The 1,079,255-nt window shown below is 43.7% G+C and overlaps 4 protein-coding genes, 1 long non-coding RNA gene and 1 pseudogene across 21 annotated transcripts in view; 4 read left to right on the forward strand and 2 right to left on the reverse strand.

The window, feature by feature from the left end:
- Positions 1–119,927, forward strand: part of ARHGEF12 (Rho guanine nucleotide exchange factor 12) — a 152,743-nt gene extending 32,816 nt beyond the window's left edge. The window contains exons 1-41 of one of the 7 annotated variants that reach the window (XM_008973396.4): positions 16,176–16,365; positions 37,044–37,067; positions 38,664–38,749; positions 40,318–40,374; positions 51,691–51,789; positions 52,723–52,772; positions 55,280–55,337; positions 58,971–59,149; positions 60,342–60,419; positions 60,614–60,733; positions 62,671–62,811; positions 68,209–68,283; positions 71,054–71,146; positions 72,632–72,742; positions 73,029–73,127; positions 76,334–76,376; positions 77,324–77,429; positions 77,869–78,006; positions 78,799–78,831; positions 79,158–79,272; positions 80,033–80,138; positions 82,431–82,643; positions 88,031–88,163; positions 88,634–88,669; positions 88,993–89,147; positions 90,087–90,233; positions 91,584–91,669; positions 96,176–96,301; positions 98,133–98,247; positions 100,200–100,300; positions 104,009–104,086; positions 105,519–105,594; positions 106,299–106,466; positions 107,620–107,707; positions 108,165–108,251; positions 108,391–108,470; positions 109,092–109,325; positions 110,887–111,357; positions 112,185–112,501; positions 115,358–115,427; positions 115,987–119,927. In XM_008973396.4, the coding sequence (XP_008971644.1) occupies positions 52,734–52,772; positions 55,280–55,337; positions 58,971–59,149; positions 60,342–60,419; positions 60,614–60,733; positions 62,671–62,811; positions 68,209–68,283; positions 71,054–71,146; positions 72,632–72,742; positions 73,029–73,127; positions 76,334–76,376; positions 77,324–77,429; positions 77,869–78,006; positions 78,799–78,831; positions 79,158–79,272; positions 80,033–80,138; positions 82,431–82,643; positions 88,031–88,163; positions 88,634–88,669; positions 88,993–89,147; positions 90,087–90,233; positions 91,584–91,669; positions 96,176–96,301; positions 98,133–98,247; positions 100,200–100,300; positions 104,009–104,086; positions 105,519–105,594; positions 106,299–106,466; positions 107,620–107,707; positions 108,165–108,251; positions 108,391–108,470; positions 109,092–109,325; positions 110,887–111,357; positions 112,185–112,501; positions 115,358–115,427; positions 115,987–115,997 (4,326 nt within the window). In that variant the 5' untranslated portion in view covers positions 16,176–16,365; positions 37,044–37,067; positions 38,664–38,749; ... (1 more) ...; positions 51,691–51,789; positions 52,723–52,733 and the 3' untranslated portion in view covers positions 115,998–119,927. Of the gene's footprint in view, positions 1–16,175; positions 16,366–19,361; positions 19,391–37,043; positions 37,068–38,663; positions 38,750–40,317; positions 40,375–51,690; positions 51,790–52,722; positions 52,773–55,279; positions 55,338–58,970; positions 59,150–60,341; positions 60,420–60,613; positions 60,734–62,670; positions 62,812–68,208; positions 68,284–71,053; positions 71,147–72,631; positions 72,743–73,028; positions 73,128–76,333; positions 76,377–77,323; positions 77,430–77,868; positions 78,007–78,798; positions 78,832–79,157; positions 79,273–80,032; positions 80,139–82,430; positions 82,644–88,030; positions 88,164–88,633; positions 88,670–88,992; positions 89,148–90,086; positions 90,234–91,583; positions 91,670–96,175; positions 96,302–98,132; positions 98,248–100,199; positions 100,301–104,008; positions 104,087–105,518; positions 105,595–106,298; positions 106,467–107,619; positions 107,708–108,164; positions 108,252–108,390; positions 108,471–109,091; positions 109,326–110,886; positions 111,358–112,184; positions 112,502–115,357; positions 115,428–115,986 lie in introns of those variants that run through there. The other 6 variants (XM_003819978.7, XM_034933897.3, XM_003819979.7 and 3 more) reach the window with 6 other exon arrangements.
- Positions 119,928–142,567: 22,640 nt separating this feature from the next.
- On the forward strand, positions 142,568–620,038 carry GRIK4 (glutamate ionotropic receptor kainate type subunit 4). 6 transcript variants are annotated; one of them, XM_057299272.2, is made up of 21 exons: positions 142,571–142,771; positions 284,530–284,637; positions 291,108–291,239; positions 435,275–435,439; positions 447,957–448,054; positions 452,333–452,498; positions 464,430–464,608; positions 469,357–469,410; positions 494,763–494,924; positions 506,846–506,998; positions 507,919–508,023; positions 531,741–531,848; positions 538,505–538,684; positions 573,175–573,288; positions 585,673–585,782; positions 589,586–589,759; positions 593,715–593,880; positions 595,245–595,470; positions 599,908–600,036; positions 615,133–615,251; positions 618,934–619,345. In XM_057299272.2, the coding sequence occupies exons 3-21, from the start codon at positions 291,158–291,160 to the stop codon at positions 619,288–619,290; spliced, it is 2,847 nt and encodes a 948-aa protein (XP_057155255.1). In that variant the 5' UTR covers positions 142,571–142,771; positions 284,530–284,637; positions 291,108–291,157; the 3' UTR covers positions 619,291–619,345. The 6 variants fall into 6 exon arrangements, with proteins under 6 accessions (XP_057155257.1, XP_057155255.1, XP_063464912.1 ...); XM_063608842.1 differs by having other exon boundaries at positions 506,900–506,998; positions 538,481–538,684; XM_057299271.2 differs by having other exon boundaries at positions 142,573–142,771; positions 538,481–538,684; positions 618,934–620,038.
- On the reverse strand, positions 249,502–251,125 carry LOC103786329 (elongin-C-like; annotated as a pseudogene).
- Positions 443,821–451,762, reverse strand: LOC112441203 (uncharacterized). Its single transcript, XR_004665277.1, has 3 exons — positions 451,702–451,762; positions 447,911–448,038; positions 443,821–444,059 (listed from the first exon to the last, which is right to left on the reverse strand). It is a non-coding gene; the product is annotated as an uncharacterized LOC112441203 (long non-coding RNA).
- A 41,598-nt stretch (positions 620,039–661,636) lies between the features above and the next one.
- On the forward strand, positions 661,637–832,378 carry LOC100980308 (tubulin-specific chaperone cofactor E-like protein). Of its 5 annotated transcripts, XM_034933906.3 has the most exons (32): positions 661,832–673,857; positions 674,048–674,155; positions 682,905–683,002; positions 683,246–683,395; positions 685,094–685,233; positions 691,108–691,289; positions 692,610–692,866; positions 695,904–696,030; positions 697,529–697,645; positions 744,184–744,248; positions 747,373–747,506; positions 750,667–750,954; positions 754,525–754,662; positions 755,006–755,171; positions 759,875–760,287; positions 766,873–767,443; positions 769,341–769,933; positions 771,223–771,796; positions 779,024–779,625; positions 787,150–787,711; positions 794,483–794,682; positions 799,434–799,817; positions 801,731–802,017; positions 803,843–804,123; positions 807,019–807,129; positions 808,323–808,525; positions 809,803–809,966; positions 810,426–810,674; positions 828,701–828,863; positions 829,949–830,036; positions 830,641–830,757; positions 831,585–832,378. In XM_034933906.3, exons 4-32 carry the CDS (start codon positions 683,263–683,265, stop codon positions 831,683–831,685), a joined length of 7,410 nt encoding a protein of 2,469 aa, XP_034789797.3. In that variant the 5' UTR covers positions 661,832–673,857; positions 674,048–674,155; positions 682,905–683,002; positions 683,246–683,262; the 3' UTR covers positions 831,686–832,378. The 5 variants fall into 5 exon arrangements, with proteins under 5 accessions (XP_057155258.2, XP_034789798.1, XP_003820023.1 ...); XM_057299275.2 differs by lacking the exons at positions 661,832–673,857; positions 674,048–674,155; positions 682,905–683,002 and adding an exon at positions 661,637–661,830; XM_034933907.3 differs by lacking the exons at positions 661,832–673,857; positions 682,905–683,002; positions 744,184–744,248; ... (20 more) ...; positions 830,641–830,757; positions 831,585–832,378 and adding exons at positions 661,637–661,830; positions 728,329–731,159.
- Positions 832,379–934,047: 101,669 nt separating this feature from the next.
- On the forward strand, positions 934,048–950,204 carry SC5D (sterol-C5-desaturase). 2 transcript variants are annotated; one of them, XM_003819972.6, is made up of 5 exons: positions 934,048–934,393; positions 944,935–945,154; positions 945,931–946,063; positions 947,957–948,057; positions 948,627–950,204. In XM_003819972.6, the coding sequence occupies exons 2-5, from the start codon at positions 944,945–944,947 to the stop codon at positions 949,080–949,082; spliced, it is 900 nt and encodes a 299-aa protein (XP_003820020.3). In that variant the 5' UTR covers positions 934,048–934,393; positions 944,935–944,944; the 3' UTR covers positions 949,083–950,204. The 2 variants fall into 2 exon arrangements, with proteins under 2 accessions (XP_003820020.3, XP_063464362.1); XM_063608292.1 differs by lacking the exon at positions 934,048–934,393 and adding an exon at positions 934,429–934,655.
- The last annotated feature ends 129,051 nt before the right edge of the window (positions 950,205–1,079,255 follow it).

Consider the following 1,079,255-nt stretch of genomic DNA (forward strand, 5'->3'; position numbering starts at 1 on the left):
TCCCCCAGGCTGGAGTGCAGTGGCATGATCTCAGCTCACTGTAGCCTCTGCCTCCAGGGTTCAAGTAATTCTCCCACCTCAGCCTCCCGAGTAGCTGGGACTACAGGCGCACACCAGCACAACTGGCTAATTTTTATATGTTTAGTAGAGACGGGGTTTCACCATGTTGGCCAGGCTGGTCTTGAACTCCTGACCTCAAGTAATCTGCCTGCCTTGGCCTCCCAAAGTGCTGGGATTACAGGCATGAGCCATCCCACTCGGCCAGATCTTTTGTTTTTAATTGAAAACTTATAATACATTTCAGAGATAAAGGAGAGCTATTTCAGAACTGGTGCTTATTGGTAAGTTTTAAAGAGTTAAAGTCAGTGAACTGGTGGTATAAGCCATTTAATCATTATGTTTATCATTTTATAGATACTAATCGGAGTAATGCAGTTTCAACAAAAGTAGTTTATTTTGGGGTATACAAGAATTTTAATTCTTTAAGCTAATTAATTCTAAATTTAAAAGAAGGAAAACACCTGAGAAGCTTGCGCTCTTAGTGTTACTACACAGAAGTCTCAATGTAGCTGCAACATCTGATTTTTAAATTTTCTTTTTTCGTCTTATACTTGGAATATTTCACAATAAAGTAAAAAGAAAATGATATACATCCATATACCTGCTACTTAGTGTTATCTTTTTGGGGGACGAGGCAAGCAAATAAAAATTAGAGATGAAGTCGAGGCTCTCCTGGGTATTTCCCCCTGATCCTGTTCTCTTCTGCCCCTTTCCAGAAGTAAACATCATAGTAAACTTGGTGTTTGTTGCTCCTATGCATGTTTTTATACTTTGGCTATATGTTATGTATCTTCAAACATTATGGAAATTTTTGCAGATTTTTAAACTTCCTAACATTTGAATTCATGTTCTATATTCAGCAATGTGTTTTATTAACAAAAATCAATAAAAATTACTAATTATAACTGTTACTATTAATAATGAATATTAATAAAACATTATGAATATGATATGAGGTAGGGATTGAGTTTTATTCTTCCATGTGGAGAATCAGTTGTCTTGCCCCATTCACTGTGCAGTCTGTCTTTTCCCTACTGATGGGTAGCACTATCCTTGTCATACATAATGTTTCCATTATTTGTAGGTTTGTTTCTGAGCTTTCTAATCTTTTCCCCTGGTTTGACTATTTCTGTACCGACACCAAACTGTTCAGATTACTTTAGCTTCATAAGCAAAGTAAATCTCCTTACCTTTTTTTTCTTCTTCAAAATTTTCATCGCTATTCTTAGCTTTTTCTTTTTCCATATGAATTTTGGGATCAGCTTGTCAGGTTCCCTTAAAAGTTTTATTTTTTTTTAACATTGTAATTGCATTGAATATTTAGTTTAGTTTGGAGAAAATAGGCATATTTATGATATTGTCTTCCTATACATGAACGTGGTTTTTCCTTAGAAATTCCAGATATTCCCTTATGGTCTTCAATAGTAATTTATAATTGTATCCAAAAGTCTTAAAACTTTTTTGGCTAAGCTTATTTCTAGGTACTTTATGATCTTCTCTGCTTTTAGAATGGTTGGTCAGTCTCTTTCTTTCCCTCTCCTCCTCCCTCACTTATTCTTTTCCTTCGTGTTTCTTCCTTCCCATCCCCCATTCCAATCTCCTTTCATTTTTTTTTCTCTCTCCTTCCCTCCCTTATCACCTTTTAATTTTATATTGTTTTGGCTGACAGTTCTATTTAAGGTAGTGTGTTATAGAGAAAAGTATATGGAACTTAGAGTCAAAATTGCTGGAAATGAGTCCCCGCTTCGTCCTTACAAGAATTATATGATAATTAAGTCAACTTTTCTGAGCCTAATTCTCCTAATCTATAAAAGGAGAATATTTACTTTTATACTGTCTACCTCACAGAATCAAGTGAGATATGTGCATGAGGTTTTTTCCTAATTAAAAATTCAGTGCTAAAAAGAGTTCTTTCTAGGGGAAAAAATGCCAATTTCCCCCAACTAAAAGTATAGACATTTATTAAAACTGTATCTTTAGGGCTGGGCGCAGTGGCTCATGCCTGTAATCCCAGCAATATGGGAGGCCGAGGCGGGCGGATCGCCTGAGGTTGGGAGTTTGAGACCAGCCTGACCAACATGGAGAAACCCTGTCTCTCCTAAAAATACAGAATTAGCTGGGTGTGCTGGCGCATGCCTGTAATCCCAGCTACTCGGGAGGCTGAGGCAGGAGAATTGCTTGAACCCGGGAGGTGGAGGTTGCTGTGAGCTGAGATCGTGCCACTGCACTACAGCCTGGTAACAAGAGCGAACCTCCGTCTCAAAAAACAAAAAACTGTCTTTAAAGAAGAATACCTTAATACATAAACTTATTATTTTGACTCTTAAAGATTATAACCCTTATACCCCACTTCCTAAAAAAGGATGTGAAATGGTTTATAGTAAAGGGCACGTGAACATACACTCACCTCAGTTAAAGATGTTAAAAATAGAAAATCAAGTTATTACAGTGAGATCAGTGCAAATATGATAATTATGAGGGCTAATACAGCCATTGTAATTAAGCCTCTCTGCTTTCAGGATTCTGTGGGAATAAGGTAAATATGATTTGGTTCTATTGTTGGATGTATTTCCTCCTTTGAGACAAACCTAATTTTACTCCCATTAAATTAAAAAAATACTGTTCACCAAGGTTTCAAGACAATATTGGGAACAATATCTGCTACAACAGTTTCATAAGTGAAAGAGCACTTTTTCAAATAGTTTTTTGAATGACCGTTACTAAAAATCTGAGGGGAAAGCAGAAAGCAGCACTCACCAAAACTGATTTCTTTGGAAAAACTAAACCAAGTTTATTTAGATAGCTTATGATCTAATTTGTCAGGCACTGAGCTGGTTTATAACCTAGAGCAGTGATGCTTTCAACATTTTTGTGTTAACACATATGAACTTTTGAATACTAAAATTTTTGGTAATATGCTGAAACTTCCAAGGGAACATTAGATAAAGTAATAGTAACTATAAGGTAACCACTAGTACAGTAAAAATGCCTTCTAGTTACAAATGAATCCAAAGCAATCTCTATTTTACTTAACACTATTAAGCACTGCAATCTGAGTTTGATTAGAACTGTTTACTCTCTGATCTCCTCTGATCTTTTTTTTTTAATTCAGGAACCAAAATATTTATATGTTCTAATATAGATATACCATCTTTAACATTGGCTTGAAATTATGTAATGCCTCTGGATTGTAGTTATTTGTGCTTCACTATACCCTGTCATATACTGGCCCAGTACAAAGTTCTTTCTGACAAGCCTTTCTACCAGTGTGTTATTAACTAGTTTGCTTTGTATAATGCAGTTCTGCTCTCAAATACATCTAGGCAAGTAACCAAAGGAATCCTAGGTTAACTTTCTGCATTTGAAAGATGTATTTATGGAAGACTGAAGCTTATTTTTTATATGGTAAGGCAGGTGCTCAGTTTTTATGGGACTTTTTTTCCCTATAATTTTTCAACTTTTTGTAAAAAGCAGACAGGATTTATGATAAGATAGGCCTGAGTTCAGATCCAGGCTCTACCATTTGTTAGCTGAACAAGCTTGGAAAAGTTATATAGCTTCTCTACCTTAGCTTTTGTCTCTTTATCCCCAATATCTCTTATCATGTCTACTTCATAGGACTTCAGATGTGAAGTTTTTAAAAATTATCAAACTGTAACTTATTGATAATTTTCTGCTTAAGGTCACTCTAACTGAGGAACCTACCCCTAGAATTAAAAATAAATGCACAAAATAAGCTATTAATAATAAATGTTGAAAAAAGCTATTCCGTATTACCAGTATAATCTAAACTGAAACAATATTTTTTTCTTAGAAGTAATTTTTTCTAAGTATAACAATGCTTTAAAATAACCATTATATAAAATTTCTGACATAGATAAAAATTAGAATAGCTTAATGAACCTTCACTGACCTGTTACCAGCTTTAGTAATAAAATACAGTTTAGATTAATCCTTTTCAACCATATAAGATATAAAGTGACAAGGCCAATCCTTTTCAACCATATAAGATATAAAGTGACAAGGCCCCTCCCCTCTCCCAGTTGTTTAATATGATTTACCTGAGGTAGCCACCATTAACTTCCTTTACACAAATGAAATCACCCCATAGGTGCTGTTTTGTAGCTTGACATTTTCATTTAACAATATACTTTTTAAAATATGTTTTATTTCCATGTGAGTACCTATGTTCTGTGGCTATACAACATTCTGTTCTCTACAATATTCTATATAATATTATGGCAGCAAAACACAAAATAGTGAAATGAGGGATGTTTGTTTTATCCACTGCTGTGTTCCCAACACCTAGAACAGTGCCTGCACATAATAGATGCTCAATACATATTTGGTGAATGAATTAACATCTAGTTAGGAAATGTATTTCTAACTTGGAAATGTATTTCTATTATTGGTACAATATTCTATTATATAATTGTATAATGATTTATTTAACTAGTAGAATAATGATGGATGGTAGGACTTTGGGTTTTTTTCACCTTTCTATGTTTTTTTCCCCCTTCTATGTTTTTTTCCCCCATATTCTCTTCAGGGAGCAACTATTATCTTGATAATGGTGGCAATTTAAGAAACTTACTTTGAGAAAATAATTAAAATATGAAAAATGGATTTTTTGTTTTTGTTTTTGAGACGGAGTTTCGCTCTTGTTGCCTGGGCTGGAGTGCAATGGCGCGATCTCGGCTCACCACAACCTCTGCCTCCAGGGTTCAAGTGATTCCCCTGCCTCAGCTTCCTGAGTAGCTGGGATTACAGGCATGCACCACCATGCCCAGCTAATTTTGTATTTTTAGTAGAGACAAGGTTTCTCCATGTTAGTCAGGTTGGGCTCGAACTCCCGACCTCAGGTGATCCGCCCGCCTTGGCCTCCCAAAGTGCTGGGATTACAGGCGTGAGCCACCGCACCCGGCCAAAAAATGTATTTTTATGGACACCCATAGCTAAATGTCTTTCCATCTAGTGGCTGGTTAACCAAGCATGGTTCCTGCTGTTTCCTTTCCCTATGATCATTTCAGAGTATAACCATTGTTTAGTGTAGGAGAGATGTTATGACTTCTAGATATGCTTTTTTTCATAAAAAGGAATTGCCTAGTTAGAAGTTTTTAAAGATATCTCACAGTTCAGCAGTTTTGACATTGCTGGGGAAATTTTATCCAGGGATACAGAAGAAACGTTCATTCATTTTTATTTAAGCACCTATAAAAAGTAGGGGGGTACTTCTGGCAATACAGTTGGGTTACTGTTTGTGGCTAAATATGTGTGTGAACATTATGACATTTGATGAAAACAGCTTCATTGAGCTACTGAGCTCTCCAGCTGATTTTTCTTCTTGGCCTTAAAGGTTTACAAGGCTAAGAATCAATCTCCTCTGGGGTAGACGGCCTTACGGATTTTAAATATGTGTTGTGATAAAAGTGATTTTACTCTAATACAGCATAGTACAAGTTAACTTCCAGTATGCAGAATTGACCTCGTGAATTTTAGTTTAATGATCTCAGTTCTCATGAACTTGCAAACATAGAAAAAAAATAAATATTTTTTAAAAACTTTTCTTTTTAAATTGTGAAAAACGTATATGATGGTTACAGCAAAGATTATGCTTTTATGACTAATTCATTACATTGAGTCATACATATTAATGATTCAAATTACTAACATAGCTCTATTAAATTAAATCTACCATACAATATACAGGTATTCTGTACTTTGAAATTTCATACATTTTTGGATATCAACTCTTAGAAGGGTATACTAGTAATTTGCTTTTACCCACAAAATCTTCAGATTTGTCAACAAAATGAACGAGATTGGTATTTTCACTTTAGTTTCTCAGTGAAAATAAAGAATGGGTAGATGAATGGTCCAAAGAGCTAAGAGAGAAGACTTAATTTAAACTCAAATAAACATGCCCAGAATGACCCTCTCTTTTTCTGCCCTTCCTCCTGCCACAGTTAGCCACTGTATGTCTCAGGTTTTAGGCAAAGTGAGTCTTCTTATCATGGAAACTGTGAACATTCATTAACAACTGGTTTTACTTTGAAACTTAAACAGCAAACACCAAAGAGTGAATTGTTGGTATAATCCATGGGAGTCTTGAGATTGACGTCAGAACACCAGTACAGCTGTATAAGCATTGGGAAGTATTTTTAACATCCCTGTTAGATCATCTTTTTGACCTTTCCTTTTATGTTTTCTCTTTTTCCATTAAATGGTTAAAAAAAAGAGCTTTACAATATTTTTTACCAACACTGTAATGATATTCTTAAAAAAAGCACCCGTACAATTATTTTCTTTGTTCCTTTCCCCTTTGCAACTTTCCTTTACCTGTAGTGTTCCAAGTTCTGATGGGGTGGCCTTTTTTTTTTTTTAAATAAAAAGTTTGTTTTTGAGAACAGGGCTAGATTTGCCGAAAATGAGAAGCTAGAAAATAACATATACCCCGTAGGCATGCTCAGAGTCCCCTATTATTAACATATTACATTTGTATGGTACATTTGTTACTGAACCAGTGTTAACATTAATATTAATTAAAGTCTGTAGTTTATTCAGATTTCCTTAGTTTTTACCTATTGTTCTTTTTCTTTCCTCAGAAACCACATTATATTTAGTTTGTCATGTTCCTTAGCCTCCTCTTGGCTGTGACAGTTTCTCAGATTTTTCTTGTTCTTGATGGTTTCGACAGTTCAAATTAGTACTGGTCAGGTTTCTTGTAGGATGCCCCTATATTAGAATTTGCTTGATGTTTTTCTTACGATTTGACTGGAGTATGGGTTGTTGGAAGGAAGATCACAGAGGTAAAGTGACATCTTCATCAACTCATGCCAAGGGTACTTACCGCTAACATGATATGTGACTATTGATGATGACCTTGATCACCAAAATAATGTTTATCAGATTTCTCCAGTGTAAAGTATTGGAATGTTCTGGTAGGCATATCCTAGTTAGGTTAATTGCTCTGGTAATTGCTTGGGCTTTAGTTATTAAATAAATCATCATATTGATATACTGCTCATTGAAATGTTAAATTTTTTTTTTACAAATAATGTGTTCAGAGTTGAGAATTAGATTTTTTAAATGTTCAGATTGTATTTTCAAATTGTATTTTTGAAATAAAGCTTTCCTTTCCTGTCAAATTCTAAAGATTTTGTTTATCTAAGGGAACAACTTAGGTTCCTATTTTAAGTAGGAAGTTAGAGAGGCTGGTCAGTTTATCTGCAATTTAAATTCTAGACACTGAGACTTATTTCCTTCATTTTATCTTTTAAAAAATAGACTGAGATATAATTTACATATAAAATTCACCATTATATTATTGTTAATTTTTATGGGCATAAGTATTTATATTTATGGATTACATGCAATATTTTGAGACAGGGATACAATGCATGATAATCACACTAAGGTAAATGGGGTATCCATTACCTCAAGCATTTATTCTTTCTTTATGTTACAAACATTCCAATTATACTCTTCTAGTTATTTTTAAATGTACAATAAATTATGGTTGACTGTAATCACCCTGTTCTATCAAATACTAGATCTTATTCTGTCGAACTATATTTTTGTATCCTTTAACAATCCCAACTTCCCCAACCCCCCACTACCCTTCCCAGCCTCTGGTAAACATCTTTCTATCTCCGTGAGTTCAGATGTTTTAATTTTTAGCTCCCACAAATGAATGAGAGCATGTGAAGTTTGTCTTTTGGTGTCTGGCCTATTTCACTTAACATAATGACCTTCAGTTCTATTTATATTGTGGCAAGTGACGGGATCTCATTGTTTTATATAGCTGAATAATACTCCATTGTGTATATGTACCGCATTTTCTTTATCCATTTGTCTGTTGATAGACACTTAGGTTGTTTCCAAATCTTGGCTATTGTGAATAGTGCATCAATAAAGATAGGAGTGCAGGCCTCTTTGATATACTGACTTCCTTAAGTTCACTCATTTTAAGTGTGTACTTCGATGAGCTTTGACAAGTGTGTATACTTTTTAACCACCACAACCAGCATAGTTAAGATATATAACATTTCCATCACCCCAAAAAATTGTCTCTGCTTTTTGTCACAATAGTTTTGCCTTTTCTACTTCATGTAAATGAAATCATGTACAGTATGTAATCTTTCTGTGTCTGTCTTCTCTCTTTTTTTTTTTTAAAGACAGTCTCTGTTTCCCAGGCTGGCTGGAGTACAGTGGCGCAAACACAGCTCACTTCAGGCTTAATATCCTGGGCTCAAGTGATCCTCCCACCTCATGCTCCCAAGTAGCTGAGACCACACAGGTGCACACCACCACACCTAGCTAATTTTTTAGTATTTTGTAGAGATGGGGTTTTGCTGTGTTGCCCAGGCTGGCCTCAAACTCCTGGGCTCAAGTGATCCTCCTGCCCTGACCCCTGCGAAGTGCTGGGATTACAGGCATGAGCCACTATGCCCAGCCTTTCTTCTCTTTTTTTAGGCTTAATACTTTTCAGATGCATCCAAATTGTTTCATATAATGGTAGTTTGTTCCTTTTTCTTACCATAATAGTATTACATTGTGTGAATAAATCAGTTTCTTTATCCATTGACCTGTTGGTGGAGGTTTGGATTGTTTCCAGTTTTTGGCTATTTTGAATACATCTGAACATTTTCCTGTAAGTTTTTGTGTGGCATATATTTTTCTTTCTCTTTGGTAAACATCTCAGAGTAGAATTGCTGAGTCATATGGTAAATATATATTAACTTTTAAAAAATTCTTTATTTTTTTAGAGATGGGGTCTCACTATGTTGTCCAGGCTGGTCTTGGATCAGCCTTGGTTAGGGATCCTCCCACCTCACCCTCCCAAAGTGCTGGGATTACAGGCATGAGCCACCACACCTGGCCTTGATTAACTTTATAAGAAACTGCCAAATTGTTTTCCAAAGTGCCTCTGTCATTTTACATTCCCACTAGAAATGTAGAAGAGTTTTACTTGTTCTACATCCTCATCAACACTTGGTAGTATCAGTCTTTTTAATTTTAGTCATTGTAGTGGGTGTGAATGGCATCTCACTCTACTTTTTATTTGCATTTCTCTAATGATGAATGATATTGAGGACTTTTCATTTGCTTATTGACCTTTTGTTCTCTTTTGTGAAGTGTCTGTTCAAGTCTTTTAAGAAGTTGGCTTGTCTTTGTCTTATTGAGAGGTAAGGTATGGGTCCTTTGTCAGTTACATTTAGAAAATGTTTTTCTTTCTGTTTGTGGCTTGTCCTTTTATTTCCTTAACAATGCCTTTCAAAGAGCATAAGTTATTAATTTTGATGAAGTTCAGTCTATCAACTTTTTATTTTGTATTCATGCTTCTTGGTCCCTATCTTAAATATCTTGACTTAACCCAAGGTTGCAGAAAATGTTCTCTTAATTTTTTCTAGAAGTTGTATAGTTTAGCTCTTATGTTTAGGCCTATGATTCATATCAAGTTAACATTTGTATATGGTGTGAGGTAAGGATTAAAGTTTGTGCGTGTTTTGGCATGTTTTCCAGCACCATTTGCAGAAAAGACTGTCCTTTTCCCATTGAATTGCTTTGGCATCTGTGTTAAAAACTTAATAGACTGTCTATGCATAGTTGTATTTATGGTTTCTTTATTATGTTCTGTTGATCAAAATGCCTGAACATATTGATTTATTTATTACCTTAGCTTTAAGTCTTTAAATAAGGTAATATAAGTCTTCCAATTTTGTTGTTTTCCTAAAAATTGTTTTGGCTCTTCTAGATCTTTGCATTTCCATATGAATGTTAGAGTCAGCATGTCAATTTCTATTTACAGAAAACAGGCCGAGATTTTGTGGTTGTGTTGAATCTGGATCAGAATGTGGAGAATTGACATCTTAAATTAGGTCTCCCAATCCACTGGCATAATCTTTCTCTCCATTAATTTAGTAGTCTTCTTTAATTTCTCTATAAACATTACATAGTTTTCAGCATACAGGGTTTGCACATGGTTTGTTAAGTTTATGTGTTTTGAGGTTATAAATAGCATTTAAAATTAATTTTTAATTCTTTAATAATATATAGAAATACAATTGATTTTTCTATGTTGATCTTACATACTGTTACTAAACTTGCTTTTTGGTGCTTTTTTTATATAGATCTCTGGAGTTTTCCATAATGTCATGTTATTAAAAAGTTTTACTTTCATTTAAAAGATGTAAGCCTTTTATATATTTATTTTCACTGTCTTACTCATTTGGCTGAAATGTTAAAAGAAGTGGTGAAAGCAGACATGTAGACATCTTTTCATTGTTCTCAATCTCATGGAAAACATTCAGTATTTTACCATTAAGTACGATTTTTTTTTTTTTTCCGTACTCTATCAGTTTGGGGAAGTTACCTTCTATTCCTAGCTTGTAAGAAATTTTATAATTAACAGATATTGAATTTAGTCATATGCTGTTTCTGTATCTGTTTAGATGATCATATGGCTTTTCTGTTTTCTTTCTTTTTTTTAATTTGCCAGGAGGTATTTTCATCTGAGGCTTTTCTTTCTTAGACTGGTGATACAGTGAATTACATTGATTTTTGAGTGTTAAACCTACCTGGCATTCTTAGGATAAACCCCATTTGGTTTATCCTAATGGTCTCTTTATTATGTATTATGTATTATTCTTTTTATTTATTGATAGATTTGGTTTACTAATATTTTGATGATTGTTCTTGTTCCTTTGTTCCTAAGGGATATTTGTGTTTAGTTTTCTTGTAATGTCATTGCCTTGTTTTGATACTGAGACAGTGTTGGCCTCAGAAAATTTTTTGGGAAGTGTCATGTGTTTTCACTTTCATTTGTCAGATGTAGAATTGTTATCTCTTCCTTTAAATGCTTGTGATAATTCACCAGTGAAGTGAGTTTTCTTTGTGGAAATGTTTTCAACCAGCAATTAAATTCACTGCCCCCTGAGAGTACCCACTATTCTGACTTCTAGTACCATAGACTAATCCTTAAACTTTTTTTGGATTAATTTTTTATTTAGAGAAAAATTGCATAAATAACACAGAAAATTCACGTAGAGTTCCCATATACCCTACACCTAGTTTTCCTGATTGCTGACATCTTACATTATTGTGGTATATCTGTGAAAACTAAGAAACCAACCTTAGTACATACTGTTAACTAAACTTCATACTTCATTTGGATTTTTCCAGCTTTTTCATTAATGGCCTCTTTCTGTTCTAGGATCAAATTTAGGATACCACATTGCTTGTAGTTTTCATGTTTCCCCAGTCTCTTGGTTTGTGACAGTTTCTCAGTTTTTCCTTGTTTGTCACGACCTTGCCATCCCCGAGGACTTTGTAGAATGTCCCCCAGTCTGCGTTTGCTGCTGTTTCTCAGTATTAGACTGGGTTATGCGTTTTTGGAAAGAATCCTCTTTTCCTCTCATCAGGGGTGCATGATGTCCACGTGGCATCACTGGTGATGTTAATCATGACCACTTGGTTAAGATAGTGTTTGCTAGGTTTCTTCACTATACTCTGTTTTTTGGAAACACATTACTAAGTCCAACCCACACTTTAGGAAGGGGGAGATATCTACATATATGGTTTGAAATTCTTCTGTAAGGAAGATTTGGATCTTTCCCCACATTTATCTGTTTATTCAGTCATTTATATCAGTATGGACTCATGTATGTTTATTTTATACTTTGAGTTCTAATGCTAGGTTTCTTTTCTTTTGCTTAAATTGTTCCAACTTTGGCTATTGGGAAGGTTTTCCAGTTACTGTTTATGTCCCTTTCATATGCCCCTATCCTTTTGTTTTTTGAACATCTCCTGACGTGGTACTAGAAGATGCTCCAGGCTCATCTTGTATTTTCTTTGCATCAGCTGTAGAATCAGCCATTTGAAGGAACTAGCATTCCTTTTATTTAGGAACCAAAATGTAGTTACTAGGTGTGCTCATTGCTATTGGAGTATCGTTGCTTTTAGGCCCTCTCAGGGGACAGAGCTAGGTAATATCTGTGTGAATACTAACCCATGTATACACATACATCTCTAATTGTTTCTATATGTATCAGTTGGCATATATGTTAAGTTAAACATGAGTTGATATTGATGTCTCTGATTATAATCCAGTACCACAAGGTTCACTCTAGTCCTCCTTTTTAATCTGTGACTTCCTTGTCTGACCATAAGAAACCTGGCTCCAGCCACCGCATTATCCATCCACTTATTTTTTCAACCTATGTACACATGAAAAGCAAATTTAGAATTATTACCCCATACCCCATGAGTACAGTATTTATGTACAGTTTCTTTTGTCATTAGCCTTACAATTTCAAGTCAAAACACCGTGTTCCAAAGTTTGTTAGGTTAGCTCCTTTTTCACCGCCCCTTCAGTGAAGTTATGTCATACATTTGTAATGCAGTTAGTTTCATTTGTCGCAATCCACATTTCATCTTGGGATCCTCTGACGTTTTGGTTGATGTTCGTGGTTGTTGTTTGGTTAACATTTGTTGAAGTTCACTCTTTGTACTGTGCCATTCTGTGGGTTCAGACAAATGCAATGGGTCATGTATTCACCACCCTAATGTACAGCGCAGATCCTGCACCCTAAATGTCCCCCTGTGCATCCCGTTTGTAGTACACTCTCCTCTCCTCTAGTCCCTAGCAACTACTAATTTATTTTCTGTGTCTCTACTTTTGCATTTTCCAGAGTGTTGGATAAATGGAATGATACAGTCTTTGGATTTTTCCATGTAGTAAAATACATGAAAAATCCAAAGATTGTATCGGGCTTCTTTCATGTAGTAAAATGTATTTAAGATTCATCCATGTTGTGTAAATTAATAGTTCATTTGTTTTAAAAATTGTTGTACTATTCCATTGTGTGGATGAATCATAATTTGTTTTTTCATTCCCCCATTAAAGGCCATTGTAGTTACTTTCAGTTTTTGGCATTAGGAGTAAAGCTGCTGTAAATGTCCATGGCCAGGTTTTTGCATGGATATAAGTTTTCAAGTCCCTTGTGTAAATACCTAAGAGTATGATTGTAGGTCGTATGGTAACTCTGTGTTTAACTTTTGACTGCTTTTGTTCTTTATAGAAATGGAGTTGTGCAGTATGTGCTCCTTTTTAATCTAGCATCTTTCTTTTGAATTGTTTATGACATTTATCTGTATATTTTGAGTGGTCATAATTCATTTGCATTATTGATTAATATTCTAATGTGTGAATAAACTACAGTTTTAAAAATCCATTCTACTGCAGATGGACATTTAGATAGCTCTAGTTTGGGACTGTTACTAACAGTGCTGTTTAGCAACCTTCACAGACATGTATTTTTGTGAACATACATATACATTTCTGCCTAGTTGTGGAATTCGCTGGTACAGCTTTAGCTGATTGTACCAAGTAATTTTCTGGAGTGATTGTACCAATTTATAGTCTGATCAGCGGATGTAGTTTCTAGGTGCTTAATGTCTTCATGAGTACTGTATGTATTCATTCATTCTATTTCTCTCTCTCTCTCATTGTGGTTTTAATTTACATTTCCTTAAAGTTGAGCACCTTTTTATATGTGCATTGGTTATTTGGATATTCAGAAAAATTAAGAAAATTGTAAATTTCTTCTGGGCTCTGAAAGCATTGGGGTTTGGAATAAGGGGTGGCTTCCATTAGAAAAGGCAGTAAGGGGGCCGGGCGAGGCGGTTCACGCCTGTAATCCCAGCACTTTGGGGGCCGAGGTGGGCAGATCACGAGGTCAGGAGATTGAGACCATCCTGGCTAACATGGTGAAACCCCATTTCTACTAAAAATACAAAAAATTAGCCAGGCGTGGTGGCGGGCGCCTGTGGTCCCAGCTGCTTGGGAGGCTGAGGCAGGGGAATGGCGCGAACCCAGGAGGTGGAGCTTGCAGTGAGCGGAGATCGCACCACTGCACTCCAGCCTGGGTGACAGAGCCAGACTCCGTCTCAAAAAAAAAAAGGGAAACAGTGCCTTTGGGGGAGAGCCAGGTGTTGGTGAAGGCAGCGTTTGGAGTGCATTCTGTGAAGAAGTTAAGAGTGTAGTGGTGTTTGGTTTCTTGTAGCAAGAGTCCTAGAGCAGTGGTCCCCAACTTTTTTGGCACCAGGGACTGGTTTTGTTGTAGACAGTTTTTCAATGGGACTGGGAGGGTGTTCGGGGGAGGGCAGTAGTGGGATGGTTTCAGGGTGATTCAAGCACATTACATTTATTCTCTACCTTATTTTCATTATTATTACATTGTAATGTATAATGAAATAATTATATACTCACCATAATGTAGAATCAGTGGGAACCCTGAGTTTGTTTTCTTGCAACTTGACGGTCCCATCTGTGGGTGATGGGAAACAATGACAGATCATCAAGCATTAGATTTTCATAAGGAGTGTGCAACCTAGATCCCTCTCATGTGCAGTTCGCTATAGGGTTCCTGCTCCTCTGAGCATCTAATGCTGCCACTGATCTGACAGAAGTGGGGCTCAGGTGGTAATGCGAGTGATGGGGAGCAGCTGTAAATACAGCTGAAGCTTCACTTGCTCACCTCCTGCTGTGTGGCCTGGTTCCTAACGGATCATGGACCAGTATTATCTGTGGCCCAGGAGTTGGAGACCCCTGTCCTAGAGTACACAGTGAAAAAGTTTGATAGAGAGGGGAACAGTGAAAGATTTTGTTAGATATGTCACATGATTAATGGATGACTAAAGTTTTGTTTGGTGATCTAGGATGATAGAGATGTTGAGACATGAAATTAGTTGGCTTCAAGTTCTAAGCTGTCCTGTCTGAGAAATTGCCTCATCAGCCAACACAGGCTTTGACATATGGGTAGCTTCGTGTTTCTTAGGATACTTGGGCTGGTCAGAAAGTGCCAAGCATCAGAGAAACTGAGACCTCGGTATAGGTGGAGGAAGTCTAATGATAGCCACAGTCAGTAGCCTAGTCTGATTTGTTTTTAGCAAATCTAGACTATTTTCTTAATCAGTAACTACTTCTTTAGTAACTACTTACAAGGCGACTGCCTTTGCCAAGGTATATGTTTTCTGAAAGCTGATTCTTCATAGATCACTAACTGTAGTTTTGAGGTTCTGTGATTTCCTTCAAAATTCACAGAACCTTGAGCTATAATTTATGTGGATAGAGTGATTACTGGGATTTAACTTAAAATTAGATGTATTCAAATGTTTTAAGGAATATGTTTTGTAAAACAACATGTTTTTCATTCGTTACTTATATATTGATCCCAGAAATTGTGTGCCTGCAAATTGTCAAGTTGGGTTGATGCTTCAGAAAAGGAAAGTAGAGGCTGAGTCTTCTTAGTATAGCAATGCATTTTTTAGAGCAGTGTTTGAGGCAAATTATTGTTTTAGCAAAATTACATGGCTTCTAGGGATTAGATTGCATGAGTTTGTCTCTTGTTCCTCCCTCATTCTACTGTAAGAGGCCAGGCTGCTAGTTAACAGAATGCCAGACATAATGCCTAGGGCATAGTTTGAGACCTGGGAAGATTCACAATAATCAAACACAAACAGACAGAGTAGCATGAAGAAATTTCAATCCTCCCAGTCTTGCTTACAGATTTAATTAGGCTTATTGGGGCAGAAAATATTTTTCCTCCCCCCATGTTTAAATCTGTTTCTCCTCTACTCCCACCTCCTGTCCCAGATTCTCTTTGAAGGGGTAATACTAGCAACAAAAGGGGATTTTTTTTTTTTTTTTTGGTAAATCCTAACTTATTTGGTTTATCTGGCTTTAGGAAAAGGAGCAGTAACAACAACCGAATTTTAAGGTATTTGAGGGACTCCATTTTTTGGCACTGTATTTGGGAAATTCCCAATTTAAAAATCATGCTGTACTCAAGAAGAAAATTAGGGTTTTTTTGTGGCTTTATAATTGGATCTTTTTTGCAAGTATTTTTAATTTTATGAGAGGTATTTGGCCCGTTCTGCTAGAGAATTATCAGCCAAATCCTTGCTTTCTTTATATTATATATATTTTCCTGAGTGATAGTCTAGGGAAATGTACATGGATGCTGTTCTCTGTCTTTCCATTAGCAGCGCAGTGTTGGGCTTCGAATGATGATGGTAGATGATTGGGGGTGGGAGAAGAGGTGGGGTTTCTTCTTATCATCCCTCTTGTGGTCAGTAAAATCATCTGACAAATGCCTTTCCAAGGATGTCGAATGTATATATAAAGAAAAAGCTTAGGATTGCTAAGGGAGTGGTATTTTGGTGAGGATTTCATTTTCTTCTACTCCATGGAAACGAGCCTTTTGAGCTTTTGCTTGTCTGCTGATTTGTCCGGTGATCCAGGTAATCTACTGCAGTCTTTGTTTTCTGGGTCGTGTATAAAATGGAGCAAAATGGTAGAAAAATAGCTTCAGTGAAAGGAATGTACCTGTAACAGGAATAAAATAAAAAAGAAAAGGATATTTTTACATTGTTCATTATTATTTCTCACAACAGCTTTTAGGATTTTTATCATGTTTTAAAAAACCTAATTTGACCTAAGGAAGAAAATTCCTAGTTTTGAAAACCCGTGCCTTAATTGCTTAGCTTTAGAACAAAGGTTTTTACATCCAGCATTGCAAGGATATCTTTATTCAAAAGAATAGGATGCAGCATTCTTATGTTACCTTTTTAGAACTGAATTGGCATAACCTCTCTTGAATCTTAGAGACTTTGACGTATTATTCTGTGAATTGTGATTTAATTATCTCATGCTTCAGGATGGTTGTTTCCCTTTGATACCCAAGAGACCATGGATGGGATATAGGGGGTGGGGATTAATATTACAGTGGGGGAAGGGAGTGTTTTTACAGAGTAACCTTCCTGTTTTTGCATTGGAAACTAAATTGAAATATATAATCATTGGAAAAGGTGGTATCCATGGCACCAAACAATCTTATCAACTTGAATTATTTTATCCTTTGTTCAGTTTGTGGTATTTTTGCTCTTGTCAGCTAAAATGTTGATTATAAATTTGAAGAAGCTGCCGAGTTGCTGTGATGGCACTGGAATTGCATTCTGCTTTCTTTTTCTTTCCAATTATAGCTGTAAATACAGGAACCAAGGGATGAATGTGAAAAGAAGTAATATAAAATGCTGAAGATATTTTTGGTTTTCTCTTGAAAGTATTTTTCATAGTGAGAATTATTTTCTTGTGGACAGAAAGAGCTAGGACCCTAATTTATGACATTAAAAAGCATTTAAGTGCTACAGACTTCTCTATTTAGGAAAGACAGACTGAAAACATGTTGAAGCGTACTATGGAGCTTTCAGTTAAGTTGATTATTTCCATCATGGTGATATGAGTTATCATACTGTTTGCCACATTTTGAAAGCTGTTTGACTCCTCAGAAGTATTAACAAATTAACAAATTCTTACTGAGCATTTACATTATGCTAGGTTCTTTAGATGTATATCAGGTTTATAGTCTAGTAAAGGATATAAAAAACTCATGCATATGATGTACCATTTTTGGTGCAAGCATATAAGTATTGCAGTGTTATATATTTTTGTACTGACATGTAGGTGTTTTACATAAGCTACTACATTTAATCCTCATAACAACCTAGTCACGAAATTATTGTCATTCTTGTTATCATATGCACATTAGTCCAAACAAGCAAACAAAAATTGTCATTCTCTTTTATAGATGAGAAAATTTACATTTTGAGAGATTAAGTGATTTACCATAAGTAACAAAGCCATGAAGTGATGAAGCCTGGGTCAGTCAGACTCTAAAGCTCTTTCCACTGTTTGTATATGAGTAGATTAAAGCATTTTATCATGATTATTTGACATCACAAATAGTGATACCATGAGTGAAAAGGAGATAGGGATCCTAATCTTTAATCTATGCCAAGAACTGAGTGATTGAGCAAATCATTTAACATCGTCTGTAAAGTGTGAGGGTTGGACTAGGCAACCTTGGTTCATGATTCTATTCAGTGTAAGAGATTTTCACATATGGTCTATGGAAACAATTCTCATTACTTTAGTGTTTTTATTATATTTAGTTTCCATTACTGATCCTTCATAATGTGCTGTACATGTTGGATTGTGTGTGGTGGGGGGGGAGGGTGATAGAGTGCATATCATCTTCTAACATATTACATAAAATATACATCTATTTATTAAGATTATTACTGTCTGTCATCTTCCTTCTTCCCTTCCCCCAAATATGTCACAAGGACCTAGACTAGAGCCTGGCTACATAGTATGCAGTTATAAACTAATTTTTTGAATGAATGAATAGGAATAATAGACTTGTATAGTACATTGGCAAAATATATAAGTAACTTCATAATTCTTAACACCAAAAGATTCCCTGGGGGCCAAAATTATTAATCTTTCTATTACAGTGATCCTTTAAGGAACTAAGTGTAAGAATCTTAAAAAGAAGAACACCTACGAAACAATCAAGTGTAGTCAAGTAATCTGAAGTTTGCTGGAATTCCCCCATACAAAATTATTGGTAGTATAGAACTTGCTAACCATAGGTTTGTTTACCCAGTGTTCTATTTGAAAGTAGTTTACTAAAGCATTCCATATAAGCAAAGAAAAAAAGCAGCAGAGTTTCTTTTTTGTTTATGTGTCACTGTATAGTCTCAAATGCTGTAAATTTACAGTGAGTAGAAAATATTCAGACCATTGAGTCTTTTGCTTAAAAGATATTTCGTAAGGTATAACATAACGTTTACTGGTAGTTTTGTTTCATTTAAACATTAGGCTTCTTGAGAGTTTTAACAGTTTTATTGAAATGTAATTGGTGTATAATAAACTGCCTATGGTTAGAGTATAATTTGATAGGTTTTGATGTATATACACGATTAGGAAACTATCACCACAATTGAGAAAATAAACATATTCACCCCAAAGGTTTCCTTGTGCATTTTCATAATTTCTCCCTCCCTCCACCCCTCCTCACCTATCCCCAGGTGTACCCATTGACTTGTCTTTGGTCCTTATAGAGTAGTTTGAATTTTCTTGCTTTCTTTCTTGTCATTATAGATTAATTTGCATGTCTTTTTGTAAGTGAACTCACATAGTTTGTGCTTTTCTTATGTGGTCTCTTTTACTCTGCATAATTATTTTGAGATTTGTCTGTATTCCTGTGTATCAGTAGTTCATTTCTTTTTATTGCTGAATGATATCCCATTGTGTGGATATACCACAGTTTATCCATTCAGCTGTTGATGGGCATTTGGGTTGTTTCAAGTTTTAGACTATTAGGAATAAGTTTGCTTTGGACATTCATGTACAAGTTTTTGTGTGTACATAAGCTTTCATCTCTTAGGTAAACACCCAGGAGTGGAATGGCTGGATTATATGGTAGGTATATATTTTAACTTTTTAAGAAATTGCCAAACTGTTTTTCCAGGTGGCTGTATTGTGTTACATTCCCATTAGCAACATTCCAGTTGCTGCACAACTTCATTAATAGTTGGTTTTTTCAGTCTTTTTAATTTTAGCCATTTTACTGTGTGTGTGATGGTATCATATTGTAGTTTTTATTTGCATTTCATCTGATGACTAAAAATGTTAAACATATTTTCATGTGCCTGTTTTATCATCCATATGTCTTTTGTGGATTGTCTGTTCAAATCTTGTTTTTAATTGAGCTTTTAATTATTGGGTTGTAAGAGTTCTTTATATGTTTGGGATATAAGTGCTTTTATTTTTATTTTATTTTATTTTGTTTAGCGACAGAGTTTTGCTCTTGTTTCCCAGGCTGGAGTTCAATGGTGCAATCTTGGCTCACTACAGCCTCCTCCTCCTGAGTTCAAGCAATTCTCCTGCCTCAGCCTCCCAAGTAGCTGGGATTACAGGTGGCCACCACCATGCCTGGCTAATTTATTTCTAGTTTTAGTTTTAGTAGAGATGGAGTTTCATCATGTTAGCCAGGCTGGTTTCGAACTCCTGACCTCAAGTAATCTGCCTGCCTCAGCCTCCCAAGGTGCTAGGATTATAGGCATGAGCCACCATGCCCGGCCATAAGTCCTTTTAGGTATATGATTTAGAAATACTTTCTCCCAGCCTGTGGCTTGTATTTTCATTTTTTAGCATCCTCTTTCTCTCTTTAATACTTTTATTGAGATATAATTCACATTTCCTTGAGCAAAAGTTTTAAAGTTTGAATTCTAATTTATCATTTTTTCTTTCGTAGATTGTGCTTTTGCTATATCTAAGAAATATTTGCCTAACCCAAGGTCACACCTCTTTGCTTCTAGTTTTATAGTTTTGGGTTTTACTTTTAGGTCTGTGATACATTTTCAGGTAGTCTTTTATTTTTAATTTTTGTGGGTACCTAGTAAGTGTATGTATTTATGGATTACATCAGATATTTTGATATAGGCATGCAATGTGTAATAATCACATCAGGGTGGATGGGGTATCTTTCATCTCAAGCATTTATCTTTTGTGTTACAAACAATCCAGTTGTACTCTTTTAGTTATTTTTAATGTACAGTTAAACTATTTTTTACTATAATCACCCTCCACTACCCTTCCCAGCCTCTGATAATCATCATTCTACTTTCTGTCTCCATGAGTTCAGTTGTTTTAATTTTTAGCTTCCACAAATGAGTGAGAACATGTGAAGTTTGTCTTTCTGTTGCTGGCTTATTTCACTTACCATAATGACTTCCATTTCCATCCATCTTGTTGCAAATGACAGGAACTCATTCTTTTTTATGGCTAAATAGTACTCCATTGTGTATATGTACCACATTTTCTTTATCCATTTGTTTGTTGATAGATACTTAGGTTGCTTCCAAATCTTGGCTATTGTGAATAATGCTGCAAAAAACATGGGAGTGCAGATAACCCTTCGATATCCAGGAGTGTCCTAAATCTAAGGATGTGTCATATTATTTTTTCTTTATTTTTTTCTCCTCCTGCTGTTCCGGGTCTCTACAGTGTCCCCTACTCCTTTGTTTTATTCGCACACCTGGGTAGTGCCTTTCCAATCAAAGGATAGTTGGGTCTGCATTTCAGGTCTGTGATCTTTATGTTTAGGGAAATCCGTTTCCTGGTCAAAGCCTACCAGACTTCCTTGGTATCACTCCAGAATTTAACAGATTTGGCAAGTATGTTTTTTAGTTAATGGTTTGAGATCATAATCATTTCCTTCATGCTCCTCCTGCCTTCTATTTTTGCTTTTAGTATTGAGGAATGCTAATGGAATAGATTTGCTTTTGCTCTCTCCCATCTTTACCTGGAATTGAACACATATTTATTGAAGGAATGAGTGGTTTGCAGGAATGTTGCCATTCAGGTGGAGACATGTTTCTCTTTAAATGTATAGCTGGCAAGTTGCCCATATGGCACATAGATATTAACTGAATTATCCACTGAGCTCTGGGATTAGAAGATACAGATTGTGTAGGATTGGGAGTTCTTTCTATTGGCTTATCTTTTCCTAAAACTATGTAACGGGATATGAATACCTTTCTACCTAAGTATCTTGTCATTATACTAGATCTAGTTTTCTGAGTCTCACTTGTGAAAGCTTTTGGTTAACTATTAATAAAAAACTGTACAAAGGGAAGATGATAATGGTTTCTCTTGTAAGGTGGTAGTCCAGGGGTTGAAAGCAAGGGTTCTAGTTAGACTGTGAGGTTTTGAATCTAAGCTCCCTCTTCTACTAGTTATATAACTTGTGTATGTTACTTAACTTCTCAGAACCTCACATTTCTCTTCAATAAAACAAGGCTAAACATTTTACTTACAGAATTATTGTTAAAATTAAATGAATTAATGCATAAAAAGTACTTAAAGCAGATACTGTAAGTATGCAAGTAAAGCTACTCAAGTTTTAGCTATTATTGTAACGATTTTAATTGTTAATTATTGTAACGATTTTAATTGTTAATTATTGTTCTTATAGATAATGGATGATGTGTTTGAAGCTATCACCTAGCACAATTTTTGACTACCAAATGTAGTTTGAGGCTTTTGAGTGTTTTTCACCTAACCATTCTTCCCAAATGAATATTTTTCAGGGAAGCTAACCCCAGGAAATGTGACACAATTTACTGTATTGTTCCTTACCTCTATAATGTATGTTTATTCTAGCTGGTTCATCTCTTCCTTATATACAAGTTCCACAGAATGATTTTTTTCTAATAAGAATTAAGAAACCTTTGTTCTGATGATGAGCTTATTTAAATTTGGGTTTAATTTGATAGAAAATTAAGCTGTTTCCTTAATGGGGAATCTGGCCAATCACCATCCTCCACCCTCCCAGGGTAGAATTTTTTCCAGGAATTAAATAGCTCTATCTAGCAGGGTCTTCCTGCCTTTGGCAGTAGAGCAGTACAAAGGCCACATTGAGCATAGCTGCTGGGGAAACCCTTTTTCCTTCTCTAGCCTATAAATGCTGTTCTGTCTCTGTGAAAAGCCCTGACATCAGCTCTTGGAAAAATCCAAATACTTGTGTTAGAACAAGGCTGAAACACTTGCCTGGGCAGAGACTAATGGCTGAACTATAGTTCTAAGTTTACCAGATTGCCTCTCAGTATTGTTATGCTTTAAAAAACAAAACAAAAACTGTAAGTTTCAGACATAATCTAGAGAAATTAGGATAGAAAGGACAACTTAATAGCGCCTCCCATTCTTTGCTAGTTTCTTCTTATTTTTCTCTTTTTTCTAAAAATCTACCTTCAACATAATGTGAAATTCTTGCTTGAGGAGTGAGGGAGAGAAATAATATATCAATATTATAAACTTTATGCAGTGTTTTCCACATATTAGATGCTGCATAAGTATTTGATGTTTGAGACAAAATAAACTGTAAACAGACTGTACTTAACTTCCTTAGTGTTCAAATTAGATCATGATGTAAAACTCTCCAGTGGTTTTCCATTATATTATGAATAAACTCTAAGCCTGTTTCTGTGGCTCACATTCTTACATTAGCTGGCCCCTGTCTACTTCTGTGGATCTCATTTTAGCACTACTTTCTACTCTCTTGGTCATTTTCTATGCTTAAGCCACAGTGGACTTTGTATTTCTCAAATACATTAATCTGCTTATCCTTTGTGACTCTTGTACTAGCTGTTTCCTTTACCTGTAATTCTGTGGCCCACATCTTCCCATGGCTGGCTCCTTCATTTAAGTCTCAGCTTAAATGCCTCTAAGGTCTTTTTTGAATAAACTAAATTAATGTATTTAGTCAAATAATATCTTTTTTTAATAGCACTTACCACGATTTGAGATTCTTTGGTACAATTATTTTTTTGTGGAGTTTATCTTCCTCCTGTGGAATGTAAGCTGCTTGAGAGCAAGGACCTTATCTGTTCATTAACGTAACCTCCAGTGTCTTGAACCTCCTGGCATAGGTTGGTGTTTGTGTAACTTTGTATGTACTTGGCTGCCTGTAACGGAAAACACAAGTCAAACTGACTTAAGCAGTAACGCATTTACTGGCTCACATAAAAAAGAAATCTAGACGTAGGCTTCAGAGATTTTTGATTTAGGGACGTAACTATGTCAAGGGCTCAGATGCTTTCCATCTTTACACTATTGCCATCAAAATCATCATCATCCTAAACTAGTCCTTAAAGATGAATGCGAAGTAGCTGTTAAGGCTGCTTGCTTCTTCACTCAGGTTCGGTGGGAGGGAGAGAAAGAAGTTTCACATCATTCTCTCAAGAATAAGGAAATACTTTCATAGATGCCACCAGTGAACTTTGTTTCTACTTTTATTGGCTTTTTTGGAACCAATTGCTTACCCAAGAATGGAATTACTGTTAGGCCAAAAAGGCCCATCACTGTTGCTACAGATGGGGTTGGCTTGACCTGAGTCATCTGGACTCTGAGAGGAATAGTAGATAACTAATAAAATCGGAGTTCTCTTAAAAGGAAGGCTGTGGTTTCTGGGGTAACTTATATCCTCTGTAGTTCTCAATAAAAATGTATGGAATGAGTGAATTCGTGTAGTAAAAATGTATTGAATTGTCAGGCGTATGCTCAGCACCATAATAGTTAAGTAGAATACAAAATCAAATAGAATGTGGTCCTTGCCTTCAAATAATTTAAAATCTAGTGAGAGAGCCAAATTAACGGAATATTAAAATTGTTTTAAAAATCAGTTGATTAAAATAATTTAATTTAAAAGATGAAAAAGAGAAAAGGGAAACAACAGATGAGACAAATAGCAAGATGATAGACTTAAATACATTAGTAATCACACTAAAGGTAAATGGTCCAAACACCCCAATTAAAATGTATAGACTATCAGATTAGATGAAACAGCAAAGCCCAACTGTATGCTACAAGAAACACACCTTAAAATTAAAAATACACATTGTTTAAAAGTAAAAGGATGGAAGAAGATGTGCCCTGCTAATCTACGTTAAAGGAAAACTAGACCACATTAATATCAGATAAAGGAGATTTAAGATTATAGAATATCAACAGGGATAAAAAAAGTAATTTCGTACTGATAAAAGGGTCAATTTAAAAAGAAGACATATCTAGGCATGTATACACCTAATGACAAAACATCAAAATTCATGTAACAAAAGCTGACATAACTGAAAGGACAAATAGACAAATCTACAAACATTGTCAGTTATTTTAGTATCTGTTTTTCAGTAATTGATCAAAGTAGATAAAGTAAGCAAGGATATAGAGTACTTAAACAATACTGTTGAACCAGCTTGATGTAATTACATTTTTGGAACATTCCAGCCAACAACCAAATACTTTTTTTTTTTTTCATGTTTGCAAGCAAACATGGGACATTTACCATGACAGACACAATTCTGGGCTGTGAAGTAAATTTCAATAAATTAAAAGGATTCAAGTCATACAAAGTATGTTTCCTGGTCACCATGGACTAAAATTAGAAATCAATAAAAGATCTCTGGAAAGTTTCCAAATATTGGAAAATAAATAACACAATTCTTAGTCAAAGTGGAAATAAAAAAGGAAATGGCCAAGTATTTTGTATTGGATGAAAATGAAAACACAACATATCAGAATTTGTTGGTTGCCATTAAAGCATTACATAAAAACTTATAGCATTAAACACCTATTAGAAAAGAGAGAAGGTCTAAAATCAATGACATCAACTTCTTTTTTTTTTTTTTAAGACAGGGTCTTACTCTGTTGCCCAGGCTCAAGGGCAGTGGTTTGATCACTACAGCCTCAACCTCCTGGGCTCAGGCTGTCCCCACCTTATCCTCCCAAGTAGCTGGGACTACAGGTGTGCCCCACTAATTTTTTTTAGTAGAGATGGGGTCTCACTGTGTTGCCCAGACTGGTCTCAAACTCCTGGGTTCAAGCAATCCTCCTGCCTCGGCCTCCCAAAGTACTGGGATTTCAGGTGTGAGCCACCGTACCTGACCAATTTCATTTTAAGAAACTAGAAAAAGAAGAGCAAATTAAAACCAAAGCAAGCAGAAGAAAAAAAAAAATAGAGATGAAAGCAGGAATCACTGAAGCAGAAAACAGGAAAACAGTAGCGAACATTAACCCCAAATCTGGTTCTTTTGAGAAAATTAATAAAATTATTAAACCTCTAGCCAGCTGATCAGGATGAAAAGAGAGAAGACACACATTACTAATATCATAAATGAAAGAGGTGACATCATTACAGATTCTTCAGATATTAAAAAAAAATAGGGGAGGCTGGGTGCTGTGGCTCATGCCTGTAATCCCAGCACTTTGGGAAGCCGAGGTGGGCAGATCACTTGAGGCAAGGAGTTCAAGACCAGCCTGGCCAACATGGTGAAACCCCATCTTTACTAAAAATACAAACATTAGCCGGCATTGTGGCGCGAACCTATAATCCCAGCTACCTGGGAGGCTGAGGGATGAGAATCGCTTGAGCCCAGGAGGTGGAGGTTGCAATGAGCTGAGATGGTGCCACTACACACCATCCTGCCCAACAGAGCAAGACTCTATCTCAAAAAAAAAAAAAAAAAAAAAAAGATAAGGGAGCATTATGAATAGCTTTATGGCAATAAATTTAACAATTTAGATGGAATGTGGTTGGTAATTTTATAAATTCCAACAATATATATACAATATGTAAATATATATTACATATACATAAAACAGGAAAATACATAAAATATATATGCACTCCGTGTGTATGTATGTGTGTGTAATGACCGGGTAGGGTTTATCCCAGGAGTGCAAGATTGGTTCACCTTACAAAAATCAGGCAATGTAAGTAAATGGATGGTAAATGGTGGTAACTATGTTTCTCACTGTCTCAAAGGAGCGAAGCAAGAGAGAAGACTGGAATGAACCTGATGGAATTAGATTAGAATTAGAGATATCAGTATGAACTCATGCTGAGCTTAATATAGATACAGATATATGGATAGCTACAGAAAGAATTATAGATATGTTGTATTAGTCTCTTCTCACACTGCTAATGAAGACATATCCGAGACTGGGTAATTTATAAAGGAAAGAGGTTTAATTGACTCACAGTTCCACATGGCTTGGGAGGCCTCACAATCATGGCAGAAGGCAAATGAGGAGCAAAGTCATGTCTTACATGGTAGCAGGCAAGGAGAGCTCGTGCAGGGGAACTCCCCTTTATATAACCATCAGATCTGGTGAGACTTATTCAATATCCCAAGAACAGCATGGGAAAAGACCCCCCCCCCCTTCATGATTCAATTACCTCCCACCAGGTCCCTCCCACACATGGGAATTATGGGAGCTACAATTCAAGATGAGATTTGGGTGGGGACACAGCCAAACCATATCATGTGTATGTATACCCCAGTTAGTATAACACATTCATTTCCCTGCTCTCTCTGCTGAGAGGGCCTAGAAGTGGTGACATCTCAGTAGCAGTGAGCGCACCCAGCTCCTGGATCTTGGTTACTAAATATCACTCTCCAATAAAATAGCTCCTTGGAGAAATGGTTGACTCTAAGGCTGCAATAGGGAAAATGCAAGTTGAACCTAGAGTGCCTTATAGTGCCACAAACAAGAAAGTGCTCAAACAGAAGGGTGAGAGCATGTCAGTGGCATAAACTGGAAGAATTTGAGCAAGAGAATAAATAACGTAGTATTGGATTAGAACTCAAAGTCTAAAATAAACATACATGAGCCCATACTGATAAAAATGATTACATAAATACATGGGTGAGAAAACACAAATCTTCCTTACAGGAAAATTTCAAATAGTATACATAGATTCCTATTCCTCCAGGAGATGGAGCTTAATTCTCTCAGATGCTAGTGTGGATTGGGCTTAGTGACTTCTTCAAAGAAAAAAATATGGCAAGGGAAAAATAATAACTTTACAGGGAGACGTCGAGCAACCACTCCCTTAACCAAATGACCAAAGTTAACATTACTAGTGTTAAGTCATATTGGTGTCATATATCCTCTGATGGGTGACAAAAAGAGTACTTCACCCCTGTGGTATTCCAAAAATAGACCCACGTATATATGGAAAACTGATTTTCAAAAGTGCAAAAGGCAATTCAGTTTCAACAAACAGTGCTGGAACAATTGGATTTCAATTGGATATCACACTCTATATAAAAATTATTACAAAATATATTGTAGACCTAAAAGTAAAATAGAAAGTCACTCAGCTCTTAGAAGAAAATGTAGGGGTAAATCTTTGTGATTTGGGGTTAGGCAAAGATTTCTTAGGTATGATACCATAAACATGGGCAGTGACCTAATTTCCAAATAAAGTCCCACAGGTATGGAAGTTAAGACTTCAGCATGTCTTTGGAGATAACACAATTCAACCTGCAACAAATATAATGGTTCCCAATTAGGACTGCTTTCATGTTTAATACAGAGAAACTGAGACTCTCTATATGCGTTTAGTGCTTTTCACGTACTACCTAAGAAATGCATCTTCCACATTTACATTTAGTCTTCCAATGTGTTGGTGTTGTCATTAACAAAATACAAATTCTCATAAAAATATTATGAATTGTAGCTTTGGGCATTTATTCAGTTTGTGGATAGTATAATAATTGCTATTATGTATATCCCTGGGTTTTGTTTGTGTGTTTGTTTTCTACTTTCAACAGAAATAGGGAGAGAGTCTCTCTCACCGATTTTGTGCCACACTTTGTCACTTGGGCATTAAAATAATTTTACCCTGGCCCTTTGTCTTACAAGGTCTGTTACCAAAACAAGCTTCTTCAGCTTCTGCTGCTGTTTCCATAAAGATTTGACATGAGTTCATGGGATTGATCTCGGGGACGAGTGTGTCCTCTCTTTTCTGTTTACCTAGTACCCACAGAAACTCCTGTCATTTCTAGTCCAAACTCCCACCTGGATTCCTTACTATAAATGAATTCATCCCAAGGAAGAAATCAAGGGGGAGTATAGAACTTGGGTTACAAGGATATTTGTTATAACATTCTTTATTATGCTGAAAAATTAGACCCAGCCTAAATATTTACAAAAGGGAACTTCTTAATTAAATAGCCATATCACAGGATACTTTGCAGTTATCAAGAATTATTTAGAACTATGTTTTTTAAATCTTTATCTGATTTGGAAGTTCAATATATAGAATTTGAATAAAAAACAAAGCAGCTCTGATATGTGGGAAGTCTAGAGCCCCATCTACACACTCCCGCTCTGTGAGGGACCTCTTTTAAACCTCTAGAATTTTATAGAGCACAGTTTAAAACCAGCACTGTAGTGAAATATTTAATATGTAAACATATGTTGATATTTTATGAGGTTAAAGTTATCAATATGTCCAGTATGCTTTAATTTTTATGAAAATAAATTTTAAACATTGTATACAGAAATCGATCTCTATTTTGGGAAAGAATGGGAATATATGCATAACAATGCTGGGTGTTGGGATTATGGGTGATTTTTGTTTACTATTTTGTCTTTAGTTTTTAAAAGTTTATACGTGTACTTCTTTGGACATAAAGAAAGTGAGACATTTCTTCATATTGAAAAGGCAGAGAGAACCATTGCTTTATAGGAAACTACAGTTTGGAAAAATGGCAGTCTCATTACTCAATCCCTTGAGAGAGGAATTATCTTGAAAATGTTATAAAAAATATTAGTAACAGATTTACTAGTGTCAGTGGTCTTGTGTGTTAAGTATATTAGGATAAGCCACATTTGTAACAGCTAACGGAGAAAACATAACTGAATGTCAGTGTTACACAGTGAACTTTGTAGAGCAGTGATTCCCAATTCTGAGATGTTGTAAGAGGAATGTCAGAATTCCTAAAACACTCATCCTCCAACCTTTCAAATTCAGTGCTGTGGTGAGCCATTGTTACTGATAAGGGTATATCCCACTTGTGATTTCTTTGTTTTGGGTCAAGAAAAGCTTTTGTAGAAGCCAGTGTAAAATGGCATGCATATAATTAATTTCCTCATCTTTTCCTCATAAAATCAGAGGTCCTTTTATCGATGGTGGTTTGAAAGTCTGGGGTATTCAGATTTGGCAGCAGAAAGTGTGTTTTTTTGTGTGTGTGTGATAAACTAAGTGGATTGCTAATTCTGATTGAGGAATTCGTAATGTTTGACACCAGAACCAGAGCACTTGTGAAAAGAAGTCTCTTTAGTACAAAACCAAAAATTTAATTACAGCATTTGTTATAACTATAGCCAATAAAATTATTTTTAATGAAAAAGAATTTCCGCAGAAGAAAATGCTTTCTATTAATGCAGAAGGTGTTATATAGAAGATTTAATTGTAATGATATTGGTTATGATCCGTTTTTTTAGTTTTATCTTTACCTGTATTTTATATTCGTGTAGCCTCTACATTTTACAAATTACCCATAATACATTTCTTATATAATTAAAAAAATTCTGAATACAAAACAGGAAATATGTTCAATCTTTATTCCATTAGAGTTCTACTTGGAAAGTATTAATATATAAGGTTTTTATTTCTCCATAAGAAATAGACCTATATAGTCAGGCACAGTGTCTCATGCCTGTAATCCCAGTGCTTTGGGAGGCTGAGGCTTGAGGATTGCTTGAGGCCAGGAGTTTGAGACCAACCTGGGCAACACAGCAAGACCTGGTCTCTACAAAAAAATTCTTAAAAAATTTAGCTGGGTGTGGTGGCATGCTCCTGTGGTCCTACCTACTTAGGAGGCTAAGGTGGGAGGATTCCCTTGAGCCCAGGAGTTGGAGGTTACAGTGACCTATGATTGTGCCACTGCACTCCAGCCTGAGTGAGAGCGTGAGACATTGTCTCCAAAAAAAAAAAAAAAAAAAAAAAGAAAGAAAAGAAAGATAAATAGATCTATGTCTAGTTAATTCGAGGAGATGGTACACATTTTTTAGAGCACATGAGAACGAAGTTTATACTTTTCTGATTTTCTGGGTTTCCTTGATGATTTTTTGGCAAATCCTTGTCTGTTTAGCTGTCTGGCATATGTATGACTGTGGTTGGGCTTCTTTGTACTCAACCAATGAATGCATACCAACTGTAACACCTGAAGGTAGGATCATGAATAAATACTCTGTGATTTGGGGTTAGTATAGTTTTGGTTGTTTTCCCTTCTCCTGAGATTTCAGAAATAAAAGATTCCTATTCCTGTGATTTTTTTTGGCACACAGTAAGACATATTTGATACATAAGATAAGTCATTATAATTAACTTGTCGAATCACTTTTTCTTGCTGCGGAATGATATTTTTATGAATGCCTTAGGTTTTTTCAATAAAAAATGCAACCAAACTGCAAATGTACTGTGATTTAAAGTGGTAATGTCAGAATTTAAATTTTGAGTAGTACTCTTTTTTTAAATCATAGAATGCTCTATGTTTATTCAAAAAAGTAAAATATTATTAGACAGTATTTTTTATTTTAATTTTGCATTTAAATAAAGTTCTCAAGCTCAGACTGAAAAGTAAACACTGTATGTTGGAGCTTGTCTCAACGACACTTAAAAGCTAAGACTTTCTACTTTTTCAGACGTACATTTGTATCTTTTGGCAAATGTGTAGAAAGCAGCCTGTCCTAACAAATTTTGTTCACCTGTTCTCACTTCAGTTTATAGATTGTTAAACATTCAATCATAATATATTTTATATACAATATTTATGTGAAAAATGCCCATCCTTGATTAAGAGGATTTTTTTCTACTCTTATTTTTATTATTTTTACCAGTATATTCTGAAGTAGAGAAATGTGAAATGAGATGAAGATTTAAATTCCTAGCAAACAGAATCATGCATTGCCCCTGTTTTATAAGTAATGAGATCATTTTGTAGAGTCCAGTTTATTTACATTTGTTAAATGACATTAATATCTCTTCCATAAGCATGAATTTGGTGGTTTGCATGGTGTTCACTGAGGTGAGGATACTTGTTTAAGTATTTTGAGGATCTCATACTTTCCTAGCAGTTCTTTTTACTTGGTTTTCTGAAGTGAATATAGTCTTTAAAAAAAAGTATAAGGTACTAGTAATCAGATACTCATGATCACAAACGAAAGTGGTGGAGAAACCTTTTAAGAAATATTCACAAAAGTGATAATTTTCCAGATTGTCAATGAGGAAATGAAAGTCTCTAATAAGCTGTCACATTAATTGTGAGCTACATTTCTCAGTCAGCAACAACTAATAGTCAATCTGTAATAGCTCCAGCAGAGGGAATGAAAGTAATTTAGAAAAAAGTTTACTATTTGATTTGTCAAAGTGTGTCCAGGAAGTAAGAGAGCCTAACCAAGGGGCTGTTGTGCATGTAAGCTCTTCAGTAAAAGTGGTGGTGTACTAAGCTATATTTAAGAAGGTAATTTGAGATTTTATATTACATGCTAGTGAATCATTTTTGGATTTTGCACCAGAACTGAGCTCTTTGGTCCCTGCCTGTCTGTGGTTTGTGTTGCAAGGTCCAGAGGCTTAAAACAAAGAACACCATGGGAAATTCTCCATGAGTCATTCTGTCAGCTGTAGCTTCTGTTTTATAGTCCTTCGGATATAACTAGTGTTTTAATGCCAGCTCTCCTAGCCACTTTTCATGCTTTGGTTCTATATGCTAATAAAAAAGTATGGCAGTATGGCTATTGTAGATAACGTTCAGACTTTTTTTTCTCCCAATTCCACAATTTTTAGTTCTTCTAATGGCTCTAAGCTAGACCAATTATAAATTGTAACTGGTGAAAAGATTTATGACTGTTTATTTTGTTGTTGTTGCGAGGTAAGCGAGTGGTCACTTAATACTTTTGGTTCTGTGAATCTTACTGTCCAGAGAACTAAAGATTGAATTAGCAGTTCAGCTGGAGTCAGCACTATGTGCTAAATCCCTATACTTAAGAGCTCTTATGTATTGCAGACAAATGTCCTCTTAGCTGTTTTGTTATTTTGTGAAAAATAATAATAATAGAGCAAGGCAGTTTAGATTCATATCAGTTTCAAATTTTAAGTACCGTGTTTTAAGCCATTCTAATTGTTTTGTAGAAACAGATAAATTAAAAACTTGATTTAAATCCAGCCCACAGGATGCCTTAATCACCTTTGATATTTTAAAGGAGATGAGGAAATAATGGACTTTTTTGCTAGTAAGTGGCAGGTATGGTCAACACAATTTCACTACATTTGAAAAAAATCACTTTCCCTGCTTGCCAGGAAAATTTAAAGTGCAGATTGTAACCTGGTCTTTTTTCTTACAGTGTAACGTCTGAGAAGTTCAAGTATTGACATGAATTTTCTATGATACCACTTGGTAAATTAAATCTGTGGTTTCATCACTGGCTTTGAATTATATATTTCTATGCATTTTACTTAGCTAAAAACTTATTTGAATATTTAGTCTTTAAATTTATTTTTTCTTTTCTCCTTATTTGAATACATATCACTAACATTCAGATTTTATTTTTGTTTTTCTTAATAGTAAATACATAAGTGGTTACTGCTTGCTAGGCAATGCTTCTTATTTTCTAATTTAATCCCCAAAACAAATTTGTGAGGTATAGGTAGATGTATTAGTAATTATGTTTTAGAGGAGATGCTTAAAGAGGTTAAGCAACTTGTTCAAGTTCAAATACCTGTTAAATTATGAAACTAGAATATTAACCCAGTTACATTTGTTTCTGAGGAGTCTTTTGCCCCCAAGGCCTTGAAATTTTAGGGAATTTTCATTTATAGCAATCAATAATACTATTCCCATCCCACCCTGTCCATTTCTGATTTTCAATAGTATAGTTTCTGCACTGATATTTACATCGTCTTACGATGGTTGAGCCTTAAAATTACCTGAATTGTTGTCTGATTTGCAGTTCTTTGTCTAGTAACTCTTCTCACTGGAGTGGGTTCCAATAAAATGGTGCTGTATTTCACTCATTTCAAGTTGCGGTGTTTTTTCCTCCTCATTTTAACATCACTAAAATCAGAGTGTATCTACTAATGGAATTCTTGATAATTCTAAATTTAATAGGTAACGTTGTTTGACTGCTAATAAAATCTTAACCACTATCCAATGTAAGAAAAATTTGTTTAACCATCTCCCCTTCATTTCAACCATTCCTTATTAAGAAGAACCAACTACAGTCTCAAATGCTCCTTTATAACTAAACCCAGGGAAGACGTATCTAACACCCTAGAGGAGAGAGAAAAGGGTATGAATTAAGGTTTGAGTGTGATATCAGCATTTCTTCTCATATGGCTTCAGAACACTTCTCACTGAAGTATTGTCAAAAGGCTCTTTGTGCACTGAAATCAATAAAAGAAAAAACAATTTCTAGCAGGCTATTTATTATAAGCAAATATGTGACGACACAAAACTTTCTGGTCCTTTGCAATTTTTTAAGTCCAAAAGAAATTCTTTTTAACAGTATTAAAGGACTATTCCAGTTATAAAATTGTGTGTTTGTGTATGCTTATTAGAATAATTAAACTTGGTTAAAATGTAAGTCTTACTCTAGTATACATTATTTATTGGGTAAGTGTTATTTAACTACCAAATCACATTTCCCTCTACACTGTAATAACACATTGGGAAGGGCCACCTAGGGCTTTAAAATTAGAACTCAGAATTTAACAAGGAAAAGGTATTCTGAGTTGAGTGAATAAATGTATTCTGAACATTTAAGGCCTTTGGTTAAGATTTCTAAAATGTAGCTGTGCTTAATATACAAAATCAAAAGTAAAGGCAGGCCAGGCGCGGTGGCTCACACCTGTAATCCCAGCACTTTGGGAGGCCAAGGCAGGCTGATCACTTGAGGTCGGGAGTTCGAGATCAGCCTGGCCAACATGGCGAAACCCCGTCTCTACTAAAAATACAAAAATTAGCTGGGCATGGTGGCACGCAGCTGTAACCCCAGCTACTTGGGAGGCTGAGGCAGGAGAAGTGTTTGAACCCGGGAGGTGGAGGTTACAGTGAGCTGAGATTTCACCACTGCACTCCAGCCTGGGTGACAAAGCGAGACTTAGTCGAAAAAAGAAAAGGAAAAAAAAAAAAGGCATCTAGCCACCATATCCCAGTGATTCAAATTCCTGATAATTCTTTGCTTTATTAATCTTCGTTCTTCATTTTGGAATTTGACTTTTTTGCTATCTATTAATAGAAAAACACACACACACACATATAAGTAAACACAGTATATTCATTGTTGACCAAGTGTCCAAGTTATCAATATGATATTTTCAAAAACCAGGCACAGTTTCATTAGGCACCTGTAACATTATGTCATAATCACATACAGCTGTTCTACATAAATATCTATCCAAAAGATATTGTCATGATTTCATGATTAGACTACACAGTGGACAGGGACTTAAAAATATAGGAGTTTTGTTCACCAGAATGTATTTCATCAGACTAATGGTTGAACTGATTGTTGCTTATGACCTGGCCACTTTTTAGCTTTCAGACCTGCCTTTCTGTAGCAGTTGATAGTATGGATTATCTGATCTTCCTTCCCTTCTGGGACAGGCTTTTCTCTTTTCTAATTCATTTTCTTAATCTCCTACCTCCATTCTCAATCATGCAGATGCTAGTTTCTCCCCCATATTTGAGCCTGAGCATTTTTTCAAGTTTCCTTGGTGTTTTACATTTCAGTGACCATCAGTAGGTTGATAACTCAAATCTGCAACTTTAGCCCCAGGCTTTCTTTGAGGTTCTAGCTTTCTATTTCCAGCTCTCTGATTACATCTGTCTCAATATTCAGCATATGGTAGGGATTTTGCAAAACTATGGGATTATCTTGGTGATTTTCCTAGCTGAAGCAGAGACAACTAATGAAATAGCCAAGAAGATTCTTGACATTGTTACTTATGCATATAAGCATATATATACACACATATGTACACATATATTTATTTGCTTTAGCAGATACTTTAAAGTAGAATTCAATGATTAGAGAAAAAATTATGATTTTAATATTATTTGAGACGTTCTTAATCTTACTTTATTGAATGTAGTAAGTAGATTATGATAAGCAAGTTGGACTGTGGGCGTGGTCCTTGTTCATTTTCTCATTCCGTTTTTGTCCCCATTTTTCCTCTCCTTTTTCATTACCTTGTAAGAGAAAATAGCTCAGGAAACTCGTTTACAATCAGTAGTCTGGGAACTTCCGGGATTCTTTACCAGCATCCCCCTGGGTGTTGCAGTCCCTGACGCAAGCAGCATTGTTTTAGGGTAGGAGTTTTTATAATGGCTGTGAGGTCGAGTGCCTAAGGTTGATAAATGGCAGTTGTTATCCTTTGCAGAAACTCAGCTGGAATCCTTTCTGTCAACTTGTATGTTCATCTGTAAATTAAGAAACATGTTCCCATTCCCTCCCTCTCCTACCTCAACAATTGTGGACAGACTGCTTAGGAACTCCTATTTCTGAAGATTTCATGGTCTTTTGTAAAGTCAGTTTGTTCTCTAGAGCAGTGTCATCTTGTCCCAGAACCCCCTTTACTTACTACCACTACTTCTTTGTAAGTTAACATGCTATCACTGATTAGGAAAGGTTTTAGATTCTTAGTCTTTTTCTATGGATCAATTTTGGTTTAAATAGGTGTCGAAGGGAATTGTAAGTCAGCTTGTATTTTGGAGGTTTTGTTTCTACCTCCATGCCAAATGAAATGTAGTCATTGAAGTATCATTGTATTATGTTTATTTCTGTCTTTACTAATAGGCTTTTTTAAAACCCTAGTTTTACTGATGTTCTTAATAAAGTGCGGTTCCTATTACTAAATAATCTTTACATAAAATGCCATAGGTTGAAATAATTTAAAAGACAGAAATCAAAATGTGGGATGATATTTGAGAAGACTTAGATTAGCATTTATATATAGCATCAAACGCTTATCAAGAAGCTTCCGGCAGTATTCATTTAAAAGAGAGAGAACCAGGAGGAAATGCTGTAGTTCTTTCAGCTTATAGGACCCCCCCAGAAAAACAAAACAGGAAAGTGCCCTTTGTTTTCTACTTTTGGAAGGTATTTTTTGTAACCGATAATAACTTTAATGTTAATTTTTTTCTAGATAATCTGTTATTAAATCTAAACCTAATAATTGAGGATCACGATGACATGGATCAATAGTGCAGTAATCAACACCCAGATATTTTGGGAAGTAGTGTGAAGTGATGGGAAGGAAGGAACTTTCCCTTCTAGGAAAACAGTGAGAATAATATTTTAGTAGCAAAATATTTCTTTTTGTCTTGATTTTTAAAAATCTATAAAATGGAAAGTGTATCTCTTCATAGAGATTTCTTTTTTTCAAGATTAAACGAGATAATACATGTGGAAATAATGCATAGCATTTGGTAAGCCCTTTATAAATTTAGCAATTGCTGTTATTATTGGGATTTTTAAAAAGAAAAGCTATATTCTAGGACAGCTGATGGTAAATGCACTGGCAATTTAAGATTTAACAAAGTAGTTAAGATACTTAAACATGGTGTTCAACTTCTTATTCCTCCAGCTTATTGATTCTTGCTATTGGAAAGTTACCATAAGATTTAAATCTCTTATTCTGGTTCAGTAGGATGAATAAATTTAGTAACAAAATCTTATAAGTAAAATAACTACATCTATCCTTATTTTTTCTTTGTTTCAGGTTTCCCCTCAAAAAACCTATAAGGTAAGTTTGCTCAATTACACTTCATACTCAAGTTTAGGTTATATTTTAATTATAAGCATCCCTTTGAAATTATGGTGGATTTTTGTGGTTTTTGAGAATGTGTATTCAAGTAATTCAAAATTTCAAAATGTTTTACAAATTTAAAATATAAAAGATGTTACTTTTTCTGGAAGACAGCATTGTTTTGATAATACTTCTAATATAAGCATTTAAAAATTTTGTTCAAAAGGATATTTAAGGTCACACTGAAGAGACTTAATTTTGAAGTCTATTTGTGACTGTTTTGAATTATGAGTAGCTTAGGAGGTGAAAATAGAATGCTAGTTTTTGATGTGTTTTATCACTTGTGTGACTATAATTGCCTTTAGTTAATGTACTTTGGTACTAGTTTAGTCTTAATTACTTTATTTTTTATTTTATTTTATTTTATTTTTTGAGATGGGATCTCACTCTGTTGCCCACGCTGGAGTGCAGTGGCGCGATCTCAGCTCACTGCAAGCACCGCCTCCCGGGTTCACACCATTCTCCTGCCTCAGCCTCCCGAGTAGCTGGGACTACAGGCGCCCGCCACCACGCCTGGCTAATTTTTTGTATTTTTAGTAGAGATGGAGTTTCACTGTGTTAGCCAGGATGGTCTGGATCTCCTGACCTCGTGATTCGCCCGCCTCAGCCTCCGAAAGTGCTGGGATTACAGGCGTAAGCCACTGCACCCAGCCTAGTCTTAATTACTTTAAGACAGTGAAGAAAAAAATCCAAAATGTTAAAATGTATCTATGCCTATATCCATGTCTATATATTTATTCATTTCCAGGTCTTAAATGCCTCTTCCTCAGTATTTTTGCTTTCAGCATTTCTTCTGTTATCTTATCATAAATATTATTTAAAATGTAGGTAGTATGTCATTCCTAATTATTATATTTTATCATTTTTAGTGTCAGCATAGTCCAGGATCCAATGCTAACCTTGGCATTTCAGTGAATATGTGTATGTGTACATATGTATTATTGTTATGGTCTTGTCACCCAACCATTATCTGATCAGTGTTATTGGCTAAGCCATAGAAGTAATAATAATAATAATGTCATTGGTCCTTAAAGTGGTTGGCTAAGACTTCTGTGGCTAGAACTACATCAGCAGGCTTAAAATGAGGCTTGCCTAAGGCTGCTTTTTAAATTTTAAACCGTTCTCATGCATGCTCTATTTATGCAGTGATTTTGAACTTGATCATAGTATATGTAGAGTTGGAGAATGGGTTTAATTCCTTTTAGGCACTGTGTTTTTTTTGTCTGTTAAATGGAAATGATAGTATTGACCTGTGAAAACCATACAAAAAAAATGTAAGCAGTTACTTCTAAGAATAAAAGAGACTTTAATGCTGAATACTATTTTTAATTATTTTAAGCAGTTTTTATAATCAAGTAAATAGACTGTGTATAACCAAAACTTATTGAAAAATGTAAATTAGAGAGGCTTATGGTGCTGTGTAAAGTAAACTGATTTCCTGGTTTCTCTTGTAAGATCCACTTTTGGAATTTTAAATTTTTTATTCTAATGATTTTCTTGCACTAAGCATTTGATTACTTTGCTTTAATTTAGGCATGGAAGTATTTTGAACCGAGAGTCACCAACAGATAAGAAGCAGAAAGTTGAGCGCATTGCATCACATGATTTTGACCCCACAGGTAAAACACTATTCATTCTTAAGAGTATTGAGAGTAGTGAAGTTCAGAATAATAGAGCTTAAGCTACCCGAAACACTCAGGAATAGTTGTTTGATCTGTTTTAGGACTCTCACATTCCTCCAATTATATCATAATAAAGCCTTTGCATTTAGCAGGAATGCAAGCATTTTTAACTTCCAACACTGTACATTCCACTACAGAAGTATCATTGTAGAGTATATTGTATCTTTAAATAGTGATAATAATAGAAATGGTTATATAATAATTGGAGATTTGGTCAGATCAAGAACTCAGTGTTAAGTTGAATCATGGTATAAGCAGTAATATGTCATAAAACCAAGGCTCTAACAACTCGACACTTGTGTAGTCATCTAAAAATTCAATTGTGATTATGGTGAATTGGAGTTTTAGATAAATCAGTTTCACAAATTAATGATGGTCTCATTTTAGAGTAAACAAATGAATAGAAATCCCTTTCTCTTCAGTCAAAAAGTATTCTGAACTTAAAGAGCTGTCTTTCAACCTAAGCAGTGTCGATCTTTCCTGGGGTTGTCACCTTAACAGACTTTCAGATTGATCTCCTTTTAAAACATCTAGGCTTTTTCCTTTTGCTTTCTCCTTGTAAGCTTACTCCATATTTGATTCATAGAAAGTGCTTGGTAATCTTGCTTTTTTCATTTGAAACTGATATATATTTTTTGTGCACATACTATTTTATTCAGTTGCATGTCCCTTTGACAAGAGACGAAGTAAATCCCGCTATCTCAGATACATAAAAATAATGTATCTATTTTTAGGTATTTTTACTTAGAAATATAATTTTAAATATTTAATAGAGAATAGTATGTTTTATTTATCTAAGACATTTCATACTTTATTAGTATAAACTCCTTTATTTTGAAAAAAATATTATAAATATTATCTAGGAAGCACATAGATAATCATTTTCTGCATTTTGGGTAGTAGGTAAAATGAAATTCCAATCATCAATTTAGGAGGCTTTGGTGGTGGGACTATGTATTATGTCACTTACAGATCTCCATGAAGAGAGAATTTTCCATTCTGATGCCTAATTTTGTAGTCATGGGGCTCAGAGGCTTTCATTTACATGATTAGGTATTGTCTTGCCAATAAGGTCAAAAGTTTCTGCCCTATGTTCAGAAAAATATAATCTTGTTAGGTTTATTTTGTATCTACATCTGTGCTGTGCCCATCTCCAAAGACAGATTTAAGCAAAGATGTATACAATGCTTCATAATGAGATCATTATAGCTTTTAGTGCTTTTGTCATCTCTACAATTATCAGGTGATATATTTTGTATACTATTCATGTGTTGTTTTGTTTGAACATATTTTTATTGCGCTGTCTTTTCTTCGATAAATCTTTAAAATATGTCATTACCTGTGCTGTTTGTGACTATTCTAAGTGCTGTCATCTGTTATGTTCATACTTTGTGTTTGCACGATTTAACTTGATCATGATTCATTCTTTTTTCCCCATGAATTTTTCCCCTTACATTGTCTCCATATTTTCTATATCTCTCTCCTTTTCTCCCGCTCTTGTGCAGATAGCTCCTCCAAGAAGACAAAGTCTAGTTCAGAGGAGAGTAGATCCGAGATATATGGTAAGCTAATGTAGCTAATTCAGCCTTGCCCTTTGGAGCTTGCTTCATGGTGTTCCTTTTCTGTTCTTTTTTTCCTTTCTTTCTTTCTTTTTAAATAACTGCAGCCTTTCTTGTGTCTGCTGTGCATGGCATGATCTACTGCAGGGAAAGGGAGCCTGGGGTTTTAACGTGGCTGTGATGTGGAAGCTTAAGGTTGCTAGAAACTAACATTGTAGATTAAGAGTAGGCCACATTGCCCATCTTCTCCCGTCTTGTTTATGGTAGGAAGGTGATTATCTCTAATATGTTTGGGTCAGGTTCCTCCAAATAACATGAATGGGCTTTGAATTCTTGTCATCTTCTTCCCACATCTCATTTGCAGAGTTTGGATTATGAAGAATTTGAGGAATTAAGTCTTTTCCTCTAAGTATAATACTGGTGTAATTTAGACGTATTAGCAGTTCTTTGGAATTTTTATTTCATTTTTTGTTTGTCTATTTTTAATTGCCTCGTCATGTGGAAAAGTCATTCTTGTATAATTTATCCACGATGGCAAAAATACGTAAGTATTTTATCTTCATAGCTTGAAGAATTTGTGCCTTTGAGAAGTTTCTCTGAAGCTTAATCGGAATGGGAAAATTTCAGAATGGTACCTTTTAAATAATCTTAACAAAGAGCAAGTTTAACCTGAGTGGTCAACTTTTGCAGCAGATGATTGAAATGCTAATATTTCTAGACTGTGTCCTGTCTTCCAAAGATACAATAACCATGTTTGTGAAGTTCATACCTATTTTTCCTTTTCCTTTGCAGTTTTATTTGCCCTCTTTCCTTCTTTTGGAGTCTGATTAGGGTTTTGTTTTGGGTTTTTTTTTTTTTTGGTTTTTGGTTTTTTGAGAAAAGTGAATAGGAGAGGAATTACCTGGAGCTAAGATTTTAAAAATAATTTCTGAAAGACTGATAAATTATTTCTTTCTTTAGGAAGATTCCAAATTTGGCCTCAAAGGGAAATCAGGTCATCTTTAATAGAGCCACAAATCTATAGAGCAGAAGCTCCCCCAGGTGTAGATAGATGTTTCCTAGCTTGATATATAGGAGAGGAAAAAATACAGGAATTGCCCTCCCCTTTTTAAGACATTTGATAATTCACATCTGCTGGCACTTGAGCCCATATCAGATACTTTTTAGTATTATGAAAGCTCAGTGTTTGGTTCTAAACCAGTTAATTCTTCTATGTTAGATATATACACATAGTTCTTTACTTGGGTTTTTGTGACCAGTGCTTTTTCTGTGTATACCTTTTACAGTAGTTCAGCAGTAAATGTATACTGTGCCTTGTGACACATCAAGTTTACGCTTTTTCTTCCTTCCAGAGTATTTTGGCTACTGATAAGTAAGAACTACCTAATTCCTGGAGACTATATTTCTGTTCTATATAAAGAGCTTTCTATAGTTTATCCTCTCCTTAGGAACATGAACATTATCTTTATAGCTCTATTCTTTTTCGGTAGCCTTTGCAGTGTTCTATTTCGTCTTCCTCTCCATTTTCCTAGATCTGCGATGTGTATTTAGAAGCTTGTTGTATGCTTTGGATGAAGACTAACAATTTAGGAACCTCTGACTAGAAATACTATACTAATATTTTTCTTAGCAGTGATAGAAACATTAATACTAGTTCAGGCATGCCATTGGCTTGGTAGTGATAGAAACATTTTAAGTGGTAATTGGGAAGTAAGGTGTGGCTTCTCTGTGTGTTTGTTTTTTGAGAACCCTTGAAATACCTTTTTTGGAAGGAACTGAGTCCACAAGTCCTCAAAAAGCACTCATCGGAGGGATGAGTTGATTAGAACAGAATTAGCATGCTAACGTAAATCTCTTTGACATTACAAATATTTTATCACCTGTGTGAATAGACGTCTTTAGATTACGTACCGTTAGCATAGATGAAAAAGTCTCTTTGGGGATTCAGAAAAGCTTGAAACTACTGAGTAGAATCATAGCAACTGGTGACATTCTGCTTTAGTGTAGGGTCTTATTATAAGCCCACTTCAAACTTTAGAGATTATACATTGCTTTCTCGGGGTAAAATTCATTAGCTGAGTACTTAACAAAAATGCTAGTTACTCACATATTATTTACTTTAAACTTTCTTGGCTTTTTTTTTTTTTTTTTTTTTGAGACAAGATCTCGCAGTGTGGCCCAGGATGGAGTATAATGGCGGGATCATGACTCACTGCAGCCTCAACCTCCTGGGCTCAAGTGATCCTCCTACCTAAGACTCCAAAGTAGCTGGGACTACAGGTGCACACCACTGCACCCAGCTGTTTTGTTTGTTTGTTTGTTTTTTTAATAGAGATGAGGTTGTTGAAGGAATGATTTGCCAGGGGAAAAAAAAAAAAGAAAGAAATAGTAGAGACAAAGTCTCGCCATGTTGCCCAGGCTGATCTCTGTCTCCTGAGCTCAAGCAGTCCTCCCTCCTTGGCCTCCCAAAATGCTGGGATTAAAGGCATAAGCCACCGCACCTGGCTTCTTAGCCATTTTTAGAGCTACTTTGTGAACTAGATTTACTTTGTGCATCTTAAAAGGAAACCAAGTGTTTGCTTTGTATTTTCTTTTTTTGTTACATTTCTGCCCAGTGCGGTCAGTTGGTTATTCATTCCATTTCCCCTTATTTGTCCCTTTCTACCTGTTAGAGTCTATTAAACGTGTATGGATGCGTTTTCTGATCTACAATTTTAATAATACTTAATTTTATTAATACTTTTGTGGGTTACTGTAGGAAATGAGAGATTCAGCAAGGGAATTCTGAGTTAGACCATAGCTGCTGCTTAACCGCTGTCATGGTGTCTGAACAGATTCCTGCTAACAGTATGTGGTTCAAGAAAATAAGTTATGTCTTTTTAAAGCTGTCTTAGTGTGTTCAGGCCACTGTAACAAAATACCATAGACTGCTTGATTTAAGCAATAGAAACTTATTTTCTCACAGTTCTGGAGGTTAGAAGATCAAGATCAGGATGTCAGTGTGATCAGGTCAGAAGATTCCCTTGCTGGCTTGCAGATGGCTGCCTTCTTGCTGTTTGTCTCACATGGCCTTTCCTCCGTGTTTGCCAATGCCCTTTCTTTAGTTTCTATGATATTACATCAACCTGGTTCTTTATTCTTTGTAATTATTTTGTCTTTCTTTATTTGATTGTTTTTTCCCTCTTGTTTTATACATGTAGGCATGACCCAAGTTTCTGTCCCCAATCTTTCTTCCAGTCTCCAGTCTAAGTGTCCCATAAATTCAGAGTGACCAAACTGGAGTTCATCATTGTTCTCTACAGCTGGAAATCAGTCTTCCTCTTTATTTCCCTAATTCTTATAATGACACTGTCATTTTTCCACTCACCTAGTCTTATATTTCCTTAAAGTTATATTTGACTTCTCCATTTTCCGTCGTCCCCTGTGGTCAGCTATTTGCCAGGTCCCCTTGATTCTACCATCACAATATTTTTCATCCTTCAGTCTTTGGTTTCAACCCCACTGCCTTGTCCATCATTTTATTAGACTATTATAATAGATTCGTAACTTACTTTTATTTCAGTTTCACATTGATTCATTAACTTTTCTCCGTTCTGTATTCTGCCTTGACTTGTCAGATTAATATTACTAAAGTAAGAATTTGGTCATTCACTTGCTAAGAAAGTACAGGTAGTTATTAAGATAATGCCACAATTTGTTTCCAATTTATTCTACTCTGATTCTCCTTCAGCGTTTCATTTTCCAAAACATGTTTTGGCATTCTTCCTTTGCACATGCCATTTCTGTTGTCTTGAATGAATTACCACCTATAACTTAGAATCCTACTCATCTTTCAAGGCTTAATTCAAGTACTGCCTTTTCCTAGGATTGCCCAGCTACTTTTGTTGTTTCTGAATGTTGACATCTTGTTTTGTATTTAATTACTTATATTTATGTTTATCTTTACATCTCCCATAATGCTGAACATATTGGAGACACTCATTAAGTGAGTTTTGAATGAATGATTGTTGAGATTGACATAGGAAGTATTTTAGTAGAGAAAATGGATGGAATAAGATCTTCACTCATCCTAATTGAATCTTTCTTTCCTTCTGAAAAACTTTAAGATAGAAGAAAATGTAACTTGGAGACATTTTTCTGGTAGTGGTCTGAAAGAATGAAATCAGCATACTTGGAATTTAAGGCTCCTCTTGCTGGCAAGACTGTGCATTTAGAATCAAGAGGCTTCTTAATCAAAGGATTATCTGAGGTCTTACTCATAAAACATGTATGTCTGGCACCAGTTTAAAATGAGCTGTTTTTATGAGGTTGCACATGGCCCTTCTCCACTCCCTTCCCTGAAGCTAATTCTTAAGAGCTGAAACCTAGAGAAGTTTGGTCATGAAATAAAATAAAAGGTGAAGAAAGACTAATGTGCTTTCACTAAAGTCAATGTAATATGGAAGATTTAACAGGTTATCTTACATGTTTAACACTCCATTTTCATTAATATGCCCCACACTCTATTTTCATTATAGGAGTTATGGCCTTCTTTCAGGAACAGTTATAGAATGAAACTTCATTTTTTTTTCACTTTCAAAATATGATCATTGGTAATTATCTATTGAGTAAGAAGGAAGCAATCTTTTTATGTTGGTTTTAAGTGCCACATTGTAATAACAGAAAAAATATGTCTTTTGTTATGATAAGGAAATAAAAGAAATGGATAGTATTTATGTAAATTTGATATAACATCTTTACTTCACTGATGAGATGAAGCATGATATCAGGTTTATCAGCTTCTAGGCAAAATATGATTTTTAAGAGACAGGAAATGAAGTTTGTTTTGTAACTAGAGGAGTTATTTTGGGGTAGATGGAAAATCAAATTATTATAGTTGGAATTTTGCCAGGGCAGAAGGTTAATTAGCGTTCTTATAGAAATGTTCCTCTACTTTGCATAGTCTTCAAGGCTGTGATTTTTTTTCTAATTAGAAAGTGTTTATGTTTATTTAAAATTTCCTTCGTGTATAAAATTCAAATTTATTTAATAACTATTTAGTGAGCACCCATTACATGCCAGGCACTATACTAAGGCATAGAGATACAAAGATATAAGTGTCTGTACCTACTTTCTGGTTGCTCACAGTCTGGTACAAAAGAATTGCAATACATTTTGATAAGTGCAATGATAGAGATATGCACTCATTTACCATTACTCTATATGCACTTTAAAAAACAGCTGTGAAGAAATACTCATATGGCACCAAGAACAATGGGACGGAAGAAGTATTACTAGGACTAAGTCTTTTGTTTTTTTGAAAAACGTGTTTATTATTACTGTTATTTTTTGTAGAGAAGAGGTCTTGCTAAGTTGCCCAGGCTGTGCTCAAACTCCTGGCCTCAACCAGTCCTCTTGCCTTGGCCTCCCAAAACGTTGGGATTACAGGTGTGATCCACGGTGCCTGCCTGTTAGGATTACGTTTGAAGGAAGTTTAACTTTTTAAACCAGTCTCACTGGTTTTACTTTTTGAACACTCTGCCTGTGTCTATGCAAAGTGCTGACATATAGCACATATCAAAGTAATTAGGTGGCCTTACAGAACTCATATTCACAGATAGATACATTTGTATGGAAGTTATGATTAATAATCTTTATACCAGATGATAAAGGATTTAGCAACAAAACAAAACCTTGGACTATATGAGTTGTAAAAATCAGAAAAAGTAAAAATGATGAAAGCTGTTTTTTGGGTTTTTTTTTAATTAATGAAATTTGAAGATTGCTATTTTGGAGTTATGAATCTACTTTTATCTTTGGCTTTCTCTGTAACATACAGGGCCTATTTTCTGTACCATTTTCTGATTCTTAAACATTGTCATTTTTTTCTGCATTTGTTTTCAGTATTGTCCTGCCAGGATTTTATGTTCTTTGAGAACAGAAACTCCAAGTAGTCTTGGGTTCTTCACAGCACCTATGGACTGCAGTGTTAAATAACTAGTATGGACAGATGCTCAATGCAAATTTGCTAAAACAAACAAAAGAAGTAGGATTTTTGTGTGTGTATGTCAAAAAGGATAGTACAAAGATATGGTAATGTAGCCAGTATTGGTGATTTTAGTTCTACAGAGGGTGGAATTTTTCCCTCTGTGGTAGGTTAAAACAGCTTCTGGTCAACAAATAGAATATTTCTCTGAAGAAAAAGGGAAAACATTTCATTTGATTTTGAATGAGAGGGAACATAATAGATTTGAGCATTTGAAGGACTGGATTTCTGAATTTTGAATGGTAGGATGGCTTCGTTTTCAGTTAATTATTACCACAGATCTAAATTTATGCAGACACCACAGATAGACAGGACAGAATAGTATTGTTAATTTGAATTTTATAGATTCTGAATTGACTGTATGTGTAACACTTTTTGTATTGGTCTACTGATTTAAAGTACATGTTAAAGTACATCGATCTCACATTAGCAGGTAAATATAAAATAATAAATGTGGCTAATACAGTGGATTTGGGGAGAAGAAAAAATTGAATAGGATGTGTGCATAGTTCTTTTTCCTTTTCCTCTTTATTCTTTGTCCCTCATCTCCTTTTGCTGTAGAATTAAGAGGGAAGGTTATCAGACTGAGACTGTTATGAATTGGAGATAACAGATTTGCTGTATTCTGAAGTAATACTAATAGGTTTTCTTGATTCTTATTAATCTGTTAGGATTCTAGGCATATTTATAAAATTGACTGTGCATGGTGCTGTTTTTTTCTCTCCAATGACCTCCCTTTCTGAGCTTCCTTTCATCTCTAGACTTGTCTACTTGTCTGAATTTCATTAATTCATAAGCAATTTTTTTAAGTTTCCTTCTGTCCCAGAATACATGCAAGGTTCTGAGATAAGATTGTGATCAAGATACAGCCCCTGCACATTTGGAGCATAAAATCCAATGAAAGAATAAAAACAAATACAAATCAGTGTGAGTAAGGGTGATACAGTAGGAGTATACAGAGGGTGCAGTGGGAGTCTGTAAGAGGGGCACCTAACTTCAGTATACATATTTAGGAAAAGCTTATAAGAAGACGGATTCTTTTCTTAAGGACGTCCAGCTGTCTCTCATCTTCTAAAGCTACCTATAACAAGAAGCTCTGCCCTTTTAAATTTCCCTTCTGTCTTCCTTACCCATCCAAAACTACTTTCCTTGTTTGCTAAAAAACAAAACTTAGACATAAATCATAATTGATCCTCTTTTTTTTTTTTGAGATGGAGTCTTTGTCGCCAGGCTGGAGTGCAGTGGCGCGATCTCGGCTCACTGCATCCTCTGCCTCCTGGGTTCAAGCGATTCTCCTGCCTCAGCCTCCTGAGTAGCCTGGGACTACAGGCACGCGCCACCACGCACAGCTAGTTTTTGTATTTTTAGTAGGGACAGGGTTTCACCATGTTGGCCAGGATGGTCTCGATCTCTTGACTTCGTGATCCGCCCATCTCAGCCTCCCAAATGCGCCCAGCCAGAATTGATTCTCTTAAGGATCATTTGCATTAATTGATAGGAGTTTATTAACATAAAAGTACTTATAATTGTACTAGTAGCATGGATAGAGGAGAAAATCCAAGGTCAACCTCACCTTAATCATAATAAAATAATATTTAACGTGTATGAACCCTTAATATTTGTTAGACATTAAGCTAACTACTTTATATATTTTTTTATTCAAGTGAGGGGTGCAAACATAGCAAACTCCTTGACTCCAAATACCCGTTTCCCTCATGTTTTACAGGTGTCCTGTTCTCTGCAGGCATCTGAAAAAAGGTCTATTTAAGAAGCCCAGGTTGCTTAGCACTGCAGTCACCCATATTAGAAACCTTTAATTCATTAATTTTCAGCTTTTGTGAGGTGGGAGAATGGAGAAGCACGAATATAGTATGAAAAAACGTATTCAGTGTTATAATTGCCTTGATTTCTAAAGTCACAGTATCTAATTTATTTTGAAATTTCAAATAACTATAAGGGAGGTTGTGAAATATTTGTTTCCAAAAGCAAGCATGGATTTTAAAAGGTTCCCGTAAAATGCTGCTTAGTCTAATAATTTTTTTTTTTTTTTTTTTTTTTGAGATGGAGTCTCTCACTCTGTCGCCCAGGCTAGGCTGGAGTGCAGTGGTGCAGTCTCGGCTCACTGCAACCTCCAGCTCCCAGATTCAAGCAGTTCTCCTGCCTCAGCCTCCCAAGTAGCTGGGATTACAGGCACCCACCACCATGCCAGACTGATTTTGTTTTATCATGTTGGTCAGGCTGGTCTCACTCCTGACTTCATTCAGGTGATCCACCTGTCTCAGCCTACCAAAGTGCTGAGATTACAGGCATGAGCCACCATGCCTGGCCAGAATCTCTGATTCTATTTATTATATGCTAGAATTTATAAAGAATGCTTTTTTTAAACTTGATTTATATATTCATATCCTATTTTATAGGTGTCCTAATTACTTGAAGGAAGTAACACTGAACAGATAACAAAGGTTGAATTCTAATGTGTTATCACCTGACCTCATTACAATTTATTGTTTTGTGAGAGTGGTGAATATGTTATTTAGTATTTAGAAGTCTCTAGAATTTAGGGGTAACACATTTTTAAATGTTGAAAATCAACTTTATTGAGGTAAAATTTACATAAAATAAGATGCACTAATTGTAAGTGTATGGTTAGAAAATTTTGACAAATGACTATGCATGCTTATGTAAACATTATCTTAAGAAACAGAACATTTCCATCACTGCAGAAAGTTCCTTCATTTCATTTTGCAGTCATTCCCACTCCTCTTCCCTGCTTCTCCCCTAGGCAGTTGCTATTCTGCTTTTTGTTGTTTTAGTTTAGTTTTTCCTTTTCTATGTTGGAGTCATGTAGTGTTTACTTTCTTACATACTGGTTTCTTTTGCTTACCATGATGTTTTTATGATTCATCCATGTTTGTTGTATGAGTAGTCCTTTTCTTCCTTCCTAATACATTGTATGGACATACGACAGTTTGTTTATCCATTCATCCGTTGATAGACATTTGAGTTTCTAGTTTTGGGCTCTTATGAATAAAACTGCTGTGAACATTCGTGTATGTCTTTCTGTGGACACAAATTGTTCTTTCTCTTCAGAGTAAAATTAATGGATGATATGTAAATATATGCTTACCTTTATAAGAAATTTCCAAACAGTTTTCCAGAATGTTAGCACATTCCCACCAGCAATGTTATAATGTTCTAAGAGTTCTAGTTGCTCCACCTCTTTGCTACCACTTTTTATGATTAGCCAGACTAGTTGGTGTATAGTGGTATCTCATTGTGGTTTTAATTTGTATTTTCCTGACGACTGCAGCTGTTAAGCACCTTTACATGTGCTTATTGGCCATCGGTGTATCTTTGTAATGTGTTTATTTAAGTATTTTTCCCCCTTTAACATTTGTCTTCCATTATTGGCTGGAGAGTTGCATATAATCTGGATACAAATTCTTTATCAGATATCCATATTGTGAATATTTTCTCTGTGGTTTGCCTTTTCATTTTCTTTTTCTTTTTCTTTCTTTTTTTTTGTGACAGAGTCTCGCTCTGTCGCCCAGGCTGGACCCGCCTCCCAGGTTGGACCTGCCTCCCAGGTTCACGCCATTCTTCTGCCTCAGCCTCCCAAGTAGCTGGGACTATAGGCACCCGCCACCACGTTCGGCTAATTTTTGTTGTAGTAGAGACGGGGTTTCACAGTGTTAGCCAGGATGGTCTCGATCTCCTGACCTCATGATCCGCCCTTCTTGGCCTCCCAAAGTGCTGCGATTACAGGCGTGAGCCACCGTGCCCGGCCTGCCTTTTCATTTTCTTACCAGTGTCTTTAGAATAGCAAATGTTTTAAATTTTTGTCCAGTTTCCTAGGTTTTTTTTCATTTATGGTTTATAAACCCACCCTAAGGTCTTTTTTTAATGTTATAAAATATTTTGTTACATGTATTTTATCTGTTTTCTTTTTCTTTCTTTCTTCCTTTTTTGTTTTTTTAATACCCTAAGGTCTTGATGATTTCCTTTTGTGTTATCTTATGAGAAATTTTAGCTTATGTTTAGGCCCATGATCTGCTTTAATTTTTGTGTAGGTCATGAGTTCAAGGGTTAAGGTTCATGTTAAGCTACAGTAGGCTCATGTACTCATGATGTGTCATTATCAGCAAAAATAGATATGTATATACACTGTGTGTATATATATATAATTTGTTATATGTATATGTTTTCTATGAGCCATTGTACACACAGTCTATATATATTTTTTATTAACATATCTTTAGCATATTGTTTGGTTGGTAAATCAGACTTATATTTAAAAGATTGTGGCTTTTTGTATAAAAATCTTTAGAAAAAGTTTTTATTTTCTATTCATTATCTTTGTGTTGTTTTACCTGTTTTATATATTGACTTCAGTGAAATGCTTAGATCCTGCAAAGCTGAAAATATATGTTGTCTCTGGCTAACACAGAGTTCAAGATCTTCAGATCTGGTCTATGATAAAACAGCCTTGGGTACTAATCAGGGTTCTACCCTGGCAGGACATTTCTATTCCTCTGGCTGGGGCCCTCTTTCTCTCACCTTGCCCTGACAGTTTTCATTTGCTGTTTAGAAGAAACACAAATTCTCCCTTAGGAATCAGGTAAGTATATGAAAGAGATGAAGGAACTGGTTGAGCTCACAGATTCTTTATCTTTTCTATTTTTTTCTCTTTTCTGTTTCTGTTTTCTATAAGCCAGGGTTTTTCTTCCCCCTGAACTCTTCCTTTCTCTTCCCTTCTTTGGGGAATAACTTCAGGTACTCTGTAAGCACCTCCTTTCTTTTTACTGTTTTCCTGAGTATATTTTCTTGAGAGTAAGACTGGATTTCTGCAGAATTTTCCTTGAGATGCTCCTAGCCCCATGTCCTGAGATGGTTGATTTTTCTTGGGTTAAACACCAATTAGGGTACCAAAAACTCAGGGCAGTGGGGCAGGGGGAGAATTTTTTTACTACAGAGAAATAGCATGGATGTGAATGGGCTTTCCTTCTAGCTGTCTCATGTCTAATACTTAATATTTTGCAGTTTGCCATAGCTGTTTTTAATATTGGAGCAATTCTATTATACTCCGCCAGTGAGAAAACAGTATGTGTGACTCTGTGGTGTTCTTGTGTTTGCTTTGTTGATGGTGGTTAGTGTTCTTATTTTACCATGTGGATTTACATGTGCTACTTTTTGTTTCTCCAGATGGAACACAGTTTATTACTAATACATAATTATTGTCTTTTCCTTTCTCTGTTTTCTCTTCCTTCTTGTTTTACACTGTGGTTCTTGTGCAGGTCTTGTTCAGCGTTGCGTAATCATCCAGAAAGATGACAATGGATTTGGGCTGACGGTCAGTGGAGACAATCCAGTCTTCGTACAGTCTGTCAAAGAAGGCAAGGCATTTTAAAAAACAATTTATCACTCAGTAAACAGAGTAAGAATAGAAAAGCTTAAATAATGGCAATTGCCAAGAATAGAATAATTACATAGATTGCAGGTCATGTGGACTATTGTGCTAGATTCGTCTATCATGTCATAGTTACAGGAAGGAGTTTACTCCAGTTGATTTGTTTTTGTACTTGTTAGAAAGAAATCAGTTTTTATTTAGTTTTAGAAATCATGTGACTCCTTGGTCATGATACTTTATTGTCCACACAAAAGTTTCTGAAATTTCAGTTTTCCATGGCACCACTGATATTTTGGCAAAGACAGATTAAAGAGATAGCTATGGCTTCAGAAATACCATTTATTTTCCCAAAACAACAGTGATAATATTTTCTACTGCTGTTACCATATATTGAATACTTCCTTTATGTTGGGTGCTATAATTTTGAGGTAGACAATTTTTTTATCCCCATTTTATAGGTGATATTGAGGCTTAGAGTAAAGAAACATCAAATCAGTCCAAGGTCACACAACTAGTGAGTGGTAGAAGCAGCATTTGAATGTAAAGTCTGACTTTACAGCCTTTTTTTTTTTGGAGATGGAGTCTCCCTCTGTCACCAGACTGGAGTGCAGTGGCACAATCTAGGCTCACTGCAACCTCTGCCTCCTGGGTTAAAGCGATTCTCCTGCCTCAGCCTGCCGAGCAGCTGGGACTACAGGCACGTGCCACCACACCCAGTGAATTTTTGTATTTTTAGTAGAGACGGGGTTTTACCATGTTGGCCAGGATGGTCTCGATCTCTTGACCTCGTGATCCGCCCGCCTCGGCCTCCCAAAGGACAGCCCATGTTTTTAACCAGTTTGTTATACTGTCTCTCTGTCAGGAAGATGATCAGTAAATGCAAATGAATCACATTTTAAGCAATTAATTTCTCATACAGATGGAGCAGCCATGCGGGCTGGAGTACAGACAGGTGATCGAATCATCAAGGTAAGGAAAAGGCTATTATAGAATTTACGGTAGGATTAAAAAACAACATATATTGGTCATATTCTGATTTTTTTCACTTGGATTTTTATAAAAAGCATCATACTACTATGTATGATAGATCTGTTGACTATACAAACTTATTTCATTTGTTTTAAAATTAATATTACCCTTTACTGAAGGACGTAATAAAAGGATTGAAAACAATGGAGGAATATATGTTATTGAGTAGGAGAGTAATTCAGGGTTGGAAAGATCATTTCTGTCTAGATTAGTCTGTTATTAAGCAATTCTCATCAAAGTACAAGTTGAACATTTCTAATCTGACACCTGAAATGCTCCCAACTCTGCAAGTTTTTGAGTACCAACATGACACCATGAATGGAAAATTTCACACCTGACCTCATGTGATGGGTCACAGTCAAAAGTTGGTTTCACCAGGTACAGTAGCTTGAGCCTGTATTCCCAGCTACTCAGGAGGCTGAGGTGGGAGGATTGCTTGAGTGCAGGAGCTGAGACTGCAGTGCACTTTGATCATACCTGAGAATAGCCACAGCACTTCGACCTGGGCAATATAGTGAGACCCTGTCTTTACAAAACAATAAATAAAACCAAACCAAAACAAAAAACTTGGTTCCATGCACAAAAGTATTTAAAATGTATAAAACTACCTTCAGGCTATGTGTATAAGGTATATATGAAACATAAAAGGCTCATATCTAAACCTGGGTCTCATCCCCAAGATGTATCATTATGTATATACAAATATTCCAAACTTCAAAAAAATCCAAAACACTTCTTCTGGTACCAGGTATTTCAGATAAGCGATACCTGACCTGTATGCAAATAGAATTATAGTGGTAGATGTCTATCTGATTATTCTTCCAGATGAACTTTATAAAGATATAAGAATCACTAAAGAAAAAAATATGTTATATGTATGTGTATGTATGAGAAGAGATGTATATGACTCTAATCTAGATATAGACCTACCAGTGGAACACAACAGAGAGACTAGAAATAGATTTTGAATTCAGATCAGTAGAGAAAGAATGGGTTAGTCAGTAACTATTCTTTAAATAATTGACTAATTTGATTACTTAAAATCAAATTATTACATAAGAAAACATACCATGAAAAATAATTTGGAAGAAATATCTGAAACGTATCACAGACCAGATATCCTTAAATTTAAAGAACACTTTTAAATTATAAGAAAGGAATAAATATTCTAAAAGAAAAATGGGCAAAGAATTTTATCAGGCAGTTCCCTAAAGTAACTGAAATACATAACATATTAATGAGGATATGGCCAACCTCACTGATAACAAAGAAGAAGAAATTAAAATGATAGGTGAAAAATACATTTGGCTGTCAGAAAATTTAAAGATTGGTAGTACACATTTAGTATAGTTTGGGTATGGCAAAATGACTATTCTCATGAGTTCGTTGTGAGTATAAATTAGGTAAAACCTGTTTGGATGAAAGTCTGTGAATATGTATCAAAAGCCTTTAAGAAAGTATATAACATGTGACAAGCAATTTTGCTTTTAGGAACTTATCTGAGGAAATAAGTGTACAAATGTGAAGTCGTGTGTACAGGGAAATTTGTACTGGCTTTATTACATAACTGTGCATAAACTGAGGGACAGAGAAATAAATTATATTCCATTTGCAGCTTTTGAAAAGAATGGATTAGGTCAGTGTGTATCTTTATTGAAAGATAGCTGCCGTACAGTGAGAAAAAAGTTTTATTTTTTTTTCCAGGAAAAAGCCAGTTGTAATGTATAATGTTTATGTGTCTCTTTGGTGTGTGTATACTAGAAAAGTGTCTCCAAAATTAAATGTCATAGCTAACAGTAACTGTCTCATGGGGCAGGATGAGTATACTTGTACTTCTGTTTTTTACACTGATATATTTGTATTTTAGATAACTTGGATCAGAGAATTAATCAGAAGATTAATGTTAAATCCACATTTGATAGTTTTGCCTTGATTTGTTTGGTTTAATTCAGAATCGGGATAACATTTTCTACATTTAGCCGGTCTGAAAATTAATTTTCTTTTTGAAGATTAGATCATGGTTGAAAAACTAAAAGCAAATTGAATATTGTGGAAATACTTATTTTAAAAATTATTTTTTATTATTAATTTTGACAAATTGATGACTTGGTAATTAAAAGCAAAGAGATCTTTTCTATTTGTATGAGCCCTTCACTGTGAACAATTTGTAAATCTGTTTCATGTTATGTTTTGTCATTTGTCATGGTGAATAAGTTGTACTGTTTTGTATGTCAAGGCCTCGGTTTATGTTTAAGTTCATTTTGTTGCTGAATATGCCCTGTAGAATCGTGGTGTGAAAATGAATATTGAATCAAATACATAAATATTTTAATGTAATGTGATTACTATATTATATTGGTTATATTATGTATGATAATTCTTGAAGTCCTTTTATCCATTGTCTCAATAGAATGTATCTGACATACACTACTTTTGTTTTCTTACAGGTGAATGGAACTCTGGTGACTCACTCAAATCATCTGGAGGTGGTGAAGCTAATCAAATGTAGGTGAATGTTATTCTTAGTTTTAATTCTTTTCTGAAACCCTTAAAGTAAGGAGCAGCAAATTTCCTGTAATAGGCCAAATAGTAAATATTTAGGCTATGTGGACTATATAGTCTACTGCCGACTCTGTCATTGTATCATGAAAGCAGCCATAGACTATATGTAAGTGAATGGGTGTGGCTGAGCTTCAGTAAAACTTTATTTGCCAAAAGTCTGTGATCCTGGTTTAGCCCCTTGGCTGGAGTTTGCTGATCCCTGCATTGAAGGAAAATCTGAGGTGAAAACTCTTAGCTTACTAATAGCTATCTTTTGTCAACTCCATTTATATGGTTGATTATAATATTCCTGTCATTCTTGGTAATATTTGATACATATATTTGAAAGAAATGCATGAGTCGCCTGAGAGGAAGGAGGTTGAGAAGTCAGACATATGGCCTGATGAACTGAAATGGAACTTTAAAAATCATCTAGCACAATCACTTTCCCTCAGATAAGTAAATGATTATATAATCCAGAGTAGCGATCTTCTCTTGGAAATCTTTAGGGTTAAGAATTTGTGATCTTCAGGTTTGAGTGAATAGCCCATTTGGACTTAGTTCTCCGTGGAGAAACAGGCTTGAAGCAGTGGGAGTCTGCAGCTAACCTCCCGTCACTTGCAGGGTCAAAGGTGGATTCACGAACCTCGAGCTGGCAGTGAGTTATGGGGAAGCCAGGCCTCAGCCACTCACAGGGCCTCAGTTTTCCCATCTGCACAGGGAGAAGGGAAGGTTCAGTGGCCCTGTGAGCTTTGCTAGCAGGTGGTGATGGGGTGGGTCATCTGAATCTGAGTCAGGTGGAATCTTCCCCAACCCGGGCTTTGGTTTCATTTTGTTGTTATCCTTTAACCTTACCTGCTTTCCAAGAGAGATTTTTTGTTTTCTTGGGTTTTTTTTTGTTTGTTTGTTTGTTTTTAGGGTAGGGTCTTGTAGAATGCAGTGGTGCAATTATAGCTCACTACAGCCTCCAACTTCTGGGTTCAAGTGATCCTCCCACCTTGTTTTTTGTTTTTTGTTTTGTCTTGTTTTTTTGGTAGAGACAGGGTTTTGCTGTGTTCCCCAGGCTGCTGTCAAACTCCTGGGCTCACCCGTCTCAGCCTCCTAAAGCGCTGGGATTACAGGCACGAGCCACTATACCTGGCCAAGATTTTATATTTTCTAATTGCTTCACATACTGAATGGAAAATAGCATGACAGTTATAACAGAAGTAAAGAAAGTCACATGAGAGTCCACCACCTAAAATATAACCTCCTTTTTCTCTTTGTTCTGGCCTGGTTTGGGCCGTATGTATTTGTTATTGTATCTCTTAAAAAAAAAAAAAGAGAGAGAGAGACTGCTTGAACTGAATGAAAATTTTTTAAAAAAGGAATTAAAAAAAGAATTTATGATCTTCTGCATCAGATTATTCCACAGTAAAGTAGACTAGAAATAAGAGATAGTTGTTTGTGATCAAGCAGAATCACTACTGTTTTATTTAATTCTGTTTCTCTGTATTGGGTGGATGGACATCTTCAAAAGAAATTTAATAAACTAACTTTTTTCTTGGCCTTTTTACTGCTATGTTAAGCAACTATGAAATTTTTTAAACTTTTTCATCAGAGTACCAGTGCTCCAAATGGTCACTTTGATCAGCGTTCTTTAGTTTAAAAGAGTGCAGTGATCAAAATTAGATCCCCATACTTGAATAAACTTGACCACTTATTTAATGAGAATGTGATTTATAAATTGTTATGTGCTGCATAAATATGGTTTATGTTAATGAGTTTATGCCTGATGTCCATTGAGGTGTATAAAAACATTTCTTTAGCTTTCTAGGTTATATTTTTTGCTCATTCCAGTATAAATTTTACTTAAAAAATTAAATCCTGGGATTCTAGCAATAAATTACTTACCCAATAGTAAGGGCATAGCTAAAAACTTAAAGTAAAGCATAAAAACCTCTGCATATCCAAAACAGATGTAAATTTGACATCACATCTGTAAAGCCTGGGTGTATGTAACAGAGTTCCTGCATGTCCTACTTTCTAATGTGTATTCTGGATATAATAAAAGTGATATCAAATCAGAGCAGTTTAGAAACAGCTAAAGAAAGGAAGGGAAAAGCTAGGAAGCTATTATAAGCAAATACATAGGCAAGTGAGATATAATAGATGACTTTCTGATAGAGAGCAATAAGATTGAAGAGCCTTAGAAAGTGTTTATATGTAAAATTCCTCCAAATTATAACACTTGTGAGTATTATACATAGCAAAACTAGTTTTTAGAACACCAAAACACTGTGAAATAATTGATAATGATTTCCATGGGAGGGTTAAATTGGGAGACAAGTGTGAAATACATTTAAAAGTTCTATTGAAATATCTAAGAAAAAAGTTTTGCCATATCTATTACTGACTCTGATTATGGTGTTTTGTGTGTTTTTTTTTTTTTGAGACGAAGTCTTGTTCTGTCACCCAGGCTGGCGTGCAGTGGCGCAATCTCGGCTCACTGCAACCTCCGCCTCCCAGGTTCAAGTGATTCTCCTGCCTCAGCTTCCCTAGTAGCTGAGACTACAGGCATGTGCCACCACGCCCGGCTAATTTTTTGTATTTTTAGTAGAGACTGGGTTTCGCCATGTTAGCAAGGCTGGTCTTGATCTCCTGAACTCGTGATCTGCCCGCCTCAGCCTCCCAAAGTGCTGAGATTACAGGCATGAGCCACCATGCCTGGCCTGATTATGGTGATTTTTGCTGTCTAGATTCCCGCCCCCCGCAATATGTCTACTGAATTCCTGTCCATTCCTCCAAATATTTTCTACTAAAATTTACTACTTATTATTGATTGTGTTCTTCCCTGTTATTGTGGAATATTTTTTGGTCATACTCATTTTGTAAAGTTAATTTAAAATTGCATTTTATGTTCTAGCATATTCACTAAACCCTGCCTAGTTAGTGTCATCTTAAAATATGAAGATCTAGGCCAGGTGCTGTGTCTCACACCTCTAATCCTAGCACCTTGGGAGGCCAAGGCAGGCGGATCGCTTGAGCTCAGGAGTTTAAGACCAGCCTGGGCAACATGGCGAAACCCTATCTTTAAAAAAAAAAGCATTGCAGCTACTTGTGGGGGCTGAGGAGGGAGGATTGCTTGAACCCAGGAAGTCGAGGCTGCAGTGAGCTGAGATCGTGCCGCTGCACTCCAGCCTGGGTGACAAAGTGAGACCCTAATTAAAAAAAAAAAAGAAGATTTAAAAAATTTACATTTAAGAAATTAATTAAACATAGCCACTAATAGATGGTTGATTTTAACACTCCTCTAAATAAAGAAAATATATTCTTGGAGTTATAAATTTTATTTGCTTTTAAGTAATATCTGATCTTACTAGTAATTACTTGCTATCTGAAAACGGCATCATTCTTTTGGATTTTTAGGGCAGTCATAAAAGAGAAATGACAAATTAGTTTTTTTTTCTGTGGAGACATGATGTAGCAGATGATGGGACAGTCTTACATAACTGGATCTTTTAGAACTATCGAAGATTAAGTAGTAAAATGGTATAAAAAGTTTCTTGACAATGTTATTTTCCCTTCCCTTCCCTTTTTCCGTCTCCCCACCCCAAGCTGGTTCCTATGTAGCTCTCACTGTTCAGGGACGCCCACCTGGGTCGCCCCAGATTCCACTTGCCGACTCTGAAGTAGAGCCGTCAGTCATTGGACATATGTCTCCCATCATGACATCTCCTCATTCACCTGGAGCATCTGGGAATATGGAGAGAATCACTAGTCCTGTGCTCATGGGGGTAAGAATGGGGAAATTTCTTAGTTAAATGCTCAGTCTTATAAGGATGTGTTTACTTTATATGGAGAGTTTTCAAGTATTCGGCTGATGAACTAATTAAATTTAAGATTTTAGAAAATGATTTACTAATATAAAAATTACATAATAGGAATGATTAGAATATTGTCATAGCAGATTTAATTTAACAAGTATTAAACACCTGCCATATGTAAAACAATGTGCCACCCACAGAAATATAGTTAAGGTACTCTGTGTTCAAGATTATAGTCATCTTAGAATGTGTACTTTTAGGAGGGCGGGGATTTTTGTTTATTTTGTTTACTGTTATGTTTCCAGTACCTGAAATATTGCTTAGCATGTAGAAGGTGCTTAACAAAGCTTTGTTGATTGAGATTAAATCAAGAGTATACAAGTAACTATAATACAAGGCAGAATGTAGACATTATGAGGGCAAAAAAAATGCTAAGTTCTGTGAGGATTCAAAGGAGGGAGAAAGCACATAGAAGAAGAACAATAAATAGAAGGAGCCAAAAAAGCATCAAATATTGTGGAGAAGTAGCTAGGATTTTTGGTTGGTTGGTGCCTGTTAAGGATGTGCATAGTGGGAGATGAACTTGAAAATAGTAGGTTGACTATATATTTTGAAAAGTCACATCTCCCAAGCTAATATACATGTAACTAGATAAGCAGTAAGAATCCATTCAATGTTGTTTCTTTTTAAGCAAAAGAGTACATGATTATCCTAGGATTATAGGAAGACTAATTTGGTAAAATATTATAGGGTTGTGAAACAAGGAGGGATGATGGGTGATGAATTAGGGAGCTGTCTTCATATTTCAGGTAAGAGGTACTGGGAGTTTGAGCTATGCATGGGGATCGATAGTAAAGATCCAAATGAGGGAAAGTAAAAGATACTATTCTTATACTAAGACAACTTCATTTCTCCAATATCAATATTTAGTGTTCTCTTGAATCCAGTTTAGTAAAAATGAAATAGAAGGGCAGACATTTCCTTGTAGTTTCTTATAAGTGTCATGTCTGAAAGCCTGTCCACATAACCCAGAAGTAAATACCTAATAGGTATTGATAATTGGAGCCGAGGCAGAACTTTGTATGCCACATTTTCTCTGTTTATTTTAGCTTCATTTTGTCTATACTGGTTGTTGTTTGTTTTTTATCTTTTTCTTTTCTAGGAGGAAAACAATGTGGTTCATAACCAGAAAGTAGAAATTCTCAGAAAAATGTTACAGAAAGAACAGGAACGGCTACAGGTATTAAATGAGAAGTAGGGCTGTTTACAGGCCAATAAAAATGTGAGTGGGCATGGTTGAGTTGGTGTTTATCAGTCACAATCAAGCAGCATTGTAACCAATGCCATTAGTTATATTATTGATTAAGAATGGACTATTTCTGTATCTTTTTTACATAAGTAATTAATTCTGAAAATATTTTTATAACTTTTCAGTTATTGCAGGAAGATTACAACCGAACACCTGCCCAAAGATTGCTAAAAGAGATCCAAGAGGCCAAGAAACACATTCCTCAGCTGCAAGAGCAGTTATCCAAAGCCACAGGCTCTGCTCAGGTAGCATCACTATTACAAGTGCTACCCAACTTTTTGCAGGAGAATTTTCTTCTGGGAATGTGTCAGAGAATGTTGCAGTTGCCTTTTTTAAAGTTATTTTTCTAGCGTAGGACAACAGGATGTCCTGTTAAGGATGTTACAGAAGTAATGATTAACAAAAATAAATGTGGGCGTCTGATTGTTTGCTTGCTCATGAGATCACATTTCTTTGTTCCATAATAATTTAAAAAAGAATTGAGTGCTTTTGCTTTGATGTGACAAACTACTAAAATGTATTTAGATATATATATATTTATATTTTTTGTGGTTCATTCTGCCATCTTAAAACAGAATTGCAGTTGATATGTTTTTAAATAGGAATTTAAGAATTTAAAACAACAGGCATTGAGCTAAATATATGGACAAGCATTTTCTTATTTAATCTGCATAACATCTCTGAGGTTACTTATGGTTGTTTTCCTCCAGTTTACATATATACTTAGAGAGAGTTAGAGAGATTAAATGACTTGTCTGAGGTCATATAGCTGCAAAGTAATAGAACTGGAATTCAAACCCAGTCTGAGGATTTAAAAGCACATTCATACTCTTAATGACTATATTTTTATTGTAATTTAAAAATAGATTTCAGTAGAATTTGCTGTATAGTTATAAGCTATAGAGATAATGGTCTCATAAGAAAAAAAAAGCTCAGCATTTATATGTTAACCAGACTTACATTCTGTAATATTCAGATTTGGGATATGTAAAGCACCTTGTACTTCATCTTAAAGCAAAGTAGATAAATTGCCTATACATTTAAAATAGGTAAAAGCTGTTTTTTTGTCACTGTTCCCGAGTTAAATCTGAAGGGAAGGCTGCATATTCGCAAAAGAATTCTTTGAGATCATCTAGCCTAATCTGCTTACTTTCTGATTTAAAAAAATTATGTTATAATTGAGAAACCTAGGGTCTAAACTGGTTAAATCACCTATACAAGGCCATACAGTATGTAAGGTCCCCTGACATCCTGGTTTAGTGTACTTTTCATTCCATTGTTTTTTTCATTACCTTCAGTCCCAGTAGCGATGTCACATTTTGAGTGTTACATCTCAGTAATGTTGACAGTTTTATGTTATTACTAGGCAAATATAATATTCTTACCCTGTTTGGACAGCAATCTAAATGCTTATAACCTGGCCAGGCGCGGTGGCTCACACCTGTAATCCCAGCACTTTGGGAGGCCGAGGCGGGCAGATCATCTGAGGTCGGGAGTTTGAGACCATCCTGGCCAACATGGTGAAACTCCGACTCTACTAAAAATAAAAAAATTAGACAAGCTTGGTGGTGCATGCCTGTAATCCCAGCTACTCGGGAGGCTGAGGCAGGAGAATGGCTTGAACCATGGAGGCGGAGGTTGCAGTGAGCCGAGATCCTGCCACTACACTCCAGCCTGGGTGACAGAGCAAGACTCCATCTCAAATTAAATAAATAAATAAATGCTTATAACCTGATCTAAATGCTTATAATAATTTATGTTATAGCATTATGTCCTAGAATTGGCCATTGATTGACACTCTGAAGCATTGGAAGGTAGTTAACAAGAAACTATAGGGTAATAACCTTTATTAATGGGCAGACAATATAAATTATATAAATATAAATTATATAAATTAACAAACCATTTTATCTTTTTGCTATATTTAGAAGTTTGAACTTATATTCTTTTTACCAAAATATCACTTGCCCTGTCTTTAAGGTCATGACATTTTAGAATACTGGAATTAGTAGTTATTTATGGATTTTACTTGTAGAATTTTAAACATACTTGAGCATATCAGAATGTCCAACTTTTAGTAGTCTCCACGTAGATTGTAGTACCACTATTTCTTTATGCAGCAAGTAATGGAAGTTTTCTTTTATGTGTTTGTGTGCGTGTGTTTTTCTTTAATCTGTTTTAGGATGGAGCTGTAGTTACACCCTCCAGACCTTTAGGGGACACCCTAACAGTCAGTGAGGCAGAAACAGATCCTGGAGATGTACTGGGCAGGACTGACTGTAGCAGTGGAGATGTTTCTCGGCCCAGTAGTGACAATGCAGATGTAAGCATTCAGTTTTCTAAATCTTTTTTCTTCTGTATTCTTCTTTACAGCCCCTTTCTAGATTTGACTTTAAGTGATGTGAATTAGAGGTGTCTTAGCACTTTTTACCATCCCCATTTTTAATGTACCAATTTGATAAACAGAAATCTGGATACTGTTATATATAAGCTTTTAATTCCAGAGTTCACTTTTTCCCTTGAACACCCATTGCCAACTGTTTCTTTTACAGGGATGGAATTTCCCAGCAGGCATCTTGTTCGTGGGTAGAGAAGTTACTAATGCCAGTGCATTCTTACTGAACCGAGAGACCAACTGTTGATATCTTTAAGAGCATGTTAATATTCCATTTGTGGTCAGAGTGACTCAGTCTTGAATCATGGGGCACTTTGCCATTACCAAGAGGAAAAACCTTAGTCCTGTTAGATAGGCTTCAGTTAATAGCCCAGGTTTAGTAACAGCACTTTCTTGATTAACCCAGAAACTGCCAGATGAACATGACTATCTGTTAAGATGATAATAAAACATTTTAAGCTGAATATGATGTAACACCATAGACATATGAATACTTAAAAGCTAAGTTCAGTATTACTTACTCAGCAATACTTTGTAAATTGTATGCAGTGGTAGGAATAATGACTTAAATGTAGATCACCCTCTTTAAAAGTGATGAGGGAAGAAGTCTGAACGAATGTTTTGTAATTGTGGGTCATGAAATCAACTTTGTGGGTTGTATTTCTTTTTTAAAAAAAGAATAGGAAATACAGTGCTTTGCATATAGAAGAGGTGTCACTTCTTGGGACTTTTGTTACATATACACACATCTACTATTTAACAATGTGAAGTTTCTCTCTTATTGAAGGTTGTTGTTGGGGGATTGTTTTGTTTTGTTGTTTTTTAAAAAGGAAGCCGTGGTCTAAGCCATCATTCAGGCTATCTCTTGAGGCTTAGGCCCAATGACCCAGTTCCTCATGCAAAAAACAAACTGAGGATTTGTGGGTTTTTTGTTTTGTTTTGTTTTGTTTTTTAAGGTAGTGATAGGAGTCTTGTGATTGGGTTAGCTAAAGGTTTTAATGGAAAATTTCAATTTGGGCTCAAGGAAAAAATGGTAGTCGCTAATATTTGTTGGGTATATGTCCCATACACGGTGATAAGGTTTTATGTTCCTTAGTTAATTCTCAAAACAGCCTTATGAAGTAGTACTGTTGTTACTGTAACTTTACAAAAGAAAAAATTGAGGCCAAAGGGAGTTAACTAACTTTCCAAACTTATTCAGGCAATAGGTGATCTACTTCCACCTAGCTCCAAAATACCAGTAATCTAAATATAAACAAAAGCACTGAGGTTTGAAAATGCATAACATTTTGAGAGAGCAGTGAGAATTTTAGGGCAACCTGGCATATTAGGGTTATAGATGGAATGGCTAGAGATTATCTTAGAAGCCAAATCATGAATCCAGGTTATAAAGGGCTTCAACTTGTTCTAGCAGTACATACTGCTTTTGGGAATGCTTTTCGTACTCTTCTTTTTGTTTTAGTAATGCGTCTCCTCGCTGTTTTCATGTCTTGTCCCTACCATGAGTTGGGAAGTTCCTTGAGAGCAGAGGGACTGTCTTGTCTGACTTTATGTTTCCAAAGTGTAGCAAATTGTAGGCATTCAGAGCAAATGATACGAATGAGAAATTTGAATTTTATCTTGTATTTAGAGGAATGTTACAATAAAACATATGACTTAGAAATATAACCTTATAAAAGAGTGAATTGTTGGCTGGGCGCCGTGGATCACGCCTGTAATCCCAACACTTTGGGAGGCCAAGGCAGGCCAGTCACAAGGTCAGGAGTTCAAAACCAGCCTGGCCAACATAGTGAAACCCCGTCTCTACTAAAAATACAAAAAAAAAATTAACTGGGTGTGGTGGCACACGCCTGTAATCTCAGCTACTGCAGAGTCTGAGGCAGGAGAACTGCTTGAACCAGGGAGGCGGAGGTTGCAGTGAGCCAAGATCGCGCCATTGCACTCCAGCATGGGTGACAGAGCAAGACTCCATCTCAGGGGTGAGTAAAAAAAAAAAGAGTGAATTGTTTAGTATAGAAATAGGCATTCCAATCAATTAAGACTGTTTGACATGTAATTGATACTTAGTATTTGAATACATGAAATCAGTGAATAAAGTGGGCTTTATCTTGCATGCAGAAGAGAGACACCATCAGAAACATATCTGTGGAAAATGATTTGGTGTAAAGAGGGAGATCTGTAAGAAAAGAAGACTGCTTGGCTTAATAGGAACTTTAACAAATGTGTGCTGAATGGATAATAGTTAGCATTTATTCAATACCTACTTTGTGCCAGAGGTTGTACCCAATGCTTTACAGATACTCTTTTTTAACACTCATAATAATCTTAAAAAAGCAGTATCACCATTTCATAGATGAAGAAACTGAGGCCAAATAAATAAATGAATATTGTGGAAATCTGAGTGAGAAATGATAAAGTCCAAGCTAGGCTATCTTCTGAACACATAACACACAGGTTTAATTTCTACAAGTGTCTGAGGCTAAAGATGTGTTGCTTTTAGCTTATGGATTTCCATGTTTGTTTCAATTTTAAGTATGGAGGACCCGGTCTGCTTTTGTTGTTGTTTTAACAGTACTTTGAGTCGCTGTTTTACATTTTATCTTTTGAATCAGTGCTTTTAACTTTTTTCATTGTCTTCTCATTTTTATAAAATAATTTCCTGGTGGTGTTTGTGAAAGTTCCCTGCTTTTGCTTACCTTGGAGAAGGCTTTAAAGAATGCCCTGATACCCAGTTCTCACAAGAGAAGCAACTTGGTAACAAATCATCATGTGAAATTCAGAGCATCTATCATTTTGATTTTCAGTTTGTGAGTGATATTTTTGAAAAATTATTTATTTTGGAAAAATTTTAAACATATTCAGAAGTAAAGACTAACATAATCCTCCTCATGTCCCTGAGAACCTAGTCTCAGCAGTTTTGTTTGTACCCCCTATTCCTCACATCCTCCAAACACCAGATTAAAGTAAATCCAAGGCATTCGTTTATTAATATGTCTCTCTCTAAGAGATAAGAAGTTTTTAAAATATAGCTATAATATTCTTATTAAATCCTAAGAATTAATATTTTCTCAATACACAATTTTATTACCTTGTTTTATAATGATCTTTTTACAGTTTATTTGATTCAGGATCCAGTCAAGGCTTTCATATTGCCATTGGTTAATAAGTCATTTTAAGTCTTTATAATTTATAATAGTTTCCTTCTTTTTTTTCCTTGGCCATTTGTTGTTGTCGTTGTTGTTAAAGAAATTGAGTCAGATGTTCAGTAAAACAATCCATTTTCTAATTATATTTTCATGGTGTCATATGACATGTTCCTTTATCTAAATTTTCTTAAAACTCCTAGTTAAATCTACAAGTCTTGATCACATTAGGTTTGATAGTTGTTATTTGGAATAATTCATAGATGATACTATGTACATCTCATTATATTACATCAGGATGTGAATGGCTGTCTTACTGTGGTTGTAAGCTTAAGGTGTTTAGGTGATATCAACATGATTTCCTTCATTATAACGTCCCCTATCAAGCTTTTTTTTTTTTTTTTTGAGATGGAGTCTCGCTCTGTTGCCCAGGCTGGAGTGCAGTGACGCAATCTCAGCTCACTGCAACCTCCGCCTCCCGGGTTCGTGCCATTCTTCTGCCTCAGCCTTCCGAGTAGCTGGGACTACAGGTGTCTGCTACCATGCCCGGCTAATTTTTTTTGTATTTTTAATAGAGACAGGGTTTCACCGTGTTAGCCAGGATGGTCTCGATTTCCTGACCTTGTGATCCACCCGCCTCGGCCTCCCAAAGTGCTGGGATTACAGGTGTGATCCACCACTCCCGGCCCCCAAGCTTTTGTGAAATGTTTTCACATGCCATTTATGATCAAAATGCCTAGATCCATTGTTTAATTCAGAGTTTCAAAAGGATATTATTATAATTTTGTCAGTATTTCTGTATTTATTACATGGAGTTATGTTACAAAAAATGATTTCCCTTACTAGCTAATAGGTTACCCTAAAATACAGCTTATACAGAAAATGTAGGGTAAATACTTCTCTTGATTCTTTTCAGAAGAGTCTTTTCAGGAGAGATGATACTTTTACAAACTCCAAAGGTGACAAGTGGGAAGGGTATATGTGTGTAATATTTTGAACTCATAGATTTCAGTATGAGTTACTCTTTTCTTTTGTTGGTGGGAGCCCCCTCAAATTTTCTCCTGTATTCTTTTGACATGCCCCTCCAATATCTTTGATAGCTTTCTTGCTTTTTGTGACAGAATTATTCTAATCTTTTATATATCTTGTCCAAGACCTGAAAGTCATTCATTTCTCCAAGGTGGGGCATACATTTGAAAGTGCTGTTTTCTCTTGGTAACAGAAATATCTTGTGATACCACCAAGATATCTTGCTATATGCATAGGTAAAATGTATCTTCCCTATTGGCACTCGTTAGGTCTCTGGTTCCTCATTTTCATTGCTCTAAAGAATGTCTCCCGTTGCTTTGGGGTGTTCCTCATCTCCACAAAGTGAGTTTCTGTGTCTCATATAGTTTATATTTTATACAGAAGTTCTCAGTATTTGTGGACAGCATCTGTGGATTCAGCAAACCATGGATCAAAATATTCAGGGATAGAAATGCATCTGTACTGAATATGCACAGACTTTTTTCCTAGTCATTATCCCCTGGACAATACAGTATAACAACTATTTATACAGCATTTATGCTGTATTAGGTATTATAAGTAACCTAGAGATTATTTAAAATATATAGAAGATTTGCATATGCAAATACTATACCATTTTATATCAGGGACTTGAGCATCCATTCCCCCACAAACACTAAAGAACAACTGTATTAGCTATTATACAATACCATATAAATGTATTAAAATCCACCTTTCACATGAAGCGAGTAACAGAATAGTAGAAGCTTAATTGTACTCATAAGTAGGGCAAAATGCTTTTAGCTTGGATAGAAAGGATAGTTTGAGAAGGTAAGGATTAAGGAAGATAAATAGAGTTTGATTTTGACATAATGAGTTTGAGGTATGCAGTATATCTAGTTATTTGGTAGAAAAGTAACCTCCAGGCCTGGAGATTAGGTAAAATTGTTTTGTTGATTCTGTATTGTTTATCAATATAAAATTGAAAAGGTGAGAGAATAAGTGACTTGCCAAAGTAAGGAAACAGTAGCAGAACCAAGCATTTTATGAAAGATATTTAGTAGTTGTAAATACAAATATGAAATTCAGAACAATTTTTTTTTCACACTTTTTTCCCTCATCTCCTTTTGGTGTGCCTATTGAAATGAACTGAAGATTTTGTTTTTTTCATTAGAGTCCCAAGAGTGGCCCAAAAGAGAGAATTTATCTAGAGGAAAACCCAGAGAAAAGTGAAACAATTCAGGACACTGTGAGTATGAAATCCATGCAATGATAGTGCTGTCTTTGGCTTTCCTTATACTTAAAGTATGGTATAGACACATCTGATGTTTGCATATTTTATTTTTTATTTTTTGGAAAAAAAATTAAAATTTATTAAAGAAACTTAATAAAGATTTGAATAAGTCAAGAGATATTCCATGGTTTGTAAGTATTCTTAGGTTCCTTAGTATTTGTCGTGGTGGTAACATAAAATGTACTAGTTTAACCATTTTTAAGTGTATAGTGGCATTAAGTATATTCACATTGTTGTGCGACCATCACTGCCAACCATCTTCTCCAACTGCAACTTGGTACCCCGTAAACACTAAGTCTACATTTCCCCCTTCGCCCTAGCCCCTGGCAGCCACCATTCTACTTTCTGTCTCTATGAATTTGACTACTTTAGATACTCATGCAAAAAGAATGATACAATGTTTATCCGTTCATGACTGGCTTCTCTCACTTAGCATATGTCTTCAGCTTTCATCCGTGTTGTAGCATGTGTCAGAATTCCTGTCCTTTTTGAGACCAAATAATATTCCATGACATGTATATACACCACATTTTGTTTATCTGTCCGTTTGTCAGTGGGTACTTAGATTGCTTCCACTTTTTGCTATTGTGAATATGCTGCCTTGCCTTCAGTTTTTGTGGGTGTTCATCAAGAAGAAGAATTGTTTGATCTTACATATTCTTAATTGCATGCTTTTAAGCACTCTGATTTTATCTTCTAATTACATTTATTTACAGTTTTGTAGTAAAAGATACAACAGCATTTTGTCATCTTTTTATTGTCAGCAACATAAGGACTATTGAAAAATCAGAGACATCAAATCAGTTATAAAATCAAAATTGTCTGACTACTGCTGTAAACTAATTTATGTTGTTTCACCTAATTTCTTTTTTTTAATTTTTTAATTTTTCCTTTTTTTAGAGAGGGAGTTTCGCCATGTTGGCCAGGCTGTTCTCAAACTCCTGACCTCAGGTGATCCACCCGCCTCAGCCTCCCAAAGTGCTGGGATTATAGGCATGAGCCACAGTGCCCGGCCAGTTTCACCTGATTTTTTTTTGGAATGTTAAAGCCTTGAGGTTAAAGAAAATAGTAAGAGTTGTTAAAAGGCAGAATTGTGTTTAGGAGACTCAATATGTAGTGTTGCAACACTAGGAGGAAAAACTACAGGTACATATTATTCACTCAGTTTAAAACTTGCGGATCTGTTTATACAACTTCAGCTATAGCCACTATAACTGCTGTGCAAATGACTCTCAAATCATAGGCCTACCCTTCTTTGCTGAACTCCATCCAGATCTTGCAATGTTAAACTGCTGTTAGATTTAAGCCAAACTCATTTTTTTCCTATTTCTTCCAAAATTTTTATTCCCCAATCCTATATGGTCTTTAATTTTAGTACTTATGGTCTTCAGACATCCTGTATGTATGTATGTATTTATGTATGCATGTATTTGTGTATGTATATATGTATGAATGAGACAGAGTCTTACTCTGTTGCCCAAGCTGCAGTACAGAGGTTAACTGTAACCTCAAACTCCTGGGCTCAAACTATGTACCCACTTTGGCCTCCCAAGTAGCTAAGACTATAGACACACGCCACCACGCCTGGCTAATTTATTTTGGTTTTTTTAGAGATGGGTCTTGTTGTTTTTCCCAGGCTGGTTTCAAACTCCTGGCCTCAAGTGATCCTCCCTCCTTGACCTCCCAAAGTGCTGCGATTACAGGCCTGAGCTACCGTGCCCAGCACTCATGTTTATTATTTTATATATTAATGCCTCTGTACTGCCGTTTTTGTGCTGAATCCAACTTTGTGAGTTGACAAATGGAGGAGCTACTGCATGGGAAACTATCTGACAATCTACAATTTATTCTTAGAATTTTGTTATCTTTGTTTCTATAGCAGTGTTTGTGAGGTTACTTGATGATTTTAGAGCATTATATCAGTGATTTTTCAATCAAGAGTGATTATGCCTCCGTGGACATTTGACAAATGTCTGGAAACGTTTTTGATGTCTAGGACTGGGGGGCTGCAACTGGCATCTGGTGGGTGCATAGAGGTCAGGGATGCTGCTAAATGTCTTAGAATGCACGGGCTAGCCCCTACAGCCAAGAACTCTCTGGCGCAAAATGTCAACAGTGCCACAGTTGAGAAACCCTGCATTATACATTTATGAAAATTAATTAAAAATGAAAAAATAGAGTTCGATGATAGCCTTCAATTATGTATCATTAATGGAAATCTTGGGTTAGTACTTCTCAGGTATATTAACCTCTCTGCTAACTTTGTCTTACCATTTCTGCTCTTATTTTTCCTTTCTCCTATTGTCTTCATTCACTTTTTCTTTAATTTTTTAATTGTAACCATTTATGTAAGCCAACTTTATTTTTTTCTGTAAGAAGTTTTAAGTATGTATGAATTAATAAAAGAATGTACAGAAGTGTACAGAAAGTGTTAAAGTCAGATAACCAAGTGTATAGTGAGCAAAGGATATTTACTGTTTCCAAGGGGAGTGGTTTTTCCCCCCCAAAAAAAACTCGTTATTGTGGTCTTTTTCTCTGCCAGAGTGGTACATGGCCTTGAAAATTTGTGAACCCCTACTTTGAAAATAAAGTACTTCAAAGGAAATAAACAAAAAGAAATCTCACCATTTAAGTGAACCATGTCTTTTTGATGGGTTGGCTTTATTCTTTTTCTAAATTTGACCACCAGGTAATTTTTCTGTTTCTTTTCCCTGAATGTTGCCAGGACACTCAATCACTTGTCGGAAGTCCCTCAACCCGTATAGCACCTCATATTATTGGAGCAGAAGATGATGATTTTGGTACTGAACATGAACAGGTGATGACTTTTTTCTTTCTAAAAAATAAATTGTTACTTTCTGCAATATCTGATTTGTTGCAAAAATGAGCACGTTCTGGAGATTAAGATAACATTTGTAAGGATTTGAAGCTAAATCTTAGAACCAATAGCTCCTTGGGTTAATTGCTTATTTTAGCTTTGACCAACAGAAATGACCTTGCTTTTAAAGCCAGTGAGAGATCATTAATTTATGTTTAAGTACTTCATTTTATTGGGGTTGAGTGTGTTTCTTAAAATAGTATTTTTTAAAAAAATTTCAAATCCCAGTTCATTGGTGCTATAAAGGAATATGATTAGCTAGATTCTTGTCCTTGTATCCTGTGATCTTGCTAAATTCACTTATTATTTCTTGGTGCTTTTAAAAATAAGTCTTTTGGAGTTTTCTACATAGATAAATATGTTGTCTATAGTTTTTATTTCCTTATTTTCAAGCTGTTTATCTTTTATTTCTTGTTCTTGCCTTTATTGCACTGGCTAGGACTTCCACTATGAGGTTGAATCAGAGTGACAAGACATGCTTGCCTTATTCCTGCTATTAGGGAGAAAACACTCAGTCTTTCATCATTAAGTATGATGTTAGCTATAAGTATTTTTTAGAGGCTCTTTATAAGGTTAAGGGTTATTAGGTTAAGGAATACTCCTGGTTTGCTGAGAGTTTTTATCATCACTGGATGTTGAATTTTGTTGAATGAGATTATTATGTGGTTTTTCTGATTGTCTATTAATATGGTAAGTTATGTTGATTGATATTAGAATATTAAACTAGTCTCGCATTCCTGGAATGAACCTCAGTTGGTCATGATATGTTATCCCTTTTATATATTGTCGGTTTCAATTTGCCATATTTTACTGAGGATTTTTTACATCTTTGTTGATGAAGGATATTGGTGTGTTGTTTTTCTTTTTGTAATACCTTTGTCTGGTTTGATAGTTGGGGGTAATGCTGGTCTTTAGAATGATTTGGGAATATGAAAATTGTGATGCTAGTTTACATTATTATTGTTTTCTGTGTTCAGTATATTTAGGGATTATACAAATATTCTAGGATTTGTCTTACTTAAAATCATACAACTTCATTTCCCACCATTTCTGCAATTAGCCCAGAAGAAAAGGATAAACAGCTATTTTATGATTGGGCAAAAAGCCTTCCACTGCATTTCTAGAAATGTTAGACTGTTTTTTACATACTGATTTGTATACATCCGAGCTACTTGATAATCGTCTCCTAAATTTCCGTTCTCCCAAAGTGGTCTTTCTTCTAACCTATCCCCAAGAGGTGGTTAATGTTCACAGAAAGAGGTTCCATAGCTTCTATTGCTAATAAATTTTAGTGAAGTTTTTTAAATCTTGAATTTTTTATAGGGAGATCAAAGTGAAATTTGGATAGCTATGTTCAATTGAGCCTACTTTGCATTTAGTATTTGTATGTTGGAGTTACTGATGCATAATCATTTCTTCCTCTAGATCAATGGACAGTGCAGCTGTTTCCAGAGCATTGAATTACTAAAATCTCGCCCGGCTCATTTGGCTGTTTTCTTACACCATGTAGTTTCACAATTTGACCCTGCGACTTTGGTAATATATTTTACAATCTAGCAGATTCAGAGTTCTTCTGTTGATTCATGTGCCATAGAACTTTTCCTAGCTATACAACGAGTGGGCAGACTTCTTTCAGTTTTCCATATAAAGACAGATACAAAAGATAATTAAAACATTATTTTTAAAGACTTGGTTATATAGTAATAACTACATTGTTTATGGTGACCTACCTGTTCCAGACATTCCTACTCAATGATGACCTAGCAAATTACATTTTTCATGGTTCCTCATTTTGTCTTTTTCATTCCTTTCTCCACTACAGCTCTGTTATCTCTATTCAGACCTGTATAAACATACCAATTCCAAAGAAACTCGTCGCATCTTCCTTGAGTTTCATCAGTTCTTTCTAGATCGATCAGCAGTAAGTTGCCAAGTTAATGTTGTAATCTTTGCCTTAGTACATGGAATTATTGTCCTCCTGCTTCCTATCTTCCCTCCCATGTTTTTGGATTTTACTGTGCTTTCTCACACCTGTATTATATTTCAATTATTGATTACTCTAGACTTTTTTTTTTATCATTTCTAAAGTAGTTTAGGCATATGAATTCTCACAGTAGGTTTTAGGGGATTATATATATATATATATATATATATATATACACACACACACACACACATATATATATATACACACACACACATATTTGTGTTTTTTGCATGTGCATAATCAGAGTGAGGAAATGAAAAAGGGAATACATATATATTAAGACCCAAGGAATAATACTTGAATAACTGAACTCTGGGTGGCCTCTTTGAAGTTTGGAGGCATAATTTTAACTAAAAAGTGGCAGAAAAGATTTCACTTACACTGAAATAAATGATGATAATGTTATATTTTGTCATTAAAAGTGTTAATAAGGTTTTTAAAGTAGTAAGTTTTATTATTAGTCTTGTTATGGGTAAATAGCACCTAGCCCTTAATGCATACTGGATAATCATGCCGCAGGTCCCTAGTCCTTTCACATTTGCAGTCCCCTTAGATGACTGCTTCATGCTTTTTCCCTCCTAAAACCTCCATCACTTCCTTTCCTAGTCCTTTCTCAGCTGATAACCTTGACCTTATTGTTTCTCTGAGAAATTTAAAGTATATAGAAGAGAACTTCTACCAGATGTATCATCTGCCCTCATTATACCATACCATGTACTCTACTCTTTCTCCTGACTGTCCGTCTTTTTTTTTTTTTTGAGACAGAGTCTTGCTCTGTTGCCCAGGCTGGAGTACAGTGGCACAATTGCACCTCACTGGAAGCTCTGCCTCCTGAGCTCAAGTGATCCTCCTGCCTCAGCCTCCCAAGTAGCTGGGACTACAGGTGTACACCATCATGCCTGGCTAATTTTTGTATTTTGTAGAGCTGGGGTTTCGCCATGTTGCCCAGGCTGGTCTTGAACTCCTAGGCTCAAGCAATCTGCCTGCTTCATCCTCTTAAAGTGCTGCGATTACAGGCATGAGCCACTGCACCTGGCCTTGATTGTCCATCTTTTATCCAAGGCCAGCTCTGCTCCAGTTTACAGTGTATTTCCTTATACCTACTCAAAGATCTTACTCTAACAATTATCCTCCCTTCTCCTGCACCATCGGTTTTATATTTTCTACAGATAATCATTCACATTAGTGTGCAAATGTTGTTATTTTCCCTTTCTAAAAACAAACACACATTTTGGCTCTACTTCTCCCTCCAACTCCTGCCCCGTTTTCTTTGTATGCCTTTACAAAATTGTCTGTACACTTTCACATTCAATTACCTACTCAGTGACTTTCCTAACCAACCTACTTAAAATCTCAACCCTTTCACTTTGTCACTTTTTCTATTATTTTTGTCCATAGAACTTTTATTTAGTTAGTTAGTTTGTTTACACAGTCAGTCTTCTGTGCCTGCAGCTTCCACGGATTCAACTAACCATGGTTGAAAATATTCAAGGAAAAAAACAAAAGCCAATACCACAATAAAAAATGAAACAATTTTTAAAAAATATAGTATAACAACTATTTGCATAGCGTTTACATTGTATTAGGTATTATAATTAATCTAGAGATTTAAAGTATACAGCAAGATGTGCATAAGTTATATGCAAATACAGTGCCATTTTGTACAACGGACTTGAGAGTTCGCTGGTTTTAGTATCCATGGGGGTTCCTAGAACCGGTACCACATGTGGATATCAAGGGATGACTATATTTCTACTCTCCTACCCTGAATATAAGTTTTATTAGGCCAGATATTTTTGTTCCATTTGTTCGCTGCTGTGTCCCTAACACTGAACAGTTCCTGGGACATAGCGGGGTCACTTAAGTATGTGTTAAGTGAATTAGTGTTCTGATCCTACTCCCATTGTTTAAAATATTGTGTTATTTTTATTAAAATAATTTACTTTCCTAAAAAAATGACAATATATTGAAGCATGTTTGAATTTTGCATTTCTTAAGAGGGCACCAAGCTAAGTCAAAACTTTACATTTTGCTACACATGATCTATATATCAATATTAAAGTATAAGAAGAATCCTTACACTTTGATTAATTTGCTAATTATACTTTTATGCTACAGCTCACATTTATTTCATATAAACACCATCATACACAAATGAGCTTTTATTACTTTTTTGCACTTGAGCTAGAAATGCTTTTAAGAAAGTTGATTTGAGCTACTGCCTGTCAAAGAGAAAGTTTTAAAATCCATTTTACTTTTCTTCAAATGAATATAAAGAGATCTTACAATTTTTAGCAGTGACTTATTTTCAAATTTAAAACTTCGGATCTTATAGGATGTGTTTAAATTCTGAAATTGTATGACTTAAATAGGTATACAATACAAAATAAGCAGGAAGAGGTTAAGATATTTTCTCTTAATGCAAAATAATAAAGTATTCCCCTCCATTAGTTTGGGGGTGGGGGAAAACAACAGACTGGTAATTATTATGCAAATATTATGGGGAAAATCCTAGCTAGGAATAAGTAAATTCTAAGATAGTCACCTTATTTGATTCAGTAGCCAGAACTGTAGATGGTTGCTGGAGATTTAAAACTCCAAAAACTCAACATTGACATTCAATATTTTCTCACTGGGAGTGTGACATTGTGAGGGCTCTTAAACTTTACATAGGAAAACGATTAGGAATATTATTGGTCTTCAGAATGAGCATCTCAAATATAGGAAAGAAAAATCATGGCTATATGTGAGTACATTTTTCATATGATAATATACACATAATTTAGGTTTTACCTATATTGATCTAAATGACATATAACTGATTATATTGACCAATGATTCTAGGAAGCCAAAGCCAAAGCCAGTATATTCATTAAGTGTGTCACAGAAGCATTCAGTCATCTAGCTAAACGACTGTAGACTTTTCCTTTATAGCATGATCCTCGGGAAAAGGGCTCATTTTCAAGTTTAAACGATAGAATGTTCTGGAGTTGTGAAATGTGAATGAATAAATGAGCTTGTACTTGATTGTGCTTGTAGAGTGGGTATCCAAGTTGTATCCCCTTACTTTACAGAAGTACTTATGTACATCTTCAAATATCTTTAGCGTTGTTACACCTTTTGTTTGCATTTCATTTTAGCACCTGAAAGTTTCTGTTCCTGATGAAATGTCTGCAGATCTAGGTAAGCTTGGAGCACTAACATCCTGGAGAATTACATCTTAATAGATATGTAGCTCAGCTCATCTGTTCAGGTTTTATCTGTCACATGGTGACTAGTTGATCACCTGAATCACAACAGAAAGACAGTCTATAATACATTTAAAGAGTAAATGAGGCCGGGCCTAGTGGCTCACGCCTGTAATCCCAGCAGTTTGGAAGGCCAAGGTGGGTGGATTACCTGAGGTCAAGAGTTCGAGACCAGCCTTGCCAACATGGTGGAACCCTGTTTCTACTGAAAATACAAAAATGAGCTGGCATGATGGTGCATGCCTGTAATCCCAGCTACTTAGGAGGCTGAGGCAGGAGAATTGCTTGAACACAGGAGGCGGAGGTTGCAGTGAGCCGAGATTATGCCATTAACACTCCAGCCTGGGTGACAAGAGCAAAACTCTGTCTCAAAAAAAATAATAATATGGCTGGGCGCAGTGGCTCACGCCTGTAGTAATCCCAGCACTTTGGGAGGCCGAGGCGGGTGGATCACGAGGTCAGGAGATCGACCATCCTGGCTAACACAGTGAAACCTTGTCTCTACTAAAAAACAAAAAATTAGCTGGGCGTGGTGGCGGGCGCCTGTTGTCTCAGCTACTCAGGAGGCTGAGGCAGGAGAATGGCATGAACCCAGGAGGTGGAGCTTGCAGTGAGCTGAGATCGCGCCACTGCACTCCAGCCTGGGCAACAGAGCAAGACTCCATCTCAAATAATAATAATAATAATAATAATAATAATAATAATAATAATAATAAAAGAGTAAATGAAATCAGAATTCTGGGATGAAATATACAAACTGCCCTGAAGAACTTCCCTCTGGCATATTCTAAGTTAATTTGTACGAAGTAGCATTGCTATGTTGCCAATTGTATGTTGCCCAGAACATACCTTTAGATAACATAATTCCTTTCATTTATGAAGAAAAGAGAAGACCTGAGCTCATTCCTGAGGATCTGCATCGCCACTATATCCAAACTATGCAAGAAAGAGTCCATCCAGAAGTTCAAAGGCACTTAGAAGATTTTCGGTAAGCTTAGTGGTAGATAGAATTTCATATGATTATTCTAAATTAATTTTTTTAGTTAAGAAAAAGTTGCTCATTAAATACTTAGCTTAGCACTAGATAAACCGTATGGTCTTATTGTTATTAAAACATAATGAACATCTGGAGCCAAAGGGTTAGAGTGGAACTGAGAGTCCAGACTCTCCATTCCAGGCACTTGCAGGATCTGAGCTCAGTGCTGTGTCTATGCTAAGTGTGTTCCTTTAAGATATTGTATGTGTTCTTGGAGTCATTGCTTCTAGAATTTTTTCCTCTGGTATCCTAGATGACATGGACCCATAAGTGGAAAAGTGACATTTTTCCTGTTCCTAGAAACCATAGCTGTGAAGACTGTGATGAAGCGTCCCCACAATGAGGTAGTTTTTCTTTAGGCTACCTCAGGAAACTTCTCTATTCCCTTTAGGCAGAAACGTAGTATGGGACTGACCTTGGCTGAAAGCGAGCTGACTAAACTTGATGCAGAGCGAGACAAGGACCGATTGACTTTGGAGAAGGAGCGGACATGTGCAGAACAGATTGTTGCCAAAATTGAAGAAGTATTGTAAGTAATAGAAGTATATGTGGAAATGCCCTCTCTGCTGAGATACTAGTTATGCTTGAAGTACCCTTTGGGTAGGTTTAGAAAAACTGTCAGATTGTGTATGTGGAGCCGTTTATTTTGTCATAGTACTTGAGAAACTGGATTTTTTTTTTCTTTTTTCTGATACTTTTAGATAAATTTCTTGTGTTCCTTTTTCTGGGTGGTGGTAAATGGGTAACTCTAAAACTTCTAATCAGTGATCAAAAACAGGTTGATTACTTTCATTATTTTCAATTTATAGGCCTTGGAAATATTTCTTGCCATGAAGCATATACAGTTGGTGACATGAGGGTGAAACAGATAAGGTTCTTTAGGGGATCAGGGTTCTTTTGGTATTTTATTCTAGGGTGTGGCCCAAAGCATTTGGCTCTGTTCTGTTATTTCAGGTATCTGAGTTAATAACAATTTTTAAGGCCAGGCATGGTGGCGCACTCCTGTAATCCCAGCACTTTGGGAGGCCGAGCGGGCGGATTACGTAAGGCCAAGAGTTCGAGACCAAGCTGGCCAACATGGTGAAACCCCATCTCTACTAAAAACCCCAAAATTAGCCAGGCATGGTGGCACTCCTGTAATCCCAGCTACTCAGGAGGCTGAGGCACGAGAATCACTTGCGCCCAGGAGGCGGAGGTTGCAGTGAGCCAGGATCATGCCATTGCACTCCAGCCTGGGTGGCAGAGTGAGACTCTGTCTCAAAAAAATTAATTAATTAAACTTCCATATTTCATTTTTAAATTTTTTTTTCTTTTTTTTAAGGATGACTGCTCAGGCTGTAGAGGAAGATAAGAGGTAACATAACTGTTTTTTTTCCCCTCGAATTTTAAGAAAAAAAGAACTATGTTTTTTCCTTTCAGCCCTAAATTACAATTTATTTCTTTTAACTTACAAATACAGTTTGTGGTCTCTCTCTGGTGGCTTGTATGTTATTTGACTAATATTCTACTGTTGTCCTGAGTAGAATTCTCTTCTCTGTGCAATGACTAGTTAGTTCTTTAGTGTTTGTTTGATTTATTTCAATAATTCCAACCTTGGGGTTTTGGAAATCATTTGATGTCTTTATTCTACCAACCCTCCCTTCTCAGAAGTCTTAATTTACTTGGTCCTTTCTCCTCCAGCTCCACCATGCAGTATGTTATTCTCATGTATATGAAGCATTTGGGAGTAAAAGTGAAAGAGCCTCGAAATTTGGAGCACAAACGGGGTCGGATTGGATTTCTTCCCAAAATCAAGGTAAGACTGAAATAATGTAATAGCATGTTCAGGCCTTAGGGCTTCTTTACATTTGGTTGCAGTGTCTTCCATCATCTTAGTATTTACTTAATCAGCAAATTAATGCTAGTCATACAAACATTTATAAGATACTGTCTCTGTTCTCAAGAAACTCAAAATACAGTGAGAAATCCAGACATATAAACTATTATTAGACAATGTGAAAAGTGAAATTAGCAGTTTACAAAGAGTGCTATTTCTGATTCTGTTCATGCCTTATACTTTCCTTTTACTTTGCCTAAACTAAATACCCCCTGTGTTGCTACATAATCGTCATGAACATCTTTAGTGGCAGTAGAGTATTCTGTCAGTTTGTAATTATTTGTGTTTTTGTTTAGTGTTTACTAGATTGTAAAGCTGTATGAGTACAAGGACCTTCTTTATTATTGTATTTTCAACTGTTAGCAAAATGCTTAGTAAATATTTGTTGAATGGATGAATGAATTGTTTAGAATAAGTTCCTGGTAAATGTGCTATAAAACTACCCTTTGATTTTCCAAAGCTGTCAGTGATAAAGAGTTTGAAGAAAACATCTTGAGTTTGAGGTGTACACGGTACTGTGTGCGAACTTTTAATTAGTGCTCTGTGTGCATACACACGTGTACGGGTTTTCATTTACACTTAACAATTTCTTTGAACTAACCATTAACATTACACTATGAAAATCGCAAAAGAAATTTACTCTGTTACATATCTCTTATTTTTTGTACTTCAACTCTAGCAAAGTATGAAGAAAGATAAAGAAGGGGAAGAAAAAGGGAAGCGAAGAGGATTCCCCAGCATCCTGGGACCCCCACGGAGACCAAGCCGTCATGACAACAGTGCAAGTATGTTGAAGTTTGAAGTGCTGCATTTTCAGTACTCCAGGCCCTCTTCACATCAGAGGCTTCTTCAGCTAGAATGAATTTCTGGAGAAAGGAGTTGTTAAGATGATTTTACTGAATTCCCAATATGCCTTGTTTCCATTCAGTGTTATTTCTGAACTAAGTACCCCCTATGTTGCTACATAATTGTCATAAACATCTTTCGTGGGCTGGGCGTGGTGATTCATGCCTGTAATCCCAGCACTTTGGGAGGCTGAGGCGGGCGGATCACAAGTTCAGGAGATCGAGACCATCCTGGCTAACACAATGAAGCCTGTCTCTACTAAAAATACCAACAATTAGCCAGGCGTGGTGGCATGCGCCTGTAGTCCCAGCTACTCGGGAGGCTGAGGTAGGAGAATTGCTTGAACCTGGGAGGCAGAGGTTGTAGTGAGCCGAGACTGCACCACTGCACTCAAGCCTGGGTGACACTGGAGCGAGACTCTGCCTCAATAAAACAAAAAGAAAAGAAAAAAAAAAAAACGAAAACACACATCTTTAGTGGCAGTATTCTGTCAAATGTCCGTAACATAGTTTACTTACCTCTTCTGATTCTGTTTCCATTCAACTTGTGTTTGTTAAATTTAAAAAAAAAAAGTGTGTATAGATCTCTCCACCACACTGTTTAGTCTCTTTATACATATTTACTTAGTCTCCATATTTCTAAAATTTCTCCACCTCTCCATTGTACTTTATTTTCTGATTTCCCTTTCACCCCAGGCCCAATAAAGAGAGATAAGCTCACTTGAGATGGCTGCAGGAGAAATAGGGATGGTGGTACCATGGGGAGGGGTCATGTGATGGTTCTTATCTCAGGCAGTAGCACATTTGAAAATACTGAAGCCAGGTGCGGTGGCTCTTGATTGTAATTCCAGCACTTTGCAAGGCCAAGGCGGGAGGATCACTTGAGCCTGGGAGTTCGAGACCAGCCTGAGCTACATAGTGAGACCCTGCCTCTACAACAAGAACAGCCAAAATAAGCTGTGTATCATGGTGCATGTGTGTAGTCTGAGCTACCTGGGAGGCTGAGGTAGTATTGCTTTAGTCTGGGGAGTCCAGGCTGCTGTGAGCTATCATCTCGCCACTAAACTCCAGCCTGGGTGACAGAGTGAAACACTGTCTCAAAAAAAAAAAAAAAGATATTGGCATGGTAGAGTGGTGGGAGTAGGATTGTGATAGTGAGTGTCCCCCACAATGACGAGTTCTCCCTCAAATGCCATGAGTGCCTCTTGTTGAGAAACATTGAGAAGGTGTGAAATTTTTAGAGGAAGTTAAAGAGATGGAGGATTTCACAGATGCTAACTGTGAGTTCCAAGGTATACAAAAGAAGAATTTGAGGAATTAAGAGATTAGGGTATAAAAAGCTGTGTGAGGGTGTAGAATGCTCTGGATATTGAACACCTGAGTGGGAGTCTTTGGCTTCTTGTGGTGACTTTGTGAACAAGGATAATTAGCAGGATGGAGATTGGTCTGGATGGTCTTTGAGGTACATTATGATGATGAAGGTGTGAGTGTTGGGGGAGAACTGGGGTGGGAGCTTACTAAGAACTCACAAAAATAAAGACTTCATCTTCATTCTTACAAATGAACACAGCTCCATGTCTCTCAGCATTCCTCCTCCGTCTGTCCACCATTCCTCTCCTTCTTTTCTCATGACCCTTCTTCTTTCCCTACATCCTCCTCTTCCTCGCTTTCATCGTCCTGCCTCCTCCCTCCTCCATCTCCTCATCTTTCTGCTCTACCTTCCTCTCCCTTTCTCTCTTTTCTTCTTCCTTCCTTCATCTGTCTGTCTGTATGTTTCTCTGCATAACAATCCACTATATATATTTTTTAGGGTCTACCATGTTTCACACATTTTACCAGATTCTTTTACATTGTCCTTTTTTGCTTTTAGCTAATTTGCAATGCAGATGATTTTATTTATTTTATTTATTTATTTTTGAGACGGAGTCTTGCACTGTCACCCAGGCTGGAGTGCAGTGGCGCAATTTCGGCTCACTGCAACCTCCGCCTCCCGGGTTGAAGCGATTCTCCTGCCTCAGCCTTCCGAGTAGCTGGGATTACAGGCATGTGCCACCACGCCCAGCTAATTTTTGTATTTTTAATAGAGACGGGGTTTCACCATATTAGCCAGGATGGTCTCGATCTCCTGACCTCATGATTCGCCCACCTTGGCCTCCCAAAGTGTTGGGATTATAGGCTTGAGCCACCACACCCAGCCGCAATACAGATTATTAACCATCATTTTCTGATCAGTTGGCAGAGCCATGGAACTACAGAAGGCGCGCCACCCTAAGCACTTATCCACACCCTCATCTGTGAGTCCTGAACCTCAGGACTCTGCCAAGTTGCGCCAGAGTGGGTTAGCAAATGAAGGAACAGACGCTGGATACCTGCCTGCCAATTCCATGTCTTCTGTAGCTTCAGGGGCCTCTTTTTCCCAGGAAGGAGGGAAAGAGAATGATACAGGTGAGCTATTACTGTAGTTCAGCTTAACTAAGCATCAAGATTTTAAAACAAACACACTAACTGAAAAATAGAGTGGCAAGTTAATCAAGACTAAATCCCAGTTTAATTTAATTTTGAAATTTTAATATGCTACAACCAATAAGAAATCTATGCCGAATGATAACTTAAGTTCTCATTTGTCCAAAAAAATATTTATTAAGCTCTCTGTCAGGCATTAGCTTTGTCCCGGATGTTAACATGCAATAATTATACACAGATGCTTGCCTCATGCAGCTTTCTCTCTTGAGAGCGATAGTCACAAATATAAAAAATGCAAATTGTGCCAAGTCCAATCAAGGGAAGGTAAAGGGAGTATTGAGGGAACTGGTCAGTAGTTAGAGGCAGATGTGGGCATCTAAAGAAGACTTTTTAAAAATCTGAGATTAACTAGAGGTTTTATTTTTCAATGTTAATAGGAAGCCAGCTGAAAGAAAGGGTAGAATATGTGGGAGACAGTATATAAGTAGTAGAACAGAGTTGTGAGGAGAGAGGAGATGAGATGTAGAGTGTATGTAAAGGGTAAGACTATTTACTGAGAGTGAGAGTTCAGTGAGAAGAGCAAGGGAATTTGAAGAGTAAAGAAAGATATGAAGTAATCGTAGGTAATTGGGCAAGGAGCTTATTACCATGTCTTCATCCTTGTTTCGGAGGCGGTTCAATTTCTGGTGGTGACATGATCAAGAATGAGGCTCTGGGAGTGGTCCCTGAGGTGCCATAGAGGAGGCTACTAGGGATGAAGACGGCAAGGAACCAAGAAGCCAGGAGTTTGAATAGCTTAATGTTCATGGTTAGTGACGTCACCAAGTGTGATTTTTATCATGGAGAGGAAAACTGAGAGCCACCAGCCAAAGGTTTAGCATTGCTAGATGATTGATATGAGGAGGAAGAGAATGTGATAATATCCAGAGCATGAGAGCCTCAGTGGAGCAAGAGATTATACAGGAAGACAAGGCCGGGTGCAGTGGCTCATGCCTGTAATCCCAGCACTTTGGGAGGCTGAGGCGGGTGGATCACCTGAGATCAGGAGTTGGAGAGCAGCCTGGCCAACATGGTGAAACCCGGTCTCTACTAAAAATACAAAAATTGGCCAGGCATGGTGACATGCACCCGTAATCCCAGGTCCTCGGGAGGCTGAGGCAGGAGAATTGCTTGAATCCAGGAGGTGGGTGGAGGTTGCAGTGAGCCAAGATCGTGCCAATGCACTCCAGCCTGGGCAACAGCGAGACTCCATCTCAAAAAAAAAAAAAAAAAAAAAAAAAACGACAAGATAATGGTCCAAAAATCATATTGAGGAACAAGAAGGCCATCCATCTCATCTCTACCCTGACATACACCATATAAGACAGAAATATTAGTTTCTGTCTCAGAGGGCTGTAGCAGAAGAGGTAAGCTGCTGGGAATAGGCAGGTTTCTACATAAGGCCAAGAAGTACGGGTGACATTTGGAGAAAATTCTGGGGATTTTGTCAAATATGGAACTCTGAAGATGTTAGATTGAGTATATGCACGGATATTTCATGGCTCCTGTGACTTATTAAAATAAAAACATGGTAGGTGGCGGATGAACAGAAACCATAAAGAGAAAGAAAGTAGAGGAAGGGAATATGTTATCAGGAAATAAGAGATTTTAACAAATACTTGGGAGATTGAAAGCAGACAAGAGTGTAAAGAAGCCAGGCATGGTGGCTTACTCCTGTAATCCCAGAACTTTGGGAGGCTGAGGCAGGAGGATTGCTTGAGCCTAGAAATTCAGGACCAGCCAGGGCAACATGAAAAGACTGTCTCTACAAAAAATGAAGAAGTCAGCCAGTCATATGGCATGTGCCTGTAGTCCTAGCTAATCAAGAGGCTGAGGTGGGATGATCACTTGATCCTAGGAAGACAAGGCTGCAGTGAGCCATGTTCTTGCCACCGTTAATGCAGCCTGGATGACAGAATGAGACCCTATCTCAAGAAAAACAACAACAGAGAACCACAAGATAAAACCATAAAGGAAGCCAGAGCCCACAATTTGTTTAAACAGTCCAAGATAGAACCCAGTCTGCTCATTGGAACCCTGGAGAGACTTTGGGCTCAGAGTTAGCATATGTTATGCAGTGCAGGAATAAGAAAAAGAGCAAAAATGATGAACTAATTGCAGGTCTATAATCAAAATAGTTATATCAGCAGCTTCTAATCCCTGAATTACAGAGTATGAGCAGTCTCTGTCACTTGCAGACTAGAAGAAAAAAACAGTGCTCTTTTTAAAAATAATTCAGTGAATTGTGTAGGGAGAGTTAAGTCCCTCTGCAGTATTGATCGCTTGGAGTTCTGACATTTGGGAGTCCAAAGCCTGACACTAGGCATGCCGGCGACCCACTGTGCTCAGAGAGCTCTCAACTGAAACAGACCTATTACTATATAGCAGCAAAAGAAAGCCAAGTCAGCTACTCACTTTCATCATTAAACACGAACATCATTACTCACCCTTGTCAGAGTCAAGACGTAAGATAATATATAATGCCAAACATATCAGACAATGACATACAGAGAGAATACAGTTAAACAGAAAAATTTTCCCTACAAGAGAAAGATAATCTGATAATAGACAAGAACTTAAGAAAATACTTCTAAATTAGGTAGTATACTTGGGGACATTAAAGAAGTTATTATCTCTATAAAGCAAGAATAGGGAGCATTCAGAGACAAAATATTTTTAATACAACTATTAAACACAGTGACATCTGTTGTATTATCAATTTCTGTGTGATAAATTACCCCAAAACATAATGGCTTAACACAAAAAAAATTTATCTCGACTTTTTGCTGGATGAAGAACTCCAGAGCAGCTTAGCTGCGTGGGTCTCGGTTGGAGTCTGTCATAAAGTTGCAGTCAAGATATTAGCCAGTCATCAGAAAGCTTAACTGGGGCTGGGGAACCCATTTCTGTGCCCACTCAGGTGGCTGTTGGCAGGAGGCCTTAGCTCCTCACTCATGGCCTTGGCTCCTTGCCACATGGACTTTTCCATAGAGATACTTGAGTGTTCCATGAAATGGTAGCTGGCTTTTCCTGAGTATCCCAAAAAAGAGAGCGAAAAGGAAGCCCCAATGTCTTTTCTGACTTAGTCTCTATAGGTGCACTCTGTCACTTCTGCAAGTTAGAAACAAGTCACTAAATCTAGCCCATACTCAGGGAGGGAGGAATTAGGCTCCACCCCTGAGGGGAGGAATATCAAAAAATGTGTGGGTATATTTTCAGACCACCACAGCGATCAGAGTTTAAAGGAAAAAAAAGAAGTCCCTAAAATTAAAGTCAAGGAAATATTTTAGAGTGTACATCAGAAATATGAAAGGATAGAAATTTGAGAGAAAAGAATTATATAGGGAACCACTACAGAGAGCCAACATCTGTCTCTTTCACAAAAAGTCAGCTGAGGACATGGAGAAGAGATGGTTAAACAACAGGAGAAAGTTTCCCAGAGTTGAAAAAGAATACCCATCTTCAGGTGGAAAGGGCTCACTGAGAACCATCTATAGTGAATGCTTTTTTAAAAATCCATTCCTAACATGTCCTCTGAAATTGTAGTGCACCAGGGATAAGCTTTCAGAGGAAAAAAAATGGGGATTACACTGCATCACATTCCTCATCATAACACTGGGTGCTGAAATACAAAAGAGCCATGCCTTCAACTTTCTGAAGGAAAATGGTTTTGAACTTAGAATCCTGTATCCATCCAAGCTATTCATCAAGTATGAAGAACGAATAAAGACATTTTCAGATACACAAGGTCCACAGTTTAACTGGAATGTACCTTTCCCTTTAAAATCATTTGAGGATACACATTCTAGCAACATGAGAGGAAAAATTAAGAAAGAAAATGTCCTGGGATCCAGGAAACACTGGAAACACCCAGGAAAGTGGCAAAGGGCAGTTCTAAAATGATGGTTGTGTAACAGGCCAGGAGAGCCACTGCTCCAGATTGGAACACAAGAACATCACAGATAAGAAAATGGGGATTTTAGGCAGTGGATAGTATGAAGCAGCAGAGGAAATAGTTTGAGACTTGATAGAATTATATAACTTTGACAGCAATAAAAGAAAAGCGTTTAGAAATGTTAAGAAAAACAGAATTGTTCAGGAAAATGTCATGATTTAAACATGAAGCAAAATAAAAAGTGGCATGATCTTTAGCAATTGATGGTGTGTAAGAAAGACTTTAATAAATGTTCTATTTGAAGTGGCCCATGGATTGCATCATTGGACCGGTAGGAAAAAATATATAATCCTAACTAGTATACTTCTTAATCTGGCAGGAATGATGTATATATGTATGTAGTAGACGACAGTATATATATGTCATAAGCATTCTTTCTTGGTTTTCAGACTTTTAGAATAACCCTACCAGGCAAGCATGGAGTAGTTCATTATGGCTGCAGGTTAGAATATAAATGTAAAAAATTCTTTTAATGATGCAAGTAAAAATGTAGTTGAAAGAAATGGAAGGTAGAAGGAAGGAAATACAATTAGAGGGAGGATGTGGACACTGAATACCTAATCTGACACAGAAGAGAGTTGAGATACTAACTTTTTGATAGAACAAAAACATAGACATGTCATTTAAATTTAGGTAGTAACTAATAACCCAGCTAGTAATAATGATAAAACTATTAAACATTGGGAAGAAATGGGAGAAAAGTGAAAGTGGAAAGTGTAAGTCAACAAAATCCTCAGAGGGGAAAGAAATAGATATTAACTAAAGATAATAAATCATGAAAAAGAGGTTATTTGTAGTTGGACCACTGTAATAACTCACATTTGAAAACATGAAAAAGGATTGATACTGGGAGTAGAAAAGGATAAGATGGGAAAATGTTGTTCCTCATCATATACTCTTCTGCACTGTGTGAGTCCTTGCTATTTCTTACGTTAATTTTTAAGAAACAGTTTTAAAAATTATTTTTCTGACCAGGCATGGTGGCTCACACCTATAATCCTAGCATTTTGGGTGGCCAAGGCGAAAGGATTGCTTGAGCCCAGGAATTCAAGACTAGCCTGGGCAAAGTAGCAAAACCCTATCTCTACAAAAAAATTAAAAATGAGCCAGGTGTGTGTGGTGGCACGCAACTGTAGGCCCAGCTGCTTGGAAGGCTGAGATGGAAGGATCATATGAGGCTGAGATGGGAGGATCATGTGAGCCTGAGATGCCATAATTTTGTATATTAAATTTTTAGTTCTAGCGAACCTGCAGTTGTTTAAATAAGAATGTAGCTATGGATTAGGCTGAAGCTGTTCTGGGAACTAATTTTTTTTGGTGACCAGTGACTTTATTAAGTATTAACACTCTTCAAATGTCTGACTTTTGTCTACAGGATCAAAGCAAGTTGGAGAAACATCAGCACCTGGAGACACCTTAGATGGCACACCTCGTACTCTCAATACTGTCTTTGATTTCCCACCACCTCCATTAGACCAAGTGCAGGAGGAGGAATGTGAAGTAGAAAGGTAATTCAGTGATCTCTTAGAGAAGCTTAGGGCATTACTTAAAGTTTTTAAATTATATGCTATTCCTATACTTAGTAGCATTCTAGCACTGAAGCCTGGCATGGTGGTATGTACCTATAATGCCAGCTACTTGGGAGGCTGAGGCAGGAGAATCAATCACTTAAACTCAGGAGTTTGAGAACAGCCTGGGCAACGTAGTGAGCCCCCACTTCAAACTGTAAAAAATAAAATAAATAAATAAATAAATAAGTTGGGTGCATAAAAGAACTAAAACACCATTTCAGAACTTATAACTGAAATGTAGAAAGGTACTCAAATTTTCTTCAATTTATTTTATATTAAATTATTACAATATCCCAAAGAATTATTTATCAAGCTGTTGGAGTTTAACCTAGCTTTGAGTATCTTTGGTATAAATGTATGGATCACCATTTTGTTTTCATGTTACTCTTTACTTTCCATTGTTTTAGGGTGACAGAACATGGGACACCAAAGCCCTTTCGAAAGTAAGTAAATCTTAAGCAGCTTTCAATAAAGGCGCATTTTAAGAAACGTAACCTTTTTTCCTCTAAAGTTTCATTTTAAAGGAAAAGAAACCCTGTATACCAATCTGTTATGTAGTATAAAAGAAAGCTCTTAAGAAACACTGGTCATTCAAAAGCTGTATTTTGAAGTATGTATAAAACAGCCATTTGTAGGAGAGGATGAAATTTCAGTGCTAAGTCAGATTCAGGAATCTGATTAGAATTTATTGTAATATAAAGATTTGTGCTGTTTCTCATTGTCCACCTAAAGTCTTCAAATTGAATTCACTCTTTTTTCTTCATAGGTTTGACAGTGTAGCTTTTGGAGAAAGTCAAAGTGAGGATGAACAATTTGAAAATGACTTAGAGACAGATCCACCCAACTGGCAGCAGCTTGTTAGTCGAGAAGTGTTACTGGGACTAAAACCTTGTGAAATCAAAAGACAGGAAGTGATTAATGGTGAGTGTAATCAATTTGTTGTTGTTGTTTACAAATACTGAGTTTTGTCAGAGTGAATTAAGTCTCTCAGCCTTGGAGTTTGCTTCAAAGTTTGTCCTAGCCTTTTGTTTTAAACAAAGAGGAAATTAAACTGGACAGATAATCCTTGAACTCAAGAAAATGCAAATGTTTCTCTGATTCTTATTGATAATTTAAAAGGAAAATGTGTTAAGCCTTAAAGATATTTAAGATTCATAGCATTATAGATCTTAAAGTTGAAAAGTCATTGCAACAACTAAGTTATTTTTATGCATAGATTTTAAATGAGGAAGGTAAAGCCCAGGGAGATTGAATTCGTTAAGATCATACAGCTAATAACGTGTAAAGGAATAAATTTAGTTCCTGGTCTTTCTGTATCGAAGTGCAGTGTTCTTTATTTACCCTAGCATGTATGTGATAAATGTGTGGCATGGGTGCTGTACCCTTTACTATCCTTAGCATGTGATATGAATAAATATCTTGTCTCTGACAATACTGAGACATAATGAAATTATAAGCCTGACCCCAGAAGTGAGTGTTTATAGGCAAATTAGATAACCAAAAGTACTATTATTTCTTAAGAGGGCTCAAGTTAAAGGCTATATGATGTTGGGGCTTACAGTTTTCTTAATGATGTAGTTGTGATAGGTGGGTATTATTGTAAACAGCTGGATGTGTTTGGGAATACACTAAAAAAAATAGTTTTGAATGATATTTTTTATTTGTCAGTATTCAACTCTCAGAGCCAGTATGTAGGAAAATTTCTTGGAATCAGAATGACTTCAGAGATATTTCATCCTTTCTAAATGATAAATAATTTATTATATAATTCATTTGCTACTTCACTCCAACTAAAGACTATGATTGATCCCATGGAATTGTTCTAAGTAAGGCAACATTTCATATGTCTTTCCTGTTCAGAATTGTTCTACACTGAAAGAGCTCATGTTCGAACACTGAAGGTTCTTGATCAAGTGTTCTATCAGCGAGTATCCAGAGAAGGAATTCTGTCACCCTCAGAGCTACGGAAAATTTTTTCAAACTTGGAAGATATTCTTCAACTTCATAGTAAGAGAAATTAGCTCTGATCTTTGCCCCTAACATTTCCAATAGAGAAAAGATTGTGAGTTTAAAATTTTGTAAATGTACCCATGTTAGTATTCCTGAGATTATATGTGAGAATGTAACATAAATAAAGGAATGATTGGAACTTTGACTAGATCCTTTTCCTCACAATCAATCTTTCATGTACAATGTGTCAACATAGGGCTTCCAGTCTAAAGTCATTGCCTAAGGTGAAAAACATGAATAGTCAAATTCACCGTTGAAAATTTTCTATCAATTATAGTATATATATCTCTTTAAATATATATATCCAATATAATAATATACGTATAAATGTGTTTTGTAAATAGTAGTGTATGGTATATAATCACATGGTTTGGTAATTTTTAGGAATTGTTTTTATTTTTTTGAGATGGAGTCTCGCTCTGTTGCCCAAGCTGGAGTGCAGTGGTGCAGTCTTGGCTCACTGCAACCTCTGCCCCCTGGGTTCAAGGGATCCTCCCACCTCAGCCACCTGAGTAACTGGGATTACAGGCGTGCGCCACCACACCCAGCTAATTTTTGTATTTTTCGTAGAGATGGGTTTCACCATGTTGGCCAGGCTGGTCTCAAATTCCTGACCTCAAGTGATCCACCCGACTGCCTTGGCCTCCAAAGTGCTGGGATTATAGGTATGAGCCACTGCCCTGGCCTCAGGAATTGTTTTATTGTTTTGTTGCTTGGAACACTTGAATAAGTATATAAAAATTCTACCTTGTTGACATTTTATTGGTTGAAGTCATCTTGGACTTTTGTGGACAGTAATATGATGTTCCTCTCATTTATAGGTCACTATTTCTCTATGACCCTTAATTTTTTTATCTTTCTTTTTCATGTCATCACTAACTATCAACATCTGCTAACTAAATTGATGCCTTTTATTCCTTTGTGGATAATCTTGGGTTTCACAGGCATGCATTGACAAGTTCAGGCTTGATTACATCCATTGCCTGCACACTTACACATTTTGAGAGGATCAGTGAACAGAATTACTTGTACTGTTTAAATTCAAGTTCTTTTTGAGCATGATTATAGATGGAGTCTTGAGGTTCAATGAATATTTGATGCAACCACCGTGTATGTAATGTGCTAGTTTCCAAAAGTGTTTTTTGTTTAGCACCTGTTTTTCAGATAGAGCTTATAATATCCAGATGTGTAAGCACTATGTCCAGATTTATATTTAAGGAGATAAGAAGCAGCTGTACTACTGTGAAAATCGTCTTTATAAAAAAAAAAAATTAGCTACTCTGTACTACCAGTAATTCTGTCTACACTGAATGTGTTACTAACGTTTTTCTATCTTTTTATCTTTAGTTGGATTGAATGAACAAATGAAGGCTGTTCGAAAGAGAAATGAGACCTCTGTTATCGATCAGATTGGGGAAGATTTGCTGACATGGGTAAGGAAATTTTCTGTTTCTTTTTAATATTTTTATGGACACTTGATGGTTAGATTCAAGTTGAGTAACTAACCTTTCCAAATATGCAAACTCATCCATGTTGCAAAGTTAATGCAAAGCTGAGAAAGGTCAAGCAGTAGATTCCATTTCAAGAAACCACTTGTTTTGCTCATCTGTAAGAAGCAGACTCTTATCCATTAAAAGTCATACCATGAGATTGCAGTGATTCAGTCACATCTTCAGGCTCCACTGTAATCCTAGTTTTTTTGCAGTTACCTCTTCCACTGAAGTCTTGAACCCCTCGAAGTCACCTATGAGGGTTGGAATCAACTTCTTCCAAACTCCTGTTAATATTGATATTTTGACCTCCTCCTGTGAATTATGAATGTTCTTAATGGCATCTAGAATAATGAATCCTTTTCAGAAGGTATTCAGTTTGCTTTGCCCAGACCCATCAGAGGAATCACCTTATGAAATATATTTCTTAAATAATAAGACTTGAAAGTGAAAATTACTCCTTGGTCCATGAGCTGCAGAATGGATATTGTGTTAGCAGGCCTGCAAACAACATTGATCTCCTTGTACATCTCCATCAGAAGTCTTTAAGTGACCATGTGCATTGTCAATGGGCAGTAATATTTTAAAAGTAACTTTTTTTTTTTCTGAGCAGTAGGTCTTAACAGACGTGCTGTCATCTAGGCTTTGTTGTTTCATTTACAGAGCACAGACAGAGTAGATTTAGCATTATTCTTAAGGGTCCCAGGAATTTCAGAATGGTAAACAATCATTGGCTTCAACTTAAAGTCATTGGCCCCTAACAAGAGAGCTGGCCTTTCTTTTGACATGCTGAAGTCAGACATTGATTTCTCCTCTCTAGCTATGAAAGTTCTAGATGGCATCTTCTTCCAATAGAAGGCTATTTCATCTACATTGAATATCTGTTGTTTAGTGTAGCCACTGTAATCAATTATCTCAGGAACATCTTCTGGATAACTTACTATAGCTTCTACTGCTATATCAGCACTTACTGCATCACTTTGTACTTTTATTTTTATGGAGATGACTTCTTTTCTTAAATCTCATCAATTTACCCCTGCTACCTTCAAACTCTTCGTCTGCAGCTTCCTTACCTCTCAGCCTTCATAGAATTGAAGAGAATTAGGGGCTTGCTTTGTATTAGGCGTTGGCTTAAGGGAATATTGTGGCTGATTTCATCTTCTTTATACAGACCATTCAAACTTCCTCCATACCAGCAATAGGCTGTTTCACTTTCCTCTTGTTCATTTGTTCATTGGAGTAGCACTTTTATTTCCTTCAAGAATTTTTTCTTTGTGTTCACAAGTTGGCCATTTGGCGTAAGAGCCAAATCTCAGCTTTTGACATGCCTTCCTTACTAAACTTAATCATTTCTAGCTTTTAATTTCAAGTGAGAGATATGTGACTCCTCACTTGAACCCCTAAAGACCATTGCAGCGTTGTTAATTGGCCCAAATTCAATATTGTTGTGTCTAAGAATAAGGAGGCCCAAGGAAAGGGAAGAGAGTTGGGGGAATGGTCAGTTGGTGGGGCGGTCAGAACACACACAACATTTTTCCATTAGGTTTGCCACCATATGTGGGTGCAGTTCATGGTGCCCCAAAGCAATAAATAGTAACATCAAAGATCACTGATGACAGATCACCGTAACAGATAGAGTAAAATGAAAACAGCTTAAACTATTATGAGAACTACCAAAATGTGGCACAGAGACATGACATGAGCACATGGTTTTGGAAAAACGGCACCAACAGACTTGCTCAGGGTTGCCATCAACCTTCAATTTGTAAAAAATGGAGTATCTGCAAAGTACAATAAAAATATGAGGTATGCCTGTACCTGTAAAAAGTTGAGGAAAAGCAGAATGGTGGTTTGTAACTGTCACATACAAAGCGTTAATTTAGAAGAAGGCATTGGCCAGAAATCATAAAAGCAAAAATCATAAATAGGCCTTTAGATTTTACTCTTGCTGTTTAAATAAAATCGTTTTGGAAAGTATTTTTCCAGTATTGTTTCCTTAAGATCACTTTACATACACAGACAATCCTTGACTTACTATGGTTCCAACTTCGACAGTTTTTTTACTTTACAGTGGTGGGAAAGTAATACACATTCAATAGAAACCATACTTTGAATTTTGAATTTTAATCTTTTCCGGAGCTTGGCAATATGTGGTATGTTACTCTTGATGCTGGGCAGCAACAGTGAGCCACAGCTCCTGGTCAGCCATGTGATCACAGGGTAAACAACCACTCTACAGTGTACTGTACTGCTAGATGATTTTGCCCAGCTGTAGGCTAATGCAAGTGTTCTGAGCACATTTAAGGTCGGCTAGGCCAAGCTATGGTATTTGGTAGGTTCAGTGTATTAAATGCTTTCTCAACTTAAGATATTTTCAATTTTTGATGGTTTTATTAGGATATAACTTCATCAGAAATCAAGGAACATCTATACTTAAACTGCTTGTAAAACTACTGTAGAGGCCGGGCGCAGTGGCTCACGTCTATAATCCCTGCACTTTGGGAGGCCGAGGCAGGCAGATCACCTGAGGTCAGGAGTTTAAGACCAGCTTGACCAACATGGAGAAACCCCATCTCTACTAAAAATACAAAATTAGCCAGGCATGGTAGTGCATGTCTGTAATCCCAGTTACTCGGGAGGCTGAGGCAGGAGAATCGCTTGAACCTGGGAGGTGGAGGTTGCGGTGAGCTGAGATCGAGCCATTGCACTCCAGCCTGGGCAACAAGAGCGAAACTCAGTCTCAAAAAAAAAAAAAACCAAAAAAAACTACTGTAGAACTGCTTGAGTTTGGGGGCATTATTTTCTTTGGTAAACCCAGCTGCTTTTTGTAGTTGTGTGGTGCTTTGATTGACTAACATGCTAAAAATGCTGCCAGTCTCCTTGTTAAACATGTTAAATGTCATATTCATCATAGAGTAAGAATACAAAATTGGAGTGACCTATTAAAATATTGCTTTGTATGTGTCCTACTTGAAAAAATACTCTGAATTTATCTACAAATGTGCTACAGGTGGGCTTTTTACAAAATGCCTTTATGTACAAACTTTTGGGAATATGGCTTTAAATGGAAGATTATATGGAAAACATCTTCGTAAACCATAAAGCAATTATCTACAAGTATAGAGGCTGTATTAAAAAGCAATGTATTTGACTTCTACGAGCACCTACTAGTAAATCACTTTTTAGGTGTTTAACCATCAGAAATCTTAAAATCATGGCACATGCAAACTTAAATTTACAAATTAAAAAACATTAGTGAGAAGTATAATTTTTAGCAAAAGAATTCATAAGCTCATTGATCTCCCCCAAGCCAGCTCCAGCTGCTGCACAGGTGAAACAGCAGTGATTTAATTTTGTTTCAACCCAGAAAACTTACGGCCTGCCCATGGTCATAGTGGGTTTTATACTGAGTAAGAAGGAATGCTAGTATGCCAAGGATTTGCTTCCCAGAGTAGTAAGACAGTAGTTGTTGTAAAGGCTTCAGGGTGTAAGAAAATTAAATTTTAGGCCAGATGTAGTGGCTCATGCCCATAATCCCAGCACTTTGAGAGGCCAAGGCAGGTGGATCACTTGATGTCAGGAGTTCAAGACCGGCCTGGCCAACATGGTGAAACCCCATCTCTACTAAAAATACAAAAAAAATTAGCCAGGCGTGGTGGCACACGCCTGTAGTCCCAACTACTTGGGAGGCTGAGACAGGAGAATCACTCGAACCTGGGAGGCAGAGGTTGCAGTGAGCTGAGATTGCACCACTATACTCCAGCCTGGGCCACAGAATGAGACTGTCTGAAAAAAAAAGAAAATGAAAATTTAGTCTCAGTCTTCAGGCATTTTGTATCTTATATTCTCCAAATGTCAGCTTGTCTGTGTAATTTATAAGTAACGTAGGCTGAAAGGTAATAGGTTGTGATAGGCTACAAGCAAGAAAACATTGGGACTGGGCACGGTGGCTCACGCCTGTAATCCCAGCACTTTGGGGACACCAAGGTGGGCAGATCACCTGAGGTCAGGAGTTTGAGAACAGCCTGGCCAACATGGTGAAACCCCATCTCTACTAAAAATACAAAAATTAGCTGGGTGTGGTGGTGTGTGCCTGTAGTCCCAGTTACTTGGGAGGCAGAGGTGAGAATCTCATGAACCTCAGAGGCAGAAGTTGCAGTGAGCCAAGATCATGCCATTGTACTCCAGCCTGGGCGACAGAGCAACACTGTCTCAAAAAAAAAGAAAAAAAAAAAGAAGAAGAAAACATTGGAATATGATCAGAAAAGGTCTGGTTGTGTCAAGATCAGACCTTTTTAATGGAGAACCATTGATATTCCACATAGATATGCAGTTCTGTGTATTTTGTCACTTGAAATATTGAAAGGATTCTGGTTGTCTGTCACTTTGTCTGGCTTGTATAAGCTCAGTTTCCCATTCTCTTTTGTGTTCTTTGCATTCTTGGCACAGTTCAGCGGACCAGGAGAGGAGAAATTGAAACATGCTGCTGCTACCTTTTGCAGTAACCAACCTTTCGCCCTGGAAATGATCAAGTCTCGTCAGAAAAAGGATTCTCGATTTCAGACTTTTGTGCAAGTGAGTTGAGTGAGTCATGTAAGAAAAAAAATAAGGCAAGTTTTTATCAATTATCAGATAAACTGGGGGAATTCTGACTAAGACTTTTACAAAGATTACATCTGTGTTAACTTTTTTTTTTTGAGACAGGGTCTCGCTGTGTTGCCCAGGCTGGAGTGCAATGGCACAATCTCAGCTCACTGCAACCTCTGCCTCCTGGGTTCAAGCGATTCTCCTGCCTCAGCCTTCCTAGTAGTTAGGATTACAGGTACATGCCACCACGCCCTGCTAATTTTTTCTATTTTTAGTAGAGACGGGGTTTCACCATGTTGGCCAGGCTGGGCTCGAACACCTGACCTCAAGTGATCTGCCCACCTCGGCCTCCCGAAGGGATTACAGGTGTGAGCCACTGCACCTGGCCCACGTTAACATTTTTAAAAGCAATACATTATCTCTTAAATTCCTGGAAGGTATAAAAATGACTTTGGAATGGTGGAGAATAATAAAAAATATATGTCAGGATTAAAATACTTAATATAGAAATCCACATTGCCACGAGGCTTTTATCAGTAAACAACCGTATGCTCTACTAAGAGAATATTGTCAAAGCATGAGAATGGGTTTATCCAGGGAAAAACGTAACAGCAGCCACACTCATTGGGGTATATGAATTAAGGGTTGGTAAACTATGGCCGACAGACCATATCTAGTCTGTTACCTGTTTTTATAAAGTTTTATGTAAATACAAACATGGCCGCTTGACAGATTTCTCACAGTTGTTGTGGTGTGTGGGTATGGTTTAGCAGGTTCCTCCCCTGAGAGTTTGACCAGGCTGAGATCACAGCGTCAGCTGGAGCTGCAGTTTTCATCTGATGCTCGAGGTTCTCTTCTAAGCTCACTGGTTGTTAGCAGAGTTCATTTCTTTGTAAATGTATAACTGAGGTCCTACCTTGCTAGCTATTGGCTAGGAACCAGTTTCAACTCCTAGAGAACAGAGATATCTCTGCCATATGGCCCCATTAGGCAGTTTAGAGGTGGATGTTTGCTTTCTTCCAGGCCAGTAGGAATGTGGCTTTCTGACACAGATTTGTTTTAAAGGCTCCTCTAATGAAGTCAGGCCCAGCCAGGATAATTTCCTTTCTTATGATCTCAAAATCATGTGGTGGCAACCTAATCATAGGTGTGATATCCCATTGTAATCACAGATTCCAAAAATGTTCATACTCAAGGGCATAGGATTACACAGAGTATTTACACAAGAGGATGGGAACCTTGGAGGCCATATTAGAGTTCTTTACTACGCAGAGCCTTGTTCATTCACTTATGCCAAAACAGTAGAGCTGAATAGTTGTGAGAGAGACTATATGGCCTGCAAAGCCTAAAATATTTACTATCTGGCATTTTACTAAAAACTTTGCAGACCACTGGTATAGAGGAGCTGGCATACTCGACTGGTTATCCATTGTGCCTACTTGGAATGGCAGATAACAAATTAGCTAACCAATTTTGGTAGGAATGTCAATCATAGGAGAATGGACCTAGATTTTCTGAATAGGTGAAGATAAAACTGTTTCAACACAAGGAAGTGATACGTAGAGCTGCTTATGGATGCTTTCAGTCCTTCCTTAAACAGATAACAAGCCATTCATTTAGTGATAGAGGCTCCCTTCCCCCATTATGTGATTAAAGGAGAAAGCAGAAGTATATTGTGGCAATGATATATCTTGGCATTTTTTAAAGATCTTGATTTAATAACCAGAACTGTGATGCATTAAACCCTCACGGTGAATACATGGTACATGTATAAGTTCAAATAAGAATTACAGATTCACTTATTTCACTTTAATTTTAGGATGCTGAAAGTAATCCACTGTGTCGTCGTCTTCAACTGAAGGATATTATTCCCACTCAAATGCAAAGGCTTACTAAGTACCCACTTCTGTTGGATAATATTGCCAAATACACAGGTACAGCATTTTCACTGAAATAAAAAGCTTAAGAACAACAACAACAAAACACCCAATATCCTGCAAATAATATCTTACAGCGTCCTGAATGGAGTTGGATTTCCAAATAGTATGACAAGATTTTCTTTTTTTTTTTTCCTTTTTTGAGACAGGGTCTCACTCAGTCTTGCAGGCTGGAGTGCAGTGGCACAATCATAGTTTCCTGCAACCTCAAACTCCTCGGCTCAGGCATTCCTCCCACCGGACTACAGGGGTACACCACCACACTTGGCTTTTTTTTTTTTTTTTTTAGCAAGGGTCTCACTATGTTGCTCAGGCTGGTCTCAAACTCCTGGCCTCAAGCAGTCCTCCTACCTCCCAGAGTGCTGTGATTATAGGCATGAGTCACCATACCCAGCCAAGATTTTCTAACAAGATATGATCTCGTCTTCTTTGGGCTGTTTGATATAATGTACTCCATTAGTAGCTTTAGTACGGGGTATATCAAACTATGAATCATAGACCAAGTCATGCTCACTGTCTGTTTTTGTAAATAAAGTTTTATTGGAGCACAGCCGTGCTCGTCTGTTTATGTACTGTCCCTGATTGCTTTTACATTATAACAGCAGAGTCGAGTAGTTTTATCGGTGCCCATTTGGCCTGCAAAGTGTAAAATTATCTGGTTCAACCATCCTTGTTCTAGCCTGCATCATTTTTGCTTTGAAGAAGGTTCATCCTTGGCTGAAGAGATGTTTCATGGATATCTATCAATGACTTTTATTAAGCCAAATCAATGCGGTGTAATTCCAACTCTCCCGTTTTGAAACATGAAATGAATCTGTTTCTCAGCTGAGCTTTAGGTTCTTATAGTTAGCTCTCATTAATAATTTAATGCAACTGAAATCTTGTTTCTTGTGCCTGAGAATTTGAATGCATAAGCAGGAAATTTTAAATTATGGTACCTGGTAACAAAAGTGGTTTACACTCATACATATTAATTTTTACACTTTAATATATCTGCTCAGTGTAGTTAGACTGTGGTTTGGAGGATTATAATTTTGAATATTCTGATTTTGGTCTTCTTTGTATTATAGACATGACATAGCCTCAATACGTTTTGTCTTGTTTTGTTTTGTTTTGTTTTGTTTTTTTGAGATGGAGTCTCGCTCTGTCGCCCAGGCTGGAGTGAAGTGGCACAATCTCTGCTCACTGCAACCTCCACCTCCCGGGTTCAAGCAATTCCCCTGCCTCAGCCTCCCGAGTAGCTGGGATTACAGGCGCACGCCACCACACCTGGCTAATTTTTTTGTATTTTTAGTAGAAACAAGGTTTCACCATATTGGCCAGACTGGTCTTGAACTCCTGACCTCAGGCAGTCCGCCTGCCTTGGCCTCCCAAAGTGCTAGGATTACAGGCATGAGCCACCTTGCCTTGCCGCCTCAATACGTTTTGATAAATTTCATCTTCTTTTAATGTAATCTATTTTCTTTCTTTAAATATAATCTCAAATTCAAAGAAACTTGTTTTGGAATTATTTTGAATTGTGTTATTAAAAAATTTTGTTTAACAAGTTCACTGGACATAATTATGAAGGCTATGCACTGTGAAATTCTAAGGGGAGAAGGGATTTCCATTTATATTGTTTACAAAGTAAATGAGACCTGCCCTTCTGGAGTGTATAGTATAGTGGTCCTGGTACTTCATGTAAAGCATCTCTTCTTGGATTTCAGGTTCTGTACTGTGATTTCTTTTTAAAGATTAGAATTTATGTTTTAAAGTCCTGTTATAAGAAGTTTTACCTGTCCAAAGACTGCTTGAATTGAGACTCTGACAGAGGCTTTAAGCTGGTACAAAAATCTTCAAGGTCTTAATATGCTCTTAAAAGTATTGAAATGAAATGAAATCTCATTTACATATATTTTATGGTTTTTTGCTCAGTTCTTTTACATTTTGGATTTCTTTCCCATATTTAGAATGGCCAACAGAAAGGGAGAAGGTGAAGAAAGCTGCAGATCACTGTCGTCAGATCTTAAATTATGTAAATCAGGCCGTCAAGGAGGCAGAAAACAAGCAGGTAAAAAAGGAAAACAAGAAGGTACAGGATGACATTGGGAGAACATTAAATTAATATTACCTGGAATCTGTGAAATAGTTGTTAAAACTATCATTACCTAATGGACAGGGAGAACATTTGTTTACTGTTCGTATAGTAGGCAGGTCAAGATCAATCTGTGATAGAATATCGGAGTTGTATTTGACTTTTTGGAACACCTCAAGCTGCTTGTTTGCTCTTTCATTTATCTCTTCATTCAGCAGATGTTTATAGAACATCTACTGTATGCTGGGCATAGGGTACAGAGTAGTTGAGAAAATGAGTGCAATATCTGCCCACACTGAGCTTGTTTGCTAGGAGGATAGAAAGGCATTTAACAGGATTATAGTGCAAATATTTTGTATCAGTTGTGATAGCTACTATCAAGGATAATTTCAAGCTGCTACGATATATAACTATGGGGCCTAGCTTAGTTTGGGGATGTTAGGTGGTGCCTATTAGAGAAAATTTTCTTGAGGAATTGACACTTGAGCCCAGCTCTGAAGGATGAGTGGAAGTGAACCAAAACAATGTGAAGGGTGCAACCCTAGAGGTAGAGGCAATATATACCAAAGTCCTGACGGAAAAAGAAAGCATGGTCTGTTGGAAGAATTGAAAATTTACATGAGTGTGGATCATGCCTAAAAAGCAAAGTCAGAGTGGCATAAAATGAGGTAAAGTAGACCAAGGCCAACTCATAAAGGCCCTAGAGATCAGGTTAAAGATTTTGATTTTTCTTCTTAAGAGCAGTAGGAATTCAGCATAGACAAGTAAGAATATAGTGTTCAGATTTTCATTATATAAGTATCACCCCTACTGCTCTATGGAGAATGAGTTGAAGAAGGGTGGTGGATGAAAGATCCCATTTATTAACCTCTTGCAGCCATCTAGGATAGATGATGGCAGCTTAGAGAAGTTGGAGAAGTATTTAGAAGGTAAAATTGACAGGACTTGATGACTGATTTGAAGAAGGATTTGAAGGAAAAGTGATGTCAAGAATAAACCCCCAGGTTTCTGGATTGCATATTTGGATGGACAGGATGAGTGGAGAAGCCCCACGTTTGTGGGGAAGATGATGAGGTCACTCTGGGATATCAGGTAGACATACACAGTAAGCAGTTGGCTGTATGGGTCCACCTCTAAGAGGACCATGTTGAAGATAAAAATTCAAGATTGTGAGCATACAGGGGCTGATTGAATCCATGAACACGGATGTAGTTTCTTAGGAGCTGAGTAGGATTACAACTCTCTTGGTGAGGCTGTAGAAAAACTAGTACTTTCAGCTGTGCTGTTCAGAGTGTAAAATGATAAAACCCCAGAGGGTTATGTAGCAATATTTATCTAAATTAAAACTCTCTAGGTACCCTTATATCTACCTTTTGACTCAGCAGTTCTGTTCCTAGTGATTTGCTCAAGAGAAATGAACCATATTAGAGTTCTTTACTACACAGAGCCTGTTCATTTATGTATTATCTGTGGCTACTTTTGTTCCAAAACAGTGGAGCTGAATAACTGAGAGAGAGATTATATGGCCTGCAAAGCCTAACTGACATTTTACTAAAAACCTTGCAGACCCCTGGTATAGATGAGCTGGCATACTCAGGCTGGTTTATCCATTGTGCCTGCCGGGAATGGCACATAACAAATTAACTAACTAACTTTAGTAGGAACACCAATCATAAGCAAATGGACCTAGATTTTCTGAATAATAAAATATATCTTTATCTGAAGATAAAGATATACCCACAAACAGACTTAGACCAGAATGCTTATAGCAACTTTATTCATAATAGCGAAAAGCTAGAAACAGCCCAAGAATTTATCAACAGAATGGATAAACCAACTGTGGTATAGTTATAAAATAGAATGCCCTGAGTGATAAGAAAGGAATGTACCACTAAGGCACACAACATGGATGAATCTCACAAACATGCTGAGTGGAAAAAAAACAGATGCAAAAGAGTACATACCTATGATTCCATTTATATGAACTTCTAAGAGAGACCAAACTATTCTATGGTAGGAAGAAACCAGAAAACTGGTTGCCATTGGGGATGAGGAGGTAGAAATTAACTGGGAAGAAGTATGAGGAAACTTTCTGGGGTGATGGTAAAATTTTCTATCGTGATAGAAGTTTCGGTTACACAAATGTGTAAGCACTTGTCAAAATTCATGGAACACACACTTGAAATGTGTGCTCTATTGTTTGCAAATTTTACTTTTTTAAAAAGAACTGTATGGCTGTTTAAATGTTTAGAGGTAAAGTGTACTTATGTCTGTAATTTATTTTGAAATGCATCCAAAAAATAAGATGGACTGATGGATAGAGGGATGAATAAATAGATATATGATAAAACAAATAGAGCAAATGTTAATTGTAGAAGATAGACGGTAATATATAGGTGTTCACTATGCTCACTCAGACTTTTCCATGTATTTGGAAATGATTTTGAGGGGGAATGTACATACCCTTTGATCCAACAGTTCTGGAAATTTATCCTACAGATATCCTACACGGATGTACAAAGACATATATTTAAGTCCACTTTATTACAGTATTGTTTGTTACAGAAGAGTTGAAGTAACTTAAATGCCCATCAGTAAGGCGTAATGAAATAAATTATAGTTTATTTAGAGAGTTTTACATCCTGTAGTCATTTTTAAAAAAATGAAATAACTCTCTCTATGTGCTAATGTGGAACAGTCCCCAAGATATAAGTCATACACCACACACACACACACACACACACACACACACACACACACACACACACACACGTGTGGGAATACGTATATGAATGTATTCTACCATTTCAATGAGGAATACATATAGGAATACCAAAGGAATGCATATATGAATATATTATGCTACCATATCTTGTTTTAAAAAAGGACATATACACACAACATGCACAAAGACAAGCATACTTATATATACATATATAAATAAATACATATCTGTTTGCATAGAATTTTTCTCAAAAGCTACCCAAGAAATGGATATTAGTGATTGCTTCTTTAGGGAAAATTGAGGGGGGTGGGGCAATAGGACAAGGTTAGAGGGAGACTTTTTATTTTTTGCCTTATATAGCCATCTGAATTTTGTACTGTGTGCATGATTTACATATTCAGAAAATAAATGTAAGCTAATAAGAGACCAATGACTTTGAAAAGAAGATTGAGAAAGAAAAGTCAAAGAGGTAGGAGGAAAACTAGGAGAGTATATTATCACCAAAGCCACGGGAAGAGAGTGAGTTTTCAGTCCTGTCTAGCATTGCAAAGAGCTGAGTAAAATGGAGATTTTTTTTTTTTTTGAGATGGAGTCTTGCTGTGTCGCCCAGGCTGTAATGCAGTGGCGTGATCTCGGCTCACTGCAAGCTCCGCCTCCCAGGTTTGCACCATTCCCCTGCCTCAGCCTCCCAAGTAGCTGGGACCACAGGTGCCCGCCACCATGCCCGGCTAATTTTTTGTATTTTTAGTAGAGACGGGGTTTCACTGTGTTAGCCAGGATGGTCTTGATCTCCTAACCTCTTGATCCACCTGCCTCAGCCTCCCAAAGTGCTGAGATTACAGGTGTGAGCCACCACGCCTGGCCAAAATGGAGATTTTAAATGCCAAGTTGGATTCAGAAATAGAGAGGTCATTAATGACCAAAGCACTAACCTTGGTTCCACCCTGCCTAATTTTCAGCGCCTAGAAGATTATCAGCGTCGCCTTGATACCTCCAGCCTGAAGTTGTCAGAGTACCCAAATGTTGAAGAGCTCAGGGTGAGAGATGGTCTAATCATAATTTAAAAAATAAAATAAAATTTGCTAAAGACCTGGCAGGTAATTAACATCTCAATGGGAATATACGTCACCTGAAGGAGTTCTTGTATCGTAGATTATCTGTATTTATGATTTTTTTTGCTGCCTTTTAAATGCTTGATCTGTATGAAATTAGTCTTTCATTAGAGGAATATCTTGCATGAAACTGTAATATTACATGACAGCAATTGGCAGGAGACTAAGGGACACTAATTATTATAAAATTTAATTTTATTGTGTTCTGTAGTTTGTTTCAGACAGGGTCTCGCTCTGTTGCCCAGGCTGGAATGCAGTGGTGCAGTCTTGGCTCACTGCAGCCTTGGCCTCCTGGACTCAGGCAGTCCACCCACCTCAGCCTCCCTAGCAGCTAGGACTATAGGTATATGCCACCATACCCAGCTAATTCTGTGTTTTGTAAAGAGAAGGTCTCGCTGTGTTGTCAGGTTGGTCCAGATTTCCTGGGCTCAAGTGCTCCTTTCTCAGCCTCCCACAGTGCGGGGATTACAGGCATGAGCCACTATGCCCAGCCTGTGTTCTGTAGTTTAAATAAGGGTAGGACTGTTTGGTAACTTTCCAGATCATTTAATAACACAAGATAACATACTATTTTCTCATGAGGCTCTTCAGAAGCATAAAAGTTGGAACCATTATAGGAACGATAGTAAAATGTTTACTAATTGCCACTTCTAGTATGTGGGCTTATGTGTTAACTTTTTCGGATTTTAAGTGTTTTTGTACCATTTCACTAGGTGGTGGTTTTGGCAGATTTATTTGGTGGCTGTTAAAATAGACTTTTATGTCATATATTAATACTTCGTCAACAAGCACGTAAATGTGCTTATTCCCCTTAGCTTCCAAAGAATGAGAGTTTTCTAGAGCTGCTAATACTGAAAGATGATTCTCTTACTAATAAGTTGTTAATATTTAGACCAAGTCTGAGTAGTACCTGGACTTTTCATGAGTACTATTTGTTAGAACTTTCTTTGAAATTAGAGCCTTGGAACTCAGAAGCCACTTTCTTATAGACAAGCATATGTACCATGCTCATCCAGTTATTCATAGGAAAATTAAAGAATACGTTGAGAATCTAGTGGCTGAATGTTTGTAACTTGATCTTCATAATCTGTTATCATCTGTTTAGAGTAAGGTTTGAAGATAGTACTCCTGAATGTTCTTCTGCAAGATACATTTTCCTTTTTAGAAAATTGTATGCAGATTACTTTAATATGGCTTTTGTGCCATTTTCAAGAACTGACAAATAGCAATAATGATAGTTGAATGTAAATGGTGTATTTTATATTAAGAATTTCTTTAAAAGAGACTGTATTATATAGATAATCATGTTACTGAGTGCTTGGAAATTATTTGTGCATGATTTTCTTTATTTTGCCAGAATTTGGATTTAACAAAAAGGAAGATGATTCATGAAGGGCCACTGGTTTGGAAGGTGAATAGAGATAAAACTATTGGTAGGTCTGATATTGTCTTTTAGTTTTGGGGAGAGTGGCAAAAGGGAAGGAATAGGAAAGTTTCCTATGACAAAGGGAAGAGGAGAGAACCATTCTCTCAGCAGTTTGCAGTGCTACCTCGTGTTATTTGTACATTTGTAGATCTGCTTGTGTTATTTCATTATATGTAAGATGTGTTAAATATTCATTTAGGAATGTAGTGGAGAACTGATTTAGTCCTATTTCCATCATTCTTATAGTCTAGTGAGTCTTTGTATGCTTTGTAAGCTTTCTTTAGACCAGTACATCTTAAACTGTCTGTGATGAGGAACCGTTTTTGTTTTTTCAGAAACAAGGTCTTTCTATGTTGCCCAGGCTGGAGCACAGTGGCTAGTCACAGATGCAGTCATGGTGCACTGTTGCCTCGAACTCCTGGGCTTAAGGGATCCTCCTGCCTTAGCCTCCCTAGTAGCCGGGACTATAGACGCACAGCACCACACCCAGCTTGTTGTTTTTTATTTCCTATTGGTCACAGATTGACACTTCAGTGAAATACAATAAAAATGAATTACTGAAAATGAAATTTTAAAAGATAATATACAAGTCAATTTTTAAAATTTTGTAGCTTTAACAGAAATAGAATTCCTCTGTTGAATCATTATAAAGTTAATCAAACGCGTCTCCATTTCTGTACTTACCATTTTTTTCTGCACTTTTATTTCTAGATTTATACACATTGCTGCTGGAAGACATTCTTGTATTGTTACAAAAGCAGGATGATAGACTGGTTTTAAGGTGTCATAGTAAGATTCTGGCATCTACAGCTGATAGCAAACACACGTTTAGCCCTGTCATTAAGTTGAGTACAGTGTTGGTTCGACAAGTGGCAACAGGCAAGTATGTCCACTGAAGGATACTAATTTCCAGATTGATTGTGAAGTTGCATAAGATACTCGGTGCTGTTTAAATAACACAAGTGGCATAGAGTCTTGCTATTTTTATATTCTTAAGCAAATTACATGAAATTTACTGCTTAGAAAGAGACCTAAGAGTTTATACCCCAAAGTCATTAGGGTGTCTCGATTCTGTGAACAGTTTTCTGCATTTGAAAATTTTTATGCTATTACTTTGGTTCTTTATGTTCAAATCATTGATAGATCCCAATGAAAAGCCTTTCATTTAGGGTGGTATGTTTTTTGATTTGGTGAGAAAAAAATCAAAAACCGAAGAGATGGATGTAGTGTTGATTAAAAATCAAATTTGACTGGCAAGTTATATTTTAACTCTATTAACAACGGGGTCCCTTTTAAAACTTGTTAGTTTCATGGTGGCAAAATAAATTTGTGACCTCTTTTCTCCACTACTCACTGAATATTATTAACTAACAACTTAGCAAAAGTGCAGTTCAAAATAAATGCAAAACAGTAATAGCATTTAATCTGGTAATTTGGATTTATTTATTTTTTTTCTTTTGAGACGAGGGTCCCACCCTTTCACCCAGGCTGGAGTGCAGTGGTACAACCTTGGCACACTGCAACCTCCGCATCCCAGGCTCAAGCAATTCTTCAACCTCAGCCTCCTGAGTAGCTGGGACTACAGGCATGCACCACCATGACCTGGCTAATTTTTTTGTTTTATGTAGAGGCAGGGTTTCGCCATGCTGCCCAGGCTGGTCTCGAACTCCTGAGCTCAAAGCGGTCCACCTGCCTCGGCCTCCTAAAGTACTGGGATTACAGGTGTGAGCCACCGTGCCCGGCCAGTAATTTGGATTTTTGACATGCTTTTAGCAAAGTTTCTAGTAAATTATTGTGGAATTAGTGCTAATTCGTATAATCTTTGTTTTATTGAAGTACAATAAATATAGTACAATAAATATGTTAATATGGTAAGTTGCACAAATTTTAAGTGTACATCTTGATGAATTTTAAAGTAAATATATGTAACCTTTATCTAGTTTAAGGGGCAGACTATTTCAAGACCCTAAAAACATCCCTCATGGCCTCCCCAGGTCATAGTATTAGAGTAATCTTGTATTGTTTTTTCCAGATAACAAAGCTTTATTCGTCATTTCCATGTCAGACAATGGCGCTCAGATTTATGAACTGGTGGCACAGACAGTTTCTGAAAAGACTGTGTATGTATCAGATATGGCTACCTTGCTATAGCTAATATTTTCATTATCCCAAGCATAATATTCCATAAACTTAACTTTGTTTTTATAATGTATGGAAACCAAGCACTTCCTCTGTACTCTTTTAGAGACGTTCTACTATGAACTTGTTCTTTTTTAGATTGATGCCTTTTATTTTGATTCTATTCTGAAAGTTTATTTCCTAAAGAAAAAATTGTGCAAAATGTCAAGTGAAGTTTTTTTAATGTGTCCATAGATTTTTCTTAAGGTATAGTTTTGGACTCTCGCCTTAATAGTGTGTTGCCAAAATAAAGATATTCTCTGGCAGAGTGGGTTTTGTTGTTGTTGTTGTTGTTGGTTGATTTGGTTTTTGTTTAGTTTTGCTTTCTGAGTATATTTAAAGGATATTTCTTTTGTTGTTTCTTTTTTGTATTTTGGATTTCTTTCCAACTTTCTGAAGCTGGCAGGACCTAATCTGTCGGATGGCTGCATCAGTGAAGGAGCAATCCGCAAAGCCAATTCCATTACCACAGTCAACACCTGGCGAGTGAGTGTTCCTTTGCATTGTAGTAGGACTTATTTTATGTTTTGGGTTGGAAAAGACTAGGATAATTATTATGTTTTGTTGCGATGATGTTTAGATACCTCAGGAAGGTAAAAGATTGTTTTTTTTTTTTTCTCTACAGAGGAGATAATGATGAAGAAGATCCTTCAAAATTAAAAGAGGAGCAGCATGGCATTTCAGTCACTGGTTTGCAGAGTCCAGGTACACTCTTCTGAAGAGTTCAATGGAGAATGTGCTCTATTATCTGTTAAAATGCTGGCCGGATGCGGTGGCTCATGCCTATAATCCCAGTGCTTTGGGAGGTCGGGATAGGCATATCACCTGAGGCCAGGAGTTAGAGGCCAACCTGACCAACATGACAAAACCCTGTCTCTACTAAAAAATACAAAAATTAGCCGGGCATGGTGGTGGGTGCCTGTAATCCCAGCTACTTGGGAGGCTGAGGCAGGGAGAATTGCTTGAACCCAGGAGGCGGAGGTTACGGTGAGCCGAGATCGTGCCATTGCACTCCAGCCTGGGCAACAAGACCGAAACACCAAAAAAAAAAAAAAAGAAATACAATTAAATAAAATGCAAAGAAACTTTAATACTGTTTGGTTTATGCAGGTTCCAGCATCAGAGATTCAGTTTAACAAACTTTGCCTTTAAGCCTTCTGTGTGTCAGTATAACACTGTTCTGAGTGATGTGTATTTTGCTTAACAGATGATCTCTGTAGTTTATGGGTTTTTTTTTTTTTTTTTCTGATTCTTCCCTGAATGCTTCATGTTAAAAGTTAAAAGCTTTGTTTAGATATAGTCTACCTTTTCTATTCCATTGGACAGACAGAGATTTGGGATTAGAATCTACCTTAATATCGTCAAAACCTCAGTCTCATTCACTGAGTACCTCTGGGAAATCAGAGGTACGTGATCTGTTTGTGGCTGAGAGACAGTTTGCAAAGGAACAACATACAGATGGGACACTAAAGGAAGTTGGAGAAGATTATCAAATCGCAATCCCAGATTCACACCTGCCTGTCTCAGAAGAACGGTGGGCATTGGATGCACTAAGAAATTGTAAGTTTTATTCATAACTTATTACAGATACTTACTAAGTATGGCACTCATGTGCCATCCCTAAAGTATGTGGATTTATCAAACTCCACTTATTCTTCTAGTTCTATTGTGGAGATTATAGTATTCTCTACAGTGGCCCATGCCACAGACACACACACACATGCCACTCTGTTAGCTCCCCACCCCCCTGCCTGGTTCAGAATCACTGTTACAATGGGAGGATAGCATATCTCTCAGTTGTATTGAGGTGGGAAAAAGGCTGAGAACAATTTCTTTGGCTGGGGAGAACCATTTGAAATTTTTAAACCAGCGTATGACTAAAGGTATGAAAAAAGATTAATCTGGCTGAGAGCGGTGGAAGGATTTGAATGGAAAGAGGTATGGAATGGTGTACTTACTAAATAAGCTATTATAATAGTCTGGCCTGAGACTAAAAGAGTTTGGACTAGAATGTTATCAGAAGGAATAAGAAGAAACTGAGAAGTCATCAAATGCTTAAAATAATTGACTTCTTTGAATGTGAGGTCAAAGGAAAGGGAATATTTAGAGATAATTTCATTAATCTAGTCAGAAATAAGAGTCAGAAAAGGACTACCACTGCTTCCCCCACCTCCTTCCATTGTACTTTCTTTTTTCTTTCTTTTGATTTGGTAGAATTATAGGCTCAGTTTTAAAGCATGTCAAGATTAAGATAATGAATGACAAAACACTAAAAAGTGAGTAACTAGCAGGAAGTTAGAGTTTTAGGAGTGAAACTTTAGAGAGAGGTTAGGAAGAGATAGAGATGTGAGCATCAGAGCCATGAGACTTCCTGGCATCTCTCAGGAAGTGATTGTAGAGCAGAAGGACAGAGGATGAGAGACCTAAGTGGAACCTGTTGCCTAAAGAAACATGACAGACATTAAGCTGGTGATGAGAGCAGAGAATTGGTTATTTAAAACCTACAATATTTTTTATACCTTCTCCTGAATTAACAGTCTTAATAATTTCTGATGGTTGGAATAACATTGTCCCAATAACTCTATCATTGTCTGGGTGACCTCATGGCATACACTTGGCCCATTCAAAATTAAATTGGTTCTTATTTTCGGTAAATGTATGTATCTCATAAAATTAGAGGAAATAATATGCATATAGTGTCTGGATCTGGAAAAAGCAGAACTTTTTTTTAGCTTTTTCTGTCTAGCTTAACACAGCCTTTCAACATTCTTAAGAAGTACCTTTAGGGTATTATTCTAGTTATATAGAAGAAAAAATAGAGGCATGATATTGGTTATTCAGGAGTTCTAAATAGGAGTATCTCCCTATTCAGAATGCTTAGATCTTTTCAAGTTTAGTTTAACGTTAAATCTTCTCTAAAAGATGGTGCTTTATTTCATCTTCAAAATGGAAAATGATTGTATGAAATAAGATGATTGTATGAAATTAATAATTAACATTTTAATATGTCATTAAAAGATACTTTTTAAAGATCATTGGTAAGTCAGCTAATTTAATTCTTGCAGCCTGAGGTTATAGTTGTGAATATGTTTTTTTTCCCCCTCCTTCCTAAATCGTTTAGTGGGTTTGTTGAAGCAGTTGCTGGTGCAACAGCTAGGTTTGACTGAGAAGAGCGTTCAGGAAGACTGGCAACATTTCCCAAGATACAGAGCAGCCTCTCAGGGGCCGCAGACAGACAGTGTCATCCAGAACTCTGAAAATATTAAGGCCTATCATTCTGGTGAAGGACATATGCCCTTTAGAACTGGAACTGGTGACATTGCAACGTGTTACAGTCCACGGACTTCAACTGAATCTTTTGCTCCACGGGATTCAGTGGGACTGGCACCCCAGGATAGCCAGGCAAGTAACATTTTAGTAATGGACCACATGATTATGACCCCAGAGATGCCTACCATGGAGCCAGAAGGGGGTCTTGATGACAGTGGAGAGCACTTTTTTGATGCCCGTGAAGCACATAGTGATGAGAATCCATCAGAAGGTGATGGAGCAGTTAACAAGGAAGAGAAGGATGTTAATTTACGCATCTCAGGCAAGTATCTTTCACACTTAAACTTTGATTTTGATTTTGATCATTGTTAACTGTCCTGTATTTTGAAATGGATGTTGTATTGGTATCCAGGTGTGTGTGTGTGTGTGTTCACACATGTGCAATATTTATTCCTTCATTTGATAAATACTGAATCTACTCTGTACCAGACCTCATCATAGGTGCTGGGAGATATAGCAGTGAATAAAACACAGAAAAATCCCATCTTCTCATGAAGCTAGGGGAAAGAAGGATGGTAAATAAGTAAACAAATAAATAGACTTCAGGAAGTATTAGGAAGAAACATAAGTCAGACTGAGGGGATGGAGAGTAATGAAGGCAAACAGGGTGATCAGGGATTAGGACCTCCGATGAGGTAGCATTTGAGCAGAGACCTCAATGAAATGAGGGAATAAAGCCGGGTGGGTACCTGGGAGCATACTATTCCAGCAGAGAGCAGAGTGGGGCAGAGGCTTTGTGTCAAAGAGCAAGCTTTTTGTGGTGATCGAACACTGGATGAGGGAGACAATGGCAGGAGATGGGGCAAGAGAGGCGTTTGGCAGGGGAAGTGGTGGCAAGATCATTTAGGCACTGTAGTTTCCAGCTTTAAACTTTTGAAATGAAATTTTTTGGAAATTACCATGAAATTTTGCAGAGTTTAGCTTTCATCTGAAGTGAGGAAATTCTGATGTACCTGAAACTAAACTCAGGAATTAATGGCTTTTCCCTCTCTTAATAACTTTTCAAGTTGAAGTTGTCAGCACACTATGCTATTTCTGTTTTCTAATGGCAGCACTGGTCTTATCAAACTATTCTGTCTCTATCCATAGGAAACTATTTGATCCTTGATGGCTATGACCCAGTGCAGGAGAGTTCCACAGATGAGGAGGTTGCTTCCTCACTTACCCTGCAGCCCATGACAGGCATCCCTGCTGTGGAATCCACCCACCAGCAGCAACATTCTCCTCAGAATACTCACTCCGATGGGGCAATTTCACCATTCACCCCCGAATTTCTGGTCCAGCAGCGCTGGGGAGCTATGGAGTATTCCTGTTTTGAGATCCAGAGTCCCTCCTCTTGTGCAGATTCACAGAGCCAGATCATGGAGTACATTCATAAGATAGAGGCTGACCTTGAACACTTAAAGGTACCTCATACTTCCACATCCATAGGACTTGGTTGTAAGAAACATTTAGCAGAGGGGAAGAATAGGGTGATCAAAATGCTGATGTCAATAAACTTGTTCAGGTTCTAGATTTCTTTGACTATTATCCATGAATAGGCCTGGGTAAAAAGTTGAGATTGGCATTGTTTATCTTTTTGTTTCTTTCTTTTTTTTTTTTTTTTTTGAGACGGAGTCTCGCTCTGTCAACCAGGCTGGAGTGCAGTGGCGTGATCTCAGCTCACTGCAAGCTCTGCCTTCCAGGTTCACACCATTCTCCTGACTCAGCCTCCCAAGCAGCTGGGACTACAGGCACCCGCCCCCACGCCCAGCCAATTTTTTGTATTTTTAATAGAGACGGGGTTTCACCATGTTAGCCAGGATGGTCTCGATCTCCTGACCTCGTGATCCGCCTGCCTCGGCCTCCCAAAGTACTGGGATTACAGGCGTGAGCCACTGCGCCCAGTCGGCATTGTTTATCTTTTGACTATCACAAGAGCAGAAAAAGTTGTAGCTCTATGAACTGTGTGTTTGTATGGGTGTCTAAGTTTAAGAACCTAAAATGCTTCGGGTAGTTGGCTGGCCTCTGTCAGACATGAACAAGAAGATGAGATAGGTAGGGTTTATGTAGTTATGAATCTAGGCTGAGAAATGCTATGACTTTCTGTAGCCTATTATCTGTGACTCATTAGGTGACATTGGCAGCTTCCCAAATCCTATGACAGATAGAAATTGGCTTCAGTGGCTCCTGTAATCTAAAAACATGGTCACGAATGGGATTTTTGTAGATTGGTAATTGAAGATGTCACTATTGCAAAACTGACTTGTGTGGCGATTTCTAAGAGAAAGACCTATCTTAAAGTTTTCCATCAGAGGCCGGGCGCGGTGGCTCACGCCTGTAATCCCAGCACTTTGGGAGGCCAAGGCAGGCGGATCACGAGGTCAGGAGATCGAGACCATCCTTGCTAACATGGTGAAACCCCGTCTCTACTAAAAGCACAAAAAATCAGCCAGGTGTGGTGGTGGGCGCCTGTAGTCCCAGCTACTCAGGAGGCTGAGGCAGGAGAATGGCATGAACCTGGGAGGCGGAGCTTGCAGGGAGCTGAGATCACGCCACTGCACTCCAGCCTGGGTGACAGAGCGAGACTCCGTCTCAAAAAAAAAAAAAAAAAAAAGTTTGCCATCAGAAAACACAGCTTCCAGAGCCCAAACATTTTCCTCATGACATCATTTACACCAGAGACTTGAGGGGTAGATTTAAGTATCCTTAGCCTTTGAGTTAAAGACTGGTCTCCCTTAGTTTCTCTTTCACCTTCATATAATTGATTTTTCCCTCTTCATGTTACTTATTTTATGTAGTATCATTCTGTAGCTGATGAGATATCGACAAGCCCATTGAGGACAGGTCAGTTCTTACATACAATCATGTGTTGCTTAGCAATGGGGATATATTCTGAGAAATTCATCATTAGGCATTTTTGTCTTTGTGTGAACTTCACAGAGTGTACTTACACAAACCTAGATAGAATATATCTTTATTTACGTAGATTTTTTCATATGGAAAGCCAAATCTCTCAACACTATTACTGAATATTAGTCATTTCCCCTACCTGATCAGCAATGCCATTATTAAGTGCCACACACCAGGTTTCTACATGTGCTCCATAATAATCTTTTTTTTTTTTTGAGACAGTCTTGCTCTGTCACCCAGGCTGGAGTGCAGTGGCGCTATTTCGGCTCACTGCAACCTCTGCCTCCCAGGTTCAAGCGATTCTCCTGCCTTGGCCTCCCAAGGAGCTGGGACTACAGGCACCACCACCATGCCCAGATAAATTTTTTTTTTTTTTAATGGAGTCTCGGTCTGTCACCCGGGCTGGAGTGCAGTGGTGCAATCTCGGCTCACCGCAACCTCCGCCTCCCGGGTTCAAGCGATTCTCCTGCCTCAGCTTCCTGAGTAGCTGGGATTACAGGTGCCCGCCACCACGCCCAGCTAATTTTTTTCTATCTTTTAATTTATTTATGTATTTATATTTTTTGAGACGGAGTCTTGCTCTGTCGCCCAGGCTGGAGTGCAGTGGCATGATCTCTGCTCACTGCAAGCTCCACCTCCCAGGTTCACGCCATTCTCCTGCCTCAGCCTCCCCAGTAGCTGGGACTACAGGCGCCTACCACCATGCCCGGCTAATTTTTTTTTATTTTTAGTAGAGATGGGGTTTCACCATGTTAGCCTGGATGGTCTCTATCTCCTGACCTCGTGATCCGCCTGCCTCAGCCTCCCAAAGTGTTGGGATTACAGGCGTGAGCCACCGCGCCCAGTCCTGGCTAATTTTTATATTTTTAGTAGAGACAGGATTTCACCATGTTGGCCAGGCTGGTCTGGAACTCCTGACCTCAGGTGATCCACCTGCCTCGGCCTCCCAAAGTGCTGGGATTACAGGCGTGAGCCACCATGCCCCACCCATAATAATCTTAAGGGACCATCATCATGTATGCAGGCCGCCATGTCTTTATGTGCTGCATGACTATAGCTCATGCACATGATGACGGGACCATGTCCAGGGTGACTCCTGGGGGTGGGAGAATTGCATTTATGGTTACCACCTCTACTTTCTTTTTACATGGGAAAATACTAAGTTATTCCTTCAGTGGAGAAATTGGTAAAAGGAATGAAATTTACTTTTTTGTTCCCACTAATGAAATTTTTAATGATGAAGTTAATATTTTTGAAATTTGGGGCCTGTACCTGTAATGTAAAAAGGGCTTCTTTTCTGTTTTCAGAAGTTTTTGTTTTGTTTTGTTTCATGACGTTTGAATAAAAAACCTATGGGTTTTATTTCACAGAAGGTGGAGGAAAGTTACACCATTCTTTGCCAAAGGCTGGCTGGATCAGCCCTCACAGACAAGCACTCAGGTATGTAAAAGTTATGAGTTCCAGACTCTAGACTAATCATCCTACACTGAATGAAATGACTTATCATACTTTGAAGTGAAAACCTTCTGAGATTCCATTTCTCTTCTGTCTTTAAAGAACTGCCTGTTTCTAAACATCAGATATCAAGCGGAAGCTCATGCCTGCTGACTCTACTCTTCTCTAAGAGGAACTGCAGTTGTCAGTTCCCATACCATCCCCTCTTCTCTCTCTTTTCACCTTTTCAAAGCAGAAGGCAGAGCAGTGGGAAGCCTGGTAAATCACAGATTCGGTGTGAGGCTTACTGGTACTGCTGTGACTCCCTAGTGTGGAGGATTTGGCCTTATCGGATGTTGGTGCACTTGCCTCTGCTGACAGTGTGGCTGGTGTCTCCCCTGACTGCAGATGGATCTGTGTTCCGTGCAGCAGTTTATACTCATCTGCTTACATACTGATTCAGAAACAAAGATTGAACCACGCCCACAGATGTCATGGGTATTCTTTGCAATGTTAATATATTCTTTTTCTTAATATCATTTCCATGTATCTTTATTCTTCTCAGATAAAAGTTAGAGCCGCATGTCCTGGAGGTGACTGCTGGTTGTTGGATTTGGAGTATCGGCCATGTCTCACCAGATCCTGGCTCCAGTGTGGATGCAGAGAGAGTGTGACAGAGGATCTGCCTGTGAACCACCTGGGATTAGTCATGTCCCAAGGTGCCCAGAGTGGGACTAGTTCTTCACAGTGTGGCAGCTGCACTAATCTGTTTGTGAGGGAATATCCATTCCCTCACTCTACTCTCCTCACTATCGGAAATTCATTTTGATTCAGAATAAAAACCAAATGTATAGAGCTTTGGGTGTAGGATATGAAATTGTACTTAGATTTAAGAAAAAGAGAAAATCAGATGTATTTATTTGACTTCATTCCGTATTTGAAAGCACATTTTAATTTTTATTTGCCTTGTTTTGTTTTAATTGAGTAGTGAGAGTTTTAGCCCTTTGTCTTTAGTACACCCAAGAATCAACTGCTCCTGAAGCAAAGAGGTCAGGATGGAGTATGCAGAAGTTGGGTAGAGAGGTTAAGAAGAGGAGGAAGTGAGAAGGGGAAGGGAGGAGCACCTTGCTTCACTATACAGTATTCCAAGCTCTCTGCTGTCCAGTAGGCTGCTTCTCTGAGGGTCACCTCAAAGGTATGCTATGCCGTGTGGCTCTTACGTGCCCAGGTGGTGTGGTCAGAGAGTGGATGGGCTTCCTCCCGCCCTGAGGCAAGCACCTCTTCTCTGTAGCTGGGATCAACCACAATTAACAGGAATCCTCAACATACTAAATAGCAGGCACTTGAAAATGGGTGTGTTTTCTTCCATTGTCGTCTTTTCTATTGAGGGTTGGGATTTGGGTGGGAGAGGAAAGCAAATTTTATTTTCTTGACTATAAATTTGTTATTCTTGGTATCATTTCATTTTTATAATTATACATTAGACATTGGCACTTGTGTAAAACTGTCCCTGCAGATTGAGCAGGAAGTAAAAACAAATGGAAATGCTTCGGATAGTGGCAGGGGTGGGGGTTGCTAAGGAAGGGGTGGGATGGGAGTGGGTAAAGAGTTTGGGAAGGTTATCTAACTGAATCACTACTGAGTTGAATCATGGCTATCATTAGCCACAGGTACTGCTGATTATAAGGCCAGTAAAATTTTAGTACCTGGAGGTTTGACTCTAATTTTTGCACTGATGGTGCCAAAGGGCCCTGAGTCAAAAGGATAGCCAAGGGTGGAGTGGAGAAAGATATGGTGAAGGCAGAACTGCTCACACCAGCTCCAGAAGCACGTCCTCTGACTTCACTGCCGCAGCTCTTTCCACACGGGGCCGTGATTGACCCTAAAAATTGCAGACCAGCACATACACTGGACACTGCAGGCAAGGTGTTGGTAACTGCCTGCTCTAGGATGAATAGTAGCGTTGGCAGCACCCTACAGAGGGTAAGTTTCAGAATTGTAATTTGAGAACTCCTTCAATTATATTGACTTTCTTTGGTTTTCCTTGTGCATTAGGTATATATTTTTTGAAGTATTTTTGCCAACTAAAATGAAGTCTGTAAATTCTGTTAATAAACAAGGAGTTCATCCGTTGCTCACATCTTTCATTGGTGCCCTCTGAACTCTGTGAGTTGCTAGGATGTAATTTTAATGCTTCCCTGCAGTCCAAAGATGATTTTTTCACCACAAATGGTAAGGGATGCCCACCTACTTTTATAAACACCACTGCAACTTAACAAGTTTATTTATCTATGTCCAGATTTCTGTTTCTGTCCTAAACTGATCTGTGTTTTTAGGTGGATCAACTTGGATCTTTAGACCTCATCTATAAATTGAAATTATATTTTTAGTCATAAGCCAAGTACAATCTAACTCAGAATGGGATTAAAAATTTTAGAAGCAGAAGCTAATATATAAATGAAGTTTGGGATTTGGAACTTTCTGTATCTCTTAGGAGGAACAAGTAAAAACCAAATGGTTACATTGTGCTGCTAGAAATAATGTCATTCTCAATTAAAAGGGTTACACCTGTAGGCACTTGACACTAACACCATCTAGGGCAATTAGGAGAAAAGTAAATATAAAAACTTTCCTCTTAACGTCACACACTACAGGGTAATTATGGAATTCTCTAGCACTCAATTAAGAAGCTTGTAGGTTAGCAAAATTTCAGTTTCTCTAGTTCAGCCAGTATCTTGTCCTTAGTAATTATTTGCTTTCCTTGCAGTTCAATTTCTCCTTGGAACTCTAACAGGACTAACTGGAAAAATACTTTGACCATAGCTCTAGTACTTCCAAATAAATTCATATCTAGATTTTCAAACAAAGCCCCAAGATGAAGTCTAATTCTGAAAATATCTCACAATCTTACCAACCTAACTTCTCTTCTCCCTCCCAACTTGGCCTCCCACACGTTGCATTTCATTTTGGCCATTATAGTCACATCCGTTTGACTTTGGTTGTGACATCTTCCTTTCAGGATGATGGAATTAGATACAGTCTGTCTTTGAGTGAGACTGGTCACCATCAGAGGAGTTTTTTCTAAGTGACGTGACTAGAAGTTGAAATCTACTTCCCTGCTAAAGGGCACAGGGGTAGTGTACAAAGAAAGCCACCTTCCCAGAGCAAGCAGGCTGCATTTTAGCTATGGAAGTGACCTGCTGTGACACTGTGCTCTCTTCTGTGGGCTTAATGGTTCCTTTGCTATGAAGTGGCAAATTACATGTAGAGTGTCTCCTTCCTTTTCAAAGAACAGTTAATCAAGGCAAATCAGCAAGCCCCCAAAGTGCTGTAATTTAACATCATGATTACCACCTTCGAAGCTATATATTTTGCATACTTTAAAATCACCTAACTTGGACTGCTTGAATTACATTGGCTTTTAGAACCGAAATTGTAACTATGTATTGTATTTCATGGGAGGTATATTTTATGAGCTTTTTGGCTTTCTTTTTTCCCACAGCAACTGCCAATGAAGGATGAATCCCCTTTTTAAAAAGTTTTTGTTGTTGTTGTTTATTTGATTTTGAGTTAGGAGGGATAATAGAGAAGTCCATTTAAAAATTATTTTTAGAAGCTAAAGAAAGTAATTATGCTTCCTGTGAATTGTCTTTTACTGGCATCTTTGTTTTCCTCTTTGATGTTAGTAAATTTGGTGTAATACGTGGGGCTTCCATATTTCAAAGTGGAAGCTTTCTTCTCTGAAGTCGATATATGGTTTTGAATTACTAGAGCTTTGGTCAGTATTTCCTTCCCTATATGTCACAGAGGGCACCACTGAGAACTGCGTGCATAGGACCTCAAAATACAAAATTAGCAGGGCCTCACAGTCAGCTTCCTCATGGCTAGTTTTTCCCCCTTATATTACAATTTTTGTTTTATAAATCATTTTTTTCCTGATATTTCCACCACTTTTCAGAGTCATCTACAAAATTTTTCTTTCCTCAAGAAAAGAGTTCCTTTTGCCTTATTCCTTATGCCTTCCCCACTGGTATTGAGGGTTTTGATAATAAATTGGTAGGAAAAAAAAGTACCTCCTAGAAGGAATCCTTCCCCACCATTTCCAGGTGCCAACTGCTAAGCAGATATATTCCAAAAATGGTAACTGTCATGTGCACACTGTTGGTTATTTTTAATAAGCCTCTTCCTACTAGAACATTTTATTTTCCTTGTTCACCATACAATCATGTACTCTTTAACAGAAATTGCTTTTAAAAAATATCTGGAACTATCTTTAAAAAAACTTTATTAATAATCATGTATTTTTACTGATCACATTTTGAAATGCCTAAAAGACTTTATTGTTCTAATTATCCAGATGTACCTTTGTAAAATAGCTCTTTTATGAATTAGCTGATAAGGCTGTATGTTTCTGGAACAAAATATTGGTCATCTAAAAACTTTCTGTTTTCTGGGGTCTGGGAAAATAGAAAATAAGATTTCAAATATTAAATAAGCTTAAAGGAACCAAGCATGTGACTTTTTATTTGTATTCTGGTTGATTTGTCTTGTCCAAGTTATATTAGAAAAGTTGAGGAGTCGAGGAGCCTGTAATTAATTTTCCTGTCAGTGACTGTCAGACATCTTCCTGCTTATTAGAGCATCCCTAGCAACAAGGCTAAACCTTCATGACAGTGCTGGCAGGTGGGCTTGCCCTAGCATGTGGGGCAGGTTTGTTGTTTTTTTAACAGCTTTATTGAGATATTCACATATCATATAATTCATTCATTTAAAGTGTATAATCAGATGGGTTTTGGTATATTATTGATTTTTAATTGTGGTGAAATATATATATAACAAAATTTGCTATTGTAACTATTTTTAAGTATAAAGTTCAGTGAGGTAGGCCAGCTTTTATGACTCACCTGAAGATAACTTTGGTTTTAATCTTACCCTAAATGAAGCATATGCCTCTATTTTTCCTGTCCCCAGTGCTGGGCTTCTTCACATACCAACATTTCTGTGCTTTTACCAACAGCATTTTAGCTCAGAAGGCTCGCTTACTTTGGGCATTTGCTGTATTTTGGTTTTGAAATATACTTGTAATTTGACTTATTCTTGGGATAATATTTTAGTTTTCAGTCATTCAGGGGCACATTTGGCTGACGGAGCTAATAAGCGTAATAAAATGCTTAGTAGTTTATACCATCTTTTAGTTAAACATTTAAAAAATTAAGACTATTCAAATGTACTTTGCGGAAATTAACCTGTTTGTACACCTGGCTTTGTTTACAAACATATATCTATATCTATATATATAGCTATATATACAGATATATATCTGGTGGAACAAAGAAATACCCGTACCATTCCCACTTGCTCTTTGATAGCCACCTCCTAGGAATGGAGACAATAAAACTCTGTATTTGCATGTGAGCAGTTACTTCTATTTTTTACCGCCCTCTTTCAAGCTAAATGACTGGTTTACCAAAGGTTTAATACCAACTTCAAATATAAGAGGATCTATCCTGATTAAAAAGTTGCTTTTTAATTGAACTTGTTATCTCCTTGATGTTTTATGACAAATGTCATAAAGCATGACAGATAAGTAGCTGGATGTAGGTGTTTCCCATTTTCTCTATAATGTCAAGGATAATTCTTGTTACTAATTGGAAACACTTCCTCAACTTTAGCTGTCAGGGAATATGTTTGTTTTGCCACTTATTTTTACTAGTGAGACATCATCATTCCCTTAGCATCAGCAGAGGCCTTGGTTTGAGATCATTTAAGGTATGTAGAGCTCTCTTTCTAGATTTTCCCCCTCAATTGATTAGAGTGCTTTTGGACCGACCTGTAATTTAAGGCATTTTATTTTAAGGGATCTTTTTCTTTGTACGTGTGATCAGAGGGTTGTGGCTGCCTGAACACATGCTAATCAAAAACACTAATTAGGATACATTTTGGTAATCTTTTAAAAACTTTCAGGGAGGCATCTGTACAAAGACTTTTTTTCTGCTATCATTATTTTAAATATTAAAGGCAAATAGCATGACATAATGCAACACTTTTCAATCTTTTTGATCTCACAACCACTTTTTAAAAAATGTATATCTTTTTTTGTGTGTTGTTGTTGTTGTTGTTGTTTGAGACAGGGTCTTGCTCTGTCGCCCAGGCTGGAGTGCAGTGGCACTAACGTGGCTCATGCCGCCTCGACCTCCTAGACTCAAGTGACCCTCCCTCCTCAGCCTCCCAAGTATCTGGGACCAAAGGTGTGAACCACCAGGCCTGGCTAATTTTTTTTTATTTTTTGTAGAGATGACATTTCTCCATGCTGCCCAGGCTGGTTTCAAACTCCTGGGCTCAAGCAAGCCTCACCCTCCCAAAGTGGTGGGATTACAAGTATGAGCCACCACACCTGGCCAGGACCACTGGACACTCTTAAAAATGATGAAAGACTTCATGGAGAAGCTTGTATTCATGTGGATTATATCTGTCAATTGTTACTGTATTAGACATTTAAAAGAAAATAGAAATGAGGAAAATGAATTTATTTAAAAATAGTAAACCCAAATACATGTGAACATAAATCACATTTTTATGAAAAGATCACTGTTTTCCACAATTAAAAATTGAGGTTTATGTAGTTTTTGAGATCTCTTTAATGTCTGGCATAATAGAATACAGCTGGATTCTCATGTATGCTTCTGCACGATCTTTTGTGATTTTTTTTTCTTTTTTTTTTGAGACGGAGTCTTGCTCTGTCACCCAGGCTGGAGTGCAGTGGTGCCATCTCAGCTCAGTGCAACCTCCGCTGCCGGGGTTCAAGCGATTATCCTGCCTCCCGCATGAAATGGGGTTTTGCCATGTTGGCCAGGCTTGTCTCGAACTCCTGACCTCAGGTGAGCCACTGTGTCCGGCCCTGTTGTGGTATGTTGAAGTATATAAAGAAAATCCAGGTTCACACGGATACATATTTTTAAATGGAGAAATATTGGAATAGCCTTTTCAGATAATTATGGATATTCTTCTTTGATACTGTACAAAATTTGGCAAGTGATAGTTCCTTCAAAGATAGCTGCAGTGTGGAATCTGAAATCCTATCAAGGAAGTTTTTGTACTCTGTTAAACTAAAAATCCACTGATCCGTTTTACACTTTATTTATGTGAAGAGTGGTAACTTTTACCCATGCATGATTTTGTAATATCCTGTATTGGTCATTTGGAAAATACTGGTTTACTGAATTATGCAGTTCTTCCAAATATTGACACATTTCTTTATATAAATATCAAGTCACATTTGTTAATATCACAACTGATATCAGAAAAGTCCCATGGTAAATGCAAATTTCACAAAATTCTAATGTTTCCTTGGAATCTTGAATTTTATAATTGGCAACAAATACAGTTTTCCTTGAAATGACAGCCTCACTTTTTTTAATTTTTGAGTGAGAAGATACCTGCCAAATATTCAAGTCTGAATGGCGATTGCTTACCAGTCATTCTTTCATGTCAAAATGGTCTTCCTCCATTTAAAAAAAAAAAAAGTTGGGCGCGGTGGCTCACACTTGTAATCCCAGCACTTTGGGAGGCCAAGGCAGGCAGATTACGAGGTCAGGAGATCAAGACCATCCTGGCCAACATGTTGAAACCCCATCTCTACTAAAATACAAAAAATTAGCCGAGCATGGTGGCGTGCGCCTGTAGTCCCAGCTACTCAGGAGGCTGAGGCAGGGGAATTGCTTGAACTCGGGAGGTGGAGGTTGCAGTGAGCCAAGATCGCGCCACTGCACTCCAGCCTGGCAACAGAGTGAGACTCCATCTCAAAAAAAAAAAGTAGCTAGTACCTTTCCTTCAGCCACAACCATGGTACTTTGTTATGTGGCAGGGTTGCTTGATGCATACTTACCTTTTTTTCCCCACACAAAATATTAAAAAGATGTGTACTCAAGGGTTGAGATTTCATAAAATTATTAAAATTTACTGCTTCGTCAAGGACATTCTTAAGTGCAACTGGCAGTGTCTATTGCAAGTCAGCAGCAGTAACAGATACAGTGTTAATGAAATGTGGTACAACAACTTTGATTCCTGCCAAGTCACCAGCAGCTTCACCCTCTATTGATTTTGCACCATCAGTGCAATTGTCAACATGGTGAAAAGGTACGTGGTGTCTCAGTAGTTTTATGAAAAGTTTTGGGGTTTGGGTTTTTTTTGTTTTTGTTTTTGTTTTTTGCAGTCTGTCTCTGTTCTTGCTCTGTCATCCAGGCTGAAGTGCAGTGGTGCAGTTATAGCTCACTACAGCCTCAAACTCCTGGGCTCAAGGGATCCTGCCGCCCCACCTCACCCTCCTTAGTAGCTGGGACTACAGGTGCATGCTACCATGCCCGGATAATTTTTTAAAGATTATTTTTTGTAGAAATGGGGTCTTACTGTGTTGCTCAGGCTGGCCTCCCAACTCCTAGCTTCAAGCCATCGTCCTGCCTGAGCCTCCAAATGCCAGGATTACAGGCATGAGCCACCGCGCCCAGCCTATGACAATAGTTTTGACTCCCTGGGAGTCTTGGGCATCCCCAAAGGTTTGCAGACCACACTTTGAGAACTGTTGGTGTAGTGAAAAGAACCTGAACTTAGATGATCTGGATTCGATTTCAACTCTTCTACTTATTTGCTGTGTGGCCTTGAGTGCGCTACCCTTTCTGTTTCCATTTTCTTATCTATAAATTGAAGTAAATAATATCCAACCTAACAGTTGTGAGGATTAAATGAGAAATTACTAGGCATGAGGCTGGTATCTCCCCAACATTTTTCGTTTTTTATTTTCCATTTCAGGATTTTTTTGTTTCGTTTTTTATTTTTTGAGACGGAGTCTCGCTCTGTCGCCCAGGCTGGAGTGCAGTGGCGCGATCTCGGCTCACTGCAAGCTCCGCCTCCCGATTCACGCCATTCTCCTGCCTCAGCCTCCAGAGTAGCTGGGACTACAGGCGCCCGCTACCAAGCCCGACTAATATTTTGTATTTTTAGTGGAGACGGGGTTTCACCACGTTAGCCAGGATGTTCTCGATCTCCTGACCTCGTGATCCACCCGCCTTGGCTTCCCAAAGTGCTGAGATTATAGGCGTGAGCCACCGTGCCCGGCCCCATTTCAGGATCTTAAGTACCTAAAACAGGAGAGGAGAAAAATAGTCAAGAATATGTAAGTATCCCACTTGCTAATACAGCCATATTTCCTGTAATATTATGGTTTTGGTGTGTCTAAACCCTAGACTCTTAGGGGTGAGTATATGTGTGTTCTTTTTATTTTTTAGAGACAGGGTTTCTCTTTGTAGCCCAGGCTGGTGTGCAGTGGTGCTGTCATAGCTCACCGCAGCCTTGCACTTCTGGGCTTAAATAATCCTGCCTCTGTCTCCCAAGTAGCTGGGAATACAGGCACGTGCCACCATGTCTGGCTAACTTTTAAACTTTTTTTCGAGACAGGGTCTCACTATGTCACCCAGGCTGGTCTGGAACTTCTGTCCTCAAACGATTCTCCCATCTCAGCTTCCCAACATGCTGAAATTACAGGCGTGAGCCACTGCACCGAGCCCCATTAAAAAAAAAATAAGTTGCTGACCTCTGTAATAATATACTTAAACTTGATTGTTCTTTTAAGTGTAAAGAAAGAAAAAAATACCCTTTTGATTACATTTGCTTTAGTGAGAGCCTTGGTTTTAGAGAAACCTATGTATTGGACTTGTGATGTTTTGGGACTACTGTTGTAACGGGGTGAAGTGGAATGGTAGATGTTCCAGGAACTTTTCAGTGATTATGTACACCTGTAGTGGTTTTCATCTTGCTGCAAGCTCCCATATACAATGTGCTAATACTACTTGGGTTATCTTCCAGTTAAAGCTAGATCTTTGTAGTTTTGAAACATCTGTATTCAAATATATAAGCTGCTTACTTTCTTTTAAGTCTTAATGGAAATCTGAGTTATATTGTGGTTATTTAGTGAGAGTTTGTGTTTTGTCTTCCTAAAAATGCATCAATCACCACGTCCCCTGCACTGAAAAGCGTAAGTGATTTTCATACTCAAATCATAATAGCACTTTGAAACCTTTTCTGAAGAAACAGCCCCAGACATCATGGCCTAAAGTCTAGCATATGACAGGATTTCTGGGATTCCTCTCTGCCTTCCCCTCCTATGCATAGGGAGAGGGCCCGTACATACCGGGGAAGCAAGACCAAACTAAACTGAGTTCCTTCTAGTCTCTGTGCTGATATCAGCTGGTTATCTAACCTACAACAAGTCATTTACTTATCGAGGCTCAGTGTTCTCATCTTACACTGAGGAAGTTGGATGTCAGTTCTCTCCAAGGCCCCTTCAACTCTGAATGTTAAATTGATGGCACAGGAAAACAGACAGAGCTTGCCCACTGGCTTGCTTAGGTATTCTCAGGTAAGCTCTATCCTTTCCTGACCTTCTGTGTTGCTCCCAATTAGAGTGTTCTTTTATTTGCTCATTTTATTTTTGTGACAGGGTCTTGCTCTGTCACTGAGGCTAGAGTTCAGTGACACAAACATGGCTCACTGCAGACTCGACCTCCTGGGCTCAAGCCATCCTCCCACCTCAACCTCCTCAGTAGCTGGGACTGCAGGCACACGCCACCAGGCCAGTCTTCCCATCTCAGCCTCCTGAAGTGTTGGGATTACAGGTGTGAGCCACTGCACCCAACTAGAGTGTAATTTTAATGTCACCCACTGAAATCTGTCCCTGGAAAATTATTTTTCTCCTGTTCTTCTTTGAAGTATCTTTGACAGCTTACTTTAGTTTACTGTTACCTGCAGTCTGATAAAACAGTTTCATCTCTTCTTTCATCACGGTCTTACTGCCAGTTTACAACAACTTGGAGGCTTTTGTGGAAGAAAATCTGACTTTCCTGGTTCAGAGAAGACTTGCTGAGCATTGGCTGAGGAGAGACTGGAGGTCTTATCTCCACTTCAGCTCGTGTCCTGAGTGATGGCCTGTTCTGAAAGGCTTATGAAATTTGGAGACTTTGTAGAAGTTGAGTCCCCAGAATATAAGCTAACCAGATTGTATAGCAAGCAAATGCTCCACCAGAGAAACTGTTTCAGCCAGCGAGAATAAGTCCCAGATAACTTGGATGCTTTCATGCAATCAAATATTTACAAACCAACACTTCAAGTGACAGGAAAGGAGATTAGACAAAACTGTTTCTATGGCTTGCCACCTGAGAGTAAAAGACTCAAATCTTCTCTACTGTTTCTTTTTTTTTCTTTTGGAAATTGTCCTCTTTGGGATAAATCCTGGTTGAGTAGTCAGTGACATTTACCTGCAATACCTACAGAGCCTAATGTTTGCTTCTGGTGGGGGTATTGGCATTCTAATAGGAGTGTTCGAGGAGGGTTCTGTTTCCTTCCCTCCCTTCCTTTCCCCTCCCCTCCCCTCCCCTCCCTTCTCCTCTCCTCTCCTGACTGAGTCTCACTCTGTTGCCCAGGCTAGAGTGCAGTGGTACAATCTTGGCTAACTGCAACCTCTGCCTCCCAGGTTCAAGCAATTCTCCTGCCTAAGCCTCCTGAGTAGTTGGGACTACAGGCACATGCCACCATGCCCAGCTGATTTTTTATATTTTTAGTAGAGACTGGGTTTCATCATGTTGGCCAGGCTGGTCTCGAACTCCTGACCTCAAGCTATCTGCTTGCCTGGGCCCTCCCAAAGTGTTGGGATTACAGGCGTGAGCCATGGCGCCCAGCCGGTTCTGCGTCTTTAAACATGCGTTATGATTAACTTACATTCTCAACTCTTTTCTCCCTCTCTCTTCAAAGATGTACTGATCTAACATGCAATTAAGGCCGGGCATACCGAGACAGATTAAATGCAGGAATCTTTCTATCTTGGGCCAGAACAGCTTGGCGGCCGTGACTATAGAGTTGATTGATTAATTGGTTAACTTATTCCCAGCTTTGTTTCAGAAAGCTTTGCAGTGGAGCAGGGCGTTTGAAGATGGTTTAAGGAAAAAAAGGAATCATAGGCCTTAGGGAAAAGAAGGTGGATGTTAGGCTCGTTTGCAGTGTTTGTTACTTGATCCTATGATTTTTTTTCTTTCAAAATGTCTCTGATTTACCCCTTGCTCTGTTTCCACTGTAGCAGGTTATCTTGCGGCACAGCTCCATGTAACTAAAACACCTGCATAGATTGCTGCCTCCTCCGCTCTCCAGCCTGTCATGCATGACTACCCGCCAGGTTTGCTCCAGAACATTCCTTTCATTGTGCCACTTGCCTGCCCAAGAACCTGCAGTGGCTATGGTTACTACTGTATCGATTAAACTCCGCTTTGTTTCAGAGATGTTCATAATTTGGCCAGCTTCATTTCCCTCTACTGTCCATCGTGAGCCCTCTTCCCCAGTAAGGCTTAGGCTCCTCCAAGTCTCCCCACCTCACATTCTAGGCCGGGACTCCACCTTTGCTTTTCCCTTAGTCTGAAATGTACTTTGGAAACTTCCAAGATGAGTATTAAAAGTAATAGCTGGCCGGGCGCGATGACTCACGCCTGTAATCCCAGCACTTTGGGAGGCCAAGGCGGGCGGATCAAGAGGTCGGGAGATGGAGACCATCCTGGCCAACAGGGTGAAACCCCGTTTCTACTAAACTACAAAAAATTAGCTGTGCGTGGTGGCAGGCGCCTGTAGTCCCAGCAACTTGGGAGGCTGAGGCAGGGGAATCACTTGGACCCGGGAGGCAGAGGTTTAAGTGAGCTGAGATCGCACCATTGCACTCCAGCCTGGCGACAGAGCAAGACTCCATCTGAAAATAAATAAATAAATAAATAAATAAATAAATAAATAAATAAATAATGGCTGGCCAGACATGGTGGCTCATGCCTGTAATTCTAGCACTTTGGGAGGCTGAAGAGGGTGGATCGCTTGTCGCTTGAGCCCAAGAGTTCAAGACCAGCTTGGGCAACATGGTGAAACACCATCTTACAAACAATAGAAAAATTAGCTAGGTGAGGTGATGTGCGCCTGTAGTCGCAGCTACTTGGGAGGCTGAAGTGGGAGGATCACTTGAGCCCAGGAAGCGGAGGTTGCAGTGAGCCATGATCTGCACTCCAGCCCGGCAATCAAAATAAAATAAAAAATAAAAATATTAGCTACAACTTAATGAGTACAAACTATGTGTCAGGTGCTGTACACTACATACATGACTCCTGTCTTCACAAAAACCTCATAAGGTAAGTGGTTTTTCTCCATTTTTACAGAGCAGGTAACTGAAGCTAGTAGTGATTATGATGTTCCCAGTGGCACAGCTAGGATTCAAGATAAGGTCTGTCTTCCACCAAAGCTTGTCTTTTTTACCCGGCTGCAGAAATAGTTTCTGTACTTAAAGGTGTTTACAGCCTAATAGTGACAAGTACATGAATATTAGTTTTCTGCTTTTCTCCCTCCCTAAATTGCAGTTATCTACACTGGACTAAGGGGTAGAAATTCTGAGAAGTTTGCATTCCATTCAAGGTGTTTGATCTTGGGAATGACTTGAACATAACTAAACATTAAAGAGATTAACTCAGCAGCTGAATTATGCTAAAGTAGAATAAAGCAGGCAAAGGAGAGTTGGGAGGCAGGAAGGCTAGCAGAGTGATAATATCCGAACAAGAGGCTTACATTTGGTAAAGTAGGAACAGAAAGGGGAAAAATGGTGTAGTTGAGGTAGAAATTACAGATGTTAGCATGTAAGTTAATATGTAGCATACAGGAGAGGGAGGAGTTTAAAAAACAAGACTTTCTGTGAACCAGAGATTGATTAACAACTGGGAAAGCATAGAGCAGAGATAAGCTTTGAGGGGAAAATCAGTGTAATTTTGGCCATGTTGAGTTTTAGGTAGCAGTGTTGTCTCAACTTACAGATGTCTAGCAAGATGTGGCAAATACAGTTCCAGAGCTAAATCAAGTTGTCGTTCGTGTTGTTTCAGTTGGATTAAGGACATAATCCATAATTGTGTGCATAAAATCTGTGTCATAAAATCTCAGAATTGAAAGTACTTTAGAGTCTGTCAACTGATTGGGTAAACCAAATGTGGTATATTCATATAGGGGAATATTCTTTGCCCTTAAAAAAGGAATAAAGTACAGATAACAAGCGACATAATGAATCTTGAAAACTTTATGCTAGGTGGAGAAGGCGGTCCCCAATTGTATGGCTACATATTGTATGATTCCTTTATATGAAATATGTAGAATAGGAAAACTAATAGAAAGTAGATTAGTGTTTGCCAGGGACTGGGTAGAGGGGAGGGTGTTCATGGATATTTGGTAATGAAAAGATTTGGAATTTTTTCAGGGGGCGGTGGCAAAAATGTTCTGGAATTAGTGGCAATGGCTGTATGACCTTGCAAATATACTAAAAACCACTGAGTCGTACACTTTAAAATGGTGAATTTTATGGCATATGAATTATATATTTTTTAAATGGAAGAAAAAAAAGTACCTCAGAGATCACCTACTGTGTCCTCATACTGAGTGACCCAGTGCCTTTGTCCCTTCTCTACTCACACTGGAGATGGGGGAACATCTTCTATCTTAGGGAACTTATCTTTTTGCCCAATAACCCATTCTATTTTTTTGAGACTTCTAATTGGTGTATGTGGCATAGTGGGTAGGAAGCATGGTCTCTCGACATCAGAAAGTGCTGGCTTTGCCACTTACTGACTTGCGTGACATTGGGCAAGTGAATTTCGTTAAGCGTCAGTTAATAATAACTGAGTTAATAATAGTACCTTCCTCAGGGTTGCATTGACGAAAATGAAACAATGCACGTGGCGTGCCCAGCAGCTAGTAAATACTTTATATTCGGTCATAATTAGTCTTTTATTTCTTGCTTGCCCCTCACAATATAAAATACCTCATAAGAGGTCAGTTGCTACACTTTGGTTTGTCTGTTTGTTTTTGAAACAGAGTCTCGCTCTGTCACTCAGGCTGGAGCGCAGTGGCGAGATCTCAGCTCACTGCGACCTCCACCTCCTGGGTTCAAGCAATTCTCCTGCCTCAACCTCCCAAGTAGCTGGGACTACAGGCGTGCACCACCATATCTAGCTAATTTTTGTACTTTTAGTAGAGATGGGGTTTCGCCATATTGACCAAACTAGTCTTGAACTCCTGACCTCAAGCGATCCTCCAGCCTCAGCCTCCCAAAGTGCTGGGATTACCGGTCTGAGCCACCATGACTAGCCAGTTGCTACACTTTGTTTTTTGATTTCCTCATAGTCCAAAAAGTCTACCGCGTACAGGAACATATGGCAAGGACAGTTGGGATAAGCTGTGAAAATGTATGTTTTTTTTTTTTCTTTAAAGAATCTCAGTGGGATCTACTGATGCACTGACATTATGCCAACTTGCCAGCAATTTCGTTTTTCCCTTCAAGATGCCTGTGAACAGTGTGGCAAAAGAGATGAGGTGCCTTGGAGTCTTAACTGCACGATGGCCGGCAAGACACCAGGGAAGCTTCATGTTTTCCCTCCACCTTCAGAGATGCAGTGATACTGAGAGTTGAGAGCAGTTTTATTTAGCATCAGGCAGCTGGGCTGACCTTTCCCAGCACCCCCATGCTCTTTGGTAACTAAAGGGTAGAAAGAGAAAGACCATTTGTTAAGTATGTGAACGTAAGGAGGAGTCCCTTCCTAAATTCTTGCTGTAACCTCCAACTTCTTATCCTTGTTTTGGCTAAGATTAGACAAGTATTATGAAGTGATATGACACCAAAAGGCTAGACAGGAGAGGATTTATATAGATTCAATCATCTAGAAGATTTGGCAATTTTTTACAAGCCATTTGTTTTTTGTTTCTTGGTTGTTTTTTTTTTTGAGACAGAGTCTCGCTCTGTCGCCCAGGCTGGAGTGCAGTGGTGCGATTTCGGCTCCTGCAACCTCCGCCTCCCAGTTTAAAGTGATTCTCTTGCCTCAGCCTTCCAAGCAGCTGAGACTACAGGCGCCTGCCACCACCCCCGGCTGATTTTTGTATTTTTAGTAGAGGCCAGATTTCACCATATTGGCCAGGCTGGTCTCCAACTCCTGACCTCAAATGATCCACCCACCTCGGCTTCCCAAAGTACTGGGATTACAGGCGTGGGCCACAGCGCCCGGCCAAGCTACTTGTTTTATTAGGTGTCCAGTGCAGTCTTGATGTTAGCTGAAGATGTTTGGGTAATCTCTTGTGTCGCTTCATAAAACAGCATAATAAACCCAATAGTAGCAGCCTTCAATAGCTTTGCACCAAGGAAACGTTCCCTCCCACCTCTCATTCCCTCTGCTTCCTACTCCCCAATCCCTACCTCAAGCCACCTGCTGGGCAGCTGGAACCACGAATCACCAGCATTACTTCCAGAGGAATAAAACAGCCTACATCCCCCACCCCCCACCCCCCTCCCCGCCTGCTTTGTTTTTAGCTAGTTTGTTTGTTTTCGGATGTCAGTAATGTGAAGTATTTCCCCTAATCAATGTTTTAACCTTCTTGTTGATATTTATTCAGCTTGGTTGAATGTACTGTGTTAAAGCATCCATGAGCTCTATGGATGGGAGAGTAAATCTGAATTTCTGTCTTTTCTCTGGAGACATCATAATATTTCCTATTATCAGAGAATTGTTTTGCTAGGATATTAATGAGCAGTTTCTCTGCTGGAGTTATCATTGCTTCCCTCTTCCTTCAGCTCCCAAACAATTTTGAATTAACATGGAAACCAAGTTTAATTTCTTGACTCATCTCCTCTGGCTTTGAATTTCCTTTTCTGTTTCATGCTGTTGTCAATAATTTGGTGCTCCCATCTGTTCATTTCTGCTCACCCTGTTATTGATAATGTGATTAACCCCCTACTCCATTGCTATTTATTTAGTGATAAATTATTTCTGATCATGTGTGCTATATTTTCTTTACTCAGATCTAAGGTATAATTAGGGAAGAGAGCTGAACAAAAGAACCTTTTTTTCCCTTCTCTTACCATGGTGTTGGGTGAAACACGCTGTCCAGCAGGTCCCTGTCTTTTATAATGGAAGGAGAACGTGCTTTTATATGCAAATCCAGATGTGTGATGGTGGTTTGTTTACCTTACTTTGTGCTTAATGAGATTCTTCAGATATTGTTACGTTGAAGTACTGCTTCTATTTTTATTATCTAACATTTATTAAATGTCAACCATGTGCTCTGTTAAACAAAGAATAGCACGGTTCTGTCTGGACTCAGAGTCTAGATGCTTAGTTTCAGCCCTAGTGACTAAAACCTGTATAATGGACGGTGTATGTTATCCTGGGGAATGTTTTCCAAATATTGTATTTTAAAATGAGAAACAATTGGACCCTGCCCCTGGGAGAGACACATCTGAAACAAGGCACATGTATAAAACAAGGCGCAGAATAAGAGAGAGAAAGATACAGTTGAACTTACTTTAAAAGTAGGATTGATTTTTTTTACCTTAATTTTTACTCTTGAAATTTCAAGTGATAGGTTGAATTTTCCAGCTGTTTTGATTTCACCTATGTTTTCCATTCTACAAAGAATGTTTTGATCTTTTCATCTGGCCCAAGGCAAAGCTGGTGACTTGGCTCAGTTACAAGAAAAGAGCCTGGAACCTTACGGAGCAGGAATGTAGATTTTAGCTCATTTCAGTGGCACAGCTTGGTTTGGTGAATCACTTTGTACCGCGGATTCTTTATATCAGGATGGTGGTGGGGTTGTTAAAATATAACTAGTGGAAGGGGAATATTTTGATTTCAAATCAGAAAATACAACTTAAAGGCTCACAATTTACTACTAAATAGCTATTTTCAGCCAGGCATGGTGGCTTATACATGTAATCCCAGCACTTTGGGAGGTTGAGGCAGGCAGATCACTTGAGCCTAGGAGTTTGAGACCAGCCTGGGCTAGAAAGTGAGACTCTCATCTTTACAAAAAGTCAAAAAATTAGCTGGGTGTGGTGGCACACCCATGTGATCCAAGCTACATGGGAGGCTGAGGCAGGAGGATTGCTTAAGCCTAGGAGTTGAAGGCTGCAGTGAGCTATGATACTACCGCTGCACTCCAGCCTGGGCAGAGTGAGACCCTGTCTCAAAACAAACAAATAATATTAAAAATAAATACAAATTTTCTTATCTTTGAAACGAGGATAACACAACTCAGGGTTGAAATGAGAAATATGATGATGGCTGTGAAAGCACTTTGTAAACCATGAAGTGCTTTGCACGTTTATCCTCAGAATGCTTACTACTCATTAGTTCAGATTTATATATAAGCTCTACGTCCAAGGCCAGGTGCAGTGGCTCACGCCTGTAATCCCAGCCTTTTGGGAGGCCGAGGCAGGTGGATCGCTTGAGGTCAGGAGTTCGAGATCAGCCAGGCCAACATGGCGAAACCCCATCCCTAGTAAAAATATAAAAATTAGCTGGGTGTGGTGGCGGCTGCCTGTAATCCCAGCTACTGGGGAGGCTGAGGCAGGAGAATTGCTTGAACCCAGTAGGCAGAGGTTGCAGTGAGCCAAGATCATGCCACTGCCCTCCAGCCTGGGTGACAGAGCGAGACTCCATCTCAAAAAAAAAAAAAAAAAGATATGTATCCAAATGCATTTACTTGTGCATTCAGATTGATTTTGTTGTTAATGAGTAAGGTGCAGAGGCAACAGTGTTGAGCTGAGGACTGGAATTAGTGGGGGCCGCCACTAAGGGAGTGCACAGGGGAATGTTGCCTGTGTAGGTCTCACTGGAGTGAGCTGGTTCTTGGGGACTGGAACCACACCCAGCAAAAATCGAGGACAGTGCCTGCCACCTAGGAGCCACGGAGTAATTGTTCGCTAACTTCAACTGATGGTTGAAAACACAGTCCTGGGAGTAGCCTCCAGTATTTAATAAACCTTTTCTCCCTTCCCCCACCCACTTCTTTAGCCAACTACACCATAAAACAGACCCTTCTATGGCTACCAAAAATAAAAATCTTGTCTTTGGGGTTGGGAGAGATAGGAGTTACTTGGTTATTAACTGTATAGGTATTTGTATACAGGTATTTTCAGCTGGGTCTACCTCTTCAACTTTTGTTTTTCAGTTTAATTTCTCTATTCCTCTTTCCCAGCCAAATTTTTAAGTCAACCATACACCTCAACAGGGGGCCTAATTAATTAGCATTTTAAAAGCAGTGTACTCCCTCAGAAGGGTGGAGGGGGAGGGTAGCTTGGAGTCAGTTTGTATTCAGAAGAACAAGGTATTATTGTGTGTGCTGGATTTTTTTTTTTTTTTTTTTTGACACGGAGTCTAGCTCTGTCACCAGGCTGGAGTGCAGTGGCACAATCTCAGCTCACTACAACCATTGCCTCCCGGGTTCAAGTGATTCTCGTGCCTCAGCCTCCCGAGTAGCTGGGATTACAGGCACCCGCCACAACGCCCGGGTACTTTTTGTATTTTTAGCAGAGACAGAGTTTCACCATGTTGGTCAGTCAGGCTGGTCTCGAACTCCTGACCTCATGTGATCTGCCCACCTCAGCCTCCCAAAGTGCTGAGATTACAGCGTGAGCCACCGCACCCTGCCGTGTGTGCTGAAGTTTACCCAAATGCTTAATGCTGGAAAATGCTTGAAGAAAACCATCCTTCCTCTGGCAGGAGGTGCAGTCTGACATGGAGGCATAAAGCAATATATAGAGACACATTTTCATTTTTACTCTACTTACTGTTTTCATTCCTGAAAGTATACGCATGTGTGTGTTACAAGAAGTCATTTTAAAAAACAAACATGATGTTCATCTATTCAGATTGGTTTTATTTTGGAACTGTCTTCCTCTCATGTAAATGTATCCTTTTTAAAAAAGGCCATTAATGCTATTTACCTAGTAACACTTCAGTGTGTCAATAATATTACTTTTGTCAATAGAGCACTTAAGTAATTACTGCCTTTTCTGGTATTAAGTATCTTCGCTGCATTTAAAGAAAAGCACCCATACATCTAAAGAAAAAGGTCCAAAAACATAAGGCAAGTTTTTACTTTCAACAATAAGTGTTACATTTCTCCAAAGATCCAAATTTCCTTTTAGCCTTGGGCCAAGGAGACAGACTGAGAGAATCCAAGAATTTAGAGATGGAAGTTACCTCATTCAACCTCCTAATCTACTGCTGGAATACCCTCTAGGGCAGCCCTGGCAGATGGCCATCCATCTGCTTGTATACTTCCAGGGCTGGGGAGCTCATTATCTCCTGAGGCAACTCATAAATTCTTTCTTATTTGAGCTAAAAGTGGCCTCTCTGTAACTTCTTTTTTTTTTGAGACAGAGTCTCGCTCTGTTGGCCAGGCTGGAGTACAGTGGCACGATCTTGGCTCACTGCAACCTCTGCCTCCCGGGCTCAAGCAATTCTCCTGCCTCAGCCTCCCAAGTAGCTGGGATTACAGGTGCGTGCTACCATGCCCGGCTAATTTTTGTATTTTTAGTAAAGATGGGGTTTCACCATATTGGCCAGGCTGGTCTCGAACTCTTGATCTCAGGTAATCTACCCGCCTCGGTCTCCCAAAGTGCTGGGATTACAGGCATGAGCCACCGTGCCCGGCTGCCTCTCTGTAACTTCTATCCACTGGTCCTGGTTGTGGAGCAACGTAAGAAAGATCTTCAGTATTTGAAGATAGCTACTACATTTCCCTTTTGTCTTTTCCGAATTAAGATAACTGAATTGTTTTAAAATGAAGATTTTTGCCTGGAATCTGGAAGAACAAGATGGAAATGAGTGTATGTTAACTGTCGCTATAAAGGAAACCTTTGTTATAATTGCAGCTCACTGGTAAGGTATCTCTTCTAGTATTTCACACTCGGGCATAGCCTCCTATATAATACCCCTCTTGAAAGTAACCTATCCCTTACTGAGCTACGAAGAGTAAGAAGTCCCTCCTGGGTGAATAGAATCTTATACCTTTTGCTATTCCGAATTCCTTAAGAGAGCCCAAATTCCTAAGCATTGCTCTGAGATAAAATTTAAAGGTTTTCCTTTAGGAGGGAAAATTAAATGCATGAGAATATATTCTTTTTGACAGTAGAAACCATGGCCAGTTTTTCTTTCTGTACCCTATAGTGTCTAATACTATGCTGTACCTGGCAGACAGAAGCTGTACAATAAATTATTGCTCTATTGCATGATGCTAAGTTACATATATGATGAGAGATATATGTATCTATGAAGTACCTATATACAGAAATATGTATACACATATAGACACATATGCACATATGTATATGCACACACTTTTTTGCCTTTGAATGCCTTTATAATATCCCTGTGTTATTTCATAATAATTTATAGGAATATTTAATGCCAGTCTTCAGACAAAAGTATACTCTAGATAAATTGCAAACCCCAAACACCTGGGGCAATATGAAAACTGCCACCTTATTTTCGATATCCTGGGGTGGTTGCATTGAGAAGACAGATCCTTTTCTCTGTACCTTCCATTGCTAAGTGATTGTACTTTGCTCCCAGGTAGAAAATGCCACTCTGTTCCTCAGCCTCCGACCTCTTCCTCCTGTTTGAGTGGATTGTTTCTTCAGTTGCTCTTATTATTGGAAGTGGTGAAGAAAAACAGTAAAAGGATGGGGGAAAATACTGCGGCTTTAATACTTGCTTAACATTTTACACAGCTTGACTTTCATAGTGATCTTCGACCAGTGTCTTTTGTGCAGCCGGAAGCCCTGAGTTTTAGCCCAGTTTTGCTATTTCCTGACTGAGTGGTTTGTATCTATAATGTCGTGTAATGGAACCTACCTGGACCAACTATGAGAATCAAATGACGAAAGATGAATGTGAAAGTATAAAGCTTATCACAAGTAAAATCCCGCTTTTAGATGTAAGCATAGTACCCCTACTATGGTGGAACTGGTTAAAGCCTTTATTTGTGCAAATGAGCAGCAAGTCCCCTTTCCCAGACAGGCATGGCCATAGTGGAAGACTCCCGGCTACAATGCAGGTCTGTGGAAGATTCAGACTGAGAATTCTGAGTGCATACCCAAGCCTCTGTGTGCTAAAGGCCCTTGGCTCCAACTCTTGAGTTGCCAAAAGTCGCACGCCCCTTCCCCTGCCTCCATCCAGACTGTCAGACTAAACTATGACCGTGTAACTGAGTTAATTGCAAAATGCCATAAAGAACATACCTGATGTCAAGTGGACCAAAACTGTTAGAAGGAAAATGTAGTGCCTCTATAACATCTTTTACTTGACTACCAACGCTAAAGGGACCAGCCCTGGATTTGTCTGGTTTCCTATTTTGTCTTTGGTGCCTGGCACATAATAGGCACCAAAGATGTCTCGAAGAACTATTGTCACAGCAGCTTATCTCCTCTGCAGAATAGCAAGTGGAAACTGAGACACATGGTAGAAATGAATTATGTTCTCACATGAGGGATGGGAGCAGGGCTGCGGAATGAGAGGCAGGTTATATTCTGATTAAGGATGATCTAAATTTTTCTTTTAATTTCAATGCGAGCAGTATTCTTTACACCTAGACTAATAAATGAGACAAGAGACATTGCGGGGAGGGAGCTGTGTAATAATATAGTTGTCAAGTGGGGATGGGACCTTTTAACATTCGATGTAGTATTTGCAGCCAGCTACGTTAAACAGCATGCTGCCATGAGACTTGGGGACTATGTGAACCACACACACATATATGTTTGCTCTTTGCCAATACTTGCCCATAATATCACTGGGCAAAACCACTGCTTACTGCATCCTTTAAAGCATGAGTAAACATCGAGAACATTTCTCCTTCTAACTCACTTCTGCTTCAAAACTGGTTCTGTGAGACATCTGCTGTAAGAATGAACCATTTATCCTCCAAACAAGTGACAAGAAGAACACAGAATTTATTTTCTTTTAATCTGGAGTTTAAGTACTCCGATAGGATTGATGAATTTTAATAGTCTTGCAATATGATATATAATCAGGCCCTTGCTTCCTTCAACCTAAGTTCCTCAAATGTGAACCCCAACTTCAACTTAGGTTGTAAAGACTTTAAGCTTACCAAGGGCACAGTTTCATATTTGCCAGTTAGGATTTCATCTGACTCATCTGGACAAATGACAGGAGCAAATCCGATTTGCCAGAACTGTAGACCTCATTAACCCCTTCTCTCTATTGGTTTATCCATTCAACACATTTACTAAGAATCTCCTATGCCAAGCACTGTGTGGTTAATAGATTTTTTTTTTTTTTTTTTTTTTTGAGTTGGAGTTTCACTCTTGTTGCCCAGGCTGGAGTGCAATGGCACGATCTCAGCAACCTCTGCCTCCCCGGTTCAAGTGATTCTCCTGCCTCGGCCTCCTGAGTAGCTGGGACTACAGGTCCCATGCCACCACGCCCAGATAAGTTTGTATTTTTAGTAGAGACAGGGTTTCTCCACGTTGGCCAGGCTGGTCTCAAACTCTGACCTCAGGTGATCCACCCGCCTCGGCCTCCCAAAGTGCTGAGATTACAGGTGTGAGCCACTGCGCCCGGCCAGAGATTTTTTAAAAAGCCTATAGTCTAATTATGAACTTGAGATGAACCTTCAAGGGACCTTTGGAAAAGAAATGGTAGGTAAATTTAAGATCAAATATCTGATTTGCGGATATACCTGAGGCAAATACAAAGAAGGGAGAAGCTAAAATATAAATCCAGGAGAACAAGCTCACAGTCTATTAGTGAGAGCAGACATGAAACAAGTAAGTGACCATAAACTCTAACAAGTACAAGAGACATCCCGAGAAGGGAGTAATTACTTCTGTTGGGAAGGGACTAGATAGCCAGGTATGATAAACTTCTAGTAGAAGCGGTTCCTAAACAGAATTCTGAGCGGTTAATAGGAACTTGTGTATCAGTGTGTATGTGGGAGGTGGGGTGGGGACTCTGGGCAGAATTCAGTGTGTTAAAGGCACAGAGGTATGAAATGGGATGAGCAGAGAACTCAATGCTGCTTGGTACTGACTGAAGGTGAGATGGACAGAAATGGATGATGGGTGAGGTGGGGAAGTAAGCAGGGAACTTGTATGCTGTGCTAAGAAGTTTTGGACTCGAGGCTGGGTGCGGTGGTGCACGCCTGTAATCCCAGCACTTTGGGAGGCCGAGACGGGCAGATCACGAGGTCAAGAGTTGGAGACCAGCCTGGCCAACATGGTGAAACCCCATCTCTACTAAAAATACAAAAGTTAGCCGGGCGTGGTGGCGGGTGCCTGTAGTCCCAGATACTCAGGAGGCTGAGGCAGGAGAATCGCTTGAACCTGGGAGGCAGAGGTTGCAGTGAGCCGAGATTCCGCCACTGTACTCCACTCCAGCCTGGTGACAGAGGATTGACTCCGTCTTAAAAAAAAAAAAAAAGTTTTGGACTCAATATGAGGTCATGAAGGGGTTTTCAGCAAGGGTGTGAAGTGGTGAAGCTCGTTTTAGAGATATCACTCTGGCAGCCATTTGTAGACATATTGGAGGGAGCCAATTTAAAGGCAGGGAGATGAGCTAGAGGGCCGCTGCAATAGTTTCTAAGACATGGTGACATGATATGATATGTGCCACTCAGCAAGGTGACAACAAGTCACCTGCTCACCGTGTGCCTCAGCTGGCCCCATTTATGCAGAGGGATCATTATGAATGTGTGATGAACCTTCAAAGGGACCTTCGGAAAAGACATGGCAGGTACATTTAAGATCAAATATTCTTCTTAGTGGATATACCAGAGGCAGATAGATGGAAGAAACTAAAGATAAATCCAAGAGAACAAACTCCTTCCTGTGCGCTCCGACCACCATGGCGCCCAAGCACAATGAATCCTATCCGTCCTGCACAGCATAGCAGCTGGCTGTGAGGGATGTTTCAGATGAGAGGTTCTAGAGGTGGGAGCCCCATTTCCCAACCCTTCTGTTTTTTCATTCAAGGCAGCAGCCTCAGAGTAGATCAGCGGGGCCAGCCTCGTGGCCCTCTGACATTCTCCCCCTGTGGCTTCCAAAAAAGATCTGGACTTACCTTCCCACTCCTGGAGCTGAGCTTGAGAAGTCAGCTTGCCTGGAATTGAATTTTGATAGGTGATACTGAAATTCAGTAGTAAAAAAGGTGGAGAGCAAGTAGTAAGTATCCCAAAGAACTCAACATCTTGCAGCAAGGGGAGACAGGAGAGTGGGTGGGGGCAACCAGGCTGAGGCTAACAGCAGACTTCTGTACCGGCAGACTTCGCTGACATTGTTGTCCACCCTGTGACTGGTAGGGACTCCCTGCTTCTAGGGGCAGAGGCCTTCAGAAAGGAAAAGAAAGTCAGAACCATTCTTGCAAGAAGGGGAGAAACCAGGGCCCTCAGGAGGCCACAGCCAAGACTATCTCCAGAGCCATCAGCAAACTCTCTGACCTGCCAAAAGCTCCTCCCCGCTTCCCTGGTTAATAGGATGAGATCACCAGGCAAAAGAATATGATGAAGCATTTCACTTATATAGTATTTTTCTTTCCAAACACTTAATAAGCCTCTCTGGTCTCGCTGATCTTGCATTCTTCCCGTGAAAGGGGCCAGGGATCCATGCTTGGCATTTCAGAGTTTGCGCGGCTTGAGAGATCATCTAGTCTGCTTCCCTCACTTTTAGAGTTATGGGAACTGAAGTCCAGGGAAGTGAAATCGCTTGCTGGGATCACAGGGATGCCTCTCCCTCCTCCCAGCCCCGTACACTTTCTGCTAGGCTTATGCTGCTGTTCCGTCCATTTTGCACAAGAGAGAGGGGGTTCCACAGTGGGGGAATAGAGTTGGAATTAGAAATTAGTTTTGTGTGACTGGCTTACAAGTGGTCTTAAACCTTAACAGGTTTAACATCCTCTGTAAAATGGGACTAGTGTCACCTCAACACCTACCTTGCAAAGTTGATTATTGGGAATCACACTTGTGTAAGCGGTATAGTCTTGGCAAACAGTAGGTGCTAAATAATGTCTGGCTGGAGGAATGGAGCCCTGTTCGCATATGGCATTCATCCAGCCAGTGTGTGGAGCTGGGGGAGGGATAGGCACGACTCCTGAGGCCCAGATACTGCCTGAAGCAGGAGGCCCAGTATGCGCCCAGGCTAGCCAGCCAGCCCTCCTCGGGGAATGCAACGTCCAGAACAGTCTATAGTCCCGATAGTATGCCTCATGCGTGAGACCTGACCAAGGACGTCTGTGAACAAACCCTTCACAGAGAGCTTAATGAGATTGTGGGAGTGCTGGCGGTTGGGTGTGGGGATACAGGCCATTGAAGGTGAGAGGGCTGGTGTGATCAGTTTGGTGGTCTGCCCAAGACAGAGACCCTGCGGGTTGGATAAGCGGGAGCTAATAGGTTTGAGGGGGTCACGTGTCCCTTGCACTCCCTCTTCACCCAGCCTCCTCCTAAGGGCAACTCTGTTGTATTAGGATGAACCACACGGTGTACTGAAATGAACCGCGTGTCAGAAAGCGGGGTTGCCTCCTGGGTCCTGCCACTTGCTCCCCGTGTGTTCTTGGCCTGGTCCCTTCACCTCTCCTAGCCTCAGGATCTTCATGCGTAACATGAGATCCTCCCAAGATGTTGGTATGTATACAACAGTGCTCTGGAATGACTCCATGCAAGCTGTTGCTCTTCAGTCTCCTGAACAAGGTGCTCTTGTGTCTTCCCATGAAACCTCCACCTCTCTCCATCTTCCGCACCACTGAGGCCGCAGTCTCTTCTAACGGGGCACGCTCGTCCCCCGCGCTGTTTCCCGAATGCCACCAGGGGGCGCCCCTTGCTCGCTGAAGCCGCCGGGCTAATAACTCCTCGGGGCCGGGGCGGGCTGCCCCTTTGCGCAGGGCGGTGGAGTGTGCGGGCTGCGCCGGGTTCCCCACCTGAGGTCCGTACCTCGCAGAGCCCGCTTGGCCGCGCGCCCCTGGCCTCTGCCGGGCGCCGCTCCCCAGCCGGGCGCCTCCCGCTCGGCCCCGGGCCCCCGGGCAGCCGCAAGTTTGCCCCCGGCCGCGCGGACCCGCGCCCGCCCTGCCCGCCGCAGCCCCCGCCGTTCCCGCCGCCCCCGCCGCCCCCGCGCCTGGGCTCCCGGGCGACGCTCCGAGGGGCGCTGGGGGGCGCGTGCAGCTGCCCGCGGGGCTCCGGCCCAGCCCCGAAGGGGCGCCCCCCCGGCCGGCCGTGCGCGGGGCCGCAGCAGTTCCCCAGCTGCCCGCCGGGCGGCGCCCCGCGCCTCGCCGCGCTCCTCCCGCGCTCCCCGCGCCGGGCTCGCTCGCAGCCGGACACAGACTGCCTTCAGCTGCGGGCGGATCGGGCTGGAGCCGCCGCGGCTGCTGCGGAAGAGGAAAAACGGCCAACAGCAGCCCCGCGGCCGGCCCGGCAGCGCCCGGCCCCCGGCTCAGCCCCCAGAGTGCGGAGCCGACCAGGTAAGGGCAGCGGCCCCCCGCGGCGCCCCCGGCCCGCTCCCTGCGCTGCCCCCGCGCCCCCGAGTCCCCTCCGCGCGGGCCCTTCCCGCACCCGCACCCCGACTTCTGACGTCTCCGCCGCTCCTGCCCTCGGGGGCCGCGGCCCCGCACCCCTGCCCCGGCCCCCGCCCCCGCGCCCTCCTCCCCGCTCCCGCCTCCCGCCAGCCCGGTCCCTGGCACTTCGGTCCCTGCGTCTCCAGATTCGCCGCCGAACCCCCCACCGCTCTGCCCCCGTAGTTCCTCCAGTCTTCATCCCGGTCCGTCTCCCTCCCTCCGCATCCCTTCCCCGGGCTCGCGGTCCTCCCGCTCTGGTCCTCCCCCTCCCCGTGCAACTCCCAGCCCTGCCTCTGCCCCCTGCAGGGATGACAGCCCCTTCCCAGCCTGGCGCGTCTCCCTTACACCTCGTCACCCTCCGCTTCTCCCAGTGCCGCTGTTCCCTGGCTGCAGCCCCCCATCCCGGCTCAGCCTGGCATCCCACCAAGCCCCCTCCCCCTTTCCTCACTGCCATCTGCCTCGACTGCCCCCTGCCCCTGCACTGGACTCGGGCCACCACCACACCCCCCCACCCTGCACACCGCCTTGCTTGGGGGAACCAGCGTCCTATCAGAAATGATCCTCTTTCCCGGGGAGAATGGGGCTCCCACCCATCCCACCCTAGTTCATCCGAGTGGGAAGTGAGGGAGAAACTCTAGAGACCTGCAATGGGCGCGTGATGGGGGAGGGGGCTGGGGCGGAGGGGGAGGGGAGCTGATTTAGATTCTCTTCAGTGAGGACTGGCAGAGCTGTGCGCTCTGACCTGGCTGGGGTGGAGGGCGTGCAGGCGACAGCTGGGACAGGGGGTTCAAGGCACTGAGAGCACCTGTGTCTCTTTCCCTGGCTCCCTTGAGCTGAGCAAAGTGAGGGGAGGAGTTGGAGCCTGGGGAGAGTTGGCTGAGGGCCTTGGGGTGGTGGAGGAGGCGGCCGAGGGGGCTGGGCCCCGGGCGCCTCTGGCCCGTCTGCCTGGCAGTGGTGGGGCAATGCGGGCCGAGCCACTCCCGAGCTGGACCTTGGGCTGCGTGGCTCTTGGCATCTGTACTTGATGCTGCCATCTTCCTCTTGGTGCTGTTGTGTGGTGATGCCACGCGGTGCCACCTCCCTGCCTCCCTCCAGTGGCTCTCCTGGGCATGTCTCCCAAGGGTCTGGGTTGTCTGGGAAGAGGAGGGGAGCTCTGGGCACAGCTGGGCCCTTTTGCCAGGCAGTGGGCAGCTGTCAAGACCAGGCCAAGAGGTCTGAGGGCTGGTCAGGAGGACTGAGCCCTGCCAGGAACAAAGAACTACCTTCACTTTCACTCCCTATGGGTCACCTGGGTGGTAGTGACACTTCTAGGAGCACCGGGAAACTGCGGGCGTGGTATCTCCGGGGAGAGAGGCCGCCTGGGTTGGTAGTGGGCATCTGAGAGACAAATCCGGTCCTGCCTGACTCCCTGAGTGTCTGTGCTCGCGTGGTCAGGGGCGAGGGGCTTGTCGAGGTCCACTGTGTTCCGGTCCCACCAGGGATGGGAGCCCCTGGAATTCCACTGGGCGTCATCATGCTGGCTTTATTTGCTGAAGCTGCAGCTCAGGCTTCATCATTAATCAGGTTTATTATTTTTCTCACTGGCTGGATGTGTTCCTCAAGGTCACGACCCTTCGGAGAGTTAATCTAATATGCACACATTACAGTGTCTGGGTTTAATTTTCCATATTTTGTTCATTCCTTGTGGCCCGGACTTGCCCACCAGCCTCCCGCCTGCCTCACCAGCTCCACCCCTCTGTCCTCCTCTGGACCTGCCACCTGAAACCCAGAGGCAGCACTGGTCCCTCCGGGTGGGGAAGAGGTGGATGCTCGGGAGGGGAGGTTGAGAGGGGATCTTGGTTTTCTGTGTTTTTCCCATCCCCCTACCTGGGCATCTTGATCGGTGGCTGCTGTCTTCCCCAGCAATGAAAATTCTTCCGAGAGCCTGGTCGGCTTCGTGGTCTGATTTCCACTTTGGTTTTCCCTTAGGATGGAGAGGGAACTTTAGTACCGGGAGAGAGGCAGAGACTCTAGGAGAAAGTCCCAGCTGCAGGGAGTCAGGGCATCCAGGAGAGAGGAGCTCAGCTGCTTCTGAGGTGGTTCTCAGCCATCCAGAGATGGAAGGGAGGACAGGGGGACCGGCCCTGGGTTGGGGGAGAGACTGCTCAGAAGGCAAGAGGAGCAGCGAGGCGGAAGCTGGCCTTCGTGTGGCTGGCGAGGGTGGGCAGCGCCAAGCGTGTGTGGGAAGGATGCATCTCTTGGTGCTTCTGCATAGTACTAATCCCTTATGTGTGTATGGGGTTCTGCAGCATTCCAGATGCCTCTCAGAACAATTACTTCATTTGATCTCTACTACAGCCCTGCAAGCATCTGATCGCTCCTTACAGACAGCCTTATAAGGAGGCATTCATGACCCAATAGAAACTGAGGCTCAGAGAGGCTGGATGCCTCATCCAAGGCTCCACAGCTGGGTCCCAGGCCCCTGGACGCTCAGTCCAGTGCTGTTGGGCTTGTTGCTGTTGCTTTTTAAGGTCTCAGCTGTTCGGTTCTCAGAAAGCCCACCCTTGGTCCTGCCTGTTCCTCGGTTCATCCCCTTCGCCCTCTCCAGTGATGGCTCACCGTTTCCACCCCCACCCCAGGCCTGGTGGAGTCTTTGCTCTGTAGTCTCCTCAGCCTTAGACTGGCTGCCTGGGTGTCCCGCCACTCCCTAGACCCAACCAACCACCCCCTACCCCAAGTGGGCACTGCCTCTTGCCTCCTCCTTGTGGAAAGAACGGCTGGGTTCCCCCAGGCATGCAGCCGGGGCGCCTGGGGCACCCTTCTTCCCTCTCTTTGGTGCCTTAGGCCTCAGCCCACTCAGTTCTTCTGGGCACTTTGAGTGTCCACTCCGACCTTTGCTCTCCCACTGCCGTGGTCCCTACTTGGGCCTTTGGCTGTTCACCCTGAGTTACGGTCCTGAAAGCTTCCTTGCTGGGCCTCCAGCCTCAGTTTCCAGCCATCCTGCCACTGTGCCTGTCTTCTTACAGAGGGTAACGCTTCTTACAGGGGACGCTGTCTCAGCAGCCGTCAGTGGCAGTGCCTTCCAAGATGCCTTGGAGGTGAAGGCCCTCTGCACGCTGACCCCAACTTTATGTCACAACGTGGTGTCTGGCATGATCTTGTCCCGCCTCCCCCTGCCACCCAGCCCTGGCACTGTGTGTCCTCACCCTGGCCCTTTGCATTTCCTCCTCTTTTCCTCCCATCCATATATTGCCCAGCCTTCAAGGTGCTGCTGGAAGAGGAACCAGTTCCAGCTACCAAGTATCAGGCAGACCTGGGTTCCTGTCCTCGCATCACTCCCTGCATGACCTCGGACAAGTTGCCTCACCTCTCTGAGCCTCACTGCCCTCACCTGTAAAATGGGGACTCTGAGCCTCACTGGCCTCACCTGTAAAATGGGGATAAATCTCACCTGCTTCAGAGGGTTAGCAGCATGGAATGTGAGTGGGAGTGTGACTCGTCCAGTGTGAAGGGCACCTGCGTGGGTATGGAGGGCACATTCTCTGAGTGGCCTCCTTCTGCTCTCCCTCTGTATGGGCTGGCTGAGCCCCCTGCTCCTACCTGGTATTGGTAATCGTCTGTCCGTTTGTCTCCGCACCCAGACGGCAGATCCCTGGAGGAGCAAGGCCTTTGCCTGACACCTTTTCACATTCTCCAACTCCCAGCAGAGCGAGGCTGTTCTTCAACATCCTGTAAATCGGCCCTCTTCATAGTAAGGACATAAGATATAGTTGTTGCTTGATTATAACATTCTGTTACATAAAATAGGGTATGCCTTACATTTAGTAAATCCAATATGAACAAAAAACTTATGCCACAGTTGCAGGCTGGGTAAATTATGGGAAGGAAGGAAGGAATCAATGTAACATTGTATTGACTGCGTACTCCGTTTGTTTCGTTTGTTTCGCTCAGTCAGTCCAGCTACCCGGCGAGTTAGCTGTGGGCATCTCCTTTTTCACAGATGAGGAAGGGAGTCCCAGGAGGTCACACACTCTGTCCCACATCCCAGACTGGTGAGTGCGGTAGGACCCCAGCTTCTTCCCCTACACTTGGGCATCCTCTGCCTTAAAAAACAAGAGGGAGACACTTTTTGATTCATCACAGGTTTTCTTTAAACAACTGAGCACTCAAGTCATTTACACAGAGCCCAGCAGGGATGGGGCGGTTGTGGAGTCCCCTGTTTTGGGGGTGGGCAGGACCCTTCTCTCCCACAGGGTGATAGTTTGGGTAGCTAGCACACCAAGACACCTGGTCTCTGGGAACATGGCGTGTGTGTTGATTGCACCTGCCACCAGCATTCAGACCTGGCAGGAGCTGGCAGGGGTGTTCAGGAATGGGGGAAGGAAGACTCACAGTGAGGAGGCTGAGAAGGGGCTGTGCAGGCAGGATGAGGGGAGACAGGATGATCTGAGGATTGGGCGCTCGGGCACAGGATGAGGCAAGTGGGAGAAGAGTCCCGTGTGCAGCAGAAGGCTGGAGTCAGGGAGCAGCGGATTGTCACGGTAGACGGGGTGGGTAGAACTGCTGGAATCCAAGAGGACCCTGACCACCAAACAGAGAAGGCTCAGGTCAGTGCAGCAGGCTCGGGGGAGCCGGTGAAGATTCGTGGGCAGAGGAGTGCTGTGCAGAAGCGTGGGTTGAGGGCTGGGCCTGGGCGCTGGTGACAGTGAGGCGAAAGGGGGGTAAGCTTGAATGGCATTTCCAAGAACAGCAGAGCGCACTGACAGATTGGATGCAGCAGATGAAGGAGCCGGAAGTGTCAGAGATAACTTTGAGATTTCCAGTGCTGGAGACCAGGGGGAAGGGCGATGCGAGGGGAGTAGGGAAGCTGGAGGGGGAAGCAGGTCTGAGGGAAAGCTGACAGTGCGTGCCTGGATGCGCTGTGCCTGAGGAGGAGCCTGGAGCCATCGGGGCTCACCTTGGGCGGCGGCTGCTGCGTTCCTGGGCAGCAGCCACTGTCTAGTCTTGTGCAGGAACAGGCCTGGGGCACGTGCTGCCGGGGGCCAGCTTAAGGCATCTCGCGTGCCTCAGTCTCACCTCCCCAGCCTCCTGCCAGCCCTCGCCGCCCTCCCTCCACGGTACCCTCGTGTCTGATATTCACTGCCCTGGAAGTTCCTCCATCTGTGCCTGTCACCGCCGGGGACCGAGCGTGGAGCTGCCATCCACATGGGCAGGGCCTTGTCCGCTTTGTTCACTGAGCTATCCCTAGTGCTTGCATAGAACAGGTGTTAAGTCAATATTTGTCCCATTTAAGGGACCTCAACTCATGTTTAACAGACGCTTGTTACAGAGATAAATTCAGAGGCTGCGGAGGGTGAAGAGCAGCCAGAGGGGCTGAGTGGCCTTAGGCTTCCGGGAATGGGGTGTCCCAGGCTCCTTGGTGCGATCCTCTCCTGTCCTCAGTGTCCAGCCTCTTGGTGCCCGCTTGTGTTGTCAAAGTGAGGCTGGCATCGTTTGCCCCAGGGAGGCCATGGGCAGGCCCCCTGAGGCAAACGGTGCCCCCGCCTGTGCACCCCTGACTTCCGCCTAAAGTTGGAGAGCAGGGAGACCCAAGTGGTGAGGGTGACAGCTGTGCCGCGCTGCGGGGTGTCGGGAGAGAGGACGCAGACGCCTGAGTGCTGAGTCACAGTGGGCATCTCGAGAAGGGGACAGCTGGGAAATAGAAGGCCGGGCTAGGATTGCTGCCTCGATTTCCACCCTATAAACAAAGGCATAGAGTAAACTCTACTTCACGGAGTTCCCAGTTGAGTGTGATAGTCCTGTGAAGGCCCCCAGGAGGGAGTGGGAAGGGGCCGGCCTCTAGCACAGAGGAGTCGTAGTGGTGGCCTGGGAGCCTGACTGGGGAGTAGACATAGGTTTAGAATTGGAGTTTAAGGGCCAGAGTTAAAGAGGAAGATTTAATAGAATGAGAAATCAATAGCCCAGAGGAGGTTAAGTTGTGTAAGTGAGAGGCTGGTTGCAAGGCACACTTAATGAAAAAGAAAAGTTTAAGAAGGCGTGGAAGATAGGGCACATCTGGAGGCAGGGGAAGCCGGTATTGGCCGGTTTCTGCTCTCCCTGTTCTCCACCCTGGGGAGGCTGCTGAGAAGGGAGGTTGTGTTCTGGGAGTGAGTGAAGGGCATTTCCTGTGTCTCCCTCCCAACCTCCATTGCTCCCCCTGAGGCTGTGTGGTGTAGTGGTTGGCCTGGCCACTTCCAGATCAGATACATAGGACAAATCCCAGCTTTTCCAGTTCCAGCAGTGCAACTTTGGGCACAAAGCTATGCAAGCCCACCCTGGCCTCCATGACTCTCGGCAGCTGTGCTGAGCACCAGTCCGTGGCAGCAGTGGTTATTAGTAGTTATTATTGTGTTGCATCCTCATAGCGTCTCTCCTAGCCCAGTCCAGTTCCTAAGACTCTACGGAATAGTGTCTCTAGCAAGGCTGGTGAAAGGATGGGGATTTGGGAGGCAGCAAAGCTATATATATATTTTTTAATCAGAAAAGTCTATAGTGGGTTTAGTCCAAGCCCCAGAGAGACGAGGGGCCCAAAGCCCAGGGTGTTTAAGTCACTTGTCCAAGCAGTGTAACGGGAGTGGCAGAGCTGGAGCATAAGCCCAGGGCTCCAGGCTTCCCAGCCTGTGTCTTTTTAAAATTTTTTAAATATTTTGAGATGGAGTCTGGCTCTGTTGGCAGAGTGCAATGCGCGCGACCTTGGCTTACTGCAACCTCCGCCTCCCAGGTTCAAGTGATTCTCCTGCCTCAGCCTCCTGAGTAGCTGGAATTACAGGTGCCCAACACCAGCCCCGGCTAATTTTTTTGTATTTTTAGTAGATACCAGGTTTCACCATTGACCAGGCTGGTCTCAAACTCCTGACCTCAGGTGATCCGCCGGCCTCAGCCTCCAAAGTGCTGACATTATAGGCATGAGCCACTGTGCCTGGCTTAGCCTGTGTCTTTTGCTGGGTCTTGTGGCCCTGCATGCAGGAGCGAAAGGGCTGGAAAAGAGATGCTTCAACAAATTGTTTGGTCCAGTTGCAACATCCAAACAAAATCGGTCTAGAACTAAGCAGGCGGATGATTTTGATTCTTTAAGGCACTAGACCATGGGCTCTGTGGGGGCACGGATAGGGCCTTGTGCTTTTGTCTCTAACACTAGGCTGACACATAGCTGTGAATTCAACAATGATGATGACAATAATAATAGCTAATAAGTATTCAATGCTTATTATGTGCCAAGTACAATGCAAAGTGCTTTCCATGTATTATCTTAATCTTCCTAATAACTGCTATGAACTGAATGTTGGCGTTCCCCCAGAATTCATGTTGAAAGCTTAACCTCCAAGTGATAGTATTAGGAGGTGGGGCATTTGGGAGGTGATTAAGTCATGGAGCAGAGCCCTCACGAATGGGATTATGCCCTTAAAAAGAGAACCCGCAAAGCCCCCTCACCGCTCCCACCGTGTGAGCACACAGTGAGGAGGCCCATCTATGAACCCAAAAGCCCTCACCCGACACTGAATCTGCCAGCACCTTGATCTCGGGCTTCCCCGCCTCCAGAACTGTGAGAAACAAACTTCTATTGTTTACCAGCTACCCAGTTTATGGTATTTTGTTACAGCAGCCCAAATGCACTATGATAATAACCTTAAGTTTATTATACCCATTTTACAGATGAGGAAGCTGAGATTCAGAGTAGATGATTCATTATCCCAAAGTCCCATAGCTGGTAAGAAGCAGAGTTGAAATATGTACCCAGGCAGTGTGATTTCAAGCTCTAGTGGGAAATCCTTTGTGTGCATGCATGCATGCTTGTGGGTGCACAAGTGTATGTGAAATATGCACTAATCCCTCCCTAATTCCTAGATTCTACCTCTGGCTACCTCACTACTGGTTTTTTGTTGTTGTTGTTGTTGTTGTTGTTGTTGTTTTTTGAGACGGGGTCTCACTCTGTTGCCCAGGCTGGAGTGCAGAGGCATGATCTTGGCTCATTGCAACCTCCGCCTCCTGGGTTCAAGCGATTCTACTGCCTCAGCCTCCTGAGTAGCTGGGATTCTAGGTGCCCACCACCACACCTGGCTAATTTTTGTGTTTTCAGTAGAGACAGGGTTTCACCATGTTGGCCAGGCTGGTCTCAAACTCCCGGCCTCAGGTGATCCACCCGCCTCAGCCCCCCAAAGTGCTGGGATTACAGGCATGAGCCACTGCGCCCAGCCTACCTCACTACTGCTTCTATATTTCTGTTCCTCATCTCTTAGGCAAGGAGGCCAATGCTCATTTCCAGAACCGGCACCCTCAAGCCCCAGTCCCAGCCCGTCCAGCCATCAGCAGGCGCGGAGAATGAGTGGTGGCGCCTCTATGCATTTTGGAACTCTCCTTCCCTTGGCCTGATTTCTTCGATCCCTGAGTGAGAGGGTCACTGGCAGTATTGGGGAAGTGATTAAAGAGCCACCTCCTGAATCACGTGCCATTCTTTTCCACCATGGAGGCCATCCAGGGAAGGGCCCGGTGTGGAGGCAGGAAGAAGGCAGCGACATAAAGCATTGAGGAGACCCTCTCCTGAGCTGCTGAGTCTGAGCACTGATTAGTGCTGAGGTGAGACAGGACTTTAGGAGGTTAAAAGCAGTCCTGCCCCCACTGGACCAACCAGGGTTGTGTCCACTCACCACCTCCTCCAAGGGCCTGGCTGGCTGGCTGGCCTGGCTGCCCCAGGTTAATAGCCGAGGATTAGAAGGAGTGGAATCTGACTGGGGTCTTGGACTCTCAGCAACAGCAGCAGAATAGGGAGTCTCTTTGGAAGAAATCCGATGGTAGCATTGTTAGACTCATGGTCGTTATTGCTCCTGACAGCATCTCCCCTAGCCTAGTTCAGTTCCTAAGATGACAACAGAACAAGGTCCCTAGCATGGCTGGTGATGGGATGGAAACTGGAACATCTCTCTTTTTGGAGGCAGCAGAGGCATCTTCAGAATTAAAGAAGACAAAAGTGGGTTTGGGTGGGGCACGGGATATGCAGAAGACCCTGTAGAGTTATTTCCAGGTGGGAGGTCAGCACAACTCTGCCCTTATGCTGAAGTTGCAATGCCATTTTCTTTTTTTGTTTTGTTTTGTTTTGTTTTTCGTTTTTTTGAGACAGAGTTTCACTCTCACCCAGGCGAGAGTGCAGTGGCATGATTACAGCTCACTGTAGCTTGAACCTCCTGGGTTCAACTGATCCTCCCAATAGCTTGGGACTACAAGCATGCACCGCCATGCCTGGCGAATATTTTGATTTTTTGTGGAGATGGAATCTCACTGTGTTATCCAGACTGGACTCAAACTCCTGAGCTCAAGTGATCCCTCATCTTGGCCTCCAAAAGTGCTGGGATTACAGGTGTGCGCCACCACGCCCGGCCCACAATGCCACTTTCTGATGGTACTCACATGCCCAATGGCTTATTATGTTCTTGGTGATTTGTGTCCTCTCCCCAAAAGAGCTCACAGGGCCACAAACCTGAGAGACAGGAGGGCAGTTAAAATTATTGTCCCAGACTCTCAGAATTTCAGTAACTAGCCGAAAGCCACATAGTTATTTGATTGGAAAGTTGGATCAGTTCCCAGGACTCCTGCCCCTTGCCCAGGGCTGCATCTGCCACCCTGTGCCTTCCAGTTTGTGCGGTGGTAGAGGCAGTGGTCCCTGGGAACACCTGCTATTCCCAAGGTAGAGAATATCACACGGAAGAAAGCAGCACTTGTCAGGTAATGAGAACGCCTGTTGTATTGCTGGGAAAACTGAATGAAGTCCAGGGAGGTTAAATGAATCCTAGAATCTTATTCTTGAAGGAACTCGAGATCATTGCATTTGACATCCTACCTGAGCTTCTATTATCTCCCGCGGGTGGTTATCCTGCCTCGGCTGCTGCCGCCTTCTGCTCTTCTTCCTCTTTCTCCATTTTCCCCTTCTTCTGAAAGCTGACATCATTGAGCACTTACCACCTTCCAGGCACTGTTCTAGATGCTTTGTATGTATTAAGTTGATTCTCCAGCCAACCCTATGAAGTAGGTACTGTTGTCCCACTTTACACATGAGGAAATACATAACCACAGAGGTTATGTAGCTTGCCCAAGATGACACATGAGCCAAGTGATAGAGCCGGGATATGAACTAGGCAGCCTGGGCCGTGCTCTGGAGTGATCCTAAGGCAGGCCATCGCTGAGTTGGGCAGCTGTGAAACAAGGGAGCACATGAAAGCACCCAGTGCCTTGCCCGGCGTAGGGAATGTGCTCAGTCAATGCAAGTGACTTCTAAACATACCAGGAGGTTTTACCTTAGACTGAGCCAAATTGATTTCCCATGGGTCTTTTTTTTCTTTCTTTCTTTTTTGAGATGGAGTCTCGCTCGGTTGCCCAGGCTGGAGTGCTGTGGCGCGACCTCAGCTCACTGCAACCTCCACCTTCCGGGTTCGAGCGATTCTCCTGCCTCAGCCTCCTGAGTAGCTGGGTCTACAGGTGTGTACCACCACACCCGGCTAATTTTTGTATTTTTATAGAGACAGGGTTTCACCATGTTGGCCAGGCTGGTCTCGAACTCCTGACCTCAGGTGATCCGCCCGCCTTGGCCTCCCAAAGTGCTGGGATTACAGGTGTGAGCCACTGCGCCTGGCTCCCATGGGTCTTTGTTCTGCACCCTCCTTGGAACCCCATTCCAGCCTTCTGAATGTGAAGCTACCTAATGAACAAGAAGCAAAGCCAACTTTCAGTCTCCTTCTACCTCAGTTTCCAAGACCCTTCCCCAAACTGAAATCCCCTGGCCAGGAAGACAACAGCCTGGGGGCCTAGAGAAATGTCCAAGGCTGGGACCTGCCTTATGAGGGAGATAGATCCTTGGCCACAGGGCTGCGCTGAGGGTTGTCACACATCCGTTCTTTAGCACATGTTTCCAGAGTGCCTCCTATGTGCCAGGCACAGCCACAGAGCAGCACAGGTGGCCCCATCTCAAGGCTGGGCCCTTACAAAATGTGTGCACAGACACCTGCTGAATCTGTCAGATGCCAGATTGGTGGTGGGGTCCTGGGGACAGGAGCCTGAGGACTAGGAGAACTGTTGGTTCTCCGCTGCTCCTAGGAGGCTGGGTGGGGATGCAGACACCCCATCAGGGGGCCAAAATTTCAGCTGACCCAAATCTAAGAGCACAGAGTAGGCAACTGGATGGAGGAAGCTCACCAGTTTATTTGTGCTAAAATAGCATCAGCCGACTCTCCTTTGAAATGTAACGGTCCTGCCAGAGTCCAGAGTAAATAGGCCGGAACATGAGATCTGCCAGGTGGGGTGCAAATTGGCAGTAAACAAAGCAATCGGGCTGTCTGAGTAGCGGAAGTCAGCTGAGAAAGTGCATTTCTCCTGCACGGAGCTGTGGGGTGGCGGCTGCTGGGCTCTCTCTTCCCCTCAGCTCCTTTGGGGAGGGAAGTGGGAGGGGGGATGTCAAGAGCTTGACCCTGGGCTCTAGGGGTGGAGGAGGAGCCGACTTTTGTCCTGTATTCCTGGGCCAATAATGCTGCTACTTCTCTCGCTGCTTCTCCAGTTGCCATCCTGCGTTACTGCAGGTCCTCACACCAGCCCCTCCACGACAGGTCTTATTAGTCCCATTGGACAAGGGAGAACACAGATGTCCAGAGAACCTGAGACACCGACATAGGGTCACACAGCTGAACCTGGGCTTTGTGGTTCGGTGTTGCCCGGGTCTGCCTTCGTCTCTATAGCCACTGCTTCTCCGTGTGGCCAGTGCCTTTCTAAGGAACTTCCAGCTCCCAGCAGGGGAAGAACCTGAGCAGCCCAGCTGGGAGATGATCAGGGTGGGGCTGGTAGAGCAAGGTCAGGCCACCCTTGGATGCTTTGGGGAGGTCATCAGAGATCATCATCTGTCTCCCCACAAGGCACGGGTTCCATTGCACAGGGACTGTTTGCTTCTGCATTCTTTTTTTTTTTTTTTTCCTGAGACGGAGCCTTGCTCTGTCACCAGGCTGGAGTGCAGTGGCACGATCTCGGCGCACTGCAACCTCCGCCTCCCAGGTTCAAGTGATTCCCCTGCCTCAGCCTCCCGAGTAGCTGGGACTACAGGCGCACACCACCATGCCTGGCTAATTTTTTGTATTTTAATAGAGACAGGGTTTCATCATGTTAGCCAGGATGGTCTCGATCTCCTGACCTCATGATCCACCAGCCTTGACCTCCCAAAGTGCTGGGATTAGTGGCGTGAGCCACCGCGTCCGGCCGTTTCTGCATTCTTTCCCCAACAACCAGAACAGCACTGGGTGCTCAGTATGCGTTTAGTGGGTGAACGGCTGCTTTGGTGAGCCGCTTGTCTGCAGAGGCCCTGGACTCTGGAGCCCTAGACTAGCAATGAGCCTTGACTCTGGAAAGCTTGGATGGGCCGCCTTCGACTCGCAGATGTATGGGATTGAAAAGTCGATTGTGTGATCTCAAAACACATTTCCCCTGGTGGATGACAGGACTGGTTTCTCAGGTTAGTGTAGCCGGCGATGGAGCTGAACCAGTACAAAGAGTAACCCCAGGCCTACCTGGACCTTGGCCCCAGGCACTTTACCCCCTCCTCGAACCCAGATGAGCCTGGCATCAGTGGGTCAAGGGGGACTGTACTGGGGTGACTGGTAAGAGCAAAGGTGGCATTTGGGCTGACAGGGCTAACTTCTGGATCAGGCTGTGGGCACTGCAGCTGCCATGAGTCAGGAGGAGGCTCTGGGAACATGGATTGGACCTGGGGTGCTCCTTCAGACATACCCAGTGTGAGCTAGGGGCTGCCTGCATCCTGGGGGCATTTATCATCACGCGGAGCTAGTTACGTGGCAGGGCACTGGGCAGGTCAGGATTGGGTACTGTGGTGGCAGAGAGCCCTAGGAAGAGGTCGCCTTTGTGTGGGGATGACCGAGGTCCCTGCGGTCTGCAGGGTGAGCTGAGGTCCTATTCCACCTTCCGTCTTCTTGGCTCCTGGAGCCCATTGGGGGCTGCACCATGAATGCCCAGTGGCTCTGGACCTCCCTGGTCAAGGCTGCTGGACAGGCTTCCCCTTCTTACCCTTCTCAGTGGATCCGTGATGCCTGCAGTGCTGGGTCCAAAGAAGCCTGAGGCCAACTGTGGGCTCCCTGGGAAGGGGCGCTGGACTCCCTGGGAAGGGGCCCTGGGAAGGGGTGATATCTGACATGGCCACAGGGTACCATGGCTTTGTCAAGTCAGATTGAGTCCAGCCGTCTCATTTCACAAGTGAGGGCACTGAGGTTCAGAGAGGGAAGGAACTTGCCTGAGATCATGTGACTTGCAGAATCGGGGTTTGAAATGGGGTCCCCTGGCCGCTAGTGCCTTTGGTATCATACCTTTCATTAGACGGACTCACCAGGAGCCTCCCATCAAACCAGGGGAGCATGTGCCCTGCTCCCCACCTGACCTAATGCAGTGCCCATTCCAACCCCAGCTGCCAGCCAGCCCCATTCATACTGGGCAGGGCGTGGAAAGAGCTGTAGAAGCAGCCCTGTGCTCTGAGTGTTGTAACTCTGAGAGGCACATGGAGAAGAGATCAGCAGGGGTGTTACAGAAACCATAGCAGGCAGTCAACACACACTCATCAGACCCACACCGAGGTTAGCCGCGTGCTACGTCCCCGTGTCTAGGCTGGGGATGGGGGCAGAGTGGGACAAGCTGATGGTTCTCCTCTGAGCAATCCAAGGAAGCTTCCTGGAGGAAGTAGGGCTCTGGGGAGGAACGGCCTTAACTGGGGCACAGGGAGAGGCTGGTTTGATGTGTGGGAAGTAGCCTGGTGTGGTGAGGGGTGACCGGAGGGCTTGGACAGCTGGAGTTAGAGTCCCTCTCTCTACTCACTGTGCGGCGTTGGACAAGTTTGTTCATGTACCTGAAGCCTCTGTTTGCTCAGCAATAAAATGGGGACAATAAAAAACCTAATCTCACAGGGTTGGGGAAGAGCAAATAAGATACCACCTGTGAAAGGGCTTCTTAAGTCTGAAGGTGTTTTCAGTACGTACTGTGTGATTTTATTTATATAAAGTTCAAAAACAGGCGAAGTAATCTATGGTAATAGAAGCTGGGATAGCAGTTAGCCTTGGCAGGGGGCCTGAGAAAGGGCCTCTAGAATACTGATAATGCTCTATTTCGTGATCTGAGAGCTAGTTCTGTGGAAATTCCTTGAGCTGCACACTTATGTGCACTTCTCTTTCTTTTTTTCCTTCGAGGCAGGTCTCACTCTGTCGCCCAGGCTGGAGTGCGGTGGCATGATCTCCATCTCCTGGGCTCAGGGTGATTCTCCCACCCTGGCACCCACCCTCTCACCCCAGTAGCTGAGTCTACAGGCATGCACCACCATGCCCCACTAATTTTTTATATTTTTTCTTTCTAGAGACAGTGTTTCTCTATGTTGCCCCGGCTTGAACTTCTGGGCTCAAGCGATCCTCCCACCTCGGCCTCTCAAAGCCCTGGGATTACAGGTGTGAGCCGCTGTGCCCAGCCATGTGCACTTTTCTGTGTAAACAGTATACATCAATTCAAAAAGTTTGTTTTCAGGCCGGGCACAGTGGCTCATGCCTGTAATCCCAGCACGTTGGGAGGATGAGGTTGGTGGATCACTTGAGGTCAGGGGTTCAAGACCGGCCTGACCAACATGGTGAAACCCCATCTCCTCTAAAAATACAAAATTAACCAGGTGTGGTGGCACATGCCTGTAATCCAAGCTATTTGGGAGGCTGAGGCAGGAGAATCACTTGAACCTGGAAGGCGGAGGTTGCAGTGAGCCAGAGGTTGCAGTGAGCCAAGATTGCACCATTGCACTCCAGCCTGTGCAGCAAGAGTGAAACACCATCTCAAAAAAAAGAAAAAAAAAGTTCGTTTTTAAAGTGCTTATCACAGTCAGGTTATAAATGGCTAAAGGGCGGTCACTTGACAAAGTGTCCAAGAGGAAACCTGGAATGATGTTAATAAAAATAGTAGTTGAACACTTTAGGCAGAAGAAACATTTTCTCATTTAAACCTCAACAACTCACATTTTACAAGTGGGGAAACTGAGACTCAGTGAGGTTGCAGAAGTTGCCCAAAGTCACACAGCCAGCCCGTGGCAGAGGGTCTGACCAGAGCCAGCGCTCAGTCCTGGGGAACCTGGAGGATGCAAAGGCAGGTGGGGTTGCCCTGACCCCGCCTCGGCTTGCCGGGGCTTTGGCTTCTGGAGCTGCGTCATCTTGGTGGCTCTGCCCCTGCTGGGGTCCTGCCAGGCCTCAGCTTTCATGGAATGTGGAGAGCAGCCTCAGCTCCCTGTGGCCCCAGGGTGGAGATGCTTCCAGAGTGGGAGGAAGCAGGGGCGGGAGCTGGACAGCATCTGTCTGCAGGGTCTGCTGGGTGGGGACCCCGGAGCAGATGGTGTTTCACTCAGTTAAAACCCCTCAGGGCAGACCCCTGCCGGTGAGAGAGGGAGCATGGCAATGCTTATCCCAGCAGAGGAGGGGAGCAGGGAGCCGCTGCAAGTTCCCTCCTGCTTTCCTGGAGCCCGTGCTGGGGATTTATCTCCTCCCAGAGACCTAACTGCGCCCCAGACACTGGCACCTGCATCCTCCAGGGGTGGGCGGGGAGCTGGGAGGAAGACGGGCATTCAGGTGCTTTTGTTACCTTTGTGATGTGGCTGAGCCAGACAGCCTAGCTCACACTAAGCCACCCCTGGCGTGTGGCCTTGTCTGGTGAGAGAGAGGTGGCATTATGCTTGCATTTATATGCAGCTGGCAGAGCAGATACAGCCTCATTGTTGTCCAAGGTTTCCAATCAGGTGGGGAAAAAGAGGGCCTGGTGGTCCCACTCACGGGTGGAGGAAGAGGCTTCTTTACCGGCGGAACCAGCCTCACCTCCTCTGGGAGGCCTGCTCTGGTTAACCCCTTCAGCTACTTTATCCTGGCCCTCAGCAGGGACACATGCGCTGTGAATAGAGTGAGTTCATCAACAAAGAAGTCCTTTTATTTTATTTTATTTTTTTGAGACAGGGTCTCACTCTATTGCCCAGTGACGGGATTTGGGCTCACTGCAGCCTCGATCTCCCGGGCTCAGCCGGTCCTCCCACCTCAGCCTTTTGAGTAGCTGGGACCACAGGCATGGGCCACAATGCTCAGCTATTTTTTATTTTTGTATTTTTTGTACAAACGTGGTTTCACCATGTTGCCTAGGCTGTTCTTGAACTGCTGAGCTCAAGCAGTCTGCCTGCCTCAACCTCCCAAAGTGCTGGGACTACAGGTGCCCGCCACCACGCCCGGCTAATTTTTTGTATTCTTAATAGAGATGGGGTTTCACCGTGTTGGCCAGGATGGTCTTGATCTCCTGACCTCATGATCTGCCCGCCTTGGCCTCCCAAAGTGCTGGGATTACAGGCATGAGCCACCATGCCCGACCCTATAATTTTTTTTATATTAAGTCTGTCTGAAATATGTTGGTCCTGTCACCCCTGTTTGACTGGAGGCTGGCTGAGGGCAGGGACTATGGGGGACCCTTCTTTCCTCTGAGCCTGTCTTAGGGAACCCATCTGTATTAGTCTGTTTTCATGCTGCTGATAAAGACATACCAGAGACTGGGTAACTTATACAGGAAAAAGGGGTTAATGAAGTTACAGTTCCACGTGGCTGGGGAGGCCTCACAATCATGGCAGAAGGCAAAGAGGAGCAAGTCACATCTTACATGTATGGCAGCAGGCAAAGAGAGAGCTTGTGCAGGGAAACTGCCCCTCATAAAACCATCAGATCTTGTGAGACCCATGAGATCTATCATGAGATGCTAGCATGAGAACAACACGGGAAAGACCTGCCTCCATGATTCAATGACCTCCCACCAGTTTCCTCCCACGACACATGGGAACTGTGGGAGTTGCAATTCAAGATGAGATTTGGGTGGGGGCACAGCCAAACCACATCACCATCTATTGAGCATGTGCCCATCTACAGCACTTTAGTTTCCCAGGGTAGCTTTGGCTCCCTGCCTCAGGACCTTTGCACATGCTGTTCACTCTGCCTGCAACTCCTCCTTCCACCTCCTCTCCTTCTCTTGCTTCACTACTCCTTATCCATTCCTCTTCCAGGAAGCCCTTTCCTGACGCCTCCCTGAGCCTGCATAACCCCCCACCCCGACCCTCATGTGCTCTTGCAGCCCCAACCCTTGTTCCCTTTGGAGCACTCCCACCTTGCATTGTAACCTACAACTTACATTGTAGCACTGAGCTGTGGGAGGCCAGGCATCAAGTCACCACATCCACTTCTGTGCCACACTTTAACACAGTGTCTGGCTTACAGGAGGATCTTGCCAAATATTTGTTGAAAGAAGCAAAGCGATCGAGCACCAAAGAGAGGAGCAAGCCCAGCCGCTGTGCCCATCGACATTAGAGGGATTGCCCTTGGCTGTGACCTCCTCCACCTTAGTCTGAGCCCCTAGCAGTTACTACAGGGAGGAGCCTAGAGCCCAGCCTGGGCACCCGTGACCACGTCTGTTTTGCACAGCACTGGGTTCCTGACATCTGCACAGAGATGCAGCCTAATAGTGTCTCTTAGATGTGCTTGGATAGTCACACATGTAAGTCCCCTGTCGGGAGTGGTGGGGGAAGTGGGAAAAGTGCTGTCCGTCACTTATCCTTCTGTGAAGCAAGGTGGAGATGATTTCAATGTATCCCTTGACTCCTGATAGAGAGTAGCCTCTCTCGCAACCTACCTTTCCCACCTCAACCACCATCCCCGCTGTGTGCAAGTACACTTGCTTTTAGGTGCTTTCACATCCAGCATCTCATTTAATCTCTCCAACAACCCTGGGAGGCAGCTGCTGTTGACCTGTTTTATAGATGAGGAGACAGAAGTTCAGAGTGGTTAAACTGGCATGCCCCGAGTCACACAGTTGGTAAGCAGTAGAGCTAGGATCCTGTTCTCCTTTTTCTAGCATTATAGCTCCACTTGCCCTTCCTTCCTGGTGGCTCAGTGGCCTGCTTAGGAGTAAGGGTGCCCCAAGTGTGAGTCCTATGAGGCCCCATGTTCTTGCTTAATGCCTGAGAGTCCCTGACCTTGGAAATGCCTGTGTGCCAACCACAAGGTGCGGGTGTGGAGAAACGTCTGCCTTTGACAAATAGCCCTGTGGTCCCAGGACATGCAGGGCTAATTCAAGTGCAAACAGTGTATTAGTATTTATTACTCATGCTCCACTGCTAATAAAATTTGAGTTGAAAAAATAATGGTGAGCAAATGAATCGGTCGATGGCCTGTGGGGAGAGGCTCCAGGGGAAGGATATTTCATGGAGAAGAGTGACAGGAGCCCAAGCTATTGCAGGCTCTAGAAGATGGGTCCTTGCTGGGGTGTGGGTGGGGGTAGGGGGACTTATCCTGGGGGCAGCTCTGCACTCTGGTCCAGTTTGGTGAGTCTGCACAGTAAAATTTGTCAGAAAGCACATTTGCCAACGGAGGCAGCATCTCCAGGCTGAGGAGGTGGCTGTTGGCTGGGTGAATAGCTTTCAAATATCTATTTCAGTCATCTGTGCTTAAAATCCTTAATTTGGGAAGCCATTTCCTGCAAAGTCCCAAACCTGGGTTCCAGACGGAAGCCTCTGTCTTCGACAACTGCGTTACAGGGCGGACTGGGTTCTGCCATGCAGGGCTGAGCATGGGGTTCAGAGACCTAAGAAGGTTCTAAGTCTCTGAAAAACCAAGGGGCCTGCTACAGGTTCCGTGATGTAGGAAGACAGAGATGGCCCTGGGGTGTGGAGGGGATTCAGAGCTGGATGGCATTTTGGGATGAGGAGAACTCTGATTGTTAGACCCCGCTTCCCTACAGTGGACGGCACCTGTGTCCTACTGATGTCTCTGGAGCATCATCGGCTGGAGAAAATGCCGGTTCACAAAGAGGAGACCTGCTACGGTGTGACTTTGAGCAAGTCATTTTACTTCTTTGGACTTAGTTTCCTCCCTGCAGAGTGGGGGCGATGAGTACTTCCTGGTTCCCTTCATAGGCTCAGGAGCGGAAGGATGGAGCTGTCTAAGCAGAAGGGTGTGACAGCCCTTTAGATATTTGGAGACAGCTCTCATGCTTTCCTTGAGAGAGTGCTTTGCTTAAGACTAGACTTTTGGAGGGCTTAGAAAATGTGGGTGGATTTGCGATTCTTATGTGTAAATGCTACCCTACAACCTCTTTCATAATTCATCCATCAAGGCCAGAAAGATCAAGAGTGAAACTCAGAGCTTGTTGTGCCTGGTTCATGCATGTTTGTTTATGGAAGGAGAAATGACATTTTCCTTCCTCACATCCTCCTTTCATGTCGTCTGCCCCTGCCACAGGCACCTGCTCCATAGCGCTGCCCAAATAATCATTTAGACACCAGGAGTTTCCAATGCTCTGTACATGTGCTCTCCAGTGCTTACACCAGCCTTGGGGTGGGTGCCGGGATCATCCCATATTACTGGATCAGGAAACTGAGACTGGTGCAGTGAGGGATCTGCCCAAGGTCATGGTTACAACTGGACTCTGCCTGTTTCTTTTTTCTTTTTCTTTTTTTTTTTTTGACACTGAGTCTTGCTCTGTTGCTCAGGCTGGAGTGCAGTGGCGCAGTCTCGGCTCACTGGAACCTCTGCCTCCCAGGTTCAAGCAATTCTCTTGCCTCAGCTTCCCGAGTAGCTGGGACTACAGGTGCATGTCACCATGCCCAGCTAATTTTTGTATTTTTAGTAGAGATGGGGTTTCGCCATGTTGGCCAGGCTGGTCTCGGACTCCTGACCTCAGATGATCCACCCGCCTTGGTCTCCTAAGGTGCTGGGATTACAGGTGTGAGCCACCGTGCCCAGCTTGCCTGTTTCTCTTAGCACCCTGCAACCTCATGGTTGTGGCTCAAGGATGTCATACCAGTGATCTTTGGGTGTCCCTGTGGAGCAGATGGCATCCCTTCTTCTCCCCTTTACTCCCAAATGGAGACCCTCCCCCTGCTTCCACCTCTGGATGTGGGGCAGGTGGAAGGTCTCCATTCAGGAGCGCACCTGGCACGTGCACGATTGAACACGGAGCAAGACAGCCACAGCTGGAGCCGGATACCTGTGGCCACTCAGGCCCTGGGCTGCTGGCACAAGGGTGATTGCATGGTCCTGATTTGACCTCCTGAGTCCTTGGTTGCTCCTCCCTAGCCCCCAAAGTGACCTGGACTCGCTGCTTTGAACATCCATCCCCCAGCTCCATGCTAAGCTCTCTGCAGCCCTGTGGGCCCTACCCCGCCCCCAGCTTCCTTTGATCCGGCTGCCCTTGTGCCCGGGGGTCCGCCCTGGGTGTGGACCCAGGAGTCGGGTGGCCCTGTGGTATTGTCAGGGAATGTCCCAACAGCTTAGAGGCATTGAATCAAAGTCCTCTCAGAGGGGGAAAGGGTATTGTTTAGACATTTTGTGTAAATTAATAATATTGTAACTGTTAATTGAATGTCCATTGATTGCCTGTCAGAGGTTTGATTTAATCTGTCCTCCTCCCTCTGAGCCGGCTGGCTGTTTAAATAGTTTGCTCGCTTTGCCTCGTTTTTCTTGCTCTAGTGTGGACTCTTTCCCCTACCCCGCAAACCTTGGTTTCATTTCACTGGCTTCATAATTAGCATCTTCTGCTTTCTGGCACTGGCCTTGGCCTTCTTGCAGTTACTGGTCCCTCCCAAGTGGATTCCTGTGATTCATCCCTCAACCAGAGTTTTCTGAAGTATCTGGAGACTCGGGACAAAGACAGTCGGCCTGTCTTTGTCCCCTTTCTTTTGGGGTTTTAGATGCGTTGGGCTTCTCCTTGGAAGGGAGTGGGAAGGGCAGTGCCTGGAGACTTAGGGGATGAGCCCGGTAGGGCTGCTGGCTTCATTCACTCATTCATCCGTCTATTCACCAGGCCCTGTGTTCAGCACTAAGGGGACACATTCCTGAGTTCAGTACTTAGTGGTGGAGACAGAGAAGTAAACAGATGATGCAATGTGGTGTGATGTGCCAAGGTGGAGGCCAATGTAGGGGGGCGCAGAGACATGGAAGAAAACGGTAAAATCAGATGTGGCAGCATGGAAGGCTTCCTGGAGGAGGAGTAACCTGCACTGCAGTTGGAACTGCATTTCAATAAACAAGGAGGAATTAGTCTGGCAAAGGAAAGGACAAGAGCCTCCTAGCAGAGGGAAAAGCACATGTCACAGCTGGGTCAGAGGGGACTTCTAGAGCGAGAGATGGCAGAGAATAAGGTAAGGGTTAATAATATCTACAGAATGATAATATACTGCACACTCACTAAGCATTGGGCAGAGTTCTGAGGGCTTTCCTTGTATTATCTAGCTTAGTCCTTATAACAACCCTGCATACAGGTACTGCTAGCGCCCCTTTTAATAGCTAAGCCTAGAGATATGGGCACAGGCAGTCTGATTCAGGGGTGCTGGCTCTCCCATTGCCCCTGCTGCCTCACTGCTGCTGTCTGGCCCAAGGATGTTACACCAGGGTTGGGTCATTGGGGCATCTGCAGAGCTGGATTATGGAGGGTCTTATGTGTACGTTCAAAAGTTTTAACTTGGCTGGGTGTGGTGGCTCACACCTGTAATCCCAGCACTTTGGGAGGCCAAGGTGAGTGGATCACTTGAGGCTAGGAGTTCGAGACCAGCCTGGCCAACATGGTGAAACCCTGTCTCTACAAAAAATGCAAAACTTACCCGGGTGTGGTAGTGCGTGCCTGTAATCCCAGCTACTTGGGAGGCTAAGGCAGAGAATTGCTTGAATCCAGGAGGCAGAGGTTGCAATGAGCCAAGATTGTCCCACTGCACTCCAGCCTGGATGACAGAGCAAGACTGTGTCTCAAAACAAAAACAAAAACAAAAACGTTTTAACTTTATTCGGAAAGCAACTGAAAGCCACTGAAAAATTTTAAACAGAAATAGCTTGACCAGATTTATTTTCAAAAATAAAAATAACACTCTGGCTGTAACGTGGAGGATGGTGACCCTGACACAGGCTGGAGGCACGAAGGCACCTGCTGAGTCTGGCAGTGATCCTGCCAAAAGAGCCAGGCACCGGGGTACAGAGGGGAGTGTGGGCCCAGAAGCACGAAGGAGGTGGAATCGCAGGACACCTAGGGGCTGGTGGATGTGGGTGGTGGGTGGTGGATGGTGGGTGGTGGGTGGAAGGCAGGTGTTTACGTGAGGCTCAGATTCTTCATTCGGGGCAGTTTGGAGTCAATTACCAAGACACTGGAGATGGGAGGACCAGATTGCAGAAGAAGGTGACGGATTCAGTTCCATTTTAGACTGGTTGGCTTTGAAGTGACTGAGGGATATCTATGTGGAATTGAGTGCACACACCCAGAGCCCAGGATAGAGACAAGGGGTGGGGCTGGGGATTTTGAAATTAGGGCAAGTGGGGGGCACAGGGGCTTTAATGAGCTCCCCTTGAAAGAATGTTTAACGCGACCAAAGAGAAGCTGATGACGGAGCGCTGAGAACCATGCACGCTGGGGCCTGAGTCCCCAAAAGAGATCAGGAGGAACAGCCACGGGTAGCACAGCCAGGAGAGAGGTTGCTCAGAAACCCAGGTAGAATGGAGGATAGTCCATGGTGGAAAACGCTGTAGTAAGTACAGTAAGAGTCGAACAGTGTCTAGTGGATTTGGCCACTGGGAGGTCATTGGTGCTCTTCCTGGGTGTGGGAAGGAGGTGATTGCCATAGTAGAAGAGCATTGGACAGGTCCAGAGGGGACATGGGGACAGACAGATGGCCTCTGCAGCCCAGCTGAGGAGAGACCAGGAAAATCCCTGGGAGCAGAGGCAGAGGTTTGAGGGAGCACTTCCCAACGGGGGGCACTCAGCAGGGATGAAGAGGTTAGGGTGACCAACCATCCTGGTTTGCCCAGCTCTGCGGAACTTCCTGAGACACGAGACTTCAGTGCTAAACCCAGGATGATCCCGGGCAAACCTGATGGTTGGTTGCCCTAGGAGAGTTTACTCCCTGCAGTAAGCTGGCCGGTATTCAACAGCGGGCTCTCCTGGGGGAAGCCCTGACTTGTAGGGTTTGCTGATTTCCACGGTGTAAATACCATGGTCAATTTTAAGTTGCCAACGTGATGTCACTAAATGCGGAGCTGGGAAGAGGTGCGTACGGCCCACTCTTATGAGCCTGTCTGAGCAGGCTCCAGCACACCCGGGAGAGAGCCTGGTGGGTGGCAGATGGGGGCCCTGAGGAGGTGGGGGATCCAGGGAAGAACCTCCTGGGACCAGAGGGAAGAGGGAAGGGTGGGTTGCCTGCAGATCTTTGCAGGGAGGGTTGGGGAGGGCTTGGGGGCCTTGGTGGTCTCAAGGAAGGAAGAGAGGAGTGTGAAGGGGGAGGTAAGAGGGAGGGAGGGAAGAAGGAGTTTGGAAAAGCCTGCAAAAGGAGGGGGTAGGGAGCAGGCCAGGACCCCCACCCAGGATCCTGGAGCAGTGCTGAGGGCAGGGAGGTGACACTGTCCAGGCACCACACTTGTGGAACAGCCTAGAAGTGGGCATGTAGGAGGGAAGGAGCTGGCTAGGCGGGGTGTGTAGGGCAAGGTCACTAAAGGACAAAGGAGCAGGACAGCTTGGGATCCCGGTTCTACATCCCCCACCTCACAGGACTGTAGCGAGGGTTAAATGAGTTAAAATGCATGAAACACTTACTACCTGAGCACGGGCAGTGGGCTAACACATTAGTATTAATATAGCAGCAACTCAGTGAACGTTGCATTTTTTATGTGTGTATCTGTGCACATTTGCATTGCTGCACCTATTCCTACCTTGCTCCCATGTAACATGCAGTCCTTAAGATATGAAAGTGACACTGTGCCTGCCTTCAGTCAGCAGGCATCACTGTACTTTTTCCAGGGTAGGTATACACGTGCATGAATACAGTCCCAACACGCTTCACTGGTTCCTCCTGGCCATCTCGCTGCATGTATCTCATGCTGGGCCCAAGCCAGGGGTGGAAAAAGACGAGAAGATAGACACAGGTGAACTCTCATGTCAGGCTTAGGGGAGCAGTGGAAGATTATAAAGCCATCCTTGAAGTATTGTGTGTAGCACTAAGAAGGTGAGAGGTGCCAAAAATCAAGTCAGGCAGATGTTTTCACAAAGAACAGAAAGGTAGATTAAAAAGTATTCTAAAGCAATAAGTGTTAGGCTATTTTCCTGCAACAATTTGAAAGAGTGTGTGAAGCAGATGGTCGTGCAGCTCTGAGAACACAAAAGAGGAGCTCGCAGGGCCGGCAGCAGTTCCTGAAGGACAAGTTGGGCCCAAACCACCTCTTTTTCTCTGTTTCAAAAGCTTTCTGTGTCTATGTGTCTTAGTTGGGGGGTGTCTTATTAATTTCAGCGAGCCTTAAGCCAATGCCTGATGGTGTCTGTACAGAAAAGGTGAAAAGCTGTACATCGCCCTGGGCTGCAGACAGGTGGATGCGGAGCTGGTTGAACAATTGGACCTGGAACATTGATTACAGATCGGGGGGGCCTGGAGAGAGGTCACATTCATCTGTTTATTTATTCAGGTACTCGCTTAGTCACGTGACAGATATTAACCAAACCCTTCCTTTGGGTCTCTGGTGCCAGAGGGTGTCGTCCTTGGGCCTGTTCTGGTTGACGTATGTATTGATGGCTCAGGTGAGGAGGGAGAAGGTGGATTATCCAATTGAGATGAGGCTCGGCAGGGAAAGAAGCTACCCTACCGGATGAGTGGGGAGTGATCAATAGGAAGAACAATGGGCCCACACCAACAAGATGGAATTAACCACCAGCAAAGGAAGAGTCCTGCATCTAGAGTTCTAAAAAGTCAATTACATAAACAGAGCGTGGGAGGCCTGATTGGCAGAGGACTTGGAGGCAGGCTGACCACCAGCTCTGCCCGGCCCAGACGCCTGCTGAGGAGGCAGCCAGGGGTTGAGGCCTAGGGCGTGCTCCCCATGCTCTACCCTGTGAGCATGTGCTCTGGGTGCACTGTGCCCAGTGCGTAGGGCCTCACTCTGAGACACGTTGATAAAGTCCACAGTTCTTTCGGAAGAGAGCTGGCAAGAGGGCAAGGGAGCCGAGACCTGTTTCCTGGGAGGTGTCCTCAAAAGACAGAGGACTCAGGGTAACTGATTCAAAGGCTCCGAGGGCCACAGGAGAGCCTAGCTTATTTATCTTGCCGTTCCTTACTCTTTGCCCTCAACTAGTGGACATGCAGGATCCCTTGTCTCTTCCATGGTTGCATCGTCCTTTCTTGACCTGGTCCACAGTTTCTTTAGGAATGAGAGATTGGGAAGCATGAGAGCCTTGGGGTTGTGGTCAGAGGCGGAAACTCAGAGACGGAGATATTGAAACTCTGCAGAGGGCCTCAGCCTCTTAGGAAGCTTCAAAATCAAATCTACCATCCTTAACAGGGATGTCTCCTTCTCTTTATTGGGCATGAACAGAAGGCAGATAGATGGGTGTGTGCAAATGAGATCTCTGGGATCTTGCCAGGCAGCTTCGGTACTGCCTGGGGGAGTCCTACCTGGATGCCCACAGTGAAGGAAGCAAACACACATGTCTCCTGGAAGCTCCCTGAAACCCTGAGGCGGAATTAATCATTCCTTCTTCTTAGGCCTGCAGATGCTCTGCACCCGCCTATGTAGCGGGCGATCATGGTGCACTGTGGATGGGCACGCGCCTTCCTCCTTGCCGCGCTGTGCAGCTTCCTTTACCTACAGCTTCAGTCTTGGCCCAGTGCCACCTGCAAAGTAGATGCTCAGTAATGAATGAGAGGATCTGTTGTAGAATAAATATATGTTCTTCTGTGTACAGGTTGGAACACATACTTGTTTGTTCTTAAAAAAAAAAAGAAACCAACAAACAAACCTTGAGTGAGTTTTCCTTGTGGAGAGGATAGACCTAGAGTGGAGGGCAGGGAAGTGTCTCTATCCCACGACAAGAAAAACCACATGGCAAGTCCGTGATGTATGGCCATGGCCAAGGTTTAAATAAAAATCTTTTCTTAGTTATTTAGCCTTAATAAACAAAAGTGTGTCACAGCCACAGACTTTCTTATATTGCACTTTCTAACGAGGACGGAAGTCTTTCCTTAGGAATAGGAAGATGCTTGCTTTCCGGCCTGACCTGCTCACGGCCTCTGGAGCGGCACGCATCCCATCCCTCCCGCTGTGTGCTTGTCCCCAGGACGAGGCTGCTTTCCAAGACAGGGCCGCGCATCACTTGGGCGTCAGGGCAGTGGGAGAGGACCTGTTTCTGGAGATGGCACCTCCTCCTGGGGAAGAAAGAGGGGAGAACAGTAGTTGACTACAGGTGGGTAACTTCAGGGAACTCAAAAATGTCCAGGCGACCCCCAACCCCTGCTCCACCAAAGTGTCTGATTCCCTCCCCAGGGGGTGTACATTGTAAAAGGCCTCCTCTCCCAGCACAGGCACATCCAGCCATTCCAAATCCTTGAGACTTAACATTCCAAGCAGATTTCCCTTTCCTTTCTCCGTGAGTTAGAATCAATTTTCACATTAGTAATGAAATTGCATGTATTGCATTAGCCATTATCATTGGCTTCCTGGCCGCTTAGGGCTGGCTGGGCAGACTGCCTCGGGTCCCTTCTCTGCCTGAAGTGCAGAGACGGGCCAGGTTCTCAGGGTTGCTGCTGGTCTGAGATCTTGAAACTGGCAGCCCTCCTGGGTAACTACCTATCTGTCCTCAGAGGAGGAGGAGGTCAGGAAAAGGAAAGGGCTGGGTTTCTGCATTGGCAAACCAATGCAACATATTGACAAGGAAGTCTGTAGGGTGACTCTGCTGATGCCAGGCTGGGGGCTCAGGGCTCTAACTGTATTTCAGGAATGACTGGCATCTTCCCAAGGGAAGTGCCAGAGAGAAGGCCTAGTGTCCTTGCTGAGCCAGGGACCAGATTAGACATTTCTCCTCTCTTCACTCTCCAGGTTGGGAAATACTGTATGAGAGAAGAAAAGTGGTGCTGACCACCTGCCCCCAAAGCTTCTTGGGTGTACCCAAGGCCAGGGCCACCTCCAAAGCAAGTGAGAGGCACCCAGCCGAGACTGCAGCTGGGGGGAACTCTCTAAGGTTTGGGAGGCAGCACAGGGAACACTCTATTAGGGGAAGGTACCCCTTAAAGGGACCAGCTTGCTCCCTGTGGGAGGAGAGGACAGCCTCTTTGGTGATGCTGGGTGGTTTTGGGGGGCCTGTGGGACAGTCCTGGGCCTGTTGCCCAACTTGTGTTCCCTCTGTCCTCAAGAGCTTCTGAAGAACAGGTCTGGCGAAGAACAGGTCTGGCAAATCCCAGGGCAGACCCCCGAGGGTGAGCCGGGAGCATCTTTAACTACCAATGATAACGATCCCTTATGTTCGTATCCACTTCGTAATAGGTCACAAAAGGAACCACTTGTGAGAACATGATCTTATTTGCTTTTCACAACAACATGATGAAAATAAGCACTATTTTCCCCTTTGCAGATGGACTCCCAAGTTCAGTGCTCTTCCCAGGACACACAGCTGCCCCATGTGGCCATCTGCTGTGAAGGAAGCTGGCCAGGGAGTTAATTAGTATTTTAGGTTCAACAAATCTTATTTGATCTGGAGTTTAATTTGAGCGGCCATCAGCAAAGTTATTGCCATTACCAATATGTCTTTAAACTGGTTAAATATTTGAAGCCATGTCAGCATCTCCCAGCTGAACAGGGTCACCAAACACATAAGCAAAACGCCTCCACTGGGGGCTGGACGGTGGGTTTCTGCAAAGAAAATTTGTGCCAGGATGGCTTAATGGAGCTCCTGGAGGGCTAAATAGGCAGCCAGATAAAGGGAAACAGCAGCTATGATCTGTTTGGCTTTCAAAGGCCTTTTCAAGGTTACGCACCAAATGCAATGTTAAAATAATTGAGTTATCGCGGGGCTGGGGCTAGGACTTTGTCACAGTGGAGAAGCTGTTTGTGACAGGCAGCGAATCGTGGGAGTTACAGGACCAAGAAGGGAGTGTTTCCTGGGCTGGGGCTGGGCCTAGGTTTATTGAGCATGTATATAAATGACAAGAAAGGTGCTCACAAGATGACTGCCAGGTTTGCAGGAGGCTCTTCCAGGACTCTAGGGAGACACCATAGAAAGGCTTCACAGTCCTGGGCAAGCAGCCAGGTAAGAGGAGGGCAGCTTGGATGTGGGAAAGTGCATGGAGATGCTTTTAGGGATTAATCATTCAAACCACAGAGCGCAGGGTCTGAGCCATCTGACAGGTCTGGCAAAGGGACAGGGGCATATTACCAGGGTGTCTTCCTTAGGATCCTCATGGGAGCTTAAAACCTGGGGCTCGGCTGGGCGTGGCGGCTCATGCCTGTAATCCCAGCACTTTGGGAGGCTGAGGGGGGCGAATCGCTTGAGGTCAGGAGTTCGAGACCAGCCTGGCCAACATGGCAAAACCCTGTCTGTACTACAAAATTAGCCGGGCATGGTGGTGCGCACCTGTAATCCCAGCTACATGGGAGGCTGAGGCAGGAGAATCGCTTGAACCCAGGAGATGGAGGTTGCAGTGAGCCGAGATCGTGCCACTGCGCCCCAGTCTAGGCGACAGAGTGAGACTCCATCTCAAAAAATAAATAAATAAATAAATAAATAAAAAACAAACAACAAAAAACTGGGGCTCACTAACACCCAGGGGATCATTGGTAGAGTTGAGGGGTGGGAAGCCTCCTGAGTTATATGCAAAGATGTGAGTACAGTATAGGCACTTTTGGGTACAAGGACAATAGCTTGCATCAGATTTTCAAAGAGGACTTTGGACTCAAAAAATATCAAGAACAGCCAGGCACGGTGGCTCATGCCTGTAATCCCAGCACTTTGGGAAGCTGAGGGGAGGATCTCTTGAGCCTGGGAGTTGAAGAGCTATGATCACAAATCATTGCATTCCAGCCTGGGTGAGAGTGAGACCCGGTCTCTTAAAAACAAAACAAAGAACAGCTGTTTGTCTGCTACACGTGGCCCTCTCCAACCTGCCTCAGCCTCTCTCTCCAGCATATTTTTACCACATACTGCCCTGCAGCCTGGGGCCCTGCCCCTGGACTGAGGCGCAGCTACCGGAATGTGCTGTGCTAGTTCACACATCTGGGCCCTTGCCGGTGCAGCTCTGTCTTTACCTCCTTACCCACCTGCTGAACTCCTGCTCATCCTCTAAGACCCAGCTCAAGTCTTTGCTGATCCATCCCCTCAGAGCAGAGCTGATTGCCCCCTCCTTTGAGCCAGCATCAAACTTTGAACAGTTATATTGGAGCACTTATCATGGTGTGTTGAAACTATTTATGCCTGTGTCAGTTTCGCCCAGAAGATTAGGTACTTCTTAAGGGCAGGAGCTGTCCTATCTATTTCTGAGTAAGCCTTTTGAGTAAGTCTTCAATAACATTTGTCAGTTGACCTGGATAAGCTGTTGCAACCAAAAAGGCCATAACAGGTAGGTGTCAGGAAAAATACTCTTTTTTTTTTTCTGAGGTAGCGCCTTGCTCTGTTGTCCAGGGTGGAGTGCAGTGGTGTGACCATGGCTCACTGCAGCCTCGACCTCCTGGGCTCGAGTGATCTCTCATCTCAGCCTTTCAAGTAGCTGGGACTACAGGTGTGCCATCACGCCTGGCTAATTTTAGTATTTTTTTTGTAGAGACAAGGTTTTGCCATGTTGCTTAGGCTGGTCTTGAACAGGCTTAAGCAATCTGCCTGCCTTGATTTCCCAAAGTGTTGAGATTACAGGCATGAGCCACTGCGCCTGGCCAAAAAAATACCCTTGAGAAGATAAACGGAAAGGTATCCTATATTTTGGAAGATATCCCATGGATTAGAAGAATTAATATTGTCAAAATGTCTATACTACTCAAAGTGATTTACAGATTTAATGTAATCCATATCAAAATTCCAAAGGCATTTGTTTTTACAGAAAGAGAAAAAAAAAAACCCTAAAATTCATGTGGAGCCATAAAATACCTCAAATAGCCAAAACAGTCTTAAACAAAGTTGGAGACATCATACTTCCTGATTTCAAACTATATTACAAAGCTGTAGTAATTAAAACAATATGGTACTGGCATAAAAACACACATAGACCAATGGAACAGAATAGAGAGCCCAGAAATAAATCCACACATATGTGGTCAACTAATCTTCATCAGAGGCACAAGAATACACAGTGAAGAAGGACAGTCTCTTCAATAAATGGTGTTGGGAAAACTGGATATTCACATGCAAAAGAATGAAATTGGACCTATATCTTATGCCATACCTAAAAATTAACTGAAAATGGATTAATGACTTAAACATAATACCTGAAATCATAAAAATCCTAAAAGAAAACATAGGGAAAATGGTCCTTCACATTAGTCTTGCCAATGATTTTTTGGGTATGACGTCAAAAGCATATGCACCAAAAGCAAAAATAAACAAGTGGAACTACATCAAACGAGAAAGCTTCTGCACAGCCAAGGGAACAATCAACAAAATGAAAAGGCAACCTATGTCATGGGAAAAAATATTTGCAAGCCGTATATTTGATAAGGGATTAATATCCAAAATATATAAGGAACTCCTACAACTTCACAGCAAAATAACAACCCAATTAAAAAATGGGCAGAGGATCTGAATAGACATTTCTCCAAAGACACATAAATAACCAACAGGTATATGAAAAGATGCTCAACACTGCTAATCACCAGGGAAAAACACATGAAAACCACAATGAGATGACATTTCACAAGAGTTAGGATGGCCATAATAAAAAAAGACAAAAGATAACAAATACTGGTGAGGATGTGGAGAAAAGAAGACCTTTTTATGGCTGCTTTTCAGCAAAGGACTGTAAAGAGGAAACTGAAGACCTAGGGGAAGGGGAAACTGAGGCATGTTGAGCACAGCCTAGGCTCCCAGCATATGCTTTTTATGGTCCATTGTTACAACAACCCTGTGCTGCAGGGTTCCTGCTTTCTCTAGTTTGTGAATGGGGAAACTGAGGCAGGGAGCTTGCACAGCTGGCTGAAAGCCTCATAGCTGGTACAAGTGTACCCCCATACACTGTTGGTGGGAATGTAAATTGGTAGTCATTATGGAAAACAGTATGGGGTGGGAGGAGGGATAGGAGCAGAAAAAACTATTGAGTACTAGGCTTAGTACCTGGGTGATGAAATAATCTGTACATCAAACCCTGTGACATGTGTTTACCTGTATAATAAACCTGCACATGTACCCTGAACCTAAAAGTTAAAACAACAAAAACAAAAACAAAAAAACTAGGCCTGGGTGTGGTGGCTCAAGCCTGTAATCCCAGCACTTTTCTGAGGCAGGTGGATCACCTGAGGGTCAGGAGTTCGAAACTAGCCTGACCAACATGGCGAAACCCTGTCTCTACTAAAAATACAAAAAAATTAGCCGGGGATGGTGGTGTGTGCCTGTAATCCAGCTACTCGGGAGGCTGAGGCAGGAGAATTACTTGAACCTGGGAGGCGGATGTTGCAGTGAGCTGAGATCACGCCACTGCACTCCAGCCTAGGTGACAGAGTGAGACTCCATCTCAAAAGAAAAGAGAATGTATGTTCCTCAAAAAATTAAAAATAGAACTACCATACAAGCCAGCAATCCCACTTCTGGGTATTTATCCAAAGGGATTGAAATCAGGATCTTGAAGAGATATCTACATTCCCATGTGCATTGCAGCACTAGTCACAATAGCCAAGAGAGTGTTCCTCTTGGAAGAATGGAATCCAGAATATGTGGTCCACACATACAGTGAATATTATTCAGCCTTAATAAAGAAGAAGATCCTACCTTTGCAAAAACATGGATGAACCTGGAGGACAGTGTGCTAAATGAAATAAGCCAGGTACAGAAAGACAAATATTGTATGATCTCACTTACATGTGGAATCTAAAATAGCTCATAGAAGCAGAGGGTAGAATGATGGTTGTCAGGGGCTGGTGGGGAGGGGAAATGAGTTGTTGGTCAGAGGGCACAAAGCTTCAGCTATGCAAGGCGAGTCAGTTCTGGAGAGCGGCTGCGCTGCATAGTGCCCATAGCTAACAATACTGTGTTCTATACTTAGAATTTGCAGAGAGGATGGATCTGATAGTAAGCGTTCTTACCATACACATATGAAAATAATTATAAAGAGGGTGAGAGAAACTGTGGGAGCTGGGGATGTGTCTGTGGCCTTGGTGGTGATAGTAGTTTCACCAGTGTATACTTGTCCCCAAACTCATCAAGTTGTATACATTAAATATGTATGGTCTTTTACATGTCAATCATACCTTAACAAAGTGGTTAAATAATACTATTTTTATACTTTTTTTTTTGAGATGGAGTCTTGCTCTGTCACCCAGGCTAGAGTGCAGTGGCATGATCTCGGCTCACTGCATCCTCTGCCTCCAGGGTTCAAGCGATTCTCTAGTCTCAGCCTCCTGAGTAGCTGGGATTACAGGCATGTGCCACCACATCTGGCTAATTTTTCTATTTTTAGTAGAGCCGGGGTTTCACCATGTTGGCCAGGCTGGTCTTGAGCTCCTGACCTCAGGTGATCCACCTGCCTCGGCCTCCCAAAGTGCTGGGATTACAGGCTAAAGAGTACTATTTGTTTTCAACCTGGACATTTCAGCACAGCTGTTATTAGGAAGTTGTGTCCCTCCACCCCCTACCTTGTGATGTTTCCTAGGGTTGAGTTACCATGGGGACATGGAAAGGAGGTGTCTTGTGGGTCATCAGAGCTCTGGTCCTAATGTACATGTGAGAGGTTAAGGCTTGATAAGGAGGGTTAGAAAGAATCAACAGAGATTCTTCAGTGGATTCATTGAAGCCATATTTGTCCTTTTCCACTAAGGGACCATAAGATGAAACTGAAGACCTAGGGGCAAGGGGACCTGAGGCTTGTTGAGCACAGCCCAGACTCCCAGGGTGCGCTCAGTGTGGTCCATTGTCACAACAACCGTGTGCTGCAGGGTTCCCGCTTTGTCTAATTTGTGAATGGGGAAACTGAGGCAGGGAGCTTACGCAGCTGACTGAAGGCCTCACAGCTGGCCAGAGGCCAGCTGTGAACAAACCAGGGGACATACAGGCCTGGCCCACGGGGTCACTGGCCGGTTTCCTGTGGCTCTCTGCAGGGTTCCCACTGTTCAGCCACAGCTTTGAGCCCTTTTGTGCATCTCTTACTACACGTCCTTATGTAGTCAAACCAGAAATGGAGCTCTTTCCCTCAAAACTGCCTTATCTCTAGTCGTTAAGGGTGTTCATTTGGCTGAAACTATATTAAGTGAATTTAATTGAAGGTTATTTTCCTAAGATACATTTTTTTCTTGTTATAAAGTGATATGTGCTCATTGAAGAGAGTTTAAAAAATACAGTGAGGCAAATGTAAGAGGGTGGAAATTGCCAACAATCCTACCATGTAGCCCACTATCAATAACAATAGTAACTGGCATGGAATGAGTAATTGCCGTATTGTAGTAAGCACTATTCGAGGTGTTTTGACGTACGATTATTATTAACCATTCTTTTGTGTATGAGGAAAACAGACTCAGGGACGTTAAGTAACTTGGCAGAGGTCACACAGCGAGGAAGTGATGAGATTTTAATATGCACCATTTGACTCTAGGGCCCAGGCTCTTAACTACCTCTGTCTTGTGTGAAACAACAGTGGCAATGGATTTTGAATGAAAGGGAGGAGAACTGTTGATTGAGTTTCACCTGCCCTGGAATCCAGAAATCTTGATTATAATGGTCAGGTAGGGAGCACCAGTTTTAGGGATCTTTGGATAACAACACCTAGACATTCTTTAACTCAGGCTTGATAAAGACTGAGAAGGAGTTACTGAGAACTGTGGAGGCGTGTGCTGTGCACTGAGTGCTTTCCTGCATGTTTTCAGACAGAGCCAAGGGTGGCACCCAGGCTCCACCCTTCCCGCTCTGACCAGATGGCTTCACATCTCTCCTGACTTCTGCTTTGTGGGTTGGTGCCCCTCGGTGTGGCTGGGTACCCTCGGTTTCTCGCCTTCGTGTCTCTGTGGCCCATGACCAAAGAATGCGTGGTCTTTGTGGGTGGGTCAGGTGTTGGCCCTGAGGTACAGCCATTCTCTGTAGGGCCGCATCCTCCAAGGGGGAACCCCTGTGTGGAGGAGACAGGAGATTTTAGCAGCAGGGACCCTCCTTGCAAACCAGCCCTTGCAGCATTGGTGCTGCTGTTCCTGTTGAATTGGTTCGCCCCCAGTTGCTGTGGGTTTGCTCCTGCAGTCTCCCTTGCAGTCCTGGGTTAGTTCTCAGGACTGCACCTTGAGGGAGATGGGCCAAAATGAGATCTGGTCCGGAAAAGTGGTCAGGGGCATTTTTTCAGTTGGGAAAGATTCTCTCTGGAATGGCAAAGGACTTCTCAAGGGACCGCGCCTGCCTGTGTCCTTCTAGGTGGTGGAGACTGCACCTGCTGGGCTAGGGCGACATGGCTTCTGTGCCTGCCCCTGCAACAGCCTGATTCTTTCTCCCTAGAGATCCACCTAGAGGAAGGGGGATGCAGTCCGCATGGGAGTCCAGCACTGTGAGAGGGCTGCTCATAGCATGTCCCCATGGGAGTCTTGCCCCACAGAGTGTGTCCAAGGTGAAGGATGGAGTCTAGGGAACGTGCAGTATGTGGAGAGGACCTGGGACATGCTTCTGGCTCAGCTCCCTCATTAGCCTTGAGTTATTTAGTATGTCACTCCCCTTCCTGAGTCACAGATGCTCTGCCCAGCTCCTGAAGTCCCCTCCCACTGTGTGGCTACTAGGAGTAAGGATGGAATTTGTGGGGAACTTCAGGCCCAGAACTGGGCATGAAATGGAAATGCAAGATGATGATTCATAATCTTGCTAGAGAAACCAAATACGGCTTTGCTTCCTCTCTAATCCCAACAGGTTCTGGGGCTGAGCGCAGCTTAAGAACAGCAAGGTCGGGTGTTGGCATTGCCTGACTGTCCAGCTTAAGCCTCGTGCATGCAGAGCTCCATGTACCTCCCCGGCACCCTGCCCCTTGGGCTCTGGCAGTGCTTCCTCCACATTCTCCTGTCTTGTGTGCCTCAGTTCCTTTGCGTGGACAGTCCCTTGGACTTGAAGTCCCCTTCCCTCTCTTCCCTCCACTCATCCTCAGGAGCCAGCTCAGTGGCCATTCCTTCCACAGTGCCTCTCCTGGGAGCCTGTCCTGGACACACTCACCCTTCTCTCTGCCTCCAGGGTACCCTGGGCACTCCTCTATCGTGGCTCTTGGCATCTTAGATTTTGAGCTCCCAAAGGCCAGAGACCTTGCCTTGGGCATCTGTGGATGTCTCGCCCCTAGCACACAGTGACCTCAGCCGGTGGGCGAGTGGCTGCACGAGTGGAGTACAGAGGGAGGAGTGAATAGCGTGGTGAGATGGAGCTGGGCTCCTTTAGACTCTGGTCGGCGGTGACCACATGCTCACACAGGCATAAAATCTCACCGACACCTTCAAGGCAGCAGTCAGATAAGGGGAGGGAGGAAGGTGTTTGAGGGGTTGGCACCAGAGGAGCCAAGCAGGGAAGGCTTCTTGTTTCCAGACATTCAGGGATTTTTTTTTTGTCCTGACATAAACACTTGGTTTTTCCATGGAAACGTCTGACATGGGAAATCAGAAAATCTTTCTTAGGGAGGGACCAGACATTACATGAGCTTGTCATCATTATTTTTTAATTAAAAGACAGCAACTGCCTAGTGTTTGGTAAATTCAGGCCCCTCCCCATGGGTCTACTAATATGCTGAAATCTGGGTTTAATGTGCTGAATTTATTTTTTATAAGAATCTGTTACTGAACCTGCTCAGTGGAAAGAGCCCTGTTAGAGCTTTAAGAACTCATTAGCGGGATAAATATGCCAGGTGTGAGGGGAGTCTGCAGCCCAGGGCTGCTGGGTACCTGCCAGGGTGGGTGGGGCTGCCCGGCCTGTGACTCAGAGGGTGGCTGTGGGAGGGCACACATGGGAACTGCTGTCCACAGGGTGAAGGACGCTGGGAGAATGCATGCATGGGCAGCCTGCCTGAAGCCTGTGTGTGACAGTGATCACCTGTTACTGGCGCTGGTAGGTGACTCAGCCCGAATCAATTGCAGGCCTGCTGGACTCTGAGGCCCACGCTGTCTCCCTTGTGCTGCCTGGCACCCAGGGGCTCTCGAAGTATGAAAATAGACACCATGCATGACACGTGATAAGTACTGGGTACAGCAGGAGTAGCACCCAGTGCCATGGATGCTTAGTGAGGGGTCTTGAATTCTGATTTGGGGGTGGGGTAGGCAAGGATGCACAGGGGCCATGTGGGCAGAGGCTCACTTACGAAGTAGATTGTGCAAGTGGAGACGTAGGGCAAAGAGGCAAGGGGATTGCAAGCAGAGGGGATGGCCCTAGCAAAGGCATGGTGGCCTGGAGACAAGGGGTGTGGTCAGAGAAGTGCAGGGTGTCTTGCTCAGCTGGCCATCAGCTTGCAGGAGGAGTGGGAGGAGATGAGGCTACAGAGGCACCTCGGTCCCCACAGCCTTGCTGAGGGATTCAGACTTCCTCTTCTAAGCACTGGGTTTTAAGAGAGTGAATGGCCCGACATGATCCTTTTGACATTTTGGGAAGAGACCTCTGGTGGCAGCTGGGAGGATTTTGGAGAGGGAAGATTTCTGTGCCCTGTATGACAGTTCCAGAGCAAACACCCCAGAGCAGAGGCACATCTGTCTGTGGGGCTGCCTACCCCAGCTCCGAGACCCCTTCATTTTACACACAAAACCCTGAAGTCCCGAGAGGTGAAGTAATCCATCACACTCGCTCAGCAGAAGGGGCCGAATCTGCAGGGGAGAGAGGGCTGTCTTGCACAGGAGGGCACTTCTGCTCAGGGCACATGTTCCCTGTGAGAGTCTGAGACCATACGGTGCCTGTCTGACGTGTGGGCCTGGCTTGGCCTCAGGCAGGCTTGACCTAGCTCCAGGCAGGCCCAGGACACAGCACCTCGTGCATGACCAGGTCTCCTCTCTTCCTGGCTTTGTCATCCCAGGCAGCTGTGGTATGAAGGGGGCTCTGAAGGATGCCTGTTTCCTGGCTGTTTTTTTTTTCCCCGAGACAGAGTCTTGCCTTGTTGCCCAGGCTGGAGTGCAGTGGCGTGATCTCAGCTCACTGCAACCTCTGCTTCCTGGGTTCAAGCAATTCTACTGCCTCAGCCTCCCAAGTAGCTGGGATTACAGGCACACGCCACTACACCTGGCTAATTTTTGTATTTTTTTTTTAAGTAAAGTCGGGCTTTCACCGTGTTGGCCAGGCTGGTCTCAAACTCTTGACCTCATGATGCACCCACCTTGGACTCCCAAAGTGCTGGAATTATAGGCGTGAGCCACCGCGCCCGGCCTTGGCTGTTCTTTAATAGAAGGAACATGTCCCCGTGTGGTACCATTGTTGATGTGGACAGACACACACACTAACAAACAAGGAGTGAGCCCTTCATGGGGGGCTGCAGTGGCACCTGTGTGCAGGCCCCTTTCTTGTAAGAGGTGAGGGCAGAGACAGGATAGGGAGGGGCACAGCAGGCACCCCCTCCCGGAGCCTGGCTAGGGCGTGTGCAACAGTAAAACGCTGCTCAGCTCACAGCAGGGGCCTGGGACAAGACAAGCAGAGGCTGAGGGCGGGTCGTGGGCCCCTGGGAGATCTGGGGTGCAGAGAAGGAGTGGGAGAGGTGGGCAGCTGCTGCAGACAGGGGACACAATGGAATCCTCAAGGAGGACAGAGCCCCTAGGGACCAAGGAATCAACTGAACGGCCAGGCTGCTGCCAGTCTATGCAGCCCCTTTGTGGCCCTTAGAAAAAGGCTATGCTGGATGTTGAGATGTGAACCTGCGAGGTAGACGGCAGCCTCAGCCATTTTGCTATCAATAAATTACTCTTTATCATTTAAGGCAGTTTGAGTTGTGTTTTCTGTCACTTGCAAGGGGTTTGGTTCTAAGTGCAATGAAAAGCCATTAAAGGAATTTGAGCAGAGGGATCCCATGGTCTGATTTACATTTTAACAGGATTGCTGTGGCTGCCTGGTTGGGGGGAATGGGCGGCAGAGGGTCAGGAGTGGGAGTGGGAGGCTATTCAGGAGGCTGGTGCAGCGTCACAGGGGGAAGAAGGGGCTTACACCCAGGGGTGGTGGCAGAGCAGACAGATGCAATGGTGCCGGTGCCTTTGGACTTGGCGTCCCAGGTTGCTGCTGCCGCAGGGCTGAAAGGAAGAGGTGGATCAAGGATCTGGAGTGAGTGGGAGGAGGATGGGGCTGTTAGATGAGACTGAGTAAGAACAGGGGTTGGTGGGGGTGGGGTGAGTTGGGGGGTGGGGTGGGGTTCTCCTTTGAGCCGATGCTGATTAGACAACTCAGCAGAGAGATGGCGTCAGCAGTTGGATATCATCAGTCTCTTGGCAGGGTGAAGGGTCAGGGCTGGAGATGTAATCTGGGAGTCATCGGTGTTTAAGAGGAAAGGAAGAGGCAATGTAGGAGGGGATACAGATATTGAGGAGGGGCAGAGGATGGCGTTCTGGGGTATGCCAATGTTAGAGTCGGGCAGAGGCGGGGAGCCCTGCAGTGGACATGGAGGAGGAGTGGCCAGGGAGGAGGCAAGCCAGGGTGGATGTGGCGCCACAGACAGGACAGAGGCCAGGTGAGTCCTGAGGCCCCGGGAGTCACACGGGAGAAGCATACAGACATGAGTGGAGGGTTTGACAACAGTGAGGTGGTCACTGGCGACCTGGATAAGAAGCCAGACTGGGGTGGTTGGAGAGTGAGTGGGAGGAGAGGAACGGAGGAGTGGGCACAAACCGTTCTTTGAGGAGTGCTGTGCACAGGAGCAGGTGCACAGAGCAGTGGCTGGATGGGCATGCAGGGCTGAGTGGGGTCTTTCATTTGTAAGGGCAGGAGACAGCGGAGCATGCATGAGTGTACAGTGAAGGGCATGACCTAATGTGGGGGTATTCATGGATAACTCAGAACAGAAGGGTGACTTCCAGAATGAAGGCCTTGAGAAGGTCAGGGGCTGGGATTCACGAGACAAATGGTTTGGCCTCTTATGGGAGCAGGAACACTTCTCCCAACATACATGGAGGGAGGGCAGAGAACATGAGATGAGAGTGAGGGAAGCCGGTAGATTTGGTGGTGGGAAGTTAACGAGTTCCTGTTTGCTTTTGTATATGTATGTTTTCATCCCCGGTCCCTGGCTCATAACTCCCATAGCCCTTGTTACTCTAAACAGAATCTCTCTGTCTCTGACCTTCTCCTGCCCTCTTTTCACCTGCCCAAGGCAAGACTCTGATCTGACTATGGGTCATGAAACCTTTATTCCAGAGTGGGTCCTGCCCTCATACCCAGGAGGAAGGAATGCTGCAGAGAGAGGCCAAGAAGAATCTGAACAGGCAGGCCGTTCTGCATCCAGATCATACCCTTTTTGTCCAATTAAATTTTTACGTGGTTGTTGGCCGGGCGTGGTGGCTTGTGCCTGCAGTCCCAGCACTTTGGGAGGCTGAGGTGGGCAGATTGCTCGATACCAGGAGTTCAAGACTAGCCTGGCCAATGTGGCGAAACCCTGTCTCTACTGAAAATACAAAAATTAGCTGGGCGTGGTGGTGGGCGCCTTTAGTCCCAACTGCTCGGGAGGCTGAGGCAGGAGAATCGATTGAACCTGGGAGGCAGTGAGCCGAGATCACACCATTGCACTCCAGCCTGGGAAACAGAGTGAGACTCTGTAAAATAAATAAATAAATAAATAAAATAAATAAAATTTTATGTGGTTAACAATCACGTCTATCCAATGAAGTCTCCATAAAAGGCCCAGGAGGACCAGGTTCTGGGAGCTTCTGGATAGCTGAACACTTGGCGGTTCCTGGAGGGTGGTGCCTGGGGAGGGCGTATAAGCCCTGCGGCCCTTCCCCCATACCTCACCCTACGTATCTCTTCATCTGTATCATTTGTAATATCCTTTATAATAAACTGTAAACATAAGTAAGTGTTTCCCTGAGCTCTGTGAGCCACTCCAGCAAATTAGTCAAACTCAAAGAGTAGGTGGGTGGTGGGAATCTCAACTTGAAGCTGGGTGGCCAGAATTTCCCCCGGGGCCTGGACTTGCAACTGGTGTCTGGCTGTGGAGGGCAGTCTTGGGACTGAGCCCTCACCCAGTGGGATCTGAGTTTATCTCCAGGTAGACAGTGTTGGAGTTGAATTGGAGGATACCCCATTGGTGTCTGCTGCAGAGCTGATTGCTTGATGGTGGGGAGAACCCCCCACCCCACCCCCACACATTTGGTCACAGAAGTCTTCTGTGTTGGGGATTGTTGGGATGGAGCGCAGAGGAAAAACAATTTGAGGGCTTTCCCCAACACCTTGTTTTCTGATGGATGGAGAGACAAGGCAATGAGCTGAGGGTGTTGGGGAGGCTGAGGTGCAGGGAAAAGCATACCATGGCAGCCTGAGGGAATAAAGTGACAACTTTACTGCGTCTGTAGGGAGGGCACAGGACGCTGTTGAGGGCCTGGCTAGAGCTTGTGGTTGTAAGTTGAAAATGCAAGGAGTCAAACTGGCTTTGTGGTTTTCTACAGGAACGTTCAGTCGCTGGTGCAGGCATGGAGAGGGTGGATAGCTGGGTTTAGCTGGACTTGGGATTTAGCCAGGGGAGTAAAAAAGAAGGGAGAGGCCAGGCGTGGTGGCTCATGCCTGTAATCCCAGCACTTTGGGAGGCCAAGGCGGGTGGATCACCTGAGGTAAGGGGTTAGAGACCGGCCTGGCCAACATGGTGAAACCCTGTCTCTACTAAAAATACAAAAATTAGCTGGGCGTGGTGGCAGGTGCCTGTAATCCCAGCTACTCGGGAGGCTGAGGCAGGAGAATCACTGGAACCTGGGAGGCAGAGGTTGCAGTGAGCCAAGATCATGCCACTGCATTACAGCGTGGGGGACACAGCGAGACTCCGTCTCAAAAAAAGAAAAAAAAAAAAAAAAAGAAGGGAGGAAGGGACAAAGGATTGGGGTTATCTGCAAAGGAGAGATTAGAGTGGGCTGTAATCATGCATCTCCAGTTAACTTCTAGATAGAAAAGATGCTGGACATAAAGATTTGGGGCCATCGGCCCATAGACAGTAGGTAAAGGGTTTGGATGAACTTGCCCAGCCAGTGTGTGTGTGGAGTGACAAGGAACAGGGCCAGTGGTGAAACTCTGAGAGTCAGTGTTGGAGGGTCCAGGACAGGAGCCTTCTGAAGAGACAGGGGAGCAGGAGGAAACCAGGAGATGTGGCACTGGGGACACCCAGAGGAAGGAAGAGTGGGAGGAGGGGCCAACCCTGTCATATGCCACTAGGAAGTCACGGGAGGCTGGGATCTATCATTCCAAAGCCACTGTTGACCAAGGGGAGAACATTTTCAGAGGAGAAGTGGGGAGTGGGCTAGAGTGAAGAAGGAAAGGGAGGATGTGGAAAGAGAGGGGAACAAAAGGGATTTAAAGTCTCTGAACTTGCAGGAACTTGACCTGGTCCTGGAAAAATGAGAAACTGGTTCATTTTCCAAGAGGCTGTAGGGAAAAGAAGGTTTGACCTGAACTCAGGGGTTATATTTGGAACTCGCAAACTGCACTTGGCCTCCTCAGGGCCTGGAGCTGTGAGCAGAGAGCCCTATGGGCCTGGGGAGGGGAGGGGAAGTTAAAAGGGGTTAGGGAGCAGGCTGGGGGTGCGGACTGCAGCACTGCTGGATGCAGAGCAAGCCCAGGAGCTGTAAATTGCCTGCCTGTATGTCACTTGTGCCCTGAGATGTCTCTCTGCGGAGTAGAGTGTGCCCTCTCAATGCTGACAGAGTGGAGGGGGACAGAGGAGGACTGGGAAGGTCCAAGTCACAGTGTCAAGGTCAGGCTTTAAAACAGAGAAGCCTCCTGAGACTTGGCAGGATTTAAAAAAACAAAACAGAGAAGCCACTTTGGAGGCTGGTGCAGATGAGACTAAGATGGATTTGGGGACACTTATGGATGATGTTAAAGGTTCCACACCCCTACCCACTCACACCCCCACCCACTCACAGCCCCACCCACGGCATCTATAGTAGCCCTGTGCTGTAGGCACCCATAAGGCTGCATAAGTGAAAGGTAGATGAATAGATGAAGTTTCAAAACTGGAGTTGGGCCCAAATGGGACCAGCAAAAATATCTGTTAAGTCTACAGATGAGTTTCTGAGCCCAGGATATCATTGGCAGACAAGGTTTATGTTCTAAAACCGCCCCGGATAGATGCTGGTAGCAATTAACTATCTTTAGCTGTGAAAGCCCATGCAGCATCTCCTGGCATAGTAAGTGCAGGTGGGGTCAGGCCTCAGCATTGGATGACGATGTCTCCCAACCTTGCAGCCCCTGCATGGTCTCCTGCCTCCGCTTAGGTGTTTTCCTGCGACTTTCTCTCCACACTCCCCAAACTGGTGAGTGGTATGAAGTCAAGGGGAGAGGTTTGGCTTCCTTTTCCTTCCAGTCTCTCTCTGTCGCTCTCTTTTTTTCTTTTTCTTTTTTTTTTTTTTTGAGACAGGGGCTCGCCCTGTCGCCCAGGCTGGAGTTCAGTGGCGCGATCTCTGCTCATTGCAACCTCCGTCTCCCGGGTTCAAGCGATTCTCTTGCCTCAGCCTCCAGAGCAGCTGGGATTACAGACGCCCGCCACCATGCCTGGCTGATTTTTGTGTTTTTAGTAGAGACGGAGTTTCACCATGTTAGCCAGGCTGGTCTCGAACTCCTGGTCTCAAGTGATCTGCCTGCCTTGGCCTCCCAAAATGCTGGGATTACAGGCGTGAGCCACCGCGCCTGGCCCCTTCCAGTCTCTTGAGAGTCAGTTGGAGAGTCCGTGTGCATCTGTTCCCCTCTTTCCAAATGAGGAATGTCTGCCCCGCCTGGTGGGTGTGGTGAGGACGGCACTGGAGGAGGTAGGCAGAGGGAGACCGCAACCACGCTCCCACACAGGCATCCCGTAAAGGGTCCATGCGAGTCCACAGAAGCTGGTTGCCTTTGAAGCCTGTGAGGCATGAGAAGGCGCTCTGCAGCCCGAGACCACAGGCTGCTGCCCAGATGTCCTCCAGGCCCTGCACACGCAGGTCACCATGTTATCTATCCATCTTTCCCATGACTTCAGGCTTAACTCCTGCAAATGGAGACGGCATGCCCCAGAAAGCCCTGTGCTTTTTGCTGGCTGTCCAAAAGCAAAATCCAGCAAGTGGCTTCCTGTTTATGCATTAGGTCTGGGAGCTCTCATTACTGGCTGGTGAACCAGAAGCCACTGTGAGGCAGCAAGGGCCAGATGAGAAGTGGAAACGTGGCTCTGGAGCTGACACAGCAGGCATAGGTCTGGCTTTTGTTTCTCCAAGTCTGATTTGCATAGAGCTTGCTAAAAAAGCTTTCTACCGGGCTGCTTATGTACTCGCCGAGCCAACATTCACACACTTTCTCCTCTTCACTCAGTAAAATTTGCTCTGGGGCTGAGGCTGCCACCAGATGCACACAGCGGTCGTCCTCTCCCTCACGGTCTGCCTGCCTTTCCCGACCTACCCACTTCTGGGGAGTTTCTTATTTGGCAAATGGGACCGAGACACATCCAATGCCCAGGTGGTGAGGTGGAGGAGGGGCAGAGGGGAGGTCTGCCCTCCTTCTGCCCAGGGTCCTTTCGACTTCTCAGGAAAGCTGCGAGTGGCACAAAGTTTGCAAATTCCTTTTACTTCATCCTTGTCCTCAGAGGCCTTGGGGCTTCTTCCCACCGTCATTATTGATGTCCCTGCCACCAAGAATCATGGCCATGCTGGGGCCACGCGTCTTGGGAGCAACAGAAAATGCCTTGTCTTGGATGTGACAACTGGGGCAATGACCAGGTTGACACAGGCACTTCTCACCACAGACAGGTCATATTTCTAATGGTTTACTTACATGTTAGACTGTCGGCTACTTGAAACCAGTTCTTCTCATGGAAATGCATTTTCAGGAGGTGGCAGGGTTGCCATGCCAGCACACAGAGCGCTGTCTAATGTGGGTTAGAGGGAATGATCACCTGGTAGGGAGGGCAGGTTTAGGTCAAGGTTTACATTGAAGAGAAGATGGCGGGGAGTGCTGGTAAGCCTGGGGGAGGGAAGGATCAGTGTCCCCCGGCCCCTGTCATAGCGCGGTCCAGGAGGGAATTCATGCATGCATGCATTCACCCATGAGTCCTTTCTTTATCTCACACCCCATTTCCAGTTCCTCAGTCTTGTTTGTTCTGCCCTCAAAAATACCCCAAATCTAACCACTTGTCACCTTCTGCTCACTCCCATCCTCATCCAGACCACCCGTCCTCTCTCCACTCCCCCAGTCTGTTCTTCACATCACAGCCAGAGTAAAGCTTTTAAAATGTAAGTCAGATCAAGTCATTTCGTAAGGATAACTCCACATGCATCCTGGAGGCAGCACCTACCTGCCCTCCACCCCCGACCCCAGTCAGTGCCACTCACCTCCTGCCACTCCAGAGGGGTGCGTTTAGGGTTTCTTGGGTGCGCCTACGTTCTTTTGGATCAGCCTGGTTTCCTTTTGGCCCACCTGATCTCTCTAAGACCCCAGGGTCCTCAACATACTGGGTAACACCTGTCTTGGGAATGGGCTTAACCCGTCCTTTGCTTTAGGAGGAAAAAAAAAGCACCCTCCTGTCACCTCCTGCATATACACAAGAGGAACACGTTTTTAAAACTGTGCTCCATAGGTTCATAATTACAGTAATCCATCTCCTCTCCGTTCCTTCCTTAATTGTGACTGGCAGTCACGTCCCCGCCCTCTATGTCAGTTGAGCTCAACTCTGCGCGGGGCCTCTCATTCCTCCTCATTAGTCAGTCTCCTTCCCCTCGCCTTGTCACCCTTACCTGGGTTCTGGCCTCCCTCCTGACAGCGGGCAGCTGCTTGCCTCCCTTTCTTGGTGTGAGTTAACATCCCTCCTGAGCTGACCCGTCCAGTCTCCTCCTGCCCACAGAAGGCACCGACCTCTGACTCCTGCTGCAAACCTGGCCTGACTGAGGCTTCTGTTATCCTGACTCAGAGCAGGCAGCTTGTCCTTGGAGCCTGCTTGATGGCAGCATTCAGGGACCCAGGGCTGACTCTCTTTCTCTTGTGGCTCCATTAGTGCACCGGAGGACCGGATAGAATTCAGAAGGAGCCCCTCCCTTGCCTCTCCTGTCCCCCCTGAGGACTCTCGTGTTCAGCACACCATCCCTTCCCTCTGCCTGCAGTCTTTCTGCTGCACGCTCTAGGTCCGCTGCCTTGGGGGAAGAAAACGGTACCTCCTGCCATCCAGTCTCCTCACAGGCTGTGCCTGCCCTGGCTGCTGCTGTCCTGTCCACCGCAGCCTCTTCTCTTGACCACTTGTTTACAGTTTCCCAGCCTCTCCTGCTGTCTGGGTGATGGGAGTACTCAGCCAAGACAATCTGAATTAATTTTGCAAGTAAAATTTCATCAGACGACCTATCTAGCGCTTCCCTAAATCAAGACGTATTACATCTCGTGTGTGCCCTGAGCCCATTCATCATGTTAAGTCAGCCCCTGAAATACCAGCCAGGCTCAGGCTGAAAATGAGCAGCATTCTCGTCTGAATCTAGAAGGGGTCTTCTTTATCCCCAGATTTGCCACGAGAGAGGCTTCTGTCTGCTCTTTTGCTGGTGATAACATCAAGAAGTAATCGGGCCGGGCGCGGTGGCTCACGCCTGTAATCCCAGCACTTTGGGAGGCCGAGGCGGGCGGATCACAAGGTCAGGAGATCGAGACCATCTTGGCTAACACGGTGAAACTCCGTCTCTACTAAAAATACAAAAAAAATTAGCTGGGCGTGGTGGCGGGCACCTGTAGTCCCAGCTATTCGGGAGGCTGAGGCAGGAGAATGGCGTGAACCAGGGAGGCGGAGCTTGCAGTGAGCCGAGATTGCGCCACTACAGTCCAGCCTGGGCGACAGAGCGAGACTCCGTCTCAAAAAAAAAAAAAAAAAAAATCGACGGTGGTCCTTAGAGTCAGAGTCAAGGGACCTGAAACAGAATCTCTGTTTTGACACTTACTAGCTGTGCAACTTTGAGCAAGTTACTTAACCTCTCTGAGCCTCAGTTTTCTTATGTGTAAAATGGAAATAATATCTACTTGAGAGGGCTGTTATGAGGTTAAATGAGATAAAACACATGAAGTGTCAGTACTATAGTAGGTATTCTATAATGTCAGCTCCTTTTCCTATATGAAGTAAGTTAAAACCCTCAGGCTGTGCACGGTGGCTCACGCCTGTAATCCCAGCACTTTGGGAGGCCGAGGTGGGTGGATCACGACGTCAGGAGATTGAGACCATCCTGGCCAACATGGGGAAACCCTGTCTCTACGAAAAATTCAAAAAAATTAGCTGGGTGTGGTGGTGTGCGCCTGTAGTCCCAGCTACTCGGGAGGCTGAAGCAGGAGAATCGCTTGAACCCAGGATGCAGAGGTTACAGTGAGCTGGGATTGCGCCACTGAACTCCAGCCTGGGCGACAGAGCGAGACTCCGTCTCAAAAACCAAACCAAAACAAAACAAAAAAAACCCTCACAGATGTGTTCAGTTCTGACAGTTGTGCTGATGAAGGCACACACAAGAGACAGGCATTTATACACAACATAAATGATGGAAAATTAACAAAGTGAGTAGATTATATACAAGTGACAATTGCACGTATTTAGTTTATAGAGAGGGTTGGGGGGCATTTTAGGTTCACATTTAACGTGAGCGAGAGTTTTCCCCTTCTGGACATGGTATGGGTTGCATAGATTGGACCTTCTCTTGTGTCTTACTCTTTTTCTTGCTCTGGCTCATTACCAGTGAATGTTGGTTTTACCCAGACTGCTGAGATCCTTGATAAGGCCTCACCATGGTGATGCTGAAGGGCACTCATATTTTTGCTGTGTTTACTCTTCCCGTCACCTTCCCTGGCAGCAACTGACCAGAGCTATTTAGGACCAGGCCAAGGGAGATGGAGAAGCCTTCTCTGTTCTCAGCTGGGGGTTGGCTGCTGACAACTTAGATTAAGACCCTTTCTTGAGAAGCCCAGGAGTGGTGACCTTCGTGGCATAGCAAAGGCCTGCTGAGGCTACTAGGTGGCAATTCTGCCCTAAGCTTGGCCTCAAAGGAGCTGGGGAAGTGAGATCCATGGTTCCCCAGGACTAGCTTTGGAGGGGTCCCAGACTCCCTCGCTTCGGCTAATCTCTTGGCTGTGGATAAATGAGCTCGTGGGCACCAGCATCCTGGTGACAGCCATCCTTTGTTGGGTGCTCACCCATGCTGGGCACTGAGCAGAGTGGGCCAGACAGAACCTATTCCTGTCCACCAGGGGCTCCTAGTCCTGACCAGCTGGATGTTTCATTACACATTGGAATCTGTATTTCAGCTGGCATCTCAGGAGAATCTAACTTACCTCTTTCATCACCAAAACATTAAAAAACATTATTTTGGCCACTTTAATGAAATATTTCTATCCAAATGGACATAAGAAAAGTATGCAGGCCTTCCAAAACAACATGCACAGAACATGGTTTGATCATTTTTTCATTACTCAGGGTCATTATTATAAACACCAGCTACTACCTGTGCACTAATAGACACTTCCGGGGCAAGTAGGCGATTCTGTTTTCCCACACACCAAGTGGCCCAAGACTGCTGACTTCTTGAGTTCTTTATCACCTTTTTATGTTTTCCTCTTCATTTTGTCAGTTGCCTCTTACTTTTGCCAGAATGCCTGCCTCTTCTGTGTTCTGCGTTTAATGCATATTAACTGTATCTGCATTACACCAGCAGCGAGAGGAGACAGGCCTATTAGAGGGAGGCCTGAGAGGGTCTCTCTGGTTTGTTTTGAGGTCTTCTGGTTTCCTTCTGTATCTCAGGAGAAAGTTGAGTCCCTAGCAGTGACATTCCTGTACTCCTTGTGTTGGTGTGGCATTGTTTTGAATATATGCCCAGTTTTCCAAGCAGATTTTTTTTTTTTTTGAGACAGTCTCACTCTATTGCCCAGGCTGGAGTGCAGTGTTGCGATCTTGGATCACTGCAACCTCCACCTCCGGGTTCAAGGGATTCTCGTGCCTCAGCCTCCCAAGTAGCTGGGATTGCAGGTGTGCACCACCACGCCCGGCTAATTTTTTTTGGTATTTTTAGTAGAGATAGTGTTTCACCATGTTGGCCAGGCTGGTCTCAAACTCCCCACCACAGGTGATCCACCTGCCTTGGCCTCCCAAAGTGCTAGGATTACAGGAGTGAGCCACTGTGCCTGGCCTCCAAGCAGATTTTAAGGTCATGATAGACAGGGGACCTAGCCCCGCATTTGTTATGCTGGCCACACAGCAGTGCTCTGGGTGTAGCAGGGAGCCTACACAGTGTCCCCGTTGAATTCATCAATGAGTCTCCTTCACAGTGATATACGGAAGTAAATTGAATATAGTATGTATATGTGTGTATATGGTATAGCTAGACTTATATACAAGTCTGGGAAGAAAGAGTGTTTCCATCAGGCACACACAAGAGACAGTATGATAGTAAGAGTCAAATTGAGGTTCTAATTTCAGCTCCTCCATTCATTAGTTGAGTGGTCTTAGATCACTCGGTGCCTCAGTTTCCTCATCTATAGAATGGGATAATTATAGTGGCTACCTTATTGGGTTGTGAGGATTAAATGAGATCATGGCTTTTAAATTGCTTAGCACAGTATCTGGCACATAATAAGCATTCAGTGATGTTAATGACAATAATTAAAAAGCTTTAACATGTACTTCAGTGGAAGAGCAGTGGGGATGGTATGATCTCGTGGGGGATTTTCTGTGGGTCCTTTCTGTCTGCTAAGGATTTCATCTTCCTCCTTCCCCCCTTCCACGCCTCTGGGAAGATCTTTATTTGGCCTCAGCCTTAGATGGATATTAATGTGGAAATGTTAGGGCTGGAGATTTCCACAGCCTTTGAATAATAGACATTTGGAAAATTAAATATTTTTGTCAAGTGTGCCATAAATCTTGGCTGTTTAGGAAGGTGAGAAATTAAAATTGCAAGACAGCCAGGGAGGGAGTGAGCCTGTCTAGTCCCCTGGTGTGTGGTCTCCGGGTAAGGAGGGGTAGGGTGGGACTGGGAGGTGGGGCAGGAGCAGGCCCTGGGTTTAGGGGCAGCCAGGGGAGGGTGGGTTGCTGCGGGTCATCAGCCCGGCTGACTTGGAAATCCAGAAGGTTTTGATGGAGCGCTTCTCCCTCATGTTCTAGAAGATATTTCTGCATCAAGGCGCCTGCTATTGGGCTTTGAGCTTTCCTCTCCCTTCTCTCCTTCATGCTTTCGCCTCTCTTCCTGCACGCCCACCAGCAAGGCCTCTGCCTGGGAGGAAGCAACATGGCGCTGGTGACAGGCAGCACTGTAGGTCCCTTCTGCTGCTGGAGAGCCACGTGGGGACTAGGGGGGCCTACTCGGGGACTCCCCAGAGTTCCCTGCAGGCATACCCCCGCTCCAGCAATGGCAAAAGCCATGAGAGGGTCTCATATATAGAAAGGGTGTCCCAGGCCACACCTTCGGGGGCAGCCCATGTATGCCTAGGGGTCGGGAAACAGCAAAGAGAAGGCGATGTGGGTAAGGCCTCTTTACTACCACACGATTCTGTCTTCCAGAAGAACCTGGCCACCCCCACATCTCCTCCCTCTCCTCCAAACCCCAAGATGACCCAGAGGCTCAAAGCCACCTTCAGTCTTAGCTGTTTCTTTTTCCTGCCTTCTCCTCCAGTCATATATCTGGATCTGACTCCTGACTGCTGCACGCTACACAGCTGATGATGGGAGTGTGACTTGGTCAAAAGTTCTTTGTGGCCCACTTGAAAAGGGTGCCAAATAAAGCAAAGAATATCCAGGAGGGTATGGCCAAGGTGGTGAAGAGCCCCAGAAGGATGTCATGTTCTTCCTCTTATCATTCATTAGCTCAGCAATTAGGAAGCAGTTGTTAGAATGTGCCAGATGGGCTGACACTGAGGGCGTACACACAATAAGGGGAGGGAGAATCTGCTCACCATGGACCAGGCACTGTGCTAAGTCCTTTAAACCCATTGATTCACCTAAGCCCAACAGCCTTAAGATATTACCGTTATCCATTTTAATAAGGAAACTGTGATTCAGAGAAATTAAGTGACATGGCAGATGGAAGAGCTAAGAATCAAACTGACATTTTACTAACTCCAAAGCCGAGACTTTTAATCATTTGCCAATAAGGCCTTGTGAAAAAGTCAACAGGGACCCAGGCCTTGGCCCTAAGAAGCTCACAGTCTAGTGAAGGAGCAGATAAGTATATTTGGGAGGCTAACTTAGTCTCAGATGGATGGCAGGGAGCTGGGGAGGGCTTCCTGGAGGAGGTGATGCCTGAGCTGAGCGTAGAAGGATGTAAAGGAACCAACCAGAGGAAGAAGGGGAGTTAGGGTATTGTGAGGCTGGTGGGGGCTGGGGAAGAGCTTGCACACACAGAAGTAAGTGGGGGCTTGTGTTTGGGTCATGGCAAGCAGGCTGGAGCCAGGGTACAAGGGGAGAGAAGAAGCTGGAGACGTGACAGTGATCAGTTCATGGGGGGCCTTGTATACCAGGCTAAGGGTGCCAGGAAATGGCTGGGGAGATTTACACAAAAGGGAACAGGTTGAGATCCTCTGGTGGTGGTAGGGCAGTGTTAGTGAGAAATGTGTGCAGCTTGGACTAATTTGAGAGACTTTCTAGAAGGTAGAACCCACAGGACTTAGTGATGATTGGGCACGGGGGGTATCATATGTGGAAAAGGGAAGAGCCAGGTCAGGGGATCAGAATGGGCAGCCAGCCCTCTTCTGCAGGGTCCAGCTGCCTGGTGGCAGTGGGGGACCCCATTTTGGCCTTCTGCGGAAGCATGACGTCCAGTGGGCTGTGGATGTATGTGACTGCCGAGATGTCAGTCATGCAGGCTGGCACCCAACTTGCCCAGCTTCCGGAACGGGGATGGTGAAGTGTGTCTTTCCACTTCACCGTCTCCCTGGGTAAAACCCGGGAATGAGCTTCCTTCTTTTGTCAGTTGCAGAGGAAGTGGGCTCTTTCTCTATTAGACATACTCGCAGTGTCTAGTATCAGCCTCTTTGTCCATGTGGGATAGGGATTGCTTGGCCGGTAAGCACTGTGTTTGGGTGTACATCTCCTAGGATACTAGCATGTGGCCATTTGGAAGGCGGCTGCCTAGCAGCCCTCAGCCTAGCTTCAGGAGAGGAACTATGGGATCCAGCTTCTCTGGGCTCCAGAGAACAACTTCTGGGGCCTGGAAGAACCCTGTGCCCAGTGACAAGCTTGTAAAAAGAGAGAAACAATCCCTATATTTTTGGTCCCTGGGAAGGAAGTAGGGTGGACAGCAGCCTTAACTTTCTGGAGCAAAATGTGAACTTTTGAGAGCTGAAGACCAAAAGCGGGTTCAGCTTTTGAACTCGCTTTTTTTAAACCAACCTAGGCCAAAGGCTGGGAGAAGGCAGCAGCAGCCAGCCCTGGGTTACAGGTGGGATGGATGGGTGCTTTGCTCACGGTGCAGCTGGTCTCCCCGCAGCTGCTGGACCCCAGGAACTTCTGGAGCTCCCGTCCTTGGAGCCTCCTCTCAGGAAGTTAGATGTGGCACTCAGGGTTAGTGGGCTCTGAATTCCCCTCCACCCTTCCCCAGGTCATTCAGAAGCCTACCTCCTGAGCTACCCAGGGCTCTGGAATCTCCACCTGCTGTTTCACTGCTGTTTGCACCAGTTCTGACGCCTCCCACACCTGGGGTCGGTTGTGCCTCCGCGCCCGCTCTGAGCACAGTCACCGTCTGGGCCCCCTCTCCAGTGACACTCCAGGCCTAAACATTATTTTCCCATCGCGGAGGAGGTGTTCCCGGTGTGTCTCATGAATTTAACGCAAGCTGCCGGAGAGCCTTTGAAAGGTTAGGGGGTGGGTAGGGAGGCAGTTTATGTAGTGGGGAAGTTGGGGTGGGGGAGGCAATGTCCCGGAGGAGTGGCTGGTGGCCTGAGGAAGGGCCCGGGCGCGCAGGCGGCGGCTAGCGCTGGAGCCCCAGCCAGCTCCCTCTCCCCACGTGCGCGCTAGGCCTTGGTTACTCTGGCAACTCGCCCCGCTCAGACGGCACCAGGCAGCTGAATCCAGCCCCTTGTTACGGGGGAAAATGCTCTCATTGAAGCGCCGGAGCGCAGCTTCTGCCTTTTATTGCAAGCGGCGCCACCGGCTTCCATTTGTAAACTTATTAGTGTGCGCTCGCGGGGAGGGGGCTCGGGAATCCGGGCCCGGGCAACCGGCGCCGCATGCTAATCAGGGGGCGCCCGCGCCCGCTTTGCCCGTGGCCCTCCTTTCCCGATTCCCCGACGTTTCGGGAGGAGTGGGGTCGGAGCGCAGGGCTGGGAAGGGTCTTAGGATCCAGGAAGGAGACGGGTGCCTCCCAGAGAGGACCCCATCCCCTCCGAGGTCCGGGCGGCTCCCGGCCTCTCCCTGGGGTGCCGTAGCCCCCCTCGACCCGCCTTCCCGCAGCCGCAGTCGTTCGGGCCTGGAGGTGGCCGGGCATCGGTGCCGACGCCGCGAGGGCAGCGCCCGCGGCGGGAATGCTAATTCACCCTAAAGGGCACGGCCGCCGCCGCAGCAGGTAATTAGCTGGACCGCGGCGGAGCGCGCGGAGGTGGCTGCTGGCTGCAAGGACTGCGCCCAGCTCCCGCCTCGCCCCTCGAGGCTCCCGCGTGGGCCCGCGGGCAGTGCGTGGGCCACAGGAAGCGGGCTGATTGGACCCGGCTCAGGACTTCGCACAAGGGCAGCTCTTTGTTTACAGCTCCTCTCCCAGCTCCCCGCTTTCCTTTCGCCCACCGCCTCCCTTTTCCGGCGATCTGCTCCGCCGGCTGCGGCGGGGGGGTGGGGGTGGGGTGTCCTGTGTAGCCGCCCACCTCACGTCCCGGCCTTGTGCTCCCGCTGGGGACTGTTTGCGGTGAGTCTGTCGCACGCACGTCAGGGCCGAGGCAGTGATGCGGGGCAGCGTGGGAGGACGGGCTGCGGAGCCCGCGTCATCCTGCCCGTGGGGAGCGCTGTGCCTGCTCTCCTGCCAGCGCGCCCAGCTGCCCCGGCCGCCGCCACGCGGGACTGCCTGCCATGTCGCCACCGGCTGCTGACCTCATTAGGCCTCATGTCATGGAGGAGCCGGCGGTTAAAGGACTCTAAGAACCAGAGCTAAGTGGCTGCAAAGATACTGACAGCCTCCCTAGAAGCCCACTTTCCAGTGAGCTGCTGCATCCTCTCCTTTAATTAGCAGGAATGCGCTGGACAAGTTGTTACAACTGCAGGGAAAACGATAAAAGATGGCTTTGTATTAGTGTGGCAAATTTTATTAAACCGGGAGAAAGGGTAACTGAAACATGACAGCCGTGTGTGTAGTGCCTCCTGAATTTGTAATAACCCAATCTTGTTCTGAATCATCCCTGTGTTGGCTAAAGGAATATAAAGCGTTTTACAGATCCAATATTGTAGGAGGTACAACAGAACACAGCCGAGTGAGGAAGGACGACAGGTAGGAGAAGGGGGCCTCCAGCGCCCGGCAGCGCTCACGGTTAATGAGACCGGAGTAGAAATACAGGGTCTGGCTGCAGGCTTTGCCTCACTAATTACTCCTGCCCCCTGGCTCTTTTCTACATCTCAGTCTTTCCACTTATAATTCAGAGGTAATACCTGGCCACATGAGAAAACTTAACTAATAGCACGTTAGTTGCCAGGGAATGGACAAAACCATCTTTTCCTATAGAGAGTGAAAAGCAAGACAGGAAATCTAGGAGAAAGGGTTGAGACACACGTGGTTATTCTGGGCTTGGGGTGTGACTTTGGTATTAGGCTGGAAGGATAATGCTATGTTTCCTACCCCTTGAGCCGTGTTGAAAGTAGGCGTCATTATTTCTAGGATAAAAATCTGAGCCAGGCCCACAGAGGTTAAGTTTTATATCCAAGATACAGTAAATGGCAGCCTGGATTTGTACTTTGCACTTTAAAGCCTATTCTTTACCTATTACCCTAGGCCTCAGATTTTATTTGACAAATGAAAAGGCAAAATATTCTTCATTTGTAGAGGCCGTTTAGTGAACAGTTGTAGCTCTATGAGCTGTAAGGGATTTCCAGGGATCTTCTGATCTAGGCAAGATATTCTTTATTCTGCTTTTCAGAGGAAGTAACTGGAGTCCAGAGACGTTAGGCACCCCGTCCAGGGTCATCCAGCCAGGAAGTGACTGAGAAAGGAGGCCAGACTTCAAATTCCTTCTGACTGAGTAAGGTCTCAGGTGTCAGATAAGCCCATGCTGGTGTTAAAATAGACTATTTAAGGTGATTGCCAGCTAATCTACGGACGAAGTTGGGCCAACCTCTGATGTGGTTTGGACTCTCCAGATTTGGAATAAAGAAGGTGCTGAGCATATGTGGCACATACTGTTCCAACAACTTGTAAACCCTTTTTCGTCTTGAGGTTCAGTTTTCTGAGTGGGTAGTACAATAAAGTGGTTTCATTACTGGTGAGCAATTAATGGGTTGACATCAACTAAGAGGGAGATTCTAGGGACATATCACAAGATTTTTTTTCTTGTGTATATACCCCCAGTTTTTTTTTTTTTTTGAGACGGCGTCTCACTCTGTTGCCAGGCTGGAGTGCAGTGGTGCGATCTTGGCTCACTGCAAGCTCCACCTCCCGGGTTCAAGTGATTCCCCTGCCCCAGCCTCCCGAGTAGCTGGGACTACAGGCGTGTGCCATCACACCGGCTAATTTTTGTTTTTTGTATTTTAGTGGAGATGGGGTCTCACCATGTTGGCCAGGATGGTCTTGATGTCCTGACCTTGTGTTCCGCCCACCTCGGCCTCCTATTTTTTTTTTTTTTTTTTTTTTGAGACAAGGTCTTGCTGTGTTGGCCAAGCTGGAGTGTAGTTGCTATTCATAGGTGTGGTTGTGCTGCGCTGCTGCCTTGAACTCCTGGGCTCAAGTGATTCTCCTGCCTCAGTCTCCTCAGTAGCTGGGACCCCAGGTCATGCCATCACATCCAGCTTGTTTTTTGATGTTATTTTTTTAGAGATGCGATGTTGCTCTGTTGTTCCCCAGGCTAGAGTGCAGTGGTGCGATCATGGCTCACTGCAGCCTTGACCTTACAGGCTCCAGCAATCCTCCCACCTCAGCCTCCCAAATAGCTGGGAATGCAGGGGTGTGCCACTACGCCCAGCTAATTTTAATTTTTTGGTAGAAACGGGATCTCTCTGTATTGCCCAGGTTGGTCTTGAACTCCTAGGCTCAAGCAATCCTCCCACCTCGGCCTCCCAAAGTGCTGGGATTACAGGTGTGAGGCATCTCCCCAGCCTTGACGTTTATGATGTGTTAAATAGTGGAATTAAGACCCAGAGCTCTCAGCAGGATAAGAAAGGGATTCGAAAGGGGATTTCGTGTTAGTTAGCAGAGCAAAGGGTTTGGTACAGACACATGGACATGTGACTGAAGGCCTTGTGTGCTGGGACTCCAGAGGGAGACCACAGAGAGTGGCCAGCACTTGCTGAGCAGGGGAAGAGAGTGATGATGTCCATGAAAGAGACATCCCTGGCTACACTGGGAAGCCCACATTCCCTTCTCAGACACTTGTGGCTGGCCCTAGGTAGTGAGTGGGTATGGGATGTCAACAGGAGGTATGTCTTATGTGACAGTGTTGGACTTTTTAAAAGTCTTATGTTCTATTCCCCTTCTCCAAGGCAGGTACAGACCAAAAACATCCCATAAAGATAGTTGTCTAGCATAAAATCTACAGTAGGCCAGGCATGGTGGCTCATGCCTATAATCCCAACACTTTGGGAGGCCGAGGCAGGAGGATCACTTGAGTCTAAGAGTTCAAGACCTGCCTGGGAAACAGGAAGACCCTGCCTCTACAAAAAATAAAATAATTAGCTGGGCATGGTGGTGCCTGCCTAAAATCCCAGCTACTTGGGAGGTTGAGGCGGGAGGATTGCTTGAGCCCTGGAGTTTAAGGATGCTGTAAGCTATGATTGCACCACTGTACTCCAGCCTGGGCGACAGAACAAGTCCTTGCCTCAAAAACAAACAAACAAACAAACAAAACAAACAGCTCTCCAGCAAAGACTCACAACCTCTTAAGGGGATGCAGTCAAATGTTGCCTTATAATAAGACAGTTCCTCCTGGTATCCTGCCTGAGTTGAGTTCTTACTGCTTCCATTTTCTTCTGTTCTGTCCTCAGTGGAGATGGAGATGTACACCACCTTCTTTCCAGGTATTCTTTTCTTTTCTTTTTTTTTTTTTGAGACAGAGTCTTGCTCTGTTGCCCAGGCTGGAGTGCAGTGGCATAATCTTGGCTCACTGCAGCCTCTGCCTTCCAGGTCCAAGTGATTCCCCTGCTTCAGCCTCCCAGGTAGCTGGGACCATAAGTGCACACCACCATGCCTGGCTAATTTTTGTATTTTTAGTAGAGACAGGGTTTCACATGTCAGCCAGGCTGGTCTTGAACTCCTGGCCTCAAGTGATCCACCTACCTCGGCCTCCCAAAGTGCTGGGATTACAGGTGTAAGTCACCATGCCAGGCCTCCCGTTACTCTTTGGAGATGTGAAGGCTGACATTTAAGTCTCACCTCTCCTCTTGTGCAATCCTTCTTGCCAAAGATGGAGTTAGACCCTCAGAGAGGTTTCCTCCCCACCCAGCAGTAATTAACGTGCCCCTTTTCCCAGCATGGAGAGGAAATGAGCAAAGCCCTTCTGTTAAAAAAAGAAGACAAAAATATGTAATACAACCCCAGGCTCCAGTTTGGGTTTGCAAAGTGGAAAACAAAACAGAACCATTTTCCAGGTACTTTTATGTTAAGCCTCTCTAATGTGCCCCAAAATATTTTTCAAGTGATTCATCTACAATCCAATAAGAACAACGGCTGTTGCCATTTGGATGAAAGGAGCTGAGGAGCATTAGTGAGCGATTTGATTTTATGAAGGGGAAGTGGCACAGGTGTTTAGAGCCATTTGCTTGAGGCACCAAGATCTATGCCCAGGGCATCTGCAGCTCCAGGCGGGGCAACTGGCAGTGCTACAAGCTGGATAATAGACCTACCAGGCACGCCCCGCCCCATGGTTAATATGGGAAAGGGCTACTTGCAATGGAGGCTTTGAACTTGGGTGCATTGGTCCCCACCACTCAAGGATCTCTTTACGGTCTGCTAATTTAGAAAATTACTATGACCAATGATGATAATACTAATAATTCACATTCATAAGGGACTTTCTAGTTTATAAAGCTGCCTTCCATCCATTATCTGACTTGATCCTGATAACCACTCTTGGACTGGAACAGATACTATCATCCCCATTTTACAGGTCAGAAAACTAAGGCTTCAAGATGTTTACTGCTTTGTCCAAAATTAAGAAGCTCCCCTTCTCTCATGCCCCCATTTCTATATATGGGTATTCCCTTGTGAATGTCAGGGATTTTTTTGTTGTTGTTGAATTATAATTTGAGAGAGGGAAGAGTAGCTTCCCTAAAGAGTAGTGATGCGTAGAGTCACTTTGGGGAGAAGGGTAGGGTCATTAGCCAGGGAACAGGAGTGGCAAGAGGGACTCCACAGTGGCAGAGGAGAAATTCTGGACTCTGCTCTTGCAAATACAGACTTGGAGGAGGCTGGGTGTAGGGAACAGTGGTAGCCCCTATGTGGTGGGTGGGGAGCTAGGTAGGGTAAACTGGGAACCTGAGGGAGGGTCTAATCTCCCATACTCCCAAAGACCACATCTGCTAGATGTGTATGCCTCTTGTTCCTTTCCCATTTGTATTTCCAGGCTGTTGGAAAGTCTTATTTAATCATTCTAGTCTCATTAGTTGTGCTTTTTGGGATTAAGGCCAGGACCCATTTCCATAGCAAAGGAGTTACATAGAACTCTCCATAGCAGAGTTACATGAAAATGGTGTTGGCTGCTCCGGGAGCCCATCCTGTTGGTGGCAACAATAAAGAGTGAGAGACCGCCAGGGCAAGATGAAGCTTAGGTGACAGGGATCAAGGTCGAAAAGGCTGCAGCTTGTCTCATGTGGGGAACCTCACTCTACTGCCAACCACAGAGGATCAGGGGTTGGGGATTTTAAAAAGCAATTGTGATAATTACTCATAGTTTATAAGTCAAATCATATTTTAAAAGGCTTATAACAATATTCAGTATTTCTCTGTCCCACCCTTCCTGTCCCTCAACCTCCCTTTTTTGAAATAATGGCTTTCAACTGTTTAGCTGCTTTTTTCTGAGATTTCCACATCTCTATAGTTCTAAATATGTGTGCATTACTATATTTTAATGTATTGATTGCATACATTATCAGTTGACTTTCTGCTTTTGCTTTTTAAGAGGGTGGCTCACTCTGTCACCCAGGCTGGAGTGCAGTGGCACCATCGCGGTTCACTGTAGCCTCAACCTCCTGGGCTCAAGGGATCATCACCCCACCTCAGCCCCCCAAGTAGCTGGGACTACAGGTGCACCATCACACCTGGCTATTTTTTTGTTATTACTTGTAGAGACAGGTCTTGCTGTGTTGCCCAGGCTGGTCTCGAACTGCTGGGTTCAAGTGATCCTACCACCTTGGCCTGCCAAAGTGCTAGGATTACAGGTGTGAATAATGCCCAGCCAATTTTCTGTTTATGGTAATGAGGATTTAGTCTCTTATACTACCATCCCGTCTGACACCTTCCCCTCATATGTGGTATTTAAACTTTAGTTAAATGAATAGTCAGAATTTACATTATATCTATGTGAATATTATTTACAACTATTGTGAAACAGTTGTTTCCTTACCTCTCATTTTGTTCTGAAGTTGGTAACTGCCTTGTTTTATCATTTGCTTAGTTTTCTTTGTCCTTACCAATAGCCTCTCAGAATGATTTTCCGCAAGGTCACTCTCTCCAGGTGATCAGTCAGCCCCTGTGTCTTGGAGCCTTCACTCCTGGACACTTCTGTTCTTATGTCTGGACTGCTTGCCTTGTAGGCCTGGTGCCCGGCTGTTTTCCTGGGACTTCCCTTGGCCCCCTCCTCCCTAGACTCCTTTTGCCTTTCCCTGATTTACATTCCCTATTTCTGAGACCATGCATCTTCTTTCTTGGTTTACTCCATTGTTTTGATGGAGTGTGCTCTCCAGGAGTTTTCTCAGATTGAAAAGCTGTGCAGCAGCTGAGGACATGGTGACGACTGTCCTCTGCATGCCGCTGCACACCCTGCACTCTGGCTGGTTGCCTTCCACACCTGTGCACAGCAGTCTCTTTTCCCCCGGGCTGGATCTCCCGTTTTCTGTAGCTTACATGTTCCTTTTGCTTAGGTTAGTCCCTCATCTTGCTGGAAGATTTTGATTTTTTAGGAAAGCTGATTGGTGGCAGGACCCTCCTGCATGCTGCACTAGTAAGTGGCAGAATTGTGACTCAAACCCAGGTCTGCTGGTTTACATCAGGTGTTCCTCCTCCCCCAAGCTATGATTCTAACTCCTCCTCCTGTGGGGGCCCAGGAGCCGCACCCTCCCCTGGCTGTCACCACCCCTCATCCACCTGGCCTGGCCCACCCCCCTCATCTCTCCTCTTCTTCCTCTCTTGCCAGCCCCCATTGTGGATGTCTGTCTTTCTGACACCCTGCACCTTTGCCTAGACTACGTCTAGGGCCTGGGTTGCCAGGACAGAAGCCCCAGGTCTGTGAGGTGACCTGGGTTCTTTAAACTTTCCTGGGTGAACGACCTACTTGGTGGTGGGGAACATGTTGGGGATCATGAGGAGTGAGGCCATTACTGTGGCACAGCCCTGCTCATGGTCCTTTGATTGGCGGGAAGTCACCGGAGGCATCCTGTCTATGTCAGCTGGAGCTGCTATAACAGATCATTCTACCATAGACTGAGTGGCTTAAACAACACATATTTCTCACCATTCTGGAGGCAGGGAAGTCCACGATCAAGGTGCCAGCGGATCCAGGGTCTGAAGAAGGCACCCTTCCTGGATTGCAGATGTCCATCTTCCTGTTGTCTTCTCACATGGTGGAGAGCAGAGAGAGCAAGAGCAAGTTCTGTGTCTCTTCTTTGAGGGGCACGAGTCTCCTTCTTGAGGGCTCCACCCTCCTGATCTAGTCACATCCCAAAGCCTCCATCCCTTAATACTTCGTCACCTTGGGGGGTAAGACGTTCAACACCGGAATTTTGAGGGGTGACACAAACATTCAGCCCATAACACATCCCCACTACAATATGCCTGGTAGCGCTTGCGCAGAAAAATTTCCATCTGGATCGGGCAGGTCAGGGAGTAGAGCGTTGCGGAGAAGATCAGGTGGAAACTCACCTGAAGTCCCTTACAACTTGGAAGGCATGAGCATGTTGAGGTGGGGAATGGAGAGAGAGCATGCCTGTCTCCTTCACAGGCTGTCTTTGGGAAGATTTGCCTGGCCTGCTTTAAGGAGGCTGCCTCCTCCTGTCTGGGCTCTTTCTCTCCCTCCCGTCTTTACAATCATCACCTCCTAAAGCACTGCCTTTCTTGGGAAGTTTTCCAGGTAGAGTGGGAGCAAAATGGCAATTCATGCCAGAAGTCATGCATAAATAAAATCCACTGATAATTCCCAAGCCCTGCTTTAGCCATTAGCTTCAATCTTTCTTACCCACTAAACCCTCTCCCAGAACTGCTAAAGGGAACAGCACTGATGGATTTGTGTCTTTCCCCTTTTCATTTCCGCTGTTCCCTTCTTCTGATTGAGGAACAAATTAGTAATGAAATGACCCAACTAAGGCCATTAAATATTGTGCAAGAAGATTGGAAAGCCAGAGGCCTTGGTAATCTCTAAATTAGACCATTGGACCCAAAGCCGTTGAGAGGTAACCATACTCTATTCACTCATTCACTTCATTCATTCATTCATTCAGTAGTCTTTTATTGATCTAATACAGTTCTAGGCCCCGGAGTTATGAAATCACAGTGTCTTTTAATTTGAGGTATTTAAAATGTGTTTAAAGCGAAGTGTTCTCTTGTGGATTGTAGTTACCTCGAGGCCATGAGCCAGGTTGGTTTTGCCAGTTTGGTGTGGTGTCCTGGGTATTTCACTGCTTGGGTTGAAGGACAAGCGGTCTGCTAGAGTGAGCCCTGTAAATGTGTGTTGTTGATGATGGTGATGCTTGATCAATAAAGTTAATCCTGCCATTGTCATCAGGATATAAATCTTTAGTCATCTGTGTGGGCATTTCTCCTTGAACGTGATGCTAAAGATGTTTAATCAGACTCTTCACAGCTTCCAAGAGCTGGGCCATGATGAAAAAGACCTTGGCACGTGGCTGTTGAGGGGAAGCTGTTCCCATGATGAGGAGTCAGTCTGTTAGTCCTGGCCCCATACCCACTCCCCACCTGCGATCACCCCCGCCACTGCTGGGGACCCTTGGCCTCAGCTGTCCTTAGCTCTAGCTTGTGGGTCCTTGGAGGTCCAGCTCAAATTTGTCTCACTGGGTGGGAGAAAGAGGTACACAGGGGATGGAGAGACAGAGTTGGAGTACTTGGGACTCAGAATGGTCACTGAGCAGATAGACGAGGGCTGGCAAGACACATGGGGAAAACTAGAAACAGAGAGAGCAGTGGGGTGTGGCCTGGACTGGGAGTCAGCAGGTGCTGGTCCTGGCTTCTGTAGACAGTGTGTGGATGGGCCTGACTCAAGAGCCAGGTGAGCACAGAGCTCCAGGATTTGGGGCTCAGGGACCCTCTCCCAGCCCTTCTATCTGGAGGTGGCCTGGGCTTACAGCCAAGCCAGGCTCTCCTTGGGTCCTTCCACATCCCAGAGGCCCACACTGAGCTTGGCTGCAGCAAGGCTGATGGCAGGGCCTTCGGGCTCCTGCTGATTCATCTTGCTGACTCCAGGCTCGGGGCTGCTACCCAAGGAGGGCCTTAGAGTCCTGAGAGTATCTCCTGACCAATCAATCCTCTCTCCCCTGGGACCGACACCGGTGACTCAGGGATAGAGTGCACCCGATGAAAGGTAGTATTTGTTGTGTGTCTCTCTCCAGCCTTATCCATGAGCTCCTTAATAGCAAGTCACACACCTCCTCCCACGTGCCAGGTGCGTGGTGGGGCTCTGTCATGCTGGTTGAATTGAGCAGTGGTTGTGCTGTGTGATTATGCTGAATGTACGGGGGACTGTGCCGGGAGCAGCCATCCACGATCACGTCGCTGGGCTGGATGGTCCTCCTTGGTTTTAGGTCTTCTCCCAAAGAGGGAATGATGGAGGGATGATCATAACAATAATAGCCAAAATAGCAAACAAGTCACAGTACCAGAGGCTATGGTGACACCTTACGTATATGGTCTCTTAAATTCTCCCAACAGTCCTATGAGACGGGCACTGTTTTACTCCCTTTTTGCACATGAGGACACGGAAGCACCTGGCTCACTCTCCTTCATTCTTCAGGCCTCTGTTTGAATGTCTTCTCCTTTGGGAAGGCCAACATCCTCTACCTCCATAACATTGCATTTTTGATACTTCCTGGCTTTTGATGACTTGTGTCTCTTCCCTGATCTGTAAGGGCAGGGGCTACATCTGTCTTGCTCACTATTGAACCCGTGGTGCCAGGCACTCAGCTGCTATGGAGTAGATGCTCAATAAATGTGTTTGAATGAAGGAATGAACCAATTCTTACAGCATCACTTGGTGTCTACAGAAGCATTCCATCAGTCTGTGGGGAGGGGAGGCGCTTTCCTCTGTGTCTCCCTGCAGTGTCCAGTGAGCCAAGAGGTGTCCCAGAACCAGGCATCTCTGTTTAATAAGAATTCATTGAGCACCTACTATATGCCTGTCACTACACCGAGTGACAGGAAAGGGACCCCTGACCTCAAGGAATGTCTAACATTGAGGACATGGGAACTAAAGACTATATCTTCTGCAAAGAACTCCCTTCACTTGCATTTCTCCTAAAGCTGTGTCATGCTTTGAGAATGCATCCTGCGTAGCCTTCTAAGAGTTCTGGGAAGAGAAGAATGGGCTCCCTGCTCAGCAGGCTTCTCAGCTTCAGAGGACCCTGTTGTGCCCACCATGCCTGAGGTAGACTGGTGGAGGTGGTTCGGTTATGCACGTTCATGCTGGGATCCTTCGCTCCCTCCCTTTGAGGACACGAGCATTTTGGCGAATTCTGAAGAGCACACGTTTTCCACTTAGCTCAGTCTGTGGCGGGCTCATGGTGCCTTGGTGCTACTATCTTTCCATTTATCATCTCAGGCCTCCCTCCCCTTTCCCTGCCCAGCCTTTTTACCTGATTTAATTTTCACACCTTATTCAGTGGCTCCTCATGGAACTTGTCTGCATCGTTTTACTTCTCTTCCCTCTGGCCCACGGGTCCTCTCACCGTCTATCTTCCAGGCCTCCTCCACCCCACAGAACATTTTGCAAGAAATGCAAAGAGCTTTCTTTCCACTGTGCATCTGGGCAGGTGCTGGCCACCGCTGAATGGGGTGTGCTCCTTAGAGTGTGGGTGTGTGTTTGGGGTGTGTGCGTGGGTTTGGGGCATGTGCCTCACATACCTACCCAGGCACAAGTGTAGAACTGACTCCTGCTCTTGCCCCATTCTCCCTCCAGAAACCACAGGTCACTCTGACTTCCTGCTGGGCGTCCCTACAGATGTTGGCGGCCCCCTCCTCTCTTCTCCTTGTGCTTATGAACCAAGCAGCAGAAAGCCCCCTGGTGTTGGGGAGGGATCGCAAGGAGCGCTTGAGGACGATCCAAGGCCAGGCGTGGTAGCATGTGCCTGTAATCCCAGTGCTTTGGGACACCGAGGCAGGAGGATCACTCGAGCCCAGGAGTGCGAGGCTGCAGTGAGTTATGATCATACCACTAAATTCCTAGGCAACAGAGCAAGAGCCTGTCTCTGAAAAAAAAAAAATGCCATCCAGACGGCATCCTGCTGCATGCAGCTGGAAGATGCAGCCCCTTTTATTTTCTGGGAGGCAACCATAGGAAAACAAAGTGTGAGTGGCCATAATTTACTGGGCTCCTGGGTAAATTTGTATTTCATTCTGATTATTGAATGTGTCGCCTAATTGCAGCTATAAAAAGGAATAGTCCATCTTCCCCATGAAAGCCCGTTGCTGGCTGATTGTTGTTTAATTAGCTGATTCCAGTGGTCGAGGGGTGAGTTTGGAATTACAATTACAACTCCTATTATTTCAGGGAGATTGTTGAATTAATTAGTAGGACAATAGGATTCCTCATAGTTGACATCTTAAGAATCCACAATGATAACTTTAAAATTGGTTGCAAACATGAAAATAGGTGATAGATTTGTCTTCTCTGCCAGGTGACGCTAGACTTCAGGAAGACCCCCCATTTCTGCTCCACTCCTGGGCTTGGAGAAGAGTACAGCTGCTCTTGACTGGTGGGACCTTTTGCTGGCTAGGGGTGATGGGAGAAGCAAGAGAGGGATCCACACACCTGCGCTTAGCTTTCTATGACCTTGGCGGGTGGAGGCCAAAGGTAAGGTGGGATGAGAGAGAATAAAGACAGGAAGGAAAGGGCTCAGCCAAGAATGTGTAGTGTTTAATGCAATGTCGATGAAGAGCTCTGCTTACAGCTGTGATGGTCATGGGCAGCCACCCTAGACAGGGGCAGGTGGCAGTGCCCTCAGAGAGGGCCCAAGAGGTAACAAGGCCACGGTCATGCTAGGAGTTCTGGGAGCTGGATAGATCCCTGTAGAGGAGCCTGTGTTCCCAAGGCCCCTCTATGACCACCAGCCTGTGCTGGGCCCGGGACATGGCTGGCTAATGTTTGGTTCTGGGTGACCTCCAGCCTTCTGGTTAAGGTCTTGCCTTAGCTCCTGCCTGAGTCGGGGTGGGGAGCTGGAAGGACTCAGCTCCCTGTTCTCCTAAGCTTGCGCTTTCCTTCACTTTCTTGTCGTATTTCCCCTCTCCCCAGGAGTCACCAGAAGCATCTTCTCCGCTGGATATAAAAGAGAAATATTGCACTTTAGCTGGCTTCAGCAAGAGAGGTGATAATGAGAATATAAGAGAAACTGTTTATCCAGGTGGTTAATATTTGAATAATCCTGAAGGTCATATGGCATGTTTCTTTCAAGGAAAGATTCTGTCCTCACCTCGGTACATGTGTGGAGAGGCGGGGCAGGCACGGTGCTGTCCTGAACTTGCATCCTGTGGAGTTGCTGTGGTCTAGAGACACGTGGAGCATGGGGTGGAGGAGAGCCAGGTGGGTTTCTGAGGGGGTGAGTGGACTGTGGCCTGAGAGGGGTGTGTGGAGGGCAGAAGCCCCATGGGAAGAGTGGGATGATGGAGATCTCTTGGGTTAGAAGGGGCTTCTTCTGGTTCTGAAGGCAGTTGCCCAATAAAGGTGGATGGGAGCCCATTCCAGACACCACCTCGGGGGGTTCGTCTTTTCCTTTTTCTCCACTAGCCTCTTACCTGATCTTCCAGGGCTAGGTGTCCTCCAGGGGCCAAAGGGGCTGGGGAGTTTCTTGGAAGGCAGATCATTAAGATTTAATGGGACATTTCCTGCCAGGCAGAGGGATTGTAAAATGCAGCTAATTTAGAGAGCCAGGGGATCACAGAGTCATTTTGCCTTTCGTTGCCTTTCATTTGGCCTTTCAGGCCAGACATGAAATTATGCCAATCCCTGCCCTCCTGTCTTCAGTCCTCCCCAATTACACCACTGGGCAGCTGCTGAGCTGGCCCAGAGTATCTGCTGGACAGAGCCCTTCCCTGCTGGCGGCAGGGGCAGGTGGGTGTTTAGCTGGCTGAGGGCTTAGTGAGGAGAGTGGTGTTGGAGCAGCATCTACGCAGCCACAAGCCCTTGTGCAGTGCTCGGATTTCTCAGCTCGGCCCCAGGACCATAGCCACAGCCCAGACTTCCTTTCCTCCATCCCCTGTAGTGGCTTCTCAGAGCCTTGGTCTGGCACGGTCCTTTCCTTTCAGCGGAGTGAGTTGGACAGTTGAAGGAAGTGAGTTGGTAAAGGGGTAGTGGCAATTGTGTGTCTGTGTGTGTGCATGTGTGTGCATGCGTGAGACAGAGACACAGAGATGAACAGAGAGACAAAGGCAGGGAGATGAGGCAGCACCAGGGAGAAGGAGAGAAACACGACCAGAGGGCAGGGAAGTAGAAGGGCACCTGTTGCCTCCCCTGGGGCTGGGCTGTTTGGTTGAAGTTGATCTCAGCTGTGTGTCTTTACCCATAGGTGACAGGAAATGAGAACATGGAGGGATAGATGTGGGCACAGCCCAGGGAGAGGAAAGGGGAGGTGAGAAGTTACAACAGCAGTGGGATCCTTTGGGGCCCTTGGGCTGAGATGCTGGATCAGTGCTGCCCAAGAAGCTGGAGTTTAGAGCTGCTCCTAGGTGTGCAAGGGAAATAGCCATAGATGTGGACACCAAGAGGTTCTGCCACACACAACATGCATGACCTCTGTGAGGTCCCATAAAAATGAGGATACCATTGCAACCTTACACGTAACACAGCTGAAGCTTCTAGAACATACAGGGCATCCAGTAAGTCCATGTTCCACCTTCCCTCCCTTCCATAGAGGGGGATACACGGATGCTTAGTACAGTGCCAGACACACGCTTGGCACTCAGTACAACTTGGTGGAATTGGATTCCGAATCCCAACAGCCACTCAGCCACTGCCCCTCGGCCTTGGGAGCTGGAGTCAGGCAGAGCTGAGGGTTGGGCCCAGCTGGCCAGTGGTCTCCCCTCCTGGCGAACGCCCCGCCCGGCCCCTGGTTTCTGGTAACACCCTGCTATGTCGTCCCGCTTCCTCACTTGGCTCATCTCCACAAATACTCAGAGACGGAGGTGGGGAGGGTTGCAACTGTCTCCAGCCCCATGGGTGGCTGGGTTTGAGCCCTGACTCTGCTGCTAACCAGCTGTCAGAAGTTGCGGGTTAAGTAGCGGGGGTTGAGGCGGGAGTTCCTGCAGGCAGGACCATGCTTCTGCCACGTGGAAGCCATACACTATCCCTCTGTGAGTGCCCAGGAAGGCTTGGAGGCATACTCCTACCTGAATATGATAGTCCAGCCCAAGTGGCATTTATTGAGTATCCACTGTATGCCAGGCCCTGTCCCAGCACTGAGGATCCAGCTGTGAACAAGGCTGCATGATGGTGGAGTGGGGACAGCCAGCCATAAACAAGGATGATTGGGAAGTGACAGCACAAGACAAAATAACCCCCCCCCCTTTTTTTGGATGGATGAGGCGTGGGGGTGCGGAATGATGGGGGCGGGTGCTTTGTAGGGTGAACTGAGGAGGCCACACTTATATCAGCCCCTTTCAGAAGGAGCCAGCCACACGGAGTTCAGGGCAGAGCCTTCCAGGCAAGGGGAACAAGGCGGTAGCAAGGTGGGGACAGGGTGAGTGTCTTCGAGAGAATGGACAGATGGCCAGGGTGGACACAGGGGTGCGGAATGAGAGGAGGTCAGAGAAGCACGCTGGCCTTGTGTGCCAGGGAAGGAATTTGGATTTTATTCTAAAATAAGATGACTTTGGAGGAGTTTAAGCAGGGGAGTGACAGTCTGATTTATATTTGAAAAAGTTATTTTGACAGCTTATAAAGGATAAATCATAGGAGAGGAAGAGTTAAGCCATGAGTAGCTGTAGGTTGGGTGAGAACTGACAGAGGCTTGGACATAGTATGGCCTTGGAGGCAACAGACATGTGTGGGCGGGTCCCGATCTGTACAGTTTCAGGTTTTTATTAAGGTATGTTTTACACACAGTAAAATTCCCCATTTAGCATAAAGTTCCATGACTTTTGACAAAGTCCTGAGTTGTGTAACCACCACCACAATCAAGATATGGAACATCTCCGTCACCCGCCAAATTCCCCCACACCCCCGGCAGTCACCCTCCCTCCCCACCTCCCACCCTTGGCAACCACTGATCGTGTTCAGAATGTCATATAAATAGAATCACATAGTATATAGCTTTCTGATTCTGGCTTCTTCCACTTGGCATAATGTATTTGAGATTTATCCATGTTGCTGCATATGTGAGTAGTTCATTCCTTTTTATTGCTGGATAGTATTCCATTGTGCAGAAATGCCAGTTTGTTTATTCATTTACCCGTTGAAGGACGTTTGGATTGTTTTCAGTTTTTGACAATTTCAAATAAGGCTGTTCTACACATTTGAGTACAAGGGTTCTTCCTTTCTTTCTTTCTTTCTTTTTCTTTCTTTCTTTCTTTCCTTTCTTTATTTGTTTATTTTTTTTTTGAGACAGAGTCTCACTCTGTCACCCAGACTGGAGTGCAGTGGCGCGATCTTGGCTCACTGCAATCTCCACCTCCCGGGTTCAAGTGATTCTCCTGCCTCAGCCTCCTAAGTAGCTGGGATTACAGGTGCACACCACCATGCCTAGCTAATTTCTGTACTTTTAGTAGAAACAGGGTTTCTCCATGTTGGCCAGGCCGGTCTCAAACTTCTGACCTCAGTGATCTGTTCTTACCAAAGTGCTGGGATTACAGGTGTGAGCCACCATGCCTGGCCTCCTTTCTTTTTTTTTTAGAAACAGGGTTTTGCTCTGTCATCCAGGCTGGAGTGCAGTGGTACGATCATAGCTCCCTGCAACCTCTGCCTCCTAGGGTGTAGCGATCCTACTGCCTCAGCCTCCCCGGTAGCTGGGACTACAGGCATGAGCGACTGCACCCGGTTTTGAGTACAGACTTTGATGTGAACCTAAGTTTTCATTTCTCTAGGGTAAATACTTAGGTGTGGGTTCTATATGGTAAGTGTATGTTTAGCTTCCTAAGAAGCTGCCAACCTGATCTCTGTGGTGGCTGTGCCATTTTCCCTTCCTATCACCAACACATGAGAGTTCCAGTTGCTTTGCATCCTCACTAGTATTAACCTTAAAACAAATCTTAAAAATTTTGTTTCTCCGTTTTATGAGGCGTATGGTTGTATCTCATGGTAGTTTTAATTTGCATTTCCCTAGCGACTTAAGATGTGTCTTTTCATCTGTTTATTTGCCAACCCTGTATCTTTTCTTGGTGAAGTATCTTTCAGTCTTTTGTACATTTTTATATTGGTTGTTATTATTGCATTTTGAGAGTTCTTTATATATTCCAGATACAAGTCCTTTATCAGATGTGAGATTTGCAAATAATTTCTCCCAGTCTATGGCTTGTCTTTTCATTCTCTCTCTCTCTGTCTTCTTTAAATTACAAGACCAAGTATACTTATGAAAATAGAGCAAGGATTAAAACATATGTAATTCCTTGATCACAGACACTTCCTTTACTGTCATTTAGAGAACGGTTTCAGAAGACAGCCTCTTGGAGAATCTTAGTTTGATGGTCCAGATTTTGTAGTTTCTTGTTTTTAATTGTAGTAAAATACACATAACATAAAATTTATTATCTCAACCATTTTAAATGTACAGTTCAGCAGTGTTAAGTACCATCATGTTGTTGTGCAATCAGTCTCTAGAGCTCTTTCAATCTTGCAAAACTGAAACTCTGTACCCATTAAATAACAACTCCTCATTCCCTCTTCCCCTCAGTTCCTAGAGAACACCATTCTGTCTGTCTCTGTGAATTTGACTACTCTAGATACCTCATGTAAGTGGACTCATATAGCATTTGCCTTTTTGCGACAGGCTTATTTCAGTTATCATAATGTCCTCAAGGTTCATTCATGTTGTAACATGTGTCAGAATTTCCTTCCTTTTTTTTTTTTCTGAATAGTTCATCATGTACTGTTTTATTTCAGTGAGTGGAAGATTTTTCTTTTTTTCTTTTTTTTTTTGAGACGGAGTCTTGCTCTGTTGCCCAGGCTGGAGTGCAGTGGCGTGATCTCGGCTCACTGCAAGCTCCACCTCCCGGGTTCACGCCATTCTTCTGCCTCAGCCTCCCTAGTAGCTGGGACTACAGGTGCCCACCACCACGCCCGGCTAACTTTTTAATATTTTTAGTAGAGACGGGGTTTCACTGTGTTAGCCAGGATGGTCTCGATCTCCTGACCTCGTGATCTGCCTGCCTCGGCCTCCCAAAGTGCTGGGATTACAGGCGTGAGCCACCGCGCCCAGCCTGAATGGAAGATTTTTCACACTAAGAATAGTTTGTAGGCAGGCTTGAGAAGAACCTAACAGAAGTTTCTTCTACCATGAGCATCTATAGGGCCATTCAGATACCCAGGCCTGAAAAGTAATAACAATCTTTGTTTCTTTTTTTTTTTTTTAAATAGTATGTATATATATACATATACATTATACATATGTATATATGTGTATATATATAAAACTTGTATTTTAGGTTTAGGGGTACATGTGTAGGTTTGTTATATAGGTAAATTGCATGTCATGGGGGTTTGGTGGTCAGACTATTTCATCGCCGAGGTAATAAGTATAGTACCTGATAGGTAGTTTTTAGTCTTCTCCCTCCTCTCACCCCCTGCCCTCGAGTAGGCTTTGCTGTCTGTTGTTCCCTTCTTTGTGTCCATGTGTATTCAGCATTTATTAGGTTGGTGCAAAAGTAATTGCAGTTTTTGCCATTAGTAGTGTGTTAGCACCCACTTATAAGTAAGAACATGCAGTATTTAGTTTTCTGTTCTCATGTTAGTTTGCTTAGAATAATGGCCTCCAGCTCCATCCATGTTGCTGCAAAGGACATTACCTTGTTCTTTTTTTATGGCTGCATAGTATTCCATGGTGTATATGTACCACATTTTCTTTATCCAGTCTACCGTTGATGGGCATTTAGGTTGATTCCATGTCTTTGCTATTGTGAATAGTGCTTCAGTGAACATATGCATGCATGTATGTGTCTTTATGGTAGAAAAATGTATATTTCTTTGGGTATATACCCAAGAATGGGATTGCTGGGTCAAATGTTAATTCTAAGTTCCTGGAGAAATTGCCACACTGGTTTCCACAATGGCTGAATTAATTTACATTCCCACCAGCAGTGTATACGTGTTCCCTTTTCTCTGCAACCTCAGCAGCATCTGTTATTTTTTTACTTTTTAATGGCCATTCAGGCTGGTGTGAGATGATATCGCCTTGCGGTTTTGATTTGCATTTCTCTAATGATTCGTGATGTTGAGCATTTTTTCATGCTTGTTGGCCACATATATGTCTTCTTTTGAAAAGTGTCTGTTGATGTCCTTTGCCCACTTTTTAATGAGGTTGTTTGGTTTTTGCTTGTTAATTTAAGTTCCTTATAGATTCTGGATATTAGACCTTTGTTGGATACATAGTTTGCAAATATTTTCTTCCATTGTATAGGTTGTCTGTTTACTCTGTTGATAGTTTCTTTTGCTGTGCAGAAGCTCTTTAGTTTAAGTAGTTTCCATTTATCAATTTTTGTTTCTGTTGGAGTTGCTTTTGGTGTCTCCATCATGAAATCTTTGCCAATGCCTATGTCCAGAATGGTATTTCCTAGGTTATCTTCCAGGGTTTTTATAGTTTTAGGTTTTATATTTAAGTCCTTAATCCATCTTGAGTTGATTTTTGTATTTGGTGTAAGGACGAGGCTCTCTATTCTGTTCCATTGGTCTATGTTTCTGTTTTGTGTACCAGTACCATGCTGTTTTGTTTACTGTAACCATGTAGTGTAGTTTGAAGTCAGGTAACATGATGCCTCCAGCTTTGTTCTTTTTGCTTAGGATTGCTTTGGCTTTTCAAACACTTTTTTGGTTGCATATGAATTTTAAAACAGTTTTTCCTAGTTCTGTGAAGAATGTCATTGGTAGTTTGATAGGGATAGCATTGAATCTGTAGATTGCTTTGGGCAGTATGGCCATTTTAACAATATTGAGTCTTTCTATTCATGAACATGGAATGTTTTTCCATTTGTTTATGTCATCTCTGATATCTTTCAGCAGTGTTTTGTAATTCTTGTTGTAGGGATCTTTCACCTCCCTGGTTAGCTGTATTCCTAGGTATTTTATTCTTTTTGTGGCTATTGTGAATAGAATCGTACTCTTGATTTGGCTTTCAGCTTGGACGTTGTTGGTGTATATAAATGCTACTGATTTTGTACATTGATTTTGTATCCTGAAACTTTGCTGAAGTTGTTTAACAGCTCTAGGAGCTTTTGAGCAGAGACTGTGGGGATCCTTTCTCTTGTCTGATTGCTCTGGCTAAGACTTCTAGAACTATGTTAATAGGAGTGGTGAGAGTAGCCATCCTTGTCTTGTTCTAGTACTGCAGGGGAATGCTTCCAGCTTTTGCTCCATTCAGTATTATGTTGCCTGTGGTTTTGTTATAGATGACTGTATTAGGCCATTCTTGCATTGCTATAAAGAAATACTTGAGACTGGTAATTTATAAATAAAATAGATTTAATTGGCTCACAGATCTGCAGGCTTTACAGGAAGCATGGTGCTGGTATCTGCTCAGCTTCTAGGGAGGCCTCAGGAAGCTTACAATCATGGTGGAAGGTGAAGAGGGAGCAGGCAGTTACATGGTGAAAGTGGGAGTGAGTGAGATAGAGACAGAGACAGAGAGAGAGGTAAGGGGAGTTGCCATACACTTTTAAATGACCAGATCTCATGAGAACTCACTATTGTGAAGACAGCACCAAACCACAAGGGATCCACCCTCATGATCCAGTCACATTCCACCAGGCTCCACCTCCAACACTGGGGATTACATTTCAAGTGAGATTTGGGCAGGACAAATATCCAAACTGTATCAGTGGCTCATTAGTTTGAGGTATGTTCCTTCAGTGCATAGTGTGTTGAGGGTTGTTAACACGAAACGATGTTGAATTTTATGAAAAGCCTTTTCTGCATCTATTGAGATGATCATATGGTTTTTGTTTTTAGTTCTGTTTATGTGGTGAATTACATTTATTGATTTGAACCAACCTTGCATCCCAGGGATAAAGCCTACTTGATCATGGTAGATTAGCTTTTTGATGTGCTGCTGGATTTGGTTTGCTAGTATTTTGTTGAGGATTTTTGCATCTGTTAATGTGTTCATCCAGGATATTGGCCTGAAATTGTCTTTTTTTGTTGTGTCTGTGCCAGGTTTTGGTATCAGAATGATGCTGACCTCACAGAATGAGTTAGGGAGGAGTCCCTCCTCTTTAATTTTTTGGAATAGATTCAGTAAGACTTTCCGTCTTTTTTAAGGTTGAATAATATTCCATTGTATGTTTATACCCCACTTTGTTTATCCATGCATCTGTCAATGGACCCTTGGGTTGCTTCCACAACTTGGCTATTGTGAATAATGGTGCTGTGAACATGGGTACACACATATCTCTTTGAGACTATGCTTTAAATTCTTCTGAGTTCTTTTCATTCTCTCTCTCCCTCTCTCTCTCTCTCTCTTTTTTTTTTTTTTTTTGTGTGAGACAGAGTCTCACTCTGTAGCCCAGGCCGAGGTGCAGTGGCCCTATCTCAGCTCACTGCAACCTCTGCCTCCTGGTTCAAGCGATTCTGGTGCCTTAGCCTCCTGAGTAGCTGGGCTTACAGGTGTGAGCTACTGTGCCCTGCCCTTTCCATTCTCTTAACAGTGCCTTTCGAAGAATAGTAGTTAACTTTGATAAAGTCTAATTTATTATTTTTTCTTTTATAGATTGTACTTTTGGTATTGTATCTGAGTATTGCCTAATCCAAGATCACAAGTGTTTTCTTCTACTCTGATCTAGTTTGAGTTATTTTTGCATATGGTGAGAAGTATGGATTAAAGTTCTTTTTTTGTTTTTGTTTTTGTTTTGCAAATGGGTATCCAATCATTTTAGCACCATTTGTTGAAAAGTCTATCCTTCCTCTAGATATGTTTTTGAGATAAGGATTGACAAGATGTGATTTTGGATGTGGAACATGAAGGACGGGGAGGAACTAATGGTGACTGAGTTCTGGCTTGAGAAACTGGTTGGGTCAGGGTGCCATTTCTAAGATGGGAGAGTCTTGGGGAGAAGCACTTTTAGCAGTTGGGAATTCAGAGTTGTGTTTTAGAGATGCCCATGGGGCATAAGAGTGTCCAGGAGACAGCTGGACATATAAGTCTGGAGTTCAGGACAGAGGTAAGAGCTGGAGATAGGCATTTTGCAAAGCATTGGCATACACAGACAGGTGTGTGAGCTGACACTTGGACATGTGTTGAATACAGCCATGGAGCTGTAGTTGTAGCAGGAGCTCTGGGTGGAGTACATGGGGGAGTAGGGAAGAACCTTAGTGGGGAGGTCATGTGAGTGGGTCTTGAAGGATGAAGAGGAGTTTGCCAAGAGATAATCTAGGGGGTGGTTTTTCAGGGGAAGTACCAGAATATGCAAAGGTTTAGGGGCATGAAGTGTAGGGTGATGAGGAAATTGAAAAGAGTTTAGAGTAGCCGGCGGAAAGGTGCATGGGGAGGAGGACAGGCGATGAGGCTGGGAGAGAAAGCAGGGCCAGTTCAGGAAGGGCCTTCATTTAGGGAGTGCAGTTTGGACTTTCCCACATAGACACTGGGGAATTAATGAAAAGCCTGCTGTAAGGGAGCACCTATTGCTTCCTTCCTCAGAGACATGTTTTAGGTGGATCACCAGGGCCTTGGTGTGAATTAGAGGAGACAGGAAGATCAGCGAGGAGTTCTCCTTTACTGCCAGATGCCGAGTGTGTGGACTCAGCGGTGCTTGGGATGGGAAGTGAGAGGTGACAATGGGACATTCGGGTGACCTTGTCCTCCTGTTGTAGTCTCCCTTCCCTCTGTCCCACAGCAAGGGGACCCTTCCTCCGACCTGGAGAGTGTGTTTGTCCCTAGGGATCCCTGATTTGATCAAGCCCCAGGGTGCCGAGAAACCTCTCCCTGCTTTAGCCTCTCCATTCCTGATGTGTGGTTAGGATCGGGCCCTGCGGTCGCGCTGCCCCAGGCATAGTAGTGAGGGGAGGTCCAGATTCTGGCCTTCAGGGGACTGGTGTCAGGTCTGATGCCTCATCCATTGGCCTAATCAGACCCTGTCAGGAATACAGATGTGATGCTGTTTCTTCACTCTGTCTGAAATTGCTTTGTAATAACAGTAGGAGTTAGAGAGGCATTTTTATTGATTAAACAATCGAGGCGATTTGTCTTTACAAAACCGAAAATATAGAGGTGTCTCTTTCTCTCTCTGTATGCATTACACATGCTTATTTATTAGAGGCGGCAGTCTCTGCTTGTAATCAAGCTGATGTTTATGATGGGGCTGTTTTATAAAGCCAGGCAGAGATGATATAAGGGGAACTGGAATGAAAAGAAGCCCTAATATAATGACACCGACAATCGGGGTGAGAGGCCCCTGGGGAAGGCACCGTGGCCAGTGTGAGTACGTGATTGGAGGGAAACTTGGAGCTACTTTGACACGGAAAAAAATCTTATAATGTCACATGGAAGGGAGACCGTGAGCTTTGGATCAGATAGCTCAGGGTTTGAATCTTAGCTCTGCCATTTATTGCATGTGTCACCTGGGAAAAGTTACTTAAAATCTGTGACACTCAAAATAGGGATAATGGTATCTAATGAGATAGCATATGTAAATCGCTTGGCACAGTGTCAGACATATGTAGTTATTATTATCATGATGTCTCCAGAATGGAGTTCTAGGTAGGAATGGGCATGTTAAGGTGCTTGGACCAGTAACTTGTGAGGGGAGCAAGCCAGGAGCTCTTTAGGGTTGATTTTCAGGCCCAGCCCATTCATCCTAGACCGTTTGCAAGGCCAGCCTGGCCATGGCTCAGCCAGTGGTCAGCTACGCTTAGTCTTGGGGATTTTAGGCCTGCTGGACTACCTGGCCAGGTACCAGTCAGCTCGGGTGCTGAGTAAGTCTGTGGGGTGGCACAGTTACCAGAAGGCTAGTGAGCTGCCTTTTGAATTAGGTGGGAGGAGCAGGGCCTTGTTGGACAAGGATGCCACTGCCGGAGCAACTAGCTGCATTATTAAGAGATCTTTCTAATTCCATCCTGATATGGCATAATTATTCCAGCTCTGCAGGGCTCAGTATGAAAACCGCTGTCAGTCACTTGGCTGCCGGGATTTGTCAAACTGTATTCATGAATTTATCACTCCAGACTGTGAGCTGTGACACACTGACTGGGGGTGGGCTGCAAATTCAGGAGGGCAGGTGTGTGGGCGGCCAGAGGGGCACGAGACAGAGATGTCCAGAGCACCTGTCTCTGCTGGTGTGTGGCTGGGCTTGGCCCGCTCCTGGGGCCACCCGGAATCCAGGAGGAGGTGAAATAGCTTCTGGCCCTCTGGTTTCTCAGTACCCCAGTTCAAGATCTATTTGGGGGAGGCTTCTTGGAGTATGGTGTTCTTGAAGTGGGAGTTTTAGGAAGAGGTGATCATCCTGCCAGCCACCTCCTTTCCTTTTTGCCTGGCCACCAGTCACCCAGCACATACCTGGTACTTACTCTGTTCAGGCATAGAGGGAACAAGGCAGTGGGCCCTCTATGGTCTCAATGGGATGGGGAGACCGCAGGCACGACACAGGGTCTTTCCCTGGCTAATTTTTTAGTAGGTTTTCAGCAGGGACTTACTGCGATCCAGACTGGTCAGGAAAGCCTGACAGCAGAAGTGGGGTTTGTGGGAGGACTCAGTGAGGGGTGGTGGCCGCCGGGAGGCATCCCAGGAGGTCAAGGGTTTAAGTCAAAGGACCACACAGTTGGAATAATGAACGGAAGAGTTTGGCGGCAGGGGATAGTATAGGGCAGGGTTGTCAACATTTTGGGCCACACAATTCCTTGTTGCGGGGGTGCTCTCCTGTGTACTCTAGGGTGTTTGGCAGTCTCCCTGGCCTCTACCCACCAGATGCCAGTAGCATGCCCTGTAGCCCCCAATTTGTGATAACCAAGCACAATTCTAGACTCACTGCATGTCTCCTGGGTAGCCAAGGTGTCTCCCGTTGAGAACTGTCGGTATAGGGGGTAGAGCTAAGAGTGCAAATGTTGGCTGGGTCTGGAAAGTCTAGAAGAGCCTTGGCTTTCAGGTCAAGAAAGTTGGGACTTTATTCTAGAAATAATGAGGAGGCTTTATGAGCAGATGGTGCAGAGAGGCTGTGGTATCAGGACACTGCCAGGAAGTTTTGCTCAGGATGGAACTACCTTCTCTGCTAAGGGTTGGAAAAATCAGATGCCCTCTGGGCCTCAACTGAGTGGTGACATGCACCAAGCAGGCCAAGCTGAAGGCAGTAGTGGCTAAACAACTTGTAATAGGCTCAAGAATTTGCATTTCTAACACGTTTCTAGGTGACACTCATGCTCACACTGCTGGTCTGGGGACCACACCTTGAGAGCCGTTGCACTACATCGTTTTAATTTACTGCCTAGGCCAACCATAATGCAGTTGGCAGGCTGTAGGTATACAGCCCTTATTTCTTCCTAGGAGAAGTCAAAATCCTACCTTGGCCGCCATCTAAATGCCAAGGGCTTTTCTAGAGAGGGCTTGACAGATTGGATACACCTGCTTTTGACTCAAGATAAAGCTTGGGAACTCCTGCTAGCTCAGCCCTCGGAACCTCCACGGTGCTGGCCACCCGTGTCTCACTATAGCAGTCGAGTCTCTTGAATTAGATGCAACCCCTGCAGGACAGGGCTCAGGACGTTGGAAATCTGAACAAAATCCTTCAGCCAGCGGCCACCGTTTGCTCTGGGAGCATTCCTTTTGCATTCCTTGGCTCCTAAGGGAACCCAGAAAGCAAAGCGTAACCCTCCCCGAACCCTCAGGTCTCTCACCACCCCCTGCCTGCCCAGCATCTCCTATCATCACAATTCCCGGCCTCAGCAGGAGACAGGCACATTTGTCTCTTTTCATATATATTTAAAAGGTATTGATAGCCAAAAAGGCCAGAGGGACACACACAGTCCTGCTTGGGCAGCTGGCATTTTCACACTTCTTTATCCCTTCACTCCTAGAAGGCCAGAGCAGGAAAGGACCTCAAAGGTCATTGGACCCAATCCCCTGAGGCCCAGGGAGGGAGGTGAGGGTTGCAGGGTAACACAGCCAAAGAGAGGCAGAGGCAGCTTTCAGTGCTTTTGACCCATGCATCCTACTGGTTCAAGGACATAGCTGTGTCCAAGGCCAAGGTCTGGAGCTGGGAAGGAGGGTGTGTTTCAATGGGTTTTTCATCCATGGAGGATTCCTTTCATTGCCTTTTTCTTCTTTCTCTTTAGTGTTTCAACCAGAGCCTTCACCTTACCCCTGACCCTGCACCCTACTCATGACCCTGCACCTTGCCCCTGACACCCTGCCTTCACCTTGGCCTTACACCTTACCCCTGCCTCTGCTTCCTCTCATCTGGCCCCAGGAGGCCTCCACCTGCAGGCCTTAGCACTGAATTCATTCTGCCTGGGCAGAACATTTCCTCCCAGCCGCAGGCTTTGTCTGAATTGGAATGAAATCGTCTTGCAGAATCTGCTCTCTTACCTGGAACTAGCACTTGGCCTTACATGTTAGTCTGGTGGCCTGGGTCTGCAGCCCTAGATGAGTCCTAGTGATGCCTCCCTGCACCCTGACATCCAGGTGCCCCCGGCTGCTGGCGTAGCATTGTGATTATTGCTGTATTTCTAGGCTGAGCACAGTGCCTGGAATGTAATTGGCACTCGCTTCAATTGTAGAGTGAATAAATGGATGAATAAATATGCTTTGCTCATTCCCTTGATTTGGACTCAGGCCTCTTCTTTGGGAACCCCAAGGCTCACCATGTGGTGACTCAAGCATGACTCAGGGATTTTAGGCCCCTCAGAAGCAGCTTCTGCCACAGAGTCCTTGCCTCTAGGCCTTGGCTAGCCTTTCATTTGTGGAATACTTAGTATATGCCAGGCACCTTGCTAAGTGATTTATACAGATTGTTGATTCAGCAACCTCTGAGATGGGTACTGCTATCTCTGTCCTCCTGGCAGGTTAAATGAAGCTGTTGAGGGTTAAGGGACTTAACGAATCCCCGGCTTCCATCCTTCCCGGGGTTTCTGTAGGCCGACTCTCTCCTGAGGCCCAGGACACTCCCAAATGATGATGGTCATTGCCAAGAGGTGTTATGTTTAGTGGTTAAATCACAGGAGATCTGGCTGCTTCACCTGCTTCCTTCTCACACTGGAAGCGTAAATGGAGGCAAGTCACCATACTGCGCGATCCAGCCACATCTGAAAGAATAGGACCATGGTGTCTGAATTTATGGTCTCTGCTTCCCTTGCACATCTCCTCCCTTGACTGTGGGAGGTACCCAGGTGGTGTCTCCCACAGTCAAGGGAGGAGATGGACCTGGGCATGGCTGTGCACCTGGATGTCAGGAGGCAGGGAGGCATCACTAGGACTCATCTGGGGCTGGTGGATGCCCCTTGACCCTGCCTCCCAAGCCTGTATGTAGCTGGGCTGTGATGCTGGCAGATGGGCCTAGGCATGACTGTGCTACTGGTTGGCAGGGAAGCTGATGCCTTAATAGGGCACCATCCCATGGCTACCTTCTCGATCCAACTCCATCCCATGTTCACTCTTCCTCTTGGTGTCTTCCCACTAGCCATAGCACTAATAAGGTTAGAATTTAATGTAAAAGCGTGTTGTAAGGGTTAACTGTAGCATACACTCAGTGTGCACCCCAGCTGCCTTCTGCCTCCTCTGGTCTTTTTGCCTTCTTCCCTCTTCCCTCCACCACAGCCTCTTCTCAGAAGTTCCCCTAGTCAGTACTAGGGATGAACGCACCCAGCTTTTTCCTCTGTCTCTTTGTCCTAGACAGCTCTGTTGTGTGTTTGTCTATGGATTGATGCTCATAGACAAACATTTTGGGTACACGTGAAGTGCTGATGCTTGCATTTTTATAAAATAAGCTGCACAATGCCTAGTCCACGCCTCTTCCTCCTGCATCCCTCCTCCTCTTCTTGCATCCCTCCCTCCTCTTCTGTATTTGCATCGGCACAGGGACTGTTATTCCCACCGGCTGAATCAGGGGAGAGATCTTGGAAGAGTAATTAATTTGAGCAGATGTGTATCAGTGTCCTAGGAAATAAAAGATGTCAGTACAAACCACTCGTGCAGGCTCCGCTCAGGTCACAAAGCCCTAGAATGCGGGTGGACCTCTCTCTAGGAAAATCCAATAGGTGGAGGTCATTTACATCACAAAAGACCTTGCTTTACCGAAAAAGATTCGCTGCTGGGGTTTGAACCTTGAAATCAGAGATCTTTTGGTTTATTTAAGTGTTTTACAGGTCATTAAGTACTTGACAGAGAGGCTTTAGGGACTGGAAAACTTTATGTTCAAGCTTAAGAATCAGTGCCAATTACAGATCCTTCTGAAATGATGATGAAGCAGCCCAGAACTTGTGCGGAAGTCCATGGGGAAATGCCGTCTGACCTGCTAACGTGTGTGTGCACAGGCCTCTTCGGAGATGGCTGCCGTCCTACGATGGCCTGGCACCCCCTACATGATTGTGCCTGTTTTTCTTTAATGACGAACCCTGAGAACAAGAACGAAGCTTGCTGTGCTAGTTTCCCAATTGATTCTCTCCTCTGCTCGGTACTGCATTCCCTTGGGCTGGAAGATTTCCTAACTGAAAATCATAGTTCAATGCAAGGGGCTTTTGAGATTTTTTATCGAATGATGTTTCTCTTGTGGACTCCCTTTCTACTCCCCAAAGCTTGGATTTCCTGCCTTCTCTGGCTTCAGATCTCCCTCGGCACTTCCCACACCCTCCCTCTGAGTGCAGCATCTCACCTCAGCCTTCAGGGAGGAAGCAGAAGACATCAGACTGGAGCCCCTTTACACCCTGAACTCTGCAAGCCCGCCTGACCTCCCACTCACATGTGCCCCTCCTGCAACTCTGAGGGGCTGGCCGTCTGCATGTCTGCCTCCCAGCCCCTCACCTTCTCAGGGATCTCACCTTTGGATCATTCGCAGCAAGGCAGGGACGTGCTCTGTTCTCCGTCATCTTTGAAAAAGCTAGCTGGGTGTGGTGGTTCACACCTGTAATCCCAGCACTTTGGGAGGCCCAGGCGGGCAGATCACCTGAGGTCAGGAGTTCGAGACCAGCCTGCCCAACATGGCGAAATCCTGTCTCTACTAAAAATACAAAAAATCAGCTGGGCTGGTGGCGCACTCCTGTAATCCCACCTACTCAGGAGGCTGAGGTGGGAGAATCGCTTGAACCCGGGAGGCAGAGGTTGTGGTGAGCCAAGATCGCGCATTGCACTCCAGCCGGGGCAACAGAGCCTGACTCTGTCTCAAAAAAAAAAAAAAAAAAAAAAAAAAAAAGCCGCCTGCAGTTGTACCTCTTCTTCTGTTCCATTTCTGCTCCCTTTTGTAGCCAAACAACTCAGAAGAGTTGTGGGCATACACTTTCTCCACTTCACCTCCCGATCACTCTCCTGCCCACTTCAATCTGGCGGCTGCCCCACCAATCCACTCAACAGCTTGGGGAGGTCGCTAGTAGCTTCCATGTTGCCCAATCCTGTGGACACTCTGCTGTCCTCATATTGGTTCTCAGCGGCATTCGACACTTCCCTCCTCCCTCGAGATACTTTCTCCAGGCTCTGAACACTCCATTCCTCCTGCTTCCCCCATCTCAGGTCTGTCTTTCTCGTATCCCTTTCTGTTGACTCCCCCTTTACTCCTGTCTAAATGTCGGATGTCCCAAGCCTTGCCCCCCACTTCTCTAACTGTATATTCTCTCTGAGTGAACTCACCTATTGCCACACTTTCGATACCATCTATACAGTGATGACCTCCAACTTTCTCTCCTGAGTGCTGTTCTAGCAGTTCCATCTATCTATCTACTTGACTTTTTCATTTGAATATCCTCCATATATCCTAAACATGGAAAACCACTTTATTCCTCTTCCCAAATCTGTTTCTACCTCTTTCCCCATCTCAGTAAATGGCACAATTGTCCACCAGTTTACAAGACCGAAAGAATGGGAGTCATTCGTGATCTCTCTGTTCTCTCACTCTCCACATCCCATACCCCACCAAGTCCTGCCAATTTACCTCCAGCAGGTGCCTCAAATTTATACCCTTCTCTCTCTCCACTTGCCCTGCCACCCTTCAGTCCAGGCCACCACCATCTCTCTTCTGATCTAAGACAGTAGCCTCCTAATTGGCTTTTCTCCTTCCACTTCTCTTGTTCCTTGTTCTTCACACAGCACAGCATTTTAAAAACTATGCATTACAAATACATCATTTAAATTGTTTCATGCTACTCTTGTGCTTAAAAGCTTTCAGTAGCTATTCATTACCCTTAGAATAAAATCCTGCTAGGCGCAGTGGCTCATGCCTGTAATCCCAGTATTTTGGGAGGCCAAGGCCGGCAGATTGCTTGAACCTAGGAGTTGAAGACCAGCTTGGGCAACATGGTGAGACCCCGTCTCTTAAAAAATATATATACAAAAATTAGCCAGTGGCATTTACCTGTTGTCCCAGCTACTCAGGAGGCTGAGGTGGGAGGATCTCCTGAGCCTGGGAGGTTGAGGCTGCAGTGAGCTGTGTTTGCACCATTGCACTTCAGCCTGGGCAGCAGAGCACAACCCTGTCTAAATAAATAAATAAATAAATAAAATCCTAACTCTTTGCCATGCCTTATAAGGCCCTTGTAATGCCGTATAAGGTATGATCTGGCCCATCTAATTCTCCAGCCTCCTCTTGCACTGTCTCCTTGATCAGTTGCCTTCCTAACAGCTGTTTCCTCCCATCTTCCATGTCAGCAGAAGCCTGATTTTGTTCAGATATAGGGTACTTTTGTTCCATGAAAGAGGTGGTGGTATTTTCAGGGAAGGTGTGCCCTCCTGTGATTCACTGCAGTTGGGCCACGGTTAATCCAATTCACTCATAGCCGTACCATGACTCCATTGCCACTGATTGGGGTAAGTGGTGGGACTGAAGAGAATGTCTGCTGGTGGCTGTGGGAAAGATGGGCTGCCCTCATACGAGAGTGACTCGTGAAGAGGAGATGCCTGCATGCGTCCTTCCTGCTTTAGGGGTGTCGGAGGGTGAGGAGCCACCCCCAGCGAGGGAGACACTGTCCACATATCAAGGAAGGCAGATGGAAGGAGCAGGCCTCTAAAGCCACAGATGAGTTTCAGGATCAACCACAAAGTTGCCATCCTCCTCTTCAAAGGGATAATGAATGCCTTTATGGTTCCAGCCACATTTAGGAAGGCCGTCTGTTGCATGTGGCTGAGCACATCCTAACCAGTATCTTTCCTCCCGCTCGCTGTGTTCCACTCTCCCTGGCCTTGCAGCCCGTGGTCGTGCCGTGCCCTCTCCTGCCTCGGGAGGTGTGCGCACACCATTCCCTCTGTTTGGAGCACTCTTCGTCCTGCTTTTCACACATCCTTTAAGTTTCAGATTGTTTTCACATAAAGGTTTCTCTGCTGTATTATTTTCTTTATGTCTGCTTCTTGTTAGTTTCATCCACAGCCCCTAGCACATTTTGAAATTATTTTTTCGGTATACTTTTTTTCTTCCCCTCTAGACTGTAAGTTCCATAAAGGCAGAGACTGTATGTATTTTGCTCACCTTACAAGGTGCATGGCAGAGGGAAGGTGCTCACCACCTGTTTACTGACTGAGGGCGTGAATGGAGGAGTGGTGCTCATCTTCCTGACCTTATCCTCTGCTGCTTGATGACCTCTCACAGTTTCTACTTTAGCCACATGGAATGGTGGTTTCTAGAATGTTCTTTAGTCTCTGTCACTTTTTAGTCTTTGCATATGCATCTCAGTTTGCTGGAACAGCTCTCCTCCTTCACCCAGACACCTCCCACTCTTCTGTAGGTCTCAGCTGAGCTGCCACTTCTTCCTGGAAGCATCCCTCTGCTGACCGTGTGCCCTGGGGACACTGCTCTCAGCAGGCAGAGCACCTCCCAGTCTGCACTGTAGGCCCCTGATTGCTTTTGTATTTATTATTTCTATTTTTCGAGATGGAATCTTGCTCTGTTGCCTGGGCTGGAGTGCAGTGGCATGATCTCAGCTCACTGCAACTTCCACCTCCCGGGTTCAAGCGATTCTTGTGCCTCAGCCTCCTGAGTAGCTGGGATTACAGGCGTGCGCTACCGCGGTCAGCTAATTTTTGTATTTTTAGTAGAGACGGTGTTTCACCATGTTGGCCAGGCTGATCTCGAACTCTTGACCTCAATAATCCGCCCGTCTCGGCCTCCCAGAGTGCTGGGATTACAGGCACGGGCCACTGTGCCCGACCGGGATGGCTTTTTTAAATCACCGTATCCCTAACATGCAGCCTGTAGTAGGTGCTCAAAAAGTATTTGTTGAATTAATTCCTTTGATTAATATTTTTGAATGCCCACTGTGTGTCACACATTGTGTGAAGTGTTGAGGTTATAAAGATGAAAAAGAAATTGTCTCCATTTTTACATTCTAGAAAGGGAGACAGGTCTATTAACCAGTAAAAAAAAATGCAACGTGATGAGTGTGGGAAAAGAGGCTGTGGGAACACTGATGAGGGAACAATGAAATCTTCCAGGGAAGTAGAAGATGGGGTGTTAGGGAGCGCTTCAGAGAGAGACTGGAGAAAGACAGAGTGGGGTTCAAGCCAGCAAAATTATTTCCAAAGGGGAAGGATGGATGTCTGTGTCTAGGTGTGTATGTCTATGCCTTTATGTCTATGTGTCTACGTTGAAGTCTATATGTAAGTCTCTATGCCTAAGCCTCTGTCTCTCTATAAAGCATATGGAGAAGGGGCCACACTGGAGAAGTAAGGGAGAGTATGTGTAGGGAAAATGAGGGCAGAGGGTCTGAGAAGGGGCTTCAGCAGCTAGACTTGTTTTTGTTTTTTTTTTTTTAGACAGAGTGTCACTTTGTCGCCCAGGCTGAAGCGCAGTGGCGCCATATTGGCTCACTGCAACCTCCGCCTCCTAGGTTCAAGTGATTCTCCTGCCTCAGCCTGCCAAGTGGCTGGGATTACAGGTGCCCGCCACCACACCCAGCTAATTTTTGTATTTTTAGTAGAGACAGGGTTTTACCATGTTGGCCAGGCTAGTCTTGAACTCCTGACATCAAGTGATCCATCCGCCTCGGCCTCCCAAAGTGCTGAGATTACAGGTGTGAGCCACCGCGCCTGGCTGAGATTTGTGTTCCATCCAGTTCTCCCCTCACTTGGGGCTTCTATATATGTAAGCACTGGGGGCCTCAGGACCCCTGGCTTAGTCAACGGCTGCTCCCAGAGCTGGGAACATGACAGCTTCGTGCCAGGGCAGCCCCAGGTAGCTTTGTTCTTGGGCCCCTGGATGCCAGAGGCAGCTCCACTCACCTTGCGGGGCCGCTCCCTCTCCACCTGGGTTCCAATCTGGTTCTGCTCCTTACCTGCTGGGTGACGGGGCAAGTGCCTTCCCACCATGACGGGGAGATGATGTTTCCCGCAGAGGGTTCTGCGGCGGATGCAGTGAGATCATGTATGCAAAGCACCCCTCTTGGGGCTGCACACGGTGGGAGCTGGGCAGTTGCCAGTTCCCTCTCCTTCCTCTCCCTCCTTGGCTGACTACCCAACAGGTGAAGATCTGACTTGTTCTCTGACCGAGCCCCAGGAGCCCCCAGCTGAGCCCCGTGGCAGGCGGCAGAGTCTCAGTGTCACATAAAGGCAATTTCTCTAGCTGATTCTTTTTAAAGAACAAAAAGCAAATTGCCTCTCAGTCTTACTTGGCTGCCTCAGCCGTGCGCTTTGCCAGAGTGTTTGCATTCAGGGATCTGTGGGGGTCCTGAGGTGGTGGGCCGTGCGTGCTGCCTGTCCAGTGCAGCCCCCCGCTTTGTCTGATTTCCTAATACAGTGCAGCATTCGAATTTTTCTCTAAGCATCTGAAAGCGAAAGGGAAATTGTCACTGTGGATGAGTCCCTTTTAGTGACCTCTGTGAGATCTCCCCAAAGTTGTTCTCCAGCCCAATTAGAAACCTGCCTGACTTTCAGGAGCGGGAGTGCCTGCCGATGAAGACTCCTGTTCCGAGCCCTAATTACTGCTTGATGGAATGAATAAAGACGTCATGTTTTCTGCATTTTCCTTAGAGAGTTGCTGATGCGGTGAATGTTGGATGAAACGTCTCTTTCCTCAGAGAGATTAAAAACTAAGTGCCTCAGCGACAGAGCCAAGCGGCTGTTTTAACAACAGACTTCCCCTCCTGCGCTCCCTTGGCCTCGCAGTTGGAGCTGGTCTGGGCCCCTTCTGTTCTTTCCACTCTTCTGGAATCAAGGTGGAAGATGCCTTGACCATCGAATTTGACTGATTAAAAAAGAGACACAAGCATCTGTTGAGCCCTTGCTGTGCATCCGACTTTTTCCATCCATTCTCTCATTTCTTTCTCACAGCAGCGTTATGAAACGGCTTGCTGTGCCCCTTGTGCAGATGAGGAAACTGAGGCTCACAGAGTTAGTGTCTTGCCCAAGGTCATCTGGATAGCAGGTAGCAGAACGGTGGTTTGAATTCAGCCTCCAGTGCAGAGTTTGTGGTCTTTCTCCATCGGCTCCAGGGACATTTCCTGGCCTGCGTGGTGGAACCTGCCCACCCCGTGAGGAGCCAACCGGTTCTTTTCCTTGACAGAGAATGGCACGGTATAGTGGTTAACTCCCACCATATGACAAATCTCCCCAAAACTTAGTGGCTCAAGACAATGAACTTGACTGTTATTGATGGCTCTGTGTTTGGCTAGATGGCTTCTTTGGTCTTGGCCAGGTTGTCTGGGGCTGCAGGAACTGGGATGGCCTCCCTCAGTATCAGCTGTGGCAAGGACCACATGGCCTCTTATCTTCCAAGAGGCTCGCCCAGGCCTGACCTCTTCCTCACACATTCTCCATGTCCATGTAGATGTAGACATCCATTCTTCCTCTTTGAAAGTAACTGAGCTGGCTTGGACCCTGTCTATCTTGCAGAAGAGGGAAGCCTGATGCCTAAGTACTTTTTACATCCTCTGTTATTTCACGTCTGTTAATGTCCGGTTGGCCAAAGGAAGTCATATGTCCAAGTCCAGACTCAAGGGATGGATAATGGACTCCTTCTCTTGATGGGAGGGGCCAAGAAGCCCCATTTGAAGGGGTGTGCCTGCAGGAACGGGGAAGGCTTTGTGGTCATTCTGCGTTACTGCAAAGGGTAACACCCACTCTTCAAAGGCCATTTCACAGCTCCTGGTCCTGTAAACTAAGGGTGTGGAGAGGGGGCTTATTGAGCTTCCACATCTGGACGGGATATCACGAGGCTGTGCCAGACAGATGCCTCATTTTGTTTGTTTGATGCGTGTGTTGTTGTTTTTTAAACACGCAGAGAATGTGAAAACATAACTTCCCTTTTGAATTGATCCTTGTTCTCACAACTAGTCATTACCTTTCATGATTGTTATTAATATTTCCCTGGACCAGCTGCTGCAGATGAACCTGGAGTGCATGTTTGGAGTTGGTGGTGGGGAAGGTCCCTGTTCTGGGCTTGAGGCTCCAGGGATGGAGGAGGGGACATTGGTGCCCCATGCCTGCCCTCTTCTCAGGCTCACAGCATGCCCTGGTTTCTCCACCTGGACTTAACAGAGTTTCCGCCGTTATCTGGGAGATGAAGACCAGAGGGTTTTAGGCCCTTTGAAGGAAGGAACGGTTCAGAAGAATGAGTCAGTGATGGAGTCTCTAGATGTCTTGCCAGCTCCATCTCAGCTACTGTATTCTCAGCCCCCTAGCCTCCCTCTTGTGCTTTCAGGGATATAGTGCCCCGTTTTCAGTGCAGAAAGTGCTTTGATCAGAGGTTTGTGAAAACCAGTTTCAAGGCTGCCAGCTTTGGGTATTCCTGGGGTGTGGGCCTCAGTTCCAGGTTGCCCTGAAACTCTCCTTTCAGCAGGGAGAGAAAAGGCAGTAGGAGCTACAAACACCTTGGGCCTTGTCCCCCAGCTCAGCCTTCTTGGGTGACTCACCCGAGCAAGGAGCAAGTCAAACTCAGCACAGGGGAACCCCTGCCCCAGAGCCCGTGACATAAAGGTGAAAGAAAGGCTTTTGGTGCCTCTTGCAGCCAGAGTATGTTTGAACATTAGAGGCTGGTTTTAGGTTTGACGCTTTCTCATGTTGGCATGAGCACCTAGCATGGGGCCTGGCACATCAGAAAAGCTCTAGAAGCGACCTTGCCATCCGCCCACTCTGCAGGTGGCCGAAGCCCTTGGGTGGAAGGTTCCAGGGAGAGTAGTGCTGGCAGCCCTGATTCAGGTGTGTTTGGGGAAAGGGAAAGGTGAGACCTTCAGTGTGGGAGCCCCTAAGGCCTGCAGAAAAAATGAGACTCTTAAAGCTGCTCCTCCCACAGCGGGAGGGTACCTCCACCCACCAGGCTTCCGGCTTCTCAGCGTGTCTGATTCCTGGTGCACTGTCAGCCTTTATGGGTCCCATTAGGGCAAGAGAGTAAGAGGTTTTATGGGAGTTTTTCCCCCCTCTGTCTTAAAAAAAAAGAAAACTAGAGTTTTCCTGCGAATTAAACAAATGTCAAATCAGCTTTGGCTGCCTGAATGGCAGCCTTTCAGAGGCAGTGCCTGAGGCTAACTCAGGGAAATAGGGGTTCCTGCTCTCTGGGCCTCCCAGCAAAGCCCACCTGGTTTTTGTTCTGCTCTTTGAACAGAGGGCTGAGGAGGGATGTTGGTCTTTGTTTTCCTCCCACAGTCAGGACTGGAGGAGATCCTAGTCAGGAGTGCAGAGGCAGGGGTCTGGGGACCCTCTCCCCACCAGGAAGATCTTCAGGGGTTCTGGGAGTCCCTGGCATTACAGGCAGCATCACAAATATGCATGGAAAGTGAAATTGGAAGGGGTAAATCTGTAGCTTTGTTCTGATTCTCAAAGAGGTCAGTGACCTTCAAAAAGATTAAGAACTCATGAGAGGCTGGGCATGGTGGCTCATGCCTGTAATCCTAGCACTTTGGGAGGCTGAGGCAGGCAAATCACTTGAGGCCAGGAGTTTGAGACCAGCCTGGGCAACATACTGAGATCCCATCCCTACAAAAAATACAAAAAGGTGTGGTGGCATGCGCCTGTAGTTCCAGCTATTCAGGAGGCTGAGTGGGAGGATCACTTGAGCCTGGGGAGATGGAAGCTGTAGTGAGCCAGATTGTGCCACTGCACTCTAGCCTGGTGACAGAGTGAGACCTTGTCACAAACAAACAAGCAAAACTCATGAGAACTATTACAGCACCCACATTTTGGACAAGAAGAACTTGGTCCAGGGGCTGGGTGTGGTGGCTCACGTCTGTAATCCCAGCACTTTGGGAGGCCGAGGCAGGTAGATCACTTGAGGTCAGGAGTTTGAGACCAGCCTGGCAAATATGGTGAAACCTCATCTCTAGTAAAAATACAAAAATTAGCCAGGCTTTGTGGTGCACGCCTGTAATCCCAGCTACTGGGGAGGCTGAGGCAGGAGCATCACTGGAACTCGGGAGGTGGCGGTTGCAGTGAGCCGAGATTGCGCCACTGCACTCCAGCCTGGGCAACAGAGCGAGACTCCATCTCAAACGAAAACAAAAACAAACCCCAAAAGAACCTTGTCCAGGAAGGTCTACACAGGGCAAGTGACTTGATGATTCAATTCACATAGCACTTCAGTGGCTGTTTGTTTAAATATCAGGTCCCTCTGTTTAAGGCGGGGTGTGGGGGGGCGCAAAATTGAGGAGGGGAGGCTTTTTCTCATTTGCAAGCAGCTTGTCTCTTAATTGACTGGTTTTTTTTTGGTTTTGTTGTTGTTGTGTGTGTGGTTTTTTTTTTTTTTTTTTTAAGTTGGAATCACTCCCAGAAGTAAAGGGGCTGAGATGAGCAAAATAAATAAGGAATAAGCAGGCTCAACGTGTGGGGGAAGTATAAAATACAAAGTGACTGAGTTTGGGGTGAAACTGACTCAGAGCTGAATGGGAACAGAAGTGAGCTGTGCCCTCTGTGTTCCTGGTCCAGGCTGAATGAGAGGAAGAGAGCAGCATGAAGGATAAAGAAGCTGGGTGAGCTTCTTATATAGTTTTCTGGTACAGTGGGCTAAGCGGCTTCTTTTTAAATGGGGAACCCTAGGCTATCAGTGACCCCTCACTCCTACAGGTCTGGAGGATTGAAATGGAACCCTCACCTTCTGAGCCATTGATCCTCTCTCTTTGATTTTGCCAGAGTCCCTCTCCCCAGCTCAGTCCCAGCCAGGTACCCCGGGGCTGCCTTCCTCGGGCTCTCATCCTCCTCTTTCATCCAGCGGCTCCTTACAGTATAGTTCAGGAAGCCCCTGGGAGCCAGCTCCGTAGATTGCCCCCTCTTTCTTCTTTGTTGCTTTTGACAAGCTGTGGAGACCCCCCTTCTAGTTTCTCTAAAATGATAAAAAGGTTGAAAACATCTTTTTGCTATTCTCAACTGATAGAGTTTCTGTTCCTGGAGCCAATCTCCATTTAGTGGACAAACAGAGCCCTATAGGAATTGATTACCATCCTGCTGGCTCCCCAGGGGACTGTTCAGGGAGTGCCAGCCCCTCTCTGGGAATGGGTGGGTAGCCATATGAGGACCCACCTGAAGAGGAAGGAAGGAATTGGCCTGGCAGCTTCTAGAAATTCCCTCAGGCTCACCTCATTTCAATCCTTTTGGACAGGCATTGATAACCCATTTTGCAGATGAGTAAACCAAGGCACAGAGAAGTAAAAGAGCATGCTCCAGTGTTGACAGAGGAGGCTCTGAACACAGAACTGGCTGAGCCCGAAGCCCATAGTTCCGATTGAAGGCCTATCTGGGTATGAGGGTATCTGTCTCGCCTTAGTTTTCTGGCTGCATTTTCGTTAGTATCTTCTTCTTATTAGCATTTGAAACAGAGTCTCGCTCTGTCATCCAGGCTGGAGTGCAGTGGTGCAGTCATAGCTCACTGCAGCCTTGGACTCCTGGGCTCAGGCAATCCTCCCGTCTCAGCCTCCCCAGTAGCTGAGACTGCAGATGTGCACCACCAGGCCTGGCTAATTTTTTTATGTTTTGTAGAGATAAGGTCTCACTATGTTGCCTAGGTTGGTCTCGAACTCCTGGCCTCAAACAGTCTTCCTGCCTCAGCCTCCCAAAGTGTTGGGATTACAGGCATGAGCCACCATACCCGGCCAGTGTCTTATTAATATTAGAGTGCTAGATCTGACGATACAGGCCTGAAGGTAGGAGAGAAGGAGGAAGGTGGCAGAGGGATGATCTTCTGATGGGGAATCTCCAGAGCTGAGGTCACAAATGGGGAGACTGAGTCCCACTGGCAGATAGGTCATGTGCAGACATGCTGCTGTTTTGTTTGGCTTGGCAATGACTTTGAATGCCTGTGGGTAGGGCAGGCATTTTCCCATGGGCCACAGGCCCACCTCTCCCTGAGGCCACACACCTGCCAGGCTACACTTACTTTATTGGCTTGGTCGGCTCGAGAGTGCGAATCTGCACATCTCTCCCTGATTCTGCCTTCAGTGACATCAGGCTGGCAGCTTGAAATTGGCCATCTTGGGTGTATTCCACCATAGAAGTCAGCAAACACTACAAATCAGGGCTTTTTATTTCTGCAGTTCGTTGTTTATTTTTTCAGAGCCAGTTTACCTGCACAGTACTGCCTGTGGGCATTTTCTTTCAGCCCTCCTTTGAAAACTCTCTCCAGTTTGTACTAGGCATGATCATCCACCTTGCTTTATTTAAATCAGTCTCATTTACGCCTCACGACAAGCCTGCCCTGGAAGATGTCCCTGACCCCATCTTGAAAATAAAGAAACACATGCCGGGCATAGGGCCCAGGGCTTGGGTTCAAAGACAAGTCCTTTGCCTTCAAGCGTCATACCCCTTGATGGGGCTTAACTCCTTGGTTTTCATTTGGGGGGAAGGTTTGGCAATATCTGAGGACATTTTTGTTGCCACAAGTAGAGGGGGTGCTACTGGCACCTGGTGGGTGGAGGCAGGGGAAGCTGCTAACATCCTACAATGCACAGGGCAGCCCTGCCACAAAGAATGATCTGGCCCCCGGCTGGGTGCGGTGGCTCATGCCTATAACCCCAGCACTTTGGGAGGCCGAGGCAGGCGGATCACGAGGTCAGGAGATCGAGACCATCCTGGCTAACACGGTGAAACCCCGTCTCTACTAACAATACAAAAAAATTAGCCAGGCATGGTGGCGGGCACCTGTAGCCCCAGCTACTCGGGAGGCTGAGGCAGGAGAATGGCGTGAACCCAGGAGGCGAAGCTTGCAGTGAGCCGAGATCGTGCCACTGCACTCCAGCCTGGGCGACAGAGCGAGACTCTGTCTCAAAAAAAAAAAAAGAAAAAAAGAATGATCTGCCCCCTTCATTTGGAAGCTACTAACATCCTACAGTGCACAGGGCAGCCCTGCCACAAAGAATGATCTGGCCCCAGATGCCAGTAGTGTCAAGGTGTGGGAGCCCTCTCTTAGCAGGTGGTGCCCCGGGGCATCTCATTGCTTTTCCTATCTCAGGAAGGCATGAACTAAATAAAGGTAACACTCTTCTTGGTCAGGAACGGGGAAGCACCGTTTGGGCAAAGCTAACTGTGCTACCAAGGTGGCTTTCCAAATGGGCTGGCAGGCAGGTTTAAGACCTCACTGGGCTTGTGCTCAGACCTGGGAGGTTAAAGTCAGGTAGGAGAGGGTCACAGTCGTCGCCCAGCAGTGGGAACTGTGACCTGAAGACAAATACAGACGGGAGGATTTCATGAGAAAAGAGAACATGGGAGTGGTGAGAAACAGCAGAAGCCCTGTTCCAGGAAGGGGCCAGCCAGCCCCTGTTAGCGATAAGACAGAGCTGGAGAAAACAGAATCAAGATCCAGATAGATTTACAGGGCTGCATTGGTGGTTCCCAAATCTGCCTCTTTGTCAGAATCATCCAGAGAGCTTTAATAAGAGAAAACAATGTATATGGCCAGACCTTGCCTCAGACTTATTTGGAATGGCCAGAAGTGGGGCCTGGAAGTCTGATACATATATGTATTTGAGACAGGGTCTCACTCTGTTGCCCAGGCCAGAGTGCAGTGGTATGATCATGGCTCACTGCAGCCTCTACCTTTTGGGTTTAAGAAATTATCCTGTCTCAGCCTCCCGAGTAGCCGGGACCACTGGTGTGCACCACCGTACCTGCCTAATTTTTAATGTTGCCCAGGCTGGTCTTGAACTCCTGGGCTCAAGCAACCTCCCACCTTGACCTCCCAAAGTATTGAGATTACAGACGTGAGCCAGTGCGCACAGCACAGCCAAGTCTGAATTTTAAAAAACTTTCCAAGTGATACTGATGACTGGCCAAGTTAGGGACCCCTGGGAAAGATGAACATGTTACTTGTCAGTGACGGCTGTTAAATATCAAAACGAGTATTTGAGGGAGGCTAGGCACCAACATCACTCATGCAATAAAGTGTTTGAAGACTTGACACTGCTCTGCCCTTACAACAGTAGGTGGGCCAGTCTCCTGCCCTCTCCAAGTGTACAGAATAGAATTAGGCCCAGGGGACAAAATCTCTCTGAGCCTCATTTTCCTCATCAGTTAAATAAGACAAATACTACTTACAGCGTGGGGTCTTTGCGAGGATGACATCAAGAAGCAGTGTGACAGCCATCAGCAAGTTCCCAGCTTAGCGTCTGAGTGGGGTGGGTCCTCTGTAGCTGTTGTCCATGGTTTTTGCTGCAAGAGCTTCCTCTTTCAGTCCAAATTCTACGTGGGTTGTGGTTCTACCTTGTGTCAGGGACATTCCAGGCCCTGGAGGATATTGAAGTGAGGGAGTCCTTGTTTTCATCCTCAGAGAGCTTACAGCATAGCAGGGAGGTAGATGTGTAAAACCCCCTGCCCTTCAGCCACGCTGGGCACAGAGCGTGGAGAGGTGGCACAAGCTTGCCGTGGGCCTGGCGCAAGAGGGATCATGGGTCAGGGAAGCTGCTTAAATGGAATTCCAAAGGAAGTTACAGGGTTTTGGTAGGATGGAGAAAGTTCTTTAGTTGTGCCAGGTCAATGAGGCTGGTGGGCAGCAGAGAAAGACCGCACAGGCGGTGGCTGGGGAGAGGGTGTACCTGGGGTCTCTATGCCTTTTCTAATAGGCTTCTTGTTCTTGCCCTCTTTTTCTCTCTTTCCTCCCATCTCCCTTCCTGAGAAATGATACCCATCAGGTGCAGACACTTGAAAAAGTTCATCTGCTTGGTGCTTGATTTATCATTCAAACCTTCAGTAACTGATTTCCAGTCTCATAAAATATTAAATACATCCATTTATTGAATATCGCATTTTGATATGTTTTGACGCCTCATTTGCCACTGAAGTCAAGGACAGATTCACATTTTTCATGGCGTGGGGCCCAGATTTGTCCTCGTACAGTGTTGTATTAAATCCCCTCCCCAAGCCCCTCCTCCGCAGACCCACGCTCCTCAGCGTCTCACTTGAGCAGCCACCCTGACGGCCCAGTTGGCATGGACCATGGCAGGCCCAGGGCAGAATGGCCACATGTATCATCCCCAGGGAGAGTTATTTACATAGCACTGTAAACATTTGTGGAAGGAAAGCCAAGGTCTCTGCCAGACATCTCTAGATTCCGCGTCAGACAGTGGCCAAGCCAGGGGTAGAGCCCGAGGGGAGAAACTGTGTCCTCCCACAGGCCTGTGAGCACACTCATTCCGTCCATTCATCCGCTCATGCTGGCAACTGAGGTTTAAGAAGCACCTACTAAGTGTTAGATACTGAGCTAGGCCCTGGGGATTTTACGATGGAAAGCTGTTGTGCATGAGAGTGCCGCAGGTGTTGGGGGAGAAGTGTGTCGTTAGGAGCTGTGAGCATGGAGAGGAGGGCATGCAGTTCTCCCACGGAGGTGACTGGGAGTGATGGGGCTGTGGAAAGACTTTAGAGAAGGAACAGCCCTTGAGCTCAGGCTTCAGCTAAGAATGAGTTTGCAGATGGCCGAGGAGGATAAGGGCGTTCCAGTCAGGGAGTGCTGCTGGAGCAGTGGCATGGAGGGGAATCTGCATGTTTTGAGGCTGGGTGCTATTCTGTATGGCTGGGGATGGAGGGTTCCGGAGGGGCCTGTTAGGAGTTTAGGGTGGCCAGGAGGTAAGAGCAGGTCACAGAGGGCTTAGAAGCCACAAAGGTGATGGAATTTGGGTGGTCTCCTGGAGATGGCAAGGGAATGCCACAATTCATTGGATGAGAGGATGGTTTGGAGCAGGGCAAGACCAGAGGCAAGGATGCCAGTTGGGAGGCTCGGCTCAGTGGTCCAGGTGAGAAATGAGGAGGAGGAGGAGGACAGGCTTCGGGGAGACATTCAGGAAGTGGACTGCATGGTGGTGACCGGTTCAGTATTGGTGGGCCCTTAGGCTAGGTTTCCCCAAAAGTACACCCTGAGAAAATGACTTGTGTTGTAACGGGTTTGGTTGAGGGGTGATCATGGGAATCAGCAATGGCATAGTGAGGCAGGGAGGGGCACCTGTGTTTAGCACCACAGCACGTTGGTGTGCAGGAGGCCAGGAGAAGGCCTTCATGTAGAGAGCCCAGGTGCTTGCAGCTTGGGGAAGGGGCTGGGGCAGGGCCCTGTGGGCATCTGCACGGTGGGTGAGGGGAGGGAGGAGTCATGTCTGATTCCCAGGACCACACGTTGGGTGGAAATGCCATTCAGATAGAAAGAATTTGGGGGAGTGGCCATTTGGGGGCAGAAAGGGGATGACAAATTCAGCTTTACCATGTTGAGTTTGGGGTGCCTGTAAGCTGGCCACATGGAAGCACCCAGCAGGAAGTTGATTGATGGGATGTGGAATCCAGGAGAGGGGTGTGGGCGTGAGACACAGATTTGGGCATTATTTGGGTAGAGATGCAGCCAAAGCCACGGGCCCAGATTGTGTCACTTATAGTCACTTAAGAAGAGCAGAGAGCAGATGAGAGAGGAAAGAGCTGGGAAACACAGGAATTTATGGAACAATCTGGGGAAGAAAGCCTGGCAAGTCAACTGAGGAGCAACTGGAGAAGGTGGAGGGAAAAACGAGGGCAGGTGAGACCCTGGATTCCAGGGGGTGGTTGCCAGTTGGAAGAGATTGGAAAAGACAGTTGCTGCCGAGAGGAGTCAAATCAGGTGAGGGTGGAAAAGCTTTCGCTGGGCAATGAGGAGGTCATGGGGCTTTTGCAGGGAATGTTTTCAGTCGTGTGGTAGGAGCAGAAGCCAGAGAGGCAGCTGTACGAGGTTTTTGAGCAAGGAAGTGTCAAGGTCAAAGTGGCATTTTAGAAGATGATTCTGGAAAAGGTGTGTAAGGTCAGAGATAGGAGAGGCTGAGGTCAGGAGGCCAGCAATGAGGCTGCTGCAGGCTTCCAGCCAGCTGGGAGTCCAGCAGTGAGCTTAGAGAATGTGGGAGGCTTGCTTGAGCCCAGGAGTTTGAGACCAGCCTGGACAACGCAGTGAGACCCCATCTCTACAAAAAGTATAGGAAGAAAAGGAGAAATCTGGGAGGCGGAGTGCAAGGAATACTTGCTAAGACTCAAAATCGCTAGGCTAAGAGGACACATTTACAAAGGCTCTTGGGGCCAGCCCCACTGGCCACACTCTGTGTGTGTGTGTGTGTGTGTGTGTGTGTGTGTGTGTGTGTGTGCGCGCGCGCGCATGTGTATTTTTCAGGGCTAAATGCTGTCATCAGTAACACAGTCTCTGCCCCTACCCATACTGAGAGGTGACCTTGGTTGTGATCCTCACCCCTCTAGGGCTTTTTCCTCATTGGGGAGGAAGCAGTGACCCCCCTTCTAAGTTGTGAGACTCACAAGAATGATGTCTTTCAAAGCACTGTGTAGGTTGTGATGAAGCATATGGGTTTTTAACTACGGTGCAAACAACTGTCAGGGCTTGTGTCTCTGCAGGGCCCAGAAGGTGCCCCAGAAGCTGAACCTGCTACCTCCTGCCCTGCTCCTCTGCCTGCAGCCCCACCCTTCTGGAAGCGCCTGTGTCTCCTGACCTTGGATGCTCCTTCTTCAAGGTGGATAGGCCTGGCTGGCTGGCGGCCTGTGGACACAAAAGTGACCTGCCAGAAGGAGCCTTTTTTTCTTTCCTCTTCCATTCAGAGCTAGTCTGCAACCCACTGGCAGGGAGAGTGTTGAATCTGATTTGCTGAAATATAATAGCAGATTGATTTTGTAGCCACCAGCGCCTGTAACAAATTCCAAGTGAAGTTTGGATTGCACAATTGTGGGGTAATGACATTTTAATTGCATGTCATATTTAGTCTGGCTCAATCTGAAGCCTGGGGTGGAGGCCCAACCCTGCGTGCTCCCAGCGCCTCCCCTCCTGCTTCAGTTGGGCCTGTTTGGTCCCTCTCAGAGTTTTCTCTCTTTCCCCCAGCCCCTCCCACCTCGGGGATCTGGGTGCAGGCAGGTAGGGGTGAAGTCGAAGACAGTTCTGGGCTTGCATCTGTTTCAGACTTTTTTTTTTTTAGAGCTGTTTGTTTTTGCCATCTTGCCGTGTTGCCCAGGGTGGCCTCAAACTCCTGGGCTCCTCTGATCTTCCTGCCTCAGCCTCCCAAGTAGCTGGGACCATGGTCATGTGCCTCCGCTCCTGGCTGTTTAAGACTTTTTCCCCCTTTCCGCTTTCCCAAAGGTAGCTTTCCCTACCTTTGTTTTTCCCTCTCTGCTTTCCCTTTTCCCCCATCTTTGCAGTTTTTTTTTTTTTTTTTTTTGAGAGTTTTGCTCTGTCGCCCAGGCTGGAGGTCTCGGTTCACTGCAACCTCCGCCTCCCAGGTTCCAGCAATTCTCCTGCCTCAGCCTCCTGAGTAGCTGGGACTACAGGTGCGTGCCACCTGCCTGGCTAATTTTTGTATTTTTAGTACAGATGCGGTTTCACCATGTTGGCCAGGCTGGTCTCGAACTCCTGACCTCAGGTGATCCATCTGCCTCGGCCTCCCAAATTGCTGGGATTACAGGCATGAGCCATATGCCCAGCCTGCACATCTTAATGGACCTGCCTTCTACCCCTTTCTCCTTCTACTGCTTTTTCTTTCCTCTTCTACACTTGGTTTTCCTGTCCCTCCTTTCCTCGGCTCTCTCCACTAACCTGCTGTGTGATCTTGGACATGTCACTTCCCCTCTCTGAGCCCCAGTCCTCTCATTTATGAAATGCAGGGCTTAGACTGGTCTCTGTGAGCCTTTGATATGCATGCGATTCCTCCTTGTGTGCATCCCTCCTTCCCTCCCCATCTGCCTTCTCCTGTCTCTCGCTTCTTGGTTTCGCTTTGTTTTTATGGCGATGCTCGGAGCAGGAGTCTCTCATTCCACAATACAGGTGGAGGCCTGGACTGCCTATTATGATCCGTGAGCCTTCCACAGGAGAGTGACTCAGTGAGGAGCTGATTTGCTCCCTTCCCCCAGAACAGCCGAGTAATTGAAGAAAACATGAATGTTAATGGTGCATTTAGCATTTGGAAGTTAGAGGGGTGATTAATATGTTGTAAGTTGTATATTAACACCTTCACAGTGGCATAATGAAGACAAAATATACACTCAGAGATGAGATTGTTTATTCTTGTGTACAGCGCTCCTGGATGCCAACCCCCTAAGCCTCGGAACACGTGGCATGGCTGTGTGTTGCTGGGAGGGGGCGGCTGCAGGGATGGTGTCTGGCTTCGTGGTTTCTGCTGATGAGCTCTCTCACCTGTCCTGGGGCTGGCCCAGGCAGCCGGAGTGGAGGGTGGAGAGCACAGTGGGCTGGGGGCTTGGAGTCTGTGAGAGACCAGATGGTAGGGGACACTGTCATTCAGGAGTGGCATGCCCGGAAGACATTGCAGCATGTTCTTTGTGGTCTGCGGAGCTCACTCTAAGTTTTCAAAGGAACGACAGGATAGGAGAAGTGAAGGGAAGATGCAGGAAATAGGAAATGCTTGCAGTGTCTTGAGCTTCAGGAACTCTGGGATTTGCCCATTCTGCCCTAGGGAGGTCCCCCTCCCCAGCAAGGGGATTCTTGCTACAGGTTATGCCTAGTGAGTCACAAGCCTGGGTGCAAGCAAAGCATGTTGATTGGAAACTCTCTGACCAGGTTCTGTGTTGGTGCTCAGGCCTTTTACATGAGAACCACAGAGTCTCAGAATGTCAGCGCAGGAAGGGCCTTGAAAGAACGTCCGGCCCATGTCCTATCGTTTTCAACAGGAAACCAAGGCCCAGTGAGCGGACAAGACTTTGATTTGGATTGACAGCTCGAGGCAGAACCAGGAGAGGGTCAGCTCACCTTCGTTCAGCCTCTGGGACTCTAGATTGGGGTGCAGAGATCTAGGGACTCTGGCCCCTCGATGACTCCCTTGGCCCATTTGTCCAGGAGGCCACATAGGAACTCCACCCAGTAGCTCCAAAGTGTGGAATAGCGGATAGGATGTAGAGAGATTTGAATCCTAGCTCTGCTGATTACTGGTTGTGTGGCTGTGAGAAAGTGGTTTCATCTCTTTGGGCCTTAGTATCTCCATCTGTCAAAGAGGAACAATAATATTTAATATGCTGTATAATTGTAAGGATCACTTGCATCCTGAACACACACACTAAAAAATGATTAGCATTAACGTGTGCGTGTCTGCATGCATGCACGTGTGTGTGTGAAATACCAAGTACAGTTTCTGGCAAAAGACAAGGAAGGCGCTCAAAAAATGGTGATAATGGTGTATCATAATTGTTACTGTTATCATCATGATTTGCTTTCACGGCTGCAGCCTGCACACCCAGCTCTCATCTGTTCTTCAAGATTCATTTTAGTCACCCTTCCTCCGTGCATAATCCCTCACTGCCCACTACCCCAGTCTCAGTTCAGCACACTCCTCTGTGTGGTATAACCCTTCATCCATCTCTTGTTGTTGGAGTTTGCTTGTCTCTCTCCCCCATCTGCCTATAAGCTCAGTGGGGGCGGAGACTGTGCCTCCTCCCTTCCCCCTCAGCATTGGTGTTCCTGAAATGTTCATTGGACGGATGAGTGCTCTAATTCCAGGCCTGGTGAGCCCCACCTGGGATGAAGCCAGTGGGTGTGAACCTGCCAGCTTCTGATTTCTTAAGATGAATCCTGAGTTCTTTTGTGCAGTGCAGGGAGTGCTGTGCTTTTGGGTTGAGGGCACCCCCTCCTAGGGATAGAAAGTTGGTGACCCCTTACCTCCTTGCAGGGCCGATTGTAACTCAAGTCCTGCTGCTTCCACAAAGCCTTCCCTAGTAATTCCATCTTTTCTGTACTGCTCCTGTAATACTTAATTCATTCTTCTCCTGACATGCTTGTCATACTTTACCTTGTCCTGTATCACTTACTTATGTGATGTATCTCCTTTGCGATACACCTCGTATCTATCCCTGTGGGACAACTCGTCCGCCCGTGAACCACCATGGGTCCATCTATAGTAGACTTTACCATTGGTAGAGTTTAAATGGCACTTTGTTGAATGAATGAATGATAGATTTCCTACTATATTTGTAGTGTAGAAGCCTGTTCAGCTGTTATCTCATTGTAATGCTAGTTTTTCTCATTATCCATTCTACATTCCATGACAGCAAGGATTTTACTAAATACTTCTGTGTCCTCATAATACTGGGCAGATAATTTAATGGGTAATTAATTACTGATTGATTTCCTTAAATTTTCTATCCTATTAAGACTTTTGAGGCAAAAAAAAAAAATCTTATTAGCCTTGTTAAGGGGTGCCAGAATTGACTAAGCCTGAGTCCCTATGATGAAACGTATAGCATGTGGGATTCCCCATGACAGGTGGAAATCCAAAGGGTTTTTCTGATCATTTCCTGAAAGCCACTGATGACTTCACTGAAGGCAAAAGATCTCAGTTAAAGGGAATTATTAGACTTGACACTAGAAGTTGTCAGTGTAGCCCTCATTATCGGGCTACTTTGTGGTGGATGGAACTGGCTTTGGGGCTTTGTCTATGACAGGAGAGTTCTCCCTGCTGACTCTGGGTGGGTCAGACTGAGGCCATACCAGAGCTCTGAGCTTCCACCGTGTGTAGAGCCCTGAGCGGGGCAGGGAACACAGGGACAAAGAGAAGTGAGGTGGGTAGGGGAGGAGGGTCATGGGCACATGGTGCAAACCCGAGTGTGCGTGTGAGAAAAAAGCATTTCTAATCAGTGACCCTCGTATTAAGCAGGGTTCTGTGTGTGAGTGGTGGGGTTGCTGGGATAAAGAGCCATTTGAGGCTGGAGGGCTGGTCTCTGCCATTGGGGTCTTGGCTGGTGAGAATGAGGATGATTACTCATATCCATGTGTCGTTGTGACTCAGAGAGCTCGGGTTCTGGAGTTGGAGAGACCAAAGTTCACAGCTGAGCCCAGCTGCTGCTTAGCTGATTGGCCTTGGGTAAGTTCCTTACACTTTCTGTTTCTTCTTCTCTTGTGTGGGGTATCATAATAACTGCTTCCTGCTTCTCTGTGTCTTGTACAAGAAGACATGCCCCCACAGTGGGACTAGCACTCAGGTCTTGTCAATTCTTGTCCTGTGCTTTCTATACCCTTCAGCCGAGGGAAGGGGGCTGTCTGCTTAATTAGCTGATGTTGATAAGAGCTTTGGAGATACAAAGCTCTTGATAAGAGTTAATCCCCTTAATCTGTGTGGGGCTGATGTGTGCATGTGTTGTACAAGGCAAATATCACTGGGGGGATTGACCAGGAATGCAGGGCAGCACACGGAGTGTGCATGTGTTTGCGTGTGTGCATGTGTACACATTGTTCTTGCTCCCCTGAAAGGTGCTGCAGACATGATGTGCAGGGATTCATGCCTCAGACGGAGCTTGGAGGAGATGCCCTCCATGTTTTTCCGTCCCCAAAATGCTGTGATTCTATCCTTGATTGGAAGGTGGCTCCAGGTCCTGGGGCAAGGAAGCTCCTGAGCTCTGCAGGAGCGTCTGTGTGGTCCAAGGGAAGGATTTAAGAGCCCAGAGTCAGGTGCGGGGTGAGCTTTCTGCACACTGCCCTGCTCACTGTCTCAGGGTGCTGAGGCATTTAAAAATTGTCCTGATAATCCTTCTGGCAAAGTTGCCAGCCCTGCTATAGCCTAGAAAAGGGGAATCTGTGAACTCAAAGACATGCTGTTCTGTTTTGACTCAGCAATGGGCAATCTGTTTTCTCCCAGGAGTTTGGTTTTAACCTTAAGTTATCAATTGGTTCACCCTCCCCTCTGTTCCCTCCCCTCTGCATATGTAAGCTCAGCCTGCATCCTCTCTCGCTTCCTTCTGTGAACCTTCCCTGCGGGCAGTGATGGGGACAGGCCCTCAGTGCAGTGCCTGGCCTGCCCCCCATGTAGGCGTCGCTCCCCCAGAAGCAGACCCCAAGAGAAGACAGAAGTAAGTGCAAGTGGTTATGTGGTTGGTGGTCCTGGGAACCACACAGAAAGGGGATTATGGTTTTTTAAAAGTGCACTCATTTGCCTGATAGAAGAGTGGAGAAGTGAGACAGGGAAGGGAAAGAAGACCATAAAACTGTGGCCACCCGGGGCCCAATCCCACTGGGGCACAGTGGGAGAGTATGGCCACTAGCTAGGGTCTAGCACTTGGGGCCTGTCCCATGTGCATGGCCTGCATGAGCTCCAGAGACCAGAAAGTTCTTGGATGAGCCAGAGGTGCCTGCATCTGGAGGCCCCCGGATCAGCGAGTGTGAGAGAAGTGGACATGGCCCCACGGCTGCTCCTGGCCAATCTGAACTACTGCATCCTAGACCCAGGCTTGGCCATTGCAGTGAAGATATCTCCTGTGGCTGTAACCCCACTCAGATGTACATGCCAGCTACCCTAAGGTTCTAGGAGCATTTTTGCAATTTTTATTTCTTGAAGACACTGGCAGTGATCTGATTTATTAAAACTGTAAGTTGGCCGGGCACGGTGGCTCACATCTGTAATCCCAACACTTTGGGAGGCCAAGGCGGGTGGATCATGAGGTCAGGAGATCGAGACCATCCTGGCTAACATGGTGAAACCGCGTCTCTACTAAAAATACAAAAAATTATCCGGGTGTGGTGGCGGGCGCTTGTAGTCCCAGCTACTCGGGAGGCTGAGGCAGGAGAATGGTGTGAACCCGGGAGGCGGAGCTTGCAGTGAGCTGAGATCGCGCCACTGCATTCCAGCCTGGGCAACAAAGCAAGACTCAATCTCAAAACAAAACAAAACAAAAAACAAAACAAACAAACAAACAAAAACCGTAAGCAAATATGCATTCATTGTGGGTTTCGTTTGTGTCAGGCACCATGCTAGGTGCTTTTTCTGTGTATCTCATCTTGGTCCTTTTGATATCCCGTGAAGCAGGTGTTGTTATTCTTGTTTGCTATTTGAGGCAACTGAGGCAGAGAGTGGTTAAGTGAGTTTATGCAGCTTGTAGGAGGCCGATTGAGGCCCTGAACCTAGTACCATACCATCTTTCCTGGCTGCGCTCACCATCTGAGAGCTTGGTTCTGCCAAATGGCACTTCACAAAGCATTGAGCGGGTTGGGTGGGCTACTTCTGTGGGCCTCCTGTGTATAGACACCAAAAATAAGATTCAATCCAACTAAAAGCCTGTTAATTATGCCCCAAGAATATGGATTGAAGGGTACTTGGGCCTTGATGGATGGAAGCTGCCTTTAAGTCAGACTCTGAGGAATGTCGTAGCCCCTCACCCTTTGATGAATTTGTGTCTGCCTGGCAGGGCCTGGCAGCTGCCCGGGCTCTGGCTCTCTTCTCTATTCCAGGAAGCCCAGCCATGCCAGCTCTGGCTTGTCACTCTTTTTGTCCCAGGGAGCCCCTAGAGACCTCTCAGTAATGCATTCTACCTACTGGGCTTGGCTGGCACTCTTCTTGCCCCTAGGGCCTGGTACGTGACTTTGCCATCAGGCTTTGTGATTGCAGCTTGTGGGTCGGATCCCCAGGATCCTCTTTAACTGGGTGCTCAGTTTTCATTTTAATCTGACAACTGAAGAGCTCTGGAGTAGGAGCTAGGAGATCTTGATTTCAGTCCCACTCATTGCTTATGTGTCCCCCTACTTCTCTTCTCTGGGCCTAGCGTCCTCATCTGCTAAGTGATGGGATCTAGTATCCCTTCCAGGCCTGAAATCCCAGGAGTTAGGGAGAAGCAGGAATTGGGTTACAAAGAGGGCAGAGGGTTACCAGCTGATTTCAGAGGTTTGTCTCCTCCAGGACCCAGCTGTCTGCTGGCTGACAGGTCAAGCACCCGGGATCCATTACATTAGATCAATCTAAGAGACTTTGGATTCTGCCAGTCCTAGGCACTTCATAAAATCCCTGGCCTTACATCTTTGTTGGGGTGGGGATGGGGCAGAGGGAAGAACTTGGGAATTGGTGCATGGTGGGGATGGGGACGAGGGCTGTGGACTGAGCCATATTTGAGCCACGGAGTCTGGGCCAGCCCCAGGAGCAGAGGGGCCTGTAGAATGGGCCATGATGGATTGTGACCACTCAGCTTGTGGGTCAATAATCCCTTTACTAAGAGATCCGCAGGTGCACCTTAGCTGGAGCTCAGTCATAAAGGCAGCAGTGGAGAATGGAGCTTTCATAAGGGGTCCTGAGGAAGCGCCTGTTAGATTGCTCTTTCAAATTGGCCGTGACAGACATGTTCCTTAGGGAGCCATTATCTTCAGACGGAAGCTGGATACTTTGGTCTGGAAGATTTGACCCTAGGCTATTCAGCCAGGATGGATGGAATAGGAAGTTGGCCCTACAATGCCTCATGGCCAAAGTGCTTTGGCCATGGTGGCCAGGAAGGGATACAGAATGTTGAGAGGGGAGCAGAGGGACTGGAGATGGTCATGCACAAGGCACCAGACCCCTCCAAAGGTGTTGGAAAACCAAAGATCAGCACATGAAACCACGTCAAGACCTTGAGGGAGCACACAGATTTCAGATATGGGAGTGGGCTGCTCAGATTTTACAAGATAACCCTTTTGTCTCAGGCAATGAACCAGTCAGCTTTCCTTGCACCAAACAAGCTTATAATACACTACAGTTACCCGTACAAGTGATTCCAGTGCCCACTGTGCATCAAGCAGTTTTTATTGGGCTTTTGCCCTGGGGTTCCTTGAAGTTGCCACTGCTAAAGGGGACTTTTTAAAGAGGCCTAAAAACCTCTGCTAGAATGATCAAAGAGGGTTCCAGGATGGCAGTGGACAGGTGTGACTGGAGCAAAAAGTTCACTTAGGACAGGGGTTCTCCTGGGGAACCTTCTCGGGAGCCCCGTGAATGTTGGCAAAGTGTTACGTGTAAGAAGTGATGTGTGTTTCTCTGGGCAAGAGCGTAAAACCTTCAGCCAGAGTCTCAAAATGGTCTTTTGTCTTGCAAGAGGTTACGGTTAAGAACCGCAGTCAGCTCTATACAGCAGGGCTATGTCTGCTTTGCTTTCCATTGTTTTCTTAGTACCTAGCTTAGGTACCTGGCACTTAGTAGGTGGTTAATAAATAATGGTTGGATGAACAGCTGACTAAGAAGATTAATAGTTCATGACTGGGGAAAGCTTTTTTATTTTATTTTATTTTATTTTATTTTATTTTATTTTATCTTATTTATTTATTTATTTATTTATTTATTTATTTATTTATTTATTGAGGCAGGATCTAACTCTGTTGCCCAGGCTTGAGTGCAATGGCACGATCTCAGCTCACTGCAGCCTCAGCCTCGCAGGCCTAAGTGATCCTCCCATCTCAGCCTCCTGAGGAGCTAAGACCATAGACATGTGCCACTACACCTGGCTAATTTCGAAATTTTTTGTACAGACAGTGATATCATTTGGATCAGTGGGGCCTGGTTGTAGGTGATTGGATCATAGAGGTGGATTTCCCTCTTCGTGCTGTTCTTGTGATAGTCAATGAGTTCTTGTGAGATCTGGTCATTTAAAAGTGTGTAGCACCTCCCCCACTCTTCCTCCTGCTCCGGCTGTGTGAAGTGCTCACTCCTCCTTTGCCTTTGGCCATGACTGTAAGTTTTCCGAGGCCTCCCCAGAAGCAGATGCTGCTGTGCTTTCTGTACAGCTTGCAGAATTGTGAGCCAGTAACATCTCTTTTCATCATAAATTACCCAGTCTCAAATATTTCTTTATAGCAACGTGAGAATGGAATAATAATGAAAATTGGTATCGGGAGTGGGGTATTGCTATAAAGATACCTGAAAATGTGGAAGCAACTTTGGAACTGGGTAATAGGCAGAGGCTGAGAGAGTATGGAGGGCTCAGCAGAAGGCAGGAAGATTTGGAATTTCCTAGAGACTTTTTGAATGGTTGTGACCCAAATGCAGATAGTGATATGAACAGAGATAGCCAGGCTCTGGATGTGTCCAGATGGAGATGAGAAACTTATTGGAAACTGGAGTAAAAGGTCACTTTTACTATGTCTTAGCAAAGAGCCTGGCTTCCTAGTGTCCCTGTTCTAGGGATTTGTAGAACTTTGATCTTGAGAGTGATGATTTAGGGTATCTGGTGGAAGAAATTTTGAAGTAGCAAAGCATCAAAGATGTTACCTGACTGCTTCTAATTCCTATGCTCATATGTATGGGCAAATAAATGACTTAAAGCTGGAACTTATATTTAAAAGAGGAAAAGAGCATGAAACTGGAAAGTTTGCAGCCTGGTCGTGTGGTACAAAAGAAAAGCCCATTTTTAGGGGAGGAATTCAAGCAGGCTGTAGAAATTTGCATAAGTAAAAAGGGGCCAAGTGCTAATAGCCAAGACAGTAGGGAAAAGGCCTTGAGGCATTTCAGAGACCATCGTGGCAGCTTGTCCCATCGTAGGCCCAGAGGCCTAGGAGGACATAATGGTGTCGTGGGCCAGGCCCAGGGCCCTGCTGCCTTGCACAGCATCAGGACACTGTTCCATACAGCCCACACTCCAGCTCCAGCCGAGGCTCAAAGGGGCCCAGGTACAGCGTGGGCCACAGTTTCAGAGGGTACAAGTCATAAGCCTTGGTGGTTTCCATGTGGTGCTAAGCAGGCAGGTGCACAGAGTGCAAGAGTTGAGGCTTGGGAACCTCTGTCTAGATTTTGGAGGATGTATGGAAAAGCCTTTTGGTCTAGGGAGAAGCTTGCTGCAGGGGTGGAGCCCTCATGGAGAACCTCTACGAGGGCAGCAGTGCAAAGGGGAAGTATGGGGTTGGAGCCTCCACACGGGGCACTGCCTAGTGGAGCTGTGAGAAGAGGGTCACCATCCTCCACACCCCAGAATGGTAGATCCACCAGCAGCTTGTACCTTGTGCCTGAAAAAGCTGCAGGCACTCAACGCCAGCCCTTGAAATCCACTGTGGGGGCTGAACCCTGCAGAGCCACAAGAGGAGAGCTGCTTAAGGCCTTGGGAGCCCACCCCTTGCACTAATATGCCCTGGATGTGAGAAATGGAGTTAAAGGAGATTATTTTGGAGATTTAAGATTTAATGACTGCCCTGCTGGGTTTTGTACTTGCATGGGAGCTATAGTCCCTTTCTTTTGGCTTATTTCTCCCTTTTGGAATGGGAGTTTTTACCCAATGCCTATACCCCCATTGCATCTTGGAAGTAACTAACTTGTTTTTGATTTTACAGGCTCATAGGCAGAAGAGACTTCCTTTATCTCAAATGAGACTTTGGACTTTTGAGTTAATGCTGGAATGAGTTAAGACTTTGGGGGACTGTTTGGAAGGCATGATTATATTTTCCAATGTAAGAAGGACATGAGATTTAAGAGGGGCCAGGGGTGAAATGATATGATTTGAAGCTGTGTGTCCACCCAAAGCTCATGTGGAATTGTAATACCCGGTGTTGGAGGGGGATCCTGGTGGGAGGTGATTGGATTATGGAGGTGGATTTCCCTGTTGGTGCCGTTCTTGTGACAGTGAGTGAGTTCCCATGAGATCTGGTTGTTTAAAAGTGTGTGGCACCTCCCCTACTCTTCCTCTTGCTATGGCCATGTGAAGTGCTTGCTCCTCCTTTGCCTTTGGCCATGATTGTAAGTTTCCTGAGGCCTCCCTAGAAGCAGATGCTACTGTGCTTCCTGTACAGCCTGCAGAACTGTAAGCTAATTAAATCTCTTTTCATCATAAATTACCCAGTCTCTGCTATTTCTTTTTTTTTTAATACTGAAAAGAGTTAACAGTGTATTATAATTTATTTTATTTGACAATCTAGGAAGTTCGCAGCCACCAGCAGTTCTAGTGCAGTTTCAGTGTAATTGGGAGTTTGGGAATCTTGGTGGAGCTGTTAGCGTAGTGAACCTGTGTGTAAAATACGTGCATACTTTTGATAGCACATGTGAAGGTACCTCTCTAAAACTGGCCTCATTGGTTTCGTTCTCAGCAAAATTGACCTGGGCCACTCAACATGGCTTTATCATGCCTGATGTTAATGCATGTTCTCTTTTTACAATAAATTCATGACCATCAGATGATATCAATTTGACATACATGGCATCAGGGCCTTCACAGCCACCCTAATAGGTTTTCTCCTCGCCATCCATTTTGTTCTTATGAAATTCTACTTTGCTTCCTCAGGAACTTTAGTAGTTTCCCAGAGTTCTTTTTCTGCCCCAGCTCGAGACTCACTTGTCTCGAGCCACCACAGCCTAGTCCCCATGTACTGCCCCATAGCTACCATAACCCAGTCCCCATTTATGGCCACAGCCCCTATTCCAGGGCCACTCCCCCACCCTCAGCTGCCTCCCTGTCCTCAGGTATTTCTTTATAGCAATACAAGCACAGACTAATACAGATGGGGTCTCCCTATGTTGTTCAGGCTGGTCTCAAACTCCTGGGCTCAAGGGATCCTCCTGCCTTGGCCTCCCAAAGTGCTGGGATTACAGGCACGAACCACTACACCTGGCCCAGGAAAGCTTTTAATGTAGCTGTTCATAGCCTTGTGGAAAAGTTCTGGCTTAATTTTTTAAATAAATATTTATTAGTATTTTGCTCCAATCATGTCAGGTATTGTAGTATTATTACTAGTACTGCTACCACCCCCACTGTCACTATTATTTCCTCGACAACTATCAGACACTATTTATTGGGCATGCACGATGTGCCGGGCATTGTGCTCAACCCTTTGCAATACGATCTCATTCAATCCTTACAACCATCCAGTGAAGTAGATATCATTACCCGCCTCTTACTGTTGAGGCTCGGAGAGCAGTTAAGTCACTTCCCACGATCATGCAGCAACAAAGTGGAAACGCCCTAATTCTAACCCAAGTCAGCCTGACTCCAAAACCTATATCCTCAGCCATTATTTAATCTTCGGGGATGGGTGGTTCAGTGCTGAGAACAAAGACTCGTGTACCCTGGTCACAGCTTGTCACACACAAACCCCAAGCTCAAAGCCTCTGTGAAGTAAGAAAGGAACATGTTCATGCTGAGTCTTGGGTAAGGTCAGGAAGGCTGCTTGGGGTGGGCACGGTGAGTCTGCAGGGTCTGTGGATGATCTTGACAACCTTCTCCTTAGTTAAGCGTTTCACACAGTCCATTTTCTCCAATCAGCTGAGTGTTTGAAGGCCCGCAAGCCCCCCTGCTAGAGAGGATCAGGGAATCAGGCACTTGGAGCTGTCAGGGAGAAATATCTAAATCATTTGAACAGGTAATAATAGGATAGTGTAAGCTTGTTTAGTGCAAGGAAACTCGTAACAGAAACCCCCTCCCAGCTCATCAACTTGCAGCTAAGGGATTTTCTGTGAGGTAGACACAAAGAAGACTTCCCCAGAGCCCTGGCAGTGAGGCGAGGGAGGGTCTGGGCCATCAGGAGCCAGAAAGAGTGGTGGTCCTGGCATCCTCAGGGGCTTATGAAAGACTATGGGAGTTGGGTTAGTGTGCTTTCACCTTAGACTGGGAGTTCCAAGATGGAGTCTAGTCTTATCTCAGGCATGTACTAACTATGTAAACTTGCCAAGTCACAGTTCTTTGGGCCTTATTTTCTTCCTTTCTAAAGTGAAGGCACTTAATTGCATGATTTTAGTCAGTTTTGACATACTGTCATCCGTAGAGACTTCTCAGCTGCAGTGGCAGTACAAGGGGGTCTTTGTAATGATTAACATGGGTAGGGGGTATAGCTTGTGCTTGTCTTTATATATGTCATTTATTATTATTATTATTATTATTATTATTTTAATTTTTGTTTTTTTGAGACAGAGTCTCACTCTTTCGCCCAAGCTGGAGTCCAGTGGTGCAATCTCAGCTCATTGCAACCTCCACCTCCTGGGTTCAAGCGATTCTCCTGCCTCAGCCTCCCGAGTAGCTGTGACTACAGGCCCCCGCCACCACACCCAGTTAATTTTTGTATTTTTAGTAGAGACGGAGTTTTGTCATGTTGGCCAGGCTGATCTCAAACTCCTGACCTCAGGTGATCCACCCACCTCGGCCTCCCAAAGTGCTGGGATTACAGGCGTGAGGCACCACACCTGGCCTTATTATTATTTTTAACTGTGACAAATGTGCAACCACCACCAACACTGGGATGTGGTACATTTAATTTTCACAACAACCCCATGAACTAGGTACAATTACTACCCCCATTTTTCAGACACAGACAGGAGGCTTAGAGAGGGTAAGTGACTTGCCCCAGGTCACACTGCCTTTAGGGGGCAGAAGTGAGACACTTATCTGGGTAGTTTGACTTCAAAGCCATGCCTTTAACCACTGGGCAGACTTTTCTCATTTTTTTAAGCAAGACTCACAGCAAGAAATACTTTTCCAAGCCTAACCCTGATTGTCCACAGATATATGCATATCAAATGGAAATACTTTGTACTGCATGCCCTGATAGTTCTTATTTTCTTTGCTTTTGGCTTTCTCTTTTGGGAGTGTCATTATTGTATTAGTTTCCTGTGGCTGCGGTAACAAATGACCGGAAGCCAGGTGGCTTAAAACAGCAGACATTTATTCTTTCACAATTCTGGAGGCCAGAAGTCTGCAATCAAGTTGTCAGCAGGGCTGTGCTCCCGCCAAAGGCCCTAGGGAGAATGCGTTCTGTGCCTCTTGCAGCATCTGGTGGCTTTAGCTGGTCTTTGCTGCAGTCTCTGCCTCTGTGGTCACGCTGCCCCCTCCTCTTCTCTGTGTCTCTGTCCTACGGATACATGTGGTTTACTTAGGGCCCCCCTGAGAACCCAGTGTGCTCCTCCTCTCAAGATCCTTTGACTTAATCACATCTTTTGCCATGCAAGGTAACATCCAGAGGTTCTGGGAGTTAGGTCATGTGGGTCGCCTTTTAACCCACTACATTTATGGACTTGTGAATTTTTACAGATTCAGTGTATTTCAGTCAGTTCTCCTAACTATTCTTTTTGCATCTCAAATTGTCCCGTCTTTGGCCTGTGGGAACCCCTTGGAGCCAGCCCCTGTACTCTTTTAAATTTTATTTTATTTTTCAGACAGGGTCTTGCTCTGTTGCCCAGGCTGGAGTGCAGTGGTGTGATCATGGCTCACTGCACCCTCATTCTCCTGGGCTCAGGTGATCCTCCCCGCTCAGCCTCCAAGTAGCTGGGGCTACACTCAGCTAATTTTTTATTTTTATTTTTTTGTAGAGTATGGGGTCTTGTTATGTTGGCCAGGCTGGTCTTGGCCTCCTGGGCTCAAGTGATCCTCCCGCCTTGGACTCCCAAAGTACTGGGATTACAGGTGTGAACCACCGCACCCGGCCCCCTGTACTCTTTAGGCGTGACCCCATCGGTCTGTGAACAAGCCCATGCTCTCTGACACAAGATGTCACAGACTTGTGTATTCCTGACCCCCAACCAGGAATTCCTCCAAGTCACCCTGATTTCTTTCATAGGAAATGACATTTCTGTTATTTTCCATTCTCTTCTATTTCATTAAAGAAAAACACTGATTACAATCTACTAAATTGATTTCACGGACCTACTTATGGGTTGTGACCCATAGTTTGAAAATCACTGTCCTGGGCTATTTTGCCTTTCTTTACTTTCTTCATAAATTTAGGAAATTCCTTCCCATCAGAAAGTGAGGTACCCTCAAAGGCAGGGTCACGTGTTCATCCACTGGCTCCTCCATGGCGGCAGGATGGGGTCTGCACACATAGGGCCTGCACCATGCAGCCTGCATCCCATCCAGGGGCCCTCAGAGCTCCTGCTGCCCTCCGTGGCACCCTGCTTCTCTCTGGGCCCTCCCCGTTCCTCCTCCTCCTCCTCTTCCCCCTTACTCTTCTTCCTCCCCCTTCCCTCTTCCTCCTCCCTCTCCCTCTTCCTCCTCCCCTTTCCGCCCTGCCTCTCTCCGTCACTGCCTGGCCTTCATTTTGCCGTTCTAAGAGGCTAATGTGAAAATTGCTCACAGATGGCACAAACAATATGGAAAAGAGCCTCTCTCTTCATTAGAGTAACACAAGATAGTGTTTTTAAGTGATTAAACTGTTATAGCAATAATTACGTTGAAATCTAAACATCTCATCACACTGCTTTAACCTCTCACCAAGGGCTCTTGAGGCCCCCTTGGGGTTTGGCAGGGGCCACCCCAATAGAGAGCTCAAGAGCGGACTGTCTAGGCCTTGCTGGACCTTCCCCATGGGGCCCCATGGGGCAGAAATATCTGAGTAGTGTTGGGACCTCCATTGGCGCCCCCTCCCTGTAACCAGATGTAGAGGTCCTGGCCCCAAAGCTAGGCTCTAGCTGAATTTGTCTTTGGTGGCTATCCCATCCCCTTTGGCCTCCTCCTTGTCCCATAGCCACTCTCTACTCTGAGTAGCTGCAGGTGCTCCTAGAGGGCTGTCCTGCTTGCCCCTCCTTGCTGGCCACCCCTTGTTCTCTCAGCACCCTGCCCAGAGTCAGCTGGCACCGAGGGAAGAAAGTGGGTGAAGTCCTCTGCAAGACACAATTGCAAGACAGACACTTCATCTCTTACCCTGCCGCGGAGTCTGGGCATTCTCTAGAGCACCTTGGGAATTGCTCTCAACCTGTTCTTCCTCTTCCTCCATTAGTGTAGATCCTCATTTCTTTCTTCCAGGGCTGTGAAACAGCTCCCACCTCACCTCCTGCCCTTCAGCTTCTCTCCCTGCCTGCTGTTCCAGGAAAGGAAAGTATAGAAAGCTACACAGAAATAAAGACACCTTCATGTATTTGATTATCTTGGGGGGATGGGGTGCAGATTTAAGAGATTTAAGAGAGACCTAGAGAAGATGAAACGCACCTGGTATGAAAATTATAGACTAGCAATCATGCGCCTCATTTTAAATAAACATGTAAAAATAAGACTTAAGGCCGGGCGCGGTGGCTCACGCCTGTAATCTGAGCACTTTGGGAGGCTGAGGTAGGTGGATCACTTGAGGCCAGGAGTTAGAGGCCAACATGGTAAAACCCCGTCTCTACTAAAACTACAAAAATTAGCCGGGCATGGTGGCATGCACCTATAGTCCCAGCTACTCGGGAGGCTGAGGCGGGAGAATCGCTTGAACCAGGAGGTGGAGGTTGCAGTGAGCCAAGATTGCACCACTGTACTCCAGCCTGGGCGACAGAGCGACTTAAGTTTCCTATGGTGGTTGGTCAAGGCAGTAACAAAAGAGGGAAAGAAGGAAAAGAGGGAGGTCAGAGCAAAGGCAGCGGGGAATGGCAGATGAGCACCCGGCCAGAAAGGGGACACAGACAGAAGAAGCAGAAAGGAGGGAGAGCAGAGCCAGGGGAGGCGGAGAGAGAAGGGCCATGATGTGAAGCAGCAGCTGGCCACCTACTCACAGGCCCTCCTGAGCTTCATTTTGGTTTAGGGATTCTAAGTGTTGTTGCCTCTTCTCACATCTGAGATGCTGATTAGTCAGCTCTTCCGTGGCTCTTTCTCTGGATCTTTCTGTCTCTCCTTTCAGTGGGCATAGCTCATCTTTTCAGTGGAGGAAACATTTTGGTCTGGGTTTCGGTGGGCAGAAGTCATTGCTGGCTTTTGTGCTCTTCCCTTCTTACCCCTGGCTCCAAACAGAGTGCCAGGGTGTGGTGGAAACTCCACGTGTTTGGGGGGAGGGTGGGCAGCTGGCTGGGTGAATCAGAACTTCCAGGTGGCAGCGCTGTGTTAGAGGAAGGACTCATCGGGGTAGAGACAGCGGCAGATGGGGTGTGGGGAGGTGTCAGTGATGGCCACCCGTGCCCCACCTCAGGCTCTGATGAATGGAGGCTTCCCAGTCCCTCTTCTATTCAGATTCTACTTCTGATAAGGGACCTGACCAATATTTGAAGAAATATAAAAGGCCAACTTCATCTGCTGGGGTAGGATTACATCGAGGATGAAATTAAAGGCTTTTCATGGAAAGAGATCTCCAGGATAATTTGATGGAAGACTTTAATTATTTCAGACTCAAAGTGTCCCCCCGCCCCAACAAAAGATGCTTTAGAAAAAGGATTCATTGATTTGGGGAGTCACATAAAAATATTATGTACATGTATCTCTTTGAGTCCTTAGAGCTGCTATTGGTCTAGAGGGCTGTCAGCAGCCCAGGGGAGGGGGCTTCAGTGGGCCCTGCCCCTTTCCTGTGTGCTGGTGACAGATGACCCAAGTCTCTGCCACCAAGGGAATGGAAGAAAGGCCAGGGAAGGGGAAAATGGGTTTAAATGATTTAGATGCGACCTCAGAAAGAACTTGGAACCATTTTACCTGCTTTAACTGGCTCGGCACACTTTATTGGAGGGAAACTGATGCGCTTCCCTACCCTTAGACAAGAGAGTGGCATGTCTTATGTGTGTGGGGAGGTGAACTCTTCAAGAGGTTGTGCTGTCTCAAAGCCACACAGGGTGGCCCTAGGACCCAGGATCTTTTGGCCTTACCTTTGGTCCCCTGCCACACCAACACTGCTTCCAGGATGCACTCAAGTCTCAAGCTCATCTTGATCCGTGCTTTCCCCAGGGAACAGTAGGCTCCTAGGCATCCCGGAGCTCATTCCATCTGTTCCTCTGCCTGAACGCCCCATTTGGATCCAATCTCAAGGACTCCGCAGCTGCTGTGCACTCATCGCTCTGGACACACGATGTCTGGAAAACTCTCTTGCTGGACTTCTGTGCTTTCTCCCTTGATCAGGGCTCGTCAGGAGGATGGCACACTCACATATCAAGGGCTTTGTAGGGCAAACAGATGAAAACAATTGTCTTATGATCTACCCTAAAGAAACATGGCTTGATGTGATTGACAGAAAGCCAGCCCTAGTGATGGTAAACACTGATGGTCAGCACACCGGTTCCTTATGTGCCAACTGACTCCACGGAGGCCCGAAGGGCTTCTCCACTGCCCAAGGCCCTGGGCAGAGGCCACGTAGCAGGCGGGCCTGGCCCTGTTTGTGCTGATCTGTTCTTGAGAGCCCCGGGCTGTGTGTCTGGGGTTGCACAGCTCAGTGTCCCTCTGTGTCACCAGCCCACTTTACCTACTGTTGGGTCCCCAGGGCTCAGCACAGAGTAGGAATTTCATTAATGTTGGTTGATGATAAACATTATGGAGCCCAAGTTAATCCAGTTCTTCCTTCATTCACAAGAAATTATCAATCTCGCCATTTACTTACAAAACTGATTTTAGATGGGAACCTGCACTTTCCCGGTCTTCTCCAAAGGAGAAGCCACACAGCGCGGTGCAAGGAGAGCACCAGGCTAGGAGTGGAAACCTGGCTTCTGGTCCCAGCCCTGCTTTGCACTGGCCCTGTGAATGTGGGCACTTCCCCTCCCCAGAGTCTCTGCTTGCCTCTCTGCACGTGGCAGGTGGGGTTGTGCTAGCTCCTTCCAGTTCTGATATTTCCTCTCCCTCCCCTTCCCTGCTCAACCCTGTGCCTCCCAGAGCAACACCAGGCTGGGAGGTGGAATGAGCCCGGCAGTTCCTGGAGACAGTGGTTTCCTGGGGCCCAGGAGGCAGGCCCTGCTGGGGTGAAACTGTCAACATGGCTGCTGCCCCCTCCCTGAAGGGCCTAAGGGCAGGATGAGCTTGTGGCTTGGGGCCCTGGTGTAGCCCTGCTGGACCTCTGCACGAGGGCCTGGCTCAGTCTTGTGTGGAGTGCCTGAGCCAGATAAGCAGAGAGGGTCCCCAAAGAGCTGCTCCCATCTGGCTGCATCCTCCCCTTTTCCAGCATGAAATCATTCTTCAAGTCATAACATATTTCCTGAGGAATAAAGGTCAAGACAAACTTCAGAGTGAACTTCTGAACTCATATCACGGTGCTGCTAGCAATTTGCTGTGCTCCTAATTCCCCTGAGCCTCAGTTTCCTTATCTGTAAAATGGGCCTGAGAATGCTCACTATGAAGATGGTGAGAGGCAATGTATATGAAGCTCTTTGAAAGGCACAAAGGGCTGTATGAGTGTCAGCCTCCGGGGAGAGGAGGCAGCCTGTGCCAGGGTGCTAATGCTCTGCTGGTGGCAGAGGGTGTGCTCCCAGGAGGGGTGTTATCCAGATGGCTCAAACGGGGTGAGAAACTCGGAGGCGGGGTGAGAAACTCGGAGGCTCGGTGAGCTGTGAGGTAGAGGAGGCTGAGTGCACTCTGTCCCTGTCACCTGGCCCTTCATCTGACATCTCTGGCCCAGGCCACAGATTGGAGTGCTATTTTGTTCTATGCTTAGAGGAATCATCAATTTTGCCCCAGAAATATATCTTTAGCCATGGTCCCAGGAGCCCCCAGCCACCCCTGGCACTACTCCCTACCTCTTAGCTGCCCTTTCCCTTAGCGGAAACAAGGATGTGACTCTTGACCTGCTTATTTGTGTTCCCTGGGCCTCCCTGACCACCAAACACCCATCTGGGTAAAAACACACCTTGGAGATTGTAGATCCCCTGAAGCCAGGAGCTGTGCTCCCAAGGGCCCTCCTGACAACATGCGCCTTGTGCAGAGAGGGATGGCCATGGAAAGGTTGATGGTCATGATGACACAAGGGTTAGCAGTGCCTCCCTGGGGTCCTGGCCTGTTTCACTGATGGGTGGAGGAGGAGAAGGGACATTAGCTCCTAGGGGCCTGAGGAAGGCAATTTCTTGGGACCCAGGTGAGTCCAGAGGCCGTGGCTGTGGTTTCAGCTGTGGGGCAGAGGGACTTCTCCAGTGAGGGTGAGAAACCTCATGCTCAGTTCTCTGTTTTTTCTTATACCGTGAAAAATAAATGTGAAGTAAAGAGGGTTTCAGGGCAAGATACATCCTTCTTCCCTCCCTCCCTTCCTTCCTTTTTAAAATATTTATTAAGCAAGCAGTACTTGCCTTACGCTGTGCTAGGACACTCAGAGTGGAGAATGCGTCTGCTGCCCTCCTAGGAACTCGCAGTCTAGTCAGGGAGATGAAATCACCACCGAGCAAGGCGGCAGAAGGAGGCACGCGGCCGCTGATGGAGCGGCACAGCCATTCAGACCTGGGTGAGCTTTGGGAAGCCTGGTGTAGCCATGGAGGGTGTTGTGGAGGAGGTGGCCCAGAGATGGGCTTCAGAGGATGGGAAGAAGTTGGAGAGGTGGGGAAGGTGGAGGGAAGCATAATTGAGAACAAAACTGGTATAGGGCAGTGGTTGATGATCTGAGTTTGAATCCTGTCTATACCATGAAATATCCATGTGGCCTTGACAATTTCCCTTCCTGTGTGAGCTTCAGTTTCTTCATTTGAAAAATGAGGACAATAACAGTATCTATCTCCTAAGGTTGTTTGAGGGTTAAATGAAATAAAATGTGAACTACCTAGGGCCAAGGTTGTTCTGAGTACACGCATATTCAAAACACATTAGCTACTGTCGTTCCTGCCACTGCTGGTACGACTGCCTGACTTCTGCCTTCCAGTTGCTGCCACTCTGTCCTCCTGCCCTCCGTGCCTTGACCCTGCTCTGATGAGAAGGCACCTGAATCTCTCCTCTGGGCCACATGTGCACCTGGCTATGTGCTCAGGCTTCTGGCCAATCCCTGTCCCCAAGCAGAGGAAGCTAGAGCGCCTCCAGCAGGTGTGAATTGAACCCAACTTCCCTCCTGCTCTTTTCCGATTGTCCTGCTAGGCAGAAAGTTTCCCTGCCAGGCCCGCTGTTGTTTGTATTGACAGCACCAGCCACCTTTTCCTTCCAGCGGCTCCCCATGCTGGGCGGCTGGGGAGTTGGCCTTTTGCTAGGAGAGGGAGCTGTGATGCCCTCAGAGGCATCTGCCTACCCCCTCGGGAATCTGACATTTTGTCTGCACCAGGGCAGGGGCCTCTCTGCTGACTGGGCCTGTCCCAGCTGTCTTAGTGCTAATCCAGTTTCATTGCACTGGCAGTTGGGTTGGCAAAGCTTTGGTGCAGGATACCCAGCACCAAAATAAAAGGCACCTGGCATTTGTGTGTGGGGGAGAGAGGGGCACTGTGGACACCACGCAGGAGGCGTCCCTTCCCAGCCAGGGTCTAGGAGTCCTTCTGAGCTCCTTCTGCAAGTAAAGTGGCTGGAAGGGTTTCTTCTCTTCCTGCCTAGCCCAGCCCAGCTGCAGGCTACAGAGTCATCCTCTGCCTTGCCCTGTGTGGGGACCCTGAACCCCCTCTTACCTGTCAGCCTCTGGGGCAAGCAGAAGGCCCCATGGCCCAGTGCCAGAGCTAAGCCCCTTGGGAGCAGACAAACCAGGCCTCCCGTGACCTGCTCTTTAACTCAGACAAAAGACTGCCTGACCATTTTGTGGTGTGTTTCTGAAAGCAGAAAGAAACATGCTTGAACAAGAGCAGTGAATAAGAATCTCTTTGGGTTGCACGTGCTCCTGGCAGCCCACTGGGAAGAGGAGGCAGCCCAGGCTCTGCACTATCAACAGTTCTGCTGATGGTTCTTAGCAGCAGCCATCTCCAGCCTTTCCTGCTCTGCCAGGAAAAAGTGAAATGCAAAGAAAAGCAGACGCCTGCCTCCTCTTTTAAGGGTGTTGGGCCGAGCTCTGGGTGGCTGGACCCCCTCTCAGGAGCCAGGTAAGGGGGAACTCTCTTGGGAGAGGGCTTCTGTGACAGTCCATAAATCCATATTGTTTTGAGCACAAATGAACAAATGATTTAAAATTAGCGTAGTCTACTTCAAAACTACTTTTTTTGTTCCTTTTGTGCAACACCATTGGATGCGGATGTTGGACAGTGTGATGTGTTGGAAAGTTCGCTAACCAGGGTTCTAGAGTCCTGACTGGGTTCTAGAGTCTGGGTTTCTAGAGTCCTTGGGCAAGGCCCCTCCCTTGCTGGATCTATTTTTTCTTCTGTAAAATGAGAAAGTGTACCTGGGCGATCTCTGGGTTCTTGGAGAAGCACTCCAGCCGAGCGGTTAAGAATGGTGGGCTGCATAGTGCTGGTGGTCCTGGGTCTGGCTCTATCTCTGTCATTTACAAGCTGGGTCATGTCTCTCAGCCTCAGTTCTCTCATATGAGAATGGGAGTAATCATAGTGCCCGCCTTTCGGGGATATTGTGAGAATGAACAGAGATGCACACATAGCACTCAGCACGGTGTCCGGCTGCTACGCAGCACTCAGTACAGGTCTGCTGTTTTGTTTGCCTTCATTGTAATGATCATTGTCGTCATTTCATTGTATCTCCTAGTTCTGACAGTGTTGGCTCTGCAGCTCAATGGGGATTCCCAAGTACTTCTCAAGCATTTATTACTTGAGGATCTTGTCAGAAGGCAGATGCTGACCCTAGGGTCTGGGGTGGGACCTGAGTTTCGGCATTTCTCATGAGCTCCCTGGGGATATGGATGCTGTTGCCCACGGGCCACACTTTGAGTAGCCAGGATGTGACGCTACTAAAGCATCGATGCCCAGTGTAGGTGGTTGTGTCATCCAGGGCCAGGCCTCCGAGTCGATGGGAACCTCTTAGGGTCCAAGGAGAGAGTGACAAGCCTGGTAAACTCAGCAGCGTCCCCCTCCCTCTGCCCCCAGGACAGTAGGCAGCACAAACGTCTCACCCAGGAGTGAGAGGGGACAGAGGCCTTTGGGGGCAATGAGGTCAGGAGAGTCTTCCCAGCTGATTTCATGAAAGGATTTTAAAGATGACTCTTGCCTTGAACTCCTAATTTTCTCATAATTTAGGGCTGATTATTAGGATTGCCTCATGGGCTTGTCTCTCCAATTATGCTGAAAACCCTTTGAGGACAAAGGTCTTGTCTCAAATTACTGTTTACTCCAGAGCTCCTACGACACCACCGCTGGGCTTGTAGGAGGCACACAGGTTCCATCTGCTCCAGAGACCCCCAGCCTTGGAGCTTGGTGGGGTGGTGATGAGAACACCAACTTAGAGTCAGGTGATCCCAGGTTTGAAGTCCAGCATGATCATATACTGTTGAGCAGCAGTCAGGGGCAAGCTCCTTACCCCTTCCAAGCTTCCTCATCTGGAAATGAATGGCAGTACCCACTGCTGTGGACTGAATGTTTGTGTCCCCTTGAAATTCGTGTGTTGAATCCTAGCCCCCAGTGTGATAGTATTAAGAAGTGAGCCTTTGGGAGGTCATAGGCGTGGAGGCCTCATGAATGGGATGTGTGCCCTTATATAAGAGACCCCAGAGAGCTTGCTCTCTCTTTCCACCATGTGAAGATACAAGAAGCTGGCCATCTGCAACCTGGAAGACAGCCTTCACCAGAACCTGACCATGTCGCACCTTGATCTCAGAACTCTAGCCTTCAGAACGGTGAGAAATAAATTTCTATGGTTTATAAACCACCTCAAACTACGACATCCACCTCATAGATTTATAAGGCTGAATTGAGATAATGAGTAAAGAACGTAGTTCAGGGTGGGGTTCTGCTTCCATGCTCCGTGTCCCCTTCTCCTCCTCTCTTTCTTCTCCTTGTCCTGTATTGTCAGGCTGGACCCTGCTCACTTAGAACCCGAGGGTCTCACTGTGCTTCCCGTTTCCAGGTTAGCTCCAGGTATGAGAAATAGAAGTCTAACACTTGTCCCCGTTTGTCCCAGCCACCTTCTTCCTGCTCTTGCAGCTCCATTTATCTTGCTGAAAACTTGGCTCTTCCAGGAATAGCACTCAACTCACACCACCCAGCATGTCCTGGGAATGGGTAGAAGAGCACCCCCAGAACTGAGGGTTCCTGATTCTGAGGATCTCCTGCAACCCCTTGCACTACCACCAGCATCCCCCAGAGGCTTCTGTGTGCTCAGAGTTGATAAGCCCTTCTCCACCACTGGGGAGACTGGAGTGTGCTTCTCTGCTGTAGAGGAACACCCAGCTTGGGGCCATTGACACTATGACCTTGTTACTAGCTCACGTCTTAACCCACCTTGGAGTTCACAGGTCGTTTCCTTTGGCCCTCACAAATAAGCCATGAGGTGGGCTGGTTCTATCATCAGCCATTTAACAGATGAGGAAACTTAGAAGGCACATGGTTCACCCAGGCACACAGACAGATGATGGCACCTTGGTCATCTGATCCTAAGTTCAGTGCCCTTTGCCTTGGGTGGCAGCTGCCCACAGAGCCACCAGCGCCATGCAGAAGAGTAGAGTCAACCAAGAACATTATATGTTCAGTGACAGTGAGTTCAGAGTCTTCTTGGCCTGGAGCTTCGTTTAAGATGAAGTGCCATCGGCAAGGTAATTATCATTATGAGCATATTTAAAGTACTTAAATGGCCATGTCAGGCTTTCAGAGCCCTGTAAATCAGAGACACAGTGAGTACAGGGCCAGGCCTCATGGGACTCCCAGGCCTTCTCGATGGGGAGTGGAGAGAGCCATTTCCTGGGATAAAGAGGACTCTCTGCAGATGCTGGCCCCTCTTAATCGCTGCCCATGCCTTGTTCTGTGCGCGTGAGCACATGTGTGTGCTCGCATGCACCTGCTTTGAAAGCCTTTGACTTAGACATTGTCAGGACGTTGCTCTGTGTCTGAAGCTAGGCTGCCACATCTGCTATTGATGGTGTTTAATTAGGGACCGGGGAAGCTTTTAACTTTTATTGTTTATTAATAAAGATAAATTTGAAGCATCAAAAGTGTACTGAGTTGGCTTTTTTAAGTAAAGAGGGAAATGAAAGCCACAGGTCCCCTCAAATGAAAGGGGATGGGCTGTGTTAGCATTAGAAGGCCCCTGAGCAGGGAGAGGCTGGGAGGGGAAGGGAGAGTTTCTCTGTCTCCCTGCTGCTACTGTGGGGGTTTGCTGGGGAGAACCAAGCATAGGCAGAAGGGAAGCGTGGCTGGGCATGGAGATTTTTTGAGATAAGGGCCCTGCTTGCGGCACATCTCCCAGTGGGATGTGTGAAAGACGATTGCAAACCTCTGAGCTGATGCAAACTGAAGATCTGTGAGCACGGGGGTGGGAGAAGGGCTCTTGGGGAGAGAGAGCACAGCGATTAGTAGGACAGAACTTGGAGGTGGCCAAATGTAGGTTCAAATCTTGTTGTTTCCGCTTATGAGCAGTGTAACGTTAGAGCAGCGGCTGCACCTTTCTGAACCTCGTTTCTAAAATGGGGCTCTTTAGACCTGCCTTCCAGTGTGTGTGCAGATTAAGCACGATAATATATGTAAAGTGCTTGGCGTCCTGCCTGACAAGTTGTAAGCCGCCGAATAAATGGCAAGAGGGGGCCTCTGGTGCCCTGTGTTTCCTGACGCACTCTCTCTGTCACTCTAGCCTTGTTAGAGTGTTAGTTGTTGAACATGACAGCTAACGTGTACTGAGACCCTACTCAGTGCCAGGGCTATGTCTGAAGTTCTGCAGCAAACAGGAGGCGGAGCTGGCATTCAAACCCAGCTTTCCCCATTCCAAAGCTTCTCCCACACCACCCCGCCACCATCCCGTGGTGCCATTTCCCAGGTTGAAAGGCCTCTGCTTGTAACACAGAGTTCCCTCCTCCCCCAAGGGTTCTGCAGCTTCTGCCAGGGCCTCGCCTTGGCCTTTCTGGAAAGAGCCCTCCCAGACACCAAAGACTCTCCCAGCCTGCCGGCCTGCCTACCCCAGAGACTCTTCAGAGAGACTCTGTTCCTCTAGGGACCCACTCGGAATTGAGTCTGTCAGACGGGAGACTTGTTGCTCTGTCTGGAAACCCCAGTGATCTGGAGACAGCAGATTTGGGAACTGAAAAGAGACAGAGAATGGAGTCCGGAGACAGTGGGAGGTTCCTTGTGGGAGTTCTCAAGAGACCCTCGTGGGCAGGAGGGGGCGATTCACCTTGCCAGGGCTTCTCTCCCTCCTCTCTGCCAATCTTCGTGCCCAGCTCACGGAGTCGCCAAGCATGTGACCTGCCTGCTACTTGACTTGAGCAGGTGGCCAGACTGAGCATCCGTCATCTCTAGGGAAAGCGAGATGCGAACGTCCCCCTTGCACTTCAGTTGAGCTTCGCCTTGGCAGCTGGGGAGCAAAGCCTGCGAGAAGACAGACCAGGGAGGCCAGAGGACCTTGAGCAGCTATGGGGCTTGTTTCTTGCCTTCTTTCCGTTTTCCAGGCAGAGGAGATAGGAGGGCAGCTGAGTGTGGCCCAGGATTCCCAGCTGAAACTTCATATTACGGTCCCTGCAAAGGGTCGGGTTCCTTCTCTGCCTGCCATGAACTCTTGTCAGAGATCATCTTGGGTTAGAAACCAAGCACATCCCACCCCAACCCCTTCCCCACTCAGAAGGGGAGAGATGTTTGAATAATTCTTGGAAACATGCTGCAACCACCCAAGGTGCACTGAGTCAGCTATGCAAATTGAGAGGCGTAGGTCAGAGTCCTGTGTGTATTTTGAAGTTGCAAATTCCCTGGCAAGCCTTGCACTGCACCCTGAGTCCTGCGTGCCGCAGTCACCCAGGGCCTTCCTGACATTCAGGGAGCTCAGGGGTGTTGGAGAGTGCCCCCAGCCCCACCCCATAGCTCTCCTTGCTCCTGCTCCGGATGCCTGGTGATAGTTACTATTTTGAGTTAAAGCGATTCTGCTTTATTAAAAAGGAAGTCCCCCAGGGAGGGGTAGTACTGTTGAACCGCTATCAGTCATGGACAATTTAGTACCAATTAATTAATCGGATGCTTTCCTGTTGCCTGCAGAGTGAATGGGGTGTGATGAGTGTTTGGAAAGGGCATGAGGTCACCAGGTGATTCAGGAGAGATAGCAAAGGAGCAAGCCAAGGGCGTACAGGATAAGCATGCCCTGTGGTTGCCAGCTTATCTCATTTGTCTTAAAAATTATTTTAGTAAACATTTTCACAAAATTATATCAATCATCCCCAAAATGCACAAATCATAAGTGTATGGCTTTGAATTTTTAGGAAGTGTACACATCCTTATAGCCAGCACCTGGGCTGTGAAACAGTTACTAGTTGCTCCTCTCAGACCCCCAGCCAGCCACTGTGACCCCCAAGGCATCCGCTATCCTGACTTCCATAGATAACGTTTTGCCTCTTTTCAAACTCTGTGAGCGTGGACTTCTTCAATGCGTCTACCCTTTGCGTCTGGCTTTCCTTCGTTCAACGTTTCTGTTGGTGAGATTCACCCATGTTGTTAAAGTTTGTTCATTTTCATTGCTGTGTAGTGTTCCGTTGTGTGAATATACTACAGTTTATTCTATGGTTGGTGGACATTTGGATGTCTAGCTTTTGACTTTCATGAATAGTGATGCTTTAAATGTTCTTGGCCATATCTGTCTTCTTCTTTTATGTCTGAGGTTATGTGCTGTTCTCCTGGGAACCGTCTTCTGACCCCTACCCCAGGGGAGCATGAGTGCCCCTCCTTTACCCTCCCATGGCACTCTGTCATAATCCAGGAAAGATGAATAGTGATATTTTCAGTTCCTAGGCAAATGTCTGGCAGTGGTAGATGCTCAAAAGCATTAGTTGAGTGAAGGAACAAATTTTATGTCACAGTTTTGCCCAGGGCTTCTCTTGATATCTAAGAAGAGCAGTGTGGGGAGACTGTGTTGGGAGTCTTGGGGATCAGTTCGGATTCTTCCCTAGAAAGACTGCTACTCTTGGCCAGGCACGGTGGCTCACACCTGTAATCCCAGCACTTTGGGAGGCTCAGGCCGGTGGATCATGAGATCAGGAGGTCGAGACCATCCTGGCCAACATGGTGAAACCCTGTCTCCACTAAAAATACAAAAATTAGCCGGGTGTGGTGGCGTGCGCCTGTAATCCCAGCTACTTGGGAGGCTGAGACAGGAGAATCACCTGGGCCTGGGAGGTGGAGTTTGCAGTGAGCCAAGATCGTGCCATTGCACTCCAGCCTGGGAGACAGAGTGAGACTCCATCTCAAAAAAAAAAGAAAGAAAGGAAGAGTTCTACTCTCTGGGCTCTGGCCTCCACCTGGGTCCTGATGTCCCTGAGAATGGGCTGGAGGCCATGGCCATGGTCAGAGGTGTCTGTGAGTTTCCCAGGGTGCCCCCCAGTGACAAGCTGGTGCAAAACCAGCTTCTGCCTGCTTCGGGTCTCTGAGGACCTCAATGCCATGGGCCTCCCCAGACGTAGGCATTTGATGGCCAGCAGGAGGGAAGAGTCGTGAAGAATAGAAGAGAAGATGCAGGAAGAAAGAGAAGAGGAGGGAAGGAGGTGAGAGGGAGAGAGAGAGAGAACCATGAACACATATTTTTCCAGACGCCAGGTGGGGGTGGGGAGGAAGTCAGACAGGCAGGGAGCGGGTGTTCTCGAGGGAAGCAGGTGTCCTCATGTTGGAGTTGTATTGTTTGTACCAGCAAGTGACACAGTGGAAGCAGGAACATGAGCCTGTTGAAATCCAATGTCAGGGTGCCCTGGTGGGACAGGCTTGTTTTTTTTCCCCCCTGGCACTTGGCAAATCCCTTTCACAGGCAGATTGAGTGGCTTCCTGGTCTCTCCGGCTGAGCAGTGCTGATTGAACAGGTTATTCTTTCTTCATACACCTTTTGCTGAGCTGCATAACAAATGTGCTGTAAATTTCAGTGCTTTACAGAGCGCCTGGATACGTAAAGCAGGACTGCTTCCCCTAGTAAAGTGGAGGCTGCTCAGATTCCAGCAACAGCGAGCCATTTGGGGTGCAGTTGCTGTGTTTCCAAAGTAAATATTACTTCTTAGAGAAGATTCATACCCAGAATAATTATTTCTTGCGGCGATCTGAAGCTGAAGCTGGTTTAAATGTTCATTTGTCTCTGCCCAGGTTTTTTCCATAGTGGGGTGTGCCAGGGTGCTTAAAGCCGACACTGCAGAATGCCCCTTCTTTCTCCTGGGCCCCTTTGCCTACAGAACCATACCTCTCCCACCCCGACTTATCTTGTTCCTAGAGTGATGGCATCTAAGCCCTCACCTTATGCATATGTTTATTATTATTATTATTATTATTATTGAGAGGGAGTCTCGCTCTGTCATCCAGGCTGGAGTGCAATGGCGTGATCTCGGCTCACTAAAACCTCCGCCTCCCAGGTTCAAGTGATTCTCCTGTCTCAGCCTCCTGAGTACCTGGGATTACAGGCACCCACCACCACACCTAGCTAATTTTTGTATTTTTAGTAGAGTTGGGATTTCGCCACATTGGCCAGGCTGATCTCGAACTCCTGACCTCAGGTGTTCAGCCTGTGTTGGCCTCCCAAAGTGCTAGGATTACAGGCATGAGCCACCATACCTGGTCATGTTTTATTATTAATTTAACAATTATATAGCACTTACTATGTGCCAGGCACTCTTCTAAGCTCTTTGACAAATACTGACCCACTTAAAACTCTTAACACTCTACAGAGAGGTAGAGTTACTACCCCTTTGGAGATATGAATTAGTATCCCCATTTTCCAAATGTAGGAAACAAGGCACAGAGAGGTTAAGTAACCTGCATGGGATCACACAGCTAGTTGGTGGTGGAGCTAGAATTTGTCTTCAGAGTCCATGATGTTTATCCTCATGCTCTGCTACCTCTCAATGATTTCTTCTTCTTTTGCTTTTTTTTTTTTCTGAGACGGAGTCTCGTTGTGTCACCCAGGCTGGAGTGCAGTGGCATGATCTCGGCTCACTGCAAGCTCCGCCTCCTGGGTTCACACCATTCTCCTGCCTCAGCCTCTCGAGCAGCTGGGACTACAGGCACCCGCCACCATGCCCGGCTAATTTTTTGTATTTTTAGTGGAGACAGGGTTTCACCATGTTAGCCAGGATGGTCTGAATCTCCTGACCTCGTGATCTGCCCGTCTCGGCCTCCCAAAGTGCTGGGATTACAGGCGTGAGCCACCACGCCTGGCCCAGTGATATCTTCTAAAGCGGCACGGTGAGCAAGGGCCTGCCTTTTTCAGGGATTAGAACTATTTTTTCTGTGCCCTAATATCATTTCTATCCAAGGTGGCCCTTGACCTTACAAGAACAGGGGTCAGGCCTGGAGCAATAATCCCACGCCTGATCATGCCTGTAATCCCAGCACTTTGGGAGGCCAAGGCGGGCTGATCACCTGAGGTCAGGAGTTCGAAACCAGCCTGTCCAGCATGGTGAAACCCCTTCTGTACTAAAAATACAAAAAATTAGCTGGACATGGTGGTGGGCGCCTGTAATCGCCCACTCAGGAGTGGAGGCAGGAGAATTGCCTGAACCATGAAGCGGAGGTTGCAGTGAGCTGAGATCACGCCATTGCACTCCAGCCTGGGCAACAAGAGTGAAACTCCATCTCAAAAAATAAAAAATAAAAAATAAAAATAAAAGCAGAGGTCAGTGTCTGGCCAGTGGTCAAAGCCTACAAAGCACAAGCTTGCCCTAAGATTCAGCTGCATCAGGGGCGCCATGGACAGAGGTGGAAAGGTGAACTTGGAGCTTATCCTGGAACCATCTGAGCTCTGGATGGGAGAATCCCCGGGGCCTGCTTTTGTGCTCTTCATCTCGCTACACACACAGCACAGGTACTCTTGGCACCTTGGGCTCACTATCCCTTGCTTCCTGCCTTTTCCTTCCTCTAATCTCCTGGGGAAGTCATTCCCCTGTCCCGCAGTCTCTCCTCTTGGGGTCGGCCCCTGTCTCAGTAAGTGACTCCATCCTCTAGGCAGGTGCTTAGTCTGGAAGCCTGGAAGGCATCCTTGCTTTGCATTCCTCCATGACCCACATCTGATCCCCAGGTCCTGTCAATTCTACCTCCTAAAAAGCTCGCAAATGCAAACGTCTCTTCCTCTGCCACTTCTACCTTCCTCACGTCTATCTGTCTCCAGGACCTCTTCAGTGCCCACCCAATGGATGTCCCAGACTCCAGACCTAAACCCTCTAAAACTCTTTTCAAATTGCAGTCAGAGTGACCTTTCCATAAGAAATTCTGGTTATGTCATCCCTTTATGTAAAAATCTCAGTGGCTCTTTGGTACCCCTAGAATACAATCTAGACTTCCTAGCATGGCTGCTGTGGAGCCATCTTTGACCCGGATCCTATTCCCCCAGGGCAGCACCCCTCATTGCCTTTGGATCAGGAAAGATCCCTGTCTCCTGTCCCCTCCAGTTATGGGCTCATCCTCCTCCCATCCCTCTGCTTCCCATTTGTTGCCAGAAAGGGGTTGATCCGGACCCCAAGAGAGGGTTCTTGGACCTCATGCAAGAAAGAACTTGGGGCAAGTCCATAGAGTAGCGTGAAAGCAAGTTTATTAAGAAAGTAAAGGAACAACAGTTGTTGCCAGGAATTTACTTTGTTTACTGTCAGTATATTAGTAATCCTAGATCGCAGAATCACAATAGTAGTAACAGGGGTCATTTTTTCCCAACTTACTCTATGTTCAGGTGTGGAATTTCTGTCTCCCAAGAGGAAATGTGACTTCACTTTGGTGTCAATGGACAGAAAATTCTACCTGTGCCACATAGAAGTTTGGAATGTACTTAATAGCTGGTTTTTATACCTTGATTTCAAGGTGGAAAGAAATTGATTATGAATCTTTAATAAATTTAAATCTCTTAAACCAGTAGGTGCTTAATATTTTTTATTCAATTAATGCCCATTTGAATTTCATGGGTTCTATTAATTAAAAAAAAAATAAGACCCCAATCCATCACCATCAAATTGCCCTTGGACTTTTTCAAGGTATAATATGGGGTTTTATGCAAAATTCCAAGCTGCCACGTAACTTTCTTTTAACCATAACAAGGAGGGAGAACTGTTTCCTGCCTTCTTTACATGTTGTGCATTGTTGTGGTCCAGAAATGATAAACCTTTTTTTTTTTTCTTTTTGAGACACAGTCTCGCTCTGTCATTCAGGCTGGAGTGCTGTGGCGCGATCTCAGCTCACTGCAACCTCCATCTCCCTGGTTCCAGCAGTTCCCCTGCCTCAGCCTCCTGAGTAGCTGGGATTTCAGGCACATGCCACCATGCCCAGCTAATTTTTTTTGTATTTTTAGTGGAGATAGGGTTTCACCATGTTTGCTAGACTGGTCTTGAACTCCTGACCTCAGGCAATCTGCCCACCTTGGCCTCCCAAAGTGCTGGGATTACAGGCGTGAGCCACCGCGCCCGGCCCAGAAATGCTAAACCTTTTTAAAGATGGTGCAACTTTGTCCTTGGCTTGACTCTACAGGCTTTGAACTTCGTGGCATAGCCACTTTGCCATATCTGCAGGAGAGCTGTTCTATGTGAAACATCTCAGAGTTGCAAATATCACATGTGAATGATATGGCTACTTTAAGAAATGTCTGTATTGTATTTGAAGACTGTTTGCCATAAATCTGAAATTTGAATCTATGTATTTCAATTTGGTATGCTAAAAAGTCCTGAATTAGTATAAAGATTTTTTTTGTTATAATATTGTAATCTCGGTTCAAAAGTTAACTGAAAATGTAAAACCCAAGTGATTTCTATATAGTAAATTGAACTGTAAAAGTTAAAAAAAAAACAGCTAAAGGAATAAAGCTTGGCTACTCCATAGGCAGTGCAGCCCACATGGCTGAGTATATTTATAGTTGTTTCTTGATTATATGCTAAGCAAGGGGTGGATTATTCATGAGTTTTCTGGGAAAGGGGTGGGCAATTCCCAGAACTGAGGGTTCGTCCCCTTTTTAGACCATATAGGGTAACTTCCTGGTGTTGCCATGGCATTTGTAAACTGTCATGGCGCTGATGGGAGTGTCTTTTAACATGCTAATGCATTATAATAGGCATATAATGAGCAGTGAGGATGACCAGACGTCACTTTTGTTGCCATCTTGGTTTTGGTGAGTTTTGGCCAGCTCGTTTACCACACACCCTGTTTTATCAGCAAGGTCTTTGTGATCTGTATCTTGTGTTGACCTCCTATCTCATTCTGTGACTTAGAATGCCTAACTTCCTGGGAATGCAGCCCAGTAGGTCTCAGCCTCATTTTACCCAGCTCCTATTCAAGATGCAGTTGCTCTGTTTCAAACACTTCTGACGCTTTGGCTGATTCCAACATTGTTTGGGTCTCAAATGTTCTTTCTTCTGAGGAGTCTTCTCTGACCACCCCCGCTTCCCAAGCCTGGTTTGGGTGCTCTGTCCCGGTGTTCCCATGGCAACCAGGAAACATCCTCTGTGATCACACTGTCCACTTTGTATTGGGATTTGATGGCTACCTGTGTATTTTTCCCAACACACATTATCTGTCTTGCACACAGCTATGTCCCCAGTACGGAATACAGTGCTGAGTTATGGAAGACAGTTTTTAAAAAAGTTATTAGCCAGGTGTGGTGGTGTGTGTCTGTGGTCCTAGCTACTCAGGAGGCTGAGGCGGGAGGATGGCTTGAGCCCAGGAGGTCCAGGCTGCAGTGAGCCATGATCATGCCACTGCCCTCCACCCTGGGCAAGATGGAGTAAGACCTCCATCTGTAAGGGAAAAAACAAAACAAAACGGGTCACTGAGCCAGTACTATCACAAAACGAACATTGACGGAGCAGCTGGGAGATGCGGGTATTAGAACCTGTTCTTGGTTAAGTCATTTTCCCTCTCTGGGCCTTTTTTTTTTTTTTTTTTTTTTTTTTTGTATCTGTGAAGTAAGGAATCTATGCTAGGTGGTCCCCAAGCTCCCTTCCGGTTGTGAGGTCCTGGGACCCATCTTCTGAACCAAGGCTTCACTCTTCTCATCTCTCTTGACTTTCCAGGCTGTGAGGCCCCATCTTCTCCCTCTCCTTGGCACTCCTGTCCCTTCAGGATGTGCTGGGAAGCAGAGCCTGGCATCCTGCCTTCAGCGGGGCTCAGCCACGGCCAGCAGCGGCCTTGGGTTCTCCTTGCGTCCAGGATGAGAACTCCTTGAAATTCTCTGCCGTCCTCCTCCTCACCTCATCTGTTTGCTGTCAGAACATTGCAAATAGGAAGCTTCTCATGCTGCCTCTGTCTCTGAATTATTATAACATTCAATAGGGAGGCATTAAATCTACGTGCTCCTGAGGCTGCACTTCCCCCAGTAGAAATAGGAGATGCCTGGCCGCCATGGCCCCCTCCCAGAATACACCCAGCCTCCACTTGCACTGGGAGTGTTTAATCTTAACACCGTGACTGCTCACATGTTTCCCATACTCATTCAACACATTTACTGAGCACCCACTATGTATGGCAGGCATTGTTCTAGGTATTTAGGACCCATAAAGAACAAAGCAAACAAAATCCCTGCTCTCCAGGAGCTTGCTACTCTTTAGCAAGCGTATAGAGGGGAAACTCATATAAATAAGAAATATAATAAGTAAATTATATAATAAGCTACAAGGGGATAAGTGCTATGGAAAAAAGAAAAAAATAAAGCAGGGTAGCAAGGATGAAAGCCCCCTGAGAGTTAGAGATTTGAGTCAAGGCCTGGAAGAGGGTGAGGGAGTGTGTCAGCTATTTGGAGGAACGTGTTCTAGGTCCAGGGCCAAGCTCAAGCACAGGCCCCAAGGTGGGAATGTGCAGGGTGTGCCTGAGGCACCGTGGGACCCAGCGTTGCCTGTGGACTCTGCACATCAGGGTATCTGTCAGAGCACAATGCCTGGAGCATAGCAGGCCCACCACTGATATTGGGGGTTAGTCTACAGCCTGCTGGACCTGCAGCTGAATGGCCTGCGACTTGTCTGAACAGTGCCACTTGTTAAATCTACTCTGGTCCTGTGGGAGGAGCTGGCAGGACTAAGTCTGACAATACTGTTTGCAGCTTGGCTCATCGCTCATTAGCTTTGTGATCCTTGGCAAATTACTTAACCGCTCTGAGTTTCTGGCTCTTCATCTTTGAAGGAGGGCTCTGACCTGTGCCTCTTAGGGTTGTTGTAGGATTTGATGAAGTGACCGTGTGGAAGCAGCTAACTCAATGCATGTTGCAGCCAGGGTGTCTAATAACGTTAGTTCCAGTGCATCCCTTACCCTGGTCTTTGGGCAAGGTATTTATTTTCTCTGACCCTCAGTTTCCTCTTTCAGAAAACAGAGTATAATAGTCCCTGAGCTGCCTACTGCTTAGGCTTTAGTAATTATCAAGTCTAACAATGCAGATAATAGTACTTTATATATAGATGACAAGTTTCCAGGGGAGAGGGTCTGTGTGTGTGTGTGTGTGTGTGTGTGAGAGAGAGAGAGAGAGAGAGAGAGAGAAAGTGTGTGTATGTGTGATTCTGTGTATGTGTGTACAGTTCTGTGACACAGGGTTTTTTTTATTATTTAATAAATGTTTCAAGGACAAGGATACTGTATTTTTTACAAGATCTTATGCCTCGCACACATTAAGTGCTCAGTAAATCCTTGTTGAATGAATGAAAGAGCAGTGAGGAAAATGCTCTTTGCTAGATTAAATGTGTGGATCAGAAGCAGCAGAGCTGTTTGCTTCCAGGCAACGGGAATGTGGTACCCTTGTGAATTATATTTATTGATAACTTAACTATGTGCCAGCTACTGTGTGAAGTATTTGCATGCATTTCTCATTTGAAACTGCAAATAGCCCCATGAGGTAGGTACTATTATTATTCTTGTTTTACAGACAAGGCAGCTGAGGCTCAGAGGTTAATGTCTTGGTCACAGTAAGTGAGGGAGCTGGGATTGGAACTCAGCCTTCCAGAAGGAATACCTATGCCAGTTGCTCCAGAGGCTGCCTGGAATATCGCTGCCTCTTTCCGTGGCCTGATGTCTCAGGAGGAGGAGGAAGGATGTTCTTGCAGCCAGGCCAGGAGGAAAGTCCAAGGCTGTGAAGTCACTGCTCAGGTCACCAGTGAACCTTCCAGTAGAAGGGGAGAAGGCGAAGGGGTTGCCCTTCCTTGCCTGCAATAGACAATGAGGACGATCAAAGACAAGGATTGTTCTCTGCCCTGTACTTGAATTTGTCCTTTTCCTTTCGGTCTTAGAGCATGTTAAGAACTTGGTGGAACAAACCTGCACGTTGTGCACATGTACCCTAGAACTTAAAGTATAATAATAATTAAAAAAGAGGACAAAAAAGAAAAAAAAGAACTTGGTGGAGATATGAGAGCTTTGGGCCTTACGCTTCCTTCTTAGGTGCCTAAAACCTGAGGATGCATGTATGTATGTGTCTACGTATATGTACATGTATCAATGATGTGCATGTGTATGTACATATGTGTGTACGGTATGCCTTGTATATGTGTATGTCTGTGTGGATGTGTGATATGTATATGCATATATGGTGTGTAGTGTGTGTGTGTATGTGTATGTATGGTGGTTGTGTGTGTCTGTCCTTCAAGAGCAGCGTGAAGATCTGTTTCTCTGCAAAGCCCCCTCTGACCGTGCCTTGGCAGTGCTGAGAGGTCTCAGCCTGGGCCTCGTTCCTTGACTGTGTGACTGCGGTTCCCAGCCTGTGCTGGGTGACTGATGTCTCTGCCTGCCTCCCCTAACACAGTGAGCTCCTGGAAAGAATGTCTTGTGTCATATTAGTTTTCCTTTCACGTGCAACGGTATGTGGAATGGATGTTGAGTGTGTAGGTGAACAAATGAATGAACAAATGGATGGCCTCCATGCCACCACTGCCTACACTGACCTTGGTGAGCCCATCATCTACTCCTGATCACTCATGTCGGGGGCTTAATATCAAAGAGGCTGCCTTCCTATGGTTGGATCACCTGGATGGGACTTCAATGCCAGAAATCCTTGGCATCCACGTGGACATGGGGAACATCAGTGTCCCTGTGCATGGTTGGCGTAGGTGATCTCCCCGTGCTCTCAGATCTGTTGAGGGACTGGGCTGGGCAGCCAGCTGTGGTCTGGAAGCACCTTTCTTCTGTGGTTCCTGAGAGTTCCCTATCTGGCGCCCGCCTTCACGTTCCCTTGCCTGCTGGCTGGGTCGGCTGGAAAACGAAAGCATTGGGAAGTTGCTCTTCCCTGTGGTTAATGTGTTCCATGCCCGCTGTGTCCCCCTGCACTCAAGTTCCGGGCAATTACCCTCCTGCCGGGTTTTGTTGCTGAGCACAGCAGGTGGGCCTTGTTTGTAATTCACTTGCACCATTAACGCTGGGTTAGCACCAGAAGGGCGACTGATCCATTCAGTGCCCCCAGCCCCAGATGCCATTCCATAGCAGGGATGTTAGTTGACTTTGGGGGTCCAACTGATTCTCGATTAAGGCATTTGAGGCTTAATCCATTGGCTGTCACAAAGTACTCAAAATCATCCACACTAATGGAAAATCTGTACCTAAATACCAGTCTCCCCAAATCGTGGTGATTTGGCTTTGGACAATAATAGCAATAATCACAATAACAGCTGTCAAACATTGAGCACTTGCTATTTGCAGGCATACTACTAAGATCGCAGCTAATATTTGACAGCAACCTTAGGAATGTCTAGCATTTTCTCCACTTTATGAATGGGGAAACTGAGGTTTTGAGAGGTTAATCACTTGTCCCAAGTCACATGACTGGTAGGTAGCGGCACCCAGGCTCTGGGAGCTCTGTTTAAAACAGATGCAGAGCTTGTGCGGATAACCACTCCCTTGTACTGCCTCCTTCTGGGAGTTTTGTGAAGTTTTGTGAGTGGAGGGAGTGGGGGGACATCTCCAGCTTGCCGTCCTAATTATTTTTTTGCTAGCATTGATATTAAGATGAGTCACTGAGTAGGGGAAAGATGAATAGGATTAAAACATCCTCTGTAGGTTCACTTTTATTAATTAATCAATCATACACTTACTGAGCTCCAACTAGGTGGAAAACATTGTCCTAGGTGTTTTGAAGAAAACAAAGATAAATCATTCATCTGTTCAATAAATCTGAGAGATAGGGAGTCAGACATATCCTAGAACATAAGATGGGGGGTGAATTGGTAGGGCGCATTGGAAGAAGAATGCTAGGAACTAACCAACCACAGGGGTCTGATTTAGAAGAAAACCTTCCTTAATTCTCACTGCATGTTATCAAACCATTTTTCACATGTAACATCCCTGATCATTGAACAGCCTGGTGAAGTAGGCAGGGCAGGTAGTATGTCTCCTATTTTATGGGAAAGTAAGGCACAGAGAGATTCAAGGATCTGACCACAGTTACCCAGGGAACAAGTGGCAAAACCAGGTTTGAACACAGGCCTTCTGACTCCAAGTCCAGACCCTTTACTACAAAGATACTTCCATTAGAGCCTAACATTTGAGGATGGGCGGATCCAGACTCATCAGTGTGTCTGATGTCCCACATCCTACAGAGACTGGCTCTGGACCTGCCAGGGCTCTGCTTCCCTTGGAGAACCACCATACACTCCTACCCAACGCATAGCTGCTTGGAAATTTTCTTTTCCAGTTTGTGGGAAAATGTCTGTGCTCTGATGTTCCAGTGGAATCAGCCCAGTTTGCTTCAGGGTCAGTTTTCCCCACATTCACACTCCCCCCAACATGTTGCTAGGTGTCTGTTAACTTCTCCAGGCCATCGGGCACCCCTTGGTCCCATGGATTTTTTGAGAGCACAGCTCTGGTCCTGGCCCTGCCTTGCCCAGAAACTTTTAATGGCTATTTGTTGCCTGGAGGATAAAGTCCAAACTCCTTAATCATGGCATTTGGGGCCTTCCAGAATCTGACTGCAATACTTACCCATCTCTGAGCCCCTCAGGAACAATGGGCTCCTGCCAGATTTGGTTTTTTCACCATCCTTCGAACAGCCCTTGCTTGCTTTCCCCAGCACTTACCTGGAAGGTCTCTCCCCACCCGGCACATGCCTCGGGGCTCAGCGTGTGGCCCACATCTTCCAAGATTCTTGCTGCAACTGCAGGGGCGCAGGGACATTTTTCTGCCTGCCTTCCGGCACTGTTCCTTGTTTTGTGACAGAGGCCACCCTGACTTGTGAAAGCGGCTTCGCTGTGGCCGGGCATGCTGAGTTCCCGCAGCCTGTTTTACTCTTCACACAAGGACATCGTACTTCTCCAGGGAGCTTCTTGAGGGAAGGCACCACATCGGAGGGTCCCGGTGGCCGCCAGTGCCCAGCATGGAGCTGGGTGGGTCCCGAGCATGTGGGTATGCTGGCGCAGTGCCATAGAGCTGTGAGATCTGCCCATGTGGCAGCCCCCTGTTGGAGGAGGTACAGTACCCACAGCCTTTTTCCCTCTTCTGGCCACCGGAGCTGGGTTCTCGGGTGTATGTGCCCCCTCACCAAGGTCCCATCCTTGTTGAGAGCAGGGATGACCCACTTGCTTAGCTAGGGAGGTTGAGGATTTCCTCAAGGCTGTCCTGTGACTATAGAAGGGAGGGGGCTGAGCCTTCAGCCTCTGGACTTCTAAACCAGGGGCCGGAGACTAGCCTGGCTTTGCCTGTGGTTTCTGTGACATCTCTAGGCCACTGGCAGAGGGAAGGTGATGGGCCCTAGACGGGCTCTCTTCTGTAACCTGTGTCAAATGCAGATGCCCAGGGCAGCCTCTGGATGGGGTGCCCTCTGCATGCCTGACCCCCTTAGGAGACTGAACATAGTGGTTCCCCAGAGTTCCCCCTTCCCTGAGGGAGGGCCTGAGATCCAGCCAAGAACCAGAGCCAGGGATCTTTGAGGTGAGAATCATGGCTGTAGGCAGGTGAATACCAGCTGTGGAGGGGTGATCCTGGTTGGAGGAGTGCAGGTCTTGGGGTGAACTCCCAGGCTCAGCACTGAGCTCCAGCTTCTCTCTGGGCAGCCAGAGCATAGGCTGTGGAGGAATGTTCCAGAGAGGCCACCAGAGACCTAGGCAGGCCCAGCATTCACTGAACACTTGAACCTGGGCTTAGGTGTATTAGCCTCACTCTGCAGAGGGGGGATGCGGGCTAAGGGGGTTAAGGAACAGGCCCAGGTCTTGGAGCTAGGTATTGAGAGAGTCAGGATTCTTTATTGTGTTTGTAATTATTAACCAGACTTTTTAAGTGAAACAAACAAACAAACAAACAAAAAAACCAGTCTAATCTCTCAGTTAAAAATGCAAACAATAGAGAACACTTGAGAATGAAAAGCAAGTCTCCTTCCTTCTCCGACTGGAGTCCTGTATCCCCTCTCTGGGGGCAGCCAGTCAGCAGCCAGTTTCTCCTCCCTTGGCCCCCGAGGGAGCCTGGTGCCAGGGCCTTGCCCCAAGCAGATGGGAGTCAGTGCTAACTGGGCTGATGGAAGGGGAGGGGTGGCATGGGCCCTGCATGTGCCCTTAGGCAATTCCGAGAGACTATTCTGAGCTTGGATGACTCTAGTAGCATAGGTCTCCGAACCTTCAGCAGGACACCGCTCACGTTGCTGGGGACCTATCTAGCTCTGCTGCCCGCTGCGCCACACCCCTGGGAGGGCTGAGGGGGGCTGATTCTGGGTTTCTCCAAGGAATGCGCACATCCAGAGATAGCTCCTTTCTCACCTGCTCTGGCTAAGACTGAAGAAAAAAAAAAAGATAGGGCCTACTTTCTGACGATGGTGGATAAGACAACAAAAAGCGCTGATGTGCACCAGAAGTGGCCATGGACAGGACAGATGTAGTGGGGTCTCCACTTGGGCATGATGAAGCCAGGCCAAGGGACAGGAGCTCTGTGTCTGTGCCCAGCAGCTGTCAGCCTCAGGACTTCCTCTTTGTCACGAACAGCAGTTCCAGTGCTTTCCTCTGGCTTTGACCTGAGTACCGTCACCTGGGAGTCCAGCATAGCCCTCGCTGGCTTCAGGTGGTGGCATTGTGCCTGCATGGGTCATTACACAGCTGCCACCCATCCCACCCTCTTCTCCAGGCTGAGAAGCCCAGCTCTTCTCAGTCCTCCTTAGGGAAGGTTGCAGCACACACACCCTCACTCAAACACACAGACAGTCATCTGCAGGACTGCTCATCTCCTCCCAAACGCCCAGAGAGATGCCTAGCAGAGGAGAGAGGGTTATATTTATCTGGAGGTGATTAAAATGCTGTCCTTAAAAGTTGTTCTCTCCAAGTTGATCTTCTCTCCTGCTCATTTGATTCCTCTGTGGGCACCCCTTCTGCCAGGTGTCTCTGCTCTAAGTGTGCTATAGGCGGCTTCAGAACTGAGCTGTTTTGTTTCAAAGCCTTGGCTCATGTGGTCTTTGCCAGGAGCGCATGTCCCCCAGGGCCCAGCCTGGTGGCCTCAGATAAATGTCAGGGATATTTGTCACCATTCAGAGCCAGTCCTGCCCTTCCCATCCCACAGGTGGAAGCTCTGTGGGCCTCATCTTCCACCTCCCGTGGCTGGCAATGAGCTCTTCCTCCTCTCACCTCTGCCTACCTCCCTTTCAGTGTACTGGAGATGGGAGCTGCGGGCTCCTTGCCTTTTCTGTGAAGGATGCTGAGTCCAGTTCAGGGTTCATGGAGAAAATCAGCCCTCAATGCAGAGCCTTATCCTAGACCAAGGGGTGCAGAGGGAGAGGGGACAGGCTTTTGTACTTACGGATGCCACAGCTAATGAGGGAGACTGGAAATCAACAGAGTAGATATGCAGAAAAGAAGCTCTAGCTTTGTGGTTTCAGCAGACTCCCTGCGATTTCTGAAACTCACTGTGCCATATCCCATCCTAGGCCTCTGCCCTCCTCATGTGTTGTTTTCTCCATCCTGGTCTCTTCCCTGCTCTTCGCATCCCCCCTCCCAGACCTGGCTAACTCAAGTCAAACATTTCATCCTTAGGGAAGTCTTCCCTCCCTGCTGCACCCTGAACCATCCTGTTCTTTTCCTTCACAGTCTGTAATTATGGCATCAAGACACCTGAATATCTGATTAGTGTCTCTTAATGTCCCAGACTGTAAGCTCTATGAAGGCAGGGACTGTATATATCCCAGGGCCTGGAAAATTACCTGCCATGCAGTAGACACTCAGTAGTATTCACTGAATAAAGTATAAATGTATAGTGGCATTCGGTGTGTGTACATGCTTTGACCGGTCTTGGGTATGGGAACAACATAGATCCTTTGGCCGCAAAAGCACTTTACTCACCTGCAAAGTAATTCTACTTCCATGATCTCATTGAATCCTATTAACAACCCAGTAAGGAAGATGATACAAATGTCATTTCCCACCTTACAGCAGAGGAAATGGAAGCCCCAAGAGGTTATGTGATGGGTCCAAGGTCACGCAGCCCTCTACTTCCAATCTGCCGATTTTTCTCCTCTGCCAGAAGGACTGACTTCTTCAGGGAAAGCTTCGGGAATGGGGTTGATCTGGACCTGCACTCTGCAGGTCAGAGGGCTGTGGATTAATACCAGCAAGCAGGCATGGGAGGCCATCCCATTGGGGAAAGATGAGGATGCCATCAGAGTGTCTGTGTACAAGGGCTGGAAGGAAGCACTGAATGGGGTGGAGAGATGAAAGGCAGTTCCCATTTACTGACTGCATTATACCTGAGGTCTCTTGAAGCAACCTTTCCAGGGAGCTATTGTCTGCAGTTTTACAGTTGTGGAAATAAAGTTCTCAGAGATTAAGCAGCCAGCCCAAGGATGCATAGTGACAACTGGAATTGGAAGCCAGGGATGTCTTATCATGTCTCTGGGGAGGGGCCATTGTTTAGAGGTGCATTAGGGGTCTGAAATCTGTGTGAAATGTAGAGAGGAAACAAGACTTGTAATTCCTCATTCCTCTTGCTCCTTATTGCCTGAGCATTTGGCATGACTGTCTGTAGTCCTGTGGCCTGGTTCCTACCATGTACCCACAGTTGTAGTGCTCAGGGAACGTCCTTCCCTCAAGTCGGACCCGGGCTGGGTGGTCAGTGCCGCCACTGCTCTTCATTTTATTTAGGTGAGTCAGACCAGGTCCAGCTCCCAGAGTGAATGCTCATTACCCCTGGCTAACCTGCTGTATCCTAACTCATCACAGACTCCTGGGAGCATCTCCTCATGGGAATTCCTAAAGGCCAGGGACACCTGGGCTGATCTTTTGGCCAAAGGGTACTCCCAGGTGCATTCTTCTGTTGCTGGCCCCCTTATTCAGCAAGATGTGCAGGTGACCTGCTTGCATTTAGCTTGACTTATTCTCCAACATTATTATGATCATCATAATCACATTCCTACATTTCCTCAAGTGCCAACTGCGTGCTAGGTTCTGGGACATGCAGGGAAGGTGGGTGTAGTGAGTGATGGGTGAGAACAAGTTCCTGGAGCCAACGCCCAGTTCCTCCATTTCCCCGCTGAGTGACCTTGGCAAGTTACACAACCTCTCCGCCTTTGAGTTCCAGGTCTGCACGTGGGGAGGATGGCAGTTAGGATGGCAGTATCTGCTTCGCAGGGTTCTCCTGAGGAGTAAATGAGTCTGAAGTAGTACTTTGCATATAGTAAATATTCAGTAAAGATTATATTATCATAGAGTTCAGTTCTTACAACTGCAGAATTCCCAGAGCTTCTAAGAACCTTAGAGATCATCTAGTCTAATTCCCTCATTTTACAGAATGAGAGACTGCAGCTCAGAGAGTTGACTCCCAGAGCTGGTGAGCACCCAGGTTCCTGATTCCTGGGATAGTCTTGCATCCTGGCATCTCCCCATTTGTTGTCAGGGAGAGAGGATACCTAGAAAGTGCTGCCCAACTGCATTAGGCCACAAGGGTTGATTCTCCCTCAAGGAGGCCACAGAGGCTGGAGCAGACTCACTCCCCTGTCATGGCCACCCCCTACCCCTGCACACTCCATCCAGGCTGCTGGCTGCCACTTGGAGTTTCTCCCAGCCAGTGGGGGAGTCAGGACAGCAGAGAAGTTCACATCCATTTTTTTTTTGAGGAGCCTGGAGCATCAGGAAGAGTAATCAAGATCTTGTTGCCCACAGCGGGGAAAAAAGCTGTCATTAATCTGACTGCCCCTCTGATCCCCTCTATCCTTCCTGCCGCCCCACACCGACTGGTGGCTATCAGCCTCCTCTCTGACCCACCTCAGAAAATCACAATTAATGATGTAGTAGCCCTGTGAGGATGAGAGAGACCAGCGGAGGGACTGCTGACAAGTCAGGAGAGGAGAGGCTATTTGCACAACTGGGCCGATGGAGTCCAGACAGCATGTGCACAGCCAGAATACCATGAGCTGTCTGCAGGTGGTGCCTGTCTGTTCTTATGAACTGGCTGCTGCTCATGAATCAGCAAACATTTATTAAACTTCTAGTCAGTATGGACATAATAGCAGGTGTGGCAGGTGATACATGCCCCAAAGAGATGTTCCCCTGCTTTAAAAAATGCAAAGTGAAATAGCCATTCATTCATTCATTCATGCATGCATGCATTTGACAGTATTTATGTGTAGCTGCTGCATGCCAGACACTGTCCAAGGTGCTGAAGGTGAATAAGCATGTTAAAGCTCCTGCCCTCATGGGGCTTGTATTCAAAGTACAAGCATGGAACCAGGGGGCCAGTCTCTTTCCATTGAGAGAGATGTTAGAGGATCTTCTAGGTTGAGAAAATGGATCCAGTCTTGCAGTTGTAAAAAAGTGGAAATGAGTTTCCCCTTATGGGAAAAGAGGAGACACTGATTTTTGGTGTTAAGGTAAGGACACATCCTGGGCAGGTAAATGGTTAAGCAGAGGTGAGAACTTGGAAGCCTCAGCTCTGAGTGCAGTGCTCACAGTGCATCTTTGAGGCCTTTGGGGGACAGCATGTGAATAAATGGTGCCCCATGAGCTGCGGACAGTGAAGGCTGGAGGGTCAAAGGAGGAGAGCCTGCATGGGTAGAGAAATTGTACCTAGATTGTAAATTCCTCCTCTTCAGTGACACCAAATACCACTCACATGTAAATACTTGCAGTTGACAGAGTGTTTCCACATATGTTCTCTGATTGGACTCTTTTTTATTCCAGCAGATACTTTCTGAGTGCCTACTATGTGCCAGCCTGTGCTAGGCACTGAGGACACAGGTGGAAAAGCCCGAATTGCTCCCTGCTCTCCTGGCGCTCATCACCCCGGAGGTAGGCACTGCCATTCCCATGTTACTGGTGGAGGAAGAGGCAGGCTCTGAGGGGGGCAGCTGCTCAAGAGCATTCATTGTAAGGCCCAGAGCCAGATGGAGCCCAGCTTCTGTCTAGTCTGGGCCTTCCCTTCCCTCTGCACTCAGGATCAGCAAGGCTCCTACCTGTTGGGTGTCGAGAACAGGGTTGTCAAATAGATGGGGAATTTCTGTTTTTGAACTGTCTGTCTTCCAAACTACCTAAAGTACGGGAATGAGGCCCAGCTCTGTCTAGGTGGGGACTGTCAGAGACCATCTGAGGTTGGAAGCTGTACTGACATACCTGCTTTCAACCTAAATTCTGCCAACACTGCTGAATTCAACTGTAGTCAAAGCAGAGTCCTGGGATTTGTGATTGCATATGGTTAGACACATACTTCAATTTGAACCCAGCACTGCTGTTTTTGTTGCGTGAGCTTGGATAAGTTACTGAGCCTTTCTGAGCCTCAGCTTCCTCATTTGTGAAATGGAGATGCAATGCCATCTTACAGGGTGAGTGCATGGTCACGAAGAGTTAGTATTTATTATTATTATCATTATTATTATTATTTGAGACAGTATCTCGCTCTGTTGCCCAGGGTGAAATGCAGTGGTGTGATCTCTGCCCACTGCGACCTCTGTCTCCCGGTTCAAGTGATTCTCCTGCCTCAGCCTCCCGAGTAGCTGGGATTATAGGTGCCTGCCACCACACCCGGCTAACTTTTGTATTTTTAGTAGTGACCGGGTTTCACCATGTTGGCCAGGCTGGTCTCAAACTCCTGACCTCACGTGATCTGCCCGCCTTTGCCTCCCAAAGTGCTGGGATTACAGGTGTTAGCCACCACACCTGGCCAGTATTTATTATTGAGTGCTTACTCTGTGCAGCAGTGCATAGCATCTTATCATGCAATCCTTATAGCAATTCCACGAGGGGACTATTAACATCCCCATATTACGAATGAAGAAGTCAAGGTTTAGAGATGTTAGCTGATTTGCCCAAGGTGTGCAGCTAGTACATGGCAGTGTAGGACTCAGCCCCATGTTCTTACCTGTGGCAGCCAGACCAAGCCCCAGGCACAGAATCAGAGGGCAGCACACATTTGTTTCCCTCCCCTTCTCGGCATATATTACTGTGATTCCCCTTGGCCTGCATCTGCTGCATTATGTCTGCTTAGGTTGTTTGTTTTAACTACAGTGAATATACAAAATGCACACACCAAACTGGGAATTTATTTCATATTGGCCCCATCTGTTTATTTATTCATTCAGCCGGTATTATTGGAGCACCTACTATGTGCCAGATAGGGTGCTGGGTACTTGGTGCTCTCCAGACAGCATTGTTGTCATAGGTAGGATGTGTGTCCCAGTGAGGCATGTTAGGGTATGGTGGCAGCAGATGGGGAGGGGATCACAGAAGCCTCGAGGGGAGCTGATGAGCTGAACCTGGAAAACACAGCTTGCAGTCCATCAGGGGATGGGACTGCATTCCAAGCAGAAGCACATGCAGGGGGCAGAGGGCACAGTGAAAACACACAACTTTTGTAGAGGAGTGGGGCTTTGGCTCTGCTGGGGCATCAGGTGCCGTAGGGTACAGGGTAGGGACAGGTGAGCAAAGCCAGATCATGGGAGGGTTTATCCATTAGATTGAGGGGATTGCCCTGATCTCCTGTGCAATGGAGAGCTCCCTAAGACTTCAGGGCAGGAGTGTGTCATTATCAAGTTTGTATTTCTGTAAGAAGCCCCCGGCTGCTCTATGGAGAACCAAATGGAGAGAGAAAGACCAGAGGATGGGGGCCCAATGAAGATGGTATTGCAGAGATCCAGGTTGTTGCTGACAAATGTCTGTACTTGGACAGCCGGTGGTGGTGGAGAGAAAGGTGTGGTATTTAGGAGGCAGCGCTGTCAGGATCTGGGGACTTATTAAATGTGGGGGTGTGGGAACAGAGAAATCTAGGGTAACTCTCAGCCTTCTGGCTTGGGTGACTGGTGGATTGTGGTGTTACCTACTAAGAAGAAGAAGTAGGAGGAGGAGCAGGTGGCGGGCTTGGTGGAGACTATGCCTTCTCTTTAGGACAAGGTGTTTGTGGCATGCTGTGGGATCCCCAGGTAGAGATGTCATCAGGCAGATGTGCAGCCATAAGTCTGGGCTTGAGCTGTAGATGTCAATGCCACAACATGCAGGTGGAGGAGAATATACCATGGGCAGGGGAGAAACCCCCCATGGAGGGTAATGGTCGTGGAAAGAGCAACCTGGTGCTCTAACTTCAGGATAAGTTCTTTTTTTGCCCCTGATTATTAAAATATTTTGTGTTAATAAAGGATGCATTATTAGGTCCTAAGACTAGATTTATCTGAATGTTAAGCTGAAAAGAAGACCCCAAATGTCTTTGTGTTTTTTGGTGAAGAATCTGAAAGCTTCATCTTTCTGCTCGGTAGCAGTTAAGATAGAAAAGCTAGTGGAGTGAGAGACCTGGTTAGCCTTGGCTCTACCTCCAGACAGTTATGTGACCTTCAGCTAGGCATGTATCTTTTCTTGGGCACAGCTTCCTCATCTGTAATAGAGCTTGTTCTGCGGTTTAACTATGATAAAGACTGTGCAAAGATTTTTGCAAGCCACTGAGCCTTACAGACATGCAACATAGTGGCTCTTTTCATTCTTGTAAGATTTAAGAGGAAATTATTTCTCATCACTGTGTCTAGGGGGTCACAGAGCTGAGGCCCAAGAGCAGCCCAGGACCTGAGCCACTGTCCTGCTTAAATGTAGTCTCGGCCGGGTGCAGTGGCTCACGCCTGTAATCCCAGCACTTTGGGAGGCCGAGGCGGGTGGATCACCTGAGGTCAGGAGTTCGAGACCAGCCTGGTCATCATGGTGAAGTCCCATCTCCACTAAAAAATTAGCCAGGCTTGGTGATGGGCACCTGTAATCCCAGCTACCTGGGAGGCTGAGGCAGGAGAATTGTTTGAACCTGGGAGGTGGAGGTTGCAGTGAGCCAAGATCACGCCACTGCAGTCCAGCCTGAGCGACAGAGCAAGACTCTGTCTCAAAAATAAATGTAGTCTCCAGGATCCACCAGTCTTTGGGGCCATGAACAGCTTCACTCAGTTCCTCAGGCCTGCACGAACTGCGTGTAGTTCTGTCATCAAATAAAATTTACACAGGGTAATCTGACACCTATTTAGCAGTCTGCTTAATAATTATGGTGCAGCATGCTGATCAGGCATAAATGGAAGGCATTTGAGGTAAGTGATTGTATTTAGTAGTACTTTTATATAGCCTAACTGGATTATTACAGTTTTTTTCTCCTTGTTCCACTCAACAAATATTTATCCACTCAACAAATATTTATTAAGGCCGTATAATATACCAGGCACTGTTCTAGGCCCTGGGGATACAGTCCAAACAAGATTCCTGTCCTTGCCCCACCTCTATTGAGCTTAAATTCTAGTAGGGAGACAGAAAATCACTGAATAATCAACTTTATCCATAATAAGTAAGAATGTCTAGCTTCTCCTGAGACTGTGTTTGCTTTAATCTATCCCTGCACCAACACCCATGAATTAAAGAACAAAGATTCTGGGCCTGATTTGCCAACAGCAGAGTTGCCTTCACCCCCATCCTTTACTCTTTATCTTCCTCTGTCTTCGTCTAGCAGGCGATTGCTTGAGGCCTTCCATTCATTGAACAAATATGTGCTGTGCACCTATTATGTATAAATAGACTCTGGGGATGCAACAGGAACCTGGACACAGTCCTTGCCCTTAAGGAGCACATACTGATCCCAGGCCTAGACGCATAAAGGCAACAGCAGAGGCAGGAAAAGTGCTGCTCTCAGAGCCATGCCAGGGTGCTGATGGCTCACAGAGAGAGGCCCCATTCTGGCCATGGCAGGGGTGAGCAGAGGGGTGTTCTTTGGGCAGAAGGGATGCCCTGTGCACAGGAAGTGACAAGGCTTTGCGTGTGGATGAAATGTTGAGTGTGTTGGGGGAGGCGGAGTGTCCCTGAACAAAATTTTTTTCTGAGGCTTAACACACATAAGGAAAAGTGCACACCCCATAAGTTTACAGCTCAGTGATCTTTCACAAAGTGAACACACCTCTGCAAGCAACACTCAGCGTGAAAACCAGAGAACATCACCAGCACTGGCGAGTCCCCTCGTGTCCCCTGCCATTCTCTACCCTAACCATGAAACTGGGCTTCCAACAGCACAGAGTGGTTTGGTCTATTTTTACACTTTGTATAGACAGAATTATTCTGTCTCTAGAATGTGTAATCTTTTGTAATCTTTTTACACTTTATATAGACAGAATTATTCTGTCTCTAGAATGTGTAATCTTTTGTACCAGTCTTTTTTTTTTTGCTAAATCTTATGTTTTTGAGATTCATCCTTGCTGTTGCATGTGGTTGTCGATTATTCATTTTCATTTCTGTATAACATTCCACTGTGTGCATATATAATGTATTTCTCCATCGTGCTGCTGGACATTTGGGTGGTTTCCAGTTTGGGGAAACGAAACCACCAGAGTGCTGCTATAGACATTCTAGTGCATGTCTTTGCTAATCATATACATGCATTTCTGCTTGATAAATACCTAGGAATGGAGTTAGTGGGTCATTAGGCTAGATGTAAAGCTCTAGTAGACTAGTTTTCCAAAGTACTTATTTCAGTTTACACACCTACTACCACTGCATAAGAGTTCCAATTTGTCCACATCCTTGCTAACACTTAATGTTGTCTTTTTTTTTTTAAATCATTATAGTGAGTGTACAGTAGTTTAAAATTTCATTTTCCTGATGCTTAATGAGGCTGAACACCTTTTCAAATGTTTGTAAGCCATTTGGATATCTTCTTTAGTAAAGTGTCTGTTCAAGCCTTTGCCCATTTTCCTATTGGATTGTCTGTCTACGGGTTGGAGGATGAAACATTTTTTTTTTTTTTTTTTTTTTTTTTTGAGACGGAGTCTTGCTCTGTCCCCCAGGCTGCAGTCCAGTGGCACGATCTCGGCTCACTGCAAGCTCCACCTCCCCGGTTCATGCCGTTCTCCTGCCTCAGCCTCCCGAGCAGCTGGGACTATAGGCGCCCGCCACCACACCTGGCTAATTTTTTGTATTTTTAGTAGAGATGGGGTTTCACCCTGTTAGCCAGGATGGTCTCGATCTTCTGACTTCGTGATCCACCTGCCTTGGCCTCCCAAAGTGCTGGGATTACAGGCGTGAGTCACCGTGCCCAGCTGAAACATTTTAATACTACTCTCCCAATCCAGGCACCTGGGATTAGCATATCCAGGTGCTCATCAGCCACACCCTCACCCCAGTGAAGCCAGCAGAGCTGGCTGTCGGCAGAATCTGGGTCTCAGTGGGGGCCAAGGCACGTGCTGCCTTGGGGCGAGGCAGCCCCCTGCAAGGTTCTGGATTTGACATCAGAGGCCCACCCACCTCAGGAAGGAGGAGAGGGATTGGTAGAGGTTGGGGGTGGGGCTGGTTTTCAGCAGTAGTAGAGCAGATGTGGAAAGCAGCTGATAACCTGGGAGGTGTGTGTCTGCTCTCCATATTTGCTAGGAATGGACCGCTCCCATCTGGGCCAGGGAGGACCTGACATTTGTGTAGCACCTCATTTAGGCCAGACCCTGAGCATGGTGGCTTCTCCGATGTTACCTTGATTCTTCTTTAGTTCAACTCCACCAGGAGGGGTTGTTACAGCACTTTTACATGTGAGGACACTGAGCCGAGACACAGAGGGGCCCTTGTGAAGGCCACACAACTGGCAAGTGGAAGAGCTGGCCTGAACCCTGTTCCCTCTCACACCTCTCCTCAGTGTGCAGTGCCTGTGCTGCGTTTGGGGAAATGGAGTAACCCTCCCAACTCTCCCATCTCTTCCACTTCTGCTCACCCATGGCTCCAATTCCTTAAGGGCAGATGAGGGTTTTGTTTGTTTGAGACAAAGGCTCGCTCTGTCGTCCAGGCTAGAGTGCAATGGCGAATAGCGCAACCTCGGCTCACTGCAACCTCTGCCTCCTGTGTTCAAGTCTGTGACACAGGGTCCCGAGTAGCTGGAATTACAGGCATGCGCCACCATGCCCACCTAAATTTTGTATTTTTAGTAGAGACGGGGTTTCGCCATGTTGGCCAGGCTGGTCTCTAACTCCTGACCTCAAGTGATCCACCCACTTTGGCTTCCAAAGTGCTGGGATTACAGGCATGAGCCACTGTGCCTGGCTGAGAGCAGATGAGGTTCTTCATTTCTAATGACACGCCATGAATCATCCAACCACAGTTACAGCAACCTGCCCCATGTCGGTCACAGAGCTGAAGTTAGAACCTGAGCCTTCTTTGAGCCCGGAATGTAAGGAAGAAAGACAAAGGGGTCTCTCCGGCTCCTGGGTGTCACTGGGATGGTGGGGCAGCTGCCTAGCTGGAGCCTGGGACTCACGTGCCCTCAACCCCCTCTCTCGCAGAGTTATGTCATGCCCAGGCCAGCAGGGGGCTCCATGAGGATTCATAGAAGATGCCCCGCGTCTCGGCGCCTTTGGTGCTGCTTCCTGCGTGGCTCGTGATGGTTGCCTGCAGCCCGCACTCCTTGAGGATCGGTAAGTGTGGCCCAGCTTGGGGCATTGCCCCCACCCACTATCCCAGGTGTCCACAAGGGACATGAGAGTGCTGCACAGGACTTGGGGAAGCTGCCCAGCCCGTGCACTGTGCCCTCCCTGAGTGTGGCTGGGGTGAACATGCAGTGGTGGTGGTGGAGGCAGCTGACAGGTGACCACTCTGATCTGGTCAACCTGCTGAGCTCCCCGGCCACTAGAATAAAGATGCTGATAACTCCCTAGTGCAGTCAATGTAGGTTCAGCCTAGCAGGTTAAGAGGCAGCTGTCGGGGAAAAAGGAGGGTGAGGATGGCCATGGGGACTCCAAATCTAGGGCTGGAGATGGGAGAAGAGGGCCCTTCTTTCCTATGATCAGTCCAAGAAGGCTTCCTGGAGAGAGTGCTATGTCCACAACTTGGAAGAAGCCAGGAGTCTGCTGGGGTGGCCTGGCTGCTTGGAAGGGCCCTTGACATTGGGTCTGCTTGCTGTGGCCTGGCTCTGAGAGGGAGGGTAGGGTCATGTGAGTCTCTCCCTTGCCTTGTTGCTGTGGGACGCCCACTTTAGGTGTGGGCAGGCGGGCTTCCACCTGAGCCCTCAGCATCCCATCCCTGGAGGGGCGGGTCTGGGAAGTCAGGTGCCTCCTCCCTGCTGGGACTGAACAAGACTTGTCAACTGCAGGTTGAGGCTCTCTAGATCCTGGTTCCTGGGGACACAGCCAGCCACAGGGACAAGGACACAGTTCAGTCCGGCAGGCGCAGTGTGGTCATCTGATGGCCCAGCAACAGAGAACCCATGGAATTAGGACAGATGTGGGGTGTCGGGGATCAGGGGTGTCTATGTGTACATCGGGGGATGGGGATTAGTGTGGACAGGTGGGTGGGGCACAGCAGTGACAAACCCAGAAAGGTAGGTTGATGGCCACAAGACGACCCATCCAACAGCAGGGCCCCAAGGGTAGAGTTAAGTGACAGCCCTAGAGGAACTCAAATACCAGGCAGGTTACCCCAACGGATAACCACATGAGGCCCCTCTTCCCACACTGGGGGTGGGGTTGGGGGTGGGAGCAAAGGCAGGAATCTAGATCTTAAACCTGAGCCTGAAAGGGTTAGAGGCTGACTTAGAGCAAAGATGGCATGATGCTGAACCTCAGGGAGCTGACTTAAAGCTCCCAAATTCCTCCAATTGCATTCAGGTCGGTGTGCTGGTGATGGTCAGGAGGCCATGGTGTGGGCAGAGGTGGGCGAGCAGCCAAAACCTGGCTAGGCCAGGGGTCACAGGCCGGAAGCCCAGCCTGCAGGTCTGTGAGCTGCTTCGTTTTACCTTGTGGGCACAGTTTTTCATGCAAATGCAGAGGAGCTGATTGGAATCAGAAATGTGAACAGGTGACTCAGTTCTCCCCCTCACCCTGCCCTCGACACACTGCTCTGCATGCTTAAAAAAAAAGAAATTAAAAAACAAAATTTTCCCTCCCTCTTCTCCATTCATTTTTACAGAAACTTCAAAACCTACTTTAATTCTGCTTAGCAGCAATGCAAAACGGTTCATATCCTTAAGATGTTTAATTTGTAAGATGCCTATAGTTTTTCAGCATTTGCTGCAAGGTCTTCTCCCTCTCTAAATGAGTGAATAAAGTGGCAACCCATCAATTTCCATTTGTCGCTAATGGGAAGCGGAAAGGGATTGAGCCAGAATCAGCAGCACCTCATGGCCTCGCCTCTCCCGACACTTGTGCTCCGGGAGGGAAGCAGAAAGCGGAGCTGACAGGTCCCTCTTTTGGCTGCCACAACAGAGGGCTTCAAAGGCACCCCTCGTGCTCCCAAACCCATACTCTGAACAATGCTTGTTCAGCTCTGTCAAGACTGCTGGCCCTCAGTTTTGGTTCATGCTAGGCCACTTCCAGCCACTTTCCAGCCAGGGGCCCTGCTGGCTGGCAAGGTCAAACCGGGCCTAATCTCCTGCAGAGGCCAGGAAGCAGAGTTAAGCCAACAGAAAGGGAAGAAAAGAAAAACCCAAACAGCAGTGCCAGGACCCGTTCTTCCTGTCTCCTTGGTTAGCCTGAGTGCCAGGAGCTTTTTAAAATCTCCCAATCCTTATGGATGGAAAGTTGCTAATTACATGGACTCCAGAGGGGATGTGGAGTAGGGCAGGGATGGGAAGAGAAGTGGGTCAAGAAAACACAAGTAGCTGTGCTGAGCAGCAGGCAGCCTTGCACGCAGATGGGCTGGGCTGGCGTTAACTGTGCTGGGGTCTCTGGGGTCCTTGAGAGGCTTATGGGAAGGGAAGGGGCTGCTGCTCCTCTCGCCTTCCCAGGGGTCACTTTTCCTTGCATTTGAGTTTTTCTGGGGTTTTCCCCAACCCCAGCCTCAGAATGGGTGGCTCTCTGAATGGGGCTGCATGAAGAGACCAGGGATCTGAGAGATAAATCGCCCTGTTTGCTCCATCCTCAGCCCCACTTGTCTGCTGGTGACAATATGGATGTTTGGAAAGAGGTGGCCGAACCCATTACCCTGCCTTGTGATGGCTGTTTTTCATTCAAGTGAATGAAAAAATGTATCTCCTGCAGGGCAGGAGATACGGCCAAATTGTCTATTACAGTGTTTGGTGTTTACCCCTCGAATGAGGTTTTGGGTAAAAGAAAGGGATTTTATTTATGGCTGTGAGGCTGGCTGCATAAATTCCCCAAACTCTCACACATATGTCAACCCCTTCCATCATCTATCTTCTGAAAATGTGTTTGATTTTGCTTCAGTCCCTCTGGGTCCTCTGAGTGATAACTGTGGAGCTACAAGTTAATAAATGCCCTGAGAAGACCCCACCCCATCTTTGCACCCCCTTCATTACTGAAAGAGACCAGAAATCATTGTCATTCTTAGATCCAGAAGGGACTATAAGGATTCGTTATCTAACCTGCTCATCTTGCAAATGAGGAAACAGGGCCACAGCAGGCAGTGGTTTGGCCAAGGTCACCTGGCAAGTAGGGGCCTGGCTGGTGGCAGCTGGCACTGGTGCTGGCATCCTTGACTCCTCTTCCAGTGCTCTCTTCTCCATGCACCCATGGGCTCCCTTAGCTGCTGAGAAGCAGAATCACCTTCAATAGTATGTGAAGGTTATATTCTCCTACAGTTTCCTCCATTCCTGTTCAGAAAACATTTCAGACATTAGCAAATGTGTTACCCTTGCTCCTAACACCTTGAGACTCATTAAGTATTTGTTAACTGAATGAACGCTAGGCTCCAAGCCTACCTCTTGTTACTCCTTCCTCGGCTCTGTATTTTACCTACACTAAACCACTCCCTGTGAGCCAAATATACCAGGAGGATTTACTCCCAGCTTTACCCATTCCCCTGCTCTCCCTATAGTGCTCTTCCTCCCGTTTCATCTTCTCTGCCTGCAAAACAAATCCAGCTCCTCCTTCTACTCCTCTTCTTTTTCTTCGTCTTCCTCCTCCATCACCATGAGCTTAAATGGCTCTTCCTCTGCAAAGTCCTTTCCCGTTATCATCCTGTCCGTAAGAGGGAGAATTCATCTTTTTCCTACCATTCCCTCATTCCCCCAGCACATAACATCTGTTCCAGCACTTGCCGTGTTATATTCTAAAGATTATGGCATTTTCCCACTAGACTCTGAACTCCATGGGAGAGTGACCCCCAACAGAAGGGCCCAACACATGATGCAAAGAAGTATATGGGTGCAGTTTAATGAATGTGATGGATAGATGAATCCATGGTTCTTGCAAGACTGGGTTTTCCAATAACATGTTTGGTACCATTGTTTTAAATGGCACTGTCTTACCTATGCATAAAGAGGTAAACTTATTGGAGAAAGTAGAAGAGAAAGGAGAAAGAGGAAAAGGAGGAAATGTCCATCTGTCTGTCTTACTTAAAAGAGAATAGGAATGGGCTGAAGATCCTGGTTGGGTTCTAATGAAAGCTTTGGCAGTAATAATAAACTCAGTGACACAATTATTCATTCATTAATTAACTCAACAAATATTTATTGAATGCTATGTGCCAAGCACTGAGGATGCAGTGCTACACAATAATAATCAAAATAATAACTCCCATTCTTTGCCTGGCACTGGGCTAAGTATTCCCCATATCTCACCCAGTCTCGTTGGACCAAACAATCCCCTGTTATAGATGAAGAAATGGAGGCTCAGAGAGTTTAAATAACAAACCTAAGGTCACACAGCTAGTGAAATTTGAACCTGTCTCCAAAGCTGTCTCTTCCTGCTCTTCTAGAGCTGATGACCCCCTGGAAACATTTGGGATATCCCATTATCACAGCCATCACATTAAATACATTGTGTTCTGCTGGTAAGGAGTTGAAAGATGGAATCATCATGGCTAATATAGTTTCCTGCTCTTTTATGGACACTTTTTTTTTTTACCTCAAAAGCATTTCTTAAAGGGCAAAAAGTCTAGTTGAGAGATGAGGAAACTGAGGCAGGGGGATTTCAGGGCTCAGTCGAGGTGGCAAGGGAAGTTCTGCTCAGCATGGGTGTATTAGACACATCAGCAGGTTATTGCAGCAGTTGAATCTCTCTTGTTTAAGGTTTCCCTGTGTGGTAAAGCAGCAAGAGCTTGGATTTATTTTACACTCTGTCTTACGAGGACCCCCCAAGCACTTTATAACTGTAATTTTTTACTTAGTTGGTTTCCCCCCAATGAACTCCAATTCTGTACAGAGAATGTTCAACATAGAACATTGAAATGTTATAAAGATAAAGATAATAGGAGAATTGGGGGAGACAAGGGAAAACGAGAAAAAACACCAGTTTCTTATCCCGTTATGCTGTGTATTAAATATATCTAATCCACCGAGATTCAAGTATACCAGCTGAATTCTTTGCCTTGTAGAGGATTCACCATGGGTTTGTTTGAGCAGTGGGCTCCTCTGATCATGTTAGCACATGATTTGATTTATGAAATTTTGATCAGCATGCAACTTTTCATCTCGTTTCCAAATTGAGTCACCCATATAGACAATCAATTGGTCTTTCACATTAGTGACAAATAGAAATTGATGACTTTCTCCTTCATCTGTCACCTAGGGGGGGAATATAGAAGGATTTCTAGGACATAAATCTCTCCCCTGGTAAGCACCTTAGGGAGGCTGTGTCTTCCTTATTCATGTCTGTATTCCCAGAGTCTAGCACTGTGCTTGGCCCACAGTAGTGGGCTTAGTAAATGTTTGCTAAATGAATTCACTGTGGCAAGTTCTGAATTTTGAGCTGACCCGTCAGTTTGCAAACTTCTCTTCCCCCAGGAATTGGTCAAGGTTTAAAAATGCCAACCAATGTTATTGTCAGCCCATAAAATACAAAATTAGGAGAGTAAATATTTTACCAAAAGAAAAAAAAAGTCTGCATGTGTGTCTGCACACACTTGTGCTTATGTAAGGCTATCTCTCCTCTCCTCCTTGCTCCTCCCCTGCCACCAACACATTTTGGGGTGACTGAGGGAGGTGTGGCTGTAGTGAGAGAGATATTCAGGCTGGCATGCTGTGGTGTCATCTGTCTTCCCTTGGTCTTCAGGAGCACCACATAGGGTGGTTTTGGGATGTTTATTCTCTCTTTTGCCCTTTCCAAAACCCACTGTGCACTGTAACTTCATTTGTAATCTCTTCTACTGAGAGGTTAGAGATGAATTAGGCCTAGATATTCCATTTTACAGATAAGAAATCCCGGGGTCCCAAAACGTGAAATGAATTGGTGAATGCCCTTTTGGTGGTGCCAGGACTCCTGACTCCCAACCGCCCGGGTGACATCTGTGCCATGGTTTGTGGTGTATAGAGTGTTCTTACACACATGTTAATTCACTTTCCCCGGTGACCTGCAAAGCAGGTTGAAGTGAGCACATCTTGTGGAGAGGAGCCTGAGTCTCCCAGGTTTGTGACTTCCCCAAGCTTGCACAGAGGTGAGTGGTCAGGTCAGGAAGAGTGGTCTCATCAAAGGGGATGGACCGATAAGCATCTGAGGACAGCGTTGGGGCAGGGTCCTGAATAGCCTGCTGGCAGTGTGTTCTCGATGAGTGAGATCCGAATGCCACCAGGGGCCAGTGTGGCGATGCCTGGGGGCTCACAAAACGAGGCAGAGCTAAAGAGAAAAAGCACATAGGTAATGGCAGTGAGCGTTAGTAAGTGTTGCTTCTCTATTTTGTTTTCTTAAGCATATTGTGATCCATCATTGGTAAGGGTCCCACTGGTAGAAGTGTCAGACATGAAGGGATGGGGCTATTGTTCCATATCTGAAGTCTTAGGTAACAGAGCTGATTTCCATATCATTTTGGTATGTGGCTGCCTGTGTTCATTTGTGCTAGAATGGCCTGAGTATCTCCAGGTTTTCAACGAATATTATGGGCTGATGGTATCTATTCAGTTGGATCGAGCAGCGTGGCCAGTGGACCTGACTGGCAGTATTGGATTCAACAGGGGTGAATACCATATTGAAAGAGTGATGGTGATATTTCATGAGAATTTCAAAAGCCTGTCTCCAGCTCTGTGAAGTCATTTACAAAAAGTCTTGGGATGTGGAGTGAGTCACTAGCAAGCTCTATTTTGGTGGGGGGTGTTGGGAGTGGAAATTATGGAAAGAGGTTTTGATTCCATGTAAAAAAGTGTTTTCCAGGCAGATGGAATGGGCTTTTTTGGATACCAAGGTCCTCATACCCGGAGGGGGCCACACAGGTCGGACAGGGATTTCAACCTCAAATGTGGTATTGGACCTGTTACCTCTAAGACCCCCTTCAGTCTGGGATTTGGTGATACAATCTTTTCACCTTTGGTCTCTTCTCATCCTCTCATAGGGAGACATTTCATTATCATTGTGTCCTCATTAATAACCATTAACAAGAGCTTAGAATTGAGGCAACCAGCTGCCTAATTTAAGCCATGACCCCATTTGGCTCCAATCCTTTGGATAAGCCAGGTAGGACATAAGAACCCTGCTAATTCTTTTGTTCTGTTGATGTAGACCTGGGCTGTCTGGGTGCTTCCTTCCTCCCTGTGGCCACTGATGGCAGAGCTGGAGAAGCACAGGCAATGTGGAAGCTGCTGCTAGACCTCAGCCGAGTGCCTGCGTGGGCGGGACGCGTGCGTGTGCATCGCTGGAGCCAGCACATCCCACTCACAGCCTCGCGGCTCGTCAGCAGGCAAGACAGTGGTCACACTTAGCTCTCATTAGTCTGGATAAACAGGCACACGTTCCCTATCAGCTTTACGGGGGCTGGGGCTCGGCTCGGGGGGTAGTGTGGGCAGCAGGGTGCTGCAGACAGCTGTCAGGCTGTCCCATTGGTGTGTGTTTCCTCCCATTGAGCTGAGATATGGTACCTGGGCAGCTCGTGGTGGACCCAGCCAGCGAGGCCCATTAAACCCACACTGATGAGGGGTGTTGTGGAGAGGACACTGACCAGTCAGGTGCAGATGTGCACGCAGTGGCAAACACAGTCCTCTAGCTGGGCAGACAGTGCCACTGTGCTGGACTTGAGAGGCACTGTGACTCAGTCTAATGCTCAACCCTGACTGGGGGTCTCTGGAATTGAGACTCTATCTATCTGAGTATGACCCCTTTAGAAAAGGTTCATCATGTCTGTAGTCCCAGCTACTTGGGAGGCTGAGAGGGAAGAATCACTTGAGTCCAGGTGTTTGAGGCTGCAGTGAGCTATGGTAGCACCACTGCCCTCCATCCTGGGTGACAGAGTGAGACCCTGTCTCATAGATGGATAGATAGATAGATAGATAGATAGATAGATAGATAGATAGATAGATAAGTAGGTAGATAAGTACATAGGTAGGTAGATAGAGAGGTAGGTAGGTAGGTAAGCAGACAGACAGAGAAAGAGGTAGGCAGACAGAGAGATAGGTAGGCAGATGAAAGAAAGAAGAAAGAAAGAAAAAAAGAGAAAGAGAGAAAGAAAAAAGAAAGGAAGAAAGGAAGGAAGGAAAGAAAAGAATGAAAGAGAGAAAGAGAGGGAAAGAGGAAGAAAAGAAAGAAAAAGAAAGGAAGAAAAAGAAAAGAAAACAAAAAGGAAAGAAAAGAAATGAAAAGAAAGAGGCTTACCTCTCTGAAACCCTACCCCAGGGAAGACGTCAGCCCCAGCCCTTTAAGCTCCCATCACTCCCTGTGTTTCAGGTGGGGAATCAGCCTGAATGGGGTTGACTGGTCCTCTAGGGTAGTCCACAAGAGGGTCCCCCATGTCTCCCTCTCCTCTCAGTCTCTTCCACCTGGACTGACCCAGGTTCCTTCAGTGGCTTTTCATATGATTGAGGAATGGAGTCAGATGTGTTGTGGGGAAACACTGGAGTTGGCTCCCGGGAGGCTCTAGCACAGCGCACATATTAACACCAGGAGCGTGGGCTCTGGAACCAGACTGCTCGGATATGAATCTGAGCTCCACCCTTTACTAGTGTATGACTTTGGGCAAGAACATAATTTCTCAGTGTCTCCATTTCTTCATCTATAACATGGGCTAATAGTAGTCCCTGTTTTATGCTTTTATAAGAATTCAATAAGTTCCTGCATAGAAGCACTTAGGATGGTGTCAGGCATACAGTAAGTGCTATGAAAGTGACATCTGTAATTGATAATAGTACTACTGAGCCAGCCTGTTTCCATCTCTAGCCTTTGCCTGCCCGGATCACCCTTCCCCATTTCTCCACCAAATATTGTCTCTTCTCTTTTTTTAAACCCTGCTTTAAATTCACCTTGTTCTGGGAGATGAGAATCCCCACCTTGTCTAGGGAACTTTCCCTTCCAAAGCGTGGGTGTGTGTGTGTTCACACACTCATGTGTGGGTGGCACTCTTTCTGGGCACTTACCCCCCATTTCTGTGCAGCATTTTTTGAAACCTTATTTGAATTCCATCTACCCTGGGAGGCTAAGAGCATCCTGAGGAGAGAGCTCTGTCTTTCCTACCCTCTTAGCCTGGTGGACTCTTCACACAGGAGCAGTTGTCCCAGGTATTGACTGATGGAGCTGAATGATTCCCCCTTCTTAAAAACCTTCCTTAGCTGCTGTCCCTCTACAGTGGGCTCCTGATTTTTCTTCTTCCTTTTACAGCAAAGCTCTGCAAAAGAATTGCCTATTCAAGCTGTCTCTATTTCCTCTCCTCTCTCTCTTTCCCTATCAATAGGACCTTCTCCAACCAGACTTTCAGTCCCGGGCATTGATGCCCAGATTGCTAAATCCAGTGATCTGTCCCCAGGCCCCATCTTACTGGACTTAGCAGCAGCATTTCACATAGTCTTTTCCTCCTTCCTCCTTGAAACACTTTTTCACTTGGCTTCTAGACCACGCCCCATCTTGTTCTTGCCCTGTTTCTGGCTATTCCTTCTCAGTCTCCTTTGCTCGTTCCTCATCTCTTGATCTCTGAAGATGGATGTGCCTCAGGGCCCGGTCCTTAAACCTCTTCTCTCTGCATGCCCACTCCCTGGTGATCTCATGCAGTCTTAGGGCTTTAAAGCATCAATATGCTTATGACTCTAATCTCATCCGCAGCTCTGCCCCTCTCCAGAACTCCAGATTCATCCCCACTGGGATGTCTAACGGAAACTCAGATTTGGCATGTCCAAAATCGAGTTATTGATTTTCCCCTCCATGCCTTCTTCTCCTACTGTCTACTCATTTCATAAATGGTAATGCCATTCTATCTCTGTGGACATAGGCTCCAAACCTTGGAGTCATCCTTGGTCTCATCTTTCTCTGATACCCACATCCTGTCTATCAACAGTCCTGTTGGCTCTGCCTTCCAAGTATGTCCAGTACAACCCAACTGCATCTCACCACCTCAGCAGGTGCTTCCCTTTTCCAAGCCAGTATTATTTCTCCCTGGATTACTGCAAACCTTTCCTGTTAGTTTCCCTGCCTCTTTCTTGCCCTCTCACTTTTCATTCTCAAAATGGCAGCAAAAATGACTCTTTTAAGATGTAAATTGGATTGTGTCAGTCCACTGCTCCAGTCCTCTGCTGACTTCCCATGTCAGAATAAAAGATGAAGTCCTCACAGTGGCCCACAGGGCGGTCCATGAACTGCCCTTTATTCTGATGAATTTTATTGTCATTTCCTACCACCCTGCCTCTCACTCATGCCACACACCACCCCCAGCTCCACCAGCTTCTTTGCCTTTCCTCAAATGCACCAAGTGTGCTCCTGCCCCAGGGCCTTCGCACCTGCTGTGCCCTCTGCCTGGAACACTTTTCACCTGGATATCTGTGTGGTTCACTTTCTCATGCCATGCAGGTCATGCCCTGACCATCCTCTAGCCCTGCCTCTGCCCCTGACACTTTCTGTCCTTCTTCTCTGCTTCCTTTTTCTTTTTTTATTTTTATTATACTTTAAGTTCTGGGATACATGTGCAGAATGTGCAGGTTTGTTACATAGATATACATGTGCCATGGTGGTTTGCTGCACCCATCAATCCGCCGTCTACACTAGGCATTTCTCCTAATGCCATCCCTCCCCTTGTCCCCCACCCCTCGACAGGCCCCAGTGTCTGATGTTCCCCTTCCTGTGCCCATATGTTCTCATTGTTCAACTCCCACTTATGAGTGAGAACATGCGGTGTTTGGTTTTCTGTTCCTGTGTTAGTTTGCTGAGAATGATGGTTTCCAGCTTCATTCATGTCCCTGCAAAGGACATGAACTCATTCTTTTTTATGGCTACATAGTATTCCATGGTATATATGTGTCACATTTTCTTTATCCAGGCTATCACTGATGGGCATTTGGGTTGGTTCCAAGTCTTTGCTGTTGTGAATAGTGCTGCAGTAAACTTACGTGTCCATATGTCTTTAGAGTAGACTGATTTATAATCCTTTGGGTATATACCCAGTAATGGGATTACTGGGTCAAAAGGTATTTCTAGCTCTAGATCCTTGAGGAATCGCCACACTGTCTGCCACAATGGTTGAACTAATTTACACTCCCACCAACAGTGTAAAAGCATTACTATTTCTCCACATCCTCTCCAGCATCTGTTGTTTCCTGACTTTTTAATGATCGCCATTCTAACTGGTGTGAGATGATATCTCATTGTGGATTTGGATTTCTCATGGATATCTCATTTTGATTTGGATTTCTCTAATGGCCAGTGATGATGAGCTTTTTTTCATATGGTTGTTGGTGGTGTAAATATCTTCTTTTGCAATATGTCTGTTCATATCCTTTGCCCACTTTTTGATGGGGTTGTTTGTTTTTTTCTCGTAAATTTGTTTAAGTTCCTTGTAGATTCTGGATATTAGCCCTTGTCAGATGGATAGATTGCAAAAATTTTCTCCCATTCTGCATGTTGCCTGTTCTCTCTGATGAGTTTCTTTTGCTATGCAGAAGCTCTTTAGTTTAATTAGATCCCATTTGTCAATTTTGGCTTATGTTGCCATTGCTTTTGGTGTTTTAGTCATGAAGTCTTTGCGCATGCCTATGTCCTGAATGGTATTGCCTAGGTTTTCTTCTTATGGCTAGCCAGTTTTCCCAACACCATTTATTAAATACAGAATCCTTTCCTCATTGCTTGTTTTTGCCAGGTTTGTCAAAGATGAGATGGTTGTAGATGTATGTTGTATTTCTGAGGTCTCTGTTCTGTTCTATTGGTCTGTATATCTGTTTTGGCACCAGTACCATGCTGTTTTGGTTACTGTAGCCTTGTAGTATAGTTTGAAGTCACATAGTGTGATGCCTTCAGCTTTGTTCTTTTTGCTTAGGATCGTCTTGGCTATACGGGCTCTTTTTTGGTTCCATATGAAATTTAAGCCAGGCACAGTGGCTCACGCCTGTAATCCCAGCACTTTGGGCGGCTGAGGCAGGCGGATCACGAGTTCGGGAGTTTGAGACCAGCTTGGTCAACATGGTGAAACCCCGTCTCTACTAAAAATACAAAAATTAGCAAGGCATGATGTCAGGTGCCTGCAATCCCAGCTACTCAGGAGGCTGAGACAGGAGAATCACTTGACACTGGAAGGCGGAGGTTGCAGTGAGCCAGGATTGCACCACTGCACTCCAGCCTGGTCAACAAGAGTGAAACTCTGTCTTAAAAAAAAAAATAGAAAAAAGAAATTTAAAGTGTTTTTTCTAATTCTGTGAAGAGAGTCAATGGTAGCTTTGATGGGAATAGCATCGAATCTGTAAATTACTTTGGGCAGTATGGCCATTTTCATGGTATTCATTCCTCCTATCCATGAGCATGGAATGTTTTTCCGTTTGTGTCCTCTCTTATTTCCTTGAGCAGCAGTTTGTAGTTCTCCTTGAAGAGGTCCTTCACATCCCTCTAAAGTTGTATTCCTAGGTATTTTATTCTCTTTGTAGCAGTTGTGAATGCGAGTTTGCTCGTGATTTGGCTCTCTATTATTGGTGTTTAGGAATGCTTGTGATTTTTGCACATTGATTTTGTATCCTAAGACTTTGCTGAAGTTGCTTATCAGCTTAAGGAGTTTTTGGGCTGAGATGACAGGCTTTTCTAAATATATAATCATGTCATCTGCAAACAGAGATAATTTGATTTCCTCTCTTCCTATTTGAATATGCTTTACTTCTTTCTCTTGCCTGATTGCCCTGGCCAGAACTTCCAATACTATGTTGAATAGGAGTGGTGAGAGAGGGCATACCTGTCTTGTGCCAGTTTTCAAAGGGTATGCTCCCAGCTTTTGCCCAGTTGGTATGATATTGGCTGTGAGACCATCCTCTAGCCCCTCCTCTGCCCCTGACACTTTCTGTCCTTCTTCTCTGCTTTATTTTTCTATAACATTCATCATGATCTGACATATGGGTCCTATTGTTTATTGTCTGAGTCCTCCCATGGGGAAAAACCCTTTGTTTAGTTCTCTGCTGTTTCCCCAGCACTTAAGACTGAGTGCATGGTGTATAGTAGGTGTCCATTAAATATCTACTGAATGAATGAATGATGGAGACCCAAGGGAGGTCCCAAAGGAGCTTTACATTTGAAAGCTTTTGGAAGGCAGACATGGGCGGTCTCACGGACACAGAGGCAGCCCTTAACAAGTGCTGCTTGCCGAGGACTGTGCAGTGATGCTGCTGGCTCCCTGTCCCCATATTCTCTGATCCCTGCAGCCAAACCCCAGGTCCTGAGGCAAATCTTGTTCCTATTTGGAGGAAGCCTAAGCCAGCAGTTTAATGACTCAGCATCAACCTGAGTTTTGACTGTTGGTCTTACCTTGTCCCTCAGATCCAAACACCAGGCTCTTGGCATATAGTCCACCAGCGCTTGTGTTTCCCCTGCAGTGCCTAAGTCTTCTCATCAGGTCTGAGACTTCACTCTGATGCTCTGGCTGTGTCCAAGCTCCTCTGGGACTATGGTCAGACCTTTTTGTCTCAGTCTTGCAGGAGCCTGGAGACCGGAACCTGGACCTAGCATCTCAGCTGGGACTGCCCCTGGCCTCCAGCTCTTTCCTGAAACTGCCATTGTTGGTAGTTTCAGGAAACTGGAGGAGCCTTGACCAGTTCTGACTGTTTGCTTTTCCTTAGATTCACAAAATCTGCATGCTGGCAGGGCCCTCAAGTCACTCATTCCTCCTTTGAATCGTTCTGACCATTGGTTTTTCTATTGAGCCTGACTCTATCTCTCTGTGCCTACCGTTCTAGCTCTTTCTGTTCCTCGGGGCCATACAGAACAGGCCTGGTGCTCTTCCCTGTGATGGCCCCTCTGAGACCTGCAGCAATATCATTTCATGGCTCCCGGCATCTTCTTTCTTCCAGAGATGTACCATTAGTGCCTTTGATGGTTCCTTCCATCTCATGGATTGGATCCAATTCATCAACCTGGTCACCCTCCTCTAAATCAGTTTTCTTTTTTCTCCATCCTAATTAGGATGTTATCCCCCAAATCAGAAGCAGGCACTCTTTTCACCTGCTTTTCATCCACCATAGGTATCTGCTCCAGCCTGGTGGGGATCTGGCCTCTAGGTTCAGAGCCCCTTGTTGAACCCATTCCCACCCAGCCCTGGCTGGCCAGTCTTTGGGTTAAAGAGAGCCAATCTAGATCTCAACACGTGCCTATAAAACACATCCCCCTGCCCTGGTTCTTCATAGGTTGGGCTTTGCTTTCAGTAGCCAGAAGCAAGGCTGCTCTTTGAAACCACTGCAGCAGGTTGCCCAGTGTCTAAAGATCACTGCACTGAAGGGCCAGGTGCTGGGAGCTTCCCTAAGTGGAATCACCTCCTTGGCTTCCTCCAAGCTGTGTTGTTCCCATCCTTTCTAGCACATGGTCTTTCGAGCATGGAGTGACACAGGTGGGGGAGGGAATGCCAGTTATCTAGCAACAGTTATAAATTTCCCTTAGCGGCAGGGATCTAACAACATGAGACTTTGAGCTTTCAGCTCCCAGATGAAAGAACAGGGATTTTCCCAGCAATGACAGAAAAGGGAAACATATAGCCCTGGGGGCCCCCGCAGGAATCTCTGTTGTGGAGCTGCTCCAAGAGGGCACCAACCACAAGCCTGAGTAGAATTGCAATAGGTGGCCCCAGACCTCTGGGCAGCCACCCAGAAATCTCAGGCATGCAGCCTGGAGAAGAGGGAGAACTTTCCAGAGGCCACAGTTAAGGAATTTTCCTTGCACCTCCTGGAGCTGCTGGAGTTTCTGAAATTAAAAGGGCCTTTATCTGGAAATTATGGTTGAATGCCAGTTTCCCCTGTAGAGTCAATTTGGAAAGCCTAAAGCACTAAAGGAATTAAGTTTGCTAAATGGAAATAAGTGGAGTTGGTGGAGATGAAATTGGATGTATGTAAGTGAAATCATCTGTGGATTGCCCCCTTTGGCGCTTTCCCTTTATTTAACCAACCTCTTCTTCATCTGCCATAGGAATGATCTCCCAGAGAGCACGGTGGCCCCTGGGAGGGTCCCATAGGGGAGGCAGGGCCACCTTCTCTGGGAGAGTTGCTGCAGTTGGCTTATAGTTGCAGCCTGGGTGGGGCTCCCTTCTGGGTCTGCAGTTCATATTCAAGTCTTCATAGCCTAGTCTGGCCTGGATCCAAAATTTGTGTGCCTGAATCCCACTTACTAGCCAAGTGCTTGTAGGCAAATTACTCATCCATTCTCACACTCAATTTTCCATCTTTGGACTGGAGATAACAGAGCTTATCCTTAATTGTTGCATTAATTGAGAGGATACAGGTGAAGTAGCATGCACAGTGTGTGGCATATAAGAAATATCAGTTTCTATTTTTTTATTTCTCTAAAAAATAGTAGTTTGCTCAAGCAACTGGATGGCATCATAGGGTAGTGAGACAGGTGTGGGCTTTATTGATGTACAAACCTGCAATTGAATTGCAATTTCAGCATGTGATCTTGGGCAAATTATTTGGTCTCTGTTTCCTACTATGAAATGGGGATAATAATACTCACCTTATAGAATTGTTGAGGTTTACATGAGCTAATGTATGGAAAATAGGTAGGACAGTGCCTGACAGTAGAAAGCCCATAAATAATAGTTATTATCGATAGTTCTACCATAATTATTATTACTGTAGTTTTCCATTGCTGCCATGACAAATTTTCACAAACTTAGTGGCTTAAATAAGACAAAATTATGATCTTACAGCCTGTAGGTCAGAAGTCTTAACTGAGCTAAAGCTAAGATTTTAGTGGGGTTGCATTCCTGTCTGGAGGCTCTAGGAGAGAACCTGCTCATTTGGGTTGTTGACGGAATTACTTCCTTGTGGTTATAGGATGGGGGCGCCGCATTTTCTTGCTGGCTGTCAGCTGAGAGCCATTCCCAGCTTCTAGAGGCCACTGCATCTCCTGGCTCCATTTTCCTCTTCCTCCATTTTCAAGGCCAGTAATGGTGGATTGAGTCATTCTCGCCTCACAAGCTCACTGAGCTCAGCTGGGAAAGGTTCTCCAATCTTAAGGACTCATGAGATTCAATTGAATCTCCCAGGATAAGCCAGGATCATCTCCCTGCCTCAAGATCTGTAACCTTACTCACATTTGCAAAGCCCCTTTTGCCACGTGTCTTAGTCCATTTTGTGTTGCTATAAAAGAACACCCAAGCCTGGGTAATTTGTAAAGAAAAGAGGTTTATTTAGCTCATAGTTCTGCAGGCTGGGAAGCTCCAGGGCGTGGCCCTGGCTTCTGGTGAGAGCTTTCGTACTGCATCACAACATGGCAGAGAAGATCAAAAGGGGAGGCAGATATGTGCAAAGAGGGAAAAACCTGACGGGTGTCTTGACTTTCTAACAACCCACACTCTCTTGGGAAGGAATCCATTCCTGCAATAAATAGTCCTGTCGCTTGAGAGCAAGAACTCACTCACTGCAGAACAGCACCAAGCCATTCATGAGGAATCCACCCCCACAACCCAAACACCTCCTACTGGGCCCCACTTCCCAGCACTGCCACATTAGGGATAAAATTTCAACATGAGTTTGATGGGGACAAACAAACCATGTCCAAACCATAGCACCATGGAAGGTAATGCATTTGCAGGGACTGGGTTTTAGGATGTGGGCATCTTTGGGGGCCATTATTCTTTCTACAACAACTGTTCTTGTAATGTGGGAGGCTAAGCCGCTGGAAAGCCTTCTCATGAGCAGTTCCATGTGCAGGGACTGCACACTTGGAAACTGTCCATAGATTGATCCTTGGCCCAAGTTGCCTTACTCCTGTGATCATCAACCATTTTGCATAAGAACCAGGCATCCCAGAGCACCGAAGCTGATGTGTTTTTTTCGATGGACAGAGGGAACTGGGCATGTTGGCTCTTCCATTACTGCAACTGAGATTATGCCACCAGGGAAGAGACAGCTGGGAAGGGGCTGTGTAACAGGAAGTATTTTATCACGTTGATTTAGTAATCTCGCCACTCCTAACATGTCAGGGCACTAAAGGAGTAGCCTGGGAGCTGAGTGTGATCTGAGCCTGTGTCGTGTGGGCTCCGCTGGGCTCCGCTCAGAATGATGTGTTTATTTCCTGCCATGGGGTCTAGAGAGAATAACATCCTGCCACAGTCCCAGCAGACTCTCTCTTATTCTGCCTGCCATCCTTCCAGAAGGGCACAGATCTATGTGTGCTTTAAGAAGCAATGTGATGTAGGAGAGTACTGCTATGTGTGAAGAATGAGAACACTTAGGATCTGAAGCTGGTCCTGCCTGTTCCTCTGTTCTCTGGTACTTACTTAATACTGACAATGCCCTGTTTAGGGCTCAGCTCTATGGAAAATACAAAGAAATAGGATATTTTGTTGGTACATGTTCTAAATGTGGAAAGGCCAGACTCTCAGACATGAAGGAACTAGAGGGCGTTATGAAATAAGGAAGTATTAAGTGCTGAGACATCAGCTCTGGAGTTAGGCAGTGGTGACTGTGGTGGTCCAGGGACCGTGGGGACATTGCCATTTTGCGCTTCCTTTTCCCTGTTTGATATTTCTTTTGTTGCTGCCTAGAGCAGAGTAAGAGAGAGGGCAGTGGACCATCCCTTTAAGATACTGTACATCACAGGAGAGGGGATGACATTCATGTTTATTGAGCATCTACTGTGCCCATCACTTCCATAAGTTATATGATTAATTTTTATAACAACCTCCAGAGGTAGGTTTGGTAATGTCTGCTATTTGGGTGTGGAAACTGAGGTGTGGAGGGACCAAGGTCACCCATGCAGAACATGGAAGATGCTGGATTTGAGCCAGACTCCCTGGCGCCAACCCCATGCTCTATCCATTACACTAGACTCCTCCCTGCTGTGCTCCCCTCTGCAGAGACCCTGAGGCCTCTGGGCAGTGCCTGTGGCTCTGGAGGTGCAAGAGAAGGTAGGTGTGATTGAGGTCTGCCCAAGACCCATGGGACAACCTCAGTTTCTTTAGGGCAGACCCCATACCTCATCCCCCTTCTTGTCCCCACCTCTGCTGGTTTCCTTTTCAGACACTTGAGAGAGAGGAACTAACTTAAAATGGAACCACAGGGTCAGTGCTAAAGGCACCGTTAGGTTAAAATTGAGAGCTGAGGCTGTGGTGCTCAGAAGGGCCAAGTCTGCAGGCTGGCTTTATTAATAGTCGCTTATTTATTAGATTCTAAATGATGTTTAACCAGGAATAATATGGCAGTGATCTTTGATTACTTATGCGGCTAATAGCTGAACATTTATTATTATTGCTATTTATTCAGCCAGCTAAGTGTACCGGGTACTTCTCTTTCAGGAAAGCACGAAGGGAAGGGGCCAAAATAGAGGAGTGGCTTGGCTGGTGGTCCTATAGACCAGGCGAGGGGCTCCACTAGAAGGGTTTTTTTGTTTTGTTTTAGTTTTTGTTTTTGAGACGGAGTCTTGCTCTGTCATCCAGGCTGGAGTAAAGTGGCGTGATCTTGGCTCACTACAACCTCCACCCCCCGGGTTCAAGCAATTCTCCTGCCCCAGCCTCCCATGTAGCTGGGATTACAGGTGCATGCCACCACACCTGGTTAATTTTTTGTATTTTTAATAGAGACAGGGTTTCACCATCTTGGCCAGGCTGGTCTCGAACTCCCGACCTTGTAATCCACATGTCTCGGCCTCCCAAAGTGCTGGGATTACAGGTATGAGCCACCACGCCTGGCCCGGTTTTTGTTTTTGTTTTTAAAGAGCCAATCCTTAAAATAGAGGGAATAGGGGTGGGAGTGCAGAGAACACCCTAAAGGGAAAGAAGAGTTTGAGATAAGAGTTGGGACTTCTGGAGCTAGAAATATCTAGCTTTATAATAACAGCAGCATTTATTCAGTATTTATTATGTGCCAGGCAGTATGGTAAATGCTCTTCAAAATGATTAATCCTACCACCACCTCCATTTCACAGATGAAAAACCAGAGGCTCAGAGAAATTTATAACTTAGCTGGTGTTCAAATCCAAGCCCTGTCTGCCTCTGGAGAGACCACATGTCCCTTATACTGCCCTGCCCTCCGTCAGAGTCAGTGCCCTTCTTCTCTTTTGGTTAAGCTTAACTTTTTGAGTAAACAGCCCAAGAAAAGAATGGAAAACCTAGTGCCCCCGGAGCCCAGGAAAGAGTATGGAGAATGCAGCTCTTGGCTTCTCTGTTCTTTTCCCCAGTGTTTTGCAGCCCACTGGGAAGGAGCTGCCAGTGGTCCCTGGAGCATGGCCCATGCAGGGCCATCTAATACAGGCCTGGGGCAGGCCACTGCATGGCAGGCAGGGTGTCTGCCTAGAGTTGTGATGGTACAGGGAGCGGCTGGGCAGTGCCAGGCCCAGAGGCACCAAGATGGGAACCTGTAGTGTCTCCACCCTCTGGACACATGAAGAGAGCAGGGACCCTCCTGGCAGGGAGGACTTGTCTAACTGAACCTCCCCTGCCCACCTCAGACATGCTAACCCTTGGGCTCTCTCATGCCTCCCATCCTCACTCTTTCTCAGTTCTGTCTTTGCAGGAGGAAGCTCAAACTCCTTTTCAGGGCATGGGAAGCCTTCACAGGCAGGCTGCAGATGATCCAGGTGGCTTCATCTTTCAACATCGCTCCCCATCCCTATCCCTACCGTAAACACTCAATACCCATGAATTCTGTACTGCAGACGCTGGAGTCCCTAGAACATCCTTGCCTCTCACATCGCTGGGCCTTTGCTGTCTCCACTGCCTGGAATACTCTTCTTCTCACCTTGCCTGCCCAGCAGAATTTTATTCACCATTCAAGGCCTTGCTTATATATGACCTCCTCCTCTGAAGGCCCTTCTCTGATGGCCCTTTCTTGAGATAGAGTCTCACTCTGTCACCCAGGCTGGAGTGCAGTGGCGTGATCTTAGCTCATTGCAAGTGCCACCTCCCAGGCTCAAGTGATTCTCCTGCCTCAGCCTCCCAAGTAGCTGGGACTACAGGTGCGCTCCAGCATGCCTGGCTAATTTTTATATTTTTAGTAGAGATGGGGTTTTGCCGTGTTGGCCAGGCTGGTCTCAAGCTCCTGATCTCAGGTGATCAACCTGCCCCGGCCTCCCTAAGTGCTGGTATTACAGGCGTGAGCCACTGTGCCTGGCCCGATGGCCCTTTCTATCTCCTCTGAGAGTGGATCTTGCCCTCTCTGGGGCTCCAGTGCCACCATATGGGTGACTGCACCTCAGCCTCACCCCACATGGCGTGGTGACATGAGTTTCAGCATCAGTCTCTCAAGGCAAAGACTATGTCTCATTACCTCTGACTCCCTCGGCCTTGCTCATAGTAGGTGTTCAGTAAACATTAGTCAAGTGAATGTAGGAATGACTCATTCTTATCCTGGGCTGCTGTGGAAAAGGTGTTTGTTTCAATTGGGGCCACATACTCACTGGCTTGAAAATGGGGACATCAGGGCAGGAAACAGGGACTAAATGAGCTAAGTTATGCAACCTGAAATAGGACAGCAAAGCACCTGGAACATGCTGGATAGAGGCGAAGGGAGCTGGATATTTGTCTTTGAGTTTGGAAGAGAGGAGAAGGAGACCTTGGCCAATACCAAAGTAGGATTTCAGGGTCTCTCTCCAAGGACCCTCTTCTCCCTGTAACACTAACGTTGAGTCTCTGGCCTTTTCAGTTACGGCAAAATATATCATGGGCAGCCACTGACCTTTAGAAGGAGGACTGTGTGTGCTTGGCCCAGCATCACAGGGGCCCCTGCACTGCCTGGCCCTGATGCCCGACTCCACCCAAGGAAGACCACCCCACAAACAGAGTGGGCTGGCCTTGGGCCTTTTTGCCTTTTTACCCCATTCCTCAGTGCTCTTCCCTTCATCTCTAAGACACAGCCAGTGGCTGCCTGGGCTTTAGCCAGATGTCAGGAAACTCAAAGACAGGATCATCAAAAAGAAAGGGATCGGGGAGGAAGACTAGAGAGGGCCTGGGGGAAGGGGCCAGGGAGGATTGGTGACCAGGAAAGCTCAGGGTGCAGGAGGGAAGCGCAGGAGTGGGGTGAGTCCTGGGCTCTGAGACTGTGGAATTTGCAAGGCTCACATCAGCTCTCCAAGCCTCAGTTTTCTCCTACTGTGGCCTCTGAGGTCCTGCCCAGCCTGGGATTCCATGTTCCTGTGCGGTTCCTCTCTCTCAAGGCTGCAACAGGTGCTGCGCCTTTAGCCTCCCTCCTGTCCTTCTCCTCTGCTGTTTTCCCTCCCTCTCTTCATTTTGCCCCGCTAAGTATTTACTCTCCACCCTGGTCTAGATTATCCCCCTGGTTAAGTGCCAATTAGCTGCTGGCTGCCTGTTCACTCAGTTTGATGCATTCGGTGAGGCACAGAGGCCAAGGCCTGATTTTGGAGAGGGAGCGTAATGAGAACAGAGAACAGCGGCGGCCCACTTAGTTTGGATTTTAATAAAGTTTCCAGCTAACCTAAATCATCCCCGTCACAGGCAGCCCAGCAACCACTGAGTCCCCCAGGCTGGGAACAGGCAGGAAGGGGCAGAAATGGGCTGGAGGGGACAGAGATGGACAGAGCCCTGTTGAAGAGGAGGAGCTGTCTGTAGCCGAGGGTCCCCCTTGACAGCAGGGGCAGGGCCATCTCAGAAGTGCTGGGGTAAAGGCTCTCCAAGGGGAAGCATAATGCCTGCTCTTTCAGCAGCTGTTAATTAGTTGCAGATGATGAGATAATTCATAAAAATTAGCAATGATTTCCTTCATTGTGTTAATATCACTGGGCAATAAAACTGCTGTTAAGGATGACTTTTCTCAGCATCGAGGAGTGAGATGTCAAGATAAAAACAGCCCTCCCTGGAGGTGGAGGGAGGAAAGAAGAAAAACCGAGCTGCTGAGACAGTGACAGGGGCAGTGATTTCCAAGCTTTGGCTGGAATCGTCAGAAGGAAGTCAAATTGAAATGCAAATCCTGGTGTCTCTCAGAGCACAGGCTGGGAAGAAATGCATTTGGTGGTGTCACCTTGGCGGCCAATGGACAGGCAGACGGGTGGCGGGAGGGCTTCCCTGCTGCTGGCAGAAGGCAAGATGGCGGCAGCCAGAGGCCCAGCGAGGCTTCACTTGAGCAGGGAGTGGGTCTGGGTCCCCAGGAGAGTCCTTCAAAGAGGAGATACACTTGCTTATTTGGCCTGTAGCATGGTCTGGTCTTGACTCCCTCCATTTGCAACTCTTGATGCTTTTTCTTTCTCTCACCAAGTTATGCCCACACTGGCCTAGTATCAGTTTCTTGAGTGCACCAAGAGGCTTCCTGATTTAGGGCCATATCCATGCATGCTCTTGTCTCTGTCTAGACCACTATTTGCCCCCATCTTTTTTTTTTTTTTTTTTTTTCCCATCTGGCCAACTCCTATTTATCCTACAGGTAAAATGCCATTTCTGCATTTTGAACCATATTCCCAGTGCCCGACACAGTTTCCATCTTATACATGGGAAGTGGGTTGCATAGATATGTGGCCTCTTCCCTGCTTAAACCCTTCCCCATGCTCACACTGCCTATAGGATAGGATCCAAGCCCCTCCCTACCTCACCAGCCACCTCTCCATGGACCTTCTGAACTTTTCTCTGCTTGAGGATCCCTGAACATGACACACTTTTCCACCTCTGTCACTACACTTAGAAGGCTTTTGTTCCAAGTGTCTGCCTGGTGAATGCTTACTCGTTCTCTAAAACCCAGGTTAAGTGTCGTGTTCTCTGTGACATGCTCCCTGATACTGCTCCCCCTCTCTCTTGTTGCTTATACCCTCCTTGTGTGTCATCGTTCCTCAGAGATACCTTCATTGTAGCAGACTTACTCACTGGTCTTTCCTGGGCTTGCTGCCCTGGTTTAAGAGCATTGACTAACACAGAGTGGACACTCCATAAACTGTTGCATGAACCAATAGATGAATGAGTGTAAAGCTTAAAAAATGGCTTTAGGTACTATTTAATAATCCAGGCCAGAGATGATGTTGGCTTGGGGGGTAACAATGGAGATGGTGAGAAGTAAACATCTTTTTGAAGTTGAATTGACTAGTCTTGGTAGTAGGCTGGATGTGAATGATGAAGGAAAGCTCAAGAATGACCAAGTAGGTAGCCAAAGTATCATTTATTAAGAAGGGGAAGAAGGGAGGAGAGACCTTGGGGTAGGGGCGGGGAGATCAAGAATTCTATGTGGCACATGTTAAATGAGAAATGATTGTAAAACATCCAAGTATAGATGTCAGGGAGTCAGATGGACATAAGATATTAGAAGAAGAGGTCCCAGGCGGCGACATAAATGGAGAATCTTTGGCATTTAAGTGGTATTCAGAGCCATGGGACCAGGCCGTGTCCTAGGGAGAGAATGTCTGGAAGGTGGCATGGTGAGCCCAGGACTGAGCAACTTAAATATTTGCTCAAAAAAGAAATATTTGCAAAATAGACATTGTCTAGTGAATGCATAATGAACTGCAGGACTAAAGTATAGACCAGACTTAACCAGCCAAGACATTGTAACTGGCAGTAAAGAGTGGAAAGCTGTGAAGTTTGTGCCTAGGGGGCATATTGGTCAATGATGAGGCTATAGCCATAGAAAAGTAAAGAAGGGTCTTGACAGACCAGCAGGTTTTTAGATAAAGTCAGCACAAGCTCTGGAGTACCCATTCGCCAGGCTAGAAAATGTTATCCCTAGCAATGTGTTGGAAGATTCTGAACGCAGACTTGCAGGTAAGTACAGAACTTTTCCAGACCACTAACACTTTCTGGCAAGACTTTTTTTGTTTTTGTTTCTCTGGGAAGAAAGCAAAGTGAGGCTGGGTGTAATGGCTCACACCTGTAATCCCAACACTTTGGGAGGCTGAGGTGGGAGGATTGCTTGAGGCCAGGAGTTCGAGACCAGCCTGGGCAACATAGGGAGACCCTGGCTCTACAAAAAAATAAAATTAGTTGGGCGTAATGGTGCATGCTTGTAGTTCCAGCTATTTGGGAGGCTGAGGCAGGAGAATCACTTGAGCTTGGGAGATTGAGGCTGCAGTGAACTGAGATCTCACTACTGCACTCCCATCTGGGTGACAGAGCAAGAGCCAGTTTCTAAGAAATAAAAAAGGAAAGAAATCAAAGTGAAACAAATGGAATATGAATTTGATTTAACTGATGGTCGCTTGGCCCGTTCAGTTATTCATAGTATGGCCAAGCCATTGTAAGTCAGGGTTAAGAAGAAAATGGACATTATTTGATCCCTAACCTCTAAGAGTTTGTGGAGACAATACGAACACACATGAAAAGTGAATGACAGTGCAAGACCATTTAGTTACTTTAGCAAGGCAAAACATATTTAAGTGTTCAATGAATGATGCAGACTCTAAATATATGGTAAAGAGCCTAGGTACAGGAGAATTCACCCTTTCTTTACTGAAGTAGTCAAGGAAAGCTTTTCTGTGCTTACCTGACACGGTGATTCATCTTGGAGGAGTAAATAAAGATGCTTTTTTTTTTTGGAGACGGAGTCTCGCTCTGTCGCCCAGGCTGGAGTGCAGTGGCGCGATCTCAGCTCACTGCAAGCTCCGCCTCCCGGCTTCACGCCATTCTCCTGCCTCAGCCTCCCGAGTAGCTGGGACTACAGGCGCCCGCCACCACGCCCGGCTAATTTTTTGTATTTTTAGTAGAGACGGGGTTTCACCGTGGTCTCGATCTCCTGACCTCGTGATCCGCCTGCCTCAGCCTCCCAGAGTGCTGGGATTACAGGCATGAGCCACCACACCTGGCCATAAAGGTGCTTTTTAAGCTGTGAAGGAAGTCAGATGGAATGGAAGGGAACCTCTGAGTCAGTACTTCTGTGGAAGATGACATTTAAATCTGCTGCCATCTGTCGGTGAGTGTGGAAAGCAGCTTGGAGCTTAGTCTTCAGGTACTGGAAAGGAAAGGTGCCAAGAGGAACCAGGTGTTGACACCTCCCTCTCTGGAGGACGAGTGAGCTTTAGTCTAGTTCATTGTTGTTAAAAATATGACCCTCAGACCAGCAGCATTGACATCACCTAAGAGAGTGTGAAAATCCAAAATCTCCAGTCCTATCCCAGAGGTACTAAATCAGTGTCTGCATTTTCATCAAATCCCCAGGTGATTCTCATGTTCATTAAAGTTTGAGAAACATGGGTCTAACCCTTGTCATGTAGGGCTCTTCTGGGATACCTCCTGGGTCCGCCCGTACCCCTCACCTGCCAGAGATTCTGATTGGTGGGACTAGGATGGGACTTGGAAGTTAATATTTTTAATAGGTACCCCCAGATGATGCCATCAGACAACTGTTCAAAGCTCTGCTTTAGGCCGTTCTGTTGCTGTGCCCCACGTCCCTGGGGCAGGCCGGCTTTTTCTCCATGCACACACCTGGACCTAGGCATTCTTCTCTCTATCAAACTCATTTTTTTGAAGACCACCAACCCAATGGCATTTTCTTGGTCTTCCTCATCTCATCCCCCTTCACTTTTGCAGCAGTTGCAGTTCTGAAGCTTTTTGAAGCTCTCTCTTGATCTTGGTTTCCATTAGGCTATGGTCGTCTTTCTCAGTCCTTCTCTTATTGCTAACAACTCCTTTCTTGTCTCTTTTGCTGATGATTCTTCTTCCCTAAGCCCTTTGTGCCTCCCTCACCCTTTCTGGGCAATCTTGTGCCCTCCATGGAAGTAAACAACTTCCAAATCATCTGCAACCCTACCTCTCTCCAACTCCAGCTGTGCGCAGAGTTCAACATGTGTTGATCTACTCAGGGTGTAGATTTCAGCTGAGGGATGTTGGGTAAATTAATTTACTTTTGAGTCTCAGTATACCTTTAAAGTGGGATTAATTACATCTGATTCAAGGGATTATTTTGGACACCAAATGGGATAATGTATGTAAACTACGTGGCACATCGTAAGCGCATAATAAATGTTAGTTTCTTAAAAAAAAAAAAGCATGATACATCCATCAATCTGAACCCAATTCTTCATACCTATCCTATATTTTTAAAGTGTGACTTTACTCATACCCTGCCCTCTGCTTAGAATATCCATTTTTCTGTCTTTCAAGGCCAAACTCTGTTGCTGCCTCAACCGTGAAGTCTATTATCAACCCAATTCCAAATCAGCTTTCACACAAATACCTGTACTTCTTTAACTGTGCCTCTTATAGTACCTAAATCACTGTCTACCTTGTATTATAATTATTTAAGCACACGGTATCTTTCCTAAAAACTGAAAGTTCCTTTTAGGCCAGGCTCATGGCCTTACAATAGTTTTATTCCCCAGGGGGCCTCACACAGTGCCTGTGTACCATACCAGGGAAGCTCACAAGTCCTGCTGGTAGTGGATGGGCTGCATCACGTCTATATGTGAAGGCTTGCATGTTACTCTCCATTAAATATGCTAACAGAGGGGAGCAGTGATGTGGAGAATCCAAATAACAGGCTGTCTCAACGTTATTGCCGTTGGCTTTGGAAAGCATTTATGTATTTCTGCTTCAGATTTACCTTGCTGATTATGTTTTATCGGCATACATTAATATGAGCTTGCATTCCATGAGCATACACCACCTGGGAAACTGAAGGTGGTGATCCACGATAGGCAGAGCAGCGGGAAAAGCTAGTTTAGGGTTTTCAGTTGTCCAGGGATAATTCCCAAAGTGCGTTATTAACTCCAACATAAGTAACAGTGAGTTGGCTGTTGTGCTATTATTTCCCTCTTAGCATTCTCTGGTTAAAATCCTTTATAACAATTAGTCAAGGGCACACTAATCACCTGACATTGACATAAAATACTTCTGGTGATGGAGCAGAAGCACTGTTTTGAATTCATGCTAGACTATTATGATAATGATACCTTACATTTGTATGATTAGTAATTTATAAAGAGGTCTTATGTGTGTTATTTAATTTTGTCTGCTTGATGCTTATGTAAATAGAGTAGATGACATTATCCCATTTGACAGATATGGAAACCAAGGCTCAGGAGTGAAGCAGCTTCCCCAGGCTGTCTTAGCTGGATACAGGCAGAGTCAGGGACCATGCCTTGGTCTTTTCACTCTTGGGTTCTAGTGCTTTTTCCACTTTACCATACTGCTTTAATGAACCTCCAGCACTTTAAGATGTTTCTTAATCACTTGTAGAATTTCCAAGTGACTGTTTTTTGTTGTTTTCAATTTCTGGTAAGATTCTTTATTTTCATCTATTTTTTGTATTTTCTTTCCATTTTTTGGGAATACATTTATCACATTTAAAGTCTTTTTCTGTTAACTTGTCTGTTTAGATCACCTGTGAATCTATTTCTATTGTTTGTTGTTGTTGTTTTTTCCCTCTTAGATTTTGGCCATATGATCCTGTAGTTGGATCTGCCTAATAACTTTTTTATTGAATGCTCGACATTGTATAGGCTGTACCTGCTGTGATCCTCCTCAAGAGGTGTTTTACTCATTGCTAGGCAGAGTAAAACCAATGATCTTAATCCAGTTAAAGCCTGAACTGAGTCCCTGCCGGGTTGTGTTTTGGTCAGATTTAGTTTACCTCCGGCTCACTCCTTTCCCAGAGCAGAGCCACCATTAGTTGAGAGCCTCCTGTGTTTACTGGGTCCCCTCCCCAGCAGGTCCTCAATTCTAGTCTTGCTCTTCAGCGCCTCAGAATGGCCAGAAAACACTCTCTGCTTTATAGAGACTTTCGGCTGAGATTTTTTGGCCTTCTCCTCCATTCAGCTTCAGAATTCTGTAAATGACTTAAGGAGAAAATTGGGACCCTATATTTGAGGACCCTCAAGTCCTTAATTTTCTCTCTCTAGTCCTAAGGCTGCCAGAGCTCTGCTGGCTTCTTTGTCCCCCAGCAGCAGTCTTTGCTTCTTGCAAACCTGGGTTCTCAGCCTCTCATCCTGGGCCTAGAAATGACGTACCCTCCGGAAGTGATTACAGAATATCAGCTCACCTCTTCACACTTTCCCCCCTCAGTAACTGTATCCTCTCCCATCCTTCTTGCTCCAGCAGGTCAATGGTGCCTTGAAACAGATGATTGTTGTATTTCTTCTAGCATTTCTAGTTCTTAGTGGAAGCATTGATTGGCCACAAACTATCCCACCCTACCCCGAAGAGGAAGTCAGATGCTTACTATTAACACATAAAAACCACAGGATTACAAGAGCAGCTCTTAGCTGGGTGTCTTGGTAGTTGGCCCAGCCAACTAGGAGCAAACACTGTTTAAGGCATTCCCTTGAGTGTCTGGGCTGCCTCACCATGAAGAAGGCAGGGAAATGGATGGGAGTGTAACTGTGGGCCCAGGAAGAAGGCATTCACTGGGATGAGGAATGAGTGTTCAGCAAGCCTAGGAGGCCTCGATACTTCATCAGGTTTCTAATGATTTTGTCAGAGTGTTAATCCCATGGGTGAGTAGCAGCATTTTGATATCAGCAAACAGATTGTGTTTCAGCCCAGATAATCCAATATGGAGATCTGCATGAGAGCCGAAAATAGTTAATCACATTTTAATGGGGTTGAGAGAGGCTAGTCAAGGATGCTTTACATTGGAAATAGAGCGATGGGGGTCAGAAAGGGCGTGAGATGTAAGAGAGAGGTTGAACATGGGAATAGCCCATATATATGCCAGAATGGAGTGTACTTATGGATGTGGTATGGAAGAAAGAGAGGTTGTATGTGCAGAGAGCATTGTATGGATATTCCCTTCCATCACAGAAATCTTTCTGCACCAGGTCTTGGGAAAACAGAGATAAAGACCAAAGTCCTACCCTTCAGGACTTCACAGTCTGATGGTAGAGGCTGACAAGTAACCAGATGATCAATAACAATAGTCCTAGGTGCTAGGATGGAAGAAGGCCCCTGCTGCATTGGGAGCACCAAGCACAGTCAGGGCTTGGGTAAGCCACAGGGATGGGTGGAGGGCCTTCCAGGCAGAAGGAACAGGTTGAGGAATAGTGCTGCTACAATATCGAGATAACACGGACATAATTCTATGGAAACCGGAAGTTTCCATTGCGTCTGCCCTTACCCTCATCGAGCCTTCATAACCTCTTGCCTGGCAAGAGCCTCCTACCTACCTCCCTTCCCTCACTTCTTGAGCCTATTCTAAATGTTGAACCCATGCTTTTCTTCCCAAAATACAGACCTGGCCGTTGTTGACAGCCCAGGGATTTCTTAGGGTTTCTCTTATTTATGAAATACCAACTCCTTAGTGTGCAGTATCCCTTCCATGATCCAGCCATACCCACCCTCCTTTCCTTCATCATCTTCCTCCATTCCCTCCCAACCCTACACTGCACCCCTGTTCTAGAGTTCACTTGGCCACTCAGTATTCCTGTAGACAACCAGCACTTTCTTTGTCCCTTGGCTTTCTTGGTGGTGTTCCTTGTGCCTGAAATGTCCTTTCCTGCCATCTTCACCTGATGAAAAGTCTACCCTTTACCTCAGACCCAGATCACATATCACCTCCTTTCTGGAAACTTCCCTGATCCTCCCAGTCCAAATGAGTCATTTCTTTTCTGAGTTACCTGATAGTTTCCTCCTCTGTTAAAATAAATCACACTCTGCTCATCTCATAGCAGCTTTTGTCTCTGTCTGTTGGTTACTCCCACACCCCCGCCAGGGCAAACTCCCTGAAGGCAGGAGAACACCCTTTCATCTCCATGGTCTCCACCACAGCTCCTTTGGTGCCTTGTGCATTCCCGGTGCTCAATAAATATTTATTGATCGAATGAGTAAATGAGTATCGAATGGACTTTCCACGTGTTTTGCTCCAGGTGTCTCTTATTGTAATTAAAGTTTTTTTTTCTTAGTCAATTTCAGGCAAAAAGCAACATAAATTTTATGTGAGGTTTGAGAAGGACTGTAAAAGTGATTTATGGTTGGGTAGGAGATCTGTGCAAACAGGTTAGGAAAATGCTCAGAGTCAGCTTCTGCCTGCTCCCCTCGTCACTCCAGACCCTAAATGCTGAAGCATAGCTGCCCTGTCGTCCTGGTGCGTGAGTGGCTTTAGTGTCTGGTGTTGAAGTGCTGAATAAAAAATGCTCACTCCTGAGAGCATGGTAAGATGTTTATCGGTAGTGTTCACATAGAATGCCCTGCAGCTTGATGTTCGAGAATGATCTTTTGTGTGGGCTTGTGCTTCTAGGCACATCTCTATTGTCCAGCCACGTTCTCCCACTGCAATCCTTGGCAAAGCACACACGGGGCTGAAACCTGTGACCCTGCCTCCTGGTTTCACGCTCTCACCAGCTGAGCCCCCACACTGCAGCAAGAACTGGCTGCGCCAATCTCTTTTTATTCTAAGAGTGAAGTCAAGCATGGGCAGCCAGGCAGCTGGAGCCAGGGCCCTACCTGTCATGAATTGGAAGCCGGGTAACAGTAGTTGAACCTGCAGAGTGAGAACACCACCTGAGCAACCAAGATGGGTCCCAGAGGGGCCATTTCTCCCAAATGGGGACAGCAGCCCCGGGACCTGTGGCTTTGCTTTCTGATGACTTTGCACCAACAGCCAGGTGTCTTGTTCCTTACCCTCCTCACCAGCCAATGTTCCTAAGGCCCAGATTTAACTTTCTCTTATTTTAGTTTCAGGCCATTTCTTCTTTTAATGGTGTCCCAAGCTGCCTGAAATAATTCTTGCCCTTCTTTTATGTGGCTCTGTCTCGCATATTTATGGGAAGTTATCACGTCGTTGTAGGCCCTCGTTCTCTAGGTTCCACATATTATGTTCATTTAACCTCCCTTTATAGGTCAAGCCTTCTAATTCCTTTAATCATTTTTATTGCCTTTCTTTGCATTCAGTCTCCCTCCTTGGCTTCTTTTTAGAACAAGAAAGCCAAAATTCCGTAATGTGTTTCAAGAATGGTCTGAATAGGGGGGCAGTCAGGGACCCCTGTTCTGGGGAGTGTTTGCTGCTTTCTCTCTGATGACGCTGTTGCATGTTTCTCATTTTATCTCGGCATCTACTGTTTTCAATTCACCCACCCTAAACTTCGCCTTTTCTGGGAATGGTCTTATTCTCACTGTGGCCCACTCCTCAGGCCCGGGATGGAGGCTTGGGAGACATTGAGAGCTCAGAAGCTCAGAAGTTAAGGTTGGGAAGATTCAGGGTGGAAGGAGGAGGGAACCAATAGACACCAGGCCCCTGCGATGTGACCAGCCTTGTGCAAGACACTTCGATGTATGATTTCAGGGAACTCTCACAGAATCATGTGAGATGTAGATTATTGCCCCATCTTTGCAGTTAAGGAAACTGAGGCTCAGCATTGTTAAATAACTTTCTCAAGACCATATAGCTAATAAATGATAACACCTAGGATTTGGACATGGGCTGTGAGATGACCCCCAAAAGTATTTTTTCCACTCTATGCAGCCTCCTTTAAAGAAAGCAGGAGAGAGGGGTTTGCAGTGGGAGCAATGTAAGAGTAGCACTTAGGTGAGGGAATGTTTTCTTCATCCCCATTGAACCCAGGTCCTGGAGACCAGTGGCTTTCTTCTGGCATGGCCTGAAATTTTAAAACTCACTTGATTTTTTCCAAATGCCTCTCCCTTTATCCTGAACTTAGCTTATTTCCTGCCTTGTATGCAGTGGGGCTCATGTGCCTGCTGATCCCCTGCCAGTGGCCTTCAGGGGAGTATTTAGGAACTGCTGTACTGTTGCCCGTTCCCAAGCTGGATGGGGAGCATTCTCCAGTTTAGAGTGTGGGAATTTTCTCCACTGGTGGATGCTGCCCCAGTCCTTTGCTGCGCCTGATTAGGTCTCCGGTGAGCAATACCCTACTATGATGTGCATGTGGTTGGATTGCACTGAACACGGCCCCTCTATGGGTGATGTCCCTTCCATCTCTCCCTGTGCCCAGCCAGCCAGGGGAGGATGTGATGGCTGCTGGGCCCAACAAGGCAGAGTGGCCAAGTGTCAGTGGTACCTGGCATGACAGTTGTCTTCCATGGCACTTGCTTGGGTGTAGGAAGACATCTATCTCTGGGGAGGTGACCAGAGCCTGTGATGACCTGGGGCACGCCCAAGGAAAGCTGGCTCCAACCCTCCAGGGCATACTCAGCACCAGGAAGATTTTTAAGGCTCTGCTTCTCAGAATTAGCCCCACCGGGGCACAGTTACTCGTTTAAAACCTAAACCATTGTCTTTGTGCTGAGTGCTGGGGATACAGAGATGGGTGAGACATGGAGCTTGTGTTCAAGGAGCGAGCAGGCTGGTGGGGGAGGTGGTGCATAAACAGATCTTGACAATTCACGTGACCATGGCGGGGATAGAGATTTGCACTGTGGAGCCTGGGGGTGAGGCACCAAACAGCCCAGAACAGGAGCGGTGGAGGCAGAAGTGGTTTTTGAGAGACACATCCCTGGAGCTGAGTTAAAGTTGGCCGGATGAAGGGGAAGGATGCTCCGGAGGAGAGTTATGAGGAGAACAGACAGTCGGGAAGACGAGACTGGAGAGGAACCCAAACGATGGAGACCCGGTATGCCTTAGTAGGAAGCTTGAACTTTGTTTTGGAGAAACAGGCAACTCTTTTTTTTCTGAGACTGAGTCTCGCTCTTGTCGCCCAGGCCGGAGGGCAGTGGTACGACCTCAGCTCACTGCAACCTCTGCCTCCTGGGTTCAAGCAATTCTCCTGCCTCGGCCTCCTGAGTAGCTGGGATTACAGGCTCCCACCACCATGCCCAGCTAATTTTTGTATTTTTAGTAGAGATGGGTTTTCACCATGTTGGCCAGGCTGGTCTTGAACTCTGGATCTCAGGTGATCCACCCACCTTGGCCTCCCAAAGTGCTGGGATTACAGGCGTGAGCCACTGTGCCCAGCCCAGACAACTCTTAAAAGAGGGGTTTTACGTAAAGAGGCTGTCTTGGCAATTTACATTTTATGATTTTATTTTATTATTATTATTATTTTTTGAGACAGAGTCTCTCTCTGTTGTCCAGGCTGGAGTGCAGTGGTGCAATCTTGGCTTACTGCAACCCCTGCCTTCCAGGTTCAAGCGATTCTCCTGCCTCAGCCTCCTGAGCAGCTGGGATTATAGGCATGCACCACCATGCCTGGCTAATTTTTATATTTTTAGTAGAGATAGGGTTTCATCATGTTGGCCAGGCTGGTCTTGAACTCCTGACCTCAAGTGATTCACCTGGCGTGGCCTCCCAAAGTGCTGGGATTGCAGGCATGACCACCGTGCCAGGCTGGCAATTTATATTTTAGATACATCAGCCCAGCAGTAAGATGAAGGAAACAGCCTTAGAGAGAGACCAGTTAAGAGACTGTTGGAGTAGTCTGTCCATCCATCCATCCATCCGTCTATCAGTTAGTCCTTTCAATAAATATTTCTTGGGTACCTAGTATGTGTCAGATACTGGGAAAGTCCTGGGTATAGAGAGGTAGATAAGAAAGACAGTCTCTGCCCACCAAAGGTGACATAGAAAAGGTAAGGAGTCCTGGACCTCTCTTGTAGAGCAGATAGAGAAAGGAAGATAAAGTAAAAAGGCCTTTTGGAAGCCAGTTTATCAGGATTTGGCCATGGATTGGATGTGGGGTAGTGGGCATGAAGGAGGAGGCATAAATAGCTCCCATTTTCCACCTTGGAAAATGGCTGTAGTGGCTGAGCCGGGAGGGGCTCCTGCCAGCATCTTCAGCCCCTGAGTTAAGCACAGAAGCAGAGGAGAGCGGTGCATTTGCCGTGTAGATGCACCTCTGAGACAAGGGCATCACCTTTTCTGTCTTAAGACAGAAAATTGTCTTAGCACCATTTTCTGTCAGCCCAATTGCCTTTCATTCCCTCCTGTAGAAATCCAGGAGCTGCCTTGGGTGACTAGGTGGGCCACCAACCAAGGGAGACATTCAGCAGGGGGCAGATGGTGAGCTTGGGTGGACTGCAAGTGCCCATGGCATCTGGATGAGACGTCCAGTAGACAGCTGGATGCATAGGCCTAAAGCATGAAGGAGGGATCTGGGCTGGAGGAATTGCTTTGGCATTGTCAGCGACAGAAAGCACGAGAGCAGATGAAATTATTGGAGGAAGAGTGCAGTAGGGAAAAGAACCCTGGGCTAAATGTCAAGGTACCTTGGTCTGAGTCTTAGATTTGCCATTCATATCCTGCGACCTAAGACAGGCTTTTCCGCCTCTCAGCCTTGGAGGCCCTCATCTGTAGAATGAGATGATCAGAACAGATCAGTGGTCTCCAAACTTAGTTTTTAGTGGTTGAACCTTTTGTTCAAATAAAAGCACACACAGAATCCCAACAGCAAAAAGTGAGCTGCTCTAGGAGAAGAATGTCAAGAGATTGGAGGTTGAGCTCTGTTTCCCCACCCGCCCCCCAACCCAACCTCTCAACATTTCACTGCAGCCACTGAGGGTGCTCTGGGGGGCATAGTTTGGAAACCAGAAATGTGCCAGCTTCCTGAGGTCCCTGCCAGCTAGCGCCTACTTCTAGGAGCCTGGTTTACAGCCCAGCCTTGGGTGCAGGAGGTGAACACTGAGGCTTAGGTCTCCTGGGATGCAGCAGAGCTCCAGGGGGCCTGGGAGAAGAGGCTGTCTGGAGCCCACTTGACCTGCAAGTACCCGGGTTCATTTTTGTCTTTCAGTGGCCTGATTAATATCTAAGCCCTTTAATTTGCTTCCCTTTATAAAAAGAAGAAGACAGGCAAGCAACACAGGTCATAAAACACTGCAGCCCGTAACGCTTCCCATTGGCTCCCGCAGCTTTACTTCCTCCTAGATTATCATTCTTGGCTTCATCACAGGAACCTGATTATTTCCTTTTCCCCTTCAGAGCATTTAGGAAGGTATTAAAAAAAGAATCCTGAGCCTCAGCCTCAGCCAGTCCTGCTGCCTTCTCTCACTCCTTTCAAAGCCCTGTGCTACTTACAATTCACACTCTGAAAGAGGGGGAGCCAGGGATGCCCCCAGCCCTCTCCTCCTGCTGGAGGTCAGGGAGCCTTGGGACCCAGGAGCATGGGGGGGTGTTCATTCTCACGAGCTGGGCTGTTTCTTGCTGTGAGTTTGCCAGCTATAGGGCCACCCCAACATGGCTGTGAGTAGGCTGAGGGCCTTCAGCCGCCCATGGAGCCCAAGCTGTCTTCCAGCCCATCCTGGCATTGGGCAGCTCTCCCACCCAGGCCCTGGCCCTCCCTCTGGCCCAGGTGGCTGCCATGTCCTACCGTGAAGGGCCTTCTGTGGCTCGCCAAGGGATTGCTTTGAAGACACACATTTCATGCAGGCCCCCATGAGAAAGACAAACTCTATTTCCATAGAGGAGTGCCAGAAAGGTTTCTTTGCCCATATCAAGATGTTAGCATTTCAGCGCCAAGGACACTTGAGGCCACGCTTGTCAGAACTTTCATTTATGCAGAAGAAGAAGAGAGGTCAGCCTGCGGGGTCTGGCCTACCCACTGCCTCCCAGGCCTGGACGGCTGCCACGGGTGGGAGGCAGGGCTGGCCAGGGCTGTCTTTGCCTTGTTAGCGAGGCTGAGGTCCTGTTTTGAGCTGCAGCAGCAGTAGGCTGACACCCCTATGACCAAGGTGAGATGCAGTGTCATTAGCAGGGCCGCCTGGCTGGATATTGATTGGCCCTGCAGAGGCCTGGCAGATTGGCAGTTGGAGCTGCCATGCAGATAACTGAGCGCAGCCAAGGACTCAACTGAGTGCAGCCTCTGGAAGGAGCATTTGAAGGGACAAGACCAGAGTGGGCCTGGGGAACCTTGCACCCCTCACACAGAGGCCTGCTCCATGGACCAGTAGGAGGGCCCAGGCTCTCACATGCCTCCTCCCAGGGGCCTCGTGACCTTCTCTTCCTAGGAGAACCCCACTTCCAGGAGCAGGCCCCCAGCTCTCCCTCCTCTAGCAGAGGGATCTGGGCTGCCTGCCTCTGCAAGATGGATGGAGTAGGGACCCTGGGAGTGCCTCTGTCACTTGTCCTGTAAATGACAATAGAGCTAACAATATCTAATTGACTATTAAAGGAGAAAGCAGCCCTGTAGATGCTGCAGGCTAATTAACCCTGGGAGTGCAGAGCGAGAGGAAGAATCTGCAGGGGTTGCCCGTGAGCACATATGCACCGAAGTGTGTCTGTCCCAGTGGCAACCAGGGAAGAGATGTGTCCTGTACAGCAGACTTACGCTATCCACAGAGTCCTGTTTGGTGGATTGGGTGGGGCAGGGCCCACCCCAGCTCAAGAGTCCAGAACATCAGACTTGAAAAGAGCCTCAGCCTTTCCGGGAGAGCTTCCTAGGGGAGGTGAAGTCTGAGCTATGTTTTGAGCAAAATGGTTCTAGATAGAGGTGTCAGTGGGGGGGGGCATGTGGTAGAGGGGGCTGTGAAGCTTAAATCTGGGGGGGCCCAAGGTGAGAGAGCTGGGGTTGAAGAAGGGGACTCAGAGCCCTGAGTTCATCAGTGGCTTCCTTATATTTCCCTTTGGAAGAGAATAGAAGCAGCCAGAATGGGCTTGGGGTTGGGAAAGGGGGACCTGGAGGAAGCTGGTGCCACAGGCCAGGTGAGAGAGGATGAGGGTCTGGCCAAGGCAGCGGCAGCAGGGGTGGACAGGAGGGAGAGGTGGGAGCTGAGGGTGTCTCCCTCAACATGGTACCATTGCCCATGGGAGCGCCCCCTAGAGGGCCAGGGCTCTGCTCTTTGCACCCTCCTTGCCAACCAGCTTCCTAACTCTTAGGCTGTCAGAGCCCAGAACAGGTCCAGCCCCTTCATTTTCCAGAAGATAAACTGCACTGTGGGCAAAGATGTGACTGTTGTGGGGCAGCCCCATGTCTGGAACCCTGGCAGCCAGCCCCTTATTCACTGTCCTCGTTGCCACACCCCATGACGTTTGTTATGTTTCTTCTTATGAATGGATCTGCCTCTGCCTCCTCAGCTCATCCTTCAACCCCTTCGCTTCCCAGCTCTTTTCCTCTGCCTTCCTGACTGTATCACTCCAGTTCCACCCCAGGCTGCTCTGCCCTGCCTGTGGTTCAACATGAGTTAGGCAGTAGGTTCTGTTCTTGAAGGAGGGACCATGAGAGAGAGCCTTTGGTTGGCTGTGCTGATTCAGGGGAACAGTGGCAGACAGTCCTCAGCATCAACTAACCCCAAATCCTGAATGCCCCCTGTGTTGGAAGTGAGTTTGCTAAGTCTGACCTATAAGAGTTTATGGAGCTGGGCGCAGTGGCTCACGCCTGTAATCCCAGCATCCTGGGAGGCCGAGGCGGGAGGAACACCTGAGGTCAGGAGTTCAAGACCAGCCTGGTCAACATGGTGAAACCCCGTCTCTACTCAAATACAAAAATTAGCTTGGTACGGTGGCATGCGCCTGTAATCCTAGCTACTGGGGAGGCTGAGGCAGGAGAATTGCTTGAGCCCAAAAGGCAGAAGTTGCGGTGAGCCGAGATTGCACCATTGCACTCCAGTCTGGGCGACAGAGTGAGACTCTGTCTCCAAAAAAAAGAGTTTGTATTCCTTTAGCACAGTGGATGGCCAGAGGAAAGGTAGCTTCTGAGGCTCCAAATGAGCTAGCAATGGGCTGCAGAGCTCTGGTGGCTTTTATGAAGGCATGATCCAGGTGTGTTCGCCTCTGCATACTCCTAGGGCATGATTTATATGGGGGTGGTGTGGAGAGTTGGGGCTGTCAAGGCAGGTCTGGTCCTTTCTGGGGAAGGCTGGCAGTGGTGAAGGGAAGCCAGAGTGGCCTCGATGGAGGGTCACAGCTCCTGCACCTGCCGTGCCGTCTTCTCATATCACTAATGCACTGCTCCTTACCTCCTCCTGCTCATAGAAGAGGCCACTATCTCCCCCTTCCTGAGTCTCTGGGGGTGGGGTGGTGTGGTTTGGCCAGAGCTAAGGTGACATCAAGGCAGGGGGGCAGTGTGCCAAGAGGTGTCCCCCCTGGCTTTGTGTGGTGTGGCGTTTCTCCACTCAACCCTGTCCATTTTACAAGTGTTTTGAAAAAACCTACTTTACTCTGTCAAGATGAAACCTAGAGAGAGTATAACGTTTCTACATACATGATTTTTAAAATATATAATGTCCTAAATGTAATATAAAGGATGAATAAAAAGAAAATAACATAATAAAATTAATTTCAATGTATAAATATCTGGGCATCACTACACATAGCAGGGTGAAATATCCCGAGTTTCCAGAAAGCTCCACAGGGTCCCTGTTAAGAACTAATGGCTTTGCATTAAGAGAAGTTTGGGTCTGTCTTCAGCCACTGCTGGCTGTGTAACCTTGAGCAGGTGAGTTACCCTCTCTGAGCCCTGGGCTCCTCATAGGTAAATTGCACAGAACTATGGCTGCCCCTTGAGTGGATGAGAGGCATTAATGAGATGCAGTATCTTTAAGCTCTTTACACAGGGCACACTTTTCCCCTCCCACTACCATCTCTTAGTAATGTTCACAATACCCTTATGCCTCACCTTTGTTCTGTCCTTCATCATGCCATCACGATCTGCTGCCCCTTCCCCCTGGCGCTGTGGCTTCCTGTGCTGCCAGTTTGCAGCACAGTTCCTGCTGCCTCCCTGCCCTGGAGTTCTGCCCCCATCCTCTTTCCACTCCCAAGTCTCTGACTTTCCTGGGGCTTGTTTGGCTCCACCACCCAGCAGGGAGGCATAACACAGATCTTAGGAGCCCAGTTACCCCCACTCTAAGTGCAAACATTTTTCTCTATTTTTGGTGCATTAGATTAATCAGGAGAAGTGGGCTTTTGGATTTCGTTGGTCCCCTGTGAGGCCTAGCTCCAAGTAAGTGTCCTTCATAAATGTTTCATCACTCTCCCTGCCATAATTGTTAAAATGGGGATAAATTCTATCTGGATTCAGGGATGATCTCCCACCCGTGTCTGTTTGCCCCTGTGGCAGCTCCCCTACACACTGCATCTCTCGTGTCATATTTCCCGTTGCCACTGGATGGTGATAGGGCCAGCTGCTTCAGTCCATCACAGCTGCGTGTGAGCCTCTGGCCCAGGTGGCAAGGCGAGGCCAGCACACTGCCCACCTACCTGCCTTGATCTCTCTTGGTGGCTCGCGGTCCCAGCACTACTCCTCCAAAGCCTGGATCAAATTGTCTGCTTTAAGGAAAGATCAAACTAGCTCCTCCAGGGGTCCTGCTCTTGAGCATGGAGGGCTGGTGGTCACAGCCATGACTGTAACCTGCACAGCCCCATGACAAAGCAAGTCTTTAGTTCCATGGCCTGCAGTCTTTAGTTCATTCTACAAATAAATATTTATTTCCTGCTACGGACCAGGTACTGTTCTAGGCACTGAGCATAAATTGGTGAATTGAAACGAATAGGAATCCCTGCTTCATGAGGAATATAAACAGTAAGTCAGGTGTGTGTATGTGTGTGTGTGTGTGTGTGTGTGTGTGTGTGTGTGTGTACGTACCCATATAGTCTGTGACTGATAAGTATTAAAGAGAAAAATAAAGCAGGAAAGGCGATAGGGAATGTCCAAGGGTGTTAACATTGTAGACAGGGTGGGCATGGAAAACCTCCCTGAGAAAGTGACATGTGAGTAAAGACTTCAAGGAAATGAGAGAAGAGCTGCACACATGTTTGGGGAAGAAGATATTAGAGAGAGGGAACAGCATGTGCAAACGTGCAGGGACCCAGAGGCAGGAATGGGCCTGGCCAGCTCGGGGCATGCCCAGGGGGTCCATGTGGCCAGTTTATCAGCAAGGGCCGCAGCAGTAGGAGATAGTCAGAGATGTAGGTGTGAAGGTCAAACCACAGGGGTTCTTTAGGGTAAAATGGGAACCAAGTAGAACGTTTGAGCAAAGTAAGGCCATGATTGGACTTCAAATTTTTTACAGAAATAAACTTTATTGTGTATATTTGGGGTTTACAGCGTGTTAGGAGATGCGTAGAGATAGTAAAATGGTTACTACAGTGAAGCAGGTTAACATGCCCATGATCTCATAGTTGGTTATTTTGTGTGTGACAGGAGCTGCTAAAATCTACTTATTTAACAAAAACTCCTACTATAGTTACATGCCACATCATGATGTTTCCATCCACAAACGGCCACATATATGACAAAGTTCCTATAAGATTATATTACTACTTTTTTTTTTTTTGAGATGGAGTCTCGCCCTGTCGCCCAGGCTGGAGTGCAGTGGCATGATCTTGGCTCATTGCAACCTCCGCCTTTGCCTCCTGGGTTCAAGCGATTCTCCTGCCTCAGCCTCCTGAGTAGCTGGGATTACAGGCATGTGCCACCACACCTGGCTAATTTTTGTTTTTTTATTTTTTATTATTATTATTATTTTTTGAGAGAGAGTCTTGCTCTGTTGCCCAGGCTGGGGTGCAGTAGCATGATCTCGGCTCACTGCAACCTTCACCTCCTGAGTTCAAGCAATTCTCCTGCCTCAGCCTCCTGAGTAGCTGGGATTACAGGTGCACGCCACCATGTCTGGCTAATTTTTGTATTTTTAGTAGAGACGGGGTTTCACCATGTTAGCTAGACTGGTCTCAAACTCCTGACCTCGTGATCCGCCCACTTTGGCCTCCTAAAGTGTTAGGATTACAGGCGTGAGCCACTGCGCCTGGCCAATTTTTGTATTTTTAGTAGAGACGGGGTTTCACCATGTTGGCCAGGCTGGTGTCGAACTTCTGACCTCAGGTGATCCGTCCGCCTCGGCCTCCCAAAGTGCTTGGGATTACAGATGTGAGCCATCGCAGCCGGCCATATTACTGCATTTTTACTGTACCTTTTCTATATTTTGGTGTGTTTATATATACAGATACTTACCACTGTATTACAGTTGCCTCCAGTATTCAGTACAGTCACATGCTGTGTAGGCTTGTAGCCTAGGAGCAATACGCTGTTTCATGTGGCCTAGGTGTAGGAGGCTATACCATCTAGGTTTGTGTAAGTCACTCTGTGATGTTCACACAATGACTAAATCACCAAACAAAGCATTTCTCAGACCGTATCCCATTGTTAAGCAATACAGAACTGTACAATACGGTTTTATTAACTTTAATCTTCATTTTGTACACTAGATCTCTAAACTTGTTCTTCCTGTATCTCTGCTATTTTGTGTCCTTTGACCTGTATCTCTCCAATTCCTACCCCTCTACCATGCCCACTCATAGTAACCATTGCTTCCTTCTCTGTGAGTTTGAGCTCCTTTTCTAATATTCCACATTTAAGTGAGATCATGCAATATTTCTCTTTCTGTGTCTAGCTTATTTCACTTGGCATAATTTCCTCTATGTTCATTCAGGTTGTGGCAAATGGCAGGATCTCCTTTTTAAGGGTGAGTAGTATGCCATTGTGTACATATACCACATCTTCTTTATCCACTCATCCGTTGATGGACACTTAGGTTGTTTCTATATCTTGGCTGATGTGAATAATGCTGGAGTGAACATAGGAGTGTGGATATATTTACAAAGTGATTCCATCTCCTGTGTGTATATGCCCAGAAGAGGGATTGCTGCATCATATGGTAGTTCTATTTTTAATTTCTTTAGGAACCTCCATATTGTTTTCTGACTTAGATTTTAAAGGGATCACTCCAGTTGCTGCATTGAGAATAGGCTGAAGGGAGATCCATTTAGGAGGCTCTTGCAGTAATCCAGGTGAGAGAGGTTGCTGGCTTGTCCAGGATGCAGCAGTAAAGGTGGTGAGAAAGGTTGGAATTCTGGATAGATTTTGAAGGTAAAGCCAACAGAATTTCTTGATGGTCTGGATATGAGATGTGTATGTGTAAGAGAGACAGATCAAGGGTGATTCCAAGTTTTTTTTTTTTTTTTTTTGAGACGGAGCCTCACTCTGTTGCCAGGCTGGAGTGCAGTGGTGCGATACCGGCTCACTGCAATCTCTGCCTCCCAGGTTCAAGCAATTCTCTTGCCTCAGCCACCCGAGTAGCTGGGACTACAGGTGCACGCCACCACGCCTGGCTAATTTTTGTATTTTTAGTAGAGATGGGGTTTCACCATGTTGGCCAGGATGGCCTCGATCTCTTCACCTTGTGATCCGCCGGCCTCGGCCTCCCAAAGTGCTGGGATTACAGGCGTGAGCCACCACGCCTGGCGACTCCAAGGTTTTTACCTTGGTACCTACGAGGGTAGAGTTGGTATTTGCTGCAGTAGGGAAGGAGGTTGGGCTGGTTTAGGGGTAAGAGGTGTCTGAGCCGAATCTTGGTATGCCAAATGTGAGATGCCTGTTAGACAACCTGTGGAGATGCAGGGTGGCAGCCAGAATGTGAGTCTAGAGTTCAAGTGACAGGATTCTACTGGAAACATAAATTTGGGAGTAATCAATATGCAGATTGTACTTAAAGCCACGAGACTGGGTTTGTACAGACAGAGAAGAGGACAAGGACAGAGCTCGGGGGCGCTTTGAACTGAAGAGGTCAGAGGGATGCAGAGGAGCCCATAGAGGAGGATGAGAAGCAGCAACCAAGGGGCAGGAGGAAAGCTGGGTCAGCATGGTCTCCTGGAAGCCAAGGGAAGAAGTGATCAGTGTCACAAAGCTCTTGAGAGACCCAGGGAGACGAGGACTGACAGGTGGGCTCACTGCTCTGGAGATTTTTGTTTCACTTTGTTTTTAATGCTCCACATTAAAACAATATCCCATGGGTCATGGCCTGAGGATGTTTCTATCTGAGCAGAGCTTGAGGCTTCAGCCCTGCAGAAAGCAGGAAGGAAGATGTATTTGTATCGAAAAGAAAAAAGGAAGTTACCAGCACACTTTTAAGTTCACTGTCTTGTTTTATTTCCATAAGTCCTTTTAGGGGAGTATTTGTAGTGCTTTGCCCAATTTAAGATGAAGAAAATGAGGTGCAAAAAAGCAACATAGCTGCCTTTAGTTCAGAGGCTTTGAAATCAGTGTTGGTCAATAGAACTTTCTCGATGATGGCAATGTTCTGTATCTGCTTTGTCCAGCATTGAATCTGTGGGCTACCTGTGGCTACTGAGCACTTGAAATGTGACTTTTTGGCTAGTTTTTAAATTGCATTTGACTTAAATTCATCTAAATTTAAATATAAAGAGCCATCTGTGGCAAGTGGCTACCTTAATGGACAGAACAATTCTAAGTGGTCATATTTACACTAGATTTAAACCTGGGTGTTCTGATCCAAGGCCTGGGGTCTTTCAACCTACCCTCTGCTTCCCAAGAAGGTGGCATAATGTTCTCAAGGGGGCTGGGTTGGCTTGAGGTGATGAGTCTTGGAGGGTGGATTTGGAGAAGGAGATAATGTATGTGACCTAGGCGTGGTCTAAAGTTCTAGGGTTTATTAGCCAGTTTACAAGCTCTCTAAAGTCTCCTGAAGCCTGTTTCTTCCACTGTCAGCCCAACCCAGGCTGTAAGGTTGGGCTTACAGGAGTAAGGGTGAGGACCCAGGAGTAAGGGTGAGGACGGGAGGGTATATCTAGTATATGTACCACTTATAAATCCTACCGTCTGTCAATTTCCTTCGTGAAACTTCCCCTGTCCACTCAGCTGTATCTCCTGAGCAGCAAATCATTTAAATTCCTTTGAAATACTGTTACTTAAACTTGTTTTTGGACACTTAGATTGTACCTATTATTACCATTACTATTTCGGTTGTGTCTGTGTGCTGCTTTCTGAATCTCTTTATAAACTCCTGGAGGCAGGTGAATTATGTCCTGTTTCCTGTACATGGTAGGTACAGGATGGGGTGGTATAAAGAGCACTCGTCTTGATCGTCTTTGGTAGCACTAAAGCCAAGAATGATGCTTACAAAATTGTGGGACCTCAACAGATCTCTGTTTAATAACTGAATGGCTAAACTTAGAACCACATAGTTTTAGTTTAGATTTCTGAGTTTCCGTTCACTAGCTTTGTTGCCAAAGGCGAAAAACGAAACTCTTTGAAACCCAATTTGCTCATCTATCAATTTGTTCATCTATCAAAAGCAGTGTATTTCTTGTGTTCTCATGAGGGTCAAATGAGATAATAACCATAGAAGTTTTTGCACGGTGCCTGGCACATAGTAGGTGCTTATTTATTAAGTGTTAATGTTTCTTTACTTTTCTTATGATGATATATATGTGGTTTATTCTTCACTAGACTGTGGTCTTATGGCAAATGGGGATTGTATTTTACTCACTGTTGTCCTCCATAGCACTCACACAGTGCCCTGAGCATATTAGGTTCTTAGGAAGAGCTGTTGGATTTATTGCTTGCTGCATACCTCTGGTCGCAGCTCAGGAGATGCAGCTGAATGAGACATGACCCAGGGCCAACAGGGAACATTTGGGAGTGCCCAAGCTTAGAGCAGTCACAGCCTCTATCTCAGCTTCGAAGCCTGCATGTAATTTACAGTCTCATTCCTTCTGTTTCTCAAGTGGCCATTTAAATTCTTTAGATTGCAGGGCTGTCATAGATAATTCCTCTACTAGAATGTAAGCTCTGTGAGGATAGACATTTTTGCTTGCTGTTGTGTCTAGAACAGGGCTGGGGCATGGTATGTGGTCAGTAAATGTCAGATGAAGGAATGAACACAGGTGGGGCATGAGAAGCAATATTGTACAACATAACTCTGCAAACTTTTTTTTTTTTTTGTAAAGGACCAAAGAGTAGGTATTTTAGACTTGTATACTATAGTATCTCTGTTGAGATTATTAATCTCTGCCATTCTAGCTCAAATGGAGTCACAAACAACATATAAACAAATAAGCAGGGCTATGTTCCAAAAAATGTACTTTACAAAAACAGGTGGCATGTGGTTTTCCAGTTGTCCCAGAACCATTTGTTGAATAGACTGTTCTTTCCCCAGTGAATAGTCTTAGCACTCTTGCAAAGATTAATTGGCCATAGATGTTTCAGTTTTTTCTGGACTCTCAATTCTATTCCATTGACTGTATGACTATCCTATGCCAATAACACACTGTTTTGATTACTGTAGCTTTGTAGTTAGTTTTGAAATCAGGTACTGTGAATCCTCCAATTTTGTTTGTCTTTTTCAATGTTGTTTTGGCTGTTCATAGAGTCCCTTGCAATTGTATATGAGTTTGAGAATCAGCTTTTCCATTTCTTTCTTTTCTTTTTTTTTTTTTTTTGAGATGGAGTTTCACTGTTGTCTTGCAGGCTGGAGTGCAATGGCACAATCTCGGCTCACTACTGCCTCCTGGGTTCAAGCAATTTTTCTGCCTCAGCCTCCCAGGTAGCTGGGATTACAGGTGCCTGCCACCACACCCAGCTAATTTTTGTATTTTTAGTAGAGACAAGGTTTCACCATGTTGGCCAGGCTGGTCTCGAACTCCTGACCTCAGGTGATTTGCCCACCTTGGACTCCCAAATTGTTGGGATTACAGGTGTGAGCCACTGCACCTCGCCCAGCTTTTCCATTCCTATAAAAAGCCACTAGAATTTTGATAAGGATTGCATGGAATCTGTAGATCGCTTTGGGGAGTATCGCCATCAAAACAATATTAAGTCTTCCAATCCATGAATACGAAATGTCTTTTCATTTAATTGAGTCGTCTTTAATTTCTTTCAGCAATATTTTGTAGTTCTTAGTGTACAAGTCTTTTACCTCCTTAGTTAAATTTATTCCTAGGTATTTTGTTCTTTTTAACGCTATCGTAAATGGAAATATTTCTTAATTTCTTTTTCAGATTGTTCATTGCTGGTATCTAGAAACTCAACTGATTTTGGCACATTGATCTCATATCCCGCAAATTTGCAGAATTTGTTTATTAGCTCTAGTAGTGTTCGTGGATTCTCTGGGATTTTCTGGAGGCCCCAGCATCTCAGGCTCCTGTCTGACATTCTCCTTTAGCTCTGGTGAGGCTTCCAGGACATCCCACTCCGGCATATCACCCTAAACACTAGAAGACTGCTTTCCAGCATCGGGCCTGCTCTTGAGCTTTCTAGAGTTCCAGGGACCCTGGACAGCCACCATGACCAAGTCCATTGGATGTCAGCTCAGGAGAGACACAGGAACCTCTTCCTGCCTGTTTGCAGGAGTTTGATGGTCTGTCCTGAAGTCCATGGCTCTCCTAGGAAGGGGCTGTGGGTTCTAGGACTGACCCTGATCTCTGCCTGTAATTCTTTCTAACACATTTTCATCACCAACTCCACGCATAGCTGCCCTATGTAGAACAGATTCCTTGTCTTGTCTTTGTTTAGACCCAGTTTCTTCTGGACTCCTGGCTGATCCAGCCTGAGTGCTGTGTGGCCACCTCTTCCATTCCGACTGCGTTGGCATACCTGGGCTCTGTGAGTGTGAGTGTGCACGTGTGGGTGTGGCATGGGGGAGCATGTGTCTGCCCTGTGTCTCTCCCCTCCTGCAGGCCTGGAGTCCTTGCATGGAGCCCAGGGGTAAGTCATGTAGAGAATGGGATGGATGGCTGGACTTCCAGGTGATGGGCTGTTGGTGGGTGGTATGCTCTGACATTTTAGGGGCACAGGGGACCCCTTAAAGGACTGGGTTGATTTCTGGCCTAGAAAACGTTCGACCTATGGGGATCTTTATCACCTAAGACATATAGGTAGTCTGCTGCATGCAGTATCAAAGCAATACGTGAGGTTGAGAGAAGGGAGCATATGACCAAGACCAAGCTGTGAGTAGGGATGGCAACTGGTTCTCACCCCCTCTGTAGCTGCTGTCCCAGCAGGCTTCCTAATTTCAGGTCCCTAGTCTGCAGATGCACACTACTTGGTGGCTGTGTCTCCTGCACGTACTGTCTTTATTTGTTATGATCACCATATGAACGGACCAGGTGCTGACAGTGGTGCCATGGTGCTGTGACCTGATACCATGTCAGGCACCATGAAAAGAGCGAATAGCTACCAATCCTCTCGGACCTGGGCCAAGATTCTGCAGCACCTCAGAGCTCCTGGGACAACCACACAGAGCCTTTTTGTTTTCATCAACATTGAACCACCAGGCTTGAATGAGCTGCCAGGACAGGGCTGCTCAGGAGGATACGGCAGTGTGATGGCCATTTAGAGGCCTGGAGGCAAGAAGACAGAGAAAGTAATGAGACAAGAACCCTGGGAAGCCATGGAAGGGAGGCTAAGTACATGAGTCAGAACCACACACTGTGGGAGCTGGAGCCATCGATGTATCAGTGTATCACTTCACTGGCTGAGACTCACACTTGTGGCCGCCAGTCTGCCAGGCACAGCCAGTCTGCTGAGGGTGAACCATTGAGGGGAAGGTCTGAGGAAGCACCTGCCAGTGCGGGTAAAATCAATTCTGAACTCTGTCCCCCAGCAGATCCTGCACATTTGTGTGTCTACACATGGATCTATAAATCCATGTGGCTCTGTAACCTCAGAGTTGCCTTTTGATGACTGGCAAGGGTAAAGGGAGTAATCAAGAGGCTGGACTCCCAGGGCCTAACCAAACTGTTTCCAGTTGTCTATTACTCTATAACAAATCATCTGAAAATATAATTTAACACAGCAACAATCATTGATTTAGCTTACAAATCTTTACTTTGGGCAAGGCTCAGTAGGGAAGATTCGAAAGGCTAATCTGTGCTCCATGTAGCATCAGCTGAATGGGCAGCTAGACAGGGAGCTGGAGGACCCAAGATGGCACAGTTACATGGCTGGTAAGTTGGTGCTGGCTACAGGCTGGAGGTGCTGTCAGAACTGAGGGTCAGGGGTCTTTGTTCCTCTCCACATGGACTGCTGCATGTGGGCCCCTCTGCACGCTACTTGAGCTTCCTCACAACATGGTAGCTGAGTTCTAAGACTGAGCAACCCACAAGAACCATGCAGAAGCTGTTTTGCCTTTTTTGGCTGACCTAACGGAAGTCATATAGCATTATTTGCACCATAGTCACAAGCCCACCTAGGTTCAAGAGGAGGGATCATAGATGCCACCTCTTAAAGGGAGGAATGCCAGAGACACATCATAAGAATACCTGGGATGGGAGATAGTGTGGTGGGTGGTCATTTTAGGAAAACATAATACCATCTCCATATGAGCCATGGAGAAGGAATGGCCATATTTTGACATTACCACATACTTAGAACCCTGAGGGACTTGTAAAATGGCAGTGGGACAAGGATAAGATGCTGAAGAAGTGAATCTTGCCATGGGCACGTGGAAAGATCCTAACTGTAGCGCCTGATGTGTTTCTACCCTGGGTGTGGTGGTGGGGGCAGCAAAGCTTTTGATCTGCTTCCTTGATGTCTGTGAGAGACCATTTGTGAGAAAAACACATCCCCTCCCACCTCTAGCTCAGCTCCACAGAGGTCCCTAATGAATAATCCTCATCAGAGAGAGACCAGAAATAGCCTCCTACTTAACAGCCAGGCAGAGACGGGGCTGAGTGTGGGGCTCGGAGGTGCTAGCCCTGGCAGCTGGCAGGCTGGTCAGTATGGGTATTTTTCCTTTTGCATCTCTGGGCCTTGGAACAGAGCCACATCCAGGGAGATGCCCCCAGCCTGGTGCTCTCTAAGGGAACGTGAACGGGCTCCAGAGGAGAGAGGCAGCTGCTGGTTCCAGAAATGAAGCTGCCCCCCTAAAGGTTAATTACCCTCAGTCGGGCTGGGCCAGAACGCAGTTGCCGAGACCTGCTGTCTTCCTGATACTCTGCTCTCAGGCTGCACCAGCTGAAGTCTTTGCTTTGCGCAGGGCCCTGCTGCTGGGAGGCCAGGACTGCTGCACAGAGACACTTCTTTTCTGTCTCCCACCTCTTACCCCTTCCCGTGCTGTTGGAGGTTGGTTTTTGCTTGCAGGACTCCAGCAAGCCAGCTGGCTGCTTTCTGATGGGCCAGAGCATAAGCAAAGGCAGGGCAGTAACCTTTACCTGGTCTGGCCTGGAGACATTTATAAAACCCAAGAGCTTGGGGACAAACTGTATGGATGTGAGATGTATAAATAGCCCTCAGGAGAACCTGCCAGGTCAGGAGTCCGGAGTCCTTTCCAAGGCATATTTTTCAAAGGGAGGGCCAAGGATCACCTATTTAAAATCTTACCTGGAGACTCTATTAAAAATGTAGACTTCAGACCTACTAAATCTCAAATGTCTGAATCAGGCAACCCAGTGAGTCACAGGAATTCTAAAGTTTGAGACCCACTTCTTGTCCCTACCCTCATCTAGAATGCTCATTCTAGATCTAGTTTCTACCCCCAATCTCATGGCAGTTCCGCTTACCTCCGTTGAGCACCTGCTCTATGCCGTGTGTTGTGTTACATGTCGGAGACATGAGGATAAATAAGACATGGTACCTGACAGGGAGGGGATGATTGCTTTCAGAAGTCCCTGGACTAAGTTCTGTCATCTGAAAATAGGGGTTCAGTTCCCCAGCCCTTCTCCTTATCTTCTACTGCAGTTTTGGAGTTACTTCCTGAGGGATTCTCGCAAATGCTGACTAGCTTATAGAAAATAAAAGGTCAGTTTGATAGGAGTACTGGAGAATTGGTGCCATCTGGATTTGCAATGTGGGATTTTAATAATAACCCTAGTTTACTTTTATATGACACCTCTGACTGTCCCTGCAAATAGACTATTCTATAAGTGTTTGTTGCATACACTGTGTATGCTTTGGACAGCTGTTCACCCAGTTCCCAAAGCCTCTTCCTTTTTGAGGCTCTTTTAGGTTTTCTGATTATACCAAAGAGAGTCCCAGTTTTTCTGAACTAAAAAATCAGAGTAGTGTAGAAGACAGAGTCCTGGACAAGGAATAAAATGGCCGGGATGCTCTCGGCCACCTGTGAGACTCAGAGTGTACTGTTCTGTCTGTATTTTCCCACCTGCCACATTAATACATCACTGTCTGCATCATTGGGATCAAGTAGCTAACGCAGGCGAGGGTGCTTTGGAAACCAAGAAGCAGCCACGCACATACAAAGCATCGTGATTCATAACCAGAATGCTGTACCTTGGTTTCAGAGTGGCTTGTAGGTCCCAGTTGAACAGTAGTCAGCGCGAGACAAGGCAGAAACAAAACGAAATGACTGACACCACGTCAGATCTTAAGTCCTGGATCCACAAATACAGAAGGTTCCCTGTATTCCAATTAATCTTTCTAGTAACTCGGAGAAATAGGTAGGACAGACGTTATCTGTACAGTAAGGAGATTGAACTGGATATTTTCTGGGACCTGTTCCATTTTTACAATAGAGCAATTCTATAATTTGCCAGATGAGAAAGCTGAGATTAGCTGGGCCGAGTCACCGGGAGGTTAGGAGGTCTGACTGAGACCACATGGCTCATGCATGGCAGAAGTCAAGATACAGCTCGGACCTCCTGGTGGACCCCAGGGGTGGCTCTTCTGATCGACTGCACTGACTCACTCTGGCCCCTCTGTAACCAAGTGCATATAGGCTCTGAGTCTGGCCTGCTCTGTGGGCATAACGGCCCCCCATTCCAGCTGTGTGAGGCAGCAGTGGTGCGGGCTCTTTCTTCTGGGCACGTGACTCACAATAGAGAGTCTTTCTTCACAGATTGGAATGCGCCGTGCGGTTTTTCTGTGCAGGGGTCAAAGGCGATCCCTTTCTCCAGGGAAGAAAGCAGACCTCCTCCAGACTCTGTGCCCAGAGGGCCTGGGGCTTGACCTCGAGCCTTGCACATCGCCCTGCTCCTCTCTGAGCTGCTTTGCTACCTCAGGAAAGCAGAGTAAGCTGTTGCTGCATCACCATTTTAAATGTTAATGATTTGTATTATTTTAAAATCTGTTTGTGTGCCTGGAGGCCTCTTTGCCAGAGGCCCAGAAAGTAAGGAAGTGGGTAAATAAATTAACTGGGAGTCTTCAGCTGACTACAAAACTGTCATTCCCAGAAGGCAGTGCAGAACTGGAGCACCAGGCAGCCCGGCCAGCCTCGCTTGCCCCTGTGAGGTGGGGAGGGGGTGTGAGCAGCTACAGGGCCCTGCTCTCCCATTCCATCTCAGGGTGGGCCATGCAGGGTGGGCCATGCTGAGCTGTAGGAGACAGTGAGCTCCAAGTCAGTGTCTCTGATGAATCCTGCACCACAGCTTGTTATGTCAGGAAAGCGTGCCTTCCTCGAGAGACATCAAATACTAATGGCAGCAGTAGAGGCAGAGGGTAAATGAAAGCGAGTTATAAATGTTCCTTTTAAGGGCAACAGTGGGTGAGAGTAGAATGAGCATTTCAAGAGCAGAGCAAAGGCATTAAACCTTGGGTCTTAACTTTCTCAGTGGGCTCACCAAGGTGGGACGAGATGTTCCTCGCTTCATCTGCTGCCCCAAGTCAGAGACCTCCTGGTGCCCATCACCTGCCTCTGCCACAGCCCAAGGTGTGCAGAGAGAAGCAAATTCATCCTGGCGGGACCCATCCCTCTGGTCTGGGGATCACTGCTGAGTCACACCCTGGCGTGGGTCATGCTTCTCTTCAAGGGGTGTCTCTCAGGATAGCCCAAGTTCAGGAGGACAGGCTCTTTCAGAATCTAAAAGCAGAGACTCCCAAGGCAGAAAGGGGCCTCCAAGATCCTAACCAATCTCTTTTGAATCTGTAGCCACCTGGCAAAGCTATACCAAACAGATTGATCCTTAATATTTTCCAGAAAAGAACTTCCCAAAATGTCCATTGCAGGATGATCCATTAGAAAGAGGGAAGCTAATGTACCCTGAACCTGCAGAAGGCCTTTTGTGGCTGGAGAGGGCTGGAAATTTCTCCCCAGTGCCCTCAGGCCAGGACAGAAAGGCTTTAAAGCTGACATGTAGCCCAGAGGAGACAGGAGGTGGGTTCTGTATGGGATGAAAAGCTTGGAAGTCCTAGCAACTGAATCCTACCCATTCCGTGGTCTGAGTAGCTTCATTAAGAATCCAATTCATTCGTATATCCATGCACTCAGGAAATGATTATTATACACCTGCACTGTGCCATGCACTTTGTGAGGTGCTATGGATGCAATAATATGCAAAGCACACAAGGTCGCTGCTTCACGCAGCTTACACCCAGCAGGGAAATTAAATGGACATGTCAATAAATAGTGACTGTAAAGTAAGGTAAATACTCCACTAGCACACATACAGGCTGCTAAGGGAACCTGGGGTGCAGGGGCACCCAGCCTGCCCTTGGGGGTAGTGGAAGGCTTCTCAGAGGTGATGGAGAAGCCAGGTCCTGATGTCCAGCCATGCGGTGTGCTGGGGCGAGGGTTGGGAAGAGAGGGGGAAATGTGACAGAAAATGAGACTGGACAGGTAGGATTTAAGAGAGGAAAAGAAACCAGGCCTGCTGGCCTAGGAAGGACCTTAGCCAAGGCAGTCTGTAACCATTTTCAGTTCCTTCAGGAAAATCTCCCTCAAACTTCGTCATTTTTTGCCTTCCAGAGGCAGTGTCAACAGAGGTCACCCACCCTTCTGTGCTTTTCTTCTAAATTTATCCTCTGACCACGCATGGTGGCACATGTCTGGAATCCCAACACATTGGGAGGCCAGCGTTGGAGGATCACTTGAGCCCAGGAGTTCAAGAACAGCCTGGCCAACATAGTAAGACCCTGTCTCTTAAAAAAACAAAAAAAACAAACTTCTACTTAAATTCTGCCAGGGACAGGGAGCTCACTGCCGGGTCGTCAGTTTTTCCTAATGTTGAGTCCAAATCTCAGCCTTATCACTCCCTTCTGCTGGCTCCGGTTGGCCCTCCTGGGCCTAGAGAAGGAAGACTCCAGATTCTTCACGATGGCCCTTTATACACTTGAAGTTAGCAACCACATTACTTCCGATGAACAGCAGTGTTCTATTCTGCTGTTCATCGGTTGTTTGGATTCGGCCACCTGACATGCTAAGCGCACCCCCTCCCAGTTTTGTGCCCTCTTCTCTTCCTTAGAAGGAGTCTTTCCTGCCCCCTCAGTCCCTTCTTATGTGATTTGATTTTTACCCGTGTCACTAGCCTGGATCCCTTCTTTTGCTGGTCTGTTATTGTCCTTTTGAAAGGAATGACAACTGGTCACAGTTTCCTGCGTGAGCCTGGCTGGAGTGGGGATGAGAGAGGCAGTGCCCAACTTTGTCTGAGACACTCTGCTATTATTTACACAGCCCAAGGTTGCACTTTTTTATAAGCAGCAGTTTGTCACAGCTGGCTTATGTCAAGCGTGTGGTTCTAAAAACAAATGAAAAAACAAAGCTCATGTTTTCCTCTTTTAATAAACTTGTCCAAGTCAAGTGTCCCCCTGTTTATAGGTCTGCTGTATTTCTTGAATCCAAATATAAGACTTTACATTTTCCATCCAAGATTTCACTGGTTTGGTTTCTCTCAGTGTTCTATTCTGCTGTTCATCGGTTGTTTGGATTCGGCCACCTGACATGCTAAGCGCACCCCCTCCCAGTTTTGTGCCCTCTGCAGATTTTATCAGCATGCTCTGTGGGTTGTCATTCCTGGCACCTGAAGAGCCCCCCACAACCCAAGCAGGTAAACTCCATAAAGAGAGCAGGAGGAAGACAGAGGGGGGCCACCCTTGCGTCACTGACATTGGGCTCTTCAGTCATTGTCATGTTGTAATTGGCAAATGCAGAAAGCACCAGCATGTTTTGTGCTTAGAGCTCTTTACCAGGCGAGGTTTAATTGCAATGGGATTTATGACCGTAGCTTGTAGGAGGTAATAGATGTAGCTGTGTCTCTTTTATCTTCTCTGGCTACAGAGGATTTTTTAAGGGAGGAGGAAAGACAAGTGGGGCTGGAACTGGGAAACTCGGTGAGGTAGAGAGGTGGCTACAAGGGACTTGATGAGTCGCAGTTGCTAAGGTTGCCCTAAGAGATGTACAACATGAATATTCATAGTTCTGTTCACTTAGGTGACTGCTTTGCTAGCTTTATCTCTTCACAGCAGCTTTGGAAGATAGGGAAAGGAAGGCTCAATTCTCCATTTTACAGAGGGGGAAATTGAGTCGAGAGTGGATTTGCTGCGGATTCAAAGTCCCATTGAGAGTCATGAATAGAATTGGGGCTGGAATCAGGTCTTGTGCTCTGCTCTTCCTACCATAGAGCACCTGCTTCTCCAGCATTATTCACAGGATTTCATCCTGGCTCATCACTCATTCCTCTTCCATCATTATTTAAGAGATAATGTCTATGACAGCACATTGTAAACTAAAGTCTAAAGGTGCTATCCATAGTTGCTGTTGTTATGACTGAGGACTTAGCTGTGTCGAGACACCATGTGGATGCAAAAGTGTATGCTATGCTTTCCCAGCCTTTCAATAGCAGTGACTTTAATAATGTCGGGAATTCACCCAGTCTGGAGGCTCATCGTGACTTACAATCCACAGCTCCGGGGTTTTGGAGAAAGGAAAGTGCTAGTGCGTGTGACTATCGCAACCCAGAGTAAAGATGAGGGGCTTTCAGAAGGAAAGGACTAACCTTTTCCTTCCTGCCTTCCCTTTCTTAATCCACTCGCGCTATTTATTTTTTCTTTCAGCAGTTATTTATTGAACACCTACTGTGTGCCAGGCACTGAGCCATGTGCTATGAATCTAGTGGTACACGGGGAGAAGTGGTTTTTTGTTTCTTGGAACTTAAATCTCGTGGAGGTTAGGGAGAGGACACAGAAGATTAAGCACTTACTGAAAAGTATCAAATTTGTCCTAATGGAGGAAGTATGAAGTACATAGCAAGGCCCTGTGACCTGGTCTGGGAGTTAAGGATGGCTTCCTAGAGGAAATGACTCAAGCTGAGACTGGAGTTTAAATAAAAGGTAGATGTTACTCTAGATGAAGGGGACATGGAACAGTGCTTTTTCAGGGCCTGAGTCAAGAGAGAATATGATTCTTTTTGAAATGTAGGGAGAGGGGGAGGTGGGAACAGATGAGCCTGGAGAGGTAGGAAGCGGTCAGATCATAAAGGGTCTTAGGAGTCTTGTTAAGGAGGGTTCGGCTTTAGCCTAGTATAAGGGAAAGCTACTGGAGAGTTACAGGCAAGGAGGGACATGATCAGATTTCTATTTTGGAGAGACTCCTTTAGCTGCAGAGTGGCAAATGCATGGGAGGAAGCAGGTGTTTGGTGTGGGTCCTGCTGATTCTGAATTGCCTCTGGGCTTTGCATTGGAGGTGTCCACCCTGTAGGTAACTACCTTCATCCGTGGGACTGGAGCTCAAAAGACAGGTATAGGCTGGAAATAGGAATTCACTGTATCTCTGCTGGCACCGGGGCACTAATGCTCATCCTGGGCCAGGTGCTGGGATTCGGCTTATCTGTGAAGCAATAATTGAAGCCAAGGATATGTGTGATCAAGGGAGGGAGAAAGGGCCCTGGGGCACAGTCCCGAGGAGCCCCAACCTACGAGGGCAGGCAAGAAAGTCGACCCTGCAAATAATTCAGGAAAAGGAAGCCCTTTTGGAATCACAGACCTGTTTGAGCATCCGTTGTCGGAAAGCGGTGGGTCGTGTCTCATAAAAACAAAAAAACAAAGTAAAACGAAACAAAAGCAATTGGAAGCTCATGAAACCCCCTAGAGGTTGTTCTGTGAATGCAGATGAAGGACCCCTGGCCTAAAGTGTGTTCCACCCCTCCATGTTCCTTTCCTTTTCTTTCCTGTTTGTCTGATTCCAACGCTCCCTCTCTCTCCTCTTTCCCCTCCATGTTTCCTTTTCTAGACATTCGTTTTCCCCACCAACGCCTTCCCAGTCAGGTATGGAGAACGACATTTGCAAAAGGCTTGGGGATTCTCAAATTCCTGTGGCCCCAAACCTCTGGGAAGAAAACGTCCCGTGTTTGCAGCTTCATTTCACACCAGGCCACGTGGGCGCCACACCCGCTCCCTTTTGTGGGGCTGCTGTACTGGCGGCAAATGTTCCCACTTTTGAGATAGAACTGGGGAGACTGAAGCAGAAAATAGGACGCAGCCTCCTCTGGGTTCCAGCCTTAATTTAATTTAAATGAATTAAACATACTCTTCCTGAGCCCCTTCTTGGTGGAAAGCACAGTGGATTCCAGGTGGGGGAACTCACCCAAGCAAAGGCTCATCCTGAGCAGAGAGTGGGCTTCTGTGTAGTTCAGGAACTGGGCATGTGGGCAGTGGGGGAAGGCGGCTAACAGGCAGGCTGGAGCCTGACGTCAGCACTCCTAAATGCAGGGAGGGTACGGAGCCTCCACTGTTCTGTAGGCAATGGTGAGCTGGCTAAGGCTTCTGAACTGGGAGTGACTCTATCAGAGCTGAGAAGAAGGAACCAGAGCTTGATTTGCAGAAGTCCAGACCTGGATTTCTGTAGTTATAAAGCTCATTCACTACCTGACATGATTTTTTGGGGGGTGGGGGGGGGGGATGGAGTCTCACTCTGTTGCCCAGGTTGAAGTGCAGTGGCCTGATCTCAGCTCCCTGCAACTTTCACCTCCTGGGTTCAAGCAATCCTCCCCCCTCAGCCTCCCAAGTAGCTGGGATTACAGGCACCTGCCACTGTGCCCAGCTAATTTTTGTATTTTTAGTAGAGATGAGGTTTCACCATATTGGCCAGGCTGGTCTCAAACTCCTGACCTCAAGTGATCCACCCACCTTGGCCTCACAAAGTGCTGTGATTAGAGGTGTGAGCCACTACGTCTGGCTACGCTCTATGTGAATTGAGTGACTGCTATGTGCAGGCTCAGAGCTATGGTACAAAAGGTGCAAAGAAAACTAAGATGCAGTCTCTGCCTTCTAAGTGTTGGCAGCCTGGCTGGGGAAGCAGAAACTGAGTATAAATAGATGAGGAGGAATCCCAGGCCCCCAGCACCCCTGACCTGACATTCCCTCTGCACAGGAATCCTTCCAGCAGTGAGAGAAGAAGGAATTCTTCTCTCCCTGAAGTTTCCAGGAGAGACAGCCTTTTCCAGCTGCCACCGCTCTGCTCATCAGAGTGCTAAGGATGGATCCACAGGAGAGGGTGGTTCTGCAGCATGATTGTCCCTGAACTCCATTTATCAGCTCAGGGCCCTGGTAATAAAATCTATTTGCACAGCCATGGACTGAGAATTTAGCTCAGATGGTTAGAGAGGGCGTGCTTAGGGACTAGGATCCAAATCCTTTAAATATTTGCTGTGGGGATGTCTTCATACCCAAGAGGGGAAAGGATGCTGCGGCGGTGGCTTCTCGTCGCTCTGACAGGCAGTTTGGGGTCCAGCCAGGAGATTTTTCCTGCTGACGGAATGCCTGTAAATGGAGGCCAGGTGCCCTGTGCTCATCGCGGAACTGGTTGCCTTTGGTCACCTTAGTGTGAGCCTCAGGCTGGGGTCACCTGGCTAGGCTGTTGCAAGGTAGCTAATGGCTGGGACAGAGGAAGCAACTGCACACACCTGGGTGGTGGGCAACGCTGCAGGAACAGGCTTTCAGAAGAGCAGCTGCTGTGGGGCATCCTTTGGCAATGTTTACAGTATCACGAGGTGAGATGTTACTGCCCCCTGGGGCTTCTTCCCTACTTCTCCTGTCCCCTGAACCTGCTCACAGGCGGATGAGCATGCCCAGGATCTGGCAGTGCTTAGGGATTGGAGAAGGATGGGCCCACTATCTCCTTTGCCATCCTGCCAACACACATGTCCCAGCCTGCATAGAAAGACACCACAGGGCCAGGAAATCTGAGTCCTAAAAGTTTAAAAAAAAAAAAAAGCGATGGGAGAACTTGATTTGTGATGTTGGCTGTATCAGTTGACCTCTTTGGTCCTCATTTCCTTACTTACAAGAGGGGAAATAAGAATCCTCCTGCTTCCTGCATCACCAAGGTGAGGAGAGGAGGCTACATGGGATGAAGAAAGAGAGGGCTTGGGTGGGGAAAGCCTGCTGGGGGCGTGTGGGATTCTGATCAGGGAAGCCCAGCCACCCAGCCTGGGGTGCCCTTCCAGCTCTGGGCTTTGTCGGCAGGAATGTGCTCTCCCTGGAGCTGAGGCTCCACTGGCTTAGGCCTCCTGGAGGCTGAGCAGCTGGGGGATGGGGAGACCTCCCAGCAAGGCTGGGGTAGGAAATGGCCAGCCTGTACCTCCCTGCCCGCATCTCTAAGCTGAGGCGGCTGTCTGTGGCAAGAGGGCTTGAAAAGATTCCGAAAAGAATTAAGTCAGTGCCATGGTTTTCCCCTTAAGTGTCTGTCTAGACACAACACCTGATTCCAGGAAAGGATCATAAGTCCATTTGCTTGTTGCTTTGGGTGCTGAGAAGCCTGACTTCTCCCTCCTGCCATCTTCCCTCTCTTCCAGGGTCTTCCTCCCTCTCCTCACCAAGAGCAAAGACAGGACTCAGCCCTGGAGTCACAGGACTGCAGTCCTGTGACTGCCCCTGGAGTTCCTAATATGTCCCCTCAAGTCTGTAAGTCCATCAGGGACCTCCCAGCCACTTCCTCCTCTCCCTGTCTTTACCCAGGCTTTCTGGAAACAGCAGAAAAAGCTCCAACTCCCGGTAGCCTGAGGAGTGATGTGACCAGCGTCTCTGAGTCATGGAGGCATCCGTATTCAGGAGAGGATACTTGCCAGTTTCCATTTTCCCTGAGGACAGAGCAAGAAGAGATAGGCTTAGGCAGCCGCAAGTGGATTTAGGCTGGGTTAGACAAGAGCTTGGTGTCGCTGGATAATAATGTGGTTCCCTGCCACTCTCCTCTCTAGCATTCTAAGCCAGGGACACTTAACCTCCAGCTGCAAGTAGAGCCTTGCCCCGGCATGGGACCAATCCTGTCCCTGAGATGGAAGGAAGGAGGGAGAATCCAACATGTATTGAGCATTGTCTGTACGCTGAAGCTGAGCAAGGCACTTTCATATCCAAGTCACCTTAGGTGGGCAGGTGGATGTCCAGGGCTGTGGGTCTGCTGCCTGGGAGGGCCAGCCTGGCCGCTGTTGCCTGTGCCCAGGACCTGCCAGTACCAACCTTGGTCCTGCCTTGACTTAGCCTGGGTTCATACCTCAGGGATGCTTGGACCTTTAACCCTTTCCCGTCGTACTTGCCCGTTCAGTCCCTTGCTGACTACAATCAGAATGGTTTCAGGACTGGCTAAGCCCTGTTTTTAAGAACAAGAGTTATTAACCATAGAAATGGTTTGCTAAGAAAGAAGGTGGCCCTCCCCTTTCTAGAATAAGGTATAGAATCAGGCTTAAAGAAGTAAAACAACAGGTTTTGCGGTTTTTTTTTAGATACACATTTACTCTTTATTTTGGTAAGTTGCATAATTGAGTTTTTTTTAAAGTGTATAATGAATATTTTGAATTTTAAATAAACAAGATTTTAAAGAAATCCAACAAATCAGAGATCTCACATTCTTCTGCAGAGACACCATCAATAATTTCATAGCATTTTATGCATGCTTGGGTGAGTCCTTCATTAAAAATAGGCTTTTTAAAATAATAGGCTATAGCAACTTCTACAGCCACACATAAAGTGGTATTTCCTATAATCTGCTCTTAGAGGCAGGGAACTGAAGGCAGTGTGTGTGAGGGGTTAACCAGGTGGCTTCCTTCCAGAGATAACCTGGTAGAATATGAAGGTTTTAGAGTGAGACGGATCTAGATTCAAATCGGCTCTGATACTCACTGCCTGTGTGACCTTGGGCCAGCTACCTTCCCTTGGATTCTGAGTGCTCCTCTTCTGGTAAAGTCAGACTGTTGATGATACCAGCTTCCCAGTTGTTTTGAAGATGATCTGAGATACAGCCTGTGAGTCAGTCTCCTAGAGGCCTAGTGAGCTGCTCCCACAGATCGTCACTCCCTTCCTCTGACCCTTCCCCCTTTCCTTCAGGTCTCAGGAGTCCAGAGTCATTCATACATACTCTTTCTCCCACTGTAAAGAGGTATTTAATCTGAAATGAAATAGTTACATAAGCTTCTCTCCTGCCCAATATTCAAAACCAGAATTTATAAAATAGAAAGCTAAGCAACAATGACTAGCCTTATTCCAGAAGGATCCTTCTTTTTATGTATAGGTATTTGCTAAGGCACTTCTACCGCAGAGCATTTTTCTCTCCACATTAGCTGCTGCTGTTATCCATTTGACAGAGAAGCCGAGAAAAGAGGCTGAGAGCTAACGGCTTAAATGTTAGGAACCTTTGTTCCCTAAAGATCAATTCAAGAAAGAGATAAGGTAGATTAAAAAAAAAAAAAAGATTTGGGGAAACATTTCATTTGTAAAAATTCAAGCTGTTTCAGGAAATAACTTTTACTTAAAGCAAACTACACCTGGGATTGGGGAGCACTGCCCTGCCTTATACCTAGAATGTGGAGCAGGTTGTGTGTGTTGTGGGGGGAGGTGGTAAAGAAAGAGAAAGGAGGGGAGAGGGTGAGATTTCGAACTGAGAGCTCATTGGCATGACCATTAGAACAACTTCTGCTGGTCACAGTCACAGCGTATTAAGGTCTGCTGAGGCGGGATTGATCATGAAATTGATAAGCACTGCATTTTGTGTTTGATTCTGGTTTATTGTAGACTGTTTTCTGCAGACATCCTTTGATGTGCGTTTGGCTGTGAGCAAAGTAATATAGATTTTCCCATTGCATTCCGGGTCTCAAGGCTGACTCCCTTGTAGTCCAGCACCTTTGGGGTGGGGATAAGGAGCTATTTGGGATGGTACCTGGGCCTCCAGATGCCAGGCCTGGACCACGTGGGAGGTAGGAACTGATGGTGTTGATGTGTCCTGCTTTGGTTAAGATTAGCTCAGGACTGAAAGGAACTAAGCTTTCAGATGGGAGCTCCTGGTGCACAGCCATGGGTAGTTGGAGATCAGAGAAATTTGGGAGGGGAAGAAGGTGCTGGCACCAGGATAGGCAATTGTGATTTGATATTTATTCTGCAAGGGTGGGGGTTAGGGAGGAATAGGGAGGGAGGTATATTTAAGAGTTTAGCTATATTTTAAGAAGTTAAGGGTGCAACATGGCTTGGAGGGGGAAGATACTGGAATTTTTAAAATGAATTGAGAAGTCATTGCTCTGTCTCAGCGTGTGATGAAAAGGTTAGAGGAATGGAGGGTGAGGGTGGAGGGAAAAGGGAGAGAGATGAATGCAAAGACAGAAGAGAGAGGGACAAGAAGTTAAAGATGATTCTAGGTTCCAAAAGCTGGATGAGTTTGTTCATTCACGTATTCATTCATTCATTCATTCATTCATTCATCATTCATTCACCTAAGAGTAACTGAGCAGCACCAGTCAGGGTGCTACACACTGGAGGGAAAGACATGCTTTTCTGGAGGTAACTGTCTAATGAAGGGTTTATGGATACAAAAATGGGCAATTACAACATCTGTGGAAGCATGTTGGGTCCCTGGTTGGGAGCTACGGGGAGTGGTTCAAGACAGCATTTTGGAGCAGGCAATCTCTAAGCTGTCAGCTAGTCAACCAAATCAAATCCTTAGACCATAGAGGGAAAACAAATGTGGATGAGGCATCTGGTTGGCAAGCAGACATGATTGATGACCTTTGAGAGTGCAGTTTCAAGAGAATTAGAACCATGGCAAAGGCAATGTTTTAAAGTATTGTGCATTAATAGAAAATTCAAGGTGCAGTAAGGCCAGCAGGTCAGGAGACAATTGCCATTGAAGAGATAGTTTGTTCCTCACAGTTCCCAAGAGGAGGGGCCATGCCACGCCACAGGGAGCCACATGGGAGGTCCTGGGATCACTCAGGAGCAAGCAAGAACCTTTACTGTGGTTTCTGTGGGAAGAACCAGGTGAAGCAAGGCAAGCGGATTTAGGGTGGGCTTGTTTGAATAATTCCAGCAGCACTGGGGTATAGGTGCCACCCTAGTTGTGTGGTACCTGGCCCAGGGTGATTAGGGCAGGTGGCTGGTGGTCCGGAGTGGGAGACTCAGTAAAGGAAATAGTTGGGCTATAGGCTCTGGATTGGTTGGTTTGTTCTCAGAAAATGCCATTGTGTTCCTATCTCTAGGAACTGGCTAACCCTGGGAGGGGCAGTCTCTCCCGGGTCAGCAAGCCCCCAAGATGTCGAAGCATCAAAATACAGAAAATGAAAGACACAGTTAATACCAGCAGTTAAGGGAATCATCATTGATAACATTTATTGGACACTATGTGTGAGGCATGTTTTACATGTTTTAACTCACTTCTCATGGTGTCTTTTGGACTTAAGTACTACTTTACTGAGGAGGAATCTTAAGCTCAGAGAAGTTAAGTAATTTGAGGTAGGTTACACAGCTAGTCAGTGTCTGGGCCTGGGGTCCAGTGCAGCAGGCAAGCTCCCAGACTGGTAGTCTCAGCTCCGTGCTCTGCGGCTTCTGTAGTGGGTGCTGAGCAAGCCAGCACACAAAGGGTGTGGATCCCTCATTCAGCAATAGCAACTTTAATTAAAATTAAAAATTGCTTGTGTTTATATATGGCATTCTTCTTTCAAAAACTTCCAATTTGATTCTACTACTTCCACCATGATGGAGGTAATGGCGTTTTGGCAGTAGGATTAATTGAGGATCAGAAAGATTTTGGGGCCAGGCGCAGTGGCTCATGCCTGTAATCCCAGCACTTTGGGAGGCCGAGGCAGGTGGATCACTTGAGGTCAGGAGTTCTGACCAACATGGTAAAACCCCATCTCTACTAAAAATACAAATTTAGCTGGACGTGGTGGAGCATGCCTGTAATCCCAGCTACTTGGGAGGCTGAGGCAGGAGAATCACTTGAACCCAGGAAGCGGAGGTTGCAGTGAGCTGAGATCGTGCCATTGTACTCCAGCCTCCAGCCTGCGTGACAAAGCGAGACTCCATCTAAAAAAAAAAAAAGGATTTTGGGGCTTTTCCAAAGAGGCATCTTGATGCAGTCTGGAAGGCTGACTCCCGACTTGGGATCTTCTGAAAGGGACTGGAATTTCTTTCTCTAGGCAACACCAGCAGGCCCCCTGGCTAGACATTGCTCTTCCTTCATTTGCATGTATACCAAGTGTCCCCAGGTTTCAGGGAATCTTTTGCAAGCCCAGTTACTGTTCTTTCTATAAAGAAGTGGTGAAGAGCAGTCTGTGCTGGGGCCTTTGGAGCATGGAGTGAACCCAAATGAGATTCACTTGGTAATTGTGTTTTCCTTAATGAAGTTTAAAAGGGGTGGTAACTAACAGGGCTTTATCCTGACACCAGCCGTTCCTCATCCAGAAATGGTGCTTCTAGCAGAATCATATGTGAAGTTTAAAATGTTTTGCATATACTATCTCTATTCTCCCCATTTTTAATACTGTAAATATATTGTCAGATCATAATATATCCCTATTAACTCTCAATCTTGTTTAATGCTCATCATTGGTTTTATGTCAATGTCTCTCTAGTTATTTTGTTGTCTGAAATTCATTCTTTAGCAGATTCCTGAAGGAGGGCTCTTGGGAACAATATTCTCTCAGTTCTTACATGTTATGTTAATATAAGTGTGTGTTCTTCACACTTGAAGGTGATTTCCACCCACCACTCTTCCAGGCCTCATTCCCAGCCCCTGTGCTTTGCATTGACCCCTCCCCAAGAGAGTGGACAGCTGATCGGCCTCCCTTGAGCATCACCTGCCCTGAGAGGTATTCTAGTTATCCCCACTGGGAGGGTGACAAGCAACACCAGGACCCAGAAGCCCTGGATCTGCCATTAACCAGCTCTATGGCCTCGGGCAAATCCTTGAATCAAAGAAGGTTAAGACCCACAATTAGGAAACTGAGGTTTAGAGGAGAAAGTTGCTTGCCCAAGGTCACACAGATGTACCCAGATGGTAAATTCCAGGCCTTGGAACCAGACCTTCAGCCCAAGTGTTGATTTGCCCACATGAAGTCCCGTGTAAAGTTTCTCACATACCATGTTTGCCTCTAAAACAGGGCCAGTTAGTGTGCCTGGCCTTCCTCACAGTGGATAGGACATCTGAAAGTGCTTCATAAGCTGTGACGCTCTCAACCAGTGGTTCTTGGTAAGGGTAGCACCTGTTTTTTTTTTTAACACTTTAAAAATTGAGGTATAATTTACATATAGTGAAATTCACTTTTTATGAGTGTACGTTCTATGAGTGTTGACGAATGCATGCAAGCATGTAACCATCACCATAATCAAGATCTGGAACCATTGCAGTGCCCTGGAAACTCCCTTGTGCTCAGCCTCCTCTCCCTACCCCCTGCTCTTGGCAACCACTGATCTGTTTTCTGTCCTATGGTTTTGACTTTCCTAAAACGTCATATAAGTGGAATTAGTCAGTATGTAGCCTTTTCATCTGTTTTCTTTCAGTTAGCAATAATGCATTTTACAATCATCCATGTTGTTGCCTATATCACAAGTTTGTTTCTTTTTTTGTTTGTTTGTTTTTGAGAGACAAGGTCTTGCTCTGTTGCCCAGGCTGGAGTGCAGTGGCATGATCATAGCTCACTGTAACCATGAACTGCTGGGCTCAAGCAATCCTCCTTACTCAGCCTTCCAAGTAGCTGGGACTACAGGTGTAAGTCACAGCACCCAGCCTGTTCGTTTTTAATACTGGATAGTATTCCACTGTTCAAATGGACTACAATGTATCTATCCATTCACCAGTTAAAGGACATTTGAGTTGTATCCAGTTCCTGGTGACCATGAATAAGGCTGCTATTTCACAATAATATAAACTGAAGAGGCATTTTGTCAGTTTGTTAGGTCAACTTTGTGTTTTTACAATGATTGGAGAAGGAATGTTATTGGCATTGAATGTGCCCGGCCTGGTACTGGGTACCCTCAAGATTCAGGACAGTCCAACAGAATGAAGGCATTTCCTGCTTCCTCCAAGACTTTTACATGTTCTGCTGGACCTTCATGTAAGTGATAAACCTGTTTGTAAATGTCTAAGCCTAGAAACTAACTATATTTTATTTATTTGTAAATTCAGAGTAATTTTTGTCAAGGTTGAGTATGCATTGGATTTTCCATTAATGTAACTACTAAGTAAACTGACAAGACTATACTTTGTTTTGTTCTGAATTTTACCAAAATTGTGCACCATTTTGGAAAATCACATCACCCTCTTCACTCTTGCCAACTTGGCTTGTGGTATTTGTGTTGCCAACACAATACTCCTGTATTAGTCTGAATTTGTGGTTGCTGTGTTTATAGTGATTCTATATAAGGGTGCAAACATCTGACTCTTTCATTATGTCTTCTAGTTTAGTCTTGCTCAACTATTCACATAATACAATACTATTCTATTGCAAGTTTTCTTTTTATTATTCTTTATATAATTAGGGATTATGTGGATTTTTGAAAACAATTAGGTATGCAGTTACAAATAAATTTTATTTCAGAATAGAAAAGGGGCCTTACAAAATATCTGTTATAGAAAGGGAATTTTGATTTGAATAAGAGTTGAGAACCATTGCTCTTTACAAGAGTTAGCTGGTCTACATATCCAGCAGCATAGACAGGGCCCATGTCCTGAGTGAAAGGTTTAGGTTGGTGGCTGGTAATTTTAGGAAAATGTTCATGTTCCAGAACTTGCTATGGCACAGGGCTTAGTTCTGTTACCGAAACACCAGGGCTTTAGTCTTAGGTCCTGTTGTTCCCCACATAGAAAGCCAGTGACTGAGATGACTAGTGTTGCCAAGGAAGAAGGTTTTAATTGGGTGCTGTAGCCAAGGAGATGGTAGATCAGTCTCAAATCCATCTCCCTGACCAGCTAAAACTAGGGGTTTATACAGCAGGGAAGAAATGTAACAGTGTGTAAGAAAACAGGAACTAGGGAGGGGCAAGGAAGCAGTCATGAGGAATGAGGGGTCTGGCATCTCATTGCTTGGATGTGGTCATCTGGTGAGTTTCAATTCTTTGATTCTTTTCTTGAGAGCCCTGGGGGTCCTTTCTTGAGGAATAACTCAGATAAAACAAACTAAGTTGCAAGCTTTAGGACCAGAAGGGTCATTTTCTATGTTTATAAAAAAAAAAATCTATGGAACTATTGGGTCACTTTCTGTTCCCTTGGCCATATCCAGAGGCATTTGGAAATACATTTGGCAGGCAAATATTTATGGGCCACTTATTACATACCAGGTGTTATCCTTTTCCACAAAGAGAATTCTAGTGATGGTGGTGGTGGGGGGTATACAGACAGACAATATTTTTATATACAAATAAATGAATAAGATAATTTCAGGCACTGATGAGTGCTAAGGCAAAATAGGTAGCACTTAGGGTATTCAGGAAGGCTTCTCTGAGTTATACCTAATGGTGAGAAAGAGGCAGTGTTACAAAAACCTAGCAGAAAGACATTCCAACCACAGGGAACTGCAAGGACAAGTGCCCTGAGATGGGAAGCATTTGAACATGTTTTGGGGACAAAAGGATGACCAGAGGTCAGGAACATAGAGATTATAGAGAGAGTGGTGGAAATCAGAGAGGACAACATGGTCCCAATTATGTAGGGTCTTGTAAGCCATAGTGGAGGTTGGAATGTTATTGTTTGCAGTAGAAAGCCTTTGGGATCTGTTAAACATGGGGATGATATATCTGAGTTATGCTTTAGAGAGACCACTGTGGCTGCCCTGCAGGGAGAATAGAGGCAGAGAGACCAGTCAGGAAGCTCATGCAGAAGTCCAGAAGTGAGATGGTGGAGGCCTAGGCCAGGGTAAAAGCAGTGGTGATGGTAAAAAGCAATTGAATTAGAGATGTATGTTGGAGATAGAATACTCCACATCCGTTAATCATGTCCATTGGCCAGAGCCTATGGACATGATTAATTTTGGAATGTGGGGAAAAGAGACTGACTGCTAAGTTTTTGGCCTGAGCAATTGGGAAGGAGGTGGTGACATTTATTGAGATGGGAAAATTAATAGAGATGGTATATTTTAAGGGGGAAATTGGCTTATTTTGGCTAAGTTAAATTTGAGACATCTATTAGACACAGATCATGTCAACTAATAGTTGGGCATAGAAGTTGAGAGATGCAGGCTGGGGATAAACATTTGAAAGTCATCAACAGGAGAGCCTCTGGTAACATAGCGGCAGTGGTGGCAGCATGGTTTGTGGATCTTCCCAAATCCCCACATAAGACAGATGAAACAACAAAATAACAAAACCAAAAATCCATAGGCAACATTTACAATAAAACTAGGTGACGGGAGTATTTCCATGAACTTCCAAATACAATAGGGTGGGGAGAAACAATTAACAAATAAAAGACTTCTCTGTTATTTGTGTCCAAAAATGAAAAGCAGAAAGAAGCAAGGGGAAGACAGACCTGAGAACAGGAGAACCACAAACTAGCAACAGATTTTCACTGGAAAATGTGATGGGCCAATTTGAGGATAGGAACTGCAGTTGGGAGGGGTTTGGCCCACTTCAGTAGTAGGTATGTGCAACAAGTCCACCAGATGGAACAAAGGGGCGAGAGCAGCCTGGTTCCTGCATATTCTCTAGACTGACCTCTCAGGGCTTCCTTCCAGAGTTCCCACTGAAGAGAAACCACTGGGAATGGAATAGAAATTGAACAGGGTGAGGAAAATAAAGACTAAACAAAGAGAAAGTCCAGATAAAAGTTGGGGAGGGGAACAGAACCAGGAAATCTCAGAAAGGAAGCCACCAGAAATTTTTTAAACGCTATATCAAACAACAGAAATGGGAGCTCTGTGAAATTAGAAAGGATATATGAAAGAAACCTCATTCTAAAGGTTCAGGAAAACTTATTTTACATAGAAATGAAATGATTGGATCCAACTTTAATAAAAGTTACTGTAAGAAAGAGAGAATGAGATGAGTAACATCCTGCTGAGCATGAAAGCACACCAGAAACTCATGCTCAGAAAAGCAGAAAAAAAAAAAAACCTATGGCACACTGTTTCACGATGAGCTCAAAAGCATTTTAAAATGATAAAAGACGTGAAAGATAACATAAATCGGAAGTAGAAAAACTTAGAAATGGGATGCAGATTCAAGAAAGAATTAGAAATAGAAGGAAAAACATTATTTTATAAATGAAAATAAAACTATAAGGAGCACAAGAACCAATAAACACTATAAATAATGCTTATGAGAAACAAAAAGCACAAAGGGAGGAAAGTTTTAGAATCAAAAAGAAATTAAGAATGTGATAAATATGGTTTGAGAGAAAAATGACAAATATTGAAGATAGGCAATGAAGATCTAATATGTGAACAATAGGCATCCCTGTGAAGCAAAAACCAAAGTAACATCCTAAAAATTATAATTCAAAAAGCCTCATGAAATTAAACATATATAAATTTAAACTTGTATATTGAAAGAACACACTGTGCACCTCAGAATATTAACTCAGAAGAACCAAGACATATTTTAGTAATATAACTGGGTTTTAAAGAAAAAGAAAAAAAATACTTTGGACATCTAAGCTAAAAGTGACATATAGGAGAAAGAAAATGACATTGTCATTCTGACTTTTCTACAGTCATATGTTATGAGAGAAGAAAATGGAATAACATATTAAAGGTATTCAAAAAAGAAAATGTGAACATGAGCCAAGGATTTTATATTCAGTAAAATCGACCTTCAAGTGTGAAGAACACACACTTACATTAACGTAACATGTAAGAACTGAGACAATATCGTTCCCAAGAGCCCTCCTTCGGGAATCTGCTAAAGAATGAATTTCAGACAACAAAATAACTAGAGAGAGATTGACATAAAACCAATGATGAGCATTAAACAAGATTGAGAGTTAATAGGGATATATTATGATCTGACAATATAGATATAATATTAAAAATGGGGAGAATAGAGATGGTATATGCAAAACATTTTAAGCTTTTAAAAATATCTTTTCACAATTTTATTTTTAATTTTTGTGGGTACATAGTAGGTGTATATATTTATGAGGTACATGAGATACTTTGATACAGGCATACAATGTATAATAATTACATCATGGTAAATGGGGTGTTCATCCCCTCAAGCATTTATCCTTTGTGCTACAAGCAATCCAATTAAACTCTTTTAGTTATTTTTAAATGTACAATTAAATTATTATTGACTATAGTCACCCTGTTGTGCTAGCAAATACTAGGTCTTATTCATTCTTTTAAACTATTCTATTGCACCAATTAACTATCCCCACTTTCTCCCCACTTCCCCACTACCCTTCCTAGCCTCTGGTAACCATCCTTCTACTCTCTTTCTCCATGAGTTCAATTGTTTTGATTTTTAGATCCCACAAACAAGTGAGAACATGCAAAGTTTGTCTTTCTGTGCCTGGTTTATTACACTTAATATAATGGTCTCCAGTTCCATGTATTTTGTTGCAAATAATATTATCTCATTTTTTATGGCTGAATAGTACTCCATTGTGTATATGTACCACATTTTCTTTATCCATTCGTCTGTTGACGGACACTTAAGTTGCTTCCAAATCTTGGCTATTGTGAATAGAGTTGCAATAAACATGGGAGTGCAGATATCTCTTTGATACACTGATTTCCTTTCTTTTGGGTACATACCTAGCAGTGGATTCCTAGATTGTATGGTAACACTATTTTTAGTTTTTGAGGAATTTCCACACTGTTCTCCTTAGTGGTTATACTAATCTACATTCCCACCAGCAGTGTGTGAGGGTTCCCTTTTCTCCACATGCTTGCCAGCGTTTGTTATTGCCTGACTTTTGGATAAAAGTCGTTTCAACTGGGGTGAGATGATATCGTGCTGTAGTTCTAATTTGCATTTCTCTGATCATCAGTGATGTTGAGCACCTTTTCATGTGCCTGTTTGCCATTTGTACATCTTCTTTTGAGAAATGTGTATTCAGATCTTTTGCCCATTTCTTAATTGGATCATTGGACTTTTTCCTATAGAGTTGTTTGAGCTCCTTATATATTCTGGTAATTAATCTCTTGTCAGATGAGTAGTTTGCAGATATTTTCTTCTATTCTGCGGGTTATCTCTTCACTTTGCTGACTGTTTCCTTTGCTGTGCAGAAGCTTTTTAATTTGATGTGATCCTTATTTGTCAATTTTTTCTGTGTTTGCCTGTGCTTGTTGGGTATTACTCAAGAAATCTTTGCCCAGACCAGTGTCCTGGAGAGTTTCTCCGGTGTTTTCTTGTAGTAGTTTCATAGATTGAAGTCTTAGCTATGAGTCTTTAATCCATTTTGATTTTATTTTTATATATGGTAAGAGATATGGGTCTACTTTCATTCTTTTGCATATGGATATCTAGCTTTCCCAGCAACATTTATTGAAGAGACTGTCTTTTCCCCAGTGTACATTCTTGGCACCTTTGTTGAAAACGAGTTCACTAGGTGGGGCATGGTGTCTCATGCCTGTAATCCTAGCACTTCTGGAGGCTGAGGTGGGTGCACCACTTGAGCTCAGGAGTTCAGGACCGGTCTGGGCAATACGGCAAAACCCTGTCTCTATGAAATATTATACAAAAATTAGCCAGGTGTGGTGGTGTGTACCTGTAGTCGCAGCTACTCAGGAGGCTGAGATGGGAGGATCACTTTAGCCCAGGAGGCAGAGGTTACAGTGAGGTGCGATTGCGCCACTGCACTCCAGCCTGGGTGACAAAGTGAGACCCTGTCTCAAAGAACGAAAGAAAAAAAGAGTTCACTGTAGATGTATGGATTTTTGTCTGGGTTGTCAATTCTGTTTCATTGATCTATGTATCTGTTTTTATGCCAATACAATGACTTTTTGGTACTGTAGCTCTTTGAAGTCCAGTAATATGATCCCTCCAGTTTTGTTGTTTTTGCTCAGGATAACTTTGGCTATTCTGGGTCTTTTGTGGTTCCATATACATTTTAGTTTGTTTTTCTATTTCTGTGAAGAATGTAATTGATATTTTCATAGAGATTGCACTGCATCTGTAGATGCTGTGGGTAGTATGGACATTTTAAAATGATTGATTCTTCCAATCAATGAACATGAAATATCATTCCCTTTTTTGGTGTCCTCTTTAATTTCTTTCATCAGTGTTTTTTAGTTTTCATTGTAGAGGTCTTTCACCTCTTTAGTTAAATTAATTTATAGATATTTAACTTTATTTGTGGCTATTTTGAATGAAATTACTTTTTGATTTCTTTTTCAGGTTGTTCAGTGCTGGCATATAGAAATACTACGATTTTATGTGTGGATTTTGTATCCTGCAACTTTTCTGAACTTGTTTATCAGTTCTAATAGTTTTTTGGTGGAGTCTTCAGGTTTTTCCAAATGCAAGATCATATCATCTGCAAACAAGGATAATTTGATTCCTTTCTTTTTCAGTTTTGATGCTATTTCTTTCTTTCTCTTGTCTGATTGCTCTAGCTAGGACTTCCAGTACTATGTTGAATAAAAGTGGGGATGGTGGGCATCCTTGTGGTGTTCTGGATCTTAAAGGAAAGGCTTTCAGTTTTTCCCCCTTCAGCATGATACTTGCTGTGGGTCTGTCATATATGGCTTTTACTATGTTGAGGTATGTCTCTTCTATACCTGTTTTTTTTTTAGTTTTTTTTTTAAATCATGAAAGGATGTTGAATTTTATCAAATGCTTTTCAGCAACAATTGAAATGATCATATGGTTTTTGTCTGTCATTCTTTTGATATAATGTCACATTGGTTGATTGTCATATGTTGAACTCCCTTGCATCCCTGGGATAAATCCTACTTGATCATGATGAATGATCTTTTTAATATATTGTTAAATTTGGTTTGCTAGTTTTGTTGAGGATTTTTTGCATCAGTATTTATTAGTGATACTGGCCTGTAGTTTTCTATTTTTGATATGTCTTTGTCTGGTTTTGTTCTCAGGGTAATACTGGCCAAATAGAATGAGTTTGGAAGTATTCCCTTTTCCTGTTTTTTGGAATAGTTTGAGTAGAATTAGTATTAGTTCTTTAAATGTTTGGTAGAATTCAGCAGTAAAGCTATCAGGTCCCAGGATTTTCTTTACTGGGATACTTTATTATGGTTTCGATCTCATTACTTGTTATTGGTCTATTCAGGTTTTGGATTTCCTCCTGGTTCAATCTTGGAGGTTGTATCTAGGAATTTGTCTATTTCTTCTAGATTTTCCAATTTATTGGTATATAGTTGCTTATAGTAGCCACTAATGATCCTTTGAATTTCTGCAGTGTCAGTTGTAATGTCTCCTTTTTCACCTCTGATTTGTTTGTTTGGATCTTCTTTCTTTTTTTCCTAGTCTGGCTAAAGGTTTGTCATTTTAAAAAATGTTTTCAAAAAACCAACTCTCTGTTTCATTGATTTTTTTGTATTCTTTGTTTCAGTTCCATTTATGTGTGCTCTGATCTTTATTTCTATTAATTTTGGGTTCAGTTTGCTCTTGGTTTTCTAGTTCTTGTTTTTGTTTTGTTTTGTTTTGTTTTGTTTTGTTTTTTGTTTTTTTTCTGACAGAGTCTCACTCTGTTGCCCAGACTGCAGTGCAGTGGTGCATTCTTGGTTCACTGCAACCTGTGCCTCCTGGGTTCAAGCGATTCTCCTGCCTCAGCCTCCCAAGTAGCTGGGACTACAGGTGTGCACCACCACACCTGGCTAATTTTTGTATATTTTTTAGTAGAGACGGGGTTTCACCATATATTGGCTAGCCTGGTCTTTAACTCCTGACCTTGTGATCTGCCTGCCTTGGCCTCCCTAAGCTGGGATTACAGGTGTGAGCCACCATGCCCAGCCAACTTTTCTAGTTCTTTAAGATGCATCATTAGGTTATTTATTTGAAATTGTTTTTATTTTTTAATGAGGCACCTACAGGTATAAGCTTCCCTCTTAGTACTGTTTTCACTGTATTGATAGCTTTTAGTATGTTGTGTTTCCATTATCATTTGTTTAAATAAATTTTTTCATCATTCGGGAGCATATTGTTTATTTTCTGTGTGTTTATATAGTTCCCCAAATTCCTCTTGTTATTGATTTCTAGTTTTATTCCATTGTGGTCAGAGAATATGTTTCATATTATTTCAATTTCACTGAATGTTTTAAGGCTTGTTTTGTGACGTAGCATATGGTCTGTCCTTGAGAATGATCCACGTGCTGAGAAGAAGAATGTGTATTCTGCAGCCATTGGATGAAATGTTCTGTAAATATCTATTAGGTCTATTTATTCTACAGTGCATATTAAGTCCAGTGTTTCTTTGTTGATTTTCTTTTTGGAAGATCTGTCCGATGCTGAAAGTGGGGTGTTGAAATCTCCAGCTATTATTATATTGGGGTCTATCTCTCTCTTTAGCTCTAATAATATTTGCTTTATATAGCTGGGTGCTCAAGTGTTGGGTGCATATGTATTTACAATTGTTATATCCTTTTGTTGAATTGACCTCTTTATCATTATATAATGATATTCTATGTTTCTTCTTACAGATTTTGTCTTGAAATTTATTTTGTCTAATATATGTATAGCTACTTCTGCTCTTTTTTGGTTTCCATTGGCATGAAATATCAGTCTATGTGTATCTTTATAGGTGAAGTGTGTTTCTTGTAGGCAACAGATTATGTGGTCTTGTTATTTTGTGCATTCAAGCACTGTGTGTCTTTTTATTGGAGAATTTAGTCCATTTATATTCAATGTTATTATTGATAAGTAAGGAATTACTCCTGCCATTTTGTTATTTTTTTTCTGGTTGTTTTGTGATCTTCTTGTCCTTCTTGCCTTCCTTCCTGTCTTCCTTTTAGTGAAGGTGCTTTTCTCTGGTGATGTGATTTAATTTCTTGCTTTTTATTTTTTGTGTATCTGTTGTATTTTTTTGGGGGGGGAGCTTACCATAAGGTTTGCAAATACTATTTTATAACTCATTATTTTAAATTGATGACAACACTGAATGCATAAACAAACTAACAAGCAAGAAGAAAACTAATAAAAACTCTACATGTTAACTTTGACCCCCTGCTTTTTAATTTTTTGTTTCTCTTTATGTCATATTGTACTATGCCTTAAAAGTTGTTGTAGTTATGAATTTTTATTGGTTCATTGTTTAGTCTTTCTCCCTTTTTTTTTTTTTTTTTTGAGATGGAGTCTTGCTCTGTCACCCAGGCTAGAGTATGGTGGCATGATCTTGGCTCACTGCAACCTCCGCCTCCCGGGTTCAAATGATTCTCCTGCCTCAGCCTCCTGAGTAGCTGGGATTACAGGCACCCGCCACCGCACCTGGCTAATTTTTCTATTTTTAGTAGAGACGGGGTTTCATCATGTTGGCCAGACTGGTCTTGAACTCCTAACCTCATGATCCACCTGCCTCAGCTTCCCAAAGTGCTGGGATTACAGGCGTGAGCCACTGCGCCTGGCCCATTGTTTAGTCTTTCTACTTAAGAGTAGTTTACATCCCACAATTACAGGATTATAATATTCTGTGTTTTTCTGTGTGCTTACTATTGCCAGTCAGTTTTGCACCTTCCGATGATTTCTTATTGCTCATTAACGTTCTTTTCTTTCAGACTGAAGAACTACCTTTAGCATTTTTTGTAGGAGAGGTCTGATGATTGATGAAATTTGTCAGCTTTTGTTTGTCTGGGAAAGTTTTTATTTCTCCTTTATGCTTGAAGGATATTTTCACTGAATATATTATTCTAGGGTAAAAGTTTTTTTCCTTCAGTACTTTAAATATGTCATGCCATTCTCCTCTAACCTGTAAGGTTTCCACTGAAAAGTCTGCTGCCAGACATATTGGAGCTCAGTTGTATGTTATTTGTTTCTGTTCTCTTGCTGCTTTTAGGATCCTTTCTTTATTTCTGACTTTTGGGAGTTTGATTACTAAATGTCTTGAGGTAGTCTGGTTCAGGTTAAATTTGCTTTGTGTTCTATAACCTTCTTGTACTTGGATATTGATATCTTTCTCTAGGTTTGGGAAGTTCTCTGATATTATCCCTTTCAATAAACTTTCTACCCCTGTCTATTTCTCTACCTCATCTTTAAGGCCAATAACTCAGGTTTGCCCTTTTGAAGCTGCTTTCTAGATCTTGTAGGCATGTTTCATTCTTTTTTCTCCTCTGTCTGTGTATTTTCAAATAGCCTGTCTTCAGGCTCACTAATTCCTCCTTCTGGTTGATCAATTCTGCTGTTAAAAGACTCTGATGCATTCCTCAGTATATCAATTGCATTTTTCAAATGCAAAAAGAACCTAGGCCTGGACTCAGGGACCTCAAGAAGTATATAATTCCTGCTTGATTCTTTTTAATTATTTCAATCCCTTTGTTAAATTTATCTGATAGAATTCTGAAATCCTTTTCTTTATTATCTTGAATTTCTTTGAGTTTCCTCAACACAGCTATTTTGAATTCTCGTTTTGAAAGGTCACATATCTGTTTCTCTAGGATTGGTCCCTCGTGCCTTATTTAGTTCCTTTGCTGAGGTCGTGTTTTCCTGGCTGGTCTTGATGCTTGTAGATGTTTGTCAATGTTGGGCATTGAGGAGTTAGGTGTTTATTGTAGTCTTCACAATTTGGACTTCGCAATCTGTGTTATTCTTCTTGGGAAGACTTTCCGGGTATTCAAAGGGACTTGGGCCCCAAGCCTAGTAATACTGTGGCTCTTGTAGACTCACAGAGTTACCACCTTAGTGGTCTTGGGTAAGATCCGGAGGAATTATCTGGATTACTAGGCAGAGACTCTTGTTCTCTTCCCTTAGTTTCTCTCAAACAAATGGCATATTTCTCTCTCTGTGCTTAGCCACCTGGAGCTGGGGGTGGGGTGATGGAAGCACCCCTATGGCCACCACCACTCAAATTGCCCTGGGTCATGCCTGAAGCCAACACAGCACTGGGTCTCACCCAAGGCCCACTGTAACCAGTACCTGGTTACCACCTATGTTTGATCAAGGCCCTAGGGCTCTACAATCAGCAGGTAGCAAAGCCAGCCAGGTTTGCATCCTTTCTTTCAAGGCGACAAGTTCCCCCAGGCCCAAAGTGGGTCTATAGATACTGTCTGGGAGCCAGGGATTGGAGTAAAAAAAAAAACCTTAGAAATCTACCTGGTGTTCTATTCTTCTGTGGCTAAGCTGGCACAAAGTCCTTCCCACTCTTCCCTCTCCTTTCCACAGGCAGAGGAGCCTTTCCTCATGGCCTCCACCACCACTGGCCCATGGGGAGTTCTGCCAGACCACTGCTAATGTTCCCTTAAGGCCCAAGGACATCTCAGTCAGCTTGTGGTGAATACTGCCAAGTCTGGGACACAATCCTAAGGCCAGTTAGCTCCCTTCTGTCCCGGGGCAGGTCCAGAAATTCTGTCCAAGAGCCTAGGCCTGGACTCAGGGATCCCAAGAGCCTGTTTGGTGCTCTGTCCTCCTGTGGCCGAGCTAGTAACTGAAGCCAGGTACATCTTAGAGTCTCACCCAAGGCCCATGGTCTGTATTCCCTGGGTATCACTGTTGGTTATTCAGGGCCCAAGGACTCTTTAGTCAGCAGGTGATGAGTCCTGCCAGGACTGGGTCCTTCCCTTCAAGATAGCAGGTTCCCTTCTGGGCCACGGTGTGTCTAGAAATATCTGGGAGCCAGGGCCGGGAATGGGGACCTCATGACTCTGCCCAGAGTCCTATCCTACTGTGGCTGAGCTGGTAACTAAGATGCAAGACAAAGTTGTCTTTACTCTTCTGTCTTCTGTCCTCAAGCAGAAGGAAGGAGTCACTTTTGTTGCTGCCAGCTGTGCTGAGTGGGGTTGGGGGACCAAGCACTCCCTTGGTCACTTCGACTGGTGTCTACCTAGGTCACGCACTGCTCCAGTCCACTGGCTCTAAGCCCAACACAGCATCAGAACTAGCCTAAGACATTTTACACTGTTTTGGTAATCATAATTTACTGGTAGTGGTATTAGTATTGTTATTGTTATTCTGAGGCTGTTGGATGTATAATGTAGGATAAAGCAAATGAATAATTAGAATAATTATGGATCATTCTAATTCTAATTCTATTATTTCTGTGTTCTTGAGGACCAGAGTTCTCAGTTCAAAAGAATGGAAATACATAGTTGTATAGAAGAGGTAAGGTTGTAGATCTGGACTTGAATTTGAATTTTTAATTACATATATTCTCTCTCTCTCTCTCTCTCTCTCTCTCCCCCCACCCTGCCCACTGCTGTTCACTGAAAAAGGCCTAGAAAGTATGACCAAGAAATACAATGAGCCTCTTATCCCCAGATGTGGTTGTGATATACCATTTCCCATTGAAAGAAGGCAGGGCATCTTGGAGAAATGGCTGATCCCAGGTCTGGGCAGAAGATGTACAATATAAGCCTGGAATAGGTCATGTAAAAAGGACTTAGAAGCCAACTTAAGAGGATTCCCACTAGCCAAAGATGACAACTTGAGCTTTAATAAGGATAGTCGTTGCAATGGATTGGAACCGATGTTTAGACATGGTCTAGTATATTTATATTCATGAGTTCATAATGCCATTTTAAAAATTATCTAATTGGTTATCTTCTGAGGATGGCCGGGAACCACTTTATCTTGAAAACTGAGTAAATACAGGAAATGAGCACTTTTCTTGTCACTACTATTTGAATGTATTATTTGAATAACCAAATAATAAATGAGGGGCAGCATCTCTGCATAAAATTATTCTAGCTGATAAATGAAATCTAAATGATTTATGGATCCAAAGTCTAGACATTAGACATTGAGCACCAATAGCTGCTAATACTAAAAACAGAGCAAAAAGCAGGCATTATGTGTTCCTAATGAAGTGCATAGCTTTGGCTAAAAGAATTGAACTTGAGCCTGATCAAGCCTCAGAATCCAGCTGTCAAGTTCAAGAATACAGAGACAGTTCAACGTGTTGAACTGCACAGAAGTATGCAGGCCACAGAATCCAGACTGGGAGAAATTCCACTGGGCAAACGAACAAATAAATTGTAAGGAAAGGAAAGAGATGAAGGAGGAATCCGTAAATTAAAAGAGAGTTAGAAGACATAAAGTTTCAAAAACTAGGCAAGACTAGTGTCTAGGAATGCACTTGGGTGATAAATCATAAAAGAAAAAAAACCACAAGGAAGTGATTACTCTAAAAGTCAGGGAAGTTGTTACTTTTGGAGAGGAGGTAGAGGCTGCGGTTGGGATGAGGACATGGGGGGCTTTCTGGGTGGTTGGCAAATTTCTGTATCTTAACCTGCATAGTTATTATGAGGTGTTCACCTTATAATGACTCAGTAAACCATTTATATTGTGTGTGTGGTTTTCTGTATCTATGTTTTATTTTACAATAAACAGGTAAAAAAATCAAAACCAGAAAAAGTGATGAAAACATAAGCGGAATTTAAAGCCTTGGGAATGGATAATTTCATTTGGGAGAGAGGATAGATAGGGCAGACAGCCCAGGACTGAGCCTTGGGGGCACTCCAATGTTTGAACGTCTGGTAAGAAGAGGAGATTGAGAGGGAGCCACCATGGAGGCAAGAAAACAAAGTGGTAGCTATAAAGGAACAGATGAATGAGATATCAGGGAAGCTTAGAGAAGAAAGTATTTCAAGATGGAGTAAATGCTTTAACTGCTCAATGCTGCTTGCAGACTAGAGTGAGCATAGATTACCCATGGGCTTTGGTGCAAGGGAAGTGATTGGTAACTTCAGTAAGCACCGTCTCAGAGTGGTGGCGACAGCCTAGCAGAGTGGGTTCAGGTGAGAATGGGAAGTGAGATGGAGGCAATAGTTTCAAGGGAACCTTGAGTGATGCAAAGGAGAGGGCAAGCGATAGGTCAGGAAAGCCCTTGACTGTCTTAGTGCCAGGCACAATACAAGTCAGACTCAGCCCCAATGGCAGGGCACTCTGCTTGGAAGATGAGCTACATGGTGTGTTCTGCTGAAGTCCATCACCGTTCATCCCCCACCCCCTACCCACCCTGTCTCATGTGCTGCTCTGCCCAGTGCGTGATGCTGAAGATAGACCTGCAGCAGGGCAGGCAGCAGCCAGCTGCTGTTCTACATGCAGGGCAAGCAGGGCCTGAAGGGCAGGAGGCACCATGCTTGCGGGCAACAGCAGCCAACTGCTGAGACAGGATGCCAAGCAGATCAAAGCCGTCAGCTGGGATTTCTGATCCCCATCACCACCTGCCTTGGCAGTTGAGAGAATGTATTCTCCCTGTGTCTTGTTCATGCCTTCCCTCTGAAGCTCAGTCACAGCCATTTCTCATCCTGGTGAGTTGGGGGAGGAGGGGCTGGCACCTGAAGATGACGCAGGCCAGAGCTTTTGGAGACGCAGCCGGTAGGGAGCGGACTCTGACTTGTCGGCAGAGAGGAGCAGAGTAGCCTTTTGTTCATTCCGAGATCAGAGCCAAAAAGTTGAAGCAGAGAAGTTTCACAGCAGGGCTGGATACGCTCTTCAGAGCAGCCTGGCAATATAAAAAGAGCATTTGTAGCCCTCGGTCCACACCAGCCTGGTGTCCTCCCTTCTTAGTTGAGTTTCCAAGGCTCAATCGCCCCTCCTGTAGCCACCTGCCCTGCCCATGGGCAGAGGCATTCTAGTAGGTTGGCATGGTGTTAACCAGCCAGGCTTGATTTTCCTTATCTATATGGAAATAATAGTAGTGTCTGCTTGTAGAATTACTATCAGAAATGGGTTCCTATGCTTAAAATGCTTAGAGCAGTGCTTACCACACAAATGGGGCCAATCTTAGCTGATCTGGCCCCCTTGAGTTTCCCATGGGCTCTGCCTGCTTTCCTGCCCTCTGTGTCAGAAACTCAAGAGACATTCCCACAGGTCTGAGCCTGGGCCTCTTCCAGGCCTTGCTTCATGGACCAGAGCTCCCTTGGAGGTGAGAGTCTGTACATTAGGACTGCTCACTGCCCAATGAGGTTAGAGTTGCAGGGACCATGGAGATGATTTTCTAGGTGAGAAAACTGGGGCCCACAGGGAAGGAATCCTTTTCTACTGCTTCTAGAACTTTCTCTGTCATTCTGTGTTTCTCTGAGACAACATGTTTAGACATCTCTTATTTCAACATATACCTATCAGAGCAAAATTCTGCATTGCAATATGGGGCGCTTTGGAGTCCCAAGATCTAGGGGTGAGTGTGTGTCTCGGCCTTTCTGTCCTCAGGTGACGGTGCTCAGTGTCAGTATGCATATGCAGTTTCTAGCATTTGTGATAATTTACGCTGATCTGGTACAATCACACATCTGTCTAATATCCAGAGGGCGGGCCTAAACCAGAGGTGACTTTTGTGGCTCCAAACAGAGTCCACTAACAAGATCACACACAGACCAAACCCATTACCCTTGCCCTAGGACTGCACTCCAGCCAGCTGACCTCACATGCCCCAACCTCGTCCACCAGGGCAGCCCATCTGGTGGCCAAAGGCTGTGTTTGGGAAACACAGATGGCTGGTTTGCATTACACGGAACAGCTTGGGATGTGGACTACATGGACAATTGGCTGAACTTTTGCAGATTTAATCAGATGTTTGGCATCACATAGGTGTAGATTGACTCTCCTTCCCTTCTGAGCCTACTCTCCACTTCAAGAATTTTAATAAAATGCCTGAGCCTGGCTGTACTCTACAATCAACAACTGTTATACCTGAGCATAGCATGGGGTTGTAGTTAGGCTGCTGGGAAAGTCATATGCCGGCCATGCACCTGCTGTTGATGTGAAAACCAGCAGAAGCTAGACAATCACAGCGAGCCTTTTGCGGTGGCAGTAGCTCCCAGCCCCTCCTTCCCTCACCCCCGCATGAGTGGCAGAGCCTTCAGCTAGAGAAAGGATAGGGACTGAAGCATCCCCACAGGAACCTGCTGACCCCACATTACCCAGAGCTGTCCCGTGGCCCTGTCCCAGCTGGGACTCTGAGCATCATGCCCCATCATGCACTCCACCCATATAGGGCCCCAGCTGGCAGAGGGGAGGTGAACTGCCAGGAAGTGATCCAGCATTGCCTGGTAACCTGGGAGGAACTATCTCTGGCATCTGCCTGGGATCCTGTTCTCCCTGGTTTGGTCCAGAGGAGTTTACCCCAGTCTCTGTGCTCTCATGGAGCTGAGTGACTAGTGAGGAATGGGAGCATTGTCCCTTTGCTTCTCTTGCCCATCAGTCAATCCACCTCCCCTGAGTGCCTCAGTTAGTGTATCTGTAAAGTACAGTGGCCTCTCCCACCCTTCTCCTGGCCATGTATCTGCATAATGCTTTATTATGGGCCCTCTCCTGGGTCATTCTCACCTTACCATAGAGACGAGGCATGTTTATTTGGTTTTATTTGACGCAAGATCTGAGACTGCACTGAGTGTCCAACCCTACCTCACATTTCTGGGGTCTTCCGGCTGGACCAGGGACCTGAGGGAGGAGGGGCCTCAGTAAAGCTGTGGATAGTGTGTGTGAGGGGCAAGTTTCTGGCACCTGCTCCAGAACCCCACTGCTGTGCTGTCTCTCTCCCTCGTGTAATTGCTAGCACTGAGAATTTACCAGGTGTCGGGGGTCTTTCTGAGCCCCTGCATGCATTAACTCATTTACCACTCACAATATCCTCCACTTTACAGTTGAGGAATTAGAGACATAGAGAAAGAAGTTAAGAAACTGGCCTCAGTTTACACAGCTGAGAAGTGGCAGAACAGGCCGTGTGCTTTTTTTTTTTTTTTTTTTTTTTTGAGACGGAGTCTCACTGTCACCCAGGCTGGAGTGCAGCGGTGCGACCTTGACTTACTGCAACCTCCACCTCCCAGGTTCAAGTGATTCTCCTGCCTCAGCCTCCCAAGTAGCTGGGACTACAGGCATGCACCACCACGCCCAGCTAATTTTTGTATTTTTTAGTAGAGATGGGGTTTCACCATTTTAGCCAGGATGGTCTAGATCTCTTGACCTCGTGATCCGCCCGCCTCAGCCTCCCAAAGTGCTGGGATTACAGGCATGAGCCACCATGCCTGGCCCTGGCAGTGTGCTCTTAACCACACTGTGCAATGCTGCCTTTCTGCAAAAGTAGCAAATGTATAGATTTCCTTCCTCAGGTGGCCTTTTATTCATGTGAGTGCCCCACAGGGTATCTTAACTTTTCAGGTTAAATATAAAATGCCTTCTGTTTTCATTCATGGATATCAGTGTACATGCACGCATACATACACAGGCAAGCACAGACACACTCACATCAACCAATTGTCATTACCCTGCTCTTCATTCATTCATTCCGACCAGCAAAGCCCAGTGGGCCCCTGTGGCGTAAGATGTAGTCTCTGCCCTGGGGGAATTCTCTGGCTAAGAGGAGACATAGATCTGTGAATATGCAATGGCTCTAGGGTAGCTGCAGCAATATGGGGACACAGAGGAACAAATATGATCTGAGAATTTGGAGACTGGGCTCACATCTCAGGAATTAAGGAAAGGTTTGGTCAAATTTACAAAAGAAAAACAACCCCATAGTCCGGGCATGGTGGCTCATGCCTGTAATCCCAGCATTTTGAGAGGCTGAGGTTGGTGGATCACCTGAGGCCAGGAGTTCAAGACCAGCCTGGCCAACATGGGGAAACCCCATCTCTACTAAAAATACAAAAGTTAGCCGGGCATGTTGGTGTGTGCCTTTAGTCCCAGTCACTTGGGAGGCTGAGGCATGAGAATCGCTTGAACCTGGGAGGTGGAGGTTGCGGTGAGCCGAGTTTGTGCCAGTGTACTCCAGTCTGGGCCACAGAGCAAGACTCCGTTTCAAAAAAAAAAAAAAAGTGGGCAAAGGACACGGACACTTCAAAAGAAGATATACATGCAGCCAACAAGCAAATGAAAAAAAAAGCTCAATATCAGTGATCTTTAGAGAAATGCAAATCAAAACCACGAGATACCATCTCACACGTGTCAGAATGGCTATTATTATTATTATTATTTTTTTTTTTTTTTTGAGACGGAGTCTTGCTCTTTCGCCCAGGCCGGACTGCAGTGGCGCTAAGAATGGCTATTATTAAAAAGTCAAAAAATAGCAGATGCTGTCGAGGTTGCAGAGAAAAGGGAACACTTATATACCGTTAGTGGGAGTGTAAATTAGTTCAACCATTGTGGAAAGCAGTATGGCATTTCCTCAAAGAGCTAAAAGCAGAATTACCATTTTACTCAACAATCCCATTACTGGGTATATACCCAGAGAAATAGAAATCATTCTACCATAAAGACACATGCATGTGAATGTTCATTGTAGCACTATTCACTACAGCAAAGACATGGGATCACCCTAAATGCCCATCAATGACAGATTAGATAAAGAAAATGTGGTACATATACACCATGGAATACTGTGCAGCCATAAAAAGAATGAGATTGGCTGGGCATGGTGGCTCACACCTATAATCCCAGCACTTTGGGAGGCCAAGGCAGGTGGATCATGAGGTCAGGAGTTCGAGACCAGCCTGGCCAACATGGTGAAACCCCGTCTGTACTGAAAATACAAAAATTGTCAGGTGTGGTGGCAGGTGCCTGTAATCCCAGCTACTCGGGAGGCTGAGGTAGGAGAATTGCTTGAACCCAGGAGGCAGAGGCTGCAGTGAGCAGAGATCACGCCACTGCACTCCAGCCTGGGTGACAGAGCAAGACTCTGTCTCAGAGAAAAAAAAAAAAAAAGAATGAGATTATGTCTTTTGCAGGAACATGGATGGAACTGGAGGCCATTATGCTCAGCAAACAAATGCAGGAACAGAAAATCAAATACTGCATGTTCTTATTTTTAAGTGGGAGCTAAATGATGAGAAGTTATGAACACAAAGAAGGAAATATCAAACACAGGGGTCTACTTGAGGGTGGAAGGTAGGAGAAGGGAGAGGAGTGGAAAAGATAACTCTTGGGTACTGGGCTTAATACCTGGGTGATGAAGTAATCTGCACAACAAATCCCTGTTATGTGAGTTTACTTATGTAACGAGCCTTCATGTGTACCTCCAAACCTAGAATAAAAGTTTTTTTTAAAAAAGAAAAGTTTTTGTATAATAGAATCTTGGAATTAGCCATAAAGAAGACGTGGGTTCACATCCCAGCTCTGCCCATTACTGCTTGGGGAATTGTTGCAAAGATGGTGTGTTGAAGGATTTGGCACAAAGTTCAGCACATACAAAGTCTCATAGATGCTTTTTGAAAATTTTTTTCACTAACTTGCTTTGTTACCTTAAACAAGTCAGCTAACGCTGTTGGGCCTCAATTGTCTTATTTATAAAATGGGAGCAATAGTATCTGCCTTGAGTATCTTTAAAGCTGCTGGTAAAGAGAAAACTATTTACTGTGGGTGGAAGGGCTTTAATATGTGAACTTCAATCTTCATTGTAACGAGTAGCACAGCGAGGCTGGTGTGGGAGTCATGCAGAGGGAAGCCAGAGGGCCGTGACAGAATCAGTCCTCTAAGGTGTGCAGCTGAAAGATCCTAGAGATGGAGATGGAGCTAAATCCTGTATAATTCTCCCCGCACCCCCGTCTCTCTCATGAAGTGAGTGCAAAGCACTTTGCAGTGATAGAGTCTTTTAGAGATGCTTCCTAATAACAACCTACAAGCTGTCCAGGGGGAATGGGGCTGGCAGGAACATTAATGAGGCTGTTGGGTGTCTGTTAAAGCTCGGCTCCATCAGACTCTGCCGCAAACAGCTGCTGGGACTTGGGAATATCTGGAAACGGTGTGGGGCTCAGGCTTCTTTTTTCCCCCCGGGCCTGGACGCTGGGCACAGCAAGACCCACAACCCCACTGTCCCTGGCCCTTGTCAATCACGTTAGCCTTTTTGCTGTTCATATGTTTTACTTTGGGGTTTTAATTCGTACTAAATAGGCAGGAAGATGGAACTGAAAAGCTTGTTCTCTGGCTGCGTACAAGAAGGACAACAGGAGTAATGTTGACTGCCATTCACCCTATGCCAGGCCCTGGGCAAAGGGGGCAGTCGTGGTGTCCCAGCAACTGACTGGGCAGTCAGAGAATGGAGTGTTCCCTTTCTTGGAAGAGGAGTAAAGAGGAAGCAGGAGGAGACACGGGTAGGGTAGAAAGTGTGGGGCAGTGCAGGGAAGAAGGGGTGGCATTTGTATAAAAAGACTCACGAGGAGATTTATGTGGAAGTTAGGGCTGGAAAAAGCAACAGTTCTATGTAGAATATTAATGGAATCCATTTTCTTGCCATCTCCTGCAGGAACACTTTGGAAGTGCAAGGGGAAAAAATCGCTTTGCAGTAATAACTGTTATTTATATAAGAGAACAGCAATGAATATATCAAAATGTGAGGTTTCAAGGTAATAACTGGACCATCAGAATCATCATTATCCATTTAAAAGGCAATTTCTGGGCTTGGAAATTGATAGAAAAAAATGGCCCAATTCTACCACGGTGGCAAATAAATTTGTGTTTCATTTTTATGATTTGATTTTGTTCTGAACCTGATGGGACTTGATGACCGAGGGGAATTGAGTAGGGATGTAAACGGGAATGACCGTCCCAGCTCATCCTTGCTGATGTCCAAACATGACAGCTGGGGAGAGGCCTCCAGTTTTCATCCTGGTCACAGTTGGAGGGAAAACAGTGGAGACAGAGGAGGTGACTCCGGCCAGAGTCCACTGGACATCTTCTAGAACACTTACTCCTGGATCCTGTGATTCTGCCTCTCTCTCGCCTGCCAAGTTAACCAGCATGGGTGAACATTCCTCTGGCTTTTTTCTATTTATACTAAATCTATAAATTTTTTTTCTCTCCAAAGAATGGGGAACATTCCATACGTACTGCATAACAATGAGCACATTACACTGTATCGTGAACAGCTTTCCATATCAGTTCATATGCATCCATCTACTTCTTTTTAAAAGCTGTGTGCTTGTCCTCTAATGTACTATCATTGAACTAACCTTTCCCCTTTAGGTGGACATATGGGTTGTTTCCATCCCTGTGCCTGGGTCTTTGTACATTTGCAGGAGCATTTCTGGAGAGTAATTCCTAGAAATGGAAGATTTGGGTGAAAGGTATGAACATTTTAAAGCAGAATCAGTTGGGCATTGTTGACCTTGAGAAATGAGATTCAACAACGTTTGTCCTCTAGGTCGAATGGATTCTCATTATGTCAGACTACTGCACAAAACCCTGAAAGATCTTTTGGGAACTGGTGATTTTGCTTATTTAGGGGCCAGGATGAAGACTGAGAAAGAGACAGAGCTTGTTTTGGACTGTAGAACATTTAGCCTCACTCCCACCATCAGTGGGACTTGAGAGGTGTTCAGGAGGGTAGTGATAAGCCCCTTTGCAACCTCAGCTAGTGATAATAGCAGCTACCATAGAGCACTGACGATGCATTAGGCACCTGGGGCTTGCTGTCCAACCCAGCATTGTGATTCCAGCTCTGCTCTTAATGAGTTTGGGACTTGGGGATGTTTTTTTAACCTCTTCCTGGGTGAAATGGGACCATCACAAATACTTCACAGAGTCACTGTGAAAAGTAAATGTGATAGCTCTTGCAATATTACTTTGTAAAGAATAAGATGCTTCATAAATGTCAGTGTCTTTATTAATCATGTATTTGAGGTTGATTTAAAGCTGACCAAAGTATTCCTTCCCTTTCCTCCCCACTCCACCACAGTGCTCAGAGCCCTGGGACCTAAAGAAAAGAGATGTGTTCGTTTCCTCTTTGCTCTTTGACCTTGAGGAAGTTATTAAACCTCTCTAAGATGGAGCTTCCCTTTCTGAAAACTCAAGGGAGGTACAACTGTGTAAGAAGCTCAGCCCTGTCAGGATCAGCAGCTCTGCTGATTTTTTAGATACGCTGTGGGACAGGTAGGTGCATAGGTAGGTAGGTGGGACAGGTGGATAGGTCATGAGAGCAAGATGAGAAGAGCAAACTGCTCCTTCCTCCAGCCCCCTTTTCTGTCCTAGCCAGGAGGGGAGGGCTCTGTGCCCTCAGAGCCCAGGGTCAACGAATGTGGAGTGGTGACATAAAAAATGCCTTAGGAGAGGAACTGTCCTAGGTAGCAAGCGGGGAGGACCTTCTGCTTACCCAAAAGGGGGAATTAAGGCTCCATTTCTATTCAGCCACAATCCATTCCCAGAAATCAAGAAATATTCATGAGCTGCAAGCATTGGATGGCAATGTCTCTCTGTCATCATCAGGAATGACAGATTCCTCAGAGAAGAGGCAGAGCTCAGGTTTCCCATCTTCTCTAAGCACGTCACTCAGTAGGATTTCAAATACAGACAACTCTTGAATGAATGCAGTCACTACCCATGGAAGCAAAGGTTGGAGGATGGGAAAATTCAGCAGAATGTTTAAGACTATGGAGTTGGAATCCTGACTCCACCACTGGTAAGCTGTGCGACATTGTGCAAACCACATCCCCTTCTGAGCCAGGGACGATGGGCTTGCTCTAAGAATGAAATGAGATCATCCCTGGCTTTTTTTGAGTAAGCACTCAGTAATTGGTAGCTCTGTGAGGTATGGCATCCCTGAAATAACAGGTGCGTGCTGTCGCCAAACTCTCACAATTCAGGCCCACAAACTCAAGCCTTTCTCAGTATCAGCAGATCTACTGCCTTGATGTTCTAACAACCCCTAATGAGTATAGTATGATCATCAGTTAAATAAACAAACAATTAGTGAGTGAGCAGAAGGCTCTTCCTCAGCACATCCTATTAATCCACTGGTCTTTAGTTCACATTTGTTGGAAGCTGATTAACTGCACGTCCCAACAGGCACTGGGCGACTTCAGTTCTGAGCCAGACCTGCGCATCCCCAGCCTGTCTTGACTTGCCCCAGTCTCCTCCCCCGCTAGGGTGTGTGACAAACCGAGTCAGTGTTAGCAGTGATGAAAATGTCTGGAAGGAAGCCAGAAGTGATGGAAAAAGTCCAAAACCCCATAAACGGATTACCCTAGATGTAAAGTCAGGAGTGTTAAGGTAGTTTGAGGCTGATGAAAAGCTTAGACAGATAGCTAGGACTTTAGAAATTACTTTGGAGGTCTTCAGAACAATACGAGGTGAAGGAGGGAGAAGAGGCTGCCAGGGTTCCTTGTTCTATGCGCCGTTCCCATTTGTGGTATTTTCGCTTAGTGATTTATTTTGAGCACAGCTCAGTAGTACTGTTAATATTTTTGGTATTGTGGTTAATATTGTGAACATTATTGTCAAATAATTTTAATTAGAATTTTATCAAAGTGTCTAGAAGTCAGCTCAGGGCCTGGCACAAAATCTTTGTGTGTGCGTGGCTACGCACACATGCAAACCTATGCACACACACACCAGTTTTCAAGCCTCACCCTCTCCAAGTGTGCTCTTCAAACAAGATTCAGGGTGAGGGCCGTGATGAGTAAACTTGACTGTTTATAACCCAAGCCCATGATCCAGCAACTAAGTGGTTTAATTACGCTTATCACTGCCAGGCGCCTCTGTGGATTAATGTAGCTAATTCAATATCCTCTCTAAGAAGCGCCATTGGGGACTGTGATTCTGCTCTGAGGAGCAGCCTTCAGCCTCTCTGTTCACCACCAAGACCTTGGCTGGGGAGTTGGTGTTTGTCTCCCGAGGTGGTCTGTGAGAAGCTGGCCGACAGGTTAAACCCTCCTCTCTCCCTGCGTCCCTCCTCCTCTAGCACTTGGCTGTTGTGTCCATTGGAATCCTTCCCAGACTCTCCCTTCCACCTCCCATCTCCTTCCACCCCCTGCCAAGCACTTTTAATTTGCTTGGAATAATTGATTCTGTCTTCTTCTTGCACCTCATTTTTCCTCACTTTTATTTATCACCTTGAAACCTCTCCTTGATGTACGCAGGCCCCATGTCTGTGGGGAGATGAGAGTAGGGTGCTGTTGTGTAGCGGGTGGGTAAGGGGACAGCCTCTGCTACCAGACCCACAGTTTCCACTCTCCCCCAGGCACTGGTGACCTCATGGCTGTGTCTCCAAGTCTAGGAAGCACCTGGCACAGAGGAGAGTAATGAATAGCTGTAGAAGAGAGTGAGGAAGGAATGAAACGTGCCTGTGTTTTGCTGGCTCGGGCATTTGCACTTGGTTTTTCCCCACAATGGCAAATGGCCTCCCCCTACACCTCACACCTAGTGACCATTCACAGTGGCACTCAGCACCCAATCCCTCTGTAAAGCCCTCCCTGGTCACCATTTGCTCTTTGCATGAAAAAGATAAGGTTTCTATTAAAACCACAGGACAGCGAATTGCCCAGGGCCCTTCGGGAGTTGAAGGAGAGGCTAGGCAAGCGGCAGCCTTCCATCTGCCCAAGACTGTTAGGGAAATCTGCCTGTCGTTCCTGGGTAGCTTTTCTAAGGTCTCCTCAAAAATGGTGGTGCTACAGCCACAAAGCCAAGTCAAATGAATTAGAAGTGGGAACCCATTAACTTTTTGATCCAGGCTTTATGGCCATTTTTAAGTTATTTAACCTACTATCTCCTCCTCCTGCTGATTTGTGAGGATTAGACATTTGCTAAGGTGGGTACATTTAAGCAGGAACAAGAAAGCTCTGGTGGGTTTGGGATTTTGTAGGCAGAGTTGGATCCCTGCTTGGCCCTATAGTACTTTTTTTTTGCCCCAGGGGAGTTCTGCCAACATTCCCCCCACCCCACCCCACTCCCAACATCCTCCCAGTCTTCTGCTGATCTAACTGGGAAAAGACACAGATCACTCCAGGACTCCAAAGTAGATGATCTCTGGACACTGGTAGCTGTGGTGCCAGGCTAGAAAGAAGCCCCCTCCTCTCTTCTGTGGCTAGGGCACCATGGGCAGGTGTCGGGAGAGGGGGCCAGCAACAGGGCCCCGAGAGCCTCTATCTGCCCAGCTCACATAATGGTGTCGAGGAGCCACAGGGAAGCAAACAGTCCTACTTCTGTCCTTGTGCCACCCACTTTTGTGGAAGCCATTGGGCTGCTGGGCTCAGAGCAATCCGTAGAGCTTTCCAGGCAGGAAGAGAAGGTGCAAGACAGAGCAGAGGAACTCCCCAGAATGAATCACACCAAAAGGCCTGGGTTCATCCAGCTGAGAATTGAGGGTGTAACCAAGCACAATGAGCACAGCCTCTGAGAGGACAGACAGCAGGAAGATGGTAAATAATGCCAGCACTGCTTTGTGGCAGGGAGCTCTTTTGAAGGCCAGTTGTAGAGGAGGGGCCCCACAGCACAACCTTCAGCATCTCAGCCTTGGTGGGACTCCACAGAAGGACTGATGGGCTCAGCGGTGGGCGGGGGGAAGTTTCAGAATCATTTTAAAATTTACTTTTATGCTATTAATTTTTTGCTGACAGATTAGAAAGATAAATCAATCTGGCAGTGGGTCCTGAGTTTAGGGTTGTTTTCTATGTATGCAAGAACCATTTGTTAATGTGCTTTGTTAGCTGTGTGAGAGGGAGAGAAGGCAGGCCAGCAGCCTTGGGTAGAAAATCCAATTTTAGCACTGGAAGGAGCCTCAGAGGTCCTGGTATAGCCTCCTCATTTTACAGGTGAAGAAACAGAGGCAGAGAAGGAAAGTGACTTGCTGGAGTTCACAGGCTACTTTGTGGCAGAGTTGAGACAGGACCTGTGGCTCTTGACTCCCAGGCTGGCAATGGCAACCCTGAAAGAGGGGGTGTTAAGCCTGAGCTCCAAGTGTTTCTCATTTGGTCCCCGCACAGTAGTCAGTAAAACATGTTCACGGAATTGAAAAAAACAAATTGCCAAGACATAGTCTTGGTACACCCTAATCCTGCCCTGGTTATAAAAAAGGGATCTACAAACTAGAAATACTAGAAATCTCATTTTTTTGTTTTGTTTTTTTTTTTTTTGGAGGCTGGGGATGTAGAGTCTCGCTCCGTGGTCCAGGCTGGAGTGCAGTGGTGTGATCTGAGGTCACTGCTGCCTCCGCCTCCCGGATTCAAGTGATTCTCCTGCCTCGGCCTCCTGAGTAGCTGGAATTACAGGCATGTGCCACCGTGCTTGGTTAATTTTTTTGTATTTTTAGTAGAGAAGGGGTTTTGCCATGTTGGCCAGGCTGGTCTCAAACTCCTGACCTCAAGTGATCTGGCCACCTTGGCCTCCCCAAGTGCTGGGATTACAGGCGTGAGCTGCCATCCCCGGCCTGGAAACCTCTGTTTCTATCATTCTGTTACTCCCTCATCTAGAACACAGGCTCTCCAAAGTGAGGTACTCTGTGTTCCATTTAATTAATGTCATAATAATCTATTGATGAGCTATTTTGTAATGGATGCTGGACTGAGTATCTTGGACAGATGCTTCCATGGACTCTTCACCAAATCAGAAAGTAGGCATTGTTACCCTCATCACAGATGAGGAAGTGAAACTCAGATAAATTAAATTCAGATCACACAGTGGGTTAGTGATTGTGTCAGGATTTGAACCCAGATCTATAGGCTCCTGAGGAACACATGTGCAGTAAAGCCTTTTGCAACGTGAAAGTTAATTGCGGAGGGTTCCTGTCTGCACGCCTGCATCTAAGTTGACCTGTGTACAGGGGACACAGGGTGGGAAGACCCCAGTGTGAGAAGCGCAGTAGAGAGGGAGCGATTCTTTTCACCTTGGCATGGCCCCCCAGGCTTGCTCACCACCCAGACTCCCTACTTCAAGCACAATTAACAAGCTCTCTGTGGCCAGCTCAGAACCCGTGCCTGGCAGGGGCAGGCAGAGCCTTGCCAGTGGGAAGCATGTGGCAAGGAAGCTGCCAGGCAGAGGGCAGAGGAAGAGGCAGGAGGTGCCACAGTGCCATTCCAATATAAAAGAAAAGAAAAAGGAAAAACAAAAAAGCCTTAGCGGTTCTTGGCTCCAAATCCCAATTTGCATCTCATCTGGGAGTCATTTGCATAGGAAGTCCTATCGGTAGCTTTATGAAATAAAATAAATAAAATAAATGGCCGATAAGGCTGCCAAGCAGACTCCCATAAGCCTGTGCTCTGAGAGGGAAGTGATTGCTTTGTTGGGTTCTGCATAGAGTCCCCAGGAGCCCCTCCCTGCCAGGCTCTGGGTGGGTTTGGGGGAAGGGCAGGTTTCTGGGCCCAGGTTCTGGAGGAAGCAGACAAGTCAGACACACAGTCGGACAGCCACCTGGATGCAATAAAAGCAGACCGTGTTCCCACCAGGAAACGATTCTGCAGGTTTCTCTAGACCTTCTGTGCTGACTTGACGTCAGCAGCATCTTCGGTGAAGGGCCTGCTCCTTCCTCCCAAGCCCTGCTGGGCTTCCGGGCTGCCTCCTGTGCTCCCCTCAGCAGCAGTCCTCGGTGCTGAGTGGGAGGATGATCCTGGGAAGCTTCTCCCGGTGAAGGTTCCTGGGTCTCCTTGCCAAGGCTGCTGTGGTATGTCAGGAGGGGATCCCAGGAATCTGTACCACCAGCTTGCGGCTGGGGGGTGGGGAGACACCCTCTGAGGACCCTCTTCCAAGGTGTGAGCTGGAGGAGCTATTAATAGTAAGATGCCGGGTGTTCCCTGCAGGGTGACAGGGCGGCTGTGCACCCCACCAAGCCCTGACCAGCATCCTCCCACAACCTGTGAAGGGTCTCGTGCATCCTCCCACAACCTGTGAAGGGTCTCGTGCATCCTCCCACAACCTGTGAAGGGTCTCGTGCATCCTCCCACAACCTGTGAAGGGTCTCGTGCATCCTCCCACAACCTGTGAAGGGTCTCGTGCATCCTCCCACAACCTGTGAAGGGTCTCGTGCATCCTCCCACAACCTGTGAAGAAGAGATCACCAACTTCTCGTGACTAGTGAGGAACAGACACTCAGGGCAACCGGGGCCCGCCCAAGTCTGTCAGCCAGGGAGCAGGAGGTCTGATTTAAAATCTAGCTCTTCAGTCTCAAAAGGCTGCTGTTTTTAGGAAGAGATCCCTGCAAATGAAGCCACAACTCTACTTGCAGAGTTTTGAGGCAACTGGGTCAGAGCAGAATCTGTAACCTTGCTAGGGAAGCCACGTCAGCAGAGCCCCCCCGTGATCTGATACTGACATCTGGAGGGACAGAGCCACAGCCAGAGTCACACAGCCCGCCAAGGTGGGCAGGCCCCTGTCTAAGAGCTGTTACAAAAGCCATAGTGACCCCAGCTTGGGTGGGAAATGGAGAGATCCACCCCTTCCCTGAGCCCAGAGGGCCTTCTCACAGTCAAAGAGAGTTTAACAGTGTTGGCCTGATGCCCCTTAAACATCATCTAGTTTATGTTTTTTCATTCCTTTTAAAGTTTTCCCATTTTCATTAGTTGATTTTACTTTCCACCCTCCCTGCAGCTCTCAGGGAGGAGGGAGCACACAGCTTTTTAGACAGGTCAGGGTGGGGACCCAGTCTCCTGCCCCCCAGCCCAAAGCTGTCTACACTGGCCTCGCTCCTCTTTGGCTCGGCTCGAGGGCCACCTGTTGTCACTGTTTGCACAGCTGAGGCATGAAGCATAGCAGTGATTAGTGACCCACAGTGGGTTTCTAAGCCTGTTCACCCCCCTCCATAGTCAAGTCAGAGGAAGCTCCCTCCAAGCGAGGGACGGAGGCAGGAGAGCACAGCCGTGGGCCTAGGCCGGAAGATGGCCTGGAGGTGCCTCCTCGTGGGCCAGTCCCACCCTCTCCCTTGTGGCCTTCAAGGAAGTGGTCCTGAGGGAAGATGGTGCTCAGCTGGATGGGGACTCCCGAATGAGGCGTCACTGCTCACCTCATCATGTCCTTTACAGGAGAGCAGCTGAGCACGGATGGGTGGTTTGGAGAAAATGGGCAAGAAAGCTCTGGAGTTTTGCCCAACTTTATTCAGAGCAGAATAGAAACGCAGGTGAATTGGAAGAATTTGGTGCGGAGCCTGAGGGGCCTCCGGCTTAAGGCTGGGGAGCAGAGGCCAAAGCCTGGGCCAGCAGTTGAGCAATCAGACAACACAACTCTGTGTGTGTGTGTGTGCAGGGTGGCTAGGGGAAGACAAAGTGAATTAGGGTGGGAAAATCAAACAGGTCAGGAGAGACTAGAACCTAATTCTACCTTTGTCACTCATTGGCTGAGTGGCCTCAGACAAGCAATTTAAGTGACCTTCAGTTTCCTTTTCTGTAAAATTGGGATCATGCGTATCCCAACAAGTCCTATATAGATTTTAGGAGACTGTTTCCCTGATGGTGTTGAATTTGAATGAGAGACTACATACCCTATTTTCCTTTTCTGGCAAAACAGTCGTCATTTTCAATTCAACAAACATATGAGTAGTTATTCTACATCCAGCCCAATCTTAGGTGCTGTGGGGGAGACAACAGGTAAGAGATGATGCCGGCCCTTGTCTTTCAAAATTAGAGGCTTGAGAATAACGAAGACACCAGAATCTGTTTTTCCTTTTTGTTTTGTTTTTTAAACAGCTGTGCTGAGATGAATTTACATAACATATAATGCACCCATTTAAAGTGCACAGTGTAATGGTTTTTAATGTATTTTAATGTATTTAACCGTTAGGCAAGCTTCATCACAATCACTTTTCCAATTTTTTCAGCACCCCAAGAAGAAAGCCCATCCCCTTGAGCTATCACTCCTCACTGTCCCCATTCATCCCAGCCCCTGCCAACTGCTCATGTACTTTCTGTGTCTGTAGATTTGCGGATTTTGGACATTTCTCTTTTTTTTGAAGACGGAGTCTTGCTCTGTCACTCAGGCTGGAATGCAGTGGCGTGACTTGACTCATTGCAACCTCCACTTCCCGAGTTCAAGTGATTCTCCTGCCCCAGCCTCCCAAGTAGCTGGGATTACAGGCGCCCGCCACCGTGCCAAGCTAATTTTTGTATTTTTAGTAGATTGGCCAGGCTGTTCTTGAACTCTTGACCTCATCATCTGCCTGCCTCAGCCTCCCAAAGTGCTGGGATTATAGGCGTGAAGCACTGTGCCTGGCCCTTGGACATTTCATATAAATGGAATCAGACAATGTGTGGCCTTTTGTGTCTGGCATTCTTCACATGGCATAATGTGTTCAAGGCTCATCCGGGTTGTAGCGTGTGTCAATAATTCATTTCCTTTCATGGCTGAATAATATTCCATTGTATGGCTCTACCACATTTTATTTGTTAATCAGTTCATAGATATTTGGGTTTTTTCCACTCTTTGTCTATTATGAATGATGCTGCTGTGAACATTCATGTATATGTTTTTAGGTGGACACATGTTTTCGATTCTCTTGGATATATACCTAGGAGTAGAATTGCTAATCATATGGTAAATCTATATTTTATCCTTTGGGGAACTCCAGACTGCTCTCCAAAGTGGCTGCCCCGTTTTACATTCCCACCAGCAATGTATGAGGGTTCTAATTTCTCTGCATTCTGTCTCACATGGTTTTGATTTGTATTTCCCTAAGTCTAATGATGTTGAGGATCTTTTCATGTGCTTACTGACCATTTTTATATCATCTTTGGAGATCTGTCTGTTCAGATTTTTTGCCCCTTTTTAATTGGGTTATTTGTCTTTTTATTAAGTTGTAAGAGTTCTTTCTATATTCTAGGTATAACCCCTTATCATTTATATGATTTGCAAATATTTTCTGTCATTGGTAGGCTGTCTTTTTACTTTCTTCACAGTGTCCTTTGAAGGAAGACATCTGAATCCGAACTGCAAACGATGTCAGTGTTAATTACAATGAAACCTCATTAATTTGGACTCTGGTAATTTGGAATGGGTCAGGGCAGAGGTTCAAAGTTTATTCTTTCAACAGTTATTGAGACTGTCTATAGTCAAAGACTGTGCCAGGCCCTGGGGGTAGAGAGGTGAACAGAGCTGAGTCCTGCCTTTACAGCCACAGTGTGTGGTGAGGAGAACACAATTGCACCATGGGAGCCAAGGGCCTGAGTGCTAATGGCAGAGCCAGGTGCTCAGGGAGCCCTGGGGAAGGAAGAGCTAACTGTTTAAAAAGCATTTACTCGGTGGCTCACACCTATAATCCCAGCACTTTGGAGGCCGATGTGGGAGGATTGCTAGAGCCCAGGAGTTCAAGATGAGCCTGGGCAACCTAGTGAGACCTCATCTCTACAAAAAATTTGAAGAAAAATAAAATAGCCAGTCATGGCAGCACTTAGTCTTAGCTACTTGGGAGGCTGAGGTGGGAGGATCACTTGAGCCTGGGAGGCTGAGGCTGCAGTGAGTGGTGATCACACCACTGCACTCCACCCTGGGTGACAGAGGCAAGCAAGACCTTGTCTCAAAAAAATAAACACCAAAGATAATAAATAATAATAATAACAATAATTAAAAAAATTTACTATGCAAATCAACAATGAAAACTATTTAGGAGAAGAGCCTGCTTGTGAAGGTCCCTCAAGCCTTTATGGCTTTTATTTCCATGCTAACAGACAATGTGATTGGCCTTGCCCTCCTACCCTCCAGGGAGAGTTGGGGTGGATGCCTTCTGCTGCTCCTGGAAGAGTCTAGGACATTTTATCATCTCATGATAGCCTGGTAGGTAAACTGTTATTGTCACCATTTACAGATGAGGAAACTGTAACTTGGGGAGGTTAAGTGACTTGCCCAGAGTGACAATTACTAATTTTTGAGATTAGGATTAGGACAGAGGTGTTCTGTCTCCAGCATCATGAGACTCTGTTCTGTGTGTTGGACTCCAGACCTGACTGGATCCCAGCAGTGTAAGCTTGGTGTCCCTCATCAGGTAGGACTGATGCTATCTGCCCCAGGATGGTTGAGCACTTGGTCACCTGCACCACCCTAAACCAATATATGGCATTGCTGTTGCAACGTTGGTTTCTCCAGGCTACACCACCCTTAGGAATAATAGTCTGAAGGTATATTTTCATTTGTCAGACATGTGTGTGCCCACGCTATATAATATGCTCCTCCCCCTCCAGCAAGATGGCTGGGACCCCATGTCCTAGCCTGCTCTTGCCCCTCTGTGGATCCCAGGGGCTCTGTGCCCATCTCTAACTCTTGACCCTTAAGGCCTCTGTGGTGTCCTGATGGGGGTAAAATGTTCCCCAGTGCCCTGTGCCACATACTGCCCTACAGGGAAGGAAACTGGGCTGCCTTAAAAGCCTAGTATCCTAAAGAAAACCCCTCTCTTGTTTGTGGTTGTTCTTTATTGCATGCTCTCTAAGACTTGGCTCAAAGGGCTGAGGTCCATGAGCCATACTGGACTCCAAATTATTTCTCTTCCTGTCAACTCTTCATAACTCTTAAACTAAGTTTACCATCACTGCCTTTTGTCTCTTGTGCAAATGGACCCCAATAGTCTCATCCTGTGGATCTTCCATATTTTCCATTGATCTATAGGGGACACAGAGCTCAGATCCTGACACTGAGACTCCTGGGTGTTTTTATTATTTAAGAGGCAGGGAGTAAGTATAGGGGAGCATCCAGGCCCTGAGGCTGGGACACAGGTGGGGCTGTCCCTGGCAGCTTCTCTGCAGGCTTTTTGCAGCCTGGATAACTCATCTCTCTTTCAACCACCTCCCACTGTGCTGTGCACCTGCAGCCAGCCCAGCCAGCCCCTGCCCAGCTTGCCTCCTGCCTGAAGAACACAGGTCAGTGGAGCTGATTTTTCTGATCTTGAAGGAGGTGAAGGATTTCACCCTTGAGTGAATCAAGTGTGTGCTCATCAGTTTGATGGCCCGTGAGTGTCTTTTCTCACTGACACAGCAGCAGCATCGTGGAGCTGCCTCCTCACTGAGCAGGGTAAGAGACTCCCAGAGTTGGCCTGAGAGGTTTTGGAGGCACACACTTGGCCACTAGGAGCCACCAGCCCCACAGAGATACTGCTGGACTCCCTGAAAGCAGCCTCTAGGGAGATAAAAATGTCAAGGGCCACTGGGCAGCATAAGTGAGGTTGTGTCTGCTTGGCCAGGATACCTGCCTTGGGGCGTCCAGAAGGTGGTGTGGCCAATGGGAGTAGCATGGGCTTTTAGCCAAACCTCAGCTCTGTCTCTCTCTGGCTGTGTCTTTGGGCAAGTTCTCTGACTTCTCTGAGCCTCATGTGCCTTATCTGTGAAATGTGGGTGATAGTACTACCTGTCACACAGTGGGGTTGGGAGGCAAAAAGACTTAGAGTATGGAAAATAGCAAGGATGACATGTGGCCCAGGGAGGGCTCAGTAGCCATTAATATCTCTTTCTAGAGAATCTGTCCACCTCCACAGCTGTGAAAGGGAGAAGAGTTCCCAGGGTCTGGCAGAAAGCAGTGAAACCTCAATCTCTTCCAGACCCCTATATTTTATTTTTTTGGATTTCAAAATAGGGCTTGGGCTCTAGAAATACTGGTTTGCCGAATTGGGCATGGAGCCACCAGTTCTCCCTCAGTGATCAGGGGCCGTTACTAAGTCTCAGTTATCTGCGGAGGAGAGTTTGGATTGGGGGATTCCATGGGATTCCTTCCCTCTGGGCTTCGGAGGGCAGGATCACTCCGTTCCCACCCCGCACGGGGTGTGTTGGGAAAACATGAAGGGAACCTGAAGCTTCAGCTTCTCCACTGGAGCTGTCCTTGGCTCTGCCTCAGTGAGAGACTGCAAATGATTTACAGTCCATGGGATTGATGATGTAGAGACTGATGTCCAAGCTTCTTGGATTGGTTTTAGCTCCTAGCCCAGGAGTGGGCGTTAGGCTGAGATGCCAAGTGGGGATCACTTGGCCCCCAGGTGACCCCTCTGCATCCATTTCCCTGGGCATTCCTTAAGGCTCAGTGCAGCACAGTCCATGCCCCTCACACCACTCTGGAAGCAAGGTGGCACACGATCCCATGCAGCAGAACAGTGGGTGCAAGACCCTACACCCCTCTCTTTCACTCTGCTTCATTGCACCCATCCTGAGGACCTGGGGGGCCCCTGTGCCTAACATCTGTGATTCTGGAGTCTTTAGCAAATCAGTTGCTTTCTACGGATACCTCAGAGGGCCTCTTCATGCTCTGCCTCTACGTTTGTCTTTTCCCAAAGGCCCTAAGCCAGTAGGTTTCATAAACTTTTTTTTTCTTTTTTTCCAGCTCTAGAGTCTTGTAGGATGCTACTTGGTTTAGAGAAAAGTGTGCCATCAAATAAGTTTGGGAAATGCTGCATTTTATATATATTCACCTCTTACAGGCTCATAACCAGGGCTCCAGCATTGCCCACCTCCCGTGGCACCATTGCAGGTCAGCACTGTAACCGTGTCTCTGAGAAATCCCGTAGTAAAGGCCACTGCTTAGAATCATCTAAATGATTCTTGAAATTATTTAGGTGTTACACCTGGAACTTCTAATAACAAGAGGCTGACCATCTATTAATAATATATAGTCTATTCAGGACACTGGAGTGAAACATTACAGAAGACAAAGGGAGAGGGCAGCTAAAAATAATCACCAGCTGTTAATTGGTCTATAGTAGGCATCTATAAATGGGAGTGTCTTGGTGTCTTATCTACCAGCTTCTCAAGAGACACTGGTATTCCATGAAACATAGTCTGGGAAATGCTGTTCCTTGTGCAGTTTAGTCAGCACCTAATTGCCAGGCACTGTGCTAGGCACTGGGGATACAGTAGAGAATAAGACAAGCATGGCCTTGGCTTATATCCAAGACTAGCAGGGAAGGCAGGGATAAACACATAATAATAGATAAGTGATGTGTGTTACAAAAGACAGAGTCGAGGGTACTGTGGACAGGGATGGTGCATAGCACAGGGATATTACTTCGTCCAGGAGGCCACAAGATGGCCTTCCTGTGACACTGCTATTTATTTTGAAGCTTGATAGATGAGTAGTAGAAGTTAGCCAGGCAAGCAAGAGCTGGGGAGTGGAGAGCTTTCTGGGCAGAGGGAACAGTATGTGCAAATGGTCAGGGTCAGAGAGAAGCTTTTGGTTGCAAGTCACAGAAAACTAAACCGAAAGCAGCTAAAATGCCAAGTAAATGAATTGGCTTCCACAGTAGGAAGTCTAGAGGCAGGCAGGGGCCAGGGAGGCTGTCAGCATTGTTTGTCCTGGTGGCTCAGGGACATCAGATTCAGGCTTTCCAGTCTCTTCACTCCACTGTCCACAGCCTCAGCTTTCTCCCAAGATTGGCTTTCTCTCCAAGATTGGCTTCTCCCAAGATGGGATTCCCCTTGTATTGTATTGTGGGCTATCAGTAGCATTTTTTTTTTTCAAGTCTAATATGAGAGTAAGAACCGAAGTCTCTTCCCTCAAGTCTTAATGGGGCCAATCTGGCTCACTTAACCACCCTGAACTGATTATTGTCATGGGGGAGTGCCTGGCTCTGATTGACTTAGTCTGGGTCCTTAAAAGCAAAGCAAAACAAAACAAACCAAAATACTGGTAAGGGAAATGGGATTACTGTGATTGACTTAGACCCAGCGATTGGCAGAGTTTTTCCATGAAGGGCCAGATAGTAAATATTTTAGGCTTTGTGGGCCATATGGTCTCTGTTATGACTTCTTTTTTTCCTAGAATCTTTTTTTAAAATAAATTTTTTATTGTATATATTTGAGGCTTACAACATGATGTTAGGGGATACATATAGATAGTAAGATGGTTGCTATAGTGAAGCAGATTAACATGTCTGTTATCACACATACTTTTTATGACAAGAGCAGCTAAAATCTACTTATTTAACAAAAATCACTAATATAACACACTTTATATTAGAGATTTTTGTTAAATAAGTAGATTTTAATCCTCACATTGTACGTTAGGTCTCTAAACGTGTTCATCCTACATACCTGCCATTTTGTATTCTTAGACTTATGTCTCCCTATTCTTTCTTCTCCCCCTTATCCCCACCTGTGATGACCACTGTTTTATTCTCTGTGTATGTGAGTTCTTCTTTATAAAAATATTCTACATATAACTGAGATAATGCAATATTTGTCTCTCTGTCTAGCTTATTCACTTAGCATAATGTCCTCTAGGTCCGTCCATGTTGTAACAAATAGCAAGAGCTCCTTTTCTAAGGTTGAATAATATATATATACACACAATGGAATATTTTATATATATAAAAACATATATACATATATACATATATAAACATATGTACATATATACATATATAAACATATAAACATATATACATATATAAACATATAAACATATATAAACATATATACATATATAAACATATATACACATATAAACATATATACATATATAAACATATATACATATAAACATATATACATCATATATAAACATGTATATACATATATAAACATATATACATATATAAACACATACACATATAAACATATATATACATATATAAACATATATACATATATAAACATATATATACATATATATACTTTTTTATTATACTTTAAGTTCTGGGATACATGTGCAGAACGTGCAGGTTTGTTACATAGGTATACATGTGCCATGGTGGTTTGCTGCACCCATCAACCCGTCATCTACATTAGGTATTTCTCCTAATGCTATCCCTCACCTAGACTCCCAACCCCCGACAGGCCCTAGTGTCTGATGTTCACCTCCCTGTGCCCAACGTTCTCATTGTTCAACTCCCACTTATGAGTGAGAACATGCAGTGTTTGGTTTTCTGTTCCTGTGTTAGTTTGCTGAGAATAATGGTTTCCAGCTTCATCCATGTCCCTGCAAAGGACACGAACTCATTCTTTTTTTATGGCTACACAGTATTCTATGGTGTATATGTGCCACTTTTTTTTTTTATTCAGTCTGTCATTGATGGGCATTTGGGTTGGTTCCAAGTCCTTGCTATTGTGAATAGTGCTGCAATAAACATATGTGTGCACGTATCTTTAGAGTAGAATGATTTACAGTCTTTGGGTATATACCCAGTAATGGGGTTGCTGGGTCAAATGGTATTTCTAGCTCTAGATCCTTGAGGAATCGCCACACTGTCTTCCACAATGGTTGAACTAATTTAGACTCCCACCAACAGTGTAAAAACGTTCCTATTTCTCCACATCCTCTCCAGCATCTGTTGTTTCCTGACTTTTTAATGATCGTCATTCTAAGTAGCATGAGATGGTATCTCATTGTGGTTTTGATTTGAATTTCTCTAATGACCAGTGATGGTGAGCTTTTTTTCATGTGTTTGTTGGCCACATAAATGTCTTCTTTTGCAAAGAGTCTGTTCATATCCTTCGCCCACTTTTTGATGGGGTTGTTTGTTTTTTTCTTTTAAGTTTGTTTAAGTTCCTTGTAGATTCTGGATATTAGCCTTTTGTCAGATGGATAGATTGCAAAAATTTTCTCCCATTTTACAGATTCCCTGTTCACTCTGATGATAGTTTGTTTTGCTATGCAGAAGCTCTTTAGTTTAATTAGATCCCATTTGTCAATTTTGGCTTTTGTTGCCATTGCTTTTGGTGTTTTAGTCATGAAATCTTTGCCCATGCCTATGTCCTGCATGGTATTGCTTAGGTTTTCTTCTAGAGTTTTTATGGTTTCAGGTCTTACATTTAAGTGTTTAATTCATCTTGAGTTAATTTTTGTATAAGGTGTAAGGAAGGGGTCCAGTTTCAGTTTTCTGTATATGGCTAGCCAGTTTTCTCACCACCATTTGTTAAGTAGGGAATCCTTTTCCCATTGCTTGTTTTTGTCAGGTTTGTCAAAGATCAGATAGTTGTAGATGTGTGGCATGATTTCTGAGGCCTCTGTTCTGTTCCATTCGTCTATATATCTGTTTTAGTACCAGTACCATGCTATTTTGGTTACTTTAGCCTTGTAGCATAGTTTGAAGTCAGGTAGCATGATGCCTCCAGCTTTGTTCTTTTTGCATAGGATTGCCTTGGCTATACAGACTCTTTTTTGCTTTCATATTAAATTTAAAGTAATTTTTTCTAATTCTGTGAAGAAAGTCAATGGTGGCTTGATGTTAATAGCATTGAATCTATAAATTACTTTGGGTAGTATGGCCATTTTCATGATATTCTTCCTATCCATGAGCATGGAATGTTTTTCCGTTTGTGTCCTCTCTTATTTCCTTGAGCAGTGGTTTGTAGTTCTCCTTGAAGAGGTCCTTCACATCCCTTGTAAGTTGTATTCCTAGGTATTTTATTCTCTTTATAGCAATTGTGAATGGGAGTTTGCTCATGATTTGGCTCTCTGTTTGTCTATTATTGGTGTATAGGAATGCCTGTGATTTTTGCACATTGATTTTGTATCCTAAGACTTTGCTGAAGTTGCTTATCAGCTTAAGGAGTTTTTGGACTCAGACAATGGGGTTTTCTAAATACACAATCATGTCATCTGCAAACAGAAATAATTTGACTTCCTCTCTTCCTATTTGAATACCCTTTATTTCTTTCTCTTGCCTGAGTGCCCTGGCCAGAACTTCCAATACTGTGTTGAATAGGAGTGGTGAGAGAGGGCATCCTTGTCTTGTGCTGGTTTTCAAAGGGAATGCTTCCAGCTTTTGCCCATTCAGATATTGGCTGTGGGTTTGTCATAAGTAGCTCTTATTATTTTGAGATACGTTCCATCAATACCTAGTTTATTGAGTGTTTTTAGCATGATGGGGTATCGAATTTTATCAAAGGCCTTTTCTGTATCTATTGAGATAATCATGTGGTTTTTGTCATTGGTTCTGTTTATGTGTTGGATTACGTTTATTGATTTGCATATATTGAACCAGCCTTGCATCCCAGGGATGAAGCCAACTTGATCATGGTGGATAAGCTTCTTGATGTGCTGCTGGATTTGGTTCGTTAGTATTTTATTGAGGATTTTTGAATCGATGTTCATCAGGAATATTGGCCTGAAATTTTCTTTTTTTGTTGTTGTTGTGTCTCTACCAGATTTTGGTATCAGGATGATGCTGGGCTCATAAAATGAGTTAGGGAGGAGTCCCCCTTTTTCTATTGTTTGGAATAATTTCAGAAGGAATGGTACCAGCTCCTTTTTGTACCTCTGGTAGAATTCGGCTGTGAATCTGTCTTGTCCTGGGCTTTTTATGGTTGGTAGGCTATTAATTACTGCCTCAATTTTAGAACTTGTTATTGGTCTATTCAGGAATTCAACTTCTTCCTGGTTTAGTCTTGGGAGGGTTTATGTGTCCAGGAATTTATCCATTTTTTTCTAGATTTTCTAGTTTATTTGCATAGAGGTGTTTATAGTATTCTCTGATGGTAGTTCGTATTCTTTGGGATCAGTGGTGATCCCCCCTTTATCATTTTTTATTGTGTCTATTTGATTCTTCTGTCTTTTTCTTTATTAGTCTGGTTAGTGGTCTATCTATTTTGTTAGTCTTTTCAAAAAACCAGTTCCTGGATTCACTGATTTTTGGAAGGGTTTTTCATGCCTCTATCTCCTTCAGTTCTGCTCTGATCTTAGTTATTTCTTGTCTTCTGCTAGCTTTTGAATTTGTTTGCTCTTGCTTCTCTAGTTCTTTTAATTGTGATGTTAGGGTGTCAATTTTAGATCTTTCCTGCTTTCTCCTTTGGGCATTTTGTGCTATAAATTTCCCTCTAAACATTGCTTTAGCTTTGTCCCAGAGATTCTGGTACGTTGTGTCTTTGTTCTCATTGGTTTCAAAGAACTTATTTATTTCTGCCTTAATTTCATTATTTACCCAGTAGTCATTCAGGAGCAGGTTGTTCAGTTTCCATGTAGTTGTGCAGTTTTCAGTGAGTTTCTTAATTCTGAGTTCTAATTTGATTGCATTGTGGTCTGAGAGACTGTTATGATTTCCATTCTTTTGCATTTGCTGAGGAGTGTTTTACTTCCAATTATGTGGTCAATTTTAGAATAAGTGCTATGTGGTACTGAGAAGAATGTATATTCTGTTGATTTGGGGTAGAGAGTTCTGTAGGTGGCTGTTAGGTTCGCTTGGTCCAGAGTTGAGTTCAAGTCCTGAATATCCTTGTTAATTTTCTGTCTCATTGATCTGTCTAATATTGACAGTGGAGTGTCGAAGTCTCCCACTATTATTGTATGGGAGTCTAAGTCTCTTTGTGGGTCTCTAAGAACTTGCTTTATGAATCTGGGTGCTCCTGTATTGGGTGCATATATATTTAGATAGTTAGCTCTTCTTGTTGCATTGATCCCTTTACCATTATGTAATGTCCTTCTTTGTCTTTTTTGATCTTTGTTGGTTTAAAGTCTGTTTTATCAGAGACTAGGATTGCAACCCTGCTGTTTTTTTGCTTTCCATTTGCTTGGTAAAGCTTCCTCCATCCCTTTATTTTGAGCCCATGTGTGTCTTTGCATGTGAGATAGGTCTCCTGAATACAGCACACCAATAGGTCTTGACTCTTTATCCAATTTGCCAGTCTGTGCCTTTTAATTGGGGCATTTAGCCCATTTACATTTAAGGTTGATAATTGTTATGTGTGAATTTGATCCTGCCATTATGATGCTAGCTGGTTATTTTGCCCATTAGTTGATGCAGTTTCTTCATAGTGTTGATGGGCTTTACATTTTGGTTTGTTTTTGCAGTGGTTGATACCAGTTTTTTGTTTTTGTTTTCCTTTTTAGTGCTTCCTTCAGGAGCTCTTGTAAGGCAGGCCTGGTGGTGATAAAATCCCTCAGCATTTGTTTGTGTATAAGGATTTTATTTCTCTTTTACTTATGAAGCTTAGTTTGGCTGGATATGAAATTCTGGATTGAAAATTCTTTTCTTTAAGAATGTTGAATATTAGCCCCCACTCTCTTCTGGCTTGTAGGGTTTCTGCAGAGAGATCTGCTGTTAGTCTGATGGGCTTCCCTTTGTGGGTAACCCGACCTTTCTCTCTGGCTGCCCTTAACATTTTTTCCTTCATTTCAACCTTGGTAAATCTGACGATTATGTGTCTTGGGGTTGCTCTTCTCTAGGAGTATCTTTGTGGTGTTCTCTGTATTTCCTGAATTTGCATGTTGGCATGTCTTGCTAGGTTGGGGAACTTCTCCTGGATAATATCCTGATGTGTGTTTTCCAACTTGATTCCATTCTCCCCGTCACTTTCAGGTACACCAATCAAACGTAGGTTTTGTCTTTTCTTATAGTCCCATATTTCTTGGAGGCTTTGTTCATTCCTCTTCATTCTTTTTTTTCTAATCTTGTCTTCACACTTTATTTCATTAAGTTGATCTTTAATCTCTGATATCCTTTCTTCTGCTTGATCGGTTTGGCTATTGATCCTTGTGTATGCTTCACTAAGTTCTTGTGCTGTATTTTTCAGCTCCATCAGGTCATTTATGTTCTTCCCTAAACTGGTTATTCTAGTTAACAATTCCTCTAACCTTTTATCGAGGTTCTTAGCTTCCTTGCATTGGGTTAGAACATGCTCCTTTAGCTCAGAGGAGTTCGTTATTACCCACCTTCTGAAGCCTACTTCTGTCAATTCGTCAAATTCGTTCTCCGTCCGGTTTTGTTCCCTTGCTGACAAGGAGTTGTGACCCTTTGGAGGAGAAGCAGCATTCTGGTTTTTGGAATTTTCAGCCCTTTTGTGCTGGTTTTTCCTCATCTTCGTGGATTTATCTACCTTTGGTCTTTGCTGCTGGTGACCTTCAGATAGAGTTTTTGTGTGGTTGTCCTTTTTGTTGATGTTGATGTTGTTGCTTTCTGTTTGTTATTTTTCCTTCTAACAGTCAGGCCTCTCTTCTGCAAGTCTGCTGGAGGTCCATTCAAGACCCTGTTTGCCTGGGTATCACCAGCAGAGGCTGCAGAACAGCAAAGATTGCTGCCTGCTCCTTCCTCTGGAAGTTTCGTCATAGAGGGGCACCTGCCAGATGCCAGCTGGAGCTCTCCTGTATGAGGTGTCTGTCGACCCCTGCTGGGAGGTGTCTCCCCATCAGGAGGCACAGGGGTCAGGGACACACTTGAGAAGGCAGTCTGTCCCTTAACAGAGCTTGAGCACTGTGCTGGGAGATCCACTGCTCTCTTCAGAGCTGGCAGGCAGGAATGTTTAAGTCTGCTGAAGTTGCGCCCACAGCCGCCCCTTCCCCCAGGTGCTCTGTCCCAGGGAGATGGAAGTTTTATCTATAAGCTGCTGACTGGGGCTGCTACCTTTCTTTCAGAGATGCCTTGCCCAGAGAGGAGGAATCTAGAGAGGCAGTCTGGCTGCAGTGGCTTTGCAGCGCTGTGGTGTGCTCCACCCAGTCCAAATTTCCCAGCGACTTTGTTTACACTGTAAGGGGAAAACCGCCCACTCAAACCTCAGTAATGTCAAACGCCCCTCCCCCCACCAAGCCTGAGCATCCCAGGTCGACTTCAGACTGCTGTGCTGGCAGCGGGAATTTCAGGCCACTGGATCCTAGCTTGCTGGGCTCAGTGAGGGTGGGATCCACTGAGCAAGACCACTTGGCTCCCTGGCTTCAGCCCCCTTCTCAGGGGAGTGTACGGTTCTGTGTTGCTGGCATTCCAGGCACCACTGGGGTATGAAAGAAACTCCTGCAGCTAGCTTTGGTGTCTACTCAAATGGCTGCCCGGTTTCGTGCTTGAAACCCAGGGGCCTTGTGGTGTAGGAACCCGAGGGAATATCCTGGTCTGTGGGTTGCAAAGACCATGGGAAAAGTGTAGTATCTGGGCCAAATATCACCGTCCCTCACAGCACAGTCCCTCATGGCTTCCCTTGGCTAGGGGAGGTAGTTCTCTGACCCTTTGCACTTCCTGGGTGAGACGACACCCCACCCTGCTTCTGCTTGCCCTCTGTGGGCTGCACCCACTGTCTAACCAATCCCAATGAAATGAACCAGGTACCTCAGTTGGAAACACAGAAATAACCTGCCTTCTGTGTTGGTCTCGCTGGGAGCTGCAGACCGGAGCTGTTCATATTCAGCCATCTTGCCCAGGAATCCATATATTATATTTTCTTTATCCATTTGTCTGCCAATGGATATGTAGGTTGTTTCCATATCTTGGCTATTCTGATTAATAGTACAATGAGCATGGCAGTTGAAATATCTTTATAAGGTAGTGATTTCATCTTCTTTGGGTATATACCCAGAGGAGGGATTGTTGAGTTGTATGGTAGTTCTATTTTTTATTTCTTGGTGAACCTCCATACCATTTTCCATAAGGGCTGTTACCAATTCATGTTCCCACCAAACAGTGCACTAGAGGTCTCTTCTTCACACCCTTGCCAACACTTGTTATCTTTTGTCTATTTGATAATAGCCATTTTTACAATTGTGAAGTGAAATAGTGGTTTTAATTTGTATTTCCCTGAGGATAAGTGATCTTGAGCACTTTTTCATATATCTGTTGGCCATTTGTATGTATTCTTGGGAGAACCATCTGTTTGGTCCTTTGCCCATTTTTAAATTGGGTTATTTGTTTTTCTGCTATTAATTTATAAGAGTTTTAAAAATAAATTTTGGATGTCAACTTCTTATCAGATATGTGGTTTGCACATATTTTTTTTCCCAGTCTGTAGGTTGCCTTTTCATTTTGTTGTTTATTGTGCTGTACAGAAGCTTTGTAGTTTATGTAGTCCCATTTATTTATTTTTGCTTTTGTAGCCTGAGCTTTTGGTATGCTATCCAAAAAAATCATTGTTAAGGCCAGTGTCAAGGAGCTTTTTCTTTGTGATCTTTTCCAAGAGTCTTATGGTTTCAGGTCTTACATTTATGTCTTCTATGCATTTCGAGTTTATTTTTGTGTATGGTGTAAGATAAGGGTCCAATTTCATTCATTTGCATGTGGAAATCCAGTTTTTCAGCACCATTTATTAAAGAGACTATCATTTCCCCATTGTGTCCTCTTGGTGCCCTTGTCAAAAATCAGTTGACTGTTTATGTTTGGATTCATTTCTGGGTTCTCCATTCTGGTTCCATTGGTCTGTGTTTCTGTTTTTAGCCAGTACCATACTGTTTTGATTACTACAACTTTGTAATATAATCTTAAGTCAGGAAGTGTGATGCTTCCAACTTTCTTTTTCTTTCTCAGTACTGCTTTGGATATTCAGGGTTTTTTTTTTTTTTTTTTTTGTGATCCCATGGAAATTTTAGGGTTGTTTTTCTATTTCTATGAAGAATGTCATTGGAATTTTAATAGGGGCTTTATTAAACCCATGTATTGCTTTGGGTACTATGGGCATTTTAACAATATTATTCTTATTCATTAACATGGGATATCTTTCCATTTATTTGTTTATCTTCTTCAATTTCTCTCATCAACATCTTATAGCTTTTGGTGTAAAAATTTTTCACCTCCTTGGTTACATTTATTCCTAGATATTTTGTTTTTTGATGCTATCAATTTTTGTGGGATCATTTTCTTGATTTCTTTTTCAGCTAAGTCATTATTTGTACATAGAAATGCTGCTGATTTTTGTTTATTTTGTATACTGCAACTTTACTGAATTCATTTATTCTAACAGTTTTTTTTGTGGGTTAAATCTTTCGAGTTTTCTACATATAGGATCATGTCGTCTGTAAATAGAGATCATTTGAATTTGGATGCCTTTTTATTTTTATTTTTTCTTATCTGATTGCTCTGGCTAGCACTAGTACTTTTCATACTATACTGAATAGAAGTTGCATGGGCTTTCCTGCCTTGTACCAGATCTTAGTAGAAAAGCTTTCAGTTGTTCCCCATTGATTATGAGTTTAGCTATGGGTTTTTAATACATTGCCTTTATTGTATTGAGGAATTTTTCTTCTATACCTAAACTGTTAAGAGGTTTTATCAAGAAGGGATGCTGAACTTTGTTAAATGTTTTTCTGCACCAATTGAGATGATTGTGTGGCTTTTATCTTTCATTCTATTAATGTGATGTGTCATGCTGATTGAATTGCATATGTTAAACCAGCCTTGCATGCCAGGCATAAATCCAACTTGGTCATGATATATAATCTGATTAATGAGTTGTTAAATTCAGTTTGATTATATTTTATTGAGGATTTTTATATTAATGTTAATTAGAGATATTGGCCTGTAGTTTTCTTTTCTTGCAGTGTCTTTATCTGGCTTAAGTATCAAAAAGATGGTCTTGTAAAATGTATTTGGATGTATTCCCTCTAGCTCTATTTTTTGGAAGAGTTTAAGAAGCACTGGTAGTAATTCTTCCTTGAATGTTTGGTAGAATTCAGCTGTGATGCCATCTGGTCCTGGGCTTTTGTTTATTGGAAGGTTTTTAATTACTTCAGTTTCTTTATTTGCTATTGGTCTGTTCAAGCTTTCTGTTTCTTCCTGATTCAATCTTGGTAGGTTACATTTTTCTAGGAATTTTTTCATTTCCTCTAGGTTGTTCAGCCTCTAGGTTGACAAATAATTGTTCAAATTGTTCATAATAGTCTCTATGATTCTTTTGTTTCTGAGGCCACTACAACTTTTAAACTTTGCTGTTATAGCACAAAAGCAGCTATAGACAACACATAAACGAATGAACATGGCTGTGTTCCAATAAAACTTTATTTGTGATATTAATATTTTAATTTTATGTAATTGTATGTGTCATGAAATATTCTTTTGGCTTTTTCCCAAAACATTAATAATGTAAAGACAATTCTTAACTTGCAGACCACATCAAGCAAAGACATGCACACACATACAAACAAAAAACAGGTGGCAGGCTAGATTTAGCAGATCATAGTTTGCTGACCTCTGACTTACACTAATAAGAGCTCATTCCTGGAGCAGGGTTTCAGTCCCTAAATTATGTTGCTGTTGTATAATGAAGGAGACATGGAATGGATAGGAAGTCAACTTCAGTATGCTCTACTAACAGCTTGGTGTTTTTGAGGGTCTGCAAGAAGTGTAGTTTAGCTGGGACTGTGGACAGTGAGGCTTACAACATCTGTGTAGTGCTCCATGGTGGACAAAGCCTGCACCAACAGTTTCTGGGCAACACTTCTCCCTATCTGGGAACTGCCATGACTCCCTCCCAGCTTAACCAATATATAATTAATTCTTTAAAATAATGGCAATGGGCTGAGAAATATTTCTCTCACTTCCAGGTAACACCCAAACCCATACATTTCAGCAGGGCCTTCCTGCTCCCACTTTTGTTGCTAGACCCAGAGGAGTTCTGCAATTAGTCAGTTAGTCCGTAAGTAGTCATTGAAACACTTACTAGCTTTGCAGTCCCCATGGGTGCAATAGGGAAGCAAAGGAATTGAATGATCCTCCTATATAGTCAAGGCATGGCATACAAAACAAACACACACAAATCTTCCCAAATTCTACAGCACAGAGCTGCCTGGGTGACGGTGGCATGATAAAATGACCTTAACTCCCAGCATCTGTTTATGCCACATAGTGAAAGTTAATGAGGGCTGACCCTCAGCAAAACTGGGAAGTCACCCAAAGTTAAGCTTCTGGCTCCAGCCATCCTTTCTGAAAACACGTTACCTCTTTTAATGGCAAACTGTTTCTCAGTCCCATCACTGTATCAGGCCCTGTCTCTTCTCTGACCTTGCTCCATCCTTTATAAACAAAGATCTGCCATTGGCCAGTCCTACTTGAGGCCGGCTGACAAGGTATACTTTCTTTTGGATGAATTTCATTTATTTGTTCTCTTATGCTATGTATGCATTTAAGTATTTTGTGCCTAATTCTATATTTTATGCAGTGAGAGACTTTGACTCTGGGGAAGTGCCATGGTCTCAATGTTTGTGTCTGCCCTGCCCCTGCCAAACTCATGTATACTTAACCTCTAATGTGTTAGTATTAGGAGGTGAGGACTTTGGGGCATGATTAGGTCATGAAGGTAGAGCCCTTCTGGTGGGATTCGTATCCTATAAAGCAAGTCCCAGATAATTGCCTTGCTCTTTCTACCATGTGATTATACAGCTGGATGTGCTACCTATGAACCAGAAAGCAGGCCCTCACTGGACACTGCATCTGCCAGCACTCCATAACTGTGAGAAATGAATTTCTGTTGTTTATAAGTCACCTAGTTTATGGTATTTTGTTATAGCAGCCCAAATGGACTGTAACAGAAAATTGGTACCAAGAAGTGAGGGTGCTGCTCTAACAAATACCTAAAATGTGGAGTCAACTTTGGAACTGGGTAATGGGTAGAGGCTGGAAGAGTTTTGAGGTGCATACTAGAAAAAACTTACATTGCCAAGAACAGACTGTTAAGGGTGATCCTGATGAGGGCTCAAAAGAGGAGAACCACAGAGAAAACTTCAGTCTTTGTAGAGATTAGCTAAGTGGTCATGAACTGAATGTTGGTAGAAATATGGAAGATAGAGGCCATTCCAATGAAATTTCAGACAGAAATGAGGAATATGTTATTGGACAATGGAGGAGTGGAGGAGAGGACATCCTTCTTATAAAGTGGCAAAGAATGTGGCTGAATTGTGTTTGTGTTCTAATGTTGTAATATAGAAGGTCTAACTTGTGAGCAATGAAACTGGATATATGACTGAGGAAATTTCTAAGCAAAGTGTTGAAGATGTGGCTTGGCTTATGAGTGCTTATAGTGATATTCGAGAGGAAAGAAATGGAACAAGACGGAACTTACAATCAAAGGGAAAGGAGAATTTAAATATTTAGAAAATCCCCAGTCTATCTGTATTGTAAAGAATGAGAAAGTGTGTTGAGAGAGAACACTAAGGGTGTAAACAGGTAACTCTTTGATAGGGAGAGTGGTATGCTATCTCAATGGAATCCAGGACCTATTATACAAGACAATGGAAGAATGACCCCTAAGACATTTCAGGGATCATCATCACTTATCTCCATCACTATAGCTGCCCCAGGTGTGGCTCCAATGGGTGCAGGTATGTGGGGGCATAGCTGCCTTTACCTAGATTTCAAAGGATGCTCTTAAGAGCCATAGAGCTCAGGCAGAAAATTGCTGCAGGAGTGAGATCACCATGGAGAACCCCCACTTGGGCAATTGCCCAGTAGAACCACAGGGGTAGAACTACCCTCATGATCACAGATTGGTAGAAATGGCAGTGATTCTAGTCCAGAGGAGCTTCAAGCATGTGACTTCAACCTCTGAGGGCTATAGTGTGGGTTGTACCCAAAAAAGCCAAAAGGACAGGACTGCCCAAAGCCTTTGGGGCAGGACCACTCAGAGCCTTGCGGGCTCAGCCTCTGCCCCAGTGTGTCTAGAAGGCAGGAACTCTGCCCTAACAGGTCTAGCGGCCAGAGCCTTGAGTCAGAAGATTATTGTCTTAGTTCATTCCTACTGCTATTTAAAAAACAAACAAACAAACAAAAAACAAAAAAAACCTTAGAATGAGTAATATATAAAGAATATAAATTTATTATATTTCTCAGAGTTCCAGAGGCGGGGAAGTCCAAGATTACACAGCCAGTATATTAGATGTCTAATGAGGGCCTGTTTCATGCATGGCATTTTCTCATGGCATCCTCAAATAAAAATTAGATTTTCTTGAGCACCTACTGCATGCTAGGCTCTGTAGTAAGTAAGTATTGGGGATGACAAGAGGAGAACTACTGTATATTCCCCATCCTCTGTTATCATGCAGTGATTAAGAGCCAGGATGGGAATTAAGGCAGGAAACAGTGGCTTAGTGCCTTCAACTCAGGCTAAGGAGGTCAAAAAAGGAGATGGTCTACAAGCTTGAACTAGGCTGGTAGGTGAGAACAGGTGGTGTATGTGCGCGTGTGTGTGTGTGTTACATGGGAGAAATGAGAACATTTTATATTGTGGGGAGAAGGAGAGAAGGGAAGATGAAGTTTTGGGAGAGAGGGCATGGGAAGAAAGGGGAAGGAATGGGATCTAGCATGCTGCTGGAAGGATTGGCCTTACACAGGGGAGGGATACCTCTTCCCTGGGACAGAAGGGAAAGTGGGTCCAAGTGCTGGTGCATTCATTCATTCATTCATCTAGTCATCTAGTCACATCAACGCATTAAATATTTATTGAATCCTGTGATTGGCCAATATTACTATGCTAGGCAATGAGGATATAAAGTTGACAATAATAAATTCAATGCATATTTGTTGAGCATCTAGAGATTGAGTACTATTCCAACAATAATAGCAGTATTATTGAGGATTGATCATATGCCTGTTTTTGTTTGAAATTTTTCCATATTTTATTTAATCATCATAACAGTAGATGTTGATATTTTCACTTGTTTTTGATGGTCAAACTGGGACATAGAGATTAGGTAACCTGCACAAGCCCACATGGCTAAGAAGGAGCAGAGACAGGCTTTGTGTCTAGTCAGCCTGTGGTCTGAAGCCCACCCTTGTACCCATCAAATGTTCTGCCTCAAGAAGCTTGTCTAGCCCAGCTGGAGTAGACAGATACACAGACAAATAATTAAAATACAGCAGATGTCTTATTTCCGACAGTGTGGTTGACTAGATAATATGAAAACTCCTCTTCTATAATATACCAGGAAATGCTGGATAAAATGTAATAACAAACCTTTTTGAGAAGCTAGCTGAGCAAGAAGGAGCAACAGGAAAACCACCAGGGACCAAACACGGAGAGAAAGCTGAAAGCTGAAGTGGTAAGCGTGCGAATGGATGCAGTGGCAGCCTGGAGTGGGGAAGTGGGGGTGTTGCTCTTCAGGAAATTCCAGGGATTTGGATTTTATTGTTCAAGGAAAGATAGGAGGCAAGACCTTGGAACTGTGTTAGGCGAGAGTTAGAATTGAGAACCCCACATAAAGGCAGTGCTTTCAAGGCCATGCCCTTGGTGAAATGAGGACTGTAAAACAGCTGACTCATAGGTAGAGGGGATAACCTGGGCTCTGAGTTAGAAAAAATTGTCCCCTGGGACTTTATAACCACAGACTACTCTCAAAGGGTTTGAAGTTTAAACTTATACCCTCTGCTGGTCCAAGAATTACCAAGTTAAAACATTTGTATAGAAAGTGGTCACAGGCTGGTAATGCTCCTGAAGTTTCTGACAGAAGCAAAACAAAACCCTCAAGTGAACAAACCATCTACCTTGGCCACAAAGGATTCCCACAGAAAAAGCCCCACTGACAATGAGCTCGCAATCCAAAATTCAATAACAAAGAGGAAAGCAACCCCTGCAAATGAGTCAGCAGAAGCTACAAACATCAGGATTAGACCCTCAGAAGGTACAGCTAATTGTGTCACCAGACAGAGCTGATCACAGCACCATCTAATCATTTTTTCATGCTGGAAGGATGCTGAGTCTAGGAGAAAGAGCTCTGCCTGGAGGAGCCAGAGAAGGGCTCCCCAGGTCATGTTTGAGCAGATACTGAAGAATTGGTAGGAGTTTGCGAAAGGGAGTGCTAGGGAGGTGGCTTTAGGGTTAGAGAGTTGTGTATTAGGGTTCTTTAGAGAAACAGAACCAGCTCTGTGTGTGTGTGTGTGTGTGTGTGTGTGTGTGTGTGTGTGTGTGTGTATTTGTGTGTGTGGAGAGAGAGATTGAGACTGACTGATATTAAGGAATTGGCTCACATGGTTATGGAGACTGGCAAGTTCAATCTGCAGGGCAGGCCAGCAGGCTGGAGACCCAAGGAGGATTGCAGGTCAGGTCAAAAGGCAGAAGTCTGGAGACAGAATTCCTTTTTTGGGGGGACCTCAGTCTTTTTCTTCTCTTAAGTAAGTCCTTCAGCTGATTGGATAAGACCCAGTCACATTATGGAGAGCCATCTGCTTCACTCAAAGTCTACTGATTTAAATGTTAATCATATAAAAAATACCTTCATCTAGACTGGTGTTTGGCCAAACATTCAGGCACTGTAGCCTAACCCAGGTCCTTATAGTCTGCATTCTCTCTGTGAATAGGGAGGTGGGGTGATCTGTGGAGGGGAAAGATATCAGGGTGGCTGGGAGGCCGAGGGGAGTGGGGACTCTGAGCTGGTAATGGTTAAGTCCGTTGACAAGGCTGCTGGACCATTTGGGGGCCCAGCTGAGTGTGAGGGAGTGTGTGAATACACGCATGAACAAATAGAAACCTAAATGACAGCAGAGGGCCTACTGATGCGGCATGAGTGACACTCTACCACAGGGGTGAGAGACGAGATAAAGATGGGGCTAGGCGCAGAGAGGTGTGTGTGTGGTGTCAGATGTGTGGAGGCACCCAGCAATCCTTCCTTCCCTTCCCCTCGTCTGCCCTTGGCATCCCAGAGGGGCAGTTTATGTTTTCAGCACTTCTAACTTATGTGAGTTGGTGTTTAAGGAGGGCCTTGTAACATGGCTCCTTCTTGTCCACTGTCCTGGAAAACACCCTGGGCCTCTGTATTTCTTCTGCCTCTGGTCTGCTGGCAAGCCCAGAGCTCCGGCTGTTAAGAACCTGCCCTCCATTGAAGAATCTGGACTCATACACATGAAATGGCACACAAGCCATACAAGAGAGCCCCCCTAAGTGGTGAAATGTCTGATGACGGGGAGGAGGAGGAAGGACCTGAGAGACACAGCTGGGTTGGGCAGCAAGAGGACAGGGAATCAGGCAGCCTGGGTTCTGGTCCCGACTCTTCCCTTTATCACTGATGTGACTTGGGTAGAGTCCCTACCTCTCAGACCTTACAGGGCTATCTAGGATCTAACATGTTCATGAATATTGAAAGTGTTTTGGAAAGTATAAAACATGACCATAATGACAGGTACTATTTGGAAATGCTTACTACGTGCATGGAACAAAGAAAAAGAGAATTTACAGTGTACTGATTAGGATGGGGCAGGGATGAGATTTTTACAAATTATCCTAGCAGGAAGACCTTGACTAATACCCGTCATATTCAGAGCCTGTGGCCGGCACTTTCTTTGCAGTTTCTTATTTAAACCTGATGACAATCCGACAATCCTGATGAGAACTCTTGGTTCAGACCAATCAAATAACTTGCCTAAGGGAAAAAACTAAATGGTCTAGCTGAAATTGGAGTTTGTGAGAGCCAAGCTCATGGCTTCCTTACCACACGGTGCTACCTCTTGGGGTATTTGTGAGATACTTTTATTATTACCACTGGGGTCAGGCTGAGCCCTCTTTTGCCACCTGGTTGCCCCTAGAGCCTCCTCTGGCAGGCTGCATCCTGCAGTGGCTGATTGGGAAGCCTTCCCTGAGAAGGCATCTCTCAGTTTGACTAAGGACCTGGGTACCTACAACCTTCTTAAAAGTGTTAATAACACTTAATAAATGTGGTGGAGAAAGGTCAGCCTCCCAGTGTTGTGCCAATAAGAGATAAACCTGCCCAGAAACATCTGCTCTCTGTTATTGTTGTGCAGACGTGGCTGCAATGTCCTCTGATTAGTTCATGAATTAAGTGGAGGGAAGCAGTAAAACTGACTGCATGCTCACATCTCTACCGCACCTCTGGGACCGCATGGGCCAGAGTGCCAGGTGGGGAGAGCCAGCCCCAGGAGCTGGAGGAAGGGCTGTGTCTGCCTTTGCTCAGAGGGAAGCTGAGTTCCAGGCATTCTTTCCACCTGCTGGGCATTGGAGAGGAGGAGTTGGAGTTCCCCCTCTTTTTTGCCTGACCTCATTGGGAATCTCTGATTAGTAACCTTTGTAGAAGGGACACCCTCCATGTCTGCTGCAGTCTTTGTCCTGAAGGCAGGAGATCACTGGATGCTCTTAGAGGGGAATTAGGCTGTAATAACAATGTATTGCTTTGTAACAAGTTATCCCAAGACTTAGCTGGCTTAAAACAAGAACGATTTGTTGTCTCACACAGTCTCTGAGGGTCAGGAATGTGGGAGCTGCTTAGCGAGTGTTTCTGGCGCAGGGTCACTCTCAAGCTGTTGGGCTGAGGCTGCAGCCATCCCAAGGCTTGATTGGGGCTGGAAAGTCCACTCCCAAGCTCAGTCAAGGTGTTGTCGGGCCTCTCAGTTCCTTGGTTCCTGTTGGCTGGAGGCCTTAGCACCTGGCGGTGTGGGTCTCTCCATAGGCCTCTTCACAACAGGGCAGCCGGCTCTCCGCAGAGCAAGAGACAAGAGAGAGAAGAGTCCCCTTACATAGAAGTGGCAGTTTCAGAAGCAACATCCCATGATTTCTGCCATGTGCTGTTGGGCAAATCAACCCCCATTGTGTTCAGGGAGCTACAAGGGGGGTGTGAATACCAGGAGGCAGAGGTCATCAGGCATCCTTGGGGGCTGGCTATGACAAAGGCCTGGCAGGAACCTGTGCTGCTTGGGTGATGTAGGGAACTAGAAACTTCACCTGCGAGTCTTCCCTCCCATTCTAAAAACACCGACGCGGGTTTCTTCAAGGTTTATCTTTGAGATAAAGTCCAGATCCCTTTCAGTGGCTTACAAGGTGCTTCACAGCCCCCCAATACCTCTAACACATTTTCTGCTCTTTTCTCCAGTCACCCCCATTCCAGCTACACAAACAGTTTGGTGTCATTTCTCTGTGACCATGGACCTGCAATTTCCCTTCTCCAACCAGTAGATTTCTATCTTACAACTTGGTTTAGCCCATCTCCTCCTTTGTGAAACCTTCCTGGGCAACTTCCCAGAAAGATGGGGGCTCTCCCAGTGCCCCATAGTCACATTGTACCTCCGCTCCAGCTGCCATTCATGTCTTACTTGGGAAGTATTGAGTGAGTGCCCACTGTGTGCCCGGCACGGGGTTGGGGCTGGGGGCATAGCAGTAAACAAAACAGACACAATCCCTGTCCCGGCTGTAGTGGGAGCTGACAGACAGACAAAGAAGCCAAGAAATGTGGAATGTGTTGGGTGTTGATATACACTATGGACAAAAGGACAGAATAGGGCTGGGTGCAGTGGCTCACGCCTGTAATCCCAGAACTTTGGGAGGCCAAGGCGGGTGGATCACTTGAGGTCAGAAGTTCAAGACCAGCCTGGCCAACATGGTGAAACCCTGTCCTTACTAAAAATACAAAAAGGAGCCGGGCATGATGGCACGCATCTGTAATCCCAGCTATTTGGGAGGCTGAGGCAGGAAAATCGCTTGAACTTGGGAGGTTAAGGTTGCAATGAGTTGAGATAGCACCGCTGCACTCCAGCCTGGGTGACAGAGCCAGACTCCATCTCGGGAAAAAAAAAAAAAAAAAAAAAAGGACGAAATAAAATAGAGCAGGGTAAGGATGAGGTGGGGGTGCTGTTTCCTACCCTTTACTCAGGGAAGGCCTTGCTGCTCAGGTGACAAGGACCGGAGACCAGTACTAAGTGAGGCATTGAACTGGGAGGATATCTGGGGACAACATTCAATGCCTATCATGTTATAATTATTTGCTTTTGTTTCCACACAAGTCTGTAAGTTCCTCGAAGGCAGGGACCATGAATATATCAATTATGTCAATTTCACGTCCCCACTGCTTAGCATGGTAGAGGCCTGATGAATAAGGAATGTGCTTTTGGTGTGTAGGAGTTGAAAAGTGTCTTTGAGAGACAGGATCGGGACTCTAACAAACTTCCAGAGGCACTAGGATGCTGACTGGGGGAGAAACACGAGAGAAGATAAATTTGTTCTGTGGATTAAAGACTCGTTCCGTTTATATCCCTATGCCTTATAGACAAGGTGAGATGAAAATAAATTTAAATAAAGACTTTAGTTTGTATTTAATGATGTGGTTATTAGGCTGCATTTGGCAATGTGTCACCTGAGTTAAAACATAAAGTTTTAAAATCGGCTTTTTCAAACACTCATTTACCCTTTGGGTCTGCCAGCTCTAATGATAAATAAAGCAAAAGCTGACCTCATTACCAACAGATTCATGGAGTGGGCTAACATTTGGTAGATTACCCAGTTCTGGATGCTGAGAAATGAAGGCCATCAAATGACAAATTCTGATGGGGAATTGGGAGCTGAGGTCACATTTGCAGCCAAGTTCATTACACAGGGGCTGATGAGCCCCTCCTTCAAATCAGTGGGGCCTCAGCTCTTTCTGCATTCTTAGAACAGGGCAGCCTATGGATGCCTTTGTTTGGCTCAGGCAGCTCTGAAGTGCCAGACAATAAGGAGGCCAGGTGGGAGAAAGAGCTGACTCAGAACTGGTGTGAGGTGACTTTGTGAGTTCAGAGGCTGCAGAACTTCTCAGACTCATGGCGGGGCTCCACATCTCAGGCCCCCTGCTGTTCAGCCCCTGCTCTGAGAGCACCTTGACTGCTCTCCTGTCAGCTGGAGAGGTGAGCGCCGACTTAGTGGGACAGGTGCACCAGGACCTCAGTTGTGGGTTCATTCCTTCATGATTGAGGGGCAGGACTGCGAGAAAGATGTGATTGACTGGACATGATTTCCTGTCCTCTGAGAAGTCACATGGAGGTGTGAGTCCTGTGACAGACAGGGGACCGACCAACCATTCTTGGAGAAGGTAGTCCGCAGGCCTTCTGTGAGCCAGGGTGAAGGAAGGTGAAGAGAGAAGCCTCCATATCATGTCTGTCCTTACCCTGAGAGGCCAAGCAGAGTGAGCCGGTCAGGAGCTGGAGAAAGGGCAGCTGGTGGGTGGGTCCATTCAGAGGAAAGGGCATTTCAGGATGGCATCGCCTTTAAAGGGCAAGTACCCTGGTTGGGGGCATGGTGGAAGAAGAAGGTGAATTGGGCAAGGAATCAGTTGACTGCTAGCCAGGGGCAAGAAGGCCTGGGTGCCACATGTCAGCAACCAGACCATTCTGGAACAAGGGTGAGGCTACATTTCCAGCAGTGGGAGCCTGCACCCAGAAGTCACATAGACCTGGATTCAAAGTCGTGGTGAAATTGGTCAAGTGATTTAAGGACTCTATTTTCTTTATCATCATCTGCAAAATAATAATAATAATAATAATGCCCACCATATACGGCAGAAAATGTTGGTTTTTCCCTCTATACCTAAATCATGAGGCAGGAATCTTTCTCAAATCAAATCATTGCTTCTCACTCTCTCCTTGCCTGTTTTCTTTCTCTTAGCTAGGCAGGTAGTATTTCTACATCACTTAGCACATGAACGGTGATTTACTTTATAGAACATTCTACAAGCATTGTGATACACTAGACAGAGCGTTGGTAGAGCAGGAGATCTGGTTTTTAGCTTTAATTCCTCAACATGTCTGCTGTGTGACCTTGAGTTGGGGCAGCCTGTGGATGCCTTTGTTTGGCTCAGGCAGCTCTGAAGTGCCAGACAATGAGGAGGCAATTTTTCTGGACTTCAGAATACTCATCTGTGAAGTGGGAATAGTACTATTTTACTCTAATCTCCTAGATTATCATGAGATACAAATGAGACACATGTGTGAATGTGCTTTGTAAACTCTTTGGGCATTTTAAAATTATTTTTAATTTTGGTAAAATACACGTAAAACTACTGTTTTAACCAATTTTTAGTGTACAGTTCAGTAGTGTTAACTACATTCACATTGCTGTACAACCATCACCACTATCTATCTCCAGAACTCTTTTTGTCTTGCAAAACTGAAATTCTGTATTTATTAAACAATAACTCTCCATTCCTTCTCCTCCCAGCCCCTGGCAACAACCTTGGTACCTCACATAGTGAAATCATACAGTCTTTGTCTTTTTGTGTCTGGCTTATTTCGCTTAGCATAATGTTTACAAAGTTCATCCTTGTAGTATGTGTCAGAATTTCCTTCCTTTGTAAGGCTGAATCATATTCCGTTGTATGTATGTATTTTGTTGATCCATTCATTTGTGGCCGGACACGTGGGTTGCTTTCACCTTTTGGCTGTTGTGAATAAGGTTGCTATGAACATGGGTGTACAAGTATCAATTTGAGACCCCGCTTTCAATTATTTTGGATATATACCCACAAGTGGTATTGCTACATCATATGGTAATTCTATTTCTAATTTTTTGAGGCCTTACATTATCCGTTTTTTGTTTGTTTGTTTGTTTGTTTTTTGTTCTTTTTTTTTTGTTTTTTGAGACAGAGTCTCGCTCTGTTGCCCAGGCTGGAGTGCAGTGGCACGATCTCGGCTCACTGCAAGCTCCGCCTCCCAGGTTCACGCCATTCTCCTGCCTCAGCCTCCTGAGTAGCTGGGACTACAGGCGCCTGCCACCACGCCCGGCTAATTTTTTTTGTATTTTTAGTAGAGACGGGGTATCACCATGTTAGCCAGGATGGTCTCGGTCTCCTGACCTCGTGATCTGCCTGCCTCGGCCTCCCAAAGTGCTGGGATTACAGGCATGAGCCACTGCACCTGGCCACATTATCCGTTTTTATAGTGGCTGTACCATTTTACATTCCCACCAGCAAAGCACAAGGGTTCCAATTTCTCCACTTTTTATGTCCTTTCTTTCTTTCTTTTTTTTTTTTTTTTTTGGTTTGTTTGTTTCTGTTTCTTGGCTTTCTGTTTTTGTGTTTGTTTTTTTGGTAATAGTCATCCTAATGGGTGTGAGGTGAAAAGAAGACACAGTATTAGTCATCTATACAAGTAATTGATTTATTGATCTAATTATATTGAGGGACTGAAACAAAAATTGTGGGCATGGGGTCTGGCAATTTGTGGGGTTTTAAAAAAATTATTATTTTTTATTTTTTAGAGATAAATTCTTACTCTGTCACCCAGGCTGGAGTGCAGAGTTGCAACCTTGGCTCACTACAGCCTCAACTTCTTGGGCTCAAGCCATCCTCTCACCTCAGCCTCCTGAGTTGCTGGGACCACAGGCAAGCGCCACCATGCCCAGCTAACTTTTGTATTTTCTGTAGAGACAGGGGTCTCACTATATCGTCCATGCTGTTCTTGAACTCTTGAGCTTAAGCAGTCCTCCCACCTTGGCCTCCCAAAGTGCTGAGATTGCAGGCGTGAGCCACCGTGCCCTGCCCTGTCTGTGTCTTCACAAGCCCTCTAGGTGACTCTGATGGGCACTCAAGTTGGTGCAGAGGGATGCAAGCGGATGAAGCTGGCAGTGCGTGAGGGTGGTCTCTGGAGGCCTAGAATCAGGTTCAGGACTTTGGGCTCGGTTTAGAACCCTCCAGTGACTGTTAATCACACCTGGAATAAGACAGATTCTCACCATGGCCCTTGAGGCCATGTGACAACCTGTGTGTCTCTGCTCCCTGTGCCTCCCTGCACACGCCAGTGGCTGCCAAGCTCCCTCTTACCTTTCTCCTCCAACTTGGCATGTTCTTCCTCTCTCTCCTATGGCTTCTTCCTCCATAGGAGGATTCCTGATTCAGGTCGCAGCTCAGGTGGCGCTTCATTAGCGATATCCCTTCCCTGACCACCCCCCATCATTCTCTCATACTTCCTTATTTTCTTTCTCTTTGTAGTACTTTTTTGCTACCTGAAATTATCCTGCATTTATTTCCTTACATGTGTGCTGTCTGCCTCCTCAGCTAGAGCATAAGGTCCTCGAGTCTGGGTCTCTGTCCTGTCCATCAGTCTATTTCCAATGCTTGGAACCAAGCCTGGCACCTAGTAGATAGCCAGTATGACTTTTTTTTTTTTTTTTTTTTTTTGAGACGGAGTCTCGCTCTGTCGCCCAGGCTGGAATGCAGTGGCTCAGTCTCGGCTCACTGCAAGCTCCGCCTCCCGGGTTCACGCCTTTCTCCTGCCTCAGCCTCCTGAGTAGCTGGGACTACAGGCACCCACCACGATACCTGACTAATTTTTTGTATTTTTAGTAGAGACGGGGTTTCACCGTGTTAGCCAGGATGGTCTCGATCTCCTGACCTTGTGATCTGCCTGCCTTGGCCTCCCAAAGCGCTGGGATTACAGGCGTGAGCCACCGCGCCTGGCCGCCAGTATGACTTTTTTATTCAGCAGACACTGGGATGCTCTGAGGTTGTTCTGAATAGTGAAGCAGCCCCGTCAAAGGGTGCCTTCTGTGGAGATTCCTCCCGTGGCTATGTGTAGGGGGTGCTGAAGCAGGAGGGCTCTGAAATGAGGGAAACTAGGGACACCAAGAGTTGAGTTGTGACATGAAAACGGTCCACGCCAGTGGTTCTAAGCTGAGGGCAATTTCTCCCCCTCTCCCTCCTCCAGTGGACGTTTGGCAGTATCTGGAGGCATTCTTAGTTGTCACAACTGGGGAGGGTGCTACTGGCATCTACTGCATCCTCACAAGGCAGGAGGGCAAGTTTCTGCCTTCCGAAGAGTGCATGAGGCCTCTTTATAAGGGCCTTAATCACACTCACGAGGGAGGAGGCCTGGTGACCTAACTACCTCTTAAAATCCCCACAGCTTACTACCTTCACATTGGGGACCCCTGAAATTTGAAAAGAGACACATTCAAACCGTCACCCTAGCAATGCTGCTGAACTCCCTACAATGCAGAGAGCAGCCCCCACCACAGAGAATTACCCAGCCCCACGTCAGTAGTGCTGAATATTTCCAAGTCGGCAGAATAGGATTGTTCCCCTCTCTGTGCCTACGGTTGGGACTTTAAATCTCTTTGGCCACAGAGTGGGAAGACCACGAGAACGGGAGTTCCTCTGAGAATGTGCGTGCATCAAACTCTGCTTCTGTCTTTCTCTATTTTCTGCTTGGCGCTGCCTCCTGCTCTGTCTTGCTAATCCTGTATTTCTGTTCTCCCCCTTTCTTCCCTTCCTCCTCTTCTCTCCTGCCTTCCTCTTTCCTTCCTTCTCGCCTTCCCTGTTCCCTTCCCTCTTGTCTGTTTCCTCTTCTTCCTTTCTCCCTCTGCTCCCTCTCCCTTTGTCCCCCATTTAATAGCCCATTATGAATATTTGAAGTTTAGTAGGTTTATGGTCTCGGTTCTTAATTTTTAGAGTGGGTAATTGCGTGGGCTCCACTAAATGAAATTTACTAGCTCTTTCCTTCCATGGCATATGGCTTCGGAATAGGACTGCTTTTTATCCCCTGTGGTAAGTGATATTTCTTTCCCCTCATCCCTCTATGCATTTTGAATATTCTGACAACAGTCAACTAAGCATCTCTTTCAGGCAACAGCTCTTGAGGAAATTCATGCAGACAGCATGAGTTTATCCAGAAAATAATACCAAAGCAGGTTAGTTTCAAGGAAACAGGCGGGTTAGTGTCCAGGAAAAAAACGATGCATAATATGGGTTTTTGAGGGAGGACAGACCTGAGAGGTGTTTGTTTTGTGAAGTGCTTTAAAGTATGTTTGAGACTTCGGCAGACGACTAAGGAGGCAGTGTGTTACGGAGGTCCCAGCCTCAGGGAGGCTGAGGGGACAGGGAGCGAGGCAGGGTTTACACCCACATCCTAGATGTGGCCTCCACCAGGAGGTACTCCCCAGCATGTAGAACAGTGACTTGATATTAATACATATCTCTTCCCTTTCACCTTTGGAAAAGGGCAACAGACAAATGATGAGAGATTATCTGAATATTATTTGAAGGAATGATCACAGGAATATTTTGCTCTTGCCCCATTGTGGGGCCCTAGCTTGGACTCGGAACCCCCGTGTCCTCCTGGATAAATACTCCCTTCCCTGTACTGGCTCCTTCCCTGGGGGATGATGACAATGAATAAAAAGACCCATTACTTGCGCTTTGATCTGGGAAAAGAGACAGATAACTCCAAGGTGGAAACAATCGAAGTAATGGCCCTCCAGATTTTTCTACCCATATTCTTGCAAAGAACTCAAAGCCATTCTAATCTGTCATTTTCTCCTGCTTGCTTTTTTCCTTGGTGTGGTCAGACCTCTGGCTCCCTTGGTACTTGCCAGTTTTGATCGGAGGCCACAGGGTCCTGTGTTGTAGACTCTAGCAGGCATGATGCTCATTTATTCACAGCTTTGGCTAAAATGTAGAGATAAGACCCTCAGTGGTCCTATGGCTTAGGGTCACCCTGTCTAGAATCAGGGATGTAACATGATGGAGATTGACAGATGGGTCAGAAGACAGCATGGAGTGATGTTTGCCCAGGGGTGAGTGGATTCTTGAGATGGCACCTTCCAGCTGCCCCGCTGAGCTCGAGTTTCAGAGTCTGCCAGGCACCTAGCTTGTGATCTCTACCCTCCCTCCCCTGCCCCACCACCATCTCCCCAGTTCATCCATGAGTCTTTGAGAGCAGGGGACAGAACTACTTCATGTCTTCATGTCTTGTGTTCTCAACGGCATCTACCCTACTGGTGCCTGGCATAAGGTCGGCGCTCAGTAAATGCAAGTCAAATTGAATTATCCCGGACAATGAAGCTGATCTGGGCTAGGTCTCCCCTGGAGGTAACAGGCAGACCTTGCCTGGCATCTTTGTCTGCACTAGACCTATTAAGGCTCCCAGCAGCCCCCATCACTCCCGTCCCTTCTGCCTTCATTCCCACTCTGTCCCATAAGTCGTCCAGAAGGCTGTCACCGGCGGGCCATTAGACAAGACAAATGGGCAACTCCAGCCCACTGTTCCTTTCCTCCAGCCTGGCTGTTTGTGCAGTGAGCCATGAGACTGGATATCCCGGGCACTGAACTGCCACAGTCGTGCATCTGGGCTGGCCAGTGCTGGCTGGTTGAGCTTGCCCAGATGTAGCTGGGGGCTCTCCATGACTGCTTTCAAAAGAGAACACATGGGGACTATCTTCCTACCCAAAAGAAAACCTACAGGGAGGTGAGCCAGTCCACAGAGAGCAAGGAACTGTTTAAGGAGGCTAACTGGGAATATCAATCAGGTATCCAGAGACCTTACAAAGTGGCCATATACATAGGGCACTAACTGCAGATAGAATTGTCGGTGATGCCAGGGACTTTACTCATACATTTTGTTCCAGGGGTCATGTTCTTTAGCTAATTGTGGGATTGTGAAAGATGAAGGGATAGACCAAAAGGTGAACCTTGTGAAAGTCCAAGAGTTAGCTCATATCAGGGTCAAGTGCTTAACGTGCCTAACATTTGCCTGGCTCTGTGCTGAGTTGTATGGGGGTTACAGGATAAGAGGAGACTCAGCTCCTGCACTTGGGGTGTTTCCGGTTTACACAGCAGTCCCGTGACACAGGGAAATGGTTCTCTGCGGCGCCTGAGCAGCTTGGTTCTGTGCATGCCTCCGCGTCTCCATGCGCATCCTCCTGGTGGCTCTGTGCTCATCCCCAGCTAACCTGCCCTCCCGGCCCTTTTGGCACACACAGAGCCCCCACTCAGCGGGGTTGCCAAGCCCATCACACTTCACCTGCCCTGTCAGAGTGCTTCCTTCCAACCCATCTCCAGAGCAACTGCTTACTCAGGAGTGGCAGCTGCATTTCCCTTGCTCCCCAGTGCAACCTTCAAACATTCCCCCCATTCTTTCCCGATCCAAGTCCTCCCCTGCCTTGTGCCTGCCGTTCTCATGTAGGGCTTCTAGCCTTCCTCTCACCGCTGCCTTGCTCTGGCCCCATCATCATCAGTGTCCACGGGGCCATCCCGCTGGTGACCTCGGCCGCCACCCTTCCGGTGGCCTTCTCTCCCACTCCATGTCACCGTCACAGCTGCATTCTTGAGTCATGGCAGCCCTTGATCCTCTGCTTCTAAAACCATACATGTCCAAATCCCATGGTCTGAAAACAGCATCTTACCCAATCTCACCATCGCATTCCCCTGCTCCGCTCTTCTGCGTATCCTGGTATCCACATATTCCACAAATATGCAGCCTTTCCTTTCTGCTGGGGCTGACCCATTGGACAGCTTTTTCTGGGTGTTACTCCCTTTCCTGTCCAGTGGGAAAGGCCCAGTCCATCACCCTCGCCAGGTCCCAATAGCACCTTCACTCATTAGTCCCCAGTCCTGCCCACCCACCTGATCACCTCCTACTCTTAGTTGTGACATCTGCCTGCCTTGCTTCTGGCTGTGCCCTGAGGCTGCTTTCAGAAACACACCAACATCTCTTCATTTCAACTGGGTCCAAACAGAAATGCATTTACATATCAGAGCAACTATTCCAAGCCCTCCCCTGAAGCCACCTTCCTTATCTTTGTCAGTCTTGCTAGTGGAAGATGAAGATGAGACCTTTCCTCTTTTCTGAGAAAATAGACGCCATCCAGCTCAGCCTCTCTCAACACCCCCCACCTGCAGCAAATATTTATTTACAGCTGTATCTGTCAGCATCGGTTAGACCTGCATTACGCAGGGCTGTAGCCATTAGTATTGAGCCCCTGGAACGTGGCTCATCTGGGTGGAGATGTGCTTTAAATATAAAATGCACACTGGATTTTGAAGTTCTGGTATGAAAACAAGAATACGAAATACACAAATGATTTTTATATTGACTAGATATTAAAATCATAGTATTTGACTGGGTACAATGGCTCATGCCTGTCATCCCAGCACTTTGGGAGGCCGAGGCGGGAGGATTGCTTGAGGCCAGGAGTTCAAAACCAGCGTAGGCAACATAGTAGGACTCTTTTTTTTTTTAACAACACCAAAAAAAATACGAAAATTAGCCAGTCATGGTGGTGCTCACATGCGGTCCCAGCTATTCAGGGCTGAGACAGGAAGATCGCTTGAGCCCGGGAAGCCAAGGCTGCGGTGAGCCAAGATCGCACCACTGCACTCCAGCCTGGGCAGCAGAGTGAGACCCTGTCTCAAAAAAACAAAAACGGAAAAAACATAGTGTTTGTGAAATTTGGTTAAGGAAAATATTGAAATTAATTTTTTAATTTCACCTGTTTCTTTTGATGTTATTTTATTTTATTTTTTTATTTTATTTTATTTTATTTTATTTTTTGAGACAGAGTCTGGCTGTGTCACCCAGGCTGGAGTGCAGTGGCACAATCTCGGCTCGCTGCAACCTCTGCCTCCTGGGTTCAAGTGATTCTCCTGCCTCAGCCTCCCAGGTAGCTGGGATTACAGGCACTCCACCACGCCCAGCTAATTTTTGTATTTTTAGTGGAGATGGGGTTTCACTATGTTGGCCAGGCTGGTTTGGAACTCCTGGCCTCACGTGATCTGCCTGCCTTGGCCTCCCAAAGTGCTGGGATTACAGGTGTGAGCCACCACACCTGGCCTCTTTGGATGTTTTTAAATGTGGCTACTGGAAAATTTAAAATGACATATGTGCCTTGCATTATATTTCTTCTCTTTTTTCTTTTCTTTTCTTTTTCTTTTCTTTTCTTTTTTTTTTTTTTTTGAGATGGAGTCTCATTCTGTTGCCAGGCTGGAGTGCAGTGGCATGATCTCGGCTCACAGCAACCTCCGCCTCCCAGGTTCAAGCGATTCTCCTGCCTCAGCCTCCCTAGTAGCTGAGACTGCAGGCGCGCACCACCACGCCCAGCTAATTTTTTTTTTTTTTTTGTATTTTTAGTAGAGACGGGGTTTCACCATGTTGGCCAGGATGGTCTCAATCTCCTGACCTCGTGATCTGCCCACCTCGGCCTCCCAAAGTGCTGGGATTACAGGTGTGAGCCACCACATCCGGCTGCCTTGCATTATATTTCTGTGGCTCAGCTCTGAGTGGGAATATAGGCTGAGCCACGAAAACAAAGGGACCTGAAAATGTAGTAGCTCCAAGATCAAAGTGTTTTTCTCTCACACATAAACCTGGAGGTAAATAGTTGTGGTCCAAGGATAGAGGGTGGCGGGCGGCATTGCCGTCAGCAGCACGTGATCTCTATATGTTCTTGTATGTGTCATTACCAGCCAGCCAAAAAGGCCAGGAACATCCAGGGCAAGGAGATGAACTGGATGGTCCGGTCACTTTACTTCCATTTGCTAGTCCAGGTTTAGCCCATGGCCTCCTGAGTTCAGGGAGGCTGGTAAGTGTGGTTTGAGCTAGGTGGCCATGCGTCTGTGTCAAACATAGGGTGTCATATGAGTAAAAGGAAAAAAAGGAGAAGGCACCCAAGAAGGGGGAGCCGTCCCTTCTCTCACCCCAGATGAGCCTGCACCTGTGCACCAGGCTCCCTCCATCTGCCTTTTTGCAGGGCTTGCTTGAGAAAGCACTCCTTTCTGCTAACTTTCTCTTTCCCTTCCCACTGGCTCCTCTTCTGTGCCCTTCTTATCTTAATTTAAACACCCTTCCTTGGAGGGTGTGCTTCCCCCCACCGATTGTCCTAGTTATGCCCCCTCCCTTCTCAGATCGGCTGCTTGGCTCTCTCCATTCACTTCTCAGCCGCTCCTCCACCTGCTGCCATCTAAATGCTGCCTAACCTCTCCCCTGGAAGGGCTCTTGCTCAAGTCCCCGGTGACCTCCTACTTGCCCAGCCCTGTGGAGAATGCTCAGTCCTTGTTTTATCTGACTTCTGTTCTCCTTAGATCCTCTGGTCTAACCATTGCTTCTCAGTCTTTTTCCCTACACTCTCCCAAATGTTGAGTCCTCAGAGTTTTAGCCTGGTTCTTCCTCTCCTGTTACTCACCATCCTGTGCCAGATCCAAGTTGTCATTATCACCCTGACCCTGGGGACTCCCGGGTCTCCGTGTCTCCAGCCTGGATCATTATCTGGAGAGCCAGACCAGTGACTTTTTCTGTTGCTAAACAGTGCGCCCCAAACTTAATAAATACTACACCAAAATCATTATCTTTGCCCTTCTCCAAAAACAAAAAAAGAACAATCTTCCACTCTATCCCCCTGTATTCTTTATCTTGGTCACTGATGTCACTATCTAAATTGTCAGTGAAGCCAAGAGCCCTCTTACCTCATCCCAACCCCCACTGATTTTGGTTCTGCCCGGTTTATCTCACTAGAATCTGCCTCTTCTCTTTGATCCTCTTTCCCTGCCCCTCACTACCTGTCTCATTTCTCTTTCCTGGACTATTAAAATAACCCTCAAGCTGATCTTCCCAACTCGTATTTCTGTTCCCACTCCAGTGTATCTATGGGAGTGATCGCCCTAAAATGCAAATCTTATGACGTCATCGCCTGTCGGAAGCCCTCCTCTTGTCCCTCGGCACCTTCTGGACCTTCAGGCCTCCATCCCAGTTCACCAGTGAGACACACAGGTTCTTCATGCTCTTTTCCTCCCATCTGCCTTCCCTGCCAGGTGCTCAGGCCCCTCCCGCCGACTGAGCCAGTCGCCACACACTGGAACACACTTTGCTTCCTTGCTTCCCTGGGAAGCTCACTCCCCTCCTTCAAGGCTGACTCTTGTGTGAAGCCTGGCAGGTAGTAGTCACTTAGCACATGAGCGTTAGATAAATGCATGAGGCCTTCCCTAAAACTTGCCCCACCACCTGGAGTTTGGTTTCCCTTTATCTGTGCTTCCTTAGAATTTTGTGATTCTCTTTATGGAACCACTTCATTGTACAGTAAAGTCTGGCTCTGTCCTCTGACCCCAGGATGCCTTCCAGAGTCAAATGACCCCATCTTAGTCACCTGTGATTTCCCAGCACATGAACAGCTGGTTCACGGTGGGAGCATGGTAAGATTTTGTCATATCACTTACCGTATCGGGTTGTGGCTATTTGCTTGTATGACCATGTCCTTCTCTGGACACTTTGAAAGCAGAGATACATCTTATCCTTCTCTGCATACATAGTGCCTTGCTTAAGATAGGTGTTTAATAGGTATTTGATGAATTAATAAAGAAAGGAATGATTGAATGAGTGAATGCATTACCCATGTCAATTAGAAAGCGAATGATTAAGTACTAAATGAATGGTGCACACAATAAGTGCTTTGGAGGATTTGAGGAGGGTGAAAGTATGGGCTGGAGCAGTTCAGTGCTTACCTGGGGCACGGTGGGAATGGGGTATGAGAATGAGGGTTATTAGGTAGGATTTGGACATGGGTTTTAAAAAACAGCTGAGTACGTTCCAGGAAGAGACCACCTGAACAAAAAAACAGGGTAAAGCAACATGCTATATTCAGTGTTCAGCAAGGACAATCTAGATGTAGCTAAGTGGTCATAGAATTCAGTAGAAGGTGAGTCTGCAATGGCATGTTGGGGCCAGACTGTGGAGGGCCTGAGGGCCAGGCAGGTGCATCTGCAGTGGAGAGTAGCTAGGTTGGTGCAAGAGAGACTGGAGGCAGAAGACAGGGTAGACATATTGCAAAAGAAAGCAAGGAGTGGCGGCAGTGGGAACAGAAGGGGGGCAGTGGGTGGCAGTGGGTGGGAGGCAGATCCCTCAGCAGTCTTTAGTGGATGAGCAGATGGAGGGGCTGTATGGATAGGGAGAATGCAAGGCAGCTCTGCCAGGGATTTGCATGAGACCAACTAGTGCTATGAAGTGAAACTGGGAAGCCAGAAAGAGCCCCCAATTCAATAAAAAGATAATGGGTTACATTTGGGACACAGAATTTGGACATTTGGACATTTCTTACTAGTAGCCAGAAAAAGGAGTCTGATGTGTAGATGAGAAATTGGGGGTGGAGATAGGGGTTTTGGAGTTATCTGCATAGGGCTGATAGTCGAAAATTAATGTTTCTTAAGGGAGACATTGCACAATGAAGAGTGGCCTGTGGACTAAATCCAGGGTGTAAAATTGGGGGACACTTACATAGTGTCTAGCATTACATGGAAGAGGAAGGGGAGCGAGGGAAGAGGTTGGGGCATATGAGAGTTCTGGTTCTTCCATATCCATGTCAGCAATTGGTATGGTCAAGCTTTTTAATTTTAGCCATTCTAATAGATGTGTAGTAATATATCATTATGGTTTTAATTTGCATTTCCCCAGTGACTAATAACGTTGGACATATTTTCACGTGCTTACTTGCCACCTGTACAACTTCTTTGGTGAAATGTCTATTCGAATCTTTTGCCCAGTTTAAAAATTAGATTGTTGGTTTTCCTATTACTGAGCTTTGAAAGTTCTTTACATATTCTGGATACAAGTCCTTTATCCAGCATGTGCTTTGCATGTAATATTTTCTCCCCACCTATGGCTTGTCTTTCATTCCAATCTTTTGAAGAGCATACATTCTAAGTTTTGATGACGTCTACTTTACCAATTGTTTAATTTTATGGGTTGTGCTTTTGATGTCATACCTAAGAAATCTTTGCCTAACTCAAAGATTTTCTTCTAGTAGTTTTATAGTTTTAGGTTTTACCGTTGTGTCTATGGTCCATTTTTTTTGTTAATTTTTGCATATGGCATGAGTAAGGATTGGGATTTCTTTAACATATGGATATCCAAATGTTCCAGCACAGTTTGTGTAAAGACATTTTTTCCCCACTGTACCTTTGTTAAAATCAGTTTTCCACAAATGCACGGGTCAAAGTAGTAATTATGAAGGAAGGAATAGAAGTTGGCATAGAATCCCTCAAAAGCCAAGACAAGTTTGGCTCAAAGATTCATGAAGTTCTCCTGCTATCAGGCGAGGTCATTGCATTGGGGATGGGAAGAATTAAACCTCGAAAGTTGAAGACTAGATGAATGATGGGCGTACATTATAGGATGCATGGGTTTCTGTGAAAACACATTGTGGTGCACTTGCTCAGCCTCTGCGTTCAGGGAAGGCTTCCTGAAGGAGGGGATGTCTGAGCCGAGATAGTCAGTGAGCAAAGATGAGAGTGCAGAAGGAGGAGAGTGAGCAAAGGTGTGCAGGCATGCAGCAGCACCGTGTGTGTGTGTGTGTGCATGTGTGTGTGTGTAAGGGGTGCTATGAGTAGTTCACTGTTTCTAGAAGGTAGAGAGGGATGAGCAGGGAAGCACAATATAAGGTTTGACAGAGTCAAGTCAGATCTTGTGTGCCGTGCTGAGGAATTCCATTTATTTTGAGGATGGAAGCTTTTAAAGCAGGGCTTTACACTTCAAAGCGCACACTCTGGCAGCTAGGAGAGGGTGTGGTTGAGGAGTGCCAGATGGTGGTGGTTGTGCCAGCCTGGAGGCAGGAAAACCAGATAAGAGTTAAGAGGTTGCAGTTAAGTCGTTGAGATGAAAGGACCGAAGTAGGGTGGTGGTGTTAAGACTGCAAAGAAGTGGACTGGTTTGAGAAATTTTGAGGAAGTACAACCAAAAGCAATTGGAGACTGGTTATTGGAAGGTGCGGAATGGGGTGGAGGCACGATGCCTGGGTAGCTGGTGCTGCTATTAACTAAACGTAGGAATGTTAACAGGAAGAATCTAGGAGGGAAGAGGTGGGTTTACTTTGGGTCTTCCTAAATTTGAGATGCTCTGCAGATACGTTCATGGAGATGTCACCAGGCTGTTGGATATAAGTAAAGCATACCCATGGAGGCGGCTGTGAAATAGATCAATCAGGAAGCTCCTGGGAGGATGACAAGAAGAGGCCTCTGCAAAGACCTTGGATGCACCGTTGTTTAAAGGGGAGGCAGAAGAACATACCTGGAGGGAACAGTTAGAGCAGTGTGAGGAGAACCCTAGGAGAGTAGTTTCATGGAAGCCAAGGAGGTTGATTAAATGAGATAACATATATGCTGTTCTTAGGACAGCACCTGGCAGGTTGTAAGTCATATTGCCAGCTAGTGATATAGTTAGACAAAGAATCAAAAGTTCACCAGTTTTGCAAAAATGAATATTGATGTTGACTTGGCAGGTGCAGTTTGGGTGGAGTGGTGGGGACGGAAGGCAGAGTGCAGTGGGTCGAGGAGAACATGGCATGGGGTGAAGTCAGCAAATGTTGAGTAGTTATTTGAGAAGCCTGGCTTGCATTGAAAGTGACAGAGAAGGGAGAGCCAGAGGGCACAGCTGGTCAGGGTGGTCAGGGGAGGGTCTGCATAGGAGGGGCGGGCCTTGACTGTTAGCACAGGGGAGCCAGCAGGCCTCGGGAGAGGCTGAAGAAGAAGGAAGCCTGGTGAGGCAGAGTCCCAGGGGAAAGGAAGGAAGGCTGTGGGTTGTCTTGAGCCCTCGTTACCTGAGCTTGTTGGGAAGGTATGGGGCACAAAGTCAACCAGCTCACTGAGAGTGGCCTCAGTTTAACCAGTGTGTGAGCTGAGAGCCAGGGGCTGAGAGCAGGGTGATGGTTGGAGGTGAAGGGTGGTGTTAGGGGTCGGAGCCCAGCAATGGTTACAGGTGAAAGGTGATGTTAGGGGCTGAGAGTAGGGTGATGGTTTGAGGTGAAGGCAGTGGTTACAGGTGAAGGGTGGTGTTAGGGGCTGAGAGCAGGTGGATGGTTTGAGGGGAAGGGTAGTGTTAGGGGCTGAGAGCTGGGCAATGTTTAGAGGTGAGGGGAGGTGTTGGGGCTGAGAGCTGGGTGGTGGTTAGAGGGGAAGGGCAGTGTTAGGGCTGAGAGCCGGGTGATGGTTGGAGGAGAAGAGCGGTATTAGGGGCAGAGAGCCAGGCGGTGTTTAGGGGCTGAGAGCAGGTAGATGGTTTGAGGGGAAGGGTGGTGTTAGGGCTTAGAGCTGGGCGATGGTTACAGGCAAGGGGTGGTGTTAGGGCTGAGAGCCGGGTGATGGTTAGAGGTGAGGGGAGTTGTTAGGGCTGAGAGCCAGGCAATGGTTAGAGGTGAGGGGCGGTGTTAGGGCTGAGAGCCGGGCAATGGTTAGAGGTGAGGGGCGGGTGTTAGGGCTGAGAGCCAGGCAATGGTTAGAGGTGAGGGGCGGTGTTAGGGCTGAGAGCCGGGCAATGGTTAGAGGTGAGGGGCAGTGTTAGGGCTGAGAGCCAGGCAATGGTTAGAGGCAAGGGGCGGTGTTAGGGCTGAGAGCTGGGCAATGGTTAGAGGTGAGGGGCGGTGTTAGGGCTGAGAGCCGGGCAATGGTTAGAGGTGAGGGGCGGGTGTTAGGGCTGAGAGCCAGGCAATGGTTAGAGGTGAGGGGCGGTGTTAGGGCTGAGAGCCGGGCAATGGTTAGAGGTGAGGGGCAGTGTTAGGGCTGAGAGCCGGGCAATGGTTAGAGGCGAGGGGCGGTGTTAGGGCTGAGAGCTGGGCAATGGTTAGAGGTGAGGGGCGGTGTTAGGGCTGAGAGCCGGGCAATGGTTAGAGGTGAGGGGCGGGTGTTAGGGCTGAGAGCCAGGCAATGGTTAGAGGTGAGGGGCGGTGTTAGGGCTGAGAGCCAGGCAATGGTTAGAGGCGAGGGGCAGTGTTAGGGCTGAGAGCCAGGCAATGGTTAGAGGCGAGGGGCGGTGTTAGGGCTGAGAGCCAGGCGATGGTTAGAGGTGAGGGGCGGTGTTAGGGCTGAGAGCCGGGTGATGGTTAGAGGTGAGGGGAGTTGTTAGGGCTGAGAGCCGGGTGATGGTTACAGGTGAGGGAAAGGGTTGAGAGCCAGGCAATGGTTAGAGGTGAGGGGCGGGTGTTAGGGCTGAGAGCCAGGCGATGGTTAGAGGTGAGGGGCGGGTGTTAGGGCTGAGAGCCAGGCGATGGTTAGAGGTGAGGGGCGGGTGTTAGGGCTGAGAGCCAGGCGATGGTTAGAGGTGAGGGGCAGTGTTAGGGCTGAGAGCAAGGCAATGGTTAGAGGTGAGGGGCGGTGTTAGGGCTGAGAGCAAGGCAGTGGTTAGAGGTGAGGGGCGGTGTTAGGGCTGAGAGCCGGGTGATGGTTAGAGGTGAGGGGCAGTGTTAGGGCTGAGAGCAAGGCAGTGGTTAGAGGTGAGGGGCGGGTGTTAGGGCTGAGAGCCAGGCAATGGTTAGAGGTGAGGGGCGGTGTTAGGGCTGAGAGCCAGGCAATGGTTAGAGACGAGGGGCGGGTGTTAGGGCTGAGAGCCAGGCAATGGTTAGAGGCGAGGGGAGGTGTTAGGGCTGAGAGCCAGGCGATGGTTAGAGGTGAGGGGCGGGTGTTAGGGCTGAAAGCCAGGCAATGGTTAGAGGCGAGGGGCGGTGTTAGGGCTGAGAGCCAGGCAGTGGTTAGAGGTGAGGGAAGTTGTTAGGGTTGAGAGCCAGGCAATGGTTAGAGGCGAGGGGTGGTGTTAGGGCTGAGAGCCAGGCAGTGGTTAGAGGTGAGGGAAGTTGTTAGGGTTGAGAGCCATGCGATGGTTGGAGGGGAAGAGTGGTGTTAGGGGCTGAGAGTCAGGTGATGGTTTTGAGGGTAAGGGTGGTGTTAGGAATTTAGAGTCAGGTGATGGTTAGAGGTAAAGGGCGGTTTTAGGGGCTATGTTGTCTCCTCTCCAGAATTTCTATATTGAAGCCCTACCCCCTAAGACATCAGAATGTGACTCTATTTGGTGTTGAGGTAAGAAAGTTAAAACAAGGTTGTTAGGTTTGTCCCGAATCCAGTTGGACTTCTGTCTACATGAAGAGGAGCTCAGCACACAGGCATGCACAGAGGGAAGAAAGACCACGTATGGGTGCAGGGAGAAGGTGCCATCCGCACACCAAGGAGAGAGGTCTTGGAGGAAACCAGTCCTGCCCACACCTTGATCTTAGACTTCCAGCCTCCAGAATTGTGAGAAAAGGAATTTTGGTTGTTTAAGCCTTTCAGTCTGTGGTGCTTTGTAATGGCAGCCCCAGCTGATGCTAAGGGTCTGTGGTATGGGAGGAGCTGGCTGAGCAAGCTCCAAGGCCGGTAGCGGCCCAGCCTGGTGCCCCAGGTGGGGACGAAGGCATGAGTTGGCGGCGGGAGCGGCCTGCACAGTGGTGTGATTTCCTCCAGCAAGAGGGGTGACCAAGGACAAGGGGCTGAAGAGCGGGACACAGAGGACAGAGGTGCCAGATGAGTGATGGGGATGGGCTGTAGCTGGGCCTCCGAGAGTGAGCAGCCAGGGTCAGCTGGGGAGCAGAGCTAACGCACTCCCCAAGGTGCAAACCGTCACTTTTTCTTGTTAACACAGGGCTCTATCCGGCTGAGCCAAACGGCCACAGGCAGTGTTATAGATACTGCCTATAAAGACTCTCCAGTAAAACCTCTTTATTTTACCCCTTAAAAGGGTAAGAGTTACCGAAGTGCATGGAAATCTTCAGCAGCGAGGCTCTGGAAGAACTGAGGGATTAAGGAGGCTGCTTTTCCAACCTGAGGGGTCACTTCTGGGCTGCTGAGAATGTGTGGAGGGAGAGCCAGCCCCAGTCCAGTTTACCCAGGGAGCAGGAGGAGAGCAGCCAGCCCCGGGGGACCCTGGAGGCCTCTGGCGGGTCATCCACCCTGCGGATCCCTGTGTCTGGGGGCTGCTGTCCGTCCACTCATCGCCTAATGCTGACTGCACCATTGCCAGGCGCCACGTCTACTACTGGCTGTAGGGGATGAAAAGGCAAGCGGCCTTGAATTATTGATTCACTCAACAACCATTCATTAAGGGCCTACTGTGTGTCCAGAATTGTGCAGCTACAGAGATGAATCAGGTGTGGTCCTCACCCCAAAGGAGCTGAAAAGATAGACAGATCAGCATAATGAAAAAGTGGCTTGTGTCTAATGAAGGGTACAGGGGAATTTCTGTGGGAGTTCAAAGAAGGGAAAATTAATTTGGGATGGGGAGTTTGGGAAGATTCAAAGGAAAGAGGGATTACTCTGGCTTTTTTTAAGTACAGCCGTCTCTCAGTATCCACTGGGGATTGGTTCCAGGACCTCCCTCGGATACTAAAATTGGGGACACTCGAGTCCCTTGTGTAAAATGCGTAGTATTTGCATATAACTTATGCACATCCTCCCATATGCTTTAAATCATCTCTAGATTACTTCTTTACCTAATACAGTATAAGTGTTATGCAAATAGTTGCTATACTGTATTTTTGTTGGTGTTATTTTTATTATTGTATTGTTATTTTTTTTTTTTTTTCCTGAAAATTTTTTTTTTTTTCGAGACGGGGTCTCGCTCTGTTGCTCAGGCTGGAGTGCAGTGGCGCAATCTCAGCTCACTGCAAGCTCTGCCTCCCAGGTTCACGCCATTCTCCTGCTTCAGCCTCCCGAGTAGCTGGGACTACATGTGCCCGCCACAACGCCTGGCATATTTTTTGTATTTTTAGTAGAGACGGGGTTTCACCATGTTAGCCAAGATGGTCTCACTCTCCTGACCTCGTGATCCGCCCGCCTCGGCCTCCCAAAGTGCTGGGATTACAGGCGTGAGCCACCGTGCCCGGCCTTTTCCTGAATATTTTCAATCCACGGTTGCTTGAATCTGCAGATGCAGAACCCACAGATATGGAGGGTGGATTATACAAGCAGTTGAGGGAACTCACAGGTACAGATAGAAGGATAAATACCCCTCCAAGGCAGTGTGCAAGGAATAGCCTGTTTGAGTGGTGGGAGTTTCTCGGGAAATCCAAGGAGAAAGAGAGCACTGTGGCTAGGGGGTCAGAGAGGGCTTCCTGGAAGAGGCGCCTGAGGGAGAGAAGAGCCCTGGTAGGGAAAGGGAGAACAAGGGACAGGGACAGCATTGGCAAAGGCATGGAGGAGAGTTAATGGGCCAGTCCAGGACTGTACATGGAGGCTCTGTCACCTTGTTGGGGGTGGAGGGGATGCTGTGACCGTGGAGGTATGTGGAAGCCAGACAGGACAGAAGGGGCCTGAGGCCATGCCACAGACTCAACAGGGACAGCTCTTCAGAGAGTGGGGAGGTTCTGAGGACCTTGAGCGGGTCAGTGGCTGTATGCCCTCTCGGGGTCGTCATGGCCACACTGATTGGGGTGAGCTGGAAGGCACTGCAGCGGGGAGGAGTCCCCTCTAGCATTGACACAAGCATGGGGCAAGAATATGGAGAGGAGTTTAGGGGGCGGAGAAGGGCACAATCAAGGGGCTCCCCTTTTCTTGGCATGAGCCATAGAACTCAGAACTGGGCAGAGGGTGAAGTGCTTGGGGCTCATGGGGAGAAAGGCTCAATGGAAATGCAAGGGATCCCGGCTTCCTGGGCATGCCGGAGGCATCTTGAATCCACCTGGGTTGGAAGAGTCAGTGTGCACTGAGGCCCCATGGATGGAAAGAGCAGGAAGCCCCGGGTCTCTGAACACATCTCCCCATCTCAGCCCTGCCTTTGCTGTGGCCCCAGACCTCCCAGCCTCACTGTGGCTCGGGGCTTCTCTGCAGGGCAGTCCCCGGGGCTGGAGGATGTGCCGTATCATATTGTTCCTCATTAGGCAGCAGCTGGGGACTCGAGCGTCCCAGCCCAGCCAGGCAGCCAGGCCTGGGGGACGCAGTGCAGGCTATGAGCGTTCACTGCACGTTAAGTCTTGAGCAAGCTGCTCTCCTTCATCCATCTGGTCTCCACTCCTGGGACTCCTGAAGAAGCATGCTGTTTGGTAACTGCCTGTTGAGCACATGCTTCTCTGGTGTCCCAAGAGTGCCTGAGCCTCCACCTTGTCTTTCATGTCCACAGCTCTAGAGTCTGGGTACCTGTTGTCATCCTAGTTTTTCCGATCCTCATATGTTTTATGCCAGCCAACCACTGGTTGAGGCCGTTTCCAGCCAGATAGGAATCACTGTCGAAAACCTAATTAAAAGTGGTCCCTGAATCGCATGGGGGTTGGGAGGTAGAGAGGACAGGATTTTAGATGTTAGTGAGTTGGCAATGACCTGCCTAATAACTTTGAGCACAGAGTTCTGCATTAGCTGCTGTGGGCAGGGAAAGAGGAATGGGGTGAAGAGAGGACCTCATCCTCCCCTTAATATAAGATTCGCACGTTCCCTGTTTCCCACCTGCTCATTTTCCCTCTGTCTCAAGGTGTGTGCAGTGATGCTCTGTGAGCTGACTGTATGCTGTTACATGGCAGACTGGTGTCCAGGCTGCCATAGCAAAATACCACAGACTGGGTGGCTTACCCAGCAGAAATGTTTCGCAGTGTTCTGGAGGCTAGGAGTCCAAGATCATGGTGTCAGGCAATTCGCTTCCTGATAAGGACCCTTTCCCTGGTTTGCAGATAGCCATCTTGTTCTATCCTCACATGGCGGAGAGAAAAAGAGAGTGAGCTCTGCTGTCTCTTTTTTTTTTTGGAGATGGAGTCTTGCCCTGTTGTTGCCTAGGCTGGAGTGCAGTGGCACAATCTCGGCTCACTGCAACCTCTGCCTTCTGGTTTTCCTGCCTCAGTCTCCCGAGTAGCTGGGATTACAGGTGCCCGACACCACACTTGGCTATTTTTTGTATTTTTAGTAGAGATGGGGTTTCACCACCTTGGCCAGGATGGTCTCAAACTCCTGACCTCACGCAGGTAATCCACCTGCCTCAGACTCCCAAAGTGCTGGATTACAGGTGTGAGCCACTATGCCAGGTTTTGTTTTTGTTTTTGTTGTGTTTTGTTTTGTTTTTGAGACAATCTCACTCTGTCGACCAGGCTGGAATGCGGTGGCATGATCCTGTTGGCTCACTGCAACCTCCGCCTCCTGGGTTCAAGCAGTTCTCGTGCCTCATCCTCCCCAGTAGCTGGGATTACAGGCACACACCACCATTCCTGGGTAATTTTTTTGTATTTTTAGTAGAGACAGGATTTCACCATGTTGGCCAGGCTGGTGTTGAACTCCTGACATCAAGTGATCCGCCCGCCTCGGCCTCCCAAAGTTCTGGGATTACAGGCGTGAGGCACTGGTGTCTCTTCTTATAAGGACACTGATCCTATTAGATCAAGGTCCCATCCTAATGACCTTATTTAACCTTAGTTTTGTCCTACAGACCCTATTTTTTAAGGCAGTAATATTGGGGGTTAGAACTTCAGTATATGAATTTGGGGGGACCTGCTGAAGTCCACAGCACACTCTTGAATGTTTACTTTGCCAAAACAAAATGGGAATAGGTGGGACTGCTGGCTCCAGAGCAGACCCTTTGGTGTGTGCTGCCTCCTGTGGTGCAGGCGTAATTGTGGCCTTTGAACACTGATGAGGCAGAGGCAGGCCCAGCGTGACTCTGAAACATGAACACCTACATCAAAACATTCCCAGTCCCCAGGCCCACAGGGGACATGCTCATTTTCTGAGAGATTATTTTACTACTTTATTTATCTTACTACAAGTGGTTGTTAAATAGTTAGTAGGTTATAGATGGAAACATTGGTAACAGTGAGCTCATTTGGCCCAAAGGGAAGGATAGCTGCCTCCATGGTCTGAACACCATCTCACTGGGGTGGAGGGAGAACAGGGAGAAGGGAGGAGGGGGAGTTACCTGAGAGAGTTTTCAGAGGTCCAGGGGCAAGCCTGTTGCTATTGGTGTTTTAGGGTTCATTTACAGTCTGTAGATGGAGGCTTCCTTTACAGTCCCTGGAAGCCTCATGCACGCTCCCTAGCGCACCCCCTGCTTAGCAGCAAATCCTTGAGTTTTTATAAGAAGGAAGACAAGCTTGGTCAGGGTGCAAGGTCTGGAGTCAGGCTGACCTGGGCTCACCTCCCTCCTCTGTCATGCTTCAAACCTGTGAGAACGGGCAGATCATGACCTCTCTGACTTCCAATTCCTCATGTCCAAGTGAAGATAAAATATCCACCTCACGGACTTGTTGCAGAGATTAAGTGAGATAGAGTCCACTAAGTGGTTATGCTGACATTGTAGCTTAATGTAAAGCTTGTGTGTCATGGATCCAGTGTCTGTCCAACTCATGCTGGATGGCACTGCCAGTTCCTGATACTTTAGATGTCTCTTTTCCTTGTTCTACAGCTTGGCTAATTTTTTCCTATTTTATGTATTTATTTTGTGACAGAGTTTTGCTCTTGTTGCCCAGGCTGGAGTGCAATGGCATGACCTCGGCTCACTGCAACCTCCACCTCCCAGGTTCAAGCAATTCTCCTGCCTCAGCACCCCGAGTAGCTGGGATTACAAATGCCTGCCACCATGCCTGGCTTTTTTTTTTTTTTTTTTGTATTTTTATTAGAGACGAGGTTTCTCCATATTGGTCAGGTTGGTCTCAAACTCACGACCTCGGGTGATTCATCTGCCTCAGCCTCCCAAAGTGCTGGGATTACAGGTGTGAGTCACCGTGCCTGGCCCCTATTATATTTTTAATAGCAAAACATTTTTTCCCACATCAACTCTTAGGTGGAACCCCAACCCCTGAAATGGATGCAGGTGGAATTGTGATGGTGGGAGCTGGTATGTGGCTGGAGACCCCAGGCAGCCTCCCCTCCACTTCTTGGAGGAGCCCAGGGGCCTGCCAGGGAGGACCATTTGAGAAGCATCCCTCTAGGCTGCCCTGCTTCCTTTCTAGTTGCAAGGTCGTCATTCTCTTATGCCACAGTGTGACTGTCTCGGTTTCTGCTTTCTCAGTAGCCATCTCATTCTGGTCGTGCTTCCCGCAGGTGGGGGTGTGGGGGTGATTGAAATGTTCCCAGGCTCTTCAGTCACATTTATGGTGCTCTGGTCACTTCTGCGGGTGGCTAATCACCCCAGGTATGCGTGGACTTTGCTAGTTAATTCCCAGAAGTCCACTTGATTGCCTCGGACTTGGGATGTACCTCTGTCGCCCCATGCATGGCCAACCTGAGTAAATGACATTTAACTTTTATTATTCAGTGAAGTTATGCATGTAAATAAATCCACAAATCAAGGAAGAAATGCTTTGCAATATTCTGTGTCCTGATTTTGGGTTTGTGGGATGGATTACAGTGAGTGTGGAGCAATGCACAGAAAAGACAGCATAGAACCTGGATCTCTGCGTCCGCACAGACATTCAAGGGCCACGTGTCAGTGAAATGTATTCGGCTTGATTCCCTGTGTTGCTTTTCTGAATTCTCAACCTCTGAAAGATAAATATTTCTTTTAATATAATGGCTTTATTGAGATATAACTTGCATACCACATAATTCACTTTAAGTGTATAATTCAGTGGTTTCTTTTTGTATATTCACAGAGTAGCACAACTATTATCACAATTTTAGGAACATTTCATCACCCCCAAAAAGAACACCACACGCATTAGCAGACACCCCTCATTTCTCCCAACCCTAGGCAACCACAAATCTTTCTGCCTCTGTGGATTCAGCTATTCTGGACATTTCATATGCATGGAACTGTCCAATATGTATTTTTTTGTGTATGTCTGGCTTTTTTTTACTTAGCCTGATGGTGTGTTTGTTTTTTCAGATGGAGTCTCGCTCTGTCACCCAGGCTGGAGTGCAATGACACTATCTCAGCTCACTGCAACCTCCACTTCCCGGGTTCAAGTGATTCTCCTACCTCAGCCTCCCGAGTAGCTGGGATTACAGACGTCATGCCACCACACCTGGCTAATTTTTGTGTTTTTATTAGAGACAGGGTTTCACCATATTGGCCAGGCTGGTCTCAAACTCCTGACCTCAAGTGATCTGCTTGCCTCAGCCTTCCAAAGTGTTGGGATTACAGGCATGAGCCATGCGTCCAGCCACACTTAGCATAATGTTTTTAAGGTTCATTCCTATTGTAGCATGTATCAGTACCTGTTATTTTTTATTGTTGAGTAATATTCCATTGTATGGGTAAACCACATTTTTTAATCTATCAATCAATCTATGGACATTTGGGTTTCTTTTTGGCAATTATGAATAATGCTGCTATGTATATTTGTATACAAGTTTTTGTGTGATCTTCATTTTTGTAACATCTCCATCCAGAGAATTAAGAATCTCTATAGCTAGATTTATTGAGTGCCTACTGTGTGCAAGATTCTGTGTTGAGCCCATGCCATATCCTGTAATCTTCACAATAGCCCAAGGCTCTCTCCACTTCCTTAAAAGTGAGGCAACTGAGGTCCCAGAGCTGTGGAGGGCTGCAGCTGGGACTGGAAGCCAGTTGTCTGTGATACCATAACACTTATCCTTAACACTGCTCCCAGAAGTTGGGCAACTGTTGGTATTACACCACTGCAGTCGTCCACACTGAATAAGTCACACTGATTAAATCTGTGTGCCGCGCCACTTCCATACATTATCTTAGTGAATCCTCACACCAACCCTGTGAGGTTGTCCTACTCTTTCTAATGTTCAGTGAGGAAAAGAGGTTCAGAGAAACTAAGTAGCTCACTTTGGTGGCATGGCCCATCGGTGTCAGAGCCTGGGGAGCTAGCATTCAGCGGTGTCTGGCAGCTGCTCCTTGAGGCCACAGCCTTCCCTCACAGACCTGGCATCCTTTAACCCTCTCTTACCTCAGGGAGAGTTTCTCATATGTTCAGAATACCATTTCAAAGGACAGCCACTACCTGCCTCACTTTGCACAATGCCTGCTTGCCTGTGTGCATGGAGACAGGTATCCAAGTATCAGGATGCCTGGACCCGGGGACTTCGTGCAGACAGGACCCCTAGTGGCCTGCTCTGGTATTACAGGGTTCCTGAGGCGTGCAACCACATTAGAATTCACTTCTGCACCTGGCTACAAACCAAGACCCTTAAGCTTGGAGAGAACTTGTTCTGGGGGACGGTTCTGAGCATGGCAGGATGGAGAGGGACTTGGGGCGCTGCCAGGAAGAGGAAGGTGGCAGCAGGGGGAGGCTGGAGAAGGAGGAGGGTAACAGTAGCGGTGGAGTACCAATTGTCTCCATGTGGTTGCCTGCCCACAGCTGCTATCTTGGATGACCCCATGGAGTGCAGCAGAGGGGAGCGGCTCTCCATCACCCTGGCCAAGAACCGCATCAACCGTGCTCCTGAGAGGCTGGGCAAGGCCAAGGTCGAAGTGGACATCTTTGAGCTTCTCAGAGACAGCGAGTACGAGACTGCAGAAACCAGTACGTAGACTGGGCAGGGCTGCCTCTTCCCTTGCTGGCAGAGGATGGATGAGCAGTGGTGTGAGCTGCACCTATCAGTCACCAGGCCTCTGAGATATCTGATGTCGATATTTCCAGAGGAAGGAGAGGAACTTGAACCAGGAGGTCCTGTGAAGCTCTCAGCCTGGATGAGATTCCCAGGTTTTGTTGTGAATCACGTGTGGAGTAGAATTAAGACAGGATACCCATTCATTCATTCATCCACTCATTCATTGCTTCATATATTGATTCATTCACGTTCTGGACATTTTGTCCACAAGTTCCTGAATGAAATCTCGTGTGTGATAAGAGAGACGGCCAGCCCAAGGGTATCTTAGCCATTACACATCTGACTGCTTAGCTTGCTTCCTTATGCTAAGGGCGCTGTTGTGGGAGAAACTGGGACTTGGGATGGAATTTGACCACTCACTCTCTGGGTAGCCTCAGATAAGTCGCTAAGTCATCCTATCCTATCCAAACCTCAGTTTCTTCATCTTTAAAACAGGAATACTAGGCTCTATTTTGCAAATCTTGCAGGTTGTTAGGTTGTTGTGAGGTGTTTTTTTGTTCTTGTTTTTTTTGAGACAGGGTCTTGCTCTGTTGCCCAGGCTGGAGTGCAGTTGCAGAATCTCAGCTCACTGCAACCTCTGCCTCCCGCGTTCAAGTGATTCTCATGCCTCAGCCTCCCCAGTAGCTGAGATTACAGGGGTGTGCCACCATGCCTGGCTAATTTTTGTATTTTTAGGAGAGATGGGGTTTCGCCATGTTGGCCAGGTTGGTCTTGAACTCCTGACCCCAAGTGATCTGCCTACTTCAGCCTCCCAAAGTGCTGGGATTACAGGCATGAGCCACTGCGCCCAGCCTATTGTGAGATTTAAATTATTTTAAATATAGGAAAATCTGTGAATTGCAGTGTTTTACAGGCATACGTAGTAGGTCGCTCAAGTCACACATATGGAGCCCCTACTATGCGCTGGGTACTGCTTTTAATTCTCACCTAAGTGTTAAGTGTTATCACCTCCACTTTAGAAAAGAAACTGAGGCTCAAAGCCATTGAATCATTTGCCAGACCACAGAGCTAGTCAATGGCTGAGCTGGTCCTGGACCCTGTGTGCCCAGTGCAGTCCATGAGACCTCCCTACAGTCCTCCGGCCTGTTGTTTGTATTACCTTGACAACTTTACAAGACTAGGCCCAAGTTAGTGGGCTGGTGGCTTGTGGCTAAGCTGGAAATGGATCAGCTCCAGTTCAGAGGGCAGGAGAAGAGCCCCTCAAATCAGAGATAATAGTGTCTATTCCCTAAGACTTTGAAGAGTCCCCGTCTCCTCCCTTTCTAACCCGTTTCAACCTTTGACCACACTCAGTGGCAAAAATAAGTAAACAAAACAAAAGAACAACTTGCTCAAATACATCTGTTCTTCCATCTGAGGATCCAGCAAAGCTCCAGCCTGGGCTGTTAGGGTTGCAAGAAAATCAGTACATCCACACAGGCCCAAGCATCACATGTGGGGTGTTGTGACATCCAGAAAAGTTAAGAAGCGATGCAGGCAGTGGCTCTGGAGACTCCCCAGCCTTTCTCCCTCTCACAGCTTCCTTCATGCTCCTGTGGTGTTGGATCCAGGCTCTTCCCTCTCTCTTAGTTTGGGTTCCCTGGTTTATTCATCATGTACTTGTCCATAATGACTACCCAGACCTGATTTACTCTCTGTTTATTCATTCAGAGACGTTTATTGAGCGTTGACTCTATCTCAGGCATAATTCAGGATATCGGGCATTGGGAACAAAGCAGGAAATAAGATAGATGTGCTCCTGACCTCAGGTGGCTTTCAGTCTGTCTTTAGGGTGCACATCAGGGGCAGCTTCCCCCAGTGCCTCTTAATGTGCATCCCCAAGGTCTGGCTCTGATTGGATCAGCTCAACTTGCAGTGTGGCCAGTCTCACAAGCTGCAGGTGTTGGCCAGGCTGCCTAATAACTACTCTTGGAGAGAGGGTCTACTCCCGGTCCCTCCTGCTCCTATGACTGAGGGAGGGCCATACCATATAGAACAGGGCCATTGAGGCCAACAGGATCTGTAGGCACAGATTCCTCCCCAAGAAGGCATGGAGGAACAAGGGCCAAAATAGTCCCTCATTTATTCATTCAGTCAATAAGTGTTTAGTGAGTGCCTATTATATTTTATTCTAGGCCATGAGGATTCAGCAGGGCACAGACAAGAATCCTAGTTGTCATAGAGGTTAATTTCTAGTATAATGGAAGGAAGATTCAGATTTCCCAGTATCTTGCAAATGAAATCAGAAATGCCAGCAACAACTCCTTGTGAACCCCCAATCCAGTCCACAGTGTTTCCTTATCCAGGGGGCAGGTCTCAGACAAGGGTCCAGATTTCTAAATAGTTCAGTAGTCCATACTTTGAACAGCCAGCCCTTCTCTTCTCGGTTCTTCAGGGCTTCTCTGGCAGAAATGAGGGAGCCAAGATGTGCCCATCATGGATGGCATCATTAGCAGATATAAATTTCCTCTTTTAGTGACCCATGCAGCCTTAGTAAAGTCAATATATCTAAAATATTGAGCCAGATGAATCAGGGGAATAAAGGAAACAGGTATCTTTATTCCATCTTATAGAACTTTGGGCATCTTTTTAATGGGCTTCTTTTAGGCACCAGGTACTTTCTTAGCAAGTGACCCTCAGTTCAGTTTTTACATCTCAGTGTGTTTGAGGTACGATTAGCATTTGTTAGGAAGGGGGACTTCTGGATCTTCCCACTCCAAAGGCTTTTCACCTGAAGCCAGAGTGCCCCTCCGCAGTGGGTTTTAAACACTACCCAGGTAAAGTTCATTGAAAGATTCCAGCCCAGTTCTTTCCCTCCCAAAGTAAGGGGGCATGTGGGTTGTGGCTTAAGCACCTACCACCTGTTGGCTATTGCAGGGTGGGGCAGTGACTATATTTGGGGAAGGAAGGGAGGAGGGAGACAGGATCTCTGGGTGGAGGAGAGTCCACAGCTCTGTGATCCCTACTTTGGCGAGGCTGTGTGGTATAAACATTCAGAGCATGGGTTTTAGAACCAGACTGACCAGCATTAAATCCTGGGTCTCCCATGTATTAGCTGTGTGACGTAGACAGGCTGTTTAACCATTTTGTGCCTCTGTTTCCTCGTTTGTAAAATGGAAGTGATGGTAGCATTGCCTCATAGGGTCACTGGGAACGGTGTAGGTGAAACGCTCGGCACTGCACATAGCAGGCCTTCAGGAAGTGGCAGCTGTGGCTTTTGTTGTTGGCTTCATTCTCTCACCCCACATTTGAATGGGCTTCCTCCCAACTTATTACCAGCCTCCCCCTCTCTCTTGTTTCAAAGTTCAGCCCTACTTATGTGGCAGCACTGTCTCCAGGGCTGTTCTCGAGTGGCCTGCCTAATGTCAGCATCCATCGTAATTGGATATTCCCCTTCTTCCAGTTTTCTGGGCTTGATGCATCTGATAGTTCTGAGCCTTTTAAAGTTGTGGTGAGCCACCTCAAGCCAGCTGCTGCCCAATGCCAAAGGCCGTGGTTTGCCCTGGGCTAGTGGCCCAGGGCTAATTCGCATCATTAATTTAAAAAAATGTGAGTGGCTCTGGGGCCCTGGACAACTGCCCTAACCCTACACCTGTCACCCTGTGGCCAGGGACTCTGCTTCAGGGGGATGAAAGAGACCCTAGTGATGATATCTTTGATTGTAGGAAGCAGAGGCTCTGATTGAAGCTGGGGCTGTAGCACTCCAACAGGGCACAGTTGTGCCTTACTTTGAGTAACAGGGATTTCAGAAAGCTCCGTCCACATCACACTTAATGAATCCTATTCAGGGTGGGAGAGTCAGTTGAGGGAAGCAATGGTTATTTCAAGAATCAAAGATTATGAAGCGTAAAGAAGCTAACGATGCTGGAAGCCAGAGGTCAGCCCCCTCGTCTGATGGTTGAAAGCGAGGCTCTGAGATGGAAAGTATCACACGGGGCATTAATTAATAGCCAGCCTGGAAACTGGAAAGATATGAGGAGAAATCACCCCCTGTTCTCTTGGGTTCAAATAGACAGATTTTCATATAATGGGTTTATTTAAAGTGAGGGTCACTTGTAAAGCTTTCTCCAGCCTGCATCTGACATCCCCCACCTCTGCCCTTCCACCATTATCGCCCCAGGCTCTTGGTGTTTGACTTTCCAACTCCTTCTACACAGCCTACAGATCTAAAATAACAGAGATGGACAAGACCTATTAGGTCAGCTCCTGTCCCACCTGGCCCTTCCTTCTTTCCCTTCCGTGTCTTATCTGAAGCTGAGCCTTTCTTCTGCAGGGAGCTACCACAAGCTACCTCCTCTGTTCCTATAGATAAGCGTTTCTCCTGCGGCTAATGAATTAGAGCTTAACTAAGCGCCACCCTTTACCATTCAAACAACCCGAGGCTCCATCCCAGCTTGAGGTTTAATTTCCTGCAGACCCAGAAGCAGGGGCTTCCCTGTCAACCCCTCCCCTGTGCCTCAGTTTGTCTCTGTGAGGCCAAGCATGCTATCAGCTGTCCGCACAGTTTCCCCTTGAAACTAGAAGCGCCCTGGTTATCCGGGCCTCTTGTGGCTCCCGTGCCCGGTGCATAGTGTTCCAGCTCCACATGGCTGCACCTCCTGCACAGGCTTCCGAGCTTCTCACAGGCTCCACGAGCATGACCTCTGGTGATTCAGAGCTGCCTCTGAGAAGTGAGGGCTAGCATCCCTCCTTCAGTTCAGCAGAATCAGTTGAAGTTGGCTTAAGGAAAAAAAAGTAAGAAGCCAGAAGAGAAAGGCATACAAATAGTGATGAGTCATTCAGCAAACATTCCTTACTCCCCTTCTCGGAGCTACCCGCATCATAGGCATGTTGTGGGCTCAGCCATGCATTGAATTGCTGTACTTAGAAATCATCTGGTCCAACCCCTTCCTTTTACAGATGGGGAAACTGAGGTTCAAGATCTTCTCCAGGAAGAAGTTCAGATGTACACATCTGCAAAATGACACCATCTTAGGTGGCTCTCCAGGGAACGTGCCAATGAGTGGCACAGACAGGGGAGCAGGAGGTCAGAACTAGGAGGTAGGCAGAGCAGGCTATGGGGTCAGGTGAGGCCCCTGGCCAGACCTTAGAATGTTGGTTGATGAAGAGAGAGAAGAAGGCATCTAGGTAGATGGCATAATAGCATGAGCAAAGGCTTAAGGCAGGAAAAAAAATGGGATACATTGGGATGCAGTGACAGACAGTATGGCTGAAACAGAGTGTACATAGGGGCAGAGGAGAGATCCTGGCTTCAGTGTAGAGCAAGTTCTGGAGTTCAATGCACCAGGATTCTAATCCTGGCTCTACCAGCACCCTGGGCTTCTCTCCTATGCCTGACAGCCCTCCTCTGTAAAATGGGAATAAGAAGAGTTCTCACTTCATGAGGTTGTTGTGAAGATTAAATGAGATGGTGCTTAAATGTTACTTAGTAGTAGAATTCATATAGTGACTCCTCCCTCTCAGGGTTGTTGTAGAGATTCAGGTGGCACGTGTGCCTGGCACTTGGAAAGCCCCAGTAAATGGTATTGCTGCTTGCACAGTGGCTTGGGACCAGGTGAAGGCTTTGCGTGATACGCTGTTGGTGAGGAGAGGCGATGGCGGTCTTGAGTTCTTGGACGCCAGGGGGCCCGTCATGGGGCGTGGCACTCATGCCCTCACACACTTTCTTCCTTGGCTCAAGAGCCAGCAAGGCCAACCCATTTAGTCCCCTGTCTACTCCCAGAGAGTTCAGAATGGAATGCGTTCCTGACAGCTTTGGCACAAGAGAGGAGATGGTTCTTTGGAAGTGATGAGGCAATTGTTTGCTTTGCCCTGGGACGGCCAGGGCTTCACGTGTACTCTGTGCAGTATAAACAGGCTCAGAGGGAGACTGCACCCTCTGCTCCATTCAGGCTGCAGCATTGGGAAGTGCTTCCGCGTGAAGGACTCTGAGTTCTCCCAGCCCTCCCCAGTGCACATCTCTGTGAGCCCCGTGGGGCCAGGGTTGTTTGCCATCTGGGCCCAGAGAGCACTGAGCAGCTCCTCACTGTCAGGCAGGAGGACCTGGCCCCCTGGGTCCATCCAGGAAGCTGCTCCTTCCTGGAGGGGGGCTACAGTCAGTGGCACTTACCATTAGCTCCTCTGAACCATCTGCGACACAGCCTCACCCTCCCCTCCCTGAACTGCTCTCTGTCCGGAGGAGGGACCCTGTGAAGACGCAGGAAAGGGGAAAGGAGTAAGTTCCACGACGCCCCTCACCCCACCACCCCTGTCCAGCCTGGGCTTCTAAGGGGTCTCCAATCCATTGCCAGTGCTGACATTTTGAGAGGAAGAAGTCCCTCCATGGGGCCACTACACCCCATCATGGCCTTTTATTCCAGCAGCTGAGCCTTCCAACTCCTCTGCTGCCTGGGAGGAAGAGGTAAACGCATCTCCCTCCCTTCCTGTGCCTCCTGCAAACTGCTCAGAGGGCCGAGGCCTGCAGAATCAGCATGCAGGGGTTCCAGAGCTGAGACCCTTTATAAATGATTTCCATCTCTACTGAGCAGGGCACCCTTCATAGGGAACGGAAGACCAGTTCCCAGATCTCAGGAAATCCCCAGGCCGTAGCCACTGCTAAGACCCTAATTCAGTTCCACTGGACTCATTTGGGATCATTTCAGTTCAGTTGAGCAAACATCTAATGAGCAATTTCTTTTTGCCAGGGCTGAATAGACATGACCCCTGATCTCAAGGCCATTTATGATCCAGTGAGGGAGATGGACACATTGACACACGTGTATGAGAAGCTCAGAATGGCAGGCGCAGGCCCACAAACCCTTGAGGCCTGATGTGTGTAGAATCCAGATTGAGACATTGGGAAGGTTGAGGGGCTGGGCGTGGTGGCTCATGCCTGTAAATCCCATCACTTCGGGAGGCTGAAGTAGGAGGATTGCTTGAGGCCAAGAGTTCAAGACCAGCCTGGGCGATGTAGTGGGGCCCCATCTCTACAAAAAATAAAAAATTAGCCAAGAATGGTGGCATGCACCTGTAGTCCCAGCTACTCAGGAGGCTGAGGCAGGAGGATTGCTTGAGCCCAGGGGTTCAAGTCTGCAGTGAGCTATGATTGCTCCACTGCACTCCAGCCTGAGTGACAAAGTGAGACACTGTCTCAAAACAAACAAACAAACAAACAAACAAAAGAACGGTTGTGTGGTGCATGTACCATATGTAAAGTTGAATCTCCAGTAACCCCATACTCAAACAAATGCATGCTTATATTCAAATACTCACACATTGTAAATAGCTTTACATCTGTCTGTTGAGATCAGATTTTGCCAACAACTGAGTTTGATGAAAAACATCAAGTTTCAGAGCCTTTTGGACTTTGGAATTGGGAATAAGGAATTGTGGCCTTCTATAAGAATTTATTTTCAGGAGAAACTTTCCTCTCTTGGGAACCAACATCACCAGGCTGCTTGGGACAGAAGCTGGCCAGGAATTCAGAGAGCAAGGAAGCTGCGCTGTCTCCTAAAGGCGGCTGACTCAGAGCCACAGTGTGCTGTGAATATAGGGAGGGAGAGATGCCTTCTGGCCCAGGAGCAAGATCTGAGCTGGATGCTGAAGTATGAGTAGGAGTTTGCTAGGCAGAAGGGCAAGAGAAGCCTAGACCATGGTAGTCTGGAGATGCTAATGAATCCCTTCTCAGATAAATGTTTTTAAATGAATAAAAACCTTTTTATTAATGAAAAAGGATAGAAAATAAATAACAAAAATCCAATAAAATGGATAGGGTGACTATGGAAACCAGCTATATGGAAATGCAGTTATATGTTAATAGTGGTATACTAATATATATGCTTCTTCATTAATGTATTAAATAGCATCGAGCCTAATTACTACCATAATCTTGAAGTAATAATGAATATAACTGGTATTTGAAGATATCCTTAGCACTGTAGTGTCATATGAAAACTGTGGTGATTTCTGTGGGAAATAAAGTCACAGGTGCTATTAACACACTGTAGTTTGTTGCCTACATTCAAAATGGAAAGAAATGCTACATTTCACTTAGGGGTTAGAGAAAAGAATGATGTAATTCCCCCCACAAGTGTTCACAGACCCCTGACTTCTACCCACAGACCCCAGGCTACAGGTTAAGAACCCCTGATCTAGAGATAGCCATTTGGGAACAGGATCAGGCAGGAAAATATGTACAGAGTATGTTCTAGGTGAGCTGGCATGCAGCGGGAGATGGCACGGTGGGAGAAGGGGCTGCAAAGATAGGACTTAAGGAGACCAGAGTCACTCGAATTTTACTTGCTCATCAGAAGAATGTTTTTATTATAGCATTGTATTCTTTATAATATGTTATAAAAAGGAATACATGCTCATTATAGAAAGTAGTGAAATGAAAAAAGGGAAGACAATAACTCAGTGTTCCAGTGGCCAAGGCAATCTACAAACATGCCAGTTAATTGCCATTTGCTGGGGATGGCTGTGCGGTGCAGTGGTTAAGGGGCTGGTCTTTGGGGAAATGGGTGGAGCTGTTGAATCTTGACTCTGCTCTTTAATTTCTCTGTCTTGATTTTGTATCTGTAAAATGAGAATGACAGTAATAGTACCTATTTCCTCAGTTTGTTTTGGGAATTAAATATGTCAGTTCCCGTAAGAGTGCTTCGAACGGGCCATAGTTAACACTCAGTACATGTAGTCTTTAATAACATCTTCTCATAATCATTCCTCAGTGTATAAGTATTCTCTGTATTTGCTTAGTTGTAGCCTTCATATAGATATACATATAATTTTATATCCTGCTTCTGTCTCTTAGTATTATTACATAAATATTTTTAATACTATTATAAACTGTTCATAAGTATTTTAAATGCCTAAATAATATTCCATTTGGGCATACAGCCCACATTTTATATACTTATTCCCTTATGATTATACATTTAGTTTATTTCCAGTTTTGCATGGAAGGTGTTGAGTGGGCCTCAGTATGGTTCAGCAACTGTTTATAGGCCACGTAACTCTGAGTCAGGCCTTGTTCTAAGTATGGAGGACACAGACATAAATAAGACAGGTTCTCTGCCTTGGGGGAACACTCCGATCTACGTTTTAGGACTATAATTTGCCCCACCGTTTAAAGAATGGATTGGAAATGAAGAATCCTGGAGACAGAGAGACTCCCTTAGAAGGGCAGGTTATAAAGAGGGGTTGACCTGGAACCATGGCAGTAGACGTAGGAAGGAAGGGCTGGCAGAGAGTGAGCAGGTCAGATGGTCGCAACCTGGCCCTTGACCTGTAAAGCAGGAGAACAGCTTGAGTGAGGGAAGGCAAGAAAGAGGCCAGGATGACTGTGGCTTTGGGCTTGAGGAGATAAGAGGAGTAAAGTAGAGTGGGTAAGAGCACTGGCTTTGGTGCCATGTCGATCCCCAAGTTCAAGCCCAGTTCGACCTTATATTACCTGTGTGATCTTAAACAAGTTACTTAAACTTTCTAGGCCTCAGCTTCCCCAGCTGTAAAGTGGAGATAAAAATGAATTTTCCTCATAGAAGTGTGGAGATCCAACCAGATTGTGAAAAATATATAACAAATCTGATATGGTGGGGATAATAATAAAAGGGTCATGTAGCATGTCAGGTACCATTCTGGATGTTAAGTATTAATTCACTTTAATTCTCACAGCAACCTTATGAGAGAGGTGTTATTAGTATCTTATAGGTGAGAAAACAGGCCCAGAGGTTTGATAATTTGCTCAAGGTCTCGAAACTAGTAAGTGACAGAGACTCATACCCGGACAGCCATGCGTCAGACTCCAAGCTCTTACAGAACTGAGTGTGAGATGCCAGAGGGAAGGCCCTGTGGCAACGTCCAGCAGGTGGTTGGAACTTGACTTTGTGACCCAGCACATAGGTGAGAGTGCAGGGTCATCTGGGCAGAGACAAGGGTGGAGGCCGTAGGCAATGGTAAAATGGCCCAGGAAGAGTGAGTCAGGGGCAAAACCTGAATTTGGTGGGTGGGAGAAGGAAGAGGAGTCAGCAATGAGTGAAAGACTGACCAGAGAACTGGAGGAGAATCCAGATTGCACGGTGTTAGGAAATTCTAAAGAACAATGCAATCAGAACAACAAGTGCTGCAGAAAGAAAACAGGATGAGAAGGGATAACAGGTCATGGTGACCTTGGAGAAAGTGGATTCAGTAGACGAGGTGGGCGGGGGGACCTCCACTGTAAGAGGCTGAGAAGTGCTGGGTGTAGGAGTGGCTGGCTGCAAGGAGCAATGCAGACAAAGTAAGTGGCTGTGAGAGAGGAACATGAACCCTGGATGCGGGTCAGGAGACTTGAATCCAGATGCCAACTCTGGCCTTGATTAGGTGTGTGACCAGAGCGGAGGCACTTCACGTCTCTGGGGTGCTGTGTCCTTACCAGTAAAATCAGGAGATAAGACCCCACTCCCCCAAGGCAGTTGTAGGGATCTGAGGGGATGATGAACTTCAAGCACCTAGTGGGCTGTAAGAGTTAAGTTGGCTGAGGTCACATGAGATAACCCCCATGGAAGTAGCTTGGACTTTGAAGAGACTCTTCAAAGATGAAGCCTGATCATCACTACTTTGGCCAGACACTTAGTACTGATGAGTCCTCCAGTCAGCTGAGATTTTGGGATGTTGTGGGATGCCTGCCCAAGCCATAGGCTAAGAGAAGACTCCAAGATCTATAGTTCATATGGTAAATTGCAATGCTGGGATTTGAACCCTGGTGTTCTGCCTTGCTGCCTGTACCCCGTTCAGATGATCACCTGGCTGTATTGGACTCTAACCCAGAAGAAAGAGCGTCCATGTGGCAGGTGTGGCTTTGCAGCTGGCTCAGTAAGAAACCTTGTACTAGTCCCTTAACCTCAATTGCTAGGCCAGGGAAATTGCTCTGCCTGACTCCTAATACAAGTAGGAAGAAAATACATATGGAGTTAAGCCTTGAGTTTTGCAGACAAGGATGCAGTGGGGAACCTCGATTGCATTTTCTGAGGGGCGGCCCCTTGGCTCTGATACCACAGTGTGTGCACGGAGAATTCTTTCCTGTCCTCTCTCACTGTGTTTCCCTCTTTCTCCCATCCTTCCTTTCTCAGTCTCTAGCATTTTCAAATCTTAGATTCTCTCCCCCTCCTCTGTTTACACATCCCATTCCTTTACACATTCACACAGCAAATCTGAGCTGGGCTCCTACTCTCTAGAATGCATTGCGCCAGACACTGAAGAGATGAGAAGTGGGGATTGGGAGATAAATGTGGCTCAGTTCCTGTCTTCAAGAGGTTTGAAATCTAGTGAGAGGAGAGCACTAAACAACAAACCCAAATAGATACAGTGTCTTAGACTAGAGGTATGAACCCCAGGCCTTGGGAGCCCAAGGCAGTGTTAATTCCATCTAAAGGAGCCCAGTGGTGGGGTGCGGTGGCTCATGCCTGTAATCCCAGCACTTCGGGAGGCCAAGGCAGGTGGATCACTTGAGGTCAGGAGTTCAAGACCAGCCTGGCCAACATGGTGAAACCCCGTCGCTACTAAAAATACAAAAATTAGCCAGGCGTGGTGGTGGGTGCCTGTAATCCCAGTTACTCCTGAGGCAGGAGAATTGCTTGAACCTGGGAGGCAGAGGTTGCAGTGATCCGAGATCGCACCACTGCACTCCAATCTGGGTGACAGAGTGCGACTCCATCTCAATAAATAAATACATAAATAAGCCCAGGAAGGTCTAAGGAGAAGGTGGTGTCAGAACTGATCCCGGACAGGTGAGCGAGTGTTCAGTCCAGGAGGGAAAGGCCAGATGCCAGGCATGCTGGTCGGTCAGGACAGGACCTGCTCTACCTGGGGGAGGGAACGTGCCAGGCTTCAGGACGAAGTGAACGACGGGGGCATTGACAGATGAAACTTCTTTCTGCCTCTCGCTTTCTCTCTGCCTCTCATTTTCTTTCCCTTTTTCTTGCCTCCGCTCCTTTTGACTTTAGCCACCCCTGCTCTCTTCCTGTCTGCGTCATCCTCGCCCTCCTTCGTACCCCCGCCTGCCTGCCTGCCTTCCTTCTCCCAGACTCTCTTTATATTTGGGGGGACTAATGCAGCAGCTGTGCTGGGGCTCCCCCTACCCCCCTGCAGGCCAGGCCAGGCCGTGGGATGGAATCTGCAGGTTTGTTCCATTAGCCTCTGTCCTTCTGTGACAGTCCAGACAATTTATACACCCTGTTGGCTATGGCCGTATGTTGTCATAACCTGGGTCATTTCCTCATTTAATGCTGCCCATAAACTCCAATAAAACTGTCCTGGAGCCCAGTCTTCCAGGGGAGAAGGAGAGACTCTGGGTTTGGAAGGGTTGGAGCAGGGGCCTGGGCAGCGGGTGTGCAGAAGGTGAGGGGGCAGCGGGTGAAGAGGAGAGGACTGGGCCATGGCGCAAGCCTGACCTGATGAGTGCTTTGCTTCTTTCCCTGTCCCTGCCGCTGGCTGCAGTGTGTCAGATCCTCCCCAAGGGGGTGGTCGCTGTCCTCGGGCCATCGTCCAGCCCAGCCTCCAGCTCCATCATCAGCAACATCTGTGGAGAGAAGGAGGTGAGTGTGAGGCAGGGCTGGGGAATATCTGTGTGCTGGAGCCTGTGCCCAGGGTCCAAAGATACGGTTGATTCTTAAGGGCTGGAAGAGCCTGTCAAGGCTGGGTTGGTATCATTAATAACAACAACATAAATACAAATACAGAAGCAGTGGGCTTGCCCTGCTCCAGGATGTTTGCATGGAGGGGTCTCGGAGGAGGTGTTTGACAGCAGGAATCTGAAGCGGAGCTCCTCCCTGTCTTAGGGTCCCATGGCGGTGCCCCCAGCGGCCTCTTGGTGGTGGTGGGTAGAGGGAGAGGCTGGAGAGGCTGGTGGGCATGGCAGGCCAAGCGGGCAGACGTCTGAGCGTCCACTCTCGTGTCCATGTGAGCAGCTCCCTGGTTATCTGTTTACATATCGGGATTCTGGGGAAGAATGCCTTCGGGGAAGGCATTGCCACATTTTATTGCTAAAATAAAGTTTGAAAGCCTCTGTCATGTAAGTTCTCTAGAAAAGAGATTTTATCTTGCTTTCTTCCTCATTCACCAGTTCCAGTGTTTGCTTCTTCAAGCAGCACATTCTTCCTCAGATGTGACTCGAACTGGAGGCTCTCCAGTTTCAAAGTGTTGAGTCCATTTGCTCTAGTTCTGTTTCCATGGGAGAAAAAAAATGGTAGGGCACAAGTTTCAGAGTGACTGCCCCCCTCCCTATTCTGCCAACTCTCCCCCTCCTTTTTCCCCAGAGAAGACAAACTCAGAAATTCAGAGATTCTGTCTAGTCCTGGCATCTTTCCTGGTCCTTCCTGGATCCATCAATCCTTCCCCTTCAGATATATCCTCGGGAGACAGTGAGAAATTGGCCCCTTAGCCCCTGTCTGCCCCAAGGGCCTTCCAGCCAGGTCCTTAGGGGGCAGATGGAGCTTGGTGGTCAGGCATGAGGTCAGGAGCTGGGTGGGGGCGGGGGCAGGGACATGGGAGGAAGGCTCAGTCTCGCTTCTGCCCTAGAGGCCTGGAGGCTCAGCCTTCCAGAAGCTCTACTCTCAGGAGGACCCAGTTCTTAGAAACAGGAGGAGCACTTGCTGCAGGAGGGACTGGATGCCTCCTCAGTGAGCCGCTCCTGCCAGGGCAGGAGCAACAGACAGTCCTCTGCCCACCCCACGCCTGCTGGGAGTCTACCCCTCTGATGCCACCACTATCTCTTATGATCCAGGGCTCAGTGAGTCCCTGACGCTTTGGGCAGAAGAATATTTATCTTCCCGATTTTATGAGCCCACTCTCAGAATTGTGTGCACGTTTAAGTGCCGCGATCCTAGTCCTGGTCGCGTTGGTCCTGCTCCTCCAGTAGCTGGGCCTCTCTCTGTAGGCTGCACCCTTGAGCCTTCTTACATGGGCTGGGGCTGACAAATCCCCATCCTCCTCCCGGTCACATATCCTCAAATACAACTCTGAGGCCAGCCCAGGCCACAGAGGAGCTCTGTCCTACTAGGTCCCTCCCAGCCTCTCCCAGGCCATGGCCCAGGAAGTTAGACCTCACGTGTAATTTACATCTTTCTTGCGGCACTCTGAGAAACAGCTTAAATCTATGGCAGGTCATTATTGTAGCAGTGGCTCTGATCTTCACTAAGTGGGGCAGCCAAGACTTCAGCTCCCCATCTTCTCTCTTCTGCATCCTCTTTTTCTTTCCTCCTCTCTCCCTTCTCCCCCACCACACAGTCTTTGCTGTGTATCACATCCTCCCCCAAGCCCCACTCCAATATGGCCTCCTTTTGGGGTTCAGTGGCTATTTAATCTCAGCCAACACATCCCTTCACCCTGTCTGGCATTTCAGGCCAGAAGCCAAGCCCATGATCTGCAGCCAACTCCTCTGCCCCTGTGCCAGACCAGCCAGCCAGACTGCACTGCCCTGGGAGTGGCCAGACGCTTACCCACCTTTGTCTGGTTATGTTTCTTCTAGAGCAACCTTTCCTCTCTGCTCAGATTATGCAATTATTTTAATGTTTTATGAGGCTGAACTGCCTTATGCTGATTCTCCCCTGCTCCAGGGAAAAGCAATGGAGTTCTCACCCAGGAGTCCATTGCTTTAAATGCTGCTGACATCTCTGCAGCCCTTGTGGCTGGCTGCCTTCTGCCTTGCTGCTCCCCTCTCCATTCTGCTCACCTCTTCTTGTCCCCCACACACCTCCGTGATGGCTTCCTGGGATACATTTGCAATTGCACATTGAGTATAGATCGATCTTTGTCCCAGAGAGGGAACCATAGGACCAGGACTGGGCTGGGCTATCCCTGCCTAGACCCAGCAGAGCCCAGCGGGCTTCAAGGAGACTGTGCTGAAGGCTCCCCATCAGCTCCCCTTCCTCAACCCTCACCCCCTGTACGCACAACTCCAAGAGCTTTGCAGGAGCTCCTACATTTGGGGAGGAAGGAGAAAGAGCCTTGCCCAAGCACTTATTATACATTAGGTATTGAGCATTATATACCCTACACACAGGTTCACATTTTATCCTCCCAGAGCTCTAAGAAGCACCTGTGGTTATCTCCATTTTAATTATGTTTAGACAAGTTAAGTGGTTTACCTGAAAATCACACAGCAGAACCTGGATGCAAACCCAAGGCTGTAGACTCCAAAACCCATTTGTTCTTCACCTTCCTGAGTCCTTCCCATCCATCTCTAGGATCCGTGGATTCACGGTATCTCTAAGGGCTCCACAGCACTAGGGGGTGCTAAGGGGTTGTGCTCTATTGGGTTCACTGCTAATGGAATGTGGTAGGCTAGAGGGTTACACAGGGACGACCTTGGTCAGAGGTGTTCAAACATTCAAACCAGCCAGCCAGGCTACCCTGCCCCTGTCGGGCCTTCCCCTCTATCTTGCCCATTTGTGACCTTTTCCTTTCAAGGTCTGTTTGTTATTCACTTTAGACAGAGTGGATGGGATACAAAATACAAGCGGGAAGAAAGATCCCTTATGACACAGATCAATTTCACTCTTTAGAATTGCCTTTCATAACTCACCAGACTCTCCCCCATTCTGCATTTTTCAGTTTCTGCTGGAAAATATTGGTTGCCCTCTCCCTATGGTTTAAAGGCTAATCCTAGTTGAATTCAGAAGTTTTTTCCCTAGTTTCTGCTAAATCTTTATCCTTTTCCCACCTCAGTCTCAGAGGAGCTCTGGTCTCCAGCTGACTTCTCCCAAAAATTTAAAAGGATAAAGTAGGAGACTCCTACAGAGACCATCCCAACATCTTCGCAGACTCTTGGCAGGATAAGTTCTGGGCCAGAGCAGGCAGAGACAATTCTTCAGTCATTTCTGAATAATCCATTCTGGAAGCCAATCTACTCACCACCAGGAAGTTCTTCCTGCTGTCTACTATCGATCTTCCTTGCTTTAACATCTATACACACTGATATTCAGCTTCAGCTCGCTCGGCTCTGGACACCAGGGGTGAGAGTGGAAGAATAAAATCAAGGTGGATGGCAGATTATTACATTGTAACTTTCCTATTACCTACCAAATAGCCTAAGCCGCCAATAAAGCAGCCATCACAGCCTCTTAAGATCTTTTCCTGGGAGAAGAGAGGCAGAAGGCAGGACAGTGGGTCCTGGAAATGTCAGTAATAGATGCAGAGGGAAGCTGACACTGTCCTAATGAAGCCAAACCACGTATTTATTTACCTGGCTGTGTTCAGAGGTTCTCTAGATGGTTTCTCCGCCTGCAGGGCTTCCTTCCTCTGTGTGCGCATGTGTGTCTGTGCGGGAGCCCATCCCCGCCCCACTTCCTCTCCCTGGGCATTCCCCACTGAAGTTTGTTGGGAGCTGGTTACTATACACCTGTTGGCTGGGCTGGGCTGATGGGACTCTTCTCTTAGTCCCAGGGTAGCGATTTTTCTCTTTCTGCCATCTCTGCTCTGATGTATTAACTACAAATAAAATATTCTAAGGATTATGCTTTCAAGAGCCAACCGTCTCTCTGCCAGCAGCAGGCAGTTCCTCTAAGAATAAAGGTAGATTCTTTTGCCTTCTCAGGACCACAGACCCCAGCTTGCAGACCCACGGTACATTCATCCGGGTCTCTGGACAAATAGTTTTCTGTCCTGGGGCTGCTTCTTTGAAGCATCATCAGGGATGTCATCTCTCGTCTTCCTCCCACGGAGTGGGTGCCCTGGGAGCTCCTTCTCCCATTGGTGTCTGGCAAAGGTGTTACATAAAAGAACCCACCCTCCACAACCTCGGCTCACTCATCCCTCTTTCTTCCTTTTCACCCACGTGGATCCTCCCTGCTGTCCGTTTTTGCTCCTCTTGCCAGGTCCCTCACTTCAAAGTGGCCCCAGAGGAGTTCATCAAGTTCCAGTTCCAGAGATTCACAACCCTGAACCTCCACCCCAGCAACACCGACATCAGCGTGGCTGTAGCTGGGATCCTGAACTTCTTCAACTGCACCACCGCCTGCCTCATCTGTGCCAAAGCAGAATGTAAGTTTCCCCAGGCTGGCTCTGCCCCAGACAGTCCAGTCTTGTTGATTTTGGCCTGATTCCCTGTGCCCCTGGCTGGAGACCCTCCAGGAAGGGGAGGCTTCCTTCAGATCCACAGGGCTGATAACCAATGAGTTTGGGCATTCCCATGCTCATGTCTGTGTGTGTGTGTGTGTGTGTGTGTGTGTGTGTGTGTGTGTGTGTAAGAGAGAAAGAGAAAAAGAGAGAGAGAGAGAGATGGGGAGGGAGTCCATCCAGGAGTACTATTTGCCAGGACTCCCTGGGCATGAGTGGAACAGAGGGGAACTAGGTTACAAGGAGACTGGCCAACCGCCAAGCCTTTTTGCATCTGCAAACTCAATTCCCACATTCTCAGCTTCATTGTCAAGGAGATACAAAAAGAGAGAGAGGGAACATATAAAATTGGATGCATTTGTACTTGATGGGTTGAAGAACTTCTTCCCCTGGAGAGCAGGTTTTGCTGATGGAACAAGGTCCGAGGTCAATTCCTGATAAAGCATTTTTTAGCAAATGCAGGTTTTGGAAATGTGTTTTCTATGACTCTCAGTCAATTTGTGACATAAATTTAGTGTTTATGAGATTTAGCTAATTTAAGCCAGCACCTTCCAGCAAATCTGTGCATCTGTGTGCTCCCGGCAGCAGCTGTGCACCCACATGTGGTCAAACAGGTGCTGGCCACTGGCTACTGCTGGAGCCCAGTGCGTGAGCCCCAGGTACCTGTGTCCTGCGCAGCTCACCTGTCCAGGGCTTACCTGGGGTTTTTATGGGTTGCACTGCAGAGCGATTCCATCTTTATTAGGGCTCCTTTCTATGGCTTCTCAGAACTGCTCTGCCTTCTCAAGCCCTTCCTGCATCCTGGAATCCCCACAGTCTCCAAATACAAAAGCCACCTCTCTATTAAGAGTCAGAACCACCTACTTTCCCCGACCTCTGTGCCTGGCATGTGCTTTAATTCATTTATCCAATACAATTTTGTTGAATATTCAATCTGTGCTACCCAAGAAATCAAGGAACTGAGTTCCAACTCGGCTGTGACCACCCAGTGGGTTTGGAGGTGTTAGATCTCCCCATTTCAAAGTTGAGGAAGTTGAGACTCTAGGAGGTGAAATGACTTGCCCAAGGCCACACAACTTAAGCACCAGGGCCCAAACTCAAATACAGGCCTCCTCACTTCAAGTTGAAAGCTCTTCCAGAGCCCTGCAGTGGATGCAGAGAAAATAGGGCCCTTGCCACTGATCTGAGAAGGCCCAGAGTGGTTTATGCTAAGTGTCAAATGTGCAATGTGGCCAGTCGAGGAGAGTGTCCCTGAGTACAGGGTGCTAGATAGGCTTTGGGATGTGGGCAGGGCTTCAACTGGATCTCAAAGGATAAAAATGATTTAGAAAAGGAGGGAAAGAGATAGGTCATGCCAGATGAGGAGCAAGAGAGGGAGGCAGGGATCCTGATGCTGTGCCTAGGGGAAGTAGGTTGGAGCCTAGAGTCCATGCTGGATAAAGATGGAAAGAGAGGCTGGGGAAGGTAGCAGAGATCCTTGTAGCAGGCAAGGAACATGGACTTGGTCCTGTGTCATCTGCGAGCCCTTGAAGGTCACTCTCTAAGGAATGTCTTCTAAGGCGAGGCAGTTCTCATCATGGGTGTGCCCTTGTGGAACAACTGGTTTTGGGTCTGTGAAAAGGGCAAAGGAGTTGGGAACTGGAATTAGACCCAAGGAGCTGGGGACCCTCGGACGTGGAGAAAGAAAGTTGAACTCAAAGCCTTGTTCAACCGGCAGACCCTGAGTGGCACCAGCAAGTTGGGTGCATTCAAGAGCACTCCAGTCCATCACTCAGGCAGTCAACAGGCATCTTCGAGCATCTCCTGGGTGCTGGGCACCCTTACACTCTATGTACGGCATAAGAGAGCAACACGCAGCCTCTGTTCTCAAAGATGAAGCAGACTTGATGGAAAACTAAGCAGGGTCGATGGTCATGAAGCAATTAACACAGTAAAATCGGTGCGGTGGCTCACACCTGTAATCCCAACACTTTGGAAGGCCAAGGTGGGAAGATCACTTGACATCAGGAGTTTGAGACCAGTCTGGCCAATGTAGTAGAAACCCCGTCTCTACTGAATATGTAAAAATTAGACGGGCGTGGTGGTACGCGCCTGTAATCCCAGCTACTTGGGAGGCTGAGACATGAGAATCACTTGAACCCTGGAGGTGGAGGTTGCAGTGAGCCGAGATCATGCCACTGCACTCCAACCTGGGTGACAGGAGTGAAACCCTGTCTCAAAAAAAAAAAAAAAAAAGAAAGACAGTAAAATGATAATTGAGGTACACTGGAGTTCTCCAGCAGGGCTTCCATGAAAGGGGTTTGGCAAGAAATCAGTGAACATAGATTCTAACCCCCTCAGCTAGAGAAGAAGAAAGGGAGGCCCAGAAGGTAGCTTGGTTTGGCTAGAGTCTCATAATTAGTAAGTGGTAGAGCTTGGATTTGAATCCAGATTCTCTGAATCACAGTCCAGTGCACCATCGTCATTACACCTGTATTTATCAAATGGGTTTCCTCTGGATCTGTGATGACCAAAGCAGTAGCCACAAGCCACGTATGGCTATTCAAGTGTACGTATGAATTGATTAAAATTAAATAAACTTAGAAATCCAGTTCCTCAGTCTTGTTACATTTCAAGTGGTCAGTAGCCACGTGGCTGGTGGCTGCTGTGTTGGACAGCACAAGTGTGGAACATTCCCATCATGGAGGAAAGTTCTACAGGACAGCTCGGCTTTGATGATACGTGTTTTGTGGACCAGGAGTTTTATGGCAAAAAAATAATGTTTGGATAACCCTTCATTCTATTTCCTCCTAGTGGAGGAAGTTGACGGTACACATTAGCATGGACACACTCAGATGTCCTGTGGCCAAAACATGTATTTGCTTCATTTTCTTTCAAATAAGTTTGACCATGAGCCGAAAAAGAATGCTGATCTTACAGCCTGAAGGATGCTCCCACTTCAAGGAACACAGTGGGAAGCTCTGCATTCCACTGGGTGGTTTTCCTCCTGTGGTGCCCTTGGACCATCGAATGGTGTAACAGGCTCAAGGATTCTCCCCTAGAACTGACTGCCACACGCCCATTTTGGCAGGACTGAACTGGTGTACCCTGTGTACACAGCGGGGTTGTTAAGAGACAGAGGGTATCCGCAAATGTCTCCAGGCAAAGATGGTCCTGCAGTCTTCCTCAATGCTGGTACAATATCTCACCAACCTGACAGGAAGTTCTTTTTGTGTCTAGTCACAGTCTGGCTTGCTTTTAGGCTGAGACTTGTTTCCTCTGCTTCAGCTCTTGCTGGGCTTTTGGGAAACAGGTTGCTCAGATGTTTGCTAAGCATCTACTACACACTAAGCACTATGCTAATACTGTTGCCTCCCAGCCCAGGGCTCTTCCCATTAGAATTATGACATTCCTTGACATTCAAACAGTTCCGTGCAGATGGCAAAGCACTTTCACTTAACATTTCTCCATTTTACCTCCCTCCTCCCCGGTCATTCCAGAGCTGAGAAAACAGTGTCTTGGAGGTATTAAGGGACGCCAGGTCGCACAGCTGGTACGTGGCAAAGCTAAGACTTTATCTTAGTCCTCTGATCTTCAAGCTGGCTCTTCCCTCTCCATGACCCCCTTCCACCATCATGGTCTGCACAAACAGCCCTGGAGCAGTGGTTCGAGGGCGGGCTCTGCCTGGCAGGTGCAGTGTTCAGGGAAGGGCAGAGATCTCTCTGAACAACATGTGCCCTTGTTCCCTCGAGCAGGGGTGCAGGACAGCTAAGCACAGACAAGGTTCTGGAGCAGATGTGCCTGTCCAGGTGCAGTAGGGGACGGCCCACATCCCAGCGGACTTGGCAGGCACACAACACAGAGCTGCTGGAACTCACCTGCTGAGGCTGCTGAGGGACTCCAGTCCCCACCCTCCAGGGCCAGAGCAGGGAAGGTGGAGCAGAGCAGAAGTTCAAGGGCACAGAGGATTAAAAATCTAATCAAGGGATGAGAAAATGAGGGACCGAAGGGAAATGCAGCTCAGAGCTCTGAAGGAGACACTCTTCCATCTTCCTTATTAATGCAGGGCCGAGAGATACTGTGAGTAGAATTAGGAGCAGAATCTAATTCTATTTTCCAGCCATCAAAATTAGGCATAACGGAGATAATTCCATGGAGAATCATGCCACTTACTCTCTTCCTTCCCAAAAGTAGATTTTTAATAAGCAGGTTTTGGACCAAGTAGAGAGATATTGTATATTACATTATTTTTCTTTAATGGGAAAAAAAGAACATTTGCAAGTGCCTGTTTCTGATGAGGCTGGGGGAGGAGATGTGGTGAGCAGCCCAGGTGTGGTCCTCCTGGTCAGAGCTCACAGAGCCTGAGGGAGTTGGCTACTGGGGGGCTTCCAAGGAGAGTTGGGGCTCACCACTGTGGGTGCCCAGGGCCTGTTGGTCAGATCACCCAGCCCTGCCGCGGATCTACCTGTTGACCTCAGGCTGGGCCCGAAGCCACAGGTATAACATGCTGTGTATTTCCCTGCTATCTTCCTACATGTCTCAAATCTTATTTTTTTCCTTCTTTTTTTTTCTTTTTTTCTTTTTTTTTTTTTTTTTTGACAGGGTCTCACTCTGTTGGCCAGGCTGGAGTGCAGTGGCGCAATCTCAGCTCACTGCAACCTTCATCTCTCGGGTTCAAGTGATTCTTCTGCCTCAGTCTCCCAAGTAGCTGGGATTATAGGCATGCACCACCATGCCTGGCTAATTTTTTAATTTTTTTGTAGAGACAGGTTTCACCATGTTGGCCAGGCTGGTCTCGAACCCCTGACCTCAGGTGATCTGCCTGCCTTGGCCTCCCGAAGTGCTGGGATTACAGCTATGAGCCACTGTGCCTGGCCTTATTTTATTATTATTATTTTTTTAATGCTTGCTTTTATATTTCTTTCTGAGTTTTTTGTTTGCTTGTTTTTGTTTGTTTGTTTGTTTTTGAGACGGAGTCTTGCTCTGTTGCCCAGGCTGAAGTGCAATGGTGTGATCTCTGCTCACTGCAACCTCTGCTTCCTGGGTTCAAGCGATTCTCCTGCCTCAGCCTCCCGAGTAGCTGGGATTACAGATGTGAGCCACCATGCTCAGCTAACTTTTTGTATTTTTAGTAGAGACAGGGTTTCACCATGTTGGCCAGGCTGGTCTCAAACTGCTCACCTTAGGTCATCCGCCCACCTCAGCCTCCCAAAGTGCTGGGGTTACAGGCATGAACCACCTCGCCTGGCCTCTTTCTGAATATTTTAATGTCCTTTTTGTGGTTACATGGCCTGTGTCCCCACATCTTCTGCTACTTATTTTCTACCTGTGAGATCTTGGAAAAGTGACTTTACCCTCTACCTCTGTTGTCTCATGTATAAACAGTGAAACCTCGCTCCCGGGATGGCTGAGGGGATTCAATAGATGACACCTGGAGAGTGAGTAACACAGTGTCCACACCGAGGAAATGCTCGGCACACATGAGTTTTCCTTTCCTCCCTTACTCTGATCTCTTTCAAATGAGGCAAGGCCAGACCTGGGAGCAAGAGTCAGCTGAGGTCGGGCTCTGTCCTCCTACCAGCCTGTGATCACCAAACGTGGCCCAGGCTACTGGAGAGGAGCAGACTTGGATCTCGAGGCAGTCCCTGCCCTTGGGGAGGATGTGCTGTCAAAGAGAACGGCAGGATACCAGAGTCAGCCAAGCTGCACCACCACTTGGGAGCTGTGTGACACGGAGCAGGTCAATCTGCCTCTCTGAGCCTTAGTTTCCTGCCATGTAACAAGATGATAATAATGTCTATTGAGGTAATTGGATGGGAAAGTAACTGGGCCCAGAACACGATACCACATTTAATTACTGTTATTTTATTCTGCAACTCTGCTTGTGGCAGTGGGGGTGGAGGATGGGGAGTAGGCAGTGATACCCAAGGCCCTGGAAGAGTAACCAGGACGGTAGTGGGCCTTCCCTGTGCTGTCCCCCGGAGGCCCTGTGGGAGGCCTTTTGCTCATAATGATAAAAAATTAACCATGCAGCTCTGTGCTGATACCAGGAAGGTCACAGTCCTCCCATTACAGAGCACTTACTACGTGCCCAACACCATGCTAAGGGTTTTTATATTATCTCATTTAAATTTTAGATTCTCTTATTTAAACCGTATAACTCATGATAACCGTATAAGATGGGCTCTATCAACATTCTCATTATATGCAGAAGAAAAGAGAGATTATCTCCATCTTCAAGGTCACATGATTCCTGCTACCTTCTCTCCCAGCTTTCCTAAAGAAGACAGAGAAGTGAGGGACCATCTTTCCTACAGTATGGGAGGACCGAGACCATCCCATGTATCAGAGACCAGAATGTGGAATCAGATAACCTGGGTTTGGATCCTGGCCTGTCCCGGGACCTCTGACCATATGATCTCAGTCACTGAATTTCTCCCGCCCCAGCAATTCTGTCTTGACTCAGGGATAATAATACCCATCTCCCAGGGCAGTCAGGAGGATGAAATCAGTTGTGTATGTGAAGGAATTTAGGAAACACTGAAGGTTATTCTCAGAGCAGGGATGTCTACCAGGTCCCAGTAGCTGAGGCCCAAGCTGGAAACACATCCTGAAATCAGGAGGCTGATGGGAACACAGAGGCCGGGGTCTTCCGACACCCATTCTTGCCATTGTAGAAGGGACAGCCTCGATGGCCAAACACGGCCACCTACGGTCCACCTGTGAGCAAGAAGCCTCAGCTGGCTCCTCTCTCCCTCTCCTCTTGCCCTGCTGGCCTTCCCTGCCTGTTCCTGGAGCAAAGCTTAGGTGCGGGATGGGACAAATTTGGGATGCAGGTAAAATACATCATTCCAGAACTTGAACTTGTTCTGTGCCCCTTCCCCACCTGGGGACACCTTGGACCCTCATCTTGTCCCTCTGGTGAGGGTTCGCTCCATGGAACAGGTCCGACAACCGCACACCCTGAGGCATGGGCACCTGGCAGGGGGAAGGGGAAGGTTTAGGTTTAGGACACTATGTGCCATATTGAATTCATACTATCTCATTAAATCCTCACCACAATCCGCAAAGATCAATCTTATATGAACTGCTTCCCACAAGGTTAAAAAGTGCTGGTCCAGGACCAAGGCACTACTCCAGCCAGTAAAGAGGGAAGGAAGCTTGTTGAAAGAGGTGTTTATTTTTATAATATTTTTTGATACAAGGGTCCTCTGTGTCCCCTGCAGACCCATCGCTTAGGTCTTGGTGTCCTTGTCCTGCGGCTGTGTCCACCCCTGGCTGTGCCTTTCCCTACCTCGACATCCTCCTCCTACCCCTCTTGGCCCCTGCCTTCCAGTTCCAGAAGCCAGCCTCCCTTCTTCCTCCCAGAACAGCCTGCCTGCCGACTCTCTCATCGATCCGTCCCGCTGCATCCTGAGCAAGGCTAATAGGTTCCCTAGGCCCCTCTCAGCCTTAGACTTGGCAGGCAGGCAGGCAGGCCTGCTGCTGGGCCATGGTCTGGAAGGAGAGGAGGGCGGGGGTGGAAGTGGATGGGGTGTGGGGAAGAGAGCAGCTTTTAACCCCTGTGATGGCAGCTGCCTTTGGTGAATCCCTTAGTTCCATTAAACAGATAAAGGTGAGGAGAATGACAATTCGAAAATGCCAAACTGCCCTGAAAACTCTTAATACTCTCAATGTAACTAAACCACACTTTTCCTAATGTAAATTTCTTCCACTGCCTAGAATTAAAAAGTATCCTCTTCTGATTCATAAAATTAGAGGATCTCTGGGCTGGAAAGACATCAACGTTTTACTAGTTCGACTTTCCATCCACTGGTTTAATTCCCTCTATAGTGATCCTCAAGAGGGGCTTTGGTCTTTCCTTGACTACCTCCAGTGATGGGGAACTCACTACCTCATGGGCAGCCCACTGCATCATAAAGGAAGAGTTATTCCTTACATTGAGCTGGAGTCTGTCTCCCTGTGACTTCCACTCCCTCATGACTCCTGGGTTTAGTCCTTGAAGCTGCTAAGAGCTAGCCTGCCTCGTGACAGCCCTTCCTTCTCTCCCTCTGGCCAGGCACCCAAGTCAGCTGCTCCTCAAGTGACATGGCGACGGTTCCTGCCTGGCACTGCTGCTCCCCTGACTTGTTAGGATTTAGTTACTTTCTTCCCCCACAGTCTCTACATCAGTCCAATCCAGCAAGCACCATGCACCCTGCCTGCACTGGGGATATGCAGGGAAGTCTGAAATGGGCTCCCTACCTAACGCTGAAACCATTTATGCACATGCTGTATATTACAAATATATACACACACATCTATGCACATACACATACTTACGCATATACGTGCTCTCAAATACTTTCTATGGTTTAAAATCAAGGCTATCTTTGGCGGGTTGGATAATCCTGTAAGAGGTGGGAGACGTGAGAAGAGGGTGGAGGCTGGAGAATGGAGAGAAAGTTTCAGGGAGGAGATGGGGCAAAGGGTAGTTGGGGGGTGAGTGGGAAACAAGGTTTGTTAAGCCCCTTGTAGTTGCCATCTTCTTAATGACCCTGTAATGTAGTCACTCCCCTTATTCCACAGAAAAGGAAACTGAGGCACAGAGGGGTGGGGCTGTTACCATAGTAACCTGCCTGGCATTGCTGGGGTTGGCACTCATGTCCCCAGACTGGGTTCTTTGTGCTGAGCCAGGTGTGTCCAGGTTGGGAAATGGAACAACTGACTGATAGGCAATTCTGGGCGGGATGCGGACCTCCCAGAGGACTCGCCGCCGCCTCCTCTCTCCTGTCCCCACCCCGCGTCTCAGCACACAGAGCATGTTATATGGGATGGGGAATGATGCTGTTCTTTGTTTAAAGGACAGCAGAACTCTCCAAGGGGTAGCAGGCTGGGAATTGATTGGAATAGGTCCCCAGTTTATCTGACATCTGGGGGGCTCTCTTTCCCTGGGAGTTTCGTGCACCTGCCATTTGCAAAGGAATAAAGCATCCCCGGCGGCCTCTGCCAGGCAGCACCATGCTATGCATAACCCTGCTGTCATCTCCCAGCCTTCCCTGTCTCGTCCCACTGAATTTCATTGCCTGTCTGAAGAATCCCAGGGGATTTGGCCTCTTTCCCAGTCAGGCTCCAAATATTCTTCATGCTCCATTCTAGGACCTGGGGAGGTTGCCTTTGCCACCCCTTGCTTGTTCACCTCTCCAGCTGTGGGGCGCCCTCACCCACAGCCTGCCCAGGAGATAGCTGAGACTCCAGATGCACCAGCTCCGTGGCCTCCCTCCACCTCCTTGTTAAGAATGTCTTTTGGATCAGACACCCAGACCTTTGTCCAGGTAGGAGTTAGCTTTTCACATCATCTCTGAGGAAGAGGCGGTAAATACTCTCTCCACTTTACATATAGGACAAAATGAGGCTGCCCCCTAAAAAAAAAGTTTAAATTCAGGCTGCCAAACAAAACGGGGATGTGATTTGAACTTCATCATCAACTTAGCTGCGAGTGCCGGGACCCTAAACTCCTGAGGGCAGGGACTGTATGTGACCCGTCTTCTCTGCCTGGTGTCCTGTCTGCACAATGCCTGGCACTCAGGACATGCCAGAGAGTGTTGGTTGAACAGATGTGTCCTTGCCTGACTCTTCATCTGCCTTGCCGCGCCTGCCCTTGGAGCACTTCTGGGGATGGGTAAATACAGGAGAAACATGGAGACCGTACATCCCACTTCCCGGCGGCCTTTCTCATATGATCACAGTGAGTTCTCATCCTCCTTTGCCCATTCTACAGATGAAGAATGGAGCTTTGAAGAGGTTAGACAACTTCTCAAGGTCACTTAGCCAAGGAGGGCTGACCCTGAGCTTGAATCCAGAGCTTCGGGATCAGGATTGGCAGGGAGTAACCCGGCAACATCAGTGCCACTGTTGTGGGGGCCAATGGTGAGGGGCTGTGAGGGGCACAGATGGCGGCGGCAGAGAGTCTTTACAAGTCTCCATCGAAACCCTGTCAGGGAAGAGAGGAAAGGCCAGCGTTGTGGTTTGCACAGCTGGGCTGTTTCTGAAGCATCTTAATAAATAACAGGCCTTCCCAGGGCTTCTTCCCGACCTGCCACAGCCTCCAGCTCCCTAGAAAGCCTTCTCAAAACAGGTGACAGGAAGACGGGTTGGCAGCACCTTCCCAGAGCTCCTGTCTCTATCAGGCCAGTCCCTTGGGCTCCAACTCCACTACCCTCTCCTTCCTGTGAAGAAAAAAAAAAAAAGCACAGACACACAACCAGCATCAGCTTCCCTCTCCTAAGCCCTGAGACGCGTGTCTCTGGACCTTCCCAGGCACTGTGCCCACTGCCTCCAGCTGAGTTTGTCCTCAGAGGCAGCCTGGTCTCATGGAAAGAGGGTTGGATAGAAATCAGAAAACTGAGATCAGAATTCTGGTCCCAGCTGTGTCCCCGTGTCTCTGTTTGCTGAGTAAGTCATGTCACCAATCTGCAACGCGAGGAGGTGGATGGGAGGCTCTCCCTCCTTTTTGGCCTGGGCGGTGAGTAACCTATGCAGGAAAGTCTTCCGGGGTTGTAGTCAAGCCATCCCCGAGTTGAATATCCCATCAGCCAGTACAGAAACCAGCAGCACGGGGCCTTGGACTGGTTAGAAAGCCAACCCTTCCCTCGCCATCCCAGTGTGTGAGGCCAGTTACTCGTCCTTCCTACCTCCGATTCTCCTCTGTGCTGGGGATTATAATACTTTATGGGATTGTCGTGAGGACTTACATGAGATAAGCCATGTAAAATGTTTCGCACATTAACTGGAACACAATAAGCATTTGATAAATGTTGCCCTTATCATTGCTTTTGGGAGCAAACGCCTACGTGATGTCTTTTTCCATGGGAATTGAGACCACACTCTGCCTCCTGCACCCCCACATCACCCCCACCCCCCACATTTCCCTCCCCCACCCCATACACACATACCCTCTCCTGGCTGGCATGCCTTTCCAAAGACAAGGCAGAAATAAGACCCTCATGTCTCAGTGACATCATTCTGGAACCCCTCCTCCCACCAGGGCCCTAGGCATCAAATAGCTGGTGGGTGGGAGAGGAGGGAGTGAGGGAGGGCAGGGGTAGGTCCTTGGTGCACAGTCCCTTTTTTCTGTTTTGTTCTGGGCCCAGATTCTTGCCTGCTGGAGTGCAGTTCAAAGCCTGTTCCCTTATGATCATCATAATACTTTGTCTTAATGCAGCCACGAGGCTCTGAGGAGTTCAAAGCGTTTTGCTAGATCTGTTTTCTGGGCCTTGGGATCTTAAGGGAATTGCTCCTCCACCTCCAAAATGAAAACAAAGGCTCTTACAGAGCCCAGTGTAACATTTATGAGGGTTTACCGTGTCCGAGGCTTGGGCCTGAGCCCTTCACACGTGGCCTCTAGTAATCCTTGCCTTGGACCTGAGTGCTGGCTGCTGTGATAATTCTAACTTCTCAATTGAGGAAACTGAGGCCAAGACAACTGGCCACATGGAGAAGTCCATGAATTAGGGAAGCAGACTCAGGCCTGGTGGTCTCTGAACCCAGGTCTTGGTCTCTGTGCATCCTATCCGGCTTTTGAGGGTGGTGGGGAGGAGGGGGTATTCTCTTATTCCACCCAAGGGAGCTTCCGTCTCTACTGTAAAAGAACATTCTCGAGGGAGTCAGGGGAGGTGATGGACTCAGAAGTGTTCTTTTATTTTAGATGGGATCATTGAAGCCCAAAGAGGCTGAGAAACCTGCTCAGGTTATGATCTGTCTCCTTAATGCTGTCAATGGGGCCAGACCCCCCCACCCCACTTCCAGCCCACATCTCCCTGCCTTCCTGCTTCTGCCCAGGTGTCTCTAGAGGCAGCTCTGTGGACCCTCAGGGGCTTCATCCTCTCTCCCCTCCAGGCCTTTTAAACCTAGAGAAGCTGCTCCGGCAATTCCTTATCTCCAAGGACACGCTGTCCGTCCGCATGCTGGATGACACCCGGGACCCCACCCCGCTCCTCAAGGAGATCCGGGACGACAAGACCGCCACCATCATCATCCACGCCAACGCCTCCATGTCCCACACCATCCTCCTGAAGGTGGGAGCCTCCCTCTCTCCCCCACCCCCTGCTGAGCTCCACCCTCCCCCCTCCTTGCCTTGAGGGTCCTCCTGAGCTGAGGCTGACGGAGCCCCGGGCTGGACCTGAACTCTTACAAACCTCTCTCTGTGCTTCTGTTTTCAATGAGCGGTTCCCGAAAAATGAAAGAAGAAAGCAGGGTGAGGGTGATGTCGTTTTCAGCACTGGGGCAGCAGGGCAGTAGGCAACGGAGACACCTAGATGCTACCAAACTTAGACCCTGCTAAGGGCTCTGTGGAGAGGTCTGCGGGTTCCTAGGAGGGGCTAGGGTGGGGCACCCAAGGGGCTTGGGCAGAGGCCGTTTGCCAAATGGTATAGAAATGTTTCCGTAGTTTAACAACAGGACTGTCACACCAGTGTGTACTGCTGAATGCCAGCTCTGTCTTTAGTCCTGACACGGTGCACAACAGTTACACAGCACTTCTGTGTAGTCGATCTCCCAGCGTAGAGCTCTCAGCAATGACGCGAGGTAGGTATAATGTCTTCCCTCACAGAAGAAGGAACTGAGACTCTGGGAGATGAACAGATGTGTCCAAGGCCCAGCCCTGAGTGGAGCAGGGCTGAGCCTGCACAACCCTCTCTTATCTGCAAATCAGGTAGTGTCTCCTAAGCTCCTGGAGTTGGAGGGGCAGTGCCGGCCCCTGAGTCAGAACATGCACACTGGAAACCAGAACTCTGTGAGTGAGGCTGATCCAAGAGAGAGAGACGTCGGGAGCCTAGGGGCCCCACACAGGACAAACTGCTGGAAATAGCTGGGTAGCATCGGAGTCACCTGACGCCAGTTCCTGGGCTGGTGGCTGGGCTGGGCATGAACTTCGGAGAGAACGGGCCCCGTTTCCAGGCTCCTTGGCGGCTCCCCCAACCTCTCCAGGCGCACTGGCCTCTCCTAATGCCATTTTAATTGCACGTTTAAGCACAACCTGCCGTCTTCCACTGGGGGAGCGAGGCTCCTCGTTAACCTCTGCCAAGCTGTGAGGAGCCCGCAGACACTCAGATGATTGTCTCCCCTCCTTCCCTCCCTCCCTCCCAGCTGCCCCTCCTCAGCTCGTTTTTGACTCAGAGTTAATAAGAGATTTGAATGAGTTCTCTCAGTACTGAGGGCTGTCCCTTCAGCCCGTTGCTATAGTAATCTTCCAGAGCTCCAAAGCCATGTCTGTCTGTGTGCGTATACCCAACTCACATTATCTCTCTCTTTCTTTCTCTCTCTGTCTTTCTCTCTGACACACACACACACACACACACACGGAAACACAGCATTTTTCTCTTTTCTTCCTTTTCCTCTGTCTTCTCTTATGCCTAGAGCCATGATCAATGAAGTCATTAAGGGTAGAAAAGCTCCACCAAGTTTCACGAGAGGAGAGGGGCCCTCTTTAGGGAAGGCTGGGAGCAGGAAGTGAGAGCTTCAGCTTAGTAGATAGATGTCCCTCCATCACCCTTGTGGAAGGTAGCTCAGAATACACAGGTCCCCCTGTGGTAGCTGGAGCCCGCCTGAACAGCCCCCAGGTAGAAGCCTCTGGGGGCCAGCCTCGTGCCCTCCATAGCTCCCAGCATCTGATGTTGCACTATTATTTTTTTTTATTCGAACAGCATTACTAGTTCATTGTTGAAATTTTGGAACATATAGAACAGAAAGCACATAGAAGAAACTAAAAATTATTCACAATCCTATCACCCAGAGCTATTTAACCGCTGTTAAATTTTGATGTCTGTTTTTTTCTGCTTTACAGACACATTTTTCCCCCAAATTATTGTCATACTGCACAAACTTTTCTGTAAGCGCTTTTTGTCCACACTTAATTCTATGCCATGCATTTTCCCCATGTCATTAAACATTTTTCTAGAAATATTTTAATGGCTGCCTCATTTCCTATCATACAGATGTCCCATAATTTATTTAACCATCACTTTATTGTTGGAGATACAGGTTGTTTCAAATCTTTTGCTACAATAAATAATGCTGAGGTGCACATCTTTGTACATAAATCTTTATACACATTCATGAATATTTCCCCAGCATACATTTCTAGAAGTGGAATTACTGAGTTAAAGGTATGCATGCTTTTAAGGATTCTGATATGATTTGCCAGATTGCATTTTAGAAAGGCTGTAACAGTTTACACTTTCGCCAGCAGCATATAGGTGTCTTATAGCACCCTTGCCAATACTGGGTATGTTAATTAAAAACACTTTATAGGTGTGTGTGTGTGTGTGTGTGTGTGGCCATGCTTTTGAAGGAAGCTCTGCCTGTAGTGTAGTGATCATTATTAGCAAACGGTTCTGCTCGATGCCTCAGGGCTGTCTTTCCTGAGCTCACCTGTCAGCCCCAACTCCTGTGACATTGGAGCCACACTGATCAATGAGCAGCAAGGCTTCAGGAAAGCCTGTTCCCTTTGCCCATTTGCCTTACCAATGGCCCAGGCAGGCAGGCGTTCCATCAGGCCTGGCCTCTGTCCTCATGCTTCCCTGGGGCTCCGTACTCTTCCCTCCAGGAGGGCACAACAGGGCCTCTCAGGGCCTCAGCAAGGATGGGAAGCAGAGTGGGCAGGGAGCACACAGGGCCTCTGGGAGACTCAGTGTGCACGTGGGAGTCCAGCCCCTGGAGCTTGGCAACACTCTGCCATCTCTTGATTTCAGGAGGATTTGCAGAGTAATCCCTGATTTTATTGAGCGGCTGTTCCAGCAACGAACTCCATGTTTACCCAGAAATCAGGCCTTAAAAACCAAGGATCTCTTGTCTTTTATCTCTAGGACAGCAGATTTCACAAAGCGGGTTTTAGCTCCCCACTGTGACCCCGCCCGGACCCTCTGCCCCCAGCCCGTCGCTGTAAGCAGCGGGCTCGCTCTGTGGGTCGCATCCGTCTAGGCAGGGGTGAGATGCAGCAGCACTCTTACTTGGACAGTGTGATTGTGTGTGTGCAGTGGGGTGTAGGATGGGTTGGTCATCTTGCCACATCATCCTCTTGAAAGTGAAGGAGGAAATATAGCTTGGCCTGGAGGAAGAAGGAGCCTCACCAAAGAGGCTTTGAGCTCCCTTGTGCCCTGAGACTCCTGCCCCAGTCACTGAGCATTTGCCCTCCAGCTTCCCATTGGAACAACCATGATAGAGTTACCCTCAACCTGCTCCTCAGGGAGCCTGCAAGGGTTCCTATAAGAATCCTATAAGATTACAGGCGCGGTGCCTCACGCCTGTAATCCCAGCACTTTGGGAGGCCAAGGCAGGCAGATCACTTGAGGTCAAGAGTTCAAGACCAGCCTGGCCAATATGGCAAAATCCCATCTCTACTAAAAATACAAAAATTAGCCAGGTGTGGTGGTGGGTGCCTGTAATTTCAGCTACCTGGCAGCCTGAGGCAGGAGAATCACTTGAACCCAGGAGGCGGAGGTTGCAGTGAGCTATGATCGCGCCAATGCACTCCAGCCTGGGTGACAGAGTGAGACTCTGACTCAAAGAAAAAACAAACAAACAAAAAAAGAAGCTCACAAAATTATTTGAGTTCCTTGGGAGATGAACACTATGTAAGAGGAAAAATGTAATCATCCTTGGTCTGGTTTCTCCTCCATCCACCTCAATAGTCATGACAAAACGGGTCTCCCAGTGGCCCAGGGCTGCAGGATACATTATGAAAATCTAGCCGACTGTCAGGAGGGATGAGGGTCCCCAGAGAGAACGGGGCTCATTATTTTCCTGATCTACGTGTCAGTTTCTATAGCACCTGTCACACTCAAAGCCAGGCACACTGACGGGGAAGGTTGGCTAGGGGTATTTATGATGGGTACAAAGATCAGACAAAAGGGAGACTCTCCTGATGTAGCAGTTCTCAACTGTGGAGTGATGCCACACTGATGCGCTGTGATCAAGGGTGAGGCATGCCACAGGCAACTGATTCCTTACGACAAATAAAGGACCCAAGTTTGCAAATGAGTCACTTGTTTCCGACGTCACTGCAGATTCAAGAATACCCTTATGAGTCTGCCCTGCACTCTGACAGAGTGGAGTTCATTTGCATTGCTACAACCTACGGACTCTCTTATCTATGCCAGGGCCCCAAAGAGAGTTGTGTTTGTGGTTCCATCAATGTAACAGTCCTGAAGGGGGAGTATAGAGTTTGGATAAAAGCACTGAAATTAGGCTGCCTGGATTTGCTTTTATCTTTTCCATTAATGAGACATGTGATCTTGTGCAAGTCACTTAGCCTTTCGTTGTGTCAGTTTCCTCAGCTGTAAAATGGGGTTGGGGAGGAATAATAGCGCCAACCTCATAGAGTCATCCCATGTAGAATGCTTGAGAGTGCCTGACACATACTAAACAGTGGGTTAGTGTTAGCCATTGTTATTGTTAATAGCTGTGGAGATCATTATTGTAGTCTTTTTTATTATTTGCTTCATTTCCCTAAAAGTCATTTTGGTTTCAGTAATGTCTGGCTATATCCATGGGAGTATGTTGTGTACAAGAACACCAGCTACTACGCATGCCACTGCAGGGGTAGGGGGCCAGGCGGAGGTGGAGAGACCCCGCTCTTGAGACCAGAATTTCTGTGCTCCATCCTCTAAGATCAAGGGCAACATAAGAACTAATCAAGATGTTCTGTTCTGCCTGGTGCCAAGGGGCAGTGGGCCAGACAAATGGTAGACACTTGGAACCCCTACTGCTCATTTGCTTCAAGTGAGTTTTTGTTTTCTTCTCTAATCTCCTTCTCTTCGCCTTGCAGGCAGCCGAACTTGGGATGGTGTCAGCCTATTACACATACATCTTCACTAATCTGGTAAGATGTTCTCACAGCTCACCTCCTTGGAAGAGAGTGTTGTCAGTGGTCAGGATTGATGGATTATAAGGGAAAAAAGCCCAGGGGATGACGAGTACAGGAGATAGAAGCAGAGGAGCAGAAGCCAACCAGAGAGGCAGGGCGTCCTGGAAATTCTCATCCCAATAATTCTGAGCCACAGGAGAATGAGGATTTGGGGAATCTAATGCCTCCATTCAAATGCCGCTAGCTACATAAAGCGAATTCTGGGCTGTAGTGTGATGGACGAGCCTCCTCAGTAGGTCCAGTTACTGGCCTGCAGTCTAGTCTCTACATGGACTTAGGGATCAGGTGTCCTAAAAAGTCCTGTGAGGTTTAGGAGATGACAGCCCAGAGAGACAGGCTTGGACTCTGAGATCCTTGTTCTTTTCCAGCTGTCGGTGTCTATGAACAGTCCTTTCCAGGGGCTGCTGTGGGATTGTTAACCCTGTAGCATCTGACAGGCCTTTGTTCTCAGAGCTGAAACAGACCTTAGAGGAATTTAATGTGACCTTTCTTCTGGTATAGGGACTCCCACAACAGGCTTGTCAGGAAGCCGTTCAGCCTTCGCTTGAACTTGAGTAGAAGTGCCTAGTTTGCCACCACCATCCAAATACCTGTCCCATTGTTGGGCATCTTCATTGTAGTCTAGCGTGCACATAGATGAAAGCCACACATATTATATGCGCGTAGCTTAAGAAAACTTTTTCCAAGTAAGCACACCTGTGTAAGCAGCACACAGCTCCAGAAATAGAGCATTACCAGCACCCCAGAATCTCCCTCATGCCCCTCAAAACATAAAACAGATGAACTTGTTTCCTTTTTTTTTTTAACCTAACACTGCTGCTATAAATTAGAGCATTGATATGTAAAAAGGGAGAAAAGGATTAGACTACTCCCAGAGCAAAGCAAAAGCATTTGCTTAAAGTAAGGAGGCATCTGGGGGAGCCCGGGCAAGTTGGCAAAGGAGCAAAGAGAGATTAAAGTACAGTTGTGTTCCATTTTGGGAGCCTGGGAAATAGAAGGAGGAGAGGGAAAAGGCAGGCCAGTGCCAGCCTGCCAGAGAGGCTCCCTAAATTAGGCCGGCAACATGAGTAGAGGAGGAAGGAACTGGGCAACGAGGTGTCGCTGGGGTGATTTAGCAGATGGAAGGAAGCCATTCATTTGGAATATGAGTTCCCAGGACAGTAACCGGAATGAGGTGGAGTTGCTTGGCTTAGAGGTTTTTAAGACAGCATCCTCCACAGTGTACCACTATTTCCCATTCATAGAAATCATAAGAATGATGGTGATGATATTATCTAGTGGAAAAAGCACTGGCCTGTGAAGTCAGGAGGCCCAGAGTCAAGTCCTGACTCAGCCTTATGCTCACTGTGAGCCTTTGGTTGAGTCGCAGTGACTCTCTGAACCACAGTTTTCTCATTTTAAAAATGGGAACATATAGCAGCATGATTTATAGTCCTTTTCTCACTCATAGGTGGGAATTGAACAATGAGATCACATGGACACAGGAAGGGGAATATCACACTCTGGGGACTGTGGTGGGGTGGGGGGAGGGGGGAGGGATAGCATTGGGAGATATACCTAATGCTAGATGACGAGTTAGTGGGTGCAGCACACCAGCATGGCACATGTATACATATGTAACTAACCTGCGCAATGTGCACATGTACCCTAAAACTTAAAGTATAATAAAAAAAAAAATGGGAACATAAAACCTTACAAGTTTATTATGAGGATTAACTGGAATTCTGTAAGTAAAAATGTATTTTAAATAGCAAAGTACTATATGTTTCTAAGGCATTATATTTAGAAAAATATATAGCTCTATGATGCTTTCAGTTTTCAAAGAGCTTTTCTCCTTTTTGGGTGGGCATGGATGAGATCAGCTTTGGGAATTAACAGGACTCATGGAATTAACAGTTTGTAAGTTTGCAAGAGGAAATCATGATGAAAAGTAACTATGTAAATGATGCTGGTTGAATAATAGTCAAGAAAACGACAGCAGAGCCATTGCAAAAATCTGCCAGTAAGAGAATATTCTAGAAGCTTCTCATGAGTGTGTTGGCTTTCTAAAAGGGACAAACCTCTAATAGGAGTAAAGAAACTGTTTTTAGGACCACTGTTTCTGCCCAGTTGCAGTTGGTGTTTTGTTTGTTTGTTTGTTTGCTTTTTATTTTGTTTGTGTGTGTGTGTGTGTTTTGTTTTTGCTTTTTTTGAGACAGAATCTCGCTCTGTCACCCAGGCTGAAGTGCAGTAGTGCCATCTTGATTCACCTTCCAACCTCTGCCTCCCAGGTTCAAGCCATTTTCCTGCCTCCGCCTCCCAAGTAGCTGGGATTACAGGCACACGCCACCATGCCTCGCTAATTTTTGTATTTTTAGCAGAGATGGGGTTTCACAACATTGGCTAGGCTGCTCTCAAACTCCTGACTTCAGGTGATCTGCCTGCCTTGGCTTCCAAAAAGGCTGGGATTACAGGTGTGAGCCACTGCATCTGGCCCAGTTGGTGTTTTGGGCCATAGAGGGAGGGGCTTCATCCAGAGGGTAATGAGTTGTCTTCTGCATTCTCCAGTCCCTTCTCCCCAATACAGATGCCAGCTGGGTTTTCATTCTTATTTCTTCTTTCTCTGAATCCCTTGGGGATCTCCACCGTGTCTCATCACTCTGAATTCTGCTACAGTGATGCAGTAGGTCCTCAGATCAGCTTTTAGAGAACAAGCAGGGTGAACGGGAAAGGCATGGACGGACCTTGGCATTAGGTACTCATGACTCAAAACTTTTGTTTGACTAGCTACTGGCTGTGTGATCCTGTGCAGGTTACTTAACCTTTCTGAGCCCCGGGAACCTCTTCTATAAGTGGACACTAATAGTACCTGCCTCGGGAGATAATGTGCACATAGCAATGGACTCACAATACGAGTTTATTTAGGAGAAGGTGTTATTTTAAGAAGTCCAGCTTATGCCTCCCATGGGCTAAAATGAATGGAAGATGCTTATTTTGCTCCCCAGCCATGCATGGCCTGTGAAAGTGACTCCTAAAATGCCATTTTATTTATTTCCAGATAAGAAATAGGACTAGGTAGTATGGTTATTGTGTGTGACTGAACTGGCCATTGTAGGGTTTATTTGTGTCGGTAATTGCTGAGTAATTGATCAAATGCCCATACCTCACTCCCATCCAGGCATAAAGAAAAGTGATTGATTTAGGGCATCTGTAATAAATGAATTAGGTTGACTGCTGTGGATTCTGTCAGTTGATTACCCATCACAAGAATTGGGACAAAATTATCCATCACAAATCGAACTTCTAAACCATCAGTTCATTTGACCCTATAGAAACACAGTTTCTCTCTCTGTCAGGGTCCAGTCAGCAGAAGAGTGAGTGTTCTAACCCTGAGCCCTGGGTGACAGAGGTGACTGATGCAATAAGAGGAACTGAGCCAGAGAGAGCGGAGGCTGCTCGGGGGTCACACAGCCATCACAGGCGGAGCTGGAAGAAGCTGGGCAAGTCCAGGGAAGGGCCAGGTCTCTGGTGCAGGGGAAGCTGGGCTCAGTGACAGGGTGACAGTGAGGTGTCAAGCAATGGAGAGAGACACTTCTGCAGGAGGGGAGAGAGCAGCAGACAGGGACAGCCCCTCTCCAGAACAGAGGAGGAAGTCAGTGACAGGAAGTATGGAGATGAAGGCACACAGTCAGAGGAAACAGTGAACTGACATCTGGGCCTTTTATTTGTATTACCTATTTCAAAATGAGATCTGGGTGGTCGGAACTGATGTTGGAGACTTGATCAGTGAAACAGCATCATGCCCCTGCTTCTGGTTCTAGTGGGTCAGGAATCATTCCCCTCAGAGCACATCTCTGATCAACAGACGGCAATGGCACCTGGTTAAGGTGGGAGCCCTGGGGCAGAGGGTCAGCTTATGAGGTCCAAATCGTGAGAACTTGACAGGGAAATTGACAGCACTTGGCCAGAGGTCGGGCACGCAGAGAGCAACTATGAGGAAGTAAGTCCTGGCAGGTAGACTGAGGCAAGGGGTCAAGAGTCCAGGCCAAAGTGAACTGGACCGATTAAGGAGCAAATTAAGAGAAATAAAATTACTGTGCAGAGTCATAAAAGCATGCCAACACAGGGAACTAGTTTCTGCCCTCATCCAGAAATCAATCTGCCTGCCTGCCTGCCTTTGTTTGCAGTTTAGTGGCGTTAATTATATTCTTAGTGTTGTACAACCATCACCACTATATATTTCTAAAACTTCATCCAGCCAAACAGAAACTCTGTACCCATTAATCAGTAGCTCCCCATTCCCCGTCCCCATGGCCTGTGGTAACCTCCATGTTATTTTCTTCTCAATGAGTTTGCCTCATAGAAGTGGAATTATACAATATTTATCTTTTGTGTCGTTTATTTCACTCAGCATAATGTTTTCTAGGTTCATTCATGTTGTAGCATGTGTCAGAAATTGCATTTCTTTTTTTTAAGCTTTGTATTATTGTGGTGAAATATATGTGACATAACATTTGCCATTGTAACCATATTTAAGTACACTTTTCAGTGGCATGAAGTACATCCACATTGTTATGCAACCATCAATACCATCCACCTCCAGAACATTTTTCACCTTTTCAGAATGAAACTCTACCCATTAGAGGCAAACTCCCCATGCCTTTTTTCACCCAGCCCCTGGCAACCATCATTCTAATTTCTCTCTGTATGGATATGACTACTCTAGGTATTTCATGTAAGTGGAATCATATAATATTTGTCCTTTTGTGTTTGGCTCTGTTTACTTAGATTCATGTCTTTAGGGTTCATTCATATGTCAGAATTGCCTGCCTTTTTAAGGCCAAATAATATACTATGTGTGTGTAGACACACACACACCAGATTTTGTGTATCCGTTCATTCATCGATGGACACGTGGGTCGCCTCCACCTTTTGGCTCTTGTGAATAATGCTGGCATGAACATGGGTGTGCAAATGTCTGTTCAAGTCCCTGCTTTCAGTCCTTTTGTGTATATGCCTAAGAGTGGAATTGCTGGGTCATGTGGTAATTATCCGTTTATTTATTGAGAAACCACCAAACATTTTCCAGAATGACCACACCATTTTTCGTTCCTGTCAGCAATGTACAAAGGTCCCGGTTTCTCTGCAACCTTGACAATACTTGCTATTTTTCATTTTTAAAAATAATAGCCATCTCGATGGGTGTCAAGTAGTCAGATGTGTTTTTTATTTCTATTTGAAGTGTGCAAATTGGAAGAAGCAAGACCACATGACTGAAGTTGAGAGTCCTGGCGATTAAGAAGCTTTATAATGAGGGAAAGTAGCTGATGAATAAAAATTGCATCCTTACAATCAGTCAGAAGTGGTAAAAATCTCCAGTTCAGGAGCTTATGAGCTGGGACCTTTGGAGGTTCTCTGTCCTCATATGTAAAATGTGAATAATAATATCCATCTTTTAAAAATCTTGGTAAGATTTAAAAATTAGCAACTGATAACACTGTACCTGGTAGGTAATGCTAGCTGCTATAACAGATAAACCCCCAGATCTCATCGTTTCACACAATGGAAGTAAATTTCTTACTCAATTGAAGTTCCAAAAGGGTGTTTCTGGTGAGCAGCATTCCATAAGGTTATTCAAGGCCCCAGTCTTCTTCTAGTTTATAAATGTGTCCTCTTAGAGACCAGTGTTAGGAAAACAACATGGAAGATCATACATGGGAGGGTTTATGGGTCAGGCCTGGAAGTGACACGTATTATTTCAGCTCACAATTCCATTGGCTAGAATTCATCACATGGCCACACTCACTTGTAAGGGAAGCTGGGAAAGGTAGTCTAGCCATGTGCCCAGGGAGAAGAGGAAATGAGTTTAATGATCACAAAGCAATCTCTGCCACATTATTAAATTATCAATCATCATCACACATCTATTTCATGTATACTAAAAAACCAACTAGAATCCCAAGCCCTGGCTTGTCTTTTTAGAGGATAACTGATCCTAAAAGTGGAAATCAGCACTTAGTTATAAGGATGTCAGCTTCCCGTATTCTCTTACCCGAGGAGGGCATGCATAGGGCGGTTATAGATGCACTGTGCTTATTCCGCTCTTTACTCTGCAAGGGAGTCTCTGTCTTCCAGTCGGCCTCTGGGTTTGGTTGGGGGAAACCTTTGTTGTGCAAGACTGATGGAAGTTTGAATAAAAGACATAAAGAATTAAGGGCCTCTGGGCAACCAGTCTACCGTTGAGACAGCAGGGTGGTTGATGCCGTAAGAGAAGAGATGAAGGAGGAAGCTCAATTTGAGCTAATAAATCTGGAGGGATTATCCAGCTACTAATGAACCCAGAGAGATATGCAGTCACTGCCTAACAGAAAAGATAAAATCACCCTAATCTATTATCAGAGAGCATAGGTGGGCCCTGTGCCTATGGCAGGAGCTGCCATCTCAGCAGAGAGAAGTGTTGAGATTTAAGGGTAAAGGTCAAAAGTCAGGGACTGCCAATGAAAGATGGGAAATAATTGGGCACTGGAAGCAGGAGGCTGTGTGGTCTGCTGACCACTGAGCTGCTACGGCATTGCAGGTGGTGTGACTAGCTGGACTCCAGCGCCACCATTTCATTGCCATGCCCCAGGCAGGGCCAGAGCTCTCTGCTCTCGGCACCGCCGCTGTGCTGGAGGGTAGAATGCTATTTGTGGGGTGTCAACAGAGGCAGTGGGCACCCAGAGTTTTTCTTTTGGGGAATCTAGAGAGAAGGGACTGAGAGCTGGGTATGCCATGTTAGAAGACAGGGAGAAGGAGTACATCAGCAGGAGGCCTCATTATTATAGACGGCAAGGCCCTGGACTAGCAGTGAAGCAGCTATGGCTTCAAGTTCCAGTCCTACTACTAACTAGCTGGGTGTATGGCAATATCAATAGTTGATATTTACGTGAGTAAGTGCTAATAAGTGCTTCACAGTTATTTTCCCATTTAAACCTCACGACAACTCTAGCAGGAGACACAGTTTTATCCCTATTTTAGAGATGAGCAAGTTGAGACCCTCTTCACTCTACCGCCTGTATCTGGGTGAGCTATTTTACCTTGCTGGGCTTCGGTTTTTTATCTGAAAAATTGTGAGGTTGTATTAGGTGATCTCTAAGGGCCTTTTCAGCCTTGGACCTGTTTCATCCTATATGTGGTTTGGGGCATGTCAGTTCACAATGCCTTGGAATTGGGGATGTTCCCTGGAGTGAGGGGAGAATGCCCCACCAGGTTGGGGAGTTCGTGTGACTCGTGGAAGCAGTTTCTGTTCACCCGACAGCTCCTCAGATTCCCAAACTATAGTCAGGTCCAAGTGAGCCCTGCAGAAATAACCCCTCCGTGCCCCAGTCTCTATCTTGTTTTGGTAGAATGGATATATGCAGCCAATTTTCCTCCCCTGGGTTCGTTTTATTGTCAGTAGACCTGAGCCTATGTTTATTTTTCCAAAGGTTTATCAGAGAGATTAGCCATAAGTAATTTGAAATTGCTAAAATTATTACAGAAAGGGGACCCAGGGCAGACAGAGAGGGAAAAAATAATTGATTCCAGGAGGAAGTGAGAATGCACACAGCCCCACTCTTTCACTCCTTGCTTTGGCGAGTTGACGCTACTCATCTTTCAGGACTTACTTAAATGTCACTTCCTCAAGGAAGTCTTCCCTGACACCCCGCAAGGTTGAGTCTGCTGCCACACACTCTCCCGGCACCCTGTGTTCTGGTTTTTGTAGCATTCATCTCAAGTGGGAATCCATTTTTCTACGCTAACCTTTCCACCAGACTTTGAGCTTCATAAAAGCAAGATCAAATCACTCTTGTTCATCACCATAGATCCAGTGGCCTCCTGCATAGTAGGCACTCAATAAATATTGTATGAGTGAATGGAGCATTCCATAACATCTGGAGTTCTTGGGGTAGAAGGGCTGGCCAAGTAAGATAAGTCATCTCTTTAGATCCCACAGGAATTCAGTTCATCCCAACTAAGCCTCAGACACAAAGGAACCTATCTGCGTTTCAGCCGGGGAGAGCTGGGCCCTATTCCCTATTCCGCGGGACCCCCGGTACTTGCTTAGCCTACATGACAACTACTCCATCTGGAATACCCTTCCTCCCATTCTGAGCTGGACAGATTTGAAGTCAACGTTGTGCAGGACCATGTAGGGTGGTTTAGTTCAGGATCCAAGAGACACAATTTCAGGGGTTCTGCTGAGTGAGAGTGATGTCAAAACCTGAGGCCCAGGGTTGGCACCAAGAATGATCACTGAGGCAGGGGAGGGCAGAAGAGTGCAAGGACAGTCAGGCTGATTGTGCCAAGTGGTCTCTCTGTCACCTGGGACTGTTTCCTTCACTGGCCACACCATGCCTGCCCTGGTCAGCCTTGATCATGTGGTGTCTTCAGGCCAACACCTGGCAGCTGACTCATAGAACCAGAACCCAAGGGTCTTTGAAAGAAACCTCTCCTTCAGGTTATAAAGGCCATTATGAAGTGATCTAGTCCTGTACTCTGTCCCAATGGCTTGGCATATGAGGTTGGGTGAGCCTGATTACTGTGTTGACACTGAGGATAGAGAAAGGGTTTAATGGAAGCTGCCAGGGCCTCAGATCAGGGAGAACTTGAGTTCCTATCTGGGCCCTGCCGTACATTAGATGTACCTGTGGCAAGTTACTTAACCTGTTGGCCTGTCAGTTTTCCCTCTTGTAAAATGGAGATAATCATGCTTATCTCATAACATTGTTTTGTGAAGACCATGGGAAGTTTCTAATCCTGAGGGTTGTTAGTAAATATTATTTCCCTTCCCTCTCTTTTTTCTCACTTACCTGTCTTTATTTCCATCCTTAGACCTCAGTTTCCTGATTTACTGCCTCTAGCTTTCCAAAACTCTACAGCTGTTATCAGAAACATTTCAGTTGGCCTCTCACCTAGTTGAACTGTAATTCCCAGGATGCTTGAGCCTTTCAGTTCTTCACGGAAAATGCAACAGGCACACATGAACATATACACACACATCCCTATGCACACTTCTACACACACACACACACACACACACACGGCCAGAAGTTACAATCCATCAGCCAGACAACTTTCTAGTGCCAGAGCAATTGATTCCAAAGTGTAGTTTATTGTAAAATTATTAAAAGTATGCATATATTTCAGCTTTACTGAGCCTTTTAGGAGAACCACTCTGCATAATATAGTATACTTTGATGAATAAATATGTTTTTAGTGCAACTAGAAAAAAGAATGATGGAGTGAAATCTCCTTGTGTGTCAGTCTGAGCTGCCAAGGTACCACCCTACCCAATGCAAACCCTGAGAGGTGGCAGGTCTGGCGGTGACAGATGTCTCCTGGGCGTGCTTGGGCACAGCAGTTTCTTACAGAGATGCTATTGATCCAAACCTGTGTTTTCCAAAGCTGCTAACCCTCCTGTACCTATTCTCTGCACATGGTTGTTGGAAGATGGAAATATGTTCAGAAGGAGAAAAAACAGAGAGAATCACAAGGGGATTCAGGAGGCATTGACTGAAGATTTATTTTTTGCATTGTGGAAACTGTGGCTGACAGCTTGAAGTTCCTTGGCCCAAGTTATAGGATTATAAAATGATTAGCCAGCTATGATTAAGCAATTTGCATATGGAAAATGCTACCATCAACTACACTGATTCAGCAAACATCTATTAAGTGCCTGCTGTGTGGTGGGAGAAACAAGGACTAGGAGGATGTGGTCCAGCAGGATGTGAATTGAAGAGGTCTGCGTCTATTAATGTGAGGTGTGGCAGCCCAGAGGAGAGAGCGTGTAGTTCTTCTTTGGGAGTTTGGATGAGGGTTTACAGATATGGCTTCCCTTACTGAAGCATGGGTTAGAGATGGCAATTGGAGAGTGACATGTAGGCAGTGGTAAGTTATGGTTCCTTTTGTGCCTGGAGCAGGAGAGTGTGATGGAGAGAGGTGGACCCAGAGCCAGCCAAGGAAGTCTCAGGTGAGATGATGTCCTTCTGCTATGCACATTTGCCGGACTTTTCAGCATTGGAATTGGTGTCAGTAGGCCCAGGGTCTTGTCTTGGCTGTCCCACTGACTGTGTGATCTTGGACAAGCCCTTTCTTCTCTGGAGACAAGCTAGAAGGTCTCCAAAGACCTTTCAACTCTGAAATTCTATTGAGTTTATGGATTGGATGAATACATAATGAACAACCAGATGAATTCTCCTGGTGAATTTTTTCCAGATGAAATCGGCCACCCTCCTCTTCACGGTTTTCCAGTGTCCTCATCTGGCTGGCTCATCCCTGCAGTGCCCTCAGCTGTCCAGATCCCCCAGAGTGGGGGAGCACCCCTGTCTTCTGAGCTGTCTTGATCTCTCACCATCACCTTACCCAGAAGTACCTGTCCTGTGGCCTCACCTGCTCTGTAGAGCCCTGACAAATGACAGGGCAATCTGAAAATCCAGTTCGTGCCAAGGTGCTAATGTCCATGACAACATTAAATTCTTTTGGATTGTTGAGAGCATCTAACTAAATCTCATCCTTTTACAGTTGAGTAAACAGAACTGAAGAGGGAAAGTGACTTGGCCAGGCTCTCACAGTGAGTCAGGAGTAGAGAGAGGAGGTCTCCTCACTCACACAGTTCACACATTCCCTAGATCAGCATTAACTGAGCACTTACTGTGCTGTGTGTTGGGGATACAATGAAAAATAAAATTCTGATTTTCCAGGAGGTCAGACTAGAGGGGAAGAAGAACACAAGCAGATTATCATAAATCAGTGAGTTCAATAAAGTGATGAAGATATGCACAGGGTATTAGGGGGCCATCAAAGGAAGGCCTCCAGACTAGCCTGGCAGGTTCATCAAAAGCTTCCTGGAATAGGCCAATCCAAAGGGCCTTGGAGAATCAATGGGAGTTAGCCAGGTAGAGAAGGACATTCTAAGTGGGGGATACACACAGTTAATGGCTCATGCATCCCAGACAACATTTGCTTTTTAGCTAAGGCCTTAACCAAGGAAGCAGATTGCATGAGAAATTGTGGAGCTTGTAAGGAAGGTATTTTGGAGGTGGGGAGAACCTTTCAGAACTTTCATATTACTCCACACGGACAGCCAACTTACTATCCTATGTAAGGCAGGGGAAGAGGAAAGGCATATTCCCAAGTGGACCTGAGTTAGCACCTTTAGCTTGGTGGTGGCTTGTCACAAATGCCTGTCCCAGGCTAAATATCATAAAATCCCAGACCCAGGGATTACCACTTGGATAGCTGTCAATAGGTGTCCCTCTTCCAGGGAATGGGCCCTAGTGGCCTAAAAAGAGAATGGAAACCAGAGCGTCCCTAGGGCAGGAGCAGGGAGATTAGGCCAGTCCTAAAGGTGGCATAGCCTTCGTTCGCTTCCAGTGCCAGCTAGGAATAAGCATCTGAAAGGTGAACTTTATTCTGCCAACACTGGAGTGCATCCCTGTTCCTGACCCTGGAAGCCTTCTCACCCTGAGATCCAAGTCAGGAGAAACTCCCTCCTGGAGGAGGAATGCTGCAGGGAGGATGGCTGGGCAGCCCTTGAGGGGGCAGGGGATGTAGTAGGCACAGGTACAGACTGACTCTAAGATGCTACGTGCCATTGACGAACTACATCCAGAGCTCCAGGAGACCCCAGGTGGGCAGGGCTTACCTCCTATGCTCTGTTCACCTTTCTTTTTGTCAGCATTTATAGGTGGCCACTCTTTCCTCAGTACTTCTGACTTTCCCTCTCCTTATGCTAACAGTACCTAGCGCAGGCTCTGGTTCAGGGGGCATTTGAATCAAGCCACTGCCTTACTTGGCTGGTGGGTATGTGGCTGTTCACCCATTCCTGATGGGCTAGGGGAAGAGGAAAAAAAGGTATCAGAGAAGGGACCCTTCCCTTGGCAAGCTCAGGTGATCAGAAGAATCACCCCAAGCTGCATGGGAACTTTCCCCAAGAGTACCCCAATATTAGGCTGTTCTATTTGGGTCCCTTCATCTGCTCTTCACCCACAGCAAGAGTTGGTCTCAGCTGGGACTGATGAATCAGTATATCCAGGGGGGAAATGAGGCATTATTGTCAGTTATCCTAGAAGAATAGCCAGACACTGTACCCTGGGGATGCAGGATCACTAAAAATGAAAATTAACCAATTAGGTCTTTATCCCACCCAGAGCTAGGGTAGGGGAGGAGGAGCCAGCCCCTGGGCCTTTCAGTGAGATCTGGTTATCCAAGGTGAGGCAGGAGTTTCCAGATACCCTCAATTCCTAACCGAGGGGGACAGGGGGTGTGAGAACAGAATGGATATTGCCAGGAAGTCAATAGAAACTGAAGAAGCATTCAACAGGGGATGTTGAGACCCTGGTGGAGGTAAAGAAACTCTTCTTTGCTTCGGAGGAACCAATTATCAGACAACCCCTTTGCTGATGTTTGACAAATAGCATGACAGGGAAGATAAGTCCCACGGGGCTCCCAGAGCTGAGTTTGAGATACTTGTGTAGCATCCATTTAATAAAAATTGAAACGCATTGCTTGTATCTGCCCCCAACGCGCGCGCGCGCGCACACACACACACACACACATTTCTATGCCCATGTGCCTTGGTGAGTGGGTGCATCAGACTGTGCATATAAAATACATCAAACTGAAATAAGAACAAGACCCTGGAGACTACTGTGGTTCAATATCTCTGGACACATAATGGAAATGCTCCCCTTTGACTGCCCAGGCCTTCTATCTAATAGAGCTTTGGGAGAAAAGGAAGCTGCCTTGACCCTCTATCACAAAGTTGTTAAAGATTCAGAAGTCGCATTAATTTAATGAGAGATGCCTCGGCCTTCCTTCTGTCTACTGATCCAACAATTTCCAATTATTCACAATCAAGAGAGTCTAATAATAAAAATCTACCCATTTCCCAAAGCTGGTATTCTCAAAATAGGCGCTGCTGGCTCTTGAGTACCAGCAATGTACCAGATGCCATGCCCAGCACCTTCTACTCAAGATCTTTAACCCTCAAAATAACACTGCAAAGTGGGTGTTCCAATTCTACACAGTATGAAAGTGAGGCTCAGAGATGTTCAAGGGTCTTCACTCAATAAGTGGCAGATGTGAGAATCTGCTTTTTACCTCCCAGTCTACATCTTGTACTTGTCAAACTGATCTTTTTGGCTTTTCTGTGCTCTATTGGTTTCTATTGTTGTGTGACGAATTACCACAAAGTTAGCACCTTAAAACAGGAGCATTTATTAGTGCAAAGTCATATAGGTCAGAAGTCCAGCATGGCATGACTGGCTCTTTGCTCAGGCTGAAATCTAAGTGTCACCAACTACATTTTCATCTGGAGCACAAGGTCCCCCAGCAAGTTCATTCCTGTGGTTGGCAGAATCTACTTCCTTGTGGTTATAGGAATGAAATCTGTTTTCTTGCTGGCTCTTGGCTAGGGACAGCCTAGCCTCAAGAGACCATTCGTGGGTCCTTTCCCCATGACTGCTCCATCTCATCAACAGGGAACCTCCCTGTAGTCCAGTCTCTCTCTTAGTTCATATCTCCTTGGCTTCCTCTTCTGCAAACAGCCAGTGAAAACTCTTTGCTTTTAAAGGACTCTTAGGCCAGGCTCATCTGGATAATCTCCTTCTTTGAAGGCAACTGTGTCATATAGCGTAACCTAATTGCAGAGGTAAAATTCATCGTAGTCACAGTCCTGGGGAGTGTGTGTGTGTGTGTGTGATGTGTGTTTCTTGGGGGTCATCTTAGAATCCTGCCTACCACACATGCCAACTGTGTAAATTAGTTTATTTTCTTTTCCTTTCTCCTCTACCATCTGGTGAAATGGTATACAAGGAGAGATCTGGGGCCAGGGCACCAGGAGGAGAGTGCTGGAGACACTTGAGGCAGGAAATCCATACATCCCTTGATCATGCAAATGATAAACTCTGTGTTGTCTCTGCTGAAGCAAGGCAGAGCTCAGGGCAGGGCCCATCCCTTGCCTCCTGATGATGGCCTGTAAACCAGCCCCTGAGGGAAAACTGACAGCCAGGGCAAAGGGGGAAACCAAGGCCTCTGTCTTGAAACTGCTGTGGCTAGCAGGGAGGCTGGTGGCCCTGAGGAATTTGGGCCCTGCTGAGAAGAGTGTTTGAGATTTAATGAATGTTTGGAAAGCAGAAGGAGACTGAAAATAAAAGGCATTATGGCAAATCACATTATTATTATTATTATTATTATTATTATTATTATTACATTATAAGTGCTATTGTATTACAAGCACCATTAGGAGTAGCAATTGCTGTTATTATTAAGCAATCCAGCTTCTCCATCCTCAGCATCAGGCTTCACTCCGTGTCAAAGGCGTCAACAGCTCCGTAAATCACCATCTGGGGCTTCCCTCACATTCACAGCCCAGTGGCAAGCCTGATGCCTGCCCATCCCACTGAAGCCTCCAGCCATAGCTCATGTGGTAGACGCATCTCCTGTGAATTCCAAAGCTGGATTTTTATCTTGGCCAAGAGTTAAGATAGTCCTAAACCCATTCCTGATCATATTGCTCTCTTGCTTAAAACCCTTCAGTGGCTGTCTCCCCATTACCCTCAGGATAAAGTCTGAACTCCTTAACATAACTCCTGTGACCTCCTATTCCCTATCACCCACTGCACACCCCAGCCATACTGAATGACTTGCAGGTCCCTGAATCTGTTATAAGCTCTTGCTGTTCTGGGGCTCTGCACATGCTGTGGTTTCTCTGTTCGTGAAACTCCTCTTCCCACCTCTTTATCTGGCTGACTCCTGCTCAGCTTTCAGGTCTCAACTTGCAGTCAGCTCTCAGCTCAGGAATATCAGCAGCAATTCTGGTAGAAAAGACCACCTTATACGTGCCGCGCCGTGTAATTAACCACTCTTCAGGACTTACCTTCCACCTGCTACTAAGTTTAAGCATCTTGAGGACAGGCATGGAGTGTGCTTATCATTCTATTTCTAGTGCCCAACATGATGTGTGTTCTCAAAGAGACACTCATGTTTTTGTTGAATGAATGAAGGAATGAGTGAGACTAACTAAGATCTAAAAAGTGTCCAAGAGCTGAAAATCTGTTATGCATATCCCTGCCCCTCCCCCGCCCCCACTGTGGGAACCTATCTGAGAGCCTGGTGGCCTCTGGAACACAGCAGAGTCAGCAAGATGCTCAGTCCTTGTGGAGAACCCATTATTTGATCCTGCTGCCAATGTGGAGCACATAAATTAGTAAGGAGGCAGAGTCCACTGATTAACAGCATCGCTCATCTTCCTAAACAACTCCTTGTACCCCTGGTGGGATGGTGGAGCTGGGGGTGCCTGGGATCTCTACATGCCTGAGGCTAATGTGTTGGGACCTGGGAAAGGAGAGGTTTAGCAACTGATGTATAGACAGGAGGCCTGACCAGTGAATGCTGATCAGTGCCTGAAGAAGGAAGCAAGCCTGCAGAAAAGCGGTAGCTCACTGCAGCCTAAGGGGAGAGCCCGAGGTGTCCACTAGTTCTCATTGTCAACTTGACCTACTGAGGCTTCAGCTACACACTTAACCACACAGTTAATAACTACTTATTTAGCACCTAGAGACCCAGAACAGTGTTGTAAATAAAAAAATGAAGACAGACCCAGCTGCTGCTGAGGAGGTAAGAGGGCTTTCCACCTGGCCTCTGCCTTCCTCTTCCTGGAAGCATATGACTGAGGTCTCTGTAAAGGCAGTTCTACCCTGATGGGTGTTTGCAGGTGAACATGAATTAATTTAATGAATGTGTATTGAGCATTTGCTAAGCGCAAGTGTAGGATATAGTGAAGGGGATAGAGCATGAACAAGAAGGAATATGGTCTGCCTTTGAAGTCCTGTTTGTGGACTCATGTTGGGAAAGAAGAGCAGAGAAAGGACAGAGTTCCTGGGAGGAAGGGATGTGCATGTCCAGGTTATGGGGTAAATGAATAGGAAACATGCAGGGAGAAGAATCCAAAGCTGGGAGATTTAGGACCAAATCTCCTATTAAATAGAATTCATTGACAGGTGTGAATTAGCCTCCCAGCTGCTACTGTCTTCAAAGACCTACAACACAAAAAGCCATCTCCCAGCCTACACAGAGAGCACAGGCTTTGATGCAGATAAATAGACAGACGGGTACCGCAGTCAAGTGGGCTCAGGAGGGAAGGAGAGGATGTAAGGGTGCCCAGGAGATTTTGGACTTCTGGTGGCTCCAGGGCTTTCCTGCAAAAAGGCTAAGAGAGGACTTCTGAGACAAGGGTCTGGGGCCTGGCTTCTGTGATGCATTAGATCTAGCTATGAAGAAGAGCCTTGGGCAGGTGGGAGGACCCGGCTGCCAATGGGGTGAGATGAGGCACAGCCTGACAAGTGCTGCCTTCCTAAATGTTTTTAGTCAACAGCCTTGACTTCTTTCTATATGGGGTGCACCAGAGTGAACACTGATAATGTAAGTGCATTTATTTCAAATGGCATCTAGTCCTTGGAGAGGTAGCTTTGAACAAACTCGTGATAAAAAGCTCCAAGTGATGACAGGTATGCAGATGAGGTGTAAAGGGGGCATGATTGAGTGACCGCTTCTTCCAGGCTTGGGAGATGCAGGAGGTCAAGGTGGACACTGAGGAAAAGGTAGGCAGGAATCATAGCATGAAAAGCCTTGTGTGTCTAGCCAAGGGGTTTCTGTCCTGTATTCAATAAAGGAGTATTTGGTGAGGGGGACGTTCATGATCAAATTTGGAGTTTAGAAAGATCTCTCCAGCAATAATGTGGAGAAGGAAACTGGAGAAGTGCAAGACTAAAGGAGGAGAAACCAATGAGTCCGTAGTCTAGGACCAAGCTGGTGAGGATCTGATTTGAGGTAGAGATGATGGGGTGGAGGGAAGGGATCAGATTCAAGAGATATAAAGGAATTATAATGTCCTCAAATGACAATAAATGAGTGCATACCTGCTTACATGAATGAATGAATGAGATGTGGACAGTGAGAGCATGGAAGGGGAGGATGCATTCTAAATTCTAGCTTGATTGACAGGTGGATCATGTGACATTCACAAACAGGGAACCAAGGGAGGGAAGCAGATCCAAGTGGCAAGATAAGGAGTTCAAGTTAAAGAGCGATACGGTCTTAAGGATATCTTCCTCCTTTTCAGCTTCATAATAATATTTTAAGAAATTAGAATCGTTTAGTGTTTCAGGACTCCTGGGGTGAGAACATTTGAAGTTGTCAATCATTAACAATCACAGTGATGGAGTATGCTTTGACACCACCTCCTAGTGGCCTAGCCCAGTGCTGAGCACACAGTAGGGAAGATAGAATAATCACTGGTCTTATTTGCCAAGGACCTGGATCTTAATTCCATGTCTGTCTTAGGGGCAAGACATTTAACTCCTGGGCACCTCAGTTTGCTCTTCTACCACATGTGAAAATGAATAAAACCTGTTCTGTTCACTTCCAATTGTGGTCGGGAGACCCAAAAGCAGTGCATGAAAGTGCCCTGTAAGCTTCATTCAGCCACATCCGTGGAAGCAGTTGATGTTATTATACTCAGTAATAAATTGATATTTCATAAATCACTTTGATGTGGGTGACATGAGGCTGCCAGCTTCCTCTCCCAGGCAGTTAGGGTCCAGGGCTGAGCATGGAGCAGAGAGGATCAGAGGCTGAGGCTTGGGTGAAAGCAGGCAAGAGATGAGGGACTGCTTGAAACCCCACTGTTAAGGGGGTTAAGGATTTTAAACACCACTGTTAGGAAGCAGAGCCAGTTCTGGAGTGAAGAGGCTGCAAATAGGGCCAGTTATAACCCAAATGGGTGCAAGCGTTAACATTTGGAGAGATTTCAGAGGTCACAGAGGTGTTGGAGTGACACCTTTTATAGGTTGCGTGTGGCCCTGCTGGGAAGGGAGCTGTTAAGGTTCTTGGACTACCTGGGGCTGAGGGCTTTATGCAGACGCCGGAGACAGCCAGCCACCTTTGTGGCGTGATCTGGTGGGCTTCAGGAAGGCCTCCGCACACTGCCTTCCTCACTACCTGCTAATGATCCCTGAAAGTGCATGAAACATGCATTCCTTGAGCTATTCTATTATTACTTCTAATAATACTAATAAGGAGTCTGTATCATACTTCCAGTCTACACAGAGCTCTCCTATATATTATCTTTTTTGAGTCTCACAATGGCACAGTGAAGTCTTATTTCCCCCATTTTAAAATGAGGAAACTTTTATGATTAAAAAAGAGAAAAATAAATTAAAAGATTTTTTTTTTAAAGATTGGTTTTTGGAATGTGGGCTTTCAGAGAGGAACATCTAGGTCAAAATACCCACAGACAGTGTATGATTTAAAATGCGGTGACTCCAAACCCATACCCACTCTCTCCAGGACAGTTATTCTCCTAACCATTTAATTAAGCCCAAAAGGCAACTTTTGATTTCACTGATTTTTCTAGGTGCCAGGGACACAGCAGTGAGTGAGACAGTCTATTCTACCTTCCAGGAGTTCACAGGCCAGCGGGGAAGCATTTGAGGCTCAAATAATGATGACCGTGGAGAGATTTTACTAGGGGCGGCTGAGGCTGCTGGACAGCTCTCAGCAGAAGTTGGCCAAGTTCACCAAGCTGCATTCGACTGCCTGTTTCTCTGAGCCATCTTAGCCACACAAGCCTGCAGTTACACTGCATTGACTTCTAATTCCTTCCCACCTGCTGCACCCTGGTACTTGCTGTGACTCCTTTTCTGGGTTCTTCATGCTGAACAGATGCGATGTGAGGCAAACCTCAGCTCTCTCATGTTCTCAGTGAAGTGCTCAGTTTTGCCTGGCACACAGTTGGTGGTCAGTAAATTGTAGTAGTTATTATTAGAATTATTGCTTTCTTGTGATTATTCATGGTTGGAAGGTCTGGAACTTCAACTAAAGGCTTCTCTCTCAACACAAATAGCCAGACCAAGCAATTAGCATCTTATGGTGACTTTTTTTTTTTTTTTTCGAGACAGAGTCTCTGTTGCCCAGGCTGGAGTGCAGTGGCACCATCTTGGCTCACTGCGACTCTGCCTCCTGGGTTCAAGCGATTATCCTGCCTCAGACTCCCAAGTAGCTGGGACTACAGGCAGACGCCACACAACCACACCCAGCTAATTTTTGTATTTTTAGTAGAGATGGGGTTTCACCATATTGGCCAGGCTGGTCCCGGACTCCTGACTCCAGGTAATGCCCCTGCCTTGGCCTCGCAAAATGCTGGGATTATAGGCGTGAGCCACCGCGCCCGGCCTATGGTGACTTATTTAGCAAAACTTTTCCCATTTGACAAGTAGCTAAGAGTCACCTCTTGCCAAACAAAGAGGAAGAGAAAGAGGATGGCGAAGCCTCCAGGCCAGATCTTTCCTTTTGGCAGGGCCCAGCAGTTCAGGGGGACCAGGAAAAGGAAGGAGATTGGGGCAGTGCACCCACTTTGGTGACACCGGCAGCACGGAGGATGGATTGCACTTGGACAGAAGAGGACTCCCAGGCCATGAGTGCCTGTGTGCCAGGCACTTCTCATGGATTACCTGTGCAAGGTAGATGCTCTTACCCGCACTTTACAGGTGAACACATCGAAAGTTCAGAGATCCGCCTGAAATCAGCCAGCCAGTATGTGGCCAAATGAGGGTTTGAAACCAGGACTGTCTTATTTCAAAACTTGTGCTCTTTCTAATACATGTTACTGTTTCCTGATGAGATTGCCACATTGCACAATGTGGCACCAAGGGGCACCATTCACATGGTCATCAGTATAAATGGCACCTGGGAATTGAACAGCATAGTGGCTAGGTATCCCAAGATCAGAGGCATGATCTCCATTAAATAGCAGCTATTGCAGAGGAGAAATGACGAGGACCTAACCTGGAGGGGTTGGAAAGGAAGGGACAGCTTCGAGAGACATTTAAGAGATAGATTTGACAGAATTGGCAGTTGACTGGGTGTGGAGTTAAGAAATAAGGGAGTTGAGGCTGTCTCTGAAGTTTCTAGCTTAGGTGCCTGGGAGAATAGTAATGCCCTTATTGGTTAGGAAGGCAAAGGGGAAGGGGCTGTTGGGCAGAAAACATCACGGAATGCCACTTCCCCTGCTTACCCATTTGGCCTGGGTTGGGAGATGAACTTGATTTAAGGGCACCACCTGGACCTGTGCTTTGGTTTCTTGCTTTTCTACTTAAGGTCAAACTCAGAAACTTAATCTGGGCCATTAAAAGTTCTTGTGCTTTTAGCTCTAGTTGACTAACCTGGTCCTGTCCCCAGGATTGACTAAATCCAGCCCCCAGTGATGGGACTTGCCTGCTTGGCCCAGCTGAACATGTCCCCGGGGCCCTGATTCCCCTAGACCTCCCTTGCAGAAGCTGCCCACAGGGTCTGCCCAACCTTTCCCTTATCCCTCCATGTTCCCAGACACCAGACACTAAAGCTCTACATTTCTTGGCACTGGACCCTGTGTGGTATAAGGCATGGTCGGCCCCTTGCAGCCATGGTAATCTCACAGTTTCCCAGACCCTGTCTTCCTCTCTTCCTCCAACAAAACTACCTGAGCTCTAGGACCTCCACCTGTCTGGGGCCATGCCCAACTCAGCCCCCACTCAGAGCCTGTCCTTGCTCCCTGGCCCAGGCGATGAACAGGCTGTAGACCCATAAAGCTTCCTGCAGCTTGCAGTGAATGGATGCCTGTTTGTAAACCAGGACATTGGACATGGCACATCTGCTGCAGAAAGTGAGGGGCGCCCTTCCACGTAGCTCTCAAGCCATTATCCGTGAAGCATTCCTTCATCTCAGGGTAACATCTGTCCATATCCACTTGTGGCTCTTACCTGACCTTCAACTATAGCTATTTGGACCCTTACATACCGTTGTATACACAAAGATTTGCACACATGTATGCACGCATGCACACACACACACTTTTAAAAATGTTTTTCATGTGAAAGCCCAGTGATGATAAAGCAAGCTGTCAGGATTTAAAAAAAAAAATACAATAATGCAATTCACAGAGGACAGTCAGTGGTTAGCACAGCTTCTACTCATGTTTTTACACCTTCTGGAGGTGTGACAGGGTGTGCTTGGTGTTAGAGTTGGCCACAGTGAGACCCCAAGGCATTAAGATGTCTTCAATCAACTGTCCTCAAAACAGCGTTGACCAAACAGCTTTTAGGTACCAAGCACTCTCTAGATGCAGTGTGAACTTCAAAAATGAGGCAGACATATCTTTGCTTCCTGGAAACACACAGCCCCCTGTAGAGAGAGGCCACATGTGTGAACAAACAATGCAACATGGGGTCCATCACAAAGCCACCCACACTTGGAGTAGTGGAAGACCTGGTCCTGGTCTCTGCCCCACCACTTTGGCTTTACCAGGTCCCATTTGCTCTGTTCTTCACCCTCATTCCCTGGTTTGGGACAATGGGAGTTGATTCCTGTTGGGTGCAGGGACCCTCAGGATATCCCTTCCTGTGGTATTTATAAGAAGAGGATCAAGGTCCCCATGAGAACCTGTTCCACCCGAGGGACTGTTCCTTTCTGTCATTGTATGAAGGTTACAACCAGCCAGGCAGTGTGGCTGGGGCGGGGTTGGGGAGGCACAATGGGAGCCTAAGTGAGCCAGGTGTGCATTCTTAGGTAGGGCTCAAGATGGGTGGGCAGCGGAAACTGGGTGAACTTTAATCCCTTCCATTCCTGAAATGTGTTCGTTTTATGAAATATCTCTCTCCGCAAAATGTCTCCACCACTTGACTTTGGATTTCTAAGAAATGTTTCTCTGAATAGATGTAGAGTAGCATTTCCCAGATAGCGTTCTGAAGCACGCCACTGCCAGGCACTCGTGGATTTTGGAGGAGAAAAAAAAAACCCATAGTCCTGGTTTGTTCCATGGTCAGTGTGTTTGGGAAGTTCAGGGTTAAACAAAATTAAACCAGCTGCTTCACTGCTGGACTCTTTTCAGCCTTTAATATGCTAGTGATTATTATGAATCTTGAAAAGGCAGATATAATATGCATTGTTTTCCAGCCTTATCTGAGCATGGAACCTTGTCTTCATGAAATTTCTGTTGGTGTCACCTGGAAACCTAATGCCCTGAGGAACACACTTTGATAAATACTGGCACATAAGATGTTCATTGTTTGTAAACTAACGGTGGTCAGTTATTTCCCATATTCTTTTAGACAATAGTCTTCAATAGCAGCAGGAAAGTCTAAGTTTAGATAAAAAGGAGAATTTCCTCACTGTAAGGATTCTTAGATACTAGAACCTTAGAGTGTCATGGGAAATGGCAGTAAAAGAATGTGCCCCTCCCCCTTCCTTGTCCTTCCACAGGCTATCCCATGAGTCATTATAAATAGAATGAATTATCAAGGAAGCTTCTGGAATCTTTTTATCTTAAGGGGCCTTTGAAAGTTGCATAGAATTGTGGGACAAGAAGGTAGGAATAAAAAGGCAGGAAGACAGACTGGCTGACTTCTGGGTAGACTGTCTCTAAGTGTCTGTAATTAACTCATTCATTCTTACTCCGCCCAGAACATGCATTTGAAGGGAATACCTTTCTAACTTGTGGAACTGAAGAGGCAGAAAGCCAGAAGCTACCCCAGATTTCACAGTGGTCTTTCAGTAGCTGTCGTATTTGCCAAATAGGAGGCTAAGCTTTACATGCATCTTACTTGTTTCTTGACATAACCTATAAGGTTGCTAATATTGTTTCTTTTTAAAAAACAAGGATCTGAAGCCCAGAAGGTTACAGATCTTGCTGAAAGTCATACAGCCAGTATGGTAAGGAACCTGGATTTGAACACCAAAGCCTGAATCCACTATATCACCCCAGCTGCCACTGTGAATCTGTGGACATCCAGAGCCTCAGGGCTTCCTTAAAATGAGCCTTCATCCATCAGGCTATGTGTGTGGGGAGAGGATGGAGTTGGGCTGATGTGTCTGCCCACAATGATAAGGAAGCCAGGGAAGAGGACATTTTCCAGCCCCTGCCAACCATGCCCAGCCAGGCCCCTTGGTTTGCCCACAACAGTCTGGCTCTGCCCCAGTCACTGCACCCTTGCCAAATGCATCTTCTTCCATTAGCCATCTGCCCCCTTGTGCCTACCGATAGCCCACAGCACATGGGCAGCTGCCCTGTTAGAGAGATAGGAGATAATATCAGTGTAGGAATCAATACATTCTCTGGCATGTCCTTTTTCCCCTAATGGGAATGTGGCAGGATCCAAAATACACTTAAACCTTATCTAAATCCACTCTGTCAGGCATTGGTGGCTTCAAAGGAAGCTTGGTACCTCCAGTTTGCACGTGTAAGCTAATGAAGCCGGGCTCTGGGTAGGTGAGCTAAGGCCTGTAGCCTGAGGCCTTGGCAGTGTCTGGAGCTGTGTGGCAAGGATGCAAGGGCGGCGCCAGGGGCCTACAGCAGCTAAGTCTTCAGAAGAGGAGACTGCCTGGAGGAAAGCAATCTTTCTTCCTGGCCAGAAGGAAAGCCTAAGGCACTTGCCATCTGTCATGTCAGGCTGAGTGGCTGACGGGCTAGTCCTGGGGTCTGGAAGTCCTGTGTACCCCCAGGGTGTGGATCTGTGTGCGAGGCACTTGGAATGAACATGAAATGAATGTGATTTTTGTGTGAAAAGGTGGCCTGACGCACATTTGAAGGCATATTTCCGGGAGCGGAGATAAGTGAGCTGAATAATCTACACCCTCTTGACTGGTTTCGCTGTACAGGGCCCAGGGAGACCTTGGGGGCCAGGGCTCGGAGCTCAGAGGAGGACACTGCCCCTCTCTATAACACTAACTGGCCTCGGTGCACTCACACCTGCAGGCTAACACGTGGCCCCACCAGCGTTATTGCATGAGGACCATGGGTTGCAGGGAGAACTCCTTTGAGCTTCTAAATGTCACTGCCTTAGATGGGATTTCCCTGACTGTGTCAACTAAAGTAGCAGTCCCTCACCCCAAGTCCCATCCCCATAGCTATATGAAATGACGATGAATTTGTTTCCTTACTATCTGTCTCTTCCACTAACTGCAAGCTTCCTGAGGGCAGCAAGTGTGTCTCTCTCATCCATATCCTCCATGCCTAGAACCATGTCTGGCACATGATAAATGCTTAAATATTTATCAAGTGAATGAAAAAATTAGTGGTAAATGAAGGCACCACCCTACCCACAAACCTTCAGGTTGAGGTTCTTAGAAAGCAAACTTGGTTTTGGCATTCCTCCACTGACAGTTCCCCTGGGTCCCATCACACATAGGACAAAGGGCAGATTCCCAAGCCTGGCATCCTGACTCTTATGGTCTTGTCTCTGCTGACTGCCCCAGCTTCGTTTCTCACCATCCCTCTCCCAGGCCCCCTTGTATCCAGTGTGCTAACCCACACTTCAGGTGTATAAGACTTAGGGTCCTGCTGGAAATGCAAGCTCCTGGGCCTCAGCTCCTCAGATTTGGATTCAGGTAGTGTTAGGTGGGGTTCAGGAATCATCCTCTTTTTTTTTTTTTTTTTTTGAGGCAAAGCTTTGCTCTTCTTGCCCAGGCTGGAGTGCAATGGCACAATCTCGGCTCACTGCAACCTCTGCCTCCTGGATTCAAGCGATTCTCCTGCCTCACCCTCCTGAGTAGCTGGGATTACAGGAATGCACCACCACATCTGGCTAGTTTTGTATTTTTAGTAGAGATGGGGTTTCACCATGTTGGTCAGTCTGGTCTTGAACTCCTGACCTCAAGTGATCCATCCTTCTCGGCCTCCCAAAGTGCTGGGATTATGAGCGTGAGCCACTGCACCCGGCCCTATCATTTTTTAAAAAGGAACCTGGATGATGCTGACGGTAGAATCACACTTTAAGAGGTGATGTCTTCATCAAAGTACAAGCACACCATGGGCAGTTCACTGAAAGGGCCATGCACTTTCTCAGCTCTGCCCTTGTATACATGGGGATTTCTGGCTGGAGGAGCCTTTGACCACTCACAATTCTCCACCCAGAAAATGCCTATGTATCCTTCAAGACACAGCTCAAGCATCCCACCTCCTGTGGAAAAAACCCTGTGTGCCTAGTGCTGCCCCCACTAGGCACATGGCTTTTTTCTTTCTCTCTCTAGCTAGTGCATCTTGTATATAACTTGTGTAGAGATCATTCTGCTATTTTTTTTCTCCTCCATCCTCCACCATCACAGTGTTAACTCCCAGAAAAACTGCTCTCATTAACTCTGGACCCCTAGGTCCCAACAGAGTGTCTGGTGTTCACTGGATTAGAATGTGGTACCCAGATATGCTTTACCAAAGTCCATCCCTCACTTCACCCCTTCCTAACTATGTTCTTATTTCTGATGCTGGGTCTTTCCAGGAGTTCTCACTCCAGAGAATGGACAGCCTTGTGGATGATCGTGTCAACATCCTGGGATTTTCCATTTTCAACCAATCCCATGCTTTCTTCCAAGAGTTTGCCCAGAGCCTCAACCAGTCCTGGCAGGAGAACTGTGACCATGTGCCCTTCACTGGGCCTGCGGTAAGTACCCGCCAGAGCTCTTCCTGGTGCCCCTTGGCCTCTGCACATCGCCCCTCCATGGGCCAACCCCTGGGCAACACATCTTCTTGGAGTCCAGCCATCTCCTGCTCCAGTGCCAGCTCAGAAAGGGAGGTAGAGAGGTGTGGGAAGCGGTTGCAGGGTATGAGGTTTGGGAAGCAATGAGCTGTAGACAGCAGGGAGGGGGCTGTGTAGAGGCACTGGGTTGTCACTTAGTGATGTCTGCAAGTCCCCTGTGGCCAGACTCTCAATAATACAATTGCCGAGAGCTGCCTGAGTTTAGGATCCAAGAATCGGTTGGAAGGGCCTTTAAGCTGATCTGCTCCCTCATTTTTCAGATAAGGAAACTAAAGCCCAGACTGGAATGGGATGTGGAGTGGGGATGTGGGGGTCTTGTTCAGGGGCAAACATCGAGGCTGTTGCAGAGTGGAACTAGACCCCAGGACTCCTGGCTCCTGGTCTGGTGCTCTGTCCACCCCCTGGCCACTTCCTGTGTCACGGCTCATCCGGAGTGGCTCCCTTCTGCCCAGTCCCTCTGCTTCCTCTCTGCAGTTCTGGCCCCTTCCGGCATGTGTGACGGAAGCAAACCTTTCCATGGCCATTCTCCACTGAGTTGGATGTTCTTCTCCGTGGGGCAGGCCAAGAATATCTGCTTGTGTACGTTTGTTAAAAGGCAAGTTCTCAGGAGACTAGGATTATGTAGCTTTTTATGCCCTGTCCTAGCCCCATTATACACAATATTTTATTTTTAAAAGCCCCATGAGGCAGCCCTTGTGATGCTCACCCCAACTCCTGAGGCAGCTACTATCAGTATCTCCATTTTACAGATGATAAAACCAAAGCCCAGAAAGGTTAGGCAAATAGCCCAGGGTCACACAGCCAGTGAGCAGAGGACGAGGATCAGAACCCAGGCCATATGGCTTTACAGTTTATATTTTTAACCTCTGTTCCACTGTGCATCTCTCTAGGACTGTCATTTCCTTGCCACGCTGTACTGTAATTGAGCCTGGCTAGACGGAAGTACAGTGATGCATGCATAATGACATTTTGGTCAGCGATGGACAACTTATATGATGGTGGTCCCATAGATGATAATACCACATTTTTCTTGTCCCTTTTCTATGTTTGGGTATGTTTAGATATGCAAATACTTACCACTGTGTTGCTGTTGCCTACATTATTCAGTACAGTCACATACCGTACAGGTTTGTAGCCTAGGAGCACTACACTATACCATATAGCCTAGGAGTGTAGTAGGCTATAGCATCTAGATTTGTGTAAGCACACACTATGATGGTCACACAATGAAGAAATTGCCTGATGATGCATTTCTCATCATGTGTCCCCATTGTTAAGCAACACATGACTGTAGTTACTAGGTATTTGTTGAATGAATGAGTGAGTGAGTGAGTGAGTCAGGCGGAATGATGAGTTACAGATAGAAAGAAGTGGAAAAGCATTAGGTCTAGGAGATGGCAATGGAATTGGGTACACTCCTGGAGTGGGAAATTCTCTGGTGAGTTTTTAAAATAGCGATGCCTGTCTCTGATAAGACATGCCCAGAGGCAAAGGCATATCTAGACATCTACACACTTGGCATCTAATTAGTACTTGGCCAACACGGTGACCTTGGAGGCGGGCTGCGGAAGCCAGGGCCTGGACTTAAAGACCTTTCACAAAACTCTGTGCTTTTATGATCATGCAGCCTCGTGGACATCTCAGGAAGGAAGGAGTAGCTAAGGAGGTCAGAGCTCATGGAAAACTCAGGAAGCTTTGATCCAGGGAGTGGGACAGGAGGAGCGGGTTTGAGAAACAGTTTCATGCAGGTTTATGGAACCCATCCCAACAAGATATTTTAGACCTAAAAGAGGCAAAAATCCATGGGAAGGACTGGGAAGGGCAGCTTGAAGGAAGGAGTCATGTCCATTAAATGGTTTAAGGGACAGAGAGGGACATCTCAAAGCACAGTGTCATGTGCAGGATCAGACTCAACCCCTAGCAGCAATGCAAGCCCTGTTCTCCCAGCTGCGTCTGCTGTTCTTAAAGTTCTCATTCCAGTATTTTTATTTTTATTTATTTATTTATTTATTTATTTATTTATTTATTTATTTATTTTTGAGACGGAGTCTTGCTCTTTCGCCCAGGCTGGAGTGCAGTGGCGCAATCTCGGCTCACTGCAAGCTCCGCCTCCTGGGTTCACGCCATTCTCCTGCCTCAGCCTCCAGAGTAGCTGGGACTACAGGTGCCCGCCACCGTGCCTGGCTAATTTTTTGTATTTTTAGTAGAGATGGGGTTTCACCGTGTTAGCCAGGAGTGTCTCGATCTCCTGACTTCGTGATCCGCCCACCTCGGCCTCCCAAAGTGCTGGGATTACAGGCGTGAGCCATCATTCCAGTATTTTAATAGGTGCTGACAAACTTGAAAGGCTTGCAATACAATATCAAGAAAGGAGAAAAAAACATCTGTCTCTTTCCCTTCAACCCAAGCCTCACCACATTTGGCATCTGGCCTAGTGAAGTAAATGGTCCCAGGCTCTATTTCCTCATTCTCTCTAAGGGTATCTGCCTTTGCATTGATGCTCACATTGGCCATGAGCAGACAGACGAGGGTCCTTCGGTTCCTAGTGGGCTTCTTTGTAAGGATCCAGCACAAAGGCCAGGAGTACCTTTCACAGAGCTGTGGGTCAGCGCTGCCATGGTCAGACAGGCTGAAAAGGCCACTGGCCTTGGAGTCACAGAGCCTGGAGTCAAATACTGGCCTTGACATTTTCTCACCGTGTGATCTGAGGTAGTGACGTAAGCCCCGTGGGCCTCAGATTATTTTTCCATAACTGTAGGTGAATTATACCTGACCATCTTAGAGCATTATTGTGAAGACGGAATCAGATACGATTCTATTTCCAATTCACAATCATTCACTAAGTTAATATAACAACCTATATATGCCAGATGCTGGAATAGGCATTACTAAATATATCAGGTAGCTTTTGCTACGTAAATACTGTGTAACAGCCAACTCCTAAATCTCATGATACACAATAAATATGCATATACGATTCTATCTCCAATTCACAATCATTCACTAAGTTAATATAACAACCTATATATGCCAGATGCTGGAATAGGCATTATTAAATATATCAGGTAGCTTTTGCTATGTAAATAGCCAACTGCTAAATCTCATGATACACAATAAATATGCATACAATACACATTTATGTAGCCCGCGGACCTGTGGGTCAGCGAGGGAGCAGCTCGTCTAAGCTGGCTCAGTTGGGCAGCTCTGCTGCTCTGTCTGAGATCTCTCAGCATGCAAGGGTTGGCTAATCCAGACTGGGCCTACTTGGGGCCAGTACCTCTCACTCTTCCCCTGGACCAGCAGGCCAGGCCGGCATATTCTTATGGTGATGGCAGAAGGGCAGCAAAGCAAGTGGAAACACAAAGACCTCTTAGTCCTAGGCTCCCAGAAAGGCACACTCTCATTTTCTTGGCCAAAGAAAGGCACACACACAAACTCAGTGTTAGGGAGTGAGGAAATGTACTCTCCCTTTTAGAGGCAAAAAATGCAAAGGCACATGGTAAAAAGTCTGAATACCCGAATACAGAGTGTGTCTTAGACCATTTGTATTGCCATCAAGGAATACTCGAGGTTGGGTGATTTGTGAAGAAAATAGCTTTATTTGGTTCCTGGTTCTGCAAGCTGTACAAGAAGCATGGTGCCGGTATCTGTTTCTGATGAGGGCCTCAGGACGCTTCTTGGTGGAAGGCAAGGGGAGGGGGCGTATGCAGCTCACATGGCAAGAGAGAAAGCAAAAGAGAGAGGGGAAGAGGTGCCAGGCTCTTTTCAACAGCCAGTTCTTGTAGGAACTGGAGTGAAACTTCACTCACTCCTGTGAGAATGGCACAAAGCCATTTGTGAAGCATCCACCCCCTTTATCCAACCCACCCGGGTCACTGCCACATGAGACTTGGGACCAAACAAACCATGGCAGAGTGGGATGAAGGATTGGCTCCATCACGTAGTCACACAGTGAAGATCAAAGCCGCTGTTCTCCGGATGCGCCATGCAGGAGCAGCGTTCACCTCCACCTCTGGGAAGGTGACTCCTCGGCATATGTTACTCTCATCGAAGCGGAGGAAAGCCCCTGAGTTCTTCCTGCAGAGGTCGGGGAAGGCTTGCCCGAAAAGAGGGAAGCCAGTAGTTCACCGCTCTTCTGTGTGCAAAGCACCAGGCAGGGTCCACAGCATCCCAACGGTACAGGGGTCCCGTGCTGACTTGCTCAGTGGACTGGAGAGGGTGTCCTGTCCTGAGGATGCCGCCCAGGGCCGTTTAAAAGATAGAAACCCTGACCTCGTTTGTCTCCTTCCCAGTCCAATGTCAGACCTCCCAAGGCCTCAGCATCTTATGCTCCCCAAGAATGCTTGGGGGATATTCAGTGAGTGGGGGTGTTCTCTGAGGCTCTCTTGGTGCTGCTGGCGGAGAACAAGAGTAAAGATGGGCTGAGCTGCACCGGCTCAAGGCTGTCTCAGGGAACCATGCGAGGAGCATCCATGTGGGCCTCAGGCCTACAGCTGGTCCTTGTGCTGATCAGATTCTGCGTCTACTTTAGTCAGCTTTCTCTCAGCCAAGCCCCTTTGGTTTTCGTGCCAATACAATGGACAAGTGTTCTTTCTTGCTGAGGACGGCAGGGCGCCCACCCCACTGGGTTTCACCTCGGCACAGAGCTGAAGATTCCTGTAGCCCTTCCCATGAAATTATCCTGCCTTCTCCTATTTTCCTTCTCAGGGCATCCTCGTAACAGTTAAGAGTGGTCATGTAGCCCTTTTGGACAAGTGGGGAAACTGAGGCACGGAAGTGCTGGATGGCACATCAAGGGTCCTCTGAGGTCAGCACTCCAATATAACCTGGAGTAGAACATACATCTGTCTCCCAGTGCCAGAGAACCTTCCAGCTACTGTCTCTGTGGCCTCCGAGAGGGAAGGGAAGGTGTTGCGGACTCTCTCACCTCAGCGTGTGGAAAGGAAGCTCACGGCAGCGACAATAGCAACACACCTCTCTCAAGGCTTCTCACTTTAGCAACCAGCTTTTGAAAAGTGGTGCCTCTTCCTGTCTCTTTGGGGGCTGAGAAATTCACAGCACAAACAGCCCAGCTCTTTTATGTTCTGGGTAGCTGGAAGGCGAGAGGGAGTCAGTTCCAGGAAAAAAGCCTGGTTCTGTCCCCACCATCAAGCATTCTACAAAAGCTGCAGCTCCAGCCTCATGGGGACGTTCTCTCTTTCTCTCCCTCTTCTCCCCTTCTTTACCCTTTTCTCCCTAACCTTCTTTTCTGTTTCTCTCTCTCCACACGATGTTCCCTGCTCTTTCTTCACTCTTGGCACTTTCTTCTCTCCATTGCCTTTTTCTCCTGACTTGGGTAAGGGTCTGCCGCTCTTCCTCACCTTCCGGGTCAGGCCTTCGGCATTCTAAGTGGAGCTTTCTGGAGAGGGAGCCCCGTTCTAAGGGCACTGAGGGAGGAGTGGCTGAACTGAGAGGTAACCAGGAAAGCAAGATCAGTCCATGCCCCCAGGCCATACCTGCCAGGTGGCCGACAGGAGATGCAGATGTGCTTCTACCTGAGACAATGCAAGCAGAAGAAGGGATGTCACAAATGGAGACACACACCCGCTAGCTTCACACGCCATTCCCATTAATCACGCTGCAAAGAACAAAAATCCTGGAAAATCATTAAAATTACAGATGGCTAGATTAAGTAATTAGAATTTAGGCTAAAGCAGATGTTTGTAATTAAGTGTTTATTTCATTGAATAAAATCCAGATTGTAAGAACTATTCCATGAGATTTTAATGGTTCCTGTCCTGGTATTATATTGGGGGGTAGAGTTTAAGCTGCAGAAGTTCAGAGACAAATGGGCATCCGGGAGGATCCTGGGAATCCCGTCATCTGGGGCATGGAGAGAGATGAGGGTTACAGGTGTGTATTTAGGAGATATTCTTATTTTCATGTCATGGGAAGGGGAAGGAACTCAGCCACAGCTCCCTGAGTCAGAACTGATTCATCTTAATTTATACAGAGCCTTGCATTCCCCTAAACAATTTGCAAACAGCTCAAAAGAAAATAACAATGAAGAACCAAATGAAAATATAAAAACAAGAGAATCGAGGGTTCATTGCCAAGCAACGTTTTGGTGCCAAGAAAGAGGAGAGGATTTTAAATGAGGATTGAGCCATTTGGGGGATTTAATATTTAGAAGAGACAGGGACAGGAGAAGCAGAGACAAAAGCGAGAGGCGTGCACACACAGATGAGGAGTAGAGGCCATGGAAAGAGAGAAAGGAAAAGGAAATGTATTGAGAGAACAGAGAAGGGGTGGAAATGGGCGGGGGGGGGGGGGGTGTCTCCTTCCCCTGGTGAGCCCAGAAGTGGAGACATGGATGGAGGGCTTTTTGTTTTTGAGACGGAGTCTTGCTCGCCCAGGCTGGAGTGCAGTGGCACAATCTCGGCTCACTGCAACCTCTGCCTCCTGGGTTCAAGCAATTCTCCTGCCTCAGCCTCCCAAGTAGCTGGGACTACAGGCATGTGCCACCATGCCCAGCTATTTTTTTTTTTTTTGTATTTTTAGTAGAGATGGGGTTTCACCGTGTTGGCCAGGATGGTCTCGATCTCCTGACCTCGTGATCTGCTCGCCTCGGCTTCCCAAAGTGCTGAGATTATAGGCGTGAGCCACTGTGTCCGGCCAGGAGGGCTTTTGTAACAGAAACTGCTTCTCCCTGACTGTAGCCCCAAATGCTTTCCAGAGCTAAATGAGTAAGTAATAGCGGAGGGAAAAAACAATTAGGAGAGGGAGAAAGATGCTTTGGGATGGAGATCTAAAACAAGATGGAAAAATTGATGAGGCAGAGAGATGACAGGCTCGCACGCCATCAGAGGAGAAATTGGGTGAGGGCAGGAGATTGGTGACTGTGAGGAGATAGCTGCAGGCACAAGGGTTGGGAGGTGAATTCTCAGAGCAGTTTGAAGGATCCAGGTGAGAAGCGTGGGCAGATTGGCAGGAGCCTGCAGAAGACAGCGCCTGGTGATGGGTGGAGGAACCCGAGGAGACTGCAGCGGGGGAGAAGACGTTTGGGGTTTAGAAAGGGTCAGCTCTGACCAGCCCAGGCTGAACCACAGAGAGGAACTGTGAAGCCCAGAGCCTACAGGGGACACGTCAGTGGTTTCACCCCTCTGAAGGCCACACACAGGTGGAGAGGAGACCACAACCTTGAGGATTTTCCTTCTACCTGCTCCCTGTGCCCAGCATCCCTAGCTGGCATTAGTACTAGAAGCACTCGAAGAATCTTGAAGGCCATGGAATTAGAGATGCCAAAGAACATTGCCAACAGGCATGCACGGATCTCAGCATCCACATCATGTGCTAATAAGAGAGCATCAGCCAAGAAAACCATGTCCCAGACGGAGTGGGAATAGTGGCAACCATGTGGCAGGAACCAGCTGGGGGCCTGGTGGGAGGATGTGAGAAATGGCGTGGTGCTTCCTCTGCAAATCTGCCGTGATGACGGTCTCTTGGGGACCAGCACACAGCCTCACTGGAGGAAGAGGGGGCCTGGGGAGGGGGCCTGTAGACACTGAGGCCTGGTGCAACAATGCCTCTGAGAGGAAAGGGATCCCCAGGGCCTTGGTACCAGAGTACTCTCGGCAACAGAAACCCTGTATCAAAATGTCTTGTGAGAAAACGGAAATGTGTTATTGCGTGGCTTAGCAAGATTCCGGAGTGGTGAGGTTGGAGACCAAATCTTTTCCATCTCTGCTGTGTCCCCACTTGGTTACAGCTTCATGCTCAGGCTGGAGCTGGGCTGGCTGCAGCAGTCCAAGCATCCCAACCAGACACAGACATGTCCAGAGGAGAGAGGAGCATCCTCTTAGGAGACAGGAAACTTTCCTGAGAAGCAAGCCCCTCATTCCAGGCCTCAGTTCACGGCTCATTGTTTCAGTGGGGTCACTCACACTGTCCCAAATCACATATTGGCATGGGGACCTTGGACCACCCAGGATTCCCTGGGACCTGGGGCTGACTCAGCCTCCTCTGAAGCTCCTTACAGTTTGGGACAGGGAAGGATACCTAAATCAAATGGGAGGAAGAAGGGGAGAATGGGTGCTAGGTAGGCAGCCAGTGGCTAATGGCTGTTAACTGAGGGGCTAACGTGAGGACAAACAACCAGTCTTGCCAGGAGGCAAACTGGGTGATGGCCCCAACACAGGGCATTAGAGAAGCCTGCCCACCACCCCTTCCTGCCCCCACCCCGGTGCCAGAGTCCCACGCTCCCATCTGCTGCAGAGAAGGCAACAATGAAAGATTGCCCCAAGTTGTCCTGGGAGATGAGGCATAAGAATAAATCTGATAGAGCAATGACAACCTAGGCTTCTCGGAGGGAGGGAGGTGGAAGACAGTGCTGTGGAGAGGGGAGGAAGCCAGTCTGGACAAAGGGGTACCGGGCCTCCAGGCCTTGCTTTGTGACCTTGGGCAAGAGAAGAATGCCTTGTGCCTCAGTTTCTTCATTCGTGAAAGAAGACAGATGAGTGGGTTTTTTTTTTGGTTTTGTTTGTTTGTTTCTGAGATGGGGTCTTACTGTGTTGCCCAGGCTGGAGTGCAGTGGTGCAATCTTGGCTCACTGCAGCCGCCGCCTCCCAGGTTCAAGCGATTCTCCTGCCTCAGCCTCCCGAGTAGCTGGGATTACAGGCGCACACAACCACACCCAGTTGATTTTTGTATTTATACTAGAGATGGGGTTTCACCGTGTTGGCAAGGGTGGTCTCGAACCTCTGACCTCAAAGTGATCCACCTGCCTCGGCCTCCCAAAGGGTTGGGATTACAGGCATGAGCCACTGCACCCGGCCCGATGAGTTGTCTTCTAGAATTTCTTCCAGCTCAATCACTCCACGATTTTGGGAATCTGAGAATGGTGAGATTAACTGGGAGGCAAGGGAGAAGGTGGGACAGAAATTGGTTTATAGCATCATTTAAATAGCCAAACAGAAGGATCTAGAAGCCAGTTTCAGTTGGGGCAGCTAACTTCCCGTCAATTTGTCTAAGCCGGAAAGGGAGAATCTGCAGCATTAGTCTGTGGCATGTGAGAGGCCCATTAATAAAAGAGCCACATGTGCTCAGGGGAAAGCGAGTTACATGGAAGGACAAGGACGGTTGTAGGCTTGCAAAGGAGCATTCATTGCCATGCAGGGCGAATCAAATGAAGAAGGAGCTGAGGGCAAAGGGGAAGAGCAGGGAGGCAGAGAAGAGAGAGTGGAAGATGATGGATGGAGGGACTCAGGAGTGTGGCGGCTCAGCCCAGCTCATCCTAGCTCAGCAAGACTGCAGAGGTGTGCACTGTTCCCCATGGTGAGAATTGGGTGCCCTTTGTTGCTTAGTCTTCGGGTTCCAGGAGACTCTGGGACCAAGGGACAGACAGGAAGGGAGTTGGAGCAGGGGAGGCAGGAGACTCGATGGAGGCCGAGGGCAGTGGCCTGATCCAGTGTCTCTGTGGAGAGTGGGAAGGTGTTGAGGTCTATGGTACCTGCCAGATGGTAGTGGCTGAATAAAAGTGGGAATAAAGCAAAGAAGCAAGGCAAGGAGGAGAAGAAGCAGCAAGAGAGGGAGGGAGAGAGAGAGGGAGGAAGAAAGCATACACCAGCCAGGTAGTTTTGTGATGCAGGTGAACTTGGACTGGAACAGACAAACTTTGTTGACTGTTTTGCTCTGTAATTGCCTTTTAAAGAGATTATCCAGAGCTGGCTCACCCAGTTCCCCTCATAGGCCTCCTGGCCCAACATGCAGCAAAACTGGGTAGGAAATAAGCCCATCCACCCTGCCTGTAGCCCCCTGTCCTTACCACTCCCTGGAGCCTTACTTAGTTCAGTCAACACCGGCTTCCTGAGCACCTGCTAACATCTGTCTGGACCTGAGGGGGCACAGCCCCTGCCCTCAGGAATGCTGTCTTCTGACGCTGGCAGTTTGCAGAGCACTCTTACAGACTTGTGAGGCAGGGACTGCTGCTTCTCTTTTACAGATACAGAAATTGTTGCTCACTTGGAGGGATTCACATGCCTGGGATCACTCAGCACATAGTGAGGGGCTGGGATCTGGACTCTGGGCTTGGTGTTCATGCTTTTAAGCTCTTTCCTCGACACTTCACTGTCTCACACTGCTTACACTCTGCCTGGAGAGCTTGAAAAACCCCGAGACAGCATCCCTCCATCCAACCGTGGAGGGGCCAGTGTCCCAGGGCTGGCTAGGAGGGAGGCAGGCTGTAAGCAGTCGGTCCCCTGGAATGGTGGTCTCACAAGGGTGCTCTCACAAGGGTCTCATGTGGGACCCTCACAAGGATGCCATCAGTTGAAAGAGGAGGCTCGGAAGGGGCAATGTTGAGTCGCCAGTGATGGAATGTCGTGTTTCAGTGAAGGAACTTGCCTTATAATGGGACTCTGTGTGGACTTCTAGCCCTGTAACACCACTCCTCCCAGGAGGCCTCCACCTGCCTTCCTGGACCCCCTCAGGGCCTTGGCACAGTACTGAGTGTATAGTCAATTGCACTTGCTAGGGTTTTTTTGTTTGTTTGTTTGTTTTTTGCCAGGGACCCCGCATACATTAACATAGTGTGGTATCATCTCCTCCTTAGATGGCACGTTCCTCAAGGACAGGTGTCTTCTGTCTTTCCACTCCTACCACCTCCACCAAGATACTCAGCTTTCCCCTCCCCACAGGCTGCAAACATTGTATCCACTTATTGGGTAGTGGGCAAATTTCAGCCAGAAGTTAATTCAAGTCAAGCAAATGTCTTAGGGGCCAGCCACACGACAGGCCCCATAACAGATGCTGTGCAGAATATAGAGATTAAGGTCCTGTGTGTTCCCTGCCCTGAGAAGCTTGCATTTTAATAGGGAAGATGAAAATGTGGGCACACAACTGTGCTGACCTCTTCCCTGGCTTTCAGGCCCCGCATGGCATGACCCCTGCCATGTGAGTGATGGATTGCTTCCTCCAGCCCCGCCCCTCCTCTGCCCTCCTCTCCTTCTAGGAGTGGTCCAACTCTCCACCTTCTAGTCTTTGTTCCTGCAGTTCCACGCTCTGGAATGCCTTTCCCTCTTCTCAGCGACTCCCCATCCTTCAGTGCCCAGTTCCAATGCAGCATCCTCCATGAAAGACTTTCTTGATTGCCCAACCAGATGTTTCCCTCTTTGGAACCCTCCCCAGGAAGACCTTTGTGGACCTACCACACTCTGTCTCATGTTCCCCTTGTTTGTGCCCTGTCTCCTCCTACCTCCCTTCCCCATCCTGCTGTAATCACAGGAATAGGCTCCTACTCATCCTTGGGCTTTGAACTTACCATGTGCTTCATACCTACTCATCAAGTTGTACAGTACAAAGTGGACTAATATTAGGCACATTTAGGAAGAAACAATATCGTGGGGTCTTGTAGGAGGAAGTGACCTTCAACTGAGCCTTATAGAATGGGCAGATAGCGGGGCAGTGGCCAGGTTCCTTTCTCTTCTTGACATAAGCAGCCCTGCCCTCTTCTTGAGGATTCCTGGGAGTAATGGCAGTTGCTTGTTTCCCTGGAGCAGAGAGAAAAGGGTACACTTGAAATCATGTGGGGCCGAAAGGGCCAGCACAAGGCTTCAATCCCAGAGAATCCTTTGCCACCATTGTGTGTCTTGGGTGAACACCTGACTATTAGATGAAGTAGAGCTGGCCCAGAGACAGGACGTGGGCCAAGGGCGATGAAGATGCACTCTTATTTCCCTTTCTTTTGCTTTCTCTTTTCTTCCTCCATTCCTCTTATTTTCTCCCTCCCCTCCCTTTCTTCCTCTACACCTGTGACTCCCTCCCTCTGCCTGCTCCCCGGCCTCTCCCAGCTCTCCTCGGCCCTGCTGTTTGATGCTGTCTATGCTGTGGTGACTGCGGTTCAGGAACTGAACCGGAGCCAAGAGATCGGCGTGAAGCCCCTGTCTTGCGGCTCGGCCCAGATCTGGCAGCACGGCACCAGCCTCATGAACTACCTGCGCATGGTGAGGAGCGGCTGAGGCCCTGCAGGGCTGTGCCCAGGCTGGTGGGGTGGGACACTTGGTTCAAGGTACAAGAGTCCCTCAACTCCAGGCTTGCTCGAAATGTGTCTGTTATTACAGCCCCAGATAAATCAGTGATCTCTGGTGACCCCAGTTGAATGGATCATGAGCCACATTTGTTCCCTAAACCCCAATAACCACTGAGAATTCATGGAAGTTTGTTCAGAAGGCAACAGCCCTCGAGCCTTACACTATTAATGGGCCCCTGAATTCCAGACTTAGCACCTGGCCTCTCTGTTCAGCGGTGTTCTCAGCAAAGCTCCACACAGCTGGGAAAGGGTGGTGCTGCTGGAGACTGGCATCCCTCTGGGAGATGCAGGCTCAAGACTTCTAGCTTGGCTGGGTTTCCCATTGTTGTCCTCCCCAGCCATGCCTCCTCTGGTGGGTGAATGAGGATCTCTACCCTACACAGAAGACTTCTGTCAGAGAAGCCTGCTGCAGCACAGTGTCTTGGACTTTGCATTTAGAGTTAGGTGGAGAGTCATCCTGACTTCCTGTGGACCTGGGGGTGGGTGAGTGCCTGCCCAGAGAGGATGAATGCTTTGGACAGCCAAGGGCCTGGAGGAGGGGCCGAGGGGAATCTGAGCTCAAGTTAGCACCATGACTGGGTTGGTTTGTGCAGTTGGTATGGGGTTATTGGGGGAGCATTCGTCTCCTACTCCAGGCCAAGCCAAGTCTGAATTGTCTCCGCAGACATCACATTTGTCATCTCAAGATGCCTTGGCTGTGTGTGGGCAGGAGAAGGATCTTAACTGCTTTGCCTCTTCTGGGCATCCTTAAATAGCCTCTGTGTAGAAATCTTGCTTGGGGGCAAGTGTAACCTGGGGCCTGTTTGGTGCTGTAACTCACTCTCTCTTGGACAGGTAGAATTGGAAGGTCTTACCGGCCACATTGAATTCAACAGCAAAGGCCAGAGGTCCAACTACGCCTTGAAAATCTTACAGTTCACAAGGAATGGTTTTCGGCAGGTAAGCCTAGCTGCGCCGTGGTGATGGCAGGTCCTCCTCTCTGTTCCTTTCTCAGACCCCAGCCCATTTCATTGATGCCTCGGTGTTTTGGATGGCCTCCTGCTCCCAGTTATCCCCAACAGCAGCAGGCTGGATCCTGGGCAAGGCTCCTGACCTGCACCAGCCTCTCCCTGCCACCAGATCAGCCACTGTGGCTCAGGGACTGCACCCCCAGCAAAATACTAAGAAGGAGAGAACTGGGGTGAAAGGGGAGGCAAGGGTGTGTCATGTAAGGGGGGAATTCCCAGGGAGGATTTTACTCCCTGAGTCTGACCCTAATCCTGGAGCCCATTTAGACTCCAGGGAGCCTGCTGGCAAGGCAGAGACTGTATCACATGTAGGCCAAGGAAACCCTTCAGTGTTGCAGTGCATGGCTGAGTCTCTCCTGTCTGCCCTTCTCTGACCAACCCACAGCTCCCACCCCCATGCCAATGACACAGCTCCTCTTCTGGCCGCTCCCTGCCTGCTCGATCATTGCAGGGATGCCTTGTCCTTCATAGTTCCTTTCAGCTCCCTACTCCTTTGCTCATTCTCCGCCATTACCCTTTTTCCCCTTTTCTGAGATCTTCCTCCATCAGAAGAAACAGAGATCTGAAAGGGATCTGACTTTTGAAGTGTCTCTTGAAGATCTCCCACCCTCGCCATCACCCTAATATTCAACTCCCTATTATTTGGCTGACCCTTCTGCAGCCTTAGAAAAGGCTGGTAAGTAGGAAGCCGAGCACTAAATACAGCAAGAAGTGGGTACATTGAAAAGCTTCCTGACTGTCAGAGTGGCTGAACAAGGGAGCACACCACTGAAGGGTTGCACAATCACCTTTTCCAGGAGATTATGAAGAATCTTCATCATCATCACCACCACCATCACTGTCATCATCACCACCACCACCATCATCATCACCACCCCCACCATCATCATCACCACTACAACCACCACCACCATCATCATCACCACCACCACCATGATTACTACCACCACCACCACCATTACCACCACCATCACCACCACCACTACCATCACCACCACCATCACCCTACCACCATCACCACCACCAGCACCATAATCACCACCACCATCACCCTACCACCGTCACCACCACCACCACCATAATCACCACCACCACCACCATAATCACCATCACCACCACCATCATCATCATCACCACCACCACCATCACCACCATCATCATCACCACCACCACCACCATCATCATCATCACCACCACCACCACCATAATCACCATCACCACCACTACCAACACCACCACCACCACCATCACCATAATCACCATCACCATAATCACCATCACCACCACCACCACCACCATAATCACCATCACCACCACCACCACCATCATCATCACCACCACCACCATCACCACCACCACCATCACCACCATCATCACCACCACCATCATCACCACCATCACCACCACCATCACCATCATGATCACCACCATCACCATCATGATCACCACCATCACCACCACCACCACCACCACCACCACCAGCCTCATCGTCACAACCACCATTGTCATCATTATCACCACCAGTCATCACCACCACCGCCATTGTCATCATTATCATCACCACCACCAACATCATCATCACTACCACTGCGATTGTCATCATCATAGTAGCCTCCATTTATTAAGCTCTTACCATGAGCCGTATACCATGTTAAGTGTGTCATATATATTTTCTCTTTTAACCCTACAAAATAGATACTTTTTATTAGTCCCAATTTTATACTTGAAGAAACTGAGGCTCAGGGGGACTGACTGACTTATCCTTGAACAAACAGTAATGACAGAGCTGGTTTTGGACCCAGAGAGATCTACCTCTAAAGTCTAAGTTCTTAACCATTACAACAAATTATGCATCAGAATCACCTTGGAAATGCAATAAAAACACAGATTTTTAAACTCTACCTCACAAGAGTCTAGTTGGGTAGGCCTATGACAGGCCCCGGGAACTGATGCAGTTGTCAAGCCCCCAAGGTGATTCTAATGAAGCCCTACGGCCGCGGAGGCCCTGTCACGTCTGCCTCCTGCTTCTGGGTCCCAGCATCTGAGAGGCTCCAATCAGCCCTCCTTAGAGTCCAGTGGAGTTCTTTCTAGGAGATCATAATTATGCTGGGCCCTGAGGCCAGGTCACCCTTCTTGGAAGACGAGGCAGTAAAAGGAAAGAGTCTCAGACAGGAGCCCAGAGTCCTGCTGCTGACTCTCAGAAAGGCCTCGTATCTCTGGGGCAGAGCTGCATTGTCTGTAAGCAATAACAGCTACCATTTTGTATAATTTCTCAAATGAGAGCAGGGTTAGGTAGGCAGCCAGAAACTACGGGGATGGCGTTTCACAAAATGGTCATTTTATTCATCTAACAAGTCATATATTGAGCATGCACTGTGTATCAGGTACCATGCTGGGCCTGGGGGAAAGGAAGCTGAAAAAGATTCAGCCGCTGCACAGAGAGAGTGCTCACGGTCTGTCCAGGGAGCCTGACATAGAAAACCGTAAGTGCAAATGTGGGTTATTACACTCAGATCGTGCCCTCGGGCTCCTAATTCCCTGAATAGGTGAAGCTGCCAGCCTGTGGAGAAATTGTCAGGCAGACTTTTCTCTGAGCCCCAATGTGCTTGAGGGATGTGAAGTGAAGAACATTCATTCATTCTTTCAAGACATCTTTGTTGATTGCCTATTATGTGCCAGACTGTCTTCTAGGTATAAGTTTTTTAAGATGGAGAAAGTGGCTGCTTTTGTGGAGCCTGTATTCTAGTAGGGGACAGGCAGTGGGCAAACAAATATATATGTGACATAGTGTCAGGAGTGGTAAGCGGGAAAAGAAAATGGGGAAAGGAGAAGGGGTGGAGATGATTACAGTGGAAGAATAGTTAGGAGAACATGATGCTCACTCCACAGAAAGCCTGATCCCAGACTTTGAAACACTCCCCTTAGACCTCAGTCCTGCTTTGTGAGTGCTCTGGGGAAAGAGCCCACTTCCAGCACCCTCCATCAAGAGACACCTGCAGTGGCAGAGCTGGCTGGTAGCCCTGATCCCACTCTCCACTTGAAGGACAGCCGATTAGGCTCCAAGTACCTCTTCACCTTTATTCTGCTTCTCCAGCAGCCGCTGCTCAGGCTAGCTTGTGCTAGCCCCGAGGCCAGAGGACTGCCTGAGTCATTAAGAAACAGCGTCATCAGCCCCCAGGGCTCATCCTTCAGCCCCCAACCCAGGCCAGCAAGGGACCGTGCCCTGAGGCATCCTCCATAGTGGCTGCAGTTTCTTTGGCAGCAGCACACATAAGCGGTGCAGGGCAGGCTTCTCAAATGTAGACGTGCACCAGGATGACCGAGAGTGCTTCATAAAAGTTGGACATTCCCAGGCCTCACAGCTATAAATTCCAGTTTAGTAAAACTGGATGTATTCCAGGAATCTGCATAATTTTAACCAGCACCGAGATAGATGATTACAGTGCAGGTGGTCCACAGACTACCCTTTGACAAATACTGTCCTAGTAGAAGAGTGTTCGTGAACTGCAGCCTCTTCACAGAGATTTTTTTCTTGACCTCTCCACATCCTACCCCGATCTTTTTGAGCCAGTGTTGGATGGAATCTGCTTCAGAAATGACCATTAAAGAGGATGTGCTTTGACCTTCGGCTACTCTAAGGGACACAGACTCTTGATTGGACTTGTGAAGTGGATGGTGATCATTCTCTTTATGCCCTGCCCCCCCCCCTTTTTTTCAACAAATCTAGTGAGTGTCCTGCTGCTTCCCTGTCTGGTTTAGGTGCTGTGAGTACCAAGCAAAAACTGTGCGTGTTGTATCAGGGGCACAGATGTAGCTTCGCAGCTTTGGTCCCCAGGTCCCATCCCAATCACCGCCCGATCTTTGCCTCTTGACAGGTGTCCTTCCCCTGCTTATTACAAGATGAAGAAATGGTTTAGGGAGTGATAATTAATTGGGCCTCTCTTCCAGGTGGGAGGAATGTCAATATCTCTGCGTGAATATTCTCCCAATTCCATTCAAGGTGATGCTGGGCAGGGGAAGAGAAAGTGACAAGGAACAGGGGAAATAACATCTTTTGAGTACTCTTTGCATACCAGACACCACATGCACACTTTGCACAAATCACTTCCAATCTTGACGACAGCCCTTCAAGGCAGATAAACTCCCATTTCACCAATAAGAATACGGGAGCTCAGGGAGCAGAAGGAACTTGGTCCCGCTATTAGCAAGCACTTCAGACAGAGCTGGAATTTATGCTCAGGCTTGTCCAATGGCAAAGCCCGTGCTCTTGGATCCCCCACTCCTGGCTATTCCTCACTTTCCTGGAATCCCTAAAACCCCAAATCAAACCTCTTCAGCCAGGTCTGTTGGTCTGCTGCCACCTGCTGCAAACCAGGACAGTGCCTGGGTCCTGATGACCAGCTGGGCTGGGCGTTCCTTAAGAATGGCATCTTCTCATTGGGGCTTGGTTTTATTCTCTCTCTTCCTGTCTGGGTGAGTGACTATTAAAAGCTGGTTTTGATTATTTAGAAAGCCCCACGCAGCGACCTGGTGGGTTGTAATTGGTAAAACATCTGAACCAAATACCACATTCTCTGCCGGTGGCTGATTAAAGGATTATTACCATTTTAAAAATAGTCTATCAGAACTCAGGATTGTTTTCTACTATTTTAAAAATGAGTATTTTGATTCTATTCGGAGAGGGTTTTCAGTCTTGGGACTGACCTTGTGGAGCTTCTACTGGAGACTGCAGGGTCAGGGACAATTCCCTGTTGTGCCCTGTCAGTGACATTTCTGAACCTGGACCATCGCCCAGTTATTGGCTTATGGGCATAGAAGTTGACAGTATTGTTTCAGCTCCACCCTCCAGTTTTTGCGCATGCGAGATCTCCGCTGTCCATCTCATATCCTCCCTTTTCATGACACGGAAGATGGCCTGGACAGTATTAGGAAAGTATAGTCTCCCTTCCTGATTTGGGAGAAATCTTTGGAAGAGGCTGGGAAAGAAGGAAGCACAGCATTATAAGGCCCTTAATTTCCTTCGTTTAACTTGGTCTAAAGATCAGAGATTCTGAGCAGCCCCCAAGCAACTTTGTTAGTGCTGTAATAAGATGAGCGCATCTTTCATCTGAGGATTGGAAATGGCTTAACAGGCTCTAATTAAGCCTTTGAGGTTTGCTATTCCTAAAGATGCAGATCTAAACTTTTTCTGTTGGCTCACTGTGTATCACTACGTGGATACCTCAGTTTCATTTCTCTGAGCAATGAAGGTCGTAACCTCCCAGCGTTTGACCTGGGTGAACCCAAGAATTATCCAAACTAGAATTGCATGGTACAGTCTTGTCCTTGCCTGTGGTTACATAGAAAGCCGGCTCTACTGACATAGTAGCTAACATTTGTTGTCACCTACGTGATGTGCTGTGCAGAGTGGTGTAAGTATGTATTTAAAATTTTTCATCATTTCGTCAACCCTGCAGGAGAGCTATTCTGTCAGCTTGTAGGTGAAGGAATTGAGACACAGAGAGAGAAGAAGTCATGTATCTACATTCATACAGCCAGTAAGTGCCAGATTGAAGAACTGGGTCTGAGTACAAGTCCAAGTACAAGTACAAGGCAGAACTGGGTCTGCCTTCAAAGTCCAAGGTCTTTCTACTATGCAGAATTGTCCCAGACCATATTGGAAGGGACCTTCAAGCCTTTCATGGATTCCTCCAACCCAGTGTAAGAACGTTTCTCCATTGTTCCCCTGAAAGAGATGACCACCCAGCCTCTCCTTGAGCATGTCCTGGGCTGAGGAATTCACTGCCTCTCAAGGGACACATTCCAAATACTTCCAGGCACTGGGTCAAAATCTGCCTCCTAATTCTGCCATAATAGGAATAGTCTGCTTCCTCTTTCTTACCAGCTCTTCAAATATTTTTTAAAAGTTTGATTTTACTTCGTTCACTTATTCTTTCATGCCTGAATTTAGCATAGAATTTTTGAGCACCTTGTCTGTGTCAGGGGCCGGGAATGTAAGATTCATGAATCATGGTTCCCTCAAGAGCTCATAATCTTTTGGGGAAGGCAAAAACTGCAGCCAGATCTTACTGTACAGGGCTGGTGTTGTCATGCTCTTCCATTTTTTCCTTTCTCAGGCAGCGGTTCCCAACATGATGTGGCTGCCACATCTCTCACCACTAGTGCTTTTCGGTTCGTCTAGGTTGTCTGTTAAAACACAAGGCCCAGATTGAACACCACACTCCAGATGGGGCTGAACAGCACAGAGCTGAGAGCACTGGAGGATTATGAATTTCCTCAAACTGAACGCCAAATTTCTATTTGCCACATTAGCTTGCTTACTGGAATTTGTTTTCCAATTTTTTTATTCATTCTGAACTCTGGGCTTTGGAATCAATTAATTATTCCACTTGCCTTTCTCCCACCAGGTACACAGGGTTCTTTTCATGTGAACTTTTCTAGAAATTAGACCTGAGCCACACTTTCCTTAGACCATGGATTTATTTCACTCTGCTCCTACAGAGCTGGAGAAACTGGCCAGGCAATGAGGAGAGGGCCAGTAATAAGCCTTGTGAGCTGACAGCCAGACTTTTGTTTTCCAAAGCTTATATCAACCCAGCTTTCAAGGGGCTGGCTCTCTGGAATGATTTGAGTTCTAACCCAAGGAGGAGGATGGATGAGATGGCTTTCCTGAGTCACCCTTGCAAACCAAGAACTCAGGGATCCAGTGTCATCTTTAGAAGGCTCAGAGAATTCAACCCAACTCCTTGAAATTCCTGTAGGTCCCACCTTTTGCTAGGAGGTCAGGCTGCCTCTCTTTAATCTCCTCTCCTGACATCTTGCCTGACACAAGCCCACGCAGAGGCAGCTCTGCCCCTTTCCAGGGGAGTTGGGATCCTCCTGCGTTGGCAGCGGTGGAACTTGCTTTGCTGCACTCCTGAGTCATGTAAAGGCAGCTGCATTTCTTATCGTGGCCCTGTGCAGCTGAGAACTCTGGAAAATAGCTTCTGTTGCTCTGGTGGGAATTTTAGCAGACCTGCTTTCTGGTGGGAGCCACTCCTGTCCCCATATCTAGGCCCTTCCTCCATTTCAAAAGCAAACAAACCTAGAACAACAGAAAACCATCAAAGCGCCCTGCCTGTCAGATGACATTCTGCACTGACATTGCCTTCACATGGCATGGAAGAATAGTGAGGGGCATTTCATGCTCTCCATGGAGAGGTACCCCCGGCATCTGTGCCCTTGACCCCAGCCCCTCTTACTATGAGCTGACCCCATCATAGCTCCAGCCCCTTCTGTGCTAAGGAGAAGGGCTATTAAGGCTCAGACAGGTTGAGGGGGGTGGGAGGGGGAAGGTAGCTCTGAGAGTACTGTGATTGCTACTGTCTAATACATTTTCAATTTGAGGAAGGAATTTACCATAAATATGCAGATCCTTTGAAGCTGCTTCTGCCGGAGCCTGGCTCAGAGTGCTGGAGCCAGGTTTGATTGCTGGGAATCAGCAGCCTTGAGTGCCAGCTCTCCGTCTGGGGAACAGACCTCCGTGGGCCAGCTGAGGAGGCTGCTTGACAGGCGATTTCCCCCAGAACCAGTGGGAGTGACTTTGCCTTTGATGAGGAAACTTCAAGATGGCAGATCCGGGTGGAGGGAGCAGAAAAAGAGATGGGTGGCTGGGGGGCTGCTTTGAAGGTTACTGAGAAGTCACTTATTTCTTCTTTTTAATTAAGGAACCAGGAGAAGGGAAATTGGAATGAGGTTTAAAATAGTTGACAACATCTCATAGAATGTCAAAAATTCTTAAGAGTTGGAGGTCAGCGCCTCCGTCTTTCCTACCAGAGAACACATCAGTGAGAGTATCATTCCTGGGTGTAAAACCCCTTGGCAGCCCCCATTTGCGTTCAGGATGACAGGTGCTGGGTGCTGCATACCTTTGAGTCCCCTCGTCTGCACTGGCCCTTCCGACGCTCTGCCCCAGCAATACCAGATGCTGTGACGGTCAGGCATGCCAGGCTCTCTCACATGCCCGTGCCAGTGCACCCGTACCCACTCCCATTTCTCACCTGGCTACTCCTACTCACGTCTCCAAAACTCAGCTCAGTGAGGCTTCCCTAATCCCCAGCTCCTGCAAGCACCGGTCCAGTGCTCTGTTTATGTGCTCCCTCTACTGTAGCCTTTTCACACTATTATTCAGTGCTGGGGGCTCCCTGAGCCAGCTGAGAATGGTGCTCAGTGCAGGCTTGGAGAGCGAATACGGAGCGAACGAGGGACTGGTGTGTGCACAGCCCACCTCCCTGGGCCCTGGGGAGGTGTGCAGGGGGCACACAGATGTGCTGTCCAGGCCTAAGGAGCTCATAGCCAACAGGGACACCAGAGCCCTGGGGACCTGAGGATTTTGTCGTGAGAGTTCTCTAAAGCTACTGTTCACCAAGTTGTTCAAGAGAGATTTCCTATGACAAACCTCCCCGCTGACAACTGGAATTTGAAAATTGAAGCAGAAGGCCCCTCCAATCACTGATATCTTTCCCCTTTCCATTTCTTTCCATCCTCCAAGAACAGTGCTCCCCTACTTCACTAAAAGGCTCTGAAATACTTTCTCCTGTGAGTGAATCAGGCTCTCCTGTCCACCCCAGGGACAACGGTCAAGGGGCAGATGAGCTGGCTTTGGCAGGATGTAACCTGAAGGGCGTTTTCTCTCCTGCCTTCCTGGCCCACGTAAGTCTGGTTCTTTCTCCCAAAGCACAGGGACTTCCTGCTTATCAGCTTTGATGGAAAATTCACTGACTGCAGAAGCTTATTCACACATCAGCCGGCAAACAAATTAGAGCTACTTAAATTTTCAAGCTGGGGGCTGCTTTTGGGCAGAAGAGCACGGTTTTAAAGTGCTGCATTTTAAATGTATTTCTTATAATGTGCCCCATCACGCTTCTGCCTGAGATAAGTCTGGGGAAGTTTGCCAGTTCCCAGTGACTCTTTTCCGTGCCTCTTCAGCCAGCTCATGCCTGGAAGAGCTGGAAGAGGCGGACCTGCTAATTCGGTCTCAGGAAGCAGCCTGCGTCAGTCAGCTCTGATGGGAGGTGGGCCAGGCCACCGGCCAGAGGTGTGGGGTTTGCAGGCAGGCAGGCCTGGGGAAAGAACAAAGGTGGATCCAGGGAGGTGAGGGAGCCACATGCAGCAGCAGGCAGCGTGGGGCACTGGGAAGGGCATAAGGCTTCATGGTCAAAGGCTCAGGGAAGAGTCCCAGCTCTCCCAGTTTCTGTTCTAGCATTCTGTTTCTCAATTTCCTCCTCAGTCAAGCAGGGATGGTGATCATCATCATATCTGCTTTATCTGCATCATAAAATTATTGTGAGAGCAAAATGAAACATTGTTTATAGCTGTGCTTTGAGGATTCTACTATATTTGCAAATTTTAGTTCTGTCATCTCACACAGAGATGACTATCTATCTGTCTATCTTTGTGTGCCGTATTCCCGGAGTCTCGCTTCTAGGCTGGCTCAGGGCAGAGAGAAGAACAAAACGGGGGTGAGCGAGACGCCCAGGGCCAGGTCACTCTGGCTGTAACCACGCAAAGACCGGCCCATGCCAGCCAGGCGGGGCGCACACCAGCTGTACCAGGCTGGCCACTCAGGGCTTCAGGATGGCCTCCCCACAGCCTCTCCCTCTCCTGCCTCTCTCCTTCCTCCACCCCTGACCCCTCCTTTTGCCACTCTCTAATGTGGCAGCCTCACTGGTTCCACTTGGCAGTGGCTCTGGTTTTGTGTGAAGCTGAGGGAAGCAGAAGCTATGGTCCCACTCCTATGAGAATCCCAGCACCCCAAAGGCCTGCCCGACAGAGCGCTGCTCAGACAAGAGCTGCTGACACCCCCAAAACTAAAATTTCCCCATCCAGCCAGAGCACTGCAAGGCCCGGGCACATGCTAGCTGCCTGCTGTGAGCCAGCTTCCAGCTAGGGGCAGAGCCGGGCCATGCTCAGGCCATCGCAGAAAGCTCAGAAGTTGCATCCTCCCCTGCCCTCCAGCATGCTACTGACTTCAGTGTCCTGAGTTCCAGAAGGACGGCAAGTAACCGGCTTCCTTCCACCCAGGCGCTTCATTAAAACCGTGAGTTCAATTGGCATCTGCCACTCAGAGCGCAAAGTTGTGTTATTAATACAACCAGCTTTCCCAAGGTACTTCTCCACCTGGTGCGTTTAACAAATGAAGCCAGGCATGGCCTGCCTGTGTCATGTTCTTTGGCAGTAATTTTCTTGTAAGATGAAAAATCTCCAGCATGCCTGAGCTCTCTGATAAATTCTTTCCTCGGCAGCTAATTCAAAACACCTTCTAGCTTCCTGGAGGTGAGAGAGGGGTATGCAGATGAGTCCTCGTGTTGACTGATCCTGCCATGCACTCCGCACACGGCAATTTGAGGAAGGCCAATTTGATCATCCCCAAAAATGAAGTGAGTCTGAGATTTTCAACTGTGCAAGAAAAGAAGAGGAAGTTGGGGTGTAGGCAACATAAATTCTTCTTTTTTTTTTTTTTTTCTGAGACGGAGTTTCACTCTTGTTGCTCAGGCTGGAGTGCCGTGGCACAATCTTGGCTCACTGCAACCTGCACTTCCTGGGTTCAAGCGATTCTCTTGCCTCAAGCTCCTAAGTAGCTGAGATTACAGGCGCCTACCACCACGGCTGGCTAATTTTTGTATTTTAGTAGAGATGGGGTTTTGCCATGTTGGTCAGGCTGATCTCGAACTCCTGACCTCAGGTCACCTGCCTGCCTCGGCCTCCCGAAGTGCTGGGATTACAGACGTGAGCCACCACGCCTGGCCAGCAACAGAAATTCTTAAAATCACTTAGTACTTCTGTCCGAAAAGAAAGGAGATCTGAGCATCCTCACAGCTCGTCTCTGGAAATTTAACTTCAGAAACCATGAGCTAGGTGGGAAGTCTATTAAGTTCATACAAGCATCATACAGCGGTGGCATTTTTAGTCAGAGCTGACTAGGGTGGACTGAGCTCCACTCCTGCCCTATTATTTTCGCTGTCATTGGAATCTCTGAGAACAGCCAATGTGGTTTTATTCTCTTTGGCAAGAGGAGTGGTGAGGGCTAGACCAAATTCTGCTTCCTATGCCAGACGTTGGGGATTAGGGATGGAAGTCTGGGCAGGTCTTGGCACAAGCTACACATTTGAGAGCAGACAAGTACGGTTGATCCTCATTATTTGTGGATTCCATGTTTGCAAATTCAACTACTTGCTAAAATCTATTTGTAACCCCCAAATCAATACAGTGCTTTTGCAGACATGTACAGAGCAGCAAAAAATTGGAATCACTGATGTGCACATTCCCAGCTGAGGCTGAACAAGGCTGCACCGTGTCTTCTTGTTTCAGCTCTCATACTGTAAACAAGTGTCCTTCTCACAGTCCACTGCATGCCACATCTTGTCTATTTTTGTGCTTTTTCTTGGTAATGTTTCTGTTTAAAATGACCCCTAAGCATAGTGCTGAAGTGCTATCTAGTGTTCCTACCTACAAGAACAGTGATGTGCCTTCCAGAGAAAGCACGTGTGTTAGGTAAGCTGCATTCTGGCTGAGTGAGCGTGCTGTTGTTTAATGTTAACGCATCAACAACATATATTAAGCGAGGTGCCTGCAAACAGCAACACATGTAAAACAAAGTGATTGATTGATTGAAGAAAGCACCGTGACCAGAGGCTCACAGGAACCTAGCCCTGTATTTCCCATAGGAACAAAAATGGTTCGGTATTCCCTAATTCAGTGTTTGTGGCAACTTTATAGAACAGAACTACCATGAATAATGGAATCACCTGTAGTGAGTTTCAGCCAGGAGAGAAGACCAGGAATGAGCAAACGTATGAGTGGCTGAAGTTTTCCTACAGTGGCCCTTTCTCTGCGTTCACTGCCCCATACTCCTGCTCTCCTGTTTTCTCACAAAGAGCAAGGACTTCATCTCCTGTTGATGTCCTGCCTTTCTCCTGGTTCCCCTGATGCAGAAGTAGAATCCAGATCTTATATTCCTGCGGTCAAAAAGAATACTAAAGGGCTTCTAGACCAGCACTCTAATTGGCTGCTTGGATTCTTGCAAATGGATCATCATAGAGTCTGTTTGAATGCCTCCAGTGTCAAGGAACTCATCACCTACAGGAACAGTATATTCCATCTTGGAAAGCTCTCATTCTTGGAAAGTTCTTCTATCTATTGGGCAGAAATCTTCCTTTCTAAAGCCTCTTTCCTTTTTCCTTAGTTGTGTTTCTTGGGTTCACACATCTATTCCACCCTTCCTGTTTCTACCTTCATTTCGTTCAGCTCAGAGAGGGCTGTTTTGTGGCAGATTGGAGAGGAGCCTTCCTTGTATCCCTCACATCAGTGGCCACCTGCCTCACCTTCATGCCAGGGAAGCAGTGCTGCCCGTGGCCTCCTACCGTCACCTGTCTGAGACCTTCTGGGGTTGCCTGCTCAGGAAACTGCTCAGACGAGAGTTGCTGACACTCACAAAAGTAAAAAAGAATAAGCCCATCTCTCTCAGGCTCTGCCCCAAGCCACTTTGCAAATTTACATCTCTTTATAAATAAACCCAGCATTTTCAGGAATTCCTGTTTGAGCTGGAAGGGGCAAGCCTGTATCCTTCTTTTATAGGTAAGGTAACTAAAGATAAAAAGAAATGACTTGCCCAAAAGAACTTTGTAATTCATTTCAACAGATATTTATTGAGTACCCTGTATAGGCCAGGCACTGCCCTGGAAGCTGGGGCCACAAACGGGAATTTATTCATGCATCCAGCCAATATGTAGTAAGTGCCAATTTCATGCTAGGTATTGGGCATATGATAGTGAACAAGATGGAGTCTCTTCACTCTGGTACAGGAGAGGGGCGTGAAACAAATAATTACCTAAATATATGATTACAAACGTGATGAGTGCTACAAAGCAGTAGTTCAGGGCACTATGCACAAGTCTGTGATGTGGGTCTTGATGGAGACAAAAGACTGGGAGGGGCCTCCCTGAGGGGTGACATTCAGGCTGAAGCTTGGTGGGTGACTGGGAAACCCCAGGTGAAGGGGAGTGTGAGGATCCTGAGTGGAACCACCCAGAGGCGGTTGTGGTGGATGGCAGAGCTGGTTGGGAAGCCAGAACTCCCACTCTGCTTATTTCTCTGCCGCCTAGCCTCCCCTTCCTCAAGCTTTATTTACGTGTCCTCTTCTAAATATGTAACTCAGAATCAAAGACAAGGGATAGCAAAGGCCACCTTCAAGGATATGGGGTCTCAGGCAGGAACGCTTGTGGCAAATGCCAATGGATAAAGGATAAGGATTCGAATGTTTACTAAATGTTTAACTGTATAGTCCCAACCCAATAGAATTAATATCTATTAGTATTAGTATCTATATCTATCTAGTAGCATAGCAGACCTGCCTGGGTTTGAATCTGCATTAACTATGGAGCTTTGGGCAAGAAACCCAACCTGTCAGAGCCTCAGTTTTCTTATCTGTAAAACAGGGATGATGGCAGTATTTCCCTTGTGATGTGGTTGGGAAGATTAAATGAGATGACAAATATAAAGGCTTTAGTCCACTGCTTGGCATATGGTAAGTGTTCAAAAGTCTTAGCTTGTATAATTTTCTTATACCGTAGTTAGTCCTTCAGTTATAACAAGTGACCAGGACTAGGAGTTCACTGATGCAAAAGAATGTATTTATTGAGAACCAGTTATGTTCCAGGTACTCGGCTAAGGTCTGATGATAGAGTAGTGAACAGATAGGGTGTCCAGATCTCTTATGCCAGGCACTTGTACACTTCTTGAGCCTGACTTACATTTGGGTTGCAAGTCAGGATGCACATAAACATCCATCTATATGTAACTGAAACCAAAGCTTGTGAAACAAGGTACCCCTGCTATGTGCATTACACCCTGATCTATTCTAGGTATAGATTTGCTTTTTAAAATGCATGTCTTGACCCACTGAATTGATTTCATAACCCACTAATGGGTTGCAACCCACAGTTTAACAAAATACTGCCTTGGACCAACTGAGTTGCAGGCTTAATAAAGCCCAGTTAGAGTTCACTTGATATCGAGTTTTCCCAGCCTTCCCTGGACTTGTTTTTGATCTCTTACCCTTGGCATTTACCATTGCTTTCTTTTGATCCTGAATTTTCAGCATTATTCTGCACAAGCATGTATTTGATGGTTCCCTCTGCTACTAGAATGCAGCCTTTGGCCAACTTCAGCATCTCTCTTTGTTCCCCAGATCACCCACTCCAGGACTCGGTTGGGCTCTTGCTTACTCATGACTCAGTCTCCTCTGTGAATGAAACTTTTATGATTGGAGATATTAGATTTAAATGCAGTAAGCATTTACTCCCTCGTGCCAAGGTGTTCACCACGGAGGCTAATATTACAAACCTTTTTAGTTGGTTTTATTTCAAAGTACAGATCTATATAATATAAGAGACTTTGAAACTCTAACAATCTCAGTTTATTCCTGGGATCCCTGGCCATAGTGTTTTCACCTGAATGTCACTTTTCCTGCCCATATGTCAAAATCACTTCTGTGCACTCAAGAAGCCACAAATACATTATTAATACGCATCTTTCCTAGTAAGAACTTCAACTTAGTACCCTGAACCTGAGAGTAAAAAAAAAGAGTCATTGGTTATGGTTCATCTGACTTTGGATGTCCCTGGAGAACAAGGATCTGAAATAGAATAAAATAGAAAGAGCTTACTTTTTTTTTTTTTTTTTTTTTGAGATGGAGTTTTACTCTTGTTGGCCAGGCTGGAGTGCAATGGTACGATCTCAGCTCACTGCAACCTCTGACTCCTGGGTTCCAGTGATTCTCCTGCCTCAGCCTCCGGAGTAGTTATGATTACAGGCATGTGCCACCACGCCTGATTAATTTTCTGTTTTTAATAGAGATGGGGTTTCACCATGTTGGTCAGGCTGGTCTTGAACTCCTGACCTCAGGTAATCCGCCTGCCTTGGCCTACCAAAGTGCTGGGATTAGAGGTGTGAGTCACTGCACCCAGTCAGAGCTTGCATTTGAATAGGCCTTGAAACTTTTGTCATATCTGTAATTGCCTCAGATTACCCTAATAAGGGGAGAAGGGAAGGGGAGCTATTTTTATCTTATAGGTAGCAAAATCAACTTCCCAAGACCATGTAGTAAGTTGGAGGGTGGAACTTGAACCCAAATCTCCTGACTTCTGGCCGGCTGCATTCCCACCAAATACACAATGGTACCGTTAAATGGTACCATTATCTTATGTTCCCATGGCTTATTGTGGCTCGTCAAAGGCCATCACGTACATTATCTCAGTTGCTTATCAACAACAACAACGCTGTACTGTGGGTAGGCAGGTTCATTTATTTCCAGATGGAGAAGGTTCAGAGAGGTTAAATGCCTTACCGCAGCTCATATAGCTTATGCATGGGAGAGGAGGAAAAAAAATGTGGGTCCTCTTGTACCCCCTGAATCCCCTTGTGCCAAGCTAGCTCCTAAGCAACCACTCTGGGCCCTGGCCAGGATCACTCATATGGGCTCTTTGAAGTGACTCCCTTCAGGACTATATTTAGTAAACAAGTTCATGATGATCAGAGAGGAATTGAGAAGGCCCAGGCCTTAAGGTCAAGACAACATACACCTGTCCTAACTCAACCAGATGATATAGTAATAAATAGAACCTAAGTTCCAATCTCAGTTTAATCTCCTATTAACTGTGTGACCCTCAGCAAGTTGCTTGACATCTCTGAGTCTCACTTTCATTCATTCATTCATTTATTCAACAGAAACGTGTATGAAAGTGCCTACATTAAGCATTATTATTGTTGTCTGAAGTACCTCCATTAAGCCTACATTTCTCAGGTGGGAATAATAACAAGGTTGTTGTGCAGAATCAAGGAGATTTATGTAAGCAGAGCACATGGCTGAGTGCCCAGAATGCAAAGGTGATCAATAAGTGTTTGCAAAACCTGAGTCTGAAGCCGAAGGACTTACCCTGCCTTGGGGTTACGGTGGCCTCCCTAGAAGAAGCTGGATCCTGGCACCGCTGAGTGCAAAGAACAATCATCTAAATGTACATAAAATATTACATGTTATAGTGCTGCGTGCACACCCACAGATGCAGGCAAAGATGTGAGGAAATCCCTCGAGGCTTTAAAAATGAATCTCTTTTTACCTACTTGAGAGGGAACAAAGTGGCAAAATGACAGCCCTGTGTGATTCTAGGCAGGAGTGAGAGCTGTGAGCAGGCAGGATTGCCAGGGCTCCCCCTCAGCGGCAGGGCGTGCAAGTTCCAGGGATGACACCCAGGTGAGCCTGTGGGCCTCCAGGACTGGTCTATAGGAAAGGGCCTGAGGGCTCACTGACTGCAGCCTGGAAGGAATCCGAGCCACAGAAAGGGGAAAGGACTTGGCAAAGTTCATTTCATCCCTGCTTACACACCAGGCACTGTGCTATGCCCGTTCCCATCGCTGTCTTGACTCTGAAACAGAACAGCACAGTAGTTAGGAGCACATGCTTTGGGGATGCAGAAAGCATGGGTTTACATCCCCATCTTGGTACTTAGCAGCATGTGACTTTGGGGACATTCATGACCTAACCTTGCTAAGATTCAGGATGTTTAAAATCTGTAAGATGAGTACAAAAATAACTCCCTCTTAAAGATAGGCTGAAGGTTAAATGAGATTCTATATAGGCAATGTTCCTGGTGCATTCACTTAACTCGATTTTATTGAGCATCTGTGATAAGCTAGGCACTGTGCCAGGCTCTAGGGATAAAAGGGCAGTCAAAGCTGGCCATGATCCCTACTCTCATGAAGCTCATTATCTAGTAAGAAAGATAGGCCGTAAGCAATAGTCACATCGATGAATGTTTGGAAGGAAAAGAACGTGGTTCTGGGAGGAGTCCGACTTTGAGGGATTAGCAAGGAAAGTCTTCCAAGGAAGGGACCTTTGAGCTGAAGCCTGAGGGGATTAACAGATGTAAAGTAGATCAAGATTCAGCAAATTTTTTTCTATGAAGGTCCACGTGATAAATATTTAGACTTTGCAGGTCACATGGCTCTGAGCAAATCAGCTTTTGTAGATGAAAGCAGTCACAGTGCACAAATGAATGGGCGAGGCTACGTTCCAATAAAACTTTATTTCAGAAAATAGGGAGTGGGCTGGATTCCACCTGTAGTCCCGGGCTTGCCAACTCCTAAACTAGCTGAAAGGGGCTGGGGGGCAGGGGTTCATGTGGCAAGGAGAGTTCCAGGCAGGGAATGGCATGTGCAAAGGCTGTGGCGGGAAGGAGCCTGTTGCACTTGAACGCGGGAAGAAGGTAGGTGTGGCTGCAGCACAGGTAAAGCTGGACCGAAGAGCATGAGAAGAGGATGGAGAGTGGGCAAAGGACAGACCTCATGGGGCTTTGCAGGCCATAGTAAGAGTTTTGGTCTCTATCCTTAAGCCAACATGGGAAAGAATTGAAGGGTTTTAAGCAGGGACTGGTGTGTATGTGAGATTTGGTAGTGACGACTGGCTGCTGCTGTGTGAAGAACAGAACAGGGAGGCCCAGAGTGGATTCTAGTCCCAGGCAAGGTCAGTGGGGATTTTGATTAGGGTGGAGGCTGGGGAGGGGTGAGGCTCAAGGAAATTAACTGACTTGCTCAGGGTCACCCACCTGTGGTCATAGTGCCAGGTACTAATGGGGGGTCTCCTGATGCCAGGTGACACACTGCAGCCTCTGTCAGGAAGCCCCAGAGGACCCCTGTGGTCCTGGCCCCTGGGTGCAGGACTTTCTGCAGTGCATTGCCGCAGAAGTGACCAGCTTGCTTATATTGACCTGGGGTCACACGACAGACCAAATCCAAGTCCCTGACACTCATTCAGTTGTACAGTCATCTCCTTTCCAAAGGACTATGGGTAGCCCCTACTGATGCCACGGAACCATTCACTACAACCCTGTGGCCCCATCAGCCCCCTTGTCTAGGCTCTCCTTAAAATTCTTTCAAGCTTGGTCCCTGGCTGCTCTACCCAGGGGTCCTAGAAAGACAGAGGCTCAGAGACAGCAGTCGTAATAGGAGCAAGAAGTGATGGCTCACAGTGAGAAAAGAAACAGACACTACGAGAAAGCAGACAAATTAACTTATAAAAGCGCAGAACTGCAGGCAGTGGCCCTCCACATTTCAGTAACCCCAAGGGTAGCACTGTATCACGGCACAGTGTAATAACTGGCTTCGTAATGATAACACTGCATATTAAGGTAGACAGGCTCCCTGTTCAAGAGGACAGAGGAACATAATAATTCCTTTAGAAAGGAGTTTTGGAAACAATGGTTTTGAATAAATAATTAAACTCTCCCAAATTTTAATGCTTCAGGAGCAAGATCATTATTAATTTATATCCACCTGTGTCCCTTGGGGATGTTGGGTAAATGATACATTCTATGTACGTGCAAACACATCCCATATCGGTTATATTTACCTAAATTTTAATATTTGACTAAGCAGTCCTATCATAAAATGTTTCTTGTAATGGCATTAAGAATCTGTAGGTAGAAGGACTACACATTTGTTTTAAATATTGTGGAACCAATTAAGCAGCCATTGGCCTTGTCTGGAATCCTATTTTTTCTAATCACCAGCTGTGCGAGTTAGGTAAATTATTAACTTATCTGGACCCTGCTTTCCTTATGAATACAGTGGGGGTGGCAATGGGATTAGTATGCATCACCTTCTAATGCCCAGCACAGAGCCCATGTGAGTATGGCGGGCACCAGTCATGTGCTACAGCTGGCTTGCCCCAGCCTGCAAGAGTCCGTTGTACACATCCGTTCCCAGCTCTGTGCTTGGTGACATCATGTTGGCAGCTTTAAATCAGCCATAGCGGGTGTGTTTACACCACAGAAATTGGCAAATGCTACACATGAGGGTCTTTTTTTTCCCCCCCAGGAGAGCCAGTTTGTAAACATTTCCTAACTGAGCATGGGCAGGCACTGAAGCACTGTTAATCTCTGCACCCTAACCTTTCTCTATCATCCTGTTTGTCGTCTAAGTTGGTCTTTTTGCTCGGCTCTAATGCAGCCTGCCCTACTCCTAGAATTTCTGATTTAGTCATTCTGGGGTAGGGCCCAAGAATTTGCATTTGTTTTCAGTTTTAATTTTGTTTTTCAAATGTCCATCTCAGAGAAGAAGAGAATTTGCATTTCTAATGCTGATACTGTTGGTCTGGGAACTATACTTTGAGACACCGTCCTAATCTGCCTAATCAGCTAAAGCCCATAGTGTGAAGCCTTTCACAGAACACACAGGAGATCCCACCTTCTGCCTTGGGCAATGGTATTAAAAACTAATAAGGGTTGACACAGTACCTTGCACATACACCATCTCCCTTAATCTTAAGAACCCCTATGAGGTAATAATGACTATTTTAATCCCCATTTTATAGATGGGGGAAACAGGCTCAGAGGGATTCAGTAACTTACCCAAGTTCACGTAGCTCATCAGCAGAGAAGCCAGGTTAAACTCCTGTCCAACTTTGCGTTGCTGGTTCTGGTTGTGCAACGCCCAAGGATGAAGTCCAGCTCGAACTCTGCATTCCCAGGGTGCAGTGGCAGGGCCACATCAGCCCAGAGGGGTGCTTTTTTCTTATCTGCATTAAGATGCTGTTTGTAGGCTAGCAGCGGCCCTGTCCAAATCCATACCTTCTCCTCCTTCACTGCAACCCCTGGGGCCTCTAAACAGTGGAAAGGCAGAGCAGGTGCAAGAGACAGAAAGTATAGAGGGAGTCAAGGAGAGACATTATTTGAAGCAAAATCAAGCCTGCACATGTGGGCATGTGGAAGCGGCTTACAAAACAGCTGTTCCTACAGGAGGTTTGGGGGGCAGGTGTCAGCAGGGTGGAGCAAAGGGATTTGGCCGGAGGCAGAGCCACAGATTGTCAGTGATGAAAGAGCTATGTCTCCTGCCCACTCCTGGCACGTGTGTGGCTTCAAGGGTGCCCAGTGAGTGGGGCAATTAGCCTGTATCCCAGGGCGCATGGCTGTGAATCTCCCTTTCCCTCCCACTGCCTTTCTGCAATTAGATTGCACTGGGTAATAGCTGCCAAGCCGCTTTGTTGGATCTGATGAGTTTATTAATTTCTTGGGGGCTGATGGGAGGGTGGGTGGGGGATTCATTTCCTGACTGGAGCTTGGGGGCTAATTAGTCTCTTTGCCGTGTCCCCAGAGGAGGGAGGTGGGAAGGTGTGTTGCTCAGGCTGTTGGATCTGGCTCTGGGTGTATAGTTTCTACCCCTGGCTTTTACCTATCTCATGGCTTGGGTCAGACCAGGGAGCCTGGGGCCGGGGCTTCTTTTAGCAAGTGGTTAGTGAGGATTAGATCCCTTGAGAACAGTGGCAGTGGGAAAGTGGGTAGCGGGGAGCTGAGGTCTTACTGGCTCTGTTGGTATGAGGTTTAGGATGACAGAAAGGACTCTAAGGAGTTCAGTCCTGTTCCATACATCCCAGTGCTGACATCTAGCCCAATTGCTCTTTCTGTTCTTTCTGCTTAAATATAGCCCCTCCCAGCCTAGGAGACCATTGGGGGCCAATTCTATCCATTTTTCAGACAGGGAAACTGAGCCTCTTTGAGGACAATAATTTCACCTGGCTTTGTGGAGTGTCAAGGTCAAGGAGAAGAAAGCTATGTATTTGGACTTCTTAATGGAATGGCCCTAGAAGCCATTCCCCGGTTAACCTGGCCTGCTTAAGTGAAGGGCACATTCGTATCCCCACCCTAAGAGACAGCAGCAGAAACAAGAAAGATCACAGAATTAGGAGTCAGACAGATCTAGGTTCAAGCCCGTGCTACACCTGCCATCTGGGGAACCTTAGGCAAGCCATTAAACCTCTCTGAGCTTCAGTTTCTTCATAACTAAAACAGAAACACATGTAACTACTCGAAAGGGTTGATGGGAGAATTCAGAGATGATAGGCTTGACACATCTAACACATCAGGTGTCCAGTAACTGTTACCCTTTGCCCATTCATTTGGAAACCTAACAGCTCATCCCTCACCCATGCAGAGAGGAGGAGGAAGGGGAATCTCAGGCCATAACATGGCCTGGCTGGTCCCTTTAAGAGATAATAGGAGCTCCCAAGGCCAGAGGAGGGCTCAGAGAAAGAGAAAGTGCCTTCCGCCCATGCCTCACCAACAACAGCAATCTGCTGATAGACAATGGTTTTCCCTCGCTTCCAAGGCCAGGCCCAGAGCAAGGGCACAAGCATAAGTATAAGGCCGGCACCTGCTGTCCTGAGCCACACAGGCTGCTCATGGGGAAGACACATAGGTAAACAAGCATGTGCAATTGAATGGTGGAGGAGTCAGACAGGATGACCAGGCAGGCTTCCTCAGGAAGATTCATCTGGGCTTAAGAGTGCAGGGCTTAAAGCTCAGGCCTCTCAGCTGACAGGCTCTGTGACCTCAGGCAAGTTGGGTGGGCTCTTTTGTTTTGGCCTCAGTTTCCTTATCTGTAAAACGGGGCTTGTTGTATGGATGTGTATGAGGCCTTGCTTGTAAACTGAAAAGGAACATGAACACACACAGAACCACGCTGCCGTTGCAGAGGTGGGGACAGCTGCCCACCCTTTTCCAGGTGGCATTCTTGCAGGGCGTGGACGGGAGCATTTGGTCATCTCCCCTTTTCCACATGAAAGGCCCAACCGTAGAGACCATAAGACTCCTGCCTGGAACTGGAGGCCCACGAGAGCTCCCAGCTGATGGTCTGGGGTGGGCCTGGCTGGCCCTGCCATCCACACTCTCCACCTTCTCCAGACTGTGAAGGCAGGGAGCCACTCCCTCTCACTCTCAGTCCTCTGGCCCCATAGGGTGGGGGCGGCGAGAAAGGGTGCAACATGTCTTTATTGTTGCTGGAAATTCCGTAAAAGAACCCAGAGCCCAGTTCTGCGGAATAGAACCACATGGCATCTGTGGAACTTGTGTGGGTCTTCCAGGGAAGCTGCTGCTGCTGCCTGCAGAAGCCTGGCAGAGAAAGGTGTGTGCATTTCATTGCGTTTTTAGCCAGCCGTCTCTCCTGGCTGCCCACCTAAAAACACTCAGCAACAGCAGTGATTTGCCAGGGGCTCCAGCTAGTAGAGATATATTGGGATTTTATGTATATAGATATGTGTGTGTGTGTTTTTATATGTATAAAAAGAGTACTGGCCAGGTGCAGTGGCTCACGCCTGTAATCTCAGCACTTTGGGAGGCCAAGGCGGGAGGATTACTTGGGTCCAGGAGGTCAAGACCAGCCTGGGCAACATAATAAGACCCCATGTCTTATTAAAAAAATTAAAAGGAGAGATCCGTTGGGAAAAACAAGCAATCTAAAAACCCATTGCTGTTGAGTTTAGATTTAGGCAACTTACCAGAATGAAGAACTGAGTAAGTTGTGGATTTTTTTCACCTGGAGTTCTTTGAGACAATGAGACAGACAACAGTAATGTATTGTACATTTAAAAACTTGGTAAAAGAGTACATCTTGGCCAGGCGCGGTGGCTCATGCCTGTAATCCCAGCACTTTGGGAGGCCGAGGTGGGTGGATCTCGAGGCCAGGAGTTTTGAGACCAGCCTGGCCAAGATGGTGAAACCCCATCTCTACCAAAAATACAAAAATTAGCTGGGGATGGTGGCAGGCACCTGTAATCCCAGCTACTCAGGAGGCAGAGGTTGCAATGAGCCGAGATCGCACAACTGGACTCTAGCCTGGGTGACAGAACAAGACTCCTTCTCAAAAAAAAAAAAAAAAAGAGTACATCTCGTATTAAGTGTTCTTATCACAATAAAATAAAAACAAAATAAAGGAAACAAAACACAATAGAGAGAGTAAACAAAAGACAACGTGGAAGGAAAGCAGCATGTATTGAGTGCCAGGTTAAATACATTCTTACAATGACCCAATGAGGTTTCTATTATTATCCCCATTTTTTTAGATGAGAAAACATGCTCAGAGAGGTTCAGTCACTTTTCTAAGGTTTCACTGTTGAGATCTGTGTTCCTGGGTCTGGATAAATAATGGAACACCCACTGGCACATACATGAGAAGCTCCGAGAAGGCAGGACAAGCATTATCATCCCCATTTATACATGGGGAAACTGGGGTTCTGAAAGATGTGAATAACTTGCCTGAGTTCTCACAGCTAATAAATGAGTCCATCTAGACTAGACCTGTTTAGGTTCATTCATTCGTTCATTCATTCAGCCATCCAGCAAATGTTTATCAAAGGGCATAGTTCTCTCCAGTATAGCCTTCTGGTTCTTATTTTGGTAATCAGAAATGACTGAAGGCAGGCCGGATCAAAAGAGCTCCGCAGCCCATTCCTGCCTCAAAATAATGTGATTCCACATGTTCCGTTCCTTTCTGTGTGAGAGAACTTCACCAAACTGCATTCATTCCTGATTTATTTCTCCATTTTCCTCTCCCACCTCTCCCCCACATCTTTATTCCTTTCTTCCCTGACTGTTACAGCCCCCGTTTCCCTCAGCCCCCCAACCCTGGGAAACAGTCTCCCTTCTGCAGTTCAGCCCCCGGATCCATACTCCACACCCTTCCCTGCTCACATGCAGCCCAGCCAGAGGCAGAGGTCAGCCTCTTGGCTCCTTCCAGCTCTGGAGGCCACCATTTCTTCCCAGTCCTCTCCGTTGGTCTCCGCAGATCGGCCAGTGGCACGTGGCAGAGGGCCTCAGCATGGACAGCCGCCTCTATGCCTCCAACATCTCGGACACTCTCTTCAACACCACCCTGGTCGTCACCACCATCCTGGTAAGTGGGCTCTCCTAGGCTCCCAGCTGCAGCTCCCTGGGGTGCCTCCCCGGCTCTGAGCACTCACAGGCTGCCCCTTGAACAGAAGATGGGAGCTCTAATCACAGCACTGAGCCCAATTTATGACAGCGTAATTACACTCAAGTTGCTGTTTCATATGGAAATGATATTTGATGAGTTCCAGAGCAGGTGAGGGGAGGGTTGGGGTGGAGAGACACCACAGTTTGTGGATGCCTCTTGGAGGCACCCTGTCAGCTGGGGCAACTGTGCAGGAGGAAGGGAAGGGGACCTGTGACACAGAGCGGGCAGCTGGATCCAGACCCTGCGGACCCCTGCCCCTTCCCAGCAGCCCACCTTGCTGGGTGCCTGCTGTGTACAAAGCAGGACCCTCCCCCACCACATCCTGAAGCGGACATGGGAATGTCAGTGGGTTTACATGGCCTGTTTCTTCATTTCCAGGTGGTAAAAAGAGAGTTCTCAATCTGTAGGGCAAGAGGCCAGGTGCAGTGGCTCATGCCTGTAGTCCTAGCATTTTGGGAAGCTGAAGTGGGAAGATCACTTGAGGCCAGGAGTTTGAGACCAAGCTGGCCAACACGGCGAAACCCTGTCTCTACTAATTTAAAAATAGAAAAATTAGCCGGGCACGGTGGCACACGTCTGAAATTCCAGCTACTTGGGAGGCTGAGGCATGAGAATCACTTTAACCCAGGAGGCGGAGGTTGCAGTGAGCCGAGATCGTGCCACTGCACTCCAGCCTGGGTGACAGAGTGAGACTGTCTCAAAAAAAAAAAAAAAAAATACGGGGCAAGAGCCTATGTGCCCTTTTTTATTTGATTCTCCTCTATTCAGTAATTGCCAAGTTCACCCTCCCTTCCCTGTCCCCCTGCCATGTACCAGGTGCTGTACCCAGTCCTGGAGACCAAAGATTAGTAGGACTCAGCTCTGTTCTCTATCCTGAGGTTGTTAAGTTAGTAGATGGGATAAGTCAAGTGCATACATGGCCAAGGTATTATTTGTCTTCCCCTCTGAAGACCTTATGTTTAAAAGATTTGTCAATTAAACCAACTACATGTATTAAGCAGTAATTAGTTTGTTCCTCCCCTCCCCCTTTTAACTAATCTAAAGCACTTTTCCCTGCCTGGCCCAGCATCTTATTAGCAGGAGATAGCCAGTGGAACCTCAATGATATCATTGCAGCCCAAAGCAAAGAGGCGATGCATGAGTTCGCCTCCTCAGCCTTATCATTGCTAACTGTGCAAGGTCTGCAAATGTGTCCATGTCTTTTAGGCTTTTGGAGATAATAAAAAGAGTTCAAGGACCTCCATCACTACCTTTATGAACTCCTGGGGCCCAGGAGCCCTGGGCTGAAATGATTGATCTACTGTAAACAGAAAGAGATAAAAGCTGGAAAGACGCGCACACCTAGAACTGTGGGGTTTCAAGGAGAGAGAGGTCCCCTCCCATGGGGAGGTCAGCAAAGCCTTCAGGAAAGAAGGGGCATTGACGATGGGCTCTGAAAGACAGGGAATGAGTGGGGAGGAGAGGTCAATGAAGAAGGGCATTGTCAGGTGTTCAGGAAAAGCTGAAAGGTACAGGTTTTCCTGAGAAATAGACACTGGTAAGAAAGGGAAGAGGCATAAGCCAGAAAAGTGGGTTGGGTCCATAGAGCTTAGGAACTTGAATGCCAGGCTACTAAGTTTCCCTTCATTGTTAGGAGATGGGGTCACTGAACATTTTCATTCATTCATTTATTTATGTGATGACTGTTTATTGGGTGCTGCTATATGCTGGGCACTGTTGTAGGTGCTCAGAGTGCATCCATGAACCAAAAAGACAAGAATCCCTGCCTGTAAGGAGCTTACATTCCAGCAAGGAATGTGTGACAGACAGTAAAAAGCAATGTTGTCAATCAGTGAATTAGAAGGCGGCAAGGCTGAGGAAAAAGAGCTGGAGCTGGGAAGGGCCTGGGGTGCTGAGAGGGTTGGTGATGTTGATACCCAGTGGTCAGGGTGGCCTCTCTGAGAAAGGGAGCATTGAGCAGAGACCTGGTGGAGGTGAGGACACAGCGAAGTAGTTGCCAGGGGAGGGGTATTCTTGGCACAGGGAGCTGTCGAAGCAAGGACTGAGAGAGCAGTTCCAGCCCCCAGGGTTTCACCCACGCCCGTCTCTGCTCAGCCTTAGCTTATCTGAACCAGTGTGAAAATGCCAGAAAGATGAGAGGGTTGCGGTGTCGCTGTCCAGCAGAGAGCTGGGAACAGCCTGGCTGAGTCCACTTCGGGGGAGGGGGTGCAGCACCCAGTGTGATTGCTGGGACCTCCTTCCCGCTGTCTTCTTAGTCTCTAAAAATCTTCTGGATCTGTCCTCTTCTATCCATCCGCAAAGCCCCTGCCCTAATCCAGGATCGGAGCCCTTCTACTTCTTTCTCTGGAGCCGCTCCATACTCTGCTGGCAGGCTCCCTTCTTTCTCTGCCTGTCCCCCGACCCTCCTGTCAGCGTGGTCATTTGAAAATCAGAACTGGCCTGGCATTTCTTTCCTTACAATCCTTCAGCCACTGCCCAGGCCCTGCTGCCCGTTACCTTGGGACATAACCCTTGTAACCAGGCCCAGCCCACCTCACCCTCTCCTCCCCATGCAGCATGGGGTCTAGTGGATGGCTCAACACCTGCTCGCTGCATCCTGCCCCTCCCTGCCTTGGCACATGCTGTTCCTTATGCCTGGGTTACCCTTCCCTCTAATTTCTGTTTCCAGCTGGAAATGTCTGTGCATCCTTCAAGGCTCTGCTCAGATGTCACATCTCCCACGAAGCCTTCCCTGCTCTAACTCCTGTCCCCTCCTTGTCTCCAGCATTTTGCCCTGCCCCCTCCCGTTTCTCTTATTAGAGGTTGTTGTTTAAAGCTTTACCTCCCCTTCTAGGATGAGAGTTCCTCGAAGGTAGAGGGGCTGACACAAAGTAGGAGTTCAATAATTAGAATCTGAGTGAAGGAATTCCTTCCTACAGGGTAGGGGTGTCCCTTAAAAGCCAGCAAGACTTTGGGAGGGAGATGGGGAAGTGGCTGGGCTGTACCGCCGGCCCCTCAGAGCCGGGAATTACACCGTGCTTGGAGTTCTGGCACAGATCCACAGCTACGCCAAGTCCACAGGGTCCTGTTGCTAGTCTGGGAAAGTCACCCTGATTTGTGCATGTGTGCACGTGTGCTTATTCACATACGTGCACGTGCTCATGAGGGGTGGGGTGCAGGCAGGACACTGGTGTGTGAGGTGACATTTAACAACATGGTAAGTACAACTCAAACAACTATTAGCCTTGGTTCTTTTCTTGCGCGTGTGTGCCTGCAGTGGCTGATCCAATTCAATAGCTCTTACCAGGAATGACGATCTTAATTCAGTCCCTGGGTGACCATTTGTGGGTTTTCCCTGGCAAATGGTAATCCCGAATGATTTATCCCTTAAAACTCAGCACACATTCATGTTGTCTCCCTGCTCTGGTCAGGGCACACTTGGGGACATGTGGATGATTTATTGGTTAATGCCAGCAAACATATGGAATTGGCTGCCGCTCCCATTCCCTGAACACCTTTTCTGTATCAGACCCCATGTTCAGCGGTTTGCCGCATTCTCACCTCGCATTCACAGCACCCCTGCTCCAGGCTAGCACTCAACCCCCCAGCATTCTCCAAAGTGCCAGTGAGCCCTAACCATCCCCATCCTTGGGCTTTCCAACACGTCTCCAAGACCGGCCTTGTGTCTGTTCACTTTGAATATGTCAATAAGTTTTAAATTAACTTGAGAGTAGGGAGTATTTGGGGAGAAGCATTTGTGACACCCCTTGGGACAATCAAAGATACAATGGGACATTACCAGTCCTGAGATGGAAACCCCCAGCTATGCCCTGTCCAGGAAGCCATTTGTTTGCTTCTTACTCACATGATCGGCAAGTGCTTAATGCTGAGCCAGGTAGGGGAACCAAGCAGGTGACGAGTCTGTCCCAGGCCCCACTCCCATTCTACCTAGAGCAGGCGCAAATCGGAAAACATTGGAGGGCGATTGTGTGGGCCCTGGCATGAGAGCAGGGGAGTTCTGAGACGTGGGTTGGCACAGAAGGAGGCAGTGTGACTCTGTGGACAAAGATGACTAGGTGAGGTAGAAGATGGGGGAGTGTGTGGAGAGTTTGTGCAGGGAGAAGCCCTTGTGCTGAGGACGGCGTGTGTGGAAGGCAGGCTGACTGTTCCTATCTCATTGACGTGACAGTGGACTCATCCGGAATCAGAATCACGTCACCTTCCACTCAGAGCTCCCGCTCCTTGACACATGACCTTTGCCTTCTGGCTGCCCACTTCATCACGCCCACATCCTGCTCTCCCTCACAGTCCCTCCATGACTTTGGGTCTGTCTGGCCCTCCATCTTCCCCAGCCTAGAAGTCCCTCTCAGAATGAGCTCAGCCCATCAGGATTTCAGTGCTTTCCTCTCCGGGCTCCTAGAATCATGATGTGCAGGTTTCTCCATGCACACCTGTACCCAAGCCCGATTGTCCCTGCCACCCCTGCTCCCAGCTGCCTGTCTGCATCCAGCCTCCCCTCTGCAGCTGGGCCTTGGTAATCCCTGAGCCCAGCTCTCCTCTGTCCCTGTCGCATCCCCTGAGCGGCTCTGCTGAAAATCTTCCCACACACCAAGACTCAAGCCTATCTGCCCCACTTTCAGCACAACTCTGGGGCCAGCACGAGCTCCCTTCTCTCTGTGAACCCACCCACACCCTCTACCTCACCTCCAGGCTCAGGCCTCAACCTCACCCCGCCCCACCCTGCCTCCACCCTGCACTTCCTGGGCCCTTGCTCCACCAGCTAGCATGGTTCTTTCCTCCTCTTTTCTCCCCTTTTCCAGGGATTTTCCCTTCCTGCCTATAAATACACCCTGGACTGTCCCATCCTAAAACACCATCGCCTTCACCTTTCCTACACCCTGCTGCCCTTCAAGCTGCCCTCCAACGTAGGGAGTCACAGAATCACAGAATTGAGTGGGCCCCTGGGACCCCCAGCCCTGCTGTTTGCGGTGGGGAAGGAGCTTGGAGGAGAGGCGATCTGCCCTCTCTGTGCCTGCCGCCTTGCCTCCCTTAGCTCCTAACCTGTCAAAATGCTGAACAGCCCTCACTCCTGTGGCACTCGCTCAGTCCTCATCCTACGGAGTCCTGCTGCCCCCACCACGCCTGCCTTCAAAAGGTCGGCAGTGACACATGATCAACACGCTGGTTCCCAGCCCTGCTAGGTCTGTGAGAATGGTGGGAGTGGCTACATCCTCTATCTTCCAGTTTCCTCCTCCTTGACGCTAAGATCACGTTCCCCTGATTTTCAGCCTTCCTGGCTGCTTCTGTGTTGTCTTCTGTGATTGCCCTTCATTTCCCCACTCTCTAAGACCAGGTTCTCCCCAGGGCCTCTTCTTCTTCCTCTTCTGCCCTTTCTCAACTCTTCCCCTTGACGGTCTCACATATTCCCCAGCTTCAGCCTTGATCTCTGTACATGTCCAATCTCTGGCCCCTGTCTTACCCTTGCTCCACATTTTAAACACCCAGTGGGTCATTTCTGCCTGCGTAGCCTGCCAGCACCTCAGATTCAACCTGTTCCAAATCCTCCTCCCCTCCAGGCATTCGAGCCCATCATGACACCACCCTCTGTTAGTCATCCACCGGGCTCCAAGGCTCTGAGGACCCACACCCAACCAACCAGTTATCAGACCTGTTCCTTTCTGTGTCTCTTACATCCTTCTGGCTTTCTCCAATCCAACCTGCAGCCCAGAATTCAGGGTCTCATCTCAGGAGAGGGTCTGTCCTCACCCCTGGATGCTTCCTCTCCTACTACTTAGCATTCCTTACTCACAGCCTTGCGTCTTTAAAACGCTTGATGCTTCCCCCCTATACCTTGTGTAATGTGCAGCCACCACATCCTGGCATCTGAGTCCCATCCATCTACATTTCTCCTCCCATCTCGCCCCTGCTCACAACCTGTGCTCCGGCTACCCTGGAAGGTCCATCGTCCACTGAGCAGCCACTCAGGATCATGCCCTTGATTGTGCCTTCCCCTGGCCCATGCCTTTCATTCACAGCCCTTCCATCTCTCAGTGTTCTGCCTCCTCCAGAGCCCAGCTTGGATCCCACCTTCAGCTTGGAGCCTTCTCTGGACATCTCACTGGAGAGACCTGCCCTCTTCCCAATGCCCTCCTTGGACTGCAGTTGCTCATGTACCTGTTCTTACCTAGCCTGCTTATTGCAGACATCCTTATATCTCTGATAACGCCCAGCCATAGGTCTGCCTGGAATAAAGCAGGGGTAGAAAAAAAAAAGAGAGATAGATGGTGGGGTCAGATGATGACCTTAAACAAGTTGAAGCAGCTTGAGCCTGACTCTCCGTGCAGTGGGAACCACTGTGTGTTCCTGACAACAGAAGCACCTTGAAGGACAGCTTTAAGGAGCACATCAGGGAGAGGAGCTGGTCATCACCCCAAAGTAGCCCATTACCCACGTCAGTTTCCTCCTTCTGCCCCATGTCCTCCCCGACCCTCTGTGCCCCTGGCCCTCCCCATCACATGCGGGTGAGACACCAGGGCTAAGATGAAAATGACAGCTGCCCAGTTTTGCTGCAGGAAAACCCATATTTAATGCTGAAGGGGAACCACCAGGAGATGGAAGGCAATGACCGCTACGAGGGCTTCTGTGTGGACATGCTCAAGGAGCTGGCAGAGATCCTCCGATTCAACTACAAGATCCGCCTGGTTGGGGATGGTGTGTACGGCGTTCCCGAGGCCAACGGCACCTGGACGGGAATGGTCGGGGAGCTGATCGCTAGGGTAAGGAGAGGACAAGTGATCTGGGCCTGAGGGTGGGCTGGGAGGGATTGGAAGAGCATGAGGTTGTGCTGCACGCTCATGAACCCTCCATTTGTTCAGTCAATCATTCATGCATTTGTCATTTATTTGTCCACTCATTCTATAAATCTTTCCTGGACTGGCACAGACGTGCGGTGGTGGATAAGCCTGCAACGATCCCTATCCCGTGGCTTTCCCAGTCCAGAGCCTGTGACAAGTCATGGAGGCTCTGATTGATTAACACAGATTAGGGAGTTTGGGTTCCATTTTTGGTGCTTTTTGATTGTTCTGATTATTTTGTGGCTCATTAGCACTCCCTAGCAGAGCTTGAACAGGCCCTGGGAGAAGAGAATGCACCCACATCAGCTGGCTTGGATCCTTGAGAGACACTGCCAAGGGAGACGTGGCTAAATAACAGGGCAAAGGGATTGACTGGCAGAGGAGTTGGTCACAGCTACAGTTATTTTCTTACATCTTGTGTTATCTTTGGTTAGCGTTAATGTCCTTTTACAGACCGAGGGCCAAGGTGTGCTTGGACCTGCTGTAGATTTTCAGGGTGAATGTGGAGACGTGATTAACATTCAGGTGAGCATTGGAGAATGTCAGACATCTGTTAGGTTAGAGCAAGGGTATAGAAAGTTCTTCCAGGGGGAAATCTCTTGTTTTCTTTGTACACACTATTAACAACTGTAAAAATTAATTAAGTCATTGCAAATTCACCATCCATATTTCCATAACTGAGTTTTAATGATCAGGATAGGTGATGAGGACACAATGCAGAGAGCACAGACCTGGGTTCTTGATGTGCCCTTGATCCAACTCTTTTCCCCTCTGGGCTTTCAATGGTAGAAGGAGCTCCTGCAGCCTCCCAGCATGTGCTGATATGCAAGGTGTTTTACATGCATTATCTCTAATCCTCTTTAAACACACCTTTTAGCTGGTTGTTAGTCCCACTTTACAAATGAGCAATCGAGCCCAGAAAGCTTGAGTGACTTGTCGGGAGCTATACTGTTAGCATGAGGCAGGGCTCAGATTGGAACCCGGATCTTTTTCTTTATTGAATTAATATGCTTTAAGCCCTTCATATCAAACAAACTTGGAAATCAAATAAATTTTTAAAATCCTACTCTTCAATGATAAAAATACTATTTGAGGTATTAAATAAGCAGTCCTTGACAAGGGATTGGGAAAAGTCCTATGTAGATGAGAACTGTGGAAAAGGTGTTTAAGAACTGAGGAGGGAGGATACTTCAGGAGTTTGCCTGACAGAACATGGACGGCATCTGCAATGACCGAGCAGGGTAAAATGGCAAGCCTTGTTCTGGGAATTCTGAACGACCCAGGGCGACTGGAGTCCAGAGAGGGCTGGTTCAGAAGGGAGGCCTTGCTTGCAGAGGGGGGCTTGCAAACAGACGGCTGACAAGTCAACAGAAGGCTGCAGAAGGCCTAGGGAGCCCTGGACGACTGCCATGGGGGTGGGGATGGCAGGGTGAAGGCTTCAGCAGAAAGCCCTTTGCAGTCCTTGAGCCTCAGTTTTCGAGATTCAAGCCTGATGATGTACGTGCTTAAGTGGAAGAGGATTTGTGGCTTTCTCTACTTAATCTTTCAGACCCACTCCTGAAACATTCTTCTTATTTGGTTTCCACTGTGAAGGTGCAGCTCAGTAGTTAGACCATAGAAAGCCGAAATGCCAGGCCTTTTCTTTACCTTCTTACTGATGTCCTTGTTCACCTTGAGCTGATTTCTTTGGTCTCCTTGGGCTGCCTGATGACTGGTAGGGTGACTTCAGAGATGGCAGTGTCAGTGCACAGCCATCTCCTTGTTAGCCCCCTAATGAGCTGTGACATAGACTGGAGGACAAGGAGAGGAGTCTGGGACTCATAGACATGCAGCCACACACCGAGTGACTTGAACAGTCAGAATCTTAGAATTCACCCCAGATCTTTCAAGCAAAAATACTGCTGCTTTGGCCTCATTGAGACTTGGCTACTTGACATGAACTAATTCATTAACCCATTAATTCAATAAATATTTTTGAACATCTTCCACTGTTATAGACACTGGAGATACAATGGGGGACAAAATAAACACGGACACAGCCCTCACAGATCTTCTGGACTAGTGAGTGAGACGGAGATCAATGAATGATCGCATTCTTGTGTAATTTCAAGCTGTGATAAGTGCAGGGGAGGCAGAGTGGAAGGCATTGTAGGAGAACATCTAGAGGAGAGTAGGATGCACTGTGGGCGCACAATGGGGCTGTAGGGGGAAGGCTTCCCTTGGGATGTGTGCGCTGGCTTAGGGAGGATGGGTGGGAGTTTCCTGGGCAAGCAAAAGGTAGAAGGCTGAAGGCCGTTGGTGTGCCACTGGGGTTGGTCCTGGATGGGAGTTGATGACACTGGGACCCCACCATCCCCAGGTTTGAAGGATTGGGATGTTTTCCGGGATGTTCCCCTAGGATTGTGGTAGCCCTCAGGCCTGGATCCCTTCTTTGTGACCCCTTTCCCAAGCTGCACAGGAAAATTCCAGAGGCTGTAACAGCAAGCAGAGGCCCATGTGAGGCCCTTGGGGCTATTGAATGTGCTGGCTGAAAGAGACCTTAGAAGCCATTGCATCTAAATCTGTCCCTTATACAAATGAGGAAATGGTGGCCCAGGGAGGTTAGGTAACCTGATAAAGATCACACAGCTAGTAAGTTCAGAGCCAGCATTTAAGCCCTGGTCTGTCTGATCTCAGTACTCGTGATCTGAGAAAACACAAATCTTGATGTTAGACAGACCTAAGCTAAAATTTCAGTTCATTCATTTACTAGCTGTGTGTGCTTAAACACATTATTTTGTCCTTTCCACCCCTTCCCCCACAGCTCTAGTGTTCATCTGCAAAGGATTTTTTTGGTAAGGATTTAAAATAACACACACACACATACACACACAGAGAGAGAGAGAGAGAGATTGAGAATTTGGCATACAGGAAGTATGAGAGCTATCTTAGGCCAGGCTCCCTAGAAAACAGAGCCGAAGGTCAAATCTTGCATGCTAAATCAGGGAGTGCAAGTCCACAGACACAGAGGTGAGGGAAAGGGGAAGGTGGCAGGCAGGTGGGAAGAGTATGCAGAAGGGATGTGTTAGCTGCTGGTCATAGCTTTGTATTAAGCACAGATGACCGTTCAGCCTGCAGAGGCCCTATGAAATGATTGCCTCACTAAACAGTCCACCGCAAGGAGGGGGAAACTTGTATCTGTGAGTCCCATCTCTCACTGACTGAAGTTCATACCACAGGAAGTCACCTCCCCAACACTTCTAGGCTGTGCGCCCAGACCCTTTGGCCACCTTCAAAGAAGTTGGTTCCCAAGACACTGGTAACAGCACTCGAGGTGCAAAGCATAAAATGTGGGCTGATCTAGCAAGTGGGTGAGAGCTGTGACCCTCTCCTTGCCCGCAGCCTGGCCTGCAGCTGGATGCACCAGTGTTCTTGCATCACAGCAGCCCAAAGACGCCTCAGGGCTGGAGGCTCAAGGACAGGGTGCAAGGAGTGAGGTGAGGCAATACAAAGGTCAGCCAGAGCAGACACCATGGGCCGGGCCAGGCCAGCAGGCAGAGCACCACCAAGGCAGTGGCAGAACCTGCTGAGCCTCTCTCCAGTGAAGACTGGAACTTCCCTTTGTGGGTCAGTAGAATGCAGTTGGTGCTGGGTCATCTTCCTGGAGGGTTATTGGTAACAATGTGGGGAAATCCTCATGGGCATGCCCAAGCAAACATAAGGATGAGCTTTGGCCCCAGGAGTGATTATCTTAGGGACACCAGGCTGTCTCTCAATGCCCCTTTTCTTGTTCAAGAGGTATATGTTTGCTAGTACAAAGAATAAAATTAGGCCAATTGTCAACAGCTGAGAGTGAAAACCATTGTAACACATTGGGTAAGCCTAGGATTTCCTCTTGGGGGTCCAGGGATCCTGCCCAGACATTGGCCATCTTGCAGGCATGGCAGCTCTCCAGGGGCTCTCACTTATGCAGCACATGTGGAACTTGGGGAAGAAAGAGAATGTGTACAAGGATGAGGTGCCAGGGTGTGTATGGACAGGGCTGCCCAACAGTTTCCCCTGGACAACAAGCAAGGTATGTGTAATTGAAACTGCAGCAGAAGCAATGAAGGTTAATATAAAGGAGAACCTCCCCAACAAGGGGCTTGGGGTTGACCAAGGAATCTCTTTCTTTGGAGAGTTTGGGGAATATAGTGACTGCCTGTATGTCTGAGTGATATGAATTAAAGTGTAGAGGCCCAGGGTTATCTCCAGTGGAAGTTGTAGAGCCTCAGTCTTTTCACATTTGTTATCACCTGCTTACCCAAAACAGTGGGTGCTGTGGTTTGAATGTGTCCCTCCAAAGTTCACGTGTTGGAAGCTTAATCCGCAATGCAACAGTGTTGGGAGGTGGGGCCCAATAAGAGATGAATGGGTCGTGAGCACTCTCCCCTTAGGAATGGATTCATGTCATCATCGAGGAAGATTAGTTACTGGAAGAGCAGGTTGTTATAAAGTGAGTCAGGCCTCTGGTGCCTCTCTCTATCTTGTGCGCTCACTTCTGCCATGGCTGACCCTTACCGGGTGACAATGCCATGCTCTTGAACTTTCTTCCCAGCCTTCAGAACTGTGAGCCAAATAAATTTGTATTGTTTATAAATTGCTTAGTCTGTGGTATCCTGTTAACAACAGCGGAAAGCATACAGAGACCATGGGCTTAGACACACGGCCGTGTATTCATTGTGGAGGAGAATTCAAGCATATTTTCTGCATATGTGTGAAAATCATCAGAGCATGTCTTTTCCTGTAATCCCATTAAAAGGGGAAGTGTGGTTGGAGTGAAAGCAAGTGGATTCACACAAACTGGGCCAGTTGGGTGGCCTCTCACCCTGGGGCTGTGTCTGGGCAGTGGAGATGAGAAGGATGGTTGTTTGAGAGGCTCTCAGGTTTGAATTTGTTTTGCCTGGTCAGCTCCTTCGCAGCTAAGCCCACAGAAGGACTGAGTGGCAGTGATGTTGTATCTCACTGGAGGTGTGCTTGGCAGAGAGGAGACAGACTGGAGTAGCTTGAAGAAGCAGACGCCCCAGGACTAATCCCAGGGGCCCTCTGTATCATGCCAGTACATTTACATGGATGTATAAACAGTTTTGGTGAAACTGTTCAAGGCATTCATGTACAAAGATGTCTCTAGACTCAAGGAGGCCACTCTTTGATAGGGGCCCCGTTCGGGTAAGAGCAGGGTGAGGCGGACTATGATGGGGAAGTGCAGACAGAATACTGGAGAAGGGCTCTGAACTCTGCCTGTGACGTGTGGGGAAGGACCCTGTGGGAGGTGATGCTAGGCCTGAATCTTTAAGGATGAAGAGACATTGGCCATCAAAGAAGAGACATGGAGAGAGAAGAGCATGCCAGTGAGGAGAGAGTACAAGAGCCAAGTCATGGGGCCATGAAGGTGCAGGGATAGATTCCATTTCAGCAACCACACATAGGTGGGTCTCCCTGGAACAGAACATGGTGGTGAGGGAGTGTGGCCCGTGGGCAGCTGTCATTGATGAAGGGCCTGTTTGAGCTGCAGCATGAAACAAGTGGGCAGGAGGGCAACACTGGAGGCAGGGGAGCCGGGAAGAAGGCTTTCATTGTTGCAAGAGATGGTGAGAACCAAAAGTAGCTTGGGAGTTAGAAGAAGGTACAGATTCCAAAATTCTCTTTAAAGATAATAGGCTGGGCACAGTGGCTCACGCCTGTAATCCCAGCACTTTGGGAGGCCGAGGCGGGTGGATCACCTGAGGTCAGGAGTTCAAGACCAGCCTGGCCAACATGGTGAAACCCCGTCTCTACTAAAAATACAAAAATTAGCCAGGCGTGGTGGTGCATGCCTGTAATCCCAGCTACTCAGGAGGCTGAAGCAGGAGAATCACTTGAACCTGGGAGGCGGAGGTTGCAGTGAGCCGAGATCGTGCGCCATTGCACTCCAGCCTGGGTGACAGAGTGAGACTCCATCTCAAAAAAAAAGAAAAAAGGTTTTTCTCTTATACGGAGGTAGACATGCTTTTTGAAAAACAGATAAGGTTTTAAAAAACTAAAAATTATTTGTAATTCCACCACCTGGTAATACCCATGGCTAACACTTCTGTATCATGCCTTCTAATTTTTAAATGCATATATGTTTTACACAAGTTATTTTTGTAAAAATGGGATTATACTATATGCAGCGTTGTGTAACCCATTAAAAACTATTTATTTAATAGAGAAATCATCAGGACTAGGGGACCCAGTGGATGTGGAATGTGAGAGAGAGGGAGAATGTAGGATGATTCACCAGTTTCTGACTTGGACATACGGATGGTTGGTGGTGCCCAGCATTGAGGTGGAAAAACAGGTCTGGGAGGAGAGAGAGGATGCATTTAGCTTTGGAAATGGTAAGTTTGAGGTGCCTTTTGGACACCTACTTAGAGACGTTCAGCAGAGACTTGGCTAGAGTGGGCTTCAGCAGGCTGAAGGCGTAGACTGTAGGGTGAATGGATGGGTGGGTGCAACTGAAGATATGAGTAGGGAAGGAATCTTTCAGGGAAAAGAGCACATGTTCAAGAGGGAGGAAGGCGGGAGCCCGTGAAGGCTGCTGAAAGAGAATGGGTAAAGAGGTTTTCTGCCGCTTGAAAGGAACTACAGAAGAACATTTCCCAGGCTGAGCAATACGGGGGTCACCGGCAAATGCAGTTTCAGGGGGTGGCTGGATTGAGGTCCAATGGCAGTGATTGAATTGTGAACAAGAAGAGTGAGCAGAGGAGATGGAGACAGCGGCCGGGGAATACTCATTAAAGTCATGTAGCTTGTAAGGGAAAGCAAGGTAAAGGGTTGTAGCTAGAGGGAGCTGTGGAGCTGACAGATTGACTGTAAGTCAAGATGAAATCACTTAGGTAAGCAGCTGCTCAGAATTGAGAATGCTTTTCTTATGGATTGGGGAAATGCAGGGACGTTCATGTGGCTGGAGCAATATTGGAATTGGCAGTGTCAGTAAAAGGTAGGCGGGATGGAGGCTGGAGATGATGGAGCATTCAGAAAAGGGTTTTGGAGTTTTTGTCGAGATGCTAGTACTTCTTCCCACAGCTGGTATCTGGGAACCAGCGCAGTCAGGCAAGTATCTCTCTGGGCGTTGTCTTAACCCCTTGACATTTGGGCAGTGACTGAATGTCTATAAACTGCTTTCACAAGCATTAGCTCTTTCATCCTTTACAGCAGCACTGTGAAGTAGGTATTATTATCCCCATTTTAGAGCTAAGCAAACTGAGGTTTCAAAGAACAAAATGAACCACTGCCAGTTAGTGGCAGAGGTCTGGTGAAACTTAGGCACCTGAGACCAAGTCCATGGCAGCACACGGTCTTTCCCTGCAGGAATTACAGCCTCATCTCCCTGCAGCCACAATTGGCATTCACTTCTGAGATGTCCTTCCAGACAGAGGATGTGGAGGGTGCCCAGAATTTGATACCCAAGTTCAACTCTGGCCCATAAAGAGATTGCACTCCATCTGTAAAGTGACAGAACCAGACAGATGACTTCCAAGACCCCTTCTGCTTGGTAGGGAGGCATTCTTGGTCAAGTACTGAGCTGTAGTACCCTGGAAGGTACAACAGCTGCATTTTCCATCCTCAGGGCCCTGCTTGGGAGAGAGTAAAGCACATTTGGGAAGAGAGAGAGTCCCCCTCTAGGTTCACAGTTCAGAACAAAGTACCCCGTTGGCATTCAACTCCATGTTGGCGGAATGGCACATTTAAGTTCAAAGAGAAAAGGGCTTTGGAAGGCTTAGATTCAAGGCTCATAAGCCTTGGACATCAAATAACTCTTACCAATGACATTTTGATGAATTCAGTGTAAATGAAGCTGAAACGCCTCATTCCATTTTTTTCTCCTGGGTGCCCAGGAGAAAGGATTGTGGAGGGAGCTTCCCAGAGGCCTGGTGGGTCGGGCTGTTTGTGGCCTCAATTCACTGAGAAGGTTGTCCAGAGACATTTTGCTGAACTAAAAAAAAAAAAAAAAAATACAAGTGGTCCCCTGAGATTACTTTTCACCTTGAAGCCAGAGACTATTTTAACTACAAATAGGTCACAGAATTCTATTCAGCATTCTTTAAAATAAAGATACTGATCCAGGGGCCAAAGTGGAGTGTTCCACTCCTTCCCCATGTGACAGCCGAGCTCAGCGAGGGCTTTGCTTTACCTTCCCCATTAAGGCTTAGTTTCTGCATTTATGCAAATCTGAAAGAGATGAGCTTCTGTTATAATTCAACCATTCATTCATTCATCAAAGTGCCTGCTGTCTGACAAGCACTGCTTGGATATGAGGAATTGCCTGTAAGGAGTTCAGGATCTACTCAAAGAGACGGACAGGTAAACCAAGAATTACTGTACAGTGTGACACATGCTATATTAATAATAGTTATAATGATGGTAATAACAGCAGCTGACAGGTATGAAGTGCTTCCTATGGGCCAGGCACTGTTCTGAGCACTTGACTGTATTAACTCAAGCCTCACAATAACCGAATGTGGCAGGTGAGGTGGCAAAACAGTTAAGGAACCTGCTCAAAGTCCCATGAGTAGTGAGTGGCAGGGGTGGCTTTGACAGAAGTTGAGCGAGGTGTGGTACGGGAGCAGGGAAGAGCTCACCAAGGAAATGATGAGTGAGCAGAGCCCTGAGGATCAAGAAGGATCGCCTTGGCAGAAAAGGATATTATATTCTAGGTGAGGTGGACGGTGAGAAATGTACACTGCAGTGCCGTTGGTTCTGGACGACTGGAGCCAAGCATGAGAGGGGGTGGAGGAGAACAGGGCTGTAGGCAGGGGCCAGTCGTGATAGGGTTTATGTGTTTGGATCTTTATAAACTATGTCCAGAGCACTAGTGGGAGCTGTCTAAGAGCAGGTGGTTTGTTTGTTTTATTCAAAGAGGGGAGTGGCATAATTGCCTTTGGTTCCAGAAGGTTACTGTAGCAGATGAGAGGGGTATGGATTGGAGGTGGGAAGACCAGATGCAGGTTTACTCATTAGACAGCTGTCCAGTGATCAGGAGAATGGAATGGGGTCTGAATTAAGCAGTGACTGTGAGGATGCCCAAGAGAGGACTGTGGCTGTGTGGGGACTTCAGCATTTGAGTCTGGGACCCAGTGAGTGCAGGGAGCTCCCCTTTCCTGTAGACCTGCAAGCATGGGTTAAGGTCATCCTGCTTCTCAGGGGAGAAGGGATGGACTGTTTGACCCTGGGAAGGTCCTTTCTACAATGGCTCCTTGAAAGATGCATGCCACGTAGCGATCCCTGCATGCAACCCACTGAGACCTGGGAAGGGAGGAAATCCATCTTCTCCAGCTCATTATTCACAGACAGGTGTACTTGAAAATAAAGGGGCCAGCGCGCTGGACTGCACCTTAGCCACAAACATGTTCATGCACTCTCTCCACAACACTCTGCTTCATTGTGAGCTCCCAAAAGGTTCTTTTCTGTCAGTAGGAGTCCTTTCACTCACCTGAGAAAAGGGCAATAATGGCAGTTTCGTGACTGCAGCCGCCCTTTTTTTCTTCTGAGATGTCTGTATCGGCTGCCAGGCTGCGGCTGGGCTCTCCCGTCTCGTCTCCCTCTCTCCCTCTGATGGCCTCCCTCTCCTCCATTCGGGAGTGAGGTGCGCACACCCCAGAAGATTGCCGCTGGGCCTCTGGAGCCGCAGCTGCCAACCATGCGAGCCCAGCCAATGCCCTACGTGCGCTCGGTGGAGGGCTCTGCTGTGGCTTTCTGATTTGCTCTGTCCTCTGGCTTCCCTTGGCTTATAGGGGGTCTGAATGGGGATCTCATGTGCTCCAGACCCTTGCTCACATGTCTTCCTAGTTCAAAGCCGAGCCACCAGGAGGGAAGGGAGTAGAAGCAGGGTGCTATAACTCCTGACAAGGCCAGACACCATGTAGAAGCTCTACACTCATGAGTTAATTTGATCCTTACATGACCCATGAGACAGGAATTATTACTCTGTTCCACAGATGAGGGCACAGAGGCTTGGAGAGTTCCATAATTAATCCAAGCTCAGACACACAGCAAGTGGCCAGAGCCCAGACTCAGACCCCAATCTTGGGCTCTTCTCACTGCACCAAAGGGGCATGTGAGAACTGGTGTCTGGAACAAAGGATGACTTGGGTGGCATCGTCTTGTTCTCTGCATCAGCCTCCTAGAAGAATGGGGAGGAAGGAATAAGTTGGCCCAGGAGAATGGTAAACAAGGAGGTGGCTCTGAGTGGCCAGTTTGACAGGGACATTTGGCTGACACTTCTGTCCTCAACCCTCTTATCTGGAAACTGGGCTTCTTATGACCACCTCATTTTTCAGACTAAGAAAACAGAGCCCCAAGAAGCTAACGCCCAGGAGTGCTAGGAGTTGAAGTCAGGTCCTTTTCCTCTAGGAGCCTTTCAGCTAAAAAGGCAGACAGATGCGAGCAGAAGTTATTTTAATGAGGTCATACAGGATAAGTGCTGTATTAGACATAGCAAAGTACATCATAAATGACTAGGAAGGTAAGGGCAGAAATGACTTCTGAATCGGGACAACCAGATGGATTCCTAGTGGAAGTAAGACTGGCAACTCTTTGAAGGAAAGTACAATGTCTTATGCATCTTGACATCCTTATGCACCTAACACAGTGCCTGAAACACGGTGAAGTGGTAACATAGGTAATACTAGGAATCTCTAGTCTGAAAATCCAAAATCTGAAATGCTCCAGTGTCTGAAACTTTTTGAGCTTCGATGTGCTACCTCAAGTGGAAAATTCCACACCTATCCTCATGAAGGGTCATAGTCAAAAACAGTCAAAACTTTGTTTCATGAACAAAATTATTTAAAATATTGTATGAAATTACCTTCAGGCTACGTGTCTAAGGTGTATATGAAACAGAAATGAACTTCGTGTTTAGACTTGAGTCTCATTCCCAAGATACCTCATTATGTTTATGAAAATATTCCAAAATCTGAAAAAGTCGGAAATTCAAAACACTTCTGGTCTCAAGCATTTCAGATAAGGGGCGCTTGCATTCCCCTAGGGAGTGCTTCCTTCAGCAGGTTTGCATCAACCCAAGGCTTAGAAAGCCAGGCTTTCCGGCCAGGTGTGGTGGCTCACGCCTGTAATCCCAGCACTTTGGGAGGCCGAGGCGAGCGGATCACCTGAGGTCAGGAGTTTGAGACCAGACTGGCCAACATGGAGAAACCCCGTCTCTGATAAAAAATACAAAAATTAGCTGGGCATGGTGGCACATGTCTCTAATCCCAGCTACTCGGGAGGCTGAGGCAGGAGAATTGCTTGAACCCGGGAGGTGGAGGTTGCCGTGAGCCGAGATCACGCCATTGCACTCCAGCCTGGGCAACAAGAGCGAAACTCTGTCTCAAAAAAAAAAAAAAGAAAGAAAGAAAAAAGAAAGAAAAGAAAGCCAGGCTTTCCATTTATGAATCAATCAGCAGACAGTGATTTAACACCTATGTGCCAGTCACTGTGCTGGGGTGTGGGGTAAAGGAACAGATCAGGTTTGGTTCTGTCTCTGAAAGCTTACAGACCGGGCGGTAAAAGGCAAGGGGGGCACAGGCATGTAAGATAATAAAGTGTAGGTGTGAGTACAGGCTGGGAGCTCCAAGCAGGGCAGGACTAAGGAATGACATCGGAGCGCCACCCGTGAAGGTGCGCTGCTTAAATCCCTGTCTCTGGGAGAGCAGTCTCCAGGCCCAGAGACAGTCAGCCACAGATTTGAAACAGACTTCAGAATTTTCCCCGCCCATCCTCAGATCCCTGTGCTGGTTATTTTCCATGGAAGGAGTTGCTCGGGGGGATCTGGAAGGGTTTGGAGTTCAGTTAGGTTCAGTGTCTCCCTTAGCAGCTTCCTATTGGGAACTCCTTCAAACCCCATTGGGCATCTCAAAGCAGCCTGGGAAACTTGTCAGTTCTTGGGAATTATTTCCACCTTCCCCACTGAGCGCCAGCTGTTAAGGGGAGTGAAGGGTCTGCAAAGGAAATGAAAATGTATTAATTAAGGCATCTGAAAGCCTTCTAAGAGACTGGCTTGCTGTTAAGCAGAAGAGACAGGTGGTAGGGAGTCGATCTGGGTCAGAGACAGGAAAGGAAGCTACAGACAATGTGATCTTAATGTCTTCTAAGAATTCTCTAGTCTCGATTCCCCAGCCACACAGCAGAGATGAGGATGTTACCTGTGGGCTTGGCCAGACACCAGACTCTGGTCTGAGACCAGGGAGGCTTTCAGGAGCTCCAGTTCAGCATGCAGGGACCAAGCCTCTTCTGCCTTGCTCTCCTTCCCACCCAGACTGAGAAATCCAGCTTCTGATGATTCCCCAAGCCTGAGTCTCTGAGCTTGCCAAACTGGTTCTCTCACTCCCCTTCCCCTCAGGAGTAAGAATCCTATTCCTGAACCCGGGGTGACAACCCTATTGACCCATTCTGATGTACTTACCATCCTCAGCCAATGGTGCCTGCCTCTAGATGCATTGATTCCATATTGGTTGTGCCTTCAGCTTTTACTTTCATAGAGTTCACACAGTTTTTACTTTCATAGAGTTCACATCCTGTATACATAGAACCTCCATGTATGGTTTGTGCAGGTTAAGACACGGTGAAGGAGGAATGGGTGTGAAACCCAGCCCTCACTCTGCTCACCAAACACGTGCTCTGGGATTGGGGGGTATCTACTTGTCGATTTTTTTTCCTACAAAAATGCCTTTAGCTTGCCAAGGCATGTGCCCACTAAGTCTGCTCAGAGGGCCAATCTTTATAATTCATACAACGTCCCCAACTGTACTGGGAATGAGACCCAGTGTATAAGTTAGTATGAGATGTTAGCATGTGATATATACAAAAGGGAATCCTACGCAAAATGGTATGGGAGCACAGAGAAGGAGGGAAGCGTTTCAGCCGGAGGAAGCCAGGCAAGGCTTCAGAGCAGAGCTAATGAGAATTGTCGCCAGTGTTTATTGAATACCTACTACCTGCCAGGCATTTATCATGCATCATTTCCTCTCCACATAACAATCTTACGTGATAAATATTATTATTCATATTTCATAACCAAGATGCCAAGGTTGACTTTGGCTTAACAGAGAAGGCCAACTCAGGGTCGCACAGCTAACAAGTGATTGATCTGGAATTCAAAGCCAAACCTGTCTGACATCAAAGCCCACGGTCATTCTAACCACTGCAATGCCTCTCAGGGAAGTGCAGTCAAGTCAGACCTTGATAGACAAGTAGGAATCTGACAGGTGACAAGGAGGAGAGAGTTGCCGGCAGAGGGAACGGTGTGGGGTCCGAAATGTATGCCAAGTTTAAGGAACATGAAGAGTGCATTGTGTCCACATCACAGGCTGAAGAGAGGTCAGCAGCTTAAGGTGATGCTGAAGAGGCAAGCCTCAGCTGGGTGGTGACAATCACTTAGACCATGGGAAGGAGCTGGGACGCCATTTTAAAGAAAGTGGAGAGTAACTGGAGTTTTTAAAGAAGATGAGTAATATTAGATCTTTGGTGTAAACTTTAGAGCAGTGGTTCTCAAAGTATTGTCCTTGAACGAGTAGCATCAGCAACACCTGGGGCTTGTCAGAAATCCCAATTCTGGAGCCCCATCTAGACCTACTTAACCTGAAACTCTGGGGTGGGTCTCAACAATTTGCAACTTAACAGGCCCTCCAGGTGGTGCTGATTCGAGCTTAGGTTTGAGAACCACTGATTCCCAATGCTGCTTGAGTCTCAGCTGAGTGGATGGATGGCGTGGGAAAGAACTGGAAGCAGAGACCAGTGCAGAAGCTACTGAATAATTCAAAGGAAGGGTTGAATGATGGTAGGGGCAGTGAGAGTCAAGTGGTGGTGATGGATTCAACAGGCGTTTCAGAGGTAAAAGGGATGGGGCCTGGTTATTGAATGGGGAGACAACAGGGAAGGGAGGGAGAGGGAAGACTCCAGGCTGATTCATGGTCTCTGTTTGGGATGACGGATGGGGAAGTCATTAATGGCACACAGGGAAGTAGCTTTAGACGGCAGAGATAGGGAATTAGACATGGGTATAGGAAGTCAGTAGGTAGGGGGAGTGAGGAAGGCTGGCAAGAGGCAGCACTGGGCCTGAACCCCATTTGGAAGTTGTCAGCATACAGGTGGTAGTAAAATGGGAGGAATGTGCTCACCCCTGTCCTCACACTGCCTTCCATCCCGACTGGACACCTAGATACAAATCGCTGCTCTGCCAGCTATGAGCTGTGTGGACTTGGACAAGTCACCCAACGTTTCTCAACCCTGGTGTCTTCATCCTCAAAATGAAAATAATAGTACCCACCCCTGGATTACTATGAGAAATAAATGGAATATAATTCCTCTAGCGTGCCTGCACTTTGTGGACGCTCTGTGAGTGTTCGCTCTCTCCTCTCCTTCCCTCCCCACGTAGGGCTGTATTTTCACCTCCTCTTCTGGCCTGGAGCTCAGCTCCTCAGCCTCACCCACCTCGGTCCCCAAACACATGCCCATCTACATGCATGTCTGCCTGCTCCCCTGGGACATGCTCATCCAGGCCCCAGTCTTCCCTCTCCCAGGCCAGCCCGGGTTCATTCCTCTTGCCATGCAGACCACAGCAGCGTCATTCATCAACACAGAGTGCACATGTGTCCAGTCTTGATCCTAGTGGGGAGAGGCCCAGCAGACTTCCAAGGTTATATGTGCTGTTCCAACCTCCTCTGTTCTTGCCCTCAGATATTCACCCCAGGAGGTGGGGGTGTCTGAGCCCCCTCTTATTAGGTATCCAGGCAATGGCAGTGGTGGAGCACCCACTAGTCCTCTTGGGCTTAGAGAAATATAATTTTGAGTTGGAAGCCAGGGTCTCTTCCAGAACCATAAATTAGTATCTGAATCTTCATGGGCTACCATTTGCTCACATCTTCAATGAGCATAAACATTTCCTCTATGCCCTGCCTGGCACCAGCCACAATTTCACCAGTATCCCTTCCATCTGGAAGAACTAATCCAGAGTCTACATCTCTGCATCTCCCCTCAAGTGCCCCACACTCACTGGCCTCCTCTTGGTTCCTTGGACACAGCATGGTCAATTCCAGCATGTGGCCTTCACATTTGCGCCTTCTTCTTTCAAAAACCTGTCTCCCAAATCTCCAGTCTATTTCCATTTCATTATCTCTGTCTAAGCCTGGCGTCCCCTTTTCTGAGACGTGTTCTTTCTCTGCCACCCTGAAGGACCCCCATCCTCTCATTTAGTCACCTTCTACCACATTACCCTGTTTTATGATCTTCAAAGAAATTATTATTGTCTAAAACCACCTTGCTTATTATGGGACTATGTGTTTATTGACTGTCTCCGCTCACTAGAATGTAAGTTTCCTGGGGTCAGGAACTATAGCTGTCTTCTTTATCCCTCTATTGGCAGCATTCAGAACAGGCTCTGGCATATAGCACTCACTCAGCCACCAGGGGGTGGGTGGTTGGATGGATGCTGTAAAGGCATGTGGAAGAGAATTAACCATCCCAGCGCTGATGCCAAAGCACTTGGAGCCTGGATCAAACAGCCCAATGCTGGGGACCAGTTGTAGGTTTTCGGAAGATCCTTTTGCTAACAGGGAAAGCACAGCAGCAGTCCAGGTGTACCGGTGCGTTTAGCAGGTTGGGGCTGCAGGATGTGGCTGCCCTCCCACTTGCGTGCACTTCCTGTGATCCCTGCCTCCCGCTCCTGCCTCCACCCTCCTGGCTCCCACAGCTGGGCCTCCAGCTCACACCACTGCATGCGCGGCCCCACCTCACTTCCCAGGGCAGTATTATCTTGAGAAAGAAGAATTTAAGCATCCCTTGCCCTCCCTCCTCTCTCTATGGGGTGGGGAGGTCCAGGGGGAGTTGTCTGACTCTAGGATTGACCCTCCAGTCTCCAATTTTGTTCTCCAAGTTGCAGCGACTCCTTGCTTCATTCTTTAAGCTTTAAACCTAACTGGGTATCGGTGCAGCCCCTAACACCCACACATCTATGGTCCAACTGTCTTTAGGATAAATCTGCTCTATCAAGCTTGCAGGCTTTCTTTCCTGAAGTATGTGTTGGTGAGGTGTGGTGGCAGCAGGCTGGAGGTCACAGAGCAAGTGCCCACCCCACCCATCTGGACTTCGGAGCCACCTCACCCAGACTCCCAACACTGTGCTCAACTCCCGTGGCTCCCTATGTCACCTCCTGTGCCTGTTCCACAGATAGTACTAGCCTCATTACTGTGTGCCAGGAACAATACTTGCTTTACAAATGTTCTCCTATTTAATCTTAGGACAACATTACAAGGGCAAAAGTATATTGCCCCCATTTTATAGATCAGAAAACTGAGGCTCTGAAGTCAACTAACTTGTTCAAGATCACGTGGCTGGGAAGTGGTAGAATTAGGATTCAAATTCAGATGGGTCAGTGTGTTCTCCTGACTGCTGTGCAGAGCTGCCCCCAGCAGTTGCCACCTCTCACTTATAGGGTGGTACCTCAGTCACCCCATCCTGCTGCTTTTGCTCCCTGCCCTACCCCACAGCTAGGCCCTGCTCATCCCTTGCCTTCCTGTGAATAGATAGTCCTGCTTCAAAGAATTCCAAATGTGGCACCTCCTTCTATCTTCCCTCTGCCCTCTGGCCATCCCTCACCAGAAGGTCTTGTGGTGTGTTCAATGTGCGTACTGCCTGGCTTGGCCTCGTCAACTCACAGTTCCTGGCCAGAGTCATTATATGCTCTGGGGGGCTTATTTACAGATGATTTTTCTTGCCATCCTATAGCTTGTCAGGAGCAACTGACATCCTCCCATTTGTCAGCGTGAGAGCCAGGCCTGGCTCAGTTGTGCCGATGGCGGTGTTGGCAGCTACAGAGGCAGCCATCTGAGAGTCCTGTTGTATTACACCCCTTTCCAGAACCTATGGAATTATTCCTTATCTTATGCAGCCTTCAGATAGGCTGCCTCGCTTGATGCCAAACTCTGGCCCTAGCTGTGTCTGCATTTGCTCTTGAGGCAACAATACAAAGGCCTAGATCCTTAGAAATAGCAGCATGTAGTACGGTCGATGCATTTGGACTGCACTGAAAGGCATTGTTGACTCTTGCCAGACAGATCCCTATCCAGATCCAGGAGACACCCTGCACGGACCTGCCGTGTCCTAGGTGGCGGCAGAACAGTGGGACAGAGGCCTGGCTGGCTGTCAGAGGGTGGCAAACAGTGGGACACAGGCGGGAGATCAAAACAGATGCTAGGTGTGGCCGGTAAGTCCAGCAAGTGTGCAAGCTGGGGTTAGTCTAGCCAACAGGGAAGGGGAGTTACTAGGAGCAAATCAGATAGGAGGGCTCAGCCTTAGAAAAACTTACCAGGTGGGATGTTGCTGCCCAAAGCAGAGGCTGGATCTCTGGGGCTCGTGCACAAAGAATGGAGACAAGATGCCAGAATCAGGAACGGCTTAATAGAAGAATAGCAACGAACACTTACTGAGCACTTGCCCCATGCTAGGCCTGATCCATTCGCTCATTTTCTTTTTTTTTTTTTTTTGGAGACGGAGTCTCGCTCAGTCGCCCAGGCTGGAGTGCAGTGGTGCGATCTTGGCTCACTGCAAGCTCCGCCTCCCAGGTTCACACCATTCTCCTGCCTCAGCCTCCTGAGTAGCTGGGACTACAGGCACCCACCACCACCCCTGGCTAATTTTTTTGTATTTGTAGTAGAGACGGGGTTTCACTCTGTTAGCCGGGATGGTCTCGATCTCCTGACCTCATGATCCGCTCGGCTCAGCCTCCCAAAGTGCTGGGATCACAGGCATGAGCCACCATGCCCGGCCCCATTCGCTCATTTAATCCTCGGAATAAACCCATGAAGCAGAAACTGGTACCATTCATACTTTACTCATGAGAAAGCAAGTTCAGAGAGGCTAAGTAACCTGCCCAGAATCACACAGCTAGCCAGAGGCAGACTTAAACCCAGGACCCTCTGATGGCTCTCTGGCCTAGTGTCAGATTCTGGTGGGTAGTTCATCCACCCAGCACACTGTCAGGGCATCACTGTTGAATCTAGGACAGACTGGTCCCTCTCCCCTGGGCTTTAGGACCTCTCTAGGGTGATGGCTGGCAAGTCCTGGAGGGCGATTACAGCTCCCAGCAGGGAGGCAAGTCTTCCCCCTGGGCTTTGCCTGGTGTTCGCAGCAGGCAGAGTTGGCTCCTCTGGGAATTTCACAATCTGTTAAGCTGTTTGTGCCAGACGAGGAATCTAGACTCTTCTTCATCCAAATGAGAATGAAAATCCATGAAAACATCCAGATGTGCATTTTACCCCTTCTTGAATTAGAAGCCACCCAGATGTGTAAAGAGAGGTGCACAGGAGGTTGGCCAGGCCTGAGTGTGGCTCCCTTGCGTGTGTGAGGTCACCGCTGCAGCAGTCGGTACAGCGGCAGCAGCCCTGGCTCCCCTTCCAGGCTCCTCACCACAGAGTCAGCAGAGCGTTTAGTGGCAGGCTCAACAGTGGCCATTCTCCTACTTGGGAAAATCACTTAACTTAAAAAAATATATATTGAAATAGACATATAGAAAAGTGCACAAATCGTGACAGCTTAATGAATGATCACAAAGAGGACATCCCTGTGTGATCAATCACTGTCCAGATCAAGAAATATACCCTTAGCAGCATCCTGAAGACCCCCTTGTCCCCACCCACCTCTTTCCTGTTTCACTCTCTACACCTTTCGTCTGCCCAAAGGTAACCATCATTCCAAATTTAACACCACATAACTTCTTGAGTCTCATTCTCCTCATCTCTAAATAGGTTACTGCCAACCTTAGATGTTGCTGTGGGTCTCAAGAACAATCTGTGAAAAAACACTTTTGGGGTATGACTATTGATGGGCATATGAGCCATGTCAACAAGTGGGACACCTCTCAGAAAAAGACCAAATACACCTTTATCACCCAGGAAGAGTGGCCAGAGGTTCACAACAATGTCTTCAGCTCTCTTCCTCAAAAAATGGCAGGGATTCCTGAGAAAATGCCCTGCTGCCCTTTGCAGTGGTTTCAATGTGTGCACATACTGATAGGAAATGAGAAGGGGCCAGATGCTGTCCACTTTGTGGATCCAGTTGGTCACATCACTGCTCACTCCCTGGGGAGGTGGGGCAGTTCAGGGCTGGTCTCTGAGGCAGAGCTGGGGCCTCCATTCTGTCTAGCAGGAGCTGTAAGGGATGGGTGAAAAAGTGGGAACGGAGAAGGAGCACAGGGGAGGCCTCTAGAAGTTCTCTATGGCTGTGGGCAATGCTCACAGAAGTTGGTGGTACTTTATTTCACCCAACAAAAACAGTCCTAATAACAGGCCCATGAATCTCACCATTCCTAATTACAGGGCTGGCAAGTGGGAGGGAAAATGAAAGGAAGACAGCGCCATGAGCTAGTGGCACTGTCGGGCTCCTACAACAGCAGAAACCTGTCGCCTGGGCTTGCCCAGGCCAGCTTTACACAGGCCCCCGATCAGGCCTGGAACCCATAGCCTCGAAATAAGTGTAGGGCTGGCTAGGCCAGCACAAGCCCTTGCTCATTAGTTCAGGTCTGCAGGTTGGATCCCCATGTGGACCAGTTAGCTTTGCCCGTTGTCAGCGACCCAGAGCTTAACCAGCTGTTTTGGCAGCCAGCAGGGATGGGAGACAGGCAGAAGAGGGTGGACTCACTGGTGAAAATTCAGTGCCCCTTGTCCCATGGCCTATTGGTGACTGTATTGTGGGCCAGAGATTTTATCAATAAAGGGTGCATTTGGGTTAGAAATGAGCATATCGGCCAGGCGCAGTGGCTCATGCCTGTAATCCCAGTACTTTGGGAGACTGAGGCGGGTGATCACCTGAGGTCAGGAGTTCACGACCAGTCTGGCCAACATGGTGAAACCCCATCTCTACTAAAAATACAAAAAAAATTAGCCAGGTGTGGTGGTGTGCGCCTGTAATCCCAGCTACTCAGGAGGCTGAGGCAGGGGAATTGCTTGACCCCAGGAGGTGGAGGTTTCAGTGAGCCAAGATCACACCACTGTGCTCCAGCCTGGGCATCAGAGCGAGACTCCATCTCAAAAAAAGAAAAAAAGAAAAAGAAAGAAAAGAAATGAGCATATCTTCCTGAAAACTCAGATAGGATTCAATTTCTTTTCTTGATTCGACATGTAAATTGTTGGTCAATCTTCAGAAAGTCAGGTGTGATGGTGGTGGTAGTAGTGATGTGAGGAAGTGAAGCTTAGGCCTCTCTGGGCTTTGCCACATACCATAACCTGCCTGGACCTAAGCTCTCAGTTCCCTTTCTCTTTCACACCTCAACTATATAAACACTGACATCTATAATGCATATTAGTTTTTTAATCATGGGATTTCTTTTCACTCCCTTCAATACCTACATTGAATTTTCTGAAACAATAATTTTAAAAAATAAATAAAATTGAAGTGAATCCTTTAAGTTGCAACAAAATAATAAAGGCTGACACTTCTGGAACATTCCCTATGTTTCAGGCACTGTTCTAAGTGCTTTTTGTGTATTCATTAATTTAACCTCCCCAACATACCTACAAAGTATGTAATATTACTAACCCCATTTTCCAGATGAGGAAACTGAGGTACAAAGAGGTTAAGTAACTGGCCTAAGATTATGCAGTTAGTAAGTGGCTGAGCTGGCCCTAGAGGGTGTACCCTTAGTCAAAACATTCTACTACAAAATCGTTCCCTCAGTTGAGAGCCAAGGATAGAGAATAATGTTAACTGAGCTCCTCTTTCTTGGATTTGTCTATTCATTCATTCAATCATGACTTCATTCAACAAATATTTATGTAGTGCCTGGCACATGGCAGGTTCTGGACACTGGAGATGTATGATGACTAAGGCAGACAAAGGTCACTCCTTCCTGAAGATGGCACTCTAGACAATCAACAGGTAAACTGGTAAATAAACAAGACAATTTCAGGTCATGATTTCTGCTGTGAAGAAAATAAAGCAGTATAATGAGCCAGAGTGTCTCGAGGAGAGGGGCCCATTAAGTGGGCAAGTAGGGAAGGCTGCATTGATGGCATGGTGCTTGAGCTGAGGTCAGAACGGTGAGAAGCCAGCTGGGCCATGGCCAGGGCAGAGCATATGTGGAGGGGAAAGAGTAAACTCCAAGACCCCAAGGTGGAAAGTGAACTTGTCATGTTCAGAAATCAGGATGGGGGTTAGCATGACTAGCTAGACTGTGGTGAATGGGCTGCTGTATCACCAACGCCTGGTGGGCCACAGTAAGGAGTTGGGACTTTATTGTCTATGAACTTGGAAGTCTCTCGATTCTTTTCCTAGGTCCACATACACCCATGGTCTGAGGATAGCATTGAGAGTCCACAAAACTAGAAAGGAAGAATTGGCCGGGCACAGTGGCTCACACCTGTAATCCCAGCACTTTGGGAGGCCAAGGCAGGCTGATCACTTGAGGTCAGGAGTTCGAGACCAGCCTCGCCAACATGGCAAAACCCCATCTCTACTAAAAATACAGAAATTAGCTGGGTGTGATGGTGCGTGCCTGTAGTCCCAGGTACTCAGGAGGCTGAGGCAGGAGAACTGCTTGAACCTGAGAGGCAGAGGTTGCAGTGAACCCACATCACATCACTGCCCTCCAGCCTAGGTGACAGAGTGAGACTCTGTCTCAAAAAAAAAAAAAAGAAAGAAAGAAAGAAAGAAAGAAAGGAAAAATTAACATCTATATATTTTTCTAAGTTCAAACAGAAATGTAATATTTCCTTCAATTATGAATGTGGTCAACAAAGCTTCATGGTATTAACCACACCTGTGACTTTGTCACCAATGGTATTAATTTAGTGTTGCTGTTAGACACACTTCCAGCTCTTGTTATGTAAAGAGGCACAGATACCACTATAGCACAAAAAGTGTACACATATTTTGATAACTGAATTTCTATGTAGTCATTTTAAAATATTTTAAAATAAGAGGTTAACAGGTATCAGCAGACTGTTAAAGAGGTCCATGGCATAAAAAAATATTAAGAAGGCAGGCCAGGCACGGTGGCTCATGCCTGTAATCCTAGCACTTTGGGAGGCCGAGGCAGGCGGATCACCTGAGATCAGGAGTGTGAGAGACCAGCCTGGCCAACGTGGTGAAACCGTGTTTCTACTAAACATACAAAAATTAGCCGGGCATGGTGGTGCACAACTGTAATCCCAGCTACTCGGGAGGCTGAGGCAGGAGAATGGCTGGAACCTGGGAGGTGGAGCTGCAGTGAGCCGAGATCGCACCACTGCACTCCAGCCTGGGAGACAGAGCAAGACTCCGTCTTAAAAAAAAAAAAAAAAAAAAAAAAAAAAAGCTAGAAGGCGACACGGAGAAAAATGGCATCGTCTGCTTTAGCTTTCCCAAAGACCCCTCTGGCTGCAACGGGAAGAGGGGATTGTAAGAAGCAGGACCTCACATGAGCTCTGTTTACACAGGGAGTTGAATTTAACCCTCACCACAATCTTAAGAAGTATACATTATTTTGCCTATTTTAGAGATGAAGAAACTGAAGCTCAGATTTCTGGTAATTGCTCAGCTGGTGAATGGCAGAGTCGGGATTCAAACATGCATCTGCCTGACCCCAAAAAGCAAGAGGATTGAGGATTCGTGGGCCAGTGAATAGAAGCCTGTAACAAGAGGGTCAAGGGTAAATAGTATCTGCTTGGCCTCTTGAGTCAGCTTGGACCTCTGTGCCGCATAATTTCACCTGCAAATGAACTGCCAGCCCCTTCTTTCCTTAGCGCTGGTTCATTCCTAAAATCTGCCCTCCATAGGCCAATAACACAGCCCTGTGCCGAGCCAACTAAATATTTCATGGGGACTTTAATTTAACTCTAAAGAAATTCATCCAGCCCCGAGAGTAAGCTGTAACCTCGAGAAATAGCACCAGGGAGCACTTGGACCTGCGGATGACATTGCCACTTTCCCAGGAATGCTGATGCTCCACTGGGCCTCTGCCTCTTCAAGCATTGCTGTGGATAGGCCTGGCCCAGTGAGCAGGGATGATTTCTACAAACATGGGCTCGCACTGGTTAGCAAAGACGTGTGTGTGCGCGTGCGTGCACGCGTGTATGTGTGTGTGAGCGCGCGCGCGTGTGTGTGTGTGTGTTGGCACAGGTGAACAATTGGGCGCTATTTACTGTTCCTTTATTCCCTGATCTTTGTTCCTATATCCTGGTTCTGAAAGAAGGGAGAAGTGGCGGGGTTGGCATCCAGTCTCCCCAGTGGACAAGGACACCAAATATTTTGCAGGTGCCATGTGACCCCTAAGAGTTTCTCTTTGTCTCCAGCCCACGGCGGGTGGCGTGGGCAGACAGCCTGACTCATGTGGCAGGAGAGCAGATGTGTGTGTTCTCAGGCATGTGACGCTGAAGTCTAAGGGATGAGCCCTGCGGATGCTCGCGTGGGCCAGGAGTGGGAGTGAGCCTCCCTGGCTCCTTCTGATCCCATTGCCCTGCAGCTCGGTGACCCCAGTGAGTCCTGGCAGGTTCCCTGGGCATCTCAATAGGTGCGGGTGGGAGGGAGAAAGCCGCCCGCAGGTAAACTGATCAAAAGACAGGAAGTGAGCAGATAATCTAATTTGAAATGGGCTGAGATACAGATGTTATTCTGCTCAAATGCACAGCACAAAAGGACTGGGGCCTGGGGAGAATTGGGAAGCAGCTCCGTGGAGCCAGTCTTCTGGCCTCTGGCTCAGCCTGGGCCTGTCATCTCCATTCCTTCCCGGGCTGTAATTAACACCCCTCTGCTGACAGCTGCTTTAAGCCAGATTGGAGCATGGGGCCCTTCCTCTTCTGGTTGGGCGTCCCACATGACACTGTCCAAGGTGTTAGAGGGAACCCTGGCAAGGGGAGAAGGGCGCCCTCTAGTGGGGAACCTACGGCTTCAAGTCTTCCTTAGGTTGGAGGATGTCTGATCGCATCCACAGCATGACCTGAATCTGGTTCTAATGTTCCAGCCTCCTGACAAAAATCCCTCCTGCATACAGGCATCTGTCAGAAATCAGCCTGCTTCAGCTGCCAGCAAGAAGGGGCTCGAGGGCAGGCCACGTTTAGGGGGGGCCCCCTCCTTACCCACGCTGTTGGCTGCACTGGCTCTTCACTAGGGACTGACTGTGTGCCCTCTTGGGGAAAGTCACTGCGAACAGTGCAGTAATAAGAAAGCCAAGCGCACAGTCCTGAGAATGTGTACATGGGGGTCTGAAGCTAGCTTTCTTCATGTCCTAGCTGCGTGTATTTGAGCAAATGATGAACCTCTCTGGGTCTCAGCGTCTTTGTCTCCAAAACAGGGCTAATGGCAGTTTTGAAATGTTGTTTATGTTAAATTTTTTCAAAGATTTAATCCCTGCTTCAAGAAGTTTATCTAATGTGGAGATAAGATATGCACACAAATGTAAACAGCAGTAAGAGTAAGAGCTAACATTTATTGTGAGTTATCTGTGTCAGGCCTAAGCTTTGTGTGGGTTGCTTATTTAATTCCCACAGAAGCTCCATGGAGGTGGGAACTATCATTATCCCTACTTTATTGATGAAAAAACTGAGGCACAGAGAAGTTAAGGTCACGCAGCTCATAGGTGGCAGAGTTGGAGTGTGAGTCCAGGCATTCTGTACTAATACAAGGAAATTTATAGTATATGCCATGGTGGGTGGCACGAGCATTGCCTTCTCTCTTTGGCGACAGAGAAGGGAGGGCTTATGCCTGGGAAGATGATCAGAGAAGGTTTTATGAGGATGGTAAACTTTGAATAGACCTTGAAGAGTAGGTGGAGTTGATGTTTGGACTTTTGATGTGGAGTAAATATAACTGCAGAAAAGTACAAGGTGTGTTGAGAGCCAGCTGAGTTGGCCTGGCTGCAGGGGAGGGGCAGTGTCTGGGAGAGGAGTGATGGAGATGGGGCTGAACTTGCAGGAGTAGGCAGACCATGAGGGCCAGACTCCCACATGCTGGACTGCAGAGGAGTGGGAGTCGTGAATAATTTCTTAGGGAGGACAGGTATAGTTGCTGTGGTGCGTAAGTGAGTTTTGCTAGAAATATTGAGCACCCGCTTTATTCCAAGTAATGTGTTTTGTGCATTATATGTATTATTTCCTTTGTCCTCATAACATCTCTGAATTGGCAGTTATTATCCCCACTTTACAGATAAGAAAAATGAGCTGGGAGAGGATATCACAGCTATCTAAGGTCACACTGTTAGTAACTGGCAGGGCGAGGACTTGAACCCAGTTTGGCTTGGTGCCAGTGACCCAGGCAATGTAGTCACAGGTCAGAGCAGGTGGAGGGAAGCAGAGTTATGTCTTTGACCTTGGCCTTATTAGGAGGGCCCCTGCAGGGACTGGAGAGAATGGCAGGCTAGGAGGTTTGGCAACACAAGGACTTAGGCACCCCTTGGTTATTGTACCATGGAGGTCATGCTGACCTTGGCTGGAGTGATATTGGTGGAGTGATGGGATGGAAACCAGATTGCCTGGAGTGTGGTGATATACATGGCAAGGGAGTGAGGAGAAAAGTGCAGAGGGCCCTTTCTTGCCTCCCTTCAATCTTTTTCTTCACTAGAGCCGATTGAATGTGCTGCAGATTCAGCATGCGACTCTGAAGCCAAATTACGTGGGTTTGAATCCTGGCTCTGCCACTTACTTGCCGTGCAACCTTGGGCAAGTTACTTGACCTCTCTGTGCCTCAGTTTTCTCATCTGTGAAATAAGGATAATAATAGTAACCTATGTCATAGAGGTTTTGTGGATACTGAGTGAGGTGACATGTAAAGGGCTTAGTTCAGTGCCTGATACATAGGAAGAGATATGTGTTAGCTGTATTGATATTACAAGTCCAATACTGTAGGACATTCACTGTAGAAAATACTTCAGGACCTTCTGATTGCTGTCTGGTTTATTGCATCCTCTGCTACCTGCCTGCCTCTCCAGCCTCATCTTACAGCATGCTCCTGGCCCTGTGTGTTCTAGCCACTCTGGCCTTCCCACAGCCCCTGAAAAGCACCAAGCTCCCTCCTGCATCGGGGCCTTGACACATGTTGTACCTTCTGTGGGAATACTCACCCAGGCCTTCTCGCTGGTCCCTCCTGTTCAGGCAGCTGAGTCTCATCTGGGGAAAGCTCCTGTGGACCTTCCAGGCTCTGCCCAAGCCCTGTTCCACCTTCTCATGGTGACATATATAACCCCCCTATAAACACAGCACACGTGCAATTTTACAATTTTTTTTTTTTTTTTTTTTTTTTGCAATCTGATACTTGTTCGCCTCCTCTATTGGCTGTAAATTTTTTGCTGTCAGAGACTGTGCCTGTATTTGTTCACCATAGTATTCCAGCACCTTGCACACTGCCTGGTGCAGGGCAGAGAGTCAGTGGAGAGCTGCAAGGGTACACTGAGCATTAGAGAGGAGGAAACAGGCGGGGAGGGGGCATTGGGCTCTGCAGGCAGTCCCCGCCCACCCTGAAATCCCCCAGTGAGCTCAGCAGCCCCATGTTACTCTCGGCCCATATCCTCATCCAGAGCCAAATGTGCATTATCCCTCCCAGGAAAGCCAGGCTTGCTAGGCACAGAGCTGCTTCCTATCTGTGTGTTTACAGATAATGCCAGTCTCATTTTCACAGCCTCAGGCCTGGCCTTGCTTGGAATTCCATAAGCCTTTTCAATATACAGGGGATCTCCAGAGACAATTACCTTGGAATGAAGGTTTCCAGGAATGCTTATTCTGGGTAGCATTTTCTCATCCCAACTGTAGCCTCCCAAAGCTTTCCGGAGTTAAGTAACACAATTACAGAGTTAAATGACATTGAAGAATGGGAGGCACTCTGCAGCCCCAGCAGCAGGTGAAACAGGAGATGTGAAGCCTGACTTGTAAAGTTGTAGAAAGCTGCTGCCATGTAGAGGGGGCAGGGGCAGCTGGCCTCCTCAAGGGCAGAAAGCTGGGGTGAGGAGGTATACTGTAAAAAGGTCAGAGAAGAAAGATCTGGAAGCTGATCAGAGATAGAAGAGAGGATCTGAAAGAGGATTCAGAGGGAGCTGGAGAGGCCATTTAATTCATTCTCCCCAAAGGAGAATCATGTTTGGAGGAAGGGACTGGGGAGAATGACTGGCTTTCCAAGCTAGGTACTGGATTTTTCCCAGAGTTTTCCAAAGGACTGGACAGCATGAGGTCTGGGAGGCCTGGACCCCACAGAGGTCCACATAGACAGACGGTCACACCAGAGAAGCACATTGTGTCAACACAGCTGTGCATGTGCTCCAGGTCACCCGGGAAAGGCCGCAGGGGCCAGAGTGGGGGACGCGGTGACCAGTTAGGGCTGCACATACACAGAACAGGTCTGCCTGCCTCCAAACATGCCCACGACTCATCATAAGGTCTCCAGAAGCCCTTGCTAAGATGATCCTCATTGTCAAGTTCAGCAGCAGCATCATTGTCATCCCAACAGCAAACACTTACTGGCTACTTACTTCAAACCAGGCCCCATGCCCAGCATTTACAGACATGGCCTCATTCATCTTCTCAACAATTGTAGGAGCTAGGTACTCTTATTATCCCCGCGTTACAGATAAGCAAACTGAGGCTTAGAAAAAGTTGAATAAATGACTTGCCCAAGGTCATACAACAGGTAAGTGAGTGCGAGTCCAGGTAGTTCTAGGCCACACTGAAAACTAAGTTCAGTTACCCCCTCTACTGCCTTAATAGCCCCTTATTAATATGGCAGCGCTCTACAGTGTTATGATTTATAAGGCTCTTCCACAACCATCATCTCTTTTGACTCTCACATAATATTGATAGGCTGGTATTGCCCCATTTTACAGTGGAGAAAAATGAGTCCCAGAGAAGGGAAGTAAATTGCACATGGACATTTGGACGGCAAGGAGCAGAGGCACTGGCAGGTCTCCTGACCCGTCCCATCCTCCCATTAGCATGGCTGTATGTAAGGGAGGGCAGCCAGGCCAGGTGGAGGAGGCAGGCCTGAGGCTGCAAGAGGTCATAGCCAGGCGCGGTGGCTCACACCTGTAATCCCAGCACTTTGGGAGGCCAAGGCGGGTGGATCACGAGGTCAGGAGATCGAGACCATCCTGGCTAACACAGTGAAACCCCATCTCTACTAAAAATATAAAAAAATTAGTTGGGCATGGTGGCGGGCGCCTGTAGTCCCAGCTACTCGGGAGGCTGAGGCAGGAGAATGGTGTGAACCTGGGAGGCGGAGGTTGCAGTGAGCTGAGATCGTGCCACTGCACTCCAGGCTGGGTGACAGAGCGAGACTCCATCTCAAAAAAAAAAAAAAAAAAAAAAAGTCAGCGTCATGGTGCTAGGGCACTGCTGAGTGGGAGGGAGGGAATTTTGCCCGAAAGGGGGCAGCAGCTGTCTGAAAAAGAAGGGAGGGAGATGGGAAGGCTTTGCTGTCTTCGGATGCTCCCAGATCTGGTATTGCCGTTAGACCACTCCTCATGCCATTCTCAGGAAGCCCGGAGTGGGAGCAGGGGGCCCAGGCAGACGCAGACCACAGCCTTATTGTGAAGGCTCATCTTCCTCCCAGCCAGGCTCATGTCCCAGGAGAAGAGCAGTGGCCACGCCAAGCCTTCAGGCTTTGATAGAAATGGTGGCAGCTGTACGGCCCCTATTAATCTACAGGAGGCCAAAGAGAGTATGTTTTGGAAGTCACCTCCAGGCTGGCTCCCGCCTGCCCTCCCCTTGTAAACTCTACAAACATCCAGGAGATAAAAGAGGGGATCTCTCAGAGGCAGAACACAAAGCTCTTCAAAGAACACTTTCAGTCAAAAATAGGGAGAGGAGAGAGGTCTTTCTCTCGGAGGGAATGTATTTATATACCCCTGTGGGGGCGCACATCCGCCCCATGCCACAGCGGGGCACATGGGATGCGTGGAGCACTCTCTGCTTCCCTTCACCTGTCCTTTTCTTTCTCCGGAGACCTACCCTGTGGCTCTAATGTCCCAGCTTTTTCTGGTTTTCCATCCCCCCTGGGTTATGATTTTAGACCTGCCTTCCCCAGATGGCCCCTTCCTGAATTTCTTTCCCTAAAATCAAATGTCCCTGCTAGCTGCTGCTCTTCACTGACGAGTCTGGTCATCAGTTTCCTCCTCAGAGCGTTCAATACTGCTGACCGCCATCATCCACTTAAGCAAAGTGGGGACCGCTCATGTAAGCTCTGTCTCTTCTAGTCAGGCACATTAAAGCAGGGGATTTGACAGCTGGAAAGGAGCTTAGAGAGCCTCTGCTTGAACCCTTTCATTTTACAGTTGAGGACACTATTCCAGACGGTGGAATAATTTGCCTAAGGTCGTGATGAGGTTGTGGCCCACAAGTGACAAGAGTCAGGGCTGCTTTTTGGTTTAAAATGTTAAAACTTTGGGAGGCCAAGGCAGGTGGATCACCTGAGGTCAGGAGTTCGAGACCAGCCTGGCCAACATGGTGAAACCCCATCTCTACTAAAAATACAAAATTAGCCGGGTGTGGTGGTGCACACCTGTATTCCCAGCTACTTGGGAGGCTGAGAAAGGAGAATCACTCGAATGTGGGAGGTGGAGGTTGCAGTGAGCCAAGATCGCACCACTGCATTGCAGCCTGGGCAAGACAGAGCGAGACTCTGTCTCAAAAAAATAAAAATAATAAATAAATAAATATTGTATTTACTTTGAAGCACTCAGAATGTCAACCAAACAGCTGCAACCTTTTTGTTGTTGCAATTACAGAGTGGTACTCAGTTAACGGAACGACAGTTATCGTGTGTAAGCTTCATCGGAGTCAACTAAAGATGAATAAGCCACCACCCCCATACATAACTAATTTGTTCTGTGCACCAAGAACCTGCTTTAAATGTTTGTGCCAACTTACAACCCCATACTGTGCCAGGCAAGGTTAGTGGCCATTAAAAATACCAGCAGGACAGGGTTATCTAAAGACACATTCAGTAGTGTGTTAACTATACAAAAAAAAGACACTGTACAGTTAAAAAACAAATCCTACATAGCCTTACATTTTACTTATTTTCTTCAAAAAGGAATGGGTTGTGTATGGGGGGGGTGGGTGTTAAATGCTTGATAGACAAGAAAAAATGCTCTAGAACCAACTTCGTCATCATCATCCTGGTCTTCATCTTCTTCATGTTCCTCCTCCTCCTCCTCTTCATCTTCCTTGTTTTCCGCCTCTTCCTTTTTTTCCTTGCTTTTTTCAGCCCCGATAACTTGCTTTTCTGCTGCATCGGACTTTCTTTTAGCTCAGTTTGCAGCAATATCCTTTGGCATTTTTCCTCCAGCTTCACAGCCCTCTTTTCATATGGCCGCTAGTCATCTGCAGCCGTGTTAGTCCACGTCTTCCAGCTCCTCTGCAACATCACCAATGGACAGGCCAGGATGTTCTCCTTTGATTTGAGGGCAATATTCAGGAAAGAACAAGATGAAGGTCAAAGGAGGCCTCTTGGGTGCATTAGGATCTTTTAACTTTTTTTCTGTCTCCCGTTTAGGAGAGATACGGGTTTCATTTCTCTTTCATAACAGGTCTTTTCCACCTTTGCCCTGTCTGCAGATTTTCCCTTCTCTTTAGCAGACATGGCCTTCCAGCACTGAGTACTTCTGAGAAAACTTGGCAAAGCTGACTGAGACAGCTGAGTGCTGCTTCTCCTGCTCCTCCCAGCAAGTTTGCACAGACTGTGCACCTGATGAGATTTTGCCTGTCAGCTTCTTAGGGTCTTCTTTGCCTGTGTTTAGCTATTTGTTTTCAGCAAGGCACAGAGCTGCCCATTTCCCATCTGGTTCTCACTTGCCCTGGTGCTGTCTCGATGGAGCTCAGTGTACTTCAGTGGCTGTGAAAGCAGGAGCAGTCACCAAAAGCCAGGTCTTCTGATGTCCTGTTCCCTGCTCTTTCCGCTTGGGAGCATGCCCACCCCTCCCTGGCCTGGCCCCCACCTGCCCCCCAGGAGGCAGAGGAGCAGAAGGGCTTGGATGAGTTGTCATTGTACATGCCCCTCAGCCTCCCACACCAGTGATTCCTGGATGGAATCACAGTCCCAGCCCCCTATCTTACTAGTTTGGTTTCATGGCACATTATCTCTTCATCTGAAGGCTGCTTTATAGCATAATGTCTTTTTTTTGTTTTGTTTTTAAGATGGAGTCTCTCTCTGTTGCCCAGGCTGGAGTGCGGTGGCACGATCTCAGCTCACTGCAACCTCCATCTCCCGGGTTCAAGTGATTCTCCCTGTCTCAGCCTCCCGAGTAGCTGGGACTACAGACGTGCACCACCATGCCCAGCTAATTTTTGTATTTTTAATAGAGACAGAGTTTCACCGTGTTGGCCAGGCTGGTCTCGAACTCCTGACCTCAGGTGATCCACCCAGCTCAGCCTCCCGAAGTGCTGGGATTACAGGCATGAGCCACTGCGCCCAGCCATAATGTCTTTGACTAGGTAAAATAACGAATGCACATGTGATTGGAATAATCTGATCCCATGTGATTGTTGCTGATACCCCAGTGCCTTCGAGCTAAAGTAGGTAATTACTCCTCTATATTGAGAATATAATATTAAATGCAAGAAACGACCGCCACAAACCTTTCATGGCTTCTTTCAGCTTGTCACTGCCCTTTCCTGTCTCCTTCCCTGCCTCCCTTACCCCCAGCGTCCTCTTGACCGGGGACAAAGGAAAGAAAGACTGGGACTGGTGGGAATGTGCCAGCAATGTGTGCATGAAGCCGGTTCCCTGTTTGTAGGGAAGTGTCAGTGAGTGAGTAGACAGAAATGCTCTGTCCAGACGTGAGGCACAAGCTCTCCCTTGGCATGTGGTCATTCTCCCTGTGCCCTGGGAAGAACCCTGGTAGTGAGCTGCTGCCCATCTGCAGATGTGTCTCCACAGGGACATATGGAATTGTTTTGGCATAATGTCACAGTTGGCCAACTTTTATCGACTTGTGAAATGATTTCCAAATTTTAATCCAAAGTTTGCCCTTTGGGAGGAAAGCAGCGTGTGAGGAAAATAAACTTGAGGATAGAGTTGTTGACTTTGGTTAATTGATTTGGATTTTTTTTTTTTAAAGAACCAGAGAAAGGAATGGATGCCACGTTTACCTCATGCCCATTTCATCACTTTTAATTTTTCTAATCTTGCCATCTTTCCTCCAGTTTCTTCATTCCAGCCCATTTAACTCTTGTTTCCTCCCCTCAAGTTTCAGGTAGGGTTTGGCTACCAATTTGGTTCATTTCTGTTACCTGACACCTGTGCTCAAAAGCTGAATTCAAATCAGTGCCTCTGTTGTGGACGGGCTGAGGCTCTGAACGGCCCAAGCAACTGTCTAAAGAGTCCCCCAAATGAAGGCGCTAACAATCCTCTAATCAAACCTAACTTTGAACGCAAGTGTCGATTCACTTGCTAGCAGTCATCAGCACTGTCTTGGAGAAATACAGAATGGATCATTCACATTTTCTATTTTGTAGTGAAAATCCCCTTCATCTGCACCCTAGTTGCTTTTTAAGGATGACCTCACCGTATAAGGCTCCGAGTTTGTTAAGCTGTGCTGGATCGTGTGACTGCTTTATGGGGTGGAACCTGAATTGGTGATGGAGGATTGGGGTGGAGGTGGAGAAGAAACTGATCTTTGCCAATGGATTTATCCTTCCTGTACACAAATCATAATTCCCTTGTGTGTAAAATGAGGGCCAGCACATCTGTCTCCCCACTTTCTTTGCAGTGTTTGTACGTAGTCATTCAGAACTGATTAGCCTGTTTGTAGATTGTTGGACCACACTTCACTTTTCTTATTTCATCTTTTGCATCAACTGATCGACCAGCATTAGAAAATGTCAATCATTGTAGGCTCGTCTGAGATACAGCACCCAGGTCATAAAAACATGGCTCTTAACAATTAGTACAGTATAAGTTAGAATCATCAGGGCAGCTTTTTACAAATATAGATTCCTGGGTCCTACCACCAGAAAATCTGATCCAGGAAGTCTGGGATGAGACTCAGGAATTCACATTTTAATTGACCCAGCAGGTGATTCTGAGGTAGGTGGCCCCATAGACAGCATTTTGAGAACCACCATAGAGGATTGCTGGGAAGGACCCAGGCACTCTCCTTGATTTATGGATGAGGTTAAGGGAGCCTAGAGAAGTGAAGTGACTAGTCCAGGTTGGTTAGTTGGTTGTTAGTTAGAGTAGAGGATGCATTAGAACTGAGCACCAGTTCTGGGCTTTTCCCACTGCCCCATGTGTAGGAGAGCAGACTAATAGGAAACAGACTTGCTTTCCACAGGATTGATTTAAATTAGATACAAGGAAAAACTTCCTGACATAGAAGAGTATGAGGAAGTCTACATCTTTCCCAGAAGGGTTTAATTCAGGGCTAACTCTCATCAGATGTGGGCACTTGAGGTACAATTTGGAGGCAAGGGGAAAGGAAGGAAGCCTTTATTGAACAAATGCTGGTTGTTGTGCATTAAGGGGACCAGAAACTCTTCTTTGGGTCTGCTAATGACATCTGAAGTTTCACCTGGACAGCGACATAAGTGGCCAGTGATCCAGGAGGCCTGAATCCTAGCCAGCTGGGATGAGCTTTGTGATGTTGGGGCACTTGCTCAGTTTTCTGGTCTCTGCTTTCTCACTGTGGGACAAATGGGGTTGCATTAAGGTTTTTCAGATTTCTGTGGTTCCAGCATTTTTACTTTTCATTGTAGCCCCTTCAGCAAAGTTTCTTACACACCATAAGCAGTCAGTGGAGTTTTGTCAACTGAACAAAACAAACACTACTCAATATTGAGAATGGGCCAGGCGCGGTGGCTCATGCCTATAATCCCATCACTTTGGGAGGCGAGGGCGGGCAGATCACGGGGTCAGGAGTTTGAGACCAGCCTGGCCAGCATGGTGAAGCCCTGTGTCTACTAAAATTACAAAAATAAGCCAGGCATGGTGGCCCACGCCTGTAGTCCCAGCTACTCAGGAAGCTGAGGCAGGAGAATCGCTTGAACTCAGGAGGCAGAGGTTGCGGCGAGCCGAGATGGCACCACTGCACTCCAGCCTGGGCGACAGAGCGAGACCCTGTATCCAGAAAAAAAAAAAAAAGTATTGAGAACGCAGGAGCCCAATCTGCCAATTTCCTCCTCCCAAGCCCCTACCCTAGGACACTTTGAGACTGTCTCTGAACAGTCTGGTAGTGATACCCCCTGTTTTTAAAATTATTTATGTATTTAAAGGGATCTAACGACAAGTGAACATGAGTTATAGCTTCAATATCCATGTACTTTTATGAGTGATCATTCAGATCTGTATGCTGTGTTGACTTAGAGCCACTCCTCAAGCAAGAAGCCAGACCAGCATCACGTCTCCAATAGCAGTGACGGTTGCTGGTCGCAAGTCTCTGTGCCTCTTCTCCTATGGCCACCCCACTGACGGGCTGTCTCTGTTCCTTTCAGAAAGCAGATCTGGCTGTGGCAGGCCTCACCATTACAGCTGAACGGGAGAAGGTGATTGATTTCTCTAAGCCATTCATGACTCTGGGAATTAGCATTCTTTACCGCGTTCATATGGTAAGAGACTTATTTTATAAGCATTTATGTCATTAAAGTTATTTGCATGCAAACACTGAGTTATACGGGAATAATGAATGACTCATGGAAATATTTAGATTTCAAGACTTAAATGCAAATGTGCTGGGCTATTTTTTCTCCTATCATCTGCACGAACTTGCAAACTGAAGGGATGGAAAAGTCATGCTTGTGGGCTTTCCAGTAAAAATTACTTCTGCCTCTCTGAATAGCGATGACCAAGAATGGTCATTCAATACTTGGTGGATCCTGTGTTGGTGATTGGCCCCGTGGGTCACTTTGCTCCCTTGCCTGCAGCCCAGATAAGTCACCCTAGCATTTCTCAAGCACGTTGCCAACTTCCAAGTCTGTGTTCACTTCTAGTGTTGCATCTGGCGAGGGAATGTAGATTCCTTCTCTCTCGATGATCTGTCCTGGAGAATAAATGGTAGATAATTTAATGTCATTTATACCTGGCCTGCCCTTTTCTGCATTCCATGCCCCCATCAGAAAGACTCCTCTGGCTAGGTAGGCCAGGGTGAGTGTCACAGTGAGTTTGTGAGAACACACCAATAGGCAGCAGAGTACAGACACGACCTTCAAGTATACTGGCCGGTGGGAAGAGCAGAGGAAGAGTCACCCTGGCTGGGTCTCATCCATCAATGAATAATCATGACAGTGCCAGCAAATAGCTGACTTTGCTAGTTTATCTTGCTGGACCAGAAGAGCCTTCCTTTCCGCTTGTCAGCTGAACTGGCTCTAAGTGCAGAGCGTCATACAGATTTGCCCAATACACTAGTCATTTTCAGTGCCCATGATTCAGCTGCCATGGTACGCTCCAGAACAGAGCCTGTACCTCGAGGCTGCCCAACAGGGTAGAGACCAAGAGATCACCCAACATGCCTGCTGAAGAAGTAACCCCTTGCCAGGCCCCACATCCCAGCTCTAGAGAAAAGGAGATCGTCCACCTTTGCAGCTCCAGCCTATGCTCCCAACCCTGTGATGGGGGTTGTTGTTAAGGGTTGAATTGTGTCCCCCGCCACCAAAATATATGTTGAATTTCTAACCTCTAGGACCTGTGAATGTGACCTCATTTGGAAGTAGGGTCTTTGCAGATGTACTCAAGTGAAGGTGCGGCCATGCTAGATTAGGCTGGACCCTAATCCAATGTCTGACGTCCTTATAAAAAGAAGGGAATTTGAACACAGACACATAGAGGAGAATGCCATGGGAATTCGAAGGCAGAGATTGGAGTCATGCACTTACAAGCCAAGGGACACCAAGTATTGCTAGCAACCACCGAAAGCTAGAGGAGACAAGGAAGGATCCTCCTAGAGTCTGCAGAGAGAGCCTGGCCCCACCAATACCTCGATGTGGCCTTCCAGCCTCCAGAACTATGACATGATAAATTTCTGTTGTTTTAAGCCACCAGTTGTGGTACTTTTTTATGGCAGTCCTGGGAGATGAATAGAGCTGTGTCATTCTTATTTTAGAAATGAGGAAACTAAGTTGTAATCAGTTTAAAAACATGGGCAAGGCCACATGCTCATAAGTGAAAGAACAGGGTTCAAACCCAGGAATGATGTGTTTAAAGCCTGTGCTTTCTCCAGGACAGCAGCCTGCCACCCTCCTGTGTGTGGTCTTTGAATCACTTGCATAGGGCACTTTTGTGCACCCTTTTTCTCATTTGGTCCTCAAGATGGTTCTTTGGGGGAAAGGGGGCAGGTATGATAATTCCCAATTTATAGACATGGAAACTGAAGTCATGCTTGGAGCTAGTTGAGGGCTGAGCCTGGAACCCAGGCCCCTTAACTCCAGGAGGGTGTCTTGCCATCGTTACATCTGTTGGTACTCACTAGGCAGTCTTCCAGCCAGCACCATTTCTGGAGCTCCCCTCCCCCACATTGACCCCTGGAATCGGGGGACATCCAAAAGAAATGGAGGCACACAGCCTTTGTCCAAACTACCCTGCTGTGGCTTGCGGTAGCCACTCAACTAGGCTCTGGCCTTGGTGTCCAGATTCCTGGAGGGAACTAAAGCCTTCCTGGTGACTCAGTGGCCCATCAGGAACCAGATGGCAGAAGGTACCTGACCCCAAGTGTTTTTGCCACCAGGAAACACCTACTGCTAGGCTGCCCTCCCCACCTAGGGCACCACTGTCCTGAATACCAACTCTGGCCAGAAAGAAACCACAATTCTCCAATCCTCTGGACATCCCAAATTGGATTGTTGACTAAATGTTTCCTACCGCCTGAAAACCTATATGAGTTTCCCTGCATTCATTTCTGGGATGACAACTTTTCTGTGTCAACTTGGCTAGGTTATGTTGCTTAGATGCTTGGTCAGATACTAGTCAGGTGTTGCTGTGAAGGTATTTGTAGACAGGATTAGCAACTACAGTGAATTGACTTCCTAAAGGAGAGTACTCTTGATAACGTGGGTGGGCCTCATCCAATCAGTTGAAGGACATAAGAGCAAAACCTGAGGTTTCATGAAGAAGGAATTCTGCCTTAAGTCTATCACATAGAAATCCTGCCTGAGTTTCTAGCCCGCCTGCCTTTTGGACTTATTAGCCCCCACAATCCTGTGAGCCAATTTCTTACAATAACTTTCCCTGTCTCTCCCAATATCGCTATCTCTGTCTCTCTCTCCATACACACACACACACACACACCTAACTGTTGGGTGAGGATTCCTCTCCTCTTCTGGCCTCCACACTGAAGCGCCAGGATGCCACGTGGCTGCCTAGACCTGATTGATAACAGGGGGCCAAGCAAGAAATGAGTGCTGGGATTAACAGCTTACACTAAGCAGAACTGACAGTTTCTACATTTATTCAACAAATATTTATTGAGTGCATTCTGTGTGTGAGACACCATGCTTAGGAAGTACCAAAAAGTCAGCTGAGGGGAGAACAATCCCAAATTGACTAACCCAGGGGAGATGTGGTTAGAATAAGTCTGAGATGAACGTTATGTCTGAAACAGAGGAGGGCCTTAGGAAGATCTGCTGTGGCTAAAGGATGAACTGGTAGAGTCCACCCCAAGAGCCTAATTCTAAACTTACATAGAGACTCTATCTCTAATATCATAGTGTTAAGGTAATGAAATTAAATACTGGGTGTTCGTTGTTTTGCAATTTTTCTCTAATTGTTATCTGTGAGCAAAAATATGGGTAATTTAATCACATTTATGATCTATAAGGATCGAGAATGTCTATGTTAGTTCTATGTTTATGAGGTCACCTGACTGATGAGTTATTGTTACCAAAAAGTGAGCATCTGGTGGCAATCCAACCTGTGTGCGAATGTAAAAATAATTAACTTAGAGTGCCTAGTTAAGAATTATTGCTAAAGCCTCCAAAATAATAAGTAGTGGCAAGTATGCCTCTGAAGTCTAAAGAAATAATTTGTGACTTTCCAGTGATCCAAGATTATCTAGGCATTTTCATGAACACAGATCATCAACAGTTGATTGTGGGATATTTACCTTCTTCCTAACACCGGGTATAATCTCTGTTTCTGTTCAGGCATCCTTAGGACCAAAATAAGAATGTTTTGCTCTTTTTACCACCTACTCCCTGTTACTCACAGGCTGGCTGAGGAGTCTGGCTTTGGCATTCGTTACTGTTTTTCCATCCTGCTTTTTAAAAGTCACTCTCTCTCTGTCTCTCTCTCTCTCTCCTCCCCCCCGTCCCACCCTCCTTCCCTCCCTTCTTTCTCTCTCTGTCTCTCTCTCTCTCCCTCTTTTTGTCTTTCTCTTTCTTTCTCACCCAACTTAAATGTCCATGGTCCTTTTCTATTCTTATTCTACCAACTCTCCCTGGATAATCTCACTCCCTCCCAAATCTGTGAATCTAACCCTGGCTGCTCCCCTGAGTTCCAGTAGCGTAATTCTGACACATTTCTTCACATCTCCATCTGGATGTCTCACAGGCACCCCAAAAACTGTGTCACAAGCTGAATTCTGTGTGTTTCTGAGTCACACTTATGCCTCCTTCCCTGTGCCCCATATCAGGTAATGGAATTTCCATCCAGTAACCTGAGCCATCCTTAAGTTTTCTTACCTTACAAATTCTATTGGTCATCTCACCTCCCAAAGAGTTCTCAAATATACTGTGTATCCCCACTTGTGCCTTGGTTCAGGCTTTCCTAATCTCTACTGCCATTCCTGCAGCCTGTATCCTCCTTTAGGGCAAGGCATTTCTTGTCCATTACTGGATCCCCATCAAAAGGCCACAGTCATTATAAGCATTCACTAAGAAACAGCAGAGTGAGAACCATGGACTCTGGACCCAGACTGTCTGGGTTTATTCCCAGCTTTTACAGTTATTAGATGCATGTCACATACATCTCACCTTCTTCATTTGTAAAAATGGGTTGTCATGCAAAATTAAATGAGAATACATGTGTAATACACTCATAGCAGTGCCTGACATATACACAATAAAGTGTTAGCTATTATACTCAACAAATGTATATTAATTGTTCCTTCATAATCTATTTGCAGCCTGGGTGTTGGTTTAAAAAAAAAAGACAAATGTAATCATATCAACCTCCTTCTTGAAATCATTCACCAGCTGCCCATCACTCACAAAAAAAAGTTCAACTTTCCTACATCCAGGTCTTTGCCTGCAGGCACCTTTGCCCCTTGCTGCTCACTGCTCTTTTGTCAGGTCAGCCCCTTCCTGCCTCCTCATCTAGGTTCACGCTCATCTACCTGCCTCTCAGCCAGCTAACAAACTCTTTCCTGGCTTTCAATACCCAGCTCAAATGGCACTTGCTCTTCCACGCAGCTCCCCTAGATGGAGCTGCTTGCCCTCTGCCTATACTTCTATTACAACACTTTTAGGTTGCGTTATATTATTCTCTGTTTATCTATCTCTCCCTTTGTATCCTCCAATGGGAGGTACATTAAGGGAAAGGTACCCTCTTGTCAGACCATAGATTTTTATGATACGATTTTTGGTATGGAAAATGTGGTCATCCTAAACATGCAGTATTTACTTGACAGGAGGGAAGGAGGGCAGGCCATAAATCCAGTGATCCTGTGGGCAGTGAATGCTATGCTTTCCTTTGTGCTCCTGATTGGGCAGTACTGAGTCCCAGGAACCTGAGATTCTATTAGGGAACCCTACAGGGCCAGTATTCTAGGCAGCAGGACAAGTGACCCAAATATTTATTTTACCTTCTGGCCTTTACCCCTGTAGGTCTTGAGAACAAAAAGAAGTGGGATGCAGATGTTTCAGGCAGCCTAGATGCAGCCTCTGGCTCAGGTCTGGCTGTAGCTGCCTCCTGAACTCACTGCTCTCTCTCTCTCTCTCTCAATGCCTGCACATTCCACACACAACATAGCATCCACCTGAGAAAGTATCAGAATCCGTGGCTAGGGCAAGATGGACTTCTAGGCTATACATAGATGGTCCAGCCTTTAGCCTTTGTTGTCCCCTGATACTTCAAGGATGGGAGCCAAGTGGCAGAACATCTGAAGTTCAAGACTCTTGGTTTCCCTGGCACATCAGCTCATCTCCTTGTAATGATAAGTTTAGTATTTGGTATAGCAGTATAATTCCAAGGACATTTTGCAGCCAAGGGTTTTATGGTATTGATGCATACTTTGAGCTCTCAAATATCTGTGTGAATGGAGGGGAAAAGAACATGAAAAACAAAAACCATTTCTATTTGACGTTAGAGTATATCATGTAGTTTTCTGTCTCTTTTTTTCTGCAGCAGCAATTTACCTAATGATGTTTTGCTCAGATTAATATTAAAGTGAGTTTGTATTCCTCAAGCACACCCCGACTATTATAGCAAGGCATCATCAGGCTGCACCATAAGCCAATCTGGGATTAAGTGTTTGGCCCATAGAACCCCCATGTGAATAAATTTCATCTAAACAGTTCATTGTTGCTGGGTGCCGTGGCGCATGCCTGTAATCCCAGCCACGTTGGAGGCTGAGGCAGGAGTATCACCAGGGTTCGAGGCTGTAGTGAGCTATGACTGCACTGCAGCTTAGGCAACAGAGCAACACCCCATCTCTTAAAAAATTAAATAATTTAAAATAAAAACTCAGTATTGACATCTTCAAGGAGATTGGGTATATGTGTAAGATGGTGGTTTGTTGACTCACGTCTCCTAATTTATAGAGCACTTCCATGTACAGTCTCTGGTTTAACGGAACAGTGCCCGGAAGCAGGTAGTATGATTCTCATTTTACAGGACAAAATTCTGAAACTCTGTGAGCCCAGTTAGTGCAGAGGAAAGAGGAAAGGCAACACAATGTTGCAGGGGGCATTGAAACCAGGTTTTTGGTCTCCAAATCTCCATACATGTCCAACTACCTGTCTTTACGGTATCATAGGTGTATTTCTTTCAGTGTCAAGGCTATGCTTTAGATGATCTTTCAAGATCCTTTCCCATCTGAGGATACTATCTCTGATCCCAGAGAAGGTCCCAAGCCAGCTAGAATACCCAAGACTCCCTGGAAAATGTGAGCTTACCATTTTCCCTCCATATCAACTTGTTCCACCTTTGGTTAACAAATGGGAAAGTTTTATACTCTGTTCTTTTTCTCTTCTTAACTCTTAGCTAGAGTCTTCTTTCTCAAGAAAAAGAAAAATCAGACAGTGTTTAAAAAGTAAGGGAGAAATAGGCTGGGCACGGTGGCTCATGCCTGTAATCCCAGCATTTTGGGAGGCCGAGGCAGGCGGATTATGAGGTCAAGTGTTCGAGACCAGCCTGACCAACATGGTGAAACGCCATCTCTACTAAAAATACAAAAATTAGCCGGGCATGGTGGCACACGCCTGTAATCCCAACTACTCAGGAGGCTGAGACAGGAGAATCATTTGAACCCGGGAGGTGGAGGTTGTAGTGAGCCGAGACTGCAACATTGCACTCTAGCCTGGGCATCAGAGTGAGACTCTGTCTCAAAAAAAAAAAAAAAAAAGTGAGGGAGAAATAAATGCTGACATTAAATTAATGCACGACATTGCTGGATATATTACCAGCTTTTCAAGAAGGTCTGTTTCATTTCAGAAAGACTGTCTAGGAAAATGGAGAACAATGCTAAGTAAACCAGTGAATCATTTCTAATACTGCTTAATACTCTGTTCTAAGAAAATGGAAAATGAATAGAGTTCTGTTCCTTAAAGCTAAGTAACATGATAGCCCATATAATGGAAATATGGATCCCTGAATGTATAATAATATTAATATTGGTTATTTATTGAGTGCCTCTCTCTGAAGAAGCTCAAGGTGTGTTAACATTATTTTAGTAATTCTCACGGCCCCTCTTCATGTGGATTAAGGTGCTCCATTCATGGTGCTCCTTTCTATGGGAGAAGACAATGGCACCCAGAGAAGTTGAGTGGCTTGCCTAGCACCACCACTCAGCAAGTCCAGGTCAATGCCAGGATTAGAATGTAGGTCTCCTCACACCAGATTTTCAGCCAGTAAGTGAAAATAGATACACTAGCGTATGAGTTCTATGGGCAACAGACCCATCTAGGTGCTTTACGTGGATAAGAATTAATTACTTGCTTCCTTTTTTCCTCTTGGAGTCAGAGGTGGAAAGTGCATGCTAAACCAAAATATCAGCAGACAATCCATTGCAGACACACTGAGGGAGGCCATCCATGGGATCCTGCTGAGGGACAGGAAGAAATCACCTCCTCCTGCCTCTCCCAGAAGGAGTCTTGGAGCCACTGCGTTCTCTTACCTCTTCAGCCCTGGACAGTGTGTGATTGACCATTGGGCACTGCTGGGAGTTGACTATATCATAAGCAACCTTTCTATAAATTGCCATTTAGTTCTAAAGACTGTAGAAATGCACATGAAGGACCCTTTGTCCTTGGCTGTGCTGGGAGGGGATGGAGTTTGAGGAAAGCAGAGAGCTCGTATCATGCATTTGTGTAGGGAAATGGTGACTAAGCTGCAGAGCCCTAACACAGATCCAAGAGAACCTGCAACGTGTCTGGTCCACTCTGTCAATGACGTCTTTGGGTAGGCTGAGGTGGGATTGAGTTCTAAAGGTTGGAATCACTGGCTTTTAAGAGTCTTCCTTCCAGAAGAAAGCCTGGTATTGCCCTAAGTGCTTCTCTGGAGAGCCCTGGAGGAACTCTCATGATGCATATATTACAGCCGTAGAAACTCCAGGAGTTCTGAAAAGTGGCTGTAGCCAGATAGCATTATTCCCCAAAGCATCTTTAACATGTGTCACCATAAGAGAGAAAGTATAGTATTTCTTGTCCACTGAGGAAGGCATCAGTATAAAAGGAAGTTCCCGCCTTTGTAACACATCATCTCCCCACTCCCCCTTCACTCACGGCTACCATTAGACAGAAGGAGAGCGAACATACATACAGCTCTATGAGTTAACTCACTGAGTTCCCAAAACAACCCCACGAGGTAGGTTTTATTATTCCCTCCATGTTATACAGGAGGAAACAGAGACCTAGAGGTTACCCAACTTACCCAGGATTGCATGTCTTGTAAATGGTGGGGCCAGAATTCAATCTTGGGCAGTCTGGCTGCAGAGTCTGGGTTTTATTCACTACCTGTCCTGACTGCCTGGCTCCGGTGTCCCCATGAATCTGGCTTCAGACTCTGGGAAAGCAATTGCATTCTTCCGAGAATGTCATTTCTTCCAGTATATATAGAGTGAAGTATCAATGAGTCAACAGATTGTTTTTAAGGATAAGAGGAACTTTGGGCATGAAAGGGGGGTTTAATGCCACTTCACAGCTCTGTGGACAGCCCCACTACTATCATGCAAAGGACCTACACACACCAGGATTGTGGTCAGTTGATGACCAGCCCTTTGCATCTCTCCCTCCGTCTAAGAGCATCAGGGATGCTGATTGATGGTCAGTCTGATGCACAGTCCAAATGTCAAGGGAGCTAATTCTAATTTTGCTGCTGTCTAATTTTCAATTTCATCTGCAGAGCTTGACCTGTCTTCAACATTTGGGGCATAGACTGTATATAACCACCTATCTACTTCCAAAGTGATTGTATTCACCAGAAGGAACTGGCCCAACTCACAGTCAACAGAGACGTGTATAAATCAATACAAATGCCTATAAATACAGCAGAGTCACAATAAATGGTGATGGGTATAAATAAATAATGTTTAAGAGTACTCTAAGGGGGTGTGTAGGTTGAGAGTTTGCTGGCATTGGGGAGAAGGCGTGGGATTAATTAGGGAATTTATTGGAGTAAACAAAGATGCGAAGATGAAAAGGAGAGGAAGATGCAGTACAGCTGCCATTTGAATGAAGGAGAGTGTGGCATGCCTATGGCACAGCTTGATGAATGAGCACCAGAGAAATTGAAGCCATTGCCAATGATTTGAGCGAGGCACTTAACCTCCCTGGGTCCCAGTTCTTCCATCTGTCAGTATGGAAAATTGGGTATTGAAATCAAGAGAACATAGTGAAGCACTATTAGTTCTTCAAAAGAAAGGCATCACCGTCATACCTCCTTTGGGCTAAGGAAAATCAATTATTTGGAAGAAATGCCTATGGCATATGACACCTGATTTGCCCCAAGCGCCAGTGACTCACATGTCTTTTGGGAAGAAAGTGATCTAAACCATCCACATAGAAAAAAATGGTAGGCATTCAGAATCTTGCAAGACACATACTTCTCTTTGGCATCATAGAGACAGCATGGATTTAGCTTAAGCCAAGGCTGTATAAGCCCAGACTCAAATCTCAAATGATTGCCCATTCCTTGCTCTTCTGGTTGGCGTCAGTCAATCACAAGTAGAATCAGATGTTGCCTTGCCAACATGACTGATATGTTTCTGGGGGAGCTTTGTTTATGTCATGGTTTTTGTCTGTGTGATGTTCTCTGTTTTCTAACTTTGGTCTCTAGGAATTTTTCCCACAGCTGTGCATCATTCCTTATCACCCATAACCAAATATGGCAGCTTTAAATAGTGCTGTCATTTTCCTCAATTTCACTTGTGATATAATCAGGTATAGATTTCTGACATTGAGCATCTAATGGGTTTTCAGATTCAGAAAGCAACAGTAATAGATTTTTCAGTTGAGAGACAGATTGAAATAGTCATAAGTGACAGGGCACGTGGAATTCATGCACATTTGCTCAGAGAAACTTGGGGGTCAAAAAAGACCCCAGGAGTGGACCACACTAGTGATTTCTATTGCAGTAGGAGTATAGGCATGATCGGCTCCTTTACTGCTTCCGGACTCTGTATATGGATGCTACCCTCTCTGTGTCTTCCTGTGTCTGCCTCTGGCTCTTAGGATGATGAAGAAGACACAGTCAAGCCATGATGGACACAGGAATGATTAACTGGGGACTTGGATTCTGCTGCTCTGGAGTCCTTTGCCTTCTGTTAGAGGATTTATGTAATGACGGGATGAGCCAAGCTCAAATGATCTCCTCATTCTTCTGTTCCCTTCCCTAAGTTACTGGGTTTTGTCCCCCAGATTTTTCATTTTTCCAGTAATACCTGAGTGTTGTATGCAGACTGAGCATGGATCCACAGTGGGTCAGAGAACTTGCAATTGGTATCAAAGGGCAGTTCCGTGGTCTGAGCCAATACTGTGAAAGAAAAACAATTTCAGATAGATCACGTGAGAGGTCACTGTCATGCTGCTGAAAGGCCACAGTGCCCAAGAACAGCTGCCCTTTTTGGCAGAGGATGAGTATTTCCGTCCTCTCCGTGTACCCTCCAAAGAGGAAAGTAAAACTGCACCGCAGGCCCACCGGCTCCCTAAGAAGGAAGGGAAAAGCATCCAGAAGAGGAGCGGAAAATCACCCATGATGGGGGCTATGCAAATACAACAGGAGCGTGCAGAACTGTCTCCTCCCACCTGCCTCAGATGCAGCCGTGGAAACAGCTATTGCTACTTGGAGTTTCTCAGCTTCTTCTAGCTTCCCCTGGATAATGAAAGCTCAGAAGGCTGGTTGAGTTTAGCTCAGTATTGGCAAAGGGAGTTCCCTTTTGTGTTTCTGGGAACCCCAGTGTAAAAATGACATGCCTTGATAGTGACAGTAGGTTGCGCCATGACTGATACGATCTTGAGCTTAAACGCTTACCTGTTCATAGAACCCTGAGCTTAGTACTGATTTTCAGTCCTATCCATGGACTTCCTGGATTTCTGGCATCATAGAATCATAGCGTTTTCCATTTACAATAGTCCTTAGGGTGCATCTAGTCCAGTGGTTTTATAGTAAATGAAAGAAACCAGCCTGGGACAAGACAGGGTAGCAGCACGGAGCTGCAGAGAATATGCCCTGTCTCCAGTGGGCAGCCCACACTCAGCTTCAGCCAGTTGGGAACTTGGACTCAGTGGTGTCAGATCACCCCATTTTTTAAAAAGCCAGAAATCTAGATTTGTATGTGAAGTTACCTAATTATTTAACGCTGGCAACTAATACAAACTAGGTAGATGCTGCAGGATAAACAATTCAACTCTGTGGGCCGTATGCATCCATAAGCCACTGGTGTGTCACCTCGGATCTAGTCCCACTCCAACTGAGGCCAGAAAGCGGTGGGGACTTGCCTGAGACCACACGGCTAAAGACTTGGAGCAGATGACTTAACTCCATCCTTCTCATTCCATTTTGTTTTCCCGTGAAGAATGGCGGGGAGCTTGGTGCCCAGGATTCCATTCCTGGCTCCATTGTCTGGCTCACAGGACTCTGGCCAGACTCATCCCTGGCCTTGCAACGTGTTTTCCCACGGTGCAGTGGTGTGAGCCCTGGGCTTTGAGTCAGGAAACATGGGCTTGTTTGGGTCCCGGCTCTTCCATTTACGCACTGTGGAACCTCGGGCACATCTCTGACTGCCCTCGGCTTTGGCTTCTTCACTTGTAAAATGAGAATAATAATTTGTGCCTCCCAGGACTGTTTTGAGGTTGACGGGGGAAGGTCTCACTGTGTGAGATCACCCCGCAAACAAAACCCAGAGACTCCGGTTGTATTAGCATCCTGGTGAAAAAGATGTGAGTGTCTAAGAGGGATGCTGTGGTCGAATCCAGCAATGCAGACAGCAGCAGCTCAAAGGTGCTTCCTGAGTCCATCCTCCACCCCCAATGGAGGACACAGGGTGGTACTTCGGGGCACTGAGGGTTGTTCCTCTTTGCCAGCACAAAGCCTGCCTCACCCCAGGAAGTGGCATGGCCCCTGCTGCTGTTCTGTGTCACCTGCTGAGGTCAGGGCTGGGTCGTGTCATTTGCGCAGCCCGGCAACACCCTCATTCCCGGTGTCATTTAAACCAATCACCCAGAACCCAGAGAAATGGGAACTGGGGCCAGACCCACACTCACTACCTCCTCTGCCCCGCCCTGCCTGCCCCAAGGTCATGTTGACTGAATGTGTGCGGTGAATCTTGTTTTTCTCTCCATTTCCAGGGACGCAAACCCGGCTATTTCTCCTTCCTGGACCCATTTTCTCCGGGCGTCTGGCTCTTCATGCTTCTAGCCTATCTGGCCGTCAGCTGTGTCCTCTTCCTGGTGGCTCGGTACTCTCCTCTTCCCTTCCCTGTCCTTACACCGCCACCTCGTGTCCACCTCTGGGAACTGCTTGGGGAGGGGGTGGGGAGGAGGAGAGGGGAAGGAGGAGTTGGGAAGATCTTGGTGCCAAACTAGAGGGACAGGAGAAGGACTGGGGGCCTGAAATGCTCTCTGCCCAGCTGTCGACCTCATGCTGCCCATCCAAACATTCCCCACTGTGCACGACGCAGACAGGTGGCTTGGCTTCTGCACCTCTGCCTCCTGTCCCCTCCCACTTCTCCCCAGACCCCCACCTAAGCCCCTTGCTTGTGTAGGAGCCCTGGGAAGAGAGGAGGGGTGGGGTTGGCAGGAAGATGACTCTCATTAAGCACTGTGCATTTGGCTGCCCTGGCATCAGTCATTGCCACAAAGGATCTGCCACAAAGTGCCGAATGACAAGAAACAGAGCCTGCAAATCCGGACTGGGGGCACTGGGGGCTGCAGTGGAGCAGGCCAGGGAGAAGGCTTTCTCTGCAGACAGCCTGGGCCTGCCTCTGAAAACACAGCTGCCTTGTCGAATGGGAACCATGGAGGCTGGCGGCGGGCGGCAAGGAGACGGGATGGAGAGAGGCGTTTTCAAGAAGTGCGGAGTTGAGACGCATGGGCCAGACCAGGGAGTGGGGAGAATAAGCCCTGCCCTATCCCCAGGAAACCAGGGGCTGCCCTGGCCCTATGGAAAAACCCGAGGAGCAGCCCGAGGCTGTGGCCTCCCAAGACTGTGCACAGAAAAGGTAGTTTCGCTCCAGGCCACAGGCTGTTGGGCCAGCCTGAGCTGCAGGAGAGCCAGCTTAACCCTCCAGAAGTGGGATGAGCCCTGGTGGCTCCCAGGCCACTCACTCAGGTCTCTGGTGCTGCTAACCCTCCACTTACTGCAGTGGAGGCTCACAAAGGGCTGTTATGTGGGAGCAGAGAACTACTCAGGAGGAGCTTCTGGAAGCTGTCCGTGGCTCTGGTTTACAGGTGTCTCTTCAGTTGTTACCTTTGCCTCCAGGCCACAGTGGGAGGGCAGACAGTGTTAGAGTGCGCATCCCATCTCTGTGGGGTGGGTGGGGTCTTCCCCTAGGGCACCTTCATTCACTGGATTGATGGGGGCACTTGGGGATGGAGCTGCCGCATGGTGAGCCCTAGGGAACCACGGGCTACCTAACCCCTGAGGGCACTTCCCAGACTGCCAGAGAAGGGTTGCATCAACCTGTCTGCACATACCTCTTCTAGTGGAGACCAAGGTCCCCAAGATCAGGAAGGTCTTTGGGGCCCACAAGATGCAGCCAAAAAAAGACAGGCCTTGCTGACAACCTGGTCATTTTCAAACTGGCACAGTTTGCTGCTTGGGCACCACCAACCCCTCTCGGGCCTGTAGGCATGGCCACTGTTGAGTATCTGCTGTCAGTGACGGCCTGCAAGACGGGGAGCTAGCACGCTGTCTGACACCTCCCCTCTCCACTTTGCCACACTGCTGCCATGTTAGGAGTCTGTCTCTGTGAGCCCTGGTGCCACTGCTCTGTAATTCACACTTGCCCCTTGGATGTGAGCCCTTGCGTGTGGCATGCCACAACACTCAGGTCACCTCAAGGGCCCTGAAAAGTCTTGGGGTTTGGAGAGCAGATACATACAAGCCTGCTTCAGCATACCCACAGCAGCCTAGAGCTTTCAACCAGCCCTGTGGTGTTACACTGCCCCTCCTCCCTCCCCTCCACATCCAAACACACCCCCTCCAGCATCTAGCATCACAGAAAGGTTAACAGAAAATGTGCTAAAGGGCTAACCATACGGCCTCTCTCTCTCACTACACACACACACACACACACGCACACACACACAATACTGGAGTCTAGGGTATTCTGTCTTAAGGTAGTGATTTTCAAACATGGTTCTATGGACTGCAAAGGCTCCTGGGAGCAACCAGAGCCTTTGGGGGTGGAATGACAAAAGGCTGGGCAGCCAGAGCCCTGGGTCCCCAACTCCTCCTCATCCAGACCAGCTCTACTTTTATTTCTTATATATTGTACTTCGGGTAAGATTTTACAGGGAAAAAAAATGTCTGAAAACAACAGCTCTTAGGTAGCCATTCCCAAGAGAGCTGATCTTCAGAGTCCTGTAGGGAGCTTTTAGACATTTGAATTCCCAGGTCCCATGAGCTCAGAATCTCTAGGGGAAGGGCCTGAGAATCTGTATCTTTGAAGTTCTGCAGATCCCACCAATGGTCCGTAGGCTTGGGAGCCAACAAAGTGGGGCACCAGAGTGCCAGCCAGCTCCTCGGGACCCACACAGAGGGACAGAGCACATCTCACAGGTCAAAGGACCAACGCTGAGACGTTTGTGTTGTACTCAGGAAGGAGAGGTGCGGATGGAAATGGGAGGCAGCGACAGTGGGAACACTAAGTGCACATCAGGCCGAGTGCAGGATGGGAAAGAGCAGTGTGAAGATAACACCAAGCACACAGCACCCCGCCCTCCTGGGGGGTGCACACATGTGCATACAGTTTCTCTCGTCAGAGCTGGAAGGCTTTGCGTACAAGATGGGCCGGGGCTGCAAGCATCTCCCTGGCGGGCAGGGGAAGAGCAGGCATTCTGGGCATCAGAGGGGCCATTCAGAGAGACGCCAGTGGTGAGGCTGAGAGGGAAAGCAGGGGAGTGTCCCCGCCTCACCCCAAGGCACAGAGCTTAGAGCAGCCCTTCTCAGCCCCATGCGTGCATTACACTCACTGGGGAGCTTTAAACAAACACTGATGTCCAGGCCCCACCTGAGCCAATGAAACCAGAATCTTTGGGAGTGGAACTCAAGCAGCAGCATTCTTTTTGTTTTTTTGAAAGCGTCTGGGGAGGTCTGAAACAGAGACAGGGAGAGCCTGGCTTTAGACACCATCCAGGCCAGTGGCTCTCAGTGTGGACACTGGCCCGGTGGCACCAGCATCATCTGGAAACTTGGGAATTCTTAGGCCTCACCCCAGACTTACCAGTGCAGAAGCATTGAGGCTGGGCCCAGCCATCTGTGTCAGCACACTGGCTTGGTGGTTCTGAGGTAGGCTAAGGCTGGAGGGCCACTGCTGTAGGCTGAGGGTCTTCAAACCGTGGTTCTAAGGGACACTAGTATCTCTCTCATCACCCTGTCACTGGCAGTGACAGAACAAGCGGCTTCCCAGGCTGTCCACCTCTTGACACTCCTAGCCTCAGGGGCTCCACTTCATCTTTTTTTTTTTTTTTTTTTTTTTTTTTGAGACAGGGTCTCACTCTGTTTGTCCAGGCTGGAGTACAGTGGTGGGATCTTGGCTCACTGCAGCCTTTACCTCCCAGACTCAAGTGATTCTCCCACCTCATCCTCTTGAGTAGCTAGGATTACAGGCACACACCACCACACCTGGCTAATTTTTTTGTATTTTTTAGTAGAGACGGGTTTTCGCTGTGTTGCCCAGGCTGGTCTCGAACCCCTGTACTCAAGCAACCCGCCTGCCTCGGCCTCCCAAAGTGCTGGGATTACAGGCATGAGCCACCGGACCTGGCCATCCTCTATTTTGTATTTTGGAGTTCCACATCAGAATTTATTGGGGGTAAAAATGTCTCTTTGATTAAAAAAAACTTTGAGAACCATTAACCCAGTTCAACCCACTTTTTTTTTTTTTTTTTTTTTTTTTTTGGTTGCGAAACTCCAAAGGGAAGTGGCTTGCCCAAGGCCACAGGCCGGTCTCAGAGGTGAGACCAGCCAGGAGAGCTTGCCCGTGTCCCTTCACACCCCGCCTCCGTGGCACTAGTGTATGTTCCTTTTCTCCCACAGGTTGACGCCCTACGAGTGGTACAGCCCACACCCATGTGCCCAGGGCCGGTGCAACCTCCTGGTGAACCAGTACTCCCTGGGCAACAGCCTCTGGTTTCCGGTCGGGGGGTTCATGCAGCAGGGCTCCACCATCGCCCCTCGCGCCTTATCCACCCGCTGTGTCAGTGGCGTCTGGTAAGGCCCCAGGCAGAGGTGAACCAGGCCAGGTGGGGTGGGGACACAAAAGGGGCCCTCTGATAAGCCGGCTCTAGCTTCTAGAGCCCCAGAGCCTCTGCCTCTTACAGCAGACTCACGCAGGAAGCCGAGTGCTTTCTGCCAGCTCAGAAGCTTGGGGCAATGGATGGGGCCTGCTCTGTGCCATCTGGTCCCCTTCCCCTTACTCACTCTCTGGGGTCTGGATGCAGAGGGGAGCCAAGGAAGGAAGGGAGAGGAGGTGACAAAACAGCCTTGATGAATTTCAGCAAGGCAATGGTAACTTCCTGACCTGAAAATGACCTGAGGTTTGAGAAGGCATATGCAGATTTATGCAAATATAAGCCTGCTGGCAGGAAGTCCCTGCAGGAGGAAGCCAGCCTGGCTGCTACATCACACCCCCTCTACCAGCCTTCTGAGGCTTTGTGTCTCTGCCCCTGGCTCTGGGGGCTTGCTGGCCTGTTCACCTCAGCAAGTGTGGGAAAACGCAACTCTTGTCGTTCAGAGTTGAGCAAATGATTCAATGTGTGGGAAAGCTCTTTGAAAACTTGAAAGTGCTATGTAAACATATGGACTGATCATTGTTATTAGACCATTATGGGGGCAAAGGAAAGACAAAACAAATGTGTGTGTGTGTATATATATATATATATAGCCTAGAGAGGCAAGTTTGCAGAACACAAGTTTTTGATCCTCTCTTAAAAATCTGCTGTGGGTTTGGCTGTCATAGCGTACAGGACTTACGACCTTGGTTCTCTCCCTTCCTTCTCAGCCTGTTTAGCCAAAGGAAAAGGAAAGGTGATGTTTCCACCCTTGAGTACTGGTGCCCAGAGTGGGTGGTCTGGACGGAATTACTGGAGGAGCCACTGGGCTGTTAGGCAGGTGAAAACGCAGCTGAGATAGCCATGCCTTCCTGTCTGGGGTTTCCATTATCCCTGATAAACAACAAATGTAGCACGATTTAAACCTGGGCGAGATGCTCGCCTGTTACCAGATAGTTTGGAGAAGTCACTGAATGGATCACCATGGAGAACAGGAGCTCAGGTCTCCAGGAAGAGGGATGGACGATCTCAGCAAGGGGAGTCACGGAAGTCCCACCCACAACATCCGGGAACCTGGGCAGAAGCCCTGGGAGAGGAGCATCTGGGGATGCCGATCTGCTTCTCCCTGGCGCTTTTCCTTCTGGAGAGTGCCTGCTCCCACAGATGGATGCAGCTAGAACCCCATTGCCCACTTCATCCGCTTGTCAGCTCTACCCTTACCCCAGGAAATCCCTCCTCCAGGACCCAGCCATCCTGCAGGTTGCCCTGCCCTGAGGGGAGGACTCAGCGCTGCTTTAAATGGCTGGCCCCAGGTGGCTTGGTCACTGTTCCAGAGCTGTGTGAGAAGGGGCTCAGCGCAAATGCAAGCCACCGTGACAGGCCTGTGCCAGCCCCGACTCCAGGTGGTCACTGCGCTTCTCTCCCAGCACACTAACAGTTCCTAGTTCTTAAATCAGGGCCTCGGTTTGGTCCGTTCCATGGAGGAGTGGGAGGTCAGAAGACAGGGCCATCGTGGCCTACCTCGGCCTCCTCACCCAGAGCACGTGATAGAAAACACCATGTCGCTGGAGAGAATGCCAGTTTGACAACTGAAAATGCCCTTTGACACAGGAGCGAGGCTTCACTGACCCCTCCGGAAGCGGGCATCATTCCCTTTCTCAGCAGAGCCGATGGGTTTGCACTGAGCCGCTTGTGCCCTCTGACCAGTTTCCTTGTGACCAATGGCCTAAATAGCCACCTGGGGTGTAGCCAGAGTGTAGCCAACTCTGAAGTCATGTCCACACCCAGGGCTCATTAACCCCCAGCACACACCACCACAGCTAAGCAGCTGCAGAGTGCTGGCTTCCTCCTGGGGACTGCCCGCCCCAGGTCTCGGTTTAGGGATGGTCATGAGAGCACCTTCCGATAGGGCAGAAGAGCTGAGGCAGGAGCAGGGAAAGCAGACCTTGGGCATGGAGGGATACCTGCTACTTACAGGTCACAGATAGGGAAGGCAGAAGGAGGCAGCCAGGTGATTTTCATCCCATATTCAGTCTGATGGTCTCTCTATACATTTCTCTATATCTCACATCCCTCTAGTCCTTTACAGATTGCTGATCACTCATGACATATTACTTCATTTTATCTCACAACTCTCCAGCAATAGGCAGAGCAGGCATGATTATCCCCATATATTTATTAGACAAGTAAATGAGCTCAGAGAAGGCGAGTGGTTTTCCCCCATGTTCTCACAGTGGAACACAGCTAGAACCAAAACCCAGTTCGCTCGCGGTGGTCTGCCATGTAGACATGCCCATCGAGTCAGAGGATGCCCCTGTTGCTTCACTCCTGGGGAGGCAGCCAGCAAGTGTTCTTGGTCACAATGGCAAAAGGGGCAATGGGACCTGCTGCTCTTGAAAATCTACCCAGCAGCGGCAAGTTGCCAAGTTCTGTGTGTTAATCACTATGCATTCATCCTCAGTGTCTCTATGATGGATAAAGCCCCATGAACTCAGGCTCCACTGATTCAGAATTTGTGATTCTCCATCCCAAACTGTGCTTAGATCTATCTTTGAGCCCCTTGGGATTGGGATGTAGATCCATACTGTTGACCAGATGGGAGAAGGCTTGTTTAACCTACCAAAATGAACACACAGTTTTTAATGGACTTAGCATATATGCTGCCTGAGCTGCAAAATTATTCTAATTTTAAATGAGTTCTGTCTACTCAGTAAAACAATCTTCTAATTTGAAATAGCATGACCATTGTAAGAGTATTTTCTAATTCCAGCCTTTCAGCAGTTCAAAGGTGCTTTTCGCCAGGTAGTCTTTATTAGAGATGTTCTGTTGTTACAATTTACAGAACTGGTTTTAAAATACAAATTTATCAGCTGGCACAGGGGCTCACACCTATAATCCCAGTACCTGGGGAAGCTGAGGCAGGAAGACCACTTGAGCCTGGGAGTTCTAGGTTGCATTGAGCCCTGATTAAGCCACTGCATTCCAGCCTGGATGACAGAGCAAGACCCTGTCTCCAAAAAAAAAAGAATTTATCGGCCAGGTGTGGTGGCTCACGCCTGTAATCCCAGCACTTTGGGAGGCCAAGGCGGGTGGATCACAAGGTCAAGAGATAGAGACCATCCTGGCCAACACAGTGAAACCCCGTCTCTACTAAGAATACAAAAATTTGCTGGGCATGGTGGTGCATGCCTATAGTTTCAGCTACTCAGGAGGCCGAGGCAGGAGAATCACTTGAATCCACGAGGTGGAGGTTGCAGAGAGCAGAGATCGTGCCACTGCACTCCAGCCTGGCAACAGAGCAAGACTCCATCTCAAAAAAAAAAACAAAGAATGTATCACTGTGTTACTTGGCAGGTTGCTTCACTTCTCTGAGCCTCAATTTCCTCACCTGTAAAATTGGGATAAGAATTTTGCTTCCGTGAGCTCTAGGGATTAAGTGAGATAGTGGATGTAGCTCGTGGTAGCTGCTCACTGCCTGGCGATGCACATTTGAAGGTTGGCTTCAGCACGAGGAGGTGAGGAAGCCCTCCTGCTCTAGCTCTGAACAGAGCCCTTGGAGCTGGCACCCGCAGCTCATTCACTAGCTCATTTCTCACAGTCTCCAAAACTGTCTCATGTGCATGGACTACACCTCTTTTGAATAATAACCCAATAATCATCTCCTTTAGGAAATAAGAAAAACAAATCAACTGTCTTCTTCCAGGCAGTGCTCACAAACGCGATTCATTTCTGTTGACATCATATGCCCTGCCTCCTTTCTCTTCCCCTACTAAGCTGAAAGCTCTTTCATAAGAAAGATGCCTGGTCTCTCCCGTGTCACAGCAGGACTGGGGTCAGGGGCCAAGACTCCAGGGAGTGCCCAGGCAATGATGACTTCCTCGTCTTTTCCTACATAGGTGGGCATTCACGCTGATCATCATCTCATCCTACACGGCCAACCTGGCAGCCTTCCTGACCGTGCAGCGCATGGATGTGCCCATTGAGTCAGTGGATGACCTGGCTGACCAGACCGCCATTGAATATGGCACAATTCACGGAGGCTCCAGCATGACCTTCTTCCAAGTAAACCCCATTTGGTTGCTCACCAGCATCGGGAATTGGGCAGAATAAAGTTGAGATGTTTCTCTGCTGGAGATAAAAACATCTCTCCTCATCTCATTATCTCTTTTGAACATATAGTTTGGAGGTCCACATGGGGCTCATTTATCTGCTGCTCCACAAAATACACCTGGAATGAGGTCCCAAAAGAACTTTGCGTTAATATCAGCCGGTGCCAGAGTGGTGGTACTTGAGATGATTTTAGGTCTGATGTGGTGGAACTGTTTTTTAGTTGCCATAGTTTCATGTTTATATTAATGGCCATTAGAAAAAAAGTATATATATGCAGTGAATCAAACCTGTAGTTTTATTTATATTACTGCATAGAATGGGGTTAATGCATACATTTACATTTTTAAAGTGATTTAAATCGTATAGGTAGTATTTAGACAGAGCAAGATTCATACATGAATGACTGAAGTTTGAGGAACACCAGCTTAAGATGAACTGGCTTCACTGATTCCAGACTTGATAGGTATCAGATAGGGACCCTGTTGGCTTCTTTGAGTTTCCCTTGCAAGGCTCAGGAGAAAGCCCTGCCACAGCGATGTGTTCGCTGTCAAGCAAACTGATTGATCGCCAAGACTGACAGCCAGACCAGATGGAATAGTGGTTTTCATATGCCTCAAGCTCTCTTGGAAAGCAGGTTTCCCCTGGGGTTAAAAGATGTCTAACCAACCTAATATCCAAGAAGTTCATTTTCCCATGAAACAAGTCCAATGCCTTCAGCTTTCTGTTTTCCAGGCAAGTCTCCGTGCCTACTGGCACAGAGAACAGTGAAGTCATCATGCAAACACAGAGTTTGGATAGACCCCCAGAGTTCTCTGACTTGTTATTATTTGTAAAACAGCAGCCAGCATTGGATATGTGATTGATCAATTGGTTTAGGGTGGATGGAAAATAGGAAACTGCTTCTTCAAAGGGTATCTCTGTATAGTCCTAAATGAACCTAAGTTCACTGCCCCAAATTGAGGGACAATGAAGGTACCCAGCCAGAATTTCAGTTCTACCGGAAAATGGAGGTTGGCAGTAGAAGAGCTCTTGAGGGTAGATGAGGCAAAACCAATGACCAAATCAGGACCTTAGTGCGCTGTTGCTTCCTCATCTTTTTATAAAAGGTATCAAAGGCACAACTCCCTCCTCTGCCATTACACAGTGACAGTGAACATCTTGTGTTGAGAGACAGAAAGGGAAAAGGTTCTTGACTGTGATCAGCGGGTGGAGAAGCAGAAGGGCCGGCATCTTAAGTGCACTTTGATTCCCTCTCTTTTTAAGCCAACGTTTCCTTCCTCTTTTCCCAATCCTGCTTCCTTTTGTTCTTTTCCCAGAATTCCCGCTACCAGACCTACCAACGCATGTGGAATTACATGTATTCCAAGCAGCCCAGCGTGTTCGTGAAGAGCACAGAGGAGGGAATCGCCAGGGTGTTGAATTCCAACTACGCCTTCCTCCTGGAATCCACCATGAACGAGTACTATCGGCAGCGAAACTGCAACCTCACTCAGATTGGGGGCCTGCTGGACACCAAGGGCTATGGGATTGGCATGCCAGTCGGTATGCGGGAGAGGAACAGCCTCTTTGGGTAGCTTTGTCCAGACAGGGTCAGGGTAGCTCAAACCACTGAATACAGCATTGAATCCAGTACCCCCTATTGTTAGAACCAGTTTAACAGTGACTTTACGTGGGCATTCTAAAGTTTTTTTTTTTTTTTAAAGCAAACACACATATTTCCTTTAATCAACAACCAGTGCTCAATCCTTAATTATTAAAGAGCTAGTTGATTAGTTACTGATTGATTAATTGACTAATTTAAAGGGCTAATAGTAATTATTAAAGGGCATGTTAATGTCTTTGGTGTGTATTTAGGCCTTTTGTTCCTTTTCTCGCTTGCTTCTCCTTCGCCATTTCTCTGTTGATTGCTATCTCTACTAGCAGTGGGAAGAAGGATGAGATGGTAAAATTCAAATCAGTTAATTTTGCTATTTGTTAGCGTCGCCAGTGAAAAGTTTACTTCTAAAGGAGACGGCCATGATTAGATGGAATGGCTTTCAAATTATTTGTGGATTTCACTGATCCATCTATGGTAGGTCGGTGTGGGTCACTGAGAAGGGGCAGTAAGGCTCTGGTGTTCAGCCTGCTGACTGAGTGTCAGCCCGTCTTGTTGTATTAATAGGAGGATAGAGACGTTTGGCTTCCAGAAAGGTGTCCTAGCTGTGCTTTTTAAAAGGACATTCACACTTTGGACTTTGGGCCTTCCCCTGCTAACAGAACCTCCCCAAGAAGATGAAGAGAGAACATGTTTAGCTGCTGTGCTGATTGTGAAGGGGATCTGAATGCTCCTCCAGCCGCTTCTGACATGCACCCTTCCCCCTTCACACACACACCGTAGAGAGCCCGTGCTGTAGAGGGTTGTGCTGGTATGAGGGTGTTCTTGTAAAAGGCAACAGGGGAAGAAGCAGGAATCAAGGCCATCAGACTCTGGGAGAAAATTGGTATACGGTATGCTCATCTTTGTAGTTACAGTACACATCCCTGCTGTTGATCTTTACCTTAGCTCAAAACTCTGTAAACTGCAGGATTCACTCACACCTGTGGAGTGTAACGAGCACGGGCTGGGAGTCAGGCAGACCCCGGGATGTGTTCTGGTTACTGGCTGTGGTACCTTAGATGCATTCTTTAGCCTCAGTTATCTAATTCATAAAATTAGGTTTCTAATACCTACATTATGGGGTTGGGAGGATTAAACCTGATAATCTAGTTAGGTGCCTTACCTCAGTGTCTCACGCTGAGCCTACCTTGGGGTATATTAGTGTCCTTCTCATTTCTTCCATGGTTTCCTATGTTTTATTTATTTATTTATTTATTTATTTATTTATTTATTTATTTATTTTTGAGATGGAGCCTCACTCTGTAGCCCAGGCTGGAGTGCAGTGGCACTATCTAGGCTCACTGCAACCTCTGCCTCCCACTTCAAGTGATTCTCATACCTCAGCCTCCCGAGTAGCTGGGACTACAGACGTGCACTACCACACCCAGCTAATTTTTGTATTTTTGGTAGAGATGGGGTTTCACCGTGTTGGCCAGGCTGGTCTTGAACTCCTGACCTCAGGTGATCCACCCACCTAGGCCTCCCAAAGTGCTGGGATTACAGGCATGAGCCACTGCTACTTGACAAAAGCAAATGACTTAAATTCTGATCAGAAACAAAGAAAATGAACATAGGTAATAATATGGTTCATCCCTGAACTCTGTAAATTATGGCACTAGGAGTTCTGTGAACTGTGAACTGGAGGCTTCACTCTGGGTACTCAGAAACCTGCACACCCTCTATATGCTATTATATTTCATTGGTGTCCACTAATAATACAGATTATGGACACCTTTGAGAGATATACTCGCTGACATTTTGTTTCAAGATGGTAGCGTGAACTGCAAAATGAACTTAAGGCACACGTTGATGATACTCTAGCAAGTTAACAAATTTGAACTAAATTTCAAATGCTTCCAAAGTTTTCATGGAACAAAACTATGGAGAGTTGGGGTAAGATAGACCACAACTCTAGAAATTTTCATCAATAACCAAGGAAAAATGGAAGGAAATTCATTTGCTCTATATCTGACATGACACTGTTTTCACATGTTCTCTCACTTAATAGTCCCCCCTGCAAGATAGATGTGGTTATTCCCATCCTATAGAGGACAGAACTCAGATTCAGAGCAGAGAGATTACTTGTCCAAGGTCACAGAATAGGTAGAGAAGCTGGGTGTGAGCCTAGGATGCTTGTCTCCAGTCCAGTAATTCATTTACCAGACCATATTGCCAATGGGTCCTATCAGCTAGAAAGGACAGGATAGGTGGGAAGGTCTACTCTGAGCTAGCCCAGCTTCCCACGTGAGGCTGGAAAGAACATTACACAGTTCATTGATGAGTCAGGATTTAGGTCCAGCTGGGAGTATGCCCAGGAGATACAAGCATGTATATCATTCTTAAGTGGAATGTAAGAGCCTAACTATGGAATAAGCAATGTGGTTGGACCCAGGAAAATTAAGCGAGACAGAACAAGGAACAAGATGGAAAATTAATCAGGTGGCTTAGGAACTAAGTAGGTAACCAGGGAGTAAGCAGAATAGGCCTTTCATGTGGCCCCTGGTGTGTTCCGAGGTTGGGTTGAACATGCCTTGAAACTGCTTGAAATGCTTTGCTGGGCTAGACAGTTCTCTCTAAACCTGAAATGTTCATTAGTCTCACCACCTAACAACATCTGTTAGACAACTCGTTCATGTGTCCATTCACTGCAGATGTGTAATAAGTACTTACTGTACTTGAAGCTCTGCTGGTGTTTGCCCAAATCACTGACACACATCCAGTGCTGCAGGCTTGGGGTTTGGGCGTCCAAGCATAGTTGTGTCTATAGTAGGGAAGGTTCTACTGTGGAGCTGTGGACTGTCACAGTTGGAAGAGATCTGGGAGATGTTCTAGTTCCTTGCTTCTTAAAGTGTGGTCCACGGCCCAGCAGCACGGACATCACCTTGGGGCTTGTTGGAAATGCAGACTGTCAGGCCCCACCCCAGGCCTACTGAATCAGATTCTGCAGTTCAGCGAAATCCCCAGGTGATTGCAATGCACGTGAAAATTTGAAAAGCACTCATCTGTTTGTTCCAAGCTTCTGCCTGATCCTTCATGGTAGCCTTTCTCCTCTGGGGCATATGTCCACATCCAGCCTTCATGGAGTTTGGGCAAGGAAACTGGGCAGCTTAGTTGTTTTCCAGCCCCTTGGCAGCTTTTTCTTAATAATCTCAGGCCTCAGCCTGTGCTGGGACATTGAGCTTTCCATGGTTTCACTTAAGCCTGTATTTGTGATTAAATCTAAATTCTAGAACCAAAGCTCCTTGACAAAATTGCGTTAGAAAAATTAAAAAGAATGGTACTGAACAGAAAAAAGCCTTCTTTTGAGGAGGGAAGGAGGACTGGGAGAAACAGGGTGATGGACAGGCCAGTGGGTTCTCGTGCGCTCAGCAGGCAGTGCTGAGAGTGGGGAACACCTGGTGACCTGATTCTCACACTCTGGGGTGGCTCTTCTCTCATTGATTGGTGACTTCTCTGGTTCTCTGGATAAACAGTTGTCAGGTGTAATGTAGTGAGAGTTACGAGTGCCTAAGAAATTAATTCATTTATTTATTTTTGAAACGGAGTCCTCACATTCTGTTGCTGAGGCTGGAGTGCAGTGGTGCAATCTCAGCTCACTGCCCCTCCGTCTCCCAGGTTCAAGCAATTCTTCTGTCTCAGCCTCCTGAGCAGCTGGGGCTACAGGTGCGCACCATCACACCCAGCTAATTCTTGTATTTTTAGTAGAGATGGGGTTTCACCATATTGGCCAGGCTGGTCTTGAATTTCTTGCCTCAAGTGATCCGCCCATTTCAGCCTCCCAAAGTGCTGGGATTACAGGCGTGAGCCACCGTGCCTGGCTGTGAGAAATTAATTTAAATAAAGTAGAAATTGGACACACCTGACTAAAAGGTTTGTGTCAGAGAAACACAAACTTTGGCCTCCTGGAGGTGGATGGGATGCTTTGCAGCCAGCGTCCTGTGTGTCGGTGGGCAGGTTGTTTAACTTGGATAGACCATCTTTTTAATTTAGAAAGTGGTGGTGCCCGGCTGGGGAGGTGGATGGCACAACTGCCTGGAAAGCCGTTTCTTGACCCATCTTGGGGTGTTTGGCCATGGGCTGGACGTGCCAGTCAGCATGGAGAGAAGGGAAGCAGAAAAGCCTGAGAACACTGCGTGAAGCCAGAATGCCCCGCTCTCCCGGGGGAGCCCTAATGGAGTAGACAGCACTGGCCCCATGGGCTCGCCCCACCCGCTGCATCTGTCTGTCCCCTCTCGAGGTGAAAGCAGGCAGTGTGGCCAGGAGGTGTGCCGGGAAGGGGAGCAGAGTGACACCTAACAGGGCATTCATAACCTGTGTCCTGGGCTCTCCTGTAACCCCCGCAGGCTCGGTTTTCCGGGATGAGTTTGATCTGGCCATTCTCCAGCTGCAGGAGAACAACCGCCTGGAGATCCTGAAGCGCAAATGGTGGGAAGGAGGGAAGTGCCCCAAGGAGGAAGATCACAGAGCTAAAGGTAAGGACGTTCAGGGCCATCCTCCTCCTGCCCTAGAGGACCAAAGTAGCTTGTTTCTCGTGTTCAAATTCCAGGTACACATAATGACTTCTAGGACCCATTGAGAATGGCCTTGGAAGGAACCTAGGTATAAAGTGGGCTGGCAGGGGATCAGGTCTGTCCCAGGGTCTTGTGTATCGCAGGCACCCAGTGTCCACCCGGCTCCCAAGTCCTAGAGGCTCTGCCTCCATGATGTTTCTTGAACCCAGCTGCCTCTGACCCCTAGCACCATGGCTTCTACCCTGGCCCATCGTCTCACACCTGTGCAGTCACAGTCGCCTGGTTTCAGTTTCCCATTCTTGCGTCTCTACAGTATGTTCTCCGCTACTAGCCAGAGTGATCCTTTTTAAAAATGCAAACTCCGGCCGGGCGCAGTGGCTCACGCCTGTAATCCCAGCACTTTGGGAGGCTGAGGCGGATGGATCACGAGGTCAGGAGATCGAGACCATCCTGGCTAACACGGTGAAACCCCGTCTCTACTAAAAATACAAAAAAAATTAGCCGGGCGTAGTAGCGGGCGCCTGTAGTCCCAGCTACTCGGGAGGCTGAGGCAGGAGAATGGCGTGAACCCGGGAGGCGGAGCTTGCAGTGAGCCAAGACAGCGCCACTGCAGTCCAGCCTGGGTGAAAGAGCGAGACTCCGTCTCAAAATAAATAAATAAATAAATAAATAAAAATGCAAACTCGATGGCAGCATTCCCCCCACAAACCTCCCAATGGTTTCCCATCCCACTGGGAATAAAATTCAGGACCCTGTGTGATCTGTTCCCCCTCAGCCTTCCTCTCTTTTCTGTGGTCCCCAAGCCTCCCATCTGGCTCTTCCACCCCAGGGCCTGTGCACCTGTTCCCTCCTCCTGGCCTCCCCTCGAAGAGCTCTTCACTCCCACCCTACACATTTCTCTCCATCACCTTAACCCCACCTTATTTCCCTTCTCAGACCTCATCGCTACCTGATATTATATTTCTTATGTATTTGTTTACTTTCCACTTCCTCTACTAGAATGTAAGTTTCATGAGGGTAGGGTTGGTCATCACAGGGCTGCCCAAAGAGCTGGACATGTGGATATTTTCTTGAAAGGATGAGCAAATGTTAAATTAGGCTGAATAGAAAGCAGTCACTTACTGAGATGTATGGCTAAGAAGTGTTGACGGTCCCTGAGCACCCAGGATTTTCTGTAGGGGAACACTCACCCTAGTTTGCCCAGGATGGTATAGTCTTGTTTCTATCTATTGTAGATCAGTTAATGCCTATAAATTATTTCTAGACAGCGTTCATTCTCAAAGTGTCCTGGTTTAGACAATAAATCATATGGTCACGTACCATATCTACTACTCCATCTACTGCAGCCTTGTTAAAATATGCAACAGATTTACCTGTCCACGCTCTGCCCGAGGAAGACAGCTGAGGAGTAGAATGAGGGATATCATGTGCTTGTCTTTTCTGCTTAGCATGAATGATTGTCCCTGATGAGACAGTGAATGAATAACTATGTGATTCTCAATGTCTATACGTGGATCTCTATCTTGCAAGAAGAGGTCTCAAGAATATGGATATACGGAGCAAGTATTTTTTATAATTTAAAGGAAATGCTGCCCTCAGAGGAACTGAGTGAGGCCACACACTTCTTGGCTCTTCACTCCCCAAAGGCCAGAGCTGACCGTGGGGAAAGCAGTGGACATGAATGGACACAGGGCATGGGCAGACCTCATTTCAGTCTCGTCTCTACCAGTTGTGAGTCTGTGAGTTTCAGCACATTAGTTAGCAGCACTGAGCCCTCATTCCTTTATCTGTAAAATGAGTTCAGTAAGTAACACACTGTAGGGCTGCTGTGAAGGGAGAGTGAAAAAGCACAGAGCTTGGCTCATCCCTGGGCCCAGTGTATCACAGCTGTGACTGATCTGCACCCTAGCACCGTGCTCTGCTGCTCTCAGAACTTCAGGGCAGTCTGATTCCATCAGCTGCCTGCAGAGGAGTTACTTTCAAGGCTCAGCTAGCCATTCCATCAATAGGGATATGCTGAGTGACAGTGAGGTGTCCCAGCACATCACTTCACACTCCTGGGAATAAGAAAGCTCTACAGGCTTACCAGCAAGCATCTTAAGGTGACTTCTGGAAACAAAATTCACTTACTTGAAGTGGTTAACAAACAATTCCTGACACTTGCCAAATTACAGTTAAATACTGGGGGGTGAAGTGCGGAGATTACTTCTCCTTGTTCAGAGTAAAAGAAAATGGGGGGGATGCAGAAAAAAGTGTCAAGGCACTTTTGTGGATTGGATAGAATGAACTGGATTTTGAAGATGCCCAGGACCTGAATAGGTCGACACCGTGGGAGGAGGGCATTGCAGGCAGATACGCACCTTGAAGATGGATGTGGGGCAGGAGTCAGCACTGTGGGCAGGGCTGTGTGCAGGGGCGCCGGGTGGTCCATGTGGAACAGATAAGAATTCGCATTTGGGGAGTTGGGTTGTGTAATGGGTTTGTACTAGGGAAGGTGTGGGTAGCAAAATGCTCCTCCACTCCTTCCCCCAAAAGAAGACACATGGATTGGAAACATGTGACTGGACCTGGAATAGCTAAAATAAAGTTGGATGATTGTCAGCATATGTTAATGTTGCTCTATGATAACAATGAGTTAAAGGATGGTGGGAAAGAGCGCCGTCTCTCCTCCATCTGGAGGGAAACAGCAGTGGTATTGTGCTCTGGAGCTTTCTAAAGTGGAAATGGAGAGGTGAACCTGGGGCCTAGAGCAGAAGGACCTTCTGCTTATCAATCCGTCCTCTGATTGATAAGTGAAATAGAAGAAATGTCTAGGTATCTTTCTTCCTAGAAACGCTTGATCTCCCTCTCCCCTCACCACAGTGGGTTGAGGGCCTTCTGTGACTTTGGACAGAGCACTCAATGCACTATGCTGTAATCTTGGTCTCCTCTACTCAGTTGCTGGCACCTTAGACCCAGACCCAGTATCATTTGCTTCTGTGGTCCTAGCCTCCCCAACAGAGCCAGGCACATAGTAGTTACTCAGTGTTTGTGGGATGTGTGATGAAAACTGCTGCTAGCTGTCAGAAGCTACCAATTGTTGTGTTTTCCTGGGTCATGCTAACGTGACTCATGAGACTGTGCTTGGAGTTATTTCCCAAATAGCCTTCGCACCAGGAGCTGTCCGCTCACACTCAGTTGTTCCTCTGAACAGCTGACGGAAGGCGTGTGGTGGTGCAGAGGTGCTGGAGAAGAGGGAGGCTGGAGCCACACAGGAGTGGCCAGGGGCAGTGCAGGGACCCTCCAAAGGATCCTGTCATTGACCCATCAGGTCCAGGCCGCAAGCTCTGGTCAGTTCCAAGCCTCTCTTCTCTCCTCCTCCTTACTAGTCCGGGATTTCCTGCTTTCCTTTCATTTTTCAACCCTATTCCATTTGATCTCTTGAGCCTTTGTTTCCCCTTTAGACTTGCTACTGAGTTGATCACATCTTTACAGTTCCCCTTTTCCTCCCTGAACCCTAAATCCAGCCCCAGGACCTCTTGCTTTGTGTACTTAGTCATGTGTATTGATTTGCATCTCCTGCTCATTCTTGTGGAGGAGCAGAGGGCAGCCCCATTGGCAAGCTCTGGGAAGGGGATCCAGGATCTCGGTGCCTTGCAGTCTCCACTTACGGACCTTGAGTTAGACCATCTCTCCCATTCCAGATCTCGCCCAAAGTCCAAGGACCCTTTCTTTTGTTCATCCCTCCCCACCTACCTCTTAAGAATGGAGCTCATTAAATGTTTACCCTCCTGCGTATGTGTTTGTTCTACTGACAGTCACTAGGGTGGTTCTCTTCCCTGAGGCAGTTTTGATAGGTTTTGAATGGACATTGGGTCAAATGGACTTCACTCCATAGATGCCCTTGTGATCGTAGACACTCTGAAACATCTTTGAGCCTCAGTTTCCTTCTCTGGAAAATAGAGGTAATAATAGCATGGCCACCTCCCAGGGCTGTTGCGAACGTTGAATAAGATAAATCAAGCATTCGGCAAAGTGCCTGGCACAAAGTTTATGGCAACGAATTTTATTCCAAAATCTAGGCCTGAACGAGCAATTAAGGCACAATGAGAGGTTTAAGTAGTGTCCCCAAGCTGCGAATGTGCCCATTCATCCATTCTCCCTAAGGCTGAAGGGCTCTTCAAAAATCAACACTTAAGACATATATTTTCTGTCTGTTGACATTTTCCCCCCTATAGACAATAAGCAACTCAAGGACAGGGACTGTGTCTTATTAATTTTTGTGTCCCAATGCCCAGAACATCACCTGCCATCAGTATTTGATGAAACAATGAACAACAAATGAATAGATAAATGAACAAGTGAATGAGCAAGCATCTCAAAGTCCTCCTGACTTTGGAGGAGGAAAAGTCTGGAAAGCCTTATCTTATGATTGTTTCCTTTCAAACGGGTGCCCAGCACCCCAAGTGTTGCAATGGAAAGTATTCATGTAGTTCTTATTGCTGCCAACAAACAGCGTGGTAAACTGCTGTGTACCAGGCACTGTGCGAGGCTCTGAAATTACCAAAAGGAGTACAACCTGGCCTTGCCCTTAAGAGGTTTAGAAGCTAGAGAGAGACACAGATAGTTGCTGTAATGGTTGCAGTATGGGAGAGTTTTAATAGCGGTATAAAGAGAATGTCTGGAAGCCCGGAAGAGGAAGTGATGAATTCTGTGGAATGGTCAGGGAAGGCTTTAAGGGCACATGGCCTGGACCTGGAAGCATCCCTTAGGAATCGCTGCTTTAGGACTGTTGTGAGGCACAGGTGTTACACTGAGAACTTGGTTTGAATAGGTAGGATGAGGTTGGACTTAAGAGACTGTTGAAAACCGGGTAAAGGTACTTGGACTGCAACCAATCTGTCTCACGCTTTTTCACAGGAGGAACCAAAAGCAGAGGAGACTAAATGGGAGCTGCTGGGGATCTAGGACATTGTGTAAAGCAGCCTACTTGTTCAGAATTTCCTGGAAGTCTTCTGTTCTGTCCTAAAAATACATGTGAATTTTGCATCTTACTCTGTAATACAGGCATATTTATTTAATGTAAGAATTTTTTTTCCCACCCAAGCCCTAAGTAAAATCAGTGTCCCAGGAAGATGCCCCATCATCATGCCACAGCTTTGTCAGACTCCTCGGCACACCAACAGTGCCCTGGACTGGGTTTGGGAGCATTGGCAATAGCCGTCAAAGGTTCTGGGGTGAGATGTGGCACACGGAAAGCTGGTGTGGTGGGATGGAATTCTGATCTCTTGGCGGCATTCATGGTCCCAGGGGATAGTTACTGCCTCGAGAGAAATCAAGTCAAATTATTGGCTTTAAGTTCCAAAATAAGTTCTTAAAGCTCACAGCAGAGATAATGTCCTTGGAGAGCGAGGTTTTTGATTTGCCAGAGAAGTATTTTGGAATACAGAAGGTTAATTCCTAATAGGATCTGGTCAAAAAGTTAATGCTAGAAGTTAGAGTGAAAAAAAAGAGAAAGAAATAGAAGAACCAGGCCACCAAGTCTGCAAATCAGATAAAAGGATGCCCTGGCCAGGACAGGAGCTTCTGAGCAGAAAAGGACATGTTAAAATGTGGTTGGTCCCTGCCCTTCTGGGAGCCGGAGAGAGGCAGATATCACTCCCAGAATTAGCTGGATATTCCATGAGTTCTAAATAGATTTTTACTTGTGTAGGGGCTGTGGGTGGTACATGTGGAGCAGAGAAGAATTTCTGGAGAAATTCTTCTGGAGAGTTTGGCTGTGTAATGGGCTTGTACTGTGGTATGACGCATATTTCTGGAGTTTGGCAAACCCCAGAAATATGTGCCATGCCTTAGTGAAGTGGGGGACGTAAGAGGCGGCACGTAGGGACCCAAGGCAGAGGGCCCAGTGAAAGGCCTGAGTTTTCCTTAACTCCAGACAAAGATATTGGAAATCTAAGTGGACTACGGCATAAGACCAGACACCTATCCCCACCCCAATACAATGACACAACCGCAAACCTGAAATACATCCCGGGAAGAAGAGGGAATGGAGAAGACACTGGATTTAAGTGAATTTAAACATGAAATGACTGAAAATTCTCTATGTTTTTGGCCATGTGGTGGAAATGGAAGTTGGAGGTGGAATAGAAATATAAAGTTATAATTGTTGCAGTTGTTGGCCTTGGAAACAGTTCCGCATCCACAGAGGTCTAGATGGTTCCACAGTTTTTGGAAGACTGTGCTGACAGTAGAGTTCAGGATGGAGGGAGAAGGGAGGCAGAAAGGGAGATCAGGCTTCCAGGAAAGATGGAAAGAAGTGAACAGGAGGCCTCTCTCCACCACACTTTGGGACCAAATGTTCCCTGGCATGAAGGAGAGAACTGGACAGATGAAAGGGAAAATAAACAGTGGAAGTCATCCTGTCCAGGTCCCAAATGCATCCGAAGATTTCTGGGTGCTATCAGCCAGCCAGTGTTAACTTGTCTCTCTACGGTCATCCTTTGGAACAAGAGGCTGAGCTATATTAATAAGAGGCAATGTTTCAGAGTGGGGCTGTCTGGGAGATGCTATGCAAATCACTCTGAAAGCCAGGACTTCAGCTACTGTCCCAGCCATAGCTGCTAGTGCCAGTTTAATGTGGCGGCCCCATTTGTGCCATGGCTGGAGCCCAAGCAAACGTTACTCAGAGAGGCTAAGAGGCTTCTTGGCCAAGCGAAACTGCACGTGACCTCTTCTAAGCCAAGTAAGAAGCACTAGCCTGAAACGGGAGGTGCCATTGCTTGGTCTCTCTCTGATAAATTAGCTTCAAACTTACTATGGTATATAATTCATTGTTCAAGGGATTTGGAGAAACACAACCAACATGACCCAAAGATCTCTTCCCTTAAATCATTTTTTTTTTTTTGAGACAGATTCTCATCCTGTCGCCCAGGCTGGAGTGCAATGGCACAATCTTGACTCACGGCAACCTCCACCTCCTGGGTTCAAGCAATTCTCCTGCCTCAGCCTCCTGAGTAGCTGGGATTACAGGCGCGTGCCACCACGCCCAGCTAATTTTTGTATTTTTAGTAGAGATGGGATATTACCATGTTGGCCAGGCTGGTCTCGAACTCCTGACCTCAAGTGATCTGCCCCCCTTGGCCTCCCAAAGTGCCGGGATTACAGGCGTGAGCCACCATACCCGGGCTTTAAGTCTTTAAGTGTTCACCAAGAATCGAGACCTAGGAACATTTTTTTCCTGTGTCTCAGACTGAACAGAGGGCAGTAGTTTTCACCTGCTTTCCCAAGCAGCTCTAAATTTGTTTTTTAGAATTTGAATCAGTTGGCTTTCACGTGTGCCTAAAGGAAGGAGAGAAATATGGAATGGGCAGAGAGGGATAGAGGTGAAAGGAACTATGAGTGGGTCTGTTTTTCGGAGACCTCTGAAACTGAGTGGCTGCAGTTTTAATTAGAATGTACCAGACGACGCGCCAGTGCCTAACATAATCCTTTTCTACTTTGTTATCCTATTAAAATTCGAGAAATTTCAAAGAAAAGGAACTGGTGCTTACCCTACTTCTAATCCAATATTACAGCTCAAACATTACTGCCAAATTCCAGGGAAGAATCCTAACGATGTGGTGATGCCACCAATCCCGAGTCTTTTTGCCAGGTCTTGCTTGCCTCTGGTAAGAGCCACAATATTACCCCTTCGCTTCCTCGCCCCCTGTGACTCTCCCTGCCTGTAGCTGGGTGGCTGTCCACCTCCCTACCTCGCTAAAAAAATGAAACAGCAGATCCTGTGGAAAACTGGAGATTACAAAAAGGAACAGGCTCCATTCCAAGCTGTTTCATTTTCTTCTGCCTTTTCTTTTCAAAAAACACTTATTTATTTATTTTCTCATTTAACTGCTATAAAAAGAAAATATCACTAGCCACTCACAGATGCTGGCATCCCAATTCAAGGAGATTGGATTACTGAAGTCTTTGCAGAACAATTGCTAGACAAAAAGGTGGTCGGCGAACTCCAAGGAAATTAAATACCTTTATCTTGAAAAACATGAGCTCACAATGGGGCTTCAAAGGAACATAAATACACCACCAGGCTGTGAAAATCAGGGTTCCCTTTCAAGAATGGAAAAGAGGCCAGTGGCATTGACTCACAGAATCCTTGGAAAACAGGAAGTTTGCTGTCTGGCACGGTGGGAATGGAAGTGTGAGACATCTTAGCAAGAGTGGGGGTGAGTGATGGGAATGGAGGGGGCCCCGGGGATGCTTCCCTCTCTCTTTCTTCTCATGGGATCCAGCGTGGTTATCCTGGTTCTCTGGTTTCTCTGGAGAGAGCCAAGGCTGGAAACCTGAATGTGGGAATTTAGATAGTGTTTCAGAGAGATGCTGTGGAGGAAGCCTCTCTCTGATCAAATTAGATCTATTTTTGAGAGAGAGAAGCTCCAGAGGGATATCCAGAAACCATGATCAGAACAGAGGCAAATGGTGGCCCCATGAGTCTGCAACAAAGCAGGTCACAATTGTTAAGACTTCAGCTCACTGTTGTCTGGAAACTGGGCCAAGATTAAGCCAACAAATCATCGATTCAAACATGCGATGTCATGTTCTGAAGGACAGAAGGGGATTTTATAAGCTGAGCTGTAACTCACACGTAGACCCCCTCACCTCTGCCCTGTGTCCCTCTAGAGGTTCCCAGGAATGTGTTCAGTCATTAGGATGCCAGGATGAGTTCTGTAATCACCCCCCTGCAGCATGAGTGGATGCCGAGTGACTGGGAGAGGTGGTGTGGAGTAGACGGGAGGGGACTGGCATCAGTTTAGATCTGGGCACTTCCACTTGTCAGCCGTGGAACCTTGGGCAAGTTACCTAACTCCTCTGCACCTTGGTTTCCGTGTCAGGAAAAATGGAGGTAAGAGTAGTGCCCATTTCACAGGGTAACTGTAAGGATTGAGTTAAAACATTTAGCATGCTGACTTTGCTCATAGTAAACACTCATAAAGGTCAGCTTTATATTTATACAGAGCATTAGCTTTGGAATCAAATTGATCTAGAATTCACGTTAGTTATGAAAACATGAACAACCTAAGTTCTCTGAATTTCTTTAACTGTAAAGTGGGGACAATGGGCCTTCTCTATGGTGTTTTTAACAATAATTGAATGAGATAGCAAATGAAAAATGAGGCACTTGAGCTCATATTTTGATGGATTATAAGCAACCTCCCATAGCTCGTGTTTGGATAAATTGCAAAATTTATCAAATACCTCTCCCATCCCTCTTCTAGTTTGAGTTCCTTTTGCCTACTTTTCTCCCATTATTCTCTCCAGAATGTGCTAGGTCTAGTCACCAGATGCCTTGGTGAATACAAGAAGAATTGGCAAACTTACCATTTCAACATGATGAATCACTTTGAATTTTCTGGGAAGATCATATAGGTCAGTTTATATCAGGGCACATAAAGTTGCTATTTACAATAATAAGTCCCTGGAGATCAGACTATTTGATACACTTGCATGGCTATAAGTGAATATTGTTCTGAAAGTGCTTGAAAGCCATATGGTTCCAAGAATCCATGTTCTTGTCCAGTGCTCTTGATGAGCCAGTGTGGCACAGAGCTTCAGCACCTAGCATAGTGCCCAGCTCATGGAAGCTCCTCAGTCAAGATCTGTTGACCAATGTCAAAGAGCAAATACATTGTCTCTTGCTGGGATCTCGTGGCACTAGTCAGTCCTCTGTGCAAGTGGATTCTCTGCACCTGCCTCCATGGCTTTTGTGGCCTCTGCCTTTTTTCCCAGCCTTCCCTCACTTTTTGTTCAAAAGGAGCTTTCCCTCTGTATTTTAGTTGCAGATTTCCACAGTGGTTCGTGGAGATATGTGAGTGTTTTAAGGGCTAGGACATGAGTGTACCTGAATCCAAGAAGTGGTTATTAGCCAGACAGAACCAAAGGAAGAGCAAGTGGGTGGGTGGAGATTCACATCTCTTCACAGGTGCTCTCTTCCAGGGTGCCATTCCCCTTTGTAGTTCAAGAGACAAGGAACATTATTCATTTGCATTTGTGAACTATCATGTTGTGGGCAAAATATTTGCGGGCAATCTGCGGGTGACACCAAAGTTAGTATTTAGCCAACCAGGAGTTTGTGGGGAGAGCGTGATTCTATTTCAGTGAATACAACTGATTGCTGGGGCATAGCTGAGCCTCAGAGACTCAAGTGTCAGGAGAAAGTCCCAGTTTGTAAAGCCATCTGCCTGCATGGCTTATGTGTGGTCCCATCTGAAGAAAGGAAGGAAAGAGATGACTAGATGTCTTCCCAGTCCCCCTTGCCGTTGCTGAGGCATCTGTGAGTGCCGCGTGGGCCTTGTAGGCTGAAGGGAGTTCACATCAAGGGCCCCTTCTGATGAATGTCGATGTGCTGTGGAAGGCATTTGACTTCTAGAGAATGACTGATGACAGTGTTAAATGGAACTGCTGCACTCTCCGAACTCTCCCTTCCCACTCCCCGCTCCATCTGTTTTTCAACTCTGACTCTGCCAGCAATCTATTCTTGCTTCCTCTTTCCAATAACTTCCTCAAGGCACGAATGGTATACAAGCCTTGCTTCTATGAGGAGGAGGCCACTCAGCCAGAAATCAGGATGCTGGAGCCAACACCCATGATTAACATGCTGGCCATGAAATGCGAGAAGCTGGGAAAGAAAGACTATGGGGTGTTTCAGTGACTCATGGTTTCTACCAGCCTCCTGTTAAACCTCAACTCCCCTCAAAGCTTTCCCTGATCTAATAAAAATTATCCCAGTGCAGGCCACATGCCTGTGAATAACTCTCCCAATACCCACACCCAATACAGGCGGTCTATATTGTGAATTGCTCATGTCAATATTCAGTCCCCTTTAGCCATCACTCAGTACAGTCTGGGCCATCTTCCTCTGTGACCAGGCTGGAGCACTCAACCAGGGCGGAGCACTCAACCAGGGCTGTCATGTTTTACCGTTATTTCAAACCAAATTTAATTAAAAAGGAATACATATGGGTCCAGAGCTTTTGGTAATGCAGCCTTCTGCATCTGGAATGTCTTTATCCTCTTTCTTTCTGCTCATTCTTTCCACAAACATTTACTGAGCTCCTATAATGGGCCAGGTACCATGACCGTGAGGTTATAGAGTTGAACAAGGCATGGTTCTTCCCCTCAAAGAGCTCACAGTGTAGTGGGAAATCCAGATATATAAACTAATGTATTATTTTATGCATAATAGTGATAAACAAGGTATTATTAGTAAAACACAAAAGTAGTATACCTAAAAGTCAGGTAAGAGTAGAGAAGGCAGCCTGGAGGAAGTGACCTCCGAGCTAAGTCTTAAAGCAAAGGTTAAGGTTAGCCAGATGTGTGTCTGGGGAGTAGGGGTAGGTTCCAGGCAGAGGAATTAACAGGAGCAAAGGTATGGAAGGTAAGAGCAACGATGCTTTGTGCTGGGAACTATAAACAATTCTGTGTTACTTGAGGATGTGTCACAGTTAGATTTTGCGTTTCAGAAAGATCAGTGAGGCAACTGTGTAGTGTACAGAGTTGAGGAGGAAACAGCTACAGGCAGGGAAATAGTTTTAAAGGCTACTGCAATAGTCCAAGCAAGAGATGGTGGGTGCCTGAACTAGGGAAGTGGCAGGAGGAATAGGGAGAAGGGTAAGAAACTGAAAAATATTTAGGAGGCAAAATCAGCAGGACTTGGTAATAGCCAAGACATGGAGGAGAGGCAAGAGACCAAAGGTAGGAAAATGAGAAGAAAATGTGCCCCGGGCCAATCAAAGGAGATTGAGGAGAATGGAAGAGAGCAATGAGCAATGGCTTTATAAAAAGCCAAGATGGGAGTGTGACTGACAGTGTCAAGTGCTAACAAAGGTCATGCAAGATCAGGACTAGAAAATTTCCATTAGGCTAGAAACAAAATGTTCATTGGTGACCACAGCAAGGGTGGTTTTAGTGGTGCAAGACAAAATTGCATGGGGTGAAGATTGAATAGCAAGAACAAAAGTGTATTGAAAACAGAATTATTTTCTCCTTTAGATCTCATAGACAGAATTACTTGGAGCTTAAAAGCTTTTTGAGTGTCCAAATTATGTTTGAGGTCTGAATAAAAAGTACTGGCTTCAGAATGCAAAAAGGAAACTGCAAAATTAAATGAAGACATGTTTAATTAAATATCTCCAAAATGTAACATTGTTTCAACTTCATTAATCTTGAAATTTAATATTTGTAAAAACTTCATTACATGTAGAAACAATTTTTTGATTAGATTTTTAACTTTGCAACATTCTTTTGTATGTATGTGCAATGATTGCTGAGAAAGCACAGCCAGTTGTAAGTTAACTGTTTCTTGCCACTCAGTAATATCAGAAGCAAAAATTTTTAAATGCATTTAACATAAGATCTGGGTGCATTTTGTTCTACTTGCTTTTATGGGAGATGGGTCCTCCAAATGTAAGTGTTTTTAAGGGCTTTTAGAAGGTCTTAAAATAGTTCTGATGTAGACAACTCTCAAAAAGCTCAGCCATGGAAGGAGAGAGAAGTGTTGGATTAGACAGAGTTGGAGAGAGTAAGGAGAATTTCTTTGTCTTTAAGGAGGGAGAAACATGAGTACGTGAATATGCTGAGGGAGAGAGCCAGTGGAGAGAAGATTGGAGGAGGACCAGGGAGGGGACTGATAGGGAGGCAGGGGGCACAGCTGGAACACAGGTAGCAGAAGAAGACCTAAAGGGGAAAGAAAACCCCCTCTACAGAAACAAGAGGAATGAGAGACCCTCTGCAAGGGGGCCTTGTCCTGTTTTCTTTTGTTTTTGTTTTTGAGATGGAGTCTCACTCTGTTGCCCAGGCTGGAGTGCTGGGGCACGATGTCGGATCAAGTGGCAGCCTCCACCTCTTGGGTTCGAGTGATTCTCCTATCTCAGCCTTCCGAGTAGCTGGGATTACAGGTGTGAGCCACCATGCCCAGCTAATTTTTGCATTTTTAGTGGAGATGGGGTTTTATCATGATGGCCAGGCTGGTCTCGAACTCCTGACATCAAGTGATCTGCCTGCCTTGGCCTCCCAAAGGGCTAGGATTACAGGCATGCACCACTGCATCCAGCCCCTTTTCCTGTTTTCTATCTCGAGCACAACTATTGCCAAGTGATGGGGGCATCCTGTAGACTCTCAGCAGTCACTTGGGGACTCCAGTTACCTGAGCAGGTGGCCGTCCTTCATGTCACCATTGTCATTTCCCCATTCACGGGGGATGTCCACCCAGCCTCCCTCGACAGGGGCTGGCCAGAGAAGGTAATTCATCCGTGTTGCACAGATACACATCCTAATATTCCAGTTCTCACCACCCCTAAATCTGTGGGCTGAAGTATCTGCCTACAACCCCAGCCAGCTCCTTGGTACATTCCCTTTTAAGTGTCCCTTTTTCATCCCCTACTTCTTGTGGCTCTTGATGCTCCCAGAGTGAAAACTTTCTACCCAAATGGCCCAGGTTAGAGGGACAGGTGTTAACGTAAGATGTGGGTGCATTTTCTTCTACTTGCTTTTATGTGAGATTGGGCCTCCAAATATAGGTGTTTTAAGGGCTTTTTGCCCATTTAAGCACCTTCCCCCTGGAAGGTAGAATTGAGTTTTTAAATGATCCCCTATTTTTGATTGTTCAAAATACAGGATTCCCACATTCACACAGGTACTCAAGAGTTGACTGTGGTCCTGCAGATCAGAGTGTGTAGTTCATTTGGTGTGTTCATCATGTGAGTCCTCAGAGTCGTTCCAAGCAGATTTTCAGTTGTAGGCAGGGACAGCTACTGCACTGTGTTATTTTAAAAACAAAAGTCAGACATCCACTTAGGGCTTTGTGAAAGGAAACCCTGGGCATACTGAAATGGCCATAGAGCTATTTTTCCAGCTTTCCAAGGTGCAGAAGGTAGCGTCGATTTCTGATCTGGCCCTGTGACTCATCTCATAGTGCCGTGTGAAGCTGACTGCCCCTGACACTGACGAGGCTCCATGTTCTGTGAGGACATTACTGACTGAACATTCAGATGTGCAAGCATTCCTGAAAAACACGGGACACAAGAGACCCTCCTGGATGAAAGATGCCTTTTGATTTCTGATTGTGGCCCCAGTTGAATCAGGGTGTTTTGTGTTTGGGTTTCTCTAATGCCAAAAAAAAAAAAGCATTTAATTACATAGCTGAACTCAATGTTTGACACAGTGGAAATGAAACAGCCATATCATATCCTATAAGTATTTATTGACTATATACTGTGTGCCAGGTATCATGCTTTGCAATGAGGACATGACCAGAAACAATGTCTGACTCCCAGGAACTTACATACTTGCACAATGCTTCTAAAATTACCAATTTGTAAACTAATTTTAGGAATGACTAGAAAAGAATCACCTGTGAAACTTCTGTAAAAATACAGATTCCTGGGCCCCATGTCCAGAGATACTGATTGAGTAGGTCTGGGGTAAGGACTGGGAATCAATATTTTTAGTCAGCTTTCTAGGCAGTTCTGATGGCAGCTGGTTTGTGAACCACTCGTTTGGTGGGATAAAAAGTTTTACTTTCCAAATAAGTATTTTAGTAACATGTTGACAAAGATAGGTAAATATAACTTTTTCTATCCGTGGTTTGGTCAAAACAGTTGCTTTTATATCACATAAATACAATGTTAGGAAGATTGAGTAAAACTTTAATGAAACTATTAGAACTGACAGGTATTTTGGTGTCATGTCTCTCTCTATAAGCTGTCAGAGTTTGCCTGAGCCCTTTTCTTAAATGGTCCTCACCTCCCAGCCCCAGACACCCTTTGGTAGGCTTCTTGCCAGTGTCCTTGATTGATGGCAAGATTTCTCTCTTCCATTTTATTTCAACTATGCTGCATTTTTTCCAGATAAATAATTAAATATCTTCAAGGACTGGGTGTCTACATGTCAAGTAGATGCATGGGTGTCTACTTGAGCATCTACCATACTCAAGTTCTTGTTTGAATGATTTTAGTATTTTTGATAAAATGATTGTGTCTTCCTGATCTTTTACAATATTTTTCATTTGTTATCACTTTCTTACAGGCCTGGGAATGGAGAATATTGGTGGAATCTTTGTGGTTCTTATTTGTGGCTTAATCGTGGCCATTTTTATGGCTATGTTGGAGTTTTTATGGACTCTCAGACACTCAGAAGCAACTGAGGTAAACTTTCAAAGGGGCATGATCGATAGTGTTGGCAGATGGGGTGAAGTTCACAGGCTCATGCACATATAAGGTTATTTCAGACGCTTACCACAGGAAGTGCAGCGAAGAGAATCCCAGTGCCCAGCAGAGGGGATTTGGATCAATGCTTCATTACTTAGTAATTATTATGAACAACAAAGCCTTCTAGAACTATCATTTAAGATATAGTTGAGAAAAATAGGTGAAAGTACCAGGTTACTATGGAAACGACAACCTCAGCCCTTTCATTCTGAGTATGTTTTTGCCTTGCAGGGAAAGATCCTTAGAGATATCCCGACTCATGTGAACCCAAGAATTTTATCCCCCTTCTCGGGGATTTTGAATAAGTTCAATTCCCCAGCTGTGGCTTAGAGACAGGGTTAACATAAACTTTACCCAGGTTGAACAGTTTGAAAAGAAGGGAGAAGACTATGCCACTCTTCTTCCAACCCACCCCAGGGAAGATATATAAATCCTTACATGTTAATTGCATTATTAGATTTTTTTAAAAGTTACATTAGCCTCTATCTCAGTCTCCCAACTCTGAATCTTCCTAAAAACCTTTCCTAATTGGCACTGGGAAAATATCTCACAGCAGGACAAACAGTGCCCCTGGAAGTCTGTGGAGTCTGGCCTCACATGGGGCCTTAACACAACACTGCCTGCCAGTCCTGGTCCACTGTGCTCAGCCTCTTTCCTGTCTCCTTGTAAGACTTCCACGCCGTTGCCCATTCCTCAAGCCCCTCTGCTTCTGCATGTGTAGAGCTTCATTTTACTTCCCATCTCCCAAGAAATCAGGAGTGGCTAGCCCTGAATTAAAACCCCCACTAAACATCTCCCCACAGCTCAGCCACCCTGCAGCTGCAGCAGATACCCCAGTCCTCCTGCTGTCTCTTCCTTGATCCTGTCTTTCCTCAGCTGCTCCAGGATTATCCTCTTTTGCCCCTGTATTTTTTTCTGCCTGCTCTTTCTCCAGTCCACCATTATGAACGTGTCTGCCATATTTCAAAATAATAGGAAGATTACTGTTGCTCTTGCTCTATCCCTCTCCTCTTCCAAACCAAGGGGATCCAGCTGAGAGAATCTCAGTCTCTATCACCTCACTCCCGATTTGGTCCGAAACCCAGGGCAGCCTGGCTCCTCCCTACCCCTGCACCGAAAGGCCGATGCTTAAAGGTCTGACCCCTCCCAGTGGACCAAACCAAAGAGAATCTACTGGGCCTTATTGGACTTTGGTGTGTCCCTTGATGATGGGGATACTTTCTTTCAGAATCCCTCTTCCCTTGCCTTGCGTGGCACCCAGCTCTCTTGGTTCCCCTCCTGTTGCTGTCTCCAGCTTTACTGGCTTTTTCCTTTTGCCCACCCCTTAAAAGGTGGTCGTCTTATTTATTCCCTAAGACCTAGTTCAGGTGTTCCCTTCCTTGCGAATCCTTCCTCATTTCTCCTGCTGTCTCCCAGCAATTGGTCACCCTCCTTCTTCCTGACACCAGTGTAACCTATGCATGAACCACTTACACACCACGTTGCAGTTATTTTGGTATCAGCCCCCTACTAGAGATTGAGCTGCCTGAAGTAAAGACTGTGTCTTTTATCCCTGTGCTTGACATGCAGTAGACAGTCAATAAATCTACATTGTTATAGTATTGTCACATGTAATAGATTAGGCAGGTGGTACTGTTTTTATTGTAGTTATCACTAGAAGCACAGAGAGGTTAAGTGACTTGCCAAGAGTCTCTGCTATTTAGTTAACAATTGGGGGGGTGTGATGGGGGCCTATAATCCAAGTCAGGAAAACTAATGTAGGCCTTATTCCATTAAGTGACATCACGTTTCTGTAGCTGCCTCACATTTTGTTATTCTCCCCAAAGCTCACCCATGGTCTGGAAGTATATTGAAAAATTCAGCAAGTAGTTAGAGCAGCCCCAATAGCTAAAATAAAGAGTCAGTGCTATGTTAGCGATTTGGCTGTGGTAGAACAACTGTCCCATTGGTAGAATTGGACGAAAGAACATTAAAGAACTGAGGACTTCTGCTCCCATATGGTCTAGGAAAGTGTCCTTTCAACTCAGAGTAGAGCACTCAACAGAGCATGTACAGGCTTGGAGTTGATGGGTTTAGGTCCAAATTCAGAGTCAGCTATTAGTCAATTTTTGGCAACATACATAACTTCTCTGAGCCTCCATTTCCACATTTGTGAAATGGATATAATAATAATAGTAATAGTAGTAATGCAGGCCCATCGGCCAGGCACAGTGGCTCACGCCTGTAATCCTAGCACTTTGGGAGGCCGAGGCAGGTGAATCATGAGGTCAGCAGTTCAAGACCAGCCTGGCCAACATAGTAAAACCCCGTCTCTACTAAGAAATACAAAATTTAGCCGGGTGTGGTGGCACGTGCCTGTAATCCCAGCTTACTGGAGAGGCTGAGGCAGGAGAATCGCTTGAACCCAGGAGGTGGAGGTTGCAGTGAGCTGAGATTGTGCCACTGCACTCCAGCCTGGGCGACAGAGGAAGACTCTTGTCTAAAAAAAACCAAAACCAAACAAACAAACAAAAAAAATGCAGGCCCATCTATATTCTTTTTTTTTTTTTTTTTTGAGATAGAGTCTCAGTCTGTCGCCCAAGCTGGAATGGAGTGCAGTGGCAGGTATCTTGGCTCACTGCAACCTCCGCCTCCCAGGTTTACGTGATTTTCCCCACTCAGCCTCCCGAGTAGCTGAGATTACAGGCACACGCCACCACGCCCAGCTAATTTTTGTGGTTTTAGTAGAGACAGGGTTTCACCATGTTGGCCAGGCTGGTCCCGAACTCCTGACCTCAAGTGATCCGCCTACCTCGGCCCTCCAAAGTGCTGGGATTACAGGTGTGAGTCACTGTGCCCAGCCCTATCCTGTATTCTTCATCCACAGTTCTGACACCTAAAAAGCTTGGAGAGTTCCAAGTTCCTCGTAAGTTTAATGCAAATGCACCCAGTGGCGGCGTGGCTTGGCTGATGTTTGTGGCCTTTATCTCACACGGTGTGAGATGTTGCTACAGAAATATGAGTGGGTTTGAATTCAAGTCTGCCCCAGACCCACCGGGTGTGATACACACTATACTGTTTGTGCTTTGTATTACCCTCCTCTTGTTTTGGTTATCATGAGGATACATCCATCTCCTGCTATAACCAGTTGGCTAAAAGAAATAAGAATCCTTAGCCTAAGGAACAGAATGTTCATAGAGACATGGTGGCTTTTTCAAATACTTGAGAGACTGACATGTGGTGGAGGAATTATTTATTTAGTAGGCTTCAAGGTCCAAACTTAGCTGGGATCAATGAATGAAAATTTCAGGGACAGAAATTGTTAGCTCGGTAAAAGGAAGCAGCATTTAATGGAAATGTGCAAAAAAAAAAAAAAAAAGTGAGATCATTGTCTTTGAAGGTGTTCAAACAAAGATTGGAGACCAGCTGGTGGGGCTCTTGAATATTATGGTATGGAGGGTGTTTGAACATTAAATGGGAGTGGAGTGAGGAGATGGACTGAAAGGCTTTTATCATCTTCATACTTAAGATGACACGATTCTGTGACCGCTGCCCCCCTCATCCCTCCTCCCAGCGGACTGGCAGGGGGCCCACGGGGGCTGGTTGAGAGGCTGGGCCCTGACCTCGCTGTCTCCTCCAGGTGTCCGTCTGCCAGGAGATGGTGACCGAGCTGCGCAGCATTATCCTGTGTCAGGACAGTATCCACCCCCGCCGGCGGCGCGCCGCAGTCCCGCCGCCCCGGCCCCCCATCCCCGAGGAGCGCCGACCCCGGGGCACGGCGACGCTCAGCAACGGGAAGCTGTGCGGGGCAGGGGAGCCCGACCAGCTCGCGCAGAGACTGGCGCAGGAGGCCGCCCTGGTGGCCCGCGGCTGCACGCACATCCGCGTCTGCCCCGAGTGCCGCCGCTTCCAGGGCCTGCGGGCACGGCCGTCGCCCGCCCGCAGCGAGGAGAGCCTGGAGTGGGAGAAAACCACCAACAGCAGCGAGCCCGAGTAGTCCCGGAGGCCACAGGACGCGCAGAGGCCGGGCGGGGCGGGAGGGGAGGGGCGGGGCGGGCGCTGCTGTCAGCCGCCAGCCGGAACTTGTACAGCGTCGACACCTCTCCAGATTTCGGATCCAGTCACTTTTCAAAAAGATCAAGGAGCCTGACGCCCCAGCCAGAGACCGCGCCCGGTCAGGGAGCAGGGTCCACCCGGAAACGTTGCACCCAAAGGGCAAAGGACGGCCCTCCCTCCTGGGCACAAGGACCCATCTTCTCCCAGGGGGGTCTTTCCCTCTCGCCAAAATAACAAGAGTATAGGGTGGGGGGTCCCTACCCAGACCAGTCCAATGAATTGGTGGAATCATCAGTTGAATTTCCCCCTAGTCAGGGGCCAATGTACCCTCCGTCTAGTTCTTACAGAAAAAAAAAATTAAACAGGGAAGTTTTTCTTTTCTGGATTTGTATATTTTTGTTAGTGTTCTTTTCCCTTTTCTTTCCTCCTCTCCTTTTCTTCTTTGTCATCTTCTCAGTCCTGTTAATTTGTTTTGTGTTTTTTGGAGGGGGAGGCTGGGTTAGGGAATGGAAGCCTAAATAATCCCTATTTCTTCTTTTTCCTGAATTTTGGAATATTGCGTTACCAGTGCATCCGATTTCAGGTGCTTAACTCTCTGTATGGTGACTGAGGGGCCTGCAGGAGCACAGGAGAAGGGGTCTTGGGAAGAATCAGATGGAGAGTCTCAAATAAAAGTCCATTGCAGTAAACTTTGAGATGCCAAAAAGCAATTAACTCATCCTATACTCAGACCTTGAAACGCCTGGAATGTCAAGGGTTAATCTGTCTTTTCTTTCCCTTTCTCTTTCTGACTGTCACTATTATTGGGTTTGATTTGATCTTTTTGTGAATGTAGTCTCTGAAGACAGACAGGGGAGGAGAACAATGCACAAAGTATCCTAGGACTTCGTTTAAGGAGTGGAAAGAGCAGATAGAATTTTCCCATACCGTGGCCTTGGCTTCCGGTGGAACGTGCCGTTCACAGAGGCGGAAGGACTGGGCCACCCCGTTGGTATGGTGCATACTTTGTCAACTGCATCTCTTTTCAACCAAACTCAAATGAGTGGCTGCCTATGAAGCCAGACCCCCAAGACTATCATGGATTGGGTGGTTTCTTGCTACTTAGACGTGAGACCTGGGTGCAAGTGTATGTGTGTGTATGTGTGCGCGCGTGTGCGTGTGTGTATTTATTCAACAGAAAGACCTTAAGTATTCAAGAATTTGCTAGGTTCCTGGGAGAGAGGTGGAGTCTCCTAGTCAATACACGGGCCTGGGAACCAGGAACTCTTGAGTCGTAACCTCAGCTTGAGCAGTAGCCCTCCCACCTTGTATGACTTTAGGTAAAGCATTTAACTTCTCTTCCATCCACCAAATAGGAGTTACTGATGCTGTCCAGGTTACCAGGTGACTGCTAGTGACTGCTCTCCATGTGAGAAGTTTGCAGAGTCCAGAGCACACATCTGATGGGAGGGGCGAGGCTTTCTACAGCTGCTTGACCTTTGCTTGGCTTCACCAATTGGGAGTTTCACGCAGAGAGTTCTCATTGGCTGATGGAAAACAAATTCTATGCAATTTCTGATTGTAAACTTAGAAAATTCAGAGAGAAACAAACAGCCGCTACCAACCACCTCCACCTCCACCACCGCTGCCACCACCTTGAATGGAATTGTCCTCACTTTTGTTGCTGTTGCAAATGTACTAAAATAAAGACATCTTTGGAAGATGACGAGCTTAATTCATGTTTTTGCCATTTGGGTTGGTCGGCATCCTCTTTATGCCAGGACAATCAGTTAGGGCTGCCGTCCTGGGGGCCAAATGGTACCCTGATTATTCCTGTGAGGGATACTCGTTTTGTCCTCACCTGACCTCACTCATGAATTTGAATCCTTTATCTTTTTTCTCTTTAACCGTCAAATGACAACAAGCTGTGCGAGACACTTGTGTCTTTTTTTAAACCTTGCCTTGATCCTCGTGGAGAAACGTGGATTTGGTGGGAAGGGCACCCGAAGGCCAGCTGACAACAAACCCCAATGGTGCCACTCTGCTCCAACCTGCAGCTCCATCCTATGCTTCTCACAGACAACGTGGTTCCTACGGTCAGATCACATTTGGGGCGGGAAGGGTGGTTTTTTTAAAAAAACTCGTTTTTATGAGCAGGCTATCTTGATCAATAGCAAACTTTTTTTAATGGATTAGTGAAATAAATGTCCCCATGCATCATTTATAGTCTGTTTCTTTCTCCGTGTGGAATCAAGATAAGACTGCCAGCACTAGACGGTTTCTGTTAGCTGCTGAGACCAGGGCCGCACCTTGCTCAAGCTAGTGGGTGAATTTGCAACCAGCTAATACTCTTCCTTGGTTTGTTTCCACTTTTTATCTGTTGGTTGTTGGCTTTCTTTTCCATTCTGTATTTTCTATCTGACTCTGTATACTGTATAAAGCAGTTTTTTCTTGTCTGTTTATCTTTCTTCAACTGGAATATTTACAATAAAACAGAAACAAACCCTGAAATGTTAGTGATGGATGACAGCTGTTTGGGTTTAGAAAGTATGGTTCAGTGTGTCTAATATCCAGGTACTAGACTTGAAAAGCAAATAAAGTCATAAACCCACTTTTTGTCTTCCCCTCCACCTGCCCTCTCTGTCTCCTTCTCTCCACCTCCCTCTCTACTCCCCCACCCGCTTTGGCTCTTCGTTCAGATCCCAGAAAAGTCTAGGTGGCTTCTTTCAATTTTTAGTCCTAGGAGCCTGAGCCAATCCGCCCCCCCATCCCCAAAAGCGGATACATATGTTAATGAAGTTCAGGATTCCTAGGGTTTTGTCTTCCTAAATGCACTTTCACAGAATAGTCATCTATTGATACCTAGGGTAACTCTAGTCAGATATCACCCCAGATTCCACTGGGAGCTTGAAGATTACATCAATTAAAATATAATACTTTGCTTTATTTCTTTTAATTGCTTTGCAGGGCCCCAACCGTCACAAGATCTCACCTCAGAAACCAGTTAGAGTGTAAGTTGAGCACGGAGAGGGCCGAAAATCTTTTGGCTTCCTCTAATCCACTGCTCATATGAGAATATTCTTCCTGGGAACTTGCCAGCCAGCTCTCTTATTGGTTAGGTGAGACTGAAATATCATGATAACCAATCCACCTGGGGCCACTCTGTGAAAGTTTCTTAGTTTTGGATTCCAAGGAGTTTAATTTTCTTTTGGAATCCAAGGGGGAACTTCCCCATGTTGTAGGAGTCAAGTACACAAGGCCAGAAAAGGGCTGGGGCATTTCAGAAACACCAGATTGGTGGTTTGAGAGAAGCTTGAGAGACTCATTTGTGGCCCTCCCACCAATGGGGTGTTCACAGCAAGGTAAAACAGTCTGGAAATGATAAGGGAGATTTGAGTGCCTGACTAGTTGTCAGCTCTCTTGGGGTAATAACGAAGAGGCCTGTTTGGAAAATTCAGAGAAGGAATCCTTTCATAAAGATTTTGCTTATAGCTAATGCTTCCTATGGGGCCTTCTCAAAGAGAAATTAAAGCACCATGAGTAATTCCTTTGCCTTTCGGTGAATGGTGACTTTCTCCCCACAGGCAGGTCCCCACGGTGGCCAAACAGAGAGTGCCCTCAGGAACTGACAACCTGCCCATCCTAAGGTTTGCCTCAAAGGCTGGGGATAGCATGCTCTCCTAAGACTTTTCCCATAGGGGAAAAAGTTGTTACTGGGTGTGGCTTCCAAAGGAAAAAAAAAAACTCCGAATTTTAGAGCCTACATGGTCAACAAGCTTCTTGTAATTTGAGGGCAATCAAGCAAGAGAAATTCCGCCACTACCGTAAGAACATTATCATTCAAGTTTTATGAATTTCATACCAATTTCCAAATCTGGAGAATGAATTAAACAAATACGAATGTTACCATTCAACAAACAGCAGAACTAATGCTGAGATCAAGAAAGAAAGAAGTCTATGAAGGCAACGAAGTAAAAAATAAGCTCTCTACCAGAAGTGGCAGAAAATTGAGGCCCCAAGAAGGGTCATAAAAAAATTGAGCATATACTATAGCCGTAGGTTAACTAAGCATATGCATATAAATATTTCATTCACCAGGATTTACCAAAGCATGTCAGTGCATTGTGACTGATGGTGTAACAACTGGGGACTTGATCCTATTTACAAGTTAGACTAGATACAGATGATGGATGACAAATCCCTCCATCATCTGTATCTAGGGCAAAAGAGCCTCCTGTAGAAAATTAGCTGAAGATCCTGCCCACTCTTCAGTATTCCTTGTGCCCAATCAAATGTTGTCTCTTGGTTGTCAGGGAACACTGGCACTTTTCCATAGATTGGTGAGGGACTTGGAGAGGGTATTTACCTAGCACCCAGCACCGCATTAGATCTTGCCAGAAATAAGACATAGAAGCAGTGATCTATACTCTGCTTGAAGGAAAAAACTAACTTTACCTGTAAGAAACTGAAAAAAAAAATCACACAAAATATAACAATAAAAGTGCTACAGTGTGTGGTTTGGAATATTAACCATGTAGAAATTCAGAGGAGCTCAAGATTCTAAGTAGTTAAAAGAGCAAAGGAAGGCTGGGTGGAGGAAGCAGGACTGTTTGTGTGTTTGGGTTGTTAATTAATTTATTTTTTTGAGGTCTGGGAAATAAGATCTTGCTCATTGCCCTTGGAGTGAAATATGGTTAATTCATGTTGATGAATTCAGCACCCCTCTGATGAAAGATAGTTTGTTGTAGCTGTTGTTTTGTTTTCACCCAGTTTGTCCCTTTTTGAGGAATTCTGGCTCTCAAACGATGCTTCTTCCTGTTTGCTGCCAACACTAGAGATTCTCACCAATGTCTCATCCCTTGGCTTCTTTAAGTTGTATTAGTGGAATCAGCTGCAGATACAAACAGCCTAGCCCTACAGAATACAGAAAGGCTAACTGAAACAAGCAATGAAACTGTCTGAAGTGGATTGGGAGCTCTTTTTAGAAAGAAAAAGATCAAAGAGTTTTAAAATTGGGGGAAGGAGTAAGAACACAGTACTGAAGGTCTGGAGCCAGTGTAAAAATTAATACAGAACCAAACGTCCAAATTTCTGATGTACGGGAACATTTAGAACTGTCTTCCTTTTCAGTCCATTTAACCATCCTGTTACTCATAGCACAAGGAGTCTACTGGAAAGGTATTCTACTTGGATTGTTCCAATTAGCTTCTTAGTAGCTTTTGCATTAAAAATAATAAAATGTAACTTCCATTTCCATCATCTGTAATCCTACAGCACCGAGTGGGCTACAAAAGCATTTTAAATCACTAAGATTGGTCAAATGTGAAGGTCAACAGAGAGAAGTCACAAACAGGTGGACAGCACAGGCTGTCATTACCAGGAGACTGTGCCCTCAAGCTCAAGTGCTGACAGAACTTTAAAACCCGCTTACGGAGGATCAGATGAGAAACAGTTCAGTATAGAGAGACTTGAAGTCATTTTTCTTTGCTGATTTTTCCCTTCTTATATAAACTAAACTGGTGTGTATGTGTAGGAGTTTAGCACAGACATACAGGTTCCTGCCAGTGTGTGTGTGTGACATGTATGTGAGTGTGGGGTGGCATATGTGTGTGTGTGGTGTGTGGGTGTGTATATGTGTGTGGTGTGTGAATGTGTGGTGTGTGAGTGTATGAGTGTCAGGGTGTGTGTGGTGTGTGTATGAGTGTGGTGTAGGGTGTGGGGGGTATGTGGGTGTGTATATGTGTGTGTGTCATGTCTGAGAGCATGGGATGTGTATTTGTGTAGCAGTTTAGATCTACAGGTTCCTGTCATTGTATGTGTGCGTGTGGGGTCGGAGGTGTGGGGTGTGTGTGGGTGTATTTGTGTGGTGTGTGGGTATGTATATGTGTGTGTGTGTAGCAGTTTAACACAGACCTACAGCTTCCTCTCAGTGTGTGTGTGTGGGGTGGTGTGGGTATGTACATGTGTGTGTGATGTATGTGTGTAGCAGCTTAGCAGAGACCTATAGGTTCCTGTCAGTGTGGGTGTAGTGTGTGTGCACCAAGTGGGTGTGTATATGTAAGTGTGTAGTGTGTGTGTGTAAGAGTGTGTGGTGTGTGTGTAGCAGTTTAGCACAGACTTTCCGGCTCCTGTCAGCGTGTGTGTGTGGTGTGTGTGTTGTATGATGTGTGTGTGTGTGTGTGTGGCAGGTTCCTGTCCATCCTCCTAATGTCCCTTTCAAAAGACAGAAGACTCTTCCCATTATCGCTTCAGCCTTTCTCTGTGCTTCTAGGTAACACTGCTGGCTTTAGTCTTCTGGCTTTTGGAGGCTTAGTTCTCACTGAATGGTCTTTGATGTAATTTATTTCTAAGGTGAATGTATATGTAGATGCATGAGGTAAAAGGTGTTTTTCCCCATTCCCAGATGAGTGATAAGATGCCTGAGCTGACTTCTTAAAACCTATTGCCACTCTACCTCCATCAGCTGCAAAAGAAAGTTCCTCTAGCATTAGTAAGTGACTAGAAAAAATGTCGTGCCGATAGTGTGATAGAACACAGCCAGAAAGAACAAGAGCGGTGCAGGCCGGTTTTCACTTAAACTCCATTGTTATCATCAATAGCCTCATCATTTTAAGCAGAAAATCATTTTCAAAAAGCTCAGACAATGAAATTGTTAAAATTTGAGTGGTTGGATTGACCAATAAAGTACAGAATTCAGAAACAGTCTTACTCAGGTAGCCTATCTCTTGTTTTGAATAAAACAGCAAATTTGCTAAGGCTGTCATTATTTTCAGAGGATTCAAAGGTCTCCCCGATTGGGCCCCTGCTGATCTTTCAACCTTCTCCTGACACTTCTTACCTCCCTTCCAACCCACACGGCAGTCAAACCATATCCCCCACTCCCCCATACTGACCCTCCACATCCCATGTTCTGGGCCTTTGCTCTGGAAGTTCCTAGCTGCTGGGATGCCCTTCCCATTCATCTCTACACTGCCAAAGCCTACCCATATTTCAGATCTAGCTTAAATACCACCTCCCTTGTGAAGTCTTCATTGATCCCCATCACCAAGGGAGTAAGCAATAACCTCTCCCTCTCCTGAACATTCTCAATCTTTTTTTTTTTTTTGCGACCCTTATCACCTGCTACATTAAATTATATGTCACACATATGCTGGCCCCCTTACTCCCACCTACCACAGTGAGGTCTTTAAAGTATAGAGAAAATCCTTTTTTCACCTTTTATCTTTCACAGTGCGTAGGATTCCTGGCACATATTTGGTTCCCATGAATGAATGCATGAATGAATGAGGCAAATTCAACTGAGAGCAAATGCACATAAAAATGCAGCAGGTGTGAAACTGAGTGGCAGGATATGCTAATACACCTTTGATTTAAAGCAACCATGCAAAGAACTACTTAATAATTTATACCAGACAAAAATATGACTTCATTTACTTTACTGGGCACGAACCTAGTGGAGAGAGAGTTGATAATATATGTAGAGTGGTTCAGAGTTGGTTCCAAACGGTAGGTATGAGGGAATGTTTTCTTCCCACTGGCTGCATGCCTTCTATACAGGTTAGAAGAATTCAGGCTCCCAACTCCCAAGCCAGCTTTGAAAAAAATCAATCAGCCTTCTCCCTTCTCTCTTCATTATCCTCAAAAAGTGATCTGTGCTCCAAAATAAAATTACCAAAACTTGGTTACTGGGCTATCCATTTTCATATAAGTCCAGCAAGGTGGTGCTTGCTCAGAGCAGATGCAGTCTTCCTTACCAAAATAATCAAAATCAATCTACGTTTCCTCCTTAGTTGCCAGGAAAACAGACACATTTCCCCTTGGTGGTTTGCTTTTAAAATGTGAAACATCATCATGGTTTGAAGGGCAACAAATTATAGCTCTGGCATTTAGAGTGATTACCATATTGGGAAGTCTGGCCAGTTTTGACGAGTTTAGAAAAATGCTGCAATTTTTCTAAGTGTTAGTGTTTGGCTTAAAAAAAAAAAAAAAAAAAAAAAAGGGAGAGACACTGAGAGAAGGAACCAGTATTTCTCCAGGATCTCCTACCTGCCAAAAACATTTATTTATTTAATCCTTGTGATAGCCCCATGAATTAAATGTTATTTTCAGGAGAGAAAATGAAGATTTCTGAAAGTGAAAATGACATGCCCAGAGTGCCACAGTTAGTGAAAAAGCTTCAAGATGAAGGGCAAAGATTAGAGCTCTGTTCTCTCTGTTTCCATTTCCAGGATATCATTTATTGCATCACATCACCTGATCCCAGAAAGGATAAACCCCAGGCAAGGTTCCAAATATGCTTGATTTTTTAAGAGCTAGGACTCTTGCTTTTTGTTGTTGAAGCAGATAAATCACTTTGATTCTATAACTTTGTTCACCCCTCATCTTTTACATTAGTTTTTGAGACAACCTGCTTCCATAAATGCTCATAAATGATCAGTGATGCTAAAGATACAACTTAAGAGATGGCATTTGGCTGGTCGAGGTGGCTCACACCTATAATCCCAACACTTTGGGAGGCCAAGGTGGGCAGATTGCTTGAGTCTAGGAGTTCAAGACCAGCCTGGACAACATGGCGAAACCCTGTCACTACAAAAAAATACAAAAATTAGCCAGGCCTGGTGGTGTGCACCTGTAGTCCCAGCTACCTGGGGGGCTGTGGTGGGAGGATCACTTGAACCCAGGAGGCAGAGGTTGCAGTGAGCCAAGATCATGTCGCTGTACTCCAGCCTGGGTGACAGAGTAAGACTTTCTCTCCAAAAAAACAAAGAAAAATGATGGACTTTTACTACAAGAAGAGTTTTTATTAGGTTCTCTGACAATGTTTCTTATTATTAATAGCAATGAGGGTTTATGGTTTTAGCATAGCACACATCAACTAGCCAGGACAGTCATTTAGTTGACGTAAGCTACCAGCTGCTCTGATTTTTCTTCCAGAGAAAGAAAGCAATATTCAGTGAGCAGAGATAACAATCTAATTGAGGAAAATTGTACATAGGCCCTTAGAGATCTAGAAGTTTGCCACCCAGACTGGTAAACCAGAAGGACCCTCCCACAGTCAGTGCACCATTTTAGTTTATTCCCCTACCATTAGGACCATACCCAAGCCCTTGGGACCACAAAGGTAATCTATCAATTGAAATCCATAAACATTTATTAAATGCTACATTTGAATTGGTGGAGAGGGAGAGAGCTTTGTCGATACAGCTGAGAGGTATGAAGATGGATGAAGCCATGTGGAAAAGGTTGTAGACTTTTTCTTCTCTGTAGCCCCTAGAACTAATGGTGCATATTGCTGAGACAGAGAATAAAGATCAATGAAAGAAAGAACCTTTAAACAAAGCAACAAGCTCCTTATCACTGTAATATGTGAGTTAATGTTCTCAGAGTTACCTTAACAAATTAAGAATATCGAAGAAGATTATTTTATTTTGTGAGAGGTCAGACTAGGTGACTTGTTATAATAATAATCATATAAGAGTAGTATAATAACAATAGTAACTGCTACATTTTATTGAGTACTTAATAATTGCCAGATGAGGTGCTCTGTTTTATATATGCTATTTTAATATTCATAGCAGGTAGATATTATTTTCCTTATGTTACAGAAAAGAAAACTATGTCACTTGGTCAGCATCAATGTGGAAGTCAGTGGTGGAATTAGGATTTGAACACAGCTGCCTGGCTCAAAAGGTCTCTTTTTTAGTAAAAGTCCTTTTCAACCCACCCTTGACATCTTACGATTATCAGGCCATGGGGCCTGCCTTCAGACTAACATTCAAAAGAGGAGACAAAAGTACCAATATGCGCCATGTAAGAGAGGAGACAAACCATAGTGCAAGGGGGAAATAATATGTAAGACAAAAACATGATCTCATTGAAGAGATTGGAAACACAGAAAACAACAGAAGAGATTTCTTTAATAATGAAAGATATGACTACAAGAGGCATAACAGCAAATGAATCAACTAACAAACTTGATATTCAACAAGTATTTATTATATGGTCCAAAAAATGTTCCTTCAACACCTACTATGTCCACATTTCTGTCTTAGGCACTAAGGGATACAGAAAGCAAAGCCCAGTGGAAGGAAGTCACTTTCTGGATGACTCATTTGGCCCTGAATCTTAATTTGCTTTTTTGACATTTTTGTTATATGTCGTATTGGTACTTAATTTATACTTGAGTTTTTTTTCCACTAAATAAAGTAATAGTCATACATATAGAAAATTTAGAAAATCCAAAAAGTAGAAGAAACAAAATACCCCAATGCAGTACCTAAAAACACTATTAACATTTTTTCTTCTAGTCATTTTTATGTGTTTTTGAGTCATTGTGTTCTTACTGTAGGCTACTGCATTATTATCTTTCCATGTACATCAAGCTTATCCAACACGACTGTGAGCTACTGGAAGGCAGAAATTAGGGAGCACACTTCTCTAGAGCCCCTGGAGCACAGAGACACAAACTTTGCACAATGCTCTCAGTACAGCAGGTGCTGGAATAATGAATAGATTGATCACTCATTCACTTATCAATTAATAAATGAGTGAACACAAAAAATATAAAAACAAATTTCTTGCCCTTGAGGCATTTACAATCTGTTTTGAAAGTCAAGTCTATTTGTACAAAGCCTTCTAACCCAAGACAATGTGTGATTAAATGCTAAATAGTAGTTGTGAGATACTCTTTAGAAAGAAGTGGTATGTGGTGAGGAAAGATGGCCTGGGGCATGCCTGAAGAATCTGAGATTTTTTTTTTTGGGAACTCTCCAATAAGCCCCCAACAGAAATGGGTTAGTCGATCTCAAGCCAGTTCCCATTCTTCTACCCGGTGCCAAGCGGTCTCCCCATTGACTGTCTCAGAGGACCCACTGTATTCTACACAAGCAAAAGAAACCAGAGCTCCTATCTCTTCACAAGGGGAATTACCCAGCTAGGGTTTCCTCCCAGCTCTGGGACAAGGAGGGAATTCTAGGCTATATAGCCATGCTGCAGATATCTTTCTCCAGTGGGTAAACTTACTAGAAAAGGGTTTTAAAACATTTTATAGTTCTGTCTCTCTTTTAAGTTTAAGTCTGCTCAGGTGGAAGTGCTGAAACAGTACTCTCTACTGCCTAGTTATCTGATAATTGTGGTCTCAGGGCCCCCATTATACAACTTGTGTTGAAGCATATTGGAGCTGGGTAACTTGCCTTGGCTCTGCTGGGCAGCAAGAGAACAACACACGGGGGATCTGGGGGCTTTTCAGATGGCCTGTATTCAATTAATAGTGCACAGCTAATCAATAGGGGCATAGCAATCAGGTGGATGTAAGCAGGGATGGAGTTGAGGGATTTTTCAAGTAATCCTATTGGAGAATACCCTGAGCATAAAGAAATGTATAGTATCAAGCTGCATTTGGCATGCTCCAGCTAAGGCAGTGGCAGCCTGTCTGACGGGATGTCTGCTCCTTTAACAGCTCTTTTAATTCCAAATGAAATGAAAATTCCCTTCTTAGTAATCATTGAGGCTCCAATTTTATTTCTCATTATTAAACCATGAAGTTGGCCAAAACATTTAAATTATGCAAAATGGAGAGATTTATGAGCAAATTGGACACTAGGTGAAAATTCAAGCCTAATCGCTAAAGATTAAGAAAGACGCAATAACCACATTATTGGGGGAAAAAAGCAAATCTCAGAGTAAACAGGAAGAAATGTTCTTTCTTATTTTTCCCAAAGAATCAGCTCTTTAAAATTGAGTTTTTAGATGATAATTTCATGCTTGGTAATACCCACGTGATTTGAGAAATGTTGGAATAAGGCTTAAATGGTATTTTAGTCTCTATGTAGAGCCAGGGAAGTATGTCAGATTGGTAGCCCTCAGCAGCTGATAGCCTCCTATGGAGAAAGAACACTGTGCTGAGAACAGCATGAATTATTTCAGATCCTTCTTGCCCTAAAGACAGAACCCTGCTAGGTGGTCAGTGTGCAGGTCAGAGATTAAACTGGTTTGATCTTCAGTTCCTCCATTGAGACTACCATGCCAGAAGGAAAGCTGTTTCCAGCTAGCTGAGTGTCCACGGGTAAGGGACATGGCTGAGACCCCATTCAAATTCCTTATCAGAGGCTGCCTTCTTCCAGGAGAAGAATGCTGTTGCAGGGGCAAATTTGAAATGGTAGCTGAGAGATGAAAAGTTCCATAGTCAGCCACCCAAGCCAGCAGCCATTGGAGGCATTTTAATTCAAGATCAAAGCATGTCAAGGAGATCCATAATCCCATCTATAGGTCCTAAGTCTCTTTCAGTTGTGAGGAGAGACAGTTGCCTTAAGGGCAGGTGAGGACATCAATTGTCCCTGGGAACGCTCAGTGAAAAATCCATTCACTTTGAATTGAATACCATAGCTTGCCCTGAGGTGGATGTAAAGGTATGCACTGGCAGTCAGTTTTAATTACTGCAAGATTCTGCTGTCCTCAAATACAGCATTCCCCCATACACCTGCTGTGATACCTGAAATTGCCATCAATACAGTGATTTCTTTGTGTTAAGGAGGTATAATACTGAGTTCATCATTATAAGTCAGTCGTAGGCCTGGCATGGTGGCTCACACCTGTAATCCCAGCACTTTGGGAGGCTGAGGCTGGCAGATCACCTGAGGTCAGGAGTTTGAGACCAGCCTGACCAACATGGAGAAACTCCGTCTCTACTAAAAAAAATACCAAGTTAGCCGGGCATGGTGGCACATGCCTGTAATCCCAGCTACTCAGGAGGCTGAGGCAGAAGAATTGCTTGAACCTGGGAGGCAGAGGTTGCAGTGAGCCTAGATCCCACCATTGCACTCCAGCCTGGGCAACAAGAGTGAAACTCTGTCTCAAAAAAAAAAAAAAAAAAAAAGTCAGGTGCCACCCAAGAGCAGAGGTCAGGAATGCGACAAGGAAGAGGCCAGCTCCTGGAGGGTCACACAAGGCCTGGTGCCAGGAGATCCACAACCAAGGATCCTGGGGTCTGGGGGTGTGGAGGCACCAGCTACTGTGGAAACCTGGTCCCAAGACATAGGGGTGAAGTAGGGGGGCGGAGAAGCAAATGAATGTTTCTTTCGTGTCTATTGTGTTCCAGGCATAAACTAGCCACTTTTATATAAGTTATCATATTTAATCATCAAGATTAACTCTCTAAGGTAGTCTTGTTACCCTCATTTTAGAGCTGAAGCGTTGGAGGCTCAGGGAGTGTAAGGACTTTGTCCAAGTTCACAAACTTCTCCCAGCATGGATCTGAGCTCAAGTTTGCCAGAATTCAAAGATCCTGGTCTTTCTGGGACAACATGCTGGTTCCCTGGAAATAAAAGCAGCAGCAGCTCATTTCACAGCTGAGTCAGCCAAGATTCACCTTGCCACAGGGGCCTCTGTGGGAGATTCTAAGAACCCCCACAGTCTCATTTAATAAAATCTTCCAAGATTGCAATGGAGGTGGAATCTGTACATGAGAATGGGAGTCTGGATATGATAACCAGATTTCCATCCCCTCGAGACTCATCTTCCCCTTGGAGTCTTGTCACAAATCACTGTTGCCATCTTTGTTTAGGGGGCCACTTTTGCTCTTGCACAAATGAAACTCAAGTTGACTTAAAAATTTTCCTTAATTCCCTACAGCACAGCTGCAACAAAGCTGAAATGGTAAAGTAAGGCTAAACGAAAAGGCCCAGAGATAACAAAGGAAAATAAAAGCAGATTAAAAGGTAGCTAATTAATTGGGCTCAAGAGTTGTGACTGCTCTCCAAGGCATGGTCCATCCTCAGGGGCCCCTGCACAGGTTCCTGCCTGCCTAGCTTCTAGCCTGCCTCTGCAGCAGAGACCAAAGTTCCCATCCCATCCCACCGCAAGCAACTCGGAACATCTTAAAGCATGTTTATGTTCCTGCAAGTTCAGGCCATTGTCTAAAGCCAGGCTTCAAATTTCTAAGTAAATGCTTTCCCCATACCAACAAATGCCAATCTGGAATTATTTATTTTGGAGTAGCACCAAATTCATAACTCAATCCGAATAGGAAAAGGTTATGCAGCATAGGAAAAGAGAAAGAACTTTTTATGACTTGTCAAAATATGAATACCAGCAACTCATTTTTATTTTATTTTTAAAATTTATTTTAGAGACAGTGTTTCTGTCTGTCACCCAGGCTGGAGTGTAGTGGTGCCATCATAGCTCACAGTAGCCTCGATCTTCTGGACTCAAGCCATCCTCCCACCTCAGTCTCCCAAAGCGCTAGGATTACAGGCATGAGCCACCATGCCTGGCCTCATTTTTATTTTAAATATAAGTGCTCATTAGCTGGGTATGGTGGTGTGCCTCTGTAGTCCTAGCTACTTGGGAGGCTGAGGCAGGAGGATTGCTTAAGCCCAAGAATTTGAGGCTACAGTGAGCCATAATTGCACCACTGTACTCCAGCCTGGGTGACAGAGTGAGACCCTGTCTCAAAAAAAACCAGAACACTAAAAGGTGCTCAAAGCACTGGCGGTGATTGATTTCTTTTATCATAGTCATCGGGACCTAATTGAATAAATTCTTCTCATGAACTATCCACTTCCTTTAGAACAAGGTTATGTGCTCACAAAGCTACCAAGTCAGCTTTTGTCCAGAACCTGAAGACCTTCAAACGACGATGAAATAATACGTCACATCCATCAGGTAAGCAAAATAAATAAACAAAAATCTGATAGTACCAAAGCTGGTAAGGAGGTGGGATATAGGAAACTTTCATGTATCTACCTCTGGTAGGTGGTAAACTGGAGAACAATTTGGTAATATCTAGTAAAGGTAAAATGAGGAACATTCTATGACCCATCAATTTCATATCTTGGAATATACTCTAGAAAAATTCTCGCAAACTTTCACAAGTAGACATTGACAACAAATATTCACTGCAATAGTTGGTAACAGCAAAACAGACACAACCAAAACACCTGGAAGCAATTTAAAAAGTATATCAATAAAAAGATGGATTTTGAAATCTATGACTTAATCAATACAATGCAGCAACTCACAGTAGTAAAAGTGAATGGACCAGCTCTACATATTTCCATATGGATAAGTCTTTACAATACAAGATGGAGTGAAATTTCCTGTAGCTCAGGTGAACTAAGCTGTCGCTCAAGTTCAATCATTGACCAGGAAAAACACGTTCTCAACCGTATTTTCAAAGCAGTGTTTTTAATCATATGGACATGGCCTCAGGTATTCTATGAGGCTGAACTATTGATTTTATGCCAGCAAAGAAACTTTTCCTACAGGGTCTCATGATTTAGGTGCACCTGTAGTATATGGAGGGAATCACTTGTACTATCAACGATGGACTACAACAGGTACAAGCAGAAAACAACCCAAAAAGTATCTGCCAATCACAAGTGTATAAAAGCAGCAGTAACCCAGCTAAAGGAATGCAGGTAAGTAGTTTTAATGAGAATGTGTTAGTCAAAGGAAATCTGGAAGACAGTCTTCAAGAACTCAGATCGCACTGTTGCTACCAACACAGTAAAAGGCTTGAGAAGTGTTTTGTTTTTCTTTACTAAAGAAATCTAATCAAAGGATCAATAATCAGAGTTTTTACCCAAATGCTTTTTAGTCCTATGTGGCATTTGAAAGGAAGTCATCCAAACTAGAAAGTGCTTACAAGAAATCAGGGGGAAAAATCTTCCTAATTAAAGTGTAGATGTATATAGGCGGCTTGGCACAATGGAAAGTCAGAACTGAGTCAATTCTGCCTCTCCCACGTATGAGCTGGTAGTACTTTGGGCAACTCATTTAATGGTTCTCATCCCCAGTTTTTAAAAAAATAAAATAGAACTTCTTACAGTTTTGCTGGGAGGATTACAGAGGTAACACATGTAAAATACATATGTACAGGGCTTGGTAAATAAGAAGGGTCCAAGAAATGGTAGAGATTATAATGATGATGAAGATCAAGAGAAGAAGAAGAAGGGAGGAGGAGGAGGAGGAGGAGGAGGAAAAGGAGCCCTTTGCTTTTCTTTTTTTGAGACAGAGTTTTGCTTTTGTTGCCCAGGCTGGAGTGCAATGGTGTGATCTTGGCTCACTGCAGCCTCTACATCCTAGGTTCAGGCAATTCTTCTGCCTCAGCCTCCCAAGTAGTGGGGATTACAGGCACCCACCACCACACCTGGCTAATTTTTTTGTATTTTTAGTAGAGATGGGGTTTTGCCATGTTGTCCAGGCTGGTCTTGAACTCCTGACCTCAGGTGATCCGCTTGCCTCAGCCTCCCAAAGTGCTGGGATTATAGGAGTGAGCCACCACACCTGGCCAGAAGAGCCCTTTTCTAGGCTGCTATCAGCTACATCCTCCTTCAAATATTTGTGGTGCTAATGGGAAAGCAACAAAAAAATTATGCAAATGGATCAAAAGTCTAGAAAGCACTTAGTGGCAAAATGTAGTTTCTTGCACTTAGATGATAACTAGCCACTCTATTTTATTATTGTAATTTTTCTGGCTTTGATTTACCTTATTGTTTGCACGTTATTGATCAGCAGAGAGCTGACTATATGGACTACATTATACTGGACCCCTGCAGAATTATTCTTATGGAAGCACCCTTTGGTAAGATGTTATTAGCTGAGATGGAGCCCGGTGAAACTCACTAGCTCCATTGTAAAGACAGTTTTTGACAATGAGGTTCAGTGCATCGCATCTTACATTGTCCATTCCCAGGTCTCTGGGGAAAATGGCTATCAGACCTTAGAGCCAAAAATAGCTAAAAATATCTTGAGCAATTAATTTTATCCTATAGATACTGGGAACTGACAAGGTTCTTTTCCTTTTTTGAATCAATATCTGGAGAGCTAAATTTGAGATCTATTGGATAAGTGCGTTGTCATCACTGTGTGCATTTTTAACCCTGCTCTGGAGTTCTCTTTGTTCCTGTCCTTGTTTTTCTTCTCCTTTCACCCTATTTTTAGCTAAAAACACACACACATATATAGATACACAGATACATATACCTACACTACAACATAGTGCTCCAGACTAATCTATACAAGAAATTATGCGAAGTATTGTCACTCTGGGTGGTCTGAGAATAGATTAATACAGTGCTGACTAGTCAAAAGTTTTGTTTTTCCCATAAAACCTTCATATACACATTTAAATGCAGCTCTTAAAAAGGCAGTTAAGTTGTTAACTCTCATCTACATCCTAAATATGTGTTTTTCCCAATACATCATTTCTAATATACTGTTTTGCACCTCAGGAATTGAGGTATTAAAGTGCTGCTTGAGACATGCTGGGAAAATTCTGGAAAGTAACTTGCAAAAATAGAAACAGTTCAAGAAAGCAATTTTATGTTCCATTTTCCTGGTGGGATACTATCTGCGATGGGGCAGCACTGTTTATGTGTAAGCAAAAATCTACTCTGTATGCTGAAAGAAAGACAAAAGCAACTCCAATGTGAGACACTAAGCAGGAACACTCAGGAGATTATTTTCTGGGGCTGAGAGTCAAGGCCTTGCACTTTTTCAGTCATCGTCATCTTTATGCGTGAAGGACCATCATAACACTTTTTGCCTTCCTTTTGCTCTCTGGTGTGTCTGCTTTTATTTTTAAAATTATAGATATTAAGCCTCGCCATGGGTTCAAGGGCACAACTTAACTCACTCAAATTATGTCCCCTGTCCCTGACTAAGAGGAGTGCACATAATTCAGCATTATGACCCAGAGCGAGGTGAGGGGGCCTCAGCTCTGAGCCACGTGTGCTTCCCTCTTTTAGGAAAGGCACATTGACACGCCCCCACCCCCCCCAAATCCCCCCTGCACGGAGTGTTTTGCTTCATAACTCTTGGTAATTCTGTCAGTTTGCTTTTCGCAATTGTTTCTGGGCCAAATCCCGGTGAGGTGCTATGAAGATGGATGTGACTTCATGAGGAAAGAATGTGAATTTTTAGCCTAAAAGAAAGGTGAGGTAAGGTCCCTTCTTTCATGCTTTTGTTTTCCTCCAAATGCTGAACTGACTTTTTTTTTCCAGATGCATAATTAATGAAGAAGAAGGGAGGGCAGAGTCTTGTTAAGAAGTCTGTAGAGACATTTCTCAGGAGTTTGTAGGATTAGGATTAGCTGCCATGAAACAGGACACAGAAGTCCCCATTCTTCCCTGAAAAGGATAGAACACACGGCTTGTGCCTTATTCCCTTCAGGACATATCATTCCAATGAGAGCCAGATACAGCCTAGTGGTTAACACGCTGCCTCTGCACTCAGGCTCCTGGATTCAAATCCCAACTCTACCACTTTATAACATGTGCTTTCAACAAATTGCAGCGCTTTAACTTCACTAAGCCTAATTTTTTCAACTATAAAATGGGAATGACAATATGAGTACTTATTTCATAAGGTGGTTATAAGAATTTATTTTTTTTTAGAGCTAGGGTCCTACTCTGTCTCCTAGACTGGAGGGCAGTGGCACAATCATAGCTCACTGCAGCTTTGAATTCCTGGACTCAAGGAATCCTCCCACCTCAGCTTCCCTCCCAGGTAGCTGGGATTACAGGCATGCACCACCATGCCTTGCTAATTCTTTTTATTTTTGTAAATATGGAGTCTTGCTAAGTTGCCCAGGCTGGTCTTGCACTCCTGGCCTCAAGAAATCCTCCCACCTTGGTCTCCCAAAGTGACATGAGCCATTGCACCCAGTGTTTATACGGATTAAGTAGCATAATCTCTATAACACATTTAGGGCAGTACCCATGCATATTAAGCACCAAAAGATGTCAGCCATCATTATTTATAGGGTCAAAATCACTTTAAGTATGGTTGATCCACAAATTTTTAATTTTTATTTAAAACAATAAAAAATTTTTTTTCATTTTTCAATTACATAAATTATTTATTTAATGAAAAAATATTCTTCATGCTCCCACAAAATAGGGTCATTGTTACACATTTAGCATAAAGTGATTAAAAATTAGTATTTTTAAAATTATAGGTAGTGATGCATATTTTTTAAAGTAGCACCTATGTGTTTGAGAACTGTTGTTTATTCAGGGTTTGGTGCACAGGGGGATTTGCAGACCCCTTGTGAAGAACTCTCCAGGACCCTCTGAGCCTGAGTCCACATCTAGAGAAACCTTGCCTCCCTGCAATCCTGTGTCTGGTGGAGCAGTAGTCAGTTACTTGGTAAAAGGTGTCCATGACAAAGGGTTCCATGGCCAAATATGCTGCACAAAATATACTTAAGCCATTATTTTCTTTTGCAGAACTTGGCGGAGCATTTATAATGCAAATGTGTACAGTGACTCTCCAAGGGGGTGATATGGGATGGTGCTTTTCACAGACATTTTTGACAAGAGCTGTGGCATGTGTGCATGTATGTGTACATGTGTGTTTGTGTGTGTAAAGCACCTGTAGCAACTTGGGAACATGAAGGCTTGAAAACTCACCTTTCTTGGACCTCCTCTTCCTGCATGTCAGTAGCTTGCAAAGCTTCTCTGCTGCTTTAGTACTACTGTTTGCCAGCACTGCTGTCGGCCCTCATGCTACCCATTCCAGGTACTACAGAGCTGCCCCTCTTCTTAGGATACTATGATCCTTTGAATGAACTCTGCAAAGTATTGCTTCACTCTTTGAGATTACAAACTCTTTGGTGAAGAGAGTTGGAGAAAATTCCCAAGGTATGGCCCGGAGGGGTTTGATCCCTAACCTGTTGATATGGGTTGGCTGTGTCCCCGCCCAAATCTCATCTTGAGTTGTAGTTCCCATAATCCCCATGTGTCATGAGAGGGATCTGTTGGGAGGTAATTGAATCATGGGGACGGTTACCCCCATGCTTCTGTTCTTATGATAGTGAGTTCTCATGAGATCTGATGGTTTTATAAGGGGCTTTTCTCCTTTTGCTCAGCACTTCTCCTTCCTGCCATCATGTGAAGAAGGACATGTTTGCTTCCCCTTCCACCATAATTGTAAGTTTCCTGAGGCATCCCCAGCCATGCTGAACTGTAAGTCAATTAAACCTCTTTCCTTTATAAACTACCCAGTCTTGGGTATGTTTTTATTAGCAGCATGAGGACAGACTAATACACCTGTATAAGCTTTCCTCCCTTGCACACCACACTATGGTGACTCAAAAGGATCTGAGCACCTTGACTCTTATCTCCCTCCCAGGTAAATTCTCTACTCATTCCGGAAGCTGGGAAAATCTTTCCCCACTTATTTTTAGTGTGCTTTAATTTCAGTATCTTCTTACCCTGCTGGCAACAAGAATACCAACTTCTCATATAGTAAGGCTCCCAGTAACCTGTTCCAGAGTTTCTCAAGTGGACAAACTATTAACCTTTTTCCTATTTTTCATTAAAGACATATTTATAGAGTGCCTATCTGAGCTAGGTATCTATAGAGATAGAGATAAGTATATTTTGGAGGTGGACAGCATTTTGTAGAATCAAAAATGATTCCATCTTACTGGATTCTTTAGTAACTGGTGTGGAAAGTGATACTGTTTACTAAAATAGGGAAGATTAGATTGGGAAAGGAGGAAGGGAGGGGACTGAGATTTCTCTCTGGGGCATGTTAAATTTGAGATGCATATGGGCTATCTAAGTGGAAATATTTAATAGGCAGTTGGATATGCAAGTCTGGATATGCAAGTCTGGTGGCCCAGAGATGTCTGGGCTCCTTATTTAGAATTTACCAACATGAAGATGTCATTTAAATTAGGGCAATAAATGACATGACCTAAGGAGAAACTGGAGCAAGAAAAGAGAGAAGAAGCCTTAGAACTGAACCCTAAGCAACTCTAACATTTGGATGTAGGATACAGGAGGAAAACTAAAAAGGAGCAGTCAGTGTGAAAGAGGAAAACCAGAAGCAAATGATGTATAAGGGCCAAAAAGAAGGGAGGGGCTAAGTGAATCAAATGCTACTATGAATTTAAAGTGAACACAGCTAACTATCCATTGGCAAGCCTCGCAAGCATGGTTTCAGTGGAGAGTGGTAGAAAGAGAATCCAGATTGGAGTAAACTGAAGAGTGAATGGTGAGAGAGGAAGCAGAGTTAACATGTGCAGTGACTATTTTAAAGGAATTTTGCTGAGAGGGGAGCATAAAAATAGAGCAGTAGAGAAGAGGGTACAGCATGTGAAATCAATAAGGGAAATACTAGAGCATGCTGACACTGTGATGGGAATGATCTACTAGAGACAAGAGATGGTAACGCATGAAAAGAAGGGGGAAGTCAAACGGTGGAAAGAAAAACTCCAAACACAAATGGTGGAACTGGCCTTTGATAGGTGAAGGGACAGGCCCTTCATTTTAACAGGAGGAGAAAGGGGCTGAGTGCAGGTCGGCAAGGAGGAAGAAGATAAGTACATCACACTGATGGCATTTATTTTTCCTAATGTGCTCTGAAGTGAGCTCAGCAGGAAGATGAGGGACACGGGAAAGTGAGGAGACACAAAGTCATCTTAAGGAGTGAAGTAAATCAGTAAGATGAGCAAGCAGTACCAAGTACCCGTTTACAGTTGGAGATGAGGTTAAAGAGCAGCCAGTCAGCTCAGGTGTGTGATTCTCCCTGGCAGTGTTCAGCAACTCTGGTACTGGCACAGTTAGGTTTACCTCGGGGCTTGCCCTGCAAGATGGACAGAGAACAACAAGAGGGGACTAGAATTGGGGATATTTGCAAGGGAGTGTATGGACAGGGCCCCAGGTTCTGTAAATTCTTGAGTCTTGTCCTGCCATAGCCATATAACCAATTCTTCACTTCCTTTTCCCCACTATAATATTTGCTGTACATATATATCAAATATATACACATACACATACACATATACACACACGTAAGAGACAAGGACATTCTTTCTTTTGTGAGGCCTTTGCCTTAAACCTTCTCCTTGACAAATTCTGGGTCTAATGGGGTCACATATAAAAAAAGATACTTATAAAAGCTATAGTAGAAGAATGAATAAAGGATTTGGGAACATAATGGAAGGAGCAATTCAATTTTGTCTAGTAGGTGGGGCTGTCTTCACAGATAAATGGACGTATCGTGTCTTCTCAGATTTAAAGACAAGAGCTTTCATTTAGGTCTTGATGTTCAATAGAAACTCACTTAAGAAGATAGAAAGAATTTAATAGCTAACATTTATTTAATGTTTACTATGTGCCAAGCACTAAGAACTTTACATACTTTAGCCATTTAATCTATGAATAAGTTCTATTTTTATCCCTATTTTCCTGGCAAGGATTAGAGATGTTGATTACTTTTCTATAAAGTGGCCCACATGGGACTGAAACCCAGGTCTTCCTGATGTTGAAAGCCTGGAAGAGGGAACAGCACCAGCAAAGGCCCAAGGAATGTGAAAATGCATGAGATGTTCATGTAAGGGAGAACCTGGGGTGATGGGAGACAGCAGTAGGAAGGCAAAGAAAGAACAGAGGAGAATGGCAAGGGTGGGGGTAGAAGGAGCAGTGGAAGTTGAGCCAGGAAAGCCAGTTGTGCCCAGATTCCTGTCTTCAACTATGAGTGGGTCCAGTTATCTATTGTGGTACGAAAACTACTCCAAACTTAGTCTGCATAAAACAACCTTTTAGATGCTCATGAATGTGGTGGGTCAGGAATTCAGAGAGGACACAATGGGATGGTGTATCTCTGCTCTGTAATGTCTGGAGCCTCAGCTGGAAATACTCAAAGGCTGGGGGTGACTCAATGCTGAGGGCTGGAAACATACAAAGGCTAATTTTCTCATATGTCTGGTTGTTGACGTTAGCTGTTAGCTGAGACCTGAGCCAGGGTTGTTGGCCAGGGTTGTTGGAACACCTTTACAGGACCTCTCCATGTGACTACATGGGCTTCTTCATAGCGTGATGGCTGAGTTCTAAACACAAGTGTCCCCAAAAGTATAAGGCAGTGGTACATGGCATTTTACTTCACTGATTGATTCAGTCACAGAGGCCCATCCAGGTTCAAGAGGAGAAGACATAGACCCCACCACTCAATGGAAAGAGTATCAAAGAATGTGTGGACATGTTCTAAAAATCCCAGAGAATCAGTGAATAAGGTCATTAAATAGGGGAAGATCTTTAATGTAACGGAAAGCTGGTCATCCAGCACTGAAGTGACATCTATTATACAGCTTCCTCATGTAAAATGTATGGAAGAGTACGACTTGCTTTTCCAAAGTCCCTCCAGACCCTTTCTTTTTCTCATTTCCTTTTCTCTTTCAGTAGTCTACCTTACTTCCTTTGTTTACAACTTTATGTGAAAAGAGCTCAAAGGAGTCATATGCAAACATCTAGAAAATTTTAAGAGAAAAATAGCTATAAAATTCTAACAAACAAATAATGAAATAACATATAGTAGGAGAATTTTACATTGGAGAAAGTTACCTTCCCAGTGCCTCAGAAGGTAGCTGAATCTTTTGCACTAAAATTGTCTATAATATTTTTAATTACACCAGTGTTATTTCAAAATTGGTATAATTATTTAAAATGACATATTCACAGAGCTCAATGAAACCACCTGAGGTAGGCGAACAGCTAAACCTTCCAAGACAGATGGATACCTATGAGAAATATTTAATCTTAATGGCAAGCCAGGCTTACCTATGACAAATTCCCGGCTTGGAAACAATGCTTACTGTGACACAACTTTGTGAGCTAAATGTTTACAGACAATAGAGAACAACAGGATGTCCAAGCAACTGCATTATTGTGAGCCATCATTTAAAGCATTCTTATGAACACTTGATTAGATGCTTCCCTGCATCTTCAACTGGGCCTAAAAATTGTTATTTAAAATACAAATTAATAATATAATCGCTAGTTTAATTATGTTTCAATAGTATTCATTCATTTATTTTTATTTATTTATTTTTTTTTTTGAGATGGAGTCTCCCTCTGTTGCCCAGGCTAGAGTGCAGTGGCACGATCTCACCCACTGCAACCTCTGCCTCCCAGGTTCAAGCAATTCTCCTGCCTCAGCCTCCTGAGTAGCTGGGATTACAGGCACCCACCACCCCGCCTGACTAATTTTTGTATTTTTAGTAGAGACTGGGTTTCACTATGTTAGCCAGGCTGGTCTTGAACTCCTGACCTGAAGTGATCTGCCCACCTCGGCCTCCTAAAGTGCTTGGATTTCATTCATTCTTCACATATATATGTGTGTATATATATGTGTGTGTGTGTGTGTGTATATACATATGTGTATATATGTGTGTATATATACATATGTGTATATATGTGTATATATGTGTGTATATATGTGTGTGTATATGTGTATATATGTGTATATGTGTGTGTATATATATATGTGTATATATGTGTATATTTATGTGTATATATATAAAATGGTCATTGGTAAATATATATTATTATATATATTTATATTTATATATAAATATGTTATATATATTTACCAATGACCATATTAAAGTTTTCAGCTAGTTCTCAAACGTTATTAGCAAACTATAGATCTAGACATGTATAATAACATAGAAATATTCCTGTGTTAAATTATTAATCCTTACTTCCTAAAGAAAAGTACCTGAGTTGACATACAATTTATCTTTATAAATGAAACAAGTACATGAAAAGCTCAGAATAATATTTGTTTAGTTATTAAGCCCAAAATGCCCACTAAAATTCTCTCAATTTACTATATCTATTCTCACTATATTTCTTAAGCAGGGTCAGAAATTAGTAAAAATACTAAAAAGAAAAAAAAAGGAGAAGTGGAAATGAATTGACAACCTCTATTCCTAGCATGGAGAACTAGATAATATCAAGTAATCCTCCTTTTGAAGACAACTAAAAAAACTGGACAAATACTCTAAAATCTGATTGTAGGCATCAGATAAATAATAAGGCAATGAAAAGAGCCAAGATCCAAGGGAAGAGAGAAACCCAGAGAGGCACTGGTTCTGGTTACCTCTGATAGTGTCTGCTGATTCAAGAAGAGATAATTGAGACACTTATAAGCTGAGCAGTGCTTTTGACAGCCTCACAGGACTAGGAAAACAAAATCGAGACAAAAACTTGTCCAAAGCCCAAAAGGAAGGCCCTCTCCATGTCTTGGTTAGGTCTCTAAAGGGCTATTTCTTAGAAGGAAGGATGAACTAGAAGGAACTTAGCTCACAAATATTTTGAAGCCCAACTTGAAATAATCTGGAATCAGTTGGACTAAGATGTTTAGAGATTATTTGTTCTTCTAATTGCCTTCCCAAAGCAAATATAAATCCTTTTGGACCTCAAATTATTACTACGATCTTAACTTGCAATATCTTTCCTATCATCAAAATTAATCCAAGTGTGAAGAGATAAGAAAACATAAAAGAAAACCAAGAGAAGCAATGTATAATTGAATCAGACCTACAAGTATCCAAATAATAATATATGAGAAGCAAACCCTTAAAATAACTATGATTAAAATATTCAAAAAACATAAATGATTAAGAATTTTGGCAGAGAACTGTATATAAACTGTAAAATTAAAACATTAAGAATTGAATGGATAGGTTGTATAACAAAGTACAGACAGCTGAAGAGAGAATTAATACACTAGAAGGTAAGTTAGAAGAAAATATCCATACAAGATGATAGAGACACAAACAAATGGGAAAATTCTTAAGTGAGCATAAAAGACATGAGACATACAGAGAAAGTCTCATATACATGTAAACAGAGTCTCAGATTGAAAGAACAAGTGAGTTAGAGAATATTTGAAAATACTGTTGATAAGAATTTTTCAAAACTGATGATCTTTCAAAAGAAACAATGGAAACAGGCGCCCGCCACTATGCCCAGCTAATTTTTTTTTTTTATATATTTTTAGTAGAGACGGGGTTTCACCTGTGTTAGCCAGGATGATCTCGATCTCCTGACCTCATGATCCACCCGCCTCAGCCTCCCAAAGTGCTGGGATTACAGGCGTGAGCCACTGCGCCCGACCAAATGCTCAATTTTTAATAACAACAACAACAACTTACGAGACAAACAAAGATACGGGAAAATATGTCTCATTCAAAGGAATAAAATAAATTGACAGAAACCCAGACATCAAACTTACTAGAAAAATACTTTAAAACAACTTGTCTTAAATATGCTCAAAGACCTAAGGGAACATATGGGCAAAGACCTAAAGGAAATCATGAAAAACAATATATGAACAAAACAAGACTATCAACAAAGAGACAGAAATATAAAAAGGAACCAAAGAGAAATTCTGAAGCTGAAAAGTATAGTAACTAAAATGAAAAATTCACTACAGGGACTCAACAGCAGGCAAAAGAAAGAACTGGTGAACTTGAATTTAGGACAATTAAAATTCATGAGTGTGAGAATCAGTAAGAAAGAAGAATGAAGAAAAGTGAACAGAGCCTAAGGGACTGTGGGACACCACCAAGTGGACCAACATATGCATTATGGGAGACCCATAGAGAGAAGAGAGAAAGGGATAAAAATATTATTTAAAGAGATAATGGCCAGAAACTTCCCTAATATGATGAATGTTATGAATTTACAAATCTAAGAATCTCAATGGCCTTCAAATAAATTAAACACAACGAGACCCACACCAAGACACATTATAATCAAACTTTCAAAGGCTAAAGGCCAAAAAAAAAAAAAAAAAACAATTCTTGAAAGCACCAAGAAGTGACATCACATACAAGGGATCCTCAATAAGATTATCAGCTTTCTCATCAGAAACCTAGAAGGCAATAGGGTAGTATATTCAAAATGTAAAAACAACAACAACAACAAACCAACTACTGAGCATTCTATAACTGGCAAAACTGTCCTTTAAAAATGAGAGACAAAATTAGACATTCCTAGATAAACATAAGCTAAGAGAGTTCACTATCATTAAACCTTCCCTTAAAGAAATGCTAAAGGAAGTTCCTAAAACTCAGATAAGAAAATGCTAGATGGTAATTCAAAGCTGTATGAAGATATAAAGATCTCCAGTGAAGGTAAATACATGGGAAAATATAAAAGCCAGTATTAATGCAATCTTGTGTTGCAACTTCACTTTTTATTTTCTACAGGATTTAAAAGACAAATGCATAAAAATAATCATAAATCTATATTAATGGGTATAGGGATGTAATTTGTTATATCAGTAACAATCAGGGCAGAGCTGTAAAGGAGCAAAGTGTTTGTATGTGATCGAAGTTAGGTTGGTATCAATTTAAAACAGATTTATATAACTTTAGGATGTTATAGGTAATCCCAGTTATAACCACAGAGAAAATATCTATAGATTATAGACATCTATAGATTATAGACAAAAGGACGTGAAAAGGGAATCAAAATATGTCACTACCAAAAAATCAACTAAATAGAAGAGAAGGTGGTAATGGAGGTAATGAAAAACAAAAAGTTTAAGACATATGGAAAACAAATAACAAATGGCAAAATTAGTCCTTTTCTATCAGGAATTAACCTCCCAATTAAAAAAATATAGATTAGCAGAAGGGTTTTTTTTTTGAAAAAACAGAATCCAATGATACTCTCTACAAGACACCCCATCATAAGTTGAGAAACATCTGTATAAAAGAGTATTAGGAAGAGTTGTATACCAACAAAGTGGATAAGTGAGATGAAATGGACACTGTTATAGAAACATACAATCTACCAAGACTAAATCATGAAGCAATTACAATTTTGAATAGACCTATAATTAGAAAAGAGATTGAATTAATAATCAAAAACTTCCCAACAAAGAAAACCCCAGACCAGATGGAATCATTTAATTCTACAAAACATTTAAAGAACTACACCAATCCTTCTCAAACTCTTCTTAAAAATTGAAGAGGAAGGAATACTGCCTAACTCATTCTATGAGACCAGTTTATGTTAATACCAAAATTAGACAACGATACTACAAGAAAACACAAACCAATATTCCTTAGAAATATTGATGCAAAAACCCTCAACGAAATGTTAGCAAACCTAATTTAAAGTATATCACAACGATTATACACCAAGATCAGGGTGAATTTTTCCCCAGAAGGCAAAGATGGGTTAGAATATGAAAAATCAATGTAATTCTACCACATTAACAAAATAAAGGAAAAAAGACACACCGTTGTCTAAACTGATGCAGAAAAATAATCTGACAAAATTCAACACCATTCCATGATAAAACACTTAAAAAGAAAAACAGGAATAGAAGGAAACTACCTCAACATAATAAAGGCCATATGTGAAAAATCCACTGCTAATATCATATTCAATGGTGAAAGACTGAAAGCTTTTCTTCCAAGATTAACAACAAGACAAGGGGCCGGGTGTGGTGGCTCACGCCTGTAATCCCAGCACTTTGGGAAGCCAAGTCAGGAGTTTGACACCAGCCTGACTAACATGGCAAAACCCTGTATCTACTAAAAATACAAAAATTAGCTGGGCATGGTGGTGCATACCTGTAATCCCAGCTACTCAGGAGGCTGAGGCAGGAGAATCACTTGAATTTGGGAGGCGGAGGTTGCAGTGAGCCAAGACCGAGCCATTGCATTCCAGCATTCCAGCCTGGGCAAAAAGAGCAAAACTCCATCAAAAAAAAAAAAAAAAAAAAAAAAAAAAGATCAAGACAAGGATGCTCACTTTTGCCACTTTTATTTAACATAGAGTTGGAAGTACTAACCAGAGCTATTAGGTTAAAAAAGGAAGAAAGAAAAGGGCATCCAAATTATAAAGGAAGAAGTAAAAATTATCTGTTTCCAGATGACATGATCCCATATGTACAGAACCCTAAAGAACTCCTCCCAAAACTTTTAGAACTAAAAACAAACTCAGCAAAATTTCAGGACACAAAATCAAGATGCAAAAATCAGTTGCATTTCTATATACTAACAATGAACAATCAGAAAGTGAAATCAAGAAAATAATTTCCTTTATAATAATATCAAAAAGAGGCTGGGAGCAGTGGCTCACGCCTGTAATCCCAGCACTTTGGGAGGCCAAGGTGGTTGGATCACCTGAAGTCAGGGGTTCAAGACCAGCCTGGCCAACATGGTGAAACCCCATCTCTACTAAAAATACAAAAATTAGCTGGGCATGATGACAGTCGCCTGTAATCCTAGCTACTTGGGAGACTGAGGCAGGAGAATTGCTTGAACCCCAGAGGCAGAGGTTGCAGAGAGCCGAGATTGTGGCATTGCACTCTAGCCTAGGCGACTGAGCAAAACTCCATCTCAAAATAATAATAATAATAATATCAGAAAGAATAAAATACTTAGGAATAAACTTAACTGGGAGGCAAAATATTTTTACACTGAAAAACACAAAATGTTACTGAGAGAGATGAAAGAAGACACAAATAAATGGAAAGCTATTCTGTGTTCATGGATTGGAATACTTAACATTGTTAAGATGTCTATACTGTGAAAAGTGATCTACAGATTGAATAAAATTCCGATGACTTTTTTTGTAGAAATAGAAAAATCCATCCTAAAATTAATATGGAATCTCAAGGGATCCTTAATAGCCAAAACAATCTTGAAAAAGAAGAACAAGGTTAGAGGTCTCACACTTTCTAATTTGAAAACTTGTTACAAAGCTACAGTAACCAAAACAACATGGTAGTGGCATAAAGACAGACAAAGACCAATAGAATAGAACAGAGAGCTTGGAAAAAAAACCCTTGCATATATGGTCAATTAATTTTCAACAAGGGTGCCAAGACCATTCAATGGGGAGAGGGTAGTCTTCAACAAATGGTGCTGGAAAAACTGGATATCCACATGTAAAATAATGAAGTTGAACCCTTACTTTATACCCTATACAAAAACTAATTCAAAATGAATCAAACCTAAACATAAGAGGTAAAACCATAAGATTATTAGAAGAAAACATAGAAGAAAAGCTTCATGACATTGAATTTGACAGTGATTTTTCAGATCTGACACCAAAAGCATAGACAATAACAACAAAATAGGTAAAGTGAACATCATCAAAATTAAAAACTTTTATGCATTAAGGAAGACTATCAAGGGAGTGAAAACACAACAGAATGGAAAAAATATTTGCAAATCATATACTTAGAAGGCATGGATATCCAGGATATAAAAAGAACTACAATTCAGCAATTACAACAAAAACAAACAACTCAATCACAAAATGGGAAAAGGACTTGACGAGACATTCTCCAAAGATATACTGATAGTCACATGTAAAGATGCTCAAATCACTAGTCATTGAGGAAATGAAAATCAAAACCACAATGAGATACCATTTCACATCCATTACAATGGCTATTATAAAGGAGTGTTGGCTAAGGTGTAGAGAAACTGCAATCCTGCTGCATTGCTAATAGGAATGTAAAATGGTGTGGCCACTGTGGAAAACTGAATGGCAGTTCCTCAAAAGGTTCAACATAAAGTTACCATTTGACACAGCAATTCCACTTCTATGTATGGTTGGTCAGTTCAGGCTGCCGTAAGAAAACAGCACAGACTGCATGGATTAAACAACAGAAATTTATTTTCTCACAGTTCTGGAGGCAGGAAAGTCCAAGATCAAGTTTTTAGCAGGGATCTTCATGATTTGCAGACGGCCATGCTGTCCTCATATGCCCTTTCCTCTAAGAGTATACACAAGGGTAGGGAGAGTGCAAGAGCTAGCACAGCCCCTCTCTGGTATCTCTTTTCATAAGAACATTAATCCTATCAAATCAGGGCCCCACCCTTGTGACCTTATTTAACTTAATCAGTTCCTAAGAGGCCCATGTCCAAATATAGCCACAGTGATTAGCCATACTGGTTAGTTCAAATATATGCATTTTGGGGAAACACAAGCATTCATTCTATAACAAGGCATATATCCATGGAATTGAAAGCAGGGACTCAAACAGGCCTCTGCACCCCAATGTTCATAGAAGCATTATTCACAATAGTCAAAAGGTGGAAAAAACACAAATGTCCATGAACAGATGGAATAGGGAAACAAAATATAGTATATCTACACAATGAAATATTATTCAGCCTTAAAAATGAATGAGGCTGGGCGCGGTGGCTCACGCCTGTAATCCCAGCACTTTGGGAGGCCCAGGCAGGTGGATCACAAGGTCAGGAGTTCGAGACTAGCCTGGCCAACATGGTGAAACCCCATCTCTACTAAAAATACGAAAATTAGCTGGGTATGGTGGCTGGTGCCTGTAATCCCAGCTACTCAGGAGGCTGAGGCAGTGGAACCGCTTGAACCCAGGAGGCGGGGGTTGCAGTGAGCAGAGATTGCGCCACTGCACTCCAGCCTGGGTGACAGAGTGAGACTGTCTCAAAAAAAAAAAAAGAAAGAAATCCTGATACATGCTTTCACCTTTTGAATTAATCCATTCTCATGCTGCTGTGAAGAAATAACCAAGACTGGGTGGTTTATAAAGGAAAGAGGTTTAATTGACTCACAGTTCAGCATGGCTGGGGAGGCCTCAGGAAACTTACAATCATGGCGGATGGTGAAGGGGAAGCAAGGTACCTTCTTCACAAGATGGCAGGAAAGAGAAGTACAAGCAGGGGGAGTGCCAGATGCTTATAAAACCATCATATCTTGTGAGAACTCACTACGACAAGAAGAGCATGGGGGAAACCGCCCCATGATCCAATCACTTCCCACCCAGTTCCTCCCACCAGGTCCCTCCCACAACACATGAGGATTATGGGAACTACAATTCAAGATGAGATCTGAGTGGGGACACAGCCAAACCATATCGACTTTGAAGACATTATGCTAAGAGAAATGAGCAAGACACAAAAGGACAAATATTGTATGATTCTACTTAAATGAGATACCTAGAACAGGTGAATTCATAGGGTCAGAAAGTATATTAGAGGTTATCAGGGTGGGAGGGCAGGGGGATGAGGAGTTGTTATTTAATGGGTACAGAGTTTTTGTTTGGAGTGATGAAAAAGTTCTGGAAATTCAGAGGAGGGATAGCTGCACAACACTGTGAATGTACTTAATGCCACTGAACTGCACACTTAAAAATCTTTAAATGGTAGATTTTATGTTTTATACATTTTATCACTTAAAAATTAAAGTTGACAACCATAAGGTATATCTAAATGAATACTATTAAAGAAATATTAACACTATATTGTGCATTTTAAATATTTATGTTAAAATATATGACAGTAATCACATATAATTCAGGCAGAGGCAAATGGTGTTAAAAATCTGTACACGGCAAGACCCAGTCTCTACAAGAAATACAAAAATTTGCCAGGCATGGTGGCATGCACCTGTAGTCCCAGCTACTTGGGGGATTGAGGCGGGAGGATCACCTGAACCTGGGGAGGTCAAGGCTGCAGTGATCCCTGATGAAGCCACTGCACTCCAGCCTGGGCAAGAGAAGTGAGAACTTGTTTCAAAAAAAGAAAACCAACCAACCAACCAAACAAACAAAAATCCTTGCATTGCCTGAGAAAATGGCAATAGTGTTAAGAAATATTAATTTTTATTATGTTCAGGATGCATATTTTAATCTCTATATTGACCACAAAGAGAATAGTAAGGGTGTATATAACTTCCAAGCTAATAGAAGAGAAAATAGAATGAAAAATGCACTCAAATATTTAAAAGGAGAGAATTATGAACATGAAACAGGTAAAAAAAATATGAGTTAACTAGTAAACTGCTGGATTTAAACCTAAATATATCAATTTTTTTTTTTTAGATGGAGTCTTGCTCTGTTGCCCAGGCTAGAGTGCCGTGGCGTGATCTCAGCTCACTGCAAGCTCCGCCTCCCGGGTTCAGGCCACTCTCCTGCCTCAGCCTCCCAAGTAGCTGGGACCACAGGTGGCCGCCACTACGCCCGGCTAATTTTTTGTATTTTTAGTAGAGACGGGGTTTCTCCGTGTTAGCCAGGATGGTCTCGATCTCCTGACCTCGTGATCCGCCCACCTCAGCCTCCCAAAGTGCTGGGATTACAGGCGTAAGCCACTGCGCCAGGCCTCAGTATTTACATTAAATATAAATAGATAAAATTCTCAAATTAACAGACAAATAATAGGCTGGATTAAAATCCAATAACACGGGCTAGGCGCAGTGGCTCATGCCTATAATCCCAGCACTTTGGGAGGCCAAGGCGGGCAGATCACAAGGTCAAGAGATCAAGACCATCCTGGTGGAAATGGTGAAACCCTGTCTCTACTAAAAATACAAAAATTAGCTGGGCTTGGCAGCACGCACCTGTGATCCCAGCTACTTGGGAGGCTAAAGCAGAAGAATCACTTGAACTCAGGAGGCGAAGGTTGCAGTGAGCCGAGATCACGCCACTGCCCTCCAGCCTGGCGACACAGACTCCATCTCAAAAAAAAAAAAAAAGAAAAAGAAAAGAAAACAACAACAGCAACAAACCAATAACACTATGCTATTTATATATAGCTAAAATATAAGGTTATAGAAATAAAAAGATAGAAGATTTACCACAAGAAAGCTGATTAATATTAGGCAAAATAGTCTTTAAGGCTATTGTTAAAATATTACTGGAGATAAGTGGGATATACATAATGAGAGGAAGTCCAATTTACCAGACAGAGAATACAATTTTAATTTAATACAGTTTTTAGTATTATACCACCAAAACATAAATCAAAAGCTATCAGAACTATAAGGAAAAAAAGATTCATCCATAGACTTAGTAAGACATTTTAACACACCTCTCTCAGTAACTAATACAAGTAATCAATCTGCTTGTAACAATTGTTACAAAATCAATTTATAACAAAATACCAATAAGGATATAAATTGAACCACATAATTAACAGAAGTGATCTAATTGCTTATATAGAACACTGAACTTAACAACTGTAAAACACAAATTATTTTAAACATTCACAAAGAATGTATCCTCAACCAACAGGAAGGAGAAAGCCATCTGGGACATATATGCTCAACTGGTGGATGGGGAGCTAGAGAGAGAGAGGGACCTGTGCGCCATGGTCTTTATTGGGGTCATTACCCAAGCAGGTTTTCCCACAAGGCGTTCTAACTGATGGGTTTAAAGCAAGTTGGCAAGAGTTCCATGGGGTCACACTGTGACTGAGAGGGGCTACTGTGGCATATCTGTGCAGTCCTTGGGGGTTAAGGGGATCACAGGGGTGAGTGAAGTAGGTTGTATCTAACCATTCCATAGGGAGGTGGTTGTATAAGGCAGATAACTGGATCCACTGCATTAAGGAACTGTAAGGAAGTGGACAACTGGAAAGTGTGTCAAAGGTGACTATGTCCTGCTTCTGATATCTGGTATGAGAAAGCTAAATTTATATTTAAATGGATGTTGAAGTAACATAAAGTTATAGGAATTAACTATATTTCTAACTAATTCATGAGCCAAAGAAGAAATCACAAGTGAAAATATTTTGAACTAAATGAAAATGAAAATACAACGTCCAAATTTGTAGGGTGTAGCAAAAGTAGTGCCTAGAGGAAAATTTAGAAACTTGAATGCATATATTAGAAAGTAAGAAACATATAAAATCAATAATCTAAGCTTTCATATTAGGGAACTAGAAAAATAAGGGCAAGTTAAATCCAAACTAAAGAAATAAATAAAAATTAGAGCAGAAATCAATGAAATCTGAAACAAATCGGTAGAGAGAAATCAATAAACTCAAAAGATGGTTCTTTGAAAAGATTAATAAAATCAATAAGCCTCTAGCCAGGCTAAGACAAAAAGAGAGAAGACACAAATTACTAATATCAGAAATGAAACAGAAACATCACTACAGATCCCATAGACATGAAAAGGATAGTAAAGGAATATTATGAACAACTCTGTGCCCATAAATTTGATAAGCTAGAAAAAAATGGAACGATTTCTTGAAAGACACAATCAACCAAAGCTCATACAAGAAGAAGACAATCTGCATAGGCCTATATCTCTTAAACAAATTAAATCAATAATTAATATCCTTCTAAAACATAAAGCACCTAAGCCAGCATGGGTCCATTGATGAATTCCACCAAATGTTTAAGGAAGAAATTACACCAATTATCTATAATCTTTTAAGACAATAGAAACAGGTGAGTACTTTCTACCTCATTTTATGAGGCCAGCATTACCCTAATACCAAAACAACACAAGGACATTACAAGAAAAGAAAACCATAGAGCAATATCTCTCATGAACATATATGCAAAAGTCATTAACAAAATATTAGAAAATCCAACAATGTACAGAAAGAATTATATACTACACCAAATGGGATATATTTCAGGTTTGCAAGCCTGATTCAATACTAAAAACTCAATTAATGTTATCCATCACATCAATGAATTAAAAAAAATCAGAAAATGTTTAAAGTGGAATGATAATGAAAATGTACATATCAAAACTGTGACTCACAACTAATGCTGTACTTAGAGATGTACCGCTTTAAAGACTTTTTAGAAAATAAGAAAATTAGAAAAATAACAGTAAATGAAACCAAATAATAGCAGATATGGTAATATGGTAGTTAGTAATCACCTTTGGTTTTGGAACATTTGAAATGTGGCTAGACTAAATTGCTCTAAGTGTAAATTATACATGGAATTTTGAGAATTTAATATGAAAACAATAACAAAATATCTAAATAACATTTTGGATATACTGGGTTAATAAAATACATGATTAATATTAATTTAACTTTAAAAAATATTTTTAATGTGGCCACTAGAAAAAGTTAAACTACATATCTGACTTGACTTGTACTATATTTCTTTTGGACAACGCTGATCTAAAGCTAGGATTTACCAATTTTACTCTTGGGTATATTCCCAACAGAAATGTTTATATGTGCCCTAAATGACAAGCACAAGAATGTTCATAGCAGTGTTATGCATAATAACCAAAACCTGGAGACAACACAAATGTCCAGTGGTGGAATGGATAAATAAATAGAGTGTTACTATAAGATACATGTAGCAACAAAAATGAATAAACTATAGCTACATGGACCAAAATAGATGACTCTCATAATATTAAGTGAAAGAAATCATCTCGTTTGATTTCATTTATTTAAAAACGGGGAAACATAAGCTACACTATTAGAAGTCAGAATAGCAGTTAATTAACTTGGGGAGAATTGTGAATGTAGGTACTGGGGGAAGTCTTTGGGAAATTGGCAATGTTCTATGACTTAAATGGGAGGTTGTTACATGCTTACCTGTGAGAATTCATTGAGCTGTGCATTTATGTACACTATGTGCACTTTTCTGTATGTCTGTTATTCTTCACAATAAAAAAATTATGAGAGGTTAGTGAGGCTTCTAGCAATTTGTTGCAAGTGATTTTAATTAATGTAAGGTCTTCTTGAAAATTAAGCTTTTTGTGGCTGGTCTATTGCAAATTGCAAAAAAAACAAATTAAGAGTTGTTTTTTAAAGACCATATTCTGCCCAGTAAGGAAATACTGATTCTGTCTAAATAATTCTAGGTATGACTCCCCAGTTTAAAATTTTAAAAATCTTTGTCCTTTGCTTGGTCACTAGGCTTGGCATGACAGTACAGCTCCTGACAAATATGTCAATAATGTTGACAAAAATAAAATATAGAATCTGAGAATTGCAAAACTTAAAGGGGTCATCCATTCTATATTTTTTGACTTAGAATTTGTGTGTGTGTGTGTGTGTGTGTGTATGCATCTGATGAAATCTGGGACACTTCCTTTTAAAAATGCATACATGTGTAATATACACAATATATATAATTTCAGGTGGTTTGCCATGATAGTTTATCCAATCTCTGTTATTTGGTAGATAATGCTCTAGGCAGAAACAGTCCAAGAGGCAGAGCTGGTTAGTGGAAAAACCAGGAATGGTATTAAAGACACAGTCACCAAACCAGCCATTATTCTTTCAAGTGAAGCGGCTGCTTTTCTCTTCCCCTGTGTTCCCATCTGTGTACTGCTGTTGTTCACATTAAATTCTCATATAATTATGTCCTTATCCTCTTGTCTACTTGGGAAGAGCCTTCAGCTGTGAAGATAATTCCCTTATCTCCTTTCAAAAAATAACATCCTGTAAGTTGCCATGTATCACTGTTACCGTTCCAATTACATTGTAGAGACCATGCCTTATTTATCTTTGTTTTCCCCAGACCACCTAGCTAAGTACAAGGAACAAAACTCTTACAAAATAAGCAATTGTTAAATTAAAATGACATGCAAATATCTGGCTGAAACCTCATGACAGAACTATATCTCATAATACAGGGTCATTGTAAACTAAAATGCTGATTTCAGACTGACCTAATGTGAATATGGACTCTACCTTTTACTAGTTGTATGTTGCTGGGTGTATGACAACCTCAGTCTTAGTTGGTAAATCTGATAGCATTAAGCATACTTAATAAGATCATTGTGAAGACTGAGGGAAAAACAGTAATCTACATAAAATGTCTCAAGCAGCGTCTGGCATAGTAAAACCTTAGAAAGTAGCTATGATTTTTGTTATGGCATATTCGACTCTGAATTAAAGATCCAGTAGGAGAAACATAGACTGAGAATCTTAGAAGACTTCGAATCTTCTGATCCAGGAATTGTTCACATATTGTTTTAACAGATTCTGCCTTTGCTCAACCTATTCCAATGGCAGAGAATTAACTAGAACTGACTAAAGCAGCTCCAATTCTCCCGAAGTTCTTCCTTATTATTAGGTTGCACTGTATAAAATTGCCCTTTGTAAGTCAAAGTGATCGAATTATGAATATTTTTTTGGCTGGGCTTGGTGACTCATGCCTGTAATCCCAGCACTTTGGAAGGTCAAGGTGGAAGGATCGCTTGAGGCCAGGAGCTCAAGACCAGCCTGGGCAACATGGTGACATCCCATCTCTAGAAAGAAAAAAAAAGTTAGGGAGGCATGGTGGCACACACCTGTAGTCACAGCTACTTGGGAGACTTGAGAAGCAGGGATCACTTTAGCCCAGGAGTTTGAGACTGCAGTGAGCTATGATTGTGCCAGTGCACTCCAGCCTGGGCGACAGAGAAAGCCCCTGTCTAAAATGATAATTAATAATAATAATATCTAATAAAATGGCCACAAATCTGCCTGTTATTTTCTCTCAGTCTAGTTCAACGTCCATTCTCTCCTTTTCCTATATGATAGCCCTTTAGAAATAATGCGGAATCAATAGTGAACACGATAGACCTACTCCTGCCTTCATTGAGGCTTACATGCTCGCCGAAGAAACAACAAGGAAATAAGCTATTACGTATAATTTTCTGTCTCAAGGAAGTGAAAGAAGAACATTTGAAGTAAATGGCTTTGTGGAGGGAATTCCTATAGAATATATTATACAGGAAGGTTTGTGAGTATAGAGCAGTGCAGTTCAATAGAACTTTCTGTGATGATGAAAATATTCTGTATCTGCCCGGTCCAATATGATAGCCACTAGCCACATATGGTGATTGAGCACTTGAAATGTAACTAGTGTCAAGTGACTGAGGAAATGAAACTCAAATTTAACTTAATTTTAATTAATTTCAATTTAAATAGCCACATGTGGCTAGTGGCAACCAGATTGAACAGAGCAGATACAGAAGAGCAAATAGCAGTGATAAATGAGGCTGGAAAAGTCAGCAGGGTCCAGATCTGGAAAAATTTTGAGAAGTACATTAATAATAAGAGACTTTATCTTGAGACCCACAGAGAATCCTGAAAGGGTTCTAAGTTCCAGAGAATAACACAATCACATATGAGTTTTTGTGTTTGTTTGTTTGTTTGTTTGTTTGTTTGATACAGAGTCTCGCTCTGTCACCCAGGCTGGAGTGCAGTGGCACAATCTCGGCTCACTGCAACCTCCGCCTCCTGGGTTCAAGCGATTCTCCTGCCTCAGCCTCCCGAGTAGCTGGGATTACAGGCTTGCACCACCACGCCCAGCTAACTTTTGCATTTTTAGTAGAGACGGGCTTTCACCATATTGTCCAGGCTGGTCTCAAACTCCTGACCTCTTGATCCATCTGCCTTAGCCTCCCAAAGTGCTGAGATTACAGATGTAAGTTTTAGAAAGATAATTCTGGCTGTCTTGGGGAGAAAGATGGGAGGTGGGTAGAGACATTGATCTTGTCTTTAGAAGTTTCATCTATAAGGGGAAAGATGGGAAAAGAAGCAGAAAAATGACTGGAGGATACCTCAGAGATACAAAGAAGTGTATAATCGACCACACCCAGCCACATACAATACTCATATATGTATTTATATACGTTGCACATAGTATTTGTTAACAGTAATGACCCATATTTCTTGCTTTTTTCCTAGTTGCTCACAGGGCAACTAGCCTCTTAACCGTTTCTGGGTGTCCCCAAAGGTACCTGAGCTCAGAAGTAAGTCTGTCAACAGAGTATCCATGCAGCATCCACCTTGTACATTTTACTCCGCTCTTCTCATGGTCCTCACCACTGAGGCTACTTTTGACTGTGGCCATGCTGAGAGGTGACAGCGTGCTGGCAGTCCTCACAGCCCTTGCTCGCTCTCGGCGCCTCCTCTGCCTGGGCTCCCACTTTGGCGGCACTTGAGGAGCCCTTCAGCCCACCGCTGCACTGTGGGAGCCCCTTTCTGGGCTGGCCCAGGCCGGAGCTGGCTCCCTCAGCTTGCAGGGAGGTGTGGAGGGAGAGGCGCGAGCTGGAACTGGGGCTGCGCGCGGCGCTTGCGGGCCAGCTGGAGTTCCGGGTGGGCGTGGGCTTGGAGGGCCGCGCACTGGGAGCAGCCGGCCGGCCCTGCCGGCCCCTGGCAATGAGGGGCTTAGCACCCGGGCCAGCGGCTGCGGAGGGTGTACTGGGTCCCCCGGCAGTGCCAGCCCACCGGCGCTGCGCTCGTGTTCTCACGGGGCCTTAGCTGCCTTCCCGCGGGGCAGGGCTCGGGACCTGCAGCCCGCCGTGCCTGAGCCTCCCACCCCCTCCATGGGCTCCCGTGCGACCCGAGCCTCCCCGATGAGCGCCGCCCCCTGCTCCACGGCGCCCAGTCCCTTCCACCACCCAAGGGCTGAGGAGTGCGGGCGCACGGCGCGGGACTGGCAGGCAGCTCCACCTGCAGCCTGGGTGCGGGATCCACTGGGTGAAGCCAGTTGGGCTCTTGAGTCTGGTGGGGACGTGTAGAACTTTTATGTCTAGCTCAGGGATTGTAAATACACCAATCGGTACTCTGTATCTAGCTCAAGGTTTGCAAACACACCAATCAGCACCCTGTGTCTAGCTCAGGATTTGTGAATGCACCAATGGACACTCTGTATCTAGCTACTCTGGTGGGGCCTTGGAGAACCTTTATGTCTAGCTCAGGGATTGTAAATACACCAATCGGCACTCTGTATCTAGCTCAAGGTTTGCAAACACACCAATCAGCACCCTGTGTCTAGCTCAGGATTTGTGAATGCACCAATGGACACTCTGTATCTAGCTACTCTGGTGGGGCCTTGGAGAACCTTTATGTCTAGCTCAGGGATTGTAAATACACCAATCGGCACTCTGTATCTAGCTCAAGGTTTGTAAACACACCAATTAGCACCCTGTGTCTAGCTCAGGGTTTGTGAATGCACCAATCGAAACTCTGTATCTAGCTACTCTGGTGGGGACTTGAAGAACCTTTGTGTGGACACTCTGTATCTAGCTAATCTGGTGGGGAGGTGGAGAACCTTTTTGTCTAGCTCAGGGATTGTAAATGCACCAATCAGCGCCCTGTCAAAACAGACCACTCGGCTCTACCAATCAGCAGGATGCGGGTGGGGCCAGATAAGAGAATAAAAGCAGGCTGCCCGAGCCAGTATTGGCAACCTGCTCGGGTCCCTTTCCACACTGTGGAAGCTTTGTTCTTTTGCTCTTTTCAATAAATCTTAGTACTGCTCACTCTTTGGGTCCACACTGCTCTTATGAGCTGTAACACTTACCGCGAAGGTCTGCAGCTTCACTCCTGAGCTAGCGAGACCACTAACCCACCAGAAGGAAGAAACTCCGGACGCATCCGAACATCAGAAGGAAGAAACTCCAGACGCACCACCTTAAGAGCTGTAGCATTCACCGCGAGGGTCCGCGGCTTCATTCTTGAAGTCAGTGAGACCAAGAACCCACCAATTCAGGACACAATGCTAATGATCTCAGTGTTCCGAAAGCCAGTAATTCTTAAATTGCCAAGAAAGGCACTCTGTTCTCTGTGGAAGGGGGAGTAAAGCCCCTTCCTGAGTAACCTAAGATACAATTCTTGGCTAATCATCCCCTTTATACCCAGAGCAGTTTCTTTACCCATGACCTTCTGGCTTTTTTTTTTTCCTCTCTACCCTCTCTAACCCTACCTATGGGATATGATAAAACAAAATAGAATGACAAAAATAAGTCTCCAGGAACTGATGATGGTAAGCTGCTATTGGGTCTCTCCTAAATAATTTTGCTTCCCCCTTCCAGAAACCAATGCAGACATGCACATGCACATTACATCCCCCACCTGTTTTCTGGCACACACCACACGGAAGCACATACACTTTATGCACAAAGACATCTTCATCTCCTAGCACTTCAGGGGACATTCCCATACAAGGCTGAATTCACTTGGGGTTGAGCCAGCACCATGCCTATTCCATGTATGTTTCTGCAAAATAAATGGACGAAGGGGTACATAAGGAATCACAGCTCAACAGTCAGATATAGTAATACTATGCATGGAGTTGGAGCAATAGCGTGGCATAAAGTGAAGTGCATGGACCCTGGTGCCAGCCTGACCTGGATTCAAATCTCACCCTGGTCACATTTACTAACTGGGTGGTCTTGGGCAGATCACTTAAGCACTCTGAACTTGTTTTCAATTCTATAAATACCATCTCTTTGGAGGGCTGTAAAAATTAAAAATAGCACATGCACAGTGCCTGTACCTAGAAAGTGCTCAATAAATGAAAGCTGCTGTTACTACATTGGTGTTGGAAGCTCGGGATGCCACTTGTGAAGGGGGCACAGAAGAAAGGCCAGACTGCCACCATGCCCTGAGGGCTCATCTAGTATAGTTCCCTCATTTTATGGTTGAGGACACTGAAACCAGAGATAGGAAGAGACTTGGTCAAGGTCACACAGCAAATCAGTAACACAGCCAGGCCAAGATTCCAAGTGTTTCTGGAAAGGTTCAGCCCAATGCTCTTTTCTGCAGCCCCTATTGTCCTCTGATATGACAATGTGTACTCCTGTTCTGCCCCTGGGGATTGTCCCCTCAAATGGGTGGGCAAGAGAAAGAGCAGATGAGGTGTTTGTGGTAAAGCCTAGGCCAGTGCAGCCATCCCCGTCGCCATGGCAACCCCAGCGCCGTTGGGGAGGACCCGCTCCTCCGGCGCCCCCTCCCATTCACGCAGCGGACGTGACACGTGCGGCGAGGTCACGTGTTGTTGTTGGGCCGGGAAAGCTGCTTCCGGGTCAATGCAGGACACTGGGCTCAGGCGGCCAGAGTGGGGGACTAGGTGAAGCGGAGCCGGGCCGGGGCTGGCCGGGACCAGGCCCGAGGCTGAGCGGCGGCGACAGCGGTGGCCGGGAGGGGGGAGGAGAGGCGCAGCCGGAGGAGCCGCCGCAGCAGCTCCCCCGCCTCCCGGGCTGAGGGGTGAGTGGAGCCGGGCCCGCTGGCTCTGCCGGGCTCTCGAGGCCCGAGGCGCTCCCCTCCGGAGCCGAGGCGCGGAGCGTCTCTCCTGCAGGGTGCTGGGATAGGACACTCGGGGAAGGGTGAAAGCCACATGGGGCCTGTCTCGAGCAGCTGTGGGGATGGGAGACCTGCCCTGGGGCTAGAGGGAGGATGGGGCCTGCCTGGCCTGGGCTAGGGCGGAGCTGGGAGGGTCTTGGGCTGGGCTGGGCTGGGCTGGGCTGGGCTGGGGGGCTGGTCCCGGGTTGGAGGAGGGCGTGTTGGGGAGCCTGCCTGGGTTCCTGGGAGAATCTAGGCGTCTCACCTTGCCCCAGCATGGGGGATGGATAGATGCCTCCCAGCTGTTAGAAGAGGGAGACGTGTCTGGGACTGCTGGGGAAATAGGAAACTTGTCTCTGAACTACTGAATCCCAGAAAAGAGGACATGTCCCCAGGGAGGTTTGCTGGGGGAAGGACCGGCATGTCTAGGCCCTTGGGACATTAGGCCTGCTCTTACCAGGGGCTGATAAAAGGATGTGGTAATTGAATAAGGGCTTTTGGGAGAAAAGATTTGCACCAAGGTTGGGAGACTGAGAACGAGGGTGTTGGACTGACAGGAGGGTGCCTTGTCGTGGGATCTTGGGGGAAGTAAGGATCTGTGTGGAGCTTCTCTGTTGAGTTCTAGGTCCTCTAGTAGGAAGACATTCTGGGAATTGGTGAAGAGAGGAGATTTAATAGTCTTTTCTTGGGACACAGTGATTCCAGAAGTTGTAGTTGAGGAAAGTTGGTTGGAAGTGTTGAACTGTATACAGTCAGTGGAGAAAGGAGGAGCTCTACTGTGGAGGTTGCTAGGCTACAAAGAGCTTGTAGGCAACGCCTAGGGCTGTTGAGAGAAGTTGGCAGTGCTTTCAAGTCCAAATACAGGCTGAGCTGGGGCTTGTCCCTTGTTCATGTCATGCTGCTGTGGAGCTCTTAGTTTCCAGTAGTCTGTCTTGAGCAAAGAGTATGAATAGGTGCCGAGGACTAAGGAAAACATTCACCCTTTGGGTCCTGAGAAGCATTAGACCCAGATCTCTAGGGTGGTAGCTTTCAAACTTAAAAAAAAAAAAAATTATGCCCCACAGTAATAAGTATGTCTTACATTCAGATCTAGTACATACTTAGGTATGAAGGGAAACTTTCACAAAGCAGTATTTACCCTTATTATATGTGATATGTTCTGCTAATTTCTATTATATTCCACCCTCTTGCATTTAAAAAAAAATGCTGGCTGACATTTACTAAATTGATGATTTGTGGGTCACAACTTGCAGTTTGAAAAACACTGTTTCTGAAGCACATTTATTTGGTGTCAATCAGTGTCCTCTTTCTGTAAGCTTCTAAAGAGCAGGGATGATTCTAAGGAGATGGAATTTTTTTTTTTTTTGGCCGGGGGAGAGGGAGGAGGGCAGCTAGGTGCAATTGATTGCTTCGGTTTAGATGTTTATACCACGTAGCATATTTGACCTGTGTTTTCTGAAGTACCATAATCTTGATCTTTAATATCTCAATGTTGCCTGATCATTTGATTGATGAAATTTTGTGTATGCGTGTGTGTTTTAGTTTTCTTTATCCTTTGCTGTGTCTGAGAAATATGAGAGGCCTAGTTCCACTTAGTTGCTTTATCACAACATAGTTAAATAAATTTTATTTTACTGTTCCAGTGTTGTGAAGATACACTGATTTTCTTTTCTGCTATTTAAAAACATCCCAGATTCTTCTTACTGCAGTAATTATTATGATATACTTTTTGCTACATGATGAAAAATATATGAAAAATACACGATAAAATATATACCAAAGCCATAGACATGTATAAAAGCCTTACAGTCTACGGCTTTGGTATATAAACTTAATCATAAACCTAAGTATAACTTTCAATCAGTTAACATCTTAATTCCCCTTACAAAAATTTTAGGTGGGGTCCTTAGAAAAAATAGTATTAATTCATAATAAACATTAATGACTGTTGGTAAACAAAGTGAGAGTCCTTCATGTAATGTTAAATGTTGTAATGTTAAAGTCCTTTGAAAAGTTGTTACATAGCCTATTGCTGCAGGACATTGAGTGTCAAGGATGTTGTCTAATTTCAGTAAGTACACAGGGTATGTATTTAAGACCAGTTTAATAGCGTTTCTTTTTGTTGAGGATGAGTTCATATTATTTGTAACATAGAATTCAAAGACACGGTCATCAGGACAGAAGTACCCAAGTTAAAACTTCATCAGTGGGGTCACATTCTTGATCAAATGCTTTATGAAAACATTCTATCATCTTTGAACTTCGTGTGTTATAAATCTTTCTTGCCTTTAATTATTTATTAGGTACTGATAGAGGGGTTATGCTGGCATATATCAGCCATCCTTTAAAAATGACCTCTTAATCAGGGAAATATTTGTTTTAAAATATTTAGCTTTAATGAATGTTTAAAGAAGATTTTCTTTTGTGGTAGGTGCCTGGAACATTAAGGAAGATTCTTATTTATTTCATTTTTCTGGGAATCATGTGTACTTGTCAATAAACAGTTACGGAGAAGTGACCCTGAGTGATTGTGTGTGCTTTTTAATAGTTTTTGTTTCTTCTCTGATCCTTAGACTCTTAAGCATGTCCACGTGTAGCAGGCTCTTTTCTCCTTCTAATTTTTGCCTCCAAACTACTATGGTTTTGAAAATCAGATATTTATATTTGTTATATAATACTTTTTTTTTCCTTTTCTTAGTGTGTGAACTGTGTGACATGTATGTTGGCTACTTAGAGACCAGTTTACTTAGTCCTGGGCTGTGTTTTAAATAAGTGAACTCTTTATATATTTTGGGCCTGGCTAGCTGTATAAGAAGTAATATGAAACTGATAGTGATACAATTTGGGCTTAAAGGGTGAAGGAATCCTTATTTGCGATTGTTGCCTTTCTCCTACACGTGATTAGTTATTGAGATTTACTATTCCTCCCTTTTTCATGCCACCCATTCTGACTTACTTCTTTGGAATTAGAATGGTAATAACTGGACTGTTCCCATTGTCTTTTGCTTGCATAGCTTCATGAGAGAACTCTTCCAAAGGATATTGCTATGATTATTTCATTTCCCTCCTCAAAAACCATTAGCTGCTTTCCAGTACAGGCACTGAATAAAGCCCATAGTGTTTAGCTTGATATTTAGGGCCTTCTACAGACTTTCTCTACTTTTTTTCTGGCATCATCATTACACTCCTAAATGCAGTTCCTCTACCTGCCAAGGCCTCTGCTCATGTACCTTCCTTTGTGTGTAAAATTATCCCTGAAAGTCTGCATATAAAATGTTCCCTTTCTTCATGAAATCCTACTCACTCTCATTTCATTTCAGATGACCCCTCTTCTTTGAAGTCTTTGTTGCTTATGTTGTCTGTACTGCCTTTGCTGTGTTGCTTTGTATTATTTGTGCACCTTATTTTTATCCCTTTTAGATTATAAATGCGTAGTGAACAGGAGGCTCAAATATCCATGAAAAACTAGGACATCTAGCACAGGGTCTACCAGGGCATAGTTCATAGACCAAGTAGATCAGAATTGACTGAACATATGGTTAAAAATGCAGATCCGGCAAGGCATTGTGGCTCACACCTGTAATCCCAGCACTTTGGGAGGCCGAGGTAGGAGGATCGCTTGAATCCAGGAGTCAAAGCCAACCTGGGCAACGTAGGGAGACCCATCTCTACGAAAAATTTAAAAATTAGCCAGGCATAGTGGTACATGCCTGTAGTCCCAGCTACTTGAGAGGCTGAGGCTAGAGGATCACTTGAGCCTCAGAGGTTGAGGCTTCAGTGAGCTATGATTACACCATTGCACTCCAGCCTGGGCAAGAAGAGTGAGGCACTGTTTAAAAAAGTAAATAAATAAATAAAATAAAATAAAGCAGATCCCTGAATTCTGACCTAGACTTACTGAATCAGAATCTCTGGTGGAATCTAGGAATCTGCATTTTATCAAGCTGTCTGGATGATTCTTCCATACAGTAAAAGTTAAAAGTCACTGACCTAGCCTGATGCTTTAAATTACAGTAGGTACTCAAATAACTTTTCAGCAAGTGATGTTAATGAACTGAGCAATATCATAATTCAGCAAACTGGTTTAATTTTAGGACCTTGAAGTCAGCCTAGATTTGAGTCCTGGCTCTGTCACTAGCTCTGGGCCCGTAACCTCTCTGCTTCAGTTTTCTGATCTGCAAAATGGGATAATAGTACCCCTTATAAAAGTGTTGTGATAACTAAGTGAGATAATACATATAAAACAACACAGTACACAACACATAATAAACTTACAATAGATTTTATCTGCTGTCATGATGATGCCTAGCACAACAGTGGTCACCGCAGTAATAATAAAACATCATGAAGAGAGGTTCCAGATCAGTCATTGTTAATAAACAAATTGCTCATATGGTTTCAAGAACTAAGGCTTAAAATATTTTCTATTTTACATTAACAGATTGTGGCCCTATGTGGTGTTTAAAGTCATAAAGGTGTTTCCGCCTTCTTTAGAAGAATTGGTATCAAATTAGCATGTTAAGACTTTTCCCCTTCATCTCCCCACTGATGGAAGAATAAAGTGCAAACTTTTGAATGGTGGACCTTAGCCCCTTACCATCTGGCCCTACCAATTCTTTATTTTCTAGCCGTCTTCCCACATATACTCTACACCAATTACACTACATTTCTCACTTTATTTTGCATTTCTCACTCATTTGTGTTTGTGCAGATGCTTTCCCCTTCTTTTCATCTAGTATATTTCTGCTGCTGTCTTGTGAAACTCAGTTTTACATGTGACTGACCTCCTTAGTGAAGACAGTCACTCCCTCAGTGTTCTCAAAGTCCTTTGTCCATACTTCTTATATGTTACCTTTGTGTACATTTGTCTTTTTGGAGGGAAAAACGATTTAATCCTGGCATGTATTCCCACCTCTGCCAAAAGGCGAGGATGTTTGTTTATTTGACTCATATCAGCTCCTCCATTTGTCTGGACGTCTCAGCTTTCGCAATAATAACTAGTTTATTGACCACTTACTTCATGCCAGGTACTTAACTAGATGCTTCAAAAACTTTATTTCATGTAGTCTTCACAATAACTGTGAAATAGCTATTAATAGCTTCATTTTACAAGTGAGGAAGCAGGCATAGAGATAGATAAGTAACTTGTTCAAATTACACAGTAGTCATAAGTGAACTCAGAACTAACTGGAGACCATGCTTTTAATCACAGTGCTCTTCTAAAAATGAAATTTAAACAGGTAGCCCATTTCCCAAATTCAGGATCTTAAAACTGTGTGAAACTTTGATTAATCACTAATCATTCTTAGGAATGTGATCCATAACAAGTACTATTGTAAAAAGTTATTTAAAACTGTTCTTGGAATAATGCGTTTCCGGTGATTTTCAAAATTTTTCTTTCTTCTCATTCTGCCATTGGTGAGCTTCATTTTCATTTCACTGTCAGAAGGTGTTGCTTCATGTCTATTGATAATAAAATTCACTTTTCCATTTATCCAATGAATATTTTTTAATCATATGCCAGGCACTGCTCTGTACAAAACTGAATTGGACTGACAAATCCCTGCTTGTGTGGGACCTATTTTCTGCTGGAGAACAAACACTGAACTAACGGATTATGATAAGTGCTATAAAGAATGACAGAGGGTGAAGTGACTATGAGTGATGGTGGCAGTAGTGCTATTTTTGATGGGGTGGTCAGAAGCAGCCTCTTTGAGAGGGTGACATTTGTGTTTAAATTTGAGACTTAAACACTGAGATGAAGCAGCTCTGCCAAGAGACAGGAAAAGGGCAATCCTGCAAATGCAAAGGCCGTAGGGGGAAATCAGCTTGGCAAGTCTGAGAAATACAAAGCCACGGAGGCTGAGTAGTGGGCTAGGAAAGGAGTGGGAGGAAATGAGGTTAGAGATGTAAGCAGTGATCAGATTAAATGAATCCTTGGCAACTATGATGAAGAGATTGGATTTTATTCTGCATGTGAAGGGGAGCCATTGGAGAGTGTAAAGGACATGATTTGACTTAAATTTTGAAAAGATCACTTGGCTGCTTTGTGGAGAATGATTTGTACAAGAGTCAAGAGGGACCAGGGCGGAGGCTAATGCAGAGGTCCTGATGAGAAGTTGATGATGGCTTGAACAAGAATAAAGTAATAGAGATGGACAAAATTGGGCAAAATTGGGATATTTTGGATGTGGTATTGATAGGTCTTGCTGATTAGTTACACGGGGTATGAGAAGAAGAGAAAAGTCAAATATAACTTCCAAGATGGGAATGAGTGGAAGAGGAGCAGATTTGGAGAGGGAATTCAGAGTTCTGTTTTTGCCTTCCTGATCACACTATCCACTAAGGATACCACTATTCTGAATTTTGTGTTTTTTTCTCTGCCTTTTCTTTACAGTTTTTGCCACATATGTATGCGACCTTAAATGATAAGATGGCTAATTTCCATGTTTTAAAATTTTGTATAAATGGAATTATACTGTATATATTCTTGTGATTTTTTTTTACCCATTCAGCATTGTTTTATTTTTCTGCCCTGTGTGAACAAATCAACACTGTTTTTCAAAAGCCATTCATGTTGATGAGGAAGTAGGCATAATGAACTACCAATTGTTAATTTCCATTGCTGTGTAACATTTTATTTTATGAATATATTGTAATTTACCCAATTGCCTATTCTTAGATATAAGGGCTTCTTCACACTGCATTCCCCCCCACCACAATCCTCCCAGGATTTTTGCAGTTTTAAGCAATGCTGTTGTTATGGACATTCTTTTACTTATTGCCTGGTGCACACTACAAGTTCCTGTAGAGTTTATACTGAGAAGTGGAATTGCTAATCATAGAGTATGTGCATCTTCAACTTTACTAGACAGTAATAAATTATTTTCCAAGGTGTTTGTACCAGTTGATACTCCCACTGGCTACGTTGCCAGTTTCTATTCTTCTGCATTTTCTTCAACACTTGGTATTGTCAGAGTTTTTAAGTTTTGCTGATTTGCATAAAATGGTATCTCATTGAGATTTTAATTTTTGTCTCTGAAAATTATTGAACGTGAGCATCTTTTACATATGTTAAACATTTTTAATTTTATCTTTTATTAAGTACTTGTTTATGTCTTTTGTCCATTTTCCTATTAGGTTGTCTTCCTCCTTCTTACTGTTTTTAAGAGTTCTCTGTATTAGTTACACGTGTTGCAAGTATCTTTTTTCCAGTTTTTGGCTTGTCTTTTCATGTTTTTAATGTCTTTCGATGATCAAAAGTGTTTCTTTTTTCTTTTTTTTCTTTTTCTTTTTTTTTTTGAGACAGGGTCTTGCTCTGTTGCCAGGCTCGAGTGCAGTGGTATGATCTCTGCTCACTGCAACCTTCACCTCCTGGGCCCAAGTGATCCTCCCACCTCAACCTCCCAAGTATCTGGGACTACAGGCACATGCCACCATGCCCGACTGATTTTTTTGTGGAGATGGGGTCTTGCTATGTTGCCCAGGCTGGTCCTGAACTCCTGGGCTCAAGCGATCCTCCTGCCTTGGCCTCCCAAAGTCCTGGAATTACAGATGTAAGCCACCATGACTGGCCAAGTTTTCATTTGACTGCTCAACTTTATTTTTATGGGTTTTAAAAATGTTTTCTTTATGAAATATTTCCCTAAATCAAGATCATAAAGTTCTTTTCCTATTAGAAGAAATAACTTATTTTTTTCTCAAGGAGATAAAGTTTGCTTTCATATTTTATGGGGAGGTGAATTTTTTGGTAAGGATTCAATTTCATCTTTTCCCAGATTGTTATTCACTGTCCTAGCACCAATTATTGAATAGCTTAATGTTTTTCTAGTGATCTCTATGCTGCTTCCCTGCCATATTTACATGGGCATGTTTCTGGGCTCTGTTCTCTGTTTCACTGGTCTATTTTTCTTCCCCAGGGTTGTTTAACAGAATACAGTTGATTCTTGTTATTTACAGTACTTTTATGTGAAGTTGCCATGAACAGTGAATTAGTGAATATGGAAATTGTTACTCCTAGGGGAAATATAGGATTAGGTTCCTGCGAGCCTCTGATCATAACATTTTTGTCAAGTGATAAATAGATAATTTTGTTTTATATTAGTTTCTGTTTAAAGACATTTAATATGTATCATTGATTGGTTAACATTGAATTAACTGCAAACAGCCCTAAATTCATGCCTGAATAAAGTGATCTAATTGTGCATTTTCTCCATAAGGCATATTGCAGCTTCCTCGTGCTTCATGCTTTAGAAACACTAGATGGCATTTCAACACTACCCTTGGGGACCACTTAAATAGTGAAGTCACCAACAAAAAGCACAAAAATATGAAAAGCATGGCACTAGATAGATCATGGAAAGGACACTTGTTTATATTTTGAGAGCTGAAACAAGAAGGCATAGTGCCACCTTGTTCTACCTCAGCAGGAAACATACCCGTTGAACAACTCAAATTTTTTGTCACTTTGTGCTTATCTGCAAATGACCACGAAAATGCTGCAAGTATTGATTTTGTTGTAACAAGTACCTTTTGGCAAGTAGGGAAATTTGTAGATAGGGAATTTGTGAAGAATGAGACTCAACCTATGAAATACTGGGAGAGAGGTAGTTTTTTAGGAAACTTAGCATTAGCACTTTCCCCTCTCTGTCATATTTACACATATCTTTATAGCATTTTATTTTAAGAGAATAATGCTATGAATCTTTCTAATACTAAGTCTTCTAATAGATGCCATTATGTCAATAAAAAGGCTTTTTTTTGGGAATACCTTTATTATATTTATAATCATGTTATTCATAGGTAAATTGAAGGAAATAATTTTGGGAAAGAATCGCAACTCTTAAAATGTTGAAAACAAGTCTAAACTATTAAAACTTTTATTATATGAGAATTGTGAGGATCATATTTTCTCATAGGCATTATTAATAACAAGGCATAAGTTTTGTAAAGGCAAATGCCCTTTGGAGGTTGAAATTTAAATATTGGCTCTATTAGTCCCTCATTAGTGATGATTTTCCTCATGAACATTGATAAAGGATTCCAAGAAAAAGATAAATGAAGATTGTATACATCGTAAATTAGATCTCCCACTAAATGTATTTATTGAGACTTGCCTGTTTTTATCCCTCATGATTTAAGATCCTCAAGTGAATTATTTGCATTAATTTGATAAGTGCTGAGAGTAGGAGTCAGAAATGGTAGACCTCACCTATATTCATCTTTTTTATATAGCATACACTATATTCCTGTATTTTTCAAAAATGTTTATTTTGTAGTAAAATGTACATAACATAAAATTTATCATTTCAACCATTTTATAGTTTAGTGGCATTAAGTACATTCACATTGTTATGCAACCATCACCATCAATCAGCTTCAGAATTTCTTCTTTTTCCAAACTGAAGCTTTGTACCTATTAATTAATAACTCTCCACTCCCCGTGCCCTCTGGCTCCTGACAATCACCATTCTACAGTGTCAATGAACTTACCACTCTAGTTACCCCATGTAAGTGGAATCATACACGATTTGTTCTTTTGTGTCTAGCTTATTTCATTTAGCATCATGTCTTCAAGGTTCATATATGTTGTAGCATGTGTCAAATTTTTTTTTAAGGCTGATAGTATTCTATTGTATGTATCTGTCACATTCTGTTTATCCATTTATCTGCCTTTTGACTATTGTAAATAATACTACTGTGAACATTGGTGTACAAATAAGTTTTGACTCCTGCTTTTGATTCTTGGGTAGATACCCAGAAGGGGAATTGCTGGGTCATATAGTAATTCTGTGCTTAAGTTTTTGAGGAACAATCATATTTTCCACACCAGTTGTACCATTTGCATTCCTACCAGCAGTGCACATATATTAATATTGAGTTACTGAGCAGCACCTATTGTTCTGAAGTATGTTATAAATTATTAACTCTTGCATATGTGTTGTAAGGTACAGTAGGAGTACAAAAATCATATATTCAGTATGAAATCTTTTGTGGTTGTGTTTTTTGCTTGAATAACTTGTAGTGGCAAATATTTCTGACTGTGACATGATGGCACCTCTTTTGGAATCTCCGTGGAGTAGATACAATTATGTATTCTAGCCATAGCTATGAAGAATTTTTGTTTCTAAAGTACTTTGATTTCAGAGTTTATTAATAAATCTACTTTTCATATTACAGAAAATATATTTGGTATGCACAATCAGAAGTGATTAGAAAACCTACTGATTAGCACATTTATGGGGTGTCAATTATATGCAAGTTTCCAGTATATGGTAGATACAAACAAGCATTAGGATGTGGTTATTACTCTCAAGAGCTATACAGTTTGAAGTCACAAGACAAACACATGAAAGTTACATTGCAACACATGAAAAATAAGGGTATATTATTTAAAATGAAAAGATGAGATGCCAGTATGTGATTAATCGCCCACTGAGTATTTCAGGCTGGATTAACATGAGCTTAGCTCAAAGGAAACATCACTATAGGGAGAGGTATCTGAAAATGCTTCATCTCTAAAGTATATATTGAGTAGTGTGTTGAAGGATGCATAAAATTCAGATAGGTGGAGAGGTAAGGGCAAGCTCTTCCAATTAAGGAGGAATAGCATAAATGTCAGACATTTTTGCTGTGCCAAATCATTAATTGGCATTAATTTAGCATAGTCCTTGGACCTAAAAATTAGGTTATTTAACAAAAATTGCAAGTTAGTCCTCCAGCTCTATATTCCGTTCACGCTGCCATGTTCACTAAGTGATGATGGTAGTAGTAATAGGGGAAGCAGGAGAAGTAATAGTAAACTAATATTTATTAAGTGCTTTCTATGTGCCAGGCACTGTGCTAACCACCCTTTACCAATATTATCTCCATTCATTCTTCAGTAACCCTATGAGCTGGGAGTTACGGGCTACTACCCCTTCCTGTGAGTGAAGAGGGGTAGACTTAGAGAACTTAAGTAACTTGCCCACAGTCACACAGAGTAGTGGAATCAGTCAGGATTTACATACCCAGGGCGTTTAGTTTTAGAACCAGTACTTACTACCATTGGGCAGTATTGCCGTAGCACTAAATGTAGGAGGGGCTAGTGAAAAAAAAAACAAAAACAAATGTGGATTTTTTTTTTTAATGACCTGCAAACTTTTGCAACCTTTATGCATGATTGATGTTTCAACATTCTGGCAATCCCTGGTTATTAGCCAGGGTGGTTTGTAAACTGCTCTGGAAGGCTGTAGAGTGATGAACTAGTGGTCTGTTCCTAATGAGGCTTTTCCTTAACATGATGGCTCTGTAGCTGCTCAAGAGCACAGTTAATGGGGGTAATCTGTTCTGTAAACAGCTAAGTAATGACCTTAAACTTGTGTGTTCACAGCGGAAAGAAAACATGCATATATAATTTTCTTCTGATGAAACCTAATGTATTCAAGAAAAAGAATCTTGCTTTTTGGAAGGATGGAAAAATTGGGAATAATTTTTTCCCCTTTGATAATTAGACCTCTCAGTACTGTTGCTTAGTTTTTTGGTTCAGTTACTTTGATGTGGTTACAAGAGGAATTTTGGCTGTAATGGATTTCATACATTTTTATAAGTTATGTTTCCATGTCTTGTGTGTGATGTTGTGTACTGTTGACATGAAATACTCCTTTTTTGGTAAAGATGGATTGGCTTAACAGATTAGAGCTACAGAAAGTATGACTTAGCATGCTGGTAAGGCCACAAAAACCCAAGCAAGTTCCCCCAGTTTCATATCCTGTAAATAGAGATAAGTTAGTTTTTCTGTTTCAGAGAGTGGTTATGGAAAACTACTAGGCTTTAAAATGATTGTTAATCTCAGTGTGGGGACATTTGGTTTGGGGACATCAGTTCAAGAGTAAATGTATCTGATCCTGCTTTGAATAAATGCAACTTGAAAGCCTTGGAATTTTACCAGATCGAATCTGGGCCAAAAGAAAGGTAGGAGTAGATGTAAATTTGTTTGTAAAGGAGTTGGGGATGTGTGTGGTGGGGCAGAGTGAGGGTGGAGGGATGGGCAGGGTGGAAGTCTCCTTGGAAGCCCTTGGAGTAAAAGTCAGTGAATGTTAAACCTTTTTGGTTGTTTTTGTTGCTGAAAGTATATGCAAAGTGTTTTTGTCTTATATTTCAGAATGTCTAATTTAATAGGGATATAGACAGTTGGTTTAAACCAACATTTTTGGACGAGGAGAGGCTATGGAAGTGAAGAAAGAAGTGTTTAGAAATATCACACAAACAGGTACTTCAGTCTAAATAGTAGTATTGTCTTAATTTTTTTCCCTTCATATTTCTCATCAAAATTATGACATTCTGGGGCTAGTGTATTTGGATCAGAAATTTCAAGGGCTGTGTTTATGTATGGTGGACTACAAGCATGAGAGTCAGTCATAGTTGCTAATGTGCAGTTATTGATGAAAAAAGTTTGTGTCTTTGTTCAACATCTAAAGTGCCTTATATGCAACGTAGTTCTTTAGTAGAAAATATAGACAGCTCTGAGGCTGTACTTCTCACTGATAACATAGTCACAGTTTTAGATATATTTGTCACTAATACAATGAAATAAAGAAGTTTTGATAGGTATTTTAATGTTTGTAGTGCTTTTAAGGAGAAGCATAGTACTGTGATACAAGAAGAGGGTGGTAATGGCTGATTGATAGCATAATTAAAGGAATGATCAGGAGTCCAAATTCACATTTCATCTGGCAGTGTTGGATTTTTAAAAAACCTCCTACCAAGAAAGGTTGATGTGCCACATTACTACACTTGCGTATAGTGTAGTATACAGTTGAGCAGGAGACTTTGAGACATAGGGTGGTTCTTAGTAGGGTGTGAAATCGTGGTGGCATGGTGTGTTATGATAAGGGATTTATCAGCTACACTTATTTTGCTTTTAGAATGCTAAGAGTTAAGTTAGTGAATTGGCTAACTATAATTCTACAAAATAGTTTTAAAAGTTTATTAGAATTAGTTTATTTTCCTTTTCATCCAAAGAGAGCATCCACTTAGCTATATTACATAATGCTCAAGGGTAATAACTGAGATAGAATCACAGGTATAGATACTTCAGGATAAATGAAATTGGAAGTGCCATACAGAATGAGACCATCCAGCCTAATTACGCTGACTTGGTCAATGTCCCAGAAGTGTTTATATGGGAGAGATAGCTGTCATTCATGACTTTAGCTCCAAAAACTTACTAATGGAATACTTTATAAACCTTAAAAATGATTAGGTAGATATGCACTTCTTGACATGGAAAATTTTTCATGGACTATTTAGCAAAAAGGCAGGTTATAAAACTATATATCTAATCTTTGTGTAAAAATTATATATCTACATAGCATGGAAAAAATGATCTGGAAGGATACACACCATGAGGTGCATCCTCAGGCTTCATGTGCTTGTGAAATCTAAACCAAAGTCTCCTGGTGTGGATGTGGCTCTGTGCTTCAGATATGAAAAGCTTTTGATAATACTTACTCACATTATTAGCTTAGCTAATAAAAAGGGAAACTACATGGTAAGGTTACTGGTTTTGTTGTTGTTGTTTATTTATTTTCAATTGGAAATTGTAAAAAATTCAGAATGAATTTTTTTTTTTTTAGACGGAGTCTTGCTCTGTCACCCAGGCTGGAGTGCAGTGGCACGATCTCGACTCACTGCAACCTCTGCCTCCCGGGTTCAAGCGATTCTCCTGCCTCAGCCTCCCAAGTAGCTGGGACTACAGGCACGTGCCACCATAACCGGCTAATTTTTGTATTTTTAGTAGAGACAGAAACCATTTCGCCATGTTGACCAGGCTGGTCTCGAACTCCTGATCCCAGGTGATCCACCTGCCTCAGCCTCCCAAAGTTCTGGGATTACAGGCGTGAGCCACTGCTCCTGGCCGAACAATATATTTTTTAAAAGCAAATATTTAGAATAAAGCTCGTTAGTAGACCTTTATTCGTTGATTTATTTCATCTTTCCTGGAGGGAAAAATATGTAACATATACATATGCTTTTACAGAATAAATCAGTCTTTTGGGGGATACTCTTAGGCTGCAGATCAGAAAGACTGCTTTAGAAAACAAAACAAAAATTCCAGCTACTTAAAATGTATAAGAATCTGGCAGAGTTTGGATACAGTGGATAATTGTTCAAAAGAAGAAAGCTTTTTGGAGATGAGGTTAGAAGAAGAGTTCACAAAGTGAAAATTTAATGGGCTTAAAAAAAAAAACAAAAACAAAACTTGAAAAACTTGAGAAAGGTAGCAATCCTGAGAGGTTCTTTGAAGATAGCTGGGAGATTTTCCTCCTATGGCTTTGTTTTCTTAGTTTTTGCTGACCTCCCCCGACCCCCTGCAAATTCAGGCAATACATTTCTCTTTTGTCTTTTTTCAGAAAAAAAGAACAACTCTTTCTTAACCCTTATTTTTTTTCCACCAACTGTCCCACCTCGTCCACTTTCATTTAAGCCTCTCAAAGGTATGCTTGCTACTCTTTTCTCGGCTTATTTACTTAACTCCCTATTCTATGGATTCTGTTCCGTTAACTGTACTGGAAGTGCTTCTCCTAAGGTAAACAAACTCTTAGTTGCCCAGTCCTTTACTGATTTTTAAATTCTCATTTTTGACCTCTCTCTATTCTGCATAAAGATCAATAACCCTCATCCTTGCACTCTAGTCACTGTAATCTCTCAGCATTTTTCTTAGTTTTATCTTTGCAGGATAAAGTCTAGACCAAGAAAGTCATGACCTTACTGACCGCTGTCACCTCCACAGTTGAATCTCCTGCTTTCCCCCTCATCAGCACACATATTTTATGTTTTAGCAGTACAGCTGATAACCCTTGTTTCTGGTCTCTTGTGTTTGTTCACGTGCTGTTGTTTCTTGTACCTGGAATGCCATTCCCCACCCTGTCAACTAATCTTTATCTTTCAAAATGGCTCAGGATTCACCTACTTCCTTGATCACACTTCTGAAAGTTAATCACTTCTTACGTTGAATTCACTATTTCTTGTCTGGCTTATTTTAGATATGTGTTATCTCATGTATTTCCTTCTAGAGTGTGGATGCCCTGAGGGCAGAGTTTGGATTTTATTCCTTCTCACTTTCTTTAGTGCTTAGCATAGTGTTTGGCGTAGATTTAGCATCTGGTACACGCTTGTTGAACTGAACTAAATGAAACTAAGCTCTGTGAAGGCACGTATTTTAAAAATAAATGAATGGGGGAAATAAACCTAATTGGGAGAATTTGTTAAGGTATGAAAATGAAACGAGATGGCAGAGAAAACAATGTATTTGTTGTCTGCATTTTTACTAAACAATTGGTAAGGAAATTCTCATTCTCAGGTTGTCTTGTGAAGAAAACAATTACCCAAATGGATAGCAAATCACTAGAATGAAATGTCATCTGACCCAAGGAACCTAAAGGTGAAATTGTGGAGCCTTTGACAAATTGTTTACCTGAAGTTTTGTTTTCAAATAGTGGTAGCAAAATATTGGCAGTAGCTTTTAGAGTGTAGTTTTTTCTGCCCTTCTCTGATGAATAGATAGGATTGATTCGTTGTACAAATGGGTCCTTGTCAAATAACTGAAGGTAATTTTAAACTACTTGAGAGTATTTTCCTTTTCTCCATTTTTGTGAAAGCTATGAAAACTTCTTGAAGATTTAGCCCCATCCTAAATTAATGCACATTTGAATTATTGTGATTTCTTTTTCAAAAGCACAAATCAGTTCCCAACTATCTACTATTGTAGTAACTTGAAACCTGCAGAAATGGCTTCCTGCTTCAGGAAGCACCTCTCTTTCCTTTTTTAATCTCTACAGTCAGAGGTGACAGAGAGGCCTGAATCTCCCAGCCATCTTAAGGCATCACACCTCCTTAGCTTATGGCTCCAGAATCAGCAGAATTTGGGTCAAATTTGGGTAATTTGGATGAAAGATTTGGGTAACTTGTATTAACACATTTAACTTGGCTAGCAAAGGAAATGGAACTGTGCAAGCTGAGGGTATTCTTCCAGCCCTTTGGTACACCCCATAGTGGAGCTTTCGCTTTGCCCCTGTGAAAGCCATGGTAAAGAAGGGCAGAACGCTGCTGTGGCCTTGGCAGCCTGCTCACCTTCATCTCATTCCCTCCTGTTAGTTTCACTGCGGTTTGGTTCTCAGGCTTGGATATGCTTTGTTTCTGCTTGCTTTTTCTGTGCTGATGTTGTTTTACAAAATTATCTATTTCTGTTTAGCTATCTATTTTATTTCTCTTTTCTTCCTCACTCCCCAGTTTCTTCAAAATTAATATTTTATATTCTACATACACAAATTCCAATTTGGAATTTTAAAAATAGAAATATTATAATAATGAAGACATTAAAAAACCCTTTGACAAACTATTAGGTCATTTCCAGATATGTTACTTAAGAACATTTTACATTTCAAAAAGATGATGTATGTACATGGTGAATTCAAGTTGTTCAAAAGGGTAAACATTGGAAAGCAAACCTTTCCATTCGTATTCCTCATTTCTTCTCTCTGGAGTCAACTGTCGATACTACTTTTATTCATTTCTGTTTTATCCTTCCAGAGATAGTCTATGCATATACAAGCAGATAAATCTATTTTTATAAGATTTAAAATGTACGTTTTAGCACTCTGTGGGGTACATTTTATATCTTTTGGAATTAGCTAGTGAGGCTGGCAGTGTTCATACTTTATGAAGTATATTACTCTACGCTGTTTCTTTGTGAAATAAGTATTGACCTTGCATACTTATTATACAAAAGGATCTATCTTATATGTTTCCCAGTGTTAGTGGTCAGACATGGCCTACTTTCTGTTTTCAGTTGTGTTGAGCTTCTTACTAATTTTGACCTAACCCGTTTATTGGGAACATAAAGTACAAATTGTTTGCGTACTTAACCTCAGTAGTGGTTAAGGGTACTAAGGTGACTGGATGTTCTGTTCTGATTTTAATGTAATTGGCGAAAGTGTACTGAGCACCTTATCCTCCAACTCATACATTATTCTGACTTTTTCCAAGCACTTTACAAGAGTATATTATAGTCAGGATCTTGAGGCACAAACGAATTGAAATTTTCACAGGCCCACTTCACAACTTAGTAATGGAAGCAAGCAATATCACCAAAGATCCCTGGCTCTCTGGCTTTCAGCACCAATTCAGAACAGTTTTACAAATGCATTAGAACTCTGCTAACTATAGAGGTAGTCTGATGTAATTTGACACCCATTATTTCCAAAATGTCATAGATTACCCTCCCACCCCCCAAAAACCTTGTAAAGGCTCTAGTGAAAGATCTTTTTCCATCCTGTATTTCCTCATTTTTCAATCTGTTAGGTTTTCAGCCTTTTTTCCCACCGTTAGGTTTTCAGCCTTTTTTCCCACCTACTGTTCCTCCTCAGACTGCCCCAACAGATTTTGAGTAGAGTTACATTACCAATCCATTTCACAATCTTGATGTTCTAATTCAAAACCTATGTATTAATGTGTGCCCATCTGCATTCCTGGAAAGCTAATCCAATAGTGTATCCTGGAAAATGACCAATGAAGGTACTTGGTGTTGCTTTTCAGTCAAAAAAAAAAAAAAAAAGAAAAAGAAGTCTTAAAAAAAATCGTATTTGGAAGAGTTCTTACAGCATGGGACCATGAGGAAAAGCTTTTAAGTTCCCATGTTTGCTTGCTTACTAGCATTTTAACTTGAATACATCTTTCCTACCATCCCTTTGTTTCTCTGTATTTAAATTGTATATAAGATTATTGCCCTTGAATTGTGTAAGTTTGAGTTTAAGTGGTTCTGAAGGCTCCACACAAAAGGTGCTGCTTAAACTCAGTGACATTATTTTGACAGTGACAGTTCACCCTCTCCACACACTTTTTATTCTTTTGAACTGCTGATTGTATGAAAGAACAATGTAACTTCCCTTGGCTTTTTTGTTAAAAATTTCTAAAAATTCTGTTGGCATTCTGCTTGAGACAGGTTTTTTTGGTAATAGCTATAGTGCCTGTTGCTAGTGGCATAGCACCTGGTCTATGTTGTCTGCTGTTGGTGGTGAGGAGTTTACATTGAAAAAGAACTTTTCAACCTGAAGTTCCCAAAGCCCTAGCTGAACACAACACAGTTCAATTTTGACACACTCAGCATTGGAATAGAGGGCAGCCACTATATAGACACTTAACACTGTGTGGATAGAAAGAACAAAGTGTCTTGTACTAAAACAAACTCTATCTTTTAGCTTACAAATGGGAATCTTGAGCAAAGGGCAGCCCTCTATTTTCAAGGTCACTTTACTCATTATGATATTGATGCCATTTATCATGAAAATTTTTGTTCAGTGGATGGGCATGTGCTCAGTGAGCATCTCCTGTGTTCTAGGCATTTGTAAATTGATTCCACAAAGTCCAGTAGATCATGGTCCTGGTAGTAATCTAGGAAATGAGCCAAGTTTAACAACCACTTTCATATTCATACTTTTTTCAAATTCTTATTACAAACCTGAGAGGAAGGTTTAGACCATACATAAGTGAGAAAATTAAAGTAGGGAGAGATTAGATAATTAGCCTGTGGTTTACCCAGCTAGGGAAAGAGCTTAAATTTCCTATGTCCATGTGCTTTCTATTGTACTACAACTTCCTCTTAGAATTAACATTTATATATTTTAGAACTTTACGACGGCCCTTTAATCCAACTAGTGCATTTGTATATTTTAGGGCTCTACAGCAACCCTGTAATCCAGGTAGTAGAGATGTTAATACCTTATTTTATAGTTGAAGACACTTGAGATAACAGTGACTTGCCTGATGGCACAAAACTATTATGTAGTCAGAACTGGGTGGGGCGTAAACCTGCCCTTCATCCTGAATTCTCTGCCCTTCTCAGCACCTGAGAGGCTAGCGATTTTAATACTCGGCAACATTTATCAAACCGTTACCATGTATAATAAACTATGCCTGATGCTATGAATTGATACTGAAAGAAATAGGATTACACAGTTCCACTACCCTTTTTAATGTAATGGTAGAGATAGGATAACCACATAAGAAAAATACCTAACGTTCATTATAATTAAACAATATAAGCAAAAGTAAACCAGTAACTATAGTGAAGTAAATATGTCACCACTAATGGGAAGCAATTTGAAGCATTATCTGGCTAATATCAAACAGCCTTCTGAGAAGCTTTTCAGTGCTTGTTCCTGCTAGTTTCTTCTAGGAAAAAGTACGGGTGGTGATTTTTCAGCCTCTTCAGGGCTACTGGCTTCTTCCTTGTAATCTATAACCATGTTTGGGTCTTTCCTATTTTAAGATATAAAATCTTGACAGTTGCCCGGATTCACCACTCTCTTACCATCCCATCTTCCTTCTCCACTCCCAGCAAAACTTCTCAAAATATTGGCTAAACACTCTACTGTCTGGCTGTTTTCTTTCTTTTTCTTCATGACTCTGTTTCCTCTGCCTGTCCCTTAAATATCAGTGACTATTGTCTTATTGTCCTTATTCATAACATTTTATATATCGTAATGGTGTCCAAATCTTCATCTTTAGCTCATTTTTCTCATTCAACTCCAGATTGTTTCCCTGGATGTTTCACAGGCACTTCAAATTGAACACGTATAAAGTGGAATTCATCATTTTCTTCTGTAAAACTGGCTCTGTTCCTGCTTTCTTGTTAGTTAATGGTATCACCAGTCACCTGGTCACCTGAACTAGAAACCCTGGGAGTCATTTTTGACTTTACCTTCTCCCTCAGCCCCTGTAATTTCTGAATAGCTTGCTTTTTAACATGATTGTGAATCTGCCTCTGCTTTCTATTTATTCTACCACTGAATCACTTCAAGCTCTCACGATCTCCCTGCTGTGTCTTTGCAGTATCTTCCTAACTCTTCTCCCACCCTTCAGTCTTGTTTCCCTCATATTCATCAGCTCCATGATTCTCAGGATGAGTTTTCCCTAAAACTTCGTTGTTGTATTCCCTTCCTTAAAACCTTTCAGTTTTTTCCGTTTCCTGTAGGATAACATTAAACCTCCTAATGTGGTATACAAGATCTCCTCTGAGGCTCCTAGTTAGATGCTCCTGACAATGTCTACCATTGCCAGGCTGCTTTGGCAACATCAGATATTTTGTGCTTACTCATATATACCATAATACATTTTGACTACAGTTCCTTTTCTTATGATATCCCTTCTTCTCTGAGTACTCTAGAGCCTGTATATCCTTCTCCCTACTGATTATTTTAGTAAAAAAGCCTGATACCTAATAGTTGAAATTACACAGGTCAATTTTAGCTGCCTATATTTTGATTAATATGCATCATAGGCCAGCCCCTTAAGTAATGAGTTATCAGGTCGTTAGAAGTTAGCATGTTGTTTAATATTACCTGTTTTAATGTATGCATGAGTCCTTCTCAGTACTCATCTTCTCAGATGCTGGAATCATTCAATGTTTGGACCCTTAGCTGATGCTAAACAGAAAGGACTCTACCCAAACTCAGAACCAAAAGAGATGACATTTTGTATTATTTAGGATTAGGTCCAGTTATAGGTAACTAAAAAATTGAGAAGAACAATGGCTTAAGCAAAATAGGTTATTTATCTGTCATTGAAATTTCCAGAGATATGTACCAGTATGGCAGCTCAGTTACATGAAGTCCTCAGGGATGCAGAGCCCTTTCAGCAATTCGTCCCACTTTTCTTAGTGTATATTCCTTGGGTTCATTGTCTGGTGGCATCAGTTTTCTAGGCAACAGATGGGGGAAGGAACAAAGGAGGGCAAGTGGCACACTCTGGTCATCTTTTAAGGATGACTCCTAGAAGCTGCCACAGAATACTTGGTTTCTAGCCCATGAGCTAGAACTTAGCCAGCACTCATTCCCAAATACAGTTATCCAGTTAAAGGTTCTTTTACTATGGAAGAAGATAATGGATTTTAGGGACAGATATTAAAGGATTCATCCAAACTATTTAGCCTGATGTTCAATCTGTACCTTCTTTTTCAGACCTTTCTTCAATTACTTATCCACATGAATCCTATGTACCAGCCAAAAGCCTTCTCATTGCCCTTGGTTGGAAGTGATCAGCTCCTCTTCTAAATCTTGTAATAGTTTTCATCTGTATTGCAGATATATGCTCAACTGTTATTGCTGTCATTTGTCTGTATATGTAGCTTCCCTAAATTGTAAGCTGTCACCACAGTATATGTTTCTGGGGTCAGTAACTAAGTATCATATGTCTTGCAATGCCTAGTCTAGTACTTTATACATAATTGGTTTTCAATAAATACTTCTTATGTGAGTAAATACATACTTACATAATTTGATGATTTCTTGGTTTCTTGTAGCATTTTAAGAAAGAAAGATGGATCAACCTAGTGGAAGAAGTTTCATGCAAGTATTATGTGAAAAATATAGTCCTGAAAATTTTCCTTATCGCCGTGGCCCGGGGATGGGAGTCCATGTCCCAGCCACACCTCAGGGCTCTCCTATGAAAGGTAAGAAAGATGGGACCTAAAACACTTATTTAGTGGAGCTTACTTAGGATGTTAAATCACAGTGTTGCCTTGTTTGCAAATGATTTATTTTATTTTTAATTACAGTCAAATAGTCTTTCCCCCTTGTTATGATTTCAGTTTTCTAAAGAACGTAACAGGACTGGTTTTCCTCCAGATTGATTAAGAGATGTTTTAGTTGCATGTGTATGACAAGAATAATATTTGAGTGATAATATTTCAAATGCATATTCTTTTATGGAACATAGAGGGTACAAAACAGTACAGGACTGGCCTGTGCCCTCCAGGACCTCATAGCCTAATTGGTTTACAAGACATTCACATTTACAAAGGTAAATAAACACAAGACAATTTATGTTGAGCCAAATGAATGGTATAGTGACTTGGAAAGAAATTGAAAAGATAATTAATATGATCAAGAAATGATTCAAAGCTGTGAGATTTTAACTAGTTCTTCAAGAATGTAGAATTTGGTTAGAGATGAGACACATTCTAGGAGAGGGATTAGATGTGAGCGAAAATCTGTAACTAGAAGTGTGCAAGGTATATTTTTGCTTGTCTTTTAGCTTAATGTTGCCATTAAGAGTTCTTGGAAGTAGTTTTTTGTAATTGTGGGGGATTAATATTGAATCACTGTTTTAGTTCTTACTTTCAAAGGTTACTGTTTGCTGTTTCTAAATACAATAATTTTATCTCTACGTAACCTGGAATGGCAGAGAGAAGTGGATTTCTTACTTGGTAATTTTTTTTTTCCGGGATCCATTCCCACTGTGATAAATATGTTGCTGAAAGTAGCAAGTTGAAAACCATGTAATTTGAGGTCTCCATTAATAAAGTACTACCTTGATGAGTCCTTGTTTTATACCAAATGGGAAAAGAGTGGTTGCATTCTCATGTTTATCCTTTCTAGTAGAGATTGTAAGAGTGATTTTATTGACACATGTGTTTTTGAACCAGGCAGTAGTCAAAAAGTTGTTACCTCAGTTTGACCAAATTCAATGTTAATAGGTTAAGACTGAAACACTTTCTTCCATTACAGTTATATTTTTAAAGAAGGCTAATTTTCATAAGGGACAAATTCTGTAGAGATATGAAATGGAGATAATTGATAGACGAGAGAGAGATGTAGAGTTCTGAATGGATCCACTTAAGTGAAGAAGATTTCTTGAATGATATAAACTTAACAGAAGTGATTTAGTAGATTAATGGTTTGAGATGATTTTCAGAGGCACAAAAGATAAAGATACACATCAGATAGAGAGAAAAGAGCCATCCAGAATACTTTGGAACTAAATTTCAAAAAGAAAGAATTGAGGCCTATAAGAAAGTACTGGTAGTCCACACATGAATTTCATGGATCTCTTGTTCAGATGATAAGATGATAGCGTGGATGAGGGCTCTGTTGTTGGTGATTGAGATAAACAATCCTGCTATGAGTTAAAGCCTAGAGGACTTTTTTTGGTGGTATGGGTGCAGTACTTCTGAACTCCTCCTGGGCAATAACTGGCTGTCTCCTCTTAGGATTCAGTACCCTTTGGTCCCATTATATCCTGTATTTTCTAGATCCTTATGTAATTTCACACAGTTTGATTTTTGTTTCTTGACAATTCCTGGGGGCTGAACATATGTAGACAAGAATTTGGCTGATATAGAAAACATTTTGTGTCTCTCATCATTCAGATCGCCTCAACCTCCCAAGTGTACTAGTGTTGAACAGCTGTGGAATAACCTGTGCAGGAGATGAAAAAGAAATTGCTGCTTTCTGCGCTCATGTGTCGGAACTAGATCTTTCTGACAACAAACTCGAAGACTGGCATGAGGTGAAGTTTTTATATTGCTACATTTTAGTGAAAAGCAGCAATAACCATTGTGTCATTGTTTATGTTATTATATGTTCTGCTAAATTCTGTTCTCACTTGATGTCTGTATGACTTCTTGTTGTCTGTATATCTTATTGTCTGTATGTCTGTATATCAAGATAAATAAGGCCTATAATCCCAGTGCTAAGGAGGCTGAGGCAGGAGGATCACTTGAGCCCAGGAATTCAAGACCAGTCTGGGCAACATAGCAAGAACCCATCTTTAATTTAAAAAAAAAAAAAAAAAAGGCAAATAACTGACTCTATCTATGGTGATTTTTCGTTAGCTTTGTTATTGTTATTGTTGCTTTGTTATTGTTAGTTTGTTTTTCATTGTTCATTTGTTTTCATCAATCACTAAGGAAATTTAGGCATCAAGAGGTTGATTAGTCTTCGTCAGCTTAAACTGCTAACAGTGCATTAAATTTTCTACTGTTTCACTAATTTATACATCCTATGCTCATTCTCTACTTCTACTTCAATATTTATTACTGAAAATTGACATAAAATTGTTGAAACTGAGAATATATATAAATATATTTATTCTTGTTATTGAAATTTATTCAAATATTTTACAACTTTTCTTATATTATCAAATCCCTTGGGTGGTTTGACATAACTGATGTCTTGATCTCAGAGTAACTATAAACTACACACATAGTTTGTAAAAGTACACAAATACAGTTTTGTAACATTCTCTTATTATTATATGTAACATTACCTACCTGCTTATAACATTACCTGATAGAAGCTACCCTGAAGAAGAAGGTTAAAATGTTCTTCCTACTTGGTTCATTCTTCTGCCTTAATTTGGGCTCTTATTTTTTGATTTGACTTTAGGAAGATTTTCCTAATGGGTTTTCCTGGATCCGGCTTTATTCTGTTTCCGCTAAGCTGTCTTCCGTAGTGCTACCACAGACTCCTTTTAATATATGACTCATGATTATGACACTGTCCTGCATAAAGGCCTACAGTCACCTTTCTTTGCCTAGAAACTAAAGTCTGACTCTATAAGCATGACCCTTCATCATATGGCCCTTTTCTATTTCTAGAACTTTTTCTCCCTCTTTAGCCATATACTTTTACTTGCAGCTCATGATAAACTCAAAATAAAAAGCTTCCTTGCTTTTATTCATTCTGAACCCACTGCTCTCTTTCTTCTCTTGTCTACCTGGCCACTTCCTATTTATCCTTCAAGACTTGGCCCAAGTTGCTATTCCGTTGTGAAATTTTCCCTGGCTGTCTCACAGACAGAGTCAGATTATCCCAGAGCACCTACACTATACCACTGTGAAAGGATTTATCACAGTCTTGTATAATGACTTGCTTACTTGACAGTTTTCCTAATAGACTATGAGCTTATTCCAAGTGGAGATTTTTATCTTTTTTTTTATCATAAGCCCAGCATACCAAGTAGTCAAATATTTGTTGAGTGCGTTAATGATTAAATGATTATATCTTAAGGATTAATCAAGACCTCTTGTTCCAACTTTTCCTGTGATCTTAAGAAATTTACTTAATCCTTTAGAGCTTTAGTTTGCTTATCCATAAGGTAGGCTTGCCGATAAAATTAATCATTGAAACACTTAGTAGATATTGAATGCTATACAAATCCTAAGACAGATTTCTTGTTTAAGAAAAACCTATCCATAACCTAGTTTTGGTAAGCTTTTCTTACATTTCTCTATTTTATGCCCTTGTTTAATCTGGTAACTGTGTTCTTGGTTATATTTCCTACTTTTATTAGGATTTTAACCAAAATTCTTTGCAATGCATGTCGCCTATTTCTAAGTGATTTATTAACATATGCAAATTTATAGGGCTATTCTAAAAAATAATTTCTATTTGTATATATATTTATTTACTTATCTGAACAACTTGTATAGTTTACTGTTTAACAAATTACAGATTGTGCCTTCTTGGTCCTCTGCAACGTTTAACTGCCATGCATGCTTAATCTGCACTTCAAATTTGTTTCTTTGGAAATAAAAAATTTTACAAAGGTTTTGTGCTTGGACCATGTATATAAGCTTTTGCTATTGGTGGGAACAGTTTAATAGTGATGTAGTTGCTACCTCAGGAGGAAGATGTGTGTACTATGGATCAGTACACAGTGTGTACACTAAGTAATTCAGCATTTTTCCCTGCTTAGACAAAGGTCTATGTTAAATTTTTCTCAAGCCACATTGACATATATCCAGAGGGTCACATACTTATTTATACTGTATTTGTACTCAGTTTGTATATTCCTAAGTGCTCTATAGTCTGTTTTCAGGCAGTTTTCAAGTAAATATTTGTTGCTGCTGCTTTCAGGTATCCATTTTCTAATTTATTTTTGTTTTCATCATTCCTTTATATTTCCTCTTTATCCTTAACTGTAGTTGATCCCAGTCTTCTAGAGGATATATCAGAACATAGAAAAGGGAGAAATATGACAAAAGAATGTTGATTTTTAGGATTGATTAAACTTTTGGCCAGGCTACAAATGCTTCATAGGTCGCCTGTTTTAGGACATTACATTTCAACCCCATTATAACCCATATATCTGATTACCAAAAAGACAATTTGTCCTTAGCCATTAACGGAATTTATTTCAGCCAGTATTGATAGGGCAATGTGGAACCAGTTGTATAATTTTTCCCTTAGTTTTTTGGATGACCAAGAATATTATAGGTTATGAGTAACTTCTTTTGTAACTTAATTTGCTGGCTGCTATATATCCAGAGACTAAGATAAATATGGATGAGAAAAGTAATACTTCTGGGGAGGCAAAGATTTGTCTTCACCCTTCTAAAATTGGGCACCTATGTTTAAAAATAATGCATTTTTTTTAGCTTTTGACTTGAATTTTTGGCTGAGTAGATCTTTGTCTGACCTTTCCCAAGGTACCTTCTTTTTACTCCATTCCTTATCAAAACCATTTTATAAAAGAAATTAAACCTAGTGGTTCAGAGGAGGGAGGAAGTAGCCACTCAGGTAAGGTAGAGAATAGCTTAGGTACAGATGACAGATTGTTGTCTTAAAACCCTTTTCTCATTTTTCTTAAATCTTCAGTTTCTTCCTTTTTGGAAGCCAAAGTAAAGGGTCCCCTATTACATCATAGAATTGTAGAAACCTAAAATGTGATCTGAGTTCATCTCCATGTTTCTGCACATGAGCATACTCATTCCAGTTAGAGGAGTCTTTTTTATTTTTAGAATTTAAAAAAGAGAAGTCAATATACTGCCCTAGAAACTCATGGAATGTTTGTCGGCTTTTGGTACTGGGAAGTTTTTCTGTCATAAGTAAATTTATCTGTGTAATGAATATTATGTCTTCCTGAGTCTTATCAATTTGAGGTTACTCAAAAAAACCTTTTTTATTTTATCCCTTTAAAGAAAATATTCATTTATTTCTAACATTTGTTATTTTTCCTGCTTGAATGATTAAATTCTAGTCCAGTTTTATCTTTTAGGATATTCTAGGGTTAACAAGTCATTATTCTGAATATTAATTTTCACTGTACAGTAATGCTGATGCAGACCGTGATGAGTACATCATGTATCTGCTAGCCTCGGGAAATCTCCCAGAAATTGTTTCAAAACCCTTAAATTATCTATTTTTTAAAGCGTTTTCCTCTTTATTATAAAAATAAAATATGAGTGGTAGTAGTTAGCAAAGGGTTTATGTTTTTTTTTTATTTAACTGGGGTTGTCCTATAAGTTATTCTTCGTGCTTTAGTTGGAGCATAATTCCTGTCCCCCTCCAACCTCCACAAAGAGGTTAAGTATAGCTGGTAAGCATCTTCTGTATGAAAGTTCTTCGTATCGGTATTCAATCATAGAATGCAGTACAGATTGGTTCCTGCATGAACTATTTAGCTGTGTTTTGGTCACAGACTAAGCTCCAAATACTAGCCATATATTGTACAAATGTTTGGTACCATTTGATCACAAAAGGGATCAAGCAAGAGAATATGTGCACACTGGTGTAAATTCCTTACACTTTAAACAGAAGCCTAGTGTATTTTCTCTAAAAGGCAGCTCATTTCTTCATTTGTAAAATGAGGATAAAAATGGTACCCACTTTATAGGGTTAGTGTGTGGAATAAGTGAAATAGTGAATGCAGGGAACCTTTTCTTCTCACCCACTCTTCTGAAACTTCTTGGAATTAATCTACTTCTCACTGATTTTAGAGCTCCTGAACTCAATGTTTACACAGTAGATCTGATGTAAAGTACAGGTTACTTTTTCTTTCTACCCATGGTTCTCCCTCCTGGATACTCTTTTGGCATTACTTCTGGAGCTCTGAAAAGAAAGATATTCAGGTTGCAACCCTGAAGCTTGTCCCACCTATGAAGCTTCTGATTCAGTAATTATGGTGGAACCTTGGAATCAGCATATTTTAAATTCTGTCAGTGATTCCGATGGGTAGCTAAGGTTGAGATAATGGTTCATATTATGCTTATGTTCATAATAGTTACATTTATTAAATGATTTTTTGCCATTAAGTTATTCAATAAATAAGTGTCCACTATGCAGTAGTGAAGTAGGTAAGTACTATATCTGCTTTTATAGAGCTTACATGCTATTGGGGGGTACGTAGGGAAACAAGTTTCAAAAAAATGTGTCACTTGCTATGCTAAGCACTTTAATGTGTATCTCATTTAATCCTACCAACAGATGGGAACTATTTTCCCTATTTTACAAATGAGGAAACTGAGATTTGGAAAGATTAAGTCACTTGTCTGAAATCACACAGCTAGGAAGTGTTGGAACCTCGTTTGAACCCAGGCTTTTTGACTCTAAAACTAATCCTAACTACTCTTTTCTCCTTTTCTTATAGCTTTTACTTACCACATTGCCTGGTTGTTTGATGCTTAATACATTTGCTGGACATCTAGCATTTATTTCATACTTGTTTAAGCTGATCCTTCTCGCAGATTGTACCAACCAGTCTTCAGTTTTCTTTATTCATTTTTTCTGCTTATATTTATGATGTATAAATATGGTATATTGGAAAGAAAAATGGCTCTGAGTTTTAAATCCCAGACGTGACCTTTGTAACTGTAAGGCCTTAGTCAAATTATTAGTCAGCTTCCTCATTTATTAAAATGAAAGTAGTAGTATCTTGCAAGTTGTTTTGAGAATTTAATGAATAAACTATATCAAAGAGACTAGTACCATGCAGACCAAATAGCTAAGGTCAGTAATGCTCATTTTCTTTTTTTCCTTTTTGTCTACCAAGTTGCTAGCTAAATCGTTGATAATCTTGTTTTCCCTTTCATTATATAGTTATGGATTTTTTTTTGTTTTTGAGTAAACATATTTTAAAGTTTGGTACATCTTTGAACCAAATTGAAACTGTTTTCTAAGTGATTGTGATAATGTAGTCAAATTTAACACATGAATTGTTACCAGGTGAATTTTAACCTTTAATTAGCCTTAATATTTTGCCAAGAATGAGAGGAAGGAGATATTCGAAGAGGATTATATGAACTAATCTCAGCTCTTTAAGAAATGTCATCAAAACTGTCTTTTCTCCACTTATCAAAGAGAACGTCACATAGAGCAGAATCAGAAACCTTTCTAAAGGCAACATAGTAAATCTTCCTTTTTACCATTAAGTTCTGTTATGTACCAGTCAGTTATGCCACTATTTCACTGAAAGATTAAATTATTTGCCAAGGTTTGTTGAGATCACTTATGTCCCTCTGTGAGTACCGTCACTAAATAGGACTCCTTGATGTAAATGGCCCTTTGCCTGGAGACCCGCTCCTCTAGGCTTTCTTGAGCTTGATTGCTATTTAACAGCTCTGATTACTGCCTGATAATGCTTTTCTTTTTTTCTCCTTAGGTCAGTAAAATTGTGTCAAATGTTCCTCAGTTGGAGTTTCTAAACCTGAGTTCCAACCCTCTGAATTTGTCGGTTTTAGAAAGAACATGTGCTGGGTCCTTCTCTGGGGTTCGCAAACTTGTCCTCAACAACAGCAAAGCTTCTTGGGAGACGGTCCACACGATACTACAGGAGTTACCAGAGTAAGCCCAGAGAGCATGAGGGCGAGGGAGTTATGTTGCCATCTGTGTTAGTACATAGGAGTACTGCTGATCTCCCACCCAAGAAATACTAGAACTGCAGATTGAGTGGAGAAAGAGGTTAGAAAAACGAAGTTATTGGAATGAGAATGTGAGGGTAATCTAGTAGCATTTCCAGTGGAATACATGTTCAGTGTTGAGTAGCACCAAGACATGGGATATGTCATCTCTGGGCTAGAAAATACCCCTGAGAAGCACTTATCACTCTAAATCAACTCAGCCTTACTCTATTTGAATCTTCTGATATGAGAATTGAGCCTCAGCCCTTTTCTTTGGGAGGAAAAGTCATAGTATCACTAAAATGTGTTAACATTCAGATGATTAAGTGTCTAGCTGATCTGATGGGAAAATTGACCTAGTATTGTTTTCAAAAATTTAAGAAAGAAATTTTATTTTTGTCAATTAAAACATGCTTTATTATGTTTCGTTTGTCCCTATCTTTGTATTTACATGTAAGTGTGCAAAGGAAATTTAAAGAGGCTGTAGTTTCTTTGACTGTCTAAATATGGAAATTCTCAAAGCCCTTTAGAATCTTGTCCATCTTAATTTCACACTCTTCATCTTATTCCGTCTTAATTTCACACTCTAACTCTAATGAGATTGGTTTCCTCACTGCACCCAACACCCAGCATGGCAGAGAATGAGCTTTTAAGTGCTAGTTTCACTACTAACCATATGACCTTTGATAAGCTACTTAACTTGTTTGAGCTCAGTTTCCTTGTCTGTAAAATGGGCATAATTGCATTTACCTGCAGAAGTAGGACTAAAATCTATAATACACCTGGCATAGGGTCTGACACAGGGTAGGGATTCAATAAATGATAGTTATTATTTCTACTTCTAAACATTTGTTCATGTTGTTTCTGAAATTTTCTTCTATCTCCTTTCAACTTATGGAAGTCCTTCCCTCCTTCAAGGCCATGTATTCTTCCTGATTATTCTAAGTATAATTTTAATTTCATTCTTATGTGAATGGCTATTATACTTACAGTCAGTACTGCTTAATTTAGTACTTAATTATTTAAGCACAAAAGTAATTTCGCACTACCTTATATCATTCTTTGCTATTTCAGTGTATACTTTAGGTTTTGTCTTCCCAGCTATATTTTGAACTTCAGGAAGACATCTTGGTATTTTCTCCACAATTCCTAGCAGAGTCTCACATATAGTAGGCACTTACTTATTTATTGAATGAATGAAAATAGGTGTAAAGTAGAAATTAAACTGCTTTAAACAATGAAATATTTCCTTTTTTCTCTGCAGTTTGGAGGAGCTCTTCCTGTGCCTTAATGACTATGAAACAGTGTCTTGTCCTTCTATTTGCTGTCATTCTCTTAAGCTACTACATATAACAGACAATAACCTCCAAGACTGGACTGAAATACGAAAGTTAGGAGTTATGTTTCCTTCACTGGATACCCTCGTCCTGGCCAACAATCATTTGAATGCTATTGAGGAGCCTGATGATTCATTGGCCAGGTTGTTTCCTAATCTTCGATCCATCAGCCTCCACAAGTCAGGTGAGGTTCAGGCTTGTTCTTATTCTACATGCAAATTAACCTGAGCATATGCATGAAATACAATGAAAGTATATTTCTTTCAGTCACAGTTTTACCTTTTTTAGAGTGAATTTTCTATATGACATGCAGATGCCTATGATTGGCTAAATTTAAGACATTCATTTTCATAAATGATCTGATAAATACTAAGTGGCATAGCATTACATTGACAATTTATATTTTATACATTAAAGGGGTCATGCTATGAAAAAAGTGAAATGAAATTGATGCACTGGATATTAAAAGACACAGTAAAAATAGTACAAAGAATTACAAAATAGACCATTTTATCTGGACTTAGTTTAAGAAATCCCAACCTGCTGTCTTTTCAAATGCTGACTTTTTTAGTATCTGTATGTAATTGATTGTCAGTTTATTGCCATTTGATCCTGTGTATCACAGGAATGAATATATTTAGCTTATTTCTTTTTTTATTGATAAACTTTATTTTTTAGAACAGTTTAAGGTTTACATTAAAATTGAACAGAGAGTACAGAGAGTTTTCATATACCCCTTGTTCCCACATATATACAACTTCCCCCACTGTCAGTGTCCCATAGCAAAATGGTACATTTGTACATAGCAAATGGTACAAATGGTACATTTGTACCATTTCAGTCAATGAACCTATGTTGACTTATTGTTATCACTCAAGTCCATAATTTACCTTAGGGTTCACTATTGGTGGTGTAAATTCTACGGATTTTCACAAATGTGTAGTGACATGTATCCACCATTGTAGTAACATTCAGAATAGTTTCCCTGCCCTAAAAATCCTCTGTGCGCCACCTATTTACCCTCTCCAATCCTGGCAACCACTCATCTTTTTACTATCTGCATAGTTTTGCCTTTTCCAGAATGTCATCTAGTTGGAATCATACAGTATGTAGCCTTCTCAGATTAGCTTCTTTCACTTAGGAATATGCCTTTAAGTCCTCCATGCCTTTTCATGGCTTGATAGCTCATTTCTTTTTAGTGCTGAATACTATTCCATTTTCTGGATGTACTACAGTTTATTTTATCTACTCACCTACTTACTGAAGGACATCTTGGTTGCTTCCAAGTTTGGGCAGTTATGAATAAAGCTGCTGTAAACATCTGTATGCAAGTTTTTGTGTGGACATGAGTTTTCAGTTCATTTAGGTAAATAGTAAGGAGCATGACTGCTGGATCGTATGGTAAGATTATGATTAGTTTTATAAGAAACTGCCAAACTGTCTTCCAAAGTGGCTGTATCATTTTGCATTCCTACCAGCAGTTCAAGAGTTCCTCTTGCTCTACATCCTTACCAGAGTTTGATGTTCTCAGTGTTTTGGATTTTGACTATTCTAATAGGTATATTGGGGTATCTTGTTTTAATCTGCCATTCTCTAATGATGTATGATATTGAACATCTTTTCATATGCTTGTTTGCTATCAGTATGTCTTCTTTGGTGAGGTGTCTGTTCAGGTCTGTGGCCCATTTTGTAGCCAGATTGTTTTTTATTCCTTACTGTTAAGTTTTAAGGGTTCTTTGTGTATTTTGAATAACAGTTCTTTATGAGATATGTCTTCTGCAAATACATTCTCCCAGTCTGTGACTTTTTTTTCTCATTCTCTTGATGTTGTCTTTTAGCTTATTTCTGAAAACACCTACATAATTAGAAATAACTCTAACCTACAACTGAAAAAACATAAACTTAGTTTAATTTACCATAGAGGTTTTAAAAGTGGGAAATAAGTTTTAAAATCCAGTGTTTTGCATAAGGAAGCTGTTTATTTCACCTTGTCACCCCTTGAGCTAACTTTTCTTCCTCCTTGATGGAAATGCCATTCTAAGGGATGAGGATAGTTGTGACTTGGGGTAGTTACACACCAGAGACCTCATAAATTGCTCCTCTGTCTTTACCCTTGCTGAAGGTTGATAAAAATAGGATGGGACTATGTTGTTCTATGAAATAGGCTTGATGATGCATTGTAAAATTGACCAGCTTCATTATTATAGAAAAATTTTTCCTGTGTAGAAAACCTACCTGACTTAGAAGTCAAGTATTGACTTGGAGAATACATTTTCTTATAGCTATAAGAAGAGTTTCATTTTAGGACTAAAAATCTTAATTTGTTACATATTCTCCTTACTCAAAGGTTCAGGTTTTTTGTTTTTGTTTGTTTTAAATTTTAGATCCATCTCTCCTGTCACCAAATTGATAATACAGTCAACCCTCCATATTCATGGACTTCATCCATGCATTCAACCAACTGCAGATTGAAAATACATGGGGAAGAAGGGTAGTTGTGGCTGCACTGAACATGCACAGACTTTTTTCTTGTCATTATTCCCTAAACAATACAGTATCACAATTATTTACATTGTATTGGCTATTAAAAGTAACCTAGAGATAAAGTATACAGGAGGGTTTGTGTAAGTTATATGCAAATGCTATACTGTTTTATATAAGGGACTTGAGCATCTGTGGATTTTGGTATCTGTAGGAGGTCCTGGAACCAGTCCCCCATGGATAGGAGGGACAGCTGTATTTAGTTTCTGGTTCTGTTGACCTTGCCTCATTTTAGAATTTTTCAGGTAAAAATTTGAGTATGTTAGTATCAACTCTGATCGATAGTTTTATTCCATGAGTCTATATTTGAGTGAAATGAGTTGGTCACATAGCTTTCTTTAAATTACGTAATCATGGCATACATCCTGCTTATTGATGAAACTACCAGTGACCCCTCTTTATAAGTCACTTTGGTAGAAAATGAGTAGATGAGAGGATGTTAGACAATAACACTCTCTTTCTTAACCCCTGGATCACAGAGGTAGGAGAGGCTATGGGGAAGTTTTTGTGGTTTTAACTGTGTTCTACTCTTGCCTTGGATGAAGAAAACTTTCAGACCATTTAGTTTATGATCATTTTAATGTTTCAGAAGTTACTAATTGAGCTAATATTTTTGCTATGTTTCTCTTCTTATTTATGTGCATCTCTGGATTTACTTAAACAATATATTCTCAAATTAGGTTTGCAGTCCTGGGAAGACATTGATAAGCTAAATTCATTTCCCAAACTGGAAGAAGTGAGATTGTTAGGAATTCCTCTTCTGCAGCCATATACCACCGAGGAGCGAAGGAAATTGGTAATAGCCAGGTCTGTTGTCCTGATCATTTTGCTTTATTTTTGTGAGGCCTTATTGTTTCATTAAAGGAATAATGCACTGTTTAGTGGGAGTGCACTGTGAAATTATTCATCCTTTGAGCAGACTGTGCTTGAAGGAGCTGCCCCTGTAGCTCCAAATCCTGGATGAAAAGGAATGTGAGCAATATGATGAGGAAAACATGAGATGTAATTGGGCTGCTGACACCACTGAAAAATTTTTCTACAAATCTGTTTTTATGCTTTTCAATACTTAGAATATTTGAAGTCCTCTTTTGGGTCACAAAGTAAAAGTACATACAGTAGGGAATCATTTCTGTTCTTATTTTCTCTGTTAACATGTTGATCATTTAGATTGTAAATTCCTGAAACTTGGGCTGTTTCATTAGTGGAAAACTTAAGAGGGCAGCATCTGCATTTTCTTCTTGAATGTAGATTGACTTAAATATGACCACAATTATTATCTTCTGTCTGACTCCCCTTGCCTTTTGTGTCTCAGCCTCTGCCTCCACATACTCGGGAATTTCCCATGAGTATTTATTTTTGTATGACCCTTTAGCAGAAATAAGATTTAGGCTAAAATGCAAGGGCCATAGAGCTTTGCTTTTTTTCTCTTTGTATACTATACATAGCAGTTTTGAAAGGGGAACTGTAGGCTTTAAGGTTCTCTAAAGAAGAGTGGTTCTTTAAACAGGTTGTTGATCTTTGTGACAAGCTAATGCTTAGCAGATCCTTACTGCTTTGCAGTTGTTAACGTACACATTAATATCTTTCTGAAGAAATAAATGTGAGCATACTTTTCTTTGAAGAATACGTCTTGCAGTAGGTCTTGTGCTTTATTTTCTTTACACAATTCTTTTGCAAATATAATAAGTTAATTCTTGAATTATATAACCCAGTTTTACTGACTGCTCTGTAGACTGGGCTGTTTAATATGGTAGCCATTAGCTATGTGTGGCTATGAGTACTTGAAATATGTCTTGTCTGAATTGAAATGTGCTATAAGGGTAAAAGAAATACTGGATTTCAAATATTTTATATGACTAAAAATGTAAATTAGCTCATTTAAAAATATTGATTACATGTCGAAATGATTATATATTGTGGATACATTGGGTTAAGTGAAATATATTATTAAAATTAATTTCATGTGTTTAATTTTTATTTTTTAAAAATGCGGCCATTAAAGAATTTAAAATTACATATGTGGCTTCATTATATTAATGTAAGTTGGACAGTGCTGCCTAGAATCTTGTTGTGTAAGGGGAGGTATGATTATGAAAGTTCAGTGTCACATGAAAGTGAAACTCAATTTTTTTTGTCCTTTCGGTTTAGACCACTTTAGTTCATGTCAGTAGTTGTATACAAATGGAACTACATCAAATGTGTCCTTTCAAGAAAATAAGACTGGGCCACAAGCCAATTAGTTTCTTTCTAAAGCTAAATATATTAGTATCTTAAAAAATGTCTTTATTTTGGTTTTAACTTATAGATTGCCATCAGTTTCCAAACTTAATGGCAGCGTTGTTACTGATGGTGAACGAGAAGATTCTGAGAGATTTTTTATTCGTTACTATGTGGATGTTCCACAGGAAGAAGTGCCATTCAGGTAAAAAATTCCCCATTGGCCAAACACTTTAGAGGGTGGTGATGCCAGTTAAGAACTTTAGTGTTAGAGCAAAATCTAATCATTTGTTATTGGACCTTTCTTAGAGAACTTTGTTAATACGTTAAAAAAAAGGAAGAAACACAAGAGCAAACCTATTTTATCTCATTTTCCACAGTATATTTCTTTCAGCTTTGCACATGTATTAACACATGTATTAAGAATGATTGGGGGCCGGGCGCGGTGGCTCACACCTGTAATCCCAGCACTTTGGGAGGCCGAGGCGGGCGGATCACGAGGTCAGGAGATCGAGACCATCCTGGCTAACACGGTGAAACCCCGTCTCTACTAAAAATACAAAAAATTAGCCGGGCGTGGTAGCGGGCGCCTGTAGTCCCAGCTACTCGGGAGGCTGAGGCAGGAGAATGGCGTGAACCCGGGAGGCGGAGCTTGCAGTGAGCCGAGATCGCGCCACTGCACTCCAGCCTGGGCGACAGAGCGAGACTCCGTCTCAAAAAAAAAAAAAAAAAAAAAAAAAGAATGATTGGGTAAGTATTTGACAATTCCAGTAGTTCCTGCTGCATACTCCGTATCACTGATTCCTTTTTGATCTTTTTCTTTGGGGTACATTTTTACCTACCCCCCAAATTAGTCTGTTCATTCATGTTGGATCTACTTTTAGGATATACTAAGTTCTCCGGTTAGGAAGATTTGGCAAATGTGCAGTAAGTTCACAAAATATGAATATGAGAAAAGGACTGGAAAATTGACTCTTGAGGAAATATTAAAGGAATTAGTATGGTGAATATAAAGAGAAATGCTGAGGGCTAAATTAGTAAATATCTTTAAGTATATGAAGAGTTAATAAATATTGTCTAGTGAGGAACTAACTTTAATTCTGTAAATGTAAAAGGAAATGCAGCAGGTATGATATAGGCAAACATTCAAGAAAAAAAAATACCCCCCAAAACAGGTTTCTGGGTATTGATAACTAGAATCGGTTATTGGAAAAGTTATGTGCTTTTCTTCCTTACTGACTTTAAGGATAATATGAATACCCATTTGACTGGAGGAGTTTTAGACAAACAGCCTGAATGTGAGTCACATTAGTTGTTCTTTTGGCTACAGAAGTCTGTGGCTTCAATTTCATTCTGTGGTTCTAATTCATTCTTATTCAATGTGTCTATTTTCCCCCCAAAGTTCTCTATTGTTTGTAGATTTTAAGGGGGTTAATATTCTATAAGTCTCAATCAGTGTCATATAACAAGACTTTGTGGTATTATCAGTAGTGTTTTAAAGCCTAAGCATTTAAGAATTTCAGACAAATTAAGTGAGATTTTTAAGATAACTTTTAAAAACAATCTGAGAACAACTAGGTAGGGGAAAATAGATACTACTTTATCATTTAACACAACCTAGGTATATTAGGTTAAACCAGATGAAATTTTTTTTAGGTAAAAAATGCTATGGTATCTATGGTTTCATTTGGTTTAATCTAACATATTAATGGATTTGTTAGATTAATAAATATTAGAGCTTTGAGCATAAGTCTGTCATCAGAGTTTATTTAACTTCCAGTCTACTACAAAAGGTTTTTTGTATATAGACAGACACACACATACACACACATATATATATACATGTACATACATACATACATAAGTCCATACAGTCATCCATTGCTTAATGACAGGGACATGTTCTGAGAAATTTATCATTAGGTGATTTTATGTTGCAAACATCATAGAGTATACTTACACAAACCTAGGTGGTATAGCCTACTACACACCTAGGCTATATGGTACAGCCTATTACTCCTAGGCTATAAACCTGTACAGCATGTGACTATAATGAATGTTGTAACACAATGGTAAGTATTTGTGTATCTAAATACATCTAAACATAGAATAGGTACAGTGACAATATGGTATAAAAGATAAAAACTGCTACACCTGTCTAGGGTACTTACCACGAAAATCTTGCAGGACTGGAGTTTGCTGTGGAAGAGTCAGTGAGTGAGTGGTGAGTGAATGTGGAGGCCTAGGACATTACTGTACACTACTATAGACTTTATCAACACTGTACACTTAGGCTGTACTACATTTATACAATTTTTTTCTTTCTTTAATAGTAAATCAACCTTAGCTTAGTTTAACTTTTTTACTTTATAAGCTTTCTAATTTTTTAAAACGTTTTGACTCTTTTGTAATAACATTTACAATGTTATTATTATGTTTAAAATGCAAACATTGTACAGCTGTACCAAAGCATTTTGTTCATATCTTTATTCTATAAGCATTATTTTTAAAATTTTATTTTATTTTTCTACGTTTTAAATTTTTTTTTTAATTGAAAATGAAGCCACAAACACACACAAAACACTATCCTGATCCTGATGGTCAGGATCAATGTCACTATCTTCCATCTTCACATCTTTTCTCACTAGAAGGTCATCGGGGCAGTGACATATATGGAGTCTTTATCTCCTATGATAGTAGTGCCTTCCTCTGGACTACTTCCTGAAAGACCTGCCTGAGGCTGTTTTACAGTTAATTTCTTTTTTTTTATAAGTAGGAGTACACCTGAAATAATGATAAATAGTATAATAAATCCGTAAGCCAGTAACATGGTCATTGATTATCAAGTATTATGTACTGTACATAATTTTATGTGCTGTACATTTATACAGCAGTGTAGTAAGTTTGTTTATCCCAGCATCACTCAAGTGCTTGAGTTATATGTTGCGTTATGATGCTAAGATGTCACAGCTGCATTGTAATCTTATGGGACCCCTGTTGTATCTGTGGTCCATTGTTGACCAAAATGTCTTCATGTGGCACCTAACTGTACAGTGAGTTGTTTTCTGTCCCTGATGGTATAATTATCCTAAGTGCATTTATACGTCTGTACTAGTTGGTGTTCTTGAATGCGAGTCATAGAAACCAGCTTTGATTAACTTTAGTCAGGAAAGGAATTTATTGAAAGACTACTGGGAAAAGAAAATAATTGTTAGGTAGGATGGAGAACCAACTTTAGACAGGAACCAAGGGAGTCAAGGATAGATACAGTTTGAACTCTTGTTGTGCTTCATATATTGCTGCTGGCACTGTCATCTCTAGACACCACATGCTGGACTTTACCACTGGACACTTGCAGCTGCATCATTGGACTTTTTATTCCCTCATGAGTGCTGAAAATAATCTCTCACTGTCCTTTTTTTTCTCCATTTAAAAAATATTTACTAAGTACTTACCATGTGACTAGCAGTGTTGTTGGTGCAGTTAATAGAAGTGAACAAAGTTCCTACCTTCATGGAGCTCATATTCTAATGGGATTTCTCACTCACCTTTACTTCATTCCCCAAGAATCAAAAATCTGCATGGGACCAACTGGCTATGTTTAGGACATGTATTCATACCCCATCTCAAGATATAGGGAGGTGGATTATCTGCTCCATTTTAGCTTCTGCAGGTGGGGTAAAATCTTGTTTCCTCTGATCTTGGGACTTTCCCTCAAATAGGAACAATTCAGAAAAAAAAAAATAGTAAGTGTTACTGTCTTCTACTAGGACTCTTCAATATCTACGCATACATTTTCCCCATAGTTATATTTTTAAAAATTATTCTTATCTGCCCTAATGCATTCCTTGCACAAATGAAAATACATTTCTCTCTCCTTAAATGACATAACCTAAATCTTATGAATTGCTGCATCTAGTTCCCAGTCTTGGATGTTTGGGTGGTATTCATTTCTCCTTTATTTCCGTATCTTTAAATCTATTGATCCAGTTGTAAACTTAACTACCCTGGTATATACTGTTTACAGAATAATGGGAAAAATAGAGAAGAAAGAAAAGGAAAGTTAAAGTTCACAAGCAATTACATGAAACAGGAAAGAACAACATATAAATATGGACTGATGCACTCATTTTTCTACACTGGGGCTATAATTGTTATTTATGACTTCCCTCTTCCATTATTTGCCTTTTTTTCTTCGCTTGCAACTAACTTTGCCTGCACATAACTTTGTTGGACAGTGTTCTGTAACTGTTTGTTGGGGGAGAGGGGTGGATCTCAATCTTTTCTGGTAGAATCTACACTTTTGGAAGTTTTACTTGTATTTGGTTTTAGTAGTCTTAGATTAATCTACTTTTTACCACTAGTCCTGGTAATACCAGGAGATACCACCAGGGTTCCATCCACACTCATATATTACCCCTCTTGTATTTCTCCTTGACAGTCAAGATTACTTATCTTAGCTGACAAGCTCATTTTTAAGTGGGGCTTGTGGGTAGGGGATGATTTTTCCTAGTAATTTGTAGAACTTAAATTCAGTACTTGAAAGTCTCAGCTTCCAGTTGGAATAATTGTTGTAGCACTAGTGCAGACATGCCTCTCGGGTTCTAAAGCCGCTAAACCTAGAAATATGAAATAAGAGTTTTGCAAGTTAGTCACTAGATGTAATCATGAGCTGTATTGTGTTTTTCACATTTACCCTTGAGTTTGCAGACCTGTCTACTCTTACAAAGGATGACTGGTATCACTTTTGTTCTTCAAGACCCGTACTTAATGAAGAGTTAAATGGGAATATGATAAGTAGTCATCATCCAGTTTTTAGTGGTGGCAATGTCTTTCTGTTTCCTTTTAGGGAGGTGGTGTTGCTTTTGCTTTAGTGTTTTTGTTGAAACAGATTCACAGACCACCTATTTATTCTAATCCTAAAGATTCCAGGACCAATTAGCTATTGGAAAAGATTCATGCATTCAGACTATTTTACTTACTGTTCTGGCCTTGCTATTTATATAATTATGCCTACTTTCATATGCACTAGTGGTTCAATGCCACTGCTTGGTCTCTTCCATCCTTCATTAAATTGAAATGGCAACCTGATTTCAGTGTCTCCTATCTGCATCCCTGACCTATGAAGTGTTTTCAGATATATGGGTGCTCTACTTCCTAATATATTTTCAAGGTCTTGGAGTAGGAAATGTCTTCTGGGTCCTTTTAGGATTTGTAACGGAGAACAGGTAGAAGGACATGAGTGACACAATAATAATTATAATCTCCATTATCATACTTATTTTCTTTTTAATTTTTTTTTCTTTTGAGGCGGAGTCTCACTCTGTCGCCCAGGCTGGAGTGTAGTGGTGCAATCTCGGCTCATTGCAAGCTCTGCCTCCCGGGTTCACGCCATTCTGCTCAGCCTCCCAAGTAGCTGGGACTACAGGCACCTGCCACCACGCCCGGCTAATTTTTTTGTATTTTTAGTGGAGACGGGGTTTCACCATGTTAGCCAGGATGGTCTTGATCTCCTGACCTCGTGATCTGCCTGCCTCGGCCTCCCAAAGTGCTGGGATTATAGGTATGAGCCATTGCGCCCGGCCCATACTTATTTTCTATACGTTTTTCCATATAAATAACTAAAGCCTTGCAATTATTTTGGTGTTTTGTAATTAACCCTACTGAGCATGCTGTTATCTGAGCTAGTAGAGCAGAGTGAATGGGAATAAGTTTATTCTTGGAAGAAAATTCTCTCAGGCAGGGGGATTTTACTGCCTCTGCAAGCAAGAAAAGATCAGTTTCATTTGCCAGGGGAAGAGGGGCTACCCAGTTAGCAAGGGGGGCCTAAGTGAGAATTAGAGATTTAGGATACTCTTAACTCATCTCCTCAGAATCCTCCTGTATACCTCCATTCCAATTCTCCTTCTTTTTGTTTTCTAATCAATTCTGCAACATATATGTAATAGTCTCAATATGTATGCAAATTTAAGTGACTTATAATTCAGCAACCTAGAGCATCAAACCCTGTGCATTTGTGTTTCTGGTTACATCAGCTCTATTTTTGTAAAAGAAAAAAGATCATTTTATTAACAGTACCTGCATTTCAGTCTGTGCCTAAAGCCTAGTTTATGGGGATTTGACCTTAACATTTTCTGTATTTAAGCTATCTTGTATCCTTAGAATAGCAGATGCTCTACCTCATAGTTTTGAATTCTTCATGCCCCGCATATTGTTCTTTTCTCAACAGCACTCTCTAAATCACCGGCACAGCACAGCACTCTCTAAAACAGTCCATGTGACCACAGGTGATAATTGTTTCATTACTCCATGTCGAGGGCTTACAGAATCCCTTCAACACTAATATGATATTTACTGGCCTCTTCTAGGCCAGAAACCAATCCTAAATTACCCTTACTTACCTGAGGAACTATTGCCTATAATCCACTCCTTGGTACCAGTTTCTTAGTGCAAACAACAGAAATCAATTCTGGCCAACCAAAGTAGAAGAGGAATTTAGTAAAAGAATAATGAATACTGTGTGGCTTACATAATAGAAAAGATTAGAAAATTAAGTTTGAGCAGGATTGATGGGAAGCAGGGTACAGCCAAGGTTTCTGTATCTCACTATACAAACAATATGCTTCTGACACTGGTCATTTTACAGTCATTAGTAAGCTGCTGGACTTCATTGCCCTCAGACACTTAAAGCCGTGCTTTGACTTCTTTGCTGTTCTGTATCTTGTGAATAATCTCTGTTAGACCTTGTGTCCTCGCATTACTCCTTAAGAGTTAAAATCCCAGTTATAGTTAGACAGGCTTATATCAGCTTCCCATGTTCTAGCTTCCAAGGAATGGAGAAAGAGAATATCTACTCCTCTTCAGTTTGTATAGTAGGAAGTGGTTCCTGCATCTTACCTATCTTTGGTTTTCTACCAATCAGAAGGGCATTCAGATGCTGGACAGCCAAAGTTGGCATATATCTACTATAGTACCTGTTCCTTAGTAGTTGTTGATACAAGTCCCCTGTGGAATTACCCATTTACTCAGCAAATGTCTTTTGAGCCCTTGCAGTATGCCAGGAACTGTTAGGCTTTTAAAAAGGAACTATAATAGTATTCATGCTGATGGCCAGAGTGAGTGGCAAATAACAACAGAGGAGTTGCATTAAAATGTATTTGTTATGAAATAACGATATATAAACAGAGTATTAGTATTATACTTATCTCTTTCTCTTCCAAATTATATCCATAATCTCTCCCTAAAATGTCAATGAATAGCACATAGTACTGTGTATAGTTAGTAAAAGTTGGAATTTGACCCTCTACATCATTCAGTGTGTCATATAAAATTGAGCTTTAGTTTCCAGGTAGGATGGAGGTATCCATTTATTTAGAGAAAAACATTCCTTTTCATTTAATGAAATTTTTTTAAAAATCAGTGTTCAGCTCAATTTTCCTGTAAATTCTAACTTCCACTACAGCCTTCCTAGCTCGGTTCCCTGAGCTTTTCTTCCTCCTTTTATTTTCCTCTCGTGTCAGTTAAACATGAAATAGCTCTAATTAACTTTAACATAAAGTAAGAAAAGTTACCCAAAATGTCTTTGAGGTTATGAATAAAGAGCCGACATGATGAGCCGAATGTCCTTTATGGTAGCAAAGTTATTTTGTGTGTCAGTTGGATTATTTACACACATCTGTTTCTATGTGATTAGTCATTTTGGCAATAAAAGACTTTAAAGAGGATCCAGAGATTCACATACCTGTTTTCCTATCCCAGGATGAAATGCAAAATCTGAATCATTTGAATTTTTATGATGAAAAGAGTAAAATGTTTAGGAGACTGAAGGGAGACATACTTATTAAGAGCTTTATAATTTCTTACAGGTGCTCAATTATCCTTTTTATTGCCTTCTGATAGGTAGAGCTGGAAGTTTAGCTTCTCTGCTCTCGCTGCTTATGGCAATAATGGACTAACAAAAAACTGAGCAATCAGCCATATGTCTCATGTTTATTTACTTTGTGAAACAAGAGAAGAGGAAAAATCTCTGTTTTCTGATTCTTGGCCTTTGACCATCATACTGTTTGCTTTTCCAATCAATGGACTCTTTTCTTTTAAAGCCGTCATCTGTGCCATGTTTCTTAGTGGCTTATGTAGCAGTGGTGTGATATGCTGTTTCCAGATAAGTTCAGTGTGTACTGCAGGTAGCTGGAAAGATGTCCTTACTGGGCTGGTCATATTTCAGTTATTAGCCTCTCAGGCCTTACCAGGAGAACTTCTAGGAAATAACTCTAGATTCTAGCTGGGTTTCAAAGGACAGTTTAATTTATTTACTGAATACCTACTAAGGACCAAGAGGCACTTGGCTTCAAGCTAGAGATAAAGAGACAAAAACAGTAGTGTCTACTCTCAAGAAGCTAAGCTAGAGATATATTTCCTTTGCTGGGCCCTCTTCATGTTCCCAACCTCTAAAACTTGAGTTACCCCAGGACTTAGTCCTTGGACCTCTTCTCTTCTGTACTTATCCCCCACATACTTTTAGCCAGTCCCGAGGCTTTCAGTGCTTTCTGTATTCTGATAACTGCCAGATGTATACATGCAGCTGTGATCTGCCTCTAAATTCCAGACGGCGCTTTCCAGCTGCCTGCTTGATGCCTCTGCCTGGATGTTTAAACCTAGTGTGTCCAAAACTCAACTTTCGATACCCTCCCTTTTCCCTTACCCTGCCTCCCTCACCCCTAGCCCCCTGTGCCATAGCTACTGCTCTGCCAGTTTTTCTCCCTTTTTCAATTATTCCAGTTGCTCAGGGAAAAAACATTGGAGTCATTCTTGATTATTTTTCTCCCACACCCCACATCTAGTCTGTCTTTTTTTCTTTCAGTTCTACTTTCAAAACCTATGTATAGAATCTGACTACTGCTTCCTATCATTTTAGTCCAAATCCTTCATCATATCTTACTTGTGTTATTGTAGTAGCCTACTGACCAGTCTCCCTGAGTCCACCCTTGCTCCCTTAAGGCCCGTGCATCTCATAGCAGCCTGTTTCTAAGAACTCAAGTTGATTTTTAAAAAAACAACAGAGGCTGGGCGCAGTGGCTCATGCCTGTAATCCCACCACTTAGGGAGGCCAAGGCGTGCAGATCATCTGAGGTCGGGAGTTCAAGACCAGCCTGACCAACATGGAGAGACCCTGTCTCTACTAAAAATACAAAAAAAATTACTTAGGCATGGTGGTGCATACCTGTAATCCCAGCTACTCTGGAGGCTGAGGGAGGAGAATCACTTGAACCCGGGAGGCGGAGGTTGCAGTGAGCTGAGATCACACCACTGCACTCCAGCCTGGGTGACAGAGCAAGGCTCCGTCTCAAAAAAAAAAAACAGACAAAAAACAGAAACTGTCCTTACTGTTCCTGACACACTTCAAGCACACTCCCTCCTCAGGCCTTTGCACTTTGTTCCCTGTTCAGAATGCACCAGGCTACCTGCTTCATTCTCTCCCTCGCTGACACCTTATCCGAGATTCCTTCTCTCCTCACCCAGTCTAAAATCGCACACCTCTGTCTCCTATAATTCTCTTAACCTCCTTTTGTTAATATTTTTCTTGTCACTTATCAACACCTGAGTTACATTTCTTGTATATTGTCAGTCTCCCCCCATGGTACTGTAAGCTCTGTAGGAGTAGGGACTGTTTCTGTTTTGTACCTTGCCATCTCCCCAGTGCCTAGAGCGGTGCCTGGCAGTATAGCAACTGTTTAGTAAGATGATTGAATATTCGCTTTATACTCTGAGAACACTAAGGAGGACTTAGGTCTGCTGGAAGAGGGTACTTTCCTGGAAAATGATTGAGTTAATCTGGTGACGATGAGGGAAGAATATTCTAGACAGATGTGAGTACATGGGAAGTAAAGGTACAGAGGTATGAAATGTCTTTATGTGCAGTGAACTACAACAATTTGATATGACTAGTGAAAAGTAGTAAGTGGGAGCTGGGCACAGTGGCTCACTCCTGTAATCCCAGCACTTTGGGAGGCCGAGGTGGGTGGATCACTTGAAGTTAGGAGTTTGAGACCACCCTGGCCAACATGGTGAAACCCCATTTCTACTAAAAATACAAAAAATTAGTCAGGCGTGGTGGTGCATGCCTGTAGTCTCAGCTACTGGAGAGACTGAGGCAGGATAATCACTTGAACCTGGGAGGCAGAGGTTGTAGTGAGCCAAGATTGTGCCACTGCACTCCAGCCTGGGCGACAAAGCTAGACTGTCTGAAAAAAAAAAGTAGTTAATAACTGGGAAGTAATGATACATATTATGCTGGGAGGAAGGTAGGAAACAGGGCAGTCCGTGAAAGACTTTGGTATGCTGTGCTCGGACAGTAGGGCTTATTCTTATAGACAGTGGGAAACCATTGAAAGGTTTCAAGTTGGGAAGTTAAGTGGAGAGATTTTGGTTTGTATATAGAAGAAGAAGCTGAACAAATTTACAAGAAAAAATCAACCCCATCAAAAAGTGGGCAAAAGATATGAACAGACACTTCTCAAAAGAAGACATTTATGCAGCCAACAGACACATGAAAAAATGCTCATCATCACTGGCCATCAGAGAAATGCAAATCAAAACCACAATGAGATACCATCTCACACCAGTTAGAATGGCAATCATTAAAAAGTCAGGAAACAACAGGTGCTGGAGAGGATGTGGAGAAATAGGAACACTTTTCCACTGTTGGTGGGAGTGTAAACTAGTTCAACCATTGTGGAAGACAGTGTGGCGATTCCTCAAGGATCTAGAACTAGAAATACCATTTGACCCAGTGATCCCATTACTGGGTATATACCCAAAGGATTATAAATCATGCTGCTATAAAGACACATGCACACGTATGTTTATTGCAGCACTGTTCACAATAGCAAAGACTTGGAACCAATCCAAATGTCCATCAGTGATAGACTGGATTAAGAAAATGTGGCACATATACACCATGGAATACTATGCAGCCATAAAAAAGGATGAGTTCATGTCCTTTGTAGGGACTTGGATGAAGCTGGAAACCATCATTCTGAGCAAACTATCGCAAGGACAGAAAACCAAACACCGCATGTTCTCACTCATAAGTGGGAATTGAACAATCAGAACACTTGGACACAGGGCAGGGAACATCACACACGGGGGGCCTGTTGTGGGATTGGGGGAGGGGGGAGGGATAGCATTAGGAGAAATACCTAATATAAATGACAAGTTAATGGGTGCAGCACACCAACATGGCACATGTTTGCACGTTGTGCACATGTACCCTAGAACTTAAAGTATTTAAAAAAAAAAAAAGGCAGCTGAGAGAGACCCAGAGACTTAAAAACTGAGGCTAGTAAAGGAGGATATGTGTGGTGGAGGTTGCTTATGTCTTTTTAGAGAGATTATGTGTATTAAGACTGAATTTCACTCTAGAATTTGAGCTGGTACTCAGAAAACACATCGTGAAGTTGTACTTGTTGTCTGGTATTTATAGCCCTGATTTCTCTGAGGGTATAGAAATATCATTTAGAGAGAAAGAAACCTCCATGTTTGTGGGTCTGGCACATAGTAAAGTGTACATGTTTATTATTTTTGCCTTGCCCTTGATCAGATGTCTATCCACATTGCTTATATTTTTCAGTGTTCCCTTCATTTTGTGTTTACTTTCTCTCTCCATTTCCTCTGAGAGATTGAATCTAAATTGCTTCTTTAGTGCTTACCTAATACACAGTCTTCCTCTTTAATTTTAAAGAGAAAAAAAATGCAACTTTTAGAAGTCAGCATATCATGTATCTTTGGGAACTCAATGATTTCTTTTTGTTTTTGAGGGCAGTGGTAGGAAGTAAATGCATTGATTTAGGGTGCCTTTTCAGACTTTAAAATTTTGCTTATCATAAGGAGGAGTCTTAAGAAAATAGCTCCAGTGAACAATTATTTGATGGAAAGAGGAAGTACCATTGTCAGAGACAGTGGCAATGCCAGAAACAGGTTTTCTTAGAGGCTTTTCTTTGCCTTTTCTTTTCTTTGGTACCTTATTTTCTGTTTGTCCCAAGTAATCCCTAAACTATGTCCTGGGAAGTCCTTTATGATGGCAAGGATTACATTAGGAATTCCTCAAATGCTGATTTGATTGTCATTAGTGGTATGCTTTTTAAAATATGGAGAGTATGTTTTTCCCTGCTTAAGACTAATGGCTTTTCTAAATAGAGCAGATTGTATCTCCATGTTATTGTGAGAGCAGGCAGCAGCCTGTATTTGGACACCACCTCAATGAAGGCTTATTTTGTCTTGGATGCTGGAGAAATCTTAGTGTGCTGTGTCCGTTACCTCATATTCCTTCCAGACAGAGGACCTGCTGTTGTGAAGGAACATTTCTATACTGGACATGAGTCTCCTGGGGTTCTCCATATTGCCATGCTCCATCATCCTCTGACAAGGGCCGTGACACAGCACTCCTCACATTCAGCCGTGAGTCTGAGGAGAAACAAAAGGGGCATTCTCCTTCGTGCACCATGGAGAGCCTCTGAAATGTTAGCTTTCCCTGTTGCTTACAGCCTTTGTCATTCCAGTTACCTTGGACTTTATTTTGACTTCTTGCCACTTTCCCAGCCCAGCAGAAGACAAACTACCTTCCTAATCTTGATTGGAGTTATATACAAGTATTTGGATATACTTGCAAAGGAAAGAGAGTGTGAGAGCCAGTCCTCCCAAATCATGGGCTTGGAGGAAATTTTCTTTGCTGTCTGAACTTTTGTTTTGGCCAGGGCAAGGGGCCAGTTTTATCTTTTTCGTTTTTGTTTGCTTTTTGTCAGTAAAACAATACTAAGAAATACTGAGAGTAATAAAACATTCTTGTTCACACTGTTCAGAACTGATGATAGTTAATATTTTATTCTACTTTGAGTTTATTTTTCATTAAAAAGAAATAATATTATACATAAAATTGGAATAGCTTTTTTCTACTACTCTCAGTCCTATTTCTTACTCCAAGAAGTAACCACCAGCAGAAATTTGATTTGTATGCTTGATGTCTATTTTTCATATTTTATATCTCCATTAAAACATAAAGTAGCATTTTATGATTCTTCATTAGTATGAATTGCTATGTCTTCCCTCATACTGTGGCTTTTCAACCTGGTCTTTTCACCTCGTATTTTGTTGAAAAAAACTTTAAAATTTTAATGTCTGATTTGTCTATCCTTAACTCTATGGTTTATCCTTATTGCATCTTTTTAAAGAAACCTGTTTTCCCCCAAAGTTCACATAAGTTCCTAATTTTTTTCTAAAGGTGTTTTTATATTTATGACTTAAATCTACCTGGAATTACTTTTTATGTATAGTTTCAAATAGAGATCTGGCCCCATATGGATAATTGGTATTTATCACTGATCTTCAATGCCACATCTGTCATATGTCTTATTTTTTGTATGTATGCTTCTGTTTCAGGACCCTGTTCTATTCCATTGGTGTATTTGTCCATCCCTTGTACTATTACAACATTGGTAAATTACTTTATATTAAGTCTTAATTCCCAATAACAGTAAGTTTCCCTACCTTGTTGTTGCTTTTCAGATTGTATCAATTATTGTAGGCCCTTTTCTCTTCCATATGAATTTTAGGATCAGCTTATAAGTTCCATAAAAATCCTGTTGTAATTTGGATTTTGATTACATTGAATTTTATTTGCTTACTTGAAGAGAATTTACATTGTGATGCTATTGTATATTCCTATCTGTGAACATAGAATGTTTTTTTCATTTAACTCAGAATATTTTTTATTTCCTTCAGTAATGTTTTCTAATTTTCTTGCAAAGGCCTTTGCATTTTTGTTAAGTTTCTTTTTAGGTATCTTAAACATTTTGTTGCTATTTGAAGTGAAATCATTTTTTCTGTTATCATTTCTAATTGATTATTGTTGCTCTATAGAAATGTCTTTTTTTTATGGTGATTATGTATCTGTCAGTCTTACATATAGAGTAGTTAATCTTCATTTTCTTTTGGATTTCTATGTAGACAGTCATATCTATACATAATTTTTATACCTCTTTTTTTTCTTGGATATGACCTCCAGTATAATATTTAAAATGCGCAGTAAAAGAGGTCATCTTTATCTTTCTCCTCACTTGACAGGGAATGCATCTAAAGTTTCAATATGTAGATATGAATGCTGACTTTTGCTATAGGGTTCTGATAGGTTCAGGGAGTTTCTATCTCTATTTTTCTAAGAGTTTCTTTTATTACGAGTAGACATTGAATTTTGTAGAATGTTCTTTTTGCATTGAGATGAGCATATTTTCTTCTGTAAATTTTAATATGATACATTTTCAGGTATTGAACCATTTTTGCATTCCTGGTATATTCAACTTGGTTTGGAAATATTAAATTTTCTTTTTAAACATGTAGAATTTAATTTTATAATGTTATTTGGGATGTTTCCATCTATTTTCATATGTAAAATTGGTCTGTAATTTTTTGTGGTTCTTGTCTGGTTTTATGAAGGTTGTACTAGCTCCAAAATTGAATTGAGTTGGTGATTTCATATTTTTTCTACTAAGTAACTGTTTCATTCAGATTTAAAATTTAATAGTCATGATTTGGGGGTAGGTGTTTTAATTTTTGAATTGTTATATTTAATTTTCATTTGGATGGGCAATACTTCCACATGGAACCTGATTGGAAATTTTAAAAAGGTTGTATACCACAAAGTAAGTCTTCTTCCCATTTGGATCCTTAGTAGCTACTCAAGTATTTGGCCCCTAGGCAGCCACTGATACTATTTTCTTGTTATAGTTTCCATCGCTATTTTGTGCATAATTTTTGTACACAAGTGGTCACAAAACAATACATTCTGTACTCTATCTTGTCTTTTTCATTTAACCATAGATCTTCAATAGCATTCTGTGTTGAGGGTCTTTGTGATTTTAAAAATGTACTATATCAATATTCATCTCTTTTTATTCATAATAATGTCTGTTTCTGCCTTTCCATTTTTTCTTAATCAGCCCTGCTAATGACTATCTTTTAGTAGTGTACTTTGTTTAAAGTCAGATTGATTGAAGTATGTGACATAAATTTTACCCCTTTTAGTGTACATTCCTGAATTTTGACAAACACTACAGTCATAGAACCACCAATATAATCAGAATATAGAACAGTTCCATCATCCAAAAAAATCTCATACTCCTCAACCCTTCTCCCTGACTCCTACCCTCTGGCCACCACTGATCCGTTTTCTGTCCCTGCTGTTTTGATTTTTCCAGAATGTCGGATAAATGGAATCATGTATGTAGTCTCTTTTTAATTGAAATTTTTATTGAGATAATTGTAGATTCACATGCAGTTGCAAGAAAGAATACAGCAAGATCCCATGTACCCTTCACCTAGTTTCCCTCAATTGTAAAATTTTGCAGAACCACAGTACAGTATCACAACCAGAATCTTAATGTGGATATTGTCCAGTGATCTTACTGAGACTTCTCAAACTAAAACATACACACACACACTCACTTGTGTGAGAACTATAACATACACACAAGTGCATGTGTATGTTTTAAGTTCTGTGCATTTTATTGTGTGTGTCTGGAGGACCTCATTCAACATGAATTAAAGCTTACTGTATAGTCACAGTAATCAAGAGATTGTGATACTGGTCACAAACATACAGATCAATGGAACAGAAAAGAAAACCAGAAATACACCAAAACAAATATACTTTCCTGACTTCTGAAAAAGGTAGAAAAGCAATGCAATGGGGAAAAGACAGCTTTTTCAATGGACAGTGCTGAAGCAACTGGATCACTGTAGGCAAAAAAAATGAACCTCAACCTAAATCTGTTGAGAAAAGCTTAGTGTTGGGAGAAGCTGAGGCATCATGTTGAATGATTCCTCACACTTTATTCTTCAAGATTGTTTCAGCTATTTTAGGGCCTTTGCCTTTGCATATAAATTTTGGACTAATTTAGTCTCTGTCTGCAAGAAAACTTTGCTGGAGTTTTGACAGGAATTTTATTAAACTTATAGATGAGTTTGGGGAAGGTTAATATTTTTAGTATGTGAGACCTTCCAGTGCATGAATACAGTATGTCTCTCTGTCTAGACCTTCTCTGATTTCTTCCACTAGCATTTTGTAATTTTCAACGTACAAGTCCTATACATCTTTTATTAGATTTACACCTAAGTACAGTCATGTGTTGCTTAATGACAGGGATACATTCTGAGAAATGCATCATTAGGTGATTTTGTCATGTGAACATCATAAAGTGTACTTACATAAACTTAGATAGTATAGTCTACTACACACCTAGCTTAGATGGTACAGTTCATTTTCCTGTATGGGGTAGGATACGGATTAAGTGTTTTGTTTTGGCGTATGGGTGCCAGTTACTCCAGCAATATTCACTGGTAAGACTATCCTTTTTCTATTGAATTGATTTTATACCTTTGTCAGAAATAAACTAATCATATAGGTGGCCCGTATTTCTGTATTCTGTGTTTATTGACCCATGTCTGTGTCCTTTTGCCAGTACCACACCGTCTTGATTACTATAGCCTTATGGTAACTGTTCAATTAAGGTAGTGTGGGTCCTCCAACTTTGATCTTTTTCAGCATGATTTAAGCTGTTCTAATTCCTTGCCTTACATATAAATATTAGGATATGCTTGTTGAAGTCTATGAAACATTCTTCTGGGATTTTGATTAGGATTGTGTTGAATTTATAGAATAATTTGTCCAGAATTTACATCTTAATAATACTGAGTCTTCCTGTCCATGAACCCAGTATCTCTTTCCATTTATTTAAGCATTTTTTAAAAAAATGGTGTTGTGTATTTTCCACATAAGGATTCTGCACATATTTTGCTGCATTTTATTTAAGGATTTCATGTATCTTGGTCCTGTTATAAGTAGTACTGTTTTAAAATTTCAAATTCAGTTGTTCACTGCTAGGCATAGAATTACAATTGGTATTTGTAATTGACTTTGTACTCTACAGCCTTGCTAAATTTATTTATTAATTCTAGTAGATTTTTAATAAATTGTGGACAGTCATGTTTTCTGTTACTTAGCACAGTGTATGTCTTCTTTTCCAACCAGTATGACTTTTTACATTTTTGTTGTTTTTTGGACCTTATTACACTGACTTGGACCTCCAATATAGTATCAGAATAGGAGTAGTCATGGCAAACACCCTAGCCTTTTTCCCTGTTTAGGAAAAAATCATTCATTACACCACTAAAAGTGATGTTAGCTATAGGTTTTTTTGTTCATGACCTTTATTTGATTAAGGACATTTCCTTCTATTCCAAGTTTGCTGGAGCTTTTATCATGAATGGGTGCTGAATTTATTCAAATGCTTCTTCTGCATCTATTGAAAAGTCTATACCATTTTTCTTACTTGATGTATCAATATAGTGAATTATATTAATTGCCCTTTTAACCAGCCTTGAATTCCCAAGATAAATCCCACTTGGTTATGATGTAGTATCTTTTTTTATATGTTGGTGAATTTGATTTGCTAATATTTTGTTAAGGATTTTTGTGTTTATGCTTATAAGGGATATTGGTCTGTAATTTTCTTATAATGTCTTTGTCTTATTTTGATATCAGGGTAGTGCTGGCCTCATTTATGAGTGTTCTTTTTTTCTGGAAGAGTTTGTGTAGAACAGTGTTATTTTCTTCTAAAATATTTTGTAGAATTTATCAGTGAAGCCATCTGAGCCTGGTGTTTTCTTTGCTGGAGGTTTTAACTATGAATTAAATTTATTTAATGGACATATAGCATGATTCAAGTTATCTGTTTCTTCTTGAGTGAGCTTTAGTAGTTTGTATTTTTGAAGGAATTCATCCATTTAATTATGCTTGTTGAATTTATGGGCATAAAGTTTTTCATAGTATTTGCTTATCATAAGCCTTTAATGTCTATGTGGTCTGTGGTGATGTTCCCGCTTATAGTCCCAATATTGGCATCATCTTTTCTTAATCAGTCCAGCTAGAGGTTTATCAAATTTGCAAACCTTTTTAAAGAACCAGCTTCGGGTGTTATGAGTTTTCTCTGTTTTATTTTCTATATTTCATTGATTTCTGCTCATATCTTTATTTCTTCCTTCTTGTTGCTTTGGATTTAATTTGCTCATCTTTTTATAGTTTTTTTAAGCATAGATCATTGATTTGAGACTGTTCTTTTCTATTATAATATTTAATTCTATAAATTTTCCTTTAAGTGCTGCTTTAAATACATTCTGTAGTTGGGATTTGTTATATTTTAGTTTTCATTGAATTCAGATATTTTCTAATTTATCTTGTGACTTCCTCTTTGACTCATTGGGTTATTTACAAGTATGTTGTTTATTTTCCAGATATTTTCCTTATCTTTCCAGGGATTTTCGTCATCTTTCTGTTAATTATTTCCAGTATAATTTCATTATAGTTAGAGAACATACTTTGTACTATTTCAATTCTTTTAAAGTCTGTTGTGGTATATTTGAGGTACCTTTCTGGTTTAGAATATGGTCTTTCTTGGTCAGTATCTCATATGCAGTAGAAAAAAATGTGTATTCTGATATTGTTGGTGGGCATGTTTTATAAATACCAGGTCAGGTTGTTAATGTTATTCAGGTCTTTTATATCATTAACAGTTTTCTGTCTGCCGGTTTTATCAATTACTGAGAGGAGTATTGATTTCTCCAACAATAATTGTGAATTTGTTTATTTTTATTTGTTGTTCTACCAGTTTTTGCTTCATTATTTTTTGTGTACATATCTGTTTTTAGATGCATATGCATTTTGGATTGTTATGTCTTTCTGCTGGAGCTCGTCTCTCCCTGTCTAATGGTTTTGCATTTGCCTTTAAGCAGCTCCCCTAACTCCTGGTCCAGAACCAGCTCTTATAATGGAATTTGGAGAACCTGTCCTGCAGTAATTACAGAGCTAGTGCATATTCCTAGTCTTAAGCACCAAGTGATTTAATTCAATTCCTGGTGGTGGAGCTATCTTTTTATTCTTTTACTTATTAGAACCATTGCTCTACAAAGGTAGCCTTAGGCAGTGGATCTGCAGGAGTTTTCTTTTTTTCATCCTCATTTCATGCACAGCCTCTCATCACTCAATTCTACCCCTACTTCAAGCAGGGAACCTGTCTGTAGTTCCCCTGCCTCCCATGAAGCACATTCCATCTCCTTTGCCTTGTATGACCTGAACTCCTTACTGCTTCTGCTGCTCTAGATTTCTAGCCTGGAGGTCTTGTACTTTTAGTTCTATGATTTGTATTTCTGTTCAGTTTCTGGTCCATGGAGATGCTTATCATTTTTGAGACTGGCTATATCTTCTTAGATTTCAGCCTTTTACATTTTATCAATTTTTACTCTATGTTTGGAGCAAAAGTGCATCAAGTTGATAAATGTGGATTAAAGTCATTCTTTTAACTGCTGTATGGTATTCTATCATATGAATAGATCACAGTCTGTTTATCCATTACTAGATGATTTTTGATAGCACTTGAATTTAAGAAATAGTGAGTTGAACCATGACTTAAGCTCTGTTGAAAAACTAAATGGAAAATACTAAATTCACTTCAAGATACTTTGCTATATGTGTGAAAGGTGACATTAAATAATTCTGGAGGTAGGTGAAATGCAGATATTTGGGGAAGACAAGTGGGAAACATCTATGGCTTCAGGTATAGGAGAATGAGCTCTGTGATGGAACTCATAAAAAGAAAAGAGAGTCCAGGAGTGAATTTTTAGGACTCCCCAAGTGTAGGTGATAATAAGAGAAATGAGAACCCTTGAAGAGAGATTGAATGGGGACATTTGAAATGTAGGAATGAGAACATAATTTCTAGAACAGTATTTATTATTGCAGCAAACCACTAAGATGATGAAACTAAAACAGTGATAGGTAGTCTCAGAATAACACCTGAGTTCTAACCTCCACCCTTCCTTTCACTAGCTATGAGGCTTTGGGTTAACAAACTGGGTCTCAATTTTTACATCTGTAAAGTATGTAATAGATGGTTTCTAAGATTCCTCCTACCTATAAGATGTGATGCTTATGTGTTTTAATAAGTGGAATGTTGGTGACCTTGAGAAAACCTTGAGTAGGTTGTCAAGTCCCAGTTGTAGAATGTTAAGGAGGTTTCTTTGATGTCCCAGGATATGATGCCACATCAAAAGTGAGAAAGCATACTATAGCAAGAGACATTAGATAACAGCAGTCAGAAGATGTTTTGAATGTACTTTTGAATCCCTCCCAATGCCTTGGGAAACAAACTCAATAAATGTTTTTTTTTTTTTTTTTTTGAGACGGAGTCTCACTCTGTCAACCAGGCTGGAGTGCAGTGGTGCAATCTCAGCTCACTGCAACCTCCACCTCCCCAGTTCAAGCAATTCCCCTGCCTTAGCTTCCTGAGTAGGTGGGATTACAGGCGCACACCACCACGTCTGGCTATTTTTTTTGTATTTTTACTAGAGACAGGGTTTCACCATGTTGGCCAGACTGGTCACAAACTCTTGACCTCAGGCAGTCCACCCACCTTGACCTCTGAAAGTGCTGGGATTACAGGTGTGAGCCACCATGCTTGGCCGTATTTTTCTTTTAGTTAATTAAACTTCAAGATTTGGTTTAACCAAGTGAACCATCTGGGATTTTTCATGTTTTGTTTGTTACATTTCTTAAAGAGAGAGATGTATGTATTAGGGATTTATTTTGAAGTAATATAGCATTACCTAGCGTAAAGACTTCGGTTGATTCAATGTGTGTCTGCATTTGAGGAATAATAGATTAACAGAATTGTTAACTTGAGACTACTATGTAAGCTACCCATGAATACACCTCTAGACAGTTGTAAGGGATAAATAGAGTATTTCTGGGATATTTATGATCCCATTGTTGCGTAGCCACCTGCAGAAAATGTAAATCCCCTTATTTTTCTCTAGGATACTCCTAAAGATTGTGAATTTGGAGATTTGATGTCCAAATCTGAATGCTTTCTGCCATTGGAAAGTCCCTGATTCTAGACAAAGTTTCATTTTACAATTTCCTAAAAATTATGTAAAATATGTACTGTTTGTTTTATTTAGTTAGGATCGTTTATAAGGCTAATCAAACCTGAGAAAAAATTAATGTTTGTTTTAGGTTTTATAATAAATAGAAACACAGACTAAGACATATGGCAGGAACCTGTAGTCTTTTTCAAATAGTGTACCACATCTTCCTATTCTGGAGTACATGTGACTGAATTGTGATTGAGGAAATGCCCCCAGGTCTTGGGAATCAAGAGTGAGGATTGGCAAGATGGAGAAACAGGCATACCTCTTCTAAAAATGACCACCGTGCTACTAAAATCTGCTGTTATGTAACATTAGACAGGTGTGCCATGGACCAGGACCTGAGTGTATGAAGGCTTGCTTATTTGCACTGGGAGTAGAGCTAGCCTGGTTCCACCACAGATGGCTTCATTCTCTGTTCCCCTCTTTGTTAGTATCACCTTCAACCCCACACTGCTGGTAGCCTGATTTCTAACTGCTTATGATTCAAAGACCCCTAAGGTTGAAAGAAGCTTTTCTCTCAGTGGGTGTTTTTATTTAATAAGAAGGGGGAAGAAACACACCAGTTTGCTTGTGGGTGGTATTCTTCACAAGGTTGCAGCTAGCATTTGGTTTCCATTTATCACTCTCAGTTGCCCACGTGGTTATGCTGGCCTTTATGCTGTTTGTAGTAAATTTTGTTTTACTTGTGATTGGCCATTTTCTGTTAGAAGGTCATGGTGGAATGGACCAGAGAACTTCTGAACACAAATACGGCATACTTTACATTTTAGCATTTGATGATTGTAATACATCCTTATCGGTAATATTTTCCAAAGTAGGTTTATAACACTTTGCACACTTCAGAAGTGGGGCTTATGAATATTAAATACTTGTTAATGGCCAGATGAAGATACTGATTGGTAGAATATAAATCAAAATCATTAATTTCAGAGAATGCTTAGTCAGCAGAAACCATCTACCTCTTCAGAGTATACTTCAGGAAGACACTGGAACTAATGCTAAGAAAAGCTCAGGCATGCAATGCATGCAGTATAGTTCAGTTTGGATGGACTTTTGGATAATGAATAAAATATATAAGCTGAAAGACTAGGAGAGAATTGCTTTCTCAAATTTACTGGATATTTTGTAAAATCATGATTTCTTATATTTACTAATCTTTCCTGCTTAAAGATAAGTGGAAAATGAGAAAATTGGGAGAAAACAGATTATCTTGAAACCATGATTTTTATTTACGTAACTTTTAAGGGAACATATATGTATGTATGTATAGTAAATCACAACTCTAGTACTCTTTCTTCTTTTGTATTTAATAGTGAATATTTCTCAGAGCCCACATCCAAAGCCTAACCCATCTATAAAAGTCTGCTGGCCTTAAACATTGATTTTAAGATTTAAACAAGTGGAAAGGAAGGTGCAGAAAATGGTAATGGTGATGACACAAAATAAGATTGAAAAGTTATGAAGGAACCAGATCATGGAGGGCTTTTTATGCTTATTGTATTCGTTTTCTATTGCTGCTATAACACATTACTATAAACTTAATGGCTTAAAGCAATGCCTACTTAGTGTTTCACAGTCCTGTGGGACAGAAGTCTGGGCACAGTGTGACTCAGCTGGGTTCTCTGCTTAGGGTCTCACAAGGCCAAAATCAATGTGTCTGCAGGGCTGTTTTCTATCTCAGAGGCTCTGGAGGAGAATCTCTTTGCAGGTACAGTCAGAATGGTGGCAGAATTCTCTTCTTTCTTACACTTTTCATGTGTGCCATCTTCAAACCAGCAATGGTGTGTCAGGTTCTGGTGCTTTGAGTCTCTCTGACTTCCTCTTTTGCTGCTAGTTGGAAAAACTCTGTTTTTGAAGGCTCATATGATTAGATTAGGCCTACCCAGATATGGGAGCCAAAATTCTGCTTACCACAATCATGTTGAAGAGTTAGGACTTTATTTTGATGGGTATTAAGTGATTTTAAGTAGAGGAGTGATGTGATACAATTTGTACTTTATAACAAACCCTGTGGCTATCATAAAGACAAGGATTGTCTTGGGGCCACCCTGAGGTCATGGAAAGCCATTAGCTATTTTAAGAAGCCACCCTGTGGTCATGGAAAGCCATCAGCTATTTTAAGAAGAAAGGGATTTCATACAGTGAATAAAGTGCTTACAAAATCTGTGGAAGGGCTGGAGGAGCAGACTTAGGCCTCCTCTCTAGGATTGACTCTAGAGTAGTACCATGGAACTGGCCCACCAAGGGCACTGCTCACCTTTGTAAGGAATCAGGGAAAGGGAAAATCAGCAAGCTGCTGTCCCTGGTGCTGATCACACCACTTTAGCTGTGATATGGAGATCAGCAAGCTGCTGCTGGGGTCCTTGACTCTAGAAACAGACTGCTTGAACTGTGTGATCTAGTCATTTGGAAGCCTCTACCCAAACTGTTTCCATACTCTATCTACTAGATCTACTGCCTCTCTCCAGGGCTGTGACTGATAGAAGCTAAATCTCATTGGCAAGAGAGTGTGGGAAATGTATTTTTCAGCTTTTCAGTCTTGGTAGTACAGGAAGGCCTACCAGGAGGAGGTTGAAACAGATATTGAGAAAGCTCATCTAGTTTATGCAGCCACAAAAAATTGTAGCAATCTAGGTTATTAATTATAGTGGTCTGAATTTGTGAGGTGGGTGAACAAGAGAAATGCAGATAGATTCATGGGATACGTAGGAAGATAATGAGTGGGATGTGGTAATTGATTGAATGTGGTAATTGATTGAATTGATTGAATTGGAGAAGAGATAGGAGAGAAAGAAATAAGAATGACTGTTCACTTTCTGGCTAGGATAATTAGATAGTTTCCAGTGCCACTTACTGAGATACGAAAGACTAGAAGAGAACACAGTTGGGGAGTGGCAATTATTGTTGAACCTATTGATTTTGAGAAAACTGAGACTTCAGAGTGTCTGAATTTATAGGTCATTTAATTTTTAGATGTACCTGCCCATTTATGGAAGGTAGGCTAATTTCTGAATGTAGGTCATAATTTTGTTTACAAATATGTTTATGGTTGAGATTAATTCAATTGGCTATAATGTCAAGTATAAATGAGTCTAGGAGTATACAGTTGTTACTATGTTTTAGTTTTATATTTAGATTCAGGGCTTATCCCTAGTTCTTTAATCTCATTGTTGAGTAGTGGGGTTTTGTTTTTGTTTTTGTTTTTTACCAGAAGGACTCATGGTGCTCTGTTTCTTATTTCTCATTTTAGAATATCTGCTTGTTAAATTTATTTTTGAAAAAAAACTTGGTGCCTTAGTTCATTTTGTGTTGCTATAACAATACCACAGACTTGGTAATTTGTAAAGAAAATACATTTATTTCTCAGTTCCGCAGGCTAGAAAGTCCAATATCAGGGTGCCAGCATCTGGCTGTGGCTTTTCTACTGTATCATCCCATGATGAAAGGAGGAAGGACAAGAGAGCAAGAGAGGGCTGAACTCACTTTTACCAGGATAACTGGCGGACTCCCTCTATAACAGCGTTAATCTATTCATGAAGGCAGAGCCCTTGTGACCTAGTCACCTCTAAAAGGTGCCCCCTGTCAGCACTGTTGCACTGGGTATTAAGTTTCCAGCACATGAGCTTGGTGAGGGGGAGCACATTCAAACCAAAGCACTAGGTTAGGTATAATAATTTTGGGCCATTCTTTCTGATTCATTTATTTGGGTCTGTGGTGGTGGTGTTTTGCTCCTCAGTTTGTTTCTTTAGCTCTGCAGTCTCCATTTTCATCTCATTCTGCAGTTTATCATTTGTCTTTGAGCGCTGGTTTTTATATTCAAGTACTTATTAATTTCTAGACTTCTGAGTTTTGTGGAGTGTTTTCTTTTTCTTCAGTTGTGTTTTCTTTCAAATTGAGTTCTGCCTCTGTCTTTTACTTATTATGTGTTCCTCTCCTTTATTCTTTTTGCTGTGATATGCGCTCAGTTGCCATTTTGTGTCTCATCATCTTGCTTGTGCTTGAAGTGGTCACTTGTCTTCATGTCATCTCTTTGTTGAAATGTAGTATGAGTAAATTCTCTTTGTCCACTTTGACATTGTTTCTTTTGTTACTCCTAGGCAAAATTTGAGAGCTAGGGTATTACAATTTTACTTTTCCATAGTCTGAAGGTAAAACATCTCTAGAGTTGGGTTCAGTTCTTATTTGACCACTGGGTTCTGCTGTCTTTTCTGAGATTTTGTTAAATTTTCATAACCTAGTTTCAGTTATTTGAAGGCATATACTAGGATATGGGGTGGGGAAAAGATACCCCTAGACTTTGAATCATTTACCTTTTCAGTTTGGAGCCTTGGAAAATTTCAAGTCCTGGCAGCTTTGTCTTTGTTTGTTTTGCTTTGTTTTGTTTTATTTGCCTTTGCTAAAATCCTTACATCCTGAAGTCCCACCTAAGTAGATTTCAATCATATATATATATATATATATGTACGTGTATATATATATATATGTACGTGTATATATATATATGCATATATATGTACGTGTATATATATGCATATATATAATTATAATAATAATAATAATTATTTTTCTAAGACGGAGTCTCACTCTGTCACCCAGGCTGGAGTGCAGTGGCACAATCTCGGCTCACTGCAACTTCCACCTCCTGGGTTCAAGCGATTCTTCTGCCTCTGCCTCCTGAGTAGCTGGGACTACAGGCGCGCACCACCACCCCTGGCTAATTTTTTGTGTTTTTAGTAGAGACAGGGTTTCACCATGTTGACCAGGCTGGTCTTGAACTCCTGACCTCGTAATCTGCCCACCTTGGCCTCCCAAAGTGCTGGGATTACAGGCGTGAGCCACCGTGCCTGGCAATCTTATATTTTTTAATGGTTGTGTGTGCTTTAAAATAAGCTTCAGAGCAGCAGTAATATAATGTAAATATTTTATTTGTTTATGAACATAGAATTTACAAAGTGCTTACTCATTTGTTATTTTATTTGGTTCTTATGACTGTCTTATACAGTAGGAAGGGCAGAAATTATTCCTAATTTTACTGATGAGGAAATTGAGATCCAAAAAGACAGTGAGTTGCCAAGTCACACAGCTAATTATAAAATGGAGTCAAGACCCTGAAGACAGAGCCAGGGCTATTTTTACTATTCCCTGTTATTCCACTTATTGGAAATGATTACTTCCATCTCTAAGCACAGCAATCTTTTTTTTTTCTTTTTTCTTTTAAGAGGTGGGGTCTTGCTATGTTGTCCATGCTGGTCACACTCCTGGGCTCAAGTGATTCTTCCCCTTGGGCTTCCCAAGGTGCTAGGATTCTAGCTGTGAGCCACCACACCTGGCCACAGTGGTCTTACTGTATGTTTAATGCACCCACAAACCTTAGTATGACACTGATTTTTTTTTTTTTTGTATTTTACCCTCCATTTATTACAAAATCAGAAATAATAAAGAAACAAAACAATAAAGAACACCAGTGAAACAAAACTGAATACATAGGATCTAAAGAGAGTACAGGATGTTCTCTAAATAATTCAAATAGATTTTCTCCTTTCCTTTCCTTTCTTCTCCTTTCTTTTGCTTTCTCCTTTTCTTTCTTTTCTTCTCCTTTCTTATTGTTAAATTGAAGGAGCAAGAATTATCCTTTAGAAATTTCTGACAAATATAGCTTGCCTAAGCATTAGTTTACCTTAAACCTTTCTTGGCCATTTATAGGAAAATGTGGTATAGAAATAATTTATCTCACATTTTGGCATTAATGAACTTAATCCATGTGACAGGCATGAGGTCCCGTTTGTAAAATTATCTCATGTACATATGTGATTAGAATTATATTTCAAATGTATCTTCCATTGATTTCAGTTACTATATTTGTAAATCAATCACCAACGTTTACTTAAGGGACCAATGAATTCAAGAGTATAATCCTAGGCATAGTGTACATGACTGGTAAACATTCTTTCCCCTAAATTTATAGACCTCTTTCTTTTTTTTTTTTTCTTTCTTTTTTTTTTTTTTTTAATTATACTTTAAGTTTTAGGGTACATGTGCACATTGTGCAGGTTAGTTACATATGTATACATGTGCCATGCTGGTGCGCTGCACCCACTAACTCGTCATCTAGCATTAGGTATATCTCCCAATGCTATCCCTCCCACCTCCCCCCTCCCCACCACAGTCCCCAGAGTATGATATTCCCCTTCCTGTGTCCATGTGATCTAATTGTTCAATTCCCACCTATGAGTGAGAATATGCGGTGTTTGGTTTTTTGTTCTTGCGATAGTTTACTGAGAATGATGGTTTCCAATTTCATCCATGTCCCTACAAAGGATATGAACTCATCATTTTTTATGGCTGCATAGTATTCCATGGTGTATATGTGCCACATTTTCTTAATCCAGTCTATCATTGTTGGACATTTGGGTTGGTTCCAAGTCTTTGCTATTGTGAATAATGCCGCAATAAACATACGTGTGCATGTGTCTTTATAGCAGCATGATTTATAGTCATTTGGGTATATACCCAGTAATGGGATGGCTGGGTCAAATGGTATTTCTAGTTCTAGATCCCTGAGGAATCGCCACACTGACTTCCACAATGGTTGAACTAGTTTACAGTCCCACCAACAGTGTAAAAGTGTTCCTATTTCTCCACATCCTCTCCAGCACCTGTTGTTTCCTGACTTTTGAATGATTGCCATTCTAACTGGTGTGAGATGATATCTCATAGTGGTTTTGATTTGCATTTCTCTGATGGCCAGTGATGATGAGCATTTTTTCATGTGTTTTTTGGCTGCATAAATGTCTTCTTTTGAGAAGTGCCTGTTCATGTCCTTCGCCCACTTTTTGATGGGGTTGTTTGTTTTTTTCTTGTAAATTTGTTTGAGTTCACTGTAGATTCTGGATATTAGCCCTTTGTCAGATGAGTAGGTTGCGAAAATTTTCTCCCATGTTGTAGGTTGCCTATTCACTCTGATGGTAGTTTCTTTTGCTGTGCAGAAGCTCTTTAGTTTAATTAGATCCCATTTGTCAATTTTGGCTTTTGTTGCCATTGCTTTTGGTGTTTTGGACATGAAGTCCTTGCCCACGCCTATGTCCTGAATGGTAATGCCTAGGTTTTCTTCTAGGGTTTTTATGGTTTTAGGTCTAACGTTTAAATCTTTAATCCATCTTGAATTGATTTTTGTATAAGGTGTAAGGAAGGGATCCAGTTTCAGCTTTCTACATATGGCTAGCCAGTTTTCCCAGCACCATTTATTAAATAGGGAATCCTTTCCCCATTGCTTGTTTTTCTCAGGTTTGTCAAAGATCAGATAGTTGTAGGTAAGCGGCGTTATTTCTGAGGGCTCTGTTCTGTTCCATTGATCTATATTTCTGTTTTGGTACCAGTACCATGCTGTTTTGGTTACTGTAGCCTTGTAGTATAGTTTGAAGTCAGGTAGTGTGATGCCTCCAGCTTTGTTCTTTTGGCTTAGGATTGACTTGGCAATGCGGGCTCTCTTTTGGTTCCATATGAACTTTAAAGTAGTTTTTTCCAATTCTGTGAAGAAAGTCATTGGTAGCTTGATGGGGATGGCATTGAATCTGTAAATTACCTTGGGCAGTATGGCCATTTTCACGATATTGATTCTTCCTACCCATGAGCAAGGAATGTTCTTCCATTTGTTTGTATCCTCTTTTATTTCCTTGAGCAGTGGTTTGTAGTTCTCCTTGAAGAGGTGCTTCACATCCCTTGTAAGTTGGATTCCTAGGTATTTTATTCTCTTTGAAGCAATTGTGAATGGGAGTTCACTCATGATTTGGCTCTCTGTTTGTCTGTTGTTGGTGTATAAGAATGCTTGTGATTTTTGTACATTGATTTTGTATCCTGAGACTTTGCTGAAGTTGCTTATCAGCTTAAGGAGATTTTGGGCTGAGATGATGGGGTTTTCTAGATAAACAATCATGTCGTCTGCAAACAGGGACAATTTGACTTCCTCTTTTCCTAATTGAATACCCTTTATTTCCTTCTCCTGCCTGATTGCCCTGGCCAGAACTTCCAACACTATGTTGAATAGGAGCGGTGAGAGAGGGCATCCCTGTCTTGTGCCAGTTTTCAAAGGGAATGCTTCCAGTTTTTGCCCATTCAGTATGATATTGGCTGTGGGTTTGTCATAGATAGCTCTTATTATTTTGAAATATGTCCCATCAATACCTAATTTATTGAGAGTTTTTAGCATGAAGCGTTGTTGAATTTTGTCAAAGGCTTTTTCTGCATCTATTGAGATAATCATGTGGTTTTTGTCTTTGGCTCTGTTTATATGCTGGATTACATTTATTGATTTGCGTATGTTGAACCAGCCTTGCATCCCAGGGATGAAGCCCACTTGATCATGGTGGATAAGCTTTTTGATGTGCTGCTGGATTCGGTTTGCCAGTATTTTATTGAGGATTTTTGCATCAATGTTCATCAAGGATATTGGTCTAAAATTCTCTTTTTTGGTTGTGTCTCTGCCAGGCTTTGGTATCAGAATGATGCTGGCCTCATAAAATGAGTTAGGGAGGATTCCCTCTTTTTCTATTGATTGGAATAGTTTCAGAAGGAATGGTACCAGTTCCTCCTTGTACCTCTGGTAGAATTCGGCTGTGAATCCATCTGGTCCTGGACTCTTTTTGGTTGGTAAACTATTGATTATTGCCACAATTTCAGCTCCTGTTATTGGTCTATTCAGAGATTCAACTTCTTCCTGGTTTAGTCTTGGGAGAGTGTATGTGTCGAGGAATGTATCCGTTTCTTCTAGATTTTCTAGTTTATTTGCGTAGAGGTGTTTGTAGTATTCTCTGATGGTAGTTTGTATTTCTGTGGGATCGGTGGTGATATCCCCTTTATCATTTTTTATTGCGTCTATTTGATTCTTCTCTCTTTTTTTCTTTATTAGTCTTGCTAGCGGTCTATCATGACACTGATTTTAACTGAGTTAAAGCTGAAAGTGGTTTGGAGGAAGTAGGGGGATAATTTTATGTGACTTGTATTCTGATCCTTAATTAAAGTGACTTCGTTGTATCTTGGTTTTAATAAAACTAATATTAATTTTTTTCAGCATTTTTTCCCTTTCTGGTACGTAGGAAACTTGTAAGTGTCCTTGATAAAATCAGATCTAGATCCTCCAGGGCTGGCAGTGCAGACAAGATTTTCTCTATGAGAAACATGACTTTGTGGGCCCTATTCTCATCTCTGTAATTCACTTTCCTCTTGGTATCTTTTGCTTTGTATTCCTTCCTTGATCAAGAAACATGTATCCCTTACTTACCACTTTTTTCCAAGAATGTATTCTTAATTCTTCCATAAATTCTGTGTATTACACCTGAAATTAGATTGGAACATTCAAACAAGGCATCTCTGAAAGAGCTTGGTTAATTAGTAACAAAGAACTACATGTTTTTGTTTATAAGTTATGGCTTCTCCAGGCCTCAGAAACTGCTGGCCTCCTTCCATCTTTCCATCTATTCCCAAGGGGTACATGCCTAGATACCTGCCCTTCTTGATGATGACACCCAAGAAAGCAAGTTCTACAGAGAGATTGAACTTCTATTGTCTTTATAGTGTCTACTTTTCTAGGTTCCATTTTTTTCCTAAGCCTGTTCTTATGTAATAATTGATTAACAGTAGGCATAGTGACCATCTTCAGGAAAAATGATTCCCCAGTTTTACTGTGGCCTCCCTAGGGCACTCATATTAGATCACAGAGTCCATGGGAGTCATGTAATAGAATAAGATTTTTTAAAGATGTTGAGCCTAGTAATATTGTTTATCTGTAGTTGGGAAGAAGTCCACAGTACCTGTGCTAGTAGTTTAAGCTGACAGTGTTGTTGTTTTTAATCCTTCTAGGTATCATGAACTGATCACTAAATATGGGAAGTTGGAGCCTTTGGCAGAAGTGGACCTAAGACCCCAGAGCAGTGCAAAAGTAGAAGTCCACTTTAACGATCAGGTGGAAGAAATGAGCATTCGTCTGGACCAAACAGTGGCAGAACTAAAGAAACAGTTAAAAACTCTAGTACAATTACCCACAAGCAACATGCTTCTCTACTATTTTGACCATGAAGCACCCTTTGGCCCAGAGGAAATGAAGTACAGCTCTCGGGCATTGCATTCCTTTGGCATTAGGGATGGAGATAAAATTTACGTGGAATCCAAAACAAAATAACCTCTACCAGCCTTGTGAAAAACATACACATAAGGACTTGTTGCAGGGCATTTGTTTTTAATGTGGTTTTCTTTAGGAGGGAGAAGGTTGTTTTTGTTTTGTTTTGTTCTGTTTAGGTTTGGGAAGGATTTTGTATATTTTTCCCCCTGGAGTGAGTAGGGGGCCATTTTGGGGTGTTTTCTACCACAGATTGATTTGGCTCAGCCAGTGGAATTGGCCACATTTCCAGTGTATGTGCCCTCTCTAAGGAAAGATGACAAAGAAATCACCGACTTCTTACTGTGTTCACTGGGATTTGCCTGCCACTTGGTTATCATTACTGTTGGGTGAACTTGTGAAGATAACATGAACACTGTAGCCCCTTAGAAGGGTCTCATAGAGAATTTAAACAGGGTGACAAGGAATCTTCACAGGAAGGGCCAGAACTTCTCTCTCCCAGTTCTTCCTTCCGCTACCCTCCCTCCTTGGCTTTTTTGGTTCAGTTCTGTTTTTTTTTCATTTTGACGTGTGGTTTACCTAATAGTTTTGTTCTGTTCATAATTCTTATTTCTCAACCTGGGTGATTTTTTGTTCTTATTTCTCCCTTTTGAAATAATTGAAAGTGTTTTAAGCATTTTTCAACCTGATTCTAATCTCAGGTACGCAGTAAGAAGCTATAACTCTGTTAGAACCTCGAAGAAGAGTAGATGTAGAATGAAAACTCCAGGAAAACTTGCAGTTATTCTGGAAGCACCGGCAGAACAGTCTGATCTCTTTGTATGTTACTAACTCACTTTTAATGTCCCTGTACATTATGTCAGCCATTACTTTCATAACATGAAATATGTCAGATTCCAGAGTTCTTTTATTTTTGCTTATTGAATATATTTCCTCATATCTTTCTTTTTCATTACTTTAAACTATTGGGAATTGAGGCCTGACTTCATAAATAATTCAATAGAGTCCTGGATACGTGCACCAGGAGAGTTGAGAATTAGCTCATAAACTATCTGTGGTGTGTGTGGGGAATGAAGTTGGGGGATGTGGGGGAAGAGCTTATGACTTTCCCACCTGTGTCATCCATTGGAAGCCCTTGCTCTTGCACTTTGCATTAAAAGTGGGAAACATTAATCAAAGGGAGATTTTATTCCCAGGTTTTCCCTGGGACTTTGTGATGTCATAATTGAACAGTTCTTTTGTTTTACATTTCAATTTAGTTGCCTCATAGAAGTATAACTGCCCAATCTATGAGTAAAGTGTGTCAAAACTTTACAATTGCCTCCAAGTCATATTTTTTGCAGAAGCACATTTAAAGCACTTTTCTGTAAAAGCTAGTTCCTTACCTGCTTGGAAATCTTTTTGTTTGTTCTTCTATTCCTTTGTTAATCAGATGTAATCCGTTTCTTTAATGTGTGTTTTTCTCGGTCCACCGTGTTTACAGATGGGAGACTTGAGAGATACTTAGCATAACTGGGGCAGAAAGTGTGTAAGTGAAGTATTTTTCAAAGAATGCAGTTATTATCTGATTGCATTTGACCTTATGACCTTTGTTACATAATTCTACCCCTCCTACAAATTTAATTTTTTTATGAAATTTTTAGGTGACTTGTAAATTCTTCTTGTATGAGGAGTTGTGTTTATTAATGCTACTTTTTAAATTTTCCTGTGCCATGTGGCAGATGTTTATTCTCTTAATGCACTTCAGGTTTGCTATCTGTAAAGCCTTTGACCCAGGCCTACTGAGTCAAATCTACATTCAGTGTAACATTAAAGGTGGAAACCAAAGGGTTTGAGAAAGACGAATAAGGCCTATTCTCCTTCTGCTGCAGACTTTATCTTTCAAAATCATAAAAATGAGCAATGGAGATCCAGGCTGGGTATAGACAAGAATAATTATTTTGCAAACACATTTTCCTGACAGATTTTTGGAAGTAGGAAAAAAGTATGGCAACAGTGTCATGAAGATTGAAACTGTAGGTGCTTTGTGTATGTATGCATGAGTGCAGATGAGTTTGAGAGAGAAAAAGTGTAATTGAGCCCTTTGCTTTTGTCAGCCTGGGAAACAGATGAGTTCTTATTTTTTGAAGTTGTGTGACCCTGGACTGTCCCACAGCAGAAGGCAGAACAAACACTTATGTTATGCTTTAATCATAAGTGGAATGGTCACAATTAATAAGATATTTTATATATGGCAAAGTTTTATGAAATGCTTTTTTACTATTAGAGACCTGTTTCTTCTGTTATTACAGAACACAGTGTTTATCAACTGCGGACATAATTCTTTTATTATACAGTTGCATGTAAAGGGAGCTTCTCATTTAATTCAGCGGATGTGGGTATTTTTAGGGCATTGTAATTGATGGTTTTAATAATTGCTGAATAATTTTTGATTAAGAGAAAAATGTAATACAATTACTGGTCTGAGTTACAGAACAGAAGTTAATGAAAAAGGCTATTTGACCATGTGTACTTATAGATTCATTTGGGTGGCTGAGAAAAGATGCTGCTTTTGAAATAAAATTGGTGCTGTGTAGACACTTGTAACCAAAATTATTTTTATAACAGAACTAAAAGAAGGAGAGAAGAGGCCATGGACCTTTGAGTTTACATGTTATACCTAATTGATTGTCTGCAGCTTATCTGTATTTTAATATTGACTTTGTCCAGATTCAGTGAGAGCATAGTATTGACATTATGAGGCAAAATGCTGTCATAGCGAGTATTACTGATATGTTGCTACAGGCACAATGTATAGAACATACCTTTTCTAAAATAGGAATTATTTCCAGTTATGAAAAAGGAAAAGAGTAATAAAGAAAACCAAATCAAAACCAAGGGATCCTTTCTACATGTGGGTGAACGGCTGCTAAAGCCACAGTAGAAACCAATTTTTGAATTTGAATTGTTGAAATATCCTAGATTGCTTTAATGGAAAAAATCCAGAGTCACATATCTTTTTTATTATCAAGTTTTTGCAGCCTTTTGCCAGCATTGCCATAAATACGTAAGAAAGCAGCAGATAGTATAAACCCCTAGTTATTAAGACTTCTCAGTTAATATTAAGGCCAAAATATAACTTGAGCTAGGTATAACAGGGCTGAATGCTACAGTGTTGTTTTTAAAGATTTTGCTTATTTTTAAAGAAAGGAAAATTCAGTTCTAACCAGATGTTCCAGCTATGTTACTCAACCAGCAGTGGTAGGAGCAGAGAGCACTTGCACTAAGAGCTGATCACCATTTGAGGTGCGCGGCTTAACGCACATGTGAGTGTAGCTTGCTACATGAAAATGCTAGGCTCTAGGGCATGTAAAACATGAATACAGAATACTAGATTGTTCTAAGTAATGTCATTTCGGTTTGTGAATTTGATTTTTCCCTTCATTTCATGTCAGATTGAAAATGCAAACAAACTGCTCTCAAGAACACCCAGAAGCTATCAGTGTTACCAGATGTGTTGTGAACACTCTACTATTTTTCATAGGTGCTTCCTTGAAATATATGTCCATTGTAGTGGTGGAGAGGGACTGGACTCTCTCAGGCTCTTTACTTGCCAGTTGTCTCCCGCAGTTAATGGAAATATATATACATATATATATATTTTATTTAGAATATAATTTAAACATGAAGGTCTATTCTTTGCACTTTTTATTAATATATATATAGATAATCTTTAAAAAAATTAAAATTCAAGTCCATTTTATCTTTGTGTTCTGATTTTTTTTTTGGAGTGTGGGGTCAAGGTATGTGTTTATTTTTATATAGCTAAAAAGGTTCCTTGGTTCTGTGGTTGAGTTCTCTGGAGGATTGGCCCAAACTAGTAAAAGTCTGACCATTTTGACAAATTTAATTGGAATTTTGCCAGAGTTGAAAACTACAAAACAAAGATTCATAAGAAACGTGTTATGGCTTTTCTGTTAGCAAAATCTTATACTTCTGACATGCTGTTTATACTCCTTTTTTATCCTTTGAGGATAAACCCTCTCGAGATATTTGGCATCACCTTTTATGAGTAAGATTGAAAAATCTCATTTGTTGAAATTAAAATTTGCCAGTTCTTATTCAGGGGCTGCTTTTTTCCTTAGAAAAATAGTTTTTTATAAGTATTAGAATTTTGTACATTCGAACCCTGCTTGCTTATCAATAATTTCTTGGTAAGCCATTATGAATTAACCTTGCACCAAGGATTAAAGTCTAAGGACTGTACTTTATATCTGTATTTAAGAGACAGAGTCCATTCACTTCTCTTTCAATGCCTCAGAAATACATAAGTATCATGACCTGTTTAAGATTATTTCTGCCTGCTATTCAAATTTCAAAGAATTGTAATTTAAGCCTCTGTGCTACATTTTATTTAATTACTATTTAGTATGAGCTTCTTTTGAGTTCCTGCAAAGTAGACATGTATCAAGACATCCAATAACTATTGGACTGGAAAATGCTGTGACTTCCTCTAGTTATTAGAATGCATTTAAAACAAGAAGGTTGACTTCTGAAGTCACATTTCTCTTTCAGTTCTTCTCTGGAAAAGAAGTTCCTGTTTGGTCTTTACAACAACCCTACGAGGTCGACACTCTTATCTCCATTTTCTTACTAGTGAGGAAGTTGATGCACAGATAGGTTAAGTAATACCAAAAGTCACATGGCTGGTAAATGACAAGACCAGGATGCAAACCCAAGCAGTTTGGTTGCAGAACCCATGCACTGACAGCTGTACTGTAGTGCTGACTGCTAAAGTTCCCCAGCACACACCTTTATTGTTAGTCTTCCTTTTCATGGAAAAACTAAAATGACATGTCCTCAATATCCATTTACTAAATTGATTGGCTCTGTAACAGAATCACTGATGTGGCTGATAGCTCTAGATCCAGACTGGAATTTGCCCTCTGTTTTCCAGAATTGTGAAATTGTGGTTGGGACATACCTGTTGCCCTCCCTTCTCTGAAATGCCATATTGGACACAGGATGGGTGTTACAATAATAAATGAACAAGTAATGTGACCCAAAGAGACTGATGATTTATTTTTTAACCTCGGGACATTCTAGAGCCCTAAAACTGGTTTCAGCAGATAGCCAAAGGTGCGAGAGATCACTCAGTTCCAACTCAGACTTTTATCAAGGAGACATAATGTTCCAAGTGAACTTAAAATGGGTGTTTATTGAGGAAAAACAATAATCTAATGTTCCAGGAGCCATTATCAAAGGTTTTGTTATTGGAAAGGATGAGGCAGTCACGCTACTCTTCCTCCTTAAAATTCAAGAGAGAGCCTTGTAAAGAATATAAATACTACTTTAAAAATAGAGGAGACAGCTTTTCTGTTATGGTCTGCAAGATCTAGATCTGTCTAAAAAAAAAAAAAGACAATGCAATTTCATTTCATCAGATCATTCCGACTTGTCATCCTTGAATGCTTCTTAGTCACCTAAGTAACACAATTAAGGTGTTAAATAAATAAGAATGAGACTAGGGGAAGCAGACATCAAATAATACAGACTAAAGAGAAAAATGTTTTCTGAAATATTTGATACATTTGAGGGCAGATGTAAGCTTTATTCCATTGTTAGGGAATACAACTAGGACAATAGGAACTGTCTTGGTTGTGTTAAAATTTTGTTTGCTTTAAATTTAAATTTCATTTTGCCATTACCTCATGCATTTTGAGGATCCTGTTATGGACAACATTACCATTTTCAGGGAGAATGTAAGTATAGCCTTAGATGTAATCACCTTAATGAGCTAGATCTAGGAGGTTAGACATTATTCAATCAGTGGATAAGTGGTAGAAACATCTGCATTACAGAACTATCTGGACTCCATGGTAGATCATACAATGAAGCAAAGCAGTTGTAGAGGGCTTGTAAATTTATCAAAGACACCAATGTCACAGATTCTGTTGTCCAGGAAGCAGATGCTAAGGTGGAGTTGGGAGTGCAGAAAATTTGCTGGGGAGTAACACCTGTGAAGGAACAGGGGAAGAAGTAGAGTTGAGCAGGATGGACCATCAGACCATGCTACAGACCTAAATCAGTCAGCCCAATAGGATGCTCTGGAGCAAAGATTTTCCATTAGATAAGTCCTGCCTTGGCCAGAAATGGTCAGGGCCCTTTACCAATGCTTTTCTCAATCATTGATTTGGGAATGCTTCAAGAACATAATCTCAGCTTGAACACTGATAGAGATGCTAAAGGAGCCAATAGTTGGAAGCTGTCGGCTAACCGTACACCTTGTAGCTGGAAATCATCCCTTTTCTGAGGGTGGATCTGAGTTGTGCAACTTAGTGTCTGCCACGGTCCACTCCATGCAATGTGTAGATCCGATTTTCCATCCATGATCAACGGCAGCTCCTCTAGAGCTCTGGTGGGCCTCTCTATCTGAGAGGAAACTTAGAAGAGGGAGGCTAGGAAAATGGCCTAAAACCCCTGTCACTGCAGTTGATTTCAGAGTGACAACTGGTACCCACTCTCTCCCTCTTCCGCTGTCCATTGTAACCCCTTGGCTTTTGTCTCTCTGGTCTCAGTGGCTTACCTGGTGGTTTCACTCAAACCTTAATCAACCCTTACTTCCTTATAGTCTGAGTCCTTGGTAACAATATGCTGCTTGGACTAGGGTTGCTACACTTGTCCATCACAGTCCTAATTGGGTAAGGGAGTACCAAGAGGCACCAAAATTGGTCACCTGAGTTCCATATGTTATCCCTTGAACCCGATGTATAACAGTAGCCCTGCCTCCTCCTGCTGATCAGAGTCAACTACTCCTAATGAGATGATGGTTCATGTTCTTGCCTGCTAGTCTTTGCACACAAGGAGCCCAGTGTGTCCAGGCAGCATTACAGCCATAGCTTATCATTCAGCGGGACTCTTGCCATGTCCCCTGGTGAGAATGTACCCTCTTGAGGAACCAGGACTTCAAACTGCATAGGCCAGAGATGAGGGGTTGGGGAGCACAAAGTCCCCCAGTAATCACTGGGAGTAATGGCAAGTAGGGCCACTCCTGCCTTCACACCTTGGTTCCTGGATCCACGTAGTCTTATTACTGGGGACACGGCACCCTGCAAAGGTCTCCGACTCACCGTGTACACAGTATCCTGGAGAATAGCACCTCATCCTTGCACAATATTGTCTTCAAGGTGGTGCTTCACCTACTCCTTAAGCAATTTACTTCAATTCTCACCGAGGCTGGCATCTTCTGCTCATACTATCGCTACTCCAACCAGTGAATCCCATGGCCATGGGCTCACACCCACACTTCCTTTTCTATAAAGCAGGTTCCCTATCAGATGCTATTTTGATGGAATTCTATGCTTATGGATCAGGCATTCTGCAAGCCTCCCATTAGTGGTGCTGGCTGAGGCCCCTGGGCAAGAAAGGCATACTCATGTCCAGAATATGGCTCTATCCCTGTGGAAAGGAAGTGCTGACCCTTCCAGGATGAAAGGGGTCCAATGTGGTTATTTTGCCACCAAATGGCCAATTGGTCTCCCCAACAGTAACATACTGGGGTTTCAACCTTGGTCTCCATTATTAGCAGGTTGAACAGGTTGAACATGTCAGAGACCATGGTAGCTAGACCAGCCTTGCTAAATGGAAGTTCTTGCTATTTGTCCCATGCATAACCTCCAACCCTGCTGCTATTGCCACTTTATACACACGCCCATTGGACCAACACTGATGAAGACTGCTTAACATCACCTGGCCGAGTCATTTTGTTGACTTGGTTGTTTAGTTCCTCTTTTGTAGTGGATGTTTTCTGGTGGGTGATAATATATGACACAAAGATCTTCACACTTCATGTCCACCCTCATCTGTCTATCCAGGCCCCTTTGTCACTGATTTTCCCATCTTTTTCTTTCTGGGCCCTTGTCCAGCCAGCTACGTCATTCACCACTGCCTACGAGTTTGTACATATTCTAACCGCAGAACTCTTTCTCCTTTGACACAAAATGCATGACAAGATATATCACCCAAAGCGCCACACATTGAGAGGATGTTCTCTTATCATTGTCTTTCAAGGCCACTCGCATGAAGCTGTCATGTAGCCAGCCAGTGTCTGCTTTAGGCTTGCACACACACACCAATTGAGTCCATCCATGCACCAGGCTTAGGCTTCTTCCTCCTCCTTCATCTTGTCATATTCACCTTCCCACATATAGCCATATGTGTGATCTGGTTGGGGAGCAGGTACTGACACAACTATGTCAGGTGACATGGAGTCTGGACTACCTACTCAGGCATCTTACTCGTAACTGGTCCCAGATATGTCATTTCCATCTTATGCTAGATTGGGTCCACCTGAATTCATGACTTGATGGGTCCAACAAGACCTAGGTCTTCATGGGAAGTTCTGGATACATGACCACTGTCTCTTGGACAAATATTCCATCACACGGCCTAGTCCCATGAGAGAGCTGATTTTCAGGTGTGTAATTCTTTGCTGCAGATGGCATGACCTTGCTCCAGAACTCCAGGGGCCCGTGTGGTAGTTCTTCCACTGGGGTTTACAATAAACTCCACAGTTCATCTTTTTCCACCAAACACATCAAAGGACCTAATGAACGCATGACCCAAGCAGCAGAGCTGCTTGCATAGTAGCCTGGAGCTGCAATGGAATTCTTTTATGTTCTCAAACCAACACAAAACTGGCTTAATTTCATATCACCTGAGGCAATTTCTCTGAGTTTGGAAAATGTAGCCTGCAGAACCCGAAGAAGCTGACAAAGAACAAAGAATTTCTTTGTAGACAGGCTGCAAGATGCAGCAATTTGCCTTTTCCTTTGGGGGAGTTGTCCCAGCATGTTCCTGGCCGCTGGATTCCTTACAACTTTACTGAAATGGCATCCCTGAATCTTTGTAGGATTTATCTTCCACCTTCTGGAGCACCTGTGTGTTACCAAGGCATCTAGCGTGCTGGCCATCTCTTGCCCATGGTGCCCAGTCTGTTGATGTTGTCAATGCAGTGAATCAAGGTGATGTTCTGTAGTACCCAGATGGCTCAGATCTCTTTGCATTGTAATATGAAAGAAGGTGGGAGTCTTATAGCCCTGGGCCTAAGCTAGAAATATATATATATATATATATATATATAGCTGTCTGTTCCATAAGATGTGAACTATTTTTGACCCTCATACCTGATTCAAACAGGAAAACAAAATGCATTTGTGAAGTGAATGGCCACATATCACGTATCTGAAGCACAGCAGCTGTGATTCGTACTACCACTTGGTTGAACTTGGAGTGGTCCATAGCCATTCTCTAGGATCCATCCTGGCCAGTTCAATAAAGATATGGTAGAGTCCACCACCCCTTTTCTTTAAGAGTGACACTAATGTTTACCATTCTCCCCACAGCCCAGGATGCAATATTCTTTTATATTACTACTTTACCCAGAGTAGGGGCAGGGAGTGTCAGAGATTTCCATTTGCCTTCCTTACTATGATAGTTGTTACTCTATAGGCTAAAGACCCAATGTGCCAAGTATTAATACATCAATCCCAATTATACGCACTCACCGACCAGCTTCCCAATCCAACAAATGATAAGTCAGCTTGGTCTCTCCCCACACCTGATGTTCTCTCACAGCCAGATTCTCAAAGACATTCTAATTCATGTATGCCGCCATCTTGTGTATCTGGTTATGCCCAGATGGCATTTATACCAGCAGCAGTCTTGCCTCGAGAAGGATGGAGCATCAAATGTGGGTCAAAAGGGCTGAGATATAAATATCCTAGAGTGCATGGAAAAAGAAAGCAATTAGTATGCCGCTAGCAGTTTATTAAAACAGAGCCAACGATTTTGCTTCAAGACATTTAGGTTCACTACTGGACTAAAACCTTAATAAAGGCTGGACAAACAGAATCCTTCTCTAGGTGAATCTTTGATTTGAGCTTAATTTTATTGTAATATCTTGGGGCTGGGAAAATAACATCCAGGGGGTCTGCAGACCCTGTAAACCTACTGTAAGCTTTTCTAGGATTCCTTTTATTCCCTGAGCCCTATGTGTTCCCACTTTAACAGGGTCTTTGGGTATCATTATTAACTCAAACTCCTTCTATAACAGTCCTCAAAATATCTAGGCATTCTCCTTCCCTCAGTCTGTGGTCACTTGTGTAAATGGCCAAAGGTCTTTTTGGGGACAGATTGGGAAAATTACCATATTTGTCATGGTGTTGCAGGGTCCTTCCCTTTGGGGACCTGTTACCTTTTCAGTCTACAGATTCCAGATTTGAAAACTGACTCAGATCCAGAAACCAAGCAGGGACCATGGCTTTTTATTGGGACCACTGTTCTCCACCTTTCTCAACCATTCCTGCTTTTATTATTATTATTATTATTATTATTATTATTTTTGAGACAGAGTCTCGCTCTGTCGCCCAGGCTGGAGTCCAGTGGGGAGATCTCAGCTCACTGCAACCTCCACCTCCCAGGTTCAAGCAATTATCCTGCCTCAGCCTCCTGAGAAGCCGGGATTCCAGGCACACCACCATGCCCAGCTAATTTTTGTATTTTTAGTAGAGATAGGGTTTCACCACGTTGGCCAGGCTGGTCTTGAACTCCTGACCTCAGGTGATCTGCCTGCCTTGACCTCCCAAAGTGCTGGGATTACAGGTGTGAGCCACCGTGCCCGGCCCTTGCTCTTTTATATTATTATACAGAGGAAATCGTGCTTTCGTTGGCTGCCTATCTGCTTTGCCCCTTGGATACTGTGCTCTATTAAGCATGTCCTTGACTCTTTAAGAATCAGGCCCCTGGGCTGCCCCTCTGATCTTCTTGGTCATTATAAAAATTATGACTGCCCCCCAACATCCCTGGCTTCACACAGTAGAGTGATGTCACCTGGCTTGTATTTCTTCATGGACCCATCATCTCCGTTGCTGTCAGAGCCAAGTTCCATTATCACCTTTCCTGGCATTAGCCTTGGCTGGCATTAGGGAGCCACTACTGAGCTGCTTAGTGATGCTGGTGCCTCCCTCTGCAGTATATTCCTGCTGGCTTTGGTGGCTGGTGCGTCTGTCCTCTGGCCTTCCATGGAACATGATTGTCCAGTGGGCCTAGCAGAGTCACATAATGTATCTATTCCATCATGCAAACATCTGTGAGCCTTTTGGTCCCTTCTTCGGCCATCTGCCATGGTAATTCAGGCATTTGAACCTTGCTCAGTGTGAGCCATCGTTTTTTCCAGGCTTCTAGAAGCTTCTCTAGGAGTGCGTTTGCACCATCCCCTTGTGTTCTTGACACCACGTTGAAGTCTGTAGCTCTAGAGAGTGCCCCTAAGTCAACAAACTCTCTCTTGTTCTATCTTATGGCCCAGCCTCCTTGATAGAGCAGCCTCAGAATCCAGCCCCCTGGGTATGCCCTCCCCTCATCCCTACCAGTGTGTGCTGGCACTTTGCACCTGCAGCACCTTCGTAGGCACAGTCTCTTTAGACTCCTGTCAGGCCCAGCATGTGTCTGGCTGGGTTATGCGGCAGCTTAGCCCAGATTATAGGCCTGGCATTCAGGAGAGAAGGTGGGAGCAGCTTTTGAAGAGAGCAACTGTTGTCTTGTGGGGGAAAGTCCTCTCTACTGTCTTCCTGTGCTGGGAGAATTTTAACTCCTGATGGTGTGGAGTAGGATGTGTCTAAAGGATCAGAAGTTTTGAGAAATAAATCTTTGGAGGCATCTACCCAGATAGCCTCCAAATGAGGCTAGGTATATAAAATAGGTATATAAAATACCTGTATGTACATATGTGTGTACATGTGTATATGATAAATCATATGTATAATATATATGTATATATAATAAATTATATACACATATATATACACACACATATGTATGTTTTTCCCAGGTAGGCCTTGATATTGGCATAATAGAGCTGCTTCCCTTGAGTGCCTGACCAAGTCCTTGTCATTCAACAGGGCTCTCCAGAGCAAAAACTGCCCATTCGGGGAGTCCTGCTTTGAGTGGAAAGTGATACACTGTGTAGCCTGACCTTGCCTGGTCATTGGCGGAGGGCTGCCCCATGAAGATTGTGTCCTGGGTTTCAGCACTGGGGCTGAGCCTGAAGGCACTGAGGGCTGGAGGCTGTTGGCCAACTGTGCTTCTCACATCTCTGTTGTACAGGGGTCTGAGTGGCACATCTCCCAGTCTGCCATAGCCAATAACTGCATCATTTCAAAGTAGCTCCCATCTGACCATCTGTTCCACAGAAAAAGGTGTACAAAACCTAAGAAAACAACACAAAAACAAAATAAAACCCATTCTACTTGATTTTAGAGGACTGTATTTTTTTATTTTGTTTGAGCTGTCTTTCCTCTTGCCTATAAAACAGCATCAACTTCTGCCATTTTTTTTATAAAGCACAGTTATCTTGGGTAACTAGCTCCAACCCACCCCCACCGTACCCCACATCTAAATCTTGTCAAAATCTTTGCTCACCTCACACTTTCAACGAAATAAGTCCTCCTGCTGACACAGCATGAAAAGACATTTTTGTCATTTGTCAATCTGTGACCACTGGGTGTACACCAGAACACACACTCACTGACCAGCTTCCCAAAGTGATAAGCCAGCCTGGTGTCTCCCCACGCACCTGGTGTTCCCTTGCAGCCGGATTCTCAAAGGCATTCTAATTCGTGTATGCCACCATCTTGTGTATCTGGTTATGCCCAGATGGCATTTATCCGAGCAGCAGTCCTGTCTCGAGAAGGATGGAGCATCCAACATGGGTCAAAAGGGCTGTGATATAAATATCCTAGAATGCATGAAAAAGGAAGAAAGCAATTAGTATGCCACCAGCAGTTAATTAAAACACAGCCAGCGATTTTGCTTCAAGACATTTAGGTTGGCTACTGGACTAAAACCTAAGGCTAGACAAAGAGAATCCTTCTGTAATGAGTCTTTGATTTGAACTTAATTTTATTTTAAATAGGCACCCAAGAAACTAGCTTTTCTGTTATATAAATATACGCCATTCTAAGCACTCCTAGAATCCAAAGAAAAATAAATAAATGTGAGTCATTTGGAAAGAAGCAGTCATTTAACATCTGTAAGTAAATATGTGTGGAGGATTCATAATACCAGTGAGAGAATAAACAATGTGGGAAACCTACTGAATTATCACAGGTTTTTGGAAAAACACGGAGTAATTTAAACTGAAAAAATTTAGCTCGCCAAGCACTCTTGTCCATTTTAAGACAACATGCTTAAACCCAGAATTATATTTCTTTTGTACAGTTGGCATTTAAATGTCTGGTCAGAGAAAATTTGCAGCAATTTTTAAATTCCCATTGATGTACAGAAGAGTTTTTTTTCCTGCTACAGTCAAGTTACTTCTTTCTTAATAAATTCCATTTAAACATTTTGAATAGTAGATTTAGCTTATGCCTTAGCCAGTTTTGCTCATTCCACATCTACTGGATCCTTGGAAGCATCGAACCGAGCACGTTTTCCTCTTATTCACATGCCTTTTAAACTATTTACTTACTGCAAATTTTTTATCAGAAGGGGTTTATCTCCCCCTCTGCCTCCAGTGACCCTCACTGGGTGTTAGGGAAGGTTTCCAGGCCACAGTTTGAGATTTCCCTTGTGGAAGATCATGTCTAGCGCTAGGTCCCTTGTTAGATTTTGCCTGGAAAGTGCCCTGTCCTATCTCCTGCAGAGCGGTGCATCAGAGAGAAAAGAGAGGGCATAAAACCTAAAAAGTTTGGAAAAGTTTCTTTAAATACTTCATGCATACCTGTGAAAAAATAGAGTAGAGCCTATCTGTGGCGACTGTTGAAAACCAGAGGAACAAAAAAAGACTTTAATAGAAAACCAACTTCATTTAAATGTTGGAGGCAGCTGCTTTGTTTGGAGTTTTAATCCCATGCTGGTGGATGCTAATTCTGTAACATTATACAGTTGCCTTCTTTTGGGTACAAACGTAGAAGGGGGGTTTTCTTTTGTGTTTTTCAGTGCAAAGTGATTCTGATCAGAAAGGCCCAAGGTTTCAGCTCCAAGTACCTGACATTTCCATCTGAATCTACTTTTTTTTTCAAAGGGGAAAAAAAAAGGTCTAGTTTTTCAGGAAAAGAACCTCTCTACGCAATCCTGAAACTGATCTTTAGATTTACTTTTCCTTAATCAATAGAAAAAAACTTGATTGCAACTCAACACTTACCTGTCTCTAGTGCAGGACTAACTTAATTTTTGGTTTTAAGAGTACGAGATTCAGACATTATTTCAGGAATCAGAAATTATTGGCAACAAGTTGAGGAGAACTGACATGAATTCTTGTTTTACCTAATTTTTTCTGGCTTACCAAGATTTGGCTTAATATTTCTGACTCAGTTCCTCCAGCCTCTACAGAACAGGTTAGTGACATTTTTCATAAATACAAATATCTAAATGAATCCTCCTTACTTCTCTCTGAACCGGCTCCCTAAGGGCTGTAGTCTTAAACTTGCACGGCATCTGTCTCCGTTAAAGCTGTGTGTGATCTCTGCTAAACCTTTGTACCCTTTCCGGCAAAACTGTCTAATATTTAATATGTGCTTGAAATTACAACATATATACTTGACAACTAAAGATTTGCAATAAAACTCTCACAGGATAAATTCATTGCCTTTCCCGTGAAAATTTGGCTGAAGAATTGTGATAACTTCAAATGATAAGAGGAAGGTTTTTCTTTTTTAAGAATACTGTCAGGAGGAGACTTCGTGGTCTAGCCACATGCTTGGGTGATGTCTAACTTGAGTTTGCGTCCGTGTTCTCATCGCAGCTTTGCAGAGTGACACAGACAAAACATGCTCCTAATGGAGGGTAAAGCCACCGTGCAACCGATTGTAAACTAACACGAAAACAAGTTTCTCTTTGCTGTGTTCCTTCTTTAATTAACTTGCTGGAACTAATAATTGGTTGCTTGTGCGCTGGATTCTATTTTTATTGTGATTCCAACTCTGGATTGGTCCTTTTTTATTACTAATGTTTCTATCATTCATTTCACTGTGGGAAGTCAGTGAACAGAGTAGACTGGCCCTGAATCTGGTCAATACTTCAAAATGATGGATCGGCTCCATTCTGTGGAGAAGGTGATGGCAAACTCTAAATTCTCCTAGCTGTAGAACGCATTGTGTTTTAACCAACTTTTGTTTGATTCTGATGGAAAGCTGTAGTGAAAATTAGGAAATCCAGGTCTCACTGGGGTGTGGTTTCTGCTGCAGAGACACAACCCGGGACCTGCATGCATCTTTAGCGTTGGGTCCTAGTTTTCAGCACTTTATTTGATGCAGAGGGGATACCTTTCCTTTACGCATACCACTCTCACTGATTCTAAATAATTACTTGACAGTTTGAATTATCTCATTACACTTCCAGACTGGCTTCTTCTGGGCATCTAATTTGTTCATGAAGTGTTGAACTTCGGAGGACCTGCCAGCATTCAGGGGATTTCAGCCCGACTCAGCATTGTTGATGTGTTATGTGAATTTGTTCTATGACGGTTTTGATGATCTTGGGTTTCGCCACTAAACACACCTGGTGTTCTGTTTACTCTGGCAAGCTGGGGATTTTTTTTTTTCATTTTCTTTTTAAAATTCCAGGATGAATTATTCATCATTCCTTAGAATTTGGGTCTCTTTCATCTTCGCACTTGTACGGCACCAAGGTGAGTACTACAGAATTCCATAAAGCTCTCAGTTAGCATGCTCTTGAATTGATAAAGAGACACTTTTATTGGAACCATAATTGTATGGGCAGGTGCATGTGTGTCTACAGATACAAGAGAAAAATGTAATTAAATTCTATTATCAGGGGTAAAATTCGTTAACTTTAAATGAGGTTTACTTATATTCCCACTTTTTTCTTATTTAACTTCAAATACTATTTGTATGTACCAGCTTGCCCTGTGCTAGTGGAGTAGATCTTTAAAATTACGCAAAATTATTTCCATTAAAAGTAGATAAGATAGGTGTATGTGCACTTCATGTCTGATCACTGATTTCCATTAAGGCATTTAATTTGTGGTGGAGACTTTAAAGAATCTACTTATTTCGGCCAAAAACTAGGAAATTACAATAGCATTGATGTCAGTGGTTTGTGTATCGGTGACCTTTTACGTGGCCCCCAAATCTAAAACTTAAATAAGACAATTTTTCCCCTCAGTGATTCCTTCTTTTTCTCTGTGTAGCACTGCCCTGGGTAAGTGAAAGACCACATATGTTTTTTTCTACTGTTGTTTTGGATTTTAGACAAAGACGGGGCGGTCTACATAGATTTTAACTTTTTATGGCTAAAATTCTAAGGCACCTTTCTTTACCTTGCGAGTTTGTCTAGTTCAAGTGGCACATGAGTACAAGTCTGAGATTAACACGTCAAGCCCCTGTGCAGTGCTAATATTTTTCCAGAACTGGTGAATTTAAGCAGTTAAACCATAGTGTGAAACCCCACGGGAATGAAAGAGGGCCCGTGACTTCAACCTCCTACCCCAGCTCCAAGAAAGTACATTTTATTTGGTGGGAAAAAAAAAAATCCTGGAAACATAGCTATGTTTATTGTGAAATTCTCAGCTTAGGGCAAGCATGGATAGGGATATTCTTTCTTTTAGCAACTCTGATGTTATTGATAGGCCATGCTGCTAACAGTTTTATATATATATATAAAAATAATAATGGCTTCTGCAGTGTTAATTACCGTAGTTTAAACCTACGCCCTTGTGTTTAGCACCCTCTTTTTCATTTGACAAGTATTATTTACCATATTAGATATTCTTAATGTTTGTATCCTTCTTAAAATTAAAAATATTTAACAGTCCGTTCTTTCCTATTCAAAATTGTGAACTAATTAGGATCACCCACGAAGAGAAGAATCTTGCAAACTGCCTCACCTTTGCAGCAGAAGAGGAAGTTAGGGTCATTCTCCCTGGCCATGGTTTTCCGTCTCCTCCATGCGGTATTACGGGTTTTCCATTCCCTAGGCAGATTGGCCAATCAGTGCAGCCCAAAATACCAATTAATCTTTCCATACAAATGATGATAGTTCAGTGTGAATTTGAGCCCTCATTCACACTTGGGCACGACTCCTAAAAAGTTCCCCGTGAAGGATAAATCCATGTCAGGACATAATTTGTTACTGTTAACTTCAGAAATAAGTACCTGTGTATAATACTGTAGTAGAGATTATAAAGATTTTTTTTAATTAGTACTTCCAGGAATTTTTAATTTGTTACTATTATGTAAATAGAAATGTTAGAAGAGCCCTTTTCACCTGCTGGTTGTAACATTAAATACAGCTCACGGGCCCAGAGTGCCTATGACCCGACACAGCGCCTCCTACAGCCTCAAATTCGGGCGGCTTCTCAGCAACTTCTGGGGTTTGGACGATGCAGATACACGAATGACCAGATTAGTTTTGCTGCTCTCCTTGGATGAAAGCAAGAAATTAGCCCTCCGTTGAGGCATAACTCCTCTTGCTCCCTGCTTCAGAACTGGAGAGCTGGCTCTTGGCCTGGTGCAACAGGCCTGCTTTCTGGCCACTTTGCACTCCTCTCTTTTACATGAGCTGTTGTCTGTTCACCAAAAGCCTCCCAAAGGAGCAAAGACAGTCCTTGGCCGGTTGCTCCCCAGCCTATTGCTTCCATCGCACAGAGCAGGGACTTTCCCAAGGAGAAGGCCCGACACGAGAATGGGGGTATCGGCATCTCATAGCAGCAAGCAGGTACCTCAAGAAGTGTGGCCGATGCCCAGAATGGTCTTGCCCCTGCCCCCGAGAATGAGAAATTTAAAGAAAGGAAAAAAGGGAGAAAACGATAGTGTCCTATTGTCTTATATTCATTCAGGAGAAGAAAGGACAGAGGCAAAGAAAAGTAACACCCAAAATGTAGATTATTTCACAGATGCTATTGGACTTGATCCTCAGTGATGCAGACCCTAGGGAACTTGTCTCATTTCTCCCACAAAACTGAGCCACATCTTGCAACAGTATGGACGGGAAACCTGGGAGCAGCAAGCCAGGAGAGGAGGTGACCCTGTCACGGTGGGTTGCAGAGTGTGTTTGTGTGATGGCTCTCCAGTGACCAGGAGGACCAATCAGAGCCCTGCAATTCATTCTCTCCAAAGAGTTCTCAAGGACCCAACCCTCTGACCCCGGAGGATCTCATGTCTGTCTTTTGTAAAAAGGAGTTGGGCAAAGAGCCTCTTGCAGGGCCGCCCTCAATCAAGGTCATTCATTGAGGCCCTGCAATCAATGAGGCCTCAATCAAGGCCAATTACTACAAATCCTCTCCTCCCACTTTTGTCTCAGTTCCCACTGTTGTTTATTTCCTTCTGGGATCTGGGATTTTCTCCAATTGTGCGGCAAGAGGGAGGGAACTCCTTTCAGGAAAACACACGATAGTGGAATTCTTGAGCTAGAACAGGAGCTTCAAAACTGTGGCCATGCCAGACCTAGAGGCTGCCTCTCAGTATCCAGAAAGCTCAAGGTTTCCAGGGAAATTTCACAAATTTCCAGCCAGCTGTAGCCATAGATATCACCAAGATGCATGAAAGTGCAAGAACATGCACAAAGTGCTTTCTCCTATGGAGAAACAATGTCACTCCCATTTTCCCGTTTCCCAGAGGCAGAAGATACTGCGCTGTGTATGGCCTAGGTTTAGGATGAATGACAGGGCAGTATGACTTGCGTTCAGCTTGCAAGCCCTACTGAAAGAAGCTGGCTTCAGTAGGTAGGAGAGATGTAGCTTGCCAAACGGCAGAGGGAGCTGCCATCTATCTAACCATCATCTCTCTTGACAGCTCAGCCCAGGGAGCTCATGTATCCATTTTGGCAGAATGACACCAAAACCCCTAAAGTAGATGATGGAAGCTCATCTGAGATTAAGTTGGCCATCCCAGTTTTCTTCTTTGGCGTTCCTTACCGCACTGTCTATGTAAGTGGAGAAGCAGCCCATCTGTTGTTCTCTGGCCCTCCCTTTTGTTTGTCATTAAGAAAAGCATTTTAAGTATCCTCTTCCAGAGCTCTGGGAAGGGAGGATTTATTGGCAGCCAAAACGACAAGTTCTGAGATTTCATGAGCTGATAGGTTTTATGATTAAGAAAGTCAAAGATATTTAATGGCTAATGTTCATAGTGGAGGAGTATACAGGGCAATAAATTGCTTTTGTCGGTGATTAAACATAGAAGTGAAGCAGAAGCCCCAATGCCATGAATGTTATTTCTGCTACTCAACGAGATAAAAAGATACAATGAGCCACAGTAGGAGCAATATCATTTTTCTTTCCCTTCTGGGGGTGTGAAAAGTTTAGGCATCTGCTGTTCTTGGGCTTCCTACCAATTTGAAGCAGAGTCGGAACACAGTAGGGGGGTAATCAACTATTATATCAAAGTTGTTTGCAGAATTGGCCACCCTCAATATGGGTCTGTAGATAGGCCAGAGGGTCTCATCGCCCAACCCACACTAAGAAATGGTCCCATTTGTGATCAGAGCTCTCCTAGGCACCTGTGTTCTCAGGTTTTTGTTTTTGGTTTTTTGGATCATTGGGTTTGCTGCTAGCGAAACTGTTGCACATGAAGAGGAAGATTCAGAGCAGCCGAGCCTGGCTTTATTGTTGGCCTTAAAGAACTGGGTGAGGGATTATACCACACCCCTGGAGGAAGAATGCAACCCTAAGCATGTCCACCTCTGGCCATCTCTACGTCTGGGACCTCTCTCTTCCCCAACTTTTGATTTATGGCTCCGGGATGATTCCCGCTAGAAAAGAGTTCACTATTCCATTACCTGAACCTGCAGAAGCAGCGTCGCACAGGCACTCATTAGCAATGTCATTTCTCAGGTCCCACCCCACACCTACTGAGTCAGAAACTCTGGGAGGAGGAGCCAGTAACCTGTGTTTTAATGAGTCCTCCAAGTGGTTCTGATGCCCACAAAAGTTTGAGAACCACTGATCTCAACCATAGGATATAATCAAGACACATGTGAGTCATCACCAGCTTCCTCTGCCAGTCTGTGTGTTTTAATTACACCTATTGTTCCCTAGCAAACACTTCATTCTGACATCCTGAAACGCCTTTTATACTGTATTCACGGCAGGGCCTCCCTAGTCTGTGTTTGTAATAGCTGGTTTTAAGTTTTGGGTTGTGTTGACCTGATTTTGGCAATAAGGGAGTGAGGACTTCCGTGCTGGAAGCCCAGTTAAGCTAGTTTTTCTTCTCTATTGTACGGTGTGATATGGAGTCTGAAGAATTTTTTCTTGCCCTTGCAACAGGAGGTTCCTTAGCTTGAGGCAGATTTATTTGAGGGTAAATTGTTCCTTGCGTTTCTAACACTTTGAGTAGTGCAGTTTTCTTCAAGACTCTAGGATGTTCCCAATTACTGGAAGACAATAGGCTCTTAATGTCTCTTCCAAACCCAAAGCCTTGCTTCCAAACATGTAGACCTACCCTTGGCCCAGGCCTTGATAACTTGCCTCTGGGATCTGGGCCACTGTTAATGTCCATAATGTTACTGGTTAACAGAAACTTAACATATGATTGGAATGTATAGGAAAATTATCTCCAGGTTTTCTATATCCAAGAATTGCAGTTCCCATTACAGGCACCTCTGCTGCTGAAGCCATGTCAGCCACGGGGTTAAATCAGTTTATCTACCAACGTACAGAGCTGCAGATTCACGCAGAGGCTGAATTGTTTACAGGTCCCTTGTAAACTGAGGGTATATCTTGGCTTGTGATTTCCAGTAAGGTTTCCTATTTAATTGGTTTACTAAGCCATTTACAAATCATGAAGAAATCACCATAAGATAGTCATTTACATAAACAGTGTAAAGTAGTCATGCCTCCATTTTTATGCAGCGATTGTACCAGGACACTATCACACCACATGAGCTGGAATGGAACTGGGCATCTGTAGGTCTTAACCTTGTCCTTGCTCTGAGTGCAGGAGTGGTTGTGACATCAGTGGAGGTCTTTTAAATGTCTCACCCAAAGCAGAATATTTTCATCAGAGACTGGAGTTGGATGAAGGAGTATTTGATTTATCTTTCTCTGACACTCCTCTTTTGTCATAAAATAGGAAGCAAGGCCTAACATAGGGCACCTCAATTTTCAAATTTAACTTTACTTCCATGCTTATTTATTTTTCCTGCTTATTTTGTATTAGTGACCCTGAATCTGTCTTTAGTACCCATGTTACTCCCTGTCTGGCCCAGCACATACACGCATGCTACCCCCAGTACACACACACACACACACACCACCCCCAGTACACACACACCACACCCCAATATACATACACACACACCACCCTCAGTACACACACGTACACACCCACCCCAGTATACACACACATACACACCATGCCCAGTACACAAACATATACATCCCACCTCAGTAAGCACACACACCCCACCCCTAGTACATACATATATACACACCCACTCCAGTATGCACACACTGCCCACCCCAGTACACACACACTCCAATATACACACACACACATACACACCACCCCCAGTACACACACACACATCCCAGTATACACACACACCACATCCCCAGTATACACACACACTCCCCACCCCAGAATACACACACAAAGCCCACTCCAGTACACACACACTTACACACCTCACCCCAGGACACACACACACACCATCACCAGAACACACACACCCATACTCCTCACCCCAGTACATAAACACACACTCACGCACCTCACCCCAGTACACACACACCCTTCAGTACACACACATGCACATCTCACCTGCAGTACACACATACACACACACAGAAGCACAACTCAGGAGCATTTGATAAGTGTAATAGAGACAGGATAGGGAACATGAAAATGAGACTGATTATTACTCAGAAATGAAGCTGGTTACAAATCGAATGTGAAAGAAAACCAATGAGTTTGTCTGGAAGTAAACGAACCTTTTAGTCTGAGCAATGGAACCCGGTGTTTGGGGGTTCTAATTCAGTAGTTTAAAAGTTGTTTTCATTCATACAGTTAGGCGAATGTCTGTCTTGGTTTGTGACTCTGAAGTTGTTATGGTTTCAGATCCACTGTGCAAAATCTCTCTTATTTTCGTAGGTCAATAACAACGGAGTTGTTTCCTTCAATGTGCTAGTGAGCCAGTTCACGCCAGAATCCTTTCCCCTGACAGATGGGAGGGCCTTCATCGCCCCATTTTGGGCAGATGTGCACAATGGAATTCGAGGCGAGATCTATTACAGAGAGACCATGGACCCTGCCATCTTGAAAAGAGCCACCAAGGACATCAGGAAGTACTTCAAAGACATGGCAACCTTCTCTGCCACTTGGGTTTTCATTGTGACATGGGAGGAAGTCACGTTTTATGGAGGCAGCAGCACCACACCTGTAATAATTCAAATTTTCTCCTTTCCATTTCATAACCTGACATCTAATTCTTGTCCATCTTCGCTACCGCGAAGGAGTCTAATTATTAGAGCTAAGGAGTGTCAGTTCCCTTGAGTTAAACTAATGAGTCTTGCTACCCACTTTGCAGGAAACAGAGGGAACTATCACAGTTAACCAGCCCAGTCAGCTGTAATATTTCAGAAGATATGTCACCCCTATCACAAATCATCACTAATGCCTAAAAAAAACCCTCAAAAACTTTCCTGCTGTAAGTGACATTGCTGTTTTGCAGGAGAGTGATTGAGGCACTGAGACCCACTCCAGGCCACATGCTTAGGGACCCATCTAGGGACCCAAAGGTCCTTTTCTCTTGCCCGAGGTACAAGTGCCTCTCTCCATCCCTGATTTCCTCCCTCTCTCCCCAATAAAATTTGGTTGGAAGAGAAAAATAGCATTCCAAGTTTGGGCCCAAATGATCTGGCTCATTTTATTATGTTGTGACATCTTTTTTATTGTTACCAGGGCTGAAATTATTCATATTTGATGTTAATTAGAGTGGGCAGTGAAAGCGTTTCATGAATAAAGTTTCAACATCTGCTCTGAAATCCCAAATGAGCAGTCAAATAAAAGTCAGATAAGAAAGATTATCACTGCCATTATTGCAGAGATAATCAACTTTCTACATAAAGGGACAGAATGCAGTTTTCACAAAAGCCTGCAGCTTGTTTGGGTGACTTTGCCAGTGGAGAGTTTTGAAGTAGTAGACACATCTTCAACTGTATGATTTCTAGTAAGCAAAGACACTCAAAAAATCTGCCCTCCACTTACTTAGGATTATTTCCAATTCCATCTGTTTTCCAATTTCCTTGGCAACGAGTCAATTGTGGAGGGGTGGAACAAAAACGACTGAGTTAGAGAGAGGTGGAAAAGTGCTGGGTTTGCAGTTCACAGCTGCGACACCACGAACACATTATGTTTTAGCACCTTCTAGCCAGAGCATCAAGAAGCACTTTATCGCTAAGAGGTTCTGTAGAACAGAAAGACACAAGTTTAAACAGCGATGCATTGGCTAGAAATAACCTCTAAAGAAGCATACATTTCCCTCTGTCACGTTATAGATCGCTAACGACTCCTCGGGTGATGTTTTATGTCCTTTAAGCCTCATATCTTACAGCGTTAGAATGTGGGATGCCAGCAATCGACAAATTTTAGTGTCATGGGGTGGGGGGAAGAAATGCCTATCAAATGCTGACCACCAGTTTTTCAAAAAAACTTCCATTGGCAATAAAAATGGCAAGATAATTTAGATACTTTCTGGCTTATACTTTGGAGTAAATTTCTGAACTAGGTGAGAACTCTTTCTGTGAGGATGAATGAAGTAACATCTAAGTGCTTTGAGCTCCTTGGAGTAAAAAAAGATGATGTAGTTCTCTGGAGCTGCAAAAGTGTCCATCCATCCCCATCTTTGAAATTGGCCCCACCTCTTTCATCCCGTTATTCCATGTTTCCCCTTCTGTATAGAAACACATATGATCAGGCCAGCTAAACACTGGGCTTGAGAGGTCTTTCAAAGGCAAAAATTCTCATGCGAGGCCAACAGAAGGGAAGGAAAGGGGACATGTTTACTTCAAGGAAGGAAAACTAATATTTACTGAGGGTTTACTATGTGTCTGGTGCTGAAGGCTATTTTTGCATATCATTTAACCCTCCCCAAAATGTTCCCGGACAAGTACTGTCTCCAATTTCAAGGGAAGGGAACAGGCTGGGAGAGGCCAAGTATCTCGTTCAAGTGGCAGGAAAAAGAATAGGATTCAAATCTCCTAGGAGACAGAGCAGGGGTTCAAACCAAAGTCTTCCAACTCCAAATCCCAGACTCTTCTTTCTTCAGCTGCCTCCTCCGGGTATCGCTGAAGTCCTCAGAAGCAAAAAAGGTTTTTTATCCAGAAGAGTCTTGGAATGAATGTTGAAGAATTCTGTAGTGTGGGAATGTATAAGAGTGGGCTGAGGTGCGTGCGGGTGGCAGTCAGCCTCTGGGGTGTCACTGGGATGGCTGGTTGGTTTAGAGGTGACTTCGGGGGTTGGAAATGGATTGCTCTTGAGATCTGCTTGGACCAAAGATATTTCCAGCTTCACTGTGGGAGAAGGAATTCCCTTCTGAAGGAGAATCTTGGTCTGAAGGAGGCTCTAGCTTTAGTCCTTGTGTGACTTTGACTTTGCCCCTGTCCCTTGAACAAGAGCCTGCTGGTGACCTTACAGCAATCTTGAGCCTACTGCTCACTCATCTCTGTGTCCCACTTTCCTCTTCTGTTGAATGGGGCCAGAGACTGAAGGCGTATACCTGAGCAAGTCTATCACAAACGCCATCAGTCGTGGCCAGCACAGAGCATGGGAAGAAAAGTTCTTTACAAAAAGGGCTGTTCTTACTCATAGCTTGCCTCCCTTTCTGGGATCATCTAGAATGGGGAGATTTGGGGCTTCCAAGATCCTCTACCCCAGTTTGATTACACAGGATAAGGATTTGTGTCTTCCTCTGCATCAGACAGAGTGTCAGGCAGCTGGGAAAAGTGCTAGGTTTGAATAGAAAAAGATAATGCAGCCTCTCCTTTTAACTCTATTTCTATTAAATTTTTTGAAAACATGTGACAAGGGGTGAGGATTAGCAAGAGGAAAATATAAAGGACAGGGTTTGCTACAGCTTATTTCTGAAAACCGTTTACAAGTTTCATATGAATTTAAATAACATCTCTATCCTAAAAAGTTTAAAATGAAGACAGCATGGAATGGCAGTGCTCTGAGAGATGGACTGGGAACTCTGGCGCAAATCCCGTTTTCTGTTGCTGGGTCACTGTGAAATTTCCAGTAACTCACTTCCCGCAGTCCCTAGTTTTCTTAACTATAAGATAGGCGTGGGCCAATACGATCACCCGTCTTAGCGTTGGTCTGGGGTACAGATGAACGTTAACGATTTTCAGAATAAAGTGATGCACAAATGCTCAATTAGAGGGGTAACTTCTCCCCACAAAGTGCTTTTTAAAAATCACTTTCCCACTTCCATTTTTAAAAGGGGAGACATCTCATCAAGATTAATGTGTTTTTCCGGGAAGGGAGAGAGCGCAATCCGCATGGCCACTTTAATCACACGGACTGGTATCTGCTCCCTCTTCCAACCCGCTCTGCAAGGGGAACCGGTGGTTGCATCCTGGTCCCCGGCCGAGTCTTTCCTGTAGTTTATTCTCATGCTGCCATCTATAGGTGCTTTCATATTATCACACGCTTAGCCGGGCCTCTGAATTTTCTGTCTGGTAGAAGTCAGAGATGTAAGTGGGCGCTGAGTCAGACTCTGGGTTTATCTCAGGCAATTTCTCTTTTAGAAGCACAATCCCACATGTCTTGCTTTTCCCACCGGAGGCGAGAACAAATTCAGAGAGGAGTCAGAGCTGGAGGGCCTGGCTGCAGAGCAGCTCTGAGCTGCCTGTGGGTGGGGAGGGCGCAGGGTGAAGGGCGGACCTCCTTGGGGCCAGGACCTCCTGGGGAGTGCAAGTCATGAGACTGCGCATTCCCATCCTGTAGGTGAACACCTTCCAGGCCGTCCTGGTGTCCGATGGCTCCTATACATTCACCCTCTTCAATTATTACGAAATCAACTGGACCACGGGGACAGCGAGTGGCGGCGACCCCCTGACAGGTCTTGGTGGAGTGATGGCACAGGTAGGTGGCTCTCCACTTCATCCCCCACGTGTTTCCGTCGCTGCACTCTCTGCTTCTGTGGCTCAGCATCCTGGAGGGAATCCTGCCACCAGCTTTTAACTAGAGACGCAGGTCTGATCTCGCAGGTGGACTACGAGGCTAGTCCTGCCCATGTTTGGCACCCTGACTCGGCTATGAAATGAACTAGGCCGTCCTTTCTCACCTAGAATGCTGGCCCCAGTGACTCCAGGAAAAGACGGCTCTTGATTTTAGAGGTGCTGGATTTTAAAAATAAGGTAGTTGGGCCAGTTAACCCATGGGGAATTTTTGTACTCAAAAATCTTGTCTTCCTTTTGTGCTGCAGGCAGGATTTAATGGTGGAAACCTCACCAATTTCTTCAGCCTCCCGGGGTCAAGAACCCCCGAGATCGTGAATATCCAGGAGACCACAAACGTCAATGTTCCAGGCCGCTGGGCATTTAAAGTTGATGGAAAGGAAATTGACCCAGCCAATGGCTGCACCTCAAGGGGTAAAGCTTTTCCTCTGTCTGTGGCAAGGCAGGGTTTGTTTAGTGTAGATTGACAGGCAAGCTTTTAAGCCACGGGGGCGGACTCATTCCTGATGCCTTACTCTTTTGACATCTCTCCGCTGGGTAATGGAGATCAAGGTAATTTTAGCATGTGCATTCATCACATCAGAAGCTAAAACACTGCATTCACTACCTTGTGGCTTTGGAAGTCCTTTTCTGGAGTGTGCACACAGTTATCCGTTCTGAACAACTCCGAAATGGACCAAGATCTTGAGTGATTTCTGAGCCAGAGGGACAGAAGGCAGCCCTCCTGTTTAACATTATTTTCGTTGTTGTTGTTGCCATTTCCTCCCCCCGCCCTTTATGTTTTTCTTCTCATCCTTATTCTCACTCTGTCTTCTGCACTTTGTAGATCTACAGGAGTGGGTGCAGTTGGAGTATTGCCAAGTTCCTATGAGGGTAAATCAGTACTTCCTAGTATGATTAGAAAAAAAAGAAACAAAAATTCTCCTAAAATCTTCCCAGCATCAGCAAAACGTGCAGGAATTTGAGGAGAATCAAAGCTGACTTTAGGTATCTGTGAGTAAGCTGTAGTTGAACCTGGATGGATGTCCTTCACATTGGGCACCCAAAGTTTGGAGCCTTTTCTGAACTATCGAACCCCTTTAGATGTGCAAACTCACAGTGGACTTTCAGAGAAACATCCTGGTTTATGAATTCCTGCTTTTTTGTGTCCAAAAATATTTAGAAAACAGAATTTCTGATAATATTTCTACTTCCAGGAGTAGAAGCTACAGAAATTAGAAGAAGGAAATAATGCCTCTGTTCATTAGTTCATCCACCCACCCATCCACCCACCCATCTATCCAGCTACCCACCCACCCACCCATCTACCCACCCGCCCATCCACCCACCCATCCACCTACCCACCCGCCCATCCACCCACCCATCCATCCACCTACCCACCCACCCATCCATTCACCCTTCCGTCCACCTACCCACCCACCCATCCACCCACCCATCCACCCATCTACCCACCCACCCACCCACCCATCCATTCACCTGCTCATCCACCCATCCATTCACCTACCCACCCACCCATTCACCCACCCACCCATCCACCTACCCACCCACCCATCCACCCACCCATCCATCCACCTAGCCACCCACCCATTCACCCACCCATCCATTTATGCATCCACCCATTCACCCACCCATCCATCCACCTACCCACCCACCCATTCACTCACCCATCGATCCACCTACCCACCCACCCATCCACCCACCCATCCATCCACCTACCCTCCCACCCATTCACCCACCCATCCATCCACCTACCCACCCACCCATTCACTCACCCATCCACCTACCCACCCACCCATCCACCCACCCATCCATCCACCTACCCACCCACCCATTCACCCACCCATCTATTTATCCATCTACCCATTCACCCACTCATCCACCTACCCATCCATCCACCCATTCACCAACCTATCCATCCACCTACCCACCCACCCATTCACCCACTCATCCATTTATCCATCCACCCATTCACCCACTCATCCACCTACCCATCCATCCATTTATCCATCCACCCATTCACCCACCCATCCATCCACCTACTCACCCATCAACCTACTTACCCATCCACCAACCCATCCATCAAGTCATCCAGCCATTTAGCAAGCCATTGCATCTTTCTGAAAAACATTTTAAGAGCCCCATTGAAATGCCAGCCACTCTGTGAGGTGCTGGAGATAAAGCTGCTCTAGCTGCCCATGACATTACTATGGTAGAGGAGACAGAGCCATGGGAACAATGATGACACAGCATAAGACATATTATGATAGACACTTGTGTAGGGTACTGTGGAAACACAGAGGAAGACCGTGGGAAAAGTGTTTCCAGACCTCTAAGGAAGTTTTGGGTAGGAATGAGGAGGTGCCTTTATCCCCTCAGATAGAAGCTTGGACTGCTTGTCTTGGCAGCCCTGGGAGGCCTCGGGGTTCTTTCTTGGCTCAGCTTCAATTTGTTGTTGTTGTTGTTGTTGTTGTTTGTTTAGGAGACAGGGTCTCTCTCTGTCACCCAGACTGGCTAGAGAACAGTGTCGTGGTCATAGCTCACTGTAACTTTGAACTCCAAACTCCTGGGCTCAAGTAATCCTCTCACCTCAGTCTCCTGAGTAGCTGGGACTACAAGAACCACAACCATGTCAGCTAATTTTTATTTTTTGTAGAGATAGGGTCTCAGTATGTTGCCCAGGCTGGTCTCAAACTCCTGGTCTCAAGCCATCTTCCCATCTCAGCCTTCCAAAGCACTGGGATTAAAGGTGTGAGCCACTGCACCTGGGCTCAATGTGTTTAATATATAGAAAAGCCACATTCACATGGTCTGACACACCTGTGCCCTCTGCCCCTTTCCCTGTGCTGTGATTAGTGCCTTCGCTCTAAGGTAGGTCATGTGTGAAGATGGTCTGCCTGGACCCTTGCCTCTGTGGACTCTGTAAAGTCCCCCATGCTCAAAATAACAAATAAATGTTTTTCAGCTAAGCTGGTATTAACTGGATAGGAAATAATCTAGTTCCAGAGCTCATTAGGATTTGAGATTGTACCCTCCTCCCCTACAGAGTGTAAATACGGCATCACTTAAGGTCTGTGAGAGATACCAACTCAATACTACATTATCTCCCTCCCCTGTATAGCCTGGACCAGGGGCCTCAGAAGTTGCAGACTCTTACACAAATACCTCTTCCCTTTGTCCAGGCATCACAGAGATGACTGGCTATGGCCATACAACATGAGTGCCCAGTGACAGCCTCTCACCTGAGTCCTGGGAATGAAATGCTGTGATAACGGAAAACATTGGCTTGCAGAGCTGTGGAGTTGGTCAGATGCCAGCTGTGTACACAGTCTCCACTTTGACTTCATTCTTTTCCTCCTGAGTTATAGGTTTGGGTTTCATATACAGGATGAATTCAATATCCTTATATAGACTGCTATGCATTTTTATGTGCCTCTGGACATATATCAATCTAATGAGACTGGGATTTGGCCTGGGGTATAGCAGGGGAAGTGTTCTGTAGAGCTGGTTTATTATATCATCATTCCACAAACAAAATTATCTCAAAGAGTCTACCTTTTGGTCCAAACCTCCTCTATTCAAAGGCATTTTCCTCTCACTTATTGAAAGCCTGAAAAAGCAGGGCCTGGAAATGATGCTGAGTGGAGGCTGTCACAATACATACAGCCCTGAACTAGTGCCAAGGAGTGCTGAGGATTAGGACCTGTTTTCAGGGCTGATGCACATGACTTATTGGGAATGTGACTAAATCTATTCTCTCATTTTTCAACCCTATTCTCAACAGGTATAAAATGGAATTGCCTGTTGAAACATCATTGTTCCTGTTGGGCAGATAGAGTCAAGACTGTTACTGATACACCCGCACCCTCCACTTGGGTTAACCTTGCAGCCTTGTGCTATTCACTCGATAGTCAGTTTTATAAAAACTTGAGATGTTATTTACATTTCTTAATGCTGTGTCTTTGATACTTGCCTTTTCAGACATTCTCATTTTACAAGTGCTTCTACTTCTATCAACCTGTGTCAACTTTTTGATAACATCACTGTTCTCTGTGAGACAGGGATGAGAAATAGCAGTATCCACATTTTACAGGTTAGGAAAACAGACAGGTGGAAGTTGAATGAGTAGTCTTGGAAATGGATTGCAGATTTGTGACTGCTGCCCAGTTCTCTTGACCCCAATCCCCCAGCAAGGACTAGATCACAGTCCCCAGCCCAGACGTGTTTCTATCTCAATTAAAGGTTGATGTTAGCAACCAGGAAATTTCAAAGTTTTTTGGTGGGGAGGTCATTTATTTACAGAAATGATTTTAAAGACTGCATGTCTACCAAAGAAATAATAGTGTTTTTAAAATTATCACATCCCTTTAAACCATTCCCCTCCCCTTTCCTCATTCTCTTCCTGACCTAGAATTTGTCAAGAAGGTCTGTCCGGTGCATAGAGAGAGAGAAGTCCTGGACTTGGACAGGGCCCTAGAGTGGGAAAGAAGACAATTTGTGTAGGTGTAAATCCTGCCTAAGCAGCATCTGCAGGATTCATGAGCCTTTAAATGTGCAAGAAAGTGGTCAGTGCTTTCCAGAACCTTCCCAGGGAGTTTGGGATTTATACTCATGCATCTGACTCCTGATTAGTGCTATTGACCTTTTCCCGCACATACTGGGCCCCCAACAAATGTCTGTTGAATGAATGAACAAATTAGCAAGCAAACAGTGAGTGTTGCCGTGTAACCTGGGTAAACTGGGTCTTCCTTCGGAAGGAAAGGCAGGAAATGACTCCAAGTGTCATACCCTTTTCCGTGGATTCATGATAACGTGGTTTTCCTTGAATGTGAGTTTGCTCACCAGCCATGGAGATAATAATACCAAGAGCTTAGACGGGATTCAGACAGACTCCTCTTGGAATCCTGGCTTTACCACGGAGTTGCTGAGTGATCCTGGATGAATTACTTCACTTCTCTTAAGGCTCAGTTTCCTCATTTGTCAAATGAGGGTGACCATACCTCCCTAACAGGGTTCTTACATGGATTAAATGGTATAATGGAAATAAAGCATTTAGCCCAATGCCTGGCACAGAGGGGAAATGCTCAGTAAATGTTGGCTCTAATGTCATTATTCCCCAGGACAATTCCTTCGGCGAGGGGAGGTGTTTTGGGATGACTTGAACTGCACCGTCAAGTGCCGCTGTCTGGATTTCAACAATGAGATCTACTGCCAGGAGGCTTCCTGTAGCCCCTACGAGGTGTGCGAACCCAAAGGCAAATTCTTCTACTGCAGCGCTGTGGAGACCAGCACGTGCGTGGTGTTTGGGGAGCCACACTACCACACTTTTGACGGCTTCCTCTTCCACTTCCAAGGCTCCTGTGCCTACTTGCTGGCCCGACAGTGTTTGCAGACTTCCAGCCTCCCTTTCTTCAGTGTAGAGGCCAAGAATGAACACCGCGGAGGTTCAGCCGTCTCCTGGGTGAAGGAGCTCTCAGTGGAGGTGAATGGCTACAAGATTCTCATCCCCAAAGGAAGCTATGGAAAAGTCAAGGTGAGCCCCTCTCTATCCTTCACGGGGAAATGGAGAAGCTGGAGATTCTTCAGCCTAGGGAAGACTTCCCCAGATCTACTGGTTCTGCTGTTTGTCTCTGTACAGTGCCAAAGAGATGCACAGCTCTCCCCGCCTTGCAAATAGCTTGTAAAATACTTTACTGGGCCAAATTTTATGTGTACAAGAGCTATCCTAAGCTCTCTCCTCAACATGTCTATCTGCTTTTAAACTTAGAGTACATTTATATTCCTAGTTCCCTCATAAACACTGATAGGCACACACACTCACACAAACACACATACACACACACACACACACACACACAGTTCAGAAAAACTGGAAAGAGATAAGTTTCTCATGGTCCTGGCTTGCAATAATTGTAGCCACGTAGCCATGCCCTGGAGATGGTACAAACACAATACAAACCCCCAATTCACTACAGCCTTTGATTAATAATCCTCACCCCACCTCAGCCCCAATTCTGTTTGCTCAAGAGCTGCTGCTTCATTTTCAGAGAAACCTCCAAATGGATTGATGTCTCCAGAGGTACCACCTGTGCAGGCACCTGGATTGGCTTTGGTGACTTCCTTAGTGAGGCTTGGGTGGGAAAGTCCCATGAAAGCTCTGCCCAGACACCCCTCGAATAGAGTCCCCAACTCCCACCTAGAATAACAGAGAAGAACATGGGTATCTGCTGGCCAGTTTAGCATATGCAAATGATTCCTGTCACTGTCCACCTGGATTTCAAGCAGGGACATCAACAAAAGAGAGAAAGCAAAAAGCTACTAGCAATTACTCAATTTGTGCAGGCCCCAATTTTCATAATGTTAATCAAGACCTTGTTGCAACCGTGTATTTATTCAAGCAGTAATAACCAAGACCACAAGGGGTTGATTGCTGCAACCCAGTGCAATCCTTAATCCCCATGCATGGAGGTCATTACAGAGATTACAAACCAGAACTGATACCAATGCAGGGATTTATTTCTTTTTTAAAAAAATGTGTTGTAGTTTTAATTGATGTAGCATGTCCAACAAAAGGCAGGGCCAGGGAACTAATTCCACTCTTTCTGGCTCTGCCTTTCCCAGGTCTGTGCAGTTTATCAGTCTCATAATGAGGAAAGTGAGCTATTACTGTGGTTGAAATGCCAGTGTGCTTGCTATTTGGTTAGTCTCTGTAGGGACAACTCTGTATATCAAATCAAGGCTAAGAGTTTAGATATAGAAATTTGGAGATTTTCCCTTTTAAATTTATATTGTGCTGTTGAGCACTATACTTATCCTTGTAGATAGATGCTGGCATTTCAAGCTAGAAAAAAATTTCACTAGCTTCCCCCTACTTTCCTGTATTTGGGGATGATGTGTATATCAGTAGTTGAAAAAGAAGGCTTCATGCTTTATTCCTATTTTGTATTTTGATTAAAATTCTTTTTTATTCTCAGTCAGATTTTTTTTTAGAAGGAAAGGGACACCGTAATTTCTTTCAGGCCCAGCAGCTCTGCTAATTTTGCGTGACTCCGTTCCATCGTCCAAGCATAGGGCATGGATTCCTCAATTTTCTGTAGCGACAGGGCGATGTGGATGTGAATGTAAATGTTTCAGAAAGAAAAGGTTATGTGACTCCAACTGCAAGCTAACAATGCCTTCCTTTTCCTTTTGCCAAATGGTTTCCAAGCGTCTCTGAATACACCTGCCCTGCTGGGGAGACTGGCTTGATGGATGGCAGAGCCCCGACCCAGGGTGATGTGGGGACAGGCAGGGAGAGGGCTGGGAAGCAGGAAGGAGCCTGAGATGCTGGGAGGCAGCTGACTTCTTCAGCCATGCTGTGCCAGACCAGAAATGGCCACTAAGATATGTTCTTCCAAAACACAGACCCCCCTTCTCCAGCACTGTCTCCATATGCTGGGATTAGGAGCTGGGTTCTGTACATGGATTTTCCCCACTGAACTGTTCTCAAATAACAAAACAAACAGTTTAGGATTAGATATACCAGTAGGACCAAAGAAAGGCAGCATAAGTAAAAATCCATCTAGAAGAAGCGCCTCCTTCTAGCTAATACCAGTTCTCATCTTTCTTCCCCACGTGAACACGAGTAGTTTAGGGTGCTCCAGTGAACAGGGAGCCAAGGCCAACTAGCCTATGGTGATGAGCAGCTTGGACTCTAGGGCTGGACCTGTTCAAATTCCTATGCCACCACTGCCAGCTGAGTGGCCTGTTTGAGCTTCGTTTTCTTTGTGAGACAGGGCCCTCTAGGAGGCAGAGCTCCTGGGCTGTAGCTGGCCTTGGCGGCCTCTCCTCAGCACTGGGATACAGGCAGCAGGGAGAAGTGGAGAGAACCTGGCTTTGGAGCTCGACTAGGAGGGGTCAGGCTCTGTCACTTGCAAGTCACACCAGCCCCCATCCTCAATTTCCTCATCTATAAAAGGAGAAAATGATAAGGACCTCCTAAGGCTGTTATGAGAATTAAATAGAACAGCCACAGGGCAATGTCCAGTACAAAGCCTGGCACACAGTAGGTGCTCGGTGCATGCTGGCTCCCTGTGACCATTCCCATGGAACTTTCTTTCAGTTCCAAGACCTGTGCCTCCGTGACTCCACTTCTCTCCTCCTCCCGCTGCCCCTACCCACATCCTGGGAGAGGTACTGTGGAAGAGTGAAATGGCCAGAATGCAGGCAGAAGAAAAGCAAGCAAACAGGCGAGGCTTATCAGCTGTCTGCTAACCATAGGTTGAGGACAGGGTCAGAGGAATGAAGCAAGGAATTACACTTGGGGACAAGAGTTCTCTGGGATTTCCTGCTCTAAGCACTGTGGGACACAAGCACAATGACTCTATAGGGAGAGCGAAAGGGGGTGCAATGATCACTTATGCCAGAAAAAAAAAAGGTATCAACTGGAATATTACTGACACCCACAGTCACCCAGGTGTCAGGTCAGCCTGAGTGCGACAAGAACAGAGGCAGGGAAACTGGCGTCCTGGGGGTTGTGATGGTGGGGGGACTGTAGAAATATCCAGAACCAGCCTACCCCATGGCTTCTGCTTTGGGACACAATAAGACTTTGTCCCTTGCTAGCAGGAGCTTAAGTAAGAGCAGAGGAGCCCATTCAGCAGTTGACGTATTTGACATTCATAATTATACCAACATTGGGGAAGATTTCCCCTTCCACTTACCAGCACAGAACAATGGATAAGTGTTCAGCACTCTTACTAGCTGACCTTCCCTATAATATGGCTCTTCTCTCCCTTTTTTCTTAGGGTAGGAAAAGCCATATTATAGGCAAGGTCAGCTAGTAAGAGTTGGCTAACCCTCTACCTAGGAGACAAGAATAAATTAATCAACTCCTTGGTTTTTCTTTCTACTTCTAGCTCTCTGCAGGATGGTTTATTTCTCAAGCTTATTTTCTTATTCCCTTCCCCCATTGCTATGATCTAAATATTTGTGTCCCCTCAAAATTCATATGTTGAAATTCTAACTCCTAAGGTGATGGTATAAGGAGGTGGGACCTTGAGGAGGTGATTATGTCATGAGGGTGGAGCCCTTATGAATGGGATTAGTGCCCTTAGAAAGGAGGCCAGAGGGAGCTCATTTCTTCTTTCACCATATGTGAACACAGCTGGAAGGTGCCATTTATGAACCAGAAAGTGGGCTCTCGCCAGACAATGAATCTGCTAGCCCCCTGACCTTATACTTCCCAGCCTCCAGAACTGTGAGAAATAAATTTCAGTTGTTTATAAGCTACCCAGTTTATGGTATTTTGCTCTAGCAGCCCAAACAGACTAAAACAGAAGATTGGTACCAGGAGTGGGGTGCTGCTGTAATAAATACCTAAAAATGTGGTAGCAGTCTGGGCACGGTGTCTCACACCTATATTCCCAGCACTTTTGGAGGCCAAGGAGGGCAGATTGCTTGAGCTCAGGAGTTCAAGACCACCCTGGGCAGCATGGCAAAAGCCTGTCTCTCCAAAAAAAAAAAAAAAAATAGCCAAAATAGCCAGGTGTTGTGGCATGCACCTGTAGTCCCAGCTACTCAGGAGGCTGAGGTGGGAGGATCACTGGAGCCAGAGAGGTTGAGGCTGCAGTGAGCCACATTTGTGCCACTGCACTCCAGCCTGGGAGACAGAGCAAGACCCTGTTTCAAAAAAAAAAAAAAAATGGTAGCAGCTTTGGGTAATTGGTAGAGGCTGGAAGAGTTTTGAAGTACATTCTAGCAAAAGCCTACATTGTAGTGAATGGACCATTAAGGGTGATTCTGGTGAGGACCAACTACTAATCTATAGAGACAGAGAGCTGCATGTGGCGCCTGCCACGGTAAATTTTGGAAGGGATGCTCAGACCATCATCTCATCTCCTAGACAACTCAGAAAGTAGCAACAATGATGACAGGTAAGAGTGCCAGACAGTCTCATGTGCCAGAAATCAGTGTGGGTCCAGGACACCCTGGAAAGTTTATGTGCACTTATAGTCAAGCCCACCGAGGACTGTTCTAAGACAAGTCATTCCATTCCAGCCCATGAGCATGGATGTCCATAGGTGCTAGGCATAGTAAGTGTGAAAAAGAAAATTAATTCTCTCTCTTTGAGGCTTATCAAGCCACTTACTCACCCGTACTAGATGCCTGGGGCTCACTCTTGATTATTCCCTCATTTCTCATGCCCCATTGCAAAACCACCACGTCCAGCTGTGTGTGTTCTATAAGCTCATCCCTCCCTCTCATGTCTGCAGCTAGTTTAGGCTTTCATCCTCATCACCTCCCTGGACTCCTGCAGCAGTTGCCTGTCTGGCTTCTCTGTTTCTAATCTCAACTTCCTTCAATAATTTCTTCACGCTAGCCAGAAGGAGCTTTCTAAAACACAAATCTGGTGATGTCATTCCCTTGCTTAAAAGCCTTCAAGGGCTCTCCCTGCAGAATAGAAATCCAACTTTTGTTTTGTTTTTAACATGGCTTAAAAGGCCCTCCAAGACCTGTTCTCAACACAAAAGCCAGAGCAATTCTTTTAAAGCAGAAGTCAGATCGTGCGGACTTTTTGCTTTAAACACTCCCTGGGCTCTCCATCTTGCTCAGAGTCAAAGCCAAAGTCTTTACAATGGCTGACGGGCCCTGCTTGTTCTGGCTGCTCTTCTCACTCTGACGTCATCTATTGCTGCCCTCTCCTGCTGTCTCTCTCCAGCCACGTCCCCTACACCCCTTGTAATCCTGGGAGTGCCCAGGTATGCTCCCAACTTAGGGCTGCTGTTCCCTCCTCAAGAGCCGCTCTCACCCCAGATAACCACATGGATTGCTTCCTTATCTCAGATGTCTCCTTCCCAAGGAGGTCTTCCCTGACCATCCTATTTAAAATTAGAAACACTTTTCCTTAGCACTTTTTAGAAAAGTATTTCCTGCTCTTTATTTTTCTGCATTAACACTCATCTGACATGAGTTTTACTCATTTATTTTGCTTGTTGTTGGTCTCCCCAGCTAAAATGTAAGTTCCACGAGGCAGAGATTTCTGTTCATTTCACTTGCTGCTAATCCCCAACTCTTAGAACCGTGCCAGGTACACAGAAAGGCATAAATGCGTATTTGTAGAATGAATGGACCTTGCCTGTACCTCCAGCCTCATCTTCAGCCATCTCTTCCCTCTGTAGTCCAGTAACACCTCAGTGTCTGCCCCCCAACCCCACCCAACTGTTCCTCACCCTCCTGCCTCTGCTCTCTTGTCCTGGATTTCTCTGCCCTTCCCCCCACTCTTCCTTTGGCCACTTCTGTTTATCTTTAAAGAGCCAGGTTAGACTTAACTGCTTCTAAAAAACTTATGTGATTCCCCTATGCTGGATTCAATGTTCATTTACTGCTCTCCCATTTTATCCTCTATTGACTCACAGTTAAAGAGTATGCTGTAAGTATCGATGCATGTCCCTCTTCTTCAGCAGACTGAGGGCTCCTTGAGGGGCAGGGGCAATTATGTTTTTTAACCCTTTACATCTCAGTTCCTGACATAGTGCTTGGTACCTAGCAGGTGTTTAATTGTGTTGTTGTTGAATGGTTACATGACGTAGTTCTGATACAAGGGAGTTACAGAGTACAACACTTGGAGAATACTACATCAGGACAGCCTCAAAGCTAAATGGTGTCCAGCAGTGGACCCAGCACACACTCGAGCTGAGAGTGGGGTGAGGAGGACTAAAGGCAGGAAGGGGGTCCTGGAAAATGCATGACTTAAGCTGAGACTTAAAGAATGGATATTTAGAGGAATGTAGAGGAAAAGGGAGGTGACTGGTCTTTGAAGAAAAGATATGAAGCTAGCCAAGAGCCAGCCAGGAAATGTTGACAACCACACAGTCCCCAGAGGAGTCCGTAGTGGCACTCGGTATGCCACAGCAATCACAGCCCATATACACAGTGTGTGGGCTGGCCCACAAGCAGCTCTCTCCATTTTCCCCCTGGCCTTTGCCTTAATCAGAGGGAAGCCCACTGGCGCCTGGACCGTTTAGGTGGCCATTCTCTCTGGAGTGTTGAGTTGCTTTGCCTTCCTTTCCTGATCTCTGCTGGAACCCAGTGCCTGGGCACCTGCTCACCTGCCTTTCACTATTACTGTTGTTGGCAGGTTAATGACCTAGTGACTTCTTTGCCTGTCACCTTAGACTTGGGGACAGTGAAAATCTACCAGAGTGGCATATCTACTGCCGTGGAAACAGATTTTGGGCTCTTAGTGACTTTTGATGGCCAGCACTACGCCTCCATTTCCGTCCCAGGCTCCTATATAAACTCCACCTGTGGACTCTGTGGAAACTATAATAAAAACCCACTGGATGACTTCCTCCGCCCAGATGGCAGGCCGGCCATGTCTGTCCTGGATCTGGGAGAGAGCTGGCGTGTGTACCACACGGACTGGAAGTGCGACTCCGGCTGCGTTGACAACTGCACCCAGTGCGACGCTGCCACTGAAGCCCTCTACTTTGGCTCTGACTACTGCGGCTTCCTCAACAAGACAGACGGCCCTCTGTGGGAGTGTGGCACTGTCGTGGACCCCACTGCTTTTGTGCACAGCTGCGTATATGACCTGTGCAGTGTGAGGGACAATGGCACGCTCCTCTGCCAAGCCATCCAGGCCTATGCTCTTGTGTGCCAAGCCCTTGGCATTCCAATTGGAGACTGGCGAACCCAGACTGGGTGTGGTAAGCTGGCATCCCATCCCCATGACAGGTCTCTCTTGTGCAGGGGGCAGGGATAGGCTTTGGGGGCTCCTCCAAATGTCCTTGTTAAGACTTGTGACCCAAGAATGAGGGGGAGGTTGAAATTGCACAAATTACAAGGAACGAATTGTGAAAGGATCTTTACTTTTGCCCCCACCTAATACCACAACCAGGAAACAAGAACCCATTGATGAACATACATGGTCTGGAAACATGAAAGGCATGGCAGGAAGTCCCATAGCAGGGGACGGCAGCTCCAGAGTTGAGTGAGGAGGTGGGGTGTCCAGAGGTGGAGGTGGCTACTTTTGTGGCTGTTGAGTTGATGCAGCTGTGGGCCTGGTCATCAAAACTAGCCCTTGGGAAAATAGCTCACCTCCCACATGGAAGCTGTAGCAATTGTTCCTGGCACTTTCTTCTCCACTGTCAGACCCTTAAGGGTTTGTGCCCTGCTGCTGCTGCAGATGAGGAGTACAGCATATGAGTAAAGAAGCCCTTTCTCTTAAATATTAGGAGTGGTTAGGAAAAGCCCCAACTTTGAGGGAAATCCTGGCTCTTTTGAATTACACTTTTGGATTAAGCATTTTGTACCATTTAATTGTCTTAGTATTTTTTCCCTGTATCCCACTTAAAATTTATTTCTTTTTCTAGTTATACACAGTTTAAAAACAAATAGATTTCATTTCCTTCCTAGTCCTTGGTTTTCTCCATATGAGTAAATAGAAAATTGTAATCCATGCATTTGAGAGTGCTAGGGAGGTGAGAAGATTTAAAAGTTTCTTTAAGTTCCAAGGCTAGAGGGAGAATTCTTCCTATCAGTATAAGTTGGAGTCACATAAACCATAATGTATGAGGTTCAATTCTTAAGAGTTTTGGTCAAACTACAATACAAGCAACTGTATTCTTGCTGTGTGACTGACCAGCCTCTCTTATGATCAGAGCATCCATATTTGGATTCAAGTTGAGATTGAATATGGCTTCTCTTTGATCCTTATATAAGCCAAGAGCATCCAAATTACCTGACTAAAATGTTACAATGGCTACAGATATATATTTTCTAGTGGCACTACTTTCCCATCCTCTACATTTCGCTTTCTTTTCTCTCTCTTATTCTGGCTCAATGGACTGTATTTAATTCAGAGAGCTAGTTTGCTAGGCCCCTGAGCCCCTGCTTGTTGGATTCAACCAGACTCAAACGTTTATGTAGACCCAGATGTTATTAAAGCAAGAACCGAAGATTTCTAAGGCAAGAAGGGCCTTTAGAAGACATCTTACCTTTTCTCCTGGAGAAACAGCCACACAAATTCTTTGAATTCTTTAGAGGTAGCCAGGGCGCTTTCTTATTTTTAATATCCCAGGGAATTCATCCCCACAGCCTTCCTTGGTCACACTTAGGTATTTTAAGTGCCTCCCTGTTACAAATTTCACGTTTTCAAATTACTCCTCTAATGGTTCCATTTTTCATTTCTCCTGAAAATTGGATTTATTTCCTTCCAAGAATGGACCATGCTCTTTAAAATCAGATCAATTTATATGTCCATCGGTGGAAGGTCTTAAAAGATCTCGGTAGTGTGGATCATCAAATAATAAACCTATATTGGGTAATCAGTAGTCTAGAAAGGATGGCATCCTGAAAGTTTAATTTTAGTCAAGATGATCAAATTCCAATAGAAGTTCACAGTCCAATCACGCTGCTCAGTAGTTATTAGGAGGGTCATTGAGCTGGGTTTTACAGATACAACCTCAATTCTCTCTTCCCCGAGTGGCCGCTTGACCCTCACTCTAGGAACTAAATGATCCAGGAGGAGCGTTAAGATTCTGGCGGGTTAGCACTCCGGGTCCATTCACCTTGTTATCGGCTCTCTTCCTTTCCCCGCGTCAGTGTCCACAGTGCAGTGCCCGAGCTTCAGCCACTACTCCGTGTGCACAAGCAGCTGCCCCGACACGTGCTCCGACCTGACGGCCTCGCGGAACTGCGCCACGCCGTGCACGGAGGGCTGCGAGTGCAACCAGGGCTTCGTCCTCAGCACCAGCCAGTGCGTCCCTCTGCACAAGTGCGGCTGCGACTTCGACGGCCACTACTACACCATGGGGGAGTTCTTCTGGGCCACGGCCAACTGCACTGTGCGATGCCTGTGCGAGGAGGGCGGGGACGTCTACTGCTTCAACAAGACCTGCGGCCGCGGGGAGGTGTGCGCCGTGGAGGACGGCTACCAGGGCTGCTTCCCCAAGCGGGAGACCGTGTGCCTGCTCAGCCAGAACCAGGTGCTGCACACCTTTGACGGCGCCTCCTACGCCTTCCCCTCCGAGTTCTCCTACACCCTCCTGAAGACCTGCCCTGAGCGCCCAGAGTACTTGGAAATCGACATCAACAAGAAGAAGCCCGATGCAGGACCTGCTTGGCTGCGGGGACTTCGGATCCTGGTGGCCGACCAGGAGGTCAAGATAGGAGGCATCGGGGCTTCGGAAGTCAAGGTAAGGCTCCTTGCTCCTTTGGAGGGGTTCCTGGTACGTCCAGCCAGGAGGAGGAGCTCGCCATCCTCTTCAGGTTTGCCTTTCTGCCTCTGCCTATGAGTGGATTTTAGAAAGAAGATGGTTCCAAACGGGAGCGTTTTCTAATGATCTGCACCAAATAAGACTTATCAGGTGGAGAAATGGCATGCAGCTGGGATTTCTCCAATTAGATAGAGCAGGACTAGCTCTCCGGAATAGCAAATACTTACAGAACACTTACCATGTGCCAAGCACTATTCTAAGCCCCTTATAAGCAGTATCACACTTCGTCTTATAATCCTCATTTTACAGATGAGAAAGCTGAGGAGCAGAGAGGCTAAGTAACTTCCACAGGGACACCTAACCGTGAAGGGAGATTCACACCTGCCTGGCTGGCTCCAGAATCTGCACTCTTAACCCTTGCACCCTACTAACTCCCCTACCTATACATGCCAGTCTATGTGGGGTGATGTAAGGGGTGACTCCCACCCCTCTGACTTGCTCTGAAAAACCCATCATTAGGCACCCAGACTCATAGATCCTTAGCTCTAGAAGGAATCTTGAGAATTATCTAGTGCAACTCCTCATTTCACATGAAGACACTTACTAAAAGGGTAAGTGAAGGTCCCACAGCTAATTGTTGCAGAACTGGGATGCAACGTGCATTTTATGTCACCTGAAGTCTAGTTTGGAAAACAAAAGCCAACACAGTACTGCCCAAGGACATGATAAAATACACATCCACAAACTGGAAGGGATGTGTTTTTATTCTCATTGCCACATTGGCAGAGATTTATTTATTAATAGACTAGTAGAAAGTAGATAGAAGAATGGACAGCTAGATCATTAGAGATATGCTATGTGCCCTCGAGGAGCTGGGACACAGAAAAAGTAAGACTGGAAGAGAAAAGCAGCCAGAAAGGCAGGGAAGGAGGGGAGCTATTTTGAAAGGTACCAAAACAGAGATGCCAGGCAGCAGGAGGGAGCCACGTATCTAAGACGATTTTTGCTCACACTTCAGTTTAGTTTGTTTTGGGCTAGCTTTGGGTCCAGAACACACAAATAAACAGCAAATGGGTCTAATCAGGGGAATCCAAAAAGAAATAAATAAGCCCATGACAAATCGGTTGGTATCTGTGTGGGTTCCATCAGCTTCTTGACCTCTCTCAAAAGGCTAGCAGTAGGGCAGACCGTGTCTTTATCCCACAGCCTAGGAAATGGAAAGTGCTCTGTGTGTCTCTGGAATTGATAAGAATGACTTGATTTTTCAGTTGAATGGTCAGGAAGTGGAATTGCCTTTTTTCCATCCTTCGGGGAAGCTGGAAATTTATCGAAACAAAAACAGTACGACAGTGGAGTCCAAGGGCGTGGTGACTGTCCAGTACTCAGACATAGGTCTATTGTACATCCGGCTGTCCACCACATACTTCAATTGCACAGGGGGCTTGTGCGGCTTCTACAATGCCAACGCCAGTGACGAGTTCTGTCTCCCCAATGGCAAGTGCACGGACAACCTGGCAGTGTTCCTGGAAAGCTGGACAACTTTCGAGGAGATCTGCAATGGAGAGTGTGGGGACCTGCTGAAGGCCTGCAACAATGACTCGGAGCTGCTCAAGTTTTATCGAAGCCGCTCCAGGTGCGGCATCATCAACGACCCCTCCAACAGCTCCTTCCTGGAGTGCCATGGGGTGGTGAACGTCACTGCCTACTACCGCACCTGCCTTTTCCGCCTGTGCCAGAGTGGGGGCAATGAGTCAGAGCTCTGTGACTCTGTGGCCCGGTATGCAAGCGCCTGCAAGAATGCGGACGTGGAGGTGGGGCCCTGGCGGACCTATGACTTCTGCCGTAAGTTGGGGTTGGATTCTGGGAGAGGCTTTCTAGGTGGGAAATAGGTGCCATACTGGGCCTTACTCAGGACTTCCCTTCCAGGTGGGACTGAGCTCAAGGGTGATGTTAATTACTGTGTATACCTACCCTAGTCTGATGTGTTCTCCCAAAGACTCATCACCCCAAACCGGAGAGCCTCTCATCTTTACTTTTGTTCCTAACTGCACAGTACCTCCTCACTGTAGAACAATTAACCATCCTATTTGCATGTGGTTTTATCTAGCAGAGGGTAGAGGCACCATGTCAAAGGACTAGAAATCTTTGTGATGGCTCTGTAGGTGCCTTCTCCCTTGGCAAAGAAGAGCCCCATTCATTTTGACAGGAAGTGATCGGCTAGGGCACCTTTGGGGCATGGAGATTAGCATGCTCCCCAGGGCAAACCTGACAATGGGTATTAAGAGAGTCCTGTGTTGCTGGCTTTTAATTTTGTCCCGAGAGTATCTGACCCCTCTCAGCAATGCAGTGGCAAGTACTAGTAGTAATTAGAAAACTTGCTGGGAAGACCTGATACATAACACCCTTGATTATCGGGGAAGCCACAGGGAGAAGTAACATGGCAGAAGGCAGGACCCACTCGTGGAGCAAGAACTGCCTCATCTGGCCTTCAGCACACAACCCTCTCCCACCACAAAGGTGGGCCCCACACCATAGCCAAGGCCACCATTAAGATTCCATCCCCGGCCGGGCATGGTGGCTCACGCCTGGAATCCCAGCACTTTGGGAGGCCAAGGCAGGTGGATCACGAGGTCAGGAGATCGAGACCATCCTGGCTAACATGGGGAAACCCTGTCTCTACTAAAAATACAAAAAATTAGCCGGGCGTGGTGGCGGGCGTCTGTGGTCCCAACTATTTGGAAGGCTGAGACAGGAGAATCGCTTGTACCTGGGCTGCGGAGCTTGCAGTGAGCCCAGATTGCGCCACTGCGCTCCAGCCTGGGCGACAGAGCAAGACTCCATCTCAAAAAAAAAAAAAAAAAGGATTCATCCCTGACGGCTATTTATCTGTCCTCCGTTTTTAATTGGCAAAAGTATTTTTTAATTTGAAATAATTTTAGACTTACAGAAAAGTTGCAGGAATAAGACAGTCTACCATTCTCTCAGATTCCCTAATCGTTAACATTTTAACACATTTTCTTTCTAATTTTGTCTCTGAAAGTATACTCACTCTTTTTCTAAACCACTTGAGAGTAAGTTGCTGTCATTATGCCTGTTTGTACCTAAATATTTCAGTGTGTTTCCTAAGAATAAGAACATTTATATGACCATAACATAATCATTAAAATCAGGATATTGCCATTGATACAATACTATTATGTAATCTGAAGACCATGTTCATATTTTGTTAGTGGTTCCAATAATGTCTTTTACAGCCAAAACAAAAAACAAACCCTGGAATCCAATCCAGGATCACATGTTGCATCTTATTATGATGTCTCTATAGGCGCCTTTAATCTGGAGTAGGTCCTCAGTCTTTGACTTTCATTGTCTTAGCGTTCTTGAAGAGTACAGGCCAGTTATTTTGCAGACTGTTTCTCAGTTTGAGTTGGCTTATATTTCTTCCTGGTTACATTGAAATTATGCATTTTTGGCAGGAATACCACAAAAGCAATGATGTGTCTTCTCAATGTGTCATATCTGGAGGCCTCTGATGTTGGTTTGTCCCGTTACACTGAGCATGATAGATTCGATCGCTTGCTTAAGGTAGTGTCTGTCAGATTTCTCCATTGAAAGTTACTGTTTTTTTATTGTATAATTAATACATATTTTTCAGGGAAATACTTAAAATGTAGGTAGCTATTCTATTCCTTGAACTTGCGTACACTAGATTTAGCATCCAGTGATGATTTTTGTCTGAATCATTTATTACTGTTTGTGAAATGGCAATTTTTTTCTAATTCAATGGCTCCTTCATTTATTAGTTTGCATTCTACTGTAAAGAGATGTCCTTTTCACCCATTTGTTTATTTTTATTTGTTTAGATGACTCATGGATTCCTACTTAACCGATTGTATCTGTTATCATAATTTGTTTTATGCTCAAATTGTTCCATATACGGCCAGTGGGAGTCCCCTCCAGCAGTAGTTTCTGTTGACATTTGCTTCATCATTCGTTGCTTTCCACGAGGCACAATGCACTCCGGGCTCATCTTGTACTTTCTCTGCTCTAGCCTTGGATTAGCCATTTCTCCAAGGATCTCTGGTTCCTTCCAGCGGAGCGTAGTGTTGAGGAGACAGGATCTGGGTGTCAGGTGTGCCCGTTCTTCCTAGAGTGTCATTGATTCTAGCATTCCTTAGTGGAGAGAGTGAGGAAGTGCATGTATGTGCCTATACACACCCTCCATACACATTTTTATGTAGCTAGGTGTGTTGCTCTCTCTTTGTATCTGTTTCTGTCTCTATCTCACCATGAGTTCATACTGAACCTACAGTTTCAGTCCAATACCACAGAGTTTTCTAGTCTTCCTTTTTTAATGTTTTTTGAGACAGAGTCTCACTCTCTCACCCAGGCTGGAGTGCAGTGGCATGACCTCAGCTCACTGCAACCTCCACCCCCACCAGGTTCAAGCAATTCTTCTACCTCGGCCTCCCGAGTAACTGAGATTACAGGCGCCTGCCACTGCACCTGGCTAATTTTTTTTTTTTTTTTGTATTTTTAGTAGAGACGGGGGTTTCACCATCTTGGCCAGGCTGGTCTTGAACTCCTGACCTCGTGATCCACCCACTTTGGTGTCCTAAGGTGCTGGGATTACAGGCGTGAGCCACCACGCCCGGCCAGTTTTCCATTTTTTAGTTTCTTTTATCTGAGAGTGAGAAACCTGGCCCATTGTATTTCCTCCTAAGTTTGTTTATTTTCTTAGCTTCTTATTTTGAAATAATTTCAAAGCTACATAAGAGAACACCTGTATACTCATTGCCCAGATTAACCTATTAATAACATTTGTTCATTTGTTTTATCATTCCCTCCCTTTCCCTGTCTCTTCCTTCCTCCCTCCCTGCCCTTCATGTGAGAGTGAGTTGCAGACTTCATGCCTCATTACCCGTAAAACTTCAGTATGTATTTCCTTAGAGTAGGGGCATTTATATACATAACCACAGTACAGTTTTCAACCTTAGGAAATTTAACATTGATACAGTAATTTAACATCCATATTCCAATTTTGTCAGTTGACTGAGCAGTGTTCTTTACGGTTCTTTTGGGGTGCCAGGGTGGGGAACTCAGTACAGACCTAATTTAGAATCACACGTTGCATTTCATTGTCGTATCTCTTTAGTCTCCTTTAATCTGGAACAATGACTTAGTTTTCTTTGTCTTTTCTGATATGGGCATTTTTGAAGAACACAGCCTCCCTGCCTTTTGAAACAGAATGATCCTCCATAAACAGAATGACCCTCCATTGGGGTTGATGTTCCATCCTGAGGAGCTTCAGCTGTGCATCTCCACTCAGCCTCCCGGGCAGGTGCCATGTGGTTTTTCTCGTGGAATCACAGCACACACAGAAGCATGGTCTTGTCCAGCCTCCCTTCATTGGTGATGTGCATGTTGATTCCCTGGTCAAGGTGTTGTCAAATGTCTCTGCTGCAGAGTCACTGTGAGCTTTCCCTTGCAACTAATAAGCAACCCATGGGGAAATACTTTAAGAGTGTGCAAATATCCTGTCTGTCAGTCTATCTGTCTGTCTATCAGTCACCTTATCAATCTGGACATGGATGCCTGTTTTTTCCAGTGGTCTATATTTCATCTATATTTCATCTTCCATGTATTAATTATTTTTGGTGTTAAAATTGCTCTGGATTGGCCTGTAGCATCTCCTTCAAGCTGGCTCCTGTGTCCCTTCAGCATGCCTCTGTCATTTTTTTTTAGCACTTTCTTCCTTTTGGCATAACAGGGTGCTTCACGCTCATCTTTTAATCTTCCCTGCCCCATGCTGGAATCAGCTTGACTCCAAGAAGCCCTGGTGAGTGGGGAATGTTATTAGAAACCAAGATGTAAGGGAGGTGTCCCTGTTGCTGTTGGGGCATCTTTGCTTTGCCTCTAGGTCCTTTCAACAGACAGAGCTGAAAACCAACACCACACACACACACACACACGCACACATATCTTTTTAACTCTATGATTCCTGACCTTGGGAAATCCAAGGAGCATGTGGAGAGCTTAGTGGTTGTCATCTCAGAAGGGCAGTTGTGTCCCTGGTGAGCCCCCAGGGAGGGACTAATAGCAGATGCGGTGACTCCAAAGCTACCTACAGCAGGGGAGCCTCCACGGCTTCTGTTGGCCACCACATCCGGTGGGACCTTATCATACTTTCCCAAAGTCTTTTTTTTTTCATCCACCTCCCCATATCCTCTTTTGTCCTATCTCCAGCTTATCCAACACGATCTCTGTTTCTGCTCCCACATGGAGCCTCCCAGTTGTATTTCATTCATGCTACAGGATTGCCGAGTCTCCCCTATACCAAATCTGTTCTGTTGCCAGGCCATTTCAGTGCCGTCCTTTTAGACTGCTAACTCCTACCTGGCAGGGGATGTTTGAGTTATTTTTGTGCTGCACAGAGCACAGTTTGATAGCGTCGTGTGTGCCAAGTTAGCAGGGCGTGATGGTGATATTCCCTGTTTCCCTGCATGTGACAGCTACTGGGAAAAGCTTCTCACTATCCCTCATCTGGGCCAGCAGACCTGGAGGAAGCTCTTATCAGTGTCTTTTTTAGGGAAGATGTGGGCAGAAGCAGTCACATGGAACGTGGCTTTCTTGGGCTGAGGGCCGGGGCTCCTACTTGAGATGTCCCCCAGGATGTCTCATCTAGATCTTGTGCACATGGATCTGGCGAGAAGCACTGGATAGCACGCACTTGATTCATCAGGCCGCCGAGCACTAAGGGATTAATCTGGTCGGAGTCTTGCATGGTGGGGCTTGAACTGGACGACAGCTGTGAATCAGGAACACAATCTTCTTTGAACCTAGAGAGAGACAACTGCTGCCTCTGTGTTCAGATATTTTTAACTGGCCCTCCTGTTGGCAGAGCCAGGCTGCCCAATTAAATAATTTCACAGAGGCATTCCGGGGCCTAGGGGAAGTTTTATTACTCCACGTCTGTGTGTTCCAGACTTTCAGACAAATTCAGACAACACAATAAGTCATAAAGTGAGAGCCATTTAAATAAGTCATGTTATTTGCTATCACCATAAATCTGCAGTCAGTGTTAGAACATTCATAATTTAAAGACAAATGTGAAAATCTCTTTACACAGACATATATAATCAGTGCTGAACTAGCCTTCAACTCCAAAGCCGTGTGGTATTGTAGTCAATGGGAGTGGAGATAGTCCTTTAGCCCAGAGGAAAAAATGATTGGCTTTCAGTCCACAGTGCAGAACTGTTGTATCGGTACTTGTGGGCAGAACTATTATTGCCATGCAATTTATTTCTCTGTAATGCCCTCCGTGACCTTGGATTGTAAAACAGTATTAAGGAGTGATGGTATGTATACGAGCCAAAGAAAGTTTTAAAGGCGAGATCTTATTTTCCCAGAAGATGGTGGGGACTTCGCTGATCTTTAGATCGCACAGACTTGTAGGAGGCTTCTTCTGTGCTCCTGAGTTCTGTCCCTGCCTCTGGCAAATTGTGACCCATTAAAGTAATAGTGAGAAATAGGAAGTATGCCCACCACTACACGGTGAGTATCCCGTGCTGTTATCATTTTATGTGCTTTTTTTTTTTTTTCCTCCAGACGGAGTCTCGCTCTGTCACCCAGGCTGGAGTACAGTGGTGCAATCTCTGCTCACTGCAACTGCCACCTCCCAGGTTCGAGCGATTCTAGAGCCTCAGCCTCCCGAGTAGCTTAGATTACAGGTGTGCACCACCACGCCTGGCTAATTTTTTTTGTATTTTTAGTAGAGATGGGGTTTCACCATGTTGGCCAGGCTGTCTTGAACTCCTGACCTCAGGTGATCCACCCACCTCAGCCTCCCAAAGTGCTGGGATTTACAAGTGTGTGCTGTGCTTTTTGACCAAGAGACTTGATCTTTCAAGGAAGGCTTCTGGGAAGATGGGCAATTTGAAGTGAGACTTGAAGGATGGGTGGGACTTGGCTTTGTGGGTGGGGGGCTGTCCAGGAAGGGGAAAGCGCATGAGCAAAGGGGCTGCGGGGTGATGACCTCCTTTGCAGAGAATGATGAGGAGGTGGACAAGGCCAGAGGGCACCAGGAATAGAGAAATGAAAGACAAAGGGAGAGACTACAAGCCAATTTGCAGAGTGAAAATACCTACATATAGCCTGTCTGTGTAATAGAAGGAGGTGCAAAGAGGAGAAAGGCATACCATTGATGGAGACCCTCTTGATAGATTAGATTATTAACCCTCAAAACAACCGTGCTAGCTAAATGCGGTTCATACTTAATGAAAGAGGAAACAGAAGCTCTGAAGACATGAAATAACATCCCAGAGTTAAGTTAGCAGCATCCACAGGTCTCTGTGGTCCCAAAACATACAATGCTCCCTCTCCAGAGTCTTTGAGTCAGTGGACCCAGATTAAATCTCACTCTGGCACTTACTAGTTAGATTTATTTAAATCATTGAACTTCAGTTTCCTCACCTGTAAGATAAGAATGATAAGATTTACCTTACTTTCCGGGTTGTTGAGATAAGGTACCCAAAAGTGCCTAGGACAGTGCCTGGCATGTAGCAGGTGCTCAATTCTGGGTCTTAGACTCAAAATCTTCTATGTGGAAAGCTAGGTGCCCTAGCAGAGTGTGTGAATGAAGGGGTGCCACTGGGACTTGGATCTCCCAAATGAGGATGAGTACAGCTCACTGTACTGTGCAAATAAGACCACACACATATACAGAGGCACACACATGCAGTCACACACATGCATACTCACATGCACACACACGTGCACATGCACACTCACATGCATGCACAGATGTGTGCACACACAGGCATACATACACACATGCACTCACACACATGCATGCACACACATGCACTTGCACACACGCACGTGCACACACATATGCAGGCACAAATGCATGCATACACAAATGCATGCATGCACACACAAATGCATGCATGCACACACGCACATGCACTCACAAACACACATGCACTCATACACACATGCATGCACGCACACTTCTGTCTCTGACTTTTGTCCTTTTCTCAAACCCGTCTTCTCCTTGACCACCTGCAGCACTCGAGTGCCCAGAGAACAGCCACTTTGAGGAGTGCATCACATGTACAGAGACCTGTGAGACCCTTGCCCTGGGCCCCATCTGCGTGGATAGCTGCTCTGAGGGATGTCAGTGTGATGAGGGCTATGCTCTACTGGGCAGCCAGTGTGTCACGCGGAGTGAGTGTGGCTGCAACTTTGAGGGGCACCAACTTGCCACCAATGAGACCTTCTGGGTGGACCTGGACTGCCAGATCTTCTGCTATTGCAATGGCACAGACAACAGGGTCCACTGCGAGACCATTCCCTGCAAGGATGATGAGTACTGCATGGAGGAAGGTGGCCTGTACTACTGCCAAGCCCGCACCGACGCCTCCTGCATCGTCTCAGGCTACGGCCACTACCTCACCTTTGATGGCTTCCCCTTTGACTTCCAGACCAGCTGCCCACTCATCCTGTGCACCACAGGAAGCAGGCCGAGCTCAGACTCTTTCCCCAAGTTTGTTGTCACAGCCAAGAATGAGGACCGGGACCCGTCACTGGCCTTGTGGGTTAAGCAGGTGGACGTGACTGTGTTTGGCTACAGCATTGTGATCCACCGAGCTTACAAGCACACTGTGCTGGTGAGTAGTCACGAGGCCCCCTCAAAAGGGGAATCGTGGAGACGTCAGGATGGGGTCAGCAAGCCAGGCTGCAGCTGAATCAGGCAGGTCCGGAATCCAAAGAAAATCATAGTATATTAAAGCAGAGAGAGGCCCTAGAGATTTTCTGTCACTTCACCTTACAGAGAAGGAAACAGAGGCTCAGAGAAAAAAATGATTTGCCCAAGTCACATACACCAAGTTAGGAGGCAGAGCCAGCTCTGGAAGCAGTGCCTTTCATATGGCAGCAGAGCATGTTGGAGAGAGCACAGACCGAGGTTAGCATCCCTGCTTGGTGGCTGCTGTGTGACCTCAGGCAGTCACTTAACCTCCTAGCTTGGCCACTCCATCTGTAAAAGAAACGCCTACCTTGCACAGACTAGGCCTACCTAACTGATGCTATTGTCCTTGTCCACCCACTTCCCTTTTTTGAGATCAGGGTGATATTCACCTGTTCTGGCCTCCCTCCGTCTCTCCTGGTCCCTTTTGGCTCCCAAGGAATCTGTGACTTCATGAGTCTCACACGCATTTGGAGGACTCGGGGCTCTCCTACAATCCCTTTACTCACTTGGGCTTCAACTCCCTCTTTCTAAGCTTCCCACCCTTTTTACCCAAAGAGCACTTCCTTGACCACGAAGACAGGAGCAGCAGGGCTGAGGCTGAGGAGCTCTGTGCACTCCTCGTCTGGCCTGCAGACATCAGCTCCAGCCACAGGCCCAGCTATTCTTTCTCCAGGGTCCTGCTCTGTACATGACTTGAAATGCTAACAATCAAGCCAGCAGCCTCTGCTTTAGCATTTTAGGGAGCTGATTTAGGGTGCTTGCCTTCTTGACATTATTATCACAGGTCTGTGTCATAATTTTTCTATCTCTAAAGGGACTCCTTTTCATCTTGTATACATTCTCTTAAAAATTCTGAGCTATACTGAACTAAAAACTATCTAAACCTAACTAAAGAGTTCCCTGGGCAACTATACTGACTTCTTTTCCTGCCTCGGGATTTCCTCAACTTCCTTCTCTGACAAAGAGAGATTCCCAAGCCTCTTGAATTATCTTTCATGTTTATTGGAAATCTGCCTTTTTATCATCCAAGGGAGCAATTTCACTGTGTCGTCCTCTTCCCTTGCTTGCACACCACAAACCTAAATCCCAGTTGTTTTCCTCTCTGCTCCTCCTAACAGTTTATTCCAGTAGCCATTATTACATTCATCAGGCTGTATTTTTCGTGATCTTCATGTCTAAAGCGCTCTCACTTCTAATCATGGGCTTCTTAAGGGCAGGAACCATACATACCTAATTCATCTTTATGTTGAATGAATAGGCAGCCCCCTGCACCTAGTGACAGTGGAAACACTGGTCAAATGAATGAATGAGGCTGAGCACGGTGGCTCATGTCTGTAATCCCAGCATTTTGGGAGGCCAATGCAGGTGGATCACAAGGTCAAGAGTTCAAGACCAGCCTGGCCAAGATGGTGAAAGCCCGTCTCTATTAAAAATATAAAAATTAGCCAGCTGTGGTGGCAGACACCTGTAATCCCAGCTACTAGGGAGGCTGAGACAGAGAATTGCTTGAACCTGGGAGGCAGAGATTACAGTGAGGCAAGATTGCGCCATTGCACTCCAGCCTGGATGACAGAGCAAGACTCTGTCTCAAAAAAAAAAAAAAGAATGAATGAAATGACACAAATAACCGCTTTCTTCCAGGGTTGTCACAGTACTGCTTCAACAATCTGAGAGGTTATATTGCCACTGAGACAAGTTAGGAGTGTGTCAGAGGCTTGGCTTTTAGCCACATAAGATTTCTAGATATTTGGATAGTCAAAGCTACCCATTACAAAAACTTCCCTCTATCCATTTTCATCTTAATGTTAAAACAAATATATCGATCGTTTTGCCCACTTTGCTTGCATCATATTTGTCCTTTACTCTCTGTTGCCTTATGTGATATATTTCCACCCTTAGATTTAGGTGTTTTCATGCAGTTACTTATCTCCTTGATATTCGGTGCTCTTTGGCCTTTCTGCCTTTCACGTTTTTCTTTTCTTTTAAAATGTAATCTCTTCATGGGTCCTGTCTCATCTAGTTTATGATGAATTGTGTTTTCTGCCTTGTGTTACACACTCTCTGCATTTAGGTACCGTGACATCTGAGGCTACGCATGTTGGTTTCAGACATCCTCCCAGTTCTTTTCATGTATAGACTGTGGGGTCCTGGTGAGCACCTACTCTTCTTTCATGCTACCCTTCCGGCTCCTTCACAATAACCGACTCCCCACTGTCTCTAGGCATTTCCTTCCCTTTCCCTCTACTTTAGGGTTAAGCCCCCAGTGGGTTAGCTCTCCTTCCAGGCATGTGCTCTGCCCCAATCTCACGAGTTGCACTTATTGCTAAAGTCCCAAGCCTGGAGAACCACACAGCTGACTTCTTCCTCACAGAGAGGTGGAGAGGGGAGGCGTGAATTAGTTTATTAAGGGCTGCCATAATGAAATACCACAGACTGGGTGGCCTAAAACAACAGAAACTCGTTCTCTCACAGTTCTGGAGGCTGTAAGTCCAAAGTCAAGGTGGCGGCAGGTTCACACTCCCCGTGAGGTCCTCGGGAAGCACCACCCCCTGCCTCTCTCCTAGCTTCTGGCAGCTGTGGGCAATCCTCAATATTCCTCACCTTGTGGCAGCATAAACTCCAGTCTCTGCCTCCGCCTTTACATGGCCTCTTTCCCTCTGTGTCTCCTGTTTTCTCTGTGTCCAAATCTCCTTCTCCTTTTAAGTACACCGTTCATTGGAGTTAGCCCCACCTAATCCAGTGTGACCTCATATTAACTTGATTACATCTACAAAGCCCCTGTTTCCAAGTAAGTGCATTCACAGGTACTGGGGGTTAAGGCCTCAACATTTCTTTTGGGGGGACACAGTGTAACCCACAATAGGGGGTCACTGGAGACAATGAGCATCAAGGAGAAATGGATTAAAGAGGTGAGGGGACTCCTTGCTAGGGCACTTCTTTCTAAGCAAGTTGGAAACAGAGTATACAGCTTTCAAACTCTTGACAAGAAGACCAAGCTCAGGGCGCATTGAGGGTTCTTTTCTTCTGAGGTGTGGAGGCTAGATTTAACAGTTACTTCGGATTATTAAAATGCATTGCAGGATCTGCTTATTCAATGATTTGCATTTGTTTTCCCATGATGTTAGTATTAGTCACCATCTCTCCGTGAGCCTGAAGAATAATGGCCATCAGGATGACAGTGTGAAATGAAGTGCTGGGTAAAACACAGCCCACAGTGCAGGTCACTGCTGTGGCCCTTAGAAATGCAGGGTGATAAGAAAGTGCTTCCTTGGGACACAGGGTCCTTCTATGACTCTGACCTTTCCCTGCATTGAGCAGCACCACAGGACATGGAAAATCCACTAAGCCAAGAGAAGCTAGAAATAAATGTGCTATCTATAGACCAGACAGGGTAGGGGGGTGAGCTGCAGAAGGTGAGCCACTCCTGGGGGCACCGCCGTAGCCCATCTCAGCCATCCACAGCCAGAGCTCAACAGAGACTGCCTCGCTCCTGCCCCCACCCTCAGGCTTCATTGCAGCCAAGTCTGACATGGTTCAGGCCAACAGGGAGGTTTTCAGGGCTCTAATAGCCTGTGTCTTTATCACTCATTGCCAGTCAGGTGGCCATCAGAGAAGAGTGGGGTTTTGAGCATCACTCTGGCTTGGTTTAGTATCATGAGCTTGTATTGATGCCTATTCTCTACCAAGTCCTCGGGGTAGAAAAATGAATCAAACATGGCCTCTGTCCTAAGAGAGCTTAGAGTCTAGTGCAAGAGACAGACATTGGCAGTTAATGTCCATGTAACATGAAGTGCTGCAAAAATGTTGCTCATGGAGGGCGTGAGAGCACAGAGGAGGGGTTACCTAAATCAGCCAGGAGAACCTTAGGGAGAGCTTCCTGGAAGAGGAGACCCAGAGCTGAGGCCTGGAGGATTACACTTGCCAGGCCAGGAATGAGGTGAGGGTGTCTAGGAAAAGGAAATATTGGTGCAGACTCAGGGTGGGTAGTAAAGTGAGGGATGCAAGGAGACTTTGCCGCAGAAGACCTTGCTGGAGAACTAGGTCAAGGTCTGTTGTTTAAAGGAAAACTCTCTCCAAAAACTCTAATATGTGGTCTTATTTCCAATACTTAAATATTTGAAATACACTCTCCCCCACTCCTCCCATACCTTCTCATCGTCTTCTGCAACTTCCTCCTCCATCCATCAAGCCTGTTGCCATTCTAGCCTCTCTCTTTTCCTCTGACCTCCTGCCTCTGAGCTCCCTCTTTTCCTCCATTTCTCACTCACAGAGAGAGAGGCAGGGCAGTGGTGCCAGGGTGGAGGCAGCATGCGTGGGGTTTCTGAGACACAGAGAAGCCGAGCCTATCTGAGTCGAGGGTGTTCCTGTCTCAGGGCTCTCCTTGGCAATGGCAGAATTTGCAAGCCTTTTAGCTTCATCCAATTATATTGCCTCCCCAAGGCATTGCCTCCTGAGTGACATCAGGTAGCCAGGGATATAGAATGCAAGGTAACTTAGGAAGAAAAGCCAGCTGGCACCGATCGGTCTCTGAGTGCAAGGCTTTTACTTTATTCGCTGTGAGCTTTCAGGACAGATCAGAGTCTCCATGGCCTGATCTCACTCCTCCTCTCACCCTCTACGCACCCTGTCACTTAAATGACTGTCACTGCATCCTCTCCACCTCCTCCCTTCCAGGTACCGAGAGTGAGGCATCTCTTCTCCTCCCGTGGCCGCTCTCCCTGTGCCACCTCTTTGTTGCCTTCCCTGGAATCTTGGCCCTCTGTCATCTCCTCTCCCTTCTGTGTCTTTCTACAGGGTCCTTCTCTTCAACTCATAAACATGCTCATTCTCAAACAAGCCTTGCCCCCAGTTCCCTACTAGCTTCAATCCAATCTCTCTCCTCCCCTTTCTGGTCAGACTCCTTAAGAGCATCATCTCTGCTTCTGAATCTCCTGTTTGTTACTTTATTTGCTTTTTGCTTCTGCAACCCAAATTCTGGCCTCATCTTCCTACTTAAATTCTCTTAGTAAGATTGCTGATGTTTTTATTTTACAAAACGAATGGGTGTTTTGCAGGTTTTATCTCATTGGCCTCTTTGCCATGTGTGTATTGGATACAAGGCCCTTCACGATCCGGGCCCTCCCCACCTGTGCATTTTCATCTCCCACCACTCCCAAGCCACACTCTATGCCCCAGCAGCACTAAATTGCTGTAATTATTCATATTTATCAGGATATTTTTCCCTTATCTACCTGGGGCTTTGCTGGGGCTGAGCCCTTTACTTGGAATTCCCTTGTCTTCACTCCCGCTCCTTCTTGACTGGCCAACCCCTTCTCCTCCTTTGAGACCGGGTGTGGGCATTGTCTTCTGCAGGCAGCCCTGATCTTGTGCCCAGGCTGAGGCTGGTGCCTGTGCATCTGTTTACCTCTATCTTTGCTTTTATCACATGATATTGTTATCTGTCTGTGTACTCGCCTCTGCCACGTGCCTGGGAACTCCTAGGGAAAGGCCGTATGTGCTTTATTCCAGCCTTTAGCACAGTGCCTGGCACTCAGTGGTGCCAAATCAATGTCTACTGGATGAATGTATGAATTCTGCCTCAACGAATACTCACAGAAGAGCAGATAGTTGAGTTTTGAAGGGTGAACATTGCCCCAGGAAAAAGGTGGGGTCAAGGGCATCCCTGTTGTCTTAGGTGAGGTTCCCTAGAGCCTGGGAAAGTGAGGATAGCACCAGGGCAAGAGAGCTCAGCAGGGCTGTGGTCCAAGGTGCAGACCAGCTTTAGCCTGGACTACTGGGAGCCCTGGCACTTGACTCCCAGTGTCAGCCAGTCATTGGCCAAGGGCTACCCTTGAATTAGGGGGTCAGAATCTTCTGGGCAAAGTGGTTCCCATGGGGCCAAGGCCAGCTGTGAGTTATCATTAGCCCATAGACGCAGAGCCTGGGGTTAGGGGCCCTGGGTAGAGCATGGAAAGCATCCTTCACACTCACAGCACAGGAAATGGCAGGGTGGAATGTCACAGCTTGGTTCATTTAGGGAACTGCAAACTGTTTGATGTTGCTGGTGTGCAGGAAGCCAATGGGGTGGATCTGAGAGGCAGGGCCAGCTCCTAGAGAGCCCAGGGTGATGTGCTAAGCATATCAGACACTTTACTCAAGCCCTGGAGAGGGCTTTCAGTATTGGATTAACTGCTTTCAATTGCATTAAGATTATTGGCGTGGCGGTAGTGACTGAATGGAGGGACAATCCTGGGGCCAGGGGGACAAGGTAGGAGAGTACACTACAGTCAAGGTGAAAGGTGATAAGAGTCTGAACCAAGGGAGGAGCAGTGGCGTGGAAAGGGTTGTCAGCTAAGAGAGAGAGGAAGGAGGTTGGGGGAAGGGATTTCTGGTCAGAGAACAATCTTAAAACACCTGCTTCTCCCACAAGGCAAACCACTTCACCTGTGAGCCCTTGCTGCAGTGAGCAAGCTGGCTGTCTCTATCTTCCATCATGCACTAACCCGGCCACAGGCTATAGGATTTGGCTCCTCTGAATCAAAATAGTTCAAGGGCAGTGCAGTCCTGGAGTTTACTGTTAAGGGATTTCCCTCTTGTCTGAATTTAAAAATATGTGGGAGGAAACATATGTCAAGTGCCCCCTCCATGGGAGACATCGTGCTGGGTGCCTGGGGGGTAATGAGGGGAAGGTGGGCATAAAGATCAATAAAATGTGGTTCCTGCCCTCAAGTTGCCCATAATCTTGTAGGTGAGATGGAAGAGCGTACACCCAGCCATAACATAAGGCAGACTGTGATGTGTGCTGCAATACAGTGTATGCAGGCTTGATCCTGGCCAGCGGTAGAGAGGAATACAAGAGAAGTATAAATAACCTGCCCTGGTTACCCAGACAAGGGAGTAATTAATTCTGACCACGGGCTCAGAAAATCTTGACTTACAGAAGAGGTGACATTGGAGCAGGGTCTGGAGGATGAGAGGGATGTTGATGGGTGGAGAGTGGCATTTCAGACAGAGGGAACAGCAAAGTGAAGCCATCCTTCAAGAAAAAAGAAATCTCGAAGGAATTAATACACTGGGGCTTGCCTAAAATAAATTCCATGGTAGAGCTAGAAATAGAAACACAAGAGTTCTATGTTTTGCTAGTTCAGTCTAAACTTTAATTGAATTCTTATTACCTTTACATTACCTTGGAGAAAACAATTTGAACTCCTGGGGGAAATAATGCTATGTAAACAGAAGGCACTGAAATAAATAGGTATATTAGTGTACCAAGGATAGTCATTTGTGTCTGTTCAAATCCTAATCATAATAGTTGACTGACATAAACAACAGTACATGCAAAGACTACATTCAACCTGCTCAAACTTCCCTCTGGGACTTGTCTTTCAAGAGACTCATCGTTAGGAGAAGAGCTGGGAAATCTCTGGGCCAACTGTGTTTCTCCTCCTCATCTCTTCTCTTACAGGTCAACAGTGAACGGCTCTATCTGCCCCTGAAGCTGGGGCAAGGGAAGATAAATATCTTTTCCTTTGGCTTCCACGTGGTGGTGGAAACTGATTTTGGCCTGAAGGTTGTATATGACTGGAAGACCTTCCTGTCCATCACAGTCCCTCGGAGCATGCAGAACAGCACCTATGGTCTGTGTGGCCGCTACAACGGCAACCCTGATGATGACCTGGAGATGCCCATGGGTCTGCTTGCATCGAGTGTCAATGAGTTTGGGCAAAGCTGGGTGAAGAGGGACACCTTCTGCCAGGTGGGCTGTGGGGACCGCTGTCCATCCTGTGCCAAGGTGGAAGGTTTCTCCAAAGTGCAGCAGCTGTGCAGCCTGATCCCCAACCAGAACGCTGCCTTCTCCAAGTGTCACAGCAAAGTTAACCCCACCTTCTTCTATAAGAACTGCCTGTTTGACTCTTGCATCGATGGGGGCGCGGTGCAGACCGCCTGCAGCTGGCTGCAGAACTACGCCAGCACCTGCCAGACTCAGGGGATTACGGTGACTGGCTGGAGGAATTACACGTCCTGCAGTGAGTCCTTCTCGTTGTCCCTCCTTGTAGCTTCTCCTCTTTCTTGATTGCTCTGGGAAGGCCAGTCTTCCAACTCCCTAGAAGTCAGAGCAAATTGAGTAGCAATTTAAGGATATGCACTTTGGAACTGAGTTTGTTATCTGAATGAAGCATGACATGTAACCTCCTGGAGCCTCCACGTCCTTATTGGTAAAATGGAGTTAATATCACTTATTTCATGGGTTACCCTGAGGATGAAATAAGATCATGCATATAAATCACAGAGTATCACACGTGGCACTTGGATGCACAAAGTTCACAATAGAATGCTAACAAGAGATTAATGAAAGAAGGATTAGTTACTAAATTCTAGCACCTCATGGGCCCATCCTTGTGTTAATAATCCACATGCTTTGTCTAAGCATGTTATTCTATTTGATTCATATATGTCATGTTTCAGTCTTTGTGTTTATGAAACAGAGCAGAATATTAAGAGTACATTAGAGAAGGAACTAGAGCCCCTGGATTCTAGCTTTTACTCTGTCTTTAAGGATCTGTGTGACCTTGGGGCAATTCACTTTTCCTCCCTGGTTCTCAGTTTCCCCTTCCATAAAGCAGTGGTAATGCTGCCTTTACTGTTCATGCCTCAGAAATGTAAAGGGGATCCAATTAGGTAATTGAAAGCCAGGCACACTCTGTGCATGCCAAGCGGTATTGTTATATTAATGGCTTGCTCTGAGCCAAGACCCCATGCTAAACATTTTATCAATATACCTCATTTATTCTTCTCAATGACCCAATTAGTCAAGGAGCAACTGAGACTCAGAGGAATGAAGTAACTGCCTAAGGTCATATAATCTGAGTGGCAAAGTCAGGACTTGAGCTTCTAACCCAAAGCCCAGGCTCCCAACCCATATACTATACTGCTGGACTATGTGCTGGGATAATTTACCTGCATTTAGCACATAAGAATAGGAAAAACTTGTTGGGGGGTTGGGGGGGGGTCGGGAAACACTGTTGGTCTTTAGCTAACCTGCTTTGATCTATTTTCCTGTCTCAATCTCATTAACAATAGCATATTTCTTTAAAAAGCATATTCCTTTTAGAAGGTCTGTAGCTCTTTTAAAACTACAAATTGATCCTGAATGCATAGAGCTCTAACTAAGCGATACAGCAGGGTCCCCAGAGAATCAACTCCCATTTTCATCTGGAAAGGGAGATTCAGATGAAAAACCAGAAACAGCATTGTGGTTCAACACTCACACAGTCAGTTTACATTCCACACAACTGGATTCACGTAGATTGTAAGGGAAGGGTGGGAGGAGGATGAAGGCGGGGAACAGATGCCATCCCATTTCATCCAGGCTCAGTCCCTGAGTGGGTGAGGCCAGGCAGGGTGGGAAATGGTGCCAGTAGGGATGACAGTCCAGACAAACCGGCCTCTGATGACTTCAATAAAATAAATATGCCTATAAAAAAGCTCGGGTCTGGATAAATCCCCAGAGCTACTCTGGATTCATTGGGGTCATTCCAGTAGGACCAGAGGGCTTGTCTTCCTCTAAATCAGAAAACCAAGCTTTGGACGCAAAGGCCTAAACATGGTGCAGAATGGGGAAGCTGTTTTGGAAGGGAAAGCTCTGCTGTTTCCCCTTGAGACATGTTGTGGAGACTTCCCTCTTCACCTGCAGCCACGCCGTGCTGGGTGTACTGCTCTCAGGGTGGCTGGGGTGGGGACAGGCATGCCAAAAACCAATGTTTCCAACTGCAACAAACAGGGAAATGCACACAGGGGGCTAATGCCAGGAACTCTCACCTCAATTGATGGGTCTTAATTTTTGTCACTCATGGGAAGGAAAAGAAATTGAGTCAGCAAGGCCTCATAACCTTACCTGCAAGGAAGAAGGGCCCCCACTACAAAGCTTGGCTAGGGATAAAGAGTAAGAAGGTGATTTTTCTTGTCTTTCTCTCCCTTCTACCAGCAACCCTTTCCTCTCCCCTCCCAAATTTCTGTCCAAACATTGGTTACCTCCTCTCTACCCTGGCTCACCAGTAATGGGAGCTCCACTCATGGCACCCAGAGCCGAGTCTGCCCTGCCTCATCCTCAGTCTCAAGTCCTATCCCTTGCCTTCTACCAGCTTCCCACCAGCACGTTCCAGGCCAGTACGCCAGGGCCAACAGGTAACTTAGAATCGTTCCCATCACAAGGAGACTTAGATCTTCCCTACCATGGCATTTCAGGATAGAGGCAAAGATCCAAAAGTTAGAGCACCTGAGGAGATGGTGGTAATGAATGGCAAAAAGGAAAACTAAAATAGGAGAAAAAATATATGTTTTAAAGATGGTATGGGGGTCAGGCTGGGGGAGAGGGTGTGGTTGGAGGCAGCTTCCTTTTACATTTTGAATCTCAGAACCAGAGAAAAGCTTCAGGAGACTGAGTCCTAACTCAGCCATTCGACCTGAGAATAGGGTTGTTTGTAACTGTATCTGATGTGACTCCCCATCATGTGAGGGCAGGCCCCATCTCTCTCCACCTCTCATTCTACCAAAAATTAATCCAATCTAGCAATTGCTTGATAGGAGAAATGGTGCTTTAGGAGAAAAGGGGTTAACCTAGAACTGCCCATCAAATTTGTGCTTTACTGGTGACAAGGTAGAATGCTGGTGTTTTTCAATGATCTGACTGTTCTATCAATGGAATAATTTATTACTCAATTACCTTATTTGTAAACTCGTTGGAAAATCTTGTAACCTAAGTTGAACAAATAGGCTTACAGGGAGTAGGGAAGTTAAATTGTCTTAATTACTAGCCTCTCCTTAAAATTCATTAAGCTGAGTCTATCATTCTTTCAGTCCCTTAATTGGGGACTGTAATTAGATGGTATTAGATGGTGAGAGGAGAAAGAGAAGGAAATAAAAAAGGAATAAATGACAGTTCCTTAGCTCTCACTATGTGCCAGGTTCTAAGTGGGATCTGGGGACTCATGCATTTACTTCTCATGGCAACCCTGCCAGGTAGGTCCTACTCATAGTCCCATTTTTTAGAGGAAGAAACTGAAGCTCAGAGAAATGAAGTCACTTTCCCCAGGAAGGTGGCCTGGGTAAGTTGGAAAGTGGCTCCTAAGACAGTGCTCTCCCTTCTGTGCAATGCTACCTCTCTGAGCCTGGTCAACCAGTGCCTAACATGTGGCCAGTCAAAGTTGGTTGTCATCGTCATTTTCCGTTTTATTGGAGGCAGCTGCTGCTACTTCAGAGTGCTGGGTCCAAAGTCTGGTAATTAGGATTTGTCTTACATATTTCTCCATACATCTAATAAATTCCTGTTGAATAATTGTTTTAAAAAATCCTTCTATGACTACAACTGTTACTACTGTGAGTTGCAGAAGTTATTATCGAAGTACCAGGCACTATATCAGGAGCTTTACGAATTGTATCTCATTTTATTTTGATAACTACTTGATGAGGGAGATATTATGATCCCAATTTTATAGATGAGAAAACAGAGGTTTAGAGAGAGTAAGTAACCTGTCCATAGTGACACTGCTTAATGGCAGAGCGAGGCCTCAGATCCAGGTTGGTCTGATTCCAAAGCCCCCGTCCATTCTGTTGAGCTGAATTGCTTTTTAGGGGCTCCATTCATCCTGTCTACCAAGGCACAGATGCTGGGTATGGCAAGAGACAGATTCTTGACCACGGTACAAATCCAGGTGCAGAGCCCAGGTCATCACGCCACAGCTCTCAGTACATCATTTGGTGGGGAGAGAGAAGCAGCAGATGAGTTCTAGGAATCTGAAAGTTTGTTTTCCAAGAATCAGGTGTTTCTTAGCCATCTGTCATGTTCTCAGCACTGTTTTGGGTGGCATGGAAGAATCAGAGTGTGAAACGTGGTGTTTATCATCTAGTTGGAGAAATAGACCCATGTGAAATACTTAAAGAACAAACATCTCTAAATTGGTAATACCTCTTCCCAAATGTTACAATGTATCACAGACCTTCAGTCACTGTTAACACTGGCATATGAACAAGTTAAACAAATAAATAATAAAAATAAAACAAGTGAATACTGGCACATGAACAGAAAGACCAACCAACGGAAAGAAGAGAAAGTTCAGAAACAGGCCCAAACACTAAAGAGAAATTAGCGTATGGTAAAGCTGGCATTTCAAATTACTGGGAAAACATATTTGTTATTCAATGAGTAGTAAAAGGTCAAAGGGCAAACTAGCTGGGAAAAGCTAAATCCTTCCTTCATTTCGTACTCCAAAATAAAATCCGGGCAGAACAAAGATTAAACAGAAAAAAATTAAATCACAAAAATACTAGAAGAAAACAAAGGAGCGTTCTTGATAATCTTGCAGTGGAGAGAACATTTCAAAACAAATTACCCAAGGCTAAAAGGGAAACTTGACAAATTTCATTACATTAAAAATTTTACATCTTTACATGGCAAGGAGATAACAAACAACTTCAAAAAAAGTTTAAAAATTATTTAAAAATGAATACAAAGTCGAAAGACAAATGATAAATATTTTGTAACACATATGACATACCACAAAGGCCTATTTTAATTTTTTTTTTTTTGAGATGGAGTCTCGCTCTGTCACCAGGCTGGAGTACAGTGGCACAATCTCAGCTCACTGCAACCACTGCCTCCTGGGTTCAAGCAATTCTCCTGCCTCAGCCTCCCAAGTAGCTGGGACTAAAGGCGCATGCCACCATGCCCGGCTAATTTTTGTATTTTTAGTAGAGACAGGGTTTCACCATGTTGGCCAGGATGGTCTCAATCTCTTGACCTCATGATCCACCTGCCTCGGCCTCCCAAAGTGCTGGGATTCCAGGCGTGAGCCACTGTGCCTGGCCAGGCCTATTTTAATTTTTAAAGAACTTTTATAATTTAATAATAAAAATTTCAACAACATGAAATGTGAAAAGGATATGAAAATGCAGTTAACAAAAAAAGACATACGAATGGATTATAAACAAATGAGAACAAGAGGATCAACCTCACAAAGAAATGCAAACTAAATAAGGAGATGGCACATATAGCATTTTAACTTTGTTTCCAAGGATCAGACAATTTGGTGATAGACAATCAAGGAGAGTGTGGGAAAACAAACCTCCTCCAATAGCGCAGGTAGGAAGACAAATTGGCACAGTCTCTTTAGAAGCAACTTAGCGGCATTCATACCATTTCACCCAGTAATTCCACTTTCAGTAATTTATTCCACAGATGCCCTTACTCATGAGGGCAAAGGTATACGTACAGGGATGTTCACTGCAGCATCAGCATAAACACATAAAGTACAAGCAGCATGCAGCAGTGCAAAAGCAATAACTTGAGGCTAAATGGAATGAATATTGTCATAAAGAAAGAAATGAGCAGAAATGTGTATATATTATGCTCCCATTTATGCAAAAAATAATGGGCAAGGCATACATGTATGCTTATGTGCATACACACACACACAAATGGGTGCTTGTATATGCATAGAACACTTCTGGAAAAATCGACTATAGTTTGCTATCAGAGGTTGCCATTTCATCACGCTTTTTCTTGTATGGTTTGGATTTTCTACACTATGCAAGTATTATGTATTAAACTACAAATGTTTTTTAAAAACATATGGTATTGTGAGAGTGGTTATATGAATCAACACGTGTTAAAATTCATAGAACTGTGTACTCTAAAAGTAGGTGTTACCGCTATGTAATTTAAAAAATGAAATAACCCCCCATATAGATACTGTATACGGTATGGGGTAGAAGTTCCCACATAATGGTAGCTGTGCTTTTAGTATACGTTGATTGAGATAATAGCTTCTACGAAACTTTTTAAGCAAACCTATCTTTAATGATTGACTAATACTGAACACTTACATGCCAACCACTGTTCTGAGCACACAGACTCACTTAATCCTTTGCAACCAGCCATGAAGTGAATGCTATTGGTATCTGTATTTATAGATAAGAAAGCTGAAGCTCAGAGAGCCCGAGTGATGCTCTGGGTCTCTTATAGCTGGTTCCAGAGCCCACACCCTTCACCAGGACCCTACCTGCCTTCTATAGAAGCATCTAGATGCATTTGAAAAATGGCAGAACATAATTGACATGAGTCAGTTTGCACAGACATGTGCACATGCACACACCCATGCATGCCAGCACGTGTACTCATGCACACAAACACACACAGTGTACATTTGCCTTCTCAGAGATCATGGGGCTGAGGCATCTACTGATGATAAACTGCTGGCTTAGAAAAACGTTCTGTAGAAGCTCTGGGGTGTACAGGAGCTGACATTGGTCTAAGAGGGAGAACTATATAGGTAAGGTGGGACTCCCGCTGGCACTTGAAGAACCAGGAATTTGGATAGGCTGAGAGGATGAAGAAGGGCATGAATAAGAAAGATCAATGTGAATGAAGACCTAGAGGCAGGAGGAGTGTGGGTGCCCTGGGAGGTTATCAGGTGACATGTCTAACTGGAGATTCAGATGGGCGGTGGGTTTAGGTGGCAGGCCATAGAGGATCTCAATGGCCAGGCTGAGGTGAGGACGACCATGATGTGAGAAGCTCCAGCCACCTCCGTCTGCATGTTGGCCCTTTATTTAAGCAGGAACGAATCAGACCCAGGCTTTCTGTGAGCAAAGAGGGCAGTAATGAAGAAAGGCGGCAGACCTCCTGGCTCCTGCCTCTCCCCGTGCCTTTCATCTCCCTGAGTAGGTGAGCAATGGCCGTGAGAAAACCCTCCTCGGTGCCGTGTGATCGTGCGAGTCTTGACTTGTCTCTCTTGTTCCAGCTGTCACCTGCCCTCCAAACAGCCATTACGAGAGCTGCGTGAGTGTCTGCCAGCCCCGCTGCGCCGCCATCCGCCTGAAGAGTGACTGCAGCCACTACTGCGTGGAGGGCTGTCAGTGCGACGCTGGCTACGTCCTCAACGGCAAGAGCTGCATCCTGCCCCACAGCTGCGGCTGCTACTCCGATGGCAAATATTACGAGGTATGGGAGGCCAGCCCGGCCTTTTCCTCCTTGCCAATGATCAGATTCCTCTCCAACTCTAAGAGGTTGGTCAGATTGACCAATTTTCCCACTTCATTATGAAGAGCGTCGTGTTCATGGCAGGGGAATGGGATGGGGGGCAGAGAGGCTAAGCACACTGTTCAGGTGATGCTCTTGGGCACTGAGTGTCAGATTTGGAAAAGCACCTGAGTGTCTCCTTCCTCCCTCCTCCACAGTGGCAAGGTCTCCCGCACTCTGCCTCCCCTACTCACTCACATTTGTGTGTCTGTGTCGTGCCTTTCTCTGATTTTCTGTCCTGTAAATCTCAGTTTGAAAGCTTCAGATAGAGCTACAGTTTGGATATACGGTGGCTGTAAATCTGATATTTGTAGCTGTCTTAGCTAAGGACATTTGTAACTGGAAAATATGGAGCTGGAGGCTGAGTGGGGTGGACTTCCCTCTTCTGTCTGTTGAGGCTCCGTGAGGGTAGCTGTGGCTGCCATCTCCACGTGTGCCGTTTGTCACTGTGGTATCATCCCTGGAGTTTGGTCTGGACTGCTAATGTGGTGCCCCCACATCCCACCCTCTGCGGCGCCCTCAACAGGAGTTTAAACATAGAGTTAATGAAGATGCCCTTCGTAGATGTTTCTCAATAAAGCATATTAGTTCACGAAATCATTTCACTTTTTGGACTTTGTAATCTTTCCATAATACTAAGCTAGAATTCCATAATACTAAGCTAGAAAAGCTCTTGCCTAGACAAGGTATTTAGTTCATGGTTCGACCTCAAGCCCATTCTCTGTTTAAATGATATCAAAACCATGTGTTGGCAAGTTAGATGGTTAACAACTACAGATAATTGAGTATCTGCTGTTTGCAAAGCACTGTGCTGGTGGTATTGTGGGGGATGAGAAAGCACGTCCCCTGCCTTGAGGGTCTTAAAAATCTATTCAGAAGAGAGAAACAATGTACTTTAAAGAACAAGAGATCAGTTACAAAATAACCTATCAGCAAGTGAAAAATAATACCCTACAGAACTAATCAATTTTAAGTGAAAAAGAATAGTAGCATTTAAAATAAATCTAATTGAAATGTCTGAATTGGAAATCAGCTAGGCAAAAAATAAATAATATCTCCTTTTTTAAAGATGCATTGACTCATTCAAGTTGCCCTAACTTCGGGGATAAATAAAAGAAATGTGGACATTACCCTCAATTTCACTTTCAGTGGAGAATTTATTTAAATGCTATATTAGAAAGACAGGGAGGAAGTAAGGTAAAATAGTGAAACTAATCAAAGGAGACTTTTTGGGAAAGGGGGTGTTGAAATGAGCTCTTAGAAATGTTATTTGAAAGGAAAAGGCAGAACATGTGGAAAAAATTAATGAATTCTGTTTTCTCACAGTTGAGGAGAAGATATAACTAGGCTCAAAACTCAAAAAGCACTCTCTAAACTGTGTTCTCCAGCCCAGAGACTTACCAAAACCTATCCGTTTCTCAACTGTGCCATGCACCCTCGGCAGGCATCCTGAGTGTCAGTGTGGCATAATTCAATGAAACCTGGGTTCCATCCTAGCGGTACCACTGCTGGAGGTGTGACACTGAGCAAACGCTGTCATTTCTCTGAGCGTCTGTTTCCCTGTGAATGAGATGTGACTAATGATACCAACCCAGTAGGGCTGTTGCATAAATAATCTATGCTGGGTTCCTAGCCTAGTGCCTGGCATCGAGTCCTTCAATAATTGGTAGCTGCTATTGTTATTGTTGTTTTGTTATTCTCTTGAGAAACGTTTTGTAAACGAAAAATCCAGCCGTGTTAATGAAAGGATGCAAAGAAAAGCCCTTGGAACTCTCAGGAAAAGCATGGTCAGCTCTTGGCTGCTATTAGTACTACAGTGTAAACATTATGAGCAGTTTTTCATCAGAACCTCAGTGGATTTTGACAACAGCTTACATCCGGGAAGCAGCAAACTCAGAGAACAAAGAATCCACATCTACTTGCCACCATTCCAAAGTGCCTGGGGGCTTGTTCATAGAACAAATTTCTTTGGAAATGAATAGAGAATACGCCTGGCTATTAGCATGTAGAGTGATCACCCAGCTGTCATTGTCATGTATGATTCAAGTAAAGAAAGCAGCGTTGGGCCAGCCATTTTACCGTGATGCTAGTTTCAGGATCAGATTCTCTTGTGGATGAGTTATTTACCCTTTATCGTATCCACATACATCAAGTTATTTTTCTCTTTTCACCACTGTAATGTCTGACTTCTTATCAGAGAGAGGCCAAACCATCCACTCAGTTATTCTATAAATCTGATAAGAGAAATGAAGTCAATTTGTGAGGCTGTTGGCACCCAGAATATGTTACATAAGTCTGGAAGGAGAGTAGACTTAGTTCCAGGAATGACTTCACTTTGAGGATGAAAGAATCAGCAATAGCATCTTGAAGTGCACTGCAATCAGGAAACTTGTTCTGGAAGATCTCCTCTATCTATTTACCCTTGAATCTGAGTCATATCTGTAGTTGATATCCAGGGTTTTGATGTCTCTAGTTAAAGCAGAAAACTGACCAGATAGAAGCATAGGCCTTTTTGTGCTATTGAAAGATCTTTTCTGGATAACACTATTTTGGTAAGTCGATAATGCATTGAGTGCCCACATCTCTATGACACAGTCTATTTATTGGTACCACATCCCACTTGGACAATCATGACCAATTTCCAACAGTTTCCTGGAATTCTTAGTCTAGAGCAAGTGCAACATCAAGAATGCAAACTCTACCAAGCAGAGTCGTGCCTGCAGATTGCTGCCTGTTTTGGGAAAAAGTAGAAAATAACATTCTAGTTGTGGGACTCCTGGGAAAGAAATGAAAAGGAAAGAATAGCTGCCTCCAGTTGAGGATATGCTATGTTGTAGGTATTTTATATAATGTTGTATAATTTCTTCACCATCTGAAAGAGGATGAGCCATTCTACTCTTGTAATAGCAGCTTCTATTTATTGAGTGCCTATCTCATGCCGGGAAGTGTGTTTTATACATCTTATTTAATTTAATCCTCACAACTGCCCTGTAAGACATTATTTTTAATTTAATTTTATTATTATTACTTCCGAGACAGGGTCTCTCTCTGTTGCCCAGGCTGAAGTGCAGCGGCAGGATCACAACTCACTGCAGCCTCTACCTCACAGGCTTAAGCGATCCTCCCACCTCAGCCTCTGGAGTAGCTGGGACTACAGGCATGCACTACCATGCTGGTTGTTATTATCATTATTATTATTATTTTGAGACAGAGTTTTGCTCTGTCACCCAGGCTGGAGTGCAATGGCACGATCTAGGCTCACGGCAACCTCCGCCTCCCAGGTTCAAGCGATTCTCCTGCCTCAGCCTACCGAGTGGCTGGGACTATAGACATGTGCCACCACGCCTGGCGAATTTTTGTATTTTAAGTAGAGATGGGGTTTCACCGTGTTGGCCGGGCTCCTCTCAAACTCCTGACCTCCAGTGATCCACCCACCTCAGCCTCCCAAAGTGCTGGGATTACAGGCATGAGTCACTCCACCTGGCCTATTATTATTATTATTATTTTAAGTAGAGATGAGGTTTCACTGTGTTGCTCAGGCTTATCTGAAACTCCTGGGCTCAAGCAGTCCTTCCACCTCAACCTCCCAAAGTGCTGGGATTACAGGCATTAGCCACTGCACTCAACCACAAGATATTATTAATATCTCCAATTTAGAAATGAGCAAAGTGACACTGGGGAGGTGAGTAACGCTACTCAAGATGGCACAGGTGGGGATACAGGACTAGATTGAAACCCAGGTGGTCTGATCCCAAACGTTCCTTTCATGGACCCCAGGTGTTCTTTGGATCTTTCACATTCAGGACACGTGGGAATGAAGGTACTTCCATCAGAAGTAAATTGGAAGCAGACTAGACACAAGAAAGGGTGAGGATTGTGAAATGTGAAATGGTTAATCAGAAGTGTTGGTCATTGCTTTCTTACGACTGTTTAAGATTTGAAGGGCCAATTTATCATTCTTGAGTGAATTTTAATTTCATCTTTGAAGCAGAGTCTGTACTTGTTAGAAGTGTGATTCCTTGATGAATATTTTCTACCAAATATTCTTCCTCTTTACCTAGTTCCTCTAACAGCTGCACATTCAGGTTGACTGTGATTAGTTCTACAATCCAGCCACAAAGATTTCAGAGTTCTTGATTAAAACCAATCAAGTTATGGCCGGGGTGGTGGCTCATACCCGTAATCCAAGCAGTTTGGGAGGCTGAGGCAGGAGGATCACTCGAGCCTAGCAGTTCAAGAACATAGTGAGACTCCGTCTCTACAAAAAATACAAAAATTAGCTGGGTGTGGTGGCGTGTGCTTATAGTTCCAGCTACTAGGGAGGCTGAGATAGGAGAATCGCTTGAGTCCAGGCGTTCCGGGTTACTTACAGTGATCTGCGATTGCACTACTGCACTCCAGCCTGGGCAACAGAATGAGACCCTGTCTCTAAAAATAAATTAATAAGTAAGTAAATAAATGCGTGTCAAAACTGCGTATTGTTTGGCGTCTGAGTTGCACGGAACTGATGGAGCATTTGAGTTGAGGCCGTTTCCCCACTGCTGCCTCCTACAAATTCCAGCCCCATTAAAGATAGGCTAGCCAAGCCTGATAAAAGACGAGGGGGACTGGGCTTTCGGGTCCCCAGCCCTGACCACAGTCTGAATTTAATGCAAACGGCGCCTCTCTTCCAGCCCAAGCAGCTATTTTGGAACAGCGACTGCACGCGGCGCTGCCGCTGTTTCCGTCGCAACCTGATTCAGTGCGACCCGCGCCAATGCAAGTCAGACGAGGAGTGTGCGCTGCGCAACGGGGTGCGCGGCTGCTTCAGCACCAAGACCTCCTACTGCCTGGCGGCCGGCGGCGGCGTCTTCCGCACCTTCGACGGCGCCTTCCTGCGCTTCCCAGCCAACTGCGCCTTCGTGCTGTCCACCATCTGCCAGAAACTGCCCGACATCTCCTTCCAGCTTATCATCAACTTCGACAAGTGGTCGGCCCCCAACCTCACCATCATTTCGCCCGTCTACTTCTACATTAACGAAGAGCAGATTCTCATCAACGACCGGAACACGGTCAAGGTAACCAGCCTGGCGACCATTCTTAAGAAGGGGCCCGGAAACAAGGGGTTGGCTAGGGGACTGTGTAGGGTTCTCCCAGATAGCCAAGTTGTAGGATAGATTGTTGCTTCATGGTGTTCCACACACAGTGACCAGGTTTTAAAGAATCAAAGTATGAAGATGTTTTAAGCCTGAGAATGGACACCATTTGGTTCTTGGCTGATGATTCCAAAGGCAGGAGACTTGCAGGGTCTCAGAGCCAGGCAATGGCGTGGGCGCTAATAGAGCTTCAGGTGATAAATTGTTAGATAAATCAGTTTTTACCCTGATTGCTTTCCAAAAAGCATCTCATTTGTTTTTAACAGCCCTTAAGATTATTCTTGGCTCTGCCCTCTTGTAGTAAGACCCACCCTTCATCTTTGCCATCCTTTCTATAAGCTAAGAGAAAGCAAGCACTTGCCTAAAAAACACCAATCTGAGTAAAAACCTGACTCACACCCCCATTATCCGAGGGCCCCGTGATGACATGCTGAGGGGCAGGAAATGGGAGGCTGCTCTTGGTGGATTTCTCTTAGGTTGGCTCCTCCTTAGGCCCATTGCCTGGTTTCTTGTGTATCTTACACCTGTGTGTAAATAAATGTAAACCCCCCACCCACCCTCACAACAAACATGGCTCTCCGGCTTGAATTCCTCCCACCCCTTCCATTTAAGAAGAGCATCTGCTCAGATGCACTGTTGACGGTGACCCAGCCTCTCAGCTAGAGCAGGCTGCTGTGGCAGGTCGCCCGGAAGGATGGAGCCAGGCCCCAGCACTGTGAGCACAGAGAGGCAGGGACCCGGAGAGAGCCACATTAACAATTTTTGGAATTGAGTGTTATTGTGTGTATCTGTTTTCCACCTGCTCAGATAATCAGGCCTTGAGTGTATCTTTAATTGAAGAGTCATCAAATAGCCTAGTATCCAGCATCAGGCAAAAGAGCAGCAGTATTTTGTGAGCTTAAAATGAAGAATCTGAAATTTAATACCGGTTTTAACTTCAATGAAAGGTGCCACTGTTTTTAACATTCTCATTCCTTTCACAAATTGGCCCACATCAACACGACAGCCTTGGTCCAGAATCCAGGAGCTAGAAAACGAAAATGACCACCCAAGAGAGCAAAACTGACATTGTGGTTGAACAAAATACCCCAAGCTAGTCAAAACAGTAGAGACTCATTTTTGAAAAAGGTGCCTACTTTTTTATTTATTTTAAGGTATAAAAGCTACTAATAGCCTGGGGAGAATATTTTTATTTTGTAAGTACAGGAAAAGCAAGTTATATTCTGTCCCAAGGGCTAAGGAAAGAAAATGTTAGAAAGCAGAAAAATGACAAATGCAGAAAATAATGTGTGTATAGGTCCTCTGGGGGGACCTCCAGTTTGAACATTATAAGCAAGAAAACGATAAATATGGCAATGATGCCCAGATCCATTTTAACTGTGTTAGACTCTCCTTGGCGCAGGATTGGGATTTCATTTTCAGTCATTGGTTTATGCTGGGGAAAGTTTTAGACACAAATCCAGCCATTCATTGTGGGTTATACTTTTCTAAGGTTTCCTTATCTCTCACCTCCTCTCCCCTACTTCTGCTCCATAGTTTGCTTCCTTTGGGGCAACTACACAGTAAGATGAGTGAATGCCTTTAAACTCTAGGGCAGGGGCCAGCAAATCTGCTTGCTGCCTGTTTGTGTAAATAAAGCTTTGCTGGAACACAGTCACACTCATTTAGTTGTATATTGTCTATGCCTGCTGTCATGCTGCAGGGACAGAGTGGAGTCGTTGAGACAGAGATCACGGGGCCTGCGACACCCAAAATATTTTCCCTGGCCCTTTCCTGAACAAGTTTGCCAACACCTACTCTAAGCGTAATTATTTTCTTTTTTCCTCCTCCAATAGGTGAATGGCACACAAGTGAATGTTCCATTTATAACTGGTTTGGCAACCAAAATCTACAGCAGTGAGGGGTTTCTGGTGATTGACACCAGCCCAGACATCCAGATATACTACAATGGTTTCAACGTCATTAAAATCAGCATCAGCGAGAGGCTGCAGAACAAAGTGTGCGGTCTCTGTGGCAACTTCAACGGGGACCTAACAGATGATTACGTGACCTTGCGAGGGAAGCCGGTGGTAAGCAGCGTGGTGCTGGCCCAGAGCTGGAAAACCAATGGCCTGCAGAAGAGGTGAGGGTGTAGGAGTTCAAGCCACTAGACTTGGTGGCCCAAGTTCTCTCACGTCCATGGGTGGTGTGAATGAGGAATGCCTTTTCCTTAGCACTGCCCCTGCTCTCCTACAGAGATGAGCCAAAGCTCTTTGGAGTTTTGATGCTAAAAATGGGCACATCAGAGACCCCAGTAATTTCGTGAACTGCAGAGGAAGGAGTTGGGCTTAGATGATATAACTCTAATTTTCACGTCATCCAGCCCTTGGCTAAACAGAAGAGTGTGCCCAGGATGAGAACTCTGAGGCCTTGACCAGCTGCCCACATGGGACCTAGGCACCCCTGCTGGGTGTGGAATTAAGAGGTGACTGAGAAGAAGAAGGGCTATCTTTGACTCCCTTAGTGCTGGGTCTAATTGTGTGTCCTTGCCTCTTACAAGAAGGCTTGCTGTGGTTGTGTAGGCAGAAGTTGGTGGGAATCAGGAAAGCCTTTTTTAAAAACAGAAGTTACAAGGTTATTATCAGGCCCACCCCTGGCCAGCAGAGAGAGAGTGAGCTAAAGAAGTTATTCCAAAGGTTTTAAATTTAGGGCCCCTCAGGGCTGCTGAGTATGTGGATACCTTTCTGGATCTGTAGACATGCTTCTCTTTCTTGTTAGTTCTCCGCTTGTACAATGGCTCAATCACATTGCTTTACATGCTAAATATCAGCTAAATCCCCAGTCCTGGAAATCACACTTTAAGCCTCTTTGACCCTGCCCCAAGTGGACACTGAACAATGTATCATATATTAGACTATCCTGTGAATTATGGGACTCAGAGCTGTGAAAATTCTTGGGCAATATCTTGTCCAATCTCTTCCTTTCCTAGGTAAAACAGAGACTAAGACAGTGAATGACTTACATGAGGAGGCCCCATATATGGCAAAGCCAGGACTAGATTCTAGGATTCCTAATTTGGTGCTTACTCTAGAATACCATGCATCGACCTACAGATAGAAAAGAGAGAACTTTGGACATTACATTTAGAACACTACATTAAGCCATTGTAGTGTTTCCAAAGATAGGCAAGGTTCAGTTCCTCCTGAGGAATTATGATTCTGTTTGAATTTGGCCGGCCTCCCTCCCTCCTTCCCTCCCTCCTTCCCTCCCTCCTTCCCTCCCTCCTTCCCTCCCTCCTTCCCTCCCTCCTTCCCTCCCTCCTTCCCTCCCTCCTTCCCTTCCCTTCCCTTCCCTTCCCTCCCCTCCCCTCCCCCACTCCCCCTTCCCCTCCTCCTCCCCCCTCACCTCCCTTCCCCTCCTTTCCCCTCCCCTCCCCTCCCTTCCCCTCCCCTTCCTTTTTAAATAAACTATTATCAGCTGGACACCAACTTTCTTGTAATGTTTAGCTTTTGGTCCCTAATGGCTAAAGTGGAACTGGCTTAGAAAGCTTCCTTTCAAATCTTTAATTCCACGAGGTATCATTACTATTATCATTGTTATTGGTTATATCAATACCTGTTAATGGTTATTATATCAATCATATCAATCAATTATGTCAAAGTGTTCATGCTTACTATATCAATATCGGCCTTTCATGTGGCACTTTGGCCACTAATCCATCATTCCATTTTACCCTCACTGTATTTCAGTGATATAAACAACAGGAATTACCGTTTTACTTTCTTAGATGGATAGAATAGAGACTAGCAGTATCTTACTTGCCAAAGGTCACAAAGCTAGTGTTGGAATTGGCACAATGCACTAGCTTCAGGGGTAGCAAAACAGGTACAGATGCGATTTACCTTCCATTGGAGATCTCAGATGGTTGTTTTTGCTTCACTCAGTCTGACCAGACCTCTTGCCCCCAGCTGCAACGAGCTGCAGTTCTCACAGTATGCAGCCATGTGTGACAATGTGCACATCCAGAAGATGCAGGGTGATGGCTACTGCCTGAAGCTCACCGACATGAAGGGCTTCTTCCAGCCCTGCTATGGGCTTCTCGATCCCCTCCCATTCTACGAGTCCTGCTACCTGGACGGCTGCTACAACCACAAGAAGTTCCAGCTGTGCGGCTCCCTGGCCGCCTACGGGGAGGCCTGCCGCTCCTTCGGGATCCTTAGCACCGAGTGGATTGAGAAGGAGAATTGCTGTAAGAGAATTATTTTATTTCTGTGGATTCCATTTTCAGTGGAAAGAACAGCTTTGCTGGTAGCATTGCTTTTTCTAGGGATGACTGGTCCTCTCCAGATTTACTCATAGATCTGCTTCCAGGATTGGATAGTAGAGAGCTGTGAGCTGCAGCCGAGATTCAGTGACGGGCCCCTCCCGTGGAGCCTAACCCACCTATGGCTCCTGTCCAGTTATGGGATTTGGAAAACAAACGTGGGAAGATGGGGCTCTCTGGGTTGGAAGAGCCCTGGTTAGTGGCTTATGAGGTAGAGGGACACAGTGTGGGATTCCTGATGGATTTTAGTTCCCAAACTCAGCTCCACCTTGGCTCCTTTAACATGAGGCCGCCCTCTATCAGAAAGCGAAGGCACAGGGCAGGTGGAAGGCAGAGCTGGAACTGAGCTGGTTATGTCCACCTGGGCTCACAGGAAGCTGCAGTTCGATTGACTGTGGAGAGTACATATATTAGATCAGCTGGTAAAATAAAGATATACAGAATCTTGTGGGGTTTTTTCTGTAGTAAGAAAATTATTTTGATGTGTATTTCTATTATTCAATTTGTTCATTTTCTTACTGTGTTAATCAAATAGGAGAGCAATTATAGATGTATACAAACACATATAAATGTGCCGCAGACATACATGTGTGTCCATATACATAAATGGTCACTCTCACTAGTGTGGCCAATGGAATGTGTGTTTTGTACTCTGACCCACAACACCAACCCAGTGTGTATACAGGTACCACTGTGAAAATAGGCTGACTCCAAGATGATACACACACATTGGTAAATTCGCAGACCAAACCTGATCAAGTGTAGGAATACACTTAATTCAGAGCCTAAAAACAATGCAGTTAATTAAAATACATTTCAGTGATTTCAGAAACTGTGAACAAGCATATTCCTAGTCTCTGTTGGAAACTAACAGAAATATTTGTTATTAGTATTTTACTCTGCTCTGTTAATAAGAATACTCATGTTCTCACTCATAGGTGGGAATTGAACAGTGAGAACACATGGACACAGGAAGGGGAACATCACACTCTGGGGACTGTGGTGGGGTGGGGGGAGGGGGGAGGGATAGCATTAGGAGATATACCTAATGCTAAATGACGAGTTAATGGGTGCAGCACACCAGCATGGCACATGTATACATATGTAACTAACCTGCACATTGTGCACATGTACCCTAAAACTTAAAGTATAATAATAATAAGAAGAAGAATATGAATACTTTCAATGACTTTAAAAATTAACTGTTTTGAACTTTTCAAATTGTCAGGAATTTTAAAAAATACATATATCATTAAAAAAATACTCAAAGCTTCCCTCTATCTAAGGGCATGTCTTATTTGCCAGTTGGCAGATGGACCACCACGTTTGTAAATAAACGTGTCCTTCCTGTGGGCTGTAACCTCTGCACCATCTTTCTGTTGTTTGTCATTCTCGTACAGAGGTGGTGAATCATAACTTTCGCTTGGTGGCTATTATGTGCTTAGCACTGTGCTAGGTATTGGACATACTGGGCCAGTGAAAGGATCTTTATAAAAGGGAGCTTTTTGAAAATAAATGTATTTAACTTATGCTGATGTCTTTCTTTCAGTTGTCTTTCCAGAAATTAAGACAGGCTGATGTTGAGCCATCCATGCACTCCCACGTAATGTAATTAGTTACCTACCAGAGGGGCATGGCGGCTGATCAGAAGAGGTGTATGGAGCTGTGGGCAGCTTGGGATTTTTGTTTTGTTTTTAAATTCTTTTTTCCCTGTGTGTGTGGGTATGTGTGTCTGTGGTGAGAACATGAAACTCTACTCTGTTGGTAATTTTCAAGTGTACAGTGTATTGGTACTAACTATAGCCACTTTGATGTTCAGTAGATCTCTTGAATTTATTCCTCTTGTCTAAATGAAATTCTGCATCCTTTTAAAACTCTTTTTTAAAAAACTCTTGAAGCCAACTTGGCTCATGCTGGGATTGAACAGTTGTTTCTTTAGCACTGTCCATCATATAGTGTGATGAACAGGAGGAATATTCTGTCTTGATAGGCAGAGCGATTCTTTAAATAAAGAAATGAACATCTAAAAGAAAATGCTCCTAATTAGTGGTTCTCAGACCGAGGCGTTGACTATCTTGCAGGTGATCTCATCTGTTACAGAAATATTGTTCATAATAACATCGTGATGATACTCCACATAACATCTTTATTGTACTTATGATGTTTTGGCAAAACATCACCATGAATCTAAGTCAATGCTGGTGACTTGTGTGGAGGTTTTTCCTTTGTCTCTTTTTACAAAATCAAGTAGAAGATCATGGGGGAAAGTGGACCAAGAATCGGAAAGGACTAAGAAGCCCTGGTGTGGGAGACTCTCTGGGATCTTACTGGCCCTAATATGTTCATTATTGGCACGTATTTATTGTGCACAAACCATGAGGTGGTTGAGTGCTGGGATGTAGAGATAAATGATCTGGATGCTACTCTTTATATAAATATCAGTGCAAATCATTGTGCTATAGTGTAGTAGGTGCCTTAATCATGGTAAGATGACTGGGGTTAAGAGCATCTGTGCATTCAGTCTTCACCACTTACCTTCACTTTTGACCTTGGGCAAGTTTCAACTGTGAAATAGAGCTTATAATACTTAGCTTGAGGAGTATTTGTGAGGGTCAAAGAAGCTAATCCAGGCCCATAGCAAGCACCTATGTGCTAGCTATTGACATTATCTTCTGGAAGGTTGCCCTGTCTGTTAACTTGCAGCTGCCATCTGACCATTTCCAATGTGATTAAAGTGGCAAGTCTGGAGTGGAACCAAAAGCTACCGCATGTAGGTGTGAAAATCAAGTTGTGCATGTTTCTGTGTGTTTTTCTTTTTAGCAGGAGTGGTTGAAGATCCCTGTGTGGGGGCAGACTGTCCCAACCGAACTTGCGAGCTGGGCAACGGCAGGGAGCTGTGTGGCTGCATCGAGCCACCCCCCTATGGAAATAGTGAGTGACATGGGCCACCTCCCCACCCAGAAAGGCCCCATGGGAGATGCTGCTCTGGGGAACGACCTTGATGCATCCCACTTTGTGAAGCTTTCCCAAATAGTGAAGCTTTCAGGAGCACTTAAGCAGAACAAGGAAGCAATCTGACTGCTTCAAAGTATAGCTACATCCTTTTCTTCAATACATGATAACACACAAATTTGTACATGAATGGAACCAGCCAGTTCCATCTGAGGCCACATTCAACATCAGAAAGGTCCAAATTGATCTTTTAGATGCACAAGGAATAGGGTATTTTGATGCCAATATGAAATAATTAGGACGAATGTTATTTAAAGCCAGATTTATTTGACCCAAAGCTTTTTGGTCCTGAAGATATATACAACTGAAATGTCTGAAGCAAGCCATAAATAACTAGGACTCCAGGACTTGTTCCTAACTGTAGCTCCCTTGGTGTGGAAATGGCCTTGTCCACTGCCGAGCCTTCCTGGATGGCTGCTTGAGGCAGAACTGCTTTGCCTTCCATCTCTGCTCCCCTTCCTGAACCAAATAACGCAGAGGCAGTTGCTAAATTTAACAGCATTCGGGAATGAAAATCTGGTTGACCAAAGGCTCCTTAGGAGGGGACAAGGGCTTCACCTAAACAGATAAAATGTTTTTCTCTGTTTCTGTAGTGCTTATTAGCCAGTGTTTATATGCTCAAGAGAAAATGTCAATTGGTGCCTTGCCATGTCAAAAAGCAAGCTCCTAGTGCTCACCTGGGAATCGCTAGGGTTCTGCTGAGCTGAATCAGCAGGGGCTTCAGATGTGGTCTGGCCAGCACTGCTGTCCCTTGGAGGCATGTTCTTCAGCCAGGCCACAATGTGCCAGATTTGGCATGTTCAGTATGCAGCTTACAGAAAAGTAGCTGCCACCAGCAAGGTGGGGGAAGACCTGGGTTTGTAAAGAAAAGACAGAAGACACTTTATTAGCATTTTTATCCTTTTAAAAAGGCTCTGCTAATGCCCAGGTTACTGCTTTGAATGAATTCATATGCTCATTTGGTCTGATCAAAGCATAATTAGAAATGCTGCAGCCTTGGAGTGGAGATCATTTGCCTCTTCTAAAGGAGAATGGAAATGGGATGCTTTGCTCCCACTCCTGCAGCAAGACCGACTCCACTGATTTGCCTTTCGTAATAACTGTTCCCACAGACTCACATGACATTATCGATGCAGAGGTGACCTGCAAAGCAGCCCAAATGGAAGTGTCCATATCTAAATGCAAGCTCTTCCAGCTCGGTTTTGAGAGGGAGGGCGTGAGGATCAATGACAGACAGTGCACCGGCATCGAGGGGGAAGATTTTATCTCCTTTCAGATCAACAACACCAAAGGGAATTGTGGAAACATTGTGCAGGTGAGAAAAGCAGCAGGAAAGAGCACCTGGCAGAGGCAGCGACAGTTTCGAGTGTTTGCACATTTATTGTCCTGAAAACCAACTTCAGGGTGATCTGCTTAGAAATATGCTCCTTAGAAAACAGCAATAGGCATGTGCAACATGAAAGACAGCAAGAGCAGTCATCATTTGATGCTAAGTGATTGACGGAGTTGAAAGAGTGAGGTGTTTTTTCCTTGGTTTGGGATGCCTACTGTGGTTCTTTCTTCTGTATATGGACAGGATTGTGTCTTCTTTTCTGCTTCTATTGCTCTTTGAGGCAAATACATATAGGCTTAGCTATTTCAGGGGGTAAGGGAGTCCCAAACCTCATTTAACAGGTGGCTTCAGGCCGAGTGCTATGGCTCATGCCTGTAATCCCAGCACTTTGGGAGGCCAAGGCAGAAGGACTGCTAGAGGCCAGGAATTCAAGACCGGCCCAGGCAACATCGCAAGACCCTGTCTCTATTTTTAAAAAATCTAAAAATTAGCTGGGTGTGGTGACAGTGCCTGTAGTTGTGTCTACTTGGAAGGCTGACATGGGAGGATCATAAGCCCAGGAGTTCAAGGCTGCAGTGAGCTATGAATGTACCACGGCACTCCATCCTGGGTGATAGTGAGACCCTGTTGCTAAAAACAAAACAAAACAAAACAAAACAAAAAAACAGCTGGCTTCAGAAATATAGTGAGGTCCCAACTTTTAATGTCAGATTATCCAGTGTATAGGTTAGCAAAGTATCTTGTTTCTCTTCTTTTTCCATCTTGCTCTGTGTCTTCTATTCATGGCTCTATTCCTTAAAACTTTTACCAGAGGCTGAAAGGAGTAAGGAGGTGAAACTTGCACTTGTTCATGTTGGTCCTTGTAGGCATGTCTGGTAATGGATTTGGTGGAGAAGAGATTTTGAATTAAGCATTGAAAAAGAAGATTTCTATTACCCAGCAATGGCAATAGTTCATGCTATTCCTAGCTTGGGGTCCCACAGATAAGTGGGGTCTGGTAGTGGTTAGAATTCAGTAGTAGATGAAATCACCTTCCACGGGTATTCAAGGTTATCAGACTGAAGGGTGCTGCTGATATCTATTGTAATACTTTTTTTCCCTCAAGTAAATGCTAAGGCTAGCTCCATGCTGATTTATACTGGCCTCTAAATTATGTATGGAAGGAAGCCATTTCTCCACTTTCAGGGATATGGATTTGATATGCAAGCTACATACTCACTCCCAGATGTAACGATTTCTGACTTCCCCTTGTTCTGCAGTCCAATGGCACGCATATCATGTATAAAAACACACTCTGGATCGAAAGCGCCAACAACACTGGCAACATCATCACCAGGGACCGCACGATCAATGTGGAATTTTCATGTGCTTATGAGCTGGATATCAAGATCTCCTTGGATTCTGTTGTGAAGCCTATGCTAAGGTAAGGTGTCTCCTGGGCTGTGCACATTGCTTTTTCTATTCCTTGACAGTTAAGGTTAGCATAATCAAAATTGCTAGCGTTTGTCTTTGATGCCCTAGGAAAAACATAATTCACGTTTCTTGAGCCTAAATGCTTTCAACCAGCATTGTTCAGTAGAACTCTCTGTGACGATGGAAATATTCCATCTGTACTGTTTAATGTGGTGGCTACATGTGGCTGCTCAGCACTTGAAATGTGGCTCAGGGGGCTGCAGAATTGAATTTTTAATTTTATTTAATTTCATTTCATTTAAATGTAAACTGCCCCATGTGGCTAGCAGGTACTGTATTGGACAGCACAGCCTTAGACTTTGCTACTACGTGCTTTGCTTTCCCTCTGCATTCTCAGCCTGAAAAATGGTAGGTAATTGAATAGGTGACATTGTTTTGGGTTCCTGTCTCATAATTGTTTCCGTTTTAGTGTAATTAACCTGACAGTTCCAACCCAAGAAGGCAGCTTCATCACCAAGATGGCTCTCTACAAAAACGCCTCCTACAAACACCCTTACCGCCAGGGTGAAGTAGTGTTGACGACTCGAGATGTGCTGTATGTAGGGGTTTTTGTGGTTGGAGCTGACGCCACACATTTAATCCTAACACTCAACAAATGCTATGCCACACCCACCCGAGATAGCAATGATAAGCTCCGATATTTCATCATTGAAGGAGGGTGAGTAGCCTCTTTATAGACAACATTCTCAGAGCTTCAGGTATAATATTGTCCTCATCATTTTTTAAGGAAGGGAATGGAAACTGATATTTGTTGGCTGCCTACAAGGCCAGAATTTTGCATTTATTAATTCATCTAATTCTCAAGACAACCTATGAGGTAGATATTATAAGCCTCTTTTTACAGACAATCAAGTAACTTGCCTAAAGTCACATAGAAATATAGTGGTAGGTACCCCACGTCCATGTGGCATTAACTACAGATGCTTTATTCTCAAAGTGGGGATTCTGTGCTGTTTACTTTGAACTTCAATTTGGGAAGAATGTGGAGTTCTGCAAATGAAAGAATATAATGACAATAACCACAGGTTAATGAACAAGGCATCTATAAAAATAAAAAAGAAGTTAACCTAATAGCCTATAGACTCAACAAGTTTCCTTTTACTCACCACTGTATGCTTACCACTTAGTATATTTCCTGAAACACAGTGATTACACAACAAAAATTCTCGAATGAATGAATGAATGAATGAGAAGAAAAGACTGTAGACCAACCACAATAATTATCTTTATTAAAAACAAAATACTTTCTGGTTACATTAGACAGTTTACATTTATTGCAATAGATTTTATAACAATTCATTTTAACAGCTTTATTGCAAAGATAATTTATAATACAATTTACTTGCTTTAAGTGTAAAAATCAATGGTTTTTGGTAAATTTGCAGAGAATTGCAAATATCACCATAATCTAATTTTAGAACATTTTTGTCACTCCAATAGTTACTATTTATATGAATTTCTTTTAAAAATGTATTGATACATTTACATATTTATGGAATAGATGTGATATTTTGACACATGCATTGAATGTGTAGTGCTCAGATCAGGGAATTTAGGATATCTATCACCTTGAATATGTATCTTTCCTTTGTGTGGGGCATTTCAAATCTTCTCTTCTGGCTATTTTGAAATATACAATAAATTGTTGTTAACTATAGTCACCCTACTGTGCTATTGAACACTAGAACTTATTCCTTTTATCTAAATGCACGTTTGTAGCCATTAACCAACCTCTCTTCATCCCAGCTTCTTTCCCAGCCTCTGGTAACTATCAGTCTACTCTGTACTTCCATGAAATCAACTTTTTAAGCTCCCACATGTGAGTGAGAACCTGAGATATTTGTCTTTCCCTGCCTGGCTTATTTCACTTAACATAATGACTTCCAGTTCTGACCATGTTGTTGCAAATGATAGGATTTCATTTCTTTTTAAGGCTGAATAGTATTCCCTTGTGTATATATATCACATTTTCTTTATCCATTCATCCATTGATGTATACTTAAGTTGATTCCATATCTTGGCTATTGTGAATAGTGCTGCAATAAACATGGAAGTGTAGGTATTCTTTTGATATACTAATTTCCTTTCCTTTGGATAAATACCCAGTAGTGGCCTTGCTGGATCATGTGGGAGTTCTATTTTTAGTGGGGTTTTTTTGTTTTGTTTTGTTTTGTTTTGCATGTGTGTGTGCGCGTGAAACCTCTGTAGTGTTTCCCATAATGGCTGTACTCATTTCTATTCCCACCAGTAGTGTAGAAGAGTTCCCCTTTCTCCACATCCTCACTAGCATTTGTTACTTTTTGTCTTTTTAATAGTAGCCATTTTTACTGGCATGACATGATATCTCATTGTGGTTTTGATTTTTATTTCCCTGATAATTAGTAATGTTGAGCATTGTTTTTTCATATACCTGTTGGCCATTTGTATGCCTTCTTTTGAGAAATATTTGTGTAAATCCTTTGCCCAGTTTTTAAAGAAATTATTGTTTTCTTGCTGTTGAGTTGTTTGAGTTTCTTGCATATTCTGGATACTAATCCCCTGTTGGATGAATAGTTTGCAAATATTTTCTTTTATTCAACAGGTTGTCTCTTCATTTTGTTGATTGATTTCTTTGCTGTGTAGAGACTTTTTAGTTTAATATAGTCCCATTTGTCTATTTTTGCTTTGTCGCTTGGGCTTTTGAAATCTTACCCATAAAATATTTGCCTCAACTAATGATGAAGAATGTTCACTTTGTTTTCTTCTAGTAGCTTTATAGTTTCTGGTTGCACATTTAAATCTTTAATCCTCTTTGAGTTGATTTTTGTTTATGGTGAGACACAGGGGTATAATTTAATTCTTCTGCATATGGATATCCAGTTTTCTCAGCACCAGTTTTTGAAGAGAGCATTCTTTCCCCAATGTATGTTCTTGACATCTTTGTTGAAAATCAGTTGGCTGTAAATACATGGATTTATTTCTGAGTTCTGTTTTGTTACACTGCTCTATGTGTCTGTTTTTATACAATACCATGCTGTTCTGGCTACTATAGCTTCACACTATACTTAAAAGTCAGGCAGTGTGATGTCTCCAGCTTTGTTCTTTTTAGTGAGTATTGCTTGGGCTATTCAGGGTCTATTGTGGCTTTATACAAATTTTAGGATTTTTTTTCTATTTCTGTGAAGAATTTCATTGGTGTATTGATAGGGATTGCATTTGATCTGTGGGATTTTTGTGAGTAGTATGGTCACCTTAACAATTTTAATTCTCCCAATCCATAAGCATGAGATACCTTTCCATTTGTTTGTCCTCTTCAATTTCTTCCATCAGCGTTTTGTAATTTTCCTTGTAGAGATTTTCACTTGGTTAAATTTATTCCTAGATTTCTCATTTTTTTGTGGGTATTATAAATGAGATTGCCTTCTTGATTTATTTTGCTGCTAGTTCATTATTGGTGTATAAAAATGCTACTGATTTTTGCATGTTGTTTTTATGTCCGGCAACTTTACTGAATTTGTTTATCTGTTCTAAGAGTTTTTGATTGAATCTTTAGGTTTTTCTGTATATAAGATCATGTTATCTGCAAAGGGACAGTTTGACTTTCTGTTTCCCAGTTTGGATGTCTTTTATTTTTCTCTCTTGCTTGATTGAACTGGCTAGGACTTCTAGTACTATGTTAATAGGAATGATGACAGTGAGCACCCAGGAATTGTTCCAGTACTTTCAGCTTTTCTCCGTTCAGTATGATATTATCTGTGGGTTTGTCATATATGACCTTCATTATGTTGAGACATGTTCCTTCTGTGCCTAATTTTTTGAGAATTTTTATCATAAAGGGACATTGAATTTTATCAAATGCTTTTTGTGCATCTATTCAGATAATCATATGGTTTTTATTGTTCATTCTTTTTTTTATTTTATTTTATTATTATTATACTTTAAGTTTTAGGGTACATGTGCACAATGTGCAGGTTAGTTACATATGTATACATGTGCCATGCTGGTGTGCTGCACCCATTAACTCGTCATTTAGCATTAGGTGTATCTCCTAAAGCTATCCCTCCCCCCTCTCCCCAGCCCACAACAGTCCCCAGAGTGTGACGTTCCCCTTCCTGTGTCCATGTGTTCTCATTGTTCAATTCCCACCTATGAGTGAGAATATGCGGTGTTTGGTTTTTTGTTCTTGTGATAGTTTACTGAGAATGATGATTTCCAATTTCATCCATGTCCCTACAAAGGACATGAACTCATCATTTTTCATGGCTACATAGTATTCCATGGTGTATATGTGCCACATTTTCTTAATCCAGTCTATCATTGTTGGACATTTGGGTTGGTTCCAAGTCTTTGCTATTGTGAATAGTGCCGCAATAAACATACATGTGCATGTGTCTTTATAGCAGCATGATTTATAGTCCTTTGGGTATATACCCAGTAATGGGATGGCTGGGTCAAATGGTATTTCTAGTTCTAGATCCCTGAGGAATCGCCACACTGACTTCCGCAAGGGTTGAACTAGTTTACAGTCCCACCAACAGTGTAAAAGTGTTCCTATTTCTCCACATCCTCTCCAGCACCTGTTGTTTCCTGACTTTTTAATGATTGCCATTCTAACTGGTGTGAGATGGTATCTCATTGTGGTTTTGATTTGCATTTCTCTGATGGCCAGTGATGGTGAGCATTTTTTCATGTGTTTTTTGGCTGCATAAATGTCTTCTTTTGAGAAGTGTCTGTTCATGTCCTTCGCCCACTTTTTGATGGGGTTGTTTGTTTTTTTCTTGTAAATTTGTTTGAGTTCATTGTAGATTCTGGATACTAGCCCTTTGTCAGATGAGTAGGTTCCAAAAATTTTCTCCCATTTTGTAGGTTGCCTGTTCACTCTGATGGTAGTTTCTTTTGCTGTGCAGAAGCTCTTTAGTTTAATTAGATCCCATTTGTCAATTTTGGCTTTTGTTGCCATTGCTTTTGGTGTTTTAGACATGAAGTCCTTGCCCATGCCTATGTCCTGAATGGTAAAGCCTAGGTTTTCTTCTAGGGTTTTTATGGTTTTAGGTCTAATGTTTAAGTCTTTAATCCATCTTGAATTAATTTTTGTATAAGGTGTAAGGAAGGGATCCAGTTTCAGCTTTCTACATATGGCTAGCCAGTTTTCCCAGCACCATTTATTAAATAGGGAATCCTTTCCCCATTGCTTGTTTTTCTCAGGTTTGTCAAAGATCAGATAGTTGTAGATATGCGGCGTTATTTCTGAGGGCTCTGTTCTGTTCCATTGATCTATATCTCTGTTTTGGTACCAGTACCATGCTGTTTTGGTTACTGTAGCCTTGTAGTATAGTTTGAAGTCAGGTAGCGTGATGCCTCCAGCTTTGTTCTTTTGGCTTAGGATTGACTTGGTGATGCGGGCTCTTTTTTGGTTCCATATGAACTTTAAAGTAGTTTTTTCCAATTCTGTGAAGAAAGTCATTGGTAGCTTGATGGGGATGGCATTGAATCTGTAAATTACCTTGGGCAGTATGGCCATTTTCATGAGATTTATTCTTCCTACCCATGAGCATGGAATGTTCTTCCATTTGTTTGTATCCTCTTTTATTTCATTGAGCAGTGGTTTGTAGTTCTCCTTGAAGAGGTCCTTCACATCCCTTGTAAGTTGGATTCCTAGGTATTTTATTCTCTTTGAAGCAATTGTGAATGGGAGTTCACTCATGATTTGGCTCTCTGTTTGTCTGTTATTGGTGTATAAGAATGCTTATGATTTTTGTACATTGATTTTGTATCCTGAGACTTTGCTGAAGTTGCTTATCAGCTTAAGGAGATTTTGGGCTGAGACAATGGGGTTTTCTAGATATACAATCATGTCATCTGCAAACAGGGACAATTTGTCTTCCTCTTTTCCTAATTGAATACCCTTTATTTCCTTCTCCTGCCTAATTGCCCTGGCCAGAACTTCCAACACTATGTTGAATAGGAGTGGTGAGAGAGGGAATCCCTGTCTTGTGCCCGTTTTCAAAGGGAATGCTTCCAGTTTTTGCCCATTCAGTATGATATTGGCTGTGGGTTTGTCATAGATAGCTCTTATTATTTTGAGATATGTCCCATCAATACCTAATTTATTGAGAGTTTTTAGCATGAAGGGTTGTTGAATTTTGTCAAAGGCCTTTTCTGCATCTATTGAGATAATCATGTGATTTTTGTCTTTCGTTCTGTTTACATGCTGGATTACATTTATTGATTTACGTATATTGAACCAGCCTTGCATCCCAGGGATGAAGCCCACTTGATCATGGTGGATAAGCTTTTTGATGTGCTGCTGGATTTGGTTTGCCAGTATTTTATTGAGGATTTTTGCATCAATGTTCTTCAAGGATATTGGTCTAAAATTCTCTTTTTTGGTTGTGTCTCTGCCTGGCTTTGGTATCAGGATAATGCTGGCCTCATAAAATGAGTTAGGGAGGATTCCCTCTTTTTCTGTTGATTGGAATAGTTTCAGAAGGAATGGTACCAGTTCCTCCTTGTACCTCTGGTAGAATTCGGCTGTGAATCCATCTGGTCCTGGACTCTTTTTGGTTGGTAAGCTATTGATTATTTCCACAATTTCAGAGCCTGTTACTGATCTGTTCAGAGATCCAACTTCCTCCTGGTTTAGTCTTGGGAGGGTGTATGTGTCAAGGAATTTATCCATTTCTTCTAGATTTTCTAGTTTATTTGCGTAGAGCTGTTTGTAGTATTCTCTGATGGTAGTTTGTATTTCTGTGGGATCGATGGTGATATCCCCTTTATCATTTTTTATTGTGTCTATTTGATTCTTCTCTCTTTTCTTCTTTATTAGTCTTGCTAGCAGTCTATCAATTTTGTTGATCCTTTCAAAAAAACAGCTCCTGGATTCATTAATTTTTTGAAGGGTTTTTTTGTGTCTCTAATTCCTTCAGTTCTGCTCTGATTTTAGTTATTTCTTGCCTTCTGCAAGCTTTTGAATGTGTTTGCTCTTGCTTTTCTAGTTCTTTTAATTGCGATGTTAGGGTGTCAATTTTGGATCTTTCCTGCTTTCTCTTGTGGGCATTTAGTGCTATAAATTTCCCTCTACACACTGCTTTGAGTGTGTCCCAGAGATTCTGGTATGTTGTGTCTTTATTCTCGTGGGTTTCAAAGAACATCTTTATTTCTGCCTTCATTTCGTTGTGTACCATAGTCGTTCAGGAGCAGGTTGTTCAGTTTCCATGTAGTTGAGTGGTTTTGAGTGAGTTTCTTAATCCTGAGTTCTAGTTTGATTGCATTGTGGTCTGAGAGACAGTTTGTTATAATTTCTGTTCTTTTACATTTGCTGAGGAGAGCTTTACTTCCAACTATGTGGTCAATTTTGGAATAGGTGTGGTGTGGTGCTGAAAAGAATGTATATTCTGTTGATTTGGGGCGGAGAGTTCTGTAGATGTCTATTAGGTCCGCTTGGTGCAGAGCTGAGTTCAATTCCTAGGTATCCTTGTTAACTTTCTGTCTCGTTGATCTGTCTAATGTTGACGGGGTGTTAAAGTTTCCCATTATTATTGTGTGGGAGTCTAAGTCTCTTTGTAGGTCACTCAGGACTTGCTTTATGAATCTGGGTGCTCCTGTATTGGGTGCATATGTATTTAGGATAGTTAGCTCTTCTTGTTGAATTGATCCCTTTACCATTATGTAATGGCCTTCTTTGTCTCTTTTGATCTTTGTTGGTTTAAAGTCTGTTTTATCAGAGACTAGGATTGCAACCCCTGCCTTTTTTTTTTCCATTTGCTTGGTAGATCTTCCTCCATCCTTTTATTTTGAGCCTATGTGTGTCTCTGCATGTGAGATGGGTTTCCTGAATACAGCACACTGATGGGTCTTGGCTCTTTATCCAATTTGCCAGTGTGTGTCTTTTAATTGGAGTATTTAGTCCATTTACATTTAAAGTTAATATTGTTATGTGTGAATTTGATCCTGTCATTATGATGTTAGCTGGTGATTTTGCTCGTTAGTTGATGCAGTTTCTTCCTAGCCTCGATGGTCTTTACAATTTGGCATGTTTTTGCAGTGGCTGGTACTGGTTGTTCCTTTCCATGTTTAGTGCTTCCTTCAGGAGCTCTTTTAGGGCAGGCCTGGTGGTGACAAAATCTCTCAGCATTTGCTTGTCTGTAAAGTATTTTATTTCTCCTTCACTTATGAAGCTTAGTTTGGCTGGATATGAAATTCTGGGTTGAAAATTCTTTTCTTTAAGAATGTCAAATATTGGCCCCCACTCTCTTCTGGCTTGTAGAGTTTCTGCCGAGAGATCCGCTGTTAGTCTGATGGGCTTCCCTTTGTGGGTAACCTGACCTTTCTCTCTGGCTGCCCTTAACATTTTTTCCTTCATTTCAACTTTGGTGAATCTGACAATTATGTGTCTTGGAGTTGCTCTTCTCGAGGAGTATCTTTGTGGCGTTCTCTGTATTTCCTGAATCTGAATGTTGGCCTGCCTTGCTAGATTGGGGAAGTTCTCCTGGATAATATCCTGCAGAGTATTTTCCAACTTGGTTCCATTCTCCCCATCACTTTCAGGTACACCAATCAGACGTAGATTTGGTCTTTTCACATAGTCCCACATTTCTTGGAGGCTTTGTTCATTTCTTTTTCTTCTTTTTTCTCTAAACTTCCCTTCTTGCTTCATTTCATTCATTTCATCTTCCATCACTGATACCCTTTCTTCCAGTTGATCACATCAGCTCCTGAGGCTTCTGCATTCTTCACGTAGTTCTTGAGCCTTGGCTTTCAGCTCCATCAGCTCCTTTACACACTTCTCTGTATTGGTTATTCTAGTTATACATTCGTCTAAATTTTTTTCAAAGTTTTCAACTTCTTTGCCTTTGGTTTGAATTTCCTCCTGTAGCTCGGAGTAGTTTGATTGTCTGAAGCCTTCTTCTCTCAACTTGTCAAAGTCATTCTCTGTCCAGCTTTGTTCCATTGCTGGTGAGGAGCTGCATTCCTTTGGAGGAGGAGAGGCGCTCTGCTTTTTAGAGTTTCCAGTTTTTCTGCTCTGTTTTTTCCCCATCTTTGTGGTTTTATATACTTTTGGTCTTTGATGATGGTGATGTACAGATGGGTTTTTGGTGTGGATGTCCTTTCTGTTTGTTAGTTTTCCTTCTAACAGACAGGACCCTCAGCTGCAGGTCTATTGGAGTTTGCTAGAGGTCCACTCCAGACCCTGTTTGCCTGGGTACCAGCAGCGGTGGCTGCAGAACAGCAGATTTTCGTGAACCACAAATGCTGCTGTCTGATCGTTCCTCTGGAAGTTTTGTCTCAGAGGAGTACCCGGCCGTGTGAGGTGTCAGTCTGCCCCTACTGGAGGGTGCCTTCCAGTTAGGCTGCTTGGGGGTCAGGGGTCAGGGACCCACTTGAGGAGGCAGTCTGCCTGTTCTCAGATCTCCAGCTGCATGCTGGGAGAACCACTGCTCCCTTCAAAGCTGTCAGACAGGGACATTTAAGTCTGCAGTTGTTACTGCTGTCTTTTTGTTTGTCTGTGCCCTGCCCCCAGAGGTGGAGCCTACAGAGGCAGGCAGGCGTCCTTGAGCTGTGGTGGGCTCCACCCAGTTCGAGCTTCCCGGCTGCTTTGTTTACCTAAGCAAGCCTGGGCAATGGCGGGCGCCCCTCCCCCAGCCTTGCTGCCGCCTTGCAGTTTGATCTCAGACTGCTGTGCTACCAATCAGCGAGACTCCGTGGGCATAGGACCCTCTGAGCCATGTGCGGGATATAATCTCCTGGTGCACTGTTTTTTAAGCCCATCGGAAAAGCGCAGTATTGGGGTAGGAGTGACCCGATTTTCCAGGTGCCGTCTGTCACCCCTTTCTTTGACTAGGAAAGGGAACTCCCTGACCCCTTGTGCTTCCCGAGTGAGGCAATGCCTCGCCCTGCTTCGGCTCATGCACGGTGTGCTGCACCCACTGTCCTGCGCCCACTGTCTGGCACTCTCTAGTGAGATGAACCCAGTACCTCAGATGGAAATGCAGAAATCACCCGTCTTCTGCGTCGCTCACGCTGGGAGCTGTAGACTGGAGCTGTTCCTATTCAGCCATCTTGGCTCCCAACCGTTCTATTGTTCATTCTTATGTGATATATGACATTTATTGATTTGTATATATTGAAACATTCTTGCATCCCTGGAATAAATCCTGTTTGATCATGGTGTATTATCTTTTTGATGTGTTGTTAGATTCAGTTTGCTAGTATTTTCTTGAGGATTTTTGCATCTATGTTTAGATATTGGCTTGTAGTTAGTGTGTGTGTGTGTGTGTGTGTATGTGTGTGTGTGTGTGTGTGTGTGTGTGTGTGTGTGTGTGTGTGTGTGTGTGTGTGTGGTGTCCTGGTCTAGTTTTGATATCAGGGTAATGCTAGTCTTGTAGAATGAGCTAGGAAGAATCCCCAAATTCCTTCATCTTCAGTTTTTTTGAAATAGTTTAGGAAGCATTGGTATTAGTTCTTCTTTGTAAGTATGGTAGAATTTAGCAGTAAAGACAACTAGTCCTGGACTTTTCTTTGCTGAGAGACATTTTGTTCCTGATTCAATCTTGTTATTAGTTATTGGTCTGTTCAGGTTTTCTATTTCTTCCTGGTTCAACCTTGGTAGGTTGTATGTGTCCAAGAATCTATCCATTTTCTGTAGGTTTTACAAAGTGTATAGTTGTTCATAACAGTCTGTAATGATTCTTTGTATTTCTGTGGTATCAGTAGTATTATCTTCTTTTTTATTTCTGATTTTACTTGGGTTTTCTCTCTTTTCTCCCCTTAAGTTAGTCTAACTGGTGCTTTATCATTTTGTTATCTTTTAAAAAACCAAATTTACATTTCATTGATTCTTTGCTTGTTTTGATCTCTACTTTATTTAGCTCTGGCCTAATCTTTATTATATTTTTCCTTCTACTAATTTTGGATTTAATTTTCTACTTTTTTGATGTAGGTGTATATTGCAATAAATTTTCCTCTTAGCACTCTTTTTTGTTGTATCTCACATGTTTTGGTATGTTCTGTTTCCATTTTCACTTGTTTTTAAAAATGTTTTTTAAATCTCCTTCTTAATTTATTCATTGACCCAGTGCTTGTTCAGGAGCGTGTTGCCTAATTTCTAAGTATTTGTTCAGTGTCCAAAATTTCTCTTATTATTGATTTCTAGTTTTATTCCATTGTGGTCTGAGAAGATAGTCGATATGATTTCAATTTTTAAAAATTTGTCAGGACTTGGTTTTTGGCCTAACATACGGTCTATCTTGGAAAATATTCTGTGTACTAATGAGAAAAATGTGTACTCTGCAGCTGTTGGGTAAAATATTCTGTAAATGCCTGTTAAGTCCATTTGGTCTAAAGTGCAATTTAAGTAAATTTTTTTTGTTGATTTTCTTTCCAATGTTGAGAGTAGGGTGTTAAATTCCCCAATTTTCTTTACTTTGGAATTTATCTCTCCCTTTAGATCTAATAATATTTGCTTTACATATTTGGGTGCTGTGATGTTGGATGGATATATATTTAGAATTGTTGTATCCTCTTGCTGAATTTGTCCTTTCTTCATTATGTAATGATCTTCTTTGCCTCTTTTTACAGCCTTTGACTTAAAGTCTGTTATATCTGACACAAATATAGCTACTCCTGCTTGCTTTTGGTTTTGATTGTCACAAATTATCTTTTTCCATCCCATTACTTTCAGTCTATGTGTGTCTTTACAGGTGAAGTGAGTTTCTTGTAGGCAGCATATATTTGAGTTTTTTTTTTTTTTTTTTTAACTGTTCAACCAGTCTGTATCTTTTAAGTGGGGAATTTAATCTGCTTACATTCAAGGTTATTATTGATAAGTGAGAACTTATTCCTGTCATTTTGTTTATTGTTTTATGGTTGTTTGTGTACCCTTTGTTTCATTCTCTCTTATCATTTATTATTGTAGTTTGGTGGCTTTCTGTAGCAGTAACATTTGACTCCTTCTCTTTCGGTTTTGTGTGTATGATCTGCCATTGAGTTTACACTTTTGTGTGTTTTTATTATGTTATATATCAACCCTTCACTTCCAAATGTAGGACACACTTAAATGTTCTTGTAGGGCTGGCCTGGTGGTGAATTCCCTCAGTTTTTGCTTGTCTGGGAAATACTATTTTTCTTCATTTTTGAAGGATAGCTTTGCTGGGTATAGTATTCTTGATTAGCAGGTTTTTTTTATTTCAGCACTTTGAATATATCCTTGCATTCTCTCCTATCCTACAAGAGTTCTGCTGAGAGATCTGCTGTTGGTCTGATGGGGTTCTATTATATATAACTTGATGCTTTTCTTTCACTGTTTTTAGAATTCTGTCTTTGGCTTTTGTCACTTTGAGTGTAATATGCCTTGGAGAAGACAATTTTTCGGTTGAATCAGTTTGGGATCTTTGAGCTTCCTGTATGTAGATGTTTATATCTCTTGCAAGACTTGGGAAGTTTTCAGCTATTATTTCATTAAATAGGTTTTCTATGCCTTTGGACATCTTTTGCCCTTCTGGAACTCCCCAAATTGGTATATTTGGTCACTTTATAATGTCTTATATTTAACATAGGATTTCTTCTTTCTTTCTTATTCTTTTTTTTTTTTTTTTTTTTTTTTTTTTTTTTTTTGCCTGACTAGGTTATTTCAAAGACCTGTATTCAAGTTTTAAAATTCTTTATTCTGGCCAGGCACAGTGGCTCACACATGTAGTCCCAGCACTTTGGGAGGCCGAAGCGGGTGGATCATGAGGTCAGGAGATCGAGACCATCCTGGCTAACACAGTGAAACCCTGTCTCTACTAAAAATACAAAAAATTAGGCCTGGTGGCGTGTGTCTGTAGTCCTAGCTACTTGGGAGGCTGAGGCAGGAGAATCACTTGAACTCAGGAGGCAGAAGTTGCAGTGAGCTGAGATCTCACCACTGCACTCCAGCCTGGTGATAGAGCAAGACTCTGTCTCAAAAAAAATAATTCTTTATTCTGTTTGATCTAGCATATTGTTGAAGCTCTTGATTGTATTTTTTAATTTCATTCATTGAATTCTTCAGTTCCAAAATTTCTGTTTGGTTCTTTTTATCTGTCTCTTTGTTGAATTTCTCACTCAGATCATGAATTATTTTTCTGATTTCTTTGTATTGTTTATTTGTGTTTTCCTGTATCTCACTGAACTTCTTTAATATCATTATATTGAATTCTTTCTCAGGTATTTCATAGATTTCTTTTTTTGTTGGAATGTGTTGCTGGAGAATTATTATTATTATTATTATTATTTTATTTTTTGAAATGGAGTTTTGCTCTTGTTGCCCATGCTGGAGTGCAATGGCGCAATCTCAGTTCACCACAACCTCTGCCTCCCGGGTTCAAGTGATTCTCCTGCCTCAGCCTCCTGAGTAGCTGGGATTATAGGAATGTGCCACCATGCCCAGCTAATTTTTGTATTTTTAGTAGAGACAGGTTTCTCCATGTTGGTCAAGCTATCTCAAACTCACAACCTCAGGTGATCCACCCACCTTGGCCTCACAAAGTGCTGGGATTACAGGCGTGAGCCACCATGCCCAGTCACTGGAGAATTATTGTGTTCTTATTGTGTCCTTGCTTTTTTATGTTCTTATGTCTTTATGTTTGTTTCTGTGCATCTGGTATAATAGTTGCTTCTCCAATTTTATGGATTGGCTTTTGTAGGGAAAAACTCTATAGAGTTTTTCCTATAGATGTATCTATAGTGTTGGTTGGGTTTGACTTTGGCTTTGATTCGGAGTGGACACAGCAGTGTGGTCTCCATATGATTTCTTCAGCTGTAATCAGCATCAGTCATGTCTGTGAGTTAGTCAGTGACTTAGGCTATTAATGGAGGATATGGTGAGGCTTTGCTGGGGACAGGGATGCCAGATGGGCCAGTCCTTGGGTACCAGTGGTGGTGATAGCAGGCTAGGCATGCCAGCTTTTGGGCCCCTGGGTGGCATTAACAAGCACTCATGGTAGAAGGTCTGGGTGGGCCAATCCTTGGTCAGTGGTAGCAGTGGGCCGGGTGGGTGGGTCCTCAGGCCCTAAGTGGTGTGTGTGGCATCAGTGATGGCAGTAGCAGCAGTGGGCCAACTCTCAGGCCCCAGAGCTTCACATGGGAGTGCCAGTGGTGGTGGTGGTGGGCCAGTCCTCAGGTCCTCAGGTGGCACATTGGTGAGTTCTGGCAGTGGTGGCAGGCTGGGTGGGCCTGCCCTCAGGTTCCCAAAAGGCAAATTTTAAAGGCAAATGTAGTCGTTGGCAGTGGTGGACAGGGTAGGGCAATCCATAAGCCTCCAGATGATGTGCATGGGTGCTGGGAGTGGCAAGCAGGGCAGGCCTATCTTCAGATCCCTTGATGATGTGTGTGAGCACAGGGGTGGGCTGATCCCCAAGCCCCCGATGGTGCATGTGAGCACTGGCAGTGGGTGGGGCAGGTCTGTTGTCAGGCCCCCCTGATGGTACATGCAGCCATCGGTGTTAGTGGATGGGGCAGGTTGATCCCTAAATCCCCCCAACGACACACTTGGTTGCCAGTGGTGGTGGCAACACGTTGGTTAGGCCTGTCCTTAGACCCCTGGAAGATGTGTATGGGAGCCAGTGGTGACTGGTGGGTGAGTCAAACCCCAGATCCCTCGACAGGATACATGGGCACCAGTGGTGGTGGGTGGGGCAGGCCTGTCCTCAGGCCCCATGACAGCACCTGGTGGGCTGATCTTCAGGCCCCCTGAAGGTGTATATGGGTGTCTGGTGGCCCTGCTGCTGGGGAAGTGGCAGAGTTGCTGACAGTGGCAGCAGCTGCAGGCAGGTGGCTCTTGGGTTCTGGGGAGCTTGTGCGTCAGCCCCTTTTTCCTGGGGACAGCCTCCCTGGTGCACTGCATCACCTGTTCCCCAGGGTGTAGGACACTGTGTGGGTTAGAGTGCTTGGACCCACCTGCACCACTGAGTCCAGCCAGTGTTGTGAACCTGCATCCTTTTAAGTAGGCATGAGGGGTGGGTGTTAGCAGAGCTCCAGGGATGTGAAGAAGCAGGGGATGTTGGGTCCCAGGGCAAGATATAGTCTGACGGGGGCTGGGCTCGCAACATGGCACCATGCTGCAGCTGCTTGGGTCTGAGGGGCTGGAGGGTGTGCGATTCAGTGTGAACTCCTTCTCTGGAACAATACTGTTATGTGGAGTCTGGGTAGCTTCCTATACTAGTCTCAGGGCCCAAATGGCTCTCCCATGGCTAGCATTACGAAAGTCTGCAGTGGAATATGGACCACTGGGGATCTCTCATTTACCTTTTCCCATATTGGGAAGTTTCTCCTGGCTCCAAGCTGACCATAGCAGGGCCAACTGCTTTGTTTCCCTTTATTTTCATGCCTCGGAGATCCTCTGTCCCTCTTTTGTTGAATTCCAGTGTTCTTTCTTTGATGCTCTATTCAACTTGAGGCAGGAGAATCACTTGAACTCAGGAGGCAGAGGTTGCAGTGAGCTGAGATCTCACCACTGCACTCCAGCCTGGCGACAGAGCAAGACTCCATCTCAAAAAAAATAATTCTTTATTCTGTTTGATCTAGCATATTGTTGAAGCTCTTGATTGTATTTTTTAATTTCATTCATTGAATGAATTTAGTCTCACTCTATTGCCCAGGCTAGAGTGTGGTTGTATGATTATGGCTCAATGCAGTCTCAACGTCCTGGGCTCAAGTGATCCTCCCACCTCAGCCTCCTGAGTAGCTGGGACTACAGGCACACACCACCATGCCCAGCTAATTTTCTCTATTTTTCGTAGAGACTTGGTCTCCCTGTGTTGTTCAGGCTGGTCTTGAACTCTTAGGCTCAAGTGATCCTCCCATCTTCGCCTCCCAAAGTGCTAGGATTACAGGTGTGACCTACCATGCCAGCCAGCCTACAATAATTCTTAAAGCAGGTGAATGTATTAATCACAATTCTAAGTGGTAGAGACCCATTCAAACTAGTTTATGCAAAAACCAAAGCATTTAATGGTTACAACACCAAATCACAGGAGTGGATGTGACTTCAGAGATGATTAGATCCAGGGAGCCAGATGCTATCAACACTCTCCTCTTGCTTTATCCCTTGTCTCCTCCTCTTTGTCTCTCTCTCATTGACCTTGTTAGACACTGGCAATCCTAGACTCACATTCTTATAGCATTGTAACCAATGAGGAGAGAGCACTTCTAACTCCAGTGCAGGGAATCCCAGGCCTATCCTGGACCACTTGCTTATCCTTCATTTGGTGGGTAGGGTTATGCACCATTGCATTTGCCTGGCCCGGCCAGCACCCATCCCTGTGGTGGTCAGAGAGTGCTGTGGATACTGTAAGTAGCTTTATGGTTGAGGGAAAGAGGCATGGTTTCCCAAGAGAAGAAGGGTGTGGTTCTGGGAAGACAAACAATAGACATTCACTAGTTTGCAGACGAAACAGGCTCAGAGAGGCTAGGCACAGCGCTCACTCAAGGTCACACAACTATCAAGGATCAGAGAAGAAATCCTTTTAGGTTTCAAGACACACCGACTCCCTAAGTGACCAGGTGTGGTGAATGGCATGGGTTGCTGAGGTGTATTGTGGAATTTTCAGCAAAGACCTCACTAAGGTATTTGTATTTCTGAATTGATGTTTATCCTCCTCAAAGGGAAAGGGAGGGACGTGGTGACCACTTGGTGTCCTGCAGGCCTAGATGAGTGGGTGAGCATCACAATTATCCTTTTGTCCATGTTTCTTCCTCCTCTTTTTGTATTCCTTTCACAACATAAAAGGGTTAAGATATGAGACACTCTACAAATGCAAACCCAGATTATAGGGCTTATGTCTCCTTTGAAGGACGTGGTAGCATTTAGCATTTTAAAAATGGTATTTAATAGACTTGACCCAGAGAGGGAGAGTGAGCCGGAGAGCATGTTCATAAATCTCAGCTTACCCCAGTGTCTGTCTGAATAAACGTCTTCAAATTAAACTGTGGTTGGGTGGGAAGTGACTTCTTTATGTAGGTGAATCCATCAGTCCTCCTAACCTTTCTTGGAGGGATGTGGTTATGTTTTTTTCCAGTGCACTTAGGGAAACCAGATGTTCAATGCTTAATGAATGAGCTGCAAAATGGGTCCACTAAAGTATTTTGGGGTCAGTTGTTTCTCTCCAGCTGTGTGGAGGGCAGAGATAGCAGCAACTTCTACAAGTGGCTTGTAAGTCTGGGGACATGCAGGCCACTTCTGTTGTCTCTTCACGTGCTAGACAGAGGAAAGGGCAGATGTTTCATTGTTAATAGAAGATTCTAGTGCTTGGCGTCTGTGCTCACTCTAAGAAAGACAGCCAGATAGCCATTCCTGCCTCTCTATGCCCTTTCCTTCAGTTTTTCTGATACCTAAATGTCAAGTCATCTCCTTGGGAGAGAGTTGGTGGTCTGGTTAAGAGGGAAGGTCAGTGTGAAGACTGAAGAGCTGTTACCACTTTAGAATCCTTGAGCCTGTTCAGATTATCCAAATGAATAACAGTGTTAAGGAAAAGTATGGCATGTAAGTTTTTGTTTCAAAGCACTTCAGAGGCTATTGCCTTGAAAAGCAACTTGCATTTTGCCTAGAGGGCTAATTACAAAACATATTAAGTGTGGGAATGCTGAAGGATAACTTCAATTTTTAATTTTCCTTATTGCTAAGCTATTTAATCCTGTGGACTAGGGAAAGGAAATATAAGGAAAAGAGTCACCCTTTTTATCTTTATCATTTTAAAGAGCTTTTTGGCTCCTATGGGCCAGCCTTGGCTGTGGCAACACCATTTGTTCACTCATTCATTCATCTGACAGAAGTTTTCAAATACATGCCACATGCCGTGTAGTGCATTGGAGACACAGTAAGGAACATGACTTGGTTCCTGCACTCAAGGAGCTCAACAGAGGGTTGTTGGCAAACTCAGAAAAGGCCATTTGTTTGTGCCTGGTCTGGGCATGACTAGGGGACATTTATAGAAGAGAGGGTGCCATAGAACTGGTGTTGGAGAAAGGGCAGGAGTGATGCATCGGACAAAGAGCAGGAAGATCTTCCAGGTGGGGGAAACATTGCATGAAAAGACACAGGACTATAGGAGACTCTGATGCATTTGGGGAACTATACATAATTGAAGCAAGTTATCTGTGCCTGAGATATGTCTTGGCTGGGGTTGTCTCTTGGCTCAATGCCACAAGAAGGAAGGGGGCTGAGAAAAGTGGCAGTCAGCTACATCAAAACGACTCTGCAGCTCACCCTGACTGGTCTTCTTTCTCCTCCAGCTCCTACCTATTTTGACGCATGGGAAGTATTCCCAACAGGGTTTGAGTCAGGGGCCCTTGCCAACATTGATAATTAACTGAAGAAAGTACAGAAGAAGTAAGAATGAATCTTGTGTTTATTAAATTGGTATCGGTAGAACACAACATTATGAGGGGGCGGAATGAGAAACTGAAGCGTGGGGAAATTGAATGTGGTCCCTGCAGTCGTTTTGTTTTTAGTTGCAGTTAGGATACTAATTCAAGGTGGTGTTTGATGTTTCAAAACAAACTATGAAAACATGAGGGAGTGATAATAAATGACAAGCCCATGCAGTCCAGGGGTCACTTTCAAATGTCAAGGCATTTCTGCCATTTATGGTGGTTTTATGTGAAAAGTGAAATTTTGAACTGAAGGTGAGGATTAAGGTGTAAGAGGAAAACATGTGAAGCAAAGATTCCATTATTTTTTCTGAATAGGTGTCAGAACCTCAAAGATAACACCATTGGCATCGAGGAGAATGCAGTCTCCCTGACCTGTCGCTTTCACGTCACCGTCTTTAAATTCATAGGGGATTACGACGAAGTTCACCTTCACTGTGCAGTGTCACTCTGCGACTCAGAAAAGTACTCCTGTAAAATCGTAAGTGAGAGCGTGAAAACAAAGTGCTTAGCCTTATTTCTCACTGTCTTGGTTTCCCAACATGAGGATCGTGAATGCCAGGTGACCGGACTGGAATCATCCATAGATGCTTGGGGTGGACAGTCATCTTTGATGGGACAGTGAGAGAAAACGCAGGGAAATATATCTATTTACTCTTCTATCTCTGAATTGTCAACCAGTCATTGGCTTAACGCTAGACTAGGGTTTCTCAAAGCTCGGCACTGTTGCCATTTTGGACTGAATAATTCTTTGTTGTGGAGGACTGTTCTGTGCACTGTAGGATGTTAGCAACATCCCTCACCTCTACCCATGGATACCAGTCACATCTTCCCCCAGTTTCAACACCCAAAATGTCTCCAGATGTTGCCAGTCGGCCTGGTTGAGAACCACTGCACTAGAGTCTCAAGGAGCCAGGCGGCCTGACTCTAATGGCCGCTGGGCCAAGTTCCACTCCACTATAGAACCAAACTCTTGAGCTCAGGATACAATGTATCCAGGTGTCCTGCATCGCACCTGATCTACATCAGACTCTGGAGGGGGTGAGGGATGAGGTAGCAAACCAATGATCTCTTCTGTGCCAGGCTTCCACCTCCACCACTTACGGGCTGGGTCCTTAAGATTTGATTGCACCAATACCTGGCCCCTAGCCTTTAACATTGCAGCTTTATGCTTACACCATGTTTGCAGAATCAAGATGTGAATTATGGTCAGAGCAACTTACAGATGATACTGCATACATTAGTGTCTGATGAGACACAGCAATCCTATTCCTGGGCAGGGAGCCTCTTTGAATCTAATTCCAGTGTGGATCAATCAGAAATGAAGGAGAGGTTTTTAAAAAGGAAAAGTACTAATTCCAGTGTGGAGAGTGTATTTAATTCTGTTCAACATACAGCCTAGAGTCCCAGTGGATTCAATGATCAAGAATGCATTGGTTCTAATTAATCTGAGCCTCCATAATGCTTGAGGCCAGAGCCACTGCCTCTTTTAGAGGTGAAACATGGTGAAGAATAAGTTATCAGCTTAATTGTGTGAAAATTTCCCCCTGGTATTCTGTCTTGCAGACTTGCCCACACAATTCCAGGATTGCCACAGATTACACAAAAGAGCCCAAAGAGCAGATCATTTCAGTAGGACCTATTAGGAGAAAAAGTATGTATGTTCCCTAAAACACACCCTAAATTATTAAAACAACGGGATTTCAAGGCTCAGACGTGTTTCACCTCTGATGTGGGTCCAGTGGACGAGGAGGCTGGTGTTGGGGACACCGGTTTGAGAACATCACCTGCTTCCTTAAAGACATCTTTTCATTTACTTATAAACATTCAACAATGACATTGAGGTTTTCTTTGTCCTCCTCTTTTTTTTTTTTTTTTTTTTCTTTGAGACGGAGTCTTTCTCTGTCGCCCAAGCTGGAGAGCGGTGGCGCGATCTCGGCTCACTGCAAGCTCCGCCTCCCGGGTTCACGCCATTCTCCTGCCTCAGCCTCCCGAGTAGCTGGGACTACAGGTGCCCGCCCCCACGCCCGGCTAATTTTTTTGTATTTTTAGTAGAGACGGGGTTTCACTGTGTTAGCCAGGATGGTCTCGATCTCCTGACCGCGTGATCCACCCGCCTCGGCCTCCCAAAGTGCTGGGATTACAGGCATGAGCCACCGCGCCCAGCCTGTCCTCCTCTCTTTTTAAAGCCCTTCCCTTCAATACCAGTGGAAGGGTTGAACTGTCTGTAGTTAATCTTCCTAACTGCTCTTTTGTAGGGCTGGACTGGTGTGAGGACAACGGGGGGTGTGAGCAGATTTGCACGAGCCGGGTGGATGGGCCTCTCTGCAGCTGTGTAACAGGAACCCTGCAGGAGGACGGCAAGAGCTGCAGAGGTAGACACTCTTCTACCCTGGGGCAGGCAGCTGGGAGACACGGGAGGTTCTTTACCACCAGAAGGAGAAATTCAGATTTGAAGGCCACTCGGTCAGCAACTCTCCCTCGAAAACTCCAGAAATTAAGAAGGAAAGATGGGGAACATGCCCAAGGAATTCTAGGGCCATTAAACAAACAAACAAACAACAACAAAAAAAAAACCTTGCTCTTTCCTCTAAAATATAAAGGTAATTTAAAAAAACAAGTTATCCAGCCAATTTTAAGGACCATATATTGGCCTACATCTGGCTGCCAAGTCTACTTGGGCTAAGGTTGGGATTGGGATGCTTCCTCCAGCACACAAGCCTTAGCATATGGTTTCCCTGACCTCTTACAAGGTTGACAGGACTCTCTTCTTTTTTGAGATGGAGTCTCGCTCTGTTGCCCAGACTGGAGTGCAGTGGCATGATCTTGGCTCACTGCAACCTCTGCCTCCCGGGTTCAAGCGATTCTCCTGCCTCAACCGCCGGAGTAACTGGGACTACAGGCACACGCCACCACGCCCAGCTAATTTTTGTATTTTTAGTAGAAATGGGGTTTCACCATATTGGCCAGGCTGGTCTCAAACTCCTGACCTCGTGATCCGCCTGTGTTGGCCTCCCAAAGTAGGACTCTCTTAAAGATTGGATTAATTCTGCTACTTTGCTGCCTTAGGGCCATTTAGGTAAAATGGGTTCTTGGCGATCAAGTTTCCTTTCTTTAGCTGAGTGCTGCAAAGATGTCTGATCCCTATCAAACAGGTATTTTTTTCCCCCATAGGGCTTACTGTGTTCCTCTCTGTTTACAGCCTCTAATTCTTCAATCGAACTTCAAGTCTGGACGCTTCTTCTCATCATGATCCAGATTTCATTATGGCATTTTGTCTATAAATCAGCCACGACCTCATAATTAACTCAAGGTTGCTATATAAAGTACTGTAATTTACTTACTTCAACGCCCTGTAGGATAAAAAGTGTGTGCCCTTAAGTCAAAACCTATTTGAAAGTGTCCAGCATCTCAAAATGATGCCACCTGCCTCCAATGGTCCGAGGTCCAGAAACCAGCGACCATCCAAGCTCCTCTTTCAGAGTATGAAACGGGGCTTCTACAAGCCAGTTATGGAAAGTATCTCTCTTGTGTAAAATTCCCAAACAGTTGTCACTAGAGACTTTGGTTCACATGAAAAACCAGTAAAGGAAAAAAATTCTGGTTAGAGAAATCTGACTGGAAATCTGACCAGAGAAATCTGTCAAGCCAGTGCTATTTCTGGATCACAGTTTTTTACAGAGAGAGGGCCTGTTGGAACGATTTTGAAGTGATGACGATGACTGGAAGGTTTGACTCCCTCTAAGGAATCTTGCTGGTGTTTGGAAGTGTCCGATCTATGTTATGCACGTGTTCTGTCTATGAGGCGCTTCTCCACCCACTGTGTCCTTCAACCTTGCCACGGCAACTTTGGCCACTGGGGATACTGTTGACCTGGGGAACCCCACCCACTCTCCTACCCCCTTGAACCCAATCCCTTCTCTTTTTACAAATCAACCAAATACTTTTTAATGTGTTTTATCCTTAAATAAACTTTGTGTTCAAGTATTCTCATTACTTGGTGGCTGGAATCATTCTTATTGATGTTAAGCTTTGTACACTCAATAGCATGCCATGAATTTTTTTTTTAAAGAAGTAGCAGCAATTGGACCAGGAAGGCACTGTTGGCCAGAACATTAATGCACCATTATATTGTTGTTCATGTGTACTTACAGAGCATTAGCAGAGCATTAAGGTTCGGTGTAGAAGAGGAGCAGGCAGCATCCTCTTTTGTAAGTGGTACAAAAACACGTATCTGCTATAATTAACTACAAAATGGAGGGCCTGCTAAATATATCCCTGGAGTGCTTTGCTTTCTAAGAGCAAAAACAAAGTAAAACCCACTTCAGGTTTATTTTGAAGTTGTCTTGGATTTAAACGGATAGCATTTTTATATTTTTCTGGGAACTCTGAAAAGCTGAGCAAAAATGCTTAGTGTTCTTTGAACATGAGTGTGGGTGAAATGGCCATTGTTTCATATGTCAAAGCACTGGCATCACACTCTCACTGGGCTGAAGAAGTGCGGTGTAGACTGAGTGTGCACTGAGCTGTTTTGTTCTCCCAGCCCCCTGGGAGAGTCAACACATTCGAGCTTATCTCAGCAGCCACACATGCTGTGCAGCTGAGCGGACAACTGGTATTGATGGAGAAAAATATGTGTCTGCTTCTGCTTGGACATCTTAAGATCTTTTGGGGAAATGCTGAGCACTGAGATGGATTAAGGAGTCAAGCCATTGTCTATTCTAGCTGAGACACAGTACTTCGTCCTCAGCAAGATAGAAATGGATGTTAGGTGTGTGATCTTTTTTTTTTGAGATGGAGTCTGGCTCTATCGCCCAGGCTGGAGTGCAGTGGCGCGATCTTGGCTCACTGCAAGCTCTGCCTCCCAGATTCACGCCATTCTCCTGCCTCAGCCTCCCAGAATAGCTGGGACTACAGGCACCCGCCACCACGCCCGTCTAATTTTTTGTATTTTTTTAGTAGAGACGGGGTTTCACCATGTTAGCCAGGATGGTCTCAATCTCCTGACTTCGCGATCTGCCTGCCTCGGCCTCCCAAAGTGCTGGAATTACAGGCACGAGCCACTGCGCCCCGCCTAAGTGTGTGTTCTTTGTTTGCATGAAAACCTGGATTCCATACTATCCCATACTTCAAGATCAGAGGATTCAGATGAGCTTATGCACCATTTCCATTCATGCCATTAAAGGTTTAGGCTTTTGAAATCAAACAGATTATGAGTTGAATATAATAATGTGTCATTTATGGTTTTACCTGAGATCCTTAGATGATTTTTTTTTTTTTCCCCTGAGACAGGGTCTCACTCCTGTTGCCAAGGCTGGAGTCTATTGGCATGATCTTGGCTCATTGCAGCCTTGACTTTCTGTGCTCAAGTGATCCTACTACTTCAACCTTCTTAGTAGCTGGGACTACAGGCATGCACCACCATGCCCAGCTAATTTTTTATATTTTTAGTAGAGATGAGGTTTTACCATGTTGCCCAGGCTGGTCTCGAACTCCCGGGCTCAGGCAACTCACTCACCTTGGCCTCCTAAAGTGCTGGGATTATGGGCGTGAGCCACCACACCTGCCTTTTTAGATGAATTTTTAACTGAAAACATACAAGGAGGAAATGGTGTATTACTTACTTGACAACACCTCTTTATTGATTCCCATATTAAAGTCATTAGAAATTCCTCAATTAAAAATTCTAGGTTTTTTTCGTAAAGGTTTTTACTTGAAATCCTTTTTGCCACACTTTCATTCTTGGCTTTTGGTTTTCTCGCTTGGTTGGCATCCTTCACATGTCTACCATCAAGATAAACCTGGTTGTAATGCCACAACAGAAAACCCCAGGCCAGGTGTGGTGGCTTATACCTATAATTCCGGCATTTTGGGAGACCCAGGCAGACAGATCACCTGAGCCCAGGATATTGAGACTAGCCTGAGCAACATAGTGAGAGCCCATCTCCACAAAAAAAATACAAAAATTAGCCAGGGGTGGTGGCGCATGCCTGTAGTCTCAGCTACTTGGGAGGCTCAGTTGGGAGGATCGCTTGAGCCTGGGCAGTTCAGGCTGCAGTGAGCCATGATCATGGCACTGCAATCCAGCCTGGACAACAGAATGAGATTTTTGTCTCAAAAAAAGAGAACACCCCCACAATCTCAGTGACTTAACAAAGGTTTCTTTCTTACTCACACAAGTCGCCCCTGCTTTCATTGTCATCCTGGAATGGAAGTTGCTGGAGGCTTTATTATCCTTCAATGTTGTCAGCTCAATGTGTGGCTTCAAGATTCACCTTTGCAAGGGAAGACAGCCTGGAGAATCCCACCCTAGCTCTTCCGTGCTTCTGCCTGAAGTGACACATATCGCTTCTGTTCCCACTTCATTGGTCAATGCCAGCCAGATGGCTGTAACTGACTTTTAGAGATGAGGAAGCACAAACATCCCATGTGCCTGGAAGGCAGAAGAACTGGAAATCAGTGGTGATGGTGCTCACATTGCCTTTGAGTCTGTCACTTCCATCTGGATTAAAGAGAAATACTTCTACAGAACTGAAAACAAACGGGCCCTTTAGTTGACTTCCTGGAAAGCAGAAGAACTGAGAGATGATCCTGACTCTTCCACTAATTCTCTATTTGAAACACAAATTATTACATGCCTCAATACCTTAATTTTCCTCTATGTAACATAAGAACATGAAGCTTCTTTTCAAATGTTCTTATGTCACAAAGTGGCACTAGACACTTGACCTGGGGAACCCCACCCACTCTCCTACCCCCTCGAACCCAATCCCTTCTCTTTTTACAAAGAGAAGCCATACGATAGTATATGTTAAGATAACTTCAGAGCATTGCCTTTTCCTGCTGCTCTAAAAGATTTACTTGCGGGGTGAAGGGGTGAGAAAGTGCATGCTTAGCAAAGGTTGAAAACGAAGTTAATTGGGAATCTTATTGACTTTGTATTTGTTTGATATCAAAAGAAACAACATCTTGGGGTCTGACATTTGTGACCACTGGGAATTCTGTAATTAGTTTCTTAACCAGTAGTAGGTATGTATTCTACTCAAAATTCTAATGACAAAACTTGAGAGCGCTAATTGTTTAACATTGTCTAATATTCTAGCTATTTTTAGAACCATTTGACATTTAGTGGGAGCTTGAAATCTAATAAAATTTCTTTCAACCAGAGGAATTAAGTAATTATCAAAAGACAATCATGAAGGGCTAGGGTAATAAAAAATTACTTCTTTACTAATTCTGAATTAATTTACCATCCACCCTGTTTTGAACTTCCCAGCCTTTCTCCTAAAACTCAGGGGATCTCTACAGCTTGTACTTCATTGCAATTTGGGCCTGTTTAGACCATGATGATATTTTGCAGTGCCCCGTACGCTGACATCTGCAGCACGGTCCAGTGAAAAAGGAAATGAAACAGCGCCCTCTAGTGTCTGCTGTTTATTTTTGCATGAAGCTCAAATGTGTATTGAACCACACCAGTCGAATTATGATTCCCGTCCCCCGCCCCACTACCACCCTGAAACCTTAGACGCAGGACATTATGAGAATATAGCTTTAGAAAACACATCAAATGCCAAGGACGTTTTCTGGAGAACAGTATGGGATTTATTTTTATGCATACAGTACGCATTACTCCAGGAAATACCAGCACTTGGCATCCCATGCAAATTTTGCCCTTAATATCTGTTTCTCTAATGTGTTGACAAAAATAGCTGTCAAGAAAAATTAAGTACCTCTTTAAGATGTTGAGAAATAAACAATCTGATCAAGAAAAACCCATGCAATATTTAGTGGTCTTTTTCCCCCCAGCAGAATGTGAAATACGTTCACATGCACCTACAGCACAACGGCAATAACTCTGTTCTGACTAATGGGAAGGCTCTGTTTGTGATGGTTTAATTATGTTTGCTGAAATACGACTCTCATATAAGACAACATCTCCATGGCAGAGGGACAGATCTCTGTGTCTATAGATAGAAATAAAATACAAAAGACTCATCATTCCATGAAGAACTCAGCAATCAAATTCTATTTGCTAAGGAAACAAATGGAGGAAGAATGTTCACTGTACATTTCATTGTGTGTTTCTGTTTGCATCTAGCCTCTAGGTTAGCTGTTGTTTTGTTCAGTAGCATAAGATACTGATGGTGAAATCGTTTTGAAATTAAGATAGTCTCCTATTGGATGAAATAACAATCCCTTACACAAATGTAGCATCTTTCATAACAAATGCTTTGCCACTGTATTTAATATTGTTCAGTCCTAGATCATGCTGCATTCTGACAGAGAAATTAGAGGAAAAGTACTAAGTTGAAGTTATATATATCCAAAAGTACTAACTAAAGAAGAACATAAACCTACTCATATATGTATGCTTGTATGTGTAGGTTTATTTAATAATTTTTAACTTCTAATGAGACATATTAGAATGACAGTGACCTTTTGAGCCTTTTAAGAACAAACAAACTTAGAATTCTTTATTTTCTCCCCCTAACTTTTGAATTCCTTTGTGGAATACTTTAGGGTACAAAAATCCACCGATATTGCCCTATTTTAATTGGGCAAAAATACATTATTTTACTGAAAAAGATAACATTTAATTACTTTAAGGCTTGAAAACCTTTGCGTTGGATCAACCTAGTATTAGTGGAATTATTTAAATTTCAAGACTGTAGTCACATAGAAATTTGTTACTGAGTTAATTATATGTTAACCAAAGGCAGAAAAAACAAGGTTCCTAGTATTTCCCTTTTATCTGCCAAAAACATTCTTAATTTAACAGGCCATCCTGGTCCTTAAATGTGGTTTATATAACTAGGTGGGTCATTCAAATCAAGAAGTTACAAGTGTGTATTTATTCACACTTTCCATGAGTCTCTACGTTGATGACTGCAAAATGCTGTTAAGGAATATCTGCAGCCGTGCAGGGGACGGAGTCTGCTCTCCTGAAAAGTCACGATCAGAAAGCAATTTGGCAAACTAATTCGACAAGGGGAAAATGACTTAACATATAATGCAGAAGCATCTAGGTGTCATATCAGAATATTCAAAGCATAAAATGAGAAAAAGGGCTGTGGATAGCACATAACCCAATTTTTTCCCCCTAAAAAAGCCCCATATTTGAAATGCTTACTTTGAATCTCCAAGAGAGAAGAAGAGTGAAAGTATTCTGAATATTAATTTAAGATTAGCAGGAATGTAGTCAGTCTAGAGATACTTGGCCACTATGGATTTTATTCATGTCTCCTGTTGTTAGCCTGTTCTATTTGTATTCTCAACCTGGTCATGTTGATACAAAATTACTTTCATTAGTTAATTTTAAGTAGAACCCCAAAACTAAGTTGACATTTGTATCTTGTTTAGACAAATTTCCCTGAAAACACAGGCTGCTAAATCATAGGAAAACATGTCTCCATCATACAAAGTTAAATGCTTCTTATTTTGAAGAATAGTTTCAGACAGTCACAACCCACAAGGACTTTGTTGTATTTCTAGGCATTATACTCCAGAAACACAAATTCGGCAAAAGTCAACTTTCCAGGTAGATCCCCAAAGAGGCACCCCTAACTCTTGCAAACCAAGAGACCTCAACGGCAACAACTATTTCTCTGTCCTCTGCCTTAGGGTTTTGCATACTTTGTTAGGAAGATACAACTGTAGAACTTTAATGTGTGGTGATTTGATAAATTTTACAATAAAATTTGTAAAATGTATGGTTGTATTTCTAAGTCTTCTACCAGAAAGTATCATTCTGAGGTGCTCTCATGTTGTAGAAACAGCAACATAAACAACAACAAAATTCCTCATCTTTGGGTCTGCTGTCAGAAGTGGGTTCTTTCAATGCCACCCGTAAAACCTGAACTTGAGTCACTGATCACTGGCAAAGTCTGCTCTTATTGTTTTATTTGTAAAACAATTCCCACATTACTTATCCCAACCCTATTCTGAGTTGGGTTTTTTTGTTTGTTTTTTTTTTTGAAACGGAGTCTCGCTCTGTCGCCCAGGCTGCAGTGTGGTGGCGCGACCTCGGCTCACTGCAAGCTCTGCCTCCTGGGTTCATGCCATTCTCCCGCCTCAGCCTCCCGAGTAACTGGGACTACAGGCGCCCACCACCACGCCCGGCTAATTTTTTTGTATTTTTAGTAGAGACGGGGTTTCACCATGTTAGCCAGGATGGTCTCGATCTCCTGACCTCGTGATCCACCCGCCTCGGCCTCCCAAAGTGCTAGGATTACAGGCGTGAGCCACCGCACCCGGCCGAGTTTTTCCTTCTCACCAGAAGAATGTAAATGTACATGGGTTGGAAAAATGAGAGTGGCAGAACCTTTTAGTTTTGTGAAGGTAGCACAAGGATATTTTGTTCCTATATGTTGCAAAGTGCAGCTGAGGATGATGGAAGGAGTGCAGAGGGCCAGGGCTGTGGGTGGCTCCTGCATTGGCCTCAACTTCTCATGGAACCCTGAGTTAGCCAGGTGGGCCAGATGCCCTTGAAGGTACAGTCAGTCTCCTTCCAAAAATGTAAAAAAAAAAAAGGAAATTCACTTTACTAAAACCCCTAAGCAGATTTTTATCAAAGATAGAGAAAATGATCTTAATTCTGAGATATTTGGAAAATACTATCAGAAAGAAAACAATGAATCTCTCAGATTTAATTCAGTGAGTAAAAATCTACTGGAATCAAGAACTAAGAAATAAAATATAAACACAGGATTGCCCTGAGGAAAAAAGTTTGAATTTAACAAAGTAATTCCTTGTAGACACTAAACCAATGTAAAGCAAGCAACCAAGGGCTTTGATGCCACTGCCTTTAAATAAACACATGATTTCATAAATGGAAAAAAAACTAAACTGATTACCTTGAAAAATGAGTAAATAAATATTAGAGCAAATCCATAGATGTATTAGTTCGTTCTTGCACTGCTGTGAAGAACTACCTGAGACTGGGTAATTTATAAAGAGAAGGTGTCTAATTGGCTCACAGTTTAGCAGGCTGTACAGGAAGTATGGTTGGGAGGCCGTAGGAAACTTTACAATTGTGGCAGAAGGCAAAGCAGGCATTTCTTCACATGGCCAGAGCAAGAGGAAGAGAGAGAGCGAGAGGTGCTACTCACTTTTAAACAACTAGATCTCATGAGAACTTACTATCATGAGAACAGCAAGGGGGAAATCTGCCCCCGTGATCCAATCCCCTCCCACCAGGTCCCTCCTCCAACACTGGGGATTACAATTCCACATGAGATTTGGGCGGGGACACAGACACAAACCACATCAATAGGATACTAAGAAACACCAGTAATTTCCCCCGAGGATGCTGTGAAACAAGTTCCTTGGCCATTCCTTTAGCTATAAAGTCCCAGTTATTAAGGACATTAAGGTTCCATTTTATTTTTGCATTTTTGTGTGTATGCGTGTGTGTGTAACTTAAAGCTTCAGGGTAAAAGTTGATGAATCTTAAAATTTTTAGTATTTAGCTCTAAAATTTTATTATCCAAAACACATCAATATTTAGCAAACGTTCTATTTTATTTTCCCAAAGTTAGATGGCACTAGAGTTTTGTTATTCAAAATCCATTCATCTCCATTTATTAGGCTTTCAGATTCTGAGAACTTCTTTGGCTTCCTCTGCCAGCTTGTCTACCTTTGTCATGATAATACTCAAAACTTGAGATTCAGAAAAGAAATTCTGACTTTTTAAATGAAAGAAATATGGACCTCTCAAACTGATCTCAAAGAAAAATGGGACCCAAGACTTTCATTAAACCACATGAAATAGAGCACTTGGCAAATGCTGGATAACAAAGTCCTCTGGGGTAAAAGAAAGAAAGAAAGAGAAAGAAAGAAAGAGAGAGAGAGAGAAAGAAAGAAAGAAAGAAAGAAAGAAAGAAAGAAAGAAAGAAAGAAAGGAAGGAAGGAAGAAAGAAAGAGAGAGAGAGAGAGAGAGAGAGAGAGAGAAAGAAAGAAAGAAAGAAAGAAAGAAAGAAAGAAAGAAAGGAAGGAAGGAAGGAAGAAAGAAAGAAAGAAAGAAAGAAAGAAAGAAAGAAAGAAAGAAAGAAAGGAAGGAAATTCTCATGAGTAAAAATCAGTGTTTTTACCTTTATGTTGTTGTTTGGGCAGAATTGATAAACTGAATCAAATTTCTCTTTAAAAGCAATTTAGAAAAGAATGAGTGTGCTGCTATATTCCTCTTATAAAAAGAAGTTTACCGTGGTAGGAAATGTAAATTCATGAGCCAAACACAAATTCCAAGAATGGCATCAACTTCAAACTGGGATTCTAGCTGTTCTTTGCTATAGTCGTAAAGTGTAAACTCAGTGGAAATTCTGAGCCTGATACATCTAGATTTAGAGCCTGTGTGTGGATTCCTAGGGGCCCTTTGTGAGGCAGCTCTCCTGCCTACTCCCCCTCTGTTTAATCAGCATTCGATGACTTCACGTGTCAGTCTGGCTCCTCTGGACTATGTCAGGATTTAGAAACAGTCAAAAAAAAAAACACACAAAAAAAAACACCAAACCTGATTAGTTGGCCCTAAAGATTAGAGTCTTTCAGTCAACTAAAGAATTAAGACTTTTATTTTAAAAGAACCCGTTATTGTTTATTTACCATACACTAAGCCTGGTGATGAGGGTTTAGCATCTATTATTTCCTTGAGTCCCCTTCAGTGACCTTAAAAAATGGTTATTTCCTGTTTTTATAAATGAAGAAACAGTGATTCAAAGAAGTTAAGTAACTTGCACAGGCCATTTTATTTGATTTCATAGAATTTTTGATGGAGTTGAAAGAATCACTGCAAGGGACCTTGTCTGGGCATCTCAGTAAACAAAATGTGAAATATAGTAGAATTTATGTTATGCAGCGTCACTGTCAGTTTGGAGGAGAGAGGTCCATCAAGTACACTATTGCCAACAGAAGCTTATCATAGGGATTATCAAATTTCAAAAGAGGCCAGGTGTGGTGGCTCACACCTGTAATCCTAACACTTTGGGAGGCCAAGGCAGGAGTATCGATTGAGGCCAGGAGTTCAAGACCAGCCTGGGCAACACAGGGAGACTTCTATCTCTAAATAATCAAAATTAAGGCCAGGAGTGGGGGCTCACACCTGTAGTCCCAGCGCTTTGGGAGGCTGAGGCGGGCGGATCATGAGGTCAGGAGATGGAGACCATCCTGGCCAACATGGTGAAACCCTGACTCTACTAGAATACAAAAAAAAAAAAAAAAAAAAATAGCTGGGTGTGGTGGTGTGCTCCTGTAGTCCCAGCTACTTGGGAGACTGAGGCAGGGGACTCGCTTGAACCCAAGAAGTGGAGGTTGCAGTGAGCCGAGATCACACCACTGCACTCCAGCCTGGTGACAAAGCGAGACTCCATCTCAAAAAAAAAAAAAAAATTAAAAATAAAAATTAGCTGAGCATGGTGGTCCATTTCTGTAGTCACAGCTATTTGCAGTGCTGAGGTGGGAGGATCACTTGAGCCTGAGGGAGTCGAGACTGCAGCAAGCTGTGATCACGCCACTGTACTCCGGCCTAGGTGACAGAGAGACACTGTCTCAAAAAACAAAAAACAAAAAACAAACAAACAAACAAAAAAACAAAAAAAAACACTTTTTAAAAAGGAATGTTCGATTTTTAAAAAATTTATTTCATACTAAAATTTGACCAAACATGAGTTACTTTTACTCATAGCATACTAGTGCACTACACACATTCTGGAGTCTGACAGATCTGGGTTTGGATCCTGGTTTCACCACTTACCAGTTGGATGTACTTGATTCATTCATTCATCAAATATTTATTGATTGCCTACCTAGTACGAGGTATTAGGTCTACAGTTGTAAATGAACCAGATGTAGTCCCTGCCCTCATAGAATTTGTGGTTTAGTGGGGCAGAGCATTAATAAACAAGTAAATATATCAAATAAAGATGTAATTTCCAAAGGAGAAAAGTCCTATGAAAAATACAAATTGGATGTTAGGTTCAAAAATGGGGATGGAGAACCGATGTCAATTTCAAGCAGGCCTTCTGAGAAGGTACCACTCAGCCAAGATTTGAGGGAGAAAAAGAAACCCAGCAAGGATGAAGTCGGGAGTGGGCACCAGGGGAGGCATTTCAGACAGAAGCCAGAGCAGGGACAAGGCCTGAAGTCTCGGGAGTGGCATGTTTGCATGGATGAGAAGCAGCCAGTGTGCGTGGAATGTTCTAGGCTGGCAGGAGTTAGGCCTGCAGAGGAAGGCAGGGACCTTGTCAGCCACGAGAAGGTGGCTGAATTTTATTTCTGGGACAATAGTAAGCTGCTAGAAGATCGTAAGCCGGAGAATGGCATCATTCAATTTACATTTAAAAATAATTCCCAATACTATATGGAGAATGAATTTGGAGGGAGAAAGAGAGGATGCAGGAAAAACAAATGACTATTGTGTTAGGCCAAGGCTGGAGTACTGGCAAAAGCCCAGGGACCTGGGATATGGGAAGAAATGGATGGCATTGAGCTGCATTTTGGAAGTTGAAGTTATGAGGCTAAGTCATGTCTTGGACACGGAGAGAAGGAAAAGATAGGAATCAAAGACGTATCTGATGTGTACATCTGGATGGATGAATGATGTCATTTACAAAGATGATAAAAATTTGGTAAGAAATAGTTTCAGGGAGAAAATCACGTGTTGATTTTTGTACATGTTGAGCATGAGATGTCTGCAAGAGATCCAAGGAGAGGTGTCAAGTAGGCAGCAAGATCCATGACAGGGGCTCGTCAGACTTGTCTGGGATGGTGACAACCGTATATAGAGATCACATGCATTTAGATGGTATTTTAAACTTGGGGCAGGATTTAGAGCGTGAGACTAGAAGGGGCCTCAATCTCAAGAGGTCTCAGAATCTATGGGATCAAAATTTAGAGGCTGGGAAGAGAGGGAGAAATTACCAAAGGAGACTGAGGAATAGCCAGAAAAAGCTGAAGAAAACTCAGGAGGAAGCCTGACCAAGGAAAGTGAGCATTTTAAGCAGAATATTCTGTTATACTCCAGGCTCATAGAAGTGAGTATTTAAAGCTAATCATCTTGAGCACCAGATAATCTCAGGTAAGTTGTTTAACCTTTCTGAGAACCTATAAAATCTATAAAATAAATTAAAATATAAATACTATTTATCCCTTATGGTTGTTTAGAGTATTAAGTGAAACGACAAATCTAAGTCACTTAACATGGAGCCCTGTGTATAGTAAGTGTACGGAGTAAGTTTTTTTTTTTTTTAAATCCTTCATTATCTCCATGTCATTAATTATCACAGTACTGTAGATGTGCAGATGATTAGCTAGTAAAGAATTGTGTCTATAAGAATGTCAACTAATCTAGCTTTGATTAGTTCTCTTTCCTTGCTGAAAATCACTTAAAAGGTATGAGAATGAATCTTTTCTTGTAGTAAACCGTGACTTTTCAGTGTCCGTGAAAGGATATACAATTAATTACTTCAAAGCCTGCTTTACTTGTCCACCATTCCTTAAGACTATTTGGCTTTCAGGTAAAGTGTATAAGAGTTTTGTTGTTGTTTTTTTCAATTAATTTTAACTGCAACCTGAGGAAAGACCAAATCAGCAAAGTTATTAACATCTTAAAAACACTAAGCCACTTACCGAAAAAGCTTCCCTACAGAAATTTCCTATGGGAATAGTCTCCAAAAAGCTTGCTGATGTTTCTGAATGCCAAATTGCTGTTTAAAAAGGAAAATCATCAAGCATGCAAGGCTTTCCAAAAAGGCAAGAGAAATTAAAAGCGGCTAAAACAGTGAAGCATTAATGAAAAGGAAATGAGCAGCTTTCATTTATTAAAAATTATGTAAACTCATTTCAAACAAATTATTACTGCACTTGGATCTTTTTGCTGTTTCCAGTAGGTAGAAATATAAGACAAAAATTTGTCCTCAACTACATGAAAAAACAGGAACCTCTTTTCAAAATAATGATCTTCATAAAGTTCTATTAAGACTAGGTGGATTGGCTGGGTGTGGTGGCTCACGCCTGTAATCCCAGCACTTTGGGAGGCCGAGGTGGGTGGATCACCTGAGGTCAGGAGTTCGAGACTAGCCTGGCCAACATGGTGAAACCCCGTCTCTACTAAAAATAAAAAAAATTTATTTTTTATTTTATACAGGCATGCACCTATAATCTCAGCTATGCGGGAGGCTGAGGCAGGAGAATCACTTGAACTTGGGAGGCAGAGGTTGCAGTGAGCCGAGGTCGCACCACTGCACTCCAGCCTGGGTGACAGAGTGAGACTCCATTAAAAAATAAATAAATAAATAAATAAATAAAGTAAATAAAAGACTAGGTGCACTGATAACAGTTACTTTGGCCCATGAAAATTCAACCAATGAAAATTTAAAAATTAAAATAAATATTCTAAGTTCACACATACACACAAACAACTGAGAGAAATCAAAGACACACTGCTCCCCTATCATTCTTTAGAGTGAACATTGGAAATTTTCTCCAAGTTAACTAAAAAGATGTGCCATAACCTTTTATGAGACAGTGGAGACCATTTTGTAAACAAAAATAACACAATTCTCTGTGAAAGATCTTACTAATTTGTCAGTATTTACCCAGTGAATATAGAATTAGTGGATAAATATCATGAAAGGCAAAGAGAAATGATCATGAAAGGCAAAGAGAAATGTCCATGAAAGACTATGATGTGAATTGGATACCTGGACCCTAACTCTGATTACTGTACCAGGGTGTACGTGACCTTGAGAAGACCAAGAGACTTGCATCCCTTCTCCCTATTCGTTTTCCATCTTAGCGACATGCCTACCCACACACTGTTCCTTCCCTTCCTCTCACTGTATTCCAACAACTCTTTAAGGCAATAACAAGAATATAGAAATAACAACAAAAAGGCATTATTTAGAACTAGCTGAGAAAGAAAAAGGTGAAGAATATAAAATAGTACAAAAAATTAGACATGTTTTTGCATGCCATGAAATTCTATGAAGTGTCAAGGATGGGCCACTAATTTGATTGAAAGCACTCCAGCAAACAATCCAAAAGTCACTCAATTGAGTGTCTATAGGAGAAAAACAAACTGCTTAGGATAACTTGTAAATGAAGTGGGAAAAAAATAGGTATAATTATTCATTAAGCCCAACCAATGTTTCACTTCTTCTGTTGGGATCTACATGTCCGTGGGAGGTACCTTTTGTTAGCTATGACAGCCACTTAAACCAAGTATCAAAATAAATTGAACTAAGAACCATACTGTCAAATTGCTGTATTACAAAGAATAGCATAATTATTCCCTATACTAAAAACAGAAAGAACTAGCTCCTAAGTGCTCTCATAAAGAAGACAGCGTATTATAACAATAAGAAGGCACCATTTACTGAGTATTCTCTGTGTACCAGGCTCTATGATCTGCTCTTCTACATACATTATTTTATCAACTCCATCTTCATTCTAGTTTCTGCCATAAGTTTAAAAGGGAGTATTTCTTTCTTACAGAGCCCCTCAGTGCAGGTCAATGGCATCATGTCAACGTTCAGTAAAAGCAGTTCTACAGTCAAGGGACCTAGCTCTCTAAAGATGTGGCTTTAATAGTGGGTCTAAACTTGGAGCAAAATTGTGGCTGATAAACTACCTGCAACAGAATCACCTGGACTGTGTATTTAAAATGCATATTCCAGGACCCGCTGCAGGCTAACTGAATCAGAACCCTGAGGGTTATGTCCAGGAGATAGCATTTCTAACGTGTGCTCCTATTAGGCACCCTCAGTTTGTGAACTGCTGTCTTAAGATATCATGAGCAATGGTCCCCAAATATTGTGATTTCCCAGTAAGAAATTTTTAGAGCATGCCTCTCCAACTTAATATTTGTGTTTATGGACAAATTAGATGTTCATAGTAATTTAATAATATATTATGTATATTATAAAGCATCCATACATTTTCAAAGGATCAGGTTTTAACTAATTATTATGTAATAATATCTTAGGAGCAAAATGATAGAATAAACTTCATTGTTTGTGAAAATTTCAGATACTTACCTGGTAATTCTATAATCATTAGGTAAATACTGGCAAAATTAATAAGGTTTTCTCATGTTGTTATTCTTCCTTATGAGTGTAATTTTTAACTTGTTAAAAAGTTTTGAGGAGTATGTTTGTAACTAATCAAAGAAAATGTCTAAGTATTTACTTTGTAGAATTGTAAATGTTTAGTTAAATGTTTGTGAACTGTTTCATAAGTGTAAAAGAGTATATTAAGATACGCAGTTTAAATAATTACAATAAATTGAACACTCATGTACCAACCACATAGGTTACAAAATAGGATATTACTAGGGCTTTCAAACCTCATTTGTATGGTCCTCTCCAAGTAAATCTATGCACATACCCCTCCTCAAGGTAACCATCATCATATTAATCATTCATCTGTTTTTCCTTGTAATTTTAATGCCTACGTATGTATCCCAAACAATGTATTATTTCTTTTTCCTCTGTTCAAACTCCATATAAAGGGGATCATACTGCACATACTTACTGACTTGCTTTTTTCATTCAACACCATCATCTTGAAACTCATCCATCTAATAGGTATAGCTCTAGTTCATTCGTTTTTATTTCTGTATGGTAGTCCATTATAGGAATAACCCACAACTTGTTTACCTTTCTATTATAGATGGACATTTGAGTTACATCTCTTTTTTTTTTTTACAAGTAGAACTGCCATGGAGGTTTTGTTCCTTGTCTTCTTGTGCACAGATCTCAGAGTTTCTCGGGCATCTATCTAGGAACGAGTTTGCGGGGTCAAAGCGAATGTTTAATTTTACTAAGTAATACCAAGAATTTTCCAAAATGATTGTATCAGTTTGTTGTCTTAACAACAGTGCATGAGAGTTGCTCTGCCTGTTTGCCCACACCCGGTATAATAAAGCTTTGTTCCCCTTTGTTCTGCCAATCTGTTGGGTCTGAAACAGTCTCATGTTTTTAATTTAATTTTCTTGATTACTATTGAGGCTAAGTATCATTACATGAATTTATGAGCCATTTTGTTTCCTATTCTGTGCCATCTGTTTGTCTTTTGTTCATTTTTTTCTGTTGTTTGTCATTTTCTTAATTCATAGAATCATTTTGCATTCCAGATTCTAATCTTTATATTTACATGTACTAAAAGAATATAACCCTAACATGTGACTTGTTTTAATGCTCTATTTATTTTCTTTTAAGAAACACAAGTTCTTAATTTTAATACAGTTGATTTATCAACCTATGGTTAGTGGTTTCCCTCTCTCTCGCTCTCTCTCTCTGTTTGTGTGTTTTAAGAAATCCTTTCTTACTCCAAGTTCATGAAGCTATTCTCCTAAAAGTTTTAAAATTTCAAATTTTATATTGAAGTCTTTACTAGGATTGATTTTTGTGTGGGATTGGGATACAATTTAAGTTTTCTTTCCATTTGGTAGCAAATAACCTAAGCACTATTTGTGTAATAGTCTCTCCTTTCTCCACTATTTTTCAATGCCTGCTTTGTATAAATGGATTTTTTTCTAAGCACTCTATTTTATTTATTGGCCGGTTTATTTATCCCTGCCCTAAAACCACAGTCTATTAGAGCTTTATAATAAATCTTAATAACTAGAAAGACATGTCTTTCTCTTTTGTTCTTTTTGTCAAGAATGTCTTGGCTATTACCAGGCATTTGCTCTTACATATAAATTTTAGAATCAGGCAGCTCCTCAAGTTCCCCAAATCAAAACAACCACAAAAAGCCTGTTGGAATTTGTATTGGAATTGCATTGAATCCACAGGTCGATTTGAGAACTGACATCTTTATAACGTTAACATTTCTTACCTATAAACACAGTATTCTCTGTTTATTTAGGTTTGTAATATCTTTACAAATGATTTGCCATTTTTTTCTTCCTCGTGTTTCATAACTCTTTTAAAAACAATTCCTGGGTATTTTATTTTTGTTGTTAATATAAATGGTATTTGTTTCTTAATATATTTTCTAACTGTGGCTGTTAAAATGCAATAGTTTTGTATATTAAATTTCTCTCTAGTAACCTTGATAAGCTAATTCTAATAATTTATCTGTATAATCATTGGGTTTTCTACATACACAATAATATAATCTAAAAATAATAAAAATTTTGGATTTTATCCCAATTCTTATACCTTTTACTTACAATTTTTTGTCTTATCCTGTTGGAGAAGAATGTCTTGGGCACTGTTCAATAGGAGTGATGATAGGTACTTTTTGTCTGGTTCCTGACTACTAATGAAAACTTTCAGTGTTTCTCCATGAAGTCTGACCTTTGCTTTCAAATTTTTGCATGTCCTTTATTAGCTTATGAAAGTTACCTTATACCTGCTTTGCTTATGGTTTTCATTATGACTGGATGCTGATTTTTCTCAAATGCTTTTTCGGTATCTATTGAGTTGATCATATGATTTTTCTCCTTTAACTTGTTAATGTGGTGTATTGCTTAGTTGATTTCCTCATATTATGCTCCACTTGCATTCTTGGAATAAATACAACTTGCTTACGAAATATTAACCTTGTGAACATTGTTGGATTGCTAATAATTTGTTTATATTGGCCTGTGCTTTTTCTTTCTCATATGATCCTTACTGGAATTTCACACCAAAAGTATGCTGCCCTCATAAAACAAGTTCCAGAATATTTCCTAATTTTAAGACTTCTCTGCAATTGTTTTTGAAGACTGGAATCTTGCATATCACTTTTTCTTTTGATGTTCTGTAGATGTGTTCTGTTCTGTTTGATTTGTCCCTAGAGTTTTCTTGGTGGAACAATTTTTAACTACTAATGTCAATTTTTTTCTTGAATCAGTTTTGATGTTTCATTATTCTAGGAATTTTTCCATTAAAATTTTTAAATTTTTAAATATTATTTGCATAAAGTTTTTTATATCTATTTCCTATATTTTTAGTGTCTGCAACCTCTTTAATGAAGCCCTTTTTTCATTCTTGTTATTAATTATTTTGGCCTTCCCTATTTTTACCTTAATCAGTCTTGGCAGAGGTTTGTCAATTTTATTAGCCTTTCAAAAAATCAGTCTTCAATTTTGTTAATCTTTCCTAATGGTATTTATGCTTTCTATTTTACTAATTTCTGTTGTTGTTTTTATTATATATTTTCTTTGAGCCAATTGTGCTATTTTTTTCTAACCTCTCAAAATGTAGGCTTAGCTCATGAAAGTAATTATTTCTTTTTTCTAACATAGGTATTTAAGGCTATACATTTTTTTCTAGGAACTACTTAAGCCCAATCCTAATATTTTTGATACATAGTGTTTGTTTATTGTTATTCATTTAAAATACTCTCCAATTTCTACTACACAACTTAATATTAAGTTTAGTAAAATGTTATAAGCAATTTGTAATATTCCATAACTCTCAAACTCATTTAATATTGGACAGATTTGTATTCACATGATGGATGCTTCATATTAATTTACTCATGGTGGTGTGCTGCTCACAATGTTGCTATTGTATTTTATCTGTGATTTCTTTGTAGGAATCTTTTTTAGCCGTGTCATTTGGAAACCATAAATTTCACCTAAATTAGTGTAAAGAAAGTGTCTATGTCACAATGTGATGAAAGGTGATGAATGAATGAAAGTGCCACTGTGCAGCCTTTCCCATTGTGATATGCCCACTCTTTCCTCAGAATATACAGGATTGGCGTATCACAGGTCACCATCTTGATTGACTTACTAATCAAGTGAATCTATCAGTGTTAACTAATGTATTAATTGTTAGTAAAGTTTAATTTAATTCATTTGATAGCTTAAAAAAAGTAAATAAAAGTTGGATGTTTTCTCATCACCCCACAGGGGATTTGGAGTCCACTCATCTGGGGCAGTAATTCTCATCCACAGACGGTAATAGTGGGACAGCATCCTTCAAGGAGGACATGTCAGCCTCTGAGACATGAAAGATAGACATCTTGGCTAATGAGAATTTGAAAGAAGACAGTGCTTCTCAAGAGGAGTGCGTGTTACAATCTCTGGGAGGTGCAAGAGATTTTCATGGCATCAAAAGATTGAAAACACACTGATATCACACTGATGTTTCAACTTTACTCTGTAAAAGCGCTTTCTTTCCACAGAGCTGTCAGTAGATACTGTGTGGTAGATATCTGGAGGTCAGCTAGGCTCTGTTGCCAAACATAAAGAGAACCATCACTTTTACACCCAGCTGAGCTGAGATATCCTCAATACACACCAGTCATTATCATTCCCTTTTCCACCATAGTTCCCAAATTTTCCACCCTGCATTCTTCTTTCCATCTAAATTTAAAGTTGGGAAAGAGGCCGGGAGCTGTGGCTCACGCCTGTAATCCCAGCATGTTGAAAGGCCAAGGCGGGTGGATCACAAGGTCAGGAGATCGAGACCATCCTGGCTAAAATGGTGAAACCCCGTCTCTACTAAAAAATACAAAAATTTAGCCGGGCACGGTGGCGGGCGCCTGCAGTCCCAGCTACTCGGGAGGCTGAGGCAGGAGAATGGCGTGAACCCGGGATGGGGAGCTTGCAGTGAGCCGAGATAGCGACCCTGCACTCCAGCCTGGGCGACAGAGCGAGACTCTGTCTCAGAAAAAAAAAAAAAAAAAAAATTGGGAAAGAGTGTGAGGCAGCCAGGGAGACTATGACAAACAAGAGCCTGGAGGCGCTGGGCAACAAATGGCCTTTATTCTTTGACAAATATCTCATCTGTCAAAGTGGATGTCATGTAAAATAACTTAAATTATTGGTTATGTTTATGAGGTATGCAAAAATCCTCTTACATGAGAAATATCATATAGAGATACTTAAGTATGTTTAAGTGATGAAAGTTCTCACTTTTCTAATTCAGTGCCCACCATCTAAAATGATGCTTGAATGATGCATTCCAGAAACACAACCTCATGCATTTTAATCACTCTTAGCAAATGTTTCAGAAGACACATATCAGTAAGTTGCTTACCAGCAAATATTGTAACCTACCTGATAGACCAGTCATTCTAATTATACTTTAAAAGGAACAGAAATGAAAACAATTTACAGAACTTCTCCTATTACTGTTCTTGCTGCTCAAGCATAGAAAACAAGAATTCCCCTTTCCACATCTGCTTGTACAAAGGGTCATGCTTCCATGACTTGCCAGGAACTTGTCTTAGTTCTTGGAATAGTAAATATTTTTTAAAAAGAACTGAATCTTAGACTCAATGACAAGATTAGTCTGCTCTATAAAAGTTAACCACAAGCAAATACAACCTAAAACCTACTGAGTATTTTTTAGGTTTTCTTCAAGGTGAGAATGTGTTTATTATTTTAAGAGTATATGTTGGGAAGTGAGTGTTAGGGAGATGTTGATCAAGGATACCAAATTTCAGTTAGACAGGAGAAATAAATTCAAGAGTCACCATGGTAACTACAGTTAATAGCAATGTATTGCATTCTTGAAAATCACTAAAGAGGAGATTTTAAGTGTTCTTATTACAAAAAAATATAAGTATGTGAGATAATAGATATGTTAATTACCTCCATTTAGCCACTCCACAATGTATACATATGTCAAAACATCATGTTGTACATGATCTTTAGGAGGCTGAGGCAGATGGATCACCTGAGGCCAGGAGTTCAAGACCAGCCTGGCCAACATGGCGAAACCCTGTCTCTACTAAAAATACAAGAATTAGCTGGGTGTGAAAAACAGAATTAGTTCTTTATATATATTATGTCAGGCATCTTGACAACTGCTTTATGACATAGGCACCATCACCTTCATTTGATAGATGAGGAAATTGAAGCCTGGAGTCTCAGTAACTTACTAGAGGGTCATATAATGAGTACACAATGGAGTCAGATTCTATCCTACACAATCTAGCTCCATAGACTATGCACCTAAAGCAATATGTTAAGTTGCTTTCTAGTTAAAGTGCTGAAGTTTCCAAAAGGATATATATTATTTCAAAAGGTTACACACACACACACACACACACACACACACACACACACACTAGAATGGTTCCAAGGAATCCCTATAATGTTACCTTCGCTGACTAGCATTTTGGGAGAGAAGGGAGTGGCATCACAGCCAGAATGCTGAGAATTGTCCTCATGCACAGCCCAAGTTCATCTCTTCAGTGGATCACAAGGAGTCACCACTACAGATGGGTGATTAACTGTTCTGATGATTACAGATAATTACAGTGCATGACTTCCAAATTTGGGAGATGTTTGTCAAAACATGAATGTGCTTTTGACAGTGTTTCACACATAAGAGAATAATTTATCAAGCATGTCATGGTAGCAAAAATAGCTGAGAACTGATTGTTGCATTGGAAGCTAACATTGCAGTTGTGCTGATTTGAATTATCTACAAGCCAGAGGACAGAGTGACCCAATACACACCTTTTTAAGGTTCAAAAATGTCTGAAAGCTGAGAATCTTAAAAAGAGACAACAATGTATGAGGGTTTTTGTTGTGTGAATTGTAAAGTTGTTTGTCGGAAAAGAAAAGGCAAAAATAAAAAAGTGAGAGGTGGGCTTCAAGTGCTTAAAGGAACTGAATTTTCTACAGCAAGATATTCCTCAATCATCTTTAACATAGCCATCCAGGCCACCTTAATTCATAATAGCATTCCAAATTTTTAATTAATGATTTTTGAGGAACACAGATGTTTATTTATACTTTATCTAACACATAAGCCTTTCTCCAAGCTGATATTTACACACAGTTCCTAACCACATAGATCACGTACAGAATGAGGATGTAAATCAAACATATCATTCCCTCCTTGCCTTTTCTTTAACATCCCATTATGGAATAAAATATATGGCTATTGGAAGAGCTACATCAATTTTCTTTTTATACTATGTAAACAGTCACTTAAACCTCTTTCTCAGTATTTAAAACACAATTGACAATATATTTTCAATTTCAACATCTAAGCTTGGAGAGAGGCAAGATGGCCAACCAGATGTGGCTGGAAAGCACCTCTTTCATGGAGAGGAACCTTGATACTTTGAACATATTGTATGGTGGAAAACATCAAAAGTCAATACAGAGTTAATTGTGGCTCTGTGGTTGAAGGAGGCACTGTGGTTGAAGGAGGAAGAAGCGTGGCAGCCTGCTGAATCACCAGGCACCAGGACCAGCCCCATGGACCAGACCTAAGGAAGGGGTGAGTGAAGGAACTCCCAGCCACCACATTCCTGATGCAGACCCCTGAGATTACAGCTATTGAAGTTTCCATGACACCCATAGAAAGTTGGACTGGAAAGGGGAGCTGCCTGGAGAACAAGCAGAGGCACAGCTTGAACCTGCATGGAGCCCAGAAGACATCTCTATATTGTGCACCTGCAGCAAAATGTAACCATAGCTACCCATCTCCCAAGGCTCTCGGACTTACACTGAATGGCTGCATCTCCTTCTGTCTGCCAGGCCAGGAGGCAGCAGGATCTGGGAGCACTCTCACACCCAAGACAGATCCCACCACCATTACTACGGGACTGAAGTACTTTTGATCCATGAGCCCCCTTGCCTACCAGCACCTCCCAAGACCACTTGCCTGGCCACTCCCACAGTAGGGTGCCCACAGCCCAGCCTCCACTCCCTAGCACAGAGAAGAGTGTGGTGCAGGTTCATGTGCTGGCATGGGAACTGGGTACCCTGCCCTTTGCAAGGCTGGACCAGGAAAGGTGTGGCCTGATAGCCTCAGCTTTTCCCCTGGGGGAGTCCTGCAGCCCAAAACACCCAGAATGGCCTAGTAATCTGGGCATAGATGGCTTTATCTAACAAGCATAGCTGGTTGGGCATACAGCCAGGGTAGACACCAGAGAGAGGTCAGAGGAGCATGAGCTGGGCAGGCCCCACAGCTGCCTGCTGGGCTAAAAACCCTGGGCTGCAGACATTATACTGGTTGCACACGCATTTTGCCAGTGCCCTGCTTGGGGATCCCTCACCCTCAAGCCACTGCATCACCAGACCACCTACAGATATAAACTACAAACTGCTCTGACACTGGCAAGCACAACATCAGCAGTTTCCCAGGGAGTTGCAGATCTCCTGGGATTTGCAGGTCCCCTGGTGACCTAACCTTCAGTGTGGCCTGCCCTGCCTCTAAGAGACAGGAGAACTTGTTTCCTTTTTGGGACAAAGGAAACACAGGTGTGGCACTAGTTGCTGAAGTAGCATAATTATGGCCCAGAAATGGACTTGGAGAGGGAGTCATCTCTTGTCCCCCTTTGAACATAAATGCCCTAAACACTCCATTTAAAAGACAGAGAGTGGCAAAGTGGATCAAAAGACCCAATCTTCTTCTGTCTTCAAAAGTTCCATCTCACATGGAATGACACCCATAGGCTCAAAGTAAAGTGATGGCGAAAGATCTATCATGCAAATGGAAAGCAGAAAGAACAGAGGTTGCTATTCTTCTACCAGATAAAATAGACTCTTTAAACCAACAATAGTAAAAATAGGACAAAGAAGGGCATTAAATAATGATAAAAGGTTCAATTCAACAAGAGGATTTTGCTACCCTAAATATACATGCACCCAATATTGAAGCACCCTTATGAAACCTTCACCCTTATGAAGACTTATGAAATGATTACTACTAGACCTAAGAAAAGACTTAGAGAGCTACACAATAATAGTAGGGAACTTCAACACCCCACTGAGAGCATTAGACAGATCAAGGCAGAAAACTAACAAATTCTGCACTTAAATTTGAGTAGGTTTTTAAGGTACTGACAAGCTGACTCTAATAGACATCTACAGAATACTTCACTTAACAATCACAAACCTTCTTCTCATCTGGTCATCATCAGTAATCATCAGAGAAATGCAAATCAAAACCAAAATATGATACCACCTCACACCAGTCAGAAGGCATCCTCATCTTTCACCTTATACAAAAATCAACTTAAGATGGATCAAGGACTTAAATCTAAGACCTGCAACCATAAAAATTCAAGAAGATAACTTCAGAAAAATCCTTGTAGACATTGGCTTAGGCAAAGACTTCATGACCAAGAACCCAAAGGCAAATGCAACAAAAATAAAGATAAATAGATGAGACTTAATTAAACTAATAAGCTTCTGCACAGCATAAGAAACAATCAACAGAGTAAACAGACAACCTGCAGAGTGGGAGAAAATATTCACAATCTGTACATCCAACAAGGACTAATATCAGGAATCTACAAGGAACTCAATCAAATTAGCAGTAAAAAAACCAAACAATCCCATCCAAAAGTGGCTTAAGGACATGAATAGATCATTCTCAAAAGAAGATATACAAATGACTAACAAACATATGAAAAAAATGCTCAACATCACTAACTATCAGGGAAATGCACATCAAAAGCACAATGCAATACCACCTTCCTCCTGCAAGAATGACCATAAGAAAAAAATTGAAAAATAATAGATGTTGGCAGGATGTGATCAAAAGAGAATACTTCTGCACTGTTAGTGGGAATGTAAACTGATACAACCATTATGAAAAACAGTGGGGAGGTTTCTTAAAGAACTAAAAGTAGAACTACCATTTGATCCAGCAATCCCACTACTGGTTATCTGCCCAGAGGAAAAGAAGTCATTATATGAAAAAGACACTTGCACACACATGTTTATAACAGCAAAAATATTCATATTTATCAATATTAATTGATGGCCCAAATGCCCATCAATCAATGAGTGGATAAAGAAATTGTGATATATATCTATATATGTGCCATGGAATACTACTCAGCCATAAAAATGAATAAATTAACAGCATTTACGGTGACCTGGATGCAATTGGAGACCATTATTCTAAGTGAAGTAACTCAGGAATGAAAAACCAAACATCGTATGTTCTCACTCATAAATGGGGGCTAAGATATGAGGATGCAAAGGCATAAGAATGATTTGATGGACTTTGGGGACTTGAGGGGAAAGGGTGGAGGGTGGGATGGGGGTAAGGGAAAAAAGTCTGGCTGGGCGCGGTGGCTCACGCCTGTAAACCCGGCACTTCGGGAGAGTGAGGTGGGCGGATCACGAGGTCATGAGATCGAGACCATCCTGGCTAACACAGTGAAACCCCGCCTCTACTAAAAATACAAAAAGAATTAGCCGGGCGTGGTGGCGGGCTCCTGTAGTCCCAGCTACTCAGGAGACTGAGGCAGGAGAATGGCATGAACCCGGGAGGTGGAACTTGCAGTGAGTTGAGATCGCGCCACTGGACTCCAGCCTGGGCGGCAGAGCGAGACTCTATCTCAAAAAAAAAAAAAAAGATTACAAATTGGGTACGGTGTATCACTGCTCAGGTGATAGTGCACTAAAATCTCAGAAATCACCACTAAAGAACTTATTCATGTAACCAAACACCACCTGTTCCCCCAAAACCTATGGAAATCAAAAATAAAAAATCAAATAAAAATGAGCAAAGGACCTGAGTAGACATTTCTCGAAAGAAGCCATACAAACGGCCAATGAATATATAAAAACTGCTCAACATCATTAATCATTACGAGAATGAAAAATCAAAACTACAATGAAATATTACCTAATGCGTATTAAAATGGCTTTTAGAAAGATGAGACATAAAAAGTGTTGGCAAGGATGTGGAGAAAAAAAATCCTTGTGTGCTGTTGGTTGAAAGGTAACTTGGTAAAACTAGTAAAGAAAATAATATGGAAGTTCTTCAAAACATTAAAAACAGAACTTCCATATGATTCAGTAATCCCATTAGTAAGTGTATATCCAAACAAAATGAAATTATGATCTTGAAAAAATCCACACTTGCATGTTTATTTTAGCATTATTCATAATAGTTAAGATATGGACACAACCTAAATGTCCCTCAATGGATTAATGAATAAAGAAAATGTGGAACTACACATGCAAATATGCACACACACAAACACACACACACATATATACACAGAGAAATATTTTTCAGCTTTAAAAAAATCTTGGGTGTGGAGGGAGACAAATGCAAATATGTTAGGCAAGTAGTGCAAAGTTTCTGTTATGTGGGATGAATATGTTCTGGACATCTAATGTACAGCAATGTGAGTACAATTAACAATACTTTATTGTATACTTAAAATTTACTAAGGGTAGATTGAAAATAAAAGTAATAATGGAAGACATAAACAAATGGAAAAACACTCCATGCTCACGGATTGAAAGAATCAATATTGTTAAAATATCCATACTGCTCAAAGCAATATATAGATTCAATGCAATCTCTATTAAATCTCAACATCATGCTTCACAGAATTAGAAAAAACAATTCCAAAGTTCTTATGGAACCAAAAAAGGGCCCAAATAACCAAAGCAATCCTAAGCAAAAAGAACAAAACTGGAGGCATCACATTACCTGACTTCAAGCTATACTACAAGGCTACAGTAACAAAAATAGCATGGTACTGGTACAAAAATAGACACATGGATCAATGGAGACTCTTGAAATAAAACCACACATCTACAACCAAACGATATTTGACAACATGGGCAAAAATAAAGAAATGGGAAAGGACACTCTATTCAATAAACAGTACTGGGAAAACTGGCTAACCATATGCAAAAGAATGAAACTTGACCTCTTTATACAAAAAAAATTACTCAAGATGGACTAAAGACTTAAATGTAAGACCTCAAATTATAAAAATTCTAGAAGAAAACCTAGGAAATACTCTTCTGGACATTTGCCTAGGCAAATAATTTATGACTAAGTCCTCAAAAGTAAATGCAACAAAATCAAAAATTGATAAAGAGACCTAATTAAACTAAAGCACTTCTGCACAGGAAAAAAAAAAAAAAGCAACCTATCAACGTAGGAAACAGATAATCTACAGAGTGGGTGAAAATATTTGCAAACTACGCATCCAACAAATGACTAATATCCAGAATCTACAAGGAACTTAAACAAATTAACAAGAAAAAAAATAACCCATTTAAAAGCAGGCAAAAGACAAAAACAGGCACTTGTCAAAGGAAGACATACAAACAACCAATAAACATAAGAAACAATGGTCATTATAACTAATCATCAAAGAATGCAAATCAAAACCAAAATATGATATCATCTCACACCACTCAGAATGGTTATTATTAAAAAAGTAAAAAAAAAAAAAAACAAATTAACAGGGATTGAGAGGTTGTGGAGAAAACAGAATGCTTATACACTGTTGGTGGGACTGTAAATTAGTTCGGCCCATATGGAAAACAGTTTGGAGATTTCTCAAAGAACTAAAAATAGAATTACCATTCAACCCAGCAATCCCATTACTGGGTATATACCCCCAGAAAATAAATCTTTCTAATAAGAAGATATCTGTGCTTGCATGTTCACTGCAGCACTATTTGCAATAGCAAAGACATGGAATCAACTTTGGCGGCCATCAGTGGTAGATTGGATGAAGCAAATGTGGTACATACACACCATGGAATACTATGCTTCCACAGGAGAAAGTGAAATCATGCCCTTTGCAGCAACATGGATGCAATCAGAGGCCATTATCCTAAGTGAATCGACACAGAAACAGAATACCAAATACTGCATGTTCTCACTTATAATTGGAAGCTAATCATTGGGTACACATGGACATATAGATGGGAATGATAGACATCGAGGACTCCAAAAGAGGGGAAGGAGAGAGGGAGGGCTGAATAACTACCTGTCACGTACTATGTTCACTATCTGGGTGACAGTTTCAGTTGAAGCCTAAACCTCAGCATCACACAATATATCCATGTTAGTAACCTGAACATGTACCCCCTAAATCTAAAATATTAAAAAAATTTTTTAAACATAGAAAATCAAAGCTTAAAAAAAGACTATAAAGATGACATCAGTGAAAATGACAGAGTAAGGACCCCCCCCAAAACTCTATCCTCCATAAAAGCAATGAGCACACTGGCAAAATTGTCAGTCAACTTTTTCAGAATTTTAGAAATTAATCAAAGGCTTGAAGCCATCAGGGAGCATTTTTTTTTTCAAGAAAAAATGGTTGAATCTTGGTAAGAACAATGAGCCTCATGACATTCCAATTGCCATTTCCCTTCCCAGTTTCTGGCTATAGGGTAGCCACAAAAATCAATGGCCCACAATAATGGTTAAAACCAGTAGCCTGACAGCCACTGGAGGTAGCAGAAAGGGGCTAGTGTTCCTTCAAAGCACAATAGGATAACCAAAAAGCTGGAGGAAAAAGGCAAGGTGTGAAATGTCTACATGGGGCTTAAAAATGCTCTGACATATTCCTGGGAATCTAGAAGGCCACACAGAAGCAAAGGATTGTGCACAAGCCCAGAGCTCTGCAAGTGCTCAGGAAAGATCTGAGCGAGTGCTAAGTTCTCACCTCTGGCTCGCCCCATGCAAGTAAGAAGTGAAGCCAAAATAGAGCAGAGTACCTGGTTGAGCATTGAAGGCATGCCCTAACACACACAGAGCCCTCTTGCAAAGAGGCTTAATGGTTCCAGGCATCTAAGGAAATCTCTGTTCAATTGTTAGCGCACTGTTAAGCTAACCAAGCAGAAATGTCAGTGGCCACACATGAAAGAGAATACAGACTTTACAGAATTCATTCAGAAAAGTCACCAAACAAATGAATAGCAACACCAACAAGCAGCAACAACAACAAACTTTAAGAAGTGGAGAGAATCTGCTTTCCAGAGCTGCCCCATTAAATTATTTTAAATGTCCAGTTTTCAATAACAAAAATATATGTGATATAAAAGAAACAAAGTATGGCTTATACGCAGGGGGAAAAAGTGGTTGGTAGAAACTGTCTGATATGGTTTAGCTGTATCCCCAACCAAATCTCACCTTGAATTGTAATAACCCCCACCTGTCAAAGGTGGGGCCAGGTGGGGATAATTGAATCATGAGCGTGGTCCCCCCATACTGTTCTTGTGGTAGTGAATAGTCTCATGAGATCTGATGGTTTTATAAATGGCAGTTCCCCTGCACAAGCTCTCTTGCCTGCCACCAAGTAAGGTATGCCTTTTCCTCCTTTGCCTTCTGCCATGATTGTGAGGCCTCCCCAGCCAAGTGGAACTGAGTCCATTAAACCTGTTTTTCTTTGTAAATTACCCAGTCTCGAGTATGTCTTTATTAGCAGCGTGAGAACTAACTAATACACTGTCCCTGATGAAGCCCAGATATTAGATGGACTTATTAGACAAAAGCCTTAAATCACCTACTGAAATCATGTTCAGACAAACACAAAACAAATCACAGTGGTAGAACTCAGAAGTCTGGAATCACAGTGTCATCAGAAATGTGCACCCTCCTAAGGCTTTTGAGGGGGATCCTACCTTGCCTCTTCCAAGCACTGGTGACTCCAGGCTTTCCTTGGCTTGGAGCCACATGACTTCAATCTCTGCCTCCATCTTCACATGTCCTTGTGTGTCTGAGTCTCAAATCTCCCTCTGTCTTTCTCTTACAAGGACAGCTCTCATTGGACTTGGGGAATTACCATGAATTACCTTGGTAGTCCCGATATAATCTCAAGGATTCTTATAAGAGGGAAGCAGGAGTGTTGAGCCAGAGGCAATGTGATAACAGAAACAAAGGACACCTGGGCAGAAGGAGATGTGAAGATACCATGCAGCTGACTTTGAAGATGGAGGAAGGGGCCCGTGAGTCAAAGAACGCAGGCAGCCTCTAGACACTGCAAAAGGCAAGGAAACAGATCCTCCTTGCCTAGAAACTATTGTACCTCCTCTCTGGCCCCATCTCTTTTTTGCCAACCTCCAGCATCCCCTATTTCCAATAATGGTATCATTTGCAGTAGCCAAATTCTATTGATTCTTCTTTAAACATCTAACTCACATTTCTCCTTTCCCTTTCCATTGCAATGTTCTTATATAAGTCTTCCTGGAGTCTTTCTCCTTCCTAATTGTCCTCCACATGGAATTCCTTTTCTAAATAATATTGCTCCGCTGTTCGAAACCTCCAAAGACCTACTTATTGATATAAAGTAACATCGACCTCCCTAAATCCAGTGTTCAATGTCCTCCCCAGTCTGGCCTTTCTATAATAGCTGCATATCCCTTGAATCGCCTTCAGAAGGCTGGCTTGTCAAAGTACCTATGCGAGCTCAAGTGTAAGGTAATGGGAGTGGCATGCTCTGTGGGAACTGGAGCACACAGGCTCCACCCCCAAGGCCATTTTTTAAACAGTATATTTTACCCTTTTTTATCATGGTAAAAAAAACACATTTGTTAAGCATTTTATTTTGAAATAATTTCAGACTCATACAAATGTCTTACAAGGTAAATCTTGTAATTTTCACTCAGATTCCCCAAATGTTAACAGACTTAAGAAATAAACCACCCTTGCTTTGTCATTCTCTCCCTTTCTCTCTTTCAGCGTTTGGACATCATGCTCCTTGTACTAAGGTTATAGAGAAGAACATGCTCCAACTTTCCCCCTTCCCGCTGCCTGTTGCTGGCTATGATTCATTTTTGCAGGCTTATGCACCTGATCCAAATCAAGCCCATTAGTGCCCCAACCCAGAGTTTTTAGCATTGGAACCAAAGAAGAGTGTAGCTTCTTTTTGTGGGAGAAAGACATCGATGTCAAATGCAGGAGCAGCTGGTGGCTTGTCCCCTGCCAAGTGGAGGAAGCCAGTGTGGGAGAAGAGGCTGTGGACACAGGAAGGAGGGCAGTTACTAGAAGTTGGAGGGAGTTTAGGACAGATAGTCCCATGCATGTTTACTGTAGCAAGAGTTAGAAATAATTTCACTGGGAGGCTGAGGGGGGAGGATCACTTTTGCCTGTGAGGTGGAGGTTGCAGTGAGCTGAGATTGTGCCACTGCACTCCAGCCTGGGTGACAGAGCAAGAAAGAAATAATTTCATGAAGAAGAATAAGAATGAAAAGCACCATGACATAGGCAAAATGGAGCAAGTGCACATTTTAGGCACAAGTATTTTAGGAAGATGAACTCTGGCAGTCTATTCAGAGTCGTATGGAAGAAAGGCCTGGTGACAGGAGCTCACCAACTAAGAGGCTATTATTGTAGCCAGGCAGTGAGTCAATCTGCAAAATATTTGATGTACTTCCTTCAAAGTGTCTTGAGTTCATCATTTACTATCTACCACCCTCATCGGAGCCCTCATCTTAGCACTCTTCATGTGGGTTTTAACCTGTTTGTTTGCAGGTCTGCTTCCCTCTGCTGGATGATAACCTTCACAGGGACCATTCATCATTGCATGCCGTGAGGCACACAGTAAAGGCAAGTATAGTGTAGTGTTAATGCATATGTTTCAGAGTCAACCAAAGTTTTGAACCCTATCTGTATCCAGTTTTTAATAACTGTGAGATCTTAGCCAAGAAGTTTTGAGCCATAATCTCTTTATCTTAGCCTTAACCTTTCATCAGGCTGCTGTGAAGTGTAAATTAGATTACACAATCAAAGCATACGTGCCTGGAGCATATTAAAATTCAATAACTGCTATGTCTTGGTATCACAGCTAGTTCAGTGTCTGGCACATGGTGGATATTCAACAAATGGTAAGTATTATGATTATACTTATTAATAATAATTTTTAAAATTTGAATGATGCCACTAATGGAAATAAGGGAGCTGGGGATGGAAGTCTGCCCCATGCAGGTAAATGTGGTCTTGGCATAACACTAAGTAAAAACAGCTGAATCTTTGGGCCACATATAGCACAGTTAACAACGTTCGGCAAAGTTATTTTAAGCCCTTCAGTAGCAATTTCAGTAGTGTTTAAGTGTCTGCGTGCATCAGGTAATCACTGAGAAATCCCTTCCAAACACCGCTAATCCCATCAGCAGTGAGTTTTCTCAAAACATCACTCATCCAGCAAGGCATGAGTAGGCGAATCAAGGTAGAAAAATCAATGAAATTCTGAGAGAGGAAAATGGATACATTAAAAACATAGATAGAATCAATTTTGTTGTCCTTCCTTATCTCCACCTCCAAAACCATATGAAGGGAGAATCAGGACTTAGTAGCAAGGAGCCAGTGGCTGGGAATACAGACAAGCAAACCATCAGACCTGACAACTGTCACATTCCATGTGGTGGCCACCTCGTGATTTCCACCTGGTCACTCACACTCATTTACTCATGCCTCTAGTCCTGGCTTGCAGCTCTCCTTTCTGTCTCTACTTCTGTCACCGTTCTTGGTGATTTTGAACATATGCAGATCATCTATCCAAAGCCTTGGACTGTCAGGTCTCTGATCCACCCCACCTCAGCCATCACTCACATGATTGTTTCCTAATCCTGATCACCTGAAGAACTGAACCAAATCTGAAATCTTAATGTTAAGCACCACACTCCTGGACTACCCTCTCTTAGCCTTCCAACTCATTTACTGCCATCCCATCCATTTGCAGACCCTGGCAGAGCCTCTAATCTGTTAACCTCATCACTGTTCCTCTATCCATGACACCCCCTTGTCCTCACTTCCCTCATTACCTAACTTAGGTTCTATATTAGGCACAGATGTTAGCCTATGTGCCTTATATTGAATCTTAATCTGTTCCAGGCACTTAGGCTAACATAGGTCCCTTATATAGGCTAACATAGGCACTTAGGTCTCATATATCCACTCCCTTGCAACCATGCTAAAATCTTTTGTCCAGCTCTTCCTGCATAGGCACCTGGAAAGTGCCAGCCTTAGTTAAATGCAAAGTTCTGTGTATTATACGTCTGCAGCCCAGAAGCTGAATGTTGTTAGAGAAAACCGCACACCCCTGCCTATTGGTTTCTTTTCACATGAATGACAAAAGAACTCAAACGGGCAGTCATCTCAACTAGACAGTCCTAACACATTTTCTAGTGAGTTCCTCCCGCCCAGAGCAACTGTTTCCCAACTCAATCTCTTGCTTTAAGCCTGTAACACCTTTTCCCCAACACATTGTTAAATCACTGACAAAAAAAGCAGCAATCAGATGAGTCACCCTTCATTCTCCCCCAACAAAATCTACCAACCTTTGATTGTGTCTGTACCCACCTTTCCTGCCTTCTCTCCTGCTCAGGTGGACAATGCATTCCAGCTCCTATCAGAGGTAAACACCTCCTCTTGTGCTTTGTATCCCCTACCCTCTTGACGTCTCTACAGTTTTCTCATGCAATACCTTCTTTTTCTTCTTGTGTCATCCATCTCGCTCTCTTTACTGGATCATTTCCCTCAGCATACAAATATGCCTTTACAATACCAATCTTCAAAAAAAGTCCCTTGGCTGCCACATGCCCCTCAAGTACCACCCCATTTCTCTGCCTCAGTTCAGCTCAAAAGTCCTTAAAAGAACTGTGTATTTCCCAGCCTGGGCAACATGATGAAACTCCACCTCTACAAAAAAATACAAAAATTAGCTGGGTGTGGTGGCACGCACCTGTTTTCCCAGCTACTTGGAAGGCTGAAGCAGGAGGATCACTTGAGCCTGGGAGGTTGAGGCTGCAGTGAGCTGTGACTGTGCCACTGCACTTCAGGCTGGGTGACAGACTGAATTCCTGTATCAAAAAGAAACAAACAAACAAACAAACAAAAAACAGAACTGTGTATTTCCACTTCGTCAATTCCTTCTTTTTTAACCCACTGGTTAGGTTTTGGTCTTTATCCCTCCGTTGAAAACACTCCTAATAAAGCCATTATGACTTCTAATATTGCCATTCCTAATAGTCCCTTTTCTGTCCTTGACTTACCTAACATCTCAATAGTATTTGACACAATTCTTTAACATCAAGTTTATTGATGCATAATTTACAAACAATAAAATGCACATACAGTTTGGTGAATTCAACAAGTGCATACATCTCCATAACAACCATCACCACAATCAAGGTATAGAATATTTCCATCACCTCAGAAATTACTTTTGTACCCCTTCCAATCAATCCCGCAAATCATCCTGACCTTAGACAACCACTGATATCATTTTATTACTAGATTTTAGATATTTTTTGGAATTTCATATTAAGGAAATCACATACTATGTACTCTTTTTCTTGCTTTTTTACTCAGCATAATATTTTTGAGATTGATTCCTGTTATTGAGTATATCAGCAATTCATTCCTTTTTAGTGAGTAGTATTAATATTGTAGGGGTAGACCACAATTTGTTTATTCATTTACCTGTTGATAGATGTTTGGGACGTTTCCAGTTTGGGGCTTCTGTGAATAAAGCTACTTTAAACATTCATGTACCAGTTTTGGGTGGACATATAAGTTTCATTTCAGTTGGATAAATTCCTAGGATTTGAGTCGCTGGGTTATAAAGTAAGTAAGTGTATGTTTAAATTTATAAAAATACCAAGCTGCTTCCAAAGTGGTTGTACAATTTTACACTCTCACTAGCAGTGATGAGAATTCTCGTTGCTCCACAATCTCACCAACACTTGGTATTGTCAGCCTTTTTAGCCATTCTAGTGGGTATGATGCAGTATCTCATTGTGGTTATGAGTTGCATTTCCCTTTGACTAATTTATTAGGTCACTCTTGTGCTACTATAAAGAAATACCTGAGACTGGGTAATTTATAAAGAAAAGAGGTTTAATTGGTTCACAATTCCGCAGGCTGTGCAAGCATGGCACCAGCATCGGCTTGGCTTCTGGGGAGGACTTAGGGAGCTTTTACTCATGGCAGAAGGTGAAACAGGAATGGGCATCTCACATGGCTAGAGCAGAAACAAGAAAGAGAGTGGGGACAGAGGAGGTGCCACATACTTTTAAACAGTCAGATCTTGTGAGAACTCACTCACTATCAGGAGGACAGCACCAAGCCATGAGGCGTCTGCTCCCATGACTCAAATGCCTCATGCCAGACGCCACCTCCAATATTGGGAATCATATTTCAACATGAGATTTAGAGGGGACAATGTTCAAACTATATTATCCCTCCCTTGACTCTTCAAATCTCACCTCCTTCTCATATTTCAAAATACAATCATCCCCTCTCAATACCCCCTAAAGTCTTAACTAATTCCAGCATCAGCTCAATCAAAAGTTGCAAGTCCCAAGTCCAAAGTCTAATCTGGAGATGAATTCCTTCCACCTACGAGCCTGTAAAATCAAAACAAGTTATTTACTTCTAAGATACAATGGAAGTACTGACATCAGGCAAACATTTGCATCCCAAAAGGGAAAAATTGGCCAAAAGAAAGGGGCAATAGGCCCCACGCAAGTCTGAAACCCAGAAGGGCAGCCATAAAATCTTAATCTCCTTTGACTTCTGTGTCCTACATCCAGGGCACACTGGTACAAGGGTGGGCTCCGAAGGTCTTGGACAGCTCTGCCCTGTGGCTTTGCAGGGTTCAGCCCCCTAAGCTGCTTTCACAGGTTGGAGCTGAGTGCCTGTGGCTTTTCCCGGTGTAGGGTGCAAGCTGCTGTTTGATCTCCCATTCTGCAGTCTTGAGGATGGTGGCCCTCTTACCAGAAAGCGGTCCCAATCCAGACCCCAAGGGAGGTTGAATCTCAAACAAGAAAGAATTCAAGGCAAGTCCATATAATAACATGAAAGCAAATTTATAAAGAAAGTAAAGGAATAACGAATGGCTACTCCAAAGGCAGGGCAGTGGCATGGGCTGCTCCACTAATGATACTTATAGTTATTTATTGATTATATGCTAAACAATGGCTGGATTATTCATGAGCTTTCCAGGAGGGGTGGGCAAGTCCCAGAACTGAAGTTTCCTCCCCTTTTTAGACCATATAGGATAACTTCCTGATTTTGCCATGGCATTTGTAAACTGTCATGGTGCTGGTGGGAGTGTCTTGTAACATGCTAGTGTATTATAATTAGCATATAATGAGCAGTGAGGACAACTAGAGTTCACTTTCATTGCCATCTTGGTTTTGGTGGGTTTTGGCTGGCTTCTTTACCACATGCTGTTTTATCAGCAAGGTCTTAGTGACCTGTAGCTTGTGCTGACCTCCTGTCTCACCCTAAGTCTAAGGTTAGACTTAGAAGGCCTAACCTTCTGGGAATGGAGCCAGAAGTCTCAGCCTCATTTCACCAGCCCTTATTCAAGATGGAGTCACTGTGTTTTGAATGCCTCTGACACCCCTTTCCCACAGCTCCGTTAGACAGTGCCCCAGTGGGGATTCTGTGGGAGTTCCAACCCCACATTTCCCCTCTACTCTGCCCCAGTAGAAGTTCTCTGTGAGGTCTCCACCCCTGCAGCAGGCTTCTGCCTGGGCACCCAAGCTTTTCCATACATCCTCTGAAATCTAGGTGGAGGCTGTCAAGTCTACTTTACTATTGCACTCTCCATGCCTACAGGCTTAACAACATGTAGAAGCTGCCAAGGCTTATGGCTCACACCCTCTGAAGTAGTGACCTGAGCTGTATTTGGGGCTTTTTGAGCTGAGGCTGGAGGAGAGCAGACAAGATATAAGGAGCAGTCTCCTGGGGTGGTGCAGGGCAGTGGTGCCCTGGTACTGGCCCACAAAACCATTAAGTACTCTTAGGCCTCTGGGCCCATGATGGGAAGGGGCTGCCTTGAAGATCTGTGAAATGCCTTTAAGGTCTTCTTCCCATTGTCTTGGTATTAGCATCTGGCTCCCTTATAGTTATGCAAATTTCTCTAGCAACTTGTTGCTACTCAACCACTTGGATTCTTCTCCTAAAAATGGGCTTTTCTTTTCTACCATATGACCTGGCTGCAAAATTTCCAAACTCGTATGCTCTGCTTCTCCTTTACATAGGACTTCCAACTTTAACTCATTTCTTTGCTCCTGTGTCTGAGAGAAGGTTTTTAGAAGCAGCCAGGGCACATTTTGAACACTTTGCTGCTTAGAAATTCTTCTGCTGGATACTGTAAGTTGTTACTCTTAAGTGCAAACTTCCACAGTTCCCTAGGACATGAAAACAATGCAGCCAAGTTCTTTGCTAGGGCATATCATGAGTAATCTTTACTCCAGTTCCCAGTAAGTTTCTTATTTCCATCTGAGACCTCATCAGCCTGGCTTCACTGTCCATATTACTATCAGCATTTTGGTCACACCTTAACCAGTCTCTAAAACGTTCCAAACTTTCTCTCATCTTCCTGTCTCCTTCTGAGCCCTACCCATTCTTCCAACCTCTGCCCAATACCCAGTTCCAAAGCTGCTTCCACATTTTCAGGTATCTTCATAGCAATATCCTATTCCCGGCACCAATTTTCTGTTAAGCCATTCTTGTGTTGCTATAAAGAAATATCTGAGACTGAGTGATTTATAAAGAAAAGATATTTAATTGGTTCACAGTTCTGCAGGTTGTACAAGCATGGCACAAGCATCTGCTCGGCTTCTAGGGAGGCCTCAGGGAGCTTTTACTCATGGAAGAAGGCGAAGCAGGCATAGGCATCTTACATGGTCAGTGCAGGAGCAAGACTGAGAGTGGGGAGGAGGGTGCCTCTCACTTTTAAATGACCAGATCTCATGAGAACTCTATCCGTGATGACCACTATCATGAAAACAGCACCAAGCCATGAGAGATCTTCTCCCATGACCCAAATGCCTCCCACCAGGCCCCACCTCCAACACTGGGGATTATATTTCAACATGAGATTTAGAGGAGATAACATCTAAACTATATCAACTAATTATGTTGAACATCTTTTCTTGTGCTCACTGGCTGCTGGTGTATATTCTTTTGTGAATTGTTTGTTCAAATCTTTTGGTTTTTTTAATGGGTTTTTGTCTTCTTATTATTGAGATGCAAGAGCTTTCTGTACATTCTAGATAAATCCTTTGTCAGATACATGTGTTGTAAGTTTTTTTAGTCCTGCTTTATGACTTTCCTTTTCATTTTTTAATGATGTTGTTCAAGAAGGTCTTAATTTTGATTAAGTTCACTTTATGAAATTTTCCCCTTACAGTTCATAGTTGTGTGTCTTATCCAAAAGTTCTTACCTATTCCAAACTTTCAATGGTTTTATTCTGTTTTTTTTCTAGAAGTTTTGTAGTTTACACATTTATATTTTGGTTTTTGATTTAATTTGAGTTGATTTTTGTGTATGATGTAAGGGCTGGAGTTCTTCTCAGTATAAATATCTAGTTATTCCAGCACCCCTTGTTGAAAGGACTATCCTTTCCTTATTTAATTATCTTGTCTCCCATGTTAAAAATCAACTGATGATAAATGCTTGGGTCTATTTCTGGACTGTATTCTGTTCCATTGGTCTTTAAATTTTGACACCTTTTTTCCCCTTCCTTGCTTTCCACGATGCCATACTCTCCTGATTTTCTTCTTCAGCCATTTCTCAGTGCCTTTTTTTCTACATTCTTCTAATAATTGAGGTACCCAAGACTTAATTCTAAGCTTCCTTTCCTTTTTAAAATCTTACACACTATCCTTTCATCAAAGACCAGCAGGTATTAATTAGAAAAAAACAAGTAAGAGGAGAAGCGGGGACACAGAAGGGATGGAGAGGGGAAAGATGTAAAATGCCTTAGAATGGCCAGCAAGTGCAAGATCGGTGGGTGAGGAAGAACATGATACATGGAAATTAATGAAGTATAGCTGGAATCTGGACTGTGAAGGAGGAAACAGGCAAGAAGTAAAGTAAGGCAAAGTATATGGTTTCATGTAATATATAAGTATGCAGTCATTAAAATGAATTTTATAAAGAATAGTCATTGCAGAAAATTCAAATTATGTAGCATTTGAAAAACAAGATCTGTATGAATTACATAAAGTTTATATATTAATAGGAGCATTTAAAAAAGGCTGAAAGATGTACCAAACTATTAACAGTAGTTATTCTTGAGTATTAAGATTGCAGATAACTTCACTTTTCTTGTTTTAGTCTTCTACATTTTCAATCTTTTTACAATTAGCCTTATTAAATCTGTAATGACATTTTTAAAAGCATGAAAAAAATGTGTCTTATTTTTAGAAGTGGTGCAAAGTTACTGTGAAGAATAACTAAGCTGTATGTTCCTTGTGTTATAAAGTTTGTGGCTTATGATTTTATTTATTTCTAGTTTCAGGTTCATTGTTTAGTAGCTCTTAGACATAGCAGATGAAGAAATAAAAATTGATGTGATCTGAAATAATCAGTTGGTTAAAAAAAAGCAAGTTTCTGAGTAGAAAGAACATTTCCCTGGGAACATACAAATCACAGCACCCATATCTGATTCACACTAATATAGACTGCTGGGAATACTTCTTACAAAATCATGCTTTTAAAATACTTGTTTATACTTCCCAGGCTTCTGATATTATGGTGGAAATGAATGAGATAATATTTTGAAATTATCTGATCATTTAGTACAAGTATTCTACCTACATAAATACAAATTACTGTTATTTTTATTATTTTTTTCCTCACTCTAGAGTCCCAGGCCAGCTTTTGCAATTATATATATAAATTTGCCCACAAACTGGTGAGCCAAATGGATAAAGCAAAGGCAGTCAGCCAGGCAAATTTGCATGTGGATTCTCTGAAGGACTCAGGGAGAGTGTCGCCTTGCAGTTTCAGGGGCAAATTTATTTGTGTAGTACAGATGGTTGCCTCAAGAACCATTTATAACACAAATTGCTATTACAGTGTGCCATTCTCATTAACTTAGAACTAGATTAGTTTTGCCTGAGTTACAAATGGATAAAAAGTCTATTTATTTCACACTTTTAATAATATATCTGTATATATCTTAAGCTGTATTTTAAAATATATCTACTTAAACTCAGGAAGTAAATAGGGATTTGCGAATGATTGTAACTCAAGCATCTACCTTCCTCTCTTGAGGGGGCACTTTCCTCTGGCATGTTGAGGGGTTGGTGCTGTGTTGGCTCCTGAGTCAGTTCTTGCTACAGTTGCTGTTTGAGCCTCTCTTCTGGTTTCTGCTTAATTCATATCTGCTCATTACTTAGAACTCTCAGACGAAACTCCCTTGATATAATGCTGTAATAGTCAAGAGAGTCTCAATGGAGTTGTGCTCAGATGGATTCAGTCTGGTGGAGACCATGGGAATCTTCTTAGAGAAAGCTTCTCTTGCGCCAAGTCTTGGAGGGCACAAGGGAATTGGCTAGGTAAATGAAAATGCCCTCTAGGGAGGGATAGCATGGTGTACTTACTAGTTCAGGCAAAAGGGTGAATCTGGAGCTGAGAGACAATAAATTGATACCTGGAGCAGTGCACTTGTACTTTCCATGCAAGCTGTTTGGGTAGCTGGAATTAAGAGGTCAAGTAAGGACATACAGGAGACGAATCTCTAGAAGTAACTAGATTACCATGTTAGGCTGTATTTGCATCACTCTAAATAAATACCTGAGGCTGGGTAATTTATAAAGAAAGGGGGTTTAATTGGCTTATGGTTCTGCCGGCCATACAAGAAGCAAGGTACCAGGGTCTGCTCCTGGTGAGGGCATCAGGAAGCTTCCAGTCACAGTGAAAGGTGAAGCAGGAGCAGCTGCATCACATGGCAAGAGCTGAGAGCAAGAGAGAGAGAGCACGGAGAGATGCCACACACTTAAAAAACAACCAGATCGCATGTGTGGGAACTCGGAGCAAGCACTCACTCATTACCAAGAGGATGATGCTAAGCCATTCATAAAGGATCTGTCCCCATGATCCAATACCTCCCCTTAAACCCCAACTCCAACATTGGAGGTCATATTTCAATGTGAGATTTGGAGGGAACAAAAGTCAAAACTGTATCAATCATGAAGGATATTGATATTATAGGATAGGCAATGTTTGCAGAATTGAGTATGGTCTGCAATTACTTCCCTTTACTTCATATTTTTACTATTCTTTGCTGCCTGATTTGAACGTGTTTTCATCCTCCCACCCATCCCTTCTCTTGCCTGGTTTTTCTGCCACTGGTGATCTAGCAGTTTAGTTCTTCTTTTTTTTTCCAGCAAAAGAGCATCGATTTCTCAATAGCAATTTAGCTCTGTCTCATCTAGTTAACATATGCATTCTTAAATGCTTTCTATACTTGTCTCACATTCTCCTACCTTCAGCTCCTGACAACTGCCTGATTTGCTCTGTATTTCCAAAGCTAAATTAGTAAGAGAGGGAATTAGATAGTTTAGATAATTTCTTTCTTCTCTATCTAACAGAACTTTTCATGACAGCCCTATCATGAGCTACTAGCCTGACCTTGGATTGGCTGCCCTTGGGTCAGACTCCAGGCTTGGTGGTATCTGGCAGGAAGGGCAATTTCGACAAGGTCACAGAAATCTCATGGACAGAATGTGCCTGCCAAAGGCTGTTCCTTCAGTAGGAACTGTAAGCAGGGCTTTTGCCCTTTGACCAGGCCAAGGGAAGCAGGCCTTGTCATGCAGGGGTTCAAGGTCCAGCTCCACCACTTACTAGCCTTGAGTAAGCTATTTAGTCTTGTTAGAGCACCAGATCTCAAAACTTTAAATTGAGAATGAAAAATACGTAACTTGCAGAATGAGTGTGAGAATTAGAGATCGTATATAAAATACCTGCTTCACGGCAATTACATGATAAATAGTAACAAACAAGGTGGGAGGGTCACTTGAGCCCAGGCGTTTGAGATCAACCTGGGCAACATAGTGAGACCCCGTTTCTAACAAAATGTTTAAAAAATTAGCCTGGCGTGCTGGTCCATGCCTGTAGTCCCAGCTACCTGGGAAGCCGAGGAGTTTGATGCAGCAGTAAGCCATGATTATGTCACTGCACTCCAAAAAACAAAAGAAAGAAGCACAGAATGTTTAACCCAGTCTTAAAATGAGGCTTTCCCTACCCATTGCCTCTATTGTTGAACATTTTAAGTTTATTCCAATTTTCCATTTTTATAATTAATGCTGCAGTAAGCATTATCATGAATATAGTTCTCTCTTTTGAATTATTTTAAGATAAATCCTTAAGATATGCTTTACTGGAACAAAGGATATAAATATTCTATGGATTTTAATGCATGTTGTCAAAGAGGAATCCAAAATAAATTAATGACTAATGCCAAAAAATGTTAAGAACTTGCCAGTTATCTTGAAGACATACCTGAATTAAATATTATGCTTGTTTTTTTTTCTTTTGGGTTTAGTAGATATAAATGAGATCTTGCTATGATTTGTTATTATGACTAACAATATTAGATTTTAAAATGGCTATTGATTTTCATTTTGTGTGACTGAACTGCTCATGTACTGCTTATTGAAGAGGTTACAAAGTGTATACAATATGTGCATATATATATGGAATACACATACATATATACACATATATATGCACACATACACACACATACATACACAAATATACATACATATACATACACACACATATATATCTCACTTACGATTCTTATCTCATTATAAAATTTTTATGTTTAACTTCATATACTCATAGCTTTCCACTCCATCATAATATTTGAAATTTCTGTTTTTATGTCAGCACCACATTTAAAATGCATTCTAACATGGGAAAGGAATAGCTCTTTTTCCTTACTCTGTTCTTCTTCTTTTTTAAAGATTATTTATTATTATTGCCTACCAATTTATTCAAAATTAATTTCAGAATTATTTTATGGATTCTATAAAATAATTAGGTGGGAATTTTTATTGATGTTGATTAATGCAATCCATCCATTAGAGAAACTATTTTACTTCTTTACCAGTATAGAAGAGATTTCTGAAATATTCTTTTCTGTATACCAATATAATTTCATAATTTATCTTCTGTAGTCATGCAGACCCCGACCTAATTCATAATATATATCTTTACTTTATTAGAGTCTTTATTGTTACTATTAATTTTAAGCTGATTTCTCAGTTTTTGTGACTACAAATAATGCCTTCTTGTTACAAAATTTTAATCTCAGATAATGAATTTTTGAAGTATAGTTTTAAAAGGAAAGAAAGAAAGAAAACAAAGAAAGGAAGTAAAGGGAGAGAGGGAGGAAGAAAGAAGGGGGGATGGGAGGGAAATTTCAACCAAACTCCACTGTTTTCTAACATCTATTTGAATCTGTTTATATCTTTTTAAATGCTATTTATATATTTCTTCTTTAAATAAATGTATGATTATTATATATATATATATATACCCTTCTGGGATTTTCCTGAATTTTATTACCTACAAATAACAATACTGTTTTATTTCTTTCAAGTAATAACTTCTTATAACATTTTGTTTCTTTATTGTATTATTAACTCTCAAAGCAATGTAATCAAAACAGTAACTGAGAAATGAGGGAATGGGAGTATACAGTTCCCTCTCTTTACATTTCCACTTTGTTCCTGGGGGAAGACACACTTCTATACCCCCTCATTACACTGGACCTACACTAGTATTTAATCTCATTGTTGATAGCTCGGAAGATTCATTGGTGCATGCTTGGCCAGTGGAAGAGGGCGCCTTATTAAAAGATGTGTTTCTGTGCATACATGCTCGAATCTAATTTCTCTGCCTAAAACTGAATGGTCTGCTCTGAAGAACTGACAAAGAATAAGAAAAGAGCAGGTCTCACAAAGGCCTCCTGTTTTTTGCTGAATTCTCCAACACAGCCCTACATTCTAATTTATATCACAGGCTTGCCTGCGATAATAAAGCAGTATTTTGTTTCCTGCAGCTTCCTAGACCCAAATGCTTAACACGTTGATGCTTCCTATGGACCAAGCACCAACGTGTCTAGAAATGAGCACATGGGAATACAGAGCTGTGTGCGCAACTGCTTCTAGCCCACCTGGTGTCTCTGTGTGAAGTAGAAAATTCCCATGAAGACCCTTGAATGCTTTTTGTCCAGAATATGATATTTATCATTTATCTATGATACGTATTTATCATACCATTTCTATGATACATATTTATTGTTTTTCTATGATAAATACAGTATGAATGGTGTGTGAAAGGAAATTAAATCTTGAGGCCCCCAACTCATTAAGCCAAAGGGAAAAGTCAAACTGGGAACTGGGTCACACAAACCCGCCTCCCCCTTTTGGTTCCTAAATAAGATGGCTACAAGATGTAAAGCTACTTGCCTCCCCCCATTTGCCCTCAAGGAAATTCCTAGTGAGCTGCAAGATCTTTTAATGTATTTCTGTTAAAATTTCACCATGGCGATGTAAAATGATAGCTTATCTTTATAGGTGGAGTCACCCCCAGCCCACCAGACACATATGCATATCTGATGTTCCCCTGCCCCATTTTGTCTATATTATCTTATGTAAAATGCAGATTCCCTGCAGTTTTCCTCTGCCTCATTTGTCTATGTCATCTTATGTAAAAAAATGTAGATTCACTGAGCCTGACAAAGGGATGAATGACTATTTTTCCCTACCTTCCTCTTACATGGAAATTGTGTACTTCTCAATATTCCGCTCTTTCCCCTTTAAATTTGGAGCCCTTAAAATCAACTTCAGAGAAAGGCATAGTCCTGTCTCCCGGGCGCACACGCTTATATCTTTGGCAAATAAACCTCCTAAAATGATTGAGACTTATCTTGTCATTTTTCTCAATTGACAGGTGTTTCTTAAAATTGTTCAATACACAACCTGCAAACTGTATGTGGTGGCCTGGCCCGGAATGGAGATTGCAATCCATGCTGAAGCTGCAGTGAGTTCACTGAGTCAGGGGAGTGGCAGCTGATCTGAAATCTTAGTGGTAGCTGGAATCTACAGGTAGGGCTCCACAGACTCTGACTGTGATCACAAACATCATCAGATTCTTGTGAAAACTGATTGATTTGGATGCCAGAAAAGAGTTGCCTAATATCACAAACAGAGAAATCAGAGTTCTATTTCCTAGAGTAGGGGTGGATATTCTGAGGACTTCAAAATTGCAGAGGTAGCTGCAGTTTTTGTCACAGTGCCATGGGAAAGGACAAAGCTATCGCCAGAGCCAGGAAGGCTCACCACAAATAGGCTTTTGTAAAATACAAGAACTGGGCATGGAGGTAGTAGGTGCAATTTTGGAAATGCAAAGTATTGGCAGTTAGGAAATGAATATAGATAGATACACACTGCACACACACACACACACACATATTTTTTCTTTTTCCATTTATTCTACTTATGAGCTAGAACTGTGGGACCAGTGCCTTTAAAGTGTTGTCTGAAGTAGCAGGATGATGAGAGGTGAATAAAGATTCTTTTGTGTAGTGAGAGTTAAGCAGGACTACAGTAATTAAAAAGAAAATTGGGGAGGGGGTTGTTAGTGAGGAATACATGGCAGATGTAACTGTTTTTCATGGAGCCCTTGAGGAGATATTGTTAGGAAATGCCAACAACTGTGGGATGGAATGAAAACCACCTTGGGGACTTACATATCCAGGAACATGGTGGACTAGATAGCCAAAACATTCCTTCCAGTGCAAACATCTGGAAATACAAGATAAAATGTGATAATCATATTGATAAAAGTATAAATGACCTCATAGAAGGTCAAAGAAATTCTCATCATTCAAAACTAAAAGGGAGCTGGAAATCAGAATAGAAAGCTGACAATAAAACCTTCACTGCCCTCCATGCATTTAGCAATGTTGGCAACCTAAAAGTGATTATTTTAATGGCTACTGGGAGACAGAAGATGAACTTGCCAGAGCAAGGGAGGATCCTTGGAGAGCAATACCCATGATGACAATGGACCAACTTAAAAAACGCACATTAGAGCAAAGGAAACCAGAAGTAAATTTTTCTGGTTTGGGCTGGGTTATTAGTAGAAAAAGAAAGTCGCCTTTGAGAATTTGTAACCACAGGTCTATACAAAATGACTCTGAAGTTTGGATTTTTGTGAACATAATTCATGGTTAAGAGACATGTAGGTGGCTCTCACCAGTAGTCCCAGCTACCCAGGAGGCTAAGGTGGGAGAATCACTTGAGCCCAGGAGTTCGAGACTGCAATGAGCCATGATCATATCACTACCCTCCAGCCTGGGGAACAGAGTGAGTGAGATCTTGTCTCTAATAAAAGAGAAAGTGTTAGGAAGAAAAGCTGAGCGTTGGGAAGAAAGCTGAGGTGGGTCTTGCGTGGCTGACATAATGTCCTCTGGAATGTGTCTAGACTTGCTGGCTCCTTGCTTCTAGCCCTCGTAGGCTCCTAGATCCATTGTATTCCCATTATCTCAAGTAGCAGAACATGTTCCATATAAATGCTAAACCGTCACAGCTGTAGATCATGTGCCTGCCGTTTTGACCTCCACATTCTCACCACCTGTTTCTTTGTTGGATTACAAATAAATAGCGTGGGCTCCCAGGGCTCAGGGCCTTCGCAGCCTCCACGATCGTGATGGCTCCTTACTCCCACTTCTCTGTCTCAAACTGGCTTTTCTCAATCCTTTGACTCCGCCGGGCTTTGTCACCCCCATGACCTGGTGTTGGGTCTGATCACCCCAACATTCCTGGCTGCTCAATGTGGGGTGACAAAGACCCCGGTGAAGGAACGCTAGAGCGTGTGAAAGCAGAGGACGCATCATCAGAGGACACCTGAGGATGTCTAAAAGCAGCTCAGCGGGAAAGCTGAGCGCTGGGAAGAACCAGGGTAGCAATGGGACAAAGTGAAAGCAGACATTCTGCTTATTTAAATTTAAGGCATTTATTATGAAGAGGGGGAGTGAAAGTTAGTGCTCAGAATTTATTACTCTTCAGTGCAGTAAAGCAGTTTTGCCCATGGTTCCCGGAACAAGGGACTATGGAGTTGGATGAATGGGAGAGAATTGGCAGAGATTTTTAAAAAACCATATAAAGATGGAGCAATTATTCCAGTCTCAGTTTGGTCAATGTGGGCACTAATAAAAGCAGCTCTTGAGCCATTTCAAACAGATCATGAGGCAGATTCAGATGAGGAAGAGGAGGGCGAGTGTAAAAAACTAACTTCAGATTCTGAATGTGAGGAACAGAAACCGGAGGAAATCAAAGAAAAAAGGGAAACTGAAAAAGGTATGTTTTACTAGCCCCTCAGCTCCACCTGCTGAATTAAGTGAATGGCCACCTCCTCTCTCTCCCCTTAATGGGCGAGAAAATGAATTAGCTACAAAACTTACCGCTCCTGTAGTTGCAACATTAAAACCTGGAGCAATTGGTAGTACTAAGACCCAGTGGAATCTGAGGCTTGTTTATTCAGAGAGCACCTCAATAAACTGAGGCATATCCGGCACAGCCAGTGCCCTTACAAACGGCAACAATTGTCTCCCACCGTGGCGGGCAGTGCTGCCGTGGACCTTTGCAGCACAGTTCTCATTTCCCTGCTTCCTGGGAGCCACTGGAGAGGGTCCCCACGGGAGTTGGGGGACCCTTGCCCTCAGGAACCGTCGGTCTATTACTTGAAAGATCTAGAGGTGGCACTGTGCATATGGAAATGATTGGTTCTGATTATACCAGAGAAATTCAATTCGTTATTAGTTCCTCAACTCTGTGGTCTGCTTCCCCAGGAAAAAAAAATTGCTCAGTTGTTGACATAAAGCTGGGAAGCAGCACAGTGAAAAGAACAGGAGGCTTTGGTAGTACTAATCCAACAGGAAAGGCTGTATTTTGGGTTAATCAAGTGTCTGACAAAAGACCTATTTGTACAGTAGACCTGCTGTTGGATGCTTACAGATTGACACACAGGCCTCGTTGGCAGTAGTCCCCGGAAAAAATAAATCATGGGCTGCTTTGCATAGGGCAAGTAAAGTCATCTTGAAGCTTCAGTTCCATGTTTAACCTGCCTCTGCTAGAGAAAAACAGATTTAATAAGCACACAGGCATGATATGGGCTGAATGTGTTCCTTGTGGTGTTTGCGGCCTTTATGATGGGAATGTTCAACCTCTACTCCTACTACATTGGTGCAAAACAAAGTGAAGCCTTCAAAACAGAGTTTTAAGTCACTGCTCTAGGCTATATTTGGACTTTCTGAAGTGAAATCAGTGGTCATCAACTATAACCACAAATTCATTGAAAACATTGGTTATGTTATTCATGGAGTCTATAATGTTACAATGGTCATTGTTTTGCTAAGTATGTTAACTGCCATGATCAACAATTCATTCCAGGGAATTGAGGATGATGCTGATGTGGAGTGGAAATCTGCAAGGGCCAAACTCTGGTTTCCCTGCTTTGGGGAGGGGAGAGCACTTCCTGTTCCCTTCAATCTGGTGCCAGGTCTGGGGTCCCTGTTTTGTCTCTTGCTGAAGCATAAAGGGTGGATTTTGGAGCTCTACCCAGGGTCATAAAAAAGGTTTCCAAGAAAGATGCAGAGATAAGTCAGTAAGTAGAGATAAGTAAGTAAGCAGAGATAAGTAGAGACAAGAAAGTAAGTGGAGACAAGAAAGTAGAGACAAATAGAGACAGAGATAGATAGAGATAAGTAGAGAGATAGAGATAAGTAGAGAGATAGATGAAGACTAGCAATATAAGATCAGTGCCCTAGTAGAGGTACTGATCAGTGCCCTAAAGAGGTACAAAAGTAGAGACTAGCAAAGACTAGCAGAGATTTGCAGGGACAGACAAGAACATTCTGAATTATGAAATTAGCTATGGCTCAAAGGGCAAATAAAAAGGGAATAGAGGGGAGGGAGGCAAGGATAAAAATGCTCTTTCTTTCCTCTCCAACAGGACCTTTTGGTCCTTTAATCAAAGGGCAGATGCACTGGTGTCTGCAGTCTTTGCTGATGCACAAGCATTCCATTCTTTAACTCATCTTAATGCTGCAGGCCTTAGAAAAAGATATGGTCACATACAAAGAGCTGGGAAAAAGGAAAGATAATTATATGGGGAAGAGGATTTGCTTGTGTCTCTCCAGGTGACAATCAGGTGCCTGTGTGGGTGCCCACCAAACATCTGAAGATCTATCATGAGCCAAAACATCTAGTGGACCCACCTGTACAATGCGAATTGAAGGTTTGAAAAGCCTTGATTTGCTTTCTCTGTGCCTTCTGTTAATCAGAAAAGACCTGTTTCCCATTATCAGTCGAAAGTTTTACCTCGCAGTAATTAATCAAAGAGGCAGAAACTGAGTTAACAAATGCTTCAGCAACGGCATGGTCCCGGCTACAGCCACAGAAGTTTTTGCTTCTGTTTCAGTAGATTTACTAACGTGGGGGGTGAGGGTATGCTTGTGTTTTTTCGGGAGATGAATGAACCATGTGGATGCCTTAAGATGTGTACGACCATGGAATGGGAGACTGGAGGGACCCATGGATCCCAACCATGCACTGAGTTCCCCCAGTATGAGCCATGAGCCAGTTGAATCTGAATGCGAAGATGCAACAAGGGCTGATCAGAGTCATGATGCTTAATGGACCAATGCTTTCTGACTCAGCTCCTCTCTACCTTGAACACAAGAGACCCTAATGGTTAGGCAGGAGTATCATTGCCCCTATTCAGTATAAAGAAGTTACAGAAGATGGACCTTCATCATTTTGCAACCCCTAGGATTAAGGACCCTCTTGTAAAAGGGAAAGGGGAGATATGTGGGAAGCATTCAAACCAGAGTGACTCTAGTAATAATGATGGCTAGTAATAATGGTAGTAATAATGATACCTTCTTTTACAAAAAAGAGAAGGGGGGCATGTTGGGAAAAAAGCTGAGGGTTGGGAAGAAAGCTGAGATGGGGCTTGCGTGACTGACATAATGTCCTCTGGAATGTGTCTAGACTTGCTGGCTCCTTGCTTCTAGCCTTCCCAGGCTCCTAGATCCATTGTATTCCCATTATCTCAAGTAGCAGAACATGTTCCATATAAATGCTAAACTGTCACAGCTGTAGATGATGCACCTGCCGTTTTGACCTCCACATTCTCACCACCTGTTTCTTTGTTGGATTACAAATAAATAGCGTGGGCTCCCAGAGCTCAGGGCCTTCGCAGCCCCCACGATCATGATGGCTCCCTACTCCCACTTCTCTCTCTCAAACTGGCTTTTTCTCAATCCTATGACTCTGCCGGACTTTGTCACCCCCGCGACCTGGTGTTGGGTCTGATCACCCCAACAGAAAGAGCGTGAGAGATAGACATGCAGGACAGGATGAGAACAAGGTAGAAGAAATAAATACATGATGGTTGAGAATTTTGCAAAATTGATGGAAGGCACAAATCCTCAGAAACAGGAAAAGAAATCATGAGTAAAAAGATACACAATAGTAATGAAACTGCATAATAAAGATAATGAGATTATCTTAAGAGCAGACAGAGAGCAAAGACAGATTATCTACAGAGGACTAGTAATTGCCAACAGGCTCTTACCAGCAAAAATAGAAGCCAGAAAATAGTGGAAAACAATTACAATGCTGAGCCAAAAGTAAATGTTGTTATGCCCCAAGGAAAAATGTATTTCAGTAATGAGGGGTGAATAATATTACAGGATCTTTGGGTTTTGAATTTCTTCCCAGAAACTTGTGGCCAGTGGCGCCTTTACAGTTCTTGTTCTGCATCCAGGAAGAACGAGGCATGCAGGCAAGTGAGGGGTGAAGAACATCAACAGGAGCTTTATTTCTGTTAGAACAGCTCAGAAGAGACCCGCAGTGGGTAGCTCCTCTCTGTAGGCAGGTTGTCGGGTCCAGTGGTTCAGTGTTCAGCTCTACAGCAGAGAGGAAGCCCTGGAGAGGGTAACTCCGCTCTGACCACTGGTCCCCCTGTGGTCGGCTACTCTTAGCAGAGAGAAGGCCCTGGAAAGGGGAGAGAGGAGAGTTGGGGGGGGTGGCCGTGGAGAGGAGAAATAGGAGGCCCTGGAGAGAGAGAATCTGCAGGCAGGTAGTTCACACCTCTCTGCAGGTCTCTGAAGCTCTCGCAGAGAGGAGAGGATAGCTCCTCTCTGCAGCTGGTGGTCTGGTTGTTTCTCTGTCCTCTGCCCCCTGCTCTGGCAGGGCCCAGGGCTTTTATGTACTTCAGCCGGGAGGAAGTGCCTGTAGATTGGTCCATAGGTGGCCTGGAAAAGGCACCACAAGTCCCCACTCCAGTCCGTGCAAGACTGGCAGCCCTGGCCTGAAGGTGGGGCCTTACTGAAGACCCGCCCCCTTCCCCCCAAGAATCTGTCTGCCTGCCACTGCCACTCATGGCCCTGGGGCTCAGCCTTAACCCTGCTTCCAGATTGGAGCAGGGCAGGGAGTGGAGAGAGAGGCCAGGCAGCGTGAGCAGGCAAACTTGAGCCTGCAGGGGTTGGGTGGGGGGCACCTTCCTGTGCCCTCGAGGGTGCAAGCTGGAGATGCCTGAGTCCTGCACCTGGGAGGACCCCCCTGAAGCTGCACTGGGAAGCTCCTGCCCCGCCAACTCAGAAGAGGTGGGGCTCCCACTTGCTCCCGACTCTCGCCTGCTCGCTTTGCGGAGCGGGAGACCCAGGCCTGCAGCAGGGGGTTGGGCAGCTGCAGCTGCACCCAGGAGGGCAGAGATCCTGCCTGCTCCCAGCCCCTCCAAGAGCACAGGGAGGCTCAGATAGACAGCTGCAGTTTGGGCAGCTGCAGCTCTGTCCAGGAGGATGGGGCTTCTGCCTGCTCCATGGAACCGGAGGCCAGGGTCTGCAGCCCCTCTTTGGGCGGCTGCAGCGGCCCCTGAGGAGCTCCTACCTTAACTCAGAAGGGGCAGGGCTCCAGCCACATCTCCCTGCTGCAGCCAGCGTGATGACTAGCAGCTGCTGCCATCAGTAAGACAATTTTAGACAAACAAAACCAGAGAATTTACCACCAACAGAGCTTTATAGAATGAACTTCCAAAGGTTATATTTTAAGCAAAAGGACAACTTTTTCCAAAATAAAGGTCTGAGGTGCAAGAAATAATGGTAAGCAAAGAAAATAGTAAACATGTAGATGAATATAAAAAGTTCCTTGCTTAAAATAATGATAACGCTGAATATGAGAATTAGAGAAAAGACTAAACTTCTGGACTAAATGACAAGTAACACAGTAGGGGAGGGGAATCTAACTTAAAGCACTGTAGGCTGCTGGTATTGTTGGGGAGTGTAGAGATATTGATTAGCTTTAAACATTGTTATATTGAATATGGATTCTAAAAATGTATGGAAACCACTAAATAGTACAAATGGAGTATATAACTTTCAAATGAATAATGGGAAAAACAAGTGAGTAAAATCAAAGTAATTCCAAAAGAAAAAAGAAAAACAAAGATGTATAGAAAAGGAATCAATAGAAAGCAAAATATATTGTGTATATCAGTCAGAAATCTTTAGTCATAATACATATGGATGAATGAAACTTACTAATTAAAAGACAAAGTTTGATTACATTTTTTTAAGTCCAACTTGATGCCACTTTTAAGAGATAACCTGAAACATAAGAACAGGCAGAGATTAAAATAAAAATCAGGGAAAAACTATACTAGGCAAATGCTAACCAAAACAAAGGTGTTAAAGTTATAATCGATTCCAACAGGTTGGCTTTAAAGGACAAGCATTTGATTAGAGATAAAGTTATTACTACATTATGATAAACTTTTCATTTCACCAAAAAGATACAAATATTCTGTAGTTGAATGCACTTGACAGCATAACCTCAAAATATAGAAAGCAAAAATGGACAGAATTTGAGAAAAATTACAGGTCTATTATATCTGAGATTTTAGTATACCTCTCAGTAATTAGAAAATTTAACCAACAAAAAATCAGAAAGGAAGAGAAAATTTGAACAATATCATTTACTTGAGGTTGTTTACTAAGTGAAAATCTGTGTACATTATTTTTAAGTACATGTGGAACATTATGTAAGTTGACCATTTACCCAGGCAAAAGCAATTATCCAAAAATTTTAAAGAACCTGTATCACACAAAGCACATTCTCTGACCACAAGGCAATTATATCAAAAGCCAATAATGTTTAAAAAGCTAAAAATCATACAAAACTTCTTATGTTTGCAAATGTAAAAGCACAGCAATAGCTAAGCTTTACTGAATGCTTATTATGTACTAGGTATTATGTTTATATTTATTAAGGGTTTTATGTTTATTAATTGCTTAATCTTCACAACAACCCAATGACAGGGGTACAATTATAATCCTCACTTTACAAATGAAGAAACTGAGAAACAGAGAGTTTAAGTAATCTGTACAAAGTTACACTGCCAGTAAGTGTCAAAGACGGGATTGAGCCCAGGCAACCTGGTATTAAACCTGTGCTCTTAATTGTGAAGTTGTGATACTACAGCTGCCTTCACTCTTTAAATAATTCACGGGGCAAAGAAACTATCATCATAAGAGAAATCATGATGTTGAAAAATACTTATCAAATTTGTGAAATGTATTTAAAATTGTACTTAGTGGGAAAAGTAAAAATATAATAGCAAAGGAAAAATGCATGGTAATAATTATAATGGTTATTGATATACGCTAAGTGTCAAACTTAAGCAGAAATTTTTAAAATATAAGAAAAGGCCCGGCATGATGGCACACCCCTATAATCCCAGCACTTTGGGAGGCTGAGGTGGGCGGATCACTTGAGATCAAGAGTTCCAGACCAACCTGGCCAACATGGTGAAACCCATCTCTACAAAAAATACACAAATTAGTCGGGCGTGGTGGTGTACCCCTGTGGTCCCAGCTACTCCAGAGGCTGAGGCGAGAGGATCGTTTGAACCTGGGAGGTGGAGGTTGTTGTGAGCTGAGATTGCGCTACTGTGCTCCAGCCTGGGCAGCAGAACCGGACCCTGTCTCAAAAAAATAAATAAAAAATAAAAGAATGGTTTGTACAACCTTCTGCCATCAAATTTGAAAACTTAGGCAATTTCCTGAAAATACAAATGTGATTTACTAAAATTGACTCAAGGGAAAATAGAAAACTCAATGTACCTAAAACCATGAAAAAGGCTAAATTTGGAGTTTAAGATCTACAATCAATAGAGAAGATAGATAGACGATACATACATAGATTTAAAAAGCCAACCAATTGACATATAGCTTCAGAATTACAGGGTCAGTTTCTAGATTAAGCATCAGGATATAATGAATTTCTAAAACCTGATCTAGACCTGGCTTTATTACAATTTGAAAAAGTCTGCAAGAGGTTTCTAATTGTATTATGATGGTTATTCACATTTTTAGGTCTTTTTAATTTTATCAGCATATACAAATAGTTTTTTCTAGTGTCCAAACACTAACTTCAGTTAAATTAAACGCTGACCTTTGTGGAAGCATTGTGTAAGATTATTATATTCATTCTCACAAGTAGAGAAAATTCTAGAGTATAACAAGCTTATAACATTCCCATAATTTTTATCTGTCAGGTCCTAATAAGAGATGAAGAACAATGAAGATATCGTGAAAAATATTTTGCTTCCCTGCCTTCATACAATCCTCTAACAGTCAAAAATGTATCTGCAGGGCCCATTAAGGCCAACTGATGACTCAAACACAATCCCCGAAGGGTGTCCTTATGCCCTTCCATTGCTTAAAATAAAGAGCTCGGGGGTCACTTACAGAAATCAATGGGTAAGTCAAAATGTTAGCCATATAACGCCAGCTATATTTACTTCAAAGGAAGCAAAACTGTCATGCCCAAAGACAAAAACAAACGTGATATTTGATGACATCATCATACCTTAGTCATTCACCATGCCAAATAAAAGCTTTTTTTTTTTTTTTTTTTTTTTTTTTCTGAGACAGAATCTTGCTCTGTCACCCAGGCTGGAGTGCAGTGGCATGATCTCGGCTCACTACAACCTCTGTCTCCCCGGTTCAAGCAATTCTCCTGCCTCAACCTCCGGCGTAGCTGGGATTACAGGTGGGCGCCACTATGCCTGGCTAATTTTTGTATTTTTAGTAGAGACGAGGTTTCACCATGTTGGCCAGGCTGATCTGGAACTCCTGACCTACTGAGCCCCTCACCTCGGCCTCCCAAAGTGCTGGGATTACAGGCATGAGCCACCGTGCCTGGCCTAAGAAAAAGCTTTTTAAACAACACAGATTGAAATAGAATAAAGCGGATAACGACAGCCACGAAAACTGCTACTGAAATCAAGTGTAGCATGATAAACTCTGTGGTGGGCCCCTTACCTGGGTGCCCTATACATGTGCTGTGTGCTTATTTTGCTTAATGCTAATCTAATCTCTCAGCCTAGACTAATGTATAATACTATTCATGTCATTTTCCACCATCCCTAATGTGAGAGATTGTAAAATCCAACCACCTTTACAAATATATATGCTCTGGAATATGTTTATGCTTCTATAACAAAAATATTCATGAAACTCAACAGAAGGGTATTCCAGATCTAGTCTAGATACTGTGGAATTTATTTATTGCGAATTTTTCTTACTGTTCTGGTGAAATATGTTTTCATTAGGATGCTCTCAAACAAACCAACAAAACAAAACAATTTGACTTAAACAATAAAAAACTGACCAGCTTGCATTTACACAAAGTCCAGAGATAGGCTCCATGTTGATTGATTGGTTCAGAGGCTCACTTGGGTCAAGAACTTAGGTTCTTTCCATCTCTTTGCTCTGTAACCACCTGGTTTATATCATTTCAAACCCAGTTCTTATGGCAGCGGCTGCTGCCATCATGCGGGCTGCAGCGGGGAGGTGTGGCTGGGGCTGTACACTCCATGGAGCTGGCGGGAGCCCCGCCCCTTCTGAGTAGAGGCGGAAGCTCCCCGGGTGTCGCTGCATCCTTCCAAACCATGGTTGCAGGCCCAGGCCTCCTGCTCTACTGAGCCTCCCTGTGCTCTTGGGGGTCGGAGGGCGGGAGCAGGCAGGATCTGCCCTCCCGGGTGCAGCTGTAGCTGCCTGACCTACGGCTGCAGACCTGGGCCTCCCGCTCCAAGGAGCAGGCAGGAGCTGGGGACAAGCACGAGCCCCACTCCTTCCAAGTTGGCGGGGGGCGGGAGCTTCCTGGGTGCAGCTGCCACTGCCCTCCCAGGTGCAGGACTCGGGCATCTCTGCAGCCTGCAGCCTCAGGGGACTGGGAAGACCCCTGTCCCCCAGGCTCCGGGGTGTCTGCTCCTGCTGCCTGGCCTCTCTCAGCTCTGGGCCTCCTCCAGTCTCTGAGCAAGGTTGGGGCCAAGTCCCGGGACCATGAATGGCAGTGGGAGGCAGACAGATTCCTGGGCAGAAGGGGTTGGGTCCCCCGTAAGGCCCCACCTTCAGGCCAGGGAGGGCCTGAAGGCTGGGGGTAGGGCGTCCAGTTCCACGGATCAGAGTGGGGACCTATGGTGCCTCTTCCAGGCCTGCCCATGTTTGCTCATGGAACAATCGGCTAGCGCTTCCTCCCCTCTGAGATCCATAAAAGCTGGCAGCTCAGCCAGAGCAGGGCAGAGGGCAGAGGACAGAGAGATGATGGGATGACCCGCTGCAGAGAGGAGCTACCCTCCTGCTGAGAGCTTCAGAGACCTGCAGAGACTTCCAAATGATCTGCCTGCAGAGATGAGCCACGCTTTCCAGGGCTTTCTCTCTGCTGAGAGCTGAGTACTTGAGGAGAGGGCCTGCCTAGGAGCCGACCTGACTACAGAGAGGAGCTGCCCACTGTGGGTCTCTTCTGTTCTAACACTAAATAAAGCTCCTCTTTATCTTCTTCACCCTTCACCTGTCTGCATACTTTATTCTTTATTCTTCCTGGACGCAGGACAAGAACTCTGGGCAAAGGTGCCACTGGCCACAGAGGTTTTCAGGAAGAAAATTGACACCCCAAAGATTGCCACTGGCTACAGAGGCTTCCAGAAAGAAAATTGACACCTCAAAGATCCCGTAACAGTTCCTCTCTAGGTTATAGGACAGCTGCCAATTACAATAAGGCCTGCTCACTTTCTTCTTTACATTCAGCAGAGAGAAATTGCCTCTCCCTAAGCCATCAGACAGTCTATCTTCAGTCTTTTGGGGTCAGTTTGCGATGCCACCCAAACAATGTAGGGCTAGTTCCTTGAAGCAATCACTGATTCGCTTGCTGGCCAGGGCCCATCTACTGAGTTCAGGTCAGTTCCTCAAAGCTCACTGCTGCAACATGATGGAAAGTGGGGGTGAATGTTGAGGAATCAACTACTCTATCCACTACAAAAGATTTCCTCAGAAAACGCTCATGTTTTTACTAAACTGACGCTTGACTGTACATTTATTTTGAAGTTTGCTAAGATGAAAGGAATTTTAGTATTTCTTACAGTTAGTGTCTAAGGTAGATCCCTGCAAAGGTTACGTGCCATCTTGAATTGCAGTTAGATTTCAGACAATTCATGAAATATCAATATTCAAATATAAATAGGAAGTATAAACTGATTTTTAACCTAATTTTTAAAAAGTCAGTTATTAGATAAAATAATGTTAAAGTAAAAATTGTAGCTAAGCATTAAAGGCAATGAATATGTCCAAAGACATACATAGATTCTTTCAATCGGAGGAAGACCACTCCCCTAATAATCTAAGGTTGCCCTACACGACAGCCACAGTGCATAAACACTCAAACATAATTTTATTCTTGAGCTGCAGAAAATTTAAACATCTGTGTGATATCGTCTACATATATGGAATATACGCATTCCTTTCGCTCTTCAAAATTTCTGTAAGGAAGTAATATATGCACATCATAACAAAATTCAACCAGCACCAATAGTTTTTTAAGTCTCTTTCTCACTCAAATTTCCCCAGAATTTTCCTTCTTAAAGGCCTAAGATTATCAGTTTCTTGTGTGTCCTTCCCTAAATATTCTGTATATATGAAAACAGATACAGCCTTTTTTTTTTTCGAGATGGCGTGTCGCTCTGTCTCCCAGGCTGGAGTGCAGTGGCACAATCTCAGCTCATGACAACCTCTGCCTGCTGGGTTCCAGCGATTCTCTCACCTCAGCCTCCTGAGTAGCTGGGATTACAGGTGCTCACCACCATGCCCAGCTTTTTTTTTTTTTTTTTTTTTTTTTTTTAGTAGAGATGGGGTTTCACCATGTTGCCTAGGCTGGTCTCGACTTCCTGACCTCAAGTGATCCACCTGCCTCGGGCTCCCAAAATGCTGGGATTACAGGTGTGAGCCACCACGCCCGGCCCCCAGATACATCCTTTCAAAAAAGTACAAATGGGAACACAGCTACACCGTTCAGAAACTTGCTTATCTTCGTTTGATAATACACTGCGTTCATACTCCATAGAGTGATCCAACCTTGAGTAACTAACTGCATGATTATATCTCATGAACTTGAAGTGGAGGTAAGGACAGCACTTGGGCTTAGATGACGGCTGCTGTAGAAGGAGTGATTCATTGCCCAGGAAGGGAAAACGCAATGAAGAACAGGAGCCCTAAAGGAATGTGCCACAGCACCTGGAGTGAGGGAAACAAAATCACCAGCAAGAGGTGAAAGTGATGGGGACAAAGAAGGCTGGGGCCTCACAAATTGCCTACGGTTGTTGTTGTTGTGGTGGTGGTTGTTGTTTTGAAACAGGGTCTTGCTCTGTTGCCCAGGTGGGAGTGTGGTTGCACAATCTCGGCTCACTGCAACCTCCGCCTCCCAGGTTCCAGCAATTCTCCTGCCTCAGCTTCCCAAGTAGCTGGGACTACAGGCAGACACCGGCACACCCGGCTAATTTTTGTATTTTAGTAGAGACGAGGTTTTGCTATGTTGGCCAGACTGTTCTTGAACTCCTGACCTCAAGTGATCCACCCACCTCAGCCTCTCAAAGTACTGGGATTACAGGCTTGAGTCACTGCACCCAGCCTGTTCTTTTATCTTTCAACAAACTAGAGTCAGAGTGAAAAATTTTACTGTGATTCTGAAAACAAAGAATTCTTTACTTGGTTAATGAAGTTTTGTTTTGTTTTGTTTTGTTTTGTTTTGTTTTCCTTCGTCTTTGTGTAATGGTTTTTGAATGGGCTGTTTTTGAATAAAAGCCTTTCATCCTAGGGCAATCCCATAGTTAGGGTATTTCTGCATGTGAGATTCTCTACTTCACCACTAGATGGACCTACTTGATATTTTGTCTTCCGAAAAAGCGAAACAATTTTATACTGTGAAGTCTTTCTGACAAAGATTTAAACTGCTCACCTTAAAAAAAGATTTGAGGGCTTAAAATAATAATAAACCAAATCACTTTTACAAAACAATGAGTAAAATGTACTTATATATTTAAATAATGTTAATAAAATGAAACACTTGTATAACCGCCTCCTGGCTTAAGAAATAAAATATAACCAAATAAATCCTTGAAGCCAACTATGCTTCCTCTCTGATTTTCCCCTTCTTTTTCCCACCTGGATAAATTGTAAATTATTGGCTATTAAAAATCGTTTTATAATGTGATATATCTCTAAACAATATAATGTGTAATTTGTTCAGGTCTTGAAACTTGTGTAAAATAACTCACATTGTATTTATTTTTCTCTGACTTGCTTTTTTCCACTCATTATTCTTTTTTTGAGATTCATTCACGCATTTTAAAAACTGCTTGATGGTATTGTGTTTTATAAATAGACTAAAATTAATTTCTCCATTTTACTGATTTTGGACTTGCCTGTTTTCATTGAATATTATGATTTTAAGATTTTCATGTTAACTCATACAGCTGAGATTAAGGTAGATTAAACATTCCTGTTTTATCATCTGTATCTAATACTTCCAGGGTCAATCTTGGGGTTCTGCTCCTCCAGTTTACTCTTTTTTTCTGCTGGATTGGGTTGATTTGGGCTTGTTTCCATATGTGTTTTAATAATTTTTTAAAAAAAATACAAATGCATGTTCCTTCAGCAGAAATTCTCTGAAAGCAATGTTTTCGTTTTTACTTCTATGATCTTATATCTTTAATTAGCCACTAGAAGTTCTTCACTTCTCCCATCTAGAGCTCATTTCACTCACTGCCCTTTTTGGCTACTAGACTGTCACTGTCTCCAGCAATGAGGAAGCAGGCATCTTTTCTTTGGGGCAAGGAATCCACGGTCTATTGTCTTCTCCAATAACGAATATGTTGGAAAGCTGGATGGCAAAGCTATTGCCATTGACATCTTTCACATGAACCATATTAAAAAAGTCAGGTTGCCTCTCTCTTTGTCTCGTGCTCTCTTTCTGCTGGTGATTACGCCGATCTGTTCCAGGTTAGCACTTTCAGTCAACATACACGGGTTATCAGAACTTGGTGAAATGGCTAATTAATTTGACCAAGCTCCAAATCAATCTGGAAAATGTCAATCTAGGTGATGCCCACAGAGATCTTTCTTATTTCTCAGAACTTACACTTGGCCTTCTCAGGCATAATTTGATGAAAATCAAAGTGACCTCCGGGTCACAAATCAGATGGAAATTCTCACCGGCCTTGTCAATGTTGATGACAGGCATAAAACTGGCAGGGTAGCTCACATCACTGTGGAGCCTGCCATCCGTTTTAATAACCCACTGCATGCACATCTTTTTTTACTTCCTCCTCTGTAAGAAGCACACTTGTGCTTGTTTCTTAGGGAAGCGATGAGAGGGAGAAGCTTGACAGGGCCAGCGGATGTCCAAAGGGCAAACACACCGGTCAGTTTTCAGCATCCAGTGCTTTGGAGCTGCTGCATACTTCAGGATGATGAATCATAGCTGTTCTAAGTACAGAAAGAGCTGAAATCAATGTTTCGCAGAGAGGATTTGCTTTGCTTCTGCTAGGAATTGGGGTAATACCTGAGGCTACTTTGAAATGAAATACTGGCATGCTTGTATTCAGATCCTGCAGTTAGCATGAATTATGTCACCAAACCAACATGAATGTGGGCTTGTGGTTTAAAATTCAGAGATTTTCCCCCCTATTTATTCTAGAGCCAAGCCCAAACAGACAAGTTTGCCTTGGAGTGGTTAGATTCCACATCAAACCTTTCAAGTTCTGGCTTAGGCTAGAATGTTAGATTCAACTCCCCATCCTTCTTGGGATCCAAACTTTGTCCCTATCCATTACAGGCTATCAAAACTCACGTTCCAGGCTTTCCAATTTCGAATCACAAGAGACTGTTGCTGCTACCCTGTCAACAACGATAAACCAGGAAGCTACAAAATCAGAATATCATAGTTTTTAAAACCCGCAAAAGACCTGAGGAGAGAAACCTAACTAAACTAAAATCTAAACCTAAAAATCTCGAAAGTAAAGAGCCCTTCTTTTCAGAGTAGAGATATATGGCTGTTTTCATCCTAGCAGAACAACTAAAAGACAAAGGAATACATCATAATAGATGGTAAGGAGAAACTGGCCATATTTACTGGCTTTTTACTGACTGCATGTGAACTAGCATGATGAGTTAGAATCCCAAGGAGCCCTAACCACAGAAGGAGCAGGCCCCTATCTGCCATGTACTATCATGTTCCCAGCGTTGCACACAGGCCTTCACCAAGGGAACATAGATAGTACATGGAAGGCTGAGAGGAGAGCAAAAGAGCTTAGAAAATGCTCAGCCCTTTCCCAAATTAAGATATTGGCCTGGCAAAGCTGGGAGCAGTGCAGAAAGAGGAGAAAAATCTCTCTAAGGCACTCTGAACTTTCAATTGCCAAAGGTTGGAGGCAGAGAAGGAGAGCTGAGAGAAATCCCTTCAAGGCACTGTAACCCATTACTGAGAGCAAAGCAGTGACCCTCCAAAGACCGGAAGCAGGCCAGTAGGGCATAGAGATGGTGTACAGACAAGCCTCATTTTATTGTGCTTTGCTTTATTGAATTTTGCAATTGTGGGGGTTTTTTTGGATTTTTTTTGTTTTGTTTTGTTTTTTACAAATTGAAAATGTGTGGCAACTCCACACTGAGCACCATTTTTCCAACAGCATTCACTCACTTCATATCTCTGTGTTACACTTTCTACAGTATTTTTAACTTTATTATTATTACTGTATCTGTTATGGTGATCTGTAATCAGTGATCTTTGATGTTACTATTGAATTGTTTTGGGACACCAGGAACTCTACCTATACGAGACACTGAACTTAATCAATAAATTTGTGTTCTGACTGCTCTAACAAGCAGCCATCATTCTGTTTCTCTCCATGGACCTCTCTATTCCCTGAGACACAACAACATACAAATTAGGCCAATTAATAATCTTACAATGGCCTCTAAGTGTTTAAGTGAAAGGAAGAGTTTCACATCTCTCACTTTAAATATAAAGCTAGAATGATTAAGCTTAGTGAGGAAGGCATGTGGAAAGCCAAGATAGCTGAAAGGGAAGCCTCTGGTGCCAAACAGTTTGCCAACTTGTAAATGCAAATAAATAGTTCTTGAAGGAAATTAAAAGTGCTAGTCCAGTTAACACACAAATGATAAGAAAGATCAGCCTTATTGCTGACATGGAGAAAGGTTTAATGGTCTGAATAGAAGATTAAACCAGCTACAACATTCCTTTAAGCCAAAGCAAAATCCAGAGCAAGGCCCGTAACATCAAGGCAAGGCTCTCCATCAGCAAGATTATGACTTTCTGAAGGCTCAGATGATCATTAGCTTTTTTTTTTTTTTTTAGCAACAGTATTTTTTAATTAAGATATGTACATTGTACTTTTTAACATAATGCTATTGCATGCTTAATAGACTACAGGATCGTATAAACGTATCTTTTATGTGTACTGGGAAACCAAAAAATTGGTGTCACTCACTTTATTGTGATATTTGTTATTTTGTGGTGGTCTGTAACCAAACCTGCAATATGTCCAAGGTATGGCCATTGTATTAGTCTGTTCTCATGCTGGTATAAGGACATCCCGAAGACCAGGTAATTTATAAAGGAAAGAGGTTTAACTGACTCACAGTTATGCATGGCTGGGGAGGCCTCAGGAAACTTGCAATCATGGCAGAAGGAGAAGCAAGCACATCCTTCTTCACTTGGCAGCAGGAGAGAGAAGTGCTGAGCAAAAGGGGAAAAGGCCCCTTATGAAACCGTCAGATCTCATGAGAACTCACTCACTATCACGAGAACAGCATGGAGGTAAGCAACCCCGTGATTCAGTTACCTCGCACTGGGTTCCTCCCATGACACGTGGGGATTACAGGAACTACAATTCAAGATGAGCTTTGGGTGGGGACACAGCCAATTCATATCAGCCATATAAAGAATGAGATGGAACAAAGAGAAATTCTCAGTGACTAAAAAACTGGAATCCAGACTGTGAAGCAGAGAGAAATCTCTCATGGTTCAGAAAAATTGTCTGTGCTATAAATTAGCAAGGAAATTTCTGATGTCTTACTTGTACTTACTTGGTGCTTTTACAGAGCTAGGGATTGTTAGAATTCTGACAGGATAAGGGCTGAGTAATTTTCTGGGGAAAATATCATTTACTTCAGTCTCTTTTGTTCTTTTATGTACTGCAAAGCACAATAAAATGAGGTATGTCTGTACACCATCTCTCTATGCCCTACTAGCCTGCCTCCAGTCTTTGGAGAATCACTGCTTTGCTCTGGGAAATGGCTTATAGAGACTTGAAGGGACTTCTCTTAGCTCTCCTTCTGTGCCTCCAACCTTTGGCAATTGCTGCTTTGCATTCAATGAAAGCTCAGAGTGCCTCAGGAGATTTTTCTCCTCTTTCTGCACTGCTCCCAGCTTCACTGGGCCAATGTTAATTTGGGAAAGGTCTGAGCACAATGTACAATCAAAACTGTAAGAAGCCTGAGGTGAATCACTTGAGCCCAGGAGTTTGAGACCAGCCTGGACAACATAATGAGACCCTGCCTCTACAAAAAAAAAAAAAAAAAATGAGTTTGGCATGGTTGTGCAAGCTTGTGTTCCCAGACACTCAGGTGGCTCACTTGATCCTCAAGTAGGAGGATCACTTAAGCTTGAGAGGTTGCAGCTGCCATGAATCATGATCATGCCACTTGCACTCCAGCCTGGGTGAAAGGTAAGACCTTGTCTCAAAGCAAAACAAACAAACAACAACAACAATAACAAAGATGAGACACATAAAAATGCAAGAAAATTGAACCCATGATTATGACAGGAAAGAAGCAGACCTTGAGGTAGATCAGATGTAATTATCAGGCAAGGATTAAAAATAACCATGAAAATGTATTAAGATGGAAAAGCTAGAAAACATTCATGAACATATGAGGAATATCGGCAGATATGGCAACTATAAACATGGATCAAATAGAAGTGCCAAAAATAAAAAATATCTATCATAAATAAAAAATTCATTCAATGGTATCAATAGCAGCCTAGACACACAGGAGGAAAATATCTGTAAACTTGAAGATGATAAAGGTCATAAAAACTGAAACACATAAGTAGAAAGCAGAAAATACAACAAAATATCTGAGGTCTATAGGACTCATGTATGTAATTAGAGTAGCAGAGGAAAGAAGAGAAAATGGGGCAAAAGAAATTATTGGAGAGATAATTTAGATTTTCCAAAATAGTTAAAAAAACTGTCAGCAAACTTCAGGCAAGTTCACACATATGCCCCTAGATAACACACTTAAGAACATCAGACTCAGCCTGCTGAAAACCAAGATAAAATCTTAAAAGCAACCATTACATATTATATACAGAGAAAAACAATAAGAATTATTGCTGACTTCTCATCAGAAGTAATATAAGCCAGAAGACAATGGAAAGACCACTTTTAAATGCTTTAAGAAAGAATGTCAACCTAGAATTCTATATATAGTAAAATACATCCTTCAAAAGCAAAGACAAAATAAAGACATTTTCAGATGAATGAAAGTGGAGCTATTTTATTTCCAAAAGATCTGCACTATAAGAAATGTTAAAAGGGTTGCTCAGGCTGAAGAGAAATAATACCAAATGGAAGCTCAGAACTGAAGGAAGGACACAAGGAAGGTTTGTGAATAAATAAAAAAAATAAGTTTCATTATGTTTAAGAGATAAAAACATACATACTTATATCTAAATTTCTTCAAAAGACTATGAACTACTTATAGCAGAAATAATATGTTTATATAATATAAGTTATATTATTGTGGGGTTTATAACTTCTGTAGAAGTAAAATACACAACAAAAACACAACATATGTGGGGGCAGGGGGTAAATAGAACCATACTGTTGTAAGATTCTTATATTGTTCACAAAGTAGTATAAAGCTGTTTTAAGACAGACTATGATAAGTTGAAGATGTAGATTGTAATCTTTAGAACAACACTAAAAACTAATCTTACAGGTATAGCTAGAGAAAGCAAAATAAAATTATTTTTAAAAACCCCACACAACTCAATTCATTTAAAAGAAGGTGAAAAGCCTCCTCTGGCTGCAGGGTGATGAGCATATCAGTGAGTGATGAGCAGGGGTTAGGGCAAAGTGGCCACAGTGGTTTGAGGGCTGCAGGTGGACTGACTCCTCCACATGCCCAAGGTCCTCAGTAGGCTGCTTAACTCATTTAACTCATCATCACGTAGCATCCTGTTGAGAGAATGGTGATATCTGGAGTGGGTTGTACACGCAGAAGTTCAGTAGGATGAGCTGAGCTCAAGTTTGTGATGTATTAAAACTAGCATCTCACTGATCCTCTTCCTTGCTACATTTTAAAGCTGTTTTTGCGATTCAAATGAGCTTTTAGCCTCCTGGTGAAGCTTTCTGTATTTGCAGGTGACATTGCTAGCTGTCTGAGTAACTCAATGAAAGCTTTTTTCCTGAAAAAGTGAACATTTTTGTTTACATAATCAATTGCTTTTTCTCAATATATCAAAAATTTTATACCATTTTTAAATATGTATGGGAGGGGGAAGATAATACAAAGATATGTTGAATGGGAAAAAAAACTGGCCAAATTAGTGTTTCATATCCTTCATGGTAAGATAATAAACTTTTTTTTTAAAGATTTTGGATGTAAACTAGTATATTAGAAAGCAAACCACTCTCCTTTGTTCAAACAATGATTACCTTAAACCCTGCTGTATTTATTAAAATATTTTATTAACATTTTTAAAAAGGAGGTAGAAAAGGAGAAACAGAAAAGTTGCAAATAGGGACAAATAAAAACAAATTCTGAGATGGTATATGTCAATCTGACAATATCAATAGTTATGTCAAATATTGATGGACTAAACCCAAGCTCTAAAATAGCAATCATCAGCTCAGGGGAAAATGCCAGCTCCAGGGTTCCTTTTCTCTTGAGGGAATAGCTTTTAAAAATTATTTCCTCTGGTGCAGACTCTGCAGTTTGTTGGCTCCTGAAGAAAACTAAATATAGAATTACAAAAGGATCCAGCAATTCTACGCCTTAATATATACCTGAAAGAATTGAAAGCAAGAACTCAAACCCATACTTGAACAGTAATGTTCATAGTAGCATTATTCACAATAGTCAAAAGGCAGGAACAATCCAAAAGGCCCATCAACAGGTAAACATAAAGAAAATGTGGTGTATATATACAATGAAATATTATTCAGCCTTAAAAAGGAACAAAATGCTGATACATGCTACTTAACATGGATAAATCTTAAAATTACTATGCTAAGTGAAATAATCCAAACACCAAAGGACAGATTATTGTATGATCCCACCTATATAAGGTATCTAAAAGGGCAAATTCATAGAGACAGAAAGTAAAATAGAGGTTACTAGAGGCTAGGAGCAGGCGTGGAATGGAGGTTATTGTTTAATGAGTACAGAGTTTATGTTTAGGATGATGAAACAGCTCTGGAAATGCAGAGGTGATGGTTGTACAATATTGTAAATATGCTTAATGCCACTGAATTCTATTTTAAAATGGTTAAAATGGTACATTTTTATTTATGTGTATTTTACCACAATGAAAAATTGGGGAAAAAATCTGACTTCCGATTATGTCCTCTACTTTATGCTGTAGTTATTATGCTTTAAAGCATTTTTTCATATTTTATTCAGGCATGGATATACTTTGCTATATTACTGAAAGTGGCAGACAGAGAGCTCTAAACATCTTTTAAGTTTTTTCTTTACCTAATTTTCTTTCTTGTATGCACAAGCATACATATACTTAGTCCAGATATCACTCCTTCCTTTCCTCTCTCTGCCTCTCTCTCTCTCTCCTCTAATGAGTTATCTTCACTAACCCTAATTCTTCTTCCTTGCCATTCAGGCATTCCTCATTACACTCTAATCTCACTTCTGCAGTTCCACTCCCCTTCCTCTGTAGCCATTAATCATGCTTCTATAGCCATAGTCAAAGCTAATGATGACTTTTCAGACTTTATCTTAATTGATTTCTGCCCACACTTGGCATTGTTGATTACAGCATCACTTTTTAAACACTCTTCAGCCTTGCTCTCTGTAAAACCATACTCTCCTGGGCTTCCAACCTCCAATTTCACCTTCTAAGTCTCCTTCACTGGATCTTTTTCCTTTTCCTCAGCTCAACCCTTAAATTTCCATACCTCCTAAATTTCTATTTAAAAATATCTTTTAGTTTTTACTCTAGGTGCTCTTCAGGAATATTTCATCTACTTTTTTGTTTTTAACTATCACCTCTAACAGAACTCACCAACTGTTGCCTATGGGCCAAATGCAGTACCCAGAAAAGAGAGGTCTTATTGTTGTTGTTTTTTTAATTTAATGCCTTAGATAGGATTTGTAATGTCTAGTTTGTCATAGTCTCCATGACTCCATATATGTTTATACTCCCTATATTTTCATATCTAGTTCTGATGTCTTCTTTTCTCAGCCTTGGGTCTATAAATTCAATTACCAAGTAAATGTTTTAACCTGCTGCTGCCCTTAAGAACATGTCCAAAATTGAATTCATGCTCCTACCTGACAAACCTGATCTTCCTGTTATTGTCCCTTAGTTGAGTGGTAAATTTTATTGTTAGTTCAAGCAAACATACCTAAACCTGGAGTCATTCTTGACTTTAGATAGAAGATATAAAGAAACAATAACGAGTTATCCAATCTTGTCAAATGTATGCCGCAATAAGTCCAGACCTTAACTGTGCTGCTTCATCCTTGTAAAAACCTCATTTTAGGTACTCATGACCTTTCACCTAGATTATTTAAATAGTGTCTTAATTTGTCTGTCTACTTGCACTTTTGCCATCCTAAAAATTGTCCTCCACGTTGCTTCTAAAATTACCTTTCTTTTTTTTTTTTTTTTTTTTTTGAGACGGAGTCTCGCTCAGTCGCCCAGGCTGGAGTGCAGTGGCGCGATCTCGGCTCACTGCAAGCTCCGCCTCCCGGGTTCACGCCATTCTCCTGCCTCAGCCTCCCGAGTAGCTGGGACTACAGGCGCCCGCTACCACGCCCGGCTAATTTTTTGTATTTTTAGTAGAGACGGGGTTTCACCGTGTTAGCCAGGATGGTCTCGATCTCCTGACCTTGTGATCCGCCCGCCTCGGCCTCCCAAAGTGCTGGGATTACAGGCGTGAGCCACCGCGCCCGGCCCTAAAATTACCTTTCTAATATGCATTTTTTTCTTCTCTCCTTTTCTTAAAAGTCTTTAATAGCTTCTCATTGTTTACAAAATGAAGACCAGTTTCCCTAACTGTACCCATCTGTCTAGCCCATCTCCTGTAATTCTTTGTCATATATATTATATCTCAACAATTCCACATTATGTAAGTTTTTTTGTACATATAGTTCCATACCTGAAACACTCTCTTCTTGTGCCTGATAATTTATTATTCAAAATCTGGCTCAGGTGTGACCTCCTCTCCTCATTTTATCTGAGATTTTCCTCCCTATGGAGTTATTCACCTCATGTAATACCTCTATTTTTTGGATATATTTCTGTTATTACATGTATCGCATGTACTATATGGTTTAAATTTTTCATATGTCTTTCATTGAAGTATACAGAACTTATCATAAAATTCACCTTTTCAAAGTGTACACTTCAGCAGTTTTCAGTTTATTCAGAGTTGTACAACCATCATCATTATCTAATTTCAGAACATTTCATCACCTCAAAAAGAATCCCCCATATCCATTAGCAAACAATCTCTAAACCGCCCCCCCCCACCTCCCTGCCTCCAGCCCCTGGCAAACACTATCTATATTCTGTTTCTGTAGATTTTCCTATTCTGGACATTTCACATAATTAGAATCATGTAATATGTGGCCTTTTGGGCCTAGATTCATAATGTTTTCAGAATTCATCCATATTGTAGTAGGGATCCATACTTCATTCTTTTTAATGACCAAATAATATTCTGTTATATGGATGAATTTATCTATGTTTATACGGTCATCGACTGATAGACTTGGGGTTGCTTCTGCTTTTTGGCTATTATAAATAATATTGCTGTGAATATTCATAAACAAATTTATGTGTGGAGACATATTTTCAGTTCTCTTGGATATATTCTAGGAGTAGAATTATTGGGTAACGTAGTAATTCTGTGCTTATTATTTTAAGGAACTGCCAAACTATTTCCCAAAGCAAAGACATCATTTTACATTCCCATCAGCAATATTTGAGAGTTCCAGTTTATCCATATCCTTGTCAACACTTGTTATTACTTGACTTTTTGATTATAGCCCACTTAGTGGGTATGAAGTGGTATCTCACTGAGCTTTTGTTTAGCATTTCTCTTATGACTTGTTAAGTTAAACAGTTTTTCATGTGCTTATCATCCATTTATATATCTTCTTCAAAGAAATCTTGGTTTAAATAATTTGCCTATTTTCAAAATTGGGTTGTTTTTTCCTTTCTTGTTAAGTTGTAATAATTTTTATGTACTCTTGATACAAAACGTTTATAGACATATTATTTTCTCCCATTCTGTGGGTTGTCTCTTCACTTTGTTGATTGTTTCCTTTACTGTACAGAAGCTTCTTAACTTGATAAGATCCCGTTTGTCCATTTTTCTTTTGGTTGCCTGTGCTTGTGGGGTATTACTGAACAAATCTTTGCCCAGACCAATGTCCTGGAGAGTTTCACCAATGTTTTCTTATAGTAGTTTCAGAGTTTGAGGTCTTAGATGTAATTCTTTAATCCATTTTGATTTTATTTTTATATGGTGAGTGATAGGAGTCTAATTTCATTCTTCTGCATATGGATATCCAGTTTTCCCAGCATCATTTATTGAAGAGACCGTCTTTTCTCCAGTGTGTGTTCTTGGCACCTTTGTCGAAAATGAGTTCACTAGGTGTGTGGAATTGTTTCTGGGTTCTGTATTCTGTTCCATTGGTCTATGTGTCTGTTTTTATGCCAGTACCATGCTGTGTTGCTTACTGTAGCTGTGTAGTATAATTTGAAGTCAGGTAATGTGATTCCTCCAGTTTTGTTCATTTTACTTAGGATAGCTTTAGCTATTCTGGGTCTTTTGTGGTTCCATATACATTTTAGGGTTTTATTCTATGAGGAATGTCATCGACATTTTGATAACAATTGCATTGAATCTGTAGATTGATTTGAGTAGTATAGACATTTTAATAATAGTGATTCTTCCTATCCATGAACATGAAATATCTTTCCATTTTTTGGTGGCCTCTTCAAGTTTTTTCATCAGTATTGTATAGTATTCATTACAGAGATCTTTCATTTCTTTGGTTAATTCCTGTGTATTTAATTTTATTTGTGGCTATTGTAAATGGAACTAATTTTTTATTTCTTTTTCAGTTTGTTCACTGTTGGCATATAGAAATGCTACTGATTTTTATGTGTTGATTTTGTATCCTGCAACTCTACTGAATTTGTGTCTCATTCTAACAGTTTTTTGGTGGAGTCTTTAGGTTTTTCCAAATATAAGATCATGTCATCTGCAAATAATTTGACTTCTTCCTTTCCAGTGTGGATTCCCTTTATTTCTTTCTCTTGTCTAATTGCTCTAGCTAGGATTTCCAGTACTGTGTTGAATTACAGTGGTGAAAGTGGTCATCCTTGTCATGTTCCAGATCTAAGAGGAAAGGCTTTGGGTTTTCCCCATTCAGTGTGATACTAACTATGGGTCTGTCATATATGACTTTTATTATGCTGAGGTACATTCCTTCTATACCCAGTTTTTTAAGGGTTTTTATCATGAAGGGATGTTGAATTTTATCAGATGCTTTTTCAGCATCAATTGAAATGATTCTATGGTTTTTGTCCGTTATTCTGTTGATATGATGTATAACATTGATTGTTTTGTGTATGTTAAACCATCCTTTTATCCCAGGGATAAATCCCACTTGGTCATAATGAATGATCTTTTTAATGTATTGTTGAATTCAGGTTGTTAGTCTTTTGTTGAGAATTTTTGCATAAATGTTCATTCAGGATATTGGCCTGTAGTTTTCTTTTCTTTTTCTCTCTTTTTTCTTTCTTTTTCTTTTCTTTTTTTTTTTAATGTGTCTTCATCTGGTTTTGGTATCAGGGTAATACTGGCCTTGTAGAATGAGTTTGGAAGTACTCTCTCCTCTTCTATTTTTCAGAATAGTTTCAGGAGGACTGGTGTTAGTTCTTCTTTAAATGTTTGGTAGAATCTAGTAGTGAAGCCATTGGGTCCTGGGCTTCCCTTTACTGGAAGACTTTGTATTATGGCATCAATCTTGTTACTTGTTGTTGGTCTGTTCAGGTTTTGAATTTCTTCATGGTTCAATCTTGGTAGGTTGTTTGTGTCTAGGAACTTGTCTATTTCTTCCAGATTTTCCAATTTATTGCCACACAGTTACTCATACTAGCCACTAATGATGCTTTGAATTTCTGTGGTATCAGTTGTAATGTCTTCTTTTTCATCTCTGACTTTATTTAATTGGATCTTCTTTTTTCTTAGTCTGGCTAAATGTCTATTTTAACTTTTCAAAAAAAACAAATTTTTATTTCATTACTTTTTTGGATTGTTTGATTCATTTCAATTTCATTTATTTCTGCTCTGATCTTTATTATTTCTTTTCTTCTACCATTTTTGGGTTTGGTTTGCTCTTGCTTTTCTAGTTCTTTAAGATGCATCATTAGATTGTTAATTTGATGTTTTTCTTCTTTTTGGATACAGGCACTTAGAAGTTCAAACTTCCCTCTTAGTATTGCTTTTGCTGTATTCTATAGGTTTGGGTATGTTGTGTTTCCATTATCATTTGTTTCAAGACATTGTTCAATTTTCTTCTTAGTTTCCTCATTGACTCACTGGTCATTCAGGAGCATACTATTTAATTTCCATGTATTTGTATAGTTTCCAAAATTCCTCTTGTTATTGATTTCTAATTGTATTCCATCATGGTCAGAGAAAATGCTTGATATTATTTCAATTATTTGAATCTTTTAAGACTTGTTTCTTGACCTAACATATTGTCTATCCATGAAAATGATCCATGTGCTGAGGAAAAGAATGTGAATTCTTTGGCTATGGATGAAATGCTCTGCAAATATCTATTAGATCTATTTGGCCTGTAATACAGGTTAAGTTCAATGTTTTTTTATTGATTTTCTGTCTGGAAGATCTGTCCAATGGTGAAAGTGAGGTGTTGAAGCCTCCAGCTATTATTGTATTAGAGTGTATCTCTCTCTTGAGCTCTAATAATATTTGCTTTATATATTGGATGCTCCACTGTTGGGTGCATTTATGCTTAAAACTGTTACATCCTCTTGATGAATTGACCCCTTTATCATTATATAGTGACCTTGTTTCTTATAGTTTTTCTCTTGAAATCTCTTTTGTTTGAAATAAGGATATCGACTCCTGCTCTTTTTTCATTCTCATTGGTATGGAATATTATTTTCTATCCCTTTATTTTCAGCCTGTATGTGTCTTTATAGGTGAAGTGTGTTTCTTGTAGGCAACAGACCAGTGGGTCTTAGCTTTTAGCCATTCAGCAACTCTGTCTTTTGATTGGAGAGTTTAGTCCATTTACATTCAATGTTACTGTTGATAAGTAATAACTGTTGCTATTTTATTATGTTTTCTGGTCTTTCCTTCCAGTCTTTTTTTTAGTGAAGGAGATTTTCTCTGGTGATATGATTTAGTTTTTTGCTTTTTATTTTTTGTGTATCTGTTGTATATTTTTTGGTTTGAAGTTACATGAGGTTTGCCAATACTATTTTATAACCCATTATTTTAAGCTAATAACAACACCATTTGCATAAACAAACAAAAACAAACAAGCAAAATAAAACTAAAAAAGACTCTACACCTTAATTTTGTTCCCCCACTTTTTTCCCTTTTCTTTTTTTAAGATGGAGTTTTGCTCTTTTGCCCATGCTGGAGTGCAGTGGCCTGATCTTGGCTCACTGCAACCTTTGCCTTCTGGTTTCAAGTGATTCTCCTGTCTCAGCCTCCTGGGTAACTGGGATTACAGGCATCTGCCACCACGCCAGGCTAATTTTTGTATGTTTAGTAGAGACAGGGTTTCACCATATTGGTCAGGCTGGTCTCAAACTCCTGACTTCATGATCTGCCCACCTCAGCCTCCCAAAGTGCTGGGATTACAGGTGTGAGCCACCACACCTGGCCTGTCCCCCACTTTTTAAATTTTGTCTTTACTTTTCGTTTTTGTGTTGATGAAATACCTGAGACTTTCTTTGTCTGTGAAAGTATTTCTCCTTCATGTTTGAGGGATAATTTTGCTGGATATACTACTCTAGGTTAAAAGTTTTTTCCTTCATTAAATGTGTCATGCCACTCTCTCCTGGCCTGTAAGGCTTCCACTGAAGTCTCCTGTCAGATGTATTGGAGTTCCGTTGTATGTTTTTGTTTCTTTTCTCTTGCTGCTTTTAGGATTCTTTCTTTGTCCTCGACTTTGGGGGTTTGATTATTAAATGTCTTGTGCTAGTTTTCTTTGAGTTAAATTTGCCTGTTGTTCTATAGCCTTCCTGTACTGGAATATTATATGTTTCTCTGGGTTTGAAACATTCTATGTTATTATCCTTTTGAGTAAACTTTCTACCCCTATCATTTTCTCTACCTCCACTTTAGGTCCAGTAACTCTTAGATTTGCCATTTTGAGGCTATTTTATAGATCCTGTAGGGATGCTTCATTGTTTTTTATTTTCTCTTTTGTCCCCTCTGTCTATTTTCAAATAGCCTGTCTTCAAGCTTACTAATTCTTTCTTCCGTTTGATCAATTCTGCTATTAAAAGATGGATGCATTCTTCAATAGCCAATTGCAATATTCAACTCCAGAATTCCTGCTTGATTCTTTAATTATTTCAATCTCTTTGTTAAATGTATCTGATAGAATTGTGAATTCCTTCTCTGTGCTAGCTTGAATTCCTTTGAGTTTCCCCAAAACAGCTATTTTGAATTTTCTGTCTGAAAGGTCATAGGAATGGTCCCTGTTGCCTTATTTAGTTCATTTGATGTCATGTTTTTCTGGATTATCCTGATGCTTGCAGATGATTGTCTGTGTCTGGGCATTGAAGAGTTAGGTATTTATTGTAGCCTTTACAGTCTGGGCTTGTTTGTACCCATCCTCCTCGGGAAGGCTTTCCAAATATTTAAAAGGATTTGAGTGTTGTGACTTAAGCTGCATCTGCTTTAGCAGGGACTCCAAGCCTAGTAGCACTGTGGTTCTTGCAGACTCATAGAGGTACTGCCTTGACGGTCTTGGACAAGATCTGGAAGAATTATCTGGATTTTTGTTCTTTTCCCTTACCTTCTCTCAAACAAACAAAGTCTCCTTCTCTCTTTGTTTTGAGTCATGTATAGCGGGAAGTAGAGTGACACAAGCACCCCTATGGCCACCACCTCTAGGAATGCTCTAGGTGAGCCCTGAAGCCAGCACAGCACTGGGTCTTATCTGGGGCCTGCTATAACCTCTTTCTGGCTAACGTCTATATTTGCTCACAGCCCTGGGGCTCTACAATCAGTAGGTGGCAAAGCCAGCCAGGTCTATATCCTTCCCTTTAGGGTGGAAAGTTCTCCCAGGCCCTGGGGAGGTCCAAATATGCCACCCAGAAGCCAGGGACTACAGTAAAAAACCTTAGAATCCTACCTGGCATTCTATTATACTGCAGCTGAGCTGGTACTCAAACCATAAGACACAGTCTTTCCATATTTCCCTCTCCTTTCCAAAGGCAGAGGATCCTCACCCTATGGCCACTCTCATCTCAGGCCGACAAGGAGTATTGACAGACTACTGCTTATGTTCCCATAAGACCCAAGGGCTCTTCAGTTAGTAGGTGACAAATCCTGCCAGGACCAGCTTCTTCCCTTCAAGGCAATGAGTTCCCTTCTGGCCCACAGTATGTCTAGAAATGTTCCTTCTGGCCCAGCGTGTGTCTAGAAATGTCTTGCATCTTGGATACCAGGCCTTGGATACCATGACTCTGACTGGTGCCCTTTCCTGCTGTGGCTGAGCTGGTATCCAAGCTGCAAGATAAAGTCCTCCCTACTTTTCTGTCTCCTCTCCTCAAGTGGAAGGAAGGGATCTCTTTTGGAGCTGTGAACTATGCAGCATGGGTTTCAGGGAGTGGTAATGCCAGTGAGGTAGGAGGCAAGATTTGACTCCAGAGGCAGGGCTCAAACATAAGAACAAATTGAGGACTAGCTAAAACAGGGCCAGGGCAGAAGCAGCTTTCCACCAGACATTCCCACCAGTGTGCCATGTCAATTTACCATTGCCATGACAACATCCAGGAGTTACCACCCCTTTCCACGGCTATGACCCGATGTCCCAATAGTTACTACTTCTTCCCTAGAAATTTCTGCATAAACTGCCCCTTAATCTGAATGTTATTAAAAGCTGGTATAAATATGACTGCAAAACTGCGCTGAGCTGCTACTCTCTACCTATGGGGTAGCCCTGCTCTGCAGGAGCAGTCATGGAGCTATAACACTGCTGCTTCAATAAAGCTGTTTTCTTTTACCTCCGTTTTGCCCTTGAATTCTTTCCTGGGCAAAGCCAAGAACCCTCACAGACTAAGCCCCACTTGGGGGTTCACCTGCCCTGCATCAGCTTGGTGCTCAACATGGGGTGAAGAAAGAAGACAGCATCGTGATAGTCCACAGTCAGTGAGCAGCAGTCTGCAAGGTGGCAGTCAGTGATCGTTGAGTGGCAGTCAGTAATTGGCAAGTGGCAGTCTGCAAGGTGACAGTCAGCAAACAGCAGTCAGCGAGGCAGCAGTCGGCGATCAGCCAGTGGCAGCCGGTGATTAGTGGGACAGTGATTGGTGGGACAGTGATTGGCAGGACAGTAATTGATGGGATGGCAGTCAGCAGGCTGGCAGTTTGTGGACCAGTAGTTGACAGAATGATGAGCTGAGACGCAGTCAAGCAGAGCTGTAACACCCAACCTCTAACGCTAGCCAAAGGCTCTTTTCAGAGCAATCATTTTTCCTGGCATGCAGTGGAGCCGATCGGATGGGCAAGTGGCCATAGTGCTACGGTTTGTGTGGGACCTACTGCTCCAGCTGGTAGAAGAGTGAGTTACCAGCCCCATGCAGGCTCCTCCCACTGTGGAAGCTGAGCCCACTGGTGGGGTGGCCATAGTGCCCCTGCCTCTTGTGATAGCTGCTGCTCCACTGGCAGGCTGGTGAGTTAGCAGCCCCCATGCAGGCCCCTTTGACCTCAGCAGCTGAGCCCACCCATGCTGAGGGATCTTGGAGGGATCTTCCCCTGGGTCCCATGTGGAAGATCAGTTGGTGCCATTTCTGCTCTGGTGGATGGGAGTGTTCCTTCTGCCTCCACCCCTATGGTATTGGGAGGACTAGGGAATAAAATAAAAGCCTTTGCCTAGGTGATAGTTAGAAATCTCTCATTGTTTGAGTGCCCCAAAGCATGTCCTTGTCACCTCTTCCCCTAGTCCTCTATCTTCTCACTCCATTTTATTGTTACATCAGTCATATTTCATTTTCAGTCCTCAAATAAGTGCAGTCTTATGTTTGCTTTTAACTTTCTGTTAATTTTGTGTGGGCAATTGTTTAAGGTAGGATTCTTGCTTGTGAGAGGTCCCCTACTTGGTCTTGGTTTCACTGTTACCTGCCCCCTGAGTGCCCCAGACTTTCTAGCATTTGGTGAGAGGATCCTCATTGGCTGAAACTTGAGCACTCTGAGTTTTCAGCGTTGGTATTTTTTCTACTCCTCAGACGCTCTGGGATATTTGGTGTTGACATTCCCCCTAGGGTTGTGGGTTCTAGCCCTCCCCTTAGGGGAATATTGATCTTGCCTTCTTCTGCCCTAAAGTTACAAGTATTATTTTTCTGATAGCCAGTTGCTAGCCCCTTCCTTTGTGTTGTCTTACAACTGCCTTGCTCAAGCGCCTCTTGGTCAACGGAACTGGGAGTTTCCAGGCCCCTGGACTGATAAACAGTCACCTATAGTGGTAGACAAGTGGCCACCCGAATATTTCAGTGTCTCCACTACTGGGCAGGTTCTTCAACAAGTCAAGGCCTCTGAGGTTTCCCTTTATTTATGGAGGAGTCATTATTTTTCCTCCAAAATTTAGAAGCATATGCATTACGTTGCAAAGAATCCCTTCTTGGGGTAGGGGAGGGGAGAGGTTTAGTTTAGAATCTGCCAATGAAAGGCACTTAAATGATATTCAAGAAATATCACTTGTATGATATTTGAGGAATAGAAGAGATGTGGAAGTCATTATTCACTATTGGTGGCAGGTAGACTTGTGGACAGAAGGCAGATAGGAAGTCTGCTGCAGCTCCCAGACAAGCTTCTGAAATTGCCTACTTCCATACCATAGATGGCTGATATCTATGGAAGCTTACTGTGATTTCGACATCCTTTATCTTCTAGAAACTCACAGCAGTCCTGCTGATTTTCACTCCCTCCAGGTCTTCCAGTAGTTTTAAAAGCATCTAAATACATATATAAAATCTCTTCTGACCAAATATCTACAGTAGTTTCTGATTTCCTGTCTGAACCCTAACTAATAGAGACTTTGATATCAGTATTGGTTTCAGTAAAGAGATTCTAAAGGAAACTATAATTAGTTGTACTGCCTGGTTACATAGGCAATCAGTGATGACTTCAACACTAGTGGGTAACAGAATACTAGTAACCCATAGCATTCAGTGAAAAACAATTACTTAACAATTCTTACCTGTAGTTGACGCAGAAGCACTTTAAGGTGGAAAAGAGGATGACACTAACTGTAAGCGTGGGCTACCTGCTTCGGACTATGCTGGAGACCTCGTAGAAGAAACAAGACAAGCTCATGGGTTTAAAATCTTGGTTCAAAGTACCTTTAGAGAACCAGAGAACTTCTGGTTCCCTTCAGAGTTCCATGAGTAAGTCTCTTATCTCTTGTACTCTGAGGGGTTGACATGTCCCAAACAAACAGATTTAAAATGAGATGCTGAGGATTACATAATTAGAACATACACTGTGTTCACATCCTTGTCAAGTCTCTTATGTAAAAATTAGGGCATACATTGAAAAAGAGAAGAATCTGAATGTTGAGATGATGGCATTTGTGTGGATTCCAACGAAACTTAGAGACTTGAACTTCCAAAGTCCTCCCTTCTGGTAGAAGTAGTTTATCCTTGCCATCTAAGATTAGCCTCCCGTGTTGCAGACCCTGTAATGTTCTCACTTGAAGCATCTTTGGATGCTCTCAGACACACACTGAACATCTCTCATAGCTTCTTGACCTACAACTAGGGCAAAAGTTGACACATTTTTTTCCTAAAGGAACACACTGTAAATATTTTATGCTTCCAAGCTATATAGTCTCTGTCACAACTACTCAGCACTGTTGTATTGCCAAAGCTGATATAAGCAAAATGTGCACAAATGGGCGTGGCTGTTTTCTGAGAAAATTTTATTTATAAAAATGGGTTTGCTCATGGGCCATAGTTCATCAGCCTGTAACCGGCAAAAGGTTCCGGCTGCACACCGCTTGTAGAAAGAAGCCAAAATCATAATAAGGTGTGATAAAAAGAGAGCAAGATGTTATTATTTGTGTCAGCAAGAGGAAGAGCAGGTGAAAAAAATTCCACTCCTCAATTTATGGAGGAACACAGGGGGTTTTTTAAAGGGAGGGTTTGAAATGCAGAAGAGGTTGGGAGGGGCTGTGCCTAGGAGGTGCTAGGCTGTGTGATCTGCTCCAATGGCTCATCTTGAATTATTTTTCCATCTGGTGAAGGGGCTGGCACCGTCGTGGGTCCTACCAGGTTATAAATGTACTGCAGTCACTCTTGTAGTCAGTCTCTAGCTGGGAGTGGGTTCTGGACTTGAAGTAATCTTTTGTTGGAGAGAGAATTCTGGAGGTGTCTGGTCCCTATCAGGATCCGACCTCTGAAGCTTTTAAGGAAACATACGATCAGAGAAGTGAGTATGAGGTGTGCTTAACAAGCATCTGGGTGAATAAATATGCATAGGGCATGGGAACATAGAGTGGGAAAGGGAGGGGACTGAAGGAAAGAAAACATTCTGAGGTTGTCAAGTTTATCTCAGAGCAGCATCTTGAAACCTAAGGAGGAAGCGGGGGCAGGGAGGAAGAAGGGGAAAGAAATAAAAGTTTTAGAACATGATTTAAGGCTACGCTGCTAAGCTGCTTGATTACAAACCCCTTCTGTAAGGGGATGTATTAACCTAAGAAGAGATACCTTATATACCAAAGGATTACAATATTTTGCCAATTTACATAAACAGAAATCTGGGAATGAATTATAAGAGCACTAAACCAGATAGGAATTTATTGATAAGGGTAAGCATTCCAGAGAATCTGCTTCCAATGTTTAGTTTGAGCAGCTGGAAGTAGCAACTACTCCTGATGAATTGTCACCTCTCTTTCATCTCATCCCTATCACTAGTTGATGGGGGAAGAAAATATTTGGGACTAGTTTACACATTGTTCTGTACAATTATTATTCTGTACAAATATTACTCTGTACAGATTATTCTGCACGATAAGCTGCCATCAGCCAGATTTGAGTGGCTATGGCATTATAGTTTTATTCAGGATGATCCTGAATGACAAGGACAAAAGGGGCTAGTATAAACAGTACATTTAGCTGTTCATTTGCCCAGAAATAGGGATGGGATGGCACTGTGAATAATAGACATTTTTTCAGTAAATGGTGTTGAGTTGATTAAATAGCAATGAAGGGATTAATCTTGATCCTTGCCTCACACTGTTCATAAAAATCAATTTCAGATAGATTGTAGATATAAACGCAAAAATAAGACAAAGTTTTTAGAAGATGATATAGAATGTCTTTGTGACTGGGGCACGCAGTGATTTCTTAAATAGGATCAAAAGAGCATCAAATTAATATAAAAGATTAAAATTTTCACTACATTAAAAGTAAGAATCATATAGTTTTAAATAGCATAAAAATCAAATACCTAAGAATAAGTCTAACAAAAGACATCCACCAGAAGATGCCATCAAGACAAAGAAAATTCAAGCTACAACTGGGGAGAATATATGTGCAATACATACAACTGATAAATTATATATGCAGAATATATAAAGAATGCCCCTGGCCCCAGGGGCTACAAATGTAAATAAATAAATAAACTCAAATATTGGTGTTAAGCAAAGAGAGGAAATCACTGAGAAGAATTTAAACTGAAAGCCAGCCCTTATAAATACTAGAGACCAAATTCTTGCCATCTTCAAAACCTCAGAATAAGAATTTCAATTACAGTGATCTTGGATTAGAAGTATCCTCAGAGGGCTGGCTGAAGCAAATTAAATTTCCCCGTGGAGAAACTCATCCCGGGTCTCAAAGGATTCCAACAAATACAAATCATTCACTCTTGTGCCTCATTTAGAAAATGATTCTCCACTTGAGCTTTCTAGTACCATTCTCGCATTGCAGAACATGCTGCTCTTTCATATCTGTTAGGCACTGCACAGGCAATTCTCTTCACCTTTTAGTTCTATCGCTAGACCCTGTGAACTCTCTTTTCTCCCTCCAATCTTATCTTGAGCTGTGAGGCTTTATTGACTTCCTTTGACAGTCAGTATCCTCTCTGTGCTCCTGTCCTGTTTTAGCACATAAATTGCATTTGTAACCCAAATTTCCCTGGGCCCCACCAGTCTGTGGTTATGAATGACAACACATCAATATTAATAGCCCAGATGTCACAGATTAATTGTCCCTTTTCCCCTGAGTCCCACACAACATCTCCCTTGGATAGTTCTGGAGACGTATGGGTGAGCCCTGATTGTGCTAGCGAACAATGCTGTGTTCGGCTGTTGCTAAGAGAACCACATCACCAGCTTTCTGTAAGAGCATTGTTCCTGGCCCAGACTCCGAATCCCAGGAATCTAAAGTGAAAAAGTGCAAAGATATGCAAACACCACAGCAAGCATAATCATTTTTTGTTTGCTTGTTTTAATAGAAGTAAATGGCAGAATATGCAGCTGAAATGTAAAGCATAGTTGCTCTGCAGAGCAGCATCAGGAGATAGGCACTGCTTTTCTTTGCTCTCTTTATAAGCATATTATTTGTATTTTTAAATGATATACATCTATATCTTTGGTAAAAATAGACCAAAAACTTTTTAAATGGCTCAGCACGCCTTTCATTCTTCACTGCATTGCAGTCAGACTGTCTTCTGTGAGGAAGTGAGGAGACTGCCTCTTCTCACTGTGTGTCTCATTTTGTCACCACCTGGCCCTGAAGCCAATTGATTCTACCTCTGTAATCCACAGAGGTCTTTTTGAAAACTTCTCCTTCAGCCTCTGCTTGCAACTCCGTAACATAGGATCATGGTTCCACATAACGCAATAAGGATGACCACATATTTCTTGAAAAACATATGCACTTTTTTACACACTGTGGACGATAGTATAGATAAGTGCTTAGAGCATGAGCTCCGACTTCAGCTGTTGGACAAGATGGAACAAAGGGTTGAGATTTACCCTTCTGCCTGAAACAACAGCAACAACTAACACAACCAGAATACATTTAAAAATGGCTTTTAAGATACCAGATATCAGGCAATGAAGAATAGCATTGCTTAAGAAATGAGAAACAAATGAGCCCTCAAATTGCCAGTTTACTGCCCTGAGAGAGTTTCTAGGCTGTAATGCAGGAACAGAGAACTAAGGTGGAGCATGATGGAGTTCCTAAAATGAGGAGACAGAGCTGAGAGTATGGAGAGGCCAAGGCAGCTAGGGTTCATTGGACAGAGCACCAGAGAGGAGAGAGCTGTACAGAGAGAGAATTCCAGAGATCTGTAGGTCTCCTTGAGGATCTATCAGCGATGCATTTAAGGAAACTACCTAAGGCTGGGGGAAAAAACTTCTAAGAGAATTAGAGGGAACAGGGCCCAACACTCCTATGGGGCCAATCTACTCACCAGCTAGATAGGAAAAAATCATTCTGGCTCTACCTCTTAGTCTTTTCAGCCTGATATGAAAAATGCCATAGGCTGAATAGCTTATAAACAACATAATTTTAATCTCTCACAGTTCTGGAAGGCCAGCATGTCCAAGACCAAGGTGCAGGCAGATATGGTGTCTGGTGAGGGACTGCTTTATAATTTATGAATGGCCATCTTTTTGCTGTGTTCTCACATGGTAAAAGGGACAAGACAGCTCTCAGGGGCCTTTCATAGGGACACTAATCCCATTAATGAGGACTATGCCCTCATAATGTAATCAACCCCAAAGGCCCTATCTCCTAATACTATCACGTTGGTGATCAGGTTTCAGTGTATGAATTTTTAGACGACACAAACATTCAGACCATAGCAACCTAGCAAACTCTTACAAGCTGTGTGCCCTTCGGCAAGTTATTTACATTCTCTGTGGTTCAGACAGAAGGAAATAAGGATTCGAGCGTCAATAAATGAAATAGAGACTAGAAAGACAATGGAAGAGATCAACCAAACTAAGAGCTTTAAAAAAGAGACAAATCTTTAGCTAGATTAACCTGGAAAAAAAGAGAGGATTCAATAAATAAAATTATAAGTGAACAAGAAGACATTACAACTGATATTACAGAAATATAAAGGATCACAAGAATCGACTATGAAGAGTTATATGCCAATGAATTGAATAACCTAGTAGTAGTGGATACATTCCTAGAAACATACAACCAACCAAGACTGAATCATGATGAAATAGAAAATCTTAACAGACAAGCAACAAGTAAGTATATAATAAAGGCTGGGTGCGGTGGCTCACATCTGTAATCCCAGCATTCTGGGAGGCCAAGCGGGGGGAGGATCATCTGAGGTCAGGAGTTCGAGACCAGCCTGGACAACATTTGAAACCCCATCTCTACTAAAAATACAAAAATTAGCCAGGTGTGGTGGCGGGCACCTGTAATCCCAGCTGCTTGGGAGGCTGAGGCACAAGAATCTGTTGAACCCGGGAGGCAGAGTTTGCAGTGGGCCGTGACCGCACCATTGCACTCCAGTCTGGGAGACAAGAGCGAACTTCCATCTCAAGAAAAAAAAATAAATGAAAAGATATATAAAAAATAACCTCCTAACAAAGAAAAGCCCAGGATAGGTGTCTTCACAGGTGAATTTTGCCAAACATTTAAAGAACCTAATGCCAATCCTTCTCAAACTCTTCCAAAAAGATTGTAGAGGAAGGAACACCTCCAAACTCATTTTATGACGCCAGCATTACCCTCTTACCAAAGCCAGATAATGACACATCAAGAAAATTACAACCAATAACCCAAAAATCCTTAATAAAATACTAGCAAACCAAATTCAACAGCACATTAAAAAGATCATACACCATAATTAAGCAGGATTTATCCCTAGGGTGCAAGGATGGTTCAACACACACATATCAATAAATGTGATACACCACATTAACAGAATGAAGAATAAAAATCATATGATAATTTCAATAAATGCAGAAAAATAATTGGACAAAATTCAACACCCTTTCATGATAAAACTCCTCAACAAATTAGGCATAGAAAGAATGTAACTTAACATAATAAAAGGCATATATGACAACGCTACAGTTAACATCATACTCAACAATGAAAAGCTGAAGTTTCCCTCTAAGATCAGGAACAAGATAAGTGTGCTTTGTTTCTTTTCAACATTGGAGAAGTCTAGCCAGAGCAATCAGGTGAGAAAGAGAAATAAAAGACATCCACATCAGAAACGAAGAAATTGAACTGTCTGTGTTTGCAGATGATATAATCTCATATATAGAAAACTCTAAAGACTCCACCAAAAAACTGTTAGAACTAATAAAACACATTCAGTAAAGTTGCAGAACACACTATCAACACACAAAATTCAGTTGAATTCTTCCTTCCTTCCTTCTTTCCTTCCCTCCCTCCCTCCTTTTCTTTCTTTCTTTCTTTCTTTCTTTCTTTCTTTCTTTCTTTCTTTCTTTCTTTCTCTTTCTTTCTTTCTTTTTCTTTCTTCCTTCCTTCCTTCCTTCATTCCTTCATTCCTTCCTTCCTGTCTCTCTCTCTTTCTTTCTGAGAGGGGGTCTTGCTCTGTTACCCAGGCTGGAGTACAGTGGGATGATCTCAGCTCACTGCAACCTCTGCCTCCTGGGTTTAAGTTATCCTCCCACCTCAGCCTCCCAAGTAGCTGGGACTACAGGCATGCACCACCACATCTGGCTAATTTTTGTATTTTTTGTAGAGATGAGGTTTTGCCATGCTGCCCAGGCTGGTCTTGAACTCCCGAGCTCAAGCAATTAGCCCACCTTGGCCTCACAAAATGCTTTCAGGAGTGAGCCACTGTGCCTGGCCTCAGTTGCATTTCTAAACACCAGTAAAGAACTATTTAAAGAAGAAGTTAAGAAAACAATCCCATATATAATAGCATCACAAAGAATAAAATACTGAGGAATAAATCTAACCAAGAAGGTGAAGAATCTGTACATGGGAAACCATAGGCTATTGATGAAAGAAACTGAAGAAGACACAAATACAAGGAAAGTATCCTGTGTGGTGGATTGGAGGAATTGATATTGTTAAAATGTTTATATTACCCAGAACAATCTACAGATTTAATGTAATCCCTATTAAAATTCCAATGATTTTTTTTTAACAAAATTAGAAAAAAAATCCTAAAATTTGTATGGAACCACAAAAGACCCAGAACAGTGAAAGCAATCTTGACAAAGAACAAAGCTGGAAGCATTATACTTTCTGATTTCAAACTATAGTCATGCATCCATAACAATGGCGATAAGTTCTGAGAAATGTGTCATTAGGTGATTTTGTCATTGTGTAAACATCATAGAATGTACTTAAACCTAGATGGTGTATCCTGTCTAGGCTATAAGGTATAACCCATTGCTCCAAGGCTACAAACCTGTACACCATATACACAGTATCGAATACTGGAGGCAACTGTAACACAATGGTATTTGTGTGTCTAAACATATCTAAACTAGAATACGTAGAGTAAAAATACAGTATAAATGATTAAAAAAAAAAAAGATACATCTCTACCACTGTCTAGGGCACTTACCACGAATGAAATTTGCAAAACTGGAAGTTGCTCTGAGTGAGTCAGTGAGTGAGTGGTGAGTGAATGTGAAGGCCTAGGATATTACTGTACACCACTGTAGTCTTTATAAACACTGTGTACTTAGGCTACACTAAATTTTTAAAAATTTTATTTCTCCAATAATAAATTAACTTTAGCTTATTGTAACATTTTTACTTCACAAACTTTCAATTTTTTAAACTTTTTTTTTCAAATAGCTCCTGTCAACTTAAAAAAAAATTTTCCATAAGTTATTGGGGTACAGGTGGTATTTGGTTACATGAGTAAGTTCTTTAGTGGTGATTTGTGAGATTTCGGTGCATCCATCACCTGAGCAGTATACACTGCACCATATTCATAGTCCTTTACCTCTCGCCCCCTCCCACCCTACCTGTTAAGTCCCCAAAGTCTGTTGTGTCATTCTTATGCCTTTGAGTCTTCATAGGTTAGCTAACACATATCAGTGAGAACATAGGATATTTGGTTTTCCATTCCTGAGTTACTTCACTTAAAATAATAGTCTCCAATCTCATCCAGGTCACTGCAAATGCTGTTAATTCATTCCTTTTTCTGGCTTAGTAGTATTCCATCATATATATGAATATATATGATCATATATATACACACGTATATATAAACTGTGATATATATGTGTGTGTGTATATACATATATATATATGTATATCACAGTTTCTTTATCCATTCATTGATTGATGGGCATTTGGGTTGGTTCCACGATTTTGCAATTGTGAATTGTGCTGCTATAAACATGCGTGTGCGGGTATCTTTTTTGAATAATGACTTCTTTTCCTCTGTGTAGATACCCAGTAGTGGGATTGCTGAATCAAATGGTAGTTCTACTTTTAGTTCTTTAAGGAATCTCCACACTGTTTTCCATAGTGGCTGCATTCATTTACATTCCCACCAGCACTGTAGAAATGTTCCCTGATCACTGCATCCATGCCAACATCTACTATTTTTTTATTTTTTTTTATTATGGCCATTCTTGCAGGAGTAAGGTGGTATCGCATTGTGGTTTGGATTTGCATTTCCCTGATCATTAGTGATGTTGAGCATTTTTTCATATGTTTTTTGGCCATTTGCATATCTTCTTTTGAGAATTGCCTATTCATGTCCTTAGCCCACTTTTTGATGGGATTGTTTGTTTTTTTTCTTACTGATTTGTTTGAGTTTGTTGTAGAATCTGGATATTAATCCTTTGTCAGATGTATAGATTGTGAAGATTTTCTCCCACTCTGTGGGTTGTCTGTTTACTCTGCTGACTGCTCCTTCTGACTTGCAAAAGCTCTTCAATTTAATTAGGTCCCAGCTAGTTATCTTTGTTTTTATTGCATTTGCTTTTGGGTTGTTGGTCATGAAATCCTTGCCTAAGCCAATGTCTAAAAGAGTTTTTCCAATGTTATCTTCTAGAATGCTTATAGTTTCAGGTCTTCGGTTTAAGTCCTTAATCCATCTTGAGTTGATTTTTGTATAAGGTGAGAGAGGAGGATCCAATTTCATTCTTCTACATATTGCTTGCCAATTATCCCATCACCATTTGTTGAAAAGGGTGTCCTTTCCCCACTTTATGTTTTTGTTTGCTTTGTCAAAGATCAGTTGGCTGTAACTATTTGGGTTTATTTCTGGCTTCTCTATTCTGTTCCATTGGTCTATGTGCCTATTTTTATACCAGTACCATGCTGTTTTGGTGACTCTGGCCTTATAACATAGTTTGAAATCAGGTAGTGTGATGCCTCCAGATTTGTTCTTTTTGCTTAGTCTTCCTTTGGCTATGCGGGCTCTTTTTTGGTTCCATATTAATTTTAGAATTGTTTTTTCTAACTCTGTGAAGAATGATGGTGGTATTTTGATGGAGATTGCATTGAATTTGTAGATTGCTTTTGGCAGTATGGTCATTTTCTCAATATTGATTCTACCCATCCATGAGCATGGGATGTGTTTCAATTTGTTTATGTCATCCTATGATTTCTTTCAGCATTGTTTTGTAGTTTTCCTTGCAGAGGGCTTTCGACTCCTTTGTTAGGTACATTCCTAAGTATTTTATTTTCTTGCAGCTATTGTAAAAGGGGTTGAGTTCTTGATTTGATTCTCTGCTTGGTCGCTGTTGGTGTATAGAAGAGCTACTGATTTATGTATATTAATCTTGTATCTGGAAACGTTGCTGAATTCTTTTATCAGTTCTAGGAGCTTTCTGGAGGAGTCCTTAGGGTTTTCAAGGTAAATGATCATACCGTCAGTAAACAGGGACAGTTTGACTTCCTCTTTATCGATTTGGATGCCCTTTATTTCTTTCTGTTGTCTGATTGCTCTGGCTAGGACTGGCAGTACTATGTTGAGGAGGAGTGGGCATCCTTGTCTTGTTCCTGTTCTCAGAGGGAATGCTTTCAACTTTTCCCCATTCAGTATTATGTTGGCTGTGGGTTTGTCATAGATGGCTTTTATTACATTAAGTTATGTCCCTTGTATGCCGATTTTGTTGAGGGTTTTAATCAAAAGCAATGCTGGATTTTGTCAGATGCTTTTTCTGCATCTATTGAGATGACCATGTAATTTTTGTTTTGAAGTCAGTTTATGTGGTGTATCACATTTATTGACTTGCATATGTTAAACCATCCCTGCATCCCTAGTATGAAACCCACTTGATTGTAGTGAATTATCTTTTTGATATGTTGTTGGATTCAGTTAGCTAGTATTTTCTTAAGGATTTTAGCACCTATGTTCATCAAGGGTATCAGTCTGCAGTTTTCTTTTTCAGTTGTGTCCTTTCCTGGTTCTGGTATTAGGGTGATGCTGGCTTCATAAAAGGAATTAGGGGAGGGTTCCTTCTTTCTCTGTCTTGTGGAATAGGGTCAAAAGGATTGGTACCAATTCTTCTTTTAATGTCTGGTAGAATTCTGCTGTGAACCCATCCAGTTCTGGACTTTTTTTGTTGGTAATTTTTAAAGTATAATTTCAATCTCACTGCTTGTTATTGGTCTGTTCAGGGCATCTAATTCTTCCTGATTTAAGCAAGGAGGGTCGTATTTTTCCAAGAATTTATCCATCTCTTCTGGTTTTCCAGTTTATGTGTGCAAATGTGTTCATAGTAGCCTTGAATGGTCTTTTGTATTTCAGTTGTGTCAGTTGTAATATCTCCTGTTTTGTTTCTTGGTGAGGTTATTTGGATTTTCTCTCTTCTTGGTTAATCTTGCTAATGGTCTATCAATTTTATTTATCTTTTCAAAGAACCAGCTTTTTGTTTCATTTACCTTTTGTTTTTTTTTTTGTTTGTTTCAATTTCATTTAGTTCTGCTCTGATCTTGGCTATTTCCTTTATTCTGCTGGGTTTGGGTTTGGTTTGTTCTTGTTTCTCTAGTTCCTTGAAGGGTGACCTTAGATTGTCTGTTTGCGCTCTTTCAGACTTTTTGATGTAGGCATTTAGGGCTATGAACTTTCCTCTTAGCACTGCCTTAGCTATATCCCAGAGGTTTTGATAGGTTGTGTTATTATTGTCAATCACTTTGAAGAATTTTTAAATTTCCATCCTGATTTTGTTTTTGACCCAATGCTCATTTGGGAGCAGGTTATTTAATTTCCATGTATTTGCATGGTTTTGAAGGTTCCTTTTTGAGTTGACTTCCAGTTTTATTCCACTGTGGTCTCAGAAAGTGCTTGATACAATTTCAATTTTCTTAAATTTATTGAGGCTCATTTTATGGTTTATCATATGGTATATCTTGGAGAAAGTTCCATGTGCTGTTGAATATAATGTGTATTTTGCAGTTGTTGGATGAAATGTTCTGTGTATATCTGTTATGTCCATTTGTTCCAAGGTATAGTTTAAATCCATTGTTTCTTTGTTGACTTTCTGTCTTGATGACTTGTCTAACGCTGTCAGTGGAGTACTGAAGTCCCCTACTATTACTGTGTTGCCATCTATCTCATTTCTTAGGTCTATTAGTAACTGTTTTACAAATTTGGGAGCTCCAGTGTTAGGTGTATATATGTTTAGGATTGTGATATTTTCCTGTTGGACAAGGCCTTTTACCATTAGATAATCTCCTTCCTCCTTCTTTGTCTCTTTTAACCACTATTGCTTTAAAGTTTGTTTTGTCTGGTGTAAGAATAGCTATCTCTGCTCACTTTTGGTGTCCATTTGCATGAAATGCCTTTTTCCACCCCTTTACTTTAAGTTTACCTGGGTCCTTATGTGTTAGGTGAGTCTCCTGAAGGCAGCAGATGGTTGGTGAGTTCTTATCTATTCTGTGGTTCTGTAACTTTTAAGTGAAGCATTTAGGCCATTTACATTCAATGTTAGTGTTGAGATGTGAGGTACCATTGCATTCATCATGGTCTCTGTTGCCTGTGTACTTTGTTTTGTTTTTTTGTTTTTTGTTTTTGCTTTTTAACTTGTATTTTTGTTGTATAGGTCCTGTGTGATTTATGCTTTAAAGAAGTTCTGTTTTGATGTATTTCCAGGATTTGTTTCAAGATTTAGAGCTCCTTTTAGCAGTTCTTGTAGTGGTGAGATCTCAGCATTTGTTTGTCTGAAAACGACAGTGTCTTTCCTTCATATATGATGCTTAGTTTCATTGGATACAAACTTCTTGGATAATAATTGTTTTGATTGAGGAGGCTGAAGATAGGGCCCCAATCCCTTCTAGCTCGTAGGGTTTCTGCTGATAAATCTGCATTAATCTGATAGGTTTTCCTTTATAGGTCACCTGGTGCTTCTGTCTCACAGCTCTTAAGATTCTTTCCTTCATTTTAACTTTGGATAACCTGATGACAATATGCTTAGGTGAAGATCTTTTTGTGATGAATTTCCCAGCTGTTCTTTGTGTTTCTTGTATTTGCATGTCTAGGTCTCTAGCAAGGTGGGGGAAGTTTTCCTCGATTATTCCTCCAAATACATTTTCCAAGCTTTTAGAATTGTCTTCTTCCTCAGTAACACCAACTACCCTTAGATTGGTCATTTAACATAATCCCAGACTTCTTGGAGGCTTTGTTCTTTTTTTATTATTCTTTTTTCTTTGTCTTTGTTGGATTGGATTAAGTCAAAGACCTTGTCTTTGAGCCCTGAATTTCTTTCTTCTACTTGCTCAATTCTATTGCTGAGACTTTCCAGAGCATTCACATTTCTAAAAGTGTGTCCAAAGTTTCCTAAATTTTTTATTATTTTTCTTCTTTCTGTTTTTTGTTTTTGTTTTTTTGTTTTGTTTTGTTTTGGTTTTGATGGAGTCTCTCTTTGTTGCCCAGGCTGGGGTGCAATGGTGCAATCTCACCTCACTGCAAACTCTACCTCCCGGGTTCAAGCAATTCTCTTGCCTCAGCCTTCTGAGTAGCTGGGACTACAGGTATTCATCACCATGCCTGGCTAATTTTTGTATTTTTAGTAGAGATGGGGTTTCACCAAGTTGGCCAGGCTGGTTTTGAACTCCTGTCCTCAGATGATCTGCCCTCCTCAATCTCCCAAACTGCTGAGATTACAGGCATAAGCCACTAATTGTTTCTTCTTTAAGCTATCTATTTCCTTGAATATTTCCCCCTTCACTTCTTGTATCATTTTTTGTATTTCTTTGGATCGGGCTACACTTTTCTCTAGTCTGTCCCTGATTAGCTTAATAACTAACCTCCTGGATTCTTTTTCAGGTAAATCAGGGATTTCTTCTTGGTTTGGATCCATTGCTGGTGAACTAGTGTGATTATTGTGGGGTGTTGATGAGCCTTGTTCTGTCATATTACCAGGGTTTGTTTTCTGGTTCCTTCTCATTTGGGTAGGCTCTGTCAGAGGGAAGGTCTAGCACTGAAGGCTGTTCAGATTTTTTTTGTTCCATAGGGTGTTCTCTTGATGTAGTACTCTCCCCCTTTTCCTGTGGATGTGGCTTCCTGTGAGCCAAACTGCAGTGATTGTTATCTCTCTTCTGGGTCTAGCCACTCAGTGAGTCTACCCAGCTCCAGTCTTGTACTGCATGTTGTCTGCACAGAGTCCTGTGATGTGAAGTGTCTATGGGCCTCTCAGCCATGAATACCAGTGCCTCTTCCAATGGAGGTGGTGGAGAGTGCGATGGACTCCATGAGGTCCTTAGCTTTAGTGGTTTAATGCTCTGTTTTTGTGCTGGTTGGCCTCCTGCCAGAAGGTGGCACTTCCCAGAAAGCATCAGCTGTAGTAGTGTGGCAAGGGACTGGCAGTGGGTGGTGTTGGGAAAAGCTGAGGCAGGGCTTGTATGTCTGACATAATGTAAAAGAGTCTTGGAACATGTCCTGGGTCCAGGGTCTAAAACCCCTCGTGGCCTTTGGAACATCAGGCTCTGTGCTAAAGGGTGGAAGGCTGCCCTGCCGTACCAAAATCTAAGCCCAGGGCATAAAACCCCTCGTAGCTTGGATGGAATCCAGGGCTCAGGGCATGAAAGCCCTCGTGGCCTCTGGAATGTGTCTAGGCTTGCTGGCTCCTTGCTTCTAGCAATCCCAGGCTCATGGATGGATTGTATCTCAAACTAGAAGGACAAGTTCCCCATTATCTCAAGTAGCAGAACATGTTCCATATGCTTCAAAGGGAATGCTAAACCGTCACAGCTATAGCTCATACGCTTGATGCACTGCTACCTTTCAACCCCCACATCTTCACCACCTGCTTCTTTGTTTGATCACCAATAAATAGTGTGTGTTCCCAGAGCTCGGGAACTTCGCAGCCTCCATAGTAGCGTTCACTCCCTGGAGTCACTTTATGTACTCTTAACTTGTCTTGTCTCATTCCTTTGACTATGCCAGACTTTGTAGCCCCCACGGCCTGGTGTTGGGTCTGGCCGCCCCAACAGGTGGGGTGCTAGAACTCCCAAGTTTGTATGCCTTTGTCTTCCCCTACCAGGGTGGGTAGGGAGGAACCAACAGGTGCGGGTGGGTCTAGGTGTGTCTGAGCTCAGACTCTCCTTGGGTGGATCTTGCTACGGCTGCTGTGCGGGATAGGGGTGAGATTCCCATGTCACTGGAGTTGTGTACCTAGGAGGATTATGGCTGTCTCTGCTGAGTCACGCAGGTTGTCAGGGAAGTGGGGGAAAGCCAGCAGTCACAGGCCTCACCCAGCTCCCATGCAAATTGAAGGGCTGGTCTCCCACTTCAAACAGCCCTGAGTCTGTTTGCAGGCAGAGGGCAAGATGGGCTTGAAAGCTTGCCCAAGGCTTTCTGACTCCCAGCTTCAGCTTCTTCAGTAGGGGTGTGTGTTCCGGAGAGGAGGGTCTCCCTTTCCCACTTCCACAGTTGGGGCACTCAGTATTTGGGGTGTCTCCTGGGTACTGCAGGAGCAGTCTGCTTCCTTCAGAGGGTCTGTGGGTCCTCTCAGAATTGCTGGTTTGTTCATGCAGTCGATTTAAAGCTGTGGCACAGAAGGGCTCCCCAGCGCCTATTCCCTGAATCATCCTCCTCTTCCTTTCCTCTTTCTCTCTCTCTCTTCCTCAGTCTGCTGGGCACTCACAGCACTGGTTTTTTTGTTTTTTGTTTTGTTTTTATGTTTTGACTTTTGTAATAACACTTAGCTTAAAACATCAACGCATTGTATAACTGTCTAACAATCCTTTATTTATATTCTCAATCTAAAACCATTTTTATTTTTTCATTTTTTATTTTAAAACTTTTGTTAAAAACGAAGAAACAAACATAAACATTAGCCTAGACCTATGCAGGGTCAGGATTGTTGGAGGCTGAAGTAATGAGGGTAGTGATCAACTCAGTGTACCACTGGAGGCCATATGAGTGAGCAGCAAACTGTTTTTCATAAAAGCAGAATGTTGCAAACGGACAAACTGTATGCCACCCAGAAGGACTGCTGAGGGCAGTCACGATCCAGGCTCAAATGTTTCTTATGATTAGGCATAACTGAAGCCTGTCAGTAACAATATGAACCTGTGATCAGTTAAGCAGCTGACCAATCATTACCTCCTCCTCCCTGCCCTTGTTACCCTATAAATACGAAGGGCTATAGAAGTTGGCGGGCTGCCTTTGCTCACTGGAAGCAGGGCGCTCTCTTCTTCTTCCCCTGTCCCCTTCCTTAAAACGGTTTCTTTTGTTTTTTTTGTTACCATTTCTACGTTCATCCCTTCATACGGTTTCAAGTAGTAACAGTAGTAACTGCTGTAAAGATGGTTTCAAGCAGTAACAGTAGTAACTGCTATAATGACGGTCTCAAGTAGTAGCAGTGATAGTCAGCCACTGAAGGGACTATCAGGGACAAAAAGAGACCTAGAGACCTGAAGGGGCCTGAAGAGTCCTGCAGGGACAAGTAGAGATAAGTAGAAATAAGTAAATAGAGATAAGTAAATTAAGTAGAGATAAGTAGAGAAAAGTAAGTAGAGATAGGTAGGGGAAGACAGGAACTTGCAGGAACTAACAGGTACCATAGGGACAGATAGGGATAGATAAAGACTAGCAATATAAGGTCGGTGCCCTAAAGAGGTACAAAAGTAGAAGCTAGCAGAAGCCAGCAAAAACTTTCAGGGACAGATGGGGTCCTATAGGGACTTGAACAAGGAAGGTCTGCTGGAACAGAAACTAAAACCAACCAGACAAATGAGAAACCCTGTTAACAAGTCTGCTGGAAGCAACATAAGATCAGTACTCTGAAAAGGTACTGGTCAGTGCCCTAGAGGTACAAAGAATGGGAAGTTTTTGAATCAGGGTAACATGGGGAAGAATTTGGTAATGTTTTTTCTCTTTTTTTTGTTGGGAGTTTGGTACGTACCATATTATTTCAGGGTTTGAGAAAAATTTTTGCCCCACCTACAGCACCTATCAAAAGTGGTGAACAGGAGAGGGAGAATGAAAATTGGCTTGTACCATCTTCTGTGGCTACAGAAAGGCTAACTTTAGCTTTGGCTTTTGTGGGTTGTAAACACGCATTGGCACCTGTGAGGTGTGCCCAGGACTTAGGAGGTTTTCTCGGAGCTTGTCAGGATGTGGGAACTGAGCTTCATTGCTCTGCAGTGTTGGCTCGGGCAATGGCTAATTTGGTAGCTGACAGATCTAAAGGAAGCCAAGGGTCAAGCCCTAAAGTGGGAAAGTGTTATAAGTGTAGAAAAATTGGACATTTTGGAAAAGAACACCGCCAGACTTCTGGGCAGAAGGGATTTTATAATGCAGTTCCCCCTCAAGAGAAAAAAATGCCAGGACTTTGCCCTCGTTGTAATAAAGGAAATCACTGGGCTAATGAATGCCGCTCAAAATTTCATCAGAACGGCACCTCGCTGTCGGGAAACAAGAAGGGGGCCTGGACCTGGGCACCTCAAACTATGAGGGCATTCCCCATCCAGGCCACCACTCTGTCTCAGGGGTGGGTTTACAGAGGCACATTGATTCCCTCTCCCAGGAACACCTGGAAACAGGATTAGATCTCCTAGAGAGCAAATTACATTAATTGAAAGAAACAAACTCACTAAGATTCCCATTGGTATTTGGGGACCTTTGCCAACAGGATACATAGGATTCATTTCGGGTAAAAGTCGTGTTAACTTAGAGGGCATTACTGTAATCCTAGGAGTTGATTTTGATTGTGAAGGAGAAATTCGGGTAGTGGTAATGTCACAAAATCTTTGGGTTTTTGAAACAGGAGAATGTATTCCTCAACTGTTGCTTATTCCCTGTAAATTGCACCTCTCTCTATGAAAGGAGAGATGAAGGAATCAGGGATTTGGGAGTACAACTACATGGGAAATTTATCCATCACGACCCATAGCATCTCACAGACCCACTTGTGCAGTGTAAATTGTAGAAAAGAAGATTTGTGGGCTTATGGAAACGGGAGCAAGAAACTGGTTTCTCGTGGTAATAGATCTTGAGGATTGTTTACGAGAAGGATAAGCCTCCATTTGCTTTCTCTGTCCTTCTGTTAATCAGAAAGAGCCTGTTTTTCATTATCAGTGGAAAGTTTTACCCTGCAGCAGTTAACCAAAGAGGCAGAGGCTGAGTTGCAGCTTGTAGAGCAGATGCTTCGGCAGTGGCATGCCTCGCAGCTACAACCACAAAAACTCTGGCTTCTGTTTTGGTAGATTTACTAACATGGGGACGAGGGTATGCTTGTGTTTCTGCAGGAGATGAACAAGCCATGTGGGTGCCCTCAAGGTGTGTGCGACCATGGAACGGGAGACTGGAGGGGACCCATGGATTCCAACTACAGGCCTGGTTCCCCCAGTACGAGCCATGAGCCAGTTGAATCTGAATGCAAAGATGGAACGAGGACCGACCAGAGTCACGCTTACATTAACCCCCATAATATAGGGACAGATCTAGAAAACCACACAAGAAGCTGAGAAACTGCTGGAGGGCCAGGATTTCACCTTTTACTGGAACTCAGAGGTACAATTGATGCTTAATGGACGAATGCTTTCTGACTGAGCTCTCTACCCTGAATACAAGAGACCCTAATAGTTAGGCAGGAATAGTTAGGCACACCCCTATTAAGCATGAAGAAGTTGCAGAAGATGGACCTTCATTCTTCTGCAACCCTTAGGATTAAGGTCCTCTTGTAAAAAGGAAGAGGGAAATATGTAAGGAATATTCAAACCAGAGCAACTCCATTTTGAATAAGGGCTAAGAAAAATGAAGCCAGATCACCAACCTGCAATTGAGGGCTGCACAGCCTGCAATTGCGTTGCTCAATTAATTTAAAAACAAGCAGGAGATATAGCAGGCCAAAAGAATGAGGGTTGTGATCAACTCAGTATACCACTGGAGGCTAAATGAGTGAGCAGCAAACTGTTTTTCATAAATGCAGAATGTTGACAAACTGACAAACTGTGTATGCCACCCAGAAGGGACTGCTGAGGGTAGTCACCATCCAGGCACAAATGTTTCTTGTGATTAGGCATAATTGAAGCCTGTCAGTAACAATATGAACCTGTGATCAATTAAGCAGCTGACTAATCATTACCTCCTCCTCCCTGCTCTTGTTACCCAATAAATACGAAGGGGTGTAGAAGGTCGTGGGCTGCCTTTGCTCACTAGAAGCAGGGCGCTCTCTTGTTCCCCTGGCCCTTTCCTTAAAACAGTTTCTTTTCTTTCTGTTACTATTTTTATGTTTATCCCTTCCTTCGTAATAATAGTATCAAGTAGTAACAGTAGTAACTGCTGTAATGATGATCCCAAGCAGTAACAGTAGTGACTGCTGTAATGACAGTCTCAAGTAGTAGCAGTGGCAGTCAGCCATGCAGGATCATCAATATCACTGTCTTCCACCTCCACATTTTGTCCCTCTGTAAGATCTTCAGAGGCAGTAACATACATGGAGCTGTCATCTATGATAACATTGTCTTCTTCTGGAATGCCTCCTGAAGGACCTGCCTGAAACTTTTTTACAGTTAACTTAAAAAAAATTAGGAGTACATTCTACAATAGCAGTAAAAAGTATACTATAGTAAATACATAAACCAGTTAATAGTAATTTATCAAGTATTATTTACTGTACATAATTGTATGTACTCTAGACTTTTATTATAGGACTGGCAGCACAGTAGGTTTGTTTATATAAGCATCATAAGCACATGAGTAACGTGTTGTGCTATGACGTTAATAACAGCTATAACATCACTAGGTGATAGGAATTTTTCAGCTCCATTTCAATCATATATGTGGTCTGTCATATGGGCATATGGCTGTATATTACAAAGTTATAGTAGTCAAAACTGCATGGTACTGGCATAAAAACAGACATATAGACCAATGGAACAGAAGAGAACCCATAAACAAACACATACATAAATAGTTGACTTATTTATTTATTTATTTTTTTGGAGACAGAGTCTTGATCTGTCACCCAGGCTGGAGTGCAGTGGTGCAATCTCGGCTCACTGCAACCTCTGCTGCCCAGGCTCAAGCAATTCTCCCACCTTAGCCTCTTGAGTAGCTGGGACTACAGGCATGCACCACCAAGCCCAGCTAATTTTTTTATATTTTTAGTAGAGACAGGGTTTCACCATGTTGACCAGGCTGGTCTCAAACTCCTGACCTCAAGTGATCCACCCACCTCAGCCTCCCAAAGTGCTAGGATTACAGGCGTGAGCCACCGCACCTTGCCAGCAACTTACCTTTGACAAGGGTGCTAAGAAAACAATGGGGAAAGGACAGCCTCCTTAATAAATGGTGCTGGGAAGACTGGATATCCACATGCAAAAGAATGAAACTGGACCCTTATCCACCACACAAAAAGTAACACAGAATAAAGACTTAGATGTAAGACCTAATATCATAAATCTCCTAGAAGAAAGCATAGGGAAAAGCCGTTTGACATTGGTCTTGTAAATGATTTTTGGATATGACACCAAAAACACAGGCAACAAAATGAAAAAAAAAGTGGGACTACATCAAACTAAAAAGCTTCTTCACATCAAAGGAAGCAGTTAACAAAATGAAATGGCAACCTACAGAATGGGAGAAAATATTTGCAAACCGTATGTCTGATAAAGGCTTAATATCCAAAATATATAAGGAACTGTCTTAGCCCCTCTGGGCTGCTATAAGGTGTCTAAGATGCCACCAGATTTGGTGTCTGGTAAGGGCTTGCATCCTTACAGATGGCTGTCTTCTCACTGTAAACTCACATGGCAGCAGGGCAAGGGATCTCTGTGGGGTCTCTTTTATAAGGGCACTACTACAACTTATGACTGCTTCATCTTCATAACCTCAACACTCCCCAAAGGCCCACCTCCTAGTAACATCACTTTGGCAGCTTAGATTTCAATATATGAATTTGGTGGAGACATAAACATTCAGTTCATTGTAGAACTCATACAATTCAATAGCAAAACAAACTAAAAGCAGCCAAATAGCCCAGGTGAGAAATGGGCAAAGGATGTGAACATTTTCCCAGAGAAGACATGCAAATGGTACAAATGGCCAACAGGTATATGAAAAGGTGCTCAGCATCATTAATCATTAGGGAAATGCAAATCAAAGCCATAGTGAGACATTACTTCACACCTATTTAGATGGCTATGATAGAATAGGTGAAAGATGACAAGTGTTGGGGAGGGTGTGGAGAAAAGGAAGCCCTTGTATACTGTTGGTGGGAATGTTAATTAGTACAACCATTATGGAAAACAATATGGAGGTTCCTAAAAAAATTAAAAATAGAACTACAATATGATCCGGCAATCCCAATACTGGGTATTATATCCGCAGGAAATGAAATCAGTATGCTGAAAAGATACTCTGTGCTTCCATGTTTATTGCAGCATATTCATAGTAGCCAAGATATGGAAACCACCTAAGTGTCTGACAATGGCTATTTTTATTAGCACTCATTTTCTTGATTTTCATAGAAAATTATTTCTTTGCAGACTCAAATTTTATCAGTTCATGCAATTCAATTAAATTATATACGTATGAGGCATACAATGGAAATGAAGTTTGGGAACAAACATAACTGACTCTTGGGGAGTATTCCACTCAGCTAGTGGAAGCAGATATGGAGGAGTAAACTAAAGTGAAGGCTACTAGCTATGAGTCTTCAGTATTTTATGAGAATCAGTTGGCATATTTCAGAAAGGGAATCAAGAATATTAAGTAGATGGTTAGAAAAACTACTGTATGCACATATGTATTTTCTGGGGACAGAGTCCATAGATGTCATTTAATTTTTGGAGGGATCTATGATCACTAAAATGTTAAGTACTGTTAACTTAAAAATTATACAATTTATAAATTTAAGAAAGGAGAGAAGAATTTATTTCTTATAAAGTGTTGCAGCCTGCAAGGTGACCAACCCACAGGCTGGGAAGTGTGCCTCCAGCCGAGACCAGAGATAGGCACTTTGAAGAAGGAGGGGCTGGAGTAGGAGCTTTATGCTGAACAGGTTGGCTAAACATGCATGTTTTACAGGAGGAGCTATGAATATTCATGAAGCTGATCCTGACATGCATATTGAACAAACATGCATGTAACATATGACCATGTTCACTTTAGGATGGAGATTTAACATTTAAATATATTACAATTAGGCCCTATATGTCAAAATGTTTTTTCAGGACATGAAGGCATATAGATGTGCAACTTCTGTAAACTGATCAGAACCAGCCCATGGGTCAGTGGTATTCTTATCAGGAGAAAGTTATTAAAACCAGTCTTTATCCAATGAAAGCCGTAGTTGTGGCTTGTGGAATAGGGGGTCAGTTAGCATCTGGTGGAGCTGCAAATTGTTTTAATATTGCTTATCTGAAGGCCAGTGTTTGTTTAGCTGCTAGAGAAAAAGAAAAATCTTGTGACAGTTAGAACATAGTTTATTCTTTAAGTGTAGGGTACATGACTTAACCCTCGCCTGGCACAACCTTAGGTCCTATTTATAATTTGGTATTGTATCGCCACAAAGAATCTGTTCTGCCAGTTTTATGATTTCTGTTTTAACATCAATGCCGGTCAGTCGTGTCTAAAAAGGGAGGGGGTATAATGAGGCCTGTCTGACCTCATCTCATCATGGCTGGGAACTAAGTTTTTAAGGCTTTTCTGGAATCCCTTTGGCCAAGAGGTGGTCTCTTCAGTCTGCGGGGGGGTTTAAGATTTTATTTGTAGTTTAAAGTATCATACTATAAATTAAAATAGAATCCATGGGGCCAGGTTAAGGAATAAACACGTTCTCTTCCTGTAATCTACTTTTGGACACTTGTGCATCCACCTTTTTCATGAAGATTCTCTTCTCCCTAAAAAATAAATTCATGCAAACAGATGCTTGTGAGCCAGTGGCCCAACCAGTTCATTAGAAACATTCACTCTAAATTGCTTGGTGCCTAGTGTTCTTAGTACAGTCCAGTGTGATGTAATGAAGACATGTTGATACATTACTGATGCATTCAGTGACAACATTTCATTAAGAAGGCTGTTCTGTTTTACACATCTGAAAACCAGTTAGAAAGTGACATGATTTGGATGTTTCCTCCCCTCCAAATCACGTGGTGAAATGTGACCTCCAATGTTGGAGGTGGACTGAGTGGGAGGTGTTTGGGTGTTGGGGGCAGATCCCTCATGAATGTCCTGGTGCTGTCCTCACAGTAGAGTGAGTTCTCACTCTATGAGTTCACATGAGATCTGGTTGTTTAAAAGAGCCTGAGTTTAAAAGAGAGAGCCTCCTCCCTCTCTCTTGCTCCCTCTCTTCATGCGATAGGCCTGCTCCCCCTTTGCCTTCCACCAGGATTGTAAGCTTCCTGAGGTCCTCTCACCAGAACCAGATACCAGCACCACACTTCCTGTACAGCCTGCAAAACCGTGAGCCAAAATAAACCTCTTTTCTTTGTAAATTACCCAGTGTCAGGTATTCCTTTATAGCAATGCAAACGGACGAATGCAGAAAGAAAGGGTCTCCATTTCCTAACTTCAGAAACTACAGTCTTTGTAGTTTCCTTTGTAGTACCTTTGTAAAGACAAAGGTCTTTAAACAGTTTAGTGCTTAGTGTTCTCATTAAAGTATAATGTTATACAATGAATGTGGGCTGATAAATTATTGATGCATTGAAAGGCAACATTTCATCGAAAAAAATTCAAACTCAATCTCAGTTTAGAATCTTCCAAGTGAATGAGGACTTCTAACTCTGTTCAGGTCAAATGTAGCGCTCTCAGAGAAACTGACTGACCATGCTGTCTGAAGTTAACAGCTTCCGTTCATTTTGATTCTCTTACCCCGTTTTCTTTTTCTTCATAGCACTGTCCGACATTGTATTATATATCTATTTATTTATTATCAGTTTTCTGTCTCCTTACTAGTATGTAAGCTTCATTAGAGCAGACTTTCTTTTGATTATCAGTATATCTCCTGTGCATACGACAGTGCCTGACACTTATCACCATTACATAATGATTTATTGAGTAAATAAATTGAGTAATTTAATGATTAAATGGTTTGTTTCCATGTTCATGTTCCAGCCAGACACATAGGCAGGTATTGTGGCTTATCTCTGAATTCCTTGGTACTGGCTGGTTGGTACCATAGACCCTTGCAAACAATGAATAAATAAATTACCCTGATCCATCAGTGTGCCTGGATAGAAAAGACATGTAGGAATGCTGCACCCCAGGATGTGCTATTAATACACTTATACACCACGGAATACTATGCAGCCATAAAAAAAAGAATGAGTTCATGTCTTTTGCAGGGACATGGATGAAGCTGGAAGCCATCATTCTCAGCAAAATAACACAGAACAGAAAACCAAACACCACATATTCTCATTGAGTATGTGGGAGTTGTTCAACTGTGGGAGTTGAACAATGAGAACACATGGACACAGGGAGGGAAACATCACACACCGGGGCCTGTCAGGGGGTGGAGGGCAAGGGGAGGGAGAACATTAGGACAAATAACTAATGCACGCAGGGCTTAAAACCTAGATGACGGGTTGGAAGGTGCAGCAAGCCACCATGGCACATGTATACCTATGTAACAAACCTGCACGTTCTGTACATGTATCCCAGAACTTAAAATAAAACATAATTAAAAAATACACTTAAATTTATTTTTAAACAAGATTGTTCTCTTGAGGTTAACTTATTACTACTTTGAGTTGTCAGGAGTGATTGCAAATTTCTTGGGAATCCCTAAGTCACCAAGAATAAAGACCACTTGTAACAGCTAAGGCATATTCAACAATAAAATTCTAGAGATTCAGGATATTTGATGGTTGCTTATAACATTTCACTTTTGAGCTTTTATTCGTTTAATAAATGTTTTATCATCTATGCTCAATAACATTTTAAAGTGTCCATTCAAATCATTTCATTGGGCAAAACAATGTTCCTTCCCTAATTTCCCTCATCAGAATAGCCATTTTGTCTCTGTGCTCAGCCTATACCACCAATTATTGTTTATTTCCTGTCCTTGTAATAAGCAACATAGTTATTTATACATGCCCATTTCTCCCACAGCACATAAGCTTTTTAAGGTTGGGAACCATGTCTTTGTCATTATTGTAACATCTCTTTCCATTCCCGGTGTTCAGTACGATGTGTTAAACGAAGTAGACACTCAAAACTTTTTAAAATTTATTTTTATTTATATAATGAGTCTTTTTTAAAAAAACCACCTACACTATTTTAAATTCATTTGAACTTTGTCCAGTATCCTATGTACATTTGAAGTTTAACTACCGGAAAAGTCTTTTGAAGGCAGATCGAATCATGTTATTTTTTTCCCTTAAAAATCCCTCATTTCTGTCATGTATTCCCCATATTATTTATGTAATAGGTAAAGTGGCCCAGTTTGCCACTTTGAAGTTGCTGAGCTGGTATCACAAGTCAGTCCCCTCTGTTTTAATCTCTGTTTAAGGAAAGTCACTCTGAAACGACAGATCTTTTGGTTCCTTATTTCTGCTTTCCTCCGTCCTCTTCTGCCTGTGAAGCCACCCTCCTCTGCTCAGCTGTTTCAGGAAATCGGAGCTGCTCGATTCATGTGTAGCAAATCAAAGCCAATTAGATCTGCGTTAACCTTGGTTTTCAACAACTTGTATCGTGAAAAGGTTTCTGTCCATGTTTACCCTCATCTTGTCACCATTTAGACCCCTACATACACCGGCTCGCGGAGCCTCCAGCCATTCAGCGCTAGAAAATCGGGGGGACTACGTCTTAAAACCTTGAGCACCTGTTTGGGAACATCTGCACCTCCTCCCTTGAGGGAGAAAACGCCCCAGACATTCGCGTCAGAGGAAGTGTCGTCTATTTCCCTCAACGCAGGGCACCCGTTCTAGGAATGTTTGTATAAACACCATAAACCTGCCTGGTACCACCATGAATGACACTCACAAGAGCTAGTTTAAAAAGAAAGCAAAGAAACAAACGCAAAACCCGAAACACCATCCTCCACCGCAAAGGTACTCGGATGGGGCGCCCGCCCTCCCCTTAGTCAGAGGACAAAGGGGGCGTGGCCGAGCGCGCGGCGCCCACGTGACCGCGGAGAGCTGCGCGCAGGCCCTTCGCGCGATCTGCCGTCATATCAGCTTATGGCGCCGGTCGCTGATTGGCTGGCAGCTCCAGCCTCCCGGCCCGCTTGCTGGCTGCCCAGCTGCTAGGGCAGTTTGCAGAGCAGTGGCGTGCGGAGCGGCGGCGGACCACCTCCAGGTGGGGACGGTGGGTGGGCGGGGAAGGAAGCGGAATACACCTGAGCGGGCTGGGCCGGGGGGCGATGGAATAAAAGAAGATGGAGAGACTTCAGCGCCTGGGACTCGGGTGGGCGAGGCGGAAGGTGTGGCCGCAGCACGGCTTTTCTCCGCGCCGCGGTTGGTTAGCGAGTGCCCTCTGGGTGCTAGGCGTTGGGCGGGTGCTAGGATCGCGGTAGCATACGGATCCGAGTCCTGCGCCGAGTGAGAGGAGAGGCTGGCGGGTAGCCTGGCATCCCGAGGACTGGCGGCGAGGGCTGGGCCGGGGGACCTCGGGGCGTGGAGGGCTGCGCCACCTGGGAGTCCGGGCGGAGGGGCCTTCCGCTCGCGCTGGGAGGGATCGCGGGGCCGATAGGGAGGCCTGGACTTGAAAGAGCCGACTGTGGACGGGCTTAAAGAAAATGCAGTGTTTGATGTTGGGTGTTGCAGATCTCTTACTCAAGGGAAGTCTGGTCTGGCTGCTGAACACGAATGCTTTACTTTACCCTTCGTTCTGGGAGGGTTTTTTTTCTTTTAAGGGCCAAAAGAATCAGGCTGAAGAACTGGTCGGTATCAGAACTCCTGACCATTGCAAGCCTCTGTTGCTGCGGCGTAATTAGAATGAAGGGACAGCAATCGGGGGCTGAGGAGACTGAAAGGAAAAGGGAAATAATCTGTTCCTTTTGCATCATAAAAGGAAAAATAATGTATACTGACATCCCTGTGTTACAGCAGAGTAGATTTAGAGGTGGTGTAAGTGAAGAAAACAAGACCTCACTACATAGAGTTTCCAAACTGGAAAGTTTGTGGCAGCTCGGTACTTCTAGAGGAAACCCTCTGGAAGTTATTTGTCTTTATATCACTATCATTTTTTAAAGTTTCTAATGATTGATACCTAATAAATAATAACTGATCCTTGATCATTTACAGAGTGCTTTTCCATTCGTTATGTAATGTAATTAGCATGGGGTGGTACTCAGAATTCCTCATCTGCATATAAAACATCTTGAGAGAGAACATAATGTGGTGGCAAAGAGAAAGGTTGTGGAATGTACATCCCAGCTGGGTTTTTTTGTTATTGTTGCTTGCTACTGAACAAGTTATTTACTCTGACCTCAGTTTCCCTATCTATAAAGTGGGGAGCATAGAAGTACCTATCTCATAGAGCTATAGGGATTAGATGAGGTTATACAAAAATAATACCTGGTTCTCAATAAATATTAGCTATTATTTTCTGTACTTTTTAAGTAGGGCAAAAAGTTAATGGTAGACTGAGTTGTTCTAAGCCTAATATTGTTATTATAACTGAGTTTTAAGAAGAAGTTTCTTTAATCCTGCAAGGACAAAGTAAGTTTCTGTTTGAAGCAGTGGTACTTAATTTAGGGTCCTTGGGACCCCTAACTTCAGGGCTTATAACCCCTTAAAATTAAATGAGCTTGTAGAGGCACTGAAAAATTTTAAAAATTCAGGAGTTGACGACTTGAAGTAGTGGTGAAGAGGCTATAGAACTTGGCAGAAGTTCACGTACTTTGCAACTAGATTGTGTGTATTCGAATCCTAGCTCCAGCATTTATTTACTCTTATGACCCTATGCAAGTTACTTAAAATTTCTGTGCCCAGCTTCTTCATCTATAAAATAATACTAGTACCTAACTTTTGAGGCTTCTTGAAAGGGAAAATTAGTTAATATATTTAAAATATTTATATTACCTAGTATATATTAAATATTACTATCAACTGCTGTCAGTTATTTTTCAAACAAAAATCAAGTGGCACCTATTTTATCTTCTATTGAAGTAATTTTGACGCATTTTTGACGGCCTTAACAGTGATAATCATATAGATGCTATTTTATTGAGTACCTTTCTTGGGTCAAATGTCAAAAGTCTACTTAGTCTCTAAACCTCACAGCAATCAAACATGTTTGTGTTCTTTTTGGTTGCACGATACTATTCTAGGTATCGTATTGAAGTAGGGCTACATGGCACTGTGGGGAACATGTAGATTGGTTCATCAGCTGTTACCAACCTTTAGTGATATAGCAATATCCTTTTCAATTATTAAATGTTTATGTTCTCTGATATTACGTAGTACCCTGTCCCTGCTACACCACCTCCCTTGGCAGTCTTCACCCCTATAACTTCAACTATTACCTGTATACTAACCAGGCTCGCTTTTGAACTTCACATTTATATTTACATGTGGCCTATTGCTTATATCTAAGATAGAAGATGAGCCACAGATAATTAGGTTTTAAGATCTACATTGAACCCGTTTTGAACCCCAGATATCTGAGACAGGTCTCAGTCAATTTAGGAAGTTTATTTTGCCAAGGTTAAGGATTCACCCATGACACAGCCTCAGGAAGCCCTGACAACATGTGCCCAAGGTGGTCGGGGACACAGTTTGCTTTTATACATTTTAGGGAGACATGAGACATCAATCAATATGTGTAAGAAGTACATTGGTTGGGTCTGGTAAGGCGGGACAACTCACAGTGGGGGCTTCCAGGTTAGAAGCAGATAAGAGACAAAGGTTGCATTCTTTTGAGTCCTTGATTAGCCTTCCACTGAATGCACACATTTAGTCTGGCTCAGTGAATCTGCATTTTTACATAAACAATAGGGCAGAGGAAGCAATCAGAAATCCATTTGTCTCAGGTGAGCCTCAGAGGGATGACTTTGAGTCCTGTCTGTCCTTTATCCACAAAGGAATTTTCTGAGGGCAAATTGTGAGGGAGGGATGTAGCTTCTCATCCTTGTAGCTGTCTTATTTAGGAATAAAGCGGGAGGCAGGTTTGCCTAACATAGTTCCCAGCCTGACTTTTCTCTTAGCTTAGTGATTTTGGAGTCCCAAGATTTATTTTCTGTTCACACCATCATTCCTTACCCACCCCCTATTCCTACCCTACCCAAATCTGCTAGCTCTGCCAGTATTCCCTATTTCAATTACAATGACATCACCATCTACTTAGACCAGCTAAAGCCTCACAGTCATCCTAGATTTCTCTCTCTTTCACTTCCTAGCAAACGTGGGTTATCCAAATCCTGTGGGTGTTTTTACTTGCGCGAAATCTCTGCTGGCTAGTCTTAACAGCCACTGCCCGAGGTCAGGCTATCATTTTCTCTGGGTTATTCTACCACAGGAACAACCAAACTAGTCTCCCTGCTTCTCACCGATAACCCATATTTCTTTTCTTTCCTTTTTTATAGTGACGGAGTCTTGCCGTGTTGCCCAGGCTGGTCTCAACCTCCTGGCTTCAAGCGGTCCTCCTACCTCAGCCTCCCAAAGTGCTGGGAATAAGCATTAGCCACTTCACCTAGCCTAGTAGTCCAGATTTCTAATGGAATGGTTTTTATGAAATGTGGGTCTGATTGTATCTTTTTCCTACCTAGAAATCTTTAGTGTCTCCCCATAGCGTGTGAGAGAAAGTCCAAATTCCTCAGCAGGACAGCAGATCCCTCCATGCGTAGTCTAACAAATCTCCTTTACAAGTCCATCCCCTAACATGTTTTTCCCTCTGCTCCACCCCATCACCCTGTCTAACACCCACCAACCACACGCAGTGAGCCATGAATGCATCATGCTCTTCCCTTGCTTTGCAGTTGTGACTTCTCTTTGGAATGGCTATCCCTAACCTTTTCTTTCTGGTGATGTCCTTCAAAGTCCAAATCTAATATCATATTCACTAGGAAGCCTTTTACCATAAGCTGAGGTAGTTGTGTTGTCTTTTCTGATTTCATAGAATTTGCATATATATCTGTATTGCAGCACGTGTCCTATTGCTAGAATTGTTTTTGTAGTTGCCCTACCTTTAAGACTGATTTAGACTGTGTCTTTTTAATGTTTGTATGCTCATTACCTAGTGTGGTGCTTAACAATAAGTTCTTATTTGAATGAATTAACAATGGCATGTATGATGAGGAATATATGTTAATATCTGGCATTTGGTGCTAATTAAATTTTTCTTTTCCTGACAAAGTGAGGAAATGTTCATAATTCATATCATAAACAAAGGGCCAAACTCCCTAATATATAAGGAGCTTCTAGAATTTGACTTTTATAAAGATACTAAAAACTCAGTGGGAAAACGGGCAAAGGATAAAAACAGATAAACACAGAAAAAAATATAAATTATTCTAAATATATGGAATGATGCTCAACTTTACTCATAATAAGGTAAATGCAAATTAAGTATACCCGAGATAGCCCTTCTTTCTTGATGAATATGTGAAAGTTTGATGATATCCCCTGCTAGTAAGATTGCAGAGAAATAGGTAAGGTACTGTCCTACATCGTTTGAGGACTACAAAGTAGTTAAACTCTTATGGAGAGCGATGTAGCAATATCTGCCAAAGTTATGAGTGTATAACTCTTTCACTCAGCTCTTCTTTTAGAAATCTGCCTAGTGAGGGCCTGTCATTGTAGCATTATTTGTAATAGCAAAAAATTGGAACCTATCCAAATATCTAGATATGTGTTAAGTAAACACCTATATAACAGTGAATTAGACATAATTCAGTTGAACTCACAGAAAGGGACACAGGTCCATAGTCCCTAGTCACAATTTGGAACTCTGGAAAGCCCTGTAAAACCAAAAAGTTGTTTTCTTTTTGCTTTAAGTTCAGCTCTCAAACTCATTTGATGACAAATTCTCACTCCATCTGACCGAGGTGCCCATTGTGTCTTGGCACACCTACCAGGTATTCCTGGTGTTTTTTATTGTTTTGTTAATTTGGGTTTAACGTGGCAGTGTGGGAACTACCACCACATGTGACTTAAAGAATAGAAAAACAGATCGTGGACGTTTTATAGTGGTAGTAAGGACTAAGAATTGATGAAAAATAGGGAGACATTGCACAGGACTGAAAATGAAGATTCTAACCATGTTTCGGTTAAGTGGATTTCACAATAGGAAGTAAACAGATGCCACTCATTGCTTTGTTGATGATGGAAAAAGCTGGCATATATGAAGACCTGCTACTGAAGGATGTATTTAGTATTAACAAGGAAGAATTCAGAAACTTAGGAAGCAGTGTGGTGAAAAATATCTAAAAGTATGGCAAGAGTTAATTGAAAATTTACTTTCTAGACAGCTCTTTTATGCATTCTCCTCAACTGTAGGTTATAGTTTTTAATCATTTACTTTTACTTCACTGTGACCAGAATACAGCCTTTTCCTTTGGGTCTTGCTCTGTTGCCCAGCCTGGAGTTCAGTGGCACGAATATGGCTCACTGTAGCCTTGAACTCCTTAAGCAATCCTCCCACCTTAGCCTCCTGAGGGTAGCTGGGACCACAGGGCTGTGCTACCACGCCCGGCTAATTTTTGTATATTTTGTAGAGATGGGATTTCACTATATTGCCCAGGCTGTTCTCCAACCTCTGAGCTCAAGGAATAAGCCTGCCTCCCAAAGCGCTGGTATTACAGTCATGAGCCACCATGCCTGACCAGAATACAATCTTTTTCTCCAAGGAGTGCTACACTCTGGGAAAAAGCAAGTATATTGCTTGCACAGTTAAGGGAGGCCTAGGAATCAAAACTTCCTTTAAGAGTTCAGTTGTAAAGATCCTGTTGTCAAAATTACTTAATGCTTGAAATGATGTTGATAAATCAGCAATAATAAATGTTTAACATTTTAGCTGACAATGAGGTTTGAAAATGAACCTGTAGATATTTTGGAAGATTTTCTATCACCAATGAGGTGATGATACCTAATCTCTTTAATTATACCATACATTTAATGGCCCAAACCATAAATACGTCAGGAGAAGCTGATGTTGAAGAAATGCTGAACATTAATCCTGATGCTTCTGTTTGGCACTTTTTGGGTGATGGGGACATTGCTGAAAGGTTTCTAAATGCACATAATTGTCACGCACGTCCATGTGAAGAGACCACCAAACAGCCTTTGTGTGAGCAATAAAGCTTTTTTAATCACCTGGATGCAGGCAGGCTGAGTCCGAAAAGAGAGTCAGCAAAAGGAGTTAGGGGTGGGGCAGTTTTGAAGGATTTAAGTAGGTAGTGGAAAATTATAGTCAAAGGGGGTTGTTCTCTTGCGGGTCACAAGGTGCTCAGTAGGGGAGCTTCTGAGCCAGGAGAAGAAATGTTACAAGGTAATGTCATCAGTTAAGGCAGGAACCGGCCATTTTCACTTCTTTTGTAATTCTTCAGTTGCTTCAGGCCATCTGGATGTATACGTGCAGACTTGGGCTCAGAGGCCTGACAGTAGCGGGAAGATAGTAATAACTACATGAATGATTAAATGATGACTATATTGTGAACACAGATGGGAAGATCACTGAAGGCATTACGTAAATAATCATTGCTTAAGCAGAAATATATTAATAAGACAGATGACATTGGTAGAAATCTTTTGAAAAGGTTATCTTGGATATTGTTGCTTTATCACTTGAGAATCCTGATCCTGGCTCATCACCAATGTCTAATTCCAACCTGATAGGCCCTTCTCTTTAAGATTCTCAAGCAATCAGATGTAATGAACATTTATTGCATGTATGTATACATATACATGCACAAGTATTTAACTTTGATTTTATATGTATTTGAAAGTTTACTGAATTTTTCCTTTAAAAAGAGAATACATTGTCTATTGTCTGTACCAGTCTATTTTCCATTTATCATTTGTTACTCCATACATAATTACATAAATTGTTAATATACAAATGAATTATATACCATTTACAGTATGTACTTATCCCACTTAATGTGAATATTCACATTTTCTAAACAAATATTTGATATGAGCTGGTCATGGTGACTCATGCCTGTAATCCTAGCACTTTGGGAGGCTGAGGTGGGCGGATTGCTTGAGTCCAGGAGTTTGAGACCAGCCTGGGCAATATAATGAGCCCTCGTCCATACAAAAAAAATTTTTCTTAATTGACTGGGCATGGTGGTGCCCACCTGTAGTACCAGCTCCTCAGGAGGCTGAGTCAGAAGGATCACTTGAGCCCGGGAGGCAGAGGTTGCAGTGAGCTGAGATTACACTACTGCACTCCAGCTTGAATGACAGAGCAAGACCTTGTCTCTAAATGAATAAATAAATAATAAAAAAGAACCAAAACCCCCAAATATTTGATTTGTTTAATGACAGGGTGAAGTTTTGACCTTTGCAAAATGTATTTATAGGAATTTTGAATTCCGAAATAACATCTGATGCCAAATGTTTTAAGTAAGAATGGTAGTAGACCTGTGCTATAAAAAAGGAGATGGTGACTTCCAAAACAGCAGAGTAAGAATCTCTGAAAATCTCTTCTTTATAAAAAGCAACAAAACACTGACAGAAGTTGTCAGAATCAGCTTTTTTAGAGCTCTAGGAATTAAAACTTTATAAGTTAAAGCTTTACAATAATCTTAGCAGCCTTTATTTGAGAAAAGTAGTTGAATCTCAGTAAGAACAATGAGCTTTGGACATTTTCCGTCCTTTACCATCTCCCTTTTGCTGACTTCATGGTAGCCTTGAAAACTAAGCCTTACAACACAGTAACTATGAAAAACAGCAGCCTGGATGGAAGGTACAGAATAGGTTTGCAGCCTCGCCAAAGGCCGCAACCCAGAAAATCATCACCACTTGATCTCTCTGGCAATTCTCAAGGCTTGTGTTTATATGACCTGTCTTAGAGCTTGCTCAATATCATCCTGTCCCAGGGTGTTTTGTCAAGGAGAGTCATTATTTACACATAACAGGTCTTAGAGGCACTATTATCAGCTGGCACTAACAAAAGCCTGACCAAAAATACTTAAAAGGGAATACTGAGAAATGAGATATCCCTAGGGGGCTTTGAAAAGCTCTATTTTCCTGAGAATCTAGAATGATTCCCATGAGCAGGGCTGTTGCACATACCCAAGAAAGGGGAGAAGGCCCTAATTTCCCCGTTGGCTGACCTTGAGGGTTTACGCAAGCAGTAAGTTCAGGCCAGTCAATTTTAGAGTGACAACTAAAGTATTGAAAGCATGGCCCAACACAGCACCTTGGCCAAGGCTGGGGGACTTACTGGTTCAAAGCACTTAAGAAAATCGCTCCAGTCATTAGTAAGAGACTTGTAGCTGCACACAACAAATAAAACAGGTATGTAATTAGTTCAGAGAATTACTTAACGCACAGCAACAACAAAAGCAACTTAAAGCCCTGGGGCAGGGTGGGTAGTGGTGCATACAATCTGATTTCAAGAGTTACCCCGTCATATTACTTAAAATATCCCATTTTCCATAAAAAATTAAAAAACACAAACAGGAAAGTATGGCCTGTACACACAAAAAGGCAATCAGTCAGTAGAAACTCTCTCTCAGAAAGCCCAGATGTTGGACTTACAAGACAAAGACTCTAAATCAGCTACTACAAATATAAAAGAACTAAGGAACACCATGTTTAACTAACTAAAAGGAAGTATTAGAACAGTTTCTTCCCAAGTAGAGAATATCAATAAAGTGATAAAAAAAAAATTTTTTTTTTTTTAAAGAACCAAATGGAAACGCAGGTGTTGAAAAGTACAGTGACTGAAGCTGTCTTGCTTAACAGCAGATTTGAGCCAACAGAACACAGAACTGGAAGATAGGTCAATTGAGATTAAACAGCTGGGAAGAGAAAGAAAATGAAGAAATACAAACAGAGACTTGGGGACACTGTCATGCATTTCCACATAAGCGTAATGAGAGTCCTAAAAGGAGAAGAGAGAAAGGCATAGAAAGTTTAAGAAAGAGTGGCCCCAGACTCACCAAATTTGATGAAAAACTTTACACATCCTAGAAGCTCAACAGTATAGGGTTGGGGTTTATTTTTGGAGTGCTGAAAATGTTCTGAAACTTGATAGTGGTAATGATTGCATAGCTCTGAGAATATGCTAAAAAACTAGTCAATCATATACTTTGGTGAATTTTGTGGTATGTGAATTATATCTCAATAAACCTGTTTCTTTAAAAACAAAAAAAGGAGGAGCATGATATTTACGTAGGGATGGAAAGATCTCCAAGATATATATTCAATTAAGAAAAAGGAACTTCATGGTGTATATAGTATGCCACGTTTTGTAAGGAGGGAGAGAAAAATTTGTCATCGTTCCATCTTACATTAACAAACACCGTAAGGATTCTCAGGAAACTAATAGATATGGTCACCCAGAGAGGTGGAAATGAAATGACAGTGTGGTTTACAGTGACATGGATGGAAGCAAGGCTTTGCATTGTATGTCTTTTCCTGTCAGTTTCTCATTTTCTTAAATCCCTGTGGGAATTTAGTGGAGCAATCTCATAGGGAATCTAGTGAAGGAAATAGGCTACAAAGAAGTAAATAAGTATTTTCAGAATTTTCCTTACCTGTGGGCTATTTTGTTTCATGAATTGATGTTTATTAACGTGGCCCAATATGTAGGAGATAAAGGCCGTTTGAACACCTGAAATCTATTGTGGGTAGGCAATTTGCAGATTGGCTTCTTGTTCAAAAATTTCAGTTCAAGTGAGAGACATTTTAGATGCTGAACACGTTTTCTTGTGCGAACAATGCAATGAAGGATGAGTGAGTCGATCATAAATGATAGATTCCATAGTCAGATCACAAAAGCTGACCACAATATCACCGAACTGTATTGTAACAGGACCATGAGTATAGAATGGACTTAAATATGTACTGAACTGACTAATGTTTTTTAGAGTTTAAGCATCTGAAACAGGAGTTGGCAAACTATCTGTAAATGGCCAGGTAGTAAATGCCTTCGGTTCAACGGGCCATACTGTCTCTGTTGCAGTGATACTATAAGCCCACCTTTGTAGCAGAAAAGCAGCCACAGACAGTATGTAAACATCTGGGTGTCGCTGTGTTCCATAAAGATTTTTACAAAGCAGGCTCTGAGTTTGGCCCATGGGCTGCAATTTACCAACTCCCGATCTGGAATATTGATTAGAGGTAGAGAAATAAATGTATTCCAGTTCTTAACACCAAGGATACATCTTCCTTTGTTCTGTCAATGGGAGTGTCAGAAGAACAGATAGTCCCAGTTCTATGGTTGTGGTGGCAGCATGGATATCTTTTAGGGAATTTATCTTAGGTGTCAGTGCTGAAGCAAAAATCTCTGAAGTATGAATCCTTGAAGGAGAGAGATGAGCTGAAACTTGTAGCTGAAAGAGGAAACTATTTGTCTGAGTACCTAGTCCCCTGCATTCCCATCTTTACCACTTGCCATGCTGCCATAGGACGCGGTAGGGAACGACACTGAAATGGAATTCCATCTGGGCTTGTGCCACTTAGCAGCTTGATGACCTTTCCTGGGCCTCAGTTTCTCTAACTGAGCTTTAGCATCCCCATACATAGTATGAAGAGATTGGACTAGAGATGATATCTAAGATCCCTTCTGGCTCTAAAGATGGCATGTAGGGGATTCTGATAGCAGCAGATGTACTACATATGACTGTTCTTAAATCAGGAACTTGAGATATAGTGTTTCTGAAAAATTTTTGCCTGGAAGAATATAGACATGGTAACTAATTGTCACACATGCTTATCTTTTAGGGGCTAAGTGATGGATCTTGTACTCAGTGTTGCAGATTACTATTTTTTTACACCATACATGTATCCAGCCACATGGCCAGAAGATGACATCTTCCGACAAGCTATTAGTCTTCTGATTGTAACAAATGTTGGTGCTTACATCCTTTATTTCTTCTGTGCAACACTGAGCTATTATTTTGTCTTCGATCATGCATTAATGAAACATCCACAATTTTTAAAGGTAAGAAATTTTTTTACCTATTTTCTAACAATTAAAGTAAAAATAACAATATGATATATTTCTGAGATTTTTAGATTAAGCTGATTATATGTAACCATTAAATAAAATTTTGGAGACCAACCACAAATGGGTTAGATATTTTCATGAGGGTTAATCCCCGCTCTCCTTCCCTTAGTTTAAGCAAATCTAACTTTTTAATAAAACTGTAAGTCTAGTATCGTATCTTGCTAGATGCATATTGGAGCATTTTTATGCTGATATTGATGAGTAAATAAATGCATACATTTATGTAATTATTTTAATATATGATTTTCACAAACTGAAATGTGTTTTTTTTACCATGTTTTGTTTTTTGGCTAGATAGGGGATTCAAACTCAGTAGTTTTAAAGTTGTTTACAATCATTTTTAAATTTCAGTTGTTTGTACTTGTCAGTGACTCCAAGGACTGAACAGCAAAAAGGAAAAATAGAGAGGATTGGGGATGGAAGTTAATTAGGAAAGAAATGGTTATTCCATAAATAGAAGTTTAGAATGCAGATTTTGGAGGAAGGAAAAAAGGTTTCAGAATTTGAAATGCTTATTGCATTTTCTCAGTACAAAAGGAATGATTTTCTTACATACCTATTTTCATGTATTTAAAATTTTAATAGAAACAGTTTGGAGGTAAGCCCCTTCATGTAAAGGAGATTTTAAAAATCCAGTCCAGAACAGTTTTATGCTAGTTTTGTTTAACATGGATTTTGTGATTTTTAAGTATTGGAAATTTCACTTTCAGAATCAAGTCCGTCGAGAGATTAAGTTTACTGTCCAGGCATTGCCATGGATAAGTATTCTTACTGTTGCACTGTTCTTGCTGGAGATAAGAGGTTACAGCAAATTACATGATGACCTAGGAGAGTTTCCATATGGTAAGTAAATAACACGAGTGTCAGGAAGAGAGTAGTCTAAGCACAGGTTAGTTTCCTTAAAAAAACATGTCTGCCCTTTTTTTTTCATCTTTTAAAATAATTACAAATTATTCAGTTGTTTTTTAATGTTCTATTTTCATGTGTTCATGTCTTGCCACATGTGCATTTCTTTAGTTTTTCTATCAATCTGAAAGTCTGCTGTAGATGAGATTGTGTCTGGCGGAAGATTGGAGTGATCAGAGATGGGTCCTTGCATTTGTTTTCTATTAATTATTGAATTCAACCTTCTAAAAAAAACTTGAGTAGCTTATGTCATTGCTGAAAGTTAAAAACAGATTTTTAAAATCCATTATTCTGCTTCTTAGAAACTGTAACTCTTCTGGCATACAACCACCCACTTTTCTGTGCCTGTATACTTCATTGTTTACGTTACACAAATGAAGTCCTGAGGTGCATAGTGGTTTGGGCTCTGAATTTTGTTTCTCTTAGCAACTTACATGGTTGTATTTTCATGTCAAAAAAATCTTGAGATTATGTAATATATTAGTCACAGTACTGTGCGGATATTCATAAGTTATGTAAATGATACCTAATTGTTAGACGTTCGGATTGTTACTCTTTTTTGTATTATAAACAGTCCTGTAGTGAGTAAACTTTTGTGAAATTCTGAAACTTTTTCAAGATACATTTCTAGGATCTAGTATGTAAAAAGCAAGAATCATAGTATTTATTGAAGGCTGATATGTGTCAGTGACAGTTCTCAGCTCTTCACAAGAATCAGTCCATTGTTTTCCTACAATTCTATGAGATAGGTACTATCACTGTGCTCCTTTTATAGGTGAGTCAATGAGGTGTACAGAGAGTTTCAGTAACGAGTTGGTGGTAGATCTGAGACTTGGACTGAGGCTTGCAGGCACCAGCACCCCCACACTTTAAGTAAGAAGTTAGTTATTGCCGGGCGCGGTGGCTCAATCCTGTAATCCCAGCACTTTGGGAGACCGAGGTAGGAGGATCACGAGGTCAGGAGTATGAGACCATCCTGGCCAACATGGTGAAACCCCATCTCTACTAAAATACAAAAAATTAGCGGGGTGTGGTGGTGCACACCTGTAGTCCCAGCTACTCAGGAGGGCGAGGCAGGAGAATCCCTTGAACCTGGGAGGCAGAGATTGCGCCACTGCACTCCAGCCTGGGCGACAGAGCGAGACTCTGTCTCAAAAAAAAAAAAAAGAAAAAAAAAGTCAGTTATTCAGAAGAGGGAACAAAAAATTATATACTAGAGTAATGAATTGGCTGGGCTTTGAAAAATGGATATGATTATGAGTTAAAATAAAGGGAGAGAGGACATTTTAGGTTCTTGAACCCCTATGATGAAAGATACAGAGGTAAAACTTCCAAGACAGTGGGAGGACATTGAGTAAACCTGCCTGGTTAGAGTAGAAATACAGGAGTGATGAGGTTGGAAAGATCCGAAAGGGGTGGAGTATGGAATAAATGCTAAATTTAAAGTATTTAGTGGAAAGTATATTTTAAGCAGGGAGATAATGTGTAAAGATGGGTTTTAGGAAGATTAATATGAAGGAAGTGATGATTCCCAGAGATTTAAATAATAAAGATGTCTTAGGAGTATCCTGTCTCACAAATATCTTTATAGTTTAATTAAGAAGTACTTTAGGTAGAACATTTCAAGTACTTATGCGAGGGAAATGAGGAAATGACCAGATTCCAAGAAGCCAAGAGAGATTAGTTTATAATATATTGAATTAGCCAGAACAGATCATTTATAATGTTTGAGTCTAGGATCCCATTTTGCACTCAGATGGACATGTGAAAAGTGAACTCTAATCCCAGGAGCTGAGTTTTGATTCTTCTGTTTCCCGTTTTCTTTTCTAGGATTGTTTGAACTTGTCGTTAGTGTAATATCTTTCCTCTTTTTCACTGACATGTTCATCTACTGGATTCACAGAGGCCTTCATCATAGACTGGTATATAAGGTAAAGTCATTTGTGGTGAAAAGAGAGAAAAGGTTACACATTTCAGCAATGTATGATTATAAATTCTGTTCTCTATTTCCAAGAATTTCCTCTACCCATATTAAATGTCTAAGTAGCCATAATCATAACAGGTACAGGGTGCATTTTGTTCATATTCTTCTTTATGGGTCTAAGGGGCTGTCTTAAAATCTTCTGTTCTGGTAACAGGTACACATGGACTTACAGAGGGAACAATAGACATTAGAGACTCCAGAAGGTGGGAGGATGGGAGAGGAGTGAGGGATGAGACACTCCCTATTGGGTACAATGTGCACTCTTCAGGTGCTAGGTACACTAAAAGCCAGACTTCACCACTGTGCAGTATATCCATGGAACACCACTGCACTTGTACTCATAAATCCATATAAAATTATACTGTTTTAGGGCGAAGAAGGACATTTTATAGAATAAATAATTTTGCTGATCTCTACAGGATTTGTTAGGTCGTTTCCAACATGAGTCTGTGAAGCTAAGTTGAATGTTGCACAGGGTAAAGTTTGCAGTGCTAATTGTGTCCTTTTCTCCTGCAGCGCCTACATAAACCTCACCATGTTTGGAAGATTCCTACTCCATTTGCAAGTCATGCTTTTCACCCTATTGATGGCTTTCTTCAGAGTCTACCTTACCATATATACCCTTTTATCTTTCCATTACACAAGGTGGTTTATTTAAGTCTGTACATCTTGGTTAATATCTGGACAATTTCCATTCATGACGGTGATTTTCGTGTCCCCCAAATCTTACAGCCATTTATTAATGGCTCAGCTCATCATACAGACCACCATATGTTCTTTGACTATAATTATGGACAATATTTCACTTTGTGGGATAGGATTGGCGGCTCATTCAAAAATCCTTCGTCCTTTGAGGGGAAGGGACCGCTCAGTTATGTGAAGGAGATGACAGAGGGAAAGCGCAGCAGCCATTCAGGAAATGGCTGTAAGAATGAAAAATTATTCAATGGAGAGTTTACAAAGACTGAATAGATTATTGCCCAGTTATTCTTAAGTAAGGGACAAAGAAGGAAATATCATCGTATTTCTTTTTTTTAATAAGGAAAAAATAATCTCCATACAGTCAAGATACATAGTAAATGGTATCATTTGGAAATCAGCATCGTGGGCACTGCTGAGGAATGATCCTAGTGGTAGGTCAGAAGAAGATGCTGTGAACACCAGGACTTTAATCTTATGCTTAAAATGCCAGATGTTGTTCGGGGGACAACTTGTATCTTTCTAGCAGCAGATCTGTAGTTTGTATAGCCTCAACAACAATTTTAAATAAGATGGAGAATAAATTATTGAGGGGACTAGGCTATATGCATTTGCCTTTATCCACCCATGTTTATTAAGAATCATTGTGCTTAATAATACCAAGACTAAGCACCATAACCAAGAAATACTAATGTAAAGATTGTTTCTTGTTTCCGGAATGGTTAATTCTTCAACGTTGGTATGATAATGATAACTTGTAGTACTTTATTCAAGTCAAAACATCAGTGTGGAAAAAAATTCTGATACATTAGCAGCTATGTAAATGACCTAATTGATAGCAGGTGTAATAAGACTATCGTCTTCCTACACATAGGAGGCTCATTCTCTGGACACACTATCACCTATTACATTTTACTGATTAACAAATAAATTGGAATTTAAAAATATTGATATCACCATGATTTAATCCAGATCTGGGATTATGTAACTAAACATTGTGATGATTATTATTTAAAACCATTATTTAATAAGAGTAAAAATATGTGAATCTGGATATATTTAAAAAAAGAAATTTGATGCCCAGATAATATATTGGGCACTGCTGATTTTTTAGTTAAATTGATGCACTACACTTTTGATGTTTGAAGTTACAAACCTGTAATTTTTTTGTAAAGGAAATAATTGCCAAATACCTAGGCCCATTGCTGACAATTAGTTCTAAAATCTTATTCCTCCTCTTCTCCCCTCACTTTTCCCTACTTCCTCTGCAAAAAGATTTAACAAATACATTCATAAGGAAATGTGTGTTGTAACAAATATATTGCAAAAACATAGTTTGTAAAGGCATTCTATAAGCTATTTATGTAAAATCAATAAAAGTTGATCATAATTAAACTGTATCAGTTGAATATTATAGCAGCACAAAGTATTCTCTGTACAGATTTTGTGCCAATTTGAAGCCACAGAAATGATGTGGATTGTTAATTGTGTTTTAGAACATCCCCGGACACTCAGTGTCACAGGGGGAAAGAAGTGGGTACCACATTCTGTTTATTTATATTTCACATTTTAACTAGATTTGAGTGTTTTTAGCAAGAAATCAGTCTTAAAATCTAATGTCTGGGATCCAGAAGAAAATGTCTTTAATCTGTGAGTTATTGTCACAATGTCATCTTATTTAAATGTACCAATTAGCATTTAGTAATAGGCAAATGTCATTTAGTGCTTTTCACCAATCCCACTCGCCCCCGGTGCTCCGCCTTGCCTAAGAAAAAGAAATTAAGGAGAAGTAAACTTTATTTCCTAATATAATGTCAGCTGATATTTATTGAGCTTTTCCTCTTTGCCCAGAGACTAGGACCCAAAGAAGTTAAGTAACTATTCCCAGGTTTATTTCTCTCTCATATAATGTCCCATGTGGATGTTTGTGGTCAGTGGACAGCTTTCCACCTAGTCTTTCTGCGACCCAGGCTCCTTCCTCTTGGGGCTCTGCCTTTCTCTCAGTCCATAGAGCCCTCTTTGTTGAAAGAGCACATAGGAAAAGAAGGAAAAGTCTGTGTGGAAAATGTTTCTGGGTCAGGCCTGGAAGTGGTGCATATCTCTTCCGCCCATGTTCCTTTGGACAGAACTCCGTCACATGGCCCACCTAGAGAGATTTTGGGAAATGTGTCCAGCTGTGTGCCTGGGAGGAAGGGGGCACCATTTTCTTGAGCAGCTAGACAGTTTGCCGTATTTGTGTTGTTCTCCTCTTGTTGATGTTGAAATGGTGAATGAGCCATAAAGTATTTCAGGTTATCCACACACTAATCATCTCAGTGTCTTTAATTCTTAACTCCAATATGAATGTTTAAAGCTTCCTCTAGATTCTTATTCCTATATAACTAATAGAGAAGAAAGGACAGCTTCCTATGGGGAAGACAGAGGCTTCCTCGTAGATGTTAGGGGCAAACTTGCCCCTGCCCTTTCACCCATCTCAAATTCTGGTCTTTTAAAGCAGCGTTATGTTAAGTAGTCCTAACATTGTAATATACAGTACTGCCACATTCTCCTACTTTCTATTAGAGGAAGTCAGAGAATATGGAAGTGAGGACCCAAATTACCTTCTACAGATGACTTTGAAACCTTTTATAGTTATAGGACAGAAAGTGAAAATCAAGGTTATGTTTTCTACTTTTGTGGTAGAAATTGAGAAGTGGGTGGATATGGTTCGAGAAGACCTTTCAGAAACACAGAGACTGAGTCTTTGTCTTCCATGCTGTCTCTGCAGTACTGAGTGAATTTCCTTATACCCTTGTATCATGTTTTCCTCCCATCTTCTAGAAGCTGGGGACAGATTTGGAAGAGAATTGCACAAGTTCAGTTTTTTGATACATGGATTTTACAGTGCATGCAGGTTATTTATGTAGAGAGGAGGTCTGGGAGAAAGATGGAAACTAGGGAGATGACTGAGAACAAAGATATTTGGGATTAACACAGATAGAAGAAAAGTTTGAAACCATGAGATTGTCACAGCATGAAAAAAGATATTCAAAGACACTAACCAACTTGAGGGGTGCAGTGGTCTGAATGTGTCCTCCAAAATTCAAATGTGGAAATGTATTTGCCAGTGAGATAGTGTGTAGAGGTGGGGCCTTGAGGAGGTGATTAAGTCATGAGGGCTCTGGGATTAATGACTTAAAAAGAGGTGTGAGGCAGCTGTTCAGCCCTTCTGTCTCCTGTCCCTTTTTTTTTTTTTTTTTTTTATGAGATGGAGTCTTGCTCTGTTGCCCCAGGCTGGAGTGCAGTGGCGTGATCTTGGTTCACTGCAAGCTCCACCTCCCGGGTTCACGCCATTCTCCTGCCTCAGCCTCCCGAGTAGCTGGGACTACAGGTGCCCGCCCCCACGCCCGGCTAATTTTTTTGTATTTTTAGTAGAGACGGGGTTTCACTGTGTTAGCCAGGATGGTCTCGATCTCCTGACCGCGTGATCCACCCGCCTCGGCCTCCCAAAGTGCTGGGATTATAGGTGTGAGCCACCATGCCCAGCCCCTTCTGTCCCTTCTAACGTGAGGACCCAGCAACAAGGTACCATCTTGAAAGCAGCAACTGGGGACTCAGCAGACACCAAACCAACTGGTGCTTAACCGTGACTTCCCAGCCCCCAGAGCTGTAAGAAAATAAATTTCTATTATTTATAGATTACCCAGTTGAAGATACTTTGTTAAGGCAGTACAAATGGACTAAGACAAGGGGGAAGAAATTTGCATTCCTGATCTTCCCAACTTCTTCAAATTCACAACACTTGAATGACAGTCTTATTTCAGCACCTACTGCTATCACCTATTACTTTTATGTGTGTCTTACCTATTTGAGATGCCAGATTCCTTGGAAGTAGAGACCGTGTCTGAATCATCATTGTATTAAACCACTCATCCTTAACAAATGCCCAAGCCATGGTTAAAGTTCAATAAATACTTTGTTGAATTTATTAATAAAATGGCAGAAATGTCATTCTCTTCCATATATGTTTCATAAATCCCTGATAGGTGCTAAGCACTGCACTAGGTAAAAATTCTCTTCTGATGCTGTCTTTTTGGCTAACCATTTTTTTTTTATCATTTATTCATTAGCTGACATTTGCTAAGTGCTTTGGAGGGGTCAAAAGGGGAAGTAATGAGAAATCAAAGATGGTCCCTACATCAAGGATAAACTATCTTTTTTTAGTCACTCAAAGTCATAACCCTTTGGAAACAAAACCCACCAGTACCCCAGATTTTGACCACAGATGAATCAGTACTACAAGGACTGGTTAGAGGGTTGAATGAATCTGTATACTCAGCACTTAACACAGCACTCTGGGTAAAAGAAAAAAGATCCTCAAAGATATTAGTTGGTTACATCAAGAAAGGACAAACTTAGGTTAATCTATAACTTCATCTCAGAGGAACAGGAACTTTGGAGATAAACAGGGCTCTGCCACTTGCAAGTTGCACCATCCTGGTTTCTCCATCTGTAAATTGATTAAAACACTGCCTGTCTAATAAGATTAAATAAGTTAGAAGCATTCAGTTAAATGTCAACTGAAACTATTGTTCATGTAAATTGTGCTTGACGCTTTTTCTTTCTAGATTCAATGATTATTGTCATTTTACCTCGATAGGCCCTCAATAGAAATCAGTTGCAGAGGGCAGAAGCCTAGATATTTTCACCTTAAAATTGGAGGGCGAAAGACATTGAGGTGAAGTAGAGATAGAGGGTACACAGAAAAATCGTATAAGTAAAACTAACATCGTTAACATTATTTACTGTAAGTTATCTTTGTAAGAGTGGTAAAATACATTATGTGTTGTTAAATAATTTCATTTAAAAAATGCATCACTTTGTGTGTTTTTATATTGCTAAAACCATAAGGCCAGTCTACAAGGTTTGTAGATAAAATAGGAACATACCTTCCTTGAAAAGCAGAATAAATTTTTTAAAGGCAGGAAGGAAGTGTTTGAACCATGTGTCAACAAGCTTTACTGTCAAAGCAGGCTTTTGATATGGAAAGAAAAATACTTATAAATACTTGTTTTAATATTTGCTTTATTAAAATACATTTAAAATACAGCATTTTTAAATCTCTAAGCTCAACTTGAAGATATAAGAACAGTAAATTTGATAAAAAGGAGAAATTACATTCCCATTTCTTTAACAATTTGTAAATTCCAATTATCCTGAACATTTAATACCATTTACATATTTTATTAATCACATTTTCTTAAACATTTGATAAGAGATTTAATATTTTGATCCAACTACCAAAAAAGCAGACTTGTGTACTTGACAGATTTTTCTAAACACTTCACAACTCACGATTCAAACATAAAGACAAAATAGCATATCAAAAGTTAATCACTCAGTTGGAAAGCATTCATACCATAGGCTTTTATTCATTTCTTGAATAATTTTGTTATGTCTTCCTCTTTTAGGCTGCAATGAGCTATAATTGCACTACTGCACTCCACGCTGGGTGACAGAGCAAGACCCTATCTCTAAAAATAAAAAAAGTATATATATATAAAAATATCTTCCTCTATTATAGTTTAACTCATTAAGCCATTTATTTAGATGGAAACTTGCCCCCCTGACATGTGCTATGAAACAAATAGAAACCTAGAAATTTAGTGCACATTCAAATATTAAGACAGACACTGGTGTGGTGACTTTTGTCTGTCGCTTCATTGGGACGTTTTTTCTTTCTGATCAACTTAATGAAATTATAATTTACTATAATTAAGTGTAGCCATTTTTACTGTAGAGTTCAATGATCTTTGATGAACGTGTACACCCATGTAACCACCACCCCCAATCAAAGTAAAGAACATTTTCCTACCAGAATAAATTTCCTCTCCCTTTGCAGTCATTCTCCCCAGCCCTAGGTCACCACTGATCCACCTTCTGTTACTGGAAGGTTAGTTTTCTTCCCTGATTTAGAATTTCATATAAATTAAATCAGATAGTATATACTCTTGTGTTTAGTTTCTTTAGCTTAACATGTTTAGAGATACTTGCTGTTGCCTGTGTCTGTAGCTTTTTGTTTTCATTGCTGAATAGTATTTCATTGTAATATACCACAGTTGGTTTACGTATTTGCTGATGAATATTTGTGTTATTTCCAGTGTGGGATTATTATGAATAAAGTTGCTACAAACATTTGTGTACAAGTCTTTGTGTGGCTATATGTTGTTATTTCTCGTTGGTAAATATCTATTAGATTTGCTGGGTCATAGGGAAGAGATATATATGTATACGTTTAATTTTATAAAACACTGTGAAACTATTTTCCAAAGTGGTTGTACCATTTTACCCTCCTGCTCCCAATGATGAGAATTCCATTTTTCCCGCATGTTCACTAACACTTAGTATCGTCAGTCCTTATTTGTAACCATTCTAGTGGGTGTGAGGTAGTGTCCCACTGTGGCTTAATTTGCATTTTCCTGTGACTAATGATGTTAAGCACCTTTTCTCCTGCTTTTTTTTTTCTTTTTCAAACTTTTTATATCTTTTGTAAAGTATCTGTTTAAATCTTTGGCCATTTTAAAAATTAGGTTGTTTTGGTGTTATTGACTTATAAGATTTTGTATATATTGACAAAAATTCTTTGTTAGATGTATGTATTACCAATATTTACTCCAATTTAGCTTGTCTTTTCATTTCCTTACTATCTTTTGATAAGGAAAAAATGTTTAATTTTTATTCAGACCACTTTATCAATTTTTATCTTTCATAACTATTGCATTTTCTGTCCAACCTAAGAAATCTTTGCCAATCCCAAAGCAAGCCTGGAATTTCCTTTGTGACAAGGTTTTTGATAATGAGTTCATTTCTTAGAAGATAAAGACTTCATGTTTTCCTCTCTTCCTTTGTCAATTCTGATACATTATTTTTCAAGAAATTGTTTACTACATTTAAGTAATAAAATTTTTTTGCCATAAAGTTGTAACATTCCCTATTTCCCTTTTAATGCCTATAGGATCAGTAGTTATATTTCCTATCTAATTCCTGATATTGATGATTTGTGTTTGCTCTTTTTCTTGATTAGTCTGAGATGAAATTAATTTTATTGATTTTTTTTTTTTTTTTTTTGAGACAGGGTCTCACTCTGTCATCCAGGCTGGAGTACAGTGGTTTGACCACAGCTCATTACAGCCTCAACCTCCCGGGCTCAAACAATCCTCCCTCCTCAGCCTCCCGAATAGCTGGGACTACAGGCACGTGCCAGCACACCCAGCTATTTTTTTTTTTTTTTTTTTTTTTTTTTTTTGTAGAGATGAGTTCTCACTATGTTGCCAGGGTTGGTCTTGAACTCCAGGACTCAAGCAATTCTCCCACCTCAGCCTCCCAAAGTGCTGGGATTACAGGCGTGAGCCACTGCGCCCAGCCCAATATTAATCTTTTAAAGAACCAATTGCTATGGGCTGAATGTGTCCCACAAAATTAGTATGTTAAAACTTAATTGCCAATGTGATAGTATTAAGAGATGTGACATTTAGGAAGTGATTAGATCATGAGAGCTCCGCCCTTGTAAATGGGATTAATGTCCTTATAAAAGAAGCTATAGAGAGCTGACACTCCAGTTTTCCTGTTCCTTCTGCCACATGAAGGCACAGCGTTCATCCCTCAACCCCATCCCCAGGGGATACAGCATTCAAGGTGCCATCTTGGAAGTAGGTACTGGGCCCTTGCCAGACACCCAACCAGCTGGTGCCTTGATCTTGGACTACCCAGCCTTCAGAACTGTGAGGAATAAATTTCTGTTGTTTATAAATAACCCAGTCTCAGCTGTTTTGTTTTAGCAGTACAAGCAGACTAAGACACCAACTTGTGGCTCTGTTGATTTTTCTCTATTGCTTGTCTTCAATTTCATATTTTTTTCATTTTTTTTTTTTTGAGATGGAGTCTCACTCTGTCGCCCAGGCTGGAGTGCAGGGGCACTATCTTGGCTCACTGAAACCTCCGCCTCCCAGGTTCAAGTGATTTCTCCCACTTCAGCTTCCTGAATAGCTGGGATTACAGGCACGCACCACCATGCCCACCTAATTTTTGTATTTTTAGTAGAGACGGGGTTTCACCATATTTATTGGCCAGGCGGGTCTCGAACTCCTGACTTCAGGCGATCTGTTTGCCTCGGCCTTGAAAGTGCTGGGATTACAGGCGTGAGCCACTGCGCCCAGCCTCAATTTCACTAATTTCTGCTCCTGTATCTTTCTTTCTACTTATTGTGTATTTAAGTTGCCCTTTTTTCCCCTAGCTTCTTAAGATGGAAGCTCAGATCATTTATTTTTTTCTTTATAAATGTAAACATTTAAAGCCACAGCATTTCCTATAAGGACTGCTGCAGCTGTATCCCACAAATTTTGTTATGTTTTCATTATTAGTTCAAAGCATTTTTTATTTCTGATGGGATTTCTTCTTTGACTAGTGGTATGGTGGGCTTGTATTGTGTTACCTTACCTGAGCCAGAGCTCTGTTTCCCAGAATTACTTTTATGCATAGTTACAGGTTAGCATGGCTACAATGGGATGGGGGTATACAGGCTACACGAGACTAAGATTTAGAAGGTGGAAGTGGAGCAGTAGCCATCTTTCTATGCTTGGGAAGACGGAGTGGTCCACAAAAACACTTGCAATCCACCCAAGTGTTGTCACTTCATTGGCCTGAGGCAGCAGCTGCAGCTCCTTTCTGATCCTCCTTCAGCTTCTCCAAATTCCAGGCCTGATATGTGTTTAACTTCATGATGAAGGGCTGCAACCTCTGATACAGGACAACGCCACCTCAAAGTTGAGGCTTGGAGATGGTGAAAGAATGACCAACGGGCCAGTCTACCATCCTGAGTTGTCCTGCTCAACCTTCCAAGTTCTGGTTTGTTCTTGCCTCCCCCACCTCACAATCATTATCTTTCCTTCCTGACATCCTGCTCTTCAGACTCCTGATTCCAACACCAGACACAGGAAAAGTCATCTCACGTAGACCATGTAAGTAGCCTCCACAGTTGCCTGTGGTCAGATCTCTTTCACTGATGGAACACCGATAAAGAATTTGGCACTGAAAGTGGTTCCAGCGATTAGAAACTTACAAATGTGTTCTCTGTTGGTCCCGTGTTATCTGCAATTGATTTTCTTATATGATTACATTTTAAGTCAATGATCTTGTTTGCAATGGTAAAGGGGGTATTGGAAGTCCACCATGTGCACAAAACAGCAAAACAGTTACTTAAACTATCACCTATAGATACTTGTAATCATGTGCCAATAGAAGGCAAGGCTTGAGAAGAACAGGTGTTTGCTGCATAGACTGTTTTAGTGGAAATAAGGTGTATGGTAAGTTTCGTTGATTGCTTCTAAGTGTCCTGAGGAGCTTGGACAAAGAAAATGATGAGCTTATGACTAAATTCCCAGATTAGGGTCCCATTAAGGAACTCCAAAGCTTCTATTACTGCCCTATAATAAACCCTGAACTCCTATAGTTGTAATGCCGAGATTTCTGAAAGCCACCTCAAAGTTTAATTCTGCCGGCAGAAAATTGAGCCTCCCAAATTTACTGAGTTTTGCATGTTAAAGTTATGTCAATGATTGGGAAGGAGTGAGACTCAGAAAATGAGCTAGGGATATGAAGGTAAATTTCTATGAAACTGGGGAGCTTGAACCTATAAATTCTGTTGAGCCTTCCTTGTCAAGAGAAAATTCCGTAGTAGGCAAGGTGTATTGGGGGAGCACTGTTTAGCAGAAAGAAATATGGCATAAAATTAACATGGGTTCAGATACTGGTTCTTATGTTTAGGGATTAAGCATTTCCAATATCGTAAATAGCTGCCATTATTGAATACCTATTTCATGTAATGTATTTTGCAGAGACGTTTACATGCATTGTTTCATTTAATCTTCCCCCAAAAATCATGGGCAAATTCTTTACATTACAGATGAATACACCTGAGACTGCAAAGGTTAAGGTAATTTGCCCCAAATTACAGAGCAAATTAGAATTTGGCAAAATCAGAATTTGAACTCGGGTCTCAAACTCAGGTCTGTTTCATTTCACAGCCTGTGATTATGCACTGGGGTACACTCCTATAATGTAAAGATGAACTGAAATAATATTTGCAAAGCTGTGGTTGCCACTGTTTTTATTCATTCTAACCCTGGTAACTAAAGCCCTATTTCATATTTTACTTCCCTCAGGTGATGAGGATCTTCAAAATCTGTTCAACTCTCAGTACTCTAAACCTCTTTCCCTAGGTTGAAGCCTGTATAATTCATTTATAGGTAGGGGTGAAGAACTAACATATTAACTCTTCAAGAACATTTTATGGAATCACAAAAGGTTAGACCTATCTAGGATATCAAGGATCATGAGTTTGACCTTTTACTTGCAGAGGAAGAAACAAGTTCAAAGAGATAAGTTGAATTACTCCTATGAATAGGCTGGAATAATAACTCTGTTGAGAAGGTTAAGAGAAGGACAAAACACTAAAGCAGGTGTTCCCATTCCCCCTAAAGGAACTGTGCTAATGATATCATCCAGGGCAACTTCAATTGTAAACTCTGTTGCAGTGCTGGAGTTGTAAAAAGTAACCCCTTGATGAGTGTGAAATCATCAAGGATTTCACTGGATAGTTATGGATAATCCTTACAAAATTCCATTGTTCTAAGTCCCATCCTACAGGAAATTAAGGAATCTGTTCATCAGACTTCTGAGTGAGGAGCTAGCATGGGAAGTTCCCATTCCCTTAGGGGTGCCAGGCTTCCAGCTACTTGAGTAGCAATTAGAAATTGGGACCAGACGCAGTGGCTCATGCCTATAATCCCAGCACTTTGTGAGGCCGAGGCAAGTGGATAACCTGAGGTCAGGAGTTCAAGACTGGCCTGACCAACATGGAGAAACCCCATCTCTACTAAAAATACAAAATTAGCTGGGCTTGATGGCACATGCCTGTAATCCCAGCTACTTGGGAGGCTGAGGCAGAAGAATCGCTTGAACCCGGGAGGCAGAGGTTGCAGTGAGCTGAGATCGCATCATTGCACTCCAGCCTTGGCAACAAGAGCAAAACTCCGTCTCAAAACAAACAAAAAAAAAACAAAAAAAAGAAAGAAAAAAGAAATTGGGTGTTTTTAGATACGGAAAGGCCTCTGTAAGGGCCCAACCTTAGAACTTAGGACTAAGAATGGGGACTTAAAGCGGCATGGAAGTGTTTTCTCTCTTCATCTTCCTGTTTTCCTTTCTCAGTCATTCAGTCCTAAAGCCATCAGGTTGGGTCAGGCAAGTAAGACGTCCACATTGGTGATGGCCAAGTGGAGGAGACCCAGCAGGTTGAGGAGGACTTTTGTGCTTTGCACACTGTTTAGTATATACATATTACATTTCAAGATAAGTACAGGTCTAAAATACAGATCTAACTGATCTTTAGAAATAATGAAGGAAGAACTCATGGGGTGCCGTTTCAGATAAGGTGGTCTAGGAAGCCCTCTCAGAAGCTAACATCTGAGCAGAGACTTGAATGAAGAGGAGGAACAGGCCACATGGCATCTGAGAGAAGAGCATTCAGGGCAGATTTTTGGTATGTCTGAGAAGGAACAAAGGGGCTACCTCATAGAAACTGGAAGGTTATAGGAATGGGAGGGAGATGATAATGAGGACAAAGGTGAGAAATGTCAGGAGGCCAGAAGGGACAAGGTGTGTTCAGGTGTCTTGGGACACAGAAGAGTGAGCAGAGGGGCTGTGAGTGAGGGAGAAAGAATGTGAGGTGTGAAAGTTGAAGACAGCACGGCACTGCAAGGTTGGGTAATTCCTGGAAGTAGAGAAACCTTCTGATCTATATCTTATGGTAGTCAGAGCGCCTGATCTTGGTGGTCACTGTGTTAACTGTGCACAGCTAACATCCTCTTCCAGTCTTTGTTCCCCACGTGACAAAGGAAAGGCCAAATTTTCTGTCTCCTCCTTTTCTCATGGAGTGGCATTTCCTATTAGACATTAAATATTTGAATGAATAATTATTGATAACTCTATAAGACACTGTTATTAAAATTATAGTCACTTTGAAAGGCTAGATGAACAGTAAGTCTAGATTCCTGGGGAATATTCACTGTTGTGGACTCTGAAACTGCATCTTTTCGGTGGGCTTTTTCCTCCCCTGTTCTGTTTGTTTTGTTTTGTTGTTTTTCCCGGCTCAGGCTGAGCAGTTCCTAGGATCAGACTGTAGGTGGAGCAGTTATGCTTTTCACCTGTGCTGCAGCAATAAAAGCAGAAGCATCCGCATTTCATGTCTAGACAGAGGACGTGCATGGAATCATAAAATCTTCAGACTGGAAGGATCCAGAAAGGTCATCTACTCCCTCCCTTGTCTTTAGAAAACTGTGCTCCTAAACCAGCCTGGTGGTGATGCATCCTCCCTGCTATGTTCCTTTCAACTGCATTTAAAGCTCCACCATTCCATTCCTGGACATTTATTTTAGGCTCAACAACAACAACAAAACACAAAATAACAGACTTCAAATATAATCAAGTATGTGTGTGCACACACATGCCTTCCCCGTGGGACAAAATATCACCCTGGGTACTGCAGGGTCTGGATAGTTCTTTACATTCTGATGCTTTAGTAAATGTTATCTATAGATTCTCGTCAAACATTTTGTTTACCTTAGGTTAAGATTTCCTTGTGTTTTAGGCCCTGATACAGAGGGGGAGAAACACCGGGTAAATATCTTTACAAAAAGGCAGGATTGAAAGTCAGTAGGGCAAGATTTAGATACAACACCTCCATAGGCCCCAGGAAGACCCATGCCCCATGACTTATGTCTCACCCAGAAGGACGATTATGGAAAGATTTTTCTCAAGTATGTGAAGCTGGTTGCCCTGGAAGTTTTCCTATGAAGGTGTTGTCTGCATATCTAATCCTTTCTTTCCCATTCAAAATCACTGTTTGTTTGTTTTCCTTTGGGAAAAACCTAGATATAGGAGCTAATGAGCCCACGTTTAGGGTTTAATAAATATTTTTTAGAGGTTTAAAGGACAATGTTGGCCAGGCATGGTGGCTCACGCCTATAATCCCAGCACTTTGGGAGGCCCAGGTGGGTGGATCACTTGAGGTCAGAAGTTTGAGACCAGCCTGGCCAACATGGTGAAACCCCGTCTCTCTACTAAAAATACAAAAATTAGCTGGGTGTGGTGGCGCATGCCTGTAATCCCAGCTACTTGGGAGGTGGAGGTTGTAGTGAGTCGAGATCATGCCATTGTACTCCAGCCTGGAGGACAGAGTGAAACTCCATCTCAAAAAAAAAAAAAAAAGAAAAAAGAAAAAAGAAAAAAAAGGACAATGTTTGTGATCATCTATTAATCATAATATTCAAAGCAGGTTTCAGAGTATATGTACAAACTACTCAGCCGGTCTGACGACAAAACAGCAAGAAGTTGTTTGAATCGGATGTTAGACACCTTTTCAATGAAACTCACACTGCATCCTACACCTGGAGATCAACACAGCTGCCTGGATGTTGCAGCCTTTTCCTCCACAACTTTATGGAAGAACCCAGTTGCTATGAATGAGCAGGCTGGTTTGGAAGCAGCAGTTGATAAGCAAGTGGGAGACTACCCAAGGGCGACCCTCCTGAAGGGATGTGAAAATTCTCGAAACATGAATCCTCAGATAATGTTATTATCATTTAGGTACATTCTTTCAACAAATAATTTTGATTACCTGGTGTGTATCAGGTGTTGTGCTAGAAGGTAGGATAAAGCAGTAAATAGTTAAGAAGGAATATCAATAAAGTATAGTGGAAATTTGGATAGGAAATCTATGGATATGCTACAAGATAGTAAGTTAGCAGGAGGTAACATACCCTAGGGAAAATTCTCCCAAAAGGATGCAACGCTTAACCAGAGGTCTGAAGGTGACTGGCAGGAAGGCCAGTAGAAGAGGGTTCTGGGTAGAAATAATTGGTTGAAGGAAGGTTAAGAGTGGGAAGAGCATGGACCATTCAAGACACTGAAGGAGGTCCAGCATGACTGGAATGTAGAATTCTAGAAGACTGGAAAGAGATAGAGGCTGGACAGCAAGGTGAGCCAGATCCTGGAAGGCTTTGTTGTTCCTGCAAAGAGAGTTGGTTTTATCATAAACGCAATGGGAAGACACTGAAAAGGATATTCTGTGAGGTGATGGAATCAGGTTTGTACATGAGAAGTATCACACTGACTGCCGTGTGAATGGATGGGTGCCAGGGGGATATAGATTTGGGAATTAGCCGGTATAGATGTGAATAAAAGCCAGAAGACATGGCCCAGAGAGTGTGTGCCGAGTGAGAAAAGGGACAAAGATGGAATCCTAAGGAATATGGAAAAGTCAAGAAGAAGAAGAGCAAGTAATAAACTGAGAAGGAGCCAGAGAAATGAGACTAACCAGGAGAAGGTTGCTTTGCAGGAACCAAGGGAGACTGTTTCCAAAAGAAGGAAACTGTCAGTGGTGACAAATGTCACCGAGAAGTCAAGGAAACTAAGGACTGAGGAGCATCTCATGCATTTAACACAGGGAGGCGATGGGTAAGCTTGATAAAACCAGCTTCGGTAGAGTGGTGGCAGCAGAGGCCAGACTACAGTGAAGAAATAACGATGACTGGTTGGGGAGGGATGGAGATGGCTCTTCTGGAAGTACAGTTCCAAATGTGGGGACAGATAGAGCCAATAGTCAATAAAAGGGGATTGGGTCAAGGTGGGAGGTGTTATATAAATACGAGAAATTTGGGGGATATTTAAGTACTGAAGGAAGTGGCAAGTTGAGTGGGAGAATGGAGGAAGTCTCAGATGAAGGTTATCAAGAAGGCTGGAGAGGCTGTGATTCAGAGCACACAGAGCAGTGGCTTTGGCTGGGAAGAGGGATGGGCTTCTGCATTTCTGTGCATTTCTGGGTTCAGTGGCAATGGTTTGAGAGTGTTCCTGTCTGGCAACTCTCATTCTCTCTGTGAGGATAAAAGGTACTACAGACTACATTTTTCTACATACCCATTGCAAAAGTTTAAAATCCTTCTCAAAGAGGAAGGTTGTTTTGTTTTTGTTTTTGTTTTTTGTTGTTGTTATTGTTGTTTGTTTGTTTTTTTGAGGTGGAGTTTCGCTCTTGTTGCCCAGGCTGGAGTGCAGTGGCAAGATGTTGGCTCACTGCAACCTTTGCGTCCCAGGTTCAAGTGATTCTCCTGCCTCAGTCTCCCGAGTAGCTGGGATTATAGGTGCCCGCCACCATGCCTGGCTAATATTTTGTATTTTTAGTAGAGATGGGGTTTCACCATATTGGCCAGACTGGTCTCAAACTTCTGACCTCAGGTGATCCACCCACCTCGGCCTCCCAAAGTGCTGGGATTACAGGCATGAGCCACCGCACCCGGCCCAAAGAGAAAGTTTTTAAAAAGTATTCATGAAATTGGGAGAAGGATAGAGAATTCCTGAAATGTGTTTCAAAAAAACAAATTTAAGCAAAAGTAATTGATGGCCAAGACACTTATGAAAGTAGACACTCACCGTGCAAATTCTGCCTACAGCAATCGATGGTGAGTGCACTAAAGATATGAATTCAAACAAAAACTGTGTATCTTACTCTAATAAACATTTATGATCAAGTCTAATGGTTAGGTGAATGACAACAATTCACCTTCCATATCCAGATTTAATGTTTTTCATCTGAGCAGTTGAATGAATACATAACCACTAATTGCAGTAGAATTATATGAAAATCGGGTAGTTTAATAAACTCTATGGATCTGAACAATAATTAACACAATAACCTGAATTTAATTAGATGCTCATATTAAATGCTGGCAATAAGCAAGTGCTGTCTTTGATGTCCACTTTAAGTGCATACTAAATATCACTGCATGGTCCAGTAAAAATAGACACAAATAGAGTCAATGATGTTTGAAGAAATGAGACAGAATAAATAAATCATACTCATATTCATGCCACCCTGGCGGTGGGGTGGGCACAGGAAAGCTTGTCATTTCCTTGTCTCAAAGTCATTATGCGGAAGCCAATGTTTCTAACTACAAAGAGTTAATCCTCCTCACTGAAGCCATCTTTTTTGTAGTGTTTTTGACAGGAGGGAGCCCTTGTCCTCTAGAAAAGGACCCATAGAGCGTTAGGAAAGCTCCTCGGCAGCAGGAACCAATGTTCTCTTTGTTATAACTCAAGCTGCAATTTTCTCTCTTTCCAGCAGAGAGAGAAAAATGGGAATGTGCTGCCTAGGATTCTACAGAAAAATCCCCCAAGTAATCATTCCAACACTCCTTCCTATATGGGCTCCTTGCGTGTCTTCTCTGCAACATTTCCTTCTTATTAATTTTCCTCTATAGCAAAGTTAGGCGTTAACTTGAAACCCACAGGTGTGTAAGGAGCCCACAAGCTCCCCTGCTCCATTGTTTTTTAAAATAGTATTCAAATTCATATATTTGTTTATTTCCATATTTGTTTATTTTAAACTGACCTGTTGAGGTGTAATTGATTTACAAAAAATGGAACATGTACTATTTGATAAGTTCAGACAAATGCATACACCATGAAACCATCACAACCGTCAAGGTAATAGACATATTCATCACCTCCGAAAGTTTCTTTGTGTTTCTGTTTTGTTTTTTCTTTTGGTGCAATTCTAAATGAATTACAGCAACTTCAGATTTGGTGCGGCAGTCTCAGAAGCCATACTCGCATGAGTTCTGTTCCAGGACTGTCAGAAACCAACACCAGCCCCATGTCCCTTCATCATAATGGACTAAGTTGTTCACAACATCAGGCAGGAAACAAAGATCTACTCTTTTCCTGAAGATCACCACCCTGGTTCCTCAGGTACTGTGGGGACCTTGAATCTCATAGGCCAATATTGGCTATACTGGGATCTGAGATATCTTGACCAGTCCCATCATCCTTCCTGGCTCTATTTTAGGCCAAGACCCAAGGGCTATACAGCCAATATTGGATATTGGTGGAAGGGCCAGGAGTGACCACCAAGGAAGCCACACTCTTGCACTTCCTTCCTCCCTCATTATCTCGTGAAAATCCCACTAACTACATTCTTCTTTCTGAGAGACTTTTTAAAAAATCATCCCTGCCTGCTCCTGTTACTTCTCCTTTTTTTTTTTTTTTTTTTGAGATAGGATCTTGCTCTATCACCCAGGCTGGAGTGCAGTGGTGCAATCACAGCTCATTGCAGCCTTGACCACCTGGGCTCAAGTGATCCTCCCTCCTCAGCCTCCTGAGTAACTGGGACCACAGGTGCAGGCCATCATGTGTGGCTAGCCTCATTCTTCTTGACCTTCATGTATTTAATTACTCAGAAATGTCAGGCTTGTTCTTGTTGGTGCATGTTAGGGATGTTTTGTATGTGTTTTGATGCTGTATTCCAAGCAAAGATCACCGCCTGTGCGCTCTCTACTTCTTTGCTAGATGCCCATTCCTGTCTCTGTGTAGTGCAACCTCAGACCATGCTGCTCACGATTGGACTGTTTATTGTAATAAGATTTAAGCATGCGAGTTTTGGCATTGGATGGATCTGGCCTTGGATCTTGCCTCTTGCCACTAGCTAAGTCTGAAAACTTGGTCCTCGTTTTCATCATTAGTAAAATGAGAATGTAATGCCAAGTATTAATGTAATGCTCTCAGTCCAGCAGTTAGTGAGAGTCTGAGATTTGATCTTTACCTATAACAGTTTTATAAGGAAGTAGACCATGATGGTTTTTGCCCTGTGCTGTACAAGATATTGCCTTCATGGATACTAAGAGCCCAAGGTGAAAGGCATTTTCATTTCTCTTTTAAATGGCAAAAGGAACCCCATTCCCAACTACCTAAATGGAGATGAGCCTTAAATCAAACTGTATTTACTTGAGTTAGTACATTTTGACAATCTTATTCCTAGTCTTGAATAACCTGAGGTCAGGTGCCACCCATCTTCAGTTAAATCAGTTGCATGAATCTTTGTAGATAGATCTAAACACAGCTAAGAAAGGACTAGTGCTCTAGGCATTTGTATTTTCCATAAGAGTGTCATGAATCAAAAGGAAATAGTGAACTTTCACTCTTCTCATTTAACCAATATTCATTAAGCTTCAACTAGGATTAGGTGACAGCCGCTGCGCTAGGTGCTGGGACTGTTGTGAGAGATGAGACGGACCTGAGATCTGCCCTCGTGGGGCTTAGAGTCAAGCAGGGAGAACCCATTCACAAGAAAATGAACAAATTACATAAACTGATGTGGGCCATGAAACGAACTGCACACTGCAAGCCAGAAGAGTGATGAGGGGACTGGCTGCAGATAGTGTGGTCAGGAAAGGCCTCCCTTAAGGGGGGATTTGAACCTGGAACCTAGAGGATAAGAAGCTGACAACCAAGGGAAGAAGGAGGGAGACATTGTTTCCTGGAGAGGAAACTATGGCTGAGAGGGTTGGAGGTTGGAAAGGCCTGAGAGCTGAAGGAATACTAGAGGAACAGAGCTACTGGAGCTGGTGGGGAATGGGAGTGGCACTTCCTAAGAAACGAGATCCTGTTTCTCCTATTGCCCCCTCGAGTATTTCAGGAACCCATTCAAAAATGCTCTTAGAAAGCACTTACCTACATGTTTAACAATTTAGAAATTGATAGGTTATTAAAGCAAATTGGGAGTTTCAACAGAGCGTAGCAGTTTAGGAAGGACATTTCAGATTTGGTAGCCTAAATTGGTAACTGGAACTGCACTAATTCTTTTTAAAATGCCCATCACCACCCTTTAGTATAGAAGACTGCTACACCTCAGATCCCTCTGTGTTAGGAATCATCTGGACACTCAGCAGCTAGGGGCACCTTTAACATAGAACAGGTTTTCTCTTTCATGATGAATTGTTATACAGCCGTAGTCTCTGACATTTTCCCTTGCTTCATTTTCTTTAGTGGTTTTGAAAACAATAATCGTAAGTTCCTGACAATTTAAAAAATTGTTTGCAGGCTAAATGAAGATGTTTTTGGAGCACTGACAACACTGTCAACTTCATTGTTTGGCTCAAATCAAGCTTGTTATTTAGCTAGGTCAGTTTGACCTGCAATGGCTTTTTTTTGCAGATTACAATCGCACACCCTCTCTCCCTCCCACCTCTACCTCTGAAGAAGGGTACACTCGCAAACCACAGAAACTGAACAACACTGCCCGAAAGTTCTATGCCCTTTCCCTGTCACCCCTACCCTGTCCCAGGCAACGTTCGTGCCATGGTGATGAGCAGCCTGCTCTGTTTCTGCCCTCAAAAAAGAACTGTGGTGCCCAGCATTTATACAGTAAGGAATACTCAGGGCTGGTGGGTGGGCTTCTCTTACAGATAGCCCCTTCCATCCATTCCTCTCTGAGACCCTCTTCACCTCCTCTGTTTAATGCAGTTAACAGCAACCACTCACACTGACTCAGATTCACCTCATTGACTTTAACAACAAAATAATAGACCCTTTGAGAGGAAAGAACTCCTTGCCACCAGCCTTCATGGGTCTTTAAAACATGATATTAGTAATGATAATGAAAGCAGTAACCTCCTCCATCACTGACCGTAAGGTACTTCTTAATGCCTGACACATACTAAATGGGCAATACGTATTAAATATTCGCTAGCATTATCATCATCATTATCAGATATTAAGCACACACTGAGTCCCAGGCCACTATGCCAAATCCTCTCCATACATAATCTCACCGAATCATTGCAAGAACCCCACAGATAAGCAGATATCTTACAACCATTTTACAGATGAGGAAATGGAGATTTCATGAGCACAAGTGCCCACATTCACACAGCTGATACATTTTGGAGCTGGGATTCAAATCCAACCTTCATAGCCTGTGGATCTAACCTCTAAGTTGACTGTATTTTTCTTCAAGTAGGAATGATTTAGAAATAGTCCTCGTAAAAGTCTGGGATATCATCAAGCTGAATGAATCTCTTAGACTTGAAAATTCTATAATAGACTTAGCTTATTAAATATGAAATGCATGTCAGTGGGGTAGGGGGAGGAATAGAAGAAAGGAAGAAGAGGAGACATTTGTCGAGTATATATTTGTATGTCTGTATTGAGTATATATTTATCATTTACATATATTATATATGTTATATATGTGCATATAACATCTTCAGGACTGTCTTCTTTTTTTATTATTTCATTTTTTTAAGAGGTTAACTTGCACAAGGTCACCCAGTTAGTTGGTGTTCAATTCAGAATTCAAACCCAGGTTGTTCTGGTCTCAGAGTCCAGCCTCCTAACTCCATTTGTGCTCCAATTTCATAACCCTACTGCACTGCAAGTGCTTTAGTAACAATTTCATGCTTTCTACTAAGATACTAAAATGGCTTATCAAAGAAGGTCAGGAAGGTAGCTTCCTTAGAGAATAGTGAGGGAAACCACTAGACAGTTGCATTTAGGGGATGGATTTTCAGTGCAGAACTGCCCAGAGATGTGAAGATGGATGAGCTGACCTCTTAGGTCCTTCCCAGTCTCAGAGCTCCAGGATTTATTTGCCAATGAAAGTGTCAGGCTTTTTCTTCCATAAAATGATGTATGATGGTCTGAATACATTCTCCACTTCTACCCCCACCTCCTTATATCTGATTAAAAAGCAAAGATTAAATCAGCAGAATAATTTCCACAGGAGTGATGGGGTTTCTCTGAGACGAGGTAACAGGGGGAGTTGAGGGCGTGAAAAGGGATACATGGTAGTCGGAACAGGATGAGTTGATCAGGTATAAAGTGGTGGATGGGACAAAGGACAGATGCAATTGAGTGATGACGGCCATTATATTGTATTAATCAACAGGCATGACACGTAAACCAGGTCTCTACTTTTAAAAGCAATCTGCTCTAATTAAACAAAACTAATGCCTATGAAACAATTTGAGAACCATGCATTTTTAGCCAGGATATAGGAGGTCAGCCTTGAATCAGAATTCGTTCAAGCAATATTCATTGAGCTCCTACTCAGTACCAGACACTGCTGTGGTACGGGGGATACAGAAATGAGCAGAACAGATTTAAATCGCCACTCTACCGGGGCAGGCGGAAAATATACAAGGTAAGTAAAACATGCAGTATTCAAGTCAGTATCAAGTGCTGGGTAGAAAACAAGGCAGAGGAATGCAGAGGAAATGTCAGGGGAGCGAGCAGGAAGTGGTAAGATTTGATAGGCGGTCAGGGATGCCTCATGGGGACGGAGATACCTGCGCAAAAGAGCTAAGGGTGGAAGAGAGTGAGGGATCATGTCATCTGGTGGAGAAGAATTCCAGGCAAGGGAACACAGTGCAAGCTCCTGAGGTGGGCGTGAGCGCAGTACCCTAAGAAAGGGTGAGGACGCTGATATAGTTGAGTAGAGGATGGAGTCAGAGTTCACAGAGGCCAGATCACACAGAGAACTGACAGGATTTGAAAGGATTTTGGCTTTCACGTGGAATGAGATAGGAGCAGGCTACTGAGCAGAGGAGGGACGTGATGGACTTACACTGCAACAGCATTGCTCTGGTGCAGGCTCAGGGGATGCGGCATGGGAAAGAGGCTGGATACTGGGAAAGTGAAGGCAGGCAGACCATTGCCACTGTTAGGATTTGACAGAACACCAAGTTCCTTGCTCCCTCCATTTTCACCCAGCCTGCAGGATCCTCCCGTCTTTCCTCTCCCCTCTAACCAGGCCAACTCTAGAGCAGATCACCGTTTCCTTGGCTGGCGTCTCCTCTCCCATTCTGCCTGGTGCTCACACCAAGCCTTCACTCTTCTTCTGAAGTCACTCTGTCAGCACATGGCCTAGCCTATTTCATCATGAAAACTGAGGCCACCAGCATGAACTTCTTCTGCTTCCTCCCTCACCTCCTGCCTCCATAAGAAAAACAGCATCAACAACCAAGCAACCTCTATCACACCTGTAACCACCCTTCCCTCTTCTTCAGTCTCAGGGAAGAAGATACCACCTCCCACCAGCCCATTCTCTGTCTCACACACACACACACACACACACACACACCACACACCACCCCCCACACACACCACACACACACACCACACACCACCCCCCACACACACCACACACACCACACACACACCACCCACACACACCACACACACACCCCACACCACACACACACCACACACACACCACACACACCACACACCACCCCCACATACACACCATACACATCGCACACACACACCACACACACCACACACACACACCACACACACCACACACACCACCCACACACACCACCCACACACACCCCACACCACACACACCACACACACACACCACACACGCCGCACACACACCACACACACACCAAACACACCACACACACACCACACACACCACACCCCCCCACACATCACCCCCACATACCACACACCACACAAACACCCACACACACCATCCACACACACCCCATATACACACCACACACACCACGCACACACCACACACTACACACACTACACATACCACACACACCATACACATACACACACACCACACACACACCACACACACTACACACACACATCGCCCCCACACACCACCCCCCCACACACACACCACACACACACCACACACACCACACACACACCCACACACACACCACACACACCACACACACACACCACACACCATACACGCTGCACACGCCACACACACGCCACACCCACACCCACACACATCACTCACACCACACACACCACACACACACACCACACACACCACACACACCACACATACCACACACACCCACACACACCACACACACCACACACCACACACGCTGCACACGCCACACACATGCCACACCCACGCCACACCCACACCCACACACACCACACACACCACACACACTACACACACACCACACACCACACACACACCACATACATACACCACACACCACACACACACCACATACATACACCACACACCACACACACACCACACACACCCACACACACCACCCACACATACCACACACCACCCACACACCACACACACACCACGCACACACACCCACACACACACATCACCCCCACACACCACACACCACCCCACACACACACCATACACACCACACACACCACACACACACCACCCACACACACCACACACACACCCCACACCACACACACACCACACACACCACACACACACCCCACACACACCAGACCACACACACACCACACACACCACACACGCCACACACACACCACACACACCACACACACACCACACACACCACACCCCCCACACACACATCACCCCCACACACCACACACCACACAAGCACCCACACACACCATCCACACACACCCCATATACACACCACACACACCACACACATACACACACACCACACACACACCACACTACACACACACATCCCCCCCACACCCCCACACACACACCACATACACACCCACACACCCACACACACCACACACCACACACACTGCACATGCCACACCCACACCCACACACACCACACACACCACACACACCCACACACACCACACACACCCACACACACACCACACACACCACACACACCACACATACCACACACACACCACACACACACCACACACACTACACACCACACACGCTGCACACGCCACACACACCACCCACACCACACACACCACACACACTACACACACACCCCACACCACACACACCACACACACCACACACACACCACACACATCCACACACACCACCCACACACACCACACACCACACACCACACACACCACACACACCACACACACACCACACACATCCACACACACCACCCACACACACCACACACACCACACACACCACACACACATCCACACACACCACCCACACACACCACACACCACCCACACACACCACACACACACCACACACACACCACACACACCACACACACACACCCACACACATCACCCACACACACCACACACCCACCCACACACACCATCCACACACACCGCATATACACACCACACACACCACACACACACCATACACTACACACGCCATACACACCACACACATACACACACACCACACACACCACACACACACCACACACACACCACACACACACATACCCCCCACACACACCACATCCCCCCACACACACCACACACATACACCACATACACCCATACACACCACACACACCCACACCACACACACCCACACACACCACACACACCACACACACACACACACTCTTCTCCCCACCCTCATATCAGCTTTCATTCATTATCTCCCTTCCCCTTTGGGACCTTGCTCCATGCACAGTTTCCTTTCTTCTATAAATTAACTCTCTTGCCTTTCAGTAGCTCACTGCCCTCAGCCTATAAATACATCAAAACTCACCTATCGAGGAGCAAGGCTCTCTTGACCTCTCCTTTACTTCTCAGCCAAGCGTCTTGAAAATAACACCTATTTTGTAATGATAAATACTTGGAGTCTTTACTTCCTCACTTCTAAACTCACTGCTGCCTGGCTTCTGACCTTACCACTCAACTCAAACTGCTTTCAAAAGCATCACCTCCAAATTGTCAAAGACACTGGACACTCCCAGTGTTATTCTAACTGGGCTTTTCATTTGACACTGTTTCTTATCCAGACCTTTCCAAATTCTCTGCTTCTTTGACATCTCTTATGATTCTCCTCCTACATCTCTGATCATTGCTTTTTGTTCTGTTTTACAGGGACTTTCTCCTCTGCCAACTTTTAAATGTTTGCATTCCCCTAAGGGTTTCCTTCTGGTCTATTGATTTATTTTTTGGTTATCTCACACAGTCATTATTTTAATGCTTACCTCCCTATGCTGATGGCTCCCAAATGTAAATCTCCAAGACTGACATTGCTGCTGGACTTTAGACTCTTACCCAACTGTAGTCTGCTAGACATCTCCCTGGAGATCCACACATGGAAATCAACATGGCAAAACTAGATGCGTCATTGCCTCACATCTCCCTATTTGGATCCTTTTTTTGTTTGTTTTCTGTCTATGAAACTGGCATTTTAATCCACTTAATTACCAAAGTCAGAAAACCGAGGCTTATCCCAGATTAGTCTTCCTTATTCGCACCAGCACAACGGGTGGATTGTTCATCTTCTCTATGTAGGATCCTAACCATATGCTTGATCAGCCCTCTTCTCTGTGTTTGTTCCCTGCCATGGCTCAGGCCTCAGCCTCCCTGGTGCACATGATGCCGTCACTTCTAGATTGGTCTCCTTGCCTTTGGTCTTATTGCTACCCCACAGCCTACCCTCATGTCCAGTGTTGCCAAGGAAAGTAACCTAGAACACAATTCTGAGTGGGTTACCTGCCAGCTTAAAACTCAGTTCAGGGCTGGGCGCCGGCAGCTCACGCCTGTAATCCCAGCATTTTGGGAGGCCGAGGCGGGCAGATCACGAGGTCAGGAAATCAAGACCATCCTGGCTAACACGGTGAAACCCCGTCTCTACTAAAAATACAAAAAATTATCCAGGCGTGGTGGTGGGTGCCTCTAGTCCCAGCTACTTGGGAGGCTGAGGCAGGAGATTCGCTTGAACCCAGGAGGCAGAGGTTGCAGTGAGTCGAGATCGTGCCACTGCACTCCAGCCTGGGTGACAGAGAGATACTCCGTCTCAAAAAAAATAAAAATAAATAAAACCCAGTTCAGAGCGATCCCATACATGGCCTTCAAGATAAAGGCCTCCTTTGAGCAGCCTCTTCCAGACCTGGCAAGCCACATCGCTTGCCCTCCCCACTCCACACCTTCTGTTCTCATTGTGTTGGGGTTCTAGGAGGTTCATGACATCGCACTTCTCTTCCCTGCTGGAGATCTGAATCAATTAAGTAACATGACAAGGCGACCTCACATGAAAGATCAACATACCCACTTTATTACTGATGAAGTCAATACTGCAGAAAACATCTTTCTGCACACAAGGGCACTTCCTCACTGTGAACTCCAGAACAAGATAAGCACATGTTCCCTGTCAGCAGCCCATTCCCATCAACAAGAGGAGAGCGGAATCAGGCACACTTAGGTTATTCTTGGATTTACTAACCAGAATTCACTCTCCTCTCGCCACTGTGAGCAGAAGTAAAGAGAGAGAGGGAAGGAGTTGAAAGGGGAGCTCCCTCCATGTGAAAATGCGCCACGACAGTGGGGAAGGAGTGTCCGGGGAACAGCCTCACATCTGTGAGACTTTCTCATGTTGTTTTCACACCCTGGAATAGCCTTCCTCCATTTCTTCACCTGCCTAACTCATCTTCCCTGCCTCAGTCTGATTTGACCTCCTTCAGAAACTCTCCTTAACTTCCCAGGATGGGACCCTTCTCTGTGCTCACAAGTCCGTATCAGAGCATTTACCTTAGTGTAGCTAACATCTACTAATTTCTGTATTTTCCTTAAGGGGAAGCATCATGTCATTCACTCTTGTATTCCCAGTACCCAACATAATGACTGGCATAGACCAGGTTCTTAAAAAATTCTCAGTGGGCCGGGAGCTGGGAGCATTACAGCTCACCCCTGTAATCTCAGCATGTTGGGAGGCCAAGGTGGGAGGATTGCTTGAGCCCAGAACTTTTTAAGGTAACAAAGCCTGGGAAACAAAGTGAGACCCTGTCTCTACCAGAAAAAAAAAAATTAGCTAGGGATGGTGGTGCATGCCTGTTGTCATAGCTACTCAGAAGGCTGAGGCAGGAGGATCATTTGAGCCCAGGAGGTGGAGGCTGCAGCGAGCTATGATTGTGCCACAGCACTGCAGCTTGGATGACAAAATAAGGCCTTGTCTTTCAAAGAATGGAGCAGAGGTCTTCCAGGCTCATCTCTCCATTTGATAGATGCTCTTTAAAGGCTGCCTTTAATTGGAGTCAAGCAGATTTGGTTTCTAATTCTAGATCTACTACTTATGAACTGTGGGACCTTGCTTAAGTTACTTTGTGCTTTCTGAATCCCAGTTTTGTAATCTATAAAATGAGGATAATACAGCCTTCCTTAGGTGATTGTTATGATAATGAAATGAGATATAGTAAATGAATTACCTGGCTCACTTGTGATTTATTTATACACTGAATAAATCATAGTGATTATGATTTTATTGCTGTTCTTATTAGTAAATTATATTTCATTTGAGAAAAAAGTTAGTTGGAAGAATACAGCAATAAATAATGATACAATTCCTATCCTCAAGGAACTTAGAGTCAAGAGAAAGAACGTGCAAAATAATTTATGCTTACGTATAAGTGAAATGAATGACAACAATGATACAAGAGATGGGAAGGAGGAATTAGAAATTTTTTTATCATAAGATACTTGCACTACCCATGAAGTAGTATAATGTTACTTTCAAGTGGACCTAGGTATGGCAATGACTTTTTAGATATAGCACCAAAGGCATGATCCATGAAATAAACAGTTGATAATCTGACTCCATTAAAATTTAAAAACTTCTGCTCTGTGAAAGACAATATCAAGAGAATGAGAAGGCAAGCCACAGACTGGGAGAAAAATGTTTGCAAACGACACATTTGATAAAGGACTCATCCAAATATACAAAGAACTCTTAAAATTCAACAACTAGAAGATGATCAATTCAATTAAAAAATAAGCAAAAGACCTGAACGGACATATCACTAAAGGACATATAGAGATGACAAGTAAGCATATGAAAAGATGTTCAATATCAGCTGGGCTCAGTGGCTTATGCCTGTAATCTCAGCGCTTTGGGATTCTGAGGTGGGAGGATAGCTTGAGGCCAGGGGTTTGAGACCTGCCTAGGCAACAGAGTGAGACTTCATCTCTACAAAAAAAAAAAAAAAAAAAAAAAAAAAAAAAAATCCGGATGTGTTGGCACATGCCTGTAGTCCTAGCTACTTGGGAGGCTAAGTTGGGTGGATTGCTTGAGCCCAGGAGGTCGAGGCTGAGCCCTGTCTTAAAAAAAAAAAAAAGAAAGAAAAAGAAAAGATGTTGAATATCATATATTATTAGAGAATTGCAAATTAAAACAATGAGTTACCACTACACGCCTATCAGAACGGTCAAAATCCAAAACAGTGATAATATCTGATGCTAATGAGGTTGTGGAGCACCTGGAACTCTCATTCATTGGTGGTGGGAATGCAAAATGGTACAGCCGCTTTACAAGACAGTTTGGCAGTTTCTTACAAAACTGAACATAGTCTTACCATGTAATCCAGCAAACACATTCCTTGGTTATTTGCCTAAATGAATTGAAAACTTAATGTCCACATGAAAACCTGCACACAGATGTTTATAGCAGCTTTATTCAGAATTGCCAAAACTTAGAAGCAACCAAAATGTCCTTTGGTTGGTGAGTGGATAAATACACTGTGCTACATCTAGACAATAGGCTGTTGTTTTTCCGTGCCAAAAAGAAATGAGCCATGAAAAGACATGGAGGAAACATAAACACATATTACTAAGTGAAAGAAGCCAGCCTGAAAAGTTACATACTGTATAATTCCAACTAGATGGCATTCTGGAAAAAACAAAACTATGGCGACAGTGAAATATCAGGGGTTGGGGCAGGGAAAGGTGAATAGGCACAGCACAGAGGATTTTGAGGCTGGTGAAACTATTCTGTACCATACTATAATGGTGGCTACATGTCATTATACATTTGTCAAAACCCATGGAATATACAATACCAAGAGTGAGCCCTAATATAAGCCATGAACTCTGGGTGATAATGATGTGGCAATGTAGGTTCAGTGATTGTAACAAATGCACCACTGTGGAATGGGATGTTGATAGTGGGGGAGGTTGAACATATGTGGGGGCAGCAGGCACATGGATACTCTCTGTACTTTCTGCTCAGTTTCTCTGTGAACCTAAAGCAGCTCCAAAAAATAAGGTTTATTAATTTTTTGTTTTTTAAAAAAGATAAGCAGCCTGCCTTGGATTTCCTCTCTTTCACCTTCCCACAAGCTGAAACAGACATGCTGTCAGGTCCCATTGGACAATGCTCAGCCGCCAGCCTGGACAATTCACGTTGGGAGTGTGTGTAAGAAAGACAGGGGCTACGCTTTTTGTTATAGCAGCTTAGCCTTTACCTTAAGCTAGAATAAATGAGTGAATGGATGCATTTATACTACACTCTAGCTCAAAAGGGCATTTAAGGTAGATTACAATTGTTTGTGAGGCGATCACAATATAAAACTGCATTAAGAAGAAACAAGTGAATAAAATATTATATACCGGGAACCGGGTAGTATGCAAAAGCATCTGAGACTAGATAGTTACCGAATTTAAACCATGAGTTTAATTCTGAAATGCCTGGAAATTAAGGCGAAAAGAGAACAACCACTGCCCCCACTCCCGCCGCCCACCCTCCCTTACTTCCCCTTGGTACCTAGTGTCTCAGGTACATTGCAACTCTGCCAGCCCCTCTGAAATTCCAATTTCTGACTGCTGCTTCCTGGAGAGGAGAGGAGGCAATGAGGTCAGCACTTCAGAGAATAAGAGTTGAAGCCTATAAAGCTGTGAGGAAATTCTGTTAATTATCGAATTGTAACTTTTCAGTAGAGGAAGTCACTTGATCTTTTCAGCCGACTCTGGGAAAAGCAACACATCTATTTAATGCTGACCTTAGATCACCTCTTCATTCAGTACAATCGTTCCTCACCTCCCCAAAGAGACTTGCTTGCTTGGGAAAAATCAGCCTCTAGATTGCTGGGAGCTTTGTGAGTTTTTCTTCCCTCTCTGCAACCTGGTTCTTCAAGTTAAAATAAAAATCACAGCCCTGGGAGGAAAGGAGGGCACATAAATAAGGTGGCTGAAGCTGATGAAAGGGACTCTGTAAATAAGGGGACATTTTATTTGCCAAGTTGCCATAATAAAACACAGGTTTCCGAGTGTTTATCTGTTAACAATTTTAATAAAAAATGTTTCTAATACATGCACATATATAACATTTTTAGAAAATACATAGAAAAACAAGAAAGATAAACTGATTACCATCCCATGAAAACCACTATTCATATTTCAGGGTTCAGCCTTTCTCTGGGTCTCCCCACCTCTGACAGTCTCTCCATCCCTCACTATCTCTCCCTACCTCTTTCTCTGTCTTGCTCCCTCTCTCGTGCAGAACTGGAATCACAAAGTACATAATGTTCTGAACTTGATTTTTTTTCTTCGTTATTTGTAAGAAATATTTTTTCATTTTTAAACACACACAGCCATGAGAGGATGATGCGGCTCAAAGCTCTTAATTCAGGAGTGTGTTTATGTGTAGCCCAAATGCTTACTGAGTGCCTACTGGGTACTAAGCTCTATGCTGGGCCTTCATGTGGTGAGAAAGACCTGGTCTCACCGAGCTTACAGTCCAAGGGGAGGATGGCTGCTAAATGATACCCAGCAGAGAAACTGCTTCTGCAAAGTGCCTGCCTGGATACTTTGCTGGATGGTGTTGGCCCAGAGCCAGCAGCTTTAGGGCTGCCTGCGGAAGGTCCCCACAACTGAGGTTTATTATTATTATTTAGTTTGCTGGTGAGACACACACAGAGTCTGCACAGCATCTGGCTGCGGGGTGGATTATGGTTAGCCAAGGGTTCCTTTTTATGGATGACAGCGGTAGTGAAGTTGCAGACTTACCTCCAGCCTCCTCAATTTCTGATGGGAGGCCTGAGTCTGACAAATAGTCCCGTGTCCTCAGTCCCCATCACTCTAGCCCCGTTGGAAGCTGGCCATTGCTTCTAGGCACCAGCCCGAAAGAGAGGAAGACTAATACTTTTCAGGCTGCCCAGCCATAGCCCGTAGAACAGGGGCCAGGGGAGGGCACAAGAGAGAATTCTAACCACCAGCCCACTGATGTCCACCTCTGATGGCCAGTGGAGATGAGTGAGCATCCAGGGCTGCAGGACCTTCTTGTGTGTGTGCTTGGCCCCACTGCCCCTTTCTTCTTTGTAAGGGGCTCAGCACAGCACCATACACAACTTCAAAACTTGATAGGGTAATTTTTATCTTAAAAGAAATCCTGAGAAGTAAAGGTTCTGAGCTTTGTAGAGAAAGTAAATAAAGTGTAACATTCTGACCCTCAGAGCTAAAGGGGTTGTTATAGAGCTATACCAGGAGCTAGCCTTTAATAAAACCTCCTTTGAAATTGTGTTAGATGTACTGAGTCCCGCTTTCATCTAATGCTTCCTCTTTGGGGAATTAGCCAGGTTGAGGATAAGCAACAGATGTCCACAGGCTTCCCATAAAGAATGTCAGTCATTGGAACTGAGTTGCACTGCTGACTATTCTCAGGCTTGTGGTCCACCACAGCACCTGATTCTTTTCACCTAAGTATGCAGCCAGCTCTCTTCCTGCATTTGTGCAATTGAGTTACTCTACTAGCATCTGTCCCAGCTGAACAGCATATGATGGTTTCTGACTTACCACTTCTCCAATATAATGGACCAGTTGAACCACAAAGAATGCCCAAATGGCAGATGCCCTAGATTTATGGGTGTGTGTGGGTATTCTCCCTAAAAATAATGAGAGCTCATGTCTGCGGGGGCTCTGCCGTGAGAGCAATAATTTCAAAGCTGGATATCAGCAGAAAAACTAATGAGACCATTTAAAGTGTGTGTTAATGTGGTATGTGTGTAAAATTAACAACCCTTTGATAGCTAAGCCACAAACACCCTCCTGAGGTCAATCTGGAAGTCACGGCGAAGACTGGCTCTGTGGGGCAGTGTGCCAGATGTGAGTAGGAAGGCCCTGGAGCCTGGAGATGACCCAGCTGCATCTTAAAAATTAATATTGTGTTAAATTAGCTCCCATGTAAATGCCATTTTGTAACAGCTGCCTGGCCTATTCGTGGGAGCAACAGCAGTCGGGAGCACACGGGGTCCCACTTCGAGACCATCTTCCTCCTTTTGATTAATCAGTACCAAACACTAATAGCAAAACTACCACCTAAATAACAACTGCAGCTACCACTTATTGAGTACGTAGTGTGTGTCACACTCTGCACTAAACGCTTTGCACACGTGGCTTTTCTAATTCTTCCAACATCACTGTTGAGTACTGCTGGCGTCCTATTGAACAGATGTAGAAACTGAGGCTCTGAATATGACATGCCCAGGCTCACAGGCAAGTGGGCGAGCTGGGATTTATTACTTGGGTCTGACTGACTCAAACAGGTCCCATAAAGCATGTCAGTCATTGGAACTGGGTTGCACTGCTGACTATTCTCAGGCTTATGGTCCACCACAGCACCTGATTCTCTCTTAACTTGAAGAGTGTTCATCCTTTTTACAAATAAGTGGTGAGCTTCCTTCACAGAGATGTGTGTATTGTGGAGGTAGTGGGTGGAGGGGTGTTTCTTTTGCAACCAGAGCCCAGAAATGTTGTTTCCAATCAAAGGATTGATATCTGTTCTGCTGGAAGGCTGGGTTGGAGGCATCTGCATTTTGGTTTAGAAGATCTACTCCTAACCCTGCTGCCAGCAACAGAACATAAGGAGAAAAAGGAAGCTCTTGTTGAAAGGCAGTTGAAGAGTAGGAAAAAAGTCTTACAGAAATGAATCATCTCCACAGGACATCTGAGCATCTGTTCATTGCCCAGCACTTTCTGAACTAGTCTGGACCAGAGAAGAGGCATCTGTGACTTTATCCAAATGGCCCGGTGTCCTGGGGAATGGGAAGCCACCTATACTGGACACGCCTCCCACATGTATTATAACTCCACCACCTGCCCTCCCCTCTTCCCCATTCCAGGGACCCCTGAGGGGTCAGCAGGGATGCCCTGCTGGAGTGTGTTCCCCAGGGCACCTTGGGGTGAAGTCCCGATACATACTGTCTCATGTTGCACAAGTCACACTGAAGCCAGCCTCTGCCAGCAGAGAAGTGAAGGCCTTTCAGAAACTATCAGAAATCCAGCCAAGAAATCCATCGCGTCCCTTTGAGAGGGGAAGAAAGAGAGGCAGTCAGTTGACAAGGAAGGAAAGCTCCTGGCAAGAAGCATAACCCAACTCCCAATCCCAGGGTAGAAGGGAAAGAGAAAGAATTAAGAAAGAAATTGTCAGCAACTTATGTTCCTTTCTGTTTTCACAAACAAGATCTGCTGGCTGACCTTTCAGACCAGCTGGGAAATGATACCGCACACGGAGCATGCAAATAGGACCCACTGTATTTCCCTGACACTCTGCGCCCTGCCTGCTCCAAGACCCCAGAGAGACCCTGGGGACGCCTCAGTTACAGCAGAAAATCCCAAATGAGCACAGCCTGGCTGGGGAGCCAAGATGGGGCCAAGAATCAAGATTCAGTATCAGGACGGCTCTGGGGCCGTGTGCTAAAATGTGTTCTGGGGCATGAATCCTGGTTGCTAAGGTGACAGGCCCAACCCCTCATGCTAAGGACAGGACGATGCCCGCTGTGCCTCAGTTGGAAAAGGGGCTTGCCAGTGCCAGATCCCAGGAATGCAGGCCACTCAGTTCCTCCCTCTCTTGAAAGCATATAAAGGGCAAATGGCCCTCCCAACCACCAGATAAATGTCTGTTTGTCCTTGGGGTGTATTTCTTTTTTAGCAACCTGAACCATCTTCATCATCTTCAAACTCCAATGCTATTCAACACCCTCCACAATCTAGCCTAAAATTAGTCTTACAGTCCGCCCTGTGAAATAGCCAATCTGAACTGTTCACCACTCTCAGACCTCCCACCAAACTTGCCATGTCTTTGTTCGAACCATTCTCCGTGCCACGCTTGCCCACCTCCTCACCTCCTTTTAGCTAATACAACCCTACCAGTCCTCCAAAGACCCGCTCGAATGCCACCTCTCTGACGATGCTGTCCCTCATTGTTCCAGCCACAGGTTGTCTATGAAATTTGGGCAGCACCCCTCCTGTGGCTCCTCCCACATACTAGTATACGCAGTGGATATTTGTGCGGTTCTCTCCCTTTACCATATTAAAAGCTCCATGTGTTTAGGAAACTGTCTCTTATACTGTCTGTCTTCTGTTCCCTTCATCAGCTAATCCAATACAATGTCGCTATTCCCTTTTCATTGTTCTATCTCATTCCAGCTCCCACCCTTTAAATATGGTGTTTCTCTACCCTGCTCTGAACAATGATGTGACTTTTTTCTGGCCTGGTAGCCTCTGCAGATTCTGGTATGTTTAGAACTACACTTTGGAAGCTTAGTCTGAGGGCATCGCCTGGGAAGGAATGGTGTTGGGGAGAAAATTGGTCCACAGTGTTGCACCGTGCATTCAGAGAGGCGTTCATATAAATGGTGCCCCATGAATCATGCAACACGGCTGTGCAAAACAAAGAAGAAGCTGAAAGATGAGTGAAGGGGCTTTTTCAGCAACCGAGGCAAAAATCAAATGTAACCCCGGGAAATGGGAAGAAGAGAACAAGTACAAGTGACACCATAAAGGAAGAAGCAATAAGACATGAGACTCTAAGGGTCCTTTGCTATTTCCTACTGACCTATTGTCCATCCCCGCACACCTCTTCTCATACAGAATTCTGATTGCTCTTCCTTTGAGGGACCACCTTTACCATTCACAGGCCATGTGGCTTGAGTGGTGAATGTGATCACCACTGGCCAATGAGATCACCATATCCCCATGAGGACAGGTTTGGGGTAGGCATGTAACCTAAGTCTGGGCAAATAAAAGTTTTATCTGGGACTTTTTTTGTTTTTTTTTTGTTTGTTTGTTTTTTCCTTTTTAGGCTAGTGTAGCCAAGCTAGAGAACCTTTCAAGAATGAAAAAAAAAAAAAAAAAAGACAAAGACAGCCTTTCCAATCATGTGAGCCAGCCTATTTTCTTTTGGCTCAAATCAGTTGGACTGGATTTCTGTAACACGCAATTGAGAGTCATGACTAACCTAAGAACTGCCAGATTTTGGACATATGGGAACTGAAGAGTCAAAAACGCCCTGATATTGGGGGATCTGGGAGGAAGGTGATTACCACCATCAATTGTCCAAAGTACAAAAGACAAAGGGATAGTATAAATACCAATATTTAGAAAGCAATATACTACATGAGCTGAAACTCATATAAAAATTTCAACCAAGATTGGTATGTTCAGAGCAAAAAAGAGAAGGGAGGGAAAATGATATATTTTTAACAACCAGTGGAAAGTGAAATTAATTCAGATGCTATTGTACTTCTGCTTTCTTTAGGAAGTGATATCTTCAAACTGAAAAGAATAGTACAAATGCCATAAAAAGAGAAATGAAGGTGAAGATATGTGACAATCTAGTAAAAGAGAATTTACTCACTGAAAATGTGTTCACATTCCCAGGCCCGTTTGGACAACGTCCTTGAGGACTGGAGGAACTTGAAGGTGTGAACTCAGCATCACTCCAGTTTTCTGTCATTGAAAATGACAGAAAAGAGGAGAGAGAGAGAGAGATGCCAAAAGACAATGCCCCAACTTTGAACAAGGGAAAGGGAGGTAGCTTCTGAAAACCTCACACTGAAAATCTAGACATCAATCTGCAGCAAAATTCCAGAGTTGATTATTAAACAAGTGGATGTGAATACTTTAAAAATGAATGCAGTGGTCACCAGAAACTAGTGTGATTATATGTATAAACCAACATCATTGCCCTAGTCTTTTTTTTTTTTTTTTTTTTTTTTGAGACGGAACCTCACACTCTCACCCAGGCTGGAGTGCAATGGCGCAATCTTGGTTCACTGCAACCTCCGCTTCCCACGTTCAAGCAATTCTCCTCCCTCAGCCACCCAAGTAGCTGGGATTCCAGGTGCCTGCCACCATGCCCGGCTAATTTTTTTTTTGTATTTTTAGTAGAGACAGGGTTTCACTATATTGCCCAGGCTGGTCTCCAACTCCTGACCTCGAGATCCATCCGCCTCGGCCTCCCAAAGTGCTGGGATTACAGGCGTGAGCCACGGGGCCCAGCCGACCCTAGTCTTTACAATGCCCGAAAAACCCTTCATAATTTGGTGCCTGTTTACTTCTCCTTCTTGGTCCCCTATCACTCTACCCACCTAGTCCACCCCTCACCCCCATCCCCACCCACTGCACACACATACAAGCTCTCCCTCTGCTAAAGCCACCTTCATTCCATTTCTATAATGCACCAAATTCCTTCCTTCCAAGGGACTTTGCTATGATGATTCCTGAGGCCTGGAGCCCTCATTACATCCCATTTCAGCATAGCAAGCTACTTCTCACCTATTAGATCATCTCAATACTACCTTCTCAAAAAAAGACCATTACTATTCAGCCATTAAAAAGAAGGAAATTTAGGCCACTGGGGTGGCCCACGCCTGCAGTCCCAGCACTTTGGGAGGCCGAGGTGGGCAGATTACTTGAGGTCAGGAGTTCAAGACCAGCCTGGCCAACATGGTGAAACCTGGTCTGGTCTCTACTGAAAATACAAAAATAAGCCAGGCATGTGACACGTGCCTATAATCCCATCTACTCAGGAGGCCGAGGCAGGAGAATCACTTGAGCCTGGGAGGTGGAGGTTGCAGTGAGCTGAGACCACGCCACTGCACTCCAGCCTGGGTGACAGAGCAAGACTCTGTCTCAAAAAAAAAAAAAAAAAAGAAGGAAATTCTGCAATATGTGACAATGTGGGTGAACTTTGAGGACATTATGCTAAGTGAAATAAGCCAACCACAAAAGGACAAATACTGCATAATTCCACTTATACAAGGTATCCGAAATAGTCAAATTCTCTAGAATCAAAGAATGGAACGGTGGTTGCCAGGGGCTGGGAGGAGGAGGAAATGAAGAGTTACTCATCGACAGGTGCAAAGTTTCAATTATGTAAGATGAATAAGTTCCAGGAACCTGCAGCAGAACATTGTACCTATGATCAACAAGAATGTATTATCTGCTTAAAAATTTGTTGAGGGTAAATCTTGTGTTACAATAAAATAAAAGGCTTTATTAAAATAACTCCCATTCACTCTTGATTCCACAATATTATTTTATTTTCTTCATAGATCATATTCCTGTACAAAATAATCTTATTTGCTTGTTTACCACTTCCTAGAACTGTCCTGTCCAATTTGGCAGCCACTAGCTACATGTGGCTATTGAACACTTAAACTGTGGCTAGTCCTAATTGAGATGTGCTGCAGATGAAATACGCACTGGTTTTCGAATAACAGGTTAAATGCAAAATGCCTCATTAATAAATATTTTGCATATATTCAGTTAAATGTAATCTATTATTAAAATTAATTTTATTTGTTTCCTCACTTTTTGTAATGTGACCATTCAAAAAATAAAATTACATGTGTGGCTTCCAGTATATTTCTTTGTTCTTTTTCTTTTTTCTTTCTTTTTTTTTGTGAGACGGAGTCTTGCTCTGTCACCAGGCTGGAGTGCAGTGGCGTGATCTTGGCTCACTGCAAGCTCCGCCTCCTGGGTTCAAGCGATTCCCCTGCCTCAGGCTCCCTGGTAGCTGGGACTACAGGCGTGCGCCTCCACACCCGGCTAATTTTTTGTATTTTTGGTAGAGGCGGGGTTTCACCATGTTGGCCAGGATGGTCTCCATCTCCTGACCTCATGATCCGCCCACCTCGGCCTCCCAAAGTGCTGGGATTACAGGCGTGAGCCACTGTGCCCGGCTGGCTTCCAGTATATTTCTATTGGACAGCAATGTCCTAGAAAACAAAAGGCTTTTTCTTCTTTTTTCTTTTTTTTTTTTTTTGAGACACGGTCTTGCTCTGTCACCCAAGTGGGAGTGCAGTGGCATGATCTGATCTCAGTTTTCTGCAACCTCTGTCTCCCAGGCTCAAGTGATCCTCCCGCCTCAGCCTCCCAAGTAGCTGGGACCACATGGCATGCCACCATACCCAGCTAATTTTTATATTTTAGTAGAGCCAGGGTTTTGCCATTTGCTCAGGCTGGTCTTCAACTCCTAGGTTGAAGCAATCCACCTGCTTTGGCCTCCCAAAGTGCTGGGAGTATAGGCATGAGCCACTGCACCTGGCAAAAAGCTTCTTAAGAACAATGACATTACCTGTGTTGTTCAACACAGATATAGATATAGATATACATTCACATTTAGCACTATAGTTGGCACATAGCAGGTATTCAATAAAAAATTTGCTGATTGAGTTAATCAATCCTTTTTTTTGTTTTGTTTTGAGACGGAGTCTCGCTCTGTCACCCAGGCTAGAGTGCAGTGGCACAATGTCTGCTCGCTGCAAGCTCCGCCTCCCGGGTTCATGCCATTCTCCTGCCTCAGCCTCAGCTGGGACTGCAGGCACCCGCCATCACACCCGGCTAATTTTTTTTTTTAATTGTATTTTTAGTAGAGAAGGGGTTTCACCGTGTTAGCCAGCATGGTCTCGATCTCCTGATCTCATGATCCACCCACCTCAGCCTCCCAAAGTGCTGGGATTACCGACATGAGTCATCACACCCAGCCAATTGCCTTTTTTTTTTTAAAGAAAAAAAAAAGAGTCACTAGATTGGTAAATCTTAGAAATGCTCTATCTTTTATTCATCAAGGCATTTGAGAAAAGCTGTCATTTGTTCATAGCAAATCCAAAGTCATCAGAAGGGTTATTCCCCAAGAATGTTGACTCCAGGTCACTGGGATAAGCTACTTTCAGAAAGAGGAAAAGCAAGTTCAAAGTATTGACTTTCATTGAATCTAAGTCACCATCCACTGTAAATGCACTACTATTTTATCTACAACTGAGAAACAAAAACTGCCAAATAAACTAAGATACACTATTGATTGTAAGCTGTCACCCAATTTCAGAGATGCTAAAATGTGAGGAAAAATGTGTGTCTTAGAAGGTATTCATCCCTTCTGATTGTTCACCCAGACCCTATCTGGACCATCTATGTGGAGGCTGAGATTTCTGTTTCTCTCATCCTCTTCATTCCTTCCTTCACTTCACCCTGGTGGGAAGAGTATATTTTGTAAGACATAGTAAAAAAGCCAATATTTTTACCATAGCAACTCTTCAACAATATGCTATGGGAGATGGTGCAAAGGTAGATTTGGGACTGTTCCATCCTAATGAATTTGGAACATTTAAACATACTCCTATGACAGAAAGTAAGGAATTTCATCCATCCTTTCAGGGAGGATCCAGGAAATTTGGGGCACAGAGTAAAGAGGTCAGGACACCAAAGGGAGAAGTGGCTCCATGAGGCCTTCAGGGAATGAAACAAATGAAAACATCTTCAGAAGAAAGCTATGCTTTGGGACATCTTTTGGTCTCTGTGTGGTTGTGGTGAAACGATAGTGCATTGGTTTCCTTCTTATAATAAATTATGCCTGCACCTTTCCATTAGATTGCTGAGCATATGAACCATTTTGACTGCTACAGATTAAGGGAGATGTTGACAAAAGGAAAATATCTAGACGAATACTTCTCAAGCAATGGTTTGCAAATCATGAACACCAGGGAGTTCTTTGCCCCTGTGGGCACATTGTGGGGTGAGGGGCAGGCGGAAGAGACCTGAGCAGGAAGGCCTTAGAAATCCATTCCAGCTCCTCTTTTACGGGTTTTGTGTGTTTGCCTACTACACGGGTGTTCTGAGAGCAAAGTCGTGCCTGGACCATTTTTAGATTTGTCGATGCCCTACTCATAGGTCTATTTTCCCATCTTTAGAGTTAGCTATTACAAGCTGACAGGCTATGGTTAGGACAAACATTTATAATCAGACCTTACTGTCATCACCAGACACTCACCTATATTTGAAAATTCCTTGAATTCAGAGCTCCGGCCTAATGGCCCCCCTACTCTCTGCCCTTCCTTGAAGGTCCTGCTTCTGGGTAAAATATGATTTTCTATCTAAATAGGCTACCTTGCTAAAATAATTTTGAAAATTGCTAATTTAAAACAGTGGTTCTAAAACATGGTCAAACATTGTTATAAGTTGATAACACAATATCATTGATATTACAATACAGATTATTGGGTCCCATCCCAGACCTACTGAGTCAGATTCTCTGGCTGCTGTCCAAGAATAAAGCTGATTGCCTGGAAAACAGGTGAGCTGTCTATCACTGGAAGTGTTCTCATTATGGTAGATGATCAGGTTTCAGCCAAGTTCATGGAAGTTCCTTTATTGGGAGTTCCTTTAAATTAGAAAAGCTCTCTAATATGACCTCCAATGCTGTGAGTCTTTGATTTTATCACTAGACTGGAAACCAGGATTTCTCCCCTAAATTCTCTGCGTTTAACACTAGTGAACTATAACAACAGGGGTATGCAACAGAGTGTTAAGTATCCCAGGAATATTTCTAGTACTTTAACAGGAATAAGACTTCATGATAATGATGCTTTGGTTCTGATATATTTCCCAGACAGAAGAAATCAATATAACTAATTAAAGATGGAGAGAAACAATGCAAGAATAATTTGAATTCATCTTTTGGTTGCAGAGATAATAAATTCTTACATGTTAATATGGAGTAGCTATTGATATATTACAAAATTAATAATAAAACTTCAACTCAGCAGGTGTTACAATGCTTCCCAGCATCCTCTCTGTTCTCTGCCTCATGTTTTTGTCCTCTTCACTCTATGCCAGGGATAGGTAGCATAAGCTCTGTTTCTCTCAACTATGGGATCTAATTTCATGGGTTCATCCTGCCCTATGTGTGAGCCATTCCTGACCAAGTTGTGTGTGCATGTGTTCCTTCATCCAACAAATATCCATTGAGCCCTTGATTTGAAAAATGCCTTAAGTTTTGTGATGGGACTAGAAATGTGAAGGACAGAATCCTATTCCTTCAGGTGGAGAGGCAAATAAGGGATTCCAGCAATCAAGCTTCCATAAACCCAGAATCTAATTATGAGTCCTCCTTTCCTTAATCCCAACCACACATGCCCAACCCATTCCCTGGGACTTCTGCCTGCATTTCTCAATCATACTCCAATTTCTATGCTGGGATAGCAGCCCTGCCGTGAGACCCATCTCCCTTGGTTGAAACTCTACTAAGAGATCCTACTTCATTCTCCTGGGTCAAACCTTAAACCAGGATCAAACTGAGATGCCTCTTGCAATCTCCTCCTCCCTAGCCCCATGCTGCTACCTGTCTGATTTTGATGTAAGTAGAGTATAAAACTGCCTTTGTAAAATTATAACTGAGGAAACCCTGACAGTGAAAAATATCAGATCTAACCGACTCCATCTTGCTTCTAACCTTTAAGCTGTCCTTGTTCATTCCTGGGAATAGGCCAAACTAACTTTGAGAAGGAATTCAGTTTATGGTTTGACTCTGACACAAAATTGCCAATAGCCCTTTCCCAAAAAGACCCCTTTCTTGCCTGGGGACCAGTCTGCCTTTGCAGGACTAACAAATTAGCAGCAAGATTAGAAATTATAGTTTAGGGGTCATGCAGCCTCTGGCTCCAAGAGACTGAACCTCCCCAAATTGCTCCTGGGGATAGCATCACTATTGTAAAACCGAAGATCAGTGCTTGAGATATTTTGCAGACCCTGTACTCCATGGATCAGCTGACACCACCCAGACCAGTAATCTAGCTCAAACGGTTCTGCTATGCCACCCAGGAACAGAAAACAGCAAGAAAACCTCATTTCAACCCCCTATGACTCCATCTCCAACCTGATCAATCAGCACTCCCCACTTGTCAAGCCCCTACCTGCCAAATTATCTTTAAAAACTCTGATCCCCTAATGTTCAGGGAGACTGATTTGAATAATAACAAAACTCCGGTCTCTTGTTTCTGCGTGACTTACTCTTTCTCCGTTGCAATTCCCTTTTCTTGATAAATTGGCTCTGTCTATGCAGCAGGCAAGGTGAATCCATTGGGCAGCTACAAGTAGATCTCACCATTCTGAGGGTGTAGATAGAATCATGGTAACCACAGTAACTCATTTTGGGTATCATATCAATCCATAGGTATGGATTCCAATCTATGTTATGGAATTTTCCACATTTTCCATTTTGGACGCTTGTATTCCTATATGCTAATAATTGCCAGACCTGAAGGCAATCTAAGAAACTGACCAGACACTGTCCTCAAAATTGCCCTTCTTTTTGAGCAAGACTTTTTCCCAGGGTCACATGCCTGGTCATTTCCTCCTTTAGGATAAATTCACAATCTTGTCTCTTGATGAAAATTGTCTTCTGACTAGTGGTCACTTTTCTTAAGCCAGCTTGAGATAGTTTCTAAACTTGCAACAGAGAATGCTAACTTTTCTCGGCTGTGTGAGTTAGCACCTGATACCATCTGTTCATTGGAACCAGGTGTTAGGTTCATTTGAGTTACTATGGTTACTATGGTCAATTGACCGACCACTAGTCTCATCAGCTCCCTGAATATACCCACTGCATCAGGCTCCTTGGGATATTTACATTGCTTCAAGTCAAGCTCAATTTTGCCAGACTCCTGTGGAGGCTGTTATGGTTTGAATGATGCCCCCTACCTCAAGAAGATATGTTCAAGTCCTAACTCTCAGAATCTCAGGAATGTGACCTTATTTGAAAATAGGGTTTTTACAGATTCTAATTAGTTAAGATGAAGTCATATTGTAGTAGGGTGGGCCCCTAAACCAATAAAAGTGGTGTTCTGATAAGAGGAGGGAAATTTGGACACAAGCTTGTACAGATGGAAGACCACGTGAAGACACGGAGAATGTTACCTGATGACACAGCAGAGATTGGTGTTACGCAGCTGCAGGCTATGGAGGCTACTAAAGGCTGGAAGAGACAAGGAAGGATCCTGCCACAGGTTTCAGAGGGAGCACGGTTCTGCCAACCCCTCGACTTTGAACTTCCTGCTTCCAGAAAGGTACGACAATACATTTCTGCTGTTTTAAGCCACTCAGTTTGTGGTCCTTCAGTTACAGCAGCCCTAGGGAATGAATACAGGCACCTTATCCCTGCCCGGCTATCCCTCCAGGGGATGTGAAGGAAGGAGGGTGGAGACTGCAGCCCTGCTCTGTCATGAAACTTTGCAGCTTACTTTAGTCCTTTTGACCCTGCAGCTGGCTTATTTATCCCCAGAGCTGCCTGGCTCTCACTTCTGCTCGTCCCCTTTCCCAAGACCAGCTGCTAAGATCCTTGCAGGCTTCCCAGTTTAACTATTTGATTTGTGACAACAGCAAAGACTTTCAGTCTTGCCGGCTTACATCTTCCTGGGGACGTAAGTAACTGCTTTTGTCTACAAGATTTGTTCATCTAGCATCCTCAGGGTGGTAGGCTGCACGAAGAGGGGGAAAAACGGTTAGATAATGTGCCGTCAATCATATTCCAAGATAATAGATGCTCACTATCAAAAGTACATTTGCTTTTAGGCTGTTTATCTACCAGTGGTGCTGATCCATACCCTCTTCCCCACCTTGTGAAAACAGATAAGAAGATAAACTGTTGCTTCAGGACTGAGCAAAATTAATTTATCTACAGGGGAAATGAACCTAACACCTGGTTCCAATGAACAGATTATATCGGGTACTAACTCATATAACTGAGAAAGGTTAGCACTCTCTGTTGCAAGTTTAGAAACTATCTCAAGCTGGCTTAAGAAAAAAGGAATTTATTATTAAAAAAAAAATAGATTGTGTCCACAGCCAAAGGCCAGAAGAAGGGGACTGGAAACAGAAGCTGGAAAGCCACTGTGTTTGCTCTCCACCTTTGGCTCTGCTCCTCTCTCTGTAAATGATTTATTTTTTTCTATCTGAAGACCAGCTTTCTTGGTGCATCAATTACTTGCTGGAAATGGTTTCCATGTTAACATGTTAAGGTCCAGCCATTAACCTTGTCTCAGTGCCAATTCCTAATTCCTAGGAAGGGACTGTGGTCCAGCTTCAGCCAAGAGCTCAGCTCTGCACCAGTAGGTGTAGTGAGGTGGGGTGAGGAAGGAGTGGGCACAGCACAAGGCTGGCACATAGCTGCCAAGAGTCGCCTCCATAATTGTAAATGGCAGTGTCAAGGAAAATGGGCTAGCTAGACAAATAAACCTAAAGGTATCTTCGACCATGATGCTCTAATAAGTTTCTCTAATGAGCCACGCACGTGCAATAGTAATGTCAGGAGAAGAATGAAAATAGACCTATTGAATAATTGATCTTTCCTGGTTCTCTATAGGATTCATAGATGGACTTAGGGACAAATCCTAATGACTGGCCCCACCCTGGACTTGGGATTGCTCCTCTCCCGCTGCTGTCTCCCTCAGGATAAGTTCTCCGGCAGGACACCCCTCAGTCCTTTAAGCAAATAGGCTGCTATTAACACCAACAAGCCCTAGAGCAAAGGGAGTGAAGATCGTGTAGGCCAGGGGTCCCAACCCCCCAGGCCATAGACAATTATGCATCTGTGGCCTGTTAGGAATGGGGCTGCACAGCAGGAGGTGAGCAGTGCATGAACGAGCATTTCCACCTGAGCCCCGCCTCTTGTCAGATCAGCAGCAGCATTAGATTCTCATAGGAGCGTGAACCCTATGGTGAACTGCACATGCGAGGAATCTAGGTTGCGCGCTCCTTATAAGAATCTAACTATTGCCTGATGATCTGAGGTGGAGCAGTTTCATCCTGAAACCATCCCCTGTCGCATCCATAGAAAACTGTCTTCCATGAAACTGGCCTCTAGTGCTAAAAAGGTTGGGGACTACTGATGTAGACCAGTGAGTGGGGCCCTATAATTGGAGTTGAAGAAGGAGGAGTTGGGTTAAAGGTAGGAAATGGATCTTGGAACTCAGAGGATAATTTCTAAACAGGATGGGTTAATTGCCAGATGCATCCTCCCTACTTCATTCTAGAGAATAGTGTTGGGTGTAAGAAACACAAGTTATTGTATAGAATGATGTGGGATCAAATCCTGACCCCACATTAACATTAAGGCTTGGGCAAGTTACTTAACCTTTCTAAAGCACAGTTTACCCATCTGAGATGTGGTCACACTAGTACCTTCCTCATGGAGCTGTCAAGAATTAAATGAGATCATCCATGACAAGTGCCCAGCACAGTGTCTGGCTCAATATTCATCTTCAGCTGTGAGTGTTACAGCCAGGTTTGACATATCACCTCTTACTGGCTTCTCTGGAGCCCTACCACTATTTTTTTCTATGACTTTATTTTCTGTAGCACAGAAGATATTATTCCATAAAAGAAATCCTCAGATCTCAGGTACAGTTCTGTTTTAATAGAAGGTGCTCCCCCTTTGCCCCTAACATTAGGGTTAGGAGGAAAACCACCAGCCCATAAGTTAGCTTTCCCATAAAGCTGTAAATACCATGGAGTCTTACAGTCTGTGACTTTGGCTTCTCTACAGCTTAGCTGGGTATACAGGATTAGGGAAGAAGTTTAGGATGCTTTGGAGAGAAAACAGAGGAAAGCAAAATATTATTAGCACTCTAGTAAATCAATCACAGATGGCCTTCAGAAATTAACCCAAAAGCAGAATGCTCATTTTCAGAGAGTGCCTGCCTTCTTGAAATAATCTGGAAAAGTCCCAAGAACATCTCTCATGTAAAAGTGATTCAATAGTCACTGCTTCAGCTGGAAATGTACAAAACAAAAACAAAAAAAGTCTTTGTTCTTTCCATCTTTGCTGCTCCCATTTTCTCTGACAATTGTAGATAGGGAAATAGCACATAATGACTCCATTGGATGTGGACGAGGGGATCCATTTCCCATCCTGGGAAAGGGGCTGGTCCCCTAGGAGCTGAGCTTCTGTGCAGGAAGCTGCAGCAGGTAGGATTTGTCTCCCTGGGTCCAGGATGTGACTGTCACCCAGAGGGCACCTGAACTGCCCCAACTCTGCTTCCTCCTGTAGCCAGTGGTCTTTTTCCACTGAAAAGTTGTTTATTGCGTAATTAATGAAAGGTAATGGCCCTTGCAGATACTTTACCAGGGAGTTCAAAATTTAAACTCATGCTGCTGATTAAGATGGACTCTCCTCCTCCACTCTTAATTACCCAGCTCTGTAAAAACACTTTTAACACTCACGGGGCCTCCAAGAGTATCCTGGGTTGTTAATCTTGGCATCAGCAGACTCTACTCTCAACCAACATCCCTACAAAAATACCACAAAAGGGCCTACCCAGGGGGAAGGGAAGCAGGCATTAATTTTCCCCTTTCTCCCTGTTACCTACTTTCTCCTAGGAGGAGAAGCTCAGGCAACAATTCCTGGTTGGCTGGCCGGAGCCCTAAGCTTTGCTTCTGCTCTGAACTTCCAGCACATGGTTAAAAATCATAGCTAATGCTTCATGGAAATAAATATTTCAAAACCACGTGCTTTCTGGCCTGCCAGATGGCTGCATTTCACACTTCCAACTGTGTCAGACTCCAAGAAACTCAGTGACTCAAATTTTGTGGTGGGTTTTATGATCCTAGAATAGGGGTTGGCGTGGTGGATAGGTAATAGAAAGAGGGTTTTTCTAAATTAAAAGAAAAATTAATGGAGTGAGTCCTACCTGCTTTGCTCGAGTAGCATAGCCTAGTCATATGAATACTGTTCACAGGTAATTTGGCAGCAAAAATCCCAGTTAGTCAACATAGTCAGCAAAGTTCTGCTCATCTTTTATTTACCTCGCCCCCACTGCCTCCGCCCCCACCTCCAATCCAGCTTAGTCACCCCGTCTTCTCTTGCTCCCTGCATGGACAGACTCGGACAACACATCCTCTGGATGGGTCAACACACTTAGAGAAGGGCGTGCATGTTAGATACAGACGCACAAAAACCCCAAGTAGGACTGAGAGGCAGAGTCCTCTGAATCCTTTTACATTTTCTGTCTTGATTTCTCACAGGTCCATCCCGACTGTTTTTCAGGTGTTGCAGACGCATCAGGATAGTAGGTCACTTAAGTCTCTTGTTGCCTGATGTGTATTATTATTATCATTAGTAGTAGTATTCTTATTATATAAGTTCTCTCTCTATATATATACTCATTAAAGAAAAATTAGAAGGTAAGAATAAAGAAGCCAAAATTCAAAACATACATATTCACACAAACCACCCTGAATCATATAGCACAGAGAAAACCACTACTAACATTTTAGCATCATTCGCCCATGCTTGCTTTGTATATGACTACATAGACACATATATGTATTCATAATATATTTCATGACACCAGGTTCATGCTCTATGTACTGTTTTCAAACTTGCTTTTTTCATTTAACAATGTATTGTGGGCCTCTTTCCAAGAATGTACAAGCCCTTCTGCACTCGTGTGTGTGCACACACACAGCATCAGGATCACTTGCAAACAGAAGGAGTTTCTTCCCCCAAAGATGCCCACATATGTCAAAAAGCTTGGTGTCATGGGCGAGCATAACTAACGAATAAGAGCACAAGGATGTCAGTGTGCCCTGACGCTGGCAGATGCTCCCAGTCTCAGCTCTGATCTGCTCTGGTTATAAGGGTGGGTTAGGAGGGGGAGGCTGGTGACCCCAGTACAGGCGGCATGAAAAGAGGCTGAGCTCAGGCACTCTGTGTGTGTATGAGGACGGGGGAGATTGACACAAAAGCTCTGGGAGTGATTCCAAAGCAGAGGTCCTCGTTCTCACCTATACTTAGACAAGGCCTAATGTCCAACATCAAAACATAAATCAACACAGCTGTGGATGCTGCCGCCCTTCCTAATTAGCATGAGAAATGTCATGTCCTTGGCAGCTCCCACTGCCTCTCTCTCAGTCCATAAAGCCAGTTGAGAGAGTTTTAGCAGCTGGGAGCCTCTTGTAGCCCTGCCAACCAGCCTTTCCCCAAACCCGAGGGAGCTGCCACCATCACTGCATTCTCTGCCAATAAGCCTGGCAAGAAAGCTGCTCTTCAGAAATTACTGCTTCTTAACAACCTTCTCCAGGACAACTCCTCACCTGACAGGCAACCCGAACCACAAAGGCCCTCTTGGTCTTCAGTACCCCAAGTCCTCTAAAGCTCTAGCAACCAGCAGTAGCCTTTGCACAGAAACTGTAACATAAATGAGCTACACAAGTATCCTACACACAGAATATGAATTGCTCCACACAGAACATATGATACAAACATGAAGAAAGCGAATATCCTTCAATCTTGCGTGTACTCATCAAGCATATTTATCAGTACCCTGGCACTGACAGCGAATGGGGCTCACTGCAATTAACTCGACCCTGGACTGGTGATTGAGACAGCTGTCAGTCCTGAGGAAGGGGCTCCTAGTTTCCCTCCACGTCTCATTCTCATTTAACCACCAACTCCCTCCTTCCATTCCTTTCACCCAACCCGTGACCAATCTCAGTGCAAATTATGCACCCTTACCGAACACTCCATTGCAGCCCATTTGAGCACTCACAGCTGGACTCACCATCTGCATCTACCCACTCCAGTGGCTCAAACCTACTTACCTTCTAGGCTTTTTTTTTTTTTTTTTTTTTTTGAGACAGTGTCTCACTCTATCACCCAGGCTGGAGGGCACTGGTATAATCTTGGATCACTGTAACCTCTGCCTCCTGGGTTCAAGCAGTTCTCCTGCCTCAGCCTCCAGGGTAGCTGGAATTACAGGTGCATGCCACCATGCCAGGCTAATTTTTGTATTTTTAGTAGAGGCAGGGTTTTGCCATGTTGGCCAGGCTGGTCTTGAACTCCTGACCTCGGGTGATCCACCCACCTCAGCCTCCCAAAGTGCTGGGAGTACAGGCATGAGCCACGGTGCTGGGCCAGTTTTTAAAATTTCAATTAAATACACTGCCCCAAACGTATTCATCCAAGTAAGAGCCCTAAGATTTTGCAAAAGGCCCTCTGCTCCTATCTTTCCTATTTCAATTCTATTGCAAACTCTGGTTCATTCTAACTCTTTAAAATTTGTTTTTAAAAAAGTCATTGGATCTATGTTGTCCTTCTCAAGCCCAATTCTTCATTAGTTTCTACCCAAGTGAAGTTAACTGTGGCAGATCTAGTTGTATCTGTCCTACACACTTGCTATTCCTTCTTTTGGTAACTGCACCAGTTTATCTTTTAGGGAAGTGCCCTTCCTCCATTTCCTGAGGAAACTGATGGTCAAGATACACCTGCTGCCCCAGTCCACAGGAGTGGCCACATAACCATGGCCTGGACAATCATAGTGCCCAAAACTCTTGTCCATTGGGAGACATGTTCTACACAGAGCCCATCAGAGTGCTCCCATGAAATTTGATATAAGGATTCTGGGAAAAAGAGGGTCTCTTTTACTTCCGAACCAAAAGTTATAATCATATAGCTCTTGTTATTAAAAATATAGACTTGAGGTTTCCAGCAACCATCCTTCCTGCCATTGGACATAATCTGTCTGTGGTATTAGAGAACATAACACATAAAGAAAAGAGAAAACTAGCAGAGTCAAGAAATGGGGAGACACTTGATGTCCTTGTTTGAGCTCCTGGATCCAGCTGTGCCTGAAGCCTTTGCACTCTATTATGTGACTGTGTCTCTCTCTCCAGAAATTTAGCTTAGCTAGTTTAAGTTGGTTTTTGTGTGTGTGTGAATTATAACTGGAATATTGACAAATACCCCTCTAGATGGTTTTCTTGCTTCTAGTCTCACCCTACTTTCTTCAGTCTGTCTCCCTGACAGAGTAAACTTCATAAAATACATCACGATTTATAAAATATATATATATACATAACATGCAAACAAGAGTGTTATTTCCTTGTTTAAGAAACATCAGTGACTCCACATGACCAACAGGATTAAGTCCAAACTCCTTATCATGACATGTTAGGCTCCTGTGCTCTAGTGGCTATTTCTCCATTCTGACTTTTAATCATTACCTCTCTTGTCCTCTTCATGCTCCTAAACACTGTCACCATCTCATCCTCTAGCTTCGCAAACATTCTTGTCATTTCTTTAGCTTGCCTTGCTGTTTCCATATTGTTTTTCCCTCATCATTGTTTTTTGTCTGCCAGGTGAACTCATAACCATCCTTTGGACCCCAGCTCAAGAGATGCTGACTTCTTCAGGTAGAGTTGATGAATCTCTCCTTTGTGCCCCACTATATCCTATACAGACCTTTATTGTAGTATATGTGATGGCTTATGTACATGACAATCTCAACCACTGGACAAAAGCTTATTTGGGGTCAAAGCTCACATCTTGACTTTGAGCTCCCAGCACTTAGCACAGTGCCTAATATAGTAGGCACACAGTAAATATTTGATAAATGAGTGATTGAGCAAATGAGTTAATAAAAGCCCTAAAGAGTATACCCTGAGGATAGCATGGCTCAGAGAGGTTATGCCAACAATCACATTTAAACACATCTAGGACAAGCAGGCTTGACTAGTTACCTGTTTATCTCTCTCCTTCCTCATTTCTATCTCCATCTTATCACTGTGCTGTTCCAAACTGGAAGGCATGGATAACTGATGAAGTAAAATTCAAGTTTTTCTCCCTGTGATATTGTGAAATATATATTTGGTCTTCATCCCCATTTCCTGGTATACAACTCCTAAATCCTCCTAATCTCTAAGGTGATTTTTTTGTATGCTAATAAGTTGACTGACGGCTGTCAGCCCCTATGTGTCTTCAGGATGGGATTGGTCACAGGAAAGACCAAGACATGATTAGAGGGTTGGGACTTCCAGCTCCATCCCCGGACCTCAGGGGAGGGGAGAGGGGCTGAAAGTTAAGTTGATAACCAATGGCCAATGATTTACTCAATCATAATGATGTCTCCATAAAAACACAAAGAATGGGGTTCAGAGGGCTTCCAGATCGCTAAACACTTGGAGGTTCCTGAAGGGTTGCACCCCCAGGGAGGGCATGGAAGCTCCAGGCCCCTTCCCACATGCCTTCTCCTATGCTTTTCTTCCATCTCTTCATCTGTTTCCTTTGTAATATCCTTTATAATAAGCCAATTTATTATAAGTATAAGTAAAGTGTTTCCCTGAGTTCTGTGAGCTGCTCTAGCAAATTAGTCAAACCTGAGAAGGGGATAGTAGAAACCCCAATTTATAGCCTGTGAGGTTGGAAATATAGGTGACAATCTATTACTTGTAATTATAAGTGGAGACAGGCTTGTGGGACTGAGCCCTCAGCCTGTGGGACCTGATGCTATCTCCAGCTAGGTAGTATAAGAGTTGAATTGAATTAGAGGATACCCAGCTGGCATTGGTTGCAGAATCGATTGCTTGCTTGGTGTGTGGGGAAAACCCCCACACATTTGGTGTCAGAAGTGTGTTGTGAGAGTGTAGTGGAAGAAACTGAATTTGCTTTTGCTGTATCCTCAGACTCCCAGATACTCCAAACATTTTAGAAAAAGTTACTTATTTGGCCTTTCCTCATTCAACATCATTCTCAGTAGGGAAGAATGGCACAGAGACATTCGGGGTTCACTAACTCTTGGCTCCATGAAGACCAAGACCCTGCATGTCTTCTTCATGATGATGTTCCCAGGTACTTAGAGGACATCTACTAAATATTTACTACATGACTGACTGGTCACATGTCCAAGTCAGAGCAGCAACAAAGGACGTCAGCTCTTTGGCTGTTTCAATGTGTCATCTTCCCCTGCCCAGACACATTATTCTATTTTTTGAAACCTGTTGACATCTATTGACTCCTCTTGGCATAAGACTTCCATTTCTCAAGCACAGTTAGAAATGTGAGGCTGAGTTCTCAGCCTCTGACTTCAGCCTGCCTTATCAGCCCTATCAGAATCTTGTGGGTCAGGCTACACGCCATGCGTGAGATCTGACATTCTTTACCCTCCTCAACTCTTCAACCCCCTTTTTTTTTTTTTTTTTAAGAAAAGATCTTGCTCTGTCACCCAGGCTGGAGTGCAGTGGCTGTGATCTCGGCTCACTGCAGCCTTGACCTCCCAGGCTCAAGTGAGCCTCCACATCAGCCTCCCAAGTAGCTGAGACCACAGGGGCACAACATCATGCCTGGCCAATATTTTTATTTTTTGTAGAGATGGGGTCTCACTACATCTCCCAGGCTGGTCCCAGACCCCTGGGCTCAAGTGATCCTCCTGCCATGGCCTCCCAGTGTTGGAATTACAGGTATGAGCCACTGCACCCGGCCCTCTTTACCTTTCTGGGTGACAACAGCTAAAGATGGATCTAATAAAGAGGCAGCTGGCATTCTGGTCAGTCTGACACTCTCTCAAAAGAAGGTAAATGGGACAGAGTCTGTGCTCAAGGAAACCAAAAGAGATTCACCCTGCTGTGTGAGCATCAGCATGCACCAGCTCAGTCAGAAGCTCTAACCGGGTGCCGTGGAGAGGATCAATTTTGAGATGAACAATATATTTATATTATCCACTGGCCCTGAAGATCCTGAAGGAACTTGTGTCAAGTTGGGGGAGGCAGAGAAGGAAAAAGAATGTTTTCTATTATAGTAAATGCAAGTAAATGAAATAGTTGGGACAGGAAGGCATTAACCAGAATCTAAATTCACAAGGTCACTAAATTGAGGACTATTTAAAAAGTTAAATTGAACGAGAAGATGGGCCTTTTCTTTTCCCTGTCACTCACTGGTGGTGCCTGTGGCATAGGAGAAAACCAAAGCCTGCAGGGGTGTGGGAGAAGAATGAAGCAGTGAGGTGGATCACCAGCAAGCTCACTCAGCCAACACCTCCTCAAGACCACCAGGCAGGGAGAAGGCAGGGGCACCAGGGAACCTGAGAAGGAAGGAGATGAACCAGGTGGTCGGGAGGGCAGGTGGATGAGGGTGCAGGGCTGAGAGTCCGGTGGCATTATGCTGGGGAGGACACCAAGCCAGACCTATGATGACTGTGAAAGGGCCTGGGAAAGGAGGGCTCCCAATAGGCAGGCCTGGAGAAATCCGCAGTGAGTGAGGTTATCCAGATTAGAGCAGCCTCCTACAAGGAGAGAAGCTTTTCCTTTGCAGCTTGCTGATCTGGATGACTGAGTATGGGCTCCTCCACTTTGTAGCTTTCACGCTGAGTAAACCATCACCACTCTAAACTTGGGCTTCCCCAACCATAAAATGACAGTAATAGTCCCTTCCTCACAGAGTCATTGGGAGGATTAAGTGAGATGATTCATGAAAAGCACTGAGCTGTGTGCCTGGCAAATAGGACATTTTTAGTAATACTATTTTCTTTATTTGCAATACCAGGTTGCTATTGGCATGAAGCAGCCTCAATACATCATCAGAGACCATAGCCCAAAACAAAGAACAACTATTATTTGTTCAATGATCCTTTTTGAGCACTTTCCAAGAACTGTTGCCAGGAACTTGGACAAACAGGGTTGCAAAACAGTTAGTCATAGCCGTGTGCGGTGGCTCACACCTGTAATCCCAACACTTTGGCAGCCCGAGGCAGGTGGATCACAAGGTCAGGAGATCGAGGCCACGGTGAAACCCCGTCTCTACTAAAAATACAAAAAAATTAGCTGGGCATGGTGGCAGGCGACTGTAGTCCCAGCTACTCGGGAGGCTGAGGCAGGAGAATGGCGTGAACCTGGGAGGCGGAGCTTGCAGTGAGCCGAGATTGCGCCACTGCACTCCAGCCTGGGTGACAGAGTGAGACTCCATCTCAAAACAAAAACAAAACAAAACAAAACAAAAACAGTTAGTCATAAACTCCATCACACCTTCCCATGGAAATCACCTTCAGGGGTCACGGTTAGGCATCAGATCCCAAGAACAGCTCTGCAGAACTAGCAGGGAACCATTAGCTCTCAGGGAGCTGAGCTCAGTTTTGCCATGCACATATCACATAGAGGTATACCATGGGAGGGCATGTTGGAGGGAGAGCTGATTGTGCATGTTAAATAGGCATTTTTTGTGTCAGATTCTACTGAGTATTAATATCTATTTTGGTTTTACACTCTACTAGCCTAATGGCCAAGATGGAGCTCATCTACTAAGGGAAGCTAATAAGCTTTCAGAACACCCAGGTTTTTAGTAAAATTCCTCTAACAACATGCAAGAAACACATCTAGACTACTTCCCTTTGAGGATGCCAAGTTCTGTACAAAGAGAACCATTCAACTCTGTAACCATGTGTTGGGCAATACTGCATAAAAACACATCTGAATTGGGAAAGTTGTACAGCTGGAGGTAGGGTAGGTGGCTGCTGAGACGTAGGGCAGTTCCCAGGTAGGGAACAAAACATGGTTGGGGATCCATATGCCACTGGTAAATCCCTCTTATCTGCACAGTCTTCCTTTACAGAAGTTTCTGTGAACCTCATCATGGTTTCCACACCCGACTGACCATGAGAATCATCTACGAGCTTATTGGAGATGTGGATTTCTGCGTCCCATCCCTGGAGATCCAATTAAATAGACCTGTAGATGTGCATTATTAAAAAGCTCCTTGGATAATTCTGTTGCACAGCTCAGTTGGGTAAGACTGGTGGACAATGATGCAGAAAGTATGTCATCAGGCAACTGCCAACCCCTCAGAAGAGGAAGAAAACAGCAGCCTGCAGGCAAGATTGGAATGAAGGCCACTTGTCCAGGACACTGATAACCCCATCTCTTCATCCCCAGCCAGAGTGAAACTAACTGACTCTTGGTCTGCCATGGACTCCCCTTCACGGAGGTATTACAGAGGAAATTCAAATTATAACTCTGAGATCCTAGAATTCTGAGATATGAATATGGAGTGTTATAATGTGAAAGATGGAATTGCTCAAAGATAAAGCCAAATCATCCACAGTGTTTTGCTTTAAAGAAGCTTCCTAGCTGGAAGAAAAGTACTGGAATAAGGAGATATATCTTTTCTCTGTCACCTCTCACTTAGATATAGGAGGGACACTGAGCATAACTGACCAGAGCCCCAGCTGCTGCGTTCTGAAATCTGGCAATGCAAAGAGTACATGCCTCCCACAAGCTGCTCCCTGCTGATGACTGAGGGGTGGGGCTGGTAAGACAGATCCTGAAAGGCACAATAGTCCTCTAGAAATGTTGGCTCAAGGGACCCCCTGACAGTCTTTCCAAATCTTCCTTTGACTGCATGGATGTCTAAGGTGCCTCCCTCAACCTTCCAATTTCTGGTCAGACTCACACTGGGATCTGCCAGCTCCAGAGCTAGTGCTTCCTAGCTTTCTCTCCATTTTCTCCCCTACAGGCACTTCTCCCCTCCCCAGGTTTTTTTTTTAGACAGAACCTCCGCCATCACCCAGACTGCAGTGCAGTGGTGTGGTCATGGCTCACTGCAGCTGGGGCCTCTCAGGTTCAAGCAATCCTCTCACTTCAGCCTCCCAAATAGCTGGGACCACAGGCATGCACCATCATGTCCGCCTAATTTTTGTATTTTTTGTAGAGACAGGGTTTCACCATGTTGCCTAGGCTGGTCTCAAAATCCTGGGCTCAAGCAATCTGCCCGCCTCGGCCTCCCAAAGTGCTGGGATTACAGGCATGAGCCACTATGCCCAGCCACTTCTCTTAATTAATAAATTCCTTGCATGTTTAATTCCATCTTGGCCTCTGCTTCTTGGAGGACTCAGAAGAGTGCAGGAGCTTTGGAATGGCATCAGTTCTGAGACCTCACTGGTCCTCCAGAAACTTTCAAGAGCTTTCAGACCTGTGGCCTTTGAGGGTCCTGGCCTAGGTTTCCAGGGGCCTTCAGGCTGATAGAGCCTGGGTAAGGCCAGAAGAAATAAGCAGAAACACATATTTAGGGACAAATTTTCATGGTCTACGAAAAAGTCAGAGGTATGAAAGCGTCTGCTTTTCCTTATTTACTCATTACATTGTGTTAGGAATTATACCTCTTTTACAGGTAAGGAAACCAAGGCTCAGAGAAGTTGAGTAACCTGCTCAAGACCACTCAATTAATAAGTGTCAAGGCCAGGATATTTCCGTTTCAAGACTACTTTATTTCCATTCTGCTACAATAATCCTTGTTCACTAGGAAGGCAGCATAACATGGTGGGTAAGAGCATGAAGTTTGGAACCTGACTGCCTCAGCCTTGTCATCTTTAAAGTAAGAATAATGGACGAGGCACCAGACAAGGCCAAGGTGGGGGCTACTGGTTCCACATAGTTCAGTGCAGCAAGCATTTATTGAACATTTGCTGTGTGTCTGCTCCTGGGCTGGCCTCTGAGAATATAAAGATAAAAAGACAGACGTAGCCTTTACAGGGCTCATAGGCTAGTGAGGAAAGAGAGACAGCTAGATATACCAACATGATGCAAGCATCAAGAAAAGTAACATACCATGCATGCTCAACACCCTAGCCCTATTAAACCTCTCCTAATTCCCAGTAGGTCACCCCTCATGTTGAGGTCAGTCATCACATGTACTTCTCTTTATGCCCTGAATCTTCTTTCTCTCCATCTTTGTCTGGCTAAACTTTTCGTTAAGTCTCAGCTTAAATGCACTTCCTCTGAGAGCGTCCATGATCCTTGAAAGTAGGTACCTCTGCTGTCTGCTCTAGGCATTTATACTCAAAGTTCCATGGATGTGGGATTGTTTTATTCACCATATATTCCCAGACTCTAGCTGACTGCATGTTGAGTGCAATAGGCATAAGAAAGGCTCAGTCAATATGTGTGAATAAATGAAGGAGGAACTAAAAAGAATTAAGGTTCTCTAGAGGGACAGAACTAATAGGAAATATATATATACAGATATATATGAAGGGGAGTTTATTAAGGAGTATTAACTCACATGATCAGAAGGTCCCATAATAGGCTGAGCTAAAGAGCAAGCTGAAAAGCAAGGAAGCCAGTTCGAGTCCCAAAGCTGGAGAACTTGGAGTCTGATGTTCAAGGGCAGGAAGCATCCAGCATAGGAGAAAGATGTAGGCTGGGAGGCTAAGCTAGTCAGTCTTTTCACGTTCTTCTACCTGCTTTTATTCTGGCTGTGCTGGCAGCTGATTAGATTGTGCCCACCCAGATTAAAGGTGGGTCTGCCTTTCCCAGCCCACTGACTCAAATGTTAATCTCCTTTGGCACCACCCTCACAGACACACCCCAAATCAATACTTTGCACCCTTCAATCCAATCAAGTTGACATTCAGTATTAACCATCACACCTGGAGTTGACTCGGGCCACACTGGTATCCCAAGAGATTAAATCTAGTACGTAGGGGACTGCAGAAAGAAGTTCCAGGAAACACTAAATTTAAGCTGAAAGAGCAATGATATTTAAGTCTATAAGTGATGAGTCTATTGGAACAGCAGCAGTATAGAGGATACAGCCCAACTTCGGGGGCAGGGCTCAGCTAAAGGGAACAAGATGTGGCATCAGGAGCCCAGCCACATCTGTGGAGGTTCAAGACAGGACATTGGTATCATGGGCAACTAGTCCAAGGATGTAGACTAGGTAGGAACAGTTCACAGGTCTCAAGTTAGGTGCCAACCACACCTGGTTGTTAGGAATTGATATACTGAGATAGATAGCGTCTGAGGCAGACATGCCTGCACAGGAAAGGGTCCTGAGATTTAATAGAGATGCTTAGCAGTGAGAACCAGAAGCCAAATAAAGGGAATCTCCAAAGATGTTTGCTATTTCTGCTGGTTGGGAGTTGAGAAGACAAGATCTAGTTAGCTCCCTGTCCTGACAATCTCTGAACACAGGGCTGAGCAGATGGTAGCTCAGTTGGGGTTAGTTCTCACCCTCCAACCTTAGGAACAGGATGGGCTGAACATGCTTGCAGTGGGACGGGTCTGGGAAAACAAAGGACTGAAGATGACAGGAGGCCTGGTCACCAGCCAGAGCTTTTCTCCAAAGATGCTGGCTCTTGCCCCTCACACCCAATCTCACCTCCACTCTGTAAGACACGGGGATGTAATGTCACCTGTCTGCTCCATTGGATGAGGTAGCTGAACTTCAGCTTCCTCATCAGTAAGGTAGAAATAGCAATAACTTGGCCGCTGAACAGTTGTGAAGATCAAATTGGTGTTAAAAATGCTTGGCCCAATGCCTGCCATCCAGTAGGAGCTCTGTAAACGGCAGTTGAAAGGCAGTATCTAGCTGGTTTTAAAAACACCTTCCTTGTCTTTGGAATTGTCAATCCTTTCATTCTGGGTCCCTCTTCCACTTCTTGGTGTACTTCCTCTGCTTATCTGCCATAAGGCCTCTTCTTTCATGTTGCCAAAAGCTCCCTCTTCTCAGTCCCTGACCAGGTCTGCTGTACCCACATCACCCCCTGTCCCCAAATCACCTCCTGCCCTTCTTTCTCTTCAGAATTCTGAACACTTGCTGAATTTGATCTTAAGTGCTAGAACTCTAGGGTTTCACATCAAGTGCATTTTAAAGAGGCTACTTGTTAATTGAAACAAATGCCCGTTTAGTGGAATTGCAGGGCTGATGATCTCTGGCAGTAAAATAATATAGAGTGCGCCAACAAGGTCGGGCAGAGGAGTGTTCATGACCCTTTTGATTGCACTGAGCAGACTGCACCATGCTTCTCAACCCTGCCCATGCTGCTAAATCATCCTGAGAACTCTTAAGAAAATACAGATTCCTTGGGTCCACCCCAGACTTTCTTACTCAGAATCTCTAGGGATGATGAGGAGGACAAAGACCCAGGTGACAACTTCACTTGCTTTAAAGGTTAAGTGGACACAGGCTGCACAGCCTGGGATGAGAGGTGCTCTCCTTCCCTACCAAGTGCTGGGGTTGTACCCAGCAACTGGGTACCTCAACTTTGAGAGAATCCTGTCAGCACAAGCCTGGCGTCGTGGAGAACACCTTTCCCTCCCAGCTCCTCCTAGATCTCCAATGCCGCTGCCCTTGTGACGAGGAAACACCTTCTCCACTCCTACCCTCATCGGCACAGACTCCATTGCAGTGTCTGCCCCAACAAAACACATACAGGCAAGTCTTACTGAATGCATTATATATTTAAATAAGTGTTAGCGTCCATTATTTTACTGAATCATCGCAATTAAATGAGGTAATTACTATTATTATCCTCATTTTACAGATAAGAGAGTGAAGTCCAAATTAATTAATATACCTAAAGGCACATAGCTAGTAAGTGGTAGGATGTGAACCTAGGGTGGTTCAAATCCAGATTCCTAATTCTTAACCCCAGTGCTTGGTTGCCTTTACATTAGCCACGCGGCCTCCACGAATTACTGCGTCTTCTTTGTACCAGAGGCAACTGTTATGTTGTGTTTTGGAATTCTACACATTCTGCCCTCTGAGGGCTGGAGACGGATCAGCAGCTTGTAATCCATCAACAGCTTGGAGACTCTTTCTCTAGCAATAAAATCATAGCTCCCACTCCCTGCAGGAAGCCTTCAAGACACAGCTCTCGGGTTCTGTCTTCCCTGGCTCTTGAAACAAAGCCATTGAAGTGGCTTCCTCCAGGCTCACAGCCAGGCAGTGGTCCACTTGCTTTCTTAATAGGATGGCTGGGGCCCTAATCCTCCAACACATCAATCAAATGGCTGTCAACTGGAACAGTTCATATAAGTAGACACTTTGTACTGTCCTTCCCTTGGTCTAGCCAAATTTGAACTCCTAAAAAGTTCTGAAAGAGGATGGTGCATATCAACTATACTCAGAATGGTGCTTCTCAACCCTGGAAGCATTTTCAAGTTAACTGGGAAGCTTTTTCGAAAATATCAATGCCTGGGTCCTACTACCCAAGCCTTGAGACTTAATTAGACTGGAATGGAGCCAAGTACCCAGTGATTCTGAAAGCCCAGCTTTAGGACGTTGCTGCGGGTCAGCTGCTAGGAATATCTTCTAAACTTTGCAAGATGGTTTTCTGTCCCCCTTGGGAAATTTAAGTGGCCTTTTCCCAATGAGAAGGAGGTAATTGTTCATTTTAAAAGAAGCTTCTTTCACTTTCCCTTCCACATGTGAGACAGAGAACCCCTGTGGACTGGTGTCTCATGAGAACAGAAACACTCCAGCTGAAACCAGAACGGTCTGCCTTGGTCGTCATGGCTGAGAGACCTGTACTGAGGGCGTGAAGCAGAACCCCCTTTATTAGCCAGAAGAATGAGTATAGAAATGGTAGGCTCTGGGGGCTGGATTCTGGTAATTGGTCCTATTGGACGGACTATCTTCGGACATTCCGGAAACAGAGCTGTCTCCAAAATCTTTAGAAAAAAAAAATGTTGTCACTCTCCCCTGTAATTCATTCCTTGGTCTCACAATACTTGGAATCCAACAATTTTTTTTCCCACACTTAATCCAAATGCATCCTGTTGCAATTAAACTTCAGTTGTCTTGCTTGTCCTTCTTTAAAACAAAGGACAGCTGTTCTCACTTGCACAAAGCTCTTGAGGACTGAGCAGAGGATGGTGACAGAGGGTAAATACAGCATTGTCTGACCTTGGTTTTGAGTAAACGCTCAGGTAAAATTTTTCTCTCCCTCCAGTATCCTGAGGAGCTAAACAAAAGGGCATCTGAGTTGAAGGTCCTAGATTTAATTCCTGGAATGAATAATGGAGACTTGGGGTTATTTGTTACTGTTGTTCATCTCCAGTTTCTTCATTTATAAAGTTGAATAAAATTGTATTAAGGAAAAGCCACATCTAATGAAAAAATCATCCTCATTTGCATTCATTTTCACTGCTCCTCCATCCACCTCCCACCACCAATAGCTGCACCTGAATTTCCTGAACCAAAAGGAAGGAAAGATGAAGCCAGTGTGTGAGCTGACTGTTTTCTGTAACCTACAGAAACTAGAACAATGTGAGCAGCACAAGGCTGTTGCATTGAAGGTCTGGGAATTTTTTCCAAGAGACAAGTTTGGATTGTTTATGGGTTGATCAACTGAACAGAGGTAGTTATCTGAGAAACTTAGGGGACTTACCTCAAGTGTCATGTTTCTGTTGGTTTGTGACTGTGCAGTCTGTGTTAACTGCTTTGCAGTCGTTCCCAGGACTTGGAAGGAAAAAAAAAATCCAACCTGCTTGGTGGCTAATCATTTGAAGAGAAGTCTGCAGTCTGTTAGGCAGAATGTCTCCCTTCTTTCCCCCTCTGCCCTATTGCCATGCTATTGAGCTGTGTGTCTCTTTCCAGTTTTCCCCGTTGGGCTAGCTCTGTTTTCAATGTTGTCTTCGGCAAATTACCAAAATAGAATTTATGATTCATTGACCCAGATTATGTTCCCACTGACAATATCTGCAGAAATTCTGTTCAACAATAGCTTGCTGACTTTACAGAAAACACACATCACTCCCTGGAGTTCACCCGCCCCAAGAAGACCAACAAAAAAGCAAATTAAATCTTATCTCCTCAGAAGTCCTTGATGAAGAACATCCTGGTCTTGGCAATTCACTGCATATTTTCAAAAAGCGTTCAGAAAGCAAGATTGTTAGGGTTTTCTGTGAATTGCAGTTTAATCCCGAGGCATATATGAGAGACCACTCTGTATGAACAGCAACCTTTTATATTCCCCTAAACCACAATGCTGACATTAAGATCCTAGACTTACTCTGTGTTCTGAGCACCTTAAGGCATCACAGGCATTTATCTCAGTGGGTAATTATCAATCGAGGCAAATGACGAGACAAGCGTCAATCATTTTGGGAAGTTTATTTGCCAAAGTTAAGGACTCACACTCTGGAGACAGGTCTATGCGTTTTCTCTGAAGATAATTCTGAGGGCTTCAAATTTAAAGGAGAAAGGGCAGGATATTGAGAAATACACAATTTTCATGTAGGAGGGGGGTGGGGGAAAATAGTCATTCATGCCTTTGTCTGGCTCAGTGAATCTGCATTTTTACATAAAATAACATAGATAATAAGGCAGAGGAAACGATCAGATCTGCCTTTGTGTCAGGTGGGCAGAAAGGATGACTTTGAGTTCCATCCTATGTGGCCCTGCACCTGTGAAGATAAGCCATCGATTTGCATTGTCCTGGTGAATTTTAACAGAAATGCTTTGGGGTGAAGATCTTGGAGGCCACAGGGAATTTCCTTGTGGGCAAAGTATGAAGGAGGTGTGTAGCTTTTCATCTTGTAGTCATCTTATTTGGAAACCAAAATGGGAGGCAGGTTTTCATGACCCAGTTCTCAGCTTGATTTTTCCCTTTGGCTTAGTGAGTTTGAGGTCACAAGATTTCTTTTCCTTTCACATCCTCCACCCCCAGCTTTTCTTTAAAATCTTTTGGAGAAAGCATTTTAGAAGGAAAATGTGTCTCTGATCTCAGGTTGCTTTTCCCTTTTTCTTTATTTTTTGAGCTGGTTCCTCATCACTAGGATGGTTTACTCCTACAAATTCAGGTCCTATGTTGCTAGGAAGGCACCTTCCTAGGAAGTCATGTCCCGCATTGCTAGGAAGGCTCATTCCTGGGAAGTCGTGTCCCATGAGGATAAAAATAGGGGGAGGAAAGATGGAAATGGAAAGAAAAATATAGGGACCTAGGCCAGATATATAGCAATGAAGGGGTAGCAAACCTGGAAGCTGGTTCAGGCTATACTACTGCCTCCTCAATTAGAGCAATTCTTTGAGCAATCATTACTCTAGCTCTTTTGGTTGCATGTTGACTTATTTGCACGCACATACCATAACACCATTGTAAGCAAAAACAGGACAAAACCCAAATTATTCTCATTACAGGCAATAGCTTCTGCCACCAAGTTCCCCAGGACCCAAACCAGCCAACCTATCAATAAGTGAGGGTTTTGGATCTGACAGGTTGGTTATCTGGGTTTTTATATCAGTCATAAGTCGGGTTATGTTATTTGATTTGTCTGGAATATAAACACAACATTCGGTTTTTATAATGGTGCAGGTCCCACCTTGGGCTGCAGTGAGTATGTCTAAGGCCATACAATTTGGCCGCACAGCTTTCCTCATAAGGAACTCATAAGGAACTTTCGTCATAAGACCTCATTTTTTTTTTAGCAAAGAGATACTCACGCAGCTGTCATTTAGGGCCTTTTGGGTGTAACTTGTTAGGGCCTTGTATTAGTCCATTCTCAAACTCCTATAAAGAACTACCTGAGACTGGGTCATTTATGAAGAAAAGAGGTTTAATTGACCACAGTTCTGCAGGCTGTACAGGAAGCATGGCTGGGGAAGCCTTAGGAAACTTACAATCATGGCAGAAGTGCGAAGGGGAAGCAAGCACCTTCTTCACATGGTATCAGGAGAGAGACAGCAAAGAAGAGTGAAGCCCTATCCATTTTCGAAACAACCAGATCTCATGAGAGCTCATTCACTATCACGAGAATAGCAAAGGGGAAAACCTCCCCCATGATTCATTCACCTCCCACTTGGCCCCTCCTCCAACATGTGGAGATTACAATTCAACATGAGATTTGGGTTGGGACACACAGTCAAACCGTATTAGGCCTCTATATACCATATAACATCTTCAATACCTATTTGTGGTACAAAGATTGAAGCTAAGTGATCATACCATTGGAATACTGAATGTGTCCAGCAAGATTGTAAATGAAAAAGATTTGCTGGTTTTGGTAGGGTCTGAATTATTCATCCTTGTGTGCACGTATAACCACCTAGGGAACTTCATCATAACATCCTGGAGGTAACCACAGCCACATTAGTGCCACATAACCCTTATGTCCCATTTGGAGGTAGCCAATAAATACCTGGTTGCCGTACCCAATTGGTGGCATGCCAGTCTGTGTCTTGTCATATAATAATGTGGTCACAATGTTCTCCAGGTATCCACCCCATATCTCTTCTACTGTTTGGCCATTGGTCGTTGGTGTGTTTTCCTTGTTCCCAACATAAGGGAGCATTTTGGCTAAGCTGACCTAATGAAGGGGTGAGCCACAGAATCCCATCCCAAATTTTCATTATCCCATTCTGAAAATGAGCCATTGTTTGGGGCGTAGTTGTCACCTTCTCTTTTAGTTGGGGAGATGCTAAAGTGAGAGTTAGTGAGCTGATCCTTTCCATTAAAAAACATTTCCCCTGTCTCTTGCTCTTAATAGTGTTTTTAATGGGTCAATTACATATATTGTCTTTTGTTATGCCAGCACTAAGGATACCAGACTGTTTCTGTGATGTAATACATTTTTGATATTTTATCCAGTTCTGCCATTGGAAGACAGATAGCCGCCATGGCAGGCTGGAGCCCCTGGAAAGAGGCATGAGTCCGCATATCCAGCAGGCATCCTTTTGTAATCTGTCTGCATAATCCTGAGCCCATTGCAGAAACAGGTTTGTTTCATGGGTGACAGTGGGTGGCAGTTGCAAGAAGGCGTAGTGACATAGGAGAAATAAAAGCAAGGTTGTGAAATTGATTTTAACTACTAAAAGGACATTAAGTCAGACAAGGCAAGTGCCTTGTTCTGTGTAAGACAGCAGTTGCCAGTATCTCTAGGACAATAGTCGTAATAGCTATTATAAAATAAGCACAGGTGTTCTTTTGTATACAGGCCTGGCCCTGTGTCTTGGGTTTAAGCAGTCCACAACAGCTGTCATCTGCTTCTAGTCCTGAGTCAAAGTTCAATGTTTAGTGAGTTGAAGGCAAAGATCCTTGGTGGGAGTCACTGTCCACTCAGGAGGTTGTGCCTTTTTTAAGATGAGAAATGTGAATCCATGAGTCTATACCCTCTAATTTTGTGCCACATGGATTGGCCAATAGTACCTGGTATGGCCATTCCACTGGGGTTGAAGGGAGTCCTTCATTAAATGTCTTTTCCAGTAGACAAAGTCTCCAGGCTGCAGCATATACCTGGAACCCTATCTTCAGGCAGTGCGCTGTGAAAGGAATTCTTTACTGAATCTTGTTTTTTTTTTTTTTTCTTAAAAAAAAGATGATAAATGAAGTACAAAAACTGCAGGAACCCTATAGTGTCCCCCTTCTCCACATCTTCCAGATGAGAGGCTCCCTCCAGGGCTACTAGAGAATCAATAGTAAGTAGGGTCTTGGGAGTTAGACTCCCTACTGCCTTCTGTTGAGTGAGTGGCAGACAAGGAAGTGAGGGGATGGTGGACTGGAACATGCAGGAGAAGGAGGGAACAGATCTGGTTCAGGAAGTTCAGAGAGGTCAGGGTAGAGTTGGGGTGGAGGGGGAGGTGGGGGATCTCCAAGAGGAAAGGAAGGGATTTAGAGGATTCCTTTAAAAGAGATAAAACATTAGAGAGTCCTTGGTTAGCATTTCTGAGTTGTTTGTTGGCCTCCTGTGAGGAGGTGAGGTGATCTTCTCTGCTTTTGCTACTCTCCAGGTACCACTGAAAGTAGCTCTCCCATTCTGGTTGTTTTTGTGCCTGCGTTTTCCATCCTAGTTCACAGGTATGCTAATTTGTGCATCTCAAAATATCCCCATCTAGGCCATTGTAACTTGGAGTCTGCTTTGGTTATAAGGGTCCAGTTGGTTAAACATTTGCATGACAACTCGCCATAAGTATTTTGCATGTACCCGGCTGGAGTTTCTAAAGGTGGAGCTTTATGTTGCACAGCTGCTGGGGTTTTAGCCAACCTAGAGGTCTTGTTCTCCATAATTTAATTTCTTTTTCAGATTTACCAAGTCAGGAAGTGTGTCAGACCCAGGGTGTTCTGCTTACAGACCTAGCTTTTCAGGGCTGTTACTCCCTGAACCAATTCGATCCACCTGTGTCATGGCTATGTGGCACAGTGTGTCAGGGGCTCAAGGTGCGGGAGGGGTCAGCTCCGTATATGCACCTACCAGCTGAGATTAGGCTCTAAGTGTATTCTTCTGAGGGGGTAACCTACTCAGAGCCGCTGCACGTCTTAGGGAGCGTTCCCCCCAGACCCTCTCATATGATTCTCTGTTGCCTGAAAATGCCCTGAAAGGCTGAGGGGAGCATGGTGCTCTTATTTCTTTGGAGTAGAAAATTCCACACTCATAAGCGAGAGGGGCTTAGAGTTGGTCAAATCTAATAAGAGAAGGATGAAAACATACAGAAAAACCCCCGAATAAGACAGAAACAAACAAACAAAACAGCTAAGCAAAACAACAATCACACAAATTATACATTTCTGAGTGCTCTAAATGTAAGGAGAAATTAAGACCAGCTGGTTGTTAACACTAACTTTAGTCATTAAAGAGAATTTGCAAAACAGAATCCCAACTCAGCTCCTTACCTACTGATGGGGCCCAAGCTGAAGACCGCTCTCTGCCAATGCAGAAGCAGACAAGCCCAACTTCCGTGATAGAAACAAGTGGAAACTCCCAGCCAAAAGGAGTTTTCCTTAACAGCAAATTAACCTCAGACACCCAGCTAAAAATGTTGGGAGGTCAGGGATCCCTGCAGGAAAGAGGCCCTAGACCTTGGCAAATTGTCCTATCGGTGTGAGCTATAAAGAGCCCAAGCCAGTACCAAGTACTGATAGGAGGGCAGCCGCAGGCCTGGGCCACCTTTACTCAGGATCCCTCCGTTGTTACCAGATGTCAATCGAGAAACACGACAAGACAGGTCTCACTCATTTTAGGAGGTTTATTTGCCAAAGGTAAGGACTCACACTCTGGAGACAGGCCTATGTCTTTCTCTGAAGATAATTCTGAGGGCTTCAAATTTAAAGGGGAAAGGACGGGATATTGAGAAATACACAATTTTCATGTAAGAAAGAGGGGGGTAGGGGGAAAATAGTCATTCATGCCTTTGTCTGGCTCAGTGAATCTGCATTTTTACATAAGATGATATAGACAATAGGGCAGAGGAAATAATCAGATCTGCCTTTGTGTCAGGTAGGCAGAGGAGTGACTTGAGTTCTGTCCTATGTGGCCCTGCACCTGTGAAGATAAGCCATCAATTTGCATTGCACTGGTGAATTTTAACAGAAATGCTTTGGGGTAAAGAGCTTGGGGCCCACAAGGAATTTCCTTGTGGGCAAAATATGAGGGAGGGGTGTAGCTTTTCATTTTGTAGCCATTGTATTTGGGAACCAAAATGGGAGGCAGGTTTGCATGACCCAGTTCCCAGCTTGACTTTTCCCTTTGGCTTAGTGAGTTTGAGGTCACAAGATTTATTTTCCTTTCACAATATGTATGGTGTACAATAACCAGGCTCTGTCTTGGATTTCTCTTGCCCATGATCTTAAAGAGGAAGCAAAGTAATCTGAAAAGCCAAGAAACCAAACATATTTTACTTCCCTTGAGAGGTCAACTTTTTTCTTAGTGATTTTTGCTTTTGTAAAGTTATCTTAGAATAAAAAAAGTGAAATTTAAAAGCCTAGTTCGTCAGTATTGGAGCTCAGAAAGCAATACACCAAAGACTGGCACTTTTACATGATGAGAGGCCTTTGAAGCTGCCTCAGAATCAAGGTTCCTCTAACCTTGTCTTATTGTCCTCTGTTTCCCAAATCCTTCACTGGGTACAGGGAGAGACTCTCTCTCTCTCTCTTTGGACTTTCCTTATCTGAATAAGAAAGCAAGCTTCTTTCCAGAAGAAATGCAATTTTAAGACCCTCTCCCTAGGAATCTCATCAAATGACCAGCAAAGATCAACCACCTAAGAAGAGAAGAGACTGGAGTCATCACTACACCCAGACAGACTTTTCATAGAATTTTCAGAGAGCACCTCAGAGAGATTACCTGGGGGACTTTATCTGCATGATAAGACAACCTTTCTTTCTGTGTGGTTCTGCCCCTCACCTTCCCAAAGAGAATCATTTACTAATAATTGTCCGCATTGGGCCTATTCATTCCCCCATTTTCTTCTCCCCTATGAAGGGGGCATTTATGTCTCAACCATCTGGCCTCTCTTTGAGTTCAGATTTTGTATGACTCTCATGCATACATGTGCATGTAATAAATTTGTTATGCTTTTCTCTTGTTGACCTGTTTTTTATTATAGGGATGTAGGCCATAACACTTTATGATGGGGAGGAAAGGGATCACCCCCTTTCTGCCCTACATCAGTTTACAATCTGTTTGGCAGAGATAGAATCCTCAGAAAGCAAGATAGAAGCATAGAAGATGAAGTAACCAGACGCCACCCTGCCTCCTCCAGTGAATGCAGCTACAAAAACTGAAAAGGGCTGGGCTCAATGGCTCCTGCCTGTAATCCCATCACTTTGGGAGGCTGAGGCACAAGGATTGCTTGAGGCCAGGAGTTTGAGACCAGCCTGGGCAACATAGGGAGACCCCACAACTATAAAACAAAAAATAAATAGCCAGATGTGGTGGTGCACGCTTTTGGTCCCAGCTACTAGGGAGGATTGCTCGAGCCTGGGTGTTTGAGGCTGCAGTGAGCCGCGGTCATACCACTGCACTCCAGCCTGGGTGACAGAGTAAGACCTGTCTCATAAAAATAAAAAATAAAGATAAAAAAACAGAAAAGAATGCATGGAAGTTATTTGAGGATGCTGAAAAGTAAATGATAGCAGGTGGATTGGGAAATAAGACCAAAATGTGAAATATCACAGAACCAGCAGTAAGTTGTTGTCCCCCAACCTTTTTCTCTTTGGTATCCTCTGGCCTGGATTGAAGGTTGCCTGAAAACTGTGAGAACCAGAAAGAGACAGAGAGAGTTCCAGGAGAGGTCTGCTACTTCTGGCTAGAGGAAACAGAAAATGGGACTCCTACCACTTAGGGGAAGTGGCACCAGCAGTCGACTTTTCTTCTGCTTTTCCCTCCATTTTGTTGTGCTCCAGTCCCCATACAATCCTGAGGTGGTTGTGGCAATGGCAGCAGTAGGGCCCACGTGGACCTAAAACTCTGATGAAGAGGAACCTCCCTCTCTGATTGGGAGAAGCTCTGGTCCCAATTTCATGGATGCACCCCTGTTAGTTTTCTCTATCTCTGTCCTTCTGCCACCTGGCCCCAGATGCAGGCACACTCATAGAAGTATGCAGCAGAGTGGGGCAACTAAGCCCCAGCTTTCTGACTGGAGGAGTAAAGAGTGGAACCACAGGGATCTAAAAAGTACTGGGGAGATCACAGAGAGGGAAGAACTTGAGAAAGTTGTTTCTGAATTTCTGAGCTCACCCACAAGGTGCACATGGATGGATCTGGCCCTAAACAGAACACCCTAGACCTTGAAAATGAACTGTGGTCTCAATTCACTGCTCCATCCAGATTGGTCTCTGGGTGGTATACATGTGGAGACAGCACTTCAAAGGCTTTCAAAACTGAACTGACATTGGAAGCACACATAGAGAAGTGTGGTTGGAACATATGGCTTGAACCCCACCAGGCTGACTGCCTATTAAACAAAAATATAAACCCTTTCCATAAGGTTTAAATAAGACTCAGGCCCATAATATAATATCGAAAATGTCTAGAATGTAATCTAAAATTATGTGGCATGTAACAAACAAATCTTGCACAGGAAAAGATAATCAGCAAATGTCAACCATAAGATGACACCAATGTTGAAATAATCAAACACATTAAAGAAGCTATTATAAAAATCCTCCAAGATGTAAGGTTGAACAATTTTGAACCAAATAGGAAAATATTAAGCCTTAGCAAAGAAATAGGATATATTTAAAAAAAAAATCAGATGCAAATTTTACAACTAAATAATATAATAGTTTAAAACTTTGTAAAAACATTTTAGTTGGGCTTAATAACAGAATGGAGATGACAAAGGAAAGAATTAATAAACTTGAAAATAGATCAGTAGAGGCCAGGCGTGGTGGCTCGTGCCTGTAATCCTAGCACTTTGGGAGGCTGAGGCAGGTGGATTGCCTGAGCTCAGGATTTCAAGGCCAGCCTGGGCAACATGGTGAAATCCCATCTCTACTAAAATACAAAAAATTTGCCAGGCGTGGCAGCGTGTGCCTGTAGTCCCAGCTACTCAGGAGGCTGAGGCAGGAGAATCGCTTGAGCCCAGGAGGCAGAGGTTGCAGTGAGCCAAGATTGCACCACTGCACTCTAGCCTGGGCAACAGAGCAAGACTCTGTCTTAAAAAAAAAAAAAAAAAGAAAGAAAATAGATAAATAGAAATTATTCAATTATTCAATCTGAAGAACAAAGAGGGAAAAGATGAGGAAAAAAATTAACAGAGCCTCAGGAACATATGAGGCAATACCAAAAGTCTAAAATTTATGTCATTGGAATCCTGGAAAAGAGTAGAAAGAATGAAGTATAGGAAAAAAAGTTTGAAAAAATAATAGCAGAAATGTCCCAAATTTGGTAAAAGACATGAATGTGTAGATTCAAGAAGTTCAGCAAATCCCAGTGAGCATAAATTCAAAGAAATCCTTACCAAGACATATTAAAATCAAATTGCTGAAAACTAAAAAATAAAAACATCTTGGAAGGAGAGAGAGAGAGAGAGACAGAGAGAGAGCATCAGGAAATCAGGAAATAACACAGCTAAGACAAAAAACCAACAAAATTGAAAACAGGAAATAGAGAAAATAAAAGCTATTTATTTTAAAAGAGCAATAACATTGATAAACATCTAACAAGACTGATAAAGAAAAAACAAGGAAGTCTGAGGTTATTCATATCAGGGATTGAAGAGGAGATATCAGTACAGACCCAAACAAACATTAAACAGACAATCAGTAAGGGAAGACTATAAACAACACTATGCACATACATCTAACAAACTGCCAAAGCTTACCCAAAATACAAAGACCAATCCAGGACAACTGGTATAGTTTAGTTTCTTTAACACAGCAAGGTCATGACAAAAAGGCAGGGAGAAGAGACCATTCTATATTTGAAGATACTTAAAAAGAATAATTGCCAATACAATGATTGAAACTTGATTGGATGCTGATTTAGGGGAAGAAAATCTGTCGTAAAATATTTTGAGGAAAATTTGGGGAGAAACTTTGATCATGGACTAGATAGTATATGATATTAAAGAATTATTGGTGCTGGGTGTGGTGGCTCACACATGTAATCCCAACACTTTAGGAGGCCAAGGTGGGAGGATTGTTTGAGGCCATGAATTTGAGGCCAGCCTGAGCAACATCTCTACAAAAAATTTAAAAATTAGCCAGGCATGGATTAAGACAGAGGACAGGAGGCAGGACTAGCTTGCAGCTCCCACTCAGACAGACAGAGCAGTGTGTGGAGACTCACATCGTGAACTTCTGCTCCAAGAACTACCACAAAAACATACCAGGAAAGCCAAGAGAATCCACAGACCCTTTAAAGAAACCGGATCACCCCTGCAGGCTCCCTAAAACACTGAAAAACTGTGAGTCTGCTTGCTTTCTCAATGGGGAGGCTCGTGGTCTGGGGCAAGTTCTCAGCCCTGGCTGAGAAATAGACACTGGCTGCCTGGAAATAGACTCGGTGCTGTTGGAGGAGCATGGTGGAAGTCAGACTGGCTTTTAGGACTGTGGACTGCATGGGAGTGGGGTGAGGCCTGTGACTGCCAGCTTTCCCCTACTTCCTTGGTGACCTGTATGATTCAGCAGAGGCAGCCATAATCCCCCTGAGAATATAACCCCACTAAACTGGGAATCACATGCCCATCCCCCACAGCAGCCACAGTAAGCCCTGCCCAAGGAGAGGCTGAGCTCATACAGGCCTATTCCTGCCCCCACCTGGTGGTCTTTTTCTATCCACCCTGGTAGCCAAAGACAAAGGTCCCCTTGGGAGCTCTATGACCCTGCCCACTGCCTGAGAGACCTGAATGCTTAACCAGGTGTACCTAGAGCAAGTCTGCATTCTCCCTATAGGACTGCAGCTGGTGCACTCTTGAAAGCGCCACCTCCTGGTTGGAGGCCCACCAACACAAAACCAGCGCACTAAACAAAAACACAACCAAGGACCCTCACAGAGTCCACTTCACTGCCTTGCTACCTCTACCAGAGCAGGTGCTGGTATCCATGGCTGCAAGACCTGAAGACAGATCACATCACAGCACTCTTTGCAGACACTCCCCAGTACCAGCCCAGAGCCCAGTAGCTAGCTCTGCTGGGTGGCTAGACCCAGAACAACAAAAACAATCACTACAGTTCAGCTCTCAGGAAGCCTCGTTCATAGGGGAAGGGAGAGAACACCACATCAAGGGAGCACCCTGTGAGACACAAAAATCTGAACAGCAGCCTTTGAATCCCAGATCTTCCCCCTGACACAGTCTACCCAAATGAGAAGGAACCAGAGAAACAATTCTGGTAATATGACAAAACAAGGTTCTTTAACACCCCCAAAAGATCACACCAACTCACCAGCAATGGATCTAAGACAAAATCTCTGAATTGCCAGAAAAAGAATTCAGAAGGTCAATTATGAAGCTAATCAAGGAGGCACCAGAGAAAGGTGAAGTCCAACTTAAATAAATCGAAAACATGATACAGGCTATGAAAGGAAAAGTCTTCAGTGAAATAGACAGCATAAATAAAAAATAATCCCAACTTCCGGAAATCCAGGATACACTTAGAGAAATGCAAAATGCACTGCAAAGTCCCAGCAATAGAATCAAACAAGCAGAAGAAAGAACTTCAGAGTTCAAAGACAAAGCTTTCAAGTTAACCCAATCCATCAAAGACAAAGAAGAAAATTTTTAAAAAATGAACAAAGCCTCCAAGAAGTTTGGGACTATGTTAAATGTACAAACCTAAGAATGATTGGTGTTCCAGAGGAAGAACAGAAATCTAAAAGTTTGGAAAATATATTTGAGGGAATAATTTAGGAAAACTTCTCTGCCCTTGCTAAAGATCTAGACATCCAAATAAAAGAAGCTCAAAGAGCACCTGGGAAACTCGTTGCAAAAAGATTATTGTCTAGGCACACAGTCAGCAGGTTATCTAAAGTCAAGACAAAGAAAAGAATCTTAAGAGCTGTGAGGCAAAGGCGTCAGGTAACCTATAAAGGAAAACCCATCAGATTAACAGCAGATTTCTTAGCAGAAATCCTACAAGCTAGAAGGGATTTGGGTCCTATTTTTAGCCTCCTTAAACAGAACAATTATCAGCCAAGAATTTTGTATCCAGTGAAACTAAGCTTCATAAATGAAGGAAAGATAAAGTATTTTCCAGATAAACAAATGCTGAGAGAATTCACCACTACCAAGCAGGCATTACAAGAACTGCTAAACGGAGCACTTAATCTTGAAACAAATCCTTGAAACATACCAAAATAGAACCTAATTAATGCATAAATCTCACAGGACCTATATAACAATAACATAATTTTAAAAAATCCAAGGTATTCAGGCAACAAATAGCACAATGAATAGTACCTTACATCTCAATACTAACATTGAATGTAAATGGCCTAAATGCTCCCTTGAAAGATACAAAATGACAGAATGGATAAGAATTCACCAACCAAGTTTCTGCTGTCTTCAGGAGACTGACCTAACATGTAAGGACTCACATAAATTTAGGGTAAAGAGGTGGAAAAAGATATTCCATGCAAATGGACACCAAAAGTGAGCAGGAGTAGCCATTCTTATATCAGACAAAACAAACTTGAAAGCAATAGCAGTTAAAAAAGACAAAGAGGGACATTATATAATGATAAAAGGACTAGTCCAACAGGAAAATATCACAATTCTAAATATATGTGCATCTAACACTGGAACTCCCAAATGTATAAGATAATTATTGCTAGACCTAAGAAATGAGACAGACGGCAACACAATAATAGTGCAGGACTTTAATACTCCACTGACAGCACTAGACAGGTCATCAAGACAGAAAGTCAACAAAGAAACAGTGGACCAAATTATACCCTACAACAAATGGGTAGGTATTTACAGAACATTCTACCCAAAAAACTGCAGAATACACATTCTTTTTTTTTTTTTTTTTTTGAGATGGAGTCTCACTCCGTCACCCAGGCTGGAGTGCAGTGGTGCAATCTTGTCTCACTGCAACCTCTGCCTCCTGGGTTCAAGAAATTCTCCTGTCTCAGCCTCCCGAGTAGCTGGGACTACAGGTGCCTGCCACCACGCCAAGCTAATGTCTATAATTTTAGTAGAGATGGGGTTTCACCTTGTTGGTCAGGCTGGTCTCGAACTCCTGACTTCAGGTGATCCAACTGCCTCAGACTCCAAAGTGCTGGGATTACAGGTGTAAGCCACCACGCCTGGCCCAGAATATACATTCTATTCATCAGCACGTGGAACATTCTCCATGATAGACCATATAATAGACCACAAAACAAGTCTCAGTAAATTTAAGAAAATTGCAATTATATCAAGTACTCTCTCAGACCATAGTAGAATAAAATTGGAAATCAACTCCAACAGGAATCCTCAAAACCATGCAAATACATGGAAATTAAATAACTTGCTCCTGTATGATAGTTGGGTCAACAATGAAATCAAGATGGCTGAGTAGTATTCCATACACACACATACACATCATATATATGATATATGGTTAAACCCCACGCAACAGGAAGCCACTGTTTCCCACAGTCCCTGTAGTCTGGGGCCAAGTGAACCAAGGTTCCCAAGCAGAGGCCCGAGCAGACTCACAAGCTCTTGTCTTGTTGAGTTGGGAACGAATGGGAACAGGATTTTAGGAGATGTGGAAGAGCCGGAGAAATGAGAAAAGACAAAGGTAGCCTGGAGGGAAGAGAGATCCCTCACATAGGGAGAGAGAAGGATGTAGTACCTGCTCTAGGGAAGGGAGCTTTGAAGGGCTGGGGAGGGAGTAGGAGGTGGAGGAGGGGACAGAGAGAGATTTTGCTCTGTGCCCAGGCTGGAGTGCAGTGGCATGACCATGGCTCGCTGCAGCCTTGACCTCTTGGGCTCAGGCAATATATTGTAGAGATGAGATCTCACTGTGTTGCTGGTCTTAAACTCCTGGCCTCAAGCAATCGTCCCGCCTTGGCCTCCCAACGTGCTGGGATTACAGGCATGAGCCACTGCACCTGTTTATTTTTTAAAGTTTTTATTTCAATAGGTTTTTGGGGAACAGGTGGTGTTTGGTTACATGAATAAATTCTTTCTGAGATTTTGGCGCACCTTCACCCAAGCAGTGTACACTGTACCCCATGTGTAGTCTTTTATCCCTCATCACCCCGCGACCCTTTCCCCTGAGCCCTCAAAGTCCAATGTATCATTCTTATGCCTTTGTGTCCTCATAGGTTAGCTCCCATATATGAGTGAGAACATACGATGTTTGGTTTTCCATTCCTGAGTTACTTCACTTAGAATAAGTCTCCAATTCCTCCACAGAAGTGGCATGCTTTCAAAGCACAAAGGATTACTGCAAGTCGTTGTGGGCAGATAGTTTAGTGTTGATTCAGGACACTAGAAAATACTTGACATTAGCATGCCCCACATCATAGGAGAGGCTATATTTTTATATGTAGATATCACTTACTTTCAGGGTGAGAATTGACCTATTGTCATTAATTTGCCATACATTTATTGACAACCAACTATATGCAGAGCACTATTAGGACTTTGAGAAACTGCTTTTAACTTTTAAAAGGAGATTTATTTGCACAGCTACATCCCAAAATAGCAAAGTGTTATCACCTGCTTCTCTAGAATCCCAGTTGGAGCTTGGAAATTAAACCTTCAGTGCATTTACATAGAAGTAGGAAAACTTCTCTTCCCTCTATGAAGGGGCAGGTTAGGTCTAGGAGAGGGTGGCCACCCCTGATGATCCACCTCCAGGGCCAACATCTCCATTTACAGTCTGGACGCAGGCCTACCTGAGCCTCAGCTCACTTTGATCAAGTGAGGAGAACTAGTTTCTCCCAGAGAAAGCAGAGATCCTAAAATTGATTCTGAGCTTTAAGACCAGGCAATTCCCCCTGAATCTGCATACCTCCTTTCTCCCACTACTACCCAATGGCCTAAGTCTGCACAAATTCCTTGAGAAAGCAGCTGCTCTTCCTTGGGCAGGGCCACCCCATAGGAGCACCATGGCCCAGCCTTAGACCTAGTACCCATCTTCACACCAGTTTTCTAGCCAGTTGAACCAATCCCAGTGTCTAATTTCACCTCCTCCCTACCATTCATTGCTCCCCAAAAGGGCTTGCGTCTGTTATTATAAGGCCAGAAAAGGAGATTTAGGCTGGTCCTTCAGTCAGCACTGTCCTACCACATCCTTCATACATCACTGTTTCAGAGTCTCATCCAGGGCTCCAGTCAGAAACCTGACTAACAAGAAGCTGGGAGGAGACACAGCCTCACATTTGAACCTTTTGAAGCCAGAGAGAATGCTAAGTCTTTTCCATGCTTGAGCATCAGGCTGGTAGAGCTCAGAACATTTGGTGTCTTCCATATATAGAGCCTGTAAGGTCTGAGCTTCCTGGTTTCTAAATGCAGTCATGTTTATCTGCACTGTTGCCTTGGTAGAGTTCCCAGTCCTGACGATGCTTCCGAGTCACCTAGCGAGCTTATTTTAGATTCCAGAGAGGCTGATTCCATGAGTCTGATAAGTTGGGGCTCTACAAAAGATCTGGGGTGATTTTGAGGCAGCAGGTACACGAGCTGGCATTTGGAAACAATTGGTGTACACTGTGGTGCTGGATAAATGAAGAGCCCAGTGGCCTCCTAGCATCTTAGGTGGTGACTGTGTCATTTAGGCCAGCGTTCACCATTTTATTTTGGTACCAGGGACCCGGTTTTGTGGAAGACAATTTTTCCACGGATATGGGGTGGGGGAGGCGGGAGGGGATGATTTTGAGATTAAACCGTTCCGTCTTAGATCAGCAGGCATTAGAATCTCATAAGGAGTGCACAAGATCCCGCATGCTCAGTTCACAATAGGGTTTGCACTCCTGTGAGAATCTGACAGGAGGCGGAGCTCGGGCTGTAATGCTTGCTGGCCCGCAGCGCAACTCCTGCTGTGTGGCCCGGTTCCCAACAGGCCACGGACGGGTACTGGTCAGTGGCCGGGGGTTGAGGACCCCTGATTTAGGCTATTCTGAGTTTTTCTAGGATCCCTAAGAATCCAGTTATCATGGCCGCATCACAGTTTTTTCAGGATGCCCGTTCTGCACAGCTCCATTTCACCCTCTGGAACAGAAAGCACCACAGCAGCAACGCACAGCTGGCTGACATGGCAGAGCCCTAAGTGTGAAGAGACACCTGACAAACTGCATTTCCCCTGAACAGTTCTCAACAGCCCTTTGAAAATGTAACATAGCTTATTTTATATAATATAAAATCAGCCTCTAAATCATGGGCTCAAGGGATCCTCCAGCTTCAGCCTCCTAAATAGCTAGGACTACAGGTGCACACCACCATGCCCAGCTAACTTAAAAAAAAGTTGTAGAGATGAGATCTCGCTGTGTTGCTGGTTTTGAACTCCTGGCCTCAAGCAATCCTCCCGCCTTGGCCTCCCAATCTACTGGGATTACAGACATGAGCCACTGCACCTGGCCAGCTGATTATATTTTTAATCATATCATTCTGCTTCCTTCCCATCTCTCCACTATCCCATATGGCTTCCTCTAGAAGTCTTTTAGAACATAAAGTTCCAAAAATGCAGGGTACATGCCAAAACCAAGGTCTTCATGGAATTTTCTGTTTGTTTTTAATATCACAAGATGACAAACTAAGACAAAGACTCCAATCAGGAGACAATAGAGCAGTCATTGTCATCAATCCACTTATAAGGCCAAATTTTGGAATTCATCACTGTGTTACAAGCCCTCTCCTCTCTAGATTTAATTATACTATAGCAAAAGAATGGAAACAAATTAAATAGCTATCAATGGGGTACTGATGAAATGAGTTATGATACATCTATACAATGGAAAAGTATGCAGACCTACAAAAGAATGAGAAAGTATTTATGCCTTGATTTGGAAAGATCCTTATGGATAAGATGTTAATTGAAAAAATAAAAGCAAAACAGAATCAAAGAGAGAACATATGTATGTATTTGTTTATATCTAATTATATGTGCATTTCTGAAATACCCATAAAAATAACATTATTTGCCTCTGAGGAGAACTAAGTGACTAGGGCAGAGGATATGAAGGAAGATTCACATGCAATCATTTAAACTTTAGTTAATGTATTACGTATTCAAAATATTAAATTAAAAATACACGTACACATGAACAACTCAAGTATCTACATTGATTTTGGGAACAGAGGTAATATGAATGGAGCTAACTTAAAAGTATTTAAATTTAGTTTTAGTTTGGTTTTACGTTTTTTTCCAACAGATTTGCCTCTCTAATCATGTTTTGCTCACCCTAATTTTAGACCAAGTCTGAATTAAATGAACACACACCAGCTGGACAGTAGGAGGAAGCAGCTAAGAAGACAGTCTAGAAAAGAACATTTGCTTTGGGTGACTGATGTGCAAATAATGAACAGTGGCCCGGGTTTGCAGCCCAGCAGCCTCCTGAAGTTGACAGCATTAAAGTTAAGACCCATTGCAACAGTGCCCTGGCATTTGCACAGAGTCTAAATCAATGTAAAACTGTGGCAGTTGATTGCAAAAATGGCCCTGATTATTCCCATCCTTGTAACCTTGTTGTTACAATTCAGCTTGTAGCTCTTCTTATCAGGAGGTAGAGTCTACTTCGCTGCCTCTTGACTTGGGCTGGCCTTTTGGATTGCTGGGCCAATGCAATGAAGCAAAAGTAATGGTGTAAGATGTGCCTGTCCAAGCCTAGGCATTAAAGGGTCATGGAAACTTTACTCCCTTTCTTGAAATCTGCCTTGGCCATGAGTCAAAACCTGGACTAGTCTGTTGGGATGAGAGACTACATGGACCCAGGCTGGGGTCCTGGACATGTGAGAGAGCCCACCTAAGATTTGCAAAGCTAACCTGAAGCTGACCTGCAAACTGAGCACAAAGACACAAGGGAGTCTATCTGGGATCAGAACTGCCCAGCTGACCTATACATTCATGAGTTAAATAAAAGCTTATTGTTTGAAGCCACTGGATTTCATGACCATTTTTATGTAGCATTACTGTGGCAGTAGATGACAGGTATGGAACTCTATGGCTGTCTTAGCTTCTTTCCTTCCCACCTCTAGTACTATACTGTTGCCTTCTCACTATCTGTAATATGCTTCTCTGACATACTGACTATGTTGAATTAAAGGGACATTAAAAACAGCAGGTTCGGCTGGGCGCAGTGGCTCATGCCTGTAATCCCAGCACTTTGGGAGGCCGAGGCGGGTGGATCATGAGGTAAAGAGATTGAGACCATCCTGGCCAACATGGTGAGACCCACGTCTCTACTAAAAATACAAAAATTAGGGGGGCATGGTGGCGTGTGCCTGTAGTCCTAGCTACTGGGGAGGCTAAGGCAGGAGAATCACTTCAACCCAGGAGGCGGAGGTTGCAGTGAGCTGAGATCGCGCCACTGCACTCCAGCCTGGCCACAGAGCGAGACTCCATCTTAAAAAACAAAACAAAAACAAAAACCAGCAGGTGCGAGAAGATCACTCTGACTTTGCTTCTGTTTCTTAAAAGAAGGAGAGGAAATTCCCATGTGAAAGATGTCCTCCCGATACCAGAAGAAAAGTATCATTCTCATCATCTAGGACAAAAAGTTGAGGTGGAAGGGAATCTATATAAACAAATCTTGTTAGACTAAACCTAGATGCCTAGCTACTTCTCCACCCAACAACTACTCTAGCCCAATCTCCTCTGCCTTGTCGCATTTTCATAATTTACTACTCTTTGTCTAGGTCAGCATGTAAATGTTCAACTCTGTGTCTTTGGCTCTTTGTTTCCTTATGAAGGCTCCTGTGCCATGGAAAACTTTATTAAATAAATTTGTTTGCTTTTCTCCTGTTGATGTGTCTTATGTCAATTTAATTCTTAGGCCCAGCTGAAAAACCCTAAGAGGGTAGAGGTAAATTGTTGCCTTCCCCATACAACTCCTCAGTCCCTGTTGTAAGCTCAGCTTGTTAAAGAGCACCTATCATGTGTCTGATCATTCACCCATGGTCATACATGGCCCCTGACCACAAGGAATGCATAGTCATGTGGAGAGGCAGGTGGACACCTTACTACTGCAAGAATGGCCATCATCAAAAAATAAAAAAATAATAGATGTTGGCGTGGATGTGGTAAAAAGCTTACACTTCTACATTGCTGGTGGGAACGTAAACTAGTACAACCACTATGAAAAACAGTGTGGAAATTCCTTAAAGAGCTAAAAGTAGAACTACCATTTGATCCAGCAATCTCACTACTGGGTATCTACCCAGAGGAAAAGAAATCATTGCACAAGAGAGATACTTGCACATGCATGTTTATGGCAGCACAATTCGCAATTGCAAAAACGTGGAACCAACCCAAATGCCCATCAATCAACAAGTGGATAAAGAAACTGTGAGATATATATATATATATATATAAATAGCATTCGCAGTGACCTGGATGACATTGGAGACTATTATTCTAAATGAAGTCACTCAGGAATGGAAAACAAAACATTGTATGTTCTCATTCATAAGTGGGAGCTAAGCTATGAGGATGCCAAGGGATAAGAGATGACACAATGGACTTTGAGGACTCAGGGGGAAAGGGTGGGAAGTGGGTGAGGGATAAAAGACTACAAATTGTGTGTACTCAGGTCATGGGTGCACCAAAATCTCAGAAATCACCACTAAAGAACTTAATCACGTAACCAAGCACCACCTGTTCCTCAATAACCTATTACAATAAAAAATTTTTTTTAAAAAGAAGCAGGTAGACAGAACTGAAGTGTGCCTTGACCGTCATGAACATACAGGAAAGGGGCACTCAACCCTATCTAGAGGTTCAGCAAAATTTACTGACAATGACCTCTGAGCTGTCTTAAAAAATGAATACAAGTTTGTCAGGTGAAAGGATGTGCAAGGGATTTCCAGGTAAAGGGGGCAACATAGGGAAAGGCATGGAGGCCTGTAGGCAAGAGACCAGTAAGGAGTGAAACATTCCAGGTTGTCTCAATAATATAGTTTATAGTACAGTCTCTTATATCCCTGCTACTCAAAGTATGGCCAGCAGACCAGCAGCTGCAACATCACCTGGGAACTTGTTAGAAATGTCCGTACTTGAGTCCCACTCCAGACCTGCATCAGAATGTGCTTTTAAGTAAGATGCTGAGATGGTTCAAGTGCATATTAAAGTTTGAGACATGCTTAATTATTGCACTGGTATTAGTGGTGGGGGCTAACAACTTGCCTTATAACCTCATCAGAGTATATGAACCTTTTAATGGCAACTTTTGTAGAAAGTGAGTTCACCTGAAGAAGGTGTATGCTTGTAGCAATTATACTTCTAGACTACCAACTAATATAGCTGTTTTTCTTGGCGACATGTCTTATTACCCTAATTAGATTGTAATCAAGGAGTCTGTTTCCTTGATTCATTACTCTTGAACACCTAATGGCAGAAAGAAAATGCCGAGATGACAGAGACAGAATCTTTTCCTTTAGGAGCCTCAATCTGGTAAAAGGAGAGGAGAACTGTAACTCAGAGCTCTCAGCCTTGCTCTACTTCTTGCCGAGGAGTATCTTGGACAAGTTTCTCAATGTCACTGAGCCTCATTTTTCTCATCTATAAAATAGGGATAACACCCCGGTTGCAGGTTCCCTGTGAGGATTAGAGATAACGTGTAAAAAGTGCTCGGCACGGCTCCTGGGAGAGCCAGCACTCCACAAGGGGTAGCTGTAATGGTAAATAATCATAAACATACTTTGATAGTGCAGGAGAGAAAGAGGTTACATTTAGTTGAGGGAATCAAAACAGGTCCTGTGAAAGAGCTAGACTAGCAATGGCAGTTTAGCATCAGACAGGCAGAAATTGTAGAGAAAGAGTTTTGTAAGCGAAGGAAATTAAATAAGTAAACACATTCTCAGAGATGAGATCGCATAAGGGCATATTTGGAAACTAAAAACTCATCTGATTTTCTTCCTCTGATTTGTGAATTTATTGATAGGAATGCTCTTTTCAAAGGTAAAACAATTTGATCACTTAAAAAATATTTCTGCATTTTATGCATTTAGCAAGTTGCCCTTACTGTAAAGATTAAAATGGCAGGAAATAAGATCTCCCAGCAAATCTGGGCCATATGTTGCTTCCCATTGTGGTTGTACATGCAGAGTCAGCCATTGTGTTGGCTGCCTGCTGCCCAGACAGCGGGGTGAGCTCAGGACAGAGCCCTGCTTCAGCATGAATGCCTCTGCCTTCTCTTGCTAACACATTCCCTCCGCCACTTAAGAATGCACAGAGCATTTGCCAGGTCGGGAATGCCTGGGTATGACAGCACCATTTGCAAAGTAAAGAGTCTATTTATGAAGATAATGGCAATATCCAGGCCAAGCCCACCGTGGGAGAACCTTGGCTCCTAATTAGCAAGAGCAGTGCATTTTAATGAGGACGCCTCGGCAGGCAGTTGGCTCCTGCCTTGACTGCCAACGAATCTGGGGCAGAGGGAGTATTGGCAGAGAGAACACAGAGCAGGTGAGGAGAACAAAACAAAGAAATATGCTCATCTCTTGGAAACCGTAAGCCTTAGAATTATTCGATTTTCTCATTATCCTGGCTGTCATCCCATAAGCTGTTTCTCTGAGAACAAATACTCTTAGAAGTGGTGGGTCTTGGGTGAGCTAAGGTGAGCCAAAGCATCAGTTTTAGCAATCCTGAAACTATTGCTAGTATGGACAGCAGAGGCCTAAAGGGCATGGAGGCTTGGAAACGGAGGCATTTGAACTCTCTAGGAAGGCAATTAGACAATTGCTAAGAGGCCTGTAGAGAAATCAGAATCCCTTGCATTTTTCTGGATGGGCAAGAAAGAACAGCAGTGGCTCCCACTTCCATCAATCCTGTAGAGGTGAGGTGATACCATCAAAGGTAATTTAAGCTAGAACTTCAAAATCTGTTGCTGGATGCTGATGGGTGACATAAAGAAAGCAGAACTCCTCAGCATCTATGTAGTTTCTGAATTCTGTCTCAGAAGATGATCTTTTAACTGAAAATGATGAATAACCATTCACTGGTGGGAATAGATGTTCCAAGATGCATGAGTGAACTGTGAAACACCTTAATCCTTTAATGGCTTCAAGTTTTGAGTCCATGCAAATTACACCTCCAAATACCAAGATAATGTGTAAGTAAGATGGTTGGACTCCAGTTGGTTATCTCTGATGCATCAGGAACATTAAAAGAAGTACTGGAGGCCAGGCGCGGTGGCTCACACTTGTAATCCCAGCACTTTGGGAGGCCAAGGCGGGCGGATCACCTGAGGTCTGGAGTTCGAGACCAGCCTGACCAACATGGAGAAACCCCGTCTCTACTAAAAATACAAAATTAGCTGGGCGTGGTGGCGCATGCCTGTAATCCCAGCTACTCCAGAGGCTGAGGCAGGAGAATGGCTTGAACCCAGGAGGTGGAGGTTGCTGTGAGCCGAGATTGCGCCATTGCACTCCAGCCTGGGCCACAAGAGCGAAACTCCATCTTAAAAAAAAAAAAAAACAAGTACTGGAAAATAATTATTTCAGAAATAGAGAAGATTCCTGGAGCTACAGAACTGTTTTTTTTGTTTTTTGTTTTTTTGTTTTGTTTTTTGGCAATGCACCCAAGCAAGATAAACCATGGGATGTGTTGTTGTTGTTGTTGTTGTTTTTTCTGAGACAGAGTCTCGCTCTGTCGCCCAGGCTGGAGTGCAGTGGCGCGATCTGAGCTCACTGCTACCTCTGCCTCCCGGGTTCAAGCAATTCTCCTGCCTCAGCCTCCTGAGTAGCTAGGATTACAGGCGTGCACCACCTGCCGGCTAATTTTTGTATTTTCAGTAGAGAAGGGGTTTCACCATGTTGGCCAGGCTGGTCTTGAACTCCTGACCTCGTGATCTGTCTGCCTCGGCCTCCCAAAGTGCTGGTGCTGTGAGCCACCGTGCCCGGCCCATGGGATTTTTAAAAAGAATGTGTGAGCCACTTAAAATGAAAGAGGTGATCTTCAGGAATAGGCATGAGATCACCACACACACACAAAAAGTCATGGTAGAGACTGCTAATTATCCCTCAGTATCTGTTCTCTGTCTTTTCCATAGTAACAGAAATTTTAGCAGAACAAACAGAGAATGCAAAGGGGCCACCCGCATTCTTTGGCTTGTGGCCACTCCTTCCATCTTCAAAGTCGGCAACATAGCATCTTCAGATGGCTTTCACTCTCTCCCCTCTGCTTCCATCCTGTCTTCTCTCACCTGAATCTCTCGCCTCCCTCTTAGAAGGACGCTCCTGATTACATTGAGTCCATCAAGACAATCCAGGGTAACCTCCTCATCTGAAAATCTTTAATATAATTGCATCTACAAAGTCCCTTTGCCATGTAAAGTAACATATTTGCAGCTTCCAGGGATTAGGACACGAGCATTTGGGGGTGGGGGGCACTTTTCAGCCTACTTCGGCTATCAAGATAAAAACTCAATTTCCCAGCCTCACTTGCAGCTGCGTTTAGAACACATGACCAAGCCCTGGCAATGGATATGAGCCAAAGGGAAGTGTTGGCCTTCTGAGTCTTGCTCTTCGAGGAAAGTACCTGCTATTTGTTGAAACATGAATGAGTGAGCCCTTTAGACTTGGCAGATAAGGCCAGTACCTGGGTGTGGCCCGGCCACAAGGGCCTAAGCCCCTGCAGATTTCTTGGAGCAAGGCCACCATAGCAGCTTGGACTTTTACATGATAAAAAGACAAACTTCTGTCTTGTTTAAGATACGTAGACAGAATTATATCCTGCTTAATACATTACTCAGGGAAGACCAGGGAACTGTAATTGACAGAATGTTTTGGGACTTCAACAGTGTTTATTAAAATCTCTTATAGGTATCCTTGTGCTCAAGATAGAGAAAGATGAGTTAAAGCCAAGAATAATTAGATGGGTTTATAACTGCTTGAGTGACCATAAGGGTGCAGAGTAATGGGTTGGTTTTAATCTCTACAGAGAGGTTTTAATATTATGGCCCTGTTATAATCCATGCTCTGGACAGGTCAAATCACAGCTGAAATACTTAATTTTCTTCCAAGGGCCTCATCTGAAGAAGGCTACAGACATAGATGAGCATGCCAGGGATAGCAATGAAACGATGAGGGGACTGGAAGACATGTCATATAAAGACATGTCAATATAGATACGAGAAGGAATTCAGATATTTAGAAAGCATTTATTAGGTGTAAGTTACAATGCTATGTGAGAAAGGGTAGAATACATGAGGACGCATTTCCTTGCCCTCATAAGAGATAAGGAGCATTTATATAAATGTATGTGGATATATACAAGGTAACTCACCAGACTTAGCTTGCAGTCGTTTATTAAGGGTCTATCTGTGGACCAGGCATGGTGGAGCATGCCTGTTGTTCCAGCTACACGGGAGGATTGTTCCAGCCCAGGAGTTCGAGGCCAGCCTGGGCAACATAGCGAGATGCCCTATCTCTTAAAAAAAAAAAAAAAAAAAAAAAGGAATCTGTTTGTGGGGGTTTTCTTGTCTTGTTTCTATTTTGTTTATGTTGTGTTTCTCTAGGAAAAAAAGTCCTTTTGTCCATCCTTAGGGGATGATGACAATTCAGAAAGATTGGAAACATTGTTTTACTCTGGCAAGAGATCTGATTGAGTTTCTAGGAATTGTGGGGGCTAACAAGTATTAGGGTGTTGCCAAGGATTTACAAACTTTCTAGCCCACCATCAACCATCAAGCTCATTTAGAGATCCATCAAGCCCTTTTATGGCTAAAAAAACAAAGAAACAAAAAAAAGTTAATGAGAAGAATAAGGGCTTTTGAGAGTGCGGCCAAAAAAGGGAATGGGTAGGAAACCAAGAAGCAGATAGGAAAAAAGGACTCTGAGTCTGAGGGTGTCTATTCCTGAGAGCTGGACTCTGGTTGAACCATGGCTCTGTAAGTGCCAGGGGCAGCAGACCCCAAGAAGAAGCATGGTGTGGGAGTGATACATGAGTGTGCTGTGCCTGTCCAGAAACTGTGGGTTCCAGCACCTAGGGCTTTAGAGCCATTCACCAGGCACGAGTGGGCTGCTGGCCCTGTCTGTGCTTCAAGCACTCATCTCCAGACACTCTGGCCACAATTCCCCAGGACCTTCTTGCACACTTGTGGGCCACCATAACTGTTCTTGGTGCTGGCGTAGGATGTGTGCATGTACTCTGAGCTAGGGATAAAAGGGAGTAAAGTATCCCCCTTACCCAAATGATTATAGCTCAGGATAATTTGGGCTTCCCAGCTGCATGGGCATTTGCACTGGCCTTGAAAGCTGCCACAATTTAGATAAGCATGAGATCTCCACACACACACACACAAACTTGAACAAGTTTCCCTTTATGTTCAAGTTTCCCTTTATGGTTTCTTTTTCCCTTATGTCTGGTTTCTTTTTCTTTCCATGTCCAATTCTCAGGAAAGTTCAAAACAGTTTCCATTTCATGCAGTGGTTAAACAGCAACTTCCTTTGTCCTGCAGTCCTTCCTGTATCCCCTCTGACCGCAAAACCACCTGCATTTCTCTCCCTGCCTGAGAAGTCCTCGGTCTTTTGCCTGCCTCCTGGCTATTGTTTCTCGCTTCCATGGTGGGGCAGGGCTGCAGCCTGCATGAAAGATGGGTACAAACAATGCTGTACACCAATCTGGTTTCAAATAAATACCACTTAGAGACCATCAAAAAGTAGTTCACAGGTAGGAAGAATTCTTGGTTCCCAGCTCATGGAGGTGTTCACTTGTTTACTTGATAGAACTCTGGGGACAGATGATAAAATGGAACATGATCTCTGATTGGCAATGGCTACTCAGAGGCCCCTGTCAGAAATCTGGGCTAAGTCTGCAAGTTGTAGAGGAGCGAGAGTGCACCAAGAGTTAGAAAAATTACCACTTCTTCAATAAAAAAAAAAAAAAGCTCAAGTGTTCTTGATGACATCTTCCCTGTCTACAAGTTTTATACTGAATCCTGCTGGTGTTCCACATACACAACTTAATATCTCCCATTGATTGGCTGCTTGCTGTGTTTCAAAGCTTTACATACGACACATGAGGTGGACAGAATCTCTGTTTCACAGAAAGGGAAACTGCAGCTCAGAGCCCTTCAGTAATCTGTGCAGTGTCATTTGGGTTAAGGTGGGAGGCTGGGATTTGAACCCAGATTTGTCTGGTTTCAAAGCGTGTGTTCTTTCCTCAATGCTTCGCTAGTAACGTGATAACAGCAGCAAAAAGAACGTGATCTAAAAAGGAGTTACTTCGAATTTTCCACATTATCCAATGCATTATTGTCTGTATAACCATTTTGCCCCCTTTCACCACTCCATACTGGAATGCTTGGGAGAGCTTTTACCCCAGGCAGCTGGTCCTGGCCCATTTACATGCACACCCAGACAGCTGCAGAGATCCCAAGGGCACACATGTACCTTCCTGTGTCTGGTACTTTGTGCAAAACCCTACCCCTCCCACACAAACTCTGGTAACCTTGGTTTGACAAAGGAGAGTCCAATTAGGGGACAATTGTCAGTGTTCTTCTGAAGAATTGCTCTCCTCCTTAGGGGCAGGAGGGCAAGTACAGATTGCTGTGAACAGCTCAATCTTTTCCTGGCCACGTGGAGTATTTGTATACCCAGCACAGGGCAACAAAGGAGTGAAGAGTCCCAGGTCTCATGTAAACTCCTATGTTCTTTTTCTCAAAATGGAGAATTGGGCTTACCATTCAATCCACTGTCTTGTACGCATGACAGAAACCAAGTAAATATTTGCGGAATGAGGGAATATTAACTAGGCACCCATAGCACGTGGTGTAAGAGAGCATTCAGGCTGTCTTACAACCTGAGCCAAAATCCAAAGCACCAAAATAGGATGGGTAGCTAGAAAATTGGATCATTGAGGGAGCTGGTTACTTTGTAGCATCATTACAATACTGATGTAATTCTAACCTTCCTTGCTGCAATGGTTCACCTGGGTGCCAAATAAAGAGTCTGTATTGGGTGATTACTAAGGATTATTTCGCCTGAATTTTATAATAAGTGGAGAAATAAATAGCGTAAATAAAAAGTGTAAATAAGAAAATAGAAATAAAAAGTGTAAATAAAAAATAGAAATAAAAGGTGTAAATAAGTGGAGAAATAAATGCCAATTTTTTAGGAGAAGTAAATGACAAATTTTCTCGCCAAGGAAAGTTTTTATTTCCCCCTGAACTAAAGCAGTTTAGGGAATTTGATCTGTACTTCTCATTTGAATTCCTGATTTTTTTTTAAGGCAAACTGGAATAAATATGATTTTAAAACCAAGAAGAAAAATTAAGTCATTTCACAAAATTAGAGCCTTATCATGAGTGACAGATTAATAATGAAACAAGAGTGCTGAATAAATTGCATTAACTTTGTCACTTCATAACAATAGGACACCAAAGGGGTGATTAAATTTATCTCCCTGACACAAGTGATAACTCCATACCAAATGTAGTGTTAAATTGTATAGAAAATGGCTTCCTCCCCCTTCCTGTATTAAGATGTTAGGTAATGACACATAAAAGTGATTAATAGATTCCTAAACTAGGGCTTATTGAGCAGCTCAAACTAAACTGAATTTCTTTTTTTAATTAATGTTTATTTTTACAAAGTAATAAATGCACATAGCAAAAAGAGAAAAAAAAGTGAAATGGTAGCAAAAGGACAGACGGAAAATCAGCTGTCCCCTGCCTGCATGCCTTCTGTCCCCAGCCCACTCCCCAGACCTCTTACTTTCCATTTTTAAGCTATTTCTTCTGGTGTTGATTTCTGTACTTGTAAATAATTTGCTTATACAAATTATATCTTGGTGCATCAATTTTAGGTATCTATTCGTCTTTCTATTTTGGAAGATGAGAATTTCATGCTCTTTTCTCTTCTCATTTCATCTTTCATTATTATTCATCTCAGCTTTTGCTAATTTGTACTCAGTACTTTACTATTATAGCTGTATAAATGACATTCATTACTATTCATTAATAGTAGTATACTAGTGGTACACTATCAGCGAATTAAGAGTAGGATACTTTTAATTAAGTAGTATAGCTAATAGTATTAGCAGTAGTAGTATTAAGTAGGATACTCTTAAGGAAACTAAAAAGAGTAGTACACTACTATTGTTTCCTTTGTTGTACAACTTTTTGTCTTTCCTAGAGTTGATCATTATTTTGGCTCTTTAAAATGTTCTTACTTCTTTAAATATATGCTCAAAGTTATAGGTAATAGATTAGGTCATAAAACCCTATTGACATCCTAGAACCTTAAGTTAAAAGTAGTAAGGTAAAAAGTAATACACCTGGACACAGTGGTGCACGCCTGTAGTCCCCGGTACTCAAAGAGGTGGAGATGAGAAGATTGCTTGAACCCAATTGTATGAGACCGACCTGGGCAACATTAGTAAAACCCCATCTCCTAAAAAGTAGTAGGGATAACTGTGCACATGCTGCCTTTAACCTTATAAAATGAATTGCATAAATACCAGCTGGAGTCCTAACTTGAACTAGGTGTGAGAGAGACAGCTGTTCTTTCACTGATCTCAAACTCCACATGGGTGAATAGTATAATTCAAGCATTAACACAAAATCTTAGGTTACATTAATTTAGGAACTCTCTCTGGAACAGAAAAGATGATAGTCCTATTTTACTCATGTTGCCTAATGCACCATATTCTGGTTCCACTTTTTAAGAAAGGCAGAACAAATCAGAGTTTAAAGAATACATCAGGCCGGGTGTATCAAAAAATAAAAATAAAAGACGATAACAAAAATAAAAATAAAATTTTTAAAATATATCAGCCTTTAATCCCAGCAATTTGGGAGGCCGAAGTGGGTAGATCACGGGGTCAGGAGATTGAGACCATCCTGGCTAACATGGTGAAACCCCTGTCTCTACTAAAAATACAAAAAAAGAAAAAAAAATAGCCAGGTGTGGTGGCATGTGCCTGTAATTCCAGCTACTCAGGAGGCTGAGGCAGGAGAATTGCTTGAACCTGGGAGGCGGAGGTTGCAGTGAGCTGAGATTGCGCCATTGCACTCCAGCCTCGGCAATAAAGCAAGACTCCGTCTCAAAAAGTAAATAAATAAATAAAAATAAAATATATCAGCCTAGATCATGAGAGTCTGAAAAACATGTCATATGATAAGTAATTGAAGGAAATTGAAACGTCTAGCCTGGAAAAGTCTTAGGGGGAACTTAAAATTGTCTTCAAATATTTCAAGGGCTATCATGTAGAAATTGAAATAGATTTAAGCTGTTTGAAAGTGCTGGTGTAGGGTCAATCACTGAGTGTCGGGGAGGCAGACAGTTCTTTGAATACAGAACTTTCTAACAACTGGATCCATAACAGTTGTGGTCGACACTGCTCTTATCTCTCCAGCGTCCATTCTCCCATTGATTTTTGGTAGTAGAAGTTTAAGCTGGGCCCCTGGCTGTCCAACTAAAGATTATATTTTCTACTTCTCCTTACTATGGTCATGAAATTAGGTTCAGGTCAATGAGATAAACGCAGCAACGATGTATGCCACCTGTTGCTCAAACAAGAGGGATCAGTCAAAATCTAAGAGGGGTCTTTCCTTAAAAGGATTGGGGTGTGCCCTCTTCCTCTCCCTTGACTCTGGCCTTGAATGTTGTCATGATGGATCTTCTTTGATCATGTAGACAAACCAAGAAATTGCAGAGCAACAAAGTAGAAGGAGCTTGAGTTCCCAATACAATGGACCCATCTTCTCTTCTCAGCCTTGGAAACATTGCACTAAGACAGACAGCATTTCTATCTAGTTGAACTTTCTACCAGGTTAAAATTCCCATCTTGTTAAGTCATGTTTGGATCTTTGTTAGACCTGTTTTCATCTAAGTATTAAATAATACAGACACCTCCAAATAGTGGTCTTCAGGAGCCCTCCCTGTCCCTTATGTTCAATCACTTGCTGCCTTAATGCTTCTCACCTGGCTACCTCTCTCCATTCTCACTGCCCCTACCTTGGCTCAGGCTGCCACGCTTTCTTGCGTGGATTGTTGGAGAAACTTTCTAAGTGGTACTCTGCCTATAGTCTTGTCACACATTCTCTCCATCTCATCTACCACTTCCAAAAGAATATTTTGTAAACCCAAATCTTATCATATGCCGTCTCTTCTTAAAATCTTTCCATTACTTCCCATTACATTTAAGGTAATGAGTAAATTTCTTAAGATGGTGATGGTGTGGTAGACAAAATGATGCCCTCCCCACTAACGATGTCCACATCCTAATTCCCAGGACCTGAAAATATGTGACCTTACTTGACAAAAGGGATCTTGCAAATGTTGACTAAATTAAGGATCTAGAGATGGAAAGATTATCCTGGATCATCCTGGTGGGCTCAATGTGATCACAAGGGTCCTTCATAAGAGGGGAGCAAGAGGGTGGGAGTTGAAAAAAGAGATAAAGCAGAGTTTGGGTTTATGGGCTTTAAAGATGGAGAAGAGTGACTCAAGCCAAGGAATGCAGACAGCCTCTGAAACTTGAAAGAGGTAAGGAAAGGGCTTTTCCTCTGGAGCCTCTAGAAGGAAGATGGTCTTGCCAACATCTTCATTTTAGCCTCCTAAGTCTCATTTTCGGCCTTTGACCTTCAGGACAATAAGATAACAAATTGGTGTTATTTTAAGCCACTAAATTTGTGGTACTTTGTGACAGCAGCAATAGGAAACAAATATAGCTGGCTTTCATCATCTTGCCTTTGTTCATTTCTCTTGCCCCATCTCTCATCAATTCCTTGCTTCCACACTCTACTTTCCAGCCCTTTTCAATGATGTGTAGTTCCCAGCAAGCAGGGACCTTTGTTTATACTTTTTCTCTCTGAAAATTTTTCTTGCTCCCTTGCCTCCTTTGCTTTGACTAATTTTTAAGCCAAGGCTTTTATCTGAGTTCCTCCAAGATGCCTTCACTGAGCACTTAGTGGGTTTCGTGCCCTTCCCTTGGACAGACTCCCTTGGCACTTGTACACGTCGCTATCACAGCACCTAGCTCACTGGATTCCTGAATTGCTTTGTTTACAGTTATTTCAGAGCCTAGCTATCTATGCCAATGAATATAGAATGATCATTCACTGGAAGTAGTCAAGAAGAGGTTAAGATAACTAGTAGAGATACTATAAAATGGGCTTCTATAGTGGTTGGGGAAATACGCCTTCCCATTTGAAATGCTTTCTATGGAACACTACGGCTATAGTTTGGATGTTTGTCCCCTCCAACTCTCATGTTGAAATCTGACCCCTATTGTTGGAGGTGGGGCCTAATGGGAGGTGTTTGGGTCATGGGGATGGACCTCTCATGAATAGATTAATGCTCACCCTTCCCAGGCAGGGGCAAGAGGTGGGAGGGGGGTGAATGAGTTCTCATTCTGTTAGTTCCGCAGAGAACTGATTGTTGACAAATGTCTGGAACCTTTCCCCTCTCTCTCTTGCTTCCTCTTGCTCTATGAGTGGAAGCAGCCTGAGACCCTCACCAGAAGCTGAGGAGATGCTGGCATCATGCCTTTTGTGTAGCCTGCAGAACCGTGAGCCAAATAAACCTCTTTTCTTTATAAATTACCCAGTCTCAGGTATTCCTTTATAGCAACACAAATGGACTAAGACAACCACCCATTCCTTCCTCACAGCCATTGTGGCCTAGTCAACTCCTACTCATCCTCCAAGTGTTAAACATATAACATCTTTATTGAGACATAATTCACATGCCATCATAACACCCATTTAAATAGTGCAATTACACGGTTTTACTACATTCATAGAGTTGTGCAACCATCATCACAATAAATTTTAGAACATTTTTATCACTTCCAAAAGAAATCCTGTACCTATTAGCAGTCATTTGTCATATTTTCCCAAGTGCCCCGGCCCCAAAAAACCACTAACCTCCTTTCTGTCTCTATAGATTTTTCTATACTGGACATTTCATATAAATGGAATCAGCCTGGTGCAGTGGCTCATGCCTGTAATCCCAGCACTTTGGGAGGTTGAGGGAGGAGGATTGTTGAGCCCAGGAGTTCAAGACCAGCCTGGGAAAGATGGCAAAACCCCCCTCTCTATGAAAAATTTAAAAATTAGCTGGGCTAGGTGGCATGCATCTATAGTCCCAGCTACTCAGGAGGCTGAGGCAGAAAGATTGCTTGAGCTCAGGAATTTGAGGCAGCAATGAGCTATGATTGTGCCACTGCACTCCAGTCTGGGCAACAAAGCAAGACCCCAGCTCTAAAATAAAATGAAAATAAATGAAATCATATAATCTATGGTCTTTTGTGACTGGCTGCTTTCATTTAGCATAATGTGTTCAAGATAGTGTGTATTAGTACTTCATTCCATTTTATGGCTGCATAATATTCCATTGTATGCCAGATTTTTAAATCCATTTATTAGCTGATAGACATTAAGGTTGTTTGCACTTTTTGACTCTTATGAATAATGCTGCTATAAGCATGTGTATACATATTTTTGTGTGGATATATGTTTTCATACCTCTTGAGTATATGCCAAGGAATAGGATTGCTGGGTCATATGGTGACTGTAGGTTTAACATTTTGTGGAATGTCCAGACTGTTTTCCAAACTTACTGCACCATTTTACCTTCCCACCGACAGGTCCCATTTCTCCACAACAAAGTGTTCCCATTTCTCCACAACCTCATCAACACTTATTATTATCAGTCAATTTTATTTCAGCCATTCTAGCAGGTATGAAGTGGTATCTCATTGTGTGTGTTTTTTTCTATAATTCCCTGATGGGTAATGAACATCTTTTCATGTGCTTATATGTCATTTGTATATCCTTTTGTGGAGTAATATCTGTGCAGATCCTTTGCCCATTTTGTAATCATGTTATTAATCTTTTTATTATTGATACGTACGATTTTAAAAATATATTCTACATACAAGTCCCTTATCAGATATGCCATTTGCAAGTGTTCCACTTATTTTGTGGGTCGCTTTTCACTTAGTTGATGCTATCCTTTGAAAAAGTTTTTCATTTTGAGGAAGTCCAATTTATCAATTTTTTTTTTCTTCAGTTGCTTGTGCTTTTGGTGTCATGTGTAAAAAAGGCTTTGCCCAATCCAAGGCATAAAATTTATGCCTATATTTTTTTCTAAGAGATTTATAGTCTTATCTATTATGATTAAGTATATAATCCCTTTTCAGTTAACTTTTGTGTATGATGTGAGGAAGGGTGCCAACTTCATTCTTTTTTTTTCTATTTTTATTTCAATAGTTTTTGGGGGCACAGGTGGCTTTTTGTTACATGGACGAATTCTTCAGTGGTGATTTCTGAGATTCTAGTTGCACCCAGCACTTAAGCAGTGTACACTGTATCCAGTATGTAGTCTTTTAGCCCTTATCCCCCTCCCAACCACAGTTCCTTTCCCAGAATCCCCAAAGTCCATTATATCATTCTTACGCCTTTTCTTCCTTGTAGCTACAACTTCATTCTTTTACATGTGGATATATAGTTGTCTTAGCACCATTTGTTGAAAAGATTATTCTTCCCTAATTGAACTCTCAATTCTGTTCCATTGAACCATATGACTACCCTTAACCTTATTTCAGCACCACACCATTTTGATTATTGTAGCTTTGTAGTAAGTTTTGAAATTGGAAAGTGTGAGTCACCAACTTTGTTCTTTCTAAAGACCATATTGGCTATTCTTACTCCCTTGCATTTCCACATGAATTTTGGGTTCAGCTTGTCAATTTCTGCAAATAAGCCAGCTGGGATTATGATAGGGAATTGTGTTGAATCTGTAGATCAATTAGGGGAATGTTTTCATCTTAATAAGATTAAGTCTTTCAATTCTTAAAATAGCATGTTTTTTCATTTATTAAGGTCTTTAATTTTTCAATGATATTTTGTAATTTCAGTATACAAGTCTTCCATTTCTTTTGCTTATTTTTTGTCTGTTTTAAAATCTGAGAAAGGAGATCTAGTATGTGTTCATGGAATTTCTCATATTAACCTTGTTTCCAATTTCTGGTTCTCTTTATTTGTTCCTGCAAATCTGGATACCATCTGCTGTCATTTCCTCACTCCAATAAAGCTTTGCTCCCACCTACCTCCTTTATGTTATAATTGTCAAATATATTACATTTCTATAAGCTATAAGCCCAACAAGACAATTACATACATATCACTTTGTACAATTGCTTTTTAGATCAGTTAAGAGCAGAAAGAAGACAGAGATAGTTATACTGTCTTTTAAAGTTACATATCTTTACTCTTGCACTTGTGTGTGTGTATGTTGACTTGCATTACATTTCGGGGTCACTTGCTTTCATCCTAAAGAAGTTCAATTACTATTTCTTGAATCCAAAGGGCAAGGAAACCTGGAAAAAATAAGTGATTTCCTGCAATAGTGAATAGCAAAAAGAAAAATGGAGAAATGGTGTGAAATCAAACAGGCCAATGACCAGTCACTCACTCAATAGTGTTTGTATGGTGACTTTAGAAATTTGAGTAGGCCTGATTTACTGATTTATTGAATTTCTACTACTTTCCAGACTTGGGTCTTGGTGTTTTTCAGAGGTAAATTTATTTAGCCTTTACAGGATGATACTATCATATAACGCTTAAGAGCTTGGGATCTTCAGACAGACAGAGATGTATGCAAGCCCAAGTATTTCAACTACAGAATCTGTGATCTTGGGAAAATTGCTTAACATATCTAAGTCTCATTTACCCATAGGTAATAGGAAGATAAATATAGTGTATGTCTTAAAGGGTTATATGACAGTTATATGAGAAAAATTCATGTGAAATGTTGTCTCTTACACAAAAGCTCAGTAAATGGCAGGCATAAAAAAATTCATAATATTGGACTTCTGACTTTGACCATGATGAGGTAACTGATAATAAACTTATGCTTAATTTATAATTACAAAACTGAACAAAATATATGAAGCAACACTTTTCATGCTTCAGACAAGAAATACAGGAGGGGTTTGATCCTTTAGAGAATAAAAACACACGAGGTTGGCTCTGCATTTACTACAGCTTTCCACCAGCGAGTGATTCCCAAACTAAGGCACAAGAAAGAGAAAAGAAAGATGCAGGAAACTGAGATGGAAGGTTGGGGCCACTAAGGTGGCTAGGCTTTTCAGGGCACAGCCCTGGATGGTAGCAAGCCATGCAGAGAAGGAGCTCCAGAAATTGGCCTAGGGAGCTTGAGTCTTTGATGAAAATACCAAATTAGAAATGTACAATGCAAAACTGATATAGACCTAACAGAAAATAGCCAAGGATGGATCAGTAAGTTCCTCAGAGATTCTGGAGATCACACAGTGTTGGGAGACATTGAAATTCCAGCCAGCTGGAGTCAGAGACCTTGTTGAACATCCTTGGCCTTCGCTTGCAATCATACGAAAGCCACACCTACAGAGTGAGACTTTAGTAACTTATAGTAATTTAGTAGTCCTTACCTTAGGGCAAGATTTAATAATCTTGATGTCATAATTTCTATTAGTAATAGTAATAATAAAAATGAATCTTGCCCTAAGGTAAGGACTACCCTAGACTCATTCTAAGAAAACCTAAAAGTAAGTCTCAACAAGACAAGGTGACTTCAACAGATGAATACCTAGCAGTACAGATTTCAAGCATATTTAAAACATGGGAGCAAAATCTAACTTCCAAAAAATGTAGCATTCACAGTGCCCAACAGACCATCAAAAGTTGCTAGATATATGAAAAGAAGAAAAACACAACTCATAGTTGTAAGGGGGGAAAACGTTTATAGAAACAGACTCAGATGTTGGAATTAGCAAAGACTTTAAAAGTTATTATGAATATTTAGACATTGTAGATGAAAAAAATAAATATAATGAGTATGACAGACCACAATATGGTTTCTCAAAAGATATGTGCTTTCTAATCCTGAAACCTGTGAATGTTACCTTACATGGCAAAGCCTTTGTGGATTTGATTAAGGGTCTTGAGAAGGGGAGATGATCTTGGACTGAGTGGGCCCCAAATGCAGTCAGATGTATCCTTAAGAGAGGCAGGTTACATGCACACAAGGCCACATGAAGACAGAGCAGACAGAGATTTAAAGATGCTGACCTTGGCTGGGTATGGTAGCTCATGCCTGTAATCCTAGCATTTTGGAAGGCTAAGGGGGGCAGATCGCTTGGGCTCAGGAGTTGAAGACCAGCCTGGGCAACATAGCAAAACTCTGTTTCTCCAATAAATAAAAAAATTAGGTTGGGTGTGGTGGCTCAAGCCTGTAATCCCGGCACTTTGGGAGGCTGAGGAGGGTGGATCACTTGAGGTCAGGAGTTCGCGACCACCCTGGCCAACATGGTGAAACCCCGTCTATACTAAAAATACAAAAATTAGCCAGGCATGATGGCAGGTGCCTGTAATCCCAGCTACTTGGGAGGCTGTGGCACGAGAATCGCTTGAACCCGGGAGGCGGAGGTTGCAGTGAGCCGAGATTGCACCACTGCACTCCAGCCTGGGTGATACAGCCAGACTCAGCCTAAAAAACAAAATTAGCCAGGCACAGTGGTGCGCATCTGTATTCTCAGCTATTCGTGAGGCTGAGGCAGGAGGATCACTTGAACTTGGGAGGTTGAGGCTGCAGTGAGCCAATATTACACCACTGGACTCCAACTTGGGTGACAAAGTGAGACCCTGTCTCAAAAAAATGAAATAAAGTAACGATGCTGGCCTTTGAGATTGGAGTGATGCAGCCACAAGCCAAGAAATTCTGGCAGGCATCAGAAGCTAAAAGAGGCATGGAACAGATTCTCCTACAGAGCCTCTGAAGGACGCATAACCCTGCTGACACCTTGATTTCAGCCCAGTGATACTGATTTCAAACATCCAATATCCAGAACAGGGAAAGAACAATTTTCTGTTGTTTTTAGCCTCCCAATTTGTGTTGTAGCAGCTTCAGAAGACGAATACAAAAAGAAAACAAAAAGGGAAGCTCAGATTTTAAAACAGACAAAAAAATAATACAAAAGGGGAACAAAAAGAGAAATGAGAACAATTTTTTTTTAAAAAAAGAAACACAAATGGAAATAATAGCCAGCATCATAGGACTGGACTGGATGCTTGTTGAAGGACTGGAAGCTTCCCCTTAAGATTGGAATCAAAGCATGGATGTCTACTCTTACATTTCTATTATTACTAGCTAGTGAAATAAGACAAGGAAAAGAACAAAATGGCTTACAGATTAGAAAGGAAGCTGTAAAAGGACTTTATTCATAGACAACATGAGAGTGTATTTAGAGAATGATATCTCAAAATTCTACCCAAAAAACCCAAACTTACTAGAAATTAATCAATTTAGCAAAGTGTAGGGGAGAAAAAAAAAAAAAGCTTCCCCTTTGCCCTTGGAAGGTTTGCTGAAAAGTCAAGTCACAAAAGGCATAGAAATAGGAGAAAAGGCATACAAATAAATGTATTTGACCATAGTTTCATGTGACACAGGAGCCTTCAGAATGAACCTAATCCCTCAATGGGGTGCAAAAGCCTATATACCATCTTGAGGTTACAGAAAGAATTTAGGCTCAGAGTGCAGCCCAAAACAGGTTATGGTACTAAATCAGGTTATGGTGGCAAGACAGGTCCTGGGAGAGAAAGAAGAGGAGACCTGGCCGGCAAAGGTGGTCTTGTTATGTAGATGAAACTTCACAGGTAGCAATCTTCAGAGAGAATAGACGGTCAATGCTTCTTTTCAGGCCTTTACAGGTATCAGACTCTTAGTCTTTCCTAGATTCAGGCAAGGGAAGTTCCGGCTGCATCAATGCAGATTCTCTGCAGATGCAAATCTCCCCACAAAAGACAGCTTTGCAGGGCCACTTCTGTTTGCTGGCCCTCTGACACCCAACTCAAAATATGTCAAAGAAATATATTTGGAGATAAAATATTTTTATTTCCTCCAGTTCCTACTTTGAAACTTAAAAAACTTTACATATTAAGAGCCAACGCTGATAGCTTTGGAGAGTTTTGGGTTAGAGGTTGTTAGATAGAGATAGGCAAAAGAGTGAAAAGACAAATTGGGATAAGCAGAAAAGAGCAAATTTAAATATAACGTCCCATTTCTTCTTTAGTCGGTCTCTCAGTCCTGAGAATAGATCAGTTCAGTTAAACAGCTGTGTCCCATTCCAGGAGGTGGCATTGCAGATGGGCTAGGCCTCTATATCTGATCCAGGCAAGCAGATCTTTAATAAGAGATATTTGTATGGAAACAGAAGAAAAACAAAGGGCCATGTCTGTAGTAGCTTGTACCATAGTTTTTCTGGTCTCTGAAGCATCTTCAGATTGCTATGACAATCAGACAGATTTTTTTTTTTTAATTGTAGTTTGAATTAGGTATTCAAGTGAACTTTCTGAGTACTGCATACCTCAGCAGGCATGAAGTCTGTTTATATATAAGTTGATGTTATTTCTCTCAAAGTTTATTAAAGTTGTCTAGCTTCGATTTTAAGGACTTTAAGAAAAACACAGTTTTAATTTATGAATTGAAAATAATATCCTATGCCCCCCAACCAACTGAACAGACCCCCTCTTGGCCAGGGGGGGATCCCAAAGAAACCTATAAAACTAAATTTCAGGCCATGATGGGAAGGGAGGTCAGACATGCCTCATTATGGCCCTTCCCTTTTGGAGTTTAGGCAAGACTGACCAGCATTAACATTAAAATAGAGATCATAAGATTGACAGAATAGACTCTTTGTGGCAAGAAGATGACCAGATTCCAACCTGACTCAAACATAGCATCACATGACAGCCGATCCTGAAGGAAATCAAAATATTTTACCCCAAAATATATTTCTCTGACATATTTTTAAATGGCCCCGCAAAGCCAGCTTTTGTGGGGGAAATTTACATCTGTAGAGAATCTCTGTTAATACAGTCAGGACTTTCCTGGACCTAGGAAAGATTAACTAACTTTCTGACACCTTTTAAGTTCTGAAAAGAGGTATTTGTCATCTATTCCCTCTAAAGATTGTTATGTGGAGACTTCATCTATGTAACAAAACCTTGGCCTCCACAACCCCCCTTATCTGAACTCAAGCATGCCTTTCAACTGACTTCGAATCTTTAGACAAAGCTGAACTCTTTCAACAAATTGCCAATCAGAAAATCTTTGAATCCACCTGTGACCTGTAAGCACTTGCTTTGAGATGTCCCACCTTACCGGGACATCTCCAATGTACACCTTATATGCATTGACTTATGTTTTTGCCTGTAACTTCTGTCTCCCTAAAATGTATAAAACAAAACTATAACCTGACAGCCTTGGGCACACTTTCTCAGAATTTCTTGAGACTGTTCTCTGGGCTGTGGTCACTCATATTGGGTCAGGATAAGCCTCTTTAAATATTTTATAAAGTGTTGTTGTTGTTGTTGTTTGTCAACGCATTTCTAGTAATTCCAGGTCAGAAAAAAATTAAATAAAAATTTGACAACATTAGTTTGGAGACTTGTAGCCAGGAAAGAATTCAGGATCCAGTACAAGTTGCAGGCAAATGATAAAAACTCAAAAACAATGAACAAGGCTAGAATCTAATAACAGATGTTCTACAGTTTTCCTTTGAAACATAATTTTCTCTCTCCAGTTCCCTAAATTTCTTTTTTTTTTTTTTTTTGAGACAGAGTTTCACTCCTGTTGCCCAGGCTGGAGTGCAATGGTGCGATCTCAGCTAACTGCAACCTCCACCTCCCGGGTTAAAATGATTCTCCTGCCTCAGCCTCCCTTGTAGCTGGGATTACAGGCAAATGCCACCACGCCTGGCTAATTTTTGTATTTTTAGTAGTGATGGGGTTTCGCCATGTTAACCAGACTGGTCTCGAACTCCTGAACTCAGGTGATCTGCCCGCCTTGGCCTCCCAAAGTGCTGGGATTACAGGCGTGAGCCATCACACCTGGCCCAGTCCCGCAAATTTCTACCAAAGACAAATCATAGCAGGACAAATTTATTTGTAAAATAAGTTTTTATCTTATTATATTTGGCCTGGTTATTTGCATAAAGTGCAGCAAGAATAGTGATTGACCATACAGGCTTTTCTCAAATTGGCTTTGTGGAAACATTTTCATAAGAAATCTCAGATTAGACTTTTAAAAGCCTTGAGGCTATAAAACCAAGGCAAGGATTTGTCATTTATCATTGACTGCCTGCAATGCCTGTATGAATTGGGTAAATTCTTCTCTTCTTGAGGTCCCAAAATAACTTGAGTTTCCTGGGCACGTCAGAAAGTAACACTCGTCACTTACCACAGGTCAGGAACCTTGTGAAGAAACTGTGTACCTTGTAAAGATACCTTTTCAGTCAAGGTACACAGGTCAGGAAACTTGCAAAGAAACTGGGTTTTTTATTAGCTCTATAAAGTCAACTTCAATTCCTCAAAGCAATCTGGTCATATCTGAAAATATTCCATTCCAGTCAAATCCTCCAAAAGAATACAGATTCATATTGAATGTACGCAAATAGCTATCTTGTCCTAAATTAAGAATAATCAAAAAAGTTTCCAAATTCTGGAGATATCAGGTAGAAGGAAAGATAAATGCTTCAAATTTTGCTCACGAAGTATACTTTACCCAATTTCTTGTAAGCTATAAATAGCTCAAAAGAAAAGGGTTGTTTTTTTTTGTTTTTTTTTTTTGACTCTGGAAATCAAAACATAAAAAGAATTAGCTATGTATCAAACAAAAAGTTTTTTAGTCCTTTCTTAGTTCTGCCCCATGAAATTAGCTCTTGTTCTGCTTGATGTTGGGTTAGCAATCCTCATGAGCACATCAGCTTTTTAATTAGAATCCTGGAAGGTTTTTTTTCCTAGTCCAGTGGTATGATATCCAAAGTTAGAAAACTGTATTCAGGAGACCTTCCCTGAATTTCCTTCAGAGAAAGCAAATTTTGGACCTTAGTTGATTATAAACTGCTTTTTTTTTTTAAGGAGAATCAAAGTAAAACAATAATTGTCTATGAGTGACAAAAGTTTTGGCCATAAATACAGACACAATTGACAAGAACATTTCGTTGTTTTATGGCATGCAACAATTGAACATAATAATTCCAATTATTATTGACAATGTATACCAAGACATATCAGAATTTTAGGAAATCATACAATTTGGAGCACATATTAGTAACATATTTATACAAACATAACCCTCCAAAAGTTAAACACCATTTCTTATTTAATAATGCTTTCCATATGATTTTAACATACCAAATAAGTGTAATATGTCTCTCTTGGATGTCTAGGGGCCCTAACATTCAAAAAGTTAGTTTGAGGTCAAAAAGAATGAATTTCAGATCTGAAATTTTGATTTTGGAAAGTTTGTCAGATATTAAAGGTTTAAAACACTTGCTCAAAATAGGATCACAGCTCACTGTGAAATAATAGTGATTCATGTAGCCAAAGTGATGATTCAAAGATTTCAAAAAGCAAAAACCTTTATTCTTTGATGGGAAGGAATAAGACAGCTTTACAGGGCCACTTCTGTTTGCTGGCCCTCTGACAGCCATCTCAAAATATGTCAAAGAAATATATTTGGAGGTAAAATATTTTTATTTCTTTCAAAGCTTATAGGATAGAATTTTAACATAAAAATCAATTACATTTCTACGTATTAATAATGAAAAATTGAAAATGATTTATAAAGTAATATATATAACAGTGTAAAAAAATCCATGGGTATGAATTTAATGAATGATGAGCAAGACCTCCACACTGAGAAATTAAGAAAGGCCTGACTAAATGGAGAGACAGACAAGAAGAGTTGATAATGCTCCACATGGAGGACGCTGTAGGGAAATGGCATTGCTGTACATTGTTCTTGGCTACTTTTTCTAAATAAATGTTCTAATGATTACATAATTATATGATAATAATAATAGCTACCACTTTTTAGTGCTGGATGTGACTGACAAATTAACTCCCTATAAGGGCAGCTCTGAACTTGGCAGTTCTCTGCTCAAAAACTCCTTTTTATTCATAGGATCGAGGACTAACATGGCATTCACAAGCCTCCACTATTGGCTCCAAACTCCCTTGCCATATTCACCTCCTACATTTTCCCTCATATACACCTTATACTCTAGCCACACTGGATTCCTTGCCATTTCCCAGTTTAAGACTTTGACCTTAACGCCTTGGCTCATGATATTCCCTGCCTTTAGCCAACTCTTCCCCTTCCCTAACCAGTCATCTCTGGCTGGGGCCTGGCTCCCAGTACCTCACAGAACTTAGCACACCGTGGGGCACTTAACATATTTCCAGTGTGGTAAATAGTTGCGAAATGAATAAGAGAAGTGTGGTTCATTGACCCCAATCCCAGAGGAAAGGGTAAATGGATGTGTGTGATTCTGAATAAAGACAAATGGGGATAAAATGTCTGTTTAAAAAGTGCAGGCAGCTTGGCGTGGTGGCCCACGCCTGTAATCCCAGCATTTTGGGAAGCCGAGGCAGGCGGATCACTTGAAGTCAGGAGTTTGAGACCAGTCTGACCAACAGGGTGAAACCCTCTCTTTAGTAAAACTACAAAAATTAGCCAGGCGTGGTGGTGTGCACCTGTAATCCCAGCTACTTGGGAGTCTGAGGCAGGAGAATCACTTGAAACTGGGAGGCGGAGTTTGCAGTGAGCCGAGATCTCACCACTGTACTCCAGCCTAGGTGACAGAGCGAGACCCTATCTCAAAAAAAAAAAAAAAAAAAAAAAAGTGCAGGCAAGTCTCCTTATTTGGCAGGCCTCTTTGAAACAGATTGTGGTAATGAGTCAAAGCCACAATCATCCCAGAATCCCCCTCAGTTCTGGAGGATTCAGAGATATTTAGTAATTCTGCATTTATGTGTTTTTTTCTATTACTTACTCATAGAATCACAACTTTTTTTAATATACAGATGATCAGCAAAGCTTTTAATTGATTTATTGATTGAAGTATCTTCTATTATAGCCAAAAGAGAGTTTTGAAATCATCTAGACAAGGAGCCTCAAATGAATTGTTTTAAACTGGTCCAGTTGATACAGGGTGTTGTCATGAGACAGGGTAGGGATGGAGCTTGGCTTCAGCTCACCCCTACTACGGTATTCTTTCTTGCATTCCACCGTATTAGTCAGTGTTCTCCACAGGGGCAGAACCAATAGGATACATGTGTATATATATATAAAGCAGAGTTTATTAGGGAGAATTGGCTCACACAATTACAATCATGAAAACCCATGATAGGTCGTTTGTGAGCTGGGGAAGAGAGAAGCTGGTAGTGGCTCAGTCTGAGTCTGAAAGCCTCAAAACCCAGGAAGCCAACAATGCAGCCTTCAGTCTGTGGCCAAAGGCCAAGAGACCCCGGAAAGCCACTGGCGCAAGTCCCAGAGTCCAAAGGCTGAAGAACCTGGAGTCTGATGTCCAAGGGCAGGAGGAGCGGAAGGCGGCATCCAGCATGGGAGAAAGAAGGAAGCCAGAAGATTCAGCAAGCAAAGTTATCCCACCTTCCTTTCTTTTCTTTAACTTTTTCATTTTTATTTTTATTGTTTTTTTGAGACAGGGTCTTGCTCTGTCACCCAGGCTGGAGTGCAGTGGCATGATCTCGGTGCAGTGGCATGATCTCAGCTCACTGCAACCTCCACTTCCCAGGTTCAAGTGATCCTCCTGCCTCAGCCTCCCAAGTAGCTGGGACTACAGGTGTGCACCACCATGCCCGGCTAATTTTTGTATTTTTAGTAGAGATGGGGTTTCACCATGTTGGCTAGGCTGGTCTCAAACTCCTGACCTCACGCCTGTAATTCCAGCACTTTGGGAGGCCGAGGTGGGCAGATCAGGAGGTCAGGAGTTCGAGACCAGCTGGCCAATATGGTGAACCCACCTCTACTGAAAATACAAAAATTAGCCATGGATGGTGGCACACTCCTGTAGTCCCAGCTATTCAAGAGGCTGAGGCAGGAGAATCGCTTGAACCTGGGAGGCAGAGGTTGCAGTGAGCCGAGATCATTCCACTGCACTCCAGCCTGGGTGACAGAGTGAGACTCCATCTCAAGGCAAAAAAAAAAAAATAAATAATAATAATAATAATAATAATAATAATAATAATCCCTAACAGCTTTGTTTCAGAGAGCCAGCTGGAGAATCCTTTTGCCTCTGCTATCTCCCTTTGGCTGTCTCTCTTGTGCTCTAGCACAAGCCCCAAAATAGAATCCTTGTCCAGGAAACCTGCTTGGCCTCATGTTAATTTTCATTACATGGGGAGCCACAGCCTCTTGGCCTGTAACATATTCAGGGATGGCTTCATAAAGGAACAACTAGTGCAGTTGCCTGGGGCCCCACACTTACAAGGACCCATGCTTGGTTCAATGTTCTACTGTTGCAGTCTTGAAATTCTTATTATTTTGAACAAGGGGCCCTGCAAATTATACAATCAGTCTGTATATATCTCCTCATGTTCGGCCTTCCTTCCCTCCATATACCTCTCCTGCAGTAAGACAATTCCAGCTGTCTGGAGGCAGCTGGAAAGCATTGCATGTGGAACACTGGAGGTTGCATCTTCTCACCCCTCCATCTTTGCGGATTACTTCTCAATTTCTACTAGGAAAGCCTGGAGACTTCTGAGATAGTCCAAGTTCCCCATTTTACACATAAGAATACCAAGATCCAGAGATGCAAGTTCCTCCAGCTACCACTTAAATTATTTAGGTATCCTTTTCCAGGTATCTTACATTGCTATTATACCAAATAAAAATTATAATAGGCAACACTGAAAGAGAATGAGGTCAGAGAAATTAATGATCATGGCAGGATATGGGATCTGGACCTGTTTCTATATAAGACAGAGGCTGGTTCGAACCGTAGGCAGAGTTCCTGAGCTCTCTCACCAGCAACATTTTCACCTTCATCTCCATCTCGACATCGCAGACTTTGAAGAACTAAAAGGATCTTTGAGGTTACATTCCTAGCCCAGGAGTCCTTAAAAAGATAACATCTAAGTCCTGGGATTCTTAATTTTTGAGTGGAGGCCTGTTTCATTTTTGGAACACCTTGGTTATTAGAAAGTATATTCTCTTTATAAAGAACAGAAGTCAGCCTCTCCATAAATTCCAACTACAGCAATCAATGGCCCTACAGGATGACAAACAATAACTCTCTCCACCTAAAAGCTTTTCAGATAATTGCAACTAGCTTTATATCTACCACCCCTTCCTCCAGGCTGTTTTGTTCTTTTTCCTAGTTGAACACCCAGTTCTCTGCAATGTCCCACAGTGATGGAGTTTCTAAACACCTTCCTATTCTTATCTCTCATCTGTGGTGATCCTCAGAGCCACTAAAAATCATTAGGTTATAAAATGAAAAGAAAACAAAGCAAAAGTATCATGACAGTTTAAAAATGTGCTAAGTAAAAAAATCAGTAATTATAATCCCAGCACTTTGAGAGGCTGAGGCAGGAGGATTGCTTGAGCCCAGGAGTTTGAGACTTGCCTGGGAAATATGGGGAGAATAAGTGAGTACCACCTTAAAAATTTCGTAATTTTAAAAAAATTAGCTGGATGTGGTGGCACACACCTGTGGTCCTAGCTACTCAGGAGTCTGAGGCAAGAGGATAGCTTGAGCCCGGGAGGTCAAGGCTGCAGTGAGCTGAGGTCGCACCACTGCACTCCAGCCTGGCAACAGAGAAAGACCCTGACTCAAAAAAAAAGATAGTCAGTAATAAAGTTCCAGGACTGGAAAGACTGTGACCAGGATTATAGGGAAAGGTAAGTATGTAAGTCAAGGCTTTCTGTTGCAAGTGATAAAACCCATTTGGGACTTTCTTAAACAAATAACAGAATATTTTCACCCGAGAGCAAAAAGCCCTCTCCCCCTTCAGTTCCAGTTGGAAAAGGGCTCTGATTAGTCAAATTGGGTCACTGCCAATTCCTGGGTGGGGAAGTCATAGTTGGGTAAGAAGAGGAAAGAATCACCCAGATCACACGGACAGAGGAGGGAGCAGAGTATCACCAGGAGAGAGGTGAAGGTGTGGACACAGGCAAACAAACATAAAGGTGCCCTGCAGAGAGTGAGCCACAAAGTCAAAGACAAACACTAAATATTTTATTCAGTTATTGCATATTTATTTCTTTAGATGGGGTCTTGCTATGTTGCCCAAGCTGGTCACAAACTCCTTGCCTCAAGCAATCCTCCCACTTCAGCTTCCCAAAGTGCTGGGATTATAGGCATGAGCCACTGTGCCTGGCCTTCTAAGAATTATTATTTAAAAAAAAAAAAAAAGGAAGGTGTAGAGAGCACTCTAATATTCTAAGAATAGAGTTGTTAAGACAGCAGCAATGCTAGAAAAAAAATTTTTAATTGGCTAATGAGTAATATATATACTTTTTTTTTTTCTTTTTTGAGATGGAGTCTTGGTCTGTTGCCCAGGCTGGAGTGCCAAGGCATGATCTTGGCTCACTGCAACCTCCGCCTCCTGGGTTCAAGCAATTCTCGTGCCTCCCAAGTAGCTGGAATTACAGGCGTGTGCCACTACACCCGGCTAATTTTTGTATTTTTAGTAGAGACAGGGTTCCACCATATCGGCCAGGCTGGTCTCGAACTCCTGACCTCAGGTGATCCACCCGCCTTGGCCTCCCAAAGTTCTGGGATTACAGGGATGAGCCACCAGGCCTGGCCTGATAGTTTTTTTTTAAGGGAGATAAACAAATAATGAAGAAACAAGAAAATGTTGAGTGCATTGATTTTTTAATTGATATCTAGTAAGAATGCAATTTAATATTTTGTGATGGGAAATAATTATAATTATTTAAATACATTTTAAAATGTTATAAAATCTGTGCTAATAGTGACTTGATATCTATTTGAAAAAGTGCTTTGAAAATTAAAACAGAATCAACTTATGATTACATGACAGTGGAAAACTATTGAGGCATTGAACACCTGGATGAAGGGTTCTCCTGTGCTGGGGGCTGTGGTCCTACTGCCTGGGCGGCCATTCTAAGGCAGAGGCACACAAGAGCTCATGCTGTGGGTGGACGCGCTGGTTACATTTCTCATACACTGTTTTCCTGAGCACTGGGGAAACCCAGAGGAGGACACTTCATTTGTCCAATTAAAGATGGGATTTCATTGAGTGCTGCCTCAGATCCCACAGACCACAGGCCCAGATGCATTCACAGCTGCCCAGAGCCAACAAGGTGGCTAGAATGTCAGCAAGAGGGGACACCGGGTGGTTCTAGTTTCCTTGTGGTTGGAGTCTGTTGAGTTAACAGCCCAAATCTGACCACACAGGATTGGAACAGTGTGCAAGGGAGCAACCGAGAGGAAGTTAGCCAATGTTGGATCCCGGCCAGTCAACTTCTAAGAAAACGTGCCAGCAAGGGGCAGGGCCCTTGCCGAGAAGAGCTGGGCTCCTCTGGCTGTTTCTCATGGAGGCGTAATTCAGTGGTGAAACCAATGCTCCCACAGGCCCCACACAAATGCTTCCTGCCCCTCCAAGCCTACAGAGCAATTGCTTTGCCTGAGGCCTCTCAAGTTGAAGGAAGATCAATAAGGCTGCCTGATAGATAATTGTGACTTGGAGCTCTTTGGATAGCTTGTCATGTTCTCTCGGAGGGCTTTGGCTTTGTTTATACAAAATGGGAAAAGGCTGTTAAACATTGAAACTTTTGACATTTTACTTTCCAAGAGGAACCACTATGGGCATTTAAAAACTCAGTCAGCAAATATTTATCAAGCAGCTTCTATCTGCAAAATACTGTGCTAAACTGTTGCAGATTCACAAGCGTGCTGTAATTAAGTTGTACACATGAGATTAACTATTTACAAACAATACACCTATGTTTATATATCAAATGAGTATTGTCATCTTTAGAACAATTATTTCAGGAGATAATACTCTTTTTTTTTTTTTCTGAGACAGAGTCTTACTCTATTGTCCAGGCTGGAGTGCAGTGGTGCAATTTCAGCTCACTGCAACCCCTCCTCCCGGGTTCAAGTGATTCTCCTAGCTGGGATTACAGGCGCACACCACCACGCCTGGCTAATTTTCGTATTTTTAGTAGAGACGGAATTTCACCCTGTTGGTCAAGCTTGTCTCGAACTCCTGACCTCGTGATTCTCCCACCTCGGCTTCCCAAAGTGCTGGGATTACAGGCGTGAGCCACCACACCCGGCCTTCAGGAGATAATATTCTTAATCCAATGGTGTTATCTGCGTAGAAAGTATTTTTAGAACATCTTTTCTTTGGGCATCGCCTCAGAGCCTATGGTTCATTCTTTTGAATATGTTTAATGTTGCGAAGCCACTGAGAGTAGAGGCAAGATAAAATTGAGGAATATATTTTCTGATTTTAAAAAAAGAAGTCCACACAAAAACATATGTGAATATTCAGAGTAGTTTTATTCATAATAACCCTGAACTGGAAACAACTCCAATGTCCATGCCTATGCAAAATGTGATAATATCCATACAATGGAATATTATTCAGCCCTAAAAAGAAATGAGGTACTCATACATGCTACTGAGGTAGATGGACTTGTTTTCCAATCAGACCCTTCTGATCAAAACAGGATGTAGCAGAGGAACTGGCGGAAACCAGCAGATGGTGACGAAAGCAACCTCTAGTTGCCCTCACTGCTCATTAGCATAAAGACACTCCCACTAGTGCCAAGACAGTTTACAAATGCCATGGTAACGAGTGGGAAGTTGCCTTACATGGTTCCAGGAACTTCCCCGCCCCTTTTCGAGAAAATTCTGAATAATCCCATAATTAGCACTTAGTTAAGAGTAGGCAAAAATATAGCTGGCCAGCAATCTGTGACAGCTGTGGCAGCTGTTGCTCCTGCTTGGGACTGCAGCAGCTGCTGCTGCTCTAGGCTGCTTTGTTTATGGGACAGCACTGCTCTGCCTATGGAGTGGCCACGTTGCTGTACACTGCTGCTCTGGGCCACTCTGTCTATGGGTTAGCCCTGCTCTGCCTATGGGTTAGCTCTTCTCTGCCTATGGGTTAGCCCTGCTCTATGGAGCAGCCATTGTGATGTACACTGTTGCTCTAATAAACTTGCTTTGTTTCACTGTCAGCTGATTCTTGAATTCTTTTCTGAGTGAAACCAAGAACCCACCAAGCTAAGCTCCAGTTTTGGGGTGCATCTGCATCACTACAACATGGATGAACCTTGAAAACATTATGCTAAGCAAAATAAGCCAGTCGCAAAAGATCATATATGGTAGGATTCCATTTATACGAGGTATCCAGAAAAGGCAAATCTATGCAGACAGAAAGTAGACTAGTGGTTGCCTGGGGCTAGGGATGGGAATAGGCGATGGAGGTGTTCTAAAATTGGATTGTGGTGAGGGTTGCATACTTGTGACTTTACTAAAAATCATCTAATTATACACTTAAAGTGAGTGCATTTTATTATATGTAAATTATACCTCAATAAAGCTTTTTTGAAAAATGAAATGTGGCTAGACATGGCTCACTCGTGTAATTCCAGCATTTTGGGAGGCCAAGGTGGGCAGATCACTTGAGGTCAGGAGTTTGAGATCAACTTGGCCAACATAGTGAAACCCAGTCTCTACTAAAAATACAAAAATTAGCCAGGCATGGTGGCTCATGCCTGTAATCCCAGCTACTTGGGAGAATGAGGCAGGTGAATCGCTTGAACCCAGGAGGCGGAGGTTGCAGTGAGCCCACATCGCGCCACTGCACTCCAGCCTGGGCAATAAAGCAAGACTCTATCTCAAAAAAAAAAAAGGAATATGATGATTATAAAGTATAAAAAATTGATTTTGGGGTGACTTATGAACCAATTCTAAAGGCAAATGGAAAGGGTTAGAAAATTCTTCCCTCTCAAAGTTCTAAAAATCAGTTGAGCAATAGCAGCATCCTGAGAATGAATGTGCATCGCCTCCCAGGGTGACTGACAGCCAAGTCTCATTTACACACAGTCTGATGGGCACTACTCCAGTAGCGCAGTAACTATTACAAAGCTATTGCCTTTCCCGAAGCTTACAGTCCACTGGGGAGATAAGAAATATAAAGATATTGACATCTGTCGATAAACAAAGTAAAATAAATCAGCTCTGGTCAAATTGGCTTTTAAAACACTTTTTGCTCCTTTTACAGTGTGAGTTGATGGCACAGTAAGAGATAGTGGGGCTTTCCTTTTCATAGTCAGTTTGCAAAATCCCTACATAAAGGATTTTAAAAGATCAGTTATGAGGAGAGAAAATCCCCAGATGAGGGACATACTGTTTTTCCTCCCTCCCAACTTCCTCACTCCCTCAAATACCGCTGTGGTAATGGGAACCTTCCATTTGAGTCCTTTCGCCCCAGGTCCAAGAGAAATAACACCATGATTGATATTGCATTTTCAAAGTCACTGATACATAAAAATAACTTCCTAGCTATTGTCTAAATGAATGACTGCATTTTAGATTTCAGCTGACACAGGTCTGAAATCCCTCTCTTTGGTTTCAGTCCCCATTTCTCTGTAGAGCTGACGTTGGCAGCTTGAGGTTTTTCTTTAGTGGTGCACCAATGACATCTCTCTCTTGCTACCTCTGTTTCTTGTCTTGGATTTTCTTCTCTAAAATCCAGAATGATTTTCCTCTTGCACTCTGCAGGATAAACCCATGCAATGTGGCTATGACATCAAACTCCATGCCAGGATGTGGAAGTGGGATTAGGAACATACAGGTGAAGCTTTGTATGATTTTGAAAGGTTTAGCACAGCAGGAAACTGGCCTTGTTACTCAGATAAATGCTAGTGACCTATCAAATGCAGGATTAAGTTTTTAAAATTTGCTCCCAAAGGCAATATGGAAAAATGGAGGGACTCAGGCTGTGGTTATAGTTCTCCTGAGGAATGGACAGATGTGTGCAGATATGTGCTGCAAAACCAGATTGCCTTTCCATGCCATTGAGAGGCCTCTTAAGGAATGTCTGATGAATATTAAGAGAGAACTCAATAAATGTGCATTGTGAAAAAGACAGAGTTACTTAACACATTATAGCCATCTGAAGCCTAATATTGAATTAAAACGCCAAGTTACCAGTCACTAAAGAGGGGAGTCCAGAGTACAACAGTTGGAAAACTAAGCCAAAGACTTAGGAAGGTGCTACTGAATGTTCTCACTGTTATTGTGATCAGTGGCTGAGCACCTGGCAATTCCAGGGTAGGCCAGTAGGTCTGCAAAGAGGGGAGCCTTGGTGCTTAGTTTCTAAAACTTACCTGGGAAGCAATTGTGAATTAATCAGTCATTATAATCCATGAGCATACAATATTTCATGGCATTGTGGTGAACTGTTTTGTGATTGTATCAGCTTTGGGATGTAAATATTTAAAGAACACCAACTGTATCCACTTCATCTCAATTGCCAGTATTTAGTGTAGATTCTACAAAGATGCGTACACAAAATTACCTGATTTTGCTGACTTTATACAGGTCAGTAAGCTCAACTGAAAAGTTAGAAAAAACACAACCTCTTACTTCAATAAAATAAATTATGGTAGCCAACAGTGCTTCACAGATTTGTCATATGAGTTAGCAGTAAAAAATATCTCTCCCTGATGACTAAGCCATGGACTCAAATCCCCCTGTCGGTCACCTCTTTTCTAATTATCATTAAGCATGACTTAGCTGGATGAACCACGGCTCAGGAGGAAGCATTAAAGCTCAGACATTGACCATGACAACTAGAGTGGAAATGTCTCTAAAATTGGGCAGTGGCCTGAATATATTGTAGGTCTTCTTTGAGAATTATCAGAGGCAAGAGGAATTGAAGCAGCACCTAAAAGGAAATGAAGGGTTAGCCTGCAGCCTACTAAGGATGGTAGCAAGGAAAAATGACACTCAAGAAAAGCAAATAGTTCTACCAACAACCAGCCAATATCAATTTTCCAGGTCTCAGAGGCTCAGAGAAACATGGACCAAGACTGTATGAGCAAATAAACCATATCTTAGGCATGGCAAAGAGAAAATTAGGCAAAGATCAAAGGGAAGGAAGAGATTTTTGACTCAGAGAGAGGGAAAGGGGAGAGAGAAGTTTTGGTGGGTGTCTTATCTGTCTGTATATGTCCATGGTACCTAGCATATTGCTATAAATGTAGTCAAGGGTCAATACATGCTGTTTGGTTGAATGGATGGATAAGATTTTTGGTAGTTGAGAAACTGTGAAAGAATGATGGATGCTTTCCCATTTTTCCTAAATTGTGTCCCTGATAGCAGAATTTGCCACCTGCAGATATTATATCTCAAGCTGCTTAGTGGTGAAATGGCTTACGTAAGAGATACTTGATATTTTTTGGCTTAGGCAGTTTTTATTAATATGTACATACACTTATGTCATTATTCTTGATCTTTTTTTTTTCAAACAAAGTAGTGTGTGGGTTACATGCTATTAATCTTGATTTAAGAAGTCATTATTTTCCAATAATAAGTTTTTTAATGGTGCTAAAATACACATAATATAAAGTTTACCATCTTAACCCCTTTTAAGTGTAGAGTTCAGCAGTGTTAAGTATATTCACATTGTGCAGTCTCCAAAATGTTTTCATCTTGCAAAACTGAAACTATACCCATTAAACAACAACTCTATTCCTTCTGCCTCCAGCCTCTGGCAACCACCATACTACTTTCTGTCTCTATGGACTTAGTTACATTTGATACCTCATATAAGTGAAATCATATGGTATTTGTTCTTTCTGTGACTGGCTTATTTCACTGAGCATAATGTCGTCAAGATTCATTCATGTTGCAGCATGTGACAGGATTTCCTTTCTTTTTTTAGAGACAGGGTCTTGCTCGGTTGCTCAGGCTGGGTGCAGTGGCATGATCATAGGTCACTTCAGTTTCCAACTCTTGTGCTCAAGCAATGCTCCCGCCTCAGCTTCCTGAGTAGCTAGGACTACAAGCACGTGCCACCATGCCTGACTAATTTTTTAAAATTTTATAGAGACAGGGACTCACTATGTTGCCCAGGCTGGTCTCGAACTCTTGGCTTCAAGCAATCTGCCTGCCTCGACCTCCCAAAGTGTTGGGATTACAGGCATGAGCCACCATGCCTGACCAGATTTCCTTTCTTTTCAAGGCTGAATAATATTTCTCCGTTTGTATGTAGCACATTTTGTTCATCCATTCTTCCATCCATGGACAGCTGAGTGGCTTCCACCTATTAGCTATTTTGAATAATGCTACTATGAACATGAGTGTACTAGTCTCTCTTCAAGACTATGCTTTCAATTCCTTTGGAATATATACTCGGAAGTGGGATTGCTGGATTATGTGGTAATCTGATTTTTAATTTTTTGAAGAACCTCCATATCGTTTTCCATAACTGCTGCACCATTTTACATTCCCACCAAGATTGCACAAAGGTTCCAATTTTTCCACATCCTCAGCAACACTTATTTTCTATTTTTCTTGACAGTAGACATCCTAATAGTGTGAGATATTGATCTATTTCTTATGCTTCACTGCAAACTAGCCAAGGTTGAAACTCTCTTCATTTAATAGGAACAAGGAATGCAAATGGGACTCGTTAGTGGGTCCTCAATAAAGGTAGAAACATTCCAGCGGCTCCCCATCTCACCCACAGTCAAATCCAAATTTCTTATAATGATCTTCTAAGGCCCTATAAGACCTGGCCCCCACTACCTCTCTGGCCTCACCTCCCACTGTGCACCCCTCCATCACTCCACTCTACCCACACAGGCCTCCCTGCTGCTCCAGGAACAAAACAAGCAGGGCCTTTGCACTTATAGTTCCTTTGCCTAGGATGCCCCCAGATATGCAGGTGGTTTACTTCCTCACCTCCTTCAGCTTTCCAATCAAATGTCACCTTATCAGAGAGGCTTTGACTAACCACCACATATACAACAGCAAACCACCTCCTACACATTCACACACACTGTCTCTTAATTCTTTACTCCTCACATCGCTTTATTCATAGCACTTATCACACACGACAAGTCTGGCACATGATTGGTATCCAACATATATCTGTTGAATGAATGAATCAATGAATCAATCAACCAATCAGTCAAAGATAAAGCACACATTCCCTTTTGTTCTCAATCTTGCTTTTCTCTCAGTTCATCCCCAGAATTCCCCCTGGATAGAAGAAATTGGCCACTGAAAGACATACAAACTTGTTCTGCAAAAAGTTACACACCCCTGCCCCTGATGGTTCTTCTCCTGAGAACCTTCATCTGAGTCAATGGCACGATGATCTGGAAGCATGGAGTCAACTCTTATCTCTCCCCCTGATGCCCTACTCTCAGTGCATCAGCAAGTCCTACAGTGTCAACCTCCAGAACATACATGACGGTCCCCTTCTCCAGACTATTCTCTCAGCCACTATTCCCTCTCATTTAGTCTCTTAACTGGTGTCCTCTCTTCTATTCTTGACCCATTCCTACCCAATTTGCACACAGTTGCCAGAGAGGGATTTTAATATTTGTCCCCTCCAAATCTCATGTTGAGATGTAATCCCCAATGTTGGAGGTGGGGCCTGACGGTAGGTGTTCGGGTCATGGGAGCAGATCCCTCATGGCTTGGTGCTGTCCTCACTATAGTGAGTGAGTGCTTGTGAGATCTGGTTGTTTAAAAGTGTGTGGCATCTGGGCATGGTGGCTCATGCCTGTAATCCCAGCATTTTGGGAGGCTGAGGTAGGAAGATCACTTGAAACCAGGAGTTCAGGACCAGACTGTGCAACGTGGCGAGACCTTGTCTCTATAAAAAAATCAAGAAAATTAGCTGGGCATGGTGGCATCCACCTGTGATCCTAGCTACTCGGGAGGCTGAGCAGGGGGAGTTGCTTGAGCCGGGAGGTCAAGGTTGCAGTGAGCCAAGACCATGGCACTGCACTTCAGCCCGGGTGACAGAGGGAGACCCAGTCTCAAAAAAAAAAAAAAAAAAAAAAAAAAAAAAAAATGTACGTGGCACCTTGTCCATACCTTCTCTCTTGCTCCTGTTCTTACTGTATGACATGCCTGTTACTCCTTCACCTTCCACCATGGTTGGAAGCTTCCTGAAGCCTTTGCTAGAAGCAGATGCTGGCACCATGTTTCTTGTACTGTTTGCAGAACTGTGAGCCAATTAAGTCTCTTTTCTTTATGAATTTACCAAGCCTCAGATACTTCTTTATAGCAACACAAAAATGTCCTAATACAACTACCCTGCCTAAAAGCACTTCAATGTCTACCCAAATTTCCTATTATAGGCCCCAGAATTCTGTGGGCTGCAGTTCTGTTCACCTCTTCACATTCATCCGTTGTCACTATATTAGGCCATTTAATTGGTCAAGAGGCTTAACTGGCTCATGGTTCTGCAGGCTGTACAGGAAGCATGGTGCTGGCACCTGCTCAGCTTCTAGGGAGGCCTCAGGAAGCTTCCAATCACGGCAGAAGGCAAAGGGGGAGCAGGCAGGTCACATGGCAAAAGCAGGAACAAGTGAGAGAGAAGAGACAGAGAATTGGAGGGGGTGAGGTGCCACACACTTCTTTTTTTTTTTCTTTGAGACAGAGTCTCGCTCTGTTGCCGGGCTGGAGTGCAGTGGCACAATCTCGGCTAATTGCAACCTCTTGAACCGCCTCCTGGGTTCAAGAGATTCTCCTGCCTAAGCCTCCCAAGTAGCTGGGACAACAGGCGCACGCCACCAAGCCCAGCTAATTTTTGTATTTTTAGTAGAGACTGGGTTTCACCATGTGAGGGTTTCACCATGTTGGCCAGGACGGTCTCGATCTCTTGACCTCATGATTCACCCACCTCGGACTCCCAGTGTTGGGATTACAGGCGTGAGCCACCAAGCCCCGCCACACACACTTTTCAACAATCAGATCTCCTGTGAACTCAGAGCTAGAGCTCACTCATCACCAAGAGGATGGCCCAAGCCATTCATGCAGTATCTGCCCCCAGGATCCAAACACCTCCCAGCAGGCCCCACCTCCCACAGTGGAGATTACATCTCAACAGGAGATCTGGGTGGGGACAAATATTCAAACTATATCAGTCACTTTCCCCAGCTTCCTTTGCTCCAGCCCCACTGGGTTTTGTTTAACTTCTTAGGCGCTTAATTCCTTCTGGCCTGAACCTTTCCTACTTGCTTCCTCTTGCCCATTTGTGTGGCTGGTTCCTAAAGACCATTCTTTAGATGCCGACCCAAATGTCACCTTCTTAGAGAGGCATTGCACAGTCCCATCTGTCCAAAGGAGGTTGCTCATGTTTTTCCTTCTTCGTGTGGGTGTGTGTACCAAAATCTCTTTAATTCCGTCATTGGACATTTTTTTTGTTTTACTAATATTCAGACATTGTGAACAATGCTTCAAGCAATATCTTTGTACCTCTATCTCTGATATAATTATTTCCTTAGGAGAAAGTCCTAGAAATGGAATTGCAAGGTATAAGATTATTAACGTTCTTAAGGCTTTAAGATGTTGTCTTTGGGTAGGATCTGTTACATCTTGCGTCCTTACAAATTCTCCTAAGCTTCAGTGTTCCTCGCAGGACAAGCCGTCCAGGAGGCTGCGGTCAGCACTCCTGCCTGGTCTGTGGCCTTCAGGCGATTCAGGGCCAGCTGCAGGGCCTGGAATTCAAACATTCTCTTGGCAACACAGAGGCAGTCTGGAATACCCTTTTCTTGAAAGATATTTTCACCAGAAGTCCAAATGGCAGCAAGCCCTCTGCCTTTATCTGAGAATCCGTTCTGGTTCAAGGGGTAGTTGAGTGCTAAACTTCTGGGAAATTGTGTCTGTCCCGGATTTGCGCTTCACCATGGAATCCAGTCCCTTCTCCAGGGCTTCACCCACGCTCCCTGTGATCTCTGAGTCGCCCTCCTTTTCCACAATTTCATGTGTAATCTCATTTTCTGTTTCTGCTACAATGTCAAATTCTGGAGAAAAAAGGACCTGCATCGTGCAAACTCCTATTGTGTCCGAGCCTGCTCCTGTGTCAATCTCCAGTGTGGCATCCATGCTCCTTACGGCAGTAATGTGCCTGTGACATCGGGTGCAGGTTTGGGACCCTTAACATCCACAAACCCTGCAGAGATGGGACCACACTAGAGAGACACGCATTCTCCTGTTTCTGGAGGAGGCTTCTCTGAAGGCAGCTCACATGAGTAAAAGTCACTTTTTCAGGTCGCAGTCCCGCGCAAGGGGCGGAAGGGGCGGCGGCGCCTGCAAACGCCGCGGGAGGGCGAGCGCGCGGTCGCAGAGCTCCAAGACCACGTCCCGGCTCCGCAGCGCCCGGCCCAGCCCGGCCCGCCCACCTCGCGCGGAAACTTCGAGCTGCGCAGCCGCCGCGCCGGCGCCTCCCCCGCAAAGCTCCGCTAAGTGCGGCCGGCGGGGGTGCGGGGCGTTGGGCACCGGACCATTTTCTATCATAGCACCCTGTTTGTTTCCTCAGGAACTTCACAATTAGTAATTAGTTTATTTGTCACCTCACTTGCTTATTGTCTATACCTACAATAAACTGTAGCTCCCTAAGATGGTGGTGACATCTGATTAGTTTATTATTGCATCCCAGTGCCCTGACGTATTATTCATGTTTACATATTTACATATGAATAAATATGCATATTTATTATTGTATCCCAGTGCCCTGACATGTTATTCATATTTACGTATTTTCATTTTTACATATGAATAATGTATAGAACGGATATATGTATACAATAATGTATGTATGTATAGGATGAATGAAAACGATGGATGGATGGACTGATGAATGGATGGATGAAGAGTGATGTGAGGTATTCACATCTGACTCTTCTTGGCACTACCCTACTGTGAGAAGAGCTTCTCTTGAATCTGATGAGAATTGGTGAAAACAAAGGGCAGGCAAAACTGTACTAGCTCCTGGACTCTTTCCCACCGCTAGGGAGCCCTGGAATGTCTCCCCACAGAGCCCACCCATGGCCCATTCATTCTCTACAGAGCCTTGGGGTTTGTTTCTCCACAGTAGTTCAGCCCCCCTCGCTGATCAGAGCAGAAAACCAAGGTTCAGAAAAGAGACTTGATAAGCTTGTAAACACACAGTTCATTTGTAGGAGAGATAATTATACTCAACAGTCATTAACTTTAGCCACCCCTAAGTCACTTTGAGTTGACCTCAATGTATTTGGCTGTCACTCTGTGGATGGCCTCATCCAGGCTCGTGAGGATCAAGGCAACATTACGAGGCTCACCATTTTAGTCTACATCTCATCCCACCACTTATCAGACTATGCCTGGTGGCAGAAGCCTGTGGGGTCGGGGTGTGGAGAGGCTTGCCAGGGCTTGCTCATCATCAGCCGGTTATTGGGAATCCGCTGGTGGAAGTGTCAATCCAGAAGGGAAAGCTGAGTGGAGAATGGACCCTGAAGTCAGCAACATGGAGCGCAGGGTCTGGACTTGGAGTAGACCTTAGAGATAACCCACCCCCTATTTCCTCTCAGAACCAAAGGAGTTATACATGGGGGACTTTGGAACGGAGAAGTGGGTCAACGTTGACAATGAAGAGTAAGGACAGCGAAGATGTGAAAATGAGGAGCTAGGTCAAGAAGCAGCGTGTTCATGGGCCAAACCTTTCACTTGGGCCCTGAGCAATGCCTCTCTGGGTCATGGGGACATCTTAGAAAACTTATCAGGCTAGAGAAATTGCACCTTCTCTCCTAGTGCCCTTTGTCAGTACCACATCCAGCAGTGGCTGCTCTTTTATCCCTTCCTTTAATCTCCTCATCCTCTAAGCAAACCCTGCTCTTCAGAGAGTAACAGTGTCGATGATGTATGTCTTAGCACGACTGGACCCTCCCAAACTCTAATTGATGGGTAGTGTCTGTCTAGAGAGCCCTGTGTTGAGAGTTCTGAGGCATGCAGTGGGCTGAGTGGGACACTCTACTCCAACCAATTTATGGTGTCAATCACGGGTAGGGGAAGGATCAGTGAAGGGATGTATGGCCAGGTATTTATCATGCCTGGCAGAGTGAATGTATTTAAGTTCATTGTTACTTACGCCAAGATCATTTGCAATTTCAACCTTATTTCTTTTTCTTTTTTTTTTTGAGACAAGGTCTCACTCTGTCATCCAGGCTAGAGTGCAGTGGCATGATTTTGGTTCGCTGCAACCTTTGCCTCCCAGGATCAAGCAATCCTCCCACCTCAAGTAGCTGGGACCACAGGCTACACCCAGCTGATTTTTGTACTTTTTTTTTTTTTTTGGTAGAGACAGGGCTTTGCCATGTTGCCCAGGGTGGTCTCGAACTCCTGGGCTCAAGTCATCCACCTGCCTCAGCCTCCCAAAGTGTTGAGATTATAGGTGTGAGCCACTGTGCTTGGCCTCAATCTTATTTCTAATTTGGCATAAATGGCTTTTGTCTTCTGGAAAAGAATTTCAGATGTCAACAACAGATGAAAAAGATATTTCATGGACTCAGTAGCTTCTGCAATCATATCACTAAGGAAACAAATACTTTTAAAAAGATCTACAAGCATCCTTAAGTGTTTTTGAATACATATCTTATCACAAGAGCCCTAAAGAATTTATCATTTTTTCATGTAAGAAAATCAAGCTTTAAAAAAATTAACTTTTCCCCCATACCGCTAGTATCAGCAGAGCTCAAATTTCACTTCAGTTCTGGCAATTTGCAGGGCCCAGGATTTTTTATTACACCAGTAAATAAGTTCCTCTTTTGTCTTTGCTTAAAGCAGTCCTGGGGATGAGGGTAGAGGGAAGGAATGGCTACACAGAGACAGAAGACATCCCTGCCCAAGAACACACTCACATCCCAAGACTCAGGAAACTTTAAATCCATATATGAATGAGAGAAGGTGAACCTAACTGGAACTGTATCCACAGCTATTGTTTATATAATGAAGAAATACATAATTAGAGTTGGGAGTGATTAATCAAGGATAACTTCCTGGAGGGAATAATTTCAGATTAGAGTTTTGAAAGATGCCAGGAGGGAGAGGATTCTGAGAATAGAAAAATGAGAATCTCACTCATAATTTCATTAGTTCTAGCTTTTCAGATGGGCCATGTATGCAAATGTGTTTGAATGTGAGAAGCTGTATAAAGAAATCACCTTTTATTTCTTTGGAAATTTCTGTTACGTTCTGTTTAAATGGCTGAAACTCTAGGGGGGGCCTGCTAAGATTATTAAAAAGAAATTGGTCATTAAATGTAAACTGTCTAGTAGATGAATTTAAAAAGCCAGCTGTCAGAAAACCCCCTCACTTAAAAATAAGGGGCATCATGGAGTTATCACAGAGGAATTATGAATAATATGGCTGCGGTCCCTCTACTTTCTGTCTTTTTGGTTTTTACCCCAATGAAGAGAAAAGGAAATTAGGGAACTGAGAGTATGAAAGAATAAACATGGCTGATGTAATTACATAATCTGCGTCAAGAGACCTTCTTTTTCTGTCTCACAGGTGTGTCTCTCGTTACTAGCTGGGGAGGTAAGGAGGGCAAGTTGGGGAGGTGGTACAGCTGAGTGACCCTTTGATTTAAAAAATCTAAATTGCAATGTCTGTGTAGATTGTCTTCATCATCTAGTGGTCCACCATGAAGTGCAAAGAGTCCTGAGAGGATGACCCCTGACCCTTGACCCCTGTCCTCAATGCCCACCATGGCATCAAACCCATAGTGTTCCTTTCCCCTACTAAATGTACACCAAAACACCATGGCTTTTTTTTTTTCTTTCTGAGACGGAGTCTCGCTTTGTCACCCAGGCTGGAGTGCAGTGGCGCGATCTCAGCTCACTGCAACCTCTGCCTCCCAGGGTCAAGCAATTCTCATGCCTCAGCCTATAGAGCAGCTGGGATTACAGGTGCTCGCCACCACGCCTGGCTAATTTTTGTATTTTTCATAAAGACTGGGTTTTACCATGTTGCCCAGGTTGGTCTCGAACTCCTGGCCTGAAGTGATCCACCCGCCTTGGCCTCCCAAAGTGCTGGGATTACAGACGTGAGCCACTAGGCCCGGCATGAGCCACTGCGCCTGGCCATGGATGTTAAAACAGCCTTACATTGAAGAGTTTAGAAAAGTATTCTAGCCAGATGGAGTTGGGGGCTGTTTGGGATGGCTGTGCTTCAAGCCTTCCTTCTGGGAAATGTCCTTCCCCCACATCTGCTGATTACTGTGGGCACATGACTCCAGTTGACCGACCAGAATACCCCATCCTCCTGGATATAGAACACTGAGGCATGTGACCTCAGCAGAATCCTCTTCAGGGACTGATATGGACTGAATGATGTGGTGGGGAGAGAAGGTTCTCTCTTTTCTCTTTAAGGATAGTATAAGCCAGGGACAATTGGTGATCATCTTTGGGTCATATGGACAAAATCTGAGTGAAGCCAACGGACCCAGGTACCTATAGAACTAAGAGGTGACAAAAAAATAATAGTCCTTACAATTTGAAATCCTAGACTCAGCCAGGCCTGAAGTTAGATCACCTCTAGACCTCTTGGTTATATAAGTCAATACATTTTCTTTATCACTTCAGCTGGTTTTAGTCTCTACCCCTTACATCTAAAAGACTAGTGGCTAATATAGAGGGAAGCAGACACAGGTAGAGATAAAGGGTTGTGCCTCTTTTAGATAATTTTCTCCTTTGTACCTTTTACAAAGGGCTGGATCTTACTGCTTATGCTTTCGGAGGGCATCCCTCATGGACATTCCTTTCTTCCTATCTTCTCTCTCATTTTTATTCTCCTTTTAACCTCTTCTCCTTCTGCTTCCCCATCCAATCCCCCTTTCTCTTGGAATCTACCACCTTCCTTGGAGAAATAGTCAAATTTCAGTCTCCCTAAGTTTTTTCTTGTATATGGTAAGTTTCACATTCTCAAGCTCCATGGGGTATCAGTGGCTTGACTCATGTACTCAGTGCTGCTGCTCTGCAGCCAGAAGGGGAGAGTTCTGGTGTTAGGGTCCATTGGCTCCCCCAGGAAAGGAGGCAGTTTAAGCTTAAGTCCTGAGGATAAGGGAAGGAAGTAGAAGGAGAGCAGCATGTCACTCCGGGCCATGGGTGCCTTACTCTCTGTAACCAAACACAGGTCATGAATTCAAGGACTAATTGTCATAAAAACATTTATCTGGTCTAAATAAGAAATTCATATTCCTCTGTTATCATAAATTTGACACTTTGAGAGCAATAATCTTGACTCATTTCATTAAGAAAGCATTTTTCCTTTCTGAGTTGTCTCTCTAGTGGATATTCATCTCTAAATTGCCAGATAATAAACAGCTCCGGACCTAGACACTTCTTCCTAACCACTTGTTTCCCTGCCTTATGTTGCTGGTGTAGGGTAAAGGTGAGAGGCTGGATTAGTAAGCAAAGTTTCAGTTGCTGTATCACTATATTAAAAATATATCTAAGATCTCATTTGGGAGTGTGAGGATTGAAACAGTCAAGAAAACTTGCTCAAGATAGCTTTTGACAGCAAGCTGACCAATGCTTAAAAATCAGGGCTGGATGCGGTGGTTCACACCTGTAATCCCAACACTTTGGGAGGCTGAGGCAGGAGGATTGCTTGAGGCCAGGAGTTTGAGGCCAGCCTTGGCAACATAGTGAGACCCCATCTCTACAAAAAATTTAAAAATTCAGTGAATGTAGGGGCAGGTGCCTGTAGTTCCAGCTACTCTGGAGGCAGAGGCAGGAGGCTCACTTTAGCCCAGGAGTTGGAGGCTACAGTGAGCTATGATCATCACACTGTACTCCAGTCTGGGCAGCAAAGCAAGACCCCATCTCTTAAAGAAAAAATCAGAACTTAAAACAACCTTACATGTGCTTAGGAAGGTTTTTGACTCCAAGAAAAAATTCAGGAAGAATTTAGAAGGGTCTATTTCTACTTAAGAAATCCAAAGGTAGTTTGAAAAGTGACTGAGAATAATTAAAAGATAAGGGGAAAGGAATAAAATTATTTCTAGGTATTCACACTTAACTATTATCTGTATATTAGTTAACATTCATATAGCTGGTAACTATGTGCCAGGTACTGTTCTAAGTACTTTAAAAACATTAACCTATATAGGCCGGGCGCAGTGGCTCTCACCTGTGAGCCCAGCACTTTGGGAGGCCAAGGCGGGTGGATCACCTGAGGTCAGGAGTTTGAGACCAGCCTGGCCAACATGGTGAAACCCCATCTCTACTAAAAATACAAAAAGTTAGCCAGCGTGGTGGCGAGAGTCTGTAATCCCAGCTACTCAGGAAGCTGAGGCAGGAAAATCGCTTGAAACCAGGAGGCAGAGGTTGCAGTGAGCTAAAATCGCACCATTGCACTCCAGCCTGGGCAACAAGAGCAAAACTCCATTTAAATATATATATATATGTGTATATATATATATATATATATATACCCATATAATCCACATGACAACTCTCTGAGATAATTTAAAGTATATCATTATTTTAACTTACTAATAGCAGTGGTATCAAGAGAATGGGAAGACAAGCCACATACTGGAAGCAAATTTTTATAAATGACATATCTGATAAAGAACTGCCATATAAAAATAAAAAGAACATTTAAAATGCAACAATAAGAAAATGAACAACCCAAATACAAAATGGACAAAAGATCTGAGCAGATGCCTCACCAAAGAAGATATACAGTGCACAAATAAGAATGTGAAAAGATGCTCAATATCATGTCATTACAGAATTGCAAATTAAAATTAATAGCAACAACAATAGCTAGTATTTTTCAAATGCCCACAGTACTCATACTTTATGAATCTCATTTAATCTTCACAACACCTGTTAAGAAGTGGGCACTCAATTATCATGATGATTTTATGGATGAGAAACCCAAGACTGGAGAGGTGAAGTAACTTTCCAAAGGCCACGGTTAATGGATGTGAATCCCTATCTGTCTCATCTTAAAGCCTGTGCACTGAATTACTGTACTATAGTCTATTAATATTTAGTCACTTTTAATAATTTACTGTTTTTATACAGTTTTAGTTTTACGTTCTTACACAATTGAGTGAAAAAGTAAGCTTATCTAACACCTATACATATTTAACGAGGTTATTACCCAGGCACTACCGTTCATCTGCAGGGAGCTTGTTCAAATTGGCAGCATAGTACATAGGTCAAATTTAAGAGCTTTGGAAAGTTCTCTTTGTGGCCAGGTGTGGTGGCTCACATGTTTAATCCCAGTCCTTTGGGAGGCTGAGGCGAGCAGATCACTTGACCTCAGGAGTTTGAGACCAGCCTGGCCAACATGATAAAATCCCGTCTCTACTAAGAATACAAAAATCAGTCAGCATGGTGGTGTGTGCCTGTAGTCCCAGCTACTTGAGAGGCTGAGGTGGGAGAATTGCTTGAACCAAGGAGGTGGAAGTTGCAGTGAGCTAAGATTGCACCACTGCACTCCAGCCTGGATGACAGAGTGAGACTCCGACTCAAAAAAAAAAAAAATTAAAAAACAAAACAAACAAACAAACAAAAACTATTTGCAATAATCTAAACTAATAAAGTTATAGGATAAAATCACAGTCTTGGGGGGCAGTTATTCTGCTCTTCATTTCCATACTGTCAGTTTGACAGATGTTGACTGAATAGCAGAAGTGTTCTGAGATGGCATATGCAATTGGATATTTTAACATGAATTTTAAAAAGCTATGATTTATAAAGTGTGCAAAACTTACATGAGATAATGCAGTATTCTGGGCTAAGAGTGGGGGAAACTCTTACCAACCCGAGCCTGAAGGGACCAGAGGAAGGGGCAGTTACTGACACCCAGAGAGAGCAGCTGGATGGAAGAAAACGGCCCCACAGCGGCAGGCCTTCAGTAAAGGGACATAGCTAACCCATAACTACCTGGAAGGCAGGAAAGTAGGGGAATAACTACCCTGCCCTCCTTTCTTTGCCACACTATGATCTCCTCGCAGTGCCTCCAATTGGCCAAAGCCAACTGGAAGCCAAGTGCCAGTCTCCTGAAGCACAGGGCAGGGCAAGAAAGGATGAAGACTGGCTTAAAGGAAAATGGACAATATCCAGGAAACTGATAATGGCCCAAATCAGGGCATGTGCTTTGGTAAAATGGAATTTCTGAGTGTGGCAAATTAAAATCCAGCTCCTGGATCTGGGGAATCCTCACTAAGTGTGGTTACCTAAGTAGTTGGGCAGCCTGACTATTATAATCCTCTCTCAATCTCTCTCTCCATCAATTACATTTAAAGAGGCCTCTGACTCAAATGCACCAGCCCACAGCTTTGGTTCCCTTTGTGTTCTTCCTTACCCAGCTGGCACAACTGCTGAAGTGCGGAGTGCAGAAGAACCCTCCGAGCTGTTGTTGTAGCAAACGGCTTCCTCCTGTTAGAAATTTCACAAACCCACCTGCTCAATAGACATCCTTCCTGAGGTAGGCTTGGAAAGGTTACAAACATAAGCAAAGGACAGAAAACTGGGTTCCCATTTCTGGGCTTGTGCAAAATACATGTGATTGTTGCATAGACAAAAAGAAGGGATGCTAGAGGGCAGAAAGCTGTTCACATGTTGGCCCAGTTCACAGTTTCCTGTCTTTACCTTTCCTTCAAAAGTTCTTGGGGCTGGTGTTAGGCACAAATGGCCCGTCCCTTTTTCCTGTACTTGCGGGTGATCTCATACGGCTCACCTTGACCATGATGCCCCACTGCAGTGCCTTGCTCAGCTCTGCTCTCTGATAACACCCTGTGCACTGGCTCTTTCCCTTTGCTCTGTCCCTTTCCCTTTGCTCTGTCTACTTGTCTTGAGTCTCATTTCTCTTATCTGGTTGAAAGAAATGCAAAGAGATAAAAAGAAAAAACATGTCACTTTACTATTACATGTCAATTTTCAATTTACTTGGTTGCTAACAGAGTGATGTAGTTCTCGCTGTGTGTTCTGCAGAACCCTAGGGATTGGCAGAGTTAAGCAAGCAGGGCTTTAGAAACCCTGGGCCCCCCGCAGCCTCAGTACCATACATCTGCTTTTGTCTGTTTCATACATTGAGGTTCCATGTCAGGTTTTAATTGTAATAAATCTAGTTCTGCTGCTTGAAATTTTCAAATGGTTGTAAACCACTGGCTAGATCTCCAAGGGTACTTCTCTTTTGTCAGGGGATTAGGGATATCACGATCACAAATCAACTGAGGAGCAATGAAGTGATTAAGGGCATGGGCTCTGGAGCTCAACTGCCTGTGTTCATATCTGAGCTCTGCCCTCTACCAGCTTTAGGACAAGAGCTTGAGGACCTCCCACACCCCAGCTCAGTGATCTGTGATGTGTTGGGCTACAACTCAGGATTGAGGAGAGGCTCTTGAGCAAGAGCCATATTCTGGTTTCTCACAACACTGCTTTTGAAATAAAGGTTGTCCAGTAAGCCAGTCACATGCACACAAGAAGAAGAGGAGAGGGAGGAGAAATGAGTTCCTCATAGGTGCTAAATATATTAGACATGGTTTTAGTTGATTTAGTCAAAATGACCACGGGGAGAAGACTGTTACACAACTTCAGCCTAACAGTGCTACGGTTTCCTGCTCCTGTTTCCCATGTCTATCAGATTTGTTCCTTGCATTTTCCTTGGCTAAACCACAGCTTCATATTCCACTATGCTCTATGGTCTGCTGCGATTATGCCTTAATGAGGACAAACCCATTTCCTGATCTCTTTAATGAAGATTTGCTTCTTGACCCCCCATGTCCCCTCATTAATCTCCCCTCATATGGCTCCAGACTGCACTGCTAGAGGAACCTGACAACTCTCAGACAAACAGAAGATGCACTAGAATATTTAAAGTTCTTACTGCAGTGGTTTCTGCAGCCTCCTGCTTTCACTGAAATTATAAGTATAAACGGAGCCTTATCTCACCTATGAATGATAAAACAAAAGTAGGGAGGACTCAGATGAAACACAAAGAAGAATGTTCTTGCTGCAGATATTAGAGGCACTGAGACAGGTTACTGAGGAATGCTGCAGACCTCTCTTCCCAGTAATCCTAAAAATAATGGGAAAGGAGTTCGCCAGTTTGGGGTGGCTGAGGTACCTGGAACCGAGAAACAGGGCTAAATGATTTTGGCAATTCCTTTCTGGGACTTACTAGAGCCTAGTGAGCAAGAATATGGACTTTGCAGTCAAATAGACCTGGAAATGAGACCCAGTTCTAGTACTTACTAGCTGTGAAACCTTGGGCACACTACTTAGCCTCTGTACAGAGAGTCACAATGAGGATTAAATAAGATGAATGGACAAAGTGTTTAGCATAGGATCTGACTCCATGAGAGTGATCAGTAAATATTAGCTTCAGCACTTAGCCTAGGGTTTTATTCACCCATTTTCTTTCAACCCACCATGTTCCATGTCATCTGCACAGACCCATTCTTATGCAACCACTGAGTTGAATTCTTTCTCATCTAGCTCCAAAATGGCAAGTCTCCAAGTCTGAACAAGTTTGGCAATCTCAACTGGTTCTCTTATTAATCAGCTGGGATTGAAACTTCTGACTTAATTCTAAGTAATATAGTTTTCACAGAAATGACCCAGGTCATATTCTGTCATTCAGTCTACCTCATGTAGAACCTGATGAAGGTGCTACTGCTGATGGCTTGGTTGTTTCTCTTCATTCTTCAAGCCCAGATTCCCCTGTTCAAAGAGCCAGACTCTTTGAGCTGGAAGGGACCTTGGCATCATTTAGCCTGGGATAATTGCTATACTACAGGTAATCTAGACTCAAAAATAGACTAAAACTGTGGGCCACAGGGCTTATAGGGGAGTCTTACTGGTGCAGTTGACTTCTGTGTAGTTTCAAGGAAGGGCAGAAGTTGATGGGAAGTGGGAGTAGGGAGGATGTTTAACAAAGGGAATGTGCAAACACCACATGTTCTAAGATATAGGAACATAGAGTGGCTAAAGGTTTGCGTTTCAGGAGGCAAGTACTTAGAGGTAATAGTAAATAGGGGAAGAATTTCAGAAAAGAAAAATAAACAGGTTCAAGAAAGTTTTCGGTAACATAAGTTTCCATATCTACGTGGAGTTCTCCAAAATAGAAGATGAATGCAGGTTTTGCCTTTTCCGAAATACATGATTAGTTCAGCATTACATATCAAGTATCACACCGAAGTCTTAAAATCTGAGGGCTTTTTTTTATTACTTAATCAGAACTCCCAATTTGAACCGTCCACAATATCTCTGATAAGCATTAGTCTAGCTTAAATACTTCCAGTGCCAAGGCATAATACTGGAAGAAGCAACTCATTTCATCCCTTTATTTTATTTTTATTCGAAGCATAATTACATATGGTAAAATACACAGACCTTAAGTGTATAATTTGATTAAACTTAATTGTTTAATCAAAATGTGAAAATTGCCATCACCCAAAAAATTTTCCCGTGCTCCTTTCCTGTGGCCCACCCTCCCTCTACATTCTCACAGGCAATGACTATTCTGATTTCTATTTCCATAGATGCGTTTTTCCTGTTGCTAGACTTCACATAAGTGGAGTCACTCACTGTGTGTACTCTTTTGTGTCTGGTGCTTCTCATTTAACATAATATTGTTGAGATTCATCTACGTTGTTGTATGCATTAATAGTTTGCTCCTTTTTATTGTGGGGCAATATCTCACAGTATGAAAAATCTCAATTTATCTCTTTAGTCTATTGATAGATATTGGCATTGTTTCCAAAGTCTGGCTTTTAGAAATAAAGCCATGGCCAGGTGCGGTGGCTCATGCCTGTAATCCCAGCACTTTGGGAGGCCGAGGCAGGCGGATCACAAGGTCAGGAGTTTGAGAGCAGCCTGGCCAATATGGCGAAACCCCATCTCTACTAAAAATACAAAAATTAGCCAGGTGTGGTGGTGCGTGCCTGTAGTCTCAGCTACCCGGGAGGCTGAGGCACAAGAATTGCTTGAACCTGGGAGGCGGAGGTTGCAGTGAGCTGAGACGGCTCCACTGCACTCCAGCCTGGGCAGCAGAGCGAGACTCTGTTTCAACAACAACAACAAAAGAAATAAAGCTACAATGAATATTCTTATCCAACTTTTTTTGTAGACATATAGTTTCATTTCTTTTGAAATTTTTAGATCACATGATAGGTGAATATTTATGAGAAAATGCCAGTTTTCCAAATGGCTCTACCATTTTATACTTTTGCTGGCCATGCATAAAACATCCTGCTGCTTCACAGCCTCTCTAACATTTGGTACTGTTAAAATTTTTAAATTTTAACCATTCTGGCGGGTGTGTAGTGGTATCCCATTGCATTTTCAATCTGCACTTCCCTGACGACCAACAACGCTGAGCATCTTTTTTATGTTCTCATTGGCCATGCATACATTCTCTTACATGCGGTGTTTATCGAAGTCTTCTGCTTGTTTAAAAAAATTGATTGTCCTTTTATTATTGATTTGTAAGAGTCCTTTGTACATTCTGTTTATGAGTCCTTTGGCACCGTGGAGAAAATTTCCACTTTGGAGCCAGACACCCAAGGGATTTGAATCTTGGCTCTGTCTGTATATCTTCTATGAGTAACTCAATGTCTCTGATCTTCAGCAGTTTTGTCGGTAAAATAAAAATAATTCTCACCATACAGGATTGCTTTGAGAATCTGAGAGAGCACAAATACAGCACTGAGTTCAGATCCAATCCTGGCACATAACAGGCACTTACAATAACATTTAAAGACGGTGAGTATTAATGTAAATGTTTAAAGATAATGGCTGAGTTGGCCCTCTGCTAAATCTCCTCTATTCTAAGTTAAATATCTCATTTCTTCAACTGTTGCATAAAATATGATTTCCAGACATTGCTGCCACAAGTTATATTTGAATTTTTAAAAAATCAGTAAGACAAGGGCTTTGGCCAATCAGAATGGACACAGGCCATTGGGCTGGATGAGAGTTTAGGAGGCCCCTAGTGGACCAGACGTTCATTAATCTTCTAGTTACTGGATTCTGGGGGAAGTTCACAGTGTTCTGGGTGGGGAGGCATGGTGCCTGGGACAATGGGATTTGGTAGTGCTCAGGAGCTTGCT

The sequence above is a fragment of the Pan paniscus genome, chromosome 9 (assembly GCF_029289425.2).
Source record: "Pan paniscus chromosome 9, NHGRI_mPanPan1-v2.0_pri, whole genome shotgun sequence".
NCBI classification, from domain to species: Eukaryota; Metazoa; Chordata; class Mammalia; order Primates; family Hominidae; genus Pan; species Pan paniscus.

What these genes read in the sequence shown, in the direction of transcription:
- LOC100980308 (XM_057299275.2), top strand. Translation starts at nt 683,263, where the DNA reads ATGGATCAACCTAGTGGAAGAAGTTTCATGCAAGTATTATGTGAAAAA. An exon ending in TTGGTGGAGTGATGGCACAG is followed by an intron (nt 754,663 to 755,005) that starts GTAGGTGGCTCT and finishes TTTGTGCTGCAG; the next exon opens with GCAGGATTTAATGGTGGAAA. An exon ending in GCGGACCTATGACTTCTGCC is followed by an intron (nt 771,797 to 779,023) that starts GTAAGTTGGGGT and finishes GACCACCTGCAG; the next exon opens with CACTCGAGTGCCCAGAGAAC.
- GRIK4 (XM_057299271.2), top strand. Translation starts at nt 291,158, where the DNA reads ATGCCCCGCGTCTCGGCGCCTTTGGTGCTGCTTCCTGCGTGGCTCGTG. An exon ending in TCGGGGAGCTGATCGCTAGG is followed by an intron (nt 538,685 to 573,174) that starts GTAAGGAGAGGA and finishes TGTTCCTTTCAG; the next exon opens with AAAGCAGATCTGGCTGTGGC. An exon ending in GGAAGATCACAGAGCTAAAG is followed by an intron (nt 600,037 to 615,132) that starts GTAAGGACGTTC and finishes ACTTTCTTACAG; the next exon opens with GCCTGGGAATGGAGAATATT.
- SC5D (XM_003819972.6), top strand. Translation starts at nt 944,945, where the DNA reads ATGGATCTTGTACTCAGTGTTGCAGATTACTATTTTTTTACACCATAC. An exon ending in AACATCCACAATTTTTAAAG is followed by an intron (nt 945,155 to 945,930) that starts GTAAGAAATTTT and finishes TTTCACTTTCAG; the next exon opens with AATCAAGTCCGTCGAGAGAT. An exon ending in CCTAGGAGAGTTTCCATATG is followed by an intron (nt 946,064 to 947,956) that starts GTAAGTAAATAA and finishes TTTCTTTTCTAG; the next exon opens with GATTGTTTGAACTTGTCGTT.